Source organism: Netta rufina (genome assembly GCF_964035555.1).
Source record: "Netta rufina genome assembly, chromosome: 1".
Classification (NCBI taxonomy): domain Eukaryota; kingdom Metazoa; phylum Chordata; class Aves; order Anseriformes; family Anatidae; genus Netta; species Netta rufina.
The window spans coordinates 141,379,527-142,348,395 of record NC_140123.1 but is presented as its reverse complement, the minus strand read 5'-3'; the positions used below and the strand labels follow the sequence as shown (position 1 = coordinate 142,348,395).

General features: G+C 42.7%; 13 protein-coding genes across 21 annotated transcripts; 6 read left to right on the top strand and 7 right to left on the bottom strand.

The window, feature by feature from the left end:
* Positions 1-428: 428 nt before the first annotated feature.
* On the bottom strand, positions 429-44,752 carry DCP1B (decapping mRNA 1B). Its single transcript, XM_084282183.1, has 9 exons — positions 44,599-44,752; positions 43,897-43,937; positions 41,490-41,617; positions 21,475-21,541; positions 19,071-19,206; positions 11,619-11,747; positions 10,029-10,868; positions 3,206-3,448; positions 429-1,362 (listed from the first exon to the last, which is right to left on the bottom strand). Exons 1-9 carry the CDS (start codon positions 44,749-44,751, stop codon positions 1,282-1,284), a joined length of 1,818 nt encoding a protein of 605 aa, XP_084138309.1. The 5' UTR covers position 44,752; the 3' UTR covers positions 429-1,281.
* On the top strand, positions 30,881-503,614 carry CACNA1C (calcium voltage-gated channel subunit alpha1 C; the record flags this gene model as incomplete). Its single annotated transcript, XM_084282170.1, has 49 exons — positions 30,881-31,010; positions 102,294-102,615; positions 106,064-106,169; positions 305,251-305,390; positions 313,402-313,541; positions 332,945-333,106; positions 335,638-335,834; positions 358,056-358,159; positions 364,378-364,550; positions 388,310-388,400; positions 396,799-396,825; positions 398,917-399,077; positions 399,879-400,104; positions 406,270-406,477; positions 407,290-407,410; positions 409,374-409,488; positions 410,595-410,715; positions 410,833-410,902; positions 419,012-419,144; positions 420,472-420,601; positions 424,290-424,349; positions 424,486-424,545; positions 428,157-428,263; positions 429,290-429,377; positions 429,820-429,927; positions 430,613-430,665; positions 430,773-430,919; positions 431,699-431,900; positions 432,359-432,517; positions 436,029-436,139; positions 453,159-453,242; positions 453,866-453,949; positions 473,614-473,646; positions 476,598-476,726; positions 480,345-480,410; positions 483,897-483,988; positions 484,797-484,962; positions 485,848-485,975; positions 487,660-487,756; positions 489,051-489,153; positions 490,907-491,008; positions 492,387-492,514; positions 493,625-493,759; positions 494,770-495,122; positions 497,424-497,552; positions 498,027-498,136; positions 499,935-500,038; positions 502,791-503,114; positions 503,318-503,614. The coding sequence occupies 49 exons, from the start codon at positions 30,881-30,883 to the stop codon at positions 503,612-503,614; spliced, it is 6,636 nt and encodes a 2,211-aa protein (XP_084138296.1).
* A 6,984-nt stretch (positions 503,615-510,598) lies between these two features.
* IL17RA (interleukin 17 receptor A) lies at positions 510,599-528,908 on the top strand (the record flags this gene model as incomplete). Its single annotated transcript, XM_084292922.1, has 13 exons — positions 510,599-510,718; positions 514,992-515,016; positions 517,191-517,337; positions 518,578-518,702; positions 519,817-519,943; positions 521,780-521,827; positions 521,919-522,076; positions 523,196-523,273; positions 523,714-523,789; positions 523,875-523,889; positions 524,783-524,884; positions 525,964-526,005; positions 526,557-528,908. The coding sequence occupies 13 exons, from the start codon at positions 510,599-510,601 to the stop codon at positions 528,065-528,067; spliced, it is 2,574 nt and encodes an 857-aa protein (XP_084149048.1). The 3' UTR covers positions 528,068-528,908.
* A 4,951-nt stretch (positions 528,909-533,859) lies between these two features.
* Positions 533,860-535,407, bottom strand: TMEM121B (transmembrane protein 121B; the record flags this gene model as incomplete). Its single annotated transcript, XM_084303589.1, has 1 exon — positions 533,860-535,407. One exon carries the CDS (start codon positions 535,405-535,407, stop codon positions 533,860-533,862), a length of 1,548 nt encoding a protein of 515 aa, XP_084159715.1.
* A 6,089-nt stretch (positions 535,408-541,496) lies between these two features.
* Positions 541,497-550,217, bottom strand: HDHD5 (haloacid dehalogenase like hydrolase domain containing 5). The gene is made up of 8 exons (XM_084295115.1): positions 550,085-550,217; positions 549,759-549,962; positions 549,564-549,676; positions 548,052-548,145; positions 547,526-547,559; positions 546,966-547,140; positions 546,463-546,651; positions 541,497-545,894 (listed from the first exon to the last, which is right to left on the bottom strand). The coding sequence occupies exons 1-8, from the start codon at positions 550,169-550,171 to the stop codon at positions 545,549-545,551; spliced, it is 1,242 nt and encodes a 413-aa protein (XP_084151241.1). The 5' UTR covers positions 550,172-550,217; the 3' UTR covers positions 541,497-545,548.
* Positions 550,218-557,155: 6,938 nt separating this feature from the next.
* On the bottom strand, positions 557,156-574,278 carry ADA2 (adenosine deaminase 2). The gene is made up of 10 exons (XM_084294352.1): positions 574,157-574,278; positions 573,101-573,426; positions 570,283-570,508; positions 563,946-564,156; positions 562,281-562,408; positions 561,108-561,198; positions 560,668-560,776; positions 559,737-559,894; positions 558,665-558,867; positions 557,156-557,775 (listed from the first exon to the last, which is right to left on the bottom strand). Exons 2-10 carry the CDS (start codon positions 573,411-573,413, stop codon positions 557,667-557,669), a joined length of 1,548 nt encoding a protein of 515 aa, XP_084150478.1. The 5' UTR covers positions 573,414-573,426; positions 574,157-574,278; the 3' UTR covers positions 557,156-557,666.
* A 17,771-nt stretch (positions 574,279-592,049) lies between these two features.
* On the top strand, positions 592,050-684,848 carry CECR2 (CECR2 histone acetyl-lysine reader). Of its 2 annotated transcripts, XM_084282192.1 has the most exons (19): positions 592,050-592,258; positions 639,594-639,688; positions 659,882-660,065; positions 660,812-660,951; positions 661,426-661,530; positions 662,197-662,246; positions 664,612-664,781; positions 665,519-665,596; positions 670,382-670,538; positions 674,700-674,829; positions 675,117-675,154; positions 675,254-675,345; positions 675,615-675,741; positions 677,174-677,607; positions 678,829-678,957; positions 679,157-679,967; positions 682,087-683,470; positions 684,208-684,313; positions 684,584-684,848. In XM_084282192.1, the coding sequence occupies exons 1-19, from the start codon at positions 592,052-592,054 to the stop codon at positions 684,587-684,589; spliced, it is 4,443 nt and encodes a 1,480-aa protein (XP_084138318.1). In that variant the 5' UTR covers positions 592,050-592,051; the 3' UTR covers positions 684,590-684,848. The 2 variants fall into 2 exon arrangements, with proteins under 2 accessions (XP_084138318.1, XP_084138319.1); XM_084282193.1 differs by lacking the exon at positions 665,519-665,596.
* A 17,961-nt stretch (positions 684,849-702,809) lies between these two features.
* Positions 702,810-713,920, bottom strand: ATP6V1E1 (ATPase H+ transporting V1 subunit E1). The gene is made up of 9 exons (XM_084282959.1): positions 713,786-713,920; positions 710,817-710,882; positions 709,248-709,357; positions 708,694-708,760; positions 706,783-706,872; positions 705,476-705,544; positions 704,982-705,076; positions 704,009-704,096; positions 702,810-703,427 (listed from the first exon to the last, which is right to left on the bottom strand). Exons 1-9 carry the CDS (start codon positions 713,816-713,818, stop codon positions 703,365-703,367), a joined length of 681 nt encoding a protein of 226 aa, XP_084139085.1. The 5' UTR covers positions 713,819-713,920; the 3' UTR covers positions 702,810-703,364.
* A 707-nt stretch (positions 713,921-714,627) lies between these two features.
* BCL2L13 (BCL2 like 13) lies at positions 714,628-755,070 on the top strand. Of its 2 annotated transcripts, none has more exons than XM_084294170.1 (7): positions 714,628-714,787; positions 718,245-718,434; positions 725,996-726,103; positions 727,071-727,227; positions 730,369-730,438; positions 736,933-737,076; positions 749,805-755,070. In XM_084294170.1, exons 2-7 carry the CDS (start codon positions 718,314-718,316, stop codon positions 750,618-750,620), a joined length of 1,416 nt encoding a protein of 471 aa, XP_084150296.1. In that variant the 5' UTR covers positions 714,628-714,787; positions 718,245-718,313; the 3' UTR covers positions 750,621-755,070. The 2 variants fall into 2 exon arrangements, with proteins under 2 accessions (XP_084150296.1, XP_084150297.1); XM_084294171.1 differs by lacking the exon at positions 714,628-714,787 and adding an exon at positions 716,589-716,740.
* A 221-nt stretch (positions 755,071-755,291) lies between these two features.
* On the bottom strand, positions 755,292-770,049 carry BID (BH3 interacting domain death agonist). Its single transcript, XM_084306268.1, has 7 exons — positions 770,002-770,049; positions 761,869-761,975; positions 761,147-761,214; positions 759,097-759,307; positions 758,086-758,231; positions 756,628-756,831; positions 755,292-756,231 (listed from the first exon to the last, which is right to left on the bottom strand). The coding sequence occupies exons 3-7, from the start codon at positions 761,153-761,155 to the stop codon at positions 756,220-756,222; spliced, it is 582 nt and encodes a 193-aa protein (XP_084162394.1). The 5' UTR covers positions 761,156-761,214; positions 761,869-761,975; positions 770,002-770,049; the 3' UTR covers positions 755,292-756,219.
* A 3,301-nt stretch (positions 770,050-773,350) lies between these two features.
* Positions 773,351-890,578, bottom strand: MICAL3 (microtubule associated monooxygenase, calponin and LIM domain containing 3). 5 transcript variants are annotated; one of them, XM_084294287.1, is made up of 41 exons: positions 890,536-890,578; positions 880,863-881,238; positions 876,148-876,355; positions 874,563-874,679; positions 873,776-873,877; positions 873,054-873,209; positions 872,374-872,474; positions 871,454-871,711; positions 870,752-870,867; positions 870,146-870,272; positions 869,502-869,595; positions 868,197-868,344; positions 866,689-866,885; positions 865,634-865,746; positions 865,064-865,126; positions 864,164-864,337; positions 862,965-863,057; positions 855,375-855,431; positions 853,375-853,479; positions 850,763-850,870; positions 848,317-848,424; positions 847,459-847,645; positions 845,034-845,113; positions 843,800-843,887; positions 824,211-824,406; positions 819,250-819,509; positions 818,054-818,143; positions 814,721-814,858; positions 812,619-812,681; positions 809,394-809,498; positions 808,624-808,755; positions 808,126-808,217; positions 804,700-806,572; positions 803,694-803,788; positions 798,032-798,139; positions 797,205-797,298; positions 792,554-792,604; positions 781,964-782,029; positions 779,503-779,602; positions 778,427-778,500; positions 773,351-778,340 (listed from the first exon to the last, which is right to left on the bottom strand). In XM_084294287.1, the coding sequence occupies exons 2-41, from the start codon at positions 881,124-881,126 to the stop codon at positions 778,156-778,158; spliced, it is 6,786 nt and encodes a 2,261-aa protein (XP_084150413.1). In that variant the 5' UTR covers positions 881,127-881,238; positions 890,536-890,578; the 3' UTR covers positions 773,351-778,155. The 5 variants fall into 5 exon arrangements, with proteins under 5 accessions (XP_084150413.1, XP_084150410.1, XP_084150409.1 ...); XM_084294284.1 differs by lacking the exon at positions 781,964-782,029; XM_084294283.1 differs by lacking the exon at positions 792,554-792,604.
* A 61,328-nt stretch (positions 890,579-951,906) lies between these two features.
* On the top strand, positions 951,907-959,055 carry PEX26 (peroxisomal biogenesis factor 26). 3 transcript variants are annotated; one of them, XR_014619330.1, is made up of 6 exons: positions 951,907-952,230; positions 952,605-952,745; positions 953,167-953,480; positions 954,795-954,941; positions 955,699-956,560; positions 958,918-959,055. XR_014619330.1 is itself a non-coding variant. In XM_084305944.1 (5 exons), the coding sequence occupies exons 1-5, from the start codon at positions 952,055-952,057 to the stop codon at positions 955,781-955,783; spliced, it is 771 nt and encodes a 256-aa protein (XP_084162070.1). In that variant the 5' UTR covers positions 951,907-952,054; the 3' UTR covers positions 955,784-958,555. The 3 variants fall into 3 exon arrangements, 2 of the variants coding, with proteins under 2 accessions (XP_084162070.1, XP_084162069.1); XM_084305944.1 differs by lacking the exon at positions 958,918-959,055 and having other exon boundaries at positions 954,795-954,849; positions 955,699-958,555; XM_084305943.1 differs by lacking the exon at positions 958,918-959,055 and having other exon boundaries at positions 955,699-958,555.
* A 289-nt stretch (positions 959,056-959,344) lies between these two features.
* Positions 959,345-963,934, top strand: LOC311220064 (tubulin alpha-2 chain; the record flags this gene model as incomplete). Its single annotated transcript, XM_084303467.1, has 5 exons — positions 959,345-959,527; positions 960,793-961,063; positions 961,649-961,797; positions 962,223-962,903; positions 963,641-963,934. The coding sequence occupies 5 exons, from the start codon at positions 959,345-959,347 to the stop codon at positions 963,932-963,934; spliced, it is 1,578 nt and encodes a 525-aa protein (XP_084159593.1).
* Positions 963,935-968,869: the final 4,935 nt, after the last annotated feature.

Sequence of the window (968,869 nt, the reverse complement as noted above, 5' to 3'; positions counted from 1 at the left end):
CTCTTGCCGACACCCATGCAACATGTTCTTTTCACTGAATCTGAATGAATTGTGAGCAATTTGGTAGCAAACAGAACCAGAATACATCTTGCTTTCTATGAGCTATTTCACGTAGCAAAAGTCTAGCATTACTCATTTATGCATTACATGTCAGGCTCCCAGCACCCATAAAAGAAACATCTCAGCAACAACTTGGGGTTCCTAAACTGTAGTAAACTCACACTTCAGCAACAGATGTTAATAAGAACATAAAGAAATTATTTCAGTCATTTATTCTAATTGATTTAAAATCTCATTAATGTCTCTTCTGCCAAGTGTAAAAACATTCCAGAGTCAAAGAAATGCAAGTGATCCCAACAATTCTAAATATGTAGTCCATGGTACAATAAAATAAAATCACCACATTGGAGGGATTATCCATTTTATTTTCTTTAAAAATGGGTCAAAGAAATCACTGTGCTCCAGGAACGCGCTAAAAAATTAATAGGACTTTTACACCATGTAGTCTCCCCCTTAACAAAGTTGCACATTGCTTATAATAATACAGATTGGATCTAGAATAGTAGAAACATGAATCCAGTGCCCTCCCCAAGTTACGCTGATAGCAAGTACATTCACAAACAAAACCCTCCCCCCAATTCTTTAAAACACCTGCAGAGTCCCATTTCTATGGCTAGCTAAAAATACTCTTGTTAAAATAGAAAAAGATTTTTCTACAAAAATTTGGGGAAAAGTCATGACATTTCTTCTAAATTGCTCTGCAGACAACTAAGTACGATGACCTAACAGTTTACCTACGACTTTCAGTTCCAGAATTTCACCAGCATTTTCACTTCCCTAAAAATAGTCCAACATTGCCACCATGTGGTCAGAAACGGGCATAGTTCATCGTGAAAGCGGCGTACGACTTCTCGGAGAAAAATCATGTCAAATACCTTGTCAGTAAGTGACCACGCTATAAGTAAAAAAAGGAAAGTGAATTCTGAGAACAGGGACTTTATGCAGGAAAACCAATCCTAACCATGGGACACTATAAGAAAAATAATTTAAGATATTTTTTGATTAAGTCTTCAGCATTGCGACTCTCTCCTCCCTGAAGGCACAATCCGTTTCTGCCCACTTCTTTCTCAGTACAGCATGTACCTGCCAACAAGCAAAATCTATGTGTATGCAAAGTGCCTAAGACCACTCGTTTCTTTAAACATAGCATCACTCGAAAATTTTGAAACCTTTTTCCTGGGAGTCAGGAAATAATAGAAATTTAATTTAAAAAATCGTCTTTCACATAGACTTCTTCATTGCCGCCTTTCTCACACTGAAGAGATATGCTTCATAAATAATATTTAAGAAGTTGTCATCGTTCTGAAAAGCAAAACACAATTGTTACTGCAAGGCAGAAATCCCCGAGTATAGTTTTTTTTTTTTCCCCTCTAGTTTTATGTACAGAACGCCTTTCAACCTTGCTCTGTCTTAAGAAGTGAGTAATAGGAAGTCTATTTCCTTTACCAAAAATATATATGTACTATTTCCGAGACTTTGAGGAACTGCATGGGAATATAAATTCTGTTGTGGCAAGCATGAATATCTCTACAGATATTCAGTAGTAACGAATACACAGAAAGCAGACATTCCGAACTCTCAGTGGATTTGAGTATACTATTCTTGCATGATATTGCAGTGATTATACAACCCTCTCATTTCTTCTCTTTCATTCATTTACCTAGGGATTTCCTTAAGTAGTTTCCCCCATTAGTTCAGTGATAATTCCAAATACATCTTAAGGAACAGTGAAACACCCTGAAATCCTACCCGAGCCAATCCTTGCACCTTGTTTAGCTCTTTTAGACTTAACACTCCTAACTGATGCTGCTCCTTTTGCTCTGATGCTTAACTTTTTCCTTCTGAAGATCATTTTGCAAGAACTGGTCAACTCACATTAAGAGAGAAAGTCTTATGTAGCTTACATAAATATATGAAGATGATTAAAATCAAGATACCCCTTGAAGAAAATCATGAGCATCTGAGATTGTAGTTTTATATAACCAAAAATAACAGCTAAGCAACTGGCAATCAGCATCACAGTTTTAAACTTTAAGTAATTTCCAGGTAATGCAGTTAATCCTAACTATTATCAAGAACAGCAGGATCAAATATACATTTCGCAAATACAGTTTCAGAATGCAGAATCTAAGTTTTCTTGACTAATTTTTTTTTTTTTTAACTTTATATATGGTTTTCCTACTATCCAGATATTTTTAGTATGTAAAGACAGGATAACGTGATATTTTTGGTTTTTAATCGCAAACTAAAAACACAGGAGAAAATGAGAAAAAACTTTAATTTTTTAAAGCTGCTATTTTCTTTCTGGGTCTGTAATTTAAACTGCATTTTAAGCGAGACAAATCAGAATTCCAGCAAAGACTTTTATGTTAATGCCAAGCCATATAGGCACAGCTTTGGCCTACAAGTTGGACCCTTAAACCTGTTTCTCTATTTATTATGTGTTATAGCCAGTTCTTTAGCTATACAGTCTCTCCTCAACCTCTGCTCTTCAGGTATTTGTCTCAGAGCAAGTCACAGAAAAAAATAAACCATAATCATTCATACCAGCTCAGAGCAGTAACAATTGTCTCCTATATGTTGACGTGTTTTGTTGGATTTGAACCTGAATAAGTGCAGCAAGAGGAATTTCAGTGTTTGAAGTAGAGGATTATACTGAGTAGACTGAACTAGTATATTTTTAGGTTATCTAACCCATATTTTGAATTTGCTCACACTTCCCATCTTAGTTTCTCTCACTGCTAAAATGCATCTCTGAAGTATCTGGCAGCTAGAATAATCACCCTTTATTTATCCTTAGCTAAAAATGTAACAGGTCTCTCTCTGGCTCATAGGCCAGCCTTATGAAGCTTTCAGTCACTTTTATTCTTTTCCTTCAAATTTATTATCTTTCCTGATCCCCAAACTACATTCATTAATCAAAATGCAGTTAAACCAGCAGTGTGCAAAGAGAGGTTACTACCTCACCTGCATATGTCATAGTGCTCCATTAATGCACAGCCCTAAGTAGCACAACTTTCAGCATATCTTTCAATTATCCATTTAGCCTCTAGACAGATGGATGCAACTGATTAGGTGTCCAGGTGCTTACAGCAAAATAGGAATAAGGATTTAAAGCAAAGCAGAAGAATTCTTGGCATTTTACCTGGATCAGGTGTAAAAGTGTTTCTTGCAGCTGTATCTTTGTCATTGAGTTGACCACAGCTGGCTCTGGGGTTTGCAGCGGCAGGAGAAGGCTGGCTGAGCTCGCAGCAGGTTCTTGGTTCGATGCTGCGAACCGCCCACTTTCATTTGCTTTTGCTGGAGTAGGTGTGGACTGAGTGAACACCATTGGGGACATCAACAAGGTAGGAGTCACAGTGGCAGGAATGCGCTGAGGTGAGATTACCTGTCCATGTAAAAATCAAGTAATCAATTAACTTATCTAATTAATTTCAAAGGAATTAAGATGATTAAAACTGCAACAGGTACAGAAATTGCTGGAGATTGGTCCAGTTACATGAAACTCTTGTTCAGGACCCCTATATGGTCCATTTCCCAATTAAAAGGTCTTCCATCCAACTCGCAGTAAAACGTAACAATGGATTCAAATATGATACAGTCTGATAAGGCAAATAATCTGTGTACAGGAGCAGACTGTGTACAGAAATCAGACTATTAAATAATCATCATTCTTAGAAAATGTAGACGTAAAGTTTTCCACATAGGAACAGTAAGTCCTTAAGTTTGATCTTCGAGAATATGCTTGCCTACATACAAATGCCAATATTAAAGACTAATCTTTGTAACCAGTATTGGAAAACATTTGCAAACTGTAATTTTCCGATTAGCTTTTATATGTGGATACACACATATGTATGTACATACAAGCACAAGTATATACACACAAACACACATTCACATGTCCTCCTTTTATATAAGGAGAGTGGAAAAGAAAACAGGTGAGTGATTTATAAGAGCTGCAGTGAGCTGGTGGCACTCTCAGAAACAAAACTGACTCCTAACCAACATTCAGCTCAGAAAGTCAAAAAGGCCCTAAAAAGAAAGAAAACCCAGATGCTGCTGTAGTTCTGCAAGTTCTCTCTGCATCATATCCATGCCAACCTGCAAATATAGGTGTCAAAGAATTTTTATGTTTAAATTCTGCGATACATCTTGCAACTCTAAAACATGCAGGACTGATCAACAGTAGCAGATATAATATATGACATAACAAAGTTTATTCACTAAGTTTGCAGACGTTGGAGCTTTCTGCACGTAACTAGTAATAAATCCTAACCTTATCAGCCATCTCCTCAATATTCAAGTACCAAACCTTTTTTTTTTTTGGTTTGTTTTTGTTCCAAAGAACAAAAGGTACAAAGAAATTCCACCATGCTTGGAATTGAAGTATGATTTATTGCTGCTCCATGAAGGTAAAAACCTATAGAAGCACTCCACTTTGTGTCTGGGGTTCCAAACATTTCAAAAAAAAAAATTAAAAGTAAGGAAATAGATCTGAGGTTGATTTCCTAGGTAGGCAAAACAATGTAGTTCAATATTAAAAAACATTTTTTTGGGGGTAGCTCTTCTTACCCCTAGTTGAATGCTCTACACGAGATGTTTCTGAATAATATCAGTTTGGCTGCAATATAAAAGATATAGAAAGAATCAATGAGAATCAATGAGATCTCATGTTCATTTAATGTTCAATTTAAATTAAAGGAAGCAAAAAGACTAGGGGCCTGGAAAGACTCATGTATATAGAAAGCACGTAATATGCACCTTATGCAAAAATCTTCAATACTCTTTTGAAGTAAGCATTTTTTCTCAAATACACAGTACTACTTAGAAATGAAACTCTCTACCCACAGCTTTTTTTCTACCCCACGACATGCGATCACAAGCGAAATCATCAAGTCTGCCTTTCAAGTTCCTGAATAAGATACTCCTAACTTATTGCAGGTTTACTTCCAAAACAGTAAGGTAGTATGCATGTTTGTGCACCTATGCTTCAAAACCAAAGTTCGTTTTAAAGGAAAATCATCACAAGTCCACAGGGACATGCTTCCACAGAGCAAGACCTTGAGGCTGTGCACGCACGTTTTCCTGTAAAAGTACCCGTGGAAGACTGGCTGCTTCCAGACACCGCAACACTTCTGATCTGCTCATCCGTGCCGCTCACGTAACTCCTCTTTAATTTACCTCAAGTGAAACCGGCAGGGTTAGCTAAAACCAGCTGATTTTTCCTAATGGGATTTAAAGAATGCATATACATACTGCCCTGCAAGGGTAGGAACCTCCAGCAAAGGAGCGGTGCTGAGCAGCTGGAGGAGATAGTCCTAAATCATAGTCCTAAACAGTCTCACTAGCATAAGACAGAGCCTATGTCCTATGTTTTAGGACAGACTATGTCAAGACCTAAATGACACGTCCTTTGAAATCAAAGGACACTTCTCTCTAGTCTGAGAAATATAAACAAAACCTGAGACAAACCACGTTCTTAGTACTAAATGGTTACTACTGTCAAACACACGTCTGTTAAACCACAACACATATATCAAATATTATTTGCTTTTCCTGGATAAAAACAGCTTTTTGGTAGAACTTGCCAACCATATGGAAGCTATATGGAATAAGCAATATTGCCATCTACTGGTGACACAGCTAATGTCTACAGGTTACTGCAATACTTCAGCGTTTGCCTCAGGAGACAAATAGAAAATACAGGCATTTTTTCAGTGCATACTGTTTGGTTTCGTGTTCAAACATTAAAAGGTACTTCTTTTTTTTTTTTTTTTTTTTTTTCCTAAGAGATTGTGCTCAAAGCTTCTGCCATTTAACAAATTCTTACATAAACAGGATGGTTGCTTTTTAAAACACAAGGGCAAAATTTCAGTTCAGATTCAGAGTTCAGATCACCTTCAGTCACTGGGCCAACTGATGCCCATGAGGAAACGTGGGACACTAGAGTGACACTACAAGTGTAATTCCTATAGCAGCAAGCTCTTGCTGCAAGCACTGCAAATGCTCTGTAGGGGCATGTGGCCTTCAAACCAATCTTTCAGCTTTGAGGAATTTCCCACGAGACGTAACAGCCCTTCCAAAACAGTGCTGATCGCCTTCTTTCTCACAGAATTTAACCCGAGCTGCTTGTGGGCTGCAGCCTCCCTGGATTGCTTCCAGCTTTATCAGGTCAATACTGGAATCCCTGAGTCACTAATAACAGCATAGCAGTCTGCCACCAGTCCTGCAGCAATGGAGTAAGAACAATGAAAACCGTGCAAGGTAATTGTTGCAGCACATACTATACCTTCTCTGAAGCACAAATGCTCACTAGGATCTGATTGATATTCTTCATGGCTGCAGGCAGCTGGACAACATTAGAGCTGACAAATTCCCCTAACGCCATGACCTAAGAAATGCATGGATCTCCTGGAATGGAGACTGGGGCCTGGTGCTGCTTCCTACACGTGCACAATGCCAGCTGCATCAGGCGCTCCTCTGGACCATCAGCACCCAGTGGATGCTGTGGGCCTTTCACTCATTGTAGTGCCATCATTTAGAGCATTTAATCTCGGAATGGTTCAGGAACTTTAAATAAAGCTGCCATTAAAATGCAGCTGGCTATAATGCTAATGTTAACATTGCTTTGTCTCTCCCAAGTATAATCCAGACAATTTTTATTGATGCTTAACTACAGAATCTTAAATTACTTTTCACGACAAGTTTAACACAGCTACTGTATTCCTCCTGCACACGTTTATAATCTCATGATGAAACAGCAGTTAAGATAATAGGTATCTTTGATACGAGCATCGTATCATTAGCTACTACGTACCTGACATTTGTTCAGAGCATGTAAGATACTAAGTAGAAAACACATTTTTGATGGAAAATGCTCCAAGAAATGAGGTAAGTGGCAAGCAATGTAAGTGGTAAGCGATATAAGTGGCCTTGTGAAGAAAAGATAGATTTGTGTCAAGGTTATTGCAAGCATTTTAAAAACTGTAATTCCGATTAACATAAACTCTTAAGCATGCATATATCTATAATCAGGATAACTTATGCTTAATATTAAGCACATGTTTAAAAGCCTATTGCAGATTAATGCTTTTTTATTGCATCCTCAGCACACGTTACTCATCATCTGCAAAAGGAATACTTCTCAGAATAGGACTGGCACCAGACTGAATGCTTCCGAGTATTATTCCTTAGTTTGCTTTTTTTGTTGTGTGGTTGTGGTTTTTATTTTTTTATTTTTTGTGACTGGTCTCTTCCTCTCCACGTGGGAGATCACAGTTCTTATACCAGATGGAGATGCAGAAGCCAATTTAAAATTGGACTTGTAATGTGTCAATTGTGCAGAAGACTATTGCTTTAATTTTCTTAGCACTGCTGATGGATCTGGGATGTTCCTTTAATGTGATTTTTCCAAATAACAAAGACACAGTCCAGATACATTTCTATTCCTGTCAGACTTTTTAGAATTTGCTTTTTCTGTATGCTCAATTACAGTAAAAGATGCAATACCAAAAGATAATTACAGAGAACAAACCTTTTGCTGCATTTGTCATCAGAATTTGCTTTGATCAATTTTGCATGAGCATGTGTGGATATATTTGTGCCAACTCAATTTCACTCAAATGTCTGTCTGCAGGCATGGCAGCACTTAAAGCCTTCGGTCTACAGTAAAGATGTAATTATAAAAAGATTAATGTTGGTTTTAAAAGTTTCAAATTTTTATCTTTTTTTTTTTCTTCTTTCTTATGGCTAATTCGTTGGATTCTACAGAAATAAAGACTCATTCCTTCATTTCCAGGTTTTTGTTTTGCTTTGGGGGTGGGTGTATTCCTTCCAGATTGCCGAGCTTTAGGTGTCCTAAACAATGCTTAGTCACACGTTCATGATTTTTATTCTATGTGTTAAGTCTTACAAATAAAGCTAAATATGTCAAAAAAACTGCATCTAATACAGTTTTATAGCAGCTGTATCTGTGTCTGTAAAGTCACTCCAAGGCAATGTCAATCTTTTTGGTGAGCTCACAGCCTTGAAAAAGGGGGACTAAGAATCTCTTTAGTTTTATTTACTTGTTTGTTTGCTTGTTGTTTTTTTTGTTTGTTTGTTTGTTTTTCTGTTTTGTATGTGTTAAAGCAAAATTGCAGCAATAATCCCAGTGGATGATGCTTCTTCCAGTGAAAATTGTTCTCTTCTCTCAACCTATTGTTCTATTTATACTCGAGCAGTAAATCTATTGGAATTGCATTATCAGTCAGATCTCCAATTCCCTTTCCATACTGCAACTAATGCTGGAATCAGTTTCTTTTTCAAATATACACAAAGTCATTAACCTCATCAGCATCAGTATGGATTTTTCATTCAAAAGTACATCAAGATTTCTGCCACTTTTTATTCTGCATACTGGTTTATAGCCTGGCAATTGCCTCACTGCACTTTTTCCTCCTAACTAGGAACATCTTATGTCTCCATGTTATACATACTTATCAGTGAATCAGAAAATTCCTTTCACTTATAGCAGGTAAGCTCCATTCCCCATGAAAACAGTACATTATTGTGACTCTGGATCCTCTTTCTATTCATTAGCACTCCACTGGAAAGTCAGATTACCATCTGTGAGCAACCAATCCTGAATAATTTTAGTGACTAAACCACAAGATACTCTTTCACACAGATTCAATATCATCAACTAGTTTAATTAAAGAATAAAAATAGTGATAACTATTTGCTTTATCAAATTCATTTTCCCTTGACATCTCCCGTGGAATTAGAAATCTTGACCTGTCAGTGTTTGTGCTCATGTGGCCCTTAATTGTTAAATGGCCATTTCAGCCTCCTCAGGTGTAGAATAACTTTCTAGGAGTAAGGAGGATATTTGGAGCAAGCTGACTGAAGCATTCCATAGTTTTTCATTTCTCAGTAACAGCAGAAGAACAGCTTTTGAATTTTATGCTGAAAAGATGAATAGTTTGTCGTTTGGGTAAGTAACTTAAAGACTGCTTTACAATGTCAGACTCCAACACAACATAATGCTTGTGGGTAGTCTTCTGCAATAAAAGAACTTTAAAGGGGCTTGGATGTTCATCCCCCCAAAAGACACAGGAAGACATTCAACTGTGGAAGCTCCTACAAAGAATGAAATGGTAAACAAAGATGTTAGTTGTCTAAGATGGAGGACTTTGTAATCGCATTTGAGGTTCTCTTGAAGAATAGAAATATGTACTCATTTGAGACACAATCTCTGGACATATCCTGATTTTTCTGTGACACCAATCTTAGGATCACAATCAACAAAATCCAGGGTTTGTTTTTTTTTTTTTTTTTTTGGAAGACATTCAGATACAAAGCAACTTTTCAAAACAATATCAAGTGGAAAAACAAAACTACTGAATAACCTGGAGTAGTTGTTATGGTACAAGATAATTCAGCAATATAAAAATACTTTCTAACAGCAGTTTTTTGAAGTAAGTGTCCTTTTACCAACTGGCATACAAAGAAAAACATACCTGCACAGAAAAGTTTGACTAATTTTCTAAGAAAAAACATTCTTAAACCCAAAACATTACACTCAATTACCAGCAGTTACTCACAACAGCCTGAGACAAAGTATGGCAACTGAAAACTAAGCAACTTTTCTAAACATGTCTGGAAAAAAAGCACACACACACACACAAAAACAAACAAACAGCAAACAGGACTGCAGTATTTTCGGTCATTAGTGATGTACAACAGACATACCCCTTGGTATTTGCAATAACTTACAATTAGTGAATCAGAACTTACTTGATGTTGTTCTTAAATTATCACTTGCAAAGTGAAAAATGCATGTAAGACAGCAAAATTTAGTAAGGCAGAAACATGAATATACTGGCCAAAAGAAACAGAGAATAGCCTTATAATGTTCAAGTTTACAAAATTGCCTTTTTTTTTTTTTTTTTTTTTTTTTTTTAAATCTGAACTTGCTAACTTACCTGAAAGAGAGAGTTCTGTTTTTCTGTAACTGGTGCCTTTTCTATCCAAGAATCCAGTGGTTTCAGTGTATTGCTGTTCTGAGTAACAACAGGAAACTTAGCTGCCAACGTTGGTCTGCTGGAGACATGCAACTGCTGTTCTTGTTGCACTATCTGGAGCTTTTTCAATAGCTCTTGAGGTGATATCACCCCAGAATTGGCTGACTGATTGCCAGAGAGAGAAATTGGCTGTCTAGGAAGTTTGGGCTGTTCTTTACCAAGTGTCTGAGACTCTAAAGTCTGACCTGGCAGGGTGCCATTGAAATATACCAAAGGTGGCTGGGTCATATTATTTATCTGTGCTGCTGGTGCTCCAACAGCAGCAGGAGTCCTGCTGAACACAGAAGCTGTTGAGTTCACAGATCCTGTTGCACTGGGATCCATTTTCGTCACTGAACCTGACTGACCCTGCAATTTCTGTAATAAACTCTGAGTACCAGCAGCATCCTGTACTACATGAGATGTTGCAATACCACGAGAAGTCACAGGTTGGAAAAGTCCTGTGAAAGTCTCACCCACAGGGTGGATATTGCCATTTTCACAGAGTCGGTTCTCAGGAAACTCAGCAAGTGGGTGAAGGTCTGTCCCACGCACCATAAGCTTCTGAATGGCAGGGCAAAGCTGCTTCTCTGCACAAGGAGAATGTCTGCTAGGTTCTTCGTAGGAGAGCGAACGTACCACACCCTGCCTGACAGGAAGGTTCTCTTGATGCTGTTTATTAAGAGGTTCTGAGACATCTGTTTTTTCTTGTTTTCCAAACAGCGCTGTCAGAGACAAGTGTTGTGGTTCAGGATCCACGTTCTGTGAGGGGACAAAGAAAAGAAGTAAACATAGTTGTCTCATGCATGAGAAGTCACATTAAGTGGTGACAATATTTAGCCAGCAGTACTCAAGGAAAAGCCAAGAAAACTGCTATGCTCTTTTCTCCCAAGGGAATTTTTGATAGTTCTGTCACATCATAAGGGCAAGAAAACAGTTGTCAAGCTGCTAATGTGGGAGAAAACCAATGAATCTGAAAGATAGCAGTGGTTTCACTTTAAATACCATGAAAGAGCATCTTTCCTTTCAGTCATCCATACAATATTAATAAGAGACAAAAATCTCCCCTTGTGCAAAGTAGGGCCACTCTTAACGCATCTCCCTCTCACAGTTGACTGAATTCAGCTTTTAGGATTTTGCAACGTGATGCAGTTTGAAGATATATCAAAAGATTTTATTTAGATTACCTGAACTCCCTTGAAGGCAAAGAACACAAAAAATGTGGTTCAGCAATTGACCAGACCAGCTTGGGATCAAAGCAGCACCCCAACATTGAAAGACTAGTGTTTTTTCTGTTGCATGAGGACAGTCAATCTGTAATTTAAGTGCTTCCACATCACATGGTGCGGATGGGAGCAGATTTATAAAGACAGATTTGCTTTGCATTAAAAAAAATTCCTTACTGTGGTTTCACCTCAAGTTCTTGCACTGACCTCCCAACCTAAGTAAGTATTCCTGGTTCACTACATGATTACAGCGACACTGGTCAGAAGACAATGCAAAACGCTTTACCTTGCTTTGCTGAGATACTCGTTGATGCTGATTTTCACTAGGCTTCACAGGAATTGGTTTGATTAGGTTGGGGTTGTTACAGATTGCAGAGGAGCTGGTTATTTGTTTTGGCTCTGAACAGGTCTTGCACTGAAACAGAAAAGAAGGATTTTCTAGTTAAGTACGACAGTATTTTTTCCCTTAGTTTTCCACCATAGTAAAATCCAGACATGGTTAGATAGTCACTAACCAAAAATAACAGTTGTAGCACTGACTATGAAGTGTTATGCTATTGAAATAACCACATCTACAAGCTAATTTTCTAAAACCACAAAGCATATGTAAAAATAAACACTTGATTCCAAGATTTTCTGAGTACGAGGCTTCCCTTTAATTTAAATCTCAGTTCTCATCTTTTGCTTTTCCTGCACTTAACATAAAATCAATCTGACACCTCAGAAACCAAGCAACCAGGCATGCTTTTCCTGCATCAGTAGTCAGCTGGTCCTTCAACAGCCTTAAGTAGTTTAGCTACATGAAGTATTTATGTGCACTCGAAGAACGTTTAAAACGCTTTTTACTGAAAACTGAAATTCTAACTCAAACTCCTCTACATAAACATTCCACAATGCGGGAACTTGCATACCCACACAGAACAATAATTACAGAGTTAATTAAGTGGCCAAATTGGTATGTTACCTTATTATACATGACAGGATTAAAAACTGTGTTTATAAAGTGATGGGCAGGCAGAGACAGATGACTAAAAGAAGTCAGGGACACAGAATGACTGCTGTACGAAGAGACAAGGGCATAATTTAATTCAGAAAGAATGTGCACAAAACACTGTATGAAAGAGAAATGAAATAGGAAAAGATGACTAAATCCTATTTACACTGTAGCAAAATTAAGGATATAGTCAATGAAACTAGAAACCAATGGGTATACAAGGAGTGCTAAAGTCAGTAGAAAAGAAATAGCGTGCTGGAAGTTGTTGCTGTTAGGTATGACCAAAACCAAGAAATGGAGAAGACCTCCTTTTTAAAAGAGTTACTTAACAAAAAGTTAATACTATTTAGCAAGAACATTCACTGTTAAGTAACTGAATTTGTTGCGCTCAAAATTTTATGCCTTGGGACTAACGACTGGATAAGGCATGAGCAGTTCCAGTTTCAGAGCCCTTCCAGCTAAGAGCCCCATCCTGTGCATCACTGAACTCTGCTACCATTTGGATACACAGCAGAGCCACTGCTGTCTGGATATAAAAACAGCAGTGTCCTCTCCAGAACCTTCCGAGAAAAAATTCTTAAGATTCAAATATATTAGGAGAGAAAATAATTTATTTCCTCTATCCCCCCAAACATATCAAACTTACTGTTAAATCCATTCCTAATATGTACCACAACAAAAATACACACTGGTTCCAGGACTGTTCAGTAAAACCAAAGCTGAGTCCTTGAAGGGACTCAAGGGGCACTGTCCTGACAAGGTACTGAGGAGGTGCTCAATGCCTTTTTGCACCATTTGTCCTCAGGAATCCCAGGCCCTTGAGGCTGGTGGGAAAGTTTGGAGTGATGAAGACTTACCCTCAGCACTGGAAGATCAGGTTAGGGAGCATGTAGGAAAAAAAAAAAGACACAAGTCCACAGAACCTGTAGACCTGTAGGAATGCAACGAGAGGTGAGCTCATTGTGAGACTACTCTTGATTAGTTTTGAAAGGTAATGGTAGCTGAGGGAGGTTCCCAAGGACTGGAAGAAAGCAAGTAGCACTCCTGTCTTCAAGGAAGGGCAAGAAAAAGAATTTGGGGAACTTCAGGCCAGTTTGCCTCACCCGAATACCTGGGAAGTTGATGGAGCAAATCCTCCTGGTAGACATTCATAACAAACATGTTAAGGACAAGAAAGTGTTTGGCATTAGCCAGCATGGATTTAGAAAGGGGAGGTCATGTCTGATAAACCTGATAGCCTTCTACAGTGAGATGGACTGGCTCAGTGGATGATGGGAGAGCAGTGGATATTGTGTATCTTGACTTTGGCAAAGCCTTCAGCGCTATCTCCCATAATGCACTCCAAGAAAAAATGATAAAATGCAGGTTAGATAACTGGAAAGTGAGGTGGACTGAAAACTGTCTGGTCTACTGGACTCAAGATGTGTTTGACATGAAGCCCGACTGGAGGCCAGTTGCTACCATGTATCCGAGAACTTGATCCTTGGGTCCATACTGTTTAACATCATTAATGACCTAACTGATGGAAGAGAGGAGGCTCGTAGAGGACATAAAATGGGAACATGTAGTTGATAGACCAGATGGTTGTGCTGCCATTCACAGGAACATCATGAATTTCAACAAAAGGAAACCAAGGAGGAATAACTGTATGCATCAGCACAGGATGGGCCTGACTGAAAAGCAATCTTTCAGGAATGTACCCAAGGCCCTTGCCAGAGAAGTCAAACACGAGCCAGCAAAAGAAAGCCAGCTGCATTCTGGGCTGCATTAAGCATGCCACCCTGAGAGAGCTGGAACTGCTTAGCATCCAGGTGAGAAGACTCAGGGTATATTACTGTGAACAAAATACCTGATGGGAGGCTGTAAAGACAGCCAAGCCAGGCACTTCTGTCCACTGAAGAGGCAATAGACAAACACAGAACATACAAAATTCTGTTTAAACTTAAGAAAAAAAACTTTACTGTAAGGATGTTCAAATACTAGAACAGATGGCCCATAGAGGTTGTGGAGTCTCTGTTCATGGAGATACTCAACACCTGAATTACCATGGATCTGGGCAACCTGCTATAGCTGATACTGCTTTAATGCAACGGCGCTGGACAACACTGTCTCCACAAGTCCCTTCCAACCTCAGCGATTATGCCAGTCTCTGCCCAAAAATCATTTTGTGGGTGTTTGAAGTCACAGACTTCTGCAATGAATTTGATTCAAATGTTGCTTTTAGAAATAACTATAACACATGCACCAGACAACCGTGCCACAGGGTGGTCTGCTTTTTAATCTGAGTAAAAACCAAGCACCTGTATCTTCTTGACAGCTGTACCCTTACTGCATAACGCAAGAAACAACTTTTTTTTTTTTTTTTTTTTTGGAAAAAAAGAGTAAAAAGTACTGACTTTGCCACCAATGCAAAACTGAATTTCAGTTAATACAAAATTGCATATCAAGTGCTTCTTCATGGCTAATCTGAGTAGACTGCATTCAACATGCAAATCTATTTAAACTCAGCTACATTTTTCCGCTCTCTGGAAAAAAATCCAATAAAGTATTTTCTTAGGTTCTTGGTTCTTCAGAGCATACATGTTGTTATCCCTGAATCTGAAGAACTATTTTTCCCCTTCAACCTTTATTTTATCATTATTTCTAGGCAGTTCACAAGGACTCGCAACAATTTCAACCTTAGTATTGAGCTTTGAGCAACTCATCAACTTTTTATTTTTATTTTTAAATACACTAGGACAAAAGACTGAATTATCCTTAAATCACTTTCTAACCTCTCTGTCTCAGTCAATTTCTGACTGGTGACTTTTGTTGTCTCTTACTGTTGTCACTTAATGACAGATAGGCATCTTACCTAGTTAATTATCAGATGAAAGTTTTTTCATACTTCAAATTAAGTGCTTCCTGTAGCCACTATTTGACCTATATTAAAACAAATGGAGATAATTTTCTTCTTTTTTTTTTTTTAGTTCACACACAGCCTAACTCATTATGTTGTTACATAGGACAAACACACACTTAGTAAGATTAAATCTTTTCTCTCCCGAATTGTTCTTTTTCTACAGGATGCTGCCTTTTCTTCAATATGCCTCCTTCTCAGTGATATTTTCCAACATAGCTTTTTGGGGAAAAATCATATAAAGACATATTTAAACTTCTTCAACATGACAGATAACATACTCTTGTATATTTCATTATGAGTTCAGCAGAATTTAAATAAATGCATTAGGACCTCATTTCTCTAGGGTATTTTAATAGGCTGAATTCTTCAGAAACCACGAGTACTTTAGACGCCACTGCCATACTTTACAGGATGTCAGACCTAAAGGAATACAACTGAGGAAAGGAGTAGTAGAGTTCAACATTTATCACCATTAAGAACATTTTTTAGGATTAAGTTCCTCAGCAAAATGAAAAAATACTAACTATACACAAAAATGTACAATGAATGACTTGAATCTGACTTGGTATCATTCCCATGATTTGCTAACATGACTAACAGGCTGGCATCTGATATAGGGATGCATACTGAAGAACAGTACACACAAACACTGCGCTGATTTCAAAGGAACCTGTAGCTATTAGAGCTTAAAATACAAGGTCATTTTGGCACACTAGTAGCATGGCCTAGCTGATGAATAAATTAGGCAGCAAGACATTTTAGCCATTGTTGCATGGACAGGTAAGGACAGATATCATCTACCATCATCATCAACAAACACCAAAAAGCAGTATGAAAGAAATGTCAATATGTTCTTTAGTCCTAGAACCAGCAGAGTACTGATCAGCTAAAATACTTGGTGATTACTACATCTTGCTTCACAGTTCAGTCCTTCAGTCACGTACCTTGTTCAAAGCTATGCTTCTACAAAGGATGCGTAAGAAATTAAAAGGTTTTAAGATCAAGTGAAAGAAAGGCTAAGCAGTATTTGAAAGACACATGTGAAGAACATTCATCAAAATGAACAAAACACCACTGAGGATGTTTTAGGCAAGTCTGGTATAGTCAGAGACATTTAAGGCAAACAACTGTTCTATGTTGTAAGATTTCACAGTCCACCTGTACAATATGCTCAAGCTGAACGGGATGTTGCCAAAAGGAAGGACAACGGACAAGCATGGGACCTGAGCAGTGCAGATTTCCTGACAGAAATTCCACGTCATATCCTCATGTCATGCTCTGTAGGAGAAACCTGACTGAGAAACGTGAGTTGCAAAGACCTATCAGGTACAAAAAAAGCCCTGATATGAGAAAAGAAGGTTGGCCAATACTTGATAGGACTTAGTAGAGCTTAATAGATGGATGGTTGTGTTGAAAGCAACACAGAGAACTTCAAAGCTGCTTGAATTCAAACACAGTTAAGCAGCCCTGGAAATGTGGGATTTCAATCTAGGCAATCTAAAGGAGCCACAAGAAAACATTATTGTGCCTTTTCATTTGTCTGTTCAAAGTGCTCTCAAAAACAGACACTGAAGAGGACAGCAACCACCTCAAAGCAAGCAGTAGCAGAAAGGATTTCCAGAGCCCTGCTTAAGTGAGACATCCAGACAAAATTCAGACTGTACAAGAACAGCAGCACACGGTCTGTGTCATCCAGCCAGAGTATGGCACAGTGCCCTCAAGAAAGAGCGTCCTCCTGGGGAGGTGATAAGGTACTATCCAGTCTTTCATACAGTTAACAAATCAAAATCTATGAGGACACCTGCCATCTTAGACACTATATTTCTGTTCAAGCAGGGCAGTACCACTGGAACTTTTTGCTTGAAGACAGTGAAAAAGCAGTCAACAGAAATAAACGCCCAGAAGCCATGTGTGCCCTATCAGAAACGATGTTCTTATCAAATGTCTGTGTGTCTTCAGTAATGAAGCAGGAAGCTTCAGTTACTCTGGTCTTATCAACGAGGCAAAGGATGTCCCCCTAATACAACCTCTAATAGATCAAAGGACAGTGCATTAAATGGGTGATCATTAATGGACTTATCCTAGGACTTGCTAGTTGAGCAGAATCCCTTAGATGCTTCAAAGTTGACGTTCTTATTTTATGGTTCACAACACTTTAAAATATCTTATTTTATGAAGCCACACAGAATTGGAAAAGGAGAACAACATAATTCATAACTGATTTCAACACGTTAGCAGTGTAAGTTGTAAGATGTGTGCTGGCAAGGAAATACGTGTTATAAAGCAGCCAAAAAGCACGATTGCTCTGAAACATATTGACATAAAATACAAAAATGGCTGTCATCGCCTTTATTTCTCATGCCCTTCCTAGTTTTGTGTTACCAACCAAACAAGAAAAAACACAAATCCAGTTCTTAAGAAGTCAGATACTCCTAGCACACATCCTGGACGAGAAGGAAGTTTTCCTGTTATTTCCTTAGCAATCACTCATATGCAGAAAGATTAAAGATGAGGTAAGAAGCAAATTTGCTAAAGATCTTATCTGCAGGAAAAAATAAAAAAATCAGAAAACTATTAAACACCAGACCTTCTAGAATCTTTTCCTCTGTTTTGATTTGCTATGTGTTCAGGTAGAAGTGGAAGATAACTTTTTAAAAATGTACTACATCCATCTCCTAGTATCTGAGGACAGCCTAATATTTTCCAGTTTTCCATTTATGGTGTTTTAGGGGTATTTAATGAAATTATTTTATGAAATGCTTAAGCAATCAAATCACACTCTTATTTCAAGACTTCATACTCGTCCAGTTTTAAAACATGACAATATACTAGGATTTGGAAGTATTTGTTGATTATGGTACATTAAACCTATTGCATTATTAGAGAAAATATGAAGGTCCTAGCTTTGAAAGAAGCTATACCAACATGAAAAAGGCATGCATTTCACCATAACTCAAATAGTTATTATCTTTCTGCGGGTCTTATTAGTAGCCACATTTCAGAAAAACTAACATTTTCCTCTCTTTAGATTGCTTAAGACATACGTATTTCTCGCTGCAAAACACTTATGTAAGGAGCTTTATTACTGCATGACAACACATATGAAATACAGGAAACAGCAGTAGGAACCTGCAGGCTCTGAAACAATCTGTAGCATATATATGAACAGTTAAAATTGTTAGACTTTTATTCCCTAAAGTAAAACATTTTTGATTGCTCAATAATACAGAACATTATTAGTCCATTAGTTACTTCTTTGTTTAGAAGCCTCAGAAGACCAAAGTAGCACATGGGTTGAAATCACGCTAGGTTTCAACCTTTTAATTTCCTTCTAGTAGTGTCTGAAGTAGATAACAACCACAACAAAAATGGTAATTTCTAAGCTCGATGTTTTCCCTAAGGTAAATTATTCGTGCAAACCACAGAAACTAGTAGCAGGTTTGAATACTTCGCCCCAAAAGAGGACACAACTTCTGGTACCACTCAATAAGCAATAAGCACAGGAGCCCTAAGAGTCAAAATGAAAGCCAATTTACACTTGTTCTTCCCCCCTAGCCTCCAGCAAATAATCAATCACATACATGTTCTCCTTTCACAAGTTCTTATTGACAACATTCATATCTTTCGAATTTTTAGAAAATTCTGACAAAAAAAAAAAAAAAACACAAAACTTTTTATACCTACCACTCCTTCACAAAATGACAATTATGCTGTCATTTTCACTTTGAGTAAAATTATTTTACAAAAAATCTTTTATGTTCCAAAACATGACGCTAATTTTACTCAGGCTTTACAGTATCACCAAAAACAAATGCCCTCATTTTATAGATAGCAAATCTCACCTTGGTATACTCATCTTTGGCCTTGGTAAGCATCCTTAAGATATCCACTTCTTTGTTATTAGCAGAATTCATGATCATTGGGGACACTCCTGTTCCTGTGCCCTGCTGTGCTTTGAATTGTTCCTGCTGAGTTAGGCTGAAAGTAGGAGACAAGAGAAGAAAATACAAGACAAAAAAAAAAAACAACAAAAAAAAACATAAAAACAAACCATAAAATATAAAAAGTTTAACTACAGCTACTTTACAATAATTAAAAAAACACAAGACATTTTCACCCCCCAACTGTATTAACAAATAATAAACAAAATCTATTTGATACCTATATCAAAGAATAATTTGACCAGGTGTGAGAAACATTTTGCCCAATCTTGAATACTCCAGGTCATAGACTAAAATTTCCATTTCTCTGTCACAATTTCTATTCCCAGAAGAAGCAGAGAATTTGTAATGTTATTCAGTTTGGCTGGTGGTGGAGGATGGCAAACACACACAAATCAGTCATTAACTACTAGCAAATGACCAATTTCCTGCCCCAGCTGTTTTATTATTATTGTAGAGTGCTGAGAATTTAAACACACGGCCAATTGGCTGAGCGACAGGTTCTGTGTGTTTTTTTCTTTAAATCTATATGCAACACTGCTATTATAAACCACTACACATGGTTTACAATAGCATGAACCCTCTGAAAACTAGTTTTTATTGTAGTAAATTACCAGTTTGAGAGTAGCTAATCACCACCAACTGCAACTTGAGCTAGTTAACTAAAATTAGCTGTCAAAAAAACTGGATTTCCTAGGGTTCATTGCTTATTTCTGTAAATTCATCCCCATCAATTATTTCTTGGGTCACAACCGACTCATTTTAGAGCTGCAGAGCATACTGCATAAACAACAAAAAACCCCAAACAAAACCCCACCATTGTCACAGTCTCTGTTTAACAATGTTTTGTCACTGCAAAATGAAAAGCAGCAGGTAATTCTTTAAAAAGAGATAGAGAGGAAACACAACTAACTTTCCATCCAGTAGTTTGTAACAAATCCAACCTGGATCATACTGGTAGAAGAGTTAAAGCACTTTGCTATGAATCAAGATGTGCGAGGACGAGCCTTGGCTGGACTTGCACTGCAGGACATGTAAATGGGCACTTGGTACTTTAGCAATCAGAATTGATGTCGCTTCCTCAGCACGCTTCTGGCTACAGAAACGTTTGCTAAGCAGGCTATTAAGGCTGGTGCAGACAACCTGAAAAGGAGAGATTCACAGCTCTGACTGTGCCATTGCGCTGCACTCTGTTTGTACCTAATGCTGTTGGCTTGACATGCTCCCATGGCTTTTCTTGGGCTGGCAAAGACCTGGCCCGACATCATTGTTCCTCCTATCCCTTACAAGAATTGTGACACAAGGGTTGTGTCCAATCCTACATACCACAGACAGCTAGTAAATCTAACGTGCCCATTCCTATCATGTCCCTTTACTATATCCTCCATATTATATCTCTGTAAAAATGTAGACTGTATATGTTGATAAAACCTGCAAGATTTCAGCTCCTTCCTCCTCCAAACAAACATAAAAACCTGCAGAATGTAGTCATAAGAAAGGAATCATTGCAAACAAGGCAGTTGTTAGAGCAAGCAGAGGGTAAAGCGGGATGATGCGCCCTTGATCCTGGACACGTGGAGAAAGCAGTGGCAGCGAAAAAAATATCCATGATAACGTTCATTAAAAAATTATCCATGGTGCTGTTAGATTAAAATACAGCTGAGAATGCAGTTTTCTATGAAATGTTAATCTCTGATTTCATTGCAGAGTTAGAGCTGTACAACATATATAAAATATCCTTAATATGTATAGAAGAGTCATAAATTCAAAGCTAATTGAAGTCTTGCTTTATATTCCGAAACCAAGTGAATTCTACATATATATTGCTAAAAAAGCAGGAAGCAGGAACTGAGCCGTGGCGTAGAAAGAGGATAAAAAATACAAACTGTATTATTGCAGTATGCTTTTGTAATAGTCCATACTTACATTGATATGAGAAGAAAAAAATAACAGCTACATTGAAAATCCCCCCAAATTGAGAAACTCATTACCACCACCACCACCCTTCCCACCCCCCAAAGAATTCAGAGATCTGTTTTGTAGAATTGTATCATCAGGAAACAAATCAGATGATCTGTTATATTATCATGTAGCTGGAAACCTGCATGGCAAATTAGGGAAGAAGTATTGCAATACAGTGACTTATTTCTGTATATATAAAATGCAGGTGTGTGACAATTTTACTTGCAACAAATTCTGTATAAATAGGCTTAAAGTAGAAACCATCCTGGTAATATAATGTGCATGTATGTACAGAAATACATACATAAAAAAGCACAGAAAGTCTTGTTTACCCATCACTTACTTTTTCATGAGCTCTGCAATTCTTTGGCATTCTTCCTTATCATAAAACCAAATCCCATATATGGACACTGCAAATGCACATCAAACACAAACTATGAGAATCTTCTCAAAAAGCAATTCTACCTGGTAGATATTTAAAATTGACCTGTAAAATTTTTTATTTTATTTCTGTCTTATGCTTTCCCCTTCTATAAACACAACTCAAACCCTCCAGTAAAATCAAAAAAGATCAAGAGGTGTATCTCTACTGATGTACGTCACCAGCTCTGAACCTTTGATACAGGCAAAGGTGTTTGATCCTTTTCTTCAAAACACTAAACCAAAACTAAAAGTTTGTTTTTTTTGTGTGTGTTTTCTCCTTTAAAAACTTTACTTCTGTCAATTTTCCAGTTGTCCTATCATAACCACTGGACCCCAGTGGCTAGTGTACTACAGGCTGTGCTGCACGCAAACATAAGCAGGCAAGATTTGTTTAGTTTTCAACAACCATCAGGCCTATCTCATATATCATCAAAGTTGTTAGGGTAGTACAAACCAAGCTCTGCCTCCTTGCAAATTTCCTGTAACGCTGTCCATTAGTTTCACCTCCAAAGAAGTAATGACCTGTAGCCAACCCCAGGATTAGAAACTCTCCATCTAAATTCAGACTTCAGATTGTGTCCTTCACAAAGTTAAGTGCCTGCAGTTCCGCCCAGCAACACCAGATTTGAATCTACCAGTAGTCCAAAATTCTCAGATGTATGCACTGCTAGTGAAACCATCATGATGAGAATAGCCATAATGCAACCGTAACATGGATCTTCCTCTCTGCACCCTGCAACCCCTCTGCAACATTCTGCAACGTCCATGTTCCCCTTGTATGATCTGGTAGCAAATGGGTAGGCACCATGTTTCTCCCCTGCTTCCCCTCCTACAGCAGCAAGAGATTTCCCTTAATCTTCCTAAGATAAGGCAATTCCTAGCATGCCTTCTGACACAGGAGGGGCTGTGTCTCTTTGAAAGTGGCGTAAATGGATGGAGTATCCGTTTTAAAATAATTGCAACACCGACCCTGATCGTGTAACATTTCCTTTTATCACAGGAGTCCAAGAACAATCGCTTCTTCTTCGCTTCCAAAGAACTGAAACTCCGACATACAAAGCACAAGCTGGTTTTCTTAATGTCTGAAAAGAAACTGAATGTGCAGCTGTTTGCAAGACGCAAGTGTAATATTTATCTCTATCCCCCTTCAGACTTTCAGCCACATGTCTTCTATACAGCTAAAAATGGTTCAACTACTTAATATAGCATCCTGGTGAAAAGCCTTTAATTTTTTTATTTTTATTTTTTCTCGTATCCCAACACATAAAAACCCAGGACCAGCAGAGAACCTGAGATGATTACAAACTGCAACCATCAAGCTAGGAACCTGTCCTGCTCTCCACTAATAAAAAAGATAAATTTACAAAGAATACAAATTTCACCGCAAACTTTCTAGCGGCATGAATATGCCTTGTGTCTTATTGGTATTAAACAGATTATTTTTTTCTTCACCCTCCATCCTTAGGCTGTGTGTGACAAAAACAGAAATTCAGATCTAAGTGGTAATGGTAAACGTTTACAGGTTAAAACTGAATGATTGAACAGGAGAGGTACAAAAAGAATTCTTCCACTGCAGCACAGAAGAAGAAATACTGTCTCACTTTTAGGCCCAGATTCAGCTATCAAGTTATCCAACGAGAGATTACTGTCAAAACCAGAGAAAGAACATATCAAAATCAAGTATCTTCTGCTCCCCAAGTGAACCAGCTACATGAGTAGCAGCTAACAAAATACCAGTAAGGAGAGTTTTATACTGACAAGAGGGCATACATCTAGTCATCCACATTCAACAGTTCCCAACTCATTTCATTTACTAAAGGAAATGAGATTTAGTAACAGACTGATCACATTAAAGGGAAAAAAAGGCACAAAAAGTTATGATGCTGTTTGTAAGACTGAACAAAGTTATAAAGATATAATGCAGCAATCAAGTCAACAAGATGTAGTTAATATTGAATTGGAGTAAGCTACATAGGTTAAATCATCTAACTGCAATCACTTCACGTTAAAGAGCATCAATCTTTAGAATTTTTAGATTTTTAAACAGGTAGGCTGCTTCTTCTGGTACACATTAAAAAAATTGCAGCATCCATTCTATTGGACCTATGATGCTGGACCTACTGAGAAAAAGAAAGACCCAAAGAAGGTTATACCCACAATAGTATTTTTAACCTATGCCTTCCTATCTTAAAGCATGACTTGAAGCATGCCATATTAATTTTGTACCATTCTACTCTAATGCAAATGTGATCCCTTTGACCACAATGCAGTCTTTATAATTATGATGCAACCAAAGGATGTTCCTTCCACTTTACTCGGGTTCAAGTAGCAAAGGTGGCTTGTCTGTTCAAGTTTGACATCCTGCTCTGCAGGATAAAGCAAGACAGGATTGCAACAAAGGAAAAATCTGCAGTTAAGACAGCTGCATGCTATCTTAGAAAGACAAATACCATCTCTGACGCTGTCCCAGAGATATTATGCAATGATATGCGAGTTGTGAAATGTCATCTTAAGTGGCTGTCATTGAGTGTGTACATTTCATGTCCGGTTCTTGATTTGAGATCCCAGACCTGGGTGTAAGATTTGAGTGCATGACCTGCAAAAACACCAGCTACTTATAATCACAGCTGAAGTCTGTAGAAAGTGTTTTTGAACTTATGAATGATAAATATATTGGACAAGTTACGCTGGAGTAACTTGAAGTCAGACACTCTGCATGTAGTGGATCTTTGTAATTGTGACCACTCTGCTCCAGGATCCCAATTTGTAAAGTGGGAAGAATAATACTTCTAATCTGAGCAAGGTACAACAGGTCAGCTTATTTATAAGTCACCAGCTATTACATCAATGAGTATCACAGAAAACAACAATGAAGAGTTCTGCCCCTACTGCAGAACTTCTGCAGTGCCTAAAAAGGCAACAGGTCCACATGTAAGTAATGAGGAAAAGCCATAATCCCAGGTAGTCACTGTTTACCTGAATGTCATTCAGACTATTTGATGACTGAAGCAAGGACCATGCTGTAAAGAATTATGAACACGTAATTAAAAATTCTCTGAGGAAAAAAAGAAAAGATTGCACAAGCAACCTTGTTATATGGTTGTTTAGGAGTGCTCGATTTTGCAGCCTTTTAAACACAACATTTTGCTTAGCTAAAACAAGACACACAAAAAAAAAACCTGCATTATTTTACTGCCATATTGATAGTGATGTGGTTCATCCACAGGACTGGAACCTTCAGGTCTCTTGTTTCTCTACATTGTAGAAAGCAGCACAATACAAAATACTTATATATAAATGTACATATTTCTAAACAACAGAAATGCAGATTAGATATGTCCTGCTATTTCTGGAAGTTCTGAGAGAGGACTCAAAATTCTTATGATGTCCCAGGCACAAAAATGCCAGCAACCTAAAACAGTGCAAGAATCTTCCAACCAATCTAAAAACTATATTTTGATATGATCTTAACTTTTCCTAAAAAGCTGGTGAAAAAACCAAACCTATCAAAGCACTGAATACTTGCTCCTTCATTTACAGGTTGACAAAGCTTCTGATCCCGTTATTTAGGTATCTTTTAACACAGACAAGGAGAAGAATGGCTTGGTATTTACATTATTTCAAATGTTTAAAACTTCCTATATGAAACAGCCAGGAAAAAAAAAACAACACAACAAACAGCTACTAAAAGGTAAAGCATACTGCTCACAGACATCTTAATGCAAGTAATCACATCCGGAGAGTAAAAAAAGCTTTTTAGTTTTATTGGTCAAATTCAAGCAAGGAGGAACTGTTCAATTAACTTTCTCAAAATAGACAAATAAAAAACAAAACAAAACAAAACAACAATCCACATCATGTAAAAGCCCGTGAAAACCCCTTTCCCCAAAAAGGGATGGTTAGAGAGTGGGCAGGGACTAGCTACGCTACAAGTCAAGAATAGGTTCCTCACCACCATCTGTTTAATTGTACCTGGAACTATGCCTTAAACACGTGATTTATTTATTTTTTTTTAATGGACCCTGAAATAACCTTGTGATCTTCCACAGTCATGAAAGTTGGCTGACCAATTCAGAGACTTCTAGACACAGAGCCAGCAAATATTTCTGATCTCATGAGGCAAAAAGGGACAACTCCGAGACGGCGGATTGTTTATAAAATCATGTCTGCAACTCCACGGTGACAGCCTCGACTTCTGGCAGATTTTAAATCAAAACATATAGGAAATGCCTTAAAAAAAATCAACTCTGTAGCAAACAAACAAAAAAGACACTATCTGAAAAGAATATCCCCTGAATAGCCTCAAAGCTAAAGTTACGATAGCCTTGCAGGAAACTTCAAGTCCCACTGATGCATTTATTTCCATAAAGCCTAAGAGATGCAAGAGTCCATCGGCAGGTTACGTTTTGGAAAATATCCCAAAGGCAAACACAATTTGCAAGATTTCCTTTAAAATTACATTCTGCTGATACAACAAGACATGTTTAGTCCCTACACAGGAATAGTGTCTATGTAATGATCCATCTAAACTAGTGATTTTTTCCCCCCTCCACTGGTTTTCCAGTTGCATATCCTGCCATTGCATCATCAGTTCCAAATACTTTTTAAATCATGATGATGCATTTAAGACATTAAAAAAAATTAAGACAAGACAACCGCTACAGGGGCCAGGCTATCAGTTTTTAAATAACAAGCTGTTCTTAATAAATCCACTATTGTTGTTATAATTTGTTCATAAGTAAAAAGTGGTTCTTATTACTATTTCACAGTGGATTTCCAAAACATCCACATCAGACTGGATCTCCACTGCCTTTTACAACAGAAATGATTATACAGTCTCACTCAAGGAACCTAACAGCTAAGTGAAGAGATAGTAAGATAAACTAATCGTGGGTGAAACTACCATTCATTCCATTTTTGATACAGAAAAGTGATAGATGCTGACTTTGAGAAGTGAGGAAGTCTTCAGCAAGGCTGAAAATGAAATCCAAATATCCTCAGCCAACAAAAGTATCCTTCCTGTGAAAAAATGTCACAGGATGGCTCTGTGGAAAGGAAGAGTAACTCCTCAAACTCTGAAACTATTACCGCTACCAGCTTACCAGTACCTTATCATCTCTGCTGATTTCTACTACTAACCATTAAAAAGGCCTTCAATGCACACTGCAATGAAATCAGGCTCTCATCTGAATGATCTGAACATAATACAAAAATGCCATCACACAAATATAGGCTATATGTACATCCATAACTTCTCCTAGCAGAAAAGCTTACAGCAACATAACACTGCCACAAGTAAAAGAGGGCAAACTAGAAACCATGCTCCCTTCTTGATGCTGTGTACAAAATTGTACCTCATAGCTAAAAGCAATGAGAACACTCCTCAGTCAAGGAGGCGGCGACAATGCTCTCCCCATTCTGAAGGATGAAAAAAAGCTGGCTTTTATTTTAAAGAACAGGAAGGAATTCTACCCTCACCTTCTCAGTGTCCAGCCTTTATATTTACATCCTGCTTTTCAAAGTTAAGGAGAGTGGCAGCTTCTCTATGTTTCTCGTCAAGTATCTGGGGTATACACATACATACAACTTAAGACTTTTGTTGTTGCAGGTTAACAGCTAATTCCATATCTGTAAATACAGTTCTTTTACTTCCCATTTCCCTATTACTATCCCCATTATCTGGGGATAAAGCCTCCTCCATTGTAAATGGCATACATGATTGCGTGGTAGAGGACTCAACAGGGTTTGAATTTTGCAGTTTTCATTTATAATTTAGTGAAATATAAGATTACGTTTCCAATGATTTTAAAGTGCATGTCTGATGTACCTGCCATGGGTTGAAGTACATCTTTAATACCAGAGCTACAGTAAAGTTCAAGGGCAAGTCGTTTTCCAAACTCTGCTGGTGTCATTTATGGTGCAATTTTTTTTTCCTCCCAGTAAAGAAAAAGAATGAAAAAAAGAAAAGAAAGGAAGAATATTTTAGCTTTAAAAATGTGTTCAATAGCAAGTAATTTTTTCCCCAACTTTGTATTTTTACTATAATCAGTCTGATGAGCTATTACTGCAAACAGTTTGATTCCAGCAAAAAAAAAATAAAAAATGAACAACTTGAAAATAGGCTTCATGAAGAAGATAAGCAACCTCATCTATAGATATCTGTAATTCCGACAATTGCAATCTCATCTCTTATTTCTCCACTGCATAGCTTCACATCCTAAGTAATGGAAATACATTTGCAGATCTGGAATAAGCTCTTAACCTGCAACAACAAAAATCTATGTTGTTTGAATGTACACTCACACTTGTTCCTGTAGTAGTAAGTGACATCTAAAAATACTGTAATATTAACATAATTAAAAAATGTATTTTCCCATTTTTATACTCTGTACACTCTAACATTTTTGAGGCAGACAATTTCTTATTGTTTCCTACACCATCTCTTTACTACTGCGATGGTCAGAAAAATAATCTAAAATAAGCAACTGTAAAGTCAACTACTCTTTCTGACATTTCAAATGTTTAGTTCATATTTACAGCAGCGCTTACGTATTTTCTCTTGTTGATTTTCCACAGTCTCGTAACACGTTATATTAAATAGATTAAAAAAAAATCTTCTCTTCTTCTGTTATAATCAGATGTTATGTTGACTTCATAACATCTGCTCACCTGTAGAGCGAGCTGGTGTTGGAAACTAAGTACCTATGATTTTTAGGAATACAATATAATTCCATTGGAATGGAAGGGACATTTACTGTTCTCGTTAATTGCAGGTGAACAGTATTAAGTCTATTCCAATTGTGGGTAGGTTCATGCTGTTGAGTTAGTTAACTTAGGTTCATGCAAGTTTCAGTGGATAGCTACGCCTTGGACCCTTTATCATTTACTTATGACCACTGTAAGTTTACTTGCTTGAAAAATGAAGGATTGTTACATTTTATCCTTTAGATTTTAATAAAAATGTTTAAAGTATATTTTACGACCTATTTTTTCTTGTGAAAGTTGCAACTTAGTAACTTATTTCATAATGATTCAAAAATCTTTGAACTACCTTACTTCTTATTTTTTTTAGTGTAATGATTTTTAAAGTATTTGTATATCTTTTAAAATTAATTTTAACTACTGAAGTTAGTGTTCTGATTACTGTAAAAATTAGCAGTTTACTGACTTTTCTTCCACCACAAGACATTCTGTGTGTTTACTTGAATAGTGGGAGAAACAGAACATACTTCTGAGATGAAGTGTGCCACCATAAAAATTAAATTTGCATGGTAAAAATCTCCTTATTTTAAAACTGTAATCCAACAGATGAAAGCATCAGAAAAATCTGTATTTATCAAATTAATTTTATATAAGCAGCTAGATGCTTCAAAATACTGAAACAGCACTGGGACATATCCTGCAATTTATGAATTGCTAACTATAGAGATACATTTCAATACATAGCAAAATTTGGAGTTGCGCGCTGTGCAATTTTCATTACAACAACTGCATTATTCTCAAGCAAAGTGGCTCGTTACATTGTGCTTCAGAAGTCTGCAGTATTTTACCATATGCACAATCCTTTAGGAATAAAACATTAATTATCGTCTTTTGCTTCCCTATTCTCTCCCCTCCTTCTAACTCTCAGTGAAAATTTGAACCTCATTTTTTTTCTTTATGATAACAACATACAAAATATTGAGAGAAGACATAAAAAAAAAAAAACAAAACAGAAGAGAGATGACAACTAAAAAAGAAGCAAAGTACTGCAAGTAGGTATGCAATGCTTTACATAAAAATCCACTGTTGCTTCTCTAATTATGAAATTTCATGAACCTCTCCACTGAGAGATGCTATACGTTCCCGTGAAGAAGATTTAATGCTGTATGTTGTTATGCAAATAATCCTGAAATTTTACAGAAAGGCAGTTCATTTGACAGAGACAGAAGAATTGGTGTAGATCATCAAACTGAAAGTCTATATCCTGTGTAAGACAATGACCAGCACCAGATGATTCACAGGAAGAACCTTCCTAGTCTCTCCATTGTTGACTTCTGACCTGAAGCATGTGTCTTATATCACTTTTTTTTTTTCTTCTTGGCTACAGGATCTCTGGCTGTTTTTATTCATATAAATAATATCTCTGCTATGCAAAAGGATTACTGAAAGAGGCTCTAAAAGACTTAGGAGTACATGTGTCCAAAACAACGAAGCTAGCAGGTACAAACCTCATTTTTTGTGAAGAAAAATATATTTAAGAAATATATTATTTGTATGTATTTCTTATATTAATATACTTTCAGAGATATATTATTATATTATTATATGAAGACTTTATATTTTATTAAATTTTATTACAGCAAGCTCTGCACTGCAAAACCAACAACTGGACTGCAACCATAACCATTATTTGCAGAGCAGATACCAAATATTAAGCCCCACGCTGTTAGCAGTTTGTATGCCACTTAAGACAAAAAAGCAACACTGCATTTGCAGCCCTAGTGGAATTCCACTGGAACAGTTACACTGCCTTTCCGTATGTAACACATTCCTTGTCCTTTAAAGGGTATGCTATCTTATACTTCAGAAGGATTTCTTTCTTTTTGCCTCCTGTAATTGAAGAGTATTGTTTACCGCCGATTTAAGGCTTGTTTTGATGAAGACGGAGCTGATGAGGCACTCCAGAGTTTGTATTAAATCAATAATAGACAGAAGTGGGCAGCTTGTATATGCACTGTGGGATACACTTGTTCCATATTTATCTTTCGTGTTTTGAGAGAAGGTTACAAATATTTTTATATATATACACACACACATAAAAGAGTGTGAGAGAGCAAGCGCACATTCCAAGAGAAGTTTTCTGGCTATGTCAGGGCCGAAGTCCACCCCTTGCTAGACAAACCTATTTTTTTCAAACACAAGAGGATATTATCAGAGGAGTCCGTGCTGATATACAGAAACCAGAGATCGTCATGGCTCGGTGAGGTGATGAGCTGACGGGTGGATGGCGCCCATTATCTCCACTTCTCAATCCAAGTTTTCCTGAAAAACCACAGGGGGAGGAGAAGGCTCCAACTGAGCATAAAGCACAGAGGACAAGAAAGGACCAGGAGTGAAGAGCAAGGAAAGGAAGGATAATGCATAAGATATCGCAAAGGTTTCAAAGAGCTGGAAAGTAGTTTCTAGATGAAAGGACCGAGTTGTCAGTACTTCTGGTTTCTGGTTTTAACTTCTGTACAAGGCTATTACATAAAGTAACTCTAAAGTAAGAAAGGAATTTACTTTCAGTATACATAGGAAATATACTCAAGTTCAGCGGTTTCAACACTCCTGGGAATTTAAAAATGTTTCAAGCCTTTGTTCGGCAAGCATATCAACCACTATCCAGCCACCAGCAAGGGGAACCTGAAACGAAGTATAAGGGGAAGCTGGTGCATGAAACTCAGCTTAACTGCTTCTACATCAAACCTGGAGGTAAGACAGCATTATACATTAGTTTGCATGCAAACTCTACTGGTGTCTGTCTGCTGGGACAAGTGTTGCATTTCTATTTGAACAGAACAGTCTGTATAATGTATGAAATAACACCAGTAGCAAACTAATAGTTGGGGATAATGTACTGTGAAGCCCTGTATGTGTTATCACACTACCGCAGGATTCAGAGAGTTTTGCTAATTCTCAAATCTGTGGAGGTAAGCAGAAGGACAGCTTCTCTTGGTAACATAATGTCTTTTGAGCATATACTGAACAGTGCTTTCCCACTTGGATTTTGACAGCGGAGCAAAAACTAAAGGCACAGGAAGGCACATAGGTAGGTATAAGAAACAAGAAAGAAAAGACAAAAAGAGGCTAAGAAGTTCAGAACATACAAAAGCTCAAAATATTAAATGCATACGTGTGTGTGAAGGGACTAATTTAAAAAGAGGGTTATGTGAGTGATTTCTAGAAAGAAACTAGTTTTGCAATATTTTCATTTGCAAAATAAGTATGTAGGCATGCACATATATATTGACACTTGTCTGGAAACATCTAGTATTTTATGCTGTACAAGGGGGTGTGTATGAAGGAGAGGGTGTACAGGTAGTCACATGAAGATAACCCTCTTTAAAAATAAAAAATCTGTTCCAACTTTAACTCCTGAGCTTTACCACATCATATGTCTATCTTATCTTGAAGAGATGTCCAGAATTGCCAGTGCTGGCAGTACACTCTCAGCAGTAAATGTCCAGACAAGCTAATACGTTGCTTATGTGCCGACATCCATAAATGGGAAGCAAAGACTGTGCTTAGCAGATATATTATATTCCTTCCATTCTGCTCAGAAACCCCTACATAACTGCAGGTTGCTTGAGAGATGCCTTTAATTTTTTTTCCATATACTTTTCCTACCGATTCACTTGCCCAGGCTGGGATACGGTTCCACCATACTCAATCAATAGCCACAAAAAAACTACATAGCTTTGTTCGCTTAGCTCCTTAGGATGTTTTTTCCATCATTCCACATAGCTGAAAATTTGTTAGAAGTGCTGCATTTCTTTCCCTTGCGTTTTTTTTACCACCTTCATCACAACTGAAACTCATCATTAGAGCAAAAAGATGGCTGCAGTCATCACAGTTAGAGTTACAAGATCTGCCATCCTGAGAAAAAACACTTCACAAACACGAAGCATTCTATGTCATTTGTGTTTCTCAAAGATTTCCAGAACTAGGACCAAATTCTCAGGGTAGGAAGAAACAACAAAACTGTTCTTTAAGGCAAGGCTGCACTGAAACCTTACATATCCATACTGAACTGCGCCAGGCGACAAGGGACATGGACTTACTCATCAAAACTGATGTCTTAAGATCAAGGCCTTTGATTTCCACTCAAAAACATATATTTTAATTAAAGAAACTCATGAAGAATAAGACAGAGCTGGGAAAAATAAAACGGATTACTTTAGAAATACTTAACCGTACAAAGAGTTTTGCTTTAAAACAAAAAGAAAAAAAAAAAACATATCGGAATGCTACAGTTCCTCCTCTTTTTTGATCTGAACTCTAAAAACTTAAATCTAAAAATCACAGAACTACACTTGCTCGTCACAGTAAGCACAAAAAAATCTCAAGTACCCTAAAGAAGAATTAATACCTGATAATCCTAAAATCTCAATCAACAGTTTAGTTTGGCCGGGGCCTCCGCAGGTCAGCCGCTCCACCCTTCTGCTCAAAAAAGGGCTAACTTTAGTAAGATAAAGAGTTAGGAAAATAAAAGAAATTGTGATCAACTACAAGTTACCAAACAAAAGCATATCCTACTGCACTTTTCCATTTTATTTATTTTTACAGTAATTTGCATATATACGTACCTTGCTCTAAAAAAAAGAAAAGATCCTGTCCCCTTCAGAAATCACATTGTGTTAAAAATCCAATCCTATTTCCAAAGAATCAAGCAGAGTTTAGTCACAGATCTCAAAACCAAATGCATCAGGTTGTATACTCTACAACATGCAAACTAACTAACCGCTAGACAAAAGATTGGGATTCCCAGTCTTAAAAACCTCCTGCCTTGAGCCAGCACTGCTGCATGTCCATCTACATGCAACTGCAAAATACTGTTTAATTACACCATAAAATTATCACATTATTTCTATATCTCTACAAGTAAACATTAAGGATTTTTAGGTCTCCTTTAAAATTAGAATGAGACAGAAAGGCCGATATGTAATATACATGTATAAGCACATATATTTTGCATATAAAAATGTAACGCAATACCTATGGTATTGCTAAAGGGATGGATTATTACTCTTCTTGATATTCTGAAGTAATTTCTGTTATCTTTCAAGTACATTACATTCTTTGGTAGACAGAAGCATGTACCAATGCTTTCATATGTGCTTTTATAAACCACTCTAAGAACACCTAATTTCTGCATATAGGTACGAAGAAGTCACCCAACAGAACACTAGACAGTATTTCACAGGAAAAAAAAAATATATATCCACTGTGCATCAGATAAGTAAATAACTAGAAGCAGGAAGAAATTTGCTTCAACAAAATTTGCACATGACAAACTATAAATTATTTAAGCTGTACGCAACCTAAAACAAGTTTTGGAAAACATGCACGCAACCTGACAAAGTCAATTGTCAGTCAATTTTGTTTTCTGATTTTAGAATCAAGTGTTACTACAACATTGATGTATTTTCAGTATTTATGTTTTCCTTTTAAATTTAAAAAGGAAAAGTAATATCTGTTTTTGAGAGTATTAGGATTAAAACGTTGAAACCTCAAATTTGCTGAGAACTAGAGGTGAATAACACCCAGGGAAGATAACCCTGACCTCTGCTGCTGTTCCCGGCTAGCTGGAGGCACGATGAATTTTTATCAGGCTGATCAAAGGAGGCATGGTGGAAGGGGAAGAAGGAGGAGCTACTTGTTTATTTTTCTGAGACAAAAATGTCTCCCAAGGACAGCACCTCAGGTAAAACCTTATTTGTATTCTGAACAAATGGCAGCGGTTGGTGCAGACCAGCTTTTAGAAAAGCTTTAGCCAAATCTGGTCAGCAAGCAAACTAGCTGACAAGAACCTACCTCTAATGAGGGCAGGCCCCTCTGCCAAAATTGCTTTGAATTTGTACGGTTTGAGCTTTCACTTCTCAAACACTTTTGTTCCAAACTGATAAAATAGTTTTTCAAAGTTTTACACTACAAAAATATTTTCTTCAGCAAAACCGACAGATTCCAGCGGGCCAGAATAATAATTCTGTAACCTAGCTTAGTCTCAACAACATTGTTTTTAAGTTATTCAGCTGTGACAAAAACACTGCATTTTGCTTACCGATGCAGTAACAGAAAGCCACAAACTTCTTTTTTTTTTTTTTTTTTTTTTTTCTTAAATCAGCAGACCACTTAGTTTAGAGGAAACTAATACAAATTGAATGAAATCAAAATCCTTTTAATGGTATTTGTTTCAAAATGTTCAATGAGCATTTGGAGAATGATCAGCTGAATACGTATTTCAATTTACTGTGTTCAGCTTTCTTTTTTTCCCATGATTGAACCAGACACTGTATGTTGGCAGGTAGGAGGCTGATAAATTAAGCTCTCTATTGCAAACTGACATTTTTACCAAAACCAAAAACCAAACAGAAACTGTATTACATCATAAAAAGAAAGCCCAAAATACCTGTTTTGCTTATCTCAATGAAAATAATTGAGCAAGTAGTTGTCTATTGATCGATATGCATAATGATGAATCTAAACTTGCACATTAAGTAAATTTAACAACCAAATGCTGGCTTCATTCTTAAAACACTTGAGAGAAAAGAAGGGATTTTTAGATAGTGAATTCTAGAATATATAACGTGGGATAGACCAACAAACAGGTTTCAGGGTAAAAATAGACACTCTGGCATCTAAAAGATCTTTTTCATGCCGTGTTGTTTTTATACATTGCTCAAACTATCACTGCTGTCACCTTGTTTCTCTCGAAATATAGACTTTTTCTAACTAAGATGCTCCTTACAAGAGAAATGTTACTATTAGTGTACCTGCACAATCAATGGGTCTTCCAACATGCCTACAGAACTGCAGCATTATTCATTTAGTATATATTTATACCCTATAAATAAATTATTAGAAGGGTAAACCAAAATGAACCCCTATCAGTCTCCAAGAAGATGAGCTTTTCTATTTGCAAGTACTCTAGGATGCTGTAACACAGAATCTAGAAGTGAAAAAATAATAGTTTTAGAAAAATATACACCATTATCTTTTCCTAAACGTTTTACAATCGTCGACAAACATATATTAGGAAAAAAAAATCATACATAAATAATTATGGGAAAAAATAGGAAAAAAATACACTCAAAAACCATTTAACAAACTTTAGGCTACTTCTTGGGACAACTGGGAAACTTTTCTTCCCCTCCAATCCCACCTACTGGAAGTCTCTGCAGCGTAGAAATCTAGGAAAACGATACTCTCTGTTCAGGGTTCTGACGAACACAGGGTGGCAGGTTAAACTGGACAACTGAAATTAGGATGAGGTTTTACACGTACCATGTGTCTAGACAGCTTTACCAAAAGCAGGCACGCCTGGGCTGCTTGCGTAGCAACTCCTGAACCTCTGCAAAAGCTCATATTCAGTAGGATGTGTCATATCTGGCTAGAAAGCTTCATTCGGTTTCAGTTTTAGGAGATGATGTGATCAAAGGTCTTGCTACACATGTGGCACAGAAATGAAAAACAAGATCTATGCACAAACAGGCATAGAGCCTGGTCAGATAAAGACTGTTTGTTGCGCTTTTACACAGTTTCTTTCTCCACTTCCTGTACCGTAAAAGCACCCAATTAACCTGTATCAGGTTGCTGTGGTTTAACCCGGCCTGCAGCTAAGCACCACACAGCCGTTCGCTCACCCTCTCTGCTCCCTCTCTGGGATGGGGGAGAGAATTAGAAAGAAATGAAAGCCTGTGGGTTGAGACAAAGACAGTTTATTGGGTCAGAAAAGAAAGGAAAATAATAATAATGATAATAGTACTAATAATGGGTACGAAACAAGTGATGTACAATGCCATTGCTCACCACCCGCTGACCGATGCCCAGCCTATCCCCGATTAGCTGCCCCCCCCCCCCCCACCCCATATTAATTGATCAGCATGACCCCATATGGCATGGAATACCCCTTTGGCTAGTTTGGGTCACCTGTCCTGGGTCTGTCCCCTCCCAGCTCCTGCTGCACCCCCAGCCTGCCTGTTGGCAGGGCACAGCAAGAAGCTGAAAAGTCCTTGGCTTGGTGGAAGCACTGCTCTGCAACAATTAAAACATCAGGGTGGTATCAACATTCTTCTCATCCCAAATCCCAAACACAGCACCATACCAGCTACTGGGAGGACAATTAACTCTATCCTAGCGAAAGCAGGACACAGATCATTGTGAGAATTAGCATTCTAGCTCCTTATAAGCTAGGACCTTGTATTTTTTTTTTCTGTCAGCTGAAACGCACAAGGTGTACTGAGCTCTAAGATACACAACTTAATTTTCCTCGAGCTCCCCACGTCCTATAAACATGAAAAACAGTATTTGGGGATGAAATGATAAATCGATCCATTCAAGAAAAAATTAACTGGCCCAGCACACATCCATATACGTCTGGTGCAAATACACCGTTGGAAATAGTTGCGAGTAAATTATTATACAGTTGATCATTGCTAAGTAGAAACTGAAGTTATTTTAACCAATGTTTTACAATTACACATTTCTTCTGAACTATTTCACATTAACCAGCATCAAGCTTTAAACAACAGGTTCCAAATGGTGCTTTTCACAATAAATACAAGGGAATAAATATAAGGGAAAAAGTATTAATTACGTAGTTAAGGTTGCTCAAATATAAACCCAGAAAATTTTGTGAATCTTTAAAATCACCAGATGATTAAAAAAAAAAAAGCAGAAGTAGTCTTACTTGGTCACACAAAGAAAGTGCCTAAAGCTGCAGTTAACTACAGAAGTTTAGAGATCACGTTGGAAATCCTTATTTAACTGATAAGCCTTTTGTTTCTTGGTGTAATTAGCCATGGATTTCTGCTGGCGTTAAGCACTCAGTAATTTGAGCTTCCCTCCTGGCTTTCACACAAATAACCCTAGTGCTGGCCAGACAAACACATTTTCTAAACTAAGCTTTTCTGTGAAATAGGGGATCAGTGCAAACGTTAACTGGCATGGAACCCAAATCTGGCCCCAGACTGCAGGGAACAGACTACGGGTATCTGCATAAACAGGTTTTAGGCATTATTTTGATTCTAGATTACTGAGATCATGTGGAACTATAGGAGAAATATGAAGAACAATAAAAAGAAAAAGATCAAATATTCCTTTTATAAGTATTCATAAACTTTACTTTTATTGTATATAGGTGAGGAAAGCTTTTCCTATTGTAGTTATGTATTGGATGCAAAGCAATCTTTCCAAAATGATAACATATAACCTAAAAAGATGCTGGTGGACTAGTCCAGTATGCAAGTACCATCTTTTGCTGCTAAGAACATTTATTTTAGCTTGTGTAATGCAATCAGCCACACATATTCAGCTGTACTAAAACAAAGCTGGTTTCAGCAAACATTCGGAATATGAGAACAAACAAAACACTGGGCAGAATGTCTTTACTCCTCCAAATGCTTGGTTTTTTCTTTCTTTCCCTGAAATTTACACTACCACAAAAAACAAATACAAGTCCTCTTATGTGAGAAAGCAACCATACCAGTTAGAAAAGCAGGGAAAGCTCTGTTATACCTGACTAGTTGTACCTAATAATTATACCTAATATTTTGTACAAAAAATACAGAAAGAAGTAACATCAAGCAAACAAAAAAAGGTAACTCCTTTCCAGATCTACATTAAGTATTACTGGCAACCTGTCAACTGTTTTGCCACACGAGCAGCTATTACTGAATGCTGCTTGTTAGTATCTAGAAGCAGAAAATAAAAGCAGTATTACAACATTAGTGCCTAAAAAACAAACAAACAAACATAAAGGATGAAAACCCCAGAAAGAATCCTAAAGGCTGAGTTTTGTAAGAGTGATAAACAAAAGTATAATAATGCAAAACCCAATGAAAATACTTATATAGGCAGTTCAAGACAGATATTCAGCATCATGTTTGGATAAGACCTTAGTGAAAACAGATCCCTAACAGTGAGGAAGTTATTTTATGTAGCAAAGGCTTTGAAATACAGGGTAAGGAAGAGTTATCTGTGTCTTGGTGGAGAAATCACCATGTAAATTATTTCAATGGGCCCAGTAAACCTGAAAAAGTCAAATGAGATGGCAAATAAATTTTCTTTTATGGGTTTCTAATCCAAGTTTGCTCTGAAAACAGAGATGTTTCAACAAAAATCTATGAAAACAACAGTTTTTCCTTTGAAGTACCAAGAGCTTCATTGCAGCTGTTATTGGAGAAATAACACTTAAGCATTTATAAGAATATTTCATGAAAATAAAATCCTTATTTAGGGGTAACATGGAACACATCTGATACTAACAAAAATCCTGAACCAGTAGATTTTTAATCTATTTATTTTTTTAGGAAAGCATATATGAATCTTCTCTTACAAAATTAAATTATCCAATTAAATTGCAGATATAGGTTTCTCCATGATTAGATGGCGCAGCTAACATTGGAAAAAAAACAGACATATAGGCTCAGCTGAAGACTCTTAAAACAAGAAGCACACTGGCTGAGGATCTTGTACCACCCTTTTTCATGCCTGCATTCAGGGTTATGATACAGCATAGAGTGCCACAAGGCCAAAAAGCTACTAGACCTTGTGGCTGAGAGATCCTGAACTGAAAGAAAAATTCAGTTACTTTCACATTGCCACTAGCAAATTGTCAGTGTGGGTGGTGTGAGTTAGCTGCATGGTGCAAGCTGCCTGCTGGGGTTACTTGCTCGCTCCCCTCAGTGAGGCCAGGGAGAGAATTAGGAGGGCAAAATTGAGAAAACTTATGGGTTGGGATGAAGAAAGGTTAATATATAAAACAAAGCTGTGTGTACAAGCAAATATGTAAAACAAAGCTGTGCGTACAAGCAAATTAAAACAAGGAATTCGTTCCCTACTTCCCACCAGCAGGGTAATTAGCCCTTTGCATCAGGAAAGCAGGGCCACATCAGGTTACTTGCAAAGACAAATACTGGAGCTCCAATCATGTTTCTTCCACCCCCTTTTCTGCTGCTCTCCCCCAGCTCTTGCTGCTGAGCTTACCACCACATGCTGGGGACATCCCCCAGCCCAGCTGGGGTCAGCACCTTGCTGGTGGGGTTGCACAAGAACAGAGAAGGCCTCGATGCTGTGTGAGCACTGCTCAGTGGTAGCTGGTGCATCCCTGCATGATCAGCACTGCTGTGGTCACAAATCCAAAACGCAGCACCATATATGCTGCTAGGAGGAAAATTAACACTATTCTAGCCAAAACCAGACCATTATCTTGGCTCCAAAGACCTCCTTTTTACCTCCCTGGCTCCCATCCTCCTGCTCCTAACTTCCCTAGTTCATTTGTTACACTTGCTGGGTTTGTTCTTTAACACACAGTCAAAATTCTTTATGGTAGCGCCTCCTCGTACGGATCTGCAAAGTCTCTAGCAGAAGGGAGTATTATTTTTTCTAGGCGAAGGGGAACCTTTTGGTGTGTTTATGAACAAAGGAAGATGCAATAAAATTCTACTGCACAGAAATGCAAAGAGGCACCAACAAACCACTCTAAATTTCATAAAGACGGACGGGCAATTAATTTTTCAAGAAAATCCATCTGTGAGCAGCCAGATGGGAATCATACCCTAAAAGAACCTTTGTCTAGACAGAAGAACCCAGAAGTGGTTTTCTGCATTTTGCTGTTGCACAATTGGCCCAAAAGCCCCAGACGTGTTACCTGAACGCAGACTTGCTGCTCAGAAGCACGTTAGTACCTGTATTTGAGACACTGCAAATCTAAATTCTGATGTCTCTTATTGAACAAATGGCTCACGTTCCCATCCCCAAACACCAGACTCCTCTCCCAAATAAATCAGTTTATATAGTATTCAGACTAAAGACTGTCTTACTTCATGTCAGTATAGTTATGACAGCTTCTAATTACTCTTTATACCAATTGTCTCAACAAAAATGAAAAATTAGTAGAACAGACTTCAAAAAGCAGGTATCAGTATATAAATAATTCCTAAAGGAATTTCAAAATGAGGTAAAAATAAATTACATATACATAGGAAAGACTCTTCAAAAAAAAGACAAGTGAAATAAGTCTCATGGTACTTAAAAATCCCAATGTCTGGTCTAGCCTAGGCTAGTTTGGACAGATCTGTATTTCTTTTCAGTTTCTTATGGATTTTCAAAGAGGGAATTTCAATTCTTTTTCAGCCTATCTAATACTCTCAAAAATAGAAGTTTCATTTAGATTATTTAAAATGGTATCTCTATTGTTTCTACCACATAGTGTGTGAGCAACAGAATTCCCTCTTGATATAACTTTCCAACTCCAAATTAAGTTTATAAAATAAAAAGGACTAGCAGATTATTAAACTGTGCTGCTTTGTATGCCATGAATTTCCTCTGCTTTTACTTCATCCAGAGGGAACACTTCTGCAACACGGTATACATAAAGAATTTTTGCAATCAACTTTTATGCATCAAGCACAAAGTACAGATCATACTAAAGCTCTACTTCCAAGTATGGATATAAAACTGCATATTTATAAATGTTCATTCTTACATAATTGCACGTTGTAATGGTCTGTGTGTTTATCTGCATGAAAACTACAGCTGTCATGTCTTCCACTCATGTCTGAGTTTGCCTGATGCATGCTAATTCTCAGATAGAGGACAAAGACAGAGCTCAAAGTAGTATCTTCATCTCTCATCGGGGTTTAAATTAGGCTCAACACTATGGCGTTGGAGTTTCCTGTAATAGTTGAGAAGTTACACACCTTCCAGTCTGCTGTAAGGACAGCATACCAGAGCTGAAGAACAGAGCAGGGTTTGAATTAGCTGCATTTGTTTAACTTTATGCAGAACAAACACTGAGATCACAAGTATTATTCTACCCTTTGGTGGATTTGCTTTGTGACGAGACTTCCCAGCACTGAGCAGGGTATATTCAGAACACGCAGTTATCTCCGAGCCTCTACACCCACCATGTATACACGGCCATAAAAGTCCACTATTAACCAGTTAAGTGATGAGATTACTGCTGAACGCGTTCTAACACTTTCTTTTGAATAGTGATATTTCAGGTAGCATTGAACAACTCTTTTTCAGCATGTCAAAGAGGATGTATTCTTTCAATTGCTACTGTTTAACCAGCTAGTTTCAGCCCTTGAAATCTGCAGTCTCATCATTTGTACTACTTTAACCACGAATAGACTCTGAAGAAGAGCTCACCTCTTTAGCATTTAGCCCAACATATCACACACTTACATCTGGCATTTCTGTAAAGTAGAAAAGGGTCCTGCAGCTGGAAATCAAGGTCTTTAGTAATTGGTTCTGTTCGATTTTCCATGCTCAGCCTGTTCATAATTGTGAAGCCATGCCTTGGAGAAGCTGATCTGAAAATTATCAAGTAGAAATCACATCAAGTCAAGGAAAAAAAAGAATACTTTTTTTTGTCGTTGCATAGTTTTCCAAAATTATTTTTCTTTTCTCAGAGATACTATAAAAATCTAATTCTGTTGCCAAGGAAAGTACTATTGAGCTTCATAGTCTTTCATACAATCCTTTTTATTTTTTTCAAAACCCTATATTCTACACGAGAAACAACAGAAGCACCACTGGTCCCACAGTAGCTGCAGAGAGCATGCAGCAACTGTGACACTACCATTTGAGGTGTAATACTTTAGTCATAGCATTAATCATATATGCCTGTCCAGTTTTTGTTTCAAGCTATAAGGCCTACAAAACTTCTGAACAGGCAAGATGTAACTAAGTGCCACTTAATTCCAGATCACTGGCACCACGTTTTCCAACCACCATCTACTTGATAGCTTCCTGCTAGAGTAGAAAACAGCAATTAGTAAGATTCGGTCACGGGCAAAGAGCACAGTATTTTATTACTTTTAACGTTCAGCTAACAATTGAGAATGGTATTGAAAATCCTGTTTGGGACTTACATAAGTATGCACATCATTATGCTTGCTCATGGGGGGTTACACTTCAAGACAGTTAGATGATTTTTATTAATGTGAGCTGTTAAGCCTATCACCACCCAGACAGGAAACATTACTTTCAAACAATGTTATGGCAATAAAGAAAATGACGATAGTTAGAATTTTGGTAACGTTGCCATCTCTGCTAATTGCCTGTTGGTGGACATCTCTACAAAATCCAAAGCACAGGGACCTACATTAGAGGGTAGGAAGCAACATGAAATTAAACACAACTGGAACCCTTAACAAGAATCCTTGTTTGCAACAATCAGGACTTAAAAAAAAAAAAATAATAAAATAAAATAACAAACCACCAGTCCATTTCCACTGGTATTAACTCAGTGGGAAGTCTGATTTTTGACTCTTCCTCAGAATTTGCAATTTGTGATAAAATCAACTCCAGTGAAAGGGCAGCATTACTTTACATTGTCGTAACAGTAATAAGAAGTGACAAAAACACCAGTAGACTCCAACCTGCAGTCTGTTAGCAATGTTTTTTTTCCACATGATTTTATGTCATTGTTCAAAGCCACAGGACATAAAGTTAAAATTGATGGGGAGGGCCCTGTGTAATGTTGCTCACAGATCACAACCTGTTCTGTATAGTTGCCTACATGGCAGGAAGGGTAGCTATCTCTGCCTGTAAATGGAAACTTCCTCAACCAACAAGAACAACGATAAAAGATCGCAGATACTACAAGTGCCAGGTTACATGCTGTCATTTCTGGAGTTTTAAATCCAACATACCAGAGAAATACTACCTCTGTTTTGCAGCACAGAAACAGCTACCTCTGCCTACTGCTAGCGCAGCCAGGGGTCAGTTCTTTAATTTTGTAGTGGTAATTATAAAAGCATCTTATCTCACCTTTTCATTCTTTTCCGCTTACCTAAGAGAAGCTTAGAAAAGTTATTCATTATTATTTCGACTGCTGGCACAAAAGAGCTCAAAAATATTAAAACTGCCTTTCCTACTTCACACGAAGCTCACAGTCTCTTGGGCCTCCCTGTCCATTTGTCACTTCACTTCACACACACCTCTTGACCACTGCAAACAATCTTCTGCTTTCTCAGTTCTCCCACTGGATCCTCAAAAGCACGAATGTTGAAGGAGAAAATTTCTGCTTCAGTGTCCCATCCGAGCAGCTACTGCATGATCTGCTCATCAAGCCTTTTTCTGGTTTTAACTTCAGTGACACGGAAATGCTAGGGCACTACCTTGGCTGGGCACATACCCAAACATAGGGCATGCTTTTCAACAGAGCTAGATGGTAGAGTAAATGATCAAATAAAAGCTCTGAAAAGTTACAGCCAGACCCGGTGCAAAAAGCGAACATTGAAAAAAAACTGCATGCTGGATGAAATTCTACTATTCTTTTACTTTAAGGAGTATCATTATTTATTTCACTCTTTGTTTTTTGTTTGGACTCCTTAAAACTGCAAATGTCATGTTCTATTTAAGACAGCTGTGCAGATTCCTATGGTTCACCCATATCAAGATTTAGTCTTATCCACATAAACGGTGATGCCTACTTCCCTGTGTTTTCTTCCCTGCATTTCTTTGCCAGCATCAGTTTCTTTTCACCTTTGAGTATGAGGTGATTCAGAGCATTTTCCTTCACTCAGCCAGCTGGCTTCTCCACATCCACAGATCACTTTCAAATGTTAAAACACAGCGCTCTCACCTTGTGTAAACAAACAGCGTTCCCTCCACATCTGTCTTCTCCTGAACAAAAAGACATCAAAAGAAGTTGAAGCGAGGGTTTGCCAAACACAAGCAAGCCCCTTTTTTTCTTTCTTTTACCAGCCCTGAGAGCATCACACCTCCCAGCAAAGCCATGAAACAAGCCCCACAGCTCCATGGGATGGCGGCAAGCGAGCAGGGTTTGTGGGGCCAGTTTTGTGAGGAGTTGTGGACGGGATAAAGGCTGGATGATGTAGGAGTTGTGGACGGGATAAAGGCTGGATGATGTAGGAGGTGTGGACGGGATAAAGGCTGGTCGATGTATGATCACACAGCGGGGCTGCTCTGCTGCCAGCCCCCAGGAGCAGCCAGCTGAGGGCACAGCACGTGTGTGGCAGCCAGCACCCAGCCCTCAAACCCACACTGCTCAACCAACAGCCAGGTGCTGATCACCCCTGGAGGCACCCATGAAGACACCCAGCACCATTCCCCACCAGCAGGGCTTTTAACACACACACAGCCCCCTGGGGCACCCCAGGGTCCCTCACGGACCCCTCACACCCCAACATGGCGCCCACCCCCTCACCCCCCCCACCCCCCCCATGGCTGCGAGAGGGGCGGGGCCTCCTCCATAGAGGGCGTGGCCTCCTCTCGCCCCGCCCCCCGGGGCTTGGGGTCCGGGGGGGGCTGTCCCCCGACGTACCCACTCGTTGGCGCGGTGCCCGAAGGTGTAGAGCGCCACCTGGCTGGCCACGTCCACGATGCTGCTGATGTAGGGGTCGTGCTGCCGCAGCGCCGCCAGGCTGATGTCCAGCCCCTTGCCCAGCAGGGCGGCCCCGGACACCGCCGCCGCCATCTTGCCCCCTGACAACAACACAGGGTTGCTCGGAGGCGCAGCTAATCCAGCGCCGAGGGGAGGGAGCGGAGCGGAGCTGCCTTCGCCCTCCTCCTCCTCCTCCTCCTCTTCCTCCTCCTCCCGCCCCGCCCCGCCGCAATCGAGCGCCGAGCGCCTCGATTCGACGCGAGGGGCACCGCGTTAGCCTGTGGGGGGAACACCTTTTAATAAATATATATATTTACACACATATACATGTAACACAAGCACAGGGAAGCATAAACAAGTGTGCCCCGACACGGAGCTGCACAAGCTGCAGAGGAACAGATGGACAAGACCGCGGGTCTAGTCACCATATTTTCCTGTCACACGTACACATTTACTATCAGTCTATCGATGCCAACAGTTTACAGCGGGTATATCAGCTTCGTGTGGCGTGCAGACACATTCGATAACGTACATTTATACTTAAAGGACTTGCTTAAGAGTCCAGCCTGAACCCAGTGTGACAGCAAATATTGTTTCACCACACGACCCATGTAGCACTTACGGAAGGAGTTACCACCATGTGTACGTGGAAGCAGCAGGGCAACATATTTCCCTCCAGAGATAGCATAACCTGAAGTACTAAAGGCCAAGGTAACGGATGCTGTTTTGCTTGTTTGCAGTATCCCATACGTGGCATTTTTAAAAGGGCACTTTTGCACTCCAGGCCAGATGGAGGTTGTGGGATACAGCAAGTGAGCCCTGGCATCAGCTCCAAGAGCAACTGGGCTAGCCCAGATGTAAACACATACATAGTGTGAAACTGGGGACAGAAGATAACCGAGAGGCAGCAAACTGGGAATTCACAGTATATAATGTAGGGACAGCGTGTCTCTTGAGTGGAGTCAGGAGCGGACATGTTCTCAGAGAGGACACAGAGAAAATGTTGTTCTCTGGGACCCAGGAGAGAATGCAGAGGTTTTGCTGCAGCCCAAAAGGCTGCTGAAAATTGTCTTCATAAGAATAAGGGCCTACAGCTCACCATACAAGTATATAGTGGGAGAAGAAAGCTCCTCACATACCCTCTTAAATAAGGTCTCACTCCTAGCTTGCCTTTTCTAAAGCCACGTTGTTTCAGATGGAACACAGCTTTGGAGTTTGGAAGTTTTTAGGTGGGTTTGGTATACTTCTGTTAAGAAAAAGTCTCTCACAGTTCCATTGCAAAGCTCCAGCCGGCTTATCCTGTACCCGCAATGAAAATACAGAGGCTTATGGTAGACAAGGGAAACTGTTGTCCTTGGTCTGGAAATGGACAGGGTAGGATGGCAAAAAGAGAAAAATACGTAAGTGGGGAAGATAATTCACATTGATCAAGTAGTGTACAGATGCAAATTTTTATTTTATTTTTTTTCTTATTAAATTGTCTTCTGTTACTAGTTTCCAGGCACTCATAACCACACTCCTCTTCATGTGAGCGAGAGAGCCTGACTGGGTCAAGTGCATCTCCTGTGCCCTTCTCTTGACATACAAAGATCACAGATGGTTCTGTTTCCTTGAACTCTGGGGATAAAACAAAGCAAAACAAACAAGCAAACACCTGTGAAGTTAAATATCTTGAAGTAAGCCTGACAAAAATTTTAGCTGTTTCCAGTATCCAGCTTGTGGCTTCTTTGGTACTGCCTTCCACCTGGATTACTTTCTGACATAGCCGGGCAGACAGCTCCCCAGCCCTGTGTTTTTAGTCAGCAAACCTGTCAAGCTTCTGATCATGCCTTTGTGTATTTTGTTGCACCGTGTGGTCCCTTCTACTGGTTCCAACTGCTTTACTGTGTGAGCCATAATTGCTCCTTTCATTTTGCCTGAAGTAAAGGTAATTAATAAAACCATTAGTTCTGGCATGCGTTATGGTATCACTTGATAGGGGACTTAAAAATGTTCAAATGAAACAAAATCTTGTTAAATAGAGAAAGATTGTGAATTCTCACTGCATCGAAAGCTAAGGACTTTTTAGCAAAAATGTCACAGGTTGAAAAGGTTGATTCTTTAAGTTGCAGTCATTTGCTTACAGTCAGTAATTCAGTAGTCCATAATAACTATCAAATCAAGTTAGAATGATTTTGCTGTAACTTGTTTATGAAACAAAGTCATTTTCTAGCTTTGAGAATGTCATAATTTCATGAAGTATATAATTAGAGTGTCACATTTTTGTCTCCCACCCACCTGGATAGTACTCAGTTAAAACAAACAAACAAATACTTTGATTTTGCCACGGTATAAAAGGGCTTTTGCGTAGGTAATATCCAAACTATTTTTAAGGCAAAATCCACACAGCATGCTGTTCTTAAGGTCTGTTTTAAGGATAAACATTAATATGTTTAGGTCAAACCTTTTTGCAATGATTCTTCAAATAGACTTTAAGCCTTTGCTTAAGAATCTATGCAACTGTAAGCACTAAGGCTTGCTTCCTACAGCAAATTATCGACATTGAGAGTGTGATTTCCCATGACTATCTTTGGTGGCACTGCTGGGCATACACCACCCCTGTCCCAGGTCCCAGCCATTCATTCCTGCTATTCTGGCACCTCCGTGTGGTACTGGCTTGAGTGTGTTTGTGGCCACAGCGTGAACCAGTCAGACCGGGGAAGTGAACTGATTGAAAAACAAGCCTTCATGCTGCTGCTGTGATCACAGCCTCGACTGACCGCTTTCCTGTCTGTTCACATTCAGGCCTTCCTCTGAGCAGCAATTTTTAAAATAAACAGCAGGACATACTTGAGAAAATGTACTGTTGAGCACCTCATTTGCTCCACTTCCTCATCTCTGGCCCCCTTGGAGTTGTTATTGCACAGTAGTTGCCTTTTCCTTTTTATTCCTTCCCCAAGGCTGCCGTAATTTTTTCTCACTGTCTGGCAGCAACCCTGCTGCCCCCCTGCTGGCGAGAAGGGTGCTAGAGGCAGCATTGGTAGGCTCCTCTTCTGCATCAAGGACCACCTGAGGATCTTCCAGTGGATCTTTGTAAGGTGCTTTCCAGTGTGCCGTCTTGCCGGGAAAAGCAGGTGGCTCTTGTGGACACAGGCTGATCCCACAGTGCTTGCTCTCCCATGCTCCACATACTGCTGGGGACGTGCTCACAGCTCTGCAGCCCAGTACCCCTCACACCTCAAAACCAGTGCCCCTGTGGTTCACGCTGGAGGCTGTCTGCACCTCTTCCCAAGCACAATAGAAAGGTACAGTCTTTTTACCCGGCATATATTACAGGCTCTCAGAAGCTAGCTCTTGAATGCTCCCCTCATGCTCAAGGGTTGAAATTTTTGGTTGTATTTTTAGACCACTTCTTAACTCCAAACCTAAATGGTTAAAGCAATTTGAGTCTTTTTGTTAGCAACATATTACTTCCTAAAAGTTCCTTAATGAGCATAGGGTGTGACTATGTAGTTTCATCTGGTGCAGTTATTCAAAAAATCCATCTCTAGATTAAAACTAAATCTGGTTACTTTCATTCAGATTCAAAACAACTCTCCCTCTGCCCCCAAATAAACTCCGGCACATGTAAGCTATTAGCATGCACATCTGTGTTTGTAAGATTGATCCCTGGTGAAGTTTATGAGACCATCTTGAAATTTTCTGCAAAATGTTAGTCTACAGAAAAATGGAATCATATTCTTTGGCATTGTTGGTTTTGAAGTTTTGATATTATATATACTGTGCATGAAATAATTACCTCTCACTACGATTTTCAGTAGAAGGTTGGCTTCTTTTTTCTATGAAACTATGTTTTTACCAAAAAGCCTGTTTCTTTCTTTGACTACGTTATTATTTTGCTAAGTTATTCTGTTACCTTATTGCTGTCCTGGTAACCTGATTTGATCCATCAACTTCATTCTTTACACTGTTGATTGACCAAAATACCAATGAGGATAAAGCACACCTATTACACCCCATAGGTTAATAAGTTGTAACAGTATTTATATGTTACCTAAGAAAATACCTTTCCAACCACATCTTTGTGGTAATCACCATTTAATTTGGCAGAATCAGACACCTGTAGCTCTAAAAGGGTTATTTTCCAACCAGCTACAGAGAAGATGGCGTCATTTAATTAATTCCTAATATGAAAAGTTCCATTAGGTAATTACATTAAGCCAAGACCTCATTTTTACACCTCACCTGGCATAGGAGCTCTTGCCATATTAAAGAAATGGAGGCAGCACAAGGATATGCTTGTGTTGCTGCTGCTAGGAAGCTGGTAGTAAGCCTGAAGGTGTACTGGGGCTGGTCAGCATGGTAGGTATATGCAGCAAGTTTATGAGAAGGGGAATGTGTCCTTAGCACCCAAGTGTCTTTTTGTGAAAGTGTGCTGTGCATTCAAATTAGCTTTTTTGAGTTAACTGTTGAAAGCAGAAGCTCTGAATTGCTATTACACATTTATAGTAGTATAGTATATATGCTGCTACATACATATATATCTAGTAGCAACAGCTGCTATACACGTAGCTGTTGCAGTATTACTTCATGGAGGGAAAATTATATTATTGTATTGTTGACTGGCAGAAATGTTTATATATTTTTCATGTTAATGAAGAATGTTGGTGCTTACTTAAGAATTCCAATAAAGGATTTTGTAGCTTTTTTTAGAAGTAGTATGGGTGAATGAAGATAGTCAGTATTATAACAAATCTGTTGTAGCTCTCTAGAAGCCAATACAAATAGTTTTATAATCATGGATCCTTGAAACTAAAATATTGAGCAGTAAGATAAGTTTTCTGCTTTGAGTATCCCTCATAGATTTCTGTGGATTTGGTAGCTGCTTGTGATACTGATGCTACTAAAGATCTGCTCCTGCAGGTGGTAAGAGATCGTAAATGTTCCCTAAATGTATTTTCTGTATTTAAAATTAGGCTTAATACCTATTGTACATGTTTCATAATATGAGATCACCTAATCTATAACAGTGTGATTTTTCTACTTTTGTCTAACCGTTTGGGTGATCACTTTTATTTGGCTGGCATACGTAAATGAGATGTTTTAAAGTAGGCTTCCTTTCAAATTGAAAATTATCTTTTTTTTTTTTTCTTTCATTAGGCAAGATATACAATTACCTCTATGCTTTAAATGCAGCTACTTGCCTCTTAAAGTTAAGAATGTTTCACTGTTTTTTTTTTTTTTTTTTTTTTTTTTTTTTTTTTTTTCATTTTGATTGTTATTTGTGTTGATCTGGGGTTGTGGATATGGGAAGAAAGGCCTGTGTAGAAAAAGGGATTCACGTTTGTGTAACTATACCAGATGATAAAACTTGGTAACATTTGAAGTGTTTCTCTTGGAAACAATGAATGCAATCTATCCAGTTTTTTAGGAGGGATGGATCTGGGTGAAGGCAGCTTCCAGCAGGCATCCAATAGAAGATTTAAGCACTTTGAATGAGATTTTTGAAGTGGAAACTAAAGGTATTAGTGCCACAAAACTCCAGTGGGTATCTGAGTCTGGGCTTATTACACTTGTGTGAATTTGTTTCCCCTGGTGAATTCTGAGAGCTGTGAAGGTGTTTGGCAGTCCTTCTTCTACAATCTGGTTTTGTCATTTTCTAGTGACGCTGTGCTATGTCTTCTGTCAGATTAAATTTAGAGGCATATTACCTTGCGTGGCAGAAATGTGAACTAGAGATTTCTCAACAGAAAACTTCCATAGGAGTAGCAAGACTGGGTTTATTTCTTCCTCTTATTTTTCCTGCTGGCTTGTGCAAATGTGTCGATTTTATTATCATCCCAAATTAATCCTACAGGGTTCAGTTGAATTTGCTTGGTGGCGTATACAGGAATTGCTGCGTCACTTAAATTGTAGTAAACCTAACAAGTCCAAAAGAGACCGAGGACACCTATGTTAGACTTCTCCTCTCTCCTAACTCTCAGCCTTGCATTGTAAGGGAGATTGTCCCTTGACCAGCTTTCCAGCTGGGCGGCCCCCAGCACGTCCTGGTGCCTGGGGCTGTTCCTCCCCAGGGGCAGGGCTCTGCGCTTCTCCTCGTGGGACTCGATGAGCTTCTGTCAGCCCACTTCTCCAGCCTGTTGAGGTTCCTCTGGGTGGCAACATGGCCTTCTTCTCCTCAGCTGCTCCTCACAGTTTTAACATCTGGAGGTGCACTTTGCCCTATTATGCAGGTCATTAACAAAGATGTTAAACACCTGTTAGACCATTAGAAAACACATTTGGTCCTTGTTCTGATTAATAGGATTTTTCTTCCTCTTTTGATGGGAAAAAAACAGAACATTTGTTCCTGAGTCTGAAAGAATCTTAGTCCTGAGCACAAAAGAAGGGGGGAAAGGAAAAGTGAAGGGGTGGGAGGGAGGGGGAGGAAGTGTATGAGACAGATTAGCAAACTGGATTGTAAAGGAGAGAGCAGGATTAGAGGTAGAGCTGAGGTGTAGTGGACAGCAGGACTAGTGTGGGGGCAACAGTGCAGGAGGCTTGTGGCAGGGGGGAGACAAACGAGGAAGAAAATGCAAAGGACAGAGTTGGTAAAGATGTTACGTTTAAAAAACAAAACAGGTAGTTTTAACTCTGAGTAGAGTAAGAGGGATGTGTTGGGGTCTAGATGGAATGAAATGTTGAGCACAAGGATAGGTAAACAACGTGTTGGCACTGCTGGAAGCTGCCCTTCTGCCATGACCATTTTTTAGGTCACTTTAATCACTGCTTGTGATATGACCTAGTTGGAAGCTGTTGCTGTTACAGAACAGGATGTATGGAGAGTCTCCTCGCTCAGAGCTGAGCAACCAGGAGACAGCTATTGCATCATGTATGTTTCTGTCTCTTTGTCTCTGAGTAGTTTCTGAGGGATACAGAACAGGCATTTTCTCTGCTGGCTTGAGGAGGAAAGGGGTATAGACAATTGCAGGAGAAGTTGGATCATCGAGAGAAATGTTGTAGTGATGACTGGGGGAGCATGTCAAAGGATAAGGCCTGCTAGAAGGCCTCTCTGTCCTTCCTGCTACTTGGCAACACTAGTCACAAGATGTAGAAGCCCCCTGCATGATGCCAGGAGACAGTTCTGCATTTTTCAAATGTCATAGAGTCATTAATTCCAACTGATAAATAGCAGTTATATTATGTCCTAAAAGTAGCTGTGTATCAATTCAGACTGGAATTTGAAATGTGATTAAGGATGTAAAGGGAGAAAAAGGTGAAAGATGCTATGTTTAACATCATATCCTGGTTATTACTTTTTGCAAAAATATATAAACCAGGTTGTTTTGTCTGAGTTTTAATTAGTATAATTCCTGTTTTTAATCAAAAAAAGGCGTGGGGGTAGGGGTGTTAATTTTACCTGTTCTTAAAGCACATCAAGTAATGATACAAAGATTTTCTCAAGTTTGATTCCTTCTAGGACTTAATGAATATATTTAAGTCCACAAATGATGACTCCAACTTCATTTAATGTAACTATGTAAGTTGGGTTGGCTTATGGGATTCTCTTTTCACATTGCAAATCCGTCTTGCTATGTTAGAATTCTAATTGTGTTAAGTTTGTGGCTTCATTGATTCTCAGGTGTCCTAAGGTGCTGAGGAGTATCATCTCTGTTCTGAGATGAATTGAGACAACTCTTCCGTTGTCTCTTAGAAAAGCTTCCCTGTGACCTGATGGCAACACTCATGCTAATATGGTCCAGGATATGGTTGGCCTTCTTCACAGCAAGGTCCTGCTGCTTGCTTACATTCACCTTCTTGTCTACCAGGATCTGCTGGTCCTTTCCTGCAGAACTGCTTTCTGGGCTCTTGTTCCATCCCAGAGGTAGGATTTTGTGTTTGCCACCACTGAGCTGTGGCTCACGTGGTTCCTGTCAGCCGGTTTCTCCAGCCTGATGCAGTGCTTCCGAACAGCAGCTCTGCCTTCCAGCACAGACTGCTCCCCCAGTTTGGCATCCTCCACAAGGTAGCTGAGAGTGCACTCTCTGATAAACCTAATTCTTAATAAATGTGTTACACATTATTGGCCTCGATTTCAGTGCCTTAGGGAAATGTGCTACTAGTTTCCCTGCTGCGCTGAGCTGTAGGTCCATATTTTTATTAGTGCTCCTTTGGCCTCCACTTTGTTTATAGAAGTCTTCTTGCCCTTCACCTCTCCCACTGTTTCCAGCTGCCTTTAAGCATTGGCTTTCCTGACTTCATCCTTGAATTCTTGAGCAATGACCATATATTCCTCTGGTACACCCTATTCCTGTGTCTCTACCTTCTGTGCTTCCATGCTTCTGCCTTCTGCATGCTTCCTGTTTTTCCCCCTTCCTCATTTGAGCAGAGTCATAGTTCCCTTGTTCATCCATGCTAGCTTTCTGCCACACTTGCTCAATTTCTGCCTATGGTGTGTTCCTGTGCACTGAAGAGGTTGCCCATGAGCACCAAACACCTGGCCTTGGCCACTTTGCCTTACAAGACAGTCACCTGCAGGATCCTGCCCATCAGATTGGTAAGCAAGCTGAAATTTCTTCTGAGATCCAGAGCTGTGATTCCACTGCGTCCCTTGCTTACTCCTTGAGGATTTCAGACTGCAGAATATAATTTTTGCTGCAGCCTAGACTGTTCTCAACCTTAGTTTTTTCATACGTATTCATTGTTTTTCACGAGGCTGAATGCTTGTCCTAGTCATCTCATTGATAATCTGCATCAGGAAATTGTCGTCAGGATTTTCATGTGATTATTCATGAGAAGGCTTTCATTTCATGAAATGTATAGCTCCAAATTACAGATTAAAGAAGTTTGAATAAGTCTGTGAAGCTACTGGGTAATTAGCCAGACCGAACTGTTTAAAGTTCTCCCACTCTTTATATTAATAGGAGCCACAATATTCCCATGCTGGCTATGAGGGGAAAAATCGATATCAGCAAATGTACATTCATATTGATTTATCTTCCCTTTTGGTTTTCTAATTTAGTAAAGGCTACTAATGCAGCATTACATAAAGATCCTCAGGAGAGTAAAAAGGCTAATAAGATCAGGTATTGCTGTTAGTTCTGTGGAAGTGAACTGACTTTACTGCTCATGTCAACGGTTGAGTTACCCAACGAAGAAGTAACTTAGCACCTGCTTTTGAGCCACGTATCATTATTCTAGACAAGCGGACTACAAGGAGCCATCCAAAAGGTGACTTTCTGGAGTGCAGGCCCAGCATGCTGTTAGGATATGGGCCTTAGAGAAGAGAGGCCCAAGGAATCAAACACTAAGATATTTTTTTTCACATAGCATTCTAGCAAATGTACAACTATATAAATATCTTATTATACACATCTGTTCAGAGCAGTTAGTAACCTTCTTTCAACTAGATTAGAAATGTTTCTCTGGCCATGTGCTAGTTCTTATGCAAATATTTGTGTGCTTTTCAAGATATTTTTTCATGCGTTGTATGAGGAAAAAAGAATGCATTATGAAAACGATCAGTTTGCTTTGCTTGTTCATTGTAAACAAAGCAAAGAAAAGCAAATGAAGAAGGGATTTGATATTTTGAGTTGAAAAATTAAGTTTGAGTCTCCCTGAACTCTAGAAAGTTGTTTTGTGGGGAAAAATGTCAACTATACACATATGTATTATATACTTACAGATAAAAATTAGGACATGCTATAGTGCAGACTAGCACATGTTTAAAAGTATGTAAAGCTCCAGGAAAAAAAGCTTCTTAAATTTACAAGGTGTATACTTAGCACAGTCATATCAATCTTGTAATGCTATTTCTTGTGCTGAATACTAAATTTCCAGATATTCAACACTATAACTGAAATATACTCATTTTAATGTTAAAAACACTAAAAGTATATCAAGTTATAGAAGTGAAACAGTATTCACTGTATTACTACTGTACATCATCTATATACACATTCACAATTGGAAGTATTTCCATTTTTATTTTTTATCCCTCTTTGAAGATAGGACATTCATGAGGGTACTGTTGAAAAGTAGGACATTTTCTTATCCTACCAAAGGACAAGGAAAACAGCAGATTACTGAAAAATATGACTGAATTAATTAGGTCATAAAGGCCCAGGCTCATAGAGATACTTAATGTCCCAGAAGAACAGCTGATAATCTGCAAATGACAAGTCACATTTTTGGGATGACTGTGTAAGTTGGGTTCTGTCTACCAAACCCTGCATTCAAATTTTTTTCAATGTTTAATGAACTTGTCCATCACGATGCCATTCCAAAGTGAGAAACATGCTCTGCTAGAAATATAAAGGCAAGAAGGGTCTTTGTCACACTAAACTTGATGGAGAATTCACTGTTGTTACTCAGTTTCATTAGAGGATCACGAAGATCTTGGTTATGGAGAAGGATGACATTTTGATTTGCAGTATCAGAGGCTAGGGTGGCTATCTCCAAACAACTATGTCATAGTTAAAAATAATTGAATACAGACTGCTTTTGCCTGGTCATCCATCAACAGAGACTGTGATGTGATGCCTGCCTGGAGCTACACTAACACTACCTTGGTTCTGTGTGGAGATGCATCTTTTTCGTAGGGGCAGAGATTTTGCTGGAAATATGACCTTTTTGCTCAATCCTTTGGTTCTAAAGGCAGAGAAGATAAATCAGTATCACAGAAGAAAGGAATTCCTCTGGCCCTGTCAGAAAGTAGTACTTGAACATAATTTAAATATTGTAAGACATAACTCCATGGAAACAGAATTACAAGGTTACTCAGCCAGGCTTAATTCTTGTTTCTTTCATAGAGTCTTTTGGATGTAATTTTCTTGGTATGCATCTCCTAAAACATGCATGCTTTCACCACCCCTAAATTAAAATATATGGAAGGCTATTGCAGCATAGTTTATTAAAACAGCTGAAACACTTCTATTCATAGCACCTATTTTGCCATTTGGAAAATGGGAGTAACAGTTAATAAGTGCAGGTGATTATTCTGTTATGTCAGTCCTAAAGAGAAAACAGGGATAGCACCTGTGCAGAATTTGAGTTATTCTCTTTTGAGCAGAGGAATGGTAGAGATCTGCTGCTGTTTTAGGGTAGCTTCTTAGATCAGTGACTCTTGGTCTGGGATGTATGCCCCATATATTGCTCTTCTTTCATCCTGAGCATATGGAAACCACAACTCTTGTCAAATTAAAATTATATTAAAAAATAAGTTGTATATACGACTGAAGTCCTTGAAGTTTGGGCTATTCTGCTTGTTAGATTGGAAGTTCTAGCTCTGAAGCATGTATTACCCATTCTTGCTGGGAGTTTCTAGTATATGAATTTTTGAACATTGCAGGAAAAAGCACTTTTCAGCCTTCCCTTAGAAATGACTGATTTTTTTTTCTACCCTAGAAACTTGCAGAATAAATTCAACCTGAGAAATTTAAATCCAGACGTTTAAAACTTTGCTATCAAAATCTAAAATGAGTGTCTTAAGGTAGTGTTGCCTTCTACTTTTGTTGTGTAGAATTGGCTTATTTTTGAATGAGAATCAAATTATAGGGAGACGTTTTTATGCACTCATCTAAGGTATTACCAAAGTACGAGTATGGATTTTAGTTCTTTTATTACAAGATCTAAAATAATTTCACAAAGATTCTCAGTGAGATGCAGAAATATTACATTCATTTTATTATTATTATTATTTTTTAAGAAAAAGGTAGGTAAAGAGACACAATCGCTCAATATGAGCGAAGAGGCAAGATAGCTTGGAGGTTAGAGATAAAACGATTTTCCCAGTCTTCCCTGTTAACCTGTGAACTTGCAGTGGTTCCTTCTCAAAGGATCTCCAGAAAAACTTGGTAGTTTCCTATCTGTTTAGGGCTGCTGCATTAGCCACTGAAGTAAATGTGGCTTTGACTTCAGAAAGTTGCACAGCAGAGAGAGAAGTTGACTTGGTTCAGTGTTACAAGAGGCTGAAAAGCTTGGGGGTGTACCTAGGCAGAGATGCAGTTAGCGAGGAGATGTTGAGTGGTTCTTGTTCCCATTTCTGCACGTTTCAATATTAAAATTACCCTGCAGCAAGCAGTCTGTGTTTCCCAGCTTATCCCAGAGGATACCAGCTTCCACTGTGCCTCACAGAGGGAGGAGAAAGGTGCAGAGATGGTGGCCCAAACATCCTCAGTGCCTCTGTGCGCTGGCTGGGGAGGAGAGGGTGGAGGACATGGCAGTAGCTAAGTCAAGGTGTGTCTTGAAACCAATATTTAAGGAAGAAGTTGTCCTTTCTTCAGGGTCCTTTGAATGTGCTTTGAACCTGGAAAGCTAAGTAGGGGTAAAAATGAAAACCTAAGAAGAAAGTATAAAGAAGATGCAAATGTCATGGTACCTTAAATAGCGTCAAGTACTGAAGAAACACAAAAATAAAATACATCGAACATTCTTTCTTCTTTTTGGAAAGAGGAGGGATGTCTAGTAGGGATCTCTTTTATTCAAATGCAGTGACTATATTGTAAGGTATACTCTGGTTTATCCTCTGGAACTTCAGCAGTTTCCATGTGTTTGGTAAGCTACAAAACAAGAGGAGGTGTCTGTAGTAATGAAGGTCTTAAGTAATTCAGAGGTCATTGATCTTTCTCTGATTACTTAACGGTAGTTGTCACTTGGGTATTAAGGATGACCACGCTCCACTGCCTCGCTGCTCTGTTTTTAATTGAGTAAATGATTCAGGAGTACCTTCTCTGTACTACTTGTAAGGAACTTCCATGTGTTGGTGCTTCGTAGGCCAAGATTATACCAAGTAAATTCGTGAGTACCCAGTATTTCCCCCCAGCATTTCAGCTTTTAACTCATGGTTCAGTTTGCTTGGCATTGCTTTTTGTTTGTTGCTGTTGTTATTTTTTTTTCCTGTTTGTTTGTTGTTGCTGTTTTTGCTTTTCTCCTTTCAGAGCTGAAGATGGCTTAATTAGGGGAACATGGAGTGTTTTTTTTTTTTTTTTTTTTAATCCAATATTCTGTGACACAGCTGTGCTGAAAGTGGTCCCCTCAGCCCATTCAGGAATCACATGTAACATTCAGAATAAGAAATTATAACATTCAAAATAAATAATGTTTAGAATAAATATAAATTTTAGTCCCACCCTTCTTACCTGTGTGATTTCCCATGGGAGATGATAATTTGATTGGTGACACATTCATGATGTGAATTTTTATTTTTTCCGTGTTCAGTTTTGCCAGCTGTGCAGACCATGACAGGCAAAATACAGTCTTTACTTTTGTCTGAAAGAAGCTGAATTAGTCTTTGGCACTAGTTCTAATTGTTTTAGGTTACAAAACTACTCTTTTCCCTTCTTTTAACCCTATACAAAGGATGGGTCTGCTAGTGTTGCAAAATAATTGAGTCAGAGCCTGTTGCAATCGAAAGATGATTAGTTTCTTGTGTTTATGTGTGCTCTGATGTGAATTAAACCAATCTATTATGTCTGCTTTGTGTTTTTAGGGATGCACGATTTTTATGTGAAACTTGCAAAAGCAGGCACAGTTCACTGATGTTTATTAGTGACCTTGTCTTGTCCTCTGAATTATGGACAGTATGCTTTGAACAGGGGGAAATGCTACTAGCGGTCATTATGTGGATGTTCGTTTTTTTTGTGGATGTTTAACCTCTCAAAGGCTCTGCTGCAGTTATAGATCTTAAAAAAAAAAAAAAAAAAAAAAAAAAAAAGAGAGAGAGAAACTGAGTTATGGGTGTTTAAAGCTGAAATATTTATAGAAGTAGTTTTTATTTAAAAATAGCATTTGTGCCTGAGAAGATCAGATGTACCACTTCAGTATGAAAAACAAAACCAGATTTTCCTTGATATTATTAATAGAAATTGCATGAAATTTGATAATGTAATTTAGTTAAAAATATTTTCTTCTAGTCTAGGTTTTGGAGTGTTTTTGTTGCTAAAGGATATATATATTATTTATATATATATATATATATATATATATATATATATATATAAGTACAAAGATATGTGATTCTTTTTAAATCATTATAAAATCTGTATACGTTTTTGATTATGTTTTACAGTTACAGATTAAAAAGACAAATTGTTCAAATTGTTGGTTTAGTGTTTACAAAAGAAGAAAATATGCGGAGTATCAGAACATATACCGTAGATATTAAATCTTTCAAATTAAAACATAAGGAAGTGATATTAGAAAAATAATATTGCTTACTATGGGCAGATGGCATTGCCATCTACCACCAATGAAGTACTCTAAATTAAGAAGAAAATATGTCTTGGAAATAGATCAAAATTAAAAACTGTATTATTTAAGATCGAAAATTTCCTTGATTGCCTGCAGGAGTTGTTTACATGGGCTTTCAATATTAAGGATAGATTTTGAGAATGGAAAATAACACAAGAAATCCTGAAGTCATCATAGATTTGAAGTCACTACTTAAGTTGATTAATATTTTAAATGAATAATTGCTAAGCACTGAGGGATTGGCCCAATCCATTTTAAGATAGAGCTCTAGGATCAAAAAGGTATCCAACTTTGGGTTGCTGTTCATGAGAACCGATGTTCAGTAAGTAATGACAGGAACAAAGGTCTGAATCTTGGTATATTCTTCATATGCAGCGGATGTAACGAGCAAGGCTTATACTCCAACAGGAGTTTTTTCATTTTCCCACAATTATCCATTATTAGTGTAGTTCAATCCAGATGTGTTAAGGCTTTGTAGCTACTCATGATTAGTGTGCTGCAATCCAGATGTGTGTGAAGGCTTCATAGCATAAGGTGCTGCTGAGTCAGGATATTAGAAATGCTTCCTGACTGAAGCAGTCAGGTGCTGATGGGACTGAAAGAGTTGAAAAGAATCCTGTATTTCTCTTTCAAGGATCAGGCGAAGAACGTAACATACTGTGGTTGTTTCCAGTGCAATGAAAGAAACTCCTCATCCTTTGTGAAGTGTCAAATCGTGATGGGGAGTAAAGTAGATGACTTGTTGTGAGTTCTGCTTTGGCTTTCCAAACACTGCCTTAGAGCATATTTTGGAGTATAGAAGGGAAGCGCCCTTGGAGCAAAGATCCACAGCCCTGAATAAAAAATTTAAATTGGAATCTGTTTTGAAGAGGGTTTTTGCTCCGCTCTCTTCAGTATTTGAAAATATTCCCAGTATTATGATAGTATGCTCAGAAAAATTATGAAGGAAAGAGAGTTTCTAAAACTTCAGGTACCAAGGATGGACACCAAAGCCTATCTGAATACAGAGAAATTCCTGTGTCGGGTTTCCTTAGAATGACAGAGCTCCTTGGCTCTGCAGCCCTATCCTCAAAAAGAGTGAGGCGCAGCGTTTTTGACTAGTCAAGAGAAGGCAGCATGCAACCATTAATATTATCTGATCACATCACACCATCTGGCCCCACCAGCTTGGAAATGATGGCCTGTATTCTGTAGTCACTGCTGACAGGAAACAGCAAATTAATTGGAATTACAACTGTGACTTACCTTTTACCCCTTACTCTTGAATCCCCATGGTCTGCCATTCATTTTGTCTCCGAAAGACTTAATATTTCTAACAGGATTGTTTGATTAAGCGAGAAGAGAATATTTGTTGTATGCTGGAGCACTAAGTGTATAAAGAACAAAAATTAGTTAGAAGATAATGCAGAATTTAAGTTAAAAAAAAAAAAACAAAAACAAAAACAAACAAACACCCAAGTGTTTGTCTCTTTTTAAACTACAGAATTGAAGAAATGAATGACCCTTTTCTGTGAGGGTCCATTTAACATTTATTCTCAGAGGTAACTTATGGACACAGAGAGGAATGTTAGCAGATAAGAGTACTGCTAGGCAGCCACCTACTCATCTGTTCATTTCCTAACACATAATTGAACTGGTACCCTGGCTTTCTTTGAAAACACGTTTGATCTTACCATCGTACTTATGGTCTTATTATAAGCAATTTTTCCATGATCCCTGCAATTTAGTCTGGGTGAATCTGTACATAAAGAACAAGGTCTTATTCACTGTCTTCATAGATGCTGTAAATTAATTAGCCAATGCCTTGCAATGCTTTAAGGAGTTAAAATACTATATAGGCATTATGATTTGGTTTTCCACTCTAGTGTGGTCCAGCTTTTTGTTTCTCTGCTTGCTGTATTACCCGGAATTGTACTCTTGGAAAATAAGCAGTTGAGACTTATTGATCAGGTAAGACTTCAAGTTGGATTTAGGGTGATACCAGGTGTAGTGAAGCTAGTGATCAGGTTGCATTCTTCTCCTGAAATAAGTACTGAACCAACAGACCTATATGCTTTGGTTTTCTCTGTGCTGCCTAATGTGCTACCTTTCAACTGTCCCATACATCTGATAGCTCAATTTATGGTCATCCTAGATCTCACTGAACTTTTTAGTAAAGTTTAGAGGACCAACCTGATTTCCTGTTTTCAAAATTATATTCTGACTAAATTTTTGTAATAGCTAAAGAACTTCACAAGACATTTTCACTTCCAGTCTCAAAGTACCATGCGGTATTAATTCAAAAGGAAGCTTTAACTCAAGTGTCAGTTCTATCTTTATAACTAGTAAAATGATGCTAAACATCTTTTTTGCATGCTTTGAAGTTTTTTTAGATGCAAGGCACTGTGAATATTATTAGTGACTGTATATGATGCTACTGCAATCGATGGGAATTTCATCTGAAAGAATGAGAAACCAACAACATGGGGAATCACGAGTATGTTCTTACTAGTGCCAGAACATCAGCTCAGGCTGATTGCTCCTTTGTGTCACTCTTAGGGCAGAAGTGTGATTCATCACTTCCATTTTGCTGAATACTGAAGTGCAGATGCATCTTCATGGGTTAGATTTTGCTTCCATTGAAGACTGAAAAGGATCCTGATCTCATTTATAATAAAGTAAGCTGGGAGTCACTTGGTAGAACTGATAGACCTACATCAGTGTCATTTTGTGTGAGCTCTTGTCACACTTGACAGCTTCACTGGAAATAGGTTTGCTCTTGGCAAGCATTTATTTAGTTCCATTGAGAAGTACATGCATTTCCAAGGGATTGGGGAACAAATGTGGATTCTGATTGTTATTCTCCAATAAAATATTTGCAAAATAAATTAATTGAACATGTTTAAGCAAAGTGTTCTTCCTGTGTGAAAGTCCAGGCACGGTGCTGCTTTCAGTGAACAATCAGGCTTGACCACCAGCCCACTTCCATCATTGGAAGTCTCTTGACGACTACCTTGTTTTGAAGTGTTAGGCCAGTTAAGCTGCAGAAATCTAGCTTAAAAATAGTGGCATGGTTTAAAAGTGATTTTTGAAAACTAGAGTAGCACAGAAGAAAAAATGTTTATATATGGTTATAGACCTATTTCTGTAGAGCTATTTCTGGTAAACTGAACTTATCTGATACCCTAGAGTAGCATAAAAGGGAAGATTGATGTAAGTAGACAGTCATTTCTGTCTGTGGTCAGGATGATCTTACTGCCATGTCTTTGGGTCACTAGGTCATACAGGATTTTTTCTTTACTACTCTTTTTCTATCCACCGATTTTGAGAGCAAAAATTCCTTTCTAGCTTCTTCCTTCTTCAACTAATTGGTGTCTTTCACTTCTAGACATCAGTCAGGCTGCAAAGCAGCAGTACAGTAATGTACTGCTAAATACAGATGTACAAACTGTGAAATCTGTCAGTCCATCCCTTGGGCACCAGTCTACGCCTGCTCATGTTAGAACAACAGTCACATGTCTTATTAAATCAGGTACTCTTTGTGCATTCCGTGTACTGTGGATTTGCTCCGTTATAGACTGCATAAGCTTCGCTGTTGTGCTTGTGCTGATAAGTGCTCCTTCCTCAGGCTGCAGGGAAAACCAGCAGCCCCTGTTGTGCATGGCAGATATTGCCATAAGCACTACAGACTTGAATGGAAGACAAATGGAATCAAAGGGACATAGCAGTCCCGTAGCATTTAACTACTCATTTTCTATGTCCTCAAACTGTACCAGCCTGGAATGTGCAGGCGATACTTTTCCTTTGGGATGGACAGACAGCACTAACTCATAGGAAGTTCAGAGCACTGATAACTCCATCTTCCTCCAAAGTTCAAGCTGTGTTTCTGCAGGAGATGACAGCAGATGATACAGTAATTGTACAAGAGGCTCTCCTAGGAGACTGAAAAGGAAGGGGAAAAAAGAAAACAAACCACCAAACACACCCTATTTCTGCCCAACAGATGCTCAGTTAAATAACAGAACGATCAAGACTTCTGCATTATGATACAGATGGAACTGAGATTTTGATGCTTTTGTTCCTTTGATGTAAGAGAAGCACCTTCCAGACTAAAGGAAGATAGTAAGGTCCGGCTGAAAGTGAACGAACCTTGTTTCACTTGTTCTTGTTTCAGAATCACAGCAAACCAATAGACACTTTGTACTGATCATGATAAAATAGCAGTGTCTCCTTTTTTTAAAAAAAAAAAAAAGGCAGTTTTACCATCTTCACTAAAAAGAGAACAGTTCATGTTGGAAGGGGCCTTGGGAGGTCACCTACTCCAAGCTCCCTTCCAAAGCAGGAACCAGCTTGCTCAGGGTTTTATCCAGTTGTCTTTGAAAACTTTCAAGCATAGAGATGCTACAGCTCCTCTGAGAGACCAGTGTCTGACAGTCCTCAGGGTGAAAAATAGTTTTCTTTCTGCTGGGTTGGACCATGTTGTGTCTTAGTTTATGACTGTTGTCTCTTGTGGCTAGTGTAAAGAGCCTGGCTCTGTGTTACTTTGGAAATCTAGAAAAAGAAACTAAGGAAATGGATAGGGAGATTTCTTCAGGGCTTTTGTCATTCAGGAGTTAGGCCTGAAATTTTCATCTTGCTTTCACTTGGTCAATCTTGGTGAAGTTGGAAGACTCAGACTGCCTCATAAAAGCACAGGTGTATGGGATATAAAGGACATATGGAAAGGAAGCAATAGGAGAACAAAGGGGAAATTTGACTTTTTTCCTGCTTTCTTCACAACTTACTCCATGTGCAACTTGAAGCCAGACATTCCACGCACACTCCCTCCCCCTCCAATTTGTAAGAATGCAATAGTAAACTATAGACTATAGTGATGCTTATCAGGTTATTGGCTTAATGCTCAAAAATATAAATCAGGATCAAGGTCTGATTTTTATTTATTTTTTTTTTTCACAAAAATGTAAAAAAAAATTTTTACACTCCTATTTCTTTTTGATTAAAAAAAAAAAATGTAGAAAGGGAAGGAGCATGGACTGGGAAGGAGAGATAAAGGCAAGGAATGAGGTAATGCATGTACAAGTGCATGCTATATATATGATTGGCACAATCTTTTCGTTCTCTTTTTCTATTTTTCTTATGAAAAAAGATTTTTTTTCCCCAAGGTCTAAAAGAAGAAATTAAATAAGGACTGAAAAATTCTATGGTGCTCTGAAAAAGGTTTTGTTATGAGTAATAGCTCCAGCAGCCATAGCTGTTCACGTAGCCTAATCTGAACCCTGCCTATTTTGATACTTTGCAGAATACCGTAGTCTTGATTAGCTGGTGAGAAGGCAGTGGGTTTCACCCTGTGTAAAACTCTGTTACTATTTAAGTTCCAGCAGAAAGTGGTCTTCCTCTACTTGTTGCTTACTCTCACATGGAAAGCACTGCTCTTAGATAAAACTGCCTTCTTTTGTGCGTGTGTGTTAGGAACCTGGTCATCCTTGGTCTCATGCAGTTCTTGAGAAGCAACTCAAACTAGTGTACACATCTGATGGCATTATAAAATAACTGAACTCTGAACTATTTATATTAAGGAAATATAAATATTTCCTTCAGACCATGTGGAATTAGTGAGTGAGTGAAGATTTTAGAGAAGAGTTGTTTATTTGTTTCACTTCGTTTGTCTACATGTTTTAGTGAAGATGGGAAGAAACGAAAGGGGAGACATAAATAAACTCTTCTGCTTGCATGCTGGAAGGATCGTTTAAATAATAGTAGAACATTTTTCTCAGCTTCTAAAGTTACAGATTTTTTTTTTTTTTTTTTTTTTGAGAAACTGTAAACATAACAAACGTCTCTTATGCTATGTTGATTCAAAACCTACCTAACTGTGTTATTCCCCAAATCAAATAATGCTCTCAACTTTGCTGCCTGGCAATCCACCTATTTTACTGCTTCTATTCCATTAGCGTTCCACCGGAGCTAAGGAAGCTTTGGAGGATATACATACACATATATTCAGGAGACCACCCATTACACATTGCTACAAGCATTTGGAATATACTGCAGCAGTCATGGCATTTATAAACAGTGATAGCCACACAATCGATGTAAAATTAAATCCATTTGAATAACTGTTCTGTGCAAGCCCAAATCCATGCTGTTGGGGAGGATTTAATTTATGCAGTGTTCAGGAACCTTTCCAGGATGTCTTTAATATCTCTCCAGCAAGATACACTTTAAAACACTTCGTTTTACACTTTCAGAACTTCTGTAATGCTTTAATGAAGTCCCACTAAATGAGCTTTTGGATGTCCTAGGAGAACAATTAGTTAAGATGAAACCATAATGAAATGTACAGTTATATAGCTGATGATTTAACCAATTCAATTAGGGTCTGTGTTGCATTTGCTTGTGGTGTTTTGATGATGATTTTTATGGAAATAGAGAGAGCTCTTCTGAGCAATCTATTGGAACTAATTTTGTTTTAAAGAATGGTTTGCAAAGAAAGGCTTTTGCTCACTTCAGTGCAAGGTTTAGGTAGTACTGAAATAACCCTGGACTGGCTATAGTCTGTAACCATACAATTCTGGAAAATGGGATTGAAATCTCACAGGGCTGCATATGGAAGATACCTTTAGCTTAGTGTACATTTGAATTGATCACCAAATTTTTATTCAGCTAAGTGTGATTACTGATCATTTAAACAGGTTGCAGTAGGAGATACCTATTTTAGACCAGGTTCAAGATTACATGAGTTAAAGGTGTCACAGTTGAAACAGAGACTGATTGCTGGGTGAGTTATGATTGTCTCCATTTTGGAAAGAAACAGTCTTGAGGGGGAAAACAAAACAAAACAAAAACAAAAAATAAACACAGAAGGATACCACAAAGACTGCTGTATAATTGCATTCACTTACAAATTCAGACCTTCAGTATAGAATAGAAAGACCCATTGTGCAAAATAAATTGCTTGACATTGTATGTAAGGTCAATATCACAGTAATCGACTATACTAATGGACTAATCTAATCATTTTCCTTGTAGCTGATACATAAGACGATGCACATCTCCTACATAGACTATTTCGTCTCATTAGTGACTACTGAAGATCCTCCAGAATTTTTCAGAATTTCCAAGTCTTACCTTCTGCGAGTTTGTCAATGACTTTCTATGTTTGACAAAGAAGATTTAGGAGTTCCAAAAATTTACTTTTGATGCTAAAAAGAAGGAACGTGGTGTTTTAGCCTGCACCTAAATCCTCCTTCCCTTCCCTCTCATTTTATAACTTTAATACTTGGAATTGGTTGTACTGTCTAGATGCAATTTCTGCATTGCCTTCTTATTTTGACTTTGTGTGGTTTTCATTGTTTAATAATTAGATCCACAGTGATTTCAAAACACCAACATCCTGTAATCCTTCTAGTCACTGCAAAGTATTCCTCAACAGTTTGTGTAAATTTACTCTTTGAATAATCCACCCCTTCCAAAAAAAAAAAAAAAAAAAAAGTACTTCGTATTTGCCGTAGATCTTAGTTTGCGTGGTACTTGGTTACAAAATACCAGATACAAAATACTCAGGAATAGATAGTTTGTAGAACTACATTAGAAAGTGAAGAAAATATTAACATTCTAATCTTTGTTGTGTAAGCAATGACAATTATCTAAGATATCATTCAAACTGTTGAGGGTGATTTTTTTCTGGCCCAAGGGTAGGCTGATTGGATTAAAAGTACATCTCTTGTTTGTAGATACTGTTGTAGACATTATTAGGTCATTTCTTTTGTTTAACTGGTGAATTTAGGCTATTATTGATGGTAATTATTTTCCTTTCTCTCTCTAATTTTTTATTTTTAATAGCTAATAATGAACTGCTGAGTTTAAATCTTACTGTCTGTATATATCCCAATCTGGATAGACCCAGTGTTTCTCTTTTATGAAGTAGAAGCAGTACAACACTGTGTTAAATTCAAGCCTCTCCCTTAAGCTTTTATGGCACAGTTACTGACCTTTTCCATTTTTGAGGAGCAGGGATGACTTCTGTATCAAAATTCTGAGGAGCTGTTAGACCTGCCTTAGTCACTAATTAGTGCTATGGCCAGATGTCTGTGATGACCATGGCATAATGAATCTAACCTTACAGAGTCATGAAAACTGTCACAAATTCTCAAGTCTGAGAAACACAACGCATTTACATTTTACTTGGGATAAATGTCTCCTGTTGTTTCAGTGTATTTAAGCATTTGTTTGCTGCTACACTTCAAATTGGTCCGTGAATTCATTAAATGCTACCCAGTAATCATTAAAGACTAATCACCTATTTACAATGATAAATGGCAAGTTCCTTCATTCCTGCAATTGGAATTAAAAAATCACCACTGCCAAAACCTACTGAAATCATCTGTATGGGTTACAGCTGAAAACTAAGATAGCTCACATGATTTGAATAAAATCCTACTTTTAGATATCCCACTTATTTTCTAGAACTTTCTGCAGTCTAGAAAATCAAAGCCTACCTAAAGATCCTCAATTTCTACTTATTTTCTACTTACCCCTCTTCTGTGTCTAATGAGAATTTATTCTAATTATTAGCAACTTTCCCATCCAGCTACCAGTGTTTTTATACTTTCCTTTATTCCCCCTTAGGTTTAGTAGTTTCTGTTGTTTACCAATACTAGGCCTTAGACCATACCAATATGCTGATAAACTTTCCTTTAAACATTTTGTTGTTGCTTGTTGACATTTTAATGTACATATAAAAGCTAATGACTAAAACTTCAATATGAAAGATACGGTTAGGTTTTCTAAGTTGCCTTTGAAAATCAATGTTTCTGACTACAAAACATAAAAAAATCCTGTGCATATGGCCCTGTTCCAGACTTTAAGAAATGAAATCATCTACAAATCTTGATCATAAACCTTCCTTTTCTCTTCCTTCGCCGTGTGTGTATATATATATTATTATTATTTTTTTCTAGAGGAAATTCCCTGTTTTAGCTAGCTGGTAGTTTCAGGAAGTCTCCAGTTTCCTGATTGCACTTTGAAATACCCCTAGACAAGACTATCAATTGCTTGCATTCCAATTAAAATTAAGCCACTAAAACAAAATTGTCAGATAAATAATATTTTTAGAAATCCACACTCATAGATGTGAACGTGATTTTGAAAAAAGGAAGGTCAATGTCTTTGGAAAGATTGCACTGAGTTTGTATCCCATCTATTTATACTGGTGATCGAAAAATCCCATCACTTTCAGTGCAAGGAAGTGCTGATTCTTCAGGGAAGCCATCTCTGTTAGTTGGTGGAAGTGCAAAACCTTAAACCTGTGTGTGTGTGTGTGTGTGGGGAGGAATCATGTTCAGCAAGGTAGTGGAGATCTCTGGTACTGTTTCTCTGAGCTGGCCCTTCAGACATGAAATAATCACATTTGTATTGTAAGCCTTAACACTATTTCTGGGGATAAATACACTTCTTTTCTACTCTTGAATCATTTACCTTCTTATTTTATAATAACAGGCACAACTGCCAAAATAGAGTGAACGTATTGCAATTTTGGAGGCTGCATAACTTATGCAGGCCCAATGAAAACCCTAGATCATTTTAAAAGCACTGAGACTGCTGAAAAGAGCCTTTCAAATAATTTTGTAAGTTATAAAAGCAGCTCAATGCAGAGTTGTTATACGTTCTTGTTTGTATTCATCCCATTCATTCCATAAAGCTTCTAGCCCCAGCTTGAAATATGAGCAAGACAGGAGCTCTTCCTTTTCACTTCAAGATGTTTTTATCCGCAACCTGTTTGGGCAATTTCTGTTCTGAAGATGGATGTGGCTTCTGATGCTGGATTTTGAAGAAGCTGTTGTGCCTAGTGTGCTCTATATATGGCTGGTTAAGAGGGAAGAAGTGCTGCATTGTACACAGGACAAAAAAAAAATTCCTCATATGTGGAATGGCCTGCTGCATGTGAACATCATGACTCTACAAATCATCTCTGACACTTTGTAACTTTAAATAGACATTTCTCAGAAATCTCTGTCTTGGTGCTTTATATGGCCCTTATTCTTATTGTTCTCAATTGCAGAACAATTCTCCTCCTAGCATTCTTGTGGGCCAGAGAACTAGCATCTCTGCTTTACAGCTGGCCTAAGGCCAAATGTGCATTGGATGGCTTCTCCAACCTAGGTGCAGGGGAAGTCCAAGAGCACAGATGCAGGCTGGTGTGAGATACTTTTGTGTCTGATCATTACTCTACCCATCCTACCTCTAAGTCTCTTGGTTGCCTTATCAGGCAAGGACTAAGATCATTCTCTTTGCATGTATATTGAAAGAAGTATTATTTCTTAATTTTTTAAGATCTCTCTCTCTCACGTGTATACCTGTCTTTGGGCTGGATGTGAGGGATGTGACTGATGAGGGCTAAGTGTGCTTCCCCTTCAGAAGGCCTTAAACCCTTTTTAGAGCATCAGTCCTCCAAAAGCAACAGGAAAGCTGCTGACTTGCTTAGGCTGTGTGCTCTGCCTTTGGAGTCGTGGCCCCCAACACACCCAGTCAGAAAACTCGGGAATTAGAGGCCATGCTGGGGAGGGCTGTTGTCTTCTCTGAAGTCTCTGAGCTGTTGCTCTGGCATCTAATGAAATCCTTTCTGCACTATTTCTAGGAAAAAATGGAAAGAAACAAATTTTAGGCCAATTGACTTTTACCATTTTCTGCAGAGGAAAAAGCCTTGGGTTATCTCCGGTGAGAATTACTATTAAATGTGAATTTCAGTAATATGTTAAGAAAAATCTTACAAGCACCTTTTACTTCAAATGCCTCCTCTTTACCAAACCTGTTTTCATGAACTACTTCTTAGTGTACTTTGACAGTACCAATACTTTAGGGGAAGGTATGATGTTTGCTGTTATGTCACCTGATTCTCCTTCAGTAGCAGGATCCATCTTAATCCTGAAGTTTCATTCTGTTTCTCCATATAGAAAATTATTTGCATCAGAAATGCTGAGTAAGGAAACCTCAGGTTGTAGTACAATTTTATTTATGCTGAAGAAATTAATGCTAGCTAATATTCTTTTTTCTTGTTCTATTTTTTTTTTCTGGATTTGATTTTTGGTAACTGGCCCAACTGTGTCCCATTGTGGGAGCTTGGCAGAGAGATGGAGAAAGACTGGAGAAAAAGATTTGTAGGTGGCAGGGACAGCTTGTGTATGTGGCTGCATACGTATGTGAGCTGGCATAAGGCAAGGCTATGTGGATGTTAACTGTTTAACTAATGCAGTATATAAATCCTTAGCTAGCTGAGAATGTGACCTAAGGAGGGCAAAAATATATATGGATATATTTATATGTATTTACAAGTGCCCCACTGGTGTTTGATTTCTGTGCGAGAGTGATCAGCGTGAACTTGATTACTTCCCCAGAGATTATGTCCATGCAAGGGTGAATCATATAACTCTTGGTTGACTCATGGCTTGAAAAAAATGGAATTAGCACAATTCAAAATGGCAAGAATTCCTGTTCACAAGGAGAAAAATAAAATGTGTGTTTACACAGCAAATTTAGGTAGGGAAGGATTTGCTGTCCTTCTGTAATGGTGAAGGGAGGACTTTTTTTTTTTTTTTTTTTTTAACAAGATAATAAGAAAAAGGCAACCAGAATTGAAAATGAAATCCAATATATTGCTGTTCCACCTCTAGCTGCAATCTTGCCTGATCCTCTAAGTTAAACGGAGTAAGTGCATGTGACATTACTAGAGAAAAACTAGGCAATAGAGGACAGAGTATTTTAATTGCTCGCAGGAACTCTTCCTCCTCCATCAGAAACAAAGCCACATCTCTACGTGCTGTCAATGGTAATGTGTTGTTGCCAAATTACCTTTTGGATACTATATAAAGCAGAAGTTATGATGGCCAGTGGTTATTAGGAACAGAAATGGCCTCTTTTTAGGACAAGTGCTTTGGCTGCATCCAGTTCTTGGTAAGTGCTTTCCACCTATTTCCACCTATTTCCACATTTCTCTTGTAGTTCCACGTGGACGTGTGTTCTTGCCGCTTTGGCTAGCTGCGTTAGGCGTTGCTGTTTCCTATTTCATTTTGAGTTTCATCTGCGAGACAGCCACTTCGAAGTGATGGGGCAAAAAGCTTCACAAAGAGATGGATATTTGATAAATCCAACTGAAGTCCAGTCATAGGGAAGGTGCTAAGCTCGTTCTTAGGCAACTCTGTTGTAGAGGTATTGCCACCTTTGCGACGCTTGGAGAGAAACGCTCTGTTTCTCGTGTAGGTGGGAGAGGAGACCGCGAGCAGGGGGAGAACCCCAGTGTCAAGCTGCAGACAGGGTCCTGAGTGCTCAAGGGCTCTGAGAGCTGCTCCCTTGACCCAGAAGGCAATAGCCTGGGCCCTGAAGGTGATGTGACACCCTGGTGGTGACCCTTGGGGGACTTGGAGCGCACTTGGCTTCTCGGGCGGCAAGCCCTGCATCTCTCCTGAACGTGGCACCTCTGATCCCAGCCCTGTTGCCCGGGGGCTGCCTTCTTCGAACCCCAATGTGATGAGAAGTCCTCTTGGCTCCCTGCGGGGGCTCCAGGCGCGGCGACAGCGATAACGAAGCTCGCTTGGGTGCTTCCAGCGCGGCTTGTGCAAATCCTCCCCTGCTTAATCTCCTCCAACATCTGCGCATCCTCTGGGCATCTCCCCGTGCCCTCCCGCTGCCGCCTGCCGGGGGTCGCGCCGTCCTCGCAGCGGGGCCGGGGGGGCGGTGGCGGTGTCGCCGCCGTGTCGCCGAGTGTCGCCGGGTGTCGCCGCGGCCCCGCTCCCCTCCGCTGTCCCCCGGCTCGCCCCGTGACGTCACGTCTGTGGCGGTGAGCGCGGGCTGCGCGCAATTTTGGGAAGGGGGTGGTGGTGTTGGGGGGGTGGGGGGGGCGGTGGTGGTGGTGGTGGCTGCCCGCAGCTGGAACATCTGGAAGCGTTCAGCGCGGCTGTCTGCCGGCGGGAGGCGGCGAGCAGGCAGCGGGGAGGGAGGGAGGGAGGGGAGGGGAGGGAGGGAGGCAGGCAGGGGGAGAGGGAGGGAGGGAGGGAGCGAGGGAGGGAGTAAGGGGCTGGGACTGTGCTCTCTTCCTCTGCAGAAACAGCTCCCTGCCAACACAACGCGCTCAGAATGGCTTTGAAGAGGAGGAGCAGCAGCGTTTGAACATCTCTCTCCTTTTTTTTTTTTTTTTTTTTTTTTTTCCTCCCCTCCTCCTTTTCTTACTCTGGTAGTTGGTGGATTTTAAAAAGACATTTAACCCTCAGAGGCTTGTCCTGGATGCTTTTGGGTTTTCTTTTCTTTCTTTCCCCCCCCCCGCCCCCCCCTCTCTCCCGTTTCCCCCCTTCCTGTTCTTTTTTTATGGTTTAACAGCCAGAGGTGCTGTGCTAAATTCTTGGAAGGGGCCCGGATGTACTGAGGATGCATTGCAATTTCACTAAAGGAGGCAGTAGTGGAAAGGATCAGTTTTTGGTGTTTGATGCAATAATGGGAATCAGGTAATAATAAAAGGGGAAATTCTGCAGCTCCATTCTTCCTTGAATTTTACCAAGCCGATTTTCGGAGGGATTAATCTGGACTCGTTTTTAAATGGTCAATGAAAACAAGAGGATGTACATTCCCGAAGAAAACCATCAAGGTAAGCCCGAGATCCATCCACCTCGGAGGCTCCAGCCGCCCATCTCTCCCCTTACCCTTTGTCCGTGATCTTTTTCTCTTCGGCCCCGTTCCCCCCGCCGGCGGCAGGCGCGGGGCGGGCAGAGGACAGCCCTCGCCCCCCGTCCCCCCGTGGCCGGCCGCTTTGCGGGGGGACCCCCGCAGCCCCTCGGGGGGCGGCCGTGTCACCGGGCCGAAGAAAAGTTGCTTCCAGGCTCCGCCGTCGTCTCCGGGAGGAGAGGGGCGAGCAGGGGCGGCGGTGGCCGGAGGCGAAGTGCAGCCGCGGAGCCCCTCGCCCCGCCGCGCCGGGGGAAGGCGAACTCGGGGCGCAGCCGTCGGGGTCCGGCTTCCCGAGGAGCCCTTCCCCGCTCTCACGCCGCGTCTAATCCCTGGCCCGAAAGGGGAGGGGAAGGGGGAATTATCTCCTCGGCCGCATCCACCCGCACGTAGCGGCAGGATGGGGATGGGAGTTGGGCTCCGCTTGGGCTCTGCTCGCCCGGCTCCGCTCAGCGCCGCCCGCATCATGGACCCCGACCCGCGCCGCCGCTCCTCGGCACCGTCGCCGGCTATTCCCCGTAGTACAACTTTGTTTGTCCAAACTCCGGGAGCCTCCCCGCCACCCTCCTCCGCCCAACCTCGACCTGCTGTTCCTGAAGTTATTTTTATCCCGCTAGCTACCTGCGTGCCCTCGCCCCCTCCCCTCCCCGCCAGCCCTGCCCGCACACCCACGGCGGTGTTGCGGAGGCGCCAGAGCCATCTCGTCCCCTCCCTCCAGACGGAATGGGGTGCCGGGCCCCCACCCCATCCCATCGAGCCCCCCTCATCCCATAGGGACCCCCACCTCCGCGGCCAGCTGCCCCCTCGCCGCCCCCGGCCCTCCCCTCCCGGGCAGCCTCTCCCCGCCGCCGGGGCCACCTCGGCTGCCCGCAAACGAGACCATGTGTCCCCCCCCCCCCAGTTAAATAGAGATAAAAACGAAAAACCCCATGCCCGGCACTCCCACCATAGCCGCTCTATGGATAGGAGGTGGGAGGGGAAAGGAGGAAGCGGCCCCCGATGCAGAGTGCTCCTGCCAGGCGGGAGCAAGCCCGCAGCACATGCATTCGGCAGCCGCCACCGGGCTGCTCCTCCCGGACCGGAGCTGATAAAGTGGACGAAGAGCTCAGCCTCCATAGCGATATGCCAACGCTATGGCAACCCAAATTCTGCTCCCTCCTTATCAGCTGCAGTGATTATATAATTGGAGGAACAGTTTTGCATCTGTCTCTTGGTGCGGATTGTCATTTCTGCCAGGTGAAAGGGCAACTTCCAAAGCAAACAAAATCAGCCAGGTGGAAGAAAGTTCTGTTTCCTGGTGGTGCTCAGGCTGCCATGTATTTACAATCTATTTTTGTTTTGTGCAAACAGCGCTTGAAAGGTTAAATTGATCAGCAGTCAGGAAAACCTGGTGGCAAGGAGATCGGAGCAAGCCAATCAGGATGTGGAATGGAGTAATTAAAGCAGCCACAGATTTCCACTTGCAAGGTGGAGATCAAAAAGATGAGCAGAAGGCAAGCCTAGGTCTGTGGTGCTGGTCTGCTCCTCGTATATGAGGGGGAGGAGTGATTTAAGATTAGTGTCTCACTCGTGCATCCTTCTCAGTCGCTGGCAGCAGGATCAATGTTCCAGGTACTACTGATGCAAGACAATTTTGTGTCTGTTCTTGAACTGTGAGCGACATGGCTAGGCCTCCGCCAGCCATTGCTTTCTGCACATGCCTGTTTGTAGCTAACTGCTTATCAGGCTACCTGGGCAGCCTGATGCTCACAAGTCTGTACTGCAGGGGTGCAAGCCAACAGTGGCTTCCCTAAAATAAATAAGATATACTACAGACCATTAGTTAGAAGGTGAGGGCTGCAGGGAGGAGGCTTGAAAATGCTTTGTTGACTCCTCAACTGCTAATATGGGTAGGCTTGTCAGATACTTGTTTCGCACTTTTTTGGATGCCACTTAGTACAATGGAAATCTACTACAAAAAAGTAAGATTTTTTTTTTTTGATGCTAAAATATGAGTCTGCTGTGTTCTCAGTGCAGTATCATGTTACACAAAGAACAGGGAGCTTGCTAGTGTTATTTGTTGATGCTGAGATACTTTTCAATGTTTATATTTGCTGCACAATGGAATATGTTTTGATAATGATTAATTATTCATTATTACCACAGAGTATGTGTTTATCTAGAAAATGTCAAAAACAAAACCCCCCAAAAATCCCACCCACCAATCCCAGAAAAAGCTTTCAGAACTAACTACATCACATTTAATGCACATGTGGGACTTGGTGTAATCCTAGATGGGCGTCTTTAATGCACTCCCTCATAATATTTTGAAAAACCTGCTCCCGCGATTTAAAATGGAAAATCGGTCTGCAAAATCACGTTTCCCAGCCCTCCCGAGGGAGGGAACAGCATGAGTCAACCTGGCCCTCGGTGGGGCGAGTTTGAACCTCAGCCGTCCAGCTCGTCTCCAGCACCTAGCTACACCCCTCTGCTCTCTCTTCCAACCTTTCCTGGGGCGGGGGGAGGCCGGCCCTGCTTTCGGGTTTTTAGGGGTGCGGGCCCCGGGGCTCTGCCTCCCCCAGGAGGTGGCGGTGCGGGGCCGCGGAGCCGGCCGGGAGCCCCGCGGCGGCTGCCCGGAGGCGCGGCCGGCTCCGGGGTGCCGGCTCCCGGCTGCCGGGCGGCGTTTTTTTGGCACGGGGCCCCGGAGCGATGGTGGTGGAGGGCTCGGCCGGTCCCTCCAGCCACCCCGCTCCCAGCCGAGCTACCCCTTCCTTCAGTTTCAGCGGATGCCTCGGGGCTTTGGCCTTATGGCGTATTTCGAACAGCTTGCTACCTGCTGCTTGGGAAAAGAGCCCCCCCCGGGGGTTTCTCGGCCGTAATTAGGTCTTCTTGCAACCTCCTTTCCTAACCCGCACGTATTTTGTTCTTGAAGTCTTCCTCTGTAAGACGCTCTCTTTGCAGTCCTCGTATCTTCCTAATTTTACAGATACGGGGCTAATTAGCATTCCCTTTATTTGTCAGAAGCCTGTTGATAGCAAGAGGGTCAAGTCACAAGCGTACTTCCTAATGTGTTTTCTGACCTGAAGTGAGGGTCAAAACCATAAATATTTCCCTTAACTTTGCAGGTATAAATACACAGATGATTATGTACACTTCACTGCTGACTTCAGTTTAAGGGAAGAAATCTGTCTCATGCTGTGCTAGAAGACAAAACCCTTGTAGATGCAATTTATTGGATGTTTGCTGCAATTTTATACTTTATTTTCAGAATGCCAGTTCTATTTCCTGTATTTTTCTGGGGCATTTCTTGGACATGTAGGAGGAACCGTGCTCTTTCCATGGTGACAAAGTCACCAGGTTGGCAAACCGAGTCTTCAGTTCTGAGTGTTTGTATTGTCCTCTCATTTTGCTGTAAAGATTTGTCACATTAGGCAGTAGTTGTGGGGCATAAAGTGTACTGGGAATTGATTTGAAACAAGGAATTGGATAACAAGGGTTTGTGGTGAGAAAAAAAAAACGGAATCACTCATTGGAAACAAAGCACTAAAATTCCAACCCCACTGATTTAACAATAAATGCTGGCATTTATGAAGTATGATCTTCCACCTCGAAGTACTTGGAACATTCTGTGTATTAAGTGTTTAATTCAATATGATATGAAATAACAAAATATATAAAAATATTAAATATAATACGTAATGTTAAATAATGGTACTTAAGTGTTCTGCATAATACAGTGCACTGCATTTACTTTGAAAGTTACTGGTAGAGCCTTCTGAAAAGTGTTTAAGTGCTTTCAACCATTTCTATCCTTTAAAGAATAAATATTTGTTAAAGACATTGAATTTGAAGTATATACTTTTGAAAGATTTTCTTTTAAATGGTCATTGATCATAGGCGCTGATTTGGGTCAGGTCACTATCAAAGCACTGCTTTTGACTGGTTCTTCCTGAAGTTTGTGAGATTCTGCCATCACAAGCACCTACTTGTAAAGATCTCAGTGGAGCTCTCTGTATCCTGTTCACCATTGTGAACACTCTCTTGATTTCATATCTGCTCTGCAATCTAATGTGTTTTAGGGGTTACCTCTTTGCAGTTCTTGTCAGCAGATGTGACATGCTCTTGCTGTGTGGAATTAGTTTATTCTACCAAGATATCTACTTTGAATTATTTATTGCTATCTATTTTTTCTTTTGCTTGTCTATGTTTATTCTTTTTTTCTTTTGCCTGTCTGTGTTTAGGTTTTCTCTTATTTTCTTTCAATTTTGTTGAACATGAGTCTGCATACATACTTAAAATAGTATTCATCTGAATGGTAATTGCTCTTGCATTTACTTCTTGTGGGCGTGTATGTGTGCGACTTGTCATCGTTTGTACAGGCCAGTTGAGAATACCAATTTGCCATATGATTTGTTAGAAACTGTCTCGCTTAACCCCTTTTGGGAATTAACTCAAAGGACACAATTCGTGAAGTTCAGGAATAGCAAACTCAAGACCTCCTCTGTGCAAGTGACTCCTCTAAATTTACTGACGATCAACCAACATTAACAGATGTGACTATGTGCAGTAAAAGTCTCTCTTAAGTTATTTAAAACAACAAATCAGATCAACACTGAAAAAAAGCTTTTACCAATGGCAGATATATGCTTTACAAAACATAATGTCATTAAATCATTCAAATGCCTGTCTTTTTAAAGCCTGTAGACCAACTCAGTATATTTTCATTTCTCTGAAACACTATATTTTTTTATTTAGGTAGTGGAAATTAGATGAATTTGAGAGAGAGTTTATTAATTAAAATGTTTATTATTGTTTCAGTATCATTAACTGTAAGAAAAGACAATTTTGAGCATGCAGACATGTTGATTACCCCTGAATTCTTCCTTTCAACAAAGTTTATCTACTACCTAACGTATTTTTTTTTCCTGTTGTAACTTTTTCAAATAGATGTTGACAAAATTGAGTACTTACCATTTTTAGATCATTTCAATTTTATTGGAGTAAATGAAACATTGCATGCTTATGCTATGTGAGGATTTCTTCCCCTTCCTTCTGTATGTTGGCTTTTGTTTGTTACTTTTTTTTTTTTGTTTTTAATGGAAGAGGAAGACACAGTCAGCCTTCTGTGCAGAGGACATGTGTGATGAGCATACGGTGCTTGTGCCTGAGAACAGGTGTTTTGCAGCTGTCAGCAAGAGTTTTAGGTAGTAAAGTGGTCCTGCTGGGAGCTCTGAAATACAATGATGATGTCTTATGGTTGTAAGAGTACCAATTAGTACCTATCTTGTAAGGATTTAATGGAATAAATGATGGTGAGGTCAATGGTATATATGAATCTTTGTCCAGAAGAATCCTTGAAATGTCATGCCCTTCTATGGGAACTGACAGAAAGCAGTGATAGCAATGTAAACCTTTTTAAGAACTTGAGGGGGATCATGGTAGCTCTCTTTCACCTAGAAGAGTGCTGTTGTCTCTGTGCTATGTATAGAGATTTCCAGAACAGAAGACCTAGCCGAGTTTCTCCCAGATAGCTAAATACACAATTAGTAGATTGTACTGTTTGGATTGTCAAATTTGATGTTCTGGTGGTGGTGGTGGTGAAAACACGAAGATGTAAGGTAAAAGGTAGCAGGAGACTTGGTAGAATCAAATTTTTGTCTTGGTTTTGTCATATCAGTGCTTGTCCAGATATATAGATGAATTATTGCAATCTACAATTAAGAGGTTATTAGCGTGGTTCTTCCTCAAGAGAAGCTTAGATTTAGGGAAAGCTGCTGTTAATGGATTTGAAAACAATCTGCTCTGCACATCTCCTTTCCAGTTGTCTTTCCCAAAGAGGATAGATTTGAGACACTGCCCTAACTGTTACATATTTCACTGCAAAGAATTGCATTTCTAAAGATTGGGGAATGAAATAAAATCATTATATAGGATTTGGGCCCCTCGCTACAAGAAGGACATCGAGGTGCTTGAGCGGGTGCAGAGAAGGGCGACGAAGCTGGTGAGGGGCCTGGAGAACAAGTCCTACGAGGAGCGGCTGAGGGAGCTGGGCTTGTTCAGCCTAGAGAAGAGGAGGCTCAGGGGCGACCTTATCGCTCTTTTTAGGTACCTCAAGGGAGGCTGTAGCGAGGTGGGGGTTGGCCTGTTCTCCCACGTGCCTGGTGACAGGACGAGGGGGAATGGGCTTAAGTTGAGCCAGGGGAGTTTTAGGTTAGATGTTAGGAAGAACTTCTTCACTGAAAGGGTTGTTAGGCATTGGAACAGGCTGCCCAGGGAAGTGGTGGAGTCACCATCCCTGGAAGTCTTCAAAAGACGTTTAGATGTAGAGCTTAGGGATATGGTTTAGTGGAGGGCTGTTAGCGTTAGGTTGGAGGTTGGACTCGATGACCTTGAGGTCTCTTCCAACCTAGAAATTCTGTGATGAAAGAGATCTCCAGAGGCCAGGTAGTTCAATCCCCTTCTCAAAACAGGTGTAATTATATGAGATTGCTCAGGACCACATCCAGCCAAGTCTTGGACATCTCAAAGCTTCTACAAATGCTCTGGGCAGCACGTTCCAGTATTTAGCTGCACTTATGGATTAAAAAATAAATTAATTAAAGATTAAGTCTACATATTTACGTCTTTATATAAGACCGAGAGCTAACTTACTTATATAAGCCAATAGCTAAACTGTAACCATGTTTTTGTGTTGAAATGGGAGACTTGAGGGGCTCTTGCCTTAACGTCTCTCACCAATTTCAGAGTAGATTGTGGGCTGTTTTTTGTTGTTGTTGTTGGGGCAGAAGTCTTACGTTATTAGAGTTTACAGATGAGGTGAGACAAGCCTGGAGTTTTGATCACTGAATTTGTAAGTGGGTTGTTTTCCTGCACTGGCATGAAAGCCAAACTGTGGATAGACTGTGACCAGCACACGTATACTGATGAGGCAGTAGAAATCTATAAATAGTTCACTTTAATGTTCCAATACTTGTTAATGCATCCGGTCAATAGATGAATCCTGCTATAACTTACAAACATGCAGCTGAATCTAACTACGTACTCTTGGGATATATATATACACCAACACATAAAATCACTGTGGAAGTGATGACTGTAGGGCTTGGATTTAAAGAAAAAAAGGCAGTCCTAACTTCTAGTTAGGCTCCCTTTTTGTTTTTTTCCCTGCTGACTAAAGGAAATTGAGATAACTGTCCATGGATGTTCTATGAGATGTTAGAAGCTTACACAGGATTCAAAGATTATGTATTTGTCAGATATTGGTAGACGACTTCTGCAGTTTTCCCTGTGTGTGTGTTTAGTCCCAGATATTACATGCTAAATCTCAGTGGCTGACTGAACATAATGAGGGGGAATAAAAGTTTTTCATCCTCGTACCTGTAAGGAAAAACAGAAATCCATAGGATTCATCAGTCTTCTGAACTGGGCACTGACATGCTTAGCCAGCATAGCTATGAGAGTGGGAAATTCTGCCACTTCAGTGGAAGACAAGATTAAAATAAAATCATTCTTAAGGGTGACTGGAGACTTAACGACTTTCAAACCAGACCCAGAAATGAGACTAAAAACCTGTCTAATCCTATGGGAACTTTCTTTGCATCTTGTACATAAATCTTAGAGTTAATTGTTTTAAGGAAAATATTATCTGAGTTCCATCCAACCTTAAAGGATGCTTTATCTCTAGATGGCATTGTTATTTATCTTAAAATTTTCAGGTTTTCAGCCCATGATGTGGATGGTTGCCTTTGGGTATTTTGGAAAAAAACAATTAAATATGACTGAACATGACATTATAATTACAAAGTAAATATGCTCTAATTGAGTAATTAACTCAACATTTCTTCCTACAGGCATTGTAGGAATGGATTCATGTTAGTGATCAGATTTCAAATCCTTTATTCCAAAGAAGGGAAAAAAGACTTCTATTGTTCAATGTATCTGCATGGATGTAACACTTCTTAGGATTCCTCTACTTTTTAAATTTAATACGTATTTTTAATACATCAGATGTTTCTCTAACACTTTTTTTTTTTTTTTTTTTTTTTCAGATGAACTAAGATTTTAAATATACAGAGACTACCTGTGCCTCTTTTCTTGCAAGTCAGCCCAACTCTGTTGGGTACCAGCTATATTCCGTTTCATGCATTATTGACAACAATAGTTATTCTGAAATTGAAACTTGTCTTAAATAATATAGTTGTTAGCAGTAGAATTCATGAATTTTAGATGCAGGAACACTACAATGGACTGTGTGAGAGCCAGTGGAATCCGGGTGAATTCAGGAATGGAGAACGATGTTTGTTGAAGATGTTGGGGTGGGGGGAAAAAAGGTTGCACTTAAATATACTGCATAGTATGTTGAACTTTGATACAGATCGTCAAATATGTCTTAACTTTTAGCTTCCTGACATGCAATCTCAAACTTTACTGTGATTTCTATGTTGTACTTTTCATATGTGGTCAAAAGACCACAGTTTCCATGCAGGCACTGTATGTAAATATTAGAAGTTTGGATTTAGCTAATTCTTGAATGATCTGATTTCCTTGGGATGAATTTAACACGTTGACAGCTAAGTTAGCAAATTAAACTAGATAAACCTAACTGCTATTAAGAAAGCAGAGGAAATCCGTAACATTCATTATTTTTCTGATTGGTGAACAAACAGACTTGTGTGTAGAGAAGGAAACTTCACCTGTGTGTTGCTATTCCTATTTGATACTTAAATTGCCTATCTTTGAATTGTGTAGGTGAACAGAGTGTTTTAATTTTTAATTTACATTTGAGTTGAAGTCTTCAGAGAAGTAAAATGCATTTGTTCACTGAAAATTAAAATTGATTGGTTTTAATTGTGATTTGAGTGGAACTGTTGTATGACTATCTGGGAGCAAAAGGTACAAGCGAATTATGTGACACACACTTTCACATCAGTTAAAAATTTAAGTGAAAAACTGAGATTCATGGACATAACATGATTTTGCTGCAGGTGGAGTTGAAACTGAGTTAGTGAATTGGTGAGTGGCTTGAGTAATATAACTCTAAGGTCTTTTGTCTGTCAGATAGGATCTCACTGGCTTTGCTCTATTGCACAAATCTTGTGAATGTGCAGCATTAGTGTTGGTAGGTGTTTGGGATGTCCTAGTACTGCACAGGGCAGCACGCTGTCTGTTGAGCTCTCGTACACATTTCTTTGTGGTCTTCTTTGAAGAGAATTAATGTTTATCTGTTAAGTGGAATAGAGTTTATTGATTAAATTGCATATGGGAGAATGCCAAATTCATGGGAAATTCAGGAGGAACTATGTTGAAGCTTAATCCTCAGTCTGGTTTTTGGATTTGTATTGAGACCGAAAGAGTAAGTTTGATTTTAATTTTGTATTTGAAAGCAAATGAAATGGCATCATTGTGACAGGAATAAAGGGAGTATTTCTAGTTGATTTGGTCATTACAGCAAAAGTCAGAAATAAAAGTGGAGAGTGAAAGAATAAGATGAACAAGACTTGAAGGCTTTTATCTGCTTTAAGGCAAAGGGTGTCAAGGAATAAAATAAGAGATGAAAACTGGTGTCCTAATTCATATGCAGTGATAAAAGCTGTTATGATACCAGGAAGTCAGTCAGAAAATAATTAGAGATACTTGCTACTGGCGGTTCCAAAAAACAACTATTTAAATGTTTTAAAACAAAACAAGAAAAAATGGGTACCAGAAGAGTTAAACATCGAGCTCTACAGGTGCTTGGCAGCATGTCTAGGGAAGTGTCTTGGCATGTGATCAGACTGGAATCACTTCAAAAAGGATCAGATTTTAGAACGTGAGATGTTCAACACCATACTTCAAAACCCTTTTACCAGTGATAATGCAATGTCCACCATTTCTTATGAAAGATTGTGCTTAGACATCCTAAGGGCTTTCAATTTGCAATGTGAGTTACACAACATAGAGTATTTTAATAAATATTTGACTGGAATATATATCCTGCTAACTTAATACAAAGCTTGTATTGAAATAAGTGCAAAGTTTTCCTTCAGATTTGATGGTACAGTTGGGCCCAGTTTTCTACTTTTTCTTTTTCCTTAGTACTTAGTGTTCTTGTTGAGAACTTCAGTCATCCTTGCTTTGCCTTGATTTTGCTCATATTTCACCAGAAAATCTTTGTGTTTTTATTTTGGGGCATGCATTTTTGAGGTTTTGTCTGCCGTCCTTTAAGGGGGCTTATCATGGAGAATGTTAGTGCATGGCATACAGAGGTGGGTTTGACTGAAAATTGCTAAGCATTTTGGCATGAATGCTGTGTAGTCAGTGGACGCATCCAAATATGTATGGGAAAATCCTATGTGGAGCCCATTCTACAAACATCAGAGGGCAGGAAACTTATAGCACATACTGGTGTTTTCATACTTCAGAAGGAGTGTGATGTAAGCTCATCCAGATGGCTTAATATATTGGTGAATTTTATTACTCATCGTCCTATGTCAGTGTTGAAATACAAGTTTAAAATATTTAAAGACAAAATTACCATAGAAGATGGAAAACCCCACTTGTCATCTTGGGTTCTAAACCTCTAGTTTGCATAGCCAGTTTTAATAACAGTGATAGAAACTATTTAGGCCTGACTCCACAGCTACAAAACACCAAACAGAGAGATTTGACAGATTGTCAGGTGCTATTTGGGAGATTAATGTAAAGACTAGAATATGGACATTTAAAGGATCAGACTGTATTTTAATTTATTTATATATTTGGTTGTAGACTTTCAGAAAGTCTATATTTTTCTTCCACAAAGGCTGTATTTCTTTCCTTTTAGAAGACTGGCAAAGAAATGTTTGCTTTGAAGTTGTCTATCTGTCTCCTTATATATTTACATGGTCCTGATCCCTGTAGTATGAACATCTGTATTTTAAACACTAATCTTCCATACCTGTCAGGCCAATAGGCTTGGAAAACTTATTTTCCTTATAAGCTATGTTGTGAGTAGGTGCTTATGTGGAGATATTACTTTGGGAGTCACAGGTGAAGAAATTAATATGGATTTAATTTTAATGAGATGGATGTTATGAAGCAGTGTGGTGTTACAGCTATCATCAGGCCTTGAGCAGGCATGGGCAGGGTGACCGCAGGATGCTCAATCCATCTGCCTGGGTGCAGAGCACGGGGAGCACCCTGTGCTCTGGTCCTCCTGGCTGCACAAGCGTGTCTGAATCTTGTGCTTTGGTTAGAACAACGGGATGCCTGCTAGTTCGTTGCATGCCTCCAGCTGGGGTGGTCAAGTGCAGGACTCTCAATGGGCACCCCATAACTTGCTTTATCCCTTTTCAGTTCTGCTGACTCTCTTTTTCTTTGCCTTAGTAACTCTCTTCTCTGCTCAGTCTTCTCCAGAATGAACCACCCCCACACCCAGTTACTTTTTGTCCCCATTGGTCCCAGCTTTTCTACATCCATAACCAAGTTTGGTACATCTTATACTGGTACCCAGTAACCCTGGCCTGATACAGCATTACCGACACATTTACCGAGGCACTGTTGGACTTTCAGTATTATTTAGAAGCTCTCCAGTACTTTCCTTCAACTAAACATGAAATTTGGTCATCTCTGACTCCAATCCCCCTTACTTGTGTGTGGAAAATTTGGCCATTCCTTGCAATATCAGTGGAAACTTTCACCCACTTCTCACTCAGCTATTTGTCACGTCCAGAAGTTTCTTCTGTCCTATCCAGTAGTTTTATCCTTAGCCTCAGGCCAGGACCTAGGCCATGACATAGTCATCTTCCTGCAGCCTAATGCCAAGCATTCCGGGTAGTCTGAGCTTCAGCAAGTGAGTCTTGCATGTTTGTATAAAAAGAAGATTCTCTTCTGTGTACTTATCATCTTTGCCTGCTAATGCAGCTTTATAGTTAAGAGACATAATGATCATGGAAGGACACCAGTATCTGAGGTAAATGGAAACAAATAATCAGGCGGGACTGGAATACGTGGTCAGGGAGCCTCAGATTTATGAGGAGTTAGTGCAGAGATGTCAGTGTGAGTTTTGAACTGGATACTCTGTCGTCAACGTGTGTGGTTTCACAGAGGGATGCAAGCTGCAGAGATCAAGTGTGCTTCTCTCAGGCGTAGATGTCACCATGATCATATGCGAATCTGTCAGAAGAGGAACTGCTCTCTGGTCTCTCTCCGGAGACTCCACATGGTAGAATATGGTGTGCACGCAGAAGGCTTAGTGCTAATGGCTGAGGTGAACTATGCCTCTCTTTTCCTTCCCAACAGTACATGTGTTTATCAGTAGGCACCACTGGGGCTTGAATGGCAATCTTGCATTTCTGGTTTTATCTGCCATCTTTACATCATGCACGATGGGGCACTTGTGCTTTTGTTTTCAAACAGCTGGAAAAAAAGCTCTGCTCCGGAACCATTAGAACATCGTGGAGTTGTCTGTGGTTGCACTGTGCATATGTGTGTGTATATATAAGCAGAAGTATCATTTTCTCAGTGGACCAGAATAAGTGATTGTGTTTGGAAGGGATCTAGCTGTTATGAATGTTCTGGAAAGAAATCAAATGATTTGAAAGAACAGAGAACTGAGCTGTGATCCAGGTCATCTTACAGTGGGAAGGCCTTCACTCCAGGGACTCTGAAGGTGTAAACTAAAGGCTTTTAGAGATGTATTTTCAGATTGTTATTCTTCATGTAGTAAAACTGATAATTTGACATAGGTTTAATCTTATTTCTTTGTAGGTGTTTAAATTGTCTAGTTGGACCTAATTGTCTAGAGTCCAGGAATGGTCAATGGAGAGGAAGGCAGTTAGGGCTACAGAACCTTAAAGATGTCTAAGATGGTTGGGGTGGATTGCTCTCTTGGGGCTCCTTGACTGTATATATAGAGATTTTGTGGCTGCTAGAATAAATGCTAGATTTTAGATTGCTAGACCTAGTGAAATGAACTCCACTTTCTGCGTGTGTGTTGATTTCTGATTTTGACAGTCAACAACAAAAGTATAGTGTGGAGAAAAGAGTTATGTGCCTCCGGTTTGTTTTGCTGTCACCTGTCCCTCTGGTGACCTATGTGAGTGCAAATACATTAAACGCATATTTCCTGCATGAATGCATGCCATTATATAAAATAGATGGTTAAAGCAATGGATGGTGAGAAAAACAATAACTCAGGAAAGATTCCTCATAAAAATCCAGGGAAACTGTTTTTTGAGGAGTATCTCTGTCTCCATCTGGGGTGAGAACAACCAACTTTTCCTGAGACTGTGTAGGAGTGGAGAGTATTGTGAGCACAGATAGGTAGCCTCAGGAAGGAGACGGGACTTTCCAGGCAGTGTCAGTGAAGGATAACAAGCATGCTAGAAGACACGACATCAGAGAAATTGTGCTGTAATCAGTTCAATCTGCTTCTCCTAGCTAGCAAGTGTGGTTAACTGGGCTGACTGGAATGTACAAAATTTACAAGGAAAGATTAGCAGTTAGGTAACAGTCATGTAGGGAGAGTTTAACTCTTTAGTTTGTGTGCTTTGTGCTTTTAGGTGAACAAATAGAGCATGCCTAGTTCTGAAAGTGCCCTTTTTGAGCCTTTGCAAACTTATACAGTAAAGAGAAGATAAATTGTGGTATAAAATTCATTTGGGCTCAATGCTAGCAAACACGCTTCTGCCTGGAGTACCAGGTGGAGTGTGCTGGGTTTCTGACCCAAATAAGAAGGAAAACCTTCATCCCTATAGGATGCATCCAGAGGAGGAATGGGAAAGGACGTTGTTCTGGTGACATAAGAAGAAAAGGTTAACTTGCCTTGACAGTGTGAGCTTTTCTCCATCACCCCTTCTGAAAGGTGGCACACCTACATTTTTTTTTTTTTTTTATGTAATGCTTTTTTGTCTCAAAGACTATGCAACTTCTTCAAATTTTGTGCCCCCTCATTGCCACAAGCAGGGATATCAAGTCTTTTATGTATCATCCTATTACCTCTTCAGAGCCTCTTTCCCAGAATGTTGACTTTTATTGCATTACCCTTTGCGTGGGCTGTGTAGTGATGGACTACCTGCCCTGTCCTGGGAGAAGGGATGTGCTGTGACAACAATGACATGCGAGGCAACAGGTATGACTTCCTGAAGGGCATCAGCAGGAAATTCTGCTCACAGAACTTGTCACCTGCAGTGGAGTAGACCAGTTCAACATGATGCTTGCCTTTCTTCAAATAAGCTCTTCCTTGTGAGGTGCTCATAAAACGATCACCTTTTTTTTTTTTTAGTTCAGAATTCAAAATCTGAATTTTGAAAATGCGAAGTGAGGGGAGTTTTTTCCACAAATAATAACAAGGAAAAAATGTAGTATTTCCTGTCAGTGGCTTCCAGTTTGGACTTTCTATAGAAATCACAAACATATGCTGTGCCTCTATGGGAAGCTATTCTGTAATTTTGCACAGGATTGTCTACGATGTTTTCTGTCATCATTTCACCATTTGCTTTTGAATGCTCTTTTACTGCCAGTGCTTGGTAATGATACAATGACTCAAAACTTGAGACAAGAGAATGTCTCAGGAAATGCATAGATTTAAGTGGGAGCAATTTGCTTAAAATATCATAACTGTTTTTGTAACACTAGTTTTCTGATTAAGCCATTGTGCTGCAAATAACTTGAAATAAGGACAACAATGGGGATCCCCAGTCTATGTGTGAAAATGTCGAATTTATCCCACTACAGGCCTCAATATGTTGCACAAGACATAATTTTACAGAAAAATGTCCAAGTGATGTATTTTAAATATCATCATAATAGTATTGCATTTCCTGCTGTCCGTGAGATGTCTGTAGGTAGTGGGTTTTAGGGGCAGAAGGGATATCTGCCAAACTAAAGAATCTCACCCAATGGTTTCTAAATCCTTCTGTTAAAGCATCAACGTGGGTGTTGGAAAAATATCCATGTCTGGCCTGGGAGACAAAGTGTATGTGACCCCTGATATTACCCAGTTTTCCTGTGTTAGGCTTCCTCATTAGCAAAATATACCTTATTAGGCACCTGAGTTTGCTTAGTTACAGCTATCAAATATTTAACCTATAAGTGGTTGCTGTTTTTTCCCACTGTTAGGTGCAAAGGTTTTCTGGTGTCAAAAATCTTTCATGTGCTCATGGCTTGGAAATTATGATCAATTTTTAAAATCATCTCTTACATAAGACTCAATGACTCATCTGTCTTTAATCTCTCATTGTAAGACATTGTCCCAGTCTAAACATTCTTGTATGTCTTTTTTTCCTGAGTGCTTTAAATTACTGTATTCTTCTGTTTGAGGCATGGATTCCAGAACTGGAGGCTGTACTGCCGTGTTCCACAGTAATGCTCTGGCTCTGTACAGTCCCATTACCTGGACTTTTAGGCTCTCACGTAGGGTGAAACTCAGTGGAGTCCATGTTGTCTGTGTGTTGGCTCTCTCTGATCATCACTTAGAGCCAATAAGCCAGCTCTCAGGCCAAAGCAGTCATGAAAGAGGAGTTTTGCAAAGGAAAGAGGAGAAAGGACTCGCATGCAAACTCTGTCTCTGAACAGGGAGGGCACAATACTGATGCCAAATTCCAGAGGTTATGAGGTTATGAGAGATGCCTATCCCTTGGTAAACAGGCTGGATTTTTTTTTTTTTTTTTTTTTTTTTTTACTGATGAGTGGTAAAACTGAACAATCTCATAACCAGTGTTCAGATATTATCAGAGTGAATGGCTTGTGTGAAATTTCTTGCCTTTTTTGTGATGTTGTTCCTACGAAATGTGGAGCGCCCCAAGAAAGGGATGCAAAAGCTTTAGCTTTCATCCCGTTCAGCATGATCTGAGAACTGTCAGAAAGAGGGAGCTGGAGCAGTGATTGCAGCCCTACCTCTGTGGCAGTGCAGAAATATTGCCTGCTGACTTCTAAACGAGGGTTCTACCAACTCAGTGTACAACTGCTTTTGCCACCTTTGGTCTGATATGTGTAAATTTAATAATGACCTGCTTTTATGTAAGTGGGATTTCTTATTTTTAGAAAGAATCTATGAAGCCAGTCTCAAACATTTGTCTGCATCTATGGGAGGCAAGGTCAAAGAGAAGCTGGTTAACAATGTTTGTATAGACAGCCAGTGACATAAGAATTATTTCAGTGTTACATCTTAATGTTAAACATAAGATGCAAGTCAGATGCTGTTTTTTTCTCATAAAGGTGCATATAAAGAGTGTCTTGCTGATTTTCCTTTTTTTCTTTTTTCTTTTTTTCTCCTCTCTGCAGTTGCAACTTTCTGATTTAGTGCCTTATTTAGCTTGGGAATGCTCTTGACTAGCCGAGCAAGTCGAGTGCTTGTTTTTGCATCTGGATATTGCACATGCTTAGTATTCAGACTTGGAACATTCTCTGAGAGGATACCAGTAAATAAAAAAGAATGGTAGAGGAATGTTTGTATGCTAGAGATGGAAAATGCTGCTTTAGATACCCAAACAATTCAATAAAATTATTTTCTAAGTGACTATAAAAATGTGGCTATAAATCTGTTAATGCTGAAATGCCTCTAGATCACAAACTCCAACTTTGAATAAAAGTGTGTTTTTTCAAATCGCCTTTCACTGTCACCCTGAAATTGAAACAAGACATTGTTTTCCGTTGTTATATATCATAGTTTGTAATTGTGCAGTTAGTAATTTTCTGTAGACTTGTTGTAATGTAGGCTCCCAAGCGAAAGGGCGAAAGGGCTTTTTTATTTTTTTTTCTTGTTTGCCAAGTCCATTGCACATGGAGCATCCTCTTGAGATGCAGTGAAAGAAGGGAAATAAGATGATGTGACGGAGGCAGCATTTTTTCCTTCAGTTCACATTTTGTCTTTTTTTTTTCATGATCTCTTTCTAGCACCTTAGTGCTGCCAATATAAAAAGCTCTCCTGTTGAAACACTCTTGTTTTTATAAAATTATTTAAAAATAATTTAAAATTTAAATTAATGTAAATTTAAAAATTTACATTAATTGGGGAAAAAAGTGTCTATTTTCACTTGCTTAATATTGTGGATTTGGTAGAACTTTTTGTATGGTTGGTTTCAAAACTTTCCTCTACAGTTGCTTTTTTCTGGTGTTTGGTCTTACTTTAAGCAGCGGGGAAAAAAGCACATTTTAAAAATAGCACAATGTGATTGTTAGAATGCTAAGATTAACAGATGAAATCAAAGTCAGTTTTGACACTTGAAATATCTTTTAACATATTTTCCTTTGTAACTGACTGTATTTCAAGAAGTGAGTGCATCTTTAATTTATTAGGATATTGCGTACATAGTCTAAAATTAGGTAAATGAAGCTTAAAATAAATTCTAAACTTTGTCTTTCCAAAGAGCAACAAATAGTTTTTAGGGGACTCTGTTTTGTGTGGGTGCTAATGATATAATTTACAGATGTTTCTGTTTCACAAAGTATAGTGTTGTAGGTACCTATGAAAATTAGTTATATACTATTCTCTTAAGTTTTATGCCCAATACCTGAGACTTCTAAAATCATTTCTCAAAACTTAGACCAAACTTACTTTACCCAAGAGGAATATATCTGAAAGTTTATTTGGTCTACAAAGTTAATGATGCTTAGGATCCTTCCTTTCAAAGTTAATGCATTCAGCTTTATGGAGAAAGCAATCTGATTCAGTATCTATCAGAAGAGTAAGAGATGTTAAAACTATGTATGTTTTGTGAGGAAATGTGGGTAGAATGAGAAGCTAGCCATATTCTCTGAGAGGACAACACATATGGCACTGAATAGAAAGTGAATTTGAAAACTGGGTAGCTGGATAAAACAGGAATACAAGAAGGATTGATCCTATCTTTTATTTTGGGAGAGAAATACTTTGACACAATTGTATGTACCATATTATCTTATGATAATTCATATTACGAGTCCTTCGTCAGTATCATTCATATTATGAATCTTTGCTCATTCATGTACCTTTGGTTCAGGTGGTTGCTGTGTTCTCAGCCCTTGCAACCCTTCTCACAGACTCAGAAACAGTACTAGTGCAATGTACGGTCATAGGTTGTCACAGGGGCCAACAAAACCTGCCCACTTCAGATGAGGGGGCAAAAAAGGAGGCAGGGCGTGGACCAGATGGCCTTCAGAGGACCCTTTTAGCCCAAGTTGTTGTATGATATTGTGGATGAATGACTTCCTAATGTAGGTTTTACCATTGGGAGAGAGGGCTGGCAGGGAGTACTTCCCATGTAAAGGAAGGTCAGACATGTGCTCTTCTTTTACTTACTTGCTAAGTCCTTTCCAACGAGCTCTGACTGCTGTTTGGTTTTACACATCTGAATACTGACCCCATAAACAACAAGAGGAAGTAAAAATCTCAACCTGAAAAGCCAGAAGAGTTTGCACTGTGTATGGTTTATCAGGGCTGATCTCCATTTAGTTCTGTATGTGAAAGTGTTTGTCTTTTATTTATTTATTTATTTGGGTCTTTATTGAAATTCATACTTCATAGCTTAGACATCTTTATATAGGCCTATTTTTTGTGGTTATATATGTATTTTTTAGCAGTCATCTACCTGATGCAACTGGGAAGAGACTGCTATTTTGGGACCGAGAATGGTATCAGTTTATAAAGAACTGAGATTGATTTTTCTAGGATGAAGAATCATTGAAACAGCAGGCTTTGAATTATTTAGATGTCACATATTTGTGTTTTCCAGACTCTGTTACATGTTTTGAGCCATAATAAAAACAACATTTAGCATACTCTTTTGCAGAAAAGCAACAATAGAGTTGCTCTGTACCTTATGCACAAGCACATGTGCATGCGTATAACTCCCCACACATGTGGGAGTCATTTCATCTCATTTTATCCACTTAAATTTGATGTGCAATTAAAATTATATTTTCAATTAGTTGTGTACAACATGAGAAGATTGGTACTTCCAGAGGCTGGTTTCACTTATACTTCAGACATCTGTCTTAAGGGTGGAAGGAATGGTCCTCTGCACTGACCCCAGAGGGAGCTTAGACAAGATCTCTTTTTTTCCAATGGTTTGGGTGGGGTGAGGCAAATCACATTAACAGTTTTCTGTATTGATTGCTACCCCACTGTGTGTTCTCAGACAAAGAATTTGGATGCCATCTAATACAGTAAAAGCTATTTTAAACCTATGAGAATCTTCTTTCTTTTTAAAACAGTTATATTTAGATTACTTGCTAAGTGAAGAGTAATCATTATTCACCAATAAGAAAATGATGAGCAGTTAAGCTGACAAGTTTGTCAGAAGAATCCACTCTACTGAGTTACAGTTAATCTCCAGAGGAATTTTACTGATGTCAAGGAAATTTTTACTGAAGATGTACTTGATCTCAACATCTTTCATGGTGGTAGCTTTATTTTGGATGAATGGTGCAAAAAGAGGCATTTAAGCAAGAAAGCTCACTCTGATGCCCCTATTTGAGGAACTGTGCCTAAAGTTTGTCCAAATAGTATGCCATTCCAAGAAATTTACCATGACATTGTATGTATGTTTTAGCACAGGTTTTGTGCTGATAGGTACTATATAACTGCTATAAGTGAAGAACATGGCTTTTAAATTATATTCCATCTAGTGTTAGAAATACCTTTGCGTTTTGCATTCTGTGGGAGATTGCATTATCACAGCAGAACTCCAGTTTTGTGTAAAAGTTCCTGCTCGCCATTCCTTCAAACATGTAGCTAATTGGTTCACTCAGACTTGTTTGAGATGAATACAAAACCGGTATTAGTCTAAAAGAAAAAAAAAAAAAAAAGGATTTTTATGTCACTGGTCTTCCATTGCTATTTTTTAGTTTCACGAGTGAGCTACGGTTGAAGGAAAAGAAAATTTTCCCTGGATTGATTTCTGAGAACTTAATCTAGGTTCCACCAGAAGTGTGCATCAGGAAACTAAAAAGGATTATTTGTGGGTTTCTTTGCATTTTGTATACTATAGCTTAAAAGCTACAAGAAAGTGGAAGTCCTTCAAAGAAAATTGACCTTCCCCTACCAATAAAATTATCTTCAATTAGAATTTTTTAACCAGTTGAATTATTCTATGGACTTCTCTGTTTCTCTTGATATCTATATCAATTATCAGACTTCATATTAGACACTTGCCTTGGTGTAGAAAATGTAGCTTAACATTTAGTAGGCTCCTTGCTTTTTTTTTTTTCCTCTTCCTCCTCCTAAAAAAGGGCCCTTGCTTCTGATTCTTTTCATGCTCTTTGAATCCAGTCACAGAAGAGCAAAGAAGAAGCTAGATGGATTTTTATGAGTGCTAAAAGTTTTCAAACTTGTGGTTTTCTAGATTATTCTGAGCAAAATTTGACAAGGTGTCTCTTTAGTGAAGAAAGAAAAAGAGACTGTTGCTTTGGTTTTCTTTCAGAACAGAAAGATAAAACTAGAGAATTAAAGGAAGGGACACTTGTGTGGTGAAATCAGATGATAGCTTGTTATTGTCCTGATAGTTAGCAGGGGGGATGAGGGGGATTCTATTATTTGTTATAGTTGACTGAGCTGTTAAAACAAATAAGCAAAAAAAAAAAAATTGTCAGTAAAAAACAAACAAAAATTTTTACAACAAGTACAGGATCATGTCTCATTTCAGGAAAAAAAAAAGAAAACAAAAACACACAAAAGCAAGCAAACAAACAAAAAAGGGTTAAGTTGGACATTAGGAAGGATTTCTTCACAGAGAGGGTGGATGGTCAGGCAGGCATTGGAATGGGCTGCTCAGGGAAGTGGTGGGGTCCCCATCCCTGGAGGTATTTAAAGACATGTAGGCATGGCACTAACGGATGTAGTTTAGTGATGGGATTTGATGGGTCAGGTTGATGGTTGGACTTGATAATCTTGAAGGTGTTTTCCAACCTAATGATTGCTTTCTTTGAAGTAAGTAATGGAAGACTGGTGATGGTTCTGCCTACTTCATGTTTGAACATCCTACCATGGGGTTTTGAGCTCATGTGTATTAAAGCCGAATATTCATATTCATATGAATATTAAAGCGGCTGACTATGAGCCAGCAGTGTGCTCAGGTGGCCAAGAAGGCCAACAGCATCCTGGCTTGCATAAGAAACAGTGTGGCCAGCAGGGCTAAGGAGGTGATCGTCCCCCTGTACTCGGCTCTCGTGAGGCCCCACCTCGAGTACTGTGTTCAGTTTTGGGCCCCTTGCTACAAGAAGGACATGGAGGTGCTTGAGCGGGTGCAGAGAAGGGTGACGAAGCTGGTGAGGGGCCTGGAGAACAAGTCCTACGAGGAGCGGCTGAGGGAGCTGGGCTTGTTCAGCCTGGAGAAGAGGAGGCTCAGGGGCGACCTTATTGCTCTTTACAGATACCTTAAAGGAGGCTGTAGCGAGGTGGGGGTTGGTCTGTTCTCCCACGTGCCTGGTGACAGGACGAGGGGGAATGGGCTTAAGTTGCGCCAGGGGAGGTTTAGGTTGGATCTTAGGAAGAACTTCTTTACCGCAAGGGTTGTTAGACATTGGAACAGGCTGCCCAGGGAAGTGGTGGAGTCACCATCCCTGGAGGTCTTTAAAAGACGTTTAGATGTAGAGCTTAGGGATATGGTTTAGTGGGGACTGTTAGTGTTAGGTCAGAGGTTGGACTCGATGATCTTGAGGTCTCTTCCAACCTAGAAATTCTGTGATTCTGTGAAAGGCTCACTTTTCAAATGAAGCATACTGACTGCGTGGGCCACTCCATGACAGAGGCTTGCTGAGATTACAGTGGCCACCACTGCCCTGGGCCCTATAAAACAGGCCCCCTGCAGCCAGCCCACCATTCTCTGAGCATCTTGGCCCTCTGACTGCCAGCTTGTGTGGCAGGAAGGAGACTAGAAGAGCAAGGCGAGCTGCAGGCCTCCTTGGTGTGCAAGGACAGCCATGCAGTCCAGTGAAGCACCAAGAAGGAATGCACCTGACCAGAAGGAGAGGTGTCATGGGCGGAGGGATAGCACCAGCGGCACAAGAGACTCCAGTGCCCAAAGGACCTCTAGCGCCCAGCCCACAGACAGATACAGGCAGTATCATTGGCACCGCAACGATGCGGGGAACAGGCTGGCTCCTCAAACACCCAGCGACAGGGGGCATGGGCCTTCCCATAGGAGCACCATATGAGCATTTAGATATTAGAAAAAACTTATTTACTGAAAGGGTTGTTAGGCATTGGAATGGGCTGTCCAGGGAAGTGGTTGAGTCACCATCCCTGGAAGTCTTCAAAAGATGTTTAGATGTAGAGCTTAGTGATATGGTTTAGTGGAGGACTTGTTAGTGTTAGGTCAGAGGCTGGACTAGGTGATCTTGGAGGTCTCTTCCAACCTAGGTGATTCTGTGACTGACAGACAATAAATATTATTTCAGGTCATTGTTCTGCTGAATAAATTACTGATTTTTTTATAGCAATAATTGTTCATTGTTTAATCATTAGGCATAGATTGCCTCTTTTAAATGTGGATAGAAGTTGTAATTAAAAACTAAAAATACACTGTTTTGTACTCGTGGAAAAAATACTATGGTTGTGCTGGAGTATGAAAGATCATATCCTTTAATTAACACTATTCTTGTTTCTGTGTTTTCTCCATCCTTTTCTTATCACAAGATGGCAAATTGTATCATACAGGGAAATGATACTGGAAGAGCCTTGCAAGTGTCTGATCAGTTTTACTAGGCATATATTTATCTTACAAGGCTGAGCTTGGCTCTCAAAATACTTCCATTCAAATCTGTTAGATTTTGTTCAAGTCTGTCCAGCCTCTTTCAGAGTGGTGGGTATTGTCCAGATAGCACAACTGGCTGCATAAAGGCCTGATGATTACAGTGGTGTCAAAGAATACTGTGCTCTGGGCTCTCCTGGGCCTCACCTGAGTTAATTATTTCCTAGTGCAAACAAGCTGTATACTAGAAGGAACAGTTGGGTCATTGTGCACACACATCTGCATTAGAGTAATCTTGGAGCTCACAGTGCTTGGAGGGCAAATCACAGAAATCTCTGTTCCAGTGCCCAGATCTTTTGCATGTCTAAGAGAGTGCATATGGAGGAAAGATCTTATCAGGAGGGCAGAGGGTTTCCAATAAACTCTAGTGAAACGAGGTATGTTCACATGGAAAAAATGTATATGGGGTGAACTTGGAGGGAAGAGTTGTCCTAAAATTAATCTGACATTGATAGAATTATTATTGCTTATTCCCAACCTGGGAATCCATTGTGCTGGATGTTTTACCAATGTAGAATAAACGTCTGTCCCTTTCTTAGAAAATTCATAATCTAAATAAAGTTGGCAAAGCTATAAAAATTTACCGTGCAGAATCCCCAGTAAATTTTCCAAGTGTAAATATTTAATCTAGAAGCATTCATTACTTGACGTGAAAGAAGCTTGTGCACTTGCTCTCTTCATTGAGATGGACTTGTTTTTTCACACTGCTGGTAGCTCACAGCATCTTTTTTACATTAATGGTGTGCAGCAAAAAGAAAGCTCAGTTTGGAGGGGGGAGATAAAGGAAAACAAAGATCTAGTTGCAAATGAAGTATGGTTCTTGAATAAGATCTTTTGTTTAGATTTTAAAAAATGTTTAGTCTCAAATACAGTGAATGAACTGTCTTAAATCATGTATCCTTTGTGTGTGTTCTGAAACTCCAAAACAATTTACAGCAAAAATTCTTTAACTCTCTTATCTGGGCTAACTACTACACGCAGAATTTTAGTCTGACATGATGTTTAAAAGTGTATGTATATATTATAAAGTCTGTTGTAGGAAGAGCCATAGTTAAAATTGCAATTCAGCTTTTACTGTATTTGCTATTGCTACTTGAAAATTACTTCCAAAGGTGTTCTCTCTCTCTCTCTCTCTCTCTCTCTCTCTCTCTTTTTGTTCTTCCAGTGGCAAAGAAGGCAAAATATCCAGATCATCCTTTAGGAGCATTGAATTGTGTGTGTGTGTGTCTTCTTGCATCAACGAGTTGAAATTTTAAGGAAAGTCAATAGACAGTTTAATGATTTAATTTTCTGGAAAAGGCTATTTTTTCATACAAATAAGTTGGGTTTCACTCTAGGATTTTAAGCTTTATGTATGGCTAGTTATTGTCCTGATATGCTGAAAGAATTTTAGAAAAATATGTTTGCAGAGTGTGGTCTTAAAACCAAAGAAATGAAGTTCCAGGGTTCTACCTCTAAATTTCTGTGCAAAGGCCCTTCTTCAGTCAAATTTGTGTAAGTCTAACAGGAAAAATGACTACTCACTACAAATCTTGACTCATGTATGTGATGCCAGAGGAATGGCTGGCCTGGTTTAAAAGACCTAGAGTGTGGGAGGTACTACCAGCAATCCAGGAGATCATACACAGACGGTATTGTTACTATTGTTAGTAATTTTTTTCCTAATGTATATTCTTATTTATTTTTTTTTCTCATTGTAAAAGCCATTGCTTCTTAAGCAAGAAAACTCACTGTGAGTATAGTGATAGATTATTCTCCTTCTGTTTTTTGAAACAACATATATATGCTTTTAAAAGTATTTTCATACCTATGTGTATTATATATAATATTTAACTTACCAGGTCCTCTTCTCCATCAGTCCAAGTTCTGGCATTCTCATTTCTGTCACTTTGCCTTAGAGTTCATATTTTGGTTGATCTTTGGTTGATCTCATTGCTCTCTTCTAGACAGCCTGAACTGAGTCACATCCTTCCTGAAGTGTAGAACCTGAAGCTGCCCACCAAATTTCAGCTGATGCCCTGCCAATGCTGAGCATAGGAAGAGAAGGATCACTTGTGTTGCATAGATTGTATACCTGCTTATATGTACTACGCTGAGATGTTTGCATTTTGTGGTGGGAAAGCAGTATGACAGTATCAACTCCTGTTCTGTTGGGCAACCGCTATAACCCCCAAGGCCCTTCTGAAAGTAATTTGGGTAGATGATTCATTTCACTTAAATGCACTAAGTTTTTCCCTGCTGAACTCTATGCTATTTTTAAGACTCTCCAATTCATGAAGCTTATTTTGAATTCAAATTCTGTCCTTCTGTGTATTTGCTGTACCTCCCAGCTTCACAGTTACATACACATTTAATAACACTATTCACTATTTCATCATCCAGATCATTAATGAAGACATTGAACAGGATTAGATCCAGGGCAGGCATTTGCGTATCTCCATATGACATCCTCTAAATTAGACTATGTACCATTCGTAACTGTTCTCAGGAACCCACTGTATGGTCATTGTACTTGTACTGTAGCATTTCTTTTTTTCTTATTCATATGTTCCTAGCATCCTTGTTAAATTGTTATACAAGAGCTTATGAAAGTATTAATTAAGTCATGAGATGTGGCAACTGCTGCTTCTGTCATGCCCGTGAATTCTGTTGCACTGTTGTGGAAGGAGTTAGTTTCCTTTTATGCAATGTGAAAATTAATGTGTATTCATGATGTGTATTCATGACAGATGCATGTCTGCTGTTATTTTTTATTATTTTTTTTTTTTCCTTGTCCTTCAGGAACTTGCTAACAATTTTTACTTATTCTGTATTATTTATTTCTGGATACCGAAGCTCAACTGAATATACACTTCTGCTCCTTCCCCACTTTTTTTTTTTCAAATCGGGTTGACGTTTACCATTTCTCAGATCTCTCCTGTACTCTGAGATGAAAACTGCAGCTAACAGCTTTGAGATTATTTCAGAAATCTTCTTAAATATTTTAGGATGCTGTACCTAATGTACAGGCTTTCAGCTAGCATCCTACTTATCTAAGCACTTTCTAAACTTATTCTTTCCCTTTACAGTTGGAAATTATACCTGTTTCATTTTGAAAATTATTGTGCTAGTCACCAGCACTTGAACAGTCGTTTTTTTTTTTCTTTAGTGAAAATTGATGCAAAAAGGACATATAACACTTAAGCCTTATTGACATCATCTCTTGAATGCTCTCTGTCTCCATTGGTTAATGGATCAATGTTTTCCATGTTCTTTGAATTATTAACAGACGATAACATATGGTAGTTTTGTTTTTCATGTTCCTTGTTCGGCACCTCTTACCTCAGTCTCGTAAACATTTTCCCTGTGTGCTTGAGTTCGCCTTACATGATCTTTGTAGTGTTACCAGTTTCCTAATTCGTGTATGATTGTTCTTGGTGTTCAGCTAAGGTATTGATTTAACCAATTTTTTATTTTACTGTACTCATTTTCCCTCTGCTTTGTGGAAAAACACAATTGTGCAACATCATTGTTTCGAGGTTTGCATTTTTAGGATTGTGCTGTTTCTAGCGATGGAGGGACAGGGGAAAAACAGCGAAGCCCCACACTGGCACTGCTGTATTTTCTTTTGAAGAATTAATCTAAGCACAAGTTTATCTATAATAAATTTGTGGCTAAATAGATAAATTCAACAAATTTACAAGTTGCAATTCCATCATGCCGTTAACTTTACCACTTCTCATTCAGAATGGTCACTGCTTAGATTTTTTATTTCTTTAAATGCTGCTGTTAATTAATAGGTGGCATGACAGATGTACATTACTAGAATGCAAATGGCACTTAAACGCTTTAATGGTCATCACTATGCACCCTTTTGATTATTTAGTTGTAGGCTTACAGTGTCAGGCATTTTGTGGAACATGGTTCATTTCTTGTTGTATGGCAACCTTATCTGTTGTTTTTCTGACTTAATTCTGATTTTGAATGCTGTATTTCTGTTACTTTGACATTTGAAATGGTTCTAAGTCTTTGCAGAAATTCAAGTCTATACCAAAGACCTTGGAATCTAATTTGTTCATTTATGTGGACTTTTCTGTTTAATTAATATTCAAACATTTAAATTCATGATCCATAACAGAAATACATGAGAGGGAAGAGTTTTGTGCACCAGCTGGACACAGTCAACAGCACAAATCCTTGCTAAAGGGTGCTAGGGATTAGTGAGGTGGTGATGTTGCATATCCCAGTGCTTAGTGAGTTACTCCATTTGGATGGGGGTTGAATCTCCACTTCCCATTTCTGGTCAACTTCCAGCTTCATAACTGCATAAATAAATGTGATTAAAGTGATTTAGGTATACTGAAACTTTATTTGTTGTGGAGAAGCAGAATGAAGTATCTTAACTGCTACATTGCAAAATGAAAATAGCAGTTCCAGTAAGTGCAGCTCTCAAGTTACAGCTGCACTACAGTTTTGTGGTGTTTTCTCCCTGCAAGTTTGGCTATGCTGTCCTTGAAAATATTTTGCTCAGTTCTTCAATGTACTTTCTGTGGAGCTGTGTGAGCTTCACTCTTTTTAATTTAATCCATTTCTCTAAACTGCCTGTAGATCAAGTCATTTGTCACTGCCGTTAGTTATTTAGTACAGATAGTCTGTAGCCTCTGAGCTTCATAAAACAGACAGATCTTTATCAGTAATCAATATTTATAATATTTGTTGATATAAATCTGTCATTACTGGCTCATCTTTTGAAGTTAATTTGAGATAAAGCACTTTATTAGGGGACTAGTGACTGTGGTAGAAGCAAAAGTAACGAAACCACCAGAAGCTGTATACTTGACTTTGCTGGCACATCAAAGTCAAAATGCATAGACCTGTATCCTCATGTGAAACCTAACTAATAAGCAATAGTAATGGAGAAGCTTAACACGTTCCCAACTTGCAAAAACCTCTTCATTAAGATACAGCAGCTGTTTATTTTCAGGACCACATGGTCTAGTCAGCATGATAAGAACACAGTGACTATGGATCAGCAAGCTTACTTCTACTGGAAAATACAGGCATCTTTCTTATCTGCTCTAATGGGTTAGTATTAAAGAAGAGCCGGAGTTGGGAGAATAATTAGAGTAATTTTCCATTTATTTCTTCCCAGCCTGCCTCAGGCTAGGAAGGTCAAATGGATGCTAAAGAGGAAAACTGCATCTGGAACTAGTCTGGAAAAAAAATATGTATCCTAGGAGCAGTGCTCTGTACAATTTGCTTAGTCTTAGAAAACTAACTAAGTTTGTCTGCCAGTTGATTGCCTGCTTCATCTAAGAAATCTGCTTAGTCCGTGTGATTCTTAAAGCTATTTTTCTTCAGTTTCAAAATCTGAGAAATTTTGAATTAACTATTTCCCATTTCTTGCTTCTTTCAGCTTTCTCTTTCACATATCAGTCATATTATTCACCAGCTTCCTTTGGCTGGTTTGCAGCTAGGAGGCTTTTCGGTGACAGAGACAAGCTCTCGATTTTCCCACTATGCAGTGAAACTTTGACAGCCTGCAAATCTCAAGGCAGTGCCTGACATAAAATAACATCTGACCCTATCATTTCCTTCCTTGCAATTCAGTGACATGAACTTCAAGATCTTGCATGCTTTCTGGATAGGGAAATCTCTTGTAGCACTGTGGTTGTCAATCTATTTATATTTATCTTACCTGCTTTAATTCATTTCTAATGCAGTCATTGCTGTGATTTCTTGGCATTGCACATCTAGCTATAAAATATTCTTCTTGGGTAATTATTTTATTTCAAAACCTTGAAGCGTTGTGCTTGTTCCCCTGGTTTTGATCATCTTTCATCCAAGAGTTTAAGGAAAGCAGATAGTCATGTATTCATCTGTTTGCTTTGTCCAGTGGTCTATAGGACCCTGTCTGATCTATCTGATGGCACCATGTTTCTACATTAATCTAAAGTCAAACACAGTCAACAGTAGACTTTGAATTGCTTTGAAAGAAAAGGTGATCTAACTCCTTCCCTGGCTTTCTACTATTCATCCTGTCCACGTGCACTTTTCTGAAGTGTAGTCTCTTCTGATCAGAGGCAAGGGAAACATTCTCATTGAAGAGGCACAGGTGGCTTAATAACTGTCTTTACTGAAATAATGGAATAATTGCTGTAGCTTGAGAAGGTGCTTTTAATTTATTGCACTGTTAAGGCCTTCGACGTATCATACACATCAGCTGACATATATATTCTGTTATTAATATTGAGAGAAAGCATATGATTTTTCAGTTTCAGCCAAAAGAGGTGCAATACATGGGGCTGCCAGGTCACAGCGTAAGAATGACAAGAGTCAATACATGCTTTTGAAGTGAGTGCTACTCTATTGATTTTTCAATAGTCTAGCTATCTTAAAATCAGTTTTCAGGATAAGGAATCAGTTCCAGTCTTTAAACGTATGTTGGTTGGTCTAAGCTATATGTACAGCATCCTTTTAGGACCTAGAAGCTGTGAACTCTGCCTTTATGTTTCAGTTACTGCTTCAGTGTTCCTTCTAGTCAGGCTTATACATATGCACTGTTTGCAGAGACAATTTCATTGTTGAAATTTCACTTTATCTTAAAGTAATATTGAAAACATAATGTTTTTCATGATAGATTTGAGAGTATCATTTGGCTTCTTTGCCACATACCAAATAGCAGAGTGTTCAATGCCTGCGTGGTAGTGATGAGAACTAGCCTCACCTTTTGAGCTTTCAAACAATCTAACTTGCAGAAAGTATGGTTAAAAAATGAAAAGAGAGATGATTTCTTTTCTGTTGGAGCTCTGGAGGGTGTATTGATTGGAGGCACTTGAATAGCAGTGCCCATTGGGTCTTGTTGGGAGACTTGCGAGATGAATGACTACACAGTAGTAGCTCTTTAAAATGGGGAGCTTGAATTGGAGGAGCGAGCTCCTAGTAAGCAGATAACCCACACTTATCCTTAACCTCAGAGTTTGATTTTACTGGTACTTATGATTTAAAAAACAAAACAAACAAAAAAGCACCTTTATCTTTTCTGTGGTTTAAAAAAAAAAATCATCACAATTTTTTTCTCCTCTCCTTTCACAGGTTCCAACTATGGGAGTCCCCGTCCAGCTCATGCCAACATGAATGCCAATGCAGCTGCAGGGCTTGCCCCAGAGCATATCCCTACTCCAGGGGCAGCTCTGTCCTGGCAAGCTGCAATTGATGCTGCCAGGCAAGCCAAATTGATGGGTAGTGCTGGCAATGCAACAATATCCACAGCTAGCTCCACACAGAGAAAACGGCAGCAGTACGGGAAACAGAAAAAACAGGGTACCACCACAGCTACACGTCCTCCCCGGGCACTGCTGTGTTTAACACTGAAAAATCCCATCCGGAGGGCATGCATCAGCATCGTCGAATGGAAATATCCTTTTTGATGTTCTTGTTTGGAAAAACAGCAACTTGTTAGCGTGTGTCAGGTGCTACTCATAAGTATGAGGAAATCAATACATTAAGTGGAAAGGCACCACTGGGAATGTAAGGTATATGAGTAGTATCTGATATTTTAACTGAGATTATTTATGCTGGGGAAAAAACATTTCGGACTGAAGCTGTAACCATACCCATGTGTATGAAACTGCCAGAAGCTTAAATGATAATGGTTAGGGGCTGAATTCTACTCTTCTAAAAACATGTGCCTGAAGCTTAAATCAGTGGGAGATATGTGAGGTATCTGAAGCCAGTTAAACTAGGAAGTAGGGAAGTAGAAAGTAGTGAAAAAGAAAAATAGCTAAAGTAATCCTGCCACATGCTCAAATGCAGTATGAGGCCAGATCTAGTAGGCTGATCAAGAGACAGACTGTCACAGATGATGGATGATAACCACTGACACAGAACTGCAGAAGGCAAGGGTCAGTGCTGCTTTCCTGGAAAGTCGATGAGAGTTTGGCTGTTGGCTTCATCGTGTGGAAGGAGCAAAGTCTTTTTAGTCAGCCAAGGCTGATCAACAAAAGCTGGAATTTGTATTTCACAGAAAATTCACAAACTGAAATAAAAATATACCTCCCCTGCCTCCCCAAAGAGAAACCAAGACTGACCCTGAACCGTAATCATCAGTAAATCACAAGCTAATGGGGTTCTTCAGTAAATGGAAAAGTATTGTTAGGGGTAGATAAGCACTTCAGGGAAAGGCTGTACAGAACTCAGCAGTAGTTAATATGTTAAAAAAATATATAAATACTAATTTAAAAAGTCATTTAAGACAATGTGATAATATTGTTCCTTTGGGGATCTGGTGGGACATTATAAAGATGTAAGCAGAATATGATCACATTAGGTCTCACTGACATGGATATCTTTTTTCAGAAGAACAACTTGTTAAAAATACTCTTGTCAATTGTTAGATATCCTTAAAGTTCCCGTCTGCCTATTGCTCTCTTCTGATGCTAATTTTTAATCCCCTTGATTAAGGTTGCTACCATTCATCCCTTTTGGCATAGCTCTCATACTTTAAGCATAAGATGATGGATGATGACTAACAGGATGAAGCTGAATATTGGGTTACTTGCCAGCACCCCATGTCTTTAAAGACAGTAACCATGTCTTTAGAGAAAGAGCGCAGTGACATTTGATAAATGAATAAGATCAGCAATGAACGATGGGAATGATGTGTTGTAAACCAGGATACAGCACTGCTGAGATCAAGAGGATGGACAAACAATGTGATTAAAGCAATCCAAAGATGCTGACGCTTGCATTTTTTTGTTTGTTTGGTTTTAGGTGAGTTGGTGGAAATATTTTTTCATCAGAACCTCTCATTGGATGTACAGTATTTATAAACATGAAACACTTCAATGACAAATAAAAATATCAAAGGGCTGTGATAAGATTTAATTTTATTCTGTACACAGACTTTTCCTAATTGCTGAAAATTACTGAGAAAAACTTAGCTTAATTTTCTGAACCTCTGAAATCTAAGCACAGTAGATATTAAATATCAAATGGCACTTCTATGGTGTTTCAGACCCAAACATTATAGTGTTAAGAGCCTGAAAGTACAATTGCATGTAAGAAAAAGTGAAATGAAGTAATTACACAGGTAAATCTTTGCAAAATATGTTTTTATTCTGCTGGATTTGCAGTGCACTTACAGTTTTTATATCACTGTATTTTTACAATGTATAATGAGACTAGAAATGAAAAAGAAACACAAATGCATAAACAGTAATAAGCTTATGGATAATATTCCTGTTAGGAGAAAAAAAATGTAGGCAAAAGGCAATTAAGAGAAAGAAAACCTATGGACATTGAGGTCTTTATGCAGTAAGTACTATGTATCGAACCTGAGGTACATGAGAAATCCCATTGATTTCACCTCTAATGTATCTACCCATATCTGCAGATCTCTGAGGTTGCCTGGAATTTCCCAAGACTGTCTGTGTAGTTGTCACATTATCCTTTTATTTGTTCTGGCTTCTTATTTGACTACAGGCCATAATTGCCACAATGACATATTGAATTAATCTCCTTCTAGAAAGGATCCTACTTGTTGTCTTTCTCCTTGTTATTGTATATCTCATAGAATTCATAGGCTTAAGCAGGGTAGTTCAGTAGGTTTTGGAAGCCTTTGGCTCTTCCACTTGTGAAATACAGAATGTATCTGAGCAGAGGTCAGGTGCCTGGGGTTTGTCTGTATCTTGCAGTTCAGGCTGCTGGACATCCTGATCTCCAGTTCATTCTTGCTAAAACCTGCTGAGAATGGTAGTCTGCTGACCAGAAGCATGCATACTCTGTTGACATTTGGCAACGCTGCAAAACCAGTCCCGTGGTAGATAAACTCATGCTCAAACACACTCTGTGTCATGGAGTGCACTACCTGGCTTTCTCCTTGTCCTCTCCTGCTTTTCATTCCCCTCCAGAGTACTGGTGAGTTATCCCAGAGCTAGCCTACAGGATATTCTTGCAGGCAAGTAAATATAGACAGACTGTAAATTTGGTCTCTAGTCTGACTGGAGATACTTCACAGCTACTAAGGTTAAGAAGTCCACACACACACAAAAAAAAAAAAAAAAATAAATAAAAATACAGTGCCAGCAAACTGAAGTCAGTACAAAAATGTCCTTTGATTTTTCCATAGACAGTGGGACAGCAGAGGTTGTACAGAGTTGGTTTGTTGCACATCCCAAATATTGTTTTTGATTTTCAGGGGTTGGTGTTTTTTTTTTTTTCCTCTCCTGAAGGAGGTTGATGACAGGATACAAACACAAGAAAAAGAAGTACTACCTCAAATAATTTAAGAAAAAAATAATAATATGTGGCTATGAACAATATAAGCACACTTTGGATAAAGCCCATTTTATCCCCTTAAGTTTTATTATTTAAATGTCTTCTAGCAGAATGTGTACATATATTTTTGGGCCCTTGCATTTAACTTTGAGATATGAGAGAGTATGAAAAAAGTGTAAGCTTCTATTAAAAATTACTTCAAGGTTTGAAAACGCAGAGGGAAAAGACACGGAGAAACTAATTGTAAGAGGACAGATGATGGTCCTTCCAGAACAGGCTTCTGTTATTAAAAATAGTACAGCCACACTTGAAGGAAAATAAGGAAAATGCTATCTAAATAAATAAAAGAAGAAAAAACTTTTAAGAAATCTGTGTTTACTCTGGCACGCGACTGGCCTACACTGCTTTTGACATATTAGGAAGATTCTTGGCTGGGAGCAACTAAAAGCACTTAAAAAGGCATATGTTTCTTTTCAGAATATAAGGGGCTTGGAATGTTTTCTTTAAACAGAATTCTTATAAGTCTTTTATTTTTTTTTTTATTTGTGTGCACATTTCAGAACAATTTCCTTAACTCCGTTCCTCAGACCATTTGAAATAATTATTTTACTGACTATTTTTGCCAATTGTGTGGCCTTAGCTATCTATATCCCCTTTCCAGAAGATGATTCCAATGCCACCAATTCCAATCTGGTAAGTCCTTGATGGTGTCTAATCTCATTACTTTGAAAGTCCTTTTTAGAAGTCACCAGAGAGACTGTTGAAGTTACAGAATGTAAATATATCCACCAAAGATGATAACATAATGAAGTAAAATTTGGTTTTGAGTGCTCAGTCTCCTCTATTCATGTGAGCACCTGTTTCAGTTGAGCTGGCTTTAGAAAAGATTGTTCCAAAAACCGCGCGGATGCTGTGCGTGATGTTTTGGCTAGCGAATTCCTGCATGCTGCAAAAGTGCTTGGTAAGTTTAAACTGCAGGTGTTTGTGGAAGAAATCCTTTAATTACAGATTATATCATGTTTTTGTTTTACAAAGTGCTGTTGTGAAATTGATACGGTTCTCCTGTCAGGTGATGCATGGGAGCACAGCCTGATGACTAATTTCTGGGAAGTGTGTTAATGCTTGCATTTCACACTGATACACGTCTTGTTGAATGTGTTTTCTTTCCCTCTTGTTGGGATAATATAGTTTTTCCTGTGTCACCACGGATGCTAATGCTGGCACTTTAGGATAGAGCATAGTATCTTTACCACAGATAAAGGAGGGGAGTGTTTGCTTTTGGCATAGTATGAAGTCATAGCAAATAATTCTGCTCAGTAAGGGCACAATGCAAAACAGTTCTGGAATGCTATTCACTGAATTAGCAGAAGACATTTTTCTTCCCCCAAAACACGTGGACAAATGTCCTACTTGCGCGGTTGGATCATAATGAAAACTTGCTCCCAGGGTTTAAGAGTTGGGATGCTATTTCCTGATTGAAAATGTACCTAGGCATTAGAATTTTTAGAGCAACAGAGAAGGGAGTAAGAGCCATACTTCCAATGTAGGGATAGTTGGGGTGGCTGACAGACATTATAATTGAAATGATCTATGCTGTTCTCTGTAAGAAAGTAATCTGATTATATATCTATTGAAGTTGCATAAAGGAAATTGCAAACTTCAGGACTTCTTTGGATCTTTTTTTTTTTTTTTTTTTTTTTTTTTTTTAACCTTAGTGTAGTGCTTTTCCACTGTAACTTTGTAAAGGTGTTTAAAAACAGAGGAGATAAGAATTGTTAACTTTTTAAATATTCTCTATATTTACATTTAATTTCACACCCATACTATCTTTTTTATAAAGAGAATTTGTGGTTTGTTGTTTCTTTTTTGCTGCCATCTCTTTGCTAGTTTGACACAGTGTTTAACAATGATGAACCATGGTGTGTATGTTTAGAACACCTCAGCATGGCATCTCTCAGAAATTAGTATATTTTAATAAAAACACAGTTTCATTTGATCCTCTGGCTATACGAAGATAATATGTTGATTGTTGCACATTCTGTCTTACAAGTTTGAAAGAGAAAAATGAAACAGAGTTGAAGTTTAGGGGAGCTCTAATTTGTCTTGAGTTTAATTGGGTGTGGGTATTACCTTATCTCAGTGACTGCTAACTAATACTAGGTTGGAAGTATGTTCAAATAACTTCATAATTGAATGAGTTATACTGAAACTTCTCTATTACTAAATAATATATGCAATTTGTGAGCTGAGTTGCTACTCTGAATCTGTTTTCCAAGGCATCTTTTGCATCTTTTATGTCATTTGGTCAATCCATCAAAACATCCATGTTAGTTGTGAGTTAGATTTAAAAACAAACAAAACCAAAACAGCTAAATTTACAATCTCAGGAGACTTTAGAAGTGTAATGGGTTTGAGGATGAGGAGGCATAGTTATCTTAGATATCTGTCTAGCTGTTTCATAGAAGTAAGAGGATAAGAAAGTGAAATGGGGGCTCTCTTCAGCTCCATTTTGTTCTTTGGATCTCAATGAAAAAGTGATTAAAAATGGTAATTGGGGTACTTAATATCAACTGGCCTAGGAGGGGTTTGCACTAGTGGAATTAAGACTGTTCTACATTATAGATCTATCCCTAGAGATCTGACTGCCCACTAGCCTTTGGTATTGTGATTTGAAAAAGGTGCAGATAACAAGATGTAACATGGTTTGTCCAGGACATTGAATTATGCTTCATGTTCCACTGAAGTCAATTCAGCATTATCTCCTGTTAGTCCCAGCCCTTATTTTATTTGATTTTTTCCTCAGGGTGTTATATGTATTGGCAGGTATATCCTGCTGTCAGGAAGTAAAGTTTTTGAGTATATCATTTACTGCATTACCAAACTGTTCACAGGATTGCATAGTGATCAGTGAGTAAAGTACTGAGCAATAGGGAGGGAAAGCAGAGGCAAGTGGATGTGACAAAGGTGTTGTTTTGTTGTTTCTTTTTTTTTATTATTAAAAAAGAAGTCTTGCAATGAAATGAAAGAATAGATGAAACTCAGACTGAAAGGAAAGCTATTTTAGATGGCAAGAACTGCAGAAGAGAGAGGTCTTACTCTGATGTAGCCAAACTACACGTGGAACAGACTAGAAGGAAGCTGGGGTTGATGATAATTTCTTAAAAAAGTTGGTGCTTTTACAAAAGTTGCATGACTATTTTTTTCTACCTGTGAGCATGTATTTTGCAATCAGATGTTATTTGGTATTTTGTAGCCATGAAGTCTAGAGCTCCAAAGGCTTTAATCTGAAACAGAAATGGAGTGTGTCTGCAATGCATGCATTTGAGTTAATAGTGTGCGCATGTGTGTCTTGTGCAGAAACATGAGTTTGACAGAACATATAGTGGCCCAGAAGAAACTTGCACTTGTGTAAGAACTTGTTTCACTTCCATTTTACAATTTAATTCTTAAGCAATAAAGCCACCACAGAAATTACCACATCCCTGGTTTCCTGAGCCATCCGTAACTTTCTGAGACACAGAGGAACCATCGACAGAAAATATATGCTAGATAGTAACTGTTTTAAGAGATATGAAGGTGACAGAACAACACTTTTCCAATAAAATGACACTTTTCACTTTGAGTCCAAAAGTTCCTCTTCTAAGGGTTCATCATAATTTTTCAAACAATGTTTTCTCTCAGGTCTGAGGTTTAAAAAAAAAGTCATTTTGAATAAGCTCATTGAGTAAAAGGTGGTCAGAGAAGAGAGATTCTGAACTGAATGGTTTGTTTTCTGTGTGTAAAAGGAGAAAAATTATAACAAAGTAAAGTTTTGATGAATAACTATAATCTTTGTCAGTTTCATGGATGTTATCAGCCATTGGTTCAATGGGGCATACTTATTGCTGTATGTCTTCCATAGGAGTCTCGAAGAGACATATACCTCATTCATGTGTACAAAAAAACCCAATAATATAGGTTCATAACTCCATTTGCATAAGCCTTGTCTTTAGATGCAAGACCTATTTGTTACTGTGCCATAGTTACTTACATAAACATTGGAACTAAATACCGAAGTTTCCAATAAATAATCCCTTGTCTTTTGTGTTAGTGAGGAATTGTGATTAACTGTAATGCATTAGAAGTTTAGGCCAAAAAACCACACACACACTGACTGTTCTTTTGCAATCTGACTTGCCATAAGAATTCCTATAAATTATCAAGCTGCTTATATCAAGTTTAGGGCTGGCAGTTTAGACTCTCATTTTCAAGATACACATATGTATGCTAAAACCCAGATTTTGCATTTTTGCGCTTACTGGAGTTATTTCTGCCACTTGCTTTAAGAAATATGTTACAATGATATCATGTAGTAATAACAAAAGCTTAAAATTGGCTTCAGAAGTTTTTGGTTTTACTTCTACAATGTGTTGTCTGGAAAACTATTAAACTTGCAGAAATGGAGGGGAGTCGTATTAGGTGCAATGTTGTTTTGGTATTACTGAACTCTGCTGAGGTTTTGCTTAAATTTTCAAGTAGCAAAAGCTCATGCATGACCCTGTGCAAAGAACAATTTTGTATTCTCTTGATGCAGTCAGAAAAATTGGAGCTAGTTGGAGGGGAATTGAAGCTAGCCTGCATGAGAGGCTGTAACAGATATGGAGGCTTTCTGCTTGTTATCCCTGCAATTATGCATTAGAACAGAGATAATGTACATTTAGGAATAAAACTATAGACTGCCTGAGATAGGAAGCTGAGAGGAAAATGCCTCTGTCACTTTACTGGCAATTGCAAATGGCACAAGCCTGGTCAATGTCACAGCATGGCGATAACATAATGAGGTTAAAACCAAGGTTTACAGCACGTTCCATGGAAGGCAATTCAGTCAGTTGTTTATACATTGGATAAATAACAGGAGAAAATTCCTTGTGTGGTTTTGATAGCTCTACTTTCCCTTATCCTTATTACAGGAAGGAAATCCTGTTGTACAATAGTTAAGTTTAAAAAAAGATCTGCATTTTTATGTCAGCTTATAATAGGATGTCACCTTCAGACTAATTTGTTAAACCCAAAATAGGACCTTGTGAAAGGGAAGATGGGATTTGTGCTTGTTTGTCAGCATTTGTGCCAGCAGGTGTTTGAGTGAATGCCTGCCTATGGAAAGGAACTTGCCTTTCAGGGAGCCATGGCTGCTTTGGTGACTATGGTAGTATCCAGTTGAGTGGGCGATTCCTGTACAAAAATAAAAAAAGTTTAAAATCTTTTTGGATTTGAAACAGACTGGCACAGTAGATGGGCATGTGGCTCTTGTATTTGTAGTTAATATAACAAACATAATGGCATAACAAACTTCATCATTTTCTGTATCGATGAGTTCTGAAGTCAGCATATGGAGCGGTTTGCTTGTAACCATTTCTCTTATGCAAAATCAGAAAGTGTTAGACAGCAAAATGGAGGTGAGGGGTCAAGAAAAGAAGGGATGTTTTATCTGGATAAAGATAAGGAAGAATACTATTCAAAAGCTTTTGGTTCTCTTCTGTCATTGCTATAATCTTCCTCTGTGACAGTTCCCAACCAGTAAGTGATAGTAATATATAGTATAGTAATAGTATAGGACTGTAGAGTAATAAAAAGTATAGTACTGTACAGTAATGAGATACGTTCACATTAGACGTGAGGTGCAGGATGGGGTAGACTGGCTACCAAGTTAATAAGCTCTGATAGGTTTATTAGCTTGGGCCCCATGCCAGTGCTACTACAGCTGAAGGATGCTATGTAATTTGAAAAGTGAGAAGCAAGCAACAGAAGCTGGAAGGGAGGACTTGAGGAGTGTGGAAAGGGACTGGAGTGAGGAGAGGATGAGATTCAAAAAATCATTGAGGACTTGCTCGAAAGACTGAGAATTGCTGTTGTGTATGATGCTAAGGAAGCTGAATACAAAGGAATTTAGGTTCAACATTGCGAAGAGTCCTCAGAATTCCTGCCTTTGGCAGGGGGAGGTCAGCTCAGCTCAGCATCCCTAGCAGCAATGAACACGGTGTGGAAGAATAAGCACTGAATGTTGAGAGGAAGACATTCAAGCCCATCTGCTGGTTCTGGTATTAGCAAACTGTATGGCCTTGGGTAAATTGTGGTCTCAGCTTTCCCATCTGTAAAGTGAGTCGGTTACGGCTTCCACAGTGAATGTAATTAGTCAGTGCCTTACATCATCCAGACTGTTATGAGGAATGTTGTAGAAAGACTGTCAAGACAAGAATAAAATCTGTAGCAATCTGTTCTGAGCCCATGGCCTCTAATCAAAAAGGATGGGTGAAAGGTAGGACAGAACCCTCATTTCTTTTGCACTGGGTGCAGCAAATCTTAATTTCTATGAAGTGTGTAGGACCGCGTCATCACAATTTCATCTTGTGTGATGAATTATTTGAGGGGACCTCTTCTGAATGTTTAAATATACAGTCTTTTTATCATTCCTAACATGGTAGTGTAATTTCCTAGGCTTTGAGAGGAAGAATCTAGTAAAGCAGAGATTAACACCTCTATGTGTTATTAGCAGGGCTAAAATTTTTGGATTTCCTGGGAAGACCTCTGCCACTTGAGTAGTAATTGGCAGTAGTAAGAGGTTATTCGATGTGGACCAGGTAAAAAACTAATTGGGAAAGCTTTTGCAGGATTCAGAGATGTTTGCACACAGCAGAGGAATGCCTGGTTCTATTCCAGGGTCTGGAAGGCACTGAAGGACTTCTGCATCTTTGTAAAAGGGGCTCTTTGTAGTGCTTTTTTTTTTTTTTTTTTTTTTCCCAAAAATGCTTCCTTCTGAACTTCTCCACATCTCAGTCAAATCCTAGTCCTCTGCTTCTCTTTATACCAGTGGTCTCACTGTCCTCACCAACCCTGTGCTTTTGTTATTGTTTACCAGCTCTTGATCTGCTCTGAGGTCTCGCTCATCTTTGTGTCTGTTTTTTTTTTTTTTTTTTGGGGGGGGGGGGGGGGGGTGAGGGGGGAATGGAGTTATCCTTTTTAAGATTCATTACCTGTGCTTTGCCAAGTTAATTTCTTCATTCCAGCCAAACTTCCATTAGACCTGTCCCTTTTCCTATGTGCTTTTAAGTATGGTCTCCCCTTCACAGTAGTTCCATATGTTTCCCATCTTCCCATTTGATCTCAGTGCTGTCCTCATCTTTGGACCCCTGACCATTTCTCTAATTAACATGGGTCTGATATTCTGTTCAGCACGTTGTTCTCCCAGTCTGAATCTGTCCCTGATTTGGTCTTAGTCCTTCTGCTTTTGAAATCAGCTGTGTCCTTTCCAATGATGTCTGGAAGACAGCTGAAATACTCAGAGAGTGGGCCCAACTCACAGGCTGGTTGCTTTATTCCACCTTGGTTCAGACCAGTGTAGAACAGTTATTACGTGAGTCCTTGTATGCCTTTGTAGCCCTTGTTCAGCTCTGTGGGTGTGATGCATGCATTCAGGTCTGCAGAAGCTGTAAGATGCCAGATTAGTATTTGTAATGACAATTTAAGTGTTAAGTTTTAGCCTGTGAAGCCTGTGCAGATGGAGTTAAGAACCCATCTGGCTAAACTTAAGTGGGTTGGCAAGGCAAAAAATGCAGCACTGACACAAAGGCCATTAATTTGCCAGTTCTTATGATGTTATTGCAAACTGTATGGTCACTAAAGAAAATAGGTGTTTTGTTTTTTGTTTTTTTTTTTTTGACTGGGTTAGAACAATGGATATTGTTAAGCTGTTTTGGCTGAAATAGTGCAAAAATATTCAGCCTGAGGCAGAAACCAGCATAAAAAAACTGTTGCATTAACTCTTGAGAATATCACAATTAAAAGCAGCTGAAAAGAGTATCTTAATAATGGAAAGAGTTGGTTAGCCTTAACAGAAGTAATGCTAGAGATTCACCTCCATTAGCATCTTCCCTATTAAAGTATAACAGTGCCTCACTGAATCAGTAAGATACTGAGAAGTGTCATAATAGACTTTCAGAATTAACTAATGAATTATATATAATGCTGTAACAATTCAAGTACATTTACATTATGCAGTATATAATGTAGTATGGAGAGGAGGTTTAAGAGATGCAGACCAAGGCAGAAAGTGGATTTCAGATAGGCATGTATTTATCTTTCAAATCCCCTGAGAAAAAATTCAACTATTCAAAAAGGGTTGTTCTAGTTTAGAGGAGCTGCAGAGGGAGGAGGACCTTTGTACTAACAGCTGCAAGACTGTTAGAAGAAACAGAGACTCCTATTTGCTTCCAGTGGGACTAGGGAAGAGTTGTGGAAGAACATTTCTGTCACACAAACTGGTCCAAGTCCATGGAAATATTCACTTGAAACGGGCTGTATGTTTTTATGTAAGATATTTTGAAATGTTAACTATGTTTTGGTTCTGATTGATGGCAAATTTATTGATTTAGTCCAAACAGTGATTTATCCTATTTCTCTAGACAGCCCTGATTACCAATTTTCCTTTCTTTGTGTAAGCTTTCTGAATCTGACTTATCAAGTGCATGTTCAATTTTTTTCTTTTCCAGGTAGTAATTATTCCTGTTTATCAAACCTCAAGTTCACTGTGGGATGCCTTTTTTGTTATGCTGTTCAGGAAAGATAGGAAAAATATGGAAGCAGGCCAAATAAGAGATTTTAAGTGCTGTTGTTTTCACTGTAGTTTAATTCCTGTTCCTGCAAAAGTAACATAGTCTTTTAAAAACAGTGGAAATTTCCAAAATGGCAGGTACCACTTGTATTGTCTTTTTGGTACAAGTATCATCATCCCTCCGCAAGCCTGTGGGATGTTAAGACTTTTGTTCCTGAGTTCATCAGAATCCCAGCAATGATATTAGGAAATAAGTATCTCTACCTAGAAATTCAATAGTTTTAGATTCCTTCATGTATAGTTAGTATTATACCATGGTTTGGAGTACCTCCCATTGACCTCACTGGAGTCTGCTTGACTAAGTGACCCACATCTAGCCACTGATTTATTTTATGCTATCAACAAACAATTGTTGGAACCTCAGGCTTTGCTGACATGTGCAAAATCATTGACTTTAAAGGTGATACTCCCTGTACTTGTGCAAACTAGACCCTCCCCCCAGTAATTTTGCATAATTCCCTTGGAAATAAAAGAATGGATGTGCTGTTTGCCAAGAGGGCAGAATTGCCAGAAGGGAAGAAAATGCTTTGTATGTCCATCAAAGTTTTGATCGTCTCTTCCTCTTAGGGACAATTCCTTCTTTTTCTCTGTCTTCTACTTCCTAAAATCTGAGGGTTCTTACGCCATGGCAGCTCTTCAGTTCTGCTGGCTGAATGGCAGCTTGTAGTCCAAAGCAAGCTAAGACCATCCTTGAATTTCACTATTGATAAATGCTGGACAATTCTGGAAATGAGTCTGTTTACATCCACTGGAACAAACTTTATTTTCTACTTGGTATTCTAACCATGAAAAGCTCATGCTTATCAATAATACTTTTCTATTAAGAATATAATGTTGGACATTCTCCAGTTAGGGGAAGACATCCAGTAAGCAGTGAGAAATGTTCATTAACGTCTCTTCAGTATGTTGCATTTCTGGAAGATGCTGGAAAGCTGGCATGGCATGTTCTCCTTACGACATCCTTAGCAAGTTGTGTTGCACCTAAACCTAGGCAAGGGAGCTAGACCAGCTGGATTCGCTTAGCTAAACCACTTGATTTATACCTGCGAACTTTTATACATGAATGGCATAAATTGATGTCTTGATCCTCACAGTGGGTTTATGCGTGTAGATCTTGGTCTCTAATGCAGAATCCCATGCCCCAACGCACATACCTGTTACAGGGAAAACTGTTAGCCTCCTCTTGTTGCTGTTAGTACTTACAACAGTCGCTTTTCAGTCTCTGTAACAGTGGTGTCAACACCTTTAGCCACATGAACTAAATTTGGTGATGGCAGGAGCAGATGCTCAACTCCCATATTATAAGCTTCCCAAAAGTGGCACGTATGTGGTTCCCTAGCTAGCTGTATTGGCAGCTGTGCAACTGTTTTTCAGGCTGTCCTGATACACTCACACTGATGGAGAGGCTGGGGTTTTAGAATTCTTCCTTTTAAGCTGGCTTGCTATTGTCTGCTGCTTGTAAAATGTATTTGTTGGTAGCTTATATTAGAAACTGACACAATCGTGTTTTGCATATGATTATCCTCTTCTGGTATGTTGAAATGTTTTTCTAGTTAGTAACAGATTAAGCCAATTTATTACTATTTCTCCTTGATCTGAAGCTTGATGAATGCTTTTCACATGGACATTTAAAAATATTTTGTTTCTACTACATACGCTCACACAGAAGCGGAACTTGCATGTTATTTTATTATTATTTTTTATTCATTGACAGCCACTTATAGTAGTGTTATCCTTGTGTGGCCTTGTTGTTTGTCAGAGTAACTTTAAAACAAAAACTCCTGTTTAGATGAGATTACTCAGCTGAACATGTGGCCACAAAAAAAATTTAAAGATCTGGTTTCATAATTGTTTCACAATCTAAACTTGTATTTAAAAACAAACAAACAGAAAGGTTCTCCTCATTATGGTCTTCAAGATAATGTCTGAATCTGAACAAAAGACACATCAATGCCCTTCAGGAGTGGTTGACTGAGATGAAAGACTGCAACATAAAATAGCTTCGAAGAGAATGAACAGTTCCTATTCGCCTTCTTTAGCTGCTAACACTGGATCATAACAATGACAAACTAAGATCTCAAACACATAATTTTTACCACTATATTGACAGATCTTGGGGCATTTAACTATTAAGGAGTGTTTTTCTGTAGAATAATTCAGCTACTTCTGTTCTTAAAAGTCCCTGCTGTCCTTGCAACAAAAAGAAGGAAAGAAAGGATTTCCAGCTTCCCACTCCTATCAAATGCCTCAGGTGCCTCCTGAGTCCTAGAAGCTAAATAAACATCTGTTTATGCAAATACTGAATAATCATCTGCAACTATACTAACTGACCAATACTGTATTTTCACTTGGTGTTTTCTGTAAAACTGAGCACGCAAAGTAGGGAGAACAGTAGGTAATAGTTGGCATGTCCATCCCACCCAGGATATTCACATGCACAGCTGGTGTGCACCTGATGTTGCATTGACTTCTACCATCAAAAAATGGATACATCTCCTTAAAAAATGGATACATTTCCTTTAAAGCAAACAACTTGTGTCCTGGTATTTATAAAACATTAACCATAATTTGTTTTTCACTTATCCAACCCAAAATCAAAATTTAGCTGTGAATCAAGTCACCGATGTCTTTTATAGCTCTAATCTTATTTAATATTTTCACTGTATTCTACTTCTCATTTGACAATTATATAAATTTTATCAGCCTCAAGAGTGTGATGGCTTCATCCAGGCATAAATGCATTGTTGTTTATAGCAGTCTGATCTTCAGCATTACCTTTTGTTTACTACAAGTAAGTGTGTAATACATTTTAAAACACTCTTTAAAACTACATTGCAGTTTCAGAATCATTTTTAATCTGGGATATAAATATTAACATCCAATCTATTTTGTCTCCATTTTCTATTTTTCCTATGATAAAAACCAGCACTGCTGCTACTTTATGTTCAGTCTGAAGCATCAGGCTGTTGTATGAAAGTATTTGACAGCCTACAGGGGAAAAAAGAAAAAGCAGATGAAGCAAAGTTGAGTGTTTCAGCCTTTCAGAGACTATGAAATATGAGAATGTGTTTGAGTCATTCAGATGATCTTTCCATACTGAAATCCTACGGAGTGAATGAAAAAGAGGGGAAAAATTGCTGAAAAGTATTTGTAACTCTCAGAAGGTCTAGTTCTGCAAAGTTCTGAGTGTGTAGACAGTAGTCACCTTACAGAGGATATGGCTACATGAGAGACATAAGGTTTAAAGGTTTTAAGAGCAGGTGCCAATCTAGGGAAAATGTAATGCAGTGTCTGAGAGAATTAAGTGTTGATACTACTATGGAAATATTTCTGATAAATATCTCCTGAAATAAATTCAGTCATGGCTGACAGATCCTTTTGGAAGTGTTTACTTTTGCTTTCATATTGTGTGTTGAAAAAGGATACCACAGAGATATCCCCCTTTCAAAGGAAGAGAGATCACAGTTTGCATTCAAGCTGCTACTCGTGTGCTTCTCTGCTCTATTCATCTCAGTTACTTGAGTCATTTTCCATAGTAGGCAAGTAGCATTGTTGGGCTCTGGTATGAATTTGTAGGAGTGTGTTTAAAACAGTCAGTGTTTTTTATGGTTAATTCCCTCCCTCTGCTATCCAGGCCTGAACTGACATGGCTCCTAGCCTGTGTGCCTGCTGATGCTGTTCAATAGAATACAAAGAAAGGTTTCATTGGATGATAAAGTGTGTAAGTTGTTACAGCTTTCCTTTTCTTAAAAGAATAATAATTGCCAAAGAAGGGCTTCTGAATCACTTGCTCTTCAGTATGTCTTGGCTTTGTGTCAAAGCCTCTGTTGAACAAATACATTGAAATAGAAGAGCTTGGTTCTGCCCTTGACAGGCGTGCTGCATCCCACTTTTGAGATCTTCCTGGGGACCAGAGTTGTGGATGTTTCTGGGTGGTGTTGATGGAAACTCACATCACCGAGAAGCTGCATAATTGTCAGAGGTATGCCTTGTCCCTGTCATTCCACATCTATAACAAAAGCACGCGTACTGACACAGGCGTTCTGGGTAGCAGGCACCCGTCTGGAGGCTTCTCCCTTGTCTCTGCATGCAGACAGAGCAGCAGCTGCGTGTGTAGGAGGGGTGCCTCTTCCTCTTCCTTGCACCTTCCCTTCTGTCTCGCTGGGATGGGTAGCAGGTCCCTCTGACAGCCTGTGCAGGAGACAAGGCTGTTCAGCTTTTGAAATAGCGGCAGAGCAGGTAAGACTTTTCACTGTTGTCCCATGAGTGACTGTTCTAAGCTTTGATTAGGAGTGTGTTGAAAATTGCCTGTAATCGATGCATATACGTAAGTGTATATAGTCACTGAGAATAGAGGGCTGAATGCAGTAAGCTACAACAATAACCACATTTCACTCTGTGTGCCCCTGGCTACAGAAGCTGATGTGCCTTTACTGTTCCAGCCCAGAAGGGAAACTGGCCTCAGAAGAGCCTTTGGCCTTTTGGAAGCATGAAAATCCATAGGGAGCTTAACACAATGCCTCTTTCCATGATCTGCTTAAAATGAAGTGGCCCATGACCTCTTGAAAGTCTGTCTGACCCTGTGGGAGTAGGTAGAGACCAAATGAACTAAAGAATTGCAGGACCCAGAGGTGAGCACAAGCTCAAATTTGGAGCCAAACTCCAAACTCCACAGATCATAGAATAATTTAGGTTGGAAAAGAGCTCTCAGATCATCTAGTCCAACCTTGATCAGGCTATATTGTAAAGGTGGTTGTCTAATCTTGATTTCCACTGATTTCATAATCTCATGTAGTGATTCCCTATCAAGAAAAGGAAAAATGTACAGCATATTTGTAAACATAACCTCAGCTCTAATTTAAAGCTGCTTAAGAATAATGTAACCTGGAGGGAAAAAAAAAGGGGAGGGGATCCTTTTAATCCCTCCATACATTGTCCTACTACTACTACAAGTTTGCATCACGAATGAAAACATTTCCTAGCCCCATGTAAATTCTGACAGATTATGCTTGGGTCATAGTTTAATTGTCTTTATGATAAGGACCATAACCTTTTCTGTAGTTTCACTATTTTTTTCCTTATAATTCTTGTATTCTTTTTTTGGTTTTGGTTGTTGATTTTTGGTGTCATTGTTATTCTTCTCTGAAAAACAAATAAACACAAAACAAAACCAGGGAAGAATACTGAGGAATACTGATGAGTATTCTATCCATATTTGAAGGAAGGATGTTAGATCAAATTTTCAGTGCTACTTTCACTAGCATGGCATAGGAAGTTGATAATGCTTTTCTGGTTCAGTGTTTTTTCTTGGACATCCTAGAATCTTATCAATCATCTTATCCAAAAGCTTTGCCCAGATGCTTGTGATCAGCTGACCTTGCACATGATCTGGAAACCACCCTGAAGACCTGCTGCTCTCATACGTAATGAGCGTTTGATGAGTTTGGCCTATGTTCTTTGGTTTCAGACACATGCCTTTGCTTCTGACTATATTGAAACATATATTGTTCAGTTGTTCTGAGTTCTGATAAATACTTTTAAGCTTGCATTGCTTTAGCAAAACCAGAAACATTCAAATTGAGCTCAGTTGGTGAGTCTCATTTGAACGGCTTGCAAACAGTACGTTGTGTTTCTTCTGCTGTTTGGATACTTCTGTCATGTCTCTGCATCTTCTCTCTGCCTTACGTGCTGGAGCCCCACTCTGTATAGAAATCATTATCTAGTTATCCTGTTCTGTTATCAGCAAACACATTTTAATTGGACTAGAGAGCGAGAGACTGATTGTGGCATTAAATCTGTTGTTTTTAATTGTCATATTAAAAATTGTTGTTTTAGATCCCCTGGTCTAAATCAGAAAAGCAAGAACTGAAAGCTTGTAAACAAATCCAGATCTGGCTTCCTAAGAAGCAGATGATAATACATCCTCCCTCATCATGCATAGGTGAGAAAAATGGTGATTGCAAAGCAAACACCAAGGGAAAAACAGCCCACAGAATAATGTACAGGGGAAAAAAAAAAAAAAAGTGAATTTTTAAAAAGCCCTCTTGTTATGGCTCACCAATAAGGACTGTACAAGAACTTGTTCAGGCATTTAATGCCAGAAAAAAAAATGTTTGTGCTTCAAGATATGTACCATCTTTGTTACAATAGTGAAACACTGCACACAGCCCTAAATGTTTTGGAATCTAATCTCATCATGTCCATCACATGACCATGCTCGAGGTATTTATTGATGAGGCTGGATAAATCCTAGCTGAAGAGAATGCCACTTGTCATGGAGCAAGTGAAAACCTGGGCACGTAGCCAGACTCTCAGGGACAATTTTGCACTGATGGTATATAGTGATATATACTTATCTTTGCTTCCATCACTGAGCTCGAGAACAGGGAGAGGGAGGAAGGATGAAAGTAAAAGCACTGTATCCTTATGGGGATATTATTTACTTAAAAATTAAAACCTTTATTCTCACTATTTTCTGGAAAAAAATAGAATATATAACTGCATTTGAAGTTAGTCTGTGTTATATGTGGATTAGATATGATGGTTGTGATGACTCCTCAACCTAAATTAATTTTTTCATGCTAATGTACTCATAATCCTGTGACAACAGAAACTAGTTTGTCAAGTAAGCTTAGACTACAGTGCTGATAAGTAGACTTGAGTTCTTGGTGGAATTTTTCTTGCTTTTCAGTGATGTTTTGTTTTAGTGAACAAATGTTCATTTTTTTTCCATCCTGCTTTCAGTGAATCATAGAATAGTCTACGCTTTAAAGATGGAAAATGACCAACATAGCCTTTTCTGACTTTCAGTAAAGCTTTTTGTTTTGATGGCTTATTAAAATTAGTTTTTGCATTTGGGATCTGACTGATTTGTGCAAGGAGCAGTAGTTTCCACCTTTTCCCTGTAGCCTTACAGGAAAATAGCATTCCCAGGCAAAATTGAGTCAGGAGAGAGAAATGACTCATTCTTTGTATCATTCCCCTCTGACATTTACTTCATGAACAACCAAGAGGTTTAGTATGAAGTATGACTGTTGTATAAGAATACAGGAAGTTTACATGAACTAAAGGGGAGAATGGAAGAAGAACTTGGATGAGAGGTCCATTGAGGTTAATAAATTGACACACTGCATCAGGCTCAAGAAACCCCCTAAACCAAAAATAATTGAAAGCTGGGAGAGTATATAGGAGAACTGCATGCCTGTCCAGTAATTGGTCTTCCTTTGGCATTTGATTATATTCACTCTTGGAAGCATGATAGTGTGTTAAATGAAACCTTCTTCAGGGGTGGGAAGCAAAACCTGAAAGTCAGAACTTTGGAATTAAAAATCCAGAAAGACTAGACTTTTTTTGATGTTGTTTGTTTGGTTTATGGTTTTGTGGTCAGTCATCTGCTGGCTTAAAGGGGAAGGAAAGAAAGGAGATCAATTAATGTGTTGGGAATACCTGAGACTCGTAATGCTAAAACAGTTTTTTTTTTTTTTTTTTTTTTTTTTTTTTTTTTTTTTTTTTTTTTTTTTGTCAGTAGTCTTCTTCTTTTAGTGGATTTGATTTAAAAGAAAACAACTGAAGCTAAAGACTTACATCTCGTTGTTGTAATTAAATTTAAGGAAAGTAGAAGGTTCAAGGTTTTCATCTGAGAAGTTCACCTTGAGACAGGAATGTAGGAACAACCAAACTCAGGTAGACATCTGAAAATGCATTTTTGCCTCAAATGGCCCATTTAGTTGGTAATAATCTCTGGCTTCATACAGATTGTGTACTTTGATCTGTATGATTTTGGGAAACAAAATCTGAATTTGATTGGATAAAGTATTCATAGTGAATACTTAAGAACATCACTTTAGTTCCCTTTTATGGGTTTGTTAATTAGGCTGGCCGTTAAAGTTGTGGCTTGTAAACCCAAAGTAACGGTGCTTACTGCTATGAAATAATGCTGTGCAGATACATTTAAGGTGCTATTTGCTATTGGCAAAATTAAATCCTGTGCTTTTCTGGACCTTTCAAGAAGCTGCCATGAATCTAGAGCCCTGGAGTTGAAAGTACCCCCCAGTAGTCATCCTGTTATAAAGAATCTTCATTGCTGAGAGTTCAGTAATTGTGAAAGAGTGTTCAGCAAAAATTCTTCATCTCAGGGTGACAGAGAGCCAGAAGAGTGGTGCTAAGCTGAGATGGCAATCCCAGCTAGAAACTGTGGGGGGGGAGAGAGGTAGAAAATATCAGCATGTTGGTTTACTGGTGATATAGCTCTCTATTCAAAGCATCTCTTTGTCTCTTTTGAAGTTGAATTTTGTTTTAACAAAAAGCAAGAGAAATTGGAAATCTGTGAAATGGCACAATGAAACTTGCACTAGAATCTTGGCAATGTAGTGTCACAAAGAAGCTGACACCTTGGCATCAGACTTGTTATACTTTTTCTATTCGTGATGTCCTTCAGTAGCTTTATTTCAAGGAGTTTTCAGGGGAGAGTCATATACAAGGACTACAAAGGAGATGGCAGGGCCCAAGACATTTCAGCCTCTCTCTGAGGAAAACAAACCTAGCAGCATGGTCTAGATACTGTCCCTATTTTCATCAATTCCCTAGCAAATTTGAGTCTAGATATAAGTGTCCCAGATATCAGAAAAATGGATCTCCATAAGGCCTCAGAAACCTTATCAGAGCAGAATCCTCACAGTCTTTCCAATAAAGTTCCTTGCTGGGAAACTTTCTTAGAAGACAGGTTACAGAAACAGGCTATGTTTATTACTTGGACACATGAACAACAAGTGCCACCTCTCATCACAAGCGGGGTTTCTACCCACTTTTAGAAAAGTATCTGCTTCCCTGTTAGCCTTTCTGCTTTCTACAAAAAGGAAGCACAGCACCAGTTTGACACTTTCTAAGGTGGCTTAGCAATGTAAGGTTGTGCTGTTCCGCTGCTGATGCTTCACTACTTGAAAGTTTTAGAGTGGTGCTAAATTTCAAGTGGCTGAAAAAAAAAAAAATATATATATATATATATATTTTACATTTTTTTCCACTTTTTTTTTTCCTAAGCCTCTTGAGTTGACTTTTCTAATGTGCTCCAAAATATGGCTAGTGGTACCTGCAGATAAGTTAGGTAAAGCAGGTGCACGAATCATTTTTCCAACAGTACAGAGGAGATACTGTATCCCATGCAAACCAGGGTATGTAATAACCAGTGTGTGACTTTTGAGGTAACTGTGTTCAGTCTATGTCAGTAATGAAATGGAATTACTTTGGGCCCAAGAGCTAGCATGAGATGAGCTCTGTGGCATCTAGGTCAGCCTCCAGTGTTGTCTGAATTAAAGGTCTGAATGCTGGCTCTTTATGTTGGAAAATATCCTGCTGTGCTTTGCATTTGTTTTGGCATTTCTCAGATTCTCTAGGAAGACAGTTCAGCAAAATTACTCTGAAAGACAATAAAAAGAAGTTAAAAGTTTTTTTGTTTTGTTTTGCATTTTTCTTAAGCACGCTAATACATCACCCAGGTGCCATTAGATTTCACACACGATGCTTTTGAAAATTGAGATCTCTTCTTTATATGCATGCTTCTGTTTTTCCAGAGTTTTATTGACTTTTGCTGTTAAATTTATCTTTTGTTGATAAGGTTTCTTTTATAGACCACTAGTGGTTGCTACTGATCTCCTGAGGGTGTTCAAGTAATTTAGTGAAACTTGGAATTGCAGTTTTGAATTTCTAAAGCCAGGCGAAGCAAAACTGCTGTTTGTAATGTAATCTGTGGTTGGATCCACTTGACATCTAATTAGTCATTGTTTTCTCTATATCAGCAGACGTGGAGGGTGACTAGTATGAACCTCTTTCCAGATCTGAACTTCTGTGAACTTTTGTTAAGTTCACCTTCTAAATAGGACATGAACGTGGAAATAAATAACATAGGATCAAGAGGATCCTATGGTGGCTTCAGGTCACCAGATCCTCTTCCTGGACTCTACCCTAGGTGCAATTCTTATGTGAAAATGTTGATGCTGCTGCTTTTACTTTTTATTGCCTAGAAATATGACCAGAACCTTTCTTGTTATTTCATTGCTGTTTTCACAACTCTTCCTAAGTATAATACTGGCGTTAAAACAACAACAACTAAGTGATCCAGTCTCAGCTAATAAGAAAATGAGTGGTGTACTAACTCTTTTACCACACTTTCTTCCACTTCCAGCATTTGTGTTGGATACCTGAATTTAGGACAGATATCAGCTCCTGTATGACACTTACTGCTGCATGAGAACAATTTTAGCAATGTCAAGAGAAGGTCACAAAGCCCATAGAAGTACAATCTGTGAGGTATTATACTATTTTCCACTTGTAGATTTTAAGTGTATGTATCATGACAGTGTCTTTGTCATTTTAATAACAGTTAATATAGTGATTTGAAGCAGTTCAGTCCTAATAGGAACGCTAATTACACATTTTTAAGCAGACTTTGGTAGTACATAAAATAAAGGAGGTATAAAAGAAGGATAAAAATCTTTGAGTTGAAATTTTCTGCAAAGTGATTCAAACTGATAGTCCTAATTCAACCAGCACAAATAAATCCCATAAAAATACCATCTAAATTACATGAATAATACTTATTATGTGAGAAGCATATTATGTAAGGAGCATTGCCAACCAATTTTTAAGACTCATTTAAGACTGTAGTAGAAAATGTTTTTGTTTTTCTCTGTAAACTATGTCCTTAGAGAAATAATTGTTAGCAAAGTAAATTTTCTATTCCTTGAAAGAATTTTATTGGATAAATTAAGGAAGCTGCATTTAATAATACTTATCTGAACTATTTTTAAGTGACATTGAACTATAAGAAATCAGATGAGCAAGATGTACAAATAATGATTTTTGAATTGTTACCACTGAATGTGAGCGAGTTTGTAGGTTTAAGTGATACCGATGCTTTCAGAGATGCTATGTCCCTTCCAACTGAACCACAAGCTTAGGTATCAGTTGTCAAGGTATCGGTTCTGATCATGCTTGCTGTTCAGGATAGTACGTCTGCATATGCATTAGGGAGGATGGAGGAGGGCCAGGGTCCATGGTCAGTGTTGTCCAGTGTACTAGTGGTCTTCTGACAAAGGTTTCAGATTTGGATGGGAGAGATAGGCTGAACTTCAATAGACTGGACTTGGTTCTAGAAGCATTTTGTGTATCTTTATGAAAATATCTTCCATACTGATCTAGGTAAAGCTGTCTTCTTGGGTTTGCTATCTTAAGTAGCACAGTCACATAGTGCAGTATCACTTGAGTGGCACACAGCATTTGCATTAGCAGCTCAGAGCAGTTGTCAGATTGATCTGTGCCATCTATGCCATTAGACTGCAGTAATGTTATTTAAAGAATTAAAGCTGCTAGGAGCCTTAGTGGTAGCTCAGTGCACATTGTGCTGGGCACTGCTAAGAATAAAAGATGGTCTTGTCCCTTGCTTGGAAGAAGCAATCCTGCTTAGCTGAATTTTCTCCAGATACTAGGTTCCTTTTCTGTAATGTGAACAGAAAATGTATATATCATCACAAGCTGGTATCTGAGTATCAAGAGCTTTCTCAAAGCAAGTGGCATTTATCATAGCAAATTACTGTTTTACATGTCTGTACCTAAGAATGTGTGAGTTTACATAGCATTTTGACTTTCCTTAACTGTGCAAAATTACCAGAACAGGAGATGTAGGGTTAGGATTCCTCTGTCACTGCACTAGATCTATCAGTGTAATATTGATTTTTAAGCTACTTTTTTCTTATATGGTACAATTGGAAGAAGAGTGTCTGGTGGTTCTTGCATTTTTAGAAGTGCAATAAAGTACCATTGCCTTGAAAGAAAATATGAGAATGTCACTGGAATTTTTTTGAGCTTTATAAAGTTAGTTCTGAATCAAGATTTTCATGTATATCTATTAAATAACAAATGTTAGGGGAGGAATTTTTTTAACAGAAAATATACAACATTGCTCCAATAGTTTTAACTTGTTTCAAATGAGATAGCCTGTAGATAATGTCACTCTTTGTTTTGTGAAGAGAAGGAAACTGGTGCTAGTGTTATCTTTAGTCCATGCTTAATATTTTCTTCCTTTTTTTCATAGAAAGATGAATCCTTATTAGTTGTAATACCTAGTATTCCAGAGTGAAAAATTTGTGCCTCTATTTGTCACCTCTACAGCATTTCACCTTTAAATGAAAGGCAGCAGGTTGAGATTTGATGGAGGGCATTGCTTCAATGCACTGTTGGGTTTGATGCTCCTGAGTTTCTAGCCAGTGTCATGTGCAGCTGCTCCCATCTTGTTGTAAATAAAGTTAGCTAGGGCTTTGAAATTGCTGATATGTATTTGTGGGAACCTGCTGTCCTCTGTGTTTACACATGCTTTCTCTGATGTTTAATTCTCCAATTATCAGCTGTTCTGAAAAGGTAGCATGATACCCATGGCCATTGCCATGAAATAAGTTTTGGCAGAGATGAGGATATCTCCTTGCTTTCATCTCAGGATTTCCTTGAAGTACTCTGCAGATTTACTCAGCTTGTGTACAGATAGGACAATGTGGTAGGATTGCAGAAGAAAAAATATTGTATTTAATTTTCTGAAGAGGGATAAAGTGTATTTAAAATATGTACATACATATATATAAATAAAATATAAAAACCAAACTCCACTAAACTGGGGTTTTGCCAATGCTTTTCTGACTCTATCCCTTTGCCTGAAGTAAATGTCATGAGACTGCACTCTGTCACATTGCTGGCAAGTGTGCAGAACCTTCCTTTTGTTTCTAGTCCTATCCTGTCTCACTGAGAAGGAAGGAGCATTCCCACTATAATCGCCCAGTCTGCTGCCTTCAAAAATAAAAAATAAAATAACTTAAATTCTGTATTAAGATAGCCCTTGTGCCCAAACCTCCTTAATTTTTGTGATTTAATGTTCAAGAACTAAGTCATAACTTGATCCACTTAAGCTCTAAGAATCATGGATATAGGCATGGTATTTTGAGATTAATTTGTGAGTGGTTGTCTTGAAACTATGGCCGTTCACTTACCAGAAGTTTCTAATTTTGTCATGCTGGAATTAAAATAAATTAATAAGGGAAGCGTTCTGTTTGGAGAAAAGAAAAAGAAAAAAAAAATGGACAAGAAGACAGCGTCACTCATTGCCTTCAGATAGTTTATAGTTGCATAATAATTCCAGATTGGAGGAAGCACAGTTTCTTGTGATCTATGGGTCAAGATAACTTTGTTAAAAATTAGTGAGAATTTCTGATGTTAAGAGAAACATTTGTAGCTAGCAAGTTGGAATTATGTCATTGAGACAAGTTCCACCTTCATAGTGTGGCCCTTGCAATTTTGCTTTCTCTTCCTTTTCTCACAACAGATATTTATGTTTTAAATTCTGCATTCCATTCCTGAAAGAAAAAGCACTGAAGTATAAGATTCAGCGATATTTGTTATTACACATTTACATGGTATAAAGTGTTGATGTAGGAACAGGACAGAGGATGAGAACTTTTTGCTAGATGCAAAGTTATTCAAATCAAGTATGTATTTAAAATAAGTAATAATGCAATTTCAGTCATTGTAGTGAGTCACTGTCCTGAAGACTTTATGTTCTGACACAGTAGTGGATTAAGGCAGAAAGTCTTCCATCTTTTCTTCATGCACGAAAAGTCATTTGGAAGAACTGCGCAGCTGGCAGAGAAGAGGTGTGAGCATGTCTATCTCCTTGACAGGCTTGACACTCTTCCAGCTACATTAGGTAAAATTAGCAGACTGACTAGGGGCAACTTCTAGTTTGTGCCAGGATAAAGAAGAACACCTTGAGCATGATCTCTCTTATTTTTATTTTCCACAGACTTCATAGTATATGATTGTATCAAGGGTAAATATGATTGCTAACAACACAGGTATTTTTGTTTGCTTTGTGTATGACAGTTTGCAGAAATTTGTGGAACATTTATAAAGATTTAAGTTAATCTGTAGGATTTGTTGATAAAACAGTGTGGTGGCTGGACTTCTATACAATAAAATAATGACTATCACAGATTTGTTATGCCACATATTTTGACATTAGAGGGTTGCCTGTGGGTATTAATGAAGTTCCTCTACTTCCTCCACTTTCCCACATGTTTACAGATTTCTACTGACTGAGCATCAGATAGGGATTTGGTGCTTTCCTATGAAAGTTCAGAAACTGGCTTCTACCCAAATATAGGTTATTGGACTAGATTCGTGATTACTGTATTGGATATTACATTAAGTTTGTCTTCTCTGACTTGCTACATATCGTCATGGTCGAGATTTCATACTGTGGTTGTGCTTGAAATTCAGTAGTCTGAATGTTGTTACCGTTGGTGTGGAATGCCAGATCTGTATTCTTCATAAACTCCTGGATGATAAACATTGGTATTAAGTCCAAAAATGAAGAATACAGCTAATATTGTTCATGTGCTTATATTATGCAATCTAAGAGGGATTTGTGAACTAAAGAATGGGGAGGTAGGATTTTAAAAATGAGCATAAAGTAGCGCTAAAAGTGAGTTTTAGGGTGCTTAATGAGAACACTGCAATTCCCATGTTACCAAAGACATACTGGCTTTCTTGTTTGCTATCCTTCCTTTGACAGAGGACTGTGTGGTGGTGTCTGAATAGAAGAGTTGAAGAGGAAAATACATAATGATGTGCAATCCTATCTGAGAAGGAAAATGCTCATACTAGGTTCATTTAGAACCTAAGCCAAGTGAGGTTCTAAAAGACATTTTATTTATGTGCATTCCTTTTAAGACTCACTGAAATTCTGAACTCCCTCATTTCCTATGGCAATGAATTCCAGTATTGCTGTAAAAGCTTTTATTTATTCAGTCAGACTTTTCTGCTTCACCTGTCAAATTCTCTAGCTGTATCATGAAAATAAAAGCAGATAAACTATGAAAAGCCACTTTCTTAAAAAGAAAGAAAAAGAAATACAAATTTCAGTGGCCTTTATCCTGGAAGTTAAAGTAGCAGCTATATGCTCAGCACTTCTGAAAATCAAACTGCTGCTTTAGATGCCTAAATATAGACTTAGAATGCTAACTTCAAGCAGTTGCTTTTTGAGTTCTTGGCTTTGGTTACTAACATCAGTGAATACAGGTAATAACAGAAGTGTAGCACATCATGCCAGAATCCATATAATGAAAAGACCTGTATGATAATACGCTAAAACCTATAATGTAATCATCAAGGAAATATTATGATGAACCCAATATCAAATCACTGAATGATACATGAGAGTATATTTTAAGGGAACTTTTTTTTTTTTTTTTTTTTTTTTTTTTTTGTGTGTGTGTATGTGTGTGAATAACAACTTAATAAATATTTGGCTTTGGAGCACATAAAGAAAGAAAGAAGACTCAGAACCTTTACTGGGAATAATGGAGGTAATTAGGGCATGACAGAAGCTACCAAATGGTAGCAAAATGTGCCATACCTTGGCCACACCACCCCATTTCAATTTGGTATGCGAAGGGGAGCTTGCCTGCCTTGGCAATAACAACAGTGTACTGCACAGTGACATGTGGCTGCTGGCAGATGTTCTGCATGCTGTTGCCCAAGCCCTGGGGGCAGTTATCTGCAGTCATACCAAATGGAAGAGCAGCGGCTTTTACACTGGATGAATCCAGGTTTTTGCCAAATTCTACTGTCACCAGGTTGGCCTATGAAATCAAACCCTCTCCTTTCTCCCCACCTGGGACAGCAGTGAGCAGGATCCATTTGTCCTCAAGTCCTCCAGCCCATGCAGGTCCCAAGGGGATACCTACCCTCAGCTACTCTAAACTGCACCATCACCTATTTCTCTTCCCTGTGCTAATACTGCTGCTATGTGGATCGCAACCTAATTCAAGAACTGGCAGAAGAGCTGGAGATAGTAGGATGACAAGTATTTCCTATAATGATGGTAATTTTTACCAGCTCATAAAGGCAGAAATCTGTACACCAGTTCTCTTTACAGAGGGCTAAAAGTAATTTGGCTATTAAGTGAGGGAAGGTCTAATTTATTAGCAGAGGTGTTTCTATGGCAATTTACATGGTTCCATTATTGTGAGGCTTGAAGGAAAATAGTTAAAATGAAGTTGAAAGTTTTATGGAAAAGCAAGAGAAATCTTCAGCCATAAAATCATACTGGAGAAGGCTATTTAAATGCATTTTGCTACAAGAGTAAATTGAGTAACAAAATAGAGGTAATAAGTTTGACACAATAAATCACAGAAAAGAACTAATTCATTAGAGGAAAAAAAGAAAAGAAAAAAAAAAGAAATAAAACCCACACCAAACCCTTTAAATAATGGAATTTTTGTCCAAATATCATTAGAAGATGGAAATACAAGATTTGATACAATCTGAAAATAAGATTTATTAAAATATAGGAAGATAAATACAGACCATAAATGCTCTGAAGATATGGTACAAGATAACTGAAAGTATGAGCAGAGGCTTCTGCCCTAGTAGCAGATAACCTGGTGAATTCTTTATATTCAATAAATATTGAGGCTCCTCAAGCATTTTTATAGAGAAATTTGGCCTCAGCTGAATATAAAACTTCTGGAATAGAGCTCATGTCTTTCTATGTATCTGCATTTTGATCAGCTCTGTGACTGATTTGGGCTTGTCCAGAGTGTTTTGTGTTGGGGATGATGGTGGTTTTCTGATTTTTAGTTATCTTTTAAGTACCAATAGTAATAAGAAGCACATGGGGGGAGAGGGAATGAAAGCACTAGAATCAAATTACGTTCACAGAATTGTTTTAAGCAGATGGACAACTGGAAAGATTGTATTTATATTCCAAAATCTGGGAAGATTTAGGATCTTATTTTATTTCCAACCAATGTCTAGATCTAAAGCATGAAAGGGAATGGCAGATTTGGGTGAGGAAATGTCGTGCATCCACAAAAACAACTGTGATCAAAGACTTGAACTTACCCCCACAGAAAATTCCCCCAAACTGTGTAGACTCTGAAGCTTAATCGATCTAAGGATAGAATTGCTTAAAGACCTGAAGTCTGCTTTGAGCCAAGAGCCTGTCTTTGAGTGGGAGGCTGGATCGGACGACCTCCAGAGGTCCCTTCCGCCCTGGATTATTTTATGATTCTTTGATTCCCTCTAGTACGTTTTACAGAAGACACAGAGGTACATTGTACTCTGGACTTCTGCCAGATGAACTCAAAAGGATGGCAGCTCCCCTGGAAATGCCTTTTTGTAAGGTACAGTGTGCCACATGTAAGCCGCCTTCTCAGATGCTCTTGGAGTAGCGGAGGTCTCTCAGAAGTGGGCCTGAACCCCACACAAGGTGGGAAGAGGCCCATCTTGGATGTATGGTCACGAGCCACAAAGATGTGCATATTTTCAGGAGTGAAACAAGGATGGGTGGGTTAGGATTTAGATTCCCATCTGTGACAGATGCTTTGCAAGTGAACCACTGAGCCTGTGCTCAGCAAGAGTCTTGAATGCCATTTAATCTTCCTTTATTTGGAAATAAAGTATGATGAGCTGTGTGTTTGCAATTGTCAGTGTGTTCACCTACATGGGCTTTGTATCTGTTTTTGAAGAGGAAGCTAAGATGAAATCATTTTCTTTTTTGAATAGTCTGGGCAAAATTGTTTAAAGCAACCCTTGGTTTTTAATGGCACTCCATGTTCATTAGGACAATATCTAAATCTGCTTGAAACTTGGCATGTTGTAGGCCTCTCTGCATTGCTTGGTGCCTAGCAACCGTCATCAGGGCCAGTATTTTCATCCACTCTCCCTTTGAAGTGTTTTCCAGTTTCTTCTAGCTAGTGTACGAAATAAAAACCTGAGAGACACTTACCTCTGTGCATAATGGCAATGGCTGATTTTATGTACTTCAGGGCCAGCTTGCTTGGGTAGGAAGCCCTCCAAATCATTCTTTATTATTCTAATACGATTTGGAATCCTTGAATTTAATCTCTTAGAACCCCTTCCCATGCATGTAAGAAGATGCAAGAATTTTTGTGCTCCATGTCACTTAGAAAATATCACGGGTCATCTGTGGGGAGGAGGAGAAAGTGAAAAATAGTCCAAAAGGTTTATTTTCCCAAAGTTGTTCTTCAAATGTGTTATCAAGTGAAAAAAAAAAATCCTTCACTGCTTTCTAAATAAGCAGACAGCTTGCAGATACAGTTTTTCATCTCCATGCTGTTCAGACAATAATCCTATTTTCTCAATATTAATAACTGCAGGGGCTTTAGGGGAAAATTTACTCTTGCAGCAGATGTCAAACCAAAACTGCATAGCCTGGACCTTGTGTGCAGAGTACGTGCTTTCTTTGCCAGGTTTCAGTTGGAAGGTATGTTGTTAAGTATTGTCCTTTCCTTCATCTCTTGGGAAGGCATTGTGCCTGTATTACTTGGGCAGCATTGAGAGACTTGTGTATGAATTTGCAAGTGCCATTCGTCTATTGCATAAGGCTGCTTTCCTCAGTAGTGGCTTAGCATTATTATTTTTTCTGGCAATAACGACTGTGTGTTGCCTTCCTTTTAATCAAGTAGCTTTAAAATTTGACCGTCTATATTTCTAGCCGTCACATTTAATTTCTTTACGGTACTGTATTCCAGCTAGTATATGTTGGAACTTGTAGTTTGCATGGGTTTTGCAGAGGCAGGTCAGGCCACACCGCAGAGCTTGCAGTTTGTTTGGACAATGGCAATACTAGCTTTAATGAAAACACAATTAAGACCAGACCAGAGCCTCTGAATTCCTATTATAAGGTATTTGATTACAGTTCATGGAAAGCTAGTGAGATGAGATCCTTTCTGCCCATATGAGACTGTTATGATGATGAGCTATTTGTGAAGATGAAGTGGTTTACAATAAAAAAGAGTACCAGTCTTGGAGCTAGATTCTCAGCCTCTGCAAACTGGCATAGTGTCACAGATTTTGATGGGACTAGGTTATAGCCATTTGAAAATATGGCTGTCATGTTAAACACAAACAACCGTGGTGAGGGCGGGGAACACCATATAAGCTCCTTTTCCCTTGGACTTGCCTTATTTTACTTCTTTTCTGTAGTCTCCCCACCTACGTAGTCGCCTTCTTTCTTAAACAGTCACACTAAGCAACAAAATCTATTTGCACAGTTACAATACATTTCAGGAGACTTTCCTCAGAGACTGGCTGATGCAGTACAAACACAAACTAAGGGCGTATTACCTGAGTCATATGAAGTGTGCTGTGTGAGTGAAAAGATCTTCTGCAAATATTCCTTCAGACAGTGACTGAACGTAGTAGCCAAGTGGAGAATTGACATTTGTTTGCTGATTATCTCCCTTTTCCAAAACATACTCTAAACTGGGCTGCGGTATTTTTTAAGCAAATTTAATGCTTGCGTCTGTAAAATAAAATGCTTTGTATTAAAGTTTGCCTTATTCAATGGGAAATATGTGTACATTATCTATTAATGAACCTCTTTGATTTGCTTTCAAGCTTTGCTTTCGGGTTGGTTTATTGTCATGATCTGGGCTGCAGGGCAGAAAGAATTAAGCAGTAGAGGGGTAGGTAGAAGGTAATTTCTTTTGGCAGCTCCATATGCCTTGTATTCATCTCTGCATTAGGAGCAAGGAGATTAATAACATGTTCAGTAGAGTATGTATGTTAAAATGATGAGTAGAAGGAAGTTTGGGGAATTCACCAGACACAACATCATTGTATTTGCTAGCCATTTGCCTGGGCCACCTAGATTCTTGCAATGTGTATAAACAAAGAGGGAGGAACCAAGGCAGGAAGTGAGAATTTTGTGTTGGAAACCTCATTTTTGAGAGAGTGCCACCAGCAGCAGTGTCCTCTAACTCAGATCCACCCTGGAGAAACATGAGTTTCCAACATACAGGTTGCATAAATGTCGGGCTGGAATTTTCTGACTAGCACAGGCGTCACAATGGGCACTTCCTATAGTAAAGTATGCTACCAGTTTCTGCAGGAAAAGCTTTTCAGGTTCAGGGTGGAATCTATAGTTAAGATGAGAAAACATCTCATGCAGCCATACAATCTCACAAACATGAGCTGAAACAACTGCTGAGGGCTCAGTGTCCAGGGCGCTCACTTGAGATATTTAGATTCAAGTCTTTATACAGGTCATCAGCCTAAGCAGAGACTCCCCTTCCCAACAAATGCCTCAAATACTAAATCACAGAATAGTTCCTGACTTTTTGCCTGTCAGGGCTATTCTTGGCAAACAAAGAGTGACAAAATGTAAGGGTGACTGAATCTGTGTTCACACTTAGGACAGACAACTGGAGAGGTGTGAAAGAGATTCAAATCTGCACTGCAAAGAGTCCATTTACTCATTTATATGTGATAAGGCATCTCCAACAAGAAAGCCTGGGAGAACATCATTCTATAATCTGGTTGCTAAAACATTACTTTTAAAAATAAGGTCCACATCCATAAATAAGCAGAGTAAAGATCTGAACCAGGATTTCCCAAATCAAAGATGAATGCTGTAGTTAGCTGCAGAGCTAGTGGTTGTGCAGTGAGTGAGGGTGCTGTGTTTTTCTTGTAGACTGAAGAATGCCGTCATCTGTAACAGTAATTTGTTTCACTTAGTTTCTGAATGTGAAAGTTTGAAATTATTTCATGCTTAGAATCAGCCAATTGGGTCTTGATGATGCATTACATGATGGTGTTAAAGGTAATAGGTGGCTCTACTCCATCTTATATCCATGTTCTTTTGTTGCTGTTTTTTCATTATGAACCTCTGGGCAAAGCATGTGTGTCTACATCCCAGACTTCTCGTAGCTGGCTTCTTCTTGCAGTTCTCCACGTGAACAGTCAGAAAGAATGATGAAAGCCAGGAATAACAGCAATACTGTTCACATTATAAAACTGCCTTCATTGTTTCAAAATGCCTCAAATGTACAGCAACAGGAAAAGTTTTAGAAAAAGGCCTATGTATGTTTCACAAGGATATTTCAATTACTTTAAGCCTTATTTAATGAACTACACTAAACTAAGTGCTTAAAAGCCATATAAATAGTCACAAAGATTGTAAGCAGCCTTTTTGAACCTAAAGCAGGCTAATGAGAAACATTGATTTAAAGGAACTGAGTAACTTTGGCTCAAATTAGTAATGAGACAAGAGAACATTTTACTGCTTCAATAGCTTGTGTGAAATGAATTGGTGGCCCCTGTCCAGTTTCTAGTAAATGTTTCGCTGCTACAGTAATAGTCTCTCTATAAATCATCAGTAGTGCCCACATCAGAAAAGTCACCGCTAATATTTGACCATAATTGGCTGAGTGAACATGTTCATGTAGGATTGTCCTCAATGCCTTTCAAAGGAGGTTTTCCACTTTTTTTTTTTTTTTTTTTTTTTTTTTTTTTTTTTTTTTTTTTCCCTCTAATGTTGAAAAGCTTTGGCAAGGAATTTGGGGGATTTTGGTAAGTATTGCTGCAGATGTTCTTTGGGTAAAACTTTGATTTCAATTTCTGCAGAAGTTTCATTTTTGTCCAAACTAAAATTCAGTGTAAATGAAGTAGAGGAACATAAAGAAAGGCATTGGAGTATACAGTCCTGGCTTCTTCCTGTTCTAGCAGCAGTTGTTTCAATCATTCTTTCACTGCTGTCTTATCAGTGGTATAGATGGTGCTATCAGTAGTACTTCCGTTTCTGGGTGTCCACAGAAAACATTCTGGAATTATGTACTTTGTGCTATCACTTGGCTGTGTTTTCCTTACATTTAATACAGTAAGACTTGTGCGTACTTTGTTCTGAGTTGGCTACTGCTTTAAGTTTTCCTTATGATACGTACTGTCTTGCCTGCTTTCCTATTGCTTGCCTTAGGGAATCTCCACAATATGTTCTCTTTAATGGGAGCTAGTAAGATATGTTTGGTCAAGTTGCCAGCTTGTCGTTGGGGGGGAGCTCTGCAGGATCTTAAAATCTGGTGTCTGAGTATCAGTGCGGGTATAAGATCCACAGGACTGTGTTAACAGAGCACTTAGGACAGGCTATTACAAATAGGCCAATCAGTCCAGATAAAATTAGAACTGACTCTGTTCTTTACCAAGTCCTTGAACTAAACCTAGATCAGACTACTCTTGAAGTAACTGTCAAATCTCTCACAGATTTTAATTGGAATCACTCATTCAGAACTCTGATCTTGCAGTTTTGTTAAGCTCTTCAAGTTAATCCTCTTCTTTTTTTTTTTTTTTTTTTTTTTTCTTTTTCTTTTTTTTCTTTTTTCTTCATTTTCATGCACTCTGCACTTCCTTGTTCTAGTGATGGACCTTTGTGCAAAATCTGCGTCATGGGAGGGTAGCTGTTCCAGCCAGACCAGACTGTGGAGAGACCTAAAACTTTTCCACAGAAAAAATAAAATCAAACCAAGCAACAAAGCAGGAAGCATAAATTCCCGTACTTGCACTTGAAAGGCTTCCGTCTGTGTTAAAAGACCAAAGAGGTTTGGTAAAGGTTTGGGTAATCATCCATTTGGTATAATTAACAGAACCTCGAGCCTCCACTGGTTTGACCGTCACTGTTCAGAGTTAAAAAGACTTTCCTTGCTTGAGAGTACTATGTATATCCAGCAGCCAGATTCTTTTTTTAGTGTGCTTCAGACTCAGTAGCATGCTATTAGCATTAGCAGACAATTCTCTTAAAGGTCAGATGAAGTCAAAGAGAAACATATTCCTTAGTGATAACAAAATAAAACCAAAGCTGACACTTCCACAGTGCCAAGGAAAGGGCGCTTTCTTTCTTTTTTTTTTTTTTCTTTTTTTTTTTCTTTTTCCTTTGGTGAGCATGCACGCATGCACATCTGGATCAGAAAGTCAGTCTCTGTATTATTATTTATTTTTTTAGAACACTGTGACACCTTCATAAAGGCTAGGTTCCACAGAGAAACATAATATTGATTCTTGAAATGAGAATTGTTTGGTTCCCTTGAAACCCTAGTGAAGAAGCATCGGTGATTTACACATGTCTAGGAAACAGTGGCAGCAAAGCCCATGATGGTTACATTTGTATAATATTTTTGTTTATGCTAGATTAAAAGAATAAAACAATTGGAGGAGGTATCTGAAGGCTAAGGCATTAGAAAGGAGTTGGTTGAAATCATAGTACTTTTTGTGTGGCCTCATGCTACTTTATTTCCATATGCTGTTCAAGATAATTAATGAGTAAGACTCAGAGTGGTGTGACAGACTTGATGCTATGAATGGTACTTTGATTAGGTTATTTCAGTATTTACTATATGAACATATTTAGTCTAATTGGGGCAGTCAGGTGAAAATCAGAACAAGGAGAAAAAAGGAATTGCACAAGGGCATCCACTCCACAGCAAATACTTAAGGGCTAGATTTTGGATGGTTGTTTTCTTGCTCAATACCACTGGTCATATAGGCTTAACTGGAGTAAACCACAGCAAGCTAACTCAGTCATGTCTACTCAGTTACATTATAGCCCATAATCTGGTTACAAGAGATTCCTGTGGTTTTAAATTTATAATGAATGTAGCTGAATGAAGCCTAGGAGCTGTGCAGAAATGAAGTGCACACCAGCTAGTTTCAAACTCAGGATTTTCTTACTTCGGCACCTACATGTCAGCATTTGAACCACAGCACAGACACATCTGGTGCAGATGCAGTTGGCTGAATGCCTAGGAATTGGGAAGGAGAACAGGTTCAGTGCAAATTCTAGGAGAAGTTCAGAAATCCTAAGGTGAACAATTAAAAATGAACTTTGGCATTAGTTCACCAGTTAGTGCAAAGTGGGGTGCTTTTTGTTTTGTTTTGTTTTGTTTTAGGACAGAAGCTCCCCCATCAGCGTCCTTCCACCTTCAGGACTCTGAGGGGTATGAGATGATGGGTGCTCATAGGAAAAGCTAAAGGAGTTTGCATTATGTGGGAGATTGGATAATGACTGGCTAGGGAAGATGGTCGCACAATGTAAGATGTGCTTTGAAAACAGGTCTTGTGAAAGAACAGTGGGCAAAACTTGAAGAAGAACCATTGTAGCAGGGTGGTAACTGCATCCTGTACTCACGAGATCATAGGATACTACTGTTCTTAACCTCAAAAGCTTGACCTTGAAAATAGAATTGCGGAATAAATTAGGTTGGTAGGGGCTTCCTTACGGTTATCTGGTCTAAGCCTCTACTCGGTCAGAAACAACTCTGAGGTTAGGCTGAATTTCCCAGTTACATCAGATTGCTCAGGGCCATGTCCAGGGAGTTTTGATCATTTCCGAGGATGGAGATTCTACAACCTGTCAGGGCAAAGTGCTCCAATTTGACCACATTTGTGACATTTTTTTTTTTATTTTTTTTTCCCCTGCTAATATCAGGGTGGTTGTGATGAGGTTTTCTGTGTATGTAAAATCTGGTCAGAGTTGCATCCTGCTATAACAGGAAGAATATATATGCAGTCTGAAACTGTTTACAATTTATTGTAATGTCTGAACATTTCAGGACTAATTTCTTTTCATCACATTCCAGTTTTTCTGGCAAACTGTATTTACGAAAGTAGTGGAAATACTTACATTCTAAATAGTTTTTACACACATGACAGTCAAGAGAGAAAGCAAATGATGTGTTTGAACTCTTCAGAAATACTTAGCTTTTTCTTTTGCTCTTAGTCCCCAACATCCATTTGTTTCTTTGGAATACCAAGACAGAAGGTGTTATTTCTTACAGAAAAACTTGGTTCTTTTTCATTAGCACCAGTTTTTAATGAACATATGATGTCCCATGATCCCAAAATTGCACTAAAAAGATGAAAAGCATCTAATGCACTTAGAATACTTAATATTTCTATGTTAATATATACCTGAAAATCACACTGCTCTCTGCAGCAACAAAGTCTAGGTAGAGAGTAAATCATCTAAATGACTTTTCAATGGGCCAGAAATGACATATCTGTATGTTTAACTCTTTCATGTAGGTGGTAAGGAGCTAGAAATTAAATTTGCAATTTTTGTTTCAGATTATTCCTATTTAATGTTTTTAAACCAAAGGTTTATAATCACAAGTAAGAAATGTTAGGGGAAGAAAAACAAAACAAAACAAAACAAAACCCACAACATTTATTTTATGGTTTGGATGGCTTATAACAGTGTTTCATGGTATTTGCCAGTTTCTGTGGAATGGGGAATGGAGATATGTGTCTTCCGTATTTTAGTTTTGTTAGTAAGACTCTTCTAGCCAAACAACTTTCCCTCCCTTTAGGCATCTTTTGGACTCACTTCTTGATTTGACCTTGGTTTACTTGCAGTGCTGCTTGAGTTAATTTAGACGAGATCTCTCTGCTTACTCGGGTCACAACTGTAGTGAGCTCATCTAGTAGATGCTGTAGGTCTATAGGTTTCCACAAAAAAGGAAAATTTTGAATGTGTTCTCCAGTATCCTCTTTGCTAGTAGTGATAGCATCTCTGAGACATTAATATCTTGAGGTCACTTTGAAGTTTTACTAGGTTTTCTGGGTCCTTTCATTTTGTGAACAAATAAGGCCAGGGTTAAAGGAGCACTAAAAGAAATCTAAACTTAGCAAAGCGATAAGAAATGCTTGCTTTTTAGACTCTTGTTTCTCATAAGGGTCTGCAAATCCCTTAAAAAGAATTGCACGAGTACCATGAATAGCGCTGGTCGGGTCTCTCTCTCTCTTTTTTTTTTTTTTTTTAATCTGTCTGAAATTGTGCAAAACATTTGACACTGTCTCCTATGATATCCTTGTCTCTAAACAGGAGAGACTTGGATTTGATGGATGGAGCACCCGGTCAGTAAGGAATTTGCTGCATGGTCGTACTCGAAGAGTTGTAGTCAATGACACAATGTGCAGGTGGAGTGGCAAATGGTGTTCCTCAGGGGTCAGTATTGGGACCAGACCTGTTTAACATTTTGTTGATGAAACAGACAGTGAAATTGAGTGCACCCTCAGCAAGTTTGCTGACAACACCAAGCTGTGTGGTGCAGTTGACATGCTAAAGGGAAGGGATGCCATCCAGAGGGACCTGGAAAGGAGCAGCTGTGGATAAGTCCTCAGCTGAGTTTAGACTATGTAGGATTAAAAATGTTGTCTTGGTTGTGAGTAGAGCTTTCAGTTCTCACATTCTACATGTCAGAGGCATTCTCTGTCCAGTACATAGGAGGGTCTTCCTGCCCTACAATTCTTGAAGCCCTACAATTCTTTTTAAATGAAAAATTTGATCTTTTGCATTTTTAAAGACAATTTAAAAAATCTTAAAAATTATACACAGCAGGAAAGACTTGTCAAAATAAAATAAAATAAAATAAAAATGTCATTCTCTACAGGTGAAGTGTTGCATGTTGAAAGAAGAATATTTCACCCGAGTCAGAAAATATTCCACAGATAGTCTGCAGGGACCATTAGTGGCCTGTGGGATATAGTTTGCAAGTTACTGCTTTTAGTACTGGATGTTGTAGAATTTCTATTGGTGCTACACCTGGAGAATCAACAAGGACAGAGAGGAGGACGAGCCAGAAAAGTTATGTGCCTGGAGTAACAGAAACTAAGAGTAAACCTATGACAAGTGCAGTTAAAATAATAAACTTTAGGAACTATCTATACATTAAATATGAGGTATTTACCCCCAGAAATAAATCAGATAAAATGAAACTAGGAGAGCATTCAGTTTTTTCATCTGTTGCTGTTCATTCTGTTTGTATTCGATGGACATACAATAGAAATTTATATTATGGACTGTTTTGCAAGGAAGGATATGAAATCTTGGGACTTTTTTGTATGACTCTGTTGAAGACTGTGAGGTGTAGTGTGTTCAATCCAAAGAGACAGTGCTGCATGTTCAATCTGTTGAAACTGGAGTACAAGCCACTTTGGAAGTAAGAGGGAGAACTATTTATTTTTAAAGGGTTGCAGGAAGATTTGGGGGAGAAAATGACCAACATTCTTGATTGTTTATTAATTTTATACTGAATCATTAATTGAAGTGCTTAAAAGTAGTAATTAATAGAAACAAAACACCTGAGCACATCCAATTCAAAAGGTGCAGCAGCATTTTAATTGTTTCAAAAGATTCCACCACCCCTATAATACCTTTTCGGCACATTTATCCTGATTTTTCCAGTACACTGTTACAGTTACCTTTGTTTTATAAAGGTGAAATTCATGTCCTCTTAGAAGAACCAATGCAGGGCTACACCTTGTTTTTTCCAGTGCTTAAAAGAAGAAAATTGATGGTTTTTAGTATAAGAGAAAAAGGAGAAGAAAAGGGGAAGGGAGGCTGAATAGGGAAATACAAACTCTAATCGCACCTGAGTCAGTAGTGTATTATATGACCTTGCACAAAACACCTTTCAATTTCTTGTAACTCTGTATGAAGTTCTACCTGATTTGGTCAAGAAAAAAAAAGAGAAGTGTAATATGGCAAGAAAAGTTGTACTGAATATGAGATGATTTTCGTGGCAGAAGGAAGAATAACACCATGAATGACAGCTCTTTGAACTTTTTTGTTTTTTTATTATTTTGCATAGGTTCTTCAAGAAAAAAGCATAAGTGCTTTCTGTCAGTCTTCTGCTAAGTTTTGAGTTCATTGGCAAATCTTAATCAAAATTAGCATGGACACAGAGGTCTCAAAGATGTTAAGTTCCTAAAACACTTCTGAAAAAGGGGAGCTGATTAAAGGAGAGGAACCCCATGAATAGACCCATTGAGAGAACAACAAAGACAATTCTGTTATTATCCATAGAGTTTGGCAACAGCCAGCTGGTAGTCAGTCAGCACAACTGTACAAGCACATGTGCAGTACATCAGTAAAGAGCACGTATGACTTCAGGTAAGCTCATGCTATGCCTTGCCCAAACCAAGAAAGGCCAAGGAGGGTTGGAGCAAACAAGGAATACTAGAGGGAGGTGAGGTAAAGGAACATTGAGAGCAACATGGAGAAACAATGAGAATATAGGGATTTCTGCAGGAGGGTGCTCATCCCAAAGACAGACTTGAAATGCACCGCTTTTATTTTAAAAATTATGCATGTTTGCAGACTGTGTTATTGACAAAGAAGAAATTTGGCCGTATTTTTCTTCTGACACTCAAATTTTCTTTGAAGATCATAAATTAAAGAATTATGCTATGTCAGAGACCTAAGAAAAGAGTCATAAATATCCATATCCATATATCCATAATATCCATAATATCCATGTCCCTTATGTCCTCCAGATGCAGATCAACACCTTTTTTTCTTTGTCCTTCTTCTTAGTTGAAGTCAAAAGATGCATCAAGCTACCCTTCTTTTCCTTTCTTTCCTTTTTAAATCTTTGAGGCCATACTTGGAAGGCCATGTTAAATTTATTGGTGGTGGTTTATTCCCTACTTGAAGTCATAACTAAAGCTGGTTAAATCTCTTACCTTCTCCCCCCAAAAGTAAGACGTTTATGGTTTTGATGCCAATTACATCACATCTTGGATAGAATTTCAGCAAAACAGGTACAGATTAGTGTAAATTAGTGCATACGCAAGGCGTGGGAGATTTATGATCAAGTCCTTCTTCTGCAGATCAAAGGAGAAACAAAAGAAATCAAAACTTCAAATGTTCTCAATATGTAAATTTGTTATTTCCAGCCAGCCTTACCCATATTCCTTACAGATAATATAGACTGTTGTTTGAAGGTGATGAGCCTGTTTCAATGAGTCTCGAATAATTAAAAAAAAAAGAACAAACTCTAGAAAGTATAGATATGTGTGATCTTAGTCTTTCAAAATGGTGTAGTTGGTTTTTAAAGTGCATTCTTCTCTATGTTATTGTAGCACGCTATATATATATATATACTTAGAAGGAAAAAAAGACTGTGTAGCACTGGGGGTCTCAGGAAGAAGTTAGATTGAAGCCATAGGATGGAGAGACAAGAGGGAGGCTGGCTGGAGGCTGGTGGGTCTCCTGGCCTCTCTTACATAGTAGCTCTTGGAAGGAAATGGATGCAGAACTACAACTGATCAACAGGCTGATTTCCAGCCCATCTTAGAAAGCTTCCCAGAAGGTGGGATGCATTGATTGCTGTTCAAGGACAGTTGTGTTGAGTTCTCTTTCTGAGGAAAAACCACACTTCTGAAGGGCATCTAAAATGTTCTATTTGTTTATTTAACATGAATTAAATATTTCTTCTGGAGCCTTGCATGTTCATTATGCTCGCTTTCTGCTTTCATAACTGACTCAGACCTCAAAACTTGAAAGGTTCTTTAAATTGCAGTTCTCAAAAATGTGACTTTGTTTAAAAAGAAAAAAGATGTGATAGGTTGTCATGTTTCTCTCTATATAACTTCAGATCAAATATATTTAGATTACAGATATTTTTGCTGTCAGCCTTGCAGACTTGGTGAAGAAAGACAAACCTGATTCTTTCCTCCTTGTGCATCATCACCAGTAATATTCTCCAGCAAAATTTGACTCTCAATGAAACTTATACAAGTCCATTGTATCAGTGTAGTTTTACAGGTGTTAGGAACTGCCAGTTCTGGCACCTCAATTGAAACTTCTAAATTGATATAGAAGCCAAAATAGAACCTGTCTGACTTTGATGGACAGATTTCTTCCTCATTGATAGAAAGAAGAAAAGAAATTTAAAGCAACACCTAAGGCAACCCATTATAACAGGGTTATATAGATGGTGTTCATGTTGATAGAATTATTTTTATGGATTACTTTGTAGAGGAGAAAGCATAAAGAGATTTGTGAATCTTTCAAGTATATTTGAGTCAGTTACAAGTTCTTAGTGAAAATTAGCTGCAATTCTGGGGTTCTGGGTAGGATTTTGCTGTAAGTTCTAGGTTTTATTAAAGTTCAACTGGCATAAAATGCATTCACATCTAAATATACACAGTTTTATAGAATAAATTATTTAGATGTGTACTTTTTGGTCAGAAATTCTGATCTTCTTATCCAGTCAAGGGATAATCCTCCTTCTTGAGTTGCACAAGAATGTGATGCATGTTCTGTTTTTGTTACAGAACTCCTCAGCAGTTCTTCCTCCGGTGCACAACCTCCAAATTTCTGAATAGTAGAGATATATTTGTTGTGTTTTGTGTGCTTGCTTGTGTTAACTCCAGCCACATGCTCCAAAACAGCTCCCCCCATTTGGTAGCTGAACGCAAAGCTTCCATTTCTCTCTTGTGGTGGAGTAGGTAAATATTAATATTATGGCAACTCTTTTTCAAATATTTTCTGGGGTAGTTGTTGTTTCAACGATAAAATATATAGCAGATTAAAAAGATAATAACAATATGAAGAAAAATGTTTAAAACACTTTGAGGCTAAAACAACACATGCAGAAATCCTTGAATTTAAATGGCATTTTAATGCATTTATTTTGGAGGTAAATTAATGATTTTTTTTTTTTTTTTTTTTTTTTTTTTTTTGAGTGTATTCCATCTGGCTAACATTCCTGGATTACTACTGTGTTCCCCAAAAGATTCATATGAATGTCTGATGCTTGTTTGTTACTGAAGTACCAGTTTTCTTCTGTATGAAATTCCAAAATTTGAGTAGAAAATAATTTGAAGTTGGAATATATATCCAACATTTTGAATGAATCAAACTATAGCAATTATTTCATCGTGTCAAAACATTTAGATTAAATTTATTTCCCCTCTTGTCCTGTGTTTTCTCTCTAAGTATAATATGTATTATTTTTACGCATATGATTACAATTAACAGTTTAATATGAGCAGGAGTAGGTTAATTGCTATGTTCAACACCTGAAACAGAAAGTTTTGACAATTTTCTGTCAAAAACTTCAGTCGATACTAACAACACATCTGTAAAACATTTCGATTTTGATAAAATTATATTTATTCAAAAGAGAACTTTCCTGGTTTGTTTGTTTGTTTGTTTCTCTTTTTTTTTTTTTTTAGCTTTAAAATATACTGAAAGAAAGGTTTAGTATAGGTAGCAGAAGTAGTACAGCAGAAATGAAATAAGACACAATGAGAGCACTTGCTGTTGGCTTTGTCCTGTTCCCTTATTTGCCATGAGTTTTGTACATGCAATAAGAGATGACCTCTCCCTTCAGTCCCCGACCCTCACAGCCACCTCCATAATACCAAAAGAGGGGCCCCTGCCCTGGTGTAACTATCACTTGTTGCTGGCACTGCTCCCTGTACCTGAGGTAGTGTTCAGGCTCTCTGCTTGGGTGCTGCTAAGGAATTTGCCATGGAAAACTCATCAGGGGAAGCATTTCCAACTAGTTAAGCCTAATGGAGACAGATGGGGTCTTGCACGTGTCACAGAGAACAGAATGCCTTTATAAAGTCATGCCACTTAGCGCTTCTCTTCAGGGGAGCTGCTAACTGGCACCTCCATATATGCATGAAGTTGGCTGGGGCCAGAGAATCCCTAATTAGATTTTAGAAACAAAACTAAGTAACTCAGAGTTCAAAATAACTCTCTTGAACTTCAGAAAACATTGTATCTCTGGAAACCGTGCCTGGATGGATACTTGTGTTTCCCAAGGGGCAACAAGAGGCAAAAAGCAAGCCAGCATTTTTGGTATTTGAATTTGTCTTCTCTAAAGGTTATCATCATGTAGGAAATTGCTTTGATTTTTTTCTTTTTTTTTTTTTCTTTTTTCTCTGTTCTTGTTTTCATCTCTCTAGAGCTGAAGCCCATTCGGACAAAAATCAAATTCTGGGCTGAAATCAGCAGAATTAAGATACAGTTATTTTAAGTGTCCTGTGTGTCTGGTTATGTTTGTACAAATTAATCTTATCTGATACTCAGCAAGTCAAAATATATGAAATTCAGTGATGTGTGCCAGAACAAAGGGAAGAGGATAAGAATGATTCTTCTAACTAAAGGAGATATTTCAATTTTAAGTCCTTTCTGAAAACAAACAGTCACAAGAAAGAAATCCAGCTCTCATTATTTTAGCTTTCTCTCTCTCCTTTTTTAAAAAGTAATTTTCCACTCAAATTTGGCCTATTTTTATTTAGTGCCTTTTCAGGGTGTCTAAAATATATTTTTAGAATATTGTCAGTAAATCCACTGCTTCTTTATGTCACTGTTTGAAAGGTCCTTATGCACAAGGATGTTCTTCCAGTTTCTCACATCCACCATACCACTATTAAGTGTTTATTATGACATTTTCTATTTGCCGTTGCTGCCTATTATACTCTGAAGATTATATGTTCTTTATTGAAATATGGAGAAAAAGGGGAAAATGAGAGAACCATTTTCATCATATTACAACTGATAGCAACTGATGTGCTAAGTGTTATGTTGTTCTAATCACTGGGTCACGTACAGTGTGGAGTTTAGGGGGAAAATGTTGTCTGGTCTGGGTACTCAGAGTAGAAGAGGACAGTAATTTGATCAGGTGTTTTGCTATTACTGGATCATGCAGATCATGCGTCATCAAGATGATTTACAAAATCATTTTATTTTGCCAAGTTATTTATTTGCAAAGAAAAAGCAACAAAGTTCAAAAAACACCCTATTTTTTTCTTTATCATTTTAGCCATTGAAAGTTTGTTATTTTAATCTGACATTACCTCCTATTTTGCAATTCCGCTTAGTTTTGTCATCATATTTCATTTTCAGTTAAATAAAAGGAAAAGAAAAAAATATCATTCCTAGTAGAAAAAAATTAATGTTTCTTCAGACTTTCCATACTTAAAAATGGGGGGAGGGATCCTTTTTCAGTTAACTCAAAAGAATTGTATATTTTGTATGTAAAAATGGATTCAGACTCAATATTTCATTCTCTGTCTTGCTTACCCTGTGAAGGGAGTCAGCTGGATAAGCAGCTTGGCCCAAGCCATCTGTGTTTCTGCCACTGACCTCTCCCTTGAAACCTCTGAGGAACAATTCCTCAGAATTTGGTAGCACAAAACCACCCAGGTCTTGGAATCTAACAGCGAAACATTACTGGTTAGGATGAGGTTTGATTTTGATACTTCAGTTTTACAGGAACTCATACAGTTCTCTCTCCTTTAAAATACTTGCTCCTTGTAAGAAAGGTGCTGCAGATTTGTTTTTCTATGTTACATTGGGGTGGGTTGTTGTAGTTTGTTTTACTTTTTGTTTATTCGTCAAGCCTTCACATGGTGACCAGGAAGTAGTAGTGAGGGCCACCTTTTGCTTTCATAGTTGTTGCTTTGACTTATGTTGATTTTTATTTTTTTTCTCTTTGACCACCTTCCCTTCCTTGCTGATGAGGCTTTATAACATTTCCTTTCCTAAACTGTGTTCCAGTTACAATGTGGCCCACACAGCATTCCCATAATCATCGACCTGAGAATGTCAATGTCCTTGAGGTATTCATTTGAACAGTATTCTTGGTTGCATTTTCTTTTATTTTGTGGGGTCCATATGAACTGGGATTGTTTAGGTGTGGAAATGAGATCCACCTCTTCCTGTCTCTTAACTACAGGATGCTTTTGAATGAGATGGAATAAACCAGTAGAGCTGCCATGCTTTCTAACTCTGATTAGAAGGTTTTTAATCTTTTATCTGTCAGCTTCTTAGAATATTCAGGACAATATTTCTCCTTTTTGCTTTCATTGATTTGGACTGTCTTCCCACTGTCATGATTTGGTTGTTTTTGCTGCTGAGAAAAATGTGCTAATTTCAAAAGGTGACTGAAGTCTGTGGAATATAAGCACCCCATAATTGTAAAGAACATGAGGACGCCTCGTTATTATTTTGCCCGCTGCACACGAACATCTAGGAAACCCCCGACATCTTTATTTTTAGGCCTTGCAGCCTTCTCATCATGCTGGCTACCTGGCAACAATCGCCATGGCAACACGGGCCTGGTGGCTGGAGTTCAGCCTGTTCAGGCTTATCCTCCTGGTAGATGCAAGGCCGCAGGGCCTGCGGCCACCCCACGGCACAGCACATCTTGCTTGCTTTGGGCACCTCGTGTTTGCTGTAGAGCTGGAAGGAGTAGGAAGGGAGGAGCTCATTGCCTGGGGCTCATATTTTTTGTTGGGGAATAGCGAGCTATTCCTGCAGAGTTCACCCCCTGTTTGGAGTCATTATCCAGGTGCTCAATGAGTGCATTTACTGTGCTCATTTCACAACTGGTGCCTGTTTGTGTTCCTTAATGTTCTTATTGAAAATATCTTTTCTTTTTCTTTTACTGTGTCTGAATATTTCTTTCAGCCAGAGACACCCATTCCGCAAGGCCAGAACCTGTCCTGATTATGTGCAGATGGTCCCGGCCTGGCATTGCACCTTCTGCAAGACACTGGTGGTAGTTTTATCATTGACAATCATTTTGACCATTTAATGTAAGGAGGTTGGACTAGCACAATAGGAAAAAGCTATTCATCCTTCTGTAAATTAATATACTAGTTCAGAGAGGTTAGATTTATTTCTTATTGTGAGTGTTTATCTCACTCAACACTCAAAATACAAAAATTGCCATTTTTTGGTTTCTGGGACCTTGGCAAGACAACATGCTAGATAAAGCTTCTAGAGAAAGCCTGCTCTCTCCCCTGGACATTGGGACATATTGCTAGCATTGCTACCAGCCTTGGATTGCTCCAACTTCCATATCTTGGTTTTAACTCAGTGAAAAGGCTATGACTCAGGCCTGGCTGTTCTTCTTTCCAAGGTTAATGAAAATTAGAAATGATTGGACTCTTTGCATTAGAAAAATGTGTTTTTATTGCAAACCTCTTCCATGTGGCTTGAGGAGGAGGGGAGTGGATCCTGCAGGTAAATGGCTGTTTGCACAACTAGTGTCAACAGCAGAGATTCTGTTTTATGACCACAGGATCTTCCTTGAGTATTGAGGACTTCTAGGAAGAGGATCCAACTGACCAAGGGGTCAAAAACATTTTTGCCAACAGACTGGCCAACCAGATGACAATTTTAAACTAAAAACCATAGGGAATGGGGCTGATGACTGACAATTAAGTGAAGTCAAGGGGTGGGCTGAGTTTGTAAGCAAAGAGTGCAGGGTTTTCCAGATAGGAGAGAGCTCTTAATCCACAAAAGTAAAAGGGGACCACTTCAAGCCTGTGTGTAAGGAAGTGCCTATAGGAAAGTGTTATAGGGAAAGTTTTCATGCCTTCTCTGTGAAATCAACATGACTGCCCATCTGAAATGTCTGTCTGCTAATGCATACAGCATGGGGAACAGACAATGAAGGGTTAGGGGTCTGCGTGGAATTGCAGGACTACGATCTTGTCTGCATCACAGACATGTTGGCATAGCTCACACAACCACGGTGCTTTAGTGGGTGCATTCAGACTTTTTAGGATGGATGAGCAGTAAGGAGGGTAGTTGCTCTTCATGTGAGGGAGCAGTGGGAATGAATGGAGCTTAGACTAGGAATATATGATGAAACAACTGTGATCTTATGGTTTGGGCTATAGGGAAACCCAATGTGGGCATCCTTTCAATAGGTGTCTGCTGCAGACAGCCTGATCAGAACAAAGAGGTAGATGAGGTCTTCTTCAAACAACTGTAAAAACTCTCATGTTTACAGGCCCTGGTCCTCAATGGGGAGTTAAACTACCCCAACATCTGCTGCAAGAGTAAAAAATGAGACCACAAGCCATGAAATTTCTGGAGTGCGTTGGCAATAACTTATTGCCAGAAGTGATAGAGGTGCATATGGGGGCAGGAGTCTTGGATGTACCCCATGCTTGCAGAGCAGGAAGAACTGGTCAGGGATTTTAAAAATGGCAATTGCCATAAAGTGGTGGAGTTCAGGATTGTGAGAGGAGAGAATGAAGCAAATATCAGGATCCACAACCCTTGGTTTCAGGAGAGAACAGACTTGGGCCTGGTCAGGGATCTGCTTGGAAGAATCCCATGGAAGACAGTTCTGGGGAGCACGGGGTCCAGGAGAGCTGGTTATTTTTCCCAGGAACCACCTCCTTGAATCTCAAGAGAAATTTATCCCAATTTGCAGGATACAGAAGGTGGCAAGAGGACCATACAGATGAACAAGGAGCTCCTGACAAAACACAGATTTTAAAAAGAAAGCATACAAAAGGTAGAAGCAGGGTCAAGAGTTCCAGGAGGACATTGTCCAAGCATGGAGAGGAGGGGTCAGGAAAACCAAAGTCCACCTGGATTTGAAACTGGAGAGGGATGTGAAAGGCAACAAGTACTCCTACAGGTGTATCAGCTGCAAAAGGAAGAAGAGAATAAAGTTGGGTCCACTGCTGAATATGGTGGGTGACCTGGTTACGAGGTACAGGAAAAGGCCAAGGCACTAAATTCTCTCTGTGCCTCAGTCTTTACTGGTGAGACCACCTTCAAAACTCCCAGGCTCATGAGATTGGTGGGAAGGTCTGGAGTGGTAAAGACTTATCATTACAGAAGAATTGGGTTAGGGAGTTTTTAAAAAGGACACAAGTCCATGGGACCTGATGGGATGCACTCATGAGCTGAGGGATCTGACACTGTCACTGTGAGAACAATCGATTATCCTCAAAAGGTACTGGCAACTGGGGGAGGTTCCTGAGGACTGGAACATGCAACGCTTTGTCTTCTGTAGTGTGGAAACGGAGAGGCATAGTTAACATAACCATAGAGAGAAAGTAAGTTCAGGAATGCTTTCAATCTGGTGAGAAGTTGATTTTTTTTTTTTTTTTCTGAAAAACTGAACCTAAGTACTCTATGTCCAAACTGAACCAATGCTACCTACAGAAAATCAGACTTTTTCCTTTTCTTTTCTTTTCTTTTCTTTTCTTTTCTTTTCTTTTCTTTTCTTTTCTTTTCTTTTCTTTTCTTTTCTTTTCTTTTCTTTTCTTTTCTTTTCTTTTCTTTTCTTTTCTTTTCTTTTCTTTTCTTTTCTTTTCTTTTCTTTTCTTTTCTTTTCTTTTCTTTTCTTTTCTTTTCTTTTCTTTTCTTTTCTTTTCTTTTCTCTTTTCTTTTCTTTCCTGGAAAGCTTGCTGGATTCAAAACTTGATTTTCCTCACATAAGTCTCCATGGGGACCAAGTGACTACTCTAAACAGTCCTCATTTAAATACAATACATGCTGGTTTGCCATTCCTTGGGCTGATGTCAGCGTAATCAAATCAATCAAGAATGTATCATGACATTCTTTGGTGGTGATGTCACCACCTTTTTGAGTGTATGAGCGAGCTGTAAAGTGTCCTTAGAGCAATGGAGCAGCCTGTGGCACATGTTCTAATAGTCAAACGCAGCAGGTTAGAAGTGGCACAGAGTGGGATCAGCACATATCTACCCTCCAAAAACATTTTTTGGGGTGAAAGCCTCAGCAGTCCTGCTTTCAGAACTCAGTGGGAGGCTTTGCCTTGTACTCATGAACTGAGTAATAGCAGTGTTTCTCAGGTCCTGCTGAGCTTCCACCAGCGTATTTCACCATCTTACCTGGGAAAGAAACATGCCATTTGATATGCTATTCTTAGCTGGTAGGTCACGGATGTTTGCCTTGAAATGTCTCATCATGAGTCTAGATTGGTAGGTTCTTTATAACTTTCCATTTTCATGTCTTAGATTTCCTAAATGTTACTATTTGTTATGTTTTAATAATACCACTCAGAGGGTTTTGATCATGTAGAAGTGGAAAATTTTTCATTTTTACCTAACTATACCAAAATATATGCTATTAAAACCCAGATATGCTTCCAGTCTTGTCACTTTGAGGCCTGTAGTTGTCCATAAGAGAATCACACAATCATAGAATATCCCGAGTTGGAAGGGACCCACAAGGATCATCGAGTCCAACTCCTGGCTCCACACAGGTCTACCCAAAAATTCAGGCCATATGACTGAGAGCATAAAAACAAACAAACAAACAAAAAACCACCCCATTGTATGATTATTTTCCATAACTGTTAATATAATAGAATATTCTGTGGCTGGTCTGATACTGTAGTAACTGTCATCTTATAATACCTCTACTAGCAGTAGTAAAATACTTAATGCTCAATTCAGTACTTGAACGTGACTGAAATTCCTGGATTGGTGCTAAGGAGTAATGGATTGGTAGAGTACATGTCCTTATTTAGATAATTTTGGGGATATCTCATTTTAACATCTGAAAGGGATTTTGAATGTGCATGCATATACATTAAAGAAATTGAGATCTAATATTGTACCATTTGATTTCCATTTTCATCATTCATAATTCATGGATGAAATGTTGTTTTATGTTATATGTGAGATACATTGATTGTATGTGTCCTCACATCTGCAGTTACTAGCTTTATTTATTTATTTATTAAAACTAAAGATTGATATAAAACTACTGACAATGTTGATTGATATTCACAGATTGTGAGTATAGTGTTTGGCATCAGTGAGAGTAAAACCAGTTTCTCGTTCTTGGTGGGCTTTGTGTTGCTGAACCCAGTGAGTTGAAAGTATTACCTAAAGTAAAATAGTGGCTTACTTATGAGAGGTTACTTTTTAAACCAAACCTGTGAATACGTGGAGTTATTTTAATTTTTTTGGCTACGTCATATAGCAATCATTACACTCTCATTCCATCAGAAATTTACCCTGAGTCTAGATTTTGCTGGTAGCTTGCTGAGGTTCTCATGTAGGGGTTTGTGGAAGCCATAATAGCCAGAAAGATTAAAACAGTTTAATTAGTACAATAGTTTTTAAAAGGCTGAATCAAATATTTATAAAGAGATTCCTTTCCTCTATGATCCAAAAAAATAAAAAATAAAAAAATTACATTAGAACTTGAAGCTACTGGGTGGTCTTTGCAAAGCTCAGTAATAATTTTACTGTTTGTTGATCCTATTCAGTTCACTGGAAATGTTGAAGGTTACCGTATGTTAAAGACGTATTTCATTCCTTAGATACTACCAAGAGTCTTTCCATTTCAAGACCTAATAGCTGGGGTTATGGTTTTTGTTGCCTCTATTTCAGTTTCAGGGCTCCAGAAGTCAACCTAAGGCCTTGTTAACACAAGGTTTGGGAATTTTAGGAGTTTTTTGATATCTGTAGAAGCTGTCACTGGAGGCCATAGATAAACTTTCTGGTGGAAAAAATACATCTCTCTCTAAATATTTAAGAGCAAGGGAGCTATTGGAAATAATACATAAACAAAAGCTGTACAAAAGAAAAACCTCTATTACTGAAATGCTCTTCCAGGGTAAGAAGTTGGCAGTACTGGGCTACATTGTGTTTGTAGCGATAAGAGGATGATGATTGACACCTTCAGAAGATAGGGAGGAAAAGATAGGTTGCTGTGAGCTTTGGAAGAGAAACTTATTTTAAAGTTGAGATTATTCATACAGTCATAATTCTTTATTTTTGCACATAAATCAGTTTTGGGGGATACATTTTATGACATCATGTATTTTTTTATTTTATTTTTTTTCTGGATATAATTACCCTGATGCCATAGTAAACCCTTTATTCTCTCAATAACATAATCTGTCCAGCAAGCTGTTGGCAGGAAGGAAGATGCTTCAGAATACATTCAAGCTACACCTCTTGTTGCAGTCATAATATTGTTGGAGGTGGCTCCTTGTAGTCCATCGGTCCTTTGAGAACAAAAGTCTTAAGAATTTATAGGAAAAAAAATAATTAATACAGCTCTTACAAACAGGACTTTGGTGCTGAGAGAAAGGCCAGCTGTCCAGGTAGGCTTTTAGAAATATATTCAGTACTGTAACTGTGGATGAGCCACAGTGTGCTCTCTCTCAGCACCCTGGTTCCTGAAACTGGATGCTTGAAAAATAGGAAATGCTGCTTCTGTCTCATTTCTACAGACCTTTCTGCTAGGTGTTTGCTCTGCCAGCTACGTGCAGCTTTCTACCATTTCTTTTTGAATTCCATTTGGCCCACTCTACCTCTCACATCCTGAAACCTCTCACCATAACTGGGAGTTAAACACAGCTTACAAATGTACAGTGCTTTGAAACTGTGGGGGAGGTCTTGGGAGAAGAGAAGGGTAAAGGACGTTTTTGGGCAGAAACAGAAGGTGAGGTGGTGCATTCCAGCAGTAACTATGAGGGGTGTACCTACAGGTTGGTTTTTAACCTCCTCTCAGTTGTCTGTATGCAACAAAAGAAGAAAATAAGGATACATTGGGACTGCTCTTTCTAATTCCTAATCCATTATAGTCATTGTGTGTGTAATTTGCCTAAAGAGAGAGCCAGTGGGCTTTTAATATTCCAAGTACCAAAAAGAGGAATTAATACTGAAATTGTTTAGGACAACATGTCCATGCTATTCTTCATTGTAAATTACAATTACAGAAGAGAGCCTGAATCCTTTTATTTTTAACGGTGAAGGGTTGGCAGTATGTTATGTAACTTCAAAATATTGCCCTTGTGCTTTCCTTGAACATCTTACTTAAAATCCGGAGACAAAAGCATATTAAAATAAAAAAAAAAAAAAAAAAAAGAAAAGTGCTTTGCTGTGTGTGCTCTAAGTATCATCAAGCCGGACTGAATATACAATGCTGTATACTGTTGCTATCACAGATGCATTTTTACGATCAAAAATTTCCCCTTTCACAAGATGAAAAGATATTTTCTTAATGTTCATTACAGTGTATTAAGACATTAGTGCTCAGATCCTTTCAGTGCATTAGACACAGCATTGTCATTCTTTTTTTTCTCATCAGATGAAATAATCAGTTATCTGAAATTGCATTACCTTCAAATAAAACAGGGAAGAATACGGGCTCAAGCTCTGACAATCAAGGCTTGCTTTAGATAATACAGTTAACCACTTGAAATAGCAGAGTGAGACATCTGAGCCAGTGCCACGTAGCAAACCAGCAGAAGACTGGGTGATGCTTTTGACTTGTTCTGCAGCACTCCATGCCTATTTTAAGACAAATCCTAAGGCAAAGGTCAGGCTGCTTGTGATAAACTTTCATGTTGGCTTTGGTGCGTTAACAGGTGAGCGAGAGATGATGAGAAGCTGTTAAGAAAAAACAAGAAGATTGTATTTTTATGAGTTTGTAGATTTTGTACAGAGCCACAGCTGTTTGTAGCACTCTACAGACAAATAAAACAACAGGTCCTGACACTGAGGAGTTAAGACTACAGTGAAATGTTACACAGTAAGGGTTGACAGTGTTCTCAGGGAGATTAGAAGAAAATGTTTTCACAGGAGTGAAGTGTCTTGAAATGTGTTTATTACACACATTTTGATGCGTATCTAATAAAATGTCAAAGAGAAGCTATATTGGATACTGTAAGATCGCAACTGGTGTCCCAGAATGGGGATTGTCTGGAAAATTTGGAGCCATCAGAGGTCTGAAGATGGAGAGATGAAAGGCTGGATCTGGGAGAAAATTGCAAGCACTGGGGAGGGCACAGGAGGAAAAAGACCATTGTCTGCTAATCAGCAGCAAGTAAACCCAGACCAGCCACGTCACTGAGAATTTATTGCTGGCTGCTGTCCCAATCTGAGGAAGTGGGTCTGTATTTCAGTGCCTAGTCCAAAGCTACTAGAAGACCCCATTCACTTCCCCCCTCCTATGAAGGCCTGTTTTCTCTCCCACCGTCTGCAAGCACTGGGGTAGGCTTAGGCAGGGTAGGAGAAGCAACCAAGCAGTCAGCGATGGTCTGCACTCAAGAAATGGATAGAGGGAGCAGGGACCATTCAGACCATTTAGGCTGCATGGAAAGAAGCAAACAAAACAAAATGGGAGAATTTCCTAGTAACTGCCTACTAATCTAATTGCACTCCCCTCAGAAAGTGCTCAGTTGGTGGAAATATCTGTTTTCTTTCAGTCCACTTCTAACAGGGCCTTTCTTTCTATGCTGTAACATGCAGAATTTGGCTGGAGCCTTCCGTGAGTTTTGACTTTTGATGATTTGAGCCTTCTGTGAGTTTTATGACTAAAATGAACTTGCTACCTTTTCTTGTGAAGCAAGAGGACAGATTATTTTCCAAGAAAGTTTGGAGTTTTACCTACTACCCAGGAGCAGAAGTAAACTCTGTTCATAGAAAAGAATCTTTTGCAGAAAGAAGATCTGCAGTTTCTTCCTCTTTGCTAACTGCAGCACTGAATGTCTTAATGTTTTGGAAGAAGCTTCGAAGCTTCTTGGTGATAATTAGTTTGCTTTTTTTTTTTTTTTAATTAATTAATTTATTTATTTATTAATCTGAATGCATGAAGATCAAAGATTGAATTCAAGGCATTTCTGCGTGGCTGCTAGAGTATGTGAAATTAGACAAGGAAGTGAGTAGATTATCACTTGGTAGAACTTTATGTACCAGGGAATTGTTAGTGTTTGTCATCTGCTTAGCAGCTCCTCGGTACTGAAATGAGGGATGGGAAATGGAGTAATGATTATATATTGCAAATAAAATTCTGAATTTCAGTGAACTTTGAAAGGCACTGGGGACTGGCTATCAAATCTAGTTTAGTCAAAATAGAGACATTCATCAGCTTTAGGGGGCTGTGGTTAAGATGCTTTGTTTTCAGGTGGGAGTGCCAGACTGAAACAAAATAAAAACATTATAATGGATGTGCTTCTGTGCTTTTCCTGAAGCATTTTCAACTCAGATCTTATAATCTTGATTATTTTTTATCAATCTGTCCAGAGAAGCCTCCCAAAGATCTGAAGAATAAAAACATTTTTGCTTCTGTGATAAACTCAATTTTCTGAGTTAATCATTTTCACTTTTTAAAATCTATTTGAATATATTTGATATGTTAGATGACAGCTGGAATGCATATTGCGTGCTGCATAGAAGTGTATATTTCTTGACTAAGAATAATCAAAATTACCAAATCCATTTTATTGCATGATAACTAAAATAATTTCTCAAGAAGGCCAGTCCTTTCCTCCTTCCTCTCCAGATGCACAGGAAAATGCTTCCTCCTGTCTCAATCCTGATGTCCTTAAGAAGCTTTGACTTGGTAGTTATTTAAACAGAGATCTCACTAACTTCATTTTGACTGAAGAAGGAATGGGTAAAAACATTGGGGCTTGCCCCTTGAGGCTTCTTCATGATAAATTCACAGAATGAAAGTGGTTTAGAATTAGAGAATTCTATTGGAAGATGTTTGATGTATTTTTCATATGAAGAAGTACAGTTAGCTGTCACAGAGTCATTCCCAATAATAGTTTGCATAATAATACATAGTTTACACTTCTATAGGTCTGGTCAAGAATCACAAAGTGCTTTATGAAAAAGGCCACATATTATTATCCACGCTTTGCAGATGGGAAATTGAATTAAATAGTATTTGAAGTGCAGGTCTAAGGTCTCAAATGAAGCTGGCGTATCTAAGTTCACAAATATCCTTTCTTTTTCCAGTTAAACCACAAGACCATCTTGCCAATCCTTATGACACTTCTTTTTAGCACACAAACTTTAGCAGATTGCAGTGAGATTTTTCTACACTGACAGCCATTTGGGCTTTGTGGTGGCTGTTCTTAATTATGCAAATGTGCAATCATTGCACAAACTGAGATTTAGGACTAGTTGGCAATTATATCTTCTCAAAGTGCTGTTGGGCAGACATCAATGCTTTCGGATGACTGAACAGATTCACACTTGGGTGATTTCTTGACCTCTGTATGTGGGCTTTATTTTTTTCCTTCACTGTCCTGATGGATCCTAGGTTTACTTATGAGTTTTTCAATGCATCTTTTATGAGTTTAGTATCTCCAAATACTATTGAATTTAGTAAAATATTTGTCACTAATTTTCACAGAAGAAAAGTTGCATAAATTTACCTAAGAGTGGCTGAAGCTGAATCTGTCAAGAAAAGTGAAATGCTTGCTACATGCTTCCACTGTCCTGCTAAGCAATTGCACAGCACTGCTGTGCAAAAACAGAGGTTTTCAAATTCAAGTTCAGTGCAATATGGAAGATCCAACTCTTCAAAGAAGCAAAAAGTTAGGAGCCAAAATCTAAGTCTAAACTCCCAGATATAGCTGTTATTGAAGTCAATGGGAATGCATGAGAGCAAATTGGACTTCCCTTCCTGCCCTTAGATGCGTTCTTCAGCTCAGTTCTCTTCTTTCACCTGAAAACATATTATATTTCTTTTCTTTGTTTACATTTTTCCAGCTCTCTTTCTTTTGGTGGTTACTTACTGCTTTATTGCCTTCAGCTCTTTTGCATTTGTCTTCCTTGTCCATTTAACATCATAATATCTTTGAAGCAGGGATAGTCTCACCTGATGTAGAAATATGATCTCTGAAGAGATGGAAATTGAACTTCCATAGGCACTCTCAGTGGTAAAAAGATAAAGCTTCAGGGAAAGTAATAATTCCTGCACCTTAGGTGATATGGAAAAATAGTATGCAGAGTGAAACTTCTGAAAAATCTACTCAAGAAAGACTTAAGCACTTTAGGCCTGCTGCACAGGCCTAAAGTTAATCATACTCTTAAGCAATCTTCTGCATCCAGAGCATGAATTATATTTGGTTGCTGCGTGATTGCTTTTTCAAATGAAAACATGCATTAAAACAGAAGTTTTCATCACTATTATCCTTTGTTATTTGGCAAATTGCATAGAGAAGTCACTGGAGAAATAAAAGCCAAAAGGACAGGTAAAGCGGCATAATTGACAAACACCCAGAGAGCCCCACAGAGACTAAATCTCATTAACATTCTTGTAGAACTGAACTGGCTAATCTCTGTCCTGATTTCCATTTTGCACAGAGAGAGAGCTGTCGTGTACATTGGTAACAGAGAAGAATCTCGGCCATGCAGTTTCAGTATTTTCTTTATTAACCTTTGGGAAGGTCTGTTTATGCCCTGTATTGTTCACTTGTACCCAGTAAAGTAACAGTGAGGAAATTGCTTCTTAAAAACAACAAACTTCAAGCAAGAATCAGTCCACAGTACTGTGGATGTGTTTGAAGCTGGGTAAGAACTTTGTTCTGAAGCCAAACTGAACTGTGTTTGAGCTATGCATCAGTAATGGCTGTTTGATATTACCTTTGCTTTTAGTCTGTTATTTTTATTGACTTCAGAAATAGAATTATTCTACTGTATAATTTACATAATAATAACTATATGATACTATGTGTGGGCTATAGGCTCAAACAAATTGATACGACCATGGTCTAATCTGGGTTAGCTAATCTGTTGGGTGACATACTTTACAATGATATGATTGTAGTCAGTCATCTGCTTCACCATCCAGCTCAGTGCTGCCCCTTGAACGAGGTCACAGGGCTTTGAGGTGTTAAACCAGATCAGTATGTAAAAGATCAGTGATAAACTGTATATCCAGATGATATTCAGATGTATCACAGATTTCAATTCTGTATATTTTACACCCAAATTTATAAAATATGTATGAGGTATCCTTCCAGTCTTGTAAACACATATCACTTTGTCATTAGATAAGCATTAGCAGTCTGTATTCAACTCAGAGAACAACCTGATCTCACGTAAGATTGGGTTATTCTTAGTGAGCTGATAGCATCTGAGATTAGGCATTCTTTTTCATTTGTGGAAAACTGAAAAGAAACACTCTTTCATCATCAGAGAGGATGGCTTCTGTGGAGCTGTATTATTACATAAACCTACCAGAAACTAATTCACAGAGGATGCCTGCAGATGACTGCCACAGGAAATGAGGTCCAATGAGACCTTCTGCATGATTCTGTCATGCTAGGGGTGCCAGAAATCAAAACCACACACAGATCTGCTTGTTGTAATGGGTACAAATAGAAAATCTGCTGAACAGACCTTTAGGTTTTAATATGATATCTCTAGCTTTTGTTTATCGGTTGCTCTCCAGTCTACAGGTAGTGTGTTGAAATCACTGCTATGGTAACTTAGGAACTAAAGCCAACAGCATTTGTTCTATTTTTAAGATTTCCTTTTGCCATTACCATTCTCTTCATACTATTACCAGAGTCATATTCCGGAATTATATTAACAAATAACTATGAATAAATTAAAATTGAGTGTTTCAAGTAAAAACTAACTAATCTAAGAAATCTAAGAAACTTGACAATTTGTCTAAGAAACAGCTTGGCAAGCTAGTCCAGACAAAGAAGCTGAGGTACAGAAATGCTCACTACATGTCTCCCATGATGTACTGTTGTGACTTATTGGGAAATAATTCAAACAAAGCAGTTTCAGGAGTCTATATCAAGTGGACGACACAGATACTTATATTTGTGGAACACGGGGATGTCAATAGGAACTGTATGACACGTGCCAAATGGCAGAGTTTACAGGATTGATTTGGACTGACCTTTGTTAACACAATAAGCTTAAAAAAAGCTATGTCAGTGTCTCCCTGTTTGGTACCCTTTCCTAGGAAAATAAGTAAGCATAGTTCAGAAAGTTCTTTACAAAATCTTTTCAATTCCAAAAAAAGAAAAGATATATTTGATAAATTTAAAAAATAAAATAAAATTATAATTTAGTATAGGAGATGGAAGAACTTCTGACTCTTTATTCTCACTTAACTCATCCACAAATAAAACAAGTTAAAAATACGATGACTCTCTACAAGTTGATCAAAAGAAGAGATGAATAAAACAGGAGTTAAAATGTAAACAATTTTGCTAAATGCATAAACTAAACGATTATATTTTAGGAGAAAACTGATCAGGAAGAGTACTTTTAAGTGTATTTATTACTTTATAACTTAAAAATAGATGCCGATAAATTTAAACCTGCAATTTTGAGTACTGTATGCTCACATTAGCATGAAATTAAATCAGCCTTTTTCCTACCTCTATTCTGTCTCTATGCTCTACAACTAGATTCTCTTAGTCAGAAATAATCCCCACCTCATAATACTTTCTTTGCTGTTGTACAAATCCTACCCCACTTCACAGTAAGGTAGAATTTGCGTTAATTCTGATCTGGTGCCAGGACACTTGACGGAGGAAGTAAGCCAATTTTATTTTGCAACCCCTCCCCCTTATTTATTTATTTTTTAATAAGCTTTCTAAAATATATCTATAAGTTTCATATCAAGACAACACTTCTCCAATCATGCCAGCTTCATTTATTTTTGTAGATACTACATATATTTAATAACTTACATAGTTTTTGGTATTATGTATGTCTGTAATATATTTATCTCTTTATGGAGATTATTTGATCTGAACTTCAGAAACAATTAGTAGAACTGGGCAGAAAGAGCTGTTTCACATCCTGTGAGGTGTTGAAACATTTCAGATAGTGACCCATTCTATAGTTGGACAGGTTTTTCAAAGAGAAAAAGGTGCTCCTGCTTGAGCAGCAGACAACATGCTTGCTTTCCATATAGAGGTCTGTGCTTGCAGGGAACAAAGACTTAAACCTTTCTCTCTTGTGTTCTCATTGTAGAGTCCCATTTATTTCGTATTTATCTAGATTTCTCTTACTGCCAAACTGAGCTTAGGTGAGCCTTCCTGTTTTTCTGGGTCAGAGAACCCATCTTTTTTTGATTCAGGCATGGATGTTTGTTTGAAGTTTTGACTTCAATTTACTAATGTCTTCTGGAAGAAAAGAAAAAAGAAAAAAAAAAAAGCAAATCCTTCTTTAGAAAATTTTTAGCCAGCTTTCAAAGGTACTATGGTTGAAATGGCTTCTCTCTGATGACTGGAGTCAGAATATGGACAGGATTCTTTATGTCTCAGAAGATGTTTTCTTTGTGTAATGGAGATCTTAACACCTGCCTGCCTCATAGAGAAGTTGTGAGGGTGAATGAATTTATGTTCATGACTTGCTAGGCATTCTTCCTAAAGCTAAATGCTGCCTGAGAATGAGAGTCGTGACCTTGAAATTGGATGTAGTTCTGTTAGAGGCAAAACTCACCACAGAGCAAATGTGCCAACCCTCTATTTATCACTTACCCAGCTGTTTTGCTAAATTGCAGCTCCTTTAAAATTGCACTGTAATTCATCAATAATTCAGCAGTGAAGTCGTACGATGAAAACACTAGATGCCATTTTGAATAGCTCCACTATCAAATGATAAGCTATTGAGAGAAGAGAGTGGGAATACTGCTGAGATACTGTAGCCCTGTTACCAAGGGAAATTCAGTTAGCATTAGGAAAAGCTACAACACGACAGGGCTCAGGAGATTGTTTCACAACAGACCTTTGGTAGACACATAACAGAACGATGGGAAGGGAGAGGGGAGCCTGTGGGGTAAATATATCGATGTGATCTTCTTGCAGCTTTGCGGGCTTATCTGGATATTTAAAGCCCACACAAGACAAGCAGATCAATGCATGAAACAACGAATTGCGCATGAGCGCAGGGGCTGGCATCCGGCCAAGGTCTGCCAACACTGCAATTAGTCAGTGTGTGCTAAACAGATGTGTGTGGCATCCCTTAAAATCAATGCTGGGCTTAACTCCTTCGGGACAGCATGTGCTGCACACAGCTTGAGCATGGGTTACCGGCTGTCCATATTTTACTTGCGTGTCTCTTACCTACTCAGTGTGTCCCCTCACCATGCCATGTGCTGTAGAGGGTGGGTGCAGCTCTACATTTACTTTCTAAGTTGATATGGTAGAGTTGTTTCAACAGGATTTATTGCTATCTTGGAAGTCTGTCCTCTCTCCTGCTCTCTTTTTCCTATGCGTTTTACTATGCAATGAAACATTTGTATTTATGTATGTGGATACAGGCACAGATAGGGTCTATGTATGCACTGATGCTATAGTAACACCTAATGGCTAAATCAAATGCATTATATCATTGCAAATGTTTTAGCTTGTACCATAATTCATCTGCCTTCATTTTGTCTTGCACTGTAGATCTGAAGAGCTTTTAGGCATAAGAATATTTCTGAAAAACATCTCAATGCATTGTAAATTTTCTCTTAATGGAAACATGCTTGTGAGATTATGAGAGGGCTTTGGTCAAAAGTACCATATGTTCAGAGCTCCAGCCTTTTGTGTGGCAGGAGATGAAGGATCCTTCTCGCAAAGCATCTGTCATGCAAAATATCTGCACCCAGGAACCTGCTCTCAGTTAACTCCCTGCAGTGCTGCAGAATCAGGCCAAAGGCAGAACCTGTGCAGCCTGTGGTCTGCACGGGCCTGGGTACTTCGTCCAGAATTTGGGGTCTCACAGAAGACAAAGGTGGCTTCTTCAGTTGCTTCTTCAGTCCTGGTTGTGCTTGCTCATCCACTCGATCTTGGTGGCAGCAGTCTCTTGTCAGATGTATTTCTCTCCATGCCTTTCCTTGAAGTCCCTGACTTTTTAAAATTTGTCTACCTAGGCTTCCCACTGGTTTTGCTGCCTTTTTTTTTTTTTTTTTTAATTTTCTCTGCTGTAAGAACAGAACTGCTCTTAGAGCCCCTGGTTTGGGTAACAGCTGCATTTCTTTTTCAGGACCACCTTGTAGCTCTGAAAGGAGTCACTCAGCACAGGTGTTATTTAGCTCTTGATGGCAAAACACTCAGCTTTGCCTCAGAGCCTTGGGGCCACTACCAGCATTAGATGTGGTTATTTATATACGGTAACACTGAAGACAAGCAGCCCTGTCCTGCCTAGACTATCTCTATGATGCCAGCAGAATTAGAATCATGCTCTTATTTATAAAGTACTCTCCTTTTCTTGTTTTATTCTGTTTATTTAAACAATGAATTGTTCATTTAAACATAAAAATTCAGTAACACTAAATAAATAACATAGTATTAAAATGCAAACAGATTGAAAGCAAAGGCAGCATCCTGCTATCCCTGTCTCCTACACATGCACAGGCTCAGGAGGGAGGCTGGGAAACACACAGCATTAATAAACATAAGGCCAGCAGCAATCATTAAATAAATATCATTAAATAAATCCCCTTGATATTTCAAAAATGCTGGAGGCTTTTGTTTAATAAAAAATGGGTAGGAATTTAGGATAAAACGGGTGCGGTAGAGTAGTGAATTCCACTGTCAAGAAGTCAGCCGTGACAAAGTGCAGAGACCCACTGCTTCCACAGCCAGCAGCAGGGGCCCTGGCACAAGCATGGAGTCCAGGCAGCACAAAGGTTTCTCTGTTACACAGGGTTTTAGCACTTAATGAGATCACCTTCAAGTCAAAATACCACTCTGGGCAGCCCCTGGGAAGCACTCAGGGCAGGCGAAATCTGATGGCTCTTTGCTGAACAGAAGAGCAGACGGGCTAATCCGGTCCGAACAAGCTGCACGCTTTGGAGCTGCTCTGCAAACAGAATTACAGCACCTCCAGCCACGTGGTGACCGAGGCACATGTTGCTGATGTGAGGTTGCCATGGGATAAGTAAGGGCACAGCACGGGCAAACTATGCAACAGAATAAACATTTTCAATCATGTATTCACATCTCTTTCCAGAAAGAGTCAAAATTGACGTCAGGATTCAGCTCACTCACTTCCAGCTTCTGTGAGATGAGATGTTGGAGAATTACAAAAGAGGGAGTCAGGAAGGGAAGTGGTAAAGCTTACTAAATTGTCTAGCTCCACACTGAAGTGCTGGCCTGATCTGTTAAAGCAGCAGCTTTAAAAAAAAAGAATACCTGCTTCTGCACTTGTTGAGGGCTGTAAAGGGGGACGTATTTTCCAAATATGCACATGTGAAGGCTCTCAGGTGTTATAAATGACTCAGAAAGCAGCCTATTTAATCTAAATAGCTGACAGATCTCTGGACAATGATATATATAACAGCAGCTTGTGTAATTGCAGCGAAGCCAGCTTTCAAACTAAATAGCTTGGCTAGCAACAGCTCTTTAACCACAGCAGCACAGAGTTCAGCTCAAGCTAACTGCCCGAGTGTTTGCTGAGCTTCTAAGGAAATCTTTACAGCTTGTTCTGTGTCCTGGGATTCCCCGGCTGTGCTGGTAGCAGAACAGCTGTAACCTGTGCTCAGTCATAACTCTGTGCATGTGGCTATGAGTATATCTGCGTGCATGGAAGCTACTAAAGAGATGTGTTTATCTAATTCTGAAAATGCAGTTCACATATTTAGCACCATTTAAGAGTGGTATTTCTATGTATGCTTTCATTCTCTACTGCAAAAACAAAGCAGTTTATCTTGTCCATTTCTCCTCTGTAAAATAGTTTGTAATAATCTGCAGTTACCATGAGCTGATATGTAGTGGAAACTCAAAGTTCTTCCAAGCAAATGTGTTGGTGGTGTTCCTGGCATTGTATAGGCAATATTTGGTGATGAAGAACACTTTTTGCTTGTAGATGGTGTGAATCCAGACCATCCATTTATTCTACACCTTTTACATCTAATTGACTTTTATTGTGTCTGTGAAATGGAAATGCATTAAGGAACATCTCCTTCTTACTTATAAGACTGATAGCCAATTTTCTATTTTATGTCTTTTGAGGATTCTTAATTGTCTTTTGTAATTAGGATTTGAGAATGTAAACAGTGACATGAGATTATGGGAATCTTCTCTTCTCTTCTCTTCTCTTCTCTTCTCTTCTCTCTCTTCTCTTCTCTTCTCTTCTCTTCTCTTCTCTTCTCTTCTCTTCTCTTCTCTTCTCTTCTCTTCTCTTCTCTTCTCTTCTCTTCTCTTCTCTTCTCTTCTCTTCTCTTCTCTTCTCTTCTCTTCTCTTCTCTTCTCTTCTCTTCTCTTCTCTTCTCTTCTCTTCTCTTCTCTTCTCTTCTCTCTCTCTTCTCTTCTCTTCTCTTCTCCCTTGCTGCAGTAGTTTCCTGTTTTTCCTTTTACATTGAATTTTTCTTTTATAATTCCTACTTTCTGTGCAGTTCTGAATCATTTCTTAAAAAGTAAAATATTAACAAATGTAACGGATTCTCATGCCTGCAAATTATGTGGTCCCCACAGTTTTCAATGAGTCAGTAGCCATCAGGACACTACAAACATGAATCACAGTTTTTAAAGTAGAATAGTTAGTCTTCTGTAACATCTGGAGGCATCACAGCCCAATTTTCCTGACTTTCCCCACAAAAATTCTACTGGCAAGATCACATTGATGTTTTGCAAAAAAAAACAACTCACTTACCTGAGCTATTCTGCAAGTCAAGGAACTTTTTTTTTTTTTTTCCTTTACTCTGTGGAGCAAAATCAGGTGAAAACAGAACTATTCAAAGGTATTATTATTATTTATTTATTTTTGCAATGCAGATTTAATTCTATTCAGTCTCTTGGGACGCATGCAACATTTGAATTCCATGGTGGTTTGCCTTGAGCATTTCATGTGGAACAACAGTGGCTATCATTTCTCTCCCTTAGTTTTCTGAAACCCATTACACAACTGGTGGGAAACATGTCCAACCTCGCACATACTCCTAAAGCAGCAGTTGAATAAATAATTCTCACGCAGCCTGAACAATAGATGAATTATCTACTACAAGACTTGGATACAGGTCTTATAGCCACTCTTATCCATCTCTGCTGCTTTTGAAGGACTAGCAGTCCATCATACTATCCTGTCTCTCCCAGTGAATCGATCATCCATGATCTGGAGCTGTAAAAAAGTGACTCAATTAGATCAGATAATATTTGGACAGCCACATGATATCACCTTGGTCTGAAGGAAATACTCAGCTGCAGGCAGGAATGAATTTGTTCAAATAAACTTTGAATTGGACTTGATGGGTCATAGAGATTGATTTTCGTCCCATTGTGCTTCACGTTGTTGCTGTTGCTTTATAAGGTATGCGGAAGCATGCTTCATTGTGAAACTTGCCCTTCTCCCTGTGCATACAGCTGATTTGCATTGTAGTTATTTGAGCGTGAGCAGGGAAGAGTTTGCATCCCGTAATGGATGGGCCGATGCAACGTGCAAAGCACATGCTATATATCACACTTTCTCTCCTTTGCTTTTTCCCCAAAGTTCATTGCTGTTCTAACAGCTTGGCTGTGTCTCGCTGCCCTCAATAACATGCTTTAAATACAGCAGGCGCTGCTTGCATCAGTAATAAGACCTTTTTTTTTTTTTTTCTTTTTTTAAAAAAAAGGGCCATTTTAATATTAGCAAGTGGCTGCTCCTGTGATGTTTTCAATATGTTGCTAATCTGTAAGTACCTGCTCCTGTCAGTAACTGAGGGCCTCCTGCGTTGTGCGTAGTGTGCTCGGCTTCCATTGATTTCAGTGGAGGCTGAGGGTAATCAGTACCCTGCAGGACAGGCCATAAGTGAAGGCTACAGGCAACTGGAGCGCAGAAGGGTAATCACTGTGCTAATGAAAGCCATAGGTGGCTGTCTGTGAAATACAGGTTTTCGTGTTGAGTTTGTCTTGAGAGATTGAAAAAAAAAGTTTTATTTGAATACAGTATTTATATACAAAAAATAATAATAATAAAAAAGCAGGAGAGGTTGTTCAAATGTAAAGTTTCAGTTCTCAAACAGCTGTGCTAGGGCTGCTCGAAGGAAAAGTCACTGGAGTTTTTAGGCACTGAAAAAAGAATATTTTCTCCTTGGCCAACAGCATAATTTATTTCAACCGAAATTTAAAAAGAAGTTCCCACAAACTCAGCTTGAGGCAGATGAAAAAATTCTACCAAGACAGTTATATTTCAGTAATAAGCAGTGGAAAAAAAAAATCTAATAAGAAGCACTTAACAGCCTTAAAATAGATATTGCTGAAAAGGATATTGCCACCTCTGATAGCTTGTTTGTCCTATAGTAGAGGAAGAGTGGGAACACACTATAAAGATATAAATCTAACACCAGAGAGAACATTTTTAGGGTGGAACTAGAGGGTTAAATAGAGATAATGACAGGAAATTATAACAGAGTAATTTTAGACCTGAGGGGAATAGGTTGTGGAACAGAGAAATGGTGGGAACCCTATTGTTGACACATTTAAATATAGACTGGACAAAATGTTAATAAATGTACAATAGGGAACAATTTGACATTGTGCTCAAGGAGACAGAGAGGATGCAGTAATGAGTCTTTTAAAAAGGTCTGCCAGGCTCTCTTATATACTTTACTATGAACCTTATTTCACTTTAAACATATTTATACATAACATAAATACAGCCAAATTTGTCCTATTTATCAAAGGAAGTTTTACACTTTTTTTTTTTCTTTTTTTTTTTTTTTCTCCATTCAAACATTACACTTTTGAGTTCAGCCCACTGTCCTTGCTTGTCTTGTAGGGCATAGGAGTCTCTGCTGACTTGCACCTAGTGAATGCAGAGACAGTAGTAATTTATCTTTTTGTACCTTAAAGGCTCTAACCTGCTTGATTTCAGTAAATCACTCAACAAGTAGCTGCAGACAAGGGAATGGTATTCAGATATTTATTCCTCTGTATTTAAAAATCCAATGGAAGTGTGGAAAGGATGAAAGCAATCAGAAGGATCCATTAGATATCAGTCTTGGTGTTTTCTGAACCTCCTCTCAGTGTCCCACAGTCAAGAGCCACCAGTGCTAAGCTGTTGAAAACAATCAGCACTATTGAAAAGGTCATTTTTAATTTGCAGGTAAGACACTGCGTTAGAGTGGTGGAGCTGCCATCTCAGGAAAAGATACATTCAAACAAAGATGTTTTTTAAATGATTGAGTTGTACTAATTTAGTTTATCCTTCAAACTCAAGCAAATCTTCAGAAAATTGTGTTTGGTTTCATATAACACGTTGAAAGATAATTAATGGTTCTTGACATTGATGTTGTAGGTCAAGTGTAAAATCTTAGTGTAAATTTACAGAAAAGTACCTTTTAAATGGCATAAAAAATAATTTACATTGTCAATGTTTTTTATCCTGAAGAATGTCCAGATATTTTGCAGCTACCATATATGTGACTAGGTCTCCACTTCGCACTAATAGTTATGCATTGATCATAAATTGTTGGCATACAAAATGCCCTCAATATCCTATAGATAAAAGAGAAGTCAGTCATCATCCAGAGAGTTTGTCTGCTAATAACAAGAATGCTGCAAGAGAGACTTATGCTAAAACGAGGTTGATCCAATGAGGTTGACAAGTCTGAAAAAATATTTCTCTCTAATGTATTTGTCGCAGCTCACTAAAATTGTTTTAACCAGGGGTTTTCCTTCTTACTAGCTCTTGCTGCTCACTTTCACATCTCTGTCTTAGCACATCCTTCCAGCTCTTCCCCCGCCTCCTGCTGCCACCAAGCTGGCGTCTTCCTCTGGGAGGCTGCTGCATGCCTTGTTGAGTGTGGAACATTACAGATCATAGGTGGACTCCACAAGTTCAAAAGAGATTATAAGGTATCCAAATTACTTTAATATCAACCAGAGTAGTGCCACCTTTCTGAAAATATGTGGCTTGGCTTTACAGTCGTATGAGTTCTTGAGAGTAAATTATAGAGGATATTCGAGAACTTTGTAGCAAATCAAAGGGAATCACCTTTTTGTGATATTGTATGTTTCAAGATTTGTAGTCACAGTGCTAAAGAGGAAAAAGTGTTCTCCTGTTCATATATAACTTTCATTATCTCTAAATTATATACAGCAAAAATGTGTTCCATGTATCTTTTCTCTTTCTTAAAATATTTGACTAGATTACATGGTAGGAAACCTGCTTGAAAGAAACAAGAAAAGACAAAGTATTTATCAGACATGTGATAGTATGATTTTAATCCAAGATGAAAAATAAAGAAACATAGTATGTCTCTGAGCTTATTTTTGAAGAAACCAGGCACTGAAAATGTTCAGTGTTACAGTTCTGCTAATAGACAATCCACTGGAAGCATACTTGTGGAAACCTAACACTGTTTCTTATTCCATTTTCTCCTTTACAATGCTCTTCACCTATCTCGTGGTCATACCTTTCCACGAGGGAATTTTAGATGAGATCCTATGATTAAAAATAATGGTATTGAATAGTTTTTCCTTCTTTTAAACTGAGTTGAGCATTAATGCAGGAGTTGCTAATCCTACATGAAAAACAGTGAATATTAAGATTTTCTCACTTCTTATGAAGTGAGCATCCCATGCCTCTATTCCAATGCGAAAGGAACGTTTTTTTTGTGTTGGAAGGGCTTTGGCTCTGTAAACATTTATTCTACGGTCTTTTAAACAGTCGGGGTTGCAGCTGAAGTCTGTTTAAGATAATGGCTCTTCTGGATCTGTTTTCACTTGGGACGTTTCGGCATTGAGGGCTGGAGGAAGATCTGCCCCACTGCTGTCATGCCTGTATGTGATGCATGGAAGTGCATGTTACTACTGCAGCAGTAAAGGCACTTTTGTGGGTTTGTATGGGGATTTCTGCCTTGGCAAGCATGGATGGAGAGGTTACAAGGTGTGCAGTTTCACACTCAGCACAGCAAGTGTCAGGGAATCTGAGAGCACGTACTGCAATGCTTTTGATTCTTTTCTAGCTTTATAGAAAGAGAGGAGAAAGGCTTGAGGATGCCTCACTGCTCAGGAGCAGTGACTGACTGCCAAGTATGAAAGTTGTGCAGGCGGGAGGAGACCTGGAGGTGAGGAGCAGTTCTGCTCTGTGGAGACATCAGGTAGAATGAGGGGAAATGTTTGGGACAGGTGAATGTTGGCAGCTGTAGTGAAGGACGTGCAGGAAACTGGGGACATCCTGAGATCACAGGGCACTGTATTGAACACGGCAAGACAAAACAGAAGGCTGTTCATTGCCAGATAGTGATTTCTGTAGCAGGGACAGAAACAAGTTAAGGAAGAAGCAGGGAAAAAAAATTACTAAATTAAAATTCTGTACTTTACATGAATTTTAAAAATGTGTGGAAGCAACTGTATAGCAGCCTATTCTTTGTGTCACCTCCTGCTCCTAGCATAATGGCCTGCTCTAGAAATGTTTTTATTAAATGACCTAGATATATTAATAATATCAATTAAAAGTAAAGGAGGGGGAATGTGACCCTATGTGTGAATTCCTTAGCTAACAGGAGGAGAGGGACAAACAAACCTACAATGGATACTCAGTTTTGCTTTCCTTTTTGATAGCGTAATTGCCATTTGTACATTCTTGTTTGAAAGAACTGCTGCTGCTCTTGAGAGCCTGGTGATAACAAGCTTTTTGTAGCACAGCACTTAGACAGATCTTTGTTGCATTCATGTTTGCATGCTGGTCGACATTCAGTTGAGGAGACAACCTTAGCTTCTCAGAGCAAAACCACCATATCGCCCTCTCATTTGCATTCCGCGTGCCATGTTTCATTTTTCCATCATTAAATAATAATTTGTAGCTATGTAGAATCTTGTATTAGGGATCTCAGAAAGCTTTATGAATTTTGTATGAATGAATGGAGCCTTGCAACATGCCTGTGAAGTGCAACTGGGTAAGAGTCATTATCCCTGGGTTATGCTGGGGCAAGGTAGGACATTAGAGCGTAGGCAGATTTAAGGCTCTAGATTTTGCCCCCACATCATGAAAACCCAATCTCACAGCATAGCAATCAACTTTTGAATATGTGTATTTGCAAAAGGCTGATACATATACATGCAGGTAACTTGAGTGTAGTTTCAAACCTGTTTTCTTCAAGGTCACATAAAGATTTTAATTGGAACAAGGAAAAGAACTGATGTCTGAAGTCTCCCTGTACTGTGTTTTAAACATAGAGCTATTCATCCTCTTTGAAAGACTGAAATTAACAGGGAAGCTGATACATCCCAGTGAGGATTAATCCTACTCAGAGCTTTGTGTAGGTTTCTCTGATTTGTTTTCAGTGTTTGCTATATTTTTTTCTCACATAGTCTTTTCAGTTGGATTGTTCCCTATAGAGTTAACAATAAGTGTCAAACAATATGACTTAAAGAAAAATCCGTGTGTTTCAGAACTGTCTGCTTTCCCCAGGAAATTCTAACCAATTAATAGAACAGGATGAGGAATTTTGCCTAGGGAGCCATCATGAAACAAGAAGTGTGTATAAATACGTGCACAAAGAGATACATACAAACCCATTAAGACAATTTCATTTGGACAGGATCTACTTATCAGTGTGGAAATTTATGAGGCACTGTAGAGTGTAGACAAACAAATTATGGAGAGGATGCTATTTTGAAAGGCTGATGGAGTTTTCCTTGTGATACATTTATTTATTTACTTATTGCTACTGCGTCGGGAAGCCCATTTGACCACAAAACTGTCACTGGTTCAGTGTGTGCCACAGAAGTTGTGAAGCAGTCATTATTCCCCAAAACCCTTATGAGGATGTTATAATTAATTTATATACTACAATTTCCATAATAGAAGAATTTTCCCTGTGCCATACGGCTTGAATATATCTCTCTGACAACCTCCAGTGCTAGTTTTACCTTTCTCTTTGGGGATCTGTTCTAACACCTGATTGCACATCATATTAAGGCATTTTCTTATAACTAATGAGACTTCTGGCTGAGATTCAAAAACAGATTTTATATATTGACTTTGTATGTGTTAGCCATATTGTTTCTGTGTGATCTATAACTCTTAAATGCACTGCACATTCATCTTCAAATTACCCATCCTTGTCTTAATCTCTTCCACCGAAAGGCTGGTAAGTATTCTGAGAGGCAGCTATCGCAGCCAGGTCAGGTGAGGAGAAAGGCTTCTTAAAAGAAAGAGTCACCATTACAAATGCCAAACTGTTAAAGGGAATATCCCACCTTCTGAAATCTTAGGGATTACTAGTGGCAAAGGCAATAAAAATCTTCTTTAAAGCGATTTGTGAATTATTAAGTAAATTTCTTTCAAACTGCGTTATTACTCATAGGAATAGTATCAATCAACAGTGAGAGCTAAATTACTAGATCAGTCAGAAAATATTGTTGCAGCTGAAGAATCAATGCTAATTGAATCATTAAGGCATTATTACATGAAACACAAATAGCTCAGGATGATAACTCTTTTCTCTGCTTGATCTATAGTCTACAAAGAAGACATAATACCAACAATTGTAATGCTTGATTGTTCTACTCCTAAGCATCATATTTTCTCAATGCCGAATTTTTCTCTATTGCTGTCATTTCAGTTGCTAATCTCCTACTAGTGAATTTAAAAATCCTAATCTGACTTTAGGCTAATGACATACACAGTTTCTCTGTAGGTCAGGCTATCTACAGCCGGCCTGCTGATGACTGCAGGGAAGTTCAGAGCTGGGGACATTTTTTCTTGAACTGTTTTTGCACTTTCAAAGAGCCTTGTAAGTGCTGCCCTTACTACATTGGTTGAAGCAAGGTTGGATCTGGAGGGAGATCTTCGGACAGTCTGTAGTAACACTGACTTTGATGAAGGGAACTCAGTGTTTTGTGCTTCCTCTGCATGAGTTTTGCCCTGGTTCACTCTTCACTGACAGACAGGAAAGTTGGTTCTTAGTGCAGAAGATGAAGAGTGTGGGTGTTGCCAGTGTCCTTGGCCCCATGGTCCCAACAGATGAACAAGGATGGAGTAGTATCTTCTGTTTGCTGCCCCTGCTCTCTAACACATAAAAAACTACAGTCAATTTGCTGCATCGCTGCAAATGTTTCTCTGTCCTTTAGCTGCTGTAAAATCATTGCATCGTGGCTAAGGCACAGTGACAGTTACACCAACAGCCCATGGATTACACGTGTGTATGTGGGTGAGAGAGAAAGTGAGTATATGTGTGTGTTGGTGCATATATGTTGTAGTGGCAGTGAGGATAGTATTTAGGTGGGTAGATGGAGACTTGCCGGAGTAGATGGGAATAAGAGCATCTATGTGAGAAAGTGCATGAATATGTAGGTTAGAGTAGGTTTGAGATACGGTATTTGTTTTGATCTCCCTATTCTGACTTTTTTTTTTTTTTTTTTTTTTTAAACCATGAAAAAACAACTTGAATTTAACATATGTGCTTGCAGCAATAGCAGGATGTTGATATATGGGGTATGCTTTTTTCCATCTTGTCCCAACAGCTGAACCCGCACCTTATGTGCCAAAGAGTCTTAGGGTATTCCCAGCCTCTTAATTTCTCATTTGTCTGGATCAGGAGCATCATTTTGGCGCATGGGATCATTTTTTTTTGGCAAATTGACCTCTTCCTCACTCACCAAAGGTTTGAAGAAGTGTATGTACATATGTTTGGGCCTATATGTACTGATCAGATAAAGTGCTGTGTGGTGCTGAAAAAGTAAGTCAAGGAATGAGAGAACCCAGCACATATTCTTTGATTCTAAAGTTCATTGGCTACATTAAGAAGATTAATGAATAAAAGAGCTTGGTGCCAGCAAGGTCCGGAAGTGCACATTTTGTATCTGTGTTAATGTAACTTAATGGATAGAACAACACAGCTGTGTCACTTTTCTTTTTTCTTTTTTTTTTTTTTTTTTTTTTTTCCTTTCCTTCCTTTTGAAGTAAACATTCTCTTTCATATTCATGCTGATGGCTCTGCCACAACCCTTCCAGGCAGTTTGCCTGCCCATCCAGTGTATTAGATAGGAAATCTATAAAGTGCTTTTTTCTTTCTCTACCTTTCCCACATTTCTTCTACTCATCAGTGCTCCAATGAGTGGTCGCCAAGTTCTGTAATCACAGGAGTACAGATGCTCATCATCTCAGTCTGGTGTAATACGGAGCAAGATGCAGTGGGGAGACAGCAAAACATCATGCAATCACTTTCATTCAAGCCTAAAGATATCCACAAATTCTGTCTTTTCTGCCTTTTCTGTCCTTTCAGTGCCCCGACTTGTATAATCCAAGGCACTATAGAGTGATGAGCACACCTTCACATTTCATCCAACGAAGTTTTTAGGTTATTTACTGTTAGCAGAAGTTGGGCTTCTTTGTTAAACACAAATATTCAGGTGAAGTCACCTGTGTAGTGAAACAGTGACATTGTTTTAAAGTACTTACAGTTATAGAATAATTTTAAAGGAGACATTTCTGGCCATATCAGATAGTTCAGAAGTAGTCCCTTAGGCTGAAATTAAGCTACAGTACCAGCCAACAAAAGCACTTAATGAATATATAGGACTCGTTAGGACAGATTTGATATAAATTCTGCTGGTGCTACTGAAGTGATCTCTACCTGCAACACAAAATGCTTCAAAGGTAGACCAATTCTAGTACTAAAACGTGAACAATTCTTGCAGCACTTTATTATTATTATTTTTTTTCTTTCTGGCTGGCCTCCATCCACTAGTGACCTATTCCCACTTCATTCAGCTAACGCAGTGAGAACAATATGACTGAACTGGAAGATCCACAGCCATTGGGGTATGCAACAGTGATTTGCTAGCTCATATCTCTTGTGCATTACTGTTTTGGCTTTCCAGTGAAGACCTGTCACCAGTTTCTTCAGAGCTCTGAAACTTGGTTCATGGGGTTTGTGGCTAGTCCTACTGACATTACTGAGTTTAATTCACTTCAGTAGGTACAGGATTTGATCCAAAAAGGGATTTTTTTTAAAGTAAAAGTATACCAAGATCTCTGTCAGCTTGGTTTACAGGTGAAAAGCTCTGATATACTCAAAAATGAGTCCAAGGATAAAATGGCTAGGTGGTCATGTTCATAGATGCTGAAGAGTCTAAGAATGCCATAACCAGCCTCTACAGATCAAAATGCACAAATGAACAACATTTTTTCCATCATGGTTGGCTGTGACAGATCTCAAATCCCAAATTGGTGTTACAAGCAGAATTAATAATTTTCCTAGTTCTAAAGTTTAATTTCCCTTGCTTAAAGAAAAATATTTCAGAGTTGATTTTAAGAGGTTCCCCCAGCTGCCCCCCCTCCATGCAGTGCTCCATGCTTGAATAGCATGGCTCTTAAATATTTTCCTCATTTGTATATGAAAAAGGAAAATCAAAACAAAACAGGAACAATCTAATAAGAGGACTGATATGTGCTTATCGAGAACAATGAAACTAAGTCCTGTTTTGGAGCTACATCTTCAGAACGTACATTTCAAATGTGACATTTAGGTCTTTCTTAATACCATTCATATGAGAGCTGCTGGGATGATTCAGTCTTAACAGTTGGGTAATGCTAGAGATGGTCTTGCCTTCTGATGAAGTCTGACTTTGTGAACTTTAAACTATTCCATTCTCCTTGCTGCCTATCTTCTGTTCAAAAGATATATTGTCTGATGATGCCAGCCTCTAGAGGTGTATGGCCTAATAGAATTGGGTTTGACACATATCTGGGTGATGGCTAACAGAGGGTGTATGAATCCAAGAAATGTTCAGAACAAGAAAAGGTCTCCTATGTCTTTATTTCTGTTTTTACCCTGATTTCCTGAGTTTTTAATTCTGTCTCTCGCTTCTCTTCCAAAAATGAATCTGGACATTTCTTCAGCTGCTGAAATGCCTTAATTTTATAGGCGTCTTCCAGCAAGTAAAAGTTAACTCCCTATCATGAATCCTGGACAAATTCTCAAAGAATGGAGGTTATTAAACTTCAGTTTCAGATTCTCAGAATCTCCTAGACTGCAAACAGATCATCTAGGCTATCTAAATCAACTCTGTCCTGAAGCCAATCTGAGTTTCTAGGTAGGCTGAAAACAGTTGTTGAATTCTCCCACTACTTCTGTGTGGGCGGACAGCTTCTGGTCAGCTGTTCCATATGACCTTGCGTATTGTTCTTCCCAGAAAAATTTCTCCTACTGTTAAAAAAGCTGTTGGCTGGAATCAATGGCAGCAACAGACTTTCTGCTCCATCTAGTACTGGTAATCAGCTGTGTTGGGGGCTGACAAAGCCAACTTGAACCCAATAAGTTCCCTCTGGAAAGCACCCTTTGAATCAACAGTGTGACACGTGTTGATGATGGTTTGAGAGGAATGTTTTGAATGGATCATGAATGGGAAATAAATTTATTGAACTGGACCTGATGATTTGGTAGTGAAAAATCCAGATCAGCTCCACTATTACAGGGAGATATTAGGAAGAGCTGACTGCCTGTTTGTTTCCCATGAGTGCCTGATTCTGCATGCAGGGGATACTGTAAGCTGTGAGCGAGCTGTGCGGCTTTGTGCCTTCCTAGCTGCAGCTGTCAAAGACAGCTCTGCTTGGTTTAGTCAGATCAAAAGCTAAAAACACAACCCATCCACAAACTGCATCCTAAGTGCCCGACCTGCTGCTGCTGCTGCCCCTGCCTGCAGAGGTCTGCCCAAGGGCTCAGGTGAGTAGGGAACTCCTCTGTCCTCTATACTTCAAACCCATCACTTGGGTTGTGTTTGCTTCCTCTCTCTCCCCCTCCTGGCTCCTGCCTCCTTCCCTCAGAGTGGATGATGATGAAGTGATATGCTCTATGCCACCGAATCTTGGTGGTGATCTTGATAGAGAGTGTAGCAACTTTAGGGCTGCTCTAACTTGCCTCTGCTAGCTCTGGCTCATAAGGGCTCGCACACTACCTGGCACACAAAGTGTCACAATGATTTCCTTACCCCCGCTTGGTGCAGCTCAGACCCCCTTCGCCACGGGATGGCTGGTGGACACCAGCCAGGGCAATTCTCTGCCTGCTGTGGCTTCCTCGTTTGAAGACTGTTCTCAGCAGAAGAGTGGTTTGGCGGTAGAGAATCTGTCCCAAAGCATTTGCTGTGAGCTTTCCAAATCAGTTCTTTTAATGCCCACCAGGGATTGGTTAGATTCTGCTTTTTTACAGGAAGGTATGACAGCGCGTCATATTGATGTTGGGGCATTGAGATGCTTCATTATACAGAGCTGCACTTGCTGTCTTTTTCGCTGAGTGAATATATAGTTGGCTAATGGTCACAGACCTCAAGCATTGCAATAGTTTTTGCTTTGCTTGAAAATGGATCCTATGATAGTATTAATTAAAACTTACAGGTTTCAATAATTTAGGTACAGATTCTGCCTTCAGCTATCTGTGTACTTCTCACAAACAAGTAAGAGCTCTGTGTTTATTTTAGATCCATCTGTCCTCATCTTCCTTTGATTTTTCAGAAAGGCAACCGCTATTGAAATTCAGTGCAAAAATAAGGAAGAGAAAAATATAGAAACCTTCTTTAAAATTCAGCTCTGGATAAGGCCCTGAGTTCTCCCCTTCTCAGATTTTACCAGGGCATCCCTTACTCACAGAGGCTTAGCTCCTACAATCCTGTCTCAGGAAAGATTCAGATTTAGACTTTAACACTCCTGAGCTATTTTGAAATCCAAAAGTACCTAAAATGGCTCAGGCAGAGTCTCCATTTCAGGATAATCATCCACGCATTTTGCATTCCTCCTCAGATTGTTTATGCTGAGCATGCTCTTAATCTCACTCACTGTAGTGCTATCTTCTTTGTAAGAAATAATAAATCAGGCTCAAGGCGTTCTCTCCTCTGTCCCCACCTTTAGTCCAAAGCTCGTGCAAGGGTGAACAGACCCAGCCATGCTGGTGCTGGAATGCCTGGAATCCCTCTGATCTCTTTCCAAGGAACATTTCCCCATGGAATGGCTGAGCAGGAAAACTTTCCTTGCCTTTGTAACAAAGCCGAAGCCCTTCCTCCACTCACGCTCCTCAATATATTTAGCTCCTAGCTGCAAGCAGAAAGTTGGGTCCTTGGTACCATAGTAACTGACAGGTGATATATGTTGCTAGTTGGCATCCTACAGAGGAAATAGATCATAACAGAAAGGTGGTGGCACTGTCTGATGAATGAGACGTGTTTTCCTTTACCGCACAGATTCTGCTGTCCACATACGGGGCATACTCTGCCTGATGAGAGTTACCAGAAACACCCAGGCTGTGCTTTTGGTCTCTGAACATTCACAAAAGGGGAGCCTGAGGCAAGGAGTCATGGCAGGTGGCACATCTTGCCCACCGCACTGAAGTCTGAAAGCAACACTGTGCTTACGCACAGAGGAAAGGCTAACTGGTTTTAGGATGTCCACCTGTTCTTCTGTGCTTAGAGAAATATTTGAGATGCTCAGGTGATGGAAAACTCAACTGGTACAATTAGAAGAAAATCTAGGTCTGTTTCAGTAAAATTCAAGCATGATGAAAATTAGGCTTCTACATCTTTCAGCATCTAGGACAGGGAGCTACTGAGATACTTTTAAAACCAGGCTGCCTTTCTGAATATTTAAATATGACTTTAAAGCTTATTTTCTGAAACCTGGTGATTGAAGTGCATAAGGCAGTGATGCAAACTTCTGTCTTATTCCCCCTTTCAACAAAGATGGCACTACTTTGCAGCTTCTTCAGATTATCTATGATGCCCAGCAGTTTGACTTCAAAACAAATTTCCTCAACTACTTCAATGTCTTTAATATGTCAAACCTTATCATGTCCTTGTTAGACAAGATAATATTATTACTTCTGTTTTAAGAACAATTAATAAAATGATTAGGCTGATTTGCCAAAACTGCCAAAAAAGTCTGTGGCAATGTTTCAAACATCAAGAAGAAATCTAGGCTTGCAATTGTTTTTAAGTTTTGGTTTTATCTTGTTTTAGAGTATTCTAAAGGGTAATTATATATATATATATATATATATATAAAGTAGTATTTGTTTTATTTGGAAGATTTACAAGTGAAATTACTTTATTCCTTTGTTTTAAATTAAAAATTTTATTGTGCTTAGAAGTATAAAGGACAGGACTATTTTAGGGTTTTCTCCCTTTCCTTGCTAGCTACTGACTCCTCTTTTCAACCAAGAAACAGAGAAAATGAAAGGAAGTAGAAAATGAAGGTTAGGATTCATTACTAAGGGATGGGAAACTCTTATATTTCTTCAATTTTTTTCCTTATATTAAACTTTTTTTTTTTTTCCTTATAGGGAAGCTAATTGATACAAAAATAACTTACCACAAAGTAAAAAGGCATTTCAATTCTCCAATCTTTGGAAAAGTGAAAAATACAATTGTAAAGAAAATGTTTTTCAAAAAAATCACATACAAAAAAAATTAGATTTTCAACCTTCAGACTTTTTTTTTTTTTTTTTTTTTTTTTCTTAGCTGAAGTCTGAGGCCTCTGTTTAAATCAAGTCAGGAAATTTAATTTTGAATTGGTAACTTTTGTTTCAGAGAGCTATTTTTTTTATGAAACATTACCTTTCTATCAACCTTTTATATAATATTGCTTATACATATGGTAAGGTCTTAGTTTTGGTGGATAACAGTTCATGCAAAGAAAGCATGGTAAATGTAAAGGTTTAGTTTTAAATCTTTAATTTAGCTGCACTGAAGTGGTGTTATATCCACAGATTTACTTTTGTAATGTATCTTTTAAACCAAGCAGTGTTCAGGGCAGTAAGGGACCAGACAATTATATATAGGGAATTAGTCAGGAGTCTTTACACTATATCCACAGACATATACCTGCTACAAGTGTGAGTCATAGTCTTGAGTTTGTAAGGTCACCAGAGGAAACAGTAAATGAAATAAATGATTGAAATTTTGGTCAGTATTAGCCTACAAAAAGCTAGATTTGAACCACTCCAAAATCTAATTACATTTGTGCTGAATTCAGTAAATTGATTCAACTTTAAGAACTACAAAAAAAAAAAAATAACCATAATCTTTTCAAAAGAGGTTGTATGTGTTTTGATTCACAAAATGATGGAAAGCTTTTCACTCAACATGAAATAAGGTTTCAGCTTTTAATTTTGGTGGGGAAAAGAAGTCATTTCTTATCAAGCTGAAAAAAAAAAATTACTTACAGCTAATGTCCAAACCAAAAAAAAAAAAATAAAAATAAAAGCCCAAATATTTGTTGAGCTCTAAGGAAGAGTCTGATTTATTTATGAAAAATGAAAATGAAAATACCTGAATTAGAATACAAGACCAACAGTGTAACATCTGGGTCTCCAGAAACCTTTCTTCTCTGACTATTTTCTTGTTTATATTTCTTTCCTTGTTCTGGATTCCTGTGTAACTCTACATAGTTATACATGTAACCAGCAGGGTACTCACTGGTGAAGAACCTGAAGGCATTTAGACAGGTTTTTAATCACGCTGGGGCCTCACCATCTTAATTTTGTTGCCTGTCATGGCCCATCAGAATTTCATGGCACCAGCAAAGAATACATGTATCTTGTAGTGCCAACAGCACAGAGACCACATGTGTTAAATGAGACTCTCTGTCTCTTATTGGTGGAAGTGGAAGGGCTATTGCACACACATAAAAAATGTGGGTTCTATTCAGCAGAAAGCATTGGCGTAACATACACATTAAGAGCCAATTAATGACAGTGTCATTATAAGCAATTTTCTTGTTGGATATCTAACACTGCTCTGTGACAGTCTTATCCTCCTAGATTATGTTGAAAAACTGATTATTCTGCTGCCAAAGGACAAAATGCTGTGGAATTTAGACCATTTTATCTTCTGTCTCAAGTGCCAGTGCCTGGCTGCCACCTCTGCTGTGATATTTGGTGCTCTGCCTGTAAGGAGTGTTTCAAAACCAACAGCATGCTCCTCTCAGCAAGCAACAAAATAGTTCCTTGGGCCTGAGGTTGCTGAGAGGTAAACTGTGTGCTATTCCAGCTTTAAGGGTTTAAGTTTACACACTAAAAATAATGTTAAATAAGAATCTATTACATGGAGCTTGCTGAATCATTTCCCAGAATCTTTATGCCTGGTCATGCATTTATATAGCCACCTGAGCAGTAACTTGTCTTCTCCCATGGTGCTTAGGTGCAAAGACAAAAGTTGAGGTGGGGAATGTAGGACCCATACCCCAGCAAAATTTTTGTTTTACATTTGTCCATCCTCATTTACAATTTTATTGGAGAATGTTTCTGATGGTTTCTCAGACTGATGAAGAAACTACAGATTGAGGTTCCATCTCTCTCTGGTGAAGCCTATGTATTCAAACCTGGGTGTCTCCTATGCGAGTGAGTGGTATAATCACAATTACTGCAGGTAAGAGCCATGTTATGTTCTGATCTGGGACAAATAGGGATAAATATCAGAAGTTTCCATGACATGAAATTTATACCTACCAGCTCTCCTGGTTAGAAGATAGATGAGAACGCCTCATGATATTAGAAAGAGCTTAGTTATATTTAAGCAAGACATGGAAATGGTCTAGAAAAATCACAAATAATACATTGTTTAAACATCATGTACTCTAGCTAGTTTTGTTGCTCCAAAACACGGAAATTGCTACGAACTTTCAAATACTTTTTGAGTTCAATAAAAAAACCTCAATGTTTCTCTTAGGAGAAAGGAAAACGTTTGGTCAGAAAACTAAGGATGGATATGGAATAGTATCCCTTTCAAGAGTCGAAAATTAAACATTTCTGTTCACTCTGCTCTCAGAAGGCATGTGCTCACAAACTAACAAATGCTCCTTTGGGAGAGTTAGCAAATGAGGATATTTTTGTGCCAAGATATTTTTTTTTGGCCCAGTTTCTACTTTGGCGCCTGTTTGACCTGGCAACTTAAGCTTCTTTCTGAAAAATGGCACTTGTTAACTGTATTGGAAATTGGCATCTCAGTGGGAATTTGTTATCCTAGCCACTTGTAAACAGCCTTTGTCCTTCTTATATGTCCTAACCTTTGTAGAACTTAAGATGTAAGGAAGCCTTCTAGCTATCAAAGAATCACAAAATGGTTTGGGTTGAACTGGACTTTAAAGATCATCTCATTCCACCCCCCTGCCATGGGCAGGGACACCTCCCACCAGCCCAGGCTGCCCAAGGCCCCATCCAGCCTGGCCTTGAGCACCTCCAGGGATGGGGCAGCCACAGCTTCTCTGGGCAGCCTGTGCCAGGGCCTCACCGCCCTCTGAGTAAAGCATTTCTGCCTTACACCTGATCTAATTCTACCCTCTTTTAGTTTAAAGACACTCTCCCTGTCCTATCACTGCACCCCCTGACCAAGAGTCCCTCCCCAGCTCTCCTGCAGGCCCCTTTAGGCACCGGCAGGCCGCTGTAAGGTCTCCCTGGAGCCTTCCCTTCTCCAGGCTGAACACCCCCAGCTCCCTCAGCCTGTCCCCAGAGGAGAGGTGCTCCAGCCCTCTGATCAGCCTCGTGGCCTCCTCTGGGCCCACTCCCACAGGTTCCTGTCCTGGTGCTGGGGGCCCCAGGGCTGGACGCAGGGCTCCAGCTGGGGCCGAGCAGAGCAGAGGGGCAGAATCCCCTCCCTGCCCTGCTGGCCTCGCTGCTTTGATGCTGCCCAGGGTACGGTCGGCTTTCTGGGCTGCAAGGGTACATTGACAGCTCATGGTGAGCTTTTCATCCACCAGCACCCCCAGGTCCTTCTCCTCAGGGCTGCTCTCAGTCCATTCTCTGCCCAGCCTGTATTTGTACTTGGGATTGCCCTGGCACAGATACAGGACCTTGCACTTGGCCTGGCTGAACTTCATGAAGCTCACACAGGCACACCTCTCAAACCTGTTAAGGTCCCTCTGGAAAATGACTCATGCCCTTTCTCTGACTTTTCTTCTCTCACTACAAATAACAATAAAAGCAGTGAGATGAAAGCTGCAACAAACTGCTGCTTTGGCCAAACTATTTGGGAGTACTTTACCCATAGCTAATATGCACCTGGTGCACTCTCAGTTAAACATCCCAAGCAAGGACCATAATAATAAATATGCCCAAATACATAACGAAAAATGCCACAAATAATCTTTGACTTTTATTGGATCCTGGCTATGCTGTATGTGTATTCCCCGCATCTGGAATCTGTTGGATGTTGGTCACTTTGCTTTGAACCTCATCTTCCCCAGGAATTTACCCCCCCTCAAAAAGACTTGAAGCTCTGGGAAAGGTAGAGAAGTGAAGGGATAGTTGTGTCTAGATGAACAGATGATGACAGAATTCAGCACCAGTGATCTGGATCTCATGTCTCCCTTAGTTTTTAAGTTTCTTTGTAAGAATTAGGAGCTATTTCTGAAGAACGCAGAAGGTTATGGGTGGTTGCTGGTTCCTCTAATCCAAGACCTTTACTTGAGAGTGGCCATCATTTTGATTTATCAGAGGAACATTAAAATATATATATATTCAGTGGTTGTGGTGGTCTTTCAGGAGTGAGGAATGGGACTCCTGTTCCCCAAAAAGCTGTATTTTGGATGCTGATATTAGCTTGCATTTTTTCAGAAGTTACTAATAACATATAATAATATGCAGTCTCTACTGCATATCCTTTGGCCTCCTCTTGTGATGAATTAATTTCTCAGTTTTAATATAGAAAGAGTAAGAGATAATACATTGAAGTTTTTGAAGTTTCTTTTGATTTTACTGACTTTTAATTTTAAGATGGTGTTAGGAGTCTCATGTCTGCAGTGAGTAATACCTGCCATTGCATTGTCTACTTCAAAGTCCAATGACTTGAACTGTAGATCTGGATCAGGTCAGACCAGAACTTTGGGCCAGTAGGCTTTCTTCCCTATAGACCTGCATACTTTGTTCCATGCTTCTGTTTTCAGTGTTGCTCTTGACTGCCCTAAATTATCATTAAATCTCTGTATTTCCATTCCTAACTCTTATTTATGTACTAAATTGATTATCTAATGTCTAGAGACCTCTAAGCTCTTGTACATTTCTATTTGCATTTGGTATAGCCCAAACAACTAAGATTGATAACACCTCAGCTGGAACCAAAGTGTAGCATAACCTTTTACAGCTCTGTACTCTGTTACTTCACCTCTCTTTCCTCCTTCTTGGAAGGCTGTTATGGTGCTAACTGCAAATTTCAATATAGTGTTTCTATCACAATGGTTTTCAAGATGTTATATTTTCCATATTGTCCTGTCCTTAGTGATTTGGTTGCCCTATAAACTGAGAATGACTCAAATGTGTTGTATTATGTATGTATATGTATGTTGTATTATTTTAAAACTGTCAAACTGAGAAGAACCTCAGTCATTTCTGAAAATATTTTTGAGACCTCTGCAGGTCATTTGAAGATCTAAACAGAAGTTGTTATCTGACTTCCATAATCTCCTCAGCCAGTGCTCAGAGTCAACCTAGGACCTGCACATCACATCCACCATGCTTATAATGCTTATAGAAAAGCCCCAAAAGTGCAAGGGCTCAAGCTTTATGCTGCGTTTCTACAAAGGGAATTTATGTCATTGTCCTACTCAAAATGAGTCTTTCTTGCATTAGTATTTTCAGTACCATCGTTAATGACATTACTGCATATGAGCTGATTTTAAAAGATTTTGAAGCTCTAATTTTCAGCTGAAGTGCTTGTGTCTGTGGAAGGATGTGTTAGGCACTGTATTTTATGAATTATGATTTCTACATCCTGCAAAACCACTGTCAATCTTTTGAGAATATAAGAATACCATTTATATAAGCATTTACATAAGTCCATTCATAAACTCTGATAACAGTACTCTTGACTAATATTAAAATATACAAATAAAGCATCAGCTTGACCTCAGATTAACAAAAAATTTTCATGTTGTCTTTGTTGATCTACAAAGGATCTTAAAAGAAATAATTTCATGTGTTTAATGGCAAAGAGACTTTTTTTTCCTAGATAAGAATAGTTTTGATACATACTCCCCCCCCCCCCCCCCCCTTTTTTTTTTGGTAGAGACAACTCTTTTAAAATATTTTGGCAGTTAGTTACTCCCAGGACCACAAATCACTTCCAAAACTCAGCCAAATAATTTAGCTCTTACATACTGCAATGTCTTAGCCCATCAGGGTTGACTGCCCTTAGCAAATATTATGGCTTTGGTGGATTGAAAAAATAAACAAGTTGGAAAACCAACAGGATTGAAAACTGCTGGATCCCATGCTGGGAAAATAATATTCCTATTAGCATATTCATGGGACTATAACAGTTGGTCAGACTTCCAGGTCATAAAAGTTTTTCTTTGTTGGTTATAAACTGATGCAGGAGATATATTTGTGAAATTTTGTATGCATCTCCTAGATAGTACTTTTTCAGATGAAGAAATAGAACAAACAATCTGAGTTTAGTGTGTACATTGTAACAGAAAAAATGAGTGAACAGTATCTTAAATTAGGTGATCAGCCGCAGGTTTCCCGTGCAATATGAGTAAATCTATGCAATTGTTACAGTGTTCAGGTGTAAGTCCATCTTTTTACAGCTATATGACTTTTTATTCATTCAAATTATTGTCCAATCCAGTCTTATCCCCATTCTGCAACCGTGTTGTTGTTTTGTTTTTTTTTTCAATCCTATTAGTTTCCTTTTAATTGTTCCATTGTTCCATTTAATTGTTCCATAATTGTTACAGCCAAAAGAAAATGTGGCCCTATATTAGCATTTTGATTCAGAGAAGTGGTGTGGTTTTGAAGTCCTCTGGTTGTCCCCACTTCCCTCTAACTGGTATGTTTGTATGGTTTTGGTTCATGCCAAACAGATTCTTCTCAGAAGAAATGCAACCAAAAGCTCCAATCCACGTATCAAGAGGAATTCAACTCCCAATGAAAGCGTGGGAGTCTGAACCAAGGATCAGTTTGCTAGAGACCTTCACACCACATACACAGTAGAGAAGGATCTTTATTTATTTATTTATTTTGATCCAGGAAAAACAGATTAAATGTAATCTGAAGTAACTATAGAACTACATATATTGGAAGCGTAGGGACCGCAGTACCAACTGCTCTGCCCTACTGATCTTCTGTTGAGGTAGAAAACTTTATCGTGTAGACACAGTCAAAGAAATCATTTTTTGAATCACTGTTTTTTCAGTTTTGTTGTAAAACTATCACCATCAATCCCCTCCTCTTTTCTACCTCAGCCTGATAGGACATTGTACTGCATTCTAGAGCTGCACTTGATGGTTCAAAGTAAAGTATGCCGTAGAAGATCAAAATGGGAAATATTTTCATAGGACAATAGTCTTTCATCCTTCCAACTCTGCAGGCAAAGAACAGTTATCAGCTACCACTATGAAATGAAATTAAATGACATATAAAATGCTAACCTGTCTTCCTAGTGGGAGTGCTCATAGTGGTAACAAGTAATTGCTACTACTCCTGCTCTGGAAGGTCATTCAGGATTAAAATACAGATGCTCCCATCTTGTCCTTGGTGCGAGTACAGTTGCAGCATGAAGAAAAGGTAGCCTGGTTTAATGGGAGCCTGCTGCTACTGAACACCTCCTAAAGGAAATTCAGGATAATATGTTTCTGAGTGTTCTGCTACCATGAAAAGAAGATTAAAGGATAAGTGGCTTATACTGTTACATTGACTTGAGCCTACAAAACAAGTGGCAGAAATTTTTTTCTGTGGCAGTTTTGATATGTTGTTTATTGGTAGTGTGTGGCTTCCATTTTGAGAATTAAAGAAATAGATGGGAAAAGGTATTTTTCCCTATTGGGAGCAATGTATTCCAGTGTGAGAAGTGTGAAAAACACAGAAATTGGTATTCCACCTAACTTGCTCCATAACTTCAGGTAAATCATACTTTCCAGAATTTTCAAATAAAGGTGCCTGAAATAAGATAATTAAAATATTGAAGCCTGGCTAACTAAAGGAAAGGAATTAAGAAAGTTCAAAGCCATGCACACAGACAGAACATTTTCTGGCTGACAACTTCAGTTATGGGGAATCTACACTACTGGGGAGTGCTGCTTTCAGAATTTGCTGCTTTCAGAAAAATCAGTGGTTTTATGCTGTTGTCTGCTAATGGAGGCCTTCTGAATCAGCTGTTTGAAAATCCTATTATAAAAATGCAGCATACTTCCTATGTAAGGGAGATGTGCAGAAATACCAACTTCCTAAATTCAGTTCTGTCACATAAAATTGATAGGGCTCCCATCAGCCAGGGAATGGAGGCACACCTATTTGCTCCAAATCAGCTAGGATTTACTACATAGGTAAAGGGCAATATGCACAAATGACCTGTAAATGACATTGCAGAAAAGCACTTTTATGATGTGCACCATCAGCTTCCTCTTGCTAGGATACAGGCATTTGATTTCTGTTTCTGTCTGCCTAGTTCTGCTCTGGAATCCACTTATAAATCCTTTTTTTTTTTTTTTTTTTTTTTTTTGTGTGTGTGTGTGTGTGGGGGGGGGATTTCAGAAATTATATTTAATTAAGGTAGTTCAAACATCTACAACTTAAAAATCTGGAGGAAGGAAACTTTTTGTTTTTAGTGGGAATTTTGCAGGAAGAATTTGCAGATTAATATCATGTTAAATGGACTGGCATTTTAATATTCTAAAAATGAGTGTTTGAACTGTTCTGGAGCTGAGTCCATGTGAAAATGTGAGAGGCAATGTTTGATTTAGAAGGTCTGCTTCTGATGTTTACTTCTTTGAGTCTGAGCCTGTATGCTGCTTCTCTTTGCACAGTGTAAGATGTCCCCTTCAAAATGGTGTATATTGTTTTCATTCCTTATTGAACCCTGAATCATTTTTAAAGAACTTTGCCTACCAGGTACAGAGACAGTAAAGAAAAATCATTTATGCTACTGGGAATTTCACTTTCAAGGATATGTTGCGAGAAATGAGTAAGGGCTACAAAGGCGTCTCTATAGAGATTCACTGGATCTTTGAGGAGATCCATCAAACACGTATGTGGCCTGAAATTTCAAGAGTTGGAAGCACAGACAAAAATAATCTCTGTGTGCTTATTGGAACATCTTTACCTGTTGCTATGAAAGATATTAATATTTTTATTAACCTCTTTAGAATTTAATAAGCATATTTTAAAGAGTACAATGTATAATTTATTAAAACAAAATGCTTTTTTGTCTTATTGGTTCGTTAATTTTAATTGTGCTGTTGAAGCTTAGATTAATAATAGCAGCACACACTGTTGGAGCACATTTCCAGACTCGTGTCAAGGTACTGAGACTGGATATTATGAGACAAGTCTGTCAGGCAGTTCATGGCATGTGAGTTAGTGGTTTCTGTCCAGTACCAACTTTACAATAAGTCACCAGCATTATTGGCATAAGGAGGTATTCTTCTTGGCAGCCTCAGAAGGGAAGGAAGAGATTTCATAAGTAATCCCTAGATGCATCTCCCATGAGTTGCAAAAGAAACCAATTGAAAGTTGCATGAGCTTTTTGTTCAATACCTGCTCTTCATTGTTCACCAGAACTGTTGAGCTTTTTCTGTTTGCTAGTTAAACTTGACTTCAACATGTAAGTAGATGAATTTCATTTATTCTGGATTTACTAGTGTCTTGTACATCTACTAAAAGAGCAAGTACGCTGCTGTGTATGTGTGTGCGCACATTCTTCCTTGCTGTCCTGGTGGGTTCTTGGCCAATGTGCTAGAGGCTAGCAAGAAGTTTATTCCCTAGGGTAAGGACGGCACATAATTAAATGCTCATGTGCTGTCAAAATCCTGACAGTTACAAAATGCTCCAGCCAGTAACTTATTGGAGAGCAAGCAATCAGCAAAGTGACTTCAACACACAAAAGAAATTTAGATGCCCCGAGGGAATGCTAATCCAGAGAGATAGTAACAGGGATTACTACTTGATTTATAACATGTCTTGAAACTAGACCAAACCTGTTGCCTGTGTGTGCATGTAGGTATACAGTCAAATTCAAAAAAAGAAGACATTAACTGTACACCATTCCTTAATGTGAACTTGTCCTCTTCCAACTTTTTCTGCCCAAAGTGCAGTTGAATTCTTTTCTGTCTCAGGTTAAACAGTTTCTCTATGGCTTCATTTGTTCCTCTCATCATTTCCACCTCGTACCCTTTCTGCTTAATCTGAAAACTTCTTGAGTTAATCATTTGCAGCTGTTGTCCCAGGTGCCTCCTCCTCTCCGATAATATGTAAAACCCACTTGAGTCTTTTTTTCTTTATATATATATATATATATAATCTTCTCTATTCTGTAGAGAGTGCTCTCATGACACTGTAGAAAAGTTTCTTTGCAGATAATCCTTCTGTCCTCTTTGCCACCCTGAGCTTTTTTGCTTGGATGTATCTTCCATAAATAAATGTCTCTATTCTCCTTTCCATTCTATCCTTTACATCTTCCAGTTACTGTGGAGTTCCTATGGGCCCACTTAACCTCCAGTTTGGAAAAGAAAATTGTACTTTGGCATATCAGCCTTGAAATACTGCTGATCCGTCTTTTAATTTGGTTGTCTGACATGCTCCATGCTCATCCCTCTGCTCTTTTGCTTTGCAATGTTTCTTCTGCCACATTTTACAGAAAAGAGTCAGGAGAGGGAAGGATAATCTGTGAGTCACTTGTGCAATGATGACTTGCAGATTTCCTTCTTTCCATCCTCATTTTTTTCATCCTGCCAATCTTTTTTTCTGTTTTCTCTTTAAAAAGTAGACAATTCATTTGTAAAGTACTTTGAATCCTACAGCTGTTATTGCAAAGCATTTTTAAAATATGATCAATATTTAGAGCAAAACTTCTCAACTTTCATCTGCAGGGCATATCTAAAGGGTTTTTTCTTTTTGTCAGAAAGCATAATCTTATCACAGAGATTTTAGAGCTCATGAAAACTCAAGGAGATTACATACCCTTTGAACTCAGTCTCTTCTTGGATGCCAATTGGAACTTTTTGCTTGTGTGCTTGTGCTTTTTTTTTTTCTGTGTTGTTGAAAGTTTGTTAGACCACGCTAGTACTGTAATGTGATGATTTAGGATACTGAAAAATATTAGATTTGTTATTTGGGACCTGGGATGTCTTATTGTGCCAGTGGGTGGCTGAGTGTGGAGGTATGATTTAGTATTGTTCTGGACGCTTTTGTACTGAAATGACTAAGTATTCTGGAAGTCAGGCTGGGGTATACAGCTGCCTCACTGTACGCTGTGTATTTATCAGTGACTTTCTAGTGGAGAAGAGAAACTCACAAAAGAGGAATGAGAGAGAATATGATATAATTTTATTTTAATATATTTGCTGCTAGCTTCTGATAGCTTTGTTTGGAATATATCTTTTGTTTTGATTTATTTTGATCTGCCTATGAATTAGTTATTGCCATATGTTCTATAAGTAGAATTGGTGTTGCTGTTCAACAGTCATCATTTGACTATAAGACTTAACAACATTTTCAGTTTTTCCTCCTTGACATTTTTAGGGTAAATATGTTTTTGCAATGGCTTGGGTTATTATGTAGTCAAAGCTGCTGTCAGATAGAGCTGCTCAGGCAGCTTGTCCATGGCTCGTGACAACTCATTGCTGCAGGCCTGCGACCTTCACCCAGCTCTGTGACCATCTCTCACGTTCAGATTTCAACCTTCCTCCTTGCTGTTACTCCAGATACGTGCACGACCTCTACCATACGTAATCTGCAAAATCCTTCTCTGTTCCTTTTAGAGTTTCTCATATTGTGTCCCTAATGCTTTTCACTTCTGACCTGTGTAATAGCTTTGCTATTTGAATCTCAGGCCTTTCTTGAACAGACATAGTCACATGTGTCAAGTCTTGCCAAAGCTGATAACAGTCCACAGTTATAATGCATGCAGCCCAAGCCACAGTTCCCTAGCAGAGCAATTCATGTCGTGAACCTGGATTTCAGGCCATCGCTAAAACACTGAATTTGTAAAATTAATAAATGGAAGCTAAGATGATACCATCCTAGTCTGTCCCTTTGAAATATCCATGCAAGGTCTCCGAAGGGAAAATAACTTTTCTGGTCTTGTGATGAATAAGCGGAAGAACAGATGAAAATCCTTTATTATTCCAATCCATCTTTTAAAACACTGAGAGTATACTATATGCCTTTTCTAGTTTCCTTCGATGGGTGTAATAGTTACATGTTATGCAGGTTCTGAGTTCTCTTAAGAAATATAGGAGTAGATCTACAAGTCTGCAGATAACTGAAAACTGTAATTAAAAGCAGAAAAAGGTCAAGAAATGAATGTAGTTATTAAAGTAAATGGGATTATTTGTGGATAATCTCAAAATTTAACATGTAAATGATCCTGTTTTAATATATATATATAAAAAAAGGAAAGATCTTAGTAATATGGATTGGGAGTTTAAGATTGTTAAATGACTGATCTACTGACATTTTCTCTCTCTTTAAGAGAATATTGGAGCTTTCATAACTCATAGAGCATAAATCTGAAAGGCTGCATAAGTCTAATATTTCTTTAAGAAAGCAAGCTACGAATAATATAGGACACATTCAACCTCCTATTTTGATTTATTTCTGAAATGTAATATATTTTATGAAATTCCATAATACGTATTGCAGTTGGAGTGAGTTACTTCTTTTTTATTTTATTTTTCTACAGATGAGGAGTATTCATCACTATTACAAAAATGAAATGTGTAACTGCTAGCTAAAGAAGCTTAGCATGTTTATGTTGCTAGTAACATGTGTTTGCATAGAAAAAGTTGTTGAAAGCTGACACCATACTGGGAAAATTGCTAATCTCCAAACAGAGTCCTAAACAGCTTTAAATAAACAAAAAAGCAAGCTGATGAAAAATTTCACTGCATGCTTTTTTAAGGTCATCCCACATGTTCTAAGGTAGTATTTCCTTGAACATTGACAATGCAAATGAGCTTTAGCCTCCAAAAAGCTGCTCACCCCATGCAAAGGAATCTTCATATCCCTACAGCTTGCCATGTTTGCCCGATATAATATTTTCCCAAATTAAACGGGTCAATGCCAGCATTGCTTTTTGGATTTCTCTGTTGATTTTTTCACTGATCATTCTACGAAGATATTTTTTCAGCTATCATTTACTTGGTGAAATCTGCTTTTAGTGCAGTATCAAAAGGATTCCTACACTTAGAATTGTTTACTATAATCAAGTTATAACTTTGTCATTCTAATATACGCTTCAATGTGTTATACACACATATATATGTGCGCACACTTTCAGAGGTACTGAACTACTCCTTGTATCTCCCTGTTGCATTAGAATGACTTTTGAGCTCTGCAGCTCCACAAAATTATTAGAAATATGCCCATTTGAAATATTCCATGTCAAAAAACAGCAATAGCCAGATGGGGAATACTCCTCTGGGACGGATTTGATGCAGATGGGTGCCCCTCAAGCAGGAGCCCAACTCCAGTGAGAAATTTCTTGCAGAGCAAAGAGAACCAAAACCGACGTGTCAGCAAGCCAATGGCACTGAGAGGCCTCTAGCTTAGAAACAAAACAAAGCACTGTTTGTTGTTTTCAGTAATAAGATTATCCCAAAGTCATGCTGGTTTGCAACTCATCATTATGTCTTTGGGAAAAATGTGCCTGAGTTCATCCACAAGAACAGATCTGATTATTGTAAAAAGACCCTTCTAGCCTTATAGTACAGAGTGAAACCCTAGCTTTGATTGAAATTGGTGGCAGGGCTGCTACTGAGTTCAGCAGCCATGGCTCCTTCATCTGAATCTATTGTCTTTATTTACCTGCATTTATACTTTAACTCCTATAAAAACAATAATGATTCCTTATGTCACAAAGGTGGAATGGCTCAATTTGTCCTCTTTAAATATTTGATCAGTTTTCACTTTACATATGTGAGACGTTAATACTTAAATACATATTTTATTATTAAAACATGTCCCCATTCCTTTTTTATATACCTAAGTCTTTGTAATGATAAAACCTCCTTACATCTGTGGTGAACCTTCACTTATATCTTCCCTTTCCCACTTGTTTTCAGATATTTGTAAACTGTAATTTTTTAATAAAAAACTGTATTCTGTGATGTGTTGGAAGCCTTTCCTTGTGAAGTTCTGAACCCAAGTGAGACCTCTGTGTGCTACTGTAATGTTAACAGTAATGTTAACAGTAATTAACAATACCAATTTTACCAATTATTTGCTTAATTCTATACTATAGATGTTTAATATTCAGGTTATATCACTGACACTATTTCTATAAAATAGGCTAGACAAAGACATGAAACTATTAGAGTGTCCAAAGGAGAGCTACAAAGTTGATGAAGGGTCTAGAGGACAAGATGCCTTGACGAGCAGCTGAGGTTTCTTGGTTTGTTCAGCCCAGAGCAGAGCAGGCTGAGGGGAGGCCTCATGGCACCTGCAGCTCCCTCACCAGGGGAGCGGAGGGGCAGGCGCTGAGCTCTGCTCTCTGGGGACAGCGACAGGACCCGAGGGAATGGCATGGAGCTGGGACAGGGGAGGGTCAGGCTGGGGGTTAGGGAAAGGGTCTGCACCCAGAGGGTGGTCAGGCACTGGGACAGGCTGCCCAGGGCAGTGGTCATGGCACTGAACCCAAGTACAAGAAGTGTTTCAATAATGCTCTCAGATATAGGGTCTGTTTCTTGGGTGGTCCCGTGTAAAACCAGGAGTTGGACTTGATGATCCTTGTGGGTCCCTTCCAACTCAGGGTATTCTGTGATTCTTAGCTCTTTAGCATAAATAGAGACACTGAGTCAGAGAAACAGAAAGATGTGTTTGGTGATAGCCTTAGTTATAGAGATGGATTTTCAAATCCTATTCCTGCTTCCAGGGCTATGCTCATTCCCCTGGGCAGGCTGCAGTAGGAACCATACACTGAAAGCTTTCCTTTTAAATGGGAAGCACTCACTTTAGAAAATGATTGTCTACTGGCCTGATGGTCTGCATCTGGTTATTAAGCTAATTAGGTTTGCCCATCCAGCATTTAGGTTACAGTAGGTCTGGAGTTTGCTCTGTGGCTTTATCACCTCTCTCGTTAGTGCATTAAGACTGTCTTTAGATTTCTCACGTTTTAATTGTACTCAAAGAGAGCTGTTTATTTGAAGCCCCCAGATGGATTTGTTTCCCAGTACTTTTCCTTTGTTGCATATTAACGTTTAATTAGTAAAAAGATCCTATTACCTCAGCACTTAAAGTGAGAATAGCTAAGGGACCTTCTAAATATAAAATTAGATGCACTGTCAACCTTTAATCTGACCATAATACTGTTACCTAAATATTATTATAACTCCTATCATAAACTATGATTTGATTGATTTTGAAATGTTTATATCCAGAGTGTCTGGCACAAATTGTTTTTGTGAGTATGCTAAAGTCAAAATGTCTGAACCAAAGAGACAGCTCCTCCTAACAAGCTTTATTTGGGGTTTTCTTCTGTTCAAGTAGTTGGTCTGTAATGTCCTTCCTTCAGAAAGCGAACAGAGCTGGAATCCAAGTTGAAGCTAAACCAAGAAAAACAATTCTCTTAGCATACTTTAATCAGCCTTAAATGTTCTCATGGTTCTGAGGACATCTTTCAGAGGAATCTGCTTCTGAAGGAATAGAAGGCTTTTTGCGTATGGTTCTGGAAATTGTGGGTGCATAACAAAAAAGGTGGATGTAACACATAAATATATAGGAAAATATATTACTTTGTTCAGTATTTGATTTTGGGTAAGAGGTTTAAGTCAAAGTTTACATGAAAGTTTTCACAATGGCATACATAAGGAATGGCAAAGGAAAGGGCTCCTGTTAGGTCTGTCCTTCTGTGGCTTTAAGGAGAGCTTTGCTATTTATTACGACTATTACCGCAGCAGTTTAAAAGGTTTTTGGTAACATGCCCTCTTTTTTCCACTTAGTTTTTGTTGCTAAGTTCTGTTTCTATACATGACATCTTTGTGTTTTGTTTTGTAGTATGATGTCTCAGCAGCAATATTTCATCAGGGACATTTGTTTGGATAGTCACATATTAATATAGCAGTGAACATCTCACATATTCCTTTATTTCAAATTTGGGCCTGCTTTTAAAAAGCGTGATTTGAGGACACATAGTAAAGCTGGGATGCTATGTGATAAGACATATATCTGAAATTTTCTGACAGCATATAAAATATGTTTGACCCAGCCTAGAAAAGAAGAAAAATTGAGATACTGTTTAACTAAAATTTTGACTACAGTACCCTTACAGCTTCCAATTTGGAATAACTCTTTGTTATTCTGGTTTGAACTTGGAAGCTAAAATACTTTGAAAATGACACAAGTGATTTGTTTTTGTCATTTAGGAACAGGATATCTCCTGAGCGGATTAGGTCTTGCAAGCAGTTGCAAATGAAAGAGGATTTCTTTGTTTCACATCTATTTATTACAAAATTTCCTGCAAATATCATTTTAAGAAGAAACTTGCTTTTTGAAAAACTTATTTTCCTTGAGAATTTTTTTTTACCTATATTTTCTTTATTTTTATTGGAAGTAAAAGGAAACAAAATATTTTATTTTGAGTCTGGTTAACCTGAAACAAAGTATTTAATTCTTTTGAATTTAACAGGAACATCTTCCTATTAAGTCAGTTTGCTGTTAAGTTTCTTGAGATGGTTTAATGCCTCATGAGAGAGGTATCTGAGATAACTCCTGCCTCTCTGCTACTGTAGGGACCAGCCTTGGTCTACAGCATGCCTCCCAGCCTTTTCTCTGGTTGTATACTGAACATCCATCAGGGGAGAGGTAATCCCTAGGTATGGCCTATCATGTGTTACTGACATGAGATAACAGAAACCTATCTAGGAAGCATCTGACAAGTTGCAAGGGTTCACACTAACATTGAATGAAACTCGAAGTGTTTTCATTTCACTGGAATGTGACAAACTGAGATAGTTCAATAGTTCCAAAGAGTTTTTAAGATCTTCCAAGTTATTTGAAACAGTTGCTGGAAAATTGAAGTCTTGCAGTCTAATGCTTCACCATGTCTTATATACTAGATTACCTGAGAGGTGGGCTTTGGTTGTCGTTCTGAGTGGACAAGAATGAAAAAACAAACAAACCAAAAAAAAAACAACACAAGAGGAACCACATTTCTTGGTATGAAATACTGTAATACAGACTAGAACATCTATTAGAAGACTATAAATATAATTCAAATTCCTTTGACCACCCGGTCTTGGCAGGTAGGCTGCAATTTCTGAAGCACACAATTGCTATTAATGTATTGATTTTTGTGGTTAGTTCAATAACTAGCTGCTCTTGGGACTTTCCGCTTTCCTCAGATATTTGCCAACATTATTTTTGTTGTATATTAATTAAGTTCTCCTGTTTATTCAACCCTTCAATGATATTTCTGGAACAGATCTAGCTTTACAGCTAGGTACCAAAAAAGAAAGATGAATGAAACTGCTAATTCTCTGAGAATAAATATTTTCTGCCTTTTGAGAGTCACTTTGGGTTTTGGCCCAAAGTTAAAACCGGTACTAAAGACAAGAAGTACATTCAGGGTCAGGTTTAGGGTGAAACAGTTGATATTTAAGGGTGAAAACACTGAGCATGGCTTGCCGTGCATTTGGCTGTCATATGCACTAACAACTACCTCACTGTTCGTGACCCAGGTAACTCCACGTTATCCATCTGTCGTTGTCATGCCATAGCACCACTGATGCTAGTCATAGGAGATGTCCTGTGGTCCTCTGTAAAAAGGCCAAACACACCTGCTGCAAGGACAGATGGGATTAGTAGGTAACCTTCTTTAGACCCAGGGAGGCAGATTTAAGGAGAATGCTTGACAGCTTCCAGCTGATCCTAAGGCCAACCGGCTCAGGTACAGATATGCATAGCCTTCACTTTAAAACATCAATGGTTGCAGCTAGGGTGGTTCCTTTTCTAAAGCATATGAGCCGGATTAAATGTCTTTAGTTTATTGCAACATTCCTGAGCTGGTTATATACTTGTCAAGTTTTCTCATCTTCCTTCAGTCTTCTACAGCTTTCAGTACTGTTTTAAAATTTACCCTGTCTGGGTCAGCTGCCTTGACTCCTGCCAGCACAAAGTGCATCCTGTATATTAGTTTTGATTCTGTTTTAGTAGACGTGGAAAGTGATTCTCTGCTTTTCAGTTTAATTTTCCAGTTCTCTTGCATGAGCTGTTATAAAACAGTTTTCACCATCACAGTGACATGATTCTACCTTAGTCAACAAGGATGGTTTGCAAAAGTAGAATTTGGTGACTGTATTCCTTTCCAAGTAGGTTAAGTTTGGAAAACTACAACTTTTCCTGCTTCCCTAAAGATTTAAGAAAAAAGGAACCGACTGAGAAACTCCTCAATCCACTGACAAGCAATCTGTTTGGCTTATATGTTATGTAAGGATCAGACTTCATTCAGGAGTTTGGAATGAGAATGTCCTCCTTCAGAGTAGTTTAGAAACAACGTCCTCTTTGATATTGCTGCTCTCCAAATGTTCAACTTGAGCAGAAACACCTGGGAGTGGACTCCAGCTTTTCAGTTGCTTTAACTGGGCAAAAGAAGCCAAGTTTTTAGCCCTCTTTATGAATGAGACAAATGAAATAGCTGCTAAAGTAAACAAAGGAGATAGCAAGGTGGAGATTTTCGAAGTTGTCAGTGGGATTTGGAGTCCCAGAGCAGTTGTTTTTGAAAGTCCTATGTTAAAAGCTGTCCAAAACAAAAGAAAGAAAAAAAAAAAAAAGGGGGAGGGGGAACAGGAAAAATAATTGTGTGAGAAACCTAATCCTTCAGGCTTCACCTGCCTTAAGAGATCTTTTTCTTTCCTTCCTGCCTTAAGAGATCTTTCCTCCATTCAGATCACTGCTGTGGCAGGACAGTTGGCTTTGGAGATAAAGTGGGATCAAGGAGTTCTCCTTCTGTCCCCTCTCTCTGTGGGACCTCTTCTGGTTCATCCTCTCCTGCTGCAGCGTCTCCTGGCTGGGACCTGAGCTGTTGCCTTGCAGGAGCTCCCTCCCCATTCTATTACTAATTTGTGTGTGGAGCCCTAATTACAATTTACCAAAATGTTTTTCCATTTTGTATCTATCATGTTCTAAGTCTATAAAAGAGTGGGTGAGAAGACTTGTCAGTAAGTCACACCTCTTCCATTTTTTAAGCTATATTTTTAGTTGACTGACTCAGATGGACTTTTGCTGTCAGAAAATCAAAAAAGCCTTACCCAGTGTGTGTATCTTTCCATGATCAGTCATTTGGAATTTGAGATTTGAGTTCATGAAGGGATGTACCTGTATCCTCAGCTTACTGATTATTTTCACCTTATGTGTTGCTTCAGTCTCCCGAAGACTGAGGGTAGAATTCACAAAGATGTGAACATAACATACTGCAGCCTTACTAGTTGCTTCTTCTAATAAATAGTTTCAGTAGGAGGCATTTGCAGTATGTGGTCTGACGGCTGTTGATCGGTAAACTGAAATGTAACTCTATATTGCATGTACTGATGGGTCTGTGGTCCCTGCAGTGAGACTGAAGTTATTCATTCATTGAATCATTTATTTAGGGGTTAAAAGAACCTGCATGAGTGATAGGGCATGGAACAGAGATCAGTTTCTTCTCTTGTTTAATTGCTCTCATTATTCCTCCATGTCTAGCACTTTTCATAACCCTACTGTGTTTTCTTTTGTAGGATTATGTTGTGTTCTTCAATAATGCTCTATGTTATTGACAAACATCTGTAAATTATTTTCTCTGGCAACAATAGCTTTTTTCTTATCTCTTACTTGCCTGCCTGCCTATACCCAGAGTCACCCATGCATTCTTACACCCACCTGCATACAACAAATGCACCTGCGCACCTGCATGAGCACACAGACAATTCCTTTTGTGGATGAAGCTGCTAGAAAGTCTTCCTTATCTTCACATGCCAATCATTCTGCATAATGGCGTACCAGCTTTTTCAAAGATGCATCCTGAGGAGTTGCTTGAAGTGAAAGTCCAGATCTGAATACCTTGAAGCTGGAAAAAGCAAGTATTTGATCTGAAGCTTGGCAGCTAACATGGTCTTCAAATGGAGAGGCTCAGGGTGAGGCTCTCGTCTAAGGAAGTGTTGCTTTCCAAAGTGTATGTCAGTCTTAATTTAAGCCATTTCCATTATGGTCAGAGCATCTTAAATGTTTCATGCTGTAAACATCCCTAACAGGAAACATTTCATTCCTCATTGATCTTTTCTGGCAGTTTGCTTCCTCCCTCCAGTGAAGCGGAGAAATGCACCTTTGGGTTCGCCCGCCATATAGCTGACTATTTCAAAGCCAGTATTGACATTACTTCATGATGCCTATCTACCTAGGATGAATTAAGGCCTGAGTGTCTGATGTTTCCTAAGCAGTTGTCCTAGAGAGGAAAAAAATGCTGACTGGGTGGTTGCAGACAGGCCTGTCCCAGCTGTCCCAGACAAGGTGGTATGAACTATATAATGTCACTACCGGGTTTGGTTCTTTGATCTAATCTCTTCACAAAATCTTGGGGAAGTCAGTGAAATTCCCCTGTTGTTGTTGTTTGTTTGTTGTTGATCTTTCTTTGGTACCAGAGTCATAGCCCTGCTGTGTATTGCTTTTTTTTGTTGTCATACCTGCTAAGACATGCCAGTTACCAGAGCCTTTGTGGCTGTCTTCGTTTCATAAGGATTTTACAGGCACATCACAAGCTTTGATGTCTGGTAAAATAGGAAAGTCCGCTTGTTGCCCTCTGTGGCATAGTATTGGGAGTAACAAAAAGACTGAAAAACGAGGGCAAAGAAACACTTCCATCTTCATGTCTGCAGTTCTAGGAATCACAGGAGGTCACTGGGGTGACCTTCAGAGGGCTGCATTCCCTGCAAACACTGACTCATTTCTAAGTTGAAACAAGCACAGGAGTGTGTGATGATTTGGCCAACAAAGGTTTCTCTAATAAGAGCAAATCCACAGTGAGGAGAGGGCTCCTGCTGCAGCCTAGGCTGTGGCAGAGGTACTGCAGGCTTGTGCTGAGGACCAGGGGCTGCAGAGGTGATCTCTGTTCCCACTAGAGGTATGTGAGAGCTGCTTCTCCCTGGGGCAGTGGGGGATATAAGGGCAGGCGGCCTCCTCCTTTTCTTTGGGGACATTTCCCCTGTGAGAAGCTATGTGCTGAGTGGCAGCTCCCAGCAATCCCTGGCCCCTGTGCAGGAGCTCTGTGTGAGCTGAGCACAGCACCTGGCTGGTGATCAGTGAGCTAGGATGCTTTCTGCAGCTTGTGCTCTTCCTGTTGAGGCTGCTGATGTTTTACCTGCTAGCTGGCTTGGATTGTTATCTGTTACATGTATTTATGGTGCAGATTTAGCTTATGGAAAGCCTGTATGTTTTGTGTGCTCTGTTCCATCTACAAGTATTCCTTTGTACAGGCTGCACAGTGAATGTTAACAGCACAGCTGCTTGTGTATGCAACAAATGGGTCAGAGAGAAGATGCTGTACATACTAATGAAAGTGCTGCTTGATTTGCTGCTATCTAGTGGCTTTCATAGCATTTGTTGAGCAATATTTAGTGTACTTGGGTGGAAGAACTGTAGCTGTCAAAAGGTAGTGCTAATAGGTACATCTGACCTGAAAATTATACTATAAACTGTTGGGCAGTGTATATAGCATAGACAATTTTAATTAAACTCTGTTCAAAAGCTATGTAGCTCATTAAAATGAAGGGATGCCAAGTTGTCAACTTGCCAGTCAAACTAAAAGGGTTTCCATCTAACAAAGTGGGCCTATCTGAAAAGTAATGTTTATTGAAATTCAGCACCTTTGAATATTTATGTGCAAAATGTCTGCCCTGTGAAGAAACACCACCATGCATGGAGTTGAAGCTCCCAGGTAATAAAAACAATGTAAGGCGAGTACAGGCTGTGTGTTAGGAGGGCCTGAGGGCAAGGGGCTGGAGGGGTGATGCACAATGAAATGGGCTGGATGTGCAAGGTCACCACTGTGTGACTTGCCAATTTAAAGAGTTCTTTTGGACTCCAAACTTTGAGATTTCTCATGTGCATCTGGGGCTTAGTGCAGGTGTGGTGGGGCTGCATACAGATATGGCTACATAATGTTGTTGTATTTGGGTCCCTTACAAAGTCGCTTGCTGGAGTGTGACAGTACTATAGATTTAAAGTAATTCCAGGGGAGCATCTGTGGCAGATGAATTTTAATGGTGGTATGGAAGTGCAAATCTAACCCATTACAAGTTATTTTCAACTTGTTCTTTGGATTCTGTGCAAAATAACATCAGGTCTGATTTACAAAGAAGTCTAAGGAAATCAACAGCATCACTTCTGGATTTAATTATTTAGCCCATCAGTAACTGAAAACACTTTTTTTCTGTCTTACCTTTACAAACTCAAGGTTATTAATAGGTCTGATATTAACAGTGGTATCAAACTGTGATGGTTTTGATATGTTTTATCTTTACTAAACAGCTCCGAGGAAGATTATTATTGTGTGTTCTGATCTTCTTAAGAGGACAGGGCTCTAGAAAACTGTTGTGTTAGCAATAACTTGGAAGAAAACTGAAAGAGCAAAATGCCTGTTGTACTGTGGTAACAGTTCTTGCTGTGGATGTTTCAAATGAAGGATATTCTCAGGTTTGCACGTTTCCACTGTCCATTTTATAAACAGCAGGAAACCAAATGATCAGAGCTGCACAGAAAGGCTCTGGTTTAGTAGCCAAGTCTGTCTTCGGTGTCCTTGGTTTCTGGCCAGTATTCTGACTGCTGGACCTTCCTTTCTCTCCAGCAGTACAAATACCAACCCATTTTCAGGGCTTTGGTCTGAAAATGCTGGGGCAATTTCAGGCTATCAGGAACATCTGAAAGCTTGGCCTGCTCAGCATGTGCTTGCTAGAGCTGTTACAGCTGTGAGGAATGAAGTGTGAATGTGCTCCACCTGTGTTGGAGCTGTTGTGCTCCTACTAGTGTCAAATAAAGCTGCATCCATTATTTTTTTTCTATTTAAAAAGTTTTCTACCAGTATTTTTATTATAAGAAATGGAACTGTTGGGAACACTGAGGGAAATTGTTCAGATTTATTTTCCACCACTTCATCACATAATATTGTACTTACATGCAAAGTCAGCTTCTCCCATGAGTTAATGCCATAACTCATGGCTATAAGGAAGGTGATTCTTCTGCTTCCCCTGGCATTGGAGAATCACTGCCATCTCTGAGAAGGGCCCACAAGTGGCCACGTAGGTGTACAACAGCTGGGGAATGCGAAGCAGAGATCAAGATACTGTTTTCTCATGTAGGAAGTGCTATTGAGATCACTATGTTGTGAACTTGAAGAAAGGTTGAACGAAACAGAGAAAACAAAACAAAACAACCCTCAGAACATTGAGGGCTAATGGACAGGTTGAAAGCTGTGGAAGAACTTGTTCTTTTTTTTTTTTTTTTTATGTAAAAGACACCAATAAAAGCAAAATTGTGGTTCCATGGTAATTGGTGGTCCTCACCAAGAAGGAAGGCCTGCTCTTTTCTTGCCTCTCCCTTTCTGCTATATATCTCTGTGCCAGAACTTACTGCTTTTGCAGCTCTGTGATGAGTCAGAGCAGGGTGAAAGTTAAACTTGCAGGAGAGCTGGGGCTGGTTTTCAGCAGAGCGGATCCCTGTTCAGGTGAATGGTGAGAGTCTGGGGATGTGTGACTGGGGACCAGGAGCTAAGAGGGCAGGACTGCCCCTTTGGTTATCAGCCTGGGCTTAAATATTGGCAATAAGCTTCATGGACAAAAGCTTGAAAGCTACATCATTTGACCTGTTTACAGTCAAGAATTGTGCATCTCTGCAAGATGTGGAATACTAACCACTGTGACTTCACTACATGCATTCCTCTTCCCAAAATTGCTATTCTGTCTGGATACAATAAGCTTTGCATCTCATCTTCTAGTGTTCTTACAAATACTCTTCTCTCTGAATTCAGGTGGGGAGGGCTTCAGTAATGAGTGAAATAATGATTTTTGTCTCTCATCTCTGTGTCTCAGGGGTGTTGTGATGCTGATGATTCAAGGATGCTCGGAAACTGGTGAATCTAAAGTAATGTAGACATCCAGAGTGCTCTTACAAGATGCAAGGAACCTCACTAATGCTCCTTTTGCTAATGTACGTGCAGGAAAATGCCCATTTCCCTGCCACTTTTAGCAAAGATGTAAGAGCAAAATGCTGCAGTGAGGCTGTGGGTTTTTTATTTGTTTTCATTACCGAAGACTTCGTTGCTTTTAGAAATATGCCAAAGGACACTACTACATTATGAAATCTTATAAATAACGCTATCAATGATAATTGCAAAATAAATGAACAATGCTCGTCATGTGACGCATTAGGCTCATGTTTGTGTTAGTATTGTTTGTTTACTTAATACTCAAGAAAATTCAGGAATTTTCCATGTGTTTCTTAATGAAAGATTTGCAAAATGACAATTTAAGGTATAAATTTTGAGACTGAAGACTATAGTTTGACCTCATGGGCAGGTAGCTCCAATGACCTCTGTGATGAAATAGTTTTGTGTAGGGGTAATAAATAGGTGTGAAAGAAGAAGAAAAACTTATTTTGGGCTTCCTCCAATAATAGAAACTTTATAATAAAATACTTTGTTTTGTAGGCCTGACTTTTTTTTTTTGAGATTTTTTTGGAAGTTAATGAGAAGATGAAATATTTCTGTGTGCAAAATAGAATATTTTGACATACTTTTCTCTTTCAGCTATTGAGGTGACGTGGCTTTTTTTGTGGTGTGTGGCTCTTTTTTTTTTTTTTTTTTTCCAATCATTTGCCTAGTGTTTTTTGCCACAAAACTGATTCTGTCTAACTTTTGTCTTCTTCTAGTTCTGTTTGTCTTCTGTCTAGTTCTTCTAATGTTTTGGCAAGCTAGAAATCAAATTTTATAGTATCGCTTATGCGTCCATCAAATTCCTGTTTACTTTAAGGAAATAACAGTAGAAATTTGGAAGTGGAATAGCAGTTTGCTGGAATACGAGCATGCATCCATGCAGGCTAATGTTATAAGACACTTGTCAAAAACACTGGAGAAACTGTTAAAAGAAATGAACCCATTTTAAAGGAAAGTAATAATTTTAAAATATCGAATATAAGTATAGTTCAAAAATCTGTTGTTGGCGGAGTATTGGGTTTTGGTTCTTTTAATGGGACTTTTTTTTTTTTTCTTAATTTAGAAGTACTTACGCCAGTTATGTAGATAACAAGAAAATGCTAGCACCATCTATTGGATGAGAAATACTTCCTAAATCTATATCCTTCCCGTTAATTTTTATACGAAAGGAGTACATGTATTTGAAGCTGAAATATATCTAAACAGACAGCATTCAACAGGACATTTCATTTTGTCTGTCTTCCAATAAATAGTGATTTAATAATTAGTTGCCAGAACTGAGAAAGATGAGGGTTTCACTGCTGCAGCGTGAGAGCTTTCTTCTGCTAGGAATAAACCCAATGCTGCTGATCATTTAGAAAATCCTTGGGCTGTGCACACTAGTACTATAGCTATCACTTGGGGGGAGGATGTGAGGCAATACTCAGAGCTTAGTACATCTGTTATTTTTGACAAAATGTGCTTGTTTTTTAAATTGTTTGTGCTCATCCTTTCCTAAATAAATGGCATTTGGGGGGAAGCCTGCCTGAGCTGATTTCTTTGAAAAACCTTTGTGCTGAGCTAGAGCTCTAGCTCTTCAGTAACTATTTTTAAAATAGAGCTCTGCTTTTCACTTTTTTTTAAATAGGTTATTTATCCTTCCATATACATGAACACAATTGACACGAAAGGCATAAAGAATAGTTATTTATTTCCACTCCTACTCTCTTGCTTCTTCCCTATTAACACTATCTCCTTGGTAACACATCCCATGAATTGTCTGTGATATGCCAGTTACTGCAGTTGGTTTAGTGTCTTGCTGCTTAAATATATTTGAGTTCTGTCTGTGAAGTCCCACCCTAAATGGTGAACTCTTTAAAATGAATTTTCCATCCCTGCCTCCCAGCCCACCCCATCTTTTGTGCTTTTTTTTTTTTTTTCCTGTTTTTGATCTTCATTGATGCCATGTGTAACATGACCCCTGTACCTGAAATGAATGACATTGGAAAAATTCTGTCTCAATTAATTTCAAAGATCTTTTTATCTTTTAATCATTACGTCGTACCTAAAAATGTTCAGGTACATCTTTTTAGAATCTCTTAGGTTTGTGTACAAGCATATATTCAGATGAGGTATCACTTAATATACTAAAAAAAGGACCATGTGCCACCCCTTTTTCTTCTACAGAACTCTTGTGAAAGAGCCCACTGACTCTAGCTTTAAATTTCTGATAATGTATAATCAGAATCCGCCTGGCTCTAAAACACTAACATTTTTAATAGTAATTATGGCTGAGAAGGTTTTTTCATCTTCCTGGGGCTGATAGTGCATGTTTATATGTGGTCCTTAGAAAACTACAGATGTCTGCTATATTACTATAACGTTTAGATTCTGAATAGAGGTGCTCACAACTCATGGAAAACTATTAGGCTGTTTGGGGTGGGATGTTATTAATCTCTGAATTTCTAGTGGACTTTGATACTGGCTACTTGAAGTTATTAGTTTCATTACCAAAGAGAGAACCCTTCTAATTTCCTTGCCATAAGCAAATTGACTTGCACCCTGGAGATCCTTCTCTTTCATCTATTCACAAGTTATGAATGGCTTACTGAATAAACATGAGGACATAGAAATTACATCCAGGCCCTCAAAAATGTACATTTGGAACCAGTTTTCTATGAATAACTTCTGGCTTCATTGATACAGAATTTTCTAGCAATGAGAAACACTACATTGGCTATAGCTAAAGATGTGCCTAGTTAGTTCTGCTAAATTTGTTGGTGGCCCCCTTCCTTTTATAATGAACCTAAACAGAGAAGGGGAGAAGTTTTAGTTCTGTTGTCTGTAGCAGATTCCTCCTTTCAGTGTACCCTGTCCAGTTGTGCAAACTGGAGTTCTCAGAAGGGTCTTGCAGGTCTGGATACCTCTGCAATCCAGTGCTAATGAGCTTGCAAAATTACTGCTCCTTATTAGTAGTGCTGTCTTTACTGCCATTATTTCTATATTACAATACACATATTAATCTTAGTATAATACATTACTCTTAATATTTGCAGAGTGACTCTCTAGCTGGTACAGGTTTTGAGATGCAAGGTGCTGGTCAAAAATATTCAATAGCTGAAGATGTTGCAGAGGACAACTTCCATTATTTAATGTCGAGCTAATCCTAGTGAGATAACTAAATACTGGCTGTGCTAGGGGAAAGAAAGCTCGGCATGAATTACCCTCTAAGAGGACCTGTCTGTCTCAGGTGCTAAAAGCAGCTTAACTGCCTCTTCCTTGGGACTGTGTGTGGCTGTGTGCACAGACAGCTGTCACCAGGACATAAGCATTCATGTAAGCATCTCAAATACAAATGAATAGGCAAACTCCTTTTTTCTTGTCAAGAAGATTCGATTATGTCAAGCTACTCCATTTGTCTCACCTGATTTATTCATTGGTGATGAAACTGGTACTTGCCTTTATGTTAAGCATCCAAGAAACAGCAATAGCTTCTTGGCAAATAGATGAGGAAACCGCTCCAACTCCAGTGCTAAAAGGTTGGGAGTAGTGTTGTCAGTGTTGGGTGCCTGAGAGGGTAGGTACTGATCTGTGTAGATGTATAAATGTTGTATAAGCCTTCAATGTGTAGAAATTTTCAGTATGCTTGCTTGATTTGTTGTTGTAAATCCTCCCTATGCCAGGTGGTGGTAAAATCCCTTCTTCCAGTAATGTGTATGTTGAACCCCACGGAGCTTTTTCACTAAGAAATCTTTATTCTCCTACTGAAAAGAGGGTTTGTTTTAGAGTTAATAGAAACATTTGCCCCAAACATGGGTGCCTCAGTATGCAAAGATAACAAATTATCCTTACCCTTTGTGACCAGTATGGTAGTCTATAAATGTGGGAAGTGTGGTATGGAGAGAGCAGAATTAACAAAAAGTAGGTTTTAGGTCTGGTAATCATTGTTCTGCCACATAGCTTAGAGAATATGAATAAACAAATCCGAAGAAAGGTATCTAAGTAAGCTAGCAACCAGTGAGTCTGCCCTTCTAAATAGCTGCCGAGCCTTAAGGCTCTTGCTGCAGCAAAGCTTGGAAGAAGAATGTCAGATTCTTTTCTTTTTAGAATACTTTTGAGATGCATAAACCAGAATCATGCAACTTGGCTGCTCTGAACATAGAGAAAGGAGCCTGAGTCAGGCAATGATTCAATGAGTGCCCCAGCACCTGTGCCAATGCTTCCCTGGGATGACTTCTGGATGGCGTGGTGATCCCCTAACTAAGAAGGGAATGGGAGTGGAAAGAGCCATGTTAGTTGCTGGGAGAACAAACGTTGATAATGTAATGTAAGCAAGTTGAATTTTGATTGTATTTGCAAATTTTCTGAGCTCACTTATTTCCTCTCAGTTGACATGTCTAAATTCTTAATGTCAATTACCCACAGTGATGAGGAAGGCGAGAAGGGGAAATTACCCGAGCTGTCAGCACAATGAGCTGTGCTATTGACAAGGAGCATTTACCAGGCGTGTTTAAAGGTTGTTTGCTTTATCAGCCACATTGGCTGTGTTATAAAAGAGATACAGTAATCTTTCACACAAGCTAAAACTGACAAATACAAAGCCTTTGACGGAAACAGACACTGTTATTAGGTTACACATTCGTAGCAGGATTTTCTTATTATGATATCACCTATTTCAAAAGAATAAAGACTGCCCAGGCTGCAGACTTAGATTACAGGCTTTATCCTTGCCAGGGCAGGAAGGTGGTGTGCAGAACAAGCTCGGAGTCATTGGGGCCTGGCAAAAGAGGAGGAGTGCTGCTGTAATGGACTCTTTCAGCATGCCTTCTGGGTCTGAAAGAAATCTGACCCTGTGCATCAGTGGGAGTCCTTATCGTGGTCACTCTCTCTCAGAATAAATTGTCCTCAAGGTTCAGGAGACCCTTTTGGTCCATGCTACAATTTTGGTTTTCCACAGTTAGTTGCAAGGGAAATTATGAGTCCAGTCTGCTTATACTTCATATGCACAAGAGACTCGAGGTATACTAGGCTGTGATATTTCTAAAAGTCTCACCACACTTCATTTCATATTGGGTTTAATTTCAAACCTCAGCACAGCTGTTCAAGTTAAGCTGTCAGGTATTGTCTGAGACCATAAGCTTGACCTATCCTAAAATTTTCAGAATCCAGTAGGAAATTTCCTATGGACTTGGGGTGTCATGGCTTGGGCAAACAGCATTAAATCTTTACCTCAAGGATGTAGCCTGCAAAAACACCTAAAATCAGTAAACTCTGTATGTTATCCATGCATGTGGATCTTGCATATGTTTTTATACTATTCTGAGGTGTTAGGATGAGTGAAAAGGATTTACCAAGAAGCCTGAGAGGATGAGCTTACAGGGATACCGTAAGATTATACTTTGCATGAGTGGCAAGTGAAAGGGCTCATCCAGGTGTTGGGGAGGATTAAAAGACCATTAATGGCAGTCTAGAAATTGGGTCAGACAATCTGCAGCCCAGGCAACAAGGACAGGGCTTCTTACGGCCTTTCAGCGCCAGGAATTGTCCCTGAAGGTAGTGCCTTTGGAACCAGGGGTGTAATGCAGTGGGTATGTTCTCCAAGTCCCATCAGTGTGTGCATGTGCTAATGCATTTCCTGGTAGAAGCTGCACTGATGCTGTGCAAGGAAGTGCTTAACAAAGGGCAATGATGACAGCTTTGGAGGAGGCTGCTTTATAAGACTAGTTAGGGGGAAATTAGAGTCAAGTCTGAAGTTGTTTCAATAAAATATAAGGAAGAAATACTACTGTAAGACATTAACATGAACCAGAACATTTCCCCTCTTCTTTTTTTTTTCTTTTTAAAAAAAAAAAAAAGATATTTCAAGCCATATAGAGTAAAGCAGTCCTAACTGCTGTTCTATTCAACTTTCTGTTTAGAGGAATTCCTCTGTTACACAGCTATGGCTGAACAGAAGAAATTGTTTAGTCCCTTATCCTTGGTGGCCTAAAATAAGTGTTTTTTATAAAAATAAATAAATAAAATATAAGCAGAAAGTGCACTTTGGCTTACAAATTGTCCTCAGATTAACATTGGGACATGTCAGATAAATGACAGTTCAAAAGTTTGCCATGAATAGTTAAGGCACATCGTAAGGTAGCCAAAGCAGAGCAGCATTGGCCTGTGCAATGCAGAGAATGCAGGCAGATGATCAGAGCTCTTAAATAGGATCAGAAATAAAATAAACTGATTTTATTTTGCTAGTCCTAATGGAAAAAAAATATGGAAATATCACACTATTTAGCTTTCAGTGCATTGGCTACAGCTGTGTCAGTGACAGCTTTTTTGTTATCTTTAAGTTACTACTAAACCATGGTCTCTGTGGTGCTTGTGGGCATCCCAAGTTGTCAGAGACCTGATAGGATGTAGAGATGAGTTTCTGGCAATTAGCAACTCCTTGGAGCTGCTCACAAGGGTAGATGTGTGTGCATGTGTTTTCTAATTTGGGAAGTTAAATTCCCCTGCTTGACTCTTGGTGGAGCTGCAGCAGGGCATTGTATTTGCCCCCATGCCTGTGGGGTGGTGGCAGCTTAGGTCAGGCCCTCTCTCCTCTGGCTGTGTGCCCTGCCTGGGAAGGGCCCTCTATCTCCCAGAGCCCTTCTAGCAAGGAACCTGGTGGTTCCCCTGCTCCAAGCTTTTGCTTGCTTCTTTTCCTGAGTTTGACCCTTCTATTCCCACTGCTTGCAACATTTTCCTAAAACAAAGGCTTCTTACCAAGTGTGTGTGTGGGAGATGAGAATTTGGTGTAAGAGGGAAATGTTTTTAATAACTTAAGATGTTCCAGCACACTGAACTTTCCCGAGCTTCTTAAAAACTCCTTAATCTTAGAAAGAGCACATTTCTTGAGAATTGTAGTGAAATGTTTGGGGACATTGGCATGTTACCTATGAATGTGTCCTGGAAACTGCTCTTTCCACAGATCAAGTGTTTTGCCTTAAAACCTTGCTGTTGTCTCCTCCTATGCCTTTTGGGAGCAGAGTAGTATATCGGTTAGCTCCATACAGAGTTAAACCATGATCACAGCCTTTGCAGCATCTCAGGTGTTTTTGGAGATTATGTTAATGAGGTTATTGACCTCCTTCCTGCCTCTGTGCAGCTCAGTCTGTCTTGAACCAGCTCCTCATGTATGTGCACTTAATCCTCTGTGCTACAGTCACTTTGCACCCCTGGGGCGTATGTATTTCAAGGAAGAATACAATGACTTCTGGAAGCATGTCTTGTAAAGTAATCTAAGATCTTTGAAAGTAAAAGCTGCCGTTTACTGTACAGCAAGTGTTACTAAGGTAATAAGGTATTAGAAAATATTCTTTCATCTCGTTCAAAAGCCACTGGTAACTCTTCTGTCTGTTCACATCACACCAGTTTTCTAGGGGAATGAGAATCCTCATTATTATTATTATTTTTACTTCTGTTTATGCTGTGAATCAATTCCATATGAACAGTACTTATCTGAAAGTGTGCAAGATCTTCTGAGGATATCTATAAATCCTCCTCTTCCCAGCATTGCTAGTGGGGCTAGAAATAGAAACTGAGAAGGTGAAGACTGTGGTCTACTAACATTTTTGTCACTTTGAGAACAGTCTGCTTTGACCTCTAGGTGAGGCTACATTGTAAAACTGAGGATTGCAGTGCTTTGTAGGCAGGAAGGATTTTTGTTGTTTCATTAGTGAACGTATTAGCCCTGTCCTTCTCAATATGAACTCCCTTGTTTGTTTTGAAATGTGTTTCTCTGGTTATGTTTTTAACCTTCTCTAGTCTGAGTCTACAGTCTAAAAACATTCCCTCTTCATAAGATTTTGCTAGCGAGGCAATATGTGCAGGTCTGCCACAGGTGCTCAGAGCTCTGGTAGCTGTGAGAGGGAATATAAGTCCATCATACTTATATTAATGGGTAGCTAGATTAAGATCAATTGAGAATACTTGCTCTGACCTCCTGAATTACGTGGGCCACAATTTCACTGAGGGATTTCCTCTATCAAGGCAACCTTAAACTAGAACATACCTTCTAGAAAAGGTGCCCAGGCTTGATGTACAAAGCCAAGGGACAAAGGCTATGTTATACCTCTCAGTAGTTTACTTAAGTATTCGACTTTCTTTTTTCTTTTTAAGCATTTTTTAAAAGCTTACTGTGGTCTGACTTCTGTCATCTGCTTCTGGCCTTCAAGTGATAGATGCAAGAGTGTCAGAAATATTCCTTTGCTTATGTTCTTTTTATATATTCTTCTTGAAATTCTCATAAAAAGGCAGGCTTTCTCTTTCTACATCTCTGGAGCTTCTTTTTTTTTTTTAGGGTGGGGGGATCCTTTATGATTTTTCTGTGTCCTTTTCAAAGTGTAGGCATCACAACTGAATGTGCTACTCTGTTAATGATCTAATTAACATTAGTCTCACAGCAGTAAAACCTCCTTCTGGCTTCTCAACATACTCTTTCCTATGCATCTGAATTTAATACTCACTTCATCACTGGACTGCCTTGGGAGTTCATGTCCTGCTAGCCATCCAGCTGTGACCCTGGTCCTGGGTGTATGACTGGGGTTTTTGCTATAAGCCAGCTCAAGTTGCTCCTTGGTTATTCTATTTGTGGCACCAGGATTTGGGAAAATACTGGAAAGGGTGTCCAGGACATTGGTTGAATGTTATATTGAAATTGGTATCAATCTGAAATGATTGTTACTTCTTCCAGTTTCTGATTACTATTCAGTTTTTCATCTAAATGAGAAGGGCTATGAAGCTGGTGAAGGGCCTGGAGCACAAGGCCTGTGAGGAGTGGCTGAGGGCACTGGGGTTGTTCAGTCTGGAGAATAGGAGGCTCAGGGGAGTCCTTATTGCTCTCTACAACAACCTGAAAGGAAGGTGTGGGGAGCTGGAGGTTGGCCTCTTCTTGCAGATAACTAGTGATAGGACTAGAGGGAATGGCCTCAAGTTGCACCAGAGGAGGTTCAGGCTGGAAATGAGGAGACATTTCTCCTCAGGAAGAGCAGTCAGGCACTGGGATGGGTTGTCCAGGGAGGTGGTGGAGTCACCGTCCCTGGCGGTGTTCAAGAAGAGGTTGGATGTGGTGCTTGGGGACATGGTTAGTGGGTGACATTGGTGGTAGGGGGATGGTTGGACCTGACGATCTTTTTTTCCAAAGTTTTTTCCAGCCTTCAGGGTTCTAAATGACATTCATTCATGCCTGTCAGAATGCCGGTAACCTGATTCCTTTTTCTAACTAGTAGTAATGTAACTAGAAACAATACCTCAATTGTTACATTGTTACATCAAATTACATCATTTGGATGGATTTTTGGCAGCTTTTTTTTTTTTTTTTTTTTTTTTTTACTTATGATGTTGCTTCTTTTTTGACTTTGTATGGTAACACCTATTTCCTTGAGCAAGAAACATGTCCAATGGTCTCCTTTTAATCTAGCTTGTTTCATTTGTGTGATCCATTGATTTGCTCAAGTAATACATTAATAAGAGAATAAGTAGAAGTTCCTGTATATCTTTTCCCTAAATTCGAAATGCCTCCTTAGGGGACTTAGTGAACTTTAAGTAAATTGAAATAATCCTATTATTGTCAGGGTGGTAGATCAGACACTGAAACGTAGACCTCTACCCAGCATCCTGCTTAAATCCTTCAAAATATGTTTTCAAGACTGTTAGGAGCCAAAAAGAATGATAGGAAATAGGCAAAGTATGCAAAGCTTTTAATGAGTTAAAGTAAAACTTCAAAGAAATATTGTGAATTTGCTCACCAAAATTTTTAGACCTATTTTTAGTTGTTTGAACATGTTGACTCTTACATAAGATTCATTCAGAATATATAAACTATTCGGTAAATATTCCCAAATGCGAGAGTCATATTTTCATCCATTTTGTTTCTGTCTTTCACATTCTAAAATAGGCCACGGGAGCATTTTGGATGTATTTCTGTAATAGTTGCATGAAGTTCTAGCACTGATTCATAAGCCTACATCATGTATTAATAACATTGCAGGGAAGTCGGGACTTGGGCAAAGCGAGATGTATACCATTTGTGTGTGTGTGCTTGTGTGAGTGCGTATATATGGGTTCTGTCTCTTGATTAAATAAGTATGTTGCTCTTTTTGTCTTGTCTGCTACAGTACAGCTACTTGATCGCCATCTTACTCTGTGATGTACTTAACTGTGAATGCATCTGTGTTGCTACTGGATGCTCAGGTTCACAGACCCAAGCTGATTTTTATCCTACTGGCCATGTTGCTCATGAACACAGCCTTGCACTCCTGAGGTTCTCTGCCAGTAGAGAGAAAAGCAGAGCCTAATTAAACACCTAAGGGACTGTGGTCTCAAGTGCAAGGTTGAGCCTTCTGGTAACGTAATGCAACCATGTTATCTCGCTATTGCTAAAAGATGTAGGGGTGCAGTAACGGTGCTTGACTTTGCACAAGTATAGCTAATGCTTATGTGAACACAGTTGCAGTTTCCAAAAAAGGAACATCTTTCCATGACCACTGAAAAACTAATGAACACTTAAATGGGTATAATATATCTTAATTGGTTTGCTACTTCTCAGATCCTACTAATTTTAGGTATAACTGTAGTGTGATCATATATACTGTTGAAGATTAAGACCCAAAGAGAATGGGGGGTGATCTGAGGAGATATGATGTTGGGACAATGGATTTAGCTCTAATTGTGTTATGAAACACTGCAGTGACATTAAAATCAGCCTAGTCTATTTAGTTCTTAAAAATGTCTTTTTGCTATAAGTTGTCCTTCATATGCAGCACTCTAGAGCATATGGAAAAAGATGTACCTCTCCCTCTTGTTTACAAAAATAAAGAAATTCTCAGCATCTATTTGCTAACAGCTCTGAATAATGACAAAATAAGTCATGGGCTCTGAAGTCTGTAACTTCAGTTGGACCAGTACCTTTCCTACATGGTTGGGGCAGAGACCCTGTGAGCGAGGTCTTGTTGCTGCAGGCTGCACAGAGGGCTGTGCCAGGGGTGCTTCAGCTGGAAATGCCACCGGGATGACAGTACCCTCAGAAATGGGGAGGAGGGAGCACTGCACAACCAGACTGCCGGTGTGTGGCTGTCAGCAGTGGTAAGGACCAGACCAAGTGTTGAGGTAACTCCGCCAGACATTGTTTTATCTGCAGGCAGTGGCTGGCTAAAGCTTGACTGGTTTTGGAAATTTGAAAACAATTAGTGCAGTGAGGGGCTGTCTCCAGGTGTGTAGGGAAGGTGAAACTGCTGTCCCTGATCTGCAGCACTGAGCGATTCACTGCTGTCTCCAGAAAGAGAAGAGGAGGTCTCAGATGCTCTGCTACTTGCCTCATGTGCTGCTTCCTCCAGGCAGAATTAAAAGCCAGCCTTGCATAAGTGTTTCCGAGCATTCACAGAATAAATAATAGGGAAGGGGAAGCGTTGGAGAGATTTAAAACAAAGAAAGCCTTCCCATCCTTGCCAAACTAGATAATTTTAAATAGTTTTCCTTTCAAGAAACAGGCAAAGACTGGCACCACAAATGAACAAGTGCCTCATGAATATTAATTCCTGTTCCTATTTTCCTCGATCTGGGAGAGGGGAATTGCTTCTGCTGCTCCCCCTGCCCACCTAGTCTTCACGTGGCTGCAGCTCAATGCATATATCCTGTTCGTTGGCGTCTGCATGCTTCCTGACCCGATTCCACAAGGTACTGCGGAATATGGGAGAACGAAAAATTATTTTCTCTCTCTGCTAAAGGAAATTGCTTTCTCTAACAGGAAATGTCCTTGGCTAGGTTCATAACATCTCCTATATGTTGCCAGTAGCGGTCAGTGGGGCTTCAATGCTCCTAAAGGTTCCTATGCCATAACCCTACTTGGGTTTGCATGTGCCTGACTTGGTGAGGTGCAATGTGATCATTACAGGATTTAATTACTGTCACCATCACTAGGCCTGTAAACCTGCAATTAATTGTTTAGATTAATATCAAGCAAGTTAAATCAACTGTTATAAAAATAAACGCTATGGAGTGGCTTTGTTCCTCTATCTGCAAGGGGCAAGTAAATTGATGTGCTGTGCTAGGTCTTAACAAAAAAAAACAAAACCTCGTATTCTTTCCCTGTTACCATGACCATTCTGACTGCCTCGCTGCAGATGGAGTGCTGAGTGTGGAAATCTGAAGCATTTCCCTTCTTTTATGGAATGGAGAGATGCTCAGGCTGTGGGCTGATGTGATCTGAGGTTACTTAAGGGGGTCCAACTGGGTAAAACCCGCTAAAGCTACTTCTACCTTAACACCAGAGAGAGAAGGCTCGCAGCCTCCCGTTATGTTTCTTAAAGATGAAAGAACCTACCTGGGGACCCGCACAAGCCCAGCAAGCAGCGTGCTGTGCGGAGGAAGCAGAACGCAGCGTTTCCACAGAAAACAAGCACAGCAAGTCTTCCAGGGAAAGAAAAAGGTTAAAAATCTTAAGACACAGGATCAAATAACATCTAGTGAAAACAATGGAAAACAAATGTTGACAAAAAACAGGGCTTAGCACTAATTAGCGAACATCAGCCTGCTTCTGAAAGTCTACGTGAGGAAACATAAGCTGCTGTGTGACTCACAATATGCATCAGATGAAGCAAATTCCAAACCCATTTTGCTGGTGCCTGGAGATAAACCGTTTCAAAGACAACAGTTTTGGCAGCAGCAGCTTTAGAAACAAGCCCTCTATAAAGAAGGTGCTCCAGACAGCAGCCACCTTTTGGGAGGGTGCCGTGCCCAGAGCAGTGGCTGTGGTGCGGGTCAAAGGCTGCCTGGTGCTGCTGCTGCTGCCTCCCTGCTGCCAGGATTTCTGCGGGGTGCCTCCAGGGGCAGAGGAGAAAGCAACAGCCCCTTGATGCCTCTGCTGGTCCCTCCTGTGCTACCTACTTCTGTGGCAGTCATGAAATGATTGTGCTCTGTAGATGTTGGGCAAAATGATATATAGAAGGGAAGAGATGAAGAAAAAAATGCTAGATATTGTGTGTGTTTATAACACGTGTGTAAATACATATACATGCTGCTTTTCCCAGGTGTTACCAATTTTTTTAGGAACATGTTTTCTTATGGGGGAGAGGGGAACTACAATTGTACTAATATGTGATTTCATTTTGTAATCCAAAAATGTTTCAATTGATCAATTTGAGCTACTGAACCAATGTAATTTGGGTCAATTTGATGTTAATTTCTATTTACCTGAATTTGTCTTATTCCTTGCAAGTGTTCTAATTTGGGTGGCTTCTCTTCCTCTTTTCCTGCTGGGCTGGGCCTTTCCTTGGTGCTCTCTCTGTTGTGATAGCCTTTGTTTGACCACTGCAATATGTTATGAGAGTCATATTCCACATCTAAAAGAAAAAATCTTATTCAAAGTGTAGCTTTGAGTTTCAATATGACACTAATGTCTAGATGAAAAATACTGGCATTTCCAGTTGAAATTTTCGGGAACTTCATGTTCTACAAAATATGCATGATGTTTTGGCTTTGACTGAGCTTTGGCACAAATCTTAGATGAAAAGCGATGCTGAAATATCAGATGACAGTACTGAACTTCCCATTCCTGAATAGTTCTAGCCTTTGTTTACACTATCCCAGCCTTAGTGTACTCATGGCTCACTGTAATGCTGGAGAGCAGACTTTCCTAATCAACTCCATCAAGACTTCAGTATGTGCAGGAACTTATACATACCTCCTACCACAACAGAAGGAAATGTGTATTGCCCAAGTAGTAGAAAGTAAATAGTAGCAGATAGCAAGCACTGCTAGTAGTGGCGTCCTCAGTTCAGTGTTACATCAGTAGCACGCCCCTGTAAGTGACTTAAACATAGGTGGTTTCTTTCTTCAGAAGAGAAGATTTCATAGATACCTGTTCAAATAGCTGTCTTCATTTTTATTTTTTTTTTCTCTCATCTCTTAAACCAAACTGCTTTTGCTTTACTTTTTTCTTTCTTTTTTTTTTTTTTTTTTTTTCCTCTTCTCTCCTTTGGTATAAATTGCATCACTTTTCCTTAATGTCTATCACTGGATGCATGTTAGTGTTCCAAAGGGCCACAGGCAAGCCTTCCACACTGGAGTTGTACACCTTCCTGACTGTATTTTCCTGAATGTTTACATGTTGCCAAATATTTCAGCCAAGGTCACTAATCTTTGCTTTAATTGCCACAATTCATTTTAAGAAATAAGTTCTGATCAGGTGGTGCTATTTTCTGTGGCCAGTACATTTTCTACCTTCCTAATTAGACTTGTAGTAGGAAAACAACACACAGCTTCTAGGTCCCATGCAAAATACCTACAAGGTGCAGCTGCAGTGAAATGTGAGATGCATATGTTGTGTTCTCAGTTTGTATTGCATTTTCTTACGTACTGATAGTCTGATTGCAGTGCTCTTGTAACACTGAGATCTGCTCCTGTGGTTGTAATGCTGTACTGTGTACAATGGTCACTCAATTGTATAGTGTAGCAACTCTAAAGAGACTTAATTGAAAATATAACTTTTCCTCAAAATCTTGACTGTCTTTTGATGTTCACAACTCAGTTGACCTATCTGAAATATAATGGAATCAGTTTAATTAAAAAAAAAAAAAAATTCAAGGCTTTTATTCCTGGTTTTCTAGAAAAATATCCTTATTTAGAACAGTTGTAAAATAATCCAAGATACATTCAGCTATTCCCCTTGCCCCCCTTTTTTTTTTTTTTTTTTCCCTGAATGATTACTGCAATCCTAATCTCTTGCCTTGTCTAAACAAGCAGCAGAGTTGAGCACAGGTGCCTCTCTAACCACATATATGTGTGGACTTCTGTGGTTACCTCCTGCAGAGCAGGATTCAGCTGACCGTGTCTAAAATGAGAATCACCTACTTGAAAGTAGATGTCCCAAATGACTGGGTGAATCACAGGAGTGATTTTTACTTGCCACTAACTTAAAAATGAATTTATATATATATAGTTGACTATCTCAGATGCTGACCTGTAATAAAGGTGAATCCTATCCATTCTCTGCTAAAAAGCTGAGAATCTCATAGTACATTTTGTATAAATCTCTTACAAAAACTGGAAGAATACTCTTTCCTGGAATAAAATAACTGATTGCTTATGCCAGCAGGCCTGATCGCTGGTTGAAAACACTTCCATTCAGCCTATTAAATCCCCCTCAATGGGGACAGGGCAGAGCCCTTTGAGCAGAATATGTTATATAGCACTTCAATTCCTCCCTGCCTGCCTGAGCATGCTGTCTGCTACTGCTGTTGCCATTTCGGCTGCAGCTTGGAGAGAGACTAAAAAAGAGAGGGCAGATGCTACTAGGGGAAATGGCACACACAGCATCACCAAGCATTCCCTGTATTTCCCATGTCCTCAGAAGTGGCAGAGCTTTGTGACATTGCAGGAGATATGTTTGGTAGCTGACCATGGGAATAGGCTTGGGCAGGATGCCTTAGATGCTATAGGAGGGAGTATGGATGGGGAAAGGGAGGGTCCTCAGATCTGCACTTGTGGCTGAAAGAACCTACTGTACCCTGTGAAGTCCCTCAGTTTGATAGTCACACAGTGGTCATTGACTGGCCTTCTTCTCCACGTAAAAGAAACAACACTTTTGAGAAAAGAGGTGGCTGGATGATTGCAAATAGCCTAAGTAAGAGCTTAACTCTCCATTAAGTGAAATACAGAAAACACGGACTTCCTACAGATTGCTTCTGCCTGTTTCTGTGCTGCTGCAGGCTCGTGTTAGGCAGAGCAGGATGGCTTCCATTCAAATGACCTTTGACTAGTGACTCAGTTTGCAGCCATATGGATCGCTACAGCAATCAGGCTGCTTGATGAAATTCTCTTCTTCAGCTGCTGTTAAAAGTAATGGACAAAAGCTTTTGTCTCCATTTAAGCATCATTTCCCTTAAGTTGGTCATGGAGTTCTGACTTGTTTAGCAGTTTGTACTGTAGCTTCTAAAAGCATACTCATCCATTTTTAGTTCTGAGGGTTTTCTAGAAACAGTTAAGGGGCATTGTTCAGCTACAGGAGTATATAAAGCCACAAAAAGTCTTTGCAGGTGATGAAACAACAAAAAGAAATTGAGATCATGTAGCCATGACCAGTGTTTCTACTGTATGCCAAGACTAAAAACAGCCAACACAGCAAAGAATGAAAGAATTCTCAGAAAAAATTCTAACACTGCAAATTTTGTGCAGCTAGTTATATAGATTTTTCAATTGGTTTCACAATAGTGATTATAGTTCTTGAATATTATTTTCCCTGCAACCCTATTTTTTATCTCTTTATAAGAACTCTGATCTGTAACAGAACTTCCTTAAGGACAGGCAGAATCGTAACAAGACAAGACCATATGGACCCAGTCTTGGATGATAATTGTCTCTTGGAAGAAAATGACTACTCTGAGATCTTGGATGCTTGTAGTCTAATTCCACTTTGACTGAAGTCAACTGGCTGTGTGTTGGGTTTTTTTTGTTTGTTTGTTTTTCTACCCCCCCCCCCAATAAAAAAAAAAAAAGCAAACAAACAAACAAACAAACAAACACACACACAGAGAATTCTGTTCAAGAGGAATCAGGCTCCAGATAAATGACTCTGAGGATGGAGATTAAAGGGAGTGGTTTTCCTTGGTGGGACTTCCTGAGGTTCTTCTTTGCTCATCTTACAGTGTTGTGGGGGCTTCAGCAAAACTAAACTCAGTCTGCTGCCTAACATAGTGTTACATGCTTTTTAAAAAGTGCATCGGAGCAATATATTCTCTTATAGTGACATTTAATATCTGACAGCATGGGCCTTTTTTCTTTCTTTGAAGTGTAGGCTAATTTTTCTAAAAAGGCGTAAATAATAAACAAAATAATAAACATTCTAACAGTATAGTTTTGAAATTTATTTTTTATTAGAAGTAATGGGTATTTATGGAGACTGGGTAAAAATTAATGTTTTTGTATTATTATTTTTTCCCTTTTCTCTTGAAGTTGTTAGGAGATGAAATATTTAAAGTTGATTAGTGCTTAGTGTATGCATACCTTTATGTTGCCCATATAATTAGCATATACTGTACCATTTATCTGTACTGTCATTGTTATGCTAATTATAAGAATAAAAAAATTACTAATTCTTTCAGTACCTTCTTTTTGCCTACTGCAAGTGAGAGAAATGCAGATGTATGTAGGTATAATCAAAAAGTTTTGGAATAAAAAGGCGTTTTGGATTAGTGTGCTAGAAGTGCATTCAGTTTTAAAAATAACACTGTTAAAAGGTATATTTTTTCATGTTCTTTAAAGTCAGTAAATAGTGAAACTTGTAACCCTTCCTTCTTATGGTAGTAATAGGATATAAGAAAGCTGCTTGCGTGCTATTTAAACATAGCCACCGGACTGAGGTGAAAAGGGAGATGAATATGAAAGCTGCACTACAACAAAAAGCAATGCTACCAAGAGTTTGGGATGAGAGGTAAGGCTGAATGCCATTTACAGTCGAAACTTCAGTGAGGATTTCAAAAGACACTCTCTAATCAAGTGAGTGGGAACAGAGACCATGCTGCCACGTACAGAAAACAGTTGCCTCCTAAATCACCGGTGCTAAATGTTCTCTGGAGGGCTTCCATTAGGCAGCTGACCTAATATGACTTTCTTCAGCTCGTGGAACCTCGTGATACAGCGGTGTCAGGTGGGATGTCTGTAGGCTGCCGGTGGTATGCTGAGATACTGGAGTCCCTGTAACAGAGGAGGTGCAGATCAGCTCTGCAATTAAAAATCCTTTGCTGTAGGATGGTGTAGGAGAGGTTGCAAGGCCCTGTGCACATGTCAGAGAGGGGCAAAACATAAGGAGCCCTTGGTCAAGAGAACAGCGTGCATGTTGCCACTGAGCCTGTTCTGCTTGTAGCCTTCATAATTTGGTATTGTTTTTGCAGTTCATACCCACACAATCAAAAGTAGTTTCTTTAGTGCTGCAGAACATAATTATAGGCCTGACAGGCTCTGACAAGTTGGTAGAGACGTTTATTCTTGCAGCCGGCAGATGCTTAAATGATTTTGTATTGGAAAATGCTGCCTGTGAAATGTTCTGTCTTAGTCTCTGTTACTAAACCCAGATTCATAATGAAGTCTAGCATCAAATATTTATGTAAAATTACTTTAATCTGTAAATAGTTTTATCTATAAAAGATAAAAACAGCTGAGAAAAATTAGTCAGGGGGGTTTCAGAAGTTTGTGTTACAAAACAATGATGTTTCCTTTTTGGTTTCTTCAATTTGTTACCCAGCTGGCACTCCACAGACAGAAGTCCACAATACCCATTGCTATACGAAAGATGTTCATGTTCCGAAGTATTAATAGCATTGTAACCTATCCCTGTTAGGGTCACTATGTATTATTAAAATCCTCTCACAAGACCATTTGGAAAAGCAGAAGGCTTTATATAATAACCATGAATCAGTCATAAATAAAACACTTTCCCACAGAGTTGTCCCCAGACCAGATTGGTTCTCATCAGGAAAAGTCAAAGCTGTGCATGCTGCCTGGTACCTATATAGTCCTCTCTACCTCCTGGTCAAAGCCATGTTAACCTTTTCAAAACAAAAAGAAACGAGCAAACCATCATTTGCCATGAACAGCTTCAAATACTTGGAAAGCCACAAGGAAGAAAGAGATGGGTGTCTTCAGCTATTTGAGCTCTTACTCAGAGGTTTTGACAGTGACTGAGCTTCTTTTAATGAGTTGAGTCATTATTTGGAAGCTTTGGTAGCTGGCGGTTCATCTGCAGCGTGGTTGAGTCTGAAAGTGACTGCAGCTTGGTCCTATGGAATTGCGTATTCCCTAAACCTTTTAATAATGGCAAATCTCCTTGGCTCCCCTCTTTCTAGCTTACACACTCTCTGGTGAAGGGCACTGTGGAGGCCCTGCTTATCCCTACCATGAGGGACGCATAAGTCTCAACCACTGGCTCTGCTTACAACTCTGTTTTTCATAAGGTTTCTAAAAGTAATCCCTTCCTAGCCACTAATCTGACCTAGTTACTATAAACTGATTTCTCTAGGATGAAAGGGCCAGTCTTTCCTCTGGGACTACTGCGGTGGGATCTACTGTGCAGATTACTTGGGTTTTATGCTCTCATCTACTGCAGTACAATTTGGAGACTGTCCACCTGAACATTTGTCTAGCCTATATGACCATCACATCTGAATAACTACAAAATATTTAAAAATTACTACTGTCAATTCCTTTCCAGTTTGAATAAGGGAACTGCTTGTTTCAGTCATAGGATTTTGTTGTTGTTTGCTCATTCGTTTGTGGTTGTGGGTGGGTAGAGATTTGCCAAGGGAGAGTCCAACAGGGGAAAAAATTGCTTCAGAAACTAATGAGATTCATAATCAGTCTTCTCTCTTGTAAGCGTAATCTTACAAAATAGACTTAGCTGCTCTGGAAGCTGTGACATCATTAGTTGGTGCTTAACTGCGTCAGGGAAAAGTAGATGTTGTGGGAAGGCTTGGACAAAGGGAGAAGAGCACCTCTAAGGTAGCCTAAGGAATAACTCCAAGAAGATTTGTCTTTGTGAACAGGGATGGATCTTCACCTTTATATCCAGCATTGGGATAGGAAGCAGAGTATTGCAGGGAAGTGTCAGTGTTGTGATTTGTGTTGCTAGTTGCTGCAGAAAGCTCCGAGAAAAGCCTGGCAGTATTTACAGATATTTAGGTGATATTCTCCTCTCTGAAGGGCTGGAGGTCTTATCTTTCTCTCTATATATGTACAAAGGTGGATTTATATATATATATATATATATATTTTTTTTTTTTTTATTTTTTTTTTTTTTTTTGGTTCAGTGGCTATTTGGGTGATAGTCCAGATGAGACTAAAACCCTGTTGGTAAATCTGAGGACAAATCTCTTCGAGAGGAGAGAGAGAAAAAGCTGTTTCTTACCAATGTTACTCAGTCTTGTGTAGGTTGTTCAGCTGTAGGTAGCTACCATGCCTCCACATGCTGTTTTCATAGAGGCACTCAGAAAGCTGAGGGTTGGTGCTGTTTACATGTGATAAAAAGGAGTTTTAGAGCTGTGGGTTGGCTCACAGACTGCCAGCACGACAGTGTTTGTTATCTTACCAGCTCTCCCAGCAGCTTCATACAGACAGTGGGTAATGTGGAGGAGAGATCTGATTCTTGAGGTCTCCTCTGATGAGGACTCTAAAAGTGAAAGAGCAATTTCGAAGACCTCTTGCTCAAATGAAGCAAACCAATATTGCTATTGATCATTGCTAGTTCTCTCTGGCAATGGTTGTAGAGTAAGTATGAGATATAGACCTTTGTTTTCTTTAGTAAATTCTGGAAGGATTAAAGCCATCAGGCTCTTCTCTGCTGATGAATGCACTAGAGGGAAGTCTAAAACCTTCTTCCACAATAGTAATTATTTCGTTTTGAGATCCTCTATTTGTGCTTATTATTCATACAGGTCTCAAAGCTTTTGGTAGAAAAGAAATTTTGTCCCAGACCCACTTCAAGAAATCAATGCTAACATTTTCCTGCATGCTGAAAGCTATCGGTAAATAGGAAATAGTCCCTTGGATTGTACAGAAGAAGGCTTTCTTTTTGCAGAAATCAAAAAATAGTGGAGAATTACAGATCATTACTTCTTGCAGGCAGGATGAAAGTGTGTAGCTGCCAGATTTGCTCTGGATTACATGCACATTATAGAAAGGTGTTTTATTCTTGTGCTTTTTATTGCTATATCTATTGGTTATCTTGGAGTTGTTATATCTCTGTAGGCACTTCCAAGCTATCTCAGAAGGAACATTTTTCATGCATTTGCCCTTAATATCTATGAAATTTTGCTCAGAAGAACAGGACTAGGTGACTCATGAAGGAATTGAGGAATTATTGTCACATTTTCTTATGAAAACAGTTAAGATTCCCATCATTATTTACAGTATGCACATGCTCTTGATCCTTGTGCACTATACACTAACCTCCCATGAGAATGTTTACTTACATCTGTTTGCTTACTGTGCAGCTCCTTATTTCCTTTCAGAAACTTAAAAAAAAAAAAAAAAAAAAAAAAAAAGTGGCCATTTTACTGAATGTGTGCTGTATGAAAATTATTCTAGAGTCTGACAGCAGCCATCCCAAAGGCTTGCTTGGGGCTGTTGAAATGTTTCCATTTCTGATGGGAGCTGCAGCTAAACGTCTTAATGTGATAAGAGGCATTAAGAATATAAAAAGGTTCCAGCAGGTATTTAAAGCATTGGAAGGGCTGATTTTATAGCCTGTAATCACATATTTACAGTGCTTCATTACTCTAAATTAAAGGTGTGATAAGCAAAGCAACAGCTACTTTCCACAGAAGTCAAGAGAGGGCTGCCTTCCTCGGCTGAGCAAGTGGCTATATTGTTCAGAACAACAAGCCAGAGAAGACTTATTTGTTCCACCTTCTGGGGGAAAAAAAAAATCAAAATAAAGGAAAGAATTGAGGAGAGATGAAAACAGGGCAGGGAGCAAGGAAGGGAAAAGGAGGAGAATGTTTATATCTTGCCAATACTCATGTTAAGATTCCATAATTGAATCCAGCAGGTGAGGAAACATTGAAGTTGTTTTCTATTATAACATCAAGCTCCCTGCACAGCACTGACTATATCCTATCTTGTACATTTCACTTTGCTATCAGTCTTCCACAACAAAATGTATAGTATGGTCAAATTACCTTAACACAGTTAATATCTGTATTTTCGAGCAAAGGAACATTTAATAATAAAAGAATAAGATTATAAAATCCTAGATTTCTGCATTTAACTTCCCAAAAGCAAATTTGAAAGAATCCAGTGTAAAGAATGATTTAAGGACACTCACAGGTTTAGTACTGGGAAGTGACACAATTATTTGGCAATTCTGTAGCCTGTAAGTGCCTGTAGATTTAGGAAGAATCCATCCAGCCCAGCCTGGAACTGTACAACTTACCATTTTATTTTCCTTGCACCTAGAGAAATGCAGTGTGGAGTAATGTACCTGGAAACATGTCCATATTTTTTGCTGTTGATATGGGCTACCAGGATTAGTTCCTCCACTGCATTTTAGGCTGTTTTTCTTCAGAGCTCTTGGAGGGCATAGTCCTCCAGCTCTGGTGGAAGCTGGGAACTATTCTAGTTCCCGTTGTAAAGAGCTCACACCAGGAGTAAATTATATTCCTGATGGCTGAGGACCCAAATGGGTATTATGGCATCCAGAAATTGTTGAGGCAAAGGAAAAGCACGGAAGTCAGTAGCAGAAAAGCAGTGCAGTGCTATAATAAGAGCCCATCATGCTGTTGTAAAGGAAGTAGATGCCATCCTGGGATGCAAGATCAGGACAACAGCCTGCAGTAGAAAAGAGAACCCTTCAGTTTTACCAGGCATCGGTAAGACTTCAGCTTAAATGCTGAGGCTAATGCTAAGTAGTACATGTTAAGAAAGGTGTGAATCAACTGAGGAGGAAGAATGATCAAAGCATAACCTGCAGTTCAGGAATGTTTAGTCTAGGAAGTGCAGACTAGATATTAGGAAAGAAATTCTAACAATAAAGACGGTGAAGCTCTGAAATACATTGCCAAAGAAGGCTGTGGAGTGTCTTTCATAGGAAGGTTTCCAAAGCAGACTAAGCAAACATCTGTTAAGAATGATATAAGTATATTCAATTCTCCCTTGGAACATAGGGAAGGAGTAAATTATGCTTAAAGAGATGAAATAAACTAGTGATTTTCAAACTCTAGGTCATGCTACTTTTAAATTGAAAGGAGCCATAAAGTGTTAGTAGTGGCTATATCTAATAGTATTTGACCTTGAAATTTCTGCCCCCTATTCACATAATTGTTGTGACAGGACATGTAACCCAAAAGGGAGTTGTGCTTTTCAAAGGATGAAAATCACTGTAATAAATGGCTTTCAAAGGTTTTTCTTGGCTTTCTGATTCTGTGATCCCATAGAACTGCCACTAGAGCAACACAAAGCAAAGTGGGCAGAGCAGAACTGAAATACAGATTTCAATTTAGGTTAATCTCTAGCAATCATTTTTAATGGATAAAAATACATAATGGTCACTGCTGTCAAAATTTAAGCTAAGTGGCCATTGGTGTTTAAAGTCGGAACTCATTTTTCTATTGCTAGTCAAAATATTTCTCCAGAAAGATGTGCAAAAATATTGTATTTTTCTCCCTATGTAATTTTTAAAACATCAAGAAGCATTAATTCACTGCTGTAGACAAAGAACAATAATTAAATGTTCTACCTTAGAGAATTCTTTAAAAAGGCATTTGTGTAAGACAACAGCATGGCTAAATGTAGGAAGTTTAGAAAAGCTACCGTGAGCAAATCTCCTTTTCATCTCAATAGTAGAGGTGGAGTTCACCAGACAGGACAGTCTTTCTCCTTAGAAGGAATAATAAAAGCTGGCTAGTTCTGAAACTTGGATGCAAATGAAAGCATCTCTAGAGTGCATGAGTGAGCCAAAATTAGTCAGTTCGTTCAGTAGAACAATGCCTGTGTGAGAACTTTATCTGATCACTGCCCATACCTTAGGAAAATACCATGGATTTATTTAGACCATTTAAATCTGGATTTTGTAGTAATGGCTTATCTTCATTACTATTACTAGCTTTTAGCGTATGACCCACAGAAGAAAATCCTGTGGGAGTGTGTGCATGTGTGTGGGGATGACTTTAATCAGAGTTTTTCTTGTGATTTTTTTTCCATTGTCTCTTGTCCTGTTGTGTATCTTCGAGCAAAGCTTGGCTTTGCTGTCTGTCCCTGCTCCCACTGAGTGCTTGCAGATGAAGGGAGTAGCTAGATCTCGTTGCACTTCCACACCTTTAGCTTTCTGTGGGCTGAGCAAGCCCAGTTCTCTCAGCCTCACCTTGTACATCATCTGCCCCACCCCCCTGAGCATAGTACTAACACCCTGCTGGAATGCTTCGGTTTGTCAGTGTCTCTTTTGAATCTTTGTGAGGGAGCCTGAAGCTGGGTGCTGCGTTCTAAATGTAGCCCCACAGGCCCTGAAAAGGGAGAAATGACAACTTCCCTCCTATTTTTTTTAGCATGATTCCTCCAAAAGAGACATCTACATCATTTTGGCTTTAGTGTAGTGATTCCTAACTGCTAGTAAATCACCTGCTGTGCCTGGTTGTGCGTCCAGGTAAGTAGCAGAAGGCTTTTAATTCCCTAAGGTTTTCAAGGTAACTGAGTAGTGGTCAGGGCTTCTTGTCAAGCATTGCTAATTTTTGACGCTAGACCTTAATGTCTAGTCATCTCACCACAGGAAAAAAGAAAAAAAAAAGAAACGACCACCACTGAAATTCAGAATTTGCTTATGTTCTGCTTTCATCCTTAATGATGTACCACTTACGTTTTACATAAGGTGCATGGCTTCAACTTCTGGTGTAGTTAGAGATATGGACTTCAAAAAGGGTGTACTAACAAGTGTTGTTTTTTTTTTAAACAAACAACAACAACAAAAAGTTGTTTGTAACGCACAAAAGCTAATGAGAGAGTTGGCAAAAAAAATATAAAAAAGAAACCCACACCAAATTAAATGCTATACTTAAATGCTACAAAACTTCGATGCAAATGAAGACAACAGGAGCTGTTTCATAATCTTGGGATGTGGGAAAGTCTGAACCACTGAATGTGGAAGACCTGGCCTGAGGGCTATGCACTGATTACGTTTGATATAGAACCTAGTTATAGCTATCAATATGTGAACCCCTTTAGCTGCTTTTCATTCTTGTTCAGAAGAGATTCATAATTTCATAGCTACATTTGAATTTTTATTACTAAAGGTGTGCTTAATGTAATTGTCTGTTTTAATTCTTTTGCAAAGATATTCTCTGGAAAATCTAGTCTTCTCAACGGTGTGTTTTGTGAATATTTTGCTCTATAGTCGTAAATAGTGGTAACTATAAAGAAGACTTCATTCTAAACTGTTTGTTTTGTTTTGTTTTTTCTTTAAGATTTATTAAAGATTAAAATGTTTGAAATGTATATTTTGACATTGGCTTAGTAGAAGTGATTGACATGAGTTTTTCATGCTGAACATGTGCTTTAATAAGAAGAAGGGTCCAGGACTAGCATGTAGGAGTGCAAACTGCCTCAATATAAATCACACAGAAAGTATCATTACTGGCCTAGGACATCTGTCTCTCGCTAAGATTGCCAGGAAGAAGGCCACTTGGCAATAACAATGACTGTGATGTATGGATAAAGTCTGGTAGAAACTGAAACGAAACCAAGAATTCAACTTATTTGTTTATAGTAATACATCTTTAGACAAGCCCTTTGTAACAGAAGCCTTCGATATACGGCCCAGGCATAGAAGATGATAGGAAAGAGCCCAAGCTTTTCTTATAAATATGGTGTAAGTTGTGTTGGCAGAATGATAGTACTTCTTGCTGTTTCCAGCCATCAGTTTTTCTGCAAATAACTAATGAATGATTTTCTGTGGACCTCTGCATCCATCTCTTTCCTATCATCTTGTCACTTCATTTGACTAATGTGAAATGGACAAATTTGATCAATAGTACTATCTAGTAATTTGTAGAGGTACCTCCTCTAGTTTTCTTGGCTGTAGCTGTAATCTCCAAATTTTCTCAGCAAAAACTGTGTCTGTGTGTTGGGGGTGGGGTAGGGAGGTGTATCTGAATGTCGTTTGGAACCCCTCGAAGTTTCAAAGCATGAGAGCACATGCTCAAGTGCTAACAAGGACTATGCCAGAATGAGCAAGATTTAATTCCCGGATTTTAATTCCTTGAGTCTCTTTAATAAAATTCTGAGTTAATTCAGCAGGATTATAGTTTCAACCTAAATTCCATATAAAGATGATGGCAAGCTGATGTTCTAATCAACTATGAACATTCTTCATGAAGGTGACATTCTTGTCTGGGGTAGATCAGCACTCCAAAAAGGAGCACCACATTTTTTTGTTACTTGTGACATAAATACAATAACTGATGCTGTTGCCAAAGGTTCTATGTCCAAATAGCTGTCTACTTACATCTCTCAAGAGCCAGTTCAGTGGTGCACTGAATAGAAGTGATTTCAGCCTGTTAGTCAATCTCTGATAATTTTTGGCAGTTTTTGGCACTCTTTTACATTGCATTGTTGCCTAGACTTGACAGGAGTTGAGAAAGCAGTCAAAGATTGGACTATTTGGGTTGCAGAACTCTTTTCTGGCATTGAGTCACCTTAATCCCTGCCAATCTTATTCCTTTTTTCAGAATTCTATGGATTTTATTCCACCTTTTCTTTAATATCTATTTTCCAGCTTGCTGGCCATGCATGATCACATTTTTTTTCTTACTCTCTAGTCTAGCCTCCTTTAAAGGACTACTCCAGGGACCAGCAAAAATGGGTTGCCAGATAGAGCGTTATTTCTAATTACAGCCAAAAAATAGACTCTTCAAAACAATGCGGAATTATTTTTTATAAAAGAAAGGCTTGCCCAACTGAGGCAGTCATGAGTATGAACAGTTACATTAGATAAAATAAGGAAAAGTTAAAATGATTGAAGAGTTTTTTTCTACTCAGTTTTTTTTTTTTTTTTTTTTCCCTGTTGTTTCTTAAGGCTACAGCTTAAAACATGATTAAAGAACTGCTGCCTGTTGAATTTTGACAGCTTTTGAAATCTCTTTTAATGCCAAAAATTTTGGTTCCCGGGACTGGCAATTGGATTCTTTGGAGGTGACTTAAATTCTTCTGTGTAATTATTCTTTCATGATTTGAAGTCATTCTCCAGCCTCCTCATCCATGAATTTGATTGCTTAGATAGTGTTTGCCATTGGTAATAGTAATTTCTAAGTCAGTCATGGGGGGTGTTTTTTTACAAGATAGAAGCATGTTAGCAGCTTCAGTATTCTTGAAACTAGTATGAGGAGGAAAAAAAAAATGATGCAGGAGATCAGAAGGTAGAGATTTAAGGGTTCCTGCTGATCATGCACTCAAACTCTGGGCAGAATTCTTTCATGATATCGCTTCAGAGGCAATTGCAGTTTCAGTTCTGTAAAATTTGCCATACAGGTGGGTCACTTTTATTTTGTTGATTAAAGTGAGAGTACTAGAAATACTAATACAAAATTACCATGCTGAAGGACAGGTTAGTTAACTATCAGTTTTGGCATGAACATCAGATTCAGGACAAAAGGTAGTCTGAATTGTCTTTTTGCCTTTCATGATGAGCTTTTCTGGAAATTTTGCAGGCCTGTTTTCCAGGTCATGATGCTTAATTTGCTTTTGCACTTTATATCATAATGATCATATCACTTAAAAATATTAGCAGCGAGATACACAAACTGATAGACAGATGTTCTTCAGTGTGTTTTTCTGAAGACTTAAGTAAAGAGACTTTTTATATGTTTGAGCATTGGAACGTGTATTCTGAAAGACCTGTAAAAGGTACTAAGGATTTAGTGGTAGGGTAAGGTATCCCTGCATTGTTAGTCCAGGTATTCTTTCTTAAACATAACCAAGTTACTTCCAGGTGTACAGGTCAAAAAGACACATAGTCATTGCTTCTTGAGATGTCTCTTCTACTGATGTTTTGAAACAATTGCAGAGGCAGCTTGAGATCTATCCTGTTTTCTAACAAAATTAATGAAATACGAGGAAAGAAGCATAAAGCTCACAGTTTTGCTCATGTTTCACTGATTGCACATATTCAGAAGAAATGTGTTTATTTCTGTCTATGTTCAGTCCAGAGTCTACAGTTCCTATTTTTAGCAGCCACGCACTATTGTTAATCTGAGATTTTTGACTATCCAATGAGTCAGAAGGTCTGAGTGCCCAGAGATACATGAGTCAGACAGGCAGGAATAGTCTGTTCTTCTTCAAGACACCAGGAGACATAGATTTTAAAAGGAGGTTTCATACTTAGTGAACAATACAAATGGAAACATAATGTATAAATAGAAATCCTTTTACCCTTCACATTGGATTCTTTTCCCAGGAAACTCTTGTCCCAAAATTGCTACTTACTACACTGTCTATTTGTATATGAGAAGGGCTAGATTGTCACCCTTCTTATTCTTTTCATATCCTTTCTCTATTGGTTAGTTAATGTATTTCTAGGACACACAATCCTCTCACTGTGACATAACTATTCCCACAGTAAAAGATGGGACACGTAAGAAGCTTAGAGAAAGGAGTGTGGGTCAGGGAGGAGAATTTCATAATCGCTTAAATTTATCTTCTGAAAAATGGCTCTTTGGGAAGGGCAAACTCTGTTAAAGCAGCAAAGACAAAAGAGTATATGTGGTCCTCACATTTCCTTCTGCAATGTATTTCAGGTCAGCCCCAGCCTATTTAGAGAGTTTACCTGAGGATGGCAGGAATGTTCAACCAGCTATAAAATTTGGTGGATTCTGAGCTGAAGATCAAGTTTAATAAGTAAATGCAAGATACAAATCCACACTAGAATGCTTAGAGGTAGAGTATCAATTCTTTGGCTGTTCAACAGTTCTGGAATGAAACAAGTATACCATTACTCACAGGTCATTGGTTTAAAGCCACCTAAATCACAAAAGTCTAAAATTCATAGAGGTGTCATGTTTGTTCAAAGGACAACTGATTTTACATTACCGATTTTAGGTCTCATTAGACCAATGTGGAACTCAAAAAGCATCACCTGGTTGCCTCTTGGTCAATTTTAGCAGAAGCCATAGGATAAAAATAAGTTACCCACTCTTTGGATGAAGAAAGCAGATGAATCTCTAGGATTCAATATTCACCCCCCTCGCCTCCCGCCCCCCCCCTTCCCCCCAGCAGGTTACTAAGGGTTGCAAAGAAAAGCATCTTCTAATATCTGTATATTTAGAGAGAAGTTCTGAAAACCTCCACATCCTCTCCACCATCCAATCCACGCTGAGTGAGAGTTTAGTATGCTCAGAGTCCTCTTTGGATGTGGTTCAAGACAAGGCTCATGAAGTGATTTGTACAGCTAACTCATGGAGCTATTACCTTGCTCTATTTAGAGAAATAGTGGCCTGTAAATGAAGCAGAACTGAATTAACTTGTGGTAAAATAGTCCAATTGTCTTTGAAAAATAAAAGCAATTGGTCTTTAATTTAGCTTTTAGTTTGATGCCTATAATGCCCATATTACCTGTTAAGCTCTCTTAGGACTTGTGGGATATCGTTTATTTTCAGTCAAATATTTTCCATGTGACAAGGAGATTACTAGCAAGAAAACCTGTCCCAACTGCCTACATTTCTGGAGCTGTCTGTTCTTAATGTGTTCTTTGGGAGCCATTCCTTTTCTGTCCTGTGGTCACTTGGGTGTTATTTCCAACAGTACAATGAGCTCTGCAATTGGTAATGCAGGAATGTCCAAACTGAAAGGCTGAGATAAAGAGATTGCTCTTAACAACGCAGTTGGTACATCCAAGTTTTTCACTGCTGGAGGCATCAAGATGTATGACAAAATTCATCCCAGTTTAGTATTTTCCCACATATATAACAATAGGGAACACAGATCCAGACTTCACTGGATAAGCCTCAGCTAAATTTCAATTGTCTTCCCCCTCAACAAAAAATCTAGAAAGCATTGCCTTTGTAAAGAAGACTAATCAGAGCCAGCATTTTCAGAAAGATCTTGCTGAGTGTGCAAGTCCAACAGAATGGTCTATACAACAGTCACTGATGCATGTCTGTATTGTTCCCATAAATGGAACTTTTGTGCTTTGTATACACGCTTTGGCACATACATGCTGTAATATGGCACGTCTCATGAAAAGTGTCTTTAAAGATGGTACTCATTTCAACTTTAAGCCAGTGGATGCCCATTTCTGATGACTTGTCAACATATGCTATAAAGAGATTAATGAAAGGAAATGAGCTCTGTATAAATGCATGGTCATTTCTTCAAGGAGTGGTTGATCAGTCTATCATCTCATCACAAATGTGTCATCTGACTTCACATTCCAACACAATGAAATCAATACAAGTAATATTAGAAGTTCCCCTGGGCTTTTACACTGGGACCAGTCACATTTTTGTTTTGCTCGACACTTAATCCTCTGGTGAATTTCAAAATTATTGCCCTCATGTGTCTACCTGTTGAAGTTCTCCTATTGATCCATAAGTCATTCTCAAACCAAAGCTATTAAAATCATAACAATGCTCATGTCAAAGACAGACTTAAGCAAAGACAAAAGCTGGGAAAGCAATAAGAAATATTCTTTACAAGTTCTTTTGCAGAGTCTGTATTTCATTGGCTCATCTTTATCCCTAAACTGTACATCTTCATAGGTGCATTAGATAAAGCTAGTAACTCTTTTAATAGTGAAATTTTATTTATGAGGATATTTGGGGGGAAAAAAAGAAAAAGAAACTAATCTTGGATTCAGAGCAAAAATTAATTTTAAATGTGATAATTTCAGGTGGAAGCAGGAAGAGAAAAAAAATATTAATTTACCATTGGGTAACTAGTTTATAATATTAATATTCCGGGTCATCTTGGAATAGAAACAACACAAGTTGGTTGATATTAGATGTGTGGATAATAAGTAATCCATGGATTTGAAATACACTGAACGGTTGAGAAAAGTGTGAATGTTGTCATCTTTGTGAGATACAATTCAGAACAACGGCTCAATATGTTGAAGGAATTGTCTGTAATAATCCTGAGCAGTAATGCAGACTTGCAAAAGCAGTCAAATTGGAAACACTTTTCCAGTGAATGAGTGATCCTAAACTTACCTCTTCAAAAGAGCTATGTACTTTTGTCAGCATAGTACTGAACAAGGGCTGAGGAAGTAGCGATAGTGAGCTCAGGACTGTTGTACTTTGGAAAAACAGTATGAATGCATAGGTTTAGATGTGGAAGGGTTCTTGTTTCTATACCTGAACAAACTTTAATATTGGATATTGACGTGGCATAGGAAAAAATGGTAGAGGAACGCTTTTCAGGAGGCTAGAAGATCTTGCATGTTGTAAGTTTTCCAGAGAGAAAAGCTTATGGAAATGAGCCTAGTTTGTACTGCACTCCCGTCAAGACAATGACATGGACCCTTAGCTTTCATAGCCAAATGTGAATTTAAAAAAGGCAGGGGGAGAAGTATGAGGTGGCACAATTTAGGAGAAATTTAAAAAAATAAATAAAAATAAAAATATTAAGAGCATGTCTGGAGGAAAAAAAAAAAAAAACAACCTCCAACTGGACTCCATGGACTCCAACTTCTGCCGTAGAGGTAGGACCTCAGGCTAGGACTTGTTCTCTCCTCCTCTTCCTTTGGGCAGACCCTATCGGTTGGGTCCTTTGGTCTGTGGTCTATTGCATGTGTGCTGCCTTCTGCTTCAGTAGCAACCAGCCTGGATCTGTTCCAACACCCACAAATTCCCTGGACAAACTATTCTCTGTCTAAAAGGAAGAGATTGGAATAGTAATGATAGGAACCAATATAACTGCTTAAAGGAAGGATGACCTAATAGATTATTTTCAAATATTAGACAAGTAGAGGATTTCTTGCTATTAAATATTATCACTTATGTCTCTTCTCTTCTGTCCATCAAGCGTTACTTTGTGACAAACTGTAGCTCAGAGATAATTGTTAAGTTTTATTCAAATTACATTACTAACCCTGTAACTCATACTGTGTGTAATCTTAACTATCTAAAATGATTCTGTAGGAGGGATGGTTTTCCATTTAAGCCAACATTTCCCCCCCACCTCAGTTGTGCAAGATTTAGCACCAAGTCCTAACAGACACATCAATAATTGGAGAAAATCAAAATTCTTGCTTAAAAAAAAATAATAAATAAAATCATAGTTTTCTTCTTGAATATGTTGGGCTAGTACTCTTTAGATCTGGGAAAAGTATCTTCTGGAAGTTTCATTATCACTTGATTGATGTCAATTCAGTCTTCACATGCAAAAGTATCTACTTTCCATAGTTTTATCATGTAATATAACTACTTTTCCATGGTGAAAGAGATGAAAGGTTTTAGAATTTACAGTTACAACCATTAATACTGTTTTCTTTTACTGGAGCCGCAGTTTGTTACATGAGAAAAAGAAGTTGTTTCTAAATTTTCTTCACTATTTACTTGCCAAAAAGTCAATAGTTTTCAGCTGGAGTTACTCCAGGTTTTCACTAATATAGATAGAATTAGAGAAAAGTGCAAACGTTTTAAGATGGAAGGTCTTCAAACCTGAAATGTAAGGTCCTGATTTTTTTCTATAATGATGATGATTAAAAACACCCTTACTAAAAACTAGTAGAATGAACGCTAGTGAAAAGTTGATGAAAATGAGATTAGAATCAGGTGGGATGGAAATGATTCTTTCCTGTCAGATCCAAAATATAGCTCAAGCTTAATTTATTCCTAGGTAGGAGACAAGAAGATCTTTGTCATGAATATGCAAGCATTGGTTGTGAGTTAGGGAAAGTAGGGGAGTGTGGATTGTTTTGGACTGTTTGGCAGCAGCTACCTTGACCATGAGAGTTGTTGGTTTGATTTCATTTTATAAACTTGTCTAGATAGGAAATATGCATCAATGAATGAAATTATTCAGTTGCTAATGTGGAGAGAACAAAATGGAAGCTGCAGGCAACAAGAAGGGATGTGAACAAAGTACATTCATCATTCAACACTCGCAGAGAGGTAATAAACTGAATCAACAAATGTATAAGATGTATGTCAGAAAAAAGTGGGATGAAAGCTTTCAGATGTCAAAACTGGATCGACTCTTGTAACTGTGGTTGGCTTTACCACTGATTTTGTAAAAATGGGTGGACTATATACTGCATTTTTTTCCACTCCCAATATGCATAGGTAAATCATAGCATTGATTTAAAAGTGAAATTTTCTTGTAAGCCTTCTTAAATACCAGCATGAAACCTTGTCTAGAGCACTAAAATGATTTTTAGCAAAACCATTTAGGATAATTTGATAAGGTGCTCTGACTCCAGAAGAGTAAAAGTCCTCTCTGCGTTGATTCTTAGCAGAGCTTGAATAAAAATCCTAGAAAAAGTACAAGCCTGGGGAAGAATGCGTATGGGATCTACTTATCTACCATGCTTTATTTCAGAATCCACTTCAGCGGTCTGACAGCCTGCACACATTGTTCATAAATCCTGATAGCCACATGGTCTGTATTTGTGGAGTGATTGGTACCATATAGAGAAGATTTAAAAGGATGTGCTAAATGCATAATCTCATACAGTATTTCATAACAAAAAATGTGAAGCTTTTCCAGGTAGGGAAGGAAAAGCGCTACATGAAGGTCTTGAGAATCACTGGTTTTACTGACCTCAGCATATGAGTGTAACTTTGATAGAATTTTGTTTTATTTGAACGTTTCAGACAAATTACTGTTGAAGGAAAAAATTAGTTAGAATGCTTTAGGATTCAACTTAGTTTTGCTTATCCTTTTCCTTATGAATGAGTAACTTTATCAAATATCTAATTTTACTTAATAGATTTTTGCTCCTGCTTCCATATCTGATATTTGTGAACTGATGTCCCAAATATTTGATTGTAGTGAATGCCAATATAAGAAATGGAGCTCCTAAAGAAGAACATGATTGTTTTTTTCTGCAAAGGAGCTAGATACAGATCTCTTAACTTAAAGTGTTTTTTAGGTGTCCAAAAGCTTTATGTAAAGATGTATATTTAAAATTGTACTAAAACTGGGAAAGCCTAGTTGCCAGTTATATAATTAATCCACTAGATCATGCCGCCACTTAGCTCTGCTATTAAGAAATGTGTGTCTTTGTAGACTCTCTGAAATGGGACCTCCTGATGAGATAATGTATTAGGGAACAATGATGGGTTGTTATATAATGAAACCAAACTCCCTATAATCTATGGCTGTGCTGGTTAAACAGAAAAAAATGCTGTTCAGTCTATTATTTCCCAAGGTATTATTCTGTGCTTAGTTCCTCCTTTAAAACGCACCAAAAAACAGCTTTCCAGGATCCCTTTTCCAAGGTCAACAATCTACTGCATTTGTTGTGAAAGCCTAGGTGTAAGCACAAGTAGGCAACAAGTAGATAAAAGGTTGAATTGTCAGAGAACAGAGACCAGACTACCAAACCATACATATCTGAAAATGCAGATATGCACCTAATGACATTTTCTAAAGTGCCTAAGGAGGCTAGGGCCTGGGAGATGATGTATGCCTTACTTGGTTAGTTGTGTCTGAAAATCTCACTTGGCACTATTAGCTCTTTGAGTCTTCTCAATAGCTTTAAAAATTTGGCTCAGGGAGCTGAAAATCTGTTTTCTCTGTTCTAGAAACCTGGCAAGTCCCACATGCCCTGTGTGTTGGGGAAGTTCCAGTGATTTCTAACAGGCAGATTTGGTTATCTGTCTTCTTGGTTTATAGGCATGTTTTCCAGTGCAGGCCATTATGATAGCCAAGAATTCCCTCTTTTTTGTGTTTTTATAGTATCTGCTCGATGTAGTAAACCGTTTTGTGAGGTACATATGCTCTCATATGAACCAATTTGCAGGCATAAGAAAATAGGATATGCTATTGGTTCTGGAAAACTGAGTTAGCAAGCATGATAAGTACATAAATTTGCTTTCACTTGATCTGCACCTCAGCAATTCACAGGGAAACTAAAACCTGGACCTTCCCAAGCTGTTCTTGACTTGGCTCCTGGTTGATCCAGGGAGCAGTCAAAGGCAGTCTGATGTTTCCATTCGTATTCTCCAATTCTGACTTTGGTACCTGGTTTAATTGGGGGGGTGGGGGGGGGGGGGAGAGGAGGGAGGTTCCCCTTATTTGTAAATCATGGATTCAATTCAGTCTTCCATTCTTAGTGTGGACTTTGTCAACGTTTGCTTGGAACTGAAGGAAGCTGCCTGATTATTTTCTTTATTCATTAATAAGGTCAGGCAATGCATGCTCCTGGCCCAGGAGCACTGGTCATGGATATCTCTTTATAAAAGGGAATTATATGGATGACATGAGTGCTTAATCACTAGAAGTAAAAGCCACAAATACTAAGGGCTAAATAATGAATGAAAAGTCGAGGATAGAAAATCATGTATTTTGGCCATCCCATGAGTCTGTGGGTCAGTAGAAGTAATGCCATAATCACAGAGGTGATGAGACAAGCTTTCAAAACCCTTTATTGTGCTATGTTTCTATAATACTGAATTATGCTTTTTCAATAAAATGTTACTGATCAAAGGAGGCAAAGGAAAAGAGACAAAGTAATCCCAAGCCAACCATACATAGAGTCCCCCTGCTACATATAGGATTTTCTAGCTGGTTGGATTCATAGTAATGAGGACTAAAGAAAGAAAGAAAGAAGAAGAAAGAAGAAACTACTACTAAGAAAATAGCAATTATTTTTAAAACAGAGTTTGGGGTTGGAGGTGTGTGTGGAGGCTATCACAGCAATAACACAATAACACCATAAAATTCAAACTTAAAAGCAAACACCAAACCTAGAAAAAGGCACTTGATTTGTGAGGCATGAATGTAATTATAAAAGCTTCTGATCAACTCTAGTTCTGAGATGGCAACTGTATTACCCTAGATACTGTGGCCTCAAGCAAGAAGGTAGCAAGAAGAATATCTTTTTTTTTTTTTTTTTTTTTTTAATCCCTATTATTAAAATCAAAACGTGTGCTTAAATGGGTCTTCGGGTTGTTTATAATTAAATTTTCCTGAACAATGCAGTTTGCCGTTTCTCAACTGTCTGTGGCATCTGTTTTTGCATACTTCAAATACAATAAAGATTGTTGTTTTTCTTTTTTGGATTTCCTGTACAACAAATGTAGGGATGGATGTGGTTTTATGATTGAATATGCCTTTTGGATACAGACAGCTGGAGTAAAAACTGCCTGAACCAAACTTTGCCCTTAGTTGTTCTTAGATAATCTCATTGACACTTGCAGAATTTAAGCTCAAGAAGTAACAAAACTATTCTTAATTGTCCCACGTGGTGCAGCTGTGTCTTTGAAGGAAACACTGGTTTAGCAATTTATAGTCAAAATAACCTGTGCTTAGTACTTTCTCTCAATCTGTCTTGTTATCAAGATCTCAGCAGTTTGTCACAGAGTTAGTTGGTGTCAAAATATTTGATTTGCGTGTTTTTCAGCCCTCTTCTGGAACTTGAATTTTTGAACTTTTCAATAAACTGCAAGTTGCTTTAGTAACGTGAAAAAAACAGCCACAAAGTTGGGATGCAGGACCATTAACTGCTCGAGGAGCTAAAAGCTCTTAAACGTTTGTTACGCACAAACTCACGCTGGCTTGCTGTCATAGACTCTGTGTTTTTTTCCTGATGTTTTTCATAAACTTCTCCCGGTGCTTGGAAGCAAAGTCTGGTCATTCTTTTCTCAGCAAAGGCATTTAGTATCAAGATGTTTATCTTCATTTTGCTAGTCCAATAGGGCGGGGTGTGTTGTCCATTTTGCAATAACTTCACTTGAGTTTCTCATATTAAATCAGCATGAGGAAAAACTGCACCATTGTATTTTAAGCAGTTCAGCAATATTGCAGCCTACTTCTCTTTCTGATTTTATACAAGTCTGTAGTGAGTGTGTTTTTTTAATTTATCATGTGATTCAGAGAGGGGAAAAAAACACCAACATTTTGAATGAAGCATCATTGTCATTGTTTCAGGAAAAATGCCTAATAGCAGCAAGATGCTACCGCACGTTTGTTGTTTGTTTTGTTGGGTTTTTTTTTTGAATGTTTTGCTACTTATCAGAAACAATACTATGACAGTGAAGGCAAATAATTTCTTCAAAGATACTTTTTTTTTTTTTTTTTTTACATTGGTTTTCCTGTTTTCTGGAACATCTCTTCCTAATTTGTGCCATTATCTGGAGTATAGCTTCCTAAATTAAATATTATATCCTAAAGATAAAAGTTTTGACTTCATTTCATGATGGTTATAAACTGTGAGGATTTGGAATGGGTTTCAGGATGTACCTGCAACACTTCACTCAGTACAGGCAAGCTTACCGGTAGAACTACACAGAAGATAACATCTGTATTTCGGATGTGTGTTTTTTTTCATTGCTCTTCTGACCTTTCCATGTAAAATCATCATATTAGGCAGTGTCTAGGTAAAGAATCATTTAAAATATTTTGGCTTTTCCCAAAAAAAGCAGGAGATCCCTGCTCAAAAAGATTCTTTTCAGGTAAGTTTAACAAATCCTTTGCAAGAAGTAAATGGAGGGTGCAGAGATACCAAACTAGGTGAGCAAGTATATTTAGTACAAGGAGTTAAATATCATGTAAATTGTGTGTGTGTGTGGCTCAGAATACTGTCAGTCTCTCTTCCTCTGTGAATTCTTTGAGGGAATGTCTTTAGAAACCCAGTAATGCGATCAGAAAAACTTGTTTTTGCTTGTTTTCAGCAAAACATTTTTTGTTTCCATTGTACAGAACAAGAAATAGAACTTTTTTTTTTTTTTTTTTTTTTTTTTTTACGAGAAACTTTCTTGAGAAAAGATTGGTCTGCAGTGATAGCTCTTTTCTCTTTCCTTTTATTCCTTATTCCTTTTTTACTATTTGTCTTTGCATTTTCCCTGATTTTAAACTTCTCTTCATAATACAGGTTTCTCTTACGAGCATACATATTAATATTTCTGTCTAGGAGACTGGCCCATTAGGGTTAGAGTCACCCCCTCACCCCACTTCCCATCACTTCAGCATTGCTCTGAACCTCCAGTTGTCCCCTCATTTCACATAATGTTATAGTTCATTTCTCAGATCCATGAGCGCTGCTACAGTTTCTATAAACCATGGAAAAAATGTGCCCGTGTTGTATGTTTCTATGAAGCCTCTTTTGCTTGAGTAATGTTTTGAATATAGTCCAGTGGGTGAAGTTTAGTATGTGGATGGTGTAATAAGAACAGTTATTATTATATTCACTTTTGTGTCTCTGTGCACTGAGCTGTAGGCTGTAGAAGTCTGACTATTTCTCCTTTTTCTTATAATCAGATGCACACAGCAGTGATCCTTTCTTTTGATTTACTGCTATAAGACTTATTTCACTATATTTTTATTCCCAAGTTAAAAAGAAAAAAGCACTGATTTTTTGTGAACACTTTTTTCCCCCACCTTTTTCTTAACTCAGTGATATTTCTCTGCCAATGCACGCACAAATGGGCATTTCTTTTTTGTTTTTCTGTATTAAAAAATGGTACTTCAGTGTTTTGAGAGATCGGGTTAGAATCTGATTAGGGTAGTGTATGTTGCTTAAAGATTTATAAGAGCTCCAAACTGCCCTGCTATGAAAGTGCTTCAGGATATATAAGCCGGTCTAGATAAAAGAAGAGCTAGCTGCAGTCCTCCCACAAAACTCAGATGGAACTCTTTTTGTCATCCAGAAATGTTCGACCACTTTTTTGCCTTAATGCTTCATATTTTTCATATCTCTGTGCAGAAGCATCAAGAAACCACAATAAAGACCATTCTGCCGACTCAAGAGATTATGATAAGTATCAGACATTGTGAATGCCTGTCTGAACCTTCAAGGTATTTGTGGTTTGCCCATGACTAATTTCCGGCTGGCTCTGAAGGGAGCAGCTCAGGATGACAATTTTTCTGTGGTAATGTACCTGGAGATGGTAGTTTGTTTTTTTTTGGATTTTATTTACTTTTTTTTAACCAACAGAACTGCAACAAAATTTCCTTCCCCTTTCTGGGATGTCAGTTTGCAGCGCATTCCTTTGTTTTTTCTGCCCAAGATGAGGGGAAGTCTGTCATTTCTGTTACCTGATGCTGCTCATTTGCTTGCTTAAAATGATGATAGGGATTGCTGATGCATAATACAAGGGTCTGATAGCTGCCCTTTTACTGTTGATACAGCTCTTAACATGTATTTAATGTAAACAGGTAAAATGTCAGAGTAACTGAAAAGGAAAGAGCAGTAAAGTCAGTAATTTTGATGGAAAAACTACAAGGGAAATTCTACTCTTATTCATGCCTGACTGAGCACCCAGGTGTTAGGGAGATTTCAGGTGTAAAGGGAGACAGACTGTACCTGGAGGTATTTTGTCAAAAAAAAACGAAAACAAAACAAGCAGGAATAGGGTCCTCTCAGAAGAGACTTTGGTTGGCTGCTTCTGCCACTGATTTTCATATGGTTGAGATCCCAAGGAACAAACTTACCTGTAATAACTTGGGAAATTGCCTCCTTCTAAGGAGGCTAGAGTGTTTTGACAGTAGTATTTCTGAGGAATATAAAGGTATGTTGAAGATGAATAAAGAAGCATAGAAACTCTCAAATGGCATAAATGTGGGGTTCTTGACTGGTGAAAAACCAGCTGTAGAAGTTTTGAGATTGCCTTAGGGCAAAACAAAGGTGCAGGTAGTGGGCTTTTTTGTTTGTTTATGACATCATTTGCCAATGCCAAAATCACAGTACTCTAAAATTAACTTTCTGTCTTCAAAGTCTTTCATCCAGCTGTTCCTGACCAGCAATTAGCATTGCATTTAGTAAGGAGAGGAGGAAATGGAGATATGATTTTTTTGTTGTTATTGTTATTAATCTCTTTTTGGTCATTTATCATACACCTGGAAAGTTTCCATTTCGAGAACATTCATAGTACACAAAGAACTTGCAGGCAATTCCCCACATAGCTACAGCAATTCAGGACACAGGATATTTTCAGAAGAGTATGTTTGACTTTATAATATGATAAAGAAGAATGGGTAGCTATTTTCAGGGACAGGCATATTTCATCTATCTCCGTCTGTTATTTAATTCTAAATCTCAAGAAATATTATCTACAGTACAAAATAAGACTTGATTTTTGTAGGTTCATTAGTAAAGCACAGATTCGTCCTCCCAGACAATATTTCAACCTGTACTTCAGTCTGACGTGCTTAAATCTCTTATTAATCATTTGGGTTAGCAATTTGATTAAAGACAAACTTCACTAGCATCCTAGACAGATAAAAGGAAAGCCACCCAGAATGAAAATTCATTCTTTTCATAGAACTAGGAATGCGCATCACTGAGGATAACCACCAAAACTTGCCCTGGAGTTGCACTGTACAGGTTGGTGGTAGATAAGACTACATTTAAGTGTATTTAGGCCTTGTGGTTAAACCCTGTATTTAGACCACTTGTCTCTGTCCTGTGGAACCTCTTTACAGAATCTGTTCTAACATCAAAAGGCTATTCTACAGTTTTACTTTCAGTGAATTATTTAAAAAAAATACCCTTGCTAAATAAATTATGCACTGAATATAATGCAGGACAGAGCATGAGCTGGAGATGGGCATGCATTCTCACTTTGTTCTCTTTCTCTTCTCTGTGCTTCTTCTTTATAAGCTGCCTCTAGCATGTTGGGATTTTTCCTCTTTTGTTCTTGCTTCTCCTTGACTAGCTGGCTGGTTTGGCATCTTATACTTGTGAGTATTTTTAGCATCTCTTGAAAAACTCTGAAATATATTCCTGCTGCTGATCAGCCAATGTTGCGTTTGCCAGTAGTTGCCATCAAAATATCTTCTATCTGTTTCCTTGGCACTCTTTACCCACCTATTTTTTTTCCTGTTTGATGGTCCATAATGTTTATCTCATAGCAAGCCTTCACTCTATTTTGGGGGAAGGAGACCTATGAATTCTAGCCTGTACTCTTGGATGCCTTTTGCCCAGACTCTTGCTGTTTAAATACCTGTCAAAAACTTTAGGAGTGTGTTTCCATGGTGATTGCAACATGTTTACTGTAGTATCTGGCTTGTATTTTCTCTTGTGTAAGAGGTCCCTTTCTCTTCTGCGTGGCTTCTTGTGATACCACAGGAATGTATCTTAAATTAATTCTGTTGAAATAACCTTTCTCTGCATTTAATGCAATGGGATTTTTTTTTTTTTTATTTTTTTCAGAATAACTAAAAGTACTAGAGAAATTGTGAACAAAGATAGGCTCTAGGTTGGGTTTCTTTTTCTTTTTCTTTCTTTTCTTTTCTTTTTTTTTTTTAAAAGCCTACCCAGTGCATCTTCTCCTGATGCAGTAGCTACCTTATATAGAAAGCCAAGTTTGCTATCTTTAAACTCCGAGAAGATGTTCTTAGTTGTTACAGGCTGTTTATTAGCAATGATAGTTTTCGTATTTATTAAAACTTGCAGGATCGGTAACCTGCCTGGCCCCTCTCATGAAACTTGCTGGCAGGCTGGCTCTTGTGTCCCAGAGACATTTCTCGCTGAAGCTATTGCTAGGGTAAAAATGAGCTTGAAGCATAAGCAAGCAAGAAAAAGGCAAACCTCCAAGTGCCACAAGATCGGGCTTGCGCTCTCCTTATGTGGAGTGCTGTGGGACTGCTGCTGCGCCTGCCCAGCTTTCAGTCCACAGCACAAACGACTGGCTATCCATTTACAACTGGGTCAAATGAGGACAGTCTTTTACATGATTTCAGTAGGAGAGCTCTGCCACCTACATCCCCAAATGAACATGTTCTTTATTTCTTCACAACTCTTCTTAATTCCAAGGGCCAGATTTCCGACCCCCAAAATACAAGAATTGGATTTAAAACAAATTTCTGATTTAGCAGACTTCTCTGGGAAGCACTCTGCCACCCAGGGGAACAAGGCTCGTTAGGTGAGCTCTGTTCACCTCAGCTTTTTGAGGCAGCATCGCAAAAACTGCGTGTGGCTGTGGCAGCAGTTCCCCAGGCATTGCTGAGCTTTCTCAGCATTGCCCCGGAGGGTGTATGACTGTCATGTTAGAACTTCACCTGTGCCTGCTCCCTTTCACCATCTTCTGTTCATGCGGTAAAGATTTAGCTGTGTTATGTTCCTTGCTCACTAACCTGAAGAAACAGCACCTTCGTTCCACGTGTGTGTGAGCTCTGGGTTCGGCAGTAGTAGCCTCATGTGCAGAGTGCTCCACGTTAAGGAGCGTATGTTTGTGATGCATGTGCTCAAAATCAAAAGAAGAAAATTGAAATACCTGTAATTTTGAAGCTTTCAGTCCCCTGATATCAGTGTGCTGTGGAGAGGGGGAACAGCCACCCCCTACTAACGCTGGGGAAACCAAGGCACAGAGCAGTCAAAGGGCTGACTGAGGATTCCCATTTTCACTCACCTGGGTACGTGTGCAGCTGATGCCTGCTGTATCATTTCCAGCTGCTGTTACAGATTTCTGAAGTTTATTTTAAATGCTTCAGTGAAACACTTTTTTTTTTTTTTTTTCTCCTTTTGAAGCCTATTTCTTGTCCATTCAAAACTTCCAGTGATATCAGAGCCTTGGAAATGCAAGGGACAGAGCCTCAAGGGACGCTGTTTTAGAGCTGCTCAACCCCTATAATTCAGTATAAATATATAAAAATTGATTTTCTTATGTGAAAAGATAAGGCTTTTGGCTTTTCAAAAACAATCAAACGGACCTCAGTAATATCCCTCTAGGGTTTTTTCTTCTGTTTTGCTAAGCACAAGATACCAACAAATGTATCTTCCATTTTGACAGCGCCTTTCTTTAAACAGAAACTAATTTAACTGAACTCTCAGTTAATTGGTTTAAAAATACGAAAACACTCAACTAGGGTGTGCAGTGAGCTTTTCATAGCACATCCTGGAGTCAGTTACCATGGCACTGGGAAAGATTTTGGTCTCCATGGCAACCTCAGGTCGGCTTGTCGCACCTTTTATCTTATGCAGACTGAAAGTAGCAGCTTGTGTGATCTGGAGTTAATATGTCAGGGAGGAGGCAGATATGTTACCGGAGGGGTGGTTGGTTCTTCTGTTGGGTTGTTGGTTTTTTTCCCTCACGCTTTTAATTGCAGATAATCGGGCGGCTGGCAGGAGCTGGCGGCGCTGCCTGGTGGGCATGCAGGAAGCTGGGTGCTCTGGGGGCAGCGGGCGATCTCACGGTGCCTCTCTGGTCTGCCCTTACCCTCCCGGGGAGAAGCAGGCAGAGCTGGAAGCCATGGCTCCGCATGATTTTTGGGAGCCTTTTGCAGCCGATTGCTCCAGCAGCTCATTGCTCACCCTGTGCTATTAATGCTCCTTTAGGAGCATTTTGGGACACTCCCATTGGGGAGTGTCCCTGTGTGTGGCCTTGTCCCTTGGCCTTCGTCTCCCTCATGGCTTCAGCCCCTGCCACCACTCCGAGGCAGTGTTGGTGGGTGTTTGCTACCTCGGTGTGGTGAGGAGAGGGTTGGGGTGGCCCTGGCACCGAGGCTGAGATGAGAGATCACTGGGGAACCCCTTGGTTTTCTGGCCCAGCTGTGCAGGCTGTGTTGTGCTTGTACAGGACCTTGTCCTTGCTTATCCCCACAGGAGCTGAGCAGGACACACCCGTAGGCACAGCTGTTCCAGTTGGACCTCTGTAGCCGTGAAATCCAGGGCCAGAGGGAGAATCTGACCCTTGCCTTTGTGGTCCAAGGGCTGCCTGGCCCCACAGAGCACAGGGCCTTGCCATCTGAGCAAGCCTACCACCACTGCATGCACCAGTGTCTCCATGGGAGGCTGCTGTGCCCAGTTGATGGTTATTGCAAAAGGCAGGGGGATGGAGGAAGGCCCTGGGCGCAGTCTGCCTCTGTTGAGGCCTTGGGTTGGTCTGGCAAAATCTGACTGGTGGCATTCAGGTCCTGTTCCTGGGAAGCTCGAAAGAGTTATGGGGTGAAAACAAGCCGAGAAGCTCTGACAATCTAGTGCTTAGAGCTTCTTCAGGTGAGCTTCTGTAGCTTTGCTCCTTGTTCACCTTAGAATTGTACCAGCTGTGAGAGCAGGCTGGTGAGAAAGACTGGCAACAGAGCCAGGATTTAAGGGAATGTTTTCCAATTCCAGAACAGACCAAAAACTCATTGTGATCTTCTCAGGGCTTTTGTGTGCCCTCAGAGCAGAATGGCACAGACAACCAGAAGTTGTTTAACAGCAGTTATAGGTAGTGTGAGGTGAAGCCACTCTACTCACACTGTTGACTAAAAAAGGCCAATGCTTAACCCACATTAACAGTCACTTCTAAATGGTTTATCTTACCAGGAACTTCCTTCTTCATAGTCTAATTGTGAGCTTAACTGCCTGGCTTTGAAGCAGAAGGTACTATAAACTGCAGAAGCAAATAAGTTTTGGTTTGATCAGTAGACTTCGTGAGCCTTCCTATGAAACTGCCGGCTCCGGAAATTTTGGGTAGCTGATAGACAAATGAGTGTTACAGTACATTTAAATACACCTCCATTTTTTATGTGTATTGACTTGGATTTATGCAGCCGCCTTTTGAGATGCATTTATTCTTCCCCTCTGAGTGGGTGATATAAAAAAAAAAAACAACAAACAAACAAACAAACAAAACACAACTCAAGAGGTCCATTGATTTATTCAGTAGACTCTTGTTAAATTTCATGTGGGCTATGGAGTTTTCTGCTCCCTTAATGGTGAAAGGAAAAACTTTCCCCCCCAGAATAAAATCTCTTCTACAATTTTGCTTCTGGTTCAAGACCAATGGGATGAAAATGAGGGCATATGGAATATTTTCAGGCCTCAGAATAGATTTATATTTCATATGGACATGGGCTTTAGCTGAGTCTTATTTTATCATCTGTTCTTAACCTAATGATGAGGCCAAGGAGCAAAGTTTGGATCCAGTTTTGGAGGGGGAAAGTATGTGTTGCGATGAAGGCTGTATTTGTGATGGTGTTAAGCTTTCTGGCTAAATTTAGAAAGTCTGCTTTAAGATTCAGAAATGACATTTTTGTACAAAGCATTGATACATAAATCTGTATGCTTTCTGAATATATGGATTTCATTTAGAGATTTGACAGCCAGAATTGAAAACACTTAGCTATGACAGAATATTACCCTGTTAAATATCAGGGAGAAAAGAGAAGAATTAGGAAAGATGGGAACCAGATGCAAGAGCATGCTTTGGACTGATCCCAGCGTTGGGGGGGAGTGCTTCCTCTCTTGCCCCTGCGCTGGCCCTTCTGCACCAGCACTCAGCAGCTTTCCTGCGGCTTTCCCTGCAGACGGCTGCCCTAACAGCATCGTGGCCCTGCTGCCTGGGAAAGGAGAGCCGTGAGGATCAAGGTCTTGCTTACATTTCAAACATCGCTCTGCCCAGTGTGTTGGGAGAGAAATATCTACACATGTAAAAATCCAACAGCTTTTCAAGTTGGTCCTAACACTGAAAGCTTCCTTGTCTGTTTTCCCATACTACTTGCCTCTGAGAGAGATGTCTGCCTGCTGTAAGGGGCAATTACTTGCTCTGACTGAGATGGTTTTCGGTGCTTAAAACAATGCTTAACAAGTGCCTAACAGCTCTGTGCGGTGTTTTCAGGAATCTCTCTGTAGTGACAGGGGGAAGGAACAAGCAAAGGCAGAGCATGCTCTGCTTTCTGCCTGACTTGAGATAAATGACAGTAATCACAGAGACAGTAATCTGGCCTTCTCTGCTCTGCCCACCTGCTGCTGCTGTTGCCATGCTCTGCACTCTGCTGCCATCCTCTGTGACAGCGGTGCCTCCAGCTTGGCGCTGCCGGGGATAAGTTGGGGTGGCAAAACCCACGTCCCTGCAGTGCCAGAGGGGCAAAGAGCTGGGCTGGGGCCAACACTTGATGTAGCAGGCGGTGCTTTAACTGCAGGGGTAGCTGAGGGTGTGGAAGGGAAGATTTTCTACCTGGAACTCTGACCCTACGATGGGGAGAGGAAAGAGCATCATTGCGAGTCCAGAAATAGTGAAAAGTAGATTACCATAACAACCTGTCTGTTTTATTCTTATTAATAACAACTGCTAATGGTGAATTCAAGAATATGACTCCTGCTGGATGTAACAGATTGCAAACATGGAGGGGATGTGGAGACCAGGATAACGAGAGAGCAGGGTAAAGAGCTGCAAGTTGTAGGACATGCAGGTCTCCTATAGCTCTGAGTTCATGAGTTGAATGTTGATGTAGTGTTAGGGCTAGGCAGTGGATTTTAACTATGCAGAGCTCTGGGGATGAGGCAGAAGCTGTTACTAGAGATCTGGGATGTTCCTGTCAATGGGAAGTGTGAGCCCTCATACCAGAGTGTAGCGTGTGGCCACTATTTTTTCTCATCCAGCTATTTTAGGCTGACCTTCAGTAGTTCAACAGAAATAAGGAGGGTTATAAGAAATATAAACACACAAGGCTTATTCTGAGGAAGTACCAACCTATGTTATTTTGTGTGTCTGTATATATACATGCATATTTATATAAAATGTAGCGTAAAATTGTATGCTGCCAAAATAGCGTCTAATCATTTTGGGCTTATTGACTCAAACACATGTCACGCAAAAGATTAATTTCCCCCTGTAGATAAGCTAGAATTGACCTTAAAATGCAAAATAAAAGCAGTGGTTTTCCCTACTTTTGTATCTTTAATTTATTGTAAGAGTGAATTTATTACTATTTGGAGACTTGTGACATGGAACATGCTTACAATCTGCCATGACTGCCCGTGCCTTTGGTAGGCCTCTGTAAATGGTGGTTTTTAGTCTTCCCATAGTTTCCATTGCTCTCTTCGGATTTTCTTTAATTAGACCCAATGTGGAATCCACAAATGGGCAAACAGCCACATTAGTAGAATGGAAGGGTAATTTTGCAGGCTATCTTTATTATACATCTCAATACACAGTATTTTTCACCAACAGTGCAATATTGATATGTAATCTCTAAAACTGTGTTCCTACCAGTTTTATAACTATTTGCATTGAAGTCTTGCTTCCCTAGTTTTCTACATTTATGGCACATAAAAGCACATTGTATGCATTACACAAGTAAAGTTGTACAACATCTAATGTTTTTCCTCTCTCCACAATGCCTGTTACCATGTCCTAAAAAGAAATTAGATTGGTGTGACATTATTTTTTTCACAACCAATGCCTACTGGATGTTAGTAATTACCTCCCATATAGTTACAAATGTTTCATAATTTGTTCCAGGAATTGAAGTTAAACTGGCTGTTTCTAATTCCCTTTCTTCTCCCTCCATGTATTTTTAAAAAGTAAAAGATTAGAGACTAGTAAATGTGATGTCTAATACCTTATCTGTTCTCAAGTAGTTCTCAAAACAGCTGGTAAAAGCTCTAGATCTCATCAGCCAAACCTTTAGGTTAGACTGGGATGAAGCTCATTAGGTCTGAGCAATTTAGGGGAAAAAACAAACAAACAAAAAAACTAATACTTGTTAATCTTTTGTTTGTTTGTTTTTGGTGTGTGGTGTGTTTTTTTTTGGGGGGGGGAGGGTGGGGAGAGGGTAGGTTTGTTTTCTCTATTCAAAGGGTCTTGTTCTTTTGTTACTGGAATTAGAGATGATAGCCATCTCGTGAAAGATCATCTTTTGTGAAGATCAACACACAAAGCATTAAATGATTTGACCTTTTTGACATCACCCATCAATATCTTTCACTCTCAGTTTCACGGCAGACTAGTCTTGAGCCTACCTTTATTGTTAATGTCTGTATTGGATGATTTCTTGACGTGTCTTGCTGGTTACATGCAACTTTGCACCCTGGACACTTTTAGTGGATAACGCTCTGTAATACTATGTAACCTTGTTGAGTTTTTGTACTTTTGCTTGGAAATCTGACTTGGTTTTCACTACTGGCTTGCTTCCTTTTCATGTTTCAGATCAGTGAAGAGCTCACAGTCTAGTTAAGGTTACTGTGTGACTCGTCTTTCCTCCACAGTGAAGCAGCTGGCACTTAAGGCCATAAAAATTATTTCATTAAAGAGCTTCCAACTCTCTTTAGTGTCTTCTTTCCTTAGACACCCCCCCCCCACCACCACCACCACACACACACCGAAGACTTTTCTGACAATCCTCTGGGATTACAGATGTCCAGTGCCTTGAGATCTGCTCCTTTTACTTTCCTGTTGTTCTTCCTTCCCACCCTAAGTTGCTAAGAGTGGAAAAATGAAGAGCTCTGAATACGTACAGCTTTTCTCTTTGAGCACTACCACTGCATTTTCCCCTGTTTCTGCATGTTTATATAAGCTCCGTGCAAGTGTCCCAGACATGATGCACAAGCGGGTGGTTGATCACATCCCCTGTCTTTACCCACTGCCTTACTTTGGTGCCAAAGCTCAGAGGCTCCTCTCCGCATGCTCCCTGGCTATTGGATGGAAAGAGGTGAGCTGTGCAAGCATGCACACGTGTGTATGACCAGAGCAGGGGGCACAGACCACCTCAAATGTGACCCTGAGTTGATCTCTAGCCAGGGCCCCTCTGTTCTCCACAAGATGCAAGGGGAGGCTGAATCCCAGTCCTCAAATTTGGGCACTTTTCTGTGTGATTGCTTCCTTCCCTTTCTTTCCCAAAACACGTTTTAGCCTAATGCTGTGTGGCACTGTCTCTTTAAGGCAGAAATGGAGGACCTGCAGAGGAGAAATGTGATCTGGAAAGTCACTATGCACTCTACAATTTTCTGCACTCTGACTGATAAATTATTGTGTCTTCAGCGTGCTCTGGCATGCAGTGCAATTTGTCCGTGGAGCAGTGATGATAGGCTGTCCCGAGCTAATAATCAAGACCCCTTTGTTTGGATTCCTCAGCCTTTTAGGGAAGTCTTAAAAAAGAGTTCTTATCTCTTCGTCAGTTTTTATTCACATTTTATCATAAATGGAGCAAGCTTTTAGCCTTGAGAGTTTCACTGTGATCATGTTAAGAGGCAATCTAAGAAAAGAAAAATAATCAGCGCTGTTTGCAGCGACAGATTGTCTTTGTGCATCGCAAGAGACTACGGCTAATTGAATGTCGCATAATGCTCTGAAAAGGAAGGCTGCCTTTCCTCTCCTACGTCTGAGACCAATCTTTGTGCCACCGGAGAGCAACAGTCTGGCTTTGCCCTGGATGGAGCTCTCTCAGCCTTTCAGCAATGGTACACGTCTTCACACTGTATGTTCGTGTGCAGTACCTTGCCATTGTCCCTGCACCCTGTGGTCAGTGCCATCCGGAGCAGTGTCCCAGTGCCTGCTCCACAGCCTGCTGCCCCATCTCCTGCCCTGCCGCTTCCTCACCACACAAGCTGAAGGGCTCCTTTCAGATGAAAAATTGGCTGACAGGGTCATAGGGGCCATGCAACTAACTTGCAGGAAAAAAAAAATGAAGAGAATTAACTCAGCTCTTCAGTTTAAGCCTGCGTTATCAGCTGCTTAAATTCAGTTGTTTCTACCCAAATTATTAATGGGCAGTCTTGAGGGACCAGTGCGAGAGAGACAAGAGGTAGGTTGTCTCCTCTGGAGTGCTTGTAGTAGCAGAATGCTTTCTCTTCCTCAGTACGATCTGAAGCTTAACTGTGTCATCCCTCATTGCAAAATTTAAGGCTCCCTTACTGATGCTTTAATTCTGTTTTTGAGCAATATTTTTTTTTTTCCTAGACTTTAATAGCAGAAATACTTGGGCTTTAGCTTTCCTCTGTTCTTGCTTTGTGGATTTTCTTGGTCATATTAGTACAATTTAATGGCTATATTTCTAGGTAACTTATTTAAGTACCTAATTAATATAGAAATCAAGCCTCTCACCTACCTAGCAGTTTTAAAAAGTTTCTTAGATGATTTCAACAAAAACAGGTCTTCAGTTTATTGGCAAAGGCCAAATTAGCAAAAACATTTTCATTTTCCAATGCCTTAATCTTTTCTTTTTTTTTTTTTCCCCTAAGTCGACAAAACACAGGCCACCTAGACTGATGGCTTCAGCTTTGAGACATTACAGCATGTACTATACTAATGACACCATGGAGCTAGTCATTCATATTTCCATAAAACTGGTATTTTTCAGATAAAGTGGCTTCATCAAAACTGAACCAGTTCATAGGCACAAGTTATTTTTGAATAATTTTTCAAGGCAAATATTTTTGGGGAGAGGAAAGATTCAAAACTTCCAATACATCTATTCTGACCTTTTTTAGATTTAAAAAACAGTGCTTTTTCATTTCAAAATGACCTTTCCTTTGGAAAGTTAAACCAACTATTGTTAAAAACTTTTCAAAACTAAAAACTTCAGAATTTGATCTCTTAAGCAACTTGAACTATTTTTTTTTTATATATCCTCCCAGTTGTCCTGGGACAGAAAATTACATTTCTGTGTTGCCTGGTCACTGACCAGCATGGAAGCTAGAAGCTTGCATTGAAGGACACATATTTTGATGAGGGATATCTCAGAGAGAAGCCTGCGGTCTTTTTCTACTCGCTTATATAACCTCAGGGGGAGACTCATTACACAACAAGATAACTACAGTGGCCTTTTTATAGTTACACAAACACAGCTAGCAACTTCTTCAGAAACATTCCCAACCTTAAGTCAGGAATTACACTTGCCATAACTGCAGCACACACATTCAAGAACAATTTTCTTCTTCTCCCACACTTTCTCATGAGATTTCATGTGTGTTCTGGGAGTGCTTATTAAGCCGTGGGCTGAGATGGTGCACAAGTGTATTAACGTTTTGAAAAATTCCTATGGGATATCCAAAGGAAGAGCTCAGTCTACAGAGTAAATAAGTATCAGAAAGATATGCAAATGTTTATTGCAGAAAGCTTTTCTAGATGAACTCAGTTACCTTACAGCAAACAAGCAGCTATTTTTGATATGCTTTCCAAAACCATGTACTGATCCATGTACTGCCAGAATGAAGACTAACACTGGTTCTCCAACGCTCTGTGTCTAGAAGACATGAAACTTTTTTGCACATCAAGCCGTGTTTATTCAGTCTTGTATTTTCTCACCAGTGTATGATACCCACTTTTTGTTTGAGGCCTCAGATAGCCCTGGAAGAGCTTCCTCATATGAATGCTTACCAAGCTGCTGTGTGTTGATCCTAGCACCTAAAGCCTCCTTGCTCATGTGCTCTTACGTTCCCTAACAAAAAGACACTGTTGAAGTCCCAGCATCCTGCATGAAGTCTGGAGGAAGCTCCTTTCAGCCATTCCACCAAGGGAGGCATAGATTTAATGGGCACCCATTTTCCTTGGCCTGGGAGGCACACAACAATATAGCTGACTCTTGGTATGTCTGCGCCTCCCATGTGTCACAAATGACAATTAATAAGCTGTACATGGATAGATATCTTTAATGTTCATGAGGTCTCAAGTCTGAAAGAGCCAAGATTGCTAATTATGTACCTAAAGGCTGAAGTCTGGGTCCTGGAGTCATTGCCAGGATCCTGGAATTAGGATGAGGAGTGAAAAGAAAGGTTGGAACAGTTTAAAAAATAAAAATAAAAATTGGTGGGAAAGGGAGGCAGTTAACTGTTGTGAAGCCCCACTTTCAAAAGCATAGTTGGAAATCATGGCTATAGATTCTAGCTTCTTGCTCACTCATCCTTGCCAAATAAGTTTGATTTATGGAATTTGGGCTGCCTTTTCCTATCTGCTTTTGTATATTTTCACTGATCATATGAAATTAAGACAAAATTGCAGCATCAATGGCAAGTAACAGCAGGACACACGAAGCTCCTAAGGCAGTGCTTTCTGAACTGCATTTTTTTCATGTGGTATGATGTGGAGGTTCATACTGTTCTGCCAGCTACTCTTTATCTTCACAGAGCTACTCTTTATTTCCACAGTGTAGTGCCTTCAGTGCTAACCTTGATGTACTGTGTCTTTTATGTAAGAAAACTGAAACCATGTATAATATTTTCTTTTCCTGTCAAATCCATGCTGGTTGTTTTGTTTAGCTCTTCATTCAGATTCTTCTTTCTGCTTCTGTGTGAGATGCTCTGTATGTCCTGACTCTTTGTGATGGGGCAGGGACAACAGCAGATAAAGCTTTAAGCCTTCATAAAGTTAAGGGGGAGCTATGGGGGTGGGTATGGATGTTGGGGAGAGCTGAAGGCATGGTAAGATGAAGGCCAAAGAGTAATATATGTAAAAGCAAGGACATGGAAGAACCCACTAGAAATAAATGATTTTTATCTGATTGGGGAAGATGCTTGTTCTGAAGTCATGTGACAGGACACTTAGAGGATCTGCTGCAGTTTTTCACCTTAATATGCAATAGCACATCTATCAACAGTGCCACTTGTAACAGGTTCCTGTCCTGCTGAGGGGATTGCCCAACTCTGTGTGGCAAAAATGATTTTGTCACAGCACTTCAATTTCCAAGAGACATAAGATTAACTTGGAGGCAAGGATCTAGTACTGAAAAAAACAAGGCCCACATTCACAGTTGTTTGGCCTTGTCTACCAGGAGAAGACATCTAACTTCCCAGAGTCTGTGTTTAACCATCCATAAATGAGAATAATTCTTACTCATCTTCCAGGCTGCTGAAATGTTTAATTAGCATTTCAAAAAATGTTCTGGACAATGCAGATATGAGACGCAGTAAAGTGCTGCTATTATTTCTTAACACTACATACATACCTTCCTTATTTCTATTTTTTTGTAACTATTAAAAAAAAAAAAAATCTTCTGCAAGCTACTGAAGCCACATGCTGTTTTAGTCTGTCATCTTATATGAACCTTCCAGCCAGAAAAAAGAACTGAGCCAGACACTGAAACGTTTGCAGACACTTTTCGGTAATCGCTGCAGTTAATAGAAACTCCAGTTGCTTGAAGAGAAGTCTCAGTTTATGGCTGCGCTTGAATTTAACGTGCCATGAAACCATTGTGACATGCACAGAGCCTGGAGCTTTTGCTGCTCAAACCTTTTCCATGAAGCTGAGAATCCTAATGAGAAATGAAGGCCCCGAGCAAAGGATCTCACAACAGGCTGTTACTGTAAACAGAGCAGAAAATGCACCCCAAGGTGAGAAATCCTCTTTAAAAGATTACTCTGCTGTGGCGGTGGAGAAGTGCCAGAGCTTCCTCTAATGACCAAATCATTTGGAGCCAGGTAGATGTCTTGGCAGCTGCTGTTTGATGATGATGAAGGAAAACCCCACAGCACCTTGGACTGTTTCTGCAGCAGCGCTCTGAGGCTGCTGCGAGAGCTCCAAAGAAAAGCCCTTCCTCTCCCAGAGCTTCCCTTTCCTCACAGTTTGTTTAATCCTCCTGCTCGCCAACTCTTTTTCCCCCCCGAAGTCCAGAGTATGCATCAACTCATCAGTTGCTGTGTGCTAGCTAACCTTTCCAGAAGTGAGCTGGGTTGGTATTAACCAGAGGGTATTTCTGATACCAGTGTGTGTTTGGGATTAAGCTATGGTATGGAGCCACCTCGGAGGGCAGCGTGCAGCCCCACAGTGGTCTCCTTCCTCTCTGTGCCTTCTGAGCGGGCAGGTGAATCCCACCGCCTGCCTCGGAGTCAGAGGAACCCAGTGGCACCCGGACAAAGTCTGTTTCTGGCATTTGGGTTGTTTACAAAGAGCTTCAATGCAATGCAGCGAAGCTTGCCTCGGTTCTTGGTTTAGGTTTCTTCACAGAGCTGGCTCTGTGCCATGGTAGGCCCCTTTTAGCAGGACAACTGCTGCCAACCGAGTGTGTTGGTGGGGTAATGAGGTACCTACCTCACCCTTGGCCACTTCACATTTTTCAGGAGGATTAGCGTGAGGTCTGCAGTCAGATTAAGGCTGAGAGGGTTAGATGCAAATGGCTATTTTATATTGTGCAACGTAACGGATTATTATAATCTTCAAATAGATCTGTATAGTAGTATTGTGAAAGCTGAAATTCCCATGTAGTTACAACACGTTTCTTCTCAACATAAAAGCAACAACTGTACACCGTGGATACTGTAGGGCTGGTGAAGGTGCAGACCTGCTAACTTACCCCGAGTGCTTGCTGCTTCAAGTCAGAAATGCTGTGGACGACTCTACCTTTGCTAAATGAAAAGACTGAACAAACTGGGATTGACATAAAAATATATGTATGTTTACACACAAATATAAAAATTAAAGTGTGCTAAATACACATCTCTCTATAGAGAGAGTTTCTCATATTTTTGTTGTTGCCAAAACCAAGCGAGCACAGTACATTTGACAATACTCTGATCATTGTTGTAATCAAATTGAGTGTAAATATTTTGGCAGAGACTCTGATTTCTGTCAACAATTATTAGTAAGAAAAAAATTTATTTGCTCTTTGACTGAAAAGCAGTTTTAATTTCTGTCACCAACTGTAGCTACTTTAGGGCATATTTTCTGTGCTAGGTGTGTTTGTGCATTATAGTAGAGGTGAAACTCCCAGTTCTCTGCCCATACTGCTTGGCTGCTCAATGTGGAAATGGCTTTCTTGTTCAGAACCACAGAGGCGGTTCACAACTGCTCTGTAATTGGTGTCATGTTTTCCCTGGTAGGGCTAGATTTGGGAGAGAAGAGAGCCAGACATATTTGTGTCTGTCCAGAAGAGAGAAGGCGATCTGTTCTGATCATTTGGTTTTGATTTGACCTATATGTTCATGTGCTGATTACTTTGAATACAAATGGTAAAACTAAAGCTACTTGCTGACATTTCAGCTGATAAAAAATCACATTATTGGTGGTCACCTGCAGCCAGAGAAGTGTCTCTATGCTCTGGGCCTTGATCTTCCCTTTTTCCACACTGTCTCTTCCAGAGCTGCTTCTCTATGCTCTGTATGCAGAAATCTGGCCTTGACTGCTTTCAGTATTTAGATGACACAATCACTTCTTACATCCTCCTTCCTCGGTCTCTCGGTTGCTCGGAGAGCAAAATTGCTCTTCAAAGACGTTTGAATTACTGTTGCCTGCTATAGGTGGCTTATTGCAAGCAGAAAGCAACATTCCCTCAAAATAGGAAGTCTGCAGGTTTGTTATTTTGTTTGATTGTTTGAAAAATACAGTCTTGAAACAGACCCAAATGAATTAAAATCCCTTTACTTTAGTAGGTTATTTCTAACCCACAGAGCACAATCTGCAGTCACACAATCAGTTTTACCCAAGGCTGTGGGGTCTTCAGCAACACCTTTGTCTTCCTGAGCTTACAGCAACGCATTTAGAAAATCAGATTATCCATTGGGTGGATGCAAGAACAGTTTTAGACATTGCTCTTCTGAGGTTTTCTTTGCTAAAGGGAGAATGGTTTGGGAGGTAGCTCTGAATACCTAGTTTAAAAAAAAAAAAAAGAAAAAAAAAAAAAGAGAGAGAGTCATGAATCGTGTCGTCATTGCTCCTGAGCAGGGTGGTTTGGGTGATTCAGGCATGTAGCTTGGCTGTCAGAAACAGCATTCTCTTGTCAGGGCCGTTCTAGCAACTAGGCTTTCTTCTGTTTTTAGCAACACCGAGTGACAACTTGCAACAGAGTCCCTGTAATGCAGGAGGTCCTTTTAGCTTGGCTGCAAGATATGATAGGAGCCGTAGGAGTCCCTTAGGAGGGTCTTTGAGCTCATGCGCAACACGGCTTCAGAGTCTTGGGTGTGTGTTGGGGGGAATGGTCTGCTAAATAGCTTTAACCCAAATGGCACGGGAACCAAAAGGGAATGAGAAAACCCTTTTTCTGTTCAGCGATATGAGAGTTCCTTAGCAGACACGACAGGGCAGTACTGTGATTGAAGCTTGAAAACTACAGCAGATTTACAGGCAGAGCATTTCTTTTTTTGCCAGTTTCTGTAACGGGAACAACCAACAGCCTGTAGATGCAGAATTGAAGTGGTAAATGATATTGCCGAATCACATGGTAGGATATCTCCAAAAGAAAATGTACCAAATAATCAGATAGTCTATCACTTATCAGCGGAAACACAAGAACGGTGCTGATTTGGAAATCTGTGTGGCGAAACCTCTGAGTTCTGGTAGCCCATCGGCTTTGTTAGCGGCAAGCACACAGCAGATGCCACGTTGTTTGTTATTGGTGACACCTTTGGAAAGCAGAGAATAGCTAACAGATTTTTTCTGTACTAGTGGGACTCAAAATCAGCCTCTTGCAAGGTTTGTGATAGCAAAGTGTGTATCTGGCACATATGTAAAGACGAGGGAGCGCTCTTTGTGTGCTGTCACTGCTACCTCATTGAGAAACGCTGACAGGCTTGGGGTGGAGGCTGCGGGGTGAGTGGAAACAGAGGAGAGCACGAGAGCCTGAGGTGAATGAAGGAAGTAATTGAGTAATGGGAAGGCAACCTCAGGAAAGGGGGCTTCTGTCTAAAATCTCTAGGAGAAGGAGGCAGAGAGGACGAGCAGCTAGGGGTGACTGGAAAATGTCCAGGGGAATAGGAAGGTTGGGGCATTCTTAGTTGTTTGTAAGGCAGACTAGAGGCTTCATTAGTGATTTTGCTGCTTATTGTATTTCTTGGAGAGAGGTTAACACGCATCATTTTTTAAAACAATGAAGTGCTGGATGAATCATGTAATCAAGTGTCCTGCGCAGATGCATGTTGCACAGAGCTGGCCCACATCTGCCAGCATTCTGCTTCTCTTACAGAAATTATGCAATCGGCTGTGTGAGACTTATTTCCCAGAGTATCCTGAAAGGGGCAAACAGTGGGGGGTTGGTTTGGATTCCTTTAGGGTTTGATTAAGCTGAGCTCGTTTTCTGGGCCCCAAAACCCAGGCTGGCTCTCCATGGCATGTGGCATCACACAGCAGCACCATCACTGCCAGCCCCAAATAAAAAAAAATATCTTGGTTTGATGTCAGAGAGGCTTGAGCGTGGATGTCCTGGCTTAGAAGAAAGGAAGCAAATTTAACACAGTAAAGCAAGATGCTTTTCTGTGCAACATGCAATCTGACTTTTGTTACAAATAGGCAAATCGGTTAGTAAGGTAGAGAGGATTGGACTTGCATTTGAATAAAAACCGTGATTAATCTGGTTTGGGTAAGATTACAAGCAGGTCAGCTCTCCGTGTTTTAAGGAACTTTCAGCTGGCATTAGAAAGAAATCATGCATGTATGCAGCTGGTTTACAGTACTGCAATAGTCAAGGCTTTGTGGAGGTCAAGTAATTAGATGTGGATTTTCCAAAGCTCTTATTGCATTTGCACACAGGGTAGCTGACCTTGTTTTTGGAGAGTTTCTGTCTGGGTAGGTTTAATTGCTGTTCTTGCGAAAGAAAGACTGAAAGAAAGCAAACTTTGGGAATGTCTCAAACCTTCCTGAGCACTGAATCCAAGTCTCCTTATGCTGCAGGCAAGCCGTGTAATAATTCCTTTTATAAAGTGATCCGGCTCCATGTTAAAATAGTTTTCTCTTGACAACACTTACTTTAGAGGCTGTCCTAGAACCTTGCTTCAGTTCTGGTTCGAAAAAGAAATCTTTTTCGAACACCTGCTTGAAACACACGCACATGCTGTTGCTTGAGCCACAGCGTCCTTTTTGCTTAAGTCTCCTCTTTCCCTAATATTTCCTGTGATTTGTGCATAGGCAGCAAAGCAAAATATTATTACTGGCTAGCCTCAGGTGAAGAGGTTACATACCAAGCTCACCCTGGCATTAGTGGAAATGCAATCCCTTAAAAAAGAAAACAACGTAGCCCTGTAATTTGGAACTGTGCGTTAAAGGACTTGAAGTGGTAAAACTTCCCATGTTGATAAAAGTGGTGTTTATTTCATTCCTCTAATCAGATGTGATGAGTCACCCTCCTGTGCCAACCCAGTCCTGGGGCCTGTCAGCAGCTTCTGGGAGAGAATCACTTCCGTGGTGCTGCTCATCTCGCAGAGTCCTAGAGCAGCTTGCAAAATGATGCTCAGACCAGACGTGAGGATTGTTTGTCCACTCCTGAAATGAAGCTCTGGCTCTGGGGTGGAAAGCAGCATTTTGTTACCACCCTGAGAACATAAGGCAAAGATCGAATTTACCTGAAACAGCAGGGTAGACTTAGGTGTTTTGGAGGAGAAGCTGGCACAGCTGGTGTACCTGCTTCTACGTTAAAGCCTACAAGTTTTCCGCCTCCTTTTGTCATCACTGTTAACTTCGCAGCTCCCTCAGTCATGTCTGTCATCCCTGGTGGAGCAGGAAATAGCATTAATGGTGGTGCTGGGTCTGCTTTCCTTTCCTTTTGATTAATTTAGGCTTTTGGGTTAAGTGACAGCTTTTATCACTTTCAGCAGTCACTCTTTGACAAGTTAATTTATAGATGCATTGGCATTATATGATTAGGGACAAGCACGGTAAATAAAAAATGAGAGTGGTGTATTTGGAAATTTAAACAACTCCTCCCCCCAAATTCAGTGCTCATGCTGTTTTCATATTCAGGAATGTATTTTATTTGTTTGCTGAGCAACCTAATACTCATTGTACCTTTCAAGGATAACTGCTGCCATGCAAAGATGAACACAAAAGATAAGATATTAAATATCACTGTGAAATTCATTCTAAATTTCTGCAAAATCTCAGCTTACTAGATAGAAAAAAAAAAAAAAAGTTGGAGATCAAACAGCTTTATTTGGAGTTTCCATCTTGCACCAAGTCAGCTGATAATTAAATGTTGTGCTCTGGTTAATCAACAGTAGTTAATCTCAAGCAACCAATATAGCTATCTGAAACTCGTGGCTTTCAGACTCTCACTGGGTATCTTTACCCAGCTGTGCCGAGACACAAGTACTAGTGATTGACACAGCTGCTAGAAATGGTTGGACGTTTTCTGGAAAAGCTTCCCTTTTATAAAGGTAATTTCAGCAAACTTGAAATGCTTCAAAGATGAGTGTTAGATCAGACAAAATAACTAAAGTGCAGAAAGAACAGAGGCGGACCATTCCAGCATTTTATTTCCAGATTTTTGGAACAGAATATTTTGATTTTTTTTTTCCATTTTGAAATGTTTATTTTGTTTTTAACAGCTATATTGATGTTACCCAATATAAAATACAAAATGCCAAAATTCAAATGAATATTTTTTTTTTGCTATGAAAAAAAAAAATGTTTTATGTGGGGAGATTCAAGGTTTTTGGGGTTCCTTGCTGCTGGTGAAGATGCAAGGGACTGGGAAGTCTTCAAGAGCTGCAGGCAGCACTAGCAGGAGCTACTGTGTACATGTGCACAGCCCAATGGGGACAAACTGAAGGAAGCACAAGATCTACAAGGCAGTTTCTGGGGTTATATGGTGTTACAGTCATTTACAAATTCACATTTGGATGTGATACCTGCTCTGGAGAGGCAGTGATGTGAAGTGCATGGGTCCCAAAGTGGTACATCTTGATAGGTATATTCTAAATTAAATGCTGAGGAGAAGGAAGAGCAAAGGCAGGCACTTCAGTTGTAGGTGTTGTAGGTGCACAGGACATGATCAGTGAATCAGCAGGTACTGGTGCCTGACAGTGGACTACCTGTGGCTCTTCAAACTCTCCAACAGCCGCTGCTCCAGCTCTGCAACTTCCAGCCCAGGACAAGAATTAAAGATCTGGAAACTCATGAAGTTCTCAGGCCTGAAACCAAAACACGCTCATGTAGCTTATTACCTTCTCAGGTAATATTCTGACCGCATACCGTATCTGACCTTTCTGAAGTGACTCCCTCAAATGTCTGATTTCTTTGTACTCTATTATTCATTTTGCTCTTCTGGAGGCAAATATCCTGGAGGTGTTTCATTTCTGTCCTCACTTTTGTTTTATATGCCATGCTAATTGCCTTCTGTTTGAAAAAATCTCGGGCCTTTAAGCCTGAGATAATCAGCTGGGTTTCCTTATTTAATTTGATAAATGGGTATGAATTTGAATGGGGGCTTGAGCAGGATAAACAAAACAAAGTAAAACAAACAAAAAAAAAGTGCAAGACTACTACTTTTCCAAAAATTTGAGGCTAATGAGCTGAGACTGATATTTCAAAACAAAATATCAAGAAAGGGCTGGCTAGGACACCATACCTAAATGGCTGTACGTGCTTGTCTGCAGACAACTCCAAAGGTCATTCGGGCAGCCATACATGTATCCAGGGTTCTGCTATTCCAACATATTTATGCTGAATCATAAATTATCTGAATTACTATGTGAAACTCCTTGAAGATCCCTGCCAATCGTAGATTCTTTTAAAAAGCATTTTTTGCTAATAGATAGCTCCAGCTGATGCAAGGCTATCGCTGAGACTGAGTAACATGATATTTTAGACCTCGTTCAGAATATCTGTAGACCTCCCCTATTCAGTCTTGTTAAATAATCTGCCCCTGACTTGTAGTCACAGGACTAGGCAGCAGAATCGATCTTCTTGTTGCAGGGAAGTGCATGGTGCAGCCAGGAATTACTTAACTGGATACATATAATTTTTATTGATTGAGAAATAGCATTTTCTATGCACGCGGGTGGGAAGTCATGGTATGTCAGGCTACAGCTCACCATGGCATTTAACTCTGAGTTTCACTGAAGCTGAAGAGAGAGAAGGAATTTTGCCAAGTTAAGAAGCCCCCTGTTAGAGAAGAGGTAAATAGGATTGATGGATAAATAACCAAAACCATAAATGTCAGGATTCAATAAGGCTGTTAAAGATGAAATACCAGGAATGTTGGTAGCTGGCCTTCCCAAGCAGAGCCTAAATGCAAGGGATGGCGTTGAAACTGGTCCCTCTATTCTGACTTGCTTTTTCTGTATGCAGATCTTTTTAATCGTACAGTATAAATTCCAGCCCAAAGCTCCCTGCCAGACTTGGTGACTTCTAGGGAACATCTGTGCAGAGACTTCCCCATGGTACATAGGGAAGGGATGTGCCCACCCGCTGCGGGGAGTCAGCGATGCCCTGCAGCGCTCTTGCAACTTCTGTCTCAGCAGCTCCGCAAGATCATCCATCCTTCCACCCCGCTGGTGGGAGGCTGTGCCTCGGCTCACAGCTGCGGCTGTGCAGGAGCTCAGCGAGGCTGTGTATCCCCAGGAATGCTTTTTCCTCTAGCACACACTTCACTGAACAGCTCTGTGTGCTAGATGCTTTGTGGTCCCAATACATCATCCCTCAGGTTAGCCAGAAGCTGCATGAGCCCTCCACTTCATCCTGGTGCACTGCAGCCCTTTCTAAGAGTTGGCTTAGCCCTCCTGCTTGGGAGATGTTGACCTCTCTAAGTTAAGCATATATTTATTCAAATTCTCAGGCACTGGTGAGTTTCAGGATGCATTTTGCTCTTGGATTTTGTCTGCGTATCTTCAGGTTTTTGCTTCTATGCTGTTGCTGTGTGTGTTGGTTAGAGACACTCAGACACTGGGACATCCACGTTCAAGAGGAGAGCGTAGGTGTATTGACAGAAGTACCGGGAGGTACTATATATGCTAAAGCCCAAGGGGCTGGAATTAAAACAAAATTGCCCCCATGAGAACAGACAAGTTGGAATGGGTGTGCTTTCTAGAAGGGTGTGCTGCATACAGAACAGGCGTAAGGATTTCTTAACTATTTTCACATTTCTTGTTCCAATGTTCCATTTTTCTTTGTGAAGAGAGGGATTAGCTACAATTATTAATATTAAGTTTATAGTGGGCATAAATTACAATCAAATTTGTGGTCCTACAAATATGTGAACGTGTGGAATTTTGGATACGTTTTTAGCTGTTAACTCTTTTTCCTATAATATATAACCATCCCCCAAATTTAGACGAGCCAGGACATAAAGTAAGGACATATGTTAATGCAGACCTTTCAGTCCAAGTTCATTTTTTGCTTTTGGCACTGACTTTTTAAAGTCAAATGTGCAGGTAGTTGCCAAAACTGTGCAGAATGTCAGTAGATGAGCACACTTGCAGTGCACGTTTGCACATGAGGAGGCCCTGGCTGTCTCTCCAGATACTAGGCAGGTGTAAACAAGGGACAGTTGCTGCACACGTGAGCTGAAAGCATCTGCAGATACTGGGAAAAGTAGCGTGTTTTTTTTTTGAGGCTACTAGGAAATGTGATCTCAAATACCTAGCTAAAATGACAACATTGGTAAATGAGGCTCACATCTGTTGTCTATGAAAGTTCAGAAAGAACATACTCTAGACTACTGGATCACTTTGCTTCTGCTTCAGTGGTTGTACTGAAAATCTCTCTCCCCTGTTATTCTCTGTATTAACTTTCCTTGAGTAGTGCAGCGTCAGCCACAGCAAGCAGGCTCCTGGCCTCCCCAGCTCCCAGGGAGAAGCAAGTCCCAGAGCAGGCATGTGCACGTGAGAACAGAGCAGAGGCAAAATGCCCCTTGGCTGCTCGAGGAGAGGGCTGATCCAAGAACAAAAATGAGTCCTGGCTCTTAGTTTCGGCTCCTCCTTCACTGATCAATAATTCTATGCACCTCATTTTCCCTCTCATTGACTAGATTTTACAGGTACTGTAATTTAAGAAAAGAGCCTGCGTTCTTGGGGAGCTTCTTTCTATTTCTAGGTCTGCTGCAGACTTCCTAGGGCAGGTGGCTGTTGAAATCCTAAAGGGGAAACTGAAGGGATTCAAACTATATTGTGGGCTTAGCATTGCTGCTTTCTTCCAGCATAGTTCTTGTATACATCGTGTTTCTTCAGTTTGAGAACTGACTTGGGCCTGAGACATGGCAGTAGCAATTTCTCTGAAGTCATTAGGAATTAATTATTGGTTCCCAGTCATATTCAGTCCCTGTTCTGCTGATGCCTTGTACTATATTTTAAAGAGGAACATCATTGTGTTGTATTTGGGTATAAAATGAAAAGGATTCAAAGGCGTATTATGTGGGCTCTATAGTGCCCCTCCTCAGGATCAGATCTTCTGATTTGTAAGTGGAGAAATGTGTTTCTTTGTTTCTGACATAACAGCCAGTTCTGAAAGTGGGATCTGAGTGCCAAGCTGGGCTCTTTTTGGTTCAGGCAGAATGTATTGTTCTGAGGCACAATTAGACCTTGATTAACAGTTTTATTGCTAGTGCTGAAACTACAAAGGAATGCAGTTTCTTCTTGGGATGCAAACTAATGTCCTTCTCAGTTGTATTTTAACAAAAAATATTTCATTCAGACTCATTCCAGATATATTTATACGCACACATCGCGCACATATTTCTGACCACATATCACTTTTAGGCAGCTGTTTTCCAAAATATTTTGCTTCTCCAGCTAGTCTGAGGTGTATGAAACAAGTCTCTGCAAACATCTGCCGCTACTGAAGACTTGATCACCTATAGCTTTCTTAATGTCAAATGAGATTTGAAAGTGCTTAGGGCCTTATAATCAGGTTAGGAATATTTCTATTTTCTATCTGAACCTGTAGGTATAGTTGAACGAGCTCTCTGTTGTGGTCCTTAATTAGGCAGATTTCCTACTGGGGCTAGAAGTGGTCTAACCACCAAAGCCACAGGACCTGCGGCTCAGTTTTAGGACACAGCTGCAGTTTGCAACCTCAGTTCCTATATAAGGAGCCTCCATCTCTTGCTTAGCAGCAACGTGTTCCCACAAGAAAATGTTTTCCTCGGTTGTTGAGCCAGCTCATGTCCACAGCCATGGCCTGACTCTTTATCTCAGTGCAAAAGGAGGTAAGCAGTAATTTGCGTAGCCAGCAGCACTCAGCCACAGCTGAACTGTGTTTCTGAGGGTTATGCTGCATAAACTGCCATGAGATTTCATAGATTCTGCAGTGGAAACTGAGTGGAAAATTGGTTGTGTTTGTTTTTAATATGTCTAGGTAAGTTTGTCTCTGTGCATTGACACACTTAAACACAGCACATAGCAGTTTATCACTCATCAGGAAATGAACAGGTGCTACTTACATTGATACAAGCATCCAGGGAGGGCTCTGACATGGCTTAAAAATAAGATCTCATGCTGCTGTAAGTTGAGCTGGTGGAATATATAGGAATAAACTTTGTTCAAGAGAGCTGTGTAGGAAGCCTGCCTTAGAATGGGAAGACTCCTTCACATATTTATACTAACACGTCATGTGTTGGAGGTTCATTTTTTCTCTTGTCCTCGCTATTTCAAACCAGAAATATTTTGAGCTAGCAGACCTAAGTGCAGATGGGACATATAGGACTATAACAATAATGTCTATGGAACAAAGTGAGCTCTTCTAGACCCAAACAAATGAACAAAACAGATTCAAAGGGGAGCAGCTGCATGGCAAGCGGCTTCACTTATACCTTCAACAAAGATGTTTGGTATTTCATATCGGTGTTTACCAGGTCAGCAGCTTTACAGAATAGATATTTCTTGACTTCTGTGCAGTCAAAATCTAAACTTCATGCTCACATGGGTTTTGATGGGTAATGATTTCAAAAGCTCTTCCGCAGCATGTTTGATGTTTGTGTGTTTGTGTACATTACTAGTAGTAGCTGACTAAAGATAAAGCAGCGTCTTCCGGGGAAGCTTGTCCTTTATGCACATCCATATTTGTGCATGCATTAACAATATCCTTTTTGTCTTAATTTTATAACTCCTAGGCTATTTATGTTGCTGCGTGATCACACCTAGCCTTGGTCTAAAGCATTAAAAATTAACTCCTACTGTATTTCTCAAGACTTTGCATTAATGAATGTAGGTATTGAACAATACTTTTGATGGATCTATTTTTAAAGTGATTTTAGAATCGTGAATTTCTCTTCTTTGTAATGAAAAAAAAATAAAAAATCAAGTTATCTAATCCCAACAAAATCCAGACTCAGTTACCAAATCAGTGGCTGCAACTTCAACTCCAGTATGCTTCATGCAGTTTGTCTCAATAAGAGATTGTTTTGCAGATGGAAATGATTAGCAATAAAATGTATTGTAATTTGGGAGCATGCTAAGGTTATGTAAGTTCAAAAATACACAGTAAAAACAGACTGTCATTTGCCTCCTCATACAGCTGACCTAATTCCAAATGCGAGCTGTTCTGCATCACGTGAGCAGCTGTCCTGCCCCTTCTCTCCACTTCATCCTTTTTCTCAGACTCCTTCTACTTCTTTTTCTTCCTTTCCTTCGATCTATCAGTTCTGTCCTGTTCTCTTTCCATGGGAAATACTGTATTCCTGCTCCTGAGGTGGGATGTGCAAAAAAACCAAATGCCTGCTCTGATTCTCCCCAAAGTTCAATCCATTCCGACTAAGGGAGCAGTGGTGCTGTGCAGAGCTGAGTGCACGTGTATGCTGGTGTGGTGGCAGGAATGAAGGTTGCCTTTCACATTTCTTCCAGGAGTGTGCATAAAGCTAGTGAATCTGTGCAGTGAGCAGGCTCAGTCAATGATAAGTCATACTTTTCCCTTCCCACCCAAGTTGTAGGAAAATGGCAGGTGCTGATGCTAGAGCTGAGGAAAATCTCTTCTGCCTGGCTGTGCTGGTAGCAGCTCTTCCCGTACCCTCTGTTCAGGATAGATTCTGGGGACAAGAGTATGCATCTACTACAGGCAGAGTATGGCATTATAGCATGTCCAAAAAAAAAAACAACCAAACAACAAAACAAACAAACAAACAAAACACCTTTTGAATTGGGTAACATTAGCAAAGGACATAGAAGTCTGTGTAAAGCTGCTCAGTGAAGTTTATAGTTAATAGAAAGGATCAGTCCGCTGAAAAGGGGGAAGGTGTAAGGAAATATATTTACATTGCCTTCCCGCAGTTTGCTTCATCAAACATGATTTTCTGATTGCCCTCTATGTTGACTTGTTAATGATGTACAATATCAACTGTACAGAAGGAAAAGATAAAGTGGCATTCTCATTCAGGAAAGTATGTGTGATAAACACCAGACCTTCTCCGTGCAACTGCTCTGCTTGGTCTTTAAAATCAGGAGTGGAACCAGAAAGGGATATAAGGAATAACTGTTCACCAGCTCTTCCTGTGCATAAATTGGGAAAGATGAAGGATTGTGCGAAACAAGTTCAAAGCAGTCAAAAAGAGAGTTGGCTTTTAATGTGCCCTGGGATTTATCTGTCGAGCTCCTTCACACAGGATGTTGTGGATACTGAGAGGCCACCAAAGGCCATTAGATGCAAACATTTATTACTTGTGGCTCAAAAAGTCCCTAAGCTAAGACTGCGGCGCTACAAGCTGCGTTCTGCAGAGCACATCTGTGGAGGCATGCCTTTATCTTAGCTGGGCAGCAGCTGTTGGTGACCATGAGAGCTAGACAGCTCTTTCACTGATCTGCAAGCTAGGGCGCTTGCTGTATTTGTATTTTGCTTTCTCTTTCCCAAGCCCTCAATGCTGTGAAGTGTTACTCCTATTATAAACAATATGAACCTGTTTGTAAAATGTGATGGCTGCCCCTGATTCAAGCCAACATTTTCATAACACACCCAACCACATCTGGTATCTAATTGATTCAAGTGTTTGTGTGCTCTTCCCTTGTTTTCAGCTACTGTGATCTTTCTGATCCACCCTTTCGGGGGTTGCCCACCTTTGTGCAGCAGTAGCTGGTGGCTTCCATGTAGCTTAGGCTTTTTTCTTACAAGATTGTTGGTGAATGATAGTGTTTGTATGCCCTTGGTCCACACAGTCCTGGTTCTCTCCTTTCCTCAGTGTGTATCTGGCTCTACCTTCTGGTCTTTGACATTCAGCCTGCAGTTCATCTGTGTAGGCTTGGGCGTGTTGTGCTATTTTAGGTGCCCACTGTATCCTGCCTGACCTCCAGGAGAGCTTGGCTCTTCCATAACTTCCGTGTCATATCTGCCAGCCCAGCATGGGTGACTCAGAAAATAAAGTTTTTCATAATGTCCCTGTTCAGACAACTGAATCCCACCCTTAAAACTTTTGTTTTTCTTTAGCAGTTTTTATTTTTTTCTACATACCTCCCTTACTAGTTTCTCCTTTGTTCTCTTTTTCTGAATTTCTCTTCTTCTCGCTTCTTACCAATCACTCTCTGTTTCTTATTCACACTTCTTCCATCCCCTCCCCTCCCCTGATGCTGGTAATGTGGCTGTCCTCCCTTCTTTCTATCAGGAAAGCATCTGGAATACCAGAGGTACCTACAGTTTGTGTGCTGAAGTCAGCAGGCAAAATGTACAGTGAGCTCTGTGTGCACGTGTGCAGCCAGACGCTGTTGGGAGACTGGCAGTACCGAGGAGCTAAATTGCAGAATAAAGCAAATTGCTTCAGCTTTACCCGATTACTTTGGACTTCTCATATGCCCACTAGCTAAGCTGCAATTGGGATAATTCATTAATGAAATCATCTTCCAATAATAGTTGTTTGTATTGAATCAAGCTCATCTCTGTGCCTCCCCCTTCTGCCTGCCTTGTGTTTAGAGGATAACGCAGATGCTGTACGCTGGGGTCTATGAGCCTACAGCCCCTGTCACAGGGTATGTGAGGTAGCTGTGTCCATTGTGCTCTCTGCTCAGCCCTGCTGCCGTGAAGGTCAGGGCAGCCAGGCCGTCCAGCAGAAGCCTGAAGCTTCCCGTGAGCATCCCCAGCAGCTGCCCCTTCCTTGCTCGCTTCCCTCCCTGGCCTCCTCACTGGGAAGCCGAGCAGCTTCAAATCCCCATCACCCAGGAAAGAGTTAAAACATTGAGCTGAGAGCTGGTGTGTGCGTGTAATCCCTGCACAGCCACCTACTGCCCAAGCCCCACGGGGAAGCCTTGGGTCTCTCTCCTTATATGGGGATCTTTTTTTTGGAAGAAAGCGGGCAGAAGCTGCACGGTGTCTGCGCTCAGTCTCCCTGCGAGCATAGGGCTGTCATCTGCTGCACTAGGGCTCTCCCCAGCACTGTGCGTGTGGCACAGGGAACTCACACCAAGGCAGCTCATGTGCTGCTGCTCCGAGTGGGGATGCAGTTACACAGAAACCCAGTGGGGCGATGAGCTTCACTTCTGCACATTTCTCCAAGACTCATCGATGACATTCCTGTTTGAATAGGGCGGTAACACGGGCTCACGGCTCTGGCACTGCCGCACCAGCATTACCCTTGTGTTCTTCCCTGATTCCTTTTCCCCTTTTTATTATTTTCCCGTGTGTGTGTGCACAGAGCCAGGCGTGTCTGCGGTGAGCTCGGGGGGCTCCGTAGTGCGGGGGGCTGGCAGGATGGCTCGGATTGCCTTATAAGGGGATCTTCAGGAGGGAGCCTGCTGCTGATTCATGCCTTGGCCAACACTTGGCCTTCAGCCTTTTACAGCCTTTTCGTTAAAAAGACTGCTGCATTTGGCTGCTGCCACTGTCTAAATCGGGTGACATGTCGCGTTTTGCCCCTGCTGCCTGCCCCGACCATGTTGCACCAGTGGGGAGGGACAGAAGAGGGGCGAGGTGGGACATGGGGGTGGCTGATGGCTGCCAGCAGCCCTGCAGGCCAAAGACCCGCTCAGTCACTTCCCAGCGCCCTTCCACGGGGTGACAGAGGCAGCAGCCGCCACCTTCCTGGCCCGTCAGTCAGCCCCCAGCTTCCTGATGGATTTCACTGCCGGGCCTAGAGGCTCACAGGCTGATCCCAGAGCTCACTCTCAGCTCGCTCCCCCATCAACCCACTCCCCTTCCTTCTGCACAGAGCAGCCACTGGCCTCATCCTGATGGGCAGCCATGGGCTGGGCTGGAGCTGGGCTTCCCCTGGCAGGTCTGTGCTGGAGGGAGGCTCCCGTGGCTGCACATCGTCAGGGTGTTCGTCTTGGAGGAGCCACAAGGAATAAAAGCAGCCTGGGTTGGCTTGCTCCACAGGCTCAGCGTGGCAGTCCTCTGACCCCATGGCATCACAGACACATGAGCACAAGGGATGTGGAGGGGAAACCTAGGATGAGCACAGGGTAAGAAGGAAGCAAAGAGGAGCTGGCACACTGTGTGGTATCCCCATTGCCAGCGCTGGGCTCTGGTGTGTTAATGAGACCCCAAAAGCTCAGATGCTTCCTTTTCTGTTTGTTTTACACAACAGATGTTAGTGCTGCTCCCTTCACCCTCCTACCCATTCAACTTCCCTGTAAAAAGCGCTAAATTAAAGGAAAAGGCAAATTTTATAGACACGAGAAAGCCTTTAAGTTCAAGGCCTTGAACTTCTTTCCCTGGGAGATTGAGCTTCCTTTAAGCTGCCATAGCTTCATAGCATCCAGCAGTGGTACTTGCACAGCATCACCCTGGAGGCTTAAACACTGCGTCAGAGCTGCAGGCACTAGAAAGGGATCCAGTGGGATCCAGCTGCTGCACCTCTTTTCAATCATTGAGCGCTGACTTCCAACTGATGCTTTCTGTTTCTGTTGGTGATGCAATTGCTTCGTCCCTTCTGAGGGACTTGAATTAATTTCTGAGGGATTGGGCTCTTCTCATCAGCCTGTCTGTGACCCCTGACAATACTAATACTGCAAAAGCAGGCCTGATTAATCATTAGGCTTTTAAAGAAGATTTCCAAGTCTAGCTGCCTGGATTATCTGCAGCCATTGCTGACACTGTCAGGAGAAACTTTAGCAGAATGTGATGTGGTTGACATTCAGCTGCACTTGCAAACATACTGTCTCTTCTCTATAAGAATGAGAGATTTGGGAAGTGCTCTTTAGCTATACTGAGTTTGTTTTTGCTGGTACAATGCACAAATTACCTAATTTAAGGTCAGAAAGGTGTCTGTTCCGTTCTCCAGCAGATATAAAAATTCTCCAAGTATTTTAATATCTGAATGACAATGTGCTTCATATCTCCAACCTTGGCCACGTACAGCAGGTACAAGTCTTTCATTTTTACCCTTCAGGCTATAAAGCTTCCATTCATTTGAAAGGTTCTGTTAATTGCTTTTAATATAAAAATGTGTGTACTTTGGTTATTGCATTACATCAGTGCAGCTCAATATGTCCATTCTACCAACTGACTGGTTCAGAACTGAACACATCTTTCATTTTCTGATTTCTTACATGCTTCTTAGTACCTGCTATAGCTTAGAACTGCCCAAAGTACCTTTTGTTTAGAGTGAATGAGCTTTAGTTGTGACACGAGCAGATGTATGTCCCATTGATTTAAGAAGGGAATCCAGAGTGCCCAGCTTCTTGAGAGACACTTGACTTTGATTCTCGGCTTCACCGTTGTCTAGTTTTGCACTCAGAGGAAATCATTTAAGCTGCCACTGCCTGGGTTCATTTGCCTCTGGCTCCTTGCATTTTATGTCCTTCAGATATTTGTCATCTGTTGAGTTTTCCTCCTTTGGTGTCCCTCTGCCAAGGTCTGTATAGTTAGTTCTTACTTGGTCTTTGCTTTTAAATCAGTGACATAGAGATTATATACAATGATGTCAACAATATTCAATAAACAGTGTATAATACTTTTATAATTTGTAGGACTTCTTTAGCAGAACAAGACAAATTAACTTTCACCATCTTTGTGCACTAGAAAAATTGCATTCTAATGTTTTATTTCAAAATACAGATTCAGAGAAGTCACAGTAAGAAAAAAACTTACTAAATCATGCAAGTTTTCTGGCTCTTAGTACAGAATATTTTCCCTAAAGAGTACTTTCAAGTATTTGTCCAAAATCCTCTTAAATACCCAAAGCAATGGATCTTCTGAACTCTCTGTTAGAAGAATGCTTGATAGCATACTAGAACTACTTGTAAAGACAAATTGATGTTTCAATGCAAGTTTATCTTTTTTTTAAATTAATGTCATTACTCGTAGGTTTACTACTTCTTGCACAACCCCAAGTTCCTCTCCTTTCTTGGTGTTTATAGCCTTCAAGTATTTGTCATTTCTCGTTATATTCTCCTTCATTGTCTCCGAGCCAAGGTCTGTGTATTTCATTTTCTTAGCGTCTCCTTTTAAATCAGCCCCCGGATGTTCTTGTTTCTCCTCTACTTCTACGTTAGATTTTTGTTTAAGTTAATGAGATGTCTCAAAGTGAATGAAATATTCCTGAGTGTTCTAGAAATAGGGACTAAGTCTCCGTGTTCTCTGGTGTGCTGGCCTCAAGTACAAAACCATCTTAATGCATGGGCTTGAAAGAAGGTCACAAGATCCCTGAACCAATGTGGGTTTTCCCAGATATCCTATTAGAGAATTTCCCATATATATGAAATACATTGCGTAAAAAGACTCGATATCATTTTACCTTTGTTTCTGGGGAAGCCAGCACTTATGGTTTGCAAAGGTTGCTAATGTACCTGTGCAAATAAATTATGCATACAGAGCAAATCTGGCATGCTGAATTTACCGTGGAGGCTCATCTGAGCCTTGTGTCACATGCTGTGTGAACACAGTCAGCCTTTCTGTCTGTATGCATCTGTCTGGAGTTGTGGAGGTGTTTAATCACAGTTGTGTCATGGGCCAGCAAGACCCGTAAGAAAGCTGTACCCCAGTCCTTCAGCTGTGCTGGGGTTACTTTGCCTGTCTTGAGCCCTGAAGCAGTTTTTCAAGGTTACAGGAGGGGCAGCGATATTCATGCAGGATAGGCAGAAGAGAGCCTGGCAGTGATATCCCACACTCTTGCAGTCCACGCCACCAGATACAGTTCTTGCAGCCAGTCTGTGTCAGTGGCTAATGCCTTGGTATAGAGCTCATTTCAGTCTCCTATTTTCCATTTGTGGCTCCAGCCTTTAAAGCTACCTTTCTTCTCTTTTTCTGCTTTCTGACCTGACTAATGTTTTTAACCATTTTTTAGTTTATAACCATGTCATTCTTATTAATAGACATTTTATTTATTTTTTTTTTTTTCTGGAACAATGATGAAGATGTTAGGTAAAGAGTGGGCTAACATATTTCCCTGTAATTTCCTAGTAAGCTGCGTGTGCAAACTTGATCTAGTGCCAACAACTGGATTTTGTTTGCTGCCAGTCTGTTTTCACTCTGAATGATTTTGTTCCTATTGAGACTGAAGTGAATTAATTCTGTGAGTAATATTTCCTGAGATGCTCTGTCAAATGTTTGTAATTGAGATACATCATGTATACCATATTCCCTACAGCCACTAACTTTATAGTTCTGTAAAAGATGCTCAGTTTTTTTTTTTTTTTTTTTTAAGGCAGTCTTTATCCTTTAGAAACCAGTGCAGCTGAAAGAGAAGTTCTATTATTCTGTAGATTAGAGCTGACTGACTATGGTCTGCTAGCCAAGTTTTGTGTTTCATGTGGTCGGCAAAGAATTGTCTGGTCACAAAGTGCAGTCTCTTCCCCTAGACACTAATTTTTTTTACAGGAAGTTAGAGTACATTAAACACATTTCTTAATGTTAGTCATATGCATAACCTGTTCTATTTGCTACAGGACTGTGATCACCAATAAAAGGGAAAGTAATCTGTATAATAGCAAAAGGAAAGGGTGTTGCATCTTAATTCATTTGCATTAAACTGTTGACCTCCCTGCAGAATGGAATATACATTCTGATAATCACTCAACATCACTTTGGCTTTGAAGATGTACATGGAGAGCTACAAAGGAGTTTTCCACACTTTTTATAACCACTGCTTTTGCTGGGAGTTGTTGCAATTCCCCTTCCCTGTTATGCATGGAGAGACTTGTTCCTTTGTGCACTGTGAGGCTTGCATATTTTTCTTTGGGTGCTGGAGAGCAGAGCAAACAATAACAAAGACCACTGTACTGGCCTCCTGCTAGTTGGTCTACAGATACCTCCATCCTTGAGTTCTTCTTGCTGCCTGGGTGAGATGCTGTCCTTCTCTTTGTGATCGTTGCTTCCTACTTTTTTTTTTTTTTTTTAACACTTCCTCCTTTTATCTGAGGGGTATGTTGGCATACAGAACAAAACAGAGTAACTGGCAATGCAGCTATGTAGCTTCTGCTTTATAGCTGAGTAAGTACAGTGCATGCTGAAAGGCTTTCTTGCATTCTTCTGTTTTCCTGCCATGCTGAGCAACCTGTGTGATTTTTTCTATCTCTTCAGTCCCGTGACTTGCCCATCTCTTCATTTCCCTTCTGCTGCAGGCTCGCTGCACCTTCCTGTACCCTTTCTTCCTGTGACTGTAGTTTTGCATCCTTGGTTTCCCTGAAAAGCCAGCTTGTTTCTTGGATTTGTGTGCGCCAGGGGTTGCAGACGCTCCTTCCTTCAGTGCAGGGGCCCACAGCTCCATTTCTTCCTTTCTTGTGCCCTCCATTTTTCAGCACAGAGAAGGTCATTCATACTCTGAAGTACTGACTGGCCTTGTCACATCTTCCTCAACTTTCCCCTTGATCCATTCCTATCATGGAGGCAAGTAAAGCCTTGCAGAAGGCCAGTGCTATGATGCCCGTAAGGAAGACATGGTAAAGGGAAGGAAACGTTGGCTCTGGTGGTTTTGTGTTTTTCTGATCTGGAGACAGTTGCTGAGACAGTAAGATGCAGGCTGTAGGTATATTTCACTGCACATTTTTGGTTTTGACTCTTTCTTCGTATTTTTTTTTTTCCAGAACAATACATTTTTTTCCTAAAATGCTTCCTGAAACTCTGAAATCATGTTGTGAACTCAATCAAAAGTTCCCTTACTGAAGCAGGGCAGCTTGAATATGAGATTTCTTCATTCATTTTTGTCCTTCTTTCTCCCTTTTCCAGAAATTGATACAAGATTTTTCAAACACTGGAAGCTTTGCTTTCTCATCTCTTTCTGTACGTCTGCATTTATTTTTGGATGTGTTTTGTTTGTTTGTTTGAGATTTTCACCTAAAAGTTGTTCTTCAGAATCTCACACTGCAGAACACAGATATACCTTCCTCTCCCAGGTTCATGCTTACAGTAGCTATTTTATTCCATTTCACTCAAGTAGGACAGGGTATTTTTGCAAGGTCTATCTACTGAAAATGATTACCCTAAGTTTTGTCTGACTTTGTAATCCCTCGTTTTCTTCATTATATATCCTCCAAGAACAGTCAGTGAAATTCACTCTTAACTTCAGTTCTTTAAATCCCATTTTAGGATAAATATCAGTAAACTATTGACCTAGAACTAGTGCTGTAAAAATAAATTAGATAAGCAATAAAAAATCTTACGCCATCATAATAAATTTTGAGACGTGGAGAAAACTATTTCTTAGCATATCTTTGTCTTCCATTAAAACAAATAATGCACAAATTCTTTCGCAAGTGAGGGCAGATAAGATAGCCCCATAAAGAATATCTTTATATGGCTCTGACCCAGTTAGCTGTCCTCAGCTGGGAACCAGTGTGTCTTTATTTTTTACCACCCTGTGTTTTTCCGAGTAAATTTTTCACCTGCTGGTATCTCTAATTTTATATTATTGCTCCTGTTACTGAAATCCTAAGAGATTTATTTAGTGCACGTTGGCATCCTTTCCTGGTGAACTTTTCACTCCTGCTGAGTTCCCATTGATGGAAAGAGGCGTACTTCCCCAGGTTGTATTCAGCTAGCGGCTTCCCCGTTTGATTAAGCTCCATGATAGAAAGAAAGTGTCATTGTCTGCTGTTTCTGCACCAGCAAGCCAGTTTCCCTGGTTACTTGTTTATACACCATTCTCCCACCTTCCCCAATTTTCAGGGTCTCGTGCATATGTTTCACTGTGTTGTGACTTAGTCAGTAAAGCAGGGAGATAGTGGGTAGCTCTTCCAGCTAGCTAAGTTTGCAGTGAACAGTCTTGAAATGATGGCTGATATTATAGGAAGGATGGAAAGGGGGCCTTTTCAAGACAAGACAAAGCAAAAGCAGACCAGAAAGATGACCTCAAAGCTGTAGTTGAAAAAGGACCTTGGTTTTGCTTACGTGCTGTCTCATAAGATGGTTGCACCCCTGTCCCAACTGGTTTCCACCAAGTATGTGAGTCAGAATCTGGGGAGCAGGTGATAAGTCGTACTCTAAAGTGCACATACCTCTCTTTGAACCTTGTATCTGCTGTCTAAAGGCTGATCTGAAACCTTCCGAACATCTGAGGTGGCTGGATCGTCTTGGATTAATTGATAAGAAGGTCACCTGCTGGCCTCGGGTTGGGCGAGCAGGAGTTAAGTAACTTGGCTTGTGGAATGTCCTAGATCTGTTTGAACTGTCCTGAGAAATTTCCCTCTGTTATAAGACTGACTGCGTTCACCCAGCCACCTTGGGACAGCAAAAGGAGAACAGCGTGCCAGCATGAACAGTGCAACTGCTGGGTCTGGTATCTCTTGTCATGAGGCTTGGCCTGGAGCATTCCCAGAATTAAATTGCTGGCACTTGCTGCATTAGCAATGAGCCAAAGGAAAGTCCAGGTTGTCTCTGCTTTGTGATGCTTTGGTTAGATCACCTGAGCTTCCTCCCTCCAGGCTGCACTTTGGGTCTAAAGCTCTGCATCTTGCGTTTTGCTGTCCTTGCACTTGGTTGTTTTGTCCTTCCTCATGCTGACGTAGGTAAAGATTGTGGATGAACATGCTATTCTCCACGTGGGCTGCTTTATGTCAGCAGGAGCTGTGATGATAAACCAAGTTATTAGAAATAATCTGCCCGCCTGGCAGCTGCCTATTAAGAAAATGTCGGTGTGAGTATGCATGCGTGTAAGTGTAGAGAGAACAGACATGGATTTGTAGCCAGGCCACTTGGGAAGTGAGCTCACCAGCTATGACAGCCCCAGAGAGTCAGTCCAGAGACTCCAGATCCCCCAACATGCAGTTTTTGCCAACAAGTGCTGCCTAACCACCCACTGAAGCTGGTGAGCCAGCTAACATGGATGCCTACCTGCACGGAAGATGTTGCTGAAAATGTGACCGCAGAGCAGGAGGCCAGCCATTTCCAGCCTCCCTGGCAGTCGGTAGGTTAAACGGGACCTCACATGTGGGACTCCACAGAGTCTCTTCTTTTAACCTTGAAAAACCACGAGCAGTGTTTCAGCCGAAAACAAAGTAAACTTTAACCCCAAGGCAAAAAACATTTTCAGGCTTGTGCGATGCCTCAGCTTGTCATGGGAAACTGCACTCCTTTGACAAATTCACCAGATTTCATGTCACTGCGAGCATCCCCCCCTCCATAGTATGCAAATGACACACAGTAATCTTCTCTGGTTCATTTCTATCCCCATCTGGAAGCCATAACAACTTTAAATCCAGCTTCTTGCTTCCTTTGATGACTGAGTGTCCAGAACACACTGGCTTGGAGAGGCTAAAGACAAATTAAAGAACCAAGCCCTGTCCCTCTTTAAGCTCCTTCCAGTCCAGTAGTAAGGTCACAATTGGTTTGGATTTGATTTTTATTTAAAAGCGAATTTTGAAAAACCTTTGTATCACTAAATCATAACTGCAGTGTCTGTGCAGACTTAACCATGCCAAAAAAAAACAATTTGAAAAGGATGCTGGACCAGTTTGTTTGTAGGACTAGTAATGGGGTAAGGACTTTGAGGTTTTAACACTTTGAGGTTGCTGCCTCCCATCCAGACAAGGTTAGTTGGCCTGAGGCCACCAAAGAGCTGCCTAGTGTCCCCATATAGTGATGTGCTGGTGTATGCAACACAAAATTGCTTCATGACAGGCTTTGCAGAGACTGAAGGACTGTAAAGCTGCAGTCCCCAAAGCACTATGCTTAGTTGTGCAACCTTTTCCAACCCCCCAGTCTTCAGGTCCCAAGTGAAATGGATTCAAGATGAATCTATGACAGGCGACTGCATGGAAAAGACTTCTTTTATGTGTCTTTTTTTTGGTACAGGCTCTGAGGTGTGCATATCTGAGACTGATTAAAATTTTGAAATGCTTATATTGCCCACATCAGAGAATGTCATTTGGCTCTCCCAGACCCAGGTTCCTGCTGTCTTTGAAGAGGCAGGCTTTAGCTTCAGACGGAAGAGGTTGATGCACTTATCTATTAACTACTGTTTTCATCTCTACGTTAAAATACTTGCACATTGCACGTAGCTTCATCTGCAGCTTCGTGTATCTTCCACTTAGTAATAACCCCAAATAACAAGTTCATAGCGTGTAAAGGTACAGAGAAATACTTTTGAGGATAACCATTGATCCAGACTGCATGACAAGCCTTGATCCAAGGGACTCTTGTTCTTTTGGGAATGGGAGGGAGAGGAGAAGTGCACTGGGCTGAATCCCAGTCCTTGGGGCATTGCTCAATGTGCATCTGTCCTTGTTTTCACTCCAGCTATAAACAAACGGCGAGATCCAAGTGTGCTTTGCACTGCCTGGGTCTAAATGTATTCCCTGGCTGCTCCCAAACCCTGTGCCTGGAGGCATGTGGTCCTTGCCTGGGAAGGAAATCCAGGCTCAGGGACTGAGCTTTTGGCATGCTCTGATGTGGACAACACGGGACCAGAAGAACGAGGCATGCTATGTAGGGCATCATGGTTTACTTATAGCCCAGGGATGGTTGAGCCTTCTGTGCTGAATCCATCCTGCCCTGGTTGTAGCCCCACGTTTGGAGGGTGCTAAGCTTCCTCTAGCTGCAGCAGCAAAACCACCTGTGTGTTTTGGCTCTTGCTTACCCTCTCACCAATTTTGTCCTTACACCAGTAGATGAACCTTGAGCCAAGAAGCACTCCTACAGCCCATTGCTGGGGCAGAACTGATCTTTTCCCTTGGCATGGTATTTCCTCTCCTCCCTGAGAGGTGGGCTGCCTCTGAGCAGCCTGGGCTCAGCTGCAGCTCACTGCAAGCTATCAGCTGGGCTGGCCCATGTGGCTCCTGATGCTATGTGGCCTGCATGTATGGACACTTTGGGGGGATGTTAGTACATCTGATGTGATATACATCTCTGGATTTATTTGGCAGGGAAGTATGCTGTGTTAATAAGGGAACGACAACTTCTGGTTAGACAGCACAGGGCCCCAGCTCTAATGCTACTGCTTTGTGTCTGTTGGATCAAGGTGACTTTATTGGAGCCTAATTCGCTTTTCAATCTCATTTCTGTTTTGCATACTCAGGGGATGCATCTGTCCTCCCTTTCCCACCCTGGTTTAAAAAATCTCTTATCCTATTTTGTTAGACTTCTTTTTTGCTACTAAGTGTTGAATAAAAAAAGGACTGGTTTCTGAGTGCAGAAAAAATACACTTCTGAAGCATTTGGGTAGGGAGTTTTTTCCCAAAAAACTAAAAGGATAGAACTCTTTGGGTTTGGAAACTCATTTAGAGGAAGGAAATAGAGTAAAAACTAGCATTATTTAACAAATAAAATGATGACTCAAGTATTAAGAAACAGCCTAACTGTGAGGCCTCCTGGCTTGTAGAAGAGATTTGAAAGAGAAATAGTAGAAGCTCCATCTGTATAATATAACCATAATAGAAATAGACTGGACATTGCTGGGGAAAATATGCTTCAGAGCTCAGTCCTGTCTGTTCCTGCATCTGTAACTGTTAATTTTTTTCTGACTTTCCTTTCCACGCTGTTAGTAGCTTGACTTCTGCCAAGATAAGAAGTGCATGCCTGTGTGTGGTGTTCTCTATCAAAGGAGAAAAATGGGGTTCCTTTGGGGCTAAGGATGAAAAACTGGGAAATATCTCCTTTCTTTCATATGTTCTTCTCTGAAGGCATCCCACCTCCTCTTGTTCTCTCGTTCTCCCCTACTCTTTGTCAACAATAGGAACAGAAATGGAAGTTTTATATATAGCATTTGTGGGGCCTCTGTGCTCGGCAGCACATTCTCTGCGGTTTTGAGGCTGGAAAACAATGGTTAATGGGGCATTGTAGAAATTTCTCTGTCCTTGGCTGCTAGTATTAATATCTGTGAGAGATCAGATGAGAGAAATCTACAAATTTCAAGTCGTAATGGCTGTAATGCCCAGGGTGAAACATAAGGGACACCATGGCTATATTGATTAGACCGAATGAGAAACGTTCTTAATGAGGTTGAATTTTTAAAAAGTTTACATCATCAATTTTATCTCTTCCTGTCTCCTGTTCACATACGTCTGTTTTTGAGGGAGTAGTTGCAGAATTGCTCTTCCTCTTCTAAAATCATTTTTTAAAATATACAAGTAGTGCTACTGCTGTGAAGTGTGGTGATCCCACAGAAATGGGGATGGGATGTGCACAAGGCAACTGTATCATTATTTGATTCCAAGTAATTCTGAATTTTGGAGGGGTTTGCCCCAGCATTGAATGAAACTCCAGCTGTAAGATTACACCTTATAGTTGTGGCTGTGCAATTCTGGCCAGGCCCTCGATATCTCAAAACTACTAGATGTATGCTTATGTGGTTTGCATACTTTAGCAGCTGTCACTGCTGTAGATCTCGATGATATATGGCCTCAAGATGTTTGATCAAGTATTAGCTTTTAATATTCATTAGTCAGTTCAGACGTTCATATGACTGGGAATACCAATAACTGATCATTAGATTACAAAAATGTTATATAAACTAGGTTTTAAAAGAGCTTAGGTAGTAAACGGCCAAGATGTTAATTAACCATGAGATGCTGGAATGGGCTCTGCTCTCAGTTTGTTACTTCACTGAAGGGTAAAAAAATAAAAAAAAAATCATACTTGTGAGAAAGTGGTGTAGGGGCGCAGAGGCTTGAGGCTCATACATCCAAGTTCACAGCACATGTGTCATTAATAAACTGTGAGGCTGTGAATTACACTGGCACGAATACCTGAGAGCAACTTTCTCTTCGCATGATACCAAAGCACTTATAATTCACTGGAATGCTTTGATAATAGCCTCAAGGTTAAGGCAGGATGAAGCTGATGGCAGGTTATATTTAGCCTGGGTCCTTGGCTCCGGGACTCACTGCCCTGGTGGTGCAGCTGGGCCCATCCCTAATGACCTTCAGTTGGCATTGCATGATGGATTCGTTTGGGGGACCTTTCAGAAACAGGAATTTGGGTAGGGGTGAATTCTGGTGGGCTAGGATGGACTTCTCTTGCAGGCTTATTCTAATCTGCATATCTAGTCATATCTCACCATTTTAGCTCAGGTTTTACAGTAGTTGATTGTTTTATGATAGTTCAGTCTTGTGAAGTTGTCTTTCGCTTTGGTCTGAAATACTAAAGCCTAAGAAACTATAAATCAAAGAAAACAAACAAACAACAACAACAACAAAAAAAAAACTAAAAACACATTACTACCCATTATTATTGTTATTAATAGGGCCTTTTATGGCAAATTCAGGGCTTGTGCACTTGTTTTTTTGTAGTATATACTAGTTTGAAATAGATACAGAGTTTTTAGAAAAATAAATCTGCAAAGAGCACTGAGCAGCATAGAAGTAAGCACAAAATGGAGTGTGGTAGAGCTGGCGCACCTCCTCTAAGTTACCTTGAAAAGGAGCAAAATGGGGAAAGTTGTGTTAGTATGTGTCTGTGGGGGCATACAAATGTTGTTGGTTTGCTTACTTTTAATGAAATGACCCCTTTTTATCCATCAATGAAGCTGGAAGCAGTGCTACTGGAAACTGTAAAGCTGTGCTGGTTTTCTGCCCACTGGGAAGAGAAGGCAGCCTTTGGGAGGGAACTCAGCTGTGGGTATCCTACAGGCATCTCTTCTTTCTTGGTGCTCTCTTAAAAAGCACCCTGGCAGGACCGTGTGTTGTTTCTCTTGCTCTGTGTGCATGCACTAAATGTTTTGCTCCTTGTTTTTGCATTATTGAAGTTAGTATCTCTCCCGTTGTTGTTTCCTAAGCACTTTCATGGTCTAAGCTATGGAGTAGGGATGATAGAAGGGGCTTCATCTGTGACAGAAGCCTTGCTCTGCTCTCCCTGCAGATGGCAGAGGTCTAAACAGCATGTTCAATTAAGTAGGAGTGACTGAGTAATGTGCTTCTCCACTGGAGAGGCTGAGGAGGCCAAAGCCTTCATGCTGTATCATTTCTGCACCATTTGTCTCATTATGTGCTGTCACCTGATGGAAAGAAAGGACGAGTGCCCCACGTGGGACCTGGTCCTGGGAAGTTAATAGCAATATTCAGAGGCGCATCATGAGCAACCTCATATGTTGGTTTTGGTTGTTTGTTTGTTAAGTTCTGCTTTATAGTCTGTGCATTTAAAAATCTGTTGGCTTGCCATTCGTGGCAGAGCAGAATTGCAGCGGGCTCGCTGCTGCCTCTCTCGGGAAGGTGCCAAAAGGTGAGGGCTGTGAGCAGCTGTGTCTCGGCCTTCACAGCTCTCACCCATCCCTTCCACTCAGGCCTGCTGCTGCTTTGTGGCAACCTGTCTTGTTTGTTAGTGTCAAGAGAATCAAGCAGAGCCTTCATGTACGCAGTTTCTCCTGGGCTCACAAGATGAATGTTGACTTCCCAAGCGCAGCTGCTGCATACAGATCACGGGGACCGTGGAGGACCTGTTTGGATGCTGGCTTGTGCCTATACCCTTGAAGAAGGGGGAAGAAGGAGTTGGAAGCTGTTTGTGTGGGCGTTGATGGCAGACAGGTGAATTGAGTATTCTGCAAAGCCTTCAAAATGCAGCGAGGCTTTCTGTCTGTAACTGGTGTCCCTTTCTCAGCTGCTCTTTCTACATCCTAATAAGTATATCCAGATCAGTTATACTAACGATAATCCACCAGAAGCTGAAAGCCTACAGTCATGGAAATTTACTTCCCCCTTCAGGGTACCATGATATAAGCAAATAATTATGTTTTTAATATTTTGGTACTGCCACCCAGAAAAATAATACTCATAAATTTCCCAACACTGAAATCAGATGCAACCCACTTAATTACTAGCAAGTAAACAATGATTCTTCCTCCTTAAAATACCCAAACACGTTCATAATTAGCTAATTAAACTACCATATAAATGATTATTCAATATAAAAGAGTGATCAAGAGGCGGGCAGAGGAGGAAAAGCGGTGAAATCATTACCCACAGACACACTTCTTTCTCCAAGTAAGCTAGTGAATCGTTACAGGAGAGATGATGGGTGGAAAATAATAAGAACAGCAGCAATAATTAACTTGACAGCAATAATTAACTTGACAATATCTGCAGTTTAAAACCAACCAGTATGTTTGTTTTGCTGATAGAAGGCCACATGTGAGAAGATGTTTACCTCCTCCTCAGCACTTCTCCAGCGCAAGCTGCAGATGGTCCTGGCAGAAGAGGGGACTGGCAGGGGACTCCTGGATTGTGCCCTCTGATAGCCTCAGTTCATCGTGTACTCTTTGGGTAAATCACACAGGCCAGAGTTTTTATAGTTTAATGCCCATTTTTAAGCAACAATTTCCACATTTATGTGAAGCTTCTGAGTGGGCCTGAAGAACTGCAGAAAAGCTGCTCACAAAATCAGCCTTGCAGTGCTATTTTCTGCTGTAGAGTAGCTGCCCTAATTTGGTGCTGCTGTGGGTTGAGTGGCCCATTTAAAACATCAATGTGGCTGATGAGCCTTTGCTCATCTGTAGCTTAGGACAGAAGAAATCCCCAGCACTCTCCCCTCTTCCCCCCGCTTTTTGTAATATAAGTTGAGAAAACTCCGAGGGTATGAAAGATCTTAACATTCTGATTAATGCGGCCATTAGAGTTGAACTACAGTTTGGTGCATCTTCTGCAAATTGGTAAAAACTATTTTTGTTGGTTGGTTTGGTTTGGTTTTTGTTGTTGTTGTTGGTTTTGTTTGTGTTTTTTTGTTTTTTTTTTTTTTAATAAAAAAGTCATCTTTCCCTGGTGACTGCATGTCAACGCTGAGTTTTCAATGACAGCTTCTAAAGTCCAGGCAAAACACCAAACTTCTGCTGGAATTTAATCTCATATAGACAAATTAGTTCATCTGAGAACTCTTGGCATACCTAAGGAACAAGTGTTTTGTTGTAAGAATGTCCACTAGCTTCAAAACATTATGTACGCTTAATTTCTGTTACCACAGGCATACCTAAGGTAAATGACATGCCTTAATTTCTGCATCCTCTCTGTGTTTCCAGAGTCCTTTCCACACTTGTATCTGAACATTGACTCTCAGCTTCAAGACAGCAGTGTTTCTCTCCTTGTAGGAACCAGGGATTTCAGTGTCTTCCCTCCATCACCCACCTTATATAGCAAATATCCTACACAGGCGTTCTGGTTATTTCATATTTCTTTTTTAGCCAAATAACTGCTAAAAAGCAACAAGACTAAAATGGCTTCTTGCTAACAAGGCAAAGAAATAAAAAATTGGAAATCCTGTTCAACAGGATGAAAAATGCAGATGCCTACTGGGTTATGGAGACAAATGTTCTTCAGTAATTGTATGAGTCAGATTAATTCTTTTCCAATGTTGTAAACCACTCTGCTTTACTCTTTTTCCTTTAGCAGTTTGGCAGAGGACACAGATATCGGTTGTCTTTCCTCCCCTAAATCTAATTAATTTTTACAACGCTCTTCTGTATTTTGGTATTGGGGATGCTGCTGTTTTTACAATCTCTTGTGATGCGCTAAAGTGGTAACATCTCTGGACAAGTGTTGCAGAGATGAGGTATGAATTTTGTGCCCTTCAGATCCTGTTTTATGAGAGAACTGCATGGGGTGTGTGGGCCTTGGTAGCTTGAATCAGAAAATAAATTGAAGTGATATCGTAATTACTGTGTGTTTTAGCTTTTCTGCCATGTCACTGAAATGTTTGTAATGTAGGAAAGGGAAAATGCATTTTGTTTAGAGACTGCTTAATGAGAAAACTGCTTGGTGGCTAAGGTTAAAAAAAAAAAAAAAGAGAGAAAAAAATGGAAATGAAAATGGAAAACAGCCCTCCTCCCCCCCCCCCCCCCCCCTTTTTTTTCCCCTCCTACTGAAGCCTCCTACTGAAGACAGTGAGAGCTACTAAATAGTTCAGAATATGCTGGTAGGTGCTTTGGTACAAACAAAAAAGTTAAGATTTCGGACAGGTGTTTTTAAAAACATTTCTTCCAATTCAGTGTTGTGCCCATAGCAGCAGTAGTAATAGCATGGGAAAATGTGGCTGTGGGACTTCGGGGTCATCGCCTTTTCTGGCAATTGCTAGGCAGTCAATTGGCCATAATACAGGTTACAAGTTCAGCAGTGGTTGCATCCAAAGGTCCAGACCAGCAGTTGGGAATACTTTGCTGTCTGAGTACCCTCTGCTGAAATTCTTTGCTGACGAGTAACATGATTTCATCACAGCATTTCTCTGCAAGTTGGGGAAAGAAGGTTAAAAATGAGCCATGGGGCCAGGACCAGCAGTCCACGAGTGCTGTTAAAGATGAGCCAGAGCACCACTGATTCTCAGACCACTTGTTTTTCTTCAGGCAGGTTTTTGTACCTTATGTTTTCTTGGTACTGTACTGTTAGGATTTTTTTTTTCCTCCTTTTCAGCTTGTGATGACTCCTAAGAAATATATTTTTCCTGTAGGCCTTCATTAAACAAAACAGTCTAGGGATTACAGCGTTACCATAGGTGCTTGTAGTGGTTTATCAGTGGTTTAGGAACACTGACAGCATGTGAGAGAAGCCAAAACAATGGCATTTAAGTAGGTGGTGATAAAGTGGGATGAAAATGAGAGAAGTCACAGGAAAGAGAACAGTATAGCCAAGGACCATCAAGCATGAGAAGCAAAAACAAAGAAGAGCTGAAGTAACACAGAATTAATTTTTAAAACAGTATCCAAGTTAGGCTCTGCTTCTAGGACTTCTCCTGCTACAGTCCTCCATGTTGTCTTGTATCCACATCAAGCGTCTCTGGAGACAGCAAAGTCTCCTTAAAGTAGGTCTACCCTCCGTGTGTTGCAGAATGCCATCCTTTCTGATGCAAAGCTTCCTGGACTCAGTCCCTACAGTAAACTGCCTTCAGGTCTTTTGAAACCACATTCAGCTGTCAAGTGCTTCCAGGAGAAGTTGGTCAAATAGCTTTTTTTTTTTTGCTTTCATGTATTCTTCACCTTTCTTAAGTATCCTGAACTCTAATACCCTTGCATATACTAAGCACATCTTGTTTTATTCTTCTTCCATCTTATCTATATAGCTTTGTGATTCCTGGATATGTTTCACAACCAAGCAATCTTATTTAGATTTTTTCTTTCCCCATGAAAAAGCTAGTAATTCTTTAGAGTAGAACCCCTCAGGCTAAATTGTGTTTTCATCTACATTCATGCACCAGCACTGAGTACAATGCGATCATCTGCTTCACCTTGAGACAGCTTGGCTTCCTTCTGCGTGCTCTTGCGAAAGCTGTGTCTGCTGTGCTGACTGAAAGCTAACTGCTGGAATGGGAGCGAAGAGAAGAAAACATATATATATTCATATAGGATGTCCCTTTCCTTATGCAATTAAAGGCCAATGCCAACACTTTTCATAACAGGCAGCAGCAGTTATGATGTGCACAGACTTGGTGCACTCAAGTAGTTGTAGGGACATTTGAAAGCTAGGTGTTTTTGAGGAGAGTTTGAGGTGTAGAAAGGTTGGCTACTCCAGGGTAAAATTAGAAGTGCACCATGAGATAGAAGTCACTCTGAGCTTACACTTGGAGGTCTCTTCTCAGCTATACCAGTGTCCCAGCAGAAAACTCTGAACATGAAGTCTTTCTTCCTGTGCCCTGGGAGTCTGTTTTTCATTGTGCTTTGTTTTAGTTTTCCTTTCTTCCTCCTCATTTGTCTGTATCATTTTTGTTTATCATTCTCTGGCCCTTTCTAGCATTAACATCCCAAATTAATATAGTGCAATGTAAATATCATGCACATCTCTATTACTTAATAAACAAGTGTACATGTTAAATATGAGAACATGATTAAGCAACTCTGAATACATCCTGTGTCCTAGATCCTGCATGACTCATATGTCATGGCAGTTAATAACCAATCAGCCATAATTGAGGAAAGCAGAAAAAAAGGGATAATACTGAAAAAAATACTGAAAAAGAGGGGACTTGGGTCTTTTTACAGTACAGGGATTCTTTAACACAAAAACAAAAATAGAAAAAATTGACTTTTGCATTGCATCCATGTAAAGCCCTGGGAATTCTCTGTGTTCCTGACAGGAAGATGGGGAGCATACAGAGGGATTAAGCAGCTCTCTGCTGGCATGCGAGCACGCTGGGCAGGCGGATGCAGCTTTTAAAGGAGGCAAAGCCACTGAATTACTTGGGGTCCAAAGGGAAGAAAGCCTTTCCAGTCAAAAATGCAGGGCCCAGGCATTTTTCTGATACAGGTAGGCTGTATTTATCCAGCAGGAGTCAGTCAAAACAGCATGTGCAATACTTCCAGCCGATGAGGGAGAAGCTGTTCATATCACATCTTATTAAACTGCTCTGAAAAGAAAGTTTCCGAGGGAGGCCTGGGGCTTCAGCTTACAGAGCAGTGCCAAGGGTGTTGTATGTTCTTAGGCATTGCTCAGAGGTGAAAAGCTGTAAGAAGAAATAAAAAGTATCCATTAAAATATATTGATGTGGATAGATTTGTATGTGTGACAGCACATACCTTTTTTTTTCCTCCTTCCTAGCTGAGCTGAATTTCAAAGACAGTGAAAGTCAGAAATTGATAGTACCTGTTACTCGCAGGCTCTTTTTCCTGAACACAAGCATATTCTTAAACAGTTAAGATCTGCTATGACTGCAGCATTCCTCTCAGAAATTACTGCCTTGTAAAGCACAGCCCCATAAAGATTATTTTCGGAGGCTGTAAAGCTCCCTTGGGCGAGCAGGGAGCAGGGGCTGGGTGAGGGCAGGCTGCCATTTCCCCCTCCTCAGGCACCGCCACCGGGTGCCAGGCCCTGATACCCCCTGGTGCAGTCCTGCCTCGCTTGCATGGCTGTGCTGTGCAGTGCCAGCCCCACGAGGCTCACCAGGACGTGTCTCTAAGAGGTCTGGTGAGTTTGCAGTAGGGAAGGAAGCTTGGAGTCAACAGAAAGTCAACAGTAGCCCCTCGCATTTGGGACCTGCACAGAGCTTGATCTCTGGTTCCCCTTCTCCTTAATTCGCCCACAGTGCAAGGAGTTCTGATTGCTTTTAAAGAGAAGCGCCATGGCCTTAGCAGAGGGAGCTGTATTGTGCCTCTTTCTCAGCTGAGACCCAGGGATGTGAGCTTTCTTTTTATTAATTGGTTTTTGTTCTGCTTTTTGAAGAGCAAAGGCCTACCACATCACTGTAGCAATACTTGACAGTACATCCCATCAGATACTGTTGTAGTCAAACTGAATCGTAATTTTGCAAGGGAGATTTTGGTCTCTCAGCAAAAATCCCACACAGCCACAGGCAGGAGGAGCAGCAGACTAACACAGAGGGTCTGGCTCTGAACTGCACTGTGACCCTTGCAGCCCATCCGAGGCAGGGTTTGTAAATGGAGCTGCATATCTCTGCTGGGCCAACAAGTGCTACAGCTCCCTCCCTGGCGAGGAAGGGTAAATGGGGTGTATCTACACCGTCTGCACCCCAGCCAGTATTCGACTGTGGACCAAAGAGCAGTAAGTTTTTAGTAAATAAAACTACATACCAGCTACAATATGATAAAATCATTATGCTGTCACATATCATTGTCATATATTCCCCATTTTTAACCAGCAACCAGCATGGCAATGGAAGGCTGCTAGACTGGTTTTGACAAAATAGTCAATTATTTTATTGGTCATGTATAATTTGCTGTTTGAGAAGGAATGCTGGTGCTTCTCATCTCTATCAGCACTGTAGTTGCACTTACAATGTCTTGGTATCCTTTGTTGTAACAATGCAAACGTCACTAAACATGTATTGGTATCGCACTATAGATTGGAATAGCTTAGAGAAGTGACCCAGAAAAAAAAAACTTTTCAGATAATGAAGTTTCTTCGACACCTCACAAACATACCCTGGTATGTAGACTTTATCTTCAGTGTGGAATAACAGCGTATTCCCCCAGGATCCCATCCACCCCACTTGTGATTTTGTCACAAGGGCGGTGATCAGGAAGGTTCAATTTCCAAATTTGTCCTTCCATTTTGGACAGCTTGCATTTGGGACACCCAGATGCCTGCAGTTTCAGCTGAACCTCTGAAAATGCTTGTATGTGAGGAAAAGTGGAATACAAAACAAAAACAACAACAAAAGATAGAAGGAGAGAAAGATGGCAGAAACAAAAGGTAAAGTGTATGGTGGTAGCAACTGAGGGGGACAAAGAGGGGCAAAGACAGCAACATCGTAATTTTCATCCACCAGGAGTTAATCAAAGATTTCCAAACATTTAGACAGTTTTTTTTTTTTGTTTTTTTTTTTTTTTTTTTTTTTTTTTTTTTTTAATGCTTGTCAGGAGTTCATCTTCTCTAAGTTGTTATTAGCTCATTAGCTGGTTAAGTCAGCCAAGCCAGTGTTCCAAGTTCCTATCCCTGGAGGCATCTTCACTCCAATTAGTCAACAAAGCACTTGGTGTCTTTGAAAAACTAAAATAAATAAATAATCAGCCTGTCCCATAATGGAATTTGAAGACCTCAAATCTTCAGATACCTTTATCCTGTGTATTGCTCAATTTTCCCGGTTATGAACTGGAGGCAGTTTCTCTCTTGCCCATGTGGTATGATTTATATTTTAATTCATTCATTACTGTCTGTGAAGTTTAGCACAATCATTGGATGAAGGAAACTGTGTTTATGCAAGCCAGTACTATGCTGCTTTGAAGGCTTCTCAGATCTACGGAAATCAGTAGATTCAGTGTCCTAAGCCAGATTCTCAACAACTGCTGATTCTTTCTCTGCTGTTTGTAACAGGGAAACTCCAGCATTGCTCCAGAGACATAAGGAGTTCGGCAATCCACTAATCCTCAAATTTCTCTAAGTCCAAGATTAATTAAAAATATACTCAGCAAAGCTCCTATATTTCTGCTACAGGGGCTCTGTGGACCCAAAGCAGAAGAGATCAAAAGACGACTAAACATTCACAAGGTCATGTTTCCAAAAGTCCTTCAGAGGCAGATCCACTAAGGAAGTGAAATTTCTACCATGAATATCAGCAATCCAGATGAGAATCAGTCAGAACAATAATACTGGAGCATCTTCTCAGAAAGGGAAAATCCCTCTGGTTAAATTGGCTTCTACAATGTAATCTTAGAAAACTATGAAACTAAACCATAAGAACAGAAAAGCATACTCCATTCCAGGGTGATGGCAATGGCATTTCTAAACTGATCAGCCCTGGGGAGAAGCCTGAATTCTGTTTCCCCCAAGAGAGCTATTGAGCTACTTTTTCAAATGATGACATACGGAGGCATTCCTTGAAATCCCAAATGACTAACAGATTTCTTGCATAGATCTGCTTAGTTGTAAGAGTGTCAAAGTCATTTTTGAAAGGCTATTTACTCATGAATACAGAAGGATTGTCCCCTGGTGTCTTTCTGTCCAAAACCAATAGACAGCTGCCTCCCTGATGAGACAAATCTGGCTGGGTTGTGGCCTATTAGATCCTCAGGACTGCAGTATTTAAGGCTAGAAGATACTTTGAGAGGCCATTTAGTCCATTTTCTGGCACCAAAATATTTAACCTCCAGCAATTTAAACTCCATGCATTTCCAGGCCATTGTACTCTGGCACAGCCCTATTACGAGTACTGGCATCTCAAAGAAAGGCTTCCTCATTGTCCATTCTGAAGTTCCCTTGTCCCATCGTAAAGCCATTACTTTCTGCCCTGTGCAAAGTCAATGAAGGGAAAAGAGTTATTTGCTGCATCTCTGTAGCAGTCTGTAGCCTTGTTTTGTCTTCTCTATGCAGATCAGCCTCAAAACAATCTTTCAGATCACTTTTCTGTGCTTCACAAGGTCCTCATTGCTCTCCCCTGCACCCTCTCCAGTCCATCCCTGTATTCCTTCATTCACAGACTTTCAGCAGAACTTTCACCTCTGACTATAGCAGAAGGATTTGTTCTTGCATCTTGTGGTTTGTACGTTTGTTTATGCATCCCAGCATGATGTGTGCTTTTATTTGTTTTGCAATAGCATGACTTTGAGTCATAGTCTCTAATCAACTGTAGCCTCTAGAGCCTTTTCTGAAGGTCTAAAGCACTACTAAGGTGATGAGACAAACTTATTCCTGGTGATCCCATCATTTCAATCAGTTCTGGAAGACATGTGGGATATTTTAGCCCTACTAGTCTCACATATGTCAAGTTATACAACAGATTTCATTGTCAGTCCTCATGTCTGTCATTAAAATTAAAAAATTCTCTCTAGTTATTTCATGTCCCCTTTGCCAAAGACCAGTGAATTCCTAGTCATATGTGCTTCTTTTGTTTTATTTCCTTGTGAAAATGAGTAGTTTGCTGTCTCACTTTGCTGCATTTCATGGGAAAGTGAAAGAAAGTACATGCAAGTGACAGATAGTGTGCCTAGAAGATGAGCTGTGGAATGTAGCTAGTGGAGTCAAGCTCAGGGGCATGGGACAAGTCCTTGTGACATGTTATCCTACTAATGCTTTTCCTCATCTTTGTGAAGCCTGATTATCCTATAATGAGGGAACAGTTATAAGAGAGAGAAAGTTTTGGAAATTTTCACTTTAGACTGTTTGATTAAAATGAAAATATTTCAACAAAACAAAAATGTTTGTAAAACTTAATCACAAAGTCTTTTTCCATCAATAAAATATTCTATATATAAAAAAAAGGAAAAAAAAAAAAAAAAAGGTTGCTGAGTTTGTTCCTACAGCCTTTGAAAGGATCACAAGAAACTTTAAATTTGGCAATGCTTATTATCTGTACAACTTGTTCTCTTTCCATCAGTGCATTACTATGGGTACCACAGAGTTTTAGTTAACACAGAATGAAATTTATATATATATTTTTTTCACCGTTTCTGTGTCTGTTCCTTTTCTGAACCTTTATGTTGTTCTGTAAATAATAACTTATTTCATTTAATTTTAGTTTTTAGGCAGTTTCACCATTGCGTTCTCAAACATTAGCGCAATGCTGCCTTAGCACAGTTTGTAGATGATTATAAGAAAACATTAAAATCCTCAAAACTATGTATTTCTATTTAATGTCTCTATAGGAGAACATTTCTGGTGTTAGTGGACCAAAGCCTACTGTACTTACTCAATTCCTGATCATGCAGACCTGCTAGAAGTTAGTGAAAATTTTGTCCACATAATTAATTTTTAATTTGTTCCATGACGGATTTCTTAAGCATTTGCAAAATCTGTATTTTTACACCCACTTTTTTTTTTTTTTTTAAGTGATGTTAAGCTTATTATGCATCTTAAAAGCTTTGACATACCATGCTATGCCATATCATACCATTCCTTTAAGGTATTACTTTTTCCAATATTAAATGTATAGTTTGATTTGATGTTTTTGAATTTAAAATGTAAGTCTTTGTTTAAACACAGTGATCATTGCGTGTTTGACTGGGCGATGATGGTATGATAAGAGAATAATTGTCTTAAAACAGCATCCAGGAGTTCATCCAGCTCCTGTCACTTTTGTGCTGGCAGCAATGAGACCAACTTTAATATGCATGACCTAAAATGTACAAAAAGCAGAGTGGGGGAAGGGAGGGATAAAAAGCCAAAAAATGTCATAGGATGAGACTGTGCAGTGTCTGCAAGGCTATGAAGAGTATGTACTGAGCACAAGAGAACACTTATGCCCCACCAGAATGTGTTCCAGTGCAGGCATCGGCTGTCTTTTATTTCAGCGGTGTGAGTTGGGATTTGGCCAGCAGCAAGGTAAAAGTGGTGGTTTTAGTGTATTATAGATCAGTCAGAACAACTAGTAAGGATGAAAAACTTGGGAGACATCCAGTACAGCAGCCTATAACATTAATAGCATTAAAAATAATTTTCAGGCAGATCAATATGAATCCTGTTTGCTTAGAGCCTGAGGGTGATTGAAGAGAGAGGGAGCCTTGGGAAAAGAGTAAGTGAAAACACAAAGTGTGTAACATCTTATTTTCATCAAGTGAACACAAAATCTTTGAAATCCAAGTCCATTTGGCAAAATGTTTGCCAGCCCGGAGCAGTAGTCTGTCTGACGTAGAGGAAATCTGGCTGAGTTCTTTGAGATCATTTCACCGGGGGTGACCTCCTCAGCAATGGGCTTAATAAAGATTTGCCTGTAACTGAAGAAAGGGAATTCTGGTTAGGGGTGGGATTTTAGGTTTTTCAGACAGGCCAGCTGAAACCTACTTTTCCCATTAGACAGAGAGCCTGCAGCCTGCATTACTTGCAGGGGATAAAGCCACCCCTGAAGCCAGGGAATGTAGGAAGAGCATGCCTGTTTGCAAACTAGCCAGAAGCTAATCAAGCTGAGTTTAATTAAACAGCGTTATAGGATATTAATAACATTCCTGACCTTTCCCTGTCCAGAGTGCAATATTTTTCTCAATTTTAATTTTAAGTTTATCTACATGAGAATAAATATTGTTGTAAGGGTTTATCATAGCAAGAGAAAACACAAGTACATTGCTTGCCTCTCTTCTTCTCAGAGCAGCATGAAAATTAGTAGCTCACTGCAGTTATTTTCAGACTTTTCGCTTGCAAAAGATGGTGCCAGTGCAGTGTTCATTCCTTATTAATGCCTGAACTTCATTAAAATCCTTTTTCCTTATTTTTAATGAACTAAATGTATTAGCATGCACTAACCCATTTCAGAGATGTTTCTCTTCTTTCCATTTTCCGTCTTGCTTTTTGCTGGTTTTCTCAGGCTGGTGGAAATCTGCATTCTCTGGGAAATTCTGATATTTCAAAATTTGGTTTTGCTGAATAAGTGAATGAAAAGTCAAAGTGTTCTGTGTGTGATATTGCCCTCTTGCCCACCCTTAAAGGGAAGTTCTTAGTTTTAGTGCAGAAATAAGAGTGCATTACATTTAAATATTTTTATTGAACAAAAACGTTTTAACATTCCTTATCCGTGTGTTTGGGTTTGCTGAAACAAATCCAAATATTTCGTTATGACACAACCCTGCATTAATCTGCACCCACCCAAGAAGTGCTGCAGGCTTTGTGAGGGTATCCCAGTGTCCTGCCTCTGCCAGGGGCTGAGGTGGCACCTCGTTGCCACCTAGTTCCAGCCTAACTGGATGGAAGGTGGTACTGCTTGGCAAAAGTATTACTTGTCCCCTTTACACCTGCAATACACACACGTGTGAGGATGAAATATATGGTTGTCTTACAAGAAATGAAAATAAGTGCCTCAGTCTGACAGGAGGGATGAGGAATCTGAATTCTGGTGCCCAGCTTCCAGGCACTGGGCCTGTCTTGACACCCGCAGCCACTGTCTTGAGGGTGGGCAGAGTGGTTGGTGGCAGCCAAACCAAGGAACAGGAGAACTGGCAAATAATATTGGTTGCTTGGGCTTTTTGGTAAGCGTAAATTAGCAAAACCTGAAGGAAACTGAAGCATTTCTTTCACTTCTGGCCCAGAAGAAATCTTGCTACTATGCAGAGCTGTATAGCCTTGTGAGCTTTATCTGTTTAAAATGAAGTTCGTTTCTGTTCTCTGGGTACTGCACAGGTCACAGTCATGTTTTTAATTACCAATTAGACTTCCATTAAGGAAATAAAATGAGTTTTATGTGCTGGTTGTCAAAGGTCCTTATAGCTGCCTCATTTTATGTGCCCTGTCCGTTCAAGCGGCAAGCAAACGAAGAGAAACTTACTCAGGGGTGGTAAACAAAACCTCGAATCCTTTGCCCCACAGAAAGAAAGATAGAGGCTGAGATGGAGAAGCTGCAAGGACTTTTCATTTTTCATTCCCTTCAGTTGTGTTTTTCCTGTCTGCCATGAGCAGTGTGAACAGAATGTTAAATATGCCCTTAAGTTACTCATGGAAAGAAAAGGTCACACACATACACGTTCAATCTCTCTCTTCTTTTTTTCTCTCTCTCTCTATTGTGTATCTATTGTGTGTTCATATGAATGTGCACAGAGAGACCCCAACCCCAGAGCATGAAAAATTGAACTGTGGGACCCATCTATTTGCTTAGAAATTTCAAGAGGGAGAGGTTATAAATAGTCATAAATTCAATTTATTTATAAAGCATTCTCTGTCAGGCGTCACTGCACTGCACAAACAATTATAAAAGAATTGTAGTAGATTAAAAACATAAATTAGAGAATCATAAAATGCCCAAGAGTGATTGGATTAAAATGCATTTGACAGAAATCTTTTAAAAGTGGGATTTGAGGAGCTCTTCTGGGTGGTCAGTCAGAGAAAAGTCTGTGCTCAGTGGTGCGTTCCAGCAGAGGCTCAGGGCAGGATTTCTGCAGGGGGTCCCTCGTGTCTCTGCAGTTCCTAGTCTGGGCCTACAGTAGTTAGGGGTAGCTCAGAGAAGGTCTAATTGTGCTGGATGTGGCCATGGTTTCACATTTGCTGACATCTGTCCTCATCCTTCCTCTGCTAGCCCTGTCATCGCCTTAAAGCACGCCCTGTGGCAAGGGCCCGTGCCAGAGGTGCATGGTGCAGAGTGTTGCTGGGCTGCCCCTGCAAGGCCATTTTGGGAAGGTTTCCTGAGAAGTTAGAGAAATGGGGAATTCATCCTGCAGACAATTACCAACTCACCTTGTAAGAGGACAATATTTTCCATGTTAAAATTAGTAGCAAAATTCTGCCTGGTTTAGTCTATATTTTAGTCTAACCTGGCATGTACTGGGATTACTCAAAACCTTGTAGGTCCACGTCATTTTTAAAAAGAAAGAAAGAAAGAAAGAAAAAAACAAAACAAAACAAAACAAAACAAAACAAAAAGCTTTCTAAGAGAACAGATACTTCATTAAATTAATATGGAACACAACTCCACACCCCTTGTCCATGAGGGGATTATAAAAACCCTTGGCACAAGGGAAGTATTATTTATAGGCACATTTCCAAAGGAATTCACTGTTCACATGTTGAGTTTTGTTGGAAATTCAGTCCTCTGTTCTGCAGCCCAATTTTTAGTGGGCTCTTAGAAAAGTTGACTAGTTACAAACCTGAAGGTTCCTTGGTGTACCACTGCACGTGACAGCAGCTTAAAGTTACAAGGTAAATAAACTGTAGTTGTGATAATGTTGATTCCAGGCAGTTAAAACAGCATCAGTCTGGCCCTGAAATCATGTGATTGACTTAAAATTAATAAATCTCTTGGGGACAGGGATTCGCCTTTGTTGAGCATTTTTACTGCCGCAGTAAAGTTTAGAAACTCATTGAGAAATAATGTGCTCAAAGCACTGATCGTATAATCATGATCAGATTATGAATATAGGATGAGGAGAACTCCACACCTATAACTTTAGGGTGTATATGGAACAAAGCAATAAGATCATTAGAGCAGTCATTGCTAAGATCATGTATCCTATTTTCAGAAGCAAGCATGCTCATGTGTCTTTTGCTGAAAGGCCTTTTAGAAACAGTCCTAATGAACCAGTGTGGTTTAAATGGATTTTTTTTTTAATTCCCCCTGAAATGGGATCTATGCTTACTGTTCTGCCTGCCAACAAAGTATTCAATATTTAACACTAACATGGTTTTGAGCACAGCAAGGTTAGGCTAGAGGGAGCTGTGTTTTTTAAATATTAATAATAATTTTTTTAAGTTAATAAAATGGGCACTGAAATGTTTTATGGCTGATAGACTTGTATATTTTATTGCACGCCTGAGCAAATGCAAACACCTGAGCGTGTTGAATAGTCAATGTCTAACTTATTTGAGCCATTTTAGGAGCTGAATGAGACATGATATGCCTTGTGATGATCTATTAGATGTAGCTGTCATGCTGAAGCTGCTCTGATTTAAATGGATGCTTCTGGTACCCTGTCCTTAATCAGTGGTTGGTAGATGGACAATTGACTGTGGTGTTTCAAATGGCTGTTTTAACCTTGGGAAAAGGTACCAGACTGCCTCTGAAACTGCATAAGGGAAACTAGTAAAAAGCTTTCTTCTAGGGGTGAATTTTGTTCCTAGGCACGGTAACAGCACAACACCTAGCCAGCTTTTAATTCCTATCCAGAGATCCTAAATGAGGCTCTCACAAAAAAATGAGTCATAAACCTTATGCTACCTTCCCTAATGTTGCTTCCCCCTGGAAGGGTAATCTCTTACTGGTCTGATCAGAATATAAAGTGACAGTTCATTTGAATTTAATCAGAGCAGTGGACCAAAACAAAAGGAACTAGGACATGACTTATTTTTGACTCTTCAGAGCCTTTCAGGTTTGAATGTTTGTACATAGGTTGTTTGGATGGCTTCAATTCTTTGTTGCACCAAAATAAAACTGAACCCATAAGGAGCATATTCTCTGGCTTGGCTTTCAATGACATATAGGTAGAATGTTATTGTTCTCTTTCAGTACAAAAAAGAAAAAATCTACAGCAAGAATACCCAAGAGATTTCTGCTATTGCTAGCCAAAAACCATAAAGGAAGATCTTCTATTGGTTAGACATCATTTAATCAGCACCAGAGTCCAAATTTGAAGTCCAATTGGATGCATAATCCTTTATGTGAATCTAGAAAGGCACATGTCTGACCATCTCGATGATAGAGAATGAGGCATTCAGCTGGAAAGCGCTGATGTGTGATTGGAAAGGAAATAGCTGGTTTGTTAGGTTGTTTTGAGGACTACAGATCCATTTAGAATGATAAAATACGCATATAGATTCTTAGAAAAATGTAGGTTGAAAGGGACTTTGGAGGCCTGTCTAGTCCGAATTCCTGCTCAAAGCAGAGCTGTCTTCAAAAGTTGATCAGAATCTTCTCCAGCATTTATGGCTTCAAATTTATGGTTTCTCCAGGATTTAGGCTTCAAAATCTCTCTCCTGTTGCAGTCCAAATAATCTTGGCATGTGAACCACTTCAGAAATGTAGGATTCTGAATAAATACATTATTCTGTATAGCCAGAGCCTGTTTCTCCACTTCTATTAGTAAAATTGTAGGTGAAATGTTGATAAATAGAATAGTAATGGCATTTATCATCTGTATTTTGTTTTACGTTTATAAGGAACGTGTGGCTCACTGAAAGAGGAAGTATATTTGTTGCAAGTTGCCTAGCAGAGGGTAGTGACCCCCTTGTACCTTGGCTTTGTATTACAATTGGATTCTGACACAAAACGTAGTTCTGCTGAATCCATATATAACATCCATTTGATCCTAGCCAAAATTTTGTGTAAAAAAAAAAAAAAGAGAGAGAGAGAGTGAGAGGGGAAAAAAAAAGAGCTTTGACTAGATCCTGAAAGAGGGCTGCGTACGCATGAAGTATTTGTTGATTTGCCAAGGAACAGTTGGATATAGTGCATGTGGATCAGGTCTGTGATCATTCAAAACTATTAGTATCCTCGCTTCTGTTGAATTCCATGGAAGTTCTTTAAGTGGATCATGGGCGTGTTGTAAATTATCAAATACTGAAGGCTGGCTTGCACTACATACCTGTTTTATAATTGCTCGTTTCAGATTAGCAGGAATTCTGCACTCATCTGGTTTATTCTTCTAATGTCGTGCATCTTTAAAGTCGCAGCAGATGACAGTATCTCCCATTTACGGCTGTTAGTTGAAGGTGGTATTTCTGCAGCACTCGGTATGTGTTTAACTTTGCTCGCAGAAAAGCCTGTCGTATAGGCACTGCCTTTGGTTGGAATGGACCGAAGGCAGTGCTGATCATATTTGGAAATCTAGCCTTTCAGAAGCTGTTCTGACTTCTGTTCAGCAGCACAAGGGGTTATGTTTAGCAGAGTGATAGCCACCAGCTTCCTTCTGCAGGCTTCTGTTGTCCTAGTCAGGTAAAATTAGATAGTGTTCTTTTGCTTGATTTTTGGGGGAGCAGGGATGCTGTGTTTCAGGAACCACAGTATAGCAGCAAAATAAGTTATGTTCATCTATACGCTATCTTATCAGTCCTTTCTTTTTATCAAATGAATTAGAAATGATCAATGCTTTCCACAGTGACAGTAGTTCTCAGGAGTTAAAAAAGTCCAAACATGTTCGTTCACGTTCGTTCATTCCTTCACATGTTTGTGTACTATTTTCATGCATACTTAGCTGAAAATGTCTCTTGAGTAACTGGACACATTCAGAAGTAACTTGGTGTCAACAAACCTGTCTCAACATCTGCTTTGTTGAATTGATCCTTTAAGTGCGCATATGTGGCTCTTCCACACCAAAGGTCAGTTATTAATGCTAACAGTACCCTTCAGGTCAGCATATTTACACAGCCAGGGTCTCCATATCTCAGATGTGATGGTAATTTGTAATACAAAAACAAGGCACCTTTTGTGCAAAGCCTCTGGACCATCTTTCCCAGCTCCACAGCTCAGTCGCCCTACTTCCAATCAGCAAAAGATTGTTTTCCCTACTAGGAAAACGTCTGAGTGCTCTCAGAGCCTATTTATACAATTAATGCCAAAACATCCTATATGACAGAGGCTGTTAAAATACTGTTGTTTTCCTTGGATAACTGAGTATTTGCATTACTGAAGAAATGTATTCTGTTATGTTGGGGAAGCACTGGGGAATAATAATGCAGACACTGACGTAACTTGGTCTAAGGTCAAACAGGCAGCTTTGTAAAGGTCCTAGCTGTGCAGGGCTTGCGGTGCATTGCTTCAAATATATGAGATATGTTTTTTTAAACATAGTTTGTAACAAGCAGAGCTGGGTGCTAACAGAGAGACAGCGATGTATGAGAAAACCTGTAGTGACTGAATTTCAGGTTGCCACCCCTCTGGACTGGGGTGTATGAAATGTGGGGTCCAGACTGATTGAAGCCCTGAGTGACTCTTGCAAAGAAAATGTTATGACCTAGCAGTGCTGCTGTGTGGTTGGGGTTTGGAGAGCCAAGGATCAAGATACAGCGAAAGATTCTGGAGACTGTTTTTTCAGAAACAGCGCTGGTCTACTCAACCCTGTCATGACGGGAGGAAAACCTCATGGCACCCTTCAGTACTTTGCTGGGATTTCCTGTTTTCAGACTCCTATGAACCCAAGATGTTATTAGGTACAGTTTAAAAATTAAAAACAAAAACAAACCAATGACGTCTTCAGAAAGCACATGGGATTAGGGAGGCTTCGTACTTAATACAGTAATCCTCTTTCGGAAATATGTCTTAGAGGCTCAACAGTAAGTTACTGTTTGTTTCTCTGTTAAGAGTAAGACAATGTACAATTTGTTTCTTGGCAGCATTAGTGCTGGCTAGTCTATCAGCTAGGGTAGCTGATGCTCATGTCCTGTATCTCTAATGAAAAACAAAAACAAAAAGGAACGGTGGCGGAGCCAGCCCCCAAACATCTGTGTATGCTCCAGAGACAAGCCAATTTTAGAAAACTTTCATCCCTCATCTTCTTCCACTCATAGTTTGCTTTTTTTTTTTTTTCTCTCTCTCTCCTTTTTGAAACATTTTCATCACTGCTGTCCAAGCAGAAAGCTCCTGCTTTGTAATTCTGCAACCTGCAATAATTTTCATGTGTCCCAGCCACATCAGCACTGTTCCCTTTTCAAACACAATTGAAAAAATATTGTACCCTCTTTTGTAGAGCTCCAAAATGTTTGCTCTCCTTTGATGATGTGGTTTGGGTACAAGCTTTAAGGGGCAGAGCTGCTGGTATCTCCTTTCCTGCCCAGAAGCTAGGAGGCAGCCCTGATATTTCTTTAGCCTCATTTCTTTTGAAATGGTGCCAAGCTGGTTTCTTAGAGGAGTTGGGATCACTGACACTGTGATGCTGTGGGGACACGAAGGGAGCCTGAAATACTGAGGCCCAGTCTGCCTAATCTGTGGGAGCAGAGCTCTGGATGAGCAGCCAGAAAGTGAAGAATTCCATTTGGCAGAGACAGGTCCATGGTTTTGAGGCTGCCAAGTGCTTCAGGTGCGCCTCATGTCTAACATGAGGCAGGGAGCGGTAAGTCACATCTGTAAGTTCAGCAGGCAAGGTGGCACCAGAACTGGGATGTGCCCAAGGTTCTGCAAGCCCATTGATGTTACCTCGCCACGGAGCTACAGCTCTTGAGTTGTACAGCATTCGGAAGAAAGGGAACGCAAATTAATTGGCAGGCTCTTCAAATTCTTCTCAATTCCAAGCAGGAGTAGCTTCCTGAAATGGTCTTGGAGCAGCTGCACTGTTTAAGTTGGGCAGTATTTCTCCTTCAATTTTAGATCCTGAAATCATAATTTAAGTGCAGAAGATCATAAAATTTCTCTTCTCTGCTCAGCATTCTGTGTCTTATGTTCATTTCAGAGGCTTTTATAGAATGGTATTTTCATGGATCTTTCCACCTTAACCAGAGCATTGTAAAGACTTTATTCAAACAGTTCATAGTTGTGTATGGATATAGCATATAGCTGTGTACAGATATGCATACGCATGTGTGTGTAAGATTTTGGCATATTATAACCTCAATAACATGGTTCAACAAACAGTTTTATTGCAATAGCAAAACAGGAGCCTATCATCCCACAGGCCTATCTTCAGGGACAGAAAGGTATGAGGCTCCTAAACCCAACCAAATGGAACCTGTTAGGTGTTGAAATACTGGCTGCTGTGTGCAATATTAAATAATAATAATAAAAAAGATTTTTTTCTTCCAGAATTTTCCCAAGTATTTGCTTCCTTGGTCTTTTGATTGTATTACTATAGGAATTTCAATGAAATTCATGGAGTGGAAAGGCTCTTCTGGCCGGGCAGACCAGCACAGCAGAACGCTGCAGCCACAGAAGATGCAGAAACCAGAGCAGAGCCGGCAGCAGCATTGCCCCAGAGGCATCACAGGCTGCCTGCCTGCCTGCCCCACGGGTCGAAGCCTGGCCCCATGTCCTGCCACACTGATAGAGGCATGTGGCAGCACAAAGATGCTGCACCAAGGCTTCCCATCACACAATGATGTGGTCTGATTTTTTTTAGAGCTCTCCTGACAGCTTGGCTTACTTTAGAATTTGTGCATCGAGATTGATTGGTGGTGTTTGTTTTACTACAAGTAGTACATCACTTAGTACGTGTTCAGTTGTGAGGGACAGTGGAGGAAGTAGGGGCTGCCAGGTTGGTCCCTTCTAGGAGTATAAAAGCTCTTTTCTGCAGCCAAGCCTATGGCTGGACTGCTGGATGTTAGCACTTAGATGCCAATTCCTTGGCTAAATACACCAATGCACTTACTATAAGCAGAGCTGGGGATGTAATAGTCATTAGTATTGTATGCTGTTATTTCCTTCTCTGATTTCAATGGAGAAAAATCCTTAGCATCCTGATCTATCTCTGTGTGGGACAATGATGAGCAAATTCTGTATTGTGGGCATGTTCAAAAGTTTTATGACTGGATCAGATAACTACAGAACAACACTTGTTCTTCTTTAGGTATTCCCCATAGCAAATGCTGGGGAATACTGCAACCATTGTGAAAGCACTATGTCAGGGAAGACAGCAATATTTTAAAGCGCAAGCACGTGTCTGCTACGATCAGGTGGAATTTCTCAGGCATGTAAAATAACATGTTAATGTAAACATGCCCATTAACTGGGTATTACAGCTTTTGATTAATGAGTTGTTAGTGTGATCCTATTCATTACCTGGAGCTGAGTGGAAGAGGTTTAAATGGACAACTCAGTCAAATGATGAAATGATTTTTCATAAACCTGCACATTTGGTATTACTGTGTCATATGAAAAGTGTCGTGCATGCATTTAGCAACATTTCTGGACAGAGATAAATGGCAACTGCAATTTGGAGCTTAAAAAAAAAAAATAGTGAGCTGCCTGATTGTCTTTCTGGGTATCCTACAAGATATGGCTAAGAATGCCTCCTAGGCTGTTTAAATTTGTATTTATTTTGGACTTTTGTTTCTTGAATGGGAACTTCTAATAACTTCTAATAACCTCAGTTTAACCTTGGAGGGACCTAGTCTACTTTAGCAGTCATCTTGTTTTCACATACTTATTTCCCACTCAGCTTTCCACACAGCACTTTTGTAGTGATTAGCTAATGCTGCAGTTCCCTCCTATTTGGATGGAGGTCCCTACCACTTCTGCAGTGCTGCTATTCTCACTCCACACTGGGGCTAAAAACCCAGAGATGAGAGACAGCAAGCCTGTGTACGGACTCCAAAGGGCTGCATGCTTGTCCTGAATCAGACTGCACTGTCACTGGAAGTGACTTTGTTCTGATGTGCTTAATTGCAGCCCGTGTTTCAGGGGGACATGTACACTTCTGATGGCATGACTAAATGCCTCTTGTGTTAGTCAGCCGGATCTGTAAACTGTTTGTCACCAATAGTCAGCCTACCTATTCCCAGCAAAAGAAAAGGGAATCCCAAAGAAGGCAAAAGTTTGACACATCCATCAGTCTCATATATGCCCCTCTCTATTTCTCCCTGCTCCTCTCTGCCACGTTGCATCCAGCAGTGTTTCCTCTCCAGAGGTAGAAGAGGACTGGATACGGTTCATTCGCAGGGATGGCAGCAGTTGGCACTGCTCTCTGCAGAGTTCTGAGCACTGCAACATGCCTGCAGGGCCTCTGCCCTCCTCCTTTTCACACACTTGTGTCATGGCCACTCTATGCCAGGGCAAGGGCAGCAAATTTCAGAGTGAAACCAAAATTTGCTGCCACTGTCCTGTCAAACGTGCTGCTGAATATGCAAGTTTGAGGAGGGAAGTCCTCTGGCAAGTCATGCATGTTAGATGTACCCAAGTGATAAGTCAGTGGGTTGGAGTGGAGGCTGCATGGGTGGAAGGTGAGAGAAGAAAACATCCTTGTCCAGTTTTTGTAACTCATGCTAACCATTGTCTTTCTTGTTCTCTTTTCTCTCCAGGAACGAGTGGAATATCTCTTTCTCATAATTTTTACAGTGGAAGCATTTTTAAAAGTAATAGCATATGGACTTCTCTTTCACCCCAACGCTTACCTCCGCAATGGCTGGAATTTACTAGATTTTATAATCGTGGTCGTAGGGTGAGTACCAGCATTTTGCCTTTGAATGCACTCCACACATGGGGATACCAGGAACCTGTGGGAGCACAAGGGTGGATGAGGGTTGGACCATTACTTATGGGTGATGTTAGGGGTTGCTGTCCATCACGACCACCACTGCTTGTCCCTGCCACGTTAACCCCCCTACAGGCTTCATGCCTTCTGCCAAATGTAACTGTCCAATCTAAAAATACAGGTAACTCCCACTGGTTTTCTGCAGGTATAACTTGATTCATAAGGATTGACATTCAGTTGATGTACATTTTCTCTCTGGCATCCCTTGCTACTTAGCCTTTTCCAAGTCTTTTAGTGATTTGCGAGACATGGAAATTAAACTGCTCTTTGGTAACAGGAATAAAAACAGGAGTAGTGCAAAACTACTGGGCAAAGTAAAGTATTGAAACATGACTGTGAAAGAAAATCCCTCCCTTTTTTTTTTTTTTGCATGTCTGCGAATATTAAGAATATCTAGGTGAGATCCTTTAATTAAGTTTAGTGTTGAATGAGAAATAAATTCTGCCATCTTGTAAACTTTTCACAAAGAAGGATGAAAAATTTAAATCTCAAGTTTTCATACTCATACAGAAATAAATTCTCTTGTTCAATCACACTGTTCTGGTGGTGATCTCAACACTTTTGATTTTGGCCCTTTGGATGCTTTAACCTTTTTTAAAGACTAATTGTACTATTGTGGATCAAATTGCCCCTTTAAGATGCAACTGATCTCCTTATGCTTCTCTGCGTTTTTCATGCTTGGCATTTAATTTATTTGAATAAAAACAAAATAAACCACCTTCTACTTTTTCTAGCTGAGAAACAAGGGTTTTGAATAGTGGTTGTTGAAGGGAAGGAATGAAGAATAAACTGCCCCTGAATACAGAGAGAACATGTTTTTCTTCTCCCGAGTAATTTGCTCCATCCTTCCACCACTCCATTGTTAAAAAGTTTCATTGCCTACAAAAGCTTTCAGTCTTTTCACCATTTTCCCATAAGGAAATCCTACATCAGGTCCTAGGAAAAGCATTAAAAGGGACAGTCCCAGTGATCAACATTCCTCATAATCCCTGCCCCCAGTCAAAGTCCATCTCGACTAGTTTAATGATGGTCCCAAATAATTATGTCAGCAAACTTTTCTTTGTGCTACCTGTTCCCTACTGCTTTTCAGTGTCTTGGGGAAAAGTGGGCAGAAGGAGAGTTTCCAGTGAGGGGAAGAGAGGACAAGTCATCTCCCACTCAGGCATAACTTCTCTGCCTGCAGCAGTATATGGTTGCCTTTGCCTTTCATTCCTACCCACAGTCAGAGGATCCCACAGCAAAGTAGTCATTAGAAATTGTCAAATCCCCAACCTCTCCCCTTTCATTGTCCAGTTCCGTAGCTGGTTCTGCCTTTGAAGGTCCTCAGACATGTCACCTGCATGGGGATTGTTTCTTAAGGTGAAGAAAGACTGGAGAAGAGAAGTCCTATGAATATGATTTTTCCCTTTTAATTTCAATGAGAAAGACCTTTTAAAGACCAGGCATGTGTTACGTCTTCCACTTCCATTGGAATGCAGGAGAGCAAGGCTCCAGAAATCACAGGGCGGCATTACATCTAGTTCAAGTGCAGTCCTCTTCAATTTTCCTACTAGGGCAGTTAATCAGCAAGATGATATGCAGGCTGAAATTAATTCCCCTGCCAATGATAGAAGCTGCATCTCTCAGCTTTTCTAACTGCTCTTGCCTCCAGCAGCTCTCAGTCTCTAGATGGGGAGCAAAAAATGTAACTGGGGAGGGATTACACAAGTATAATAAACATGGCCAAGACCCCAAGGTCTCTGTTAAATAGTAACAATCTCAAGTGACAGATTCCACTTCAAGGCCAGATGGGTTCCTTTGATGTTTATCTGTTTAAATTCACTCATACACTACTGCAGACTAGCCTTGTGCACTGCTTTTTCTCTCCGCAACCCCTCTGCAAAATCTATGTGGCAATACCATCTGTTCCTGTTCTGCCCTGTCGTCTTTTCCCAGGGGCTGTCAGAAGCCCCTCAGTGACATCATATTTAAATTTCAGCATGTTTGAATATTTTGTAAGGGAGGAAGCCCCATAGAAAAGAAAAAAAAAAAAAAAAAAAGATAGAGAAAGAAAGGTGGAAGAAAAGTGCAGAAATACAGGCTCATAACATTTTGTTGTGGCACCTTTTTCTGACCATTGATGGAGCTGCTGAAGAAAGCTGAGTGATTTGGACGCAGCTGTAGCACTGGGCAGAGAGGGTTATTTGGTCTGGGAGGGAAGGGATGATGTGGAACTAACACTGGAAGCATCAAAAATGACTGTGGTAATTGCCATTCATGCTTGTTCTGCCTTAGGCAGCACCTTCATTTTCAGTGATTGTTCTTGCTACAAAAAGCAAAACGGCTACGAGTGAAATACTTCTTTAAGTATTTTGGGAAGTTAAGGGAGGAAAAAAAATAAAAAGACAGGTTTTATATACTTGTTTGTCTCTCAATCCACCTAGTACACACTGCTAGTATACCTAGCATACCATGTATGATGGTTTCTCTGTTCTCGGCACTGGTGCGACCACAGCTTGGGTAACATGTATTCAGTTTTGGGCTCCTCACTGCAAGAAAGATACTGAGTTGCTGGAACGTGACCAGAAAAGAGCAACAAAGCTGGTGAAAGGGCCATAAAACAAGGTGTATGAGGAGTATCTGAGATAGATGGGGCTGTTTTGTCTGGAGGAAAGGATGCTGAGGGGAGAACTTATTGCTCTCTACAACTACCCCAAAAAAGATTGTAGCGAGGTGGGGGTCAGTCTCTTTTCAGGTGGCAAATGATAGGACGTAAGGAAACAGCTTCAAGTTGTGCCAGGGAAGGTTTAGATTGAATATTAGGAAGAATTTCTTCACAGACAAGGTGGCCTAGGGAAGTGGTGGAGTCCCCATCCATGGAAGTATCTGGGACATGTAGATGTGATGCTTAGGGATGTGGAGTTGGTAATGTTAGGTAGATGGTTGGACTTGATGATCTTACAGATCTTTTCCAACCTAAATGATTCTCTGTTTAGGTCAGTTTAATCAGTATAACATGCCTCGAAGAGATAATACAGCATAACTGGCTTCCTTCTAGGTTTTAACATAAAGTGAGTAGAGTAAGAGGAACATAGTCATGTATAGGGCCAAGTGTAAATTCTAGGGGAAACTGAAGACAACCGCTACATTTTCTGGAGAAAGGATGCACTTTAGACCTGCAGGCTTGTAACAGCTTATCATCCTTGCAGTGTGGGAGATCTGCTTATTCATCAGCTAAGTCTTTTAAAGCTTGATTCTAACTTATCTTTAAATAGCCTATGACCCTGCTATAGCGGTACCATTAAATGCTGCTTTGAAGAAAAATGTCTGTGTGTGGGTATCAATCAGAGGCTCTGTGGATAAGAACATTATTAGTTAAGAGTAGAGATCACACCCATAAGCTGCCTAATGAGGCACAACCCACAAGCACTGACTATTAGTCAAATTGTTTCCTGCTTCTTTCAGTTTTACTGTTCCTCTTTTGGAAAACATAAAACTTTCAGATAAAACAGTGATGTCCTTTAACATTAGGCTGTTGAAGGAAATTTCTCATGAGAGAAGACTAACTTGACAACGTTGCTCTGGAATACTGTATGTCTTTCCTGTCAGTGCTGTGGTTTGTCTGCCAGGCACAGTCATCCTCCAAGGACCCGTAGCTTCTGCCAGAAAAAAAGGTGTCATAATTTGAAAGGCATTCTTACTTGGGAAGGTAAGCAGTGAAGGTATTTAGAAAGGATCTGAAATTCAGAACATATTGGAAAATGTGTTCAGAGTATATGTCTTTCCAAAGGCCTGTGGGGAGTTTGTAAACGGTGGACCCAAACATTTCCATGTCCACAAATCACAGGTGAACTGTAAAGCCAGTGAAAAAAAATAATCACTGTACTTTACTATTTATTTATACCTATGAGGATTAATTCAGCTGTGTTTTTCTGCTGATTTTTGGCCTTAGAAATACCAAGCTCTCTGTTTCATTTTTATTTTTGGGAGGCCCTTGACAAGTTCTTTTTAATGCTATAAAAATCAGCATACCTTTCCCACAGTGGAAATGAAGAGCTGTAGAACAGGTTACAGCCCTGCCATGTTGCTGTTGGAATTATCTAGCAAAGAGAAAGCCTTTTAGATGTTTCAAATGTCAAAAAGGAAACAGAAAAGTAAGAGCAAGAAAAACAGTGAGGCTAGCTTCATATGTCACAAGTAAATCTGAAGCAAACAAACAAAACTGGACTGTGCCCATACATGCGTTGAGTGTGACAGAAATTTATTTTCTGCTTTATAGCTTATGCCTGTCAAATGAATTTAGTTCAGGTGTAGTCATGTCATGGATGAAATTCAGAAATCAAAATGTTGTTAATTGTGCTTCTTCAGGGGAAAGTACTATATCCAAATGAAAATGGGGCATGAATTTCGGCTGGCAGGATGTAGGTAACTGGAAAGAAATAAGATTGATTTCTGTGTTCTTTAAAAAAAAAAAAAAAAAAAGTGAGATATTTCAATGGCCACAAGGGATTACCCCCCTTGCATTTTTATACCATCCAAACTTTGATTTCTGTGCGAGCACAGAATTCTCTCACACCTTGCTTGAAGAATGCATTTCAGCTAACTCACCTACTTGAGAAAAGAAAGAACAGCATTTTTCTCCACTACACCTTTTCCCAAAGGTTTTCATCAAAGAGCAGACTTTGCCATATAAATACAAAGTAGAAGGACTCTGGCCTTGTATTTTATATCAGTACCTTAACATCCATCCATCTTTTAGGACTGTAGAACAATTAGCTGACAATCTAGGAAGATTTTATAGAGCTTTTAGAAAGTACCTATTGTATGTGGTTGTGGGTTTTTCTCCTGAAAGAAGGTGATGGAAGAGACAGTCAGAAGCCTTACCTTTCTTCTGTGTCTCATCATCTGTAGTATTTAGGAAGAGGACTTATTTTTTCCTCTGGGTCATAATGAAGTTACTGCCAAAAAAATATGTTGTAGATATAACCTATGAGTCATAGATCTGCCCATGCCCTAACCCAGGGGGCAGTATGGACAACAATGTATGATAGGCAGAACTTACTGTAAATTTGAAGAGTGGCATAGAGATCCAGTAGGTCAGATTGGACACAGTGTAGACCCCAATATCAAAGGGAAAGACATGAAATACTACATAAGAGAAACAAGAAGTGGTACTGAAATAGTAAAAAAGCAGAATTAGTATAGAGGGAGGTATTAACCATGGGCTAAATGCATTAAAGCAGGATTAGCAGGAGTAATGCAATTCAAGTTTAAATGTGGGTTTTTAAATGAGGAGATGCAGGAATTGATGCAAATTATTCCTGAAGGAGTAGGCAGATGACTGTGGATACCTTAAGATAGCACATTTAGCAGATTGGTACTGGAGCACACAAACAGGGCTAACTGGCCTGCAGCAGAACTGCATTAGTCTCAGAAAGCAGTTTCCAGCTCCACTGGAGTCAGTGGCCTTTCTGGCTGTGTTTCTGTTTCTCTGGAGTTAATTTAGGATATGCATAGCTTTTCCTCGGATGCAGAATTCCAGAGCAGCCCGTGATTTACTTGTTGCACTAGTAGCAGGAGAAATGCCCTTGGTGCAGGGGCAAGAGCTGCTGTTTGGTAAAACCAGGAGTCCAGTGATACTGGGGAGCAGGAGACCAGACCCTCAGTTATGCGCAAGCGCTGACTCAGTTCTTTGAGATTTTTTTTTTGTTTTCAGCATTGCAAGAGAGCTGAAAAACAGCGTAGGAAACCTTTTGCAGTGAATTCTTTTTCCTCCAGCAGATCCCAGGAGACTGGGACTGTTGTATGGGAATGTCACTCATCATCTGCTATGGGAATTGTGTTGACTAGGAAGATAGAAATGTTTGAATAAGAAATAAAGCACATTGCTAGAGCTTAATCACTAGCTTTCTGGAAATATATTAGGCCAAATTTGACCTACAGTGTTTCTATTATGAAGACCAACAGAAAATTGTGACTCTGTATAATTTGTATACATAGCTCAAGGAATACATACGTTCCAATAATTCATGTTCCTTGCATCAGCCCTTGTTTATCTCTCCGTGATGTCTGTAGTCAACTCAGTATTTCTCATAGGCTCTGTTTTTGTCTTCTCTGCATCCTGCTTCTCTGTCTGCAACACCTACAAACTCAGCATCCAACCTCCCCACACACAGTTTTTCCCACGCTTGTTACCTAGTTGTTAAATCTTTCTGCAGTGCTTGAAGTTGAGGCTTTGAATAGATTCAGATCGGAGTTCCTCAGTCACAGCTGACAGGTTTTATAAGACTCTCTATAAGAAATTAAAAAAAAAAATAAATACCACCTGCTTAAGAAACTAATTTCACATTTGCACTCTATTAATCCATGTTTTTGTGTGGATTTAGTGCTGGGGAAATGTGCTGGCTTAGATGCCTCAGTAAATGAATCCTTTTACTATCCAGGGCAAGCTCCCTATACTTGTGGCCCTATCAGTAGGTTTCAAGCACAGACTGCAGGGGTTGGAGCCCCTTGCAAAGCAATCAGACAGCTCAGTCTCTGCTTTATATGCAGTCTGGGGGCTCTTGTGGAGTCTGCCAGTTAGGGAACATGGATGATGAGATCCTGATAGAGGCACTGCAGACTGCAGCATCTGAGAGAAATCAGCCAGTGCTGAATCCAGGGCTCTCCAACCAGGCTGTTCCTTGCATCCCAGACAGCTTCTTCAAAGTTACATCTGGTACTTCCATGGCATTCTACGGCCCACAGGGGCTCTGCCACTCACAGGCAAGGTTTTCTACAGAGCCCCAAACATCCATTTAGGCTGGAAGAGCTTTTAACCTCTACTGAATTTGGCTGGGTTCAAGCTGATGACTCCAAGGCTGAAAGCAATGTCATTAGCAAATTCATGAGGAATCCGTTCTTCCCCAAAGGTACTAATGTTTTACCAGAAAAATGGAAGCTGTTTCCTGAAAGCTAATTTATTAAATCAAGTTCTTATTAACACATAGGGTGAGCCTTCAGCTCTTTCACAGAACATTGTCTTTCCTGCTTTGCTCTGCCTTTTCAAACATGTTCTGACTGAGACATCTTCTCCTTAAAGCAGCTACTCCTACTAGCAAGATAAAACATTAAGACTGGTATAATAAGATATTCTAATAATAATACTCCTACAGTTTTGTGCTTTCCATAGCCACTGCATCAAGGGATTTACAAATGGATACACAAGCACATAATGTGATCATGCTCCCTTATCTAAACATTTGCACCTTGAAGAATCCCTGAGTTTGAAACCCAGTTCTACCTGCAGTGACTTTGGTGAATCTTAATTCCTTGTAAAATGGGTGACAGATAATTAATGATTGGGTTAATGACGAATGATGATTTTTTTTTCCCCAAGGCGGATGGCTGGTTAATAAAGATAGCAAAGTATTAGCAGCAGAAGGGGCAAACCCTACAATTTGTGTTTTCTTGCCTTTCCACTCAACTCCCACTGAGTATGAACTGACTATGTGGTAAGGGCACCTTGGAGGCTACCTTCAGAACCTGACCCACATGCTCTGTAGTTGGTGAGCCTTCAAATTCGTCATGAGGCATGGTCAGAATGGCCATCTCAAAGCACCCAGGGTGTGGAGCACACCTTCAGCTGCCACCAGGCAGGCTGGCTGCTGGGGCAGTCTGTAGCTGGCTGCAAGGAGCCACTGGGCTGAAGAAGGAGCAGGCTGTGTTTATGTCTGCTCCAGAAACAAGTGTTCTGCAAATGGTATAGACATCACCATTAGGCTATTGCATATGGGAAGAGTCTGTCTCTCCTCCACCATATGCGAATGTCGAGTGAGATGTGTGACATTCTTCACAGGTCTGTGAGATAGTTTGTGTGATATGATGATGATGATCTCTGTTCCTGTTTAGCCCAAGCCTTGCTGTCTGCCTACAGCTTGTTTCCTCTTTCTTTTTACAGGCTTTTTAGTGCAATTTTAGAACAAGCAACCAAAGCAGATGGGGGGAATTCAATAGGAGGAAAAGGTGCCGGATTTGATGTTAAAGCACTGCGGGCTTTCCGAGTACTGCGTCCGTTACGGCTGGTGTCTGGAGTTCCTAGTAAGTAACATCACTGATTTTCTTATATGCATGTCCGTGGCACGGCATGGAGCAGGAGTAATTCATGTAACAATTTTGAAGATGGCACGTGATGCAGATTGGTTTTGGTGTGTGGAGGAGCCTTTTTTCAAATGAATGTAGCTTCATGATAAACATGGTATTAATCAAAGGATGACCAACCCACAGCCGAAGGGGAATGGAAGTTTTGTGCGTGTCAGATGTGATTGTGCAACCTTAGTAAACAGTGGAAGTGGGAAATCCAAGACTTTCAAGATTTCAAGCGGAAGATCCTTTAAACAATTGTGAAATCATGGTGCATTGTTGGTATTATAAATATTTGACCCTGATGGAAATGCTATATGATCATTTGTGTTGATTTGGGAAGGAGAGGAGCTGTTTCATTAAAATTGTATTTTCTTCTTTGCATGTGATGTTCTCATCAAGAGTGCTGGGAACAATTTAGAATCAACAGGACTTCAGGCAATGACATAGTCGTGTTCCCCGTTAGTCTTATTTTCTTAAATCATTTGTAATGCCTCAAAGAAAGCCCTTGAGCAACTTTTGATAGTCTAATATCCATTTTCTTATTTACAGTAAAGGTATGAGTAACTGGAAGTCTGGTAATTCTATTGTGGAAGTGGAATATAGCCATCACAGTGCAGGATGATGATGATGTTTTGGCTTGAGAGTTTTACATGGGGTCTATTGGCCTTCCAGAGAGATGGTTAGTTGAAAGCTGTCATTGCTTTCCGTGTTCATAGCAATGAGAGATGCAGTTAGCAGGAAAGGAGTTAATCTCCAGAGTAGTTGTGGAGAGAGCTTTGTTTATTTTCACCTGTGGAGCCCACTAGTTTTATATCTTAAAGTACTTCTAACCTCAGTCATTCAAAAACCTGAAGTCAGGCTACCATACCCTCTGTGATGTTAACTTAAAAATGATGATGTATTTGATTTAGAAAGAAATGTGAAGCTCTTTGGCTTGTTTTCTGACCCAATGGATTATATCAGAGACATGTTTTCAGGCTTTTATCCCCAACCATAAAGAGGAGAAACTTTTTAAATGAAAGGTGAGAATCTCTGTGGAGGAGCTGAACATTAACAAGAACAATTAACAGCACTATTAATCGGTCTCACAAAAGAGCCATGCTTGGTAACCTGGTGGAAGGCCTTAGCTTGTGCCCACCTGGGGTTGCTCTGGGCATGTAGCAAGTAAAAAAAAATACTTTTCTTTTTTTTTTTTTTTTTAAAAAAAAGCAATCCTTACCATTCGATACAGAGCCACCATGATCCACACTATCCATGCCACCTTTGTTAGGGATTGCTGCAGTGTTGTTTGATGCAGACAGTCATGTACCATGCAATACTTGCAGGCAGTGCAGAATGCAGCTCTCCTTGTGGCAGGGTTTGTCTCATGACGTTTAGTTTGCACTGGCACTGACTTAATTCCTGGCTGTAAAATGAGGTTTTATTGTTCTTTCTAGTCCTTCTCCAATCCAAGCCTTTTGGTATTTACAAGTTGTGTGCCCACCTAATGGTAAGGGGAAGATGCTGTGATTTAAAAGTCTGTGAACTGGGGCGCTCTCAGTGAGATGCTGCTAATGGTGGGAAGTGCTCTGAGAGTTGTTCTGGCATGGGCTGAGCTTAACTGCCCTTAAACTTCTTGTTCTCCTGGGGACAACATTCTTTCTTCAAGACAAAGGCTTTTGTTACTTCTCTTGAAGTCTTGGGGAGGGAGCCAAATCTCACATAATTCATATCTGTATTGCTTATATGACCTCAGTCCTAGCATAAACTATCTAATGGTCCATTTGTGGCTTTTCTCATCAAGAGAAGTATTTAGTTTGCACCAAAACAGAGCCAGGGAGCCTGGTGCATGCTAACAAATACTTGCTCTAGACAACGAGATGGCAGTCCAGCGTGAAACAGGGAAACCATCAACAGTTCCTGACAGACATTTTCTATTATAGTCTTTATGTTTCTGATCAGGGACATGTTTATTGAACCAGACTTCTTTGGGGCTGATGTGGCTTTTAGAAAGCCTGCTGAGGTCTGTAGCTAACACGGCCTCACTGTGAGCTTTTGAATTGTAAAAATGCCTGTTGATTAGCCTAGATAGATGCTATCAAATCCATATGTATTAGAGCATAACTTTTCTTATGAGGTCTTTAGATACTACTGGCTGAGCCAACCATAAATAGTACATTGCAGGGTTACATTATTATATAACAAGTTAGCACAGAGGTTTTGGAAGCCAGATCTCTAGGTCCCATTCAAGTGCTGTCCCTGAGACATTGTCAGCATCAGTCAAAGTGTTATAAGCATTGTACTTGCTGTGTTTTGCCATCCATAAAAAATTGTCTTTTCCTTCATTTGTCTCACAAAATGTAGCAGACTTTTTCACTGTGAGGAGACTACCTGCACAGATTTCTTCTAAAATTACACGAATGTAGCATGCACTGCAGTTTCTTATCACTTAAACTCTGTATGTGTGTGGCAACAGCATGCTTAATAAGAGGGGATCCTCTGGGTCATTGGCAGCCTTCTTCTGCATGGAAAGCCCAACATCTGCTGTTTGAATTGAGGTCCAAGTCGAATTACAACTGTGTGGGGAGGGTGGAGGGGAAATTCTGAAGCACAGTGATTCTTTTAAAATAAAATTATGAAGCACATGGTGAATTTTTGCATGCAAATCGTAAGCTCATCTGTATTGGGGATAGGAAATGGGTTGTCTGAGGTGGAGTGGAGAGATTGGATTGTGGCATGGCAACAGAGAGGATGGAGTAATTTTTTTCTGTCAAGAAGATTTTCTGTGTGATTTGTTTTTTATTTTTTGTTTGTTTGTTTTTCCTCTGGCTCAGTCCATAAGAAATAATCAAGCTTAGGAGGGACATCTTTTGTATTCAGATTGAAGCATTCAGTGACCTTTTTGAGAATAAAGAGAGTTTCCACGTAAGTGTTGTCAGAAGTGGCGGAAACAACATATGAATTGGCTCTGAAGTAAATTACTAATGTCCATGCTTTGCAGTTGGAGAAAATGAAGCAAAAGTTCAAAGTTTAACACTTTAAGAAGTGTCTTCTAACTCTGTATGCCTCATAGTGGCTGCCAGTGCTAGACACCTGGGTTGACATAGGTATCTGAGGGCTTTGGATAGGTGGGTAAAGGACATTAGCACCAGAGCTAAGAATCCCTTTTCTCTAAGTCCCATCTATGGACTGGGACTCAGCTGCTTCCTGCTGGAAAACACTCTTAGCTGAATAGCAGAAAATTCAGGGACTGTCACGCACAGGAAGTGGTTCATTTGCAAGCAGACAAGTCACTTCACCCACAGGCAGACAGGTAACAGTGCCATTGACAATCTTTAAGCTCAAATTATTCCAGGTACCAAATTAATTTAGTGCTTCCTCAAATCAAACGGGTTTGAGGTCATGAATTCAACAAAGCCTGAAGTCTGTGTCAGGATGACTGTTGTGGGGACATAAATATTCCATAATCTTCAAGAGAACAGATGACATTTTTATTCTTCTTGGTTATATGGACATTCACAAGACCACTTGTCATAAGAAAAGAGATGAACGGTTGTTTAAAACATGACATAGACATTTTGTACCCAGGTCACAAAAACTTTTGTAGCATCATGGGAGAAGCCTGCAAAGGCACTGAATTTAATGCCTTTGGGTTCACATTACAACTTTTGAAATTGCTGTTAAGTATCTATACATTTCCAAGAAGTGCAGTAGGGATTGATTTGTTGTTATTTTTATTTTTTAAATAGGGATTTTGAGTTCCTTCCTTGAAAACGTATTTCGGAGTGAGAAGTACAGGTTTTGTTGTGACTGTGTGAGGTGTAAGGCAGGGCAGTAGGTTAGGTACTTCCCACAGTTCTCATCCAAGTGCTTGCAGTTGCTTTGTGAACAAAATAAAAATAAAAAGGGATCACTGAGCAACCCTTTTTTTTAAAAAAAAAAAAAAAAACTTTTTAAAGTCATAATGCTTCTAGAAATATAATCTACATCCAGTCTGTTTAGCCTGGAATTAACATTTAAATTAATTGTGCATATTTTCAAAAGCACATGGAAGATTTAGATTTCAAAGTGGTAAGTTATGTCCAAAAATTAGACATAAGCACTTTAGATCTTTAATGCACAGGCCAGACTGCGCTGTTCAACAATTCTGTTACAGTCATACTAATAACATTTCTGTAGTAAGTACTTTATTTCAGCATACCACCTGTTGTACCAACACAGCCTTCTTGTTTAAAAACAAAACAAAACAAAAAAACACTTCACATGTGCATTGGAGCATCCATCTTAATGTGGCAGTAAGATCAATATATTGGTTTGAGAAAGGAGAGGGAAGGAAAACAATTCCTTTGATGGACATAAGTAGACAAGTGCAAAATCAGCGTGTATACCGAAACTTAATCACTTAAGTGTCTTGGAAGCTGTTACCCATTATCTCCTTTGGCACAAGCAAACCATTGCAAGGCTTTCGAGGGACAGAATCAAGTCAGCCCTTTGTGGCAGGAGTTTTCTGTCGATTACTATTCTATATCCATTTTACATTATTAAGTATTTTAAAACTTATTTTAAACATTTTGTTCTAGAGGAGGGCAAAAAGAAGCATCCAATTTGGCAGTGAAGAAGCATGATCCAATTAAAAAAGAAAATCACTCCTGACTATTGGAAAGGGCAATCAGTTACTCCTACACATGCTAACTCACGCCCATTTAACTTATTAAATTCCATTTCTATCCCCTTTATTCATGCTGCTCAATTATATCACCTCATACATTCTGTTCATCCTCTTTATCTTGTACTTCATCTTCATGTAACTGCATTGTTGCCACTAGTTATTGCCTATCCGATATCTGCCAAACTTAATTTATAAGCTCTTCTATCTAAGTTGAAAGCCATATAATTTGATCAGTAAGTGTTGTGCTCCATACTTGTATTTTCAATGAGATCCTCTGCTGACCCCACCCCAATTTATGTGGGCAGAAGAACATGATATCCTTTCCAAGGCTAGAGAGGAAACTTGTTTGTTCCACTAGAACAAAAACTTCCAATTGTTCAATCATTTATTGTATTTAATTTTCTTATAGAAAGCTAAGCCTGTGAGTTACTCAAAGGCAGCATAGGTATGTCTTTATCACCACTACTGACATGACCTCTAGTAATTACAGCATAGCTGCAGTGATTGCAAACTGGGAAACAAAATATGAGTAGAAGAACCTAAGCCAGACCTTCCTCACCCCTCTCATGACAGCGCAATATCTTTCTGTCTAGGAGACAACAGCGTGTAACTGGCTTGAGTATATTTTTTAGTTAAAATGAAATAAGACCAGAATTTTCATTCATGAGTGCCTAGAGATGGCTACTATTTACATGCATTTAAATAACTAATTTTGGATTGGCAAAGTCATCCAGCTGTGTTTGTTGTTAATTTGCCATATTGCTACAGGTAAGTGAAGCAAGGAAACCCTGGAGTGACAGCACTGGATTTTTTTCTGTCTAGTTTTTTGTCTGTGTGGGACACTGCACTAAGTACATTGTGCATACTAAAATTACAGTCCATTTTGGGGGGAAAAATAAGAGAAAAAAAGTCTTGCATATGCTTATAAGGTGTTTAGGCTATAGTCCACCTTGTCCAATGAATACTGTTCTTAACTCTAAAACTGGAATTATTTATTTTTATTCTTTTTTTGAGGAGTATGATCTAAAAATTTCAAATCATAAGTGAAATTTGTCTGTGGTCTCATAATTCAGAGATCCCCCTGTCTGACAGAAAAATGTGAAGGTACTTGTGGCAAAATGTAACTTACAGAGCTTAAGACAATAAGGACAAGTCAAACCACCATGGCAGTCCTCCTAATGTAAGACTAAGCAAATCCTTTGTCTCATGTTTGATCTGCACCCAGGAAGCTGAATTTGCTCTTGAACAATTAATAAAAAAGGGGTTTTGTTGCTTGTTGTGTATGAGAAGACCCCTTAGTGCCATGAGCTAGAAACTGGTTCTGTACTGAAGGCTTAGTCTTCAGCTACACCTGGTTTGGAGGTAGTATACCTAAAATCCGGGAGAACAGGCATCATATTTCCTCTCTGCTACAATCTTTGTAAAGATGAATCTGTTTACAGACCAAATTGAGCTCAAGAGTAATTGAAGCAGCCTCAAAGCCATGCCAGCTGATGCGTGGAGAAGGCAATGCAAGTAAATAAGGATCAAGCATCATGCATAGAGCACAGTTCCTGCTGTAGACACGCTGCTCCTGAACCCCCGTGATCTGCCTCTCCTGTATAAAACGGGGAATGGTGATTTTTAATAATCATCAAATTCCTCCTTTCCTAAAGGAAATTAATTCCTCCTATTGATAGCATTGTGTCAATTTGGATGTGCCAACCCTCTTTTCAGGAAGGTGAGGATGGGGCATACAGCAGCTCTACATGTTCTTAGTTCTTTCTGTATCTCAGCATTCAGCTTGTGACATTTGGCTTATTCCATGCCCTGCACCTGCCTTTCTCACCTGTGATTGCTCTTCTGCCTGAGCCTTTGATTCCCTACCCAGCCACTGAGACATCACAGCTGAATCTATTGCAATGGCTATTTTGCAGTCATTGAAATAAACACACCCAGTGCAGTTATTCGGCTTGCATTTGTTTTTTATTTGTTTACTTTTTTGAATACATAATCCAAATTTTCAACTGTACTTTCTCATTGTTTTCCAGACAGCCCAGGAAAATTAACAGCACTTTATATAGTTGAAGAAATAATGTAATTGAGGTAATAAACACAGAATTCAAAAAAATCCAAAATGACATCTCTTTTGAGATGGCAGACATTTTTGCAATATGGCAAAGAAATATGAGCCATTGCCTACTTCTATATGTTGAATTGTACATATTAAGTCTTAAATTTATGGAAATACTAAGTAGCAGTCAGAAATATATATATATTTTTTTTTTCAAAATGTATATTCTTCTGGCAAAGTGAAGTTGACAGTCATCTGTTCTGCATTTATACAGTGTCACTGGTGGAGGTAGGGTCTTAAGTTCATCCTCCTTGTACGTATAATTTTATGGTATAAATACCACATGAATGGAGAATTCTGTTTTGCCTTCAGTAAAGGGGATACAAGTTATGATCAAAGCTTCCAACACATGAAAGGTTTGTGCGTAGATGCAAAGGAGTAGAGTAAGCTGGAGGAGACAGTATCCTTAGCAGTTTATTTCCACCAAAGCCAAGGTTATGATAAAGGAAACTGCTGCAAATACCTTCAGGCAAAATTTGGTTTCCAAATCTTAATTCTGTCCTAAACTTTGTTGTTGTTGCATTTAAATATGTCAGCTATTGCCAAGTCCAGTTCCTTTCTTTTCTCTTGGGCTCTAAAAGCTTTAGGAAACGTGCTGTTGTGCAGATTTCTTACATGCTCCTCCAGTCTTGAAAAAGGCTTCTCAACCATCTGTACCATCTCTTCAGCACATACAGCACTGCGTGAGGACGAGTTGCACCACCTTTCCCATGTCATTGCCTAGCTGTTTTTAATCTCAAGTGGCCAATTTGTTGTGCTTTCATTATAAATGGGAAGGGTGTGGAGAAAAAAGGAGAGAACAGTCTGAACCAAATGTCCTCATTAAGCTTATTTCTTCACATTTAACTTAAAACTCTAGGCCTGCTTGCAAGTCCTTTATTTACTTAGGTCACCATTACTCAAGGGAGTAATCTAATTCCAGCACAGCATCTTTTATAGGTAAAGATCATTCCCGTGAGTAGGGCTTACATAATCAGGACCTAAAGCATGTTTCTTTGAGTGATAGAACCTGCAGACTGATGTAATTTTGTTATTCTGGACAGAAGAGGTTAACTCGATGTAGGAAAAAAGGGGTTTGTCTTAGAAAAGATTACTCACAGAGGTACAGACGTCTTGTGATACAGATTTCTCTCATATTTAAGGAATGCCAATGAAAACAAGGAAATATTTATTATTTGATCTTTGCTATGTAGCTCTTTTAAAAATAGCGCTAACTACGAGTGTACCCAATAACTGTTAGCCTTTATCCTACCCATTACCGTGTGTGCTGGCATGATTATTCAGCATGTCTTCAAAACAAAAAATTCCAGTACCATCAATGTGGGACCACTACATCAGAGAGTAGGCAGTCCATTCCAACCAAAGAAAATAAACCCCACACTGACACCAAAGACAAGGAGATAGTCAAAGAATCCTAGCTTGGCTTAGCAGGAGGTTTGTCAGAAGTGCTCTGGGTGGATCAGGCTCTCTTTCTAGCACCACTTTTTCCTTCTTCAGGTAGTGCCCAGAGGTCTCATTCAGAATAATGGGAGTAGGGCATGTCTGTATAAGAGTCCATGCCATCAGGATGCTTGTTCTAAAGCTTCTGAAAATCTAAGAATGCCATTTGTCACCTCCTAAGAACATTTTTTTATTGTTTTTAAGATATGTTGCTGTCTGGATCATAAAGAAGCAGAAATATATGTACAGGTTGTAGCTAACGGTATCCGCAGGAGTGTTGGGTTCCCAGTTGCTCACTTGTATTTGCTGGCTGTTACTGTCTCCTTGATGGGTGAGGGAAGATATTGCTGTTCCAGATCAAAATAGTAAGGATATTATCTAGCTTTTTTTCTTCTTACATTCTCTCTTTGTTGACATCTCCACCAGATGTGATGTCATCCCAAGCTTACATCAAGTGTTGTTTTATATTTTGATTCTAATTGGCTAAATTTTACATTTCTTATTTGTTTAAGAACTTGTAAGGAATGATTTGAAGTCCTTTGTTCATTTTCTCTAAAATCAGTGTACATCTGTTAACTTGTAAATGAAGTTTTGGGACTTTTTAGTAGACCCAAAACCTTCTCATCCTCTCTGGAAAAAAATGACTAACCCACCTGGAGTAGCATTTGTTTCAGAATTGGGGTACAAGAGTGTGCAGAAGGGTTGTTTGCTCAGGACGCAAGGAGGTATATGGATGTTCCAGTGACTCTGGCATCATTTGGTTTAATTCTGTTTATCCCAGCAGTTAGATGACTGTGGTCATTGTTGTGGTTTTCACAAAGCATTATCAACAAAGCACAGAGCAGCAGACCAAATAATTGTCTCAATTAGTGAATGCATTTTAAGTCTCTGTTTAGCCAAGGTATTTTTTTTCAGTGTTGTTCTAGATTTGTATCAATATTACCCCTTGTATAAGTGCTATCAGAGGAAAAATGTGAAAGTACACAGAACTGAGAGGAGGCAAATTTGAGGAAATATATTAAGGATTTGAATGGCTACCAGAGACCTTCCCTCTTCTCCAAAATCAGCTACTGTCTTCTGAGTTATATCTGCTTGATATTACTGTGCTTGTTGAGTACACAGGAGTATTGGCTGTTATGAACAACTAATGAACTTTTCTGTGTTTAACATGTTCACTGATAGAACAGGTAATTTCTTGTTCTGAAGGAAGTGATGGGGAAGTAACTGTTGGCCAAAGATGAACAACAGCCCACCTAGCCTGCCTAGTTTCTTAACATTCTACCAAAGCTTGGTTTCTACTGGGTAAAAGGAAAAGAGATCAGATGTCTGTCTTAATCTCCCTTTTTCCCAGAAGCAAATCCAATTCCTGTTTAACACATGTAACAATAACCTATCCCATATGTGTTTTACCCTTTGTTGCAATTATTTTTTCTGAGTTGTCTGAGTAGCTATTTTTTCAGTTTTAGATTATTTTTTCAGTTTTAGATTATGTTCTCCTGGTTTGTCCTGCCACATCAATCACAATTCAGAAAACATCTGCTAGCCCTCTGCAAATAATCTTTTTTTCAACTTTAGTAATGCTAAAGCTGTTCAACATTTTTCCAACAGAAGCATTTTTTGACAGGAAGTAGCTCATGGAATAAAGAAATAGAAGAAATTATCAAAGTTATATTCATGTCACTTTTTCATAAAGAAAACAAAATTTAGTAAGCCTTAGAATGGAAATCTCTTTAGAAATTCGACATCAAATACATAATCAAATTACAAAACATTCTCTGTACATTTTCTTCAAGCTTCTTCTCTTTCAATCAGATACTTGCAGAGGGTGCCCCTTCTTGAAGGCAGTAGTACACTTGGAACTGGGACATAGCAAGCTATATATCTTAAAATTATTATTTGTTGTTCTGTTTTCTATTACTGTTAACACATTAAATTGGCAGTGTGGTTGATATTTCTATCTTGTTTTGCATTGGGTGCTGGGTTTCATGATTTTTCTCTGATAACTGCCATTATATAACTGTTCAGCATATTTCTGCAACTGATATTTTCTCATAGGTTGTTACTGTACACTGGTCTTTAATGTGTATTGGAAGTTGCCAAAAAGGTAAATTTCCTTTTAATCAAGTTTGATATCTTGGTCAGAACTCAAACCAACGTGTCCATGTATCCACACAAATGAGATTTATGAAGGCCTGTTTTGTACCTAGCAGTTCAGCTGTGTGCTACAAACAGCACCCAATGAAACAGCTTAGGGTTGAGTCTCACCATTGTCTTCACAATGGAGGTGAAAATAAATCTTTAGATTTTAGCCCATCTTTTGCTTTAACATTCTAGTGTTGAGATCTTAATTGCACTTAAAATATTTACTTCAGAGGAGGCCAAATGCCATCCAGATTTATGTTTGCAGATGTCTGTATCTATAAAGAATTTAATTTAGCTTTTTAGTTTTCACTACTCTTGCAGCAGGAGAGCTTTATGAATCCCTCTTGACAGCTTATTATATGTAAAATGAAATTCAAAATAAGTAAACATTTAGTATCAATGCATTCCAAGAATACATACACAGCTTGCACAGGAATATTTTGAATTGTGCAAGCCATAAAGAAAGTTACAAAGGAAGAAAATATCAATAAAGAACCACTCTTTTTTTCTGACAAATATGTCTTTGCAAAAACTACAACCGTTAATTTTTCTGTCCAAACATACTGGAGCTACCTAGAGAGCTGAAGGAAGTTTTGCTTATTATATCAGAAGACATTTTTTCCCAAAGGGCATTTTTATTATCTGATGCCTTCAAGCAGAATTTTAAGTCTAATCAGATTTATAAAAATCAAAAGCAGCAGTCTTTCTAGTGTAGAAAAGGAAAAAAAAAAAAAAAGCTAGATTTCTAGGTATTCTGAGATGGGACTAATTAACAACTCAATAAATAAGTCCCTAAATCCAAACTCTCTTCTGAAAATTAAGAGGCAAATTTGTTTAGATTTGTCTGGCCATGTTTTTCCAGGGATGTTATCATTGTACCATGCATTTTCATTGACAACATTTTCAGTGGTTAAAAAAGTGAAAACGAGTCCTATAAGTGCATGAAGACAGTAACACAGCAGCAATCCCACTTTGTGTGGTTTGAATAATTTTTACATTACCTAATCAAGTAACTTTCTATTTTTTATGTTCTTCAAATACTCCTGAATACCCCATATCACAGTGTTTTTGAAAATGTCATGCTATGTCTATCTAGACCTTAGTCCCAGTGATGCTCATTAAACATTATCTCAAATTAAGAGATGGAGTGAGTTTTCTTCTCCTGAGCTATACATCCTGATTTTTGCATAGATGATACTGCACTTCTACACAGACAGCCATCTAAAGACAATGCTTTAGGGTTTATTCAGCATTTTGATGGAATTTTTCTTTCATGAGAAGGTAAAACTTAGTGTAGCTCATGGTATGCCAGTTATGATAGGCTTGGAACATTGAGCTCTCATAGGGACCCAGGAAAATCTATTTTTGTCATCAATATATTTTTCTCTAGGAAAGAAAAAAAAAAAAAAAAGTTATCATCCCTGGCTACACTTGCACTTGCAGGATCGCTGTTAACATTTGTTACCTCGCTAGCTTTTACCTTTTATAAACCTGTTCGCAAAGTTAGGAGAAGCTCAGACAGTTAAAAGAATCCTTATTATTTAGAAGACAGAAAGGATTATTGGACAAAAGTGGATAATGTCCACTTACCTGGGGAGCTATTAGGATAAGCAGGTAAAAATAACACCCTTCATGGCCATGAGAATTTGGCAACTTTGGAAAGGTAATTGTAACCTAGATTCATTAGTCCTCCACTTAAATGCTGATGTATTTACAGTTCAGGATGAAGTGTTTCTGTTACCACAATGCTTTAGCAGTTACAGGTGTCCGTAGTTCCTTGGTTCAAATATTACATCCTTTAGGACACAGTAATTTGTGTAGCTGCTACCCAGAGCTGTGCACAAACAGCAATTGGCATGATGAAGCAAAACTTTCTCATCATTATCTCAGATCAGAGATTTCTTAACTATTGGTGGTGTGTTTTTTTTGTTGTTGTTTTGTTTTGTTTTATGGACACGAGAACAGACTTAGGCAGCACAGCTTTTTGATGCATTCATATATACAAGTTTTCCCACTGAATCCAGTGGCACAGCACTGGACCAGAATTTGCTGCTCTGCTGGAGTTTGAAAGGCTGATCTTCATCACAGCTGTGCTTGAGCAGGAAGAAATTTAAAAAGTGTAAGTGTGATGGATCATTTCACTCGGAACTAGTACAATCTTCTGTCCAGACTGTCTTTGATTTTGCATAGCTGTGCAGAAAGAGGGGTGAATAAAAGTTCTCCCTATTGCGAAAAAATCTTTACAATGAGCACGCAGTTTTCTTGGAGAGTCCATTATCATCCAGTCAGCAGAAAGTCAAAGGTAGTTATTGGTAAAAGGTGATAGATGATTCTTGCTGGCCTGGGGACTGCCTTTCACCTGCCTTGTTTTCAGCTTGTTTTGGTGAGTTCAAGGTAGCCTCAAAATTAACTCACAACACTTCATTTGTGTTTTGACCAACATGGTCTTTCTTTTGTGATATGCAATTTTCAGTAAGCAGTTAGTTGCTGCTTTTCTCCCCATACTCCTTCTGTGTACACCGGTAACTGCATGGGAGCGACACTACATTTTTATTGTCTTTTTTAATCTTGAAGCTGACTACTATTATTGGGGCTGGAAAGATGAGCAAGGTCTTTTGTTCAGTAAGCAACTTTATAAGAAAGTGAATACTTACATGGTTTGAACAACAAGCTATTAAAAGTGTTAAAGCCCATGCCAGGAGGGAATAGGGATGCTTCCATGAGTGGAAGTCAAGGCTTCTTTCAGCAGAGAGGCAAAGAGCCTAAGGCAGAGTATGCATTTATCCAGTCATCTTCCTCAGGCCGCCAAAAGCTGGGGCTGAGGGAAAGCTGTATTGTTTGGCTAGGTTAGGTCACTCTGACAAGCTCGGGATACTGGAGATGAATTGCTTCCCAGGAGAAAAGGGTCCAGAAGGAAGAGATGGGTTTTGTTGTGGCTTTTGTTTTTGCTCTGCTATCCCTTTCTTGCCTCAAAGGATGAGGCGAGGGTAGTATTGCAAGACTTCACAAATATGAAACAATTGTGTTCACACACGCCCATTTGTATGAATTCCCTTTTGTGTGTGTGTGGATTTCAATTTGAAAAGTCAATGAAAACAGTTTGAAAACAGAGCAAAGAGAACACTAGGAGCAGATGCCAAAACTTTCTTTTTCTATTAATTCCAGCACATGGTTGTGAATTATATGTTAGTATATTTTTAAATAGCATATATGTTTAAATAGCATAACCTACTCCAAAACAGTCACTCTTCCAGCTTGAAAAGTGTCTTTCCTAGGTTTTCTTTGCTACCAGCACTTTAGCTAGTGTCATGTCTTTCCTTCCTATTCCAAGCCCTTCTTTATTATTCTCGAAATAGAAACAATGTCTGCAGCCCCAAGAACACTACACTACACCCACAGAGTTTGCCTTATCCAGCAATCTGCCACTAATATTTTGAGACTCCAGCAAGACAGGAAAGGATACCTCCTTGAATTGTTACTGTACAGTTGTCCTTAACTGAACTGTGCCATCTGAGTTCCCTTTGCAACACTAGTGAAGAAAGTCTCAATGTTTTCCCTCGTGAATCATTTCAGATGCAATTATCTCAGATATCTTGCCATGACTGTGGACCGTTTTGTGACAAAATGTCTGTCGTTTTCCAGGCTGCCCTTAAAATTGGTTTAAAACCTTTCATATTTATGAATATTTAATGTTTTTCAATTTTCCTAGCCAATGCCCATGTTTATTAAATGGTAAACATCCACTTTGGGGAGTACTGCTGGTTGTTACAGCTTGTGCTGTGAAAATGGAGATAACCGTGGTGGCCGTCTCCTGGCACACCGTCGGGTGAAGCCGCGCCTTGCGGGTAGGCTCGGCTGGCGGCAGGGAGCAGTGCATGAACCCTGCCTCTTGAGAGTGGTTCCCAGAAGTGGTCTGACTCAGGCACTGTGCTGAGTCACAAATCCTCCCCTGCTTCCTCCTTGCTCTCAGAAAGTAGTAGTTTTCTTCTGAACTATATTAGCAGAGAAATAATTACCTCCCACACCCTTGGCACTGGCTTAAGTACAGAAATCTGAGTGTGTGTCTCAGGATGGAGGGGAGGGATGGGTAGAGTTGAAAGTCCTCTCCTTTCCCTTTTATTCCTGCTTATTCCCAGAAGGTCATGTGCATGAGACTCTGCTCATACTCCTTGGTCAAGCAACATTACAGTGTTGACAAAATATAACCCCTCAAAACCAAAGAAGGAGCAGACTCAGAATATGCTTTCTCTGAAGATCTGAACTGCTAATATGACTAGAAGAAGAAACCACCCTCTCCAGCAGTTTCATCCAAAATTAAAGGCACGTGAAAATGCAAGATAGAGCTGTGCTTGGAAAGGCCCAATTGTTTTTTCTGAGACCAGCCTACCATTAGTTTCCTTGGATATGTTCCACAGCGCAACAATGCCAAGTACATTTTAGCAGCTGGGTCCAGTGCACTTTTTTGTGCCATCTTGCTGAGCATTGGTCAAAATCCAAAAAAGCTTGTAAGTACACAACGGGGTATGTAGGCAATCCCATCGCTTTAGGTGCAAACAGCTATGTGCTTACAGACAAGTGCATTCTTCAATAACTGCCTGAATTGACAAGACACCAACCAGCCTCTCACATGATTGTCTTCCTGAGAGAAAAATACAGCACCATACAACAGTTCTAAACCCCCTGCAGCATCCCTACCAGTGTATTTCCCATAGCTCTGAGAAAGATCTATGTTGTTTGGTACAAGTTCATTTCCTTCGCTCTTCCCCATCCTCCCTATTCCCTAGCTGTGCTCTAAACCTTTGCATTGACACAGCCCTTGAGAGGCTGAAAAGGGCTTGACCTGGCATAAAAAGCAATGCCGTTCCTATGTAATAAATATTTAAAACATTTTATCAGGGTAAATAAATGCTAAATTCTGTGAGCCCAGGGAATGGCATTAACATGTTTGGCTTACTGAAACATTTATGGAGTCAATGTCAGCCAACAGATTGCAGCCAAGAAGGTTTTTTTTTTTTAAAGGTAAACTAAAGTGCTTTTAAAATAAATACTAAGAGCTGTTTAAGATCTTCAATTATTAACAGAAGAAAAGCGTGGGCTGAAAAACGACAAGCAATCCCTTTTGTGGTGTTTTCCCTAACCCCTGCTCAGTTATCTCTTTGTCCAGCCCAGAGTGAGCTTCCCAAGGCAGATCCTGTGCCTTCTCAGATGTCTGGAAAGTGTCTAGCACATGGAGAGAGCTTCCACGAATGAATAAGTACATTCAGAATGCCAAATATTTGAAAAACATTTCTTTCTATATTTACTTGCCAGGACATAAGTTCAGGGCTCTGTGTTTACGACTGGCCAGCGATAGCGCTGCCAGCCTTTGTGAAGCAGTGTGGAAACATAGCCCTTCGCTCTGCTGTGGGAAGGTGGCTATTGGCATCATCTACTTGAAATCCAGAGGCCAGGTTTTGGGTCTGAGCAGGTCACCAGGCATTCTGATTTAATTATGATTATAAGCTGCACAGCTCATTCCTAGGAGTGCCAGCATTACCTCCACAAGGGATAAAGTGCAGAAGGTGTGTCATTGTTTATTACGGAGAGCATCAGGCCATGGGAACTGTGTTGCCACGAGCACCAATGTTGGTTACAATCTATGTGTTGCAGTGTGCAAAGACTAAGAGCATGCATGGGTTGGAACAGAGAAGTCATTTCTTAGTAAGTTCAGCTGTCTTTTCTTCCTCTGCAAATGGAAAGAGCATATAGATGTGTGCAGAAGTTCTCATCATTGTTTAGAAAAGGCTTTGTGACTCCGTGTAAGAGGATGATTCACCTTGATTTACCCTGATCAGAAATGCGTCTGATCAGCCACATATCTGCAGCTCAGTTCAGACACTGATCTGCACCTCTCAGTTTCCAGAACACAGTTTTGTCGTGTTTTGAAGTGTGTGTTTTTTATTAAAAAAAAAAAAAAAAAAAAAAAGTTTTTCTGTTCTGCCTGCCTATGGCTCTTTCCCCTGTGCTTTCATCCTCCTTCATCTGCTCTCCCTTTTGACCCCCCTTGCCACTACACAGAGTTTTCTGGTTGTCCAGGCCCGGTTCCTCATGCCATTCTCTGCAACAGCTATTCATGTTGCAAGTGGCTGCCTGAACTGAGAATTACAAAGCACCTTACTTGCAGCAACTACATTGACAACAATGCAGTGAGCAAGGTCATGCGCATCTATCCGTTGTCCTTCTACAAGTAGAATTTGGTACATCTGCGAGGTCATTCTATGGTTTCCAAAGCTGCTACACATCTAGTGGTTTTAAGATAATGAAATTCCCTGAATGCTTTAACGGTAATATATGTGTGCTTGCTAATTACTGGAATTATCTGGATTTGAAGCCATAGTACCTGAATCGGGTGCTGCACAGCACACACATCAATTCATGCTAACAGTGTTCAGTAGCTCATGTGTTCTACAAGGTTGATTTATTTTCCTCAAGAAGCTTTTCTTTAATTAGTCTAGCTGAAGCACCTGTAAATCTTCTGGTGGTGCATGTTCCCTTGGCTGTATGAACTCCTTGTCTTCTCATGCTTTTGGTGCAAGCCTTTGATTTCACAGGCACTGCTGTGTTAACAGAAAGGGCATTGGTTTGTACAGATATTATCTTCTCTGGACATCTGTAGTACGATGAAGCACTTTCATGGCATGAGCAATAATGAAGCTATATTTAAAATGAGAGAGGTTTTTGTTCATCATTGTATCTGTCCTCGCTACCCTCCCAAAAGCCCTGGGTATATCCTATAATGAATATTAAATCAATTAAGTAAAATAATTAAGAGTAAATTACATAAGACCTGGTATTAGGACTCTTGACCTTGCAATCTTGACTATGTTTTAGGTTAGCAAGGTTCCTAAAATCACTAAAAATGAAGGCCTTTATGTGCTTTTGTGTAGATTTATTTGAAGACACACATATTTTAATCTTCAGAGTTTGGTTGTTGTTTTTTGCAGGTTCATAGTCATCTGCATTATTTTAACTTCCTTGTATTGTTTTTCATTGTCTGGGGGGAAGGTGGGATGTTGCTTTAGCTTCCTGGTGAACATCACATTTTCTACTAATGTAAAGTATTGAAGAAATGTTGACGTGCACTGCAGTTCATTTTCTGTATATATTTAGAATTAATAGGCTGAATGAGGTGAGCAGCTAGGGGAAAAGGTTGACTGCTTCATGTAATCACAGCAATATTTTTTCCTAGTGACATTACCTATTCAAAGTAAGTTCCCTGAGGTAACTGAGCAAGCAGAGCATCCTTTTCTCGTATAGGATGAGTTTTGATCCTGTCAGTATTGTACCTCATGTAAGGATCTCTGTGAAATCCAGAATATTTCATGTAGAGTGTTGCCCCCCTTGGATGTTAGCATGACCCGTTAACAGGTAGATGCACTGAATGCAGACACCTGAAAAAACGTTCTGACTGGAGGGAGCTAGTAGCCCACTTTGGATTACTAGCAGGCAGTGAATGATCTTGCTTGCCTGGGAGCTGACACCACCCTTGATTGCTTCTGTTGAGTTCCATCATGGCTGGGGACCAAACACAAAGACTCAGCCTTAGCTGTGAGCTGACGAGCGGATTGCCTGTGAGTAAACATGCTTGTCAAGAGACGTGTCGTTCTTATTAGAAAGTATTAAAATTATTTGAAAAAAAAAAAAAAAAAAAAGAGAGAGACGGAATCTAAGATCTTAGATGATAGATTTTAAAAGTTAATTGTTATCACATACTCTCTTGGCAGATGTATAACAGACATTTCCAACTCATGAATCACATTTTTCAAAAATCATAGCTAATATCAGCTTCTCTGAGGAGATGACAGCATTTGCAGGAGACATTAATGGCTTCTGGCTCTCAGTCATTGCAAAATCATGATCTTGTAATTGTTCTGATCTGGCTATTTGTAGACTGTGGAGTTCTAGAGGTCTCTCGATATTTCCAACATTAATAACTTGCCAATGACAGTGGTTGCCATCACTGCCACCAGCAATGATAACTTTAAGGCAATGGAAATGCAAATCCTTACTAAAAGCTTCTGAGGCTGGCTTTGTTATTCTGGTTGTACAAGTGAGAAGAAGGAGGCAGAGAGGCACATGACTCTGCAGCTTCTGTCAACTGCATCTGAGAGCGCAGCTGCTTAGCACTTTATCAAAGCAGGCTACGAGTCACCTTGCTTGCATGTCACGAGGCCATGCTGCAAATGTTTGGCTTGATTGTGAATAGTACTTATGTGTGAATGATATCTGTATAACAACATTTTGTTCATACCCCTTGCTGGGGACCTGGACCACCTTTGTTACAGAGTGATACCTAAATCCTGGGGCAAAAGCAGCACTGCTGGTTCTGACTCTCCCTTTATTCATACTGAAGTAAGATGAGGTGGATTTGAAGTGTAGGGAGGTCCCACGATGGCCACAAACTCTCAGTCAGTATGGATTTGGTGGTGTTTCAGCAGCTTGGACTCTGCCTGAGACTAGCTTCACTTCTGGAAGAACCTAGAATCAGAGCAGGGACATGACTCCAGTTTCCCATCTCTTCCCGTCCTCTGCGGCAGGGCTCTGTGACAATCCACCATTTGCCCTCTTGCATGTCTCACTGTTCTTGTCCTGCTTCAGTCCTGGTTGTTCTTTTTTTTTTTTCCCCCATGCTTTAACTCTCCCGAATACCATCTGGGAAACACCTTAGGTCAAGAACAGGCAAAACAGCTAAGGTGTTCCCTTTCCAGAGTGGTGAAATTACAGTGGCAGGGAAAGTAATACAAGTTTTACTTTAGTCTGTGATTCAGGCTTCAGGGACAAATTTGTGAAGTGTTGGGAATCTTCTGGAGGGAAGATGCTCTGTAAATGTACATCTTTGCATCATCAAGAAAACGAGTTCAGGTGAGGAGGAACAAGTTAGAAATGACATTATCGTGCAACTTATATTCTCTTTTAGGTACTTCCTCTGAATTTAGTTCTCTTGCTAATAAGTGCTTCTTTCTGTTCTCTCTGCAGGTCTCCAGGTGGTTTTAAACTCAATTATCAAGGCCATGGTCCCTTTGTTGCATATTGCCCTGCTGGTGCTGTTTGTCATTATTATCTATGCTATCATTGGACTGGAGTTATTCATGGGAAAGATGCATAAGACCTGCTACCACGTGCAAGGGGGGCTGATAGGTAAGGGGAATTCTCTGTGATACGGAGCCCTGTTCCTTTGCTTTCTATCTTTCAAGTGAAGACTTTCAGCAGTACAAAGCAAGTTTCTGGTGTTGATGTTCTGACAGAAGAAAGGTTTACGCAGACATTTGACAGTCTGTATGTCCTAGTGCAAATGGCAGCCAAGTATGAAACAAACACTTATTAGGATCCTAAAGTGCAGGGAGTGGGAGAAAAAGTATTTTGGTGCTGCTGATCTACCTGCTGCAGTAAAATGAAATCTCCAGGATGCATGGAAATGTCCTTTCTCACAAGACTAGCTCCTTCATTGCTTGAATACTTGATTGAAAGAAAAACCATTTGAACAGCTTTCTTGGCTCACATCTGTAGCGTAGAAACAGAAGACACTGAGGCATTATGCAGACACTCTGCTGGAGACATCGTTGTCATTTACTCATGCCAGTGTGCGGAGAGTGATGCACTGCAGCAGCAATGGCAGAAACTGGAGGTGCTCTGCTCAAAGGCAGACAAAGACAGATGAAGACCCCTCAGGTCCAGATTTTTAAAAACGTGATGAAGCAGCAAGATCATAGATGCCCTTTGCTTAGGTGTATAGGTGAAAAGGAATGTTGGCAACATATGAAGATTTTCTGAGGGAGACTCCAGGCACAATGGAGCATTTGTGCTAGCAGAGAAGATGGGTGGCTGTTGCTCCCTGCTGGGTACCTGTTCAGGGTTTCACAGTAGTGGTTTTTCTGCTCTGCTCCTTGGATGTGAATCACCTTTGATGTAGAGAGACTGTCTGTAATGGTGAGAGTTCAGCTTGCTCATCCTGAGCACTCGGCTTTTGGCTGGTCTGTCAAGGCTACAAGAAAAACTATCAGTTCCTGCTGAGCACAGTAGTGGTTTCTTTAATGTGGCCCTTTGCCACTAAAAGCCAGCCTCAGTCTCAAGCAACAATAACATTACAATGATTTCACCACTAGCAGAATGAGCTGGAAATGAGATGGCATCATGGAAATGATCAATGCTTATATTTTATTATTAATCCTGTGCCCAAACACATCTCTGTTTTAAACCAGCATCATTATGAAGGAATATCTACTTGAGGACCAGTACCCGTCTTTTTAAAGCACAGTCTGTGACTGTCCTGAGGGGTGCTGCTAATAAGAAAACAAAAGTATATTAATAGAAAGAAACTTTTTTTCACCAATCTATCTGGAAAGAGCTTTGAAATTATTCACAGAAATGATCATTCAAATTTCAAAATAATTAATTTGTATTGTCACTCACTCATCTAAACATCTGCTTTTTTTTTTCATTTGATTTATTCAAATTGAGCAGCAATGATTCCCTGTGTGGTGGTGGGCACCAACATTAGGACCTGGTTGTGCTCATAATCAAGACAATATTGTACAACAGGATATTGCTTCTGAAGTTCTTTATTTTCTACTTTTCTAATGTTGGCAAATTTCATTTTCTAGAAATGTGACAACTGTAAGGAATTGTCAGTCTTGTTATACATCCTTAAAGTGTATATATCTTTCTCCATACTGTCAATATTACACAACAGCATCTAATTCTAATACAGCTATTGCTGACATGCTTTGGTGATCAGAACTTTTGAAAACTTTTTTTTTTTTTTTTCCATATAGAATAAGAAAAAAATGTAATTATTTGCTCCTCCACACATAGATGCCTGCTTCTGTTATAGATGTAGCATGAGACTCTGAAGTCTGTATTTAAAAAAAAATAAAAATGAAAATAAAAATAAAAAATCTTGCAGGAGCTTTTATGCTTATAAGAATTTTATTTATTTATTTATTTATTTATTTATTTATTTATTGTAGCATTTTTCCTATACCAAGGCATTTAGGCAGGCTTGTTGGACAGGTTCTGAGATCTTTGGCAACACCTGTACAGAATAAATAGTGGATAATCGAGCGTTAGAGTCTTATAAAGCTTCTGAGTGCCATTGGGCTATTGATAAAATGCCACATAGCTTCTGAACTCCAAAAGAGCAGAGCTCCAGAGACTCTATGCTGTAATTTAGCAGTGCCCAGCACCATATCATCCTATCTCCAGAGCACTGAAGCCTGTCTGCTGCAGGGGTTCAGCCTTCTTCAACAAAATGCCAGTCAGTGCTCCAGTTCTTTTCTGAGATTAACCCAGAGGCCAGGTGACTGCAATATGAAAACACTGGTCATAACATGCAGCCTAAAGAAATGTAATAGATTTGACCTAATGCTCCCTCTCATGTTGAAAGGCATTATTTCTTCCTCCTAGGAGGACGTGTTTAAAAAATACACATTTCAGTTTTGACTGTAAAATTTGACAACATGGCCATTTTTTCTTTTCTTTACGAAAAGAAAAGCACAACAAAACATCCCTATGCCCATTAAAATTAATAGTTCTATGTGTATTTCAAGAGAAAGCTGTCAAATTCACTGAAAAATACATTTGTTAAAATCAGATATCCTTCACTTGCTTATCAGTGTGTCAAAACGCAATTAATTCTCTTCATCTCCTTTTTCTCCCTCCTCTCCTTTAAGATACACCCGCAGAAGATGATCCGTCTCCCTGTGCCCCCCAGTCTGCACATGGGCGGCAGTGTCAGAATGGCACCGAATGCAAAGCAGGCTGGGAGGGACCCAAGCACGGCATTACGAACTTTGACAATTTCGCTTTTGCCATGCTGACCGTGTTTCAGTGCATCACGATGGAGGGCTGGACAGATGTACTCTACTGGGTACGTATCCGAAAATGATAAGCTGAAAGGCATGCTCATGTGCTCCATCTGTGTTGAAACTCTGGGGCTCTAGCTTGATCCTTTTTCATGCTTGTTCTAGACAGTGAAGGCATGGTTGCTAGCATGGAGCTTTAATTAACTCAGCATACTAGTGAGTGAAATGGGAGGGTTTATATGGTTCAGTTAAATGTAAACATTGACTTTCCATTGAAATTATAATGTTGAAAGATGGCACATGGCTTACTAGTTGGCACATGGCTTATTGTTTTGAAGATATGCAATGTACCTTTGTTGACCAGAATGCCATATGAAGACCCTCTCTGCAAGGGTGAACTTGCAGAGAGTTCTGGATCAGAGAGTCTCTGGATTACTGATGTTGAAGTATTTCTAAAAGGCAACTGGGTGCTTTACCCGTGGCATTACTGTAACAAAGGCACTATGCTGATCATCTCACAGGTCTCACAAACCCCTCTTCATGCCAGCACTACTCCTGATGACTTTTATCCTAACACTAATTCTTAACTCTCTCCTTACTCTGGTATTAGTATAAATCTTTGTTACATCTTTAGCCAAAAGATTGCATTCTTTAATCTAAATGCAGATTTTTAAATTAAATCTCATCTTGTCCTTTACACTAAAACTGGAAATTTCAATGGCTTTTGTTTCTCCTTTGTAATCCCTGACCTGTTAGGGGAATTCGGTGCCAATACAATTATACTATAGGAGTAAAAATCAGATTTGGCCTTTACCTGTAAACCAGATATAAACACTCCTGGATTCAGCTCTTGCCATCAACTTTTGCAGCAATATGTTATGGTCCAGGCATTTAATCCACATACAGCTGAGTCTTGACTGCATAGGGGTAACCCTGGACTATGACTGCATCTGACAACTGTCATGTTATGGCACCTGGTTCTCCAAGATGATAGGAATTCCAGTGTAAATAGGACTTGTGCTACAATGCATGATGAAGTTCAGCTGAAGACCCAAAACACGTGAAAGGGTAATCTGGACTAAAGCAGGCTTGCATTGTTAATCAACATCAGCTTCTCTCTTAAACATGAGCCTGAAACTGTATTCCACCCACCAGTGGGTTAGGGTTTACAAGATTTTCCTTTGAAGATTTAGCTTATCTGCAATAGATATTCTCTGTGTGGAACAGCTAACAGTTGTCTCTTTATCCTCTTAAATTTAGATTAGAACTGTGATTCTAGCTTCCTTCTAATGCCTGAGATAAAGGGCAGAGATCAAACCACAAGGAAAGTCTGAGCCTCGGAACATAAAAATTAGCTTTACTTAAAGAGAGGGTATAAATTAATAAAATAATGGAGAAGAATAGAAGTTAGGTCAGATTAGGAACTGGGCAAAACTACTCTACTGCTCTACTATGGCTATATATAATATACCTGTCTTTTTGTCACGTTTAGCTCACATTCCTCCAATCTCCTGGCACCATCTGTCTTTGTGTGATTGAGAGGATTTATGGGTAATTCAGAGGAAATAGGAGAGAGTAAAAGATATCAGAAATAAACATGAAAATAGCTTTGGCAGTGTATGTCATTTAGTATTGTGAAAGCTATCCTCAAGTTATCATAATTTTCTCCAAGGGCATGTTTTACAAAAGACCCTGACAATCCCTGCACTTTTGGGTCCATGCGTCATTTACATGACTGGATGTGAATCGTTCAGAACTCAACTATCAATTATCTAATAAGAGAAGCCAAAAGCATATACTCACTGCTAAATGATTTTCCACCATGACTGCTGCAGATGGTCTGATTTTTTATGGTGTCCCTGCAGCAACCTGGATTTTAACTGTTGGATTTTGTTTGATATTTAGCCAGCTTTTTTCACTAATTTCCTGAGTGGTTCTTTTTCCTTAAGAAATGATATGGTAAACTGAGACCTGAAATTAATACAAATTGATGGTCATTATGTTTTAAGGGCAACCATATTGTTAGACTTTTAGGATATGGCTTTGACAAAACATTTGCCATGGAAACAAAAATATTTGCTATCCTCAGTTCCCAGATATTCCTAGACAACACTACAAAAGCTAGAATTAATGCAGCAGACACAATTTCAGTAACAGGAGGAGTACATTCAGTTTGTGTTTTCTAAAAAAAATATATATATATCACCTGTGTTTAAAAGCTGTGAAATACCAAGTTTGAGTAAATGCTTGAAAACCTAAAATGACAGACATACTTAAGCTGCTGTAAACAATCCTAAGAACCTATTGTCCCATATCACTTTTTGCCTCTTTGTTTTATGTATTGACAAAGTGGATAGAAGTTAACACTGATCAGTGTTTGCCATACAGTAGAGTAGGTATCTGAGATGTGATAAGTATTTCCTTCTGCAAAGAGGTTTGTGCTACTCTGGGGGCAAATGTTGATTGGAAAGTTAGTACAAGGCATGCCTATGAGAAGCACTGTGGTTTTAATATTCATATGTATAAACCATCTCTAAGCATTCACACAGCAATTTCATATGTGGATTTCCCAAACCATTTCTGATACGTTTTATACAGTAAGTTTTATAGACCATGAAAAGGGCATTCCTGCTTAAGCTAGCCAGATCAACAGAAATAATACTTCTGGATGGTAAAAAATAAAAAAGATGCAGCATTTCAATTTCTGAGAGTGAATGAAAAGTTTTAGTAATTGGGGTAGGATATAGATGTGCATTTTAAACTTTGTGTGAGCCACCATTTACTTAGTGGAGCCTGATTCACTCATAGGTCTACTCCCCATCCTTTACCTTTTAAGCCTGTAAGAGTGGACTCATGGTAAAAACCCACTGGAGGCTGTGTCTCCACAAGAGAACAGACATAGGAGACTATTCAATTCTCAGGTCAACAACAATTCAAAAGATCTCCTTCATCCACAGCAAGGTCATGGAAATTAAAATTTGCTTTATTAGGAGATACATCTGCACAATTAATTAAATTAAAAAATCTAGACTTACATATCTCCTCTCTCCAACTGTGTCCTGAGATAGAGAGTTGGTATAAGAAAGGGTTGTCTGTAATTCAGACAATTTTGGGGCTGAATTTTTTGGGTGGTGATTTTAAGTAGTCATTCCTTAAACTTAATGATGTAAACTACTGGATTAATATTAAAAATGCTAAGCATACAAATTTTGAGCTGACTGTTATGTTCTTAGCTCTTCTGAAATTCAATTTAGACACCAAGTTTTGGGTCTGATACTGCTGAGTTCAGCGTCAAACTTCCAGCTTCAAAAAGTCAGGACCTCACCTATCTATAATGTAAAATCTTTATTATGCTGTCTAGATGTTCCGCATGCAGTCATATGTACAACATAAGGACTTATAGATGGCTGTTTGGGACCTTTGTGTCTGTTTTGATGGTTTTCCAAGATCATTGAATGCAGGAAGTTTTCTTTGCTCCCTCCTTAAATCTGAAAATAAGATCCTGACCTAAAACTCAATAGAACCATAGAGAAGGTTCTGGGCTGAATTACTTGGCTGGAAATGTTTAGCCAATAGAGCAATTTCATTGTTTTGAACTTTTCTGTAAGTGCTTTCCAATTATATCTTCCTATTTCCAGAAATACATCTTTTGCAAGGTACCTAGATTCCTCTCAGTGGGAAAGGAGGCACCTTCACATATTTCAGCATGTTACCCTGAAAAATAAACAAGTAAAGTCATGAAATTCATGCCTGTTTTATGCCACCCTTTTCAAGGTTAATCCTGCATGTTTAAAAGTTAGAAAGCTGTATGACCTTCCACAAACCTTGGACTCTTAATCCACTGAAGTAGCATTTCAAATTTTACCTTCAGTTTCCAGCTTCCTTCTTCACGCTTCCCCTCATGTCTCCTTCAGCTTTTCACATCTGTAGTGTCTCTTTCATGGAGTACTGCTTCCCAGCCTGTGATCCACATGCTAACAAAAAGATAATCAGAGACAGGAAAGCAATAAACTTTTATTCCCTAGAAGGACTTGACATCAATAAGATCAATACACTTTCCAATCTCCTCTCTCACTCAACAGATAAGATTTGTGAATAGATTGGCTTCTTTTGAAATGCAAAAGAGAAATGTTACGAAAAACAGTTTGACACTTCTATAGTGTCAGGTAAGATAATTGCTTATAAGGAGGCAATTTTTAAACGTAAAATAACCATATTGGACAAGATGAAAATCTTTGCTAAGCAACCTCATTTACTTTATGCTGAAGAAATGATCTTTGTTGAAGGAAGTGTTAAGTGTAGGAGCACATTTACTACACTGCCTCAACCTTTCAAGGCTTATTTTGTCCCAGTAAAACTGCCGGGTGGCAGTCGCACATGCAGTCAGATCATAGAATCATCTGATCTGACAAGGACATCTACACATCATGATTTTTTCTTATGCATTGTAGAAAGATTGAATATTTTATTCTCGAGACCCTTCCTAAAGTGTGATCAGCCAGCCTCAACAGTTCGCTCCTCTGTGCAGGCACCAAAGCCCATTTTTGAGGACCCCTCAGTCTTGGGAGCTCTCAGCAGCAGGTGTAAAGCCAAATGTTACAAATTGAGTCATTTGGTGTTTAGTAATCAGTCTCTGCTGCAGTCCGTTATTTCTTATTGTCCTGTTGACTCAGGAGGAAAACAAATCCCTGTGCAGTTTCTAACAACCTATTTAAGTATTTGTAGGCATTTGTTGTGTCTCCTTAATCTTTTTCTAATCTGAGCAGATTTGGTTCTTTCAACCTTCCCTAATGGCGTTTCCTTTTAATTATTTTTAATCAATTTGTTACTGTCCTTCAGGGAAGTTTCACTTCTGAGTTAAAAACAACTTGGACTGTGCCCTGTCTCTAGAAAGGCTTTTATCTTTGTGTGAAATCTGCTTTCTGCAGCTGGAGCCCTGTGACACTGCATGCAAGACTGTCTACTGCCGCCTCAGTTCTAAGTGCCTGGTCTCTCCATTCCCCTGCAATTAAGCAATCATACACATAAATGAAAACAGAGTACAGAGCAAATGCAAAACGTAACAGAACATGGTTGCATTGGGCTGTTCATACTGCTGGGTAATGGAGAACCTTGACCTGGGATGTTTTGCATACAGCTTGGCCATTGCACCTTGAATTCTAGGATTGAATAATTCTACTTTATCTACTCAATGATTATTAAATATTAATAATGAGCAGCCGCAAGCCTGCCATCATTTCTGGAATATTGGCTTTGTCCCATGTTGTTTGGGCAGCGCATCAGAATGCTTGGTTGAGTCCCTGAAAATAACATCCAGTGCCTCCAGGGACAGTTTACCTCAAGGCTCTGACTGTAAACTGAAGACTGTGGTATTATTGTAGATGGACTAGAGCCAGCTCTGGATCAGATCCAGAGCACTAACCTGTCTCTGGAATAAATGCCTGAACTGGCACGTAGTAGATTGACTCCCTCAAATTTAACTGAACAGTCCTTGGTAGGCTTGCCCAGTCCGTAGACAAGAAAACATTTTAGTAATCTAAGACAGGACAGCAGAGCTGCCACAGTGGAGTCTGACTGAATCAGTCAAAGCTTTCAGAAGCATCACATCCCCAAAGACAGCATGTACTAGATGCAGTGGGTTAGACAGGCTGTACTGGAAGACCCTTCTATCTCTGACTCTGAGAGATCGTACCTCCAAGAGTCACCAAATAGAGCTTGAAACTGGAGCTCATGGTCATCTTTACAATACCTGAGATTAAATTAAAATAGGAAACAAACTGGACAACATGTATAATTTACTTTGCTAACAGCATTGAAATATCCTGAGCTTTTCTCATCCCCCCACAGCTTGTTGCAGCCAATGAGGAAGATGTGAGGAATACAGTGATATTGCCACAAAGTGGAAGGTGTTAAATGCAGAGCTGCAACCCCCAATTTTTCCCAGCTGTGTTTTTCATTCTAACCATTTATTCTTGCAGTGCTTGGTCTTGATTTAGTAAGGCTTTCCACACAAGAGAATGATCTGATTCTAAGAATATATCTGTCTACATGTTTCCATGGCGTTTATTCCCCATCCACCCCCATCTCTCCAAGGAAGTGCTCGGCTTTTATTGTTGTGGGGTTGAGGTTTTTTAATCATCTTTTTGGCAGGGTTTGGCATGGATGTGAAAAATTAACAAAGAACAAGCACGCAAGTATGAGCAACCCATCTCTGGGATTGCAGAGGTTATTTCTTCTCCTTCTGCTGTAACAGTGGTGGGTAAGGGAAGAAGGACCATAGTTCAGAGCACTGAAGGGCCACAGCATTAATGCAATAAGAAAAAAAGCAGTGTCCATACTTAATTTGCATAAATGCTGACCTGAATTTTTTTCCTTTTTCTCATGAACAACTGCACATGCAACTGTCATGGTTGCCTATACTACTGCCTTGAACATAACAGCAGTGACTTGCTGTTTGCCACCTGTCACAAAAATCTGCTGCTGAACATTTGCTTTATGCAAAAGGGACACTTACTTTGTGAAATGAAGTTTTCATGAGCCCTTCAGGCCTCAACTTTGGGCCTCTCAGCCCTCTTCCTCTGTATGAAAAGAAGCTATTTATTAAAAATAAGCTTCTTCGTGGGATGGTTAAAGGGGTGTTAGTGGAGACCTCTGCCCAGTGCTCCTGCGTGGGAAGGACCTCTTTAATTGCTCTGTCTTTCTGTTGCCCTTTCTCTATTCTTTCTTCTTTTGTTCTTCCTTAGGCTCTTTCCTAATTACTGCTATCTAATCACCACAGAGACCTTTCTTTAATCTTTTATCCCAGAGCTATAAAATTAAGAGCAAAGCTACTGGGACACTTCTAAGTGTCTTAGGATTTTGAGTGCCTCTGTTTGTGGGTGCGCAGTTTGGGCCATACTACCAGTTTTTCAAGAACTGATGATCACTGCCTTCTGAAGTAATCGTCTTCAGAGGTGTTAAGTTTGGACCCAGATCTACTAGGCAGTTTCACAAATAACAGGCTTTGGTTCATTATCTAGTCCATGGGAAAGAAAAAGAGTGGGGGATATGCCTAAGGTCAGAACACAAGTGGTGGCTCGAGTACTGACGATTTATAATCCTTAAGTTTAATTTTGTTTCAACACCTTGTTTTCAAGATGTAAGGCAACACAAGCAACTAGTCCTTTGCCAATCTCAGTGTGAAAAAATAAGTCTTTTCCTCTCTGTGCAGAGAATTGGTCATCCAATACTGTCTTTTTTCATTGATTCCAGTGGGATTTCTGCCTAAGTGGTACTTGCAGGCTCTCTGATAGGTGGTCGTGATGTCATAGCATATAGTTTAGCTGCTCTCATGGCATTCTCTACAGCTGTCGTCTTCAAAATTCAGTCCTATGAACTGCGTTCAAATTGGAGGGCTAAAAATGCTGGACATGTTTCCCTAAATCTGCAAAGTGACCAGAATTACTAAATGAAGGGTTTGGGTCTCAGACAGGGTACTTGATACCACAGAACATCCCTAGTGTGGATTTTTAAAGCATATGTAGAAGTCAGTCCTGGACATTGTGCTCATTTTGTCTACATAGTGTTTCTGATAAGATTCACAAGAAAAAGAGAAAGGGCAGCCTTGTTGGCTGATACACAGTTGCAAGTCGTTCAGATTCTTTGATAGTTATTTCTTCAGCATACCTCTAGTACGTAAGTGGGTAGCGTGCCTATCAGATGAAGACTTATTAGCGGTGTACTATGAGATCTAAATAACAGGTGTTTTATTTGAGATTTTTGTGTGTGATTTCACAACTGACAGCTGGATTCATCGTCTAAAATATAGAATGGATTTCTAGTGATATCATAAATTGGGGAACTGGCTACAAAGGCAAGTGGGATACACCAATCAAGTGCAAAAAAAAGAATCAATAGTGCTGCCTCCCCTTAGTAAAGAAGGTAGTGATTATCTACAGCTTACAGTACTGTTTTTCATTATCTTTATTTTTAAGGACTTAATTGACTATGTAAATCAATGAACAGTATGTGCTCGTGTATTCCCGTGCATGCAGCAATCAGTGCTGGTCTGATATACTTGTGGTAGAATTTGCTATCAGACTGCACTGAGATAAATAGAAGCCTTTCTAAAATAGCAGTACAATAGAACAGGCAGAAAATCCTTTCTGGATAATCAGCCATGCAAATGTAAATAGAAAATAAACAGAGACAGGAAGGGAAAGCCCAGAATTCTAAGATGAAATGAAATCTTTAGATTTGGAAACCCACCATCCTAGGGGATATTTCCATGCTTGAAATCAGCGTTTTATTCTTTTGGAGTGAATTTCCAAAGCCTTTAAAAGATGAAAAGGTTTTTAAATAACTAAGCAGCAGTAAGAGATGGAACTGCTGCAGTAAAGAAAGAACTGTGAGCCCTTTGGCTAAATAGCCTTTGGGCTTTTGGATGACTTTTACAAAGATCAACCTTTTCCTTTTCAAGGGGAAAAAAAAAAAAAAAAGCTGTATGCACTTAACGTAGGAACAAGGCAACACATGCAAAGCTCTATTACTTTTGCCTCAGGAGGCCTAAATTCAAATCCTGATTAAGTCTCAGAAGTCAGAATAATTTTTGGAGGTCACTACATGGCATTTCTGCAACTTGTAAATTCACCCAACAAGCTAACCCAGTCGTGTAATCAGCCTCATGAGAGCATGGGGAGCCTTAATGGGTGATGGTTTCTGTACAGGGATCTGACTTCAGCAGAACATTGGAGACAGTTCAATAACATGAATCTCCTCTAAGTAGATCTACTGCTCAGGAGGCAAAAAGAGTAGTGCAATAAGAAGGCAAAGGTAATGCCACTATTGATGTTAGCTGTTCAGTAGGGACGATAAGGAAAAATGGTCTGTCAGCTACCTGTATCAATGAGCAAAATGGATCAAGAGCCAGGGGCATGGCATACTAGACTCCAGGCTATGTTTGTGGAAAGTCATGGAGACCTGCCCAATCTGGGAGTTTTATCTGTCAAAGTTCTGCCTGGGTCAGTGCATCGTCTGTTCTTTTGCAGCTGGTCTGTATGGCCCAGTCAGTCTCAATGCAGACAGAGGGTGACCTGAAACACCTTTCTAAAATAAAATAAAACAAAATAAAATAATGCCAGCAAACAAACAAAAAACACTCTTTTGTTTAGAGGTAATTATTTTCATCCTCAAAATGCAACAGATACAGTGCACTACGGAATAAGAGTTGCTTCATAACTTGGCAATAAATCAATATCAAGATTCGTCTTTGGGTAAAAACAGACCAAAGAAAAATTTAAAACTAAAATGCATGTATGCAAATATATGGCTGAGAGCTTGCTATATAGAAGGATTTTGATTTGCAGTTACTTGTCCATTTGAATTTCTGTTTTGGAAGTTTGCATTGGGGGTTTTGGAAGTTGGGTTCCAAAGAATTATTGTTAGGCTGCTATCACTGCTAGAACAGTAATTCAGAAGGGGTGAGTACACTGAAATCAGTGGGTCGCTTTGTTCAACCTCCTACTTTGTTCTAGAAGCACTGGAATCAGACCATGGCTGACTCATCTTAAATGCTTTTCATTCATCTCTCTCCAGTGTTGCCCTCAAGGATGTCAGTGTGCTCTGTACACTGAAGGATGAGTTCTGATCTTCCACTGGCGCAGTTTCAGTTCTCTGCCTTCAGTGAAGTTAATCTAGAATTAACACTTTGGCAAAAGAGGTCTACACATCCAAGCACAGAAACCAAGGGCTGCAAAGACAGTTGTGATACAGAACACCATGAATCTACCTGTGTTTTCTATGCAGTGCTATAGGTTTTGTTGGAAACAGTTCGTGTAGCTGAAACTGGAGGGGGAACTGACATGAACTGGCCAGGCCACAAACATTGATGGCCTCTTTGATAGCAAAATCCTTCTCAGGCCTGCTTTTCTGAGACTGATTCCCCTCCAGCTTACTTTGTTTCTGGAATGTCAGGGTATCTGGACTGGCAGTGACCACACATGAGTGACTTTTCTATACTACTTTTCCAAAATGAACTTTAAAGAAGGAAACAGTTATAATTGTTCTTTCCTAGCTAACTAGGAACAGAAGCAACCATGAGTAATCAATTAGATACCAATAGTTCTTCCTTAAGTCTCAGTGGAAGACATGCTCTGATTGATTCTAAAGTGCATGGACAAGTGTTCTATGCTAAACTGAATTGAAATATATTGAAAAAAAGGTTTGTTTGTTTTTGTGGTTTTCTGATTTCGGTTGTTTGGTTTTTATTTTGCCTTTTTTTTTTTTTTTTTCCCTCTTTTACATATTAAACCTAGAGAAAGAGGGTGAGGTGGCAAAGCAAGAGGCTTGTTGGAGCTCTGAATTAAATTGCCTTTGCTGTAAGAAATTCTAGCTGTGTAAATAATGTTTGCAGAATCCCTGTGTTGCCAAACACTCTGCAGAGGTACATAGTGCCCTCCATTAAATAATAATAATAATAATAATAATAATAATAATAATAATAATAATAATAAACCACATGGTACATGTATTATTCCACTATTATTTTTGTTTTCCCACCCTTAGTATAATTGACTACAGGAATTTCCCAGTGATACTTGCACTAACAATTCAATATACTTAGGTTATGTTGGCAAAATCCACTTTTCAGGTAGTTGACTTGCCATGGTAACCTGTGCCCCTTTGGGACATTACTGATACTAATAGATTTTGCAACTTGGTGAAATCAAAACTAAGTAACACTGTTGTTTTCTTCAAATCAAGGGAGAGCCTAACTTTATCTGTTTTGAAATGGTAAGTGTGGTCAAATGCCAGCAACCTTTAGCAGTAGAAGGAAGGACAGTAGACTTGTGTGAAGGCCACTTAAAATTATGGATTTAATTAAGACAGTAGTAAACAGACCCATGTCAATATTCCTCCTACCTCTTCTGCAAGCACAAACTACCATGCCATAGAAATATGGGATCAGTGAGCATTTTCAAAACAAATAGCTTGCAGTGGAAAAAGTTCAGCTCAATCATTGTGTACCACAGACATTTTGACCTGCTGGTATTTGAATGCAAATTTTAATTCTCTTCCCACTCTCAGACAGAGACCTCATATTTCCCATAATAGCTCAGCCTGTTAAAGAACAGCTGACTGCAAAAAACAATGGGCACCCAGACCAAGAACAGAATAAATATGAATATAGAAAGTTACCAAAGAATGAAAGGATATCGTGGAGTCCAGTGGCTATACAGTGGAGGGTAAAAAATGCAGTGGAAGGATTCATTGTCAACATTATGGTGTCAGCAATCTGGGGCTAGATGATTGAAAATTGTTCCTTTTTTTTATGTCTCAGACTTTATACAGCCTTTCCCAGCTGCAGAAGGGGGCATATCCATAGAAAGGTGGGGCCATATTTAATGAGTGATGAAAATATAACTCAGTGCTGCTATAAAGAAATAATCTTGGCATATTCTATAAGTAGCAATGCACTTCCTGCATACTATGTACAACAAAAATAAAATACCATTTGCTTCATATCTTTTATGTTTTCTTCATTGGAGGGAGTTCATATAAAGACAAAATGCCATTCCACTGTGATTGTATACTTGCAGAGAAGTTCAAGTAGCTATTCTACATGTTTTCAGTTTGTCTGCCATCAAGCAGCTGACAGTTAAAAGGTTGTGCTTCAGGATCTCTGTGGTAGCCTTGTTCTTCCACAGATTGCCATAGCCTGGTAGGGCCCTTCTGCAGGATTCCTGCTTTTATACTGACCAAGAATTTCAAGCCAGTCAAGGTGTACTTTTTTCAGGAGTGTGTGCTCTTGTGACTCTGAAATTGAGCCTGGCACTACTTTCAATTGTCTTCTTCATAGAGCAGTGGGTGAAGCTTGGTCAGTTCTGGATACTTCAACGTCTTATCAAGAAAATTGGGCAGTATAGCAGTGAATTATAGCTATACCCAAAGTGGTTTTTTATAAAATGAGCCATGAATTAATGTTCTTCTGGATCAGAGAAGGTGTCCTTCAGTGAGGACATCTAGACCAGAAAAAACATAGTCTTTGCTAACAGGATTGAAGAGGCAACCTCTGCAGACTCCATCTTTTCATATGTCTGCTTGTTTCCCCTTCTCTCTTCTGTACTCATCTTGCATTGTTTCCCTTGATGTTTCTGTTGTCTTTATCAAGGCAGTCCTTTCTCAGTGAATGTCTCCATTCAGCTCCTGCGGAGAGTTCAGAACAAATTGCTAATATTTCTGGCTCAGGTGGAATTTCAATTTGCTCTTTCTGTCACTACACAACACATAGAACAATCGGGGAACCAAGGTACATGTAGGAATTTTGGAACACTGCAGATTATTCTTCCTACATTATTTGCTTTCATCTACACTGACCATATACCAGAAAAACCTGTCTGGAGCATTTTTTACTCTGTTTTACGATCCCTGTGCACTTGTCTTCACCCAGCTCTGTCTTGCCTGTGTCCTGAAGACACTCTGAAAAAGGATTCTAGCTGTCTATTTGCACTTACAAAATTTGTAAAATTCCATAATTGAGGTTAGACAGTAAGAAGAGACTTATAAATGCTTGGAGATGACAGCTGAGCTTAAAACTTGCCTTCCCCTTAAGAACTTCAAAATAAAACAAATGTGATTGTCAAAACAAATAACTTTTAGCATGAGCAACTAATCAAGTTCTGCTCCTTCCTTTGAGTGTTATCAGATTGAGCCTGGGGTGAACACTCCAGTCTCTTCTTTGCATCCATCTGATAGTGTCAGCTACAAAATACAGAGTATTTCAGAATGGTTGTAAGGAGCACCTGTGGCTTACAGTCCTTTTAAGACCATTAGAATGTCAATGCTTAGAAAGAAATTCTCCCCAGAATAAGAGCAAACGCATCTGGAGTTCTTTGCTTATATTTTATGCCATTCGTAAGAAATTTTATTCTATTGTTTCCAAACCCGTAAAAGTAAGTCTAGTTCCTTTTTTTTTATTATTCCTTTTTAATATATATTTTTGCTTATTTGGGGAGGTTGTAATTTTTTCACCCCCTTCTTTCTCCTTTACCTTGAGTCAGCTCTGAGACCTTCAATTCCCACTCCTTATCACCTGTCTTTAAGACTCAGGAAGGCTTAAAGTATTTCAAGTTGACAAGATAAATGATAATACTTCTCATGATGCACTAGAATGTCTAGACTGAAATGCTTAAATCTTTTGCTTGAACCAATGATTTTGTAATTTCTTAGTCACTGTGTACACAAAACTTCTAATTTTATGGAGCTTTTTTCCCCTGGGAATTTCAGAAAATGAGCTCTTTATCATATATTTCTCCCAGTCCTGTGCCTCATCCCGTTCAAGCAGAGCACTTACGCATATCAGTTCAATTCTGCTGGTAACAATAATATTGACCATTGGCTTTAATGGAATTACTCATACGCTGTAAATTATGCACATACATGAGTACTGGATTAAAAACCAACCAAGCGAAGACAACTAATTAGATTTCAAATACTGAAGGATCTGCAAGGTGGAATTTTCATCCTTAGGATAATAATGCAGTAAATCTAAATCCATCTTTAAAGACATATGGTGGGTAACAAATATGCGTCTTTTCTTGCTCCTTCTGTGAATGGTGAAGTCAGACAGACACAAACTGTATATAGACTTACTTGAGGAGTATGTAGAGACCAAGCAGGGATTTCTAAAGCAAGAATGTGCTTTTTTCATGTCATTATTGACAAGGTGTGTATGAGCCTTAAAACATTCAGGTTCCAAGCACAATAGCAGATTCGGAATCTGTAGGATTTCAGTGCTATATAATCAATCCCACAGTTTGTCCCACAAGTTAGAAGTGCTTATGGAACTTGACATATATAGAAAGCCAATTTTCATACTGTGTCTCTTTTTAATTCCTCATTCAAATCTTCTTGGGGCCTCTTTTTAGCGTTAATAGTTTTGTGAAAAAGTTAGGAATTGTGAATAACAATGAGTAATTTCCTTGTTAAAAGTAATTTCAGATTAGTGTAGTTTATAATAAATTGCAAAATGCATAATTAATATATTTAGCACATTACATGGAAGAAGCAGTATAACATACACAGGACCTGGCAACCTGACCTAGTGGGTGGCATCCCTGCCCATGGCAGGGGGGTTGGAACTATGTGATCTTCAAGCTCCCTTCCAACCCAAGCTGTTCTGTGATTCTATAACTGTTCGGAGGTCAAAGAAGAATACAGAATGCAGGACTTGTTACCAGATCTAACCAGCAATGCTAAATTCCTGAAAATGCAGAGGTTGGTTTGTTTGCATCACAGTCTGAATAGTCAAAGACCAATTAACTAGAATAACATGCTCAGAAGAGCATGATCACTGAAGACCAGTTGTTAGATGCCTTAGATTTCTAAGGAGATGTTGAGAGAAAGGAAGGAATCAGACCTTTCACATCACAAGTCCTCAGAGTGCTCTGTCTACTAGCAAGAGCTCTTAAAGTAAAGAGAACAAGGACGTCAGAGCCAAGGTTTTCCTAAGCCTGAATCAGCTTTGCAGTTGAAAAGTTAACCAGAAAAGAAGGATTTATTGAACAAATTGTTTCTTTTTTGTTTGCTGAGCAGCCTCAAAAATCACGCTATCACCATTTACAGTTGTTAGTTGGATGTTTTTAGGAGCTACTAGCTCCCTTTTGTTCATTTGGGATGAGTGTTTTCTTCCACAAATATTTCTGCAGATGTGATATCTCTAGAATGAGGAAAGGTGTCAAAAAGTATCTTTCAGTTTTGCTTCTTCACTGTATTGATTTATCTGGACATTTTCTAGCAAATCATCCTGCCTTAATTACTTCTGAAGGATTGCATCAATTTTATCAGACCATTTTAGTTCACTGACTGGATGAATGCAAAGCATTTTAGTCAGTCAATGTCAAGTTTAAAAAAAAAAAAAAGTTTAAAAAGTTTAAAAAAAAAAATAAACCTTTAACAATTGTGAAGCAGTATGAAGTATAATGAAAGAAGAAGAAATAACAGAAGAACCTAGGGTTTACTGACTGCATATAATGTAGATTCTTCTTGAATATGCTCAACACAGCTGTAGCTGTAAAGGGTGAGGTTTCATCCTTGGTTTATTTTAATTGTTTTTGTGCTTGAATTATGACTAAATAAGTTTGGGGGAAACATTTTTCCCTCACAATGCAAGTCAATGCATTATCCAATAAAAAAAGTTTCTAATGCTGTTTGAGCAGAGTTTAAAGTCGTAGTTCCATAAGCATATGAGAATAAATTACATTTACCTAAATATTCATGGAAAGAGAAGGAAAGAGGGGGTGAAAAGGAAAAAAAAATAATACAAAGCTTTCCATTTTGTAATTGAACAGTGAGAAATATCTAGGTCTCATGTTAATATGTATATACATGGTCATTTATGTATCACCTGTAAATAGGGTACCATTTGATCTATAATCAAAGCTAAGGAAAAAACTTCTACAAATCCTTAAAGTTCTGAAAGTGCTTAAGTACTTTTCCCAAAACAGAGGGTTTTAAAAATGAAGGCTTCAAGCAGGAAGCTATGTTCAGAGACAGTTAAGTGTTGCTTGTGCCTCCTCTTCTTTCTGCTGTCTCCTTCTACACATATTCTCCAATTTTATTTCCCTGTGTGTTTACAAGCAAGATTTAGTTTCAACTAGAGATCTTGCTATTGGCCATAACCATTGTGTATGGCTAGATAATTTCCTGGGGCAGTGAATTCCACAGATTGGATTTAGCCTACAAAAAATAGCATTTCTTCTCAAAATTTCCAAATTTACTGCCCTTTCATTTTATTGAATACTCTACTCTTCTTGATTAATGCCACTTTGTGAAAGGTTATACACTTCATTATATAATACTTGAAGCACTTGACTTATATATTAAAAAAAAGGCTATCATAACATTCTATGGTCATTAAAAATCAATTAGCAATTTATTCAAGAAATACAAGGCTAACCCTGGTGTCCCAGCTAACTTGCTAAGCTGTTGCTCTCCAGTATTGTGCACTGAACAAGACAGACTTCTGATTTTTTCTTCAACTGTCCATTTAGTATGAATGTCTTGCTGCTTTCCAGTGACAGCTGCCCTTCTATGATGGATTAAACTTCTGCTGTAACTTGAGCTTGTCAGTTGTTTATGAAAGACATTTGGCACAAAGTGTCAGGGTGTGGGTATGTGAATTGCCAAGTCAGCAGAATTTAGTGAATTGTGTCTTCCCCTTCTATTATCTGGATGAAAGATGTCCACTGTGTGCTTGGTGATGTTGAACCATTATATTAATAGAAAATATGCCTCTCACATTATCTTTGAACTATGATGCTAGTGTAATGAATGAGAAATTTGAAAAATGTGCCAGGCTATTGTCCCTGAGGAAAAAAAAAAAAATCTCTAAACAACCAGAGCACCCATGTCTCGTGTAGCTCCAATAATATGTCTTCACATAGTTCTGAAGAATCACAAGATATAGGCATAAAAGTGTATTTATAGAGACAAATCGACTTTTAATTCCTTGGCCCGTACTGAAACTGCTGGTTGCAATTGTGATTAACAAACAACAGAATTAAAAATCCTGGTGCTATTGCTAGGTGATTATCTGTGTAATTGAGAAAAAAAGCCTTCAACTGAAGGTTGCAATGCTAAGGTCATAGCAATTAAGGATGCTTGGAAAAGAAGAGGTCTCCCACAATGCACAATGTTCATCAGTCTTCTTTAGATATGATGAAATGCCTTCTCTCCATCTTGATGTTGAGCAGTTTCTTTGACTTGCAAGAAAAATAAATAAATAAATAAAAGTATCAGGATCCAATTCCTTTGGTTTGTGTATAGTGAAGTTGTTTGTGTTTGGTGAAATTGTTTGTAGTGAAATTATTTGCTTTGTCCAGAGAGGAAAAATTGACTCCAAGTTTGTTTATAACAAAGGATATGTGTTGCAACCAATGAAATCGGAGACATGGGTTTTCCCAGAAAGATAGTTTAGCAAAACACACCAAAACAAAGACCACGTCATGTGGCAGTTAAGTGTGTAGTGGGTATCCAACATATGACAGGCTACTTCTCAAGCTCTGACAAAAGAATAGATTGTGTATGTCCATCCCAACTTGGTTCACGGTACTTAAAGCTACTATAGTTCCTGCTACACGAGCAATCATTGCTTCTTATGAGTATTTATTGACTGGCCTCAGGGCGAAAGAATGACACAGATCCAGAAATGCTTGAAGAGAATGCCAGGTGTGTTTCTTTAATCACAGTATTTCCAAGCATAACAAGCAGGACTCTAATTACATAGCCCTGCTCAAAATACAATGTTCTAAAGATCTCTTTAATTCTGATTATGTAACTTGTTCAGGAAACAGGACACAGTCTTGTATGTCAGGGAATGAAAATCTCTGTCCTCTTATTGTAGGTGTCTAGGATGACCAGGCAGTAACTCCATTCATTAAGGGTGAGAAGTGGTGCAGAGTGTTACTGACTGTAATGGTCCCTTCTGTCACCGCAAAACTGAGAAACAATCCAAAACAATGTTGATGTTTGAGGGAAACTTAGAAACCCTTCAGAGAAAAATCCCGTCCTGTTCCTTTCTGCCCAAGTTAATAGGTAAACTACAGTATGAACAGGCATTTACAAAGTGCAGTAATTTGGTCCTAGTCCCAAACCCATCCACGTGAGCCCAGAGCATAGTTAGAGCGTTGCTATATGAGAGGCTAAGCTGGATTCTCCAGAGGCCGTTTGTTCACTAAGGAATCTCTTGAGCAAACTTCTTCCTTGAGGGGACAGAGGTTCGGCCTAATTCAGCTTCAGTGATCTTGAGTCTGTACCTGAATACTGAGATGAGATGGTGACATTTTGTTGTACAGTACCCAGTGAGGCAAGGCAGTATTTCGCTTTGTAGATTGGAAGACTAAAGCATAGTGAGCCAAAAAGATGTCCCACAGTGCTAGAGAAGGTATGTAGCTAATCAAGAGAAGGAATCTAAGACCCTAATCTCTGAGGTGCCCCTAAGAGGTGACACATCAGCAGCATTCAGAATTGTACCAACTTTCTCACTGTTGACAGTAGTGAGATGTAAGCGTGGAGAAGCGAGCTATAAAAGGTCAGGCAGTTTGACTCAGAAAGCAGAATTATTTCTATAAATGACCATCTGCAGATCTATACCAATGCTATGCTTCCAGCTGACCTAGCAATCATCCCACACATACTTAAATTGACACCAAGTTGAATCACCTTGACTGCTGTAACTGGAATATTGTCATTCAAATCTACACTGGCTGATAGTCTTTGTTCAGATCTGTAAATGATCTTCCTTTTCTGTTGAGATTCATATGGTTAATAATAAACACCCCAGGGAGAAATAAACAGAGAAAAAGTGCACTCAGCAACCAGGGAGCTAAACTGGCTATCGGCAGTTGTACTGTCTACCCTAGTGACGTAATTTATAAGAGATCCCATTTGTGTTCACTGTAGGCAACGCTAAAAAAAATATTCTATAGACCTAATTTTCTACACTCAGTAATGTGTAAATGATAAATCTCCTTCTGATTGTCATGACCCTGTGCAGCTTCTCTATTTCAGTAGCACAATTAGGAAAAATCATCTGTACCACCTAAGTTATGTTTGCAGTGAAAGCCTCCAGCTGCAGTCAACAGGACACGTGTATGCATGCACATGTGATTAATAGCTCGTTATTTGCAGAATAATGACATTTCCAGGAAGCATTTTCAATGAAAGACAGATGCAAGGTTTTTAATGATAACTGTATGGGAGCATTGTTCAGTTGTGGGTACTCTATTCTGGACTTCTAGGATACTTCCATTTTAGAGGAAGCATTTCCAGATATTTGGAAGGATAAAATCTTAGCCAAGAATTTAACGTTTCTTAAATGTTGATATGTTACTGTTACTGTTTTGAGTAAGTGTTACTTCTTTTTTCCCCAAACCTCTGCCAAGCAGCCTACACCTCTGCATTTCTTTTGAAAATATTTTTCAGGATCAAATAGTAAACTCACAGTGTGCTGTCTCCATACCAAAGCATTTTGTTTGTGTTTTTACATAGTTTACCAAATACCTAATGTTACATCAACGTATAACATACATTCCTAGCACCTGTGGGTCAATTTCACAATATTTGGAATGATTTCACCTTCTGCTAAAGAAAACAAGATGTGACAGTATCCCACATATGGAGTCCAGCAAGAAAGAGAGAGAGTAAATACACAGCTATCTGCCAAGTACTGATGGTTTCTCTGCTCTTGAGAAGATACCACAGTCTGCTTCTCAGCTTACCCATTACATATATGGCTGAGCAGTAAAAAGGAGGTGAAAAATGGACCTCACAAATGTTCAGTCTGAGAATTCCCAAATGCTCTGCTATACCAGGAAGCAGGTCTATTTTTCAGGACCAAGTTGTGCTGATGCTAGCTGATATAATCATTATGCAACTGTGCAGGCACTGGGACTAGCCAGAGTACACTGTATTCTAGTTATATACCTTACCAGACCACAGAGGAAGCTTCTTGTCATCTGGAAATTTCTGAATGCCAGAATAGTACGAAGTTCTCTACCAGAAATTTTGGCATTTGTTATTTAAGATTCACTCATACCACATCTTATAAAAGTTCTACTTTTCCAGCTGACTTTCCCAGATGAAGAAAAATACTGCCAATAGATAAGTGCCACATAGCTGAGACTTTTTTATCACCATCCATCATAATTAAAAGGAAGTCAAGTCATCATTGTGCCTGCATAAATTCTTATGGCAGTTTCTCAGTCATTCTAAATCATTGTTTGTGTGGATTTTTTTTATAGATAGTTGCATTTTTTGTAGAAGAATGAGGATGTTAGGTCCAATTTCTTGACCTAATTCCAGCTTAGGTAGTTATGCTTTGCCTGCCTGATTTATCTGCTGTGATTGTGGGTGAATATTTGCTTCCATCTTGTATCATAGTGTTTTGTTTTCTTTAATGCATTGCTGTGTTTCACTGCAGAGGTGTCTGTGGGATGGTCATGTCATGTAGGATGCAATGTGTCTTGCAAACATAAAGAGTAATTAGTGATATTCCCATAATAACTGAGCAATTCTACAACAGTATTCAAAGGGAAACTGGGTAATATACTTAGGGAGTGTTGGAGAAACTCCTGGATTTCTGAAGAGAGGTGTTTCAGGTACTCTGCTCTGACTACAAAATCAATCAGTCCTGTGAGGAAGCAGCTGATGAACTGTTTTCACAGAGTTAGATTTTGAACTTCCTTTTTAATGAGTCCCTTTCAGTTAAGTTGCAGCCGAAAGAGCCCAGAGATAGAATTCTGTATTGGCCCATTGACTGTGGACTGTTGCCAGACACGGACCTTAGTGACTGTACTTTGAAAGTAAAATGGATGATGTACTTCCATCCACAAAGAACTGATTATATTAGTGTTACTCTCCTGCCTTGTCTTGCTGAACGTCTGAAATTCCTTTCCTGAGTTGTTATGAATCTTGAGTCAGATCGCCTCCCCTAAAGTGTGTCTCAGTGCCCATGTATGGAAGAATATTTCTTCTGTGATCACAACAAATGCTTAGGTTGCAAAGGAGAGAGCATTTTCCTAGAAGGAGAGAACAACATACGATAAAATTTTACAAGTGTGGAAAACAAAGGAACCTAAGTTGCTTTATGCCTTTTAGGTACTTTCAAGTCTGCAATTTAAGTCCATAAATCATTTTAGTGCTCCTGAATATGTTAACCACCATCTGTTTCTTTAATGATGTTGTGTCTGGCTCAGGAGATAAGTGTTTATGAAAAGTAATGAAGAAGGGGTTTTGGTATTTTGATACCATCATGAAAATGAGATATTGAGGTATCCAGCAACTTTCCAAAATTTTGAACTTCAGAGGACACTTCAAGATAAAATGGTGTTTATATGCTACATGCTTTTAGAATATGTAAAATATGTGCTCGTGTTGCTGAACACATAATACGGGTTCTAGTGCTAAAATAATAGTCTGCCGGCTTCATTTGCAGATGTTTGTAGTAGCGTTAAGGACAGGTCTATGTTCATGCCATTCAGTTTATAGTCTCAAATTCTTTGAGTATTCACTTGTGTAGGAGTCACATTTTGAAAGAGAGATTCATCCTTCAAGGAGAGAAAGGAAGTTTGTGAGAAAGCTTTAGCAAAAACTTGACTAGATCAGGACATGGTCATACAATCATTCAGGTTGGAAAAGGCCTCTAAGATCATCTAGTCCAACCTATAGATTGTCTAGTCCAAACTTTAATTCCTGAAAGGACTTCTCTCAAAAGCATACAGGTACTGCCCTGACTCTGGAAAACTGAAGATTACCAGAGTATTGCCAGGGCAAGATAAGTATATATCCCCAGTTACCACACACTTTTCTCTGAAGTGTGTGTACCTGTGCTGCAAATGGGAAATAAATATAATCTGACAACACACTGAGGCAATGCTTAGCAAAAAGTTGCTTAGCAAAAGTTTCTTAGCAAAACCTAGCAACTTTTTCACAAGCAGAAAGCATATGCACAGAGATTAGAACAGAACTTTAGAAGTCAGTGGATGGACCCTTGTGGTGCTGTGGGTAAACTCCAGGAAGTGATAGTCTGCAACTTTGAGCATTCAAAGAAGTGCCAGTACAGCACATAGTTGTATTCTCAGTCTGTATTAATCACTGCCTGTAAAGAAACAGCTAGAGGAAAAAAGCAATCAAAGCAGAGGTCACACCAGAAAGAACATACAGAAACACTTGCTATGATTATGTGCAAACCAACCACAGGCTCTGTTTACAAACCTTTCCATCTGTTCCTTTGCCTAATCATTTCTGCTTTCCCTCTCTGTCTTCTAACTTTCCTTCGTCTTTCCAGATGCAGGACGCTATGGGCTATGAGTTACCATGGGTGTATTTTGTCAGTCTGGTCATCTTTGGATCCTTTTTCGTTCTAAATCTGGTTCTTGGTGTGTTGAGCGGGTAAGCTGACAGTTTTGGTGTCCTTTTTCCAATGCTACAGGGCAAGACTCCATAATAAGGGTTCTTCCCTGTCACCAGGATTCTTTTGGAGGAATTAAAAACCCGAATCAAGGAAGCTTTCACAAAATCTTGACCAAATATTCAAACTTGGCAAATAACAATGCAGGTAACAGAAGAGGTGTGCTGACAAAGAAATTTAATGTCTGTGCATCCAAAATTGCTAATGTCAACCTTCCATAAACTTCCAGAAAAATGATTATTGAAAATTTTATTGCTGGTGACTTGGGATCTCTTTGGCTGGAGCCTTGCAATGCTCAGAAACTGAGCTTGTCTCACTAATTATCATTCCACTCTTCCAGGTCAATGATGCCATAGGAAGGGACTGGCCCTGGATCTATTTTGTTACACTAATCATCATAGGGTCATTTTTTGTACTTAACTTGGTTCTCGGTGTACTTAGCGGGTAAGCAGTACCAGGAAAATGTTTTATTATTGTTTATTTTTTACAATTTGTATTTCTATTCCTACTCTGTTGTTACCAAAACAACGGGCAATGGTGGGTTGATCTCAGGAATCTTTATAGAAGACCTGGGCTATTTCTGTGCAAATAGCAAAACATGGCATTCCTAATGGCATTGAAAGATTCTTTTGATTAAATCAAAGGGAAAAAAAGAAAAAAAAAGAAAAAAAAAAAAAGACAACTATGCCTGTAACTTTCCTCTACCTAAAACCTCTACCTATTCTCCGTGGGAGGAGGACAATAATATGTTCCACTGCCTGTGGGTGAAGCATACCATTCACCACAGAAGGGGATTACAGTAAAATCTCTAGAAGAGTCATTGGGACTGAAGGAGGAATGAGAGCACGAGACAAATCCTTTCACAGTTGTGGGATGAGATTCCTGCCAAATTATGTCTTCTCACATGAGAAATTTTCACATTGCTTAATATCTCTAAAGCACAGCCTAATGGGAGACTGTTTTCCCTGAAGAGTGTCTTGGACATGTTTCTTCTTCAATAAGCACATCTTCTCTGTTGTGCGGATTACAAGCCTAAAATTATGCAGGGAGGAAAGATCATTTCTCTCTGACCTTTCCTAAGGATGAACAGAGAAGCAGGATAATTTCTTCTAGTGTTTAAGCATCCCTAAGTCATCTAGACATCTAGCTGTATTTCAGTTCTGCTGTATAACCCTCACTGCGAAGCATTATTTTTGTGGATTTGATTAAAAACAATTGATATTGTCCCCTGTAGTTAAAAACTTACTGCCCCTAGGGAACCAGATAATTAGAGGAATAAAGCCAGCCAACATTCCTCACACAATTATTTTTTTTACAGATCTCCTAGAATTAGGCTTCTAATTCCGTATTTGGGCATGACTGCGTTCCTATAGCCATTCCATGTAGATGGATAAATATGGTGTGAGGGCTTTTATGCATCCTCTTTTTCTTTGTTTCCAACATCGTGCCTCTCTCAATGAGCTCTAAATGAATTTGGTCAAAGTCTGTACTTGTTGCCTGAGTGGGCAACTCTTAAATCTACTGTCTTTTGATCATAAGAGGAGGAATATCATCTCTGAGCAGGAGGGAAGCCTTGATGCTTCACAAAAATTGTGTCCTCAGTGTTTGTGCCAACAACATAGGAAAGACAGTAGTAGGACTAGAGAAGAAGATCCTCCATTGATCATCCTGAAAAGAGAAAGATAATAGCAGATCTACAGAAGGTGTTGCTATTGTCTTTGTTACTTGATTGAAGGAGACATGCAGCTAAGAAAGCTGCTGCAAAGAGAGGAGTTTCCAAGCAGTAAATGGAGAAGGAGAAAATCCCCAGAAATGAAGTGTCAGGCAATAGTCTGTGTTTGGCTTTCTGGAGAGTGATACTCTGGGTACAATTTTAAAATGTAAGCTCCTCATTTCTCCATGCGGATGCTCAGATCAGCAGGTAAGGATGTCAGCAGTAGAGGAGGAGGATGACCAGCTCACAGCGGGTAAGCAGTCTGTTGTATCAGAAATGCAGTCAAGGAGCATGTAAGACGGTGGTTGAAGATTCTTTAATATCTGATTTGATAAAATCAGATATTAAATCACAGGCTGGGCCTGTGAGCCCAGCCTTGAGGAGTGCATATTGTTGAAGCATTGCTGATTCAATTTACCGACACTTGGATTTGTGTCTGTACATAGTGGAAATATGCATTTCCTCTCTCTTTTGTTTTTTAACCTAAGAAAGTGTTTTGGGGCCTATATACTCCATCTCCTGAGATACTGCAGCCAGAGCACCACAGCTAGTGGTGAGAGACGGAAACTGTAGGGTGAACTGAAATCAAAGATGAAGTTCACCTTGCTTAATCTGTGAGTCACTATTTCTGGCTGTGTTCACACTATTATGACAGCTGCACAGTTTCTGCAGTTTTTCTCCCTACTGGAGAAAAGTAAAAAGAAACTTAAGAATTTGCATCCATGAAAAAAAAAAAATAGAAATGATGGCAGAAATGTTCTAAATTTTCTTTGGGCTAAATAAGCAGTTCTTAAACAATTAACTTTCTAAAGCAATTCTAAATTCTGCTGAGTTGCAAAGCGTCTTCACTTTGCAGATTCAGCTTTTTTTTTTTTTTTTTTAATAAACTTGCTATTAGTCTGTTTTGTGTAGATGATCCACCTGTCTGTTCTATGTAGTACACAAAGCAATATGCCTGGGCATCTTTGTAGATCCATTCTGGGCATCTCTGATTTCTCCCCATTTATTTCAGGAACGTCAACAAGCAAGTTGTGTAGGCAGACTTCGTCAATGACAGATTAGCTTAGGTTTTTTAATCACTTCTGAATACGTAAGTGTAATTAATTGTACTCACAAAGACACTTTGATTGCACCTGCAAAATCAAATGCCAAGTTCTGCTTTGCCTGAAGATCTCATCTGTAATTTGTCTTTCCTCAGGTATTTCAACCATTCATGGTTCTTCTGGTGAATTTTCTAGTCACGTGCTAAGCTAAATAGTATGACAGAGCATTAGTGTGTAGAGCTATAATCCTTTTCCTATTTTGACTAAGCACACTATAAAGTCAATGTATTCCAAAGGAAAAACCTAGTCAGCAGATCACACAGTGGACCTTCTCAAGTCTAGGTAAAAGAAGTCCACGTCACTGCTGTTAAGTAGTGAAGCCACTGTTAGAGGTCTTCTGAGACCAGTGATGTTCACATCTGCTACCTGTTTCAGTTAATTAGTGAGGGGGAAAAATGGCAATGTGTGTTTAACTTTCAGACCTGTATGATGAAGCATATAGATTCAGATTTATTTTACATTTTGCCAATCAGTGATCCAAATTCCAGGATATAGGCCAAACAAGCAATTTCATAGGGCAAATGGAGGGCCAGAGAACAGCCATTTCTTCTTATATGAGATGATCCTGGAAACCCAGTTGGCTGCTTCTGATGCTGTTACTGCCAAGGAAGAGATCAGAGTGAATAGGAGGCTGTCTGTGTTTGTAGCTCCTCCTGAGGACAGCTGAAGTAGTTTTCCTGATATTTCAGGGCTTTTCTTTAGTATTCTGTCCCCTCTTCCAACCCTTTGCATTCTTTGCTGTACCTGTCAGGGTGGATGAGGTTTGAAGCCTCGTGCTGCACTAAGCAAGAGCTTTGAACTGCTAGAATTCTGCCATTTTCCTCACTTTCCAACACTACTCTGAATGTGAGAATTCATACTGAGATCAGATATAGACATGAATTATCTATATTTCACCACCAGGATTGGTATTTCCTTTGGCAAATGTCTTACAGTTTCCTGGGAAAGTGAAGGAAAGTGAAGCAAACTGAGTTAGGGGAAAAACAATGAGATTCACCAACTCGTGAACAGATGTTATCTTGTTCACCGAAAAGAGACAGATTGCTTGGTAGTTCTGCAAGCCTCTGTTGACCTTATCCTCATAAGATATTGCAATTTTTTTTTATTTTTTTTTTGAGAAGGCCACCTCCAAACACAAGATGGCACTTCTATCAGAAAACTTATTTGGTCCTTGGCCTCCCTGCTGAAACTGCAAACAATGAACATTTACTTTCAACTGTGATGGTGGCAGAGGTAATGTGCACACCTGCCTGCAGTAGGAACTGGACCGAGGTCACCAACTCATTTCACATGGGACAGTAAATGACATGGATAGTAATTCTTGATTGTGAACTACATTTGCCTGCATACAGGCTAGTATTCCACAGGGGAAGTGGTTGGTATTGTATTAGCAATTTCCTGAGCCACCTGTTCTCAATAGTTTAATGCTCATAGAGCATAGAAATTATGATAATTTAAATAAGTTGTTTTCTTTGGAGAGTCATCCAAGATTTGGAAACCCATACCTTGTACAAAGGACAGAGACAGGTGAATGCATATCATTTAGACTGGGGAATCACAGTATTTTCAGCTGTGCCATGAAAAAGCCAGGTAACAAGTTAACTTCCATGCAGACAGTCAGCAGAATGATGTGCTGTTAAAAGCTCGTTTCAGTTTAGTCAGCTCTTCGTCCAGCCTGAGTCACATTTGAGAGGGACACTACATTGGGCTGACAAGACCCAAGCAGGCATTCAGCTTAAATACATCTAATATAAATGATCCAGTTCAGTACACAGTAGCAATTCTACTTTCTGTAAGCTGGATCATTTCGTTTTCCACACTTTGGTTTCTAAAACTGCCCCTTGCAAGTTATAGTAATGCAAATATATAGTTCTCACTTGAAGTTGAGATCCTTTTCCCTTTTAAAAATGGACCTATTTGTTGAAGATTCTAAAACACCAATTTACAAGCCAACTATTGAAATATTAGGATTTGATTTTTCAAACAGCCTTAATAGTGCATAGCTTCATTTGGTGATTTTCCTGGAGTTCATTCATTAGTTTGGATAAGGTGCTATGTAAGACCCAGAGGAAAGATGTTATTGAAGCTATAAACAAAAACGATTGGAATTGATTGGATTTTCTTAAAAATCTTTTGTACAGTTGTTGTTGTTAGGGTCATTCTTGCCATCCTTGCAGTAGCTCTTTCTCTGCCTTGTGGCTGTTTAGTCCCAGGGTTGACTGTGATCTAACTCCAGGCCTGAAAACCAGTGATTCTCTTCATCATTTGCACCTTCATTATCACTGTCCCATAGGACAGCCTGAAACCTCAGGAATGTGACAGGGGTTGAGGATCACACACACATCCTTTGTCACACAGTTTGGCTTGAAATGAAGTTATCTTCCTACTTTCATTCTGCTGCTGTGCTGGTGTCATGCACAGTTCATAACATAAAAAGCCTGATCAAAAGACTGAAGTCAATGGATATCTTTCAGAAGGTTTTGACCAGACAGAAGTACTTCACTATTGGAAACTCATCTCTGTCTCAGTTGCTTGAGAGCACTTCATGTGGCACTCATTGATATTTCGATTAGGATTTTCATACTCCTGATATTATCCCACCAAAGTTAGTGGAAGGCTTCCCATTTGTTTTTGGAGGAGCAAAACAAAGACTAATATTAAGCTTCTTGTTTGTTTGTTTTTAATTTCACTCATTGCTGACAATCATCAGTGAGGCTAATGGATGTTGTATTTGAGAGAATGACTTTTCCTCTCATATCTAGACATAGTGGGTCGTGTTATCTGCTGTGTGCACCTTGTGTAGTGATCTGCTTCAACAGATATAAGGCTTAAGTACTCTTAGTCCAGTGTTTTTCACAATCATTAAACTTACTTTTAAAAATACAAGCATTAAAACCTGATTTAGAACCTCAGGAGAGTCACTAAATGGAGGTAGATTGGCATTTCTAGAAAAAAGAATAGTGCAGGATAGATGTCTAACAGATAGGAAGAAATGGAATCACAGGCAAAAAGAAGGCAAAGCAGACACCCTGGATCATAACTAAGCAACATTAAATTCTTGTTCCTATGCCCTCTCTTTTAAGCCCATATTCCCAATAGTGGTTTTTCATCACACAATCAAACACCTACCCTGTTTCACTTTCTGGCAGAATCTATTATTGCTCATGTTTGTCTGCCCAACTGGAGACTTGAAAAATAAGTTCCATGTCAGATAACAGGCCTGAATACTGAAAGCCTGCAATAAAATATTGAGGTCTACATTTTCAAGTACTATGAAGTTCAAGTTCAGTACTATGGGTGAAATTGCCCGTAATTATCTGTGTACAGAATTGTGAGTATCATTGCTTACACTTACAATTAGTACAACTTAGTTGTGATTATACCTATAATCTTAAAGACAGATTGAGACCTGACTAAAAATTAGAGCCACCATCTCACTCTCCAGATGTCAGATTATTGTCAAACAGTTCATCGTCTCGAATTAACCACTATCCATATAGGTATTTATGGATAGCTTTTGGAGAATATCAAGTGGTAAAGAACATTAGAAAGTGTGTGGTATTGTACATAAACATATAAGAGTTTTATTTTAATTATTAATCAAATGTTGATAATGAAAGGATGAAAAAGGTAATTATGTTCTCCTAAGCACTGGTAAAAATGTGGACACTCCAGCTGTTTTACAAGTGCAAGGATACTCCTTTCACGTGTCCTGACAGAACAGAGAAAGTTGGGTGTGCTACAGAGGATATGGAGACTTTCTAGTGGAAATCAATCTAACCCATTGTTTTTCAATCTCTTCCTCTCCCTCCACCCACGTCCCGTTCCTCCCTCCCTCTTGCTAGGGAGTTTTCCAAAGAAAGAGAGAAGGCTAAGGCTCGTGGTGATTTCCAGAAGTTACGGGAAAAGCAACAGCTGGAGGAGGATTTGAAGGGATATTTAGACTGGATAACTCAAGCTGAAGACATTGACCCAGAAAATGAAGATGAAGGCATGGATGAGGAGAAGCCTCGAAACAGTAAGCAATTTTCTTCTGTCTGTCTGTCTTTCTCTTCTTGTACTAAGGGAGCCCGTGCCCACCTGCTCTAATGCTGATATTGCCTATAAGGCAGAACAGGTTCTTTCTGAGATTTTCACTCTGCTTATATGTGATCCAAGTCTAATGCTTTTTTGGAGCTGTGGGAGGGAGAAATATGTGTAAAATAATGGATATTGTTTTACAGATCCTCAGTTTCTTGTCTATAATACTGACATTAGAACCTGATATTAAACAGGAAAAAAAGATCAATACTTGCCATTGGAGGTTCGCTACTGAGATAAGTTTTAAAATATACATCTGTCTCCTATTCATTTATTTAATTGTAGTTCAGTGTTACAGGCTATTGACACATGGTTAATTACTTTGAAAGCAAAGGTTTCTAGGCAAAGCAATGCTACAGTATGGGAGAAGGGCCAAATCAACCCTGTTGTACATTAAGTGCGCCATCTGTAACTCCATTGAAATCAGCGGAATTGCATTTGCTTTTGCCAGGCTGAAATTAAGCTTTCAGGCGTTTCTTGTAAGAGAAGTATCTCTTTTTCTTCTGTTCTGGAGTTGAGAAGATGTTTATGGAAAGTGAGAATTCACTTTCCCTTCTTATTACAAATCCTGAAGAATGACAGGTTTGAAAAAAGCAGAGATTCCTTGCGTATCATTATTTTCATTGAATCTTCTCACTCCACCTCATCTTTTCCCAGTATAGGCTCTGTATCACTTCAGAAACACCTAGGAGGTATCATTACAGGTCATGTATTTGGGAAATGTCAGAGCTGGAGGCTTTAGACAGCTATGTAGTTAATGGACACCTATAGTACTCTGCTTTCATTGCTAAAATGTGCATTATCCCAGTTTGATTTTGGAAGAGAAGACATGAAGCATTTCCCTAGAGATCATCCTTCCTAACAAATAAGCAAAATCTATGGGGTGATCTGATCAGAACCATATATTCTAGCAACAGGAAGACCAGACACTGAAAAATTATTCCTGCAGAAAAAAAGCAAGATTTCCATCAGATGCTTATGATATTTTGGAGAAGTAAGCACTACTCTCGGCAGCTGCCAGAACACTTAAGTTCTTTCAGAAAAAAAAAAAAAAAAAAAAAAAAAAAAAAAAAAAAAAAAAGGAAAGAAATAAAATAAATAAATAGATAGATAGAACAACCACTTGTGGGGTCATGAATATCAAGTCATAACCCTGATAACTACATATTTGGATTTGAAGGAGTCATTGGGGGGACTTGCTCAGACCTCCCCAGATCAGGTTACTTTTCTTTTTATGTTGGTGCCTTCGAGTGCTTATAGCTGACTTTCATAATTTAACCTCAGTAATCGCCCAGTAATAGATTTATTCATAGACAAAATTTGCTGCTGTGTGGCATACAATAAATGGATGATCGTGTCTGGTGATTCCATTTCCTTTCTTTATAGGCGCAATTTCCTATTATGGGAAAAAAAAAAAAAAAAAAAAAAAAAAAAAAAAAAAAAAAAAAAACACTGTAATGGGCTCCGGTATCCTTATATGACATCTAAGTGGGGAGGCCAATTGTCACACCACTCTGCTGAAGTCACCAGGAGGCTTTCCCTTGACTTCATCGGGAAGTTCCTCCTAGAGAGATGCCTGTTAACGAAAAGTGTAGCCACATCGCTGATATAGTATGAAGAGAACCTACCAAAGCTACTTGCTAATTTGAACGTTTTCCTTTTTAATTAACATGAAAATAATTCTGCTTTGGTAAAAGTGTTTTGAAATAGGTCAGATGTAGTTTCATTGTATTCATTGCAACAGGGTGGGATCAGTCCAAATTTGAGCTAACAAGCTCCTTTTCTGACTGGTGATACTAAGAACTGAAAGATAACGTATCTTCAGCTTACAGTGCTTCTTCAAATTAATAAAGTGAGTTTGGTAAGACAGGGTTTATAAAATCCATAATATTGCATCTGACAAGTTCTCAAGAGTTTCTCCCAGTCGGCTATTAATGGCAAACTAACTTTTTACCCATTTCTCCTCCAAACTGTTTATGAATGCGGTGTCTTCAGTGCTGTTGGTTCCAAGAGACGGGTCTAAGGACAGTGGTTGTCAACCAGTCCCAAACACACAGCATATCTTTTTCTCTCACGTTGTTGTGGGATACTTAATCAGGTTTTGTTACATGACAGACCAGGCTTGGAAACAGATGTCTGCAGTGCCTAGTGGTATACAGCAGAATCACACCTTTGTTGAGAGGAATGGCTCAGCATGTGAAGAAAGGCTGTGGACTGATGTTGGCCATGTACAAGGGACAAAAGTCATGCTAACAAAAGTCTCTGAACAAGAGAATAGCAGAGACCAAGCAAACTATGAAGTGTATTTGCCTATTCCTCTAAAAGATTTTTTGTTTGGTTGGTTTGGTTTGGTTGTGTTTGTTTGTTTGGTTTTGTTTTGTTTTTGTTTGTTTGTTGTTGCTTTTGTTCGTTTTCCATATAGAACAGGCTGTTGATAGCAATAATCTTGTCTGCAGCTTCGGGCTCTACAATATAAAAAGGATGTTAAAGTTCTTGAAATGGTCCAGATGAGGGCACCAAAGCAGGTGACAGGGCTGGAAGGCATGTCCTGTGAGGACACTGGGCTGTCCCATGCTCCCTGAGGAGGGGAGGCGCAGAGGGAGGCACCAGTCTCTGCTCCCTGGGACCGAGCATAGGGCGCACAGGAATGGCACAGAGCTGCCAGGGGACCGTCAGACAGGGCATTAGGAGAAATGTCTTTAACTTGAGGGTGGTCAGACACTGAGAGAGGCTTCCTGCAGGGGTGGTTGATGCCCCAAGCCCCTCAGCGTTCAAGAGGCAATTGGGCAGTGCCCTCAATAATATGCTTTAACTTTTGGTCAGCCCTGAGGTGGTCAGGCAGGTGGACTTGATAAACTTTGTAGGTCCCTTCCAACTGAACTATTCTATATTGTTCCTTACTCTCCAGTGCTGTACCTTGACCTCCTTCTTGCCAAATGCTTTTTTCAGCTATGGAAGTAATGGATCTTTGTGCTTCCTTCCTCTGATGGGGAAGCAAATAGACTCTAGACACAGATGATAAAGAGCAACACACCCTTCCCCACCCCCAGATCCAGCCCCCTGGCCAACAAAAATACCTGGATCTATTCCCCCACCCAGCAGAGTTTAGGAGTTTGCATTCTGGCCTTTTGTATTTTATAAACCACATTAATTTTTCTTTCCTAGTAGGTAGTTGTATTTACTTTTGCCAAATTATGGGTACCATATTATTTAAGCTCTGTTGTATTTCTCGACAAAGCAAAATAGTTTACAGACATCCTCTCCTAAGATGTCATGCCCACTTCATTTGTTGACATACTTATCTGTCATGTATACCACATAGGAAGAAACTCACTGTATATTTACTGTAACTACCTATGTGGTTACACGTCTTATATATCCTATTGCATACAAACATACCTAATGCAGAACCATCTCAACCCACTCTGATGCTGGAGACCAATATCTGCCTGGGATACACTGGTGGAGAGCAGCACTGAAAAAGCCTATCTGCCCTCCTGAAGCTTAATCGCATTCAAGTTGTGCTGCTTTGGGGGGGTTGATGGATCTGTTAGCAAATAAGGTGAAGGAACATTGTGTAACAAATCAAATAGAAACAGAGGTCTTTTCCTTAATGGCTTCCATTTAAGATAACGCCATAGAAAAAGTACCATAAGTGACAAGGTATTGTTTTTATTTGTGTGTGTGTGTTTTCTACTGTGTTGAATGTTTTGGCATTCATGCCAGCCCTCAGTCACCAGTAGGGGTTATACTGCAAGATTGGTATTAATTCTCTTCCAACCACCATCTACAGAACATGCTCCAACTATAAAGGACAGATGGCACAGCATTTCAGACATGGTTGTAAATGCACTCAGGAATCTATCTAGCTTTATTGCCCTCAGCCCATCTGAATCACACCTACTAAACATGCTAAGCTTCTTGGTTTTGCATTGCTGAGGCTCCAACATCTTCCTTGTCTTCTTGTGTTCAGCTCTTGCTGAAGGAGCTCAGATGCCTCCCATACAGCTTCAGTGTGGTTCTCTCTTGAGTTTTCTTCAAAGCTCACTGTCTTCTCTTTCTGGTACAATGTCCTGAGGTCTACAGCAGAGTGCTTCTGCCCCTTTCCAACACACTTTGTTCAGTGATGAATTAATCAACAGTGTTGACTTTTAAGATATCAGCCCTGAACATTTCAAATAACATTTCACTGAAGTACATAGGGCAGTTCGGTACTCCTGCGGTTGTTTTATTTTAACATACTTGAAAGGTTTGGTCCAGTTATATCACACTGATGCTCAGCAGATCTGGGTTCCAGCCAGTGAATTACACCATTACTTTAAAGAAGTCATGTTAATTTTCACTTCCTCAATTTCCCCTTGGAAGCTGTATGCAGGTTTTGGTTGTTGTTTTTTAATAAATAATATTGTAAGAGTTCAGCATTTTAATATATACTTATTAAACTAGAGTCTCAGCTAATGTAAATCTGCAACTCTGAGACTCAGCAGTTTACACCATCTGGGCTCTGGCCCAGGTAGGCTACCTAAACTGAATCATCCCAGACACAGAGAACATATGTTTCCAGTCTCTTCTCTGCCCTTGGCTGCAGAGGCAGATTTCACTGTCTTCTTTCTCTGTAAAGAAGACTGACTGACTGCCTGTCAGCATAGCAACTGCCTCCAGTAAGACAGAGAACATGAGGCAGAAGGGAAGAGAATTGCACTTGCATTCCCTTTGGTTTGACTGCCTGTGTCAGTCTTTTGGGCATCATCAGTTGTATATTGTATATTCCACTGCTTTCCTGAAGTGGTCAAACCTTGCCCCAAGTCTCATTGAGTGTTCAAAGCCCTTAATGAAATGGTCAACAAGCCCAAGTACTACAGCAGCAAGAGCCCTGGTGGAAGAAAGGATGAGAAAGGAAGATAAATGTAGCCAGAGCTGGACAATCTGTGCAGCCTTTAGCTGATGTTCTCCATAGCAGTGGTCTTAGCATTCTTCTGAGGCATTCGTTGAGAAGCATTCACAGTTCAGTCTGAATTCATCCTCTGTGTTTTGGGAAACACATGTTTACGGCAGTTTTTCCTTGTTGTTTGAAAACATGATTTTTCCATTTTGGAAGATATGAGGTGGGAAATGTCAAAAGGCGTCTAGGGGTTGTTTGTGTTGATGGTTTTCTTCTATGCTCTTTCCCTGATGGGCCTTCTGTAAGGGAAGAAAACATTAATTTGACAGAGGAGAGAAACACATGTCATGGCACAAAGCAGATACTGAATTTCAAAATTACATGATAGTGAAGAGAATCACCCCTTCTGTTGTCACAGTAACTGGGAATTTGCCCTTTTTTATTCTTCCTAAGAGTGGTCTGGAATGCATCTGTGTTGTTGTGGGCAGAAACAGGAAACCTCAATCCAACCCAGATTTTCCTCCTATTGAAGTTAATTGGCAAAATTCCCATTGACTGCATCAGGGTCAGTAAAAAGCTGTGAATGGGCAGGGAGAAGTAATTTGATGTTTCTGACTGCTCAGATTTTGCACTCCCTTTGTTTTCTTGTGCTTCAGTCCTATTTGGTGCTGCTGCCTGCAATGTGAGCGTGTCCACATTAACATCAAGAGAGTCTCTAGTAGTAACAGAGCTCACTGCCTGGCCTCGGGTCTGATAACAAAGCCATTCTGTGATTCAAGACAACTCATTCTTCTAGTTAAGTCATATCCAAGGTAGTACTTCAAATTTAAGGGCTGATTTGCAAGTAGCTTACCCTACAACAATTCAAAGTCTAATCATACTCCAGGGCTCTATTTCAATGGGACTGATGGCTGTAGATAATCAGGTTTTCATGTAACACAGCAGTAAAAACAGTGCAAGGCGGTATGTTGCCTATCAAAACATATAGCAATACTTGATATAGTACATTAAATAATGAAAGGTATAGGGGAGGGAGGCTTGACTGCACATTCAGATTTATGCCTCAGCTAAAGTGGAATTAGAAAATATACAATGGAAGGGGAAAAAAAAGTACAGAAATACAGACAGGTTTTAAAATATGTAAAAAGTAGTCTATTAAAAATAATATCAGTTTTCACTTTCAGAGCAGTTATTGCAACGTCTTGGTGACCTTTGGAAATATTTGTTAACATCTGAGTTCACTGCCTCTAAGGAATCAGCTGCAGCCTAATTTTTAGGTGAACCACAGATTTTGTCTTACGCCTACAATCACTGTTTCTTGTGAACAGCATTATGTTGTCATGAATAGGCAGAATTTAATCTCAAACTTGTGAGAGTCTTCCCTATGTGAAAATGATTTTGAAACAGGGACAAAGTTTTCAGCTGCAAAGGAAAATATTTTGAAAAAAAAAAAAAAAATGGGAGCTTATGGACCATTAGAACATTTGGAAAATCTGTGTGTTTCACAGAAAGACTTTGTGCTTCTGAACTTTGGGCCAGAAATACAGAGAACAGGAGAGCTGGAGGTTCAATCAGAAAAAAAAAAAAAAAAAAAAAAAAAAAAAAAAGGAACAATTTAAGAACTCTAGAAATAGCAGCCTCAATAATTTCAGTGCAAACAGGGTTTTATTCCCGAGAGCTCCAATAGTAGTTTGACTCTATTACATAACAGGGATAAAAGTATGAACACCTTTCTCTAAAAGTTCAGGCTGTTTAGGATTTCTCTCTCCAATTCCTGTTGACTTGACTTCCTTTTACAAAGTCAACTTTTAAACTATAAGGGAACTCTACTGATTTTAGTGAGGCTATGTACTAAATAAGTCCCATTGACTTCAGTGAAAGTTCTCACTAAATCCTATACAACAGTTTGGAAAATATTGTGGCTTGAAGCTGTTGGCTAGGGAGAGTTTTGTCTATAGATCTGATCAGGATACCAAGATAAAAGAACACCAAGTTGTTCAAATTTCACATTTAGTAATTTCATATGTCAGCTTGCTCTGTGGGTTTTGAATCTTGTGCTTAGTGTACTGACAAGGAAGTGGCTTATTACTTTCAGCCTGAAAAATAGCATGGTACTGTGGGATAGTGTCTGAGGCAGAAAGGCAGAAAGCACATAACAGGATTTTCAGAGACCTGGTTACAGGGTAAAATTTCAGGGTGGCCTAAAAAATTCTTAGTCTGTTTTCTATGATGAAATTTAATGGGGAATTGCACGGTTAGGGAATTAACATGGGAGATTCAGAGTGAAAAATGAAGGAGTATATTTACAAGATATTTATTTTAAATTCAGTCTTGATCATTGTTGCCTTTTAAACTCATGTCTTCTTACTCTACAAGCAAAAAGGTGGTGTGCTGAGTTAATTTTTATGTCTTGTTTAACTAGAATACACTTGAAACAGTTGAAGTTGTCTGTTAACAGTCATTCAGCTCACCCTGATTTATTCTAGTTTCACCTACAGAATTTGTCCCAGTGTATCTCACATACACATGGAAGGACATGGGCAACCACACCTTAACAGGCATGTACAGCTTGATACTTGAGAGTATTTTTTGCCTGTTGTCAACAAGTAGTTAAAAAAAAACACAGGGTGTTCACTTGGGATTTAAGATTATCTAAGCAAAAGCTGTAAGAGGCACAGGTAAAAGTGAAACCTTTATCAGTTTTGTTCCTCCTAAACCAGTCGGTAATTTGAGTTGTGTTGTACCACCTGGTTGCATTTTGCTTTCCATGCATAAATGCAAGGAAATAAAAGTCAATGTTGTAAAATGATTTATTATCTGTCAAAACCTCATCTAAAGAGGCAGAAAGCACAGTGTCATCTTTTTTTTTATCATTGTCCACTCATGTGGAAAATAATCATCTTGTAACTAGGAAAAGATTAGCTAAAGTGCCAGCAATTGTGGGTTTTTCACAAGGGCACCTGATAAGTGTTTCACAAGGAGTTTAGCATCTGTGATAGATTTACTCTTTTTCACCTAGAGACAGGGGGACAAAAGAAGTGTTTTCTGGTGTTTGCACATATTTGATTCTCCTAGGGAAAAAAAAAAAAAAAAAAAAAAAAAAAAAAAAAAAAAAAAAAAAGCCCCATGTACTCAGCTACAGAGGTCCTCCAAAACTATGATTTGCTTGCGTACAAGTGACAGCAGCTCCCAGCTGTGTGTTGTGCTCTGTAGAAAACAGTCCAAGTGGTATTTTTGTACCTCGCCATCTTTTAGAGTAGCTCAAACATTGCTCTTAATGAAAATACTACTACAGCTTGCACACACTTGCTAAAAGGCCTTGGTAAATGATGTTGGCTTTGTATTTGTTGTGTGGAAAGTGAAGCTCAGGTTGCAAAATGATGCATGGGTTTGTGCTTCAGATGTCAAGCTGTAGTCTATAATTAGCATGCTGCCTAGAAAAAGTTTCTGGGACATTAATTCTCACACGAGGCTGAATCACTCCTGTGATCCTTAGGCAAAAATCCTACTGGAGTTCCTAGGGATTTTGCCTGGGTAAGGCAAAAAGGACTTGGGTCCTAACCTGTTTTATCTGAGGTCAGTAACAACACAGGAAAGTGTCAACATTAGAGAATGTTGCCTAATATTAGGTCTTGATGTACCAGAGGCTTGTTTGTGCTCACACGTCTTTACTATTTCGTAACTGTCATCCACCAAAGGGAGAGCATGAGATCCTTCAGATCTGAAATCACATTCCTAACACTTAGAAGACTTGATAGTCCAGATAGTACTGTTTGCCCAGTGCACAATTCCACTGGCTAAAACTCCTTTGTATCTGTCATGAATTTGACGCACTGTCATTACTAGTATTTTGATTCCATAGCTGTGAATATGGAAATATGGAATTGCACCCAGATAAACTTTTATATCCTGAAATGGAGAAATGACAGATATCACAAAAGAATGAGAAGATATTGTGAGACTCCATAGTGACTCTCCAGGAACTGTGGTAGCTACCTATTCAGCCCTTTAAATGACAGAAAGTAATGTTGCCATTTAAAAGTGATATATACATGTATATATATGTATATATAATTTAGAGTGACTTTACTTTCACTTTTGCCCCATATTCCATCAGTGTCACCAAAACTAAGATGTCAATATTTGACTTATTCCCCATTGGGAAAAAAAAAAATAATAATAATGAAAAAAAAAAAAGATGTCTGGGAGTAGATTTCCCTACTGACTGTCTTCACGTGTTGCTTGCTTTTTTTTTTCTTTTCTTTTCTTTTTTTTTTTTTTTCCAGTGACAAGGCAAGGAATCTGTAGGGCCTTTATCTTTAATTGTTTTGTCTTTCTCACCATTTCTAAAAGGAGAAAGGAGAAACTTAAAAAGAACAAGATTCATTTGCTGAACAAAGTGAAATTAAAACTTTGTTTTTAAGCTCTGTCTAGAAACGTTTCATCTACTAGATTGATTCTTTAAAATATGCGTGCAGGTTTGGAGAGGAGAAAAACGTTCTGGGCTGCTTCATCTTGTTAAGAGAAAAGGCACAGAAAGGCTAAATGATGTTCTGAAGGTCAGCCACCCTCTCAGTGCCAGTATCAGTCTCTCATAGCACTTCTCAGCCCTTTATACCAGAATTTTGACCTTGTATCATATCATATAAGGCATTTACAGATTTGGTCAGGGTGGTTTTGAACTATTTCCCTTCTTTGGGAAATCACTGTAATCATATTAATCACTTTAGTAGACACAATTTTATTGTTTCTCTGAAAGTATGGATTGTTCACTCTGTGAATAAGTTAATCAACAGGTTTGTTTTTAATTAGTAGTACAATTTAACAACCCAGCTTTTATCAAAAAGCAACATTTAGGTTCATAGTTCTGTAGATTTTGCAACTTCCCAGTTTCTCTTTCTCCTTTTCTGGCTGAAAGAAAGCTTTGATCATAAAACAAAAAGCAAGCAACTGTTTGAAATTCTTCTTCCCCTTCCTTCTCTGCTGATAGTTACTGCTGAGGGTAGGTAAATCCCATCTAACCAAATGCAATGTAGAAGCAATTTAGCTCAAGCCTGCATTTTATGTCAAAGCACAGTATGGAGAAGACAAATTGCTGATTTTGAATGGAGAGCAAAAGAAGAAAGAGCTGCTGGTATTTAGGAAGCCTCAGGAGAAAGCTATGGCCAGCATTACGGTCTATAATTCAGAAGTAATTTGTTCCAACATAATATCAGAAGGCCTGGTATTGTTTGGCAAAGCAGGAAAAGCGTTTCCAGAAAGTAGAATGGAGTAACTCTTCAGTCTGGAAGAGCTGGGGCTAATTCAGGTACACAGCTGACCCCAGCAGCCAGCTCCTTGAGTGAAATCTAACCCAAGGAGCAGCCAACAAATCTGTGTTGCTGCTGCCACTGTTATGTGGAATAAGGAAGGGCAATGTGGAGAGCAATGTCCAAAACTGTGCAAATTCCTGCCTGTAAGCTCAATTTTTCTTCTTATTCCCTTACAGTATCTAAAGTTACATAAACTAGATAAGCTGCCAGGCTGGTGTAGTTCATGCCTGGGATAAAGCTCTTCCTGTTAGATCCTCCGTGACTGAAAAAGTTTTGTGGTGATATCCATGTGCTCTGCTGTCTTGCAACTGAAGATCTGGCTAATGTTGTTCAACTTCAGTTTATCTAGCTTCTCCCTTCCCTGATTCTTGTGACCTGGAGCACAAACAATGTTATGCTGAGTATTGCTAGAGCAGTGATGTGTGACCAGCTACAGCATATAGAGGCAGGCATTAATGTTGATAGAGCATTAAGTTTATCTACTATAAAAGCTATTTCCCTAGCAAAGACTGTCTGGTAAGATAACACCTCTGTTTTGCCTGCTGGAAGAAAGAGTTACGTTGATGTAGGAATCCTCTTTAGTACTAATGTGTTACAGAGAAATATCTCTTTAAAGGTATGGGTTTAGAGGGAATCCATTTTTTATATAGCTGGGAAAGACACCTTTGTGCAAATAAATTAATCTCCATCTGCCCTGTTAGGAAGCATTTCTGGAAGCTGTCAAGATTTATCCACTGACACTGGGATTCCAGTTCTCATGAAGGGACATTAGAGGAAACAGTCTATGAGAAAACTGCCATCACCACCTTGTGACAGATTGTATGTGCTTTATTTCCCATAGTTAGAGAGATGTAGAAGGCATTCAGTGCCAGGATCTCTACAGAAAATTTTAAGAAGAACTATCACAACCCCCCAAACTGCACATATGTAGAGCAAGGCCAATTTTTTTAAGTAGAGGCCTAAAACATGCTCTTAAATTTTTATAAGGACATTTAAAGAATGGTTTTCCAAACTGTGGAGTATTCAGCATTTCCTGCTGAAGACAGTGAGAAAGACCAGTGATGAACATTTGAAAAAAATGTTATCATCACAGATGTAGCCTTCTTCACTGAGAAGAAAGCATTAGTGAGCAGGACTGATAGCAGCTGAAGCCCCAAGGACTCTAATGTGATATAACAAACTGTCAGGAGAGAGGCTGTGGCATTTAGTAATGATGGCTGAGGGAAAGGAAGCATGTGTTTGGAGTTAGGAACAACTGTCGGGGATGAGAATTAGTTGTCATCAGTGCCAGATGACATCAGAGCTACAGTGCACCTGACACCTTATATACACAAATAAAACTTAGGTGTATGTACACAAATCAAAGACAGCTTTGTCTCCAAGAGCTTACAGTCTGAACAGGCAAAAGGTGGTATTATAATTCATATATATATATATATATATTATTTTTTTTTATTTTTTTTTTTTAAACAGGAAAGCAAAGCTAGTACAGAAGGGAATGCCACTTTAGGCACTTCATGGTACCCAAGACTTTCACTGTAGACCAGCAGATAAAATATGGAATATATGAGGTGGGGCATAAAAAATGCCATCCAGTGCCTGACAAGCACCTAGTGTGGTTTGTCCAATGATATATGTGAACAAACTTAGTACTGTTAGAAACTTCAGCTTCTTGTAAGCTCAATATCTTAAAAGTGTTTTTGGTAGAGGGAAGAATGTGGTAGGACCAACTGTAGCAGAAGCTGTTCTGCTGTGAGCTTTTTTCCTCATGGTCAAAGTTTATATTCATCGGAACCTATCTACCTGTCTTTTTCTTTCCTTTTGAGTTTTGTATTATAGGTTGAAGATTTATGTACAGGAAGATAATTACTGAGGTCCAGACCGTGTGTTCCTTGGCCCAGACCAAGAGCTGTGTGGGGTGGAACTGGGAAACCTCTGAGATGCCAGGACAGGTGGAGAGAGGCAGGAGGGGCGTTGTTAGCAAAGCTCTCATGGGGAAACTGTTGTATCCTCCACCTTCCCTGCCCTGACTGCAAGATAGCTTGAGCAGTCCATTGCTTCCTTAAGTGGACCCACAAAAATGGCAAAATTAGTATTATTTTGCTTTAAATGTGAGTAGGGTTTGAAAGCTGACCCTGCTGTTGTGATGGCAGAGCAGCGGAGCAGCACGATGAGCTGCTGCTGACAGGCAGTCTGTGGTGCTGTGATCTTCCTGCAGCAGAGCAGGGAGACAAGGAGCCCGGGTGACATTACACAGCTGAGCTAGCATGTACGTTGCCCAGCTGATAGCCAGTGCTGGCACAGCTGAGGATTGACAGCTGTGAGTGGCACCTAGCACTTCGCAGTGCTTTGGTGGCAGGCCTGGAAAGCTTGCAGCAGGACCCCGGCACAGGCGCGGCTCTGACAGAGGAGCAGTCACACTCTGTGTGACCGCTCACTCCTACTTATTGGGTGAGAAACTTCCCATCCGCTCCAGTACAGTCTGCTAATAGGGTAAAAATCTCCATCTGTACTTGCTCCTGGGAAGAAAAGCTGGTCTCTCCATTCCAGTTATCTCATAAACAACATCAAGCCTGGAGAGGTGGCGGGGGAAGGAAAACGTTTCCAACTGGGGAACTGAACTGAAAATAGCTGTGGCACTGAGTCTGCCTGCTGATTACAGCAGCTCTTCAGTTAGCAGGATTGTGGAGATAAGTCAACAGATCAGACAACTGGCCTTTCAAATCTTGAGGCCTACATTCAAATTCAGCTTAAGGGCCCATGGGTGTTTATAGTGCTGCTCACATCCTTGTTTCCATTCACACAGTTCACAAGCCACAGCATGATGCATGCTTCTCCTTGTCTGCTTGAGGAAGGGCTGCAGTAAGACATGTCCCTCTAAGTGCAAACTATGGGGGTCTGCAGGGGGCCCAAGGTTAGGTATACATATACAGGGGTCACCAGAGATCAGAAGGGTGATGTTATCAGCTGCATTAATACCCAGAGGCTGAAATAGCAAAAGGGTTAAACAGCAGAGAAAGGCTGCAGTGGCAGAGCTGCATGGATCCTCACAGATGTGCTGATCAAAATGTAAGTGTATTATCTAGCTGTTTGAAGAACCACAAGCAGAATAACAGGGCTATGCCAGGTCACGAATGACTTGTTTTAACACAGCTGTGTGAGGGAAGCTTGCATAACACCTGCCCACACTAAGCTTAACTCAAGCTGTTGTTATCAGTCCCTCACTCTCCTGCATGCTAGAAGTATTTGCAAACTACGAATCTATTATTTCAAGGCCACTATAAACTGCCTGCTTCTTTGAATTGGGGTAATTGACCTATTCTCAGTGCCCTACTCAAGAGGTGTAAAAGCTTTAATTACAGGTTTGACAAGCTGATTTTAAGGGCAAAACTCTTTAACTTGAATTTTTTGCTTTTCTCCTGGCTGCACAGTAACACACAGCCTGCCCAGCTAGCATGTCTCATGCTTCTGACTCATGATATTGTGATAATAGTGTCTAGTATCAGACTAGTCATTATGTTAGCAAAAGTGTCTGAAAGAACACCACATGCAGGAGAAGCACACAAAATCACAAGCATTTTATTTACTAGGCACAGAAGACAAAAGAAATGTAACAGACTGGGGGTTAAAAACAGAATTTTATGTGCATTTCATAATAGAAGAGGTGATTTCCATTTCAGATCGTGGAGCTGAATAGAATCTGTCCAGCATGATCCATGAGAACAATTTCAAGGGTCCAGGGCTTTCACACAGCCCGGGCTTGAACGTGACCTATACCTAATGTGTGTGTTACCACACCTGTTGATCGGCGAACTGGATTGCTTGATCATTTACCATCAGGAATGCATCACCCAGGAGCCTTCTTACACATCCCACGTGAATACTGCTATTAGAAAATGCCTGCACTTGCTGAGAATTAATCCATCTCAGGCATTACATGTGCAATGGGACTGCTCAGATGGATGGGGTCTTGCTGTTCTCTAAATTTGGTAATATTAACGCTCAAATATTTTAAGTAAGTCACTCCTAAATTATGCCTTCCATCATGCAATAAGCATACGCTACTCTTCCAGCTCACGGAACGGTATTTCAGATGAAATATTCAGTCACTGTTGTTCTTTCCCACAGCTTTTTCACCGATGACCCAGCCTCTGCCCGGTTGCCCTGCCTGTCTTTTGAAATAATACAATTTGCCCCCCACGTTCACTTTTCCTTTTGATTTTTTTGATATTCTGCCAACAACGGCCAGCCTCCAGGAGCGTAGTTTCCTCCTTCTGCAGGAGGCAGTCCTCAGACACCTACCTCCCCCTTGGCTCAGCCCAGGCACAATCCCTGCCTAAGCTTCCTGGCTGCAGGGTGTGGGAGCTCCCAGGGGAAAGATTTGCGTTGTGAGCCTCTGACCCGCTGCACCATCCAAACACAAATACAGTCACTGCCATCCTGACACATCCTCTTATGTGCTCTGGCTCACAAAGCGCAGGCCACTTGCTGAGTCTTCAGGTGTCACCCACCTTGAAATGGCTGGTGCCAGACAGGGATGTCATAAAACAGCTAGAGCTGCATCTCAGCCACTTTGAAGCTTAGCAATCGAGGTGGTGAGCAGCGCTCCCCGGAGAGTTTCTGATGACCTAAGCAGATCAGGTTAGAACTGGCTTCTGTAATTTTTTTGCTTCTCCCTGACTCTGCAGGGAAGACAGTGCTGTGAACTGAAAGAACAAAGATGCTTTTGCTGAAGTAGAGATCCTCATCAAAGTTACTGATTCACCACCCAGGTGTATGTTTGTGTGGGTGGGCAGATGCAGAAGTTCCCCCATGCACAGGAATTTAAGGAAACACATGACCTGCCTTAAAACCACGTTTGCGCTTGAAGCTTATGTGCTGATAATTTTCATTTATAGCAATGCTAGTGAGCAAAATATAAGTAGCAGTGTGATTATTAGAAAAGCATTCAAAAGGGGAGAAATTATATTTTTTCTGTTGATTATACTGTTTTGAGGGCACTTTCTTTGTGGCTAATTATTTTATTTGTTTTGTTTCATCAGTCTTTGCAACACTTTCCAACACCTGGTGTGATAGTACCTCTCATGCACCCATTTCTTAGATGCCTGCCAGACCAGACTGCAATACTAGAATTATATTGATTTTCAAGTGAGATGCTCCTACTTCTTGTGTCCTTGTATCATTTATGGCGTAGATTCAGGAACATTTGATGGTGCTGCTGCTTGTCCCACGTTCTTCTGTAAAAAATGTTAAAGAATGAGAGAGATCTTGCAGAACCATTCAGAATGTGCTGTTGTAATTTGTTCACCATCAAAAAATACAAATGAAAGAGCTATATATCCTCAGTTGCCTCAGTTCCTTTTTTCATCTCTCTCCTTCTCTTTTTTTTTTTTTTTTAATTATTTTTTTAATGAATGGCTCCAGCAGTCTATAGGGAACTAGAGTATTAGACTGACACCAGAAACTTAGGCTATAAACCATATCCTTGCAAGTAAATGCCTTGCACTTTGGCGCATTAGGTGTTGTTCCTAGCGAGACAAACAACACAGGACATTTATCAAAAAAGAAAACAAGTTTAGGATGTCATTGGAGCACCCAGATTTAGGAGAGAGACATCTTTCAAGATCTGTTCTGGTAGCAGCTCTGTCACCCTGTGACCCGGCCCATCTGTCCTTCCTCAGCCGCAGGGATTAAGCAGGTTACTTCCATAGCCCTTGCAGGCAGAAACTCTGCAGAGCAGTGAATGGGCTCCTAATGCAGACTCAGATGTTAGCTCAGCAGAACAAGCTGTTACCCAGGGAAACTGCTCATTTTGCCCTTTTTAACCGAGAGTTAGACTCCTTTCTGAAAGGTCCTACATCCTGTGCTTCTGAGACATTTGAGATACCACAGTTATGCAAAAATAACCCCTGCCCTCCATGCAGGGAAGACCAAAGAGGATTTTAAGTTCTTCCTTTCAAATACAGAACACAGCATGTCAGAGGCTTGCAAGGCCACCTCTCATCAGGGCCAGAAGTTCACTTGTGCTCATTATGTGTCTTATGCGTAATGTGTATTCCACTCGATGGCTGAAATGAACAAATATTTGTGGAGAGCTGTGTATTACTGTCAATATTACTGTAAAAAAGTAGGAAGAAATGGCAGATGTTTAAGGTAGCTGGGGTGTTTGTTGTACTAAAATAGGTCTCAGGAAAATTGAGTAGCGGCAAGGTAATGCATTCATAGGTATGCAGTAATCTGCATGTGGTAATGACAGATCTGTTAATCACGTGCCTGCACAGCTGATACAGATCTCTCTCTATCTCTCTCCTGTTCCTCTTTGTGTATGGTATAAATTCACTTAGCCCATGACTGCATCCCCTCAACAGCATGGGATGTATATGTGTCTGTGGTGACACTCCAGGAGAGGAGAACATGAGAAAACAAGTCTCTTTATATGAAAGATATAAATTGCAATTTATTAATGAAATGTTGGACATACAATACTCCATCTCAGTATTGGCAATGTTCCTACTTCTGCTCCAGTTGGTAACCTGTGCTGCGCTGCATCAGTCCTCTCAGCCTGCTTTTATGACTGTAATGACAAGCCCTGTTACCACACACTAGCTGCTCCACCTTTGCTGTTGTTTTGCTGGTGTAAAGGTCTTTTTACCAAAAGCCTCTCTATTTCTGATTAAAGCAGATGCAACTGACAGACGCTCTATGGCTCTTTGTTGCTATCCTCAATTCGACCTTGAGTGAAACTGCAACTCAAACTCACTCCTTCTAATTGCAGTCATTTGTATGTAACCCAAAATTAGGTTATTGAAAGTGTATGTATTGCATATATTTAATGTAGGACTGTGTGCATAATACCGTCTGTATGGGCATTGACCTCTGAGCCCTCCATAAGGATCTTGAAAGTATTTTCACAATTTTTCTGGATTTTTTTTTTTTTGGTGCTAGATTCATTGATTCATTCTGTCTGTCTTTGGGAGGTGTGTAACCACCAAGTTCCTACAGATAGTTTAAGTTCCTTTTCCTCTTCTCTTGTAGAAACCTTCCTATTGCAGAGCTTCTTTTCAAAACAGAAAACCCCAAAATGTTCCCCAGTCAAAAAATCAGGAAGAGATCTAGAGAAAATTATTCATTTGCCTTTGCACAGTTTATTCTCTGCATGCTGCTTCCATTTAAGAACATACTCACGGATTGTTCCCAAGACACTGTATGCATGTATCAGAATAAATGCTGTATCTTATTTAAATTAATAAATATGATGAATGAGTATAGCATTTCCAAACAGGCAATGAGAAGAGGAAAGCTAGGCAATATTCACATATTAATTAAAAAAATGAGAACTCTCCACAAAAAAAAAAAAAAAAAAGAGTCAATTGATATTCTGACAGCTGCCCATAAACTCATTCATGAAATGATGGGCATGAGAGGCACCACAGGAAGCAAGGGTCTTACTGGAGACAAAGTCATTCACTTGATGCGCATTCTGTTAAAGGAAGCAGCCTGCATATTGCAATTTATTCTTGTTGTGCTTGATAGAAAAGAGAAATCTTAAATCTCAGCTGGAGAATTCACAGGACTTCTTTGCTCTTTAGATTTGCTTTATAGTTTTGCAGAGTCCCACTTGGGAGACATAAGCATCAGTAATAACTATAGTACTTAGCACCTATTGTAATGTGTTTCATCTGCAGATCTCAGAGAGGTTTGCAAGGTGAGAGCAGAATTATAATCCCCATTTCAGAGAAACTGAGCAGATATGTAGAAAGGCTTGATCACATGAGCAAGGTGACACAAAAAAGTAGCATCAGGTCCATCTGACTTCAAATAGCAACATAGGCAAAAGGGGTGATTTAGGTTGATATTTCACGATGTCATTCAATACAAGCAGAAATTAGAGAGTTGAGGAAATTGTAGTCCAGGTGAACATATCAGAATACACAATCAAGTATATTGTTCCTTTTCTTAATCCAAAAACCCACAGCAAGTCTTCTTGAATATGGATGAACACACTGTTGAGTAGTCACACTGTTTTGGTTAGGTACCCAACTAAGGGCCTACTGTAAACGCCCAGCCTGTCCGTGTGGTTGAGGGAGCCATAAGCTCCCATAAGCAAAATGAGCCATTCAGAAAACCTGTGATAGGAACCTCTCTGCCTCTGGAGCTTAAATCAAACAGCTAAATCAGAGAAGTGAAGTCAGGCAAAGTGAATAGCCTCTAACATATCCAGTTCTAAAACTAATGACCAAGTCTGCAGAGTCATTTAGTAGCATGTCCCATTAAAACATGAGAAAAGTATATGCTTCATCTATGTTTGTGGAACTCGGCACCTTTTGCCTGGGCTTCATCTTCTCTGGGTCTTAAGTTCTCACAGTGAGGTTCATTAAAGTCAGATTCAGCAACAAGCAAGTGTGGCAACATTATAATCCATGGAGATAAATCTGAATATTAAAATTACTTCCACTGGCAAGATAACAAAAGTGCCATAAAAGCAAGATGCATCAGTGGTAGTGATATTCCCAAACTGGGAGCATATATTATTCTCTAAGTGTGTAAAGCAAAAAAAAATCTCAGGGCTACACAGAAGGGTACTTGCTTGTGCTAGCTTTCTGCTTGAGTGGTTGGCTGTCTCTTGGCAACCTGCCATCTAATAATTTATTGCATGTCCACAGGGCATTGGTTGGAGGAGGGACATATGTTAGTGCAAGTGGAGAGCTGGTATCAAAGCTTGATGCCAGTGACATGGAACAGAGGCTCTCAAAGGGTCTTGCACATCTGTCTATCTAGCCAGTCGCAGACTGCAGACTCTTTGTCCTTACTTCTGTCTGCTGGGTCTCAGAGCTAGAATTAACACAACATGAAGCATATCTCAGATTTATTTTTAAGGAAGCAGCTAGATAGCCTTTGCTACTTCAGTTGCTGCAGGAACGCTATGTAAGCCAAATGAAATCAGAGTTTAGGCAGTCCAGGAGGAAAATTCTGTATTCAGAGGTGAGCCACACTGTGGAGAGATGTAAGAAGTGCAAACATTTCAGAAGCGACTGTAAAGTATAAAACATACTGGTCCTTAAGGTTTGCATTCTACTGAAACCATGAAATACTTTGATGCCTTTAAAAGGTTGTTTCACTTCCCTTTAAAAAGAAATTGCTATACAGCTTTGAGAATGTGTAATTAATAGGAGATTTCATCAACCAGAGAGAATTACGGTTGTGATGACTAAGGATAAATCCAAAAAAAGATTGCCACGTAAGCAAAGCTGCTGTGTTTTGCCCCAAGGAAGTGTATAATATCTTCTATGGGACCTGTCCCTGTGCTATTGGTAGCAGTTCACTGTACTGGTTTGGTTGGAGCAGGCTGCCCGCAATTTGTGCTCACTGCCCTGTTAGCTGCATTGCTACTCCTGGTGCAGCCAGGCAAAAGTAAACTACCCAGTGGAAATGCCTTCTCACTCCTTTAGCAACCTGCTATCCTTTGTGCCAAGGAGTTGCCTATGTAGAACATAGACATTTAGATGTTAACCTAATACCCTCAGGTGTTAGGTGGACCATTGAATCATATGCACAGGGATAGTGTCTGTGCTGCAGTTTGGACACCAAAGTGCCTACAATGCAAAGCATGTGCTACGTGGAAGATCTGTTGGTCTGCTTGAAGGCCGGGGAGGTGGGGGGCCCACACAGAGACAATATGCCCTCTGCATCTGGTAGAACCCAGCCCTACGGGACCTCCGATCTGGGTACAAGCAATAGGATTTTTGAAGATGACAGGGAACCACTCCTGTCAGAGTGCATACTTCACTAATCACACATGGCAAAGGAGGAAAGGCACCAGGATTTCTCCCCCTGAGTCATTTGTGCCCAGGTAGGGGGAAATACGCATTTGTCTCCCTCTTGCTTTTGTCTCAGCTTCCAAAATTACAAGGAGGAAGTGGCCGTTGAGATGGCATAGTCTGTATAGTATGAGCCTGAACATAACTCTGGTCTGGACTAGAGCCCACCATTTAGAAAAACATCTCTTCCTGATTAAAACATTCCTGTGGTAGATTCACCACCAGCATTCTTGGTACATGGTTGCAGTAATTAATTACCCTGACTCCAAAAAATGCCTGCCTTGTTTTTGTTCTGGAGCTGGGGTGCAGGCAGAAGGTCTGTGTCCCTGAGAACTGAATCAGGTAAGAAAGCCATATAGGTGTATTTGGTTTACTTCATCTCATATTCAGCCCCAGTTTATACACACATCTTCTGCAGCATCTTTTGTTTCTAGGATTTGTTAACTGGCCTGAATGACCCTCACAGCAGCTCTGCACATGATTATCCCCTGATTTTGAAGGTGAAGCGAGGTGCCACAGAAAATTAGTGATTGCCCTGCTGAGAGCATATCACGTTTGAGAATACGGTCCTAGGCTACTGTCTATCATGACCTCTAACTTCTAGGCCATTATTCTTCTTATACGTGATACCTTCTTAATACTTTTTATTGTCCTTAACATTTTCCATCAGTGCAGTGTAGGAAGTGCCTGGGAGTTAATGCCAGTGAGCTAGCCCAAACCACAGGAGGTGGCTCTTCAGCCTGTGTGTCACTGCACCTGTATCCTTCACTTTAATTTGGCCTTCCACAGCAGTAGGATTAGGGAAGTGCAAAGTACGCTTTGTGACACCTTTGCACATACATCTCTGATATGTGTGGGCTGAGGACCTCCATGCATACATAATAAGCAGAGGATCAACACTAAGTAATGCCATGAAAAGCCACACAGCAGAAGAACATCAGAGGGTAAATACCAAATGTAAACTCAAATGGAAATCATGAGGCATAGGTGAAGTGTGTCCTAGTTTGAGTAAGGCAGGATAAATCTGAGTGCTTGAAGGTTGTTAATCTCTACAAATGGGAAAAGACAGAGAAATGTGATTATTCCAACTACTTTCCTTTAGCAGCTCCATCAGTTTTGCAAGAGTTTCTTGATATTGAAAAAGTTTAGGGGGAAAAAAAAAAACACAAGACATATCATTCAAAAATAGGCTAGTCTAATAAGGATCAGAGGATAACTTTGGGACAAATTGCGATTGCCTTAGTCTCACTGATTTCTGTAGGTCATGCAGTCAAACAAGAAGAGTTTTGCCATTGATATCACTGGAATAAGGATTTGACCCATAAACTTAAATTCTGCCACTTCATGTTCTCAGAAGACAAATATAAAAAAAGAGCAGAAAGCAAGGGAACATTATCCTCAAGTGATCTGTTATAATATTTTTTACTTCCGTATACTTTTGTTTTTGATTTTGTACTTTTAATTCACATGATGAAGTTTTCAGACAGAACTGGATGTCGTGTGCAAGCTGAGTTCCTTGTTTTTTTCTTTTGCCTGTCACTGGCTGCATGTTCTCTATTGATGTCTTGTTCCTGGTACTTGACACTGATCATCTTGTCTGTGAAAGGAAGCACTCCGTCTGGCTTGCCTGATAAGAAGAAAGGAAAGTTTGCTTGGTTTAGTCACTCCACAGAAACCCATGGTAATGTTCGACTGCAATTTGTGTCCACACTGCGTATATCTGTCTGTGTGTGTGTCTATATGTCTCTATGCAGACTGACACATGATGTATCTTTGTATACTTCTGCATGCGCGTGCCTTGCTTTTTCTATTGCTTGTGCAGTGTCCTCTTCATGCACTCAAGATAATAAGCTGTTCTGCAAATCAATCTCTTGCTAATGTCTTCAAGATTGTTTTCCATTTGCAAATAAGCTCAAATATGTCTTGAAAGTGCTTTACCTCAGCTTCAAAGATGACTTGCCAAATATCGGTGTTTGTTTTTTTTTTTTTCCTCTGAAGGGCTTAATCTGGACTGAAAATTTGAATTATGAATGTCATTTTTTCTTACAATTTACTTGACTCTTCCATGTGCATCAAAATATTAATTCAGTTGATTTCTTAATTCATCTTTCTGAACAGACAAAGTTATTAAAACATCTAGTCTTTGCAAAGAAATGAGCACCATTAGAGTACAGTATTTCATGGTTATGTCAAGAGTGGTAGAGAGACTATTATTTCCTATGGGCTGTGTTCCTACAGAAAACAGTAGAAGAGCTTTAGATGTCCAAAGATACACATCGGAAGCACTGGCATCATTGGGATGGGGTGAAGGAAATATTTTGAGGGGCATTTCTACCACAGTTCTTTCAAAGCAGAAACCCAGGTATTTCTTAGATCTTTGGAAGAACCTTCTGATATCTTTCTAGTTTCTGAAAGAAGACCTGTACCCATGGCTCATTAAACATCTGTCCAATTGGAACGCAGAGCATATTTATTCTGTTTTGTCTCTTTTTGCACCATTGACCCCCAAATAGATATTTTCTTATTAACGAGTAACCTGTTTTGACAAGCTATTAAAAGCCTCTCTAACAGCTAATAGTGCATGCTGTCAGATCTCATCTGAGATATACATCCAGTGCAGGTCATGTTTTGCTGTCTTGTTGGACATCTGAGAGACCTAACTCCTCCATTATTTAGTTTGAAACAACATTTTCTGTATATTTTTGTAAATTTTTTATTTTATTTTTTTATTAAAAAGAGGGAAGGGAAGAGGACACATTGTATCCTATCCTTTCTTTTCTTCTACCTTAAGTTGAATGTTTGTGTATGAAAGAAGTTACTAAAGCTCATATAGGAGCTGGGAACAATTCATGGAATGGAAACCATGAACCTTTGTGATCAACAGAAGCAAATAAAATATTAAGGTTTCGTAAGAGAAGATAACACCTCCTTGAATTCAGATGAAGTAGGTTTGCACCTAAGTTTGCTTTCATTTAATGGCTATTCCATGACATTTCTGCAAAAGTGGGGGAAATTCTTTCCAGATCTTGGTTGATGGGTGTCAACATTAAATCTCTGCCACAGTCCGTATTAATTAGTTCCTTTGCTGATATTGTCTGAAAGAGTCAGAGTCTGAATTTCCCTCTTATCCCTATAGGCCCAGTTTCTAAGTGCAGGGCTAAAACGCATCAATGGTAGTATATGACAGATGAGCCATCAGTATTATTTGTGGTACTTGCTACCAGGCTAACAGAAGTCTTTTGAATATCTATCAGTCTGATTTTTTTTTTTTGCACTCCTCTCCACAAGAGATTGGGGAGGGCATTAAGGTGGCTGGGCTGGTTGCAAGTAAGGGGGAATCATCTTAAGCATTCACTGAATCAAGTAAAAGCTTCTTTCTTGGTTTTGAAGGTTCTCTAATTTTCAGTGGTTCTCATTCATAACATTGCCAGAAGCCAACTCAGAAAAAAAATGAGCAGCTGGCTCTTCCCCTTCCTTTAGTTTTCAAGTAACCTATGTATGTTCCTAAAGTCTACCTGCCCATCCTGGCCTATGCAGGGAGGCAGCAGACTTGATCAACTAATCCTCAGGAGCTGCAGCTGAGGGTCTTTTCATTACACCAGTTCCTTCACTGATGTGATTCATTAATAGATGTGTCAGGTTCTAATGGCCAACCCTCTCTTTTTCTTCCCTTTGACTCTTACAGTGAGCATGCCCACCAGTGAGACCGAGTCCGTGAACACAGACAACGTCCCTGGAGCAGATATTGAAGGCGAAAACTGCGGTGCTAGGCTAGCGTGAGTACATATACGCAGTTATATGTATGTAGGTGCTGGATTGAGCTTTGTGGGTTTAAAGCCAAGGCAAATGACAGCCTTTTTAAGGGGAAGTACACCACAGTATGGGTGAAAGGAGAGGATGGAGATGATCTGTTGATCCCACTTCTTATCTTAATTGCAATGTAAACTCACTCTGGACATTAGTGGAGAGCCTCTGGGATTACATACATACAAATAAATCATAGAATTCCCAAAATAAGATGAACTGGTTTTGCGTAGTAGCTAAAAGAAGAACTGATGGATAAATGTTCTTAATTTAAAATTTATCTTTAGTGATGGATAATGAAATCCAGCATATACAGACCAAGCAGTGAAATTGACTGGTATATTTTAATTTCGCTAATGATTCCTCTACACTTTACGTATCTTGTAATAGAAATACACATATGGTAGCTCTCATCCTTCAGCTGAATTACACCCTTTAAGTGCTGAACACAACATCATAGTGACAAAGAAATGCATCAATAGGGAGGGAATAATGCCTCCTCAAAATCACACCATTACTGTTAATAGACATGCTCAAGAACATGAGATAGCAGTTATAGAAGACATTTATATTTTATTGTGCACTTTTTAACACCACAGAGAGCAAGAACAGACAACAGGAATGTTTTCTTGCTTTTTGCATGACTCGAACAGGAATGGACCTTATGCTGCAGGCAAATATGTTAATCTCACCAAATTTCCTTGAAAAATGGACAAAGCACTCTGCTGGAGTATTCTGGGATTCTGTCCTGTCCTTGGGTTTACTTTGAGCCCTTCAGTGTTGATTAATTGGTGAACAGAAGTACATAAGAAATACTGATGCCAAAATACTATTTTGGCAGACCTGTGGTGCAATGTTCAGGTCTTGACAGTGACAGGAGGGCAAGTGTGCAAGCCTGATCATTTCCTGCCTTTCATTCAGCTTTTACTGCTCCTGAATTCATGCTTATCATATTAGAGATCTTAGAGGGCACACTTCTTTTTGCCTTTAGCAGCGATCTATGGACCTGTCAGCCATGGATTTATCTGAAACTGCTAATGCTGCCTGCCCTCACAATCTCCTGTGGCAACAAGTTTCCAGAAGCTCACTACCTGCTGTGTAGACAAGTACTTTAGTGTATCTGTTTTAAGCTGATCTACCGCCACTTTCAGTCAATGCCCTCTCCTTCTTATACTGTGAGATCTGGTGATCAACAGTTCTGCATTCAGCTTATCTATCACTTTCATGACTTCATAAACCTTGATTGTGTCTCCCACACACACCCCTAGCCTTCTCCTCTACAAACTGAAGAGGAGGGGATCTTATCTGCATTACACGATGTGATATGTGAAATATGTTATAAATTCAGTCTGCTTTCCTGGAAGTGTCAGCCAGTGACTTACAAACCCCAGAAGAAATTGTGACAGCTTTCCTTCACCTGCCTGCTGTTGTGTACCTGCTGAGTCTGGCATTATAGTTTAGATTAGGAACTTTTTTTCCAAAGGAGCCAGGCTAGGTCTATTCATAGCACTAAGGCAGTTGTAACTCTCCCTTTAGCACCCCACTGAGATGCCTGTGCTCTTGTCACTCTGTAGAAAGCAGTAGCTGGATATGTGACCACTTCTTCCAGCTGGATCTAATTTGGAGAACCATCTCTATTCTGCAGTTACGGTTCCTAACACAATGGGTCCCCTGGTGCTACACAGTGCCAACAACAATGTCAACTGTTACTATAAAGTTGCATATATTTTTAATATTGCAGTTTGCATTCATTTAATGCCCTTAATCCCAAAGGATCCTAAAACACTTTATGAGCTGTACATGCAAGGATTAGGTTAGAGTTCAGCCACCTTCAGGGTAAAATGTGACAGGTGTTTAAAAGCTTAAGGAGAAAAGACATGAGTGTACAAGGAGATGTGGAAGGGTAGCTTGTTTTGCACCGGAACTGTGTGGGGATTTTTGGCATGCAGAACATAACTACCTTAGCTGGAATATGGCCAAGAGAGCTGAAGTTTAACGCAACTCTAAATGTAATCATGATTTAGAATGGAGTTTACTTAAAACAGTCCAACATGTCCACAGGAAAAAAACAGTACTGTGGTCTGGCGCAGTGATCACCATGCCCCCAGTATTAGGAGAAGGGATAGCTATGTCTGATACATTTGGAGGAAGAGGACATAGAAAGACAACAGGAAAACAGAACTTCATTTCTTCTTCCTGTGTTGTAAATCTTAAAACAGTGCCCTAAGTTTCACCAGAGCAGGACGTGTAAGATTCAGGGAGATAAACAGTTTCCTTGCCACTTTCCACTTCCATTGAAAATGGGTGGTGCATAGTAGGGAAATTGAAGTCTGTTATTGAGAAGGGTGAGGTTTTTGTTGTTGTTATTGTTGTTTTTTTAGTCCTTACCCAAGGACCTTCAAGATCCTCAAGGCCTTACTGAGATTACTTTTCATCTCTCAGAGATGGATGGGAGCCTTCAACCAGGAAAACGAATGACAATCATTGTATTTGAAAGTCTGGAATTAAATACAAATTTCATCAATGCTTTCTGATTTTGTAAACCTGTGGAGCTCCAGATTCTGCAGTTGTGGGTATATTCAGATGTGCCTAGCACTCTAAGGCTTGGACTCCTCTCTGTCTTACTTGTTTACTGTATCACACAGTCAGGTGGACAGAGAAATCAGCTTTCCTGGTTTCAAGAATTATTATGTCCTCCTCTTCTCACTGAGCCTTCATTTAAACCTCTCACAGGTCAATATTCTGCTGGAACATATAAAATGTAAGCAAGGATTTCAGAATTGGTTTGAATAGTATGTAACTTCAATGGGACCTGACTCAGAGCATTAGAATTTGGCCCAGTGTTTCCAATAATTCTTCAGTGTCACTTAATGATAAGAATAGTTCATGCAGAAGTCAGCTGAATTTTTCAAATAAGTTCCTCATGTAGTACTAGTGACTTTCAGTAAGTGTTAATAATTATGGTCAAGCCATCCTAATTTACTCTAGCTGAAGTCTAGCCCTGGACTTTTGAGCAGTCATCTGCCCTCTGGAATTTGTTTTTACAGGTGAAATGACCAGACAAGTTTCTTGTTCAGTTGTTGAGTTTCATGTATTGCAGATGAGTCTTCATTTTTACCAGCCTGCTAAAAACATCTAGTGGCCATGAGTCCCCATTGTCTTGCTATAAACACATTTTTTCCCAGAGGGCAGAGACTGCACTGGGCAAGCTGCAACCAGACATGACTGAAGCAACAGGGAGATTTCAAGTCAAAGATAATACATTTATTTATTTAGTGGCATCAGGCTGGTAGGGCATTTAACCACCCCGGCACTGCCACCACCACCATGGTTACAGGCTGATCTCGCCTTCGGAATGGGCTCATGGTAAAAAGTATCCAGGCGACTGAAGGAAAAAGCATTTTTAGTGAAGATAACGTAGAATTACTAGCTGTTCTTTTTGTTTGTATGAAAAGCTGTAGAGCTTTGAAAGGTTTGGTCTGTGAATGACAGAAAGATCTGCTTGAGAAGCCAGGCTCAAGCATGCCTTTTGGAAAAGGAGATCTTCCCTGACAGCCTTTCTCAGCTCCACAAAGACATATGCTATGTGAGATCAAGAGAGTACCTCTCAAACACACTCCTACTGATGAATTGTTTCAAAGAAGCTTTTATTTCTATAGTATCCATACTATAGAAACTGCCTTCATCAGCTGTGCTGTCTGGAGCAATGCCAGCCTTCAAACCAGCAGAAGGAGTTTCAGGAGGAATATAACATCTAATCTCTTTGCTTATTGTGTAAATCTGGTTTCTTGAAACTAAAACAAAAACTTCATTCCTATTCATCCGTAGTTAAATTCTGCTGCCATCAGGTGAGATGTGGCCAAGAGTAGTTCCCTTCCTAAGGTGGGTACTACCTTTATCAGGTGTCTGAATTTGAAGAAGGTTTTGTAGGGTTCCACGGGACATTGAAAAACGTCCAAGAATTTCCACAGTATATCATCTCTGTCATGATATTGCCTTGTACTGTGCTGACATCTGCCCCATAGTAGAAACACAACAGCTTTTATCCTCAAGGCCAATGTTTGGAAGTAGAACTTATCTTAATTCTGATGTGTCACAGCTCTAATAGCCTGTTGCCTCCAGGTACAAGGAAAAGTGTTTCCTCTACAAGTATCAGTGAGATAAACCCAGAACTAGGAGCAATGGGTTTCTGTTTACAGGATGGCTTTATACCCAAGGCTTTCCAATAGTGAGTAATTTCTCAAAACCTCTATGGTTACTGCTCAGCAGGTCTTAGATTCCTGTGGACAGGCTGTTGCTTATAATCAACAGTAATCTATTCTGTGCAGGATGGCAGTGTATATAATCTTCTAATACAACCAGAATGCTAATTTTCTAATACAGTCATACAGATCTGGAGTGCCATAATAGAACTTGTTTTTACACATATGTACTAGCAAGACAAAAAAAAAAAAAACCTTTGTGGAAACTAATGTTCCGTGGAGCCACAGTAGAAAACTGAAGCACTTGAGCTCAAAGGGAAAGACAGCTTAAAATGATCTGCTTTCACTGAAACAATAAGCCGTTTGGCATTTTCACCTTGGCTGGGATTTCCCTACATTTGGGGGACAGTTCGATTGTTTTTTCCACCAAAGAGGGTTAAAACGATAAAAGATGATAAAACAAAATGAACAGCCTATGCTGGCTTTTTAACCAAAAACATTATCCTTAAAATATTATGAGCAATGAAAGTTTTCCCTGGCAGCTGAACCATCGCTGATTTTTTACTTGGTGCTTTCCTGGTAAAATAATTCCTATGCAGCTCTTGCCATAATCAACAGAAGAGCCAATGGTAAAGGGGAAAGAGACAGTTTACTTGCAGGTTCACTATAGTTGCTGGTGTTTTTGAACAATTCTGAAGTGATGGCTTATTTTCCCAGTCTGTTTCCCAGCCCAAGAAGGCCTGATAAATATCAAACCAGCTCAATTTTAAGACAGATAGATCCACTTTTCTTAAGGATGTTCTGCAAATTCTTATTGCTGCTGGCTAAAAAACACCTCTCTTAAAACCAGCATCACTTGTTCAGGTCAGCATGTTCTTCAGTGCTTGTGCAAGAAGGGCAAGCAGAAGGATCTCAGTCCACATCAGAGCTCAAGTTCTCCAGGGCCAGTCTTCTGTTCTATTTTGCTAGAGTTTTTAATAAATGGTCAAAAATTAGAAATGGTCATTGTATGTCCCTGAAGTATTAATTGCATTGTACAGAGGAGAGCAGGTGGAAGGATGGAGGCCCATTGTTTCAGTGTGAATAGCAAAGAAGTAGCTGAGGGTAGAACTTAACCCTAAGACTTTATTAGGGTGAGAGATTATTAGGTATGCAGTATGCATTCCTGAAAATAATTCCTTTGAATGAGAATGAATTGAGAATTCCTGATTCTATGTCACTATATGCTCTTGTCCTAGGAATGTGGGGGCAGGGGGTAAGGACCCCAGGGTGGGCATCCTCTCTTCAGGGATTCCAGCATCCTGGAATGAAATAACCTTCCATCAGCATGAAGACAGAAAGGGAAGATGGCTTTCCAAAGATCTGTTTTGTTGCTTTATCTCTCAGAATATGGGCTATCTCACTACATTTAAATTACGCTGATTATCCTGAGCTTATGCTTATAAAATCTTTAAATTTGACTGTCTTATCTGTATGTGGTATATAACCAGGTAAGGCTAGCAGAGTTTTTTTAGAGAATTAAAGATATCTAGTCAAATGATAAAAATCTGATTTCTATGTTTTTCTTTCTAAAACATAATCTGAGTTACGTGGTCTCTATGACAAAAACACTCAGTAGTAATGATCTGCAGTAATTTTCTCATAGACTCCAATAGCATGATAAAAAAAAAGAGAGAGAGAGAGAGAGACATTCCAGAGCAGGACATCAGTGGGGAAGCTCTCTTTCTCCCAAATATGTAGAGCATCCAAAATATCAGGGGTGCAAGAGATCCCTGTTTAAACCCATAGCAGAGAATCTGGTCCACCGAATCCCTGGCTAGTGCTAGTTTGGAGTGTCATGAAGAGGCCATGACAAGGCCCCAAATTCAGATTATTTGACTGTCTGAAAAATGCTCTAAGAACATGTTTGTGTACTATGTAGTTAATACTGGTTCTGAAAGACAAAGGCTTCTTGGATCACAGAGGTCACTTGAAAAATATGTTTCAGAGTAGGGCATAATGTTGTCAAAACCAGTTATTGTGCAATTCATGTTTCCAGAATTCAATTTTGCTCTTGGATTCTGCCTCTAAATATAAATCTCTTCCTCCTCCCTTGTTCTGTTCTATATATACAGCACACCCACATGTGATAGAGCCTTCTGCTGTAGCAGTAAGGCACTGGGGGGGAGGGCAGTGGTTTGTAGCTAACCTGTTGGAGCACTGAATGCACTTGGCTGCTGCTTGTAATGCTCCAAAGATAATTGTCACATGCGTGATGAGTACTACACCTGCCACATCTCTTTTTGCCTAAATAAATAAAAGATTCCTTAAATGCAACAGAGCAGAGCTCCCTTACTGGGAAACCATCAGCCAGAGAGGTCATCAGAGGACTTCATACTCCCTGTCCTTCCTTCACATTACACTGAGCAAATCCCCCATGACATCTCTCTTCCTCTCTTTTCCTCCCCCCCAGCTTCTTCCTGTGAAAGTCCTCACCATCTCATTTTCAGTGTCAAGCTTTCTCTGTGATTGCATTTTTTTTTTCTTCTTTTTGTTTCTTCTAGCCTTGTCTGATCCTTCTTTCCTGTTCCTTGTAAATCTGATCCATTACAGTCAGTAGGTAGGGCTTATTAAGCAAGACTTCTCAGTGTGATGTTCAGATAGTATTAACATTAAGGATATGCTCTGTGGATAACTAGTGAAGCACCTTTAATAAATTTCCATCGCCTCTGCAGTATAATTTAGCATTCTGTGCAGTCAGTGCATTTCTTCTTCTGTTTTGAAAGAGTTCTTGCGTATGTCTGTAACCATGCTGCTGCCTATGTGTGGCCCAGACAAGCTGCCTTTGACACAGCAATTCAGTGCAAAGGTTTTTTTGTTGTTGTTTTTGTGTTTGTTTGTTTTTTTGTCTTCCGCATAAGGAAACTGGCCCATCACAGACTACACATCAGTGACTGATGTCCTCAGAGAGGGATATGGCCAGTTTTAAGACTGCTAGAGAAAGTAGTGTTGGATGCTTTGAGCATTACTTTCTATTATGTCAGCTAACAGTGAATCCATTTTTAAGCCAGTACAGGAAGATCTTTGCTGACCATTGTCAACAATTAATCACTTTCTTATCATAGAGGGAACTTTAAGAAATGCTTCCACTCAGCAGAAATATCTTATTCATAGTCACTCTCCAGATTTTCATTTCTTTTGTTATTGGTAGTGGATTTTGCAGCTTCTTAAATCAACTCTTGAGTAATGTCGTTGCATACACATACCTTTATTTCTCTCTGTGCTCCAATGTGTACATACTACAAGACAGTCAAGGGACTTACAGGACAAGTGTTAAGCAGAGCAAAACACATGCTTGGGAATTGGGATCTGTCCCTAGTTTTTCCTTTGACTTCTTGTGTAAGGCTAATGAGATTATTTAGGTGAATGAACCTGAGTGAATGGAATTAAATATTTAAACACATGTTTAGTGGGAACATGTCCCAGTTTTCAGGAATGCTTGTTACCCCAAATTTCATTGATAGCAATAGAATTGCTGATTGTTCAGTCCTATTTAATTTCAAGACACTTTACATAGATAATAAAGACAAATAAATATGATCATTGGTATGTAAATATGAAAATGTCCACCATATACTGTTTTTCTCTCAATTGCTGGGGGGAAAAAAAAAAAAAAAAAAAAGGGAAGAAAAGAAAAGAAAACATTATTTTTTTCCCCATGGTTTCATAATGTGCTTATATATCCTGAAGTGACAGGTGATGTGTGAAAGCAACAAGTCTGTTTGTATAAAGTCATACATATTTTAATATAAGAAAAAAAAAAAAAACTGTGGTGAAAAGGAAAAAAAGAGAGTTACTCTTGAAAAATAAATTTGGTAGCAGATGTACAACACTCCTAGCATTAGGCCAGCTTTTTACTCAAGAGAAAGGCTATTTCACTAATATCTGTAAGTAGTAGAATTGGCATGACTCCTTCTTCATGACTCCCACCAAACAATAAGATTTAGATATCAGAGAATCCTAGCCCTCCCAGTGCCTATATTGCCTCACAGGGGATTCAAAAGGAAAACAGCATGCATTTAAAAAAAATAATTGAGCTTAACTTTGCTTCTTTCTGTCACTATTCTCAAAAAAGTCTAGAAGGTATGGGACAGCTTCAGAAACTTTAATGGCAATTTTTATCTTTCAGGCATCGGATCTCCAAATCTAAGTTTAGGTAAGTAAAACTGATTTTTTTTTGTTTTCTTCCTTTCCACTGGTTTTGCTCCTTACCTTGTGAAGTGTTTATTCCTGCATCTGTTGGACACAATCTTGATTCTAGAACATGCTGCCAAACTTGGTAGATATTAGTCAATCATCTACCAAATATAAACATGCTTCACAGTGAACTAAGATGCAAGGACTAGTGAGAATATTTTCACTCAGAAGTACCTATCTGATTGCTATCTACACATTTTGAACCATGAAATATAAAAGCAGAAGGAAAAAAAGTTCAACCACATAATTATACTACACCCATCAACATAAACCCTGGCAGCTCAAGGTTCTGTTTTCTACACTTTGTTCCAGTACTCTAGTATGCTTGATTGTAAATCTTTCAACTGATCAAGTTTGCATCTTCAGGTTATTTTTGAAGGCTCTTTTATCATGAGGCACAATCTTGCGATGGTGATATTTCCTTCTCTGTTGACTTAGTTCTTAACAATGTGAAGTAGTCCTCAGGTGGTCATCTGTGGGTTTCCATTGGAAGGGTTGACTGAATACATGTAACTTGATTATTAATGTCCAGTCCACTTCTACATCTTCAGTAGGAGCAGCTGCCCTCCACACTCTGAATTCAGAGTCAATTTTATATATATATATATATATATATACATATATATATATATATATATAAAAAACTTTCACAGTAACTGGAACAAGAATATAACTCTGTCCTTCAGCTTAATTAAGTGATAAACAGTAAGATCAATTCAGGAATCCATATACGTGTACCTATTGCCCATATGCATCCCTGTGCAGAGCATTACATACATGATCACATTTGTACAATCCATGGTTTTAAAGTATTATGTATAAGCACAAGAAAACACTTGTATCACCACGTGGTGATGTGCACAAGTACACACAAGTGGGGGGGATTGCTGATGGTTTAAGGGCAATGTATATGCATATGTGTTGTGACTTTTGAAAGCTGGAAGATCATTTCTTGTCTTCAATCCACTGCAAAATGCACAACCTTGATTAAATGATGGAGCTACATAAACTAGATGCCCTTACAAATTACATAGCTAAAATGGTTTGGATTTGATTACCTGTTAAAATGTTGCAAAGCTCTTGGCCAGTGTGCAACGTTCATGTTGCCTGGCTTTAGTCTGTCTAGATGCTGAACCCTGACATGAAGCATGGCCACAGCTTATCTCTGGAAATGATGTGTAAGAGAAGACTAGCCAAGAAAAGTTCTCTCTTCCTTTGTCCTGTAATGTCGTGTATGTGTGCATCTCCATAGAGCACGCATACACACACCCCTATGTATATACCATCTATATAAAAACTATTAGATTTATTATACAGTGGCATATGTTGCCTGGAAACTGGTTGCTATGCAAGTTAAATTCTGAAGAGTAGGAGGTGTGTAATTAGCTTTAAATATCTTCTGTGGTTAGTAATTACCCTCAGAAATCAGTGACATAAGAGGATGTGTTCATGGAAGGCAAACTTTAAAAGGTTTGTTGATTAACAAATGGTATCCTTAGTTCCAGGCATGAAGGTGAGATGTTGAAGTCCCCTAAGTTTTTCTGATCAGAGTTAGCTCTGGGATTAGGCTAGGTCCTGAACCTTGCAGAGTGTAGGAAACCTTCCACAGAACTTATTTGATCCCACCTCTCCAAGGGCTTGATCCAGAGGTCCATGCTATATAGTGGACATCTTTTCATCGACTATTCTGAGTTCAGGCCACAAGCATTAAGTACAGAAAGAATAAAGATTTCCATGGGAACTGGGCTGAAAGACCTCAGGATAGCTGTGATGGATGTCTTAATCAGATTAAGACATTGCTTGAAGAGGTTTCTTCATCATTAAATGTTGCAAATTGGCTCAGGACTAACTTTACTCCTAGAGCTAAAGAAAGCATGATCACTACTGTTGACTCAGATGATAAGGAGAGAACATTTTTCAGGGTGAAATCCAAAGTTATTCTCTACCAGTTTTGGACAATGAATCAAGACTAGAGTCTCCCTTGACAGAGCTTTGCAGTAGCCTAAGGTTCCCCATCTGAAAAACACTCTTTCTTTTCTAATTTTTCAAGTCGCTACTGGCGCCGGTGGAATCGATTCTGCAGAAGAAAGTGCCGTGCTGCTGTCAAGTCCAATGTTTTCTACTGGTTGGTGATCTTCCTCGTGTTTCTTAACACCCTTACTATTGCCTCTGAACACTACAACCAGCCTGACTGGCTCACTGAGGTCCAAGGTGAGGAGTGTCTGATGGTGCTATTTATTATGGTCAGTGTCAAGAAAGGGGGCTGAGGGAGGAGCTGGTGTGTTGGACCACACAGTGTAAAAGGCGCATACACAGCTGCAGATAGTCCTTTTTCTGAGGAGGACCTTAACCAATACAAGAAAATATCTGCCCACATTAGGAGAGGTTTCAGGGAAAACATAAATTTCTGGTTTCTAGCCAAAGCAGTTTTCTGTTGGGTGTAGATGAAATCAGGAGTTTATGCTGAATATATAGCTGCAGCAACTGGATTTCCAATTTATGGATGGCTACTGGGAGCCACAAGTTCTCCAAGGTCTTCCCTGAAATGTTTTTTATGATAAGTTCTAGCTACCAGGGAGGTGTGGAAGGAAGAGAGATTTGTAAAGTTCTTCAGTCTGCAGAGCAGTTGAAACCTCACTGGAGGAGAGAGCAGCTGAAAGGCCTAATTAAGCAACAGCAGGTAGCACAACAGCTCTTCTATTCCCGCTCCCATCTGCAGATGACAACTATGATGGGAGGTTGAGCATGGGAAGGCATATCCCTGCCATGGAGGTTGTGTAACACATCACATCTGTATGTGCAATACATAAGAATTGCTGTAACCATCCTTGTAAAACATTTCTGTGAATGAACTGCCCACACTTTTGAAGTCCATTCTTTGACCCAAGCTTAGATAAGGTTGCTCTTTCAGGCTGATCCCAGAAGGGAGTTCTTATAGGCAAGTGTCAATAGTTATCTGTGATGATCTTTTAACTAAGTTTCTTCATTCTGTTTCTGTTTGTTTTTCATGAGACACTGCCAATAAGGTGCTGCTAGCTCTTTTCACGGCAGAGATGCTGCTGAAGATGTACAGCCTTGGTCTGCAGGCCTATTTTGTGTCCCTCTTCAACCGCTTTGACTGTTTCATCGTGTGTGGAGGAATCCTGGAAACGATTCTGGTTGAGACAAAGATCATGTCACCACTGGGCATTTCAGTGTTGAGATGTGTTCGGCTATTAAGAATATTTAAAATCACAAGGTACTTCTGTGCTTGTTTTGGAATTTAAGAGGGCTGCACACCATATATAGTTTAAAGTCACTCACATTGTAGCTTTTTCTTTTCTCTTTACTTTTTTTTTTTTTTTTTTAACATTAATTGGATAGTGAGAGTGATAGGTTGCTAGTTGTCATCTGAAGACCAGGGCAGGATGGGGAAGGCTGAACAGACTTGGTGTCCATGATATGAGTGGTAAGGACTGGGGGGTAGTTTGGTATAGGGTTCTGGAGACACTTGATACCATGCAGATTAACTAGTGTCTGGGACAATAGCATGAGCTCAGTTTGTGCTCTTAAGTTCAGTGCGAAAGACAAAGTGAAAACAAACCAGCAGATAGCCTTGTGACCTTTTCTGTTGCTTTTTGGTGACACTGAGGAGTCCATGCCAGCTCCAGCAGACACAACAGTGGCCTAAGTGGGGGATAGCATCAACACCAACAGCAATAGGCAGAAAATGTTGCCAACCCATTTCCTTCAGAGAAGTCCAGCAAGCAGCAGCAGCTCTACAAAGAAGACAGACTTTTCCACACTCCAGACTCTGTTTTACCTTTTTCTTCCTTCTCTCCCTCTACGAGAAGGCACAGTGGTACCTATTAAATAGTCCCTTCTTCCTTCCTCCAAAACACCAGTTTGGTATCGCAGGAGTTTTTCAGCTTGAAGGGAGGTCATAAGAAAGGTCAGCTCCTGACTTACCCAAATTGGAGCTCTTGGAACAAATCTGCCCATGTGGTCACTCAAAGCAGCCCAGGGCCTGTCTTTTCCCATGTGGGCACCAGTCAGCACCTTATGAAAAGCTAAACTGAGGTGGTGAAAGAGTGAGTTTTCTGCAGGCTCAGCTATGAAAAAGTCCCTAGAATTGCTATAAACTCCCTCAAAGGAAATCTCTGACAAACTTGAGATATAAAACACAGAGCATGAGAAAAAAACAAGACCAGAACTGGAAAACAGTCAAGATGGCAGAGCTGTGAGGCAGAAAAAACAACAGACTTGGACTCTTGCATCGTACATTTGCCTTTAAAGCTTCTCTGAGCCTTCAGTCTCTGGCAGGGTGGATTGTTTTCAGGGTCAGATGGCAGAGACAGAAAATCAGTTTACAATCTGAGAGAAAGTGGCCAAAGCAAGCTTGCAACTACTAAAAGAGGGGAAAAAAAAAAAAAAAAAAAAAAAAAAAAAAAGCCTATTTAGACATGTAGTAATAGGTGAGCAAAAATGTTCCAGCTAATAAGAGTTTCCAGCAAAAGAAGCATCTTTGCCCTTTCAGAAATAGTGGGGATTTCTGGTCCAGGGACTGTTTTTCCTGGATCTTTGGGTCTAAAAGCTATCGTCACCAAGTCCCAGGCCTGGTTTCTGAGGGAACTAGTAGCTGTTTCAGGCATTGGGTAATCAGATACACCCAGGGCAACATACCAATAGCTATAAAAGCGTAAGCTTCAACATAGCATCCTGGAGAGGTCATTGTTTTTTCAAGACATTTCTCCACTCCTACACAAAATATATAATCTTGCTAGGAGAATTAGCTAGAAGAAAGGCAAATGCTGAGAGAATATCATTAATACTTTAGGAAGCTTGATCTATTGGAATATTCAAATATTGCTAAAGCTTCTGGCAGAGATGTAATGTAGGAAACAGCCAGCAATAGGAGTAGTTATGCTTACCTTCACTCTGTAGCAGATCTGAAATCCAGTTTTGCGTGGAAGAAAATGTTACCTGGACTATGTCTTGTAATTTGTACAGGGGCCTATGTGTAAAGCACAGTCAGAGCTGAGGAATAACTTGCAATGAATAATGTATTAATCGGATTTTTTCTTCTTTCCTGTTCCTAAAATATTGGCAAGTAGGTTGCAGTAGTCTCAGATTTATGTTTTTTAATTATTCATAATTTTTTCCATGATTTTTTGCCTCCGTGGGTGAAGTTCACGCTCATGTGGAAGGCCTTATCAGAAGCCTCCAAAGCAGTACTTCAGGCCCACTCGTGTCTGACTGCAGGAGAGAATATTCTGACATTACAGTAAAACTTACACTTTTGATGTTCTCCAGTAAATTATAATCTTTTCCATTATTCACTTAGCTTTAAACACAATGGCAATTTAGTGACATTGACATCATCAATACTAGTGGAAAATGCCACACGAGTGGAATGATAATACAGAAGGATACAGTCCAGGAAAGGTGGGAAGAATAGGAGGGATGGTAGTGTAATGTTTAATGTCAGATATGTATTCAGGAGCAGTGACGTGGACATGCAGTGGAGATGGAAGTAGTGATCAGCAGCTGCATTAAAAAGGCAAAAAGCAGGGAAACCGGTGAAAGTATGTAAGTAGGTAGCCTAATCTTTATATATTTGTGTGGATTTTCTATGGTAAACACCAAGCGCAAACAAATTCTGGGTGCTTTCAGATGATACACTTCTAGGAAAAGCCCAAATACAACTCCCTAATATAAAAGAAACAAAGACACCATCAGATGAATAAAACATAATTTTAGAAACCATATTTAGAATTTCAAGAGCAAACATTTTTTCCAAGATTATAAATACTCTTTGAACCATTGTCTTGTACATTAGAGAGGCAGTCAATATAATCTATGTTTTATTCTCCCTAATTTTTACAGCGCTGTGTGGAAAAATTTTCCTTTACTGAGAGAACACAAATAATTTTCTCTTTATACACAGTACTTTACTGCTTTATAAATCCTTGTATTTAGTCCTTTATACTTTGAAGATAAATCAACTTGTTTGCAACAGTATACTGAAAATTGATATTTTAAACCTAAATCCTGTCACTGTTAACTGTAGGGAGGAGAGATGGGGCGCCTTTTTGTGTACCTACTTTCAAAATGGTTTTATATTGGATGAACAGTGTGGGAAGCTTTCCCACAATGAGGCTGCCAGCTGTTGCTACTGTTTTAAGCTCTGCATCTGTGATTGCCAGTATCATAAAGCCACAGTGGAAAGCAATGAAGAGGAGAGGGAAGAGAATTAAACACGGCATTAAGGTCTAATCCAGTTCTGCAATTGATTTCTATGTGAGATGTTGAACAATCCATTTAATATTTCTGCATCTTATTTCTCCCTTTTGAAACAGGGATCATAATCATGTCCTACATTCACTGGCGTCTTCGGAGATGCTAGGAAACACATTCATTTCCCTATAGGTCTGGGCAAGCACCAGTGCTTTCTTTTTTTTACCTCCCATTTTATGCTGCCTGGTCCAAATTCTCCAATTCCACCCTGCAGTGCCATGAGATTTATTTTAAGTGTTTGTTTGTGGTTGTTTTTGTTTGTTTATTTGTTTTGTTTTGTTTGTTTTGTTTTTTTCTTTGTAGTGTATTAACCAAAGACAACGGAGTGGTCAGAGACTTTTTCTTTGTTTGGACTTCTACTATTCGTAACCTAAAAGCTATGTGTTTCATTGCGTAACCCCAGATCTCACTTTGAGGGGGTGTTCAAGTTAGCTCTGCAACCGCCTGATGTTGCAGGTGGTAACCTCAGTTCAGGCTTCAAGAATGCTGAGATAAGACCATCGTTATTTCCACATCCTAGTCAAGTCAAGCCTTCCTTATCTTCTCCTTTTCTCTTTTCCTCTCTCTCTTTTTTTCTTCCCCTTATTGGTTTGTTTACTTTTCTAATGGTGCTGTATTTCTAGGTAGCACTCAGAGCACAGATAAAGCAGCACTAATCTTATCACCAGGTCATCTCAGTTAATTGCTTTAAAGTTTGAGAGTTACATAAGAAACTGAATCTCAGGTATTGAGCCATTTGTAAGAAATGCAGAGCTGATAAAAGTCTGTACAGTTGTGCTCTGAGATAGCAAGGCATTTAAGCTTTAAGTGAGTCATTGAGACTATTCAGATGTGTAACAGCTTTACTGTATGCCTCTTAAGGACACTGCTAGAAAGATCTAGAAAAATGTGTGTCCTGGCTGACATTGGAGGGCTTGAAGATATTCTGGTCCCCATCCATTTCTGGTTTAAGGATGCTAAATTCAGTCCAGTTTCATCAGAATTTGTTTTTCCCTTTTTCTGTGTTATTTTCCCTTCTTCCCCAAGTGTGAAGCTGTAAGCATAAACACAAACACAGTGAGCTGTTACATTGCACATTTAATGCAGGCCTTTGGTGGCACTGAGCCCACAGCTTCCATGCCCTTACCTTTGCTCTGTAGTTTTACATTGCTCATCTCTAACTGCAGCTGAACTTCAAAGCGCTCTCGTTTTCTCTGAAGTGCTGAACCTGGGCTGGAGGGAAACATCACGGTTCTCTCTGAAGTTCAGCTCTAGGAGATGAACTGGTTGCTGAACTTCAGAGGACATGGCAGTATCCCCTCTGCAGGTCAGACTGCTAACCTTTACAAAGTATTTGGGCCACTCAAACATTCCTGCAAGGGGACAAGGAAAACCTTCTTGCACTAACATTGTAAAAATACTATTTTAAGGGGGATTTTAAGAGACTGTCTCTACTGACTAAACTGTCCTCAGAAAAGACAGATCTGTATGTAAGAACTATCAAGCTTCCTCCAAGGAGTGGGAGTGCTAGATATGTCTGCCATCCTTCTTAAGTAGAGCTTATTTCTCTAAGGAAAATATGTCTAAAAATTCAGTCTTTTAAGGACAGAAAGGTTCATTGTTGCGGGCTTTCAGAGAAGGGAGTAGAGGATATTGACCATGGTGGGATCTCAAATCATGGTAGTCATAAGAGACAATGCTGGAAGGAAGACTTAGGGATCACAGGGAAGCATTACTGGCTTGTTGACTTTGTGCAAGCCACCAAAGCTTGCTAGTAATGTGCATTCAAAATCAGGTGACTGGAAGATGACAGCTGATCTTAAACCTAGTCTGAAAGCTCTGTCACACTCAAAGCTCCCTACAATAAAAATGTTCTTGACATACTAAGCTGTAGGGTAAGAGTGGTTGAGCAGATGCAGGACTGAAGTGGAAGTTGCTCCATGGGTGATGTGTTGATTCTTCAGAAAAATTCCAGCATTTCTCCAACACATGGCTTCTGTGCTGCCTGGAGAAGAAAGCAAGCAAACAGAAATGTTGAAGTGGAGCATGCTACCAGTGTCTCTTTGAACCTTTAAGTGGGACCACAAGGGCAAGAAGATCATTTCCCTGTAGCATACATCAGCCTGATCTGGGCACAAGCCTGAATAAACTGTGGGAGAGCAGGTCTTAGCCATATTCTTCTCTTTAATTGCAGCTGTTCCAAAGGCAGAAGTGTCAATTGTCTGTCATTTGTGTTAGGTCAAAGATCATTTTTTCCTTTTCTAAGGAGCTGGTCTAAGTGGGCTTCACCTTAGTCATATCCAATAAATTAATGCTAGTCCCAGAGAACGGAAGAAACATCTCTTGGTTTTGGTCATTGTGATCAGCTGGTACCTTGGTGTCCTGGGGATCCTGGAAATGTCTTGGCCAGCTGTCTTTGAATCTAGCTCTAAGCCCTTCCAAAATGTTCTGCAGCCTGCCTGAGAAAGTGTAAAGTGTTTGGTACCCAAAAAGCAGTGACAGTGTGCTCTTCCAATAGCAAAAGAAACTAAGGTCCTTAGGGATGTGGAGTCTTCCTTTAAGAGTCCATGTAAAACAAGCATTGCAGGATGTGAAGGACCTTTAGTATCTTCCTCATTCTTCTCAGTCCCGGAAAGCGTAGCAACCTCTATTTATGAGTGAGTCCAAGTGCATACTCACACCAGATTTTGGACACGTTTGTATTTGCATCCAAACTGTTTCCCCATCTGCTCCTGCTAGTTATTACAGGCCATTCTCTGGAGTGAGGTATTCTGGCAAGCCATAACATCTGTGAGTGTTGTAATGAGGTTGGTTAGAATGTAACTCACTGAAGCAGCAAGAACTAATCACTGTATATTGATATAAGATTTGCAGAGACATAGATGGAGAGTGCTGCAATAATCTTCTGGGTGTGCGTATGGGGTGGGGGTGGAGGGAATTGTGCATGTACATGTGTGGTAGTAAAATTACTCATTAGCTGTGGTAGGTCTCATTATATTAGGGAAGCACATCAATGATTCACTGCTTAACAGGGTGTTTGGAAATGCCTGCTTATACACAGAAGGCAGCCTGAACCAATATCCTGTGCAGGCCATGAGCACCTGTCTTGGAGTCAAGAAATTTTAACTGCCTCTATTTTCTCTACCAGGTATTGGAACTCCCTGAGCAACCTTGTGGCTTCACTCCTGAATTCAGTTCGCTCCATTGCTTCCCTGTTGCTGCTCCTCTTCCTCTTCATTATCATCTTCTCCCTCCTGGGGATGCAGCTCTTTGGGGGCAAGTTTAACTTTGATGAAATGCAGACCAGGAGGAGTACATTTGACAACTTCCCCCAATCCCTCCTCACTGTGTTTCAGGTAAGAGCATAAGTAGCGCAGATGGAACCAAGACATTGTGATTACACGGAGAGACACAGACCAGGTCCTGCACCATTCCTCTGCCACCCGGCAGTCCCTGAGACAGTACACCATGCTAATAGCTCTGGGAGCATGGCACCACTCTGTGTTGCCAAGACAGAGATATCCCCTCCCAAAGTGGGGAAATAAGCTAAAGCCCTTGTGTAAAAAGGCCACCAGGGCTTCTCAGGGTCATACAAAAGAATGGCCATTGCCATGTCCCAGGACATTGCCAGCATGCCAAATCCCAACCCTTCATCTCCCACAGTTCTGGGCAACAAATATCTGCTCACTGCACCAGAGAAGAAATTAAACAGCAGTTAAACTGACTGTAGTTTTAAGAGTGATCAGTCAAGAGCATCAGGATCACGATTTCACGTGCAAGGTGAAAGGAAGTGTCAGGCTGTGCTGAGTGCTGTCCTCAAAGCTGTAGGTTGCACAGCTTGTCCAAAACAACAGACACATGGGAGGGAAGTGCCTGGGAGAGGTGGGAAGACTTAAACAAAGATGTCTTGGAGAGCCATTTGGGTTCAACCATCAGTCTTCAAGGGAGCATCTCTGCTTTTTTTTTTTTTTTTTTTTAAACACTTTGGGTGCCCTTTATACATTCTCTTTTTGTTTTTAATTTGTGGAATGGATACAGCCAGAGCCTCCAAACATCTTGGGGGAGGGGGTGATCTCTAGGGGAGTAGATATCTTTGTGTTAATGGGGTTTTCAAATTCTCTGTGTGGTCTAACACTGTGTCCCTTATTGGTGGGAATGTGTCATTTAGATCCTGACTGGGGAGGACTGGAATTCGGTGATGTATGATGGGATCATGGCTTATGGCGGCCCCTCTTTTCCAGGAATGTTGGTCTGTATTTACTTCATCATCCTCTTCATCTGTGGAAACTGTATCCTTTGATGCTACTCTTTTCTCCAAGTGGGGCTGAATTTAAAGTCACCCTTTACTATTTTGTTGTATTAGAAAATAATGAATTTCATGCCTTACATCTTTACCTTTTCCCTAGCTCTGGATTTTGGCTTTGCACTACGAAATGTTAAACAAGTTCGTTTAATTTTAGCTAGTGCTAAGTCTTCAGGCATATAAACAGTTGTAAGAGCCAACTACGTGCCAGTTCTGTACGCCAGCTTTTATTTAGTATCTTCATGTGTTTAGTGCTTTTATTTTTTATTCCCCTTAATTCACTTGTAGGTCTTTCTTTCCTGCCTTCCTCATAAACTAATCTCTCTGTCTACCTGCGGTTCTTACTATGTATTTTTGCTTTAATTGCCATTTCAATAACATATTCCATGTGCTTTTATCCAAGCCGTATGTGGAATAAAAATATGTATAATCTACAATATGCTATATACAAATGCTGTAATAGGAGTAACATATGTTTGACATAATAGATTTATGTGAGATCATATATTAACTCATGTCTAAACGAACAGGAACCATGTTCCATTTCACTTACCACAATCTGTGTGTTCTTCAAACAGAAAATCATGTACTCTTTTGTCTACCAGCCTGAAATGATATTAAGTAACTTCAGTTCTCTCTGGCTTCAAGGTGAAGTGAGGGCACTGTACATAACCTAGAGGTACAAAGCACATTGCATGATTAGACTATGAGTTTTCTTTCATAGGAATTTGCGTATAACATAGTGCTATGGTTCTGTTCCATATCTGTTTGCTCCAAATTTGTTCATGGTTGGATTCTGTTTCCCGAACAAATAGCCCTCCTGTGTCAGAGGCGACATCTCTTTTTATACCGAGTCTTCTATAAAGCCAGCTTGTAGTCTCAGCCCAGCTCTTCTGGCCTCTGTTCATAATTCAGATCTCTCAAACCCCGTTATGTGACATTTTGGTTGACCTGCATGCCCTCTCTTCAAAGTGAGATGGTGCAATTCCACTTATCTGAAGGTCAAGAGAGGCAGTCTGCCTGACAGCTTAAAAAAGCTATAATTTGGATCACCTTATGAACTACAGGGGAAAATGTGAGCCAGCTTCACATGCTGGCTGACTTTGTAGCCATTAGACCTTGGAGCTCAGTGAGGGCAGTGGCTATAATTCCAAGCTAAGCCTTAAACTGGAGGTTACTTAGAAGTTATCATGGTGTAATAAGACCCACTCTGAAGAAATGTATAAAAGAATCTGGTGTTCAGATTTGTAACATGAGATCTGAACAATGACTGGCATGTCAAGAAAGCAGTTGATTGCTTACCCTTCAGCTTCATGTGCTTGGCTGGCTTATAATGGGGCTCCCATACATGGGCTCTCTGCTAGGAGATGGCAGATTTGTCAGCTCAACACTTTGCTACTCAACTCAAATGAATTTCTTTTGATCCCCTCAGAAACGCTATCCTTACCGTCCTTGAAACCTACCAATGTCTGTGGGAAAGGCTCTAATGAGGTCGTTCAACTCAAATATGTAGTCCAAAATTGGAAAACCCAGGTGTCTAATGGTATGAGGCTCTTGAATGTGCATGCTTTAATAAAAAAAAAACTCAGCCTTCAAAGATGGAAAGCATCTAGAGCTCCCCTTATCCTCAGTGGGATTGGTTGCACAAAACAGGGCTCTTTGGGGAAACCAAAAACTGAAATGTAAGTGCTTAAGTCTGGATCTTGGATCTTTTCTATCAGTCATTCTGTTGTAAAATTTTGGAAACCCCACATAGTGTGTTAGACATTTGGTTGGAAGGTGTAGGTTTGTGCATGCTCAATATGTGTGCACTGAACATTTGTGTGAATTGAAAGTTTGGAAAAGCGAAGAGCTCTGATGACAAGTTGCTAAGAAAAATCAATTAAGACACCTTTGGTATAATGTTGTTCTGCAGTTTTCAAAGCCTGTTTTCTTTAAGTAGCATACAGATATCCTGCTGAATGTATTTTTGGCTATTGCTGTGGACAACCTTGCTGATGCCGAGAGTTTAACATCTGCACAGAAAGAGGAGGAAGAGGAAAAAGAAAGGAAAAAATTAGCTAGGTAAATCCATATGCATACATCTATCTACATTCATATACATGCATTTGTACGTGTGTATATATATACACGCATACTATGCACTTATCTATGTGCAAGTATCTACATACATGTAATACGTATAACCTTTCTGTGAGTGTATATAGATTATATATATATATATGATTAATATAACTATATATAGAATTACATTTAATTTTTGTTTTTGTTTTTAAGTAAAAGAATTCAAAATAAAGGCCAAGATGTTGTTAGGAATTGGGAATCTCCACAGTTGCAAAGATGTGAGCAGAGAAAAGAAAGGCTGGGTGACTGATGAGATTTCAGGGCATCAGTGGATAATGAGTGTGAAGTGATTTCAGTGTGACAATCCCATTTGAATCTTCCTCTTGCCTTTTGATTGCTCAGAACCACAAGGCGTATTTTCAGATTCCCATGACACAGGATTCAGAGGCTTCCTTCTCTTTTGATGCCACAGGCTAGCAAAGGACTCTGGCCAGTTCTATTAGTGTTTCTGCACTCTTAGGAGACATGAGCTTGGTGTAGAGCTTCTCTGTCATTCTCTGTTCTCCGCAGTGGGGAAGCTTCTCCTTACTGGTTATTTCTCACTTTCTTCCAGGCTGCTTGGAGGGGTTCTCTTGTGCAGATCTTTCTGCTCTGTCCTGCACACCAGTCAGGAAGGTTTCCTTCCCTCTGGAAATGCAGTGATGGGCAAAACTTTGCAGGCAACCTAGTGGAAGTCCACAAGAGAGGGCTTGAAAATGTTTCATGCCATTGTTGCTGGATGAAAGAAGAAGATACCTAGTCATAGACCTAGAGTGTGCATATACACAAACACACAGGCACTTCCACAGATGCATGCACGCATGTACACACACACCCATACACACACGCCATCAAGAAAGCTATAAAATAAATGAAATTAGAGCAGTCTCTGCCTTTGCCTGCAGATGAGGACAAGGTGGAGCCGCTAATATATAAGCTGGACTCAGAATGGAGGTGCCAGCCAGCTGATCATTTTCATGGTGTGTGCTGTACTACATGAAGTTCCTGAAAGGGAAACAGCTTTTCACCTTTGTAACTGTTTGCTTTTTATCTTGTCAAATTGTTAGGACTGCTAGTCCTGAAAAGAAACAGGAGATAGAAAAAACAGCTGTGGAGGAGGAGACAAAGGAGGAGAAAATTGAGCTGAAATCAATCACTGCTGATGGAGAATCCCCGCCTGCTACCAAGGTCTGCTGCCAGCCACCACTCTTTATGCAGCAATGGCATGAACAGCTTGGGTTTCTGAGGGAATGAAAACTCTGCCTTGTCTGATAAAGGCTTTTTCTCTTCTTCTGTTTCTGTTAGATCAACATGGATGATTATCAGCCCAATGAAAATGAAGAAAAGAGCCCATATCCCACAACAGAAGCACCAGGTATCTCTCAGTTTTCTCTTATTCTCGATTAAAAGAATTGAAGCTCCAGTTGCTAGTGCATATATAACCAAACTGTGGTAACAAGCACGCTGAACATGCAATGCCTTCATGATGGGAGAAGAAGATGCACTTGGAATCATAGAAAGGTTTGGGTGGAAGGGGCCTTTAAAGATAGACTATCTAATTCCATCCCCCCCGCCATGGGCAGGGACACCTCCCACTAGACCAGGTTGCCCACAGCCCCACCCAACCTGGCTATGTATACTTCCATGGAGGGTATATCAACTTCTCTATGCAACCTGTTCCAGTGCCTCACCACCCTCTGAGTGAAGAATTTCTTGTGAATAACTAATCTTAATCTACCCTCTTTTAGTCTAAAACCATTCCCCCTTGCCCTATCACTACACTCCCTGACAAAGTCCCTCCCCAGCTTTCCTGCTGGCCCCCTTTAGGTAATAGAAGGCTGCTGTAAGGTCTCCCTGGAGCCTTCTCTTCTGCAGGCTGAATAACCCCAACCCCCTCAGCCTGTGTTAATAGGAGAGGTGCTTCAGCCTTCTGATCATCCTTACGGCCCTCCTCTGAACCCGCTCCAACAGGTCCATGTCCTAATGCTGGGGGCCCTAGACCTCAATGCAGTACTCCAGGTAGGGTCTCATAAGAGTAGGGTAGGGTAGGGTAGGGTAGAGTAGAGTAGAGTAGAGTAGAGTAGAGTAGAGTAGAGTAGAGTAGAGTAGAGTAGAGTAGAGTAGAGTAGAGTAGAGTAGAGGGGGAGAATTGCCTCCCTCACCCTGCTAGCTACACTTCACTTGCCCACGTTTCCTTCAGAATCCTTGTAGTAATTAGTTGTACTTGATTTGTTTCTCTGTTCATCACACATTACATGACTACAGCTGTATTTTCAGTCTACTTTTTCATTACTCTGAGGTCAGGGAAGACCCACAACAGATACTTATGAAGGGAAAAGTGCTGAATGCCTTTTTGCACTTTTTTAATTAAAAAGGACAGTGTGGCTATTAATATAATTCAAAGGCATAAGCTCTTAGCCTAAAGTTGGAAAAAAATGAGCTAGAGCATTAGACTAGTTTTCAATTCAGTTGGACCTAATTAACTTTGTTCTTAAATACTTTTAAAAAATGATTGAAGCAATCTCAGAACATGGAACAGTTTTTCTCTGAGAATTTTTGAAGGCTGTGTCTTTAAAATAGTGGGTAGGGGTGGAGCAGAGGAATTACAAACTAGTTAGTTCAACTTCCATCCTTGGAGAAGTGTTGGAACAAATGATTAAACAAGCTATAAGACTGCAAGATAAGAAGACTAGCAGGAACATGGATTTGCCAAGAACAAATCACATCAAACCACTTTCTTCTGTGAGGGGCTGAAAAAACTTGAAGACAGAAGAGAAGTAGATATCATATGCTTTAACTTTGCTAAGGCTTCTGACTGTCTCTTATAACATTTTCATAAACCAGAAAGGAAAGCATGGCTTAGGTGATTGAGAGAGAAATTGTTCAAACCCTTTATGTGGAGATTAGTGATGGCACAAGTGAGGTACTATGGCTCAAAGGCCCACCCTGAGTTCAGTTCAGTTCAATGTTAATGACCTGAGTGATTGAAGAGGAAATATGCCTATTGCATTTGCAGATGACATGAAGCTAGGAGGGATAGGAAGCATGCTGGAGGACAGCATTAGAATTCAAAGAGCTGCTGAGGAACTGGATAAATGGTCTAAATAAAATGAAAGCACTAGGATCTACATAGGCAGGAATAAATAATTCAAAAATAAAGGATCCTAGGTGATATTAGTAAGGTAACAGTGCTTGAGAAAAGAATCTAAATCCTGTGATCACAAGCTCAACAGGAGTCAACAACATTTTGCTGCCTTTCAAAAGGCAAACAAGTATTGAGATTATAAGCAGTGAAAACAAGACTCTTTACTCCCTTTATGGATTTCTTCTAACAGGCCAATGAAAGCTAACCAGAGCAAAACAATTCTTTTTCTGTTAGCAATTGGTAAGATCTCAACTGAGATTCTGTGTTTTATTTTGGGTGCTCTACCTAAGAGAATCATAGAATGGTTCAGGTTGGAAGGGACCTTAAAGATCATCTAGTTCCAACCCCCCTGCTGTAGTCAGGGACACCACCCACAAGATTAGTTTGCTCAGGGCCTCATCTAACCTGGTCTTGAACACCTCCAGGGACGGGGCATCCACGGCCTCTCTGGGCAACCTGTGACAGTGCCTCACCACCCTCTGAGTGAAGAATTTCCTCTTAAAGAGAAGTGGGGCTGGATTGGAAAGAGTCTAACAGGTCATGGTGAACGCAATGCAGGAAGGAAACAGGAACTAAGATTGAAAGAACTGTGCTTGTTTGAGTTATGAAAGACAAGAGTAACATTTTCAAATGCATAAAAGGTTGTTAGAGGCAGGAGGGAAATTATCTCCATCTCCATTGTGAATAAGAGAAGTAACAGATTCACACCTGGCAAGGATTTTCTAACAGTGAAGACTAGAAAAGATTGTGAAGAAGGTTGTGGAAACCCTGCATGTTAAGAACAGGTCAGAAAAGTCAAAAAATCTGCCAGAAATGGCTTGAATATAATAGTAAGTTGATCCTAGCTTGGAAGAAGCATGAACTGGAGAGCCTTTTGTTGTCTTTTCCTGCTCTGCCCTTCTTCATTTCTATGATAATGTAACAGGCTGTAATAGGTAATAAATCACGTTCTCTTCTATTGTGTGATTCCTAATAAATGTCTGTTAATAGGTCGATGTGACAGAGTAAAAAAAAAAAAACAATAGTTCACTTTAAATAGATGGACAAGAGTTTCAGGCAGGCAAAAAAGGAAAACTTCATTGAATTTGATTTTCAGTACAAAAGATCTGTGCATTTGCTATACTTGTATTGATCCATATTTGTAGCCTATTAATCAGTAACAGACTGTTTCCAATACCATGCAGTACAGTTTTAGCAGTTCCTGAAGCAGATCACTCTGTTTTTAATCTTCCAAACACCTCTGTAGGCACAGGGCACTTACTGCACACCCATCCCCAGTTGCTCATGTGTTCTGAGGAGTCTTTAGTCACAAGCATAAATTAAAACAGGCAGAGGTAGTTCTGTTTCTGTTTTTCAGCTAGCTTGGATTTGCAGACCGTTATATTTTTTCAAGTGAAGATACACCCACCTGTATAGCAAATTTAAGCCTACTGATAATAGAATTATGTTTTAGTTACCTTCTGTAGACAGCTTAGAAATAGCCTAGCATGACAAAAGCTGTATCTACATTTTTGTCTATTTGACAAAATCTGTATCTACAATTCATGTCATGGATGTTTTATCTGCAGCCATTCTGCAGTGTAGGATTAGAAGGCAGAAAATTAAGTAAAGACATTTTAAAACTCCTGCCTTGGAGTACCAATCCTTGGATTGGCATATTTTTGAACAGAACCTGACATTTGAATGGATGCTCCCGTCTCCTAAAGCATTATCAATGCAAAGGGATAGCATCTTGGTAGTTTGCCTTTTTGTAATGCCATTTCTAAACAGGCTTCCATGGTTGTTCCCAGAATTGTTTTTCTACTCTTTGTGAAGAGTGAAGTTACTTTTTCTCTTTTCCAAGCTGGAAAGAGAACTCTGAAAACCCTTTTTTTTTTTTTTTTTTCCCTGAAAAGAGTCTCTACTGGCTCACACAATTGTCTGACCACTTCTTTCACAGAATCACAGAATCACAGAATTTTCTAGGTTGGAAGAGACCTCAAGGTCATCGAGTCCAACCTCCAACCTAACACTAACAGTCCCCACTAAACCATATCCCTAAGCTCTACATCTAAACGTCTTTTGAAGACTTCCAGGGATGGTGACTCCACCACTTCCCTGGGCAGCCTGTTCCAGTGCCTCACAACCCTTTCAGTGAAGAAGTTCTTCCTAACATCTAACCTAAAACTCCCCTGGCTCAACTTAAGCCCATTCCCCCTCGTCCTGTCACCAGGCACGTGGGAGAACAGGCCAACCCCCACCTCGCTACAGCCTCCCTTGAGGTACCTAAAAAGAGCGATAAGGTCACCCCTGAGCCTCCTCTTCTCCAGGCTGAACAAGCCCAGCTCCCTCAGCCGCTCCTCGTAGGACTTGTTCTCCAGGCCCCTCACCAGCTTCGTCGCCCTTCTGTGCACCCGCTCAAGCACCTCCATGTCCTTCTTGTAGCGAGGGGCCCAAAACTGAACACAGTACTCGAGGTGCGGCCTCACCAGAGCTGAGTACAGGGGGACGATCACCTCCCTAGCCCTGCTGGTCACGCTGTTCCTGATACAAGCCAGGATGCCGTTGGCCTTCTTGGCCACCTGAGCACACTGCTGGCTCATATTCAGCCGACTATCCACCATCACTCCCAGGTCCTTCTCTGCCTGGCAGCTTTCCAACCATTCCTCTCCCAGCCTGTAGCTCTGCTTGGGGTTATTGCGCCCCAGGTGCAGGACCCGGCACTTGGCCTTGTTAAACTTCATGCAGTTGACCTCAGCCCATCGGTGCAGCCTATCCAGATCCTCCTGCAGAGCCTTCCTACCCTCAAGCAAATCGACACACGCACCTAACTTGGCGTCATCTGCGATCTTACTGAGGGTGCACTCGATGCCCTCGTCCAGATCATCGATGAAGATATTAAAGAGTTCACGGAAGTTACCACAAGGCTCAGATGGAGTAAAGTTTTGTAAATCACTTGTTAGATACTATTTAGAATAGTCATCTACTCCATTCTGCAGTATGAAGCTCAGAAACACCAAGGCCCTCTCAGAGCTGGTATGGCACATCACATCTGTCTTGCGTAGTCAGTTCTGGGGAACCAAGCTCTAAGGCTTTCCCTGGCATTAGCAAGCAAGAATTTCCCAATCCCCACATGTACCCTGTCCCTTCATCAGCTCCCTTGTGGCTGCAGACCAGCCCAGAATCCTTCTGCTGATTGCTGTGCAGCCACATGCAGCCCACCTGGGAAAACCTGTTTTCTGCCCGTTTCCCACATGTGGATCCATTTCAGCTGTTGTTGGAGGGAAACGTCTCATTGCTTCTTAGATGCAGTCAGCAGGTTCTACCCATTTTCAGAATATGATTTAACCTTCCCATGGCTGTGTATTATTCCAACCTCTGAAAACATCCTTCAAGCTAACCCAATGTACAGAAACAACTAAAAAGGTTGATTTATTTGTTTTCCCTTTATTCTCAATCTACCCCCCTCTGTTTCCGATTAGTTTCTATTGCCTCAACCAGAGTTTTCTCAATAACCCTTTCTGACTGTATTTGCTGCATGGTGTAGCTCTTAACCCCCAGAATACATTGTGTACTTGCAGCTCATCCGTTCACCTAGCCACTTTGCTGGAGGGAGGTACTAGTTCTTCCAGAGATTTGTGTACACTAGAAGGATTATTATGATGACATGTTTATTATAGGAAGACAGGGAGCAAGTCTTGCAGTCTGGTACAGAAACAGACAAAGAATTCAGAACGTCAGATGAAGGTAAAAGCTTGGGATGATTCATGGAAGCTTGAAGCAAAGCAATGTCCTTGCCCAAGAGTTCTGGTCTTTGTATAGTAAAATGAAAAAAAAAATCCTCACCATTGAATATATCACTGATGCTGCACTATAGCTTGTTTGTTCTTATGGCTTCACAACCAAAGGATGTAACTGTTCTAATGAAGTATAACTCAAGACGACAGCCCCAGATTTAAATTTCCTTGAACTTCAGGAGAGTTCAAAACTAGAACTGAACTTGGCAGCTCTCAGTCATGATTCCATGGGAGGCTTGAATAGAAAAGTCAATTTTTAAACACTAATATACCTTAGGTATAGAAAAAAGAGAAAAATGTAAGATTGCAGATAATGAGTTCCCCAGCCAACATGGGAATACTGTGTTGACCTTTGCTTGTATGAATGCCGGCAACTATGCAGCATGCTGTTTCTTTATACTGATAGATAGCTTAGGCAGTGACCTGAGCTGAAACTGTAATCATGTTATCCTTTCTGTATTTGACCCTCAGTTTTTCCTTTTTTATGTGCCCTAGACCCTACTTTATATGAAAAACATTTAGAACATTATTCTTGCTCCAAAGCTGAGGAACTGAATGTGTTTTCCAGTCTGAAGCTAGGTGGCTGTTATAATCATTAATATATTTCTTGCACTGTGACAGACATTAGAAAAAGAGGAGAGAAGCAATGTTCCTTATGGTCTTCACCATGCTGATACTTCTGCTAAGAGACCATTTTCCTGACATGTTGTTTCATACCCATTTGAAAGTGTTTAAAAAGAACAACACTATGAGAAAAAAACCTTCTTTGAGAAAGAGTGATCTTATAATGAAGGCACAGAACTGGGACTCAGAATAGTAGTCTTTTAGGTAAAGCTCTCAAATGTCCTACATGGTCATGAACATAAGTATTCCAGACTGTTAAAGGAAAAGAATGTGCTTACCTCAGTCCTTGTCAGACCACTTCGAAATCTATAGATAAGAGGTGCAAATGCAAAGTGCTGTAATATTATATATAAGTATAAGCATTAACACCATTTTTTCAAGTACTATGCCCAAAAGTACTTCTGAAAGAATGAAGTCTGTAGAATGGGTATTATGAAGTGTTTTACAACATGAAATGGAGCTGTTAAAAAATAGACCTGCTTAGAAAGTCCAAACTCGATGTGCCAGATCAAACATTTATTCAAAGATCTATCAAGTGAATTTGAGCTGAGCTTTTGGTACTAGAAGTGTAAAGAAAGAATGCTATTTGCATGCAATAATGACATGCATTGAAAAGGCCACTTTTCTCCTGTCTCTGACATCTAGATTGGGATCTGTGTTGATAGGCAAATCAGCATCTTTCTGATGCATCCATTACCAGATCCAGTACCATATCCAATCCTAAAGGAATAGGTTCTTCATGGAATTTATCTCACTTCATGGAGTTAAGATGAACCTTTTTAACTAGTGTTTCCGCCTTTGCGTTGGCTGGAAGATGAATCAGTTATATTTTACCTGTCAGGCACCCTTCTTAAAATATTTCTTCCTGTCTTGCTAATTAAGTGAGAGGATTATGAACTTCAAAATATTAAAATCCTACCATATCATTTACAAAACAGCATCTGATTTCAGCAGGTGGAAGAAATCCTCAAAGGTGGAAGGTTCTCTTTCACATACCACTCAGCTTCCATCTCTACATTTTCTTCCTTGAGGGTACTCAGTGATGTGGCAATGGCTTCATGAAGAGCTCTTACACAGAGGAGAAAGATAGGTCCTGATAAGCTGGAGAAAGGGTCTGAAGAAAATAAGATGCAGTTCAATAAGGATGAGGTCAAAGTGCCACTCTTGGGAATAGTCAGCAGCACAAATGCAGGGGGGAGTAACAGGCTAGGCAACCATTCTGTGGTACAGAATCTGTGGTTCTTGCAAATCAAAAACTGATGGCAAATTAATACAAGAGTGTGAAGAAAAGAAGTGTCCATGAAAAGCATTTAAACATGAAAACAATATTATAAGAAGTAATTAACTCTCCCTTGCACCGGTAGGACCTCAACTGCAGGTTAATCCTACAGACAATACAAGGGAAAGTAGAGACAATGATCAGAGATCTAGAGAACAAAGCACCTCAGGAAAGACTTGTTTTTGTCTAGGAACAGGAATGCCTGGCAGAAACATAGTAATGGTCCTCAAATATGTAAAAGCCTTCTGCAAGAGGAAGGGAATTATCTCTTTTTCTGTGTCCATGGAAAATAATACAACAGATAATGGATTTAGACTACAGCAAGAAAGATTAAAGTTAGCCATTAGGGGAAGCTATTTTTGCAGAAGGGACAGTGAAGCATCTGAGGATATTGTGGATTTATCAGCATTGATGGTTTTGCAAACAGGCTAGATCTATATTTGCCAGGATGGACGCTGGCAAATGGGCAGTGGACGGTGCCTTGGAGAAGGGAAGTGGACAAGGAACCACAGGCTTTCATCATCTTATTGTGATGATTCTAAGTTTCTAGCTCTAGTTCCAACAGAAACAAATGCCACGGTACTCCATAAGGGGTAGTATTATGCATAAAAATTAAAAAAAAAAAAAGTATGAAATAAAAAATAGAAATGTTTCTTGCAGCAGAGGAAGATGAGGAAGAACCTGAGATGCCTGTTGGCCCTCGACCTCGCCCAATGTCTGAACTGCACCTCAAGGAAAAAGCTGTGCCCATGCCTGATGCCAGCGCTTTCTTCATCTTCAGTCCTAACAACAGGTATTTAAGAGGCTGGTCAGCTGCAAAAAGGAGGAGAAGAGCAGGTCCCCCTTTCACAGTGGTCCCCAGAGGTTGTATTGTGCAGAGCTCCCTTCCAACAGTTAATACCAGAGACCACCTTTGACCACTCTGTCTTTCACCCTGGCATAAAATCTCCACATAAGCACAAATGTAGAAAGCACTCTGACAGCATTAAGTGGGAGTACAGGGCACCTGCAAGTCTGATTGAAGACACAAATCTTCAAAACTTTGGAAATAACAAACTCAGAGGCAAGTCAGTAATTGGAACTACCCAACAAATTCAGGTCCAAACTGCAAGCAAGCCATCATGCAGTCAGTCAAGCATGAAGTTGGAGCTTCTTGTCCTAATATCCTCTAAAAAAATACTCCCAGTAAGGAGTTCCTGTCTTTCTGCTTATTCCCACTGACCAAGAACAAGCATGCAAGAAAAGGAATGAGAAGGATAAGAGTCCATAGCTCTGAGGGGAGGCCGAGGAGAATTATTTTTCTCTCAAACTCTTCCCTCAGGCTCCCCCATGCAGTGTGGCTTCACATTGCCCCACCTCTCTTTCCAATACCAGTGTGTGAGACCAGTACCGTGAGTGGAGGGTGAGCAGGACCCACAAGGGAATATATCTTTCCAAGGGTTCAGAAATTATGTCACTGCTCAGTGGTCTGTAGAGTGTCATGTATCCCAGTGTCTCCCTTGGGGACTTTGCCTCCAAACAGTCTCAAAGTAAGGCAGGGCTGTAAAAGCACAACAGAATTCAGAGCCTGTCTTCCCACAGCAGGGTTTGTGCCACTCCTCCTTGGTATGTGCAACCGGGAGAGCCTGATGATGACTGGGACTCATGGAGTCTAATGTCAGCTTTTCCACCCACCCACTGTTGCTTGTTGGAAAAGTAAATTAACCTCTGCAATCATCTGTAAAATTGCTATAATAGGGGCTTGGAGGCTTAACAGCCAAAAGTAGAGCTAAATGGATTAATGAAGTGCCTCTAGAATTATGTAGGTTATGAAGTTTAACTCCTCATATCCTGCTATCATTGTATGGAAGGCACATATCAAAACCACGCACCAAGCGTGAGTCCTGTGGGCAGCCCTGGTGCATCACAGCATGGCACAGCGAGCCAAGGCTGCCCAGCACCTAGCAGGGCAAAGCAGAGCTGCCTGGGCCATTGCTCTCCCAGCCGCTGGGGCAGAGAGAAGCTGCTCTGCAGAGCAATCCTCCAGGGCCAGCCTTGCCAGCAAAAGAGGAAGAGGGGGATGTTTCCCAGGTTTTGCTGTTCTCTGAGAGATAAAGTTATGCCTCTCCTCTCTCTTTCAGGTTTCGTGTCCACTGCCATCGAATCGTTAATGATAACATTTTCACCAACCTGATCCTATTTTTCATCTTGCTCAGCAGCATCTCCCTGGCAGCTGAGGACCCCGTCCGACACCTCTCCTTTAGGAACCAAGTATGCTTACCATACTCCTTCCCTCACTGTGTATTAGAGGTGTGGTACAAGCAGATCATGAGTCGTAGCCAGGAAAGGCAGAAAATACCACATCAGAGGCTTTGGGAGTGATTCTCTGCCCCGATTTGTACCTTTTGTACACTGTGTGTAAAATCATCGGTTTTTGCAGGGAACATGAATCAGTGCAGAATTTGGCTTCTAGTTCATTTCAGAAGTGTCTCTTAGGGGTAGAAGGACAGAACTGAACCAAAATTATTGCTCCCTGGAATTTAAGGCATTAAAAATGGGCTGTAGAAACATTGATTGGGGTTCAGATAATTCAAATTCGGGGGTTTGCAAGTTCTCTTTGGAATGTTTGCTCTCCTGCCACTTTTTTGCTTGTCTGTTTTCTTAATATTTTTTTTTCTTTCCTTTGAGTTAAAAAGCCCAAGGCCTGATTTTCTCTTTGTTCACCCTGGTTGTGAATCAGGAGTACAATTCTTGAGTTTGATGCAGTCCGTTTGGGGGAAATTTGTGTTGTCAAGTTTAGAATCAGGCTGTTTGAGTGCAACCTGCAAAGCTATCACTGAGTTTGAGATAATCCTCAGAAAATATGCTGTGCTCCTCTCCTTGCCAGGCTGCGGAAAGAAGAGGAAGGCATTCAGCACAGAGATACATTCTCACCTTCTTTCCTGACCATTTGTATTAGCCTTTTGAAATGTTCAGTACTTAACTTTGCCAGAGGTAGTTTCCGTTTATCTGGGGTCATACAGAAATCAGAACTGTCAGCAGTCATATATGAGACTTCTGACCTCTGCTGTCTGCAGTGGCATTTTGGTGCCTTTAAGCTGGAGGAGCTTTCTAGACATAAACAGTGGGCCATTTATTTACTTATTAATATTAAAACTTTAATTTAATGCTCATTGTTCCACCTAGCAGAAGAATTTCAGCCTGAGCATTCATTTAAATGCACATGTGCATGCAGAGAATGTGTTAATGGAAGCTGATTCCTGAACGTATCTCAGTGTTGCTTTGCATTTTGTCCTAAAGAAGGGTACTAAGTAATAGTCAAACGTGTGTCTAATGATCCACTTGTGCATGGCTGAGTGTGCCCACCATGTAGGGCTAAATGTATGTCAATATGTATTAGCACTGCAGAATGATGTCAGCTGGCATATGGGCTTCTGCCATTCCACAGACTCTGCTGCATAATCTATAGCAGAGATATTTAAATGAGAAAAAAAAAATAGTAGTGAAAGATGTTTGTCTTGGATAAAAGAGCCGAAGGTTTGGTGCAAAGTGTTGTGTTGTGTATTTGAACCCACTTATGTTGCATGAAAATCTGTGTTTAATTTTTGCAGGTACAGGTGTTTAAAATGTATCATGCAAGGGGACACTGACAAGATGTTTGTGTTGTAAATGTTGTCTGCCTTTACACTTTGACAGTAGAACAGTAAGATTGTGTCCTGCTCTGTGCCAGGGAGGGAAAGAAAGTAAACTGAAGGCAAACACAGTGCCACACCCTCACGCTGGGATAACATAATTAGGCGTTCACCTTTTGCAGACCTGTACTGCTGTTGATGCAAACTGTCCCAGAGCAGGAAGACAGGAATGGAGAGAACCCCTCCAGCAAGGGCTAGCAAAGAGGCTTGGATACTGCATCTGTCCTGGGGTGGGCTAGTGGCTGCATCTTTCCCGTGTCACACAGGGCTCAGGCAGCAAGTCTGTGGAAGTGCCTCTCCAGTCTGATCAAACAGCCTTCAAATCCCAAGCAAGACATAAAACTTTATGGGCTCACAATATTCTCCTGTTTGCATCCTGGCAAGGTGCTCTTTCATTTTAATATATTCTGGATTAAATATATATTTAGGTAATAATAAGTATGCCTGCTGGTAAATGGTACCACCTGCACAGGTGAGAAGTGATCATTTCCATTAGGCGTGATTTCATCTATATGGAATGTCTTTACTAGCTGCAGCTTTGGGGCCAGATTCACCAGTATGCCCTAGCTGCTTTGCAGTGCTCTGGTGATGTAAAGCAGCTGCAGGCCCAGCTTAATCATCCACTTTAATCAAGTTTATGGCTGCTTTATGTCAGTGGAGTCATGCAAAGCAGCCTTAGAGTACCCATGAATTTGGCACATACATTATAAAATTATTCCATTGATATAATAACCAAATGTCAGGACCTAGAAGGCAGCAATGCAAGGGGACATTTCCAGCTATGATGTGTGGGAATTAATATAGAATGCAACTGAGGTCTGTCCATCCTTGAAATGGCCCTTTTTTAATTTGCAAAAAATTACAGACCCTAAGCCATCCTCGAAGAAGATAAAACAACTTCTGTGTAAGTCTAGAGGTCAAAAATCCAGCAGTAACCTGAGGGGTTTCAGGTTACACAGTATCAGTAAATGATATATGTCCCCATTTGACCTTCAGTGTCAGCAAATCACTCTAGGTTGGGGTCATGCTTAAATGGTGCAATCTAAAATAACCCTGTAGTTTGCAATAGCTACCGATTGCCCACGGCATACCAAGCTGTAAGAATCTAGCCACCTTTGGGTTTGTATTAGAGCAAGACCATATAGATGCAATAAGAGACATGGGATGGGAAGGATAGTTCTGTATGTTTATCAGTATTTTAGCACTGAAGGTTTAAATTTGAAAATTATCATGTTTCTTCTGCTTCCATATATTGGCCTTCAGGTTTAGAACTTGATTAAGCTAAAACAACAGTAATCCAAGGGCACGATACTTTTGATTTTTACCATTTGCAGTGTAGATAACATCAAAATGGTTCGCGATATTGGAATATATTGGAAACAAATGGAGTCCAATTCTGGTCACATTAGTACGTTAAAAAGTTCCCATTTACTTTTGTGAGCTGTAGGTCAATGGGCAGTGAAAGACATCTCCATCCTTGATGCTGTTACTTTGAAAAATCTCTTAACCCTTCCAGACTTGCTGTTGCCTTCTGTGACACTTTAGGGCCGCTTCTTGTGGTCTGCTATGCATGCCACGGGTATGCCCACCACTGGGTCTAAGTTCATTGGAACAAGGGGTGTTTCAGCTTGCCTGTTATACAGAATGCGAATGGAAAGATGCAAGATTTAAGTCAGGCACCTTTAGTGCATGATCAAATTATGGTCACTGTGATTCTGTTCAACTGACAGAGTATTTGTTATTCATCCTGATCCAGGGCAAGTCAGGGTATAGAAAAAAATGTGCTAGAGCATCAATTTGCAGTCTGTTTTTCTTCCTTCACAAGAGACACAAAACAAGCCTGAATGGCAGTTAGTGAGAAAAAATTTCATGTTTTCCACTGAGAGACCAGATATCCTTGTATTATCAGTTTGGAAATCTGTTTGTGAAAAAAAAAAAAAACTTGAATTGTCTGTGCTTTATCACAATAAGAAGAAAAAAAAAAAATAGAAAAAAAAAATCCTACAACAACAACCAAAAGCTTGTTTTCCCTCCACAGCCCTTATGGGATTGTAACTCAGAAAAGATTTCATGTAATGTGCTGCTTGTCCTATGTGCCAGGACCTTCACTGCACTCAACAGGACGTCATTACAAAACCATTTCCTATATAACCCTCCTTGTTCCCTTGTTAGGAGACTTGTGCATTTGATTTTGAACTGTGATTTCCCATTCTGGTGGCCAGTCACTGATCTACCCTCCCCACTCCTATTCCCTTTTGTTTTTACAGATTCTCTTTTATTTTGATATAGTTTTTACTGTCATTTTCACCATTGAAATTGCTCTGAAGGTAAAGTGCCCATCTTCTCTACCATTATCTGTTCACAAGCTTACTAGTTTTCTGCCACTATCTGTTGCTAACACACACGCCTGTTTGTTCCTGGGTCACGCTCAGTACAACTAACCCGATTGTGCTTATTTTTCAGATCCTAGGCAATGCAGACTATGTCTTCACTAGTATCTTTACATTAGAAATTATTCTTAAGGTAACCAATCTGAGCAATAAACTCATTTTCTGCTTCTTTTTCTTTCTCTCTTTCTTTCTCTTTTTCTTTCTTTCTTTCTTTCTTTGTCTCTTTCTTTGTCTCTTTCTTTTTCTTTCTTTCTTTGTCTCTTGCCTTCTCTCACTCTCTCTTTTATTTTTATTTTTCTTTTAACTCCAGTATTATCTCTACACAAAAGATTGCTTATCTTTTGGTTTTATGCTTTTGGTAGTTGCTTAAAAGGAACTCTTATGTGAAGTTTTGATATTCAGACTTGTAAAATAAGGCCAATATCAACACAATGCTTTTTTAGGGGAAATGCAATGACAGGATAACAAGTAAGAGGACCAAGAAAAAGGCCTTCTCTCCAGAAACTGTTCTCACTAACACAGCCAGTCTTTCCAAAACAGGACTTATTTGCTGTACAAAGAATCCCAAGCTCATGCTCCTCTTATACATGCTACAACTCAAAGAGAAGGTCTCAGTTCTGCACAAGTCATGAGGCTGGGTCAAAGAGCAGCCAATGCCTTATGGAAGGTTACAGGGTGCACAGCCAAATAGGAGCCAGGCAGTGATTCTACCATGGAGCACAGTGCAAAAGCTCATGTTTGAGGAGCAGAGAGTTAACCAAGAGTAAAAATCACCAAAACATGAGGGACGGTGGTTACAAATGAAAATTGCTGTACTGCCTGTTTAAAACCTGGCTTCATATTTCCCAGGAAACATGCTCTATACCAAAGGAAATGTGCAGGAGAGTGTTTTAGCTCAGAATAAAATAAAAATAGGCTGCCTCATTCTTAACTCTAATTTTCCCAAATTTGTAGGCTAATAATTTAAATAACAGTAATTGGGCAAAGTTCTGGCTTTCTAAATGCTAGGTTCGTTTGGCAGCTTGTTTATTTTTCTCAGCAGGCTAGTTCTAAGTGCTGGCAGGCAGCACCTTAGAGTTGCTCAGATCTTGCAACTCAAGACCCTAATAACAGTATCCATACTGGAGGCTGGCAAGTAGGGTGGCCCCTACATATTTTTGTAGAGAGGAATGCTTTTTGACATGACTTTAAATCAGCAAAGCCATAATATTCTCCAAAGAGGTGTGCATATTATGCTGCTGTGCAGTGTGCATCTGTGTTTACACAATAAATCTGAACATGCACACACCAAATGGCCTATCAAAAAGGCTTGTCAAAAAAAGGAAAGCATCTTAACAGCAACACTTAAAATCAAAATTGTAGTTCAAGTCTTAAATTTCTATACCAGAGCACCTTCCCACCTGTTCAGACTTACAGTAGCAATTCTGCTCCCATTGAAGCAAATGGTAACACTCCTCATGACTTCAGGGGAATCAAAACATAACGTAACTCACTGGTGTATTGCCCTGTTTTCCTCAGGGAAGTGTGCTGCATTGTACCTGTTTCTGAGCTTCCTGATGCCCTCCCATTAACTTCAATGGCTTTAGGTCACCACCCTTGGATTTTATCCAAGTACAAGTAGGAGAGGAGTGCAAAGAATACCAATATTTAAAAAATTCTTCTGTTCTTGCCCCATCAGTTCCTGCCTCACAAGTTCCTGGGTTTCTCCAGGCCAGTTTCTCTGCTGCCTTGTATTAAGTACAATCTTTTGCACAACAGAAAAGTTGATGTAAATAGTAAGAAGCAAAAGAACAAATAACTATATGATTATCAAAACTGTAGAGAAACAAACTTCATCTGCCCCCATGTTGCTGACAACACATACAAGCACACACTGCCATGGTGGAGACTGATGAAGGTTAGCAAGGTGACCACCTTTGCAATGTTTTGAACATGCCATTGAAGATAGTTATGGCTTGGTTTTAAATGGCACCCAAAGAGTTTTTGTTCAGCGTACCAGGTGGGAGGCAGACACAGGTTATATACTGACACAGGTTTGAGAGTCTCTTCTTAAATAAAAAGTCTCCCAACCACAGTTTGTATAGAAATTAAACTCAACAGAGCTTCCCCTCCTGATTTCAATGGTGTCTCCTTTTTTTCAAGTTTGCCATACAAAATATAATCAGTAAAGGGCATCTTTACCACCTTTGTTATGGCAAGAACCCTCCCCTTCCCGAATCAAATGTGTCTATAAGTATAAATTCTAAACCAAGACGAGTTTATACTTCCTCCCCTTCTCAGTTCTGTCTGACCGATTGATAGTTGGCTCCCTGATGTCATGGATGTTTGGTGAAAAAATTATCTGATATACCATTTGCCCTTCCACCATCCTCTGGCTACCTGGTTGTCACAGGTAGGCATGGCTGGAAACCACTAGTAGCTACGCCATCCTGAGCTACTAGCCAGAAAACTCCCGTTTTAATTTCTAGTTCATACTTCTCAGATGGAAGAGTCTGGTCATTGAGGAACAGTCTAATGACGTCTGCTTCAGGTTACTTTAGACATCTAACTTAGATGAGATTCAGAGGACTGAATTTACAAGCCTGTGTTCCTAACCCAGGTAATGAAATGAGATTAGCAGCTCGGGGAATGGGGTTTCTGCAAAGCAGCTATGTTAGATTACTCACTGATGCTAAGGTAGGTGGTAAAAATACGATTATCGCTTCTCCCTCTTTCGCCATGCCAGACACATCTAGTCACATTCTGAAACTGAGCTCATTCTAAAATTCAGAGTCAGGACCTTTGCTCTCCAGAACTCAGAAGGGTTTAGGTCTGACATTGTGGCTGAGACCCATTTCTGTTTATACTGGCTCTTAATCCACCTCTGGAGCTGTGACATCCTCCTTAGCACCAGCAAGTATTCAATAACCCTTCATATCCAGAAGGGGCTGAGCCTCCCCTGTAAAATATGTAAAATCTTTCCCTTCCTCATCTGGGTGATATTCGTAATGACTACGTCCACAAAGAGGCTTCTTGGTCTCAAGGAACTATAGAGAACCCTTGGGTTCTGTTAGGAAAACAAAGTAGAAAATGGAACTGCTTCTAGAATAAAAAGGAAGGAAACTGTGTAGAGGTAGGAAAAAGCATACAAAAGTAGCAAACTGAAGAGAACAGGAATTCTGCCTGATGCTTCAGTGCAGCTCTAAAGCATGAAATCCTGGAGGGATTCTGTTCTTTCTTCACAGAAGAAAGAGAGCTCAACTGTCCACTGCACCTGGTATAACCACAGAAAAACATCACAAAAGAGCCCTTTTTGTTTCATGTATTTTATTCAATTTAACTAAAGAGGCCTTTATAAAATACTAGTGTCATACTCACAAGTGTCCTCTGCCATTGGAAAAATAAAAATAAATAAATAAAATAAATGCATAGGATTGCAATGAGTAGTTTTTGCAAACACTCTTTTCTCTGCTTTACTGATTCAGTATGTTATATACTCTGTGCACTCTAAGTGCATATTTTTCTCACTGCACCTAGTGTTGGCTTTCCATAGGTAGGTCTTTCATAGTTATCTTACTGTCTTCTTCACTCTCTCTTCTTTCCATGGGGACTCAACTTCTCCTTTGGGGCCTGAGGGTAGATTGTCTTGTCTATGTTAGAAATACCACCCCTACCCAAATATATACTCTGAGCACAACCAGATGGGTTTGGTTTCTGAACAGATGCTAACAGCAAAGTGTGTTTGTGTCGTGTGCCTTCCTGCAGATGACCGCATACGGAGCTTTCCTCCATAAGGGCTCCTTCTGCAGAAACTATTTCAACATCTTAGACCTGCTGGTGGTCAGCGTTTCTCTCATCTCCTTTGGGATCCAGTGAGTGAGCTGTTTTCAATTGGTTGGTTTTTTGGGATAGTGGGACTGGGCTGGGAGATGATACCTCAATCTCATTCTCTTATCTGGGTAAGATTTTTCTCATGAGCCTGGAGGTATTTTTCTCAGATGATTCAAGAGGCATTAGAATTCATTCTCATGAGGGGATGTGATAATTGGGAAATGCTATACTAACGACCTGGAGGGAACATCTTCCAGAAAGAGCAAATGAGAACAAGAAATTTGATCCATTGGGAATCATAACACTCAGCTTTGTTCCAAGATTTCTGAGTCACTTTATCAGTTCAGGACAGTTAAGTGACTTACTGTTCCTTCCCAGAGCTCTCATTACCTCTTTATAAAATGGGATGATAGTGATTTGCTACTTCCTAATATACCATGAGTCTTGGTCAATGGAAGATCATCAAGTGCTTCAAAAGCTATGTTAGAATCTGCAGAGCACTGGTGGCAGCATCAGTTGAGCCTGCTTCTGTCACTCCATTTTGTATTAGTTGATTTGCTAATTTGCTTAATAAGTTATAGGACCTACCTGGACAGTATACCTGTAATGACTGAGTCACCCAGACTGTCCATTCTTCTGTGAATATTTCAGCAGAGAACTTCTATGAGCCCTATCTGAAAATATCTTGTGATGCCTACATATTGGCACAATTTCCATTAGAAAGCTACAGAATATTTGGCAACTTGCCTTGCTTATAAGAATAAATAAATACAAATCCCTGCCCATGTTGCATTCCCTTCAGTAATACAACAGAGACTGTCAAAGCCAAGAGAACATATACTGGTGCTGCACAGATCAGGAAACAAGACCTACTAAGATAGCACCAGGGAGTGATTTCCTTATTCCTGAGGTGCCAGAGCAAGTAGAAATTAATTTACTCTCTAGTTATGGTAAGCATCCTAAGGTTATGTAGGACTTCAGATGAGAAAGTGGGTGAAATCCATCTCTGCTTGCAGCACACCCCCTATATTTCTGTCTGTCTCAAGCTTTATAATACTTTCTTCCAGGTCCAGTGCCATCAATGTGGTGAAGATCCTGCGTGTTCTGCGAGTACTTAGACCACTGAGGGCCATCAACAGAGCCAAAGGGCTAAAGGTTAGAAGAGTCTCAATGTATTCCGTAAAGTATATATCTGAGTTATTTCAGGTTGCAAGGACTTTTGTGACAGTTCAAGTAGTGTTCAAGCCTCATCACAAAAATTAAATGATGTCATTTTCTAGGGTTTTTTATGGGTTCGCAAGCCTTGCAGTATTAGTTAAATCCTTCCTGTGGGCCTTGTGGGTGCCCAATTATGTAAGGCTCTGCTACTGGACCATTCAGAGAGCTAAGCTCTGGAATTTTCCTACCACTCTCTGCCTGCTTCCAAGAGTACGAGGATGAAAGTAACAAGCTGATTTTTTCTCCCCTTTCCTGACACTTAACGGGTAATAGTTGAATTAAATATTTGTATTTGTCATTGTAGCCTTGGGCTTCACTCCTAGCCAGAGCAGCTCAGGACAGTCCTGCAAGTTATTTTTGTTCCTATCTTCCATTGCAGCATGTGGTCCAGTGCGTGTTTGTTGCCATCCGAACCATCGGAAACATTGTGATTGTCACAACTTTGCTGCAGTTCATGTTTGCCTGCATTGGAGTTCAGTTGTTCAAGGTAAAACCATTGGACCCGTTCATCCAACCATTCCACTGAGCAGTTTTCTCGGGTGGGAAGAAAAATATCAGGAAAAACTCTGAGGAGGGGAGATGAAATTTTCCATGTGAAAGACAGTGTGGGACACTATCATAGTTACCTGGGCTTCTGCTACCAGGCGTTTCCCAAAACTGGATCAGGTATTTTCAGAACTGCTGTGCTCCACCTGTAACTGTAAGAAATCACCAGTAACATGAGTAACCCTATTTTCTAAATTGCTTGTGGCATGACAAGTGAAGGGGGCTGTTCTAAAGGATTGGTAATTGCAGGCTGTCTACCTTCCATTTTGTAGAAGATGGGGTATGCCAGCTAATTACTGGAGGTTACTCATTCACTTCCTTACATCTGCTTTTATTTCTGTGCCCTTCACCACCCTTTTGACAATTAGGGTTTGGCAGCGCTCGGGGTACATACACCTCAGGACACACACAGAAAAGCACTGTGCAAGCAGATGAAAGCCTGTGCTCTTGAACTACCTAAATGCAGGCAACTCTTGATAGAGTTTGTTCACATCTGCCTGCAACAGAGCATGTAAACATACCCATAGAAGTTACACAAGTAGTAAGTGCAGCCTTCAGTACATGACCTGCCTTAACTGTTGCACTGTCAAGAAAGGAAGCTTCATTCTTCTTTCTTCCTCTTCAAGGGCAAACTCTACAGCTGCACTGATAGCTCCAAGCAGACAGCAGCAGAGTGCAGGTGAGTCTGACCTTTCCCATTCAGCCCATTTCCCTGGCCACATGCTCTCAGGGCCTGGCACTAGAAGTGCAGTTCTGTCACTTTCTCTCTCTCCTCTCCACCCACAGAGGGTACTACATTACGTACAAGGATGGTGAGGTCAACCAGCCAATGATCCAGCCCCGGAGCTGGGAGAACAGCAAGTTTGACTTTGACAACGTCTTGACTGCCATGATGGCCCTCTTCACTGTCTCAACCTTTGAGGGCTGGCCAGAGTGAGTGCTTCTTGAGATGATGCAACACTAGTAATGTCCTCATTCATTTCAAAAGAGGAAACTCAGAGAACAGACTTTCCCATTCTAAGTATTCAAAAAGTCTAAAGCATTGTATGTAGCAATAGTAGCAGCAGTCATTGTAGTACTGGGTATGTACTAAATTCCTCAGGACCTGTAGGAATTGTGGTTCCTGTACTTGTAAGCAGTGTATAGCACTGTCTCTGGTTCTCAATAAATGATTGTCAGTAGCAGCAGTAATAACAATATTAATACAAATATTATGTACATAAAGGGATATAAAGCACCTGTCAGGCACTTACCAGTATTGCTATGTGCTGCAGGTTTCCCCATGGAGCCAGTGGTCCACTTTGAAATACAGCACTGCTAACTGTGCAATATGGGTAGACACAGGATATCTCACCAGGCTATCCTCTCTTTGTCACAGGGGCTGAGGACTCCCACAGTTCCACTCAGTCAGAGTGACATGGGCATGCAAGGTTATCATGGGGTTGCCCCTGAAATGGGTTACAAGGTGATGCCAACTGCAGTGTTAACAAATGTTAAAAGTGCTGAACAGGTTCAAACATAGAAAGTCAATAAAAGCTGTGTTCTCTCTTTTGCAAGAGTTTATACTCAGATCAGTGCAAGTCAGTGCATCTGTGAGTGAGGTAATTTTGATACAATCTAAGAAAATCACAAAACTGAGTTCTATAACATCACCTATAAGGCCTCATGACAGCTGCAGATTTTCTCTGCATTGGGCTCCTGTTTGCTTTCAGGTTGCTGTATAGGTCCATTGATTCCCACATGGAGGATGTGGGACCCATCTATAATCACAGGGTTGAGATCTCCATCTTCTTTATTATCTACATCATCATCATTGCTTTCTTCATGATGAACATCTTCGTTGGTTTCGTCATCGTCACATTTCAGGAACAAGGAGAACAAGAATACAAGAACTGTGAGCTGGACAAGAACCAGGTAATTTACAATAACTTACTGCCACTAAGGATAGAAAATATGTTGAGAATAAGCATTTAAGAGAGAAATATAACCATAGAGGGACATGTGAAAGTGCCAACAAGATATAAGCTGGCTTCACTACCATCTTTAAGAAATCTGGCTTAAAAAGTAAAAATAAAAAATCTTGCTGTAAGATTTGTACAAAGGACAGTATTTACTTTAAAATGTGTGCTGTGCCCTTTGATTCACTGAGATTAGATGAAAGTGACAGCACTCTGTGGTTAAAGTAAATACATATGGATCTCTACAACAGGTAGAATATATGCATTCAGATTAGAAAGATTAGAAAATCTTCTTCCAGGCATTGTCATTTCAGAAAATAACTTGAAACACATTGTGTTTTTTTATATCTGGGAGTAGCTGATCAATCCCGTATTGCATTTTTGATTTTTAAACTTACCCTGCCTCTTTCACAGCGCCAGTGTGTAGAATACGCTCTGAAGGCCCGGCCTCTGCGGAGATACATCCCTAAAAACCAGTATCAGTACAAAGTTTGGTATGTGGTCAACTCCACCTATTTTGAATACCTGATGTTCGTTTTGATCCTGCTGAACACCATCTGCCTGGCCATGCAAGTAAGTAAGCAAGCAGAAAACCTCACAGGTGGTGAATTATTAGACCTTGTTTGGGGAAATGTAGAAATAACAGAGGCTGAAACTTAATTTCACCTTCACACCATATGTTGAGGGAGAGGAACATGATGAAAGGCATTGTACTGTGTTCACTCATGATGATATTTAGTTAGAATTAGGAACCTACCTCTCCTCTTTGTGCTAATATGTGATGCTTCCAACAATCCTGTTTATCTTGTTTTAAAACAAATTTTTAAAAAATTATATCACTTGTCAATTCAGTGGCCTCCGTAGTAACACGTGACTTCTCAATTCTGACTTGTCTCCTATGAAATGCAAGAATAAGCCTTGAACTGTCACTCATCTAACATCTGAATTTCAAGTTTTAGCCTTTTCTATGTTAAAAACTAGGGAGCAAATAAGCTGGCAAACAAGGCAATCAAGTAAAGTGGGAATTGAGGGTCCCTATTATCTCCGTTGTTCTACATTAAGAATCATATAAATTTGTTGAGAAAGAACCTCTAGAAGCTGTATTTTCTACTCCATCACCACAAAGTAGGATCAACTCCACCTAAAGTATTTCTTGATAGTTGTTTGCCTAACTTGCTTCACTAGTGATGCTACTGATTGCTCTACTACCCACTACACTGCATTCATTATCCTTAATGTGTGAGGGTTTTCCAAACATCTAGTGGGAATCCACCAAAGAAAAATCTGCAGCTGGATCTACAAGAATAGCAAATAAAGGTAGTAGATTAACATGTGCAGGTGGAAGAGCAATAAAGGGCAATAAGACATAACCTTTACTAAGTGGTCAGTTAACAAAAAGGAAGGTCTGAAAAGATGTTCTTTTCAGACAGGGAATGAGCCTGTGTAGACACAAACAGTTCTGTACATTTCATAGAATCATAGAATCATAGAATCATAGAATCATAGAATCATAGAATATCCTGAGTTGGAAGGGACCCTTAAGGATCATCAAGTCCAACTCTTGACACCGCACAGGTCTACCCAAAAGTTCAGACCATGTGCCTAAGTGCACAGTCCAATCTCTTCTTAAATTCAGACAGGCTCGGTGCAGTGACCACTTCCCTGGGGAGCCTGTTCCAGTGTGCAACCACCCTCTCTGTGAAGAACCCCCTCCTGATGTCAAGCCTAAATTTCCCCTGCCTCAGCTTAACCCTGTTCCCGCGGGTCCTGTCACTGGCGTTAATGGAGAAAAGGTCTCCTGCTTCTCGACACCCCCTTACGAGGAAGTTGTAGACTCTGATGAGGTCTCCCCTCAGCCTCCTCTTCTCCAGGCTGAACAGGCCCAGTGACCTCAGCCGTTCTTTGTACGTCTTCCCCTCCAGGCCTTTCACCATCTTCGTAGCCCTCCTCTGGACACTTTCCAACAGTTTCATGTCCTTTTTATACTGTGGTGCCCAGAACTGCACGCAGTACTCGAGGTGAGGCCGCACCAGCGCAGAGTAGAGCGGGACAATCACCTCCCTTGACCTACTAGCGATGCCGTGCTTGATGCACCCCAGGACACGGTTGGCCCTCCTGGCTGCCAGGGCACACTGCTGGCTCATATTCAACTTGCTGTCTACCACGACCCCCAGATCCCTCTCTTCTAGGCTGCTCTCCAGCGTCTCATCGCCCAGTCTGTACGTATAGCCAGGGTTTCCCCGTCCCAGGTGCAGGACCCGGCACTTGCTCTTATTGAACTTCATGCGGTTGGTGATCGCCCAGCTCTCCAACCTATCCAGATCCCTCTGCAAGGCCTTTACACCCTCATTCGAGTCCACAACTCCTCCAAGTTTGGTGTCATCAGCAAACTTGCTCAAAATACCTTCTATTCCTACATCCAGATCGTTTATAAAAATATTGAAAAGTACCGGCCCTAAAATGGAGCCTTGAGGGACCCCATTGGTGACCGCCCGCCAGCCTGATGCAGCCCCATTTACCATAACCCTTTGGGCCCTGCCCGTTAGCCAATTGCTCACCCATCGTATGATGTTTTTATTTAGCTGTATGGTGGACATTTTGTCCAGTAGGATCCTATGGGAAACCGTGTCAAAAGCCTTGCTGAAGTCTAAAAAAATCACATCAGCTGGTTTCCCTTGGTCCACCATACGGGTGATCTTATCATAAAAGGAAATCAGGTTAGTTAGGCAGGACCTACCCTTCACAAACCCATGCTGGCTGGGACCAATGACTGCTTTGTCCCCCAGGTTTACCCAAGCCTGTCCTTTTCTGGCTTGTTCCTTCCACTCTGCCTTTGCCCTTGGTCTCTATCGCCTTCCTTTTTGTTTCGAGTCAGTCCCACTCTTCTCTCAGCTGAAGCATCTACTGCTATACTGTCATGAAGCAGCAGAGGGGAGCTGTTTTCACTTGGGAGCTTTGGAGCATGCTCAGCTGCTGTGACATTGGGGCATGCACAGGGCAGATAGATCTAGAAGCTGGTGAGATGTTTGTGAGCCCACAGGCAGGACAGCATCTTCGGAGATTCTAAGTCTATATCCATCCCGAGAAAAGCACAGTTTTTGAAAAACTTACACTTTGGTTCAAACTTAGAAAAGCCACATTCGATTAGAATTCCAAGTTTTTAACCAAAGACCTGCAGGTACTGAAGTCTTTCAAGGAAAATGTCACGAGCAACTTTGAAAATTCCTCAACAAATCCTAGCCTGTCCTTCATCTGTATCTGAATTGTTTTAACTAAATCTCCTTTAAATAAACCACCCTGATCCAATGCAGAATGGGAAAATTCAGTCCAGGTGGTTAAAAATGTCAAAATTAAGCAACTACAAACAAGGTATTGTAATATGAACTGAAAAACAACTTTGAAATAAGGTAATGGGTCCCAAGTATAAAGATTTTGAAATAAGGATATGAAAAATGAGGTGGCAAAATCTGCAGAAGATATTATTTGAATTAACAGATGACAGAGCGTAACTTCATAAGATCTTAATAAAGTTAAGTGAATGGTAGCATGATTGCAAATTTAATTCAGAGTTGGCAAACACGAGATAATGCATATTAGAAAGATACGATTTGAGCTGTTCATGTACTTTGCAGAATCCTGAATCAAGTGCAATTATTCGGGGAATGTCCTGATATCATTATGAACAGCTCAGTGAAACCCCCTGTTCACTGCACAGTAGCAATCAAACAAAAAAAAGTAACCCAGGTGTTAGGGAAGGGTAATATAACAAACACAATTTGAAAGTGTCTTGTACCATTATGTAGATTTATAACCCTCAACTGGAACGGTAAGTATGATTTTGGTAGCCCCCAGTCAAAAAGATTTTTTTAAAAAGAGATGAGATCCAGAGTCAGATTATAAAAATGGCTAGAGGTATAGAAATGCTTATGTTTGAAGGGAGATGGGAATTCTAAATTGAAAAAATGGAGCATGCTGGGGTTTATGTTAGATAACCTTGATGTAGAGGGAGATTAGCAGTAGTCCTGTGGAAAACCAACTAGCTGGCATGTCCATTCCTCACTGCTCTCGGGACACTGTTTTTCAGCACTACGGTCAGAGCTGCATGTTCAAGGAAGCCATGAACATCCTCAACATGCTTTTCACTGGCCTCTTCACTGTCGAGATGGTCCTGAAATTAATCGCCTTCAAACCTAAGGTAGGTGCTTTAGGTGTAGAGTTTCCCAGCCTCTGTGTGTGTGTGCATGTGTGCGGGGCAGCTGTGAGGAGAAGGAGGAGGTGAAACTCTCTGATCTATCACCCCACCGATAAATGAGCTGGACAGTTGCTCTCTGGATTGGAGTCTCATGTGTATTTAATAACGTTTTCACTGGAGAGTAGACATGCTAAATAAATAAATAAATACAGAAAAACAGTGACACCTGCTACTAGAGAAGGTTCCTAGTTCTCTGTTTTCCTTAAGTTATAATAGTGACACTATGTTAAGGCTATAACATGTTTTCCATGCTGAACATTATTCTGATGTTCTCTCTGACTTTCTTAAAATGAAATAGAAATATCATCCTATGATTAGTCTCCTGGCCTAAGTGATGCTAATAAAGCATGACTCATTTTGGGTTATGAGCCTTTGAAAAAAAATGTTTCTTCTGGGAGGACTATGGCTTAATGCTAGTTTGAATTACTTTAGTTTTGAATTCAATACTTCATTGATAATACTCAGCACCCTAGAAGGTCCTGTCTGAAAGTATTGTCCTGTCCATTGGGCCATGGCATTCTGTATCTTGAAGGATACCTTGAAATGTTAAGATTGGCAAATACTGTCTGAAACATCAGTTGTGACTAAGATGTCTTTCTCATTAAACATGTAGAGGTTCACTGAAGTTAAGAGCTCCCAGCTCTAAACTAATATTTTTTTCATCCTCAACTCAGAAACATTGCTCTGCCATTCCACTGAACTCAGTCTTTCTCTTGTTATTTCTGTGTTGACTTTACTGCTACCTGGCCTCTCACCTTCTTCCACAGCATCTAGGAATTCTTCTAGTAGAGTCACAATTTTGTATTTTTTCCTGAACCCAGTATCACTCTCCTTTCTGAAATGTAGTTCTCTTGAAGGTTGGAAACATCTCATGCTGTCCTTGTGAAGGACTGACGTTTTTGTGAGATCTCAAACACTACATTGGGAAATTTAGACGTATCATCATCTGTTTCAGACGGGATTTCAATATTCAGGAGGGATCTACTTTTCACTTTTGACATTTTGCGTGGTCTATTAGCGAGCAAATCTTCTGGCAGAGAAAAATATTATCTGCACATTGTATACCCACAATTGTATCTCACAGGCTTTGCAATTCTCTTCTGATTTCATGGTTCTACTTTACAAGAGATTCTTAACCTTAAGAAAGATGAGTTTCTCTGGGAGAATTTATTTTTACCATTTAGGGATGGAGTCCAACCACTTCAAATATTGAGCTCTGTACATATGCAGGAAAAGCTTTACCTGACATTGTTGCCTCTAGCAGTAAGGAGCTGGACTTGATGATATAGGAGGTCCCCTCTACTTCCCTCGCCTTACTTTCCCATGTTCAATCTCCTTTTCAAGTTTTGCTGAACCACAAAGAGTTAAGCAAAATCAGCTGAGGGCTGATGAGGGTGTATCCTCCAAATAGAAAAACACTGGAACAGGTTGCCTAAAGAGATTGTGGAATCTCTATCATTTGAGGTTTTAAGATTAAGTTAGCCGAACTTTTCCTTAGAATCAGTTTAGGAATGTATAATCTGCCTTGGGACAGGGGGATGGACTAGATTATGTCACAAAATTCCTCTCAGCCCTATTTTCCATGATTTTGTAATTTCCAATTTATATCTCCAGCTACCACAGTATAGTAAAAGTGAGTATATAAAAGAAGTTTTCCTTGTGACCAGAATACTGGATTATTAATAAAGTCTTCTCAACTAAGTGTGAGACACAAAGCTCAGATTGGGCCCTGCCCATCCTGAAAGAACAGCCACATAAAATAATAAATCTGTTTAAAACCACAGTCTGGACTGTATGCCAAAAGTTGTTCAAATCTATTTAATTAAACTGTCTTAAATTGATAGCTTAATTAAATACCTTTGGGAAAATAAACATTTTTTTTTTTAAATGGGCCCACAGGTTTTACAGGGAAGAAAAACAGGAATGAGCTTGTGAAAACAACTAGTACAGCAAAAAGTAGTGTCACCAGTATTGTATTCACACTGGATTGTGTTGAGTACCAGTGCTTTGTGTAACTTGCCATTCCGTACAAGGATTTGGCCTGCAGCCTTCATTCCCTGCTCCTTATTGGCCAAACCTGCTCTCCAAAGGAAACCACCTGTCTCAGAAAACTATTTGGACCAATGTGGACCAACACTGGGGGGCACAGTGTGCTCATATTTAGGCTTCCCCTTTTGGACTGAACTCGAACCTGCCTAGAATATGTTCTGATGTGGGAATCTCTCAGCATGGAGAAAATTGTTAGCACAGCCCTCTGCTTGGCCTAATCCTGTGTCCTCCTATCACACAAGATATAAAATAACCTACCTATATTTGCAGATGGAGGTTGTCCCTAGGAATAACGGCTGAAAACGTCCAGAAAGATTTCACTGTGTCACCTGGGTGAACATCACTTTGGCAGTCACCATCCCCTACCCTCTAACCAACCAAGTTCACCAAACAAAGAAACGAGATGCAAAATGGTATTTTAGTGTTTCCCAGGTACCAAACGGCAATTTCAGAATGCTGAATGCAGAAATGCAGAATTGTCTGCTATTTCCAGAGCAGTAAAACACAAACCAGACTTTAAGCTCTTTTATTCAATTTGATTTTGTGCTCCAACATCACTTTTTCTCTGTCTGAAGAGTACCTAAAGTGAAGAAGCTGTAAGCTTGTTGTCAGTAAAACTGACAAGAAAGCAGGAAACTTAGGTAGCTGAAGGTGTTGTGTTCTTGCCTTAGTGGCAATACCCAGGAGAAAGTGGCAGAACAGAACTGAGCACAGAACTGAAGGTGGTGAACTCCACTCTATTTTCTATGATTTTGCAGTGCTTAGCCCAGCAGTGGATGCAGCAGCTAACCCTCCACTACAGCAAGTAGCACACTAACTGACTTGTAACTCTGAAGCAGCTGCCACAGAGCTTTTCTTTGCACAGTCACTTCCTAAAGGCACCTTGGAATGAATGGTCTGCAGCAACAATACGGGATCACATTTTTTTCCATCTGTGCAAATTAGAACAAGCTGCTGTTTATTCATACCTTTGCCACAAAGAATTGCTAAGGGAACTGGGAAAGATCTCTGGGATGCTAAGAGCTGCTACCACCATAGCTCCTTACAGAAGTCACCATGGGGACTTGCCTCATGGAGGGAAGTTCCCAATATGCAGAATTCCTGCTGCAGGCAGTGGTGTGGTGCTCAGTATTATATAAAGTAATAGCAGTTTATTGCCACTACAATACTACTTACTGCTTGTGTAATAATGGAAGAGTTGGCAGTCTCTGAGTGCACAGATTTTTTAATGCACACAGTTTTTCTTTCTTTGCTCATATTCTGTGAAGAGATGTGTCCTGCTTATTTGCTGCTCCTGATAGTGAAGGTGAAAAAAAGTAAATACACAGTCAGATGCACAGACGTTAAGTAGGAGCACATATCTGCCTGACTGCAAAGATTCAATTGGGATAATCCAGCCCTGCAACTAGTCCTTATGGTAAGAGCAGAGATATACTTATTGAAAAGCCAGCTGTAGGAATAAGGAGCCATGTCTGAGACAGGGCTCATCTTCTAACACTTAGAGAAAATATGTGAAGGAGGTAGAAAGGCAAAGGTTCTCCTAACTAAACATACTGTTTTTTTGGGGGTTGGTTGCTCTAGTCAGCTTTTTATTGGCCATCTTCTGTGAAGTGTTTTGGTTTGTTTAGTCTCCAGGGAGGCTGTAGAGAAGAGGGGTATGTTAGCTGTAGTAGCTATCTGTGGGTACAGGTAGCACATGCTGGGCAGGGGCAAGGCCAGCCTCTGAGAGCCCTTGTGTTTCTGTGTGATGCATTTTGTGGAGGAGAGGATCAGTTCTCCCAGGTTTCTTGCAAGATAAATATAAGCACAGTATAAGACAGCTCATCTGTGTCTGATGCAGTCTTGGCAGGAGGGTGTGCTAACAATGCGCAAGAGAGATTTGGGTTGATTAAGGCTGCTGATATAGAAAACATCTACTACATGCCCTCCATCTCCTTACAGAGTATTAATGTGCTGCTCTGAAGCAAAACTCCCAAATGGACCTGAGTGTTTGTCTTGGCTAAAGAGCATAAACTAATTCAAAAGTAGTTACTTCAAAGAGACAGTCTAGAAGTAATGCTGTTGAGCCAAGGCCTTTTGCTGCTTTGTTTTTCTAATTTTATAAATTCTCCAGCCCATCTGGTGAGCTGTTTTCCAGTTCCTGCATGGAGAAAGCTGCTGCTACTTCGTGCATTTTCCAAAGAAAACTACTGAAGGGAATGAGAGGTGCTCTGCTGTCTGGTGTGCTCACAGTTACCACTGTCCTAGCTTCTTAACAATGTCACCGCAAGGAGCGGTCTACAAAGGGCCAGCTGCTCTACAAAATCTGCCTGGAATTTATCTTTTCAACTTACAAAAAATGACTTAAAATTCCTATTCATATGAAGCTGCACCATCTGTCAACATAAGTGCCAATATGGGGATGGATTCTCCTGCAGGAATTTCAGATCTTTCCAGCTCTCTGGAATGGGTTGTTTTACTGATGAAACGTATCTAATTTTATTTCAGGAAATATTTCATACGTCCTCCTATTAGCAAGGGCAGGACTAGTAATCTGAGAGTTTTGGATTTTCTACCACTGTCTCTGTCATCTCAAAGCATAGAAGATATACCAGTGGAACTACTCCCATGCATAAAGTAAAGCACACGGTCATATATTTTGTCAAATCCAGGTCTGTGTGTGGAAAGGGAATCTTGGGGATTTCCTCTGTGGAATTATGACTATCAGAGGGACTACAGATCACAAGTCTATTCCCTTTGCCAGACACTGTCAGCACCTTTCTTCCCTGGGTGTTTATGGATGTTACTTGTAAAGCAGCCTGTAACGACGCCATCTGTCCTTCCTCAGATAGTTAGCTCAGTCCTTCATTTATCACTGCTACTTTCCTCTGAATTCTTGCCATTCCTTAATGTCATTTTCCTGTAGCAGAGTTCAGAGTTCTGTGCACTGTTTCAAACAAGTTTCACATTCAGTACAAGGCACATAATCCAATGTGATCCCAGTAAGGGCTATGACCCTCTGAGTTGTGGAAGTCATGAATATCAGCCATGGTTATTTCTTAGTCTCTGCTTACTGATGGATCTACCTGTCCTTAGTGTTTCTTTCTCTCCTGATGTATTTGCCCTTCTTTATTCCTCTTTAAGCACCTCTCACTCAGTATTTATCATGCATTTGATGCACTGTTATCTCTTCTCAAACCTGCACAATGACTCATCTGTTTTTGTTCCCTTTTTACTACTCCATTTCTAGTACATTTATGCCTATAAACAGATCTCTGAGCAGTCTCTCCTGAAGTCACACTGGCTGCCTCATACTACTTACATTCTTCTTTCTCACTAAGATCATAATCAGTCATTCCTTGATCAGGATAGAGGCTCCAAGCAACTGAGATTTATATTCAACCTATTTACTGCACCACTGAAACAAGGTGGGTTAATTTTGGAAATCTAATGCTTTGTGTAGTTCTCCATTCTAGTACCTTCAGAAATACCCAAACAGCTTAGGATGCTGCCCCAGCACCATTCATCACAATGTTTTATTTCTCCAGCTTATATGGAGAAAACAAAGACATTCTGCACTGATATAAAAATATCAGGAAACCTGGTTACAATTATGTGGACTTTTGCCCACTGCTGAAAGCACTGCAGTTCCATCCAGCAGACAAAGGAATCATGTTTGGTTAAAAATCACATGGTCTAGGATGAAGTATAGTGGTATAAATTAGTAGTGTAGGTTGTATAAATGTGTAGGTAGTATAAACACTCCTTCATTTTTGTTGGGTTATCCACAGGCTCAGAAGAAGCCATGCAGAGCCCACGGTGCAGATAGCTGCCTCCCTCTCATGGGCTTCAGATACTCGATTCTGGTTGTCAAAGGTCTCTTTGTAGACTTTGTCTGTTTATTTTGGCAGGTTCAAAACCTAAGTAATTGGTTTCTAATTGTTTCATCTCTTCGGCTTCAGTGTTACCCTTTCTGTTTCGGGCAGTCAGCATCTAGACATAGAGCATTTGCTGATTGATTCGTCTACTCAGCGCAACAGAAAGGGCAGTCTCTAACTCTGCTTCTGTTAGAGTATTAAATGGCAAAGGAAGGGGTAAGAAAGCTTATATATTTCATGATCTAGGGGTGGGAAAAATATACCTCATTCAACAAATAGGAAGAGTGAGCTCAGTTTGATGATGATGGTAAGAAGCAACATGGAGAGAACTAGGAATAGTCAGGTAATAATGTATGTGAACTGAAGGAAGTGAGAGAACTAACTCTACAGGAAGAACAATGTCTGGGAGAAAAGAAGAGGGAAACCAAATCTGGATGGGAAGAAAAGCCATACAAAGATTATGGAAAGTGGGAAAGAACAGAATATTCCTTAAGGTAGAAAGAAACAGAAAGAAAGAGAAAAAAAAAAAAAAAAAAAAAAGAGGGAGAAAAATAAATGAAAACAAACAAACAAACAAACAAAAAAGACTCAGACAGAGGAAGATATTAATAAAATGGAGAAATAAATGATTGGACAAAACAAATGGAAGGAAAAGAAGAACAGGAACAAGGATGAAAGGAAAAGTGGACATGGAAAGAAGTTTTTTAAAAAAATGAAAAAGAGTATTAAAATCCATAGCTTTTAAGCTAATGAACATCTTTTTGTGTTTCAACATTTTATTGAAGTTTTCTGGCAGACATCCCAGGTCTCCATGTTCAAACACATCAGTATCTCAACCACAGAACCTTCCTGCATACTGTTTCATCAAAATAATTTGCAATAAAAATCAGGTGCAGTGTATTTCCCCGCTTCTCTGGAATAGTCTCAGCTCTGTTGCAAAAACTTAACAACAGCATGATTCCCCATAAATGTTTTTCTTTTTTACCCCACTTTTTTTTTCTGGGTGAGGTCTAAATACATTTAATATTCCTCTGCATCTTTTATATAGCCAGTAGCCCAGCTGGAATTACTGCCAGCTGCTTCAACAAACCCTGCAGCTAGATGACCAGAAGTCCCTGGCATTTCTGAAATGCATGTCCAGACACTGCACAGTATGTATGCAGTTAGTGTGGGCTCCCAAAGAACTGCTCATTCAGGCCCAAGATTTTCAGAAATACACTAGAAAAGGGAAAAATCTTAATTCCTCATTACTTAGATGTCTGCTTTCTCTTTATTGTGATTACTTGTCTGCCAGGAGTTTCATGCATCTTGCATGGCATATATGTCATGTGAAGAGCAGACCATATAGCCTTTTGTTTCTGTAGGTTTGGGAGGAAAAATGAGCCTCTTTTCCAAGTGATACTGAAAATACGTGTACTGTATGTCAGAGCAGCATGTTTGGGTGACTTTGATGTAAAGTCAAGAAATAATCATAATAATGATTGTGGACGTAGATGATAAAGTTATCTCAGTCCTTTATACACATTTGTGGGTTGGAACAGGGGGTCATCAGGTAGACTTGCTTTTTGATTCTGCTTGCTTGATGGAATTTCTATCTGCATTTTGTCCAAAAGAAAGAAAAGAGAGACTAAGAAAGGAAGTGGGTCTTTTGCAGCACAGTCTGTGCCACTGCCCTCTTGAAGCAGCCTGGCTTTGAGACTATTGCAGAACGTGGAAGGGCATCCCACTAGCCCACGGCCACAACACTGCTGTTATTCCAGGCCTTAAACTGAAACCACTCAGGAGTCTGTTATGGAGACATCTGACACAGAAGTGACAATGAAAAGAAAAAGGAACCACATCCAGGTGTGTTACTGTGCCGACCCATTAAGTTAAACAGTGTACCTGATGTAACTGTAGAGCCTTAAACAACAAATTCTCCAGTTTAGTGCAGAAAAAGAAATTTGCATCAGAACACTCAGGGATTAGGTTGTTTTAGTAACAATTTCCACAAATGAGGAGTCAGTAAGCAAATAACTGTGAAAGTACAGCAAATCCTCATTGATACTTCCAGATTTCACTGAGTCCCTCACCAGTTCCTGAGTGTGTGTGGGAGGGGAAGTCTGGCCATTCCCAACACTTCAAAGAAAAGGAAAGTAGTGCCAGACTAAAGTTTTTCTATTGTGCATATGCTTATATTCTGAGATGGCATAGGCGTGACTCCACCTAAACAAGTCATGCAGTGTGAAAACAGTTGGTAGGTGAATGTAACAGAAGAAACTAGACTGATGATGAGAAGTGGAATTTTGCAGTAAATCCTAGCTCATACCTCTTCTGGAATCTGGGTCAGGAAGCATCAAAGTCTTCCTTCTAAAGGCTGGTTGGCATCCTGAATGAAGTATGCTGGTCTCTCCAATTTCCTCCTGGAAAACCTACATCACAGAAGGGCTACATCCCAGTTGGCTTCTTTGTTGTCACTCCCAAAGAAGAGGCCAAGAATGAAATAAGTGTACAGAACAAATTTCTCTCTTTGTGCAAAAAAGTGGTCCTTTCACATAATGGTAGAAACAATTGATGAGGGGCAAAAAGGCTATTTGATCTGCTCCTTCCCATATTGCATTGTTTAACTGCAGGATGTTCTCTTTTTGGAGGAAGAAGCCAACAATTCTCTGCACACAAATAGATCCTTTAAATATTGTTTTATAGGATGTGTGACATTTCTAACACTCATCAGCTAGAGCTGTGTGATCCTCCAGCTTTCTGGAGGATCAGTGGAGAATTCAGCAGGCAGAAAAAAATGTTAAAGAAACCTCGTAAGAGCTTCAATGAGAGAGGACCATTTCCTTCACAGCAAATGTACCCAGAGAATTTGCATATTACTGCAACATTGTGACAGATTTATTTTCAGTCTGGCACTTGAGGGTTTTAATGTCATTATAAATGATCAAAAATAATGATATGACTGCACAATGCAACAGTGTGGGAAGTGCTGTATTAGCTATTACACTTAATTATTTAATATAGAAAATTATTCACACAGTGTTAAAAGCCCAGTGGGATGGTGCACTGGGGTCTCATTCACAACAGCACAGACAGTGTCTGCAGCAGCATGTAAGGGAACAGATCCAGGGAAAAGCAACTTGCTCTCACTCACAGAAGAAAAATCCCAACCTTCTGTCACTTCATGTAAGGTTATTTTAAGGGGTCAAATATTCTCATGGATGTGAATCTTCTTTTCATGTAAGAATGGTACCAGATAACAGACTGCGGTGCAGCCCCTGTTAAGAACTGTTCATTGGTTTAGGAAACGACATTTCCACTGCTGAGTGGTCACTGGAATGAAGTCAAAGAGAGATGACTTCTCTTCTCTGCCATCCATCTGGCGTTTTTAGGATTTTGGAGACTTTAGTTTTCTATATTCCTGCTTCCCCGAGTGTAAATGAGAGTAACCACACTCTTTCTGAAAGTTGCAATTGATGGACTACATGAAAGTAGGCGTTGTTTTGCTAACTGCTCTAATCCATATAAAATCAGGCCTTTCTGAAAATGGAGACAACTTACCCTCCATTAAATTTACCTTAAAAAAAAAAAAAAAAGATAGATACCAGACATATCTACTAGCCTGTTTCTGGGAGGCCCTGCCTTTCTTCCAGTGAGTACCCACTAACCATGCAGCAACCATGGCAGAGTGGTCCTAGCCTTTTCCCATGGTGCATACAGAAACAAGAGAAACTAAGTCCAGCCCTCTATTTGGAGTGCCTCTTCAGACATTTCCTGACACTGTCTCATCTTCCCACACAGTAAGTGGCTCTTCAGACTGAAAGATTGAAAGATTATGTTCTTACAGGTTTTGTTTTACTTCTTTTGAATCATTCTTCCCTAAACTGGGATGTCAGTCCTAATTTAGAAGACAGACTGTCTTAGGTAGCAAAGCCTAGCCTTTTGCTCTTTTCATGACACTTTTTCGTGTTGGTGGTTTGGTTTATTGCCTTCATAATTTATTTTTTCACTCTCATTGAGACCTACTTTTTATAGACTTTGCAAAGTCTTTGAGTATTTACAACTCTTTCCTAATGGAATTTGACAGCCAAATTTTCACAGAATCCATTTTGTGATAAATGATCTGTTCAGATATAGCAAGCCATCACATTCACTTTTCAGTCTTTCCAGTAAGAGTGGTATTGATTTCATTTCATTTTGCTGAGAGCAAGTCTGGTTTTGATTGTGGGACAATGATTGCTAAACGATTGGTGTAATTATTCCTCCTAAGGAAAAGGGCCCAACTCCTCATAGGGTATCACTGTGCTACAACAAACCTGTAGGAAAGCTAAGAAAGTTTATTTCCCTTTTTCTAGGTGGCCAGCAGCATTGATGAGAGTGCTTTCTGTTATTTTGGCTTAATTTTCATGCATTTATGCCAAGGAGGCCTTAGGCATTACTGTTCTGAGGCATAGCTCACCCCTTCTTCAAAGGCAGCTGAGCGCAGTCCAGGCTCTTAGCTCTGACATCAGGGTCAGCTAGTTGAATCATCCAGTTTCAGCATGTTTTGCTGTTTTCATGTCCTTAGGCCTACCCAGTATGTTGCCTTGAATAATATAATATAATATAATATAATATAATATAATATAATATAATATAATATAATATAATATAATATAATATAATATAATCATTCCCAACAGTAAGAGACACTTCCATAATATATGCTTCCATATTGCCTTTGTGCTGTTTCTGCCCCAGTCTTTGGAGGACCTGTGACCATAACATCGCACTTTAAACCTCCCATGTGGTTGAGTGCAGCGTACTACTAGCCATTTTAGAGGAGATGAAATACGGAGAGGTGTGAGATAACTGTACCATCACATAGGTGGGAATGGAGGGGCTCAGGAGAACATCTAGAAAATACAGTTCTGGTGGAACGATCTGGGTTGCAAGATCTGGAAATGGGAATTCCCAGTTCCTAGAACTGGGTATGATGAAGACTTCTCTAAGCATGTCTCCACAATATTATTGATTATCTGTAGGTGTAGAGAGCATAAAAAAACGTTCTAACACAAGAGATTATGTATTTCCAGCCTCTGTAAATGTGTAAGCTTATAAAACAGGAGTTAGGAATCTCTGTTCAGGCAATGGTGGTTTTTTATTCTTTTAGTTCTTTTTTTGTTTCTGTGTGGTTGAGATATTTGTCCACTAGAAGTTGTGAGACCAGTAACTCACTTTAGGATCTACAGGCTCTCACACAATAATCAGAAGGTGGTCACTTTTAACCAGTAACAAGCTATCTTAGATTTGTACCAGTGACCTTGAAATAAACATCTGGGATCTTTATCCAGATCACAGAACCGTTCAAGTCCTACAGCTCCTTTTGTTTCTGTCTGTGTCCAATATGTCCAGACAGGCTTTCAGGCACCAAGGGACACCTGTCTGCTTTCACTGACATCTTTATGTGGGAGTTTTGAGAGAGAGCATGAAACAGAGTGAGAGAGGATAAAGTTAAATATCAATGTTATTGAGCACCTATCTTGTTCTACAAGTTGGTCTTATTTGCTTATGGAATAAGCAGAGAGAGGCAGGAGACCTCTTCAGAATGAAGCACACCTTTGGAACTGTCTGGGGAGCTGAAAAGCTCCTCTCCTTGCCCCCTGTCTGCAGAAAGATTTGATGGAGTACAGGGGGGACTTGTGCAATTCCCTGCAGCAGTGACTCATTACAGTGACTGGTAGGTGAACTGCAGGGAGCTTGTGTCTCAGAATTAATCCGTCAATGGATGAGAGCTGATAGATAGTATGCAAATAGATGCTGTTTTCCTGCAGCCTGTCAGGAGCTTCAAGCAGCTGCATCCTCCACTTTATTCCTTCTCTCTTAGCTTCTGCTAATTTCTCTGATTGCTGTTACGGCTAAATGGTATCTCAGCATAACAGAACTTGCATTATCTCCATTTGGTAGCACCTATTGTAGCTTTGTAAGATTTCTCAGGTTATATGCGAATCTCTCCAAGATGCTGTGAGAAGGTATGCCGAAAGTCACAGTACTGTGTAAATGTCAGTTGATTTTATTCTGTTTTCCAATGAAACTGTCCCTTGCAAAAATTCTTTCCAGGAAATCCTCTTTTAATGGAGTCTGAAAACTGACTCTCACAACTCCAAATAGCATGCTGCATTTTCAGAAAAGAATTCACATATTAAGCATCAGCCAAACTGTGGCAGTTCATCCCACTTTTCAAGTCACCAGCAAAGTCTGCTTTGGTGCCCTTTACGATCAGCAGGATATTTTTGATAAGGAATCACACTGAATATCAATCAAGCCCTTTTTCTCCTTTGTATATACTCTTACTCATTAAGATTAATGTTACTTTTTGTCATTTGAGTATGTTGGTTCACTTCAGATAAGTGGTAGCAAGGTTCTTCTGTCAGTTTGATTCCTTTTTAGTCCCTGTAGTTATCTATATGTCTCATTTTCTCATCCTTGATACTTTCTTTGTGTATTCATACATGCATACATACATGCAAGCATGCATATCTTTCCCTGGTATCCTAGAACACTGCGGCACCTTCTTCCACTGGAGAGTATCTGACCCTTTCAGATGCTCTCCAGTGCATTCAGATCCCACCCAGTGAACACCCTTGGCCCTTGCTGTGCTCTTCACCCTTAGAGTCTTTTCTCTCAGTTTGGTTTGTTTGTTTGTTTATTTAATTTTTGCAAAGCACTTCATATGAGACAGAAATTAAAACCTGGGACTTAGCAGACCAATAACTCCATGTTAATTAATACAGAAGTGACCCTGCAGCTCCCACAGGCCTGGATGCTCATAACCCAGCTGGTACCAAGACTCAAACAACACCCTTCCACTGAGGATTTCTGCGCTTCAGCATAGCTGAATGGCTCTCCAGCCCCCTCCTGTTCTTATTATGGTTCCCAGGTGACTCTGAGCTCAGACCTTCAGACAGGCTTCAGTGGGTGATTTCCCTATTGTTAATGAGGCTTCTTAGATACTGTGTTTAGGATCTCATATTCACAGAAAGTAAAGGAAATGGTCTCCAGAGATTTCAGTGGTTCCATTAGTACCAAAACAAACCCCAGCTTCTTTGATGGCTAATCTCAGTGACTAGGAAACCTAAAAATGATTGGCATACTCATTCTGAAATGCTACAATGTCTGCTCCCCTCGCACAAATGAGATTCCATTCCAGTCAGCTACTGCATATTTATGCTCAGCCTTTCATTAACATATGGATCATGTGATGATTCACTATTCTTTGCTACCTTTGGGGAAATAAAAAATGGAAAAGAAAAAAAAAAAAAAAAGTGCTCTAACGGTGGGGTTATTTCATGCTTTCTGAATATTCAATCCAATCCTCCTGGTCTCTTTCTGTCCTCCTTTCTCCCTGAAAGCTTCATAGACCTCCAGAGAACTCCCACAAGAGAGGGTGACTACCCTTCCCCAGCATGCCCCTTGGGCTACCATAATGTGACATGAAATTATACAGCTAAATCAGGGTGAAGTGTCTCCCTTTAAGGGTAAAATATGGTATTGCACTCTAAATTCCTGTACTGCAAAAACAAACAGTGCCATCAATTCATTTCCAGTCAGACCTCCTTCCCCTTGGGAAAAGTATACAGAACTTTCTGGTGGGAAAAATCATTTGGAAATACAACCTCTTTACTAGAGGGAAAGCTCTCCCTTCATTCAGCTTGTCTGTCATTAGCCACCCTGGTACGCTCCAGTGAGGTACTTTGAGGTCACAAGAAGCAAGTCCCCAGGGCAGGGGTGTAATTCACTCTTAATATGTGCTCATAACTCCTGACAAGATTATGAGGTCTGAATCAAACCTGAGTAATGGCCATTCATAGGTGAATGTCTCCAAAGAGGGTAGCGTTTTAGGAAGGATTCCATTACCTTGCACACAAACGAAGCATCTATGTTCTCTGTTTTCTTTAAGCTTTCTTACTGTGAATAATATCTTCCTGTTTTTCACCCTTCTGTTTGAAACAGAGGGAGCAGGTGAGGAGGAAAGGAAGGTGCTTCTTTAATTCAACACTAGTATATTGGATGTGGGGTTGAGTAAAACCGCATTCATATCCGTGGTTCCTCTTGATCATTCAGCTAAGATGTACAGGAGGAAGAGGAGAGCTCTCTGAGTTCACCTCACAGCCACACAGTAACATGCGATGGTGCTGGTCTTTCTGTGACCCCAGAGCAGGCCAGCCCATGACTTTCAAGTGAGGAGCTGGCTGATGAGACTCAGCAGAGCATCCCAGGGGAAAGAGCTCACAGTGTAAATCTGGAGAAACTCCACAGAATTTAGCAGTGACTACAGATACGCTGTGGTCTTACAAAACTCCAAAGCAGCTATTTGTGATAGCAATGAAAAAGGGACATTTTCTTTCCAGGCCTGAATCTCTCCTGAGATGTGCCAACTATGCTAATGCAATGTCATTGCTTCCGGTGAGGTTAAATTACTGCAACTGGGAGCAATGCTGAATTCACTGGTTGCATTGGTCATCTGAGGACAGGATTCTCTGCTGCTTGTTGCCTGGGTTTTGCACCAGCAGCAAATGCTGGTTTAACAGCAGCAATGGCTGTTGGGCTTTATGTCCAAAGTTTCTCCGTAAAAAGAAACTGTGAATTTGGTTACCCCCAAAATATTTTTTACAGTATGATGCCAATTATTATAAAAATAGTAAAAATAACCACGTATCCATCACCACAAATTTTAAAGTAGAGTCATCATTTTCATGGGAAACGCATGACCAACGTGTCTTGGATCCCCACCCTTGCAGCTGCCCAAAAGCAAACTCTATTTTTTTGGAGTAGTTTGGGAAATCCTTAGTAGTTCCCAAACTGTTCAATTTGAGAAGGAAAGGGAGATAGCCATGCTATTCAATGCCTGTATTAATTTGGCATGTAAGCCGTGCCATTGCCTTCAGCAGGAATGTGCACACGAATGGGGCAGGAGGATTGGGTCTGTTTTCTACTCCATTCTCTTTGATCCTCCAAGTGTCTTCTCTGCCAAGGTCGCATCAGGCTGCAAAGGCACTTTTTGCAACTCTGTATGATCTGTGTCTGTCCCTTATTTATTCAAAATGCGTTTGCCTCTACAATTTAATCTGCTGTTCTCTCCCTCCCCTTCCTCTTGGTGAAGTCTAATTACAGTTTTATTCCAGGTCCATCTGGTTGCTAACGATGCTGGACATCACTGCTGAATTCATTCTAATATTTGTTGTGTATTTTCTAGGCTGGACGCTGAATAATAATATTCTCTGAATTTGCTTTTGCTCCTGTTTCCTTCTTCCCTGTTGTAGCTAATTGTGTAGTAATGAGTAGTCATGGGATGATTATTCCTCCCAGTGTAGATCTGCTAAGACTTGCCGATTTCAGATTGCAGGCTAAAAATTATTTTTTTCCTGGTATTGAGAAGACTTCAAAGTCCTTTCTGTCAGCTCCCTTTACTGCTGTGGAATCACATGGGCAGTGGCTTTCTCTGCCTTTTTTTTTTTTTTTTAATTCCCAGCCCCACTCAAATAACTGTGAGTCTCAGAGCATCCTGGTTTGCAGTGTTTCAGAGTTTAGAAAGACACTTTTTGCCAGTGCCTGCTCCGTGTAATGGTTGAGCCTGGAGTATTTTAAGGTTCCCAAGCCTGGCTTATGCAGTGCCAGTACTGGGATTCTTTTTCTTTTCTCCTTTTTGCTTTCTACACACTGCCTGGGAACACAGACTCGCACTTTACCCATGACCTGACTCTCTGGCTAAGAATAGCAGGAGCAGTGCAACTTGGGTTCAGTCTCACTGGAGACATGCTGCAGCTGGGAAACAGAGAGGTCAGAGTAGCCCGTGCTCACAAAACCAAAACACAAAAGGAGCACAGAGGATTTTGTATTCTTACCTCCTTTTAGGATTGCAGAACAAGGGGAGAGCTTGGCACAGGTGTTCAGTGGGCTAAGACACATTTTCTTTGCTCATGACATTAAGTTGGACAGGAAGTTTATGTATAGAAACTCACCTTCTAGGCTGAACAGGACCTTTCCTCAAAAGGTCCTGCATCCTTATGAATCATCCAGCCAAAAATCATGCAGGCTGGGGAAGACAAGCAGTGCTGATTAGCTTAGGACGATGAGATGTTTGAGGTAGCCCTCAAAGTAATTTTGCACGGTAATGTGAAGGTATGAGTTTAGCATGTGCTAGCAGACCTGCCATAGCTCATCCTATACAGCTAATGTCACAGTGATGCTGTGGCACTGTTTTTAGAGTGAGTGAGCAACGGGTCTCACTCAGAGCACATGTTAAAACCGACTTTGCTCACATCCTTACCCTTTCCTAGCGGTATGCACCATCACGGGCTACATTCACACTTTCATTTTGTGGTGCAGATGTGCTTTCAGAGTAACACAAATACCAGTCCTGCTCTGTAGTTTTATGACAAAAAAATGCATTAGTAATAGAAGACCATTAGTAAACCATTAAGCTAATGGCTGTCGTAATATTTCGTGTGGCTGGGTAAAGATAAAGGTGACAACCTGTAAGATTTCAATAGCACTTCCCCGGCTTGATTGTGTCCTCTGCTCTGTTGTGCCACAGCACCTGCCTGTTCTCAGCACCAGCACAGGGCAGTGTATCTGGAATGCAGACTGGTGAATTCATATTCACCCTGGCAGAAGGGGAGTCTTTTTTTGAGAAAACAGTATGACACCATCCCTGCCCTCTTCCCTCAGCCAAATCTGAACAAGATGTGGAAGGGAGCTATGTTGCTAGGAATCAGAGATGTCTGGAGAATCTGGACTTGCAACCCCTACTCCTGAGAGGAGCCACGCTCAAAGTGATCTACATGACTTCCCCTTTTCCCCCATCTCAGAATCAGAGTAGAGGGGTACCTGGCCTGGGATCACATTGGCTGGATAGGGGCTGCTCACACAAGTCAGGGATGCCAGGACTGGGCTACAGTTTAAGAAGCAGCAAATAGACTTAAGAGGAAAACCCCTTGAGGTATCAGGGCAGTAATTCTAATGGTAATTTTGAACTGTTTTTGTCTGTCTAACATTCCTTTTTAATCCCCATCCTGCCTGCCCCTTCCTTATGTAGGGTTACTTTAGTGATCCTTGGAATGTTTTTGACTTCCTCATCGTAATTGGCAGCATTATAGACGTCATTCTCAGTGAAACTAATGTGAGTATTACTCTACCCTCCCCAGGATACCACCACCTCCTCCTCCTCTGCTGTTCCTTCTCTCTTTCTTTCTTTCTTTCTCTTTTTTTTTCTGATTTTTTTTCCCTCTAGTCATGCTTTTATTGAACTTGCCGTCGTCCTTCTCCTTCTCCCAGGGAAAAAAAAAGGAGGGGGGGAAACGCCTCCTTCTTTTTCACTTGTCATAGCTAGCCCCAAGGCTGTGACTGGTGAAAGCGCACAGAGTTTGGGGTGTGTGTGCTTTTTTTCCCTCCAAAAGGTAGACATGCTTGAGAGTAACTTTCTGACTAACCAGGCTTTTGTTGATACCCTCCATCATGTGAAACGTTACAGAGGTTTGAGCAACCAATACTGTAGAGTGGTAAGAGACTATTTAATATGCCCACATAACCTCTTTCTTTTCTTATTTTTTTCCTCTTCTCTCCCTCTTTCATGCTTTGTTTTGTTTTGTTTTGTTTTTTATTTTAATTTATTTTACTTTTTCCTTTTTTTCCCTCTTTTCTCCCTCTCCCTTTCTCTCTCTCCCTCTCTCTCTTTCTCTCTCATTCTTTCTCTCTCTTCCTTTCTCTCTCTTTCTCTTTCCTTGGCTTCTCTGCCACATGCAGCACTATTTCTGTGATGCATGGAATACATTTGACGCCTTGATTGTTGTGGGTAGCATTGTTGATATAGCAATCACCGAGGTGAACGTAAGTAGCTGGCGTCTGTCCATGATCGTGCCTGCTCTAACATTCATTTGTCTTTCCCGGGTTCTTTATTTTTCCTCCCCCTTCCTCCTTTCTTTTGAGTTTGTTTTCAGAGGTTTTCTGTTTAGTTTTGAAGCTCTCTCTTTTTATTTAGTTTTGTTTTGTTTTTATTCTCTTTTAATTTTTGGAACGACTTAAAGGACTTTTTGACTGTTGCATCATTCTCTTCCCTTCATAATCCGCCTGGCATGAATTAAACTGTATAGCAGGAAAAGTGATGGGAAATGTGGAGCGTAAGTGAAAAAGCTATTTTTGCCATGGGAAGCTTCCAGAAAAGTCCCAGGCCAGCACTTTGGTCTACCAATGTTATGCTTTGCTTCCCATGGCAGTTCAATACTCTCCACCCCATAGAGATCTAAAGGTCAGTTCTTTCGAGGTGGAACTGCGGGAACCAAACCAACAATCCTCCTGGTGCCTCCTCACCCAGGCTTCCTCCAAAAGAAATATAGACCAAATCACCTCTGTTTAGAGGATCCTGCTCATAATGTTTAGTTTCTAATTTGGAAAAAAATAATTAAAAACAGAACAGAAAGCCCAAAGAAAAACAAAGTACCAGAGTTTCAGCCCAGTTTGGTTTGCTCCATCTCACAAACTCCACCAGAACAACTGACACTGATTGGCCCCAGAGGTGCCCATCTCAGCAGACAGGTGAAGGATTGAATGAGCCATGGAGACTGAAATGAACAGCTGGTGTACAAGGGAATAAATCACATCAGGCAAGCTTTTTCCTCTTTCTTTGGAGGTGGATGGGTATAGAATTACTGAATAAATAGACAAAGGACAGGCAGGACGTACAAAGATTCCCAAAAGAAAGACTAGAAAGGACCTGCTGACATTATGAGCACAGGCAAAAATATTTTACAAAATCCAGCTTAGTAAAGACAGGAAAGTAGCAAGATAAAAAGAAAATTGCTCTAAAGATGTTAATGAAGAGCAAATCAATCATCAATTTGCAGAATGATGTTAGTGTTGAATAAATATTCCAGCTTGGAATTGTTGTGTACTGTTGAGGCAATCCATCACAAGCAGAAAAGTGACAGCAGTTTTCACTCAGTGCTGTCTTTAGGAGAAAATGTAGACAACAATTTGGAAAAGTCAAAATGCCTTGCTTTGATCTTCTCAAACAAAATGTTTTCATATTTTGGTTCTATTTTAACTTCTGTTCAACTTCCTTGGTTTTTTGTTTTGTTTTGTTTTGTTTTGTTTTTTAAATTCTTAAAGAAATTAAATGAAATATTGAATGAATTAAATATTTAATTTGACAGATTTTTCTTGTCTTTTGAGAGAATAGAAGATAGTTTCTAACTGTAACATTTATTTATTTTTTAATACTTTTTTTTTGCATCTCTTAAGTGTCCTACTTTCTGTTCTAATTTCACCCAGAATGTTGGAAACAGTATTGGTTACCCTTTTACTAGAGAGAGATTAGGATTGGGCCAAGTTTGTAGAGGGAAATTACAATGATCAGCAGGTCTAAGTTGTTGATTTAATAGAATAGCATAAAAGTCTTTTTATGCCACACTTGGAACAAGAAAACAAAACAGGGAACCTGCTAGTAGCCTTCAGACTGTGGAAATGCTCAGTTGTCATCCACACAGGCAGAACTGTGCATGGTAGGTGAGGAAATAACTACAGCTAATAGGAGATGAATTACACTAAACATCAGCAAGATTTTCCCCAAGTCTCCTTGTATTTGAGTCCATAGAAAAGACTTCCAAGTAGAAAGGAGAGAATACTTTCATTTTTCCAAATTAATGGGGGCCTATCATAGAATCGTAAATTGGCTTGGGTTGGAAGGGACCTTAAAGATCATCTGACTCCAAGCTCTCTACTGTAGGCAGGGATGCCACCCACTAGATCAGGTTGGCCAAGGCCCCAACCAGCCTGGCCTTGAACACCTCCAGGGATGGGGCATCCACAACTTCTCTTGGCAACCCGATGGCAGGAAAATCTAATAGATTCTTTTGAAGAAATTCACAGTTATTTTGTATAAATTAAAGAACTTCCTATATCATGGTTTAAATCACTCTGATATACATTCCGTTAAAATTCGGTCATCTGAGAGGGTGACTGTCACCCAGGCTTCCTTCTGCAGTTTGTGGAGAGAAACACCTTCCCAGGCCAACTGATTCCTCTCCACCTATGACAGGGGAAATGAATTGCTTTCTGGAGGTGCCCATCCAGTGACTCGAGATTGTCTAGGTTTGTTAGGTTTGTCTAGACGCCCAGCTCTCAGACATTAAAGTTAAGCAAGATAAGTCACACTCATGCTTGGCATTTTGTCAAGAAGGTCGCATTGCTGCTAATTGTGCTATGTTCAGATCTTCAGTCTCCAGGGCTATCCATACTAGTGTGTTTAATTTGCACGGGCAAGACTCCCTCTCTTTTCCATTCCCTGTCTAAATTCAAGTTCATGTCAACCAAAGCCCAGAATCCGGTGTCTGGTTACGGATGTCTGGGAAGAATGAGGGTGTGCCTCTGTCTAAACTCCCAATGCCTGTCTTAGCTGAGGAGGCAGCAGGAGAGGCCCTGAGTCTTTTAATAGGGTTTATGAACAGAATTTCATAATGGTCCCTGTGTTTCCTCTAAAGAATCCTTTCCTTCTATACAGTTTTTACAGATTTCTGCACACGTCTTTTTGTTACCTGGCATGTTTAAATCTTCTCTTTTTATCTAGGCAAATCCTTTGCTACTAGTTTCTAACGTTTGTTACTAAAAAAGTTGCACAATCTTTTGATGCACTGATAAATAAGCAGCAGCTATGGATGGAGTTTGTTCTGAAATGTTTTGAAAACCCTTTGCACTTATAACCCTTATTGAATAAGAGAATGTATTGTATGTTGGTTTGTCCTGTCAGATTCCCTTCCTGCTAGCAGCACTTGATATGTTACATCTGTGGCAGATGGGCTTTGGAAGTAGCAGCCCATCTTGGATGGACAGTTGTCATCTTCCCAAGCAGTGTGAGGCAGTTTATCAGATACACTTCTCCCCTTCTCCTCAGGAGCTTGTTGCTTTCTTGCTGTTTGTGGGTTTGAGCAAACCCTGCACTGTGTTTCTGTACACTGTCTTGTCTTGTTCCAGTAGACCTGGAGTCTGGAAAAAAAAAAAATGCCAACAAACTCCACTAATTGGAGATGTTTAGCCTGGTCAGGTGCAGGTAAGATGTTCTGCCCAATGCATTAGAAGCTGACAGACGTTTGTGCTAGTGTTCTGGAAGGTGCTGCTCTTGGAGCTAAGGGACAGCTTTCTTTGAGGTCAGTCAGCAAAGACAGAGACACCTGGCACAGGTTAGTCTGACAAGAATCTCTATGAGGTTCATCAGCCATCTGCACTGAGAGAAAGCATGGCCAGCTGGTGCTGAGCTGCCATAGCTGTAGTTGTGATGGGAACCCTGACTGACAGGCACTGTGTGTGTAGGTATGCGTTTGCATCTATTTTGCAGTTCCTCTTTATTCCTTTTGACAATTATTTCTGTTTCTTGAAAAGGAATTTCCCAGACCAAAACCTTCATTAAGATATATGTGAGTGTGCATGTGTGGGTCTTTGTGTGTGTACTCTGTTGGTTGTAGTACATGTTCCTGAATGTGTCTGGATGCCTGTGTATGGGCTACAAATCAATAGGAGAGTGTACAGACATGAACATGTTTGTATGTGAAAGAGTGTGTGTATGCAAGAACATGTATATGTGTTGTGAACGGTTGCTGGTGGAAACACATGAGTTGTTTTGTATATAACTGAGTGTATGAACATGTTTTCTGAGCCATTGTGGCTGTCCTAATGTGCAAGTCTGATTTGTTCATGGGTGGGTGTTTATATCTGAAAGTCTTCTGTATGCAGGCATGCTCATCTGCATGCCTGTGGGTGAGTGTAGACTTGCATGTCAAACTCAGCATATGTTTGTTAGCATGGCTGTGCATTTACACAGAGTGAGAAGGCATGTACTGATCAGGCAGGTCCCCAGGTTGTCTTCAGCACTTCTCAGTCCTTTGGGGAGCCCTCACTTTTAACACCTGAATGGTAAGTCCAATTGCATCACATTAGGCCCACTTGGTTACAGCAACTTGGAAACACCTCCCAGGTCCCTCCAGCCAGCCCCACAGACACACAGAGATGCATCTCACACCACTGATAATGTGCAAAGCATGGGTTAAGATCTGGCAGATATGAAAATTTCAGTGAGTGATGCAGTTTCTGCCAAAGTCACTTGTAAATTGCTTTATTTTCAATCTTGCTCCACAATTACATTTTCAGAACTTTGCTTCTCAGTAAGCACTGTGCATCTAACTTCCTAGCCACAAAATGAAGAGTTCTGAGAATATTCTGTAAATTAAGGAGGTGTTAATCTGCTATTAAAAAAAAAAAAAAAAAAAAAAAAGGCACATTACCATGCTTCAACTCTCTCTAAGTGCTAAGACCAAGCATGATGTTTAGGTAATAAATTTAAAGATGATGTAATATATGGGGTCTGGGAGGTAGAGCCTGTGGGTCTGTGGGTTGCGTTCCTTGGGCTCTGCCTAGATCCCTATGCCTCAGTCTCCCTATCAGTAAATTGGAGATTGTTATTATTCCCTCAGTTAAGAAAAGATTGCCATTAGTGTTTCCAAAACACTTTAAGTTCCTCAGAGGAAAACATTATGGTGATAAAAAATGATTACTATCTATTATAACAATAATAGGAGTGAAAATGTTACAGGAGTTGAATAAAAGACAGCAAATTTGGAATATATCATCCCAGAAGTAGCCCCAAGCACAGGCTTGCATTTCCTTCCTTTCCACATCAGCAGACACAGCCCAGAGTTCAGTGCTGTGAAGCTGACTGACAGCCTGCTGTCCCCTCCTCCAGGCAAAGAAAGTTTCTCATTCCAATTTGTTGTGCTGTGTCAGAGGGGGAATCAAGTTTGATTTGTGCTCTGCACTACAGTGCCCGAAGTGATGAGAGAAAAATGACCAGACCCTGAGCCACTGAGAAAGCTGCTAATGCAGTGTCCTTCCTCTCAGCTGGGAGAGGAGCCAACACCTTTCTGGTCAATAGGGTCCTTTTTCCTTCATCCTTTCTCCTGCCAGTGTCAGACCAAAGACTCGCTGTGGCTGAATCTTTGTTTGCCACTAAAGCAATGCTCATAGAGGTGCTTGCTGAGTTGGATGGGTTCCTGTGGCCAGCTGAGTCTGCAGCAGGCAGCTCCTGTGCAGATGTGTGAGTTACAGAGGCATGGTTGGGTGGGAGCATGTGTGTCTCCAGAGCACCAGCGTGGATACCAGTGACTGTGGGGATGTCGTGTGTTTGATTCTGTCTGTCTGTCTTGAAAGGATGTTGGGGAGGGAGGGATTGTGCCTACCTGTGAGCCTGCTGCTGAGGGGTTCTGCCAGTGCTTCTGAGTGTGTCTGCATGTATGGGTACCTCTGTGTATGTCAGCTGTGTATGTCTGGGAATGTATGAGGATGACTGAGGCAAAACATCGGACTGGTATACATCCCACCTGTGCTACTCAGTGGCCATAAAAGTACTCGTGTTTTGAGTGTGTCTGTGGATCCTGGAGGATGTACAGAGGAAGAAGTATGCATGACAGGTACCCAGTGTGATACAGCAGATGTGACAAGAGCCAGGGGTGAGCACGGGTACAAGATTAGCACTACCAGGGATAGGGAATTGCTGACTTGTGGCTTGTGTGAAATAATGGAGTATTTCCCTGGGTACATTGCCCTCCTGTTGAAGCAGTACATGTTTTCTGGAGAGCATTGTGTCAGGTCCCAGGGTCAATAGAAATAGGGTTTTTGGTTTTTTTTTCTTTGTTTGTTTGTTTGGTTGGTTGGTTGTTTTTTTTTAATGAGGTTTTAGGAGGAGAAAACACGAAGGTACTATGTTGTGTGTGATCTGATCCATGGTGGCATCTGGGAGATTTAGTACCTAGAGGTTTCAGGAAATTGCAGCCCTATGAAGAAGGTTAGAGAGGTCCAAAACCTTTCTTGCTGTATTCCTTCCCTTGGAAAATGCTGGTCAGGTCTGTTGTGCCCAGGCCTAGTGCTTTGTGCATCAGGTTCATGAGGGCTGAATACTTTATATATCGCATTTCTGAAGAAGTTTCCAAATTGCTGGTAGGAAGTCATCCGAGGGCTGCAGTTTTGTTGATTCCTGACTACCGGTGAAGTAAGGCCAGGAAGGGTGTTCAGATCCCAAGGATACTTGGAGACCTGTACATTGATTTTCCCGTTAGTCTCCTTCATTTCTGAAGTAAAATAGCTCTGGCTTAAACCAGACGCATGAGGCCTTTCCTTACAGTCATCCTGCTTTTGGTGTCAAGAGGCTTCATATGATTTGTCATGGGCTCCTGCTCCCATTCTTTGGAATATCTGACAGCCTATATTTAAGTCTCCTTATCACCTTCTCCTGCACTCTTCCCTTTTAACCCGCCCCCCTCCTTTCTTCCTTTTCTCCCTTGCTTTCCTCTCCCTCGTCTCCAGCCACACTAAACTTCATGAGTTCATTTTCACCCTCAATCAATGTGTCTGAAGGCAGAGAACCAGTGGCTCTAACCCTGCAGTCCTTATCCAGGCAGAACTGCCGCAGGGCGTTCGGCCTGCGCAAGGCCTGGAGCAGGCAGCCCCAGTGACACGGTCCTGTACACACACACACCCCGCAATGGGAGCAAGGATCGGTGGAAGGACGACATACATCTAGCCTGCACCTCAGTTGGGACTGGCATTCATCTCTGTCGCTGCGTCTGTCTGTCTGTCTTTCTGTCTGTGCCTGTCTGGTTCTCTTGGCTTCCACGCCCTTTGCTGCTCAGATTTTGGCCGTCAGCTGCCACCAGACACAAAATAGTTTCTAGAACCTGCAAGTTCATTTGCCTTTTGGAAAAGGCAGAAAAGATCGCCTTCCCTCTGTCCTTCCCTCCCTCTTTCCCAAATGCCATCTGGGTAGCAGAGGCCTCCAAATTATGTAGCAAAGGGCTGGAGAAGCACAGCGGCTTCTTTTGACATCCATGTTGTCATACCCTTACTGCTGCCATCCTAGAAGTTGTATGTAGTCCTGAGCTATCCCTGTGTGCGTGTATATGTATGTATATATGACCTGTTTTCTTTTGGGGAAAACTACTGATGGAATGGATTGGGGGTGGGGGGATCGGGTTTGCCTTTTTTAATGTCTGGTGGTGTTCTTTATCACTAGAGTAATGCAGGTAACGCACCACCGTGGCCCCAGCTTCTCTGTGAAGGAAGCCAGGTTTAAGCATGGTTGTGAGCTGTAGCAGTGGCAAATGCTGGTGCACAGTGCTTTGTTTTGCCTCTGGTGAGCATCAGGAAAGGTGCCCTCAGCTCTTCCCTAAATTACACTTATGTCAATTAAAATTTGACCACCTTCCATGTCTAGCCAACAATTCCAGTGCCTGTTTTTCACCCTGTGTTGGTGAGAAAGAAGCATCGTGAGACTGTCTGACCACAACCATGTTTGAACAAGGTTATTTTGTTTTTATTTATGTATTTTTTCATGAAGATGGGGCCTTTTTTTTTTCCTTTGTATTAAAAAATGTTGGTTTTCTGAGTGCATTTCCAGAGTTTATAATATGATTTGCCCCTTCAAAAGACTGCTTTTGGTAACTGTGTAACTCCTGTTTTTACAAAAAAAAAAAAAAAAAAAAAAAAAAAAACACCAACAACAACAAAAAAAAAATATGAAATATGGGCAAAAAGATTAAAATGTGTGTTTTTTGCAGAAAAGGGAGTAGTGAATGCCAATGGCTCCTTCCTCAGTTTACCTGAGTATTCAGGCTGTTACTAGTGACTACCAATCTTAGCAATGCACAGCAAGAATAAAGCATGTAGTTCCCGCTTTGAAAGACTCTCCTTATGACCCAGTTTTAAGGAAATACCTCGATACTGTGATTTCCACAAAACTTCTAGTTATACTTGCTTTAAACATTATTCCAGGTGGATGGAATAATCAGGACATATTTTAATGCTGCTTATAAGAGTAGGATAAAATTAATTTTGCCTTGCTGTGTAAATATAACCACACACAAGCTAGTTAATTAAAATATGAGAAACAGAAGATACAGAACATGGGAGGACAAATCCTTGTAACCTAAATGTAAAAGCAGTAAAAGGAAAGTTAGATAGCCCTATACTTGTAAGGCCTGATGCACAATCCTGTCTGGAATCTTTCTGAGTGAAAATATTCACCTTAAAACGGTGGGGCACCATGTCTCATTGGCTGCACTGGGGACTGGGTCATGCCTTTAATTACTGCAGGCTTTCACATACCCAAAACATTTGTGGGTTTTAAAGCTTTTAGGGAAGGAGTCCTGATTTCATATTTGACTGCAAGTTAGTGTTACAATAGCGATAAGAGCGAATGGTGGAACACAAAGTACTAGAGGCCTTGTCCTCTGTTGGCTCAATGGTGACGTAAGTGTGTGGCAGATGTATTTAAGTGTAAAGAGCTCTTTAAAAAGATATATCCAGATTTTCTGACCAATATTTATCTTTTCTTGTAATTTTTCTATCACATCACTTTAAAAAAAAAAAAACTACAATATTCTGGTATCAGCATTTGCAATATGATATGCTTATATTTCATTTTCCTTTTAATGCCAATATGCTTTTCTACAAAGCTAGTTAAAATGCTCAGAAGAAAAAAAAAATAGTAAATAACATTAGAACTACCCCAAGCTCATTATATTTTCCATTGGTTTGCTGGCCAGGATAAATCATTCCTTTTGCATATAAGAAGTTTCTTTTAACTTTGCCTGAACTCTCATAGAGATTGTATCTTTCTATGAAACCACAGAAAATCTCTGACTCCTTAGATCATCTCTTAGTATACTCATGTCATAAGCACCATAAGCTAGATGTTCAAAAAGGTGCTTGGCTGAGTTCAGATCCAGCTAGTTTTCTCATCTAAGGCAATTTCTTGAAGCAGTGAAAGATGCTTTCTGGCATTTTATTCTCCTTCTTCTAAAAGCTACTTTGCTTAGAACACCCAAGGAATTTTCCAGCATTGCTGATCTGCATATGCAGATTGCAGTACTAAAGGCTGCACAATCCCCTGTATCTTACTCATTCAGTTTTGCTGTAAAAGCTTCTGGTTTTCATCCAATTTACAAGAGCTTTTAACATCAGTTCTCCAAGACCTCATTGCGTGCACTATCTCTTACTATTATGCATAGCTAGAGATCTGCTAACTGGTTCCAGATTGCACTGCCAGTTGCAATGAAAGCAACGAAGGTGACGGGAGAAGGAAAAAAAAAAAAAAAAAAAAAACAAGCTCTTTATGTGTTTATGTGTTCCTTAATCTTTTAACCTGCTGCTTTCCCCAGATTTAGGTAAAATGTTGGGTAGCAGAGATCACATTTCCCATTCTCAGGAGCACTGGGATTAGTTTTCATTAAGGCAGGAATTAGTTCCCTTCTGCCTACAGTATCAGTGATTTTCCCTGTTTTTCTTCAGCCAAGATACCATCAGTCCAGAGGAGAGGCTGTTGCCCCTTGTGAGAGTTTTTGTGCCAGGCACGCGGCAGCAGTTCAGCATGGTGATGGGTACCATTCTGCACACCCAAATGCCCAGATCAACAGGAATTTTTGAGGTTCCCATTATATAAAGCTGTCACTGTGTTTTTTGGCTGGTAGGCAAGAGAATGTGACCTCCCAGCCAGATTTGTAATCGAGGGTAAACATACCTAAACTAGTTTTACTCTTTCTAATGTAGACAATATAACACCCTTTTAGCTCCCACACCCCTCCTTGCACGCTCATATGTACCAACCAGACAAACATAAGGGTGGTGTTGTTTTTTTTATTTCTCACTAGACAACTGTTTTTAAAATAGCTGTGCTTTTACCTTCCCTCACTGGTCTGTTCTTCATGGGGACTGTCTGGCACAACATGCCAACAAAATGACTTCTGCTTTATATATCTTCCTAGACATCTGCTAAATGGGACCCATTCCCAGCTGCATCCAGATGACCTCGCTGTTTACGTTGGGTTGCTGCTTATGGTCAGGAGACTGATAGCCAAAAATGTCTATCTGGCTCTAATTACTAGTAAACCTGACCATGTCGCAGAGCAGTGGGACATCCCAGCTGGTCCCATCCCAGTCTTTTGTCTCAAAATCCATTTTTAACCTGGGAGATGCCAGTCATCGGTGCTATCTGCTGAGCCTTGTCTGAGTGACTAGGAGAAAATCTGCTTCACCCACAGCCAGTTCAAGTGTTTTCTTTTCCTAAGCTGAACAGACATGACAGCAAAGATGCCTCAGCAATAAAGAAGCACTTGTTAATACAAAGACACTGAAACAAATTGATATTTGGAGCTTGGGATTTTGAGTCTCATCTGTTTGATCAGACTTGAACATAGTAAATCACATACAGTGAGCATTGCATTTTATCCAAACCATCCCTACTATTTTTTTTAACTGACAAATTCATAAAATCAATAATCATCTATTCTTGGAAAGAGGTGCAGAACAAAAAATGTTTCTCAGTAGTTTTGTAACAGCTAGCTTCAATCTCCATATGACCACCTATAAAATGCTCTGATAATGCCTGTGATTGGCATTTCCAATCCCAGAATGGTTCACAGGCTCTATTGTACCACACATTAACATACAGAGATCTAGTATGCCTCTGAAAGCACCACATTTCTAGGAAATTGCATGCTCTGCATCAACATTAAATAACTTTCTAATTGAAAAGGCAATGAAAAGGCGCAGCCTGTGAATTAAATACTAACTGCTACAAATCTCAGATGAAAATTGTCCATAACAAACTCTCTCTTTGGGCTGCTGGTGTCTCTGGCCAGCATCCCTTGAGCAGAGATTCATTACTCAGATGTAAAAGGGGCTGCCCTTTCACTTGTATCCACTGGCTCTTGCAGTGCACAGTCCTGTTGCATTTGAACAAAGGTGAATTGGGTTTTCTCCTGGTGTCAATGGGATGTGCAGTTTCTTTCAGCACCTTCATCAGAGCATAACTTGGTCTTTCATCGTCACCCTGCCCGAGAGCCTTTGGGCTTGCCAAAGGAAGGATCCTGGCAACAATGCAGAGTCTTGGAGCTGGTACACTGTCTGCCTTCCTCCTCAGGAAAACCTACACGTGATCTAGTCTGCATCTGTCTCTGTTAGTGCACGGAAGAGTTACTATTTGAAGGAACTGGAGATTTTGCTGCAAACCACAGGTCTGCTTCTGGCCTTAACACCACTGGTGTAATTTTCCATTGGTTGCACAGGAGTTGTAAAGATGCAGCTGACTGGATTCATGCATTCCTGCCAAGCACACCTCAGTAAACCAACCCTTCATACTGAGCTTCCAGCAAACCTTTTCACAGATGGAGACCGTGAAGGTCTCCTCCTTTCTCACATATGCAGTTGAGGCTGCTCAGAGAAACCCCCATGACACCATTATGCAGAGAGCATCAAGTTTCAATCTGTTCTTCATCATTTCTTCTTCCTAATCCTCTTCCCACACCATGCAATCCTATCAGCTAATAAATAAATAATTAACAAAGAGCAGTAGAAGAAGTGGCTCAAATGCTGAGTGCACAGAAGACAAGCACAGATGTGACAGAAGATGGACTTGCTTCTAGGAATTTACTTAATTCATCAGATCATCATTCCCCAAGGAATATGAAGCCATTAGATGATACGCATGCTTTCACAGCACTGCTACAAATAAGATGAGGTGATGGATTTATCTGGGTGTTTGGGATGGGAGAACCTGGAGATAAAATGAATTGTCCTTAGGAATGAGCCAAAACCAGAACCAGGCTGTGCTCCATTTGGAATACCAGCATCACAGATTTTCCTTCCTCTCTCCCAGACAATGAAAAAGAAAAAAGAAAGAGAAAAAGGATCCATGTAAGAGAGAACATAAATCTTCCTAAAGGGGTGGAGGAAAAGAAGACTGTCCTTTCCATCAGAGTGATGAATTTGGTGTTTAAAAGCCATGTTAGTTTTGCCATAGGAAAGATAGTGAGACCCACTGGACTACTTAGAAACAGCAATGAGGAAACCATTGGCATTGATGGTAATGGAGCACAGGAAAGCTGGAGACCTGTGAACTCGGTGTTTTCACACTTGCAGTCTCCATCTTGCTCAGTGGTCTGGTCTGCTCCCAAGGTCATCCCTTCAGTCTGCTTTGGGCTGGGGCAGCCTCACTGGCATCCGTAGAAACCCTGCACACAGCTGGCCTTTCAACATTTATTCTCATGGCTCACTATCTTCAGAGCCTTCATTATCTGTATGTTCTAGGCCTTTCTTTGACTCCCCATCCCACAAATGCAAATAATAATACACAGGCAAAACGCACCTGCCTCTCCGAGTCAGACCAGTCCTTGTGCCTGGAGATGAGCACTGCGTCTCTGATAGCGTTTAATATCTACTTGTTTCTCAGAAACTCCCCCCTAGGCCTAATTACCATAAGACTTGAACTCATCATTTACCCAGAGCTAATGAGAAGGATTATTAAAACATCCTGAAAATTAAGAATAATTTGCATAGGCATACTTTACCAATTGTTCTGCTTTTCCTCTGAAAGTCATGAAAAAAATAGGGCTTTCAGCTGTATAAAAAGGGACTCTTTCATTAACGGTCCAGTAATTGTCAATCTAAGGCAATTTGCATAACCAAATTAATGCAATTGACTTCCCTTATATTTACCTTAAGCACTTGAAACCATAAGATTACTGTCTCACAATTTCATGGATATATATATATGAAATTAATTAATAAGCTATTCAAATTGGTATGATTTGCATATTTGAAGCTAATTAGAAAAGCAAGCTCTAGAATTTCAAAATCTTAGAATACATAGGAAATGAAGGAAAAAAAAAAAACACACACACACACACAATAGCTGCAAGACTCGCTTGCGGTAAAAGTTACCTTGAACTTATTAACTATTTTTGGAATAGGCTTTTGTTCACTTGGAGATGCTAATATCTTCCCCAGGATCTGAGGTTTTGTGGAAAGTATAATGTATAGTTGCATTCTCATGAGCTAGCCCTGTATGAGTGTTGACTCACATGGTTTAGTGCCAGCAAAAATGTAACAATAACCTTCATTGCAGGTGTCATATTTTTCCTAATCCCCCACATTATACCAAAGAAAAATTTAATCCCCTAGTGCAAGAGATCTTAGTCTCTTCTGCAGGGCTGTCTGAAGCCTGTTACATTGCTTTTCCCAGGGAAATCTGCAAGGTGTTCACCATTTGCCCCAGCAAAGGCAGTGTCATACATGATGATTCCCTGTTTTCCTGTAAGATGGTGCCCTTTACCAATAGATGTTAAATACAAAGCTCGACATATGAAAATTAAACAAAAACCCTCTGTTGCTTCACCCAAATTAGAGCTATGAGGAGGCTTGATTTTTTTCCTTTGTTTCACAAAATCTTGTAATTCCAATATGCTTTTCAATTTTAAAATAGAATACAAATGGAAAATTACATGATTTCCAGTAAAAGAACGTTCTAGCAGAAGTAGATGGGGAAAATCAAAACATTTGTTTCAGTAAAGTAAAAACACTTCAGTCCAGGATTGATTATTTTCATAGTTATATAACATTTCTAATTGAAATGAAAACTCAAATTGAAATGTGCGGGGATAAAATGTGAGTTGCAGTCTTACTAACATTTCTGAAATGTGTTTTTTTTTCAAAATTGACATGTTTCTACAGAACATTTCAATTTCAGCATCAGCATTCTTCTAACAGAAAATATTTTTGTAGCAAAGAAAATAATTCTGTCTAGTTTTATTCAAAATATTCGCAGAAATTCTCAAAGAAATGCACACTTAATGGAAGAGTGCAGCATTTGAACAGCTTGCCTTGCTTTTTTTTTTTTTTCCCAGCTAATAATTTGGTTTCACTGTAAGGTTGTGGGAATTGAGAATTATGCCATCTGCAGTCCAATAGTATTCCTTGTCAGAGAAATACCAGACACATTTCTGCCTGGCCTTATAATAACTTCACAGACTTTGGTGGCCAGGTAGATTATCTCTAGAGTGTTTGTTAATAAAACCACACACAGCAGTGGCAGACAGATGACTCTGGGGGGGTTGTGGTAACTCCACGGTGTACTGCCAGCAGCCAGCTTGTTTGGAAACCCTAACTTTTTCTCTCTCTCCACAAAGAGTTGTGTTACTCAGCCTCCTGAGTTGCTTCAGCCTTTTGACACTACAAACACAAGAGGAAGTCTAGTGGCTTGTCTTTAATTACATCTCCGTGGCACTGATAAATTCTAAATCTCTCCTTCTCCTGTAGCCTAGTAAATTCTTGTTCTTCTTGAAGCTCATGTCCTTGCAGATCCTGCCTCTGCTTGTAAGTGACCACCATGAGTCAAATAAAAATCCCCAGAATAGCAGTGCTGTTGGCTTGCAGTTGTCCTATTTGTGGCCTCTACACCCAGTCAAGATAAAAGTGGCCAACCATCTGAAACAATCCTTCAGTTCTTTCCAACTCCCTGCAGCAACAAAATCAAAGTGCTGTTGCCTACCAGCTATCCCTAATGAAACTGCTTTTAATTCCCCTCAAAATCTTATTCATGTTTGTATGATGTGGTCATCTTCTCTCTGTCCAAGAATGTCACAGCTGCAGTATGGCTATGGTAGGCAGCAGCCTTGGAGGACTTCAAGATACAAAGAACTTGAGTGCAAAAAGACTGATATCCTAGAACAGTGAATGAGTTACACAGCACTGCAGCCTGCTCACATGAACTCTACATTGCAGATTCTCAGAGGCATCCTTCCTGCAAGAAGTAGAAAAAAGCAAGAGGTAATCACCTATCACCCCCTTCCTCACTGAAGAACCAGTGGACAAGCTTCCAACAGATACAGCATCTTCATGGGTAACTTTTCATTCTCCAGTCCTCAACACCAATCAAGGAAACAGGAGACATCTGTCACCAACAACCAACTACTGCAAGTGATCTCTAAAGAGTTTCATCCGCAAGCTATGTTGTCCTCAGTGGAGAAATCCCATTAGCAGTTGTTGGCCACAAAAGGCAACATAAGCATCTGACCAACTTGTTTTCTTGAGACATATGAAGATGCTCTATCATATCATGGTGCTAAAGTACTGAACAGATTTCCTCTCATCTCTTCAAATCTAAGACTACCAGGCAACATCAGAATGTGGCCATTATAGCACTGTGTTGAGTGAAACAACTGTGGGAAACAAAGCAATAGTAACTCTGTGCATTCGAGTTGCTTATAGGTTCCCTAGATCAAGCCAGGCCTAACATTGGATTCTGCCTTGCACGGGATTACAAAAAGAGATTCCTCCCCATAAATAGAATGAGTCTTACTAGAAAGTAGGAAATTTTACTGTTCAAAGCTAGGAAAAAATTCAGCATGAACTTATTAGCACATACAGAGGCTATGCTCAACATCTTCAGTGTGTCCAGTGGTGTAAAAAATCAATACCATCAACAGTGCTGGTAACAGGAATGCCACCTGCCTGTCATCCCAATGATAGTCATGCTCCTACAAGTACTGAAACATACTTGCTGAGTAGTTAAGGAGCCTCCATGGATTTATTAATTACCAACCTAGCGGAGCTCCCCTGTTTCTAGGTGGTATTTCTTTGAAAAGACCTATAGTTGTCAGCAAACCAGCCCAAAAAAAAAAAAAAAAAAAAAAAAAAAAAGAAAAGGATCTCAAACCTCTCAAAGCATTCCTCCATCTCTAGTGTTCCACAGGGACAAGGAGGGATTCATGCCTCTTCTCAGGATTTTTCTACTGAAACTTTCATTTGAAATTATTAACTCACCTTATTATTATCTTCCGAATCTTGATCTATCCAGAAGATATTCAAAGTCATGTCTATTTCAAGGGGCTTCAATACCACCATGATGGTACAGCTTTTAGTCTTTTTGCTCATGTTTTTGCTTCTGTCTTTATGGCTCTGAATGCAAGTTATCCCTTCTCAAAAAAAAAAAAAAAAAGAAAGAAAAAACAGAATTTGTTCTGGATTACAGAACAGCATTTTGTAGTACAATATTGACTGTTATACAGCACCCTTAAAACACTGAAATTGGATCTCCTGGAGTGCAAACGTTATCCTCTCCTATTTTTCAAAGCATTTGTGTTATATTCAGCATCTGGAAAGCCCCTAAACACAGCAATCCTCTTACCTCTGTTAAGCAATATTTCCTCGACTTGGTGGCATGATCAGATATGACTCATATGTGAGTCAGTGTAGACGTTCAGGAGACTCTGATGCTCCCTGTACCAATTGGAGGTGGTATGTTCTTTGGGAGTAGCCATCAGTAAGACTCAATCCCACCTACCCAGGTGGAGCACTTTTTATTTGTTAACCAGAGAGCAAGATTGGCAGGAAGACAAAACAGTTACCTTATTTTGAGCTGTGTCCTCTGAGATTTTAAGTATGTCTCTTGAATAAGCATGTCTTCTTTCCTGGGAACCTCCTTACCTGGGATCCTGAATTCGTGATGGGCATAAGCTGTACCTTTCATTTTTGTGCCTGCAGGAGCTTTAACAATGTGAACAGGTGAGCAGCAGCTCAAGCAATGTGTCCATGTGTGCTCTGACACACACTGAGCATAGTTAAAATGAGGTACCTGTGGGCAACAATAATCTGAGGAGCTTTCCAGACATGCTTCAGGGATCCCTCAGACTTCATCCTGCTCAATCTTTACTTCAGCTTTTAGTACCTGCTTCTCTGTTTCTTGACCTCTTCTGCTCCTTAACATCTGTTACCTTTTTTAATAGCGTAACATTTAAAAAAAAAAAAAAAAAAAGCATCCTGCATCAGATATTTCTCCTCTTACCCCTCTTAACCTGCAAGTCCCCTTCTATATCAGTCTTACTATGTCCCTGGATGTGTTTGTGACATCTAATTCCGGTCCCTTTCCTCTATGATAGAAATTGCTCAGAGCATCATCTCTTGGCTGATCTCACTGTTAGTGTTGTTGCCTTTTCTTAATTCAGTTATGTGCATGCTACTTGTGCCCCAAATGACAAGAACAGGGTAGAATAGATGAATTTCCGTGGCAGATTGAACCACATGCAGAGGAAGAGGTGGTTGCAAGTAAAACAGTACAGCCAAAGCCACCTTCTGTTAAGTGGTGTTACTTCTATAAAACCTCCTTCAAATATAACAAACAGATGAGGATTTGCTTTTGTACATTGTTCTGAGATTTGTAGAAATGAAATCCTATTCACTTCAGTGGGGCAATAGACACCAACTTCAAATCCAAGTACCTATCACCATGTCTCTATCCCTGTGAACAAGTGTGACCTACTAAGTTCTCAGGTGCCAGGTGCCTGTCTTTGTCCTAAAATTAGCATACCCTCATCATTTGCAATGTTACAGATTCTCAGAAAATCTAGCAATAGCTCTCTGTATTATTATTAGAAATGGCCACACTTTAAAGTCCCAGTAAGAAGTTCTCAGATAACTGTGCTCAGGTGACTCTTTGGCACTCATGGAAGATGGAAGGATTTGGCTCCTCTCTCAAATTACTGTGGACATCAGAGAATGTATTCAGCAACCCACACAACTGGGGATTAATTCCTCTCACCCCCATATAATCATGCACAAACTACTGTATGAGTACAAGCGTATTAAGAACCTCTGCCCATTTTGCTTGAGTTTGTACAACTATCACCTGTCAGCATTAGCAGAAACTTTCCTGCACTGCTTTTGAGCCTTTATTATAGGTGGTGATATAATATCCTTCATATCTGACCGCGTCTTGTAATACAGACCAGTTAATTAAGGGAATAAGAGTGGAGTAAGTCTACCTCTACTTCCCTTTCTTAGCAATGCCAAAGATTAACAGTGGCTCCTAGTTTTTCAACATGTTGACAACTCCGCCAAGTTGAGCATCTCATATCAACAGTGCATTTTAGCTCATTACATAGCCATATTGTTTTATACAGATTTTTTTTTTTACTGTTAAGTTACTATTATCCTCCCTTTCTGATGAAATACTAAGAATATCAAAGTGACAATTAAGGTATAGTATTCCACAATAACTTATAAGGCTTCTTCAGACAATCAGTCACAGATGCACTGACACTGTCAGCCAGGAAAGATGCTGGATCCTGAAAGGTGCTGAAAAATATTTGACTTCCTTCAGTCAGCTTGAAGGAGCTTTGTACCTAGTACCAGGAAAGGAGCAACCAGCAGAATAAGGATCCTCTTACTGTTAGAAAAGATGATTGGCAAAACTCATAGAGAGAGGAAGGGAGATGGGGCAGAGAAATGCACTGGTGGAAAGGAGAGGTTTGCCCAGCAACACAAAATCAAAATCTGCAAGAAACATCCCAATGGACACTGCTCCCTTACTTGGTATTCAAGCCAACATTTGCCTGAAAGTTTCTTCTGAAAAGAAAACATAAGAGCAAGCACATGAAAGAGAAGGATAAAAGCAATGAAAGCTGACAATACCAACCAATGAGTTAACCCAAACAAATATCGCATGGTTAGGAATAGCGTGGGTTTTTAATTGGTCTCATTTGCCTATATGACCAAATAGGCTGACCATCCAACATACAGTTTTTATTTTGGTAATATTGTGCCAGCTTATTTTGTACAGTGTCCTTGGAGAGCAGAAGCACACTGTGGGAGTCCTACATGGCATTAGAGGTGATTTTTGCCATTGGCAGAAGCAGTACATCAGTTTCAGCTTTAGTAGTGTAGTCACAAGAAGTAATGTCAGACCAGTTTGGCATATGAAAGAGGTTTAAGCCTGAAGGATTACACTACCATTGAACTGAAGGACTCCTGATAACATTGCCTTTATTTAATTTTCAGTTCTGCTTTTTAAACTTAAAGATATTTGCTGCCTTGGGTGTTTTTAAGAATTGCTTTCAGTAGTGGAAGTGGCCCCAGATGTTATTCTGGGAGTGTCAAGCAGAGTGTTTGCAGCAGCTAAACCCTTCCAGGGATGACTGGGGCTCAGTTCAGCTCTGCTTGGCCTCAAAGGATGTATCCGATGGGTCCCTGGAGCTTTGGTGTGAGGTGGGTGAAGGTAGAGCACACTAACCAGCTTTAACAACACACTTTCCACAGCCAGTGGTGGGTATTGAAGGGTTGCCAAGAGCTAATTACACTGTCCCAGCCCATTTTCTTAGTAACAACAATGTAATCACCCAGAACTATATGTAGAGGAATAGGCGTATATAGACAGAAAGTGTTGCTTTAGCACCAGGATATTATGGGTTTACAGATCGGATTGATGCACTAGAAGCTGGCTGCTCCCTATGCAGGCATTGCCTGGATCTGAGCTGAGGAGCTAAATCAGCCCCCTGTACTGAACTTGGTAGTAGTGACACAAGAAACATTTTAACAGTATCAGTGCCTCCACTGCCTGGATTCAGGATATCTAGCACTCAAAAGATACTGGGTCAAATTCGTGTGTGGTATTAGTGGATACAGCTCACATCATTGAATTCAGTGGGAGTTGTACCTACTAATGCCATGGCCAGCTTTGATCCTGGGCATCCCAGGGAATGAGCCCAGCCTCTTGTGCATTTCTTTCACACTCCCTTTTGCCCTCTTCTGCCATTTTGTTGCTCCTGTGTTAGCCAAGACCTAGTTTACTAGGGCTCTTGATTGGAGACTTATTACAGCTTATTTCTGTCTGCCTTTCTTTAAAGCCAGCTGAACATACCCAATGCTCTTCCTCTATGGTAAGACCAAAAATACAGACCACCCTCCCAGCTTCTGTGACACTCTTTCTAACACACTCCTTTATTCTCTTCCCCGATCACGAGTTCTCTCTCCAAGCCCAGCCTAGTTATTTGTGCATGAAGCTGCCATGTTGTGTATTGGTGTGAGTCTGGTGTTCACATGAGCTGTGAATATGCTGCACATGTGTACTTCTTGTGCATCCTGAGCTTTCCTTTGGTCAAGTTAACTGTCGTTCTGCCTTCTAATGAATCACCAAGAGAGAACCAGACCTGGTAAGATTTCTTGTTAGCAACACACTACATCACAACCAATGTGATGCTGAATGTGATTTCACATCCAGGCTTACAGACTAGAAAGGACTGGAGCTCTGAAGCTCCTTTTCAATGAGATGTTGTCAGTGTAACATTTGAGTTCATACTTTGCACAAATAAGAATAAGCAGTGCAGTGGCACACACAGATTATGCTGCTTTGGTGTACAAGGCTGTTCCTAAGCTACACCAACAGCGCTGCAGTAACTCCATTCTCTGATTGCCACCTTGGAGAACTTCCCTCCTCTGGCAAAGATGTACCTTCAAAAAGCAGAGGAGAAAGTAAGCTACCGGGACAGTGGTTAATGTGTAGCCACCTAGTTTTAAAATGACTGTAATCTCCTGAGGCATCACTGAATATTTTTGGCTACATGTTTTGATGCCAGCGAGTTGCAGAGATGTGTGTCAGGGAGAAATTTGTTTCACTTTGTCCACTGTGTAGATTTTGTCTATCACAGGACATTTGGAGGGCATGAGAAGTTTACTGCTTACATCTCCTGCCTCCTCTCAGCAAGGAAAGACAAAGCAATACTAAAACATCTGTCCAGACTCATGCCCCAACTGACTGCCATCCAAAGGGTCAAGCCCACAAGGAGAAGCAGCAGGTAGAATAAGAAAACACTTCTTTTTTTTTGTCACAACCATAGCAGTAGTGACACCCACACAATTTTTAAATTTCAACCTCAATTCTCTTTTAGGTAATATTGGAATTTATCTCCTTAGGAAGAGTCAAAAGGTGGCCATAAAACTTCTGTAGGCTAGGGAGAGACCTTACAGCCAGCCCTCTAGGATGATAGTTCTTAGGGTATTAATTGCCAAGAGTTTTGATTTTTTGGTAGCTACATTCCCTCCTTTACCTCAGAACCATTCCCTCCAGTTCACTGAAGCCGTCAGACTGTTGTCCAAGTCAGAAAATAAGAATGATGTGAGATTTAGGGAACACTCAGGCTTTTCCGTGACACAGCCTGTTCCCCTAATCTTTTTCGCCCCGCTACTGCGTGGGCAGCTAGCGTCAGCCTTTGCTGCAGACTGGAGGAAGCTACCCAAAATATCCACCGGTGATTCACATGGATAGACAGACAAACTGCAGCTGTAGCGCAGTCCTGAAGTATTACAGGCATACACATCAGCAGGCAGGGCTGAGATGCAGCCGGGGCGGATGGAGCCGAACACAAACCTGCATGTCCCAGGTGGGAAACGGGAGCACACTCACAGCACAGGTACACGTCCTCATCTGCACAGCTGGAGTTTTAATCCCAGAAACGTACATCTGGGCAGTTCCTGTGCTTCAGATTTTATCAGAAATGCAGAGGCAGATGCGGCTTTTGCTGCCCTGTGGCAGGAAATCCCAAGGGTCTGTTCTCTCTTGGTTTACACAGTGGTGAGTAGTTAACAGCAGGGGGTGATCTGCACTGTTTCTTCCTCCGAAACGTTGCTCTTTTGGTGTTTAGACTCCAACTCTGGTCTTTGCAGCCTGGGTGGGGACAGAAGGAGGCCTCTGGGCACTCCGTTGCTCCACAGGCAGGTCCAGTGGCAGGGTGACAGTGTTATCTCCCCACATGACAGGAGGTTACGTTCCCACAGTGCTCCTAGTGGAAACCCCCAGTTCCACAGGCTTCACACAGCATTTAGGGGGTTAGTGAACTGGGAAGCATCGCATTTTCTGTGCCTTGCCTCCCCTCAAGCTAGACAGCGAGTCCTCTGCAGAGGCCCAGGTACGCAGGCTGGCAGCTCAGCGCTCAGGAGGAGGCTGCCTTCACACATGTGCAGGCTGAGGAACGTCAGGGCCAGCCCAAGGGAAAATGCTTAGGGACAAAGCAGATGCTGTGAGGAAAAATTAAAAAAAAAATAAAATAAAATAAAAAACAGGCCAGAAAAAAAAAAAAAAAAAAAAAAGAGTATTTAAAAATACCACACGCTTGAACAGTAGCAGTGAAGCCAAAAGAAAACGCTTGTGTTTTTTCTTTAGAAAAATAAAAAAAAAAGGCAGTGCACAGACTGTGGGAAGTACAAAGGGGTCATGAGAAAAGCGAAAGGCCCAGAAGCAAAGCAGCAGGAGCTGGTGACCACAGCTCAGCCCCCAGCAGCACAGCCGCAGTGGCACAGGGACAGCAGGGCTGTGGGGCCGGGGGCAGCACATGGCCGGCCCCAGGGGGGTTTCTCACCCCACAGCAGGCCTGGGACCTGCTACTGCTTCCCAGAGCAAGCAGCACGTGGCTGGTGCTCACAGCAGGTTCAGCAGCTGGATCAGGGGCTTGCTGGGGTAAAACATCTGAGGCAGGTCTAAAAAGAAAGTGTCTCTCTCCTCCAGTAAAATATCAAGGAGAATTAAATCTTTCCCATGTTAGGGAGAATGTAGAGGAGGGAGCACAATCAACCCCTGATCCCTAGAAGTCCAGGCAAGCTGAAGGGAGAGGCCAATGGCCTTGGTAGCCCCCATAGGTAGCCTCATCACTGTGGGAGAGAAGACAGGACAGAGTGGCCTCGGCCATCCCTGGCGTGCTGGGGCAGTGCAAGGCCAGGGAGCGTTACCAGGACAAGGAACAGTGCAGTGAGCTCTCAGCATAGCGTCCTCTGTGGCCCAGGGCTCTTGTTCCTCCCGTGCTGTTGTAACTCCTGCCTCTGTGCCAATGGCTTCCAGAACGCAGAGGAAAACTCTCGCATCTCAATCACCTTCTTCCGACTCTTCCGCGTGATGCGTCTCGTGAAGCTCCTGAGCCGAGGGGAGGGCATCCGGACACTGCTTTGGACCTTCATCAAGTCCTTCCAGGTATTCCTTCACTTGTTTCGCAGCAGGACATAACCCTTTCATTTTTTCCCCTCGGTTGACCCTCGGGGAGGGTTTTCACCCACATGGCCACTGCCCAAGCTGAAAGGATGCTCGTCAGAGCTGCACGTGGTACAAGTGAGCCTCGAGTAAACAGGGCTCAGGGTGGATGTGTTTCATCTTTAAAGCATGAGTAATTGCTTGAGACCTTCCTGAACCGCCTTGATAGTTCTGTTCAGGTCAATTACTGTCTGTCTGTAACCATTCAATCTTTTTTTTCTTTTTTTTTCATTTGTGCTGTATTTTATATCTGTTGATTTAAGTGAAATTCACAGCTATGGGGAAGGCAAGGGCCTCAATTAAATTTCCATTAAGCCTTGTTTTGAGGCTTTCCAGTCAATATTATAGGTGTGTAGCCCCCGTTTTTTCGTTTTCATCGATGAAGAATTTCACCTTCTTGGCCCTAAACCTTTGGCCTTGGTAACAATGACAATTATTAAATTGCTGCTGCTTTTACCCTGGCAGCAGGTGCATTTCAGTGCTAGGTGAAGTACCACAGTAGATAGCAGAAGGCAAAGGAGGCCAGACAAGACAAAAATCATCACCTCTGGAGACAAAACTAACACCAAGAGATAGCTAATTTCTAGAACAAAAAAAATAAATAAATAAAATAAAAAATATATATATAAAAAAAAAATGCTTCCAAACCAGCCACTAACCTGCAGAAAAATGCTGTGCAGAGATGAATGCATCCTGCATTTTCCACTTGACCAGACTCAGTAGGCCAGCACAACCTGGCCAAGAGCCAGGGCAGATCTGGAGGAAGCATCAGGGAAGGATGGCACAGTAATACAAATGGTGATCTAAACATGAGGAAAGATGTAGGGACACGCTACTGGACAAAAGCATGAAAGAGTGACTTGCACAACACAGCAATCTTGAAACAGCTACCACATATCCCTCAGATTCAGGCTTTAAATGGTTGATTGCATTTTATTGACTCAAATGAGAAAGCAACTGACCAATTCTTTAAAACTGGAACCTCACCAGCTATGACACAAGCTGAGACCAAAGCCTGCGGTGCTGTGGATCACCCTGACTTCTGTCTCTGTTAGCAGGAGTAGCACATGTTTACACTAGGGATCAAATCTGGACGTTTTCTAGTGCAGTTCTCAGGTGTAGCTGTAGCATCAGGCTTGTGCAAATGATTCTCATTTTGCTCAGTCCTTGACTGCCAAAGGTTCTGATATGGCACAGCAGTTTTCTGACACAGCTGCACCATGGGGCCGTTTTCCCATTGCTGTCATGGTTGCTAAATTTCAGGTTGTTATTTGGGCAGCTCCAGTGGGAACCATTTTGTCTGCATGCATAGGACTGAGATTCCCTTGGCACAGCTCAGCATCCCCGATGCAGGGGACAGAGTCACACTTTCCAGTTCCTGCTTCCCCTCCCCATGCCCCCTGCGCTCCTCCAGCCTCCATAGCAATAGCTCGCCCTTATCCTGAGCTCAGCTTGCCAGGGCTCTTGGCTGGAGAGGATGAGATGGATGGGAAAGGGAGTGCCTGGTACTTCCCTCCAGTGACCTCCAGACCTCTTTGATTGGAGAGTCACTTTTAGGCAGGGTTGAAAGGTGGTGGGAGAAAGTATCAAGGGAGGTATCTTCCACAGCAGGGGGAATTTAAAAAAAAAAAAAAAAAAAAAACCCTGCAAGCGTCTTTTCCCTTTAAAGCCTTTCGCTGTTTATAATATGGTATTCTCTGCTTAGAGCTCCTCCTCTTGCAAATTCTGGGAGGTTGCTTTAGTAGCTAAGAATAGCCCCGGCACTGAGCTCCCAACTCAGCTACTCTCACCATGAAAATCTGGGATCCCTGCAGACTTTGTCTGGCACAAGCTCTGCTCCGTGTCCCCACATGCTTCCAGGAAGTCTTGTTGTTCGCACAGGGCAGCCTCATAGGCAATGGACTCATGGAGGAATTCAGATCCCATTGTAGCTACGATGTGCTCTGTGCACCTAACGCCCTATATGTAGCTTGGAGCACTGCTCAGAGGAGCGTTGGTGGGAAAATGCTCAGCAGGGTTTCCTCTGGCAAAAAGCAGGCTGGCAAGCGGGAGGAGTAGGAAGTGAGAGGGGTGCTGAGGGCAAGGCAAGGCCGTGGGAATCAAAAGGACAGAGTGGTAAAGCCAGGGAAAGATGGGGCTGGAGGAGGACACAGACAGGAGAGTGGAATGTGGGAGATGGGGAGCTGAAGTAGCCACGGGGAATAAGGAGCAGACATGAGTGGGAAGGAGCATCAATAGGCTGAGCAGAAAAACATGGAAAGAAAATGGAGAGCAGGAGAGAAGACACTCTTCCAAGCCCTGTGTGAAAGACAGAACTGGTAAGGTTATGTCCTTGAGGTCCTGTCTGGACACTACCTTGGGAGCTCTACTGAGGTTCTCTGTGAATCAAGTCCCAACTAGATCATCACAAAATGTGTGGAGCCCAGTTCTGAGCTAGTGCATCTCCACTGGCATTGTGGGGTAGCCATGTAGATTCATCTGACCCTATAAAACACAGAGGAATCTCCCTCTGGGTCTTGAGATGATTATTATAGACACTGATTAAAGGTTTAAATTATGGCCATTTTGATATTCAGATGTCTTTGAGGTGATTTCTGCATGTTTTAGTCAAATCCCCATGGTGGTCAGTGAAAATTGTCAATTTAGACATAAACTGGAAATGTACAAATAACATCATATTTTAAAATAATAATAATGATGTTGTAGGCTTTTTATGCTCCATGAAATGGGATGTTCAAAATCCAGCCCAGAGGCTCTGCTGGCATTCTCAGGATGAATACATCCGCCCATTGCCTCTGAAGTAAGGTCTGGAAATCTCTGGCCTGAGCACTATATTTCAAAAGCAACAGAGTAGAAAATTCCTTCTCAAAAACCCAAGACAGCGAGGCCCTGAGCTGTGTGCCCTTGATTCCTGCTAGTGGTGGAGGAAACCGATAGCACTCAACACTTTGCTGATTGCACTGGCCTCTCCTTCCCGAGGCAGCTCTGCAAATCAAGGTTCTGCATTTCCTCTTCAACAGCTGATCACAGACACTTAGAGAGCTGCAGACACCATCACAGACACCTAACACTGAGCAGAAGACAAAGCTGATGCCGATTTAGATACTTAGGATGGCACCAGCCGCTGTAGGAGCCTTGAATTTGGATCTGGGCAGCTGTTGCATTTTCAGTTTCACCAGACTGGATCCAGGAAAAACACAAAGGACATTGCCATTTGGGACAGAATCAAACCGGTTACAGTAGTTTTCTCCTCATGGTAAGCAGCTATGGACGCTGTTTCTGCCCTGGCTTTCCTCACTGCCAAGGGCAGGAGCGACTTGAAAGAGGCAGAGTCAAAGCATCGCGAGTGGGAGCCTGGCTGGGCTGGGTGGCAGCAGGGTGGTGGCGCGGAGGGCGAGCAAATATGGTCCTGTAGAGGCATCTAGTGGCCAGCTGGATGAATTACAGACTCCACGTTTCGGTCAGTCTCTGCCCAGTTTCCCCAAAGCCAGGAGCAAGAACCCGGCTCCGTAATGCCAGGCTTGGTGGAGACACGGTGCTCTCTTTTTTTTTCGTTTCTAGGCTCTCCCCTATGTGGCTCTTTTAATAGTGATGCTATTCTTCATCTACGCCGTGATCGGGATGCAGGTAAGTGATACTAAAGGTTCAACTGTTTCTTTCTCCTCCTGTTAGAGTCTGGGGGGCTGATTTATAACGTCACTTGATCAATGTGTGGTTATAAAGGTTTACAAGAACATTTTCTCCAAGCAAGGTAAGAAGGCAGCTGCTTGGTTGGAACACGTTGTCTGCCTATGCACTGCCAAAAGGATCACAACACACTCCAACAAAACCAAAAAAATCGATCCATTTAATGGCGAAATACAATATGCAAACAATAAAAGGAATGTGCCACCACTCCACGCTCCAAAGGAACACCGAGCAGCTCTGGCAAAGGTGAATTAGTGCCTTGCTCATTGGCTTAGAAGAGTTGTTTCAGTGGGCTCGTGGCCATGCTGCAATGAACAAACCCCATTTTTCTCTTGCATCACTTTCACACTGGCCTAACTCCATTGGGTTGTAAAGAGCAGCATTTGATTTACACCCATGAAGGCAAATATGGGATCAGAACCAATGTACCGACCCTGTGTTTGTGCCAGTTCTTCAGGAAGCTGCATCAATACAATATCCTATTCAGTTTGCAAAATGAACTTGGAACCAGCCTGAGCATTCATCTGTGCAAGGAACTGATGTTGCATACAGACCACTGAAGACAGCATGCGATGCAGGCACAGTCTGTGACAGTCCCAGCCTCATTTGCTGTGCTTTTCAAACTAAGCTTCAGTTTCCACTTCTGTGTTAATCAAAGATCTCAGACAAGTCAGCCATCTGGGACGAGAGACCAAACTATAGAAAGGCACGGCATAATTACTTCCAGAGGCCTTTAAACATGGTGGGCTTCTTAGTTTCACAATTCAGAAAGAATTTCTAACAAAATTCATCTCACCTCTGTGACCTTATTTTAATTTGTTTCCTGTTTTTATAATCACATCTTTTCACAGACTCCATCCACCCTCCCCCAGTCTGAAAAATAAAACTAATCATTTCTTGAATTATCATAGGTTATCTCAATTGCCCTTAGTAATTACAGCTGTCATTTAATCTGCTGGGCTCATTCTTTAAACTTGCTGCTTTGCCTTTAATACCTAACTTGTTCAAGTGGACAAGATCTTTGCAGGATTACCTATACTATACAGAAAATCACTTGAGATTATTATGCTAGTGTTACATAGCTACATAAAGCATTAAAAATGACTTCCCAGTACCTACCCAGATGGGGGTTACGACGATCATGGTACTGCCAGGGCTAGATAGATTATTCTGTAATTCTATTCCCTTTTCTATCAGCAAATTCTGAGTTGGAAATCTAATCCTTAGCAAATGCTCAAACCTCTGGTTTAACCATCTTATCAGCCTGAAGATTATACATCTCTCCTTCACATGGATCTAGGTCACTAGAGTGCTTTCTGACCTCCTGCCTTCCAACACAAAAAGCAGCTCTTCTCATCTCCTCTCTGTGCTCATAGCCCTGTTACTTCAATTTTTTGTCAAAATGGCGTTTCAACGTTTTGTGTGCTGCTCTCTTGAACCTGCAGACAGGTAGACTTCCCTCACACATAGGGACACGTAGGAAGGAAACTTCTTCCCCACTCCATTGAGCAGCTTCCATGAAAGCTGAGAGGTACCAGATCTGACAAAATTGTAAGAATTACCCACGTGAATGAGACCTTCCATTTTATCCCAGCTGCACCCCTGACTTGGAGCCTAACAACATTTGAGCCTTGCTATCCAACGTGCCCAAGGGGAAAAATCCAAAATGATGTTGACAGATGGAGCCACTAACATAATGGCTTAGGAGGCACAGGCTGAAGAGGCCACGAGAGAGGAACCTCTACTTGCAGCTCGTTGCAGCTGACTAATGCAAAGCAACCGTGGAAGCTGTTGCTGGTGCATCATGTGTGAGGGAAGCCGCAGGGAAGAAAGGAAAAATCAGACTTCCAGCATGGGAAGTTCCCATGCCTACGCCTGCCTGAAGTGAAAAATATGGGCTGCCTCAGCTCGAGCTGCCTCTGAGCATTTAAGCTGTCCTCCTGCTCCTCCTCAGTGCAGCTGGGGCTGTCACTGCTACCCACAGCGTGGGGGCGGTCGGGGCTGGGGAAGGCCCACATGTCCACGAGGAACTCCTGCAGAAAGCCTGCCACGTTCAGACCCTCCCTCCCTGCTGGCACGGCCTTCCTCTCCATGTCGCTGTTTGTCTTGGGGTGTTAATTATCAGTGACATTTGCTTGAAAAGAGTCTCCATGTTCTCTCGGAGCTGCTCTGTTCCTGCTGCTCATTTTGGCTACGAGATAACAGCACTCAAGTCCTTGAGATCTCTGCCACGTTGTTGTCGATGGGCAATAAATAGTCCTGACTGACTGTGCTGGGCAGAGACCTTTCTGCTGGGCAAGGTTTGTTAAGCTCTTAGCCCCAGTGCCCACAAGTACAAAAGCAAAATAAAATTTTTTCAAAGGAGCCTGAAACTCTGCTGCACCGGGGGCTTCACATCTGAGGGCAGACCCTAAAAGGTCTGGCCAACATTTCAGGCTTTGTGCTGCGGATGGATGAGTTGGTGCAGCAGTGGTTGTCTGGGCTTGGAAGGGAGCTGTAGGCCATTTTTGTGGCTTTAAGGAAAAGTCTGTCAGATCACCTTTATAATATGGAGCAGCTCAGGCATGGTGCAGAGAGAGCCCCAAGCAGGCTGAAATAGCCAGCAGAGTTTTTTTCTCATGCAGTAACTAAAATTGTTACCATCACTTTGTACCTAAGACAAAATTCCCCACAAGGGCTGTAAACCCTCGAGTTACCTTCTCTGCAAAAGCCTCACTTCCACAGCACACAAGCCACCAGTTTGCTTCACTTCCACCAGGGAGAACACTTCTTTCAGTCAGATTATGAGGCTCTTAAACTAGATCTCTACCATACGCCTCTCATGATTACTTCTCATCTGTTGTTCACTTCCAATGCTCCGTTCCCTTTTTCTCTGGACAGCTCTAGTCATCAACTTCACGCTGCTGCCTTCTGAGTGAACCTGAGACACCTCCTGGTGACAAGCATGGTTTTTAGAAGGGCAGGCATTTCGATAATTTCCAGAGCCAAGGCAACATACTTTACGTTGTTTTGGGAAGATGCAAGGCATCGCGCAGACCTCAAGGCTTTGCAGCTGTTGGTCTTCTGCTTATCATTTCCTCCTGGTGCAAACAGATAAGCGAAGAGGGAAGGAGACTTTCTTTCTGTGTCCGTAGCTTCTTCCAGATGGACCCCCTCCCCTTGTGAGTGCCTGTTAACATAAGACCCCATATCACATATTCACAATATATGAAATAAAGAAAGGGGCTTCCTGTTAAATATTAGTGCTTTTCTGGTGATAAAGCAGAAGCAAGGGAAGGAATGGTAAATATGAAAGACAGTTTAAGAGAAGAGCAGCTTCTGTTAAATGTCAGGTCTCCAAAGTCAGGGTGAGGCCAAGAGCTACAGGTAACAAGAGGTTTGGGGACTTTGCAAAGCTAACCTGAAAAGACCTCTGCTTTCTGCCAGGTGTTTGGTAAAATTGCGCTGAACGATACCACGGAAATCAACCGCAACAACAACTTCCAGACCTTCCCCCAAGCAGTGCTGCTGCTTTTCAGGTGGGTGTCTGACAGCTCTGCATTGTGTCAGCCCAGGAGCGTGATTCCTTGCTCTTGGGCACAGATAATCTCCTTCTACCGTGTCGTGCTCGCGAGGTGACTGGAACGTGTTGTGCCTTAGTGGGAGAGCCTAGGAGCCACGTCAGGTGGAACAAATAGTCCAGTAAGCCTCCAAAAAGTCCAGTAAGCCAGTAAGCCTTGTGCCCTGCCACCTGATGCTGGCCAGCCCTCAATGCCCCAGGTCACCTCTCAAAAGAGAGGTGGCCAGTTGTTCGGTGCTCTCAAATGCTGATACCACAAACTCCTCCTTTCTTTCACATCAAGGCAGGATGACTTCCAGCTAATTTTAGCAGGGAGGGGAGCATGAGCTCCCACTCATGCTTTGGCCTAGCTCAGTTTGCACATCATCCTGCTCCAGCTGTGGCCAGGTGTGCCAGGGCCAAAGAGAGGTGCTGAAGGGGGGGAGAGGATGGCAGGGAGTTGGTGTAAATGCAGCAGTCTATGCTCCTTCTTTCCATGGAAGTTTTTATTGTAATCCGCAGCCGCATCACACATGTCTCAGTGACTCTGACTGGCCAGACCATGACAACCCCATACCAAGACTAGGCACAGTCAGTCAGGAACAACATACCCATAATGGGAACAGAGCTAATGAAGAGAAGCAAGACATGCCAGTGAATGTCAGAGCCTGACCATCAGCCTGACGGGCTTGTAATCAACCTCAGTGGAGCAGGTTGCTAGTATGCCAGTCCCTCCCATCCTACGTCAAAGGTCACTGCTGTCTTCCCTCGCCCTCTGCTGTGCCCAGGTGTGCCACTGGCGAGGCCTGGCAGGAAATCATGCTGGCATGTCTCCCAGACAAGAAGTGCGACCCCGAGTCAGAGCCAGCCAACTCCACTGAAGCCGACCACTCCTGCGGCAGCAGCTTCGCCGTCTTCTACTTCATCAGCTTCTACATGCTCTGTGCCTTCCTGGTGAGTCCACCCCAGCACCCAAAACCTGCCCCCAGCTCACACTGCCCCCCTGCCTCAGCACTGCACAGCAGAGGGGTGGCTTCAAAGATGGGAAATCTCCCCGTGGGGCCTTCCCCAGTGGCCCCCTCTCCATGACAACAGCCCCTCGGTCTCTGCAGCTCCTGCCTCTCCCTGCAGCTCTGGGGGATGCTCTGCTCCCAATCCCAGTCCTCTGAGCACAGCAAAGGAGTGCTCTTCCCTCCTCCCCCTGAATGAGAAAACCAAATTAGCGTGTTGTGGGCTGTGCTGAGGCTAGCAACGCCTCAGCCACACTTCCCACCTTCCCTCCTACCTTCCTTCTGGCTGCTGAGCAGGTTTTTCCTCCCCTGCCAGCAGCAATGACTGTGAGAATACACATATCCCACTTGCATCTGCTCCGTGCTGGCAATGCGGCATTGCTCAGAGCAACAGCACATGCTCTGCAGCTGGCATCAGTGCCCAGAACTCTCCCAGTGAACAGCAGCAAAATTTTAAAAGTTTTGGTCTTGGGCCAGAATAAAGGGCTTTCATCCGAGCCCCACTGCCCAAAAAGGATAAATCCCAGGTTCTCCCACTGCTATACCATCCTGGTGGGCAAAGACAGGTAAATAAAAAGCCATCACAGCATGCCTGCAGCAAACCTGGGCCTCATCCATCTAGCTGCAAGGAGAAAAATATGACCAGCTGAGGACATCCTGCCTCTGGGATCTTCCCATTTAAACTGTGGGGCTGACATGGGGGAACAGAGAAACCACGCCCCATGACTTCCTAGTTTTATGAGTCCAAATCCAGGCTTTGAACTGAGAACACCGTAAAGTCTTCTGCTACCTGCCTCATCCACCAAGTCATCTTTATGCTTGTTTGCAGATCATCAATCTTTTTGTAGCCGTTATAATGGATAACTTTGATTACCTGACGCGGGACTGGTCCATTTTAGGACCACACCACCTGGATGAGTTTAAAAGGATCTGGGCAGAGTATGACCCTGAAGCCAAGTAAGTAACCCAGCCTGGACAGCAGAGCCTCTCAGGAGAACAGGCCTGTTATTTTCTGTTCTCTAGACGCAGTGCAGTAAGTGCCATATTCCTCCTGTATTTTATGCAAATATCTCACAATAGATGCCTCCACAAAGTATTACTGGTGAATCCGGAGGCCAGCAATGCAAGGATACACACAAAAATCTCAGCATCTAGGCTGCACTGTTACCTGGCTGGACATTGCTTCACTTTCAGTCAAGGGGAGATACAGACTGCTTAGGGAGGGGACAGGAGAAAATTTAGAGAGGGAGGTTAGCAGCTTGTTTTATTGTTGCATGTCTTTGGGATATTGAATCCAATCTGACTCTTCTCTTTAGCTTTCTACTCACAGAAGAGCTGCTGTGCTGAGATCTCCATTTTGTCGTGTGTCATATAGACCCATCACAACCTGCAGCTTCACACGACTGCTTTACATGCTCTGCAAGGTTATTCACATCAGCAGACTTGCAGGGATTTAAAGTTACACAAGAACAACTCACACAAGAGCTTAACTGACATCCAGTATTATATGCTCTGCTTGACACATGCTTTGGCTTAAAGTGCATTTAGATCCCTCTGGCATTACAGTCTAGTTGACAATTGTAATTGCAAAGCTCCCTTCATAATGCAAAAACTGTGGAAAGAGACCTTGAATGAAAAGCAGTTAGTTCTAGTTAGTCTCTTTAGTTAGTCTCTTTAGTCCTGGATCTGGAAACAGTGTCAAGGTTAATCTGGGCTCAGGCTCTGCAGTATGTGAGGCCATGCCACTGTTTCCGAATGATACTTAAATCAAAACCCTTCTTCCCATCCAGGGTGACTGTCCAGAGAGACTTTCAATATAGATAGGGGGCAAGCACAGCATTCTAATAAATACACTGTTAAATAACAAAACAGATGCTACTATTTGTGTTGGTTTGAAAGCAAGACTGCAGTGGCTGAAACCATATCATAGATAACCCCTCACTCCAAATGACATTCTGTTACTTCCCATCTATAAATGTGCTCCTTTTTCCTCTTTCCCACCAGTGTCCCATGGTAGAACCCCCTCCTCCCTCCATGAGAGAATTCTTCTTTTGAGATAACATTTACAAAATTTAAAAGAAATCCAACTGCTGCTGTCTCAGCTGAGAAGCTTCAGGACTTTATTTTGTACTGGCTCCAGTGACAGCCCAAAACATAAACAAGTATCAGAAGACAGTGGCTCAGGGCTATGTGTATGGGAGAGAAATTGCCAGGGAAAAAAAAAAAAAAAAAAAAAAAAAGACCCCGTGTACCTCTGTAACTGCCATAGCCCTGTGGCCAACAGACAAACAAGCATAGATTTTGAGAATGTCAGTGGTGGGGGGACAACCCCAAAGTGTCCATTCGTGCACAGGGAACTGCAGCATTCAAAACTCCAATGTCAATTCTTGCATGTATTGACTTGTGAATCACAGACAGCTGTGATTTCTGTACTGAGCGAGTGAGTTATGTGAGTATAGGGCAAATCCTGAGGAATGCACCAAGCATAAGAGTTCTGAAATGCCCTCTCAGCTATGTCCAGGTTACAGGGAGTGGCAGGCCTGGGAAGATCTAAGTGAGACTTCTAGCACTGCATTCTGCAGAGGAATCAGCAGGTCACCCTGCGGTAAGGATGCAACCCTCACTGTGCTTTCTTCCTTAGGGGACGGATCAAGCACTTGGACGTGGTGACACTGCTCCGGCGCATTCAGCCCCCCCTGGGCTTCGGGAAGCTCTGCCCCCACCGAGTGGCTTGCAAAGTAAGGAACGCTGTGGCTCGGGGAAGGCTGGGAGTCACAAGCAGTTGTGGTTTGGTATCAAACACACACACCAAGACAAAGCAGGGTGGACAGAAATAACAGGGCAAACAAATATATCTCTAAGATTTTCTTTTGACTAAATAATGCATACAAAAAAATCCTAGTGTGAGTACAATATTAAAATACAGGAAGAACAAGTACACATTTTCTGTGAAAATGTCTCGCTTATGTCTTCTGTTGTGAGACTCCAGCTATGAAAAAGCTATTCACTCTCTCTAGTGAATAATGACATGCTTATAACCTTTACACTTCCTTGCTTTGAAGTTCTTTCTTCACCTCCTCACAAGTCCCAGAGTTTGTATGTGACTCATGTAGTTGTTTTATCAAACTCAGAGCAAAACACAAAGGCTGAGGTGTATACACAGAAATATGTGACTTCTGTGTCCTACTGCCCATCCCTTTCAGTCTGCTGTCTGGCAATTGTCTGTTGTCTCAGCCTGGTTCAAACCCCACAGTCTATGTAAGCAATGATAGTGATGGGGGATGACATCCTTTCCCCACTTTAGTACTGAACCAGGCCCATTGCGTGAAAGTGGCATTAGACAGAGCTCAGACAAAATCAGCCCCATGATGCATAAAAGCTCAAACCAAGTCCCTGGTGTCTCTCACCTCCTGATACGGAAGTAAGGATGTAAGATCTGGTAATGGCTACATCTTGCCTCAGGTGTATGTCCTTGGTCTCAATGAAGTTCACCCTGCAGCTGCAACACTACCGAGCACCCACTCTCTGTCCTATGTGGCTTTACAGAATTACTGCAAGGTGGGCACAGCCCTATATTAAAAGGGAGAGGGGAAATAGTTGGATAAAGCATACCAGCCAATCTCCTTTGTTCAAGGCTACCCCCTCTTTCAGTGAAAGATTCTGACTATATATATATTTGCAGCAGTCACATATTTAGTGCAAATGAGCCTGCAGGTGCCTTGTGAGGTATGAAAAATCAGTTTGCTCAAGTGCCTACTTGTAACAAGGAAAACAAAAGCTAGAAAGTGATAGGCACATTAAAGGAAAGAGTATCTACCAGTGGGAGAGAGACCCCAGGGCAATCTCTCACCATAGCTGGGACAAATGATGGATATGAGAAGTACTCTTAAAGTTGTGTAACCAAACCCACAGGTCACAAATGCTGAAGTGAAAGGGGTGGCAGGTCTGGAGAACATCATGAGTGTGTAAGGAAGAACAAAACTGAGTCCTTGATGAAGTGTGATTGTTGTCTTTCTCCTCCTTACTCCACAGCGCCTTGTCTCCATGAATATGCCACTGAACAGTGATGGGACTGTGATGTTCAATGCCACTCTCTTTGCGTTGGTCAGAACAGCACTGAGGATCAAGACAGAAGGTAACAAGCTTGCTGAGTGCACGGGTAACTGACTGATGTTCACACCAAAGTGTGTTGAGCTGGAATGCAACAATAAGGACATTTTGTGTAAAATGATACCAGTTATTAACATGCGGCACATGGTACAAAAAACAATGTAAAGATGTTTGGAGGAATAATATATTCTAGGAAGAGAACAGTGTTTCTAGCTGGGTATTATCTAGAAAGCTGATGTTTCTCATGGTATCATCTCAGATTATTGATCATGTTCTTTATGATGATCTGCAAGTTAAATGTTTTAGACCAACATTCTTTGAAATGGCAATCACGGGAAGTAAGAGGGGCAAAGAAGCTTCCCCCTGTGCAAATTGGATCCAGAGCTGGGCAGATTTTTTGTCACTGTCACCACCGATCTTCTAGTCCATGGAAGGCAACAGAGCTTGGACTAGAAGGCCTCACCTCACTAAAATTCTTTTTTAGAGCCAAAGAGGCTCTCCTGAGAAAGAAAGACCACGGCAACCCCTGTAGAATATCTTGTGTCCTATGAAACAGAGACCCAAAAAAGACTAGATTTTCTTGTTTGTCTTAGCCTCAGACTCTCAAAGTCATTGCCAGTGAACTTCTGGGAAATCATCAACCTTCCTGGGAAGCCTCAAACTGCTTGCTTTTTTTCCTCTGCAGGATCTTGTAAGTGGTTAGGGCAGAAGTTTGGAATGCACCCTCCTGAGTCATATTTCTGCCTCTGATGCTTTCCAGCTGTTTCATTCTCAGCAAGTTATTTAATGTCACTGTCTTCACTGCATCATATTAAGAGAGCTACTGTCATGCAGAGCCCTGTGCAACATATTTAGGAGCCTTAGTGCTTGGGGAGCAATAAGAAAAGTTGGAGGAACAGCACCTTTGGAGGGAGAAGATAATGGTGTAGTACACCCAGAGAGAAGAGAGCTTCAAGTATAAGGGGTTTGAATGTACATAAATCAATAAATCAAAGGTGACTAGTTTGAGAAGAAATGTACCTAGAAAGAAAGAATATAAACTGAATCTGTTTCAGTCATTCACTCTCAAAGGGAGTGGCTTAATTAATAAATACCTCAATAGCTTAGAGCCCCACAGAAGAACACGTAATGTCTAAGTTCAGATGGTTATGTGTAAGGCTTGTTATAGCCTATGCTGTTCCTGAGAGATTAAACACAAATGTCCTGGGACAGCCCTCTGTGTAAGAGGGTGAAAGCTCTGCACGTGCCTGGCATGCGTTCTCAGAGCACTGTGCAGACTTTCTCCAAGGAAGTCTCTTGGTACCATGTGAAGAGGTTGATGTATGCAGGGATGCAGGGATTGCAACAGGTAATTCCCAGGTCTTTAGATTTCTAGCTGCATCTTTGCCAACAATTATTTCTGTTCCCCAAGCAGTATTTTTCCATTAACCGACCTCTCTTCTCATCATATTTAACCTTCACTGGATCTCAATTAGAAAGCGTAAGTACTGAATGAGACTTTCACTTTTCAGGACAAAGGAGCATTGTAGTTGCCTAGTTTCTGGCTTCTGGAAACAAACAGTAACACAGTCGCCTTCCTACTCTGAGATGACTGTGCATATTTAGTCACTGTCTTTATGAGGGGACTTCAGCAATGGTCTGAGTGCCTGTTTGCCCAAAACTTTCCACTACTGCAAAAGCCCTGGTATTTCCTCCTGAGATTGCCACGCTAGACATGCGAAATTGCTCCTCTACAGGCTCTGGCTTAATTCCTGTCTCTGATGATTTTCACCCTGCAGGTAACCTGGAGCAAGCCAATGAAGAGCTTAGAGCAATAATTAAGAAAATCTGGAAGCGCACCAGCATGAAGCTGCTGGACCAGGTGGTGCCCCCCGCAGGTGGTGAGTGCAGGATCCTGTCCCCGTCTGTGAATGTCTGTCTTTTCCCCACCAGACATGTCCTACTGCACCTCGTGAACATCAAGTGGAGTACAGGGGACAGGCTTTCTTCCACAAGCTGTTGCTACCTGTTTGCCTGTCTGGATGTTTCATCAGGCTGAGATCTGGTTTTGCCTGTACAAACATGTATATCATGTTCTTACTGCTGAAAAATCAGGGGAGGAAGAAAAGGTGTTTAAATAGGAGTGAGAGATCTTCTTTCCTCAATCTCACCCCACTTCAGCTGTAGGATTTGTTCCCTTGGACACTACCTAGTGCCTTGTTGGGCGTATATGGCATATAACTCCTTTTTTTTACTCACATAACTGCTTTCTATTTGTCCAAGTAGAAATTTTGTGAGATGCTGTCTGGCAACTAGTTACACCAGTTCAGACTGGCTGAGGGTTGTCCCTTGTCTGATTGCAGTAGATTTCTATGCAGCATCCCTGGTGGGCTGTAATTACCAGGCCTGCAGGCTCCTTCTCTGCTAGGCTCCTTAGAAGCCCAGGTGCATGGGCATCTAGTGGGACCTTCACTGACCTTCCAGGTGGCTCCAGGGACTGTTGCATGAAACAGCACTCGGCAGCTAGTTAACAGCCGCAGTCAGATCTTGAAACCTTGCTCAGCCTCCTCTGAAGTCAGAGGACAGTATCTAATACAATTTACAGCAGGTTTGGAGGAGTGAGGAGAGTTACCTGGATAAAAGCTGAGTGCACATTTTGGCTCATCAACAGTTTGTATTGAGTGAGAATATAGCAAGGACTGAGCAATAACTGCACTTCTGGGGAGAGGTGATCACTGTGGTCCTCTCACACCCATGCTAGACACAACCAGACAGAATTTCAGTGCAGAGAAGGGCCAGATCAGGTCTGGGATGGATGGTAAGTCAGGTGCTATTAGTGAGATCAGATTTGGAGTATGCATTACCCAAAGCTGTCACAAGAGAATGCAGCATTCATTGACCCAGACTGGGAGGCTACTGCTATAGCAAGATCACAGCACCAGAGGCTGCAAAGCTTAGAGCCATAGAGGCACTTCACCAAAACCAAAGTGCATCCAGAGGTGCATAGCTATAGGTGTTCTCTGCCAGCAGAGCCAGTCTATCTAAATGCCAGGTGTACCTCACCTCCTGACTACTTACGGCAAGCTCTGACCGTGGAGCAATCCCTTCCTTTATTCAGCCCTGCATACTGAAGCCATAAAAAGCAGAGAAGTACTGTGGTGCCTAGGGCTTCTGCCTTTAGTTGCAAGTCTCACATTAGCAAACACACTACTTAAAACCCTTTGCTTATTTGTTTTGTTGTGTGATGTTTTTGTTTTTTTTTTTAATACCCCTTTCCAGATGACGAGGTGACCGTTGGGAAGTTCTACGCTACTTTCCTGATTCAAGAATATTTCAGGAAGTTCAAGAAACGCAAAGAACAGGGCCTGGTGGGCAAGCCCTCCCAGCGCAACGCCCTCTCCTTACAGGTGACAGATGGGCACAGGATGGGCAGGGGTGGTACAGTTGAGGCATTTGACCCCACTTCCCTCTCAGCCATTCTGGGGGCTGCAATGGGCTACCCTCACTAGAAAGGAGCTTGTAGACTCTTTAAATTACCACATCAATCCTTTTGGATAGGTGTTTATCTACCACGGGCCTCATCCTGTAGCTCTGGAGGTGGAAGGCACACGTGAGGTGTAGTCACTGTTTATCAGTCCACTGGTAATGTTTGAAATTTGGCTTTCTTTTGGAGGGCTGCTATGAAGTGTCCAGCAGACATTTTTTTTATTACTACATTCATTTGACCCTTTCTGAAGGAGTCATTATAACAGGACCAGAGAGAGCATGTTGCCAGGAGGCAAAATCAGTTACAAAGCAAGAAGCATACCTGGATGCCAAGGCCATCCAGTGCCTGGGATCTGTTCATCACTGTGCTACAGGTTCACTGGTGGACTGCCAGGCTGTGTGAAAGAATAAGAAATCCCCCCTGACTGTAGGACTGTGCCATTTCTGTCCTTCAACTGTAGAGTAAGGAACAAGGGTGACTCTGGACTTGCAGCAAGCCAAGAAGTGTTGTGACACAGGCCTAAATACAGGCTGAGGTCTCCACATACCCACAGAATACCTCCCTGGAGTGGATTCCAGTCAGTGAGGGGTTTGAGGACTGTCCAGATCCAGATGCCAGAAGTTTAGCTATGAAATATGTATTTAAGATGCTGATTAAAAAGAACATATTTTTCAGAGGTGCTGAGTACATTGTTCAGCGGGAACTGTGGCTGCTCTAGGGCTTCTGGTAGTGGATCTGAGAACCCAGAGTCGAAAGCATGCAGACTTGCACGGTCAGGCCCGTGGATTTATGGCTGTGACCTGCTTTGAAAAAGCCGAGGGACTAGCAGTGAGCATTCCTGGGTTGGATTACTAAGAGTTTCTCCCTCTCTAAACTGGAGATGAAAGAGCAGAATTTGTTAGTATTTTTCTAGGAGCTGGGGATGCTATATTAAGTAGAAAGGCCCCACTGTTCTTAGCAGATTAACATCGCTTTTGTTTCTCACATAACCACTCGGACATATGAAGCTCTATAGTTTGCTGTTTTGCAGGCTGGTTTGCGCACACTTCACGACATCGGCCCAGAGATCCGAAGGGCGATCTCAGGAGACCTGACAGCTGAAGAAGAGCTAGACAAGGCCATGAAAGAAGCTGTTTCTGCTGCCTCTGAAGATGATATTTTCCGGGTAGGTGTGGAACAAATTTACAAACTGAGGCTAGATTGGTATCTTAGCTCAAAGAGTGCTGTGTTTTTTGTATGCACTCTGTATTTCAGCTGGCTGCTCCTTTTTTTTGTAGATCCTACTGGGAAACAGACTGGTGGAGTCAGGGTGCCAGATCCTGAGAAATTACTTTTATCCCATTTTCTTCTCAATGGATGTTTGCCCTGTATTAAGCCTAAACAAAATCATAATGACAATGGCCAAAGGGTCAGAAGAACTGCACAGTTAAGCCATCTTCCAGTCCACAGAGCATCAGCCAGGCAGACTTCAATTTTTTATTGAGTTCTTCTTTCAGTGGCACAAGTAGTGTCCTTTCAAAATGTACCCCAGAGCCCAATAGAGACCCTGTGGTCCTGGAGGAAATTTCCAGGGCAATTGCCTAAATCTGCCCTTTCTTATTTCATTCCTGTTCCTTCTAATTGTATCCTCTGGTAATATTTCTTCTCCTTTGGCATTTCTCTCCTTCAAATCATTTACAGAAAGATGCTGTCTGTCCCTCTCATAACTCATCATCCAAACAGTAGATAACTGGCTCATTAAATCTTTCTTCATTTGTTCCTCCAGGTGATTAATAGCTTCTGGTGCTCTTCTCAAATTCCTTCTTATGTAAAGATATTGTTTTGCAACTGCACTGTGAATACCAGAGAGCAGTAACCTAGTTCTTGCCACCTTACCCAGTCATACCCTTCCAGGACTGGTGGTATTTGGACACCTTTGTCTCGCCTATCCACTTGTTCATTTCTTTAAGGCCAGTCCTTTGAAATGTCTTAGAAAGATGAAGCTTTCACAGCCTGCCTGTACCTAGTCTCTCTGACAGAGAAGTCTATGCACTGCATTTTCTGGCAGAGAGAGCACCAGTCCGTAGTGCACACTTTTGTTTCTCACATTTTCCTTCCCTCAACAGTCTCGACAGGGAACACCACACGTACCTTTTTACTGACAAAGGGAAAAAATTGTTTGTGTTTCTCTGACAGAGAGCTGGAGGCCTGTTTGGAAACCATGTCAGCTACTACCAAAGTGATGGCAGGAGTGCATTCCCCCAGACATTCACCACCCAGCGACCTCTGCACATCAATAAGTCCGGCAACAACCAGGGAGACACCGAGTCTCCATCTCACGAGAAGCTGGTGGACTCCACCTTCACACCCAGCAGCTACTCATCTTCAGGCTCCAATGCCAACATCAACAATGCCAACAACACTGCCCTGTGCCGCTTCCCCAGCCCGCCCAGCTACCCCAGCACCGTCAGCACAGTGGAAGGCCATGGGGCCCCATTGTCACCCACCATCCGTGTGCAGGAAGCTCCTTGGAAACTACCATCCAAAAGGTAAGCTGCACAGCAGGGCATGGGCTGAGGGACCGGGGAGGCGAACGTGCACGCAAACACCAAAGCACTGCTGCCTAGCTAAAGTCACCCACCAGATATTGCCCTGCCTGCAGCCTGGACTGAGCCTTTTGGTTCTCCACTTGTGCCAAAGCCCACGGTGTGGCAGATATGCATCCACTGACCACGGCAAAGAAGCAGCACCCTCACAGACCAGCATACATGATTTCTTTGGGCTTTATCGTGAAGAAACCTTTATAAGGGCTAAAGGGAGCCTTATTTACCCTCTCTTAACCACAGGTTTTATCAACTGGTAATTGAAAGGGAAAGCAACTGCATTTCACCTCTTAAGAGCCCAGCTGAGAGTTCTGTGGAAGTCAGCGTTTTTCAGTTAGTGCGTCACATCCATAAGGAGGTCACATAAGGCTTTCTGGGAGAAGGGGGGCAAGGCTGTCAGACACGCAATACCACGTAAAGCAAAGAAAATCCCCTTCTCTTGACATCCTTCAGGCTGTCTGCACATAGGTGACTAATACGAGAGGAATATCACTTTTATCAGTGCGATGTTTTTTAACCCTTTCAGTAAAAGCAGGATTGAGCTGTAAATTTATTTTCAATGGAGACAGTGAGCAATGTGAAAAGGTGGAGAAATTCTGCTCCAGGATAGGAAAGAATATGGCAGTTAGACAGAGGAAATTCAGTGGGTGCAGTACACATTACCCAAGTAAACAAACCAATAGCTTTTTTATTTCCTGCCGTCCTTAGGGAGGCCACAGGAATTGCTGATAACACACTGTGTTATCTTCTGTCCCCCACATGCTGATTCGTGCTGTTGTGACACTGTTAACATGGTGTTCTTTTCTCTCCTTGCTTCCTTGGGCACCTACCTCGAATTAGGACGCATTACTACGAAACACTGGGACGGTATGTGTTCTCTCTCCTGCTCTAACACTCTCTGGGTGTAGACCCATTGTTCGTCCCATTGAAAGTCCAAATCCTGATTCATGCTGAAGATAAGCTCTTCTTTTTGGTGTCAGTAAGCTGGAAAAGAGTTTTAATGATTGCTGTGACATCTCCAGGACATGCTCCCAAATTAGGGCTTTTCTGCCCATTGGCAGATAGCAATGCACAGACTGTTTCTAGCTGGTTTCTTGATTTGTGTAGTTTTTTTAGAGTTCCTATCTGGGCTCACACATCTAGACACTCTCTGGTCACAGAGCAGAGCAGTATACCCTGGCATGCTCACAGAAAAAAATGTTTTGGCTAAACACAGATTGTTGAAAAGGGGGAGCTGCCATGTAGTGAGTTCTCCACCATGCAGCTTAGCAGTTTTACTGGTCTCCCATCTCAGCAGGAAGGTCACTCCAGCACTGTCCTTCAGATTGTTTTGTACTATGCATATACACAATTCTCCTGGTGCTTTATGCCTGAAACAAATGAGAAAATAATGTTTCCTATCAAGTCCCTGAAAGATTTAAAAACATAAAAAAAAATCTCTGTCACACTGCTTTCTTCTGTGGAATGCAAGTAGCAAACTGACTCTAATATCTCTATGTCAGTATTTCAAAGATTCATGCTACCTTCAGTTTTTACTTTACTTCTCAGAAAATAGACTCAGAATGAAGTGAATTCTGAGGGCTGAGACTTGAACCAGAGGGACAAGGAGAAGACAAGCAGGGAAATAAGGGCTGTCATGCCTAAGAGCTTGAACAGATCCTGCTGAATGAAGCAGAAGCACCCTTCAGTTATTGATGAGAAAAAAGGGACCAGAGGTGGAAAACACAGGAAGGAATGAACAGAAATGAGAGCATGAACAAGAAACAGAAGGGAAAGATGGTGCAAAATAAAGGATTTGGGAGGCAGAGGCTGTGTTACACAGAGCTGAGAGGGTACTATCAGTGTCGTGGAAGCTTCTCTTTGAAATCTGTAACCAAGGCTTTTGCAACAAGAAAAAAACAGATGCATTTCTAAGAGCCCATCTTAGGTTTTACAAGTTCACAACTTTGGGAAAGTTGGCACTGTGATGTGCACATTTATAGAGTCCATATAGTCACAAATGACAGTAATACATCTATGTTTCCAGTATTTTTCAACATTGTTAAGAAACTTCCTTTGAAAGAGGGCACAGACAGTGGTTGTTGCTTTTGTATTTGTGAATTCTGCAGTTTTGTTCAGTCATTGATTTTTCTATGATAGCTCTTCAACATTATAATAAACCAAGACAGATGGAGCCTGTCATTCTTGTCTCTATAACAGATTTTCTTTACCATCTCTGTATTTTGACTTGTCTTTTTTGCTCATTAGCTCCAGTTCCAGAGACAGCCAGCTGGCAATTGTTTGCCAAGAGGAAGTGTCTCAGGATGAGACTTATGATGAAAATTTGAATGAAGACATTGAGTACTGTAGTGAACCAAGTCTGCTCTCTACTGAAATGTGAGCTTTGCAGCTTTAGTCAAGGTGTTTGGGTGGTTCTTGAGTTAAGGGGGGGAGGTGGGAAGAAGTGACATTTCTCTGCAAAAATTTCAATTTACGGGATAAGGCCAGAAGATTTTAGTCAGACAACTCAAATATCAGATGATAATGGGAAAAATAAATAAATAAATAAATAAATAAAGCAGCAGTTCAGCCCTAAGGGGAAAAAAATTGAAAGGGAGATCTTTTGCCTAGGATTTTGCTTCTCTGAATGATGCATCTGGATGTGCAGCCCCCACCCCACATTCACTTTCACCGCCTTATGTTCCCAGATCTCCTGTCTCATGGTCTCAGTTGCTTCTCCTGGACCCCTTAGCAAGCTCAGTAGCTGCATCCGTTTGATAGCATGATCTTCCTGGCTTTCCTGCTGGAAGAGGGGTTATTCTGTCTGACACGAGCTGCTTTTCTAGAATCCCTGTGTTCTCTCCTTTGCAGGCTTTCATACCAAGACGATGAAAACAGACAACTTACTCCACCAGAAAACAACAAAGCAGAGGACACCCGACACTCTCCAAAGAAAGGGTTTCTGTGCTCCTCAGCACTAGGTAATGCCCCAGTGTGACACGTGGGCTGTGCTTTCCTCTGCCTTGACTGAGTTCTCACATCCTGCTGGAGAAATCCCAGTGTGTGTGGGCCTGGGTGTTGGTGCTCTCTGCATTTAGCTCACGAAACCAGGAATCCCATGGTGTGCGTGCAACCCTGATCAGGCAGGTGACTCTACTGACTTTATGCTCAGTCAGTAGATGAATCTGTGGCTGTTTGGATATCCCTGGTTGTTTGGATAGTCCATGTGATCTGTTTGATTAAGGCTGCGTGTTGATTAAAGGAGTTTATTAGAGCGCTGTAGGCTCTCCAAACAATCACCAGGGAGTCACTGTATTGACTAGCCTTGGGTATATGGTGTTCTGTTCTGTGTGTGTTCAGCGGGGAAAAAGGAGAGGTTGTTTCTTTTGTCTGCTACAAGGAAAACAGTGAATTTCAGATTAAGCTAACACAATGCAAATTTGCTTTCTGCTCTGATTGTACCTGGAGATTTTCAAGTGTTTCAAGAGAGCAAGTATGCTCATGTGGAAACCATGAATTACAAGATTTTACAAAGGTATCAGGATAAACTTTTCATCCTTTTTCCCATGGGGAAAAAAAAAAAAAAAAAAAAAAAAAAGAGAGACATTTGGAGGAAAAGCTAAAAAGAATCCTGAATCCTGTAAGGATTCTTTTAAGAAAAAGCATCCTATAAGGTGTTGATTTTCACAAAATAAACAGCGACAGTCTATGTAGTGTATTGTTTAAAGTGAGACTTGACTTAAAACCTCTTAAATCCTCTTCAAGATGCTTATACAATTGAGTATGTAGGCTCTTATACAACTGAGTATATATGCTCTGTAGCAGATACTTCCTCCATTCCCTGAGAGGCCCTTTTCTCAACAAATCAATAATATACCTACTATTTTCAGAATTTGATTTTTTTTTCTTACTTTACAAGAATGTCAATGGGATCAAGGAGTAGAAAAAAATATTTTAGTGTGCCATGCAGCTTTATCTTTAATAATGTGTTTATTTGCCATTCTTCAGAAGAAAAGCCTGTGCAATTTTTCATAAATATACTTTGCAGTCCTTTTAAATTCCTGTATAAAGAGTACACTTCTCATAATTACAGAAGTTTAATTTCATACCAAGCAAACAATGTGGATATTTCAATAGCTCCTCCCAATTATTATTTTTTTAAAATGACTTTTTCACTTCCATTTCCAAAGTTCTAAAAGCACCACATCTGTACATACTCAAGCCTCCATTCACCAATGAATAATTCACTTCCACCTGATCCTGGTATAGACATGGCCTCAAAAACTGTGGTATGTCTGGCAGTTAAGGGCCCAGAACACATGCAGGTGGGAGGCTAAAGTCACCTGAGCAACCCAACATCTCCTCCTGCATGTTGGGCACAGCCAGGTACAGTGACAGAACCTCGGTTGCCCTATCAGCCCTGCCAAGGGCTTTACCTGAACCAGAAAGGTTTGAAAACACTTTCACTGCTTAGGAGGGAAGTCAGCTGCACAGTACCTGCTAGGTCCATTTTTTAAGGGAGAAAAATAAAAATCATCACCCAGAGCTTTATCTTGCAACTTGCTTGGAGGATAGTGTCGGTTAGTCCATGATGCTCGCATTTGTTTTGCAAATACAAGTACTTTGGAAGAGGCAAGGTGTCAAGGGGAAGCAGACAGCGCTTAAAATGTGGGCGTCTTTGCTGTCTCTCCAGCAGGACTGCACCAAATGAAACTGAACTCAGATTACCTGTAGTGTAGTATAAGTGATGGACACAGTTGTTTGTGTTTGTTTTTTCAGGTCGAAGAGCATCTTTTCACTTAGAGTGTCTGAAAAGACAGAAAAACCAGGGTGTAGACGTCTCGCAGAAGACAGTTCTGCCTTTACATCTGGTACATCATCAGGTAAGCATTAACAACATCAAAGGGCCCAGCAAGGCAAGTGAGAATCTACTGTCTGCCCTCCCATTCCATCCCAGACAACCTTGAGACGCCATCTGAGATAGCTTCTCACCCATATCAAAGGTCCAGTTTTTAGAAACTGTATTTGCCATCACACTCACTCCTGATTTCAGGATTTTTATTGTTCCCAGAAGAATGCTACAGGGACATGTCCTTTGGAGTTATCATTACCTGATGTCCGTGAAAGAGAAAAATAAAAACCTATCTATAGGATAAAAATAACCACCCAAATTGCACTCTGAAGTGCAATTACACTGGCTTTGATGGTAGTACACATATGAATAAAATGTGCAGGGTCTACTTTTATATTAAATGGACGTAGCCAGTAATGGCAATTAATCATTTAAAAAATAGCTGATTACATGTAATTAATCAGCCTCTTAAATCCTTTATAACTGCATCTAGCAGCCTACCAAATGTGTGCTTTGGCACCTATCTAGATGATTAACCAGCTGTCATAGTCCAAAGTAGATTTATGTCTTTTATTTAGATGGCACCACTGTCACCATAAAAGAAACCGGTGCTGTGGCAAACAGTCCTGCAACATGGGGCATCCTGCTCCGTGCAGTTCCCCAGGGCAGGGCAGGACAGGGGCACAGGGGCAGAAAGTGCCACAGGGCAGGGGTGGTAGGAGTGAGAAGTCATAGCAGCTGGAGGAGTGAGAGATGAGCATGGCTGAGACTCTCTGTGTTTTCTCACCTCCATTCCCAGCAACAGCAGCCAGTTATGCTGTAAGGACCAAGCTCCAGAAAGCAGTGATCCACAGGGAGCTACAGCTGTGGCAGGGACAAGCAGTGAATGTACTGGGGCACGGGGCTGTGAACAGCTTCCCACCCTCCCCATAGCACTAATGGCCCTCCTGAGACCTCCTGCCCTCCCACAGCAGTGCAGATAGAGGGGACACATGCCTCCTATCCTCTCAGCCCACCCAGCTGGCAGACTCACCTTCTTCCAACCTGTACAAAGAGGATGGAGCTGCTTCACCCTTCCTCATCCCACTGTGCAGCCCCAAACCTAGAGTTACGGGGCTCTACCCACCCCAGCATCACTGAGCTGGACTGCAGGGTTACCCTGAAGTAGGCACCTGGCCTCTGGTCGGCAACACCCAGCAGTGTCAGTCCATTTAAAAAATCATCAGCCTACAACACTGCTTCAAATGAGGACACGAAGCAGAAAGGTTGCCTCTGCTAAGCACAGTGGATTCAGTTGCTCAGGAGAGCTTGAAGGGGTATACTCATGAAATACTCATACATAATGGTATGTAAATATATGCAGCTGAAGCTTGAAGCAATATCTACGAGCTTCTTTCAGCCTCCTCAGTACTTTACATTTGGGATAAACACCTTGTATGTATTTCTCCCAACAAGCTGAAAAACTGGTTCAGTTATCCTACCTGACAGATCTAAGGCTCTCCTTGAAGTCCCAGCAGTTTAAGGGATGTGCTGAGGCCATCATAGCCTGCAGTGTGTGACTTATATAGATTAATTTTTAAGGGCTTTCTTCATCATTGAAATTTGGTAGGAGTCTGACACCTAATTCCTGAAAAAATGTTGGTGAACCTTGTTGGTGACCAACAGCTGATTCTTTTGTTCACCTGTCGCTGAAATTATTAGCACAGCATGCTGATAGCAGTTGTCCAGAATTTCAGTGGCAGATGGATTGAGCTTCACTGAACTTCAGGTATCTAAAAGTTAGCTGCCTAGTTCAACTGGTCAGCTCAGTCCCACTGTGGTCAACAGGGAAATAGCATCTCCAAAAGGCAAGTGTGAGTCTTGTCAAAGTCTTATCCTCCAGAGAGCATTTTCAAGTATCCAAAAGAGGCCAGAGGCTTGCTGGTATCCCTCTGCACAGTTAGCTGAGACTAAACACAGAGCTTGTAGATAGCTGAAGCTGGGGGAGACAACCAAACCCAAACAAGATGATTCTCTGCAACACATCCACATACTTTTGTGTTTTCTGTGTCTTTATTTCTTTGCTCATATCAGACAGTCGTGAGCTGTGTGAGATGAGCTCCCAACTCTGATGGCTTTGCTTACAGAATGAGGCAGCAGTTGCCATGAATGAGGCATCCGATCAGCCCTGTGCAGTAAGGGGCTTCTTGAGAAATTCATGTTATCAAAGGAGGCTGGATGACTCAGAGGCTGTGTGCATGATTTTGGGAAGGAGTGGATGGCTTAAAGCATAGTCATCAGATATTGATCCTCCCACCAACAGCAGATGCCTTAAAATCCAGTGGTGGATTTGCAGTTATCAGCAACTACAGACACATCTAAAATTCACATCTGGTGTCCGTTCAGGTTCTACAGCAGATACTTAGAGAAAACAGCAATTGGCAGTAAGAGCTAGCGGCATAGATGGTGGCAGGGGTGGGAGAAGGAGTCCTTTGGATGGCTGTGGCACTGGGGGAGAGGCGATGTTTCTGGCAGGGCCGTGGGGAGCGGGGCTGCATCCCTCCTGCCAGGGCAGTGGCACCAGGGCTGAAGAAGCTCAGCCCTGAGAGTTTCCAGCCTGGTGCTTGGCACAAGTGCAGGCTATACTGTGTAAGGGCAGGCTTGCGAAATGAGTTCACAGGAAACATCCAAGGCATGCCGGGAGCTGTTTCCCAGGCCTCGAGGCCCTCCAGGCCTTTCTCGGGTCATTTCTCCATCACCTTGGGGTTCCGTCCCTCACGCACATCTCTCCCCTGTGTCCACAGGCGCTAGCGGTGGCCGGCCTGAGCCCCCTCCTGCAGCGAAGCCATTCCCCCACCACGTTCTCCCGGCTGTGCGCAACACCGCCCGCTACGCCCTGCAGCCGCGGCTGGCCGCAGCAGGCCATCCCCACGCTGCGTCTCGAGGGGGCAGAGTCCAGCGAGAAGCTCAACAGCAGCTTCCCGTCCGTGCACTGCAGCTCCGGCTTCCCCGAAAGCACCGGCTGCAGCAGCCCGAGGAGAGCCAGGCCGGTCTCCCTCACCGTCCCCAGCCAGAGCGCAGGGAGCAGCAGGCAGTTTCACGGCAGCGCCGGCAGCCTGGTGGAAGCGGTAAGGCCACAGCGGCAGAAGGGATGTGGGCAGCGTGGGGGGAAGCCCCCTCAGTACAGGGGTCTGCAGGGTGGCTGGGAGGAGGAGGAGGAGGAGAACCACCAGGGATAACACGGAGGGTCGCACGCGATGGGGGCGCGACGGGGCCGGTGGTGCATGGTGCTAACACATCTTTGTCTCTGGTTCCCCGCCTCCTTTTGAAGGTCTTGATTTCGGAAGGACTGATGCAGTTTGCTCAAGATCCAAAGTTCATTGAGGTCACAACCCAGGAGCTCGCAGACGCCTGCGACATGACGATAGAAGAGATGGAAAATGCAGCAGACAACATTCTCAATGGTAACAGCAAGCAGAGCCCCAATGGCAACCTCTTGCCTTTTGTTAACTGCAGGGACGCAGGGCAGGACAGTGCAGGCGAGGAAGAGGAAGAGGTGCAGAGCCCGGATTGTAGAAAAAGTCAGGAGGAGCTCAAGGACAGCAGGATTTATATCAGCAGCCTGTAGTTGCCAGGGCTGGAAGCGATGCTGGTTTTTTATTTGTTTCAATGTTCCTAATGGGTTTGTTTCAGAAGTGCCTCACTGTTCTCGTGACCTGGAGTAACCGGAACAGCGTTCTTCATTCATTTCTGTTGGGACGAGTCGCGGAGTTGGGTGGTGTCAGAGAGCTTTGCAGGAGCGGATATATCCCCGGCACGTGGCCGTGAAGGAAGAGCCAGGAGGAGGAGGAGGAGGAGGAGGAGAGGCAGCTCCCCTTTTCCCAGTCCCTGCCGCAGGACCGCCGCCTGCCCACAGGCTGGCAGGACGCCGCCCCACGCCTGTACAGCTCCTTCGCACGCCCCGCGCCCGCCCCGCGCACGGACTCCCAAGCCGCGCCCTCCGCCGGCTTGTGTTATTTAAACCGGGTTGGGTTGGGTTTGGTTTGGTTTTTCTTTCTCCATTGGCATTCGGTAGAAGTATAAGGATAGCTGCGTTTTACCAACCATTATGTACACCAGGAGTTTGTAACTTGATTTGCTCGCGAGCGGCAGCTCCTTTTTTTGTTGTTGTTTTGTAATTTAACGGCAGTAGGCAATGCACTTGATGTAGTCTTGCACATCCGAGTGGTCGGTTTGGGTTCCTCTGAGTGCCACACGTAGTGGCTGTGAGCGTGGGAGCGGTGCCGAGTGAGCGTGCACACGTGTGTGTAAGGTCGGGCCGTTCTCCGCATCCCGGCCTGGGCCGTGGGACATCCCTACCCGGGGCCGTCCGGATGCAAAAACGAGCCCACTGTCTGTGCTTTGAAAGGGGAATCAGTAACTCTTTGCATTTTCTGTTCCACAAGATATGCAAAAACAATGCAATAATGTTAATTTTAAAAATACAATTGTAAGTCGTGTTGGCATTAAAACTGTATAGACATAAAAATTACGGGGGCGGGGGGAACAAAAAAAAACAAACAGAAGGCGTTACGCTTCGATATATTCCGTGTGATGTTTTATTGCATTGATAATGTTTCTGTTGAAGAAACCGTTATACTTGAATTCAGGTCAGTTTCAGTATTTTTCAAATATTTTTTTAAAATGAATTGCAATTGTGCCAAGCAAATATAATGAATCGAATTAAGTTTGTTTAAAAAGACAACAAAAACCAGAATCACTTCTTGTATATTTTGCTGCATGTCAAGTGAATCATTTCGTATTTGGAATGTGCCAAGCTTTACCTTTGAACTTTTAAGTGCTTTTCTACGTGTGGTTGGGGAAAAGGGGTACTATTTTTTTTTTCCTTTTTTAATTTGTACAATGAACAAAGTGTACCTGGTGTAAGTAACTATTCTGCAATCCACTGACAGGTTGAACGTTACTGATTTTGCATATCTTGTGTTCATTATCCTTCCTCCTCACCCCCTTTAAACATGCACGATGACTTTACTGGTAGAGAATCTTTCTTCCCGAGACCGGGACATTTTATTCAGGCTTTGTCCTCTTTCCTATTGCTCAGTCTCTCTAAAGGTCTCTTCCCACTAGAGGGTGGCAAGATCCCCAAGCCTGTTTGGCAGATCCATCCTGCACGTTCAGCTGGCACCAGCAATTCAGGGAGCGGGGAAAAATGCCTGCTTTCAAATTGCTGTTATTAAATAGCTCATCCTGATGGACTAGAACAGGATCCTGGGATAAGCAAATGCAAAAAGCAGAACCGTTAGCAAAATAAAATTACCTAATTCTGGACTGAAAGCCCAGGGAAAGTGAGGGAGGGAGCTCTGGATTGTTGCTTAGGAAAATGGCCGACCTCAGGTCAAGACGCAGATGTGAAATGACTTTTTTGTGGTCCCAGTCCCTCTTCCCAGACCCTAGCCCACAGGCCAGGCTCCAAGTCACAAAACATCTGATGGCATGGCGTGTCCCAGACGTATTTCCCCACCACTAAGCGTGAACCTCTGCTGATTTTCCTCACGCTGGTGCATGGCCCTAACCAGTGGCAGAGGCTGAAAAACAGAGAGCTATTATTAGATTTTATGTGGCTGATTTCTGTCTAGACTACTGCTGTTTTTTCTCCCTTTTCAGGTTGTTTCACAAACTTGCAGATCAATGCTGAGTTAGGAGGTGTGATCTGACTCAGAGCTAAACTTTCGTTCCAATCCTGAGCTTCACAGATGTGTGAGAACATCATTTGTTACATATGCTGATTACGTTATTTTTGTAATGCCCTTGGGTTTATTTCTTGATTCCGTTGGGGTCATAAAGCAGAAATAGTGAAACATATTTTTGACAGTGTGCTTTTTTCCGTGTTACTTTGATCTGGCCAGTAGCAGCTCAAGATACCTCGCAAACAAAACCTTGTAAACTAGGGAAAGATGAATCCATTTAAACAATGTGGCATCAAAGTCCTAATCCAAGACTTCCCTGGAGAAAGCAACCACCTGATGTCAGTCTGTCTCTTTTCTTTTCCATCCCTCTGAGAGCTGGCTGTTGGTAGTGCTGCAGTGCTCCAAAGCTAGCATGGCAGGAAATAATGCTGTGCCTGGCTGTGCCTGAAAAGGGAAGCAGTGTAAGGGCTCCTTTCTCATTTTCTTCCACTATAAAGCCCCCCGGACCCTTCCAGGAGAAGGCAGAGGTGCTCTTCCACCTGATGAACAAAGTACAGATCTAGATTAGCGAAGGCAATGGATGTTCTGGGTGTTTGATGGTGCGTGTCACCTTTTAGGATTTTTCCTTAAAAAAAGGAAGGAAAAGGGTGGAAAGGATCACACCCCGCACATTCCCCATGAAAGCTGTAACTCCCTCAGGGATGAGAGCCACTGGTGGCTGGGGACAATCCCCGCTCCACTGGAGGATCGCTTGGGCCCTGCAGTGGGGAAAACTGGGCTAGCTGAGCGTGCCGACGCCTTGTGGGTCTGAGGGATGGGTGTTAAAATCAGCAATTGCTGGTGCCAGCCGTGCAAATTCCTCTTTCCGGGGAGGGTGGCTTTTGTTTGCTTGTTTGTTTTTGTTTTCCGTTTGAGGTACTTCCAACGTGCACGTTGTGACAGGCCTGAGCAAAGAGCTACTGCCTCCTGTAGGTGAGGTGGAGTCTGGGGACGGTGGGAAGGCCGGGGGGCAGGTGCAGCTCCTGGAGTGTCCTTCCTTTCCCCGTGCCTGGGAGCCGACGGTGGGTTCAATCACTGTACTGTGGAGGAACCGGTGGCCGAGGAGCGGCATGGAAGGAAAGGAAAGAACGGGGAAAATGATCTGCTGTTTGTCACTGAGCATCTCTGACTTGCAAGAGTACGCTGCAGACTAAAGACGTTTCTTACAAAACAACAAACCTCCTCCCTTTATCACTCCTGCTCATTATTCCAGGCAGTACTGGGCCAGCCACACCGGGTGCATTTCTTTTTTCTTCCTTATTCTGTGTGGCTGATGCGATGGAGAAGGAAGTGGAACTCACGGTCCGGAGCTGGAGTTTCATTATCCACAGACCTTTTCTGCATCATCTGCCTCTTTCAGCTGGACACACGAATGATGATGGTTTCAATGCTGCTGCTGCTGCTACTGCAGGGGTCCAACCTGGTTTGTCACCCTGCCCACCACACCCCAGCACGGAGGGAGAGCCAGAGAGGCGCCATGTACAGAATCGCATCTATTTCTGCTTTGTTTTCTGACTCAGAACCCTGCCCCCGATGACTATGACAACGATGACGAAAACAACAACAACAAAAAAAGGGCAAATGCATTTTTTACATTTCTTGATAATTTCCAAAGCAATGTATCATTGCTTTCTTTAGACTGACGCCAATATAACAGTTGTATGGGTCTCAGCCAGGCTCCTGTGTCTTTTCTGCCTGATAGTTTCAGATCGCTGTATGAAATGTATGCACGTTTGCACACAGACACAACCGCACGAGGTGGCAGCACCACGAGCCCATGGGGTTGTTGCCCTGTGCCGTAGATGAAGTTGGAGGCCTTGCTTCGTACGTCTAGATGAGAAACCCCAACCGGCGAGCTGAAGTGAGGCAGCCCCCCTGGGACAGAACTGAGCATCCTGAGATACACGCACGGTCCCGGTGGGACTGTCTTGGTGGCAGGGGCAGGGGGGGGAGAGGAAACACTGAATGGGAAAGCTGGAGCTCAACAAAGTTGTTGAAATAAGTAGAATCCAGTCGGGGGCTTCTGGCAGCGGTGAGATTTTGTTAGTTCTGACAACGAAATTTGTAGCGCGTGTGAGGAAAATACGCCTGGTCATCAGAAGCCCCAGTTCCCACCTTGCTAACACAAGGATAGAGTGCACTAGTGGCTAGGGAAGTTTTGTCAGTGTAAAGAATGTGGAAAACAGAACTAGGCCCAGAAAAAAAAAAAAAAAAAAAAAAAAAAAAAAAAAAAGATTATATTTTTCTTGCATTTATTTTCTTCTCCAAAGAAGACTAAGAAATATAAATTTAAATAGCTGCACAGGGTTTATTTTCTCTTCTTTTGAATGTTGCAAAGTTCTTAAAGTGTTATTCTGGGTTAGCAAGCCCGGGGCCCAAGAGGTTTCCGATGGGTTCTCAGTCTGCTCTCTGTTGAGCTTTGCTCTCTGTTGCTGCTTTGCTTCTGGACAGCTGAAACCACTGTGGCCTCGCTGCTACAGCACCTGAGATGGGGTGGGTGAGGGCAGAAGCACAGCAGAGGTAGATGTCCTGTACTGAAAACACACTGGGCTCCAATTGTTTTCAGAGGAGTAGCATCACACTGGAATGGGGAACAAAATAAAAAATAAAAATAAATATATATATATATATATTAAAAAGCTCTTCTGAGATAGAATTTAGTGTTCTAGTTCAATCCTCCATTCTTCCCCTACCCCCTATGGGGAACTTGACTTAACTGTTAACACTTGAGCATAAAAAACAGGCCTTCTTTAGGGGCATAGGGCTTGATTCGGTTGCCTAACTGTGCATCTCCTGCCATTTGAGGTACCCTACAGTGTTCTGCCTGGCCTGCAGCCGCAGGTCCAGAAGGATGCAGCTCTTCCCCGGGGCTGGTGTCTCGTCTACCAGCCCCACACGTGTGGCACAGACCTCAGGCAGCAGGGGACAATTAGACAACTCAACCAAGTCCCTTTCCAAAGGGCTAATTGAGAGGAGCAGCACCGATGGCTGAAGTAATAAGGGAATCTTCTCTAGCATTACCAAGGGCTTAGCGAGGCGTGATCAGGAGCCCACCCCCACACCCCTATGCCGCTGTTCTCCTGCACCACGTCGTGTGGGCAACCTCTGCAGCCCGGCCCTTGCGTCCAGGGGCTGGGGCCTGCACCCCGAGCCCCGCAGAGCTGTGGTGAGCCCAGGCGTGGTTAAACCCCACCACAGATATATTTTTTTTCTGCCAGTGTTCACACAGCCCCTTTCCAAAGCATTTTCCTGTTCAAGACAGACCCACAAGCTCAGACACCGTTCATTAGCCTCATTGTGGTGAAATGCCTGCGTTTTTCCGTTCCATTTTGCATTTTGTCCAGTCAGGCAAAAAGCGAGTTCTTCCCCAAACGGGCTGTAATGCTTGTAATATTTTAAGTATCCTAGGCCAGTCCGCTCCCATCTCAAGCAGGTAGACTGGCAGCCAATACTACCTAAACATCATCAGCTTCACGATCGCTCACAGGAGTGGTTGGTTCAGGATTCTTCAGTCTTGACAGTTTGAATGTGGGAAGATTTCAGAGGAGGAGGAGGAGTGGGATTGTAAATATCTCTGACAAACATTGCTGCATCACACACAAAAAGAGGGGGGAGATACTTTTAAAACTGCCTTAAAAATCAATTCCGAATGATGGAGTCTCCCTCCAAACGATTGCCAACCGGTAGATCAAGGGATAAGGCGCTTTGGGTGAATTCTGGCAAGAAGTGGTTGGAATCTGGTCCAAGTTTGGAAGTGAAAATGTAATTTAGGAGCTGATCTCTCGCTCAGTCTGACTTCACATCCGCACCAATGACTGAGCACTGCAGGATCAAAGCTGTTTAAGGCATGGGGGGTGCTGTGTCCAGCCTTTATCTGTACGGCATGGGTCTGGCCCAGCAAGATACTGCACACCTGCGTTTCCCAGAGACTTCAGGGAAGATGGGGTTCCTCAGCACCTCTTCAGTTCAGGCCCTGGAGCATCATTTCCTGCTCTGATCATCAGCTATAACTGTTGATAAATATAAGTGTTTTGCCTTCATTTGAATTGCCCAGAGCTGTAAAATGACCTCTCTCAAGTATAAAGCAGTCCAGATATAAACCTCCTCTCCCACTCTTCCCTACGCCCCCTGCCCGCCCCAGCCCTCCCTTGCACCTCCACCCGAGCCCCTTCCTCTCTCAAGTCTTTACCTCCTTCCACAGTTTTATATCTAGTTTTCATGAACCCACAGAAATGCTTTTGTAAATAATGCTGTACAGTTTGTAACCGTCATGTAAGCCTGTCATCAGTGCCAGAGTCCGTCTTGCCCTCTCGCACGTTTTAAAGTCAACAGAGGAGAAAGTTCGAGCGCATGGCCCGCGAGCGAGCTATGGGGGTCATCTCTGTGCGGGACAAATGTATATTCCTGTAAGATTGCATTTTTATCTAAGGAATGATGTTATTTTAAAATTGCTAATAAATTTCTAAACAATGTCCAGGTTTGTTTAATATTGTAAGCGGTGTCAGAGCTCCTTTGGCGGTGTCCTGCAGCCCCTCCTTTCCCAGCAGCCGACCCCTCGCAGCTCTGGGGGTCTCTCCTGTGTTGGAGGGGCTGCGGAGCAGCCTCGGGCAGCCGCAGGCTGTGCTGTTGGACAGGAATGAGGCAAACCCAGTCCCTCTGTGCTGTGCTGTGCTGCCTCCTGCCAGAGCAGAGAGCTCCCGGCCCAGGTGCTCGGCCCGGGCTGCGTCGCGGAGCAGAAGGAGCAGAAGGGGCCGAGCTCCCCGCAGCCCCACGGAGCTCCCCGGCTCCGCCCCGCCGCCGCGGCCCCTCCTCAGGTGAGGGCCGGTCCCGCCCCGGCCCCGCGCCCAGGTCGGAGCCCGGAAGCCCCGAGGCCGCTCGGCGGGGCCATGGCGGCTGCGGGGCCGCTGCTGCTCCTCGGCCTCCTCCTCCCCCTCCTCCTCCCCGCCGCCGCCGCGCTGCGCCTGCTGCTGGGCGCCGCCGCGCCGCCCTTCAGCTGCTCCCAGCCGGTAAGCGCCGGGGGAACGACGGGCACCGGGGGCGAGGAGCCGGGACGGGACGGGACGGGACGGGACGGGAGGGGAGCCGGAGTGCCCGTGAGGAGTGCGAGCAAGGGGCTGAGCGCTGCCTGTGCCCTTAGGCAGAGGGAAGAGGCTGGGGTGCGGTGGCTGGGCAGCGTGCCGGGGAAGTGCCTGCCTGCCCGGGGAGCGCTGACCCACGGGGTGTCCTGTGCCTTCCCCCTCTCCCCTCCCAACCTGTGACACTCTCCTTCTGCAACCTTTTCCTGTCCGCGTTTCCTATCCTTTGTCTGCTCTGTCCGCTCGCCCAAAGTTTGGCCGCGTATTTACGCTGTTGTTTTTTTTTTTTACCCGACCTCCCCGCTGCTGCTTTCGCCCCTATTTAAAAACGCCTCGAGAAAGTGCCCCGCTCCTGCAGCTTGACTTCAGGCCGGCTGTTGTGAAATCACCGAGCGCAAGATCTTAGCGAAGGGGAAGGAGGATATTACAAAATTGCTTAGGCGTCTAACACAACAGTGGGTATCCCAAACGCCGCTCGTCACGCAGAGCCCGTCAGTCGCACGTCGTGGAGCTCCTGCGGGTCCCTGGTGCTTGGGCTTTGACGCTGAGAAACGAGTCGGCTCAGCAGCAAGCCCTCCAGCAGCCTCTGCGCAAGGACCAGCTGCAGGCACGCGTCGCAAGGAGCGTGATGGGCCCACGTTGCGACAGGCGGGAGCCGTTTCCCTTCCCTTTCCGACGGTTGCGCCGGGCCCCTCGGGGTGGCTGCAGTGGGACCGCTTCCTCCTGCCCCTGCTGCCTCGGGTAGGGCAGGGCGAGCAGCAGCGGTTTTCAAGCCAAGCCCTGATGTGGCAGAGGCTGTTTCGGAGCTGAGGAGTGAAAGTACTGTGTGGGTATCAGTAGACACCTGTAACCGTAACTAAAAGTAAAACGAAGTGTTCAGGTGTTCATTAGCAGGAGCTCATCTTCTTAAAATGCCAGCAAAGGACCTTAATGGGCCTTATTCACCACTGCGCCATCGAACCTGCCCGGCCGTAAGGCTGAATAACACAGCTGTGAACCCAGCTCTTTCCAGTAACTGTTACTTGGATGTGTCATCTCCAGGCAGGAGGGGCTGGGCTTTCTTGCTAGGCACAGGGAAGATCAACCCACACTCAAATACCCATCTGGTTGTTCACTGTGAAGTGTTTAATCATGGTGCTCAGCCACTGGGCTTAACCGCTTCCTGATGGGGCATGCCTCACGTCCCAGGGGGATGCTGTTTGTAACAGCCCTGCCAGCTTTAAGGGTTTGGCGAGGTGTGTGCCTGTTTTGGTCTTGGAAGTGATGGGTATTCGCTACAAGTCTGGAGAAGAATGGATGCAGTATCTTTCACGGAGATGAGTGGTGGTGATGCATGTGTGGAAGACTTTTCCTGGTCCGTTTCTGCAAACTTCCAAATATTTCTGGACATCTTGGTATAAAAAAAAGATTAGTGATCGAAGTTACCAAGACATGATAAAGAAAACCCTATTTATTTATTTTTTTGCAAAGAAACTTCAACTTCTGAGTTTGTTTTTTATTTTGCTGAGAGTTAGTACAAGAGAGCATTTTTCTCCATGGCTTCTAAACTAAACAACAACAAAGCAAACAAACAAAAAAGCCACAAACCATTACTGTAGAAGATGACTGTTTCCTAAAACAAACCATTTTTCAGTAAGTATTCATAAAACATGTTCACGTCCTATTGATCTCTGCTTCTTTGAACCGATGAATCCGGACAGGGAAACTTCAGTAAACGTCAAATCAGCCAAGCCTCAGGAGATATGCAGAGTGGCTCCTAGGTGAGAGGCAGATTTTGGGAAGCTGGAGCCCTTCCCATTCAGCAGTTGCTCTTTAAAGGAAAACTGGATGCCTGCCCAGCTTGCTTCAGTTTCTTGCTAGTTACCACAGCATCCTGCCGGGAAATCTCGGCCTCCAATTAATTTAATTGAATTGTTATGACATAGTGCTGTTAATCGGTTTCTCTTTTTTTTTTTTTTTCCACATTCGTATGATCTCTACGACATATGGTCTGTTCTTCTCTGCTGTCAAAAAGAAAAAAAAAGGCTTCAAAAAGTAAACAAAACAGTTGCTTAGCTTTCTGTGGAAACAGGACAAGAAACCGAGAAGAGCTGACTGTGCCTGTCCTTTTCTACCAGTGAGAGTTTCAGCCTCACAACCTTCTTGCTCTCGTATTTATGCCTATAGCTTGGCTTGTCGGGCCTGAAAGGCAATAAGAAAATAGTGAGAAGAGAACATCTCGCTTCAGGCCTCTCCTATAACAATGTGCCCAGCAAGCAGGCTGCATGACTGCGGGCTTTATTTTCAGCTTTTATGCAGAGCTCTGCATTTGTTGTTCCCTTTCTTCCCATCAGCAGCTCGCCCGTCTGCTGCGTGCGGCCTGGCACGCGTCTCGACTCTGTCAACGCTTCTGACTTGCTTCCACCTCTACGTGGGCGAGCAGAAAATCACCACTGCAACTTAATTTCTGTTGTATCATCTAAACTTGTTTGCTCAAGGAGGGAAACTAGGTTAATTGTTTCTGCTGACCACGGCTTTGTTAGTGCAGCCTGAATGAGCTAGTGCGTCAGATAGTGGGTCGGGCGGACCTTTACAAGGGAAAGCCAGCAATATTCCCCCCAGTGCAAATCTAGAGGTAACTGGCTTATTTTACTGCAAAACTGGCTTGTCTTTGTCTTCAGTTCCTTCCTGTTTTCTGGCTGCCATTCTCTGGAGTTACATTTTCTGGTGGAAAGCTTTGTCTGTGCTGTCACTTCATCATCTTCTGTTAGCTCAGCCTCCTTATGCCAACAGCGAGGACCTCCCGGCCGTATTAATTATTCTTCTGGGCATTTGGAGCCGTTGGGTCGCCCATGTGAGGCTTTGGGGATCGGGAAGGCAGTGGGCTAACAGCTGAACTGGTGCAAGCTGCCCTGTGGAGGGAGGATCCTTTCCCCCCTCTGGTGGCAATGTGGCCAGAAAGGAAAGAGTCTCACCTACGTGTATGCAGGGAACACCACTGCAAGCACCCCACCTGGAACAATACAGCTGGAGGGAGAGAGAATCCACTGGTGTGCTGTGCTGGTTCAGTATTCACACTGATAATGAAACAAAAAGCAGGAATTGCAACTGTTGCTCGGTTAATTGTCTCATCTGCTAACAAACAGAAACACCAGCACGCAGGTGAAAGCAAGTACTGCTGCCCTCCAGGCAAATAAAGCCTCATCATTTATATAAGGGCCCTATCGGGGTGCAGTTTACAATAACTGCTGATAACTGGAACAGCAGACGGACAAAATGATTGAATATTAATTGTCAGGTTTTAACAGCAATCGTTAAGTTGCAAACAAAAAGACATGGCTAGTAGCCCATTATTTTCATTGCCTGTTGTGGGCTCGCCCTGGATAGCCACTCAGCCCCACAGCTGCTCCCTGCAGCGGGGTGGGGGAGAGTCGGAGGGGTACAGCAAGAAAAATCCCGAGCTGAGATAAAGACAGATTAACTGGTGAATCAAAGCAAGCAAAGCAAAATAAGGACTTTGTTCACAAGTTCTCTGTCCCCGGCAGGCAGATGTTCGTCCCTTGCCAGGAAAGCACGGCCTCGTCACGTGTGACAGCTGCTGGGGAAGGCAGAGGCTGCGACTCTTAATTTGTGTTAAATATACATATAACCTGTGTTTTTCAGTGCTACAGGATATAAATGCTCGATGGAGGATTTCTCCGCAATGTGGGGAGTAATTGTAAGAGTACGGTTCGGACCAGCCTGCTACCTGATATTCAAACTACCAGTTTAGCGGTGGCTGCTGTGACGTTTTGAGCATGACAAAACCAGCTAAGCTCCCCCTGTGTTTCTCACAGGTCTACAACAAGCACACAGACACGCTCTGCTCTAGGCTACACTGCAGCTCCTCCACCCAGCACAGGGCACGGTTGCAGGGCTCTCTGTGCTCCTTGTCCCAAGGCTCCCAGCCCAGCGGTGAGGCTGGGGGGTCCCAGGAGAAGCTGGGGGGCTCTGCGTGGGAGTTGCTGACTCCTGGGGAGCAGGGGGAGTTGGCTGGTTGGATGGCACGCTTGTTTTATAAGCACCAGGACCTTAATGCCACATCTGCCAGCTTTTGCTCAAGGTTGGAGAGGGAGCCTTGCCATTAAATTGTTTCTGCCACCAAACAGAAGCAAATCGCTGTCAACCCAGTTTCTTTTCTATCAGTTCATTAACAATATTCCTGTTTGTTTCTTTTCCCCAACAGGATTTAAACTGCCTCGTAGAAAATAGTAAGTTACGGTTTTTTCTTTATTGATGTCTTCTTATCAGATCATGCTTTTTTCTGTCTTTCACCTGGGTTCATGCAGCAAGCTCTTTCTACTGAAGTTGGGGAGATGTAAAGCGACTCTGTTGCTGTTGTGCAACAGCACTGCTGTCATGCCAGGCTTTGGGAGTTTTCAGTTTGATCCTTGATCAGCTCCAGTTAAAAGAAGAATAGGAAGTTAGGTCTCCTTTCCAGGGTATGGTTGGGGTGTGTGGGAAGCATACAACCTTACTCATTTAGTTTGTATTTAAAAGAAGGACGGTCAATTTGTAAAGAAATGGTACTTTTAAGACAAATTTGTCGGTATGTGTTCATTACCAACTACTACGTGTATGGTAGTACTTGATGGAAAATTAATGTATGAACTTGAAAGAAGAAGGGGCGTAAAGGGGTGCAGCAGAGAGCAAGGAGTAAATCATCAGGCGTGAAGCACAGTGCATTGGGAAAGGAAAGGAGGTATTGTAGGTCCTCCTGAACACAGGTGTGAGCGGTCATAGCAGGCATAAGGGGTCAAGTCTTACCAATAACACAGACCTGATACACTTCACTGTAACTTTTTGTTAATGCTAAAAAAAAAAAAAAAGCCTGTTCAGCATTCCTCTGTTTGGTACGTGGAGGCATCTGGGGGTGTGGCAGAACTCCTTAGTGTGCAGGTGTTGGCATACATATTTCTGGAGCCGTGCTTGGCATGCCAAACCAAGGAGTTGACTGCTGAAAATAACCAGATTTTAATGTTTTAGGCAGGAGAGAGGTTGGGTGGGATCGGGTTGGGTCATATTTCCCATTGGCAGCCAGATGCAGGAATACAGCTTGGCAGCAGAGCTAAGCCCAGCTGCAGCTCCACCATTAAAATGCTGCCTTATTAGAGGATTTAGTTTGAATTCTGCCTCTTCGCTCATATTGTGTTTTTCTCCTGTAGGGAAAAGATTTGTTAGTACTTAACATACTTCTCTGTAAGGTACTTCAATTCTACCAGGTTTTCTCCAGATCTTAGGTAAAATGAGCGTGTGAGGATTTCCGTAGCCTAAAGCCAGGCTGTCAGGAGCAGGTTTAGTGTTTGTGTGGATGCACCAAACAGCTGAAGAATTACATACTGAGCTCTGCAAAGCCTCTGTAATCATTTCACCTCTTATCCTTTTTCGTTTTTGATATATTCCGAGATGACACTTGCCTGTTGGTGTGATTCATAGATGACGCGGCACAGCTCATGCTCAGTAGCTCTTCTGCTGGTCTTTCAGCAGTGCTGTTATAAATAAATCTTGTTATAAATTCTTGTTAGGTAGATGTGGCCTACCCAACGTGTGCTCAGATGTGCACCAAAAAGTGTTTTGTCTGAATGGTCCTGTACACCAAAGGACACAGATACTGTTTTTATTGGCAGTTCTGCCCCTCTCCCCAGCCTGACAGTTATCAGATATGCTATTATTAGGTATTTTCTATTTATTTCTGGATTTATTTTTTTATCTTTTTTAGAAAAATGCATACCATTGGGCCTACGCTCGCCCCCACAGAGCTATTTAAGACATCCCAACAGTAATGGTTTCCCACTTGCAACTCCTCCTTGGTTTGTCAGCCTGGTTCTTGTGCTCCGCTGATACTCAGCAGAGCTATTTTTAATGTGCTCTGGTAATAAGTCAAATGTCTGACAAAAGCCTAAGTAGATCACGTCTGTCTAATGCCTGTCATACCTGATTGCATTTTCTGATGAGATTACAGGACCTGCTTTCCCTAGTGCTGTACAGACGGACATAAATCATTTTTTCTGTCCAGCGGGCTCATTAGTTTAGGCGAGGTGTAACGAGCAGTCACTGGAAGGTTCTAAAAGTTAATTACACTGTTTTAAAAACTGCCTGGGCATCTGACATTATCACTGGAAGGCTTGAAATTAGCACTGGTCTTCTAACACAGACGTGTTTTAGCAACAAGATAGTGACTTGCTGCAGGAGACACTGAGTTCAGAACATTACAGGTAATTTATAAAGTATTTGCATGCTGAAAACTGCTTTTTTTGAGCAGTGAAGCAGTCTGTCATGCAGATTTACCCTCTGTGTTGCCCTCACCAAAAGGGCAGACAATAACTGCAGTTAAGCAGGCTTCCCTCTGCCCTGCTCTGAATAACAGCTTTCGCTTGCTGGGCAGGTACCTGCATAGAGAGAAGCTGGCTGCAGAATCAGACCTGGACACCTTCTGCCCCCAGCAGTCTTCACGTCTCCTCTGAAGTTTTCCGTCAGACAGATGGAGAGCTGCTCCCCGTGCTTCGGATAGAGTGGAAGGTGGCCACCGATGGTAAGAGGTGGTTGTGGGATGTGGAGCAGAGCAATGAGGTGCAGTCTGGTAAGGAGAACTGTGATATGAAAACTTTCACTGGCCTAGTTGTGGAAGGACAGCTTTGAAACTTGGGTGTTTGGCTGCTTTGCTTTGTTTTGGTTTCGTTTAAGGAGTGGTTTTGTTTTTGGTTGTGTTTTGTGTTTTTTTTTGAAGACTGAATCTGAGCTTTGAGTATGCTGGGTATTCAAGAATTGAAAATGTTCCCATGCATGTGGGATAGTGACATTTAAAATGGGAAGGGCTGATAAAAACGAAATGAAGAACAGCATGTACATTTCCCACAGTAGTAAGGGGGAAAAAGGAGGTTTGCAGTGCAAGCTGTGCCCTTTCAAGGCAATAATAGTGACTGCGGCATTCTCATGCAGTTGAATTACATCTACGAACTGAACAAATTACAATTAATTTGAGAGCATGCATATAGTAGTTTATGTGCTGTTAACCCAGTGTAAGTGCCTCCCATTTAGGGCAATCCAGTCCTTGTAACTTAAATTTCCTGTACGTGTGTGTGTCTTGGTAAAGGACTAATTGTCTTATTGGAGGCTTAACAAGTACCAGTTGGTCAAGTTTCCTTACTCTCCAAATAAATTTGATTTTGTTTCTGGTGTTGTGCTTGTGTGCACTCATTCACAATTTTTTCACTGATTCAAGACAGGGTTAAGCACATTTGTTTCCTGCTTCTGCAGGACCTGTGTCTGAGGGTGGTATAGAGTTGTTATCTCAGTGCAGCTGTAGTAGCATAGAAGCAGGAATGACTCAGGTAAGACTGTCATTTGAAGTAGCCATGGTTCTGGATTTTCTCATTGTTTTACTTGGTACAAACAATCCCAACATTTGCTCTGGTGCCAAAACTGTGTGAAGCAGTACTGAGAGGCAGAGCTAAACAGGGCACCAAACCCGTGAACTGCCGGAGCGTCTGGAAGATGCAGTTGCCTTCTGCTCTGCCCCTTTGTTTGCAGGGCTGGAGCTCTTGCTGTGCAGGACAACCTGCAGTGGTGTTAGGCACCAGCAGTGGTGTCAGTCTGCCCTGCACACTCGCTGTTTTCATGGCCAGTTATCTCTGTATTGCGGTTCCCAGCACTTCAAAAGGAGTCAGACCGTGACAAGAGCAAGCACGGCGGTGATTTCTGGGGGGGCTGCAACCTGTACCTGTGCAGCTGACAGGAAAAGGAAAACTTCTCTCTCTGCCCTGTGCCTGCAGCTAGCATCCGGTACCTCCGAGGGGCAGAGCTGGCTGTGATGCAAGTGAGCAGCAACCAACAGGTCTGCGCCCAGTTTGAGTTTCAGAACAAATTGCCGCTTCAGGTCCGTCCGGACGGAGGCCGGGTGAGTGCCAAGGACCCCAAACTACTTATTCTAGTCCAGGGGTTTGGTTCCGCTTTCCCCATTTTATAGCGAGGCTACCTTTTGCTTTTTCCATTACGTACAGGCTGGTTAGTCAGAGGAGCTGACGTAACGATCGGGATATTGACCCTGAGACCTGGTTTCATTTTTAGTTTGGTTTATGCTTGCATGTAACAATGTACAATGCCTGCTTACCTTGGTTTCTCTTTCACTTTTACCATTCTCAGGATTTAAGTATTGTTCCTCTCGGTGCCTAGCATGTGTCACTGTTCTAGGTGCTGCTTAAAGCAAACAACTGTGGCAGTTTTTGCGTTGTGCTTAATCATCATGACACTTAACAGCCTCTGTAACTTGGTCTTTCATTTTACCAACCTCTCTCTCACATACTCTCTTGCTGTGGAATAAAGTGCCAACCTGGTCCTTCCAGTCTATGCTCTCTTTTGGGAGCTCATCAGGAAAGAGCTGAGCATCCACAGCTCCTCTTATGAACAAGAGGAATTTGGAGCTGGGTCTTTAGCACCCAGAAGTGGATGAAGGTTGGCTTACCCACTGGAGCCATTGCCTCTCCCAGAATTTGCACAGCATTGCTGGTACATGGGAAAACGATTTAACAATAAATTTAACAATATATATCTCTGGAAAGGCCAAGTACAGAATGATGCACATGCAGGTGCAATTCTAAATGCTTAGCGCTTGCACAGCACAGCAAGATTTATACAGGACTAAACTTTCAGTCTCAAGGCTGCATATTCTAGCCTAATCTCCTTACGTAAATTCAGAATGTAGTTCAGTGGGAACTGCACAAAGTTATTTGGCATGAGACCTTGTATCAGCTCAGGGATCCCAAGAGATAGCTGTTTGCTTTTTTTTTTTTTCCTTTTCTCCTCCTCATTCCAAACACAAGAATTGGAGACAGACCAGAGGACTGGTACATTTAATGAATGAGTTCCTTTTTTTTTTCCTTACAATCAAGCTTTAGAAAAAAGATCATATAAGATGAGGCAACACAATGGGACCGTACCCCTCAACTGATAATTTCAGTGCCTTGATAGCACAGCAGTCTCAAATTATGTCCTCGAATGTGTTTTGTTTTCAGTGGAATTTCACTTTTAACCGTTTTGAGGTGGAACCTGGCCAAACTTATCAAGTGACTGTCTACCACCTGCCCAAATTGAGCGTAGATGGAGACTACAATTGCAAGTCCACGTCTCTCACAATGCCTGGTAAGTGAAGCTCTAGTTTCCCCAGGCCTTGAGCTCAGGGCTTTGTTTGATAGTTTATGGACCTTTTTTTTTCCAGACCAAGCCCGTGAACTGTGAGCAAGTTGGTGATAAGGTGATTATGTTATAAGAACTTGTCCTTTCTGAATACTGCTATTTTGAATGTCTATGGTGTTAATATTTTACAATACTCCTTTGTTTTATATCCAAAGTGTATATATCATTTTGGGCTACAAGTCACAGTCCCTTTTTTTTTCTGGGATCCTGTGTCCAGCAGTTTGTCAAATCTCTACTTGGAATAAGGTGCACGTGGAGGGACAATACTGTGAAGAAAAGACACTTTGATTCTGTTTGACAGTAGTTCCTGCATGGAAGATACTGCTATAAAAATGTGTTAAGCTCTATAAAAAGCTAGACAAAGCCATGGACTTGGGGCTCTGAGTTGAGGCATTGCATTTGTAGCTCATTAAGGATTCTGCTACAGCTATTTCTAAACAGAAAGTGATAAGTAAACCTGAAAACCAGTGCAACTGTCACGTTGAAGGGCTCACTGAAGATGGGTTACATCTGAATTTTGTTACTGAAAAGGTACAAAGATATTTCAGCTACATGAGTAGGGCTGTAGACTAGTCTCTCGTGCTCTCTGCAGACTATCATTGCTGCTTGTGTTTAATTTTAAATCTTTCATACTTGCCCCTTTTTGTGGAAACTGGAACTACAGACCAAAATGTCCAAATCAGAACAAGTTAAATTTGGCTCCTAATACCAAATTTTAGGCATGTGAATTTTGATTTCTAAGACACAATTGGGCATGACTTTCTGAGAAACTTGGTGGAGCTGACTGCCTGACCCTTTCTTGTGTATATGAAAATTTTCTTATAACTAAAGATCGTTTTCCCTGAAGATGCTGAGCATCTGCAGTGCCCTCTGGCTGCACTGACTACTTTATCAATACATTCAATATACAGCTTTAAAAATGTTTCATAATTTTCTTCTTGCTTATAGTTGACAACATGACTTAATTATAAAATGGCAGTGTATGTCGTGTGTTTTCAGCCATCCTACATTTTATCATACATGGTCATACTGAGCTTTCTGGTTTTGTCCCGTGCTGCTCCCCAGAAACCTAATGCATTGTGTCAAGGTCAGCAGCGGCAGGAAGCTTTGCTGGCTAGAGCTTACCTGTGAATTACAGGGGCATGAACTTGAAAGTTGGAAACTAAGATCTGTAATGTTTTCTTTCAACTGTTGAAGCAAGACATTGCAGGGAGTTCTTTCTTTTCCTTTGTGTCCAAATCAAATCCCACATTGCTAAGTGTTGAATGTGTGACTCCAGATTTGAATCTGAAAAAGGTCCCAAAGAGCAGGGCCAATCTGCTAAATTAAGCTCAGAGAACTGTAAATGTGGAAAACTATTTTGGGACCAAGAAAGACTCCAACTTCATAGTTTTCCTGAGGCAGAATGCTTTTTAGAGGAAACTATGGCTGCAGCGCTCAGGGTCCAGAGCTCAGTATGAAGTTTTCATTCCACTGTGACTTTCTCTGTACAAGTCTTCTATCAGCAGGGCTTGTCAAATATTACTGTCTTAATAACTACTGTATGTTTTTAGACTTTTCTTATTAATATCTCTTTTCAGGAAAAAAAAAATCAGTGAAGGGACTAGTTTATACATTGGAAACTGATACTATTCTGCTGTAGAATTTTTCTGTTGCTTTGAAACAAAGGTCTACTCATCAAGGAAGACTCAGTTAGGTGTCTGGCTTCTGATAAGAAAATAGGTGTTTTTCCTAAATGGCAGTACAATGTTTCTGACTGGTGACTGGTGGTCTGTCTTGCAGACTGCAATGACTCTCTGATGAAAAGAACCACCCCGTGTATAAAGACAGGTAAGAATTTGTCTGAGTCATGTAGTCATGAATGCCCTGCTGAAATACTTCTGACAGTTAAGAAACATGGGAATATCTGCACCACTTCCAGGCAGCCTGTGGGAGCCCAGGATCCAAGCTAAAAGTCTAGATGATGTGACTCTGCTTGTGAGCTTTAACCCGTGGACGGAGTCAACGCGATACCAAATTCATGTGACCAGTTTCCTGAATGAGAAGAAATGTAAAATGATCACGCGTGAAGTCACAGAGGTGATTACCTTATAAATTATATCAGTTATATCTTCCGTGGTAATTTAAACATTTCCGTAAGAGTTGCTAAACAAGGAGTTGAAGCCAAGGTCTACTGAATGCACTTGAACTGCAATATTCAAGGTGTTCTTCTCTGATTATTATCTTGCCTTTGGAAAAGGGAAATTTCTTTCAATTTGGTGGATAAAAGACCTTTGAGAGCCTCTTTTTGATATGTTTTCTAATGCATGGAGCAGTCTGTAAGCAGTGAGGTTGGATGAAGAATGAGCGCTTGTAACAGGTGCTTCACTTAAACTGACAATCAATTCCTGCAGGTTTTACAGCCTGTGTTGCTGAGAAGTTCCAAGTAGATGCGGTTTTCTGACATAAAAGTCCCTTTTCAAGCATCTGAGGGAGGAGAGATACTGAATATTTGTTATGAGTCCCCACCCTTCCTTGGGGGAGGGCAAATAAAATGGCATGCAGCTTGCTTAATCTTGCCATTCCTTCCATACTTGAGCTTTCATATTCCATGTACTGATAGGCTTTGTTATTATTGACACAAGCAGGTACTGCTGTGTGCACATTTCCCTGGCAGAGAGTAATATACCTCATTTTTGAGTATCTCTACTAAGAACTGTAAAGAATATATTTACATCATCATTTTATTATTTTGCTATTTTTCAGGTAACAAGGACAAGTTGTCCTCTGTTCAAGTGTCCAGAGGCATCAGTGTTGATGGCTTTTTTAATTAAACACATGAGGAATTTTTTTAATCGTACATTTACACATTTAAAAACTTAAGACGTTAACATTAAGAAACTGTAAGCTTAACATATTTGAAGTTACGCAGGGTATAAACTTAATTATGTTTCCTCTTACCTGTGCAGCCTTAGCCTGCTCTCTCACTTGCATAACCGTATCAGTCGTATGTGACACCTGCAGTGATGGTGGCCAGACCATTTATCTGTTTCATTTTTGTGGGTCTATTGTTGCCTTTTTTTCTAAATACAAAAAAAAGGAAAGAAAGAAATTTATGCTTCTTTGTTACACTCCATATTCTCATCTCAACTTCTTTTCTTTTCCTGCTTTCATTCCATTTTCTTCTTCCATCTGTTAACTCACATCTGATTTCTGCAGGGTGAACTACACTCACAAGCGAATGTCACAATCAAAATGGAGAAGAACTTAAGAGCTTGCTGCAAGTACGAAGTACAGGTAGGGTCTTACTGTTGTCCCTATGTCCCTCCTTCCTCAGCAGGGCAGTGTTCAGTTTAGGAATGTTACGGTTTTGCCCAGTGATTTGTTCTGAGATTTGGAGGTTAGCCATTGTCTACATCGGAAAAATAATAATTATAACAGAAATATATATATTTTTTAAATATATATATAAATGTCTTCTCTGTAGACAGTGGCTTTTCTTAGCACACGGTTGCCAAGTCGGGGAATGGCAGGTGTGCCACCCCAGGAGCTCACTGCCTTGTTAATGTATAGTGAATAACGTAAGTATTCCTGATTAATCTTGTTTTTGAAGTGGAAATGGGAATTCTGTGTACCTGTGCTAAAACACAGGGATTGAAGAGGCAAGGGGAAAGTCAAGTTATAACAGAATTGCTTTTAAGAATAGCTTCTGTATTCTGAATTTATTTTGACTGCAGATTCAGCCATTCTTTGCAAACTGTGGCACAGACTGCCTGAGACACTCTACTTTCATCCCATGTTCACCAACTCCAAGTGAGTACTCCTTTTCTCTAAATTAGATTCTAATTGTTTTACAGATGAGAGCTGAATTTTTAATGAAACTCTCATCTTTTTGCAGGTACAGACCCATCAGGTAAGAAGCTCCTCCAGTACCCTGAAACTTCTCTTGCTTCTCTTTTACTGTCATATAGAGTAACAACTGATCCTCCCTGACCCAATGAGCAGGAAATGTCCCTTTGTACCACTGAGTTCAGAATGAATTGTATTAGAGTTACTTCACCATGCTTGAAGGCAAGTATTTGTATGCAGCATGAATTTTTTTATGCAGCATGAATCTTAGAGAGCAATTTTTTTCAGAGATACTTCACTTGCATAAAATTCTTTGAGAAACACTTTTGACAAGAAGAGTCTTAATTTGAAACACTATCTGTCACTTTGCTTAGTGTTAAGAATTTTGCATAATATAAAGCAGCTCTTGGAGAGAATAGCTTGCATATATTCATTTTTATGAATGTCAAGATAAATCATGTGCATAATGATTTAACATCTTTTTTTTTTTGCTGCACCAAGACCTGTAAGGTGCTGGTTTTGCTAGAGAAGTAAAAAGGAAAAAACACCGGAGTTTGAAAAAATGCTTCACCTAAAATGATAAAAATAAATAAATAAATAAATAATAAAAAAAAAAATTTTTGAAGATATATTACGTGAAACAGGCAGGACATGGGCAGCATGCCTGTCAAAGCCGGATAAGCACTGATTGCTGTGTACAAAGGAAGGTTATTGGTCTGTGTTTTCAATGTGTTGCACATACAGTTCTTTGTGGAGCAAGTCTGTGGTGCAGAGCATCATTGTGAAAACAGGATGTCATACCGCCTGCGGTATGTTGTAAGGGTGAAGTACTGGATCACCCATCGTTTTGGGCAAAGCCACAGTCCTTCTCCCTTGGCCCCTGCTGTTCAAGAAGCTTCCTGAGTGAAATTCATTATTTGTATAAAGCAATGTCTGAGTGCTCTTTTTGTACCACAGATGATATGATTATATGGCTCTACTGGTGTATCACTGGGATCTGTGTATTACTGGTGGGATCAGTCATAGCAGGTGTCATTTGTATGACCAAAAAGCGAGCAGGTAAGACTCATACCACCTAGAAACAAAAGACTCAGTGCTAAAAATATTTTTCCTACTTCTGTAATTACTCCTCTTACTCTTTTCTTCCTTGCCATTCTGATGTACTGCCGCTAAAATAATGCCTATGTAAACTGTTTATTCTGTTCTACATCGTGGAACTTGTAGCAGCCTAATACCATCCACCTAGTTAAGTAAAGCTGCCAGTGAATTATGCTGTCTGATGTTCCGTTTTCATAAAGCTTAAGAGCTCATAAGGGGAAAAATAAACTCCATCGTTCAACCCTTTGTTTCCTGCAGATTGCTACAGATCTCCTCTCCATTTATTTTTCTTCTGCATTTTGTAAGAGTTTTGCAAGCCAGAAGCTTCCTGTTTGTCCAGAACATGGTCTTTCCCCTGTCCCCCAAAGTCTGCAAAATTCATTTTCATACTGTTTTGAGTTTAAGTAATGTTTTTCAGTGGATGTGGAAGAAGAATAGGACACAAAGATGTGCTTTGTGCAGGCTGGAAAACTGAGTGATTAAGAACTAACTCCTAGCCTTTTTTGCTGTATCTATGGGACAGTTATTGTAGGGAAACTGTGCAACTCGCAACTGCGCTTTTACCTGAGAGGAGAAATTGGAAATATTTTGGAAAAATTCTTAGTATAAAATTTAACTGTAACATTTAGCTTGGGACATTTTAGTCACCTCTTTAGAGAAGCCTCTTAAGAAAAAACTCTCTTAAAAAAAAAAAAAAAAAGAAAAAAAACAGTTTTCTCTTTAACAAGAAGTAGAAGAATGTTTGGGGGTTCTGTACTTTTTGATAGGCTGTTCAGATCTGAGGAAGATGGAGAAAACGGGTTGTGTGTGCATTCCTTCTCCTCTCCAACGGAAAATGTAGTGAAGTAAAATTGGCTGTAGGAGAGTCTTTGTTCATTTAGTATACTTCTTATTAGGCTTCTCCCTCCCCATGTCTTCTTTATCCCCATGCTGTTGAAGAGTTTGGGTTTTGAAAGTAGCCGTTGGAAGGGGTTGTCACATGAAGGGGCTAATTTTATTTCTTGTTTTCAGAACTGACAGTGACTTTCTCTCTCTTCCAGCACACCAACAAGGGAAATGCAGCCATAATGATTTGCAAACTGGTAAGATGTCCTGCTTGTGTGCCATCACACACATAATATATTCTGGAAGTCTTGGGTAGTTGTCTAAAAAGGGGTTCTCCTGTGCTCAGTAGCATTGGACAGAGGATATGGAAGTTGGAATGCTGTCTTTGGCAGACTGGAGATAATTATTTTGTAAAGTGGTGGGTTTTTTTGACAGATCTAAGGCTGTACTGGCAAAAGAACCCTTGATAATCATTTAAGCAATAGGAAGAGGAGATTGTTTTGGGGTTCACTCAGCTCTCCAGCAGGGAACGTATGTTTTCAAGCCTGTTGAAGACAATGTGTTTTACTTTTGTGTGGTGAAATTCCATGAACCACCCAAGCATTATTATAAATCATAGCTCCACTGTCTGGGCTTTAATACAAAACTTCCGCGGTAAGGTGTTGCCTGCATATGTTACTAAAATAGCTTCAAAACTGGGAGTTGCTAGAACCTTTTGTTAATATCCTCCTGTGCGGATTGCCACTGGTTTGCATCATTACAATTTCAAGAATGTGGCTGGGATTGATATTTTTCTGTCTCTCACCAGTACCGTCTACCGACCTTCCTCTGCCACCCTTAAAGCCCCGAAAGGTTTGGATTGTGTACTCCGCCGATCACCTGCTGTACGTGGATGTGGTGCTGAAGTTTGCCGAGTTCCTGATGACTGTCTGTGGCACTGCTGTCGCCTTAGACCTGCTAGAAGATCATCAGATCTCAGAGTTGGGGCCATTACCCTGGCTTACTCGGCAGAAGAAGGAAATGGAAGACCTGTCTTCAAAGATCATCATCTTATGCTCACGAGGCACCCAGGCCAAATGGCAGGCCATGCTTGGGAGCGTGCCTGTTTGTCTCAAGCAAGATCAGCAAAAGCCAATGGGAGATCTGTTCACCCCTGCCTTGAATTTGATCTTGCCCGATTTCAAGAAGCCAGCCTGTTTTGGAATGTATATAGTCTGCTATTTCGATGGGATAAGTAGCGAGAAGGATATACCTGATCTGTTCAACGTCACATCCAGGTACCAACTGATGGACAAGTTTGAGGATGTTTATTTTCGGATTCAGGACTTGGAGAAGTTCGAACCTGGGCGCATCCATCGAATCCAGGAAATCACAGCTGAAAACTACATTGATACCCCTAGTGGGAGGAAATTGAAAGAAGCAGTACAAAAATTCAGGAGCTGGCAGATGGAGCACCCAAACTGGTTTGAGGCTGAAAGCATCTGCCTGGATAATGAAGAAGAGTTGCAGTCCCTGAGCAGAGAGAGCCAGGTGGATTCATTGCTAAGCGAACCAGGTGGGATTGTGAAACAGCAGCTGCACCTCCGGGAGCCTGACCCTAACTGCTGTTATGTCGTCAACCTCCACATGAACGAAGGCGAGAGCATGGGCTGTAAACTACAGCCTCAGCTTAATCTGTGTGGAGATCCAGCTTCTCAGATGATGGTCATTCCTACAGACGAGGCCCCTCAAGTTCAGGTAGTGGAGCCTGTCCCTTCCATGGAAGATAAAAATATACTTGGTCATCATGTGCTGAGTAACGAGGACTGCATGGAAGGAGTTCCTCTTCTGGAGGCAAGTTTTCCGATGAGGAATAACGTCATCCTCCATGATGACTGTGAAGTTCCAACAGAAGATGACCAGAGTCATGCAAAGCTTTCAGGTGATCTGAGGCACCATCTGAATGGGCTCATGTACTCTTTTTATCAGCAGAACGTCATTCCTTCAGATCCATCTTTCTGCCAAGAGGAGGCTGACAAGCAGCACCAGTTGGTCTTCGATGACCAGTGCAAAGACCAAAGACAGTCAGTCCAGTCAGACCAGGGCTACATCTCTAGATGTTCTCCTTTGCCTCCCGATGACCTTGTGGAGGAGGAGGACGAGGAGGAGGAAGAGGAAGATCAGGAAAACCAGGTGGCCTTTCATGAACTCTCTTCAGAGGTCTTGAACAGTCTAAAGAGCCTCCAGCAGCAGCTTTTTTTCCAGGACATTCAGCGGAGCTCTGATTGGGGGTATCCAGCTGAGCTGATAGACATGAGCCAGTCTTCAGAGGGCTGTTAGGCTCTATCTGGGATCTGCTCTGTTTGAAATACACAGATGGAAGGTAGCACACACAATGCTGAAACTGCATTTCCAGCACCATTCTTGTCCTGGTGTTGCAACGGACTTGGTGGTGGGCTCTTCCTGTCTGCTGCCAGGAGACAGGATGGCCTGGCGGGTGGGCAACAATCGCTGCTTCTAACCTCTGTATGGAGAGAGGCATCAGATACTAGCCATCACTGGGAAAGAAGAGGCAGTTTACATGGAGAAATGTGTTGTATTGAATCCTCACTGACTGACTACAGAAAAATTATCGTGGTTCGTCCACTTGTGCCTTCAGAACTCCCTACAACTGTGCGGGTTTTATTGTACTTGGACGGAAATCAAGGCCAGGAGTTGGAGAGTAGATTTTCATAGGACGGCAAACTTTGCAATGCCAACTTAATACATATTTTAAATATTTTGTTGTAAATACTGTGTTAAAGATCTGTGCCTTAAATTTCAGCTAGATTGGGGCTGTCTCTAAAGAATCACAGAATGCTTTAGGTTGGAAGGGACCTCTGGAGGTCTTCTGGGTGGGTCCAACACCTCTGCTCAAGCAGGGCAACCTAGTGCAGGTTGCACAGGTCTATGTTGAGACAGATTTTGAATATCTCCAAGGAGAGAGACTCTACAGTCTCTGGGCAACCTGTGCCAGTGCTCAGTCACCTGCACAATAAAGAAGTGTTTCCTGGTGTTCAGAAGGAACCTCCTGTTTCCGTGTGTGCCCACTATCTCTTGTCCTGTCACTGGGCACCAATCAAAAGAGCCTGGCTCTGTCCTCTCTGTACCCTTCTTTCAGGTATTTATGTATATTGATAAGATCCCCCCCCCCAAGCCTTCTCCAGGCTGAGCAGTCCCAACTCTCTGCCTTTCATCATAAGGGAGATGCTATGGGCCCTTGACCATCTTTGTGGCACTTCATTGGACTCTCCAATATGTCCACATCTCTCCTGTACTGAGGAAACCAGCACTGGATAAGTGCTCAAAAGTGCTGAGTAGAGGGAAGCTTGACCTGTTGGCAAGGCTTTGCCTAATGTAGCCCAGGATGCCATTAGCCTTCTTTGCAGCAAGGGCACGTTGCTGGCTCATGTCCAGTCGGTGCCCACCAGGACCCCCAGGCCCTTTTCTGCCAAGCTGCTTTCCAGCTGGGCAGCCCCCAGCACGTCCTGGTGCCTGGGGCTGTTCCTCCCCAGGGGCAGGGCTCTGCGCTTCTCCTCGTGGGACTCGATGAGCTCCTGTCAGCCCACTTCTCCAGCCTGTTGAGGTCCCTCTGGGTGACAACAAAACATTCTGGTGTATCAGGCACTCCTCACAGTTCTGTGTCATCTGTAAACTTGCCAAGGGTAAGCTTTGCCTTATCTTCCAGATCATTAATGAAAATTTTAAACAGGACTGCAGCCAGTATTGTCCTGTGGGATACTAGGATAGGGGAATGTGTACCTTGAGCAGATACTGTTTGAGAGTGGAGATTATTACTAGGTTGGCAGTGGCTGAGCAAAAACGAGTGAGATGTTCCTTGTATGGTTATAGACTCAAGCACAGGTGTTTCAGGCTAACCATTGTAAAAACTTCTTAATAATAGACTAAGAGGTTGATCTTCCTGGAGCAGTGACGGTAATGTCCGATCTTTCAAAAAGATTGGGCTGGATGTACTAAAAAGAGTTGTACCCTGCAAGTAATTGCACGTGGCCCCTGTAGCATAGACTGTGCTAGTCAAGGCTGGCATTTACCTTACTTGTTACCACAGTTTCTGCAGTCCAGCCTGCTGGATAACGGTTTGAACACAAAGCCTTTCTGCTCTGCGTTCAGACAAGCTTGTCATCTTGTCTTTCTATGTTTACTTGTCAAATCTTGTGAGCTTTCTTTTATTTCAGCTTTTTAAAAGTCTGATCTCAGAAAATAATTCGCTCTTTTGACTTGCAACCAATATTGTATTATGCATATTTTGTAATTGTATTTGTTTATAACTTGTGTTTTGTTTCTTAAATTAAAACAAGAATACTTTTTGATATATTTACTCAACTACTCTCATGTCCTCAATTCTACCTAATTCCTTAGGTTAGCGTTTCGTCTAGAAATTTGAGACAAACCTGAGGCAGAACCAGAACTGAACAAGCTGACAAACACCAAACCATGCCTGCAAGGCGCTTACGAATACAGCTGGAGACCTTCTTGTGGGAGGGGAGTGCGTGTCCCTGCAAAATGGGTGGTACAGAAGTGGAATGCTTGTAATTTCTGTGCAGGGCTGGTCAGCGAGGCAGGGCTGTTAAGAGAGCTGGCTTTCTCTGCAGCTAAATGCCTAAAAACAGAGAGAGGGGCAGCCTCTGCACACATCCAAACTTCAGACTCGCTGCCACCATCATTTCCTGCCTGCATGAGACCTAATCCAGCAGGAGCTCACCAAGTGGTAACCGTGAACTCAGTGTTTCTCCAGTGGGAACCCATTTCTCAGATTATGTGAATAATTGTCATCTTGCTGATCCCAGTTCTTGAAATTTCTTTTATTTTACAGCAATTAGCATTTAAATATGATTTTTTTTTTTTCCCATGAGCCCTTTTCAAGTGGTATTCACTTCTGTAAATCATTTAAGTAGGAAGCTCAGAAGTGTCATCTGGATTTTTTTTTGCCTTTGTCATTCCCTTCTCATGTAGTTCCCTCGATGTTGCAGCTTTTAGGATTCAGTTTCACTTGCAAGAAGTTTGTTAGACGGAAAAATCCAGACGTTATTTTAGCAATCCAATGTGAGGAAAGCAAGTAACTCTAATGCATCTGTTGGTCCCTGAACATAAAATTGAAAAGCTCAGCAAGACTCAAAGGAGGGAATAAAAGCGCAAAATCAGTCACAAGTTTCTAATTTTATTTTAACAATCTTGCTTTTTAAAAAATACAAGTTTTGATTAATGCCAGGGGATGCCAAATGTGCACTGGCCACAGGCTTCATCTTTCATTTCATTTTTTCCTTCTGGGAGTAGCCGTCTCTTTTGCCAGGATAGCAAACAGCAACAAAATGCTGAAGAGCTGAGCTCTGCTACAGGCCTAATAACAGGACTCCAAGGGCCGTGTGTCTTTGTGTGGCACAACCTTAGCAAAGTGTTACTGACCTGGAGCAGTAGTTAAGGTTGGGCAGAACCTACAGCAGGTGTGCAAGGTGCGTTGGGTGAGGTATTGCTTGCACTTGGATGGTACCGCTCTGCGTTTCTTCTACAGATGGATCTGTTTTGTGGCAGAAGGGTGTGAATGGAAGTGAGAGCTCAACTACCAAAGGGAAGGGAATTCAGAAGGTGGAGCAGGCTTATAAACAGGACGTTGCAGAGCTTTAAATGTTTCCCTGGAGTAAGTAATTGAAGTAGCAGCAGCACTACCCTTTTAATTGCGGGGGGGGGCTTCGGTACAGCAAGCTGCTACAAGAGCTTTATGCTTTCCAAACAACACATTTACTAATGAGCTAGAAACCATGGGGCTATAGAGAACTACGTCTACAGAGGAATTTGGCACAACAGAAGCATCATTTTGTAGTGTCATCTGTCCCAGGCAATTTTTGTATCTGGGGACAAATTTGAACTCTAATTTCAATGTAGTCAAAGGTCTGAAGATGCCATGGCTATGTAAGTTTCTGATACACCATTTTCTCAATAATGTTTTAAATTAAAAAAAAAAAAAAAGGCACTCGCTCTTGAAACGGCAGCTTGTGTGCTATAAAGGGGCACGAAGTAAGACTTGTAATTCTGCTGGGATTCTTCTGGTGTCTCAGCTACGCTTATGCTTCAGTGTATGAGGGATGTTGCACTCACTTCTGGTGCTATCACAAACCACACCATCAGAGCAGCAAAACATAGCTGGGGCTGAATAGCTTTTTTTGTTTCACCTTATTTTGGGCACGTATTTTTATCATCATTCAGCTGTTTGACTGAAGCAGGGAGTGCTCCTAGGTGCAGGCATCAGCTTGTTCTCTCTTGACTAGGACTGTGGCTCTGAGGTTTTGGTACCTGCCTAACACCGAGAAAGGAAAGTGTGAGGAAACTCGTATCTGTACAGACATAACAGACCTGTGACTACACCCCCCTCGGCCAGGAAATTAGCATCCCCTAGACACGGCTCACATCACATAGGAAAAATTTACAGTACTCAGTTTTACAATCACAGTCACTCACAGCACCAAGATTGTCCAGACAAAAAGAAGTTACAGAAGAGATGGCCACTGGCCAAAATTCACACAACTGCCCACCCAAGGGCTCAGGTTAAAAATAAAGCACTGGTGGGAAAGTGAAGCCCAGTCTCTGCCGGCTCTCCGTGTGGCAGGGGGAGAGCAGTGAGCCGCCCCTCCTGGGTGCGGCTCTGAGCAGGACAGCGCCGTCGCCCCATCTTGTCCAGCCCCCAGGGCTGGGGGAAGAGCCCTGTGGCAGCCACGGTTGTGCCCGTGGGAGCTGGGAGTTGGGAAGGCTGTAAACAGGTGGTGGTGGTGGTGGTCCTGCTCCAGGGAAGGGGGTGGGATGGGGGCTCTCTCCTGCTGAAGCCGGAGCACAGAGCTCCGGGCGGGGCCTGCTGTGGGCCCTGCGCAGGAGCTGGTGGTGCTCGTGGTCCCCTTGCCACCAGGACAGCTTGAAAAAAAAGGCTCTGGACAGGAAACTGTGCTGTATTTCGATGCAAGCAGCCTTGCCCGGATAACAAAATAAAAGCCTGTGAGGGGCAAAGTCCTTCCTCCAAGCGTGGCCTCTGGGCTCCTGCTTCCACGCAGGACTTCAGGAGCCAGGCGGAAGAGCAGGCCTTCACCCGCACCAAACATCCATGGAGCTTAAAACCAAAGATAACTGTGTTTCTACGAGAGGTTGCCTACGATTAACTGTCCTCCCCCCCCATGGCCATGCACACGGAGGACAGGATGCTGGTGCGGGGGCTTTCGCCAAGGCTCGTGAGCCCCTCAGAGACTCCCGTAGCGCTTTGCTCTCCGTGCTGCGAGGTGCATCGAGCGCAGGGCTACCCCCAGCAGCACCTGGCCCCTGGTTTCAGAGCAGGGCGGCCTCTAGGCTCAGCGTGCACTCAGATGTGGGAAGAGGGGGTAGAGAAAATCTTCCCAGCCTTCCCGGCCTACGTGGAATGAAGCCCTACGCTCTGCATAAAAGAAAACTGACACTGATCCCGTAAACATGCATATTCACAGAGAAATGAGAGCCCCAGCAAGTGGGTGCTGCTGTCTGAAATAAGCAGTAGGCTGCAGTAAAACCCTGTTCTCACCAGAAAGAAATGTCTCGGGGGTAGTGAAATGGGGTGTGAGCCCCTGGACCTGGTCCGTAGCATGAGAAGTCAACGTAAGACGTGACAGGTTGGAGCACAGAGGTAGACTTTTCGGCTAGGAGGAAGGGGCTCCTAGGCTTGAAACGAGCAGGTTGCTTCCAGAGGCTCCCCGGCTGCTGCTGCTGCTCCCCGACCCCCTCGGGCTCCGCAGGGAAGCAGAGGTGGCAGCGTTGGGAGACCTGCTGCAAACAGGGCGCGCTTCTCTCACCCTGCACGCACCCCGAAGATGCGAGGCTGTCGTTCAGGCCCCGCTTGCATCCCATCACCGCAGTCAGCAGGAGTTCCCAGACAAGGGGGAAAATACCCACTGGTCCCTGCCGCTGAGGGGAGGAAAGGGAAACCGGACCCTGATGGTCACGCAGTGCCCCGGTGTCTTGGCAGGGGAAAGGGTGGGCTCCTCCGAGCGTCGCGGAGGGGCAGGAGGCCTGGAAGAAGCCTGGCGGTGCGGGGCGGTAGCGTTGTTGGCAGCGGTGGGGTCTCAGCCCTGGGCGGTGACCGCCAAGGCGTTGACGTACCCGTGGGGACCCACGTCGGCGTCCGACAGCCCGTGGGCCAGCGGGGCGGCGGCGGCGGGGGGCATGGCGGGGGCCCCGTACTTGGCGGGCGTTGGGGCGGCGGCGGGGCGCAGGAGGCAGCAGGTCTCCAGCGCCTCGAGGCCGCGGCAGGCGAGGAAGAAGAGGTTCTTGAGCATGAAGAGGGAGAGCGGCTGCTGGTAGCGCAGGAGCAGGAGGCAGCGCAGGGCCAGCAGCGGGGCGTCCAGCAGCCCGGCGGGCAGCAGCAGGTGCAGGGCCAGGCGGGCGGCTCCGGGCGGCCGGGCGGCGCTGAGCTCGTAGAGCCACAGCACCGGCGAGGCCAGGCAGAGGAAATAGACGGCGATGAGGAGGTAGCGCAGCGGGGCGGGCAGCGGCGCCGGGCGGCCGGGCTGCAGCACCAGCTCGAGCAGCGAGAAGCTGTCGAGGAGGTCGAGGCAGGTGGCGAGGAAGGCGGCGGCGGCGCGGTGCTGCGGCGGAGGCTGCGGGGGCAGCAGCAGCTGCCCGGAGCCCTCGGTGCCGATGGCCCGCAGCAGGCAGTAGAGCAGCGGGGCGGAGAGCGCCAGGGTGATGCGGAAGCCGGTGGTGCCCAGCGGCAGGCGCAGCTCGATCAGCTCCAGGATGGAGGTGCCCAGGATCAGCGCCGCCTTGGGCGTGAAGGCGATGGAGTAGATGAGCCAGGCCAGGTGCGCGTAGGCGAAGTCGCCGCCGCGGGGGGGGCCTCCGGCCCCGCGCCCCCCGGCCCCGCGGCCGCCGGGGGGGCCGTGCAGCAGCAGCGGGTGCGGCGGCGGCGGCCCGGGGGGGGGCGGCGGCGGGGGCCGCTCCCGGCGGCGGGCCCGGCTGTTGCGGCAGAAGAAGATGCCCCAGCCGGCCGCCAGCACCAGGTCGGTGGCGATCCAGCTGCACCAGTACAGGTCGGTGACGGCGATCAGGTAGAGGTCCAGCAGCGCGCCCTGCCCCAGCAGCAGCACCAGGGACAGCGCCTGGAAGCCCCAGCGCCGCCCGCCCCCTGCCCCGCCGGGCCCCAGCAGCGCCCCCGCCGCTGCCCCGCCGCCCCCCGCCCCGCCGCCCGCCGCCGCCGCCCCGTACAGCTCCGCCGCCGTCATGCCCGGGCTGCCGCTGCTGCTGCCGCTGCTGCCGCTGCTGCCGCCGCTGCTGCTGCTGCTGCTGCTGCTGGAGAGCGGCGAGGCGGCGGCGGGCGGCGGGGCGGCGGGCGGCGGCACCAGGGGCTTGCTGATGCTGATGCTGTCCTCCTCCTCCTCTTCCTCCTCCTCCTCCTCCTCCTCGCCGGGGCTGCTGCGGGGGCTGCGGGGGCGGCGGGCCCGCGCCGAGCCCGAGCTCGACCCCGAGCCCCGCCGGCTGCCGCCGCTGCTGGAGCCCCCCGGGAAGAGGGGCTGCCGGTCGGCGGCGTGCGGCGGCGGCGGCGGCGGCGGCGGCGGCTGGAAGGAGCCCGAGGAGGAGGAGACCGAGCGCTGGTTGGAGGCAGCGCGGTGCATGGTCCGAGCCGGCCCCCGAGCCGGCGCGCCGGGACCGACGGCCGAGCCCGCGGCCCCCGGCCCGCCCCCGGCCCGCCCCCGGCACCGGCACCGGCCCCGGCGGCGGCGGCGGCGGCACGGAGAGCCCGGGAGGCGGCGGGGGGGGCCGGGGGCGGCGCCGAGCCGCAACCGCAGCGGCAGCGGCAGCGGCAGCCGGAGCGGGCGTCTCCGCTGGCGGCGGGGGTGGGCTGGGGATGGGGCTGGGGGGGGCGAGGGGAGAGCGGCTGTGCGCAGGGGGGGCGGCAGGGGAGGGGAGGAGTGCGAAGAGGAGGGGGGAGGCTCCCCCTCCCCGCCTGGTCTCGGGGTGCCTGCCCCAAGACCCCCGCGGAGCCGCCCGGGAGGGCCGCACGCCACAGCCCCCCGAAAATTGGAGGCGCTGGGTGCTCGCTTTCAGTCTGCCGTGAGTAATTGAGCTTCAAAGTAAGTGGCTTTTACCGCACGGATTTCCTGACTTCAAGCCAAGCCAAGTACTGAGGGCTCTGCCCAGCTTGCCTTGATGGGGCAGTTGCCTTAAATTGATGTGAATAGCCCTCAAGTTCCTACTTTATTGAAAGCACCTCTCGGGGCCTTGACTGAACCGCTAGCAGTGTCCTCGAAAACAGCTAGGTTGGTGGGGCTGCCACAGCACCAGCACTGATGGCTCAGCACACCACATCCCACCGTGGCCTGGTGCTCAGCACCACCAGCCCCTCGGTCCTCCCCATGCCATCACCTGTCAGCCCTGCGAAGCTTCCTGAATAAGCTCTACCCACAAATGTTGTATTAACTAGGATTTCTGACAAAGAGCTGAAGTGGCTTGACTTTTGCAGGTGAATGCTAATCAACACATGGGGCTGAGCAAGACCCCAGTGCTCAGTACTGGGAAAGGGCAGCCAGGACAGAAGTGACAGACATCTAAAATGCTCTGGTGCAGGCTCCCTGGGGAGATCTGCCCCAGCAAATACCAGTGGGTGCTCTTGACAACAAATTGAAACCAGTCTGAGCTTCTGTGAGTATTGACACTGGAAAATAATAATATTAATAATTGAGAAAGGGACGGGGAGAATTTGGGGTAGGATGACAGGAAAATTTCTTTAGACAGATAATCAAGAGAAAAAGCAGGGGAAGAAGAAGAAGAAGAATCACGGCAGAAGTCTTACTGTCAATGGAGACCAGAACAAAGGGGCACGGATAAATTTGTTTTCTAAAAGCATGGTCAAGACAGCAAGAAAGAAAACCAGCTAAGATAACTGGAGGCCATGCAGGCTTTAGTCTAGTTGCATGGGCAGCACAGTGCAGAGGTGGTACAACCTCTAAACTGAGCCAGCAACACCCAGGTGTTCCCGTGGTCTCCCCCAGTGTTTGCTGTCCTGCTTTAAAGTCCATGCTGCCGCACCTCTGCGGCCCTTACCTGCATGGCTGGGTCACCTCTCTTCACCTGTTTTCTGCTGTGCTCACACTGTGTTCTCAGTGCTCAGGTACACTTGCCAGGATTCATCATTGCAGCTGTGCTACTTGTGTCCAGTGCGTTCCTCTAATTCACCTTATCACGGTGCATAGTGTGAGATGAGACCGAGTGTGCATGCATGCATTCGGGTGCTATTTACAAGCCCTTTCTCTCAAATTCCACATTTCTACCAGCAAATAGAAAGTACTCATGCTAAGAAGGTCAGTAACTGTAGCATATCGTGTGAGATAGGAGTGTTCAAAGTAGCAGTCCAGCCTGGAGTGTGTGAGTAGGGCACTATGTGTGTAGGACAGTGCCGGGATGGAGGACGTGAGGCATCATCCCAGCGCAGCACAGGCACAACACCCGTGCTGCTGCTCGCAGAGGGCCCGGGTGCAGCAGGAGGCACCCCTGGCCTTGTAACTGTCACAAGTGTCACTGGCATTCACAGTGAGTCCGGAGAGGGCTGTCACCATTCGTTTTCCAGCAGGCAATGACCGCGTGGCCCTCTGAGCCTGAGGGCTGTCAGAGCAGGCCCCAGACAGCCCTGGGCATCACTGCACGTATCTAGGCCAGGCAGCCGGTGGCCCCAGCAGGAAATCTGCTCACTTTTAAGTGGCAGAAATAATGCAGTGCTGCTTTCAGCTGAGCAGATTAGTCTGAGGGCTTTCGACGTGCAAGAAGGCGGCGAGCAGAGAGCCGCCTCTCCTTCCCTTGCCAGATACGCTCCCACCATGTTTGTGCTCTGGCCCTTCAAGGTGTGTGACTTTGGAGCTGAAAGCATCACGTCTGGGCTCCAACCCCAGGCACTGAGTGTTTCACCTGCAAGGCTTGCTCTCTTTGAGAGACTCGCCTGCCAAAGAAGAAAATTACGTCCAAATGATTTCTCCGATTGCAATTTTTGTACAAGTGCACAAACACCTTGCTTAGGGCTCCATGGCCATCCTGTGGGATACAGAGCATGAATCCGGAGACCACGGGCAAAGGGAAGGTTTTGCTGACCGTGCTGCTGTTCCTGGCTGAGGTAGGGACAAGTGCAGCACCTCTGTGAGCGGTGCCTCGAGATCCTCCACTGTGGCCATGGCTCACAGTTTCACTTGGCTCGGCCTCAGTGAGACCGTGAGGGCTTGGCAGTGTCGCCGTCTGTGCCTCGTCGTTTTGGTTTACACACTAGGTTCAGTGGCAGCGTAAGGCTGTGTGATCAAAGGCAAAGGGTGAAATCACACTCTGACGTACTGAATCCCGGGCCTTATCTAAGGTGGGTACATTCACCCAGTCCTTCTCAGGGTAAGCCAACATTTGAGTCACCGGCATGATTAATGTGACGGGGACTGGTCAGTCCTGAAGATTAGTGTATCAGTCTTGCTTCTAATACATCTACTATTCCACCACAAAAAAGATTTTCAAACTCTACCACAGGACATGGAATGAAAATCAAGTTTTCATCTGGGCAGGGAGTGGGGCCGTGGGGTGCTAAGTGGGCCCACCTGGCTGAGCACCTGCCTGGTGGAGGGGTCTGGACCACGTCCTCCCTGGGAGCTTGGCTCTGACAGGCCTGGGGCTGTGTGAGCAGGGCAAGGGGAGGCTTTGGGAACAGATCTCTGGGGACTGAGGGATTCCTGCTGGATTTGAAAGGCCCCGGCATCGAAGGTAGGCAGGTGGGAAGGGGGACCTGCAATGAGCAGGGATGGGGGGTGCTGACAAGGAGGGTGGGAGCTCAAGGGCTTCCTTGGGCTGAGTATGGCTTTGGCAGGGCAAACAAAACCCAAACAAACAGAATTAAAAACAACAATAACAAAAAAAGGAGCTTATTTGTGTGGAAAGAAGCAGAAATTGTGCCTGTACCTTAAAATGGGAGTAAAGGGAGAAATGTCTGCTACTTGAGAAAGCACTGAAGAGCTTTTTGTAGCACACTGTAGGTTGAGATATGACAAGCTGATGCTTCCCGTGTGATCCAGTTATTTAATGCAATGTGCAGCCCTTGGAAGTGTTAGCGCTTAACCATTACTGTTAAAACATTAAAAAGATACACTATAAATAGCTTCTACTCTTCAGCAGCTCCAAAGCTATGTATCTGGCTTCTTTATACATTAATGTAAATACACAGAGTGTGTGTGTGTATGTATACGTTTAAAGGCAAGCAGCAGACAACAGTTTTGTAAAATAGCTGTAGTAAATATCTAATATGCTGCTGGTTCTAGTTTATACTACTAGCAGAAATGAGTAGTGTGCCCTCAAAAATACCCCTGCTGGGGGAAAGACAAAAACTTCTTGAGGGCAGAACTCAAGAGTAAACAAAATAATGACTCAATTGCTTGGTAAGAGAGGAAAAAAAAAAAAAAAAAAAGAAAAAAAAAAAAGGTAGGGGGGACAAATATATGCCTGAAAGAAAGACTAGAAGCTAAAACCCTAATTATACCCTGCAGTAAGCTGTCAGAAACTGGCAGCAGTGGGAGGGAGGGAAAGAGGCAAAGCTGATTTCAGTGAGTTTGAGCATAATCTGCTGTAACCGTGGTTAAAATGCCTTTTGTGTGGGAAAGGAAGGTTCTGGGATTCTCCAACACAGGCTTTGTACTGCACTTACTTAATCTATTCAGATGTTCAGGGTTGAAGTTACAGTAAGTGTAGGGCAGTTTCACCTGGCCAGCACCAAAATTCAAAGACTCCTCAGCTTCTTCACCTCCAGATGCTGAGACTTAGTAAACTGCTGATCCAGAACTATGATTTGAGGAATACAGATACTCTTCAAAAAGTGATAAAGGTATAACCATCTGTTACTGGTAATTACATTTCAGTTCAAAGAGCTTTTGATACCAGCATAAAATGTGGAGCCTTTTTTTTTTTTTTTTCATGCTTATTGTAGCAGGTTAGGGTCTTAGGGTGTGAAGAGAATTTGGGCGTCCTTCTCAATATTTTCTGCTTATTTAGTCTTAGCATACAGTGTGTATTGGAACTGACCTTGAGGAGAAAGTGAAAGATCTTTGTAGTTGAACTGGTTTATTACAGTGAATCACTGAAAAAGCCATTACTTGATAGCGGCAGCTTGGTTCTGAGAGGGTTTGTAGCTGTCTTGCTGGTGTGGGGTTTTAAAGCGTTGCAGACCGGGTCCATAAACGTCTTTACGTTGTTTGTGTGGCTGCATAATTTGTCCACGTGGACTTGTGTTTTTATAAACAGAGTTAGATTCAGTGGACAAAGGGTGTGGGCATGCCCCTGAAAGGCCAAGGTTTGTGAGGAGGTAATTGCTTAGCCTGTGTTCACAGCCCACCAAAATCTACAGACTGAACATTTCTCAGGGTTTACTCTGGTGTTTCCCACAGCATCCACCTGGGAGGCAACTCCAACTTGAACAGTGCACTCAGTCCTTCCTGTTTGAGTTGTTCCTTCTTCAGTGTTTCCTAACACCAATGTTTAACTGTGCTCTTTATGTTGGTTAAGGGTGTCTGTGGGACCCTAGCTGGCAGCTAAGCCGTCTCCTTCAAGAAGGGACACCCTTGCTCTGATCTGCCCCTTTGTTTTAACAATAATGCAACGATTCATAGCATGCATTTTGAGAGGTTTGGATTTCCTAACCTTGGTCTGCCCTGTGTTTGGTGAGTGCTTCAACTACTAGAGTAGTGGATAAAATGAGGGGCCTAGTCCATGTTTTTTATTATTATTTATTTATTTGAAGTCCAAGCCATAGGTTGTTTCTCCTGGATGTGGACTAAAACTCTATTCCTTCCCTGCTCAGAATGGGAATCCTTGTCCTGTCCCTCCACAACTGTTTTTACTGCAAGGAACCAATTGTTCCTTTCAACATCAAGTTCTCAGGGCTGTGAGTCGTGCATGTTTTGTGGTCTAACATGCCTCCTGTGAGCAGTGAGCTTTGTAGGTGGAAAACCTTCTGGTGGAAAATCTCACAAATGAACTGTTGCACTTTTGTAGTTTCTAGGCCATTAAAGCTGATGGTTTTCACCTACTAGGATCTTTTGTTTTCCATCTGCTGAAGTCAGTGGAACCTTTAGGCTCTGATGTGACTTTCTCTCAGTTAGTATCTGTCTCATCTTCGCTCACTTTCTTCAAAAGGTACCAGAGCACAGCTCTTGTCAAACAGAGGGGGTTCTTAGGTGGTGACAAATGGTTTAACATAGTGCCAAGGAAGCTTTTAATGGCAAGCATGGCTTTAATATGCCATCTTGCTTTTTCATCATCTGCAGTAGCAGACAAAGTTGGTGGTATCTAGCTTGTTGCTTCCCCACCAAGTAGAAGTTATCATTACAAACAACTGGTTAGGTCAGGTCACAACTAAGTGCCTACTCTGAAAGCTCCTCGTGCAGGTGGCATACCAAAATTAACTGCAGAGAGTCAATCAGGCCATCACACAATGTGACGGGTCCTTTTCCCCCTCCCCCCTACAGAGTGGGAATGGTCAGACTCACGCTCATCTCATCTGAGTATGGCAGACGTACAGCTTACAGGGAATTACAGCTCGGTCCATCAAAAGCATTGCTGGAGGGTTATCTTTCAGGGTGCTTCCCTCCAGACAATCTGATATTGCCTTGATGAACAGAACGAAAGACGATTTGGTACTGATATCTTCTAGGGCAAAGGCATGAAAGAAGCCAGGACAACACTCACGAAATGCACACACCCCATGCTAGAATTTATTTTAAAGAAAACCTCTTTTATTAATTTTATATGTGCTAGTTAAAAGGAGCAGCTCTGGAATTGGGTTAAACTTAACTTGAAAGGTAAAACAATCACAGCTTGTGATTTCTCTGTACCATGCATAATCACCCTGCTACAGTGCACATGACATAATCTGAAACATTATCCATTCATGGGGAGTAGGGGGAGGGAAGGGCAGAAAGACACACCAGGATTAAGATTAGAAGGAAGGGGACAGTACTGTTGTATGATTCCCTGAATGCCAGGCTAACAGTTGCATGTGCCCTGTCGAATAAAGGAATTGTTGTCTTTGGCCACCACCTTATTACATGATGTAAAAGCTCTCTGCTTCAGATCCAAGATGACGTCTGTCCCTCCTTCAGTTCCTCCCTGCTATTCTCAGTTGCCTCATCTCACCACGTACCCCCTTTAAGCTTGACTAAAACCAATTCATCTGTGGAAGATGGAGTTGTTAGGATCAGGACTTCACCAAGTTCACTGCATAGGGTAGTGCACCATATAAATTAAATATTAAGGAATCAGAACAAGTGAAGTCCCCTCTCTTGCTTGGTCCAAAAATCTGCACTGAAGAATGCTTACTCCAAACCATAGAAATGCAGCATCTGAAACGCCACATCTGTGCAATACATGAGCAAAACGAAAGGATGTGTTCCAGCCAAACTCGAAGCTAATTCCAGGAAACTGCATTTCCAAGGAAAAAGGATTTCACTGAATTCTAGCACTAGCATGTCCTGCAGATGAACTGCAGATAAGCTAGGAGCCTGCGCACTACCCCAACACTGATGGAACAGAGCTCCAGCAAGCACTTTCCTCAACAGAAGTAACCACGTCGTTATCAGGCAGCAGCAGGAGAACCCAGATTTCCTACTCCATCCACTGCGCCCATGCAATTCCTGGGAAATGACTTTGACAAAGTGCAGTTTCAAGGGGCTGAGCAGGGGAAGAAGGGCAAGGTCTCTTGCTCAGGCCAAGGGTAGCCTATCTGATTAGTGCACAGACCAACAAGCAGAGCCTTTAGACACAGCCTTGCTTGATAAGAATTGGAGAAAGGCTAAAAGATTTTTCTAGATTTCTTCTCCTCCCCTCCGCCCAGTTTCAACTTGCAAGTGAAGTATCGCTTGAATTCCCTATCAGTGAATTTCCTCCTACACGTTTTAAAGACTCCCAGAGCACTGCTTCAACACTAACATAGTTTAAAAAAAAATAATCTGGAGCTAATTCAAAGCAGATTCACATCAGTCAGTTCTCCATCACCACTGTGCTAAAGACGGAGGTGCCTTCTCACTCCCTGTGCAAATGCAAATTTGTTCCCTTGTTGGACAGGGCCCTACCTCCTTCCTCCTGATACCTACCCCACTTCTGGGTAGGTGCCACGCATGTCGAAAGGAAACTACAAACTGCCTGTGATACTTCAAAATCCCTCTGCATGTTCCTTCCGCAAAGCTACCACTGGCAGCAGCTGCCACCAGCGTACCAGAGTCCATTTGGGACAGCAATTTCGGTAGCACTACACCCCTTGGAGAACATTGCTTCAGCAGCACCTGGTCTTAATGAATAACAAGAAAGAGCTCTAGCAAAGGCACACAGATGGACAGACATCAGCATTTCTGCAGGGAAGTACCTACCAATTGGAGGGCATCACCAGGAGCTATCACCAGCCATCAGCTCTCTGAGGTCTACCTAATTATGGCCTGGAAGACGGTTCCTGACTAATCCTATGAAAGTTATCACCCAAATTTGCAAATATTGCAAGGAAGAGGAGCATTCTTCTTCCTGCACTGGATATTATCTGTGAAAAGTGCAGCTGAGGGACGCAACAGTTAGTTTATGAATAAATGGGACTTGGGTCTTCAGTATTGCACAATGGGTCCACAGCACATTTGTGACTCTGGAGACGCTCTGAAATCTAAAAGATGTCCCTAAGTTATATGCCAAGTCCTTCCCTGTATTTACACTTCTGGGAACTGTAGACAAGCCTTTGTTTTGTACAAGATGATGAAATTATTTTTTCCTCTCCAGTGAAAGGCAAAGGATTCAGATCTAAATTTGTGTTTCACACATTACAGCTGCTCTTAGAAGCAGCCAAGCGATTCTTGTCCTGATAAGACAAAGGAGAAGAACCTCAGCTAGTGAAGAGGCTCTTTCCTGTTATGATTTCACAAGAGGTAAATTCACCCCAAGAGGGATTTTTCTGCTCCTATTCAGAAAATAAAGCCTGGAGAAATAAACCACGTAAAAGGGCCTCTTTGCCTGGGTTGCTGAGTGCACCCAGTCGCCTTCAGACACAGAGCCTGCCATAACATAAGAGAAGAGCCTGCTCTGCAGTGTGCCCTTCCTAGGAAGACACATCAGTATCAAGAGGATGGAAAGCTGCTGAAGCAGATAGATGCGGGGATTTTAAGATCCACACAGCTCTTCTGCACAGAACATTTTGCTTGTGCCGTGTGCTCGGAGCTGCCTGGTTAAGCAGGAAGGAGGGAAGTGAGGGCAGAGCAGGCCTATTTCTGATCTGTGTGTGGTGTGAGCTGGATATAACTAGGAACACTGACTCATTTGTGCTGGCTCCAAAGGCTTCCTACTGCATATGCAAACTGACATGTTTCTAAAATCATGGTGCTCCTCTGGCATGAAGACACTCCTTGCTAATCCCATTTTTCACATGGAATTTCCCACGCAATACTTGCTTAACTTCTTTGCATCGCCTAAAGAAGCACAGGGCTTGATCTTCCTCTGGATAGCCCGAGCTTGGAAAACAGAGGCAGTAGAAGGTGCATGCCATTAGGGATATGGAAATGTTCCTGAGCAGGGAAGCCCCAGTTGCTGATTCTTGTTAGGGGGACTCTACCTGCATGCTACAGGAAGAGGAGGGAAGAGGGATCAGACCACATGGGGTATTCCAGAGTTGCAAACCACACGAGGGAAGAAAGGAAAGAAGAAAGTGAAGGACAGATACATTTGTACTATCAGAGATGAAGAATGGGGATTTGGAGTTCAGGTACTGCCCTGGCTTGATGATCTCCAATCTCAATCCTTGCATGCAGAGAAGGAACAAGGCTGGGCTGTGACTTGTGCTGGCTGGCCCTTGCTCTCAGGGGCCCCTCTTTGGAAGCTGTGTCAGCTGGAGCAGGGGGACGTGCCCTGCATCACCCTGCTGGGGTCAGGGTGGGCGCCACAACACCCTCTTTCTTCAACACCGAGTACTGGGCAAAGACACCTCTGGAAACTCAGTCTCTGCAGTGGTTTCCTCTGCTCTTGAGAACAGGCTAATGGCTCCCTGAGCAGGAGGCAACAAAGCAGAAGTGTTCACAGAATGCCAAAGAGGGGGTGGGAATAATATGACTTCCCACATGGCCCTGCAGCAAGCTGCTCTGGCTGCTGCTGCTTCAATGGGCCCAGCCCCTCTGTAGCTGCTGGAGGACTGCAAAATGGGACCTTGTTTCAGACCAACGGGGACGCAGCGGCAAATCCCCAAGCAAGACGAATTTGTTGAAGTCCATAGGCACTTAATTCTTTACAGGGAGAATGCTGAGACTTAAAGCCTTCCCTTGGCAGAGTGCCACCACAACACAGCTCCTGGCTGGACAAATGGCACATGGTATGAATGGCACATTGACCGATGGTGGCTCCCTGCACGGGGAAGAGCTTCATCCCCAAACAGATTGCAAGGACGAGGGTGGGCTTGCCTGAGCCTCACAGACAAAGGGGGGAAAAAGAAAGAACTCTGGTGGCTGAACAGCACTGGGATTGCTGGGACAAGAGTCCTCCTTGTATCCTGTTTCCATTATGGCTCAATTTGTGACTACAGCAATTTAAGTTCACAGTTAAAAGCCTGCTGGCAAGATTGCAGAAGAGTATCAATAAAAGTGAGGGGCTTTTAGTGCTGAAATGGAGAGTTCTCTTTCATGTTGGCTAGGTTAAAAGATCACCCCAGGCCTCTCCCCATTCCTCCCCTCTCCACTATATCTAATTCCTGACAGTAGACCTTTAGGCACACCTGTCTCAACCCTAGCTCCAGTTCTCCTTCTGGAAAGCAAGCTGCACGGCTTCATTCACATCCTGCACAACGTACGATGCCTCTACCAGGCTGGGGTCAAAGCTGAAATCCCGATGGCCGTGGAACACAGTCTCTGTGTTGTGCTTCTCTGGCTTACTGGGAGCTTCTGCGCTGTGGCGGTAGACCCCAGTGCAGACCAGAATTGACTTGCAGCTCTCCACCGCAAGGTGGTCCTCGTTTTGGGGACCGGCTGTCTGTGGGCTCCTCTTCACCCCAGCCTGGGCCTGGTTCCGCTGAGCTGACTTGAGGTAGTTGTTGTAGAGGTTTGCCCCATAGACGTCAGACATAGGGTTGTCCCTGGATAAGGTCACAGCACGAAACAGAAATGAGAAACCAACCCACACATCAATTTCTGGCTCTGGCAGTCTGGGAGGAAGGCAGCACTGAGGGAGGAAGGGGTACGAGGTGTTTGTTAACATCAAGAGGGCCACCCACACTGGGCAGGCAGTCCACTTACTGGTGTGTCGCGTTCGGCTGTGGTGAAGGCCACATGCTTCACAAATGTCTTCTTTCAAAGAGAAAAGGTCATGTCCAAAGCAATTTTAGCCACTACTGTCATGTATTCCCTACAATCCCAAGTGTTTGGCCTTACTGGGCTAATGGTACTACATCTGGGTCTTTTACCTTTTTCTTTAAACCAGCCATGCTATGTGCACACTGCACTCTCAGTAACAGCTTTGTTAGGCTGGCAGTGCCCTTCAAATTACAAGCGTAGGGTACAAAAAGATAACACCCCCTTTCTAAGCTGTGAGGCTGCAGTTACCGCGGGGATTTCAGTATTTGTTTTAGATACCTCCATTAAATAAAACCACTTAAATCAGTTTGCAACCCCCTAAGCAAACCAGAAAGTAACTCAGTCTCTTACCCAATTGCATAGAGGCGTCGGATGGGAGAGTTCCAGCCCTGCTTTTTGGCTTGCTCGTGTATCAGGTATTCGGCATAGCGGTAGGTGACTGTGCTGGGTTTGCCAATCAGGGCCTCGTACTTCAGCTCCCGGCCTGTCACCTTCTTGTAGATGTTCTCCAAGCAGAGAAGGAAAGTGCCGTGGCCGAACCTGCTCCAGAAAGGTCATCAGTGTCCCCAGTCACCCCACTCGCAAGGCAAACACTCCTCAGGGAGGAGGACGACCCCTCTGCTGTAACCAGGGTACTGCACAGTTTGGACGTGGCATCTGCCCACAGACTCCTACACAGGCAGCGATCTGGTTTTTTTGCTTCTTTAAAGTTAGTTTCTCATGCAATTTTTTGTGTTTCTGCTGCTAATTATGTCACACAGGCAGACTAGCACTAAAAAATACACTGTGTCAAAAAAGGCCATCTGCAGGAGAGCTGTACGAAGCACCCTAAAATTTATAAACATGCTTTTTACCTGGGCATCTTGGCTTCAGCCATCCACAGAAGATCCATGTTGCAGGCAAGGACAGGCAGGTGGGGGTATGGTATTTCTTCCAGCTCTGCCCCGGGGTTCCCATTGCTCAGGAGTACATCAATAATAAGTTGCAGGCTTGTCTCCCACCTCACTGGCTCACCAAACAGAATCACCCCTGGAAGATGTCAAGAGATGCTTGGAAACTCAGTGTCCATGTACACGACCTACTACCAAAAGCTTCTCACTACAACCCCTCTGCTGGGCTGCCCCGGCTCATACAGCTACCATTAAAACACGGCCCCAGTGAGCGTGGCACCGTACCACATTCACCACTGCTTCCAGATGCTGGAGCACGGCACGCATAAAAGCTGGCTTTGCTCTTACCAGCTCGCGCTTCACGTTGCACGAGGGCAGCCTGGCTGCCACCTGGCTGTACCCTCTGAATAAGCTGCCCGCAGATATCCACGAGCTGCCAGCACGTCGTTAGCTCCCACCCCAGCTGGCTTGCCTTACTGTTATTTCTGCTTGCTGTTCGTATGTAAACACAGGCCACTGCTTACCTTCTATAGTGGGGAAGCCAGTGGTTGGAGGAGGCTGCCAAAAAAAAAAAAAATAAAAGAGCAGGTTAGTAATGCAAAAGCTAATGCAGTCTCCAAAACAAAACTAAAAATGCTTCCTCTGAAACTGCCAAGGCAGTCCCATAAAGGGTCAGGACAAGGCCACCTTGAATCCCAAGAAAGATTTCCCCCACACTCCCATCCCAGATTGGATTTTGCAGATCTTGTGTTCCTGTCTCTCAGACCCGGAGGTGTCAACCAAGCCATTTCACCAGTCACTGCATGGAACAGCAGTGAAACACGGGCATGGCGTTAGTAAGCAGTGGGAAAACAGACTGCCCTTCCAGCAGGAGACAACACAGGGAGCAGCAGAGAGATGCTGGCTGCACAGCACCAACCCCAGGCTCTCTCTGAAGGTCACAAGCAGCCAAAGTCTGCTCTGTGACTTTGCAGCTTCTCCACCCCGTGCTGTATCCTGTAAGCAACACCACACCGGACCACTCGTTCCACCGACGTGTCAAGAGATTACCAACTCCTTCGGCCTCCGGCTCTGATCCACCATGTCTAATAGGGGATATGCCTTCCTCAGTGCCTCAATGGTGACCACATGCTTGAACCCCAGGCTATTTCAGTTCATCAAGGAATCACGAGGACTGCTTTTTGTTCAGTTGCTTTTTTTAAGTTACTAGCAAAGGCATCTATAGGATTAAAAAATGCTAGTCCTAGTAGCAGAGCAATTACCTAAACCCGGTAACGTGTAACGTCAGGGCTTTCAGTCGAACTGTAGGTTATGTTTCAACCTAAAGGTGGCCTTAAGGTTTACCAAAAAAAAAAAAAAAGGCATAAACTGGAGTGATTTACTTTGTAATCAGGAACACCTGCAAGTAGGAAGAGCACAGAGGTGGCTCCAAGACAGCATGGATGTGCTCCAGGAGACCTTTAAGGCCAGTGCTCTAGTGTTGGGGCACTGCAGGTCAGGCCTCTTGGATGGAAGTAGAATCAGTGAAGCTCTGGCCAGCTTAGCTGGTGAAAAGACAACGGTGTGTGCTGGTAAAAAGACACAAGGCAAGGCTAAGTTGCATTCGCTTGCGGACCACCTTGCCATTAGCTCATCCTGCTTGTCTTGGGGAAACACAGCAAAGCCACAGTTTTGTACCAAATGCAAAGATTAAGCACAAGGAGTGACTGCACACATGCATGCAGAAGGTGAGGGTCTGTTCTGCGTGTTCCCTGTTCCAGTTCATTTTGTTCTCTGTGGGACCCAGTAAGCCAACTTAAAGAAGCCATTAAAGCCCTTAGAGAGAGAACTATGATCCAAATCTGTCCCTTCAGAGAAGCTGAGCAGGAGCAGGTTAGGATGAGGTTCTCCTTCCAGAGCTAACCCCAGCATTGAAGGCGACATGCCTTCAAAGGAACGGGGCTGTGCAAACGAGGGGAAGCTGCCCAAAGCACTTCAGTGATGAAGCTGATGGGCTGTAATGGTGGGCACACGGTTCAAGATGCTGTAGATGTTGCAGGCAGTTCTTACCTCCTTGCAGATACGAGCTACGTCAGACCCTTACCTTGGGAAGGCCGTATGCATGTGGGATTGTCTTTTAAACCATGTCTCTGCTGTACCATGATGCTCTGGCTCTAATGATGTTTGAGACGCTTCAATTGCTATTAGATTGCTGGGGAAAACCTCCACTGTGGAAGTGCTGGGAGTGACCTACAATGCATTTTGCCATGAAAAAAAGTGGCAGGAGCATAACTTTATCTCAAAAGCGAGTCCCCCTGATGACATCTTGCTAGTGAGAACACAGCTCAGAGGAGGGGTAATCAGCATGAGAGGCGAAACGCTGACCAAGGAAAGCCAAGAAGGGCTGAAATGGAGACCGGCAGTAAGTGCCTACAGCTGAGCCTCTCCACATGGGTGCCCCCACATAACACAGCAGAGGTCTTTCTGTGTCCTTGTGCCTCTACGAGCTGACCGGGCAGGCGTTACGCGTAGGGGCAGAGCAGGAATGGCAGCAAGAAGCGGGGTGAGCACAGCAAAGGATACTTGTGGGCGTTCTCCTCCACGGGCCCCTGCCCGGCCACCAGCATGCACCTGCGGTGGAACTGGCTGAAGAGCCGCAGCGGGCTGTGGGACAGGATCACCTGCTCCGGAGACACCTGCGGGGACAGCAGAGGCGAGCCCAGGCTGCCGGGGGGGCGCCGGCAGGGCCGGGCGGGGGCTCCCCGGGGCTCCCCTCACCTGCAGCCCCAGCGCCTGGGCCAGCTCCCGGGCCTTGGCGTCCCGCAGGCAGTTGCCGGCGTTGGTGAGGAAGACGACGGGCACCCGCAGCCGCCCGCCGGCGCCCGCCAGCCTGCGGAAAGCCTCCCTCGCGGCGGGCAGCACCTGGCTGCCCCGCACCAGCACGCCGTCGATGTCGAAGAGGAAGCCGAAGGCCGGCGGCGGCTGCAAGGCGAGCGGGGGAGCCCGCGGTCAGCGCCCGGCCGCCATTTCCCCAGCCCCAGCGGCCGCCCCCCGAGCCCAACGCGGGCCCCTCCGCCGCCGCCGCCGCCGCCGCCGCTCCTCACCCGGCCCCCGGCGCTGCACCCCCGGCCGGGCGGCCCCGCAGCGCGCAGCGCCCCGCGCCCGGCCCGCAGGCAGCCCCGCAGCGCCATGCCGACCCCTGCCTCCTGCCTGCTGTCCCCGGCTCGGCTCGGCTCGGCTCGGGGCAGGGCACGCCGGGGCTCGTAGTTCCCAGACTACAGCTCCCGGCGGGCGCGGGGCCGGTGGGGCGGTGCTGAGGGTGGTGGCTTGGCACGCCTGGGAGAGCCGCTGCCCTGCCGCCGCTCGGTTTTTTCCACAGAAGCCCACGACCTCTGGGCTCCTGCCTGCAGATTGTACAATCTCCTGAAGCCCCGAGCCTGTTCCTGGCTCTGCTGGTGTGTCCCAGTGGCTCCCTCTTTCTTCCAGCAATGTTTGGTTGCTTTCTGGATAGGCTTAAGATCTCCCGACTCTTACAACTTCAAGCATCAATTACACAAAGTCCGGAATTATTTGTTTCCATCACCATGAACGTGGCTGTTAATTAGCTTTGGACCCACCTTCACACCCTTTCTGCAGCGCTGTTAAAGCACTGGCATCACAGGGTTATGCATTTTTACAGCTGGTTACACCTCCTCAAGCGCCTTTCCCTTGACTGAATTACCTGAATTATTTCACAGCCTTTCCACAACCTGCCCAGCACCCCTACGCTTCCCTACAAGCGCTTGCAGCTCCTCCTCGCCCTGGCAAAGCTTATGCCGGCCCTGGAGGCATGACGGAAAGCTCAGCGCTCGCAGCAGGCCCTGCAGCACGGGGTTAAAGCCGCTTGCTGAGCACAGCTCCGTGGGGACGCCCCCATCGCCCGCAGAGGCCGGCAGGGGTCCCCGCTGCTCCACGGGCCCGCGGCTGGCACAGGGCTCTCAGCACGGGGGGAGCAGGGGGCCTGCTGGAGGGAGGGCTTGTTCCGCCCTAAAGGGAAAAAAAAGGGGGTTTAGGGAGGATAGCGGGGAACAGCAGTGAGCTTTTGGAGATCCGGTGTATGGGAGAGTTGGTTTCCCACTCCCTGGCTGGGGGTGAGCTGCTGCCCCTGCTGCTGTTTGGTTTGCGGGCTCTCTTTTCTTCCTGTTAACCAGCAGAAAATGTTGCTGGGGCTGGGGTCAGCGGGGGGATTTGCCACCCACCCGGCCTCCGAGCTCCCCGCGTGGGGTGACTTGTGCGGCGGACGCCAGGCGGGTGTGAAGGTGCCCCCAGAGAGCGCGTGTGTGCCCCAGCTCCCGGGGGGCTGGCAGAGATGCCGTATTTATTTTTGCAAGGAAGGCCGCCCAACAGGCCCAAGTGTTTATTTTTAAACCGCCGCGGAGGGAGTTTGCCAGCGGTCGGGCACAGGCTGAGCCTGGCACGCGCGGCAGGGGCTGAGGGCGGCCAAGCACCGCACCCCGCAGCGCCTGCATGGGCTGCCGAGCCCAGCACTGCCAGCACTAGCAGGCAGCCTTTATCCCGCTTGTCCCTGCACTAAACACCCAGCCATGTAATTTTCCTTCAAGAAAGGAAAATTTCATCGGCAACACTACTAGGTTTTGCATGTTACATATGGGCCTTTTGATTTCTTCTACGGGTGCATCTGGAAAGATCTGTGTCCCCTAACAGCCCCAGTGCCCCAGGGACTGGCTGTCTGCCCTTCTCACACCAGTCCACGGGGGACTTTCTTCTTCCTCTCTCTACCCCGACCTCAGAGTTTCCCCCACCCCCTTTGAGAGCTGGCTTTAAAGACAAGCAAAACAGCCAGTTGCCTGCAGCCTTCTCCTGTGGGTTCCTGTGTAAACTTTGCAGCTCTGTTTTCCCTGGACTCTTAGCCCTGTCATCACCCCCCCTCTCCCACCCACCCCCTTCTTGACCTTCTAACATCCCCCTCGAAAGCAGCCCTACCTTCAGTCTCTTTTCTTACTGCAGAGGCTCTGGTGGCCTGAGCCAACCCTCCCCCCAGTTTATCTCTTTTCTTTCCCTGCTGCAGCCTGCTGCTGGAATGATGGACAACCTAAAGGTTGAGAAAATACAGTAAAATGCCTTTCTTATCCTGTAATGACCAAGGGGGAGGACACGGCCTGATAAAAATGACAAGCCAGAAGAATTGCGAGCCAGACCCTTCACCTGCCTCTTCCTCAGCAGACAGAAAATGCTTGATCCACTTGCCGTGATTGCAACTGCTGCAAGCCCGTAAAGAAAGGAATTAAGTACTTAGCCGATTAAAGCTACAAGTTTCTGGCCAAGGAAACGTCCTTCTGCTACCTGTGAGAAGACTAATTCAGAGACCTGCAGGAGAAGAACCTAAAGCAGGCTCAGCAGCAGGAGCTTCTCCAGCCTGGTGTTTTTTGGCCAGATAGAGGGCTTTGCACCTGGCCTCTGCCTGGTCCCACTGCAGTGACGGAGGCTCACATGATGTATAGCCCCAGCGGCTCGCTTAGGTATACCTCTATTTTCAACCAACTATTTTACTTCTCTGTTTTTGTTGGCATGATTTTTGACGGCAACCCCTAGTGCTGGATCAGCCGTTTCCTGCCAGCGAATGAGCAGGAGGTAAACATTTCATTTACTGGAGTGCCCCAAAGGTGGTCTGAGCTGCCGTGGAACAAAACAGCGACGGATTTGTGACAGGGTGTGCTGCTAACAAAGCTCCGTCCACCTCCCCTTTGCACAAATCAAACCTGAAGAGGCCACAGGGAGTGACTGATGGGGGAGGGAGCAGGCATAAGGCTTGGTATGTTCCTCTGACCACTTGAAGTAAGCAGTATGGGAAGTTATGGGGATTTTCTGCTCTCCTTCCTTGCTCCTGAGCCCAGATGGACACAGAAGGGGGGCTCTGTCTGACCCTTTAGCTCTTGCTCTGTTCAGTGCAGCCTCCCACCACCCTCTTCCCTCCTCCAGACCTGTTCATCCCAATGCCTCCCTCATCTCAGTGTTTATCATGTTCTCTGGCTGGCCCTTTCTTCCCATGCCCACCACTAGGACTTGGGCAACAGAGCCCCAGGCTGTACTACGTAGTTAGCAGGCATTTGTCAGCTTTGAAAAGAGTGGGATGGTCGCACAGTATTTACTCTTCTCCTTGTTTTCATCTGTTAAAATCATGCTAAGAGCAAGTAAAGTGACCTGCAGTAATTCCTTTTAGCTGCTCATGCTGTGGCTACCACAAATATGGTAAAAAGCCATAACAGGAGGAGGTGGCACAGGCAGATCACATCCATCTGGTGATCTCTATGAAACTGTGGCCCAGAGCTGAGTGCAGCTACCTTGTGGAGTGGGGAAGGGTTTTTGGGAGGTCTGTGTCATGTCTCTGCCAGGTGGCTGAGGCTTAGCTCCACAGTGTGTTAGCCCTGTGGGTCAAATTGCCCTTTGCACCATGCCACAGGCTCCCTCGTAATCATACTGCACTGGGTGATGTGAAACATCCCCCCCTCCACTGCACATTCCAGAATAAAAACTTAATATGAAGTACTGGTATTCCCAGCACTTTTTGCCACAAGAAAAAAAAAAAAAAAAAAAAGAGAGAGAGAATAATGGAACCCAATAATGGAAACAGGCTTAAAGATTAAAATAAATCCTATGTTCTGAAGGAAATGGGGAAGAGAACATTATATATGATGTATTTGCACAATAAATGTGATCAGGGAACTAAGGAACTGAAGTACTGAGAGTAAGGAAATGGACTGGCAGCAATTGTAAGCTTCCTTACAATGTTACTGCAAATTGTAAAAACTGAGTCTCAGCCAAGTCCCACAGCCAAGTTTGCCCTAAGCTTTGAGGTTATCTGAATGGATTCATCTTTCTTAACTGCAGCAGTCCAGCCTAAGTCCCTCCTTTTTTGCACACCTAGAGTTGAAGAGGTGAGGATGCAGTCTGGGTTTTGCTGTTATCACCTTCCTCTGAAATATGTCACAGCCCTAAGAAGAGTTGATCCCTAGCTGTAAAACAGGCCAGCCTTTCCTCTTGTCTGACTCTCTACGGCCCTAAAAGTGGTTACAGCTCATCTTCCAAAAGGACTCCAGGGAAGCCTCATGCCCTGTTCAAGCAGAGAAGTGAGGAAGGCTATACCAGTGGAGTCAGAGACCCTCATTCACTTTAGGTTCACATTTAAACATAATTGATCAGGATGGGAAAGTTTCTTCCACCTTGCTAACCCTCATACACCTTCAGCAGAATCGAGGTCACAAATCTGAGTGTAGGCCTGTAGGGTCAGGTTCCACCTTTCTAAGGGCTTCATCCAGAGGGACCTGGACAGGCTTGAGAGGTGTGCCTGTGTGAGCTTCATGAAGTTCAACCAGGCCAAGTGCAAGGTCCTGCATCCAGGGCAACTCCAAGCACAAGTACAGGCTGGGCAGAAAATGGACTGAGAGCATCCCTGAGGAGAAGGACCTGGGGGTGCTGGTGGATGAAAAGCTCACCATGAGCTATCAATGTACCCTTGCAGCCCAGAAAGCCGACCGTACCCTGGGCGGCATCAAAGCAGCGAGGCCAGCAGGGCAGGGAGGGGATTCTGCCCCTCTGCTCTGCTCGGCCCCACCTGGAGCCCTGCGTCCAGCCCTGGGGCCCCCAGCACCAGGACAGGGACCTGTGGGAGTGGGCCCAGAGGAGGCCACGAGGCTGATCAGAGGGCTGGAGCACCTCTCCTCTGGGGACAGGCTGAGGGAGCTGGGGGTGTTCAGCCTGGAGAAGGGAAGGCGCCGGGAGACCTTACAGTGGCCTGCCGGTGCCTAAAGGGGCCTGCAGGAGAGCTGGGGAGGGACTCTTGGTCAGGGGGTGCAGTGACAGGACAGGGAGAGTAGCTTTAAACTAAAAGAGGGTAGAATTAGATTAGGTATAATGAAGACATGCTTCACTTGAGGGCGGTGAGGCCCTGGCACAGGCTGCCCAGAGAAGCTGTGGATGCCCTGTCCCTGGAGGTGCTCAAGGCCAGGTTGATGGGGCCTTGGCCAACATGGTGGGAGGTGCCCCTGCCTATGACAAGGGGCTGGAACTAGATGATCCTTAATGGTCCCTTCCAACCCAAACCATTCTATGACTCTTCTGCAGATCTCTTCAGACCTGTACAATCTGAAACCCCCAGTGACTTCTGTGCTGTAATCCCAAGCATCACCCACTGGTGGTTCCAGATTTTGGGCCATCTCACGTCACAGCTGCTGATGCCAAGTAGGCGAATGACCTAATGCACAACAGGCACTTTCTAGGAAATTAATACTGGTCTCAATAAGTGTTTGGCAAACAGAGGAGCTACCCTTGCTGCTAACACTTGCAGGTAATGAGGGAGAACTACAGGAAAACAATAGGCCACCAGTGCTTCAAGCCATCAAGAGACTGTATGCAGGATCAGCTGAAATGTCTCCGATGTAGAAGAAAAGGAAGAGGCACAGGTCAGCCTGTGCTAGGGAACTCAGCTCCTCCCACACCAACTCTCTAATGATTAGCTTCACCTTGGCAGCATAAAGGCTTGACTAAAGGAGAAGCAACACATGGTAAATACAAGATCTTCTTCCGATCACATACAGCACAGCTGAAATATTGGGAGGGGACACACTCAGAGGGACTTGCCTTTAGGTCACTGGTTAGCAGCCATCCATCCTACCTGTTTGCAGCAGCTTTCCTCAGCAGGATTACACATACAGCATTTAGTCAGTCAATGGTTATTATGGGGCTGCAAGGAATGCCCACATCAGGGACTGAGCTCTGCGTACTTGAGGAGGAGGGAAGGTGAGGTGCTTTTACACCAGCTCCTTCTCCAGTATAAAGCTCATCCCACTACCAAATCTGCAAGGCCCACGGAAGGCTTGCCAGCAAAGAGCAGCTGCTGGCAGATCAGAGGAAGGTGTGGGTCGTGTGGGCAGGGAGCTGGAGTGAAGGCAGCTGTGGCTGGAAGGGGCAAGCAGAGCGTGGCACTGAGTCTGAGGTGCGTGGCTGCCTTCTCACTTCTGCTTCCTTTGTGTTGCTGGCTTCTGCAATCCATACACCTTCAATTTGCTGTGTCTTTTTGTTGCTTTTGCCTGGGATAACCAGACACAAGCTTACAGGCTGTGAAATGTGGGCAATTTAACATTGGGCACACAAGGGATGTGCAGGCTGTGCAGCTTGATCCACTTCTATTGTGTGTACATTTGTCTCCTGCCAAGGTGTTTTAACTGAGGTTGGTGGAAGTAAGCACTGTGACCAGGCAGTTTGGGAAAATTAGCAGGAAACACCAAGAGAGCCAATTTGCTTAAGGTGGTCAGATCAGGAAATGACAGCCCACATTAAGTTTTAGGCTCTGAGGAAGGAACATCTTTTGGCATGAACTTCTGCAAGTTCTCCCTTAGCAGATGCAAACCAGGGCAATTGCACTGAAGTCAGACAGATGCTGGTCAATCCTGGCTGTGTGCTTGAGCTATGTGTGCTGATGGATTTTGTTTGATGAATTTATTTAGACCCTGATTAAGATTTATTTATTTATTTATTTATTTATAATCTCCCTGAAATTAGATTTTTTCCCTGATGTTTTTGAGCTTGTTAAGCAAGGGAATCTGTTTGTCTAGGCACTATTTATCATGCAGCTGCTGCAATACCTTTTTTGTGAAAGAACTAGTAACTACAAAGGTCTGAGTGGATATATTGGATATCCATAGTGTGAAAGTAGTTCTCCGCCAAGGTGAGCATCTGTCTGATGTGCTGAATAAGGGCACGTTTGAGTGCTGATCTAGGCAAAAAAAGCTGGTAGTGGAAACCCCTAGAATCAAAAGGTGCTTCCTATAAACAGAGAGGCCTGTGTTAACACATCCCAGGGCAGGATGAGAGCTTAATTAAACTGGATCTGGGAAGCCAGGGAGTTTTTTTCTCAGCTGAAAAGTGTTTTAGTTTCCCTGTGACCAGAGGACAGGAGAGGATTCAGCACAGGGAAAGAAAAAAAAAAAAAAAAAAGAAAGAAAGAAAGAAAAGAAACAACTGTCATAGAATAAGGCACCTCTTTTTGGCTTTGTGATCTCTGTGTGACCAAGCTTAGACAATCTGGGAACATTTGTACAGGTCCATCTGCCTGTTTCCAGCCGTAGTAGGTCCTGAAATAGCAGACATCAGACCTATGACTGGTTCTTCGACCCAGCAGTGCTATTTTGGCAGCAGGCCCAGGGTTAAACATAACAAGAGTCATTTTCAGTCCTTGCTCTCCTGAAGGTCAGTGGCCCAAATGGCTGGATGTTTGTCTTAGCTGTTTCCGGACAAGGTCTGCATTTTGTAATGATAAGGCGAAATTCAGAGATCCTCATGTTGGCAGTCTCCCACTAAGTCTAATTAGAAGGCATGTTTTTCCTGAGTAAGGATGTCAGGATTTGGTCATTGGCAATTTTTAATTGTTTTGACTATTTTGAGCAGCGTATTCTGCTGTTGTTGTTACAAAGGCTCTCTGCTTCATTTCACCTCCAGTCCCAGACTTTCACAGGGTAGTGCAGCTCATTCCTAGCTTTAAGCCTACCTTACCTGAGTCACCCATGGCCAGATGAGACTTAGGGGTTTGTTCATCTGCTCAAGTCACATGGAAAAAGCAGGCTCTCTCTCAGCAATAAGCCCGGCTCACTCTGGCTTGCCAAATGCCTTCTGAGACGGGTCTCCTCCCTCCTAAAGCTCCCTCAAAAAGCTATCAGAGAGCTCAGCCACAAATTGGTCCCATTTTTTCTGCCAGACCTCTTTGGCCTTGGCTTTCTCATCCGGTAGCATGGCACTGTATCTGTGAGGAGGAGAAAAGCCTGTATCAGCCAGGAGATGAGGGGGCAGCTATTTCAAGATCAGTGACCACAAAGAAAAGGCAGGAAGCAGCAACAGATTAACTCTTTCAGGACATACCTAGGCTGCCCAGAGCAGCACCATAATGCAAAGAGCCTTGAGCATCCCAAAGTACCAACAGCTACTGAGTCCTGCACCAGGAGAACAAACCAGCTCAGCCTCCTTAAGCTGGGGGCTCGCAGAGGAGCACCAAGTCCCTAGTATAGAAGTCTCTGCTATTGTTTGAGGCACCCCATGGACTTGGTCCAAATAGGTAAGAAATAAGAGCTTTTGTTGTCACCCTGGCCATGCAGGGATTTGGGATTGTCATGGGATTTAGCAGTCAGAACTCTAGGAATGTGGAGAGAAACCCTGGGTGCCACAGCCAAATTATTCGGGGTCATTCATAGATGTCTGGGTAAACAGAAAAAGTGGTTAAAGGTACCTGAACTACGTGCTGGTAAATTGTTTTCCTGTGTTTCCCCAGTGGGCCATGGCAAACACCAGGAAATGTCAAATTTGGGCAGAAATAGGCAAAGGGTATGAGGACATAATACTTCTCCCCTGTGCAGAATCAGACACTGGAGGCAACTTTGCAAGGGATGAAAAAGGGGGAGAAAACTGAGACACCTGGTTAGAAAGAGGTGCTCAAGGGCATGGACACAAGAAGAATCTGGGGTCCCTGTGTCCTGCTCTTGGAGGAGACACACACAGAGGAGCCTTTGGGTAAACAGAAGCTCAGTTCATATGGTAGAGGAGACTCTGCCAAAACACAAATAAGGTGGATTTTCGGAGAGCAACCTCGTGTTCCCCTTAGCATTGCTATGGCTAGATGAGAGAGATGAGGGACTTACTTTATAGAGTTGAGCGCAAGTTGTTTTAAGGTCCTCAAGTCAGCATCCATCCCTCCGATGCCCATGAACACCTCGTAGAAGTCATAAGAGACGCCCTTCGCCCCAAAGACAGAGGGATCATCGGGGCTGATCACAATGGGGTGCCCTTCAGCCATCAGGCTGGCTGCAGGGTGGCTCCTCAGGTCAGATACCAACAGCAGGACCTCGGTGGGGAACGGCAGGAGACAACATCATGTCAGGTTATTGCTGTAGCCACGTTGGCATTACAGCACCCATCACACCTCTACGCCTGCTATAGCTGCCTGGGCCAGCAGGTAGTCGTTTATGGGGGGAAAGAGTCAGCAGAGGGCTGTTGGAAGCATATTAGGGCATAATGCCCTGAACTGCTGCAGGAGGAGCCTATTTTTCTCCCCTGACTATACAAGGAGATTGGTTTCTTAAATTAATCACCTAAATCAAGGCCAGTGGGGCATATAACATCTGCTTATCTATAATAATTTAACCGAGCATTTCAGTAGTGATCTCTTGTTTACATCTCTGCCCTGACACAGCTCAGGGTGCCTGGAGCTGGTATCAGGGTTTGCTCCCTCAAGGCCCACCCCAGTGCTTCTCTGCCCCACAGCATCCATCCTGCTGTGCCCAGGGGACAATGTGCACCACGCTAATGTGCACATTGAGTTCCTCCTGGCTATGAGTTCTACAAAACCAGAAGGACTCTCATTTGCTGTCCCAGCTTCCCAGCCTCCGGCCCTCCTGGTTTTAAAGTGTTTTCATTATGTCTCTTCAGGCACCTCCCTGGCTCTGGGCCTCATGTTCACTGGGGAGGACTGCCTTCCCAGGTTTCCCTGGATAAGGGAAATCATTTAAATGATTTTGAGCTAACTGGTGTTACAAGCCTTATACACGTGCAGCGTGCATCTACGTAGCAAACTGCAGCGTAATGTGGGGCAAGGGAAACTGAGCCAGCCTGGGTGCAACAAAACATCTGGCTGCCCCCCAGCTCCCTGCTGCTCCTCACTGCTAAGGCAGATCCCATTCCAACATCCCAATCCCAAAGCTTTTACCAACATACCTGGTTGGAGATGGGACAGACTTCTACAGGAATATCCCTCTTCAGAGACAAATTTTTGGCTATTGGGTGTTTAATGAGGGCAAGTCCATGGCCAATCCGACTGGTATTAAGCAGCAGAGCATCCAGCACATTTTTGTCTACAGAGGTGCCCTGCCAGTCTGAGCAAAGACAGACGAGAATCACTGCAGTGCTGTAGGGAAACACATCTTCTCAAACTGCTAAATGGTTTTGTTAATATGTGTCTCAGTTGCAAGGTGAGAGGATTGCTCGTGTTCTGAGTTCACTTTTTCAGTGAAATGGGAATCCAGATCTGCCCAGGACATTGCTCAGCATGGAGATAGCCACTCACTCACCTAGCTGTAGATGTCTGCAGTGTTGCTCTTGCAGCTAAGATAACCTTGCTGGTCTCTGCTCACAGTCAAGGGAGAGGAGTAATAATTTCTGAGGAATGGCTTGTGCATTAGATGGAAGTGCAGCATACCTGAGAAGTGCCTGTTACTCAGCATGGCTATAAAGGGAGCCCAGCGTAACTAGTTCAGATTTAGACATTTTCTCTGTAGATATCAAAATTTAGGAAGCATAACGTGCTAGTCAGACATAACTGTCAGGCATAGTTAGGAAAAATCCCACCCATATGGACTGGACTATGTATTGGGACCCACAGCAGCAACAGCTCTTGTAGCATGGCTCCATATTACACATGGGGCAAAGATGCTGACCAACATGAACCCTACACTCAGGAGCAGAGAGCAAGTAGGGGAGGTGCCATGCAGGAATGCTGCAGCAAGAAGATGATGCGGGGAGAAGCACAGGGAAAACAGACCATGCACCCCCATCGTCTTGATATGGTCAGGCTCGCTGCTTCTGTGCTCTGCAAGGGTTCACCTCCTACCTCTGTAAGCAATAACAGACCTTGAGTCCTCATGCTTACCAGTCTCTCCAGCATGGAAAAAGTATGGCAGGTTGAACCCCAGGGAAGACGGGATGGTCAGGGCATCCTTCAGCTCCCACAAAGAATGACCTTCATCCTCATTGCCAACCTGGGGAGGAGATAGAGTATTTTTTGAACGTGCTCTGGAATATGGTGGGTCTTAATGTGAGAAATCACTACAGAGTGCCAACTGCATTGAAAGTACAAAGTTTTGGGTGTCGGATAAGGGGGTGATTATTTGAGGATGGGGTAGTGGGTTTTATTTTATTTTTGGCTAATTACTGCCAGCAAAATCCTTAGCTAGAGGATTTTTGATTTGTCCACAGTGATCTCAGGACAGCAGCAGCAGATCTGTCTCTGCTGTAACACATGCCATATATGCATGTAGTTATATTTCACCTCTAGGGGTTAACTCAAAGCCACGGAAGAAATCCAGTTACCAGGTCGAAGCCTGCCAGGGTGTCTGGGAAGCGGGCTCTGAGTGCCATGGCAGTGACGATGGCTTCTTTAATCTGGGAAACATTCAGCATCCTAAAGAGCAAGAGAGAGAAAGCAGTGCAGAGGCTCGCATCCCCAGGCCTGCCTTCTTTGGGTTTGTTTGAATTGCGAACAGGGGCCCTCAGGGGTATTTCCAAAATGCAAGTTGCTCCTGAATCTGACAGCCAGCTTCAGGTCTCCAGAGTAACGGCAGCCGAAAATTGATATTATGAAAGGAAACCCCTGAATGACCAGGAAATGCCTGGCTAGACAATTCAGTCACTCGAGGTGAGGCGTGCTTGTCTAAGACTCACTGGCTTTCCTATACACCAAGCAGGGAATGCAACAGCATGGAGAGAAAAAGTTTCAATATTTTTTTCCTCTCTACCATTATGCCGAGGGGTGGGACAGCCACTGCATTTCAACAGTGTGTTAAATTTAGCTTTCCCCCAGCTCTGTTGGACTTGAACATCACAGTGCATTTTGCAGGCAGGCTCTGTCCATACCCAAGCCGGCCAGAGGCAAGCCAGCTCTGAACTGGAAACCACGCCGTGCCGAGCCAGAGTGAGCAAGTCCTGCTGAGAGGTATGTTATATTTGCTCAGGATCACCTCACATGACTTTGTGGCATCTGGCTGACTTGGAGAGCAGCCTTGTGCCTGCCCGTGAGCAGCAGCACGAACATACCGTACAAAGGCTGCCGGGGGAACGGCGTTTGCAGGGCCCCCCGAGGATCTCTGCAGTGCTCGGTGCCCGTGCTCGGGCACTGCTGTCACTGCCTCGGCCCCCACCAGGAGGGTGAGCGTGTCCGGGCACAGGAGCTGGGGCAAGCAAATGCCTTCCCCTTGCTCGTCCCTGCACTCAGGGGCTCGCCATGGATGTTTGTCTCCTGGGCACACGCCATGAGCTGACCCCGGTCGTTTCACACGTATGCAGACGTATATAGATGATTTCTCACCCCCAGCCTTTACCACGTGCCGGGGAAATGCTTTAGGAGTCAAAACCCCAGGTGTGACAACATGCACAGGCATGGCTAAGCAATGGTAGCACTTCCAGCCCACCCCTCAGGAAACTCTGCTTCTCCTGGCACTGCCTGGACACCTTTCCCACCACCACACAGCCGTGCTCAGCCTCTACCTGTGCACCGTGAATATGATCTTTGCCCCGAGAAAGTCGGGGTGCTCCTCCACAAAGCGCCGGGTCACCTCCTGATATGTCGCCACCGACCAAGACTTATTGTGCCGAGTGCCATCAAGTTCGTACACCTGTAGGACGAAAAGCACATGGCAAGCAGGAGTTTTGTTAGCAGGTGGGAGAAGGGAACTGAAGAAAAACCTCAGAGAAGCAGTGCTCTGCAGTCCTCGCAACGGGGCAGTAAAAAGCAGTTAAAACTGTTCAGGACGTGTTCTTCTTGAAGCATTTACTGGCTGGCGTGAAGCAAGGAGCAGTTTTCCTGCCTAGAAACACCGCAAGAAACAAGTTTCCCCATGCTCAGACACGGCAAGCAAGTGCCCTTGAGTACCCCAAGGAGACTGCAGCCTCTGCCCTGTGTCCATATCAGATGCTGCACGTTGCCCAGCCGCCTGGCTGCTCACACACGCTCCACACCATGCAGGAGGAGAAGAGCAGCCCCTGGCTGTGCGAGGGCTGAGCTTCAGCTCCAGGCCAGGGCTGTGCTGTGCGACCTTCTGTCGGTCACTTAGTCTTGCCACAGTTTCCCAGTTCTCTGGCTGAAAACTGGGGAAAATAATTTTTTTTTTTTTAAAGCTCTGTCTCATCAGCTTGCTTTGCGAGTTCCTCACTGGCAGGGCTACACGCAGAGTTTTGCCTGCAGGGTTCAGACCCTACATGCCCCAGCTGATACTAACCCATGTAGGCCCTGCCTGGATCCATCACGGAGGCTGAAATCACTCCATCCTCTCTCCCCTTATCCTTCTCTCCTTTCTTTCCCCTTTCACCCTCCCCCTGCACCCTCCAGCGGTCTCAGCCCACCTTCCTGCTGCCCCTGGGGTGCTGCTGCCTCGCACTGCCCCTGGCCAAGCCCCTGTGCCCCGTCACCTCCTGGTGTCCCCTTGCCAGCACCTGGGGCCACAGGGTGGCTGCAGATGATCACAGGGATGTTTCCACCCCTGCCGCTCGTGGGAACCTGGGGCTTTGCACAGCTGAACTTGCAAACACAGCTGGGGCCAGGGGGCTTTTCAGCAATGTTTGCTGTTTTGCGCTAAATCCCAGCTTTCGTTTACTTTGGTGACCGCTTCTGGCGGGCGTTGCTGCAAGGCGAGCTTTTGCAGCACTGGAGCTGTTGTCCCAGCCTTGCGGAGCCCCCGTGGCCACGCTCCCTGGCTTGGAGCAGTTAGTATAGCATCCTGGTCAGAGAAGTCACCCCGAAATAAGCTGTAGATTTAAAACAATGCATCTGTTCCAGGATCAGCCTCTGCTCCAGCTGGGAGCTTGCTCCCGAGCAGGTACAGCACAACAGGTGGTTCTGGCGCAGACGAGGCTGAGGTGCATCTTCCCAACCAGCAAGATTAGGCACGGCTCCCAGCCAGGTGGTCCAAGGCAGTTTGTACTGGTGCCACAGCCAGTATCTTCCCGAGCCGTTAAGAACAAAGTGTCTCTCGCTTTCAAGCCCTTGAGCATGCAAATCTCCAGCAGAGACCTTTGAATACGATCAAGCTTTTCCAGCGTCCTTACAAGGCAAGGTATGCAAACATCCAAAAACTGAAGTCAAGCTAGGGCTTGAGAAAAGTTTGGGAGAAATAAGGATTTAAAGGAATACTAGAGAAGCCAAAAAATACATACCGGAGGCAGGATAGCTCTTATCTCCGCATACTGTACGTTATCCTCATAGAGCTCCAGCAGCCCCTGGTAGAAGTAGGCCTTGAACACAGGTGCATAGCAGATAAGTCCAGAGGCGATGAGAAAGACTTCTTCAAACCTTTTCCAGATGAAAGTCTGGGAAGGGTAGGCCAGCTCAGGGGCATCCGTCACCAGAGTCAAGTTCCTCATCAGGCTGCAGAAAAGGGTAAAAGGAAGAGGAAGAATAAGGAGAGCAAAGTTAACTGGTTTTCAGCATGCAAAAAGGCACCAGCTGGCAGCGTGGTGTTTGGTACAGAAGGAAGCGGGATTCCTCGAGGTCGCTGTGAGTTTTGCTTTTGGAGGCCAAGCTTGGCAGATGTGACACTCTCCCATCTGCATGCTGTGGGGTGAGGTGGGGCAGCAGTGCCCAGCTGTGCTCAGGAGGGACGTGTTTTCTGGGTAGGACCAAGAGCAGGAGCAGAGCAGTGCCTGCCACAACAGGGGCCCAATATCTAACCCAGAGACCAAGAACAGGGCAATATGTATAGATCTAATAACTGGTGCAACTAGGAAGCACTCAGGTCATTTTCTTGCCACCTATATTTACTCCTCTGATGGCTGGCACAGATAATACCTATATCTCTGACAGGTAAAAAACTATAGACTACGTGTCGAGCTACAAGGCAGGTCAGACTTGATCGTCAAAGTGCCCACCATTTTGAGGACAAAATCTTGAGAAATAATGAGACTTAGAAAAGCAAGCATGATGTTTTTATATCGTAAGAATTGCACTCTGCTACCCAGCAGTATTCTTAATCCACAAGTAGGCTAATACATTACTCCTGCAGACAATATATTCTCCCAAACATTTTAAATGCATCTAAGAGATTTTGACACCCATCCCTCTGTTCACCACTAGACAGTCTCCAGGAGATGCTAGGGCCACCACCAATGTGATTACTAACCTGTAACTCTCCCTGGTATCTTCATCTTGTCAAAAAGTGTCATCTAACATGGGCAGAGGGGAAATGACCAAGAATCAGAAGTATTTTCCCCCTCTCCAGTGAAACAAACCTGGCGTCCTGCCTGCCTTGCTGGTAACTTCCTCAGGTTCATCTGCTGGGAAACAACAGGTAGGAATCACGGGTCCTGACTTTCCCTCACTGGGATGGAAATGTATGTGGGTCCTTCACCGAATCTGCTGGTCTGTAAGCCTCTTTAAGAAACCCAGAGAGGCAACAGGTCATTTTATCAAGCCGAGTTTCGGGCAGGCAGCAACTGCAAGACCACATGGTTGTGGGTGCCGCTGTGGTGACAGCTTGTGTTCAGGACAGGGCAACCACACGGCTGTCTGCTGACCAGACATAGCTTTCATCCCATGCAAAGCATTGCCTCTGGCAGCAGCTCTCCTACACTGGCCACCCAGAGAAGGGTTTGTAATAAGTTTCTCAGGCTGGGAGGCAACATCTGAATGGCAGAGCAGGGGGTGATGAAATTCATTCCTGGGTGGACAGCCTGAAGCCACTGCAGCGAGGTACAGAGCTGGGCGCTTGCAGGCGGGTGGGTTTGCCAGTCCAACCAGGCCTGATGTTTATCTAGGCTCGAAGGCTAAGCCTGTTCAGATAGAAACGCCTTTGGCCACACTTCATCTTTCGTCCAAGTCTGTTGTTTCCCTTGATAAAGCTACTGATCTTTAATAATGTTTGGTGTTTGAAGTCTTGCCCCCCATCCTAGTGCCGTGCTTCCTCCTGCTATACGGGAGATGTGGGTTTGATTTGAGCTCTTATTATCTTGTTCCAGGAGGCTTCTGTGGATGGGATTAAAAACCTCTCTCCCACAGACTCAAAATGTGACCTGGTCCAGACCCGTAAACTAAGATGTGCTGGGCAGGGGCATCCCTTTTGTGTCCCTCCATCCTGACCAGCTCCCCCAGCATCTGCCTGCGGGCTGCCGCTCCCCTCCCCATGGGCCCTCTTCCAGCAGCTGCAGTTTCATTTCTTCTTCACTCAGCTAATTTCTTTGCTGGGAACAATTTCAGAAACAGAACTGAACATAAGCAAAGATATTTGTTAAGGATGAGCTATTAAATGCTAGCCAGTGAGGAAATTCGGAGTTTGGGTTCCCACAGCACCTTCAGCTCTGCCCTTCTGTGCATTACAGAGGGGCCTCTCCTGCAGTATCACACGAGGCTGGGCACCCCCAGATACCGTCTGGCAAATGATGCAACCCAATGGAGAAGCTCAGCTGTGTCCAGGGAGGCACAGGGTCAATGCTCCATGCCGCTGTGGCATGTGGCATCTCATCTGCATCACCGCATGGGGAGGGACACTGGAGCATCACCCCAGAAACCAGGAATGCGAGAGCCAGGGGCACCTCTGAGGAGCTTATCTGCCAGTAGCTTCCAGCAAGAGGGTGTGCTGGAGGAGATCTGCCGTGGGAAGAGCCAGGCTCTGCGGCAAGCCCCTAGGAAAACAGATGCAGCAGTGCCACCTGAGCCAACCATCCCGCTCCGCTCGCCCCAGCCCTGGCCAAAGGGGAGCTCCCCGCCGCTGCTCGCCCCAGCCCGCAGCACCGCGGGAGGAACCTCCCTGCAGGTCGGATCAAAAGGCCACACAAGCCCATGCTCGCTGCCACACACAGCTTTGCCTCGGATAAGGAACGGCATCCAGCGGGGATCCCAGTGCTTTTCTCCCCGTATCCTCCAACAAGGAGCACGCACGCTGCTCTGCGCCCTGTTTTAAACTCAAGCCGCATGAACACGAGGTTGTTTACCTTGCCCGTGCTCTTGGGCTAGATACAGCAATAAACCCCCTCACCACCCTGCTCCTAAAAGCACATAAATCAAACAACATTTTTTTATAATCCCCTTTCCTTTAAGACCGATTATTGATCCCTATAACTGTTGGAGATTTATTGTGTAGTGGTGATCCAGCCTTGATAACCTGATAATCTCCTAAGGGCTCAGGCTGGTAATTTCTTTGCCACGAGGAGGTCATGCAGATGAAGCAAAGCTTCATAAAGGCATTTCTGCTTATTTTCTGGAATGGGCCCTAGCCAGTGATCAGGTGCAGACTACAAATAGCCTTCCATGTCATGTCATATATGCAGTGAACAATGCTATTGCAATGCGTATGCCCAAAGGGGCACAACGAAAACGACCAGCTAAGGATTATTTATTTTCAACCATGCTTTTGCTTTTCTCTTTTCCTGCTTTCTTTTCTCTTTTGCTTTCGTGCACAATATAATGAATGCATAAGTGAATGGTTTCTTGTCTTGTTTTTACGGAGTATCTTTTTCCTGCTTCTTTTCCTATCCTCTATGGGTAATTATACCCCGCTCCTCGCCATAGTATCTGAATGTCTTCCAGTGGTGCATTAAATAGTGTGACTAACATCTGTCACATGTGGTTCATTCGCTTCCTCTCTCTCTCTCTTCCCCTATTCTTCTCCCCAAGGGGAGACTTGTAGAGGGAGCGGAGTGCTTTGTCTCTGTGATGGGGTTTTTAATATATTTTGCGCACTGTGCCTACTGCCCTATTTTCCCGTTAGATAAGGCAGTCGGAGGACACGGAGGGGAAGGTGGTGGAGGTCCACTGGTGCCTGGGGACTCGGCCAGCCGCAGTGTCAGCTCGCTCGCAGATGACTTCATCCTTGCGACAGGGAGCGCTGCCACCGCGGGAGCTGCGCTGCGGGGCACGGCCTCCATCCCCGGGCGATCAGGGCAGGGGTGGTTTTACAAATATCTGGAGTGTCAGCGCTGCTTCCCTTAAATATCGGGGGTCACGCTTATTGGGAGCCCTCGCTTTAGAGGCTGTGGCAATTATGTTGCTTCTTGAGGGAAAAAAACGGCATTCTCATGGATCATAATTGGTGGCCAAGTAAATAAGTGAGGATTTATTATTTTTTTTAACTCTCAGAGCAAAGTTTCCTGCCTTTCTCTGTCTCCTAACCCATGGTCTCTTGACTCTCTTAATAGCATCCTTTTGGAAGCTTACCAGTAAGAGGATACTCCAGGGCCTTGGCCCATAGGATTTGTGTTTTGGATATGAATGATAAAACCTTCTTTTGAGGCAAACGAACACAAAGACTTACTTCCAACACACGCACTCACATATACATATAAATGTGTGTGTTTATGTGTGTATATATATATAAATATACAAACAGCAAAAATGTGATGTGGTTATCTCCTTCCCTCTTGCCTTCCCAGTCAGGATCATGGTACGGTAAGAGAGGTGCAGCCCCTGGGAAACATTTTCATTGTTCTCTTCGTGTTTGCTGATCCACGCCATCCTGTTTGAGAACCCTTCCCTGCTGCCATACTCCCTCGATACTTCCTTGAAACCACCCAACTATCCATCCGTTCCTCCCTCTGACATCTGCTTTCTCTCAGCTTGTCAGTGCTCAAGGGCAAAGAGGAGTGCAGGAAAAGAGGTAGCCTGGGATGCACATGTTCAAGAGACTGGGAGAGTTTCCAGAAACTGAGAAGCAGAACAGATTGGGGCCGATTCCTGGCTAGAGACCTATTTCCAGGCAGCCAAAAAACATTCCTAACCCTTAGACTAGTACCCAGGGATTAGATGAAAATAGGAGGGGAAGAGCCTCAACGTGGCTGGTGTTCCTGTGTTTGCACATTATGTGCAATGACTCCTTTGCGATTCTGTGGTGAGCACAAAAGGGCAAGAAATGAAGGACAACATAAGTAGGTAAGTCTGAGAGCCCAGGATGTAAGAGATCTAGGTTTGTACTTTGCTCTGGAATTCATTTGCTGAGGAAAATCCGTTCATTGTCCTTTGCCTCAGTTTCCCCTCCAACCCTTTGTAAGATCTTTGAAGCTGTGTCTGTGTTGTGTCTCAGAAGTCCTGCTCTGACCTGCGGCATCATCAGATAAATAGTACAAAAGAAGAGGAATGGGATAACACTGCTTCCGTGAAGAAGTCACGTTCCCAAATAGGACTATTGGGAACAAAGCCATGCACAGCCCCACCCTCACAGGAGTACAGGTTGCCATGGCCTCTAGCCTCAGCCAGGAGGGAACGTCACACTACATAAATACAACCAAAACCAAACACAGCCATGGCTTGCTCCTGACAAGGGCCTCAAATGCCCAGTGCAATTGCTTGTGTTTTAAGAAAGCGAAGCTGTTTCAACATCTAATCTCTTGCACATTATTTATGGGTCTCTTGGTGGGGCTGAAGAGTGCTGGTGCCATGGTCTTTCCTCATCGCTCCCAGTAGAAATGGAAGGCAGATAATGGGCAACCGGTTTTCTCTTTGAAAGAAGTGACTTCTCGCTGGATCTTATTTCTTCCATCCCATGTCACAGCAGTAGTCCTCAGCTTCCCAGCCCGACCTTCTTCCTAGACCTGCAGGGCACGGAGCCCAGACCGCTTCCACACGCAGGCGGTACCAGAGATAAGAGGTCTCTATTTAGAAGCACACATGCACATGCTCTCACTGCAGAGCACCACAGCCCAAACCATGAAGTTTCTCTTAGAAAATGCCACAATTAGGGTCACCCTCATCACCTTCATCCCGCCTTCTCCGTGTGTGTCTGCATCACAACACTGATTTAACTACATTACACCGCACGCTATTTTTTATTTTTTTTTTCCACAGGACCCCAGCCCCCCGGAGCTCGGCAGACAGCGGTGCTCTCTGAACAGATCACAACTCAATATTTTTCTTTGTCCTCATCACTCAGTGTCTGACTTCATGCATTATTTAGTGCATGCTATCAAGCCCCCGAACACAGCGCAGAACCACACGCTTCCCCCTGGCCTTTCAGCAGGGCTTTGTCACGGGATGAATGGCCCCTGGACGGGGAGATAGGGCTTGGTCTTCCTGTCACCACCGTCTGGAGGGGGAGCCAGGCTTTTCCCACCCACCTGCAAGTAATTAAATGCTGGGTGGCTGCTGGGCAGCCAGCTAACACCTGGTCCTGATAAAAGGCTGCCAGCAGTTGGGGTAGGAGCTGCCTGCAGGGAGGGAGCTCCTGCGAGATGGAGGGTGGTGCCTTGGGGAGCAGTCTGGGGTGTGAGCTCCTAGGTGGCTCTGGGAGGTCTGCTCCAACTTAAACCACTGTCTTCAACGTGTCTGTGCGATGGGCCACAGCGAGGATGCACAGAAAACCTAAATGCTGGCAGCCTCGAATTCTGGTGTCCTTAATGCTCCAGCCTTCAAGTTCTTATGCTGTTATTTGCTTGCTCTGTGTGCACAACTTTAATGGGGCTCCCTGCTTCCAGAGCAGCAAGCAAACGGGGGAGTTGGACCAGAACAACCCTGCTGGCCTGGCAGTGTTACCACAGAGCGCTGCCAGGCTCGCACCTCGTGCTCGCTCACCTGTTATCAAACTCAGTCACGTTGTGCAGCTGTTTTCGGTAGGTCTCCAGCAAAACCCACTCGGAGCACTGGGCTGGCACTGGGTGAGGAGGGTGAGGCCTGGAAAACCAAAAGCGAACGGTGCCCGTGCGGGTGAAGCACACGTAGCAGTCCGGGAGGTAGGTGGCATTGTATACCAGCCAGTCCACGCTCAGCATGGCATAGTCGTGCAGGTGTAAGACAGCACCTGGGGAGAGGAGAAGCGATCCTATTGAGACAAGGCAGTTGGATTAGAAGAAAGGAGGCGTAATGTGATGAGAGCTTGAGTTTGCCCTGCCAGGGGCATCTGGAGATGCTTCCAGATGGCTGTGACTGACCTTTCCCAGCAGAGATTGCCAGGGCAGCCAGAGCATGATGGCTCCCTGGGAGCAAAAGGAGGATCAACAGGGAGCTCTGCTTCCTGCTGGGATGGAAAATGCTCGTTCAGACTAGTGTTGCTGAGAGCTGGCCCCTCTGTTTTGAAGAGGTGCTCTCACAGGGAGCACCAGCCTACAAGGGGGGCCTGGGGCAAGCCTCTGCATCTTAGCTGGCTTGCTCCCAGCCTCAACTCTTGCATCTGGTCTGTGTCTTCCTTCCTCTCTGAAACTGTGGCATGCACCAAAATCACAGACCATGCCACAGTGGGGAACTGCAGTCAGATAGAGAAGTAGCACCCACCTCTCTCTCTTACCAAATGCATGTTTACTTAAATTTTGCAACTGTTGGTGGCCAGCACTGTGGGCTTTTGGGATGCTCTGATACTGTGTGGTGTGTTGGCCAGTCTTCCTGGCATAGGAAGCTTCTGCATGGTCACCTTCCCCAGCCCATCCTTTCATTTTGGTGATTTTTTTTTTGCAGAGATTTTTTTATGCCATTGGTGCTTGAACTAAATTTCTCCTTTGTAAAGGAAAGAAGTTGAGAACTCAAGCCTCACAGGTATGTGCTTTATTAGTCTAAGGGACATGTCATAATCTAAATAATTTTAATGCCCTTAGGAGTAAAGGGAGAATATGACTTAACAGGAACACTAAGTGCTGATTTGCATATGACAAGACTCTAATCTACAGGAGACTAGTATATATTATAGCCTCTATAATCTCTCACTATAGAAGGTCTGACAGCTAAGATGCTGAGCAACTGTAAATGCTGCTCTGACCAGAGCAGGAGGGACAGGACGGGCATGCCACAGTTGTCTGGATCCTCCTGCCACTTGCAATACGGCCCTTTTCCCTTTGTGAGGAGCAATAGAAATGGCAACAGTGCTTGAAACCAACAGTAATCACTAGGAGCTGTGATCAAGACTGAGGTCCTACTCAAGCAATTATAAGGACGTGATCTTGGCCCTAGAAGCCTACAGTGCTTGCAGAGATTCTGAGAACTATTTTACTGCATTCTGGGTTGAAAGGTGTTAAATTTTTGCTTTGATTCCTCCTTAGTATCAAAGATATCCTCTTTGAGGCAAAGAGGGGGCTACTTTTCAATTCCTTACTCAACAACAAAGGGATTCAGACAACTCTGATATCCTAATCACATATGGTAACTGCTCAGGATGCTGCAGGTCAGGGAGCCTCATCCCACACTGGAAACTGGGAGGGAAAAGCTGAGTAATAAGAAGGACAGCTCTTATGTGCTGGTGTCACAGCCTGGCAAATGGAAAGATCTGGCAGTCAGCTTCACCATGCAAGGGTTTTTCAAGTGAGTCACCAACCTGTTCCCAGGCAGCCATGTGGGCAAGGTTGTGGGACTTGGCATCTAGAAAGGGACCAACTGGAAAGGTGGATATATTGTTCAGCCTTATGGAGGTACGGACAGCTTTCACTGCAATTGTCTCTTACGTTCAGTTAAAGAAGGCACCTTGTTCAGTGCTTCTGTCTGAACCAGAGGTGCGGAGGGAGAAAGCAGCCAGCCAGGAGTCAATGACTTTCTCCAGCAATCACCTCAGCCTCTCCACTGAACTGCTAGCAGCTCAGACATGGAGACATTGGGCTTGCTGCTGCAACCCAGTTTAGGTGGTTTGGATTTGCACTTGCCTAAAACATCCTCTCCTCTCCCCCTTTCCAGTGCAACCCAGAGAAGTGAGCCTTTGAATGCTGCTGTGTCCCAGGCTGCTTGTCAGAGGATGCACTGTACAGCGTGTTGAAGGCACTGGACAATCTCATGCTGTTATCGAAGGTAAACGGTTCCAAAATGTGTTTAAAACTAGCGTGTGCTGCAGAGTACAAAGAGACTCTTCTGGTATAAGGCATGGCAGCCCATCATCGCGGGACATGCTGAGCAACGAGGGAGAGGCAAGGTCTCAAAACTGAAGACAGAAGGACTAATGTCTGCATTTATAAGCAGAAGTCTCCTGCAAGTGCACAGAGCAGAGCCTGGTTAAGAAAGCTATTGGATTCCCGTAGTCTTTTGTGTTGTATTCTGTGGGTCACATCACACAGGCTCTGACTTGCATTCAACAAGGCAAAATCATGCAGTATTAGAGGCAGCACCTTCCTCCTCTAGTGCCTGCAGTCTTTTGGGTGTGCACAGAACCACCTTGCCTCACTTTTCAAAGGCTGAAAGATGCACTTTGCAAGTCACACTAAATGTACAATTGCTGGAAACGTGTATTCATCCAGCCCACAGCCCTCTTCCTCTCTCCCCCTGCCCCCAGCTGAGAGGCAGGGCTCTTCCTGCGACCCAGCCGGCACTACTCCCAGTCCGTGGGCTTGCCTGCAGAGGTCTGCTGCATCTTGCTCTGGTGTAGGAAGCAAAAGGCAAGAGGAGGGTGAGTAAGACGAGCAACTGTTAAGGCAACGCCTACCTTTTGGCATGTGCTTCAAGATGCTGAACACCGCACTCTGGTCAATGAGGCTCTTTGCCCGAAAGAAGTGCATGCTCGGTGGGAACTGCCCCATGTTCATGGCTGCTGCGACCTCCTTCTTCTTGAGGCTGACGAGCTTTGTGCTGAGCTGCTGCTCCTCTTTGCTCAGCACCAAATTGCCGCCTGTCTGGTGGGCTTTCTCCTCCTCCAGCAGGGAGTCTCGGTTCTCCCAGAGCGGGGTTGGAAGGCAGAGGGAAGCCAAATTCAGGAGAAGGCATGCCAGCCTTATGCTCTGCCCAGATGGAGGCTTCATCTTGGAGCTGCACCTGGTGTGTGTGGGGAGGGAAATCAGTGTGTTAGCATAAGCCAGGAGGTGACATCTTCCCAGTGACCCTCTGGCACACAAAACTGCTGGCCCAGCCTGCAGAAGTGGGTTAGCTGGGTGCTCAGTGGGGGGAGCATCTGGTGGTGATGTCCCCAGTACACAGGGTCTGCGTTCACACCCCGGTGGTGCTGTCTGCGTGGAGCAAGGCTGTGGGCAGGGTGAGAAGATACAGCACGTCACACAGAGCTGCGGGGTGGGGAAGGTCCAGCCCTGGGAGCATCTACCCAGCTATCAGAGGGGTCAATCTGCAGGCAGAAAGCCCCAGTGCAGCCACAGAGGCATGTCCCTTCCTTGCTGTCCCGGAAGAAAGGGAGAATATGGGAGCAGTAAGGGATCACAGGAGGCAGGCACATGTGAACTTGGAGAGCTCTGCGCGTCCCAAAAAAGCACAGCTGCAACATAATCCTTCAATGCCAGGCTTCAGTGACCCTACACGCCCATCCCTCCAGACCAAAGCGGGCTGGAAAAAGACTGACTGTTTTGGAGCTTTTCTGCATGTATCCCACATCATCTCCCCGCTTGCACGCATGCCCCCAGCTCCCAGCCTCTCCCGTTGGGATGCCTCTGTCCCGTGGTGCCAAGGGAGAAATCTGCCGGGCCTGGCTCTGAACCCAGAGCAACAGCCACCCCGAAAGGTGTTATCTTGTCCCTGGGCAGGCTGACTCACTCACAGACAGCTCTCCTGCTCCTCGCATCCAGCGTGCAGGCAGCAGGGCAGGGTTATCGTCTCTCCGGCCAGCCGGCGCGGCCGCGATAAGCAGCGGGCTGTGTCCCGGCGAGGCAGCGCGCGGAAAGTTCCTCTTCCTGTGCTGCAGTTTCAGCTTGCTCAGCTTTTATTTACCCGTGCCCCACCCGCCGTCTCCCTGCTGCTTCATGAATATATAAAGAGGGGGGAGGCCGCGGGGAGGCCAGCAGAAAGCGGGGCGCAGGCGTGCGGCAGGCCAAGGCAGCGGGGTTGCCCACCAAGCTGCTGCAGCAGTGGGCTCATTAACCCCTCCCTGCCAAGAAAGCAGGGCTGGCCTGGGCAGACCCTCTGCACGCTATGAAATGCCTCCATGGCTTTTAAATATCCTCCTAGAAACTCTTGGACACCCATTCCCAACACAGGGATATCCAGCACGCTGCCCCAGCTTGGCTCCTCTGCCCTAACGCAGAGCGCCACGCGTGTAATGCCAACAGCACTGCGAGCTGTGCTCAATGCTTTTTTTTTTACCTGAAAAAATATATATATAATTATCTGCAAAGGTAGTTGTAAGTGATTTTGCCTGCTCCCTGCCAGCTGTGCGAAGCAGGCTGGCCTCAGCCCAACCAGACTCACCAGGGCTGCATTTGTCATGCAGGCTGGGGGGTGACATCAGGTGTGGGGGAGTGTATGCACTGATTTTGCTGAAAAATCCCAACAAATATTGTGATTTCACCATTTTATTTCGCGCAGTTGAATGGACTGAGCTTTAAAGTTATTTGAAACAGATGTTACATAAACAGCTTCCAGTGGAGAACAAAGTCCAGTTGGTTTAATTTAATCCAAATTCTACCTATTTTAATTTTTTAATAATAAGAAAGATCTTGTAAGTCAAGAGCTATTGAAAGCAACCTGCAGCAATCAGAGACACTGGTTCCAAGGCACAGAAAGCCGAATCTGGTCAGTAACACGTGCTGTTCCATCAGCTGGCACCTCTGCAACAGATCCAGTCACAGGGTGCACAGGTCCCCCAGCACCCCAGTGGGATGCCCACGATCTCTTCCTGCCTCTTCCGATCTGCTCACCCTTTGCTGTCATCAACATCATCCCTGATGGTAAATAAAATAATAAAAATAAATAAATAAAAAATGATTGTTTCCATCCATGCAGTCAGAGTTTCATCATGTCCAGAGGGTGGCTGTGGGGTGCCCCCTCCAGCAGGACAGGGTTTTTCTGGAGCCCGGAGGTGCTGCTGCTCTCCACGGGAGATGAGAGGAGCAGCAGGACAGCCCAGCCACGCGATGCTGTGCAGCCACCACCAGCTGATTTAAACAACCCAAGGGTGAGAGGTTTGGGGCAAAGGACGGGGAGTGGGAAGGGATGGTTTGGCAGAGACAAGTGTTCTGCCTGTAAATGCCTTAGAGGAACAATATAAAGGAAGGAAGGGAATTGCTCGAATTATCTCAGAGCAGTAAAGCCTGGAGCTGGGGCCATAAAACTAAATTCAGGCGAGGCAGTTGGAAAGCTGTCTGTGGTGAGAAAGCGGGCACTGGAGACAGGTTGCAGGGGAAGAGCATGGAGAAGGGTTAAAATGCCGTGCGAAGGGCCGTAAGCAGCAGTTGATAGCTGGGCGGCAGTCTTAGAAATGCCTGCCAGGGCCTCAGACATTTGCCTGTTTTGCAGCAGAGGCTCATCCTGTCAAAGCGAGTTGGAGAAACAAAGCTGAGGTCCGGTGCTAGAACACTTCTTTAATGGGGCTTAGCCACATAAGCAGCTGCAGCCACTGCCAGGAGCGTGCTGCACAGATGTTGGAGCACTGCGCCGAGGAACAAGAAGGTGCTCGGGATGCTTCTCTCAGCCTCCCCAGGGACCGAGGTGTGGTGGGGGAGGGCTTGTCCCGTGTGAAGGTGGGTTCAAAAGCCCCTCTCAAAGCTTCTGTGGGTACAGCAGTGCGAGATGCAGGCACGCTGCTCCTCAATGCCCAGCTGCACATCAGGTGCATGCAGGGCTTTAAATAGCCGGGGGCCACCGCGCAGCGCTCGCATTGAGTTCTCCCTGCTGCAGTTTCAGTTCTGTACGCCAACCAGTTTCTTTTAAACCTCCTGAGTGTCTTTGACGCTCTCCTCTCCCGTGTCTCCCCACGCTCCCTCCTGCACCCTCCCAGCCATTTGCACATCTGGCTGCTTGCTCCCACCCTTCAGACCCTGAGGTGCAGGCAGAGGGGAAGGACCACAGGCAGCAGCAGAGCTGAGCTTGTGGACTTGTGCTTCTCGCTCCATCTTCCAGCTCAGCACATCACACAGTGCTTTGCAGCATCCTACGAAGTCCAACCTTCTGCCACTGCAGTTACCTTCCCCAGATTAAGGTCCTACAGCACATTTAGGTGATTGCAAAAGCTACAGTATGACAAATCCAGCCAAGGAGTGGACCAGGGGCAGCCCAGACACAGCTGTTTCCTGTGTGGGCAACGTGTTTTGCGCAAGCCAGATCCAAACCAGGGAGTATGTCTGATAGCCCGGAGGGTCAGGGTATCTCACAGCTCCTTAGCCTTCCTGCATGTGCTGACATCAAAGATGTGTGATGGAAATATCACAGTAAGGTCAGGGAGAGGAGGTCGGCGCTGGGAGATGTGCTTCCAGCTCTCCGGTTAGATATCCTTTCTCTGCCAGCTACCTCGTTTGTAAAACGGGAGCAGTCACCTCCCTAGCTAACCTGCCTGATCACAGCACTGATTACTTACCCTATCTGCTGGTGAAACCGCTGCACTCCTGCAGCCTGTGGCCAGATGACCGCAGTTTTAAAGCCAGTAGGCGCGATGGTCTGCCTGAAATTCTGAATGAAAACTGTGCAGTGGGACGAGGAGGTGGAAGATGGCTGTGTGCGAGCAGACAGTGCTGAACGGGGGCAGCCTGGGGAGAGCCTGCTGCTGGCACCCCATCCTCCCTGCTAGAGCTGGGAGAGCCTCCGGGACAGTCCCTGCTCCCAGCACACGGTCTCCAGCCCCCAGCTGATGCCTGTGAATGCTCGTGACATGCAAAAGTGCTAAGTGCTATAAATTGTTATTAAGAATAGACCAGCCCAGATTGTTTGGGATGATTAAAATCTCCCTACTGGCCTGCTAAATAACCTCAGCTTTGGTCTGGCTGGGCACATGTTGGTATTTGGTTTTTATTTGCCTTTTTTTTCCCCTTTGTGCCCAGCCAGGCAAAAATATGGGCCATTTACCAGCCAAGCGAGGAGGTCAGTTGGAGACCAGCAGCAGAGGGGAAGCCGGGCTGCTGTGGGTCATGCTGGCAGCATTGCTCCCCAGCCTACAGCCAAACCCAACTCACCCACGAGGTGCCCCATCCGCATTCAGGAACTTGCCTTCCCCTTAGCTGCTCAGCCATACCTCTGTCCATCTGTCCTTCCTTCCTCCTCGGCTACATCTGCAGCTCTCTGATGATTTAAAATGAGTAAGACTCTCAAGATGCCCCAAGAGCTGGGTCTGGTAATGGGGAAAGCCAGGGAAAGATCTCAGCTCCCAGGTTACCGATGAATCACGTGGGGAGTGGAGTCATTGATTTGTAATCACTGCCTGCCTCCCAAACAGAATAGCCGTGAATTCCTCTGACCAGCCACTGAGACGAGCAGCTCTGGGCTATTCCCAGCACAGGCACAAGAATTCAGCTCTTGCTCACAAGAGCAGATCGCACAGCTCCAGCAGCCCCGTGGCTTTATTGATGCTAGCAAGTGGAGCCGGCAGCACTCACCTGCACACAGGCCAGCCCAGCACTGTGCTGCTGCTGAGCTGGGCTCTCCAATAAATTGAGTCTCTTATTTGGATTCTCTCCCTCTTCTGTCTATTAGGAGCAAAAATGAGTGCAGACCAGGCAATGGAAACATCCTGGGTTACCAAGGGTACACCAGCTCTCCTGCCTGCCTTGGGGTGTCTGTCCATCACTAGGCTGCGTTGCCTCCCACAGATCAGCTTGGTTTTGAGGGGCCTAGTCCTAGAATAACACACAGGGCAATTTTTTCTTCCTAAAAGCCACAGTCCATCCCCTCACTCCCTGCCTCCTACTCCATCCACCTGGCTTCCAAACCAGGGCCTGCTCTCTTCTCTGCCTCCCCATCTCATCAACCACCCAAAGCAAATCACACCTCTGCCCAGACTCTTCATCCTGCCCTGTGCCACAGGAGTCCTTCATGCCATAGTGCAGAGAGCTGAATTTGCCCCTGGTCATTCTGCAGCTGTGTCACCTCGGCCAGGACACCCAGTGTCTCCACAGCCTCAACCATCCCCTCGTCTCACTGTCTCTCAATTTCTCTGCATCCACATCACCTGTGTTGCTCCGCCTTCAAGTGGACTCCAAGCCTGATCAGTAAGAAACACAAGGCCTTGGCCATGGCACACCCTTGGTTTCTTTTCCTCCTGCGCATGAGGCAAGCAAGGCCACATCTAGAGCAGGTGTATATTGCAAAATTAACAGCAGTGAGGAGCTCCTGAGTTAGTCTGAGTGCTCTCCCCAAAGTGTCTGTCTTGCAGCCAAGCTTTGTCCTTCCTAGGCAATCCTCCAGACTTTATTAAAGCCTTGAAATGTCAAAACAAGGCTTCTTCCTCATTCCCTTTGGAAGTAGCTCCACAGACCCTCACAGCAAATGCAGACGCTGGCCTCAAGCCAGCTAGGGCTAGCAGCACTGGCGTAAAACATCAGCCCCCGGGGCATTTACCCAGGGCAGCAGCACACAGCGATCCATATTGCTGTCTCGAGCAGCAGCACCTGAGCACCACGGCTCAAAGCAAGGCAAGGGGCGCTCACCACAGCAGCCATCACTTGTGTAGGGCACATGCCAGCCCAGCTGCTCAGGATCAGTACAGAAAAAGCTCAGGGCATTTCCTGAATGCCTATACTTGTTTGTCCCGTTCTTCAGAGGGGTTGTTGCCCAGCTCCTAGCACTTTGCTTCTTATCCCCTGGCACCTCCCAGCCCTGTCTTGCAGGTGCAATAGGTGCAGTCTTACCTTCTCCTAAATTGCTACATCATCTTGCCATATGGTCTTTCACAGAGGCACCATAGCACTGCCTGCACCACCACAGCGAGCAGGGAAGTTCTCCGTGCTCCCATCCCGACGAAGGCAAAAAGAAAGGCACGAAGCCCACAGTCGCTTCTGGAAGCCCCTTAGCAGCAGGATGCAACATGACCTCACAAAATGAGGCACAGACAGAGGCTTGGAGGTTATGTTGCGCTGGGTCTTCAAACAGCTCGTGCCTTTGGGTAGGCAGGTCTTTTGGGTAGGTCTGGTGACCGCAGCCACCCCCAGCCAAGGGTGCTGTCAGCGCCAGGCAAGCCCCTGACGACAAGATGGATCCCAGCTCCGGTCAGGGGTTCACATCCACAGGCTGAGCTCTGCATAAGGGTCCATGGCACGGGCATGGCTGCAGCACAGCTGCGACATAACCCATGTGGGGACCAAGCTGAGACCCTCAGCTTGAGAGAGAGCAGCAGGACAGGCCCCCAGCAGGGCTTTTGAAGAGAGCTTAAGGAAGACCAGACACCTACACCATTACCTAGGCCAGCCCTGAGCTCAGGAGCCCTGCCGCTCACTGCCACACTGTGGCAGATATAGATGCCAGGGGTTCGTGCATCTGCTGACAGTCTCCAGACCCAATCACCACACCACCACAAATGCCCACGAGAGCAGCAATGGACAGTTTTAAAGAAATGCCCCAGCAGCAGCTGGCTGGGATGGGGCCGTGCTGTAACCAGGCTGTGCACAGCACCTTCCTCTTCGGTTCTGCCTTCCTGAACAGCACCGGACCCTGCTGTAACGCAACCTGAGGCAAACAACACAGCAAAAACGGGGGATGTTGGTTTCACCAAGCCTTGCTTCTGAATTTTTAACCTCTTGTTTTTGATCTGGGAGTAGGTACCATTTAAAGCTGGCTGTCATTTCTTTTCCGTGTCTGTGGGCTTTCAGCAGCTTAGAGCGCTAGTTGCCTGCCCCTTTGTGCAAGGCAGAGATAAAGGCCGGGTAACACTGATGCTGCCTCCCTATCTCCTCCTGAAGGCAGAGGGCAGTGGAGGGAGGGGTGGGTTGTAGCCTTGCAACAGGCACTGGGTCCTCACTAAGAACGGCACCTTCTGCTGCTCTAAAGATCTTCCTAGAATGGAAAGTTGCTGCAGAAAAAGGGAGTGAGTAGAGAAGTTGAAAACAGCATAAAAAATATCCAAGTTTTAGCAAAGTTTTGAAGCAGTGCAAGGGACAGAAAGCAGCATAGTTCATAGGAATGAACTGTGCTTTACATATGCACTCATGCACCTCCTTATGCTAAAAGTGTTCCTCATTTCACTGTAAACCAAGCTGAACGTCTACCTGACTCCAGTGCTTCTGACAGTTTCTGTTTATTCTTCCTATTGTGAGCTGGACCATGACCGGGTCCTCTCTGCACCTCTCTCAGATGCTTAAAGCCCACCTTTGGGAGGAGGCAGGAAGGTTAAACAGAATTCAGCTCATTCTCAGTCATTCTCTGAGTGGAAGAGGTGCAAGCAGCCACCAGCAGCCTTTTTGGACTCTTCTGTAGGACTGAGGTGAAGATGTATCAAGGCAGGGGTATAGGACGGACAGCAATGTGAGAAGTTCAAAGATCTGAGCTCCAGTTGCCAGCACAGGGACTGGGGCCAACAGGGATACACTGGGGACCACCAGGCTCTCCAGCAGTGCCACCTCCTAGGTCCATGATGGAAATCAGTCAGTGAAGCTCAAGGGGGCACACCTGAAGCAAAAACCCTGCTGCCTATGCTGAGGAGGCAGGACAAGGCCAGTGTAGAGATTACATTGTAATTAAAACTTAATAACAAGTGGCACTTATTGATGAGTTGTATTAACCTTGTCTAAAGCTATTTGGACAAATTAAAGCTCCGTGAGGTATTTCCCTGCCACATGAAAAGCAGCAAGGCACAAAACAGATCAATACCACTGGCCATCCTGTCAGGGTGCCTCTTCACCTGCATCCTCCTCCCCACTGCCTTCAGTCCCTATGGCCACCACAGGGCTGGCCGGGTGGTTGGGGGGGGGGGACAAGTGCGCAGCTCGAAAGGAAGTTGCAAGGTGGATAAGGGCAATGCGGACTAAGAATAGTAGAAGCAGACAAACTTTGGGCTTTGGGTTGGATCACATCGACTCTTCCTCTCCTCCAGCACTTTGTTTTTGCCAGAGGTCAGCATGGCAGTCAGGGACAGAAAAGTTTCCCGCAAGTAGGAGCAAGGAAGCACGCCAGCTGAAGAAAAACTGCCCCGAATCCACAGCTTTGATAAGCAGGGCTTGCATCACTAGAAGCTTTTGTTGCTTTAATTATAGCTTTTAATATGGTCTGTAAAAGAGTTTTCTGAATCCCACTAAGACTCTCAGCCTCCATCGCACACGGGAGAGGCAAGATCCATGGGCAAAATGGGAGCAGTGTGAAAGAATATTGCCTTTTATTGTTCTGCTACTATTTCTAACATAATTGAGCATCTCTGGATTTCACACAATGAAAGAGGGAGATGAGTTTTCAATGATTTTTTTCAAGCTGCTCATTCTTTTATGGAGTTTGATCAAATTGCAGCCACAGAGGAGGGACTTTGATGCAGCTATGGCTAGGGAGGAAAATGCCTTTGTTTTTGCTGCATGGTTATACTTCCTATTTGTATTCAGAGTCACAAATACTCTGTCTCAGGACAAAAGTAAGTTCCTGATGCTTTCCCCCTTCCCACACCTCAGTTTTGCCTGGTCTCCCTCGCAAAAGCAACACCAGTGTAAGAGGTTAATTATGAAGGGTGTCTAGCAAAATCTGCCATGCTGATAAAGGCACATGAAGCGGAAAACCCCACTAAAGTCTCAGGCCTCTCGTTTATTTTGCAGGGTTGCAAAACACAAGAATTGAGGAAATGTGGTCCAGAGTAACTGAGAGGCAGATGTGGAACCCCGGGATGCCAGTGCTACAGACTCGCTTTTCAGGCGAGAACAATACTTTAAAATGAAAAATTCATTACCCAGATCTGTGAAAAGCAAATGAAGCTCAGCCTTTCCTAACCTTGACATTTTCCAGACTGCTGGCCAAATCCACGGGTAGGACACAGGCACACCCCCCGCCCCCACCCTTCAAAGGGATAGCCGGTGACAGGGAATGGCTTTCAGATGTGACTTAACTTCTCTGAACCGGTCGTGACACCACCGCATCCCAGCACACAGAGCGCTGTGCATCCGCACCTCTAATTGCCAGACCTGGAGGTAAAGCTTTGCTGCTCCGAGCACGCGTTCCCCGGAGACAGAGAGCAGAAAAGGAGTGGGTGAAAGCAGAGGGCAACCACAGTGAGTGCATTCGGCAGAAGGCCATTTGCATGTCGCCAGTTGCCACCCCACGTAGCCACCCTGAGCTGTTTTTGCGGCCAGGTTCTGCTTGCTGCCTCGGGGGTGTTCTTCTCCCCTGTCCCCCCAGCTCTGCGTGCAACCTGAAGGTTTCTGCCAAAGGACCTTGGTGTGCGGGTCACCTTTCAAATGGTTGCTTCCCCGCTGGGTAGAGGCTCTGCAGATGGTGAGGACGGAGGCTGCAAGCCTCTCAGCTCCAAAGCGCTCCGGTGAGTGGTATTCCCCGAGCCCTGCTGATGAAAGGCACAGATGTGCCTGCAGAGGAGCGGCTCTCCGTGCGCGCCGCGGTCCCCAGAGCCCTCTTCAGCTGGTTTGATGTCTAAGTGGAAGGGAAGAAAATAAGCTGACAGTGGGGTTACCACCCGGATGATTTGCTGAATTGATTAGCTGCTTCTTTCCAGGGCTCGCACCCAGACAAGCAGCAGCCTTGCTGGGGCTCACCGGCCAAGTAATGACCTGGGCGAGGAGCACTCTGGAGAAGGACCGGCCGTAATGATGTGCTGCTTCCCTGGGCAAGAAACAAAGGAAAAGCCCGGGGAAAACAACACACAGGGAAGTAAACGAGGCAAGAGAAATGCAGCTTGTGCGAGACAGAGCCAAAACAAGCACCCTCCAGCAGCAGCTGGTTTGGACGCCAGTTTGTGTGCAAGGGGCTGGGCAGGCAAGGGAGAAGAGCCCAGCTGCAGGTGTATGCACACCCCGTCCCTCTGTCTGTCTGTCTTTCTGTCTGGGGTGTGCAAATGGGATTGAGACAGGGCAGGGGTGCCGACCCCAGCAGCCGTATCAGGGCTTGCTGGGTATCACCCTCTGTTTTTGGGGGGCAGGCTCTGCTTTCACGGGTAGGAAGCACCCTGCTATGGCCAGCAGGCAGCTGCACCACAGGAAGGTGGGTGGGTGAAGCTCCTCCTGGCCTGCCTGCTCTTGGGACCTGGAAGTGCCCTAAGCAAAGCTTGAGCTTGATGTGCCTCTGGGCACAGAGGGGGCGGCCACCAGCTGGCTGAGGTGACAGCGGGGCGGCTCAGCTAGACACCGTGGAGGTGATAAAAGGGAGAGTCTGGGGAGCAGGGAGACATAGGAGAGACTCCAAAAGATTGTGCTCATTTGGATCAGATACTGAGCATCTAACGTGTAAGGGGAGCAAATGGCCCAGCCTTCCTAATCTTGTGCTCCTGCCTCCTCCTGAAACCCCAGAACAATGCGGATTAAGAGAGGGAGGGAGCGAAGGGTGCTGTGGAGCCTCATCTCATTGCTCTTTCCCATCTGTGCTGTGCTACTCCTGCCAGAGGTTTTTATTTGACCAAAGGAAGAAGAAAAAAAAAAGCTGGAAATAAAACCCACACACTATATTCCCTCTGCAAGCACCCCACGCCTAGAAGTGCAGTCTGCTGCTCTCAGCGCCTCTAATTAGCTAAGCAAGGCAAGTGCTCATTAGCCCCACCTGGGTCACTGTGCAACGGGGAACGCAGAGCATTAACCCCCACACGGCTGCCGAATAAAGAGGCGGGGGGCATGGCTGTGCTGGGGCTGGCTGTGCGGGCAGCCTGGCCCTGGAGATGGGTGCCTTTCGCAGCGGCTGTGCTGGGAGGGCTGTGGGCACACTTTCCCTGGGTAGTGTCGCTGGCTGTGGGTTGGGGGAAGATTTGGGAGGGGAGAGATGTGTTGCAGCAGTGCTAAGCACAGTGCTGTGATTTCAGCATCCCAGAGCATTTCTGCATGCGAACAGAGGGAGGCCCTGGCACGGTAGGGACAGCCACGGCAGCAAACTTCAGTTTGGCACTGATCGGATGCTTTGTAGCTCTAACTTCAGGGAGCCAGCTGCTGGCTTAATAATAATCATAAAATCTTCGATACGTTTTTGTTAATGTTGGGTCACAAGGGGTAAGTGAGCACCAGAACTACCCCCTGTGCTATCACACAAGCATTTCTCTCCGCCTGTGTCACAGCTCCTCTTGGATGAGGCGCTTCCAGCTGAGCCCAGGGAGCGGGGTGCTGCACATATGTGCAAGACGAATCAATCACTGCCTCAGACAGCTCGTAGCCTTTAAGTAAAGGCATTTGTACGTGAGGTTTACCCTGCCTGCCCATTCCGAGTCAGTAGGAGAGTAGAAATCAGCCTATGGTTCCTCATCCAGCAAAGGTCATTATTGTTTTTAGGAAATTGGTGCTAAACCACAGAAGGCATCTGTCTGGGAAAGGACGGGAGAGGAACGGGAGCAACTCCTGTGGCTGCAGACCAGAGGTGGTGATGCGTGCTGAATGGCAGTGAGTGCTGAAAACATCGCTGCTCTCCCTGGTACAAAGAAACAGCATGGGGCATGGCAGCTGCAGCAGATGAGGATGCAGGGAAAGGGTGGAGAGGGCTTAAAATCCCTCATGAGGGATGAGAGAAGTGCTGCCTGCCTCTGTGCCCACCAGCCTGCAGGCAGCAGGAGGACAGGAAAAGGTAGTGATAGAGTCTGGCATGAGAGATCCACCCTGGGACTGGTAATTATACCGGGAATACCAACTATATGCTGTTCTGTCTCCCCTTCAACATTTGCAATGGGTGCTGAGGAGCCCGGGAGATGCCCCTGAGTTCCCCAGGGTGGGATCCACAACCGGCTGGAAGTGCCCCAGCAAGGAACCAGCAATGAGGCAGCGACATCCCAAAGCACGGCTTTTGGGGGTGTAGATCCACAGCACACAGCAAAGCAATTCTTGCAGTGAACAGTGTCGTATCTGGCCGTTTGTCCCAGCACGTGCTGCCTCTCTCTGTAGACTGCCTGCAGCAGCTAAGGGTGTTTAACACGGACCTGTTAATAAAACTGCAGGTAGCTGTAACTTATGTTAGTGTCTTCATTTCACAGACAGTGGTCTCGGGGCACACAGAGCACTTGTATTAACGGTTTGGACTACATAACTTGACAGGATTAAAAAAGGGTTTAGCACTTACACTCTTGTATTTTTTCCTCAGCTGGATCAAAGGAATTAATCTGGCTGGTTCTGTTTTATTTCAAGCCATCCTTCCCTTTCTCTCTGCTGGTTAGTCTTCCCTAGCATGGTCTTCAAAGTCTGGGTTGGGAAGGCTGCAGGGGAATTCTGGCTGTCACTTTGGTTTATATGTAATATTGCTGTTGTAATGGTATCTGAATGTTTTGCTAAATGGATTCTTGCTTGTTTTTGCTTTTAACATGACTGCTGTAATGCTGCTTCACAACAACAGTGCCTGCCTCTCGTGGGGAAAGAAAAATTAGTTGAGAAAAGCGCTTGCTCTGGAAAGGTGTGGGTAAAGTTGTGATGGGCATTTAGAAACCCTATTTACATCAGAAAGAGAGGGGAAGGCAAGGAAAGCAAAAGTGAAGATCTGCCTCTCTAACCAAAGAGGCTCCCCAGGAAAGCTTGGGCCAACCTTACCAGTGGCCCAAGCACCCCAGATTCAGCATCAGCTGGTAGGTACACATACAAAGCAGTGTGCTGAGAGGAAGGGTGAGCCAGGGGACCTGGGGAGCCAGCAGCACCCCACTTGGCCTTTGGCACCACTCAGCACACACCATCCCCTGCAGCACGTGTGATGGGAGCAGCCCCGCTGCCCCGCACCCCCAGGCGTGCCCCACCCTCACCAGACACAGGTGCTCCAGTTTCAGCTGTGTTTATGCTGGGTGAGTTTAATTGCACGTACTGGATTCAGCAAACCGGTAAAAGTGCAGCTTAAACTGGTTCAAGAGCATCTACATCAGGGATCTGGAAATAACTCAATTTTGCTGTATGCCAGGGAAAGTTTTCTCCAGGTGGGACGGGCTTCAAACCAATGGTATTGGTGGGAATGTCATCTCCCTGTATTTACAGAGAAATGGGACTGAGTCTCCCCATCTTACCTAGAATAATAATGTTTAGTGTATAAATAGCATTTTATAATTTAAAAGCAATAAACACTAAGATGCCATGGTAATGAGAGCTGACAAGGCACTACCATTAACTAATTAAGCCTCGCAACTTCCCTGCGGTATCTAAATGTGATGGTTCCCATTTTATAGACAAGGAAAATCTATCTGAATTGATTTACTCCAAGGTACAGAGCAATCCAGAGAAAGAGCTGGAATCACAGCTCAGCACCGCCGATGCCTGGATGCTGGCTCTGTCCTCCGCGAGGCTCTGCCTTGGTTCCAGGCCGTGTAACCTCGCACCCCCTTCTTAGCAGGATTTAGAAATGAAGTGTTTTTAATTTTTGTTGACTGCTATGGAAGGAGTGGGGCATCCCTGTCTCCCTAGCCAAATTCGGTAGCAACAAGCAGAGGTACCGGTCAGGTTAGGGATGGATGCAGGTGAAGTTGCAGCAATTTGGCATCCAGGAGCTGTGCTCACCACACAAGTGGTGAGGCAGGAAAAGCAGCTGACGGGTGGGCACCAAACACAGTGCTGGAGAGAGCTGCCTTGGCTTAAGCTATCCCGTGTCCTGCCTTTCCAGCCCCCACAAGGGCTGCAGCAATTGCTTCGCAGGTGCCCGCCCCCTGTGTAGTTTGCACAGCCTTAGCAGTTTGTATAACACTGGGCCTGGCCCAGAAACCTCCATGGGAAGCAGCACGTCTGCAGCACTGGGGCTGAACGCGAGCCCTCTCGCTTTGCACAGGTAGGTGCTGAATAACACTTGGTAGCTCTGTGATTAGCTGGTTTAGATAAGAAATCGAGTTTTCCTTCATATCATCTCTTTAGGTCCCGAAGGGAGAAGACTGGCCATGACAAAGGACATTTCGGCAGCACCGCCAGAGCTGCTTTGATAACTCAGCCCCCATCCAAGAAGGTGTTGAGACAGAACCCAGTGGTTACAGGTTGCAAGGAAATCATTCCCTTAATACCCCTAAAGAAGCACAGACTTTCTCTCCTGCAGTGAGTGATGAGGAGCTCTTACTGGCAGGGTACCGCCCTGCCACGAAGCACCCTCTGCACCTCATCCTGGGGTTTCTTTTCATGCCCCTCGCTGGGTGTTCAGAGCACAGCTTTAGGGACCAGCACTGGAGCACACGGCACTTGTACCAGTGCCATTGCTGATCACGATTACTATACCCATTTCTGCTGTAGCACCACTGCCTGACAAATAGCTGCGGACTACAGGAGTGGAGACAGTGGGGCTGGAGGGCCACAAAAGCACTTGGGTTTGTGTGCCCCTGTACTGCCTGCTCCCCGTCCCGCTCTGTGGCCACAGGAGCAGCCAGCACCCAGCTTTACCCCATGCCAGATATCTGCATGGGTGCCCTGCAGCATCTGTGCACCCAGCCGACCCCAAATAAACATGGCTGGAGCCCCCAACACTGCTCCTGAGGGAAGATCTGGAAAGGTCCAGGTTCCCCAGCTTTAAATCCATTGCCACAGATTATCCTGCTCCTGTTGATTGCTCTCCAGGGGACAAAACATCAAGTTACAACCTGTGGTTTTCAGCCCCAATGGATTAAGAGCAGAAAATGTGTTGAGACCTAAGGCTTAGATCTTCGGGTTTGATATGCAGCTCAGCAAGGCATACAGGGGAGCAGCCTCGGTGGAAGATGCTTTGCCACAGCAGTGCTGGCCAAATTCCCAGCAAGCAGATGCTTTTCAACTACCTAAGAGAGACATCGTAAGCCGAAAGTGGCACAATGCTGCTAATTTTCTGCCTAAACCTCCGGTGCTGTGTGACTGCTGTGACGCTCAGGGAAAGGGTGCTTGCTTGTCAGTAGCAAGTGGTATTGCTCACACTTTCCAGCAGTTTGCTTAGCCGAAAGTACTGCTGGTGTGTCCTGAAGTAATTGTCTGGGACACTGCAAGGAGCACCGATGGCAGTAAGTGTAATAAGCAGTAATGCTGGGTTGTCACTTGCAGCACCTCGCTGTGTTCCCAGCCCTTCCTAGCCCTGAGTGTTCATGAGCACAAATTGCCAGGCTGCCTCCGAACCGGGCAGCAGGCACAGAGACCCCTTCCCACGTAGCACCTCCCGCAGCATTCACTGCTGCTCCCCTTCCCCTGGCTTCCGTGCATCTTGTCTCAGCCTCCCATGGGCCTCCACTGTCCTTACCCATAAAATCGCAAGCAGAGGCTTAAAATAAGCAAGAAATCAGAAACCCAGCATGGTTTTCTTCTCTTTTTTCTCCTGCCTTACTTACAGGAGGCAAAATTTCTCATCTGCTTTCGCACATTTCCTGTGTTCCTCCAGCTGCCTCCATGACCCCAGCCTCACCAGTACCCAGGAAAACCCCTGCCCTCATTTTCACCGTGCATGCCTCGGTCTCCTTGACTTGCTGCCTGGGTCAGGTCGAGGGATAAAAGCCAGCCCCCTGCTGCTAAGCACTCCCCTTCAGCTGCAGTCTTTGCTCTGCTCAGGGAGGCTTTGCAAGTGCTACACAAACCACGACATCCCTCGGCTCAGGAAGCCTTCAAAAGGGAAAGAGGAACTTCAAAATGGGTTAAATGGGAAGAATCCTAACAGGTAGAATCTGCTTGGGGTGAAGGTAGGAGACTAAATCAGTACTTAACGCAGAGAGCAGAAAGAAGTCATGGTGCTAGAGGGAGCAAGCAAGGGAGCTCTAAAATTCAGAGGTGCTACCGAAGGGAGCTGAAGCAACTCTCACAGAGAAGCACAGGACTCCTGTTTTGAAGGAATGTTTGGTGTGATGTATTCCCTGTTGTTTCCCCTGAATTACAAACTCCTGAAGCTTCTGGGAACACATTCCCAGTGAGGATAGGGTCTAAGGTATGGCTGGTCCTTCTGCAAGTGCTTTTGAGTCCTTGTGAGGAAGGACTGCAGGTCTTCCTCTACCTAGGTTGTAAAAACCTAGTCAGTGGGGCTTCAGCTTCAAGCTGTGACATGGGAATGACAGGAAGAGCTTTGTTTGTTTTAAGAAGAGATCCTTATTAACACTAATGTCACTTTGGCTGGGTTGGAACTGACCCGCACTGTCCGTAACCCATTCTCTCCCAGAGGCAGGCTACAAGAAATCTACCTGTCGTTAACCAAGTTTTACATTTCATCTTTGCCAAATTAGACACATCACTCAGGTCTTTTGGGAGGAAGTGGAGAGCAATCCCCCCTTCTTTTTGCTTCCAGGTGACAGGTTTTGGCCAACAGGAATGGGGACATAGGGTCCCTGCATCTCCTGCAACGTTTTTATTTGGTTTTGGAACTCAGAATTCGGCATCTTTTCTTAAAGAAACGAGCTCAGAAACACAGAGATGATCTCAGGCAACAAAAACAGGAGGCTTTGATTTGGGCCATCAGCCTCACAGAACGGCTGTATGTGGTGTGAGCACTCAGCTTACAGCCTGGCTGGGAGCAAAGGAAGAGAAGAAACAAGGGGAGGAGAGCATGTGTGGAGGGAAGTGAGCCACCAGGACTGGATACTGAGCTGAATAATCAGTGAGTGGGTGACGTCTCACCACTAGCCTAGAAAAATAATGGTTGAGAGGAAGAATATAGCATACTGGGAATGGGTGGTGTTTAGAGTATGCTGTTTTGTTTGGTTATGAACGGGAAACTCAGCCAGAAGTGGCATGGAAGAGGAGAAGCACACAGATTTGTGAATGGAGATATTTATTAACGAGGAGGAAAAGCTGTATTGTACTCACCAGGTCTTTGCCATCTGTTGAATAGCAATCAGAGAGCAAAGATTGTAGTGTTTGAATAATAAATTCAGGGAAGTGCTCTAAAACCAGTGCAAGAAGCTGGCAATGTTAAGCTACTTTAAGTGATCTTGGGCAGCTCCCAGCATCCTTGCATAAAAAGCACAGTATCAGAGAAAGCACAGCCTGACAGAAGTAAGAGGAACGATAGAGGGAGCCAAATTAATTCAAAAAAAATAATAATAAAATAGGACTGTAGCCTTTCGGATGCAACGAGAGATTAGGAGACTTCATTAAGGCTCACAAAACTCTTAACGGGCTAGAGCGCGGGCACACTACAAAGCTGCTTGACCCAGTGTCAAGAACAAGCAGCGATGCAGCAGTAAGATAAGCCACAGCCGGGCGCTGCAGGAATTCGGGGAGGAATGTCAGGGAGCGAGCAAACGCAACACAAACTCCCCTTACATGGCCATGGGACAAAAAAGCCTGCTCCGTGGGAGAACGGGGCACTTATGTACACAGCAAGCACCACTGCCGAGTGCTGTGGCTGGCCCGGAGGAAGCTGTGCCACGAGGATTTGCCACTCAGAGAGCTCTGGCATTTTGCAGGGGTCCTCCTGTGTGGTGGTGGAGTGCTGTAAGCCAGCCCGCACGCTGCTCCTCCGCGGTATAACAGCTGGAGCTGCTGCAGGGCATGGGGGATCAGACACTGCCTCGCTCAGCAGCGGGTCTGGGAGGCATCGTGCCTCACGAGTCAGGCTTTTGGTAGGACATACGGTGTCCCGCATGGAGTGAACTGCTCGGCCGGGAGTTCGGGTGGTTCTGGGGGAGCGGGCACAGGCGCTGCGTTTTGGTGAATAACGCACGGGCGTCCCGCTTGGCGTGACTACGCTGTTAAATAACGCATGGCTGTCCCGTTTCACGTGCCCGCGGTGCTCCCGGTGCCCATACCCACACCTGCTGCATCCCTGAGCGCTGCCGGTCCCCCAGCCTCAATGAAGCCTTGTGCTAACGAACGCCCGTGCTAATTACCCCCCAACGCCCCGTGCTAATTACACACACTCCAACCCTTTCCTTGCCCCACCTCAGCCGCGCTCCCCCACAGCCCCGGGGGTGCCCCTCCCCCCGCCGTACCCCGCTATGGGGCTGCGCGGCCCCTCATTAATTGCCCCCCTCATTAATTAGCCCTTCCCGCCAGCCCCGCCGCCACGTGCTGCCGGCACCGCCACCGCCACGCCCACCCCAGGATAACCACGCCCACCCCGCGGCTAGCCACGCCCACCTCTCCATTAACTCCGCCCCCTGTGGGCGTGTCCCTACGGGCGCGGGTGCCCTGTTGTTGTGATCAGCGCCGGCCCCGCCCCCTCCTCGTGCGCTGCCCCCCCACCCCACACACACACACCCCGCTGGCCACGCCCCCGCCCCTCCGCGCCCTCCTGGCCCCACCCCCCGGGGCCGGCAGCGCCCTTCCCATTGGCTCAGCCGGCGCGAGGCCCCGCCCCCGCCCCGCGCCCATCTGCTCCCGGCGGCGCGCCGGCTGCCTGCAGGGCGCGGGCGGGCGGCGGCGGAGGGATGGGACCGCGGAGTGGCGGCCGCCCGCGGCAGGGGCAGCAGCAGCAGCAGGGGTACCGGCACCAGCAGCAGCAGCAGCAGCAGCAGCAGTAGTACCAGTACCAGCAGCAGTACCAGTACCAGTACCAGCAGCAGCAGTGCTCGCAGTGCCCGCAGCAGCAGCGCCCCCGCCGGCCCTAGCGCCCCCGCCCCGCGCGCGGGCGGCAGCGAGGGGGCAGCGCGGTGCCGCCGGGGGGCGGCCGCTGAGCGGCGTGGCGCCGGGGGGCGGGCGGAGCGCGGCGCAGCTCAGCGCAGCCCAGCTCAGCTCCAGCGCGGCGCCCAGCCGCCCAGCCAGGCAGCGGCAGGCAGCGGGCGGCGGAGATGTGCCCGGAGGAGGACGGCGGCTGCGGCGGAGGAAGAGGAGGAGGAGGAGGAGGAGGGGGAGGAGGAGGCGGTGTGGCCGGTACCGGCGGCTCGGAGGCGGCGGTGGCGCTGGACGAGCTCCGCTCGTGGTGGGAAGTGCCGGCCATCGCGCACTTCTGCTCGCTCTTCCGCACCGCCTTCCGCCTGCCCGACTTCGAGATCGAGGTGAGACCCCGCGGCCCGGCCCCGCGCCGCAACTCCCAAAACTTTCCCCGAGCACCCCCCCCCCTCCTCCTTCCCCCGGTGCCGGTGCCGGCGGGGCCGCATTGTTCCGCCGGGCACCCGGCCGCACAAAGCTGGGGGGGTCCCCGTGCCCTGGGGGGGGTCCCCGTGCCCGTCCTCAAATGCTGGAGGCGGGAGGAGGGCACGGCTCGGGGCCCCCCCCCCCCGCCCCAACCTCCCCGGGGTCCCCCCGGTGCGCGGGGGCCGTGCCCTTTGTTGGGGCCGGGGTCCCCGCCTGGCTGCGCTTTGTGCCGGGGGCTCGGGCACCTCGCTCGCCCTCCGCCCCGCGGGACCGGCGCCTTTTGGGGCGCTTTTGCGCGTTTTTCTTCCCCAACTTTCCTCCGGGTGCGTGTTTTTGTTCGGTTCGGGCTGGTGGCTGTGGATTTCTGCGCGTGTGGGTGAGCGCGCCGCCAGCGCTTTCTGTGTTCTCTGCTCCGGCCGCGAGTGGTACCGACAAAGTGCGTCCCGGCAGTGGGAAAGCTTTTGTGCTGGCTGTGAAAAGCTATTCTTGCCGGCACATTGGCAATAAACCGGGTGAATAACGCGGTGGCGTGTGTTTTTTAAGACAGTAATTGCCCCCTGAATGCGAATTCCAAAGATGCTTAAAAGTTCAATAGGATGTGCGAAGCCCTAAAGAGCAAAACTCCTTGAGCAGGATGTGAATTTCTGAAGAGGGGGAATCCCTTATGCGGTGCGAAATCTTGAAAGGGGATAAGGTCTCTCAATGATGCAACTTCTTGCGAAAGGGAACTCCCCTCCCCCTCCTATTGATGCAAACCCATTAAAGGGGGAGGCTCTCCGGGCCCAGCAGCGCAAAGTCTTGAAGGAACCTGAATTTACAATGATAAAAGGGCCGAGGCACTAGCCTTTCACCTTTGGAGGCAATTAGCATCTGGCTTGCTTCACAGGCGAAGTAAATGTGGGCTCCCCTTTGGTTCCTGGAGCACGCTTGGGACAGGGGAGTTGCCGTCGCTTGGGACAAATTGCCCCTGCTTTTTGGGGGACGAGGAGTGGGCGCAGGATGCAGAGCAAGGACTGGCCCACCAACAACGTCGCCAGAACCCGCGCCTGCAGATGACCTGCGGTGGTTTGCACAAACGGGCTTTAAAGCTTTACAGGATGGGATTTTTGCGAGGGACGGTGGAAACCACGGTTAAAGTCAGGATATGCCGTGAGAGGAGAGATTCAGCTGTCGGAAGCTGGCGTCTAAAGGCACGGGGAGTGAATCTTCCTCCTCCCCGCATGCCGCCAGCAGCACAGGGACTTGCTCTTCCTTGAAGTTCACCATCTTGGTGCCTCTTCCAGTCCTATCCGTGGCTTCAGGGATACGGGAGCAGCACGCTGCACAGAGCGCGTACACCAACAGTTCATGGCATGAAACTGGTGGCCAGCAAGGGGACTTAAAATGCTTCTTGTTTGTTTGTTTGCTTTCCTCTGAGAGCACTGCTGTGGGAGACTTCTGGTTTGTGCTTTACTCAGCTGCGGAAAGGAGGCTCCCCACTTGGTTTCAGAGCTGGTGTTCTGGTGTCTGAGATGGGCTTTGCGTTGTGGGGTGCCCGAATGAAACGGAGGTGGTCATTCTGGGCTTTTAGGGAGTGCTACAACTTGAGGCAGTGCTGGAGAACAAAACGGCCAGCCAACAGGCTTCAAGCTGTGCTCGTGCACACAAATGGAGTTTTCTTGGTTTGGCTTTGGTTCTTGAGGGGACCGCTTGTGGCTGAAGGGAAGTGGTTCAAGACGTTGCTGCCCCTTCCCTCAAAAGATATTGTCCACCAAGGGCAACCGAGGGGTGCAAGCCCTGCTCTGCTTTAATGCCAAGTAAAGCAGGTGGCTTGAGCAAGCGTGTTTTCTGTGTTGAACTGGAAATGGAGAGCTCACGCAGCTGGGGGTTTCGTCTGAAGGGTGCTGATGCTCAGACTGCTGGAGGTTCGTGGCAAATGCTTGTCCAACTGTGTCCCTCATCTCTGATGTCTCATCAATGGGTGCTGTCAGCTCTTGCTGATGGTGGGAGGGCTGAGCTCTCCTCTCTACTTAAAACCTGCCTGGTGGATCTGTTTTTTGCTGATATTACTGTATCTCAGGTGGCTTTGGTTCTGAACTCTTAGAACATTATTGCAAAGGCAAAAGTTTTAAACAAACCCTGATTTGTTTGTAACAAGTATCCCCTGCCCTCCCGGTTACGCTGATGTTAGCACACTGTGAGAGTGTCTCTGCCGCAATCACGGCAGTCCCCAGAGCAGACAAAACCTGATCTTCCATATGTTTAAAAAAATAAAAATAAAAAGGAGCTGTAGCTCATTTTTCTTCTTTCTTCCCTCTCTCTGATTTCTCTCCTGGTAGGTCTGCCCATATTTTGTTGCAAGGCTCGGTAATGATAGGCCATCTGGATCCATCCCTCTCATACCAAGCAGATTTGCCTGTGGTATTTGAGAAGTTTGGGGACTTTAGCACAGTGAGGCAGCGCAGAGCTCGCTCTTTTTTTTTTTTTTTTTTTTTTTCTTTCCTTTTTAAACGCAGCCCTTTTGCCCTACACTTATTGGTCCGAAAGAAAGTGAAGCTTCCAGATGCGGGCTGCCATCCGCAGCTGCACGCGGCAGAAACCTGGGAAACAGATGTTTTGTTTTTCTTTTCCCCTGGACCAGCGAGCAGCCGGGAAAGGGGTGTCCAAAACCGGAATAAAGGAGCGCATCCATCAGGCCGGGCGCTGGGCATTGTTCTGGGGAAGGGGTGGGCGCAGGCGGCCCCCATGCTGGCTCCGGCAGATGCAGGCGCCTGGCGAGGAGGCGCGGGGCTCCTGCGCTTTTCAAACCCCGGCCACAGCGGTGGGCTGGGGAGGGGGCAGCCGCCACCGGGTCAAAAGTTCAGTGGGACAGCCGCGAGCACACGCGTGTGTGCCAGGACGTGGCCGGGTCCACCCGTGGGGCTGCCCCCGCGGGCGCTGCTGTCATCGGACTCGTTTTTTTTTTTAGTTTGCCCCCACCGCCACCCCCTCAAATGGCCGCTGTGTCAGCCATCTGCCGTGCAAAACTTCCACGCTGCTTCCAAAGTGGGCTTTTTGCCCTGCTGCTTCGGTTGTGGCTTCCTTCTCGGTGCCTTGGGAAACCTGCGTGGGGCAGGTTTGTCCTCACCTGCTCCAACAGCGCTCCAGTTGGGAGAGGGTCTGTTCGTACCGGGCACTTTTAAAAATAAGTGTTTATTTCATATGGCCTGCCCTGTTGGACGGAAAGGATGCTTTCCACAGTCAGGTCGGTGCATGTGATGATAGGAAGCGTTTTGTTTTCCTCTTCAAGACCGAGCTGTAATGCGGGACACCTCTCGTGACAAAGCGTCTCCTGGACGCGTGCCCTTCCCTCTGTGACAGACATATCATCCTGGCAGCTGCGGGGATTGTTTGGGTAGAAAAGTATTAGGAGAAAATTTGATGTTTTCAACCGTGTTTCAGCACAACTTAAAGAATAAGGGAACTGGAGAGCAGCCAGCGTGGCGCGGCCACCCAGCTCTCTGGCATGCGCTCCTGGGAACTCTGGGCTAAAACATTTGGGAACTTCTGCCTGGGTAGGTCGAGGGGAGGTGACTTTTGAGAACGTGCTTGAAAATAGTCAAAACATTGTTGTTAACTTAGTTTATTTGGAAAAGGGGAAAAGCCACATTACGTAGGGAAAACATAAATCTTTTCCTGTGGTTTTTAAAAGCGCCTTTGGGCAAATTGCCTCTGCTGCTAACTTCGCTGTGGCTCTAAGATGCTTTTCCTCTTTTCCTCTCCCTTCCTTACGCTTCAGGCTCTGGCTCTACCTTTAGCTACACTCCTGCTGCCCAAAGACTGGGCACTGCTGCTATTGCACACCTTCCTCTTCCTACAGCGCAGTATCCACCATACCAGCCCATGAACAGGCTCTTTCTGTCAGGGAATATGATGTGGCTGTTACAAACCAGTGGCTACTACTGCTCCCATGGGTCCCCAGGGGGAGGAGGAAGAGTGTGGAGAGAAGGGGGATCTGTGCTGCTGCCTGCAGGCTGTGGCAGTGTGAAGGAGTGAGCACAGAACAGGGGATTTCTTCTACCCCCGCAAACCAGATAGAGCTTGGAAAGCCAAAAACTTCTAACTCACTAACCTTTAGGTGCACTCAAATTTTAGTATTTTGGAAAATGTGCCGTTTTTTCCTGGTGAGGAGAGGATGGCCAAATGCACTTTGACCTCTGCTGTCCTGTTTTGCTAGGTCCTACTGAAACTTCTCTGGAGCCCCTTGCTTTCTGTCCTCTGGCTGGGTCCCTTGAGATCCACGGCACCAACTGCACGGCCTTCCTCTTCTGTCAGTGGTGTGTCTGGAGTTAACTGTGTATGCACTGTGCTACCAAAACTGAGTGCTAAGCCTTCCCTCCTCAGTGGCTATTCTGGCCCAGTACTGCATTGTTCTTTGTGTTACAGTAGCATCTACGGCACATACTGATCCCCTATGTCATATGAGGGCCGAGAAGGCCAGGTAGTTTCTGACTGGGAACACTTAGGGTCTAATTAAGATAAATGTGACAAGTAGGTGTAACAAGCTAACTAAAATGTAAGTCAATTTGTGTAGGTCAGCTCTACTTGTACAAGGTAAGTTCGAGCTAGTTCAAGCACCTTTTCTGTAGAGTATTTCAGGCATCAGGATGTGCCTCTTGCCATCTGCCCGTCAGTGGTAGACATCCTAGAAATTTGAATATCAAGTGGAAAAAATGAATGAAATGTACAGTGGGTACAGTTTTTATTGTTCTTCCTACCTGTCCCATTGATGTTTGGTTTTGATGACACTGCAACATCTCATCCCTCTTACCGCATCTCTTCCAGCAGCAGCTCTTACGTGTCTGGTCTTGGCTTTTGCTGCCTTACTTATTCTGTTCATAATAGAATCATTAGCACTCTGAATGTCAGTATTGGGCTCTAGAGTTCATTGAGATTAATGGAGGGGGAGGCAGAGAGATACTTCTCAGAGCTGTTGTTTCAAGTGGTCTGCAAATTGGAAAGCATTATATCAGTTTACATTTCAAATGCAAGTCACATTTTTCACAACTGTAGATCTTGAACTTTTTAACAAGTGTTTACATTTTGTATAATGAGACTCTACTATAATTGGATACAAAAAAAAAAAAAGGAATAGGTGGTTTAGGAGGCTGATACGTGAGTTAAAACATTATCTTAAGCCCCTGAAAAGAAATGAGAAGTGACTGCGCGCAGAAAAAAGGGTGTCTGAACAATGGGTAAGGAAGGTTATTTTGACAGCAACGTTTTGAATGGATCTGACATAGGTGACAGGGAAGTCAGAGAACGACTGTAGCAGTCGAAGGCAGAAAGAGGAAGTGAGTATAAATTTCAGAGATTTGGATAAGAGTACATGGAGTTTGATAATCACAGATTTTCTACAGTGTCGTTGGTTGGAGGCAACTAACTAACTATCTCTTCCAGCAACACCGCTGACTGGAAACTGTATCTGTTGGCTGAAATGTTTGTGTGCCCACAAGTTAAATGGTTTAAGCTGAATTTGTTTTAAAACCAATTTAAGATAATCTGGTGTAAATCTTTCCCTGCTTGGAAAAAAAATATGCTGTGTGTAGTAACTTAAATCTGACTTAGCGGTTTGCTTTGTTTAGAGTCTTGACTACCACAAACCTGTACCAATTTAATGAAGCTGATGTAAACTTCTGCATAGTGCATCTAAATTAGGCCTCGAGTTTGTTCTTTTTGGAATTTGCTGTAACTAAACCAGCTAAAAGTAACACCTTAAAAGTGTTGCAGCTTTATGTGTAGACCTGCTTAACTGTGGTCTTTCTCTCCCTACAAATAATACCGCAGAGCTGTGCCATTCTGCCCCTGGCATCTGTTAAGTGCCTGCATGAAGGGTGAAGAATTAACTTTTGTAATGGCAATGGATGCTTTCATAGACTTCTTTCAGGCAAAATCTCTGCAAGAAAAGGGCTGGGGAGAAACAACAACAGCCAGAGAGTTAAAAGTTCCTGAATTAAAAGTTTATAGTTTAAGTCTTATTGTAGGTATTTATGAAAATTATTTTTCCCCCTCGTTACCAGCAGAAACAGCATCTGCTGTGATGGCGAGAACAATGCAGCCCAGTGATTCCTCCTTCCTTACAGTAGAGAATCCTGTTAAACACACAACACTGTGCCTTAGAGTGTATCCTTTCAGCAGGCTTGTTCCTTTTAATGGGTGCCCATTCCTGGGGTCTCCATTGTTTCACCAACAATGGCACTGGGGGCAGCTGATTTGGTTGACAGAAAATGTGTTAATTTAACAGATCTATTCCCTTTAGCAAGTCTCCTTCCTATTGTGTCCCAGTTCTCCCCAGTTCCTTGGAAGAAGGGCCGGGCTAGCAGGCTTTGCGAGGTGGAGTATTCCTGCAATTAGGAGGGGTTTGCAGCCTTTTGTGTGAGGAGGAGAAAACAGCTGAGAGGGAAAAGTGATTTTAGTGCATTTTGCTTGTTTCTAGAACATGCATTTTTACTGTGGTTTCCATGCACTTTGTGTATATCTGTGCTTTTAAGTTCCCCTTTATGGGGGACAGGGGAGTAGTTCGACGCTACAGGCCTACTGCAGCCCAGGTCTTTGCTCTGCAAGCGCTGCTCAGAGGTGGCCCAACAGCCACACGCGGCAGGCAACTCCCTTACAAACTCTTTACATTTTACAAATGCCTAGCTGAAATGCCAGCTTTCCCCTGAATAAAAAACAATGCTGCTAGTATACTCCATGGTAGCGAATACCAAAAGATGTGAACCACAAGGGGCATGCTTTAGACCACCTCTGTTGTGGGACCAGCCACCAGTTTAACACCATCCTATGGGTGGTTTGAACAGCACAAGCTCTTCATGCTAGGTGTACTTAAACTGGTTCAGCTCTTAACTATGTTGAAGTGGTAACTTAGTGACAGGGTGGTGAGGCCTTTGTTTTGTAGCTGCTGTGGTCCAGCTGGTGCGCTAGGCCCTGCGGGAAGGATGGCATGGGCACCTCTAAGGCAGTTGTGGGACTTGAAGCTTTGGTGCTGTGGGCTCCTGCTGCCAGGAGGGAGTCCCTGCTGAGTTTCAAGCTCTTGCCCTAGTACTGCTTCTGGTGCTGCGGCTCTCGGGTGCTGTGGAATGATACTGGGACACAGCAGTGGCAAGGGGGACCTCATGGTTTCGGAGGCCATCAGCTGCCAAGGTGGATCCACCACAGCTCTTAAAACTACAGCCTTAGCTTGGTTTGGTCCTGGGGCTGGTGATGCGGAAGGAGCATTGGAGGGTCTTTTTCCTCCACTTTGGTAAGGACATTAGTTCTCTGGCTCTTTCCAGTGAAGCCTGCTCTAAAGGAGGTAGAGCTTTGTGCAGCCAAAGGACTGGAAGGCAAAGCTGGCTTCTTCATTTCTGGTGAACCCTGTACTCAGCAAGTTGTGGCAGCAAAAAAATATTTATATATCGATAACACAAAGCAAAGAGCTTTTTCTTTCTTGCTTGGGTTTTCTGTTTGTTTGTTTTAGGAGGCAAAGGGTAAGAGTTCAATTTAGGAGCTTGACTCTTAATAGAGCTTGTCATTGTTGCTAATATAAAACAAATGATGAACATGGGAGAGGAGTGAAAGGCTCCCTCTTCTGGTGTGCTGTGAAGGTTCAAACAAAAAAATAAAGAAGAAAGACCAGTAAGCAAGACCCCTGCCATGTTTTCTGTGGTATTTTAAGACCTCACTTGGACCTAACCCTTGCTGAATTAGGCCTGCTATATAGCTTGCATCAAGACACCCGAATAAGTAATATGGGCACTGTAAAAGGGAAAGACAAATGACATTGCACTTAAAAGTAAAATCTGTCATGATTTCATACAGGTTCACAGTCTGGACAGCCTTGTATGTCCCCACAACTAACTTATTCCAAAGCTCTTCTTTGCTTTTCCTCTCTTCCCTTGTTTTCCTGTAAAGCTCATTACTCATCCCGTGCAACTCACTGCTAGCCAAGCCCTGAGCAGCCAAGCGAGCTTGTACATGTGTTTGGGGTGATTGTGCAGGAGGTAGATATGGTGAGCAACCTGTATAGAAACTGTGTTCAAGACCTCTGCACTCCCATCACTCATAGCTGAGTCAGACGAATTCAGAAGTTATTAATGGCAGATGGATGGAGAAATGTGCACAAGCAGTAATACTTCGGGATTTTTAAACAGCTTTCTGAGAATCTTGACATAAAGGTACTCAAGACTAGACTTTGAAATTTGAAGGATTTCAGGGGGTTAGAGAACTGACTTTGTATTGTTTTTCTAATTTTGTGTTGTTCAGTGGATGGCCATTTTTGCTGTTTTGTTAGTGTGGGCTCACACTTGGTGTCTGTTAAAAGCTGATGATGTGAATTCTCAAGCATTTGTCCTGTATTCTTCACTGATGGTGGTAAAATGGCTCACTAGGGTTAATATATATATTATATATATATATATATATATATATATAATATATATTTTTTTTTTTTTTTTTTTTTTGAGTTATGCTTAACTGGGGCCAGCTCCCCAAGGTGGTTTGGTGCGTAGCCCTGCAAAGGGCTGCACCAGCAGGGCTGAAGCAGTGGCACAGGAATGGAAACAGGCAGCGGGGAGGGGAAGGGCTTTTTATAGCTGACCCTTCTGCTGAAAGCAATGCTTATCACCCTGCAGTCGGGGGTAGCAGGTGGAGCGAAACTGCACAGGTAGCAAGAGGTCACGCAATAAGGGGGGCACCTGGGGAAGAGCCCTGACAAGCCTCTGTGAAAGGTTTTGGGGGTTGGTTTTTGGCACTAAATGAAAGCTTGCTGTATTTCTTTTCTAACCAGAATGATAACTTAAACTTTTTTTTTCTTTAAGCTAAATGTTGATGGTAGTTTTTTGCTCCTTCTGAAGTCAGACCTGACCATGCAGTTGAAATCAGTTGATTTAATTTCAGTGCAGTTGACTGTAGCTCACAAAAACAATCATGAAAAGTTTGTCTGATAGTCTTTCTTAGAAATTCAGGGTTTTTTTTTTTGTTTTTTTGTTTGTTTTTCCAAAAAAGAAACACAAAACACACTTCATTTTCTCCCTCCACCCCGCGAAGTTTCTCTTAGGCACTGGTCATCCAGCATATGCAGGCATCTCTCCATCGGGATTTGTTTGCCCATGCTGAAGGAGCCTGATTGTAGGACAGGGCAGCCGTGTAGAATAAACACGGAATAGCAGTCTCGGTTTCTTTTCTTTCAGCCTGATACAAGGTGCCGAGGCACAGAAGACTATTTTGCCCTTAAGATAATTGTGTGTTGGAGAGGATCAAAGGGCTTGAGGGGGTTTTTTGGTTGAAAGGGGATTTTCTCCATGGACAGCTGCAGTAGTGCATTAGTACCGCAATGGATTATCTTTCCATGATCTGTAGGATCTCAACCAGCTATTGGGGGCCCCGCTGAAGGCTGTTGCTTGGGGGAGGCAGAGTGAAAGTCTCCTGTAACAGGGAGAGACCTGCAGTGCCGGGGAGCTCGGAGCACTCGACTCCCCCTGCCCCGGCAGGGTGGTGCTGGATATTCTTAGACCGCAGATAGTGTTGTGGAGCATGGAGAAAGGGAGCACAGTGCTTGGTTATGATTAACTGCAGCTGATGCCCTACATCCACCCTGCTCTCCGATGGAAGTGCTTATTAAGGAATGTGAGAAGGGAGCCGATTCCAGCTGCTGCGGTGTCCTGTAAAGGGCAATGTGTAATTTGGGAGGGTGTTATGAGTCCCTTGGTGGAACAAACCACTCGCTGTAGTAAGCGCCTGACCTGCCAAACGCCCGGACTTTCTCATTTTGGGGAGTTTTGGATGGCGGCTGATCCGTAAATAGCCGTGGCGTTGCAAGGGAGTCCCTTCACGCGTGTGGCTGGGTATCTGCACCCTGCTCTTTGTAGCCTGGCCGTGGCAAGGGTGGCGGCGAGAGGGGCTGGGACAAGGGCTCAGTGCTATCGGAGGTGGAGATCAGGTCATGCTGCGCCTCCCCGCCCTGCTGCAGTGCCTGGGGACCGGGCTGGAATGTGCCCTGCCACCGGCTGCCGGGGAACGCTGGTCCCCAGGTGGCTGCTGCAGTTGCTTGTGCTTCAGTCGGGCTCGAATTGCATCTGCGTGCTGGTTAATAAGTGGTGAAGCGGGACCGCCTCGGCAGGCCCTCCTGTGTGTGTTTCCTGAGGTAGCAGAACCTCAGGAATATGAGGGCAATGATGGTATCTTCCTAGCCAACAATCTCCCCCCTCAGCATCTTCAGAAATGTTGGCTAACGTTAATGACACAAGTTTTATCTCTTTGTAGCTAGCAAAGCATGAGCCAGGAGGATCCAGGCTTTGGATTTCAGGGCTGAGTTGTGTTTTTTTTTCTTTTTTTTTTTTTCTTTTTTTCAGAATGGGTATTTAGGAGAACTTGTCTTTTTGCAAGCGGGACTGGTTTCAGAATTAAAGGATCACCATATGATGTTGTTGTTTTTCCTCAGAGAAGTAACTACAATTTATAATCACTGCCTAGTCTGTAGCCAGTTGGCAGGAAGGCTGTTGTGAAGGGATTGATTATTAGTGGATGCTTCATTGTGCTGTCCAAGCCTGAATTTCTTGATCTAACCAGTTTCCTTCACTTGGAATGGCCGCAGTCAGCAGAGAGAAGAGAGGGAGATGCGTCTTCCCGTTTGGCAGTCCTTTTTCTTGTTTCTGGGATATGCTCAGGAAAAAAGGGTCAACAAAAAGTGTCAACACTTCAGCGTTCTCATAGAAAGCCAGCTGTCTAGCTGGCTGTCTGGAGACTGCCTGCAATTTTTCTGCTCCCTCTTGGGATTCTCCTGTAAGCGTGTTCATTTTCGGTGCGGTGGCTTAGCAAAACTATTGCTGCGTGGTGTGAGCGTCCTGGAGGCTGTGTTTCTTTTCCTGGGAAATGTGCCGGGAGAGGGCAAGTGTCACCAGGAAGGTGATCTTGCTCTCAGAAATGAGGATGCTTGCACTACAAAGCAAAGGCATGCTGGCAGCTGTGACAATATTAGCTGAGTTAGCATTTAAACTGGCAGCAGAGGACATGCAGAAGTACACTCGCAGCAGCGTAGGCTTGAGCTTGGACAGCATCGTCTGCTGGGCTCCTCGGGTAAATACTCGGGTGGCGTGGTCGTGCTGAACCACATCCTGCTGCAGCTACTGTGATAAACCTGGGCTGTCTAATTAAAAGTTAGCATGGGTGCAGCTGTGCTGCTCCAGCCCAGGAGAGCAGAAGGGGTCCGAGCAGGAGCCTGGAGCGCAAGGGGCCATTCCAGAAAGTGTTGTGGTGGGCTTGGGCTGCTCACCATGGCTCAGTGCTGTAGCTGGGCTGCTGGCACCGGGGAGAGGCTGAGCCGCAGCAGTTGGGAGAGGACAGCTGAGCTAATACGTGAGAAGCGGAGGGGTCGGAGACTCCATGCCAGGTCTTGGGAGTACGAGCCTAACCCTCTGCTTCTCCTCCTGTCCTCCCCCGCCGCCAAACCCCCTCTCGGGCTGTGTGGAAGTGTCCCAGTTCTTGCAGCTGTGTTAATTGTAATGGGTCATTTAGTCCTGAAATCCCTGTTTAAAAGGGGCAAGTCCTTGCCTCGTGTGACAGCTGCCGCCTTGCACTTTTCCCCAGGCTGGAAATAACTGCATATGACACAGGAGCAGAGAGCGGCGTGGGGGAGGGAGGGAGGAGGCTTTCTGGCTTCCTCTTAGTGCTATAATGGCTTTGCTGTGTGACTCTTTTCCCATGTGGACCATAGCAGAGTCATGCCCCACATATTTAGCAGATCTCTCGGTTGGCAGTGCCTAGGCGCTGCGCGAACGGCCTCGCGCTCTCCGGGCTCTTGGTTCCCGACCAACTGGGGTATTCTTGGGCATGGGGGAGCGCGAGGGAAGGGGCGCGTGGTGGTGATGCTGGACGCTTGCCTGGAGCATCAGGGAGCCTCTCCGGAGCAAATGTGCTCGCCCGTCTGGAAGGGAGAGCTGTGCTATATTCCTTGCAAAGGCAGAGGCAAGAGAGAGAAGGCGGAAAGGTTTTCCATCTCCCTGCTCCCATCCCCTCCCCAAAATCCAAAAGCCTTGGAGCCCATGGAAACCTGGCCAGCTTTTCCTTCTAGCTGAAGGGCTGTCTCCTGATTGGAATGACAGCTTTGAACTGGAAGACATTATTTCATTAGCGTGCTAATCAGATACAGAGATTACCTGATTGGCTACTTAATAATTAAATGAAGTTGCCTGTAATTCTTTGAGCACACAGAGAACTAATTAAATTAACCCTTCACTGCCCTGCATGCCTGGGGTGCACTTGTGTGAAATGGAGAGGGCAGCTTCTCCAATGGGGGGACTGTGAGCAGAAGGGGGCGATGGCTGTGATGCAGTCAGTGCTGGACAGCCAAGGTGGTACTTTCTTATCAATAGCCTTGCAAAGAGAAGATGATAGGCATCTTTACCCTCCAGTTCAGTTGGGGTTTGGTCTACTGGGTCGGTGATCCGTTTGTATGTATGGCAGTGTTCTTCTGAAAGGTCTTAGCCCCAGACAGCCCAAAGAACCTGCTGGGTTTATGGAGGTTGGTGCCCAGGTATGCATTGTAAACCAGCCACAGCTTTGTCTCACCTGACGAAGAGCAAAGGATCAGTGACAGATGATGCACTTTGCAGTCCTTTAGGAGAAACAGTCGAGTAGAGATCAGAAGATGGTCTCCTGCACCTCCAAAGTGGTCTTCCCCCTCCCCACTGACGTGCAGCCCCAAGCAAGCCAGGTATCTCATGCATTTGACAGGATTCCACTAATTAAACATGTTGGTCAACTATTTTTTCTCTACCTCTTCAGTGGATGCTTGAAGAACTGCGCTTTGCTCAAGTTTACAGGAATACAAGCAAGCGTATTTCCTATTGTTTGAGGAGGACGCAGTCATAATAGTGCCACGATTTTATTAAAGATTTAAAAATGAATGTGCAAAGAGTAGTAAAGAGTTTCCCTGTGTTTTCCAACCCCAGTGTAGTACCTGAGCTATGAGTAATGCCAAAGGTGTGGCACAGCTTGAAATTTATAGTGAAATGCTAATGTTTTATAACTCTTGCCTGCACTTGTAAGAATATTGCTATACCATTGAATACTGGTTGTTTTATCACTAGGGTGAATAGTGAACACCAATAATAATTTTCTGTTCCTAGCCCTGAATGCTAGGTTGATGCAGCAGGAAAGCCACCTTATAGCAATGCAGTGCTGCTCCCTTGCTGCTGTCGGCTTCTAGACTCTGCCCATACATGTTAAAATGAAACTGTCAAATTAAGCACATTTCACTGTCATCCAAGACTTAACTTGGCAGTAAAAAGCCCTTGGACCTTCTGGCCCAAGTTAACCATGGCTGGCTTCAACTACCTCGGTAAAGAATCGCTGCTCTTCCATTTGGGGCATGTAGGATGGCTTCTCCCTTACCTACAGTCCCCATTGCTGGATCTGTACTCTTTTTCTCCCCTGAAGACAGTGGTGCCCTCAGTTGTCCAATTCCCCCTGGAAGGATAAATATCTGAGGCACTGCTTTGTCCTTAAAACCTGGCTTCCACACGACAGGCAGCCTGAAATGTCTGTGAAAGCAGGGCAGGAGACAGAAGAAAACAGGGGTGGTGCAAAACAAAAGGACAGCTTTGGGGGTAATTAGATGGTTGCGATGACCTGTCCAGTAGGGAGCATTTGTGAGAAATGATCCCCCCCACGTTGACTATCTGCAGGCTTGGGTATGCTGACATGGTTTGAAAGAAGATCAGAGTAAGCCCAGAGAAGGGCTATAGAGCCCAGAGATAGCACGTCCCTATTATCAGATCCCTGATACTCCCCTTTCACAGGCTGTCAGACCTGCCTGCCTCTCGGGCTGACCTCTCCTGCCCTTTCCGTGCACCCCACACCATCCAGAGGAGACCCCAAGCCCCAGTATCCGCCTCTTACTGTGCCTGGGTCCCTGGGAAGTTGTGGGCAGGCGTCAGAAGGAAAAGTGTGGGTTTTGGGGGAGGTGGAGAAAGAGTGTGTTAGCACATTGTAGGGTCAGACTTCAGCCCAGCTGCAGAAACCGTTTAGGTTTTAGTGTTATTAATATTTGATGTCATTCTGTTGTGAAAGAGCAGTGAGTAAGGCTAGCGGGTCTGTGCCTGGTCTGTTGTTGCAAAAAATATATATTTTTTTTTTTTTTCAGAGAAGACCTTCTGAAACAAAGAGTATTCTGGTGTGTGGTAGAAGTGGCCATTTAAATGCATCTAACCATAAAGATATTATTGCCTGCCAGCACTTTTGATACCAGTCCTTGAGGCATGCTCACGTGGGGAAAATCCTGCTCTACCGGGCAGAGCCTGAATGCCAGCGATTTGGCTTGAGGATGGAGCTCAGGGAGGCTTTTTACCTCTTCTGTCCTCCTCTTTGTTTTTTGTTTATGGGTTTACAAAGTTGGATTAGCATTTCAATGTTGTACCTCTGAGGCAAAGGCCCTTGGGGTGTGGTGGAAGGCTGGGGAGCTGAACTGGTTTGGGATTACCGGTCTGTCCTAGCAGAGGTACTTCCCTGGGTCTGGTGAGGAGCAAAGCCCGAGGCCTTGTCTGTGTTGGGAATGTGCCCAAATTGCAGCCATCAATCCAGCTGCACTGATGCAGAAGTCTTAGGGTAGATGGGCAATGTCACCCTGGACTGTAATTAGCAAGGATAACTTAAAAGGTAGAACAAGTTTTAGGGGAAAGGCAAGAAGAAAAAAAGCTCCAGTCCAGAATCTGCTGATTTAATAGAAGATAATACCTCTCCACAGACTTGCCTTTGCTTTAATCCTTGGAGTCCCCCCTCCACAATCCTATTACTTTAATAAAACAAGATATTGAGTAAAAAAAAAAATTGTCCCTTTCTGCTCTTTGTGAGGCATAATGCTGCACAGTGGTGCAAATCTGGAGTAAGTCCAATGGTTTCAAGTTGATGTACTCCAGATTCATGCTGTAATTGCGGAAAACAGCCTCTCATCTGAAGCTGAATTTTATCTTTGTGATATCCCATTTGCTAACTAGAGATGACTTCTGCTTGATGTGGTACCCAGTCTGTACTCTGAATATGTAGTGCTGTGGAAGCAGTACAGTATGGCCCTGTAATGCCATAATGTAAGGCAGTTGCATGTGGTTGAACTTGCAAATATAAGTTTACATAAGAAGCTTAAAGAAGATGACTTACAGGCAAGTAATTTCTTATGCTTATTGCTTCTTTATTCATCAGAAGAAAATTTAAATCTCCCCATTTGTTTGATTAGATTGGTCATGTGTTTTTTTTCCCCACCTCTTTGAAGGGTGGCACTGTATTCTTTGGTGAAAAATACATCTCAAAACTTCTTAGCTTGTAGCTATTAGGAAAAAAAAAGTTTCAAGTCTAAAAAGTGTTTCTCCAAACTAGTTTCACTTCCTTGGTTGTCTGAAGTCAACTCCTAAGTTTTTATTCCAATATGCAGTCTTATAACTGCTAATACTCTGTGCTGCCTCTCTCTTGGTGGTAGGGCACTGGGTACACCTTGATTCCTCTCTTCCCTCCACATTGCTGTTTGTCTGCTGTCTGGGAGAGAAGTCGTTGAGGGTGCCAATATGTTAAGCTCCTGAGAGAATGGGGCGAGCTGCGATGGAGGTATTGTTCTGCTGGGAGGTGTTAATTGGCGCTATCAGCCACTTGTTTGATTTCTAGACAATTGCAGCAGTGCTTGAAGCTGTGCCTGGGCTAAGCAAATGGCAGGGGCTGTGCAAGTTCCCCCATCTTCTCTTGAGCGTGCTACTCCCCACTGCCACCCTCCAATAAAAATAAAAAAAAATAAAAATAGTAGCGCTGTACACGGTTGAGCCAGGAGGATGAACCTGGATGTTGAAGAATTGGCCGCACAATAGTTACTGCTTTGCTTGTGAACCCTGGCCTGCCTAGCCTGGTGGCTTGCCAAGGGCAGGGTGAGGAGCACAGGATGGCTAGGGGATGCTGAACTGCCTGGGGATGTTTCTGGCTTCCTTAGAAGCAGAGGAGCAAATGGGCTGGGGTGATGTTTCCTTCTGTGACGTTTTCTGGCTAATGGACAGATGCTTGACATTATCTAGGGCAGAGCCCTTCTGTGGGAGAAATACCCAGCTGCCAAATACAACCTCTTATTTGTACTCTGGGACTCCTGCCCAGAGTGAGGGCCAGCGAGAGTCTCTGTGCGCCCTGCAGGAAGGGTGTACAGGCCTGACATGTGTCCCTGCAAGAGCAGCTTGCTCTTCCTCCACTGAAGAGGAGGAATCCTGTCCCCTGCTGGCCTTTCTGTCAGACATAGCTGGGACCACCCTGATTTTCCAGATGTATTTCTTCTACTTTCCGGATACGAAACAAACAGGATAAGGCAGTACCATGTGCTGTAGCTTGTGTCTGTTTCAGCCTGGGTACCTTTGTGCCTCCATCAAAAGGTCCAAGGTGTGTTGGACATTACTGAGCCATACTTTTGTCTGGACCTCCTAGCATTCATATAGATACGTGCATCCAACCCCAAATGCTTGTTCATCACGCTCCTTGTCGTGATGTAGTGTAGCATTGCCACACTGGTGTCCTACCCTAGGTGTAATGGCAATGGCTGTGCTTGTCTCTTGGCCTTAACCCTTCATGGTGTGCCACTGGCTTTGTGCTATGTGACATGTGGAGAACAGAGAACAGAGAGGAGGCAGCTGAGCAAGGAAGGGGTGATGCCAAATGGAGACTGAGATGTTGAAGGTGTAAATCATCTGTGAAGAGCGTTATGACTGGAAAGCCTGTCAAGATGACTTCAGGAAAGACCGATAAGGGGACTCCAATGTAGCATCATGAAAAATACATAGTCACAAAGGATATCTGGAAGTCTCTAGTGTAACCTTCTGCTTGGATCAGGACTGTTGCCAACAGTAGATCAGGTTAACCATGGCCTGGAGGATGCATAATGCTTTTCTCTGTTCTTTTCCCTTCTCCCACCTCTCCACAAAGAGAGCAGAATTGTCATAACAAATGTTTTAAAAGAATATTTAGCAAGGAATGGTCTAGAACTAGCTAAACAATGCTAAAGTTGAGGTTGGGCTGGGGAGGAGGTGGGAAACAAGGGTGTTTAGTTCTGAGGTGGCGGCACACCTTTGACTGGTGATTCTTGAACCTTGTCTCAGACTGGAAGTGATAATAAGGGGCAGTTGGAAACTGCCAGTTCCCTTTCTCATTCTGTAGGGAATAGCTTGTTTTTGAGGGATGGTTGTTGCCTGTGCATTGATACCTCACTTCAGGAGTCGTCATGCAAGCATTTGAAATGGTACCTGTGGGTAAGGAGCACATGAAACAGCAGCTGTTGCCTTGCTAAGAACAACTTAGACTAGGCAGGAAGATTATTTTTTTAATTGAGAGCAGATAGCCCAGGAGTTCTGGCTGTTGATTTTTAGTCCTTGCATCCCTAGTGAGACTTCTTAGGTGTGTACAAATATTTGTGGGGCCACACTCAGATGAGTCAGGGAGCTGATTTGGCTGGTGGATTTCTTTTAAAAAATAAATAAATCCACTCAACTCCCCTTCCCTCCAGTTTATTTTTCACCTGGGTTAGTTTTATGAGCTGGCTTATAGAGTGGCCCAGCAAACAGTTGTGCCAGCCATGGCATGGTGTAGGATTTGGACTAAGTGGTGGGGATGAGAAAATGAGCAAGAATAACTTAGTGTTGAAAGTGGACTGTCATGTCAGACTGATTGTGCAGGGTTTCGTCATTGTCAGTGGAGAGAAATTGATCTTTGAGAGATGAGAGGAGTCTATTTTAGACTAGAATGAATCACTCTGAAGGTGTTTCTGCGTGGATGATGGAGAGGAACTGAGTGAGCCAGCTCACACAAGACACCAAACTTACACCTCGCTTTTTGACTCTGTTTTAAAAATGAAAATATCAGTATGCCTAATTAATGTCCATAATGCTTCTCCTTCACTGCTGCTGCAAGTATAGAAAATGTCACCAGCTAGAAACAGCATCCCAAACTTCTAACAGGGCAGGTGCAAGCAATATTGAAACCATGAAAATCCAACTGCTAACTATAACGTGATGCACTAACTGTTAGCTCTGGGGGGGAGAAAAAAAATCTCTTAACTACTTGCCTTTGGGTAGGCTGCCCATAAAATGGAGCTGTTCCTGCATGCTTTTCAGTGCTTGTGTCCTGTAGTGAGTGCTTCAAAGAGCAATATTCTCTGCTTGCCTGCTAATGTAATTTGTACTTGAGCTCAAGTGGTAGCCGTGGTAGAGAAGGTGTCTGTTTCAAAACGCTGCTGCGACACGATAGTGTGGGTTTTATTGTGCATTATTGTTTTCTGTGTTGAATCTGATGCTAAACGATTACAAATTCAATTACTTGACAGGAAACTATAGATTTACAGTTGCCTGTGCAACCTTTAATCCATCGCCTTGTACCTGCAGATGATGATCGTTTTTAATTACAGGGTCACATGCTTTTTCCATGGGAGAATGGCAGCGCTCACTTTGTAGGACAGATGGTGCTGAGAGTATAAATCAAGGCTGAGCACTGAATGAAGCTGTTAGCTATATGGTTCTCACCTCATTTACTGAAGAAGTTTGAAGGTGGGCAGGAAATGAGAGACTAGGGCTGCTACAGGAAAAGAAAGGGCTGTCTTTTGGTTAAGTGCATGTGTAGTGCCATGGCATCCTCTCCAGTGGCAAAGCAGCCTTGAGGTCCTTGGCTCTCCCCTCTTTCACTCTTGCTCCTCACCTAAGAGATTGCAGTCCCTTTTTGCCCACTAGTTTTACTTTGTGAGGCTATGCTTATGAAGTGGGGAAAAAATAATTCAGGTTTCAAGCTAAATTCCTGTTTGTTTTTTAACTGGAATATTTCTGGTGGTCTGTTTTAGTCTTCAAACGAAACCCTCAAAGGAATGGATGAGGCATAAAGGAATAGGGGAGGGTTTTGCTGACAGAAGCATACTGATGTTCAGTCTCAGCACTCATCTCTGTTGCAGGGACCCAGACTGACTTCAGAGTCTGGCTTTGTGCCCAGTTTTCTGACAAGAAACCTTCATTCGCCCTACTTTACACTCTTGAAGGTGGATTCCCACTACATGTATTTGGTGGCAGTGCTCTCTGAAGCAGCTCTGGATATGTGCTTCCACCCCAGCTGTGGTAACACTGCTGTTTACCAAGATCTTGTGAGAGCTGGGGGAGAATAGGGGATGCCCAGAGAGGCTGGCAAGGGGTCCCAGGTGGCATCACGGATGTGCCCTACAGGTTACAGCATCAACTGAAGACAGGACAAAGACTCCTCCAACCCCAGCTGTGCTGCAGAAGATGGGGGCTGTGCTTCCCTCCGCACAGGGCATGGCTTTTGTTTGCTGAATTAGCCAGTGTTTATGCCTGCTGAAGAACAACAGTGGGTACTGCCAGTACAAAGCTGAACTGGTGAGACCTGTTAATTTAAAATGGCAGAGTGAGTTTATGCCAGGTAGTGCTTGGTGGCATTTAAGGTTCGGTGTTAAACTCTCTGAAGCTGTATTAATGATGTTGTAGCTTTAGAAAGCACTGAGGTCTTGCTGCTGAAGTTGGTAACAAGAGACAGATGCCACAAGAAAGAGCCTGCCTGTGGTGCAGGTCCTCCTGGCAGCTTTGGTCAGGGTTCCTTTCTCTTCCTTGCTTTCCCTGTTTCTGGGTACGTTGCTACCTTCCCACGCTCTCGCAGTCATGAGAAGACCAACAGTTTAAAGTCTGTGCTGTTCTAAATCCTGCCATCAAACCCCCAAGCATGGGGCTTTAGGGACTGTGTGGGGTTGAAGGAATGAGGACCAATCCCAAATTGAGGTGCAGCTGATGGATGTTTAAGTTGAGCAGTGAATTTTGGAAGCAATCGGTCATTATCTTTTTTGATTTCTCATCCGTCAAATCAGGTTAAAAATCATTAACTTGTAAATAGGTTGAGAAAAGAGTTCATGCTCGTTTGATTGAGATGCTGTGTGGAGGAACACCACAGGAAAAGGTCTATGAAGCGATTAATAGCTTATTTGGTGGCAGGGCTTGTAGTAAATTAGACATAGGGATACATAAAGAATGAGAAAGATAAAAATCAATATTGAACAGCTGTCTCTCCTTCCTAGTCACACTCTCCCATGTACTGAATGAAATGTAATGGAGAAGTATGTGATTACTCATTTAATAGCTATTATAAAGGGTATAAATAATGGGGCAGACCTCAGGTTGTTTCTGCAGTCCTAAATGTAGGATTTGCTTCAGACACTGTCACCTGAACTGCTATGGAGGGGCAAAAACCTGCAGGGATGATGAGAAAGTAGTAGTAGTAAGTGAGGCTGTATGGCAAAGTAAAAACAAAAAATACTCCAGTTAACAATGAGTTAATAGTGAAATGCAGCTTAGGGTGTGCTCATTTAGGTGAGGAAAGGAGGGAACAGGGGGAAAATAATCATTAAAGCTACTGGAATTGGTAGAGAATGAGAATGGAGGGAATTACTCTGTATATCACTGATCTAGACATTATACTGATTATAGATCTGAACTGTCCTGCTTTCAGATCATGTGCTAACCAAAAGACTCAGAATTCTAAAATATGCAGCGCTGATTCAGAAGACAGATGGCTTTATTTTTCTGATGGGCATACCTCAGACCTAAGTTTTTCTCTTTAATAACCATTGTAGTCTTAACAGGTCTGTGGTTTGGAAAAATGCAAATTTCCGTATGCCTGATGAGGTAGGCTGTGTGGAGTGGATGTTCTCAACAAGCTGGCTGGTGCTGGAGCTGCTCAGTCTCCTTGGAATAATAGAATCTGGGAACAATTAAGAGGCAGCGTAATCAGTTCCTGGGGGCAGGAGCATACCCTCTTGCTTTTCAGCATTCCCTTGGCTGACTCATGAACTCTGATGATTGACTTGGGAAGCAAATGAATCCAGCTCTCCTCCGCAAGAAAGAGTTATGGAGGCAAGGTGGTGAGAGGAATACATCTGATCTTGGGCAGCTCCTGCCCTCTCTTCTGTGAAATGTGTGGAATTTACAATGGCCACTTAGCTACTAAGGAAGTAAGATTATTTTTTTTGGCCTTGAAGGTTTTGTCAAGCCTTTAAATTAAGGACAACAGCAAGCTATAGCTGAGAAATACTCATGCTCGAGCACAGAGGGCAGTTTTGGCAGTTTGCTAGAAAACAAACTGTAACTAACAACCACAGTTTTCCAAAAATAAATGCAGCCATAAGGTTTGCGAGCACTTTGCATGCATTTTGGTGTAAGGACAGGAATGGTTTGTTTGGATTCATGGCTTTTTGGGCACCTCTCTCCTTATTCATCTGTTTGCAGGCAGGTAATGATGAGCTCTGTTTTGGGATACAGGTAGATGTCCCTGGTTTAATGCATTTGTCTTTCCATGTTTCCTTCCTCCCAGGAATGCTGTGGGCGTTGGTGGCTGGTTAATGAGTGCAGGTAGGGTCTGGGAGCTGGGCAGGGCTCTCTTTTGGCAGGTGAGGTGTGGTGCTGTGCCGAGGGGTTACGTGACCCCTGCCGCAGGCTTCCTGTGTGACCTTGGGCAGTTCGCAATGCAAACCAGATCATCTGCCTTCCAGTCCTACATGTGTAAAACACAAGAACATTTACAGCACGAGAACGCTTGAAGCATCATTTTTTTCCTTTAGTGTTACTTAGTTCTTTTGCCAGAAGTCTCTTCTTTTTTTCTTTAAAAAAAAAAAAAAAGTATTTTGATGATACCATTTAGAAAGCTGCTCATCTCTCAGGCACATGGGGGGGAGAGAGGGGATAAAAGCCTGCGGTAGTCCTAAGCGCACTCAAGGAAGAGATGAGGTGCATGGCCAGGACTTGCCTGTAACCAAATTTGGCTTATGATATCTTACATTCAGGGATGAGAAAAGGGCCAGTGGTAAATCTTAACTCCCAGAGCCTGAGCGGGCTGGTGACAGGAGAGACTGCGGGTCTGGGAGGGGGGCGAAGAGACAAGCACATGGAAAATAAACTCCTGCTCCCTTGAAAACATGCATGCAGAATGATAGCAGGGCGGGCGTGGGGGCGTGCAAGCAAGTAACATCCCAGAAGCTGGAAGAATAAAATGAAAAGGCAGCAGGATCAGCACGCAGATGAAAGGCAGCCCCTTTAACATTTGCTCCTGGACTCCGGCAACTCTCAGCAGTTGGCTGGAGACTAAGCTGGACGGTCCTGTGGAGCTTCAACAAAGGGACGAAACAAACCCCCGTCCCCCGGGGCCCCCCTCCCCGACAACGCGTGAAACAACTTGATAAATGATTGCTCTGTCAAGGGACGCGGGGATGGAGACGTCTGGGAGTGCAGGGGGAATGCGTCCAATTCAGGCGCGCGGGGAGCTCGGGCTGGGAGAGGGGAGAAGAAAGGGGCGGCGGGATCGGGGACGGTGTGCTGCTGTCTCGGGGACAGCGGCATCGATAAGTATGCAGGGGCTGGTGGCCCTCGGAGGGTTCTTGTCTCCAGCAGAGTGAGGGGCTGCAGGAGGGCTCCAGCCCCCTCTGCCTCCTGTAATGGGGGTGGCAGGAAGCTCAGCCCCCCCCCCCGGCCTGGCTGATAGCATTGAAAGCTAGAGAAACAGGAGCCCAGGGCCTGGCGCTATTCAAGGGAACATTAATTACCCTAAAACAAAACCAAGAGGAGCTCGCAGCTGGGGCCCAACACTTCACATTCCCCTCCCTCCCCTGCTGCTACTCCGGGGTACGTGTGCGCCAGCCGTCGGCGCAGCCTCCTTGCTTGGGCCTGCAGCACCCTCAGCACCCAGCCCATGGGGATTTCGGAGGTGTGGATGCCTCCCAAGAAAGAAGCTGAGTGCCACTACCACAAAAAGAGACAGTGGCCCACTGAGGGTTTGATTTACTACGCTGTAGTTCTGTGGGAAATCATGGCAGCTGGAGCCTAAGCATGGTCTAGGGGCTGCCACAGGGAAGCCAGGCTCGGGTGGCTTGTCCCAACAAGGAGCGGGCTGAGGGGACACGTCAGCGAGCCCTGCTGGATGCCAGCAGGCATTCAGCAGCAGTGGCCGTGGTGTTTTGTCCCTCCCTGCTGTGGGACTGGAGCAGAGGACTTAATTTAGAGCGGTCCCGAGCTGCTGGGTAGCAAGCGCTTGATCCAGGAGGCAGCTGCTGCTACCACTTGCAAGGTGACCCGGAGCTCCACGCTCCAGCCTGTCCCAGGCCACCGGCCGCGAGCACCAGTTGCCAGGAATAGAGAACACAGCCACGCTTATAAATTAAAAGGGTTTGGGGCGTACTTCTGCCTCCAGCTGATGGAGGGGAAGGGCCTGGGTTCCTGAGAACTGAAGGCTGAGTCTTGTTCTTGTTCCGGCTATCGAGTTACTGTCACCCATCCAAGCAGAAGCTGGCCCCACGTCTCGCTCTTGCGGCAAGTTGGCAGTGCGTGTTATCAAAAGGAACTAAAATGCGGAGGCTTCTTGTGAGGAGGGTTTTTGGAAAAAGGCTCACTCATGGTGGAAGCATTGCGTTCATTTAGGCTGCTAACCCTCTGACTTGGCAGTAAGAGTAGAGGCTAAAGAACTTGAGTGTTCAAAGCCTCCCAGCACCTCCCCATATTCGTTTTGTGTCCACAGAAAATTAACAAATTTTCCCTTAGGTTATAGGGAAATGATTTTGGCACGTATGGCACAAGATCTGTGAGAGGTGCCCCTGTAAGAATCCAGCAATTTGTGTGTAACCTTGCAGGGTAGCCACTTGCTCATTTTGGGTTAAGTGAAGTAATGTTCAGCTGATATAACTAAGGACCTATTTATAGCATTGAGTGAACTGGTTCCTGGTGCAAGCACTGTTGCAGATTGGGAAGATAGATGATAGGGAATTAGTCAACCCTTTTAATGCTCTACCTAGCAGAAAGGAGGAACTGCTGATGACCATGTCTTCTCTTGGTCCTGCAAAGACCATCATCGCTTTGGTTTGTTACAGAGATGATCATCAGCCCTGGTAGCATCCTTGGACTTCACTTTTGGAAAGAGGGTACAGTTTGCCAAACTTCCGTTGTATTAGGAAAAAAACAGTGTTTAGAAAGACTGCTCTGTTTGAGTTGTTATTGGGAAAGGAGGGGTAAATAGCAAGAGGTTTCATATAATGTCTCTATGTTCTTTCTCTATAATTCAGTTTTCTTGTGGGCCTGAAACATTGGTAATTAATAAAGGGGGAACACAACAGTGAATAACAGTACAAGCAAGGCAGAGAGCAATGTTCTTCATGATCATTTATACCGCATTGCAGCACCTGAGTTATAAAAGTATAACACCAGAAACTCTTTAGAATGTAGACCTGTTCTTGCTATATAGCAAGGAACAAATCTAGGATTTTTCAAGTGCATTCAACAGAACATAGGCAACCTATCTGTTTTTTCATTGACTGCAGGTTCCCAGTTCATATAGGGCTCTACTATTGCCATGTGGCATTTCACCTTTTCCACCAGCAGCTTTGTCTAATATTCAGGCAGTAACCTTCTACAGAGGGCCAGAGAGGACAGCTGAATGCAGTGATTTCTTTTCAAGCCCCTGCAGTATTTTACCAGAAGTTGTAGACTTACTTAGTGGTAGGGTTTTTTTGTTTTGTTTTGTTTTTAAGGAAGTAATTTCCTACACAAAAGGGAAGTATTTTTTCATGCAAGACATGATTAAACTGGAATTCATTGCCACAGGATGTTGTGGATGCCAGAAGTCTAGATAGGTTCAAAAAGCAATTAAACAAATTCATGGAAGAGAAGTTCATCGAGGGCAATTAAACACAAAGATAGAATCTCTGGCACAGGAAGTCTTAAGCCACAGCTTGCTGGAAGCTGGTGGGGGGGGAGCCTTATGGTATGCTTGTACCATTCTTACGCACCCTCCAAGTATTTGCTGCTAGTCACTGTCTAAGACAGGATATTGGGCTACATGGACCTCTGGTCTGGCTCTGGCAGTAGTATCTGCTAGATGAATCTGTAGATGAGTCATGCAGTGCCACGTTTTTACTAAGGAAACGCTAACAACTTGTAGGGATTCATGTGTCCCTCTGGAGTCTTCCAGCAACCAAGATCAGGGCAAGGTCTTCTGGTGGCAGAGCTGCCCTCACAAAGGAGGGAGGCAGAGAGCAAGATGAGCAGTGGGAAGGGAAGTAAAATAAAATGGGCTGCTCAACCCCTGTCCTGCTGCCACATCACGTGCTGCACAAAGTGCGCATGGTATGGTGTTTGTGGACGGGCTGCAGACACTTCGTGTGCTTCCAGAAAATGCGTGTCTGCTTGAGGCTCGTCTTCCAGTAACCTGCCCTCAGTTGCCAACTGCTTTCTCTGGTACGTTCGAAGCACAAGCAGTGCCTTTTATAATGGACTTAAAATGAGACTTAATGTTGGTTAATAGTATGTAGATAGATAAAGTAATTCTTCAGATGGAAAATAACTTGGCTTGTAGCCTTTCCTTTAGTTTTATGCTTTGTGAAGTTTCCTTTGGTTCAGAAATGTAAGTAAAGCAGTGTTAATATGACATTGTATTTAGTGCTGTCATTTAAGGTAGATAATGCATGCTACTTTGTTACTGGAAAGCATTTGTTTTGTCTCAATGTTGCCTAATTCATATTGAACTGAAAAAGCAATGACCAAAAAACCTCAGGTCCTCCTTCCCTACCCTGGGCAAACCTGTAATAGTAACCAAGCTGCACTGTGAGAGGATGTACATCAGGGTGCCACAGGGATGACAATTAGTTTTTCTTAAATTCACTAATGATTCAGAGAAGGAAACTGGCAGTGTATTAATCAAATCCACGGATGTTTAAAATGCTGAAGGAGTATTGCTCAGAAGTGTAAGAGCTTAGAAATTAAAAGTTAGATAAAGAAATTCAAGTTGGAAAGTCCCTACTACTTGGATATAAATAATCTAAACCAGAGCTAGTTGGTGGAGATACTCAAGATGTGAGAACAAATGTGCCATGTACTGTGACTTTTGACCAAAATCTCTCAGTACTTACTCTTGTACTTGAAATTTCAGTTCTTGAAGATGCTTTGAAAATATGATTTAAATCTATCTCTAGTGTAGGGAATCAAAATAACCCAGTGTTTATCATTAAAAAATAAAATCTTGTGAATCTAATAGGTCATGTTTGTTGTGGGCCTGACATTTTATTTTGAATGTTTTAGAGCAGTAAAGCTGACCAGCAGTTCAAGATAGGCTCTAACAGCATGATATGTTGCGTGATGTTTTAATCTTAAACATTCGTTAATACAAAGGAAAGGAAAGGAAGGTCTGCATATAAAGGAATAATATACCATAAAATTTATTGAGACTGGCAGTAACCCCTCTCCTTTTCTGTGACTACACCTGTGTGTGATGTGCCTGTTTCTGAACGTTAACACCAAAAATTAAAAAGCTCACTGGAAATCATAGGGTATTAAAAGTAATAATAATAGAAAAATGATACTATTGTAGAGAAAGATGGTAAGCACTGAATATATCAGGGCCTTACATGTATGTAAAGGACACACCAAGGGAGCCAAGGAAATTGGGTGATAGAAATCATCGGCTGAGCTGAAAGTGGGGGAAAAACGATTCTGAACATAAGGAAGTGCTCCTAAGCAGATACAGGAAGCTTGAGGCATGTGTACTAGGCAAATAGTTAGAAAAGTAACAGAGGATATCCCCCAAATGGTCCAGGATTAGAAATGGGATCTCATATGCCCTCTGTCTCTCTGAATTTTATGCTTAATAAAGTGAATTGGAAAGCAGGGGATGGTTGATTAGTGTTAGGAACCAGCAGCGTGTTCATCTCAGGCAGCCATCAGGATTATTTGACAAAGCAGAAGAGCAGGCATGCAGTGTTTTGGCAGAATTGGACTAAGTACTAAACAAGTGACTTGGGATTTACTGGAAGGGGTGAGAAGGAATTAGATGGCAAATGCGTAGTGATCTTCCTATCTGAGATAGTCCTTCATGTTTGTTGTGAAGGACGCGGGCTAGCTTTCTCCTTGCCTAAACTCGTGTGATGTGGGCCACGTTAGTGACCTGTGGGGCAGAAATATAGCCCTCCCTGCTGCCTTAGGCAGCCCGTCACTCCTTTAGCACTGTGCCACTCCAAATTTTGTCTGTGCATGATGCAGTTCAACAACAGCTGCTTGAAAGTCCTCTCATTGATCTGAATGAATGTGCAGGCATAGGCAAGACCTGGGCAAAAAAAGCCTCCTACTTGGCTTGGATGGAAGTGTGGGTGACAGCAGAAAGAGTTAATATCACCTCCTACGAGTCTAGAGAAGGCTGAGGAAGGTTTTGGACATAAAATGCTCCATTTTTCAGCATTTTTTCAGCTATTCTTTTGGTGACTTAGACCATCTTTTCCTTGAATGCTGCTCACACAATGAAGTTAAAATCACGTCTTCCGCATTTCCTTCCTCTTTCACGTTGAGGTACTTTCATGTCCAGGATTTGTCTGCCTCCTTGCATTGAACCTTCTAAGCAGGTTCTGGAAGAGACCGCTGGCCCAGCTTGTTCTCGTTTCCTGTCCTGAATAATGCCTAATATTAGATACCTTGTCTTTGTGGGATTTTATCTTTCTTCCAAGTGGGAAAACTACATAATTCTCTACTCCATTTGCTGGCATTGTTGATGTTTTGTGTTTTTTTTTTTTTTTTTTACCTTTCTGAGGTTATTGCTTCAGTAAGTACCTTGCAGAGAAGAGTTCTGTCTGTATGGGTGCAGCAGTGTTTTCTTCTATTGCTTTTAAATCTATTGTCTCTTATTTAGTTGGACAACTGCTTGCTCCTGTCTTATTGGAAGAAAAAAGGGGTGGGAATGGAGAATAAGTGCATCCAGATGGCTTTCTTTGCCTGCTTTATGTATCGTATGCTTGGATCCTTTCACCTCTTACTTATCACCCTTGAACATAGCCCAGAAATTTGAAAATCATTAGGGTTCTTGTTCAGTAACCTTCTTCCATGGATTGTAGGCCATCCAAATTCACTGGAGTCCGGCGGCTCTGTTTTGTAATGCATATGTTTTGTAAATAAATCCTTAGACAAGTTCCTTTCCGGAGTTCTAATTTTTGTCAGCTCTTTCTGCAATTTTGATATTTTGTTTCATTACGAAGACAAATATAACGTTTGAGACTGAAATTGTTTTCCATATTATTCTTAATTTCTCTCTAATATGGAACTACACATCTGGTTTGTGGTTTTGACAATGGCTGGACACTAAGCAGATGTTTTCCCTGTGTTGTCCACAAGAGCACTTAGATCTTTCTCCAAATGGTTGCAATTAATGTAGAACCCATCCGTGCCTACAATTAGCTCAAACTCTTCTTGCCAATTTGCATAACCTTGCACTTGTATATACTAAAATTTATTTGCCCTAACTTGGGTCGGTCCTTCAGCTTCTCTTTCACAATTCTCTCCGCTTTTAACTAGCGTAGAGCAGTATTGTCAACAATTTTTTTCCCTGTTTCATATTGTGCCCCTTTCCAGATCATTTAATATATTAAATGTTGATCATAGTATCCGCCCCTGGGACTTCCCCCATTAACCCTCTTGAAAACTGGCCATTTATTCATGCTGTTCGTTTTTTCTAAATTAGCTTTAATCTATTGACAGATGTTTACCTCTCACCCCATGACTAGTTTCCTTAATAGGCTGTGGTGATTAATATTACCAAAGGCTTTTTGAAAATTCAAATTAATTATATCTACCGCTTTCCCCCTAACTGGTCTTGATACTCCCTACAGAAAATATGGAGGTACCTATTTTTCTTATGTAAATACCATGTTAATCTGGGCCTCCTGTATCGCATTAATATAACTGTCATAACTACCCAGTTGAGCCGTTTTACCAGGTGCTAAAGTAGGGTTTATAAGTGTCCATAATTCCCAAGCCCACTGTTGCTTTTTATTCGTGAACGCGTAGCGGTGCCGTGCCCTGCAGCTTTGCCACCTCCTATTTAATTTTAACGATCGGGCTGCCAGCAAAATATGTAATACGCCGCTTCGCTCTCGTGTTGCTTGAAAGCCAGGCGAGTGCTACCTGGGCCAGTTTGTTTCCAATTTAAATTAATTTTATGTGACTCCAGGCAGCGGAGGCAGGCTGCCCCGTGTGCTTACAGCGCCTGCTCTACAACCCCTGGCTGCAGACCTGTGGGGTTCCTTTCTCCAAAGGTTTTTTCTCTGGATGCGCTCTAAAAAGGTGCTCTGAATATCCTTATATTATAACCCATTAACATCTTCAAGCTTTTGGGAAGCATAAGCAGCTTTGTTAAAATCGTAGGTTTTTTTTCTAATTTAAACAAGCAGGCAGTAAATCTTCATTTAAATATGATTTTAATGCTTTTTATCATTTTTGTTAGTCAAAGGTCCATTATCTCCAGATCTTGCTAAGAACTGCAGATTTATAGCCAAATTCAGGCTTTATATAAAACTCAATTTTTTTTTTCTCTATACATGTTTAAGCAATTTATGGCTTTAATGTACAGTTACTTGGATTCATTTTAATAGCTTAAGTTACAAAATCAGAACCATTTCTTCATATTTACAGCATCAACCGTTTGTTTGTGATCTGTATGGAAGTGCTGTTGGGTAAAATTGGAATGAAAAGGATGGCACTGGAGTTAGCCAGCTGACCTGCTTGCTTTTGGATCCTCTGGACCTTCAGGTGTGTAGGAAGCCAACATCTCAGCTTCTCATGCAAAGTTTTTACTCGAGAATTGGAAAAAAGCAGTAAGTTTCTTAAGCTCATAGCTCGGTGCTTTCCTGTGCATTTGGTGTGGTGCCTTGGTTGGAGTTAGCACTGGTGCCACCTGGCACCTGCTCCCATACACTGTGCTGGTTTGCCACTATTGACCACAAGTTGGGTGGAGAAAGGTTGATCCATTTGTGAAGGAGCACAGCCAGGAAAACTCAACCAGCTGATGAGTTTTAGGATCAAAGAAATGGCAGATCTGCTGTGTTGCACCAAGTTATGGGGAGGAGCTGCTGCAGAGCTGCCAACAAGCCAAAAGCCAACACCGGCAGGGTAGGTGGCACCAGCCTGGCAGTGTTGTCATCAAGTTACTTGTGAAACTTCATCCGTGGTGAGGGGAATTAGCAGAAATGAAACACATACTCTGTGCTGCTCGCAGATGGGATCCATGCGTGTCAAGGCTCAGTTTGTATCCAACTGGGAAGATCTGGTCTGGGGTCTTCTCCTGTGTTCCCTGCCAGCCTGGGAGTCCTTTTGTGCCTTTTGGCAAATACTTGTTGTGTTTGTTTTTAAATATAATCTGAGGCTTTCCCCAACTTTACCAATCATCTAGTTCTTACTGTTAATATTCATTTCAAGTTTCGTTTTAGGTAATAATAGTTTTAAAGATATTACTGTATCTTTTGTGTTTGTGTAGTGCTTCAGCAGATTAAAAGACTATTGTTGATTTTTATAACCTTACACCAGTGTTGCTATCCTAAGTCAGAGTCTATTTATATTTCCTTTAATGATATAGTTAATATTCAAATGATTTAAAGTTTATATTCTAGATTGTAGGGGGTGAGGAGGAATAACCAGAAAGCTTTGAAAATGTTAAGCAGAGCGTTGATTCTTTATTGCTAAATACTCAAGGGCATCTTGAGTGTAGACTTCGATGTTACAGTACTTATCACGTTATAACCAATCATCCTGTTCATCTCCCACTCTTGTGCTGTCACACTGGCTCCTTCCCATTGTTTGCAGTGTTGTTTTTCAGAAGCATTGCAAACTTTTCTGTTCCGTAAACAGGCTTTCAATGTCTTATAGTTCAACTGGATTCAGTATCCCATCCCCTCACACCTCACGAGGTATAATTTCCCTGAGCTGACATCCTGATACGCCCTTATTTCCCCTGTCTCTCCGGTCCTTGTTGGTTGCATCCCATGCTGCACGTGGTCCCTGTAGCTGGTGAGACAAGGTCCTGGGAATGTGAGTGCTCAGCATTTGCTATCCCAGCTATGCTCCTTCAGACACTACAGTGCATCTCAGATGTTTAAAGAATTCAGCCTCGCAGCTTTCCTCTGCATTAAGAAAATATTTTCTTAGTTTTATGGAACAACAAAGTGAAATGCCCAACGTCATGAAGGAAGTCTGTGGTGCAGCTGGGAAATGAACTCTGATCTCTCTGTGCCTGTCCAGTACCTTAATTACATGATCATCTCCACTGCCTCATCTGAAAGTCGTCTCTTGGAAGTTGAACAAGCGTGTCAAACTGCATTTTTCATCTTTCTCTCGTCTCTGCTTATAGCTCGAGGCATTGGAGAAGAGTGGAGTTTTTACATGTTGGGAGTCTTCTTCAATACTGTTCTTTTATCCCCTCTTTTTTTCCCTCTACCTGCTTACATCCCAAGTCATGTGAAATCAAATCTCTATTCCCTTCTACACCTGAAATTAATTTTTCTGTGTTCATATATATACTTGCCATGAAAAGTTTCGTCCCTATTAAAACTGTATTCCTACAGTTTTAATGCTATAACAAGATTTTTTTAGGACCTTTGCGTTTTTCCCTCTTCTGTGACATTCAACTCTAGGCAGCCAGCGTTTTCTGCATTTGCCATTTAAATCACATTTTTTCCTGTTTGAACTTTGCTATGCTCAGCCCGATTCTGCATGAAATGTAAACCCTTTTCTGCCTTGTGCACAAGAATGGATGCGCAGGGTTAGATCAAAGGTCTGTCTAGCCCAGCATCCTGTCTCCTGTTGTACAGTGGATACCCAGAGAAGAGTGTCAGAGTAGGGCAATTGAGCAATGATACTTCCCTAGACTGTGCTCTCAGCCTCTGGCTCATATTTGCAGTTCAACAACTGCCTTTTCTATTTAACAGTCCTTGATGGATTTTTTTTTTTTTTTTATTCTGATAATTTTCCTGTTTCTTCTGTGAAAGCAAATACACTTTTAGCACCCATAATATTCCATGGCAAAGAGACAGATAGATGGTTTATTGCTTGTGCAAAGTGTCTCTTTTTTACATGGTAATTTCATCTGGTGTCTGTCCATTCCCTTTTTCAGAAGGGACTACAAGCATTCATTCTCAATGCCATTTCTGGTTTTATAATCTTTCATTGTTTTGTGAAATTGTTTTTCCTGCAGAAGCTTTCATGCCTTTGATCATTGCTGGTGCTCTGCTCTAGCTTTTCCAGTTCTTTTTTTTTTTTTTTTTTTTTCCAAATGTGGGGACAAGAACTGCGTGTAGTGTTCAAGGTGTAGGATACACTCTGTTTAGAGATATAACACTATTTTACAAGCCTTTCCTAGGCTTGCCTATTATTACTAATTCACTTTTGACAGCTTCTACTCTATTGGCCCTTTCAGAGTTGTGCACACTGTTGCCCAAGCTGCACCTCTGCTGAGCATTTCTCATGCACTTTTGCCTATGATCTGGGCTCTGAGTTACTCTTGCTTCACCAGAATTTCCTTTTTCCTCTTGCTTATCCCTTTTTTATGTTTCTGCTGTTATCTGAAAGCTTCCTTCCTCCATTGCTTCTACCTACCTTGATCTCTAAATTCCTGCCAGATTCATACTACTACAAAGCCATTCAAAAGCATCTGCTCTCTTTTTTCCCCTTATCTAGTGTACCAGCACTGTCAGGCAACTTTCTATTATGCTGGAAATAAAAAATGCCTCCAAGACTTGTGCCAAGCTCACAGAATGAAAATCCACATATGTATATCCAATCCACTCTTCTTTCTCCTTTTCCTCTTCACCATCTGTCTTCTAATCTGGTTTCTGTGTGCATTAAGGTATAATTTTACACCAGTGCAGATAATTTCATGTTTAGCTCCAGTTTGCGCTGTTTAAGTGTCTTATATTAACAGAACTTAATCTGATCACAGTGTGAGTAGCATCCCAAGGAAAGCAATACTGCAGGTTTTTCAGAAACAGTCCAGGGAAGTCTGGGGCCTCCTGTGTCCATGTCTGGGAGTTTTTGGATAGAAATCACTCAGATGATCTGTGTAACTTATGCATAATAAGCCTGTTTCTTGTCTGTGTCGGACCCGCCGTGCAGATGTACGGCGTGTTTGCCTTCCAGACGCGCTTGATTGTACGTAGGCTCTGCGAGTGGTGAACACACACGCGGTGCTGGAGAGGTACCAAGTGCATCATGTTTGCTGCCTACGTTGTACGTTTTGTTAGCTCAGAAGTGGTTGTCCGGGGTTGTCTTGGAGGAGTGGTGCTGGCTGGGTTTGTTGTAAAGGAGTCTGCTATCGGGTGCCTTTCTGCACTAGTCCTGTATTGCCACGTCTTTTAAACGCAAGCAAGGAATTGCAGGGGGGCTCTGCTCACAGCAGTACAACCTGCAGTTGCTATATCCACATTACAATGGCAAAACTACTCTGATTCGTTCCCTCTGTCCTCTAAAAGTGTAGTATCCCATACAGTTTTGACAGAAAGGGTTTTCTGTGGCCTCCAAGTGCTTCAAAAATTGTGTTTTGTGTGGAGGTGCTCCCTTGTGGACTCTGGACTTTGGTCGGAGCTGGCAGCATGCATTCTGCAGGTGCAGTGAGGCGGGCTGTGTCCTCCTCCTCTGTCCTCCTTGACCAGTGAGCTTGGCTGCGGCAAGCTGAGTTTGGCAGGTCAGCAGTATTTCAGGTGCCCTGGTTGTGGGTGATGACTGCCTGAAAGGCTGCATCGTTACATTTATGTTTAGAGATGTGATTCATAGACAAGTCCAAATCAGATGTCTTCCTCTAATATATAGCTTCATACTATGCCACAGTCCACTGGAATAAATGTTAGCTGAGCTAAATGAAACTGAATTAGAAGCGGATTAATGCTGCAGTGGTCAGAAGCCTGGTCTGAGAGCTGTTAGACACAGTTTTACAGCTCTGCATTGGGCTTCCTGTGCGATCTTGGGCAAGACACTCATCCGTGAGAAGCCCACGTGGTGGTTGTGAGCTTACATACCGTAAAGATGCATGAAGTCCTCTTGTACATGTGTTACTGGGCTTATATGGAGGTTGAAGATGAAGTTAACAAATTCAGCCTTTCTTTGTCAGCTTTTCTGTGTCCCGAATAATCTTTATAGTTGGGGCCAAATAAATAAATAAATGAAATCCTATTTATCCATATCTCACTAAAACACTTGCATTTGTTGTACCTGAGTATCTGATATTGTGCTTAAAGCATTATCTGTTGAATCTAATGTTTATGATTATCTTGGTGGAGTGATCTGCCTCTAGTACATGTGGTGCAGAGCCATTCTGATGTTAAGAAAGGGACAGAAACAATTGGTAAACCCTGCTGCCAGGCAAGGGAAGTGTGAGAGGGGCGGGGGTGGAGAAAAGCTTAATCTTTCCCTCTCTGTTTTTCTAAGGGTCTGAGCTAATCAGTGTTAACTAATGGTGAAACACCTAAATCATAAATCTATTCCAATACTATGTGACTCCCAGCAAACAGACTGCGAACTGTGCCTCAGCTATTCTTTTCCAGGCTGTTCTACGCACAGCATTTATTTCACATATAATCCCCTTTCGTGGTCTTTGCGGGTTTAACAAAACTCCCATAGCACTCTTAAATCTGAGTTGTTGGGGCACCCTTTTCCTGGATGGCTCCCTTTTAAGATAGCTTTAAGATACAAAATCACAGCAAGGAAGTCCGAAGACTGCTGATGCAGTCGACATGCTCATCGTTCCCCGTGACCCCTCCCCAGGAGCTGGGACTCCTGCTTTCTGCTATTGTGAGAGTTAATCCTTCAGTGTTCCTCACTGCTTTACCTTCCACATTACCAACAAGCACACAGGGGCTGCAGGTTGGGTGTGTGTTCAAAAAGAAAGAATAGCACCACATCTGCTTTAGCTCTTCTGCAAGTGCTGCTAGGAGGGGAAAAAAGAAGTTTGCTTTTGACTATTAAACAGCTATGATACCTCAGATTACACAAAAATTAGTTTGACTTTGGGGGGATTTTAATTTCTTAGGTCTACAGGCTGGGAGAAGCAAATTCTTTGCATCCGAAATAGGGATCAGTACGGAAACAGTTCTAGATGCTGTTCCTTGACTGCTGGCTGTGGATATGCTCCTGTGTTAATTAAGGCTGCCCACAGTAAATGCATGGGAGGGATTTTTATTCACAAAACTTATTTCAGAGGAATGGAAAGTGACATTTTGTTGCTGTGGTTTGACAACTTTCTTCTGTTCGAATCATCCTGCAGAGCAAATCTTGTGGTCTGTGGAGTATAATGAGATTTTTTTTCTTTGCTTTTTCTTTTGTTTCCATTGGGTGGAAGTGGCATGAAGGTTATAGAGTTATAATGGCTTCCTGAGACTTGTGTATCTTTCTGAAGGGAGAAGAGGTAGGAGCAGTCATTGGAGCTAAAGGTTTACTAGTGAGGCTGGTTCACAAGAGATGCAAAGCCCGTCAACAGGATTGGATTCACCCATCACCACACAGGGATTCGGTGCTCTGGCGCTGACCAGGTCACAGTCACCTGTGCCCATGGGCAAGTAGATGTTTTGAATGCTAGCAGCATACAAATGCATTGATCAAAATGTTGGTGCGTGCAGAAAACAGCTGTAGTCAGTCTTGAGAGATGTGAGTCTTCCAGATGTTGTGGTGCGTAGCACAGGGAAGGCTCTGTGTGCACTCTGGTATGGAGTTTTTAAGGAGTTTTCTTTTAAGGAAATCATGGGGTTCCTTTATACCCAAGTGTTCGCTAGGCACTCAGTCATATTTCAATCAATCCCAGCTCCTGCAGCATACAGTCTAATTTTAAACAAGCAAGGTAGTGTGACAAAGTTACAATATTTATGTGGACCGCTTTTATGAATGACTTAGACTCCCTTGTTTTATTTAAGAGTTGAAATGACACACATGTATCAAAGTCACGATACAAAGAGTATGTGACTAGGGAAGTTTGGGGGTGAATGTTGTGTGCTTTCTGCAAGAATACCCTAAACCAGTATTGATATTCGTAGTGGACGTGTCTGGGATGAATTTATTCTCCAAAACAAAGTAGTGGCTGGCATTTCTTGTGCTGAATGCTCTGCTTCATCATGCACTTGATATTTTTCTACATGTTTCTTTTGAAACAAGTGATTTTAAAAAATATATATATGAATTAATTTTGTTGTCTTCTTAAGCTGTATGTAATGTGCTCACAGTGAAATCAGGTCCTGTAGAGGAAGGCTGTTCTCTGAGAGTTGCTGGGCCAGCATGGCTTTCTCTGAACTAGGATCTTTTGTTCCCCAATTTTGTTTCTTTTGAGTACCTCCTTTGGATGGAAGTGTGTCAGATCGCTGAAAGATTTTAATGTTTCAATGCTAAAATTTGGGATTCTTGAGTGTATGAGCTGCCTGGTGCAGCTGTCCTTGCTGTTATCTGTGGGACTTGCTGTTTGGAGCAAGCCTGTATAAAAGAGAGTCTGCCATCCTCTCTTGCATAGGGAGATCTGTGAACAGTTAAGCTGGTTCTCGTTGTCTTACAAGTATTAAGCCTCATGGGAGACTTAGGTATTTGTCCCTATTTTGTGTGTATTGAGGTACAGCAGAGGATAGTCAAGTGGGTTGCCTGCAGTCACCCAGCCTGACAAAGATGGGAATAGGTTTCCTGGCTCCCGGTACTGTACTTTAAACCCCAATATTAGTCTTTTTTGAAAAGGATAATCTGTACGTTCAAAGAAGGCTTTATAAAGCTCCCATTAACCCTGGTGCCGTACCTAGTGAAGACTCTAATTTATGTTCTGGCAAATGAAAGCAGTTCCGAAGACCTTAGTGCTGCAGGTCACTGTCAGACCTTCAAGGTCTGTTGCCACTAGTTTAATTTTTCTCCTGCTTGGATATGCGTCTGTCTATCGTTTCTGAGAAAGGAGGAAGAAGATGTACTCATGGGGAAAGATTTCCAGAGATGTCCAGTTGCCGATAACCGAGAACAAGGTCCACATGTGTGTTTTTTGGTTTTTTTTTTTTTTTTTTTGCTTTTCCTAGTTAATATACAGAATGGCTGATGATTCCATTGCTTCCTCAAAAGAAAGAGACAGAAAGAAAGAGATACCTACCAGCAAAGCTCTTTTTATTGTATTTTATCACTCAGTCGAGATCTGAAGATCTGAATTCCAGTAGCCAATGACTGGAAATGTCCTTTCAAACCAAAATGTTGAACTTCAGGGTTTACCCCCGAGTCCTAGAGCTACTTTATCTGAACACACTGCAGAGAGGAAAAAAAATCCAGTATTATTCTGTTATCTCCATTGAACACAGCGTATTTGAGAAGTAGCAGTGCGTTAATCTCAACATTGCTTTTACTCAAAGATTGCGAGTGTTTTACAGGGCTGGGTAAAGATTATCTGCCTTTTTGGTTGAGGGGGAGGAGAGAGACAGACAGACAAGTTTAGCTCTCATCACTGAATGCATGAAGTGAGAATAAAGGCCAGGGCTTTCCTGATCCCATCCTCTACTAATAACACTTCCACAAGCTGGTTATGTAATTATCTGTTACCGTTGTTTTTCCCCGCTTCAGGCAGATCAGCTATTTCATCCGACCGAAGCATTCTGCATGGATCTCTGGATAATCCGGTGTCATCGCTGAATTTCAGGGACAAAGCTGGCTGTTAGGTGTAAGAGATGTAACAGACCTTTGTTTCATTTCTAAAAATGTGATGGAACAAGTCCGCATTTTTCTTCTTACTCTGAATGTGAAGGAAGAATTTGGGAGAGGAGAAACGTACTGTGACATACAGCCTGTAGGATAAGTGTTACAGCAATAGACATAGTTTCTTGTGCATCTGGGCAATAGTTTACTGTCCTCTCAAATTATGACACTATTTGGCACTGTTTATAACATGTGTTTTAATAGTGTAGTTAGCATTAATGTTTATAAACATAATTATTACTAACATTAGCAACAATTTGCCATTTCTGGCTAGTAACAATTACTACATAAATAGCCAAGTGTTTGTAACAGTCTGCAAATTTATTGGCTGTAAATGCAGCATCGAGTTGAGCTAGAGAGGAATTCGCGTATGGCGTGTACATTGAAGACGATATTCATCCCATGCGCTGGAAAAGCAGAGCTACAAACACTCCATCACCTCTTTATAGAGCAGCAGTGCCAGATGTGGAGTAAAACACGGAGTGTCCGCCCCCTGAAGGCACGATGGGGCTCTGTTTCGTTTCCCTTGGCAAACACGAACCTGAGCTGGGCTCCTTCCAGACCTGGTAGTTCATTGCCACCTCCGGCCAAGGGCCGATGGTCAGGGTGGCGCTTCTCCCATCTGTACTAGCGTCAAGTTATTCTGAGTATGTTGCAAGAAGCAGCTGTTCAGACTTTCCGCCTAAAACCCCTGCACACTCCCAGCTTTTGGCTTTGTTTTTCCAAGCAGGCCCTTCTCCCTCCTGCCTCTCCCCCGGCTGCGCGAGTGGGATGTGAATTCCTGTGGGTCCGGGGCTCTCGTCTCATCTGCTCCCGGCAGCCGCCCTGGTCACTAGGCAACGCTGCTGGGTCCCCCTGGGTTTTTCACAAGCATCCTCTGGAAGATGAGGGCTCAGTGGAGCAGGGCAGGTCTGTGTGCCGAGCAGGAGTGCCCAGGGAGCGTGGGATTCCCATCAGAGCTGGGCAGCCAGCTGCAAGCGAATGCTGGATGGGGGCTAGGTAGCTGATGCTGGGGAGGGATGCTTTGAGCTTTAAAAGCTCTGGGGGTGCTTTTCCTCACATCTGATGGAATACAGATTTTGGACAGGACTGAAGTTTTATGAGGACTGAAAGAGCTAACTTCTTGTATTTATGTTGATACTGGGTTCTGTGGCGCCATGCGCTACAAAGATGGCAAAGACAGCGCTGCGTGAGGAGCTGTGACTCACACTGCCATATTCAGCAGGCTTGGAACACCATTTCCTGTGACAAGCCTATCCCCGGGAGTATGCAGCTCTCATTCAGACAGTAGCATCTGTGTTCCTTACAATAATAATAATAAAAAATTGTATAAAAGCCATTAATTTTTATTGAAGCATGTCTGGGCTGTGCAAGCTTGGAAGAAACTCCTGGATTCTGACAGACAAGCAAGGTGCTGCTTTTGGCTATCCAGAGTAGTGTAGGCTGTTATCTGAGAGTACAAAAGCGGACTGTTTGTTACATTTCCACAGACTGATAAGCCATGGAATAGATGTGTATTTTTAAAGCTTATTCTTAGACTTGAGACTAGGCCTGTTGCAAACAGGCAGTTTATACATCTGGGTGGCTGGCTGACCACATCATCAGGATGGATATCAGTAGGCAGCTACTTTGTGCTTTTGCAAATTTTTCTTTGCTTGATGAATAACAAAATGCTGGAACTTGGATTTCAGCATACCACCACTGCAAGATTCATCCCTCGGCCACGTGTGCTGGTAGAGATCCACAAAGTACCTGTGCGTCGCTACAGGCTCTCTCCAGCTTTTCTTTTGTTTGACCCAGAGCGAGGAGGAAGAATTTTTCGTGCCGATAGCACTTTAAGGCCAATCTCCCCGCTGAGCCACAAGCCAGGGTTTGTTTGCGATGGGTACTCTGTGGACTGCACTCAGCGCAGCAGCTGAAGGGGAGTCAGAAGAATGGCTGGCTGGGGAGATCAGATTAAAGAGAAAAGCAAGGCTTTACAGCCTTTTTTTTTTTTTTTAAATCTTAATGCATTTCACCGTTTCATCCCGCTTTTTCAGGCAAGGGTGAGCAGAAACCTTTTCCCCATTCAAAAGCCAGGCTGTCGTTTTCACCAAAGGGGTGAAAGGGTTTGTAGGGAATCACCTGAATTCTTAGAGGATGATCTGTGCTTTTTGCTTGTTTCAGCACACAAGAAAATAGTGTTGGTTTTTTTTTCTGTTTTAAATGATGTGCTTATCTAGCAGCAGCTAATAGCATCCTGGTGGGTGGGGGAGCCCTGTGAGTGCCGGAGCATTGCTCTTCACTGTTACAGGAAAACTTTGATGGCGGGAGTGCAAAACAGCTGCATAGCTCGAATGCCATGCATTAGCAGCACGTGGTGGCAGAGAGCAAATTGTCCGGGAGTTTTGGGTGGTTGTGCACTAGAAAAGTGGAGGTTGGCCTTAAATGCCTCAGTCTGGAGGTATCGAGAGTGGCAAAAATTCCCTTTAAAAAGTTATTTTCCCAGTCAGTCTTGAGATCTTTGCAGAAACTTTCACCAAGCAATCCATTCCAGATTTTGGCGTTCATCCTTTCTCTTCCCTGTGCTCATGCTGAGCAGATGAGCGCAATGGCCAGACCTAAAATGAAGAGCATCTACAGTCTGATCTCATCCTCCCTTGTTGCCTTTGGCTGGAGAGGAGGAGGAGCTTTGAAATCGGATTATTACTTCGAGCCTCTTGGCTTTGGAGCTACAGACTGTTCACCACGTTGCCAATGGGCTTAAAAGCTTAGCAGAACTCCCACTAGGTGCCCAGGAAGCCTCTTACCCTAGGAGACGGTGACATCGCAGGATCAGCTGTTCTTTATTTATCGTGCAGCCGAATCGTCCGGGGAGGTGCCATAGGCAGCCTGGCAATGTTGTTTCCAGAAACATTGTCAAGAGCAGGTAGCTGTGCTGGCACTGTTCCTGCCTACCTCATTTCACTCAGCCAAGGCACGGTGTCAAACAGTTACTAAAATTTTTAGTCTTTAGACACTGGTAGTACTTAGTAAATGGGGACACTAAATCCAGCGTTTATGGAGAGAGGGGGTCAGGGGTGTCTAAAACATCCCATTTGGGGGAATTCTAAGCAAAAAACAGTAAAGTCTACAAGTAAGTTAACAATCTGAATGCGTGTGTTGTTCCGTACCTGTGCAGTTACCAGGAGAGAGTCTTTAGGCAGTAACAAATGGTGCCTTTCTTACAGAGAGGCAAACAGGATGCAATTCGAGTGGACTCGGTTTCCTCTCATGCTGTTGTATCTGGAGGTTATTTTCAGCTAGAGGAGTTGAACTTGTGGCTTGGGCAGTAGTGGTCAGCTACGATGTGGGAGCGTTTTGTGTTCTGTGGGGTTTGCTTGGCGGTTGTTTTTGTTTTGTTTTGTTTGAGGGCATGACCCCAGTACTGTTCCCGTAAAGGCACAGATCTCTGATTAGAAATTTAAGCATCCTGGTGTTGAGCTTGCTTTTCTTAATTGCCCTTTATGGGCCTCTTGGAAGTCTTCTGTAGGGTCTGCAAACCACAGGCTGGTGACCATTTGTTCTACTAGGGCTGAAATCCGTCTCTTCACAATGCTAAAGCCAGTTTGGTGCCCTGTGTGATGCTTGCCCCTCAGCCAGCATAACTGGCTTATAGTAAATTATGTAGATTATCTGCTCCGAAGGAAGAGGGGATTATTTTGAAAAGGAGAAACGATCCTGTGGAGGAAAATAGCACAATCTCCAAATGCGTTGGCTGCTAATAAAACTGATCAAAAAGAAAGATGGCAGTGGCATCAAGTGTCAGACCTTATGGGCTCTCTCTTAGCTTCGCTGCTGAATGAAATGTGTCCCTGGTAAGGACGCTGGGCTTTGTGTTAGTTTCTCCATCTGTAAAATTGCTCTGTATGTGGGTGTGTGCCTCCCTTTCCTTCACAGGTGCTGTAAAGCTTTATTAAATGTTTTTAAAATGCTTTGATGCTCTAGGATGAAAGCTCCTCTGGAGGCATAAAGTACTAATGTGTAACTATTAAGCAGAAACTAATCACTTGTTACTCCAGACCTTCAGATGTACCCTGTCCATCTGAAAAGGTACTTTGTAGGGGGAAGAAACCAAATGAGCAGCAGTTGTACATCATAGAAGTGCTGACAGTGCATAAAACTCACAACGAATGTAGTTCTTGTCCCAAATCAGTTACCCTGCAGGCAAGGTGAGCTATAAGGAGAGGAAAGTGTTATTATTAACAGTAGGCTGCTGGGCTGTGAGGGAGACCAGACTGATCGTTCTGAAATCTCTTTTCAGTACAGTTTAGCCACCCAGTGTGAGCTGCTCATATTTGTTTGTATTGTGTGGCAGTGAAAAATCCCAGTTGCAGAGCAAGCTGCAGTGCCCTGTGCAAACAGGGGGGAGGGTCCCAGTCCCCAAGGGGGATCAGAGGCAGCAGGTTGGCATGGAGTACAAGATGACACCACCATTCTGGGGCTGCGGCATAGCTGATAGCTTGGTAGTGGTCTCGGGTCACCAGCACTCTAGTGCTCATCCCAGATTTTTAAGCATCCTGATAGAAAGGCTAAAGGACAAAACCAGGGTATGTCTGAAAACCAAACCTAGAAAGCTGTAGCCTGACCAGAAATGCTCATCGAAATTGGAAAGGGTTTGTATTTTGAAACCTACTTGGGCTGAAGTGAGGAGAATACAGTGTTTATGCAGCCCTGTCCTTAGCCGAAGGGAGCTGCTAGGGGAAAAGGAAGATTACGGCTACCTACTGCCCTGCCAGCACCCTGGGATTTGGTCTTTGCAAGGAGCCGTAATGTGGAGGCAATACGAGAAATTCTCCCTGGCTTTCTGTTTATAACCATCTCCCTAGAATAAAGCTGTCATCTCACACCTCTGCTTGGCCCTGGCGTAACATTATGCTCCTATTTACAAGGGGCTTGAAATAGCCTTCAAAGCCTGCTTACAGAAAGGCAAGGGAGGAACGTAGTGAGGTCTCTGAAGGCACTGGCAGACAGTAAGGACTGACCTAAGAAAGAGGAAAACCTCTGCTGCTCCTGCCTTATCCTCCCTAAAGTATAATCCCTTTCTAGCAGGGCAGTTCTTCTCAATCAGGTGTGTGCTTTTCACCATGATGTCTCAGATAAGAGGCTGCTTGCAGTGCCAAGTATCATTGAATCCCCTCACTTTGCACCCCTGAAGCTACCATAGAAGACCAGCTTGGCTTGTGGTCCCCTGGGGACAAGCAGAAGACAATGTTTCCCTGAGGGGAGCTGCCAACCCTCTCCCCAAGATACAAATACAGACTGGAGGAGCCAGGGGCAATTTTTGCTCAGGAATCTGTACAGCCCTGGGGCATTGCAGAGAGGGAGCCATGCAAGTTTCTGCAGCATCTTTGTCCCCGGGACTGGTGAGGCTGGGAGTGTAATCTCCTCTCAAATATTTGGATAATGGATGGTGCCTCCAGCCAGCTGCTGAAATTAAGATAATGTGGCTGGGAGACTCCATCAGGACCAGAAACCGTAGCTGCTTTACTGAAGCGGTCTAAACCCACTGCTGTGTGCACTCCTGGGGCAGAGTGCAACACCCTCTCTGTCACCCCAGGTTGGCAGCCTCAACAGGGTCCATATTTTGAGCACTATTTCCATACAACGGCAGCAATCGCATCCGACGAGTGCATGGTACTGGGCTGCAGAAGAGGATCTGGCTGCGGAGGGGGGATTTGTAGGCAAGCTCAGTACACTGCAGGGGCCAAGCACCATGGATAGACCAACAGGATCGCTATGCGGCAGACACAGGAAGCAGCCTGTGATGTAGCTGAAGCCTGTCACCTCAGCCTTGGGACAGCATCCTGGTAGTCATTGCATTAACCTCTTGCTGCCATTTCAGGCAGATCAGTTGGGTGCCCATCACACCAAAAGGAGGGCATCGTACTCTTCTTTTCAGGATGCCTTGAGGAGGGACAGTGGGTCCTTCCCAGAGCCCCTGCATCCTGCATATTGAGCCGCTGCTTCTTCAGGGACAGCAGGGATACATGGTGCTTGTTGGAAGTGCTTCAGACCTGCACCTGACTTCTCCTCTCCTTGCACCATCTAGGTGACTGTACCCTTCTTCTTTTCACACTTTCCGAAAGCTGTGAATTTGCTAGACTCTGGGTACCAGCCCTCGTTTAATTATCTGTGAGGGGAAGAGGACGTCCTGGCTTCGTTTAGCAGCAATGCAGAAATTTCAGCGCACGAGTTGGGGCTGGCTCAGCTCGGCCCACACGGGTGGCTTTCGGTGATCTGCTAAACCCTTCAGCAAAAGCCTGTTGAGTCACTTGGGAGCATTGCCGTGGAAAGCTGATAACGGCAGCCGTATAGAAATAGAGCTGAGGGGATTGGGCTTTTAAACTGGTGGCTAACTTGGACGAGGCTTAGCCATGCTTAAACTGTTTATGTCCACCAGATCCAGCCATGGATGATTCAGCTCCAGCGCAGAGCTGAAACCCATGGCCCTGCACCTCCACGCCCAGCCGTGCCACGACACGTGCCGGACCTCCCTGCGATTTTGGAGCCCGTCTTCCGAAACCGGGAGCTCGGTGAGGCCATCCCTCCCCAGCAGCGTGCTGGGAGCTGGAGCCCACCCTGCTGGCTCCTTTCCCAGGGAGCAGAGGGCCAGGTTCGTGGCCTCTCGCCCGGCCCCGCTCACCCCGCTGCGGGCCAGCGCGCCTCCCGGGCGAGGTGGTCACCCTTGCTCCTGCGGCCGCCTTTTCCCAACAGCCACTGCATGACTCAGAGGGGATTTAGTCGGGGCTGGGGGAGGGAAAGACGTTAAACAGGCTTTTCCCTAATGAGGTGTGACGCCAGCTGGAGAGGGGGAGAATCCTGCTTTTCTCCTGTCTGTTGCTCTCTCTCCAGCTACGGGAGGAGGAGGAGATGTGTGTGTCCCCCCCCCCCTTCCTCCGCTGATTTGCTGCCTCTTCTGTTTCCTTTCTGTTCTGTCCCCAAAGCGTTTTGGCAAGGTTCAGATTTCTGCGCTCACAGCTCAGTGCTCAAAGAGAAAGGGGAAAAACAAAAGGGTTGCAGGCGCCGGGGGGAGGGATGGTGGCGGGGAGGAAGCCCAGGCGCTTGCCCTGGCCTGGCCAGAGCACGGGGACTGGTGCCCAGGGGCAGGCCTTGCCCTCAGGACCCAGGGCTTGGTGGCCTCTTTCTCCTGGGAGTCCTTTGCCCACCTCTGCTCCATGCCACTCTGCCGACTGCTGTTGGAGGGAGGACTGGAAAAGCCAGGTTTCTTCCTCCTCCTACACAGTCTGGGCTGGGAACCCAAGAGGATCCCAACTCTTTGTTCGTGGTCCTGAGATGTAGAGATCTGCATCGTGTCATGCTCTTTGGCATTCCCATCTTACCCTGGGCATGTGGGAAAAATTCAGCATTTAGACCTTTTTTGGGGTAGAAAGCCAGAGAACTGCGTGTGGATAGAAAATGGCAGCACTGATTTGAATGGGACCATGGGACCCATCTCTGGGAAATGACAGCACCTCTCTGCTCCTGTCCTGTCACAAGTAGCACCCCAAGAGAAGTAGACTAAAGCTTGACAGGGCAGTGTGTCAGCACCATTTTCTAAGACAATTAACCACCCCCAGCCAAATAATGACCCAGAGGTGGCCAAGGGGAGGCAGCTGAGGCCACTCCACCCTGTGTCCATCCTCGCCCAGCGCCTGAGGCATGTCCCCTATCTCCCCCAGCGACCTGCGGGCTCCCAAAATGTAAAGGTCACCGCCGGGCCTGGAAAACAATCATTGGTGATACAGGGCTATCTGAGGGGATTGTGGCTGCTGTTTAATGAGTGCTAGTCAAACAGCAGGCTGAAAGGGCTCACGGGAAGCAATTTAAATATCCCTTCGTACAAAAGACTGTCACATCCTGGCAAAGGCAGGCTGGTGACTGACGGCTTTAGTGCACAAATGTACTGTGGGTGAGGGAAAGGGGGAGGGATATCCTGAACTGGAGGCTCACTGTTTTCCCCTTTATTCTCTTTCCTTGTGTGTCATTTTTCACAAGTTCATTGTGATAACTTATTTGAACATAAGCGGGGATGCTTTAGCACATCATAGATGTTTTTCCCCCCTCTGTCGGGTATGTTTTGTTAGAGTGCAGATGACCACCAAAGTCCTTTACAAACAAAAGAAGTCAATGCCTCCAAAATACTATCTGCTTACCGAGCGAATTCACTTGGTAATTATTATTTACATAGCATGATTGCTGTTTATATAGCAATAACATCACTCTACCTAAGCGATGGCAAGCAGTAACTGTAGTTTTTGCATTAACTTCTCGTTAGGCAGGGTAGTCCTCTAAAGGCTAGGACTGAGATTTTTGGGACTTTCCCTACCTCTGTGGCAGAGATGCTGTGTCAGGGTTGGGCTGCCCCTTGTCCTTTCTCTGCCTTAAGTTTTCCCATATAATAGATGTGTTTAATACATGCTTCACAGGGCAGGTGCCAGGCTTCTGGTTATGAATTGCTCTGGGTACTATGCGAGAGGTAAATAAGAGTGGTGTTGATAATGAATATATGCCATTAATATGTTTCCAATAAAAAAAAAAACTACAAGCAGCATTTAATCTGCAATCTATTATCAATAATTTTATTACCGCAGTTACTGCAGTCTAATAAAAAAGCACTTTCCCTTCTTTATTGGGTAAGTGCCAAAACGTTTATCCTTTATTCTCTGGCCATTAACCTTTATTCTGTAGCCATTAGCTTAGCCGTTTGTGTAACAGTCTGTGGAGTAACATTCAAGTAGGAATTTGTATTCAATCCATTATTTACTCTGAATCTCAAAAATAATAGCTTCTTATGGCTATGTTGTTTATCCATATTAAATCTTATTATGAAGGTAACTGCTGATGATCACACTTATAGGAAGTGGATTTTCTAACCATGAGTGATTCTTCTGGAATATGAATAAAACTGTAGCTACTCTATGAGCATTATGAAAAATGAAAAGCTTGAAATTGCTAACTGAAAAACACAAACTTTGCATAACTTTGAATAACTACATTTCAGAAGTTTATCCTTTTTATTGATGAGTTTCTGCATCACACCTATATACAAACTCTTGTGCTGAAATAAGCTGTAATACTCTCCACTGCTCTGTGAAGGGTTGAGGCTCTGGGGCCAGGTCATGAGGTCTGACATCCCTCCACCCTTTCTCTCTCTGTTATTGAAAAAAAAAATGAAGAGAAATAAGTTAAAAGCAGGCATTTTGATCATTTCCTTGAGGCACTTGCTTGCTAGCTTTCACCCATTTCTGCATACCCATCTAAATTTGTGCTTCTCCGTGTGAGTGGCTTTTTGGGACACACTTTCTGAGCAAATCTTTTAAATGAACTCACTAGTTGCCGTAAGTGGGAAAACAAAGGAGAACGAAACTGTTGGCTCCTGCCTGTCAGCTGAACACAGCAGAAATCATGGGTTTCTTATTAGGCTGTAGTATCTTAACCTCACTGAACCATATTTTTCTGTTTACAGACAAAAGCTGGAGAGTGTTATTGAGTAAAAGCTTTTCAAGGTCTCCCCATAAACTCTTGTGGTGAGGAGGCAATAGCAGTATTTTTAACGATGGGGAAGGTCGGCTTACCCAGCGTATGCCCTGCTGCTGTGCGTGTACTTTAGGCTGCTTGGCTCTTTTTGGTCCTAATAAACTAACAGCATATTCTAAGGAATTAGTTTGATGGGTGGCATTTTTTTTCTCTTCTTTCTGCTCATTAGGAACTGGAAGCTGCTCTTCACAGGGATGATGTGGAGTTTATCAGCGACCTGATCGCCTGCCTTCTTCAAGGTTGCTATCAGCGCAGGGACATCACGTGAGTAACCTCGCTCTGTGGCTTAAGCGCTTTGCAAGGGGAGCTAATTAACACAGTCGCGGGGATGTTTCACAGCTTTGGAGTGATGACATAGCAGTGATCAGCAGTCACCAGCAATCAGGCCAGATTCTTTACTAAGTGGAAGGGAATTCCAGCTCTTCCAAGGCTGAGTTGCAGGTTTTCAATTTTACAGGCACGTTGTTAAGCAAACTTCTTCAAGAGAAAAAAAAAATATCGTATCTCATGCAAACCTGTTTGATGCTCTGATGTAGCACTAATGCACACTCACAACTGCTCTTATGCTCTGAACTCTATTTGGTCGATTTAGTGATGCCACAGTAAGAGTTCAAATTATCATGTCTTCAACATTTTATGTATGTTGTGTGGAATAACACTTGCTGCTGTGCAGCCACCTCACGTGTGTAGAAGTTCTCTCTGCTTTACAGAGAGACAACTGTAGTTATTTTTTTTTGGAAATAAGAGGAGCATTGAAAACAGTTCAGTTGCAGGACACTGTAAAGTGCTTTAACATGTTCTCTTGATGTTTCAGCATCCAGAGACACTTTGTTAGTGTCCACCTAAGTAGCTTCCCAAAATGAGACATTTGTAAACATCATTCTTTAGAGGGTCACTGCTCACACAGTGCAACGTGCTTCCAGTGATAACAAAGGCCTGTTGCGGTGCTTTTTATTTGTTCTTCTCCTGTGAATCATGTTAATAGCAAAGCATAACTGGGGAGATGAAGACAGCTTGGCAACAGTTGCTGTTGCTTAGAAGAGGTGTTAAACAATTCTGCTGTGTAACATTCCCCTGTTGTGCTGGTACGTAGATGTAACCATAGGTGCTTGCACTGAAAATGCTATTTGGAATTAACTGATGATATTGAAGCAAAAAAGATATCTGCCAATTAGGTAGTTTCTCTTGCACTGATGTGTTGACAGTCATCCTGAGTGTATATCGGGGCCTGAACCAGGCAGCTGCACTGCATTTAGTGTCTGTGAATTAAATTGATGTGATGAGAACCTTGACTGTAAAGTGATGCATCATGATATATACAATCATGTATATGCCTTCTTCAATGAGATAGCCACAGAGCAATACAAACCTGCTTATAAACATGCTGAGTTTGTTTCTTCATACTGGAAACCCCAGAAAGGTAGTGGTTTAAGTGTTTTCCCAACCTTAACCAGCCAGCTCACCCTTGTAGAAGCTTTGTATTCAAATTTGATAAATTCGGCATTCTGAGATTCTCCTTAACTCTTGAGATTTAGGACTGTCCACTTAGCAGTTGCACTGTTTAATTGCCTCCCCTTTCTCAGCTGTTTTAATTAAGAAAAATGAGGCGTGAATCATGAGTGAGTTGTTAGGCATTGGCAAGTTGTTTGTCTTTTGGGGAAGTTTGCACACATACGTGTGTATGTGCTCATGCACAGCAACATGACTCACCCAGCAGCTCCAGCAGTGTGTTGTTATTCAATATTGTGTGTAGGACCCGGTTTGTGTGTGTAAATACAGCCTTGGTTAGCAATGAGGTGCAAAAGATACAAGGAGATAATGTCACTGCAGAAGGAAGAGGCAGTAACCCAAGCATGTTTCTGTGCAGCCTAGGCAGTGTGCGTGCAACGTAGCTAAGTACCCACAGAGCAGTTGCTGTGTGACGGTACGGAGAACTTTAAGCCTTACCCAAAAAGTTGTGCTAGGAAAGGCATGAGGGTCCCTGAAGGCCAAACCAGCAAAAGCCTTACAACAACACCTCCTGCAGAAGGGGACAAACCCATGGCTGGGGGAGTAATGAGAAGAGTGTTTTCCCCAGAGAAGATGGGAAAGGAGCAGAGCAGGAGCAATGTGGTGGGAATGGCTGAAGGAATGTATTAAGGAAACTGTCTGGAGCTACTGGGACTTTGGGGAGGTGGGTTTGGAAGCCCTGCGATGGAAGCAATAGGAGGGGTACCTGGAAACGGAAGGAAAGGTGTCATATGCAGAGGGATGGTATGAAAGAAGTAGTATTAAGATTTGGTCTGAATCTTAATCCTAGCGTAGTTAGTCTAAGCTTAGACTAATTGTTAGTCAGAAATCTGTAGATAAATGAAAGTGAAAATGGTGGCATGGTTATGCTTCTCAGAAACATACTTATCCAGCTGTTCATGCTTACACGACCAACTATGGAGTATTTATCCAAAAAGTGCACTCTTGAAGCCTAAAATTCTCACTGTTCCTTACACATTTATTTCTAACACCTTTGTTCCCTCTATGCTGAGCTCAAGAGCCTTGGCTCATGTACAGCTTTCCCACTCTTAAATTTTTCCTCCTTTAATGGCAAGCAGTTGAACTTCTAATTGAGCTTCAAGTGAGTGCTCAGTGGACAAGGATGTGCAAATGTAAGAGGCAGAATTTGTGTGGAAGATGTGTTTAAATCTGGCTTTTTTGTTTTTTTTTTTTTTTTTTAATGGGCCAGGACTCAATGTATTTTTCTGTTGCAAACAGTAGGTATTTGTTTTGCGTGGGAAAAATCAGCAATCACAGACCATCACAGTGGCATTACAAGAGCAATTTCTACAGTCATTTGTGCTCTGTATCCTTATGCTGAGGCTGTGAGCTGTTAATCTCTAGGCTGTAAACTTTGTTCCTTGTTGCACCTAGGAGGGGAAGGAAGGAGCTTGTTCTCGTTCTTGGTTTCAGGCTGGGGCACTGAGGCTTAAGCACAAGATGCTTAACATAACTTCCATATAAAATACAATTTAACTACTTCTCAGAGGGTTTTTGAGTTTTAATTAGTTTTGTGTAGCGTCTTACCTCTTTGATGGCCAAAATGTTATCTATGTTTTCTCACAGTCTGTCTGAGGGTAGATTGCAGTTCTTGTCACATCTGTTTTGACGGCATGCAGAACTTACGGCTGAGCTGGGTTGCCTGGCTTTAATCATGCATCATAAAGGGGTATAAAACTGTCACATACCTTTGCTAATTATAATGTGCTCTCAAGTAATTTTGGAAGTGGAACCTAGCTGTGAGAGCCCTTCTAATACACAATTTAACATACTTTAATTTGATTTGCTTATTACTTGGAAAAAAAATATTAATAATTCTATAGGGTTCTGTGATTCTTGGTTTTGAAGTAGAGCAGTATAGTTTGCAGCTTTGCCTTGGTTTTGATATTCTTTGACAGACTTATTTAAAAGGAATTACGTACAGGAGAGACACTTTTTTACCTTGCTTGATGGTTAAGGAGTCCTGACTGTCTGCTTAGAACTTTATTTGAGTTATGGATATCTTCTTTTAACTACTGAGATTCTTTAATGAGATGCCACATGTTATTCTCCAAATTGTTACCTATCATAATGACAGCAGCTAGGAGCACCCTTTGTTGACCTGATTCTTGGTGTGTTAAGCACTGTAGAAGTATAGAACCAAAAGATGGTAGTCTGCATTTCTGGTTTCCCCCATCTTTAACGATGACCCAGTGGCTGTTCTTGTCTGGCACTGGGTGGTCAGAAGACTTGGCCAGAACAGTTTCCCTTTTGCTCTCTTCATTCCGATCAAAATAATTTCGTGCCATGATCTGCAGCTTTTGTTGTTTTTTTCTTTTTTCAAATGTCCTTTGTAGTATTCATATACCATCCCTATTGTTTAACTACTAACCACATAATAACTAATACCCTTGAAGCTTTTTCTACAATCTCTCTGCTCAGTTTTATGCTATAGGCATAATTTGGTTTGATGTCAGTGAGTTTACCCATACATTTTCCAACCTCTAGCTCTTAAGCACAGACTTGGAAGCGTGTGTTTTCTTTTAATTGTTTCAAAATGCAGCTGCCTGGAAAGTGGGGAGTGACAAGGGAGAGAAGTCTCCATAGAATTTTGGGTTTATACACAAATTTTTTAAGCAGTTTGAAAAAACGCTCACGCTTGCTTCAGAATTTCTCTGATATAAATTGGGCAGCTGCATAGTCCCTAGGGGCTGCCACTTTAATTCCAGCAGGAAATGCGACTTGATGACTTGTATCAAGACAGGAAGATCAGAGCTTCAGCTAACGGCAAAGGCCACAGCAGGAGCCTTCTGCAGCTGTTTTTAAGTAAGAAGTGATGGTGTGACATGGATGTGTACACTCAACTAAAATAATCCAGAAAAGCTCCTGCTGTTCAGCATGTCTTTGGGTGAAACTCATTCTTCACTGTTCTGTTATTGTATTTTTGCTATTTTTTAATGTGATGGCATAAAAAGTTTCAGTGACTTTATCATACTTCTCATTGGGAAATGTTTTGTATGCTGCTATTGTCTCTTGAAAAAACATTAATTACTTTTTCTTATAACATGTTTCACTTTTTATTTTTTTCAACATAGACAAAGGTGCCAGAAAGTGAGGAACAAAACAATCTCTCTTCTCTTGCCCATGCCCCATGAGAATTTGCTTCTTTTATCTCAGGAGATTGGCCCATCGCTGGAGCTGAAAACCATCTAATTGACTTTCATGGCATCACAGAAGGCATTTGCTTACTTGGGGACCTCAATTATTTTTTTTCTTGTCATTTCTTCCCTGGGATGTTTTCTTCCCTGGGATGTTTTCTTCCCAAGTGGACCATCTCTTTTGTGCCTACCTTAGGCTCTTTCTGGATCCGTAAACTAACCTTGCAGTCTTTGGCCTGTAGTTTGTGCTTGTTTTGCTCTAATGTAAATACCAAGAGGACATTCCTTAACTCCTTCCCCACCCCCATTTGACTTAATTATTTCTCTCCTATCCTTAGTTCTGGTGTTGAGAAATATTCCCAGTATGACCCCTGAAGAACTGTATTCCCTATCTGTCGAATTGCCAATCCAGAACACTGCCTCTGTTCTGCTTGCTTTCTAATGCTTGTTCTCTAATCACTTATTTGAGTGATCATTAGAAAGAGAGAAGGGATAATCTGAAATCTGCCAACCCGTCCAGGCAGAATGCCTGTTTTTGAGGACTGTGTTTAAAGCTCTAACTATTTCGCTTCCTGCTTCTACTTTGTCACTTTTGCCCATCGCTGGGGAACAGTACCTTTTGGGAAGAGTTTTAAGATCCAATGCCTGTGTTTGTGCCAGTGACCTTGATTATAACTGTTTCAGTGGCCCAGTCACAAACCACCTCACTAACTCAGAATCATATTCATGAATGCTAAGTGAATATCAACAAGATCAGCATTATTTACAGTCTGACTTTTAACAAGTGCTGCCTTGCATACATCATGGAGATTGGTGGATGGCCTCTCGAATCGACCCAGTATCATCAGTGCAGGAGATATCTTGAGGGGGCGAGGGAGATGGAGTGGCTGCATTGCTCATCTTGAATCTAATATTAATATTTATTATAATAATAGCCAAGCCATGCAAGGTGAGCCTTTTAAAGGGTAAAAAGTGAAAATGAGGCAGCTGGCAGGTGTTGGGAAAGGAAGGATGAGATTACAGCAGTAAAATAACACGGTCATTCAGAGATTAATGAGTAGCACAGTGGAATAAAATTATAGAGTTCAAGTATAAATAAAGCTAAGTAAATGTCTTTGATTCTCAGATGGATAGAATGAATCTTTAAAGAAGAATTTGAAGAAAAGTTGGTGGCATGTTCTGGAAGTGCTATTCCATGGGTGGGGGGGGGAGAATAAAGAATGAAAATGGAATAAAAGACAGTGTTGTGTGTGTGAAAGCTCTCTGTTATTGTCAGGATGGATGGATGAGAGACAAATAGATTGGATAGCTGGGGAGAGGGAGTTATGCAGAACATGGACAGGAAAGAATATGTGGCTAAACTTAAAAGGACGAATGAAGAACAGTCAGTGAAGGGTCTTGGAGCCTGCAGTGATGTCGTCATGCTGCTGTCATTGTGCAAATATGAAACGGACAGCTGTATGTTTAAGTTCTTGATGCTGCAAACTAAATACCCTTGACAAGAGGAAGAAAGCAATGACAAAAGGAAATTGAGAAAGCATGTGAAAACATCTGCTGCTTAGGCAGAAGGGAAAAGACAAAAAGGATGATGGAAAAAGAGGGACAAGATGTGGAAGTCTTCTCCACGTGAAACCTTTGCCCTCGCTTTGTGCACAGGTGTTTTTGCAGACCACCTCCCAGTACCTCAGTCAGGTTCTGAAAACAGTCTTTAGCCCAAAGTTGAATATTGGAGGAGCTCTGTGATTATTTTCTTGGAGGCTTTTAACCTCAGTGAGCTTGATGAGCAGCTGGGGTGGGTGTTGCCTCGCTGTGAAGCTGCTACAGTGATTTGATGTGTCACATCAAGTCTCTGTTCCAAGTCATCTATGCTTTTAGTTTTATCTTATTTTATCTTCCATCCTTGCTCAGTTCTCTTCTGGCTCAAGCAGTGTAGTAGCTGAAACTTTGGAGACAAGAAGAGGAAAAACCCATTCTGAAACAAATCCTGAATGGGTTTTCTTAAGGACCCACTTGTTTATCTGTAAAAGCTTGTTGTTACTTATTGTCCCCCAAAATACTTAATCTGTTTGGCTGGTTCTAGGAAATGGATTTAAGCTTGTTTGCTACAAGGCAACCCCATGCTATAGGAAATTTCGCCTCCAAAGAGTCTCTCTTCTCCTACAATAAGCATATTTTTTTATGAGCAGCAAGGCAAATAATATTTTTTTTTCCTATGGATTTGTGCCATAACACACACGTCTTATTTCCCCATCATCATCGTCACAATAACTCCAGCTTCTTCCCCACAGTGCTCCATCATTGCTGTAACACCCTAAACTCCTCTCTACAATCCCTAAACAATCCGAAGAGCTTATGGTGCAGCAGTACTGTTGTGTTTCCTTATGCCTATGAATTGGGAGCATGCTTTCTGTTGATGGGCACTAAGAATAAACAATGCAGCATTAAGCTGGCTTCACTTGTTCTTCAAGGATCCAGGAATGAATAGTAAGTAATGATCCTCTTACAGTCTGAATGTGGAGCACAGTGAGCCTTATTCTTATTTGCTCTTTCAGAATATAGGAGATGTATTTGGGTTGGTCTTAAGGTAATCAGCTCCAGCTCCAAGGAGTTGATCTGCATTTCTTTGGAAAGAGTGTCACCATCAAGTAACAGTTGTAGAAAGAAAGAAGTATACAGATAAAAAAAGTAGCAAGCACAAACTGAAACATGGTTGGGTGCAGATGAAGGTAACTGGTAGGAGAAGAGAAATCACAAATGGACCAAAGCCATTGCTGTGATATCAAGTCAGCAGGTGGAAGTCAGGTTTTAGGTATGTTCCTTTATCCTGGACCATCCAGAAGGCTGTGTTCATCCCTCCTGAGACAGAAACTACTATGGCTTTGTCTTCATTTCATAACCTCTGGAGTGGCTTGTTGGGTATACACAGTGTTGTCAAGATCAAACACAGTAAGACGCAAAAAGGAGGAAATAGCTTGATGTCTTAAGAGTCAAAGCATGCACGTAGAAGCAGTGCAGTAAGAGCAGACTGTAACAGCAATTCTCACATGTAATTGTGTCTGTGTGGCAGCAGAGATCCTTTCCTTAAGGACTGAGCACCTCTTCCAGGTCAGATTGGTGTGCTTTGGCTATAACTCAGGATATGTGAGTCAAAGCCTGCTTTAGCAGGACCCTTCATACCAGTAGCTGTCAGCCTGCGTCTTAACAGGCCTCCCATTCCACCCTGGCATTATCCATCACCCCAGCACTGATGGACAGAGCAAGCTTTCTCCAAGGTACTTGTTTGCCTTTTGAGCACCCAGATCTTTCTCTCTTCCTTTTATCTAATCAGGTTATCTAATAACCTGTAAATAATTTTTGGGTTGATTAATAAATGATTCTAATACTGGTTCCTTTTTTTTTTTTTTCCTTTTTTTTTTTTTTTTTTTTTTTTTTGATCCCTCAAGGGACTGTTTTGTTATTCAAAGCCCAAGGTGCTTGACAGAAGCAAGGCAGAGAAACCCCCGGGCATCAAACACTGTCCTGGTGGTGGCATCGCTTATGTCTATAAGTGATTCCCATCCTCGGCGTCTGATAAGCTGCACAGAGAAGAATGCAGCATTCCGAATTCCTGAGGGGTGCTGGGAGGCATCCATCCATGCTGAGACTGGAGGAGTTTCCCTCTCACCTGCTGCTTCAGGGACTTTCAGGATCAGCACTTCACTCTGCTTAGGGACCTTTCTGCCTTTGACTCCCTTTAAAAAAAAAATCTGGCCTGGTATCTGCCAAAGGAAGGTACCTTCCTTTGTTACTTTGCGCTCAAAAATGTCCAGGTCAGACAGTTTTGTTTCAAAGCCTAGGAATTGCTCCTTAAGCTCTAAGACTGGCGCTGGGAATTGCTGTGTCTCAGATTTATTGCTTCGTGTGTGTGCGCTCTGAGGAGAACCTAGGTTCTTTTGCTTTTCAGTTGCATCCAAAAGTGACATAATTTACTGATACCATTAAGTCTGTCAGTGTCATCAAGCCTACTGCCTGCTGATGTGCCTGTAAAGTCTCCAATTTGGCATCAGTATTGCTTAATCTTCTCTTGGTGATCTAATGTTTCACCAGGAGCCCAGCTGTGCCCTACGGATTAGTGCATTCTCCCTTCAGCTCGCTCTCCCGCTCTGTACCTCTGCCTTGTGCACCAGTGTCACTAACCTCAGCACTGGTCATCGAGATACCGCAGCACTGTTAACCTTCCTGTCCGCTGGTACCGGTATATGCACCAGTGCCTCCAGTACACATCCTGGTGCTGATGCTATGCCTCTGGACATCTCTTCTTCCTCCTGCCATTCTGTTACTCATTTTCTGATTTTGAGCCTGGCAGAAAACTCTGCACTTTAGGGTCTCAGGAGATTCTTGCTACTTTATCTTACCACACTGTCAGGGAAAAATTATGTTCCTAGTCTAGCTGCAGTGATGGATCTGTTCAGGTGGGGAAGCTCTGGGTTCTGGCTCTCTTCATCTCTCCAACCCTATTTGCTAGCATACCAGGGAATTAATTGCTTAATGAAAGCCATTTTCCCGGGCCCTTTCCCAGCCAAGATCAATGTCATCACATAGTAAGAGATGACATACACTTAGCCATCTCCCTTGGGGTATTCCTCAGTATTACATGCCACCTGAACGCCAAACTTCCTTCAGGCACAATACGAAGAAATTTTCAATTCTGTCATTAACTTGCTATAGGCGCTTGGGCCGAGACAACTTCTTTCCTCGGTCAGGGGATGGTAACCCTCTGTTCTAGTATCAGCTCTGCCTCCCTTTCTGGGTAAAGCTTCAGTAACTGATATTTCCTTTTTCTTGGGCTCCCTTGGCTGAACAGATTGATTCTTTAAGGCTGGTAAAGTGCGTCAGACACTGTTGGCGACGTGCATCTTGTCTTCTCTGTGACTGATGGACTGTCCATCAAAGTGAGCATCCCATGTTATTCAATGCCTGGTATCCTGCCTCTATCAATCACTAGATTTTTTTTTTTTTTGGCAGCTGTTGTTTTATAATATCCAGTGCTCATTTCCAGGAATGATCTTTGCTCTTAGTGCAAACCCTGATAAAGAAGCAGAAACCTTTCATTACTTGGCAGGCACTCAAGTTGTCTTCCCTCTCAGACAGGCAGGATATCTGACAGACCATCTTACCGGGAGTTTTCTGAAGGTTCCTAGGACTTTCCAGATGCACATTATTTTAGAATTTCAGCCATATCTCAAGGAAATGAGATCTGTATTTTTGGATGGTAGGGAAATGCATATTAGTGGCTGATTACAGAGTTGATTTCCTTTTTGGAGTTCAAACCTCGTTGCTCCTCTCATGGGTTGTACATGATCATGCTTGAACGCAACTGACTTGTTATTGCACCTTTTGACTAATAGTTTCAAGGTAGTATCTTAAGGCTAAACTTCAATCAACTGCAAAGCACAGAATATATGTGAGGTTAGTGTGCTAGCAAAGCTGGGCAGGTGAGTTTAGACATGCCTTTGGGTTGAACATACATGTAGTCATCCTGAATCAAACCCAGCAATACCTGTGGAAAATAGCACAATCACACTTGACCCCGTTTATGCGGTTGTTACAATTAAGGAAAAATAATATTTTTAAAACTGTCTCAAATTGTCTCTTTGTATTTGGTTATGGTCAATAATATTTTCTGTCCATAACTCTAAACCAAAATCCTGCATAAGTTGAGAGCCCAAATTTTCCCTTTGTGGAGACTGCGAAGACTCGCTGAGTCTGAGTGAAGGGTTGAACTGGCAGTGAAAAACAGTCATTGTGTTTTAAGTTCTGTTTTCTTATTAACATTCTCTTACTCTGTCTGGGCAGTGTACACATCTTCCTGCTCATCCCTGTTGCCCTCAGGACTTTCTCTTTCTTTGCCACCATATATTTTTAGTTGTTGCTTGGGGTGTTCCTGGTTGCTCTGGTTTTGTTGCTGTTCATATTTGTATTTCTTCCCTTCCCTTACCAAACAACAAAAACGTGCAAGCAACCCTTGCTCATACTTAAAAACTCAAATGCAGTCCCCTACAGCCAGTGTGCATCTAGTTAGCCATACATGTCTTCCTCATCCTCCAAATGCCGTGTAATCCACTGGATTGGCAAATCCACCCCATCTGTCCTTCAGTGTTTCACATCTTCAAACCAATTGCTTTCTTTCTGTGGCTTACTTGACCAAATAGGCTGCTGTACTGAGGCAGGGAAATGGATGCTGGGCATCTAGTCATTTCTTCCTGATGCTTTGGTGTGGAGAGGGTGAGCAACAAGGATACAGATAAGGGCAGTGAGGAGCAGCTTGGCGTAAGTGGAATAAGGGTTGTCAATGCCCTTGTGTTTCCATCCTTGTTTGATTGTGTTTCCTTCCCTAAAAATCACTTTCACCTTCTCACACGGAAGGAGCTGGGGTGGAGATAGAGCATGCCTCTTTGTTGCCTCCCTGTACCTTGAGATGTTAGAGGAAGGACAACTACACATAATGCTTGTGGCCCCTCCTGCTGCTGCTGGGGTTGGCAATGAAAATAGAGCAGCCCTGGCTCACAGGAGGGTGCTTGGAGCCACTGCAAGCAGGGAGACGGAAAATGGCAGGACAGTTCAAAGTAACAGGTATGTGTGATTTCTCCTGCCAGTGCTGCCTTTCCCTCTCTCAGCCCAATTAACAGGGGTCACAGAGCACTGATTAGCTGCCTCGGCAGTTTGTGAACATAAAGCAGTGAGAAATCTAGGGTGAATGGGGGAGAGAAGATCAAATAGACACTTATCTCAGAAACTCCTGCCTGTCCCAGCATTTGCCAGCCGAAGGGAAGGGCCATTTCAGAGCTCGCTGATATGGGACAGCATTGTATCAGCTCCAGGATCTCTGCTGCTTTTCTGTCTCCTCTCAGCAAAACAACAAGCAAGTCACTCTTGGCGATGGTACTGCGCATAGGGTGGTTGCTAGATAAAGGCAGAATCACAGGAAAAGCACGGACTGTGGACAGCTGAGGAGCACGCCCTATTGCTGCATTGGCTTGTGAGATGAGTTCAGTTCTTAGATCTGGCTTCTTTTTTGGGGGATGGACCTACTGCCTCATGGCTCTCACATGAGGGGAAAATGGGTCTGTATGATACGGAAGGCAGCACACCTTGTCTCAACAGCAGGTAAAGGACATCTCCATCTAATCCACGTGTTGGTGAGCGTGGTGCTAAAGAGGCCAAGCTGGAAATTTCCCTGGTTGCTCAGTTTCCCTGTCGTGGTCATAAGAAGTCTGTACATGCAGACCTGGAACCTCCCTGAAGGGTGGACAGCTGGGGTGACCTTGTGGCTTCTCCTTCTTTCTTTGTGCTCCCCTTTTTGAGGGGGTAGCAAAGCAACGCTCCCACTTCTGCTGTCATATCCAGGTTAAGTGGCTGCACTTGCTTCTGTCAAGCCAGCACATGCTCCCATGGTGTGATCCCTTATTAGACTAGACAGCCCACATCAGCTCTCCATTCTCTCAGCCTCCCTGGAGACACTGCCTCGCTCCATAGCTGTTCCTATTCTGCTTCTCTGTGGGATACGGCATGTCTGCCAGCTCCCCTTCCCGCTTCCCCAGCGTTTATTCTATGGAAGATTGCTCCGAGTAAGATGGAGGAAGATGAGGAACAGGATTAGAGTACTCATAACTGCTGACAGCCCTTTTTTTTTTTTTCTTTTTTTTTTTTTTTCTGAGCATATTCTCTCTCCTGAATACGAATAGCTTAGGAATTCACCTGGGAAGGTGGTGGATTCCATGGCACCCAACAACGTCAATCAGATATCCTGAGTAAGATCAAGCAGCCCTTCTGCTGGAGAACCTCCCGTCCTAGCTTTGTGTTGTCACGTTGGAGGAAAGGTCCTAAATTACACCAGAACCCTGATGTCTCCTCTAAGCATTTCTTCAGCCTGTTTGTGGTGGTCTCAGTGCCACATTTGAGCAGGTTATGTGATGTGCAGGTGAGTGGCAGGGAATGGGAATTGATGAGGTGCTGAGTTTACTCTGCTGTCCTCTACTTCTGTGGAAGATTTAGCTGTATCTTTTGGGAACTTAAAAACCTCCAACCACTCATGTTTCAGACTGCCCAATACAGGGTTAAACCAGACTACTTTAGAGAAGAGCTGCTGCTACATAGTGTATACTAACAAGCTATTTTTTTGTCATTGTGGTTTGAGACTAAATCGTGGTTTTAATGTAGAAAGAATGTCTTCCTGTGTTCAGCAAAGGTGAGGACAGAGACCACTGTGCGTAGAGCTCAGTGCAATCCATATTCTGATTCTTTGATCTTTTTTCTCCTCTTCCTTCACTGCCAACGCTCCTGAATGGTCACCCAGGTAAGCCACAGTATTGCTTGAGGTCTGGGCAGTGTCTGCATTCAGACAACTAGTTCTAGCTGAAAGTAAGCAGAGGAGGCAAGCCTATACGTGCCTTGTGATGGCCTCATCCTCCAGCAATCTCTGCTCTCTTTTTGACTGTGGGAGAAGAAACTTCACTCTGGAGGTTTGATCAGTCCAGTTTGATTTATTTTTTTTCTATTTTGTAGTCTTATTCAGGGCCCATTAACGTAAGCTGTCCTCCTGTTCGCAACCCCTTGTAGGTCAGCTGGTTTTCTCAAGGCATAAAAAAGCGGGGCGAGGTTGGGTGTTTGTTTCCTCCATCCCAGGGGTTCTGCCAGGCTCAGACCTTGCTGAGGTCTGCCACAGGTTTGGCGGGGCCACGAGTTACTCCTTCCCTGGCTGGAATTCATGAGGTCTGTCCCCACCAGCAATTCAGAAAGCCACTGGTTGGATTGGAAGTGAAGCGTGGATGTTAAAGCTTGAGGTCATGGTTTCTGGATCTCCATCTCCTCGGTCACTTTGCTCTGCTGCGGTGAAGCATTTTGAGGAGAGGCCTTTCAGGGTGCTTATTGCCCTTGAGCCTCTGCCAGTCTGATTGCCCTGATGACAAGTTGGCCCATGGACTGAGCAGTACGTGCCTTATGTTGGCTTGCACGCCTTCCAAGTGAGCTGCACACAGAGGGCTTGGAAGGAAATAGGGACTATACCTTAGCTGACCCTTTTTTTCCTACCAAAAGGATGAGGTAGTATCTTTTTCCCCCCTGCCTCATGCCTGACTTAGTTTCTGAGTAAGGTAAATGGTTTGAAGGTAAAGTACAAACTGGTCCATAAGCCTTCCTCCCCCACCTCAGATAAGAAAGCTCATTAATACAGTAAAAAAAAGTCTCCATTGTTACATGAGAGCTCAAGGTCAGGCTGGTAGTAGTAACTCATATTGCTTCTGAGGTCAGCCTAAGCTTTCTCTTTCTGACAAGCCAGGATAGATTGATCTTGGGGGCCCTTACATTATTTTTTCTTCTGAAATAGGCTTTGCTTCTCCTGACCCTGTTAATGATGTTTGACTGAGGTCATCCCAGCAAACCCTGAATCCTTCCCATTACCTTCTAGTGGGCTTGCCTTTTTGCTGAAGCATTGTATGCTTGTTAAGAATTAAGCTTTCCTGGTCTCTGCTGTAGCAAAGAAACTGTCTTCAGTGGAGCGGGGGGAATATCTTGAATGCCATCTGTCAGTTAGTGCTCTCATTAACACCTGAGTGACTCCCAACACCAAGCTGGTGCCTTCTTGCCAATTCAGAACTTAAAAGGTGCCAGCCCATAAGGTGAAATATCTTCAGTCCGTAAAATTAATTCTGTGATAAAATGGCTGTTCTGATGAGACCTTGATTTTTCTGTTTCTTTCAACTAGAGAGATCGCAGAGGCAAAAACAGTTCTCTCGTGCAGCGTGAATTAGATACCAATAAGTCTTCTTTCACTTATTACTGAAACCCTTGTAAGCATCGGTTATGCTGGGTGGCTGAGGGAATCCAAGTCTTTTTCAGCTTTTAGAGCTTTTATAGGACAAATGTATCACCTCTATTATTTTCTTTTACTGGTGAACTCTGTAAAGGGAACTACGAGAGTAATTCTATTCCCGTTCAAATAAATGGTCTTTCAGAGAAAGGTTGAGCTCTCCCAGTCTTGTTTTCCATTTCCCTCCCACATACTACTTTGAAAATATTTTAGGTAGAAGGTGGAGGTGGCCTATTATTGTTCCTGCTCTCTCCTCTGGCTTGGTCAGGGTTCTTGGTTTTAATGTCAGTGCAGAACAATGCGCTGTTTGGGAAAAGACATAGGTCAGGCTTGCCATTTTCCCAGCAGTTTTAGCTCAAGAGCATTCCAGTATTTACTCTTCCGTTGCATTTTGTAAATTAAATGAAACGAAACTTAAAACACTGTCAACATGATAGATATTCCAGCTAGTGGGTCCAGGCAATTATTTGGCATCTGAACTTTCGGAAGGCTTATCTGTGTGTGCCAGCAGTATCTGAGCATCAGTGAGAGATTTTTGTCTCCAGTGTTTCCAGCTCCTTATCCTAACGTTTCTTTTTATCCAATATTTGCTCTCACAGAGTCAGGGATTTTGTGGGGTTTTCTTTTTGGTTTGTTTCTGTTTTGTTGTTTTCTTTTTTTGTTTTGTTTTTTTTTTAATTGGAGTGGTGAGGGGGGAGCTTGTAACAAAATTGGCAGCAGTAGACCGCGTAGGGAAGTATGCTGTGACAGTAATTCCATACTTGGGCCGTGGCACCCTGCCTGCGGGAAGTGCAGATTGACACGGGGACTCTCTTACTGAATCAGTGTTTGTTTTTGCTTTTGTTTTTTGGCTTGATTTTGTTTACAGTTTCCCAGCCAAGATTTGATGTACTTTGGAGACTTTAAAACTAAAAGCACAAGTGACTCTGCTTCCTTTCAGCATGAGGATTGAAAAAAAATATAAAGCAACAAACGAACAAGTGTGCGTGCATGTATGTGCGTAGCTGTGGCCCTACTGGCTTCACTCAGGAGGAATTTCACTTTGTGTTTGCCCTACAGAGCATCTGTGGGGCTGGAGTCCCTGCGAGCAGCTGCCCTCTCCCAACAGAGCTCACCAGAAGCTCTGAACAATTTTTTCTGATGTATCTCGTCAATCCCGTGAGGTTTTCACTCTCTTTCAGCGGCCTCCAAAGGAGGCTCTCGGGGAGGCACGTAAGCACCAGGTCGGGGGCTTGCTCCATGCGCTGGCCTCGCTTTTCAGAGCATGGCCCAGCACGGCAAAACCCTGTGGAGTGAGAAGGGTGCCTCTGAGAGCAGGGCAAGCCACAGAGACAGGGAGACAGGCTGCTGAACTGGGATGGCCGGGGGGGAGGAGTCCCCAGCTCCCCTTCCCCGGAGCGCGGAGAAACCTCCCTCTTCGGGGAGGCAGCCGGTCGGCAGATGGTCGGGCTGCGGCACTGGGCTCTCGGGGGGTGTATAATTTCTCCGACTGTTCTGGACGCTGATACCCATGTTGGGGAGGAGCCCCTCCTTAGCCTTGCTCCTGCCGTCTTTATGCCCTGATTTTTTTGCAGCTGCTGCTAAAGATCACAGGGAACTTGAGCTGCAGCCTCGCTGGTACCCTTGTGGGTTGCCTGCAGTTATTTCTCCCCTTTGACACTGATGTGCTAGGTCGTGTCCTTCCCTGTGTCCCAGATTTCCTTTTATATGTGTAGAGGTCCACCGCGTATGATAAAAACTTTAAACTAAAGGTGCAATTCAGCCTGAGCCCCTTGAAAACCATTGCAAAAAAGGTAGGGACCCATGACAGCAGCCCAGTGGTTTCACAGTCAGGGATGAAAATTATGTTGGGTTCATGCGAGAAATCAGCTGCATCCACTCAGGATGTATTGCACAGATACATATTTACCATCCCACCACTTCTCACTGCAGTTAATCCAAATTGTTTTCTGGATAACGTTGGGTGGCAACTGCAAAGTAGGGGATGCAGTGACAAGTGAGGTTAACCTTGCATTGTTTTCTGAAACGTTGAAGGTGCAGAGAGAGGCTAATGAAGTTGGGATGGGGAGAATACCTCTTGGGGGGAAGGAAGAAATTTCAGTCACGGAGTGTTCTGAAGTAACTCTTCTGACCTCCTGTAGGTGATTTCTCTAATAGTTTTCCTTCGCTAATGAGCTGTGTGGCAGATTGTTATTGCTGTGTGGCAAAGGGAGAGAGAAGGGTGGGAAACAGTGACAGTCATGGTGGGCCACGGTCTCTCAAATAGGTCTTAGGAACTCCAATTTACTTCAAGGGAGAGTTCATTTTCCTCTGGATATGTGTCCTGAGACAGAAGGTCTGCATGCATCAACCTATTCCTCCATGTGATTTGCAGAGAAAGGAAAGGATATTGCTCACTTAACATTGATTGCTTCTTTTGGTTGAATTTTGTTAAAAGTCTCAGTGATGCTGAGAACATTGGGAGAAGAGATACCTCTCTCTCATCTCAGCGATCTCCTCCCTGTCTTCTTGTTGCCTATCAAAAGGGTTTTAAAGGTTCTCAACTGCAGCAGAGACTGTGGGACTTGCCAAATATGCAGGTGTGTCGCTGTCTTATTTGAGAGCTTGAAAAAAGAGTATTTGACAGCCTGCGTCCATGTCATTCCACTCCAGGACCCTGTCTGTCTGGTTCTTGGTTTTAGATTTTATGGCTAATGCTGAACAATTAGTTGCAAGCATTTCTGCTTTGTATGGGGAAGAACCCCAAGGGCAGAGTTCTCACAGATTGCTATGCTTCCTGTAGATTTTCTCCTCCAAACCAGGGGGTCTATTTCAGAAACCCTTTTCAAAGGGAAATTTAATAGAGACCAGCCAAGTGAGACTAACCATAGGTGTGGCAGAGAGGTTGAAGACGAGCATCCCGCATTTGTCTGGGGAAAAGAAGCCAGCCCCCATGAAGAGTGAAAATATAAATTGGGTAAGATTGAGAGTGATTGGGAATGCCTTGAGACATCTGGTTCCCATCTCTGGTTCTCATTTCTATCCTTATTCAAAGCGACAAATGCACAGTAGCCGTCTTTGAAAATTGATGGGGGTAGGAACTCAAAGCACTCTTGAGAACAGAGCTTGTAATGTATCGGACACTGGGTGGATGGCGGAAATTTCTAGTGTTAGCCACTTATGTGAAAGTCAAACTCAAACCAAATTGGTTAAGTCAACAGAGCCTGTCCCCAGGGGAAATGAGAGTTACATAGGCAAAGATTTCAGATGATCTTCTGGAATTGAGGGGCTTCCTGGATCAGTTTTCTTTGAGAGTAGTTGAAATGGTAGAGCAAGATCAGTGAACTCATGCCAGTGGTAAGAGTATCTGTCTGATGCATACCTTTCCCCTGTTTTTTGTGGAAAAAGACTTAGAAGGCTAACAGGTCAAAGCCCTGTTCCCTTTGTTGCTTCTTCCTGGCATCCCATGTCACCACTAGTTTTGCAGGATCCTGGAACTAGGATCCTAGGAACTGTTTTTGCAGTCTGTTTTACTGGAAATATACAGACTCTGTATCAGGTCTGGCAAAATAAGCTCAGGGTGCTGGAGCTCAGATGCTGTTAGAGAACTTACATCCCTTTTCCACAGTGGGCTAAGCATCTGAATACGGGTGTTGGACTTGTTTCAGGAAAGGATATTCTGGTCACTGTTTCTGTTCTGAAACCTTGAGTTAAATGTGTCTTTACGTATACATGTTTATATGTATAGGATGACTTCAGTAAATATCATGTATTTCAGCTCTCTGTGATCAAGTAGCACTCCCAAAGAGAAAAAGATTATACAGAGAATCTGGTATCACACTTTTTGCCACGTTGAAGTCATTGGAAGTTGGATTAGGTCTTGAGCTATAATGAGGAAGTCACTGTGGAAATGCACAGCGACTTAAGGTAGATGTGTTGTGCATTGAATATTTACTCAGAAAAAGTATGGTTTCAGTAGTTTTTTCCCTAAAATTATTACTTGAGACAGCACAGAAATCATTTCACGGGGCAGTCCTCTTTATTGTGCTGACTGAATGTTGTGAATTGTTTCAAATTGTGTTTGATTGCTAGTATTAGTGGGGCAGAACGATGACACTTGGAAATACCAACAGTCTGCTCGTGTCATGCAGAAAAGAACAAACTCCAGGCTGCAAAAGGCACTAGATCCAGGTACATTTGAGCATCTGTTGTTAAATACAACCAGGGGGTGACACAACTCATCCGGTGAGAGGAGTTAGCTCTGGGAGGTGAGCTTCCATTTGACGTCAGAAAGAAGCAGGTTGGTGGGGAGCAATCTGCGGGGTGGTAACATCAACTCCTCTCCATCTGAGGAGGAAGGGAAGCGCTGCCAGGTGGACGTGGCTTGAGGAATCATGTGGCATCTGTTCCCTCGTTCTTGCAGTCTCGCTGTCCAGTCGTGGTCCTTGTAAAGGAAGTCCACTCTTTACCAAACGTGTGAACCCCCCGTCTAATAGCTAACTTTATATTGACTTTGACGATCTTCTTCCAGTTGGATCGTGCTCCCCTCTCTCTTTGTTTAAAAATAATAGCTTTTGTAGTAGTTAGCAATTTCTCAGGCAAATGCAATTCTGTAGTGCTGGCACGGTTCCATTAATCATATAGAGTAATCAGTTTGTGCCAAAAACCTATCAAGTTGAGCTGCCTTTTTGAGAGCTGGTGGGAATGTGTACCCAGTGGTGTTCTTGCCGGCATATGGACTTCCCGTGTGTGCAGGAATGGCTGGGGTGTGGGGGGGTCCCCTCTTCTGCGCTCAGGGCACAGTGCTAGCAGGCTAAAAGAGACTGGAAAGTCTCAGGTGTCAAAGTCATAAGGACAGATCTTGGTATAAAATTTTATGTTTAGGGACACATTTTATGTTTAGGGACACATATCCCCAGGCCTTTTTCATACCCTCCCCTGAAACTTTCAGCAGTCAGAATAAGCTCTCCATAAAATATAGGCAGGAGCTCTTTTAGCCTTAAGCTCCACCAGCAATTTGATATATGTCAGATAGGAGCATTTATCCTCAATGTCAGTTGAGAGTAAGAAATATGTGTTTCTTTGGGTTATGTGGTGAACTGCTGGCAAAGAAAAGATTATTTAATGTGGCCCAGCTGGCAAATGAGAGAGACCATTTTAGTGGTAGTGCTGAAAAACTCAAATGTTCGATTTGATAACCTGGGAGACTTGAGAGAGGTCTTCCTCTGGGCTGAACCATGCTCAGGAGGTCCGCCCGTGTTGGAAGCAAGCCTTGTTGTGTAGCAGGGCCCGAGCCAAGTGCACTAACTGTGCAGTTGTCCTGCCAGAGCCATTGGTGGAGGAATGGGCAGAAAGTGTCAGCACCCTTGGGACCGAGGGAGAAGGGAACAGGGGCCACCACAGGAGTGTGGGAAGCATATGGTGATGGAGCAGGGAGGAAGTGGTGGTGGCAGAGAAGATCAGCTACACGAAGTTTCAAACCACTGAACAAGCGCGTAGAAAAGTATTGAAGAGGGGGAGAGAGGAGCAGAGCTTAGCAATGGCAGATGTGAGGAGCAAATGGAAAGGTGAAGATGAGGGTATCTGCATGAGGTGGAGAGAGGCAGAAGGGGATCAGACTCACGTGCTTCGTTGTGTCCTGGTTTAGCAAAGGGTCAGTGTTGGTGCTAGCACAAGGCAGTGCCCGCAGGGATGGAAAGGGGGTGGAGTGGGATCATGTTTAGCTTGTTCCTTCAGCTTGGAAAGAAATAAGTCATCGAGTCCTGCAAGCTAAGCTGTGTATAATGTGAAATGCCATGATGTTGCAACTAGATCTCTGTCCTGAAAACCTGAGTTACAGAGCTGCAGTTAGCTGTAACCATCGCAGGGCACGCTTCTCCTTCAAGGGCTACCTGTCTCTGTGTTGCCTGTGTTCGAGTTGCTCCAGGCAAAGTTCAGCAAGTGTGCATTTGTTTCCTTGATCAGATCCCAGACATTTCACAGCTACCTGGAGGACATCATCAACTACCGCTGGGAGCTGGAGGAAGGGAAACCCAACCCGCTGCGGGAGTCCACCTTCCAGGAGCTGCCCCTGCGCACCCGCGTCGAGATCCTGCACCGCCTCTGTGACTACCGGCTCGATGCAGATGATGTCTTCGACCTCCTCAAGGTGTGTTGGGGAGCTGGAGCAGGGAAGGAGGAAAAGGTGGGGCTGTAGGAGCTGGGCCAGATTAGGGAATCTCTTTGAGAAGGGAGAGGATGCTGCTATTAGGTGAATTTTTAGGCCAGGTACTTGGTGGTGCTGTAGGGCAGCGGTTCCCCATCTTGATCCCCAACCCTTACCTTGCAGGCGAACTAAGGCAAACAGGCAGGACTGCTCCCAGGGCTCTTGTTCTACAGGGATGTGTTTGTAACACAAAAGTAAATTGGCTTTGTTGGCTACCCTTCCTGAGAAGACTGAATTTTGGAGATGCTCCAACTGCGATGGCAGGGCTGGGCGAGCTGGGGCTGTGCTGCTGAGGGATGGTGTGAGATGAAAGGATGGGGCTGAAGTGCACCAGGGGCTGGGGGAAGGGTGGTGGGGAGGGGGAGGGAGCTTCTCAGGGCTGTGCGTGACTGTCGCCAGCGCTAATTAGACCTTCACTGTCAGGAGCACCAGAGATGAAATGTTAAAACGAGGGAGGCCATTCAAATTAGAGATGCCAATCTCAATCCCTCCTTGGACGGGGAGCGAACGTCGCCTTCCCCCTGGAGTAACATTTTCCCAGATCGGCCCGGAGGAGCAGCTGTACTGCTGTTGTGGCATGGTGGGAGGGGAGGGAGGTGTTTGCGGAGGGGGTGTCATCGTGTTTTGTGTGACAATGTGGCCGCTTTTCAACTTGTCACCGTCTGGCGGGGGGCTCCCCATGGGCACAGGGCTTGGACGCCGACAGCCTCCGCGTGGAGCCGCTGGGCGAGGACAGCAGCGGTGCCCTGTACTGGTACTTCTACGGCACGCGGATGTACAAGGAGGACCCGGTGCAGGCGAAAACCAACGGAGAGCTGGCTCCAGACAGGTAACAGCCCCTCGAATGCCCCTGTGCCCAAGCCAGGGGCATGGCAGGAGGGGGGCGGAGGGGACTCCGCCTGACTGCTGTTGTCCCGGGGGGGGGCGGCTGGGAACAGGGGGCCGCGGCCGTGCGGGGCGAGAGCGAAGTTGCCAAGCAGACTGCGAGCTGCCCCGCGCGGCGCATTGTGCCGGAGCCAGCCTGCAGCCTTTGTGGCACCAGGAGAGCCTGCTGCCGAGCGATGCTGCCTGCCCCACCGCATTCCTCGCTGTCTGCCCCGCACCGCGCCGGCGGCTCCCAGAGCAGGCTCCCAGCAAGGGGGAAGCCCTCGTCTTCTCCCCTCCCTCCCTCCCCTTTCTGATGTAATCCCTCCCTTTGGTTTGGTTCCTAGCAGCTGTTCCCATTTCCCTGCCCTTCTCCCTCCCTGCCAGCCGCAGTTCCCGTGCTCAGCAGATATTTCATGGTGGTTTTGCTGTTTCGCAGGGGGTGTGGGGGGCAGGCGAACACCCCAAACGTTCCTGGGAAAACAGGCAAGAGACGAGGGCGACCCCCAAAGCGGAAAAAACTACTGGAGGAAAATTTGCTGAGGTATGGAAAGGTTGTTCCGCAAGAGACATAGGATGCGTGTGTTCCCAGAGGGAAGTCTCTCTGATATTTCTCGCAATTAATAATATAATGTGCTTCTGGGGTTCCCCCAGTAAGTATGTATATATCATGCGGCCATAATCTCAATGCATCTGTGAAGTGAAGCAGGCTCGGGCTTGGTGGGTGCTTTGATCACTCTCCAAAGAAAATTCTGACTGAGATGGATGCCAAGCTCGGTGAAACACTGGGTATCACTCTTCCAACTGCCTCACTTCTGATGCAGCTCCTCTGTGCAGTGCTAGGGGATACGCTCCTGATAAAAGAGTGCTTTCACTCTGCAGCACTTGAAGCCAAAATCTTGGCCACTTGAGTCAGTATAGATTTTGGGATACTTCCCGTGAGAATTGAAATACTGCCTCTGCCAAATTCTAGCCTGCATTCTTCACTCCTTAACGTTTTGTGAAGCTATGACAAGTATGTGTGTTTGTGTATATGACAAGTATGTGTGTATATATACATGCACATACACACACATTATAGAAGGAATGGGGTGTTTTGCATGTTTTTTGTGTGCAGTGATTGCTGTATCCTCATTCTTCTTAGAAGTGTCTTGTTTTCAGTGATGTGAAGTAATGTATTTATTGTGTCACTTCTCTTTCTTTTTGGTAGGGAGAAAGCAGAAGAGAACATGCTAATCCGTGAGACTCAGATAAGAAATGGTAAAGAGATTTTGTGGGGTCAGGGTTGATGTGATCAGCTAACACAACTCCTAAATTATCAAAGCTCAGGGAGTTGCCTCTCAGGAAAGGGAGAGTCCGTCTGTCAGTGGTCCAGCTGAGTCTGGAAGGAGGGGTTAGTGTTACAGGCTGCCCTGCAGCTGGGAGCCTGGGCACCTGCCTGCTTCCTATCTTATCCTGGATTAGTTTGGGATGAACAAACGCAACATATTGGGTTACACGAGGCCTTAGGGGCCCACCTACTCCCTAAAGTTGATAGAAATGGGTTGTGAATGGCCCTCACTTCTCTGGGGGGGAGTTGAACACAAGCCCCTGTTTGTAGCAGGCACACTTTTTCTTTCATGCCTCATGCACGGGCTGGGAAGAGAGCTGGGTCAGTGATGCCAAGATAGGGAAGGACCTTTCTTCTCACCTCTCCCTCCAGTTGGTGGCTGTGCTTGGTGCTGTGTCAATGACGACTTGGGGATACCCACCTAAGGGTTAATGAGGCAAGCAGGGAAAGAGAGTTGGCAACATAATGTGTAACGGAGTCCGAGGGGGCCAGGGCTCATTTGTCATACATGTGAATCCCTTGGCTTCCACATAACTCACGGGCTCAGCCTGCCCGTTCCTCCACAATAAAAGGCAACTGTGGCATTGTCTTTCCCGTGCCTCGTTCCCTTCTGCCTTTGTGCTCAGATTTCCTGGCTGCTGCTCTGGAGTTGGGAGGCAGAGCTGCAGCTACGCGCGTGAGACGCTGGGTTTTATCAGATCATTGTTTTCTAGCAAATTGTGCCGCTTCAGCTGTGGAGTAATCTTCGGGTGGCACAAAGCAGTGCATTAGTCCTGGCTGCTTTTGAAGCCAGTCAGCCACAGGCAGCTGGCAGGGGAAGGGAAAAAGAGGGGGCAGGCTTCAGGGCAGCGTGCAGGTGAGCTCCCTGCTGCAGTAGCTTGAGGTGTCACAGCCCCTAGCCATCCGCTGCCTCCTTCGGCCAAAGGAGAGAGCGTCACAGAGCCAGGGCGACAGAAGCTACAGCACACGGTTGCTGCTTTGCCGTCTCCGGTCCCTGGTATGTTAACATGAGCTGCAGCCGATGGCAGGTTAAGCTGTCTGCTGGCCTGTGACCTGCAGCTACCATGGCACTGAGGTTTCTGACCAAGGGCAGGTGGCCGGAGGGAGGCTGCAGCTCTCCGTCCTTCCTGGGGCAACCCGATAGCTCGTGTGCAGGAGCCACTGGCAGCTCAAATCCACAGAGGGCCTGGGGTCATGTTCAGAGAGAGAGGGGCTCTGTTTTTTTTGCTTGTTTTTATTTTTCATTGCTAATTTGCTCGAAAATGCGGTGAGAAGCTGCATGTTATTTGCTGGTGGTGGGGATGTGGCCATTCCTTTTTTTTTTCCAGTAGACAGTGGTTGGCCTGATTTTTCTTGAGGCAGCTGAGAACCTCTCAACCCAAAAGGGTTTGAGCCAACATCTTCCCCTCTCCAAAAGTGAGCCACGAGCTCTCTGCTTAGAGAGCATCCTGGGGCAAAAGCATGCAAGTTGCAACTGATGAGGCTTCTCCGCTCTGTGTAAACATTTGTGCAGCAGGAACCGCATTCCCTCTTTCCAGGTGGGTGTTCCAACCACCATGCGAGAGAGCCTTTCCTTCACCATTAGTATTCAAATGTTTCACGCAAAGCGGAACAGCCCTGAATGTCTTGGTAGTTAGGACATGCTTCAGAGTGGTGGGAGATCTGCTTCAGATCCAGCTCTGAATCAAGCAGGGGATGGGATGTGAACTTTTGCAACTTCCCCAGCATCTGGCAGCCCGATGAACCCCATCCTTCACTTCCTCTTCAGTTCTTTCAAGTGCCTGCAAACAAAATGTTTCATTTGGGTAGAATGGAAGGTTTTATTCACTGCAGCAAAGGTTTGCAGTACTAAAAAAAATGGCTTTTTTCAAATAACATTAATTTTCATTGTTTTTATTCTGCTGCCAGACTAAATCAGACATTTGCATTGCCCTATGTCCTGCTCTGGCTGACAGCCTCCATTACAAGAAACAAATTAAATCCTTTCCTCTGGTACATCATAACTGGAGTGGAGGGTTACTGCAGGGATGTCACACCACCTTTACTTCTTCACCTTTGGAATTCCTCTGTCTTGGCATCACTGTCAGTGTCGCTAGGGGAAGTAACCACACTTGTAGTAGCTTGAGAGTAGTTTTTAGGCACACTGACTTCCCCTCCTAGAGCATGTTTCCCATAACAGTGACCATGGGCAGTATCTTTTCCTCTTCCCAAGCCCTGAGGGCAGGAGAAGAGAAGGGATAAAGAAAAGTTTAGTCATAACTGCTGTGGAGATAACATCCTTTCATGTTGTTGAAGGGTCCCAAGGGCCAGGCCGTGGGACATGGTGGCTGCTGTGTCAGACGGAAGAGGAGTGGAGGCAGGTCACAGAGAGCTTCAGAGAGAGGACTTCCCTTAGAGAGCGGCAGCTCTACAAACTCTTGAGTGAAGACTTCCTGCCGGAGATCTGCAACATGATTGCACAGAAGGTGAGGAGACATGACATCCTGTTTACCTCTGTTCGACTTCTTCCAAGAGCATGGACGTTTGCTGATTGAAGGAGAGCAAAATCCAAGCAGCTGTCACCCCGTCCTGCTCCCCTCTCCGGCCTGCACGTGCCCTGGATGCAGGGGCTGTCTATGTCTAGCTCACGCATGGGGAGAAAGATTCTCCCCATGGAGTGGTAGGGCTAGAGATCTGGTCGGTGATTGCACAGTAGCATGGGTAGGATGGCTGAAGGGGTTCCTGTCTTCAGCCATGTTGTGCGTCCCTTTTCTGCAAGCAGGGAAACTCTGTCTGCTTCTGAACTTCTGCGATTTACTGCCTGGCTTTTCTCTGCAAGCTGCCTCTGATTTTACTTTTACTGCAGTTTCTCAGCTGGCTCTGCTGAAGGGGCAGTTGCTGCTGCTTTAGCTGTCCTAGCTAGGTCTGCTTGAGATGGTATGGCAGAGCCCTTAGACTCCAAAGGGTGCTGCCCATCAAAGGAACATTTTCAGGTGGGACAGCAGGAACAGGATCCTTCGTCTGGATGGCTTTGCAAAATGGGCTCTGCAGTCAGCGTGATATTCTTGGACTGAGTTCAGTGTGTTTGATTGCTGCCCATGTAAAGCTAATAGGGATTTCATGGTCACTTCTAGCCCCCAGAGTTTCTCCTGCCAGTACCACCGATGTGCCCTAATTTCCTCCACTCTCTTTTTCCTTCCCTCAATTCTCAACCCTGTTTCAGGAGAAGCGTCTGCAGCGGCCAGAGTTTTCTCCCAGGTGGATGTCTGACCATCAGCCCATCAAACCAATCAAGCAGGAGGTGAGGGGGGGTGCGAGGGGGAGGACAACAGAGGGAGGCGAGAGCAGATGCCTCCTGGGGGAAAAAATAAACCGCAGCATCGCTATTCAGTGGGAAGGAGTCGTTTGAAAGTGCTCGTGCTGAAAGGGAGATGGGTGGTAATGCCCGTCAAACGCAGGCTGACACTCGGGGTTTCTATGGCGAGCAGGGAGGTGCTGCCCTCTGGATCGCAGAGGTAAGCGGCCTTGCCGCAGACGCTGGTGCAGCTGCATATGGAAATCTGTACTCAGCCTGGGGAATTCCACTTCAATGAAAGTGCTGGCACATTCGAGGCAGTTCAAAGAAAAAGTTGAAGAAGGATGAGAGGGCTAGAAGAACTGGCTTACAAAGGGAAATGACAGAAATTCAGCCAAGGGGAAAACGTGAGGCTGCAAACACATGAGGGTGTAGATAGTGCGGGGAGAGAGAAGAATGACTTGATGGAGTACAGAGCTGAGCTAGGAGGGGGGTCAGATGGAAATGGAAGTCACAGTTTAGGCATTTTCTTAAAGAAATGCTCATCAAACTACAATATTGTCTGCTAAAATGGCCCCTCCGTGCCTCCTCACCCTCATCTTCTCTCTACCCCATCGGTGTAAAAGCGCTGCTGCTTGCGGGTCTGTGCAGTGAACCAGACCCAGAAAAATGGCTGGAGTTAAATATAACCCTTTTCTTTGGTTGGTTATTTTTAACGTAGATCAGCTTTCCGATCCAGTTCACCACACAGCCCCCAACAGTCACGTTGGTACAGCCAGGGGCATGGTGCGGTGGAGATGGGGGTTCTTTCAACTGGCAACTGCTACCCAAAGAAAGTGGTCAGGCAACACAGGATTAGCTCTAGAGGAAAAAAGTGGCTTGATTCTGTCAGGCCATGGCATAATCCCTCACTGCAGACGTAATGAAAACATAGTTACCTGTTGTTTTGTCCCAGAATGCTGTCAAACCCCGGGAAATCGAGCTGCAGGGAATATCCCACGTGAGCCAGGGGTTCCTGCAAAACAAAGGAGAAAGTACCGCTCCCCACAATAAACACGATTGCTTAAAATACATGGAGGAAGGAAGAGCCTCTCATCGTGCTGCAGATAAAAGCTTGCAGAGAGGAAAATGAGACCCTGGCGATGGTCAGTTGGGGGCCAGCGCTGCCCTCTGCAGAGCCCACCGTCCAGGAAGCGCAGGGCCACGTGTTTGTTCGCAGGCAGCAGAAATCCCAGAGGAGGAGGGGAGTGGGAAACACATGGAGCCTGAACGATGCTAATCAGTACCGCAGGTGCTCCAGGTCTGCGGCGGCAGAGGGCTGTTAATTGCTGCCTGTGGGCCAGTGAAACGTTTTCCAGTGAGCGGGGGGCCCTCCTGGCTCCTGCCGCAGTGGGGAGCGGGGACTCAGCCAGCACGAGGATGGGGAATCTCTGGGCGGGTGTGCTGCCTGCCCAGCGGGATGCAGCACGCAGGGGAGCCAGCGACGGTGCCAGGCATCTGATGGCTTGTTGGCTGAGCGAGGGGTGGGCAGCAGGCAAGCCTCGGGGAGAAAACTGCCTCCTGTGCAGGGGTGACCCCTGCCTCCCGGCTCCGCTAGATGGATGCCGCCTCGGTCCGAGATGCAACTGCTCCGTAGGCTCCTAATCCTGCGGGGGATTTCTCAACAGGTGGTTCAGATTAGCTCCTCATTAAAGAGCCGCCTGAGCAGCACCCTCATTAGGGCAGTGCTGCGGAAACCGGAGCAGGGAAGGTTTGGAGGGCGAGGGGCCAGGGCGCCCGCGCCTCCTGCTCCTGAAGTCTGATACCCGCTGTCTGAGAGCAAAGTAAAAGGCAGAAATTTGGCCCTTTTGGGGTCCGGGGGGAGGCAGCAATGTTGTGTCCTGGAGTGCTCTCTGGCGGAGGGAAGGAGGTGGTGGTCACAGAAGCGAGAGTTGGTTTGCTTGTTGTTGGCTTTTTTCATGCAAGTGGGAATGAAGCTGGAGAAATGTTCTCTTTGCTGCTGCTTCATTTACGAAGGAAGTTTAACTTGTGTTGGTTTCTTGCTTTTGTCATGCCAATGGGTGTCTGCTTCCATCACGTCTAGTAGGAGTTTGAAACTTGCTATCTATCTTTTGTTTGTGTTTGCTTGCTTATTTTTTAACCCTGAGATGAACACCCTCAGCTCCAATGGGCTTTAACTGGGACAGCAGCAGCAGGCAGTAGGTCCCTCTGAAATTCAGGCCATTTCTGTGTCTGAAGTGTCGTGAGGAATCCACCCAGCATTGCCACTGCCCTGCAAGCACCCCAGTGAGCAAATGCAGTTGTTAGGGGCATCTGCTGCAGTCTGTGGTTCCTGCTTTTCTCTTTTCCTTCTGTTCCTAGATTTGCCAGGTTGACGTTCTCTCCTTTGCTAAGATTGTCGCATTGCCTTGTCAGCATGATATTTGTGAAGGGTTGATCCAGAACGTGCTATGGATTCTGTCTTGTGTCATTACCGTATATATGGGGTGCTCGATGCACCCAGTAGGCTTGGAGAGGTCCTGGTGTGACCACTGCGACTTGGGTGTTGTGTTTATGTAGGTTGTGAATGGTGGATGCTGCATGAATTTAAGGGAAGGGGAGGGCTTACCTGTGCACTGACATTTGCGCAAATTAGTGTGGCATGACAGGCTGGCTTAGATCTACTGGCTGGAGAGTCCAAAGGCTGATGGTCACGTCCTCAATTAAATCTCTGGTGTGCTGCTGACTTCTGAGGGCTGGTTCCTGCTCACGTTGTTCTCTTCCTAATGATGGTTTTCTTTGGTTTCTATTGCAATTTATAGGTCAGACAAGGAGGTTGGGAGGAAAGCTGTTTAAAGACTGTCAGGATCAGGCCTGAAAAGAAGTTGTTTGTAGTGCATGAGTAGAAAATAAGATAGGAAAGGGATTTGAAAAAGAATAAAAAGCAAAAATGTAGAACCCAATTCTGCAAGTTCTTATCTTCTACTTGACATACCAGTGTCAGTCCTGGGCATGCTGGTGCTTAGATATTGATCAGTTGGAGGAAATATCTGAGAAAGACAACTGGAATGATTAAGGAGCTGGAAGGGTTGCTTTATAAGGAGATATTTAACCTAATTACAGAAACAGAAGATTTGTGCAAGTGTCTGAGGAAGCTCATAAACACTGGAATGTGACTGAAGGAGAGGAGAATTTATGCTGGACTAGAAAAGAGTAACTAGGAATAATTGGATGGAATGAGGGGATGAAAAATTAACTTCAGGCTGAATGCAAGGAGATGCTGGCTAACCTAAAGGAGTGTGGACTTGCAGAATGGTTTCCTTTGGAAAGCAGTGGAAGCATTAAGTACTAATAGTAGGCAAAGAACTAAGAAGGAAAATAGGCAGAGTTCCCTTGTGGTGAGATCATGCTGTGGCTTTCACCTAAAAAGATAGCACAGAATAGGTGATTGTGCTGTCCAGTCTGTCTCTAAAAGCAGGATATGGACCTGATGTCGTGAAAAATCCTGTAGCGCTCCCTTGGACACTTTTCTGTAGCTGCTGGTGGTTGAAGTGTAATTCTCTTAATGTATTTTTGCTGCTGAGGACAGGACAATAATGTGGTGCTTGTCCACGGAGAGCTGCAGGGGGAGATTGTAGGGCAGTATTGTGTAGGGGAAGGGGAAGGAAAGGCAGAGAGGGAATGAATGTACACTAAAACCAGACAACATTTCTAGGCGTTTATCAAAACACCCCGAGGTTCCCCTTGTAGGCAACAAAACAAGGACAAAATAGTAATCATAGTGCCAGATTTTTTCTGGGGATTAATAGTAGGCCGAGGGAAGTTGATGGTCTGAGCAGCAGCCAGGGGACCCCAGCTGATTGCTAATCCTCAGGAAATACCTTCTGCTTAAGTGGTGGTTGCTGGTTAGTCCCTGAAATGAAGGTGGACAAAACCGTATGTGCGTTGTTCTTTTCTGGTCAGTATTCCCTGCTGATAAGGCACACATACCTTGATCTTGCAGAAGTCAAAGAGGTGGGAGTAGATGGCTGATTCATTTGACTTCTAATTAAATTAAGCCAATAAAGGTAATTCCACACTGCCACATACATACCTCGCACTTTATTGGAGAAACAGGAGCAGGCAATTCCTGGTCTGAGAAGCGTGCAGTCTAAGTGGGATCAAACACAGCCTTACAGCCTGCTGGGCGTGGGGAGGTGAGGAAGTGGGGCCATAAAGAGCCAGGCGTACTTGAATGAGAAAGCTGGCCAGGGGACCCAGCAGGAAACAAACAAATGACTGAGGGCTGGTTCATGGGAGATTAGCTCATAGAAATATGGTGGGCTTTAGTTTGAATGGGAAAGAAAAACACTCCAAATGATACCTTGACGTAAGGCTGTACTGGTCTCCTTTTCTATCCGAAGTACTGGGTGTTTTATGGCAGAGCCAGGCGCAGCAGAGCAGTTCTTTCTGCTCACACTTGTAACATGGGACTCGGCTAGCTGGAAGGGGTGTAGGCGTTGCACAGGGGTGACAACAGCCAGATTCCTTTGCCCAGAAGGGAAGTCCATGGGGCACATCCCTGGTGGAGCAGCAGTTTGCCGAACCAATCACTTCTCCTTCCTTTGCCTTTCAGTCAGTAGGGTCTCATTGCTTGACAATTACCTTTCCATGTTGCTTTTTATCTGAGAATTCATATGTACATCTCTCTTTTTGTTGTTCCAGCCATTCGCTGTAGGTATGCCTTAATACTTGCACAAGTAAACCTGCCTCTGCTCAGACTTGAATAAGCCAGTGCTGCATTACATTTTTCTGTGCACTGTTCTGTCACAGGTAAACCCGAATGTGCTCAGTTCGATGGAGAAGCAGAGGCGCAGAGAGGAAGAGGAGGAGCGCCAGATCCTTATAGCAGTGCAGAAGAGGGAGCAGGAGCAGCTGCTAAAGGAGGAGAGAAAAAGAGAGATGGAGGAGAAGGTCAAAGCAGTGGAAGGTACGTGCAGCCAGTGTGAAGCAGAGGTGGGAGATTTCAAAGCTGAGTCTGAGATCTTGAGCTAAGATCTATTTGCATCCCTCCCCTGCCAGGCAAACTGATGGGAATAACTCTTCTTGGACTTGGCTTAGATAAATTGGTCTGACTGTACTTTCTTTTTGCCTTGTCCACCCCTCTTGTATTGATGGCTGTTCTCTAGTGTTCTCTTCAGTTCTGTCTTCTTCAAGTCATACTCATTTTTTCCTTGTCATAGCTGTATTTTTCTCCTGCTATCCATGTTGTTCCTCGGTTTCCTTCTTTTGTGTCCCCACCGGGCTTCTCATAGATCTCCCTCCATGCAGGCTTAGCTGGCTTAACTCTTACTGAATAGTATTTGGTCTTTCTGGCCTACTGCATGATGAAAGGAGGATTCCTTTTGGGGAGAAAGGGAAGGGGACAACATGGGAATAGTGAGGGTATTATTTTTATATTGCTCCTGACCTCATCAGCTGGAGTACTAAAGGTGAAGGAACCAGGCTAAACAGAGCACTGGCAGGTGGCAAATTCAGGTTTTGGTCTTGTTTTCTGATGTTTTTAAGTAACATAAATATGGGCTGTTCTGCAAGAAACAGTGGTCTTGCATTTCATACATCAGTCTGAGACACAGACTGGAGACATTCAGCCAGTACATGTAGGTACTGGTGTCTAAGAGCAGGCTCATATCTAACCACCACCTCTCTTAGCCTCCTTTACAGGGATTTCTTTATTTGCTGCTTTTGCCAGTGGCTGGCTGGGCTGTTGCAGCTCCAGGGAAACACTGAATATTGTCAGAAAATATGTTCTCACAATGCGTGGCAGTATCACTGTTGTGAATCCTTAGGTGGAAAAAGAACCAGAAAAGGAGGGGGGGGAAAAAGGGTTCGTGCAAACCCTGTAAACTTTCCAAGATGAAACAAGTCTGCTACCAGATGTCTGGTAGCAGACCAGATGTTATCTAAGAATAGTTCCTTTTACCTGCTTACTTTCTAACCTTTCGAAAATCCAATTACTTGCTTGGCCTTTGGATATTTCTGGTTGCTGGTCTTGGCTAATCTGGTACTTTAAACTCAGAATCATCCAGCTTCCAGATCTGCTACAGGTATCTGTTTCACCTTGGCAAATTGCATGTTCCCTGTGCTTTAACTCTCCATCTGTATAGACAAAATTAATCTTCAAGATCCAGAGGAGCTGCAAATTTAAATCTAGTATTCAGAGCTGGTCAGGTATTGTTTTGATAAAAGCCTTGTGAATTTGGGGGTAAATACAATAACTATGTCATCTGATACAAACTCACCAGAGCCACTCAAAAAACTGGCATGGGGTTGGGCAGTAAGCTGTTTTAAGCCATTTCGCATACATTAGTGCTTTTCTTGGCAGGCATGCTTTTATTTTGGTTTGAGCAGTTTCTTTCAATTTACTTCAAACTTGTTCCCAGTCAGTTTAGGCTAAGTCAAGAGAAGTCTGCTTTTAAACTGGTGCAAAAGCTGTTTGGAAAGGTTGTTTGAATGGATGATCTGTTCTGTTAAATCAGTGCTATATTTTTCATCCATAGAAACAGCAGCTATCTGGGTAAGACTTTGGCTTCGTAACCATCTTTCCTTATTGCTTACTGGTTCTATGACTGTCAAGCTCACCCTCCAACACCCTCTGTTAACACTTACTGTGATAGTTCTTATGATGGACAGAAAGTGATTTGAAAATGAAGTCATTTGTTTTGTTTGGTTCAGACTTGTTAAAGCTGGACATCCGCTGACAGATATTTTTAGGGTAACAAAGACTTTCCTGTATTTTGCCTTCTGCTTAGGATTTAACAATTCTGTAAATTGTTAAGAGGGGTGATATGAAACACAGGGTGGAATATCTGTGTTCTTTGTGACTTCATCAGCACTTCACCTGCATCTTGGGTTTGGACTGTATGCCTGTCTCTAGATCGCATTCCTCTTTCCAGTGTGGGATTTCACTTCCCTCCACTCCAATGCGCACCCCAGTTAGGGACCCTCCTGCTGGGCCCATCTGGATTTTCCTGAATTTAGGAGTTAAAGCAGCTTTCTAGATTTCTCCTAGAACAGCAGGTTAGAATCTTCCAGTTCTCTTCCAGATGCCGTTGTAACATTACCTCTCACACACGACTTTCTATCTGTTTGAGGTACTTTTTAGGGCATTGGTCAGCTTTTGATATTTGGTGGCCTCTCAGTCCAGGCCAACAGCATGGCAGCAAACTCTACCTTTAACAAAGCTGTGTTAATTCCTCCCTGTGGTGCTGGGACCTGTCACAGTACTGACTGAGCTCCAGCCTGGTAACACGGTAGCGATCCGCAATCCCTGTCAGTTTACTATGTCAGATGTTTGGCAGGCATTGATGGATTTCTGATATCTACGTGACCTTACCTCTTGGTTGCTGTTGGCATGAGTCTTTCCTTTTGCTGCACAAGTCATTACTATCTGTGTTCCTCACCTTAGGCATCCATAACAATGTCATCTAAGCGAGGTTAATTTTACTAAAGAAGCGTGCAATACTGAACCCGTGCTTGGACTGACTGATAATCTCCGCTAACTGTAGTTTGATGTTAGACCTCACCTTACTAAATGGTGTAACAGATGCTGATAGATTCTGTAGGACATATTAAATGAAAGTCCTGTCCTCCCAACTTCAGTGCTGCCCGGAGTCTTCTAACAGAAAATTTAAATTTGGACTCTTTTTTACCAATCTTTGATACATCTAGCCATGGACCTCTCTGGAAAACATACACCTTGTAGCTATTCCTAAACAATATCCATTATCCTGTTAGAGTGTGCTTTCAGATATGGGTATTGTTCCTGGAGTAAAACCATGACTTGCAGTGGTACCATTGGTGACTGTGACATCTCAGGTTCCTTCCCAGCAGAGAAATCCATCACTTTTTTTTTTGAGTGGGCATGAGGTGTGGCTGTCAATTCCTCTTCAGGGAAGGAGTACCTACATTTTCCTCAGTCGCTGCAGGAGAAGCATGGAAGGTTTTATTTAGCAGCAGAACGTCTGTTTGAGTGGTGATTCTCTTGTAAGAGTAAAGATTAAATGCATACAGATAGCGTCATCCTGGAGACACTCATTCCTAGTTCTCTTGTGCTCCTACTCCTCATCACAGGCTTTCTTTTGACTGGCACAGTAGGACAGCATATTAATACTGTTCTACCAGCATGTGCTTCTCAAGTCTGGGTCATTGTCCAGAGATGGAGCCTCTGTTAGAGGATTTTGGCCAGGTCTCTAATCTTTCTTTCACTTGGGTGTTTCCCTGGTGTGGCCCTGTGGCCAATTTCCTGGGGTGTTGCAGCTATGACATCTCTCCTTGAGCTGCATTTTCACAAAATTCTGCTTCAACAGAAAGTTGGTACAGGTGTTTAGCAAGTCAAATGAATTCAGGTTTCCTATAACAAAAAGGAAATGAGGTTCATAAGAGTCCATAAACTTTCTATTATGAAGCAATCTGTTAGCCAGCTGTCTGGTTGCAAACCACAGGTTATATTACTAACGTTGCTTCTTCCTGTCTCTCACCTCTTAAACCAAAGCTGTCCCAGTGGCCCTCCTGTGTGGTAGCTTGCTCTCTCTGGCTGCTGGCCGTGAAGGCCTACCTGAACAATCTTCCCAAAGCTGGCTGTGGGGATGGAGGATATTATTGACCCAGCTACTCGTTGCCACCCAGCTGGTAGAACTTCACCCTTCTTTCAGCACTGTTCTTCATCAGCCTCAGTGCAAAACCAGCTGCTGTGAGCTCACCTGGCTGAGGAGTTATTGTGCTTTTTTGACAGCATGGGGACTGGTGGCAAGCAGATAAAGGATGGTAATTTAATAAGTCATCTCTTTCTGTTTAACTGATCTATGCCTTGGTCTGTGCTTTGAACTCTCTTTGTACCACACTGTGGTCAGGAATTTGTCTGGAAGGTGGCATGTGCAGCATCTGCATCACAGTAATGCGCCGAAATCACTGATGGACTAGTCAAGGGAAAATGAAGAGGTGTGTTTGTGGTGTACGGTGTTCTCAGCTCCTCTGCTTCTTTGCAGAGAGTTCTTGAGAGCTGCAGGAGCTGCCTGAGCTTTCTCTGTGAGACCTTGTTGACAAGGAGCACTGAATGGCTTTTTCTGCTTGTTTCCCCTTCCTGCTGCAGAGCGAGCCAGGAGGAGGAAGCTTCGTGAAGAGCGGGCCTGGCTGCTGGCACAGGGGAAGGAGCTGCCCCCCGAGCTTTCCCACTTGGATCCCAGTTCCCCTACCAGGGAAGAGCGAAGGACCAAGGATCTGTGAGTATGCAGCTGGGTGTGCAGCACACCCGTGCAGTGAAGCCTTAGTAGGGAGGGGAGGAGAGGAGTGTGGTCATCCACAGGAATGAGGAGGGATAAGTGAGGTTGGAGAGCAGCAAGGAGTAAGCTGAGAAACACCTGGATTTGGTCCATGCGAGACAAGTGTTTGTGATGAGGCCTGTTTAACTTCATGGCACTGCATGTGGCATGGAAGGGAGGATGAGCTAAGAGGGAATGCCTTATATGTGCTAAGTCTCTGTTATTCACTGTTGTTCTTCCAATTACAGCTTTGAACTGGATGATGAGTTCACAGCCATGTACAAAGGTTAGTCCACCTGTCCCGATTTTCCTCTTTGCATGACTTCTTCAAAGCGACACAGTCCCCCAGGCGTGTGTGTAACCATCTGTCTTTTGTTGCTACCAGTTCTAGATGTGGTAAAGGCTCACAAGGACTCTTGGCCCTTCTTGGAACCCGTTGATGAGTCGTATGCTCCTAACTACTACCAGATCATTAAGGTAGGGAAAGCAGCGCAGCGTGCTTGACTGATGCTCTTTGTTGACTGGGGTGCAATTACTTGTAAGTGTTTTGAAGTTCTGTGAGCTGTGTTATCCTCACAGTCAAGCTGCAGTAATCCCTTTGGGTGTAGGAAATGCAAGAGGAGAGGCTGCCCTCAGGAGAGCAGCCTCTGCTCTGCATGCCCTCTGTGAGGAAGCTAGTAATTTATGTACCTTTGTAAGTCCCATTGCTCTTGCTGTAACTCAAGGAAAGTTTTGCTGAATTTCAGGCCCCCATGGACATCTCTAGCATGGAGAAGAAGTTGAATGGAGGTCAGTACTGCACCAAGGAAGAATTTGTGGGCGATATGAAGACCATGTTCAGGAACTGTCTTAAGTACAATGGTGAAGGCAGTGGTAAGAGCAGTAAGATGCTAAGTTCATCTATTTCCAGTGCTGAGTTAAAGCAGGCACTGATCCCTACCTACTCACCAGAACTTGATTTGTGCTTACTCTCTTTCAGGATATTTTTGAGAGGCTGGAGGAAAGCTCCTGAGTAGTAAGGCCTGGGGATTTAGCCAGGTTTTTAGCACAGTTGTCATGCTGATTGATACATGTGGCATGTCATACTAAAGGGCTCCCATGTTGACGGGTGGTGAAGGCAGAACATACAAAGAGAAGAAAGTCTGTTTCTGTACGAGCTCATTCCTTTGTGTGCTTGCATGTGTCTGTGTTCCTTTGTCTCATGATATCTAACACATTTTGAAGAACATAATGAATCTGGTCAGCCTCCAGTGTTTGTTGAATACCCCCCAAAAAAAGTGAAAAGTGAGCCACATCTGTAGCCTTTTGGATGGAAAATATATTTTTTAGGTTCCTTGGCTATTGAATGAATAGCATAAGCCCACAAACGGGAAACCCTGGGTTTAATTGCCACGCCGATTAAAATTCTGCACGTTGCTTAGGTAAGAAGTCACTCCCCATATGGTGGGTCATCGCTGCAGACCATGTCTCAACAGCACCACTTTGAAAGTGAAAACAGAGCTTCTCAGCTTGTCACTGTGGGCCCTAAGTAAAAGCATTTCTGCACTGCCAGTGGGGGAACTCTGTCGTCCAAGGAACTTTTTAGTTCAGTGGAAACAACTGGAAAGTCATTTGCTTCAAGACTGATCGACACCTCTCACCTGTATTTTCCTTCTTATACACTCCAATGAAAAGTAGGAGCCCCTCAGAGCAGAACTGTCCTGTGGGAATTGCACAGTAGTGACCGTGGTATTTGCAATAGCTTTTGTGTCATGGTCAGCAAGTGCTTTAAAAACTGTACATGGATAAATGATCTTTGCTGATTTTTTTCCTTTGTCTTGTAGCATACAGCAGAGATTTGAACCAGTCCAGCAAAAGCCTCTTGAGCAGAATCAAATAGCATTGCTGGAATTTAACGTCTCTCTTCTCAGCACTGCTGGCTAGCAGTGCAGGTCACACATCTCTGCAAGCAGAGGTGGTGTTTGCCGTAATGTAATTCTTGGTACTATTCTGGGATGTTAGGTTAATGCTGACTGTGCAAGCCATGCTGCTAATGGTACTTTGTCATGCCTGTGTGCCTGTCCTCTGGTGGGGTTACTGAACAAATCTGATGCTGCATTGCTTATTGAGTTTAAGAATATAGACCAGTCAACTAGGTAGAAACAAAAGTCTTCCTCCAAAAAAAAAAAGCAAAAAAAAAAAACAAAAAAAAAACACAACTGCAGAGAGAGATGATTTTTCTGGGGAAATGAGGAAAGTCTGATGTTGCTTAACTGTTTCTCTCTGTAAGGCTCTGTCCTTGATGTTGCTGGGTTTCTTTTGGCAGAATATACCAAGATGGCTTACAACTTGGAGAGGTGTTTCCACCGAGCAATGATGAAGCACTTCCCTGGGGAAGATGGAGACACAGATGAGGAGTTTTGGATCAGAGAAGATGGAAGGCGGGAGAAGAGGAGCCGGCGGGCTGGCCGCTCCAGCGCTGGCAATGTTTGGACTCGGTCACGAGACCCAGAGGGACCAGGCAAGAGGCAGCAGCGCCTGGAAAATGGAGGGAAACCTCCACCATATCGAGCTGCTTCGAGGGCTCCCGCCTCCTCCTCCTCTTCCTCCTCCTCCTCCTTCTCCTCGTCCTCTGCAGAGGATCCAAGTGGCAACCCCATGCAGCCTCCTCGAGAAGTGGGCCCTTCCAATGGGCGAGGTTTCCCCCGCTCGCTGCAGTACGGCGGCATGCCCAGCCCCGTGCCACATCCCGGCCAGATGGTAAGGAGCAGTTTCTGCTGTTCTTCATCGATCCTGCCTGTGGAGAGAGGCGGGGAGGGAAAAGGGAATTGAACTCTCCCCTGTGGAATCCCTACTTTGTGGCAAGGATCTCCTCCCAGAGATTGAGGGTTGGAGCTGTGGTTTCTCAAACTGAAACTTTTCAGCCCTTAAATTTAAACCAAGACAGTTCGGCCTTACCCGGTCTTTGTGTAGTTGGCTGAGGAGATAGGACTGGAAATAACACACTTTGTTAAGAGTAGCTGGAGCTAGAAGAGTAGCTACTTCTGTAACTGGAGGCTGAACTAGATCACTACCACACTAATTAGGAAAGGTCTAACAACATTTTTTGCAGGCAAGTACCCATGTGTGCTTGGGCAGTCCTGGCTCCCCCGGTTTTCTCTCTCTCCCTGGAGAGGTACCCCATTGTGCACGTAAAGCAGTCACGTTTCCTCTTTCAACCTCCAGTTTATGATGCTGAGCAAGCCAGCCTTCTTTTGTCTCAATTGTTTACAGATGCCCGGTAACTTTGTGCCATCTGCATACTACTGCATTCTGTGCCTTGATATTTATAAAAGCAGTAAACAAAACCACACACAAGGCCACCCTGGGCTGCAGCAGTGACCTCCCTTTAGCCTGATGTTTCCTCTCCGAGGGCCACCTGTTCTGCCTCTTCTATGGGCTGTTCCTCACCCATCCTTTACTGTCTTTTCCTTTTTAACCCATGATGTCTTGTGGTGTAGTGTGACAGCTGCTTTTCTGAGATCCAGGCTATTCCTCACTTTTTTAGCTGGAAAGAAAACGTTTTAGAGTGATTCTTGTGATGCAGATAGCAGCAGAAGCCAGTAGGAGAGCTGGAGCCAGCAAGTATTTTGAAAGCAATCCAGCATGGTCCCCTTTGTTCTGCTCACGTGCTCCTGTGGTTTGCTCCAGGGACGGGAATAAACCAGCGTCCCCTCCAGTTGTCTTACTTGCTTCCGAATAGCTGGGTGGTAGGTGAGTGTATCACAACCTGAGCTCAGGGATATATGATACTCTTTGGCAGGAGAGCTGTGTCATTTCATAGAAAAGCCTACAGGTTTTTCATGGCATCTCCAAAAAGCCTGTCTGTTCTGTGTGGTTCTTTTGGTCTTGGCTTACCCTCTGCTTGAAGCAGCTCTTCTGCTTTTCTGCATCTCACAAATGTGTTTATTTCTCCTTCCTGCTCCCTTCCCCGTCCCCCAGAGACCAGCTGTGCCAGGAACGTTCGGTCCCCTGCGTGGATCAGATCCAACAAAACTGTATGGCTCACCGCGAGTGCCAGAGCCCCATCCTGGAGACCCAGTTCAGCAGCACCAGCACTTTGCCATGCAGGTAAATTGTTTCATAACAATAACAATTGTTTCATAACAACAAATCACGGCACCCAGTGCCCTGCTTGTCCCCTCTGGTGTATGGGGGACTCCCTGATGGCTCCTGCGGTGGCAATGCCTCTCAGATCAACCTGCTGGCATGCCAGCATCAGTCTTTTCCCACCTCCCTCTCACTGATGTCCTTCTCTCTGCCTCCCCAGCCGGCCGTGGGACTGAGCGAGCACCGTGGGCACAGGCTGGCTGCCCCTGAGAAGCAGGTGTGTGCGGGGCCGACCCACGTCACCGGCCTCGGACCCCGTCCAGGCACCCTGCAGCTGGGGCGCGTCAGCGGCCCCCCTCCGGACGCCGTCTACCCGCCAGCCCAGTTCCAGCAGGGCTTCCTCCCTCCAAGGCACAACGGGCCTCCGGTGAGGCCGCCAGAAGGCTCGGAGGTGCCCCCTGGACATATGTACCGGCCCTACAAGTACCTGAACCGCGGGCACCCGGCCCTGTGGAATGGCAGCCACAGCACCGCCAGCCAGGGTGCCGTGGGGCCGGAGGAGAAGGCACCCATGGGGCCAGCGCCCTCGCTGCAGCCCCGCGCCATCGGCCACATGATGGAGCCCCGGGCCTTACGGCCTCCTCTGCCTCCCAGCCAGTGGACTGAGCAATCAAACTTCCTACCTCACGGGGTGCCTCCCTCAGGGTACATCAGACCACCCGGGAAAGCTGCTGGCCAGAGGATGCCGCAGCCGCCGGCCGCTCTGTTTGGGGGACCGGCTCAGGTTCAGAGAGGGTGCCAGGGTGGGGACTCAATGATGGACAGCCCAGAGATGATCGCGATGCAGCAGCTGTCTTCCCGCGTGTGCCCGCCGGGCGTGCCTTACCACCCTCGCCAGCCGCCCCCGCCGCACCTCCCCGGACCCTTTCCCCAGCTGGCTCACGCCGCCTCTGCTGGCGTGCCACCCCCAAAGCCGGTCATGGGGAATGGGAGCTCGCAGGATCAGACCATGGAGCCAGAGAGCAACCAAGGTAACTCCCCACGGCACTGACCAGAAGCCACCCAGAGGCTTCTCCCCAGTTCTTTATGCTGCTGGACCTCAGCAGAGGATGCAGCCCCGTGAATCCTTGTGCCTGTCTGCACACATCAAGGGTGCGCAAGCAGCCACAGGGAGCGAGGAGCTATGCCCTGCGTTTGTGAGTTCACATGTAGTAGGTGGGTGCTTGTGAGGAGCTGGGGAACACCACATAGTTTAGCTTTGCTGCTCCAGACTCTTGGGGTCCTGAGCTTAACTGTGCTGCAGATGCACAAAGCCTGCATCTGCAGATGTGGCTTTATTTGGATTTGCACCGTTAGAGAAGTGTGAAAGATGCTCTGACTTTCAGGCTCACTGGGGGCCATTTTAAGCACTGGCTGAAGATCAGCAACAAAAGCAGGTTCTATTCTAGAAAAGGATTAATTTTTTGTGTAAATAGTTGTGGGACACATAGTTTATACACGTCTTTTTTTTTTTTCTTCAAATTCTAAATCAGAATATATTTTCTGCTCCAGCCATCACGTAGATTTTTCTAAGATTTTTCATTTCACTGTAACCTGCCAGAGGTCCCCTCCATACCAGTTATACCTGCAAGTTATCAGTTTGCCTTTGGGTGCACGGTCTGTAAGTCTGTAATGCTTCTAGAACTCACTTGGATTTAATATAAAAATTGAATCTGCAAAGAGTTAGGTAAGGAGAGAAGACATTATGCGAAGAAATGGTTTGAATACACTTCCTTGAATATATGTCAGTATGGCTTCTCCTCTGAAATGCACATGTGCCTTCTGAGCTTAGCATCTCAAAATCTTCACAGAACAGGACTGCCAGAAAGGCACTGAAAAGTCATGTCAGTTCAGATGAGATGGCAGCGTGTCATGTATGCCACCACAAGTTTCTTTCTAGTTGAATTTCATTCATTCTAGCTGGTAAACTAGAGATTAAAAAAAAAAAAAAAAAAAAAACTTAAAACAAACCTAAAGTAGAGATCAAAAAAACCTAGAGATCAAAAACAATTTTTTTCATTAATTTTAGCTGGTAAACTAGAGATCAAAAACCTTGTATCTTTTATCGATCCCTTGTGTGCCTTGGACTACGGAAACTCTTTCCTTGTGTGGCATTGCTTAAAACTCATTATCATTTAACTGTGCTGGATATAGAACAGAGACTGCAAGAGGACGTTGAGTGATTACAGGGCAGAGTGGCCGCATCTCCAAATCACAGTTGGTTAAAATATGGCTGTGATCAGCCTCACAGTACCTTGCTATGTGGTAGTGCTTTTGCCCAGCTGTGGGCAAACAAGCTTTGTGGACCAGAAGGGGCAACACAGTGTAAAATCAAAAAAGCCCTGGCTCTTAGCTTGCTCTCATGTGGCTTCTGCAGTATTTCCCAAAGCTGCTTCTCCATGGGGCAGCTTCTGTACACACATGTCAGAGCAAACCTACATGTGCCGTGTTTCTCTGGTGGAGGTGGTTTGCAAACTGCAGTTGGAGCTGTATCTTACGGAAATCTTAAGGATTCAGTTCACATGCCTTGTCTTTACGAGAGAGGTGTGCAACGCTGGGAGTAACTTAAGAGTTCTTTCAAAAAGATCAGCCAACTTTGCAAAGTTTGGAATTGCTATGGGTCTCTGAAAGAATGGTATTGGCTGTAGGAAGGGGGACTACAGCCCCACAAAGCCCATAGTTAGCATGATGCTGTGCTCCAGCCATCTTATGAAGACGTCTGAGTAGAGGATGGGATGTTGTAGGCTTTGAGGTACTTACTTCAAAGTCTTTGATGGAAACACCTGCTCAGCTTATAAAGTCACTCCTCTTCCATTTTAATAGTTCATCAAGATAGGGTACTTTCTCCATCCAAATGTTGGAGATTTGGATGGCCCTCAGGTTTTCGCTTGGGCTTTGTGTCAGCAGCCAAAGAGGAGGGAGGCCCAGCATGACCGAGGCTGCTGTTCATGCTGTCAAAAGTAGACGGTAGGAGGTTGTTTTGGCACATCTGGCTGAGCGGGCAAGAATTCCTCTTTGGCAAATTTGCCTTGGGTGAGTGTGCCTGTGGGGTGGGGAGGGCTGACGTGCAAAACAAGACCAGCACCTGACGTTTCCCCTTTCTCTTTCCAGTGGAGCCACCGGCGGGCGTGGAGGAGAAGGCTCAGTGCATCGGCATTCCCGACGGGGCCTACGCCAAACTCCTACCTCATCCCAAGCCCCCCCTGCCCATGGAGTGCACCCGACGCGCCTTGCCCCCAGAGGAGGGGGACGGCTCCGGCATGAAGAGCGACCTGAAGGCAGGGCAGAGCAAGGGCGCCTGGCCAGCCGAGAGCGGCTACGCTGGCCCACAGGGCTGCGTGAGGGACCTGGCGCCCACCTCCGAGCGAGGAGGGCCCGTGCCCGAGAACGGGGCAGCGGGCGAGGGGCCGGCGGAGGGGAAGGGGCTGGCTGCCAGCCTGATGGAGAAGCCCCTCTGCGGCGGGGGGAAGGCTCTGCCCGAAGCGGCCGTGCCTTGCCTGGGGCAGGGCACCGGCCTCCCTGCCATGGACGCCAGCACCGTGGGGGCTGCCCCCAACCAGTTCCACCCTCTCTACATGCCTGGTCTGGAGTACCCCAATTCAGCTGCCCGGTACCACATCAACCCGGGGCTGCAAGGCTTCAGCCCGGTGATGGGCAGCAAGCCTCCCCCCGTGTCCCACCCGCAGCATTTCCCTTCGCGGGGCTTCCAGCCGAGCAACGCCCACCCCGGGGTCTTCCCCCGCTATCGGCCCCACCAGGGCATGCCCTATCCCTACCAGCCCCAGCCTCAACCTTCCTACCACCACTACCAGCGGCCGCCCTACTACGCCTGTCCGCAGGGCTACTCGGACTGGCAGAGGCCTCTGCACCCCCAGGCCAGCCCCAGTGGCCACCCGCCCCTGGCCAGACCCCCCTTCTCCGAGCGGGGGAACGTGAGCGGCTTGCAGGGCTGCGAGGCGCTGAGCGCTGCCCTGGCTTCTCCCAACCGCATGGACGTAGCGAGTGCCAAAGAGGTTTCTCCGAGCGACGGGCAGGATCTGGGGCCTGAAGATGAGAAGTCCGAGGAATCGCAGGAGCGGCCGGAGAGTCCCAAAGAGTTCCTTGATTTGGACAACCACAACGCGGCCACGAAGAGGCAAAGCTCAGTGGCAGCAGGAGAGTTCCTCTACGGAGCTCCCCCGCCCCACTTGGGCTCGGGAATGGGATTTGGGCCATCGGCTTTCCCTCCCCACGGGGTGATGCTACAGACTGGCTCTCCCTATGCATCCCGGCATCCCGCCAGCCATTTCCAACCCAGGACATACGGATCGCCCATGAATGCCCACCTGTCTCATCATCATCCAGCCTCTGGCCAGGCCAACGGCCTCTCTCAGGAGGGACCCCTGTACCGCTGCCGGGAGGAGAACATAGGTCACTTTCAGGCCTTGCTGATGGAGCAGAGAGGCAGTGGAGGTGGCATGGGGGGGCCACCCCAGGACTTGTATAGATCATCGGGGTAAGAGCGTGTTTTCTGTGAGAAGGCAAGGTGGGAGGGGGCGATGCCTGGGTAACCATGTGTGTTGGGTATTCTTGAAAGGCCCAGGCTGAAGTCGGAGGAGCTGGCAGGTAATGTGAAAGGCTAACGGGTTACTCAGACTCTTGAAGTAAGAGGTCCCTTAGACCTTCCTGGGAAACGAAAAGAGTCTTGCTGCAGCTTTTTAAAACACGTAATTTTAGCCATCATGGAAACCTGTTAGCCTCTCCTGTCCGTCTCCACACTGGTGCTTTGTTCCTCTCTGTTCCTCTTTGTTCCTCCCTTCCTCTTTGTCTCATATTTCCCTTAAAGAAAAATCAAGTCTCATTGAGATTTTGCATATTAAGTTTTATTCCCAAGTGGAAAATTTTGCTACTCCAAAAATTCCCTGTTCAGACTTCGTAAATGTGCTTCAGCTGTTACCATTTTGCGATAGTTCCAGCATGACTTGAGCAGTAAATCTTGTAAGGCAGATGTGGAGAAAAAGGACCCAAAGGACTTTTCTTCTCCTAGTGTTGAGGGGTTACAACTGTGTCATTGGGGGAGGGGGACGGGAGTCAAAGTTTGTGTTTGGGGGGTGGGGGGAAAGCCTTAAAAAAGAAGACATGCAAAATACGTACTTGTATGTGAAAGTTGTGTGTGTGCGCGTTCGGTCAAGTAGATGGGGTTTGCTCTTGATGTTCATGTGCTAAAACTCTCTCCATTCAACCTGGCTCCAGAATGCAAATGCATCAGGCTCAAGTTCCCTTCCCGAAGATGCCTACAGCAACCATGTCCCGGGAAGATTTGACGCCACAAAAACCATCAGCGTTGCCTCTGGATCAAGTAAGGGTCACCCGAGAGAGCAGAGCTCAGATGAGAGCCTTTTTTCTTAGTGACAATTAAAGGATAGAAATATTTGCCAGGAGTGGGAAGCATTGGAGGAAGCTGGGAAGTGAGCTCACTGTTAGGTAGAGGAATTGGGGATGTCTCTGTCTATAACACACAACCTGGGCTGACGTAGTGCTAGCTTTGAAGTAGTTGCATGAAATCATGAGGCTGTTCCTTCCTACAGCTGGCCGTTAAAGTCTCCAACTCTTCTTCTTCCTCTTCCAGAGCTAGTCCAAGGAAGGAAGGACCTCATGAAGACGAAAGCCACACGTGATTTGGACAAGGGGGAGGAGGGGCAGGCCTTCCTCCCAGCCTCCCCTCACCCAAGCAGCACGTAGCTTCCCGGGTCGGTGGAGCATGGTGCCACGGCGGCTTTTGTGTTGGAAACCCGGAGCGGTGCAGGGCCCCAGCCGGCCGAGCAGCTGGCTCGCCACCACAGGGCGAGCATCGCCAAACCTAGTGGCTTTCCGTGACTGGAGACTGCGTCTCGTTCAGGGTTTGAGGGATTTTTGGGGTGGGGAGGGCGGGGGTGGGGGCTGAAACTTTCATTGACTGCTAAACTCAGGTATATTTTTCAGGGTGGAAGAGGACGATGATGGAATTTTACTTGTAGTATTAACGTGTGTGTTTTGGAGCTGGATCCAGTTTACAGAATTTAACCTGTTGCCTTTTTAAATAAATTTCTGTTGTTGGTGAATGTATTGTACATAATGGGGGAGGGGGTGGGCCCAGCTTGTAGTGGGCTTAGCACTGGAGGAATCCTTAACTGTTTACAATCATATCACACTGAAATCTTTCAGGATAGGGTGAGGGTTTTGTGGGAGTGGGGAGAGGTGAGGGAACATGCAATGGATGACTTGCTGTCCTCTGCAACTGAGACACCAACTCGTAGTTGTTTGACTGACTAGCAGGGATTGCTCAGGGGCATAACGTGTCCTCCTCTTTCTCTTCTCCTCTTCCTCCTTCCCCTCTCGCCCCTGCCTCCACCCCTCTGGATCCAGGGCCTGAGTGCACTTCCAGCTCCCTGTCATTGTGGGGGAACAAGGAAACCAGGACCAGGAATTGAAACCAGGACAGGACACTCATGGCATTGTCCCCTCTGCTAGCGTAGTACCCTCCTCCCTGCCTTTCTCGTAGGAGTAAGTTAAGCTCTAGAAAACAGAAAATGGCACAAATGGTCATCTTAGACTTCTTTCAGTGAAACCAGTGCAGCTGGGTGTGGAGCAGCACCTGTCCAGCAGAACAAATGTGCAGGTCTGTACCCCTCCCTGCCTGAGGAGGGGAACCACGTCCCTCCTTTCTTTCTCTTTCCTTGCCTATTTTCACCTCTTAGCAGCAGCAAAGCAGAAACCACACCAGGATTCCTGACCGCTCTCAGTTGCCTGTGAAAGCAGGAGTATAAGGCTGTTTTGGGGGAATGGTTTGTTTGCTAGCGTGAGCTGTTTGTTGGCCAGCAGAGTTGGGCTTGGTGTTTACAAGAAGCCGGTGATTCAGAAAGCACTGATTTGAAATCAGATATTGAGGTGGAATGGCTTGGGCAGTGGGCGATGAGAGAGCCGTGTGCTTGAGCTGAGTCAGTTTACCTCTGTTGTTTTTGATGTTGTAGCAGCCAGTACAGTGGCAGCTTCCCTCAAGGGCAATACTCAGTCTGCAGGCACTTCTCACAGCAGCAGCACTGCACGGGGAGCCCCTCGACACATCAGTTCAGTAGGCATCTCTTCTGCAGCTGCTTATCCATACCTTGAAACTAGCACAGCTGAATATTCTCGGGGGAGCCGGGGTAAAGCAAGGTGGAGTTGCTGTGCTGTAAGACTGGGCAGCAAGGTCTGTTGGACCAGAGCCCTAGTGCAGGCTGGCTCTGGCTCTGGCAGGACAGCGGTGTGTGTATATTTATATATAGTTAAGAAGGACGTGCCAATGTGCCGGCCAAATTGTGCTTGCGGGAGCACAAGTGGCAGCAGAAGTGAGCACGTGAGGGCAGAGCAGCGTGCCCTTTGGTCAGCAGTACCAGCCAGGGGAAGGTTTTATTCTCCAAGCTCCTGGAGAATTTTTGACTGCTTTGTCACCTTGGATGGTGGTGTCACCCCTGTTAGCTGGATTGCACTAGCGTTCGTGGCCACACTGCCTATGTCCTGCTGTGTGTATTGACCACGTGCTGGCACAGTTGTTCGAGCAAATGGCAGGTAGCATCTGACTGAGCCATTACTCCTCCTGTCCTCAGCTTCTGGAAACACAAAAGGCCTAGAAGATGAGAAGTGGTCTTTCTTGAAAAAGAAAGAGGAAAGACTGATATATCAGTGCCACTCTTACAAATGAGCCTCAGTCCCTGTTGCTGCAGTTTTGCCTCTGACGAGCTGTGTAAAGCCAAGGCATTTTCCAAGCCTAAGAGGAGTTAAATTTCTTCATGCGAGCCCCACAAGTGTATTTATAAATTCACTTCTCCTTACTCACTGCTGCAGCTAGCCTTTGAACCACAGCTGCTCTCTGTTCAGTCCAGTGAGTTGCCTGGCTTAGCAGGCTCCTCCCCAAAGGAGGACTTCAGCTTAATGTCAACTACTTTACTAAAAGGAGATTTTTTTTCCCGTTTGTGTTCATCAGTCAGGGAACAGCTGTCACTGGTGTAATGGTATAAACTGGAATAGATAATCCTGAAGGTTGTCCTTGGAGTGAGAAGCTGGTAACTGCGCTACCCGGCCAAGAACTATGCAGTGGCTGATCTGCGTTTGTCCCAGATCCGAGGGTCTACTGCTGGCTTATCAGCTGGCACTGGGTTTTCAGAGGGGCCCCAGCTGCTGGGAAATGCAAGTCTGGATTTAGCTTTTCTTTCACTGAAGCAGTAATAGGTATTTTTGAAAAGGCATGCAAGTATAACTGCTCTTCAGGACAAAAAAAAAAAAAAAAAAAAAAAAAAAACACAAACGGGACAAATGAGAAAACTATTGCATCTCTTTTTAAGGCAATCTTTACTTCATTTTGTTAATTTTCATTACAAATGGAGGAACTGTGAAATATAGCAAATATCGCAAAGTATTCGAAATTCTGGAAATGTGAACATAGATTCTGCAAACAACCCTTGCCATACTTCAGCCTGTGTCTTCTGTATCATGGACAGCTATTCAAATATTTGAAGTGCCTTTCAGCTCAGTGTGAACTTTGTGGAACAGGAGGTTTTGAAGCTGTACAAAATGAACAAGCCAAAGCACTCTTGGTCTTCAGCTGGAACCAGCACTGAAAACACGCTTCTAGTGGTCATGGCATTTGGATGAGTACCAACCCTAGATCAAATCAGGAGGAATAAGAAAGGCAGGAATTGCTTGTGGCCTGTGCAGAGAGGGTAGTGGAGCGTTAGACAGCGATAGATAGATACTGTGAGGATCCTACGTGGAGTGTGAGACGTGAAGGTACAGTCCCTTACCTGACCTAATGGGAAACCAGGGAGGAGGTGACTTGCAGAGGGTAGATGGAACAGCAGTGAAACCGACTCCCTCCCCTTGGGAGGTTTTCTAGGTAAAAGGCTTTTGATGTAGTTGGTAATTCTTGTTAAAGCGACTAACGAGCTGCTTCTGGGAGGACACATGGTTTGTATTAGAAAAGCACTAACGTAGCGTAGGGGAAGCTATGGCTGGGCAGCAGGGACATCCTGGGGACAGGGCATGCTCAGATCAAGAGCTGCTTGTGGAACCTTAGCTCGGAGTTTCCAGACTTTCAAATGCTTTGTTTGTAAATGTTTTGTGGGTTTGGTTGTGTTTGTTTTTTTTTAGTTGGTTTTGTTTGTTTGTGATTTTGTGATGACATTGAGGCATCCCCCCAAAAATGGGAGCTCTGTCTCGCTAGGTACAATCTGAACAAACCACCCCTCAGAAAATTTGCACCCCTCAGAGCCCCCAGGGACTGGGAGCAGATAGCTAAGGTAGAACAAAAGCGAAAGTACATGGAGAGAAGCAGAAAACATGAATTTCATTGTTTATGGTTTCCTAACCTATGCTGTGCAGGCCAATTTGTAGACATTGTGAAAGAGACAGGTTTAAGGACAGATTTAGAAGAGAGGAATGGCAGCCCTTTAGGGACAGGATGGTACCTCTTTCCCCATGAGTTGGTGTAACAGTGCAGGAGAAAGGTAGCTGCGTTTTAAAATATCCTTGCTTTTGACTGTTGTATTTGCATCACTCTCTCAAATAACATTTTAACAGAATATAGAGATTCTGGGCTCTGATTGGAACCCCTCTTTCTCATCCTCCAGCGTTGTTGTAATATAATATATTACCAGTTGGACCCTTTTCAGAAAGCATATTGAGCTAGGGACTTTGCTCAGTTCCCTTACTTTTCCCATATGGAGGACGTGTTTTGCTGTAATTATGGATATCCATGTTAAACAAGGTATAATAGGAAGAGCGAATACGATGCTGAGCAAGCCAAAAGTTCCCAATATTCCCAGAGCAGCTTTGTACTTGTCTTTTGGCTTTTCAGCCTCTCGCTCTCCCCACCACCTCCGTCTTTGCAAGTGGTGTGTGGTGTTCACAGGCTCCCTGGATGCTCAATTGCCATTATAAATGCCATTGTATAAGCCTCCCCTGGGACTCTGGTGGCTTTTGACATCTTAAGCACTACAGGCCCTGGCAATTCAACTAAGTATTTTAAGCAGGTCAGTAGCTCAGGCCTCACAGTGATTTTTAGCTGCGTCCAGCAGAAGCTTGCAGTTTATGAATTCCATGGTGTGACCCACCAAACCACTTGGTAGCAGTCCAAGACACCAGTCTGCAATGAGGAGGACAAAAGAGGAAAGTAAATTTGAAGTTTCAAGGCCCAACTGGCTTGATTTGTGACTCTAAAGTACATGAAGACACTTTTCTTGGAAGAGTTTCTAATTCTTTCTTGTCTGCCAAATGCCTTTCCCGTGCAGGCTTTCTGAAGCAAATCTCCTGTGTATATTTTTGTAAGTGTGGTTTCTCAGGGTCTTGGAGAGCTATCAGCTTGATGTCTTATCTGAAAGCTAGTCACAGAGGCTGTCTTTCATTCTGCTGACTGAGGCAGTTTCCCTGCAGCTCCTCTCTCTTTACACCCCAACACTTCTCCATGTAAAATGAAAGTATAATTAGATGGCAACCCGCATCTTTCTCTTCTGCCGATCCCTGTCAGTCTTCTGCATCTCTGCGTTGAGCCAGAGTTATTGCTTTGCTCTCTGTGGCTTTGCTCGGGGTTGGTTTCCCAAGGAGACGCCTCGGCGTTGCGCTGTGTGCCGTGGAGTTTCGGGAAAGGTGCCGCAGGACGTGAGGGGAAGCAGAGGAGTTGGCTCTGGCAGAATTCCTGTTTCACTTTAAGGCCGGTGCTGGTGGTTGAACAGCAGGTGTGTGAGTGCCGTATCCTTTCTGAGATTGAGATAGCAGGCTATGAAAGTGGTGGTGCAGCTGCGGGCCATGTGACAAGCTTTAAGAGCGTGTGCTTATTGTAACCAAGAAAGCATCTCAAACAGTGACCTTCCAGCCTTTCCCCATCTGTACCTGTTTAACATACAGATGGGGGGAGAGCACGCTCCGGCTTGGCAGGACCCCTGCTGCCCATGCGGAAGGAAAATGCTTTTAACCAGCACATAATGAACCAAGCGTTGTGGTGTTCGCTCTGCTGCCCACCTCCCTCCAGCACGCCGCTCTGAAAAGGCACTGGGGGGACCTTCGGATAGGAGTTGCTGGGATGGAGACAGCAAAGCTCAGTCTGCCCCTAGGGAAGGAATTCGGGGCAGGGTGTATGTATCTGAAGCTAGGAGGTAACATCCAAATGTTCCCTCGATGTGCAGTGTGATGGTGTGCCCTTCCTGGCTGCTGTCCTGCCTTTGCTCACGTGCGGTAGCTGAGAGACCATGGAGCGCTGTGTGGTTTTACTGCAGCTGGCCTTGTGTCCACTTGGTTTTTTTCTCATTCTGCAACAGTGGCCTAGATTTCTTTTGGAAAAGGCCTTCCTCTTTCTGAAGAGTAGGATATCAGAGGATAGTGCATCCAGGAGCCAGAGAGAGCTACATCTAGCAGTGGAAGAGGGGCCAAAGGACTAATTAGGGCTAAGGAATAATTGGGATTGTCACCAGTTGTAGCAGGTTCCTCTGTCCTTTGCCTTTTTAATTTGGAAACACATGGCTCACTAGTAGAAGGGTAGGAACTGGAAAAATCTAAGCAGAAGTGACACTTAGTGACACTTCTACTTAGTGTGTGGGCAGATTCCACTGTGGTGGATGAATTTGGGCCAGGTGGCTGTGACGGGCTCCTTCGGCCTTCAGCGTGAGCAGACGCCTCGCGCATCGAGCGCTGCCTGGCATGTCAGAGGAGCTCCTCCCCTTCCCAACCCAGTCAGGCAGGACAGGAGCTTGGCCCTCCACTTGTACTCTGGAAAGTCCTCTGGTCGCCCTTCGTGTCACGCACCGACATTTCCCCTCCCCTCGCTTTCTCCCCCTCTGCTCGCTTCGCCACTGTCAGCCGCGGAGCTGAGAGCTCGCTGCGCAGGGCAGGGCAGGCGGCTGGGCTTGCCAGCTGTCTCTGCATATGCATGGAGGAAGCAGGCGGGGAGCAAGCATTGCCCTCCTTGTGACGGGAGTGAAGGTGTCCTCGTGGCTAAGCAGCGGTCCCCTGCGTGCCCCCAGGGTTCACCACCCTGGCACGGCGACGTCTGTCCCCCTGCCAGCACAAGGCCTCTCTCGGGACCCTGCCGTGTCTACCTCCAAGGTGGCTTTGGTTAAAAATACACACTGTGTGCAGCCCTGAAACCTGTTACCTCTCTTCCTTGCTAGCTCAACTGCTGCCTGATTTTCCTGAGCAATAATAATGTGCAGCGGTGCAGCTTCGACCTTCCCCTGCTGTGTCAGGCAGAGGACGGCCATAAAACGCGCTGCGGGGCTCCCGACTTCGCTGGGGGAGCAAGGGGCTTCCTGCTGCCTTCCCAGCCGCTGTCAGGTTGATTTAGGTGGCCAGGAGAGAGCCGGTCACTCTTCTGAGGGTGGGAAGGGAGCAAGCTGGAGCTGAGCCTCGTCCGTAGCCTGGGTTCAGAGCAGGGAGGAGAGGGGTGGGCGCACCCCGGGGCAACCCACAGCTGGAGGCAGCGGGCGCCTGTGCCTCTGCATCTGTCCTTCTGCAGCTGGGTGATGTTGGGTGGCTGGGTTTGTTGTTTTTGTTTTGTATTATTGTAAGTTTGTAAAGAATGTAATCTGTCTGTTGGGGGCATGAGGAGGAAATGGGGGCCTTCCTCCTTCGGGGTGAGGCTGTTCTTGCATCGCTGCGGGTTTTGTTGCTGGTGGGGAGGGGGCCCAGCAGCCACGGGGGCAAACGCCTGACCTCAGCCACTGCTCACAGCTATCCCGGGGCACCAGGAGGTGGGGGCACTGCAGCAGAGACCTCCCCCCCAGGCTGTGAAAACCACCCCTGCCTGCATCCTTTGGCGGGGGGATCTGCGCCGGGGTCTTCTGCTGGCGGGTGGGGCGTCACACCAAGGGCTGGTGCTGTTCTTCTCCGGCTCAGGCAGACCCCGAGCTGGCTGGCTGCCCATGCTGCTGAGCCAGGGAAAGGCTGGGCTGGGAGGCACACACCTCTCTGTGCAAGAGCAAATTTGGGCTGGAGCCGCTGCCCCTGCTGTCACCCCGCTCCCAGCTCGCCCCCGCCTCCCTCCCCGTCCCGTAGAGCACAGTGTCAGGGATCCTCTTCTCTCTCCTGCTGCTGCTGCAAAGTTGTGTGAACTTTCCTGGTCAATACTGGAAAGGGGAATGCTATTTATTTTTATATTGTGTATATTTTGTCTTGGTCTGCTGATTACCTTTGTTCCCCAAGAGCGACAGTTACCTCAATAGTTAGTTTAATACTGTGTGTTGGGTAATTTTTTTAAAGAACTTTTTTAAAAGCTTGATCCTTGGAGGTCTGTAGATTTTATTTCCATATGAATTGGTTATTTTGTATAAAGTACATTCTTAAAATAGCAATCACCCTTGCTGTGCGTGTGTTTTCTTGTCTCTGGGATGTCCTCCCTCTTCCTTTGCAGGGGGGGTCGGAGAGGGGTGGGAGGGGAACACAGAGGTCTTTTTAGAGAGACAAAGCCCTGGGCTGTGGTCAGAGGTAGTGGGACCACCTGAAAACCATTTACAGGAGAGCACCTGGGAAGCTAATTGGGATCGTTTCCCCTCCTGAAGCACAGCTGTCTGCCTACCAGCAGCCCGGCTGTGGGAACAAGGTGGTGTCACTGGTTTCCCACAGGTGCCCTGTGCTCACCCCCAGTCTTTCTGCGCTTTAATAAGGGCGACTGCCCCGGGGTGAAGCCCACGGTGTCACACTGCTGTGAAGGACGAACCGACCGAGCCGGTGTGGTTCCCTTTGTGCCGTTTCGCTGCCAGGCAGGGTAGGGGGTGAAGGCCCTCGGGGGCTGTCAGAGGAGCAGGAAGCTGCCTGAGCCCACGGGCAGCTCCGCAGTCCTATGGAGACCGTTTGCTGTTTAATAAACATCTCGTGTCAAAGGTGGCAGCGGCCGCAGCCCTCTGAGCAGAGGGGTGCTGAGAGCCACCGCAGCCCTTTCTCACAGGGGTTTGGGCACCGAAACCGGGAATGGGCCTGGCGGCTGCTGGACGTACACAGGGGTGACTGCGCTTGGCCCCTGCTCAGCTGCTCCCTGAATAAGCAGCTCCGTTTTGCTGATCCAGCAGCTTTTCATCAGGGCAAAATTAATGTGATTTCTTTCAAAGTTGGTGCCAGCAAACGTGGAGCAGGGGATGGATGGCAGAAGGTGGGGGCAGGGGGGCTCCCGGCGGCACGCTGCGTGCCCCCCCTGCCCTCCCGGGCTGTGGCTGGTGAAAGCTCCCTCTGTCTCCTCCCGGGCTGGTAACAGATGCTGTTGCTCACATCTTCCTCTGCTGCCAAAACAGCTTCGCAGGGTAGCCAGCTTGCGCCACGGGGCCCATCTGCGCCTCCTGCGCCTGGCTCTCGGGGCACCCGGGCTGCCTCTGTGAAGGGATGCTCACAAAAGATGCGTGCGATGGGGGACCCCACGCTTGCTGGCCAAACCGAGGGCCTCATCCTGTTCCTGCAGCTCCTCTTTTTCCCTGTGTGCCCTAAGTCAGCCTGCCAGCATTTTACGAGGAGAGGAGAAAGCCCAAATAAAGGGCCTGCTCAGGAGCTGATGGCATCCCTGTTCCTGGGGCGGGTCAGGGAGTGCCAGGGCTGGGCTTTGGCTGCTCCCCCAGTCCCAGGAAATGTTGTGTGGGTCGGGGGGGCTGGCAGCAGGGCGAGATTTCTAATCAGGGGCGCAGCCGGCTCTGACACTAATTGGAACCAGTCCCAGGGGCTGGGAAGCCGCTGCGCTCACAGCGCCCTCGCAGCTACGGCCCGGACAAAGCTTATCTGTGCTGGAGGAAATGCCACGTCCCAGCCTCGACAAGATGCTATCGGCGGCCTGGGAGGCAGCGTCAGGCCAGCCCACATCTTCCCCCTCATTCTTCACCTTTTTTCCTATCTGCAAACAACCTCAGTTCCTGCAGAGAGCTCAGCGCTGAGCTTCTAGCCACAGGGTGGGACGGCTGTGCTGGAGCTAAGGGGCCTTTGGGGTGCCCGATGGAGGAGAAAGATGTTTCGGGGAGGAGATGGAGAAAGCCCTGCTGGAGAGGAGGCGGTGGGCAGGGGCCAGGCCTGCCACGGTGTTTCCTGCCCGTGGGTGAGGCTGCTCCTCCTCTGTCAGCACCAGGCGGCCACATGTTCCCTGCCCAGCGCCTGCTGTGGTTTCTAAATTCCTTTCCCTGCGAGACTGCCAGCATGGAGGGATCGTAAAAAGTTCACCCCCCCTGTCACGCCTGCACTGATCCTTCCGGGGCCAGTGGGCAAAAGTTGTTTGCAATTTCCTCGGGCCGTGACCTTTGTTTTGGCCGTGGCGGAGGAGAATTGCAATCCATCACCCTGCTGATGGCTGGGGGCAGGGACAGGGGCAGGGGCAGGGCTCCTTCCCGCATGGCCTCGGAGGGGTACAGTGGCGATTTTTGGCACGGCGGCTGGGGCACGATGTGCTCCTGCCCAGGGGATTTGCCAGGGTTTGCTGAAGCTGCCCTTCCTGAGCAGGCTGCAGGGCAGTGGCATGCTGGCTGGGCAGAGCAATAGGAGATGTCCTGCAGGGGTTGTGCCTGCAGCCAGCATCAGCACGGGCAACATGGGAGACGCCGGCAGCTTTACAGCCTCTATGGCCCTGCTTGCCAATGGTCCCCGAGGTTTCCAGGCTGCGTGGGCTTTTGGAAGATCCCGCGCCACTACATTTCCGTAGGAAAATAAGCAGCAACCCAGCTCCACGCCTCGGGACGCAGCTCCCGCGGGCGCCTGCCTATCTGCTCAGGTTCCCAAGGGTAATTTACCCCGGCAGCACGCAGGGTGTCCCCTTTGAAGACATACCTGCATATGAAACAGCTCTCCCCGAGGACACAGCCTGTGCATACCAGTCTGCCCCGCTTTCCTTGGCCGCCCGCCTGTGATCTCGGCTTCCCGAGGGAAAGGCACCCCGCCGCGCTTCCCTGCCTCCCAACACACGTTCCCTTGGGAAGCGCCTCTCTCACAGCACCTCTTGGTAGGGAGGCACTGGGTTGTGAGGCCCGCGGGTGTGGGACGGGTTGAGGTGGGCCTGACACCCAACTGATGATAATGAGCACCACCGCCAGGGCTGGAAGCCCCTCAGCGCCTCAGGCCTGTCCCGGCGGCCATTTCACGCCATCTCCCTCAGCCCAGCACCCCGGTGGCTCCTCGATGCGCCTGCTCGGAGCCCTGGCAGCCGTGGCACCGCTTCGTGCCCACCAGCGCCGTGGTTTTCTCCGGGGCTGACGCCTCCTGCCTGCTTTGAAGGAGCATGGGAAGCAGCCACTCTCCCGCTGCGGGTTTTCAGCCCCTTGTCCCAGTCACGCACGGCCCTGGGCCTGCCCTGTAGGCAGCTGTATGGCGGTGCCCACATGCCAGATGTCCTGGGAGATCAAAGTTGCTGCTCGCTGCAGCCTCTGTTCGCGCACACAGCCCCTCAGACTCACAGCTCACGCTCTCTATCTCCTCTCCAAGACATTTCCCCTCGCTCCCTTTGTTTGCTTTCCAAGCCCTGCTCCCTTTGCCCCGGCTGGCAGCACTCAGGGGGTGCCTCAGGGGCTTCCCTCCTGCATCCATTTGGGATTTGCCCCTTCCTGGGCTGGAAGGTAAAGGGACCATCAGCTCGGAGGCCTCCCTGCACCTCCCACCCCGCACAGCGACCGGGACCCCCCCCGGACCTCCACCTCTGCTAATTTCTCCTCCTGGGTAGTGCCCTGGCCATGGTGGAAAACGGGACCCAGCGCGGTGCCAGCCCTCACTCCCTGCCACCGTGCATAGCCAGCACTTAATGGGAAAGGGAAACACAGGATAAAAAAGGAACAATTAGCAAGGAGCGATAAAAGCGATCAGATGCAGGCAGATATGTTAGCAATATATTAAATAAGGAACAGGACCGAGCCAGATGGTTGCGCCAATTTACTTTACAGCTCCAGATGACTTAGCAAGAGGTCACTTAGTGGAGCTGAAAGACAAATGGTTCGGGCTGGATGAAAGCAAACGCTCCGTGCCTTCCCACCTCGTGCGTACAAGGCTGCGGGATGTCCTGCTGCAGGATGGCGTTGACAAAGCCGGAGTAATAATGATTTTAATTGGCTTTAATAGGGTTGCACCTTCAGTTGCATTGCAGCGGTAGTTGCAGCTGTTCTGGGATGAAAAAAGCAGAAGTGCGAGGATTTTAGACCATGAGTGATGATGGTGCTCTCACTGAAGGAGGAATCCTGCCGGACACAGCAGGGCAGAGCTGCCTCCGCCTGGTTTATTGCTGCTGAGGCTGTGGGTGTCCTCTGGCAGTAACCAGCTCTCTGTGCCAATCCCTAACCTCCAGCGGGGCTGCAGGACCCGGGGAGCCCACCCTGCTCTGCTGGTGTTTGTTCTCCTGAGAAGAATGAGATTGCACAAATTTTTATTTATTTATTTTTGTCTGTGCCATGAGTGCCATAGCGAGTATATGCAACAACCCATACAGCCAGGCTGCACAGGTGAGTTTGTGAGTTGTGCAGGGGGTGTGTAGGGATCTTGGGGTGTGTGTAGGGATCTTGGGGTGCCTCCTGTTTGTGGCCCCAACAGTATCACCTGCAGTGTCTGTCATTGCAGCATATCTGTGAAGTCATTTTATTTGTTTTTGTTTGAACAAGGAAATACTTCTGTATTTCTGACTGCTACAAACCCTCACAGAACTACCTCGAGCACCATGGCTTAAAGCTGATCATCAGTGCTGAAGTCAGGAGGGAATTCCTTTCTGTGATGCCAAATCTCAGGACCACTTGGCGGCTTTGGTTTTTGTTTTGTTTGTGTGCTTATAGCCAAGAAATGATGCTGCTGGGCAGCCCCGGTCTGGTGTGCATGAGTGAGAGAGTGTGTTTTGGGAGCAGGGAACTGGGGAGCAGGGCTGGGACTGGGAGCACCGGTTGGGCAGTAGTGTCTTTGCAGCTGTCACGTACCATAGAGCACCGTGTGCTGTGTGTGTTCGTGCCTGGGGTGTGCTCTGCAGACAGGTGAAATAGCAGTGCCTGGAAGAGGAGTCAGACCTTGATGCCCTGCAGTTGTTTGTGCCCTGAAGATGCTGGAAACTCAGCATTCAGGCTCCTGGAGGGTGCAGTGACAGCTGCTTTGGAGTGTGTGTTAGTGGGGGGTTGTGTGCAGACTTCCATGCGGTCACTTGGTGCTGGCACAGATCCTGCTGGTGCAGGGGAGCCTCCCCACCCCCCTCCCAGTCCTGGCCAGTGATGCTGCTGGTTGCCCTCCCAGTGTGTGGAGCCGAGGGCAGATGCATGGCCTGAGCAGCTTGTGAGGGACCACCCCGAACAGTTTCGTTATGCAGACGGAGCCCCTCACAAGACATCAGCTTTCAACTACTTAAAGCAATGTTGGTAGCCTTGATTTCCGCAGCTTTTTATTTCTGTAGTGTAACATGGGTTGGGAAATTACATTTTTGGCACAGTTTCAGCACGTTTTTTAACCCAGGAATGCTCATTTACAGATGTTTTTTCCTACTTTCTCTAACAAAGCCAAAGCAGCAGCGTGGGATGCTGTGAAAGATGCCTAGGAAGACAGATTTTGGCTTTCCCAGCCGGCTCTACCTTGGCTGAAACAGCAGGATCTTCCCCACTCCGGAAGGGCCATCTCGTCACAGCCTGTTCCCACAAACATGTTTGGGGCCCCGCTCATCTCTCCTGCACCCCTGAGCTGCCCGTGTCAATGAGCAGACATGGCCAAGCGCTGCTGCAGCCTGCCTGGCCTCTAGCTCAGGGCCGAACACCTTTTGCCAAGTGGCCTTACTGCAGGCTCTGTCTTTCCCCCCCAAAATAGCAGCTCAGGGTCCACTTAACCAAGGAAAACATTTTGCTTCGATTTTTCCTCTGGGGTAGTTCTCTTTTATTTCCACGTTTCTGTCCTCATTTACTGCAGTTTCTTTGGAATTAAATAGATAATTTTCTCATAATCTCCCAGACTGCTTTAGGAGCAGACTCTGGGACCACAGAGATGCTCCAGCCTCACCGTACTGCTTGCACTACTGGTCTGTGTAAAGCCTCACCCAACACCCAGCTATTTCCCTGCAGGGATGTGCATTCCCAGCCCAGGGCAGGGGCATAGGGCACCCTTCTGCCAGCCCGTCTGGCAGTGCATGGAGATGTGCGACTCCTGGGGACAGCGAGCACCCCAAGGGCCGCAGCCAGGCTGTCACTGCAGGACTCACCCAAAAGCTGGATTCTCAATGTCAGCTTTTAGACAAGGCTTGTTACAGAAAACACGTCCGTGCTTTCCTACGAGATGGCCTTTCTGAAGGGTGCTGGGCACTCAGCCTCCCTACAGCACGCCTTCCCTTACACTGCTGTAGTGGGTTTACGTGGCAAGGTTTTGGTAGCATGGAGCCATAGGGGTGGTTTCTGTGAGAAAGATCTAGAAGCTGCCCCATGTTTGGGAAGGGCCCCATTGTTTTCCAGATCTGAGCCAATAAGCGATGTTGTTTTGCGCCTCTGTGAGAGCATATTTAAGACAGGGAAAAAAACGCTGCGCCACACAGCAGCCGGGAGAGTCAAGGGAGGGAGAGAACAGCCTTGCACCAAGGTCAGTGTAGAGGGAGGGGGAGAGGTGCTCCAGGCGCCGGAGCAGAAGTCCCCTGTGGCCTGTGGTGAGGACCATGGTGAAGCAGGATGTCCCCCTGCAGCCCATGGAGTACCACGGTGGAGCAGGGTTCCATGCTGCAGCCTGTGGAGGAGACCACGGTGGAGCAGGTGGCCCTGCACCGACGGAGGCTGCCGCCTGTGGAAGACCCCTGCCGGAGCAGATTCTGGGCCAGACCTGTAGCCCGTGGAGAGGAGCCCACACAGGAGCAGGTGACCTGGCAGGAGCTGCTGCCTGTAGGGGACCCAGGTTGGAGCAGTTTTCTCCTGAGGGATGGACCCCGTGGTACGGACCCATATTTGGAGCAGTTCTGGAAGAGCTGCTGCCTGTGGGAAGCCCACGCCGGATCAGTTCATCAAGGACTGCATCCCGTGGGTGGGACCCCACAGCACAGGGGACGAGAGTGACCGAGAAGGAGCGGCAGAGAAGAAGTGCTGTAGACTGACCATAACCCCCATTCCCCGTTCCTCTGCGCCGCTCGGGGGGAGGAGGTGGAAGAGGGTGGATGGGGAGGGAAGGTGCTTTTGTTTTTTTTTTTTTTTTCCTTTGTTTTCTCACTTCTCTCGCTTGTTAGTTGTAGGCAATAAATCTTACTATCTCCTTATGCCGAGTCTGTTTTGCCCGTTACAATAATTATTGCGTGATTTTCTCGTCCTTATCTCAATCCTTGAGCCCTTTTCACATATTTTCTCCCCATTCCTCTTTGAGGAGGGGGAGTGAGAGAGTGGCTGTGGTGGAGCTCGGCTGCCCACTCGAGCGGAACCACGACAACTGCCCATTTTCTGGTTGGCAGCACTCACCTGGACAGCCAGCTCAGCGCTTCCTTCCAAAAGCTGTAGCTCTATCACCTCTACTGCCTTAATAAAGGCACCGAGGCCTCCGTCCTCAGATACTTTCTGGTTGTTTTCTTCCAGTCTTTCTCTCACCTTGACACTTGTGCACACCTCCAGGGACCATTCACCCAGCATCTCTCTCGCTGATTAACATTGATATCTCTCAGTGTGAAAACTAAATACTAAAAAAGGGTGGTGACTCAGATGTGCGGTAACATTTTAAGTCCTCTGCTGATCACTTAGCGTCTAACCTGCTCTTAAATTTTCCATTGCCAGCTGTGCAGAACACGTGCAGCATTACCTGCTTCCCTAACTCCTTTTCCAACACTAGACAGAGCCAGCTCTGCACTCTCCATGGATTTGCAGTGCTTGCTTCTCCCATCACTAGTTATTCTTTTACCTATGCTCTGATTTAACTCCTCCTTCATTCCCTGTATTTGCCCAGTCTCTTAATGTGCTGATGCAGCTTGTTTACTGTACACAACTGGATTGCTTTGCATGCTTATACACAGATGGATAAAGATCAATATCCTCATTGATTTGACCAAGGTCAGCTGGTAAATCACCACCACCAACAAAAATTGTACGTCCTAATTTGCTTAAATCAGTAGCACAGTTCAAATATTAAAATAGTGCTGCAGGGACACTCTAGCAGGAGCTCTGAAATCCACCTGAAATGCAGCTTTTGTTTCACTTTTTTTTTTTCTAAAAACCTGCATCCAAACACTGAAGAGAGGCTTGGACGAAGACCCAACAGGATTGCAAACTATGCTAGGTAAGCCTGGTTGGATATTCCCCCTTTTCTCTAAGGTGCTATAATTTAATTACCGCACCTATTGCTCAAGATGAAGGATAAAGATGTTCTTGGTAATGCAGACACCACTTTTTTTGTAATTGAATTCTCACATGGCGTTATCTCAAGACTAAAGGCAGTCAGTGCTTTCTTGTAACACGCTTGCAGGGATTTGCTGTCGCAGACAGAAGTTGTTGTCATAGCTGACATGGCTAAAGCTGAGTGCATGCAGTTCTGCTAACAAACTCAGTAAGTGCTTCAGTTCGCGTGGGTGGTGGGCACTGAACCACTAGCCTCAGACTTCAGATGCAATACACATGAGGTGTTCAGTCCATTTCTTAAGGACCTGCTTTGAATCACTGCTGCCTGCATGATTAAGTAACAAACAACACGCTCCCCCAAACTGAAAACATACTTACTGTTGCTAATGTTCGTATGCAAGTATGACCAGGTTTTTTTCCTCATCTGCATAGGACAATACAAAAAGGAGATGAAAAATGAACAGAGGAGAGCACACTAAATAAAAACTCCACTATCTCACACCGTGAGCTCCACAGTCAGACAGTGAGTTGTTATTCTCCTTTTCAAAAACATGCGAGATGGAGATTGGTGTAGGCCATACTCCTTCATGAAAGAAGTAGACCACCAGACCCTGTGTAAAGAATCCCTTATTGTCACTGCCAAGCACGTTTAGGTTATTGGTATCAGAGAAAGTCTTGATAATTGCTAATACATATTTTTTTCCTGAATAAAACCTACCTGAAGATCCCATTTCAACATTGCCCATAACTGTGGAATAGCGTACAACAAACAGAGCCATCTGTCTCTTGTGTGTGCTGACCTTTAGCTTGTTCTGCCTGTGACTTCATCTACATGTGTAACACTACTGCCTATATCAGTTTTCCAGGGGAAGCAATAGCACCAGGACAACATTAAAGCTACTTTCCAGCCATGATGGCCAAATGTGGCCCATTCACTTCTTCAGAGATGATCTTGTGGACTGTTTTAAGTCTTTTCATTGAGTATTGGCACAAATCTTTACAGTACACATCACCTGCCAGAAAGTAATAACCTCCTCTTGTCTAGCCCAATATTTTATTTCCATACACTGCACTCTACTGCAACATTTAGAGAATTTCTTTCTAGCTCTAGCTGTGGATAAAATAAGGACCCGGATAAGTTCAAGTGCATTTTCTAAGCACTGATAGACAGCCAATTGGTGAGGGGGATGAATCCATTAGAAAGGACTGAAACAAATCTGTTCTGAACGGTACTACATGAACCAATAAACAAAAGAGCAAAGCACACATGCATGAAGGCTTTTCCTCCACTACAGGTGTGACAAAACCACAGCCCAGTACTCAGTCAGAGAGCTTGATCACTGACATGCAAAGATGAAAGCTGTAATGGTTATCCGAGTATCTAGGAGTATGCCTCTAGTCTTACATACTCACTGCCTACTCGTAGAACCACGCAACAGAAGGCACAGCACTGAAAGAATGAGTACCACAACCATCTATGTGGAAAACAAGAACTAAACACAAAAGTGAGGAGCAGTACAAAATAAACAAGAAGTAAAACAAAACAAACCAAACCAAACCAAACCAAAAAAAAACAACTTGTTAATGATTCTTGTTTTGTAAGAGAGAAGTGAAAGCATTTCTTTCACAAAGAAATTAAGTTAGGATTCAGGATTTTCACAGCAGTCAAATCACCATTTTGAAGAGTCAGTATAAGGTTCATGTAGCATTGAGAGTCTTTAACATACTTTACACAAGAGCATGCACCTCAGCTTAAGAGGAAAGGGCCTCAGGTTAAAAACACTGCATAATGCAGCGTTGCTGCAACCTGGCAAGTATTCTTCATGGCACAATGTAGAATCCTTACATCACTGCTGTATTTAGAGAAGATGACTGCAACACATTCAAGCAGTAATTTTTTTTTGTGCAGTTCCTTATTTCCATGCAGCAAATCTCAGAACTGAACACTAGGTGAAGAGCCAGGTACTCTGACAGAGGCTTGTTGTGTGGAAAGTCACCTAGAGAATTTTTCTGTCCTACACCAGAGGAGGTGGAGACAACACTAGTCATCACTGCAGGAGCAAACGACAAGCGTTAATAAATCCTAACAGGTTAGGCAGTGAAGACAGTTGTGTTAGTTAAACTTTAAGGTATTAAAGGTAAGGTACTAAAGGTTAACAATTAAGAGAATAGTTGTGACAGTCAGCTGCTGTTCCTCGAGTCCTCAGTCATACTTACTATAGGAGTATGGTTTGGATTTTTTTCAGAGAATCAACAAACTTTAACTGGAAATAGATCGTTGTATGTAAATAGTGCAGTTGTATGTAAACAGTGCAGTTGCATTTCTGTTGTGAAAGACTATTGGGGGATCACATTGCAAAACTACTGATTCATTTTTAGGAAGACTGGAGCTCATAGTAGAGTCTTATGCAAAAGGCTTGCCTCCAGTCCAACACTACTCAAGCAATTAGCTTTACAGACTCCACAAGCTTGAATTCTAGCTTCACAGAATAGTTATTACAGAGAACTCACATGTAGTAAGTCCTTATACACACAAGCCCACTTTTCAAAGGCTGTTGCCAATCCTCTGGAGAGAAACTACAAGGAACTCCATACACACACGCATTTTTATTTTAATAAATAAAGTTTTACAGGCTCAGGCTTTTTTGTTTGTTTGTTTAAATCACATATACAGAACAGAAAATTGCCCGATCAAGTAACATGAATCAAACTACTAACCCTGGGAAGGAATGCATGCCCTCTGTAACACTGAAGACCTTAACTGAAAAGGGATTTCCCTTGGGCAGCGCAGCAATTTACACCACAGATTGGACAACTTGAAAGAGGTGAGGCCGAAGCAAAGAGAGTGACCCTAAATGGACCACTGGTCTTTACAGGGCCACAACAGTGCAAGGAAAGCAAAGAGCCCAAATGCCTCCATTTTCTAGTGTCACTTTTGGTTGAATACATGTCTTCACATCCTTTAAGCTATACATTCTAACCACAAGTGGAGAGGCTAAGCACAGCAGGTAGGCAAAATTATTCCATTGAAGAAGAGATATTGGGTGACACAGTAAAGTTACATTTCAAGATTATTTCGAATAAGCAGATGCTTTTGCATCCCTTCAGTATGGCAGTGGAACAGATCCCACCTTCTCTTACAGAGGCTTAGTCCAAAAACTTCCTGTTGGCATTAGCACCAAAGAGAGCCACTCTGATTTCTGGCATCATCTGTTGAGAAAGAGTACATCAGTTACACGCAATGCTACTGCCGAGCATTCCTTGTTGCAGGCAGTTTGATAGCTAGACTAGTCTTCAAAATTGAGAAGTCAATTATTTTGTGTTTTCTGAAGCCTTTCTCTGACCACGTATTGCCTGCTAGTCTACAAATTAAAGGACTACTTACTTATACTGCATCATGAGGAAGAGATGCAAGAGCTAGTAATTTCAGCTAGAATACAAGGTTTCAGCCAACGTTTCTAGTACTCAAGCAAACTTCAGAAATTAAACTCAGTATTTCAACATCTTGACTGCAGCATAGTCATAAGTGTCTTTTGGTACCATAACTTCTAGAGCTTTATGCTTAGTCCAAAAGGCATCATTTTTGGGAAAATCCATGTTTGTTCTAGAGAAGCGCAAGCAGTAGGTAATTTGTTTCTTTCCAGTAAAAAATAACTTCTTGTCATCCGTATTGAAAGTCTGATCCCACACACTGTTGGAACTGTTACTGTGCACTGGAAACACTAGGATTTAATTACAAGACAAAACTAGCTAATTATATCTTGCTCACCTTGGTTGTGAGAAAAACTCACCTGCTGAGCTACAAGGTCCAGCCGACTTTCCAGAGTGTTAGAAACCTTAATTTTACCATCACTGTTGTAAATTTCAACACCTCCAGCACTAGAAAGGAAAAGTAAAAATAAAAGTCATGACAGCTATGATACATCTCAAAGCTATAATTTGGCAGACATTACCCCAAATGAGTTCTTATAGAAAAGCCAGAGGTGTAGCTGTTCATCTGTTAAATAAATACATTTGATCATGCCTTAATGAGAGTAAGCACAAAGTGATGCGGCGAAGTAGTGTTGTAAGGCATCTTCAGTCACTGGGTACCACAGCTACCTACAAGGATACTCATTAGCATGATCTAAATACAAACAGTGCTATGAAATTTGTCACTTCAAAACAGCTTCAGACTGTTTTTTATTATTAATAGAACACTTTTGGATTTTGGGAAGTAAAAAAAAAAAAAAAAAAAAGAGTGCTAGAAGTTTTGTTTGCTTGCTCATACATAAAAAAACGATCCCTGACTTTCAAAATATACAGTTAAGTTCCATGTTCTTTATCATACTGTATGGAAATAAAGCCTTGCAAGACCTAACAGACACAAACCCCATCAAGTCATCATGCTGCAGCACCGTGCATGATTCCTTATGACTGTTTGCTTCCTCTTGAGACAGAAAGCAGAGCTACATTTGCACTCTCCCTCTCTAAAAAAAAACAACAGTTAGTTAAGTTTCTACACGCTGTTATTGTATACTTCACTACTGAGGAACAGGCTGGAGGTTGCACAAAGCTTTTACTGACAGTTTTGACTGAGAGTGCTTGTCTGGAGGAAGCTACAGAATCTGTACTTGATTAAGAGAAAGAAGTGCCAAATTCCACTAGAACAGCAGTAGACACTGCAGGGATATTACATACATAATTTTCCAAGACTGTCCTAGTAAGAGCTGTGGCTTGCAATTTAAGTTGGCGCCCTGCATGAAGGACTCCCATTTTGCTTACATTTCCTCTGGCAGGAAGTTGTCTTGGTCAATGTGAATATCCACATCCCTTTTTGTGGCATTTTTGTAGATTGGAATGCTCTTCTGTATAGCAGCCTAGGACACAAGATAAAACTCCAATTAACATTGATAAGCAATAGCACATCACTTGGATTTGGTTGCTCATTCATTTGCAGTAATTAAAATGAAGGAATTGGGGTTTGTTTCATTTTTAATTAAGCAATTTATTTTATTTTTTTTGCTTTTGAGCCAAAACTAATTGTTATTAAAGTTGTAGCAATGTCTAAAGTTTCCTAGGTAATACCCAAGCAAGGAAATGATCCCTGACTTGACGCACATACTTGCTGTGTTGCATTGTACCTGCAACAGAAGTGCAGCTTGAAAACATGCTTTAGTTGTTTCCCTGTCACACAGATGGGATCTGAGCAGCAAATATTTGCAATCAGGCCTCAGCCTTCATGAGCAAGGATACTTTCATAATTCTAGGTGTCTTACCTTAACCATAGGGAGATCCTGTTTCCTGCACCGAACAACGATTTTGGGCTCAAGCAGCTGGTAGAATCCCTGCACAAAAGATAACCATTACAGTATCAGAAAACTGACATTTTAATCATCTTAGAACTATTTAACTCCAAGAAAGGAAATGAGCTGATCAATTTGAAAAACAAAACCTGACAATGTTTACTCATTCTAATGAGTTCTTTGCTTGCAAGTGCACCCCATGCAGACATTCTGAGAGGATGGCAATGATATATGGGAAAGTCTACAACTACGGATCATGTTTTTGTGTTAGCTTAAAGTTTGGAACGCAAGTGCAACTAAACGCGTTTGTCATAGGAGTGGGCTGCCCAGATAATGTACACATGTATGTAAGGATCATTGCTGTCCAAAGAGAGCGTCAGCTTGCCTGCTTGCCCATTCGTGGAGAAGACAGGCTGCAGTTTCAGGTGCCTGTTCTAATAATTCCAGCCCTGCAGTTCCTGTAGCAACATGCGAGCACTACAGTGGATCAAATCTAATGAGCCAAGACAGACGCAGCCAGCTTGCACGAACAAGACAAGTTTGTTTGATATACAGCAGCAGCAGCCCTAAGTGTGACAAGGAAACAAAAATACTGAATTGGAAGCACCAGCTGGAAGGGAACACTATTAAGAACACTCTGTCATTAAACTACAGACAGGAGAGTTTGTGGCTGGTTTCTGTGAGTTTATTGCAAAAGGACTCGTTCATACCAGAGGGTGGCACTAGTGGTTGCAGAAATGACCCTAGCCAACACTTAGCAGATTTCCAGAAGTGAAGTTCCAGGGCTAGAGGGTGGTATTCTAGGTAAGCAAAGCTTCAATTTGCCTTTGTATGTGTCACAAATGCTTACCATAATATAGTAAATCTGTCAAACCCAGGACTAGCTTTGTGGTAACTACTGACTTGTGGGCTTGAAGGAACAGCTTTAGTCAAAGGTGCATTTGAGTGACTCATTCCAACTAATTACGACAGAAGTTTAAAGTGTGCATCCTAAACGTGCATGTTACAACGTATGTGTGCGCATCTGCAACTATACTTATAATGGGAGCCAGCTGCTTGGTCTACTAGGTTCGATACCGCAAAATAAACTGCAGCTTTATCTGCTCAGAATCTAAGATCAAAAGACATAGCAGAAGTGATGTTTAAAGCTCAAAGATCATCCAGCAACATTTGATCTAGACTCCAATACAACTGTAACATCTACAGTTGGTTATGTTTGAAGAAAGACGCAGGGGAGGACAGAGCTGCAATCATCTATTTGGTACGATTTAAATATTTACCTGTAGAACTAGTCCATCCAGCAGCATTTGGTACCTGGCAGTATCCTTCACCACCTTGGCAAGTCTTAGCTTGGCCTCATTCAGCAAATCCTACATTCAGAAGAAAATCAGATCAGCAGAGCCCATCTGTTTGGCATTTGGTTTCATGCCTACCAACTTTCTGTACTCCTATTATAGCAATCACACCCTGCCAACACGTAAACGTACACTCCAGCTGGTGTTCATCCAAGCTAGACCTTCATCTATGTGCATGGCACAACATCCTTCCCTCCTCCCTGCCCTGATCCAAACCCAATATATCCAGACCACAATTCTTTCTTCATGAAGAAGGGGGACCTCAGTAGTAAAATGATGGTATTTGCAACATTAATTCACACAAACTAAATATGTTATAAATGGTTGCCTAATGTAAACTAATGAAGTTGTCCAAATAACTGACCTTTTCAGCTTTGTAGTCAAGTTAAGAAATCTAACCTATCCTTACATCAACAAACATTCAGGTTTGATAAATTTAATCATAAGTAAACGCAAGCAGAAACTCTAAACTGAAAGCTTATTTTTGATTTGAAGTAGTTGTTTCTGAATGTCTTTATTCTGCAAATCAACATCAGATGGGACTGAATGTAGAAGAAATTTGATCAAACTCAGAAAGCTCTTAGAACTGAGCCATAATTATAATTACTTCAGATAAAGGAATTTTAAAATTTGATATAAATCCTTCTTTAATGTCCTGTATCGTGGAGTTTAAGAGAAGAGTGCATGTTAACACAATCAACAGTAAAATGTAAGACTATCACAATTCAACATTGCGGTCAAATCTAGTTATACTGTCCACTCTAGAGTAACACAGCATTTCTGGAAGTGCTCCTCTCTATTGTTCACAAAGGAGGCCAAAGATCTGATAAGGGAAGAAAGAGGTAGCAGCATGTGACTTCAAAGGTTTTAAAATAAGGAAGAGTGCTATGCATTACTCAGAAGCATGAGTTTGAGTCAGCTGATAAATGAGGAAGAGATTACCCAGCAGAGTCTATCACAATAGAGTTAGCTCTTTAGCCACCCACTTTTCTCCCCACTGTAAATACAATTAAAAATTTGAAACTAGGTTTGAAGAACCAATTAACTGGCCATTTTCTTTTGCTAACTCTCCTTTTTCATAGCAGCTTTGACTCGAGCAACATTACCATTTTTTTTAATACTTGGTTTCTACAGGTCTTGCAGTTTTTCCAACAGCTCAACAGCACCATCTAGCTAGAACACAGAACACTCAGACTGTTTCTGAGACAGGGTAAGGAAAGCAGTGCTAAGAAACCTGCAAGTTGTATAATAAGCAAAATGAGAATACACTGCACGTGGTATAAGGCTGAACTAAGACTAAATGTAGCCTGCTCTGGTAAGCGATCAATCGCCCTACACATGCACACAGAGATCAGTCACCCACTAAAACAAGAAGCAAACCTTTCCGTATACTAGTGGGCACTAAAGGTGACAGAAAAACAACAGTGAGTGGTGTTTTAAACTTACTTGCTTAAGCCACACCAGCTTTAAAGAACAGATGTTACATCATGCAAACAGAACTTCAAGTTCCACAAACTGTGCAAGAGGTTTCTGTTCTTTAATGAAATAAGCTATTGTCTAAGTGATAGATACAACTAGTAAGTGCAATGATCTTGGCAGAGAGCTGGATTTCCTGAAAAGAACAGGCAATAGAAACTGAAAATAAGCTAAAGCAGATTAGTAAAGCCAGATTAAATCTTTAATGACTTTTCAGGTTAGCTGGGAAAGCTATCTGAAGTATGTTGAAGCAAATATTACTCAATCACAAATCATATTTTCATTCAGAATATGGATAAGATCATTTCCCGACAGATGGTAGGAACAGAACCTCTGTGTCTTTACTACAGAGATACTCACTGCAATAAGGTCATCCCTTGCCTTGAGGACCTTCAGTCTTGCCTGATTCATCAGGTTGGACATCTGACTGCAAGTTGCATGATAAGGTTGAATCAGTCCATCAGACTTTAAATGTTGTAATTCTGTCAGTGTTCAACTGTGTATTTTACATTTAAAGGTAACAATGCCACCGTGTTTAATAACAAAGCCTGTTCATCTGTTTGAACCTGTTTCTGAATCCATGCAAACGATTATAATGCAGAACCCCATACTGCACTAGACCCACCAAAACTGAACCTAACACAATCATTTCTCCCACAGTAATAAACCAGGGTAGAATTTTAGACATTAACCACATAAAGAAAAATCAAAGTTTCTTTCAGCACACCTCCTACCTGTTATACTATTGTAGCTCACCCTGGATAATTACTCCCCAGAAAAATTAGAACCTCAATTACAGCTCAATACATTAGCTACAATTTGCCCATTTGCAAGGGAAAAATGGTTTTACATGAAATTAATAATAAGATGAGAGCTCAGGCTCTGAAGCCAACCATCTAACCTAAGTAACTTACATTTTTTTCTGCTGTTCAATTTGTTTCTCCTTCTTTTCATAATACTCCATGATTTTCAGCCTCTGTGTCTGAACAAGGCGACCCTTCTCGATGTTGAATTCTTCTTCTGCCTACAGTAAAAATTAAATAACTGAAGCAGAAATTGATTCCATAGGCTGAAAAAAACAGAATCAAATGAAACGGCCATGCTTTAAGAACGCATTTACAGATAAGCTAGGGCGATACAATTTATGGTTCCACATCAACAAAGCATTTCAACCAATATGCAAGTCAAAGGGAGTTCAGTACGTGTCCTGCTGAATTCCGAACTCAAACCTTGCTAAGATACAGCTTTTTTCATTGGTATGTCTCTGCTGATTAACACGTTTCTTTGCAGTGTTTATTCCTCAGGCATACAATTACCAAACGGGTATATTATGCGCTGTCAGGAAATACAATTCATTCTATCTGAGCTCCAGGCATGTTTTTTTTCTTTTTCAACAGACAGAATTAGTCTCATTTCTGTCTACAAGAAGTTCTACCTAAAATAACCCACTCGGTGCCCACAAAGTGCTTTACTACAAGTAATTCTTAATTCTTACACAAGGAGACTGGCAGTATAGCTACTACATTTTTATAAAACTGAGCCTGTTAGCATATGAAACCACAAACACATGGGAAGTTTATACCTGAATATCCAATCTCAACTTCTGACTTGTCTTTGGAGATAAACAGCAATACCTGATTTAGAACTTATTAAACAGTTTTACCGATCAAATCATTTATGGGAGATAATTATTAATTATTATCAACATATATTTTAGTGTTGATATAATGCAGATTGTTAGGGTCATAAGGCACCATTACTCCTACTTCAATGAACATCCATATTCTATCACCAGGTTAATATCAAACTCATTCTCTTGTGGCTTAGCCGTATTGAGGAATTCTGCAAATAGTTCAGCTCATGCCTTACATATAAGTTTATGGTGTAGCTCCCCAGGACACCTACTAAAACACACCTGGAAGCAAGTCAGCAGGTGGCCACACAGGTTCAGGTACAGCTATGAAAGTGTTTACAAAACAAGCTTTCACCAACCCAATTCAGACAGTTTAACTTTCACCTTCTTCATTTTTGCGCAGGAATGAACATTTGTGCTAGATTATTAGCACCCTTGCTTCAACTTCTTACTAATGTCTCTGCCTAAGATGCTATGGAAATCAAGCAAAAATTAGAATTATATATAGGAGGTAGGGAAAGGTGTTTCACTTACTTTAGTCTATTTGCATTACCATTCAGTGCTCCTGGTTGTATAAAAAAAGTGAGTGAAGTTGGGTAGGAATAAATTCACGTTTAAGAACCACTAAGAAAACTTGGCCAAAAGAACAGATCCAACTCAGTAGTTTTGTTCTGATTTCACAGAAGTTAGCAAACATTTGGTAGTATCATTTTTGCTATATAATAACTGAATGGGAAGCAAATTGTACTTTACAGAAGTGTTCTAAGACTGCTCAGACTGCAGCTATTAAACCAGGATGTCAGAAGCAGTTCTCCTTTTGCACTTACTGACATTGAACTTCCATTTTTACCTTTGCATCTATTTCTTCAGCCTTTTCATTGGCTTCCTGCTCAATGAAAGCCATCATGTGCTTGATCTGTAATAAGAGAGAAAAGAAACCATTTTCTGCTGGAAAGGACATTGATGGGTAGAAACATATTCCCCCTTCGTACAGTAGGCCCCCTCCAATTCCACTTACTAATTTATATCACAGTGTTGTTTTTTGAAGGAATTAAATTGAGCATACAGGTCACAGAGTCACCTCTGCTTAACACAGATTCCAAGAAAACCAAATTGTTACGTTGTTAAATAAGTTTCTGTGATGGTTCACTAGAAAAATGTACGTAGATATGAAAGTATAAAACAACATTTTACATTTATATAGGCCTGAAACTGAGTATTTGCATTCTTCACTGAATCAGGATGTTTCCTCCAGTAGTAAAGGAAAAAAAAATCCTCACACAGTAAAATTAAAGTAGTCTGTTTGTTACAACATTCACGTAAAGTATAGATGAACCTTGAGCCCTTGCTCTAAGTCAGATGTGTCATTTACACAAACCTGGGCCCTCCACACCAGAAACTGGCAAAGCAAAACAAAGGGCTACTGACCGCTCTGGCCCAGTCTGTACAACCAGAAGTTTGTTTATACATCTGAGAAATCTTTCTTGAAAAATGTAATACATGCTGTAAAAACTTGAAAGGTCTTTGGTTTGAGAAAAATGAGTTTAATTAAAAAATGCCATTGTACGGATCAACTTCAGGTGACTTCACAAAGTAGTCGCGTATTAGTTTGGAGGAGCTGGGGAAGGAAACAGAGAGAGCAGCACCAGTTGATTGAGACCACAAGAAGTATATCACATGCTGTTTTAGAGATGGGTACACACTAACAAGTTCAGCTTGAAGGAACTTTTTGAAAGCATCTCAAAACACTATAAAGCACAGGCCCGAGAGCTCAAAGACGGGGAACCAAATTATACCAAGTTCTGCTTATTTATCTTATGCCGTTCTGTTACCAGGGTTAAGTTTAGGTTCAAACCTAGAGCACTGCCCAACCAAATGGAAACTTTTAACTGTACTGCCATTTCCTAGCGCAGATGGAGTGGACTGCACGCTCAAGTGGACCATGAAACCCTCCTTTTTACTCGCACTTAATGACAAGACACATTTAAATCTGGTCTGAATAAAATTGCATGAAAGATTCTATTCATATAATCTCATGTTGAAACGAGACATTTTAAAGAGATAAGAAAGGTGCCAATTTGAGAACTGAGCCAATGCGCTGCATTATGCATGCCCGCATAAACTAAACACCAGAAATGAACAGACAAGCGGAAGATTTTAGGCACATACAGCGGAAGAAGTGAATGACAGTATCTACATCCTCAAAATCAGGTCAACCATTTTTATTTTAACTCCAGTTTGCAACACTTCTAAGCACGAGTCTACCTCCAAGGTCAGTTTCTTATCCCACTTGTCTGATCTGACAGCTGATCATATCAAGCTTTAGATCTGCATTTCAGAAAGGACAAGAGGCAGATAAAACATGTAAATAATTTCACCAAATACCCTGGTGTTGAAGGAAACTAAGGACCTTTCTACAGCAACAGTAACCCTTATATTACTGAGCGACTTCCTCCAGTTTATTTTCCAAATGTTGGAAGAGTTCTTTAAAAAGTTTCAGATGTTCAAGAAATATCCTCTGTATAACAAAGCAGAATAAGACGGAAGCAAGGTGATATGTCATCTGTTTTGCCATGTCGGTTTAGACCAAACATTGTTATTGCTTTTGTAGTTTGTTGTACTGAAATCCCTTTTTGTTCTTCATAGGAATGAAAAGAGATATTAAGTGAGGCTTCCAGACCTAAAGGTATTAGATGTAACAATTGATTAAACACTGTTGATGAAAGAAAGCAAGTAAAGCAAGGTCTTTAAAAGATGTTTAGATGTTGAACTTAGCGATATGGTTTAGTGGAGGACTTGTTAGTGTTAGGTCAGAGGTTGGACTCAATGATCTTGAGGTCTCTTCCAGCCTAGACAATTCTGCGATTCTGCAAATCCAAGATTGATGAGTGGAGATGATTTTTAATGTGAAAATTATTGAAAGCGCCACGGTCAGTGGTTAAGATTTCAGAGGATCAGCTGGTAGGTTCACAGCAGGGTTTATGCACATGTAGAACAGCGATGCCCTCAGCAGCGTGCCCTTTTCCAGTCAACAGGATCACTCTAGCATTCAGCAGTGCAAACCTACAGGCAGGCTGCAGGTGTGAAACTATTGGCACCGTGTGTTTAGTGTATCCACAGATCCTGAACTAACCTTTGAAGCTCACACCCACGGCAGCTGGGCAAGACCTGAGCAGGTCACCTTTACTTTTATAACCTTCATGGGAGAGGGAACAGAAAAATTCAAGCAGCAAGCCTTGCAAGTAAAACGCAAGGGACGCAACGCCGCAGCCCTCCTCCTGCAGGACAACCTGCGGACCTCGCTTCCCACGCGACGCCTGGCTGCCAAGGGGCTGTTTGGCGAAGGAGACACGAGGCGCTGCGGATGCGGAGGGCACGGGGCTGCTCGGAGCCCCGCCGGCCAGCTCCGGCCGGCTCCGTGCGGTCTGCGGCAGCGGGACCCGGCCGGGAGCTGCTCGTCGCGCAGGGCCCCGTGCCTGCTGTCAGTAAGGACGCCGCGCCCTCGGCCCGGGGACGGTCCCACGGCAGGGGCCGCCCTGCCCGGGGCACGCGGCTGAGGGACGGTGCCCGGCTGCGGCGCCTTGATAGCGGCGGCACCTGAGGGGACGGCGGGTGCGTGGGGGGCACCTGTGAGCCTACCCCTGGATGCCCGCCCCGCCAACACCAACCCCAACCCCAAACCCGCTTCCCCCGCCGCCCCCTCTCCCCCCGTGTAAACCCTCTGCCCCCGTCCCAACGCTCTGCCCCCACCCCCATCTCGCAGCCCAGCGCTGGGCCCGAGCCCCTTTCCCCCGCCCCATCCCCCCCTCCGCTCCCCACCTGCTTCTGGACGTCGGCATCGCTCAGCGCCATGGCGGCGGCGGGACGCGGGACGCGGGGTGCGAGGTACGGAGCCGAAGCGAAGCGAAGTGGATCCGGTTCGGGTCCCGGCTGCCACCGCCGCCTCGCCCCGCCCCGCCCCGCCCACTCCGCCCCGCCCCGCCCACTCTGCCCCGCCCGGCCAATGGGAGCCGCGCGGCCCGCTGGCGTCACGGGGAGGGGAGGGGCGGGGCTTGCTGCCATGTCGCGGCGGCTCCGCGGCGCCATCTTGTGGTGGCGGCGGGACCGGTAAATAATTACCGTGCTTCGGTCAAAAACCGAGATACCTCCGGGAAAAACGCATTTACTTTATTAAATCAAATTAAACACGGATTAAAACGTGCTTCGAAAACCCTAAAGTTTTGTTTGTGTGTGTTTATTTTTTATTTTTTGCAATGCTTCAGGCTCATCAGAAGGAGCCTTCGGTGTCTCAAGGTCACTTCCCGCGGCACGAAGCTGGGAAGCACAATTTACAAAATCTCACGATTTTTTATTTTATTTCTCAGGTTCGGGCTGGCATCTTGGGGCGGAATTCGTCTTTTCGTGTGTGCCCGAGACGCGGCGCGGGGTTAGCGCTGCCTCTGCCCCCCGCCGCCCCCACGGGCAGCGCCTCCCCCCGTGCAACCGCCGGGTGCCACCGCCCCTCAGGGCTCTGCGTCATCCCCTCCCCCCCCCCTCCCCCCCCCTCCCCTCCCTCCCCCCCCCTCCCCTCCCTCCCCTCCCCTCAGCGCGTGACGCGGGCGCGCAGCCGCCCCCCCAGCCCGCAGCGGACGCGCGCGCCGTGACGCGCGGCCCCGCCCCTCCATCATGGCGGCGGCGGCGGCAAATTAGGGCCGAGCCCTCTCCGCCCGGCGCGGGCGCTCGCCCCCTCCCCTCCCCCTCCTCCTCCTCCTCCTCGCCCCCCGCCCCCTCCTCAGGCGGCTCCGGCCCGGCCCGGCCCCGCCCCCTCCGCCGCCGCCGCAGGTGAGCAGGGGCCGGGGTGGGGCGGGCGGGCGGCTTTCCCGGCGGGCGTTTGTTGCTGTGGTTGCCGCCCCCTCCCGCAGCGATTTTGGGGAGGGGGGGGGGCGGCCATTACCGGGGGTCGCGGGGCGTCGTGGGGGGGGAAAATGGGGAATAAAATGGGGAGCGGGGCACTGCTGGGCTCGTCCCTCACAGGCAGGGGCAGATCCGTGCCTGTGCTGCTGGGCTGGGAACTTTTCAGCGCGTTGGTCACCCGGTAAAGCCGAATAACCTGTGAGGCTGCGGCGCCGGGCGCATACAGCCAGTGGAGGGTCTCCTCCCCTCAAGGGTGCAGGAACGAAGAAAGATTATTATTTTTAATTTTTTTTTGTAGGAAGAAATTCATAATTTTTTTATTTTTTATTTTTTAAGAGGCAGTAGATGAATCTGCCCAACCAGCGGTAGCCCCCTTGCCCACGTCTTGAAGGCTTCTCACAGTGCCTTGTCTCCCCTGCTCCCCTGCGCCTCCCCGTCCAGCCTTGTCTCGCCCTCTTGAACAGTTCCTGGGCTCTTTTTCCATTTTGCCCCGCTACTGGGAAGCTCTCCTTCCTCTGGTCTGGTGTTTCAAGCTGTGCGTGTCCTTTTCTAAACCCACTCGTTCCTGAAAAATGGTCTTTTCTGCAGTGTTTATGGTATCTGAGTCAATATTTGCCTACTTCTGCATGAAAACAAAAATAATCATTCACAATTTAAAGTGAGTAATTCGGTTATTTCATTGTGGGCTCCCCTCAAAGGAAGATCAGCGATCCTGAGGTGTGTTTCCAGGCTGATATGCTTTTAGGAGAAGCTTAAGACAGTTCTTCCATTCGAGTTAAGTCTCTCTTGTCACTTCAGTATAAAAGTACCTCTCCAAATATATCATGATTACTTTTTTTTTTTTTTTTTTTTTTTTTTAATACACATCTGAAGCTTTTTTCTCCACTCTTTTCCCAGGGAAGCATTAGCCACTATTTAAATAAGTTGTGGTCTGATTCTCTTTCTCACTCCGCCCCAGGTGCTGAGCTAGGCATGCCAAAACTGTCACGAATTAGGCCTCATTGTTGCATGTGGATCACTGTGCTGATACAGAGCCTCATTCTTATTTTGATAGGCTGTATTTTTTTTTCCTTTCGTTCTCTGTGTTGATTTGAAATCCTGCTTTAAAGAAAGGTGTTTGTTACGTATTCAGCCCTGTTCTTTGATGCACAGCGCAGTGCCTGGATCTCTGTGGCCCACCCGCAGGCTGCCTGTTCCCGGGTAGGTCTGCTCTGTGGCCTCAAAGGGCTCCCATTCATTTTGTGGGCATCCTAGGAAGAGCCTTGGTTTGGTTCCAGGACTGAGCATCTCTGCTGAACAAAGCAAAGCTGTAGTGGGGAGCTTTTGCTTGTTGCTGAATGGCATCCTTTACATCTGGTGCTGTGGTGATCACAGCTGTTGATCTGCTCTGAAGAACATGGCTATTGTTTATGATCCTATCGACTCCTGAGCAGTTGTTGTTTCCAAATCTCCCATCTTTATTAAAATCCCGGTTTGTGACAGCGGCTGAAGGGGAGCTGTATGCTGTGGAAAAGCTGTGTTTATCTTCTGCTGTAGCTGCTTATGTTTCTGAAGCATGATACGTTGAGCATTGGCTTAAAGTTTTGACATTGGCTCTTTCCTGTATGAATGACTACTACAGTTCAAGCTGTAGCAAAGACTGACGTGAACCTTCCTGGTGCAGGGTTTCAAGCATTTTGAAATACGTGAGAGGAGGCAGAGCTTCCCAAAGCATAGTCTTCATGAAAGAGTCCTCCTCTGTTTCCAGTACTGAATGAGTTTCAGAAAGTAGAGTTACTGAAGATTAAGGAACGCTCAGCCAATTTTCCACCAACTCTCTTCCTCTAACAGAGCTTTTAGTTTGCCAGACAATTTTTCTGTGCCAAGCTACCTACTCACAAGGTAACGATGCTGCAGTGTAGCTGTGGCTCTGTTTATGCTCAGTTAGGAGTTGTGCTGCTGTTAAGCTGGATTCCTTTCCGGGGAGGAGGGGGGTTAGAAGTTAGCCTACAAATGTTGCACAGCTGAACAGATCGATATTTTTTTCTTTTGCTTGCTCTGTTTATTATTATGATTGCTTTTCATCTTGAGGCTTACTTTGCCGTTTGTGCTTTGGTTTGGGAACCTTGTTCTCTCTCTCCATCTCAAGGCATTTCCAATGTAATCAGGAGCCCTCTCGGGATGTTCCAGTTAGTGTTCTGTGTACCTATAGGGTTTTCCTCATTCTCACTGCTTTAAGTTTTAAACTTGGCTTAAATACTTCTTATAAACATAGCTGCACTCTGACACTTGTAGCTCCTTCTGTATCTGTGAAGTACCTGCCCTGTAGCATGAACACTTGTGCTGGCCTTCCAGTTAGGGATCTCTTCTGAAGTGACGGAGAACTTAATTTTGAAAATTCACCTGGAAAATCCAATTACTGTGTGTTACTTGACGTACCACGTTGGTTGGAAGTAGTTATCCACCCTGTTCCTAACATAAGGAGCTGAGCCATGTTGATTAGTCTAAAGCTTTGTTTCAGTCAATTGTATAGCTTTTTTCCCCACTTATCTGTTGTCTTCTGAGTGTTTTTTTTTCTTTTCCTTGTCTCTTATGTTTTTTATTTATTATTATTTTTATTTCCCTTTACCTTAGTTTTTCCTGATGTTATTTGCATGTCTGAAGAAGCAACTAAACAAACAGTGAAACAGGGAAATTCTTTGACCAGACATTGCTGTTAGATAGGGGTTTCTGTTTTATGAGTTTTAATGTCTGGGTGAGAAATCCAGGACACATGACCATCTGTTCTTCCAATCGCTACGATGAGTGTGGCGTTTCCTCTGTTTGACCGTGTGTTTTCCATTGCTGTTGGAACAATGAAATGAATTGGAGACAATTGTGGTTGAGACAACTGACACTTTTTCTGCGTTAAAATTCTTGAGCATCATAACACAGAATTTGAAAAAGCAGAGAATTGGGAAAGTACTCATCTGAGGCTTAGGGGAAGGGAGATTCCTCTAAAGCTGATGTTTTTACTCTCAGTTGTAATTAACTGAGGCTGCAGAATCCCTAAAACCTCTTTGCACGGCTGTGTGCGTATATTTGTACGTGGTTGAGTTGGGAGGCATTTAAAAGGCAAAACACATGGCAAGGAACTATTTAATTTGCTTTAATGTGAGAGTATGTATGCCGAGCAGGAGTGAGAAATTCCACTGCTAACAGCAGTCAGACAGGGCCCTAGACTTGAGGGCATTTGGTTTTACTCTGCATAGTTCTTATTAAAATGAGAACGCATAGGATAGTAAGGCAAAACTCTGGATATTATTTCGTGATTGTTACATAATTTCTTGTTGTGTATGAGTTCATGACCTATTGCAACTTCTTAAAAAACAAACCAAAAAACCCTCACTGTATTCTTTCCTTACAGTTTTCACCAGTAACCCAGAGAAAACCCTACGTGCCCAATAAGAGCACTGACGCATTGCAAGCCAACCTGATGGCGTCCTCTACTGCCGTGCCTGTAGGATTTCACTATGAAACAAAATATGTAGTTCTCAGCTACCTGGGGCTCTTATCACAAGAGAAGCCACAGGAGCATCCTCCTGCTTCAACTCAAGGTAATATTTACTTATTACATGTATCTATTTACATAAAAAAAAAATATTTTAGCATTTAGTTCCTAATCCCATTATTCACTTAAAATAATGGGAAGAGATGCTGATGGAAATAGATGTTTTATTTAGATTGCTGTTTTAATTGGAGTTATGCTGAGGCTGATCAGTGTTTATGAAGCAAATAAGTGGTTTTGTTAGTTGTCTTCAGATTAGGAAGGATAGATACATATTATCTTTATTGAGCAACTTTGAGAATCAGGCCACGTTTGCTTTTTTGGAGGCAAGCAGAATTAAACAGGGGTGAGGTGGTGTTTACCAGCGTACACTTGGAGGGACAACTTGAGCAATCTCGTGTACTAAATAGTTTTGCCCAATTATGCTAACACTTCTGTTGTTGTCAGTCAGTGGTAGCGTAGAGCTGTGAGACTTAATCTGGCCTACACTCTGTCTATTTGTTCATTTATTTTTAAGAAGTCAAGGACTGCATGGAGTCAGGTGTTTCTTCCAGAACAAGTTTATACATACAGGAGGCTAAGCAGAATAAAAGAAGTTTGATAGATGGTGTTTCATATTCTAGGTAGTAAGACTTCCTTTGTTTTGTGTTGGCAAACACTTCAACAACATTGTTTGTCAAGATTGTTTTGGTGGCTTGTCACTTCTTGGTGATGTTTCAATTGCTACTAGTTCCTGTGATTCAGAACTTATTCTGAGGAAGGCATATTAAAAAAAAAAAAAAAGGAAAGAAGACAGTCTTCAGAATATTTTTTTTTTCTTGAGCAAGCATTTGAGAAAGTATGCTGTCACTTACTGAAGTTATCTGTTATGAACTGAGAAATGCCTGAAAAGGAAGAGCATCAAAGATATGACAAAAATAATGTTATCAGTTTGGCACTATAGCATATAGTGTATACTGGCTATATAATTTATAGCGTAAAACTAAACTTTATACATTTAAGGTATGTTTGTTTCTTCCACTGTGACTGCATCTGCAGCCCATGAAAGGAGAGGCACCTTCGTGCCAATATGCTGATTCATAAAACCATTTGCTGGAAAAAGTACTCACTTCAGTAATAACATCTCATTCTGAACAGCCCGTCTGGGAGAAGTGGTCTATAACTGATAATGTATCAAGTAAGTACAGAGCTGCGTTGTGGAAGAGTCTGCTTCCTTCTGTAAGTGCAAGGTTCAGAAAGGAAAATTACTCTTAAAGCTCTCTTTTTATAATTTGGCTCTTGTTACCTTTGAAATGTTTGAAAATTGTGAGGAAGCATTTTGACAGTTCCTTAGTACTGAAACCTTTAAGAAATATTTGAATCAAAGAGCAATTATAAAACTATAAAGACGAAGCTACAAATGCCTAAATACAAAATTTCTTATCAGCTAAGAGGACTTTTCAGCTCTTAAGCAAAGATAACAAATATACTTTTCAGATACTATTTAGTTTTTTTTTTAGCTTGAGTAACAGCAGGATATATTGTTGCAAATGCACCTATACTTATTACAACTATACAATTTGCAACAATATATGTTACAACTGTACAATTAAAATACTCAAAAGTATTAATTGTTCCCAAATGTGTGCTCTCATCCCCATTGCTTCCCTTCTAAACAGGAAATTCTGTATAACCCCCACACTCACTCCCCAGACCAGAGAGTGAATGCAGCCTTTCCTCCCTTGGTCATCTTTCGCTGTAATGAGATCTCCCTTTCAGTGTTTTTACCACTTCATGATCAACAACTGTGGATAAAATCATTTTCCCTTGCTTTTCATCTTCCATGTTGTTTCTTGTTGTTTTGAATGTGTTGGATGGACTTCAGGCTCTTACTGAACTCTGTGCCAAGACTATCCTTCTGTTTAAGGATTTATTTCATTCTTTCCAAACTCTCTTTCCCTGCTACTTTTCTGCTTTGCCTGTTTCCAACATCTTTAATTTGTCCACCAGATACTTTTCTATCATTTTGCCTGCTTCTTTTCTCACTGCTTGTCATGGAGCAGTCAGCTACGCTCTCAGGCTCTGTGTGGCAGCGTCCATGTGTTGGCTTTGAAGTGCTCCATGCATCTTGTTTGAATATTAAGTAGCTACATGCAGTCCGTGTCCCCCTGTTGCCTAGCACGTGGCTGGTGCACAGTTGGTGGAAGCTGCACCAGAGCAGTCTGCTGCGTGCTCCCCTGGGGAGAGGCAGGGAGAGAGCAAGCAGCCTGTAATGGATATTACCTGCACCGCCTAGCGCGCTGCTGGGAGGCAGCTGGGTATTACAGTAACAAGGGTGGCATGTGAAACCTGCTTGGAGCAAGAGATGTGAAAGCCAGTAAATGGAAATTGTTGTTGTTTCGGATCCCGTTGGGAAGAGGGAACTTCTGCTTTTCTTAACAAAGACATGAGGCATAGCAATAATATGACACTGCATCGTTATTGGCAGTGTGTTTTTCATGTGGTGCCATCTACCATAGAAATGATATTTTGACTGACCCTTAATTCTTTTTTTTTTGTTTGTTTTTAATGCTTTTTGTGGTACTTTAAAACTCCAGTCACTAGTGCTTCTTTCTTGGTGGCTGAATGCTGCTGATTTATGAGTTGAGAGGATTCTGATACGGAGTACCTGTCACTTATCTTGTTTAGCTTTAGTCTACTTATTGTGCTGATAGACCTTTCATGGGAAACAATTGAAGTAGTGATGTTTGACTGTTGGTTATTTCCAGTTTAGCTGCAAAATGCTCCTCTGTTTTGTGCATATCGTTCATATGAAATACTGACTCTGGCATATGATACTCTTCTCGCATACATTTTTTTTTAGATCCAAGCGAGTCCTTACTCTTTGTCTGATTTCTGTATCGTATAATAAATATATGGTGAGTATTCAGAAAGGCTGGCTTTGCTCTTATTATCTTAATCTCTTCAATCTCCTTCCCTATTGGAGAGTAAGAGACTCCTCTAGAGGGCGGTTCAGAGCAGGATCCTAATTATAGCCACCTTGAATCACCTGTTGAAGATCTTCTCTCTTTCCATTGCACATATATTTAAAACATGGGGAAATGAGATACACCAGGTGTAGTTAGTGTTTGTGTACCTCTCTTGAGACTCCTCCTACAGTCTCCCAGATTTTAGTGAAACTTCTACAATCCGGCTAAACTACAGAATGCATCTGAATCAAAAAGCCAACAACAAAACCAGTCTTTCCTAAGAACAGTGGTGTTATTTTCTCTGCTACAATTGGTTGGAGAAATCGAATGCTTTTATCCATTCACCTGCCTTCCCCTGGCACAGTCATCTCCCTAAAACCTCTGCTTTCTTCTATTTCATGCTACAGAGTTCCCTTTCTGACATATGTCTTTCTGTTCCAAAACACAGCTAAAAGTAAAATCTTTAAGATCTGCTTTTCTCAGTTTTTGCAGACGTGATACGCTTTACTAGAGTGATGGCTTCCAGAGACATCTTATCTAGTAAAGAGAAACCGCAGACTAATTACATGGAGAATTACCTCACTGCATTTCCTTTGGGCTCTCTTGCTCGGTCTTGATTTTGTTACAAGAAACCCAAGTGTAGTAACATTTTAACCTCTTTTACATGGTTTGACCATAATGGGTGGGGTAGCTGTTGTTGCACAATTTTCCATCTTCAGGTGACTGGTGGAGTGGCTGTTGGACAGTATCATTGCTTTCTTTGCACTCCATCCTTGTATCTTCACTTACCCTTCATAGCACCTCTTGCTGGTCTGTAAGAAATTAAGGCGTTTTTGAAGTATCTTAACTTCAAGTGTTAAATTTCATTCCTTAGAAACTTCCCTCTTATGGCAAAGCATATGTACCTAGGCTGAAAAGTGACAGCTTGAAAAGCCCTATGTTGTATGTGGGAGCAATCCAGTTCATGGCTATGGAGGAGCCATTTCCTCAGCACAGAGGGAGCTCTTGGGGTGGCACTTGGACAAGAAAGAGCCATTCCTGATAGGAATGTGAATTCCCACTTAATTAAGCCTCCTCACTGTCCACAAGAAAAATAGACTGCTAGCTGGCAATGTCTCATCTCTTGTTGGTTCTTACTGTGTTTGAACTCTTTCAGTTCCTTTAAAGCAAAGCCTTCCTATGGTTTATAAAGGGATGCTTTAAATCATCTTTTAAAATCAAGGGCTGCCTCTGTGTATGGCAGTCTGGATTCTGGAGTTTGCAGGGGCAATGGAGATATTTTCCTTGAAAAGAAAAAAGTGAATACATTTATAAAGAGATTTCTTACATTTTTGTCACCTCTCAGTGACTGCAGAAATTGTATGTTTTTTTCTTGTCTGTTTAAAAAGTGTGAGATATCAGAGAAATATTGCAGCCATGCTGAAAAGACACTTTTAATTGAATGTCTACCATGCAGAAGTTGATGTAGAAACATCAGGAAAAACTTGAGAATGGAGATAGTGGTACATCACAATTGCAGGCATAAAGGAAGAAGAAAAAACTGGGAGCAGTCTGTGACATCAAAGACTTTGTTGTTGAATGATTAAAAAAAAAAAAAAAAGGCAAACACCACTACAGTCTTTCACTGCTGTCTCTTGATAGATTTAGTGCAACACAAACACTGTTGAGTAAGGTGTGGTGGCTCTCCAGGTGATGCGTGGCTTCCCATCCCTCCTCCTCCGAGGCTGAAGGTTGGGGAACAGCTCAGTCTGGGATTGGGACTGACCTGGAGGGGCCCTAATTTGTTGAACTGCATTTGTTTAGTGCTGCTAACAGTGTCGGGTCCTCAGTTTTTGGTAGTTTTTTTTATCTACCAGAAGCTGTCTTTACTGTTTTCTTCTACCTGTTTGCCCACAGACTTGGAAGGTGTATAAAGGAGGAGAAAGATGCTGCCCACTGAGAACTTTGCTCTTGGAATACGCTATTCTCCCAATACTGGGTGCAGTTTTTGCTGCCGGGGGTCAGCATTCAGGAGATGCAGCAAATTCAAGTCCATTGGTAATTAGGGGGACGAACAGTGCAAAGTCACTCATCCATGAGGGGTAGGTTTTTGATGTTTTGGCACGTCTGAATAGTCAGGTGCTGTTGGAATCAGCAGCTGCTGCAAAGTTGTGGGTGTTACGAGATGGAAACCATTGACTGCAGCACTGATTATCTAAACAGCTCTTTTGTATGCTGGTAGCAATGGAATTTCTCTTCCTTCCATTTTCTGGGTGACTTATTATCAAGTATGACAGCTTGTCATGTGTGATCATCGTCACATCAGTCCTGTGAGAAGGGGAACTCTTCCGAATACCTTCCTTCCTTTCATGTACAGGGTGAAGTGCAGGTTCAAATAAGAGCTAGGGCTTGCCTATACTTGTTGCGCTCGGCTGTGGAGCCGTGGTACGGCCCTTCAAAGAGGCAGCCTGCAGGGCATTGATGAGGTGCTATAAGTGTCTGTTCATTAACCAAAAAGAGGAACATTTTGCTCCCCTCCGGAATGTATGGCTCAGTGACAGACTGTTCGGGAGGGGATTTCAGAAGCTAAAGTTACTCTGCATGCGGTGACGATGATAAAATTGTGTGGTTAAGGGAAATGGTATTTAACTGATTATCTGTTGTTCCTTTAAACTGTTCAGTTAAATGGAAACACTTTACACTGACCTGTGTGTTGGTTAGCAAGAGTTTGCCTCACAAATCTCTGTTAGAGAGAGCATCGCATGTGTAAGCATTAGTACGCATCTGGTGGGTTGATTCTGGGGCTTTTTAACTTATTTTTCAAATGCAGGTGACCTTGCAAGCTAGACTTTGATGTGAAAACTAACAATATTGTGTGTTAAGCATTAATGTTTTTATGGTTTGCACGCCCTGTGTGCCCAGTACGGAGAACAGGGGAAGGTGATACAATGACCACAGTAAATTTAAGTGGATTTAAACAGGTGGATCAAAGAAAACAGGCAGTTGTTCGTATAGCACCAGGTTATGGCTTAGTGTGCAGTGGAATGGGGTCTAGATGTCCAGGTAGAGCTCCAGGCAGTTGGTGTAGGTGTAGAAGGGGTGAGATAAGTTTGAGACTTGTCAGTGGTTGGGTGAGGAAAAGTGGTTGTGAGCAATATTATCGGAAATTCAGCCAGGAGATGGTGTTTAAAGCACAGATGTGAGAGGATTTGAAGTCCCCCAAGAGAATTCTAAGGAGTGTTCAGAAGTAGGAGAGCTAAGAAACTGTGTTTTGGGTAACCAAGTCACCAATGCTGTTGAAAGCAGCAAAGAGCAGAGCTAATGAGGACTGATAATTGGCCCAAAACTTAGGGAAGGAAATGGCCAGAGGGGGATTAGCAAAGGGAAGTTCTGTGGCCAATTTCATTCATGTAGTCAAGGAGTAAGTTGATGCAAAACTCACTGGTATCAACATGTTGATATAACAGAGTTCTGTTTTAGCTCTAAAGAGACCGTTTTAAGGAACTGAAAGAAAGAAGAAAACTTCAGCGGTAGGCTTAATGATATGTAGTGAAAATGAGGGCAATTAGTGGAACAGTTTTTGTTCTGTACTTTAAGAACAGTATTTAAAGACATGCTTGAAAGCTGATGGAAGAAACCCAGGCAAACACTGGAGATGAGCAAGCCCAAAGATAAAGCAACTAATAGCGAGAGTTTGGAGGTGGAACTGTCCCAGTCATCTAGCCTTTGCATCAGTACCTGCCCTAGAAAGCAGTTATTTGAGTGACTTGCCATACTGCCTTGTATTGGAAAGGTTGACATTCAGTAGGCATTACCTTAAAGATTCAAATGCTTTAAATACCTTTCCCTGATTGGAAACAGGTCTGTATCTCTTTTTTTCCTGCAGTGTAATAACGAAAATGATTGAGATAATCCTGAGTGATATGGCTGAAACAATTTATTGTGACGAGATTCCCAGAGTCAGCACGCAGAAGGTGTCTTTGTGATCCCAAAGCACAGCATGTGTTCTCCTGGGAATATGCAGCCATTTCATATTCTTAAACAACTCGATTAGGAAATGAGAATTGACAGCTGGCTGACAATTGTGGTGCCCTTTGTCTCTGCTGTCACTTGTGAACCTTGTCTTAAGTGGTTTAACTGTGGCCTGTAGGCTCCGCACAAGCAATGAAATGATGCACAGTTAATAGATTTCAGGACACTTTGTTGATGTAGCTACTCTGTAAAGTCTACAGAAATACTCAGAGATCAATATAAACCTAGTATTTTACTACTAAAATAAACCTTACGCCTATCTTAAGGTTGGGTATTGTAAGTTCTGAAGACATCTATGTTGTTTTGAAGTAGTTTGATAACGAGTGCATTAGTTTTAATGTTTGCTTGTTTAAGTACCTTTTGTTTGATTTTGGTCTTAAATTTTAAGATGAATTTGTTTTTTAAAGCCGTTACATGTTCTGCCCTTTTTAATATTTGCATTTAAAGCTCATATTTTGCCTTCAACAGGTCTAGAAGTTTGTGCTTCTGGTTTCATATAATAAAACTTCTATAATAACCACTTCAGGGATCACATTTCATGTTGCTTTCTGAAATAAATATTCACCTTGAATTCCTTTACAGTTAATATTTAAATTGTGCGTTCCTTTATCTACCTTGTTTGAAATACGACATTTCTTTGATTTCTTTTAGGGACTCAACAGCCTATGACACAACATGCTTCAGAGAAAGAGGCTTTGGAGAAGATTAAAATAGAAATCGAGGAGGAGCTAAAACGTCTCGATGAAGAGATCTTGGAAGGTGCTGTTCAGATTTTCCCATTTCACTTGAGACTTTCTGTACCATATAATAGCGGCTAATTTATAGCAGGTACTCTAGTTACAGATATATTTGGATGGGTTGAGTATCTTCTCCCGTCCTCACCCCAGCTAGCATTTCTACCCATTGTCACATGAAGTAAAATAGTTAAATGTTATGGTGTAGGGTGGTGGAGTCTATCCAAAGCAAGCGATTGAACTGCATTTAATAGGCTGCTATAAATAATGAAATGTAAGCAGCCCTCAAAGCTGCTCCAGTTGATGGCAGAAGGGAAAACATACTCAAGCAGCTAACGTTCAGGGTGTGTGGACTTGAACCATCAGATTTCTCACTTCCACCAGTTTTATTTTTTGTGACGTGCTTTGATCAAAAGATGTGGCTTTTATGGGACTCCCAGCAAGGGATAATTTGGAAATAATATTTGCTTTGCATGTGTGTTTCAGACTGGAAATATAAAGTAAAAAGACTCTAGGTCTGTTTTTTGTTCATCCATATAGACCTTTATGAGAAATTCTAAACAGTGAAGGGAAAGGTTGTATGAACAGAATATGGTTTTTAGAAGTGATGCTGTAGTACTGCTGCAGATGAGCAAATTTTACCACAGAAAAAAGGGTCTCTTGGTGCTCCATCAGGGTTGGCTTAAAAATTAGCTTATAATTGAGAACAGTTGCACAGTCAGGTAACTTGCTGGTTAAGATACAGTTGTGAGATAAGAGCTAGAGGGGGAAATGTAGCTTAAAGGCATCTGTAGTTTTTAAGTACCACTTCCAGCATATATTTGGAACATACTTGTTTTACTAAAATTTCTTCATAGCATACTTTGACTATGGAGTTGTGATTTCTTCCTTCATTACGTGAATTGTGTTTAGCTATTGGGATGAGAAATTTGAGGTTGTTGTTGTTGTTACATGTGTTTACTCATTTTTATTTTGTATGCTTTTTCTTTCAGCATTTACCACTACAGGATTTGACTGCCACACTTCCCCAGTGTTCAGTCCTGCCAATCCAGAGAGCTCAATAGAAGATTGCCTGGCTCATTTGGGGGAGAAAGTGTCCCAGGAAATGAAAGAGCATCTGCACAAAGCATTGGAGATCTTGCTTAGCAAGTGAGTTTCCATTTCCTTTTTGTAAGGGAAGGTGTTTCCAGTTCTGCGTTGTGACTGATGCTGAAATGCTGAAGACGGGACTACATTTTGTATTGCATTTCTTTCTTTTTCAGTATCCCTTTATCTGCTTGGTTTCTTGTTTTGTGTTGTGATGTGTGAATACTTCTTTGTGCTATTGTTTGAACAAATGTGAATTCTGAAAGGTTTCTAAACTTCTATCATTGAACTGAAGAGACTAGTTTAAGTAGTTTGAGTTGCTGGTGAAGCTAGCAGTTGAGAGCTGCCAATTGCCATTGCCAACTAAATGAATGATGTGCGGTGGAAAATTAGCTTGTCTTACCTAATAGTTAAGAGCAGAGCTAGAAGTTTGATTATTTTCTGACCCAAGATGAGTGAGAGAGTTTCCCTGAAGGGAAGGTAGGTAGATACTTCATGGCTGCCATTCAGGACACACATCTGAAGCAATTGTAGCTCCCTGGGCTAACTGTGGTACGTTAGGAGCTGTCCTTCCAGATTAAGCTTATTGTTTAAATAGCACACAGTACTTGGCATACTAGCGTCTCAATTAATGTCTTCAGTAAATTAGTAAAATGGCATTGGTTGCTTGTTTTTCTAATATGAATGACTAGTCTGATTTTAGTGGAGTCACTTCTGGCTTTTATGAATGACCTCCAAAGTGTATTTGTAGAGTGCTCAAGTTGCAAAGTGTTACTTTGCAGACACTTACACATGCAGTTGTGAAGACAGCATTAGCAAATAGCAATCTGAATCTGTTCTGTGGATTGGTTTAATAAATATGGCTCTAAGGAAGCTGGGAATCACTGTAAGCCTTAGATACCAGCATCTAGCAAAAAATTCTGGTCTCATAGAAAGGGCTTAAGCATTCCATGCAGGCTTTGAAGAGGCATCTCACCTTCCCATGAAGGTAATACCCTTTATGGCAGACTTCTGAGGGATTATGAATGTGGAAGTTGTTTCTTCTGAGCATCAGGAAGTGCTTTTTTCTTGTTCCATTGCTCAGTCACCCTGACAGGTTTCCCAGAGAGTATGTGGAGCATCTGTCCTTGGAGATACTCAAAAGCTGCCTGGGCATGGTCCTGGGCAACCAGTTATAGGAGATTCAGCTTGAGCAAGGAGGTTGGACCAGGTGACCTCCTGAGGTCCCTTCCAGCCTCAGCCATTCTGTGATCCTGCGATTCCTGAACTAGCTTGTCTTCTTGTAGAAACTATAAAAGTTGTTGACTTTCTATGACTGTTTTTATTTAAGACTGATGAACTCCAACCTGGATTCAATATCAAAGGCCCTGTGTAACATCTGGCCAGACAGACAGAGGCAGCTGTCTCTTCTATCAGTTATCCACAGGAAAAATAGTTTGGCAATTCACCATTTAGCTTTCAGAAATAAATACATATACTGTCTGCTTCCCTATGCAGGTCTCATAGGGTCAAACAGTAAGTTCAGTATTGTGTAAACTAAAAATTATTTAACCACAGAAAATACTATGTAGGGTACAAACTTCTCCCTAAGTCGCAAAAGATGTTCCTCCAAAAGTGACAGAAGCTTATCTGCCTGTACAGGCCAGGCATTTGTCCTGTGTGACCTTAGAAACTTGTACTTAGTATTTTATAAAGAGAGAAGGATTTGCAAAATACTTTACTGCACACTAAAAAAAAAAAAACATACTGGCAACAAGTTGGAAAATCAGCAGTAAGCCTTGCAACCTCTCTTTTGTGTATCTAAATTAAAAAAAATAAGCGTTTAAAATTTTAAGGTCTTATACATTGTAGATAATGGGGTATTGCCCATTGTAGGTATTGGTGTGTTCTAGGTTGATCTCTTTGGAGAGTTCTTGAGACAAGGCCTTTGAAAATGAAGTGGTTATGGCTGGTAGTAGCCTGATGTAGACTTCTAGGCTGCTTGTATCTTCTACAGGAAAACTTCGTCATTTTCTTTGTGTGTGTGTGTATATATATATACACACATGAAAATGGGGTGACAGGCATGCCTTTTTATGAGGTGAACCAGAACTGTTGTTTAATCCCTTGATAATATCCTTCCTCCAGCTGTTGTTGCTCTTCTCATCCTACTGATTCATTTGGATTTGCATTCCAAAGGAACTAATACCAAGGGAGTTAAAAGAATGCACTTAAAATGACAAGCCCAAATTATATTTCCCTCAGCGTGCTTTAATTCTGTTCTTTCACTCATGTTTCCTACAGTAGTGTTATTTGGCACAATGCTTATTTATTTTGCTTATATTTGGTATTTTCCTCTCCTCTAACATGCACATAGACAAGTATCTTTGTGTTACAGTATAGCAAGGCTACTAAATTGTGACAGATTCTTAAATTTCAGTAAGCAGTTACAGCTTCTTCTGTGCAACACCAGCTACCACTTTCTCCCTGAAGCCAAAGTTTAAATTTGTCTGCTATCATGGTCTGGCTTCGGGACAACTGCTTTTGAAAGAGTGTATTTTCTGTTGTCACTTGTCAGGAAGTCTTCATTGTTACTGACTGTAAGATATTATTAGATCTTGGAAGAAAGAATATGGAAGAGAGGGGAATTTTATCATCTGAATTCAGAGAGGTAGAGATGTGATAATTCTAAAATGGGAAGTCTTGTTGAGATGTCTACTAAAATAAAATGAATTTTTTTTGATCGAAAGTACTCCTTGAACTTTAAATAATGTTAACACTGTTAAGCATATGTTGGTTGTTTGTAGTCTCTACTATTTATGAAAATTTTACTCTGCATTGACCTCCATCTCACAGTTGAATTTCATAGTGATTTTTTTATCTTCAAATTCTTAGATTATAAAAAACAATCTTCAAGAGATCTGAAATATTGTCTGCATGTCAGAGAACTAACTTTTCTAATGTCCTTCAATTTGTAGACTATTAAATTCTTATAAAATTCACCTAACCAATTATTTGAAATTGCGTACCTGGGAGGAGGTGGTATCTTTCTTTCCTTGTCTGGTGATGGTGTTTTATGCCCTGAAATATGAGTCTTATTTGCTCTTGAAAATTATTTGCTTTATATATGTGAAAATATTTCATTCTCTGGAAACTGAGAGTTTTATTTTATTCTTGTTCTTTTGTTTCCTTTTATAACTTTCAGTGTTGATTTAACTTCTGCAGGCCAGTGACATACCAAGAATATCGAGAGCGCACACAAGAGACAGCTGCTCATGCCAGTGGATGGAACAAGGTACCAAATAAGTGACTTTCACTTTGATATCTCTTGTGTCAGTTGCTCAGAAAACATGAGGGTGTGCATACCTGGTTTCAGGAGTTGTCTCAAATGACATGAAGCTTCATTGTAGAACAGCATGCGAATTTGTAAGTGATCTGTCTTGTAATAGTTTTAATGTAAAATGAGTAGAATTACTGTCCCCAAAATTCATCTTTCATTAACCGTTCAAATTTGTAATCTTAATCATTCTCTGACAGGTTCAGTGTGCATCAGAAAAATAATGAAATATTTACAAATTTAATCATAAATTGAGTGTTTAAAATTTAGTCTTAAATTTTAAGTGTGTTTTTCCTATTTTAATTTTTTAAAAGAAATATTTTACCTCCTTAACTAGATTTCCCTGCATACTTTAGAAACTGATCATCTAAGCAAGGGCGTGGGACACTTTTAAAGCAGTTTGTTAATGTTTCTTGACAAGTTACTGCCCATGGCTATGTCAATTATAATTGGTGTGTTTGCTTTTGGTTTATTGTATTATGACTCACAGCATTTTAGCTTAAATAACCATGAAATCTGATTATCAAGAAGGTTCTTTAAGATGGGTATGTTTTTCTTTTCAGTCGGTGAAAACTATAAATGGGCATAAAGCTAGACATTATGGCTCAGATGGCCAGGGGGAGATGGATGGAGATTTATTCTCTACTGCGTCTCCATGTGCGGTTGGTACACAGCTGTTGCAGCTATAGCGCTGGGTAGACCGATCATCCATATTGGGAGTTTTATGATTCAGTTTTATGATTCCTCCATTGCTGCTACATTTGTGCAGCCTTTGTGATTAATGGGTTTTGGTTCCCGTTAGCTTTTGATTGAGAATATCAGTCAGACGTTGTCTTTGCCATTGTCTTGACTTACCCATAATACTTGTTGCTACCAAACTTTTAGTCCACAAGCAAAACAGAATGGAATTTTTGTGTAATAATACAGCATCCGTTGATATTGTTTTTGTGGTAGCTTGATACTTCAGGAATGCCTGGTAGTTCCTTTAATAATACTTGTTTTGTGAGGTGGAATACACTTGTATTGGTTTCATTTCCTTTTAAATTCCTTTATCGTCTTAACCAGCATCATATTTTGTAACAAAAGAGATCTAGGTATCTCTCCTCCAACTTCAGTCTAACTTAATTTTCACTCTAAGAAGAAGCTGTTTGCAAAATAATTTTTTAAAGTAGCTATAAATAGACACACAGTGTTAGGTCTAATTAGCAGACGTGCAGCAAAATGAGGCCGTGCTCGCCTCAGGTTCATGAAAGATTTGTATTTAAATTGGCTATGAGAAGACTCTTCTGCTCCTGCAAATCTACTGATAGATTTCTCTAAGAACAAAGGACTGTGGGAAGCAGTGAAGATAGGCCCACAACTTTAAGAGGGGAAAGGCAAATTAATAAGAATAGCAGTTTACAATGAATAAAGTGTTTTCCGTGCTAAATATACTTAGTAGCTAAATATATTAAATGTACTTTATAATGAAAACCCCAAGAGAAAGCAAATACAATACTCCATAGATAGCTCTTTAACAGGTTAGTTTCTTGACACTTCCTCAGGTTTTCCATAAAGATGTCTCTTACTGAATTTGGTTTTATCAGTTTGCTAAGAATGATGAAGGCTTTCCACCATCGCTCTAATGAGAAGTATTGCTGAATTGAAGCTTAGGTTCTTTGACTAACTGTGTAAGTTAAGAAAACATACAACAAGCTGAGCTAGCTAAACGGAATAGTAAATCACTCCCTGTTACATGCTGTGGCCATCACACATCCTTAATTGCTTGGGTGGAGCAGAAATTGGAAAGACACAGCAATTGTCAGATATGACGGGTTAAAAATGTCAAAGTGCTTTCCCACAGACAGACTTTTGGCTGGTATATCTGTGATGAAGGCTTGTGGTTTGATCCAGACTAGAAGAAATAAAATTACTAAATCTAATTGATTAAATATATTTTAAGTTTCAGGTAAGCTGCATCTCTTGTGCTCAGTAGTGGCACCTCATGCAACCTCACGCAGCAAGATGTTCTTCTTACTTTTAGTATCATATAAACTAATATATAAGATCTCACTTCAAATTTCTGAGTCCTTGCTGTTGAAGGGCAAGTTCCTTGGTCCCTTTTAGCAACCTGGACATGGGTGAGGAGCTCAAGTCGGAATGAACTGTTTTTCTATTCTGATTTCACCTTTGACACGTTATCAGATCCATCTTGTGTGTATGTATGTATAGGTATCTATTATATATGTGTATATATAAAAGCTCCACCTATTTAATATGTTGAATGAGATGAGCTCAGAGAGCCTCACTGATCCCCTAATGGTGCAGCACTTCTGTGGCACAAAGCAGACTCAAAGCAGTCTTTGTCAATCTTGCTTGAAGTTAGGTGTATGTGAGACACAGGTAAGCATACAATGCTGGGTAGGTATTGGATTAAAATAGTGAAGTTAGCTGGTTGCAAGTTAATGTGGACAAAGGCTTAATCTGTCTCTTTTACAGTTGGCAAGGTATCAATTTTTTAGTCACTCCAGTTTTCACAGAACCTGTTCATTGTGCAGGCATAAGCAGAAAGAAGACACTTCTAAATGTAGCTGGTATTTTTTCCATTTGTAAATGTGGACCTTTTCTGGAGTGCAGTGGTATGTTTGAACTGCTGAAGAGATGTGATTAACTTACGAGGGATGGAATGTAAAAGAATGTTTTCTGTCACTAAAACATCAATGTTCATGTGAATAAGAAAATATTGCCAGGTAAACAAATGCATTGGAACATCAGTTCTTCCACTAACATCCCACAGAAGCAAAGTTTACCTGTAGATATTTGAAGTGCTGGTTCTCAGTAAAGGAATTCCAGGAGAAAAAAATATTTCATGTATTTCTCAGAAATTGTGATGTGAGAATAATAGCTACGATGGATCCTGTAAAGAAAAGGATAAGGCTCTCTTTAAAACGAAACCAAATTAAAAACATCCCAAGCTTAAACAGGGTATTATTTTTGTAATGAATATATTTTAAAATCTGGCAACAAAATATTTCTTTGTTTTTTATGCTATGCTTAAAAATTAATATTATGTAAATACTCCAAAAGTACTTAATCCCACTATTGCGCATCAGATAAAAGAATAACAAACACTGATATTTAGAGTCAACTGAACTAGTAGGTTATCTTAATAGTTATCTTAATGTTCCATTTCTACTGATTAATGGGAGCTAAAACAAAGCTAAAAAGCTAAAGCAATAAAACAAAAATGTAAGAACTAATCATGTAAAGAATTAAGTGAATTTTTGTAATAGTAAAAAGATACACAGGAATGGCAATTACTTTCAATATAACTTAAGAATTAAAAAAATCTTCAAGATCTCTCTTCAGAATTGTAATATTGTAGTGTGGGATTGCAATAGTATAACTGGCAGAAATCTTTCATATACACAATCAAATCTTCTGATCATAAAGTATTTTTATTTTAATTATTCCTTAGAAGTTTCTCACCTCAACTGTTTTCTGCCATGATCTGCTTGATACTGTATTTGTTTTCTTTAGTCAAAGTAAAAAAGGTCCCTCTTACTCCTTTCGGTGCGCAATGCTGGTGGAACAAATTGCAGTTGCTTTGAATTTTTAAGGCTGTATTTTTACTTAGGTCTAGTTTAAATCTCATCACCATGCACATAGTTACATCTAAGTACAAAAAGTTGTTGCTAGCCTTAATGGAAGTACTGTGAACTTGTTTTCTTTCATGAATTTGGGTTAGTTTTGTGCAAACCTGGTCCTGCTCCTACTGATCTCAAAGGTAGAAGTCTGTAATTTCAGTGGGAAAGGAAAACCAGGCTGTTTGTTGGTCTGCATGGAACTGAATGTCAGCATCTGAATTAGGTTTTAAGAGTAAGGGACCAGCAAGGCATGCTAAATTTGGGAGGAGTAGATGGATTAGGTGTTTAAACTGGCAAAGGAAGAAAGCAATAATTTGAATTCACTCAATTTCTTAAGCAGCTTTTTTGTCTTTGTTTCTCCTCCCTTGATCTTAAAGTAAATGTCAAATATTTTGAGATGGAAATGTTCATCTTGTTGTAGAATTCTGAGGGTGTGTTCAAAGCCTTCAAAAGATACCTAGTCTTGACATATATTTTTTTTTCTTTAATCCAAAAAGACTTCAATTTCCTCTGACACTTATCTCACCTTGACCTGTTCCTTATGCTTGTGCATGTAACTGTGAGTTTGCATCTTTTCTGCTTCTGGGCTGAGATTAATTACAAGAAACTCAAAAAACCACAAGACTTTTAAAATTCAAGCAGCATCTCATTTCTAGTTAAGTGAATGAAGTGTTTACTGTTGTTCCCAGAAGAACAGTAATATAATCTGTTTTTCATAGTATTGGACTCTATCTGTTTTTAATCAACTAGAACACTTTAAATTTACCAGACTGCAGGCATTTTTAAGGCCCTGCCTGTTCTTAGTGGTCCATCTGAGTCTGACTTCACCATGGATTAAGTACAAATTTCAAACCCAGCCTCCTTTTCCTATGCTTCTTCCTCCAGCTGTGCTGCCTAAGGTGTGATTTTTGGGAATAGTAAGAGAGAATATTTACAGAAAAGATCAGGCTAAAGGAGGGCAAGACTGGGAAAGAAAGGAGGCATTTAGAGTTCAAACTGTACAATAGTATTAACCTGTATCCACCTTGCGTGGGCAGGAAACAGTGGTCTGATTTGCACAGTGTTCTAATGACCTTCTTCAGCCTTTACGGAGAAGTGCAATGCAGTTGTCATAAACTCAATGCAGTAAAATTAATATTTATCTTTCTCTTGTGTTATAGTAGTTTTTTTCAGATGCTAATGACTTCAATTCATACCAGTTTTTCCTAAACTTGCCAGAGTACTGCATATAAACATTGCCCAGAGGGCCACTTGCTTGTTCTAGGAGAATAAATTTAGAGTTTAAAAGTTCACCTGCATGTTGTTTAGGCAAACAAAACCATAATTTCAGAAGGAAGTGTCTAGAACTATGTTATATAAAAGAGGTGAGTTCACAGATTACTGCATTTTCCAGAGCAATTCACATTTGGGTTAAGGCTGAACATTCAGTTATAGTTGGAAGGAGAAATAGGAGTAGGAACAGAGGCAGGGAATTCTGTACGTGGTAGATTTGGCACAGGAGAGAGAGTTTAAACATAGAGAGGAGTATGTGTTTATCACTTCAACAATGCCTGTAATGTTATGCTGCTGTGGGGAGTTCATAGAATAATGGAATATACAGAGTTGAAAGGGACCCACAAGGATCATGAAGTCCAACTCTTGGCCCTCACACAAGACCATCAAAAAACCAGACTGAGACTGCTGTCCAAATGCTTCTTGAGCTCCGGCTGGCTCAGTGCTGTGCCCACTGCCCTGGGGAGCCTGTCCCAGTGCCCGACCACGCTCTGGGTGCAGAACCTTTCCCTAACCCTCAGCCTGACCCTCCCCTGTCCCAGCTCCATGCCGTTCCCTCGGGTCCTGTCGCTGTCCCCAGAGAGCAGAGCTCAGCGCCTGCCCCTCCGCTCCCCTGGTGAGGGAGCTGCAGGCCGCCATGAGGCCTCCCCTCAGCCTGCTCTGCTCTGGGCTAAGCAAACCAAGGGACCTCAGCTGCTTCTCATATGTCTTGCCCTCTAGACTCTCACCACCTCTGTAGCCCTTCTTTGGACACTCACTAATAGTTTTATGCCTTTTTTATATTGTGGTGCCCCAGACTACAAATTGCTCTTGAGATGAGGCTGCTGCAGAGCAGGACAATCCCTTTCCTCGACCAGCCAGCGATGCCATGCCAGATGCACCTCAGGATGCAGTCGGCCCTTTTGGCTGCCACAGCACACCGCTGACTTGTGTTCAAGTTGCAGTCAGCCAGAACCCCCAGATCCCCTAAAATTGAGCCCTGGGGAACCCCACTAGTGATTGCCCACCAGCCTGATGTAACCTCACTTATTATAACCCATTAAGCCCAAGTCTTCTTCATTAAGCCCAAGCTTCTGTCCAGTCAAAAAGCAGAGCATCAACTTCTAAAGAGTTTGTCTAGCACAGTGCATCTATTAAAAGATGTATGTGAATTTGTTGTTTGAATACATTTTTCATGTGTATCCCTTCAAACTACCTATAATGCTGCATTTTTTTTTTTTACTTCTGAAGTAGTAAGTTCTGGACCCATTGTGGTTCTTTACCTGAATCTCATGTTGGGGAAACATGGGGCTCAAGAAATGACTGCAGTACTGTTCTGTGAAATTCCCAAGTTACACTGTGGTGTTTTGCTTGTTAGATTTCCTACTGTTTTGTATTGTATTTCTATCTCTTGTCTTCATAAAAACGAAGTGTATAGTCTCCGATAACTCTGAACTTGTAGATCCAGACCTTTTCCATAGACCACATGAGTTCTTCATTTTACCTACACAATAGTATTGATAAGGCTTTCTGTATTTATTCATAATTTTTTATTTATTTTTTTTTTTGTTTAAGGTCTTGGTACCCCTGGTTCTGCTACAGCAATTCCTTATGGAGTTAACCAGAAGAGGCCAGGAACCATTGAGTGCACTTGTGAACTTTGGGGTGACGTATCTAGAAGACTATTCTGCAGACTATATCATTCAACAAGGAGGATGGGTAAGAAAACAGTTTAATTTCCATATTTTTGTTCAAAGCTTATTTCTAAGTGTAATACTGGTCTTAATAGTAGAAAAGCTATTTGTACTTAAAGCAGAAAGCTAAGAGGAATTGCTCGTGCTAAGCCTGTGGGAGAAGGGATGCCTCAAAAGGGAGAAAAAATTCAGGAGGTCAGGACCATATACTTGGAAAGAGATGCTGGGCAGTAATGTATTTTACCTCTCTGCCCCAAGGCATAATTGACTTTTACCTGTTCATTACTAATGTTGGTATTGAAGACCTATGTGATCGGACCCCACATTTTCTCCAGCTGGTCTGTTTCAGTTCTTGCATGTCTGGTGTTTTGGACTGTTGTTGAAATAGCAGATGTCCTCAGGAGTAAAATAATAACTATTTTTCATACACTTTGTTAATATGCTAATGGTTGAGCTTTTGTTTGAATGCTCTTTCCTGTTAATATACATACAGAATTACATGTACATGCAAAGACTGGTAGTAAAAGAGATACAGTGCCTGAGAGGGTCATCTTTTTAATCTTGTCTTCATGCTACAGTTACTGCTGGAAATGTTATTTTTTTTCTCCTCTTAAATTTCAAAGGGTTTTTAGCAGATGAGTAATTGGGGAGCATGTAGTACAGAAAGGTCAGTAGGTTCTTATTTATTATTATTTATTATTTAATAGCTAATGCATATTGGATTTTATATAGGACCAAGCAAAATTGCTTTGTGCTGCATTTCCTTATGGAAGTCTTAAATTCATGATAACCAATAGTCCTGAGTCATGGCATACTGAGCAAGATACATCAAAAAAAGTATCAGTTAATTCACAGGTGATGAGCTGGGTCTTGAAGGTAGAGCTGTGGTAAAGGATGCTGATCTTTAGATTACTGTGTTTGGGAAGGATACCAGATTTGAATGGGATTAATCTGGGATTAGGGAAATGCAAGTTGATTTATTGTAAAAAGAAAAGCTATTCAGTAAAACCTGGTGATTAAAAAGTGCTAGTAGGAAAAATCTCATTCAAAGGACTTCTCAGATTTCAGGACGTTACCTGAATTTTTCTTTAGCAGTAGTTCCAGAATTTCTGTACTTCTGCACCTACCTAAATCCTTTCACTTCCTGGCAATTGTGGATAATGGTTTTCAAAACCTCGGGGGGAAGGGGGGAGGGTTGTTTGTCTTTAATGGACTGAAACATTGAACAGCATGCATCCAAATGACCTTAGGTTACTTGATAAATGCATTTCCATTTCAAAGTCTTTGCATCACAGGCAAGGCCCTTACTTACAACTTTAAGAGGGGGTGGATGATAGAGCTGTTTTGCCTTATTTTTTTTTCTTTTTTCAAAACCTCAGAAAAGACTGTGGTCTGTTTTCTGTCCCCTATTTGAGGCCTGCTATAAACATACTTAATACAGCGCAAAGCCTCTGAAAACAAGCGGCTTTTCAGCATGGCCTCCGAGGGAGGGGGGTGTGCTTTGTGTTTGTGTGACTGTGCATGTACGTACAGGTCTGGGTAGTCAGTGTTTAATGGGCTACGAACTTGTCTGTATACATCCACTCAGGCATAAAATCAGACTGACATAAGCGGTACAGCAAACAAGCCAGAGCTATTTTTGAAACAGCAGAAGAGGCGAGGAAAGAGGCAAGGTGACAAAAATCCTTTCCAACTGAGTTAGTGTAGCTGCGCTAACCCTTTGTGAGTTGCTGTGGGGCTGGGGTTGGGGGACCTGCTTTGCTTGTGGTGCTACTGGGAATGGTATCCTGGGGACAGCAATGCTGAGAGCAGGGAGGGGAAGATATTCGTGTTTTCGGGATGGGTTTGGGAGAGCCACATGGCAGGCTGTTAGCTATCACCCAAGTGTTTTGCATTTTTTAAGATAAGCATCTGCCACAGGAGTGCGGTGTGCCAGATCAAGCTATCAGTAATGCTTTGTTAGAGCCACGGGTGATCTATAAACCTAGGAGTCTCCAGTGAATTACACTGTTAGGACAGTAAGAGATTGGGGTTTTATGTTGTTCCAGAGTGGTGTGCAGATAAGTTTTTCCTGCAGCTGGCAAGAGCTCTTTATTTAGAACTGAAAAGATACCGTAACAGCTTATCTGGTGTTCTGTGGATCAGCAGCAGAGGAGAGCTTTATGGGAGCCTGTTTTTCAGTGCTAGACCTGAATAAAACCTGTAGCCTTTAAGGCTCTGTCTATTCCCTTGGCACTGTATGATTTGGGATCCTCCTTGGTGCTCGGATTGAAACCTACCTTTGCGAGAAGAAAAGTAGTCAGTTGGAAGAGCAGGGGCTAGATGAGCCCTTCCTCTGCCCGAACTGCTGTTCTGTGGAGTCAACGCTGCATGGTGTTGCATCATGCAGCGGGACCACTTGCTGCGTAACGCTGTGCTGCTGCTGTACAGCACGTAGGGCTCCGGAGATTCTGCCTCTCTGCAAGGTTTCAAACTAATTTGTGGGCTTGGGTGTCTTGTAGGGCTGGGAAAGCATCTGATAGAGGACAGTAGACAACAACAATTAGAAGCAAAATTGCTAGCTCAAGGGAATAAAGGTGAAGAAATTGGATAGTGAGGCAACGTATTTTAGGAAATCAGCACAGCTTGTGAGGAATGGGGAATTGGGGATACTAAACTAAAGGTAGCACCTCTAAGGTGCGAAGTAACTTCTGGATTTTTTTTTTAATCTCTTTTCTGTCGAGATGTGGTGATGAGATATGAGTTGAACAATGAATGTTCCCATTCTTCCTTCAGGCACTAAAATTTTAATTCTGTTAGCTGTTAATGGTGGAGTGGGACTGGGTTGTAACAGTTGGTGGGAGAATCACTGTCATATTTGTGCATGTGAAAGTGTGCATCATATTTTGATGCTATCAAAATGCGTGTGTTGGTGCCCTTCCTCTTAGTCTATTGTACTGCTCTAGGGTAAAAGTCTTCCAAGGAGGGATGTCTGCCTTCAGCGCATTACATGCTGTGTTTGGATGCAGCTGGCATGGAAATGGCTGTGTATGAAGAGTTGAAATGACTATTCCATCTAGTTTACAGTCTCATAGGTAGCTGCAAGCTGAGTTTGGAAGACTTTAGGAAAGCAAGGGAATCTTGCTTTCTTCTGGATGGGCTCCCTCTCTCACTAACTGCAGTGATGGGTTTTGCTGCAGCTCTTACATTTACTCTGCTTGACTTTAAATTTGAGAACGATGTCTCACTAGAGCAAAAAGCACGTTTGGCGGTTCACGTGCTCTGAATAGCTACATGTGAGAATGCACATCTCTTCCTTCTGATTCTGTTCTGAACCCAAACAGTCACGCTAGGATCTTGTTTCCGTATTGTTTTGAAGCATCACAAGCCCGTTCCCAGTCAGATTTGGCAGTAATTTCATTCTACTTCCCAAAGGCAATGTTAGGGCTCAACAAACTGACGTGCGGTGTACACGCTCTCCCCTCCCCTCCCCTCTCCTCCTGTCTCCTCCCTTCCCCTCCTCTTACTTCCCCTCCCTTTTCCCTCTGCCTGACTTCTCCAGGGCTGAATGTTGCTGCATCAGAAGCAATTCTTGATCTCCTGGAGAAGTGCACAGTAAGGCCAGTCAGTTGGTAAGGATTTTTTTTTTCCTCTTCCTTTCCCATCCCTCCTCCTAAGTAATTGATTTCTTCTCAAGCTCTGCATATTCTGATTTCATCTGTCTGGGGATGTCTGTAAAAGGGAAAAAGTATAAGATTACTCGGAAGCTAGGTGGTGTTTCTTTTTTTCTCGGATTCACTCTCATGTTACAAGCCCATCTGCTTTTCATATCGTTGAAAGGGGTGAAATAAATGTATGCAGTTAGTGTTTATCAGGAATCAGTAACCTTCCTTCTCTCAGTAGGAGGCTTGTGTTTGTATTTATGACCATAGCTGAAATCGACTCTGCCTTCCCAGGGTTCGTGTCTTATGATGTTCAGAGCTGGATTTGAAATTAACTAGTCATTTGCCCGTGTTGGAGAGGATAAAGTAAACTTCCTTAAAGCATGCTTAGTGTTTACAGTTCCTTATCTCAGCTTCAGAAGGGCTGTTCTTTATCTCCAGTGTTTTGGTTTGGGCTTTTCTGCTCTTTCTGACATTTTCTTTGCTGCTGTTCGTTGAATAATGTACATACTAGAGTCTGTTAACAATCTGGAGAAAAAAGATAAAGAGGCACTTGTCATCCCGGGCAAGCAAGGCAGGCAGTGTGCGCAACTGGAGATTAAAATCTTCTGCAGCAGCCCAGGTGTCTGCCTCCAGAATGACAATGCAAAAATAGACAGACTTGCTACACTGGGGGAAAGATAAGTAAGTTTAATACGGTAGCGGTGCAAGAAAGGGGAATCTAATTAAAGAAGTTCTATAAAGGAGTTTTCCTTTCAAAATAATTATACTTTGTATGTCATGGAAAATGGCAATGAAATATCCACTTTTTTGTATGGAACTTCTTTAGTACAGTAATAGATTATTTATTTTTTTTTTAGGCACTGTGGCTGAAGGAAAAGGAACTTAAATGGTGAATGACTGAGCAACTAGATCTCCTTTCGTTTTGTCCTTCAACAACTTCAGATCAGTCTTTCTAAGGAAATGGTCTCTAAATTAATGAATTTACTTCAATTTTCACTGCTACAACTAAAACCTAATAGGGTGTTGGTTTGGAATTGCCACTCTGCAGGTAGCAGAGGTTATGCCAGAGGACGGGGAATCAATAGGATCATTTCTGAAGGGTGTTCTAGTCACACAGGCATTGAAGGGGTAGGAGCAATGGCTTTAATATCAGCGTGATTTGATTTGGTTCAGATTAACAATGCATTCTTTTTTTCCCATTCTTGTCTTTTAATAGAAAGTTTAAGTCAGACAGTCCTATTTGTGGATTCTGCTGTTTTTTTTCTTGGCTCCACCTATCTCAAGCTTCATAAAGATGAATGCTACAGTGAGTGACTGGGGGATTTTTATTATTTTGGAACTATTTTGGATCTGGGTGTTGCGAGCTGCCCTTCTCTAATAATCCATTTCTCTGAAGGACGAGCACGGTGATGCTGTTAATCTGAATTCAGAAGGGATCCGAAGAGGCATAGCACAGCTCTGAATGCAGAGGCAGGGTGCAGTCTGTCCACCGAGTTGTTGGCAGGGGTGGGGGTGAAGCTGCACCGACGCTGCAGGCACAGCCTTTCCTGCTCAGCCCTCGGCACGGACGGCACTTCAGCGGTTCGGCAGCGTACGGCTACACCTCTGTCACAGCAGAAATCATATGACAGATGTACTCCCAGCTCTGGGGAAATGTGTTACTGCAGGAAACTTGCTTATTTCCTCAGGGGGAGATCTTTTGGGATTCCTGGATGCAGGCCAGTTCATAATTCATTGCCTCCTGTTTTTCAGTCACTAGATTATAAGCACAAAAGTGTTTAATGGGTTCCTAGTACTTTTTTTCATTGCTGTGACAAGGAAAGAAATGTCTGAGTCTCATTTGTCTCTGACAGATTATGTTACAAGGTAAAGTTCACTACTCAAGCCCAAGAAACTTCTAGCTGTGCTGTGTTTTGAATTTCTTATTGTAAATATTGCTCTTCTGGAATGTTCCACTTTCTGTCAGCATTTCCTCCTGTATTTCAGGGTGTTGCCTTGGGGATTTACATGGAACCACAGAAAAGTTTGGGTTGGAAGGGACCTTAAAGACCATCTGGTTCCACCCCCCTGCCATGGGCAGGGACACCTCCCCCAGACCAGGCTGCCCAAGGCCCCATCAACCTGGCCTTGAGCACCTCCAGGGATGGGGCATCCACAGCTTCTCTGGGCAGCCTGTGCCAGGGCCTCACTGCCCTCTGAGTGAAGCATGTCTTCATTATACCTAATCTAATTCTACCCTCTTTTAGTTTAAAGCCACTCTCCCTGTCCTGTCACTGCACTCCCTGACCAAGAGTCCCTCCCCAGCTCTCCTGCAGGCCCCTTTAGGCACTGGCAGGCCGCTGTAAGGTCTCCCCGGAGCCCTCCCTTCTCCAGGCTGAACACCCCCAGCTCCCTCAGCCTGTCCCCAGAGGAGAGGTGCTCCAGCCCTCTGATCAGCCTCGTGGCCTCCTCTGGGCCCACTCCCACAGGTCCCTGTCCTGGTGCTGGGGGCCCCAGGGCTGGACGCAGGGCTCCAGGTGGGGCCAAGCAGAGCAGAGGGGCAGAATCCCCTCCCTGCCCTGCTGGCCTCGCTGCTTTGATGCTGCCCAGGGTACGGTCGGCTTTCTGGGCTGCAAGGGCACATTGACAGCTCATGGTGAGCTTTTCATCCACCAGCACCCCCAGGTCCTTCTCCTCAGGGCTGCTCTCAGTCCATTTTATGTGAGTCTGTTCAGTTGCAAGAGAAAAAAGATTCAGGCAGCATATATTTACTTTTTTTTTTTTTTTTTTACTTTTACTTATTTACTTTTTTTCTGCCAGAAGGTGGCACTCCTCTCTGACTGGTGTACAGAAGTTTTGACTTTTCTAGACAAAATCAAGATCTAGGGTGTATGGCTGGCTCATTTGGCTGTATAGCTTTTTTGCGTGTGTCTGTGTCATTAGATACTAATTTTGAATGAGTTGCCTATTCAAATCATCCCTTGTGTGAACAGCTAGCTGTTACCTGCCTGCTTAAACTTGGGTAAGAACTGAACCAGAGACCAGTCAAGCTTTTCAGAACATTTCAATAAAAACATCACCCACCTTCTGTTTTGGAAGAGCAAACCTTAACATCTAGATAAAACTTAGTCATAGGATTCATTTGGCATCATATTACAGATTGTTCTGGGGATGTGTTAGGAGAGAAACAGAGGATGTGTTCGGCTGGAAGCAGGGAGATGCGCTTCCTTGTCTACTAGCTTGTCTTTCAAGGACCTCAACTCAGCAAGCTAATTGCAGAGATACATCTCTGACGAAAATGTTGATGTCTGGGTTTACAGAGTAACACTATGTTTGTAGGAAAAAAAAGTTGAGTTTTGAGACATTCAGAATTTTAATTTGAATACCTATTTCTACCAGAAACAACTTCACATAAATCCAAATGAAGTTTTTATTCTATTGAATATTTATTTGTTCCATTATGAATAGTTAAAGTTTTTGTTCAATAGCAAAAATAACTGCTTTAGTTAGGAAGTCAGCTTTTCTGTATGAAATTAATAACAAACCCATGCGAAAACTTTGAAATATAGTATAGTTGTCACAAGCATCAGTTTCCAAATCTTGATGTTTTTATTTTTTTTTTATATTATTGCTTTTCATTGTCTTTAAGTCATAATTGAAACTGATGGCTATTAAGTAGCACTCTCTGACTATATGTTAAAAGTTTGTAGTGTTTTGAATTCCCTGATGAGATTTTCAAAGTTCAGGTTACTGATGCTAGCAGGGCTACAGCTGAATCCAAACTGATAGGTTCTGTTTAGAGAAGGAGGTTTCAGATCATTGCTTTGTTACTGGTTTACAGTTGACTAGTGTAGCTCAGCCTGTAGCGTAATGGCCATGGCCTGTCCTGAGGAATAGTCCAGCATGTTTATTGAAGGTGTTTTCTGTCACTTGTAAAACTTTTCCACAGGACTTCTACAACCTTTTGTAGGTTTTGTAGGTTGAAGACAGTAATTGGCTTCTGGAGCTCGGTTTTTAGATCTACAGATGCCACCTCAACAGAATTAGGTTGACCTTCTCCTCAAGACTGCCAAATGTGCTGTGGACCATCCTTGTGTTCTGGCTAAGAAGGGAACTATCCAGTTCTTCCTCTTGTCATGACTTGTGCCAACTCTTCCCTCAAGTGGCCGTGGTTGGAATCAGCAGTGGCAGTGTGGTGCAGTGAGGGACTTATTCTTGCTTCTGTGGGCAATCATCATGTAGGTCTGTAAGAATAATGGGTGAAGAAAAGCACTCCAAATTTGCAAACGTCCCATCCCAAATTTGAAAAAGCACAACTCTATTTATTGGAAATAGATAGTCTACTGCTCTAGACCAGAAAAATCAAAGCAGATAAAGAAATACATAAATTCCTTAGTTACCATTAAATCTAAAAAGTATGGCTTATATAAGACCTCGGGTTATTAAAGATCCTTCCAAATGTGCCATCCTGTCCTGAATTAATCTGTCTGTGGAAGCTTTGCTTCTGGGTCACATCTGTAGATGAATTAAGAGAATTGTCCTAAATGTTGCTCAGGTTTTATTGCAGCTGCTTTAAAAGAAAAGCAAAACAAACAAAATCAAACCTCAACCACATCAGCAGGAAAGCACAGATTTGTTCTCTTCATTTTCTGAATTAACTCTTAATACAGCTCAAGAAAAGTAATCTATTTTAAATAATGCCTATTACCGTTTGGCTTTTCAATTAAAACTTTGTACACTTTCAATGATAAACATGGCAAAATTATGCATTGACACTCGTTATGTTAGCTTTCCCCCTGGTTTTCAACCTTGGGCAGCCTGTTTCTTAAAGCAGGGAGAGCTCTGTCCCTGAGGCACTGAAGTAGAAGCTGTCTGTGAAGACTTGCTACCGAAAGGCTCACCTGGGCTTTATAAGGGTCTGGTTTATAGTGGTGTTGGTGACTGATAACTCTCTTGAGGTCAGTCCAGTCTGCACAGTGTGGGAAAGGAACAATATTGCTTGAGTCTCTTAGGCCCTCCACTCCGCTGAAGGTAGGATGGGTGTGTAGGGTTTGCACATGCATTCATTTGAAATGCTGAAAATTGCCCGTATTCCCCACATACCTTCCCTTCATTCCCTCACCCTCTCCACAACAGTTTGTCATGTTGCCCTCAACATAGGCCGAGATCTTACCTGTATTTTGTGAGAAGTAACTCTCCAATGATAGTGCTCCAGCAAACGGCATCGCATTTGGAAACTGCCCTGATGTGTGGGAATAATTAGAATAGCTAATGCCTGGTCCTTGTGTATCAGTGGTGACTCCCCTCTTTGTTAACCCAATGAGGCTCTGGCATCATGTCATCCTGAGCTAAGATACTTAGTAGCTGTGGTGGTGCTTTGCCTATATCATTTGTTCACTTCATCAAACCGTCTGTGGGTTCCAAAGAACATCCTTGATCTTGTTTTCTTTCCTTTCTCATCAAAAAATGACTGATTTTCATCATGAGAGGAAGGGGAGGTGAGTGGTGGATCAGGAACAGAGCAGAAGCAGGGCTGTGGTGGCTTTACTCAGGTGGGCAGCTGAGCTCCACCACAGCTGCTCTCTCACTCCCCTTCCTCAAAGGGGAAGGGGAGAAAACACGTTAAAAGGGATCAAAGGTTGAGATAAGGGCAGGAAAAGCACTCAGCAATTATTGTCACAGGCAAAACAGACTCAGCGTAGGGAGATCAGTAAAATTTATTGCCTATTACTAACAAGCTAGAGAAGTGAGAAACAAAGGAAAGAAACTAATAACACCTTCCCCCCATCCACCCTCTTCCATCTCCTCCCCCTGAGCAGTGCAGGGGAGCAGGGAAATGGGGGCTGTGGTCAGTCCCTGACAGCTTCGTCTCCACTGCTCCCTCAGGGTCCCTCTCTGCCCCTGCTCCCTGTGGGGTCCCTCCCAACTGAGCCCGTGGGGGCTGCCCACAGGCAGCAGCTCTCCAAGCACTGCTCCCACACAGCTCCGTACCATGGGGTCCATCCCCCAGGAGCAAACTGCCCCAGCACAGGTCCCCCACGGGTGGGCGGCAGCTCCCCCCAGCCCCCCTGCTCCTGCGTGGGCTCCTCTCCACGGGCTGCAGCTCTGGCCCCGGGGCCTGCTCCTGTGGGGGCTCTCCATGGGCCGCAGCCTCCTCCAGGCCACATCCACCTGCTCCACCGGGGGCTTCTCCACAGGCTGCAGCGTGGAGATCTGCTCCATGTGGGACCCATGGGCTGCAGGGGGACAGCCTGCTCCACCAGGGGCCTCTCCACAGGCCACAGGGGAACTGCTGCTGCCTGCCTGGAGCACCTCCTGCCCTCCTGCTGCACTCACCTGGGGGCTGCAGGGCTGCTTCACTCCTCGCTCTCCCAGCTGCTGTTGTGCAGCAGGCTTTTACCCCTTCCTTAAATCTGCTCTCCCAGAGACGCAAATAACATCGCTTACTGACTTGGCTCTGGGCAGTGGCAGGTCCCTTTGGAGCCAGCTGAAACTGGCCCTTAGCTGACATGGGGCAACTGCTGGGCCCTGCTCATAGAGGCCACCCCTGCAGCCCCCCACTACCAAACCCTTGCCACATGAACCCACTACAAGAGGTTAGAGGAACACATACTGAGGCTCATTAGGATGGCTTAAATTTCACCTCAGTCTCTGTAGTGCCTGTGGACTATGGGCAGCTCCCTGCTGCGGGCTGCTGAGTCACTGCTCAAAGGCACTTGACTTTCCACCATCAGCTAGACAGAGACTTCAGGGGAACTTGGCCCTCCGAATACGGGCCTAGCTAGTGCTTTTTTCAGTTTGCTGTTGAGAAGAAGTTTGCTACAACCACTCAGCTCTCAACTCTGTAGGAGTGTGGTTTCACAATATTTCTGTTCGTCATATTTGACTAGTCGTAATAACATCTGTGCCCTTCCAGCAGTATGTTAAGAGGAGGGCTGTTACCAGTTGTGGGGGGTTTCTTCGCCATTCCTTTTTGCTAACATCAGATTACAAATGCAGTCTGGTTTGTCGTGATGTGCTGTGGGCAGGCCAGGAAAGAATCACTGACTGGTTTGTTGAAGGGTAGTGCTGAGCGGAGAGGAGGGGAATATCAGAGGTTCACGAGACTGCAGGTTTTACTCTCGCTTATTTTGTTGTTTAAGTGTGGTGGTTCTGAGTCTGTATCACCTGTGGAAATAAACATAAATAAATTGCTATTATCACAGCTGTTTGTTATTAGCTTGCATTGCAGTAAGAATATTTCTTTCTTAATCAACCTCCAGAGAAAATCTGGATGATCAGAAGAGCAAGCGTGCGATCTCAGAGGCAGCAGGGGCTGCCTTTCCATGCTCAGTGCTAGGCAGTATGCAGAAAGCTAACCCAGTGCCACTGCTCCTGTGCTCAACGCAAGTTCACTGATACAGTGATAGCCTACACTGTGAAAGAGCCAAGTGTTGCTGCCCATAAGCTCCACACATCTCTCAAGTCCCAGTTCAGTGCTTTTGCCAGGGGTCTATTCCTGCTTCGTGTGCTCTTCAGTTAGTGCAAGTGGTGAACGTTCTCTCCTGTGCCTGTATACTTGGTTTTGTTTTGTTTCTGTGGAGATCCTTCCCCATTCAAGGGAGGTGACGAAGTGCAGTGCGTGTGGCAGTGTGCGCTGCTGTCTGTGCAGAGCCTGGGCCCCTCGCGCTTCCCTGCGAGAAGAGCACTTTGCTTCTGGCCTGGTCGTTATCAGCCCTGCTGATTTGCCTACTGAAAGCCAGAAACCATTCACTTGTAGGCACTGGATTCCTAGTGTGTTAGGAACAAAGTGATAACTGGGAGTTACCAAAGCTGAAATGCATTTTCCTTCTACTCTGGAAGCTGGGCACGGGGATAGATACAGCATTTTTTGGCACCGGTGCAAGCAAGAGCAGTTGCTGGCCGCCTTCTACCCTCACTCACACTAGCACACTGAGGTATCTCGGCAGACCTAACTGGAAGGTGATCAGGGTTAAAAACAACTCACCAAAATAAATAGTAGGCTTAATTTGGATCAGTTCCTCCTATGGATCACCGCTTGGATCCACAAAAAAAGTTATGGGAGAAGCAATGAGGTATCTTGGCACGGGAAGGCCACTGGTAGGAGACTGGACTAGACCCAGAGCCCAAAGCCATAGGTGTCAGGAAGGGTTTAAAAAAGAGGGGGACAACTGCACAGGAGAACTATTAAATGCAGAAGGGAGCAGAGGGAAAGAAAAATAATGGTTTTTTTTCCAGTGCTTCATGTTATGATGGGACTGTACAGGAAAGCTTGGTAATTGAAAAAGGAATTTGCACTGGAAGGGCTCCCAGTACTGCAGCGATTGGTAAAATGCTCAAATCGTTTTTGTTAGGTACGAGGGAGTAATCTAACTTTTGCTCCCAGTTTCACAGACATTGACTATATGGCATATCAAACTTTGGGGTCAGTGTTTTACACTTGCATTTTCTCTAACTGGAGCCCAGTTTTTAGGGTGTCTGCAGGTTTCGCCTAGCTGAATAAAATCCAGGAAACCCTGTCTGTGTGTTAGGATGTCTGTGCTCATGTGTCTGGTTTAACTGAAGTTGTGTGGCCAGAATTGTAATGTCAGACTTGAAAGTGACATTTTAAGAACGGCAAAATTAGTTCTTAGTAAATTACTGGAATTAGTGTAGGTTGCAGCTTGCTGGTACAAATTAGGGATGCAGACTTCAGACAGCACAGGAAATGCAATAAAATTAATGTTCAGAAACCTGTCAGATGGAGAAGCAATACAGAGCATGTGCATAAAGTGGAGAGGGAAGTGGTGTTCAGCTGTGCTCACATGCTCGTTGGACTTTAGTTTCTTCTTCTCTGAGTAATAGTGCCCAAGTGGTGTGTTGTGGTGACGTACTCGGTGACGGGGTGACTGCAGGGCGAGGAGGAGCTCACAGCAAAGCTCTTCCCAGTGGCTCCATCCTCTGCGAGTCCCAGTTGCACCGGCTGGGTTTTGTCATCTCTCCCATAACGTGGGTCAGGCACATCCCGCTCCCGCAGAGGCCCTCTCCGTTTTCTGCCAGCCTCACCAGATTCCCAGGTGTCCTCCTCCCCGTGCAGGGCGCGTGGAGCTGAAGCCATTGCTCACGTGTTGTTCCTCCTTTTTGTTCGCAGGGGACGGTCTTCAGCTTGGAATCGGAGGAGGAGGAGTACCCCGGGCTGATCGCAGAGGACAGCAATGACATCTACATCCTGACCAGCGACAACTCGGGACAGGTGAGCCCCCCGGAGTCCCCCACGGTGACCACGTCGTGGCAGTCGGAGAGCCTGCCCGTCTCCCTGTCAGCGAGCCAGAGCTGGCACACGGAGAGCCTGCCCGTCTCCCTGGGACCCGAGTCCTGGCAGCAGGTGGCCATGGATCCTGAAGAAGTCAAGAGCCTGGACAGCAACGGAGGGGGCGAAGAGAGGAGCGAGAACAACTCCTCCAACTCAGACATCGTCCACGTGGAGAAGGAAGAGATTCCGGAGGGCATCGAGGAAGCGGTGGTGTCGGCAGCTGCTGCGGAGACTATGCAGGCAGCGTTTCCAGCACCCCCTGCTCCTGTACAGCAAGCAAAAGCACCTCAAGCTGAAGCCGTGGCTGCCGAAAAAGCACATCCCTCCGCGCTTCCGCGTGCAAAACAGGAGGAAAAGGGAAAAGCGGCTGAAGAGCTTGTTGAACCCGAAATCCCCGCGCTAAGTAAACCTGTCCCAAAGTTAGCCCCGTCAGAAGAAAAGGCTGCGCCAGAACCTGAGAAAATACTGCTGCCAGGGGAAACAAAAGCGGGGAAGGAGGGCCATTTGGAAGAAATAGAAGAGAAATCCTCCGCGGCAGAGGAGAAGCCGATCTTATTGCCGGAAGGGAAATCTATACTGCTGTACGGGGGGGCTGCCGCCGTGGCGATACTGGCTGTGGCGGTCGGGGTAGCGCTGGCGCTTCGAAAAAAGTAATAGAGCTCTCCGGAGGAGGAGGAGGAGGAGGGAGAGAGAAGAGAGCCCGATCCAATTTTTGTAGTTGTGTTACCTAAAGGTTGAGCTGCCTGCTGTTTAATTGGACATTTGAGCAACGTAATGGTGACGGGGTGAGGTCATTCACTAAGCCTCCAGCTATGGACAATCACGTTTTTAGTAGAATTGGGGCGGGGACTGGTTTTTCGTGATTAAAGTACAGGGGTATTTTTAAAATAATAATAATAATAATAATAAATTCTGCAAATTTAAGGACTGAAGTGCAGGTGCTGAAGAAAGGGGTGCTCGTACTCTAGGAACTGGAACGGAGAGCCCCCAGGGGAAGGGGAGAGCCAGCTGCTGCCAACCCCTGGAGTTTTTGGCTTCTCAGAGTGGCCGCTGTCGCAGCTGTGCTGGCTTGTCACTTCCCTTTGCGCCCCACGTCAGCCACCCCCAGTCCTGCAGCGAGAGGCTGGTCTCCCTTTTGTCTCAGCTTCCTCTCAGGTACTGCACTGCTCCTCGTAACCTCGCAGGTGCCCCCTAACCCCCCGTGGGAGAGTGCTTCTTCTTACCTCTCTGCTCACACCTGGATCGGCCCCTAGCAGCTCCCGAAGCCCCCGTCCCCTACAGATGCTGCCTCTCTGCAGCTGTGTTCCCTCCGAGCACCCCGGGGGAGGTTGGGCAATCCCTTGGCTCCGCTCCTGCCCGCCCCCCTCACTGCCACCCCCCAGTTACCAGGCGCAAGGTTATGCTGGACACGGGGCCGTTTGGTGCTGCGACACCAGCAGAGATACGGCAAAACTCCGTGTGAAAGGGGGGCTGGTGATGTTCCCCCAGGATATTCAGGGGTTAAACCCTGTTGTGCCCTGTGTTCTGCTGCGGTCTGCATCGTTCACAGGGGAAGCTGTGACAGAACCCAGGTGCACGGAGCAGTGGCTCTGGTACCCGAGCAGAACAGCATTAACCATCTCCTGTTTGCCCGCAGTGCCGCTCAGTGCAATTTCGTTTGCGATTCTGAGCCTGCCATTGGCTAAATTTGCAGGTGAGGAAGTTGCTTTGGAAAAATAAACCCCCTCGTCCTGCAGTCACACCATTTCCAATGTGTGCAAAGAGAAACCCAGAAGGTGTCACCGTGCACCAGTCACATCAGATCCAGCCGCACGTGGCTCCTCCAGCGCCCGTCTGTGTCTGGCCTTGGCTGGGCCGGAGCTGAGCTTTCCAGGCAGAATTCGTGGTGCATCTCTGAGGGTTTGTGCTGGCGCCGTGGCTTAGAGCAGATGGAGGGAGGTGAGAGGGGACTTGGGATAATGCAGAAATGGAAATGTGAGCTTCCTGTATGAGCTTACTCCTCATAAAGCACAAACACAAGGTACTTTATTTCTAAACGACGATAGCTAGAGTATTTCTCGTAACGAGCCTGTTTCTTAAGTAACCTGATAATCCAGAGATTTTGGCATATTCTCTATTTTAGCATATCCTTGCCACATTTTCCTACCCCACCCCATATCCCAGTATGCTGGTAAGTCAGTAAGAACCTGGCAGAGCCTAGGGAATTTTTTTTGTTTAAGCTTTTTTGAGAGTGGATTTTTGTAGGAAACTCGGGTTTTGAACTGTGTGAGGCCGAATGTGGAGAGGAAGGAGTGTTGCGTATGTACTGCTGCTCGCTCGGGTGCTCTGGGCTCCACTGTTGACCACAGATGGCTCTTCTGCTTGTGTGTAAGAGGTGGCAGGTTATCCTTAAAACACAAAAATCAACATAAAAACTAAACATACACAAGGTTGTCAAATAGAAGTGACTTTTTTTTTTTTTTCCCCATCTTTCTGTGTGTTCCCTCTCATTGCTGTGCTGTGCTGGCCTTCATCCATCACCCTCCCTCCTGGTACCTCATGGGGGCTTTCCTCGCTCTGTGGAGAGGTGTCTTTATGCTCCTTTTGTCACAAACATGCAAGTTTACGGTTTTGCTTCGTTTCACGTGGCACAACAGTGTGTATTGGCGAGTGGTGTGCGCTGCGAGGGGAGGAGGCTGGTGCCAGGTGGCAAGGGCTGCTTCGCTGCCCGGCGAGGCAGGAGAGGCCTCCCCTCTGCTGCTTTGCTGGTGGCTTTGTGTCCTTCTCGTGTTAACCCCGTCTCCTTGCTGGAGGTGAGGCAGCTGTTTGGGAAATGCCCCGTCTGCAGCTGCTCCGTGGGTTATGCAGAAGTACCTAAATATGCTCGGAAGCAGGGATGGGTTTTTTTTTTTGGATATGCTGGATAACGTGTGCAAGTTGGGGAGGGGCAAGTTGTTCCTTTGGCTCTTCTCTCTAAGTGGGTGTTTTACTGGTAGTGTAGGAGATGAGCACAGGACAGATGACAATAAATCTACCAGGGAAAAGTCCCTGGCTTGCTGATGTAAGAGCCCGATGGGGCATTAGGTCAGCATCTTTTTCTGTACGCAGCAGTTTGAAGAAGGCAGCAGCAGTAAGGAAAACAAACGTGGTGGTGGTGGTTGGTAGGCGTTTTCATGGTGGTGTGAAGGCCTCGAGCACCTGGTGCTTCGCAGCACTTCATGGAGCAGCAGCTGCACCGCTTTGTGCTTGGTTGAGGGGCCCCTTCTTGTTCTTCCCATCTTTAGGGTCTTGTAGATTGGACAATTCAAGAAGCGTTTGTAACTCTTTCTCCCCCATCCCTCTGTGAGTTTAGAAATAAAAATCTGTCGTGTCTTCCTCTTTCCTCGAGGAACACTCCACTAGCCAGAAGGGTTGGGTCTGGAGGTTGGAGTCCTGTGGTCAGAGCTGGACCCAGCCCTCTGGCAGTCACCAGCGGGGCTGTGCAGGCTCAGGCAGCAGCGCTCTGACCGACCGGAGTGCCAGGCTGCGTGCTGTGGGGGCATGAATTAGCACATGGACGGGCTTTGTCCTGTCTGCAGGTACAGTAAAGTCACCCCAGACGGCACGGTGCAAGCACCCGGGACTTCCTGATGCACCCGCTCTTGCAGCTGGCAAAGGCAAGGCAGGAGCTGTATAGTGAGGAAAAGGCAGATGATAGAGTTGTTCTCATGTGTGTTACTTATCCCCTTCCCAGAAGTGCCTCGATACGTCCTTGAGTGGCCTGTACCTTAACGAAGTACCTACCTTAGACCCCTTCTTTCCTCTTCACCTTATCCCTGGCTGCAGCACGTCGAGCTGAGGTCAAGCAAAGGGCTGGAGCTGCACAGCGTGCAGGGCTGCCTCTGAACGGCCCTGGACACAGCCGGGACCTGGCTGGGCAGCGAGTGCGGTGTGTAACTGAAGTGAAGGTGAAAAGCTTGGTCTGTTCTCATTGCCATGATTGTAGTAGACAAAAATAATCTGAGGCCGCAACGCCTGCCCTACCTTCAGCCACAGCGGTGTGGCAGCACTAGCAAAGCCCCAGGAAGGCAGCTGTTGCTGGCCTGGCTCAAGCAGACATGCTGCTGATGGCACAGGCTTTCATTCCCTGAACCAGCACCAGCTCCTGCTACACGGCAGCTGCGGGGGTACGTGGAGCCCAGGCTGCAGCAGGACGCAGCGTGCCAGGCAGGACACACTCAGCTGTAGGCACGTTGTCCTCCAGCTGGTTGCACCAGAGAACGTTTCCAGCGAAGCACGGTGAGGGGAGGCACGTTTAATCCACCAGTATTCACAGCAGTACCGCCAGCTGCAGGCGGTGCCCGGGCTGTAGTGTTACCAATACATCCAGGGGAACCAGGCCCCACCACTCGGCTTCACCGCCCCACCCAGCTGACTCCATCACTTTTTTCCCTATTCGGAGCCGACCCCGTCTCGGTCTCCTAGGTGGGCTGATTGCTTCCTCCTGGCCAGAAGGCTCCGGGTACGCTGCAGGAGAGGGGGAGCTGCAGTGGGCTTCCAGTGGAAGCTGCTTTCGATCTCCCTGCAGTATTTGCAGGGGAGGCAAGGAAACACTGTTGGACAGAACAAGCTGCAGAGGACGCATCTGATTGCTATACCTTTAGGGGGTCTCTCCCCATTTTTAACTGGCAGTATAAGCTTTTATTCAAGCAGCAAGCTAAAACCCACTTGGTTGGAGTAGCAAAGTCTAATAGGACTGAGGCTGAGGGGTGTGTGCTGCAGAAATCTTCCAGCAGGCTTCTGCTGGGTATCAGCAGGCAGGGGCTGACTTGGGGGATTTCAGGTTCTGTTCCCGAGAGGAGTGCCTGGGGGATGAGACCCTGAAGGGGCCTGAGGTCACCCCTTGCCCAAGGAACCGGTCATATTACTCCTTTTAATATGCAAGTGCAGCCCTCTTGGGGAAAACTGGCTAAAGCTTCTCGTGCCATTTGGTTAATAAAAGTGTTTCCACCTTTAAAAGAAAGTTCTTTCCGGCTTCGTTGTTCCAGGGTCAGTTTAAGTGAAGGGGTATGAACCTTTTTCCCTCTGCCAATGGGACACTGCTGTAAGACCATGCCCCCAGGTTGCACTTTAATAAATGGTACAGTTTTCAAAAACAAAACCTAGGTGGTGGTTTTTTTTCTCCTTTCCCCTCTTCAAGTGTAGAGGCTACTTAACAGTGAAGGTTGTCTTCATTAGGCAAGGTCACAACCAGTGTGCAGCTGCGTTACCCCTCACAGCATCAGAAGGAGAATGGCACAAGAACACGTGCAGAAGACCCACACCTCCTGAGACAGAGCCAGGTAGAAATTCAAATCCTTACGGAAGTACAGTTCTTGAGAACAGACATTTTTATTAAAAAAAAAAAAAAACAGCAAAAACACTACAGTATTTACATCGTTTCTTCAGGGGCAGCTGAATCACAGGCAAAACCTCAGCCACCTTGTGTGAGCGGTTCAAGTATCAGAGACCCTGAGTCCACGTTTGCTAACTGAACCTGAGACACAACCACAAGAGGTTGCTGATGAGAGATGCCAGGTACACTGCCAGGCGCACGGCTGTTGCCTTCTCTCCCCTTATGGCAAGCTGTGCTAACGCCAAAGCCCACCTTGCCTCCAGCACAGCCAGATCACATTCCCCACAACAATTTGCCCTTGTACCTAAAGTTTGATTTTTCAAGCAACCCCAGGTTGGTGTGGATGATGTAGCACCTGCATTTTAGCCTTCCCTGGCCAAACACTTGTGCTTTCTGAAAGGCTGCTTGCTGCCAGCACCCCTCTAGGGCGGAGCTGCCCCCCCCACGCAGGCCGTGGTGGGCTGTGCTGATAAACCCCCCCTTCTACAGCTCGCTGCCTTCCCAGGAAGGGCTCACCCACAGCAGGGCCCAGCTGCAGCACAAAAGGCTGCAGAACCTGACAGCTGGTGAGGAGAAACAGGGAGGGATGGCTCAGTGCCCACCACACCCTCCCTGCACTACATCTGCTACCAACAGGGACAGGGGAAGAAAAGGAAAGGAAAAAACCCAAGCTGGTGAATTAGACGGGGTAAGCGCTCTACCTTGCAGGCACTGGCAGACCTGCCATGCAGCTCCCACTACCGTCATTGCCATGCCAGTCTACAAAAGCCTATCTACAAAGCTCTGCCTTCCCTTTCACAGCTGTATTCCAGAAGTTAAGAACAGGAGAAGTCATTTTAGCATCTGGATTTGCTCAAAGTCTTCAGGAGCCCGTTCTCCACACCGAGGGCTGGAGCTCTCTCACTCGCGCAGCTGCAGGGAAAGAAACAGAACCAGCATCAGCCGCAGAGCCTCGCCGCCCCCGAGAGGGGAGGGCAGCAGCAGCACGGCCTCTGCTGCAGGGGAGCGGGCAGGGGCTGGCTGCAGCCTCTCCAGCTCCCGAAGTCGGCAAGGCAGAGACACGAGCCAGGCGCTCTGGGGGCTGCTGTCCCGCTGCCCCACACCCAGGCCACCTCTCTGCCACTAGGGTGACTGCGTGGACAAGAGGCAGTCACAACTTTCTGCCCTACAGAATAAATCCCATCTGCTGGGTGCTGCAGGGATGGGCAGCTCCTCCCCACCTGGCAGCTGGTTACTCCCAGGGACACGACCTAGGGCACTGAGGTCTGGCTGTAACCCGCAGAGCCGCGGGGCCGTGTCAGCACTCACCATTCTGGCAACGTAGCCGTGGAAGTGCTGGCTGATGTAGTTCACAGTGGTGCTGAAGACACGCTGGAGAAGGAAGGGCACCTTGTTTGCCACTTTCTTCGTTAGGACCATCGCTAGCACCAGCATGGCCTTCTCTCGTTCCAGGTCTGAGGGGATGGCTCGTGCAAGCACTTCCACGGCCTGCGACAGGCACCGGGTTATCTCCTGTGCAGAGAGAGAGGGTGTCAGTGCAGCAGCTGTGGGAGAAAGGGGTCTTTGTCTGGCACCCGCCCGGGTGGGGTGGCAGAGATGACAAGGCGAGTTTCAAAGAAAAGCCTTCAAACAGGCAGGAGCTAGAGATGGGGTCCAAACACTGTCTTCCTCAAGCAGGACATGTGCACGTGCACACATCAAGCTACACCAGTGTTGTGAAAAATCAAGGTCTGCCCGGTCACATTTGTCTCTGCCTTACCGAGGACTGAAAGCTTAGGCAATGAAACTGAAGCCTGGAACCTACCTGGGTGGACAGCAAGACCCGAGGAGTGGGGAATGCCATTGGTTTGTGTATTTGCTAAGTGCGGGGGGTCAGAACAAGAACACCCCAAAAAAAAAGTCCTGCCTTTTCAGAAAAGGCATACCCTCAAATCAAAGGCAGCACTAGCCTGTAGAGCATAGGAAACTTCATCACAGGCAGAGGAAGACAAACAAGCCAAATAGCCAGTTATATCTTGAAGATGCCAAAAAGGTCTCTGGAGATACAAATTGTGCTTCTGGATCCAATCCAGGGAAGAAAGGTTTAATACCACAGGCCTCCAATTATTTCCCTTGCAGAGCAGCGAGGCACAGCAGATGCTGGGCCAAGGACCAAGGCACATGACACCATTTGGTGGGGCAGACACCGCAGTGAAGTGCAGGTCACCCACCCAGGCCAAACCCCAGCGCTACTCCCAGCGCTGACAGCCTGTAAGCTAAAGGGTTAGGGCACTGTGGAAGGAAGCACTGGGTTTCACCACTTATTGCCTCACAGTGTACAGTAATAAACACAAACCAAGCTTCTAGGAGTGCTTTTGCACATGTGACAAGCAACAGACCAACAGGACCCAGCATGAGTTCAAAGATCTTAAGGACGAATACTGAACCTTAACCAGACAGTTGATTTTTAAAGATAAACCCTTGAGACAACAAAATAAGGGACAAACTACCTCAGCGTCAGTCCTTGTCCACAACTACCTCTGTTTCCCCATCTGCAGAAAGGGGACAAAGAGCACAAGTAACCCACTTGGCAGGACAAAGGCTGCCCCAGCACACAGCTCCATCACAGCATCAGCTCTAGTAAAATCTTCACATCAAAGTTCAGTGTTAGGGCTGTGTGTTAAAATTGCAATAATTAAGGCATAAAAACTGCAGAGATGCATGACAAGTCTGCTGCTCCTGAGTTACAGCAGGAAGGATCTGCTAGTCAGGTTGTTTTTCACTCACCTCTCTAGACAGATTCTCATTCAGGAAGTGCTGCACTAGATCATTTACTACTTTTGCTTTGACTTCTCTATCCAGCTGGTCTCCAATCTCAGCAAGCTGAGCAGCAATGGTCCGGACAATTTCTTCATTTACCTCAGGGTCAAACACTGCCAACACAGCGCAGGATTTAGTTCACAGGCTGCAGTCAGACTGGGTTCAGTGCAGGTAAGTTGTCCCATGGCATCTTTCCCATTGCCCTTACCAGCCTCCTCCCCACCCACCCCAGTCTTCTCCCTTGTTGTGACAGCTGCCTGTGCTACAGCTCTCTTGAGCAGCCAACAACTCATTTGCTTAAAAACGTGTTTGCTTTTTAAGCTGTAGTGTAAGTAAAGTGCTGCATCACCCTACACAAAAAACTTGAGGAGGGGAGTCAGAACATATCCATCCAGCCAAGATCTGTGCAGGACTGCTACAGCCAACACCCTGCCTAGGGAGGGAAAGGGAACAGAGTGAGAATGATTTTTCAAGTGAAAACTGTCAGGACCCGTGCCTTAAGCACTACCTAAAACCAAGCAACTCCTTTTGGAGAAGCTTCCCATTGTTGCTTTGGGGTGTGAAATCAATAGTTCTCTATGATGGCTGCATATTTACTACAGCAGTTCCTCTTCGTGCTCCTTGGGTTGAGATCAGAGTGCCAGCTGACACATCCTGGGCAAGGGGCAACAGCCATGCTGCTCATGGCAGGTGGAACAGGAACAGCACGAGAAACTATGTGAGGAGCCATTTCTGCCACACTGGTACAGCACAAAGGGATTCGTTCAGTACCAGAAGAGCTGCTCCAAAAGCCTAGCCCAAGTGCTCAAACTCCTTGAGGAGCAGAGTGAGGCCTAGCAGAACTGCTGAAGATCACATTAAGGACAGCAATCATCAGTACCAGTTTTGTGCCCCTTGTCTGACAGGCTGCCCAGGGTGACAGGTGCTCCAGAAATCCCCTCCAGAGAAGGCGCGTGGGAAGGAGAAGAGAGCACTCACCTTGCTCACCGTTCTGGAAGTGGCCGCTCCGATTCCCATCGGTCTGAAGCTCGCCATCACTGTCACAGTAGAGGATGTCTTGCAGAGGATACACGATCCCCTGGCTTCGTAGGGACGGCAGCTGCTCTTTGAACTCACAACCAGAGGACTCCTCCAGGAAAGCAAACAACAGCATGCGCTCCATCTGGTTAAATCCACCGCTATGGATATCCTAAACATGAAGAAATCACTGTTAAGCCCAAGTCCCACTCAGTAGGTCTGTGCAGATTCTGTTTTCCCATCAGTGAATACCTTTTTCTGGCCTCCTCTGGGCCCATTGCATGATGATGCCCAATTGACAAGACTTGAGCAAACTAATGCCAACTCCTGGATGTGCACACACACAGAACTGCCTGATGGCTAACACCAGACAGCTCTGTTCTTACCAACCCACAGCAGAGGCATCAGCTCACCTCTTCCTGCATGTTTCTAGCAGTGGCACGGACTAAATCCCTGGTCAGAGCTCTTGTACTGAGTACACAGCTGTGCTTTAAAAGAAGTCTCCCGCTTCTGTTCACGGATCTGCATTTCAAAGGTTTTACCCCTGTATTTGGGAACTGGGCATTCTGCTTCCTGTACTGAGCTAAGCCAAACGCTCCCCACTTAAATGTCAGAACAGTAATGAGGTAAGGAATGGAGAGAACAGCATCAGCCTTCAAAATCTACAGCTTTTATTTCTTTTTTTCATTTGAAAGGGATCTAGACAAGCTCCACAATAACCCCCCTCAGATGCCTGTGGCATCATATTTACTTGGGAGGAGACTGGGCAAGGGCAACTGTCGTGGTTTAACCCGACCGGCAGCTAAACACCACGCAGCCGTTCGCTCACCCTCCCCCCTCCCTCTCTGGGACGGGGGAGAGAAATGGAAAGTGAAGCCCGTGAGTTGAGATAAAGACAGTTTAATAAGACAGGGAAAAAAAAATAACAAAAATAATAATAACAATAATAATAATGATGATACAATGGGGATAATATGAAAGTAATAATAGTATGTACAAACAAGTGATGCACAATGCAATTGCTCACCACCCGCTGACCGATGCCCAGCCTAACCCCGAGCAGTCCGGCCCCCTCCCCCCGGCTAGCCACCCCTATATATTGTTTAGCATGACGTCAGATGCTATGGAATACCCCTTTGGCTAGTTTGGGTCACCTGTCCTGGGTCTGTCCCATCCCAGCTCTTACTGCACCCCCCAGCCTGCCCGTTGGCAGGACAGAGCAAAGGCTGAGATGTCCTTGGCTTAGTATAAGCACTGCTCTGCAACAATTAAAGCATCGGGGTGTTATCAGCACTCTTCTCATTCTAAGCCAAAACACAGCATTCCACCAGCTACTAGGAAGAAAATTAATTCTGTGCTAACTGAAACCAGGACAGCAACACATCTGGAAGTGGAAACAAATGGGAAGTAAGGTGCATGATCAAGCACCAAGAGAAAGCACACCTCCCATGACCCGAGCATGGGTGTCTGCAGACAGCAGCAACAATCCCCTGAACAACCCACTGGAACTGGCACCAGATTTATGGCCAGAAGAGTTAAGGAAAGGCAGAGGAAAGAGGGCTAGAATTGTACCTTAACATGAAGTGAGGTACAGACAGCAGCAGACATTTCAACAGCAGTTTTAATGTTTAGCAAAGACTTTGTGTGTGATAAATAGTAGCTTCAGGATTGTGTTTAATATCGCACAAAGCACTAATGAAGTGATCACAGCAATGTGTCAGTTTATTAGTTTTAGTAATTTGCTGCTTAATCAGACATTGTAGGCTCTTAAAATCAGTTGCATCTCAAGTCTAAAGGGAGAGTCTCACACTGAGGTAACGAGGAAGCAGCTTGCAAACTAAGTGTTTCCATCTGCTTCTTGTTTGCATTCGTGAGGGAGAGGAGCAGCACCAGAAACCCCAGCATGAATTCTGGGGAAGATGAGCCCAACTTTTTGAAACCCAGCCCCTTCAGGGCATCTCAGAGCAAGTGCACAGGAGAACCAGCGACTTCAGCCCCATTTGAAACCAACCTGTTCCATGATGGGTTCAGAAACGAAGCAGCTCTCGTCACCCTCTGCTTGAGATCAAAGTCCTTGCCCTGCAAGAGTGAGAATAAGTGGGGAAAGGCAAAAAATAACTCCTGCATACACACGAAGAAGGCCCCCCACACGCAGAGATACTGCATACTGGCTGAAGATACTGGCTGAAAACAGGCACTGCGTTCCCACCCAGCCTTCTTCACCCCAGGCAACAGCCTGCCTGCTGCACAGGCACCCGCTGACCCCAAACGGGGTGAAAGCACCCGAGAGCCCACCTGGCCAGATCACCAGCTAGCCACCAAAGATCTGGACTCACAATGACAGACCCTAGTTTATTGTAATAACTATTTAAAACACAGATGTGGAGGGGTAAGTGTGCAGGTGGGAAAAAGAGGGAGGAAGTGAAAGCAGAAATGAATTCAAACTCTGAAGGAAGCCGCAGTAACAGCTTCAAGAGACCAGGAATTTCCCAGCTTTTAAAGACTCTCAGAAGTCCCCAGAACCAAAACACAACCTCAAAGATACTTTTTAAAAAAAAAAAAAAAAAAAAAAAAAAAAAAAAAAAAAAAAAACACACAGTAGCCCGCAGGCAGCCTTTAAGCCATGGGCTCTTTTCACTTAATCATTATGCTGAACTTCTGGATTCCTAAAACAGATGGCTTTGCATCACGCCGTTTCTCTGTTCAGTTCAAATCCGTGCTGCTGCCACTCACCTCGACCCTAAGGAGCGTGCTGCCTGGTTAGAACGCAGTCCCCTCTGATTTCCTGGGACCTGACAGGAAACAGGACAGGACAACCCTTCTCTGGGGCTTTGTCTTTGCTGGAAGAGAGAGAGAGAGATGGTGATTACGGTGGGAGAATTTGATAAGGCATCCCTGGAATCAAGAGAAGATTGGGAAGTTAGCATTAAGTCAGCAGCAGGACCTTGGCTTTGTGCAGGGAGTCACCCAGATCAGGAACTCACCTGTAAGCTAGGCAAATCCTCAGCTTGCAGATTTTGTGTATAAAAGTTTCCATTCAAAGCAATTCAGCCCAGAACAGAGGTGTCTGTGTTACCAGTAGGGAACAGGGGAGATCCTTTGACACGAAGGCCCGCCGAGTTAACCACCACCTCCTGAGCTACCACAGCTGAGACCACAGGAGGCGTGAAGCCGCACTGAGCCTGTGCTGCCCACGCCACACCTGCCTCAGACCCACACTCACCGCAGCAACCCTGGGCTCCCCCAGCACTGCCAGCCCCACCCAGCCCCGGCCGATGCCAAAAGCTCCACGTGGGACCACAGCATAACCGGTCAGACAAACCCACGCTGCCTGATTTGGGCTCGGGATCTAACTTTGGCATACGAGTACAGGCTGAGCAAGTCTCTCCCTCTTTCCCCATCCTCACCAGCAGATGCAGGGCAGGTGTCCCGCAGCTCCGGGAGGCGCACGGTGCCACTGGAGCCAGGACAGCTGCAGCCTGCACACCAGCACCCAGGTGTGCGAGTGAAAGCAGCCGAGGGGGACTTCTGGACACATGCAGATTTTTTCCCCCCCGAGCATGCCCACGGTTTGCTGGTAGGGCTGCAGGGGCAGGGCGCAGCAGCTCGGGGCGTGCCCATGCAAGCACCTTGCCTGCACAGCTCCCCAGCACGGAGAGGAGCCAGCACGGGGCGCTGGAGCCTTCACGCTCCTCACACGGATTCCTGGAAAGCTGCAGCTTGCCTGGCTGCAGCTCTGACCATCCGAATGCCACATTTGGTGAGCTCTTGGTGCTCTTCAGAGAGACAAGCGTGTGAGCTGGTCCTGGCAGAAAGGAGAGGAGCCTCAGCGCGGCCCCTGCCCTGGCATTGCTCCCAGGGAGGGACCTGCAGCACGTGGGGGATCAGCTCATCATCCCCTTTCCCTCTGGGAGTCAGCTCCACTTCATCCAAGTTACACTCATCCACAAGAAAATCCACAAAAATAAAGATATTTTAAAAGCACAAAAATACAATCACCCGTCCTAACTGCAAACTGAGAGGCTGTCCGCTGGGCTGAGCTAAGGGGCTGCCATAAAGAACAGACAAAAACAGACAAAACAAACAAAATCCCCCCCCCCGCACTCCCCGAGTACTTATATGGTAAGAAATTGAGACAAAGCAGCTCTAGGTGGTGATTTCATGAACTCTCCCCACATCAAGCGATCACCACCCAGGCAGTGAGAGCCCCCGAGGGGCTCCAGCCTTTGGCTAAGCAAGCTCCACTTGGGTGGTCACAAACACACCTGAGAACAGGAAGAAATAACTTCTTTCCTGCCACAAAACAGCTCTCTACCATAAAGATAGGTTTTTTTTTTCCTAAAACTGCTTGTTCCAGAGGCCTCAAATTTAGGTAACTCCCTTGAATCAATACAAGGGCTTTTGATATTTACAGAGCTCATCCTGAGAAGTCAAACTCCTTCGTGGCAGCTCAGAAAAAAAAAAATATATATATATAGATCAGACCCTCGAAGAGCAAACCCCTGAATAATCAAATGCAATCACACCAATGCCATCTGAGTTTAATTCATTAAAGCTTTTGAACCCTGAAAGCTGTAGATCAGGATTTTAAGACATCTTCCAATGGATGTAAGAAGTTACCTATTACGGGATGAACAGGATCTTTAGCAGGAAAAATGAAAGTAAGATGGAGATGGAGATTACAAACTCTATCTATACTCAGATTCAGAGTAAAACTTGATCAGCTGCTAAGGCTGCTTTACAACTGCTAAAAGCCTTAAAGTATTTTATGGAGGACGATATCTGAGTTAAAATGCCAGTTAATTTTAATGCATTATTCCTCCAGCCTCTGTTGCAGCTCCGCACTGTGTCAAGCAGACACTCAGCAGAACAGCCAGGAATGAACAGATGCAGCTGTGAGCCTGCTGATCCTCCTCCCCACCAATCTTTCATCTCTTTATTTCCTCCCCCTCCACACCTCGGTGGCCGCTGCCTGCTCAGTTACGAGCTGCGCATTGAAACGGTGCCAGCCCCGTCGAGCTGAATCACTAACTTGAGGTCACCTCCAAAACAAACCAAAACATGAAAAAATAGCATAAGCAGCGACCCCTCCTACTCAAACTGGGCACCAGCAGCAAAAGCTGTTCTGTGTTAACGCAGAGCAGAGCGCCCAGCGAGTCCCACTGCTCGGAAGGAGCAAACACGTGGGCAGAGAGAGGCAAAGTTACTCACAACTCCTCCTAGGAGCCACCGCCTGCTCCCGTGGGGCTACGAAGGACATGACAAACGAGCATTTCTCCTAGCTGAGAAGTGCTGGAAGACCGATAGATGTCCCACAAGGGGTCTGACCTCAGAAGATAAACTCGGAGAGTCCAAAATAGCAAGGGCATCACTTCCCTGCAGCTCTTGCCCAAAAGCTGCTGCAGGGCCCCTGTGGATGTAGGCCTACCTGCACACACCCTGGGCTTCCCCCGGGATCCAACAGCCGGGAACAAGCACGGTGATCTCTTTCCCAAGGCGCTTCTGTCTTCCTGTAAGCCCATGGTGACTTCCAGCAAATACACAGCTGCTAACCCGCCAACACACCTCCACATCTGACCTGGCTGCACACACCTCTGGGCAGCAGGGGGTGGCACTGCCTCCTTTAACAGCTCCTCTCGGCCCCAAGACATCCTGTGCAACGCCCAGACAGCCCCGCCGTCAGCCAAAGCTCTCACTGAGCTCTGTCAAGATCCTTATCTTTGTTTCACCTTGGCTTGGGAGCCAACTCTTCACAGCAGAAGCTGTGAAAAGGCCTCGGTCATCAAGGGGAGAGCTTGCAGCCTGCGCAGTGATTCCTCTGCCTGGCAGCTGGAGATAAGGGTTTATTTTTGGCAGTCAGGATGACGACATCGTGGAGCAAAGGGAACAACAGTACCTGCGGGTCCATCTCCGGACCTGGCGGCCTTCGCCCCTCACAGGAGGGATCACCTTACAGACAGGGTGTGTGGAGCTGATGCAACTCGCTCTGTCTCCTGATGTTTTAAATCCCCATTTCAAACCACAGCCACCCGATTTCACGACGCTCCCCAAAGCGTGCCACAGGGGCAACAGCTTTACAGGAGTCAGCAGCGTGTCTCAGAGCTACCGAGCTCCTCGGGTGAGGGAAGATACCCTGCCCTGCCCGTGGGCTCAGGCACACAGCACAGCCAGTTCCGTGGGCTTTTTCTTCCCCTTTTTTGAAGAGAAGCATTACTGGAGGCTCTTCTAAAGAGAATAGTTAGACTGACCTTTTTATGAGACATATTTAATCTCCCAGGGGGGTCACATTATTTTTAATTCTGTGCTTTTGGCTGGAGGTTTTGCTGACTACACGCTTACAGCAATCCTCCAGCTGTCAGGGGCAGCTCTGGGACTGCCTAGTGGGAAAAGCCATCCCGCTTCCTCCTCAGCTCTAAAGGCTCTCCCCCAGGCCCCAGGCGGCACTGTCAGCAGACAGGAGGGAGCACAGCGCGTTGCCAGTCCTCTTTAGAGGGGAAAAGAAGGAAGAAGTGGGCTGCTGTGATGACTGGTTTTAATATCCAACCTCAGGAGCCAGCCCAGGGACGCACCAGGGCTGGGTTTACTCAGCACGAAGCCTGCAGCTCAGGCTGCCCCAACGCACAGAGCCAGACCATGGATTCAGCGGGACCCAAGGGGAACCTGCGCGTCCCCCTATTTTGGGAACCAGCTGAGGAGACGCTCCGGCCCTTGGAAGGGACTGGACACAGCAGCTGCCACCCCAACTAGAGGACAACACCTCCTCGTCCTGAACACCCAGACTCTGTCCACACGTGCCAGCACGAGCACAGATCAGCCAGGAAAGCAGCAGTGCTGCCTCACCTCGCGAAGGAGGTGCATTTCACTGCTGGTACCGGCAGCAAGGAATGAGCGAGCTGACTGCCTGACTGGGACATCAGGAAGGGAGCTGGTAAGGAAAGACAGACACGGGGACACTAGCAGCTCCAGAGCCTACCACTGGACCAGAACTACTCCTCCAGGCCCAGGAGGTGGAGGAGTAACCGCAGGGCCTCCTGAAACACAGGAGCTGCAGAGATGCTCCCAGCACAGGATTTTAAATGCAGGATCAGCAGGGGACATGTGGGACTAGGTGTGCAGGAACAGGAAGGGAACATTGTAAAGGAACCCGACCAAAGTCCCCTGCTAAACAAAACCGAGCCTGCTGATGCAATCGGCAGCAGGGCACTGGCCAAGATACTACGCAACGGTGCTGGGCGCAGGACGGGCTCCTCTCAGCACCCCAGGCCACTTGAAGTGGAGCCTGTCCATCTCACCAAGAATCTGAGGGTGCTCAGAGCTGAAGAAGATTCTTAAGGAGATTCTTAAGAAATTACAGAAAAAAGGGTATAAAGTCAAATCCTCACAGCAGCACGCTATGCTGCTCCGGCAGCATGTGCAGCACCATCTCAGTGCTTGAGAACTTCTGCAAAACACCACGATGCACTTTAAGTGGGCTTCCTTCCTTCCGAAGGTCAGACACACCACAGCTACGAACACCCCTGTCTGCTAGGAAGCAGCCACGCATCAGTACAAGCAGGCAAGGTGATCCTCAGAGAAGCCAGACACCATCCCCTCCGGTGACACGAAGCGTGCTGGCCCTCAGAACCCTCTCCTCTTGTGCTGTATTTCCAACTCTTATTCCTGCCACAGAAATTAAACAGGTGAAGCCAGCGGTAAAATAAAAAGGAGTCATTTTGGTGGAATCTCTTCAGACAGGAGCCCATTCAAACTGTGCAACCAGAAGGGATGGTGACAACACAGCTCTCTCAGATCCAATTAAACCCTTTCGACAGCAACTCACCAGCATTGTGAGGACAAAGGAAGCGTGATCTCTGCTAAGCACCTTTAAACAACAACACACAGCTAAGAGAATATTCTCTTCCAAAGAAGTGCAACGGGCCTGTTTGGAAACTGCCAAGCAGCTGCCCGGGGGAAACACCCCTTCTTACTACTCGGCACCCCGCATCAATCTTCTCCTCGACATAGCCTCGGGCTCCCCAGCTGTAGGTCCACGGGCGATGCGGAAAAGCGTGGATTTTACTGCGAGAAAAAGCATGACAGTGCACAAAATAATGCAGCCTATTTCACTTTCAGTTTTAGCTTCAGAGGAAACAGATTAATGTTTGGTCCCAGAAAGTGAATGCAAAACCAAATACAAGTGTAAAAATGTCAACGTGAATGTCAGAACAAAACCAAAATACTGCAGCTAGCTGATGCAAGCAGATTTGTTTTGTATAGCTGTTAGTTAATACAAGGGTTAAACAAGCCACTGGGAGTTACACTGATAAATTAACTTGTTTTCCTCCTTTAAGAAGATTAAAAGCATCTCAGCAAGTTAGAGAGACACGGCCACCGCCTGTTCGTTCACCGTGACACCGCAGCGAGGACATAGCAGGAACTAACCAAAGGTTGGGGTGCTCTGACAGGAAACACAGCAGGCTTGCTGACACCAACAAAAATCCAGCACCCATAGCCCAGGTGCCCTGCTCACACCTTAGCCAAAGCTGAGGAGGAGGCCTGGGATTATAAAGTCATGTTCTGAGCAAAACACTCCAAGTAAAAGGAGTTGAGAGCCCCAGTGACCCCCTCCCCTTTAGTGGGGAGTGTCACACGGGAGGATATATTGCAGCATACAACCTTTCCCTCATATTCACCATCAAGGACAGCCCAGCCAAACCGCACCATGACCAGGAGGCATGCTTGGGTCAAAAGAGATACAAAATCCTCAGGAAAAGGACCAGCTGCATCCATCCTGTAACCATTAACTGATGAGTTTTAACTAGCCCAGCTTCCTCATCCCGAGATAAGCCATCCAAAACTAAAATGGGATCAAACTTCAAGTAGGAGCCTCGCACTTCCAGTCAATCTACAAATTCAACCCCCTAATTAAAAATATTTGCAAGCATTTGGCTTGGTACAGCACACAGATATGAAGATAACTCCAGCTCCAAATAAAGTGCAATCTGACGCAGGCAAAAAGCCACAGCATGCTAAGAGAAAACCAGAGGAAGGTGCTATGCAAAGAAATATCAGATTCGCTGGTAAATTCAGCTGAGGGGCTGCTAACAGGTGGAAATGAAACCTGCTCTTTTGCAGTCAGTTCCTTTCAATAGAGAAAACCAGTGGCTGGGCTGATTCCCCTAACCCCCTGCTGCTTGGTAGCTCATATCCAGGGGCACCAGGAGCAGCTTTATGGAGGAGCCTACCTCGCACAGCCACCACCCTGCAGTTATGTCAGCGGGCCGTGTGTGGGGCTATTACAGGCTCAAGGCTGTATCAGGTATTACGTCCTACTCGCCTGTGCACCCTGCAATAAGGGAAGCAATAACTTCTGGATGCCAAGCCACTCCGGAAAGGTCTCCAGAGGTGGCAGTCACAGGATTTATGTGCCTGCCTGCCTCCAGATAAAACATTTTCATCCTATCACAGCATAATCTGTTCAATCTGCCAGCTCCTCAAGACTTCTGAGGAGCGAGGGTGACCCCGCCATCCTGTTACACAGGAAAAACAATACCAGGAAACAGCCTAACAGGGGTCAGCTATGCCAGGAGTGCTCACGGACTACACACACACCAGCCTTCCCCAATTATAATTACCACAGCTCTTACTGCTCTGGAGTTAACGGAAATCAAAAGCCACCGAGCACCTCTGCAAGGCGCCCACGTTACCCAAGCACAGCCTGCTAGTGCTGGGGGCAAGCACAGGAGTCCCAAGCACGGAGACTCGAGGCTTGCACAGGCAGCACGATCCTGCTGATGGTGTTGGTTAGGCATGGAGCTGGACACGCAGCACACCGACCTGTGCCAGCTTACACCTGGGTGTAAGAAATCGGCGAGGGGCTGGTGGGACCCCAACGAAGCCACCTAACCAAGTGGTCTTGTGTTTCCTTCCTAAATTCAGCAGATACGAATAAATACTTAATTAGAAAGAGGAGGCAAGTAAGAATGCAAGACCATGCAGAAAGACCTCCCGTTCAACCAGTATCCTTCACAATGTTATGCTTTCATAAGCAGGTGAAAAAAAGTTTCGGTTTGACTAAAGACCAAAAAAAGATGATAAGAGAACCCCCAATCACCCCCCCAACACACACAAGTGGACTTTTTCTAAAAGTCCTTTACAAGGAAAGAGAAAGCACACCTTAGAAACAATTTCCTGCTGGGGAACCACCTCGCTCCTTCCTCCACCAAAGGGCTGAGGAGGCCGTGCACGAAGCGCATGAAATTTTAACCCAGATACCCCAGGAAACACCAGAGCAGGGGGCGCGTTGCTCTGAGAGGAGCCTGGGCCTTCCGCACAAAGCCCGGCATAGTTTAACTAATTCTGAGGCGCTGGCGCCCTGATTTTTAGTTAACATTACAGAACATTGTTCTTTTAAAAAAACACAAAGTCACCACAGACTCGCTCCGAGAGGCGGGAGCAGGCAGGGGCCGCCCTTCCCTTGCTCCCCCACTGCCATCCCCAACCCCGCAGCCGCCCCTCCTGCTGGAGGGCAGGGGTCCCTCGGGGGTCCCTGCCGCAGGATCAACCCCCGGTAAGCCCCCGAAAGCCGCCCTCTGGGCCGTGAGCTCCCGGCACGGCCCCACACGGGCTGGGAGAGAGCAGCCGAGGGGACAAAGCCAGCGGCGGGAGCAGCAGCGGGTTGACCTGGCGGCCGGCCAGAGCCAGCGCGGGAGGGAGCCCCATCGCGATACCGGCGACAGCGGGGGGACAGGCGGCGAGTTAAACGCAAATAAAAATAAAAACAAGCGGCTGAAGGCAGGGCTCAGCGGGTGGAACAAAGCCGGCCGGCCCGCTGCTGGCCCCGCCGCCTTCCCGCTGCTCTCCTCCCCCCCCCGGCGCCGCACTCACCCCGCGGGCGCAGCCCCGGTGCTGCCGGCTCCGTCCCCGCGCCGTTGCCGCTCTCGCCCTGCCCCCGCCGCCCGCCCGCCATTTCATGCTTCCCGCTCCGCCCCGCTCCGCCCCGCACCGCCCCTGGGCGCCGGGCCAGCGCCATGGGCCGCCTGCAGGAGGTCTCCCTCAGGAGCTGGTCCCGCTCGCCTTAGCCCTGCTTAAAATAAACTTGTTTCTTTCACAAGGAGATTTCCTCTCAGGCTCGCGCTCCTGCCCGGCGCGCCGAGGCACCCCGCGCAGCCCCTCAGGGATGGGGTCAGGGGAGGGCTGGCTGGCGCCAGGTCGGAGACGATCTCGGGGGGTCTCTTCCAGCCTAGGTGATGCTGTGACACCGGGCACCCCGAGGCTGTGGCGAGGGAGGGCTCGCTATTTTCGGCATTCCTGCAAAATCGGGGGCAAACGGGCTCTGAGTCAGGCTCCAGTAATGCGCTCGTCCTCTGCCAAGTTTTCTAAATTCCGAAGGAATTTGACAAGAGACGTGCAGGGAGACTTCCTTCTTGCAAATTGCTGAACTTGGTCTTGGAAAGGACGCACTGCTAGCCCCACGTAGGCAAAACCCCTATTTTCTCTTTTTTCTTAGTCAAAGAAGCCGTATGTTTCTCCTCAGAAATCTGCATATTTTTTAGCTTCTGGTATCCGAGTAAATTGGATTCTTTCATGTATTTTTATACCAAATATTAATAATAAAGCGACATTATCTTTCACTTAAAAGAAACCACGTGGTTCCGTATCTGAGACATTCAGAAAAGCACCATATACTCAGCAGGTTTGGAAATCTTTGTTTACTCATTCCCTTGCTGCCTACAGGCATCTACAGCAAACATGCCAAGAGAAACGGTACTTTTTATGAGGTTTGGTTTGGACAGGGTGGTTTTGTGTTTTTTTTCTTCCTTTGAGCGCTGTGTAAGAGGAAGGAGGCAACTTCATCGTTTCCATCAAGTGATGTCTCTTAACGAGAAGCAGAAGGCCCCCTCCCTCTCTCTGGGAGGATGCGGTCGAGCACCCACATGCCAGCACTGTGGGTTTCGTCCGCCGCCACCTGTAGGACCCTTCTCTCTCGTGACAGCTCCGCTGCTGCTGCTGCTGCTTGGGATCTGAGGGAGGAAGACACGCTCAGGCCCTGCTCGAAGTTTTAATGTGAATCACCTCCAGTCCCCTTTCCTGGAAAGACATGTGGCCAGGTCACATCCTGGGAGGATTAGGTTTGCATTCTCCTGTATGCAGAACTTAAAAGCGCAATTGCTAATGTAGGCAGCAGTTACAGCACATTTTTCATAAACTGATCAACACAAGGCCAGAATGCCAGGTTTTTCACCTGCTGCTCTCTCTTACTATTAGGCACAACTCATCTCTAGTTATTTTTTTCCTGTGAAGTTGTATAATATAGAGAAAAATACACAGAAGTGGGAAAAAAAAACAACACCCTGGATCTTTGCCTTTATCCAGGCGCAGGAGCTGTATTGCATGATCTCTCTCCTCTGCTGCCAAAAAGAGGCGCTGCCACATCTTGACATCATGTGTTCCTAACAAACATATCTAAATCTTCCTTCCTACGCTGTTCTTCAGAGCCAGCGGCGTTTTCATGCCACGGTCACTGCTGGACCCCAGGATCTGGGGAGGGTCACGGTTCTCTGCCCCACTGCCGGCCTGCCCCTCTCTGCGCAGAGCACGAGGCAGCTTCGACGGAAGGAAGGCCACGTGTAAAAGTGCCGGGGCTCCTGAGGGCTACGTTATCAGCCATTGAAACTGAAAGCAACAGCTGCCACAATGCAGGGCTCCTGAGACAGGAGTGCTTTGTTAGAGAGCCTTTTTCTGGTGTTATTTCCTACCCACACATGGCTAATCTGTACAGGAAGCGTGACGCTGCTCACCTCAGGGCTCTGCAGGGTCAGTGTGGCTCTTGGCCGGAGTAAACAAGGTGGGATGGTCTCCCCGTGGGCCTGGCTGTTCGTTCATAAAACAGCAGCACCTGTGGCTACCTGGTTGCGATCAGATGGCCTTCCTGGGTGCTTGATGGGCATAGGCTGAGGGGCAGCCCCTGAGGTGTTGAGGCAGCAGGATGTCAAGTGCCCTAAGCCACGAACAAGAGCTGAGCTCCTGTCTGGGGGTCCAAGGGTCACTTCCCATACACCCACTTCTTATTTGGCACCAAGGGAGGGACTTGCACACAGCAGAAATAATCACGGCCTTCTGCCACCAGAGATCCCTCCCAGCTAACTCAGCTTTCTCTCATTTTGAAAAAAAGAGACCAAAAAAAAGACAGGAACAACTGCAGAGTTTGAAACATCCCCAGAGAAGCACCCACCTGCCTACCAAGGTGCCTGAATGAAGGAGAGGGCCGTGCCACTGCACTGGGGACAAAACTTTCCCCAAGGCCCGGCATCCCCTTCCTGGTGCCCCAGGAGGTCTGCTTTAAAACAGCCGCCTTACAAACACCAGAGTTTATCCTTTGTTTTGAAGATGGGTGGGCGGGCAGGAAATCCCCGGCCGGGATTTCCCACATCCTGCGTGTTCTCTGCCTGCTAAATATAAGGCACACGTCTTATGATTCGCCTCACATACTTGATCATGGCAGTGCCGTGAAGCGGCTGCAGTTCCTCTGGGCTTTAAACTCCTGGCATTTACTGGATGCAACACCCAGCACTCGAGCTGAACATCTGTTCTCTCTCAAACAGGAGATACCCGGATGAGACAGCCTTTCTTGACACACGCTGGTGAGGTTTCACCTCTGAATCCTTCCAGGATGTTGATGAGACCGCTCTGGAGCTGCGTGGAGCTCCCCGACCTTCCTGAGCTGCCACAGGGCGGGTGAACCAAGGGCATGCAGTGGTGGAGGCCTAAAGCAAAATGGGACATCAGCAGCAAGGTGCTTGGTGTCACTCTTCCTGTTTTGCTGAACACAACTGTACCAGGGCTCACGCCAGGACTGTAAACTAAGGAAGGGAACTACAGCTATAGAAAGTAAATCCTAGTTCCTGCAATTGAATTTTGATTACTTTCACCCCTTTTTAGTTATTTGTTGCAATTTCTTTTCATAGAAGCAGCAATGTAAAATTGGAGAAAGGAGGACCATGTGCTGGGGCTTTGTGAAGATCCATCTGTATTCCAGGTAATTCAGCAGGGCTCAAACTGTTCTGCCAATAGAAAAGCCAACATCAAGTCCTGTAACGCCTGTATTTTTTTTAATCTCATCTCAAGATCACCTTCCCTTAAGCTCCTGGCTTCCTCTTCTATCATCAACTGTGGGAATGAACGCAAGGGAAACAAATGGTAACTCCAGCAACAAAAAGAAAAAATAATTAATGACTTTATTTTTTTTTTAGTTCAGTTGGCCATCTGAGGTGCTAAAATCTCAACACCAATGAAGCAAGTGTGCATAAAAACAAATGATGAAACACAACCAAACAGGAGAAAACAGGCTGGAACAGAGAGGGATTTTTTTGTTGTTGGTTTTTCGTTTTTTTTTTTTTTTTTTTTTTTTTTTTTACAGGTAGGGTATACGCTTTTCTGTTAACACTCCATAAATGCCAACCATAAAAGCCTTGACCAATCTGAATATCAGAGTTTACTTTCATTCAAAAGGGAAGATGCCAAAGCAGATCCCTTCACCTGGAATAGACTTTACACACACACACACGCATGCACGCACAGATACAGAGAGTATTTAAATTACTGCAATGCCATCACAACTTGGCATCCTCCCCTTCACATCTACTGTCAGTGACATCCTCGTCTGCCCACTACCCTGCCTACAGCAGTACTCTGGAGCAATTCAAAAGTGGAGGCTTTTGGAAAGCTTCTAATCTCGGCTATTTTGCAATAGTCAAGAGCAAGCAATCTCTCTCTGTCAACTATATACAGGCTGGTTTTTTAGTACGCTTAAAGAGTTCTCTTTATTGCAGACAGTGATGATTTAGACTCCCATACAGCCATACAGTGGCTTTTCATTTTGTACACAGATTTTATAACGCAACACCTTTCTCATCCACTGGTGCTTGGTGTAAACATTTAATTGAAAACTCATTTTGAAAGAATGTTAACCAAACAAGGTGTAGCTGTGAACATTTTAGGAACAGCTGCTAAAAAAATGGAACTGCTGGCTGCTCTAGATCATGCAGTCTAGAACACTTCTAATACTTCATAATGTTCAAGATTAGGATGTATAAAAATATTAAAAACCACCAGAGTGCACACAAACGTGGTGACTAGGTCTATGCAAGCACTGTGTTGTTCTAACAGAGGCCTAGGCTTTGCACAAAACTCAGACCGCAGGGGTAACCCAAGGGCCCACTGGTATCTGTACATACAAACAAATATTTACATAAAATGCAGAGACAGATAGAGAGTAAGACGGACTTGTAAAACTTGCAGTTTGCTCTAAAATATGTTCAGCAATGTGGTTCATAACATGCCCTAGCGAGACCATGGGGTTTTGGTTAACTGAAAGTTGGAGCTGAAAGATACTTGTCATCTCCCCATGCATAGTTCTCTGAAGCTCAGGATTTTACAGCCATTTGTGAGTTTTAATGAAAAGATGATAAAAGGAACAGAACGGTTAAAAATAAAAACGTACTGTGAAAACAGCAGATTGGTTGTTTTGGCAGTCCTCACTCCCCCATCCTCATTTGCCTCCCGGGTGTTTCCAGGAGGCATCCCCTCCCTTTATCCCTTTCCTTCCCCTTAGGGGACTGAAGTGCTTGCCCCCTCCTCGGCGTGCCCATTTAAAACCAAACCCAGGTTAGGTCCCGAGCTCAGCTCTGGAGGAAGCGCCCAGCCCCTGGTATGGCCCGGGACCCCTGCTCGAAGCCGAGGGCCTCTCCTCTACCCTCAGACACAACACGGAGGCACGTCACTGCGTGCACGCGGCTGAGACATGTGCTGCTGCCCGCAGGGACAGCACGAGGAGCTCGAACATCTGACTTGGATTCTGATACAAATAAGGAATCTTGTGGTCACAAGAGCCTTCCTCAGCTTTACAAATATAAAATTTGAATTAAAAATATTCAGATAGTAAAAAACCCAGTATCTGATATGCAAGTTATATTCTTAAAGTGCAACTGAACAGCAAATACAAGTTGTGCCTTTTACAACCATTTGATATAAAAAGGCCTTTTAAGATTCCCTTTCATGTATTTTCAATTAATTTGTGTGTGCACCGTTAGGCTTTCATTTTTATTCTCAGTGCTGGAGGACTTTAGCATGACCTAAAGAGTTCAGTTTTAGAAAAGGTGGTCTCCCCCTGCAGGAGGGCGTTACGCCCTCAAGTGATACCACTCTTAGGCACTGCAAAAATCTAGTCAGTGTCCTCCAGCATGAAAGGGAAAAGCAGTAATCTGGTATTTCTTCTTTAGGATTTCTTTCTGTTCTACAGCTCACATTCAGTGATCTTTTGTTAAAAGTTAGATGTGGTCCTTACACATCGTGCACTATAAAATGGACTGAGGCCACTTCTCTGTGCAAGACAGTTTGTTGTAAACTACCTCGTTTCCCTCTCTTCCCTCTCCAGTTTCCACTGGCCCCCCAAAAGCAGACTGTAAACTCCCGTTACCAACGTGGCTTCTGCTGCTGGCCCCTGCACTGACGGAGGGGGACACCTGTTTGCTGGCCGTCCCGCAGGCAGGCCAGCACTCCTGAAGAGGTTTGTCCCGCGGTGCCGGTAGAGCAGGCACCGCATCCTAGCACGCCTCGTTAACCTTAGCAGTGCAGCTGCCTGTCTGCTTTGTTTCACGAGCATTTGGGTTTCATTTGCAATGCCTTAGCAGAAAACAGTAGAGGGGGCAAAGGGGAAACTCTTGAGGTGATAAAATACATTTCCACAGCTAACGGCCAGCCCTGCTCAGAGACCCTGGAGGCAGTCCAACCCATTCTTGCTCAGCCTGAGATATGCTCATGAGTCAGAGGTGAATTCCGGTTGTAGACGCTGGCTTACAGAAGACCTCTCTGAAGAAAGTAGAGAGTCAACAGCAAGAAACCTTGATAATTTCTATCCTGGGACAAAAGATTAAAGGATGTTCAGCCCTGCTGGGGTATCTTGCACCAACAGCGTATATCGAAGCTGAAAGAGCCAGCATGCTGTGTGAATGTGCTTGGGAATGGGACATGGGACACTTCCGCAAAGACACTGGTGAGCAGGCTTAGTACTTTTTTTTTTTTTTTTTAAGAAAATAGAATAGGCAACAACTTAAGGGAAAACAAACCAAAGAAAAAAAAAAAACAAAAAAAACAACAACCTCAAAACACAAAGAACCTCTTAACGCATCACGTTAAGGATGGGACACAGACCCAACACACAGTGCTATTTCAGCTCTGTGCAACAAGTTAAGGATTAGTGTGCTCTGAGAAGCTGTAAAACAGTGGATGGTACTGAACTGCTCAGTGCATGTCCTGCTCGTTACTTAATGTACGGTTACAATGAGTACCCTCATGGCTTAAAAGCAGCAGCTTCACTAGCTGAGCCAAGAGGAGCTTCTTCCAACAGCTGCAGCAGGAAATGTGCTATTTTTGTTTTCATGGAAGTCCCTCTAGCTGTATCTCAAGAGTGTGAGGGTCCCATCTTTCAGCGAGAAAGAGATCTATGGGATAGTTCTACCTCATGTTTTTGGCTTTCTCGTTATAAAAATTTAAATAAATTATAGGTTTATTAGTCCAACAGAGGGATTCTGGGATGCAGATGAAAAGTATGCTAGGAGCACAAAATAGATTCTTACAACTCCATGAGTGCGCAGGATTTTGTCACAAAGGAAATCTGCTAGGGCAGGATACATCCATGGGGTCCACAAAGGCTGCCCTTGCCGTGAAGCCGGGAACAATCCACAGTAGTGTCTTCCTCTAACAGAGTTAAAACACTCCCTCCACACTCAAATATGTGTAACATTAAAATTATTAATAAGAACACTAATAAATAGCCACAGGTAACAACGTCCAGTAATTTAGAAGTGGAAGTTGTAGGATGCAGCAGGCACACACACCCATCACTCGTCCATTTTTTTTTCCTAAAAGATACAAAAATGAATCTTCTTTCAAGTATTAAAAAAATAAGTTAATCGACATAAAAGGGTCAAAGTGACTGAGGGCCCAGGCAGGACTTAAGCTTCGTTTCCAATGTGCAAAAACAAAATACAGAGGAAAAAAATAAAAACACTGAAAAGTCTTAATGGTGGTTTCAGTCACTTAAGGGCTTCTCCCTTTTAGGGGCCTAACAGCCAGGGAATGCTGCTTGGTAACACCCCTGCCCCAGCACACAGTTACCACTGTCCCACAGTCCGTATTTTCCAGTGTCAAAACAGTCGCAACAAAAACAGAACAAAGAAGCCCAACAGCCTCTGAGCCGTGGCCACGAAGACTAAGGCCAGCAGTAGCTGTCTCTCCAGTGTGTAGCAAAGCAGAAGGGCATCTTCCCTCTCTTCTTCTCCCCTTTCTTCCCCAACAATAAAGATTTAGGAGACTATGATAGGGAGCGAGTCCTCTGATGCCCAAATCTCTTTAAAAACCAGGAGACAGAGTTCCATCACAAATGCTAGTAGTGTCTTTTCTGTCTCCAATTTCTTCATATCCATGCATCGTGGCCAACTGCAGGTTTCTTTGGTGGGGAGGAAGACTAAAGCAAAGACGGTACTGCCCTGGGCTTCTGGAGCTCTTCTGGATAGTTGACTCCACCATACAGGCTGCTACAGGCTGCTGTGGTTTTCCAGAGAGGGTTGCCACTTCCCTCCCTTTTATTAGAATTGGTGTAGTAAAAATGGGAAAGGAATAGACTGCCATAAATCCAGATTAGTTAAGGGTACTTCTTCCCTTAACCTCCTTCCCCACACATGGATTATTCCTCTCCCTCCTACCACACAAAAAAAAAAATGAGGCCCATCATACAGGACCCTCGAGGAGACTCCACAAACTCAACTCATTATCTTCAACTTGGCTTGCAGACATGTAAAACTTAAGCTTCTGGAACCAACACACTTATCAAAAGGCTTCTGAGTGCTTCAAACCGAATCACTGCATGCTGGCAGACTCTTTGGAGATTTCCCCTTCAGCATCTTCCTATCCACGTAATTCTGGCGAACTCAGGGTAGGCCAACCGGACAACGCAGACCAGCAGAGGTAAATGTGTCAAGCTCAGGACCAGTTCAAGCTAAAACCTTTGGAGAGCATGACTGCCTCCAGGTCCTTGTCTTCCTCTTTTTCTCGAAGCCGTTGTTCCTCGAGGAGAGCCACGAGAGAATCTCTCTGCTCCACTACTTCTAGCATCTCATTCAGGATCCTCTTCTCCTCTGATAGCTCCTCGTCTGTCTTCAGATGATCTACAGAGACATCAGAAACTGTCAGCACACATGAGACTAGCAGTATGTACATACAAAAACTATGAAATGTTCTTTACTGCTCTCACCTTCCACTGCCATCCTCTCCCGGAGCTCCTGCTGTAATCGACTCTGCCTGTCTTCCAGTTCCAGCTCCCGAGCACTGGAAGGGAAACACAACAGGAGTCCAAATAAAACTACTCAGAGTATCAAAATACTCTGTACAATTGCTCCATATCTGTTCTCAGTTTCTGCCCCCCTCTAGATATGTCATGCATTTTATCAATCTGTTCTGGAGCAATTTTAAAGATGCCTACCATATAGAACTGTATATTTTACAGATGCAAATGTACTTTCAGTATCTCAGGTTCTTTGCCTTCAGCTAGGAAGTGCAATACACAAAGCTGAGCAATTTGATGTTGATTAAATTTAAAACAGTGTGAAGGAACAAACAAAGCTGCCATCACCATAAAATCATACTTTACCTCTATGTATCTCCTCCCACTTCCCACTCTAAAGACAAAAGTTATTTACCAACTGAGGACAAGCCAGGACATTGCCTTTTCAGACTCAAATGCAGACAGCACCTTGGGGCTTTTCTGACACAGGCACTGAAACAGACACTGAGTTTCCACACTACCCAGGTCAGCTGACATACTCGGAAACTAATTTCAGTGAATTTGCACCATGGAGACTGAGAAAACTCCCTGTTTTGTTAACAGGGAAAATACTTTTCATCTGAGCCCAAATGGGAAGCACCAGAGTCCCTCTACAGGCAGAGAAGAGGCCCACGTGGCAAAGGAGATGGAATTAAACAGTTTTGGCTACACTCAGAAGTGAACTCTACCAAAACCAGGAAGAATCATGGATTATTTCTGTGTAACTCAAGACACTTGTGTGAACAACTTATGTTTTATGCCAGAACATCTTGGGAAAGGCTCAGAGCTGAACAACCATACTTCTGCATGTACATAAATAGCTGGAACTTACATTCCTTACTATTCCTTCTAGCACTCTTCTAAAACAGAGCCTGATTCATATCTCAGCCAAGAATCAACCTGAGAGACTGCTGACCTTCAGGCATTACAGGGAAGACAGCAGTGACAGATCTGCTACTACTATCTCTAAAATAATCCCTCTTTTGAAGCTTAGCACGTTCACTCACAATATCATCAGTTCGGACTCGTAGCGAACCAAGGCGTTCTTCTCCTGCACCAGCTTGAACCACTCCTGCATCAGCTTGGGATCATCCTTCTTTCCCATGCCTGCAAAAAAATAAACTCGTTAAATTTCCAGGAAACGCTGTGTAATCCTTACAAGTCCAAATGGCAAAAACAGCAATGGGGCAAAATGTGCAAAGAAAGCCGAGCAAGATGCTGCCAGAGCACTCCCAAGCCGGGTCCATTCAGTTTGCCTAGAGCAGACGGAAGAGTGGAAGTCACCTCCAAAAGGATTCTCTTGTCTTTGGAGCCTGATTTTTGTTTGCTTTCTGATTTTCTTGTGATTGCTTGTTTCTTTCTCACGCTTACTGTGGAAAGCCCAGACTTCTGTTAAATATTTCACTTTTCCTTTCATTAAAAGCAAAGTCTTAAAGTTCCTCATGCCAGTTCCTGAAGTGTATTTTCATCAGAAATTGACTCAATTGCCACTCCATGTGTTTTACCCTGATTTGCTTCAATTGCACATCCTCAATCTTTATTTTACTGGCAAAAAGTAACATCTCATCTTTTCTTATTTCAATAGCTAAATAAATCTTTTTTTTTTTTTTTTTTTTTTTGACTTCTCCTACTAGCCACATGCATCTAGCCACCTTGAAGATTCCCTCTGCACAGCGAACACAGAAACTACTTCTACCATATTGCACATCAGCACTGGAAAGTTAAAGAGAACCACCAGACACCTTTGCTAATGTAGAAGCAAAAGCAAAAAAATTGTGGGCTAATACAGAACTCTCAGTTGCTATTTCATTTATTGCCAAACCAACTCCTAGGCTTACTCGGTAGGCCACTGATCATTCTCCTATCTGTCAGGAGTTATGTAGAATAAACTGCAGGGTGCTGATCCCAAAGCCTCCTGTTGAAATTTATCAAACCCAAGGGCTTACCAGGGAAGTTCCTCCTAGCAATCTCCTGGTTTTGGGCCACTGAATCCACACTGAACTATCTGCAGGTGAGTGCCATGACTTTTATACCAACAAGGACACTAGCAATGCGCCTACCTGCACAGAAATGGAGGCAGGAGCAGGGCCTCAAATCACGCTCTACAGCATTTTCTGGGTGCTGCATCCCACCAGCTTGCGTGTGACCTAGGCATCCTGAAGTAACTAACACCCCTGTCTAAGCTTGTTATTTTGGAGTCATGCTATCAAGAGCAAAAACCTCTTAAATAGCCATTTTGATGCCAAAACAATCATGCAGCGAGCTTAGCACACCAACTCTGGGAAGCACTACTCAATTATAACATCAATGGCTAGTTAATTCACATCTGTGGCCTGCCTTCACCCTTATGAGCTCACCAGAGAAGTGCTGCACTGGAGCTAAACAAAGGTGGCCCTACCATTCCTGTACACTGCAGCTTCGTCCGAGAACACCTGCCCTCCAAAAATTGTAAGAGCAGACCCTTGGGAAATCCCAGACCCAGCTGTACCACCCCAAGAGCCTGGGGCTCCCTGGGCTCTATACGAGTGTGTTGCTCAGTTCCAAGCATGCCTTTCTGAGCGTCTCTGCACAGTATGCCCGTATGGCGACGGGAGAGGGAGACCGTACATGCAGATGTCCAGTGCCGTGGCGCCATGAGAGCACTGGGAAGTCTCCCCATCCCTTCCAATGCCAGGATGTATAGAAAACAAATGCCTCTAAGGAAAAGCCAAAAAAAAAAACCACAAGACTACGGACCTATGAAATATATAAATATTTTCAAACAGCCAATGAGCAGAGGAGTAATGGAAGGACTGGAGAGGGAGCACTGACAACTGATGTGAGGGAGCACCATGGGAAGCAGAGTAAGTGGTTAGCAAAATTACACCATGAACACACATAAACAGCCCCCTTCCCCCATGCCTTGGCAATGGAAACTCGATGGCAAACTCCATTTGGGACAGTTAAAGAACGCACTCAGCAAGACAGATGAGGGAAAACTGGTCTAGCTTAAGGTCTGTTGGCTTTTAAAGCTCAAGGATGTTTTGCAAACCAGTCCTTATAAAGACACAGTATTCCTTTAATCCATATATACTAATTAAAAGGTCACGTAAGGAAGGAGATTTTCTTCCCTTACCCCACCCCTTTCCAAGCATCTTTCAGGAGAAAAGGGGAAACCGAAGCCACCAAACAAAACCAGAAACTTTTGAGTGTGACGTTGCTGCTCCCACAGCTGCTGCCAACGTCCCTCCCAGTCACTGCACCCTCCCTAGCACAGCTGGGACCAGCCAAAGGGATACTGTACCTTTAGTAACTCGCCACAGGCCCACAAAAGCTGTTTATCAGGTTGCTATCGAGAAGGCTGGTTTGGGGAAACAGCAAGAAAAGGGTGGGGACGGGGCTGGGACCTTGTGGTCACTCGCCGACTACTTCTGCTACAAAAACCCAGCTGTGGTCAAGGAGAACGGGGAGCGTGTGAGGTTACGTTACCTTCATGGGCACAGCAAGGGCAGAAGGAGAGAGGTCTACGACGTGGTGTCCCGGCATTGGGCTCAACTTCAATAGGACCAAACGAGGAAGAGGAAGAGGCAGGAGAGGAAGAGGAAGTTGGAAGTGGAACGGAAGAGGAGGAAAGGGGTGAAATAAAAGACAAGCAAAGGACAAAAAGCGTAAGAGTGAGAAAGAAAGGAAACACAAGAAGAAAAGAAAAGAAAAAATACAAGAAATGGAGAAGCAGAAACAAGGGATACAGTCTACAGATGAATAATGTCCCTAGTAAGCACAGATAACAGATAAGAGGTAGGCTGAGGTACTGGTGAACTCTTCCTCCTTCAGGCAGGAGGTTATTGTTGACTTCTTCCTAACATACATTTTCAATCATACCGTTTTTAACCAAAAATTTTGTGAACAAGATGTCAGGATGAGCAGAGATGAACAGTTAACTCCTGCTGATAAATGGCAAATTTCAAGCAGGGTTACAAAAAGTCTCGCCTGCATGCATAAGACACCAGCTGTAAGCAGCCACTCTACCATAAATCTTTCTCAGGACCATGCTCTTACCACCATGGCAGCATCCACTGATGGTAAAAGTGTCCTTTTTAATGGAAAATAATTCCTTCAGACAGGGAATGTTGCAGGGAGAATCTGATTAACGTGCAACCTGTCTGCTAGGATCTGCTGTGTCAGGCATGGTGAGTACACATGTCTCAGTTGGACTGCAGTGCTCACAAGGGGAATCAACTTTACATGGGTAAAAAAAATATTCACATCAGCATCTGTGGGGGGAACAATTAACTGAGGACTTTGTGTGGTTAAAACAGTAAATTTAAAGCTGTCCTTTGACATTCTCATTTCAAAAGCTTACAAATTCTGTTAGTATCAGTGACTTACTGAGTCTTTTTCATCATCTCTGTCACCCAGCGAAGGATAAATATTTCTCATCTCTACAGTGGTTCAGCTGTTTTAATACTGAGAATTTGCTTTTCAGCTGTACTTCATGTTGCAGAAAGAAATGGTAAAAAATAACCGATATCACTAATAGTTACAGGAGAACATATGCACCAAGAAGCCGAAGAGTCTGAAATGTCAAAGCTATCAGAATGAAGCACTGCTCTCAATGCACAACCGCATTTGAATAGGGTTTGCATTGAAGAGAAGGCATTTGTGTGTTGGGAAAAGGCACGAACTCCACAACAATATTACGGCAAGAATAACTCATAATTTGGAGAAGTCAGCAGAGCTTGACATATATATGGTTTGGAAACATCTTTACAAAACTCCAGACTACCGGCAAACTGGGAAGGCTTTAGAAGGGACCATCACAGAACCAGACCAGCACACGGAGGACACACTGGAGTGAGAGGGAGAGCACGTCGGCTTCAAAGCCTGTGACCGAGCAGCGTGGCTTTCTCAGGCAGGCAGAAGCCTCTGTACTGGGGGCAGGAAGGGGCAACATCAGGAGGGGTTCCACAGGCGGCATGTGACAGTTACAAATAAAGCATCGTACCAGCGCTAGCTGACAGTACCAGAGCCTTAATTCTAGTTGTTCAGAATTTTCTGACTTCTTCATTTAAAATGAAAATTGCTAAGGCTGTTTTTCCTATGATTGCCATTTCACAGATCTAGGTTACAAAAGCACAAACAAGCCCCAAACCCACCAAACCACACAGGCTACCCACCATGAAGAACAAGCTTCCATACATAGCAGAGCATTTAGTGCACAATACCCATTACATTTTTTATTTCACATCTTAGCTTATTCAACCTCAGTATTTTACCATATAAGCTTTTATACTCTTAATTAATGGTCTATCAGTTCCTTTTTGGGGAGATTAGGAGATGGATTTTTAACTGTATGAAGAATTCACTTCAGTTTTTCAAGGTCTGAGATTTCATTCAGAATTTGGGGGGAGTGAGGGATGTTGCTGACTCAAACGCAGTTACATTTCTAAATTTCAAACTACGGGCTTAGAGACTTGGTGAAGAATTCTCAATTTGCCATATTTGATCTGAAAATAAATACCTGGTATAGGAAAACACCACTCATCTCATTGTGACAAGGCCACAAACTACCACCTTTTGTCATCAACAAGCAAAATGCCACATGCTAGGAAAAGATAACACCTTTGGTCTCTGGTAAAAAGCCACAAGACTTACATAGCAGAAGACTAATACAGACCCCCCACACGCTCACTATAATTGTGTTTTTCTTCATTTGTTCTTAGATATTCTGTTTTTAACAGAAATATAATCCTCCCCACTCTTGTCTAAGGAAATGTGTCCTTGTATCAAGTTACAAAGTCCATATTATCTATAATAATCTTGCTACTGGAAATGTTCATGTGCTCTTCAGTTAAGATACTGAACATAACCTGCACTATTAAAACACTTTCCAGTTAATCCAGGTGTAAATTATAGTTGCATCAGTGAATACAGGTTACAAGATTATTACAATTGCTTTCAAAACAACTTCTGTCCATCCCAGGATGATTAGCAAGCCTTTAAAGTGATCCTTATTTACTGATCCTGATTTACTAAATAATGAGGACAGGGTGAAGTGCAACCTGAAAACTTACCTGTTATAGTTCTCTAAAGCTGCATTATTGTTGAAAACTGCAACAATTATACTCTAAAAGGTGCTATAATCCAAAGTCACAAGTATTATAAAACATATAATGCAGCAAAATTTTATTATTATTTTTTTAATTCTCTAAAGTGGTATTTGTGAAAACTGCCTCCCCAACCTTGCTAACACAAGTATTCATACAGGTGGTACACATACTATACACAGACTGAAATAGGAACTTTCCAATATTAAAGAGAGAAAGATTTTATCAAATTTCCTGAAAGGAAGAAGGATTTTTCAGTCTTTTCAGTAACAAATATTTAAGTGTATTCCAGATCATGTATTTCACTATACCTTCAGATAAGGCTTTCAAAAAAAAAAGTCTCTTAACTGTTTCAGAAAGAGAACCAGAGAAAAGATCACCTATAGCACACTGATACTTTCAGATATTGAGTGCACCATCAGATCATTCACGTTCCTGACAAAGATAATTTTTAAAACATACAACTATACAGCAAGAGTTCTCACTGTGTTTAAACAAACTCCTGGGACAAGGCTGAGCATCTCATTCAGTACTATTAAAAAGCACACTCTAGTTCACCATACGGTGTTAAAAACTGTCTCATTTACCTTGCCCTTCACTTGTTTAATTACAGTACATAAATCCTTACGTGTTTTCTCATTTCTCTCAAAGCCATCACTAAACCTACAGTATATAGTGTAGCTTTCTCATGACTGCTTAGAGAAGAAAAATCACCACCTCATGAGCTCAAATTAAAAACATCATCACTGCAAGAAAATTTTCCTGACCACAGAGTCAAGGCCAGATGGAAAAAAACTCTTGTCAAAGAAATTAAAAACAACAACAACAAAACAAAAACCACAAAACAACAACAAAACCCCACAGCTGTTCTGTTAATGTCCCCCACTACAAAAAAAAAAAAAAAAAACAAAAACAAAACAAAAAACCACAACATGTGAGGTCTGGCAGCACAGGTCTTCATCCACAGCATGGGAAGAGTGCTGCAGGCAGCAGCAATACAAGCTTGTGGTGTTTTTATCCTGGTACGCAGCTGAACTCCACCACAATTGCTCTCACTCTCCCTCCTCAAAGGGAAAGGGGAGAAAACACAATGGAAGGGGCTCAAGGGTTGAGATACGGACAGGGAGATCACTCAACAATTATTGTCACAGGCAAAATAGATTCAGCGTAGGGAGATTCGTATAATTTATTGCCTATCTTCTAGCAGACTAGTGAGAACTAAAAGCAACCCCAAAACACCTTCCCCCTTATCCATCCTCTTCTTCCTCCTCCCTCTGAGCAGCACAGGGGAGCAGAGAATGGGGGCTGTGGTCAGTCCCTGATGCTTCATCTCCACCACTCCTTCATGGTCCCTCTCTGCCCCTGCTCCCCGTGGGGTCCCTCCCATGGATGCCGTCCTTCTGAACTGAGCCTGCGGGGGCTGCCCACAGGCAGCAGCTCTCCAGGCACTGCTCCCACACAGCTCCGTACCATGGGGTCCATCCCCCAGGAGCAAACTGCTCCAGCACGGGTCCCCCACGGATGGGCGGCAGCTCCCCCCCGACCCCCTGCTCCTGCGTGGGCTCCTCTCCACGGGCTGCAGCTCCGGCCCGGGGCCTGCTCCTGCGGGGGCTCTCCATGGGCCGCAGCCTCCTCCAGGCCACATCCACCTGCTGCACCGGGGGCTCCTCCACCCATGGGGGGGCTGCAGCGTGGAGATCTGCTCCATGTGGGACCCATGGGCTGCAGGGGGACAGCCTGCTCCACCAGGGGCCTCTCCACAGGCCACAGGGGAACTGCTGCTGCCTGCCTGGAGCACCTCCTGCCCTCCTGCTGCACTCACCTGGGGGGCTGCAGGGCTGCTTCACTCCTCGCTCTCCCAGCTGCTGTTGTGCAGCAGGATTTTTTCCCTTTCTTCAATCTGCTCTCCCTGAGGCCCACCCAGTGTCACTCCCTGGCTTGTCTCTGGTGGCAGGTCCCTTTTGGAGCTGTCTGGAGCTGGCTCTGGTCTGACATGGGACAGCTGCTGGGCGCTGCTCACAGAGACCTCTCCTGCAGACCCCCTGCTACCAAAACCTTGCCATGCAAACCCAATAAACCACTGCCCCACTGATGTGGTTTGTTCTGAAGGAGCTGATGGGTAAGAGAAGGGCAAGAGAACCATTTCTGTGACCATTCGCTTCTCAGGTTCCCTCTGTGCTGTCAGCCACAGTCCTGCATGTAACTACAGCTTCTGGGCAGAAAATTGTCATCTCCTCCCCACCAAGGCAGAGCCACAAACAGATTGTGTTAATCACCAGTTGTTCCCTTTCAATGCCACAGGCCAACTTCTCTGAAATGCCTGTAAAACAATCCGCTGACCTCTTCAAAGCAGAGGTCTGCAGCCCACAGCCCAAGGACCAAAGACAGCAAGCAGAGGAATTCAGAAAGGTCCATAGGGTGACCAGTGCCGAGCCAGGAGCTGCAGTATATTGAAGAAAGGAGCACATCCTGGCTCCCAAGTGTACCCTGCCTAACAATTTAGCCACAGCTCATCAGTGAAGTGACTGCAATTATTTTGCCTCTGTGAAATGAAGCGCTCCCTGCATCCTTCTGCATTCATGCAGCCATGACTAGAAAGACCTTGCTTGCCATAGTACACTTGAAAGACTACAGACTTTGATCAAACGGTGGAAATCAAGAGCCAAAACAAGAATCAATACCATAGCTCCTATTTCTACCTCTCTAAAACAAGGTAGAAAACATGTACAACTACCATGAAAATATACCTCCTTTTCACTCTATGCTGTTCTTTGTTGCACAAGCTACACTGGACTGTTGTCTTCATTACTTTTTATTTTTGTTTAAAGAAAGACTGTTTTTATCCTTTTTTTTTTTTTCTTTTTTTTTTTTTTTGCTGTAGCTACATAATACTTCTTCATAATCTGAAGAACAGTAGTAAAAACACTCAGTGAGGATGAAGAAAGCACAGTGAAAAGTTTAGGGTAGCAGACACCACTATCCCTAACCTATAGCTCACTATTTCCCTTGCAAATCTTGCATCTAAAAATCTTCCATTTCTATTTTGCTGACTAAACTAACCAGGGCAGTTCGGAAATCAGCATATGGCAACACCGCGTAGGAAATCCATCTCTGAAGCTAATCTCCATTCTCACGCACCATTATGCTAGCACTTAACATCACAAGCTAAGAGCATGACACTTCAGAAATTCTTATTCTACTAACAACTTCCATCAGTCACTTAACAGACAGATGAGCTCTAATTTTACCTCAGTACTTAACATAAAGATCGGCCCAACAGAGATCAGTAAGACAAACTGCAGCAAGAACAGGAAATACTCTCTTTCCCACCATTTAAAAGTCAGTTATGGTCAGAAACCAAAGTGGCTGAAAAATAAAACATTCCAGCTTTACTGTTTGATGCACTTGTAAAAGAGCATGAATACAGAAAACCACCTCTTGAGCAATAACATTGTACACAACTACAGGCATTATAAAGTTGAAGGAAAGAATTCTGACAGCTATCTCCTAAGTACTTCACTCCAGGTTTCTGACAGCAGAATATTGTTGTTCTGTCGATAACAATATGCTCTAAAGATCACTGTAAGAAACCTGGACAAAACTCATTGACCACTGAATTGCCATGTAAACTGAACACCATCTTTATTTATCCTGTAGAAGAGAGGAAAAAATAATAAAAAAATGATGAGGAGGCTAAAAAAAAATAGAAAAAGCAATAGGTGGAGCAGAATACACACATAAATGACTGCACAGAAGTCTTTTGCCTCCTATTAGATCTCAAGGCATTTCAAAATGTAATCAGAAATAATACAGTCCTACACTGGCCTTGTCTTCCAAGACTGCTAGTTTTTGTGTGCAGCTGTGAGGGGTGTGCAGAAAGAAATCAGGTAAATGTTAATTGTTTGCTTACAGTACCTAACAAGTACTCTAACAAGTTCTGCTTATCAAACTCTCTTTCCTGCTCTAAATTGACTGCAAAGAAAACATGTTTCCAATTCACTTCAGTGTCAAAAGTAGCTGCAGACCAAGAAAGAATATTTATCCTAAAACTCCAACCCTCTTGCAGGAGAGCTGTGTTTGTCAATCACAGGAATTAGGACAGTTCCCACTTCAGTGTAGCAGACTCTGGCCCTGTAGAAGTAGATTTGCAGGACTTTAAAGTACACAGTCAGCTAAAGTATGTTAAATAAGCTAATAAAAAGTAAACTTCTGGGAGAGTACGCTTTAAACAAGGAAAACAAAAACAAAAACACCACAAAAAAACTAAACAACACAATCACACTTTTTTTTCTTTTTCTTTCTTTTTTTTTTTTTTTTTAACCATTTAACTGATGTTCATAATCTTGTCAAGAAAGAACGAATGTCTGAAATCAGCACTACCAAACATACCAGCTCTCTTCCTTACACCCATCTTGTTTATCTTGGCATAGTATAGCCAAGAGGAAAGCAAGACTGGAGTGTGGGGGCTGTTCCCTCAAGGATTCCCTGCTGGGTGCAAGGAAAAGGAAAGTGACCATTTCAATGCAGAGGGAACAATGAAGGTACCTTCCACAGACAGACAAGGAGTAAACTGGAATAAGGAACTGGTGGGAAAGCTGAGGCTGGGACTAATTAAGCAAGGAGACTAGGAATTAAGCAAGGAGACTAAGAATGCTAACCACTAAAGGAGAAGAGACAGAGAGGAGAATATACAAGAGGTACGGGGCGGAAGAAAACAGATCTATTGAGAAGGTATGACCTAGGATCATCCAAACAAAGAATAATGGGTAGAAAAGGGAGCAGAACCCAAAAATTTTGTGAGAAAGCTAGTGGCAGGGATGGAGTCTTTGTGGATTGAGTCAGTGGAAATACCAGGATTAAAAAAGAAGTAGGAGTAAAAGACTAGGAACAACTAGTGGGGAAGAACAGGAGGTCTGAAGGGTAGACATTAGGATTTCTTTGTCAATAATGTAGGGATTGAAATTAAATGCCTGAGAAGCAGAAATTGGAACTGAGAATGAAAATGGAAGTGGAGTAAGGAGCTTTGGATGGAAAAAGACAGGATTAGGACATGGACTCTCTGGAAAGAGTGAATGAAAGGGAAAAAGAGTATTCATCCACCAGAGTACTCTATCCTTTCAGTGTCTGGCTCAGAATCCATGTTTTCAAGTCTCACCATTCGACAGCTGCCAGCAAACATCTGTGAAATCCACTGACCATGTCCCACTTCCTCTCCATGAGGATCTACACAGAAGATGACAACCTAGTGTTGCTATCAGTTATTCCATAAGGGTAAGTGGCACAGTTCTCTGCAGTGGATTTAAATGTTACAAATCTGTTGGTAAATCAACATAATACACAATCTTAATTTCAGTTGACTTTACAACCTTTGCAATGTTCTTATAACATAACATACAATATACACATAGGAATAATTACTCAGAATTGAAATGGGACCATCTGTAGCATGAAATGAAACATCTGCTTCACAGCAACAGCACATGATATTTTAGGACAGGAAGAGACAATTATGGCATGTGAGCAGAGCAACAGGGGTAGTTAGGATAGCAATTTGTAATCCTGCAAACTGGAACTTGACCAGGATGTCAGAAGTTACCACACCCTTGCAGAAGTTGTTGTGTAGTCTGTAACAACTAAATGAAATGTAACTCTCATTAGTATAAAGAAAATCCAGATTAAATTAATGCCTTAATCACTTGAAAAATTATCACCAACTTCAAGATAACTTTTCAAGGAATTTGTGGTTTGTGTATCATTCTACTGACAGGATGACTTCAGAGTCATGCCTGTTCCTCAGAGACACAAATTGCCAGCAGAATAATTAATCTGTGCTGCCGCCCTAACTGCTTATAGTGCTCCGGAAGGACCACGCAGTCACACTGGGCTCCAGGGGTTTTCATGGCACCCCACCCAGATGCAGCAGCCTGCACAGATGTGTTACTTTGAGAGCTAAGCTCTAAATTTGCCACTGAATAGTGACAAGTATCATCAGAGTAACGTATCCACTCTGGCAAAAGTGATCTGGCAGCCCCCAAAGCAAATACAAAGCAAATTACAGAGGCAACAAAACTAAATTATAAAGCCACATACTCCAGCAGGCTATACTGGCTCATTGCATTTAAAGGGATACTGCCCAATACATTTTTTTTTTCTTTAGAAAAAGGTATTTTTGAGATGAGCAGAAACTTGAAGTAGTTTTTAAAACTATCAACCATTTTTTAAAAAAATGTGAACATTGTCTCTGACTGCTGGAAGCCCAAATGACTAAGTCACCATATAAATAAAAACAGTTTGTAATAGAAGACCAAAAATGACCACTCTAAGGTGACTGTCTGAGCTCAGAGAAATGGAAAAAACAACAAAGATGAAAAGTAAATTCAGTTTTAATTTGAGATTTTCTACAACACGGTATTTTTTAAAGTGACAGTGTCCCTTTAAGTAAGAATTATTTTGCTTTTCTGAAAGCCACCATCAGTGATTTTGAGGCACTGATATCTCTAAAGAGGCATTAGGAGGAGAAGGAAGGGGAGGATGGAGAGGTATAGTGGAAATAGCATTAGATGGGGAAAAGGATCTGTTAAGTGTCATTCAGCATCAACCCTTTTACAGCTCCTACTCTGGATCATATGGATATGGGCCAGCCCTAATAGGCATACTTAGGAAGAGAATTTCAGAGCCTCTCTGCAGAAGACACCCCAGGAAGGAATGCCAGAAGGACTGAGCAGTGAATGAAGCACAGGGTTAATGGAGGACTATAACACCAAAATTACCACAGGGGAACTGGGCAACAAATTAGGGCTACTAAGGAGAAAAAGTCTTCCATTTTGAAACTTGAGCCCATGTGGATATTCTTAATGAATGGCCTGTTGTGTCAGGACAATTTGGAGTCATTCCCAACAGCTGGCTACAGATTTTTCTCCTCCTTCTGGAGGAGAAGACAAATGAAATATGAGACTCAGATGACAATGCAACCTAGCAGAGTTTGCCTTCTCTTGGATACACTGACAGATTTGCTCATTTTAGAAGAATAGGTTTGGGGTGACTAAATGAGCAAAGGGAATTTCAGTTTTCAAGATGGACAAATGCTAAACAAATGCCATTTACACACCAAAAGTTATCCACTTACTAAGGGATTCAGAAAGTAGCTTTAATTTAAGAAATGCAGAATGACAGCACAGAGTGATGACATCATTACAGTCATCAAGTGAGGGAAAAAAATGGGCTAAAGGCTCACATGTTTGGCACTTAAATGGGATTAAAAAAAAAAAACAACACAACAAAAACACAAAACACAACAACATAGCAAGAAGCTTATTAGATGTGTGATGATGCAAACTGAGCTGACTGGAAACTGGTAGTAGATTGCACCGAAACTGACTGGAACTCTACCAGTAGATTCTCTCCTAACCCTGTGATAAGACAAAACAGGAACAAAGAGGTATCTGTCATCTACAACTGTTTCTGAAGTCCCTTGAGGAAGCATTTTGTTAGATTATCAAAATACTCTGTTTTCTCTGGAAGAATCAAACGAGCCTCAGAAGGGGAAGAGGGAGGCAATGACATAACTAATCCTTTAGGGTGCTGTTAGATCCTGGGAGATGGTCAGTTCTGCAGTTCCCATTGTATTAGCATATTTTTCTGAAGAGTATTTGGATGGTAGAATTGGACTTGGCAAAGGAGAAGCAAAATCCAGAATGGCTTTCTACTTCCAGCATGGAAGGTAGCTGGAGTGAAAACTGTGAATACATTTTGAAATAATTAACACTGTGGAAAACAGAAGAGGGAGCCTTACACATGGTTTGTGGAATATGCCAGGATCTCCTCTTCCTGAGCTGCAAAAGGGGTTCTGCCAGTCATGTGCAAGGACTTTTTCTTCTTGTTTGTGAGCCAAGGATGGGAGAAGTAGGTAAAGGGAGGGGTGGGAAGGAGTGTCAGCAGGGTTAGTGTCAGCGAGAGGTTCAGCTATACATACCACCCAGATGCAAGTCGATGAGGTCACTGTAATAAGACTCTCCCCAATAGTCTATAACAAGGAATTGGTGAAGACAGTTATTGAATCAGATACCCACCCTAGCCCCACACAATCAAAGCAATATATGAGAAAGACATACAGACAGAAACAAAAAAGACAAACAACAAGAAACATGCAGCTATATACGTTTGCACATACATAGAATATATATATATATATATAAGTGTCTCATTTATCCATATATGTACACATACACACATATATATATGTATCACAAACATACACATACACATATATATATGTGTCACAAACATGTTGGGAAGATGAGGAGAAAATTCCCAGCAGGCAGGCAAGGACTTCCATGGAGAAAAATTAAGAGGTCTACACACAGGCACTTAATGTATTTCAGTCTGCACCAGTACTTGACACTGAAGTCTTTCCTGTTCTTGTGGACAAAAGCAGAGCTATTCTTGTTGCTTTCATGCTGAGCAACATCAGAAGGAAAGACTAATTTCTTAGGTAAGCTGCAGGACAGGTATAAGCATTGATTTCTTGGCGTTGAGTGAGTGGAGGATGCGTGTGTATAGCAAACAAGTAAAAGGCACTGAGTGCTGACACAAATGACAAATACCTAAGTGTGGGAAGATGGGTTTCTGCTAATGACACAGTACCTGTGTCAGAGAAGAACCTCCATTTGTGTGTGTGAAACAGACATGCATGTCCACAGCTGCTAGAGACAGGTACACCACGAGTCTAGCACTGTATAATTATTCTTTAGGGAAGAGACACATAGGAGTACAGAGAGCACTGTTTCTCACTGCATATGATTCACTTGATGAAAAGAGGTTGCTCTTAAATTTTTCAGTATTGATCTGACACTAAAAGACATTTTCCTAGCTCTTAAAAATGACTATCAAAGTTCATAAAGGAGAATAATGGAGAAGAAAAAGGTTCATGAAATTTCAGTTGACATATTTTTTTAAAGTAATAATTGAAAAAGTGAAAAACCCACACAGGAAAACAGAAGTCATAATCATGTCCAGACAGGCGAATGCACTATAATACATGTACAAAGCACCATTACATTAATAGTGATCCCACTCTTGGGACACTGCAGAAAAATAGGAAAATTCTTCACTGAGATTATCTTTCTTTACCTTGGCAGTGAAATGCCATGATGCAAAAGAAAGTTTTTTTTTTGTTTGTTTGTTTGTTTTTAAGAAAAAAAAAAGAAGAAGAAAGGGGATGACAAAAACTTAGAACACCTTGCATATGTTAAACTTGCCACCTTAAATAGTTTATATTCCAGATCATTCATCCTTACTATAAATGCAACTGCCAAAGGGTGAGATCAAAGACATTAACAGACAACATACTAAGGCAATTACATAATCATAGGGTGTGAGACTATTTTCTGAATCAGAAACTAAACGTTGGATTGAGCATTCAGCTCTTTGAAGAATAGAAGGCCAACTGCACCTTCTCCGAGGCTGAGCCAAATTAAAAAAGAAAAGAAGTTATAGAGGAAGGTGCGATTATCTTGTCAAAATTGAAGTCAGCAATGAACTCCAAAATGTTTCTGAGTGTGATTAGTTGAACAGCTAGTATCATCATATTCCAGCTTGAAAGCTATCAGATAAGGACTGACATTCCTGGAAAGAGTACTGAGCTATTTGTACCTATTGCTAGGATCCAACTTAACTGTAGTCTCACAAGGCACTGCTGTGAAGAATTTGACTATCTGCTCAGGATAAGCCACTTGGCCAAAACATACTAAGGTTGAAACAAAATGGATGGAAAATAGAAGAAAAAAAAAAAAAGTAAACAAATTCTTACCCACAGTACTTTTTTTTTGTTCTTACCAGTCCAAATGAAAGATATATTTTTGTAAAAAGGGGAAAAGGTCCAGAGGTCAGAGATATGAAAAACTGAAGTTGATGGAAGACTGCTAAGTAAAGAACTGAAATGCTTTACTGAGAGAAAAGGTGACTAACAGTCAACTTGATGAAAGATGATAAATGACATTGAAAAGTTGTTCAGATGGCCTTGTCTATCTGTTTCTACAATAGAAAAAGAAAAGAATCATTACAAAATACAAAATCATGTTTCTTCTGTCAGGAATTTCAAACACCTAGTAGTAAGAAACTACTAATACTGCAAGAAACTTCATATTTAAATGCATAAGATTGGTTCTTTCCCTACAGGGAGGGAAGCCAAATAACTTATTCATTACAGAGCCCAATATCATCTCCAAGAACAGTTAATACTGGTTGGTCTCTATGGGACAGCCATTACTTTGATCCTGCATTGCAATCCTTCTCTTTTCACGTGGACAGAGAACGTGCATGGGACACACAATTCCCACCCTCCCCTCTTTCTTCCCCTTGTACAAGCTTATTAAAAGGAATATATATATATATATATATATATATATATATATATATTCCTTTTAATATATATATATATAAATATTATTAATATATTAATATATAATATATATATATATATATAATATATATATATATTATATATATATATATATATATATATATATACATATATATATATTCAGATGAAAACATTGCCCTTCCCATGTTTTAGATTTTGTTTATACAATTTAATTAGGGAAGAATTGATCAGGGACAAGAGCATTACTCCGCACCTTCACAGAAGGATCCTGCTGAATGCAGTGGTCACTGTTAGGTGAGTATCTTAAAACAATGCAGATGAGAAGAAAATTATGATGCCCTCCTGAACAATTAATGGATAATGGAGGCAGAAATTAACAGTACTTATGGAATGTGATGTCACAGACTAGAAAATAAGAAGAAATTTGGTTATTTTATTGCAAACATATGTAAAAAGTCTGTGTAAGATTAGCTAGAGAGGTAAAGAATGGTGTTCATTTTTAATCTCATGTTTCAGTCAACATAGGTTATAACATGTCTTTTTCTTTTTTTCCCCAACAGAATGTGTTTCTTGTTAATCCCTGGAAATAACTGCAAGAGTTGGAGCTTGTGAATTCTTTATGATGAAGTTAAGCTTCTACAAATAGAAGCAAAACATACCCTATGGGCTTCCTGAAGAAAAGAGATTCATTTTTGCAGTGTGACCTACAATTTAATAATTCTGCTAAAAAATTCACAAATATACAATCTTGTCTTAAACTGCTTCATTTTGGGAGAGCTGGGAGTGAGATGTTATACAAGGGTTTAAGTCTGCAGCCTTCCATACAAAATACCAACTCTTACTCTTGGTCATATTTTGCCCTTTCTGGACTTTTTTTAGATTATTGTGAAGAATGTTCTCTCAGCTGCCAAGATTTCCCACTTGTGCTGACATGTCTTACTTACATGAATGTCATTTAGCAGCTGACTAATCAAGATGGAGTTCCAGATGGAAAGAAGAAAAACGAAACAAAGAATTAGAAATACGCAGTGGTGTTAGTAAGTGCAGTAACTGGCAGGCCAGCCATCAGAATGGGGCTACACAGAAATACACAGTATAAGGAAGGAGGCACCACCACAGAGAAAGAGTTGTTGCACAAGGTTACTTTTTGAACCCACAAATTAAAAAAAAAAAAAGACAGACCACAAAACCACTGAAGTCATCAAGATCGTTTTGCACTCGTGTAGAACTTAATTGCTTTGGTAACCATTCAGACCTGCTGCTTTGGCACGTCTTTACGGAGCACCAAGCACAAACAAACTTGGTGGAGTAGTAATCAGTGGGATGTCTCAAGAGACATTTTCTCTGGTGAACCTTCACTGCTTAATCTAGTACCATCTTCACAGGCATAGTGGGCACTCTTCAATCCAAGCAACAAGACAAATCATTTTTCCAGTACCTGTTCCACTCTTACCATTTCTGATTTCTGATCCTTGTAATCAGGTATATAATCCTGGTCTTGTCAGATATATGCATACTGCATTTGCCTGTTGGATATTTGACTCCGTGAAAGTAAGGATTCTTTTTTTCCAGATTATTATACTACTATCAGCATTACCTCAACCAAGTACTCCTCCACTCATGTTTTGCCAGATCAGGTGAAACTCATTCAGTATAAACTCAAGTACACATAGCATTCCTTTAGCAGCTTGGCATGGATACCTTTCAGTACACATTTGCATTTCTGCTCTGCACAACTTTGTCAAAAGTTGCCAGTGTGCTGGGCTGTGCAGTGAGGAAGATGTTCTGTGATGGTCCCTTGTAAGGACACTGCCTTGATAATCCAACACAATAGAGAAAGCACACACAGTTTTGCAATTACTTTCTGAATGTACAAACAGGGTTCTCCTACTGTGACAGCTTTACGTGAATTGCAGCTAGGAAACCTCTGCAGTTTTCTAGCTGTAATATCCAGTAATATGCAGAAATATAAATCCACTACTAATAGCTGGAGGATTACCTCCTGAGCCTCAGGCAAAGGCAAGTGAATTAAGTCTCTGCCATTAGGTAAGCCCCAAGATTAGAAGAAATGTGAGAACAACACGGTCTCAGAAAGATAGAAGAAAAGGGAGAATAGATTCACATTGGACTCTAATTCTAGGCTATAATGGTCCAATTACTTCTAAAATCCAAGCAGCTATGGACTACTGCACAAGCATTTGATAAGAACACATTAAAAAGCAAACCAAGCTCTGCTGGATACCTGCTTCTCCCCGAAGGGCTTTCTCCACAGCAACACCTCTCTCCTCCAGTTGTCTCTGCTTCTCTTCTACTTGTTCAAGCTGCCGCTGGATGATCTGTTCAGGAAAGAAGGGAGTAGAACCTCACCAACAGTGATTCTGCTCTATCAGCAGCACTTACCTAGCACTAAGTGACTTTGGCCAAATCAGCCTTTTGAAAAAGTATTTGCATTCAAGAATACACTGCTTTGAAAGCTAGCATCACAGTCCCCTCCAGTGAGGACACCCTCATGCCCTGCATCCTAGCTTTTTGTTTTACAGATACCTGGATACTCACTTATTTGTTACAACTAGAATCCCGTTTCTAAACCATACTGTGAAAGGTGTTGCCATTCAGTCAGCTGATCCTCTAACTTGAGTTTTAAACAAATTCCATCTCCTACAGACAGTGCCAGCAGATTCTCTAGTGATTAAAGGTTAATTTAGTAACACTGCACCCACTAGCATAATTTAGCAAAGCAATCATTGGCGCAAACTCATCAGGTATTATCCTGCTACCACTACTCGATTCAGTGAATGGTACCACACTCATTTCCTAGTAGGAAGGTGCTATGGTCATTACTTGTCATGTTTTTTTGTTGCAAAACTATTATGACAAGTTTCAGTAATTCTTCCCATGTCTGTGACATGGTACCAAATTTGATAGACAGAGTAGGAGAAGAGGTAATTGTAGAAACAGGAAAGTTCTGGCTCTGGTTCCTCTTCTGATATACTCAGAGGAGTGCCAGGATCATGGTGCTTTCATAGGGAGTTAATTTCCTGCCATGAGAAGAAGACTGTGAGACACTACCTGAGCTCTATGTAACCTCTTTAGTTCTTCTTGCTTGGCTTGTCTACGAGCAGCCTTCTGTACTCGCCGAGTCAGCTTAGCATTTAGTTCTTCTTCTGTGTAGGCTCTCTAAAGGAAGAAAAAAACAGGAGATTTTATTTCCATGCCCAGACGTACGGGGGGAGGGAAAGCCATTTTCTCTTCCAATATTTCAGAAGGGAGGTGTTCTGTCTTTGCCATGACTGTGACAAAAATCAAGCTTCTGTAAGCAAAGGTGTTCACAGTGCAGTGAGCAAAAATTTCAGGGTCAAATCAGGAGTGAAGAAGCATATAAGCCAACTGCAAAGCTGTGATTTTCTATAATGTCCCACTTCTGTCTACCATTGCTATATGGAACCTCTCCACAAAGATCAAATACATTTTTAATCTATTTCTCAATAGATTTAGACTAATCAACTTAGTTAAATCATTAAGACTACCATATAAGTGAGTCACCTTGATTTCATTTTAGAAAAGGGTAAAGACATGTCTACAAGAACAGTTACAGCAGTATAAGCTAAGAAATTAATATAGACTATTGTAGCTACATACGTATTCCACTCTTCCTATATGAAATGTTTTATTCTGGAGCAAGAACGTCTGTATTTGAGAGTTACGCTGATATAAGTGGTAATGACTGCGTGTGTAAATTTGTGCAATTTTTCTCTGAATCAAGAAGTCAAAAATACATTTGAAAGCAGAATGATGTTCTGGTGTGAGAGGGGAAATCCCATCTCAAGAACCATGCCACAAAACTGTCCGGTATAAAACAGAGCAAACAATCTCTTAACTAAAACTAGAATGTTACAACACCAGAAGCCATTCAATAGGAGAAATCCTGTGTTTACAGAGATAGAAAGGTATTTCTTCCTCTTCTTTTCTCCCAAGAAAACTAGTTTAAAAATACATAAATATAATTTTTTAACTTTACTGAAATGGAGTTTAGTACCTTTTCACATAATTAGTTTGTGTGTTGTAATCTAAGGTGGGCTTCCTTTCATATATTTCAAGAGCATCCAAGGAACTTCACAATTGCATTAAACAAACTATATTGAAGAGAAGAACTCTCTTCTCTTCCCACATACATTCATGTGGTCTTTATGGGACAGCTAGACACAGATGTCTTCCACTTCTGGTGAGATCTCCATTGATAGCCATGTTTAAGGACAAAACATTTAGACAGACCACCCCATAAATTTCCTTTATCTAGCACTACCACACTGATCACTCTATCTCTGTTTTATTGTTCTCAGTGAGTAGAGGTTTAAAACATAGGACCATGTCTCTAATAAAAATTCCTAAGAGAGGTGATCAGCAAGCACTACTATTAGAGCTCCAAGAAGTTAAATCTTTGCTTTCTCTTTTTTAACACAAGATCCACAATGATATCCAAATCAGAAGGAAAAGTCACACAGGGTGTGAATTTCCTACCCCCCTTAACACTGGTGTGATTGTGAACACAGGACAATAACAATTTCAGAAAGCAGCAGCATTCTCAAAATAGAAATGTAATTTCTATCTTGATTTTAGCTTGATACAAAATTTTACTGAGATTTCAGTAAACCCAAGAATTTTGAAGGAAAGCATGAAAATTCACTTAAACTCATGTTCTGAGTATTAAAAATAAAACAAAACACATTCATCTTTAAAAGCCTAGAAACCCAATTTGTTCTGAAGCTCGAAGATCACCCATATCACTGTACAGTGCTGCACTGCTATGCACTGGTAGTTGCATGCATGCTAACAAGTCAGACAATTTGGAGCTCAATGCATTTTTGGTAGGTGACTTCTACAAAGATTTTTCTGCCCATGTCTGCTAACATCTCACGCATGCACAGTCGATGTTTGTGACGTTAGTGTACATGTGACGGGTAGCTATGGATTTGATGGGTTAATACAGGGACATACATGCAACAATGGCCAACTAGCGGGAATGGAGACACTACCTTTGACGAATATGATCTCTTGAATGCCAAGGCGTGTGGTACATAAATCGACTTTAAAGGGGGAATGGTAAAGGAAAAAAATAAAAATAAAAAACATACAAAATGAAGCAAAATCAGTTCAACATTGAAAACAGATGCACAGTAAAAAAAAAAAAAAAAAAAAAAAAAAAGCTGTTTTTAAATGCAATGTAAAATTTTGCAAATGCTGAACGTGGCCCAGACTGGTTAAGCATAATGGAACTTCTGTCCACAAAATCAAGTTTCTAGCACTCATCCCAAAGGCAATTAGCTTTGGTAGCCTCTTTCAAGATGCAGTCAACCTGAAAATACGTTATTCTAGAGGAATTCTTTGGCCTTTATCCACCTATGGATTTAATGTCTGCTGAGGAAGTAAGCAAGCATACATACATACACATACAAAGTTTCGGCTCATGATCTGGAATAATGGCTTGCTAGCTGGGGGATCTTTGGTCTGAACCTGCTCAGTCATGTTGCTCTGTCATGCAACTTTCCATTCAGGCTTTTTTTACAACCTCTTCTGGAATCTGTGTTTATTTCATGGTTTTAAATAATCTCTACTTCATAGAAATAATTTTCCTCATTGCTTTCTGACTGGAGAAACACCAAATGGGCTCAGAGTGGGTTACATGTCCTACACTAGGGGAATCTCACTGTCTAAGAGAGAACCTCCAGAGAGCCTGAGGAGCTAAAATTAGGAGAAGAAAAAAAAAAAAGAGGGGAAGAAATAGAGAGAAAACATGAGATGTTCACGAGGAGAGGAGGAGAGGAGAAGACTACTACCTTCTCTACTCAAGAACATTCTAAAATTACATTGTTCCCAAAAATAAGGCAAGTAAACTACCTAGGGTCTGTGAGAGAGGTGAATTTCCCTTGAGCCATGAAGTACAGAGGGCACTGTGCCATTCTGGGCAAACAGCCAGCATTTTGCATTTTCACATTCAATTAACTAAAAACAGTCACAAATGAAAAGCCATAGAACAACTTAAGCACATAGGCAAACACCAGTAAAAAACAAACTACCTGTGGTAGTAAAACACATCTGATCACAGTATCACAACTGCACAGCAACAGTGACAAACACAAGCACAGTGACACACACCCACACACAAGGAACCCACAGGGCATTTGCATTAGGAATTCATTACAGGATACTCCTCTTGAAAGGCACTACACTAACAGCATGGAAGTAATTCACTGCTGATCACAAAGAACAGGCTAAACAGAGCAAGCTGTCTGGGAAGCAAGCTCGCTATAATAACTGAAAAAGCAGCACAAGCAAAATTTCAATTTAGTGAAGGGGTTCACATAAAAGTTATGCTCCACTGAAGAAGTAGACTTTTACCCACAATAAGTAGCAGGTAGTTTCTAACTTAGAAAACATAACATTCCCACCCCAAATCTGTACAGATATAGTTTTAACAGTCCAAAAGTTCAGTTACAGTTCTTCTGACAGCAACGCATTCCAGTGTTTGCATGGATGTTTTACATCCTTTGACAGGATGCAGCAAAATTAGGCAAGTGGAGTTTTCATATTTATTCACTCTAAATAAATTTATACTTAAAAAATATTCCTTTAGAAAACAGGCAGATGCTGAGCACAGAAATTCTTACTACAAGTTCAGCAACAGCAAAGAGGAGAAAATGAGATGCTACTGCCATATATCCTTGGCAAAACTAGTAAGATAATTTGAGTATTAGGATTCTAGCCATCTGACAGCCATCCCCACAAAGCCTAGTGATATCTTTTTCTGCAAAAAACATTTTAAATGAAAGTAGCTCAGCACAGAAAAAAAAAAAAAGGCAATACCCAAGGCATCATCAAGGCATACCCCAGTCTGAAAACAGTCATGGGCCTTACTGAAGCCTTGCTTCCTCCTGAAGGAGCACAGAAGGCAGAACAGTAGTTCTGTAACTCTTATCTGAACCCCCTGTATTGCACTTCTGTTCTTTGCTAGCCACGGGTACCTCATTCTTCTGCATCTCTTGGAAAATGCAGAATTTCTCATGAAACGCCTTGAGGGCATGCAAGGAAGAATGAAAGGGGGAGAGAAAAAAGGGAATCAAATAAAACAAAATAATCTTCCTCTCAGATCAACTAGAGAGAAAGAGAGAGAGACTGAAAGACAGGTAAGTAAATACAGAAAATTCCTACTTATTTCATCAATTTCTTCTACCAGTCTAAGATTTCTTAGTTTTACTAATTCTTTCACTGCATGTACATAGAAAGCCTTTCCTATGACATTTCCATTTGCAGTACTTCCAATACCTTTGACATCTGAGAAAAATATCAACTAGATCCTGCTATTTGAGACTGATTTCTGTAACATTGCATGAAAGGTTTAAGACAGGAGGTACAGGCCACTGTGTTCATGACACTACCCTCTGAGATAATTTTCTTCTTCCTGAGATTTTTAACACATGGACCAGGCACTACCAGAAAAGGGCAGGAAGAACCAATTTTTCACTCTTCAGGACTAGAAAGGCCTTAGCATTCTGTGGGGCCAATGAAATCTGAACTTATTCCTCTAAACCTTGCCAAGTCTGCCTAGCAGAGATTAGAAGATACTAGGAATGGAAGAAGTAGAGCAGATCCTTATATTTTCTACCAGCAGTGAACAGTGCCATTCTAAAAATGAAATAAGTAACAAAAAAGCATCTAATTTTGGCACTTGGCTCTCATTTTTTCCACATTGCAAAAATGTATTTTTCTCTCTGGGCTTTTATGAGGATGTACTGGTGTCTCCTCTGTTCTCTTCAGTAACTTCCTTAAAGCACCACTTAAAGTGAAACTATTTTGGCTAGAAAGCCGTTGATATATCTTACACCATCACATCACTGCACTAGCTAAGGAAGGTCACTCAGAAATAAGAAAAAACTTCCTCAGAAGAAGCAGAGTTCGCAACAGACCACACTGGAATGAAAACACCAGGCTAAGAGCAATTCATATATACTGGGATTTCATAAGGAATCACTACATATTTCATCTTCACATTTGTTATCTTCAAAACAGACATATGGAAACACTCAGGAACTACCAAGAAATCCTCAAACAAAACAGGGTCAAAGTGGGGGAGACGAGTGATTTGTCCTCTAAGAAGAAAAGGTACTAATTCAGACTGTACAAATTCTCTTCTCCCAGGAAAAATATGGCACCCTGCATGAGTTGCAAACTGCAACCTACAGCTTACCTTTTGGTTTACAACCTGTCTTGACTGTGCTCTTGAGGCATGAACAAAGTATATGCCTGCCTGCAGTTTTCTTGGACTTCTACCACATAAGTCTATCAAAGAGGCTGGTAAAACAATGTTTTAAAATTGGACCCTTACAACAAGCGAGGACAATCTCACTGTTACTTTTTTGCAACAACATTAGAACTAGTGAAAGTACTTTTCTGACACTAAATTTTTGTTTTCCATAGGTTATTGGCATGCTCATAACAGGGATAAAATTCACTATTCATACTGTGATACTCAGTTGTAAAGTAATGTCACAGTGAGACAGAAGATCCTTCATCAATAACAGTAGGGAGTAGCTCGTAATTGTGTAAACAAGTAAAACCAACTTTTTGGGGGGTAGAACAGCTGGTCAGCTTCCACAAAAGCCTGCTCTACAAAAGAAACAGTAAGGATGACAAGTAATCACACATCCCTCTAAAATGCATTCTCCCCCCTGCCTACCTCTCGCTTGGATTTCTGTGAGGAGCGTTCCAGAATATCGTCACTGGAGAGGTCAGAGTCCTCCGAAAAACTCAGGTGCCGACGGAGCTGCAAATCTGAGGAGCCAGGAACAAAAAGGGGAAGTTAGAAAAACAGTGACACTACAACAATGCATTTCTCTCCATAAACATTTCAGGATTCGGTAAGCTGTGTGATTCAACTTCAAAAATGCAGAGTTTTAAGCAGTCTTGGCTGCTTTGCCTAGGATTATGTGTTTGTCAGAAGAGCACTGCCCCACAGAATGATCAATATTAGTTGGAAGCTTCATTCTACATATGCATCACTTTCTGCAAAGAGTGTTAAAAGGTCATGGCCACAATTCTCCTTTTCTGCTCTATCAATGCTCTTATGAAAGATACACCATTTGGATGATAGCAGCGGGCACTATTTTGGCTATTTTTACAAGGCTGGAGAAATGTAATGTGTTTTGTTTTCATTATGTTTATGGCTAACTTATTTGCTGTATCACATGTAGCCATTAAACATCCCTGTCTACACCTGATGGCATGTGGGACATACACGAGACCACAGAATCCACACATTGAGATCAACAGACCGTTGTCAGATCACTGAGAACACAGGAGTGACTGCCTCTCTGCAGTCTTCAGTATCCACAGAACCAGGCTGAAACAAACAGACCACCCACAAAAAGCTGAGAATCAGATTTAAAACAGAGATGAAATGTCACAAGTAACTGACTCCAGCAAATGGTGTCTATTTTTCAAATCATCCGAAGGCAGAAAATGGACATGCCTTGTGCATATCTAGAGTGAAGCTTCCATTTAAGGATCCTTTTTTTGTTTTCATTGGCATATCAACTAATTCTGTGAATACACAAAAACAAACAATTCTAGCTGCTTTACTTATTCCAATTTTCTCATTTGACAGAGGATCAGTGTCATTCTGCACAATGTTACACAGCCAAATTCTTTCAAGGATACCCAGCTGTATCACATATTTATTATACCTGCAGCTGTAACCAATGCAGAAGCTTTGTGCTTGCCAGAATCCACAGTAGCACTACTTGAGGGAGTACTTGGGCAGGATTTGTCGTCAGCCTTTTTCTTCTTGTCTTTCTTATACCCAGAGAAAACAGATTTCCATAAAGACCTAGATTTTGTTGTTTCCTCTGTCCCACCACTAGATTTGTCAGAAAGCCTGCTGTCATTTTTGGATTTCTTCTCCTTTTTGTTCTTACGAGGGGAGAAAAGAGAACTTCTTTTCTTACTCTTCCCACTGGAGCCCTCTGAAGAGGTGACAGAACCTTCAGGTCCAGCCACGTCAGCAGCAGGAGTGGAGAACTTCTCACTAGCAGCATCATGCTTGAGCATGGACCCCTCTGCAATTTTCAAGGCCAAATGTTTTGGAGAGTCATAAAACAACTCTTTGGTCTTCAAAGGCATAGAAGATACCTTTCGTGACCTTGTGGCCCCAGCAGCAGCTGCAGCCATCTCCATATCTTTCATCTTACATAACTGTTTAGCCATGGCGTCACGTAATGCTTGGCTCTTGACAGACTTCTCTCTGGCTCTCATTCTTTCTTCAGCAAGCTCCTTGGCCTCTGCAGAAATTTCAGGCAATGCTCTCTTCTTTTGGTTAACCCCTCCTTCCAGTGAGGGCAGACCACCATTTTCTTTGACCAGTGGCAAAACAAGCGGTTTCTCTGGCCTTGGCCTACTCGTAGGAGGTGTAAAGAACTTCTCGTTAAGGCTTGTGTCCTCTGTCCTGTCATCATATGTGTCCTCTACATCATCAGCAAATGGAATCTCATCCACACTCTCTGCAAAAGACTTCCTCACATCATCTTTTTTGGCCTGGGTTGACTCTTTGACAGCAGAGGTTGGCTCATGGCGTGGGGCAACAGGAGGCGTTGATGCTGGTGTTGGAGGTGACTTGGATTCGGACTCGTTCTGCCAAAGTGCTTGATGCCTCTTTCTACGCAAAGTGGCAGGTTCTTCATTTTGAGGAGGTGGTGGTGGTGGACTTGATGGAGGAGTAAGCATGGTAGAGTCAGAAGTGTTGAAGCTCTGGCTAGCCAAAGTTCTCATGTTAGATGAGCTCTCCTGGAGGCCAAGTCCTGAACTGCTAGATACATCTCTCTTTACTTCATTGGAACTCCTCAGTTCTTTTTCTGATGGAGATTTTGGAGTGAGCAGAGAAATCTGCTCATTTTCTAACTTGGACAGTCCCTGCCTTCTTGGGGCAGGCTGGGGCTTCACAAAATGCATCCTTTCATCACCTGAAACACTCTCGCTATTAAAAGCCTTCAGGGGAGTTGTCTCAAGGGCAGGTACAGCAAAGTTTGACTCTGAGCGTTTGTTTCTGTCTACTGGGGTGAGTCCTAAGCTTCTCCGGATTTCTGCACTCTTCATCCAGAACTCTTCCACGAGGTTACTACGTTTCAGAGCTTCTTCTGCAGTAGTAGGGCTCCCCAGTTTTTCCACTTCACTATCCTGACTCCTAAGAACCAGTTTGGCTAGAGGAGTGGATGTTAAGGCTGGGACAGGCTGGAAACACACTGGAGGTTCCGCTGGGGATGGAATAGAGGTTTCAGAAGAAGGCAAAGGCTGGGAACAGATAGGTGTTTGAGAAGATGTTGGGGATGAAGTCTGTGTTGGTGCTGCTGGTTGAGATTCTGCTGGAGATGTAGGTGCAATGGCATCTGGTGATGCAGCTGGCTGCGATAACACTGGAGAGAGTGGCACCAAAGGGCTTTTAGCTTTCCTGTCTTTGGGAGTTTCATCTTTTGGTCCTTCCTCAAGAAGGAAAGGCTCAGGAAAGAAGCGTGCCTCTGGAGATTTTATTGCACAGGATACTGCAGCCAGGGGATCTGTTACATTCTACAACATACAAATAAAGGAAATATTAATAGTCACTGGGCATGTTAGAATGCTGTTCCATTATTTGCTGCTACACCACCCAAGTATCAAAACATGAAGAAAAGTCAAACACCTATGACATCTCACTCCCAGACCTAGAATGTCACTTAGGATTCCTCCTCAGGAATGGATTGTTTTTCTGTCCCATTGTATAAACAGTCTTTTGTACATGACAACAAAGCAAATTTAATGTTTGGAAGGAAAACTGTGCTAAATTCCAGAAATCCATTTCAGTCTTTTCCTGCTCTGCCTTTCAACATCCAACTCTGTATATAGTGGTGGTCCCTCATCTCAGATAGATTTCATTCAAGTCTCTCAAGCTCATAACAACCCAGCACTTCCTGCTGGCTAGCATCTGCCAGAATGTTGTCTTAAAGCAAGTGGTGCTTTCTCTTTTAAGAGCAAATTAGGCTGCAATTCCCTTGACCTTTAATGATCTGAGAAGTCTTGTCTTTTACCTCCTATATGGAGACTGCCACATCACTCAGTAGCACAATTCTTAGTTTTAATATCTATGCCTTTGGCACAGGACTCCTCTTACTAAGTTCTGACATTATCTTTCCAATCACATCTTTCACACCAGCATTCTTTTGCATGATGGAAGTTTGGTTTAACTGATACATGATCATTAGAGCACAAACCTCTCCATGTGCTTGTATGATATATTAAACACCCAGGTCTTAAGTACTGCATTTAGGCACTGTCCTGGTATGAAGACTAACTTTGTCTAACAGAATTGTTATACAGGCCTCAAAAAAAAAAAATCACTCTCAAATTTAATAAAAATAGAATGTTGTCAACAATTGCTGTCAAGAAACTGGCCTTATCCTATAATGTGTCCATTGTACAAGTAAACTGGTATATGACAAAACTCTTTAGGAAAGTCTAATCACTTAACAATTCTTTAAAAACAAACACTGGGGGGGGGTAATATTTGAATTAAAAAACTCAAGAGTCATGTATTTCTGTTCTTACATCTTATTAGCTGGAAACACCACAGTAAACTTGCATGCTGACTCCACGGCTGACACTACATCGGTAAACAACTTAGCTTTCTTGAGCTAAAATATGTTTCTACTCTAGAATAAATAAGCACTGCCTTGGTTATTACTAAGTAAGTAATACAATTATAATTTTGAATTTCAGCTGTACAGAATCTGATTTTGGTACAGAAAGGATAGTAAAACCAGGATAAACAGGAAATACCTTACTTATGACTCCCTTCGTGTATTATATATATCTCTTGTTAACTGTGCATTGAAATGAAAATATCCTATATATTTATTTTTTTTTATTTTGTGATGGGAACTTGTGTGACTCTGACAGAGCCACCATTCTCTAAAAGTAGGAAAGAAGACTTAAGTCTACATAAAGTCAGATTTCAAGAAGGTCAGCATCAGTTATAGGGACAGGAAAGCAGAAAAGAGCACTGCTGTCTTTTCTCAGTAGTTTATCCAACTCTTCTGTTGAACTTCAGGTATTAAATAGAAAACTTGAAGGATTCTCTTTCTTACCTCCAATTGTTTTGCTTTGGGACTATCTGCTGGAGACAGAGGAAGAACATTGTCACTAGCTGACTGGATAGGGATGGGAGGCTTGCATGGATCTACAGAAAGCAAAAATATGTTTAACAAAGCAAATGAGACTGCTAATATTCTAATTTTTTAATGTTACACACAGCTAGAAATGACAAAGTCCTCAGCTTCTTACAAATTCTGGATTGGACATCTGGAACCTAGTCAAAACTTTGTAAACATCCAAAACAGTACAAAGTGTTACATAAAAACTTCTACAACAACAAGCAGGTAGATGGGCTCTCGCACTTTAGGAAGCTGAAATCAATGGACTTGGAACATTCTTCTCAAAATGTTAAGGCAAGCATATGCCTTGCCACTGGGAGTAGTGAGATGGTTCAAATCCAGCAGACTGTCTTCTCTTAAACAATCAAATAACTGTATAGACCATCCAGAGTGCAATTACAATCATTCCAACACCGGTGGGAAAGCTATTACCTTCTGTCGCACTGCAAGAAGTACCTTCTGCTCCTTCTTCATCTTCTTCATCTTCGGAGACTTTCAGTCCTGGCTGTTGTTTGTCACCTTGATGTAAGCGGAACTCGGCTTCTGCATCAGATGGGATGTCATCTGATCATTAATTACACAGGTTGGGTGGAGGAGGGGAGAAAAACAAGAGATCTTGACTATAAATCCATCAAGACGTATTTATTATTTTCACAATCTTTCATAATCTTTTCTTTCAGTTCACATGATGCTAATCACTTTTATCCTGAACACCTAAATGTTTCACTTCTTTTTTGTATTAGAGTCATTTAAGCAGTAAACGATGGTTTATTTATCAAAAGTACTAAATAGATAGTTCACGTCATAGCTTCTCAGTTTTCTGGAAATTTTTCAAATGTTTTCTGGCATATGAGTTCTTTCTGCACTAGCAGGGGAAGATATTTGGCACAGTACTATGACCTTTTCACAAATTTACTTCTATTTCTGTTATTTAGCAGGATTAATTACTGAATATGGACACAAGACTGAGCCCTCTAAACAGCAGATGGTGAAAGGATGCAATAAATTTATTCTACGACGTATGGCACAGAGGCTCTTCTGTTTCTTTTTGTCCTTCACTTATGGCTCCCCCTCAACTATTTGGAAGAAACTTCTACATCACTAAAAATAAGATTACGCTCAAGTACTCCCATACAACAGATTTTCTACCAATACAATTCTTTTCCCATAACAGGTTCAAATGATGTACAGTGGTACCCTACCGTCATCCAGCTCTGCACCCGTGTCTCCCTCTTCACCCGCCTGTCCTTCTGTGTCTGCAGGCTCTGTGCCCAGCTCATCCTCCACATCATTATCCTCACATGGAGCTAGAGTATATTCAAATATTGAGAGAAAAGAAAAAAAAAATCTATACAGTGAAAAGGGTATACTCTAAACTGCACTGATTATTCATAGTGGATATATTTATTGATTACTGCCAAAACAAGAAATTCTGAAGTGTGTCAGCTGGAAGCACGTATACTGTGAAATGATACTTTCAGACTCCAAGAAATCAAGGAGTGCCTGCCCCTTCGGATTCTCTAAGAATTTTTAGCATTGGAAGCAGACAGGACTTTTCTGAGGAGCTGGCCTTGTATAAAACTCAACATGAAAGGCACTGGGAGACCATCAAAACAGAACAGTTTAAGGTATTTCTAGCAATTTCTTTTTTCTTTTCCAGAGCAGAAGAGTTACCATCCCTTTATCGCATGTGTATTAGGTGAAGACTGAAATCTCACAATGTATCACAACTGTTCATCTAGAAATTGAAATAAGCTTTTGAGGGTATAAATCAGAGACAAACAGTCTAGCTCTAGGATTGATCATTATTACATTTGGAAGCCGTTTAAAGCTGTGCAGCTACAGTACTCTTTGGTAAAAGGGTCTAAGAGATTTGATATGCTGTATATTAACTCAAAAATCAATAGAGATATTTTTAAGGAAATAAAGAGATATTTAAAATTTTCATTTTCTGTTACAAATCATAACATCATTTGGTGGTTCCAAAAAAAGATAATATTCTTGAATTTATAACCCTGAAAAGGGCATTTGATGTTAGTACTCATGACAGGATTTAATTACAGGGGAAAAAGAGAAAACTAAATTTCATTAGTAAGTGATACTTAAATAAAAATAATTAAAAAACAACTAAGAAACACTGAGTCATCTCTAATGACGGAGGATGATTCACTAGATTTTTTTCGATACGCATTCTCATAGTATGTTATAATTTCAAACATAATTTAAATATAAAAAAGCACTTTTTTTTTTTCCCACAGTAGAATCAATCAACTACGTTTTTGGATTTGTGCAGCAAGTTAGCATCAGTACTTGTACAACAACACGCAGACATAGAACTGTTGTATCTCCAACTACTGCAAATGCATACGCAGTCAGCAGGTGTTACTATGCGCAATGTTTGCTAACTATACACATAGCATCCGGTCTTATAATGATGACAGCCTTCTTGGTCACCCATTTACCGGTAAAACTAAGCCTTGCAGGCCTCTAGACCTGCATGCATAGTGTCATACTGTCATTTCTAGGAGGGCTCCTGGCATGATCCCTGGCAGTTAGTTCCCCATGGCAGGGCTGGAGGCTGTTTCCAAAATGAGGCCGGCTGAGGTCCCCTGATTCTGGACAACAAAGAGGTTTAACCATGTGGGAGTGAATCATTCTGTGCCGACTTTCTTCAGAGTCACAGAGTGGGCACTGATCTTTTTATTTACAAGTGAAGATGTGGCATCTGGAACCATTTATATGCTAGCATTACTAATTATGACAATCTTAAAAATAAACCAACCCTCCCTAAAACTGAAGTCTTACAGCCTCTCTTCTTTACCTAACACAGGTTTTTGCTTATTTCAAAACACCCTTCCATGGATGGTTTGTCTTATTCCTTTAAGCTAAGAATTTCTTTTTCCATGCTTTTCCCCTTTGTAGTATTAAGACAGACAAACATCAGGGTTAACTTGTTTTCTGTCAACTACTGTGAAAAGGCAGTTCCATGTATGTGTGATAAAGCACTGACCTATTTCCTTACGTCAGAGGCTTATAAAATGCAGAACCTTACAGAGCTAGACCGTAGGAGACTGAGTCACGCAGCAAAGGCTAAACTTTCCTCAGGGGCATATACAAATGTACTGAACAAAACAAACTGTGCCCTAGTCTGCTGGTTGGTTAAGTATGCACTAACCTGCGTTGTTTTGGAAGTAATAATGTCACCAGATATTTTTACGATAACAACAAATGTGAAAAATCTTAATCAAAACCTGCAAAAATGTAACTGACGTTAGGAATATCTGATACTCCTATGCACACAGGTGTCTTCGGATCCAGAAACCATAAGGTGACATGACGCACATAGGGAGTGTTGGAAGGAAAAAATCAACTCTTAAACAGGTTGGAATACAAACCTCAACAGAAGATTACAGGTGCATAGATGAGTAACAACTCAGTGCAAAGGGGATCCCATTTTGAGGAACGTGGAGAGCTTGCAGGTGGTTGGTTACATTATACATATACTGTGCATATACGTATACGCAGTTAGGATAAGGAGCAAGAGGCCAAAAGCTGTCACACAGTAACTGAGAAGCTACGCACTACGGCAGCCAGAAACTGGGATCGGCATTTTGCTCGTATCAGCTAGCAGCCGTCATGTAAACCACTGCTGCCTCGCCAAAGCAGCAACAGAAGCAAGGTTTTATAGGTGAGCTAGCTATCCTCATCTGCCAAAGCAACTTCACTGCAGATCAACTACATATCCACAAACTACTCCTGACTTCCACTGCTTTACACAGTTTTGCACCCTTACCCTGATGCCATAATCACTGGTTTTGTAAGAGAGCTTAGAGAAATGCACAACAAAGGCAACTGAGCTCTGCCATCCTTCAGCTTTCCTGAGGCTTTCTTAAGTATGGGTATCCCCAAGTCAAAGGAGACATAACAGCCACCACTACTCACTCCTAAAGATCCCAGCTTCAACCTTAATCTTTCTTGTTTTCTTCACCAGATAGCTAGTTTGTAGTTGCTACAGGTAACTGCAGTTGCTTTCAGCAAACTGTCACTTCATCTTTGACTGCAAGAAAGCCCCATGTTCTTTTAGTCAAGGAGCTAGGGGAGTACCGACTGGTCCAGTTTTCAGTTTACAAAGCAAATCAAAACACTCAGCTAGATCCCTCCTCCTCCGTGGTTACACCAAAGATAACCTGTCTGTTTGGCCTGCCTTCAGAAGGGTTACAACACACGTCGAGTTCATGCAAGAACGGACTGTCTGAGCAAGGCGTGCATGCACACTCCCTCTGCCTCCCTCCCTCCCTCCACTTCGTCATGCAGTAGCGACAGGGCCGTAAGTCCAGGGTTAAAGTACCAGCTCAGCTGCTGAAGGCATGGAGAAGAGACGGGCAGGGTTATTGTGCATTGGAATACATAGAACATCACCAAACTACCTCCAGGGACCGTCTCCAGCCACGCCTGTACCGCCTCATGGCGTACGGAGGGAAGGTCGGATGCTGAATTTAAAAAACAATAAATTGTAAGAAATCAAAATCAGACCATCAGTAAGCGTCTAAAACAGAAGAGTGACAAAGGGAGATTTTTCAGCAGCAAATACAGGAACAAAACACATGAGATGTTAAACAACCAATTCCAGGCTTGGGATTTAAGTTGAGATAACAAGGGCCAAATCTTCCTTTAGGATTTGCTATGTTAGAGGAAATACAGGTGGCATAGTGAAAAAAATGCAGCATCTGACTAGCAGGTTGCTGCTGCTGTGCTGCACTCAAAACTTTGTACAGGAAGGTAACTAACTGATGGAGCTGAGCTGCCGGGGTTTGAATGCCAGCAGATGAGGAGCACCTAATGAAGAGTACAAGGGGCTTCTATGTACTGCCATTGTCCTAAACATTCAGATCAAACCTCATCACCACCTCTACTCTGATAAGCTCTCCAACAACCTCTTATCATGGCTCATCCAGGAACAAATTTGTCTACTGAACTCAGACCAAAAACTCTGAGCGTGTCCAAAAATGCTTATTTGCAATGCTCCTTTTAAAAAACAAACTGCTGATACGCCTGCACATACCTGTACTGTGTTAAGAGTGTGATTGAAGCAGCTATCTATTGATCAGGATTTTCCTAGCTTAGCCTAGTTTGAGGGGAAAAGAAGAAAATATTGCTTGGCTTCCCAAAAGAAGCTGGAAAGGTGACAAAAATCATTTTGGAAGGATCAACACAGGTTTTCTTCTAGTTTGCCAGCACAGCTGTACCAATACACTATGGAAAAACAGGAATTATAAAATGTAAACTAAAAGAAAGAACTCAAACTGTAGTGTCACAGGCCCTCGAGCAGAAGATAAAGCAACCTCAGTTGCAGTAAGCTGATGAAACTGTGTTAACATTTTCTTTTACTTAGTGTTCTTAAAATTTAAGCAAGTACTTGAGGAATATTGAATGTTACAGGCAGTGGAACATAGCCTGCTTCTCACTGGTAGGGAGCTAATTTCACACCAGAAAATCCCAGTGCAAACTGCAACTGTAAGCCTAGCTGACCTGAACTGGAACTGTGTATCAAGTTGGACCATGACTTAAACTAATAAAAATAATAAAAAATAATAAAAAAAAGAAAAGCCATCTAGAATTATGAGGAAAAGATGATTAACTGGAATGGAATGTGATCAGGCAGGATGAAGTAAAGCCCTAGGCTTCTGTAACTCAGATCAATCACGAACATTTCCTGTGGAAGACACCCCTTTTCATAATATACTTATTCCCCCTCCAATTCTGGTACAATGGTTATAGACTTTGATAGAAGACCACCACACAGTGACAGCATCATTAACCTTCACCAAGCTTAGGTTCTGCACAGGTAAAGCACCTATGACATACTTACCTTAAGACACACTGTAATATAGTCTAGAACAAGGACTGTAGAGACTGAGAGAAGGTGTTTATAAAATGGCTAGACTGTTGCCAAAGTAGGTATACTGTCAAATCTTAAACACAAGAAGTCAAAACAACCAGTGGTCAGAGATGCAAGCCCTTTGAACTCCATCATTCCCCAATAACACCAGATGAATTTACACAATTTGAGAACCAGCAGTGGAGAAACAGGCCCAAGAAAGAAGCCGACCCTGATCAAACTTTGCTGCATTTTGTATGCAACATTATCCTTTAATTTTCCCTAAAAGAGGAATAGAGTCCTCACTGCCACAAAATCACATGGCACCTACCCCTAACATCAGTTACCATGGGCTGATTACAGGTACTACCAAATCTTGTGTACAGTGAGGAAGAATGCTATACAGTCAAAGCAGGCACACAAACAGTCAGAGGAAGTCACCACCACCAGAGAGCTGAGGAAGCAGTCATTTTAAGTGGGCAATGACCTGAAAAGCAAAATGTTTAACCAAGTGCAATTTCAGACAGTAGTTCCTTTGGATCACGGCTGCCCTGGCTGAAGTATGCTGCTCTTCAAGGGCACAGAAGCAACAGAGCTACGCAGCTGCAACTGTGATCTAGGAACGGATGGCATGGGACAGGGGAAGATTACCTCTGGAGGTAGAGGACTTTGAGGTTGGCACCATTTTTTCCTCCTCCTCTTTTTCACGGATGTGTGTCCAGTGCACATCTGCCAGGATCTCCAGAGGATCAACCGGGTTTACAATCTGCTGCAGCCTAAGGTTTCCAGCTACCAGGAGGAGGACATGGCATACCAGAATATGGGCAGGGTGGCATGGAGGACAGGGAGGAAAACATGGGACAACAGTGGAAAGGAAAGGTAACACATCATAGGAAAGGAAATAAGAAAAGAAGAAAAGATAATATTACTGGCTAAGACAGTTTTCAAGACAGGCAGAAAAAGTTCAGCATTGTGTGCACACACACTAACATAGCGCTCCTCAGACTCCCCATCAAAGCTGAATGCCATTCCAGAGGCAAAGAGTTGCTATTAAAAACTCCATTGTAGATTATCTCTATTGCAAGCAGCTTCGCTGAAATGAAAGACATTCTCTGGGTGTCCAACAGATATGTGATATGTAAATACTAATTTGGTAGAAATTTCCAGCCCCTTCAGCCTATTTTTCATGATTATTGTCAAAGACATCTTGCTTTTAAAGGCAAAGAACAACTAGTAGTTTGATTCACCAAAACAAAGTCTTTCATACCCTACTATCAGGTTAAGTACTCCTTTCTATGCTGGGTAAATATCTCCTTGTGAATTAAATCACATGATGAATCTCCAAGTTGCATTTGTATGTATATGTATGTGCATGTGCACACACAAGCAGACTTTCACATTTAAAACAGCACTTTGTGCACTCCCGCTAATTTGCACAAAATGGGTACAATTCAAAGGGTACAATTGTTTTTCTGAAGAATATCATCATTTTCATTATAACTTAACAGCACCTCCACCTCCCCTGAAGGGACTTCCTGTTGCAAAACTGAATCTGTTTAAAAGATACTGCGTTATTTCTCAGTTGCCTGTCTACACAAAGCTCAGATATATATTGCTAGTCAAAGGAAACAACAGGCACACCACTAAAGCAACTGATAAGCAACTTGCTTAACTGCTGCAGAACGTCCATGCTAGGAGCATCTAACCTGAGGTGTGTATTATATTGATAAACCCTGTCTCTATTGCTGTCTGTTCTGGGACTGTTGCTCAGGTTTTATTTACCCATATTAAAATAAGTCATTCTACAGGGGACAAAGTGTTCAGCATCTGCAGAAGTGATCTTCAAAAGCAAATGACTCATCCTAAAAAGTAAAATGCCCACTTAATTTATAAAGCAATAAGTCAATTTTCAAAACACACGGATTACCACTGTGTAGGGCAAAATGCTTTTTCAGCAGTTTAAAGCCTCAAAAGCAATTAGATTTTCATATGCTGGACTAGTGTTTGAAGGAAACAAGAATTAGCATCAGTTAGAGGCTGCACTCATCATTTTCTGATGTCTGGTTTTAATGAAGGTCCTCTCTCCTGGCCATGTTTTCCTCAGTCATGGCAAACAGTTTGGGACTTCTGCTTCAGGAATGACTGTGTGTGACATTTGCCATTAAAACTGCAGAAAAAAAAAAAAGGCAGAAGGAGCTGCAGGAAGGACAGAATCGCCAGCTGGTCACTGAAGAGGAAAAGGGTTCAGACACACAAACTCAAATGCAGAGCAGGATTGACAATTTAGCCAAGTATTTAGCATTTTTGTCTCTGTTACCTCATCAGAGAGTTTCTTATCAATCAGCACAACCGCACGGTCTAACCAGAGCTACTGGACATCTTGCAGGGACAGGGGTCTGGGCTTTTCTCACTGCATACCAAAGCACTCGCATGCAGGCCCCAAGATAAGTAGAGTTAGCATTTGCATTGCCACACAAAATTTTGTGTTAAAAGGTTTAGGTTTGCCAGCAATGGCTGAGAAGTATATAGTCACTCAGCAAGGCTAGAAAAGAGCAGGTCCCACATGATCTGTATGTTTTAAAATGGATTTCTCTGGGATTTAGATCAGTGTAACATACACACCATTGGTTACCCTGCAAGTCTCCAGACCGAGGCCCAGGCCTGTCCTGGTTAGGATATAGGCCCTTTTCACCTTTTCCAGGAAATAAATAGCAGCTTAAACAGTACAGCCAACTGCGAAGGAATGCTCCTTGGCTGACAGGCAAACGTAACATTTTGTTGAGATCTAAATGCTTGAGAATTTCACATGACAGCTCTGTAGCCCTTCCTCAAGACTGCTTGCTAAGCTTTACAGGATGCTGGACATTAATACCACTTACATTTGGGAAGGTAGCCTTCCCCTGCAGTTCCTCTGTGGCACCTACCAGTGCTTCCTAAGAAGTGGGCAGTCTCAATGGTTAACCTTCAGTGGAACAAGAAGCCACCCACAAACCAACGCCTTAGAGGCCAGGTCTAGAGAACACCAGCAGCTACAACAGGGGAAACTTCTTCATTTATGCTCTTTAGCCATCTTACTAATACTTCTCATACTTACCACCAGAAAAATTAATTTGGAAAAAAAAAATCTCTTTTCATTTTTTTTTCCCCTTGGGAAAAAAAAAGTCAGAAGCTAAGCTACTGTTTTTACAACTGTACGTTGCAAAACAGGCAATCTGATGACTGGCTATGCCATCTTACCTTCAGGAAGGCACTTGGATTTTCCTCCTATGTATTCTGGCTCTAATGAACCACATTGAGGGACTAAGGGATTAAACAACTATTAGAACCAAGTGCTTAAACAAACAAACAAACAAACAAACAAACAAACAAAAAACACAAAACAAAACCACAAAAAATAACCATCAGAAATAAACTGAAACAAAATGCATTATGGAAAACAACACATCTAGTTAGATAGGAATGTTAAGCTCATTTAATGCCCATTTTATGACTGAAAAATTTGAGGGATCTCCACAGTTTGATTAGTGTCCCCAACAGTCTCTCCCCACAGAAACACATTCACAAAGGACAATAACAAAAAATGCAAGTTTGCTCACACAGGCAACCCAATAGCAGCACTTCTGATGTGTCCTATTTGTCTGACCTATTGCACAGGTACAATTAGTCTGTGCATATGGACTAAATCTGGAACTCCTAAATATGTGGGGGTCACTGCTCATGCTCATTACACTAACAAATTGTCCAGGTTTTCCAGATATCCTGAAATACTGGGAAACTTTATATTTTTCCTAAAAGCAGTGGCAATGTCAGACCTGATATATGGCACTTTCATCAGGAGATGAAGGTAACAACAGCTATCGAATCAGTTTTTAGAAGGCTGGTAATGCAATTACATAAAACACGGAATCTTCTCATGTGGGACCTGCTCTTTAAAATAGTTTCCCCTGCTTAGGGGAAATGGAAGTGGAAATGGTATACGGGTACCTTTAAATGTACCCGTGTCCTCTTCATTTGAGAGACGTTGAAGCCAGAGACCTTGCTGCAGCTCTCTCTCCCAAGGGCAATACTCCCCCTCTACAGCAGAGGGAACCACACATCCATAACATCACATCAGACACACGTGTGTACACACAAGCAATGGTGAGAGAGAGAGAGAGAGAGAGAGAGAGAGAGAAAGACAGAAAGAAACAGAGAAAGGACAGCATCAGAAAGACAGACTGTCTGGAAATCCCCCAAGACCCCTTCTTTATTCCTGCTGTATGGCAGGAACACTGCTCAACAGAAAAAACACCGGCCTGAGAACACCAAGATTTACCAAACTAAACATGCATGTTACCGTACTTAAAAAGCAGTCTCGACTTTCACAGCTCCTACGTTGAAAAAATAGCCAAGCAGGCTGTTGAGCTTGTGAACAAAACTGGCACTAAGACCCAAAATAACAGGACCTCTGCTTGCAGCAGGCAGCCAGAGACCTTTGTGAAGAAGCTCTTTGGAGTCTACTGTTCTTCACAAAAGGGAAATGTAAGTACAAAGACAAAGAAAAAGACAAGATCAGTAAGAAAATTGGAATGGTGGTGAAACACTGAAAATGTCTATTCTTAGCACAAACTTTGCATTTGGATAACTAAGACAAACACACAGAGGAAGGAGTTTTTCCCTAAGATTTTCCACAGACATCCCTCAGAGTGAAAATGAGAATCCCCTGAACTCCCTGACTTCTCATGGAGAAGGGGAGAGCTAAAAGCAGCTTCTTCGGGCATGCTAGGGCACTACCCCTGAGTGAAGCACCCCACAGCACTGAAAACACTGCCTCCACAATGCTTCTAGTTCTTGCTGCCAAATAACAAAGGGCCTGTTCAAATCCAATTCCCAATAATAATAATAAATAACAGTAAAGCAACACATTGTCACAAAGCTGGGAGTTGCACATGTTGGCAGGGTATATGGGAAGCATACTGTGTTGGTACTAGTGCTGCAACTGCTCTGGGGGGAAAAATCTTCTGGATCCAGAATGACCAAACCAAAGCTTCCCTTGACAATAACTCCCTCAAAAAAGAAAGTAATAAAAAAGTGAAAGGAAAAGTTTTCCAAGGAAAATCTTTCTTATTCTGCATGGCAAATACGCAGTTCAGTTTTTCCTGCTGTCTAGCAGAAAGAAAGGACAAATCAATCTGTCTAACCTTCACTAGACTCTTCCTCTTCCTCCTCTTCCTCCTCCTCATACTCCTCGTCGTCCTCCTCCTCCTCCTCTTCTTCTTCTTTGTACTCAATCTCATGATTCTCCTCAGCCTCAATCTCTTCTTCACTCTTTCCCTTCAGGAGGGCATGGATGCGCACAGCCTCTTTCCACGGCACACCACCCAAGTCTGAAGGGGGTTGCTGAGGCAGCAGCAGTTCATCTTCATCTTCATCTTCTTCCTCCATTTCAGATTCTGAACTACTGCAAGGGTTTAAAAAAAGATAAAGAGACAAGTAGCAAACGTTTCCTAGATCAGTCTTAGATCACTCACAAGTCATTACAATAAACAGAAGTCCAAAACATACAATGTAAACTGCACTACTTAATTTTCTGCTTTCAGTATTTCATAGGCATTATAGTGACAGCATAGACTGTGGCCTGTAGTATGATCCTTGCCCTGCTTTTTTTTTTTTTTTTAAACGGGGAAGCAGCATAAAAGTGTTTGTAAAGCCACGTCCAAATACTTGTGCAGTATTAATTGTTACAGGCGTGACCATACTTGAATATCGTAGAAAGAAGTGACTTTCCTAATACCACATTGCTTTGGATAAACTGGTGCAAGAGTGCTTGGCAGTGTCATAATGTAAAAGGTCAAATATTTTGATAATGGCAGCTTCTTCTAGCATTTTGGATAGCTAAGATGTTTTTGGCACTTGCTGGGGACAACCACAAGAGGCTTCAGGAGTAGCAAGATCACATAACACAACTACCAGGTGCCAAGCACTACGGCATATGAGCTAAGGAGAACAGGAGAAAAAAAAAAGCAAAATTCCTCACTTTTCTACATCACAGATAGAATCACTGTGCATGTCTGCACTCATCTAAGTATACAGTGTACATAGTGGTAAGAAACTATAGGAAGCAGTAAAAGGATAATTACAATATTGAGCTTATTATTTGCACAGCAAAGTCTAAAACGTGCAAAACAATAAATCGTTAGTGCCTATCAGACATCTCTGTTCAATTCTAGCAGTTTCTCTGTATAAGTAGCAGGGACAAGAAATGTAACTGTCTACACATTGACATTTAAACTAGCTCACTCTTACATTCTGGACTACGTAGAGATACCGGGAAGAAAGATGGTTGTATTTGTCACTGGAAAATGAATGTGAACCATACCACATTCAGAGAACGCATCTGCAGGGTGAAAAGGTACCCTTTCTTTGTTTTGTCTTAATAGATCATTGTCAAGAAGAATTGCATTTATTAGAACAACAGTTGGATAAAAAATAAGGTATATTTCATATAACTTGTACAGTTGTTGAAGTTCTGATTCCTATACACAAGGTTTTTATTACATAAGCAGTTATTATGTGACAAACTGACACTTTACAAAAAATGATACACAGCAGTGCCCTTTCTTTTGTATTGCAAATAAACATATCCAGGCTCAGAACATCAAATTACTCTACCACTACATGAATATATAATGTTCATATAATTTTTTGAGATGAGATATGAGAGACTGTTTTTGATAGTGATGTTAATAAGGAAAGCACTTTTTTTCTTTTTCTGATTGTTGTGTACTTATGTCCATTGGCTCTTGGATTCTCCTCATGATTCTGCACATATACAACATGATTTTGACAAAAGTGAAATGTTCAAGTTATAACCCACATTTTCACAGCATACATTGAATATTCATTTTTATCAGGCCACGGTAAAAACTGAATAGAAATGCAGTTGATTGCCATGGACTTGGTGTGTATTCCAGGAGACTGGAGCATTTTCCAAAGGCTTTACACAGATATGCTCACAGAGATAAAAAGTGATGTTCCATCTCTCCCTCCTCCCCGATTAGCAGCACGCTTTCCTACCCTTTAGTATGAAAATAAACCTGACAGGTGCTGCATGCTGGCTTTTTCATGTGCTGTCAATAAGGTTTACTGCTAGTCCAACTGTTGCCATGACTGCTGAATAGGACAGCGAGCTGCTGCTCTTCAACCAGCCCGCTTATCTCATGTAATATTGACGACATACATTCTTTACCACATAGCTCACTTTACCTTCTTTGGCTTTTATTTATAACCTGCTTTTTGTTTGACCTTCAAATACTGAGAAATGAGAAGCTCAGAGGCAGCAGTGAGATGGCGTGGTATAGTGGGCATTCCTTTCAGCTGGGTGATTTTCTGCCACAAGAAATCATTCAACAGCTGACAACTAGCGTTGGTTACTTTATGGAATTTGGATAACCAGTTGAATACCTCTTTAAAGAGATGTTCCTACACAGATGTAGTGCTGAGGAAAGGAACCTAAATTGGAAAAGAACCTCTTCTATTCCTTTGCCATACAGGTCCCACACAGCATGAGCTGTCCTACCACACTCTTTTGAAAGGTCACTGTAACAGAGTATTAAACCAAAACTGCAGATGACATTCTGAAAGTTACTGCAAGTTAAAACCAATGAGGGCACTTAGAGGGTTTTCTCAAATGCTGTGTAGTTAGAGTTTGGTTGCTTAAATGATTTTTCCTCTTGAGGAGTTGATGCCTAAGCAAGATTAATCCTCTTTTGAAAATATATCCTTTGAATACTGCTTTCTGTAAAATTTCTCTGCAATGTGTATGCCCATGTGTACATGCATGTATGTGTGCAGGGAAGCTGGGCACCCAGCCTCAGTCTGATTTGGAGTTCATACCTAGGTGAACCTTGAAGCTCAATCCATTGCTCCATAAGACACGGAGGGAACAAAAAGTCCTGCATTTCCTCACCCTACTCCTAACCCTGGCGTTCTGCACCGAGACAGTGAAGATGATCAAATCAGGGCTTTGGTTGGTTTGTTGCAGGGATATTTTTTTTTTTCTTTTGTTGCTGAAAAAGTGGTGAGTCTTTTTCCATTTGTTTTCTGGTCTTTCTGTGAAATATCAAGGAGTGGATACAGCTGAACAGAAGATAACAGATAACTGTATCACCTAGAAAATTCTCTCTTTGATGTTTGCCCACACAGCTTTATCAATGCTGTAAGTAAATTGTTTGCAGCATTTGGATTTAGGGCAGATTTTTTTCCAAGTCAAACTGACAGGCAATTCAGTAACTTTTCTCCTTCCTTTCTATAATAGAGTGTGAATTGCCCGCTAAACACTGCTTTACACAAGCAAAATCTAATAATTCAGTCTATTACAGACAGAAATACCTAGTTCAATTCAAGTTATGAAGATGAATACAAAGACAGCTAAAGGTAGCAGCTTATGAGAGGAAATTAAGCTACCGAACCTAATGGGGTAGGTATTCTTTCCACAGTTCTACAAAACAACTCTTGGAAATGACGAAGAGCTTTGTATCCCAAAATACCAAAGTTCCACTTTTTTAACTCTCTTCTCCTTTGGAAATTTTCTGCCATTCACTGACCAGGAGAGTTTTGATTTATTGACCTACAGAGTTTTGATTTATTGAAATCATGACCAATAATAATAGGGCATCATACTAGTGAATTTTGGTTTAGAGCTACAAACATAAAGGACCATGAACCTCACAATACTATTAATGCCTAAACTGTCAAAACTGATTTAAGTCCTAGGCCTGACCTGGGAGCTAAGGGAGGGATAAGTAAGGAAAACAGAGTTTGCATTTCCCATTAAAAAGTCCCATGATTATTCAACCAGACACTTCCAGTTCCCAATTGTGTAAAATATGTCAAAATAGCATATTCTAAAGAAATTACTATGTTAAGAAATTAACCAAAGAGTATTATTTAAGTTTTGGAGAAAACTGCTGTGCAAGTTATTAGCAGTTCCCAGGCCCAGAAGGTCCCATTGAGCTACATGTTCATGTATCCAAATCTACATGCTCTCTGTCAAGAGTGTCAGAGTTCAGGCTATTAGTAGTTAGCTTTCAGATGCTGCCCCTTCAAATTTACCTTAAAAGATATATAAATGGCAGATTCTGTTCAACCTAAATCCTGTAAACATTTTAATGAACATAGCTTCATTCTTCACTACACCAATTCAATTCAGTTCAATTTCACATGCATAAATGTAAAGAATTTCTTATACAGCCCTATTCCTGTAGATAATGCATTCACTGAATATGTTTGTAGGCTCTAATGCTGCTACAGGCTTATCTGAGTTTACTTCAAGAAGACTACTGGGCATTCTGAAAGCTAAAAAGATAAGGGTTGTTATTGCTACAAAGAAAAGTAGATTAGAAACCACTATGAAGAGACCGAGAATCAAAAATTGTGAGATTAATTATAAAGTTCAGAAGCATTCTTCATCAAATATTCTCTCTCACTGATTCTTGCAGCACCTATTTCCATGAGCTCTATTTGCAAATACTTGGATCCTAATATGTTTACACATCCCTTTGCAGATAAAAGAAAATTTGTAAAGGTGCAATATACTTTTCAACAGGCAAAAGTACTGCTTCAAACTAAGGTCTGTTAGGCTTTCCATCAGCAGTCAGTCAGGATTACAATGCTCAGTGTTTCAAGCTTGAGTCTTTGAACTAAAAATGTTATTAAATTGTGATGCAAAATAGAAGAAAAATTAACTTTGGAACCCACTCCCATTTGAACCTGTGTTCTGCTTGCTCAAAAGACTCATTTGCCTTTAATATAATATTCAAAATAAATAAATAAATAAATAAATAAATAAATAAATAAATAAAACTTAAAATTTCTTTCCAACTTAGAACTGAACTACTCAGGACTGAAGTATTATGGTACTATAGTTATCCATGGCATTATGGTACTATAGTTATCTTCTAAGAATGGTAGTAAGTTATTTAGAAGAACAGAAACTACGATGTAAAATATTTATGTACATACATGAAATACTTCCAAGAACTTTAGGAAGAGCAACCTGGCAAACAATATGTTAAAAACAAAACCAAAAAAAGCTAAGGGAACAACAGGCAAAAGTCTGTTGGGACCGTTATAAGAAAGCTTATGGTCACTGTGTACTAACCTGCTGGGCACATCCTCTTCTGTTCCTTTGTCCAACACACTGCTGAGGTTATGCTCTGCTAGCGTCTCTTCAGGAACCTCTTCCAGTTCTTCTTCGCGCTGCAGCGACAGTCGGTAATTCTCCAGCTCAATTCGCTCAGGCGTGCCACGTAACCGCTTAGCGAGGCTGGGCTCTTCCAGCCCATTTACATTAGAACCTAAAGAACAAGTCAGTGAATAAACAATAAATGCAACAGTCAGGACTGTAATTTTTTAAGGAAATTGAGCAATTGGGATAAAAAGGGCTTGAGGCAGAGGGACGTAAATAAAGCGAGAGAATACCTTATGTCATTATCCTGTTCACCACTACTGGCAGAACCTCTTGGGGAGCCAGACTGCAAAAGGGAATCTTAGTGTTTTTGGCTAACAGATGCTGAAAAGAATGTTAAATGTCCTAGTTGAGAGAAGACATAAGGATGTTTTAACTGCGCTGGAGCCTACATCATAAATACTGGGGAAGGCCTGGCCACAGGCTGGCTGTATTCTCTGAGACCAAGTAGGAATGCCCGGGGCAAGCCTGCTGCATGATGTCAAAACTGTTACTGGTCAAGCCAGGTAGGTCTGTTAAGAGTTAGAGAGTGAGCAAGTATCACTAACACTTAAAGATGCTGAGCGGGAAGGGATGAGAAAATCCCATTTGGTGTGAGTTTTAAAACTTTTTTGGATTTGAATTTATTTTTTAATCAAAGTTTGAGATGAAATGAACCACAGGGAAAAAAGTAGGTGAGATGTTTGCAAGCGCGAACACCATGAGTCCCAGAGACTTGCAAGGGCATATGAATCAGACATTTTGAGAAAAGTATAGAGAAGCTTCATTCACTGTAGCACTCAATTAATTAAATTCTAACCCACACTCATCTATCTCTTTTTAAAATTCTAGTATTTTAGCTTAAACAGCAAGCCACTGTTTACCCTTATGCAGCTTACTATTTACTGAGCCTAATCTTTCCTAGCTTCTGTTTTGCAACGCTAAACAAACCGAGCATTCCTCTCATGAGATAAGCTCTTCAGTGCACTGATCACCCCCTAGGTCTCTGCACCTGTCCCTGTCTGGATTAATCTTTCCAGAACCTACATGATCAGAATTGTACACAGCTTTCCAGATGAGGTCTTATCAGTGTAACATACAGCCCTGCCAGAAATCTCTCATCTGACACACCCTGAGAACACATTTGCTTATTTATATGCCACATAATACTGGTGGCTTTTGTTTATTGACTGATATTCAGATCTTTCTCCTTCTCTGCTTTCAACTGATAAGCACCTTGCTGGTAGCCAAATCACTTTCTTGGTGCATGACCTGGTACTTTCTACTATTACATTTCTATTTTTAATACTACAGTCCACAACACCATGCAGCTCTTAGTGTATGACATGCCTATCCTCCTCTGCATTGATGAGGGCTTGAAATGTTGCCCTAGCAATAATCTTCATTAGCAGATTTTTCCTTTCTGGCTAGTAACCTTAGCAAAAGCAATATAAAGATCAGTCCCCTGATCATTTTTTTTTTTTTTTTGACACTCCATAGTCTGTGGGTGTTACCCAACCCCAGTAATTCCGTTTTGAGTAAAACCTCTAAACTCTCTTAAGCCAGCTCCTCAGCTACTTGACACTTCATGTACTACCCCCACATTTTACCAGCTTAAATAATTATTTCCACATGCCAGCTTTCAGGTACTTTACTGAAGTCCAATTTTTGGATGCACTGCATTTCCCTCATGGAGGTAATCAGTTACTTCATCAATACCAGCTGTCAGACTAATCTGGCACAGCCTGTGGTGAATCCATGTCACATTTTATACCACTTACCTTCATGAGGTCAAAAGACTTCATTTGCAGAACTAGCAGTCCTTATTTATTCCCCTCAAAGGTGTTTTACCTACTGTTTTGATTAACAGATCTGTACTTGTTCAGATCACCTTTTTTCCTTTTTTTTTTTTATTTTTTTTTAATTTTTTTTTTTTTTATATGCACGTCATACTTTTGTCACCCAGCAGCATTACCCTGAATTTGATAGTCAGGGTGCATCAGGATAGCCCGATTTAAACATAAATTACTACCAAAAAGCTCACAATATCACTGTACAGTTTTTCCAGTTTTCTGAAACAAAGATTATTTGGCCTCATTTTACTTCCACACATACAGTATAATAATACTTAAATTTTGCTTCCAGCTTCATTGGGTTAATTTCCATTTCCAAACCTTGCTATATATACACTAACATCTTTTGCTCCCATGTTCAATGCCAACCTCCCAACTGAAATCGGAGGCCAAATATCCACTTGCTATCCTGGCTGTCCCTAAAACTGCATTTAATCTCAGACTCATCCTCTGTGGACCCACTTCTGTTTTTCCTCATCTTCCTTGTACTTAAATACTTAAAGAATACAGCTGCTTGTTTTCCTTTCCTATACAAATCTGAACCTAGCACAAGCTTTGGCAACATTGATTTTATCCTCACATGTTTTGACCTCCAAGACAACTTCTGTTTTCTTTCTCTGTTCTTTGTAGCTTATCAGTTTATTCCCGTAATAGCCCTTATTATGGACAATTATTCACCCAGTAACATCTCAGTTAAAGGACTACCTAGGCCTTGCCATAATTAGTGGCGTTACTTTCAAATCCCTCTCTAGAAAGATAAAATCTCATGAAGACAACTGCCAGGAGTGCTCTTCCCACTTGCTTGAACCTTTCTATGATGTGGGCAAGTGGCTGCTGTGCCCTTGGCTGTAACTCCCAGGGTTATTTATGGTACAAACCGTGGCTTGCTCAGGTGGAAGGAGGGAGCATTACCTTCCATTTCCAAGCACACAATGGTCTCTACCGTTTCCTGCTGCTAAGCCGTATGTTGTATTAGTCCTTTCAAAGTTCAGTGGAACTGAACTGCCTCCTCAGCTGGGATTCACATTTCATTTCATTCTCTCTAGATGGTGATACCACCTCAGCCAAATCTATTTTTGCAATCTGTGTTACATTCCCCAGCCCTGAGTTCACAGTAACAGGGGAACTGACCTGGAATATTGCTCTGCCAGTTCTGGCTGACATGGAAAAACCAAGGACTCTGGGTAATGGAAGAACATCAAGGTGAAGGAAAACAAAGAAAGAATTCACCAAATCATCATAAAACGAGAGTTTTTCTACTTGGAACTTTTTACACAACACAGCGCTCAGCTAGGCTCAGCTATTTCCAGAGAAATATCTTTTCACAGACTGTTTTTAACTTGCTCTCTTCTGATGCATACCCCAACATAGCTGAAATGTCCACAAGCAGAAAAAAAGGATGAAAACGAGAAGAATGAGATTTTTTTTTTCATCTGACATTATTTCATTCTTCTGTTTTTTTTTAACAATCTTAAGGTTTTTTGTTTTGTGTGTGTGAGTGTTTTGTTTGTTTGTTTTTTTGTTTGGTCAGCCTTTTCAAAGAAAAGTAAAATACATAATATCATTTTCATATAATTAAATCATGTGAATGGAATATTGGAAGAAAAAAAAAAGAAAAAAAGAGATGCTTGTTTCACTGCCTGGGCTGGGAACAAAGACCAGTAGCAATAACTCTAAGGTAAAAAAGGACTGAAAATCAAGCTGACATCTGTTTATATGCATTTCACTAGCATATATAATCTTTCAGGCATGTTATTCAATAAAAACAAGTTATCGTTAACCTTCTAATCATGAAGACCCTGTATCAGTATAACATGTACCAAGAGAAACAAACCAATTCTGCCACAGTATAAACACTTAAGTGTGGGCAAATGAATCAATAAAACTGTTAAAAATTTGAAAAGATGGAAAATCTATCCAAAGTTAAAGGTAGAAGGATGTGGTCAAGCCAGGATATCCCATAAGCTTGGTAAGGGCTCTCTGTCTCAAAACACCTACAAAGTAAGAAGAAAATTCCCAGCAATTCTCAAATTCATGTATATAGCTACACACTTCAGATGCAGGATTGGTCACACGCCTCCGCCTTACTTTGCACATAAACCAGCTCTGCATTGAGAACATAATCCAGGAGCTCAACTGATTACCAACATCAGCAAGGGATCTGTAAAAGTTTGGTCTATGTGAACACACTGTACACAAGACTTGGTTTTGTTTCTAAAAGGTGCCATGAAGGATTATTTGGCTAGTTGCAAAGCCACTGTCAACTTTGTTACCAAATGTGAAACAGGAGAAATGCTACCAATAGCCAAATGACATTATCAACTATCAGAAAGAAAGCATTACAGTCCACAAACCTAGCTAAGGGACAAAAGTAAGCAGAAGATATAGGTTTAGTTAACATTACAAAATGATGAACAATTTCTCCACATCATGCTATAGAGTCGATTCATTTGAAGCTACCAAAAATAAATAAATTGGCAAAGGGAAAATTGTGGATGTCCTACCCTTATTTCTTCTCAATATATATGGTGCTGTATGCATGAACAAGGTCTATTTCAATGCAGTTCTTGTAGATGCTAAAGCCTTGCTTTTTAATGTTCCTCTGGAGAGGAAAGGTCCCCCTCTCAAATTGTCATGCTGTATTCCCCAGGCTATTTTGTAGCTTGCCAGTGGGAAATAGCTGCAGAGTACATTCATTATCCATTATCTGACATTCCACCTTGTCAGTACATTTGGGCCCAAGGCCAAAAGCCTGAAATCGGTCACAACTGAGAGAAAAGGGGCTGATGAGGCTACATGTGCCAGAAAAATGCTATGTTATTAGCTAGGGAGGGGAGCTACCTGAAAGCCAAGAGCAGTTTCTCATGCAACCAACAGATCAGTTAAAAATCCACAAACAACATCCAAAATAGGATACATTTTAAAATCTGATTCTTTACTTTGGAAGAGCAATGGGCCACAAACATTACATAGATCATCCAAATGGAACTGTTTTTCCTAACAGGACGGGCTGCTTAGCTGTTGTGTGCAAGCTGCCAGAGTCCTTTAATTATTCTCAGCCTTGACACGGCCTGCCTCCTGTAAAGAAAGTCGCATGATCAGAGATAACATTCCTACACCGAACTGCTCCTTGCCTTCTGCATGCGTCCTTTTCTCCATCCTGATTTCAGCAACTTTGGAGACTAAGGGAAGGTCTGAGAATCTCCTCTTGTGAGAGTATCCCATCTCTATTTTTCCCCAGATTTCTATAAAAACTCCAGATTATTCTCATGAACCAGATGAAACCTTGCCAGGATTACTCCCTGACATAATACTTGCTGAAGACATAGGACAAAACTGGGAATCTGAGAACAATTAATTTTTCCCCCAAGGGAAACTACCTGCCTTTGCCTAAATCATTTCTGTGTCACTGTACTAGAACTTGTTTTTCATTAATCATGCAGTACCTCTGCACTTCATTTTCTTAGTCAAATCTGATAAGACTGCAAGCTCTCCAAGGTAAATGTCATGTCTTGTAAAGTATGGATTTAGTATTTTGCACAGATTCAGATAGGGCCTCAGGGAGGCACAGCAACTCAAATAAAATAATCTACTGAGAAACACATGCAAAGGAGGGAATGAGTTAATACATTTCTCAGTACAATCTTCATTCTGGATTTCTTAAATCTTGTGCTTTTATAATAGTCTGAAGCACTTTACCTGTTTGTTTTCAATCCTCTTTTCCAGTCTCTTAGATTACTTCCTTCTCCACACAAATGTTTGAGAGCACCGCTATCTATATCAGATAAAGCAACTGCCATGGGTACTACATCATAACACATATGACAAAATACTGAGATGGAAGATGGAATTTTTCTGTGGGAGTTTAAAAGTAATGCAGTGAACAGAGTCAGATATGCCAAATGTCCTCAGATTCCATTGTCATTAATCTGTAAGAAATATCTTTGAGGGTAATGTTTCTGAAGTTTGCTTGCATTTCAACAAAAATTATCACTGAGTTATGCAGAAGAATACAAATGATCTAGAATAGCATTTTTGGCATCTCATTTTTCATTTGTTTTAGTGTCAGATTGAATTTCATTTTTTTCCCAAAAAAGTTTCACCTTTGCCCACTTTAATTCCTTTAACTGCCTCTTTGTACTTCAACTCCACTCCTCACCTAAGGGCCTTGAAATGTTTTACAAGTATTAGCATATTAAAACAAGCCTATTTTGGAAGTAGGTAAGTACTGCAGAGGCACTGCACAAGTCCAGGCACAGAGATTAAATACCAGCAAGTCAGCCTCACAACAGATTAGTGGCAGTGCCAGAAACAGGATCCAGAATGCCCAACTCCAACCCTTTTCTCTCAACTTCACCTTAAGTGAAGACAGAAGACTTGGAAATAAGGAAGGGACTAACAAATGTCAGATATTAAGCATCACAATTATATGGCCTACACGAGCAGGTTCAGCAAAGGCACCTCCTGTGAGATGCTTGTTGTGCTCACAGCACAGTGTGCACTAAAACGGAGTGCTTAGTACTGACGCACACACGCTGCTGGATGCTGTACATACTGAAACAGTAAGTCAATTAAGATATCCCACTTAATTAAGTGCAACTGATTTCTTTTGAGAGACACGGCCAGAAATCCTTTCTTTAATCCTCTCCAAAATTAGTATCTAGCCACTTAAGAATTTTGGTACTGTTCCATTTGCCAATATGAAATATACAAAACATATAGCTGGCAAATCTAAAATCACCTACAGAAGTGTGTTAAGTAGAGTTTTTTGAGGTTAGGAAGAAGTTTTTAAGTTTTTAAAACCACATGCATCCTCTCTTCAAAATTTATCTTCTCTTCTAAGAAAGGTCTCTAGAAAACCAGTGGCAAGAGCCCTTGCAGGATGGGTGAATTCTTGTCACTGCTTGTTCACAAAGCCTCACATCACATACTGCAGAACTGCACATTTCCTGGTTGCATCCCCTGAATTTTGATAAGCACATCCACAAAGCCAAAAGGGTAATAAAACACCAGCTCAAACAGAGGAAAGAATGCATTTATTTGAATATAAATACATAATAGTCATCAAGTGTCAAAGTTATTTTGATATAATGTCTCAATGTTCTCTCTTACTATCCTAGGGTATTCTCAAGTCCTCAGGGAGCCTGGATTATTCAACTATATTGGGAAGTTGTCAAATCTTGAATTATCTCATGTCTGCATTTCCAGCTTGTTCCATATCATGTTCTGCTAAACATAAAAGCTCTAAATTCAAAGAGGACAGTACAGTAAGAAAGCAAAATCTATTCATAAGTAAGCCATCCAAAGTGTCCGTGCACAGGATTCAAAATGAGCTCAAACCAGGAGATTACCCTACTTAAATTTGTCTGTAATGCACATGCATCAGTCTCAACAATGAATAATAACTAACTAAACGTTCTAAAAGACGTGCCTGAGACCCCTGCTAACCCCTCAAATCTCAGTCCTCAAACCAATTCATCCTAGCAAATCTGGGAACTAAACAGAGAAATGGAGATTAAACTGTACAGACAGAAAGTTGTTTTATTTAAATATCCTCTGATGCAGAAGTACCCAACAGAGAGTTATTAAAGAACCAGCACCATTTCTAGTGCAGACCAAGAAATTTTAGAGCTTTACTTGATTCAACAGCACACAAAATAAAAATCAGTGAGATTCCTGTTAATATAATACTGGCTTCCTAAGCAAAGAAGAACAGTGAAGAAGCACTCAAAGGCACCCCAAAAACCACTATCACGTGTATGGGAATAACTGACAATAAAATATTCAAGGAATTCTGAAGCTGCAGAAACCATAGATACCATAGAAACAAACTTAAGAAGATGCAAGTCCTCCTCCACGACCTGCAGCTACAACTAAATTCTTCATATCTCAGATACTGTCAGTAAAGGTGGAAGCCCATTCTCTTCATACTTACAAATGTGAACTGGACCGACTATTGAATGGCATTAGTAACTTAGATATCCATCTCATTGATGTTGCAATATTTCCCCCCTGCTCCCACACTATTCAGTTAAAACAGACTTGTAGAAGTGTCAAGAAAGACACTGACAAAATGTTGCTTCCTACAACACTGGTAGAGCAAGAGCAAAACAGCTGACAAGTTGATCGATCTTTCTTCATTTTTAGTGGAAGCCAGCAAAAGTGAATATATTAATCAGTTTTATTTCAAAGTCATCTTTAATTCACATTTGTGACTTGAAAACAAGTCAAAATTCATCTGCAGCTTAAACCACAAATTATGTTTGAGAAATATGTGGTGTTTTTCATAACAAATGCATGAGGTTGTATTATTACATAATGAAAGTTTAAAGCTCAGGACATATTTTAACAATATAGAAAAGCTGTCTTCACTACAGCAGAGGTATAGAACAATCCAGGAATGTATTTCTGGACTCCTGGAAAGAGGCCAGTGTTGTAGACAGTGGGTGGAGAAAAGAAACTGGGGAAAGGAGATATTAGGTCACTTAATCCAAGCCCCAGTGTACACTGTTAAGCTTCATTCTCCTTAATGCAGCTTTTCTAGCAGAGAATGTTACCATTTGCACAGATTCAATTTTTACTTCTGTTTTAACAGGTTAAAAGCACTATGGAGATGAAACTCCTACATCAATTTATATTTTTTAAGTTGGTTAATTATTGGTATGTCCGTTATCCAGGAATATTGGTAAGTCAATAATGTATTACCTATCATTTTCCATTTTGTTGGTATCATCTGAGATGTCTGAGCTCTCTCCAAGCACCTTGATCAGCTCTATCATTTGTTGCCTGGCCTTGTTTCTATTTCTTGAAAGAAACTGAGTGTGGGAAGGATAAAGAGCAGTAAAGGATAATCTAGCTAAAGATAACATTACGTTGCAGGGATAAGTTTTGTCCTGGAAACTATTAAAGGTGTATTACCTCAAAAAGCCACCTGGGATGAGGCACACCCAGGAACTGCCAGGGAGCAAAAGGAAAAGAGAGAAAGGTCACACTGTATTCCAAAATCACCTTGACTTTGGCTCAGGGTTTTTCCCCTTTTTAAAGTAAGAGATGTTCTTTGTTTTAAATTCCTTTGGAATTAATATTTAAGAGTGACTGTCCAAGAATTATCTTATCCAAACTGTAACCTCTTATGTTGTTAGAAAGAAAGATTCTCCTCTACTACATAAGACTTCAGGGAGCTTGTTCATAGTGGCATCCATTTCTCACCACATGTATGTAGCAGCCTTCTGAAATCTCTCATTTCACCAGGAGGTATCAGGCAAGGTGATTCCCACTGTGCAAATAACAAAAAGCTAAACCAAGGACACTTCCATCTAAAAGTACCAGAGGAATCTATCAATACAAGGCATGCCTTTTTTTTTTTTTTTAATAGAAGTCTGCTCTTCCAGTTCCATCTCGGATCCTGGAAAATGTTTTCACCATTAAAGAACAAACAATCAGTAACTAGAAATTTAATCATACATAATAATAAAGTCTGGAACACCAAATATTTTCAATTTCCCATTCAAATGGCAATCAGATTCAAAACAGCTTTGGAATGGATATCTTCTTTCAACTACTGAACTACCCAGTCTCTCTTCTGCTGTAATTTACGACAGAATTTCGTAATTACTGGATCTCAGAATATATTTAGATACTAACCATGTCCTCACTTGAATTTCTATTAATTTCTGGCAATTACAGGAAAATATATTGGGAAATACTTGTCCTAAGTAGAAGTTGCATACAATTCAATAAACATCAGCATCTGCTCCCCTTATTCTCTTGCGTGGTTTCCTAGTATCTGCACTTATCCCACCTACTCTTGTGTAACTTGTAAAGCAATTGAATATTCCAAGAAATCCAGAGCTTCATACCTTAGTGGGATTTTTTTCTGAAGCTAAGAAAACTCTATTACATAGGTATATAGCCAGGTATATTCAAACTCCATGACAGTTCTAAAACAAAGCTTCCAAAAGACCTAACTGATGAAAGATAACATACACATCAGTTCTGATGTTTTAAATCACCGAGTTACCGAAGCCTGAAAGTATCTGAAACATCTCTTGGGTACAAAAAAAAAGTCCTATTTTTAAACACTACTACCCCCAGGCCATCAGATAAACTTCTATAACAGCAGAAAGGACAGTTATGAAATTTTCCAAAAAAAGAAAACACAGCCTGCTGGGATGACAGCAAACATGAGAAATGTCAGACTAAACATACATTTTTGAGAGAGGATGTAAGTAACTAAACAGAGCATAGAAGTGCCATCTTGTCCTTAAAGAGCATCTGCCCTGATTTGTTTTGAAAGCCTAAGATAGGCTCTACGTTGCCATGATCAGCTCAACAACTACTACTCCACCTTTCTCCTTATCACTCTTCATAGAAGCAGGAAAACAGGTTCACTGTTGACTCTGTGGTATCTGTTCCTTCTCTTCAAATATTTTCCAATTTTTATTTATTTATTTTTAAGTTTGCTTTTGTCCCCTTGTTTCCCCTTTGTATTTGAAGATACATTACAAACTGCATATCTTAGTATCTCATGCTGCTGTCCACAAGCAGGTGGTAAACCTGCTACAGTCTTGTTTTAATTAATTATTCATTCATTTTATTATTTTTGAAGTACCTCATGCCTTCTCATCACTGTTACAGAAGATTAGAGGAAAAGATCTACATGAAACAGTTATGTTACTTTCTACCATAAGAGATGAAGATTATTTTGTCTAAAGTATGAAACAACTTGTACACAGCAGGCTTTCTACACTACCCTAGTGTCAGGTGTTGCAAAAGAAATCGTCTATGCCAGTGTTTCTCTTGGCAAAACTGCTACCAAAATTAACCGGATGAAGTAAGCTGTTTTGGGATGCACAGTGGAAAACACCTTAATATTCCTTAAAGCTCAAATCTTACAGGGAAGTTTCCAAACACCCATAAAGGCTAATTCAGTTGAGCTTCAATTGAAGTAATTCTGTTTTCAAGGAAATGAAGCATTCACACTCCCCACAGACTTTTGTGCACTTTTAATGGTTCACTACCTCAATGTTATGAAGTGATTTACACACTAAGTACGTAACCTTGCTTTTAAACCTCGTCCTTAATACAGTGCTATTTATATTGTGAAGTTCAGTCCTTTAATTTCAGCTCAGGGGTAAATAAATAGTAGTTAGCGTCCACATAAGATTTTCTGCAGATTATTTCTTTGGCAACTACAAGTGAGGATAGCAACTGCAAAAAAGTATACATGACAGCTCATTTTCCTCATCTGTAGGACAAAGATCATATTTAATCTATTCAACAAGTACAGCAAGTCCTAAATAATGTTAAAGACTCTCAAAAGCAATGGATGCAAGTGAGGGACAAATCTGTGAGAGTCAAGACCCTAGAATAACATATGCTGGAAAATCAATGTGTTCTCTTTACAGAACTAAAGCAAGGAGGTATGTACACCCAGCAAGAGCATAGCCCACCCCAAATCTTCTACTTTCCTTCCTCATTTTTAGGCCAGTTAATTTGCTCAACAAAGTTTTAAAATAATCATATTTGACACAGTGTGTTATTTGGCGCTTTACTTACAGAATAAAGTTTCCTCTAGATTAAATAATTTTAAGGTAAATATCCTAGGTTGGAATGGGAGTGAGGAGAAAGTGTGGTGGTGAAGAGAACACTTGACAAAGGTTCAGTTTTGCTTCACAAGCAAAACTAGGGTGTCTTTAACAAAAAGTGACTTTTGAGTGGCAGGGTCATGGAAGGAGTTCCCTGGCAGCACCCCTCTGCCAGAGCAGGATCCAGAGCTCAACCCTTCCCTGAGGCATTAGTAAGAGAACATGTGAAGTCATCAGAAGAACCACAGGGACAGAAACAGAAAGCATGAGAGATGTGTGTAGACTTCACAAAGAATGAGGTGAGAGTGACTGGGAGCACCCCATTATACAAATATTTGATTTCAGATAAAAATTGGAGAAGCCACTGTCTACTGTACTGTGAACAGCAAGGACTGTCTGACTTCACCACAGATGGGGATGAGCTCAGGAAGTGCACCTCCCTCCATATATATATATATATTATTTTTTAACAAAAATTTGATTTCTGAAGACAATATATGTACCTGTAAAGTCAACAGCTTTCCTGATACAGACCAGTGGAAGCTGTTCTAGTGGCACATGGAAATGACACTTCTAGTTCACACACCAGCATATGAAGTTTTATACTGAACACTGACAGCTCCTTCTCAGAAATGAAAGTCTATTTTAGATTCAAAATTAAGAATATTCATCATGGTAAAGAAAAACAGAAGGCAATTTCAAAGGCATAAAGTGATTATTTTCCTCTAAGAAAGGAAATCTTAATGTGTAAGAGTTGGTTTCACATTACATTGCAGCTCTGTGATCTACCATTTAAACACAGCTCCTCTGGCCAAATCAACCCACATCATTCACAATTAGATGCTCAAAAGTCATCTGCTATTACAAGCTTTCAGTTGTAGTAGAAAGCATGAGAAAGCATCTGAGATAAGAAACAGAATGATTCACTAAGGGAGGCTCACCCAGTATATCTTAGAGAACAGGAAAATGTAGCTCAAAATTATGAAACAACTCCACATGTTGGTCATAAGAACATAGTAGAATAGTCTATTAATGGTCTTGAGGAATGGAGGTCATCTCCATGTGTCATCCCCCTGAGAGGAGAGAACCATTTAGCTAGAATGTAAGAGACAGGATTTGGCAAAAAGGCTTCACATTTACTCATTTTATACCTCTCCATCACTTCTAACATCCCATCATCTCAGCTGCTGCTGTACAAATAAGAGGAAACAGATCTCGCCCCAAAGCTTACCTGTCACACCAGATGCAAAGGCTATGCCTCCCTGCTCCTCTGGGTTGACTTACACTGCCTCATGTTCTTCCTCTCCCCTCACAGATGGGTTTCACTGCCCTGTTTACAGAGTGCTAGAAAGAACTTTGGCCTGTAGCAAGGCACACAAAACAGCCTCCCAAATCGAAAAAAATCAGTGAAGCTACAACACTGACAGTGTATCTACAGCAAAGAGGTAGAATATTTGGTATGAGGGTCCTTACCACTTTTTCTACAGAAATACGTGATGCTGTCTGGGCAGTGTATGCCCTGCACACTGAGGAAACCACAACATAACAGCAACATAAAATAAGAAAATAAATAAATAAACAAATAAATAGAAACAGGTATAGAAGTGTACTGAAAAGTTACCAGATCCAGTGTCTGTCAGAGCAGAACTGCCCTCAGAAGTCTCTGTGGCACTTTGCAGTTACACGTGCATGCAGCTCCCCAAAACATCTTTGGAAGAGTATTCAAGCTTGCTAGATCTATTCATTTCGTTCTCCCCCAAAATACTTATCCCCCACAGCATTCCTCACCTGGAACTAGTGGAAGAAGAAGGGGGATGACAAAGAAAAACTCAGAAACCTGAAGATTGTTTGGAATTTATTCCCTTGAACATTTCACACAATTGAACAAATAATGTCTTGATTCCACAGCAACAGGAAAACCAAGTAGTACATAATTTAAAGAGACACACACCCAAAACAAAAACAGGTTAAAAACAACTGCATAAATAAAAATCTTCAAAGAAGCTATACAACGGAGACATGAAGCCTTTCTGAGCACTAATTGTCTCACAAATATTTTCTGTCACCGAGTTTAATTCATTTAAACCCCCTCTATTTCTCTGAGGGAAACAGTCTCCTCAAAACAATTATTTCTGAGATTCTACTTAAAAAAAATAAAACAACAAAACACAATAAAAACAGATGTTTTAATTCTACAATCAAACGAATCCAACTCCTTTACACGATATTCTTTTTCTAAGATGCATAAACTTTTAATGAAGCTCTTAAAAGTGCCCAGAAAAATTCATATCACCCTTCAGAATATACACATGACAAACATTAAACAAATATTTCAGTGGAACAAGTCTACAGGTCTGAAAGCTAGAGAGAAAGGTGGAATCGGGAGACCTTTTGCTCCCTAGAAAAAGTGTTCTTAGCAGGATCCAGCCATGAGCATGAACTAACCACATCACTATTTTGTATATTCTTCCTCAGCCCCCAGATCTTTTTCTAGGATTGATTTTTCAGTGAAGCTCTATTAGGTCAGCTGCATCCCAGCTCTTCAGAACAAATAACCTTCCAGTCGTGCCTTTGTCTTTCCAAATGTTCTGGGATTCAAATTGCTGGTCCCTGAGCGTACTCCTTTCTTTTACACCAAAGCCACACAAATCCTGATAAGAACACTGACAAGGAACATGATGGACTGGGAACAGTCGAGCACATCTCCTAAGAGAGATTCCTGGCTTGCTATTGAGCAATGATTCACCGGGCACCGAACCTTGGTCCTAATCATGCAGCCCACGCACTCTCCTCAGCTTCCAAAAACACAGGATCTGATTCTTAAGTTTACATTTTAAATCTTCCAGCAGAGAAATAAATCTTGCATTAGATCTCTTTGGAGCTGTATGAAACCCCATAAAAGGGTTCAGTATTATGTGCCCTGTCCTGCAGAACACAACACCACCGTTACTCCAAACAAAAAACAAAACCTTCAAGGCACAGCAGAAGAGGAGCTATCTTTCCTCCCAGTTTAGTGATACATCCCAAAATACGGATGTACTTTTTTTTTTTTTTTTTTTAATTTTATTTTGGGGTGGGGAGGGGAGGGCTATGGATGTTTGTAAATGCAGAGTTTAGTGGTTTAAAATGAAGGTATGACAAACAGAGCAGTCTGTCACAGAATTAGTTAGTTTACTGGATCATCTGTGATTTAGTGTTTATAACAGACTAAATTAAAATGAACAAAACCCGAAGCTGAATAATAATGAAAAGAAGTGACCAAATGGAGGATTTCATGAAGATGTGTTTCTATGTACAAGCAAACAGTATTGCTTTGAGCTGAATCATTTTCACAAGGCATGTTCAATGTATGTTAATGGAACCGGAAAGGGGCAATGCTTATGAACAAGCTGCCGATTTATACCTAGAAATTTATACAAAATATATTTGTACTTCATTAGGCACAGAAGTAGAAGTGTGTGCAAATATTACTGTACGCATTCATAAAGACTGTGAAAATCACAGTTTTAAGATCCTTTTGAAAATGTGGCTCAGTTAACTTACTTTATAGGGTATACCATTTACAGGAAGCATTCACCGTTTTCTAGCTCTCCAAGTCAGCAAAAGAACTTCCCCTTGTAAAGTCCACCTTTGCTCACTATACACAGCAGATTACATGTTTAAGGGTCTGCCATAAAGGATTTGCTCGTAACATTGCTGAAAACTTTTAAGGCACACCCATAGAAGATTTTTTTTTTTTTAACTTTTAATATTCTTTACATATTGCACACCTGTATCATATATACTATATATTTTTGTGATTGTAAAGCAGGAGACCTAATGCCTCTACTTTGTACTTATATTTTCAGTTTTGCATACTATGGCTTATAATTGGTTTCTTAAGTCTGTCACAGGTCAAGTAACTACTGCAAAGACCTCATGTCTTGCATATTATTGCAGTATATTTTGAAGTATGAGCTTCCCTAGCAGGTCTTTTCCTTATGAAATTCCTATTGCTGAAGTGGGCAGAAATGTATTGCTGTGAGAAGACAAGCTTTGAATGGGAAACATCTTACAACGAAACATCACCACCTGAAGTCACCCCCAAGGAGCATTATCATATATCTGATATGGGTAAAGACTGTTCCAAGTCCATCTGTCAAGAAAGAGCTGAAAGTTTGAAAATATATTCTTACAGACCTTTAGAACAAATAGAAAAACAGCATTTGCATTAAAAGCACATTAAAATCATATAAAGTACCGTAAATAATATTAAAAAAAAAAATCCAAGACATGGTGGTTACAGATTATCAAAGGGTGAGACAGTTGAGAAGCATTTTTTTTCCCTTGGCAATAGCAGCAACTTTGGAACAAAGGCAAACGCAGAAGATAGAGAGAAACAGGCAGACAGAATACAGAGAAGGGTTACAGAATCTACGACAAGCATGCCACAGTTCAGCAGGACCAAAAGCATAGTAACTGCTTTTCCCAACTTCCCTTCCCAGGAGAGAACGGCATCACTCACTCAAAAGCTTGTTGTCCCTTCCCCAGTCAGTATTGCAAGAGGCAGTTTGGACATAACCTCCCTGAAAACATCCCTTGTAAACACTACATAAGATGTCACACAGGCTCTCTGGCAAACCATGCAGGACTTTCACAAAAATAGTGGTTCTACTTGACTGCTAGAAAACCTCAACTTGCTTGTCACAGGTTGTACTCTACAACTATAGTCATTACTAGGGACAGACGAAACACATTTAATGCCAGGCAAGCCTGTGGCCACCCAGGAAGGGACTGACGTCTTTAGCAAAGTTAATACATGCCAATCAGGTTAGTAACACATCACAAGAAAGTGCTTGTTGTGACCAATCTTACCTCAGCTGACCAAATACGCCGAATGTTATTTTGTGTTTGAATGAATTTTAATTACTAAGCTGGCTAAAAAGGAAGATACCAGATTTGGTGGCAGAGTAAAGGAGATAATGAGTGTACGGGGAAAAACCATGCATTTGCTTGGGATTCATTTAGCTTGGCACCTAAAAAGCAGGCCTTTTAAAAGTCATTATAATGGTCACTGAACAAGCTAATTCAGGACTGAATTTAACTCAGAGGGTATAAAATTTAAGTACAGAAAAGTTTTTGTCTTATATATTGTTGAATTGATGTTTCTGCTGTATACCTTCCTTTTGTATTCTAAGATATCTTTAGATTTCCATCAGAAATGAAACCTATGCATTCTACACTTTTGTTTTACTTATTTTATTTTATTTATTCACTTTAGAGGCAACTTAGACTCCTCATCAACATCTGCCTCACTACTGAGACTGGCTCAGATCTCAAGGTATGAGATTACTACTGTCAAATTTCATTCGGTAGCACTTTCCTGAAAGGAGGTCAAACAGTTTCAGATGTACAACCTGTTAATTGGTGAATCTACCAGATGGCTGAAGTAGAGCACTGGAAGAGCTCTGCCTCCATCTCTAATTCATGGAGGTTTTTGCTTAAGGCATTAATATACTCTTCAGTAAAAGCAGAATGCCTACAGTTTCTAACACAGTGAAGTTAATAAATTTCAGGAAAGCTTATGCACACATAGTTTGAAGTCAGGACTAGAGATATAGAGATGTGATCTTACAGATTCCCTTTGATTACTCAGAGATAGTACCATATTCTTCCACTGTATCCATGAAGCTTTGTAATTCAAAAGTTGAGGTGTTTTTTCACTTTTTTTTTTTTTTTTTTTCCCAAGCCATACAGAATTGTAAACACATTTCCAGTTTCCTGGCCTATCCAGCAAGAACTTGAGCTAAAGATAAGTACCTACAGGACATGACCGTTAAACTGACTAACGGAGAACTGACCTGCCTTTAGTGACACTGTACCTTGCTTTTAAAATACATTGCACTTAGCCTCCTCCTGGTTCTTAATCCTTGTTGAGCCAGAAATTTTAAAATACACTTGGAACCTGCTTCACAAAGAAAACTAAATCTCAGCTACAAATGGCAATTTTCTAGCAGAAAGTGGGAGAACAGCAGAGCCAGAGCTCACTCTTCTACCATTAAAGGTATTTCTGTCATGCACACACGAATGCAACATATTACACTGCTTTAAAGATGAGCTAGCTTCATCCAGCTGAGTATGCCCTATTGGACTTTGTGCACTACAAAAGACAAAGCTTTAAAAGCTCCAGAAGATTAAAAATGATGCTACAGTCAGGAACTGCTTTAGAATAGCAGCAAGCAAACAGGAGCCCTAGATTTCAAGTTTTGCTGTTTGATAAAACAGTGTCTGTTCTATTTTACTTCTCTGGAAATATCACCGTTCTTGTAATTGTGCCACCACAGCTGCCACCTGTACCACTACTACATAAGAAGAGATGGAAATATCTGATCAGTGTACAGCAAACCACGGCCTATTGTTTGTCCTACTTAGTGATCACTCAGATGTTATTCACTGAAGGCTCACTTATAAATGTAATTAAATTTGATCAGTTGGAAGGACTAAATCAGGAGAGTTTGACAGCAATTGTATTGAAAAACTAATTGATATACAGTTAAATGTTTTTTTTTCTACTTTTCATCACCAGTAGCTTTATCCCATTAAGCTGCCTTATTCTCATGAGATACTCTATGAATAATAGCTCCAAGAAATATCTATTCCATATATCTTAAAGAATATGCTCCACATAAAAATAAAAATATATTAAAAAAAAAAACAAAACAACAAAAAACTCTTCACCTTTAGAGAAAACAATTTTAATTGTCTAGCCAATAGTACAAAAAATGGAGTAGTTATCCCATCTGTCCAAGGCATTTTGCAAATGTCATTTTTCACAATGCCTTCTCTTTCCTCCATTTGCCCTATGGAAATTCCACACCAATGACAGAGGAAAGAGTGAAAGTAACTACTTGAAGAATCAACGGCACGCAGTAAGAATGAATTTCAGTCTGACTGCATTCAGTTTCCATCTTAGAAATGCTTCTAAGAATAATACTTAAAGTCAAACATAAGCATGATTTTTGTCCGCCTGTATGTTTTTAAGATCTTTTCTCAACTAGCACTGTGAAAACATTCTTTTCTCAAAGTTTTGCTAGAAAGGTGTTCTCCCTCTAAGAGCATCTGATTTAGTTTTTCCATAGTATTCTAGAACCAATACTAGAAACCAAATCTCTTTCTTACATCACTAAATAAACATTTAGGGGCTGGGTGAACGAGCATTTGTAGCAGAGACACTTCTCCCATGTTAGAAGGAATTAGAATTTTAAGTTAAAAGGCAAAAATACTTCACAGTAAGACACACACATTCACTACCCCATTTCCAAAGCCGTGGCCAGGAGCAGCACAGATTCTGGCAGTAAGGGAAGAGCACCATGACCTGCCAGCACCACAAAACTCAAGAAGTTTAAGGAATCCGATCCCATTAGCTGTCACAGATACCCAGAGTTCCAAAGGAGACACAGTCCCAAGATAATGGGATCTTCCCCATTCAAGTACCAGATTAATGAAGAAAAGCTTGGGAGAATGAGAAACCACTCCCAGATTTCAGGCAAACACAGAAATCCAGTTTGCAAGTCATTCCAGTGTATCAGAAAAACTTTTAACTTGACTAACATCAAGATACATACATTACAGACAAAGCCTCTTCATCTGGGCCCACTCAGAGGAGACCCCTAACCATGCATCTGTGTTTTCCTGGAACTATTTCAGATAACGTCCTCGAAAGTACTGAAAATCTAGGCTCTTGAAGCCACAATGCAAAATAATAATATATTGAGACTTTCACATAATGCACAAAATTCACATGGCACCCCAAAAATCACACAAGTTATACAGCTTTTTAAGTTGGGTCACATTAAATCTTACTGGTCAGCAGACTGCCCACAGAATTCCCCTAAGATCTGCACAAGAACTTCTGACTGGACATAGAGAAAGGGAACCCCAAAAGCCATCAGCTGACACATGAAAAAGGAGTCCAAAGGGTTCTGGGCTACCTGGTGCCCAATCGAGGAAACTGTGCTTTGCAGGCGCTGGCTTGCCACCCTAACTCTGTCAAAGAAGACGAGAGAGTACTGCACCACCCTGCTAAAGAAGGAAGCGGAGCTACCTGGGGCCCTCTCTGCTGAGGCGGAGATGGAATTTGCCCGTCCACTTCCATCACTTGCCATAGCGTCCTGCAGAGGTCCTTTGGTGTCCTGTAAGAATTGGGGAGGGGAGGATTAAATTCATATTAAAATTGGAAGTACATCCAAAATGCTCTTTTTTCATATAAAGCTATATGTACTGAAAACACTGAACTAGGAAGACATGCCTCTTGCAACTAAAATACCCCTTAATAGTCACATAAGGCAAGGTCTGAACAAAATACATTCCCTCTCAATACATTGCTTTATTTAAGCCCCCCAAAACAAGCTGGATATGCAAGAAAGCCAAAGCATTAAGATTCCTGAAGTCTGCTTATCTGGAATATAATACAAGTTTCACTTTTGGTCTTTCTTTTTGGTATAAAGTATGGCACAAATTTTGGGATAAATCCCAAAAGTTAGCATGTACTAAAAAAAAAAAAACAACAAACAAACAAGAAACAGACAGAAAGACAACAGCCATCACCACCATAGAGGTTAAATATAATCTCATGGGAGAAAGATAGGTTGTGTCATGGAAGCTTAGCAGAACTTGAATGCAAAGAGACTACCATGTAGTTTGCTCACTCTTGCTCACACAGAGTACCACAAAAATACTGAAAAGTGAATTGAAGAGACAAATTAACATGCCTTGGATTGTACAGATAAAAGCAGGGACAGTTTTCTGTAATACACGGTAGGTCTTGGTCCTATGTTTAAAGCACAAATGCTTCCATTACAGTTGTGTAGTAGAAAGGATATCCTTTCTTTCCATACAGATTCCCACTAACAGATAGCAAACACTCAAAAAAGACCAAAGGTCTTTTTTAAAGCCCATACAGATGGGTCAGAACTTCATGTTTTAGAGAAAATGCAAATAATATGTTTCATCTTAAGGAAAAATAAAACCAGTAACAGAATTCCTCTAGTCTCTAAGTGAACTGAATAAGCATTTCTGTTTAACAAGAAAACAGATCAAAATACTATTCTGAATGGAACAGTATGTTATTTTATAATAATAATGAAAAGAGAAGTGATAATTACAGAAACTGTTTTTAAGTAAAACTTATAGAACTTCAAGACATCATGACATAACAAAACAACTTGATGCATTTTGAATTTTTCTACCTTCTGGATAATAGAAAATAACATTTACTTTTTCAATGTTAAGAATCAAAACCTATGAACTTGACATTTTAGATGAAAATAATGAGTTACCTTTCCTGACACTGCTGGCCTCTTCCTTTGAGCATACCCGGAAAGTCGGTAACAGTAGTGAGGCTTACAATAGAATTTACCTGCAGATAGAATACAAATGATGGTCGACAATGAAAACAAAGCAGCTTAACACAATATAAATGTCTATCTCACTGCAACTTATTTCCTGTTGCCTTTCCCTTTGCTTCATCTAGTTTAATCAGTACGCATGGAGACAAACTCTATCTGAAGTTTTAACTCTAGCCCTCCTCTAGCTAGCTTGTTAGCCTCCTTTCTATTGGGTGCCTGACAGCCATTTAGCTTAATATCCTATCAAACACCAAAGCAAAGCTGTGAGGCTTGTGTGGTATCACATGCTAACAATGCGGCTGTGTGTGGGGAACAAAGAAATCATCACATGAAAAGCTGGCAGAAGCACTTTTGGAAAAAGCAAGAATGAATACAACCAGCAGAGGAAAGTGGGAGAGGATGGTGTTAACTCCCAAAGAGCCATCTCTGAAAATGCACAGTGACTACTTGTGGAAAGGACAATCAAGCAACAATTCATTTTCACAAACCTTTTGTGACACTACTGATTTAGTAACACCCCAGAAGCCTGAATAGGTTTTCACCATTATCTGAACGCTATCAGGAAGCCAAAGCAGCACCAGTGATACTCCAGTGCAAATAATAACAATAGGAGCAAAGTGCTAGCACAGCTATCTGCCAGTCTGCCTTTGTTACTGTATCCTGCTCAATGTCTGCAGCTCACAGCATCCCCTTCTGCTGTGACCTCCTACTCCTACAACTTCACTAATGCATTTCAATTCAATACTTTGACTTTCACTGTTTCCCCCACTTTCTCTGAACTGGTATTAGCACAGTAATTTCTAATGATTATTATTATTTTTTTTATGACAGAAAAATGGAAAATGCTATCTTTCGAGAAGTCTATGTTTAAATAAATATTTGTTAATATTGACTCTTTCAGAAACTGCTTATTCAATTTGTTTCAGGGGGAAATGTCTGAAAAGAGAAACAACAGAAAGGCAGAATATAAAAATTCTCAGACTTTGAACGTTCTTCAGTGAAAAGAACTAGATGAATAACAGCTATGTGCACATACCTTGTTATTTTTCTCTCAAAGAAAACTCAGATTGAAATATGAGCTGGATTTTCACAACAATTGGACTGGATAGGATACCACATATTTCTGTTTGGACATGTATTCTTCATATACATATGTATATGAAACTTAAGCATGTTAAGTTATCATTTCAGAATCAATGCTGAGACTCCAAGCTTTCTGTTTGCTTCATTGAAACTATCTGGCCATAGCTAAGTTTGTTGGCAGAGGGCATCACTAAATCTGGTGGCAAAAACTGTTTCAGCCCATAGAGCTGACAGAAGAGCTCAGTCTGTTATTGCTAAACATTTAATCCAGTACTCCATTACTTCCGAATGCACTACATAACAGCAGTGCTTAAAAAAATGTTTTGTCCCAACTCTGATTACTGATGAAGCTGTTACTTTTACACGTTGACTTCAAAATCATCGTTGGCCCCTTTAAACTCGTAAGTCAAGTCTGCTGACCTTCTGGCCAGGGAATAATGCGTTTTCTATGTCTTACTTGGAGACTGGTTTGATTCTTCAATCCTTCGTGACACAGCAAGTCCATTACTGAAGGCAGTTATATAATTCATCATTAATAGATACATTATTTTGGTTCTTTTTTGCTCCTTATGCCTAGCTGATGTTTCCATGGGCATTATCCTACCCAATATCTTCAAAAAAAATATTCCAGTTACCCACAGAAGATTTCTATCAATTTTATAACTTTTCAGTCTACACGGAATATTCTGGAGTTCCATTCCATGCCATGCAGCTTACTGAAATTTTTACTTCATCTTAGCTTCAATGAATGTGGGAAAGGGTTAGTTCTAGAACTTTTTTACGCTTATTTTGGTTTATACTCAATCATTTCTGGTATAGAATCCTTTCCATCGTTTTGTACATGTTTTCCTATTGAGATAGGAGTAAAGATAAACGACAGCTGTGAAACACTATTGTTGATATACATAAAGGTTTCTCTAAGACACTTTCTACTTCATTCTTTCTTCAGAAAATATGAAATTTCTGTTAATTCCTGTTCAAGCAACAAATGCAACACATTGCTATTCTTTGACAAAAGTTACTTTTCACAAGTGATGTGTGATTTCAAATCATTATTTTCAACATGCACAATTTCTGGATGACAAAATGTGTTAGATCTCCTGACATATTGTTCTGGTTTCTGGTTAGGTATATCTGATTATATTCTTAGGTAAATCCATCCATGTAGGTTCAACAGTCTAAGAGTCTTTGGAACTGAAGTTACTCCCTTCCCTAACTCACCAAACTTCCAAGATGGTTAAAAGAATTCTGACAAAAAAGCAATTTCTCTTACCATCTTCAATATCATAGGCGTAAGACGACAATCGCAGAGTGGTGGCACAGTATTCACACTTGAAGCAACTGCGGTGGAAGAACTTGCCTTCAGCACTCAGCCTCTCCATCACGTAGACTCGCTTGTGGCAGAAGTAACAGACATCGCTGCCTCCCAGGTTTTGGGGGAACTCCTTTTTGAGTGAGCCCTAGACAGAAATAGGCATAACTAAATTTGTGCATGTCCAGTCTCTCGAGATTGTGTGGTCATATCTTCTCCTCATCTTTGCAGACACAGGAGCATCTGGATGCTGCTGTTCTTTGACACATGGGTGCTGCAGTTCTTTGACACAAATCAGTTTTAGCCAGGACACCAAAAACTAACCTTGAAGTCCAGTGAAGAAAGTCCTAGGATACCACACCTACATATGTGAGGAGTAAATTAAGCTCTGGATTGAGGAGTGAACACAAGTACTATTAAACACGACCCTGAAATAAATAACTGAAGCAGGCATAGGATGGAAAGGCAAAAACATTAGAAATCCCTCAAACAGCAGTTCTTAGACCTTCATTATCAAAGTTGGTATCTCCTCCAGAAAACAGTAATGCTGAAGTAGCCCCAGTGGACCAAAAACATCTTCATAAATGTGACCGGCAGTTTCTCAACTGTTTATACACAATCGTTAGACACTGAGATTAAATTCAAACATTTTGCAAGGAAAACCAGGACAAGAGTGAGGGGGGATGGAGAAAGGGAGGTGAAGTCTTTGACAAAGCTACTATAAATTCCATCAGCTGTGCTAACAACCGGACACTCACAATACTTTGGATCTACAGAACATCTAATCACAAACACGTCACCTTCTGTGCATCGTCTTACCAGTTCCTTCTTGTCTAGAAGGGTTTTGGGTTGCTCTTTCCTTTGAAGCTGATTGGCTATCTGCTCAGCTAACGAGCTCACGCCGCCTGTGTACATCTTTATGTACTTCTACCAGATGGAGGGAATGAAACAAAAGGGAAGTGAGAAAAGAAAAAAAAAATTTAAAAAATGACTGAAAAGATAATAGGTTAGGTGGTGAAAAGGTGCAGAGAGGTGAAATCATGCCAAAACTGTGGACAATATGAAGTGACAGGTAGTAACAGCAAAGCTAGTGTCATCAGTAATCCCTAGAACAGTCCAATATCGACTGCAACCATGAAAAAGAAGGTTTGCATTTTGCGTTCTGTATGTGCTGTAGAAGTACTAAGATGATGAAGAGAGCAGAGCTTACTTTTGGTTGTGGGGTATTTCACACCTGGAAACCTGAACATATACACTTCTCAAAGATGAAAGCAAATATAGGTAAAGATTTTACATTCCAGGTGAAATTGGCATCACAATCAAAAATCATTTAGAAGACATGTCACAGAGTCTAATGTAATATGCTGATTGCAACATATTTAGCACATTTGCAACAGCTCAGCACAATATACTTATATGCTTAGCAATTGGAAAGAACTCGTTTACAGAGCATTCATAGAGCAGGAAGAAATCCTTAAATCATGAACTCACAGTGATTCAAAAATACTATTTTTTCCAATGCTAAAAATACATAGAAGTTTACAGGGAAAAAGAGGCAAGAACCTCATCCAACACATTAAAGCCATACTTGCGTACACCTGGAACACGCATTTGATCAACTGTGAACATGGCTTTATGACTAGGCTTTCCTCCATTATGGATATTGACTGTCTCCAAAACTTTGGATATCTAAAACCCCTCCAGCATTCTGAGAAATCTAGGCGGGTTGGCTGTTACCTTACACAGTACAAAACGAGTGTTTGCAAGCCAAGTTCAGTCACTGCAGGAGCGGAGGAAGTGTTCTTCACAGGAAATAATTTCAGCCATCAGCAGTAATTACATAGTTAAGAAAATTATGTGGTTATATCCGTGTTAGCTTAATCACACTGCAAACACCATGTATTTGACTCAGAGCAGCAAGGAGCACGCCAAGCAATTTTCCTTTTCCAGACTAAGAAGTATTATGAATGTTTCTAGCTGGAGTCTCCTAAGCAAATGAAAGAGCAGAGACACACTGGCTTCTGGTATAACAGTAAGCTGAAGGAAAAGACTGGAGTCTTATCTCAAAAACCCCTTTACCCATAGTAGAACTTGTCTGAAGCACACTAGTTATTTCCCACAACTAGTAAGAGCATAAATCTCACGAGTGTGGTTATTAGCCTTTTAGAAATGTATATAACCTTCACCTGTTCAGACACGAGAAAAGCAGGATGCATCACAAAAAAAAAAATACTGAAGAACGGGTACTTCTGGGAGAAATGGTTTTAAAAACAGTGTGCTCGGCCATCAGAAATTATCATTGCTATTACTGAAAGTCCTAATTCATTAACCTGTGTCACTGTCATAAAGAAGGTTTATTTCTGACGATAAAGAATTTATACTCACTGCTCTTACAGAGCTCTTCCATGGGAAGCGTGTGCTTTTAACAGAAATTTTATTTTAGCTGAAACTGTATTTCTACTGAGCAAGTTCTGATTTGAAACCTTCATCCAACCTTAATTCAGGATCTTTGAATTTCAACCAACACATATACAGTTTTGTGCCTGAACAGTGACTATGCTAATATTAACTCACAATACCATGGATTAATTAGTGTGAGAAATTTAGTTGCTGAATTTTTTATTTTGGGCTCAGTGTTTCTGATATTTCTTTTACTATACATGACGTCTGGCCTAACACTGGATTTTCAGTGAAACATTTTGTGTTTCCTCCCTTGGGCAAATGCCTTCAAGATGTAGAAAGTTCTGAAACATTTTGAACCCACTTCAGCTTAGGTCAAATCAAGTTCCTGTTGTTTGTTTTACACATGACAACTACAACTAGTTCAAATTCCCAGTGATTTTTCAGAAAGCCAAAGTACTTTGTGCTTCATACAATCCGTTAAGCATATACACACAAACATAGTCTGTAGTTTGGCCCAAACTCTCAAGAAAAGCAGCAAGCAAAACAAGAAAGCTTTACTCCAAAGCTAGATCATTAGTGCTCAAAAGTCTGATTTGAGAGTGGGATGTACCAGAAGCCTTGTCATTTGTACCACATGTTAAATATACTTAGTTTCAAACTGGTTTAGGGTTGACAATAACCAAGCCATGTGACAGGCTGCCTCTGGTTTCTCATTTGTGCATGAATATGCACAGATACTGCATTCTGCAGGTGAAGCAGTGCCAGCCTAGCCATCTCTTGTGGTATGTCCCTGGGTGATGGGACCAGGGTGGGGCAAGCAGACACAGCTGAGTGCACCTTGCAATGCTCAAGCTAATGCTACCTGTCGAAGAGAGTCAGATGAAGGTGAAGAAGGGCGATTAGAAGAACGGAGGCTAAGGGAGAGCTCCCACTGGTCAACAAAGAATCGACGAGACGGTTCAGTCTCAGGCTAAAAAATAAAATAAAAATCAAAGCAATCATACATGACTATGAAGGAAAAACAGGAGAAAGTGAGAACAAAAATAGGCCCTTCTTCCCATGAGCAAGAAAAAAGTAATTATCAGAGAAGATGCACTGGACATTTTTTCCAAGTTGTCCCATAAGGGTCTTTTTCTCCCTAGTGAGCCAGAGTAAGTTATTCTTAATTTGCCCTTTATTTGGTTTTAAGTTATTTAGGATCATTTGGAAGCAGTTACCTACTTCCACAGATGTCCAGCCTCCTATAACCCAACCAGCTAAACCACTGGCACAGATCCCAGATCAATTTCCTCTGCTCCTCCCGAACCTGCCATTATTCTTTATTCCTGGCTCAAGACACTACGATCGTATTTCAGGCCAAGTGAGACCTCTTCTATATTTTAACTATATAAACCAAAAGCCTGCTCTCCTTAGGGGTGGAAGAGAAAGAAATTAACTTGTATGTGTTGCCAGTAATCAGCATCAAGTTTCCAACATAACATTTAATGTCAGCAGATTTGAAACATCATGCTAAAAAGAATGAAACAATAAAATGCAGTCTGCTGTTCAATGCTGTTTCAATGATTTGCTTATGAAATGGCAAACAGCAAATCCCAAAGTGAGAATGTGCATCCTTCTGAAACCATTTTTTCACAGAAGAGCCCCAAAATTGGCCTCTCTCATTATCTCTATAGTTCATTAATGCCCATCTCCCAAGAACCTACTTAATGTAAATAGGAAAAAAAATTGGTAGCTAAACATATCAGACACTGCTGGTAGCAATTTATAGGAATGCACAGTTTCTGTCTGGAAGAAAAAAAAATATGTAAATTTCAAATATTTGACCCACTTTCAATTTTAAAAAAGAAAATTATGCTTTGGGTTATAAAAAGGAAAACTAAATGTCATATAGCTGCTTGACCCACAAAAACAGCTATTTCTAGCAATTTAGAATAGGCTAGCTTCAAGATTAAATCTACTAGGCAAAATGTAAAATAGCTGGGATTTCAGAAATGTAACTGTTTGTTTTATACACCAATTTTCTGTACTTAAGATCATCAACATTTAACCAAATTGATTTTCTGAAAATTTCTTACTTGGCTTTCTCTCTTACTATTCTACTTTTTCTTGATTTCTTTCCTCAAATCCCACATCATAATCTATCATTGTCTGCAGTGTTCCAACATCTGTTTTCTTTTTCCTGTCTGCCTGACCCGCTTTATCCTATCCTCCACTTTGTGTTCTACATCTCCCCTTTATTTTCTCTCATCCTTAATTCTGCACTATACAGAAATAAGATTTTTTTTTCCTTGCAGTGTAATGCTGTTAATCTTTTCCATCCTCAAAAAGAGCCTAGACGTACTAGAGAGCAACACAAAAAGTAGGAAGTAAATGTTTTGGGCCCCATGTTAATTCTGTATCACTACTTCAACTGAGTAATGAAATACATGTGAGCATGCTGTCCTTGGATCATGACTGAGATCTTCAGTTGTGTCACCCCTTAATGAATAGATGATAATATGTTTAAAGGAGTCTTCTTACCCCGTCCTTCATTGTTTCTTCTATGTCCCCAACATCCTATTTCAAATCCAGCCAAAGGTTCATTCTGCCTTCCTGGAGAACAGCTTCACTGATTTTAATCAGCAAAGACTGCATCCCCAAAGAACACCAATTTAAAGTGACCTAGTTGTTATAAATTCTCCTTTGACATCCCTTGGAAAAGTTATGCCCACCAACAAAAGTTCTGGGACAATTTATACTCCCGCTCAAGAAGACAGCTTGGTTTTGGATAGTTAACTCAAAACCATAAATTCTGAAAAACTAATCACTTATGTAGATGGTGTTTTCCAAAGGCACTCTCCAGATTGCCAAAGGCTGTTGAAGGTAACCAAAAACAGCTAGGAACAAGAAACAAAAGAAGGCACAGTTCAAACTGGCATGCTCCCCTATGCCAGAGAAGACAAACAGGAGAGAATTGAACACAAAACCAAACCAAAAGTGTACAGTAGAATCAAAGAAAATCTGCACAAGCTGCCAGCTCTGTTGCTGGAAATAAGTACACAGGAAATATGGACGGAGAAGTAGTACTTCAGAGCCAGCAGTTATGCTTGGAAAATGCAAGTGTTCTTGCTTCCAGAAGCAAGTATATCTGGTGAGCAACTGACTGGTAAATTACCACTGTGAGAAGACTTGATCCATGGTCCAGCTGCTTTTCAGCATGCACTCTGAAGCTTGCAGGCTGTTTTTTTACCTTATTATTTATACTATTTTGTGAAACAAACATTCTCATTCCTCAAGGAAAGAGTTAAAAACCAGCAAGCATGATAAAAAATACTACCCAAAATGAGCGTGATCTTTTCTTTTTAGCCATGTGATTGTGTACAGGCAATGGTCCCTGTATTCTGGTGAATTTTACCACCCCTCTGAGCACAGATGCCAGTGGTACCCAGAATCACACCCTGATGCAGGACGCCAGATAGGCAGGGCTGTAGTCACCTGATGCCTCACGGCAGGCCTGGACTCCAGGAGGGCAGCCAGCTGACATGCCCTTTGTTCAACATTCTCAGGCACTTGGTCATCAGAAAAAAAACGAGGAGATCTCTGTGAGATAAGGAAGGAGGGAAGAAGTAAACAAACCAGAAAAAAAATCCCCCAAAGGAAAAGACAACAAAATGCCAGACACAAGGTAGGAAATTCACATGCAGAGCAGTAAGAAGCTCCCTACCGAAGACTGTTTTCATTTCCACTGTGTACTGCATTAATGTTCTAATGAAGAACTAAATTTTGACACTCCAGGCTAAGACAAAATCAGCTGAATTAGACATTATTCACAACTTTCCCACCTAGGACAGCTGCAGCCAAAACCAAACAAGCGCGTAGCCTCTCTCTGGCATTGCCATCCAAACAAAAACAAAACCCAACCAAACAAATCCCAAACCCAAAACAAAACAAACAAAAAACCACTCTTCATCAAGATGTGGCTTTATCATGCACAAAGGAACTTGTTCACCAATTTATTTCACCCTAGTGCTTGTTTGTCGAGGATTTCCTTTACACATCTACACCTGCACATATTTGTGTTTCTCAGATTTTCTGAACAGAAACACACATTTTTAGGACAATATATTCCAGTGTTCATAAAGAATTAAATAAACTCTTTAAAGATGCTTGTATATGAAGAGAATGCTGTGCTTATAAAAGAGAGGATGTTTAATGAGACTGGCTGGTTGAAGCAAAATCAAACTAGCACAGAAGTTGCTGATTTTACTTCTGCAACTTCTGTCCTACTTGTTCTTACTGCACCATCATGTCAACACACCCCAGGCACTATATCTGACACCTCTGCTATTCTGGTCTTTCATATCAATCCTGCTGAACTGTTGTGTGTTGCACATAGTGACATGGAACAAAGGCCTGACTTTCGGCCTGCTATACAGGACACAGTATCACTTGCAACATCATACAGCATTCAGCTAATTTGTTTGTAGTGTTCAAAAGTAAATGCACCAGGAACTACAACTGTGTGTGTGAAGAAACCTCAGGCTTAATCTCTCAAGAAAGCTCAAGTGCTGCTACATACTGTTAGCTGTTCTCCAAAGCAGAACAGAAAATTGGGTTCACACCCAATCAATGAGAAACACTTTTCCCATTCAAACACATTAATAATACTCTCTATTTTCAGCTGCTCTCAATTCCACCTACTCCTTCCTACTAGATCATTTTCACTAAAACTAGGACCTATTATAAAGCTGTGGGCTTCTGTGTCACTGCAGACACATGCTTATTCATTTTCTAATGCCTGTCAGAAAACACTCAGCCCACAAGTGTCTTTTGTGTAGAACACATTTTTGAAGTTACAACAGTTTTACAGCTGGCTACCATTTATGACTTAATTCATTAAAAGCCTTTACTGGAATGTCAATTAATTTGTCAATATGAGTTCAAATCATCCAATTCTTTTGAGTGCCTATCTTTCCTTTTCCCATGCTTCTGGATAACACTGAATCATTGAGACAGGCTGTTGAATATTTAATTGTTAAGAAGGCTTCAACCCTCTATACTAAATAATGCCTCATCATTTTTCCTTTTACTTTGGCCTGTAGGAGGCAGGATGGAATGCCAGTTGTTTAACCATCCAGAAAGCAAGCAGTGAACACAATGCAACCATGTTCGCATGAACTAGCACAAAACATAACTCTTCTTGTTCTGCTACAGCCACAGCACACTTCAAAAAGAGGTGTAAGAGAAAAAGGAGAATGGGAAGAGCTTAAGTGCCAAATCTATGGCAAAATACAAGCATACAGCAAACTGTTGATGAAGGCTTGTTATGCGTTTGTGTGGGCATCACGCAGAAATAGTTGACTGCTCCTGACTCTCAGCAGTTTCAGCGTGTTAACAGTAGCATTAGGATAAGTGCTTCACTACTCAGTATGTTTGCTCCCTGTATTGCACACAGCTGTGTCATCAGCATCCATGCCATTGTTCATGCTCTTTACCCTTCCTTGTCTGGGACTCTGCTCCCCAAGATAGTCAGCACCAGGTTCCCTGTTTCTCTGCAGGCAACAAATTATGAGCTTAGTAACAATCACAGACCAACTTCCTAGTCAAAACAGACTGAATTAGATTTTTCTTAACATGTAGGCAGAAAAGAAGTCATAACGATAGAAAAACAATTTACTGAGAAGAATATTTTAAAACTGGCAGTAATGACTTGGTTCCTGTAGGGAAGATATTAAAAAAAGTTCATATAGATTCATATTAAATCTGTTAACCACAGTGTAATAAAATTAGTACTATAAAGATGAGAAGACACTCAACATCTGCTGTGATGTTAGATCAAAGGAAAGAAATAGAAAGTTTAAAGGAATTGGCAGAATGAATGCATTAGAAGTGCAGAGTTTTTAAAAGACATCGGTGTAACAAGCACACAGATCCATTTGACTTGCTATGTGGTGTGGGCCAAGACAATTCAGAAAAAGAATAAGGAAGAAAAAACATCTCCAAAGGCAGTCCCTCAACTGGCCCTAACAGATTACTTACGCAGCACAGGAGGTAAAATTCCTCTGAGTTAAAAGGAGGAAGTGGACAATGCCTTTTTATTTTTTTTTTTAATTTGAACAAAAATGTTTCCTACAGGACACAAGCTAGAAAATGGTCTAAGTATGTTTGGACCCAGCAGCAGTCAGTTCTCATGACTGAACTAGGCAAGCAAGAGAGAGTCACAGGACAAACAAACAAAATACTTGGAGGAGACAGGGAGGGAAAACACAGAGCTAAAGGGTCCTCAGTAACTGAAAGCCCATTTTTTAAATATGGAAAGTGATTGCCACACCATAGATTGAAAAATAAGTCTCAACATTTAACTTAGTTTGTCATAAGCTCGGGGAAAATCTTCAAAGGATCTTGATGAGAGGAAGGCTGCTAGCTATCACAGCGTCTGGTGCCCAGCCACAGGACAAGTGGCCGTGGACACAAACTCAAGCAAAGGAGGTTCTGGCTCAATATGAGGGGGCACTTCTTTACTGTGAGGGTGACAGAGCACTGGGTCAGGTTGCCCAGAGGCTGTGGAGTCTCCTACTCCGGAGACATTCAAAATCTGCTTGGATGCCATCCTGTGCAATGTGCTCTGGGTGACCCTGCTTGAGCAGAGGGGATGGACCAGATGAACTCTAGAAGTCCCTTCCATTCTGTGATGATACAATTTCTCATTACAGTTGACTCAGTTTAGATGTGGGTTTTGCTAATGAGAAGGGCGTTCCTCACCTATTCGACCCAGATGTGTATTCCTGAATCCTTCCTTGCACCATGCTGTCCACAGTGTACCAGAAAACAAGCTACTTTTTTTGTTCGAACAATTTCAAATCAGATTGGTAAGCAGAGCTGACTTGTCTGCACAAATCTGACACAGGAGAGGCAGCAGAGGAAGTGTGGTCCAGAGGCTGTAGTGAGGGCAGATGAAATGTAACATGTAACTGTACTCTGAGACACCACAGCAGTAAGACAAGTCAAACAATATGTTCAAGAATGTCCCTTTTCTATTCTGCTAAAAGTAGAGTTTATAGGAAAACAAGTGCTCAGCAAAGAAACGTTTTCCACCTTTGGGGAAATCTTTTTGGGTCTAAGGAACTGTAGCTGCCTTTTTATCAGCTAAAGATTAGTTAAGGGCTGATGCGGAAGGAGAATTTATTACTGCAGTAGGAAAATGGAACAAAAATAAAGACAGACAACTCAAAGAAGCAGGATGACCATGTATAACAAATAAGACACAGATATTTAAATATTTCAGGTAATATGTAACTAGAAGGACAACATATACATGTGTACACACATCTGATTCACATGTATACACTGTGTTCAGAACAACTCCAAATGCAAACTCAGACAGACTGAACACAAACTCTTGAGACACAGGCCTGGATGTGGGGCACCAAACTGGACATGTGCAGGCCACAACAACTCAAAAAAGGACTTCATACAATAAATCTGAAAGATTTTCATGGATACAACAGCAAATTCTCAGTCACACTTCTATAAACAAAGCACAGAGATGGAGAAAAGTTGCAATTTCCATCCCTGAACTACTCCAAACATACTAACTTCTGTTTATTAAAAAAGGAGCCTTTGGCCAGTGAATGACCTATATATAACACAGGATCAAGTTCTAATACTTAGACAAAAGCACACCTACTGAATTTCTAAGAAGCATATATATATCTTAAAGGTAGACGTGGCCCTAATTTTATTTCAGTTCTATTTTGCTGCAACTCAAAACTGAAGAAGGCTACTATAATTACCAATTACCCTAGAGTAAAGTCTCAGAATCTCCAGTGCATTAGACAATCGTCAAAATGATGCTTCTTCTGAGCTAATGCTGACCTGTGTTTCTATATTAAGAGGTTGAAGAAGCCCTATCACCCTCCAAAAAAAAGAAAATTGGAAATATATTTGTAAGTGGGATGTCTGGTAATCAATTTAGTCATTTGTACAAAGCAGTAATGAAGAGAGAGGGACAGAGCATGCAGAGGGAATCACCTGCTGCCTGGGATACGGTGGAGAGGAAGGTGCAGTGGAAGAGAGCATGATCACTTTTTTGGGGCAGGTCCGACAACGTTCCTTACTCCTCATCTTTTTTTTAAAACAAAAAAAGAAAAAAAAATCATAATAACGGTAGAAAAGCTAAGATAACATTACCCTTGACTTTGTAAGACTGGCTAGAATGCATAAGCTGAGAGACCGCGATCCTATGCTCGTAGCTCTTATAAATGACCTAAAGCCACATTTTATCCAAGCTGAAAGAGAGAAAATTTTCACCCATATTCACAAGATCACATATCCACTTGACAGATAATTCTAGAACAGCCAATAAACATGTAGTTATAGCAATAATCGATTCAACCAACAGTTTCTGAGTCAAGGTCTTATGCTCAGTCAAATGCAAAACTCGAAACTCTTGGTAGCAGAGTTGGACTGCTCTTGTTGCTTTGCGAAAAATTACATCGTCCTGTGCCTTGCAATGTTTAAGAATATTCATCCTGTTGACCTGATTACTCTTGCTTGCAGCTTATTAGCAATACAACTCAAGTTGCAGTATCCTGTTCTCAGCTTCTCTACCTTACAGATATTAAACTGTCTCAGGCAAGTTAAACTGTGCTTTGCCATTCTACTAGAAGAGAAATACAGCTGCTTTCAAGGCAGCATGTAGCCATACTGAATAAACTGAATACTACAGAATGCATACATGCCCTCATTTTTATATACTGAAAGAACATGCCTTGCTAGTTCTTTATGTCCCCACTACATACAGTCTTTTCTCCACCATTTCTAGATATTTAATGTATTGTATGCTTATTTCTTTTTTCCTTTTCTTTTCACAGGAGCATATCTGGAAATTGTTGCACTGAAAAAAAAAAAAAAAAAAAAAAAAAGCTTGTGTATCCAGAGTCACTACTAGATAGCCTCCAAAGAAACAGCGTGCTGTGTAAAGATATTATAGATAATCGTTATGGTCCTGACAGCTGAGCTGGTGCTAACATGTATTTGGGAGTTCTCTTCCCCTTCACCAAAAAAGTAAACTCTAATTCAAACAGATGCTACAAGCAGCTTAAACTAAGCCACATGACTTTGCACTGAAGTGGATGAGGAGCATTCAAAAGGCTCAGCTGTGCAGGCACTAATCTCTAGCAGAAAGGGAGGTAACATTTTCAATCACTACAGCTGTTCATAGACTGTCATCTGACCATCGCCTAGTTTGCATTTGAAATTTCTGTGTATTCCCAAACTTGTGTAATTTTCCATGGCAGATCATGGAATATAACATTGTATGGGTATATGAAGTACATATTCAGTCCTCCAGTAGGATGCATCTCTAAACATGCAAAGTCAAAGATGGCTACAGGAACAAGGAAACAAAGACTTATCAACATATTTAAATGAGAAATTAAGTAGGAAAACAGTATTTGCAGAAATCATAGATTTAAGTTTTCTTCTGCTGAGATTTCAGCTCCAGCTCACTGTGGTCATCTCACACATTACATATCTTTAAAAATCACAGTTCCAACAGAATTACTGAGAAGGGTTTTTACCAACAAGCTTTTATCACACATCAGGAAATCCTCTTGAAAGAACAAGCATCAGACATCCAGAGGCAGAAGAGATTTGTGCTGCACATCATGTGATCTCTATCTTACAAGTGTCTTCATACACATCAGTGATTTACACTTGTGCATTACACACATACCTTCTTGTTGTTAGGAGGCTATGAAACTATGGCAGAAAAATGCTGAAGACCATAAGTTCAAAGACTGGAATCCAGGACAAAATTCAGTTTGAAGGGCTAGTCTCCCACATGATAAACAGTCAGATACTCTTCTGGATAGACTACATGGCTTTCTAATAGCTTCATGATCCCTGATGAGATGCTCTTTCCAAAAAGCAGTGAAAATGGAAAGCAACAGAACGCAATGTAGAAGATAATTTTAGTACAACTAGAGGTTAATTTGAGATTATCCACCATATCACAAAATGCAATCCAGATTTTTTAGGAGATACCGTATCACATAAAAAATTGCACATTTCTCCTGTGCACATACACAAACATTATCCTCATGCATTACCAGCTGTTGCTGAGATGTTCACAGTAGCATGAACCCAGTTTTGACAACACAGATCAGCATTCCCAAATTGTAGTTCAACAAAGCAAACACTGCAATCTAATTCAGGAGGAAAATGCAGGCCACACTGAACACTTACAGCAGCAGACTGAGGAGGTTTTTAACCTGTTTGATCCTTTCAAGGTTTTTCCTTTTCAGGAGAGATAACAAGAAGGTCTTGTGATGAAAGTAAAAACTACTTCAGAACAGATTCTGCCAAGACTTCACTCTTTCTAGGAATTCTGTCTTTCCAAGCCATCCCTATCCCACCTCTACAGCAGACACAGAGACACTCTGCATTATAAACTGAAACTGTTTGGCTGGTAACTCTTTATGGAACAGCAAAATTCTAGACTTAAAATGATAAGCAAGGACAGCTAATGAAGTCCATCTGACAGACACTGGCAAGCCACAGCCTAAGGCAGATGTAAATTCTCCAAAAAAAACCCTGGTGGTCCAACCCAGACCACTTCCTACACAAACATCCAGTTCTCCCCTATAATTATTCTTGCTGCCTTGGCAGTACGCTTTCCTCTTCCATGCAGCTTCCAAGGTGCAGGACCAAACCTATCAATCACAAGACAGGAAACTGTCCTTCTCCCACAAACCCCTGAGGACCTCAACTTCATTCTGCCTGTGGGCAAATATATGAGGCAACTAGTTGTTTTCTTCAAAAGCAGGTCACCACTTTGTCCTCTTCAGGAACTGCTTTGCTCCTCTTCAAAGGACTCCTCAGTAGAAGTCTCTCATTATGCGATATTATCTTATGCAGAATCACTGAACAGAAGGTTCTGCTTGTGAACTCTGACATTTGTGCCAAACAAGAGACCCTTTACCATACCTTCATGAGCAGATCTTTCTGGCAAACACAAATCCCCCCTGAAGACCTTGTCAGGAGCCATACCACTGCTTTTCAGCATCTCCAACAACACGGACTGGTACCCAGCCCCAACTCCACTGCTGGTGATCTGTGGCCCAGGAAATAACTTTGTAGTTAGTGCCTAATGTCACTGAAGAAAGCTGTTTTAGTACTGAAGTAACATGCAGTCTCACAGCAGTCAGATTCCTTGTGCCTAAACAGACAGAATTAAGAATCTTCAACAGACAGCCGAAGCACTGCTTCAGCAACAAATTCCCACAGGATGGATTTCTGTCCAAGCTTGAAAAAGCTGGCTGCTTGGGTTAATTAATGCATGGCTTCCAGCCTCAGCTGATTTCTGATCAGTCCAGAAGAAATGGTTCTATATATTCCCAATTAGTTTCTATGTGAAGACCATTGACACCCTTTATTTCCCCGGGCAAGTCCTAAGGAACCTTTAGAATAGGGACCATATAAACTGTTTCTTCGATCCTAATGTATTCTGCATATTGTGCATCTTTGAGACCCGCTTTTATTCTTCTCCATTTCATTGTTAGATGAAAAACACTTCAAAATCCAGAATGAACTCTGGAGCCAAGAACCAGCCATCTTCTGCTGACACAGTAAAGCTCATCAAAGAAAAAAGTCAAGCAAATACTTCAGGACCAATCTTGAGGGGGAAAGTACCCACAGACAGCTGTCAATGTCTCTGCTGAATAAAAGGAGGGTGACATAAGCAGTGTTCATTAACTGACCTGGTAATGTACAGCCACATACACTTCTTCTGTATCACTTCTTTGGGTTCTCCCCTATACCTGGAAGTATTCTTTACAATTGAAATCTGTCTTAATCATGGATGATGAGTATCCACCTGAAAGTCCTCATTAGCTTATAAAGATTTTGATGAGAAGGTAGAAGAACAAAGAATGACTCTGGAAACCTAAATGTAATATTGACATTTTTAAGACTCTATTGACAGTCCTACTGATAATTCCCCTGCTTTGGGTCTTCTTTGGAGAGAAATCTTCTAGATCATGGCACTGGTCATGACATGAAGCACTGCTTGTGTTGAATACCTTGAGGATAAAGTTCACCATGAATCCATAAACACACAAAAAAGTGAACTTCCAAACTTCTTCCTCGTGACTCCAAAAGCATGCTATTAAGCCGCAACAAGAAAGAAACAGATGTTTCTCTAAATTATGGCTGCCAGAAAAATATATCTCAACACTCTCAGGAACAAGAGGAGGTGATTTGCACAGGGAAAGAGAGGAAGCAGAGGAAGCCAGTGAGATAAGTATCCCTGTTTGCCTGAAAAGATTGATTGTCACAAGCCTTGCTTTCATAGTGCACTGCTGAAAGAAAAATACCAGTAATAACAATGGGCTAAACCATACAAAAGAGAAAATAAAATATGATACCTACTGATCTTTCTTCTGTCGATCCCTATTCTGTCACTGTGTGTCGCAGAAAATCTAAAATTTACTTAATCCACAGTAATACTGGAATCTGCAATGCAACGAAGGTGAGAAGCTCACAAGGAAAGCTAGGTTTGTCACAGAGAATGGGAAACCACAGAAACTGAAATGTCACTTCTAAGTGCAGAACACAATATTCCACATGAATAGCAAAATTGACAATCAATTTTACTCTTTACACCAATGAAGAGCTTTAATACCACAGATGGCATGACATCTTAAACCTCATTGGCTGCAATAATTGCCTACATATTCCCTATTGTTTTCTAAGAGAATAATCTACAAATACTCCAGACAACACAATGTTGCATCTACAGGCAAGGTTTCTGATGAAACATCCACTGAAGACCTAGGAAGATGAAACTAGTGTAAGACAACAGGGTAAGTTTGACTAAATCCTCCTGAAACAATAAATCATGCGTTATTACCAAAGGCAGACTTTGATCTTACATGTGTTCATTACAAGTTAAACTATTTAAAATAATGGACTCACACATTAAAAAGGATGTTTTTGCTGGAAAAGGACTGGTTTAAAAACAGGATAGTGATAGCTGGTGTTGGGTGCAGGCAACATATCATATTCATAATCAATTTCTTTACCTGTTTCCACTGGGGGATGGGAGCTAGACGGCCCTGCTCTCGTCTGCTGGATGGTTGGTTGTGAACACGTTCTTGGTAAGGCAGGACAGGTTGCTGCATGCAGGTTGTAGGGAAATTGGGTTGGGACCAAGGAGGGATGATAGAATAGCAAAGGAAACTCAAAGAAAGCCAAAGGAATGAGAGACAGAATCAGACAGACAAACATTTAACAAAAAAATAGGGTAGAGGAGAATTCATTTAGCAAGTCATATATAAAAAGGGAAAAGACATCAACAAATGGGAAACTGCACTTTTTTTTGACCTTTATTTTCATTGTTCCTTCAACTCAGCCCAGTTATTCCAGCCAATATGCAGTGGCTGAGGAAACATTTGACTGGTAAACAGTGGAATAAATGTCATTGTTCTGAGATTATGCTATGCTACCAACACCACTGTGCAATGTAGCATACACACACCTGAACTAGACTTAAAGTAGCTAGATAAGGTCCTGTTCACAATCTGGCCAGGGCAGCACAGAGTTTGGCACAAGGTATGAAGACAGACTATGCAGCAGAGCAAGAACTCAGGCACTTAAACCATACTGAGCCTTATACTGCTGACACTATACAGCTTAGCAGCATCTTGAAGTGACTCGGCATCACTTCAAAGATGACTACCCTGCAGTTGCAGTAGTTCAGATAATATCCTGAATAACCGGCAGTTGTCAGGAAGCCTCATTTGAAATGATGTAAATATCCTGATTGCAATGAAATTCCCAGACATTTATCTGCTGTGCTTACATAAAGATAAAAAGAAAAAAAAACTTAATCACAGTTCACAAGAACAAACATATAACCTGACATGAAAATGTTCTAATCGGAAATTAAATTATAGCTCTTGGAGGTGAGAAATGGGATATTCCTGGAAAGCTTTTCAACAGCAAAAGTAGTTATACAAGAAACTTAATTGCTGGTAAGGTGTTTTTGAAAGAGATCACATAATACTGTCAGTAACAGGAAAGTAGACTTTCATTAGGAAGCTCTCCATCCCATACTCCTAAATGTAATTTTTTTTTCTCTTTTGAGTAATCTTCATTCTTCCCCAGGAGAGCCTTTGAAGTACAAGAACACCACTAGCATCCAGTCTTGAGGAATGCATGTTATTACTCGTGATTTTCTGCCATGATTCTGAAATACAATGTTTTATTAACCATCTCATACCTGTCTTCGTAACGTTGAGGACTGCACTGGTGCATTCTCCTCAAACTTGGCCAGTAGCTGGGTTGCCATGGACTTGACTTTGTTCTGATTCCCAATGGCAGCATCAATTCTCCTCTCTGTCAGGGCACTCACCAATGTAGGTCTTTCTTCTCTGTAGCTTCGAGGGACGTCCTCCTATCACCCAGTGAGATCAAAAGTTAACAGATACATCCAGATGACCTTTTCTCTCTTCACCTTTGCTGCAATAGATTTCTAACAGTGTAGAAAACAAATCTATTGGTATGCATTTGCAAGCTCACATTTTAATTTTCTTTGGTATGACATCAAATGTTCTGATAACTATCTTTCCAACCTTACTTAATACAGTTACCTAACCGAGAAACCACAGTTGAAACACTCATTAATCTGCTGGTATAAAGCAAAATGATGTCTTCAACCCTCACTGACAATTCTAAGTACTAACTTTTAGCTCACTTGTACCCATTTGGCTATAAGCACTTGAACTGAAGGATTACCTTGCGGAGCATAGTGGTTATGTATGCCTTTTGCACTAACTGAGACTGCAGTTCAAATATGAATGAAATCTCTGACTACTGTATGATTTTACTAAACGAAACTTTACTATTGGTGCGCTCACCAAATCAAAGTAAATTGCAAATTTATTCTATAAAAATAGAATATGGAGCAACTGCAAATATCTCATTTGTAGTGTACTCTTCTTTCATAAGCATCAGTAAAATATTTCCTCTATAAATACAACAAAGCATAACTTCTGAAGAATTAATTTTAATTTAGAAATAAGCCCAGTCTGGATACAGAAAATGAAAGGACTGAAGTGGGAACAAAGAAATGTACTAGATATATTTTTCTCCCCGACACCTTCCTTACTGTAACACTTACATCCTCAGATTGGCTGGTTTTCCTCCTCTTTCCTGCACCATCCAGTTCCTTTTCTTTTTTGTCCTGAAAACAGAGTAAGAAAGAAAGAAAACAAAGATAAGGATTCTCATACCTTTCTGGGCTGAGACAAATGTCACAAGTGCACTTAAATAAGTTTTGTAATACAACTGATTAATTCTCTAGGTCATTCCCCATTTGTTTAAAGAAAGGTGTGGTTTTTTTCTGTTGTATGTTGCCCCCCCACCTTTGGGGTTTCACATACTGGAAACTCTACCTGTCATTCTTCAGCACTTCCAACAAACTGGGAACTGAGCAATCAATTGTGTTCCAATACAAAGTATATCCCCACATTCTACCAAAAAGCTAGAATTTTAAGACCGAAATATACCACTAATTGAGAGTGCGTATTACCAATGTAATTCTAAAGGTCATGTATCGTCTCATGACAAGAGCTGAAGAACACATGGTCTTTTGCAGATACATAGCAGACAGACACATCCATTTGTAGTACCACCTACTTGGACAGCAGCCTAGTAGACACAGCTGTTATCAAGACCGTGGTAAGGTTACCTTTGGAGTGCGTTTCCGAGAGATGCTTTGTCCCAGTTTACTGAGAAAAGAGATAGGAGATTTGGTACTGGCAATTAGGGCAGCTTTTTCTTCTGCATTCAGGTCCACACTATCTGTTGGCAAAAACGGGTAGGACAAGGGAATGCCATGACATCATTTCTGCAGTGGTATTATTAAAAATACAACTGAAGGACTCACCTAGTTTGTTTGTTGTTTTTTTTTAAACATACCACTCTTTTCCTTAAACACTCTGCACAAGATGACTATAGAGAGTCCCAAATCAATAACTTTCTCAGCCATGCTGCTTTCTTCATTTTGCCAAACTCAGTTCTACCTCTAGTCTTTATAAACACCCAGAATAAATCCTGTATTTACTTTCATATTTGAAAAGCATCATGATTACCAGTATTAGTAACGAGTTCAGTTTTGCAAATACCTAACTGATATACACTGTATATTTAAATGGCTATTAAACACACTTTTTATTTTTTCTCCCAGAATTACAGACGTGAATCAAATATATGTTAGAATTTGAATTAAGATCATCAGTAATAAAGAAAAAGCTATTACATCATTAAGATTTAGAGATGGGCAATATTCACTTATGTCAAGCAACTATATCCTACAGTTTTAATCAAATATCTTTCATTCCTGTCTCTCATTGGCCTGAAGTCACTCTCACCACTCATGGATGGTAAAAAATAGATATAAAATTTGGCCAGGATTTTGAAATTACCTACTAAACAAATACTAGCAAGGCATTTCACATTAGTGAAGACAGATGAACCCCTAAATAATATCAAGAGAACAGAGAAGTCTTCAAATAGTGCTAAAGTGAGTTTAAACTTTTGAGGCCATTACTTTGTATTTATTAACTCCTCTTTTTGCTCTTGATGCTCTTGTCTCTATAAACACCAGTAAGACATCTTATTGTAATGTAAAGTTAGTGAGTCACTAGTATAAGTTCATGTGGAAGAAGCACAAAGATAATTCAAGCTCACACATTCATTCTGCAGCTGTCTTTAAATCTTAAAGACCTGCCCCAAATGCCTTACCACTAGAGGGGATGGTGTCTTTGAACATCTCATAGAACTGTGTGAGGTACATCACCATCGACAGTTTATCTGGTTCACCAACAGATGCCATTTCCTTTCCAGTCATAATGGGAGATATTCCAAACTCTTTTTCAGCAATGTCAAAGGCTAGCTGGTTATTCTTCTCCACATTGTGTTCATCCAAAGAATCAAAGTCTCTGCAAAGAGCAGGAAGAGGGCATGCACTGAGTCAAGTCGAAATCAGTCTTCTGAAAGAAATCAGGGATCCACTGCCATTTTGTTCTGAAATCTCCGAAATTTACTTGTCAACATACCTTTTGTATTGCAGAGTTTATGCTATTTAATTATGGTGAATTTTGACTCAGACTTAACTCTTTTTTTAATTTGTTGCTCCTCCAATAAACCTAATTTTTAATTCTTAAGAACTTGAGTATTCCCTGAAATACATCTTCACTTCCTCCTTTGCTGGAAAACTCTACTGCTTTCCTGTATGTAAAATCTTTTACGTGCTTGGAACTAAATGAAGTCCTAAATGAAGTTTCTCTTTGTCCACATTTTTCTCGACTGACCCCTTATTTTGTTCTATTTTTTTCTGAAACTTGTAGAAATATATATATATGCACACACACAAAGCTAAAACTCTATAAAAAGTTACATAGCTTATGGAGAGTTATATGAACTATCTGAAAAGCAACACGGTACAGAATACTTCCACTTGAACCCTTCACAAGTTATATAGCTATTAAAAAGAGTAGCTCAGTTAACTTGAGTGCACTGGTAGCAAAGCAATTCAGTGCACATGGAAGGGAATAACCGCACAATTATTTAGCAAGCTTTTTACTGGATTATGCCTTTAATTACATCTCTGGCATTTATTTTTTCTAATGTCCCTTTGGGAAGTTGAAGTCACTGCAGATTTCAATTAAACTAACAGAGTCTTTGCTACTAATACTTCTGCCAGCCACTGTTTTCCTGTTCTCAAATGGGGCTACTGCTTTACTCAATATATAGTGTAAGAGGACAGACTTTCTTTCATCCAAACAACATGTTAGTTTACAAACAGCAACATTCAGGTAGTGAGTCACTATTTCTGTAAAGGGCAGCCTTAACATTTTTAAAAAGTTACTGTCAAACAGGAGATTAAAGGTCTGAGTAGAGACTTGTTCACAAGAAATTTAACTGAAGCTATCAGCTATTCCTGACTAATTTCACAGAGGAGAGCTGTTTGACAATAATGAATTCCAGACAGTACCAATTTGAAGTTTAATTCTGTCAAATCATCCAGAAAAGAAAATGACAACACATTTACCTTCATATTCATCAAGCTATTATGACCTTCCACTCTGCTGATGAATCACTGTACATTAGCTTCTATCAGGCTTAATTGACTTAATTTCAATCCATTTCTTCATAAGTCACAAACACATTGCCTCACTCTCAATCGTATTTGTTTGAAATGTAACTAACGTTTTGCCCTTCCCAGATCTTCAAAAGAGCCAATTACTTACATTAAATCTGGACGGTATCTGTGGATAATGGCACACAAAGCTAAGCCACTTTTCCATGACATCGTGAGATCTGTAACATTTACACCAGCGTACCCATCTGTCTGCCTCTGGCACCAATTGAGCAATTTGCTAGAGCGAGCTACAGACTCTGTAAGAAATCAAGTTGTTAAGTAGAAACACACAAAATCTCTTACATGAATTTTAACTACATCATAAAAAATATGAATAGGCAAATAAAACCTCCGTGTAAACAATATGCTCCTTCTACAATGAGCAACACAGGACAAAATTATTATTATTATTATTTTTAAAGACTATCATATCTATTTTAGCTCCAATAAAGGATTTTTCGTTCGCTAAGAAGTAATTACAGAAGTTATATCTTGCCAGACATTTCACCCTAGCCCTCATAAAAGAGCCCCATGAATAAAGCAGTCACAAAGGCTTGTTTTAAATATTATTAAAAGGATATACAGTAGTACAATGCTCTGTAAAGCCCAGATACACTATTTGTAATGCAAGAATTACAAATGTACTTTTGCAATTGTTTCTTTCCTATTGAAAGCCTTCCATTAGAAGTGCTGACCTGTTTTGACCTTGCCTTACTGCAAGATCTGACAAGATTACAGCCTAAAGGGACATGGTTGCAGGCCAAAGAACAAATCCAAAAACTACATATTCAGCAGTGAAAGGAGGCTCAGCAGCAATGCACCATTCAGAGAGACCCCAATGCTATCTGGACATTCAAAGGCAAAGTGTGCAAATGGAAATGTTCAACATACCCCTCAGGGCATAGGACAAGTAGACAGATACTGAAATGCTTCTCAGAAGGCATCTAGCTTTCAGAATAACATAAGTAAAGTGAGGTTCCATTTAGTTAAGCTAGGAAATGAGATTAAGTAAAGAAAAGCATAAACATGAAAGACTGTACTAGAAATAACTTCTGTTATTTTTATAAGGATTTTGTGTTTACTTTTAGAGTGCATTCAGGCAAGCCCCCTGCACTCTAAGTAAGGACAGTGTTATAGGGACAAGGGAGGTGAAAAGCAATGCTTATATAAGATGTCATGTTCTAGAAATATTGCAGCATTATAAAGCAAGGAAACTAGGTAAACAAAAATATATTTGCATGTTAATTGAAACTTGAAAGATTGGAAAAGTCAGACTGCTGACAAAACAATTGCTGGATACTTTTTCTACAGCAAAAGAGCCTGACTAAACAATACACTAGTGACATTGCTCCACGTGCTCTGCACTAATTCAGCCCCAGAATACCAAAAGGAATGGAGCAGTAACAAGGCCTACCATTCCGAGTCAGCTTTGGTGTCCTGGAGTTCACAAAGTTCTCTATTTCCAGGTGAATATCTTTCAAGTCTCCTGTATTATACAAGTGGCGTACCTAAAATGATGTAAAAAAATAAAAATAAAAATGTCCAACATGCTATGTACCCAACATCCATAAAGAAAGGGCAGGAGAACAAGGAGGAGTCATCCCAAGGCAACAGAAAGAGGACAAGTATTCTCATGTAGCAGAAAACTCTAGCTCAAAAGCTCCAGAACATGGGACAATTTGTCAGTGCTGAATAGTTTAGATGATTGTTAATGCTCAGTGGACACCAAATTGCAATGATAGACTGGTATACTAGACTTAGTACAAACAAAATGCATGCACAGGCACATGTTTACAGATTTCAAGTATCGTCACAGCATGGTTAAAACTGTCAAAATCAAGAATACAGATGATTTAAAAGCACATTTTTACAACTCCTAAGCTCTAGATAAAACAGGAATTAAAGAGCTTGACTCTTGTCTGATATATCTGCATCTCACTGCTTCCAAGTTACACTGCCACAGTCAGGTCATTATCTGTCCCAAAACACGAGCATAGCTTCACCTACGAAAAGACAATGCAGATTACAAATATTCAGAAGCACCATTTTTCTAGTTACCTGTTGTGGCCGCAAGAAGTTGACATTGATATTGGGATACCGGGTGGCTGGATCAATGCTATAATGGCTGAAGTTTTTACTCACATTCTCAGGGGTGGTCTGAGGCAGTAGCCTATAGATGCTTTCCCTTAGGAAAAAAAAAAAAAAAAAAAAAAAAAAGTTTGTTTGTAAAGATGCATCATTATTAATATTGCTAAGAAAATCATAAAAGATATTTACAAGATAATAGGGAATGGCAAACAGTTTTGTTGTCTCTGGTACTTCAAAGGCACCTACGTCTTCATCTAGTTTGCTATTGAAAGGCTTGTGACAGTAAGTCAGGCTCACTTTCTCCACGTAATACCAATAAGCACCAAGAAAAGACTCTTCATCTAATTTGCTTTGTAAAAGTAGGACCAAAACCAGCTTCAACATTTCTTATTCCTCTCTAAATATACTTCAGCTTATCAGCTCCTTCAGATTTTTTTCTTTGATTTAATTATATGCACAAGCACCCTCTAAAGACAGTGAGAATCTTTATCTCCTATCTATCTATATATTTGCACTAGAAGGAACTGGAACGAATGATGAGATCAGAACTGAAAATGGAAGCATTTTTTCTACTACCTCTCTGCAAGAACTTCCAAAGGACTTGCTCCAAGTGACCAACTTCGTACCATCCAAGCAGAGTCCATTGCAGCCAAAAATCCTCTGGCTATTCCAGTTCCCATTGGCCAAAATGGCTAATATAACAGTTTCCAAAAAGAAGAACAGAAAGGAAAAACATCAGTTAGAAAACATTTTAAACCAATACCATGAATACAGAGGGTAATCTGCTGGGAAATTACTGCTCAGTAATTAGCTTGAAGCTCTACTCCCACTGGGCTAGAGGAAGCTAGATGCATGGTGAATTGTCCATGAGCTTCCTCAAGGCCAAATGCTCCTCTATTGCCAACAGCTATTCATAGCCTAGAGTATCTTAAGAGCTACTCTACAATACTATACTTCTTAACCAACTACAAAATGCTAATTATTAACAGGCCTGGAGTAGGTTCCCACAGTGAGTATAATTGTCCCAATAAGAAGCACATGGAATAGATATAACTTCAGAAAACTCTGCACATATTTTCTTAAGCATGATCATTACTAAATATTCTGTTTTCCCAACATGCCTACCCTTCTTTCAAACGTCCAACTTTATTATATAATAAACAGCAGTGTTCTTCATAATAACTGTCTTACAGGCAGCACACATTTCAGTGATGGTTGCAATGGTTTGTGCTTACACTTCAATTCCCTGTTTACAAATGGTAAGTTTAAAACACAAACCTCTAAGAGACTGTCCCCAACCAGTGCCACAAGTAGCTGGTGGCCATTCTGCTCTCGCACCAGAGCTGCATTCTCTGATGCGTACATGCATGTGAAGTCAAACATTGCCACATCTGGCTGCCCGTAGTGATTGATGGCAAAGTCTAGTGAAGGCAGTTGCTGATTAGTGGAAAAGTCAGCTGCTTCTCTGGCATAGTTTAGCAAAGCCTCCTGGTCCACGTTCTCCCGAGAGAGTAGCAACTCCGTATCAGCATAATCCTGCCAAAGAGAGACAAGTGAAACAGTCAAATCTATAAGGTTATTTTAAGACTGGCATATACAATGTTGACATTAAAAAATCCACTACAATCCTCTGATACAGGTTTGCCCTTTAATTCTTACATTCCTAACAACGCTTATAATTCCAAGGAAAAATTTCGTAAATCTTTTACTGAAAACAGGCATCAGTCCTACTGGCATTTCTAAGTGTGAAAGGGCCAACAAACTTTTGAGCATTTCTCTTCACACAAAAGACACAAGACCTCACTCCTTATGTATTCGGCCAAACTACTTTTAAATCTGCTTCTATCAGAATAAGATAGATGTAAATTTCCAAGAATTTCTTCACTCCCTGCTTTTTCATTTCCATTAAATGACAGAAGCTTAAACAAGCCACCAAAGGTTCTTTAAGCATATATTAATGTGAACAAACCCCTCAAATTGACAAAAGGATACAAATTTAGACAGGGTAGATCTTACAACACTTTTCTCATGGCTGAAAATACTTCAGAAGGGCATTAATCACATATGTTTGTTTCTAAAATACACCTGTATAAAAACATCATGCAGTGAAGTAAGAGTGTGTTTTCCCTTTTAGCATACTAAAAACAAGTTGTCCCACAATCTTAGTACAAAAAGTATATATAAAAGTGAACACTCACATGCCGTATTACACCTTTATCCAGTAGGCTCTGTTTTTTGGCAGTCATGACAAAGTAGTGTGTATCATCTTTATAGTAGACAATGTTCTCCAAGTCAATACCTTGTGACAGAACAAGATAGTGAAGGAACATGTTACACAGTACGTGCAAAAATGATCGCTTTGGAAGAAAGTAAATTGAAACTACATGGTTACAAAACCCTAGAGAGAGTGCCAAGCAACTTCCTCCTGTGCTTTTGATGATTTTTAAAAGTTACATCTTCAACAAAACCACAGAGCATTTCCCCTATATATACGTATTTTTTTTCAAAAATATATTTATATTTTCAAAAATATATTTATCATGACAGTAAGGTTTGTATGCAGATGTGGAGTGCAGGAAGCTAAACTCAGGATTCAGGCTTTTCTTAAGAGCAGATCAGATTTCCTGAAAACCCTCAGGGAAATAAGTTCTCCACTTCTGAACAAAATGACACATCTCAATGACACACACCTGCTTTGTACAGATGTATAGAACAGCTGTAAAAATGAGGGAAGTGAGATTTCAGAGAGAGACAGCAATGACTGACTTCTTGGCACAAGTCATTTGTTTATTGATTAAACATCGTGATACCTGAGTTACAAATTTGAAGTAAGAAAGACAAACAGTTTTCATTGGAAATTTGGCAATTGCTGACAAACCTGTGGCTTCTCGTAGATCCTGGAAGAATTTCTGGTTGAATATGAATGCCACACCACTGATCTCTTCTACTTTGGCTTCAGCTGTGGTGTTGCGATTGATGAAGTTTGCTGTGATAGCAATCGCTAGTTTACCACGGAATTCTTTTCGGCGAAACCCTATGGGAAAGATAAAGTAGTAATGCTGAAAAATAGAGCATAGCTTCAGAGAATGCTCACCATGCCGTAGACAGGTGTCTTCACAAAATAAAGGAGAGATAGGATCTGATATATTACAAACTACTCCACTGAGAAAGCAACAATTGCTTCGTCAGAAAAATAGAGGTTCTTATTTAGGGAAAAAGCTCTCCCCTCTCTTTCTTACCTCTTTCCCCAAAACTGTAATTTGCATCAAAATACTAGATAAAATTCTCTACTACACAGAAGAAAATTTAACACTTCAACTCCTACTTTCAAAATTAAGAGTTACAACACTATTTAGCTAAAGAAAGAAGGTGGGAAAAATATTCAGGTCAAATATCTCATTCTTTTGCTGGTGGATAGAAAGAGGAAAAATATGGTCCACGTGTCTTGATAAAAACAGATTTCTACATGGACTTTTAACTTTTTTTCCTAGTCAAATGTATTTTTAGATTTTGATCAGGCTTTTGAAGTCTTTTTTCTTCATGTCTGCTCTAACTAATTTAAGAATTAGTTCTATTTCAAAGAGAATTATGGACACTTACCTTCTAAGGTGTTCCTCCTGCCATCCCCTCCAATGATTACTTCAAATTCATACTCCGACACTGGATGGGTTTTTGGATGGACCAATGCACGCCAACCTATTCCTGTTGGTAAACTCCAGGTTAATGACAAAATAAACAATGCACATAGCAGAACAAATATATGAAGACACATCCATAATCCCTTTCTCACATTGTCAATAAAGATAGACTGCAGGATAGCTATATCGTTGACAAGGCTGTTGCTGACTTGCACAGCCACTCTGTGTGAATCAGAGAATGCACTATGCTAGACAGCGACATTCCCAATAACCCCTCCCTGATTATTACCTTTAAGGATCACTAAAACCTTCATAGGTTCTCTACTATTTATTCAATTATCAGGATGCCAAAAGACAAGTAAGCCACTCTCTCTCAGCAATCGGACAGTGGGTTTCACAGCAATGCAAACAGCATAACAAAGATCATTCACTGATATAAATATCCTCTGTGAATTCAAAGAAAGGAATTGTTTTAAAAAGATACTTTCTAAGTGTAATAGGTTTAAATATGTTAGGAGAAATTAGAACCTGCTGTGTTTTGGATTATTTCTGCTTAGTAATTCAGGTGATCTTGTTTTATCAGAAAAAATAAAGCCTATTAAAAACTCAAGCAAAAGTGTATTGAAGATTCCTCTCATTAATGGAGCATGAGGAAAAGACTCAGAGTCATATGCAACATTAAGGAGTGGGAATCTGTGCCCCCTACCACAATTTCCCCTTTCTCTAAAACCCATTTCAAAGCTACTTGCTTTCATTTTCCTGATCCTCTGGAGGGTAAACAAGCCCCTGAAATTCCACATTGACGTGGATCTCTATTCCCAAGATCAAGGCAACCTTCAAAAGGATAAGCTGGAGTTGACGGATACCTGAAAAAAAAAGCAGACGATAAAGAAATAAGAGAAAAAGGAAAGAGCACAAGCGCACACATCTCTGTTTGACATTACTGATAAATTGATTTAAAGGCTAGCTGCTGCTTTCTTCTTCCTGCTGTGTTCCCAGCACTTCATCCAGACAGCACTGGTGTGTAGTATCATGGCATGCCAAGAAACGTCCATGTAGCGGAAATTCCAGTCCTTCCCCAAGAAAGTAAATATTTTTTTACCATTTCAGCCCCCAAATCAACAAGGGAAACAACCAGAACATGCACTGCAGGAGAGGCATTGAAGAGAGCACAAACAGGACTGCGCTTTTGTCACAGAGGATGATTAGCCATTTGATCAAGTTCGCTGTAATATTGAACTGCATCTTACTTCTAACACCTTCGGGTTAGTGGGGACATAGTAAGTTCCTCGTCACCTCTTTCCACTTAAGTTAGTGTAGGTAGCAAGTATGAAAATGAGAGTGTGGCAAACAACTATTTGAAGTAAGACATCTATCTTACTGCCACATTTCAGATAGTGAAATGAAGAAGTGCTTCACCAAAACACTAAATTTAATCTGTGCTGAGATACAAAAGAAGATGACAAAGTACTGGAAGAATAAAAATAACGAGAAATTGGAAGAGAAAAAGAAATCTGCAAGACTGAAGTAACAAAGTCTACAAAGCTGTTGCACTGAACAAGAAGCTAAATCTTACCTACTATGTTTCTGTCAGTTTATACTTCCACTTATGCCCTATGGTGAACACAGACTGGTGGGCAAACTAACCTGTCTGGTAAATTTTTGAGAGAAGAAGTGAAAAATGGTAGCTCCTGCCCTACTAAAGCGTACAGCTTTCAAAAGAGAAAGTCTTCTCAGAATTTGAAAATTACCAAAATTTTTCTCCATTTCAATGTGCAAACATCTATTTAATTAAAATCTATTCAGAGGCTGGTGGTGTTCTTGAAAACATCTTTACCGCTCTTCCAAAATTTAACAATGCAAAAACTGCTCCTGCATTTTCCAGATCAACATTCAAAAGAACGTTCAAAAACATTCAGTAATTAAAAAAACAAGCAAACAAACAAAACACATCACACACAATGTTCAAGAGCAATGGAATAATGTGGCAGCTGCAGCAATGTAACAGGAAAAACAGGAAAATGATCCATCAGGGGAAAAAAGCTTTGAACCTTAGATGTACTTTTCAGTGTATGAAAAAGTTAGGCCTCAGAAACTAGTAGTTATAAAAGATGCCAGATATATGTTGTATGTTTGATGATTCCATGGCATGATCTGTTTCTTTTGCATATGGGTCTAGCTCAAGCTGTGCCACGCAAAGGTAATGTTGCGTTACGCCATACAGATGTGAGAGCAGTGGCAGGTGCAGGATGCATTTCAGTGAGTTACCCCCTGCCCTCAGCCACCTCTCCCCTGAGAAGATGTGCTGCCATACCTAGCAGCGGCTGTACTTACTGATATGGTCTATGGATCCTGCACAGAATTTGCCATAAAACTTCTTGGCGCCAAGCCCCCTCAAGTCATGTATGGTGAACGGCCACAAGTGCAGGACGTTATTGCGGGAAAAGGCGTCCCTCTTCTCTATGACCACCACCTTGGCTCCCAGGAATGACAGGTCGATGGCTGTGCGAAGGCCGCAAGGTCCAGCCCCAATTATCAGACACTGCAAAGCAACCAAGTACACAGTAACTTTACAGTCCGAGGAGGAAAAAGGTATTTTTGCCATAGCTTCAAAGCATCCTAGCATCAGTCTTTCTATTGTCACCTGCCATGCTCTGGCACAGATATGTTCAAGCAGTACCTGCAACCTGAAAATGAAACATATCACAGAGAAATGAAAAGTCTGGAGAAACAAGCAAGTCACCTGCCTCTTTCCAACCCTTCTTTGAAGAAGGGCTGCCAAGGCGTGCTCTCCGGGCTATGTAAGCACGTAGAGAACAGCAATATTTCTGAAGGCTTCTCCCCTACTTTCCACCTACGTGTTTTCTGTTCTCAGAGGAAGGTGAAGTAGCTTTTTCCTCATCTTCCAAAGCCTGAGCTAGCTTTCTTGAGAAGCTCTTCAGGAACACTAACAATTCCTCATCAACACTGAGCAGCACAGGAACAGTTACAGCAGAACAACACAATGCTTTCATAGACATAATTTAGAGTAGCACAGACAGCAGGCAAGGCAAAGCACTCAACGTTGGTGTATGCTGGTGCTGCTATTGTTGCAGCAAAGGAACCTCCAGGTAAGCAAATATAATATAAATATGAACTTTGCGTCACAAGAGCGTTTTTATCAAAATACATTTTCTTCAACGTAACCTTTGTCTTTCATCTCCTCATATCCTTTTCCACTCTGCTCACAAACACTATTAGAGGCTAATACATGGCTTGAGAATGTCAAATACTCGCATATCTAGTGTTGGAAGTACTTCCTGGGAAGCAAAAGAATACATCAAAATATTTTAAGATTAAGAATCCAAGACAGTCAACTGACGCTTCTCACCCACGGAAACTGAAGTCCACAGGGAAAGCTGGCACATCTATGCATATTCACATGAATACAAGACAGTCCACTTTGTTGTACCATTTTTGTATTTTTTTTTTCTATTGAGTATAAACCAGACGCACCGAGTAAAAAGCCATCAAGTAGAGACTTTTACCATCATGTGAGTATTTTCCAGATCTTTATGTACCCTTACAGCTGGACAAGAAGGCTCTCTGAGAAATTCTTAAAGATGCTAAAACGTACTCAGAACCTAACCTTCTGATTAAACTGCCTATCCCAAAACAAAGATCTTTGTTCTCTAACAGTCTTCATATGCCAATTTTTACATTTTAACCTGTTATTTGCTGGGACGTATATTCTGCAAATGACGTGAAACAACAAATATAAAGCCTAAATGATAATAAAACAGTTCAGGTTGCGGCAGTAAAGAATTAACAACTGACATGCAGACTTTAACAGGGCTACTGTATCATGTCAGAGGTCATACAAACCTAAGGGCAGAGATCCAAGTCTAGAGGAAAGAGAAGGGAAGGGTAACAGCACTCTTTATATAGTAGCTTTGGGAACGTGAAGGCATATATGTAAAAAAGGCAGCCCAACCACTGCACTATTAGCAATGTGACTCCAAAATAGGCTTGAATATTGAACATGTGTCCAACTCGGAATTTCTCAAAAGAGACAATCAGCTAAGATCTAGTGTATTCTTCCAGTTCAATACTGTGGGTTAAGTATAATTCCCCAACACCACCTAATTTTGTTTTTAAAACTTGTAAGAAAATTAGCTGAGTGTGTCATATTTAACCATGTAATAATTTGGCTCAAACAACTAAAACCTTCAAAGAGATTGCATTCAATAAACAACACGACCACACTGAGATGGGCGAATTCTACTCTTTGGTAACTTTCCCAGTATAAAATAGTTACAATGGAGAACACAACACAAAATTAATTATACTAATATCAGACTATTCAAGCTCAGGTCTACGTAATCAAATTAAAAACTCATTACCTGTAATTTTGTCACAGAAATGTAAAGACGATTTTTTTCTACAAGCTTTTTTTTTTTTCCCCATACGCACGGATGTGGTTAATATCCAGTTTATGTTTAGGACTCTAGCTGTTGTGGATATAAAATATATGATACTCAGCAAAGCCATTCATGGCCAAGTTTGCCACCTTGTTTTAAAAAATGCTGTAATAAAACACAGCAAGTTTTAGGGACAATTAAAATGAGAAGAAAATATTCTGTTCCCTTTTCCACCTCTCGTGACTCTTCCAGTTTCTGATCCCTCACAGAAACCTAAGTTGTGGTTCTTGCACAGGCAGCAGTAAGCACAAGAGATGCCAAGCACAGCCGGGTCACTGAAGGCAGTTCTTGTCACTCCTCCTTCCCTTTCCCCACGATGACTCCAAACAACTGTTGCGGAGTGCTAAAGCAATCTCACCCTTCACAAACACATCCTGCTCAAGATCCTTCGGATAAATTATATTTAGTTGCCAGTAACAACACCATGGTAATGTAACATAAAATGAAAACTGAAATTCTGTATTCTCTGTATAACCAACAAAGAGAAAAGTCCACGAACGAAGAATCATCTTCCTGTTCTCTTTTGAGGTGCTCAGGCTAAACGAATAAAGGGACTAGTGTAAATGTTTGAAAATATTTACACTTGAACAAAGCATCACATGCAAATCTTGCCTTCATGAACTATACACCCAGTTATCTGAATTCTGGTTAACCGGGACACCAGGCACGTGATGCACGAAGTGCCCAACTCTAGTCATGGCACACCTTATAAATAGGCAAGTGGGAACTAAGCTCCAGAGGATGAGATCTTCAAAACTGGTATACGCTGAAATACATAGGAGCCAATTTTACTAAAGAAATGATCAGTATCTGTTCTAATAACATGGGTAAAATCTTAAGCTTTGTTTAAAATTCTATCATTTCCACATGACCACTTACGTTTCTGTATTTTTAATTAGTGGTTTGTAAATTACATTAAAAATTTGGAAAATAAAACTAAGTGAAGTAGGAGACATCACATCAGACATGATTCAGTTCCCAGAATGCTTCTACTTCGAATAGTTGTGATTATCTCTTAGGAATTACATACAAACTTTTAATGGCAGATGCCACTAGGGTAGGAAACAAGTCATTAACAGAAATATATATGAAAAATATAAAAATAATACACACACATCATTTCTTTATATAAAAATATTCAACAAAGTTTATGTTTAATGCCATACAAAAAGAATTTATCATCACAGGTATGTATTAAATTTCAGATGTACTAACAAATAAAATGTTATTTTAAACTAAATTTCACCCTCAGCTACCTAATTTCACTACTCAAAATGACTTGAATCCCAGCTTCACCATCCTATATATTTTTGGGTTGGGGCAGACAGGTGCCACCCTTTTTACCTGCATTTCTACTGAGCATCTCACCAAAGGCTTCTCAGAAACACTGGCAAATATGACCTGCCTCCCCTCCTTGTTCTCCTTTGCTTTCTCTCTTCTCCATGCCCTCCCCTTCCTCTAGAAGGAACCAGCTCAGTGTGAATGATGACCAACACCTCCTGATTGTTTCATTGTTTTCCACATTGATCTATATGCATCTGCTACCTATAATCTGAAGTAACAATTATAAACTTTTTTTTTTATTTCCACAACAGCTAGGACAAATGGATCTTGGTCCATCAGTGATTTATACAAGTGTTATTTTAGTATTTAATTATAAATTTCACCATCTATATGAAAATGGTAAATGGAAAGCGAAACAATCAAGGAAATAACTTTCTAATATCTAGGTGGAAATCAAACTTCAGTCCTCATATCTGAACAACTGTTCATAATCATGAACAGGATTATTTCCCCCTCAGTTCTCTACTAGGTGAATTAGTCATTCATTTCTCCTATCAATTAAGATATCTCTTTTTCCAAAAAAGTTAATAGATGCTTTTCTTTCTCTTGTATATTAACTTCAATGAAGGAGGACAGAATCCTGTTCTAATTTTATTGTATTTCACACTATCTTCCTTTTTTTTAAAGAAGTGTATGATTATTTGCAAAAATAACTTACTCCATAAACATTTTTAATGATATGAAGAAATGTCTATCAGTAACAAAATAAGGAAGCTCAGACTGTAGCATCAAACAAGGGTGCATGAAGCACAAACACCAGCTCACAACAATCGAGGTAAAATAAATTGGAAGAGGTGCACAAAAGCAGAAATCCCTTACAGTAAATACCACACATACCAATCTTTTAAAAGGAATCGGTATGGTTTCCACATTGTGGTTTTGTTTTTTTCTCTGAAATTCAAGCAATTGCTTCCTAAATCATGCTAAATTGAACATTTTGCCAGTTTGGAAGGCATGTGTCTATCAAGAGACATGAGACTTTTTGAAATTAAAAGGGATGCACTTCAAAAAAATCCAGACATACGTATTTTGTATCTAAACCCCAACAGAAAACTTCACAACCCAGTTATTATCTATTTTAAAAAACAAGCAAACAAAAACAAACCAAAAAAACAACTACCAAGATGCAAGCCTACAAAGGAAGATTTTATAACTCAATCTCACTTATAGTACTGATGCCACAAAAAACACGAAACACATTTTGACTCCCATGAATACATCTCCACAGAGGATCACTTTCCTTACCTTTGTGTTGGCGCATGCTTTCCCCTTCTTATAGTCCTTATGGCTGCCCCTCTTATCCAATTTGGCCCACAAGGCTTTGGCTTTCCAGTAATTTAGCTTGGACTTGAGTTTGTGATAGAAAGAACGATAGTCCTTGGGCTTTAGTTCTAGGTAGTCACAGAGCTCCTGGAAAGCCTTGAGAGTCCCCTTGCATGTTGAAGCCTGGACAAATCTGTCGAAGAGAACATGAGCCTGGTTCACCTTCTCATTCTTACTTTCCTCCATGCTTCACACGTGGCAGCTGCCCTGGGGGGCAGCTGTTCTCTTCCAGTCTGCCAGATTTCCCAGTGTTGCTCTGCTGAGACACTTTCACCTCTGGCTTACGAGCATTATCAACCTGTGAAATAAAAAGAAGAAAATGTAACTGAGTTTGCTCTTTGCTTTTTTTTTTTTTTTTTCTTTCCAAAATGATGTCTGTGCCTACTAACCTAAGAGCCCAGATTCTCAGTACCTAATGAAGGAAGTCCTAAATGAGTCGACTGATCAATAATACCCCAAGGAGTCTTGCCTGAGCTGACTGAAGCATGGCCTTCCAAAGCCCACCAAGGCTCTCTTCAGGCAGTGGCACATCTCTTCTCTGTTAAATCACCGAACACTTTACCTGAGCCAGTACACCTAAATAGTATTATCAAAGCTCTTGCTTCATGTAAACAGCAGAGAAGATACAAGTCAACTGGCAGATGTTACATATCTTTGGAAGCAGGCAGAAGTTTTGAAACAAAAGCTAGAGACTTATTAATGTAGTAGTGACAGTGATAAAAAGATCACTGTGTTAATACCACAGCAATGGGTACATGCTGCTCTTGAAAACACGACTACCCCCAAGTATTTTAGCAGTTGGATTTCCATCAGTAAAAGAAGGTTTGGTCCTCTCCTTCAAAAACAACGTGTCTTTACCCATGATAAAAAGAGGAAACAGAATGGCATATCGCAAACTGATATTTCTGTTTGGGAGTGCTTGCAGTGTTTTTGTACACTGACAAATACAATGATGGCTGCTGCAATCCTAGAAAGAAGTTAGACCTAACAGCAATCAAACGCTTAAGAAAAGATGTCAAGACTGAAAACAAAATGCCCACCTGCATTGCATCAAGCAGTATAAACACCTGTCTCACTTAGAGTCTGTGGGTATATTCCCGTCTCAGTAAGCAAGCAGCCTAAAAGCAAACTGCCTGCTGCATTTTCTGTGCGGAATTCTCAGACTATTTCCTCAGTTTTGTGGTTTTCAACTTCTTTTGATATGCAGATCCCTACTACATTTCAGGTGGTAGCTGGTGTTCTCAGCAGATGAAATATGCTAACAGGAGGTCTGCTACGCTTAGTTGCTTTTGTAGGATCTCTCAGAAGTACAGAATTGTTTGGATCACAAACAGCAGATTTTGTTTAAAGAACAGCTGTTTTTCTCTCTCTTTCTTTTATATATAATAAAGTTTTTTCTTCCTTTTATATAAAAATACATACATCTAAGATATAAATAATTACTCTGCCCTCTAAGAAAGAATACTGCTGTTTAATCTTCAGATAGGGGAGGGCAGCATGGGAACATATGCTGGAACTATGAATATGAAAACATTTCTGAGGTGCTTTTTCTCCTTTTTTTTTTTTTTTTTCAAAGGGTATTAAGGTGAAAAAGGAAATATGTGGACTCGGATAAAACCTTTTAGATTCTCACCAGCTCTTTTCCTGCTTCCAGCAGACAGGAAGCCAAGTCAAACAGTACAGCTCATGTCTCTTCCCCTCTGGTATGACAGCTCTGCAGCAGTTTATGTGGGCACTCCTGTTTTCCAAGCTAACACGGTATTTATTGCTTCAGTTTAGAAATAGCAAAGGAGACCTGGAAGCCTTTACAAACATCCCCAAACTGTTCATTATTAAAAATAAAAATTCCTGCAAAAGTCACAGGAATACAATGGGTTATACCAGAGAAAGTGATTCTAATTTTATTAGTTCAACTGCCCTAGAGGACTCGGTACAAACAAAGCTGTTTCTCTGACTGGCTGATACTGAAGTCATGTCCCCATCAGCACTGCTCACTAAGCATTATGGAACAAAATACTTTCCTTCTTTTTGATCTTCACTGTTGTGAAGCTGGAAATGTACTCCAGGCTTGCACCTCAGGGCAACTGCTCCAGTCCTCTAAGACACTGTGCTTTAAGTCTGCATCTCCTCTTCAGTTCTCAAAAATGTTATGAAGAGCGCCAACAAATCTCCTCTTATGTTGAAGGAGTAATTCAAGTGCATCTGGTAACGGAGATGTAACAAGATACCCACAATCTAAAGCCACATGCCTCATTTACCACCAGCACCACGTTTCACATTGACTACTATTTTGTGTTGTATTTCTCATCTCTTGCACTCTGCCACCCAAACACTCACTTTCCACCAGCGCTTCAGATGCCTGACGCAACGCTTCCCAAGAATAAGCAACAGGAGTTACACGACCTAAATTCGGCGGAGTGGCAATTTCAGCCTGTTGGGCCACAGTCCATTACTGAGACCTCCAGGTGTGACGACAGCTTTGGTTTCACTTCTTGCTCTTGCTCCTGCTGTATTTCAGCAGAATGAAGCTGATCCTGGCTGCACAGCAAGGCCTCCAAGTTACAATCCACCCCGAGCGCTCCGTGCCCAAGGCTCGCCCAGCCAGGAGACAAACTTGCCAAAGCAGGTAATTTTGCGCGGTGCAACCAGAGCGGCACCTTAATTTCCCTGTTCTGCCTGCATCCCATTTCACGCCGGCTGTGAAGTCAGTTATGCCCACAGGTGAAGCACAGAGGCTTCAGTCACTGCAATTAGTCACTCTGCAAAACGCCGCATTCCTGACGTAAACACCCAAATCCTTGGAACCTATGAGCAACACGCTAGAGAGCATGGAAATTACAGGAGGCAAAGCAAGGGCAGGCAGGAATTATTTGCCAGGTTTCCAGGGGATTTGTATGCCCTGCTGGCTCTTCTGCAAGCCTGCAGTATCCTGCATGTTTTGTCTCGAGGCAGCTGATTGCTGACTCAGAAGCTCTGTGAATTCCTTGGCTGAAGCATCGGGAGAGAAAGACAAAGCCCGTGAAAAAACGCATGCAAGAGCAGTGTTCATGTTGCTATTTACAATAATAGCAAGAGGTTGTCACTGACTCATGACTGCAAGTACACTCAGGATCTCCAGCTCTTGCCCAGGACAAAGGAACCCAACGAAAAGCAGAATCAGACAATGAATAGTTCCAGGTGCTGCTTCCTTCCCCTTCCCACAGTCACCACAGATGCATGAATATGAATATTTTACCAAACGCATGTGAAAGTCCAGTCCAGTGCCTGCAAAGCTCACCCCCTCCTTCTGTCAGATGGCAGAAACAGTTGCAAGTGATACACGTGGTGATTTTGGGTGTATACAGGCAAATTCCTGCAAACCCAGGGCTCCTATACTCCAGACAAATACGGCGCCATTGTAGAAATCACCTCCCCATGCTTTCAATCCAGATTTTGTTAAAAGTGCTCATTTATCTAATGACTTAGTCCTGGAAAAGTAAAATATTTCAGCATGGGAATGTATTTTCCAGCATTCTCCTCCATTTTTTCCAGCTGTAACTACTGACTTAATTCCATCTAAATTCACAGATTGTTTTGTCCAGCTCAAAACAGCATTTCAAGCGGATGAAACGTTTGCCAAAGTAACTGCCCAGACCCAACTCTGAGTGCTGAGTTTCTCCAAGCACCATGCAAGTACTTTCTTATATTCTGGTTGTTTCACAGCTGGGCAAATGCTGAGGATGCACACTCGACACAAAGCTCTGAGGAGGCAGTGATCAACAAAGCGTGGTACTGTATGAAAAGGCAAGTTGGTCCTTCAACCAGAAAACTACCAGTGGCTCCAACAGCCCCAGTGCCCATTGATCTCATCCTTTCCATAATATTTCCCATTGCCCAGCCACTTTCCATGTCCTTGCCTCCCCTTCACGGCCCCTCACCTTCTGCCTAAGCAAGGCTCAGTAACACGCTCTGGAAACTCTGAGCTTACTGTAGCACCGCAGCCAGCACGCACTTGCAACTTGGCTAGCAAAAGCCTAAGAACAGATTATATTGTTAAGCTTATGCTGCAGGCAGTGGGGACACCTATTTTTGTCCCACTCCTCCACCCAGCCACCAGTTTTCTTGTAGGAAATCAATTACCTTCAAGACTTTTATTCCCTGTCAACTCTGGATGAAATCGTTCCAAAGTTATTAAGGATGAACTGAAAAGCAGATGGACGAACAACTCAATCCCATAAGCTTCCCTTCTATAGGAAACCACACTAAAGAAAGTCCTTATTCCAACAAATGAAAAAGCTCTGTTTCCATTTCCAGGATTTATTTTTACTTTTAGCTAAAGCTAAAGAAATGGCCTTTGCTACAATATGTTCATCACATTCTAAGTCATCACAGATATCAAAAAGTGCAGGTTTAGGGTGGCTGCAAGGCTGTGGAACAGATGGCAAAAAGAGGACACTTTTGACAAGAAAAGCTAAAAAAAAAAAAAAAAAAAAAAAGCAATTATAATTATTTTAGCTCCATATTATGCAGACAAGAAATGAGAAAGCAGGAGGACAAAAGGGCGGGGCTGCCATTGTTTGTGGCTTCCCCTTTTATGCCAGATGGAAAAAAGGAAAGTCAGTACAGTTTTAAGATGGTATTTTGATTTGCTCTCATTCATAAAATTTGACATTCAAGAAAATACACTGGGCAATAAATGTTTGTGTTTAATACACTTATCAAGCCTGATTTGGTAGGCTTCTGCCCACCACAATGGGGTGGATCAGTTGGGTCTCCATCTGTTTCCTTCCTCATCCCATCAAGCCAGAGCAAGAGTAGGAGAAAGAGAAATCAGATACGAACTTGTTGCAAATACAAGAACCCATTCGTAGTAAGAAGATCAAGGCATATGTACAAACAGGTCACACAGAATTGTCACATGGAGAAAACAGTCCAGTAATGATTTGAAAAGAAATACAATGACATCCAAGAACATGGAAACAAATACAGTGGCAGCTACAGATATTTGGTTCCCAATTTTATATGAAGGTACTGAATAAAAATATGTAGATCGTTCTTTACTAACCCTTTCTTCAGTGCCATAAGATGTTTACCGACAACATTAGACCTACAAAACGAAACCTTTTATTTACATGAATTCAGCAAACATATTCTGTTGCTCTGTCATACACTTCTCTTTGATCAAATCACAGTCCTCATACTGAATGAACACCAACGTTAAAAAAAAAAAAAAAAAAAAAAAAAAGGAGGCCAAGAAACAGATCAGCTGCCTTCTCTCCTCAATTTGATAAGAACCAATGTCCCCAAAAGTTCTACCTAGGATTTTCCTTCTGGTCTTTGGGGGAAAGCTGCTTAGCTTAGGTAGTGGAAGTCCTATATGCCGTTGACCATTTTAGCCAGTTTCTTTGAATCAGATAGGGTGCTTAACCAAAGTCTCCAAACAAAATGAAAGAGCCAAGACAAAGAAATGACACCACGGAAGAGGAAGAGGTAACTGTCCCCTTATAGGATGGGTAAGGGAACAGTAAGCCTTCCGGATGGCTGTCCAATTGTAAGACCAGCTTCAGGACAGACTACCTTAACTCCCTGAATACACCTGTGACACAGCCACGTACCAGAGAGATCCCTCAGAGCACAAATCTTCAATCTGGGGGCAGCAGTAACCGATGCAGTGATCCCTTCTCACCTAGAAGGTACTAGTCAACTGTGACTGAGAAGCTGGGGACACATCTTGGAGCTGTCACCACACTGTGAAGAACTGCACAGTAACCCTACATGCACAGCAAAAAAACCCACACATTTCTCGAAGCAGAAAACACGCCTTTCTCAGCAAACAGTAGCACTTCTCACTGGAATCAAAACTGTCACGACAAACTTTTTGGAGCATGCCCATTAGCACACATCACGCAACGCTTCCCTTTACAAGCCCCCCAAAACCTCACGGTATCTGACAGCAAAGGCCCCGTTCATTACCTGCATGGTGAAATCCATGAGGCTACAAAACCTCCTGAAATCCTTCCTGGCACAGACCATCTTAAACACTAATGTGAGAGAGCACTGAAGGCAGGCCGCTACCCATCATCATCGCTGTTGCACAGACCGTACGGCAACGAGGTGCTCTGTGACGAGCCTCCTGCTCTGGGAGAAAGGGCACCACGTGCTTCCAGGACACGAGTTCATCTTCCTTCACGAAGACTCATTCTTGGTGCACCCACTACAACACGGTGCCAGCTTTTGCCTCCACCTCCTCCCAGATTTTATCACAGTAAATACCGGAGGATGCTACTCTTGCCAAGAGACTCACCCCTATCTCACAGCTTGCCACCCTTCCCTTGTGAACAACTGCCTCAGAAGCCTTAGGCACCAACACTTCGCTAAGCCCATGAGAGCAAATTGTAATTTCCTAGCCTCCCAAAGCCAAAGCCACATGACAGTGAAGGCTTCACTCATTCCCTGTGTGGTAAAATCCATGGATCTCCCACATATTGTTGGGACAAACCCTCAAATCACAAATCCTTGTGTTTCAATATAGGGAGCCCTAAAACCATTCCCATGAAGACCATTCCCCACCCCGCAGGCAGGCAGACTGCCGGTATTTTCTGATGAGCAACACAAACCCAGCTTCTGTGCTGCGTGCCATGGCTTTGCACTAGGTGAACGTGACTTCACTACAGGGCTGAACCACCTGGAGGCTTCCTACTCCACTGCTTCACAAGGAGATTGAACGTCATTCCCTCATTTGAAGTACTTTGAAGCCGTTCTTGATGTTACCTTTCAACAAGAAAACCCATCCTGAAGTTAGTTCCTACCTACTTTTGCAAGCTGGACTTCCTCCCTGGAGTTCTTCAAATGCCATCTGAGGAAAAGCTCCTACACAAAAAAGGCCTCTAAGAAATGACTAGAATGACACTTTCACAAAACTTTACTTCTAAGACTCCACATGGGGAAAAAGCAAATCAGTCAGCTTAGCACAGCCAGACATAAAAGCTTTTGACATCGTACAGGGTACAGATTTTCATCTTTCTGAGCCAACATTGTACGACAGTAGGAAAAGAGGTTTTCAGAAAAGCTTTGCTGAACATGAGAGAACAGGAGCATTGTTCTGACCCAATTAGAAAGTTTGAGCAGAAAGAAGACTGGAGGCTACAAAACACACCATAACGACCTCTTCTGCAGCCCAGTGATCCAAGTCCTCGGAGGTTTTTAGGTTCTACCAGCACTTTGATCAACACAAGCTACCCCACAACACAGTACAGATAGAGCCTGGAGATTATATAGATTATATATAGATAGAGATATAGCGCATGTTTGAACTACAGAAAGCTTACGCCTCCTATTATACACACTTGTCTCCACCTATGTGCTTCAGTTCTTCCTTTTATCTTCTAATTCTGCCTTATACAGGCCAGTAAAGATTATTAATTGCAAAGAACCTCGTGGTCCAAATTTACCAAAGCCTCCTTTGTTTAGGTCACTGAGAGACACCATAGCAGCTCAGAAAGAAACTAAAAAATTCATTTGTGTCAGCATTTATTCTAATCAAGGCAGGTGGATGCCTGGATTTTTAACTCCAAGGCTCGCTCCCCAGTGGTTTGGTACATACCAGACTCTCACAAACCAAAGAACAAATACTCCAGTTACAGACATTAAAAATGTACACGGAAAAGCAAGTTTTATTTGTGCTGCTTCCAACTTTCAGCTATTATGGGTGTGGAAAAGAGGCAGGCAGTTTCTCAAAGGAAGTGGTGGAGGAGAAAGGAATTAGGAAACAGCATTAAAAGATTCATAAATCCATCGTACACGCACACTCAACAACTAGCTAAGGCACCACAGATTGAGTACATGTACAGAGCATTTCAGATGGATTATTTAATGGATCTATCTCCTGTTTCTGTGGAGGAATGCTGAATATGAAAAGCAGAATGACTTAAAACGTTTAGATTTTTTTTCCTAATGTAGACCTTGCAAGACCATTTTGGGAGCCAAGAAACCTAAGTAAACAGACATTTGAATAAAAGAGCCATAAAGATTACTCCAACCCACAAACCACTTCATCTAGAGGCTGTTGAACTTTAAAAACAAAACAAACCCCAAAGCTTATTCTAGGAAAAATCCAGGAAGGGTTGGGACCATGCTATAACCCGTGGGTGCAACCCTAGCCTTTATAATTGTGAGGTAAAATATACACAGAGCTCAAAAAATGCCTAAGGAACTGGACCTTAACCCCAGCCCTCCAGAACCACTGCCTCCTTTCCCTTGACCACAAAGGTCCAACCAAGAGCAACATCTCAAGGGCTCAAGGCAGAACAGGACCAGCACCGCACTCGCTACTTGTCACTTGCTTTCACTTGTCACTTCTTGTCCATACATCCAACTATCACGTGCCCTGATCCGCCACTGCCCCCGACAAACCCAAACTCCATCAGCCAGGCTGACTCCCTAAATTTCACTGCGGCCAAAGCAAATCCCATGGCATGTTTATAACCACTGATCCACGTCCCCTGCTCATGTAGCCCAGATCACTACACACCTACCTTTCCTTTCTCCTTAAAAGTTGTGCACAAAAATACATGCTGTGTAGTTTGTCCGCATATCTACGAACAGAAACAGCAGTGGCAAGGGACTCAACCTAGGGTAGGTGCAGCACAGGCTGTTTTCTTGACGCTCCACAGGCTTGCTTTGTCCTTGCACTTTAGACACCAGATTAGACCATAATATACTAACAGGCAATTCCATTTCGGTTTGCAAAAGCAGAGAGTCACACACCTCGGCAACAGCAGTACTGACTGAGTAGCCTGAACGAGCCACAAAGCAGGACTGGAAGGGAACTGGGAAGAGACTGGTTCCCAGTAAATTCTGAATGTCCTTGGGAATGCCCAGTTGATGCAACACGGAGCTACGCCTGTTCTCATGATGGGACTTACTTGTCCAGACTCTGAGGGCATGGGGCTTCTGGATAACAGGGAACATGCTGAACACGTTCAGCAGACAATGCTAGAGCCCGATTCATTAGCCCACAGGAAGAAAACCATGCTCATACGCAATAATCCCATCACTTTTATTTCAGAAATTAGATCTTTCCACTCAGCTCTCTTCTACAGGTACCCCAAACATTTTCTATAATCTGTCCCAGGCTGAATTCCCATAGACAAGAAAAAAAATAATTCAATCCTACCCTTTTCTCAAAGCATTTTCTTACTGTACGTGCACCTTGGAGCTCTTGATTGGACAGTATCTTAAACTTCGTTTAGTATTAAACCTTGATTACCCTAGCCATGTAAACCTTTCCCCTTCTAAAGGCAAGAACGCCCAACCCTTTGCACTCTGGTAAACACCATGATCTTTAACGAGAACAATAAACATTAATATTAATGAAATCAAACAAATCCCAACCCATATCAACTAATAAACTTCACTACAAGCCTGTCAACAACTGCTCCGATCTAGCAGCTTAATGAAAACTCTCTATTGCACAATCCTGTGTCTAATGCTTCCCATCATTCATTTACCTCATAGCTAACAGGAAAGCTTTTACCAGGAGACAGAAATACACTGTATGCAAAAACCAGTTTGACATTTTGACTAAACTATTATTTTCTCATGCAATAAGACATACCAAAACTTTTCAAGGTAATCCCCGTTATAGGTGGAGTTCCAAGTACAGCAAAAACCAAAACCCGTAACGTCGAACTTTTTACCCTGGACATAAGTATCATTTGCACATACTGTTACATAGCTTAAAAATAGCAAGCAGGCAGCATGTTCCCCACTTGGCTGGACATCTGACTCTCCGTAAATGCTGAACCCGTTTCAACTGGCCAGAGCGATTCCCCCCAAGCCTCCGAACACACGAGAGATGCCTCCCTCAGCAAAGACAGTGCCAAGCTCAATGCCTAGAGCAGATGAAAATCTGTTAGGAAATCAGTTACAGAGGGAAGAGGTGGAGGCGGTTTGGTGATTTGCTCTCCTCTCCCCGAGGCCTTGGCAAGCACAGTTTCTGAAATAAGATGGCAGTCATCATTTCCAGAGGCAGACAGTACTAGTCTGCTCAAATACAGCTGCACTGGTGGGGACATGAAAAGACTTGGTATGAATTAGTCAGAGATTTAATCCAATCTAAGTGCAAGGATGCCATTCAGCAGAATTTGTTCCTAGTAGTGAGCACACATAAAAGCTTCTCTCTTTGCCTTTCATCCTCAAGGACTTTTCTGTCGTCTTTTTAATTCCATCCTTCTCTGGACGAAGGCCATTCCTCTGCAAGGATATCTGGGGGTCTGAGGCAGACATCCTGAGCTGAACTTCCCAGCTATCTCGCAGCGATATGAGAGGGCATGAGCACTCTTTTCACTTAATGCAAGCCTGAGAGCCCCCATTAAGGCACCCACAATTACCTCTTGTGCAAGATATTGACACGTGCCTCTTTAGCAGCCCACCTTTATAGGTGACAGAGAACTACCTACTGTGAAACAACTATGGTTTGACCGTGGTTTGACAGCCCTAACGCACCTCTTTTTGCACTCTGCTGTTTGTGGGCTGGAATTTGTCTTACGAGGCATTCCAGGATCTCCACTGGCACGATGATTCAGTTCTAGACCTTGGGCTCAAACTGAATAATTTCCATAATTCCTCATTTCATAACATCATCCTCCATCTGGTATTTGAGCACTAGCCAGACTGGCCTTTGTTCAAATTGCTTTTAAATGCAGCAAGAAGGGACAAGAGGGACTAAAGGTAACAGCTATGACTCTCTCCAATAGAAATACCAAGAGGCTGCCGCTGGCTTACCTGAGGGCAGGTAATGACTTCAGCATCAGACCGACGAGGCAGCTTTAAGAAGAAAAAGCCTGAAATTAAGAGATACTTCCTTCAGCTTCATTCATCCGCTGCCCTCGGGCTCAGTCAGCTAGCACAGACTTGCAGCACAGCACGCCTCTGCAAACCTGCACTGGCCAGCAGCGGTGGCAGAGCTTCGCTGCGGCAGCGGCCACTTTCCTAGAAATCCCTCCAGTGATCCTGTGCTGCTACCACAAGGCTAGCTGCAAGTTCCTCCCCAGACACAGCAACCTGCGGCTTTTGGCATCTGGAAACCACTCTCCCTGCTGTCTAACACAAGCGAGCAACTAAGCAGTATTTATATATTTACCATTAGTTTAGCAGAAGTACATGCTGCTATTAAGAAAGCTTGCTTTTGTCTCATTTAAAGACTCAGTAATGTAAAGAATTTGTTCCCCATTAGGTCAGAAGCCACTACTGGAATCTACGTACCCGCCCGCTCCCTCATCCTTCCCCATGCGTGCACCTGCCTGCCTGCCTCCCAAGCAGCACCGCACGGTTGTTATGTTTGGGGTGGGAGGAGTTGGTTTTTTGGCTGTTTTCTAGGGAGTTTTTGTAAGGGGTGCGTGCCATCTTATGAAGGGCTATAGCTGTAATGAGCATTTGGCTCGGTGAGTTCCCACAGGGATATTGCACAACAGGATGAGCACTGCACAGCACACCCCTTTCCTGACAATTCCTTAACTTCATTTCTATCCTATGTGCTCGAGTTCTTTATACAGAATATCAATATAAAGATCAAGCTAGTCCCAAGAGAGTATCACCACAGCCCCTCACCCTTACAGAACACGAACAGCCCCCACTCCTCCCAACACTTGTTCCTTCCCCTTTCAACTACAACTTGCTGCTTTCTGCTCCAGAGGGAGATGCTGAGAGGGTACAGTGCTCAAGCACCACTCACCTTCCCAGCTGAGCAGCATCAAGGATAAGTGCTTTCACGTATAGGTACTTGTGTCTGACACGATGAGAGCACGATGTGTTCAGCAGAATACACAATGCCCCATACAGAGTGTTTGTTAGCAAGGAGAAGGGCACTGGATTCACTTCTGCATGAGCTTGCTGTGGGAAGCAGGAGGCCATACCCGGGACACTGGCTAACCTCAAGCACTAACTAAAGCGACAGGAGTGCCTGAAACCCAGTGGCTGGGCTATCAGAAATGGGAAAGAAACAAGCACGACAGCTGCCTGCAGCAGACTCCCCAGAGAAGAGGTGCAATATTAACGGGAGACAGACAAGGGGGCAGCTGGAAGCATTTACAGTTTTGTTTCCGACAGGGACAGGGGAGGGCTGGCAGGCTCATCAAACTAACAAAGGTGCAGCTCAGCTCTTCCCTGCTTCCTGACCCATTTCTGCCAGGAGAGTAAAAATGTGTGTTAGGCTTTAGACTGCAATCGATGTTTGAAAGCAGGGATACAAAGCTCTAGGGTGTTCTCCCATGAGAAAGGACCAAGGCAATAAAAGACTTGCTCGGTTTATTAATAGCATGCAGTTTTCTGAGACTGAAAAGGAACACACACCACGGACCAGTCCAGTGCTTTCATTTTACTGCACATACACGGACGTGACAATATACGCAAAATTAACGTGCCAACCCAGAATCAAGTGATCTTAACCACAACCACAGACATTTATGCATAGCCAAAAAAAAAGAGCTTTAATAAAGGTTCATAATGCTGTGTAAGATTATCGCCATTCAAGGCCTTTAGCTCCATAAAGACAAGTTTTCTCTGTGAAAGAAGCTGATGTTGTAGCCATTTCTGTAACTGCCCGTCCTCTTACTGACGCATGTGTTGTGTGGGGTGGGGAGGGAAGAAGTGGGAGGGAGGTGACCCTAGTATATTTGAAACCCCATTTCCTTGCCAGGATGGACGAAATATCACTTCTTCCTCTATTTTAAAAAATAACAGCCTTGGAAGCTGAAGAACACCGTGGACTTCCAGGACTTTGCTCGTGTGTGTAGAGCTGAAAAAAACAGTGCTGTTAACAAAGTAGTTATTGGGAAAGACAGGAAAGATTAAAAAAAAAAAAATCAATTAAAAATAAAACAAACAAAAAAAAATCCCCGTGCTTTTGGTAGTTCACCAGGATGCAGAAGCAACATACTAAAAACTTCTGCACGTTGTTTACTTTGGATAACAAAATTTGAGTGTTGTTTTCCCCCAAAGGCATAAAGATGCTATGCAAAGAAACACTACAGGCAATTTATGCTACATCTGTGTGTGTTCCTGCAGCTAATAAAGGAATGTGAGATGACTACAAGCTATACAAGTAAAATGAGTTCACCACATTACATCAGGGAGTTGAAGGGATAAGCACTGTTCTGGTGCTCCAAGCATGTACTACAGTGCCCAGGAGTCCATCATCTCCAAAGAAAAAAAGTTGTTCAGTGTCTTTGATTTGCTTTTAAAAGCAGCTACCATACACTAACAATGTAGTTAATTCAGGACTGCTCCAACCCAGCCCCAAATGAGCTCGACTTTCCCTTTTCCATATATGCCATGTAACAGCGACTTCATTCCCATTAGTTTCCTGGCCAACCCATCAGACCTGACAAAAACACAGCCAAGAAGCAGATCGGGAGGGTCCCAAGTTTACCAGAGAGATCAGTGTTTATATGCCTTTATTATTCCAGTCCAGAGTTGCTGGCACATTTATAAGCAGCCATAGATTGAGACGTGCTATCTTAGAGAAAGAGAACAGAGCAGCAACAAGTTTACAGCACCCAGCTGTAAGAAATATGAAAGCATGTCCCTGACAAGCACAACACAGCAGTAGCCACCAGACAAGACAGGTGACCCTTGCTGCAGCTTGGGTTCCTACCTGCTCAAAGTGCTTCTGAGTGCCCCTCTGCCCGCACTCACTACCTTTGGAGAAAGCAGGTTGCCAGCACGCAGCTTGTCCTTGTACGTAGGTGACTCAACATCCAATACCTGGGTAACTCGCAAGGCACACTGGAGAAAACACCAGTGGTAACCACACACCTCTGCACTGCGCTTAACCTAGCGTTCCCCGGCTCTGCGTGGCAGCATCCAGGCATTAGACTCCCACGTAGCTTCACTCCTGGGGACAAGGCAGTTCACTTTCAGCGCAGAGCTGTTCATTAGTGATACCGCATTTCATTAACATAAGCACGGGTAAGTAAATTAATAGCAAAGTGAGGCCTAATCAAAATGGCCAAGATAGGAACCTTGCTATTAAATGCTATTTTCCCAGGATGAATTCAAAGCAGTGCGGGGAGCCTGTGGAAGAAGTTGACTCTACCATACAACAGCTACGTGCCGCAAGGTAGATGTGGATGCAAAACATCTGCAAACAAGCTCGATCCATTATCTAAGGTGATTTTTTTTCCCCTTCTCCCACTGAATAACTAGACATCACATACCTACCTGTGCCCATAATCATTTCAGCCCTACCTCAGTTCAACCCAACACGTTCTGGCTATAAAAAATAATCTCCACAGACACAGCAAGCTTCAAGGGGAGATGACGGCATGAAGTGCACAAGATGCAGCTGTTCTTTCACATTAGAAAAAATAAATGCTATCTGGTTGGAGGATCCAGGCAGGATGGCTCACTCTCCTGCAGACAGGATTTAGCATAGAGAAACTTCCAGCATGCTCTTCTTTGGTCTCCTTCCACTGAGCACAGGTTGAATTGCATTCATGGAAAAACAGCACACGGGCATGAAAAGGAAAACCAGCCTGTCCCAATTAGGCTGCACTCAACAGGTACTACGCTGACCCTGGCAGTGTGTAACTAGCAGCCTGCCGTGCTGATACCTTTCCCTGGACCAGCATGTTTGGCTGGAGAAGAAACATTATTTGCTTTCTCTTCTAAATTAGGGATGCTGATTTGAATGTTGACTAAGACAGTGCACTGATCTGTCCTGTTTAAAACTCCTAAGAAGTGGGTCAAATTAAAAATTTGGGAGTCAAATAGCCACCAAATAATTGAGGTTGGAAAGAACCTCTGGAGATTGCCTAGCCTGATCCCACTGCTTTAAGTAGGGTCAGCTAAAGCAGGTTACTCAGGGCTGTGCCCAGTCAGGTTTCGAACACCTCAAGGATGGAGTCAAGAGGAACGCTTTAAACCTAGCTTAATATCCCTTACAGACAGACCTGCATATTTAACCTCCAGGCAGATTAATTTTTATGTAACGAGAGCAATACTGGAGAGGAGAGATGCTCCCAGCACACATCACCCTAAAAGGTAAAGCCAAGAGAATCAAAAGCAGCAAGTCATTTTTTCCCCTATAATCATGAAACTCAAAACCTCTTCAGATTTCCTTCTTACCTTGAAACAAAATGTTTATTCCCATGCCTTGTGGAACATTAAACAGAAGAGCTTAACCCATGAAGATAACACACAAAGCTACTGTCTAGTAGTTGAGATCTGGAGCTTTGAATCCCATTTCACATTCTTCTTTAACATAAAGCCCAAGGGTTCAACTGAACTGCCTCCCCTCTGCTGAAACAGAGTTCTTACTGGTCAAATTTGGTGACATCTGAATTTGCCGTAAACAAGCTCTGGAAGAATCATAAAAATAACACTGACAAGAACCTCAAGAAACCACCGAGTCCATCATGTTTTTCCAGCTGTTGACATGGGACATGGAGTTTCTTATGGGTTACAGCATGAAAGACACCTAATGACATCAAAAAGAATATCAGTAAACAACAAAAAAAAACAACACACCCACAATTTTCCAAGGGTAGAGTGTAATTCCTGGCAGTGGGGCTACAGGGAATAGCCTCTCAGTTGGCAACTAACCCACAAGGTTTTAAATAGATAGTTCAAAGCCAGAGATTATTCTCTTATCCTGTGCTGTCAGTGCTACAGAGCTGTGAGGAAATGTAGTGCCGATGTACAGACAGGAAGCAAAAATGTTTACCTTTAAAGTTAAATTCTGTACCTTTATCTTTATAAAGTCAGATTCTGGATGACTTGCACTGTACAAAGATGATGTACAACACAGGATAGATCTAGAATGCAAAGAGCCATCATTCAATTTTAGAGCAATCAGGCTGTAGCTCTTGCAGTTGTCATTTTAATTTTGCTACATGAAGAAGGCATTCACTAAAATGAGGTTCAGCTCTTGGATGAGAAGTTGTTTTCCCCAAGTACTTGTGAGTAGCTGCCATTAACTGCCACCAAAACCAAGCCATTTTGCTGGGGAAAAAACAGGGTCAATCACAGGGGAAGGCAGGTTAAGAAACCAGTTCTGCAAATAGCTGATTAGGAAGAAAGCCGAGTTTTGTGGAAATCTATTACACACATGCTGGCCTGACAAAACTCTACCAGGTCAGCTCTCGTACATCCCTGCTCCTTCTCCCTTTCCTTGTTCCCTTATAGGAGGGTCTGGCAACAGGATCTGAGAGGATTATCGGGCCAAAGCTGGAGAAGAGTTCCAGCCAGCCGTCTAAAAGTGAAGTTAATCACCTCAGCACCATTAAGGGGTAAGGCCTAGGAAAGGTTCAGACAGACTGCTTCCATTAACTAGCCTGAACTCATTGAGTGCCGTGTAAATGACAGCCCTGCATGGCAGCACATGCCCTGGGCAGTGGTTATTTGAGGCAACAGGTGCTGGCGGATACAGAAGATACTTCACTATCCTGCTCCACACAGCTTGTTTCAGCCTTTTGCTAGACAAGACTTAAAGCAGCGACCAAGTGAAAGCTTCCCGAACTTCCTTGATGCCCAGGGTCAGTCTCACAGCACGCAGCCCAGGCAGCAGAGCCAGACTTAGTTCAGCTGCCCCGTTACCATACGCTGTCACTGCCCAGACTTGTTCATAAACAGCTGAAAATATCCCAAGCAACAATTTTTAACAAAAACTTGTGTTCTGGCACAATAATTCAAGGCTTTTAGGTTAAAGAGATCAGCTGCTGCTTTTGCAAGTGTTCACTGAACTTTTGCATATGATAACCACCCTCCCCTTGGATAAAAAGGCAAGGCAGTCTTACCACAGGGACCTGATTTTTAAAAACAAGGTTGTTCTCATTTAAAGAGAAAGTCCGTAATTATCAAATAATTTCTTCTACCCAAGACTTAAGTTTTTCTCTAGTGACCTGTCCCCTCAAAAGCAGGTAAAAAGCACCTCTCAGAGATATAATAGGGCTCTGCAAATTATTAAACAATTCCCACCTCCAGCAATCCTTAAAATTCCTCCTGGTATAACTCTTCAAGCCCCATTTCAACCCCCGGCCTTTGAATACGCCATTAAGATTTTAAAAGGAACAGAAGTGCTTAGTTTCAGAAAGTTGTTTCCTTACCACAGTTAAGTTCAAACAAATTACTGACTTCAATGCTTCTTTGAGTTCTCAAGCTCATTGTTTACTGAGACAAAAGCACACTGATTTTAGGAGTACAGATTTGTTTACAGCTTTTATTAAAAGCACTGCTAATCTCACCCAAAGAGTTAAACATACCATGGCATTTATAGTTACAGTTTATGTAATAAACTGCATAGCTTATATAGTGCGCATACATATAGTTTAATACATCATAATGATACGATGTTCAGTTTTGAGATAAAGTAACCAACACAGTTATTGCAGATTCTAGTCTTAAATCAACTGCAAACAGAATAGCAGGAAATGTCACAGCTATATTTTTTTTTTCTTTTTTCTTCCTTCCTTTCTTTGCTTTTGATCCTGCAGTGAAGTGGGAACCCTCCTAGAAAGAAGAGGGATTCCTTTCAGTACCATCTCTCCGACTGAGACTGCCAAGAACAGAGCAGGGAACAGTCTTTGGGAGGGGGACAGATAAACTGTCCCAAATCAGCTGCTAATTCTGTGAGTTTAAGGGCACTCTTCTCAGGCTATTTCAGTCACCAGTAACCGCCCTGGAATGGCACTAGAGATTCCTGAGGTAAGAGCTCTGTTATCCATCACCAGCAAGTGAGCTACGCTGAGCTGGGTAAGTATATCTCAGAAGAATCACTTGTTTTGCTTTTCCTACATTCATAGTACTGTAAAAGAGAATATGGGATACGGTATACTAAGCATTATTTAATGTCCTGATATGCTTTCATACTAAATTTCAATATTGATTCAAAACACCGAAGTGGACATTCCTTAAAACCGAACCCTTGAAATGTAACCTCAAACATGTCAAAAAAAATCAGAAGCTGCGATAAAAGCAGAAGTGCTAGCAGACATTTCTGCCTTCAAAAACCCCAGAGACAATATGCTTGCTCATCAAAACCAGTTCCCGATTTTTACAGCTTTCTCCCCGAGTCCTGTGGTTTCACTGGGTTTATTAAACCATATTGCTCGATAGTATTAAGTACATAATGATACTGCAGAAAGGAACGGCACCACTCCTGCGGTCAGAAACCTAGCCGCATGCCCTTCCTGTTAATGCACAATTCAAAGCAATAACTAACAGCACATGCACGCAGCATCTCCACACGCACAGATCCATGCTTGCCTCAAGTTATTTAGGGTTGTGCTACCATTGATTCAAGGGATTCGTCTCCCTTTCCTCCTTTCCGCCCCTCATCTTGGCTCTAACAAAGAGTTTCACCTGAAGACCGCACCGCCGCCGCCACCCCCTAACCTAAGAAACAAGACTGGCTTGTTCAGTCACATCTGAGATTTGATCCAGCTCCCACAGGGCTGTGCAATTATCATAACAGAAACAGGAGGGGAAAAGAAACACAAGGAGTGTGACAAGATGGGACCCACCCCTTGGGCAACAGCGTGATCTTCAGCTGGTTTATGCACACCACGAAAAGCCACCCTATGGATATATTCTCACATCCCAGGGAGCACAGCGTAAGATACAATCTCTCTGATTTTTCAAAGTCAGTGACAGTTCATAAAAAATCATTAAAAATCAACAATGTCTTGTCAGAGGAAAATATTTTTGTTTGTTTTTAGTTGCAGTGCACTAAGTCTAAGTAGAAGTGGTACACGCAAAGCCACAAACACCCAGCCTGCTTACTGCCAAAGACAGAATATGAATTATTTCCCTAGATCTTCCCGCTGAGTTTAGCCACGCAGGACACTTTAAGGAAATGCCTCTAAAAACTCAGACATTTCATTTTGCTTACCTCTATAAGAAAGTTTCTCATTACTCTCTTACTACTGCCATATTGTATTTCAGCTTTAAAAGCTTGCAGTTTCACCACTATCTTTTTGTTCTGCACAGAGCAGCCGCACAGTAACTGAAGTTTCATTCCAGGACCTTACTTTGGCTTTTAAGGACTCCAGCTAACTCCAAAAAACGTGGAGGAACATCAATGCGGGTGATCCAAAGGGCTGCCGCTAGGAACTGTGACAAAGCAGTAAAGAAAAGCTCACACCCACATCAGAAGCGCTGGGGAACAAACTGAATGCTCGCTCTCATATCAGCTTGGCACACGCTCAAGGGAAGTTGTGGAAGTCTGTTGTTCGAGGCATTTATAATTAGACTGTTTAAAGAAATAACACCAGCTTTACTTTCGTGCGAGGGCAAGGAGCTTGTGTGATGTAAAGCATCCCAATGTTAGATGTTTAAGGATTTACACAGCACGTTTGAGCTCCAATATTGCCCACACCATCCATTAACATTTTCAGAGCTTGAGTAGGTTGGGTGCCTGGCAAAACAGCTGAGTTCAAAGGTCAGCACAAATACCTGAGCTTTTCCCTACCTCAGTGTCCCCAGCCATTCTCCCTCAAGGCCTCATACACACAGCTACAGAGCAGGATGGGAGACAATCTTGCTCCCATTTTCTTGGGAATCTCAAGTCAAGGAATAGATGGTATTTGTGCCAGTTGATGGTCAAGCTTTCCATGAAAGTTGTTCAGAAGAGGTAGAGTTAAGCACAGGAAAAATTAAAGCACAGCAGGCATACAAGAGACTACCTACATAGCCACAGTGGCATATATTATATTGAGTAAAGAGCTCCTGAAGGAAAAGAATTGCTTTATCTAGGTTATAAGCAGTTACTAGTTTTATGTCTGTGTCACTTTATTGCAAGAGCTTGTGTCACCACCCCCTAAGATGGAAAGAAAAATGTCTACTAGCTACCAAAGCAACAGGTTTCTAAACTTAGAAAACACACAAAAATTGTATACTGTCAGACAAAATGAATCATAAAGGTGTACACCTACCATATATTCAGAAGACACCAAAATCACAGCTGTATCATACCACCCACTGTGATCTGGTCTAACTGCGTCAGTACACCAAACAGCTCGCCTTCCTCAGCCTACCCTTCCACCACTCAAAGCCAGGAACCACAATTCGGTATAATTATGGCAACAAACAACAACAGTTCCCATGCAATTACCACAACTTTACCCGTCGCTGCCTATTTATTTATTTAAAGTCTTCTTCTGGCAGCCGAAAGCATGCCAAAACTGCATGTGAAAACAGCTGCTCTACCCAACCCTACAACTAAACCCCAGGTGATGTTGAGCATTAATACATCTCACCTTAAGTCAGACATGGCCACAGCCACTACTCATTCAAATAACAGCACAGACTTTTGCATATATATACTTATAGATTATATATATGTATACATATATATATTTTTGCCCACAGCCCTCTTGGTTTTTCAGCATCCACGGCACTTTATGTGACACAGCTTCCCAGCAATAACTGGACATTCAGGTCCCCCCTTCAAAGACTCCCCTAAGTTTCCCTAAGGGTCAGCCAGGCAAAACCCACACATTTCTATTGGGAATGCATTTGTTCCATGTAGAGAATTAATTGGTCTGTAACAAATAAAGCCAACTTCAATTAGGAACAGCGTCGGCAAAAGGTTATTGTAGCTGTTCGGGTTTTCAGTGTAATCATTTGTATTCAATATTAATCACATTACCTCAGGAAAGGGCAAGTTAGAGCATCTTACCTTTGCCTGTTAACTGCAGATGTCATGTCTTATCTTTTAGTCAGAACAGACTTTAGGAATTTAAAATAGTGAAAAGTAAAAAGCCAGCTCTACCCACACATCAAAAACATAGTGAGAATCGTGAAACAGTTTTCAACAAAACTTGTAGTTTTGTTTAAGTAAATGTACAGGTTTAGTTGGAAAAAAAAAAAAAAAAAAAAAGGACTTCCCACCATTTTTTTTCCTTTTCTTGTTCTCACTTGATAGTGTGTCTTAACTAAGACTTCCACAAAATTTCTGAATGAAGACTAAGCCTGAAGTGTTTATTCAGTATTCAAATCAATACTTAGAACAGGGACAGGGCCACTAAAACGGAAGGAATTATAGGACCTTGTTACGGTGAATTTTGACCTATGCTCAATTCTAGTTAAGAAAATTTTCAGAGGACCAAGGTTAAGGCTCTGGCTCATGGTCCATTTTCAACGTGACCATCTGATTCTCTGAGGATTCAAAGCAAGGCTTCAGAGGTTTACATACTTTATTCACAGTGAAGAATTCCTCTAAACAGAAGAGTCAAGTTTGGTCCTCAAAATGTAAAAAAAATATCTTATTTCCATATATTATTTTCACTCAGCTTTAAAACATATCTGATTTACCACCTTCAGCCAGCAAGCTGCTCAAAGAGCAGAGCTTTGGAACATGCCTACTCTCCTGAGTATGTTTTGTTTGGGAAAATGTAAACTGTCTGTGATGCTCTGTCTTTCACGAGGTGAGGCTGTACCACAAAGCAGCCAAAGATAGCGCAGTGATTGTATGTTTGTAAGGAAGTAGAAAATTAAGCTCTGCCTAAGCAGGCAGAAAGCAACCGCTGCTTAACAACTACGTTTTCTACAAGAGCCTTTCATATTTCCTTCCAAAGCCAAAATACATGGTCCTCCAGATCCCTGAAAGGGTTATGAGTCAGTTACACATCCTAATTAGCCTTTTTTTTCTTCTTCAATCAGCAGGGGTTGTCATGTGGCATTTCACGTGTCCATGAAAGACAAGCAATATGGGGTAACAAGCGCACCCAAGATGCGGAAAGAAGTTTTATAGAAACAGGAAGACAAATTCAGTGGGAAACAAGCCTGCTGCCAAGAAAGCACATTCTGTCCTCACTGTAAAACCTATTTACTCATCTTCAGAGCAGCAAGATGAGGGATTACTCGCAAGAAGTGCTAGACACAATAAAGCAACAGCTACACTCAATTAGTGTTGTACAATTAGCGTTCAGCCTCAAGTCCCTATATGCATTCCCAGTCTCTATTTAATCCCCACATTTTGCCAGCCTGCCACCATTTTAAAGGAGAGCTCCTGCAGCCTCCACAAAGCCTTCCTCAAGAGGATCTCTGCTTGACTGCAGCACAAAATCTGCCCGTCCCCGAGCACGCTGGAATTCTCCTCAGCCGCTGCTGTCACTTACGTGGTACAATGAAGCAAACTGCTCCACCATTTTTGCTCCCTTTCTTCACTATTCCCCCAGAACGAGAGTGCACATCCTGCTGAGTAACCTCCTGCTTTTCAATCCCGCACTCCAGGGAAATTGATTATTTTTAATTATGCACACTTACGTCACCACCTACCAATCAAGCAGCGCTGGCTTCGGCTCAGCCATTAAACCACGCACCCTCCGGCAGATAAGGAGAGAGGTGCAGGTGTAAAGCAGGAATCTAGCATCTGGGATTTTAAAGGGCAAGGGCAGAGCAAGAGAAACAGCACACAAGTGTAATACGAGTGAGCTTAAGGACTCTCAGCTTCTTAGAGCACGCACGCATTTGGTGGAAACTGAATGCTTTCCTTTTACATGTATTTTTTCTCCCCATCTCTCACACACACACACGGGGTGAGGTCAGACAGAGCCCTGGTGATGTGGCAGTTGTGCTCTCCCTAGAGTGGATGATTTCATGCCAGGAGCGTACGTTTCAGAGTACACATTGATTTCAATCAAAGAAAACATCCCAAATCATCAGGAACTTAAAAAAAGGATTCCTGACCACAATGTGGCAAGACTGGGATGGAGAAGAGGAAAAATAAAATTGTTTTGAGACCTATTCCAAGTCCACAGCTCCAGCCAGAACAGCTTTTAGAATCACTGTTCTCAGTAAGAAACTTCAGGGCCAGCTACTTTCATTTGTTTTTAATCCCTAAGGAATAGCAAGATCTGTCTGAATGGAGCTGTCTAGCTAGGCTTAGAGCCTGCATGTGGGGGTAAGCAGGAAAAAGAAGGAGTGGGGCAGAGGAGGCAGCCTCCAGAAAGAAAATGACAGTGCAAATACTGTTTGTCAGAGTGGTGAAGCATTCCTTGTCTCCTCAACTGCTCAAGCAAATTGTTGAATTACACCCCAAACAATGGAAACAGGTGGAGAGAAGCACGGCACTGCCGCACCCTTCGGTCCCCAGTAAGCAGAAGGGCAGTGACACAGAAGGGCAGTTCCATGCCGAGTTCACAGGAGGGCAACAGAGGAAGCCTCCAGTTCTTCCCGCTGGTTTTAGAGCTAATTACAGTGGGGGAAAGTCAGCCTCAATTGCACCACAACACACAGCACCTCAGATGAACAGGGCATACAAGACCGAGCTAAGTGGAGATCTGTAAGATCTACTGGAACTTTAAAAAATAATAATAATAAAAAAAGCGATATGTTGGGACATAGAAAAGGCCGTCCAGAAGTCAAAAGGAACTCAAGGACTGCCTATTCTGACCACAAAAGCACAGCTCTAGTGGTGCCTTGCTTACCCAGCAACATTATCATTAGAGGTTTCTATTTTTATCTGGACAGTAAAACGTAGATGAATATAGTTGCAGGCTTCTCACTGCTTTACTGACTAGATTTTTCTTGTTTGAAGTCGGAGAAGGAATGTATAAACACCTCATTTATCAGCTGTACAAGCATGACTGCTCAGTGCCTGTTACTCCCCGTGTGCCTACTTCGTTTCTTTGGATTATCATTGACACCTGCTTAATTCTTTGACTCCGAGGTTATTTGCAAGTACCATTTATGGCAGTTTTGCAGAAACCCGTGCCCTAAGAGCCTGACAGATTGCCAGCTCACTTCATTAAAAAAACCTCCCGTGGTAACAGCTTTCCTCCACCGCTGACCGTGGCTGCGTTTGAACTGATGACCCTAAACTGAAGTGCTCCACACGTCAACAAGCAGCCGCGCCAAGGCAGCCTGTAACCTGTGAGCAGGGGGAATGCTGCAGATGGAGCCTTCTCCAACTGCGGCAGCTGTTATTCCCCTAGAAAAAACAGAAGAGCTAGTAAATGCACTTTTAATATCGCCTTTAGACATGCAGAAGATGTCAAACGTTAGTGTTCAAGTAGCTTGTAAAGTGAGGAATGATCAACGAGGGGGAGAGGGGGGATGAACTCAGCGCCAGCCAGAACAGCTCTGGCTCCTTGGGTTGGGCAAATCCTGCAACAGGACTGCAAAACCTCTTCTCGCCATCACACTGCAGATCACCTGCCCAACAGTCACAGAAAGAGGACCAAGAAGACCATGAAAAGGCTGCTTACAGACCTCGTTAGTGCCCTGAAATACAAAGACACTGGCAGCAGAGCAGCGGGACATGCTCCACCCTTGCCACAGCAATGCGGTGTGCCAACAAGTGATTTATCAGGACTCCACAGCCCCATGAACTGGAAAGCTCTTCTTCAGGCTCTTGCCAGCGGTCTCAGCTCAGGTTAATGCTGAAACCCCAGTTACAGGCTTCACTACACTGAATACCTGATCAAAAGGTGCCACTCAAACACCTCATCAGTTCTTTTGTTAGGCCTAAGGAAGCGGAACATTAGACTGCTGGCATTTCTCCTTCCTTCAGATAAGCACCTCTGTAATTTCTCTTTCACCATCCTCAAGCACAGGGATGCACAGCGGCCTCACCATCTTCTGAAGGTGGCGTGGGGAGTGAGATTGAGGATGCTTCAAAAAGCCCCGAACCCAAAAGGTTCTGGCAGCAGAACACCGAGAGCACTCCCATGTCAGACAGTTTGGGCACTGTTGGCCTCCAGGCTGAGCTTTTTGCCTGGCCACATGGGGAGCTCTACATATATGGCAAAGGCAGTCCCACCCATGAGTGCACCAAGCACAGCAGGACCTGCATCCATGACAGCCTTCCTGGAGGTTACCCCAACACACAAAAGCTCTCTGCTGGAGCACCTTATATGCACAGGGATGCTAAGCCTGGAGTGTTACAAGAGAGCCATGCATAGTTTCTTCCTCCTTCTGTATTACAGCAAGTAAAACAAATCACATTACACAAGCACTTTGCTCCGAAGCACCTCTCCAAGATGCATTCAGACAGGAACCTGCTCTCTCCAAAGCTGTGAACACAAACGTGAATGCACTTTCTCCAGAGTTGATGTGTTACTAACCTTGACAGAACAAAACAAAACGAGGTAAATGAACAAGCCTTTCAAGTCTTAATTCCAGGGGCTGTTTAGATGCTGAAACTGATGCTGTTTGATCAGTGTGCAGAAACAAGCAGACAGAAATGGCTTGATCCTGAAAACAGTCTGAAGGCAGAAGGAAAAAACACAGTATAAAGAATTTGGGTTCGCTACTGCTGCCTCAGGGGCCTAAAGACGACCAGCACGTGAGTGCATCTCAATTTGCAGCAGGTTATGAGCCATTTTGAACCATTTGTGACCCAGAGAAAAACTGGCCTACCAGGTCAGGGAAGAAACCACATGAATATTTATGCTGTAAAAAAAAAAAAATAAAAAAAATCTGTGTTGAAATATGTAACAAACTCTGCAAAGGTAATCTTTTCAAGTGTTCAACATGCAGCCAAAATTTCTCATTTGTAAACAATTACGTGAATCACAATTGGAAAAAAAACGGTCTCCTGCTGAAAACAAGTAAAATATTGTCCTTGGAATACTACACAAGCAGTGAGCATTTTTAGACTGAGGGATACAAAGTGAAGGTTACGAGAAGAGCAATGTCATTTGCAAATAAGCTCTTTAGAGCAGGAAACATCTGAATTTGAGTGTGTTGCTGTTCAAAACAAGTCACCTGGCACTTAACAAGAAAGTTGTACACAATCTGCCTAGCCAAAGGCATATTTTACACCTAAGAAGGAGCTGTTGGCTCCTAGAAACAAAATCCATTTGCGACACCAGAGCACCAGACAGGGCACCAAACAAGACTCCAGAATAAAAAGACAGTGACAGAAAAAAAACCCTCCCCAGTCTGAAGCTCAGCACAGCAGGAGCAGCCCGTACCTTGAATCTCTGCCTCTTGAGGCACAATTCAGCAGGTAAGACCATACTAGCCCTGCTGTGTTAAGGACACTTTGGGATTCAAAGAGTAAACATTCATCTCCTCCAGCTTCCAAATTCAATTTCAGCAGAGGAGTATTTCAAAAAAGAAAAAAAAAAAAAAAAGGACCGGTCTGCATACCTGACATTTTTACACCAGCAAGGAAGAACAGGTTAGTACAAGAGCCTCATGAAAACGTCCTGTCAAAAACATCTCTGTAAAGGTCAAACTTCTGGGCTTGTTCTCTTTGTCAAAAGCTGTTCCATGCAACTATTTTCGTTTCATTGCAACGTGTTTTTGGGGGTGGTTGGAGATGCTATCAATATCCAAAGTATTTTTTTGGAGGTGGATCCCCCACCCCCATACACCCCTTTTCCATATTACAGAGCACAAGCCTGGGCTATTTGATATTCAGAATCAAATATTTACTCCTTGTGAACTTTATTAAGATTGCTCCCCACACAGACCCCTTGCCCTGGCTACTTGGGGGGCTAAACACCAACCAGCGCAGCAGTTCCAAGACTCAAAACTTTGCAAAACCACAGTTCATGTTTATCATATGCTATGTCCTTCATACAAGCTTTTATGCAACTACAAAGCGTGTTACTCTTTTAAATAATTGTTACTATTTAAGAATAAAACAAAATATGTGATGGCATGAAAGGCATAATATTTGCAAGCAGTTTGCAACCATTATTCATCTGAGATGAATCCAACTTCTTGCAGAACGTGACTAGAGACAGATTGCCATAGCTGCAGAATCAAAGACTCAAGCTATCACTAATTATTTCATGCATAAGAAGAAAACAGCATTACTTACTACCTTATATCTAGCACCCAGCTAAGTGACCTAGCCCAGAATATGCCTAACATACCTGCATCACTGGCACGGAATTAAACCAGTGTTAAAGCTGAGGTTGCTACCTGGGCACCACGAAACTCCTGAAGGCAGGAACCAAGCTGAGAGGCTGCATCTCTACCACATGACTTAGAAGCTCAAGCCTCTTCCCCGTATTTCTGTGTAAGGCTCAGCACTTATAGGCTGGATTGATGGGGTGAGGCCAGCTCCACGATGGTCAACAAGTCTAAGCACGGGTCCTGCACTTGGGTCACAACAACCCCGTGCAACACTACAGGCTGGGAGAAGGATTGCTGGAAAGCTGCTCAGAAGAAAAGAACCTGGAGTTATTGGTCGATAGCTGGCTGAGTATGAGCCAGCAGTGTGCTCAGGTGGCCAAGAAAGCCAAGAGAATCCTGGCTTGTATCAGAAATAGCATGGCCAGCAGGGCTAGGGAAGTGATTGTGCCCCTGTACTGGGCTCTGGTGAGGGCGCAACCTAGAGTACTGTGTTCAGTTTTGGGCCCCTCACCACAAGGACATCGAGGTGCTCGAGCATGTCCAAAGAAGGGCAACAAAGCTGGTGAAGGGTCTAGAGAACAAGTCTTATGTCTTAGTGACTGAAGGAACCAGGATTATCAAACCTAGAGAAAAGGAGGTTCACAGAAGTCTTTATCACTCTCTACAACTACCTCAAAGGAGTTTGTAGCAAGGTGGGGGTTGGTCTCTCCCAAGCAACAAGTGATGAGGCCATTTCCTCTTATCCTAAGTTGTGTCAGAGGAAGTTTAGGTTGGATATTAGGAAAAAAATCTTCACTAAAAGGGTTGTAAAGCATTGGAATGGGCTGCCCAGGGAAGTAGGTGAGTCACCATCCGTGAAGTATATAAAAGATGTGTAGATGTGGTGCTAAGGGACATGATTTACTGGTTGACTTGGCAGTGCTACATTACCTAATGGACTTGAAGATCTTAGACATCTTTTCCAACCTACATGATTCTATGAACGGTTGGCCACATCAGGCAGAGGATAAATACTCAAGATAACCAGTCTCAAGGAGACACATTCAACATTATAAATGACGGTGGTGAGATACTGACATAGGTTGCCCAGAGAACTTGTGGATGCCCTGTCCTGGAAATATTCAAGACCAGGCTGGATGGGGCTTTGGGCAACTTGGTTTAGTGGGAGGTGGGAGGTGTCCCTGCCCATGGCAGAGGGGATGGAACAAGATGATCTTTAAGGTCCCTTCCAACCCAAATCACTCTATGATTCTATGATTTCTTCAGTAAGGTGACTCCACGCAATGGTAGACAAGCTCTAGGTTATAATTATTTCAGAGTTAGAACTAAACATCTTAATCTTGCATATACTTTTGAACAACCCAAAGATTATCTTATTTTAGCTTTTTTTTCCCCCCCTCTTTCTGAGCAATTTGAAACTGAGACTAAAGGCCAAAATTGGGATCCACCTTAAAGCTTCAAAATTAAGACATTAAGCTAGAAAAGATTTGCATTTTTACCAACAATATCTTCAAAACAAGACTTACCATGATTTATGAATTACTGTATACCAGTGTTGGCTACCAAGCTCCCCAAGACAAACACTAACAAATGTTACAGTAATACTGTAACAAAATTGCATTACTCCTTCCTTGGTTTCAACCAGCAAAAAAGCCAACATTTTTACATATCATTTGAGCTCACTACTGCTTGGCCAAAGAAACCCAGGGGCTATCAACTAAACGAAACCTCTGGCTTCATATTAAATATCATAAAAACAAGTACTTGCAGCCAGTACTAAGGTCAGAAAAGGGCCTCCATAGCCTTCCCTGCACTAACACACTTCCCGCAGACTAGCAGAAGGTTAAGGGGGGCACATTTACTTTTATTTATTTAAACTAAGTCAAGGATCCAAACAAGGACTTTGCTTGACTAATAGCATTAAGCGACAAATGTATGCCTCCCTGAATTCAAAAGGGAAGGAAAAGCTCGATCTACAGCCAATCTTTAGGTGAGCCTGAGCCCAGATCAAACTGGGAAGGAAAAAAAGCCAGCAATCAGCTAGAGGATGGGGTCCACTGGTATCGTGTGCCTGGCCTTTTTCGGTGATGCTCCAAAGAAGTGCCTTTGGAGAGCACAGCTATCCTCCCCGGTTCTTCATGATCCAGTGCAACTCCCAAACGTTTCTCTCTACCAGGAAGTACCATGAGTGCTTGGAAACCCCTCAATAAATTTACTGCAAACCTGTTATTTTCCCACACAACTGTGACACTGTGCCCTACACTTTAGGGTCTTTCTGGTAGCATTACTCAATCTGAAAGGGAGACCTTCCAGGAAGCACTAAATAAACAGTTGGGACCGGAGGTGCTTTGAAGAGGTTACTTCACCTTCTAAAGTGGTGAAAATGAGTGATAAGGCCTTACTAGAAGGACAAAGCCCGGGATTATATTAACAGTGCAAGTGGAAGGCAGGGAAACAGTATTGTCTTTTCCATATTTCTGCCTGCTTTAGGATGAGGGGAGGTGGAAGAGGCAGGAACTCAACCTCTGCCTCTACTTAAACACAAGTCATGAAAGATGATCTTCCCTAAGATTTACAAAACAACTAATGGCAACACCTGAAGAACTGTTAGCTAAAGATTTGTTCAGAGGAGGGATGGTACCAGAAGTTGCCTAGGCAATGTGTAGATGAGGTATTCGCTGACTTTCTTCATAATGTATTGAATTACACAGGTAGTTTTACATCAAGAACTTAGAGATTTAACAGCTGGCCACATCCAAGAGGAGCACATCTCTCTGAGCTGGGAAAGAACATTAACCTAACATTAAAATGGGAACGACTAGCACCAGTGTCAGAAAAAATATGGAACAAAGAACATAAGCACGCTCACGATTAGATGCAGGAGTTATAAGCAAGAGCTTCAAGCTCTACCTTCTACCCTGGAACCCCTGTGACCAGAATGTGAATTAGGACCTTTAGAAGCCAGCATGCAAAGCAGGGCTACGGCCATCTCAGCGCAGCCAAACTCGCATGGAACTGCTCTGCTTCCTTCCTCGCTCTCCCCTCAGCCAGCCTTTCCTGCCTCCTGACCTGCGGGGAGGATGCGACTGTCAGTTCACTGGCAACGGTTTGCAGGACACCATCCGTAACCGAGCAAACAGCAGAGACAATTACTGTAAGACAGATCATCCAACTCTGCAGAAAGCTCCTCGTGTTTTTGCAGTATCAGAATCTCACCAGGAAGTCCAGAGATCTCTCTACCTGGACGGATCAATTTATTTCTATCCACTAGGTATTATCAGCAACGTAATTTCAGAAAGTGCACCTTACAAAGCAGCCTCCCCTCCAGAGCCCCCAGCATTCAGAACAAGATATCCAAGGTAACGTGGAAAACAAGACAGGAGAGTGCCCGTATAGGTGGCCCTTCCTGCAACATACATCTTAAACTGCAAAGTCATGGTTTCACAGGAGCTCATACGGAGACTCTTCGCTCTTTCTCCACAACCCTTCCCCTCCCTTCACTGCCCAAGAACTACCACACCACACTAGACTTGCCGTGTTTGACAGAAGATATTAAATTCAGCCACTAACAGTGCCCTGATGAGGCTATTATGACTTTCAAAGGCCAAACTTCAAGTTGATTAAGTTATTGCACACACAAAAAGCTTCGAGTGGCTATCAAGCTCACCTAATACCAAGGCTGTGAAAACACTTCTAAGACCAAGTATTTATTTCAGAGTACTTTTTATTTCCCTCCCCCTCAGAAATTTAAAAGTTTCTTTCTAATTTAATTCCTAATTCAAAGTTACTTCCTAATTAAACCAATCTGTCTGGATTCCCAGATTTCCAAGGCTTCAAGCCTACAAGGCGACTATTCTAGTATTTTTAGAAGAGCCAAAAATTTCTGCACACCTAATTCCCGCCGATTCTCACCACAATTTGAATCCTATTCTCCTCAGGCCCTCTAGGAAGGCCTGTAGGAAGTGTCTTACCATGAAGAGGAGGCTGCTCCTGCTGGGACTGAGCCTAGTCCCACAAAAGGCTACTCCTGAGGTGCTGGACGTGCACCAAGAGGGAGTGGAGAACATCACAGCCTCACTATTTGGGATGCCATCAATACACCTGATCCATGTGAGAACAGCCACCAACCACACAGGTATCCACGCTTTTATTTTACCGTGAGGAAGGGTTCTGGCAAAGTCACAATCCAGGACTTTTGCCTCAAATTCCAGTGTAAAACCACCCACGGTGAAGTTCTCATTCTGCATACTGCCCCATGGCTCAGCCTGTGCCATCCACCTTACTTTCTTTGTCCTACAGACACTAGGGAATTCCTCCCTAGCAGCAGGAATTCACTTGAACAGTTACAGGGTGCCCCCCTTGAGGGGAGAGCAGGCATGCACAATGCTTTCTGTGCAAACAGAGCTCTCTCCAGCCAGCCTGTGGCACTTTGACACATGGACTCAGAGATGGGGCTTTCCAAAAGCACTATCTGTCTCATAACAAAGTCCAGGGCAAGCTGACAGCAGCTGGCGATAGAGCCAAGCCCTCTCCTAAAAACATCAACCCTGCTGTTATCTTCCTTGCACAGGGTGCTTTGCGCTCCGAACATGGACTTTTCCTCTCACGGTAGGAAAAAGACAAAAGAGAACGTGATGCACAGCAGCTGGGTTGGTTTATGGGTACATTAGGGTACTCCGTGGGAATAGGAAGGGAAAAGGAAGGGTTGTTATCTGCACAGTCAGCAAGATGCTACGTGCTACATTTTGGCACCTCGCTACTAACGCAGAGAAGTGGTCATGCCCTTCCCGTTTAGGGCAATAGCTGAAGATAAATAGGTACACACAAGCTTTCTTTAGCACCAAATTGTTCTGCCCCCTCACATTCAAAACGATACTTTTAGTGTATGCTTGAGATTTATTTCTCCGATTTGAAACAAGTCTTGTAGATAAGTTTTATTTAGACAGGATTTAAATCACATTATTGCCAAAAGAAATACTTAAAAACAGGTCATTTATGTCAGAACTGGGCTAATATTAACAGGCCGGTCCTCAGTCACGGGGAACAGCAACCTTACAAAGTCACACGAAGCTGTTTGGTGCCTCTGCTTCTATTTCAGAGTGGGAGAACCAAGCAGTACTACAGGCCCCGGGCCTCTGGGTGTTGAAGAGCTCTCCCCAGCTGTAAAGTTTGAACTTTGCAAGCAGAAAAGAACTTAATTTTTCCACAAACCAGACCGCAGCAATGATTTCCAACAAGAAGCTTCAAGGAAGCTGGTAGAGCTGGTGTTCACGCCCTCCAAGTTCTCCAAATGCAGCGTGCTCGCTTGTTCTAGTGGTGTTTGTAATGCCTTTTCAGCACAGGAGAAAACCAACTATGCAAAAGAACAAAACCCATGACACATTGTCAAGCTGACAAGTATAAAGCTGGAAGTTTTCTCTCTCTCCGCTAGCACGGCGCACATCGACTTGAAGCCTGTATGCAGTACAAATTCTCAGAGAATCAAGATACCCTAGATAAGTGCACTACTTCAGCGTGCCAAATGAACGGCCACTGCATAGCCAAAAACACAAGTGGTGTGGAAAGGAGCAGAGCAATCAAAGTTCAAGCTGCATCTGCTATTGCACATACACAACTCCACGAAGAAAACAATTAAGAGCCTTAGGGATGCAAGCTGCAGGCACTGGGTAGTGCTGCCCCGGACTCTCACACAACAATAATAGGAAATGGAAGTATCTTGCCTTTTTCACAGTCAGAACATACAATTTATGAACACATCCCAAAGACTAAGCATTTTCTAAGTAGTTTGTTTCATGGAAAGGTAGAGGAAACTTGCATCTGTGTATGAGATAACCTCTTATGCCCAAGGTGTTTCACCAAAGCCTAAGGAAACATAACACTTGACGGGGTTTTCTACTTTTTAAAAAACAGCTTTCACATTAGAATTGGACCGTCTGAGAAAGTTCCTATTGCCATGAGACTGCAGGAATACCAGGAAATACCAAAGTGAATTGAGTTTTGGCCTGAAACGCTGCAAGCTCTTTGCAGCCCTCTCCTCTCAGAGCCCAGGTCTGCTGTTTTGCTTCCCCTACATCATGGAACTGGCATTCAGAGGAAAACCACTAAGTAAATTACTCACTTTCTCTCTGATAAGCATTCTGCAGAAAGGAAGCTGTCTAGCAATTAACAAATTGTTACGGTGGGGCTTTGCCTTCCCGTTAACCAACTATAGGCTCTCTCTCTATTTTCTTTAAGCCCCACACTTCACTTGGGCCACAGCCTTGGACTTTTGGTCATGCAGCTTTTTCTGTGGGATGTAGAAAAGTCACAGCTCACACTCTCAATACCAGAAAGAGAGGGGAAACATGAAGGGTCCCAAAACAGCTTCAATGGATCATCTGAACCCAGGTTCATGAGGAATGTCACTTGGAGAGATATGACTACCAGTATAGTGTATAGAAACTCATCCTCAAAAGGAATAGGGAAGGTATCTTCTGCCCACAGAACCCACTGCCTGGTCTCACAGACTTCTTGTACAACCTACCCATGCCAGAAAGCCCTAGGGGCTATGACAGATTAAAAACCCTATCAAACAGGGAGACAACAGATTCTTGCTTCTTGGGCTGCCACATCAGAGCAGGAAAGAATTGGGAAAGGTGCCTTTCACCTGCCCTTAACCAGAGATCTTGAGTGCATAAGGAGGCTGAAAACATAGCTAAATCCCAGAACAAATACCTCATATGCCTCCAGTCAGGACACTGAGTTCCAGCTTAGATTCGTGGCCTCCTTTCTACCTTCTGAGGAAGAAAAGGAATTCTGTCTTCAGGAGAGAAGATACAAAATTTGTGTACCCTCGCTGCCATAATTTTGTTTTGTTTTGTTTTGTTTTTAATACTGTTTACCAACAAAGCAGCCCAAGTTTTGCTTTCACGTCTGGCAAGTCAGCCATTCAAAAAACCCTCCACAAAATCTGTTTGTGAAATGCACCTCAGCTGAGACCGAACAAAAAAGCCAGGTCAAGAAAAACAGCAAGTCATCTGCTCATTTAAGTGTTCTAAAAAGTCAGAGCTGAGTCAAACAAAAACAAACAAACAAAGAAAAAACAACGAAACCCAACACACCATACACACTTCCTTCAGCTGTCAAACTGCACGTTCTCATACTTCTCCCTTGTGCTCTTAAGATAAGAAAATACAGTCATCAGTCCATGGGCCATTTAATTTTTTTTTTGCCTCATCACCAGTGTCAATACTAGTCTAGGAATGATTCACTAGCTATCTTTCTACAGAACCTGAAGTGAGAACTTAAATAGGAAAATCTATGTCTCTCAATCAGAAGTGTTAAAAACAGTTATAAAAACTTGGAGTCTTTCAAAGTGAGATGAAAATAAGAGACAACAAGTCAGGTTTACTAAAATGAATGAGCTGGCATTAGAAGACAGAAGCCACATACAGCAGTTCTGGCCACTTCCCTTTCTGAATGCAGGACTACCAAGCTCTTTTTTCCTCGTTCCTCTTACGTTTCATCCCTATTAATTTGCCAAGGAGGAGCAGCAAGAGCCCTGTTAGTTCCCGTACGTTAGCCCTGGCCAGCTGAGCTGCCTCTGCTCTGTTGGTTAACCTGAAGCACACAGAGGAAGGTCTCTGAGATGCCACCTGACAGCTTGTGGAAGTCATCTCCATAATTTAATTTGGAAGCAGATAACTCAGTGCGACCAGAGGGGAAAAAAAAAAAAAAAAAAAAAAAAAAAAAAGATCACAGGAACAAACAGGGAAGAAATCATTTCCATTGTACTGGCCAACACTGAAAAAGCATCCCCTAGGGCACAGCAATTTCATGAGAGGAAATCCATACATAGGGAAACATCACAGCCAGGTGCAGCACAGGCTGTCTTACAGCAGGAGCAGGTACTGCAGTAACAGCTGGATCACTCACTGCCTTGGAAAATGGGTGAGCAGGCATATATTGATCCTCAAATATCAACTCCAATTCAGTTCAAGTCTGAAACTGCTGTTATTGACTGCCTATTAATTTTCTAGTTTCTACAGAATGAAAATGGCTCACGTGCTGCTGCCAAAACTGGTCCTGTACAAGAACTGCTCTACTTCAGTACAGCTCCCAGTTTCAGCTGAGAAGACTGGCACATTTCTACGGAGTTCATGGACTGAGTTCCTGCATATAGCTGACAGCTGTTTTTTAAGAGGCATTAGCTGGGACTTTGCAGGAACAGGACCCCAGAGGGAAGAATCGCAATTGAGTCCATCCTTGGCACTCCAGTTCCATGTGTATTACATTGACAAAATCAGTAGTAACAGAAAAGCTTGGTTCTTGGTTTCCTGAAAGAGCAGTTAATGATACGTAATTACAGAATTGTCTAATTAATACCTCACAGCTGGCCTGAGGAGTGGAAGCCTTCAGAGATAGGCTTAGAAGCATAAACAGTTGGAACTTGCAGACAAAAATGACAAAAATCACTGAACCAACAGGTTAAAAAGAGATACTGTGAATACTAGAAGCAAACCAAGCTGTCTCTACTACGTCATTCCTCATAAAAGGCAAAACACCTTCAAAAACAAGATGACAAGAGTCAGTAAGAGAGCAGAACACTGCATTCCTATTTCTCCAATTACCAGCTCGGTAGTAAAATCAAGGAATTTACCAAACAGCCTGTGTTCCTCCCCGTGAATCAGTAGTCTTTCAACATTTACATCAGTGATAGTTGCACCAACAGAAAGACTTCAGAATCAATTACTGATGCTCTTGCTCTTTGTGAAAGGAGTAAAAGTGGCTCACAGAGACCACCAAGTATGATGGAAAGTTCAGAAATAGTAGAGGTGTTAAAGAGGTGCTTCGGTAACTCTGTAGATCTAACAGCAAATAAAATACTATTGATTTCTGAAGCATTCTTGTAATCGAACTACAGCTTTCAGCAGATCAGATTTTACGAAGTAACTACGAATCACCAATCTCAAAACCAAACAAAACCACCAAAACCAAGCGCTAGGAGGGGGGTGCATCTTTGTCACAAAGCAGGCTGATGCATGCACCCCTAGAGGCAGCTTTCTCAACATGCCAACTTCAGCAGCCACTCATTCTACATCACAGTGTATATTAGGGATGGTTGCTGCATTCACTAATGCCGTTCACTTCCCTGCCTGTACCATGACAAGGCTTGCCTACCTGGGGACGTGAGCATCACACAACAACAGTTCCCATTCAGAAAGTCCCCAACAGCACGAAGGGTGGGTGCAGGTGGGTGCGTTTGAGATTCTCAGCAAGTGCTAGTTACACTTAAAAAACAACACAAAAAGCATGCTAGGGTTCACGACTCTTCAGACAGGAAGAGGAGGTAGATATTATTTTACTTTGAATACTGTTTCACAAGTTTCTGTTTGTACACATTGTATGTGCCAAGCGGCACAGTTACAAGCTATCGCAATTTTCCCAGGCCTGCATCTATTCACACCCACGCTATCTTGCAAATTCATACCCATACGCATATGTAAAAACAGATGCAGGGCTTCATTAGGATATGCATTAGCTGCTATTTCATGCCCTCAAACACGTATATCACATCTGCAAGACAGAAGTTCCTTCTTAATGCACTGATCCCGGGAACAGGAAGAGACGTAGATGCTTATCCTGGCTGTGTCTGAGCGTATGAAGGTCATCTACAGTATTGTAACCCTGCAATTCATTCACCTCCCCTCAAAAATGGAGGGGACACGGGCTTTTATCCCCTTGGTGAAATGGCTGCAACAGCTGGAGATGGAAGAACTCCAGCGTAAGGTCGGATCAATACTATTTTCGCTGGTTTAAAAGGTAACACTACGTTCCTGATAAGCACAGGCTACGCACAGGAATCCTGCAGTGCTGCAAATGCCCATCTGAACTAGGGAGCGAAGTACAGGAGGACGACAGAAGGCAGCTAGCAGTATCTGCTGTGCGCTCCACCCCGGTTCATATGCAACTGCAGTGAAACAGGAAAGAGAGCTGGGTCCTTCCTTTCCAATCTTGTTTCCTTTCAATCTCTCTTTTAGACTTTGTATATCCAAGTAACACTGGACCCACCAGGGTTCAGACTCAGTTTTCACTAGCACTTATTTCAAGACTGCACCGACTCCTCCCTCACCGGGGATCTTGCTTGGAGTTGCTTGGCAGAGGTAAGAAACTCCATTCTTGAAAGGGGCTGCTCCATTCAATCAGCAAGACACATCACCTCGCTTCATTCTCCAAGTGCAGTGAGAGTTTATTCTCATCCATTTGACCTTACCCCATATAAACAAGTCCTCTGGCACAAGGGGTGCTCCTGCTTTATTCCAATCATTTTGTCTAACTACTTTTGATCACCAATTCACAGGAAAATGTAGTTATTTCTGCAGTTATTAGAAGCCTCAAGTTTTTCCATGTATTTGGTAATAATTAAGAACAAGCAAGCAGCATACATTGTCCTAGTACAAGTATTATTGTGAGGTCATGTACAGGGAGGGGGGATTTTTCTTTACAAAACCAGCTGGGACAAGCTGAAGTAGCTCACTGAGCTAGGAGGGAAAGCAGACACCAGTAACAGGGAAGCTACGCTGTCGCAGAAGCCTGGACCCTAGAAAGGCAGAACACGGTCGTAACACAAGCCTTGAAACTGAAACCCTAAACCAGAAAAATAGGAATGGTTCAAGAGAAACAGCGATTTCTGTGGGCCCTCATCCAACCACTATCAAAAGGACGTCCCCCAGATGCAATCCACCCCATCAAGCACCAACCCCAGCCTGTGTCACCCACCAGGCCCCCGGCAGTACTGACAGCAGCCCCACCACCACCCCACACCGAGCCATCCCACCTGGCTGGGAGTGCTGCTACAACAGCTACGGGACTGCGCAGCCAACCTGGGCTGCCTTCTACCCCAGCACAGCTGTTTTTAAACCGAGATCACTTTTCTGATCAGACTTCTCATGCGTGCCCAGACAGCTGCGCTGTGTGACAGCAAGAGGAGCAGAGGACACGGCACCCCAGGATAAAAACAAGCAGCTGGAGGTAGGAGCGCTGCCCAAGACACTCCTAAAAAATATGCCCTTCCTAATTGTTCTCCTTTTGGATTTAGCTTTGATGATTAGGCCTATTGTTTCAGATGTGAAGAACCTGAGGGCCTTAAAGGCTGTCTATTTACTGAAAAGTAAAGCACTCTACTGAACAATGCAGCTATAGGAAAGCTGCATACAAAGTCTGTCAGAGAACAAGGAACAGTTGTCTTCATTTAGTATCTTCAGAGCCCTAACTTCACTGCTATCAATATTTAAACCAAGGGGGGTAAAAACCCAAACTCTTAGAGCAAGCACTACTTTCATTTTACCCCACAGGCTCTGCAGCAACGGAGTCTAGCCAAGAAGAGTCCTGGTTTTAATACTGCCATGCCAGTGAAAGGAAAATCAGTCTTATAAGTGAAAACCACAAGGCAAGCAAGAAAGGAATTTTGTTTGTTTGTTTCTAGAGCTGCCTTTTCATTTAAGAAAACACAATGGAAAGCATAAAAATCTCAGAAGAATGAAGGAGACGACAGTGCCCCAAAGGAGAGGTACACGGAGGCAGGCGAGAAGCATTAGGCTGGAGTGGCTGAGCAGCACAGACCAGAGCCCCCCTCCTGCCCCCAGCGTGTGTACCATTATACACAGGCCATCGTCTAAATAGCTGCCATGCAATTGCTACACTGGGCCTGCTACACAGTCATTTCTTCCTGCTCGTGAGGCCTTCAGGCAATTTAATGCCCACAAAAAGCGATCTGGCACAGCTCTCAGCAGCCTGGGGACAGGAAGAGTTACAGCGTCATGTGCAGAAGATGCAGGTACTACACTTGCAGTGAAAAATCAGAACGGATCGCTGAGCAGACACAGAACATTTGAACTGCTCCCACCCCAACAAAAGGCCTCCCAAAAAAATGATTTCCTAAACACCAGTCACACCTGGATTGTTTCACTGAACAGACGTTCAAGGTCACCCCCCCCAAGTCGTACTTCCTCTAGCTGCTTTCTGTGGACCCTCAGATCCGTGACCCTCAGAGCTTTCTCTTTTCATCGCATCACGTCCAAGCAGCAGCATCACAGCCTGCTGCATTTTGCAGGCTCCACCATTAAGCAATGCCTCGTCCTGCAGCCACCCAAATCCTCAGTAACAGCACGGCCATTGTAACAGATTTCCCCTCGCATTTTGGAACAGCACATGCCACGTATCAGATGCTCACTCACCCAGGAGCTCGCAGCCTGCCCCCAAGGAGGGGAAAAGAGATGGGAAACAGCTCCTGATCCCCGTGTCTGGCTGAGCAGTACTCTGCCTCCCGCGCTGCCTTCTGTGCATCCACTGCAGTGCTCAGAGCAAGAGGACTCGCAAGAGCAGCTGGAAAACAGCCTGGCATCTCCAGCGCGGAGTGTAGGTGTCCATCCCAGCTCGAGGGTGGTTCTTTCACAGGAAACCTATCATCGGCAGCTCCTCAGCCAGAGGGAGGGTCACAGTGACAAGTGGCCTCTGGAAGGCAATAACTAGGGCAAGAGAGAATAATGAAGCCAGAAAAAAGTCGTGTGTGTGTGTGTGTGTGTCTGTGTGTAGGAAGGGAAAAGAATAAGTGGAGCAAATAATGAGTGAAAGAATGGAGTAAGTATACAAAGAAAATTATTTACTGAACAGACTGCTGGTGCTGCTGACCTCAGTTCATTCCTCTCCAAGTGTTAACTCCTGATTGTCAGGGCTTTGCCTGGGAGCAAAGTAAGGCCATTTCCACCCACAGGGTCCCAGTGCCTCTCCAAGCTGCCCCAGCTGATGTGCAGGTGAGAGCACACTGCAGCAGCGGACTGCTGCTCGCAGCCTGACACAAATTAGAGCATGTTACCAAAAGCCTGGCCAGCCCATCATGTCCCCCCCCCCCCAGCTCTATACCTAAAGAAAAGCCCCTGTGATCCCAGAGCTGAAGGGCCTGGCTGGGGTTCACATCGCCACCGTTTTTGAGGCCTTCACAGAACGGAGAATCTTTCTGCAGTACGTGGGTGTCATCAGCCTATAAAAAGTTAATGTCTACCAAACACTCCTTTCCACGGAAGGGACTGCTGTACGCACGTTAATCTCATGGCCATGACCTTGCTACCTAAGGATTTCACTGCCACAACCAAAACTCCGTAGACCTGCATGTGTTTGCCATGCCTGCCTGTGGCACAAGCTCCAGCAGGTCACAGCAACTTGTGTAACGCACAGCAGGAGCCATTCCGGCCAGGGGAAACGCCAATCTTTTGCATTCTGCTTGGGGAAATAGGGGCAGAGAGCTGAGATAACTGAATGAAATGCATTTTAAGTATTACCTATTTTAACTCATGACTGCGTTTGAGAACAGGATCACAAAATCTGCCTGCTGCCAGGTGCCCTAGGACTGGGATATTGCACAGCTATTGCCTTCACAACGAAGCAAGCAGCAAGCCCCAAGAAAATGAAGCAGCATGCAGTGAAACTATTAACTCTAAATGTCATGGTTGTGTTACACAGCCTAGCATTTAACTTACAGCACTGGAAATAAAGTTCTAGTCCACACCCCTGTAAAGAAACTTTGCCACATACAGCCAAGTCGCACGCCTGACTTTGCGGACAGGCTGAGGGCTGTGCCATTCTCCTGCCAGGTGGCAAAGGACTGCAGCTAAGCCATAGGAATTAAAATGGAGAACTTGTCATTGTAGCAAATGAAACACAATTCTAGTAAATAAGTCAACCTAGCTTAAGCTAAGACAGCTGCTAGAAGGACCACGCTCAGCTGCCCACTCTTGTGAATCATTTCCTCAATTGCCATAATTAGCACAGCATTGTAAGGCAATTCATCCCCAAATCCAACAGAACAAATTAGCGCTCATCTTGATTTACTGTGCTCATCTGACAGCACTTTATTTCCAGTCCACTGCAGAGTCTTCCCTTCGAGATCCATCTCTGTTGTGACACCAACAAGGAAAGGAAGAACCCAGACTGGCTGGTGTGCAGCACACACTGGCCTCATGGGCCAAGTCAAACCTCCACGTCTTGAACATACCCGGCTGTGTCTGCCCTGTCCTCCGTTTCCATTACCTTTTTAATTTCTGTTGTACGTCATGGCTGTGAAATCCCTTCCTTTCTTAACAGCTTGAGACCACAGAACTGTGCCTCATGGATGAATCCACCACGAGACTCTGACTGTGAGAACGCATCATGCCTGTGAGTTATCAAAGTCTGCATGAATGCATAAATGCATAATGAAGAATTTACCACCATTGCTCTCTACCATCAAAAAAGCCTTGCCTGCCTGGGATATCCTCCCGTGCGGTGGTTCTTCCCTACAGTTTCATGAAACCTGTCAGCTTCTCTCACCCTTGGAGATCCAGACCTGTGATATTACAAACCCAGAGCTCATTAAGAGCTTGATGAAGCATAAAATAAATGCAGTTTAACAGTCAAATGAACAACAAAGGGCCTTTTGTGATAGCTGAAGACCACAGGAACAGAGCAGTAAAGGAATAAAGACCTGGAAAGAAGACAACCCTTTATACTTGGAGGTAACATTTTGCATCACAGAATCATCACAGAAGGGTTTGGGTTGGAAGAGACCTTAAAGACCATCTGGTTCCACCCCCCTGCCATGGGCAGGGACACCTCCCCCAGCCCAGGCTGCTCAAGGCCCCATCAACCTGGCCTTGAGCACCTCCAGGGATGGGGCAGCCACAGCTTCTCTGGGCAGCCTGTGCCAGGGCCTCACCGCCCTCTGAGTGAAGCATGTCTTCATTATACCTAATCTACCTCCACCCTCTTTTAGTTTAAAGCCACCCCCCCTTGTCTTAGCACTGCACCCCCTGACCAAGACTCCTCCCTCTGTTCTGTAGGGCCCCCTCCAGCACTGACAAGCCACAATGAGGTCTCCCCGGAGCCTTCCCTTCTCCAGGCTGAACACCCCCAGCTCCCTCAGCCTGTCCCCAGAGGAGAGGTGCTCCAGCCCTCTGATCAGCCTCGTGGCCTCCTCTGGGCCCACTCCCACAGGTCCCTGTCCTGGTGCTGGGGGCCCCAGGGCTGGACGCAGGGCTCCAGGTGGGGCCGAGCAGAGCAGAGCAGAGGGGCAGAATCCCCTCCCTGCCCTGCTGGCCTCGCTGCTTTGATGCTGCCCAGGGTACGGTCGGCTTTCTGGGCTGCAAACGTACATTGATGGCTCATGGTGAGCTTTTCATACACCAGCACCCCCAGGTCCTTCTCCTCAGGGCTGCTCTCAGTCCATTCATTGCTCCGTCTGTGCTGATGTTTGTGATTGCCTTCGATTAATCATCTGTTTCAGCAGTGACACGACACGATTCCTAATAAAATCAACAGCTTCATTAAGCACAACTGTCGTGCTGATACAACCAAACTGAGAACTGTAGATCAAGAAAATGATATAACGTAAAGCTCCTCTGATGCCCCAGGAACAGAGCATAAGGAGATTTGACCTCTTTGAAATAGGTTTTCTTTGAAATTTTCTGGCACAGAGTAAACAGCTCAGGTTTTGGCACAAAGAAGGAAAGCTTACAAAATGCTTCTTGTGGAAAAAGTAAATGATCTGGCTTCTAAAGCACCACTCTACTGCTTCATAGGAGTTACGGGGGACACAGTGCCTGTCTGAAGGCACGGCCCATCTCCAGGTGGCAGAATTCGTCCTGGGAGAAAATAAGCCATGTTCGTATAGCAGGAGCGAAGGACAGGGCACAGCCGTTCCTGAACTCAGATATTCGGTCTTTAAACACTAGTTTAAAAGGTGGACATTCCCCAGCTGAAACAGAGGGGTTCTGAGGAAGAAAATGTTGAAGCTAGTCTTCTACGAGAACGCGGTTTCACCAGTGCTTTCAGCTAGCCTTAGAGAAGGGAAGATAGAAACAATTACTTCTATCCCTTTGAAGGATTACTAAACACTTTAATTCTTTCTATCCTAACACTGCAGCATTTTACAAGACTGTTGCTTCAGCAACTATTTAAAAATAAACTCTCCAGAGAGCAGATAGCACTAAAAACAAGCCTCTCCAGACTGACGAGACATCTAGACAACCGTCCACAAAAGGGCACATTACCAGAAGAATTCTCTTGCAGAGGAAGCAAACATCTCAAGTGACACTCTCCAAGCAATTTAGCTGTTTCGGATCACAGTTGGGACTATAGCATTTCTGAACTAACATTAACTGATTCACTTCAGAACAATAATAATACGCCAAGCTGCACAGCTAATCCAGTCCGTGAGACATACCCTGCTCTTATGTTCCCTCTGGCTCCCCCCATCAGAAATAGGATTATAGATATTGCTCAAAAAAAGTCACTGGTTTCTCCTCCATGCACCAAAGAAGGGTAGAACAGCAAACAGCCCTGAGGGAGCAAGCAAATGGCTGGGGGAGACCAGAGACAGAAAAGAGGAAAATGTGCTAACGGAAGGAAAATGCATAAGAGGAGGAAACCAAAAGGAGCACTGAGTAGCAAACCTAAACAGCACGCTCTGCCCCAAAGGCACCCAAAAAGCCAGTTTTCTGGTGCCACTGCTCCGTGACACGTGAGGGTGAGACACCAGAAACCCTCCCCTGTGGCTGGGATGGCAGGCTCCGTCCCTCAGCGCTGCTGACGCTCAGCCCAAGCAGGGCCAGATATTCTGAGACAAAGGTTCGCAGACCATTCAGAAGCACACACCTCTCACAGACACACACCCCCCCCATAAGCCCACAGAGTTGACATTTGGCAGCCTCAGAAGTGCCCCACAGGATGATTTGAAGGCTGGCTCACATCCTGAAATAAATCCACTATCAAATCATATTCTATCCAAGGCACCAAATTCAAAACTTGCCAGCATTCACCGCTCTAAACATCAACAGAAAATGGTATCTGCTTTCTTCCACTCTCATATGCCTTATTAAGCAAAAGAATACTCAGAGCAGGGACATTTTTACTGTGCTTTAACACAGCATTTGGCACAGCAGAGCCCTGGGTGGGTCTCCAGGCGTAAGTGTAATGCAACAGGCTTTAGATGCGATGCAAAAGCAACATGAGAAGTATTCAGATAGAGCGATGGTCCCAGTTGTAGCCCACCTGCCTTTGCTGAGGGAACACCAAATACCAGCACTGTGGAAAATCAATAGCAGAGATCTGCTACAGAGGCTGTCTGCGTCTGGGTACCTCCTCCATCCACCTTCACATGCATGAACTTCTCTTTCTCTGAGGTACAGAAGCAGACCAGGTGCCATCGACTCCCAGCCTTTCCCTACATTACCTGGCCGTGCGAGCAGTCCTACTCTCCCTGCAAAGTCCAAAGGAAGCCAAACCCCACTTCGGAGACCCAGACGAAATCCCAGGTGCAAGGCACTAACCTCCCAGGCTCACCAAGGAAACCATACACAAAGGCGACTACCTCTGAGCTCATCTTTCTTTCCACCCAATGCAGGAAGAGGCACAGCTCTCCCAGAATCTCAACGGGAGCCTCTCTCCAGTAGTGATTTCCCTGGCTAAGCGAGTTGTCGGAATCAGACCAGTCCCCGAACTGTTTACCCTTCCTGAGCCTCAGGAGGCTTTTCTCTCTGCTGTTCCAGCAGACGGAGCCCCATCCACACCGACCGCCTACCTTTGGGAATAACTTTGTTCTACAGAAAAGATCAGCGAAACGTTCTTCCATTTGGCTGTTTAAAGCAAGACTCCCAGGCACACGTTTCCTCATTTCTGTGCAGATGACCACATGGCAGAGGAGACGAGTCTCCCAGCTCCCCTCTGTTCCTCCTGTCACAGGACCATGATGCTGCAAGCGTTAAGAGGACGCTTCCCAACACCAGACCCAGCGCAGTCTGTTACCTGGGAATCCCTGGGTGGGTACCAGGTGTTGTGCTTTTAACTGGGTAAGAGCCAAACTTGGCTTCTGGTGCCTCAAGATTCATTTCTTTACTGAGCCCTGAAAAAACACAAGTGTGAAATGGTGCAAATCTTTGCAAGCCACAGTCTCATAGAAATGGAGCAGCTGATATCAACCTTTTCACAGGACCTGGCAAAATAGAAGCCCGCTTTAACAGCTGTGCAAGCCCACACTGCGCATTTAGACACCAAGAGAAGGGCCAGAAGGGCCTCCCAACCATCCCACTACAAGCACCACACTTCCACCAAGGCCATAAAAAGATAGAGATGTTAGATAGGGCTTGCACGGCCACAGGCATTTTTACTTGCATGGCACAGATAGCAAGTCAAGATATGATACCACAAAAATGCTGCTGTTCTGCCTACACTTTAACTTCCAGCAAGAAGTCTCCCCACAGATTTAGGGTAGAGAGCTTAATAATTTAAAGGGAAATCACTAAAAGTTGTACTATCCATTAAGTCACTTCAGTTCAAAAGTTACTTCGAAGAGTAGAGGATTATACCCTGAGACTTCCTTCGACATCACACAAAGTTCATACAAAGCATACTGCAGCCGCAACGATAAGGGACGTAACTAAAGGAAAGCTTGAAAGGGAGAGATTTATTTTTTTTTAATATAAAGTCTTCAGTGCTCTGAAATGCCCTCTTCCCTCAACCACAGCAGCTCCCAGCGAGCCTTGCCCCACTTCAAAGCACTGCAGATTCAGAGGAATTATTTCCAAGCAGCAGGGCAGAAAGCAGCAATACCAAACAATTTTCCTGCTGGCCAACGAGGAAGTTGATGCAATAAGTGGTTTATTTCCCAGATTTTAATTAAGCTGTACAACTGGAACACTGCTGCAGACAAAGCCAGCAGAAGACCCATACCATCAGACGAACATCCCTGATGTTAGAAACTGCACAAAAAAGGGAAAACTGCAGGACTGAAGTTATGTTTGGTACCCTACAACAACGTCTGAGATCAGGCTAAACCAGAACTCCCCTGTGCAGTACGCTACACAGAAGCAGAGCAAGAAAACACCTCTTGCACACAGGCTCCAATTCGAGGGATGGGATGACCGCCAGACAAGTGGATTCAAAGAAAGAAGGGAACACAGCAAAAAAAACACACATGCTCAGGACAGAAAGCAGTGGCCTGCTCGGCCCGCTGCCTGGCTGTGGTGGTTCAGGCAGGGTTGGCAGGTAGAAAACCCCTGGAGATCTCGGGGCCGACAGCTCCAGAGGCATTCACACGACGCGCTTGCATGGTGGGGGAAAAGCGCCCGTATCTGCCGCTCCTCTTTCGGGATGAGCAAGGTGAAGACAGAAAACTGGGAGGCCTCGGCGGATGCCTCAAGGTTGGCAGCTGGGACTACCTGTCAAATCCTCCATCTTATGCCACTCTCCATGCCAGCAGAAAGCAACCAAGAAGAAAACTGGCCATGCCAGTACCTGCAGGACCCACCTGAGAATGATTTTGCTAGAAGCCTTAATGGTGAACAAACCCCAAAACACCATTTTCAGTAAAATGGTCGTTGTTTTGAATGGTTGAGTGTCAAAAAAATATCCAGACACAAAGCAAGGACAGCCTAGACTAGTTTTAACCATGTGGCTAGACACAAAAGATCATATCTCATAGACGCTATCGGGGAAAGAAAGGAGAAAGGTTAACATGTAACCCAGATGAAGATCTCGGGAGAAGGCAGAAGTGGCAGGCTGATAGAAAGGAATGCGGTAAGAAGGTTTTCCTTGTTTCCGTAGCTTTGCCAGCATCCTTTCTCAAACATGCAAGGCAGTTTCTCATGTTGCCCACTGCAGAAGCAGCAGTTTCAGGACAGCTGATCTCTGCTGGAGCAACCAGGTTGTGCCTTCAGCAAGAAGCCGTGCTGCCACTGCACGCCTCTAGCAGGAAGAGGGAGAATTATGAACTCTCCTTGAGAGCTGTGGGGTGAAACAGGCTCCTGTTTAATGGAATTGAGGCAGTTCTGCCGTTAATTTACCACTGTCTCAGATCAGCAAAAACTCACATTTCCTTTCCCAGTCGCACCAAACACGTTTGAATGGAGACAACTCCAGCACCTCAGAGCATGAAGAAGAGACGTATTTGAGTTTCCTCTTGATGCTAAGCCAAAATAAAAATAAAAATAAACTAGAAGGAAGGGGGGGGTAGAGGGCAGACTGCCCACAGAGGTGAGCATCCTTCCTTGCCTTAAACCACAGAAGCCAAACGCTGCCCAGCGCCCCTCCCAGCTGCCTCAGGGCCGGGGGGCACAGACAGCGAGCAATGCCGTGCCTTGCCCCAGACCCCCAACGCTTTTATGCCCCGGGCAGCCCCGGCTTTGTGCCGACCCCCCTCACACACTCAGTCCGTGTGCTTTTGCCCTCCCAACGCACCGCTCCCTGCGTCCCCCTCTCTGTGCGGCTGCAGCAGGACGCGGCACCCGGCTGGGGACGGAGGGAGGGGGACAGAAAGGCAGGAAAGGAAAGGGAAGGGAAGGGAAGGGAAGGGAAGGCGCTGCTCTGCTCTGCTCTGCTCCGCTCCGCTCCGATCCGCCTGTGCCGGCTCTGCCCGCCGCCGGCCCGCACCTGCCGGGCCCCGCACAGCCCCCAACGGCCGCCAACGGCCCCCAACGGCCCCCAACGGCCGCCAACGGCCCCGCTCCCCGCTCACCTGGGGCTGAGGCCGCGGCCGCTCGCTGCCCGCCGCCGGCCGTTGGCAGGGCGGGGGGCGGGGGGCGGGGCTGCCCCCTCCCGCGCGCTCCGCCCCTCTCCCGCCGCGGAGCTCCGAAAGGCCCCGGGGGGGGGGTCGGGGGAGCGCTGAGAGCCACGCGGCCGGGCGGGGAGGCTCCCCCCGCCTCGTTCTCCCCCCCCCGCTCCACCCGCGCCGTGCCGATGGTACTGCCCTCGCCCCCACCCCGCGCCCGGATCGGAAGGGCCCGGGCGGTGATTGGCGGAGGGGAGGGGAGCGCGGAACGGGATTGGCGGAGCGGGGAGGAAAAAAAAAAAAAAAAAAAAAAAGGGGGTGGGGCGATCGAGGGGGGGGGGTGATGGAGGGGGCGGGGCTATAGGGAGGGGGCGGGGCGAAGCAGCGACCGTTTAAAGTGCCCCGGGCGGGGGAGTGCGCGCGCGCGGCGGCCGTTAGGGGTGGGCGCGTGCCGGTAACGGTCGGCTCGCTGAGGGAGGGTCCCCGAGTAACCCCTCGGGGGTACAGCACGGGTGCTGGGGGGCAGGGGGTGGCAAAGCCCTGCCCTGCCCTGCCCTGCCCTGCCCTGCCCTGCCCTGCCCTGCCCTGCGGGAGAGCACCGAAAGCCCGCGGGTGTGCAGTGTGCGTATGGGTATTGTAAAGGTATGCACGCGTTTGCTGTTTTAAATGCTCTCAAAGTGCTGCTCCCAGGCCGGGTGCTCTGCATCCGAGCTGGCTGTCAGGAAGAGCACTTCGCGCAGTATATACATACACCCACGTCTGTGCGCTTACGTGTTTCTGTACTGCTTAGATATATTTCACTGCTGTCTGTACCACTTACTGTACGTAAGCAGTGCGTGTTTATAAATTGTCTTCGCCACGCTCAGCTGAGGATGCCCACGAGCCAGGAGAGCCAGCTAACACGCACCTGAACGGAGCAGGAATGCAAACCAGTACAGAAGCACCGTGAATAATCCAGGAATTAAGAATTAGGTACAAACCCAGGATTATATGGTAATAGCAATGGTAATACAAAAGTACACCAGCGTTCCTTTAAATAGGCCTTTCCAGCAGATTATTTAAACTTCCTTTTGTATCCAGAGCCATACGGTTCTAACCTCATACCAAAGCCACAGTTTTCCAACCCTACCTTAACGGATTTGTTTTGACTTCCATAAACTGTTAAAGATTTTGGGTTTGATTTTGGCTTGAAAAGCAGTCAGGTCCTGCAATAACGTGATACAAACCAAAATGATACCGCTCATAAGAGATGCACCAAATGAGCTCATGACATGGCAGAGGAAATTCTTACTCTGCTGTGGCGTGACAAATATCAGCCAGAAGTGCACAATTCCCAAATCGCTATCTATATCCCTGCCTGAGAACAGATGGAGGGAAGCCTTTGGCTGATACAAACTTGGCTCAGCCCACCCTATTTACTGATGGAGTTTCCATGAGCATAGAAATTAGAGCTACCGGTTGCAGTCACTTGAGAGCCGCAGCCAGCTGACTCAGCTTACATGGTGGAAAATCTGGCAAGGATGTCTGTCCTTACCTGAGCAGGTGCCTGTGTTCGTACACGTGCAGGTGCCAAGGGGCAGGCAGACCTGCAGGCAGTGGATATTCCCCCATTGGAAGTCACCCAAGGTCAGCGGTGTAGCAGTTCTTTGCAGGGGAGGCAGCAGCTCATGTTCACTGCTGATAGCCAAAAGATTGAGGTGTTTTTCCCTACAAAGATGCAGGCTGAGGATGTGTTAAATTACTGCAAGATGGAAGTAGGTGGAGGAGAGGGTTCACAGATGGCAATATAGAAGATATTTTTAAATGCTTTCAAAGAGGCCAATGCATACAGTGTGTCCACTGATTACCAGCTAGGCACTTTGCCTCTGAGCAATCAGGAGGGCTGTCAGTTTAACAGTAATCTTCGTAAAATGCTAATTAGGACCCAAACAATTCCCATTAGGGAACTGGAGATCCATCTGCACTCGAGAATGAAGCTGCCTATGCCATCCACAGCAAGACTTGTACGTTTTGCTTTGGTATCTGGGAATCCAGCAACAGAGAGGCTTAGTCATATGACAGGGTTATTTGCATCATTATGCTGTCAGATTCCCAGAGGAGTTTTCACAATGCACTGTAAGAGGAAGGGTTTAAACAAGTAGAACTAAAGCAAAAACAAAGCACTGTGCTTCCTTTGCATGTCTCCTTTTACTGCCTGCACGTGGTGTTCAGAGGGGAGGAGGGTGCAAGGCAATACCATACAGAACTTTAGGCTAATAAAACACACCCTCGAGAGCACACAAAAGCGAGGGGTTGGGATATCGCTACAAAATGGCTACTCCATAGAAACAAGCTAAGAAAACTGAAACCCTGCAGCTCAGCCTTGCAGAGTTCTGATGTTCCAGGCTTGTGATGTGCAAGGTGAGCCCATCACCGTCTTTTTCCCTGAGGCCTTTACAGTACTGCTGCTTTGCACTGGGCTAGATAACAATCACCTTGTGTCAGCAAAGCAGCGATTCCCCGTGAACAAGTGCCTGCAAGCACCATAAAACCGGGCGCCTCGCGCTCCAGAAGTCACCTCCAGTAAGCCGGCCAGCAGTCGAGGCAGCAGTCCCAAACCAACCCAGGGAAAAACACCATGGCTCAGGATTCAGCTCTTAAAAGGAGGTGAGCTGCTGCTGCTCAAAATAAGGTCAGGTTATGGCACAGTGCCCCATTTCGAAAAATCAATATATACAAAAATAGTGCCTGCCTTCTTTATATATTCAGGTTCTAAAATAACTGAAGGTTCACAAGGGCCAGCTGCTGCTCCCGGTTAGAGAAGGATTACAGCAAGGAAGGCAAGTTACAGAAGAAAATCCAAAGAAGCTTTTAGTTTCTCCATGATATCAAAGCTATTTTCACACTAAAAATGGCCGAGGAATCTTGAATTCTGTTGACAGCCTTCCAGAACTCAGAACTGGCCAGGTGCATGGCCAGTCCTGTGGGAATTGGTAACCTCTTCAAATACTGAGAACTAACGAGTAAAAACAGCAAGGGAATTTTCAGATGAGGAGGCGATCACTGAATTCCAGGGCTGGAAGGGGTTTTGAGAGGTCCTCTAACTCCATCCCTCTGAAAGCATCTCTGCCCCATCTGTTTGACCCCTTAGAGACCTCCAACGCTGCAGACACCACAGGCTATGCAGGCAAGCCACTCTGTTCTCATGATTCACTCTTCTTGCCTTTAGTTTTTCCATAGTGATTTACCTGGATCCCTTTTACCATAATTTAAATCTATTTCTCATGCTACCCATCAAAGACAAAGGAAACATTTGTTCCTTTCACCTTTGCAGCAGCCTTTTCATTGCATGAAGACGTACTGTGTCACTTCTGATTACATTCTCTGGACCTAAATGCCATTTCTTCTTATCTGTCTTCCCAGGTTACACTGTGAGACCTCTGGTGATTCGTGATGCTCATATTTGGAGGCTCTCAGTTTAGTTCATGTCTGTCCTGAATTTCACTGCCAGGAACAGCACACAGCGTGCTCCCAGTTGTGGCCTTACCACTGGTATGTTGAACAGAAGGAGCACTTGGAGTGTTCTGCAAACACCCCTCCAGTTTGTACATCTTAGCGTGATGTTTATGGTGCTAGAGGGTTTTGTGTGCTTTCCACATACATGTCACTTTGTAAAAGTCAAGGCAACAACATGAAAGCAAAGTGATGCTGAAGCATTTGAAATGCTCTCCATTAACCAGAACTTTTGTCTCCTGTACAAAAGTGTTTCTGCTAAAAGTCACTGCATTTAAATTGCTGCCTGCTGGAGGCGATTTAATGTGGGATCTCCGTGATGGGTTATATTGCCTTATTTTCTGATGCTCGCATCTACTTGGGTAGCTAAAGCATAGTTCCTTTATGTAAAAGCAATCTGTATACAAACCAGCTGCTGAATGCTTCCAAAAGAAGCAATGTTTCCCGAAGAAACCGAGGGACAGCGGAGAAAATCTAGTCTAGAGAGGTCTTAAAATTTGCTGTCTTCTGCATCAGCTGCAACCGTTAGCAGGAAAAAGTGTCCAATTCTGGGGAAAATGTGAAGAGCTTAACCCCTAAGCAATAACACAGGTGTTCAATTTGTCTTTGAAATACAAGACAGAAGTCATCATGAACCCTATGTCTTGCATGCCAGTGGATATTTATCGCATGAGCATTTGAGTAACTGTAATATTTATATAATGAAAGTTTTTAACCCTTTCCACCACCCCTGAACACACAAGTCCACACTAATCTGGAGTGATGTTGTGTGCAGGGGTGGCAGCTGAGTTCCAAATAAACTGCTAGTGGTGTTTCATTACAGGAAAGCAAATACAAGTCTAATTCACTTTGAAAAAGTACTTATTGGCTCACCCTGTAAACATAAAGGCTTTTCTAGGTCAAAACTCCTCCAGCTTGACAGAGCAATAAAAAGCCAGCCCCCTGATCCACTAAACTTTGAGCATTTAGAAAAACATTTCTAATCCTTCAGGCTAAGAAAATACACGTTCAGATAGGAACTCATAAGGAAACTCTCCCTGCAGCTACTTGCAAATCTGCTGAATGCTGAGTGTAAACTGAGCATTTGGGAGTATTTTAGGAATTAGAGAGACTCTGGGTCTGTCCACACACACTCCAGGTAATTTCACTGCTCACAGATTGTCCAAGTAGTAAAATCTAAAATTGCAGTCAGATTTGCTGCTACTACTCAGGGCTGTGGGCATATGAGAAGCTAATGAGAAACACTCAACTTTCACTTCACTACACTGTACTATATATTTTTTTTTTTAATAGAGACAACCTAAAAGAAAGGCTACACAAGGGCAGAAAAATCCCTCCCAGAACTGTACAGGACAGTAAGGAAAAGTAACCCAGATGATTTTGACTTCATGGTTGCTTATAGAATACCTGGACATGTAAAGAGGTACAAGACCACCTAAAGCAGAAAGACAAGAGCAATGAGCAAAATGTAAATATGCAAGAAGACAACTGTTGTCATCCTATGCGATTAATGTATTAAACAAAAAATCATGAGTACAGCAGTTCCTTTTACTCAGATAGTCCTTGAGAAGGACTAAAGAAAAAGATTTAAATATGCCTTGGTTGAGTAGAATGGAAAGAAAGGCCTACGACATCGTCACCGAGACACCTCATTGGTTCTTGATCTAATTTGGTCTACAAGAGTCCTGCACAAGGGCTGCCTGTGCAGGGCTTCCCCTGGGTCTGGTTTACTCCACATAGCATGCATTAAGGTCTAGAACGCATGTTTCCTTTTTTGAGTTTGGATTAGGAAGGAGTCTGAGCCATGTTTTGTATACTTGTTTTTAAAACAACATCATTTTACTCCTCTAAACAAGCTGTGTAGAGCAGCTCCATTGTGTTGTTGTCTAGAAATAACCAACAGGCCTGATTCTCAAACAAGTCTGGAAGTTTTCTTCAAGCTCTTAACTTATCCATGGTTAGGCTCTCTAGCAAAAGGCTCTGGGGTCCTCGTTGAGAACCTCACTGTTTTACTCGTAGTATTAGATCTGTCCTTTGGCAAGCTATGAAAAAAGACTCTACCTATGTTCCATCCAAATTCATCACTGTTTAGAGAAGTATTAATAAAAAGGGGAAAGTAAATAGATGAAGTCACTTTATTGATCCTGAAAACGTGGAACTACTATTAATAAAACATGTTTATGTTGTTTCATGGGTAGGTCAAAGTCCTGGTAGGGTGTGTTTGTCATTGTAATTCATGTGCGGCTTCATCAACAAAGTATTTGTTATTGCAGTATTGTATTTATTCATCTCCTGTTTTCCTCCCCCACAGCCAGAACATCTGCTAAACGTTTCTGAATCTGAGCTTGTTGGGATAGGGCCCATTACTTTTACATATTTGTGAACTGTGTGGTACACTGGCATTCATTCAGCAAAGACGGCTTCCCGAGGCTCATGCACGAATGACATAAACCGGTACTGGCTTATGTGCAGGAGGTCTGCATGTGCAGAGTTCACAGAGGGGCTGGAAACCCTGTTACATGCAGAAGTACTTAAGCACCACTGCTGAAGAGGAACATAACCAGCTGCTAATATCTGTGTGATGCAGGAATGAAAAAAGGAAAAACAGGTATTTATGAAGTCCTAAGGAATTGTAATGAAGAGTAATGTAATAAAATGGAATGAGAAGAATTTGTGTCCGACCCTAGAAACATCCCTTGCCATCAAAATACTTTAAAGTTTGGTGGAATGTTCCAAAAAAAGCAAAAGCTACAGTGCTTGTGTTAGTTGTAACAGAGTGGACAAAGCAGAACACAGAACTGCTTCTTGGGGTGGAAAAATGAACAAATAATTCATTTCTGATTTCTGTTTTTCTTATTGTAGTCCAGCATCTCATGCCAGCGCTCGCACAGGCACATCTTTATGCTATTTACACACTGAAGGGAGTGTATTCTGCCTTCATTGTGTGGAGAACTTACACATGTGACTCCCATTACCACAAACAGAAACTATGTTCATAAATTTCCCTTTTGTGTGTGGACTGAGTGGACCTGTCGCTATTTGCTTTTCCGGCTGGACTGCAAACAGTGCTTTTCCAAAGCAGAAGTTGTAATATTTTCAGACCTCATGAAAAACAGTGTAGCCCATCTCCTCTCAACTGTGAGAGCCATCCATGCTCTGAGGATCATCTGGCTGCCTAAATCCATGCCAGCAACAGAACACAAGCACAAGCACAGTCTAATAGTCTTAATGAGATTACAGCTACAGATGCCCCAGTGCTGCTGTCTGGCCAAGGAACAGAACAAGCATCAAATTCATCTGGAGAAAAAAGAAAAAAAAAAAAAAATCCCCTTAGCTTGCATGCGAGTGGGTTGCAGTTTAACCAAGATTTCAGAACTATGGTGTGCCAGATCCCTTTGATTTTTTTTTCTAACCTTTTTTTTTTTTTTTTTTTTTTCCCCAATGCCTGATTGTTTTTTATAAAGCAGCATATTATTTTCATGGATCTTGAGATTCAATTAATATTTTGCCAGTGTGAATTTTAAACTGTTTCTCAGACTGCTTTGTAGCCCTAATACATTTAGAGATGCCTATTGTTAGCTGTTCTTGACTGATCTCACACATGGCTTTTGTATGTTTCCTACTGTCTGTTCGTGTGCTTGCCTATGATATCCATGTGCTACAGTGGAGTGTGGTGGATCTGTGCCAATATAATCGTTCTTTTTTATCAGCGGTTTATCTGATGCATTTGTTTGGCTCACTGGACAGAAATTATTTGTAACCCTAACCCACATATGAAGAATACTCTTTCTGCACCTGTTCAAAGCAGCATTTGGTTTGCTTACTGCTAAAATTCTTCATCTTAACAAAAACAAATGAGGATGTGTAACAAAGGCTGGAAAATGAAAGAGCTGATCTTTGGATAGCGCTGTATCAGATGGCTAGGATGCACAACCTGTTACCGATGCATTCAGGTGTGGATTGTGCTGCTCTGACTGCAAACTGCAGGTATTACCATGCGGATTTCACTATGCTTGCTTGGTGCCAGCAGGTGAGAAACCTGCTGCAAGTGGCTAAGTCTGCAGCCCCTGCAGGACTTCATGCCTAGAGCAGAAAATCCAGCAGTAGCACCTTCACAGATTTTGCATGGAGGTTGTTTAAAAGAGCTAGCACAATAGAAAATCCCTCCCCTTCAAAGCAGGGAAAAACAGATTTTTATAGTTGCTAAGAAACGATAGAAAACATTTTCAGCGGAAGGCGCGAGAGGCCAGCGGGGTCAGTACTCACAGAGCAAGGCTGTAGAAGTGACCTTCTCGCACAAGTCAGCTCCTCCCCGACAGGTGCTCATAGCTCGCCCGCCTCTGCCAGGGCAAGCACCCAAATCAGAGCCCCTCGCCGCTCCTCGGGCCCTGCCTCCGCACAGGTTTCTCCCCAGGAAGCCTGCACAGGCAATTCTCTCTTTCTTTAGCTCTGCAAGGTGAAGGTGAAGTAAAAAGGAGCTGGGGACCGGGATGCGAAGCTCCTTCTGCACGTCCTTCCCTGAGCATCATCGCGCAAGGGCTGGGGGAGATGGGCGATGCTGGCTCCCGCTGCCAGTTCGTCACCACTGCCATGGCAACGCAGCAGTGGTCTCCTCTGGGAGCCGGGCGGCAGCGGCAGCCCCAAATGCTCGCATTGTCCCCTCCTCCTCCTCCTCTTCCTCCTCTTCCTCCTCCCAGGCCTCTGACTGGGGTAAGCCACCCATTCTCAAGGAAGGCTGTTTCAGACAGCGAGTGCTTCCTGCCCACACGCGCACCTTTGGCTGCTCCCCTCCCGGAGCCCCATCTCGTTTATGGTGTGGCAATGCTGGCAGCATCCCCAGGGAGCCGTCACTGCCCCTGGGAAACCCTGCGGCATGTGCAACGGGGAAGAGGAACCTTGTTCTGGCAAACCTCGGAGCATCAATGCGTGCCCACCAGTGCCTGAAGAACAGCTAGGACAGGGTGCCATAATTCTGTCTGAGCAGGTGACCGAGCAGCTGAGGCAGCAACGGGGCATTGCTCTGCCAGGTTTTTCTCTGCCAACACGAGCGAGTGCAAGTTTGTCTGTGAGGCCCCGTCTACAGCTACGGGGAAGCTGTAGGGCAGGCAGAGTTCCTTTGTTCCTGTCTCCTGAACTAAAGCCTCCTCACGTTATCCTTTCTCTGTCTTAACATTGCTGTTCTCTACTTATTTAAAATATTTTTATGACAGCATTGACATAAATGTCATTAGTAATGTGGTAGGACAGCCCGCAGGCACAGAGCCTTACAGACTCTGTGCTCTATTTAGAGAAGAAGTCAGGACTGCAGAGCAGGCGTTATTTTGCTGGACAATGAACAATTCAGGCTTGTTTTGGAAAGCAAATCCTTGGATAGTTAAATAATACCACTTGTTTACGAGAGACTATTTATCTCATCTTCTTAATAAAACGTCACTAATGGTTCTTTGTTGCTCTCCATATTATTCTCTCCTAATGCCAAGTGCTTCTTTAAAGGTAAGAGATTTCCTCTCTCAGGATGCCCGTAACAAACACAGCTCTTTGTACACGTAGGTGGTAGGGACAAAAACAAACAAGCAGCAGTTAAAACCCACACTAACTTTCCTGTCCTCACTTTTAACCCAAATTGTTTGAGCTTTCCCTGACGATGGCTCATCATAACCTGCTGGATAGGGACAGGCCTCCTGATGCCAAAATCCAGATATTAAAGATCCTATCATGGCAGGGGATTAAGTACATTTTTTTCCCAATATAATCTGAAGCAGCAGAGACGGGACTTGCTCAGAGCAGCAGTATCAGCCAGAAGGGTTAGAGAGACTTGAACCACATTCAGAAAACTGTGAGTGGGCTACAAAAATCCCTGACTTCAATAACAGTAACAATGAAAGTCTTGTTACTCATCTTTGTTTCTGCCTTCAGACTCAGTTTCCAAGCTTTTCTCCAATACTACAAGAAAATTGTGATTTAATTTGGTTTAGGAGAAGTTACATTTCTCCTGTGCTTATGTGATTCCAAAACGTGGGGCTTGGAGAACATCACCAAATACAGTGGTGCCCATGACAATGCTGCAAGACGGGGCAGCACAGAAGTATGTCTGCAAAGCAGGTGAGCCCATTTCGGGACGGTCCCGGGAAGCCTGGAGCCTTCACCCTGAAGATGCTGAGCTCTAACAGCACCCCCCGGTCCTGGCATGGCGGCGTAGTGGCTTGTTCAAAAATTAGTTATGAGTACACCCAGGGTTACGAGCACCTGGCTCCATACAGACAGGAGGTTACTGAAAATATGAAAGCACGTTATAAAAATCTGCATTACAGCGGGCAGTTTATGGCTCCTTCCACAGTGATGTTAAACGAGAATGGAATTAGATCAGAAGCTGAACTGCACACTTAATCTTACCTAGGGGAAATGCTGGCTGGCACATATAATTAAATACATCTGTCTTGCCGACCCCCCTCCCCTCCAGACGTTTTTATGCTTGGCTTGGTGGAAGAGACTTGGTGCCCCTGGGTGTGATAGCACGAGGCCATTCAGAACGAAGCTGTGCCCTGGAGAAGACGATCCTGAGAAGGAGCAGTGCTGGGTTACCGGGGGTTATGCAAGCTGAAGGGGGACACAGGGGAGAGGAGGTGGCCAGGCTTGGCCTGCAGCACTGAGAAGCCTTGGCTGTTTGCAGCTTTGTCCTTTCACAGTCAGAGCACTCGCTAGAAGGTTTAATGGGATCATGAGTTGCTGTACCATTACTTCTGGAAGAGGGTATAAAAATGACAGCAGCTAATAAGCGCCATTTTCTCATCAGTCGCCTCATCAAGCTAATTTCACAAGTGGAACGCTTCGGAGGCTAACGGGCTGGAAACGCCATCCAGGCTGCTGAATGCAGGCCAGCACAGACAGAGCGTGTCCCTGTGCCTGCACACCTCAGCCTCACACCACAAACAAAAAGAGAGATACCGTAAACGTGCATCCGCAGCAGGACACGTTTCCTAAACCCAGCTGGATGGCTAACATCAGCACATTTGTTCTTCCTTTAGGATTAAGAGGCAAGAGGAGCAGGAACATGAATGTCCCTTTGTCCATAGATGTCCAGACCACATTCCTGGGTGTGAAGTTCCCTCACAGAAAGGACTGCTTTGTCTGGAGTTTGTGACTGGGGACATCAATTAACCCTTAAAAAAAAACCCTCAAACTTGGTGGACTGGGGTGGAAACACACCTTTCTTTGAGGAGCGGCTTCAGAAAAGGGGTTCCTGTGTCCGAGGGAGGAGGCTGCAGCAAGCGGGTAGAGATGCGTGTGTGGTCCGAGGGCAGGATAAAGGCAGGGAGTGTGTTTGTGCGTGTAGGAAGGGAGTGGATTGTTTGCAGTGGGAGTGCATGCATGGGAATTAGAGATGTCAAGGCTGAAAAAGGCCTTGCTGGCCTTTTCACTTTTACTTCTTTTAGGCGCCGAAGGTTTGAAAAGTTAAACTTTCCAGACATTGCAACAGGTTGTCTAATAGAGCATATCTGCTGTCATCACTGGTCACTAATTAGATAACTGACAAAAAACCTGTGGCAATATTCATTCTTTTAAATACTGACATTCATTTTTGCTCTTAGTGTCACTACCCAGGGATACTTTTTACACACATTTTGCACATATTTTCTTTTTTCACCATGACCTATAGTTAGCCTTATCAGGGAGCACCTATGCCGTTTTTCTATTTTTAAAAGAGGGGACCACACTTGCTCAGTTTTTGCTTGAAATTCTGTGGTGCACTGCTGGTAAAAACTCACAATGAGTTTTCCAGGCCATTAGAGAGTTACCGCCTCTCTAAAATACCTTCTGTGCTAAATGATTTAGCTATGCTAGGCTTTTTGCGAAACATTTCCATACCTGATTTTCATGGAGATCCTTGCTCCTGCTTGTCTGTGCTCTTATTAACTGCTGCTATGGTCATGCCTGTTATTGATAGGTTTCTGGAAAGCCCAGCAACTCAGCAATTTTATAACTGCATTATAAATAATTCAATCAACTGTTCTTCCCTGCATCTAGTTCTCATTTATTAATGGACTTTCTTTCTAGGCAGTATTTTCTCATCTCTCATCACCATCCAATATATATACTTGGGGGAGGAATGTAATTAGTTTTGCAGCCCTTCTGCCAAAACTTCCACCAACTTCAGTCAGAATTTTGCCTGAAGAATGCCTAATGATAGCCTGTAGGAGTTGGTCCTATTTCTGTATGCCGGGAGCAGGCTGAAAGGAGTGCACATAGGTGGGCAGTGGAGTCCCATGGGCGTTTTAACCCCATGGGCTTTTAACCCCTGAGCATTTTAAGAGAAGCATTAAAAGGTGGGTTTATGTGTATGAAAAGAGAAAGGTGAAGGACATGGGGAAAACCAGACAGGGCGAAAGAGCAGAACAAACTGACAATTTTTTTACAATCTGGTTGTGGGTTTGTTTTTGTTGGTTGCCTTTGGTTGTTTTGTTGTTGGTGGTGGTGGTTTTGTTTGTTTTGTTGTTTTTTTAATTTTCAAATAACAGAGGAATGGGTTTTCTCTCTCTCCCCTTTTCTGTCATCAGACAGCTGTGCAAATATTTTAGCATGTGATTGTGGAAGCACAACACTGAAAACTTCTGAATTGTGCCAAAAGAAAAGTACAGGAAAACAAAAGGCAAAAGCCTGGGGCAGGTCTAGCTGCCAGGATCATCCATCCCCAGGAGAGCTAGACAGAGGAAAAGGAGGAGAAAAAAGGAGGTCTGATAGCTTTCATTGCTTACAGTGACAGTGTCCCAGGTCATAAGGAAACGCAGACTTTTGTAGTCCTTTATAAGGACGGTAGCAAAGGTATCAAAGCAATTAGTAGTCTATTAAATCACTGCTTTCTTGAAGGTTGTTGGCTTTATCTGCAGCACCAATTGCTTGCACTGTACTTGTGGCAGATACCAAGTTATCAGGTTTCAGGTACACAGAAAACCCGACTTACACGATACAGTCAGTCAACCTTTGAATTTGGGAAATCAGGGCTACGTGCTTGGTCTGAGGTTGTACTGCTCTGGCACGAAACGTTTCTCCTCCCAGCAGTTTCAGGGGCTCAGCAACAAAGAAGTGATTCGGGTCAGCTGACTGAAAATGCATCTCTTCACAGGTTCTCTGAGGAGCTTATGCCACATACGTGTGGGCAGCAGGTGATAATGCAAGCCTAAATATGTCACAGCCAGGAATCGAGTTGCACAGTGATTCTCTGCCAAAGACTCCCGTCTTCGTGCTTCAGGGAGATGATTTAGCCCGTTAAAAACATTAGCTTTCACTTGCACTATTCTCAGTCTTTTGCTTGCCAGGCTCATTGCACGATTCCCTTGCCCTGAGTGACAGAACAGCTTCATCTTCCCCTGCTGCTTAAGGTAAAGCAGTAGGTCACACCGTAACCACATCCTATCTCCCAGCAAAGGCAAATGCTACGTTTTGCAAAGGAATGTGCAAAAAATAATCCTGCTAGGGAACAGCTGAAGGAATAAGATTTCTTCCAAGAAGCTGGCCATCATTCTCTCCCCTGAAACATAGGATTGGTGATAATTCTCATTTTTATTAGTCTCACATAACTGTAGATGTTGTTCAAGCAAACAAGACACCTTTGGCTATGCTGCATGTCATCTCCTATTCCAGGGAATTAGGCAGGTGGTTATTAAAACTGCAGTAATAACACCTACACTGTGAACACACTGAAACCCTAAAGGAATAAATTTTTTCCTTCCGTCAAAGCCAGCAAAATCATTTAATCGTTTCAGGAAGCCTTCATACTCCATGCTTCCTCTAACCATTTTCATTCCACTTCATTTAATGACCTGCATTATTAACTAAGGTTAATCAGCTAATGTTTTGCACTGTGCTTTGGATAGGTAAAGCACTGTATAAACCCTTGGCATGAATGATTCATCAGGCTACTATTTATTTTACTGTTGTTGCTCTCTGTGCTCTTACTCTTTCCCATGTTGCCCTTCCTAGGCAGCAGCCAGGATGAAGCCAGTGCTGCCACGGTTGTTATTTCTATCCCAAGCTGTGCAGTCAGCCACACCATCCACCCGTGGCTGTTCGAAGAGTGTAGCTTTCCTGGTACTGCCACATGTATTTTTACGGAACCTGAGTGAAGATCTTGTGGCTGGTTACCCACTTAGCAGCATTTTCACCTGGCCACCAGGCTCAGGATCCAGCCTTAGCTGCAGCTGTCCCCTTACCACATCTGCAGGGGGCTTTGCTCTCCTCCCTCAGCAGAGACCACAGGTGGCTGGGGCTCCCCCATAAAGGCTGAGTCCTGGAAATACCTTCGGTTCTGCAATTTCTCTAGAAAACCAAAGCAGGGCTCTGTTGACATAAAAGAGACTACAAACCACTGCAGAGTCACAGTTGACGTGGCCTCAAATGACGAAGAGGAAGCTTGCCTGTGACAGAAATTCCCTTAGAAAAAAAGGTTTGAGGCCCCCCTCCAGCTCCTCCACAGCCGTGTGTGACTCTGAGTAGGCCACTTACAATTAGACGTAGAAGCGATGTCTCATCCTGGGAGTCTCAGGCTGTGGTTGTTCTGAGGGACCAGAGAGGCGACTTACAAAAATGGTGTCCCTCCTGTCGAAAGCAGTGGGCCCCATCGTCATTGTCTCTCCGGATCAGATGAGGTAAACACACAAAAACTTGGTTTGCTTTGTTTTTCTATAGCTGTCAACCATACAAATTCTGCTTTATAACTGAGAGTCAAGTCAAGTTCTTTCCTCCTTACTCATAAGTAACATTCAGCAGGCCAAATCAGGCCACAGCGATGCCAAAAATATATCTCTTTGGAACTCGGTAAACAATTTTGTTGATACTGCTGAAAATGGAGAACCATTTTCTTAGCGTGTTGGCTCCTCAGAGCTAATGACAGCTCCTTTCTTTGAGTCACTGAGATCGGCAGACCCAACTGTGTGAGCAACTGGGGCAGGCAGAGCTGTTGAATCGCATGACCATCCTCTGATGTTCCAGTTTACTTTAACTCCTTCTCGAGTTTCTGAAGCAAAAGCCTGTCTCACATTCAAAGACACTGAAGCTGCAAAAGACTAGTCCCAAAACAAAGTCCCTGTAACGTTCCTTTCTTCCTTCACTGCCAGGCAAGTGTAGGACTACTTCTAAGCAGAAACACCCATGCACAGTGCTAAAGACAGAATTTATCTCCATGGGAAGGCCGCTGTCAGGCTGTGGGGAGGGAGAGGAAGGCCAAAACTTGTGGGAGAAGGGAGAGAGGTGAGGTGAGCGCCCTAAGCATTCTGCCCTCGCAGTGCCCCTTTCTTCCATATCCTCACATTGTGAGCAGCTCTGAGCGTGGCTTTGGGGGGACCATGGAGTCCTGGCTTCTTCTAAGAAGCTTGTCCTGAGGCCTGTCTGCACGTGCAGGCACGGAGACCAAACAGGCGGCGTGGAGAACGGGGCAGAAGGCCACGTACTATGCGTAAGCACACATCATACGTATGCAGTACCAGCAGCTCAGAGATGGACATGTTTATGAGTCAGGCCTGGCATCATGATGGGATAGGCTTAAAAAAGTTAGGATTTTGATCTTTAAAGAAAACAACAACAAACAAAAAACACAGGACCATCAACACTTACGCTAAAAACTGTCTGGACCAGTGGATTCTTCTGATGAACAAATGCTAAGTTTGGATCGATTTGCAGGAAAAGGCTGCAAAGGATGGTTTGATCCACAATTGCCTGATACAGAACACAAAGAAACAGCCTGGTTGGGGATGACTGGGCAGGAGGAAGAAAGAGTATGTATGGGAGATTTCTGATGTTTTTCACCAAATGAAGAAGGAAACAATATATGGATCGTCCTTCTCTTTGGCTACAGTCACCCTGTGAAAGTGTGGGGATTGGTTTCTGTTTGGTTTCTGCATTGGTTTCAGCAGCCTGGCTCATTAAGCCAGGCTGCTGCTGTTTCATGAAGATCAATGTATCACTTAATAGAAAGAGGCTTTTCAACTCTGCAAGATACTATCTGCCGATGGCTACCGTGCTATTTATAGACGTATCCATCAGTGTAACAGCAGGAAGCAATTCTCTAGGGGTCGAATTGGGTGGATTCCCCCCATTTAAATGCCATTATGAATGCAGCTTTCTGTATAGGATTAACCACTTAACTCACTGAATCCTGAACATCAGCAGCCATTGTTCACAAAAATTGATGATCTCCAGGGCTTACTTGGCTGTGGGATGGCTGACTTGGCTTCAGTGTCGATTATCTTTTCAAAGAATAAGGTTCTTTGTTAACCTCTGACTCGCTGAGCAGTGGTGAAGGCAGCCTAGGAAGTGCTTCACAGTTCTCCTCTAGCCCTCTGATTCAGGCAGCTCTAGCAATCCAGTCCCATGTTTGTCCTATTTCTGGCCAGTCTGAATCTTCTGCTGTCACATGAGTGGTGAGAGCACAGAACCAGCTTTGATCACAGCAAACTTAGGAAAACAAAAAACAGCGGTTTGGAGGATGAAGTCACAAAGTTTGTGCGCATTATACAAAGTGTTTTAGTGCTTCTAGCCTAGCTTTTGGTAATGATTTACCGAGCTAAGACTACTTTGCGAGTCACCTCCTTTGGGGATTTAGCATGCACTGATTCCACCTCCTAAAATTATCTGAGTATCTTCCTAGAACTGAGTTTCTTCTGGTGAACACACCTTTTGGCATGAGACACTCTTGCAAGGGGAGCTTAGAATAGGCCTATTGTTCTGGCAGCTTACAGCACATGGGGAATGTTAACTGCTGGTTAATTTTACACGAGAAAGATGGGATGCTGAGTCCTGGCATGGATCAGTGTTCTTGAACACAAAGAACAAATCTGAGCTACTTACGGTTCTGTTCCCAATTGCCAAGGCTGTCAGCAGTCAGATCTGTCCGTCCACTCTCCCTTTCAAACTTAGCACGGCCTCCTGATTCCCCTCTAAATGTTCCCTCCTGTTTGCATTGACCTCCACCCTCATGACCTGGTTGTATTCCTGGTGCCAGCCTGACACACCTGCACGCAGCTATAATCTTCTGCTGTCTACTACCCTTCTGGTGCTTCCTCACAAATACACCTCATGAGGAACAGGAGGGCAGATGCTCTCTGTCCCCAAATGCAAAAATTAAGTTCTGAGCATCTGGCAGAATCCACCCCAGTCACCATCCCCATGGGACTGGCCAATGTTTATGGGTGAGTCTCATTTCCATTACTTTGCTCATGAGTAATTTTCTTTTGCTAGTACACCCAGCCACAGCATACTTCTGTTTCTTCTCTTTACCTTAATTCATTTCATTTCATCCAAAGCTCTCAGAACATTTCATAAATACAACACAAACTGCAAGACTAATAACCCTTCTACCAGGCAGTAAAGACAATGAAAATATTACCTCTGTTTTATGAAAAGAGAAGCTGATGTTCAGAGAGAGAACAACTGTACAGGAAGAAATCTCTTGTCAATAAACTCTGCATCTAAGATGACTTGGGACAATTTTAATGCTTGACGCATACCTTCCCAGGACATATTTAATTTTCAGCTAAATCAAGGCACTTGCACAAGTCTATTAATCAGTAGAACTGCTTAAAAAATGGCTACGCTATCTAGCTGTTCAATCATTTTGGAAACACCTGGAGTAGCTTAGGAAGTCAGTGCCAGGGCCTGCACCCTGACAGCACTGACAGACCTTCCATGCCCTGAGCAGCCTCAGCAGGGACTGCCCCTGCCCCTTGCTCCCTGTGGCCAGGGATGGGGGCTCCATGTAAGCTCCATCCTGGGCACCTGGGTCTGGCCTGAGCTCTGCTGGAGCTGTAGGAGCCTGCGGTGCTGTCACTGCCCCCGGGCAGACCTTGGACCTGTGTTGCAGTCCTATCTCCAGCTGCTCCCCACTGGACTCCTGGCACGGACCCTGATCCTAATCCCTCTGATGCTGGTGCTGCTATCAGTGCCTGATGCTGTCAGCCCTCCAGATCCCGCGGGTGTGACTGCACCCTGGTCAGAGGGCACTGCCCCTGCCTGCCCCAGGCTCGCGACGTGTCCTCCTCCACGGAGCAGCCCCTGCTGCTCCCTGAAGCCTTTGTCCCCACAGCCGGGCCACTCTCACCCTGGAAATGCTGGGAAAGATCTTGCAAGCACTGCAGAGCCATGAGCCACCTTGGTCCAAGCCCTTCTTGGTGGTAGTTTAACAGCAGCCGCTGTCTCTGCAGCGCGTGGCTGACACGCACTAACACGAGCTGCTGTGTTCCTGCTTCCCAGAGACGAGCCAGCATTGATCCGGGGTGAGAGTTAATTGTGCTGGGAATAGCACACCAAATTCCCCCAGCTACGTCTGCCAAAGGGTGACTGCAGTCGGAGACAGGAAAGTTATAGCTTGAAGTTCACTTTGACTAAACCCAAAATATTTGAAATGCAACTGTCCTGCTCTATGGTAGAGTTCCAAAATATGGTAATTACAGTTTATTAGCTTTTCCATAACCTTTCAAGCAAGTTCTTTCAGGTTGCCTACACTGAGTCACTTTTTGGAAATAAACACTTCGGATCTAACCCTAAATGAGAAATTATTTCAGATTTGGTAATACAGACTGAGTTTTCAACTTCCTCCACAAACAGGCATCTGGAATGAAAATGAAGCTAGAAAACTGTGGCCTGCCCTTTCAGGCTGCTCAGGCTGCTTTTAAAGCTGAAAACCTCCAGGACAGACAGCCCTTGGATTCCTTGTGGGCTGCCCTTCCCCCAGTGCCGAGAAGTAAACAAGTGTGTTTAAGTCCACATAAACTAATTAGGCACCTGATCCTACATTTGTCTGCACCCAGTATTGCTGTGAGGCTGCTGAGAAAGGTGAGAAGGACCAGCAAGTAAGAAGGGGACAGAGGGAAAGAGAACATCAATTCGCAGGAGAAACGGGGGTAATATGCTGCTCCAGGCACTAATTTTATACAAAGCAGAATCATACCCCTCAATCCAGTAACGCCCTAAAATAGCATGCAGATCTTCCAAAGGAAGGGGAAAATCCCACCCCAAAAACAGAGAGATGCTGCTGTTTCATTACCAATGTAACAAAAGCTTGGAGACAAAATAATAAAATAAAGAGTGGCTTCTTAATTACTCTCCAAAACAAGCAGGGAAGTCCTGCCCACCGCGGACCTGGCGCCCAAGGGGTGCCCAGCGGTACAGTATATGTGCCCTGGAACAGCAGACGCAGAGGTTGCATCAGTGCACGGTCCCTCCCCAGCCGATCCTCTCCCAGCGATGGATGCTGTTACCAGGCAACTCGAAAGCGCTGCCAGCTTTCCTAAAACAACCTCCAGCTGCAGCTTCTATGGGCATCACAAGACCCAGCCACATAAGAGCCAGGACCAGCGGTCTGAGACGCGAACGGGTTTGTTAATGTCTGTGACGTCTGCTGCAGTTTGCAACTCACGCAGAGCATGCAGGATTGGTTCGTAGGGATAACTGACAGGAGGGCATAGAAAGCTTGCATTAAAAATGGGGCACAGATGTCTTAAAAACACTGAAAAAGACAAGTACTGAGGAGTTATGAAGCTAGGTTAAAACAATGTGACTTGAGAAAATACTTTTCTTATTTGCCATATGGTGTCAGCACCTTCAGGATTTTTTCTCCCAACCATGAGAGCACACTGTTCACTTTTGGAAAAGAGGAAAGAGAGAGATTAACTGATACCAACTGATTTCAGCAGGTGGGGCTCTAAGAAGAGATATTAACCATTAGAAGGGCATGCAACTCTGAATCTGTGAGCGAAGAGATGCAGTGCCAGGCAGACAGGATTTAATTGACCCACACTGATGACAGCCTTCAGTATGTTCTCACAGATAATAACTGGTTGCAGAAAAGAAGAAGCCTTAGGCTTTTAACCGAACTGGTCACCTTAAAGCTATGAAATGCCCCACCCAGCACTAATTATTACTATTATAACAGTAACAATGAAATAAAAAGTAACAGCTGGTATGAGCTGGCTGCTGCCTTGCCAAGTCTGGCATTCTGCTCCGCATGGAACAAAGAAAGAGGCACAATCAATTCAAAATCGCCCTTTGTTTCGGGAAGCTTTTGCCATTATTTAAGAAAAACTCAAGTTACTACAAGTTGTGGAAACAGCTCTGCATTTCCAGTCTTCTGGTTTCCAGTGTTTGCACCTTACACAGTGGTTGTGGTTCAGTGGTGAAGGTTACAGCAGGGATTTGCTCACCCTTCAATGCCATGTGACAACTCCGGCAGGATTGTAGCTATGATTACCCCTGCGGTTTTCTTTCCTGTCTTCTACCATCCTTGCCTGTTGGTTATCTGGGTTTTCATGCAGCCAAAATAAGAGGCGAGTGCTTTAAAAAACAGTAACTAGGAACACCAGCAGGGGGGTTCAACATCAGGTGAGTCACCACTCAGTACTTCTATGTTTAAAACAACAAAATACATTTGCTTCTGTCCCACGCTAAGTAAAATAGAAAGCAGAAGGTCATGCTTGGCCATCTGTTCAACGCACAGGTGGAAAGTGCTCACCTTCACACCACCGGGGGCTCTAATGAAGGCCTGCCGGGAGCTAGAGGGGGCCTGAGTTTTGGCTAACTGAAGGGAACTGCAACCAGATATTTTCATATTTAATAGGGGTGCACCGCTTGTGGACATTACAGGTGAATTACAGGTTCCAGCATGTAATGGCCTAGCCAGACCCAAACAAAAGCACGTGGTGGTGCAGACGGAGTGCTGCACACTGGAGCCTGCACTCTCTGTGGCCCTCATTGCCTTATACATGGCTACCAAGTCCTGCAAAACTCCACAGCTTTCCTAGAGACCATGCTCCCTTCAGCCATGCTTATAATGCCTTTATTAACGTGCTTTGCTGCTCTGTGCTTTTGTCTGGACGTAAAGGTGTTTCTTTCGCTTCAGCTCAAATTGTAGGGCCTCACAGTTTCTAGCTCCAAGCCTCCCTAATGCTGCTAATCTCGCATTAACAGCCTACTGACACAGAAGAGACGGCACAAAAGACTGATTGCCAGCTCCCTGGCCCTGTGACCGTGTGCTGGTCAGATCTGGATTAATACTTGAGGCGATTTGCCTCAGGAGGCCTTCCACAGGTGCCTGTAACTCTAAACTCTCCTTGAACTGCTTCGCAGGAGCAGGAGGAGGGGAACCTGTGAATTCACAGCTGATGAAGACACAAACAAGGCCCCTCTGCAACTTGCTTCATTCCTTTTCCAGTATAAAATCAGGACAACCACGACCAAAAATCCTAGATTTCAGGCCAGAGCAAAGAGCCAGGCCTCAACACTCACAACACAAAATCCACTGTGATGCTCCTTCTTAAGCAAGTTTGCTTGAATTCAGCTTTTCTGGTTACAATAAATGGTTATCCAGGAAGCAGGAGCACAGTCAAGTACGTTGACTTCCTCCAATATATTTGTAGGGGAATAGCCCTGCTGTGTAGGATAATTCAGATACAAGAGTGACTCTTGCAGCTTTGAAAACAGTCTGTGCCCTTCTCATTTCGGGAAGGCTGGAAAAACAGCGTCATTCTGATTTGGTGATGAGCGTCCACACGTGACAGCTCAGTTTACCAGCCCAAACCGCCTCACGCTTCACTCCCTGTCCTGGCCGAACCTCCTACACTTGCAGCACTGCACCATGGCCCTACACAGCAGGAGGAGGCTGTGGAGCCGGCCAAGCAGCTGCACTTGATGGCAGCGAGAAATAAGGCCCACGAACGGCACCTGGACTGCAAGGAGAGTGCCAGGGAAACGAAGGGAGGCTGCTGGGACTTTGCTCCTCTGAGGCTGGAGGTCGAGCATCCCTCTCCTCCCCTGGGACGATTCCGTCACAGAAGGATTTTGTTTGGCTCATCAACAAATTGCCAGTAAATGGGTAGCTGTTCGTGGCCTGAAGTTACGCAATTCCGTGTGTTACCATCTTCTGCAGGCCAGGGAATGGTATGAGTTTGGCCTTCAAGGCACCACACTGTCCCCTCTAGGAAGAGGGGTGAAGTACAAAAACATTCTGCCATGCTTTACAGAGACATTAATTTCACCCGTAATTATCACTATTAGAAGGCTACTTGTTCCACCAGAGCTTCTTAACGAACCGCACTGCAACTGCTGCTTAGCGCAGCTCCTACCTCTCCCCTGCCCTTCTCCGCCTCTAACTTACGGCAGTGTTATTGCAGCTCATGTATCTTTCCATAGTTCCTTATTAATAAAGAGCATCTGCAAGGAAACAGGATCTGACTCACCCTGCAGCACAGCAGCTCCTGCTGCTTACTTGCCCACCTGAAACAACAATCCCACTTCCAAGTCCCTTCCACTGCCACAGTTCTCGTATCGCCTGTGCACCGCAGTGCTGTCCTTCTACGGAACAGAATATTCTTGGCTGCTCTCCCCAAGAGACATTCTCAAATAAAACCTTTGCATGTTGCAGACTCACCTCATTTTCATGCTGTCTCGCTCCTTTTCAGTGTCTCAGTGAGGAGTATTTGGTGAGTGTGAGGCTTTTTCAAAATTGATTCCTTATCCATATTTGGGAATTTGTGCTGGGCACTAGCTGGTACAAGCCAGAGTCTTCCCACAGTGCACTTTGGGACTTGTAGTTCCCAAAAAGGAATGTTGTTTTCCAAATTGCAAGAGCCAGGCAACAGTAACAGAAGTCCGAAAGGCTTTATCCCCGCCTTTGCTTAGCTGCTCGGCCCTGCCTTCTGCAATGTTTCTCTGCTGTGGCTTAAATGGGCTTAATTTGTCCGGGGCCTCTTCCACAGCTCATGGCACAGCACACACGCATGCACCACCTTGCGAAAGCTGCTGCTGCTGCAGAGTGCTTGTACCGTCACCGTGAGGTGCCAGCACTCAGTCCTGCCACCTGTAAGCAGCCACTTACAGAGTTAGCACCAATTTTTATGGATTTTCCCCACACTTTGTTCCCCATATCCAGCACTGTAACGGCATGGAAACTTCCTTTAAAAACCGTGCTTCACTCTTCTACATGTTCTGCATTAGTAACTTTAATTTATTTAATTAAATAGCTATAGTAGGAGATCTGCATTTCAAAACAGTATAATAAATCCTGCCTCTTCTGTACAGATTCATTTCTGAAGAGAGTTTCCACAGAGCGCAATAATTATTTTGCAACCAAGACACCCTATTGTTTTAAAATACCAGTTAAAGAAGAATGTGAAACATTTTTATATTGTTGCCTGTAGGGTACTGATGGAGATACTGTTATGATTACCCAACTCCATTTAATAGTTTAATTTGCTTAAAGCAGTGGCTGCTGGGTGAGTGAAGAAAGGATCCCAGAGGAGCATCCCCATCCCTGGGGGTGTTCAAGGAAAGGCTGGACCTGGTGCTCAGAGACGTGGTAGGGTGATGGTTGGACCAGATGATTTTGAAGGTCTTTCCCAACCTTAATGATTTTATAACCCGAGGAGAGGAAAGCCTGTCCAACACAGGATCCCGCTGGCAAAGCCAAGCTTCAGAGGGAGCACACAGGGAGCGCACAGGGAGCGCTCCCCCACTACCAGGCACTCCAAGGCCCTTCTCCCACGGGCTGTTTATGGCGAGGAAAACCCCAGGACAACAACTTTATCGCCTTGCTCCAAAGCAGCACCTGAAAGCTTTGCATTTGGCAGGCGGCAATGCTTGTGCTGCGGGTGACACCTGGCGGCCGCCGAGCGGACAAGGCGGTGACCTTCGCGGGGCGCGGACCCCTGCTGCTTTTGGCACCGAGGTGGTTTAGTTGTTCTTTGGGTTTAGTCGTTCTCTCTTTGGCAGCCAGGCGAGTGAGAAGGGCTTCCCCTTCGCTTGAGTTAACCCCCTGAACGCTTAGCACCGGGGCAAAGCCAGAGACGTGCCCTGACCCTAAATAAAGATGTCCCGTGTGGGTACAGGCTTGTGGCACGGCGGTCCTCCCTTGGGGCAGCACCTATCCCCAGGGTGCTGCTGAACGAGCGGCCCGAATAAACACCCCTTGGGTGCTCTCTAGCCAGAATTTTGTCAGACACCGCCCCTCGGCAGGGCGCGACCCGAGGCTGGCAGGGACTACATCTCCCGGCGGGCGCCACAGAAGATGGCCGCCGGGGCCGCCCTGGCGCCGCCGGGGGGCGGTGGCAGCCGCCTTCTGCCGGCCTCCCAGCGGGAGCGGGCGGCCCCTGGGTGCCGGGGCCGCTCTCGGTGCCCGTCCCACCCGAGAGGGGCTCGGGAGGGCGGCGGCGGCGGCGCTGCTGGAGGCGGATCGGGGTGCGGGCGGGCGGCGAGGCTGTGTCGTGGCGGCAGCGGCAGCCCGCCCGCCGCCGCCATGAGCGGGGCGCCGGCCGCCGGCTGGTCCCCGCTGCTGGCCCAGGCCGCCTCGCTGCTGGAGGAGGCGGGCGACCTGCTGGTGCTGCACCGCGACTTCGCCGCCGCCCTGGAGCGCTGTGAGGCGGGCTGCAGCATCCTGGGGCCCGGCAGCGGCACCGGCAGCGGCCCCGAGAGGTGCGAGGGGGGCGGCTCCGGGGCGCGGGCGTGACTGCGGGCCGGGCGGCCCGGGGCTGCTCGTGGGGGTGGTCCGCGCTTTTAGGGGCTTTCTGCGTTTAATAAACGCAGTCTTTTGTATAAAAGGCTGTGCGTGTCTGTCATCCCTCAGCTGTACGTAGAAACCTTCCCTGCTTGCTCCTAGAGGTGCAGGCTGCGCATCTTGGGGTTATCAAACTCGCCTGTATTGAGAGGGAGAAGAGGTAGAGGGGAGGGAAGGGAGAGGCAAGCTGCTGGTACAGCACCACAAAGAGCTAGCCGAAGTAGCTCGTAAGAATGGATGCAGTGGGAAATTCGGTTATAAGAAGCGCTTACGTCTCTGTCTTCGTTACCAGTCCTGCGGAGGTGAAGTGCTCCCTGTGTGTCGTGGGCATCCAGGCTCTGGCTGAGATGAACCGCTGGAGAGAAGTGCTGTCGTGGCTCTTGCGGTATTACCAGTTCCCTGGGCACCTGCCTCCAAAGATCCTGGAGCTGTGGTGAGTGTGGGTCTGTGGCTGCCGCGTGCACAGGGCCTGCGTTAGTTAAGAGCCGGCCAGACCTGAATATTGTGTGATGTTTTCACCTTGCAGGTTGCAAGGATGAAAGTGGAACGTGGGACCTGTTCTCACAAAGAAGAATAATAAAATTAAAAACCTGAGTTTGTTTCTTTTGCAGAATGTTTTTATTTTTCTTCCCCCGTCTGGGTTCATAATCAGTAGTGAACATGCTCTTGCTGCCTTTGGGAATACCTGGGCCAGTGTGATTCTGAGAGCGCACTGCTCCCCTGGGAGATGTCTCTGTACCTCAAGCGTAAACCTTGCTGCCTGCCCTAACCATAGGTACTTCTGGGTAGTAATTGCTAGCGATCCCAACTTTCACAAGATTACTGTTTTCTATTATTTCTTTCTTGTGTTGCAGTATCCTGTTGTATAGCAAAGTGGGAGAGCCCCAGGTGATGCTGGAGGTTGGCACTACCTGGCTGAGAAACCTAAGCAATAAGACACTTCCTGAGTACAGTTCGTTGATGGAGCTTTATCTGCTGCATGTGTTGCTTCCACTTGGCCAATTTAAGGCGGCAGAAGAGCTTGTAGACAGCTGTGATGTTTTAAACACCGAGCAGAAGCTGGCATTTCTCAAGACCGTTTGTGATAGCCAATGTCAGTGGACTCAACAGGAAGAGATGCACTCAACTGATGAAGAGGAGCAAGACAAAGCAACAGAGACTGTTTTGGGTAGGCTTTCCCTCTTGTTTGTACTCTTTTTTTTTTTTTTAATAAATTATCTATTTAAAGTTTTAGAGATACACATATCTTAAAGATTACCAGAATAGTTCAATCTGGACTATGATTGGTCACCAACATCTGTGTGTTCTGTGTTAGTACCTATCAACTGTCTGCCCTCTTCCTTATAATCTGTAATAGTCCATCCCAGAAAATCTGTTTGTGCCCTAGAGCTGTTGGTGAGATGACTTTCACAAGCACTCAGGACTGTGCAGTGTGTACAGACAGCAAACTCTCACTGGCACATTAAGAGAAGCGAGTTCCAAGAGTAAAAACTTTTGCAGGCCCTGTGATCATTGAAACCATCTCATTTGCCGCTGTTTGAAACCAGAGTCAGAGCAGTGGCTTTGGAAAGAAGCAGTGTAATCTCTTACCAACCTTTCCATTGCTTTTTCTTCCTTAAGTGTGGTTATGTAGCGGTGGTGTCCTTTTACCAGTGAGATGGCAACCAAAGCCATTTATGGAACACATCCTTAAGTGAGTGAGTGGCTTCTGTTCAAATACAATTGTGCAATGACTCTTCACATCTGGCTCTAACTGATTTGCTGTACTACCTACACAATCCTGCTCATCCCTTGCTAAAAAATGGTAGTGAGAATTAAGTACGTATTAATAATGATGTCGGACCATACCAGCCACAAGGAAGTCCTGCTGGGTGTCAATGAAGGAAGTGGAAGACAATTATTTGTTTGCTGACAATTCAAAAACATATTTAGCCTCGAGCAGTACTCAGAGATGAGAATAATTTTCCAGGTTCTAAAATGCTTAGTAATAAATTTATTATATATAAAAAAATACAAACAGAAAAAAAGCTGTACCAAGGAAAATAAATCTAACTAGCCATCCTATAAAGGCACTTTGTTGGCTCTTTGTATTTTCTACTACTTCTGCAGTAGAAGTCGAGTCCATGGAGAAGAATCCACATCTGGCATTTCAAGCTCTGCTTCTCCAGCACTGTAAATCACTTTATCTCCTAGGAGAGAAGCTGCAACTACTGTGGTATAAGATGATGGCTTAAAAAATGAATGGATAATTATATCATAAATTTGTACTGTTTCTCTGTTCCCTTTTTAAAACCACCAAAATCATAATAGTAATAATAAGAATAATATTAAAAAAAAAAAAAAAAAACCACTAAAACCACAAAAACCTCTCAGGCCAACTAAAATATGAATAGTCTTACCTTATTTATAATAATTTCCTAGTATCTGTATGATTTATTTTTTTTAACTTTACCCTAACAGCTTCTCTATTCTCATTTTCTAGGTGCTCTGTCCCAAAAGCTCTTAACCATGTTGACGTTGCTACGAAGAACACTGAGGTCCATGTCAAGCCACTTTTATTTATTTCCTTACAAAAAGATGCTCTTGGCTACTTTTCTGCTGTACCTTGTGGTAGTGAGATTAGATCCGGGTACGGTATTAAGATTTCCTTTTTTTTTTTTTAATCCTTTAATGGCTACAGAAGACAATTGCTTATTTAAATAGATTTGGTCTGTATGAATGTTTCACCTTTGGGAGACACAAAAACTGGCTAGGAACGTACTGTTTGGGCATGTTTCAGATGTTTCCCGTTGCAATCCACGTAGAAGGATGCAGCTGTACAGGAGTCCGTTTCCTGTTAACCGTTATTCCACCCTCAGTTCTTTCCAACAGACGAGGCACTGGCTAAGGGAGGAGGGCTGGGCTGTCCTACACTCAGCCTCTGCCACCTTGAGGTGCTACGAGGTGAATGGCTCTTGGAAGAGTGATTGCCTCCGAGGGCTGTCCTGTCAGGAAGGCGGAGACTTGCTCGTGCTTTTGAGCTCCTCATGCTGGAGCCTTGCGAGTGGTGGCTGGAGCTGTCACTGACAAACGGGCAGGTCCCATGACATGAATGTGGCTGCTGGGGTGTGGAGGGGGTGGGTGTTTTCTTTGGCTGGAGACACCCTTTCTGCTGGGTGGTGGGCACTCCGTGGCTATTCTGCCCACTGGAAAATACTGCAGAAACCTTGCTGGGGATGGGAGTCGTGCCTGGGGTGAAGTCCAAAGTACTGAACTAAGCAGAAGGAATTAAGATGTATAGGTTTCCATTAACTCTAGTTGGATTAGTTCTTTTTCAGTATGTTTAGTATTTCTTAGCCTTTCATTATAAAAGGTAAAACTGTCTTGCTTTGTGTTTTGTTCCGCAGCTTCTCCCACATCATTGCCATTCCTTTGCAAACTGGTCCAGCTCTTCCGACAGGCTTGGGCAGCTGTATTGTCTCCAATTCATAGGCCTCCAATTCAAGATTAAGTGTATTCCACCACAGAACGTGTTCTTCTCTGCTGCTGCAGAAGTGTCAGCTTGTCTTGAGGACTTCGTGAGGCTCTTCAAGTACTGTTGAGATCTGTGCCCTAACGGAGATGACCACCTGTAAACTCCTGCTTAGCAGTACCTTCCTTTCTTCAGCCAGGGAACAGTGGTATATGAATTCTGAAACCATGCCAAGTATCCCTGACATTTCTTGTCTATTAAGCTCCGGTCTGTCCAGCTCTAGGGTAAAGCCATGCCTTCCATAATCTACAACTGATGAAGGGGCTCATTTGGATGTAGCTCTTGAGTGCGAGTTGTATGGACACTTAGGAAGCAGGATGCCTGAGATGTTCTGGAAGAAGGTTCCATCCTTGCAATACCGGGCAGTTCACTTAACAACTGAAATCACGTCCCTGGAAGCATGACTGTGAAAGGCAGAGGAGTACCAGTAATTAGGGAAACACTCTGTTTTGCCTGGAGACATCTAAAATGCCCAGTTCATCCAGCACGGGATGTAGGACAAGCCTGTGGAAGAAAAACACTGCAGAAAACAAAGCCTGTTGCAGTTTGAACACCGTGGTTTCTCTTGTGACTGATACCTCCTCTTACAGGCGCCCTTGATTTTAGTCATTTCTAAGCCAGAAAACCTAGGTGGTGTGCCACAGATCCTGTTGTGCTGCACCTGCTGTTCTTAAATGCAAATGACAGTGCTTTGTGCTTGCCTGATGTGCAGTAATCCTTAGGAGCACGTGGCGGTGGTAAGGAAATAGGTTTATTTTTTTAAACTGTATTCCATATTATTGTCTAGTTGAACAACAACAACTGAAGTTGTTGCATTGTTTTACTCTTTCCATACCTCTGGCTTTGTTTATGTAGATGTCAGAGAGTCTCTGTGTGTCCAGAACCCATCTTCCCACCCATACGTCTAAAGTCCTGATTTACATGGTAACCATTTAGCAATGTCCTATCATTCGCAACAAAACTTATTAAGAAGTGGAAAGAGATTTCTCTGAGATCCTCAAGCCTTCCCAAAACTGTAGCAAGAAAATTACTGTATTTGCAGGTGGTTTGTTAGCAGACTGACCCCATTTTTGACCACCTGGAGCAGAGACTGGAGACTGGCAGTAAAACGATTGATTTCTTTTCCACCCGCCTATCATAGATTGACAATGAGTAATGCCAAAGGAGAGAGTGCAGATTATTTAAATAGTGCTTCTGCTGAAGCAGTGTGTGAAGTGTGCTGGAAAGAACAACTTAGAGGCACGGAGCCATTGTGGCAAACTTAGGCAGCCTTCCTAGCATCTGTGCCAAGAGGATTCAGGCTCGCCGACATGAGTCAAAATGGTAAAATGGGGAACAAAGCCACTGTTCTGGCAGGCAAATCCTATCCAACACACCAAACTTGGGAAAAGTAGCCTATATGCATGCCACTGCAGTGTATTACAACAGTAGCCCCCTTCAAGCGGATTGTTTGTCTCTAGCAATAGCTATACACCGAGGTGGCAGCTCAGCTATTTCTGTTTTATTTACAAGGAGGGCAGCCTGCCGGTGTCATCGTGCTGTGTGTGCTCTGCTAAAATAATGTTGTCTAGTTCTTCTTGAGTTATCCCAATAGAGATAAGTGAGATAAAGCGGGGTAGGTCACCCACGAATGCAGAAAACAGTAATCACCTTGCCTAGTTAGATGAACAAAACCACAAAAAAATCCCGTCCCTTCAACGTTTTTGTTTCTTTACATCAGGATAAGCAGCACATAACTCTTTAATATGGTTTATGTAATTATTTCTCTATTTCTTATATACTTAATATAATTATTTCTTACATACTCTGTACATAGGGAAGAGCTGTTCTTGATACTGCTAAGTGTTTTTGTAATCCAGCTGTCAGTGTGGTTACAGCTCCTTGCAACCAACGCTTGACGGGAAAACCAGGTAGAATCAAACACAGAGGGTCTGGCTGGAGTTGAGTTCTTCCAAGAAGGGACTCGGTTGTATCTACTGACCACTTTGTAAGGCCTTGCTCTACATACTTTAAGCTAATAAAATAGTAAGCTTCCCTCCGAAGTCAGGCCAAATTGTTAACAACACTTGACTGTTTACCTAAAAAACATTTGTTTGCTTTAGATTTCAATTAATGCTTTCAGTTAAATGGCAGAGGTGCCCGTTTTGGGGGCTTGGGATCAGTGGTCTGCACAGACCATACATTACTTTTTAAAATTCTGATAAATATCTCAGCCACTCATTAACCAGAACTTTAACCTTCAACTTGATTTTAATTGTAGGTTAGCAACCTCCACTTCTCTTGAGTACTGCTGATTTTGCATTTGTATTGTATTTGGTTCCTCATGAGAGGGAAGAAGGCAGAAATGAGCAATCTGGTTTTTTGTTTTGTTTTGTTTTGGTTTTGGTTTTGCAATTAATAGTAAGCCTGCAACATTTAATTTTCACAATAAAATGACTAATTATTTACCTCATTGTAGAGTTGCTTATTTGTGCTGTGATTATGTGTATCAAAGCTTTTGTATTAAATGTGTTGACACTATAGATTTGTGAAATAATTTCTGGAGATGTTTCAGTATGTGTCTGCATTGCATGGGCATACATGAATTAAGCAGAGGACTTGTTAATTCAGTAGAAACAGGTCTGCATTTTCATAGGAGTTCAGCGAGTGATAATTACTTTCCGTGAAAGGTGCAGCATATATATTTTTAATACTTCAGTGTCTCTGTGTACCTTGGGGTGGCCAAGATCAGTACTGCTAAGAATAAAGTACCTGTTGCTTATATTTAGCTGCGTTTTTTCTCTGTGCTGTCATTCTAACACGGAGGGAAAAGATGTAGCTGTGCATAGTTCCACAGGAATCCTATCATTTAAGGCTCATTCAGAGAGAGTGTGTGTGCCTGCCACGTGTATGTGAACCTACTGCTCGTATCTCCGGAACAAAGAGCAAATGATGTTTTTGCTTTTTTGTTTTTGCATCCTCTTGCTGGATGCAAAGAACTTGTACCGGCACAGTGTAGCACCTGAAGGGCTGAAGAACAGTCGTCTGTGATCAGCTAAACAGGTGTCACAAAGAAAAGGAGGCCAGGAGATAATCTGATGTATTTTGTCCACAGATGATGAAATAGCCAACCAAGTGGAACTCCTTACAGCCTAACCTGTTCCCCAACTCACTTCCTTCAGGGGGAGTTGTGCAAGTGGACTGCAGCTGAACGGAGGACACAGTCGCCTTTGTCAGAAAGACACAAAAATGCCACCATTTGGAAGTGTTAATGAAGAAATTCTGAAATGATTACTCTTTAAAATGAGTTGCCAGTAGCAGATTCACCAGTTGTAAGCGTTTCAAGGAAGGAAAACAGTTATTTGTGAAGACACCCTTATCTGTTGAAATACTGGCTGCTAATATCAGCTGTAACTCTTTTATTTTTTTAGTTTACCTTTTAAACTAATGTTTTGTACGGAGAACTAACTGGGAAAACTTTCTTAACGACAGACTATAGGGCTGGGTGAAAGCAGGCTAGTGATGTAAGTGGAGCAGGTGCCATGGGAAGGTTGCCTGGGAGCGATTGTGACCTCTCCTGCCTCCACTGTGATGCTGCAGGCCCCCACCAGCGAAGAAAGAATGCACTGTCCCCCTCGCGTCAGGTTGCCTGTACAACAGTAGAAACATCAGTAACCACCGCTTCTGCATCCAATCCAGAAAAGAAACACACAGGAGAAACCATGGTAAGGAAAGGATCAGGTTATTTTATGAGATAAGGAACAGCGAGGCTGGCCTTTGTTTCCTCCCTGCTCTGGTCAAGGGCTGAGTGAAGGTGGGAAGGCTGAGGGGACGTTTTTGCTTCAGCGTTAGAGCCGTGACTAAAAGAGGGGGACCAAAGATGGATGTTCACAACCTGTGGTCTTTCTAGGCCATCATGATTCTCTACATTTTTTTGAGTAGCCTAAACCAGGGAAAATCTGTAATTCTTGTACTGCGTCCAAGGTTTTGCAATTGAGAGGTTGGGTGAACCTTATTAAAAGCCTGTCGAGCCTGGTTTCAAAAGCAGTTATTGAGAAAGAAAAAGATTACCACAACCTCTTGTGAGGTTGGTAAGCACTAGGACAGCCTCTTCCAGCATTTGTTTCTAGTCCTGTTTTTATCCTCAAGCATGCAGAGGCATGTTTGTTTTTTGTTTGTTTGTTTTGTTTTGTTTTGTTTTCCCCTTATGGAACAATGCTACAAATAGATGCAGGTGGCACAATAATGAAATTAATTGCATAATGACAAGTTACTGTGCTAAAGTATTTTTGAATTTGCATACCTTTGGTCTCCTTATTGCTTTTTACTTGGTCCTAATTGAATTAGTGCCACAGTGGTACACCTAGATTACAAAGTGATGGGTTTCTGTGACTACAGAAAACAGTTTCCCTAGATTGCATAGTCAGTTTTGAGAATCTAGTAGAAAACATTTCCAGCAAGTCAACTCTTCTTAAATTAAATTAAAATTGCCCAGGGAATGAGCTGAAACATTCAGGAGTTGAATGAATTAAGCTAGTAAGGACACTTTAATTCCAGTTACTTTAATTTCTATGAACTTATTTTGCACCTAACGCTCGTTTCATAGAAGGCTGAGTGATCAGAAGATACTTCATTCCCTTTGCTTTCTCTATATGTCGATAAGGCAGCATAGCTGCACCTTGTCCCAGACAACTGGATTTAGCTGCTATTCCTCAGCTGGAACCTACTATAGTTTATTTTGTATATTTATATACAGTTTTTCTATCTGTACAGGCTTACATGTATTTACACACAGACCATGTACATACTCTACATCATGTGTAGACACAGCTGCAAATCTCTAGTTGTCCTTAGCGTCTCTTTCTGCACACGACAAAATACTTATCTACTTATTTTAAAATAAGTATTAGAATGTTTTTTGTTAATTCCAGTCTTGTGGAAACTTTTGTAATCATTGGTTTATTTGGGGTTTCAGATAGCATCCTAACAGTCTATAAACCGATTCTCATTTTTTCTTCCCACCATTCCCCTTATTTTCCCACTACAGCGCGAGTGCATCTCTGTTCACATTGGCCAAGCTGGAGTTCAAATTGGCAACGCGTGTTGGGAACTCTTCTGTCTGGAACACAGCATTCAGCCAGATGGCACCTTCAGTGACCCACCCAGCAATGACGACTCTTTTGCCACATTTTTCAGAGAGACAAGCACCAGAAAATACGTACCCCGGGCAATTATGGTGGACTTAGAACCAACGGTAGTAGGTCAGTATAGAACCAGTCCTGGAAAAGTGAAATGAATTAACTCTCCTGTGTGGCAAAGCTCAGATCACCAAATAGCAGGACTCTACCTTATCTTTAGGGATGATCTTGACCTCCAGGTAGAATATTCAAAGTTTTAAATAGGAAATATTACTAAAATATGTTATTCTCAATTGAAATGATCATAAAATCATAGAATGGTTTGGGTTGGAAGGGACCTTAAAGATCATATAATTCCAACTCCCTGCCATGGGCAGGGACACCTTCAGCTAGATGAAAACTGATTCTGTCATGGATGCCTTAACTAATAATAAACTCAAAAGTTTACTATTGTCTAAACCCGCACTGGTTATGAGTACAATTTAAACTACTTAGGGAGGTTCCCTTCTAATCTTTGTGTGTGTGTGTGCGATTTTATTTTTCTTTTGCTAACTGTGGAAAATGCTTTCTTCGTATTTACATGAAAGACAGGAGCATGGAGAATCAGAAAGCAGGAGTATCCTAAAAGATGTTTTACTCTTGCAAATATTTTCTAATAATTTACCTGAGGGTTCTCTTCTAAGCTTGTACATTTTCTTTGTCGTTCAGATGAAGTGCGGACTGGCACCTACCGGCAGCTTTTCCACCCAGAACAGCTGATCACTGGAAAAGAAGATGCAGCAAATAACTATGCACGTGGCCACTACTCCATTGGCAAAGACAAAATTGACATGGCATTAGATCGTATCCGCAAACTGGTATGCACTGTTACGTTAGAAGCAGGACACACTTGGTGGGTGGGAGGGGATGTAACATGTCATACTTTTTTTTTTTTGATAGTGGCTCTCATTTTGTTTTTACTCCTGTCATTGGCTCAGAACAGAAAAATGTGTTTACTTGATGTCCAAGCTTAGCTTTCATGTGAGTGGAAGACTTAAATGGAAAAACTTAAATATTGCTGTACCATTGTTATTGTTAGGAAAAATATATACATGTATATGTATTGCTCTAGTGATACACTAGCCTGAGATTTACAGGGGAAAACAGATGATGTGGATTTTCTGGTAAAACTGCTAACTCTTTTGCTGTGCATCTCATGCGGGTATTGCTGTTTCTATCTGAGGGTCTAATTTAAAATATGCTCACTTATTCTTTTACTTTTCCTGTTGTTTTTTTTTTTCAGGCTGATGCCTGTTCTGGACTGCAGGGATTCTTGATCTTCCACAGCTTTGGTGGGGGCACTGGCTCTGGCTTCACCTCCTTGCTGATGGAGCGCCTCTCTGTGGATTACGGAAAGAAGTCCAAACTAGAGTTTGCCATTTACCCTGCCCCTCAGGTCTCCACCGCTGTGGTGGAACCCTACAATTCTATCCTCACCACACACACCACCCTGGAACACTCAGACTGTGCTTTCATGGTGGACAATGAGGCTATCTATGATATCTGCCACCGAAACCTAGACATTGAGCGCCCAACTTACACTAACCTCAACCGCCTCATCAGCCAGATTGTCTCCTCCATCACTGCCTCGCTGCGCTTTGATGGTGCCCTCAACGTGGATCTGACAGAGTTCCAGACAAACCTGGTTCCCTACCCACGCATCCACTTCCCCTTAGTGACCTACGCCCCCATCATCTCTTCTGACAGAGCATATCATGAGCAGCTCTCAGTGGCTGAAATCACCAGCTCCTGCTTCGAGCCCAACAACCAGATGGTGAAGTGTGACCCACGACATGGGAAGTACATGGCCTGCTGCATGCTCTATCGAGGTGATGTAGTTCCCAAAGATGTCAATGTAGCAATTGCTGCCATCAAGACCAACAGGTCCCTCCAGTTTGTTGACTGGTGTCCAACGGGCTTCAAGGTGAGAAAGGCTGCCATGAGCTTCTCTTTCATGTTTTATGAGCAAATTCATTTTAGCTGAAAACTTGTATTTAAAGTTTTAGATCTTGCATGTTTTTCACTAGTGAGAAGAATGAACCTAAGAAAGATGTGTGTATAAAATGTGCCCTTTCTCCTAATGACATCCCACTGACACAGACTTATAAGCCTTTAAGTAAATGGGAGCGTATATACTATTTTTATTTTCATTACTGGGACAATGTCAACCCTGTAAGACTCTAAACTTAAAATATTGCATTCTAAAAGAAAGATTAAGATAAGGCTTACATTCTAAAGACACTGCTGAGAGTGTCCTTGATGAGATTAAAAAAAAAAAAAAAAAGAACACAGCAAAACTGTATCAATAATACATTGTTGGTAAGTGAAACATTTCTACAGTATCTCCATGAACAGCCACTTTCACCAGTTTTGTCAAGCATATCAACACATTTTTGTGTTTTTCTTCATTGAGAGTCCTGTTCTGGTCAGTGGCTCTTTATTTTACTTGGGTGAGAGTAGGAACTGACTTGCACACAAAACATATCTTGAATGACATTAGACTTGTCAGGGATTTCACTAACATAATTTGTGTTTTTCCTTACTTTTTTTTTCTTCCACTCACCAGTGGCTCTACAATTTTCTTAACCCATTTATTGCCTCTTTTTATCCCCTTTCTTGTAACTTTTTTTGCAACTGTCTTTTTTCTACTGTTGTTTGCAGGTTGGGATCAACTATCAACCTCCCACGGCTACGCCAGGAGGAGACCTTGCCCAAGTCGAGCGAGCAGTCTGCATGCTGAGTAACACCACAGCCATTGCAGAGGCCTGGGCAAGGCTCGACCACAAGTTTGATCTGATGTATGCCAAGAGAGCCTTTGTGCACTGGTATGTAAGTGAAGGCATGGAAGAAGAAGAATTTGCAGAAGCCCGAGAGGACTTGTCTGCCCTGGAGAAGGACTACGAGGAAGTAGCAACTGATTCATTTGAGGATGAAAACGATGCAGGGCAACCTTAAAACTTAATCTGCCTTTTAATGTGCATAAGATTGTCTCTATGTCTCTTTATTTCATGTGGCTTCATTTTCACTTTTCTCACATGTACCAAGTCCATTGGCACCTTAGTAGACTGTAAACAGTGAGTTGTCCACTATGAGACCACAAGACAGCAAGCACAGGACACATAACCAGCTAAACCAGTCAGTTTGCCTTAGAACACAACAGCTGTCATATTTCTTGCTAATATATTCCTGAAAGGAAGTTTACTTGTGGAAGGAAGAGTTCCTTTGACTTCTGTACTGTCATTTATTCAACATAAAGATAGTCACGCAGCTGTAATATTATTTGAGGAACTCTGTTGCTTCAAAATTTCCCACACAACTACTACAGACACTATGTGAAGAGGAGTTACCTGAACTTCTCAGTCTTTATTTCATATTAGTTCTAAACATAACGCTTGTAAAGCTGCCCTACTTTAAGATGCAGTGAGAATTCTGTCGGTGCTGAGAACACACACCTACTCTGAGTTCCCTTGCTTCTGCACAATCCACAGTGTGGGGTGGTTGGAAGGTGTGATTTTGCCAGCTGCCAAGAGTAGGGACACAACTTGGACAACTCTTTGCTTCAATGTGGATTTAGAACATGATATGCTTGTGCAGCAACTGTGTAGCCATCATAACTAGAGTGGTGTGGAGGCGCAAGTATGCTGACAGTTGTGTTGTAATTCCTAAACTAATAGTATCCGTGACTCAGTCAAAGGCCTTAAAATGACCTTAAAATGTGGCACGCTGGACAGAAGCATTACCAGCTCCATCAGACTTACTGAGATGGAATAAACCAGAACCATGACAAAGAATGTGTTATAGATACAGGGGGGATGGCTAAGAACAGCTATGGCTTCACATTTTAGTCTTCATAGGGTATATTTTTGTATATTCCCATTGCTTGAGGATTTTAGAACAATATATTGTTAAGGCACGCAGGCAGATGGCCAGCTGTGGCCTGAGGTAAAACTGGTAACAACGAGAGAAACTGTTGGATGTTGCAGACAACGGAAGAAGAAAAGTGGCTGCCTAGCACTAACCTATGTCTGAATTTATGAGATGATGGCAGGAGAAGCTACTAGACATTACATATAGTGAAAGGGGAGTTGTAGGGACTTTGCTCAAATCAGCAGAAGGTGAAGGGGCTGTTAGCTTACTGGGGGTACTAACTAAAGCTGAAAATACCAAATAAAGGTGTAAAGTTAGAAAAACAGGGACAGTGATGAAAATCTAGAGGCTTGTGCAACTATTTAGGAGGGGAGGAAAAGTATAATAGAAGGTAAAGCAAACCCTGAATGTTTGGGTTACCTGTCAAGCAGTGCTGTGCTTGAACAATACATGAAGCAAGACAATAAACCCGTCGTGCTGACATTATGTCTGTCTTGCCATGCATGTCTGACTTGCTTAAGTGCTCACAGTTATCTGGAAGGTTTCCCATAATGCTGACAAACAGACACCTGGAGGGGATGGACAGGCCAAAATGCTTTAATACATAACACACTTTAATGCTGGATTTATTACTGATATTTAATAAATAAATTTATTTTAAAGAAATCAGTGTTTTCACTGAAACATATGCTCATTACCTACAATTCCAGCAGGGCTACAGAACTGCATTATGTTTTGCCCAAACTGTTAAGAGGAAGTGTTGTCTCCTTTCTGGTGGCTCAGTTTGTTAGGTTTGCTGAAAGGTCTTAAAGACAAGTGGGCATATCCAGAAACATAATTGATGTAATTTGCCTTTTTAATTTGCAAAATGAATGGTTGGTCTTTATTTTAAAACCTCTAGTTCTGAAATTCCCAAACCATGGGAGATGATTCTGCAATTTCTTATCGAGATTGCTGATTCCTACGTAGATACTGAAGTACTAGACTAGGATTTCAGAAACACCTGAAGCGAGATGCTGTCCGTTCTCCCAGCAGGTGGCAACAGAACGACAGGCTACAGCTCTGAAAAGGACATAGGGAAGCCTTTGTATGACCCATTTATCTCACTTAGGAAGGTATCACAATGCATGGGAAATGCAAAGTACATGCACCATGTACTGTCTACACATGCATAAAATTAAAAACAAGAGAGGTTTTTATATAATAAATATATCAAATAACTTCTTAGGAAGGCATGGTTTTGTAAGTTGGCACATTACTGTTCCAAATTGATCTACAATTCTTCCAGTATTGAGTGAGACACTTAGATAACTGTATCTGCAGGGAGGGCTGCACATCTGGCAGAGGAGGTGGCTTCCATGAGATAAAGGAGTTACCATCCTTCATTCGCCTGTTAACTTATTTAGCTCTCTAGGCAGAAGAGAACTGATAGATCACAGGACTTAGTGGTTGTGAGCTCAGGATCTGTTGTGCAGTACTTCTAAGCTCTAGATTATTAAAAAAAATCTATTTTCAGAAATTTTTAAATAGAGAAAAAGGTGCAGGGTTTTGTATGAGTGTTATTTTTTTTTAATCCCTCTAAGAGGTGGGTTTTGCTAATATCATAAACGATTGGAGATGGTAACTCCCAAGTGCACTGCTCTGTTGTGTGGCTCTGGAAGGCACCTATGGCACAGCACAGGAAGCCCTTGAAGCACATCCAGACCCTTCCAGCTGAGTCTAGTCTGTGACGAGGCCTGTATGGGACATACCCTGTATGAGGAAGGTTAAGCCCAGAGGCCAGGTCACCATCTACCCACACAGGTTGAATGACAGCAGTGAGCAAGATGACTTTTTTCCAAGAATCCAGGCCCAGGACATCTGCCTGGTCTTTCTCTGGAGAAAGTCTAGAGGTCCACCCTGGAGTCACAGAAACTCACTGGTACCTGGGAGCAGTCCCACGCTGTGCTTTCAGGTTACCCTCTGAATCAAGACTGAGGGCTTTCTGCCTAAGCACTCAGAAACAGGGGTGGACAGCACAAAATAAGGAAATCCACACTTCATGAAAAATACTGTGCCCAGATCTGCTGGGCAACACAAGACTGGCAAGTCTGTAGTCTTGGGACAGTTGAGTTTGAGTGGTATGGGCAGAGGAGTGATTAACACAGAGTCAAAGAGGTGCTCTCCCTGCCTACTTCAGAAGAGAGGAGAAGGGCAATGGAGGAACAGAGAAAGTGCAGACATGGATGTAGTGGGTTTACGTGGTAAGGTTTTGGTAGCAGGGAGCCATAGGGGTGGTTTCTGTGAGAAGGATCTAGAAGCTGCCCCATGTTTGGTAAGGGCCCCACTGCTGACCAGAGCTGAGTCAGTAAGTGATGTTGTTTGCGCCTCTGTGAGAGCAGATTTAAGACAGGGAAAAAAACGCTGTGCCACACAGCAGCTGGGAGAGTGAGAGGAGTGAGGAACAGCCTTGCAGGCGCCAAGGTCAGTGAAGAAGGAGGGGGAGAGGTGCTCCAGGTGCTGGAGCAGAAGTCCCCTGCGGCCTGTGGTGAGGAGCATGGCTGTCCCCCTGCAGCCCATGGAGTACCACGGTGGAGCAGGGTTCCACGCTGCAGCCCGTGGAGGAGACCACGGTGGAGCAGGTGGCCCTGCACCGACGGAGGCTGCTGCCTGTGGAAGACCCCTGCCGGAGCAGATTCCAGGCCGGACCTGTAGCCCGTGGAGGGGAGACCACGCAGGAGCAGGTGACCTGGCAGGAGCTGCTGCCCGTAGGGGAGCCAGGTTGGAGCAGTTTGCTCCTGAGGGATGGACCCCGTGGTACGGACCCATATCTGGAGCAGTTCTGGAAGAGCTGCTGCCTGTGGGAAGCCCACGCCGGATCAGTTCATCAAGGACTGCATCCCATGGGAGGGACCCCACAGCACAGGGGACGAGAGTGACCGAGAAGGAGCGGCAGAGAAGTGCTGTAGACTGACCATAACCCCCATTCCCCTGTTCCCCTGCGCTGCTCAGGGGGAGGAGGAAGAAGAGGGTGGATTGGGGGGGGAAGGTGCTTTTGGTTTCTTTCCTTTGTTTCTCACTTCTTTAGCTTGTTAGTAATAAGCAATAAATCTTACTATCTCCCTATGCAGTTTGTTTTGCCCGTTACAATAATTACTACGTGATCTCTTTGTCCTTATCTCAACCTTTGAGCCCTTTTCATCGTATTTTCTCCCCGTTCCTCTCTGAGGAGGGGGAGTGAGAGAGCGGCTGTGGTGGAACTCGGCTGCCCACTCGAGCGGAACCATGACAATGGACTAAGTTGCAAATGGCTTAGTAATTCAGAGTGCTTTGGTAGCTGTGAGATCTGACACGTTGACTCAAAAAATGCCTAAGAGGATGTGGGTACTGGATTGTCTAAAGTATTTGCTGTGAGACTTTTTCCTGAGATGATTCTCTGAACAGAGCTCTACATCTGGTGGCGCTGTGAGCTTTGACATTTCAGATTGCCTAGCACACGAGCTGGACTGGGATGTTACAAGTTCCACTGGGAGAACACTGGAGCAATCTTCCTCTGCCTTAAAGCTATGATGATCTGATGGCTTTCTGAAGAAGCAGCAGACAGAAATTATCATGGGAAACCTTCCTTTGCAGCTTTTCCTAGCCAAAATCAGAGGAGGGATTTGCAGGTTTTTGTAAAGAACACACACTCACACACACACAAAGAATATACCAAAGTAAATGTGAGCTTATAAAAAACAGCACAAACTACTTTGTGTAGTTAAAATGTAGGAGTTAAAGCAGAATATACTTTGATGCTGGTTGTCAACAGTAGCAGAACAATCTATTAATACCATAGCAAAGTAGATTAACCTAAAATTTAGGAATTGGGAATTTATATTTCTGCTGATCAAACATCATACTAAATAGCATATTTCTAAAGATGGGATACATAATACCCAGATTAAAGTAATTAAGAGTGCCTCTCGCAATTTTTGTAACCAAAGAGTTGAAATGATGAGGATTTGTCCACTGAGTGAAGCTGATTCTTTCCAGTGCTGAGCT

Excerpts from the sequence above, each read along its gene's own strand:
- DCP1B (XM_084282183.1), bottom strand. The coding sequence starts at position 44,751 with ATGGCGGCGGCGGTGTCCGGGGCCGCCCTGCTGGGCAAGGGGCTGGAC. Across the intron at positions 11,748-19,070 it reads CCAAAGATGAGTATACCAAG|TGCAAGACCTGTTCAGAGCC; the intron begins GTGAGATTTGCT and ends TTTCTGTTTCAG. Across the intron at positions 10,869-11,618 it reads GAGTATCTCAGCAAAGCAAG|AACGTGGATCCTGAACCACA; the intron begins GTAAAGCGTTTT and ends GTCCCCTCACAG.
- HDHD5 (XM_084295115.1), bottom strand. The coding sequence starts at position 550,171 with ATGGCGCTGCGGGGCTGCCTGCGGGCCGGGCGCGGGGCGCTGCGCGCT. Across the intron at positions 549,963-550,084 it reads GGTGCAGCGCCGGGGGCCGG|CCGCCGCCGGCCTTCGGCTT; the intron begins GTGAGGAGCGGC and ends CTCGCCTTGCAG. Across the intron at positions 545,895-546,462 it reads CGACGCCTCTATGCAATTGG|GGACAACCCTATGTCTGACG; the intron begins GTAAGAGACTGA and ends GACCTTATCCAG.
- ADA2 (XM_084294352.1), bottom strand. The coding sequence starts at position 573,413 with ATGAAGCCTCCATCTGGGCAGAGCATAAGGCTGGCATGCCTTCTCCTG. Across the intron at positions 560,777-561,107 it reads CCCTGGCAGGCTTCGACCTG|GTTGGCAATGAGGATGAAGG; the intron begins GTAACTGGATTT and ends TCTCCTCCCCAG. Across the intron at positions 559,895-560,667 it reads TTTCCATGCTGGAGAGACTG|ACTGGCAGGGCACCTCTGTA; the intron begins GTAAGCATGAGG and ends GTCTTTGCTCAG.
- CECR2 (XM_084282192.1), top strand. The coding sequence starts at position 592,052 with ATGTGCCCGGAGGAGGACGGCGGCTGCGGCGGAGGAAGAGGAGGAGGA. Across the intron at positions 665,597-670,381 it reads TCAAACCAATCAAGCAGGAG|GTAAACCCGAATGTGCTCAG; the intron begins GTGAGGGGGGGT and ends GTTCTGTCACAG. Across the intron at positions 678,958-679,156 it reads ACCAGCACTTTGCCATGCAG|CCGGCCGTGGGACTGAGCGA; the intron begins GTAAATTGTTTC and ends CTGCCTCCCCAG.
- ATP6V1E1 (XM_084282959.1), bottom strand. The coding sequence starts at position 713,818 with ATGGCGCTGAGCGATGCCGACGTCCAGAAGCAG. Across the intron at positions 708,761-709,247 it reads ATTGAACAGCAGAAAAAAAT|TCAGATGTCCAACCTGATGA; the intron begins GTAAGTTACTTA and ends TGCAACTTGCAG. Across the intron at positions 704,097-704,981 it reads AACTTCCTGCCAGAGGAAAT|TGCTGGAGGTGTTGAAATTT; the intron begins GTAAGCAAAATG and ends TTTCCTTTCTAG.
- BCL2L13 (XM_084294170.1), top strand. The coding sequence starts at position 718,314 with ATGGCGTCCTCTACTGCCGTGCCTGTAGGATTTCACTATGAAACAAAA. Across the intron at positions 727,228-730,368 it reads TTGGAGATCTTGCTTAGCAA|GCCAGTGACATACCAAGAAT; the intron begins GTGAGTTTCCAT and ends TAACTTCTGCAG. Across the intron at positions 737,077-749,804 it reads TCATTCAACAAGGAGGATGG|GGGACGGTCTTCAGCTTGGA; the intron begins GTAAGAAAACAG and ends TTTTGTTCGCAG.
- BID (XM_084306268.1), bottom strand. Across the intron at positions 758,232-759,096 it reads CTTCCAGAACGGTGAGCAAG|TGTTTGACCCTGAGGTAAAT; the intron begins GTGAGTGCTCTC and ends CTGTGTTGGCAG. Across the intron at positions 756,832-758,085 it reads ATGAGAATCTGTCTAGAGAG|GAGATAACCCGGTGCCTGTC; the intron begins GTGAGTGAAAAA and ends CTCTCTGCACAG.
- MICAL3 (XM_084294287.1), bottom strand. The coding sequence starts at position 881,126 with ATGGAGGAAAGTAAGAATGAGAAGGTGAACCAGGCTCATGTTCTCTTC. Across the intron at positions 850,871-853,374 it reads GGCCTGCCGTGAGGCATCAG|CCTGAGACTGAACCGTCTCG; the intron begins GTGACTACAGCC and ends TTTATTTTTTAG. Across the intron at positions 847,646-848,316 it reads TTCTAGACAAGAAGGAACTG|GGCTCACTCAAAAAGGAGTT; the intron begins GTAAGACGATGC and ends ATTTCTGTCTAG.
- PEX26 (XM_084305943.1), top strand. The coding sequence starts at position 952,055 with ATGAGCGGGGCGCCGGCCGCCGGCTGGTCCCCGCTGCTGGCCCAGGCC. Across the intron at positions 953,481-954,794 it reads AGCAACAGAGACTGTTTTGG|GTGCTCTGTCCCAAAAGCTC; the intron begins GTAGGCTTTCCC and ends CTCATTTTCTAG. Across the intron at positions 954,942-955,698 it reads GGTAGTGAGATTAGATCCGG|CTTCTCCCACATCATTGCCA; the intron begins GTACGGTATTAA and ends TTTGTTCCGCAG.